This window comes from Ammospiza nelsoni, chromosome 5 (genome assembly GCF_027579445.1).
Source record: "Ammospiza nelsoni isolate bAmmNel1 chromosome 5, bAmmNel1.pri, whole genome shotgun sequence".
Classification (NCBI taxonomy): domain Eukaryota; kingdom Metazoa; phylum Chordata; class Aves; order Passeriformes; family Passerellidae; genus Ammospiza; species Ammospiza nelsoni.
In genome coordinates, this window is record NC_080637.1 from 28,103,606 (window position 1) to 29,180,087 (window position 1,076,482).

The window sequence follows — 1,076,482 nt, forward strand, 5'->3', positions numbered from 1 at the left end:
ATTCACCTGAGTTACAGATTTCCTCTAACAGGAAACTTTTTGTGGGGTAAAATTATTAACCACTAATTGAAGGGAGAGTGGAAAAAAAAAACAGCAAGAAAAATCTACCAGCTGTAATTATAGTAAGACCTTCATACAAACCCTTCCCATTCCTGCTCTGGTACTACCTTCACCCACCTTCTTCCTCTTCCTAACAGATACAGACAGGTACTTGTCAGCTGAGCTGGGGCACCATCTTTTCCCATTATAAGGAACAGCAATATTTGGTTCTTGTCCTTATCTCGTCTAATTATACAGAGAATAGAAATCATTGAATATGCAGTCATTTCAGCATAAATTAACCCGAAGCATTACTATTCACCGTACAGCAGAATTTCTCACTATGTGATCAGTATTTAGTTAAAATCAATATTTCTTTGACTACAATTTAAAGAGCATTAAAACCCCACAATTTTATAGCTTTTCTACTGAAATTTGAGAGTGCTAGCACTCAGAGAACTGAAATGTGATGAAACACAGTATCATGTAGACAGCTTACATGTCACCAGATGTAAGTGCCACAGAGTCCCTGCAGATCCATTCTCACCTGAAAGGGCCTTGCTGATATTTGTTCCATATTCCTCTGATCAGATTGCAGACATTGAAAGGAAATAAATAGCTACCTGCATATAACACCCACAAACCAACAAACAAATGGCATTTGAAATAAAGATATGCAGATTTATTTTTACAGCAAAGGGAAATATTTGAATTTGAACCTAAAGGGATAATAAAGAATAAAATAATAATTGGTTCTCTGTCAATAAATCTCATGCTAGAACAAATGGGTCTGAATGCCAAATGAATGTGTCTCTCTTAGCACCCACTTTTATTTAGAGTATGTATATGTGTGTGTATGGGGTGTGTGTAGGTGTCCAGTTAACTGCTTACACATCAGGAAATGCATGGAAAATCAAATCCCATGGTGTGAAGCCAAAAAACCTGAACTGCTGTTATGCTGCTGATACCTGCAATTCACAATGGAATTTGAAACTGAAGTAGGGGTTCAATGTCACGAGCACACCAATTTTTATTTTTTTTTAATTATATTAAGCTGCTTGGCATTTTATAAATGTACATAAAGAGTTAATTTAAACCAGGTGCTAGTAAGAGCTGGCAAAAGCTTTTTCTGACTTTGTGCTGCCTTCTCAAGATTTGTGATTGTCCCTCAATCACACCAGAATGATGAACAATTCATGGTTCACTCTGAAAACATATTTAAGTTTAATTAGATCAGGTTTCTTTTTAATTACGTTTCAATTTGTTGAACCAGTTAGTAACAAAATTTTACTTTTTAGAAATCCAGAATCACAGATGGGGAAGTACTTCAGAACACAAAATATCTAAGATACTTTTATGTATCTTTGTCAGTCTTTACAGGAATTATAAGACAGTGGTGATTGAAGCACTGAGTCAGGCTTTCTGAATATGCTACAGAACTGCAGAGAAATATTTTTTTACAACAAAAAACAATTTTTCGGCTTCCTTATCCACAAAATAAGGGATGATGGTAAAATATCAATATGTCTTGTGAACAGAGGGAATGTAACAAAACAACAAGAAGCCCTCAGCAGTTATGCAGAGGTACTGTTCTCCTCAGGGTCTCTGTCTGCGAGATGAATGCTCCCCGTGAACACGGATTCCTCTTGAGCCGAGGTATTCTCCAGCTGCTTGCTTGTGCAATGTGGAATCTGGCCACAGAAATACATGTAAATCCATGGGTTGGCACAACTATTTAGATTGCCAAGGAGCATTATAATGGTGAATGCTGAACCTAGAAGAAAGCAGTTAAAGGAATGAGAGACTAAATAAAGCACTCTTATAAATATAAGTCACATTTTCTCAGTCTGCTGCTTTCTGCTCTATCTATTATTATGCTAAAACCAATCTAATATTAGGAAATTCCCATATCAATGCAATTTGAAATTGCTGAAGGTATAAAGCACACTTTATTGTATGCATTCAGAGTTAAATAGTTTCATATAGCTCTTTTTTGATGCAGTTGCATTAATTTTAAAAGTAATTACTAAGCTGTTAAACAGATACAAATAAATACAGGTATATATTTTGACATAAATGTATGTAGAATAAGACTCAAATTCACACTGACAGGAGGAATTCTTAAAACAAAGTTCAGAAACTACTGTTTTTATCAGGCAGGACTATTATATTTTTTCCTCTTTCTTTTTCCTCTTTATTTAGACTAGATGATTTTAAAGTCACATATAGAGTCTGCCTTTCACAAAGAGGCAATAGCATAAATTTGACAAGCCCACTCTTGTTTACAACATGGTGTTTGATAACTCTCTCAGGCTTGTTTTTTTGCTTTATAAACAGATGGTTGACAACTTTTGGTTGTTTCATAGTTTACTACAGAGATTTCATCAATACAATTTCAATAGTAAAAAAAATCAGATGTCTCATAACTCCACTGTTCTACCCAGTAAATAAGAAACAATTTTATTACTTTGAATAGTCAATTGCTTCTTTTCACCTCAAGAACCCAAAATACTGCTATTATACCTAAAACCTCTAAAAGTCTGAGGCTTTGCTGAAGCACATGATACTTTTCCCCATGCTGTTCATGAATCTTAAAATTGTTAATCACTCCAGACACACACACAAAGCAGACGCATGATGTTTTGATCACATAACACAAGAAGCTCCCTGTATGTAATTAAATATAGGAGATAATCAATCCAGGTATTTCTTTTTAATCCTCCTCAAATGACCACACGTAACCTTTACACAAAAGCAAAATGCAAACATAAAGCACTCGACAGCAGTGTGCCAGCCTGCTCTGCAGCTGTGGCAGAGGGAGAGCATCTTACCTTCGGTCAGGATGCTGGGGAACCACACAGACCACAGCTGGGCAATGAAGAAAGGTGACCAACACAGAACATAGGCAACAACTGTCACCACTGTCATTTTTACTGTCTTGATCATAGCCTTTGAAATACAGTTCACACTGCTTGCTCGGGATGGCAGGACTTGATTCTGATTTGTTGCTTCACGTTCATTCTGTTTTTTCACGTTTATATTTCTTCTGATTATTTTGCAAATCTTGACCTGGCATGTGATAAGGATTGCTGAGGGAATGAAGAATATAACTACAAAAATCCAAGTCACGTATGCCCTCGGCCCCCAGGGCTGAATAAATTCACCCCAACATTCAAAGACACCTGGAGATATTTCAGTCTTAGAAAAGATAAATACCTGTGGTAGGCTAAGAATCAGTGCTATAGACCAGCTGCTGCAAATGGGGATGTTCCAGAGAGCTCTCTTCTTTTGGAAAGTGACCATAGGGTAGCAAACAGCTTGATATCTGTCCACTGTCATGACCACTATCATATAAGTAGAGGCAAACATGCCCAGCAATTGTAGATACTTGATAATTCTGCACAAGAAATCTGGCCCTATGAAAACATCTGTAATATCCCAAATGAGCTGAGGCAGCACTTGGAAAAAGGCTACCACTAAATCAGCAATGCTGAGGTGAAGCATGAACACATACATCCTAGACAGCTTCTTTCTTCTTCGCCACAGCACGAGAATGAGAATGAAATTGCCCACAGACGCTGTCAGAAATATGACCCCCAGCACAGCAATCTCTACTTGAGCTAATTGCTCGTCTCTTTCTGGTCTTCCAATAGGATCTGACTGATTTGTCAAACTCAGGAATCTGTGAGGAGGAGGACTCTCGGTCTGATGTGTGTTATCCTGCACAGGAAATGAAAAATTCTTCATGATGCACAGAAGCTACTCACGGTAGCTGCCACTTGCGACTGAGGTTGACAGCAGTGAAGCACTGGCTGGCAAACAGACCAGCCTGGGTTCCAGTTTCAGGGTATCTTCGAGCAAATCTTCCTGCTCATGCGAACTAAAGCAGTGGGGCTTGGATCGTGGTAAGATTCTGCCTCTTGCTGGCATGCCAAAAGGCTTTATATAGGCTCCAGCAGACAGAGCCTTATGTAACTGCAGAGCCCTCGGGTAGGCTGCAGGGACAGCAGCCAATGGCAGAGCGAGCCACACAATTGGGGGAAGATATAAATAAAAGGCAAACTTCAGAGGCTCAATGTGATTCAATTACTCACTTCAGTCAAAACCCGAACTGGTAAATAGCTGTGGCCAGACTCGCACTCAAATGCCCTTACTCGGGAGAGTTCTTGCAAAAATCTGTCTACGCAAACCAGAGGAGCACACTTTAGGAGAAGTGGGAGGAAGGTTTATACGTAGATAAAATTGGATCCCTGAGCACATCATAACAGCAATCTCCAGGCTCCTGGGGCATGACCACATCCTAAATGCAGCACAGAGAAAGAAATACATTTTTCCATAGCCTTTTTTCCCTTCTTCTCTCTTTTGAAGTCACCTGGTCCTAAAGTAAAATGAAAAATATTTGTACTGCCCTAAAAATAATATTTTTATTTCAAAACATGGTCAAGACTTAGAGTTTTTTCTCAGCAAAATGAAAAATAACACATGTGAAATAAATTACTTGTAATGGGACTGTGAGTCTACTGAGAATTTAATAAAAAAAAAGTGAAAATTCAGTGGCAAATCCAACTAAGGAAAAGGTCTCTATGATGAAACAATACACAAAGGTCTCTATTCTATTATAGTGCTGAAGTCTGTGAGATCATTTTTCAGTATCTAAACCTTTTCATTTTTGTAAATGTAAATTGTGTCATGAACACAGGAAATTCATTGTTCTTCAACATTCCCATATGATTTTGCATTAAGTTTGTGGCAGATAAGAATAGAAAATTTAAACTTATTTCTTTTTTTTTTATCTCTCAGCCTGCCCTCTTAATCACAAAAGAGAGAGATTAAATAAAATTGATCAGTTTAATAGAAAAATAACAGATATTTGTACGCAATCTTACTTGAAGCTAGGGCACCCATATCCTTCTGGTTACAGTCAGGACACTGGTAGTTTGAAGTCTTTCTCAGCAGGAAACCAGTAAGGTGAAAAGCAATATCCATGCTGCATATATAGTACATAATACTAAACCTAAGCTGATGAATCACTGTGATCACAATTATATTAGAAGACCAGCTCAGGAAGCTCACAGACAGACTACCACTTCTATGCCACTAAAGGTTTTCATGTACCAACAAACATGAAGGGCAAAATTCATAAAGAGGATGCTGAGGTAGACTACAAAAGTTTGGAAAGCCTACATGACCTGTTCTCTCTCCCTCTTTCCCCCTTATCTGCCACCAGGCAATGGATGTTAATAGCTCATGAAAGGGTAAGACTGTGAGAACAGACAACAGAGAAGCTGAACAATCTCAGGAAGCTTTTCCACTGACAGCAGCTGTAAGTATCCATTATCTAGACTTGGCTGAACACTGCTGCAGCTGCCTGAGTCTACAAAAGCTTTTCTCTAAGACTGTGTTGCAAAGAGTATGAATCACAACAACTTAATCTAATATACCTGATTTTTTTTCCTAAATTAAGGCCTATTTGTAGGAAACTTGGATTCCTGAAGTTGTTTCCTTTTAGTTTTCCCCCTCAGTTTGGAATCTAGCTCAATTAGTGGGAAATAGGCATAGCAAGACCATAAGGGAACAAATGGGATTGCTTTAACCCTCACTCTCCCTTCAACCAGCAACTTGCAGAAGAGTAACTAATTTGACCACAAACAATAAACCTCTGGAAATGCTGCTAATAGCAAAAACTGTGCTGGAGAGCAGCTGGGCTGATCTCTGTCTTTTGAGGTAGACTAATTTTAAGGTGTGTGCTTCAAAATCATTTACCTTGACCATCTTCACTCCATAACTTGACAAAAAGGCAAGAGGGTTCTTTATTCTTCCAGCAAGATATGATGTAAACACATCCATCTCAGCAGAGCTAGGATTAAGTGGGTTGAGACAGGAACATGTTGAACAGAATTTTAAGTTTGGGGTCAGGCATGGAAGATAAACATAAATTTATATTTCATTATTATATTTCAATATCAAGAAATTATATGCAAGAAGCCCAGTATATGCAACCAAAGTCAATTCTGGGATAGTGTTGGAAGACTAACCAGAATAACATAGTTATTTGTATGATTTTTCACAACACATAAGGTATGGATAGACATATTTGAGGCAAATGTGTTTTATCAGCTATGCCTAGTATGGTCCAACATGATCCCTGGGAACACACAACTCTTCCTCAGTCTACACACACAGCACACAGTGTCTGGGCAACAGCCCAGGTGTTGGATCCAGATGTGGACACAGGCTAAAGGGCAAGCACACTGTGAAACAAGTAACCTTCTCTATGTTTATTAAAAGGGTGGTGGCCTTCCTTGTTAAAATTGTCCTAGTGATGTAAGACTCTATTCCATCTTGCATATAATTAGTACAATATGTGTTAATGGTTTCATAGCTTTATGATTGTTCCCTTTTAATCTTTTTCATCCATGCAAGTAGATAGTCAGGATAATGTTAAATTGAAATTTAATCCACTCTGGGAATATAACTTGCTGAAAAAAGAAAATTAGGATAATCGGTGAAAATGGTTAAGCAGTCTTAGCTGCTCTTTTATGCCAATATTTTCCTCCCATTGCCCAGCCTTGCTTCATTGCAAACTGTATCTGTCCAAGTTGAATTCTTTTCCTAAATTACTTTAATTAACTTCTGCTGAACTTCTCAGGGTGGACTGTCATCTAATGTTTGTTAGTTAGCTAAAGGGAGAGATTCAGCTCACAGATTAAGACTCCAATTTAGCTATCTGATCTGAATTTCAGAATCACATAGCTGCTCAAGGCAGGGAAAACACTGAATTCAGAGCACTTTACCCAGGGTTTGTCCAGTCAGGTCTTGAAGACCATCAAGAGCTTAGAACCCCAAACCTCCCTGAGTAACTGGTTACAAATGCTTATTTCCTTTGTGAAAAACCTTTCCTTATGTGTCACCAGACCCTCCCCTTATTCAGGCCACCTTCTCTCATTCTTCTGGCATAACTTAAGTAAAAACCTGGCTTGGACCTCTTGCCAGCACCCTCCTAGGCACTGCATGGGCACTGTTAGTGCCTCTGAAGCTGTCTCTCCTCCAGGCAGACCAAGATACACTGAGAGCATTGTGGAAAATGTTTTATTCAGGGAGTTAGTGATCTTGAACAGTTCATGTCTGTTCTACTGAGCCTTGTACTTAAAGCCTGTGCTGACAGTGGTGAATATTTTGAATTAGATGACATCCCAGTCTGATTGTTTGCCACACAAAAGAAAAGGCTCCACATTGTGGGAAGAAGGTGGAACCCCTCCACATATGCCATCTGTGCAGGGGAAGATCCGTGTAATGTCTCTCAGATACTGCACAAAAACAGAGTTCCCAGCATTGGAAGGGACCTAAGATTTCCTCACTATCCATATTTCAGGGGTTTACCCTACCTTAAGGAAACAGCTATTTTACTATCCCCTTTATTGTTGCACTGCCTGGTGCAGAGTACAAGCCCAGCTCACTCAGTCTCCCTCACTAGGCTACATCTTCCAGCCCTCTGATCATCTTCACAGTGCAATGCTGAGCTCACTCATGCTCATCAACACCTCTCCTGGGCAGGGGCTCCAGAGGAAATATTCCACATGTGGTGAGTGGGGTGTGCTGAGCTGGTGGGGACAAACACTTCCCCTGACCTATGAATTCCACGTGACCTGAGTGTGTGTCAAGTCCCATCACAATCTTTGCCTTCCAAAAACTGCATGAATTGCAGTGCATTGCAGATTATTTTTGCCAAGCCAGGTGAGGAATATATGTGGAAGCAGGAATATATGCATTTTAGGGTTAAATGCCTTCAACCAGTTTCTAAAACTCAGAAACTGTTTAATTTTTGACAGACAATACTTATTAAATACAACTTGTGAAGGAACAGGTCTGCAGTCTTTTACTTTGGAATGGATAAGTGAGTTCTAAAATGTTCCTATTTAAGAAAAGATCAAGTGGGAAATATTGCTGTCTGCTTTTGATGTAAGAAACCCAGGTCTGCCTCTTTTCTCAGTAAGATTCTGCAGATGTGAAGAGCTAGTAGACTATCATTAGTGCACTTGACAAGTCATGAAAACCAACTAAGAAAAACAAACTTTTGCATGATTTGCTACATATTTAGAGAATCTTAGAGAAATCAAAAAATATTTCCTTACTGCTGATGTGATTCTGTTTACTTTCAAACATTAAAATGTACAAAGAGCTTCCATAGGCCTTATAGGGAGAAAAGGACTAGACTGTTCAGTAAAAGACTCAGTTACCAAGAAGATGATAGAAATATTTACTTCTTAATACTTTTTTTACATAAAATACTTACTTAGTAGTATATTCTGGGGTAGATAAAATGAGTCGCTATAGCATTGCATTGAAATTGCCCGATTGATAGAGACTACATTTGAGGAGATGTATTAAGTAAATATGTAAGTAAAAGATGTAAATACATATCAGTAGCATATAATTTTATGAGAACTGCTTCTGGAAGTAGTGCAATGGATAGCAAATGGATTCTTTACTACAGGATATTAGTAACAGTTACACATGAATACTGTTCAATACTTAGCCTGTAGCACAGATGCATTTACAGCAAGGTAGGTCCATATTTTTCACTAATGTAATTCTGCTTATTTCCAGAACATGATGGACAAACTACTTTGCTGTAAGTCTTTTTTACTGAACTAAAATTATGTACACCTTAATGATGCTGTACAATCTCCTACAGTTCTGGATTCTTAAAAAAGAATCCCACCATTCGTATAGTAGTTATATTAATATACAAGGTTCTTTGGACCCAACTTAACAGTACACTTCAACCTTATATAGTTAAAAAGTTACATCTAAAGGCAATGTGCCTAGAGAAGACAGAGACAAATACATCACAGACATTATTACAGACAGCATATAATGAGTCATGCAGTGTAGGCAGCTACCAATGCCATTGTCACCACAAGGAGACACAAAATGATAAATAGCATCAATAACTTTATTCCTCAGAAAGAGTTAAGCTTTGATTCAGACAAAACCATTTCTGGTCAGGAAGGAGAGCTCTTAGTGAAGCCAAAAGATTATTAGAAAATGTCAGGACAACCCGAAATCTCATCCATTTCCAGTCAAGATGAACTAGACACCACCCTTAACTTTTCCAATCAATATCATAATGAACACAGGACAATATTTTGTCCTGCTAGCGCTGTTTATACACCAGAAGGGAACTGTGCACATCTGTGTTTGGTGTACATGTGTTACGTGCATGTAAACACTGCTCTCCTGCACACACATGACCTGGATGTCTGCCACTTTATAAGAAACTCTGTTCATTTCCCAAATGAGTAAATTAACTGTGTATTTAAAGGAAGAGGGTATTGCTTTAGTAAGACTAAAGGCTACAGCAAATAAGGCCTATACAGCCTTAGAATGTAGGACTGCAACACATCAAACAACTATACTTACTGTTAGGCAATATTTTGGAACAAGACCTTTCTAAATTGAGTGCATCCTCCAGTAGGAATTAGCTACAGGAATGAAAGCCAGAGAGAAAAAAAATGTGTATGGGCCCCCTGTGACTTGTAACTAGGCATATCCCAGATACTCACCACAAAACAGCACCACTAACTACGCAGAGTACTACGTGCCTCTTTTAAATCCCTAGGGAGATTACATCTGAAACAATAACTTTTAAACCTGTTTTAGTAAGAACTTTATTATTTGCTATTGCTGACCTCATTCACTAGGTAAGTTTCTGATTTTACAGCTGTTAGTGACAGCAGTGAGTGAGGGTGCTACTGGGTCCAAAGCCTGGAACCAGTTTGCTTAATTCATGTTCTTATTATGGTGCTAGAATTATCTTCCACAATTTGTAAGTCATTCTCTAAGTAATGTTTCTTTCCTATTGGTGCTGTAAAATGTCATGCAACTTTAATAAAGTGTTTACTCATAGAGTACAGAGCTTTTACTCTTTCTCGTACAACTTCCATCAGGCTATTTTAAGACAGAAATAAATAATTATAAATCAGTTACACAGGCTTCTGCCAAAAACTCTCTTTTTCATTTTCAGCATTCCAGACAGTCTGGGTTCTCTATTAGGATGTTAAATGGCCTGAGAGCTCACCTGCCACCAGGGTTGTGGAAAGCAACTGACAGAAAAGGAGCTTCACCAAGGCTAGTCAGAGTGAAGAAAAATGGAGAAATATGTGTAACTTTAGGAGAAGGAACTATGATGAACTGGTTTTGATCAAGAATAACAATGCACTTTTTCCACAGATATGAAATTAAAAACATAGCTTTTTATTAAAGGAAAAAATGCTAAGATGGTACCTAGTACAATAGAGAGAGGTCCAGAGCAAAGATCAGCCATATCAATAATTTAATTAAAAGACAATGTAAATAAAAATGACAGTCAGTGTCTCCAGAAATACTCAGTAATCAGTTGCAAACACTATGGACAGTGAATTAACACCAGCAGACCTAAAGAGACCCTGCATTTTGATCTCCTTCCATTTATGCAAAAAAACCTTGGGTGACACTGTGGAGGGATAGAATGTAAGAGAATAGTGCAGAAGGCAGTCTCACCCCTGAGGAGCTGCAGCTGCACCAATCACCAAAGATTAGGAACAGGCCTGCCCTTAACAGGCCACAGCTGTGTCCAGTAAGAATGAGGGCTACAAAAGACTGGGATAGCTGGGTGGGGAGAGAGATCGGGTTTGTTGGTTGTGCTGTGAGGAAGAAGGGGTCAGTGCTGCAAGGAGGTGCCCATGAGAAATCACCAAGAAGGTATGGAACGTTTGCAATAAGATGGCAACATAGACACTTGCACAATCATACACTCAACCAGATGCTGCAGTAACAAAATTCACATCTATCACTTTCTGAGTGATGAAAGGTGACAGAATGACTCTTATGATAATCACAGGGGACTGAAGAGGAATTTATAATATGACCTCCAACACAAGTCTGAATTTTAAATTCTAAGTAATCAACTACATTATTCATACCTAGTTTATAATTATTTGATTGGCATACTCTTGTTTTGGCAGATAGATTTCTAGAATGCACAAGAGGGCAGAGACCATCAGCTATGAGCAGTGTAGACACAGGAAATCAAACACTGTGGAAGAACGACGAGGTGGGATTTGGTGGCATTTGTTGCAGTTCTAGTACTGTGTATGCACATCACAATTAGCTAGGAGAACTGACATTTTAGACTAAGATTCAGAATCTTGGGGATTCTGACCCTTATGTTCTAGAGGATGTATCTGGGAGAGGAAGCGGATAATGATACAAAATATTTACTGGCTTCTAGGTGAACTGTTTACATAATATTTGGCACACTATAATATTCTATGAAGAGGGTTGCTCCCTTAGCAAACATGTTACTTACACGTTATTGTCTAAGATTCAATGACAATAAGGAGCAAAGCAGCCTGATTACTTTGGGTAACTGAAGCAAGTCAAAGATACTAAGCAGCTGCAATCTAAGTCTTACATCATTTGCTCTTTGGATTTACAGAGGACAATTTCACAATGATGTGACTACCTGGCAAGGACAGTTTTTTTTTAAAGTTTCTCTTTTATTTGAGTTGCTTAACCCTTTCTAAGGCTTCTAGAATTTTCAGCTCTTTGAAGAGAGCAAAATATTGAAGTGAAGTAACAGATAAAAAAGCAATATGAAAATAATGCAGGAAAGTTCCACTTGGTTATTTTCAGTGTTTTTGCCAAAAAGCACATCCAAATGAAAGGTTGCAGAAAGATCCATGCTGTCACAAGCACATGTTCAATCATCTTAGTTCTGATTACTTAGAGAGTTTTCAGTGAATGTTCATTCAAGCTGGCAATTAACTATTCAATATTCTATCCCTGAAAACAATGAAATGTTTTCCCATTTTTGTCTGCCATCTAGTGTTAAGAGGCAGAATACTTGTGTTTGCAAAGCCTAAAATATTTGCTAGCACTACACATTTGCTAGCTTCTGTCCATGTCATATTATGCTGATGAAAATACAAAACCGTTTCCTCTACACCATTATTAGTAGAATACTGCTCTACTAATATATGTTAACTTGTCACACTGCTTTGAAATACTTGGGTTTTTTTAAAATTTGAGTCTCTTAGCTGATAGTTTTATATTTTCAGAATACCATCCATAAACAATATGACAAGTAAAAAGAAAATAATGCTATATATAAAAATGCTATTCATATAATAGCTTTTTATCAAACATATAGTGAGAGCATGTGCAAGGCTATTTTCTCAAAATAAAAACTCCCTCATTTCATAGATCAAGAGTGAGATTCCTAGACTGACAAATTTTGGAACCATTATTTCTGGTAAATATCCAATTTTTATCAAACTGCCTCATAACCCATTATGACTCTCCCTCCAAGCAGCAGTCCAAGACAAACATACAGCTATGAATGTTAGAAATAATTAATGGCATTGAAAAGTATAGCATGCATAAAAATGAACACAGGTAACTCACCTGTATTTTTGACACCACAATACTTTGGCCATAACATGACAAAAATCACGTACACCAAGCAACTCTCTTTCTTTAAAACAGGAAGATTCACCACAACTGATGTGTAACTTGATTTACGAGTTTTCATCCTACCTATAAAATCATGTAGTAACAGGTATAATGAGAAAATGTTTTGAAAGCCTTTGATTTTTTGGAATTTAGTAGCAGAGAAAGAATGCATTAAAATCAAACCACTCTCAGTGTTGTCCTAAACTGAATACAATCATGTTTCATGGGACCACTCTGAAACAGCTTGAGTGCTGGGTATGCAACCTAGTAGAGATCAACAAAAACCCATCAATAATAACAACAACAGATTTCTCTCTTGATACTTCCAGGGAAAATACTGAAATGGAAGTGTTTTTCAAATAGCCTATATACATCCTATTAAAATTTAAATAATATTTCCAAATCATTTAAATGAGATTATATCTATATTAAGTGAAAACAACTACAGAGGTAGCTTCTGTCTGAATACCATATGTGAACTCTTCTCTCTTATCTAAAAACTAGGTATTTAGTCAAACACAATGAACTCATCTTTGACTACTAAGACAGCTTATAAAATCAATCTATTTTTTAAATATATTTGAGGTAATTTCTTCTTAATGTCATGACTACAGTAAAGTGAATACTCAATTGGCAAAACATTTGAGATGATGCAAAATTTGTGCCTGGGAATAGATATATTTATCTTTTCCTGTCCAGTGTTTTTCAGTTATTTTGTATTGTTTCATGGTTGTTTTGAGAAGCTGATGGATCACACACCTCTGAACATGCCAGATCAGACAGGTCTGCCCATCCTTGGGGAGAGCAATATGGCAAGAACACATGAGTTTGTGATTGGGCCAGAAATGTGAAATCCTTGAATCTTTTCCTTAGTAATGGTGTGAATCAACCACCATTCATTGTACATATCCCAGTGGTGAGACAAATGTCTGAGCAGGCACAGGAGAGAATTTTACAATGAGATTATGGGATAAAGTGTGACTGTTAAGGAAGGATGTACAGCTAAAAGGGATCAGTTGCTCCTAGCTCAAATACCTTATTTGCCAGTCAAAGGGAGGCAGGATGTGCCCTGGCAGGATGAAGCTTATCATGTCCAAACTTCCTTCTTACTGAAGTTGTAGGTCTTGTTTTGCCTTAGCTTTTGTTGCTGTAAGAAAGCAAACCACCCTGCTTAAAGCCAGCTCAGACTGTGGCTTCAGATGGGTGACTGCTTCTGAAGTCATCTGATGAGAGGCAGCTCGGTTCAGCACACTGGCAAACACACTAGAGCCCTGGGGCTTACAGGAGAGCAAACGCACCCAGGGAAGCTGCTAAAGCTGACACTGCTACACATTCGAAGACTATCTGTACTGTGTTGCTCTCATAACAGCATTCAGGCTTTTACATGAAGTAACTCGTACATCAAGAGGCAGTGAAACCTCCCTGCTTAGCTGCATCTGGCACCTAAGGCAGACCCCACTTGAAGTATTTGGTTTAAAAATAAGCTTAAGCATATATAATGAAACCCTGTGAAAAATTAAAGAAGACTAGATAAATCTTGAAAATGTAAGGATACCACCCCTGGATAATACAAGCGGATGTGCAGTAATCTACAAACAAGGCAGGCAGACCATACCAGCAGAACAGGACAGAAGGCAGCAACTCTGGAAACATTAATAGGGAACGGATGAGCACCTGGGTATGAACTGCCAGTGTAATATGCAAAAGGATCCTAATCATACGTGGCTTGTGAGTAATTTGTGGCCACTGAGTTCTTCACCAAGGAAGTTACATGCCTTGAGTGTAAAATTGTCATTGCATTGGGTTAATGTGATAAGGTTTTGGTGGGGAAGAATGGGGGGTTTTTGTAAAAAAGCTTCAGAAGGTGCCCCTGTGTTGGAAGGTGTCCATTCCAGCAAGCTCCAAGATGAACCTGTCACTGGCCAAAGCTGGGCCCATCAGCAATGGTGGTAGTGCTCTTGTGATAACATATTAAGAAAGGGTAAAACTTCTGTGCAACAGCAGGTGGAAGAGAGGGGTGAGAATATGTGAAGGGAACAACTTTGAAGGCATTTGGGTCAGTGAAGAAGGAGGGAAAGGATGTGCTCCAGGTGTTGGAGGTCCACACCAGAGCAGGCAGGGGCCTATGACCCCATGGGAAACCTGCACTGGAGCAGGCTCTTGGCAGGACCTGTGGCCCCATGGAGACAGGAGCCCACACAGGAGCAGGTTTGCTGTCAGAACCTGCAGGAGACCCACTCTGAGCAGTCTGTTCCTGAAGGACTGACCCTGTGGAAGGGACCCTTGCTGGAGCAATTTGTGACAATTGCAGCCCGTGGGAAAGACTAACACTGGAGAAACTTGTGGAAGACTGTCTCCTGTGGGAGGGACACCACGCTGGAGCAGGGGAAGAGTTGAGAAGTCCTCCCACTGAGGAAGAAGGGGTGGCATAGACAGTATGTGTTGAACTGGCTGCAGAAACCATTCCTCATCCCCCTGCTCTGCTGTATGGGGAGCAGGGAGAGAACCTGAGAGGGAAGTTGAGCCTGGAAAAAGGGAAGGATGGGAGAAAAGTTTTAAGACATGATTTTTTTTCTCATAACCCTATTCTGATTTCATTAGTAATAAATCCAACTAATTTCCCCACACTAAGTCTGTTCTGCCCATGATGGTAAATGGTGAGTGATCTCTCTCTCTCTGTCCTTATCTCAATTCACAAACCTGTTCTATTTTCTCTCCCCTGACCAATTGAGGAAGTGAGTGACAGAGTGACTTTGGTGGGCACCTGGTATCCAGATAGGGATGTCCTGCTCTGGGAGATGTGGTGAATTTAACCTGTGCAATTTATAAAAAATACATGATAAAAATTACAATATGTAAGGAGTATAAATTTTCCTTTGAGGAATAAAATTCAAGGCAAGAAAATTAATTTACTTCTTTATTTGTGAGGAAGAACAGAAGCAGACAACTGGGATCTGAAACTGTGTGACATGACCTTCTTAACCCTGATGGTAAGGCCTCCATTGTCCCACCTGAGCACACAGTGCATCCATCCTCTCTTACAGTTGACACCTGAAGTTTTAGCAACTTCATTAAAGCTGTGTTTCAAGCAGGCCATGCAGGCAGGAATCTCAGGGCCTGCTGCTGCTCTGAAGTCCAGCTGGGGAAGACCAAGGTGCCCCCTAACGCTGTCCAACCCATGAAAAACATGCTGTCGTTGTTGCCTAACCATTAAACAGGAGATCGGGGAGAGCATATTCCCAAGGCACCTGCACTGAGGAGCTACAAAGGCTGGGTAGGGACCCTCCTCTTCCCAGCCCCTTGCTCCCAGGGACTCCACAGGGTGCGGCATCAAGAGCCCAGCGCTGGCAGCAGCGTGGGGCACAACCTGCTCCGCTGTGCCCGGTCTGAAAGGCAGACACGTCCTGGGCTGCACCGAAAGCAGCGCGGGCAGCAGCACGAAGGGACGGGATTCCGCCCCTCTACTCCCACCTGCACCTAGCTCTGGAGTCCTCACCATAAGAAGGACATGGACATCTTGGAGCAAGCCCAGAGGAGGCCCGTGAAGCTGGTAAGGGAACCGGAGCACCTCCCCTAAAAGGACAGGCAGAGAAAGTGCGGGCTGCTTTCTGGTCCTGTGGGGATCTCAAGTACCTGAAAGGGACTGACACAGAAGGCAGAGAGGACAGAAATTATAGCGACAAGACAGTGAGAAATGGGCACAAATTGAAAGACAGGAAACTGAGGTTAGATAGTAGGAAGAAATTCTTCCCTGTGAGGGTGGAAAGGCACCAGAACAGGTTGCCCAGGATGTGGATGCCCTGACCGTGGCAGCGCTAAAAGGGAGGCTGGATGGGGCTTTGAGCGGTCCGGGGCCCGGTATCGCTCCCCGTCAGTTCCACTCCCGCCCTCAGCGGCCCCGCCCCGCCCCGCCCTCCGCGTGCCGCGCCGCACGTCGCCACCCTCACCCGCGCGCGCGCAGGCGCAGCAGCCCCGCCCCGGCCCCGACCTCGCGCTGCCCGGCCCCGCCCCGCCCCGCGAGCCGTCTCGCGTCACGCGCGTCACCCCCTGAGCCGCCCCCCCCCCCCCCCGGCGGCGGCGGTCCGTGGGACGCTGCCGCGCGCTCCAGCTGTTTCCGGCGCGCGGGGCGGCGCAGGCGCAGTGCCGCGCGCCGCGGGTGTTGTGGTGCCGGGCCCCGGCGCCTCCCGCCCCTCCGCCGGGGCGGCACCGCTCGCGAGGGCGCGGCCCCTGCCTGCCGTTCGGCCCGGGCAGAGGGGGGAGGCGGGAGCCGCTGTCCAGCAGGTACCGCCTCCGGCACGGGCCGCGCCGCGCCGCCACCGGGTCGGGCCGCGTCTCCAGCGAGTCGTGGGGCAAATGAGGACGGGGGGAGCGGGATGAGCGCGTGCCGGGCACGCGGGGCTCGCTCGCGTAACGGGAGGTGGGCCGGGGACAGCGGGGCCTGGACTCGGTGCTTGTTTACAACGCCGCTCGCGGCAGCGTTTCGGGGAAATGGCGCAAGGCAGGAACAGCGGCCGCGCCTGCCCCCGGGACAGGCGGCGCCCCCGTGCTTATATAGCCCGGGCCGGCCTGGGGCCCGCAGCCCGGCTGCGCGGCGGTCACCCGGCGGGACGGGCACGGCGTAGGCAGAGCAGACTGTAAGTAAGGATGGTGCTGCCGGCGGGGCTTCGCCTCTGCTCGCACTGTGAAGTCGGCCTGCTCAGGCGTTGGCCTGCGTGCCTGCCTGGCAGCCCTTCTCGGCATTTGTCACGGGCGCTGGAGAAGCCTGGGCTTGCTTTTCCGGCCAATAATGGTTTTGCTCCTGCCATATCAGCACAACTCTGGTGTGCTGTGTAAAACGCTGCTCCGCCAGTTGTGCCTTTCTGTGCAGAGTAAGGAGTATAGCCTGCCCTTGGCTCTTAAGATGGGCACGTTTTGTTGAACTTTGATCAACACTTGGTGTCACTTCTCCCCTGTGAGGAATTCTGCTAAGGGGTGGTAATATAATGACATTTGAAACGTTGTGTCTGCACAAGATAATTTGCTGATGAAACTGCAATCAATTTTCTATATGTCATTAAGTACTTTTGAGAAGTGTCACATATTGCTCAAGAAGAGCTTAAACTGTCCTTTAGGGAGTACTGTGTTGAAATGTTGGGGTGAGCCACCAAATGTCCTGAGCAGTGGATTTTCCCATGAGATTATTTTATTTGATTTGAATGTTTATCTGTCTTTACCAAAAGAATACAGAACCTTCATCTGTTTTAAACACCTCTGTGATTTTAGTTTAACTTGTTTCTGGTTTGGGGTCTCCATTGTTGGTTTTAATTTTTGTTTTGTTTTGGTTTTTTTTTTTCAGACAACACTACATTACGGGACTTACTTATTGACATATATTTTTTTGGAATGAAGTAGAAAGCAACATAGAAAAGGTGCAATTATTTATAAGTTATGACAGTTCATTTATCCTTGGATGCATATTTATTCTTTTTGATTAACCCAAAAAGTCTTTGGTGGAAGCAGAGAAACAAATACCTGTGTTTCTGTAGACCTAAAGCCTGCTGGAGGACAAATCATGCTGCACACCTGAGAGTTTTTCATACAAGTCAGCCTTGGGCCAAAAGCAGAACGTTTTGGTATAACAAGTACATTAGTAGCCATGAGTTTTTATACTACAGAGTTTCCAAACTTTTAACTTCTTCTTCTAAAGGACTTGCCAGGGTGAGCATTCGCATGTCACGAATTAAGAGTACCATAGAATCTGTTTCGAAGGCAGTGTCTGGCACTCACAGTGAGCTGGTGTCACGGATAGCTCGATTAAAGTCCCACTCGGGTACTTTGGGTAAAGCAAATAAAAGTAGTGCAGATGCAAATAACATCAGCACAAATCTAGAAAATGATAAGCAAGTTACAGATGTCAAAACTCAGGACGATTGCAACAGAGGCCCTGCAAAGAAATCCACTTGTGCAAGTGAAAACTTGGAATCTGTGTTAGTAGGTACAAATGGCGCTTGTCAAGATACCCCAGAAGTTTCAGCATCTGCTAAAAGCCACCTTTTTCATGTAAGCTACTTTTCTACAAATTTTGGAGAGACTTACAACTTTGTAGCTGATCATATCAACTCTTACTTTAACAATTCTGTTATGGAGCATGGAAGAAAAAAGAATTCTTTATTACAGGACTCTGAAAGTGAGGAGAGGAATAAGCTTGATTCGTCAGCAAATACTGTAACAAGCGAAGAAAAGAGAGTGAATTCAGCAGGCACTTTAGCTCCTGAAGCAGAGATCTTGGGTACTGAAAAGACAAATACTGCTCTCCCAGTTTCCACTAAAAAAAGTTTTACAGACTTTCTTTCATATCCCAGTAACAGCGTACAAGCTTTTGTCGACAGCTATATTGGAGGGTTGGTTCCAAAGTTAAGATCTGATACAAAAGTTGTTCCACCAGAAAAGAGTAAACAGCAGGAACAAGAAGTGTCTGAGAAGAGTGATGAGGACAAAGCAAAAGAGACCAAGACTGCAGAAGAGAGGGAAAAGCATCTGTCTCTTCAGAGAGAAAAGGCAAGTCTTTGTTTTGTGTTAATTTATGTATTATTTCTGTGTGTATGTTATACAAGTGTGTATATGTGCTACACTAGTGTTTATACCTATATATTTTATACAAGTGTGTATATGTGCTGCACTAGTGTATATACCTATATTTAAGCATAGACACGCACACATTTACTTATGTAAGTCAGTATATACCCATGTATATACTTACATACATACATACACATACTTCTACTTATATATAAGTATATATGTGGTGTTCCTGCCCACAGCAGGGAGGTTGGAACTAGGAGATCTTTAAGGCCTCTTCCAACCCAAACTGTTCTCTGATTCATTCTGTGCACTTTTATAAATGAATACATATATAAAATGAAATAGATTTAATCTATATGTATGCATACTATAGGTAAACTTACAAACATATATATGTGCTTAAAGTAGATATAGATACATCTGTGTTTTAAGTATTCAGTGTTTTATGCAGGTATAGATCTGTTTATGCAAGTTTATATATGAGGAGTGTCTAAGTATGTGTGTGTGTGTGCTGTAGGTACATATATTTAGTTCATATATGCATAGAGTCCATAATTATAGACAGATCTAATTGTGGTATTTTTTGTAGTTATAGTAATTTTACAGTTTATGGTTTGTTAATGGTTTAAATACAGAGAGTTCCCTTGAAAGTCCATCTGAAAACATATTGACCTATTTGTTTGGGGTATTCTTGCTGTAAACTTGATTTTGTTTTCTACTAAATAAAGAATCAAAAGATTTTTGTTGACAATTTAAGCAGTGCCTACTTGGAACCTATAGGAGCTCTCTAGTACAACATGCTGTTCATTGCTTCTGAGAAATCTTAAAATAACACTTGGAAATTAGTCTTGACAAATTTTACACATTTCTCAGAGTAGTTTTATGTTGTCTGTTTGTCTTCTTTAGATCATTGCAAGAGTGAGTATTGATAACAGGACTCGAGCTTTAGTTCAAGCCCTGCGGAGATCTGCTAATATAAAAGTCTGCATCAACAGGGTTGAAGAACTGACCTATCATCTTCTAGAGTTTCCAGAGAGCAGAGGAGTTGCAATTAAGGTGCCAACAGTTTTTATACATACATAAAAATCAATCTGACAAATAATTGATACAGAACAACATAAAACCTCCTTCTGTGCTTTTGTGGACTAGTCGTATTTCCTGTTTGCAAGGATTGTAGTTTGAGTGTCTCTTTTTATAACATTTTAGCTGTTTGAAGCAGATTCATATACAAGCTACTGTGAGTTTAGCTAAAGGCTGTTAAGATTGCAGTGTTTAATTTAGAAGCATACGGCATGGTCATGTGGATAGGTAGTATAGCTTTTTCCAGTGGTAGATAAAGGTCGTACACTGTGTCCCCTGTGGCAGTTGACCAAATGGGAATGTGCTGTACAGTTGATCTGTAAATGCACAGTACTTTCTATGCTTGTTTACATGCTTTCTTCCAAGAGAGGTGGCAGGAGAACTGTCACATAAGTTAATGCAATCTAGTCCTACTTGTTTTCTTCCCTGCATTGAGAGGGCTGGAGATGGGTGGTAGACTATTCTAGAAGTACTAGCTAAATCACAGCATTTGTCAACCTTGTGTCTTTTTCCACAAGATGTGACAAACCTGTGAAACAGATTGTAGAATTTCTGGAAGAAGTAGTCTTTGGGAATGGAGTGCAGGGCAGATGAATCATCTGGGCAGGGTGTAGGTCAGGCATTCACATAAATATATGTGAGTTACTTTATTATGGAAGAGTGTATTCACTACTCCCATTTTGATTGCAATGCTGTGTATCTTTGTGGCAATGTCCATTTAAAAAGTACTCTGTGTGGGAAAGCATTTTAGATTTTGTTTTGGTATTAGTGTACTTAGAAGGCATTTCTTGTTTTGAAGCAGTGCAGTACTTACTAAGCAAATCTGGGGTTTTCCCTGTACTTGGTATGCCTCATACTCGAGTCTGCACTTGGCTGATGTGATAACAAGTCAATAAAACGAAACTGGTACATGTAGCTTTCCTAGCTATTAAAAATATTTACATAACATCTTGCTTGTTTAATTCTGATAGGTAGTTACTATAGCAATGAGGTGTGTACAGCATAATATTGACATCTTTTCTTTCCCTTGTTAGAGAAAAACATGGGTAGATACAGATTTGAAGACATTTTCTTCCAACTTTAACTGGTATATTACTTCTGTGCTTTAATGCTGTGCTAGTAAATTTAAGAATGGATTCTTTTGGTTTAAACATATGATTAGAATGAAATATCCTTGTATTTATCAATAGGAAAAATTAATCTCATGCCTGTTGCGACTGAGACAGATTAATGATGAAAGTCTTCAGGCTGCTGTTAGAGAAACTTTAGCTCTGATTGGCTATACAGACCCTGTGAAAGGCTGGGGAATTCGAATCCTCACCATTGATGGAGGAGGAACAAGGTAAAACTTCTGGGGTACTACATACTTGTAAGCTTTTTCAGACTGTAACTAGAAGTAAAATTCCAGTCTCTCTTTGATAGATAAATGCCCAAAGAGGCAATTTATGAGTTACCTTTCTGTCACATTTGACTATCTAAGGGATAGGTATTGTTTTTCTATGCATTTCTGCTTGAATGGAGTTTGTTTTGCTCATTTTGCCATACATGTTATCTCATTTTGCCATTATTACATGTTTGCTCATTTTGCCATACACAGTTATCTCACTCTATCCCAACAGAGTTCACACTGCTGCACTCCAGATACTGTTTTGTGATAAAGAAACACAAATCTGATGGTCTCTAACTAATCTCTCCCATTATTTCAGATACATTGAATCGAGGCCAAGCAAACCTCATACTGGAAAATACTATGCCCCAAGGGGCATTATATAGCCTTGATAAGACCAAATTTAAGTGCTGTGTAGTCGGAATGCAACTAAAATCTGTCCTTAGTCTACATCCACAGAAGTTGATCACCTCCCAAGCCTTTGCTGTAAAACAATATGGCTGTAACTGTTGAATACTATTTTGGTATACCTGAGCATGTCATTCATATTTATTATTCATCATTCTATTTCAACTGTGTTCTGCAACTCTTTCATTTCCTGAAATACTCAGGATTCTTACTGTTGCAGTTATTCAATTATAATTAGTTATAATGAAGCTAAAGGTGATTGAAAAATGATTAAAGCTATGTAAGATAAGACTGCCATTGTATGTGAAGGGGAATTTTGTGTTTCAGGGGTTTAGTTGCACTTCAGACTCTACGGAAACTAGAAGAATTAACTGGAAAGCCGGTTCATCAACTTTTTGACTACATCTGTGGCGTAAGCACAGGTAATTATGAAGTCACAAGTTGGAGTTTTGCTATCAACATCTGAGAATAAATAGAGATTTTTCAGTTTCTGACTTAGAATGTAAGCTGAGAAAGTACATTTGCGATTTCTAGAGTCTTCCTTTTTGCTTCTGAAGAAGAACTTTGGGCAGTTCATGACAAACTTTTGGCTTTAAACTGATTTGTTATTTTTTCAATTTATGTGAAATCTTCAATTTGCACATAGAAACAGTTATTTTAGGTATTTATGGAGCTTTACAGACTGCTATGGTAATAGTCCTCAAGAACTGGTGCTGAGTCAGTCATGTTTCCTTTATTAAGTTAGCAGCAATGTTTCATCTTTATTAATTATCTGCCAGAAGGACAGAATGTGCCTGTAGCAAGATCTTGAATGATCTAAATTAGAGGAAGTGGTCGATGCTGTGGTGTCCTCCCTTCGTATGGGTCTGTACAGGCTGGAGAAATGGCTTGGCAGGTTCAGAAAAGCCAAGTACAAAGCCCTGTGACTGAGGTGGGCCGACAGCCTAGAAACCAGCTTTGCAGGAAAGGACCTGGTCTTGTTTGGAACAGGTTGGTTGTGAATCATCACTGTACTCTAGAGCAAAGAAAGCTGACTACATTGGCTTGCATGATGAGATGAGAATGTACCCAACAATTGAAGTATCTCTGTTTGGCCACAAAGGTCTTGTTATGGGCTCCTCTAGAAACCATTAATCTTTTGGGTGTGTTTTTCTACTGGGTGCATCTGGCAGAGAGCCAGGGGGCTGGACCTCATGACATGTAAAGGAGAGAGTGCAATAACCAGGTTTATTTGGCCTTGACAGGGCTAAGGGTGGGCCTTTATCCTGGTTCAGCTAATGGGAAAATAAAGAGAAGATGGATCTAGAATAATTTTTAAGGTGTACAGGGGTAGGAGAAAAGCCAACAGACAAGTTGCAGTATGGGAAGTTATAATTAGATACGGGATTATGTTTTTCTTGCAGGGATGGTCAGACGCTGGAAAGAGTTGCCTGTTCAGACTTTGTAATCTCTGTCCATGGAGATGGCTGAGCAAGTCCTGAGTAACCTATTCTAATTATACCTGTTGGAACAGGAGGTTGGACTAGATGATGTCTACGGGCCCCACCCAGACTTATTTACACTCGTGACTCACTGATAAGTTACTCCTCCCTAGAAAGCAGGAGACTCCAAAGCATTAGTTTCTCCTTTAAAGACAGTAATCTCCTTAAGAAATTGTTAGACAAGTAGCAGCACAAGTATGTTTTCTAACATAGGAGGTATGCTGTGGTTTATTAGCTCAGTTTCCTTTAGAAACCCACATTCTTCAATTTTTTTGTTATACTTATATTCGATCAGAAGCTATATTAAACACAGATCACCCTGAGTAGATGAAGTATGTTTCAAGAGATTTGCTTAGTAGACTAAAAATAGCAGAGGAGAGTGTTTAGGTCTCCTAGACTGAATTTGTTTGTAGCCACAATATAGTTCCCTGCTTTATATTTTTAATACTCTTCCAAATAAATCCTTCATTAGTTAGTGTAGCAGTAAGTGATTTCTTTGGAAGACGGTTTCCCTACAAAACACTTCTCCAGTGTTGTCTTCAATGAATAAAGGTGTTTTACCTTGGATAGAAAGGCCTTGTGTTCTTACTTTACTCCCACTACTGTCACTAGAACTAACTTGGTTTTTAATTCTTCCTCAAATTTTGAAATTTCTGAATGCCTGCTAGTAAGTACTTAGCATATTCTTTTAAATTTTGTTTACACAATTAAGCTTTTATCTGCAGTTGTCCAGTTTGCAATAATAAATGGAAAGATGTGTCTGGGTGAGGTGTGCATGTCTGCCAGCACTGCTGGCAGTTCTGTTTGTATTGACAGTACATATGCCAATAGTCTTGCGGTTGAATGAATTGTGCTTTACAAGAGTGATGGATTAAATGGTAGGAAGGATGCTTCTTGCACACTGCACTTCTCTTTTCTGCTGCAGTTTTTGTATTTCTTGCTATTGTTCAGCTGTTTTGCCTTTGAAGTTTGGAAATGCCCTTGCTGTGAATTCAGCATCACTGTCTTTGTGGTTACCTTCCCCATGCTTCTCTTCATTGGGGGATCAGAGGGTATAAATGCAGGCAGTCACAGAGAAAGATCATTGCAATGATCTGCATACTTTGAATCTGCTCACCAAAACAGCAAATGTATGTTATTGCAGAACTGTGCTGGAGAGTTTAGAAGAGAATGTGGCAGAGGATTTGCATGGCTCAGGAAAATGGTGTTTCTCTGCTGCTAGATGTTAAGTCTGCGTTGAATGCAGGCATCTGGTGATTTGGCAATTGAGATTGTTTCTCTTGATGAAACTTTGTGTCAAGTAGGCCCAGGTTGCCTTAAGGATGTGAGCTGCCTTTTAAGAAACTGAGACCATCAATCCACTAATGCTCAGCTCTCGCAGTTGGTGGGCACTGTGAGAGTGAAAGAGGGCTTGGAAGTCATATTTCTTTTAAAACCTTCTGTAACTTCCTGCATGTAGTTTTTTTTCTGCACATGCATTGTATTTTTACTCTCTTTTAAAAATTGGCACCTTTTAAAATTAATTTATTCAAGCCTATGGCATTTATTTCCAGATGGAAATAATTAGGACACATAATTTTTTCAGATTCTTAATTACATGTTCTAACAGTATGGCACAACTAGATTTAAAGTTTTGTGTGTCCCTTTTAATTTAATATATTTGAGAATTGTAATAATGCATTAATTGTATTTTTCCACAGTTCTTTTAAGGGTGTTTAGCAGCAATGCTTTTTGAGTGCTGTTATTTTGTTCTTGCAAGGGTAGGTCATAATTTTTGTTAGGGACACACTAGATGGCAGCATGTATGAAACTAGATTATAAATGGTTGGAACCAAATGTAATCCAAACTACTGAAATCTCCTTTGTTTTTGCAGAATTTTCTTAGAATATTTTTCTGTTGACTTAAGAGTTTGCATGGTAGCAAATAATGCTCCAAATAAATTTTTAGTACCACAGCAAAGATTTCTCTTACTCATTTCTCTTTCCAAGTAAAGTAGTAGATTTCATTAGCTTTCTGCCATATGCTTGTTGTAATCTGCAAAATGAAATAATACAATGTTTTAACTTCTCATATTTCTGTTTTTGAAGATTGACTTTTTTGGTATTGTGTATGTTCTTTTAAAACATGGTTTGTGATCTCTGAGCAGGAATTTAGTGAAATAAATGTCAGTTGGTCTTGCTGTTTCAAGACAGATATTCTGTTAACCTATGAACTGCATTAACTGGTAATCCATCTTTGTAATCTTACTCCAGGATACGTTTTTGTAATATTGCAAAATATTTGTTTTTTTCAGGAGCTATATTAGCTTTTATGTTGGGGTTGTTCCATATTCCCCTGGATGATTGTGAAGAGCTGTACCATAAGTTAGGATCAGATGTTTTTAAGCAGAATGTCATTGTTGGAACAGTCAAAATGGGCTGGAACCACGCCTTTTATGACAGTGATATATGGGAAAAAATGCTCAAGTAAGTAAAAGATAATCAGATAAAAAATAATTAGTGCAATGACTGAGTGCATTTGGTTTTGTTATTACTTCACTGGTGTGCAGATTCTTAGAACAACTAGAAGGGATTAACATATACACTCATTCTTTTGAAATAGCTGTTTTCATATTTACCAAGATGCTGGAAGCTTTTAATGTAATGATTTATGTTTCTGGGGAATAAAGTAAGCTTTACTGCACTGATTTCTGATTATATTCCTGTATGCTTGCCAGCTCTGCTAGATCTGACTCATTACAGATTTACTACAAATTTTACTAACCACCTGCTGTGCCCTTTTTAGTAAAGGAGATTAGTGAGAAATGAAATAATATGCTGTAGTAGAGATTTTTAGTGTTTGCTGCTATATTGGAGGCCTTTGTCCATTGCCACTTTCTTTGAAAGGGAAATGAGCTGTAAGGGTTGCAATGAAAAATTATCTGCAGTGTCAGAGTTGCCCGTGAAGTGTATTCACTTGCATTGATGGCTATTCAGGAAAAACCACTAGAAAAATTATTATATTACAGGTTTTATTTCTTAGTTTTATTAATCTGTATTTGTATTGGTAGTTCAATTGTTTATCATTTTTAGCAAGCTAATGTCATAGCTTCCCAACCAGCATAAGTTGACTCTGCCACTGTAAGAACTGAACAATCTTTTCTGAGAGACAATGTAAAATGGTAAAAGGTTCCTTCTGATAAGTAATAACAAGTTCCTTTGGGAATGCAATTACTGTGTTTTATGGGATTAAAAGAGTTTTTATGACTTAATAGTGGGACTACCAGTAGTGTCTGAATTTTAAGCTTCTTACTTCTTTGATGAAGTGGAGAAACAAGCTTCTAAGCACTTCTTCTCTGTGCTCTTGTGTATTTTTAGAAATAAATACATTTATCAAACTAATATCATTAGATTTTCTTCTCAGGTATTTAAGGGGCTTTTTTTAGAAATTGGATTTTTCTCTGTCTTCCCTCATTTCATTGCCCACCCAATTAAATTAAGTCTTGTGAAAGTCACAATAACCTAATGTGAAAGTATTTTACATGGCTTTAATTAAAATACTATTTTTTTTTTTTCTGCAGCTACATGTAGCACATGAGGGAGGTAAAGAACTCCTGTGCAATAGACAAAAGCAGTCAATTAATATATTATCCATGGAGTAAATTAAAAAAGAAATGTGCTGATCAAAAATGACTTCTTGGTCACCTGGAATGTTGAAGGGAGATGCTATGCCTGCCCAACATTTTGTTGAAGGGATTCCTGGAGGCTTCCCTGTGGTGTGGGGGCCTGGAGCTGAGAAGGGATTTGTAGGGTTATATAGTATCTCTTTACAGCAATATTGAAGGTCTGGTCTAACATTGTTACAGCACGGGGAAACTGCTGTATGCTTTATTTTGAATTTGAAAGCTTTACTTGTGCTCTGTGTGTTTTTGTAGTTTAAATGGTAACTTGTCAGCCTTGCTTGAAATAGAGACAATCCATTGACAGTGTACAGACTTGTAATGTGTGTTTAGTCCTACCACAGTATCAGTGGTGGTATTGTCTGTCAGAAGGTATTCTTGCTGAAAATAATTCAGTTGATATTTCATCGGTTTAATGTTCTGTGCATTCATGGGGTATATTATAACTTGCATTTCAGAAAATGACAGCTAATTTTGGCTAACTGACATTTCATTCAGAGTACTTTAGGAAATTGGTTTCATATGTTCTATGTATGTCTGTTTTAACTCTTATGTATTTCTTGAGTAGCAATTTGAGGACTGGTTTTAATGATTTACATTATGCAGAAGATTTTACTTACAACATATCAGTATATATAATGCTATATTGAATGCATTTGTAAGAACCTGGCTTTTAGTTCCAAATTTTCTCTTTTCTTTTGACTGTTGTTGACATATAAAATTTTCTTCTTGCATGCTGTCTTAAGAAACTACTGGAGAAATTTGGTGAGCAGCTAGGAGTTTTCACAAGCTAGCTAAAATCTCATGTTGGGAATTTATAGTCTTGAGAAGCAGTCACTGTATGAAGTGTAGAATAAAAATTACATGTTCTCCTTTGGTAGGAAAATGGATAATGCATGTGTTTGGGAATACAAGTAATAATACTTCAGTATTTGTTTTGCAGAGTGAAATATAAATTGGCACTGCTCTCTAGTCACTAGATGGGTAACACATTCCATACCAGCACATGGTATGAAAGTCTCTTCTGTAGATTTGGTAAAGATGTCATAGTTTTCTCATACTACTGTTGCTGTTAGAAGAGGGTGAAAGTTACAATTTTGCCTTTTGCATTGAGTGCTCTTTGTCCAAAATGTTTGCATCACTGCTGTAGCCCATTAGAATGTTTCTTCCGGCATATGGTTGACAATATGTTCTTCATAACAATATTGAAATAAGTGTTGCAATATTAGTGACTTGAAGCAATGAAAGAGCAATGTTTGTGAAAGAGACTCGTTGTTTTAAGTAGGTCATGTCTAGAGGACATAGGTCACAGACACAAAGTAGATAAATGGAAAAACAGGATGGCATAATAACTGATGAGTGGAAAAATGTAAAATGCTTACAGGATTTAAAGTAACTTTAATATCAAAAGTGATTTGGGTTGTCACGGGCAGTTTAATGAAACATCTGTATGCTTGTGGTCAGAGAAGATGATTCAGTGTGTGACAGTTGAGATTGAAAATACATAAAATACTACAGTGCCATTATATTAATTTACAATACAGTTTCATTTGAAATATTATTTACAGTCCTCCTTTCCCCATTTTAGAGAATATTTCTGTTGCAAGATTGGGGAAAAAGTAACCAGTGTCCTAAAGATAGCACACATTAAGTGTCTATCATTAACAAAAGCAAATGAGTTAAAGTGGTAATTTGAGATAGTAAGGCATCTTGAGAATTACCAGTTTCTTGTTTTCTTTGAGTGAAATAGGGGGGGAACTATTCAGTAGTCCCCCTGAATAACAGGGGACTATTCACTTTATTTTTTAACACAGTATGTGTATAAACTGTGGAATTACTTCTGCTGTGACTTCATAAAAGAATATTAAACAGTGAGACAAATACATTTATTTAATATGCAATTACAGTATTAATGGTAGCAACAGAACTAAACTATATGTGGAGGTGATACTAAACTTTTCTCCTTAGACTGTAATGTCTGAAGTTGCACAGTAGTTGAAAGGATTTCTTGTACCTACTCTGGAGTATCACTTTCTGGCCTTCATAGAAAACAGGATGTGATAGTTACTCAGTTTGATGGTTCCCATAATTAAGCAGAGGATATTGCTTATACATTTTTTTAATCTCTGCATTCAGGGTTTGGGAAAAATACCTAATACAGACATTGCAGAAACGGATGAAAGTGATGCAAATCAGTAGATGGCTTTGATATCTTAGCTCTGTCAGTCCCATTTCTTTTATTCCTACTTCATGGTTCCATGTGCCTTCATCTCCTTCTGTAATCAGTTAATGAGTGCAGATGTCACTCCTCCCCTTCTGGCTGGTGATTCTGAGACTAGAATCAAAGCAAAAACAAAACTGTGCTACACGTACAAGAATTGTGTCAGCAGGAGTTTTCCATCGTAGGACTGGAACCTGTCCGCCTTCTTTCCTCCCTGTCAAGGACATGTATGCAGCCATCCTTCAAGCACAAATAGCCACTAGAAGAGCAAATTGTCCTAATTGCATATACAGTCTACTGTCTGCATGGAGGACTGCTGCTGTGGTAGCCTTTAAAGCTTCTTTTGTCTTCTGACCTGAGTAGATAGATAGAGATGTTGTTTTTAACAGTGGAAGTGCTACTCCCTCCTGTCATGGGTGCAAGCTGTAGATGAATGATCTTATAATAACAGCACATGGAATATCTTTACTTTAAAAGTGTGGCAGTATAGAAAACCATAATTGCAAAGTAAGACAGATGCACCACCAGTGTTTGGGAGGAAGAAAGCTTGCTGATTTAAAGGAAAGCCTGTTTGGAATAATTACTGGTGACCACCCACTCTCTATTATACCTTTATACCTTTATTGCAAGCAAATCAAAGTTGAAGTAGATGGTGAGGTGAGATCACTGACTAGTATGCAAATTTGCTCCAGTCTCCTCTACTGTGCAGAAGGACTATCTTCTAGTTAACAATGGGAATGCTGACCCTGATATGATGAGAAATTACAGTGCTGACCATTAGCATGATTTATGAAAATGTATTCGTGTGAACAAATATTACCTCAGAAGAAATGGTAAATGCATATTGGATTACTGTTATGGAAGACTATATGTAGATGTTTTAACTTTCTTCTAAATTTTATGGAATCACATCTTTCTCTCTGTAGCTTTTGTTTCTGTAACTACAGAAGAGTAATTTTTCATTACTGTAGAACCACTTAATAAGGATGTTGCCTTTTTGATTCGTAAATGTGGTAAAGTGTTTTGTCTAACTATGTAGTTGAGTAATCGTAATGATTTATGGTTAGGTATGTGAACTGAGTAATTTGAATCAAGACCTCATCAGTCACTCTTCAGACTTACTTCCAGCAGGCTAGAAGGTTTGAAGTGTCGGTGCATTGAAGTCACTTGTATAAATGGGATTGTTAAATTGAAATACAAACATTGGTTCTTTTAAATGCAAAGGTCTCAGAAATAAGGGTGATAAATTGTTTGTCTTGTTCATGCTAAATTGATGGAGCATTTTCAATTTTTTACACTTTTTTTAGAGAAAAAATGGGCTCAAATCTTATGATTGAAACTGCAAGAAAGTCCAAATGTCCAAAAGTAAGTACAATTTTCTAAGGTAAATACTAATTGTATATTTCACAAGTACTCTTAAGAGTTCTGAGTAAATTCTATACCTAGAAGAACATTGGATAGACAGCATGAGTGTTGAAGTGCTCTTCAGGCTTCTATATGGGATAACCCATCCTTTTAAAGGATAAAAATTAAGTAGGTTCTTAAATTTTGGCAGCAATTTCTGGTATTTTTGTTACTTGTAGTTGGAATATATTGCAGAGATTTTAAAAAACTTGTAAGCATAGAAATACTGGGTCAACATTTTGGTGTTGTGCCAAGTTCATTTTTATCATGTAAAAATTCTAGCGTCAGGAGATTCTGTCCTGTCAGCTGTGATCTGTGTTACTGTATTGGAAGAGGGCAGGGTTTCTTCTCACTTTGTTTGGAGTACCTGGTTTTCTCCATTCACATTCTTGGGCCCCAAGATCTCTTCCTGTCTGATGGAAAAGGCACTAAGTCATAGGAGGGGTGTTACATACAGCAGTATGAGAGTGAAAGATGAGAAAGCAAGGGTATTTTATTTTTGGTGAAGGATAGGGTGTGAAGAAAGAAGCGAAATATAATAGGATATATTTCAGAACAATCTGTAATTAACAGGTGTTTTGGTGTCATAGCACTATATTCAATGCTTTACTGTTAAATGGAAGATATTCCCATTTTTCTAAACATAGAAACGTGTGCCTTACTGACTGCGTTCCTAGTCCGTGTCTAAAACAAGGACATGAAAAGGCTGGTGTGGTATGTTGCTTTCTGAGAGAGCAGCTATCCTGTGTTGACTTGAAAGTTATCTTTGAACTGGGATCTTTGGCTTCCTTCCATGTTCTTCAGTAATAAAATGTGAATATAAATAGAGCTAGAAACTAGCTGTTCCCACTAATCTCTTTAGAGTGCTGTCAGTGGTGGCACTCTTTACAAGGCACAGGAAAATCAAAATAAAACACAAAGTTCTGTGCTCTGCTGCTGCTAAATTCATTACAAGATGGGTTTTTCCAGAAGGTGCTGAGCACTTTGCAACATAGACTGCATCATGGAGTGTATATGAGTATTGTCAAAAATGAAAGCATCCTTTTAATAAGTTTTCTGTTACATTTTCTGAAGTTTTTTTCTTACTGCTTCTGGTAGCGCTTAGAACTAAACCCTCCTTTTGAGAAAAACAGGAAACTTCCTCCATCAAATGATGGAGGGTGAATCAGGCAGTTTTGCTTTTGCATTGTAATGTAGAAGTTACACTTTTGTTTTCTATGAGGATGAATTTACAGTGAATAAAATTATTTAAATTAAGTAGATGAAGAGTGAAAATGCATACAGTGATATCACAGCATCAGCTGTGCTGTTGAGTAACGTTTCATGAAAACACCCTACTCTGTAAAACAGTAAACAAGATGGAATTGGGCACCCACTTGGCTGCTGCAGAGTGCTGTTCTGGCAGTGCCAGCCAGGCTGGCTGCATCACCTCTAAAGGTCTTGCACATTCTAACACTCATCCATCACTACATGTACTTTCTCCTTGTGATTAGATCTGTAAGATACATTCTTTTTGTTGTCATAGTTGGGTTTTCTTCAATGGAAATACCATTTTGGCTTTTCACTTAGATGAACATATGTGATTTTTGTTACTGACATTTTAGTATCCTTACAAAAAAGCCTTGAAAGACTTTGATTCTTGTGCAGGAGAGATTCTTACTACAATTTTTTAACTCCGGTTGCAATATAAAGTAACCATTTTCTTGGAGAAAGAAATGGATTGACAGTTCTGACATTCATATTTAATGACAGTGTTGTATTGCTGGTTACAGACTTCTGAGAATGAAATACTATTTCAAAAGGAAAAGTATTTAAAAATCACGTAGTTGACACCTGCATTTTGTTTAAATATTGTAGATATTTGTAGAAACAGACTAACCAGTGGAAACAATTGATTGAAGGTTTTAAATAGCATTTTACTTAGGGATTTGAGTCTCTTGTTTGTGTTTTACTTTCCCTTTTAAAATTTGGCTAGACATTAAAAAATGTAAATAAATAATGAACCGAGTAAGATTCCAAAAGTGCTTTAATGTATACATTGAATTTCATATGGCGGGAAGCTTTCATTCTCATATTATGGTTATTATCATCATATATAACTGATTTTTTTCCTCCTCATTTGCTAGGTAGCTGCAGTAAGCACCATTGTAAACAGAGGAACACCACTGAAAGCATTTGTGTTTAGAAACTACAACCATTTTCCTGGCATTAAGTCCCATTATATGGGAGGCTGTCAGTATAAGCTGTGGCAAGCAATTAGAGCATCATCTGCTGCACCAGGTTACTTCCAGGAATATGTTTTGGGCAGTGATCTTCATCAGGTAAGTTGAAATCTTCTCCTTGAGTAAATATTTTCCAATTTTACACCTGAAAAAAAACATGGTCTGAATCTCTGAATCAAAACTAAGCATATGAGTTGGTAGTACAAAGGAAATCTACGACAGATGGAGTAAGAAAAGATATTTTTAGCTTCTATAGCCCTTACAGAGCTAGAAAGGCTTAAAAATCTTAGTCTTCTCAATACAAACCTAAGCTATTCTGCTATTGCTTTCTTCTCTGTCTGGGATGAAACCTTATATGAGTTGTAAATTGCCTCTGACTTCCTGCTTGCAAATGGTATTTTGCTGAGCATTATTTCACTAAATAGGTAGTGTAACTTAAAAATCTAACAGTATTGTAAAATGTGAAAAAAACTGATTATACACTTCAGCATTCTTTTTATTAGTGCACAAATTCATTTTATGGTCTACTTTTTAATTCTTTCCATTGATAGCTTATTCAGCTTTACCCTAGTTCTGAGCTAGTAAGAAGAGTAAGAGATGCCACAGAAGTAAGATTAAACCGAGAGGACAACTGCAAAAGAAATTCCCTTGAGGATAAAGCAGTGTCTCCTATCATCACTGCATGCTGTTTTATTATATTACAGCCTCTCTTGGTGACCCTGATAAGTAAAGAACAAAGCAAATGAATTTCTTTAGTAGTTTTTTAACCATGGGGTTTTAGTCTTTCAGTGCCCCTGTATTATACTGCTATTCTTCAGGTTTTCAAAGAATACTTCTTGATATGCATACTAATTAAAAACTATTAGTATTTATTTTAATAAATACCTGATTCAGATCTGTGGCAGAAAAGACTACAAAGGGTGACTGAACCAGGGACCTTCAACAAACAGAGCACGGGATTGACACTGAAGTTTAATGGAAGCATCTGTTGCATTTCTGTTGTATTAATTCATATGATGGCAGTAGTCTCAAATGCTGGAAAACAAGTAGCATGTTTTGAGTAATAAGATGTACCTGGATCACATACAGAATTTCTGATGGTGTCCATTAGAACTGTGTGTAATATCCTTAGCATTGTAATGTTCTTGAGTAGTAGTGAAATTTAAAGGCTAACAGATAAATGAGTGTAAGATGAAATAGAGAAAAATTCATTAGATTAAGAGGTGGTAAAAAAAACACCATGTGTACAAGCAAACAAACAGCTAGAATTTTATCTGAATAAAGACAGCATATTTCCATATTTTGATTCAACATTTATAAGGTGATGAAATAATTCAGCTATCTAAAAGCTGCATAGAAATTAAGGGGTGAAGGGGAAGGGCTCAGGTTCAGGCTCAGGAAGGGAGACTCTGAAGTTTCTTTCATTTTATTGTTTCCCTTTTTCGTTTAGGACACTCTTCCTCCCTCCCTCCCTTGACCGCCCCACCACAACCTTCCTGGTACAGTGCATCTTGTTAGCCTCAAAACATTTTAATCAACTACTCTCTGAAATAAGCAAATAAGTTTTGACAGGTTTTTAGAACTAAAAGTGGAATAACACATCAGATTCCAAGCCAAAGCACTGCTTGAAATCCTGAAGTGTGTTCGTCTTCCATCTGGACAAGCAAAACTGGGAAGGGAGCTGCTTTAGCCTTGGGAGCTGTTCCAAGCTGCTCCATAACTGATTGGATGGGTCAGTGTTAACCTATGTAAAGAAGTTTTCTTTCTCTTTCACCTTTCCCCCCTTTCTTTCCTTGAATTGAAAGTACTTGGAAATTGATCTGTGCTTTTACATGAAGGATAGTTGAATAAACAACATGATTTTGCAACTTCTACACAGTGCTTTACACAGTTCTTCATCTTAACATAGTTTCTGAATTGCCAGACTTGTGTGAAATGCAGTAAGGCTGGTACTTATTTCATCTATTTCACTTTTAAGTCCAGTTTGCTGGACTAGGGAGTGTATAATTGGTGTCAATAGAGATCAGATTCAGTATTTTCAGATACGCAGAACTGGAATAAAGTCTACTTATTTTTTTCCTTACTCAAGAGTCTTTGGACAAAGCCCTTCCATCTGACCTTACAAACCCTGTTTCCCAAGTTCATCATTCTTCTCTGTTTTATGTATTGTAATTATTGAAAGCTACTGCTTAGGATGTAATTCACCTTTCTCAGCCGTAAAGAACTAAATATGCTCTCAGTACTGAAACCGTTTATTGTAGTAGAACAAGTGCTAAATTTTTGGATTCAAACTTTTTCATATAATCTGAAAAATCTCTTCTCCCCAGCCAGGAATGTTTAAATATATTTGAGTTCTTATAGAAACCACCTTTCATGTCTGACATGCTTTTCTTTCCCCAGATTACATTTTTCTTACCACTTTTCTTGCCACATCTCTTTTTCCATAATTATCTGATTTGTATGGGGGGTATTTGGATGTCCAGGTACCAAGTTACTACTTGGCAAATAACTGTCTTCATGCAGCTTTCTAGCAGAGATTATAAATCCACTGCACACTCTGAAACAGCCTTGAATTGCCTTGTTTTAACCCTGGGGTAGGAGCCTCTGTGCATGTAGCAGACTGCTACTTTTATTTTCCTGGGAATTAATGGTAGCTCATAGGAAAAAGCAAGATATTCAAGAGTTTTACCTCTGCTGAAATAGTCAACATGAATTGAAAGAAATACATAAATAAATATAAATATATTTTAAACAAATATATTTTGAAATAAATAGAATCCCAAATGCAGCCATATTCCTTCTTAAAATAGCTTTCTTACCAATATGTTAATATTGGTAACTTTGTTCTTATAGTTCATATCATAAATATGGGAATAGTAGATTCTTGTTAAGCTTCTTTATTCTGAAAATGCACTGCAAGTGTAATTTTAAGTTCCTTGACCAGAAGTATATATGTAGTGTATATGGAAATTCTTGCTCTTTTCTGTATGTACACTGCCTAACAGATTGAACTGCTTTTGAACTACATGAATAAATGAAACATAACATTTAGATGTTTTTGATAGTACTGTGATTTTTGAAAAGGGCATCAGCACAGTGTGCATTAAGGGTAAATAATAATTTATGCCAAAGGCTTCAAAATTGCAGTATAGTGTCAGAAAGATGGTGTTTTAAGAATTTTTTCATTGACTGGGAACTTCCATTAATCATCATAATCTGTTTTCTGAACATTAACTGTGCTAGTTTCTTACTAGTTTATATATAGCCTCCCTCTGAAGTGTTGATGTTTCTAAACAATTCCAAGAACAGAGTTATCCAAAATGTATGTGAAAATTCAGAATACTAAGTACAATATTTGTTTCCTGGCTTTCAAGTTTGTGACTCTTTAAGCATTATATAGAGACCGTGTTCCATATTAGCTTTCAGTTGTGCATTTAAATGAGAAACACTCTAGCAGTTCATCTGGCTGAAGACTCTTCAAATGTGTGAAAATACTTATTTTGATAATGGAAATTTAGTGGATTTTTTTATAGTCATCCTGCATATTCATGTCTTATGTTATCTAGCTTTTATTAGAATCAGAGTCCTTTCACAAACTGGGTGAAGTAGCTGAATGAGAGTTATGTATAGGGTTGAGATGAATTCTTAAAGTTCTTAGATATGACTCCAGATGTCTGTGATGGAGTCATGGCTGAACTGAACTGTTGGCTTTGACTTGCTTTTCCATAATTGTAGAGTTACATGTGTGTGTATTTGTGTGCACATACATGCCCTTTCACTGAAACATTTCACTTTGATTTCCTGTACTGGGCACTCTCAGTGTAAAGCATGTTATTTTGTTAATAAGGTAATAAATCAGTTTTACAGTTTTTCTGATGTCATTCTTTAGAAAGAGGTTTCTAGGTGCCTGAACACTTATTTGTGCTGCAGGTGAGCTGTTGACTTGGTTTGTTAAATTTCTGCAAAAAGTCATCAGTTATTGCAAACAGCAATATTTACATTTGGGTCAATCATGCCATGCTGTCTGGTTCTGCTCTGTCAAGTAAGAGAAAACATTGCAGCTGTTGGTAGATGAGGGGAGTAGGATTAATATGAGGGGAGTAGGATTAATAGTCGTTGTGGTTCAAAAGAGGAACACATTAACATTCAAAGGGATTTAATCCCTGTAACATCTCCAGGAACCCTGCAAGTTAAGAGGGACCAAATCATGATGTTACATTGTAGAAGCTGTATTGCCACATGTTAATTCCTTTATTTTAAAATGTATTTTTGAAGTACTGAAGGCTCTTAACCTCAGTCCTGCTACATCCAGTGACATTTTTCCCCCTCTGCTTCCCTCAGAGGGGTGTTATTTCTTGTATCTATCTTGTATCCTTTTTGCCTTTTTTTTTTCTTGTACTGTGAAAAATATTTGAGGTACTCAATAATGTCACTTCAGTAGACAATAAAGTATGCTGAGGAAATTATTAATTAAATTCCTTAAAAGAGCAATTTAGAATTTAAGAAAATCATTATGCACACTTCATTTAATAGCATTTACAGTACAAACTAAATTCGTCCCACAGGATTAATTCAAAGGGCAGCAGGGATTGTGTATGTGATGGTGGTAGATTCAACAAAGCCACAGATTTTTCTCAAATAAAATACACCAAATTTAATGCAAAGGACTTGATCACCTTTTTCTTGATGGCTTCCCATGAATCCATTGTTGTATTACAATTCCATTTATTATAGTGCTGATGTTGATATATAATATTGCTCCAATAACTGTGTTTTCTTTGAGCAAGATCAGATAGTAAAGCAGTTAAATTGGCACCTGGTCTGTTAGTGGAGTTTTAATAAAGCAGGTGTAACAGGATGTGTGATGAGAATACAACCTAAAAATAAAAAAAATATATGTAGTACAATAATTATAACTAAAATTTGAAGTCACATCTTCATTGGAAAAAGATAATTCATGGTTTCTACATATTTTTCAAACTTTTATTTTTTTAGGTAACAAATCTGTAAAGCCAATTCATCCTTACAGCTTGTTACAGGAGAGGCCTTCAAAAGTGATTCACTTAGTGCACCCTACCCTAATTAGTTTTACATGGTAGCTTTTAAAATTAGATGCAAGGGTGCTTCCCAGGCTCTGAGAAGACATAGAATATAGGTCACATTGAAGTTCTTTTCATTCTTAGGATATGCCACGGTGATCAGTATGCAGCAGAGCTTATGCAGGCTGCAGTTTAATAGGTGTATCTTGTTCTCACAATGATAGAATCAGCTCTTTCTTTGTTTCTCTCTCTACTTTTTGCCATGTACGTTTGCCTACAGCAATCAAGGCAGTGTTGCTTACTGTTTAAGGAAGAGGGAATTCACTGGCACATGTAAGTTACATGGGTATCTGTGTTTCTTTTTCCCTTATGGATTCCATAGGTTTGGATAACAGCTCTGAAGGTGGACGTGCACTGTGCAGTTTACCAGCCTTTGTGAAATTGCTGTGGTTACTGTACCAGTGGTATTTTGCAGAGCTGACTGCTTGTAAGATTCCCTGCAGGGGCTTGCTAAGTGACATATTATTGGCAGATTTGTTTAGTATAATGAAATTGAGAGTGTCTGTTGTTTAGGCATTTGACTTGGAAGCATTCTAATTTTTATCTCAGTTGTTTCAGAGTGATCTTTTCCTAATGTAGTCTTCAGAGGGCTTATTGAAAAGAAGAAACAAAACCTCGCTCTCAATAAGCTGTATTAATTGAGCTATTTTTTTGCTTAGACTCTTGAGTCCATCTTCAGCAACGCTGTTGACCAGCTAATATTTGCTGTAAAACAAATTTTGTAAGGTCAGAGGAGGCTGCATAGAGTGGAGGATTGTGAACAGAGTCCATTCAGTAAGCTCTGTACAGACAATCTAGGTTCTACACTCATGTTCTGATGTTGCAGCCATTATTTCTTAAATCAAAAAGAAAACTTTTTCCGTTCTTTATAGTTTTTATTTTCTTAGGTTGTGTATTTGTCAACACTGACTTAAATGGGGCCATGTTTCTAAAGGAAATAGCCTTGTGATGTTCATTGCAAATAAAAGCCCAAGGATGTGGTGTGGTTATTGATAAACTTTTGCCTCTTCCCTCAAGGAAAGCTTGATTTTGATATATATAGTGGTCTGGTTTCCTAATGTGTCTGATGCTTAAAGAAAGACACTCATCTTTTTTTAAATTTTCTTAGTCTAAATACCTGAGTCTGTCTCAGTTTTTCAGAACCGACTCTGTTCTCTTGTTTATCCTAATGGTTTTCTGCTGCACCTGCTGCATTTGGAGTAATCTTTCTTGCAACTGGACTATTCAGTGTGTTTTTTGCATGAACCAAGACACATTTCACAACATTGAATGATATATTGGAGTCAAAATTAGCACTTCTAAATCAGAAACAAAATTCAGAGGCATTAACTTGGTCAGGCTGGAACCTGTGTTACAGTATGATGTGTTTCCTTTTTGAGAGGAAGATACAGATTAGAATACACTTGCCTTTATATGTTGCCTTGCAATTTATATGTTGGTGGTTTAAATCATTGTGTCATAGCTCCCTACTCAGAGCTTTTTCATGATGATTCTGATACCAACTGTATTTTGTCATTTAGCCATGCACTTCTTATTTAGGGGACTTGAGAAAGTGCAGAACTTTTCCTTCAGTCCTTATTCCCCATCCACCTGCCTCCACTGTGGATACAGGAACTAGGTAGTTCATGTCCAAATCCTGAATCCTTCATAGCAATTATCTTCAGTGAATTCACTTTATCTCATACATTTTGTCCTTTTAAGATCAAATCCTTTAGCTGCAAGCATACATTTCAGTTGCAGTGAAATGAAATGTAATGCTTGAGTCAACATGTAAAGAAGAAAATCGTCTTAAGAAATTTAGGTAGCTTGCATAATTCTATAAATAAAGGGCTATAATTGGAAATCCAATTTCAATTTGAAATTGCAATGAGAAAGGTAGAAATCAGTGGAGTCTGTAATATATTTAGATTTGACAGTTGACTGTAGAGTTAGCTTTCAGCATTGATTGTTATATGGTTTTGAACAGATGAATGACCAACATATTTTAAGTAACATTTTTAATTGATATATCCGATAATGAGCCACCTACATTCCCTATGGATCACTGCTAGTCTTTCTGTATTTTTCTCAATGCATTTTGAAGTTCCTGACATTTTACTGTTGTTTAAAAAGCTAGCAGCTAAAAATGTAGACCAATTAATTAGGAAAACTAATATCAATATGTAATAACAATAACATTGATCAAGTTACTGATGTAAAAACATATTGAGTCTAAATATTTCCATTGTTATCTTGGGAAATAAAATTTAAAGAATTTAGAAATTTTGAAAATTTAACATGGTCACATTTCACAAAAATTTGGCTATCTCCATATCTGGGATTCCTTGGTCAGTTGTAGAGGTTTCATGTTAATGTAATTGTTTGGTGCAGCTTTCTCCTTAGTCCAGTATATTCTGCCATAGCATATACAGTATTTACATGCTTCCTAATTTGAATGTTGTCAGCAAGGACAAAACTTCTAGACTTGAGTATCCTGGAGTTATCTGAATATAGCATTTTATTCAGACCCATGGGTTGGGAGATCTAGTTGGTTGTTTTGGTTTTGGGGTTTTTAACTGTACTGTTAACTTACCTGTGCTTCAAAGGTATCACAAGAGACCCTGAGTTTGGGCCTGTGTCTGGGGTCAGTGTAGGTTCAGCCATGGGCCCAGTTTTTATTAGGTTACACACTCTGATCTTTGCTTGTAATATCACAGCCAATTCATCATTTGGGAAGCATGGTTAAAATACATACTATTTTTGTGATTTTTGCTGTTGTGAGCCACAGAATTAATGTCATTAGATCTGTCATGCACAACTTATGCTTTTAATGAAATCTCTGACAATATATTTTATTGCCAAACAATTCTTCCTTTCATAATGTCTACTAATATTTAGCAAACTTCCTCAGTACCCTGTACGGATACATTTTCTGTATCTGACATAAACCCATAAATTCAGTGATGTCTTCAGAGCAGCAGGTCATTTTCTGTGAATTAATGACTCACTAGGATGAGTTAATAATTCAAAATAATCACCTAGAAGTCAACCTCAGCCAGGCATTCATTCTAGTGTATGTAAAATATATTATCAAATATTTTGCTTTTAAGAGCAATAGTATTGGCAGTTCTTGGAAGCATTGATCATGACATTTGGGTGTATGCCAATTGTATTATGGTGTTGCTATTTTTTAGGGGGAAAAGTTATAAATACTGTATGGGAAAACAGTTGAACTGAAAAAGAAGCTTTTCAGTAAATTTTCAAATGTTATTAAATTTATTCTTTACGTTTTGTCATGTAATCTTAGTATCATGTCTCTCTGTAACTGCTGTGGCAGGAGATACAGCTAATGCACCTTCATATTTTCTTTAAAAAATAAAGAATGTAAAATAATGCAGTAATGGAAATTTAATATTGGTGTCATTCAATAATATAAATGCCACTGCATCTAATTTTCATATTCTGTACAAATGTTTTCTCTAGAATGTTTCCCAATGCCAGTTCAAGGGAAATCCCTTTTTCACTGCTCTCTTTATGACAAGTAACTTAAGTGTTTATTTTTCTAGTAACTTAAGTGTTTTTTTTATTTAAACATAAATCATTATTTTGAGACAGCATTTGAAAATAATGAGCACAAGATGCTTATTTCAGGAATCTAAAGGAGCACTCTGGCTCTCCCTAAATAAGGGAATTGGTTCTTTCTGTAATTGTTAGAAATTTGGTGTGTAGGAGGATGGCATTTATAGCTGTCACCAATTAGGGCCTCTGCTGGGAATCAGCATAGTGCAGAATATATTATAATTGTATGTAGTTGACCCCAGGAGTCTGCTTCTTAGCATGATTATAAAGCAAGGGTGAATCTTCCTGAATAAATTGGATTAAATATTTGTATAAGAAGACAACTGTAGGTCATTGTGTGCTTTATAAAAAATGACTGAAGTTATTTAAATAAGATTCTCACTCAAACAGCGAAGTGGAACCTACTGTTAGAATGAAGCAAAATCTAATTGTTCTTGGTCACATTTTAGACAGAGATTTGTTAGAAATATTGACACCACCATCCATTGTTTGTCAGCAAGATGAAAACAGTTCTGCTTCTGTCCTGTTTCATGTTTATAGAACTTTCTATATTTTGCCAAATAGTTTGTTAAGGAAAATAAAGATTGCCTGTCTTACTGGGAGCTTCTCTTCACCAGTTTCATCCTCAGTAATACTGCAATCAGTCTGACTGATTACTCCCAAGAAGAAAGCCATAATTCATGTATATTTCAAACATATTCGTATATATGCAACAGAACAGCATAGGGAGCTAGTTTATTGTACAGTTTAATCTGAATGTATAGATTTCTTTTTCACAAAGCACTTGTCAAAACCTGTAACTTTTTAGCCCAGTGATGCTTTACTGAGCAAGCCTTGAAGCTTAGGGTACAATTACTGACATTTTCATAATGACACTGGGTGCCCAGAGCAGTGAGAGGACTAGGCTGGGATGTGAATCTTGAAGTTACCTGGATTGATGGACCTTACCAACTTAGGTAGTGAAAGAATTCTCTCCTTTCTCATTCCTGTCTTCTACTCTGAGGATGTTTGCTGCTACATACCTAAATGTATTGAGATGATTTTACAGAATGATTTTGCCCATTACTTCTGGGAAACAGAGTAAATGTTTTTAAAGCAGCTATTTTAGTTTTTCTAAGAAGTAACCCCTTATTACTGTGCAGCAACTACTCGAACTCAGTTGCAGCAACTAGACTTATCCTTAGGCTGCATATTTATGATATTTATGTTGACTTTAAGCATAGAATTTAAAAAATACTTTTCAGAAGTCCACTCAGAGTCTTAGCCTGTCTTGTCCTGTGATAGCTTTGTACTAATTCTGTCTCTGCTTTTTCACAAAGACAGTGAAAGTAAACAACAGAGCAAGTCTGTAAGAGTGAACTAAAATGCAAAGCATGTCTGCATAGGCAGTGAGGTGAAGTGGTTACTATGGAGCCAACAAACTCAGCTTCCAAATCTCAGACTTGGCTTTCATACACTATATATCCTTCATTCAGTGCTAGATTATTTTATTCACAAAGTTTAGGATAATTTAAATGAAACTGTGCAGCACACAAGGTGTTATACAGAACAGTTACAAGGCTCAACTTGAGTCTGACAGAATTAGGAAGTGCAATGAGAGCCGATGAATGTGGAGAATGTTCTTGTGAGAAACAACTGCTCTGCTGTGGTATAGTACAATTTTTGAATTTTAATACTTTAATTTCAAATAATTATTTTCAAAGTATTGACTTAAGTATGTCACTGGTGACTTCATGCCTATTTGCCATAATTATTTAAATAGGACAAGATTTTCAGAAAGTCCTTTGCTACCAGGCTCCCATGTGCTCTGGAATACTTTCTTGCAGACTTCCCAGTCTCTTTTCCTTCTGATTGTAGAATTTGCACTCATCTGTTTCACAGTGTTTACCTCTCGAACTGTGCAAGCAGGGTATCTCCATCAGAGTTTTTATTGGAGCATTTGTTTACAAAAGGTCCATTTTTCCTGCTTTAAATAATTGAAGATCTCTAAGTCAAGTAACAGGGGGGAGCCTTGCCTGATCATTTTGCAACTATCAAAACACTGATAAAAAATACTAGCTACAGCTTTAGACTCCTTGTTACCTACCAGAAGCTCTAAAAATATGGTTACTGTTGTATTAAGGAATTTTTGTGAAAAAATCTGTGTGAAAAAATTTCATTGGCTTCATCTGGGAATAAGATATTAAATAAAACAGAACAACTGCATATTTACCACCTGAAAAGCATTTGACAAAAGACTGAAAACAATGTCACAGTCCCTGAGTTCACTGCTTTTCTATCACTAGCAATTTTGCAGTTCTATTATTATTGTGTTCCATTTTAATATTAACTTACTTGATTGTTTCCATTATTTTTAATTTAGAAATATCTATTTTTTTATTTAGAAATTTTTAAGAAGCCTTTTTCTTTGCTGCTTGCCTGCCTGATGACATCAGGAGAGTTATGCCCCCTTTTCTAGTATCTCCTTGCATTAGCATTCCTACTCCAGCCCTTTGTGTTTGGTATACTGCCAGCAAATTAAGTGTAGAATGGTTTCGCAAAGTTCAGCAGATGAAGCAGTGTCTGGCACTTGCTGCTGCACTGAGCATAGCAGCAGAGAAAGGAAGGGATGACAAATATGTGCTTGGGAAGTGAAAAAGAGAGTTTGCAATTGGATTGAGATCTAGCTAAATGAGAAGAGAGGGTGAAATGTAGGGAAGGGGCCAGTTAATCCAAGAATGAGAGAACAGAAAGAAAAAAGGGATCTGCCCTGTTTGCCCAACACTGAGTTCTGAGTCAAAGCTTGGGCCAATTCCACCTGTTGTGGATATAGGTCAACAGTTTAGTCATTTGTAGAGTTCCTGTAAGTTACCCTTTCTGTTAAAGATTGCAAGGTGTGAATCATAGACTCATTTATGTTAGAAAAAACCTACAAAGTCCAGCCATTTACCTAATACTGCCTGGTCCACCACTAAACCACATCCCTATGTACCACATCTGAATGTCTTCTAAATACCTTCAGGGATGGTGACTCCACCACTTGCGTCTTCAGTGTGTTCTGATATTTTCTGGTGAATACATTTTTTCTTAAATGGCCAACGGGAACCTCTCCTTGCACTACAAATTTTGCATTTTCCACAAGACTGAGACTGGACTGACAAAATTCAAATTCTAATAAGAATAGATTTTGAGATGTAATTTTGTTTAACAGCTAAAATTACATCTATCTGTGATTCATGCAGTATTTCTTTAAATAGAGTGTAGCCTTAGGAAAACTAGAGGAGGAGGAGAGACCCTCGGGTGGTTATCTGGTCCAGCCTCCTGTTCAAAACAGGCTAAACCTCAAAGCTGGGTTGGGTTGCTCAGGACTTTGCCCAGCTTAGTTTTGAAAATATCAAAGGATGGAGATTCCACAGATGCTCCAGCTCTTACTCTGTACTTTTTGAAAGAATCTGGGTATTTCTACTTTAGATAGTGGAACACTGTTATTAGCTTCCTCCTTGGCTTTCTCTTTTCAACGGGGTAAGCGAACCTACTTCCCTGCATCTCGTCTTGTATGTTATGTGCTTCAGGCCCCAAACCATCTTAGTGTTTTCTTTACTATACGTGTTCCAGTTCTTCAGTGTTTTTTAACTGGGTGTCCAAAGCTGTACAAAGTATCTATCCCTAGTCTGGCCCTGTGCATACTGAATAAAAGGGGATAAGCACTTCTCTTGATCTATTGGTTTTTCTTTTAGACCCAGTGTATGTCGATAATGTGTAATTTATTGAATATTCTGTTTGTATGGGCTCTGTGTGCACAGAGGCAGTACCATTCCATAGGGACATAGCTAACAATACAGAGGAAAGGAGTGACACATTGAAGACATTCCATCTGTCCAAGAGGAACTGCTAAACTTAATAGGAACCAAAAAGGTTTAGGGCTGTGCATAAAGTTGGCAATGCTTTGTAGAATTTGAATTGTAGCTTGAAGCTTATACTATAAGTGAAAATATCACTTTATATCAACAAGATTTTTTGCATGATCATATGTGGTATAAAGATCCTTATTTTGTTTTCATTATTTTGTTTTGAGACAAACAGGGATTGATGTTGCGTCTCTGTAGCCATAGATCAGATAAATTTGCCTTGTTTCTTCCAGTTGTTTAATTGCACACAAGTTCAGAGTGGCAAGAAAGCTCATGGAATCTAGCATGGATGAGGAAGCTTTTGTTAGTTATCAAGGGGCCAATAGCATCCTGGGCTGCATCAGCAACAGTGCTGCCAGTAGTCATGGGGGATGGCCCTTCCTCTCTGCACTGCTGAGGCCACATCTGGAGTGCTGTCTCTGGTTTCCCAGTACAATAGAGACATGAGTCATTGGAGTTAGTCCAGTTCAGGGCCACAGAGATGATTAAGGGACTCTTCCTGTGAGGAGAGTCTGATTCAACTGAGACTATTCAGCCAAGAGAAGAGAAGACTCTGGAAGGAAATGTGTACCAGTCAAGAGTGGGAGGTCTTCTCAGTAGTGCCCACTGGTAGGACAAGAGACCATGGTGTAAATGCAAACAGGAAATTTCATCTGAACACAGGAAAAATATTTTACTGTGAGGGTGCTCAAACACTAGAACAGGTTACCCACAGGGATTTTGGAGTCTCCATTTTTGGAGATACTCAAAACCCAACTGGACATGGCCTTGGGCAGCATGCTGTACCTGACCCTGTGTGAGCAGGGCAGTTGGACCAGATGAGCTCAATAAGTTCTTTCCAACCTTAATGACTTTCCAGCTCTTAAATCAAAGCTGTAGCATCTTGTGTAATGACTGTGTTTACGAAGTAAGGTTTGGCCAAGCTTAGCTCTTGTGATTTTTCTTTTTTAATTTGTTTTGGAATCTTCAGGTAGCGGTTGGGGTTTTGTTACAGAAAATTTCCATGTAATATCACTAATAAGCATTTCAAGAGGCAGATTTTTGATTAAGAAATTGTTAATATGTGTATCTGTCTTACTGAAAAGGTCTTCAAAAATGAAGGCATAGCTTCTCTAGAGATTCCAGTGAACAGTGCTGTTTCAGTATACCACTTGTATATAATGCAGCAGAACTGAGCACAGCCCGCCAGCTGCTCTGCCAGTGCCTGGGAGGCCAAGCTAGGAAGCTGCTTTATCATAAAAACAGATTCAGTTCAATTTCACAAAACTTGGAAATTAATGCTTGCGAGTTTTCATTGGTTTTGTATATTAGGGCTATGCTAGTTTAATTTACAGTTGCAGTTTCTTTTGTGGTCATATGTTATGTATAGTACCAATATTTGTATTTCTTGTTAATTTACAGGATGGAGGTCTGCTCCTAAACAATCCTTCTGCGCTGGCAGTACATGAGTGCAAGTGTCTCTGGCCCAATGTTCCATTGCAGTGTCTGATTTCGTTGGGCACTGGTCGGTATGAAAGTGAGGTAAAGACCAACGTCACACACACCAGTCTGAAAGCCAAACTGGCGAATGTTATCAACAGTGCAACTGATACAGAAGGTTGGTGTCTTAAGATATACTTGTACTGTGACTGTCTTCAATGTTATTAATGGTTCTTAGAATTATAGCTCCAATTCAGAGAACTTTTCAAACTTTTGTCTTTCTTCTTCTCTTCTCTACCAGCCCCATGAAACTGAATTGAAGCAGGTCTCTTTGTAACTTACTGTGTATAGTTTTAGTACCAGTATTACTATTTAGTACCAGTATTACTATTAGGATAAATATTTTTACTTGAGCTTTAGGATAAAAGGCATATTCAGGAATTAATTTTAAAATAATATTTTCTTATATTTTATTTGTTTTTCCCATAATGTAGAAATGCTTAGTAGTTAATATAGAACATTTATTTTCAACACCTTCAGAAAATATGCTTGTATACCTGTACTTTTCCAAGGACTGTACTGTATCTTCCAGTGCTGATGACTTCCATTGCTGTCAGGAAGAGCCAAGCATCTGTTTTCTAAAATAAATTCTGTTCCTAGATAGAAGTACACTGGAACTGTGTCACTAGCAGTTTACATCTGTTTTATTTTTGTAAACAGGAAATACTGATACACAGATAATTCCCCCCTCCCATTACAAAGGAAAGTGATACTGCAAAAAGCCAGGGAACAAGAAGTGGTCTTGTGGTCTAGATCTTGCTGTATACTCTCTGTCAGCTGACTGTCACTAGTAGGAGAAAACTAGATTTTGGATTGTCTTTTTGCTTTTGCACAGCTGTGGAAAGGCAGTGGGAATTGTGGGAAGCAATATGTGCTGTCCACTTTCTATCAGAAAGTTTCATTGCAGCTGAAAAATGAAGCAAGAAATTTGAAAGGAAAAGGAAGAAAGGAAAGTTCATTGAGGAGACCAAAGGAAAAGAAATTGAAAGAGAAGAGAGTAGATTTGAGCAAATGGGAACTTGTATTACAAAGGAAAAAAGGGAGAGTGTTAAATAGGGCAAGAAAGACTGGATGTGGTAAGACAAGAACAGACATAGCTGAGTAATTTGCCGGAGGAGAGGCCAAGACAAGATTATTTCAGATTTACAAGAATCTTTTGCTTTTATCTTATACCTGATATTTTTTACACTTCAAACTTTTTATGTGACAATAAATGTTTGAAAGAATGGAGGAACGCATTAAGAATACAAAGAAGATAGAATGAATGCTGAAGGAAGTGATAGAAATGGAATTTTAAGTGAGCCAACAAAAAGATCTAAAGGGAGAAAGAAGCAGGTTATAAAAAAGAATATATAATTGCATTACATAGTTTTTTATTTTACTAGTTAACTGAAGTCATATAATTGAACTTGAATATTTTAAATGCATGTTAAATTCAAGTCTCAAATATGTAGTAATATATTAAAAAATATTAATAGTTGTAAACAAAATAAAGCTTTAGTCATACATATTTTTATTTTGAGATTGCAGAAGAACATACCTGTTGTTTTCATAATACCTACTTCTGTTAGTACCAAGTGTAACAAATGACAGGTATCCTGAAATGGGAATATGTAAGTTACATTCCTGCTCTTCAGGATAGGCTCTTGTTAAGGAATGGAATGTAATTAAAAATCTAGATAGCTACAAAGCTCACTTAATTGTCATACCAGTGAAGTTGTCTTGGAATAAAAGATGAATCTTTTCCAGAGTAAACAGAGCTACAAGGTCATTTACAAGTCTTCGAATGAGAAAGGGGTTTTGATGAGACAGTGGTAGAAAAATGTTTACTCAGCAAAGCAGCACATATTTACTCTTACTGTGTCATTCCAGAGCAGTTTTTGTTCAGATCACTTGCAGGACTGTTTGATTCTCTCGTGTGAATTGAACTGTTTTCTTCATTTGTTTTCCATACAGAAGTCCACACCATGCTGGATGCACTGTTACCTCCAGACAGTTATTTCAGATTTAACCCTCTTATGAATGAAGACATACCTCTGGATGAAAGCCGTAAAGAGAAACTCAATCAGCTGCAGACAGATGGAATTCGTTATTTAGAACGAAATGAAGAAAAACTGAGAAAAGCTGCAAGAATATTAACACAAGAAAAATCAGTTTTGCAGAGGTTTCAGGACTGGTTAAAATTAAAGGCTGACATGTATGAAGGCTTGCCGTTTCTTTCCAAATTATGAATAAGTAATGCATGAGAGATAAATGTAAATCTTGTTCCAGAAAATCCATTTGGTACTGTAAAGGCAGAACGTTGATTCAGGGTAAATAACATCTTTGGAAAGCTATCAGGATTCCGGGAAAAGCCATTCAGGATGGCTGTTTCGTGCACACTCATTACAAGGTTTTAAGGTGTCAATTACTCTTGGAACTAATGAATCTTTCTGTTGCTCTACTTTAATTTCTAAAGTCAGTAAAACTGAAAATTATGGAAACAATTGTGCAATGCATTTTTGGGTGTATGTGCTATGATTGTGGCAGAAAACCTTTATTTATCAACTACCAGGCTTATTCAGAGTTAATTAAAAAAAATCCTCATTCACTTTAGTGTAGGCAATATACCTGTTAGGCTCTTATGTAGGCAGTGAATTTAATAGAAATGTAATATTCTTGCAAAAGCTCTGCCTGTGTTAATTGCACTTTTACATATGAAAGGTAACATTTAAATTTGTTTTTTTATTTTAGTGGATTTTGTACATAACGGTATTGAGTCAAATGTTTGGATGACTATAAATGGCCTATTAAATTATAGCATTAACTCATATTTTTAGAACTTTCTGCTTGTTGTTTTTATGGGAATAACTTCAGATTGATTAACTCTTTATTTGAAAGTAATCCCAAGCCCCAAAACTTCACTTAAGCAGCTATTCCAGTTACAGGATGAAGGAAATAAAATATTGAAATAGTTCATATGAATGAGAAAGTTTCTTAGGGAAACTTAAGTTTTGGGTCCAGACTTGAGGTATAGCTCTAGTCAAGAGGAAAATTAAAACTTGCAGCATCAAATTATATAAATGCCGTTTTGTCTTCTAACTTTCATATGTGCATTCTCCTGAAATTATGTCATGGCTGTGAAGTTAACATTTGGAACTTAGTCCAGGCCTATCGCCCATTCCTTTGGGCATACTTCCTGCATATGCCATGAGGGATGCTGTGAGCTCTGACAAGCCAGTGTCTCAAACAGCATCTTCAACAGGAAGGTACATGGGAGTTCTTCAAAACAGTGCTGTGAAATTTGAGGTAGAGACAGCTGCTGTTGCATGTTGGCACGTACCTGTTAATAAGATTGTTTTCCAGGTGCCTGGGGGAATGTTTGTCTTGTAGTAGACAGCTACAGTGCATGAGAATATTGACTGGATAAAATGTAAGTTCTATGCAGTAGCTAAAGCATCCAGTTTCACCAAAATCAGTGCATTTGTCACTTTGCTGTTTGGAACTAATCACCTGCCATTATCTACTAAAAATAACACTTATTATGATAGTCACCTTCTGTACTTGTTTTAAAACATTGAAAATATTATTAGGCTGCAGTTTGGAAAGGAACTATGAGGCAGACAGCTGAGATCCTTGGAGGTGCTACATCATATTCTTGACTGTGCAAGAAAACATTTGATTGAGATGTCCTTTTTTTTTTCTTTAATTTGATATATTTTAAATTTTGACCTGTGTCATTTTACTTAGATATTCATCCTTTTCATCCTGAGTTCTCTCCTTAAGTTTGCCACACAAGGCAGAGATTTATGATCATAATCCAGCTTTCATTTATACAGCCTCCCTTTTGTGTGACAGTGGTCACAGGCGTTTTTAGGTGAGGGAAGAGATGAAAATGTTGACTCCATATTCAGAAGGCTTGATTTATTATTTTATGATATATATATTACATTATAACTATACTAAAGAATAGAAGGAAAAGCTTAATCTCAGAAGGCTAGCTAAGCTAAGAGTAGAATGGAATGAATAACAAAGGTCTGTGTCTCGGACAGAGAGTCCAAGCTAACTGGGCTGTGGTTGGCCATTAATTGTAAACATCCAAGATGGGCCAGTCACAGACACACCTGATGCATCCACAGCAGCAGATAACCATTGTTTACATTTTGTTGCTGAAACCTCTCAGCTCCTCAGCAGGAAAAAAAATCATAAGAAAAGGATTTTCTTAAAAAGATGTCTGCGACACTTTTGCATTCCAATTACTAAGAACTAAATAGAGGAATAATGAGATCAAACCTTTCCCAAAGGTGTGAGATGATTTAAGCATATAAAAAAGAAATGTCAGCATTATTCTGATAGAGGTACGTTGTACAGAGTTAAACCGTGTTGCACCATAAGTCGAAACAAACAGTATCAGGTGGTCTCATGTAATAACCCACATTGCACACGCCCCTGGCAAAGAGAAAAGTTACAGCATCATCCATGAGATATCAAAGGCATTATTCTGAATTCATAAGTTTTCAGTCATGGTTTTTTGGGGCAAGTATTATCTAAGGAAAACATGTACCTTTAGTGAACAAAATTATAACATTTCCATTTAATTTCTTTATATAAATAAAACCTCATGTTCTGAGGGTTTTATTTCAAATAGGGTAAGATCTGGATTTGTGATGATACTGTTTTTGCTGGAAGCTGCTGTCATATCTTCGTTCACCCCTTTTTCCCTTCTATTGCCATAACTGTATTTTTCTTAAGCGTGGCTTTTAAAAGTACATGTGGAAATGAGTTGAGCTATAGAGTAATTAATTCAGACTGTTTTAGGCCTCTATGGTACATTAATTCACAAGGTGCTCGTATTGAATGCCTTCAAATTAACTTGATCCTCAGTGTTGCCTGTCATCAGGGACTAATGAGATTTTTCTCCTCTGTAAGCCATTTTAAAATGTGGAGATGCAATAAGTATTTCACTTGAGCTGCAATTAGTTTTCAGTTACTTCAAAAAAAAAAAATCAGCAATTTGTCAGAAATCCTAACTACTATGGATGTGTTCCTGCGGCACTCTATATAAAGTAAAATTGTTTTCAGGAAGTTTGAGGCATTGGCTGTGGAACACTGCATGATACTTCAACAGCAGAAAATGGAATAAGAACTGTAGTGGAATGAGGTCTCACTAATTAAGAAACAGGATTTTAAATTAAAGGGGTTTATTGATAGGGAGTAGAGGAGTTAGCACTGGGTCAAATACAAGCAGGTTTTAAGTGATCTTTGTGATGGCCTGAAGAACATGATAATTCTCTTCACAGATGAATCTAGGAGGGATCATGAGTACTTTGAACTATATGATTTCAGTGCAACATGGATTTGAGAAGAGAATAGACTAGAATGAAAAAATGCCTCTGAAGAATAAAAATGTTAACAATGGGAAAAGGAATACTCTACTGCAGAAGGAATACTCTACTGCAGAACATCATGTTAAAGGAATCCTGCTTTGAAAAAGTACCCCTGGGAATGCTGTGGTGCTATCTGGTTAAAAAACTGAAATTGGCTCAGTAGTCACAGCTACTAAAATAACTGTATCACTGCACCAGAGAATTCCCCAGACAGGAAAATTTGAGCAAACCTCAAAAAAAATTAGGTAAGTGTGAGTTTTGAATCTAGAATAAGCAATCACAAGAAGACAGTAAGTAGATAAGCATTCTGGGTAACTTGTGCAATCAGAGGCAACTACAAGCTTTGTCTGACCAGACGAGTGTTACCATTTAAAAATGTACTGTATCCTGAAAATAAAATTAGGAACTTTATTGGTGTCTCTGCCCACAGCAATGGGGATGATCTTAAAGATTATCTTTAAGGTCTCTTCTTAGAGAAGAACCAAGACTTTCTATGGTTCTGTGATGAGTTTAGGCTTTAAAAAGTGAAAATATCATATTTGCAAAATTGACAAAATGTCTTTGCTCTGATTTTGAAAGGCAGAAAGAAAGAGTCCAGACTAGGAAATGAAAAGGAATAGGCATAAAATAATCTCCCTTTATGCAAAGTCAGAAAGAGAAAAGCCTCTTAGCTTTTCTTAGATGCCTTCTTAGGTCACCTCTTAGTTTCTAATTATCTATGCAGAAGGAGATGTTAATTGAAGGAAGTTTCATTACCAAAGGAAAGAAAATAAACTTTTAAATGTCACTTTTAAGCTACTTCCTGTCAGTGTCCATTCCAGCAGTAAAATGAAGATACTGATTCTATTGCAGAAGCTGCAGGCAGCCACAGTTGACTATAATTATAGTTTTGGTCAGTGCTATTAGAGAAAGAGATATTCAGACTAAAACAGATGCAAAGAAGGGCTGCCAAAAGGAAGATTAGGAGAGTGTGGTTTGTTTCATCCAGCAAAACAAGGGCTCGATTCAGGGAACCTGCTGCTGTTTAAAAATACTTCAAGAAGAAAAAGATCACAGGCTAAGGAACAACACTTGCATAATACCAAAAGTGCTCAAACTTAGCAAGTAAATTTAACCTGAAAGTAAAAGGTGCTAAACGTGTTTGGAGCAAGGTTACAGAATGGCTACACAGAATCAAAAGAGCAAAAGAAACTGATTTAATGTAAATTTTAGAAATCGGCCTCCTGGAGGGGGTTCTATAATGCATTGTGCCTACAATCCATGGCCAACTGAATCCCTCTAACCTATGTGGCAGGTGAGAACTCATTAATCCCTCATATATAACAGAATCCATAGGCTTGTGGAAATGTCTAACAGCTTCTTCCCTTTAGTTCTAATAGATAAGGATTATGTCTTGCCTTTGATCCGTTACTTGTATTTCATTTATTTTGCTTTTCTTGCTGAGCTGGTAAAGGGAGCTGATACAGGCTGAAGTAATACAAGAGAAATGAAAGGTGAAAGAAAAATCTGGTATGTGCTTACTATTTATTGGCCACATTAATTTTTCATCAGAGATTAAAGTACTTATATTCTGCTGGGTGAACAAACAGTGCTGGTTTTCTTACATTACAAGATTGTTCTCAGAATGACAAGTATTAAATACAAATATAATCTGTTGCAGGGGAGGATGTGTTAAGGCCTCATCTTTCAGCTTAAGGACTGCACCCAGGCTGGCTGTGATACAAACACATAGACTTTTACATTCAACTGCATAAGGCAAGATAGAAAACCCAGTTGTCTGAGATTTTTCACACTGTTGCTTAAACAGGGAGTCAGATTTTCAGGCCTTGCAGAATTGGTCTGTTTGAAGGACAGTTTGCTGCTTGAAGTAAGATATATTCTTGGTGCAGTCATACTAATTTACAAAGAAAAATAAGCATGCCAAATGCCTCTTCCTCAAACTGCAGGAACAAGAGGAGTAGGCTCTTTCCTTGCTCCAGCTGCTGAGCAGTGAACTCAAGGAGGTGCTGCCCCCCAAATCCCGTGCTCGCTGCTCAGCCTCCTCATTCCCATACCTGCAGTTGTGTCTGCTCCTGCTACGTAAGGGGGAGCCATTAGCAATTTTCAATATACTGTAAAAATTAAACAAGAAATGAAATCCTATATTACTTACATCCCTGGTAATGCATGTTTAATTTATGGAAACAGTTCAATTTTGCTTTTTATTTATGATTTAATTTTATTTATTAGTTTCTTACATCAATATCATTAACAGCTATTTCCCCATATGGTTGCAATAGCATAAAAAGTACACAGGAGCATTTTGATATCTTTACCTTTCAGGAAGAAGCTGTAATATAACATTTTCATGTAAAACCACAGAAACAAACTGGAAAGATAACTAATACCTTTGAAGTGCAATCTGAGTTCAGCAAAGTTATGCTGTTAGCATTTAAAAGCTCTTTTTTCTTTTTAAAGACCTTGGAAACTGGAAAAGGAAAAGATTTTTGTTCTTACACCATTATTTTGTAATTGAATGCTATTATAATCATCACACTAATACCACAGGGAAATGGTCTTCTAGAATGTCTCAAAATTTGGATAGCAAATGTCCAAATGTAACTCCTTAAAAATATGACATATGTCCAGGGTATCATTTCAACTAAAGGTGCTGTTCCATGCTTCCTCACTGGCTGGTCTGTGGAAACCAGAAATATGGTCCTGTCATTTTGTAAACCTCATTTGAATGTATTTTCAGGTAAGTGAGTCAGGCAGTCAGAAAACTTGTAACAATGGGATAACAGGACCTATATTGCTAAGAAAAAAGAACCAGGAATGTTGGAGAGTTAACAAGCTGGGTAGGGGATGTCTTTATTGTCCTACAAGGAAAAGTAGGTATTTCAGGTACTGCTTAATATGAGGAGTCAAAGGCCAAAGTCATTGACACTGCTAAATCTGACTTCAAAGCATTTCCTTATAGAATCTACTAAGACATAAACATGCCATAACTTCCAAACTTGAGCACTGTGTCCATTCCAAGCTGGTCTAAACAATCTGGTTATGAATACATTAGGAAAGCCAATAATATTTCTATAGCAGAGTAAGTTTTAAATAATTTGTACTAGATATGTCAGAAATCATTGGGAGGAGCTGCAGATTAGTAAGGAAAACTTAGATGAGATTGCCAGGAAGCAAGTATGCTCTGGACAGCTGTTTATTGTGTGGGTTTATACATATATATATATATATATATATATATATATATATATATATGGTTTTGTATATTGGAGATAGTAAAGAAAAAAACAAGACAAAATACTTCCAACATGATGTTGTTCCCTTATATTTGATGCCCAGTCTGTAGAGTGCATCTACTTCAGATAGAGAGAAATGGAAAGCTTTTCCTCATCCATTGATGAGGAAAATGCAGGGCTTAGCATTCTGCAGCCTCTCAGGAAAACATTACCTCATTTCAAACCAATACATTTACAGTAGGTGCATCATATTCCACTTAAAAGAAACACTGTTAAAAAAGAGATTGGTTTCCTGAACTGCATTTATCCAGCATGCATTAGATCATGACTGTGCGATTGCTGCTGTCTTTTGTCAGTATGAGTTGGTCACTGGTGTGAGGTGCTGTCTCTGTGGCATGCCCAGAAAGAGCATCATTCCCACACTGTTTGTGCTGCATGGGAGCTTGGTCATCCTGCAAATGGCCCTGCTGGCACGGGACACTGCAGCTGCTGGACACGGGCAGCAATTGGGCATTCAACAGATACTCCTCCTTCCCACTGGAGCTGGAGCCACTTCACATTAGTGGTCTTTCTGACCAGTCAGGCCTTTAGAAAGCACGCAGAACAAGATAGTTCTCTTTCCATCTGGAGATAATGAGGAAGAAGACTTAGTTCATTATTACCATCGAGGACACAATGCCTTTGCTTTCCTCCCTCACAATGGCTCCTTGTAAAGAAGAAGCTCTTGCAGCTAGGCCTCAGAAAACAATACTCCATGGTCAAAATAGCTCACAGTCAGCTCTAAGTCACTAAAAGCACTGGAAAGGACAAGTTCTCAGGTCCCAAAATACTTGAAATGTCTGGTTTCCAGTAGGGCTTAGAATGTCAAACCCTGAAGGCATTGTGAGAGATTAATAGGGTCAAGAGGTCCCTCTGCAGAAGGTTCCAATGGTAAGTTCCCCATTGCAAAAGCACCTCAAAGGTGTGGAGTCTCTAGAAGAAATAAAATCTGACAGCAATCCATCTGACCTTGTTCTAGTACCCTTTCTATGGAGAACATCCCTAACAGAGCTGGTATCAAGTGCCCAGCTGGCATACAAGGATGTTTGTAAGCTAAGCAGCTATTCTTAGCAGGAAGATGGTGACAAGCCTTTCCTTTCTGCCTGGATCAGTTCCTGAAAAGAAGACTCCCATGCCAGCTCCTGTCCCAGAGAAATCCACTGTACAACGAGACAACACATTTTCCAAGCCAGATTCAGCGCTGGGCTGAGGGCTGTTAGACCAGGTTATCAGATGCGTGTGGAAAGGAATGTGTTTCCTGAACAACCCAAAGGATCAGCATAGATGCTGCTCTGCTAACCCCACAAACCACTTGGATTACTTTGGTTGTCACCATGGGGTGACATGGGGATAGGCAAGCTGCTACTCCAGATTTATGTCTCTGTTGTGTGAAAGGGCACTCTGCTGGTGGTGGTGAAACCTACTTAGTCCCAATACATGCCTGTGCTGCCATGCTTTTTCAGAGAAGTGCTATCTGTGACTCTATGAAAGCACACCTCAAGGAGGGGGCATGGAATATGTGCTGGCAGCCTCAAATCACTGCAGGGCACAAGGAGGTGTTCTGACCACAATGGTGAAGTCATGTTCCTTGAGGAACACGGATCCTCTGGACAACAGCTGAGTCTTTCTCCACAGCCTGGAAGCATTAGGGATGCAGCCAGAGGCATTCTAAGAGAAGATAATGAAGGAATATGAAACTGCACAAAGCAGAGCCAAAGCCTGTTCAAAGTAGAAAAGTTCCAATTAGGTGCTCAGAAATATGTACTTTTTTATGACAGTTTCTGGACAGCTTTTCTTCCCTAGTTGCCTTACAAGAAATGAGAATAAAGAGCTTCTTCAGAAGGTAAGTCACCTTGTCAGACTGTATTTGTAAAAACAAACACACTGAATCTCATAAACCCTTTCTCCACAACAGTAAACAACAGATTAGAAAATGATTGAATGCAGTTAATTTTCTAATCTGATGCAGACATGCTCAAATAGCTTTATAGAGATATAGTACTGCAGCCTTCCTTTTGCTTAAACAATAACTGCTACAGCTAGGCTGTATTTTAGCATTAACCTCTGCTCTGTAGTCACTGCTGTGAAGGTCAACAAATCAGATCATAGAAGGCTCAATGTCAGTGTTTTACATCTTCATCCAGGTATATGTGCTAGAGCTGTGTCTTCTCTCATCTCTAAGCATATGTCTCATTACTAAAACAAGATGTCATGGAAGATGGTGGCAAGTAGTCAGCTGTGCACTCAACTGCATCTGCCCTTCCTCATCACGGTGAAGATGTCTAGGATTTGAAGTTTTGCTCAGACAAGCCATCCTGCCTTACTCTTATCTTACTTTCAAGGTCTAGAACAATAGCTGTGGTGGATCCAAGTCTGGATTTACTCCCCTAGGGAGTAAATGGTATGATAGCATTTCTGTAGGAATTTCTACCTGAGTGCTGTTTCAAGATGTTCCCTTTTTCTTTCTCAAAATAGATCAATTTTTTTCTATGTCATTGTTCACCATTCTGAAGAACTCATATTTTTTAGCTATGCCCTGTGGAACTTGTCTGACTTCTGACACCCTTCTAATGCCGTGATGTAAAGTAATGTCTTTAAAGATCACATGCCTAATTTTGAAACCCAATGCTGATGTTATAAACAATTGTAAATGGTTTATAAAACAACCTCTGTGCTCATCTTTTCCTCTGTTTATTTCTGGAAAAGAGTGGGCTTGCCTAAGATAGCTCTCTTCATGTTAATTCTTGAATTTCTGCCATAGAACATAAACTGATGAAAGTGTTACAGAAAAAAAAAAGCAATAGTTCAAAATGTCAGTGTTACAGCATTTCTAAACCTTTAAGCAGAGCACAAATGTTTCTTAGAACAACAGATGATACAAGAAATGAGAAAATCATTATCACATAGCTACAGTGACAGAAGGTCATACATAGATTTAAAAATCACAGAATCAGTTCCCTAGATCCTAAGGTTGGTTGACCCACATTGCCTCTTGGTGAGTCATCAGAGTCTGTCAGCTACATGTGTGAGAGCCAGTGCCAGCCTACAGACCACCTTGCTCATTACCAGTTGGGACTTTGAGCACCAAGGAGCAACAAAACTGCAACATTTTACATTTTTTGGCTTGCTTCCACTCTGCCTTTATTATTAAAGTAATCAGAGAATCATAGACTATGCTGAGTCAGAAAGGCCCCAGGAGAATCATGAAGTTCAGCTCTGGGCCCTGCACAGGACAGCTCCAAGAGTCACACCCTGTGCCTGAGAGCGTTGTCCAAACTCTTCTTGAGCTCTGTCAGGCTGGTGCTGTGACCATTTCCCTGGGGAGCCTGTTCCAGTGCCCAAACACCCTCTGGGTGAGAAACCTTTTCCTGATATCCAGTCTAATCATTCATGCCATTCCCTTGGGTTCTATGGCTGATCACCAGAGAGATCAGCACACATCCCTCCCCTTCCCCTCATGATGAAGCAAGTAAGTTGCTATGAGGCCTCCCCTATTCCCCTCTAGACTGTTCCCCATCTCTGCTGCCCTTCTTTGGATGCTCTCAAACAATTTAATGTATTTCTTATATTGTGGTGCCCAAAAGTGCACACAGTGCCTGAGCTGAGGCTGCAGGCACAGAGCAGAGTGGGACAATCCCCTCCCCCAAATGTTTGGCAATGAAAAAAAAAGAAAAAAAAAACAGTTGGTATTAGTTTGAGTAAACCAGGAAAACCTTTTTTTACAACTCTTGGTGAATGATGGATTATTACACAGTCTGTGCTCTGTGGTCACTTCAGCCATCTGATTTGAGACCACATAGCTGGTAGCTACACTAATTTGCTTCTGAAAGTTTTCAAAGTACTCAAAGGCACTCCTGAGCTGAGGAAACTGCTGGACTCCTGTAGCAGTCAGCATCACAGCAAGCAGAGAAGCAGGTTCTGGCACTGGAAGAGGCGAGTGATAATTCTCTAAATGTGAGCCCTGCCTGAGCACTTTGGAAGGAGCAAGGGTATTTACAGAATGAAAGACTGTCTATCTTAGAACACAAATGGGAAAAGGGGCTCACTTCCAGTGAGTGAACACCAGGGATCATACATCATAATTACAGGGTGTTGTGTATTTGAGTGACACATAGCACAGAAATGGTAGATACCCAAACTTTGTGATAATTGCTGTATGTGATAATAGCTCTTCCAGTAAAGTGTAAATAGTGAGCAGAGAAATTTCTCTTTTTCCAGCTTCTTAGAAACTGTGTAGCTTTCCTCTACTTTGTGAGAGGAAAATGATACACTCTTACCAGTAAAGAATGGAAAAATAACAAAGCTCAGGGACTATGTGGCAAAGGGTTAGGGGGATCGAGCAGAAGAGGACATAATGAAGCATTTGGTGCTGTACTGAGGAATGCTATGCCAGTAAACCATGAATTGGAAATGATTAAACAAAATACAAAAACACAAGCAGAAGCCCATCTGCTAGAGACAGAATACTAAAAGTAAATAGTTACACTTGCTTTTTACGTATCAGTGCAACTTTCTGTTAGGAATGAGGAGATAAAAGAAAGGTATTCCTTCTGTTTATGTTGATGCTCTCACTGCACATGAAACAGGACTTTTGCAAATTTGTTGCACCTCAAGTTAACCTCAAAAGCATGTGGAAATTATGTCTAGCACTAAGTACCTGACAGCATTTGGAAAATCTCAGCATTTCAAAATCTTAACATTCCTTTATTTTGTTAAATGTGTGTCATTACATTTCTTGTGATGCACAAATGCATTGGGTTTAATTAATTTCTTATGTTCCCTAATTACCATTTTCAGCAATATTTTTTCTGAGTAATTTGAAGTATTTTATTCATCTGAGGCAGATTTCTTGAACTCTTCTAAATTCCCAGTTCATACCTAGAGGTCCATGCAACTAGAACATTCCCATGGGATCTCAGCTCCTCTTCCTTGTTTCAAAAGGGCTACTGGTTGGCTGTTCCAGTGATCATCAATCACATCTTCTAAACACCATTTTGTGCCTGAACTATGATAGCCCCTAGGAATTATTAACTAATCTCAGTGTCATTTAAAGCTGAGAATACTCGCACACCACACAACAGTACTCACTGTAACTGAGGGGATGGGCTGCACAAGGATTGCTTTTCCTCCTTCCTTGGGTGTTTTGTTAATGTGAATTGCACATTTTCAGAGTCAGAAATCAGGGTTTTTCTGTGGCATTTTGAACAACCATGAATAAAACCATGAAGAAGGAAACATTTCGTTTGAGATTATGCTAGTTTTCTGTACCTTTAAAAATATATTTTTAACCTAATATGGTGACCAAGAAAATCTTGGAATATGTTTCATTATGCAAAAAAATAAAGCTGACTGTTCACAGTTGTCTGCTTCAGAAAGCTACAAGGACTATGACCTGACATCCCTCTGCTGTAGAGCCAGTCAATGTATCCAGAGGTTTTCTCACTGCTAAAGAAATCCAAACATAAGCCATTAGGGCAATGATGTGTTTGTAATTTAAAACTAATTTCATTCAGAAGCTACAACAGATTTAAAGAAAAGGTGTATCCTGAGCTACTAAAACCCTTTGGGTATTTTTGTAGTTCAAGACTAAAGGATAACTTCAAAAGGACTTAATTGACAGAATTTTTCACAAAGTTTTCCCTCTCTGTGTTCTCAGTTTCCCAGGCAAAACCTTACTTTTTTTCTAAGGCTTATACATGTGATCAAAATTTATATTCATGTATTGGAAAAAGGAGCAGCCCTTGCTTTTTCACCAGCTTTTCTCTTTTTCTCTGTTATCATAGAAGACTTCAATACATGCTCAGTTTTTGTGAGTGTGTGTGAAAATCATTGTTCATTCACATTACAGATATGCACAACAAAGAAATGCATTAATACTTGGTGGATAGGAATAAAGTTTCACTAAAGCACAAGTTATAGCTCTAATAGCTATTGTTAGGCATTTCCAGAATCTTGGCATTTCTTCCTGGAACATTTCCATAATGGAAAAAAACTCCACTGAAGACAAAGTCTCTTAACATGAGAGATACTTTGCTGAAGGATGAAACAGGTAAAATCATAACATCAAGCTTGACTTTGGGCTCCTGCTTTTGAAAATGGAGCTGCTTAGTATTCAACACTTTAGAAGTCCTTTGGACAAATTGCCTGTGTCTGTAGACTTTTGATCTTTGTGGAGTAGTTTTTCAAGAACCTTGAATCTTGAGTTATGCTTCTGAGAGATTTTTAACTGTCTCAGCCAACCTCTTCTAATGGAAAAATGTGAAGTCTAATTATACATACAGAAAGTGTTTGGTGTTTGCAGACAGTTTAATCCCACTGTGTGTGAAGGACTTCCTTCCTTTATTTACATATCAGATAAAACACAGGTCCTGTTGAAATTAATCTCAAGTTTCCATTGACTTTAGCCATTTCACCATGTTGAACACAGCTGCCAAAAAAAGATGTAGTTTCTGTGATATGACAGAAAATTTGTATTAAATACAAATTTTATAATCCTTTCTCTCTCAAGTTTCTGACATGTTCCAATGGTCCTATATATCCCTTGAAATCACCTCTTCAGCAAGGACAAAGCTACTGTTGTCTGCATATGATGGTATCTGCAAATGTTGTAAAAAGTTCATCTCTCCATTTTACCTGAAAATTTTGATCTCTTAAGCATTCTCAGAGCACATCCACCTGATCGATTAAACTTGACACAAAACCAAGCTGCTGGAACTGTCTTCCTGCAATTAGAATTGTTCAGGATGTTTGACATATGCTTAACTCTTTTTTTTTCCCAGCCTTTGCTAACTAGCAGTTAAGAAATTGAGTATTCCAAATAAAGTTATGTTCTCATCTCTCCTTCTGAAGGTACTTCACTTTTCATGGAATTATTAAATACTCATAGGCACAAGAGAGAATGCTCTAATCATTAGTCAAGGAACAACCTAGACACTCAAGCTATTGGGAATAACCGAGGCCACTTAAAAATCTAACACAGCAACAACAACAAAAAAGACACCAAAAAAAAAAAAAAATCAGTAAAATATGTCTAGATATAGGGTTAAAACTCAAGTTTCCCCCTAAACAGCCAAATATATCAATTACGCTTTTCTTGCTTGTGTGATAGGTATTTTATGTGTGTAATCTTACTTTCTCTCAGTGTTTAGCTATCCTGTAAGGATTGAAAACTCTACCTTCATCCTCAGATGTTTTGTAAAGTTTGTGGCCTGAGAAGTTGAAACTCATTAAGTGAAAGAACCAACTTAGCCCAGAGTCCCTGCTTTCTTTATCAGCACTCTAATGATCAAGCTAATGAAAGATGTGCTAGGTGACAGCATCGTCAGTTCCTCCTCTCCACCTCCTTCTCAAAGAACAGGATCATGTCCTTTCATTTAAGCACCTAATTCCTGAAGGAAGTTTTTGCCCTGTGAATCCCTGGCAGTATTTGCCACCAGCTTTGGTCTATAGCATAAGTCCTACATAGGCATGATTCAAACCACGGCATTTCCATGTGGCTGTCTCCAACTGGCTCTTGGCTCAGCCTGCTAGCCTTCTTGGCTTCCAGGAGAGCTCTGATTTCTTGTAAGGGAAATTTTTATTTTAAATTATTTTTCAGTTGTTGACAGCACATCACAACACTTCCGTGCAATGCCTTTGCTGTACAATCCTCTTGCTACCCTAGTTCTCAACATATTTTACATCAAAACACATCCTCTGCCTGGTGCTCTGTGAAAGCTGATTTGTTACTGTTACCAAAAAGTGCTGCTTTTAACATTAGACATTATCACTTAAGCTTTTGAGCTTGTCTTTGGTCTCTTTTCCACTTAGAAATATTCTAATTTTATGCTGTTGTAGTAAATAAATACCAGCTTCTGAAGAGTATTAGTCCAGCAGTTAAGTGCATTTACTTTATTACTATAGTATCAAAAAAAAACCTCCAAAAGAAATATGAAGTGCCCATAAATAAACTAGATTTAAATTAATCTCAAAAGTTGTTCAGTGTTTGATTGGGCCCCCCAAAATCTACTGAATATGATTAGTCTAAATTTTATTGGCTTTAAATACATTCAGTGGAGTATATCTCACTCTTTTACTTTGTAAAGTACTTTGCAGGCTACACCATGCTCCATTCACCATTGTACGGCCTCAGAACAAGTGGGACAGTGGGACAGTGGGATAACTCATGTTAAAATCACATGGATGGCATTCAGCTGAGTGCATGCAGACTCTTACAATGTAGACATTTACAGCTAAATGAGACACCCGCTGGTCCTGTTACAGCCAACGGAGAGAAACAGGCATTTCTAGGATGCAACTTGGCTTATTCTAATGTAGACATCTAAAATAGGTTAGATGAATCATACACTAGAAGTGCCTATTTCTGGTTCCCTTTATGCTCATGGAGAGACTGACTAGCTCAGATGCAGACATTCACATAGTAGACATCTAAAGTTAGGTGAGATGAACAACCAAACATGTCTTGCCACATCCCTTTTAAATGTCTGCTTTAGGAAGAAAATGTCAGAGAATTATTTTCAGCTAACACTAGCCTGTGACAGCAGCTTTCTGCCCGCAGAGAGAAACACAACTTTCCCAAGCATTATTCTGGGGAAAGGCTGTGAAAAGATCAGGGAAAAGAATGAGAAACAATTCTTATCTTAACTTGCTACACCTGGTATTGTGAACATGTGGAATGTGATATGGAGATTTGTTTACCAGAGGGTGGTTTCTTAATTAGTCAATGGTGATAGTGTTTAGATTGGAGGACCAATTAGGTCCACCTGTAGCAAGTATAAAAGTATAGGTTTCTTAATAAACATTATTGATCTTTCTGTAAATACATGGAGTCTATGTAACTTATCACCCAGCCAGGGGTCCCTTACAATGACAGTATCCCTTTACCAAAGTATCATTTCTCTGAGTATTTTATTTGTAACCTCTTCCTAAAAACACTCTTCAAGATCCAGATCACAACTGATACCCATCACAGACAAGTTTTTGATTTCTTTCCTTTGTCACAATATTGCAATTGTGAATCGATCTTGTATTTCAAATAAATGTGTTGTGTACCTGATCAGTGCTTCCATAAACAAAGACTACAATAACTCCAACAGGTCAGTACAGAAGAAAGCAGAAGATGATAGCTAATTAAACTAAGGCTGGTAAAAAAGGAAAATGAAGACAAAGAGTATGCTTGGAACTGCCCATCCATGGACATAACTGCAGCAGAAAAAGTGAGAAGAAAGGCTACAAAAAGCAATATGATTACTATAAAAGGCATAAATATTATGACTATGACTGAAAAGATGCAAGGCAGCAGAGAACCCTGAAAGCTAATATTCCTTCAGTCACAAAACTTCTGCTTATCATAATGGCCATTGTTCTCTATATCACCAAGCTCACTGCTTCTTTTTACTTGGTGCCACCATCCTACTGTCAGTATGGGTAGCAGTCATCCAGACTAGCAGAAGCCCCCACCAGTAGCTCCTAGCTGTATAAACCTTTGAATTTACTTGTTTACTAATAATTATGCCACAATTTCAAAAGATGTACTTTGTGCTATTGAATGTGTATATCTATCTATGCAATATAAAAAAATATAGATTTAAAATTCTGAGGGGAATGACAATGGTGTAATCATACCAACTGCAACCCTACAGTTTGACCATACATCAGCAGAGCTGTTTATTATCTCAGTGTAGAGTTGTTTTTTACGCCCTCCCTGCAACAGTAAAATCTCTTCATTTACATAGGTCTTGCGGTCAAATTTCCACCAAGTTTTTTGCCACAGCCCACTGGTTTGTGCCTATAAAGGATTGTAGGCTGGCCACCCAAATACTGACCAGATCTTTGATCCTACATTTCAAGAAAGGTAAACTTTCAACCCAGATCTTTCTCAAGTTCTGCAGTTCTGCAGTCAACCTCCTGAAGGTTTGGCTCAACATGTTGCCTTTGGAATCAACCAGGGATGCAAAAAGACAGATAATTTCTCAGCTTTCTCTCTGCATTTTATACCTATATTTTCACAAAGCCTGGAGTGGCTACACAATCTCCTGATGGAAGACAATATTGTGGAAGAAAAGTCAGGCATTATTCTAGCATTTTAAGGCCATCTGTATATACATTTATGCACCTTTACTTAGACTGTAGTGTTTTTGTAGTTAAATAAATCAGCTGGAAACATGGGAGTTGTATAGCAAAAAAGAAAATGTTAGCAAACAAATTAAAAAACATTGGAACACATCTCTCTATATAAAATGGTTTTTCTTCACATTCATCCTATCTTCTTTGCATATTCTGGTCTCAGACATTAATATCCTGGCCTCAGATTGATAAGAGTTTGAATATCTCCAAAGTCTGAAGCAGTAATGTCTGACTTATTGTTTAAACCTTGGATATTTATATTTATGTGCTATATCATTTACAGAATCTGTTATTCATCTCAAGTGCTGTTTTCAGAAGGTCAGATGTTTAGATTTAACTTGCCAGAGTCGTAATGTGGTTTGTGCAGAGATGCAGAGTAAGGGCTATTTGCTCATCTTAGGCATTGCATTTTGCACTATTAAGTTATCACTGTAGAGTTCACCTTGAGAGCTGTTCCTTGAAATATATAATGGTTAACCACTGCAAAAGTTGCCACCTTGCAATGCACAATGGATATTCCTACAGTGGCTGATCCAAAGGCAAATTCAGCAGCAGCAGTTAATCACATTTGCTATGTTAAAAGTATAGTTGGATTAATTTTGAGCAATACGGAGCACAGCCCATGGCAGACTCAAAATTACATTAAAATAATTTCTGATGTCGTTCGTTAAATGAACTGACGTGAAAGGGAAGGAGAGCTCTGTGAGAGGTGCGCCCAGCAGAAAGGTTTACTCGGAATAATCCCCGTTCCCGACTCTTCGCCAAATGGTGTCACGCAAAGCTTCCCTTTCAGTGATCGCATCCAAGCGCCCGCCCTCCTGAACTTGTGAACTGCAAATTTAACGAGTTCAACAGGACAATTCTCGAGTGTAAACTAATATCCTTGTCTCCAGTTTGGGAACTCGCTGAAACCATCTATTTAGAGGGGCACTGCCGGGCTAAAATAATGCGGCTATTTAAAACACCGCCCGTGCCGGGGGGGCAGCTCCGGGGGTGCCGCAGGGAGCGCTCGGCTGTCCCCGGCCGGGGGAGGCACAGGCGGGGCCCGGGGGCCTGCCGGGCACGGGCGCTGCTGGGGAGGCTCAGGGCCGGCTCGGTCCGGGAGCCCCTGAGCGGTGCTGGTATGGCGATCCCACCCCGCTTTTAACCGAGGCGGCGGCGTCAGGGAGCGACAGAGGCAGGAGGCAGGGATGCCCAAGATGGACGCGCCCCGCGCCCCCTCAGGTGCGAGGGACCCGCGCCCCGCCCCGGCCCCGCCCCGGCCCCCGCGCCGCGCGCGCGCCCCGGCGCGACTCGCGCAGACGCGCGCGCCCTCCCGCCTTCCCCCCCCCCGCTCCACGCGGGAGCGCGCGCTCCCCGCGGCGCGGCGGGGGCGGAGAGGGGAGGGGAGGGGACAGCGCGGGAGCGCGCCCGCCGCGGCTCTTCTCGCCGGGCTGCCGAGCGGGCAGCAGCCGGAGCAGCAGCAGCAGGAGCGCGAGTACTCCCTCGACCCTCTTCTCCCCGGGCAGAGGGGCCGCACCTTCCCGTGAGTACAGACCGGGCCGTCTCTGGCACCGCGCCGCGCATCACGCACAGTGAGCTGCCGCGCCCGCTGTCGCGCCGGTGTCACATCCATCCCCCCCGCACCGCCGGTGTCACATCCATCCCCGCGCACCGCCGGTGCCATATCCATCCCTCCCGCACCGCCGGTGTCACATCCATCCCCCCGCACCGCCGGTGTCACATCCATCCCCCCGCACCGCCGGTGTCACATTCATCTCCGCGCACCGCCGGTGTCACATTCATCTCCCCGCACCGCCGGTGTCACATCCTTCCCCCCGCACCGCCGGCTCGGCAGCGAGGAGCCGCCCGGTCCTCCGTGGGTGCCGCGGCTGCTCCGAGGGGGCGGGCGCGGAGGCAGCGCTGAGCCCGCCCGGTGCCGCGGCGGCCGCTGCGGGGCTTTGTTGCGGTGGCGGCCGGTGGCACCTCCCGGGGCGGGCGGGCAGGGCCGGGCCGGGCTCCGCGGCTGCGGCGCGCCCACAGCCATCCCCGGGCGGGCTCGGTCGCCATTTCGTGCGCGGCCCGGCGGGGGCGAGGGCCGGGCGTGTGCGGGGGAAGGAGCTGTCGGTGCTGAACTGCCGCCGTCCGCCTTTCGGCTCTTGCGCCTTTATTTATCGCCCGTACTTTTCTTTTTTCTTTCCCGGCTCCTCACAGTTGCGATTTTATTTAGGTGTAAAATAGCTACAGTGTGTCTGAATTGCGGGCTTTTCGTGTTTTTCCCTATTTTGGCTTCTTGAAGGCAATTAATGCAGAATATCGTGGTGAAGTCTGTGCACCGAGTGCGCTTGTCTCTTTGGTTATAAACTAATAATTAACCAAACCTTCAGCTGACGCTGAAGTCTTCAGCATAGATGTGTTAGTTTTGAAGTCTGAAATGTGTTTAAACCAAGGCTTTGGAGTCTAAGTGTAAACAGTACCTGATTAATAATGCCAAGCTGTTTAAATATTTAAGATCATAGTGTGCTTCAGCCCAGTCAATAAGCCTGTTCCATACTGACAAGTACTCTGTGAAAAGAGTGCTGTTGCTTAGCTCTCTGTGTAGTTGGATAAAACAATGGAAAATGTGATATATAGCTCTGCAGTGAAACCTATAGATCATGACATGATGTTCTTTTATTCCTAAAGGTCCAGCTTGTGTGTGTTTATTCAAAACAACCTCCTACTGAGTGAAAAAGCCAGTGTCAAACACCTGGGTTTCTTTTTTCTAATGTTCTTTATGCATTTCTTTCTCTGTCTGATTTTGATTCTTAAGTATATTGTGGAAAAGGTAGATGAAACCTGAAAAATTTATTGTATCCAGTAAGTGCACTATTAATAATTTTGACATCTCCCATAATTTATTGTAATAGATATGATAATTTATGGATAGTAGTTATATGGGTCTGTGCATAAAACAGGTCACTGTACGACATCAGAAATCATCTGGACTGTCTTTTGGGTTTGAGAGCAGCTTATATGCCAAGAGGCCGTCTTGCTGCTGTTCTTTGGCAAAAGATATCAGCTGGAAAGAGAAAGGTAGTTCAGTGTTACACAGCTCAAAGGACCTAGAAATCAGAAAACTGACTTGCAGGTGCAGCACCTTTTAAATATTTGCCTAATGTGTTTGATGTTATCATTTGTGTGACTATACCTCAGGCATTTGTTTAGTTTTGAATAGAAATTGCAATGCAAGTGACCAGAGCTCCTAATGAGTGTGATGCTGAAGTCTGTGAAAGTTACTTATTTGAATTTCAAAGTACTTTGAAATTCTCTTGTGTGTCTAAAATTAGCTGTCAGACTGTATCAGTATAGAACTGGGAAAGTGTTACATTCTGAGAATATTGAATGTAAAGAAGCAAACCCAGAAGGCTGCTTGCTGGGGACAGAGCTTGGGATCCATTGGATGGGTTCACATTCTGGGTTGTGCAAAGGCAGGGTAGCTAAAGGCAGACTGTGCAGTTGTGTCACCGCATCGGAGGGTGGAGCGGTGTGCACCAGCTGGTGCTAAGGATGGAGCTAAAACCTTCCTCACAACTCACAGATAAATCCACAACTAATCATACTCATAATAACATCTTAATCATACTCATAATAGTATCTTAGCTCTGTCATTAGCATTACTGGCCTCAGCAGAATTATTCAAAAGTAATAATGTTCAAGGTGAATGAGATCACCAGAATCTGAGCCTTAGATACTGTTCCATATTTTCTTGGAGAAAGTGTATTATTTATCATATATACCACAGCTTGTTTGACAAAAAAGGGTGTAATAAGAAAATTTGGCTATTTTTAATGGTCTTTATTTTAAGAAAATGAAATAAATCCAATGATGCATATTGATACCTCCTGCTAGCTTGTTGCACTGTGGTGTTTCTCTTTGGTGCCCAAAAAGGTGACAGCAGAAGTTTTAGTAACCAAGTTAAGAGTTTCTTGGGGTTAATGAGATGTCTCTCTAATTGTCAGATTTTATTTTGAGGATTCCAGTTTCAAGTCAGGTAATGCATGTTGCCTTTCTTCCTGCTTTAGCGAAATGACTCGCCATGGTATCTGGACATAAATTATGTTGAATACAATAAGGGTTTGGCATTTTTTGAGCATTTTGATTGAGCTCAAATAGCTGAATCAGTCTAAAAATTAAATCTGTTTTGACTGCACCAGTGAAATTGCTGTTATTCTGTAGTTTTATTAATCTGTCTCAAATCACCTTGAATTGTGATTACTTAACTTCCATTATATTGACACAGTTCAGTGAAATTGTGCTGTTCAGTTTTCACTGGACTTGTTAATTTCTTCACGTTTTATGAACAGAGTTGGTAAAATGGGAAGGCATAAAGAGGAAAGTATATCTTGGTAATGAAAGCTGAGGGAATAATGTAGGAGGTATTGTGTTGGGCAATATGCAATGAATTTGATTTTGCCTTCCTGAGTGGGCTGATAGTATTAACAGAATTTTTTAAATACTTTCTTTGCAGTGATAATTTGTTGCATTTCAAATTGGTGTGTGTATTGCCTATTCAATTCAGTATTCAGGACATTGCAACTTCTGCATTTATGAATACTGTCTCATAAATGTGATATTAAGGGAATTTGTAAGGAGTTAATCTCCAATAATAAGATTACATGATGCACCGTAAGTTTTGTCCTGCAGTTTGTTAACCAGGAAGGGATAGTTGCAAGCTAGCTGTCTTGCTTTCTTCTGAGCTACTGGAGGCTGGCTGAGCTTTCAGTTATTTACCTCAATAGAAAACTGAAAGGGAAAAAGTGAACAAAGGAGGTCTGTTTTGCCTGTCCCACTTGCTGGGCTGTTGTCTTTGCCCTTTTCAGTGAAGGAGGGGGTAGAGCTGGGTCAGAGTTGAAGAAGACTGAAAAGGAATTCAAGACTTATATTGAAATGTGAATGATAGCTTAGTTTGAGCACCGAACACATTTGTTAGGATTGACTTTTTTCTGTCTGTGGGAGCTTTAACTGACAGATGGTGATGGACTGGCATATAGACTGCTAGAAGGTACAGCTAGATATGTGTTCAGACCCTGGTTAGACACTCAGTAAACAAGTGCATATCTGATGAGACTTTTAATACTGGAGATACTGATGCTAGACACTGTGTGACACACTAGACATTTGATTGTGTGAATTAAGGGCAGACCCCTGCAGCTGGCATACATTCAGGCTTACTTGTCTAGCCTAATTGCATTGCAAATACTCCTCTGGACTGATCTTTAGCTTCTCCCTTCTAGTAGATGTTGAATAAGTGCAGAAATGTTCATCTGGATCCTCTATTAACTGTTGTTAAGAAGCTTTCAATTTTTTTTTTTTTTGTTTTCTGTATGAATTGGGATGTATCTTAGCATTCATTTCGTGAATACACTGTTTTCCTACACTGTTTTGGTTTTGAAATGGCTCAATTCATAATGTGGTTACAGCTTTCCCCTTGTTAACTTTTTAGTATGGAAGCATAACAGCTTGAATTATAAAATGTTTCTGTAAGAGCTCACAGTACCCCCATTCTCCTTTAAGCAACTAAACTTTATATTAAAAAAGCAGCATTTGATGCAGAGCATTTCAGATGCATAAAAATAGCCAAGAGAGAAAAAAAAAAGGCTAGTTCAAGTTATGAGGACGTGATAACTTTAAAAAACAGCCTCATTAGAAAGGAACTAGCTGTCTAAATTGTCAGTTACATCAGACAGAATTGGTACAGATGTTGTCTCTCTAAATTCTGTAAATACTCATGTAAGACTGCTGAATTTGGATGCATCCCAATGGGAATTGAGTTGCCCTTATACTTTTTCTGCATCACTAAGTATACATGGCTTTTAATTTCCTTGGGTTTAAAGTATGTAATTGTTACTGCTTGAGGGGGGGAAAAAAAGCTGATGCATAACTTCCCGGTAGCATGAGTTAGTCTTTGGCCACTAACTAGGTTTTTCTGGACAGCCAACCAAAAAATACCATTTTCCTTTAGACTGTTACCTAAGTCAGGACATGACAGTGTTTATACATGAGTATGGATTGTCTTTTTCTGATCTGTGCCCCTGACTTCAATTTTGTTTTCTCTGTGCTTTCAGTGCTGCTGTGTTTGTCCAGCGTGATTCTGAGGGTTCACAGAGAGGAATCCTTTACAATGCCCTTTACTGCCTTTACAATGTGACAGCCCTGCAGGGCTGTGTGTCTGTCTATTTGCAGAGGTGGTGTGTAAGCAGTGAGTGCAGGAGCCAGCCTTTCAGCACCAGACCCGGAGTCAGGAAACAGTTCTGGTGGTGGAGGACAATTCCATGGATTTAACTGACCAGAGCACAGGGGCTGGCCAAGGGGAGCCTTCCCCACTGAGTGCTGCAGCATGGGCAGGGTAGTAGGAACCAACAAAATTCAAAAGACAAGGATAAACAAAGACCACTTTTCAAGAATGTTTAAAAGTCCAGTGGTGTTCATCAGTAGGCTTGTACACGAGTTTCTCTTTGTAACAAGATCAATGGTTCTCTTTGCTGTTTCTCCAGTTTAGAAGGACTAAGAAGTAGAGTTTCCCACCCTCCTGCTGTTCATATCTCTAAGACAATCAGAATGCAGGAGGTGCTTGATGTGCATTCCTTCTTAGAATTTTCAAGTGATAGCAGGAAGAGGAAAGCTTGGCCACAGCTCTTCTTTGGGTGTGATAAACAGGTTTAGTGACTAGGTTACTGCCACTTTGAGTAAGCTGTGAGTCCCTGTACCCAGCCCCACCACCACCTGTAGATCAGTCCAGTGGTCTCTGGAAAAACTAAATAAATAATAGAAAGTTAAATCCTCTTTTATAGGTGCTCTTTTGAAATGGGAGTAATTTTTAAATTGTGAGATCAGCTGAATTTAGTATATTTTGTGGAATTTGTTACATGGCAACAAAAAAATCAAAACCCAGTTTTCCCGTTGGGTGAGATGAGATGTAGATAGGCTGTGCTAGCCATTTTACTGATTTTTCATCTCTTCTGACTAGTTAAGTCCTACTGAAGCTGAGAAAAGCAAAATATATTCCTTTTCCTTTCCCATCCTTTCAAAACTGTACAAGATTTGAGTAAGTTTGCAAGAGAGAGCTCTTCATGAAAAGAGAAGAGAACAAAAATGTAGGTTTTGTGTGCAGGGCCGAATGCCCTGAAGCCTTCAGGCATTCTTGAGTCTTGGAGCTGTGAATTTTGTGTTCTGGTCCAGCTGCTGTGAAGAGCTGTGTTCTCTCCACGGAGGAAGTTTTTTACAATGAGAACAATCAGCCATTGGAATAATCTCCCCAGGCAAGCAGTTGATTCCCCAACACTGGACACTTTTAAGATGCATCTGGACGGACTTTTGAGACGTCTTGTCTAGACTGTGCTTTCGCCAAGAAAAGCTGAACCAGAGGTCCTTGAGCTCCTTTTCCAGTGTGGTGTTTCTGTGGTTCTGTGTTATGTTCTTGAGGCTCTTACAGACAATCCAGAGTCCTCCAGGCTTCTTTCTGCTGCAGGTGTCATTATTATTTCCTTGGGCTAGGATTGGTTAGGGCATGAAGGCAGATAAGAATTATCACTATTGCTGCAACTCAGTCTCAGTAGTACTGCAAGGGTGTTTGGGACACCTTTGGGCTTGTGAAGAAACTCACCATTCATACTGGAGCTGTATGTAACTTATGTGTAGTTTGGTTTGCTTTTTGCCTGCTGTAGTGATTGTGTCTTTATAGAAATTTCTGTACAGTGCAGCTCTGACACCTGTAATGTGAAAATAGTCTTTCAAATATTCCTACTTTCCCTCAGAAGCATTTAATGTGTTTATGGACCTTGGAGTCTAGTAGCCAATATTTCAATGTATTATGAAGTGTAACATCTTTCCCAGACAACACCAAATTTATCATCTCAAAGTAAATTGAAACTTCAGTTCTGTTTTTCTTCTTTTATGTTGCTGGAGTAATTAAAAAATGATATCTAAACTTGGTTCTAGACAGGGACAAAACAAGGAATGTCTTAACTTACATGTGAGCTATTTCTGCATGATAAAGTTGAAATGTAGGCAGCTGGCTAACTGGAAACCAAGCCAGTCCAAGGAGACTAAAAGCTAAATATCTATTAGACCTTGTTGGTGGTAGTTGTATGAAGTGCATTTTTAACTTAAAAAGGGATAAAAGTGTTGGAACATAGAAGAAGAGTGTGACCACCAGAGGGCAGACACTGTGTAATGACTCCAACCCAAAATCCTTAGAAAGGAGTGTATGCCTATAAAAATGCAATGAGATACTGACTGAATAAATAAAACAGTGAAAAGGCACAAAATTTCATACACTGACAGAAATATAATACTGTTTAGTGTTTAAGATGAAAGTAAATACATCTGCTTAGAACTCACCTGAGGATTTGTATTTCAACAGTGGAAGTCAGAATAGTTCATCAGATCATGCAGTTGACCTGTAAATAATGAGTTCTTTAACTCAACTCATTTGCCTTTATATTGAGTCCAGTAATTTTAATTTGAACATGTTTTTCATTTGGCAATGAAAAGTAGACTCCTTTCTCAATAGTTTCTCCCTTGTAGTTAAAAGAATAAAGAATCTCTCTGAATTAAATTTCATGTTTTCCCGGATATATCCCAGGATTTGCATATAATTTTATTTTATTAATAATATCTGTGTCCTTTCAAGTGTGTAATTTAGCTCTTCAGAGTATTATGGAAAATATTTAATATTACAGACCTTAAATGCTTCAATAAAGTAGCCTTTTTCAGGAAAGCTGTAGTGTAGATTTTAGTGAAAAATGATGTGTAGTAATTTTTACTTAGCTTACTTGATAGGAATGTAGGTGTTTAATTAAAGTAAGTGAATATTTTGGGTTTTACTGCTCATGCACTGTCTCAAGTTACAGTGATAGTGTCTTTTCTTTGAATTATTTTCCTCTAAAACCTAGACTGGTTTTGTGAGGAAAGAAAAGCCTTTAACCCCTTGTTTTGAAGCCACAATATTTTTTGCAATCATGTCTTAAAAGACCTTTGGTTGCTCCCTGGGGATCTCAACTCTACCAGTTATGCTGGTACTTTTTTTTACTACTAAAGTTTTATGTAATTCACAAGCTTCTCACCTTGGCATTGAAATACAGGAGTAGGTTTCTTGTCACATCCAGAATTGACAGGATCAGACATCTGAAAGGGTATAATGGGATTAAATATGAATATACAAATCTTAATAACTCATTCACTTGAATAATGTGTCGTCGCTTCCCCTGTCCCCCATGTCTAGAAACCTAGAAACACCTGAAAATAAAATCAGAGTTGCAGTCAATAATTGGTTGATTTTTGCACCTTAAAAAAAAGTAAAGTGGCTAAAGTAATGAGGCCTGATAGCTCTCTACAAGGGCTCGATTCTATCCCTTAGATACAGCGGCAGAAACACTATTGCTGAGAACATCTGCAGCATCACAATCTGTTGGAAGTTAAGTGGCTGCCAGGGCCAATGCCAAAGTTCACATTAGTAGGAAGATTAGTCTCTGTGTTCATTATGTTATCCAGACATTTGTGTGTTTTTTTCCTGAGGTAAAGCTGTCCTAAGAGTCAAACATTCCTGTGAATTCCCCTACCCACTTAGTTTAACTGAGATTGTATTGAAAGACAGCACAACAGTTACTAATCATACTCAAGACAGCAAACTAAAGTAAATAAATACGATTTTTTAAATTATTATAAATGGGAAAGTTCAAATTGCAAACTAATAGGTAGCTTCCTTGTTTGACTGTCAATAGAAAGACATATTTATTGAAATGGAAGGGAGAAGACGAAGAAAGTGCTGAAACCAGAAGAAAATGTGAAGATAAAGTGAGGGGAAACAGAGCAAAGAGAAGCCTGGTTAATTACATGCAAATAGGTACTATGATTTCTTGTTTACTAAAACAAAACTTCAAGCTGTAGTTTTAGTGAGTGCTTCTCAAAACTCTGAAGTATTGTCTGAATTAGTAAAGAACTAAGTTTAAAAAAAAGATTTGTAAGATTCTTCTCCTAAACATTGTTCATCTGTTCCTTTACTTGCTGCTTACTAGTGTAAAAATGACCTTTCTGTGACAGTCTCTTGATCTATGCTCCAGTGATTATTCTGCACACATCTGAGTTGTGACAGAACACTGGAATGAAAATTGCAAAATAGTACAAGAACATATCTCTCTGAAGATGCAGAATAATAATGATCCCTCAAGTTGAGTGCCTGGATTATCCTGGATAGTAGAGAGGATGGAGTGAGGCTTCTGTTTCTGTGATTATATTTAAAAATAGTTGAATATTTGCTTTTATTAGTCAAAGATAAATATCTGTGGTAATGGGAAATAATTTATAATTCAGTAGTTGTGGTGAGCTAGTGCACTACTTTAATTTTTGATCCTTTTCAAAAATAGAATTCAGATTAGTGGAATTAGGAAGTGTTTGATTATAATTTCAGTAATTCTCCTCAGTTTTAATGTTAATTTATTTTTATAATTAACTATGAAAGGTATTGAACTGACGGCCTTGAAATATGACTTGGAATTTAAACATTTCAGTACTTGCAGCATATTGCCATTTGAATATTACTATGGGAAATAGAGATACTGGTAATTTTTAACACTGAATATCATTGGAAAGAACAACCCATCCCTTTTCAGACAGAACTGAAAATGTAACTCAACCTTGGTAATGTAATTCAATTTCTGAACACTAATCCTCTAACAAAGACTTGAGCAGAGCACAAAATGAAACACTTACAAGTCTATAAGTAGGACCCAGAAGAGCAACATTTTTTACTCCCTTTTCTTCTTTATCCCTTCATTGCTTTTTCTACCATCCAGTGATAGATTTTTAAATACCTGCTATTCAGGCATAGGCAAGTAATTAGTATGTAAATCTTACTCTGAGTGCAATTGGGTGTTAGTAGGCACAGAAATGTAAAGTAAAACTTACAGTTGCCTTTTAAGAAGGCTTACATTCTTAATATAATCAAACGGTCAGACTTTGAAGTATCTTAAAATCTTTGTTGTCTAATAACATCTGAGTTTTCGTATAAAATTATTTTGCAAATTTGAGTTTTGTTTGAGACTGTGGCTCTCTGTCCATACATTACCAGTCCTAATGAGATTGTAATGTATGATTACAGCTTCTAGACACAATTGATGGGTACTATGCAGTACAGTTTTTTAACACTTAATGCTTTTCAAGAATATTAAATACTGCTCCACTAAATAGATTCATATTGGTGACTTTTGTTACTGTTTTATGATGTCACTGTTCAATACCACAGTTTAAAAACTCTGTGTGAAAGAACACAAGATTAGCATAAGTATTCCACTTTCAGAAGCCCTTCATGTAGCACACCTTGCTCATCAAAAATTTCCTTTGCTGTTAGAGAAGCTGCATTTGAGGTGAATAATCTTATTGGTGATGTGGAAAGGAAAGCTTAGATTAAACTAGTTTAATTCTGAGTAACTTCAGTAGCTTCAGTACTGGAAAGCTAACAACTATACTGTAAAGAAAATATAATATCCTGCAGATGGCTGAGGACAATGCCACTAATACTGAGTTTGGAGAGCCAGCATGGCCAGATTATCCTCACTGACTTCAGCATGAATGGATGATATTCTGTTGTAGTGAAGTTACTGATTAGGTACAGAGCTTGATGACAAAAGGTGATGAGTTTTGAGATTTCATTCATTTTTGTTATACTTTGAGCAGGGGGTGTGTTTGGGTGGAGCTTCCCTTGCACATCCAGCCAACTGTCCCAGGAGCTGGTTGTGGCTTTAATGTTACACTGCCAAGTTGCAATCATTAGAAGTATCATCATACAATAATTTTAAGTAAAGAGATTTCCATTATGTGTATTTCTGTTGATTCTTCAAGCTGTGATTTCTGCCAAGGTTATTTCTATTAATTTTTCAGGCTATGTATTAACTGTGCTATAAATGTAGAAGTGCCCCAAATTGACTTCTTGTGAGCAAATGTAGGTAAGAGAGCAGGAGAGTAACTTTTTGTGCTGTGGTGTCTGATCTGAGGTCAGTGTTAGTGAAGGGATTTGTGTCAATTCATAGTCAGCAGTCCAGGTGACTTCTTTGTTACACTGCTGAGAGTTCTGTAACTACTCTGTGCATGCATGTGTTATCTCCATGGCTTTTTTAAACTTCTGATAATTATCTGATCCCTTTACTGCCTTGGATAATTGAAATAAAACTATGCCTATAGGGAAGGAAATGAGGGTGGGAGTGGCACCTTCTGGGGTGATGACCGTGCTTGCACATCAGCACTGGTTCCCCACTGGTCCTAAGGTGTAACCTGTGTTCGGGATTATGGCTGCTCATCACTGTCATTCCAAGCAGTCATGGTTGGTCTTTAAGGAATAGGAAAACTGTTGGAATTGCCTAACAGTGTATATGAAGGAATCAGACTAAGAACAAACTTATCTGTGATGGCTGGGTTTTTTGAGAAGCCTGAGTTGTGAAGCTGATCATGCTTGGACTGACTGAGAACCTGTGATGTGAGTGGTAGGTGCAACCTTCACTTGGGAAATACAGTTCTGATCCTGTATGGGTAGTAATTATAAGTACTTGCAGGAATTTGCAGTGAATTCACTTCAGCTATTTCAGAAAAAATGTGTGAGAAATGACTGAAGTTCTATTTTTCCATCTGGTGTCATTATTTTAAAATTGCATTAAAATCTCAGTGTTACTGGCTTTTTCTGGTCCACCATCTATGTAAAATGGGAATGATGCCTCTAGGATCGATCTGAAGCCTGAATTGGGCTTTTGATAATTTGCTGTCATTTAGTTCACTGCAACTTTGATAAAACAAGTATTTCTAGGGACTACACCAGAAACCTAAATTTGGAAACCATTAAGGAAGCAACACAGATGCAGATGAGGTAGGCTTAACGTGTTGACAAATTCTGTGAGATGACCATAGTGTTTCCTTGAAAAGGACAATGCAATCCCTTGTCTCCAAATAACTTTCTCAATATTGTTGCACAGTCAGACAGCTGTTTGTTTAAAGAGTGAATGGGAAAGGTAATCAACTAGTTTCTGTTGTGTTGAGTAATGCTCATTTGAGGAATCTAATCTCTTGGATAGGGTCTGATGGTCCTTTATCACCTGGTGGTGGAAGTCTCTTTGTCTGGATTAAATGAGACTCCGCAAAACGTTTTCTACTGATTACACATGATCTGTTTCTTTCAGTTTACCATAAACTCTATTCCATTTTGAATTTCCTGGCTGTCTTGCTTATACACAGGAGACTGCTACGTAAATAGGAACAGTTTCAGCTGCCTGAGGGAATCTCTGGGAATGCTGTATTCTCAACATCAGATGCTACTCATGCTTGCAAGCAGCTCCAGTTGGCCTGTGCACAGCTGGAGCTGCCGAGGGAAACTTGAGGGACTGTCCATTATTCCCAGCTGAAGGGGTCCTGTTTACCAGCTGCCTTGTTATAAAGGCAGGTGAGAGTTTATTCAGTCATCATGCTGTGCAAATGCCACAAGGAACTGATTTGAGATATTTCATTTGAACAGTTCCTGGTCCATGCTGGGGCTGATGAGTAAGTGTGCTGGGTGTGCACACAGACACAGCCATGGTAACTGTATGGTGTTTTGAATTTAATTTGGTTTTTCTCCATAATTATAAATTCTGTATATCTTGCTACAATATAAAATATATTGGTTTAGACAAAAATTTGGTAGTAAAATCAGGATAAAGGAATGGATACACATTTTACAAGCTTTCAGGAAAAATTTTGTGGCTGTTTTCCTGGAAGCAGACTATGTCTTAAGTGGTTTCTGTGCTAATGTTAATTGCTAACTTTACAGCCATTGCCACTAACAGCATGTAATATTTCAAACAGCCTGCTATAGCTTCTGAAATGGGATGCCTTTATCCTGATGACAGCATGGTGTACAAATGTTAGTACTTCATCAAGACTGTATAGCAGTAGAGTTGGGCACTGGGAAGCTGATGAAGGCTGGGAGGGTATTGCCACACATGTAGCCTTTTCCCTGAGGCACCTGCTTTGAGCTGCAATCAGAGATGAGACCTTGGGGTACTTGTTACTCTGCTGAGTGTGTGCCAGACTTGGTAGGACATGCAGCACTTGTATTTTCAAATTTAATTCAAATTCAAATTTCAAGAGACCATCAGACTAAACTGAACCAGATCAGGGCTTGGAACCCTGTTGGACTCCAGAGTATTTTTCTGACAAATGTTACTGCAATAATTGAACATATCTGTAAATATAGTGTTCATTGTGTGTTTATGCATAATAAAGTGGAATCCTGTCTTCATAACTTAAATTCAGCTGTACCAGAATCTGAACTATCTGGTATGGGGTAGACCTGCCCAACAGAACTTTGTTTTTAGCATTTTGCATCTTGTTGAAAAATAAGAACTCACTGAAGACCAGTCCAATGAAATCCTTGTCTGTCTTTCCTTAAAAGCATTAAGGAATCATTAGGATATTGTATCTAACTTTGAATTTGTTCCTTTGCTGAGCAGAGTGGGAGGCAAATGTTTAAACCAGGTGACTTCCAGAAATCCTTTCCAACCTTTACTATTCAAGTTATTCTGATGTCTTCTGTCCATTTCAGAGCAAGTTTGTCTGTTGTTCTTCTGTGGACAAATGTTTCAGAGTATTGGAAAAAGAACTTTTTTTTCCAGTGACTGGGTCACAGAAGAAGTGGGAGATCCTGGTTCTGTTGTGTTTTGGTTGTTGGGGGTTTTTTGTTTGGTTGCTTTTTTGTTTGTTTATGTTTTGTTTGCTTTTTGTTTTGGTTTGGGGTTTTGTTTTTGTGGGTTTTTTGTTTTTTGCTGGGCTTCATGGGATCTCAGTCAGTTCTGTGTTCTGGGTTCTGACTGCCAGGACCCAGAGCATGGTATGTGAAAGTTTTCATCTGTCCTGAGCCCCTGTGCAACAGGGAATGAAAGGCTGCCAGATTGTACTCTCCAGTGAGCCTGTATTCTGTAATAAACCTTCAGCAGCCCCGTTCAATCAGCCCTTCTTATGGGGAGCTTGATGATGGATCCCCCATCAATCATTAAATGTGTGCCACAGCCACCTGGCTGAGGAGGCGGTCAGCAGAATTATCACTGTTTGTGCTTCTCAGGAATTGTGATCCCCACCACATCTGACTTCTGCAGCTCTTCAAGAGAACTCTTGTAGACTTCAGGTGCCTAATGACATCTACTTAGGGAGCTGTAGAGTGCTAGACCAAAGCCAGGTGTTTATCTGCTCAGAATATGTGTTGTGTGCACAGCTGGGGGAGTGAAGTTGACTCTCTAGGAACTTCTAAGGCTCACCTGGGGCCTGTGCAGTGTACTTGGATATCTGCCTGCATTCTGTGACTTTTTTTATGCTACAAACTAAATTGCTGTTCAAAATTTAAGTGGGATAAGGTGAATTAGCAAAAGGTTTAGTATTAACTCCCTATCATAAAGCTATCTGTTTTATTAGTGGCAAAACTTTGTTTTGTCATCATATCCCATGGATGTGAGTAATTAACCAAACTGGAATATTAGACTCCAGTTTAATTTCCAAGGATAAGTGATGATAACTCTCTAATTTAATTTATATTTGTACTAAAATACTAAACTTCAGTTCATACAACTGTGCTGTTTATGTATACCACAAATGAAATAAAGAAAAAGCCCCAAACCAGGTCTACTATGTGAGTCCTGGTTTGGATGCTGCATTTGCAATTAGAAGACATTGATTTGATGTCACAAGTATTTTTAACAAGATTTACAAAATGCAAATAGCATTATGTAAGACAGATTACCTATGGCTTTAATACAGGATTGTTTTTAAGCCAGAGGCTACATTTTGCTGGGTTATGTATGTTTAAAACCAAGCACATTAGGATTAGGCTTGGCAGAATACCATTTTCCAAATCCTTTATATTTTAAGGTTAGATTACTTCAATTTTTAAATTTAAAATATGAATTGAAAATGTGAGTTTTGATTGTTTTTAAAATAACTTTCAAGGTGGATATCTTCTTGAGTCAGGATTGTTACAAACAATCTAATTTGTGTTGGTAAAATCAGAAATTGCTGTAATCCATCATACATCCATAAAGTTTTTTTCTAAGTCAGGGGCTACTTGGTTCCAAAACCAGCAGAAAAGACCAAATGCATTTCCTGCATAGCAGAACATATGTGGATAATGTGTCACATTGCCAAGCAAGTCAATCAAGTGTTGGCTTTGCAATGAATCATGAGGAAAATCTTACAGGCACTTGAACTCCAAATAATTTCTCAAAGGCCTCATACGTACAGTATCAAAAGTTCTTGACCTTTAGGTGAATGAGATTTCAGGAAACTTACACAGCTGGCGTGGAACAACTTCATGTGACTCTGCATTGTTGTCATTGCTTTATGCTCTGAATGCCTGAAATATGGCACTCCCTAACAGAGAGGCTAAGAAAGTCTCTGACAGTGGTAATGTTTCCTGCTGGAAAGCTGAATTGTTGGATGTACTCAGCAGCCAGGGTTCCCTATTAACAGACTTAACTGGAAGGATGCCTTTTTGTCCCCCCAGAGTAATTTCAGTTTTTCTGTTTCACATATCTTATGCCTGGTTTCATGCAAATATGTTGACGTCTGGTTTGTTCACCAGATTTCTTCCAAACTTTTATTACCCTAGTGTTTTTCCCAGGGAAACATTTGGCAGCATTTCCTGCATTGCAAGGAATTGTACATACAATTTAATATATAGACGCCAAGGAAGAAAAAGTAGAACTTAAGAGGAAAAAAAAAAAATTAGCACTTGTCAAGTGCTAGTATTGCGCTTAAATATGCAAGAAAAAAAGCCCCAACTTGTACTTTGCATGAAGATAGTTTATTCTTCCTATTTAAATAATAAAAGTTCTTGTATTCTGTGACATGTATTCTCCCTCTGCCATTTCTAGGGAGCATTCAGATAGATGTTCATGTGCTTTTCAGTGGGGGATTGATGATTATTTCTGACACCTGAAAAGTGGATTCTGACTTTCAGAATTTTAGTAATTTCTGGTAAAAATTGGCTGGAAGGCACCTTAAGAAAAGCTCCTTTTAAGTGATTACCAACAATTTACATTCAAAGAGATAAAAAAACCCCAATGGAGTATGAAGCTTGATGTTTCTTAAACACCAAGGAAGCAGCTGGAAAAGCCCATGGCTTCCTGCAAAGCTCAGCTTTCCTTGTACCCCTCAGTTTTAAGCAGGCAGGAATTAATCCTGGAGATATTGTGCTCTCAGCTCTTAGATGACAGCCTGGTCAAGGACACAGTGGTGTTTTGCATGGCTTTCAAACCTCTGCTCTTGAATAGGTGGGATTAGTGGGGGTTCTTGGATTTAACAGTAGGAGGGGAATGGGTGTGGAACAGCACTGTGATGGAGCAGCAGTGATTGCTTCCTGGAGTGACAGTGCTGCTGGAAGAGATGCCCCTTTCTCTTGTGCCTGTTCAGCTACAGGTGTTGGCTTGTTTTTTTTTTCTCCAGCAGGTTCCTTGTTACCCTCTGTGCTGCCTTTTGGTCAAGCTGAGCAGTGTGCAGAGCACATGTGCCACAGCCTAGGACAAAGCATGATGCAAAGGGGAGGTTTCATGTCCTCCTGTCAGAAACTATTTCCTTTTTTTTGGACTGATACAGGAAAGGGGTAAACATATACCTGTGTAATAGATACACCTTCAGAGTGACACCTGCTAGCCTCCACCATGTGTAAACCTTACCCCATAAACTCATTTAAATGAAAAAGAGCTCTTTTCATGGGTACGAATGAGCCAGAAATTGCCAGGGAGTTGTTAAGCAGTGAGTTAGCAGAGCTGAGGTAAATACAGCAGATGACTAGCAAGTTCTCTGCTGTCACCATCTCACACAGGACATAAACTGAGCTGTTTCCTCTGAAAGCAGGAGTGCCAGTCCACCTGGAGAGGCAGAACCGCTGCTCTGGCAGCTCTGGAAAGCTTAAGCTCTACTGCTGAGTCTGATCCTCCTGGATGCTGTCCTTCCTTGGAGAGGCTGACACAGCACTCTGAGGAAAAGGACACAGGTTTGTTTTGTGCCGGGGATGTGAGCAGGGTGATGATCTAGCCTTCTGTTTTGCAAAGCTGTATTAAACCAGTGTGGCCCAGCCTGTGTTACTGCTTGCTCAGCCTGTTCTAGGGATCCAAACAATTAGCTATAGATAATATCACCTAATTCCACTGTGAAATAAAAGAGAATGGGTGGTCAAAAACCTCCTGACAAGAGCTGTTTTGCTTCGAATAATGCAAATTAAGCTTCCTAGCCCAGTGAGCAGGGAGCTTTTTGCCTGTAGCCACAGGTCTTTGTTCCCTTTTCTGACAGACTGCGTATCCATTCATCTCTCTGATTAGGAGAGCTGCTGCTACAGTCAGTCAGGAATGGTAAGTGTGTGTCTGGTCTCGCTTGCATTTAGGAAGTCTCTGCACAAGCACATTTAGCTGTCTTTATGTTTGGGCTTGTTAATGGTGACAACTTAAATAAATTAATTTCCAGAGTAATGCTTACTCCAGTCCCTTTTTCAGACATGTGAGTGAAAATTGGTATCTCTGCATAATAGAAGTGCTAAATGTATTGCAAGAGAGGGAATACTTAAAAGAAAATACTTCTTTTTTTTTTTCCTGGAATGTGGTATCTTTAATATGATCATTTTGAGAAAACAGAAGTTGTACTCTATTAATTCATCATGGCTTTTGGTGAGTCTTAGTAAGAAAATATTTATATCCTAAAGCCAGTTTTTTATACCTTTGTCTATTTAGAAAGCCATCTATTAAAATGATATGCGTTGTTTATGATCAGAGAAGTAACAATTTCTATACATGAGAAAAAAGAGGCAACTGGAAGATTGTTTTCAAAACTGTTTCCAAGTGTGGCTGTAGACTTTTTTCCTGAGATTTGGGGGAGAAAAGTGGTTTTTGAAGGAGAAAAAAATATTACACTCCAGATGCAGGTGCAGCTGAATTATACTGTAAATATCAGATATGTATATGAAAAAAAATTTAAAAATCCTCTTCTGTTTGTGTGTTGTTTTCCCAGTTCTTGGTTTGTTGTTTTTTTTTTTTTTTTTTTTTTTTTTTTTTTTTCACCCAGTGATGTGCATTGCACTGACTTTGGTCTAATCATAAACTTAAATGCTGAACATAAATTCAGTATTTAATTCTAGATATTTTTTGACAATTCACAATTCATTATGTAGCTATTTTTTGTTTGACTTTTGGTTTTGCTATTTTATTGTCTTCTGTTTTTCTGCAAGGCCCTTCGTCAGTTGTAGCCAGTCCTTATAGTTACGAGGATTTTGGAGCTCTTAAAGGCTCAGGGTTTACTCCTTTTCCAGGTCATTTCTGAGTACACTGAGCAGCATGAGCCCGAGCATGGATCCCTGCTGGACTCAGGATAGCCTCCCTTCCCTCCAACATGATTTCCTAGTTTGAATTTTAAAGCTGCTCCTCTCAAAATAAGCAGTATCTGTAACGAGGGCTCCAAGCTTGTACTTTTTCCTCTCCCATGCTTAATGCCTGGTCTGCATTTAGCAACCAGTGTTCAGTAGCAGTGCTGTTAGATAATTTCTGTGTCTACTTGTTGCTGTGGTTTTAACCTGCTTTGGTGTCCTAAAATACAGACTTATACTGTGGGACACCATTAACTCTAAGCTGCTGAAACTTGGAATAGAGAACAGGGGGAACAGTGTGTAAGGAAGGGCACAGTTTAGATCTGTTTTATGCAGTAGCTCGTTGGAAATAGTTGGGAAGAAGTTCATAGCTGATTACAAATCAATGTCCTTTTTTTCAAGGTGTAGTACTCTACTATGTGTTAGGATTTTAAATTATTTTTAAATAAAATAAATGAAAGCCTGATAATGGATGTTCCCATCTTCAACAGCAAAACATCAATTCTGCTTTTGAATTTCTGCTTTTTATAAAATGGATATGGATACTCAGACTGAATTACAATTATTGTTTTAATTGCTTATGGTATAAATGCAGAAATCAAAAACACGTGACTTCTCGCTCCCAGAGATATAATCATTTAATGATAGTCACAATTTTGCATGATTTTTCATACAAACACTTGTCCCTCTTCAGTTGCTGAGTCAATGTATGGTGACAATTGAAGATGAGGTCATTCTGAGTTCAATCCATTATCTAATGTTACTTACCTTTGCATCATAAAAGCAGAACTAAAATGTACCAAATTTGCAAAATGGCAAGCTGTCTGTGGCACGATGGGGTATTGTTCTGGGTGTGGGAGCCAGGTCCCAAAACCAGCCTGTAGAGGTGGGGAAAGTGGCAGCAGAGCTTCTTGCCAGTGAGAGGGTGGTATGACTCAGTGCTCTCAATGAGCACGCTTGACTTCTGAGTGCATTTCCAGCTTTTTCTTGGATCAGAATAGCTGTAACTTTGGGGCAGCCTGACAACATTGCCTTTCTGTGTAGTCATGTTAAGAAAGCTGACTGATTCAGACTTCTTTTTAAATAGTTGCATGTGTAGTGGCTTTTCTGGTTTTGCAGTGCGTTGGTTGTTGTGTGCTGAGTTGGACTAGCAGCAATTCTTGGCTATAATATACTCTTTTGCTTGTGTATTTTTTCCTTATGATTCAAGTTTCCAATAAATTGCAAATGCCTTCTTTGTTGTCTATTTCTCCCCTCCTTTCACTAGTCAGTGTCAGTGTAAGGGTTTCATTGGGCAGGACACTAAGAAAGGACAGCCAGTTGGAGGCAACAAGAAAATGAAACCTCAGAGTTCTCAGGGGATGATAAGTGACTGGCAGTGGCAAGATAGCAAGAGATTTCTTTAAAAGAGCTGTATGGAAGAAGCAGAGAACTAAAAATGTTTTTAGCTATATTGAGAGAAGAAACAGATGGCAGACTAGAAAACTAGGGGAAAAATGGCAGGAAAACCACATGGAGAGGACAGTGTTGTCTTTATGGCAAAATTCAAACGGAGAACAAGAAAATAACTTTACATTGTAACATAATAGAAGGCCATCAAATTTCTCCGGCAAAATTTGCTCCTAGTGAAGCCATGCTTGCCATCACCAATCACCCTCTTATTTTCCATGTGCCTAAGCATAGTTTCCAAGAGTATTTGCCCCATGATCCTGCCAGACACAGCTGTGAGATTGGCCTGTATTTCTGTGGGTCTTCCTTTTTTCCCTTTTTAAAAATGGGTGTTATGTTTCCCCTTTTCCAGTCAGTGGGAACCTCATGGGACTGCCATGACTTCTCAAATGTGATGGACAGCTTAGCAATTCCATCTGCTGGTTCCCTAAGGGCGTGTACATTGATCTCATCAGGTCCCGTGGCCTTGTGCACCTTCAGGTGCCTTGGATGGACTCAAACCTGATCTTCTCCCGATCTCTTTCACTCTCCCAGTTCCTGCCTTTGATGTGGGTGATGTGCTTGGAGCAGTTGCCTGAGCTCACTGAGTACCTCAGCCTTCTCCATATCCCAGGTAACCAGGTTTCCTTCTAGAGAGAGCCCACATTTCCCTAATTTTCTTTTTATTGTGGATGTACCTGTTGAAGCTTTTTTGTTGCCCTGGAGAGATGTAGTTCTATCTGGGCTTCAGTTTTCCTAACATGGTCCCCAGTTGCTTGCACAATCGCTCTGCATTCCTCAGAGGCTCCCTGTCCCTGGTTCCACCATCTGTAGATTTCCTGTTTGAGTGTGTCCAGGAGCTCCTTTTTCATCCATGCAGACCTCCTGGTGGTTTTACCCTCTTTTTTGGGATATATTATTGCTGAGCTGGGAGGAAGAGATCTTTGAATATTAACCAGCCTTCTTAGGCCCCCTTCCCTCCAGGGCTTTATCCCATGGTACCCTACTGAGCAGATCCCAAAGAAGTGACCAAAATCTGCTCTCCTGAAGTCCAGGGCAGTGAGCTTGCTGTGTGCATCCCTTGTTGCCCCAAGGATCCTGAAGTCAGGGTAATCTGAAGTGGCTGGTGTTGCCCCTGTGGCATCTCTCACTCCCTGTTGCACTGTTGCTCCCAGGCTCATGTTTATATACTTTGAAAGGGAATATAAAGAGCCCACATTGTCTCTAGGGCAGGAGCCTCATGTGGAAGAGGTTTTCCCTCAGCCTTTTTCTTATCAAAGAAATATGCAATTAAAACACAACAGTAAGTCCTCCCATACTCTTTTCCTGGGCTGGATTCATTAAATAAATCACAGGCTGCTGTAGTCCTGTCTCTGTGATCACAGACATGCTGGTGCAAAATCAAGCTGACAGATGAAGGCAGCACGAGGCACTGCTGAAGAGGAGTCTGTCCCAGCTCTTTTTTCCCCAGAGTCCCTGAGGCAGTTCATCCCAGCACAGTAACCTATTTCATTCTTACTGGGCTGGGCTGCAAATTTCATTAAAATACAAGTTAAATTATATACAAAAAATATTATAAGACAAGCTTGATTAGGAGATGAACTATAAAATTCATATTACCCCTAGGTGTTGTTTGATTATTATAATTTTTATTTGAATTTGAGAGCAATTATCTGTTCTAACTGAATCTTGATTTCTAAAAAAACAGGGATTAAAAAATCAAATATTTTAGTAGACATAAAAATCTTAATTTTTGTAGCTGATTTGTGTCTGTTAGAGCCAGAATTTTTTACTTTTTTTAAAGTCACACTGTGTGTAATGTTCATCTTTTGAATTGAGATGTCTTGGATACAGTTAGAAATAATGTTGAATCTTCAGTTTATCTGTGAGGTCAGTCTTACACCCTGTAATGATAGTAAATTTTTTGGGTTGATTGACTGAAATGGGCTGGTGTGTTCATTGAAAGGAGTTCAATTATTCTACCCCTTGGCTTCTGAAAAAGCATAAATGCATAAGATGAGTGTGAAACTCCCATGTTCATATGGGTTATGTTCTAGGAAGCGTCTGTGAATAAAGGGGAACTCAGACTGTCCTGCCTGGAGATGCAGAAGTTCACGCATGAGGAAATGGCACTTTGTTTTGGTTCTACCCCAGAAAAACAGGCCTGTGGCCTTTCCCCTTTATTTCTTTCTCACACGTTGTGGGTTCTCACCTACGTCATGTGTTACATCACAAATTCAGGTCAGACAAGACCTGCTTTGTCAGACAGAGCTCTAATTCACCATCTGGGAGGAGAGACTTGGCCTGTGCCAGGGCAGCAGAGCTCGTGTGAGTCTGAAGTGGGCAAAGACCAACCCAGACTCCAGTGGGTGAACATTAAACACGACCCTTGTGTAGATCTAGTGGTTAACACTGTGAGGCTCCATTTCTTTCCTGGTGAGATACCTACCTGTTTTCATGGATTTCCATCGACTGGAATATTCATTTTCAGGAAAGCTTGGAGTTCACAGAAGGGGAAGATGATACTTATTTTAAACTGATTTTAGTCATTCTCACAAATTCCCTCATATTTGTCAGTTGCTCTTTCCATATGCACTTACCAGCACCAAGATTTTTATGTACATTTTTAGGTGTTTGCATGTAAAGACACTTCTATTAATATTTAGTCTTTTACCTGTCTTAATGCTTGTTCAGTTTGGCTGGAATAAAGAGACCTGACAATCATACTGTGATCTATACCTGCCTGTGATCCACTACATTGTGGAACTCTGAGAAAACTTGCTCATAGATTTATGGAGGTGCATGTGTTAAAGGCCATAGTGTTATCTACACACTGTGACAATTTACTTACAATTAACTTCACCAAAACATTTATTTGTTTTCTGATTAAAACATTTGGTTATTGGTGTATACTCTTACCAGTTTTGTTCTGGCTTGACCTTTAATACAGAAATCTACTCTTCCTCAGTGCTGGTGATTTCAGAGAAGGAAAGCAGTTCAGTGACTCATGAAGATGCTCCCATAAGCATTTGTGGCTTATTAAATAAGGCTTCATTTTAGTGATACTCAATTTTGATATTTAATACTGTGTTTCAGAATAAACCTAAATAGTTATTTTTCAGCTTTTTTTTGGTTGGTTGCTTTTGGGTGGGTTTTTTTTTTTTTTTCCTTCTTTTTGTTGTTTGTTTAATTAATCATTAATCTTGGAAAAACATGAAGGTGTTTCTCTAGGAAAGTGCTAATCACTGGGAAGTAGTTTTACTGCTCCTAGTATTATACCAGGAAAACCGGCTCTCTGTCAATCACAGTGGAAAACAAACCATGTTTGTTATTGTATGGTTAAATCTTAACATCACATAACGACCAAAGGTTACTACTCTCTGAAAATTCTGCATACCTTGGCGTTTTTTGTTTGTAAGATCATAATAGCTGCTCCAGGGGTGGAAGGGTGTTAGTCTGGACAGTGGAGAGGCTGAAGTACCCACCTGAGGTGGAAGGCTGGGTAAGCTCGGTCAGGGAGGCACAACAAGTTCCCACTCAGTGCTTGGCACTGGCCCTGCCTGGACTGGGGCTGTCTCCTGCTGTCTCCAAATAAGGCTTTTTTTCTCTGCCATCCTCAGCAGGTGCCTGGAGTTTGGGTTAGGTTCAGTATTAGATCTAAGCCAGCCATATGCATTCATGCATTAAATGGGAAGGTGACAAACTCTCTTGGAGTTCAGGGTGCTGGGTGCGTCTAAACTCTCTCCAGTAAGCAGCCTGAGATCCCAGCATGAGGTTGGGAGACCTAGTCTGACTGCTCACAGCCTTCCCTCCCAGGCTTGGCAGGGTTTACCAGCCCAAGGCAGCGTGGAGAGCCTGAGTGTGCTGTTCCTCACAGGGTATCTGAAGCTGATTATATGCAGATTTTCATACAGAGCTGCTTTACATGGCTGTGGTGTTGCTGAGCCACCTGTACCACGCTGCCTCTGGTACTGTGACCCGCAGCACAGAGGCCAGCTCATCCCTGTCACCCCTGTGGGAGTCAGTGCTGGGTCCCACACTGCCCTGGAGATGCAGGTTTGGAGCACCTGAGCTGTGTCAGGTGTAGCTGTGCTGTGCCACGGTGCCAGTGGAGACCCAGGGGCAGAGATAAAGCTTTGTTTGAGACAGTCTGAGCCTGTCTCAGTTTTCATGTCAAGCAGGAAAGTAAGTATGGATAGCTTGTAATGAGTGGGGGTGGAGGATAAAAATGAGAGATAAGAAAAGAGAAAAAGTGTGTTAAAAGTGCATCTTCACTTGTGAGAGAGGGAAGTTTCTCTAGTGCAGGAGGAGAGGATGTGAATAGTGAGATTTTCCAGTTGTGAAACCTGCACTGTTTCTTGTGTTTCCTGTTGATAGTGGTTTGCTAGAAATGATTCAGGGGCTAAACTGTGTGGTCTCTCCTTCAAGAGAAATATCTTAGCCCTGCCCAATGTCCTAGGCAGCAATAAATGACACTTTCTGGTCCTGCTGAGTGCCCCAAGGAGGAATATCTGCCTCCTTCTGCCCTAGTGACTGTGTGCTGGAGCATGCAGTGACCCACCTACAGCAGAGGAGGTGACACTTCTCTCATACTGGCTCATGTGGCTGAGATCAGTGCCCTGGGAACAGGAACAGGGTGGGTTATGTTCTGTCAGGGAGGAGTGGGTGTAGAACCAGGAATGCAATGGTCTTAACATGCATAAGATAATTGTGGTTTCCAACAGGTTTGGATCCCAGATGATCCCTGCTATCCCATTGTCCAGCACCAACTCAAATAAAGTAATAATAAGTGCTACTTCACTGGGCGTATGAAGTAGGAAGATCCTTCCCCTCCTGTGAAGTATTTACCTGAAATCTAGGGCAGAGGTTTTTTCTCTGGTCTTCTTAGAATTGGAGTTTTAAATTTCACATAGAAGTGGTTAAACACTTGGTTGCCTAAACAAAACAGGGAGAGAGAAAAATCCCAGTTGGTTTTTGCAGTTCACACCAAAGACTAAGTTTGTCTAGACCTTTCCATTCTACTTAGCTTTAAGAGGAGGAGTTGCAGTGTAATATTTTGTTTGTTTCAGGCTTTTTTCATTTCTGTTGTTTCATTATTGTTCATGCAATTAGGTCTAAGAAACTATAAACTCTAAGAAGGAAAGGGTTTTTGGATGGAGAAAAGTGACAAAATATGTATTTTAAAATATTTTTTAAAGCTTTAAAGTATTCATTTTCAGTTGAAGGTTGAACAGTGGAATAATTTTTATGCTATGAGAGGAAGGTGTGGTGTTTCAGGGTGGGCTATTTTGCCATACAGAAATGTAGAATTTTCATTTCATGTTTATTTAAGTATGGAAAGATGTGGAAAGCAGAACTTGGGTGTCAGGCTCAACAGGAATTCTTATGACTTCTTTTCATGTTTCCGTCCTGCTTAATCTCTTGTAAATCAAGAGAAGTACCTTGTTATACTTTCATATAATGTCATAGTTTTCAGTCATGATTAGTGTGCTTGATAGGCATTCTTATTTCTTCAGTAATTAATAATGAGTGTCTAAAAAGTGTTGGATTTTTTCCTCTGCTGCATTTCATATGCTGCTTGTTAGGGAAAGCTAAATGACTTCACTGCTTTTGGCCTCTTTCAGTTGTCATCATTGTTCTGTAATCAATTCTAGGATGCAATATTGTCATTCATTTCAGTCCTTTCCCTTCTCTGTGAAGACAGCCAAAGATGCCTGTGTATCAGAACCACCTTTGTTGAAATAATCAGTGAGGTTCAAGATGATTTATAGGAACCAGTGGGCGATCCCCCCTTTGTTGGGGTGTCCTTTGTAATCCTAAGGACGACAGTCAGCGTGGTGTGGCAGTGAGTGGGCTCTAAAGAGCAAGGGTGCATGTGGGGTGATTCATGGAGTACTGAAACAGGATGACTTCAAGTCAGGCTTTTCTAAGTTCAAATGCAAAATGCAGAGAAATGTTTTCTAAAAGTACAAACTTTTTGTACTTTTGTTTGGGAATGTGTGTAATCGTCATTATTTTGCATTTCATTTAATGTGTTAAACCAGCCCGAGACAGTTGTTGAGTTTGTCTGTGCTTCCCCTGCTGTTGGTAAGTGTACTGCCTCATTAACTTCCTGGCCTAACAATAAAGACCTTGCAAAGACTTTTGTGTATCGCCAGACAGATGATGCAAGGCATAAATACAGCCTTGGGAACATCTTTAGTGTCTTTCTTAGTGAAACCTGAACATAAAGGTTGGTGTTTCTAACTGGCAGGATTTCAATAGACTTGCATCACTGTTGGAGCCTAAGTAAATTTTTTTTTTCTTTCTGTGCTCCTCAGATGTGTAATGGAGGAAAAAAATTACAGCATTTCACAAGGCAAGAAAGAAAATCCTATCTGAGTGATGGTTTTGGCACTTTTTAGTAGGAAGGAGAGTGATGACAATAACCTCCAGTTCAGATAATAATTCCCAGTTATAATTATTTGTGATAATGTGCTATATTAAGAATTCTATGCTTTTCTGACATCATTTTCAATTAACTTAATAGCTGTTAAATTTGACTCAATCTCTCTATGCCCTGCTTAACATGTCTTGCTTTGGAAGGCCTTGTTTTCCTCATTAGCTGTCTGTATCCTTAATTATATTATTTCTGCCTTCAGCAGGATTGTAATTTAGTTTATTAGATTTCTAGCATAGAGTGATAGCTAGTCAACTGTCAGATGTTATTTGACAAACTTAGCACTATTTCCCCAGATGACCTCTCAAGGAAGTATGAAGATATGTTGCCTTCTAGCACTGGACCCATAAACTATTTTTCAAGCAGAGTGAAAAGAAGAATTTAGTCATGGTGTAAGAAGAAGCATAGTCAGTTTCCTTTTTACACGAAGTACTTTCAGGGTTTTTACTGGAGAAAATAATTTGCTTTTTCTTCTTTTATATAGGATGAATTTACACTGGCAAGTACCAGTGTTATTCAGATGTCACCAGAAAATGATAACCCAAAAAAATGAAAAATGCAAGAAATTATGTACCAGGCAATATCTATTAATTTTTTTAACTTGAAGGCTATCTTGGTGTTAGACCAATAATTCTTGATGAAGAAGTTTTTGCTCAAATGATGTTAAAGACAAGATTTAGTTACACAGCGGAAGGTGCTCATCCTGAAGGAAAGCAAGCTACTGTTCTCTGTTCTCCTCATTTGTATGGAATGTGGAATATTCTATGGAAATTCTGTGGAACTGTTTCTCAGTTGGGTTTTTTAACTGTAATTTAAAAAATGTTTTGCAGTTTTTATTTATTTAACATTTTTAAAGTCATTATCTTTATGTCAGCAGATAAACTGGGAAACTTACTCACTTAGTGTTTTCTATTAGGGGGTTAAATGTTTTAAAATAGAAAAGTAGATGGAAATGCTTGATTTCTAGAGTGTGTTGTTAGCCCTCACATTGGAAATTTCCTTTTGAGGCGGTGGTGGTGGTTGGGAAATTAGCAACAATTATTTAAAATAAAAATTTCTGCCCACCATGCCCAAACCATCAAATATTCAAGTGCCTTTTTGAAGGTTTATTGCATAATTGAAGCAGTCATATACTTTTGTTTCTAATAATTGATGGATTTTGTTTATTGTTAAATGAGCTCAGACAGAATGTGCACAGCTGTCTGACTTGTGTGGTTGTGCTGATCAGTGTGTACTGCAGTGTTCCTTATGCTTAAAAATATTGTATTGTAGGTATGCGGTGGAGGTTTGCTTTTGTTAAGGTCAGCCTCTTGGGAGTTCTTCATTTGGTGAATTGTGTAGGATGGTGCAGTGATTAGATGCCAAGTCACGATCCAGTGCTTTGAGCTAATTTTACTTCCAGTGTGCTGCTTTTGAATTGAAATCTCTTCCTACTGGCACTGATGTTTCAGGCAGGGAAGGAGCTGTCCTTTAGCAGCTCCTTGGAGCGGGGTTCCTGTCAAGGGTGTGTGCCTCGCAGTGCAGGCTGCTGGCTCTGTGCTCAGGCTCTAAGGATCCCAGCTGCTCCCCCACTTCTTTTAGGGATGGCATGTGTGTCTGTGTGTGTATAGGAGGATGCTTCTGCTTTTGCAGTCATGAATACAGAGTAGGCTTCTAAAAATGTGAGAACACAGAGCCAAAAGTCAAGTGTTGCTCTGAGCAGACCAGATGCTCCTGAGACATCTAAGCCGTGTGCTGCACGTGATCGGGATGCAGCTTTTCTTCCAGTTGCTTTAAAAAGTGGTTGAGAACAACTTCCTAATTTAAACACATGGAAGGAAATTATACCTGAGAAAACTGTTACACAATACTGAGCTAAAATTAGAGCTCTGTTCAAATCTGGAAATTAGTTTTTGTTATGTATTCATTCCTGGTTTGAGTCATTTTAGTTCATACATATGGGTACAGTGCTACCAAATTGCATGAAATATATATAACTTGTAACAGTTGATCATGTCTCACCCTTTATCTTAAGGGAGGAATTGTTAGTGTTATCTGGTTTTTAAGCTGTCTCACATTAGTGTTTGCTGCAAGCTAGTTTTGTTTGAAACATTTCAGCCAAAGTAATTCAGTCACTTCTGAAGATGAGGACAGAGTAGAAACTATTGAAATAAAAAAAAGCCACAGTTTTTACTTAGAAACCTTTCCCTTCCTTACAGGATTGGTACTTTGTAATTGCTATGACTAATTACTGGCTGAATTAAAGAACCTTTGATAAATTTCAGCTTGTCTGTTTTCAGTACTAAAGCATAAACTGTAACAAATACTATAACTAAACTGAGTGCATCCCAAATAATATCTGGAGGTGTCTGACAAGGCTTGGTACTTACAGTAATAAGCTATTGAAGCTGGCCAAGTTTGGGGCTCGGCAAAAGAACCAGTGGCTTAGGGGGAAAAGGAAGTTTGCCCTTTGGTTAATAATATTGCTTGTCAGTTTTGAGGAATGAGTAGCTGGTAATGTGGAAGAGCAAGGAGAGTCAGCAAGAGGGTGAAGGGTAAGGCTCAGACTCTGTGAGAAGTTGTGAAACTGGTGAAGCTGGGGCTTGGAACTGCTCGGCAGGAAACAGATGCTTCCCTGTTAAGCAGCTGGGGTAAGGTGTCTGTCTTGACACTGGTAAGTGCTGCATCCTCTAATGGCCTGGGCACTCCCACACTGTGCGCTGTCTCCTCAAGTCATGTGTGGTAATCCCGTGCCTTTAATCAAATGGTTTTGGAAGGTTCAGTTCAGTGTCTGATATAATACCAAGACTGCCAGGATCTTCTTTTTCATAGCAAGGCCTTGGTTGTGTATATTGTGTGTCCTGGGGAACACAAGACCTTCCAAGGGCCAGGAGCTGCCTAGGAAGGTCTTGGAGCACTGCTGGCTGAAATAGAAATTCTGTCCACTGCCAACAGCCCCCAAGTGAGGTGATAATTTGAAAAGCCAGCTGAGGGAACCAAACACTGTGGATGGTCATGCAGATCAGTGCTTAAGCTCCTCCAGAGACCTTTTTTGTACTCATGTGTTGTCATGATGAATATGGCAGAGATTAGGCCTCTGAAGGTGGGGGATTGGGAGAAACAGATTGACCTAAAAAACTGGAAGCTTATTTATATGCATGCATTTGGAGGACAGAAAGGATGAGTGCAGTAGGTAAGAGTAACAGCTGGGAAGTGAGGAGATATCAGGAAAAACCTGAAGAAAAAGCTGAAGCTTAGATAGCAGAGATGAGGTCAAGGTGCAGCAGTATTAGAAGAGGTGGGATACAGATGCACAAAAGGTTCATCCAGGCTGAAATGTGCTTGTGAACAGTATCCATTGCACAGCTTCAAAGGCTGACTCCAAAATTTTGGGATCATCTTTCTGTTGCTGTGTATTCCACTGCAAAAGCCTAAGTTATCTCTTCTGCTCATGGCGTTTTGTGAAGAAGTTTCCTTTTTTTTATTTTTCTTCTTTTTAGATCACTTGTGCAGAGGTCAGAGTTTAGATCACTTGAAACAGATCTGAAGTTCCAGTTCTGCTTTTAAGCTATGTCATTATTTATAATGAGGAATAGATATAATTTTTATTCCCAAAAATTTCTCTGAAGATCTGCTATGAAAGGTTTGCTGAGAGAAATCAAAAAACTGTACAATAAAGGATCCAATAGAAACATTAGAATAATTTTGCAAATGTGGTGGGAACTTTAGTCTCATACTACATGTGCATTATAATCATTACCTGATAAGGCATGCTGAAATTGATGTAAATAATCATCTGCTTCTATAAGGGGTAGGGCTGAAATTGTTGCTGGAAAATTTAATTGTTGTTATGGTTATAGAGATCAGTGTAAAGATAACAGTTCATCATACCATGTAGGGTTTATGAAATATACATGGAGTTGGATGGGGGGAAAGCACACGTAGAAAGAATCAACAGGCCACTCCCAGAGTATTAAATATCAAACTTTTCTGGAGAAACATTTTGCAGAAGCTCCCCCATTCCCTAGGACTGAATTCCCAATTACTTCTAGCATGGACAGCTTGAGTTGTCTATTTTCAGATACCTACTGATAGTCTTATGGATCTTTTTCTCGCTTTCTTCTCCTGGAGTTGGTGCTTGTGGCGTGGCTGAAGCCCCAGTTTCCAGGCTAAGTGACAGTGCTGTCTTTGTGATGCTGCCAGGTGACCTGTCAGCTCTTCTGCTGCCAGGCAGGGGCGTTTGCAGCACACAGACCCCAGCTCCTGCTGCCCCTTGGGAGAGCACAGAACTCTGAGGCTTAATCATTTGCCAGCTCACAAAAGTACTTTGGGTTTTCCAGCCTTGTAGCTAAGATCAAAATCATCTCTAGTGAAGTTCAGTGTTTTTAGTGTTCCTAGCCTCTCTTCCTGGGGCAAAAGCAATTCCTAGGTATTGTAGGGAAAGAGATATGGGGTTTATTTTCTTCATTATCATAGTTTTGCTGCTTATTAGAGGAGTCAGGTGGTTTCTGTGGATTGCTCACCTTCTCAGCAGGTGGTGAAAATCAGTTTGATACCCTGTAGTTTTGACAGGCGTTACCATTATATGTAGTGGATGCAAAATGAAAACATCTTGCTATCATTCTAGACTGTGTTGTCATCAGTTGTCACTGTAGTTCTGTTTCCTGTGTTTCAATACCCAGGTGCCTGAACTAGCTTCCTAAATATAAATGCACTTTCCGCTTGCCTCTGATATATAAAAAGGGTAAGGACATATTCCACAGGGAATGAAGCAGAGCTTACTTGAATGGGAGGCTGATTTAGACTGTCAGATACATTTAGCTGAAAGTGAAACCTACCATTAATGCAGGTACATTACAGTGTTTGCTGAAAAAGGGGGCGTGATTTGTGAAGATTCTGGCCACTGCTGACACTTGTAACATTGCAATTTGAATTGGATTGGTAACTGGGGTCAGGAGGATTGGGCTGGGGAGAGCGTGCAGAGTCCTGGTAGCTGCAGGGTGAGAAGGAGACAAAAAGCAGAACCAGGTAAGTCTGGGAGGCCCATACAGAACACAGTGCAGAACTAGTGTCTCTTACTGTGATCTTGTCATCACCAAAGTTCTTTGTTTTCTGAAGCTTGTGTGATTGTCACACTGGTGCATATCATCTGCTCTGTAGCCCTGAGTCGTTTCAGCTCTCGATAGACAGCAGCCAACTTGACTGTGCCATATTAAGTAGTGATAAGCAGCTTGTAGAATTCTCTGTAGAACAGTCTTACATTTAAATCTATATTGAAAAGATTTTTTTTAAGCTTTCATTTTCAGAATAAGTGAAGGTTCATGTACTTCACTTTATTTGTGCCCATCTGTATTTTATTAGCTTCTGTATTAACACAGAAGGGATGAGGGACTATCTCATTTCTTCTACTGACAGGTCCTGTTACTCTGCTGTTGGCCACCTAAGTTAATCCCAGTTCAACATCATTTATCAGGTTACATGGAGAATGTCATGCCTTTGCAAGGCTGGCAGAAAAGTGAGCTCTTTTAACAGAACTGCCCTTAGCATGAGGCTTAGGTGGGTTTCATTCTTGTTCAGTTTAAACATAAAACCAGAATGACATTCTGAAATTATCAAAAGCCATTGTTATTTTATCAAGATTTTTTTTCAAAATAGTTTTTGATTTTGACTTACAGTTTTATTTTTTAATGCAGATACCATCATTGACTTGATAGTGTTGTAATTGGCATGAAGACACAGTTCTTCAAATGTCCTCAGGAGCTGAGGAAGCTGAAAGTTTTGCACTCTGTGCTTTAAACCTGAATCTCTATCTGACAAGAGTTCTTTAATGAATTTTTTATTTTGGTAAAATAGACATCTTGTCAGTGTTTAAAGTCAAAACAACATTAAATGTTAATAATGCCACAGCTTTAACTTGCTGTGTATTTTAAAACTACCTTGGTGCTTCGAAGTCAGTTGGTAGTGCTCAGTGTGAACCTCAATCAATATATGCCTGTAAATCCTTTTAAAGAACTTGCAGTGCCTATTTTTTTTCTTATACTCTTTGTTTGCTTGGTTTTTTTTCTTCCTTTAACCTGTTTGAATTCCCATCTTGGATTTAGCTTTGTCAATAGTATACACTTACTCTCTTGCTGTTTGTAGTGTTTGTAGAGTAAAAGTATGTTTTTAAAATTGTTCTTTGTGGTCCTTGCCAAAGAATTTTTCCTTTTCTAATAAGGGAGAGCTGTACATATATACCACTACTGGCTGATGTGATGGATTATCCTAGACAATGACACTGTGGCAGCTGCAGAAAGTAAAAACAATCTGATTTGCAATTGGAAAACAGTTCTACAGCAACAGCAGAATAAAATACGCTTTTTATTTTATTTCCTGGTTTACTTAATATGTCTTCACGTCTCCAATCTTTGTTTTTCCATAATCATCCTTTAGGTATTTATTTGTTTTATGTACATCTAATAAACTTTGCTGTTCTTTAAAGGAAAATGAAATAGTAGCTAAAGTAATTAATATGTTAACTGGTTAATTTTAGGTTTAAGTATATTTTCAACTAAACCTCCCCAAAGCTTAGCAAAGTGAAAACAGATTTTTATTTCTATGTTTGTAGAAAAGAATTGCTAAAAGCTTATTTACCAAGTCAAGAGACCGGCTTGAATAGTCTCTTAAGATGAAAAAGAAATGCTTTCAGTGTTTTGGGGTTAAATAATAATTTTTCATAGGCTGTGTTTGCTAAGGTAATTTCCAAATATGTTTTGCAGAATTTCAGTAGGACTTGGGTTTATCATAAGTTGGCATTTCACCCATCACAGATCCTGAGCCTAGTTTAAAAATGAAGTAACGTCTCTGTCATCATGGTTTCAGGGAAGACTAATAATAGAAATTGTTATCTACAGACCATAATAGCATAACTAAAACAATAAGATAAGATTAAAGTTTTTATTTTATCTATTTACTTGTTTTTCCAGTAAATAGTGAAGTTAGAGAAATACTTGAAGATTGCAGGGAAGAAGTGTAACTCATTGGAACCAGGGGTTTTCTTAATACTGAGAGGTGGTACTGAGAGAGAAGGGAATTAGGAGACCATGTGACCAGGGTATTCACAGATCCCTTCTATACCATAATTTTTCTTTGTGTGTCAAAATACTGACAAATGTTAGTACACTGAATAAAACAGCATCAGTTTTAGTCATGGCCTGTGGAGGGATAGAATGTAAGAAAATAAAGATAGTGCAGAAGGCAGTCTCACCCCTGAGGAGCTGCAGCTGCACCAATCCCCAAAGATTAGGAACAGGCCTGCCCTTAACAGGCCACAGCTGTGTCCAATAAGAATGAGGGCTACAAAAGAGTGGGATAGCTGGGTGGGGAGAGAGGTGGAGTTTGTTGGCTGTGCTGTGAAGAAGGAGTCAGTGCTGTGGGGAGATGCCCATGAGAATTTGCCAAGAAGGTATGGGAACTTTGCAATAAGATGGCAACAATGGCCATAGAAGCCCCTCAAAGACAAGGTCCTTACTTTCCGAGTTCACATTTGATTACTGTGTATGTTGTAAACTCATCACCCTTTGACGCATGAGGCTGTGTTTGTTTGTGCATGTGCTATCTATGTTTCTGGAGGAGAACACAGCACATTTATCTCAAGCACCTGCTGGAAGTGCATTGGTTTCCTGGGTAGAGCAATTTGGAAAACAGAGCTGAGGCTCTTGTGTAAGTAAAACCTGTCCTACAGATGGAGATTTCCACTGAGTTTGTAAAACAGGCAGCTATTTTGCAATTCTATATATGGCATACAATTTGGTAAGCAAAAAAGGGCTTTAAATGGATTATATTTAAATACAGAAATTATATGTAAATTGTATTCCTCCTTCTACAATTGAAAAGTAAAATAATTTGATACCTTTAGACTTGTGTCATACACTCCTAATGAAAGGAGGAGATGGTGTTATTGCAGAGGCACCACACGGCCTCAGGAGGTAATCTAACATAACTGTACCTGCTGGTGCCACAGCTGCTGCAGTTACAGCTGTGCCATTTCCCAACTGCTCCAGTTCTGTCTGAGCAGCAGTTCTGGCTGCTGCAAACCAGGTTTGCTTACAAAGGCAGTTGGTAAATAACTGAACTGGATGGTTGGCAACCCCAGCAGCCTCCTATGTGCAAAAATGATTCCAAACACCTTTGCTATCTAAGCTGCTAATAAAGGAGAGGTACATCTGCTGCTCATCAGGTTGTTTGATTACTGCAAAGCAGGCTTCTGCAAAGTTCAGGTTCTTGTAGAGATTTCTAGCTTTCTTTTTTTTTAATCCTGTAGGAAGTCATTTGACAAATGTGTGAAGTAAGGAAAAACCTATAAAGGGCACAGCTTCTTTGGGATTTTTAAGCAGTGATAAAGCCAGTTTCTATATGTGTGTGAATATTTAATCCCTTACTGCAGAGAAGACAAAATCATGCAATGCATGCAAATCAAAACCTAGACCTGCTGTGAGTTTGGCTGTGGTAATTTGGCTGCAATGAATATGATGTTAATTATTTTAATAAAATTTCCATATTATAATATTTAATATTTACTTTATTTCTACATGAATCCTACCCTTCTTTTTTGGTCTTTTTGGATACTGTATACAACCTGCTACTTTCTTCCTCCACTGCTAGTATTTGTATAGTGTATTTTCTTGCTGAAATCATCTTTTGAATGTGTGATTTTATTGCTTAGTTTACCTGTTTCTATATAGTTGTACTGTCTTTAAAGGAAATACAAATAGTTCATTTTTTTTTTGTTGCAGAGGTGAAAAAGCTATTGTGCTTATGTGGCTCCTGCTTAATGTTCTCACAGTGGCTACTATAAAAATGAAATATTTATTCTATTCATGCAACCCAAATTCAGCAGTTAGTTGCTACACTAAAGCATTTGACAACTCACAGAATATTAATGACACAGTGTCTTTGTGAAGATGTGAAAGGCACATCTAGACACAATACTTTGAAATCACAAGTATAATTACAAAGAAAAATATCAAATGTTCTATTTCCATAAGTAATGCTGAATTATTCAAATGTATTTAAAATCAAATGTGCTTCTAACTGGACTGCAGCGAGCAATGGTTTCAAGCTTTTTGAGTTTTTTTTAATATCCAGGTCAATAGTTGAATTTGTTCTAGATCAGTAGTCATGAAAATTAATGTGCCTATCAGCAGATTGACAAAAAAATCTTTTTAAAATTGAGACCTTGAAGTCTTAATTGTATAGTATGAAAGGGCTCTGCTGTAGTGAAAAACATGCCATGTTTAAGAAGTTAAACCTGAAAGCAGTTTAGTGTGTTTTTTGGGGGCAGATGTTCATGTTTTAGTCTCAGAAATAGAAACCAGGTTTAAAGTGAAAGTTTGTGGAAGATAAAGCCCAGAAATGCAGTTATGTTCAACTTTTCCCTTTTGAAAATGGTCAAATTTATCAAAATGGGGGCTTCCAGTCCACAGCAGCAGTTCCCAGTGTGGGTGTGCATGTCCACACGTGGTATCCTGTGGAGCTGCTCAGTTTTTAATGCCCCCTTCCCTTCCCCACTTTGTGCCATTCCAGTTCCAGCTGTGCACAGCAGTGGTGCCTCCAGGGCTCTCCTCTGAGGCCAGCAGTGGGCACTGGGAAGAGCTGGGACACAGCAAAACTGGCACAGAATCAGAAGGTCAGTTTTTTTTTTGTTTTATTAAGACTGCTTTACTGCTGAGTGCTGGTTTTTTGAATGAAGATCTTGTATTTGGAATTTACTGGAAGAATTATTACAGATTTGTGCCTATTTTCAACAAACAGCATTGACTGCAATGCTTTCTGGAAGAGAGATTGGAGATCAAATATACTTTTTTGCTAAGTAGATGCAAGCCCCCATGGTTTGTCTCTGAAGATAATCCCTATTCATTGTGTTTTAGGATCTTTGGATAGCAAGGACAAAGGGGTAGAAAAGAATCCTTTTTTTTTTTTTACTTCAATATGTTCCTCAGATATGATCTTCAAGGGGAGAGATTGTCTTCCCTGTCTCTAAACAAGCTGTGCCACTGAAGCCTGGTGCTGAAGACTGGGTGAGCCACAGCCAGTGCTGCTCAGTGTAAAGGAGAAAGCACTGCCACACATCACGCTCCTCTTGCTCCTGTTTAAAAGCAAATTACAGCTGTCTGTGCCAGTGCTTTGGGGAGCCCAGTTCCTTTGTATGCTTGGCATGCTGTGTGTGTGTACAGTCCCGAAGGAGTTTCAGGTGGCTAAACTTAGTTTCAAGATGTCAGTCAAGTTATTGACACCATTAAAGCAGACAGCTTCTAAATTTTATCAAAATGATGCAGAGAAAGAAAGGTAGATAGCTAGAGAGCATTCAAGTAAAGTTTAAGGCACTGCTAATTTGGGTGTTTCTATGTGTGATTATAGATGAGCGTGGACAGAGGAACGTCAGCAGCTGAACGTGGCCTCCATTCCAGCCAGATTCTCTTTGGGTAATGCAGGCTCAGGTATAGCACATGTAGCACATGCAGAAGTTCAAACAACCTGTGCCTTACCAAGAAAGAGAAAAATCTTGGACCCCTGCAGCCTCCCCAAAAGATTTCTACATCCAAAGAAGACTCAATTTCATTGATTTTTTTTTTTTTTTTTCCTTTCCTTGAGAACAGACAGACTCTTGATTCTGTCTAGTTGGGATTTTTTGTTTGCCTGTTTGAATGGTTCTATTTGAATGGTGCTTTTTGTTTTGTGTTCCTTTTTGGTTGGTTTGTTTTTTTTTAACAGAATCAAGATTATAACTTCATAGCTGTCATCTTCTTCCTTTTATCCTCTGCTCTTTCTTTCACAGCCTTGATTCTGTGTTTTTTTTTTTTTTTAATGTGTAGTTGATGCAAATTCATTTTGGCTATGCACTTGATGTCTTTAGTTTCAGTAACTTTCAGTTAGCTACAGGCACTGCAGCACCAGCAGATCTGTTTTGTTCCTGAAGCTGCAATTGCTTTTCTAGCTGCTGATAAATCTCCTCATCCTGAGGTTGAGAAGTGCACATTTGTCTACACTTACACTGTGTTTCTTTATATTTACATGGCTTTAGGCATCCAGTAGTAAATGGCACTCATTGAGCCCAAAGAGGAAGGGCAAAGCATTTGTTCCACTATGAAAAGGGATGGAGAACAGTACTAGAGAAAATCTTAGTGTAATTAAAGTTAATGCTGTGAATCTCATTATGGTGCTTCCTCATTAAAAAGTAACGTGAAAACATAAAGAAAGCTCATGTACAATACTTAACAGGATGTACTGATAAAACAATAAGGTGAATGAACCTTGAGTTATTTGAAGAGGACTCTTCTCAGTCAGCTGTGCTGGAATCACTTCAGGGAAATCTCACACTCCTTGGCAACTTCTCTGTGTGATAAACAGCTTATGTGCCTTACGTGTGTGAACAAAGGCTCTGCCTGTAAAGGATTAAGAGAAATGGAACCTGCATGAGTCTGCATCCCCAGAGTGTGTGAGAAGGGATTTTCTGTAGCAGGCAGATAGTCTGCTTTGGCTGATACCATGAACTTCAGGAAAATGTAGAAAGGATACAAAAGTCTAAAAATTGTGATCAGGACATATAGGCTACAATTATTTTGGAACAAAGAATAATTACTCAGGTCTAGTTAAAAATTACTTAACCTGATTTCCCTACCATAATATGTTGGTGACTGGTAAGAAGTAACTGGCTGTGTTCTTGTGTAGAGCCTCCTGTTGTTTGTAGGAGAGAAAAAAAAGCAAAAGGAATAAATGATTGCTGAAACAGCAACAGCAAGGGATTTAATTCAAGTTTGTCCATGAAATTCCAGCGGTAACAACTTAAAACCAGTGGAAGTGGTTATGATGAAGTTTTCAAGTAAATAAATAAATTCTATAATCCTTAGAGGATCCTGCTCTTCACAATTTTTGCTTTGTAATATCTTAGACTTATTAGATACTCCTTAAAATTCACCTCCCAGCCCAAGTACTTAGGTTGAGTTTTTGGGATAAGGATACGCAGGTGACAGTGAATAATCACCTTGCATATCTTGGTATCCCTGTGAAACTGTCTTTTTGAATGTCATCTCCATTTTAAAGTAATTTCAGACTCCACAGTCATAAAGGTGTCTTTCATAAAGAAACTCAAAATTTTTGTGCACAAAGTTATGATTGCTGAAAGCTTTGCTGGTAAAGTAAAGGAAAATTAAAAATAAAAATAATCAAGTTTGTGTATGCAAAGCATGGCAAAGAGAAAATGAATCTATCAAAACATGTACAAGGAACAAAGCAAGACTATGCATTTCTTTAAGTCTTAATGTTTTGCCTCTTGATTTACAAACAAACAATATTAGTAGTAATAGTAGTATGATCCAGGATGCCTAATCCTGGTCCTGGTGTAATCATCAAATTGAAATACCATCTTACCATTTGTCATGCGAATATAAATGGTGTACATTTCAATACTGAAGTCTGAACTCTAAAAATTATACTATTGACATGACTTCAGTTGTAATTGTTAGGCATGCAGAAGCTTTAAAAACATTCAGTGTGCAAAGTAACAGGTAGAAGAAGCAGCCCATTTTATTATCATGGTATGATTGTGAGCCTTTGATCTTCTTCATTGACCTAACCTAATTGCAGGAGCAGCTTTTATTTTGGGTCTTCCTTTGCCCCATTCCTGGGTAATTGTGAGCTATGCTGCATTTTAGAGTTAGAGATCCCATATGAGTTTGCCCAGTCCAACCTCCCAGAGTCCAAATCCTGTCCCTGGGGTTGAGGGGTTGAGCTGCACCATGAGGTTAGCTCTTCAGAAGGTCTCAGATGAGTATTGCCCAACTAAATTTTGATGGGAATGTGAATTTGACCTCAGCATAAGTGATTTGTGTCTTTTCCTGAGTATTATCATATATCTGGAAAGAATTGAGGACATTTGGAAAGGAAAGCTAAAAATCTGTTCAAAATTTCTTAGGTGTATCGACAGTTCCTAGATATTTTGCAGATTTTTTTTTTTTTAATTTTTTCTAACAAGCAGATCTCAAAGTAAGGAATTGTGTGCTGTATGTGCATATCAGTTTTTTTCTGCTTAAACAGTTTAAGAGGCCAAAAAATGGTTTTGTTAATGAAGTAAATTGTGCACTAAGTCATTGCTAGTGGTTATGTTAGTTTAAAGCTTCCTGAGGCTAAAATGGTACTAAGATTTTAAAGGGTAATATTATGATTACAAAAAAAAAAGTGCCCATCTCAGTGAACATTTCCAGAGGCAGACATGATTATTTCTGTTGAAGAAAAAAGGTATTGGACTGAAAACCTTCTCCTAATAGAAATGTATTGGAAAGTAAGGTATCCATATCAAAGGCTTCTTTTTAAGTCTCCACACAGAGCCTGTTTTATTATGATAGCTGCTGTCCTGGCGTTCAAGTGACAGATTTTGCTATGGGTTTTGAGCTGTTCATTAAATATAACACCTCCATTTCTTGAATGTTGTGAGTAGCCCACAGAGTAGCTACTGTCTGAAAGATGGGAGTCGCAGTGGGAAGCTGAAGGGGACTGGGCCTCTGGAGCATTTAGTGTTTAATGCATCTGCAGCTGTAGTGAAGCAGTGTGCAGAAATAATTCTGATTAGGCTTGGTCAATCAGATGACAAAATAAGCCCTGCCCTTCCATCATTCAGTTCTAAAATTCAGAGGACAATTCCTGCTTAAACAGAGTTAAACACAAAAACTCTGTCAACCGGTTATATATGAGCTGATTTCTTGATCTAATATGCTGTCAAAGGCAGAGGAGAGCAAATAGTTAAAGCTACTGCCTTACCCAAATAGTTTTCTTCTGGGACTTTATTTTGGAAGGAATGGTTGAAACCATGAAAATAACTATTTTGAGAATTGAGCTTTTCCAAGAATTAAATGTTACTAAGCAAAAATAGATGAATACTGTGCCATGCTTGTGGCATGGTAAGTAGCTTCTTATGTACAGTTTCTTGTCTGCTGTTGTTGTTTGAATGTACAGCTGTAAATGTGCAGTTAAAGATTAGTAGCTGAATGGCAGAGGCTTTGCCTAATCAACACTGAACTATTTGATGATAAAGCTCCATGTAAAAAAAATTAATGACCTGTAATGGTAATTAACCTCTGATTTTTTTTATCCTTCTCAGCTGAGTGTTAGCAGCTCTAGAATCAAGACATATGTGTGAAGTCAGAGCTCAAATTAGCGTACTCTGGTTCTATTTTGTCAAGTTTAAGAGTTCAGGTGGATGCAGTCATTATTGAACCTCACTGGCAATCTGCTTTAAAGTAGATTCTTAATTCCAGCTCATGCTTTTGTGAGGAAAAATATTGTTCTAAGAGGTCTTAAAATTGGAATAGATTTCAAAAGGACCAGATGGAGTTATTGTTCTGAACTGGTTTTGGTGCTAGTAGAGACTGACAGAATTCATCCTGCTAGCTATAAAAAGATGCAAAACCTTTAAAGTCAGAAATGTTTTAACTGGACTTAAAACCCAAACAAACAACCCTCTCAAACAAACAAAAAAGAAAAAAGACAAACCAAACCTAACCAAAACAAGAAAGTCAATCAATCAAACAAGCGAAAAAACACCAAACCAACCAACAAAAAAACCAAAAAAAAACAACAACAAAAAAAAAAAGAACAAAAAACCAAAAAAAAAAGCAAAGGGAAAAAACTGGATTTGTAACAGAACAAACTAGAAAGAAACTGTTTAAAAACTTTCTTTAGGAGTTGAAAAAATGTTAGTTTTCTATACCAGTGTTACTTCAAGGTAGTTCCTTGAAAAGGAAGGGTGGTCCAGAGGCTCATGTGGCGTATGAGATCAGTGTCTGTAGGAATGTGGACAAGCACATTTGACTCTTTAAAATGTTTTGCTTTATTTCTCAGTACATTTTTACATTCTTACACTGGAATTTCACCACTGAGTACAGATTGTAGTTTTTGCAGTGATCTGTCTCTTAGACACCCTGTTGGAGATGGGGAATTGTCCCAGTGGCAAGGTGTCAAGGAGAATAAATGTAAGGGAGAAATTAAACTATATCTCTGGGTAAATAGGTAGGTCACAGATAGCTGCTTGGAAGGAGATTGTGGATGTAAGATCTGGGGAAAAATCTTAATGTTGATTGCATTTTCTGTGCACTACATACAAAAAACATAAAAAACCCCTATATAATATGTTCCTTTGGTTTTTTAAGAGAATCTAAAAATTATAAAAACCAAAACAAATGGAAAAATGCCCTAATAGTGTGAGCGTAATTTTATTAAAAGGTTCATGCGGCTAAGCAGATTTAGCTCTGCTTTTCTGTAAATACAGGGAAATGTTTAACCCCTATTGTATGGCCACAAAGGCTGTGCTGATGACGCAGAAGCTCGGGGGGCCGAGGACAAAGCGCCGGGCGGCTGGAAAGGGCCCCTCTTGTGCGTGCCCTGCCCACAGGCCAGCAGCAGCAGGGCTCAGCACCAGAGTTTTGTCAAGCTTGCAACATGGAGGATAGCATGGTAAAAATTCTTACCTCTTACTAAAAGGAAGAAAAGGAAAAGTAACCCACCAAAAAAGGAAGAGGACCATAACAGCTGTGTAGCTACATGCACAAGGTAATGGCCGAGTTCCTTTCTCTACCCTGATACTTCCCACTCACCTAAATAGTTGAGGTTGATGTACCTTAGTGTTAGATAGTTTGATTTATTGGAATGAAGTATCATGAAAAAATTCAGGTTATGACTTTGAACTGGAAAACAAACCTATGCTATGTAACTTACTGAAACATTCAACTTTGATTAATAGTCTAGGAATTGACAGAATGAGGTTATCATTTGTACCCATGGAGGAAGGGCGTGGCTTTGCAACATATTAAAAATCAGATGAAATCTGTTCTGTTTTGACTAGTATAATATGAGTAAAATTTGGGCATTGTCCTTACAGATGCTAATATAATCTAGGCTGGACTACCCACTCTGGGAAGTGTCTTCATGAGGGTGTGTGTATCAGAAATGAAAAAAACCAAAAATCTACCTTTGTTGTATTTCGAGTGTATTTTTTTCCATTTTTACTTTGGCAGAAACATCTGGGGTTGGGCACACCCAGAAATAAGATAGACGACAGCAAGATGGATCACTGCCCTCATCAACCAGCCAGGGTGGTTTCTCCTTTCTGAGGACTCCTCATTAATCCTTAGCTCTGAAAGAAGAAATTACACAAGGCTGAACAATGGAGCTCTGCAGTACTGTTTTGCATAGAACTGTGCTTAAATACATTAAATATCACAAAGCAAATATTTTATATTAAAGAACTTTGCACAGTTTTGTAGAGCAAACAGAAATTGAATTAAATATATGTGTATATAGATATGTTATTAATTTTATGAGAAAAAAGCAATAGTGAGACACTATGCAGCTAAGGTTGCATTAAAAATATTAAAGTGTCTTGACATGTTAAAGGATAGTTTTGAGTACATTTTATGTAAAACCATTTAGTCAATCAGATTATGGAATAAAAAATTGGGTTTTTTTATTTTGAATTTTTCACATGTGAACTTTTTTGCATAGTTGCCTATTGGTATCTGTGTATTATTTCTTTTTCTAAATTTAGCTTCCATGCAGTCTATCAACACTTTTACAAGAAAAGCAACAATACTATGTAAGTTATAGTTATTTCATTAATATCTGAACAAATAAGTATGCAGTAAGCATAATGTCAGGTGCAGAAAACTTAAAAGTGTGCTTTACATTTCCACAATATGCTCGTGATGAAGCAACTTATGAGACCCCAAATATATCTCATAAATTTTAATACATGTTTCATCTAATCTATGGACTTGTTTTAGAACCATCATTTTTACCCTCCTCCTTGATTTTTGTTTCCTACTCATTTTTTCCCCTTCTATTAGTGAATCTTAGAAGTCTTGAAAAGATTACCCATGGTGTCAACAGAGCTATGGTTTTCTGCTGTATATGAGATCTTATGCAAGTCATCCTTGGGTTTCAGAACATGCCTAACTTTTAAACAATGCCCTTGAGGCTACAGATGTTCTTAAATGGCAAAAACAAGAGGACAGGGACAAAAACCTGTTGTTGAGGTAGGCTGGTTGGCAAGGGCTGGGCTACATCTGCATTTTAATGCTTTAGAAAATGAGTCTCTTAAAAAGGAAGGCTGGCCATAATCTGAGTGTGGTCTGGGTGCTGTGGTGTTCCTGCAGCCCTGATAAGCAGCTGGTGTCTTTTAGTTTGGAGTACCTGGGATGGTGGGAGCTGTGTTGCAGCCCACCAAAGCCGTGGTGTTACAGGCTAACACTAAATCCTGGTGTTTGCTCCAGTGGATCGCATGGAGGCAGGCAGAGGTTCCAGATGAGGATGCAGTGCCTGGCAGGAGAGAATTGCAGGGCTGTCAGGAGTGGAGAATCAGAACTTAAGGCAGCCTTACCCATGCTGTTGTTTGGAAGGATTCTCCAGGCTGGAACGTTCCCTAAAGCACGCTCAGTTTTTGTCTTGGAGACAGTTTATTGGGGACTGGAGCCAGCCAGGAGGCAGCATGAATGGCAGGGTGGGTGTAGCTGGTACCTTGGTGTCATGGGAGCTCTGTGATCACTGTCAGGCTCTGCTGTGGTCAGTTTGGAGCTGCACACAAGTTCTCTGCTGGCTTTGGCTCATCCAAGTCCTGCTGGTTTGCAGGCAGCTTTTCCAGCTGAGTATAGAGGCAGGGGGTTGGAAGTGATTTGAGTGCCTGAATAAAGATTAGGGCAATGAAGGGAATCTCCTAAGAGAATTCCAGCCCAGTGAAATAAATTATGTATGTATGCCAAAACTCCTGATGTTACAAAGATAATGTATTGTTTCCAAGGTTTTATTATGTGCGAGCAACAGTTGTTTTGGAAGAGCATGATAAAAAGCAATTTATGAGAAGTGTTTTGTTGTTACTGAAAGAAATAGCTACAAGGGAGTTCTAGTCAACAGTTAAGGTTTGACCAACTGGCAGGCCAATCTAACAATAAACAGGCTTTTAAAAGTATATGGAAAGAAATTGTATGACCGAATTATGAATTTGATGAGAAACTAAACTGATATTCCTGCGTCAGCATTGTAAGCTGAGATATTGCAATCTTCTGGTTTACTTTACTAAACAGCACCAATCTGCAGTTAAGACTAAACAAGAAACTTTAATTACTTTCTGAAAATAAAATGTATATGCTTTTATGTGCAGAACACAAAATAACAGGTGCTGCAGTGATGCTAATTTGTTGCTGTTTGCTGCAGTTCATCACCAGTTCACTGAAATAAGGACAGCGTATTGTGGCAAGCTAAAAGATAAGGGGACTCCTCAGAAAGTTTTTGAAGCTCACTTTTAAAATTTCTGGTCCTTCTGGAACCTTGCTTACTTGAAAGTTTGACTCCTCATGTGCACTACTATGGAAGGATAGGCAACTTGTTTTCAACAAAACATTAAATGTGTTTAAGATAGGTTAAAGTAACAAAAAGTGACAGATAAGAGGAACTGACTGCAGAGTTCTTGTCAATAAATGAAGAAGGTAGCAGCTGAATTCAAAACAAGCCTCTCCTGCTGTCTTCTCTTTCTTTGTTTTGTGCTTTTAAACTGGGGGAGGAGGGGAGCAGGGGATGCGAGTCCCATCCATCCACTGGAATTTAGGATGTTCTTCTAGAAAGTAGGAGTTAAGATAAATTAAAAATTTCCCTTCCCAGCCCTCTCTTTCTGGGCAAGTGCTGTTTGTGACTAAACATTTCCATTTTGCATCCCCCTCTTCCAGTGCATGTCTTCAGAATTCTGGGCACCCAAAGCACACAGAGAACTGAAGTGTTTGCTCCTGAGGCACCCAGTGTGCCTTACTGGGTGTGTGGGTTACTGAACACTGGAAAGAAGCAGTTAAGCTTCCTAATCATCTTGCCCAAGCTTTGTGAAGCACTGACTGGTTTTTACCAATGGTGCAGAGAACCTGGATAAACCATGGTTGCTCTAGTTTGATCTAAGTGGCTGTTTTGGAGAGTTAAATACAAAACAAAACTTTGAAACCTAGGGAGCTGCTTTTCTTTCTACTGCTTCTTGTTTTTTCTTTGGCCCAACATATATTAATTAGCTATTACTAAAATACAATTCCGTTTGACTTAACTGAATTTAGTATTGCAGCTTTATAAAGACATATATGAAGTATTTGTTGTGATTTAAGAGTGAATGTAATTATTTACCTCTATAAATATTTCATGTTGTGTGTTATTTTTTTCAGGCAAGGCAGTAAAATAAAGAGATAAGAAGGAAAAGTAAAGAGAGAGACCAGCTTTCTCAGAAGTTATTTATACAAAGGTAAGATAATTTTTCCCTCTAAATTTTATTTTCCCATGCTAAGTGGGGGAAAAGCCCTAAACTACTGGCATTGATTTTCTATCTCTTAGGTTTCCAGGATAGTCATATAACATGTTATGCATTTACCTGCATTTTCATGTTTGTCTGAGTTAACAGTCTGTGATTTATGTTAGGTTTGTTTTTTTTAATTTCATATCAGATTTCAGCTGAAGGGCATATCAAAATATGTTAACTAGAAAAGCAGCTAAAAATATTTCATAGTTTCACATAATTGCAGGTAGCCTTAATCATCTCTGATGTTCTTTACTGGTGTCAGGGCAAGTCAAGTAGTGAAACAGTGAGTCAGGAAAAATAGACTTAGAATGACCATGAAATATTGTACCAAAAGAATTGGGAGTTTTTTCTTCTAGCATAGATCACAGATTCAGTGATGGGAACATTCTGAAATCTTTTCTCAAATGCTTTAGGTTGTGACACCTTTTTCCCAGTCCCCCTTGAACTCTTCCCTGCTCTCTCAGCCTAAGATGATAGATAGCTTTACTTGAAGTGAGTAGTAGCTGCTGAATAGTCATCTGTGGTTGAGTGTCTGATTTTCTTTAAACTAAAAATCTGATTTGGGGATCTCGAATGTGGTACAGTATGTAGTTCACTAGAACAGGACTTTTATATCTTTTACAGTATGTAGTTGTGGATGATGGTAAAGCATTTTATCCCTCTTTATGTGGTCAAGCAGACAGAGCACGTAAAAGCATCAGTAATATGTTTAAAAAACAGAGAAGGGAGGAGATGGGCACTGAAGAATTTTGACTTCTGAATTACTTCCTGGCAGTGTTACTGAAAGTAACATTTGAAGCATGTCTCTCTGCAATGAAGGTACTTTGCTTGTTTGTTTTTTACCTCTTCTGAAATGGTTCTTGTCTTAGTCACTCAGGAGTTAAATGCTTTATTGGATAAAGAGAACTGTTAATGTAAGGTTTTTAAACTAGAGTGCTCTGGAAAAAAAAAAAAGCCCAAAAGACCATTGAGGACTCTGAAAGGCTTTTTGGATGGTAAACAAGTTTAGGAAGCTCTGAAGTTCTTTGGCTTTGCTACTGGCTGCTCTCTCTCACCAGGATCCTGGCACCCTGTCACTGTGCCTTCATTGCCTCCATTGCTCCAGTTCTCCTGTCAGGGAATGCCACCATACAATGCATCCCCTGGGGCTAATTGGATGAGTGACAACGAGCCAGCTCCAAAGTGACAAGTGTTTGAATGCCTAATTGGGTCAGTGCACAGGTGCCTGCTCTTCATGAATGAGATGTTCTAGCTTTCCTCTGTGACGTTCTCTTGGTTCCTCTCATTTTTCCTGCAGTTGTGAAACAAAAGTGTCAATACTTTGATGTGAGAGAAAAGGCTTTATCAAAGGAGAAGGATGATTTCCCATTGCCCTGCTTTGGTTAAACTAGCTTTACTGCTTGAGTACTGGCTGGTGGCGACGCACAGAAATTCATTACAGTGATGGAAGTTTGCTGATACAAATGGACATTTCAGTAGACAATAAGGTGAATAATTTGACTGGTAATGACAAATACATTGCCTTAATCTCTATGTTAGATGGTTCTCATACTGTTTTGACCTGTGGACTTGGGCATCAGAAAAAGAATGGGAGAGAAAAAGAACTTATTTTGTTGTATTTGCGCAATGAGGCTTTTCCTTAGTCAAATAAACAACTTGCCTTCATATAATGAAGTCAGACACAGACAACTGTTTTTTCTTATTGAAGGCTTGGTGTATGCATAGAAAACAACTGACATTAAGCCCATGGTCTATAATACTTAGATGTGTTTGCCTTCCTTTTGTCTCTTCCACAAAGAACCATAGGATACCTGGTTAGAGAGGGTGTCTGGAGGTTGTCTTGTCCAACACCTACCCTGATCAAGTAAAGGAGCTTGCTACTTGGACAGCTGTTGAACAGCCATAGAGTAGAAAAGGGCTTTATTTTGTTTAGGTGGAATTTCATCTGTTTTAGTTTATGGCTATTGCCTTTTACCCTGTTGCTGGGCACCACTGAGAAGTGCTGTTTACCCCTGTCCCCCTGAGGTATTTATACATGTTGATAAGGTCCCTTGCAGCCTTCTCCAGGCTGGAGTCTCAGTGCTTTCAGGCTCACCATGTCAGATGCTCCAATCCCTTAATCATCTTGGCAGTCCTACCCTGGACTGCATTCTGGGATGTTTATGTTTGCTTTTACTGGGCAGCCCATGAGTGGACACAGCCCTTCAGGCACATCTCAGCAGTGCTGAGTGGAGCAGAATGATCTTGATCCTGACCTGCTGACAACATCTTTTCCTAATGCAGCACAAGATGCTTTTGGCCTTCCCTGCTGCAAAGGTACCCTGCTGGCTTATGGTCTTGCTTGGAGCCCATGAGGACCCCCAGGTGTTTTTCTGCAAAGTCCTTTTCCAGCTGATCATCCCTCTTCCTGTTCTGTTTCTTGGGGTTATTTCCCCCTAGGTGCAGGACTTTGTATTTCCCTTTGTTGGACATCATAAAATTCCTGCTGGTTTATGGCTGAGCTTTTCAAGGTCCCTCTGAGAGCAGCCAGCTGGTCTGTGAGCTGTTCCTCCCAGTCGGTGTCATCAGGAAACTTGCTGAGAGCACGCTGTATCCCATCATCCAGGTCATTAATGAGCTAGATAAATGGAACTGGCCCTAGTACCGATCCCTGGAGTACACCAGCAGACTTTTCTACAGCTAGACTTCATGCTGATCACAACCCTTTGTGCCCAGCAGTTCAGCCAGGTTTCAGTCTATCCCACTGTCCACTTCTGTAGTGTGTACTTTATCAGGTTGTCTATGGGGAATTTATGGGACACCATGTCAAAAGCCTTGCAAAAGTCAATATAAACAACATCTGCTGCTCTCCTGTCACTCAGAGCCTGCCATTAGCTGGTTTGTTCTGCCCAGAAATGTCTCAGTCCCAGCAGGTGCTGCTGGCAGGGTGGCTCCAGGAAATCACTGTTTCCCCAGTTCAAGGTTTGTTTAAAACAATATTCTCACTTTTGCTTTGGCTGACTTGAATGTGTATTTCTAAAGTAATGCTTTTTCATTGGTTTATACTTAAAAGTGTGAAGAGAGTTATTTAAATATTGTCAAGTTTGAAAATACTCTTTAAGTGGTGTGAAGTCAGCTAGGTAGCTACTGTCAACACTGTTTATACAGCAACTGTTTATGTTCCTCACTGTCCTTACTAATAAAAATACCTGCTGACAGAAGTGGAAAATAAAGAGAAGAAAAGGCTTGACGTGGCATCTCACAGCTGTTTAAAATAGACTAAGAAAGGGCGCTTTTTATTGGTAGGAGTCAGAGGAGTTGTTTATAATAACAGAAGTACAATTTTTCAAGTTTATATTATTTCTCATAAAATTTTATTGTGGAAAACACCCTCATGCTGACAAGACTGGCATATCATCTAGTTAAATTTAAGAAACTTGATAGTAGAAATTGTCTGGAAAAGAGAAGCATATTTCAGTAATCTGTAGTTTCGTAACATCAGCAAAGAAAGGATGAAGGGAGGTTTGTATTCAAGAATCAAAATGTAAGCATTTTAAATTTCAGAAATTATCCCTAGAAGTCAGAGACATTTTTAACAGATTAGAAAAAGGTAGGGTCTACCAAAAGAATTCTTCTATTTTGATTTTTGGAATTTATACTTGTTAAAAAATACCTCACAAGGCTTTCATTTATTGTTACTAAACTGATATGTGTCATAAATGTGTTTACAGCTAAAAAGAGTTTAAACAGAAGTAGCTGTAACTCATGTAGGGATCACAGCCACTCTAGTTCTACTGAAGCCTGCCCAAATGTAGCAAGTGTATGGTGTCTAGGATAACTTTGGTGTTCATATAAAACATTAGGTTTTGCCCAGCTTTTTTTCTCACTTCATATAGATTAAATGGACCTCTTTAAGCACTTGTTCTTTATTTAGATGTCTTGCTATGTGTTTTTTTCAATATATTAAAAAAGGACAGTGTTTAAGCTGTGAGTTTCCTGAGTTTCTCAGCTACTGGTGCATGCTCAAGAACCTTGGGTGATGACTTCTGTGGGATAAAAGTGATACTCCTACATCACTGCAAATTTGAGTCTGTTCCTGTGGTAACTGTGCATGCAACCACTGATGCCATAAAGAAATATTTTATAACTTTTTTTTTAGCATAATGTTAAAAGGGGAGGGATGGTAAAGAAAATAAAAGAAACATTAAACCAAGTTTTATTTGTTTGAAACTTTCTGGGTCACTAACAGCATTTTAAATGTTATGAAGTCTGTTACATGCTTCTAAATATACAATCAAACATTTTCTGAGTGTGTCACTGGTTAGAAAGAGAACCAAAAGCAAGTTGCAAGTTTCCCAAGTTGACAGTACTCTCTGTAGCTGATTCTGCTTTAATTATAGGACAACTTCTAGATTGCATCTAGTTCTTGCTTAGTTAATACTTCAATAGCTTGGTTGTATCTTTGTTTTATAAAGAAGCATGGAGAGGAAAATAGAGGAGAGGTATTGAAACAGTAAGGTTTATAAATCTGACACAATTTAGACACAGATACTGTATGACGCAAAAGATGAGCTTACAAAATCATTTAGGAAAAGACCACTGGAAGGGATTACAGCAAAACATAAAGGACAAAGGGTAACAGTTCAACATAGAGAGGGATAAATTGTTTTTTAAATAATTGTTGAGTTTAAATCACTATTTTTTATTACTGTCTATAATAAAGGAAAAAAGACAGTTTTTTGTTTCTATCGTAAATTTATAGAAGAGTTAGCAAACATAATCAGCATACATAATATTATGGGATAATCTGGACAGATTTATGCATCAGAAAAATGTAATGGATGTAATGAAGGCAGAAAATGTTGTGCATTTTAATATGTGGAAGGCTTCAGCATTTGCCGAAGGCTGATGTTGTTTTGCAGTCTAAATGACCCTTTAATTACCTGAATATTCTTCCAGTGTTTTGCAGCAGGACTGTATTTTGTCTAAAGGTATGTGAATACTGATAATGTATTCAATGAATGTAGATCTTAATTTTAATTTTGTACTATTTCTATCAAGGAATTAATATTCTAAAAGTGTTAAGACAGCAAATTAATTTGTGTTATTGATTTAACTACATGTTCATCTCTGCAGCAAGATGTTCATGTTATCAGTGTTACAGATTGGTAGTACATGGAGAGGTATCTGGAATGTGTGGATTTATTTCTAAAAATGTAATATGCTAGGAAATCTAGATCTGTGCTTTAGACAGAATGAATCAGGCAAGTATTGTGTTGCAACTAATTTCTCCCTTCTCCTAATTTCCCAATACATTTCTATGTCAGTAAGTTCTCCTGTATCAGAACCATAAAGTAGCACCAGGGGAAGGCACAGAATGGATAGAAAGTAATTTTCTGCTGAAAATAATAGTAACTGCTCCACTGAATGGGCTTTAATCATGATTTTGCTGCAGTCTTCAAATTATGTACTATGTTTTGTTGATCAATCTCTGGGAAAAAATACCAGTCCCTTCTCTGGGATCGGAATTGCTTATGATTTCAGAGCCTCAGTTTCTTTTGAGTAAACTGAAACAACCTTCTGAAACTTGCAGAATTGTTCAGAGTAGCCAGGTAGAAACTGCATTTATTCTTTATGGCCCTCACTGCTCTCAGCAGAACACTGTGTGTTCGTCACCCACAATTAATTCCTCAGTGACCCCTATTGTCTTCAGAGGAGGATGAGGCTGGGGCCTGACCTCAGGACAGTTTTCCATGAGGCTCTTTGCCTCTTCAGTGGAGGAATTTGGCCTATTTGCAATTCAGAAGCTCAGCAGGGACAGAGGAGAAGCACCTCTAGTATCCCTGGCTTGTTTTGTGAACAGAGGGAGCACTGTTGGTGCACTCCAAATATGCATCACATGTGCTTCTGCAAGCAGGTCAGACCAAGCTTATAATAACAATTTAGCTTCACTACAATCTTAAGGGTTATTTTTAATGAAAACTGAAATAATGCCATTAAAGTTAACCCTTCATGATGATGTATTCCAGCACCATTTACTGGTCTGAGTATCTTGTATGTAAAAGTCTTGATTTTTCTAAATTGAAAATTTTAAAAATATTCAGTAAAATATTAATAACTAAATGTGTCATGAGTGATTAACAGCCTGTAGTTTAGCGTAAACTTTTTTTTTGTAGAGGACTTGTTTCCAAACAACAAACCCTAATATGATATAATTCATATATAATTCATTCTATGCTAGGCATGGTTGCATCTCAGTGGTACCTCAGTTTACATTTTCCTGACAGATAACATAGTTTCCAGAACTGCATGAGCTATATAATTTATTGTGAAATTAAGTTTAAGTCAGCACTTTTAGTTAGGATTTTTGCTGAAGTTATTTGGCATTTTCTTTTAAAATAAACAATTCTGGTTTAACCTCCATATTTTCTGTCTTGTGAGAGAGTATTTTTGTTTCACTATTGACAATTACTTATTTTGAGAGGGGTTGAATGTGAGACTCTGCAATTGTTTCAGTTGCTAAAAAATTTTTTTTGCTAACTCCATGTTCTTCTTCACCGTATTTCTTACGTTGTGTCATCATTTGAACCTTGCTGACCTGAAATGTGTGGTACGCAGTCAATTTGGAGGACCTGCCAAGAATGGAAAAACTGTATAAGGGGGCTGAATAACTGCAGAAGTTTAAATTTCTAAGACAAATATTCAAACAGGAAAGACTGTAGTTGTATTGCCAATGTAGTTAGACACTAATTATCTGAATATCCCAGTTCTCAAAAGTATTGTTCCAGTGGAATGTCAGATTCCACTGAGAATGGTGAGAACTTCTGCCTGCTGTGTATGGCTGTATTTAGCTCAGTACATTTCATCCAGTCAAATATTGATTTTTATGACTGAAGGGCAGCTCTGCCCTCCCTGCTCACTGTGGAAAGATGAATTTCAGGCTGCTTCCCAGGAGTCTCTCAGGGCTGATCTGCGCCTTGGAAGTTTTGTTGGCAATTTACTGGGCAATTAAATTCCCAGGAAGTACTTCAAAGGAAAATGGATCTTTGGCTGGCAGGAGTGGATGTTTTCCAGCCAAAGAAAAGAGAAAAATGTTGCAAGAAGATTTAAACCCTCTAGGTATATATTAGATAACCTACTGCTAACTGTCAGGTCTTTCTGATAGCTCAGGTGTGTTCAGACAGATTTCTCCAGCAGCTCTCAGGCCACACAGGTTTGGAAGGCATTGAATCCTTCACATCTAGAACAGCAACTGCAGAAGGATGATCTGCTTCCACCCATTAATGTTGTTCAAGTAGTTGTAAAAGTTATGAAGTAGAACCATGCATTGAATGGTGGTGTGGAATAAAGCAACCATTCATCCAAACAGTATTAGATGCCTTGGACTGCTTGCAGAGCCCTAAAGAATCTGACAGCTTCAGTTCATGCAAATTAAATGGATTAAGTTTCCTAGCATTTATTTTAACTATTTTTTTTTTAACAATACTTCTCCATGTCTCATTGATTCAGGTAGTAGAATGTTTGCTGTTGAAAGAGTAGACAGTAGTTTGTGGGTTTTGGGCCTCTGGGATCCTTTCCAGAACAATGGCATGGTTCAGGAATGTGCAAAATTGATTTATTCATTAATTATATTAGTTGATATAAAACACTGGAAAAACACAAAATATTAATGCAGCCTGCCGGTATTAAAGTGGTTGTGGGATTTAATGGGAACCCTAAAAGAGTTATTTCTCTACATTAACATTTGAATCTTGTTTCTTTCCTTACACAGTTCCCAAAAAAAACCCTACCTAGTGTAAAATACTATTGGGATTCTTAACATTTTCACGTGAATGCTGCTATCAGCTTTTAACTTAGTTTATAAGTAAGCTTTTAATCTGAAGGTTTTCTAAAACCAATTTGCTCACTATAGAAGTATCCTTTGTTTAGGCAGTTGAAAATTAACACAAGTCAAGAAAAGCTGATGGAGCATTTTTTGACTCCTTTTTGGAATCAATGCAGGGAAGTGATTAATAGCTTATGCCTAAACTATAAGGAAATTGGATCCATGTCTGTTCTTTTTAAAACCAAAGTAGTTCTTCCAAGGTGTTTGATGCTTATTTGCTGGTAACATAGAAGTAAGTTATGATGAGGATTTTGAGAGTTGATTCTTCATACTGCTGTTCGAAAAATTGTGCAGAAAACCTGTATGAAGCTGCAGGAGGATTTGTCATTGATGCAAGGTAATTTTCATTAGTGTAACCTTTTCTCTTAGAGGTCCAAGAAGAATTCTTAGTTTTCTTCTTTTCACAAGCACCTTGTAACACAGTGCTCTGTCCCACTTGCTAAAGGACCAGGGACAGCTTCCACAAAACAGAAACTGGTGTATCAGAGGTTCCTGTTGGAGGGCAGCCCTACATGAGACCATACCTGGAGTTTGACACACAGTGTACTCCTTATTACTAACACTTCTTTGCTGTACTTCATACCAGCAGTTAGGTTTTTCTTGAGTGCAGAGTCCCAGCTTATGGAGTAATAGAAGCTCCCAAGAGTCTCATGTTTAGGGCCTTTTGCTAGCTTAACCATGAAATGCTAAAGGCCTGCTATACAGGTTTCCTCCTGCTCTGCAGCTATATGAGCACTGGGGCAGGCTCCCTATGGAGGTGGTCAGAGCACCCACCTGTCAGAGCTCAAGAAGCATTTAAAAAACACTTCTAGACACACTGTGGGATTCTTGGGACTGTTCTGTGTCAGGCCAGGAGTTGGACTTGATAATCCTAATGGGTGCCTTCCAAGTCAGCATATTCTATGGTTATTGGTGTGATTCTACCACACTAATGTGCAAAGTGTTGCTGCATCCTTTTTCCATATTCAAAGTCATTATATGTTCTCATCACTGCACAAAAGGTTTGCAGTTCTCTTTTCTGGTTCTATGCTGATATAATAGTATTTTAAACTCAGGAGAAAGAATTTAAAAACTTCCATTAATTTCTGCTGTCTAGGTAGGTATTTCCTCACTGAGATAAGTAGCTGTTTGAATACTGTGCAAAAATGTCTTTTGTGTTCAGTATAATAGAGGACATAGATGCCCAAACCAGCAATGTGAATTACTCTTCTTATGGTGTTCAGGGCTTGAAAACATATGTCTGTTTTTTCTGGGTTTGGTCCAAGGTGTTCAAGTAGGATCTTGTCTTGTGTATACAGTATTTAATCTTCTCAACTTGTTCATTGTCAAGTTATTACATATCCCTGAGTTCCATAGGTGCAGCATTGAATGATCTAACCAGTCAAGAACAAGGTTTTCTTCCTTGGAAAAGTACAAATATACGAACAGTGAGTTGCAGATTGCAGCAGCAAATGTTCCTGCACCCATGGTTGTTCTTGCAGCTGCAGTAGCACATCTTCTCTTGGAAAGGTTCAGCTCTTCTTCTGCACCTGTGGTTCAGTGGAGGGCTCCTCTGTTGGTCCTGCCTTCAGGAGAATTTTATGAAGAGGTATTGTACGAGAAATGAGCCTGTGAGAGAAAGGTTACAAAAGAACATGGGTTTAGGGCCCAAACAGGCTGCAGGGCAATATGTTGTGTGTGCACTGCACCCTGACAGGTGTCAGCAGTTATCTCTGTTGTGTGTGCAGTTACCATCCTTGTCTGCTGGGCACAATGACAGTGGCTTCTGTGAGACATGGTTGGCACAGCACCTTTGATCTCAGGTGCTCCGTTGCACCCTGCTTTCTTCTCACAGACCTCAGGAAAGCTGATTACTTGACCTGTACTCCACTCCTAAATTTAAATCACATTGGTTCAGTACACCTTCCATTTTATCTCCAGGAGGAACCCATTTTGTACCAGGTTATGTAGCTCCTTTGTTACTTGTACTCATCTGGGTGATAACCTTATTTGTCTAATTGAGCTTAGCAGCAGAATTCCTATTGACATTACCAAGTTAGGATACTATTCGTTACCTTTGGGTGTCTGTGGTGAGGTTGCATTCCTGGTGATATAGGAAAACTGATAGAATTAAGTTCAGAATATTTGATTTACTTCTCTAGTTGATTTCTTGGAGCTCTTTTCATCTGTACTAGTCTACACAAGTCGGTAGATCCATACAAAGATGACAATGCTTTTTTCAGCATAAATAATTTGAAAGGAGATATAGAAAGCTTTCTGTGACACATTGAGTTCTGATTTTGGCTAGGAGAGAGTTCATTTTTTTCACAGAGATGGTATGGGGCTGTCTTTTGGATTTGTGCTGAATGCAGTGATGGTAATATAGAGATATTTTTGTTACTGTTGAGCAGGGCTTACACAGACCCAAGGCCTTTTCTGCTTCTTGTTCTGCCAGGAAATTAGAACTGCATGGGAGGCTGGGAGGAGACACAGCCAGGACAAGTGACCCCAGCTGACCAAAGGGAGATTCCATATGATATCATGCTCAGTATGTGCAGAGGGGGGAAGGAGGAGGAACAGGGGGAATATTTGGAATGATGGAGCTTGTTTTCCCCAGTAACCATTACACATAACAGGGCCCTGCCCTCCTGGGGGTGGCTGAACATTGCAGAGCAGTGAATTAATTCCTTTTTGTGCTTTGCATGGGTTTTGCTTTTCCTATTAAGCTCTATTATCATGTATGCCTCTCAGGATAGAAAACTGAAAGTTCTGGCCCTAAACTGGTTAGAGAGAGGCAGGAAGAAGGACCTCAGCATTATAGGGTATCACTGACCCTATAATGTAGCTGTGTGGGCACCATCATCAGAGGGGAGAAGTGCTTACAGTATCACTTGGGATCAGTATTAGAATAGTACAAAGTAGTAGGTGATTTCAGATTTCTAATTAAACACCAGGGATTGCATTCTCTTTGTTGCAAAAGGTGAAGTCTAATATTTGTGATATGAAAATTCTGCAGTTATTCCTTTTTCTGCAACCCTTGTAAGTCTTTTGTGAAATAGAAGAACTGTTAAATTGCAAAAGCATCTGTGGACCATCTACATTTTCAGGCTTTTATTAAATGGTTAATCTATATGGGATTTGTGGAATCCAAAGCAGAAACATTGTTAAATAATGCATGCTGAGGAAACCATAATCTCGTGTATCCCACAGAGGCTTTTGGTTTTGTTTTGGGATTCATGAACTCTCATGGGCCTTCTAAAAATTAGCAGATCTGAGTACTGTAACAGCTCAATAATGTAATCTGTCTGGCATCAGGAACCCTCTTTTGCAGAAACTAAGTGTCTTTTGATATGTGATGTGCTCTGATAAACTCTCTGGCTCTCTTTTAAAGCTCTCTGGCTTCACCAGAGAGTAAATGACTGAGTATCAGCAGTTTGTAAAGCCTTTTAATACTGCTGAAAGAATAGGTAATGACAGTGTACAGTTCTAGAACAAAACAATAAAGACTGGGATATACAAAAGTTGATGGCCACTTAGATTCTAAAATAATTACAGTTCATGGGGTTTTGGCTTTTACAGCTTTTGAGTATAAATTGTTTTTCTTTTTGTTGAATTTCTATGAAGTGTTATTCAGGAAACACGTTTCTGCAAGCAAACTGTCAAATGTTTAGCCACAGAGAGCAAAAACAGTTCTTTGAAATCTGTCATCTAGTCATTTGTCTGTATATTCATTAGTTTTTGAAATGCCACCAAAGCAGACATGAATTAAAAAGGAAAAAATTGTTTTGAAATGATATATCCTTCTCATGTTAAATTTTATACTCAAGCTTTGTAAGGAAAATACTGACCTAATCTAATGGCAAGATAACAGAACAAATTGAATACTCTACCTGGCAAAATAAAAATAAATTAATCCATTAATTACTCACTAAAAACTTTTGTTTTGTAATTCCTTTAAAGCAAATCATGATAGTGTAGAAAAAAGGATGGGTAGACTCCTGGGAACAGTAGCCAGTGTCTTTTGTGTCTGCCAACTGCACTGCACTCTGTCAAGTGGCAAAAGGAAAGGCTCTACCTGCTGTCACTGCCAGTACCTCTGTACAAAAATGTGCTTTCTGTCATCAAGAAAGGTTAATGTGCTTTTCATTGCATTCTGTTGTCAGTAAGATCATGTGGAAATTAATTTGGAATTGCTGAGTACAGCACCTTTAAACCTACAACTAGCTTAGTAGAAAACTTCCTGTGAAAGTTCTTGTGCCCATTGACATCCTTTTATTATTGTTAATAAAGCATGTGGTCCCTTTTTTCATGTCTAAAGTACCTGTCTACCTTTAGAGAACAAAATAAATGGTTATTTATTGTTATGAGAGGGCTTCCTGATGCTGATAGACTGACTTAGCCACTGCTGTTTGCATTGGCAGAGCTAAACTGAGATAAATGCTTTTCCACTCAGAACCATTTGTCCATTTCTCTACAGAGAAACTTCCTAACAAATAAAGGATTCCTACAGATTTGAAAAGATGGTAGCTGGCATGTGTGTTTGCACTGACAATGCTGAAAGAGAGGGAGAAGCTTAAACAGAACCTGAACAGTGTCAGTGGCCTGGGCAAAGTGGAGGCAGTGAGCTGCTCCACCAGGGTGCTGCCTGAAAAGACCATGAAGCTTTGAGCACAAAAATAGCACTGGATTAATTTTTGAAAGAATATTGCATTGGACTCTCATAGATGAATTAAATGTGTTTTTAAAATCTCCTTTTTGGAATAACCTACACAGTGGGATGCCTCTTGGCCAGCATTCAGGTCAAAAGCAGTATTTGTCTTCTTTTACTCTATTGACAGTGTTTTGAAAGTTCCTTTTTTCTTTTCTTTTCTTCCTAAAAGGATACCAACAGTTGAAATGAATTTAGTAGCAAGAACCTTCTGCAAGTCTTTATTCTCCTATGAGCTTTTCTTTAGCATGGCACAAAGTTTAGTTTTTTGACAAAAATAGATTTTAAATTCTGATATTAGCTCAATGAGTTCTGATGGAGAATGTTGGGTTAATTCTCCCTCTTTGTCACATTCCAGAATATTATATTAACCTAACAAATTTTCTGTCATTGATCTGTCTTTGTTTACACCCCTTTTCCATAAATACCGTAAATATAATTTTTCATATTTCTTTTCAATAGCTGATTTGACTATTGGGTAGTAATGATATAATTTGCAAACTAGTGTGCAAATGGAAAAGCTGTGTTGTGCCAGAAGTATTTAAGATTCAGTGAGCACAGAAATTGCAATCAGGGTGGATTTTTAAAGATGTGTACTCATCAGAGCAACAAATTCTCATTATGTTGAGAAATATAGCTCTAATTTGTGGCAGGACAGACTAAATATTATTTTGATATGTGTATGTGTGCATATATATATACACACACACATATATGATTATTTTTATAAGTATGTAACGTTAGTAACTTTATCACTTAAACAATAATTTTTATAGAAAAATAGAATGGTTTGGATTGGAAAGGTCCATGTGCAGGGACACTTTACACTAGACCAGGTCGCTCAAAGCCCCATCCAGCCTCTCCCTGAACACCTAAGGGATGGGACATCCACACTTCTCTGGGCAACCTGTTCCAGTGCTTCACTGTCTTCACAGTAAAGCATAGCTTCCTAATATCCAATATAAACCTACCTTCTTCCAGTTTAAAGTTGCTCCCCCTTGTCCTGTGAATACTTGCCCTTATAGAGTTCCTCTCCAGCTTTCTTTTGGGCCCCTTTAGGGGAACTTGTAAGTCTCCCCAAAGCCTTCTCTTCTTCAGGTTGAACAATCCCAGTTCTCTCAGCCTGTCTTCCTAGGAGAGGTGCTCCGGCCCTCTGATCATCTCAGTTACCATCCTCTGGACTTGTTCCAACAGAGACACATCTTTCTTGTGCTGGGGACACCAGACCTGCATGTAGTACTCCAGGTGGGATCTCATGAGGGCAGAGTAATAGAGGGGAATCTCCTCCCTCAGCCTGCTGCCCACGCTGCTTTTATGCAGCCTGGGACATGTTTGGCTTTCTGTGCTGCAAGTGCCCATTGCCAGGTCATGTGGAGCTTCTCAACACACCCAAGACCTTCTCTTCAGGCCTGCTCTCAGTCTGTTCTCTGCCCAGCCTGTACTTGTGCTTGGGGCTGCCCTGACCCAGGGCCTTGCACTTGGCGTTGTAGAACTTCATGAGGTTTGCACAGACCCCCCTCTCAATCCTGTGCAGGTCCCTCTGGGCATTAGCCCTTCCCTCCAGCATGTTGACTGTGGCATTCACATTTTCCAGAAAAATCCCTTTGCCCAGGATTTTTCCAGAAAATGCGAATGCCACAGTTGACCACACCACACAGCTTGGTGTCACCAGCAAACCTGCTGAGGTGCACTGGATGCCACTGTCCGTGTCACTGACAAAGGTGTGACACAGTCCTGGTCCCAGCACTGAACCCTGAGGTACACCGCTTCTCACTGGCTTCCACTTGGATCAAGTCATTGCCCACATCTCTCTGAATGTGACCATCCAGCCAATTCCTTATCCCCTGAGTGGTCCATCCATCAAATCCATTTATCTCCAGTTTAGGGATGAGGATGCAGGACAGTGCAAGGAGAGTGTCAAACACTTCACAAAATCCAGGGAGATGATGTCAGTTGCTCTTCCCTTTTCCATTGATGCTGTCATCCTATTGTTTGTGAGGCAGTTTTCTCTTAGTGAAACCATGTTGACTGTCACCAATCACCTCCTGACCATCAATGTCTCTCAGTATTCTTTTCTGGAAATTCTGCTCTCCACAATCTTGCCAAGCACTGAGGTGAGACTGACTGGCCTGTGGTTCCCTGGGTTTTCCTTTGTTTCCTTTTATAAAAATGAGGGTTATCTCTCCTCTTTCCCAGTCAGTGGGAACTTAACTGGGCTGCCACAGCTTCTCAGATATGATCGAGTGTCTTAGTCATAATTTTCCTATTGTTAGAAATAAAAACGTTCAGATACAAAATTTATGCTATTTATAAAATACATTCTGTTAAATGTATGTGAAGGATGATACTATTTTAGAATTATTTTGCAGAAAACCGCATACATTGGTGTACAGTAGTTGCCTACACTTCCTTGAATTATTTTATTCCCGATAAACCAAATACACTAATTTATTCAAGTATGATTTAAAAGGTTGGTGGATATAAAACTCAGGGAAATGCAATAAAGGCTTGACATTTCTTTTTACATGACTTATGGAGTCTGCAGAATATATTGCTTCTCTTCAGAATTAAAAATTCACATATCTAACAGCCTACACTAGGAGCAATGCTGCAACTCATTAGAAAGAAATACAAAGACATGCTTTGAATCATAAAGATGGGAAAAATAAAATGTCAGTGTTTTTTAATAAGAATGTACAGTGAAATTTATGACATCTTATGAAAAGTGTCTGAGACATGATGAGAGAAAAATCAGTATGGACTTTATGGATTGCTCTGCTGTTGTGATACAGACATGTCACAGGAATTATGTGAAGGCAGGAGATCCAATTCTGTTCTCTTCTTCCCTGTGTGCTTTAGAAGAAATTCTGCTGAAGATAGTACAATTCTGTGCATGTGAAGTGATATAAATAAAGTAGAACTCAGTCCAAGTTAGTGCTCTTTTTAGCTAAATTGTTACAACTGAAGTCAGTTTTCTGAGGTAGAAGTTTTAGTGGAGGATTTTTCATGTTAGGAGTACTGTAGGATTGTTTGTGGCATCCAGCAGTTGAATGTATTTAAACCTGAAAGTTTTACAATCTGGAAGGAAATGGGATGCTATAGCGAAAAGTAGTTTAAAAAGAAAGTATGTCTGTGAATCCCAGACACTGGAGAAACTGTGTCCTTGCTGAAGGTCATGGAAAAGAATGTCTGAATGAAAGTCATTCAGAATAATCAGCAGTTCAAAATACTGGATGGCTGATTAGCTTGAATGAAAAAGCCAAGTATAAACAAAATATGAAGACTGTGACAGAATTCCTTGGGAAAGCAATAAGTCTGCAATTCTGAGAAGTTCTTGCCATAGCAAAGTAGGTGAAAAGAAAGCCTGTTTGCGAGGCTGTGTTTGAGGAACATATTTTAACTTTTATGTACTTGGTAGTGATTTGAAAAATCAGTGGATGTTACTGACTTACTGTTCACTGAGTCAAATGGATTAAGTCAGAGATAGTAGGACCTTTATTTGATTTTTTTTAATCAATATTACATATCTGTTTTCAGATGTTTGACTCTACTTCAGAAGGAATTGTCCTTGGCTTTGCAGAGTATTCCTTGCCAATGCTTATGTAGGAAGGAACAGAGTCAGTGTAGAGCGATGGGAATACTTCAGCATTACATTCACCTCACATCCATGACATCTTAGGCTGGGGATACAGTTTCATGTGCTGCTTTACCTTCTTTAATTTCAGGCTGTTATCCCAAAGAGGTAGTTTCTTTGAGGAAATCCCTGTCATGTCAAAACCTAATCTTTTCTTGCAGAGGTTTGCTGTCTCTTGGATCAATGAACTGACGTACCTCTCTCAGGATGCTACAATTCTTAAATGTGAGGTGAGGGGGCAGGAGCTTGCAGTGAGGAGCAGAAGAGCTCAGGACCTTTTCATGTCTTCTTGACAGCTACTTCTCTTTAGATCAGAGCAAGTCCAGTGGGAAAATTCACCCTTACATGAAGTACCGATTTTTTCATTTAAGTAAAAGGAAATGCTGGAGAGACTGCTAAGGTCTGTTGTTGCAAAAAGAAGGGAGTATAGCCAGTGAATGCGTGGTCCTAATCCCACCCCTTCACACACACACACACAAAGGTTCTATTTTAATTTGTGGAAATAACTTCCCTACATAATTCTGTGACTCCACCCAGCTACCCAAAGAAGAAAAGCCATTGTTCAAGTCTCTGTGAAGCTTCCTTTTTTCATACCAGGACTTGTTTAGGGTATATGAACGATTTAAGTACTGAAAAGTACCTTATGATAAAGTACTTCAATGATCAAGAGATTACAGTGATTGCTGGCATATAAAGGGGAAACTACTTTTCTAACCTGGCCCTTAATGCTTTTATAGCAGCAAAACCAGTTGTATAGATGAACCAGTTGTATATATTCATTTATAGACCCAGCAGTCAAGTTTGTTCGGGCTTAATTTTATTTGTTTTCTGAACTCGGATTTTTGAAATGGGAGATTTGTTTTGGTGCAGGTGTCTTGACTCGTATACACTGAAGTGATTCATTTTGTTGAAACAATACTTTAACTACACTTCTGTCCATTTTAAATATTTGAGACTTTTCTTCCTCTTTCTGTTTTCCCCATGACATTCAATATCTCTGCCAAACCAGCATAATGACTTAGGGTAAACTTTCTCTGATTAAATATGTGAGAAAGCTTATGTGTGAAGTTCAGAGAGTCTTGGTCATGCCAATCTTGATTTTATGTCTGGAAATACTGGTTTTTGACATTAAACAAAAGGTGTATCATACTTTTCCCAGCATATACTGATGTGAATACATCTTGCAGCATTGAAAATAGCTAAGATTATCAGCTGCTGTGGAAAAAAAAAGGAATGTGGTTTAATTAAGGAGAAATTTATTATCTTACCAGGCAACAACCCACCAGCAAGCATTATATGTGAAAATTAATTTAAACTGTTGGACCCAGCCTTATGCTGGGAACTCACTATCAAGATTAAAGAAGAATGAGAAAAGATGTTATTTCATCTTTACCCTCTCCATGATTTCATGGGCAATGCTTCCAAGTGACTCCTTTTTAAAGAAACCAGCTCCTGTTACAGAATGAGTTGTGAAGTTAACAATGAGTATGAATGCAGAGATCCCTGGGATGCACTGTGAAAACTTGTACACATTTTTAAAACAATGATATGCGGTACAAAAAGCCTGGTTGCCTTTGGGTTCCATTCACATTTCAAATGTGAGAAAACCAAAACTCTTTAAGATATGACTCTTAAAGAAGGCACAGATTTTTTTCCTTTTTCTGCTATTCAGGTTTATAGGAAAAGTATTCATATGCTGAAAATCCCTAAATATGTTGATGCCTGTTTTCTGCTTTTTTCCTCCAGGAAGAGGAATCTTGCAATGGTTTATTTGCTCATTGCTGTCTAGTGAGTGCTGCACAGGCAGCCAACATGATATAACCCCTTTCAAAATTTGATTCATTTCTGCATAAAACTTAGTGCAAAACCCCAACAAAAGAAAGAAAACCCCAACCAAACCCACAAATGTAGAAAACCTCAACGCATTACCCACACCCCCATCCAACTTTTTAATATGTCTTGAATGAGAAACACTGTTTTCATGCATTTAGAGATGAAAGTTGATTTGCTGCCTTAAATTTGACAGGAAGTGAAGCTTTTAATTTCAAGTTTAATGTTGCCCGGAAAATTTGAACCTAACTGAATTGTATAGTTTTGAATTTAATGTGTTGTTTAGGCTAGAAACTGATGAACTACTTCTCAAATGATTACAGTGAAACAGCTTGAGTCAAGTTCCTGTAAGGAAAGGAGGACTAGGAGAGGGGCTGCCCTAATTTTGCAGCCTGGATTTGCCAGCCAGTCTTAGCTATTGTAACTGATTTCTGTGTGAGTGTATTATTGATTTATTATTTTATTATTCTGACTGTAAGAAAAGCCATGTCTGAAACCCACTTTTTCAGTATGAGGTAGACTGTTCTTAGTCAAGGTCTGGTTGAGGTTTTTTCCCGTGATGGGCTTTATTTCCCATCACCCTTTCTGGTCACAGATGGCTGCACTCAGCAGTGTGGAGAATAGCTTTTCTATCAGTCTGGTGGTGCTGCCTAGCTTACAGGTTTTGTGAATGAAAGAAAGGCAACCCCTTTCTGTTTTCGAGAAGGAAGGGTGCTTAGGAGAAATCAGGGTTAGGGAAGGAGGGATGCAGTCCATTCGTAGCTGCTTGTCTAAGGAAGGTCTTGTCTTGATTTCTTGCTCCTTTTTGGAAGGAGGGCCTCCAGTTCTATAATGTGCTCATATGGTGGCACCTTCATAAACATCAGGAACCTACCTGGTGGCTAGAGCTGCCTTTTTGTTTGTGCTATGTCCACATGGTCTGTGAAGCATTTCCCAGGAGCCCTACCTTAGGTTTCAGCTTCTTCCCATAGATCATATGGAAAATTTGGTAAGACATCCCCATTTCCATATGTTTTGATTTCCAGAAGTACTGCTTTGAGACACATTATTCTTTTGAGCAAATCTGAATTGGGAATTGAAGCTGTGGAACCCTAGGGAATAATGCCTGAAGGGAAGTCAAAGGTGAGACTGCAAACCAGGCTGGTTTCAGAGATGTAAGAATAGAAGATCAAAAATTACTTTCTTCCCTATGGTGCAGTAGTTTCTACATGTCCTTACAGACCCAATTAAAATAACATTTGATTAAAATGAATACAACAAAGCACAGTTTTTAGAGGTACTATATCTCTGGATAAATTGAAAAACCACCAAGATTTAATTATATATTAAAGATTAAAGAGTACTTTCTGGTTTTAGTTAAATACAGTTTCCTGGTGTATAAGCAGTAAGGCAATTTAATGTACAATTAAAAATCCTGGGACAACAGCTTCTCTCTCAATTCAAATTAGCATGTCTGAGAAAATAATTTTGGTCTTTAATGTTGATTTATAGCAATTTTTCATTCTTTATGTGCTGAAATCCAAAATAGTGTTATGTTAATAAGTCTGTATTACCTGCAGGTGTTGCTTGAGAGTTGAGTGAACAGTCCTTTGTATTTTCTTTGAAGGATCAATATTTCAAGATGTGTGAAGGAGAAGGGTCTAACTGAAAAGCTGCCTTGATGCACTGTTATTCTAACTATGACTGGATTGACTGAAAATTGCCTCAAAGAGTAAGGTAATTTATAAAAACTATAAAGCATAGCAAAGTGTTTGAAGTAATCAAAGTTAATGAGGAGTGATTTATTTTCACTTTTACGATGCCTTCACTGTTATAATTTCTTGAGTTTTTCTTTCTGAAATGTTCATATTTGATACTGCATTTGCATGAAAAAGGTGCATTAGATGTTACAACTACAAAAAAGGTTACAGCTGGCAAAATTGAATGAAATAATTTTTAATACTTGTGCTGTTAGAAATTGCTCTTAGTGTACCTGGATAATTGGAGAGAAATTAGATTTTCATTTTTTGTGTATGTCTACAAATTGAGCAAATAACCTGGCTTAGGGAAAAATGGTAGTTTGGAACGAAGATGTATACATAATTATAAACCAGTGCCTTTTCATGAAATAGGAATTCAATTCATTTCAGAGCTACCTTGTTACTCTGCCTAGACATACTGTCATAACAAGCAGGTATTACTTTGGAAGCCTCATTGTGTAATACAAATATTATATATGTATATATGTAAATAAGCTTTTTTATTTTTGAACCATTAAATGTACTCATTCTCTATTGTGGATAAAATAATATGCTTATCAGTCTACTAGTACTAATTTACAGTCTGGTTTACAAGGTGTGTAGTGAAGTGCTTTTGCAGTACTAAATACAGAATTTAAAGGTTTTTTTTTTTCGTTATTTTCTGATTTTGTATTGTGTTTTCCTCTTACAATGTTCTTTTTCCTTCACCTTGAAGAATCTTTCTGTAATTCAATATTTAGTATTTTGTGGGAGGATATCATATATGCTTAGAATAGTATTCATATGAGAGAGAGAGAGTACTTCTAATGGAAAAAGGCATTTTTTATCCATTGGTGTGACTACGCAGAACTGTGATGGGCTCAATTTGCACAGAAAAAAATACTATTCTTGCAATGTGTGCTGTTTCCGTTTGAGATTTTGATGTAAAGAATAAATTAGTTTGAAAATGGTCAAAGAAAATAATAGTGAGCACGGCAATATGAAAGAAATTCCCTTTATCTCCTCAGTGGTAATATGAATGTGAAATTCAAATGATTCTCTGAACAATGTAAATTTTTACATCAAAATGTAATATTTACTTACGTAATAGATCTGAAGTCCTGGGTGAATTTTTTTGTTTCATTAATGAATAGCATAGACATACAAAAAAAAAGAAAAAAAATGTTCCTAGTTAGGGAACAAACTGGATTAACTTCTTGATGAATAAATGAGCTTTTTTTACCCTTAAGGTTTAAATTAATGATTTTATAAAAAGGCATACTCAGGCTCTAGTTACTTGCTTTGTTCTATTCTGCTTGCTTAAATTGCACCTGAAATTACGTTATTTCAGTGGTGTTAAATGCCTTCTCCAATTCTTTTAAATGAGAAATTGAAAATATTCTTAATGTATAAAATGTATTTCAAATGAAAGAGCAACAGCATGGAAATGTAGGTTAGAACATCCCATTTAGGCTTCAGGTTTTTAATGATGTCTTGAAACTCTATTAGAGAGGTAAGATTTATTGTGGGAATTAAGCCGCCGGGTTTTATTTTTGATGCATTAAACTAAAAAATGCATTCATTTAAAAGCCATACTAATCCTTTAACATCATATTAGCAGAGAAATTGTTCACATTTACATAAATGTGAAATGCATAAAAATAGGCATTCATTTATGTTTTTGAATAAATTCTCTTTTCTTGGCCTTTGATAATGAAGATACAAGAAAATGGCTGGAGAACAGAAAGTTAGCAGAATCAGCTGCAGCAAAGATAGAACACATCTTAATCAAACCAAGATTTAGTTATGCCAGATGAAGCCAGTCACAGATTTAATTGAATAACACTGGCAAAAGGAAGGATAAATACTAAAAATATGAATTCTAGTAAAATATATCTGTTATTTGAAATCTTCCCACTAAAATGATATAACAACATGGGTCTATCCATTTGAACAGATGTGGTTTAATAGTGTCAGTAATGCCTACTAAAATCACATAATTTCTTCTAAACAAGAAGAAAAATATAGTAATAAATGGAAAGCTTTCTGGATAGCAGTAGACTGTAGGAGGAAGTAATAACAGGTGCAATGCTGGTTCATCCAAAATGTCATCTGTGCTTCCAAAGTTTTGATCCAAGGTACTTACCCTGCTGTGAACTGAAAATGTTCATTTTTACAGAATAATAGTATCATAGAATGGGTTAGGTTGGAAAAGACCTCTAAGACCTAAGATCATCACATCCAGCCATTAATGCAGCACTGTCAAGTCCACCACTAAACTATGTCCCAAAGTGCCACGTGTACACATCTTTTAAATACCTCCAGGCATGGTGACTAAGCCACTTCTCTGGGCAATCTGTTCCAGTGCTTGACTGCCCTTGCAGTGAAGAAATTGTTTCTAATATCCAATCTAAACCTCCCCTGGCACAACTTGAGGCAATTTCCTCTGGTCCTATCTCATGTTCCTTAGGCGAGGAGGCCAACCTCCACCTTGTTACAACCTCCTTTCATAAGGTTCCACTTCAGCCTGCTTTTCTCCAGGCTAAACAGTCCCAGCTCCCTCAGCTCCTCATCAGATCTGTGCTCAGACCCTTCACCAGCCTCATTGCCCTTCTCTGGATATGCTCCAGCCCCTCAATGTCTTGCCTGTAGTTAGGAGCCCAAAACTGAGCACAGGATTCAAGGTACAGCTTCACCAGTGCTGAGTACAGTGGAACAATTGCTGCCCTGGTGCTGCTGGCCGCACAATTGCTGATACAGGCCAGGTGCCATTGGCCTTCTTGGCCACCTGAGCACACACTGGATCATGTTCAAATGGCTGCTGGCCAAAACTCCCAGATCCTTTTCCATTGGTCCCCTTTGCAGCCACTCTTCCCCCAGCCTGTAGTGCTGCCTGGGGTTGTTGTGACCCAGGGGCAGGACCTGGCACTTGGCCTTGTTGAACCTCATGCAGTTGGCCTCAGCCCATCAATCCAGCCTGTCTGGATCCCTCTGCAGGGCCTTCCTTCCTTGCAGCAGATCAACCCTCCCACCCAGCTTGGTGTCACCTGCAAACTCACTGAGGGTGCACTTGATCCCCTTGTCCAGATCATTGATAAAGGCACTGAACAAGATGAGCCCCAGGACTGAGCCCTGGGGAGCACCACTGCCAACTCACTGCCATTCCCCACCACTCTGAGCCCAGCCATCCAGCCAGGCTTTTACTCAGCAAAGAGTATGCCCATCCAAGCCCTGGGAAGCCAGTTTCTCCAGGATGATGCTGTGGGAAACAGTAATTGAAGGCTTTACTGAAGTCCAGTAGATAACATTCACAGCCTTTCCATCACCCACTAAGTGGGTCACCTTGTTGTACAAGGAGCTCAGGTTGCTCGAGCAGGACCTGATTTTCCTAAATCCCAGTTGGCTGGTCCTGAACCTCTGGTTGTCCTGTATGTTACACATGATGGCACTCAAGATGATCTGCTCCGTGAACTTCCAATGCTCCATGAACATTAATGCTCTCAGTTGTCCCTTCTCGAGGCTGAACAGGCCCAGCTCCCTCAGCCTTGACACATAAGAGAGATACTCTAGCCCTTTAACTGTCTTTGTCTCCCTCTGTGGCACCTGCTCCAGAGATCCCATGTCTCTATTGTCCTGAGGAACCCAGGACTGGACACAGCACTCCAGATGTGGCCTCACTAGGAGTGGGTGGAGGTTCAAGAAAAAAAAAAATCAAAAACAAAAACAACAGAGGCAGCTGAGAAAAAAAAAATAACCTGAATTCCAATCTTCCCTGCTTTGTTTTATCTATAGAATTGAGGTGTCCAGCTGCAGCAGGCAGGTTTCCTAATAGTGATGAAGTTAATCAGAACTTTCTGAGTTGTTATGAATTATTTGAGAGTGAGGAGAAATTAGAGTTGCTCATTTAAACACGTGGTAAAAATCACTTCAGAAATCACTTTCAGAAAGTCTTGAAATAGGCAAATTCTTTCTAACCATTGTTAGGACACTATTCACCCCTTCACATATGGTGCTCAGCAGCATTCCTGAGTGTAGCGACCTGGTTATGAAGTGTACCACAACACTGGTGATATCTGCAAACAAATTATAAGTTGGTTCATTTACTTAAGTCTCACATAATTCTGTTGGGAGCAGTGGCAGCTTGAATTAGTGCTGTATAAAGCAGGAACAGACTTGATTTGCACAGCTATAATAATTGTGAAGATTATCAAGTCTCACTTTTAGAGAGAAAGCTAAGAAAATTTCTATTGTGTTGAAGTGCTTGTATCACAGTTCTCTGTTCATTTCAGTTATTAATGGTGGGCAGATAACAAGTGTAATTGTAACACTTTAACAGAATTATTTAAAATTAAATGAGCAAACAGGCTAACTTTTACCTGTTAAATAGGTGTTGCACGTAGGTGGCTAGTTCCCAACACCCATCATCAAAATATACCCAGGGCAGCTAGCTGGAGTTGGTACAGTTTATTCCCTCTGCACTTTTTACCCTCCTTTGTTCATGTACTTGTTAAGGTTTTATATCTGACAGAATGCCTTAATCCTCCTTTTCTGGCAATGTCCCTATTCTGAGTGACCTCCTCTTTAGCATAACTATTCCAGCATTTCATGCCAGTATAAGTGGTTTCTGCTCTACGTCCCCAAGGGAGGAGTTGCCCTGTCTGTGAATCAGGTTCTGCTCTTTTGCACAGTACAGTTTTCTCAAGGGTATCTTCAGGATTGCAGGAATACTTTTGGACAGTCAGTGCTTTTCGAGTTAGCTGTAGGGATGCAAAGAAGATAATTAACCCGTGTAATACAGAATCTATTACCTTCTCCTTAGGTAGCTCTCTGAAACCCCTGCACTGAATTCTGATGGGTAGAAAAAAATTAGGAAAATAGAAAAAAAAAGTCCATTTTATCACATCTCCCAGGTAACAAAATTAATATTTCAGATGAGCATCCTCTTTGCATATTAACAAGGAAACTGAACTGGGAGTCCTCACTCAGGGTATGGCTCCACTCACCACTTCACTATGGCATGGCTGTGAAAGTAGGCTGATGATATTTTTTCTTATAAGCACTGGTTTTTTCTATTGCGAAACCTTTCAGAGGGAAAGAGATGGGCTTCTTGAAAATGTTTTCCTTGTTGAAGTTTCTGCTGAATTATTTGTACTTAAAGAGCGACGAGATCATTTGCATGCTCTAAAAGTGTCAAAGCACGAAGAACTATCCTAATGATAGCATCATCTAGGTACCTGTGTTTACCATCCACAAGCTGTAAAAATGTGTTTTCTTAGTTTATTTTCTCTCACTTTGAATTCTTTCTAACTTACTGAGAATTTTAATGATTAAGCAGAATTCTTTCGTGTCCTTGATCTCCATATTTAGTGATTTGCTTCAAGCCAAACTAGCTCCCTAAATTTATGCAAGTTACTTTTTCACTCCCTCCTTTGTAAACTCACAGTCTTCAGCATGAGTAGATCATCATCAGCAGCAGCAGATTTGCAAAGTACACTCAACTCCAACATCTCAACCAAGTCTTTGAAAGACAGTAAAGTATGTATACATGTATAAGAAATGATGTGTATTTGTTCAGGCTGTAATGACTCTAAAGGACTGTTGAAATAGGTGTCACTATACCATTAGTTTTTACATGAGTGGATTAAAAAGGTAAGAGATTCTGAATCCAGTCAAGTATTTAGGACACCAGAAAGGACCCAAGCAAGACCCAGACATCTGTTTAAATTTGCAATACAAAAGTGCTGTTCAGATGCTGATTTGATTCTGGGGGCATCTAAACTTGCCAGGCTTACTAGGCTTACCTACCTACTTGAGGGCTATCCACAGCTTTGCTTGGCCATGTCTATAGTCACCCCAGCCAAAGCAGTTTATAATTTAAGCTGAGCAGGATCTAAAAAGTAAGTGCTGCTCTGTTTAAATCCTCAAAAGGGCCAAATCCAATATAGCCCTTAAGGGAATATGTAAGACAACTGTAAAAGCACAGATTAGCCTTGCTCCAGCGTTTTAAAAGTCAACCCTAAGTGGCTGCTTTAAGGATTCAAATCTGTGACACATGACTGAATTTACAGGCTTACCTGCTGCCCTTATTAGATATTTGACCTCTGTGCTTAATTGTTTGGGGTTTTTTCCCCTGCATTTTCTGTGCTCATAGATTGTGTTTCTTGAGCAGACAGTTGAAATAAGAGTGGAATTTTTAAGGACCCCTATCTCTGCTTTTTTATCTGCATCCCAGTGTTCATAGTGATCTACCAAAGAGATCCAGTTAGCAGCTATGAAATTTTAGGCATGTTCTCATGGCAGATGTGTTGATCATTTCCATGGTAGAGACAAGCAGGCAAATATTTGGGGGTTTTTAATAGTACCAAGTCTTAGAAACACTGTTTTCTGATGTTGTTATATTATTATAAGTAACATTAATTGGAAGAAAAATTATGATGCATCATATTTGGATGGAAAGCCTCTTTAGTCATAGTAACCATTAGTAGGTATTGAATAATATGCATTGAAGCTACATAATATTATGTCATTTAGCAAGCTTAGGTGACCTGTGAGCTCCAGAGGAGCCAGTGGGGAAGATATCTGGTTCACAGGTTTTGGTTTTTAATATGTTCCTTAAGACTGGGAGATAGCTGGTGTTCTGCCCAGATTCAGAATAGACAAGCAGATTGAGCAGGGTAAGTATAGCCTGATATAAATCACAGTGAACATATGGAAAAAGCTGATTGGGGACTCAGCTGATAGGGAATTAAAAGCCTTGAGTAAAATTGATTCTGCTCAGAGTTTTATGGAAAGTAGAGCTTGTAAAACAAATGATTTACAAAAACTTGATTTTAATCTTTTAATATCTGGTAAAATTACAAGTTTGGTAAGATGTTGGTCAGACGACTTTGAAAAGCATTTGGCTTGCTGCCATATGAAATCAATTAATAAAAACATGAATTGAACTATGTAACAAAACAGACCCGACTTTGATGAATAACAAACCAGTTGGCAGGTCTTTATATAGGATTGTCAGTAAAGAAGTTTCATGGACTAAGTGGCTTTCCCACAGTTGAAAATAGAGTGACAGTAGAGAGACTGTAAATTATGTCTGGATTGTGGAAAGGAAGGAGACCACTATGAATGCTTAAGTACATTCTCAGAGCCAAAACGGTAATGCTGAGTGTAGTGGCAGTTCAGGAGTGTAACTGGGCTGATGATTTTTTTTGCTGTATATAGAACTGCTGAGAGCATTTAGAGTATGGCACACAAGACCATCTGCCTTTGTCAAAATAGCTTGAAAATGGCTAAGTGCCATTTTCAAACATTTAACCCTAATAAGTACCTGAAGCATCTGAATTAGTCCTGAGGAGATCTTGTTGAATTCAGGAGTTCTGTCTCCATAGTTTATTTTTCATCCAGTCCTCTTTGAATGGATATCCCTATAAAATTTACAGTGTAGCCAAATCCAAAGCAATGAGTTTAAGCTTCATAAACAGGAGATCACAGAAAATGATTTAGTATTTCCTGATGACTTTAAAGGATAGATTTGTAGTAGATTGTGACAAATTAAAAACTTGGAGGAAAGCAGTATGGTGTTTTCCAGGGTCCTAAAGGATGAGAAATAATTCTAATGTGGTGTGCTTTTAGAAAGTTTTAAAAATTATTTCTTTTTATTGGCACCTCTGTTCAGACACTCTAAAGCTATGTGTCCTGTGCTAAGTAGATTAAGACCAGCTATGTAGAAATAGACCATAACTTGGATAATTTACATCTAATAGGTAAGAGATGGATGGGGAAAGCAAACCAGTTGGGACTGAATTGACTACAAGGTTATTCAAGAGCAGAATTTTGACTACTACTTGGGTCTGTCAGCAGGTACCTGGGTGTTTAGTCTATTGTGTCATACTACCCCCATAAAAACAGTTAGAATTATTCTTGTTATATAGCATTATTGTTACTTACACACTTACGAAGTGTAACACTAAGTGCATTGTTATCTATTTCTATTTGAAACATTTTAATTAAATATTTGTTTCTAATTAGTGTTTTTTATGTGGCCTATTATTGCAAATGCTAGATAACCTAAAAAAGAAGGGTGAAATTTGAAACCATTTGTTCTAAAATATTGTAAATAATCTTATTAATACTTGCAGTTAGCATAGTTGTGTAAACCACATAAGTCCTGTAAAGACCTTCCATTAAGTGATAAGGGTATTGCTGTTTTCCTCAAAAGCAAGCATTTGTGCTTTTTGATTATAATCTTCAACACTTCTTTTCAATGTATAAATCATTAAATACATTTATGCCATTTAAAATTACTTTTAATGTTTCTGTGGATGTAAGACTGCTATGAAACAAATTTCCTTGGAAACTATTTATTTTTCCTATATTCTAATTATGTCTGTCTTTCACTGTGAGAAAAAAATAGAAGCATTAGACGAATGAAGCAGAGGAAGATTTTTGCTAAGTAATAATTTTTCTCTGATCTCCAGTGTCTAACTTGTACTGCATTAATTTAATCGTGTTTATACAGAAGATAATGCTTTTTTCCCTAATGTCTATGAAATATTCCAATTGTTCTGTCTTACAATTAAATAAGCCTTTCACATTTCTTACACTGACCTTGGCTTCCATTCACGTTTCTGAAGACCTTTTTTGTCTTAAAAATAATATAATTGAGTAGAAATGCATAATCAGTTTTGCATCAAGTCTCTGTGAAACAATATTACGGTTAGAAAATGCCGTCTAACTTTGGACTAGGTTAAATTTCAGTAAACACACTTCCTTACACTCTTACATCCTAAAAAAGAAATATTACAGCAGCATTTACAAGGAAATTAAACATGTTGTATGCTTCTGTTGAAGACAGCCGGAGGAAAAATGGGTCCTCTCTGGCATTTGGAGCCTCAATTGACTCACCTTTGAGGTGTCAATTGATTAATTGTATTATTATTATTGTCTGTATTAATATTCCAATGAGAAATCAGCATTACTCAGTACTGGTATTGCATGGTAAAATACCCCCTGTGTTTGGGTGTGTGGGTGTTTGCTCCACAGTTGTGGATACTGTTCAGCTGTTAACACTCTCTTTGGCAAATACTGGCCGGACCCAATTGTCATTCTGTGGTGCCTGGACACAATTCAGGGAGTGTCAGAGTGAGTGGGTAGGATGGATACTCCTTCAGTGGGGGGAAGGATGTAACCCATGATGTACCAGCGTCTTCTCCCAAGCAGCAAGCAAAAGGACAAGAGGGAACAGTCTCAAATTGCTCCAGAGAAGGTTTAGATTAAATATTAAGAAAAGTTCCTTTACTGAAACAATTATGAAGCACTGGAACAGACTTCTCAGAGAAGTGGTTGAGCTCTCATCCCTGGAGGTAATTAAACTCATGTAGCTGTGGCACTTAGAAACATAGTGAAGTGTTGGACTTGGCAGTGCTGGCCTGATAGTTAGGCTTGGTGATCTTAAAGGTCTTTTCCAACCTTAACAATTCTGTGATTCATTTGCTCTTGAGCTCTTAAAATTGAGGAGATCCTTGTCCCTTTTGATTTACAAAAGAAATCTTGAATTCTGTCTTCCAAATTATCCCTTCTCTGTACATGTTGTTTTTCAGAGTTTTGCTGTTTATAGCCAAATGGTCCCAGTGAAGAGACCACTGGGAACCAACTGTGTCTTGATCTTCTGCCATGTAGTCTACCTCAGGTGCCTTCATTCTTCTAATTGTGTCTTTCTGTGGGTCATTTTTAAAAAGTAATTCTTTGTTTGTTTTTTTTTCCACAAGTGAAAAAAAGATCAACGTCTCTCACTTGTTCCTGGTTCTTTTGCAATACCTACATAAAACTCTTTCCTTCTCAAATTATACTTTATGATGAATTGCTATTGCACTTTGCTTATGCATTTTTATTTAACTGGACTCCTGTTTGCTGTCCCATAGCTTCAACCCTTAGTCCATGTTGTTAATCACAATCAACATCTCATCAAGAAGCACATTAGATGTAACAAGTGACATTTTGTTAGGTACATAGGAGGTATGCAAGTGTAGAAAATAATATTTTGTACAAATTGGTGAGCAAACTCCTGACCAAACTGTCACAATATATGTGTTTTCCTATGAAAAGGATAGGAAAAAATGTCTCAGTTACAAGAGATTGCAAATAAATTATCTGGAGGAAAAGGCAATCTGCTGGATAAATATTTCAAGTTTTGCAATTGAAGCCTTTACATTGATCTGTGCTTAGAGGCCTGTCCTTATTTTGTAGCAGATAATGTTATGTCAAAGCAATGTTTAGTTCTACATAGCAGCTGTTGTATTCATACTAAATTATGCCAGATTTAATCTTGACTGACTACATTCAGCAGGAGCACCCAATTGTGCTGACAAACCTAAAATCATTTTCAGTAATATTCTGTTGCAAACCCCTTGGGCTCTCTGAGGTTGAATTCCCATATTATACCCAAACATCCCAGCAGTAGATTCAATTGGTGTCCAACTGGAACTCTGCAGTAGCAGAGGTAGACAATATGAGACAATTTCTCAAGAGTATTACTTTCCCAATCATTTTAATTGCCCCTGCCTGATTCACCAGTGCTTGTGTATTCAGTTGTACTTGTTCAAAGCAAATGCAATTTGATTTTACAATACTCTCAAAACACAGCAATGCTCATTTTACATGTCGAAAGAACAAGACAATAAAGTGGATAATCAGGTTTTCAGGATTTCAGAAGGAGAACTGAAACCTTGCATGGAGGAGAAACAAGAGAAGTCAAGGTTCACTTGTGCAGTACTTCAAAGAGTACCCTGTAAATCCCAGGTCAGGGCACAGAGAGGGCACCTTGATAATTGCAGTATACTGTAATGAGGAGATGGCATATTAATCAGGAGAACAGAGGTTGAGAACCTAGTTTAACTGAGAAGAGCAGACAGCTGTGGTTGCTGGAATAAAATCAGCTTTTCTGGAGAGCACTTCATTGCAGGAAACATGCTGGAGTGTTCTCAGGCACTCTTGACAGAAGCTCTACTCCTTCCCTTGCTCTCTGCAGCAGGAGTGTAGTAAACTGTATGTGCCAAAATGGGATGAGGAAAGCACTTCTCACCTTTCCCAGCTCAACCTCCAGCAATTTAGGGTGCTTATTTAAAACATAGCAAAGTTCAGTTTGTTTTTCTAGAAAAGTCTGGTTGTCTTTCATGCCTTCCTGCTACATGCCTGAGCTCCTTTCTGAGTCTTTTTAGGTTGGCATGCCACCTTCTTGACTGTTTGTGCAGTTCCAGTTTATATAAATAATTATGCAAAGGCCAGAACTATGGTGTCCTCTCTTCTGATGTGTTTTGTAATTTTTCTAATCTGCCATGATAAATAATTAATCTTTACATTACAGTATGAAGTCCTAGAGATAGTTTGGAATGTCAATTAGCAACTTGCCCAACAACTCCAAGTAGTACATGTCTAGAACTTTAACCTACTAGAATATTCTTATTTTGAAAGAAAAATCTGTTTTGCAGATAGTGACAGTAAGAATCAGGTAGTTTGATGTCTGTCCTAGGTTAGGATGAGAAGTAGAGCTCCACACCTCAGTTCTAGTTTCTAATTCCACTCTTGCTCAGAGGACTGTACAAAGAGAAAAATAATTTACAGCAGCAATTAAGAGGCATAATTTCTTCTGTAATGTGAAAATTGAGGTAAATTCTTACCATTAAGTAACTTCAGGAAGCACAAACAAATCTTAATTTAACATTTGTAAAGCAGGTGCTTCTTTGCAGCTGTAACTCCTTGTGGACTGGATAGCTTTGTGTTTCATATCTGTAGCCAGAGCTGAGCAAGTGTGCTCTTCAAGGTGAATTAATGCTGATCACTGTGAACTTCCTGATCCATCTGGGCAGTGCTTTCTCAGTGGATGTTCATTTACTGGGAATGCATTGTGCAAGCACCGTTTGGATTTCTAGGGCTGTGCAGCTCTTTGTAGGTCACTGGTGATGCTGATGGGGCTTGCAGGTAGTTTTCACTCCTCCAACATTTTTCTCAGCTAGAGCTTGGTCCTGGATGCAGAAAATAAGAAGGGAACCAGAATCATTCTGCATGGCTAATGTGATCTCTCATGCTTGGCTGAGGAGGAAAATCTAACACATTTCCAAGAACTTAAGTTTCATTTCCGGCAGTTTGTCACATATGAAAGGAGGAGAAGAGTGTTTGAGAATATGCTGACAGTTAATTACATTTTGGTTTCAGGCTAGAAATGACAAAGCATTTTGATGTTACCTATTTTAAAAGGAATCAGATATCCAGAAATAGGAGCCTAGGTACAGTACTCAGGATAGCACCTTCGCACCTTCATGAAGTCTTGTGTATTCAGTCTACAGATGTCTTATGAGAAAGAGTTCCAAAGTGGGGAGAAGCTGGAGTACCTAACTCAAAGCTGCAGAAAGATTCCACAGTTTACTTGTCAAATTCATGGTTTGACATATTTTCATTGGAGTAGATGCCTAAAATTCCTCTTTCCAAGAATGGTGCAGGGTGCTTGAAAGAGAGACTAGGTGGGCATTCAGAGCTGTAATCCTGTAAATCTACTTCAGAGGACTGTTATCTTTAGTATATACTCTTTTTTTTTAAATAGATGGACTGACTGATGCTTTATCCTTCTTAGGAGAGGTATTTGTATTTCCGTTCAATAAGGTTGTGGGATTTCTTCATTAGCTTCTTTAGGAAAGTGTTATGATCTAGATGACCTAAGAACTTGTGAATTTCTTGGATTTCAGTAGAATACATGGTGTAACTCTTTAGATACAGTATTTAGACTGCTTGTATTTCATAATATGAAGATGCATGTGACCATTTAACTCTCCATTATATCTGCATATCATTCTTTTGTTTTTTTATTTATCAGGTTTCTTGTCTATATTTTCATAACTACTGCAAGCTATCTAATCTTAACAAAGTTGAACTTCATTCTTCAAGTGTGATTTACTCAGTACAGCTTAAAATCATGACGAAAAAGATGAGCATATCTACAAGCAAAACTTCCCTGGTCCTCTTTCTGTGCCAAATTATTTCTGCACTGGATGTACCTCTTGACTGTAAGTATTAACCTGATAATTAAGTGCAGAATAATGGAAGAATAATTAAATAATTTCTGTAGGAAACTGAAGATAACTCCAACACAGAGCTAAAAATAGAGTGTTTGTTCACTTTAATCGGGACATTATAATTATGAATATTTACACTGACTTACTGAAGATTTTCAAAACCTGTGCACATAAAATGAGTTACATTGTTCAGTTGAGGAGGTGTAACACAGAATTCTCACAGAAACCTACTTACACTTCAGTGTGCCTTTGTTTGATCAAACTGAGGAAAGCCAGAAAAGCCCTGCTAAATGTTAATTAGTTGTGAAATTAAGATTACATTGATATCTTTCTAAAAATCCCAGGACAGTTCCTAGTGGCTGTAAACAATCACCCTTACCTTCAGAGAAGAGGTTCCCAGGAGCTGGTATGACAGCTAGTAAAAAATTCAAATACCTCAAATTCAGACACTCAAAGCATCTTATTTTTTTTATGCAAAAGGGTAAGTAAAGCTCTTAGATTTCTTGAGTAGTGCCTGAAAACAGTTAAGAAATTTTACTTAAAAACATGTTAGAAATGTCCTGGGCAGGGAACTCCAGCATGAACTCATGAGGAAACGCCTGGAGGAGGGGAAACCCCATTATCTGAAGTTCTTGTCTAATATAAGACTCTGTTAGTGGGGGACCTTGAAGATAGCACTCCATGCTGAGAAGGCAGCAGTGGTAGCTTCTGTGTTTTACATTCTCAATAGCTAATTTTCTTAAATTACTCATGTTTCAGGTTGCTCTTTTCTTTCTAAGATAAACATAATCACATTTTCAGAATTCAGTGAGCCATGTTGCACCTCTGAGTGATGATTCATTTGTTTAACTAATTTCCAGGGAAGGGAACATTAGGGCTGGTGTTTAATTGATGGATTTATACATCAGTAAATTTGGCTGTGATTCTAATCTGCATGGTTTTCTTTACCCCTGTGGTTTTGATAACTTCCTCCCTTCCAGAAATGCATGTTTTTCTTTAATAATCATTGACATACATTGCAAGTGCTTTGGTGGTTTTTTTTCCCCCCATGCATTTTACAAGCCTATCAAACCAATGACCTGTATTTCTGTAACAAAATCAATATATCTGAATGACATCCAACTTGTTGTGCTGCAAATGCTTTTAGAGGAATAAGCTGTGGGTTAAGGAAGGCTTTGAAAGTTTGATGAATAAATGAATGTGTTACTTTCAAAACCTAATTTTTCTCCTTAAGCATCTTTGCAGGCTATAAATAGTCTTTTAAACCTATCTTGTAGTTTAGCAACTAATATAGATTCTGCACCTCTTTAATACTGTGATCTTAGGAGTAAGATTTTGGGTTAAATTTACCAGAAATGCATCAATAGACAAAAACTAATAGCCCTTTTGGATGTATCATTTTAATTCTGTACTGAGAATTTAATTCCCTTCTGCTTCATGCTTATTAATTTTGTGAGGTCTGATACAGTCACATACTTGAATTTTTAACCAGAAATTACATCTGGAATGATGGTATCACTTTCATAACTAATGATGAGAATTGTCTCTGGGAGAGCACCACAAGGGAAGGACACAGATTTTTTTGTGGCTCCTCCCTGAATATCGGCCATAGAGACCTGGTGGTGAGAACCTACTTGATTACTTGAATATTTAGGTTTCATCCAGGTTAGAAATTTCTATTCACGGCAAGTTCACTAGTTCCTAGCCAGTGTTTCCTCAAAGCAGGCCAGGAATGACTGAAAATGTAGGGACTCGGGGACATTTGGCCTATTGATAAAGAGAGGTGTTTATGCAAAACATTGGAATTAAGCAATAATTCCAATTAGCTAAGATGATTTTTTTTTATTTAGTTATTTTTCAAACCAGAAAGGGTTGCAAGCCTGTTGAGTAGGATTAGGTGCTTTTGTCTTTACAAGAGTAATTTTAGCCTGAAGCATTCTCTTTGTTCTTCCACATGATCATATGGGTGGATTGATTTTGACTGCAGCATGAGTGCAATACACTCCATTAATTCTCATTTGCTGCTGTCACCTCAGTATTTGTGTGTTATGTCCTTGCAAGGCCAAAATCACATAGCATGGTTGCCATTAAAAAGTCAACACTTCAAGAAAGTTTCTCATGCCAAGAGCTTTAAGATCAATGTAGTAATATCTGACACAATGGAAATTGTGGTTGCAATTTCAGGCATCACTGCATGGGTTGCAGCGCTGCATGTTTTCAATGTTTTCTTTTTAATGGTAACCAATGCACTTGTCAGAGATACTTATCTTCCCTCTCAAAATTGCTAATTTTCTCTTCACTAACAAATATTTCTCTTTAATCTCCATTTGTCCATTCAACTGCTGATTCTGATGTGGGAATAAAAGCAAAACTTCTAGAAGAATGTAAGTTACACTTCACTAAAAATAGGCTGTGTGCTGCTGAAAATTAATACAGATTGTGCTGCAAATTGAATTTGCAGTCCAAAAATGTGTGATTCTGACATCTTGTTGATAATTTTGTTTGCTGTATCTAGATGTTTTGTGCATGCAGTGTTCAGAAAATACTAATGTACATAAAACAACATTCTGATATTCTGAATAAATTAATTGTGTGATTTTTGATAGTGTGCTGTTTGAACATTAAAATCTTCACTCAATATCAGCATGTGCAGTGTTTTATTACTACTTTCAGGAGTAAATATATATGATAAAAATTATTGGAATGTATGTACTTTTTACTATGTTACATATCTGATGTGGACATATTTTTATATCCACAGTGGATATAGCTATTTAAGTAGACCTCATATTTTATGGGTTCTAACTTAGCTTTAGTTTTATGGTGAATTTAATCAGTTTTAAGTGCAGTCCATAACACAGGAGTGGAGATTTCAGGTCTTTGATGTGTATCAGATGGAATATCCTGTAGGCTGGGCAGTGTTTGTTGTCATATCCTTTTTCAGGGTGAATTTGCTTTTCCCAAGTAAGCATCTGGTACATACTGACCCTGAGAAATGCCTCTGAGAGGGAAAAGGACTGCCTTCAAGAACCTCTAAAGAAATACACATGAAGGCATCATGTAAGAATGTTCCCTTCCTCTTTCAAGGATTCTCCCCTGTGCAGTGAGGAGCAGAACCCAGTTCTTTGTGGCCTGTTCTGTTCTGCTTGGCTGCTGTGTTTTGTTATGATTCCATGATCTGATTTCTTTTCATCACTTTTTCTTGCAGCTAGAGTTTTACAGACAGCTACCTCTGTCTGTGCAAAGTACTTTACATGTAATGGTATCCTTAAGGAAGACTTAAATAAAAATCCCAGTTGTAGAATTTTAACCGTCTAGAGTGAGGCATGAGAACCAAACTAACTCTAATGATGAAAATATTTTGTTCCAGTGGCTAGAAATTATCCCAGAGCACAAGCAAAGGGTATTGCTGCACAGGTGATTTACAGCACTTAGACAGAGATGTTCATGGGCATGTTATTAAAGTTTATTTTGGTGACACTGAACTATAAACATATGAATAATGTTGATGACAACACCTTTCTCACTATCTTGATATCATAAACAGTGTTTTTTAATGCAAAAAATTGGCATAGATAATGGTAATAGTTTATAAATTACCATAGGTAGACACCAGCTACTTTGTCAGGTGAATCAATTTTTGTTCTGTGCTACTTGTTTAATAGTAATTGAAAAACGACAAATGTTAAACGATTGCTTCTCCTGGAAGAGTTCCAGAGACTATGTTCTTAATGGATTTCTTAAGGGGAATTGGTGCTTTACTTTTCCTACGTTTACTTTATTTGGAAACTAGATACTATTTTTGTCATTTGTAACAGTGTCTTTTGCTTATAACACATTTTTTACTCCTGAAAAGTAGTTCTTAAAAGAATGCTTTATAGATTAATGCAATATCTTAAACAAAATAAATGTGTGGACATGCAGAGAATTTGAAAATATACAAAATGTTTAGAAGCACAAAACAGTGTATATTTTTTCCTTCTGTGTGGTACAAAACCATTTTGTGGAGATGTATGTCTTGCAGCTATTGATTTCAGATTTCTTGGACTTAGAATTTGAGTGTCCTTTGGTTTTGTAAAAATCCGTTGAAATCTGAGGTATAGAAATGATATTTTCATGAAACGTTTTGGCCAAGATCTTCATCCGCTGTAAATCAGGATAGCTCAGTTGGAAGTTAGCATAGCTGCACTGATTTACAAGGGTAGAGAGCTTCAGCCTCCTGATACAAAGGATGCTTTAATCCCACTCTTCTGTCAATGATGTGGTTGCTAAATGCAATTCTTTCTCTGCTTACAAAAGTGTCTTGATGGTACTTTGAAAATATTGTTGAAATCCTCTCTCTTTGTTGTATTTCATAATGAAGTGTCACAACCTCCTACGATAACTCAGCAATCTCCAAAAGATTACATTGTTGACCCTCGAGAGAATATTGTAATACAGTGTGAAGCCAAAGGAAAGCCACCTCCTAGGTTAGTAGTTTTTCGTTTTTTTTGCTTTTATTGGCCTAAGAGCATGGAAGAAGTAGGAGAACATACTGTAATTTTTGTAAACTAACAAGATCAAGATTATATGTATGAATGTGCTTGCACATGCAGGAACATGCACACATCTGTACCTCTGTAAATTACACAGCTACCAGATAGCAGCACAGTTTTCACTCTTATCACACTTGACATTTAAATGTTTCTAGAGTCATCAAGCAATTGTAGCATTTTTTTCTGCTCAAAACTCTAATAGTAAAATAATTCTTGATTATTACAGATAGGTAAATGCCCATGTAGCACACTAGCAGGCATGCTGTACTATGAGCTGGATCATGTGCCAGGTTCAGGCATAGTCTTTAAGAACAATGGGCATTAAATAAAGTCAGGCTAACACTAATGCATTCAAATGTAATGCTTTGTAAATAATTCCATTTAATGAGGCTGATCTTGAAATACAGTTTGTCAGAAGTTATGTAGTCTGTATCAGTCTTATTGATCAGCAGCCTTGTGTATTCAATAGCCTTAAGTTTTGGTTTTGGCACAAATGGCTCAGATTCCTCTTCGTTGTCCATTTTAAGATTATCTTTCAGCATCTTGAAATATTTTACAGCAACTCCTTGCAAGTTTCTGAGTACCTGCACTGGAAACCTCAGTAGCCGTGATACACTGTGGCATTGTTAGTAACTGCTGCTGATTGCAGAGACTGTGAACATAAAAATGCCCTTTTCTCTGCTCCAGCAGTGTAATGCTACACCTTATTAGCAAGGTCTGTCTAAAACTGCTCATTCAGACACAGACAGAGCTTGTTAGATGTATTTCTTCTGAATAACCAGTTTTATTTCTGTGGTACTCCTGCTGGTTGTCTTGGCATCATGGTCATTATCATACTGGGCAGCAGAATGGAGAAGATGTAGATTATGAGGGATGCTCTCACCCCTTCTAGTCTTCCATTAAGGATAGGAGTTCCACAGAGCTGCTTTGTTTGACAGCATTTTAATTTTGCTGGCCCAATACCATTTTTAAGAGTCTAGGTCTTTACCTAAAGGATCAGATTATTATTTTCCACTTTGGGACAACAATATTGCTTCTGCAGATGTTTCTCTTAAACACTTTTGGTTGTAATTACCTGAGAGAAAAAGAGTGCTGCCTGTGAGACTGACATACCTGAGCCATGTGCCAAGGCTCTCTGCTGCACATCCTCATCTTCCCCATCAAACACGGCTTTTTTTCTGTGCTACAGAGGAAGTGACAGGTTTTAAGTAAAGAAATTTCTAATGAGTTTTCTAAGCTAGTGCTTAGTCTTGCTTATTTTTTAAGATATGAAATTTATTTAATTTGTATCAATAGTTAGTCTGCTTAGTCCATCACTCTTGGTAACCTGCAAATGCATATTGGAACTTGAACTGCTCCAGAGTTCTGAAGTCAAAGGTGGACTTTCTCAGCCCACGGTGGGAATTGTGTGATATCAGTGTGATAACTTCTTATTGGTGAGAGCACCTGGCATAAAGGTTTGTGGATGTGCTGCTACCTATAGCTAGAGCAGCAAAGACTCTGACTGTCACTCGTCTCAAATTCAGGGGTTTGTACCACTTCTTCCACCTCTCATTTGAATCTACATTACACTTTCTTTCATTATTAATATTATTGGTAACAGAAATCTCACATTCTGAAATTTCACCTGCAAAGTTGTAGGAAAGAGGTTCACTGTTAATTCACTTTGCATGCTAGTCCTCCCAAAAACACGGCATTGCTGCAGGTCCAGTTCTTCTCTCCCCCAACACAAGGTGCAAATATCATGTCCAGTCTTGCTGCAGAGGGTCAGTGCACAATTTAAGTCAGTCAGAATTTGAGCTTTTCCAGTGCCATTTTACATTTATACTTCAGGAAGCTTTCTAACCAGCACAAAGAGTGTTTGTACTTAGGATTCTGAAGCTGAAATGTAACAACTACAAAACTGCCATTCACAGTGTATGGAGCTGTGAGTGCTCAGCACTTCATAGATGTTGGTCAAGCTCCCTGTGACTATACTTCTGACCATAAACAGGGCATAAAGTAAGAAAGTGGTGTTTATGGTCTAAGTTGTAGACTGTCAATCTCTGTTTCTTTACAATTTTTTTTGAGTTCTGTCAGTCTTCATTTTTAAGGACTACTTTTCAAAATATCTCTTGACTAGTATCAGTATAAATTTACTAGGTCAAATAAAGGCTCTCAGACTATATAATTTCTATTAGAGAATTATGTTTGCATTAGAATAGTGAAAAGGACTCGGACTCGGCCTCACCACAGTCTTTAATTCACTTGCATAATTTCAAAATTGCCAAACCAATTAAGAGAAATGGTCTCCTGCTGAGGCCTGAGATGACACATTTCAGCCCTGAGCAAGTTTTTAAAGATAGGTTTATAAAGCCTTTCAACAATAGGTTTTATAATGGAAATGCTAATGCAGCTTTAGCAATATCAGTTCTTGCAGATGTTACTGCATAATTTTGAGTAGAAAGCAAATCAGTTCTTTTCCATGTATGATTAACCTCAGAAATTTTTAATGTATTTTTTAAAAAAATAATTCACTTTGAAATAGCTCCTGTTAATATGTTTAGCCAAAACTTTTATCGTAAAATATTGCCAGATTTCTTAGAGTAAAATTGCTTTATTAGTTAATTTAGTTTGGGAATGAGTCTTACTTATCTGCTAATGAAAACATAATATGTATTTTTGTTAATTGTTTTTTCTTCTTTTTCTTCATACATCTACAAAAAGCAGCTAAGAATAAACTTTACTTTTTTTTTTTTTATTGTTTTAGCTTCTCCTGGACGCGCAATGGAACTCATTTTGATATAGATAAAGATGCCCAGGTAACAATGAAACCAAATTCAGGGACTCTTGTCATAAATATTATGAATGGTGGGAAAGCAGAAGCATATGAGGGAGTTTACCAGTGTACAGCAAGGAATGAGCGAGGAGCAGCCATTTCCAACAATATCGTTGTGAGGCCTTCTAGTAAGTAAAGCTCTAAATGTTCATAAAGTGTGAAACCCTTTGCTTTTCTTATTTGCTTATGAACTTTTTGCCTTTTTGTTTTCCTGTCTCAAAACTTCAGTCATACAAATGACCATGCTAGAAGTTATTGCCCATTTTCTAATATTGAGGTATAATACTGTATTACAGGTTCTGTAGAATACGGTTTTTACAAAAAATTTATTTTAATTTTTTTAACTTTTTAAAATTTAATTTTTTTCATCTGGATAACCTTATAATACTTAAAACTGAGTTGTATCTATGACACCACTAGAATAAAATATTTACATCTATAAGGCTTTAATGATAATTTGTTGACATTGATGGCATAATTGATGACCACAATTTTTATTGTTTGTGAAGTCTATGCTCCATAGTTTTTGTAATAGCTTTAAAACATAACAGATTTGAACTAAAAAGAAGATATTTTTTTTTTATGATAGGTAGATTGTTTCTACAGCTTTTTATGAGCTTTGTCTCAGTTTAGTTTTCAAGCTTCTCAGCTTCATATGTACTGTTCTCACATCTTAATTAAAGACTGCATGTATAATACTGCTTCAGGAATGTCTACCCCCTTTTCTATTTTAGCACATCACCTTTTGTTTCAGTATAGTTAAAAATTTGCAAGATACTGCAATAAAACCTTTAGTGAGTAGACAAAATAATTTGAATCAGTTGATTATTCTTTCAATAAATCATTGATGTACTTTTCTTCCAAGCAAACAAAAAAGAACAAAAATAAAAGCTTTAGCAAACATGAAAGGACTTAACATTCTGATGGATGTAGTTCTTTCATTTCTCTGGAGTACTCTGTGCATTTTCCCTTTAAATTTTTGACTTTTTGCCAATCCAAAGTTTGCGTATATGTCCAAATCCCTTTCTGCAGGATCGCCTTTGTGGACGAAAGAAAAGCTGGAACCAAATCATGTTCGCGAAGGTGATTCCCTAGTGCTGCACTGCAGACCTCCTGTTGGCTTGCCACCACCTATCATATTTTGGATGGATAATGGTGAGTTTGTTTTTTATGCAGTTGACTTTTTGCAGTTTTTCTATGTGGTAAATCATTGCTTACCAAAACCACAGATGGTGAAGTTTCCCTCTAAGCTCAAATTCAGTGAATTTCCATTTCTGTAGAACAGAGGAAACAAGCAGACATACAGCCCAAAAGCAGCTGGAGATCTTGATGTAAGTTGTAGATTAACCCACCGGGGAAGAATGGGTAGACAAGGGATTTCATCAGGAAGCTTAGAAATGTCTGTACATGTACCAAGGCACAAACAAGTGTAATTGAATGAATGTGGAGTCTGCAGATCATAATAATAGAGTGTGTCAATTATATTTAACGTAAATGTGTGCTTTCTTTCCCTCAGCTTTCCAAAGGCTGCCCCAAAGTGAAAGAGTTTCCCAAGGTCTAAATGGAGATCTTTATTTTTCTAATGTACAACCAGAGGACACCCGGGAGGACTATATCTGCTACGCAAGATTTAATCACACACAAACTATACAGCAGAAACAACCCATATCTGTAAAAGTCTTTTCAAGTAGGTATTGCATCACTGAATTACATACTTACACAGTATTTATCCAGAGTTCTCAAGTTACATGTTAAAGTTAAGTAGTGTTATGCTAGGGAATTTTTTGCATTTCAATTTTAAATAAGAAATTACATTGATGTATGAACTTGAAAAGTAATCTCCAGTTTTCTTGATAGATAATTTATTTTAAAAGCTATAATTTTTCACTTTATAAGGCTTTGTGTTTTGAAAAAATGTTTAAGATTTGATATTTACAGTGTAAAAAATAACAGTTTTCAAATGTTTTTCCAGTGCAAGAATGTGAAGTTATTATGATTATTGTAACTATTGAAGCAAATTAATCAATCACTTGATTAACTCACCGTGGCCATGTCATCACCTTTTGATTCCCAGAACTTTTATTTATCCCTTTTTTATGCTTTCTTCATGATATTCTGTTTATTTCAGTGGATTCATTGAATGACACTATAGCTGCTAATTTGAGTGACACTGATATTTTTGGTGGTGAGTTACACTGGTCCCCACTGATACTCCTTGTTTTACAGTAGCATTTAGTTAACTAACTTCACCTCCATGGCTACTTAATCTTTTGCTCCTTTTTCAGTTTCTAATAAAGGTATCAAGTAGTGCTGGTGATAATATATACTTTACAAAGGGACTGCACAGTGTGATCCTTTCAAATATTTAATTTTTCAATAATATTGTAACATATAACTCATAGAAAATATAAACACTTATAATAAAAGACTGCTTTCACACTGGTGCAGATTTTAAAAACTACTTCTATACTGTGTTGATTTTTTTTAATATATTTTTCTCCCAATTTACCTAGTAGTTTGATTATGTTCATTATCACTAGGACTATTCAATGTCATGTGCTGCATAATAAATAACAACAATTAAGCACCTAACAGATCCACTTCACATTTAATAACTGACTGAATGTACCAATAAATTCATAGTGGTAGGATAAGTTTTGTTTGTTTGGTGTTTAAGCTGGTCTTTCCATTAATCTATGTTGAATGGCCTTTTGTATGTTCTGAATTAAATCCTCCTGAACAGATGTATGTGTGTTTAGAAAGGCTGACTGGGGAGCACCACTGATTCTAGACTCTCCACTTGATTTTGAGTGACATAGAAAGTACTTGATATTTATTCTATTTTTTGTCTTTCTCTTTGTGAAATGGGGCTTTGTGCATATTAAACCATAACTTACATTATCCAATAAAACATGGGCACAGAATATATTACTTCTCTACATAAAAATTGCATGATATTCAGGAGGGACAAACAAGAAGTAAGTATCTGAACACAAACCGATGCATTAGCTACAGTTAGTGAGGAGAACACTGTTGGGTTGGCTCCCAGCTCAGAACCACCCTGGGTAATTGTTCTGAGCACTCACAGTCTGGCCAAGTGAGCCTGCAGCCCCTGGGTAGGTGAGCTGCTGCTGGGACTGTCGGCTGCGTTCTTGACTCTGGGCTGCTCTGTTCTCCCACAACTTTGAGTTGATTGTGTGCACGTTATTAAGAAATTCGCAGCACACACTGGATTAAAATGAAGTGTTGTATTTATGCTAATGTATCAGTAAATCATGTACTCTAACAAGCTTCGAGTTTATTATGTTTCTAATCCCAATTTTAAAAAACAAAATTATTTATTGTAATGGTTCAGACTCTTACAGCATTTCAGAGCCATTTAATTCTATATATTAATATTGTTACAAGAGAACATTAGACTACTCACAGAAAACACTATAATTACAGAAAACTCTTATTCTAAATTCCATGAAGACATAGGAAATACCATATTCTTCAAAAGCCAACATAGTGTAATATCAGAAATGAATCTTATGTTTATAGCTGCCTGTTTACTGTGCTTATTACTTACAGGTTAGTCAAGGTTCTGTATTGCAAGACTGGGGAACAGCTTAAGTTGCAGTTAAATATATAGTAAGAGGAAAATACCGGGATTAATTTCTGAAACAATGCCTCACATGGTCTAGAAAATATTAAAACATATTCCGAAGCAGACTGTACCTTCCCCTCCCTTGGTTTATATTTCTGATTAAAAATAACTTTGCTTTATTTTTATTTTGATGGAAGCCCAGGAATTTTCAGTAATACTCAGTCTTGCACTGTGCCTCACACCAGTGGCCTTACTCTCCATTATAATTCTGTTGAACGAAACAGCAGCTATTTAGGATTAAGACTGCACAGTTGCCTATGTAAAGGCTTTGTATCAATTGTTCCTGTCTTTTAATAATAACATTTCTCTTCTATGTGTTCAACATTGTGGCATTTAACAGATATGTTATGTCTGTCAAAAAACTAATGTGTTCAGCTTTGTAGTTGTGCTGCACAATGATTTTTAATCAAATGGCCAATGTGGAGCAAAATCTCTGTTCAAAGTGTGAAAATGGATGTATGCACTTATTGGTATCAGAAAAAAATTTAGAAATTAATTGTTTTACTACTTCTTGTTCCAGCAAAGCCAGTTACAGAAAGGCAGCCAGTTCTTCTAACACCAACAGGTAGCACAAGTACCAAAGTGGAGCTCAGAGGAAATGTGCTTTTGTTGGAGTGCATCGCAGCAGGATTGTGAGTAACTTTTGAGACATTTTTTTTTCCTAAATAGAAATACAGAAACAGAGGGAAACATTTCAGACATGCTTAAAAACGTGACTGCTGTATAAGCTTATGTGTTTCAAAGAAGCAGAAGTGTAAAATGGAAAGAGGTTTTTTAAGGAACTCCACCATTTACTTGGGCATCAGCAGACTTTGAAGCTGGCTATGAATGTGTATGGCCTCTGCCTTCTCTCATCCCCAAACCCTATGCACAGGATATAGATTGGGCCATTGTTTGTAAAGGACACAGACAAGAAATGCTATAGACTAATCTCAGACATACATCCACAGATTTGCAGCCAGGAATAAAGCTTCTGTTGTTTTCCTAAGTTTACAGTCATTAGGTTCTCAAATTATATAAAAATAGATAAGAATTTGCTGTTCTAATCCAGGAAAACTGCTTATATGTGGTAATAATTGCTTAGTAGTACTAGGTGGGAATTGTTAGAACAAATCTTCAGGTCCTTACATCTAATTTCTCATTGTAATTGAGCTTAATTGGTACTTGTTTCTTCAGTGCAGTGCAAGTTTGCTTTTGCTGGTTATTGTGCAAAAAGGAAATTACTAAGAGCAATTTAACTTCATGAGTTAGGTTGACCTTTAAATCAGTTTCGTTCTCAGGAAGAAATCTGAGAATAGATTGGTTGTAGAATAGAAGCAGAAAACCTTTAGTGCCTATTTCAAGGCCTGTAAACATGTTTGCAGTGCACAAAGGCAGGGTGCTCTCAAGTAGCCGTGAGGAATGCCAAGCATTGCAAATCATGCACCACACACATGTATTTATTTGCATGAGCTCCACAGGGCGTGCTCAGCACGGCTTGATCTGAGCCTCAGTGCAGTATTTCTCTCTCAGCTGTGCTCAGGTGCCTGCCCCAGCAGCACCAGCAAAACCACCCCTGTGAGTGGAATTAGCACCAGCCCAGGTAGTCTGCATCTGAAATACAGTTATATGCCTTTTGACAACCCTGCAATAAAAGTATTAGATGATCCAAATTCCAGTAAAATGGCTGGATAAAACCTGTAGAAAAAAAATAGACTGTAATATATGGCTTTGTGTCTTTAGCTGTCATGTAATTAAAAAAACAAGTAATCAGTGAGGGAATACTTGTCTACGAAGGGCCAGATGCAGATTTTATTTGAAACAACTATTCCTAATTGCTGACATCATAATTAAAAGTCATCTTTTCTAGGTGTCTGTGATATAAAATATGTGATATTAGACTGCTAAGGGAATATTTGCTTAGAGCCATTACTATTTGAGAGAGCACATTCTATTCAGTAAGCAACAAATTGCAATTTCTTGTAATTTTCAAAGTATATCTCCACGTGTTTTAACAACTTTCAACTTCTGTGGACAACATGGGGCATAGCCAAGATTTAAACTCAGTGCAGTGACAAGAAGTTATACTTGGCTAAATACTGACAATTTTTCTTGACTTCGCACAAGAAATGTTTCTGTCTCCTTACAGGTCTGTTGTGAAGTCTGTGATGTTCATGAAGTATTAGGATATTGCTCACACAAAGGACAATTGTAAACTTGTCATTTTATGGAAGCTACCTTTACAAGCACCATAAGCATCAATTTGATAGTAGAAGCTTGTCTTCATTTATTAACCATCAGGTTTTTAGGTTAATCAGCAGACAAATGTATTCTGTAATTATTAATCCTATGAACAGATGGCCATTGACAATGTTAGTGAGACTTGTCATTTCCCAGAAACAAATGCTGGCAAATTTTCATATTTGTTGGATGTAGCCCAGAATCTGGGTAGAGGCTTTTAAAATAATTATTTATAAAACATATATTAAAAGTATTAACATTCTGAACTCTTACCTCCCTTTTCTTCAGTCCTTAAATTTGATGTGTGCTTTTACTTCTCCAGACCCACACCAGTAATCCGCTGGATCAAGGAGGGTGGGGAACTGCCAGCCAACAGAACATTTTTTGAAAACTTTAAGAAAACTCTCAAGATTATAGATGTTTCAGAAGCTGACTCGGGGAACTACAAATGTATAGCAAGAAATGCATTAGGTTCAGTTCATCATGTGATTTCAGTAACTGTGAAAGGTAATACTAAAATTATCCTTAATGGAATGTTATCAAGGGCCCAGAATGCAGGAGGGAAGCAGGCTTTCTAGGATGAACTATAGCTAAAAGGATGAAGGATAATGGTTAAAAATCACCCTGAGGAAACATTCAACTGTCTGAATTCTAACACTGGAAGAGCTATACTATCTATAATAGCTTTTTCATCTTTTAATGTTACTTTGTAAAGAATCAGGCTAAACTGATATTTTACTGTAATAGTTGTAAGATAATGCCTTAGTTTGCACAAGTACTACATTTATTTTAGATCCTTTGATTATCTGTCATTAGATTGCTTCTTTCTCTTGCTTCTGTATCTTCTTCCTTATCCCTCTTCATCATTTCATGCTCATTTTCTCCATTTTTCTTCATTCTTATAGCCCAGATTATTTCTTTCCTCTATTTTACTGTTGTCTTACAGTCTTATGATTTTCTTGCTTTTTCTCTTTTACTGTTATTTCTGTTCCTATCTTCATGTTTTTTACCCAAGATGATGCCTTATAGTTCTAAAAACATTTACAACATGTTTGTCTAAATAGGAATTTTAAGTATGCTGTGAATACCATGAAACAAAAAACTGTAATGACAGTTAATTAGTCATTGAAATAATCAGCTGTATTGCTTAGTTTGCATGCTAAATAGTCACTTATTTTGTTGTAGATCAGCATCTTTTTATGATCACATTTAGCTTCCATTCTAAGAACAGAAGTTTAATTTTCTGTTTGCATCTGTCCATCAATCCAAAATCTGAAAATTAATTGCAAGATGTGATAATATATGCTGTTTGTGGTTATTTATTGTACAAAAGAATGGAGAAATATGTGAATATCTTTTAGTAAGGACAGTGTTTCACCCATTTTGATTTCTGGGTTTTTATCTGTCTCAGGTACACATCTGGCCCCACTGCAATCAGCCATTGAATTGAGTAAGACCAAGGATTTTGCCACTTTAAAATTTCACCCTTGATATGAAATATTTTTTTGTAATCAAACCTAAATTAATTCCTTACAGCCTAACTACTAAGACCATGGATATCTCTGAAATTAATCAGAAGACCACTGTAGTTTCTGCAAATGCCATACACAGATAAATATTGTTTTCTTTAGGAAAGGCAAATTAGATTCAAAGCAGGCAACCCTAAATAAAAGAAAGATCCTCTTGTTGTTTTTCTCAGAATTTGAATGCAGTGGGTGACCAGGGGGTCAGTTTGGCCAATGTATGATCCATCACTGAATTGAGTATCAAACACACACACACATGTATATATATATTTATACACACGCACATATATATGTACACATACAGTAACAGTATAGCTGTGAGTCTATATCTACACATAGCTTGTTTGAATTATCTTCTGATTACCATGCCTGAGCCTTATGGTTTTCTGTACATAATTTTGGAAAATAATTGCTGTCTTTCTTTTCTTAAACCCAGCTGCTCCATACTGGATAACAGCACCCAGAAACTTGGTTTTGTCTCCTGGAGAAGATGGAACATTGATCTGCAGAGCTAATGGCAACCCAAAGCCTAGTATAAGCTGGTTGGCAAATGGTGTTCCCATAGCAAGTAAGATTCTTAACTACCTTACATGAGTAACAAAATACGAGGAGTCTCAGGGTGGTTTTTTTGTCAAATAGATGTGAAGAGCCTCTATTTGTGTTGTTTTTTTCCTGACAGGTAATGCTAAATCATAAAAGATGTGATGAAATACTGTGGTTCATAAAAGCTGAACAACAAAATGTGCCTCTAACGCATTTGAGAGAACTGAAATGTGTAATCATGCTCCTGGTTGTTCTGTCTGGCATTCTGCTGGTAGTACCTTTGTGGCTATTGGATGGTGCCTCTCACAGGGCCATTGCTGGGATGTCGCTGTTACCCTGTGTTTCTGTGGCAGTCACATCTGCTAGGTCTCTCCTTTGCTGCCTCGCTGCAACTCTAATGCTACCTAGGAACCCTAAATGTGACATAAAAAGTGAACTTCCCACACATGTGGACATACAGAGCGCTTGTAGGATTTTCAGGATTTGCAGTACACTGCAGGATTTGCAGCTTAGTGTATGCTTGAGCCTTCCAGGCTTCATCTCTAAGAAGCTGCAGCAGCAAAACTGTCTGAATGTGTCAGCAGCTACCTGGCAAACAGTTTGTGCCAAGTCTGTGTCAAAGAAAAGGAACCCCTGAGGCAGTGGAACAGCTGTTTCTGTGTGCAGGGTAAGAAAAGCAGCCCTGAGCTGGTGATTGAGCCACTTAATTGCTGCAGTGTTAGGACTGGCAATGCTGTATGACAGACACAGGGTAGCTGCTATATAAGGGACAACTTGCCTTGGAAAGAACTTTCTGGAGGACACTGCGGTGTGTTGTCAGCTGGGTTTGCACTGAGCATACCCTGTACTCTAAAGTCACACTTGGTTTTTCTACCTCTATCCTTCCCTTTTCTCAAAACAATAATAAAAAACCAGTCTCACCTGTTGGCTCCTGAGAGATAATGTACTCTGAAATACTGGTCTGTTTAAAGTATGACAGTGTCCCTTCTGTCACTTTCAGAAGATTAGGAGTTGTTCAAGTCTCTTGATGAAGTAAAATTCACCCGGTTTGGGACATGGAAAAGGATTGTCTAGGGTCAGAATCTAGGTAATAGCAAGAAGTAAACAAGAACCCTCATTAGATATATTTGAACTATTTGGTATACAAAAGAGATTAAACTTATTTGTAGGGGAAAATGCAACTTTGGGAGGCAAAATATGGCTATATATAGAAACAAATAGAAATATTTAGCAAATAACCTGTTTAAGGAATCCTAATTAAATGTAAGGTGAGATCTACAGCCTGAGACTTAAATTGAGAAGTTTCCATTGGTAAATAAGTTATATAAACTGACATTAATCACCTCATCAAACCATGGTAAGACAGGAAAACGGGAAAACATCAGAGTGATTTTTTTATATTATATATTTAAAAATAAATATATCATAATGCATTTGTTATTCTCAAAGTTTGGTGCCTGTCTTTCGCTTTCCATTTTGGGTTTTTGGTGGTCTCATCTTCCTTTGTTGTTTTCTGTATACTCACCATTCGCTTTTTGTTTATTTGTTTAGAGGGGATTTTTATCCTGCAGTTCTTGTAGTTTAACTATTATTTCAGGCCTCCTGACTAGTAAGATCTTTTTCATCTGGCTATAAGAGCCAGCTTTGCCTTGCTCTTCTTCCTTATCAAATCTGTAGGACGAGCTGTTCAAACAACCGACAAGTACATTTTCCAGAAAAGCAGTGATGTGTTCTGCTTTATTTCACAGTAACAGTAAAACATTAAGAAACAGAGTTTCCAGAAGCAGCTGCAGGATGCCATGAAATTTCCTAAGTACAAGGAAGCATATATTGGACTGTCCTTGAGGAATTGGTACACAAAGTCTTGTGGAGGGTATTCAGTAAAAATTAAAAGACTTTAATTAAATTACCCTCTCAAATACAGTAGGGTAAAAAAAGAACACAGGAAATAAGTAAAGCTCAGCCTTATATTAAAGGTCACTTTCACTGCTGAGAAAAGCTGAAGTCTTATCCACATTAAATATTTAAGTGCAAGCTCATTGGATGCTCTAGTACACTGCATCTGTCAGGGCATCTATGACAGGCATCATGATCACAGAAAGTGCAGTTCTTAAGATTCTTGTGATTTTTTATTATTCTGTGTTATCAAAAGCTGTTCTGGAAATTACCAAGCACAGTGTGCCTTTTTGTTCACTTGTTACTAAATTATAAAATTGAGCCCCTCATCTTCCAACTGAATGATTAGGAAATCACTGTAAAAGGAAACTAAAGCAGCTGTTTCTGCTTCAGGGCAGTGCTGAGAGAGCTACACCCATGGCAGGATTTCAAAGAAAAAGAGCTACATTTGAATTTCAAAGCCCTGCTGTCATCATATATCCCACAATGTGCCTCTTGTGGCCTAGTAATCTGTTTGCAATACTTTAATTTTCTGTTGGAAAGCACAACTGGGAGATACTTAATTCTTCCGGTTTTGTTTTTCCATAATAGAGTCAGACAAGGAAGGAGGAATGTTGAAGAAAGAACCATTCGTCCGTATCTCAGTCAAAGGCTGAGGTTTAAATATCTATAGGGAAAAGGCAAAAAAAAAAAGGGATAAAAATGTAGTGTGTGTTAGCAACTATAAAATAAAATTGCAATGGTGTGAATTTTGTTCAATATTCCAATAATCAGAGTAAAAAAATATTTTTTACGTCAGATTCTAGGTTTCCCTGAAATATTTTAATTAGTTTTCTTCAACAGTCATGCTGAAAACCAGCATTTTAAAAAAAACAAAACCCTGCTTTAGACGTGTTGGAATGATAAGGACCTAACCTAACCTCCTAATGTTTACTCACAGGAGTATGTTGAACTTATGTGCCCAGTCCTGCTAAGGTCAATTAGAATTACTTTGGCAAGTAGCAATTGTATGTTCAGGCCATGACTCTGTGTTGCCTTGTGCTTCAATTAACACTCAAGATCTGCATTATTTATATCACTGCATAAGCCATTGTGTCTTACTGCTTAGACATTCAGCATGGTTTTACAAAAGGGAAGCCGTGCATAAAGCGTCTCAACTTTTAAGAAAGTAACAACCCAGACTAATTGGGAAGGGGAAACGCTTTCATAATTGGACTTCAGAAAGGCATTGCAAATACTGTACAAGAGACTGGTTTTTTTGGTCCAGTGGTTTATAGTTCATGGTGAGCTATTAAATATTAAATACAGACACTTAGATTTATACAAAGTAGTGCAAAGGTGCTGTTTATCTTCTTTCAACACATTGTTCTCTTCTTATATTACATTCCACGTTGAATCTTTAGCTTTGAGTTAGTCTCCATTAGTACTCACACTGAATTTAAGGGAGGAACATTAGCCCTTAGATTTCTTTCATGAAAGGCCTTGATAATCCCTGGCTGAGAGATTCATCATCCATCATTTTTTCTGAGAGTAAAAACCAGAAGCTGTTCACTGCAGCCTTGGGAGCATGGGGAGAAATTTGCTGACCCTAATGCCCCCATTATTTCAGTCTTGGAGAGAAGACTGCATGGGAAGATGTTTATCCACTGCTTCTGCTGTTGTTGTGTTGGAACTTTGCATCTGGCCTAGGAACTTCAGCAGATGAAAAACCTTTGATTATCAGGTTTTTATCAATTCTGCACAAAATAGTCAAGGATGGTTATAGTTAGTGCCGGTGATGCTGTGCCTTTGGAGACAACAGAACTGTCAGAATCAGAAACTCAGCAAGAAAAGGATTTCACTGATCACAGGAAAATAACATGCTGAGCAGCAAGCCAGATTGGTAAGAAAAGGAAAATTATATTCTTTACTGTTTCAGTTATCCATGGTTTTTTTATCCAGATTTTTCCCCTTCCAGTTTTAAGCATAACAGTATGTTTGAACGACTTCTGTTCAGAGAGAACATGTTATTCTGTCTTTTTTTTCAAGAAAAAAAAAAGTAATAATGCTGCCATTGTGGTTATTTGAGCATATTTGATGGAGGCCCTGCCTTCTCTGTTTAGGAATATGCTGAATGTGGCTAGAGTCAAGAAGCTGTATCATTGTACAACGTGATGAAAAAATCACGTGAAACCAGGTCTTTGTTGAGAAACGACCAAAACACATTGATAAGCTGAGATTCCATGTTATTGGGAGCAGATGTTTGCTGTTAGATGGCACATGTTCACCTGTCTTGTTACAGCAGCAAAACTCCTATAGCAAATCCTTATAATTCATTATCCTATTTGTACAAGCTCATTTTAACTATTATATAGGTTTTTCCTATTTTGCCTATCAGTGCCAAATTCAGATTTGTCTAATGTGTCAGAAGCATTTTCTCCTTCTCATGCCACTATCGTGTAACGTGACCAGAATATTCATACATACAAACAAGCAGTGCTTGACTGGCCCTGCCATCACTCCCTTTCCCCGGAAAAGGATTTTAAAAGATTTTTTTTTAAGTGGTAGACTGGTGTATGGAATGGGTTGAAGTACTGCATGCTATTTTTCCTCAGGTTCTACTAGCAAGACTGACCTTCAGGAATCCCAGATCCCAAAGACCAGGAGAAAAGACTAGAATGAGATGTACCCTTGGTGGAAAAGGATTAGGTCAGGAGCAAACTGAACATACCTAAGTGTGTGGCCCCTGATGGGATGCAGCCACAAGTGCTGACTGAGGTGGCATATGTCATTGCAAGAACAGTCTCAATCTTTGCTTGATCATGGTAACTGGGAGAAGTGCCTAAAGATGGAGAGAAAGCAAATGCTACTCCTGTCTTCAACGAGCCAGAAGGAGAAACCAGGGAACTACAATCACCTTTATCCCTGTGAGGGTGATGGAGCAGCTAATTCTGCAAACCATTTCGAGGCACATTAAGGACAAGAAAACTTTCAGGAGCAGTTTCCATGGCTTCACCAAGGGGTGACCAATTTCATACATTTCTATGATCAAATGACTGGCCAGATAGAGGAGGGCAAGAGGAGTGGATAATGTCTGCCTGGACTGCAGTGAGGCCTTCGACACTGTCTCCCATTAGATCCTCATGGACAAGCTGTTGGTGTAGAGGCTGGATAAACAGCAGACAGGTGGATAAAAAAATGGCTGAATGGCCAAACCCAGAGAGGGTGATCAGTGGAACAAATTCCTGCACCTGGGGAGGAGTACCCTTAGTGCCAGTACCTGCTGGGGGCCATGCAGATGGATAGTGCCTTAGCAGAACAGGACTTGAGCATCCTGGTGGATGCCAAGTTGACCATGAGCCAGCAATGTCAGAGGCTAGCATTATCCTGGGCTACATGAGACAAAAGTGTAGCCAGCAGGTAGAGGAAAGTGATCCTTCCCCCATCTGGACACACTTCTGGATAACTGGATCCGAGTAGCCCTGCTTGAGCAGGGGGTTGGACCAGATGACCTCCAAAAGTCCCTTCCGAGCTCAATGTTTCTGTGTCTGTGAGTGCAGCAGCGAGTGCTTCAGCCCATTAAGGAAGCTGTATTCACCAGACAGTTAAATAGATGTCTGTCTTAACAGGAGCTTTTGAATCAGTGCCCTTCAGCATCCAATTGGCTAGACCAATTAACAGAAAGCACCAGCTAACCTGACACTTCTGCCTTCTTTTCTCTTGGGACCCCAGCTTGAAGCCCTTTTTAGAGAACAGGCACCTCCTTTCCTTCAGATAGCTGTAAGGGGTTATCTCCTTTTTTCCTTCAGTACAGCAGAGGGAAGGGAAGACGCTGCCGCTCTTTTTCTATAGTAATTTAGTGGTTAGATCATTCTTTTCAATGCAGTTCCTTCAGCCATAGAAGATTGAATTAATGGCCTCCATCTCCTAGGAGGGGCCTGCCGTCATCCTGTGAGGGATTATGTGTTGGAGTGTGTGTGAGGGGGGCAGTCTGTGCACCCATTAGTGACCCACCTGGGTGCAGAAAGGGCTGCAGCTTCAGAGGGAGCGGGCAGAGGGGAGCCCAGAGCCCAGGGCTGGAGCAGCCGTGCTTGGAGCGGCTGTGGGCAGTTCCCCTTGCTCGTGGGAGAGCAGTTGTGCCTGTCTTCTGCTGAGCTGTGATTTGTATGCAGAAACAGACTGCTTCCCGCAGCTGACTGCCCTGCCTGCTGCGCTGCTCACCTGCTCCGGCTATTTTCAGCCCGTGAATCTTTTAATGAAAATGGCATTTACGTGGAAAAGGAGGCAATGTGAAACATGGAACGCAATAGGAAGTAAAGCAAAAGAGAGAAAAATATGTGCCAGCAATCCAGAAGTCCAGAGAATAAGCATTTAAAATCTCAGTAGTACCTTTTTCTTCCTTCCCAAAATTTTTGAATTTGTGATGTTGATTTGAACTCAGAGTGATGGAAGATGAGAAAAAACAGAAATGGAAATCTATTCTTGAGGCAGCTGTTTGGAAATTGAGGTATTTACATGAAAAATGGCCTTAGATTTCATCCAAGCTGGAAATACCCTTAAGCAGAAGCACAGAACTGTGATCCCCTTCATCTGGTTTCTTTTGTAGAGAATTCAGTAATACATACTTTAATAAAATGCAGGAGAAATGTCTCCATTTTCTTTACAGATGAGAACTAAGGCATTGTCTGAATCAAAAGGTTCCTGTCACAGAAAATGGATGTTAATTTACTTGATTGATCTTTTTTTATGAATTCAGAAAAGAATTTCCTTGTATTTGAATGTGTTCCACAAATATTCTTTTTCAAGATTCAATAAGGGTGTCAATTTTGATGATGTAGCCAAACTACGATGCATTTATGTCTGTATAAATACATCTATTTTTCATATTAATAGATCAGTAATTTTACCATTAATTTTCATTATTATTAATACTTGTGTTTTTAATACAATAATAATACATCTGGTCTTATTTAGTATGTTCATAAAATATTAAATTATGTATTGTGCATTTTTATGCAGTGTGGTGTTACAAGCTGTTTTTTCTTCATTATACTTCTTTAATGCCATCCAGCTGTATCAGAACTGACGGCTATTACTCTTCTTCAGTATTTTCTTCCAGTTTTATTTTCAGTTATGTCTTTGGGGCTTCTGAGGTGCAGAAACTGTTTGACAGCTCAGGCCACTCCAGAGCAGTTGAGGAAATGGCATTGTATAATTCTTACATAAGGGAAAGAGTGCCACCTACTGAAGTACTAACTCTGCTCTTGATTGTTTCTTGACTTGGTTAGAAGGAATGCTTATTGTTTACTCAGAGATAATTTTCAATTGAGTATGGCTAATTTTATATTTGGAAAATTATTTATGGTATAACAATCAATTTGAAACTTTAAAGACACAGAGGACTATGTCATTGTATCAGCATTTTCTTTTGACATTCAGAAATTTCTGTAATTTTCTAGATATTGACTGTATTTGCCCGAATCTCATAATATTGGTGTTTTTCCTCTGTATGTGCAAAATACAATCTCAGCTTCACTCCCTTAGAAAACAAACAAAAAAGCCTCTCGAAAAATGGGAACTCTACCATCCTGAGTTAATACCTGTAGAATGAGAAGAACTTTTTAAACTGTATTAAAATTCACATTTTTACTAGTGATCAGTCGCCCAGGGAAAAAAAAACAAACTTAAAGGGTATATTGGTTTTTCAGATTCTTCCTTCTTTTCAGAAGTATGAAACTCACAATCCAATAGCAGTTTAGGAAAGGCAATAACTCTTTTTCTTTACACCAACAGTTGCCCCAGAAGATCCTAGCAGGAAGGTGGATGGTGACACCATCATTTTCTCACACGTGCAAGAAAGGTCAAGTGCTGTGTATCAGTGCAATGCTTCTAATGAATATGGATACTTGCTAGCAAATGCATTTGTGAATGTTCTGGGTAAGAAAAAGACTTCATATTTTTGTTTTCTTGGGTATTCTGTTGTCTCCTGCTAACACGCAGACTCTCTGCTTAAACCTTGCTTGAGGTCTTCATTGGGAATTGATTTATTTCCTGGCCCCTGTAAAGAGCAAGGGTATACATAGCTATTTTTTTACACTATTTCTGAATTTCACTTTCGCTGTTCCAAAGTGAGAAGGATAGATGAGAAAGCTGGGAAAAATCGGAAGAAATTTTATCTCTCTTTTGTTTGCTTTTTTTTTTTTTGTTTCTGTAAGTCAGTCAAACAGAAGCCCGACAAAGAAGGCAGGAATTAGTGTTGCTTAAGTTAGTACATTTCAATACAGTTTCATGGAGTCTGGATGTTTTGGATTAGTGGAATGGATGATCTCCAAGTTACTGCTGCAAGGGGACATGATTATGCACTTGTCTCTAAGGCTTCCCTGGCATGTGTTTCTGATTACAATATGTTGTGGCCCCTCTAATTCTTTTCACTGAATTTAAAAAAGCTAGTAGCAAAATCCTAGGCAGAATGGCCTCTAGTGACTCTCTTGCAGGAGCTGGCAGATGTGTTGATTGACACTGTTTAAAAGAAAAAAATGTAGGTGTTACACCAAAAATGCATCCTGGCTTCTTTCTGCCTGCAGGTGTATTTGGAATTAGATAGTTCAGTCTGTACCCAGGAGATTATCTTCTTGAAGTATATACTGATTTACATTTTCCAATTGAAATCATTGCCTTTGGTGCCCATCATTATTACTTGTAAATAGGCACGAAACAGTTGTTTTTCACAAGATAATTTCCCTGCATTAACTTTTCCTCAGGCTAGTACCAGTAGAATGTATTTGAGCCCAGACTGAGACCCAAAATCATCCCAGGGAAAAATGTTTCTATGTAATTCTTTAGGCTATTCTTGATGTCTTTTTTGTATTTGTATTTATACTTTTTATGTATTTGCTATTTGTAGCTTTGTTACTACATGCAGCTCTCTTTGTCTTTTCAGCTGAGCCACCAAGAATTCTAACTCCTGCTAATAAACTGTATCAAGTCATTGCAGACAGCCCTGCATTGCTAGACTGTGCTTATTTTGGGTCACCTAAGCCTGAAATTGAATGGTAAGCTCCAGCTGTCTTATGGTACAGAAGATGAGCCAGTAGTATCTGTAGAAACAAACACTTGAAGCTTTAAAACTCTTCTAAATCTGTTTACAATTTCAAAATAATGTTTTTAAAATATATGCTGTTTACAACTTGCTAATATGATATTGCATGTACTTGATGAACCTGCAGTAAAGTTACACCACAGGGTCAAGTTGAAATTTCTTTGAGTGCTTCTGTCTCTATTTTCTAATGTGGTCTTCCTAAGTTTGTATTTTATTGACAATAAAACGATTCAGAATTTAACTGTGATGCTGGCTAATGATATTACTCCTTGTACAAAGGTTTAAGGGAGTGAAAGGCAGCATTTTGCGTGGAAATGAGTATGTTTTCCATGATAATGGAACCTTGGAGATTCCAGTGGCTCAGAAGAATAATGCTGGTACATACACATGTGTAGCAAGGAATGAATTAGGAAAGATACAAAATGAGGTGCAGTTGGAAATTAAAGGTGAGAATTTAGTCATTCTTTCATCACTGATTTTCAGAATTTTACAGAATTTCAGACTTTCTGGATATCTAATTTTAATTTTAAATTTCAGATCCAACGATGATCATTAAACAGCCAGAATACAAAGTGATTCAGAGATATGGCCAGGTTTCTTTTGAGTGTATAATAAAACATGATTCTACCTTACTACCAACAGTTACATGGTTGAAGGACAATGATGAACTGCCAGATGATGAAAGGTAAGGACCACATAGTTTTTCTTTACTTTTAATTTTCTAGGTCCTTTTGTTTGCTCTTTTTCCTGATCTTTGAAAAGAGCATATTGACCCTATGGACATATTTTCCAAAGACTGATAAACATCATGGCTATCCAATATTTGGTGACTAAAGGACCTACCTAGTGTGATGAAAATACCAAGATAGAATTAAAAATAAAATGAGATGTAAGCATTTATACAAACTCTGCACACTGGCCTTATAGATTAAGTGTAAGGTAAAGATAATTGACTTGAGAAGCTAAACAGATAACATAAAACTATTGTGGTCTGGATCACAAATATTTAAAATTTGTTTGAATATATTTGAATAGAAAAGCACATTAGAATAAAAATCACTGTGGGAAGATGGTCAAGAGCAATGAAGAAAAAAAAAAACATGATATTGTCCCATAGCTTAACTTGGATAAACATAGCTGTTTAGGTATGTACAAGTATATGGGATTTGATAATGTTTTATGCAAGTTTCTTATAACAGTGCCAGTTATTGAAAAATCAGTGGCTGAATTTATTGTATTTACAGGTTTCTAGTTGGTAAAGACAACTTGACCATTATGAATGTAACTGATAAAGATGATGGAACATACACTTGCATAGTTAATACTACTCTGGACAGTGTTTCAGCAAGCGCTGTGCTTACTGTTGTTGGTAAGAATGCTCTCAAACTTCTACTGTTAAGTATGAAAGCAGCATTAGATTTAAAGTGAAAAGCACAAAGTTTTGGTTTTTAGGACAGGATAACAGAAATGCCACCTAAGTGTCAGTGTGTTTCAGTTTTTAAAAAATGTAGTCTCACCTTACAGTTTGCATTTGAATCAGCTCCTTACAAGATGACTGAGTAGCTACAGGGCAGATTTGTGCTGTAGAGCTTTTTATTTTGACCATATCTGAGCTACTACAGGAAATGAAATTTTGCAGAGTATTTGAACATAACCATGGTAGAGTCACAGAATGGCTGGGGTTGGAAGGTACCTTTAAGGTCATTTAGTTCTAACCCCCCTGCCTTGGGCAGAGACACTTTCCATACAGCCTGTCTGGGCAACCTGTTCTGTGCCTCACCATAAAAAATATCTTCCTAATTATGTAACATAAACCCATTCTGCTTTAGCTGAAGCCAATCCCCCTTGTCTTACCACTACATGCCCCTGTGAAAAGTCCCTCTCCAGCTCTCTGGGAGCCCGTGTAGGTGCTGGGGCTGCTCTAAGGTGTCCCAGAGCCTTCTCTTCTTCGGGCTGAACAGCCCCAGTTCTCTCAGCCTGTCTTCAGAGGAGAGGTGCTCCAGCTCTGTGGTCACCTTGGTGGCTCTCCTCTGGACTCCTTCCAACAGGAACATGTCTTTGTTGTGTTGGGAGAGTGTTTCTCAGGAATCTCTTCAACAACTAAATTATGCTTCATAAAGGCTGAGCAGACTTGGCTGTATGACTTCTGATGGATTGTATTTTTGGCTTAGTTCTCTGTTAAGTTTTATGATTGCAGATTCTTGTTAAATATATTACTTTTCTCCAATTTGTAAGAAAGTTTTAAGATTATTTCCTGAATGATTCTTACATGAGTTCAGTCTGAGACTCAGAGCAAGTATGTTTGTGTTTTAAAATTCTGCTGTGATCTTAAGCCTATCCAAGAATGACCTAAGCCAAAAAGCTAGCACTCATTTAGGAATTTTTATAAGATTGCTTACTATATTTATTTTCTTGATCTGTCCTTATTTTAAAAATGAATAAAGTATTCAAGAATGCTTTTTTAGCTCTTCAGTGAAAAATTATAATGTGTTTTTTTAAATTAACCGTTTAATCTAAATAAGTTAACATTTCTTTGTCTCTAATAACTATATTCTTTAACTACCTACAGTATTCTGTTTCTTTGGCTACTAACTGATTAAATCCTTTATATTAATGTTCTTTTCAGCTGCTCCCCCAACACCAGCTATCATTTACGGTAAACTAAAACAAAGTTCTCTTTCTACATCATCAGGCAGATATATTGCTCATTTGCCTGTTGCAATTTCTTTTTGCCTTTTTTTTTCCCCTTTTCCTCTGTGTGTGTCTGTGTCTGTGTGGTTTCATCCCATTTTACCAACTGCTGCATTACTGTAGCACAGAACTTTGGAATGTTACAGTGCAGGCTGCTTTATATTTAGGGAATAAGTGATTTTCAGAGACAATTTTAATTAAGATGGGGTATACGATGGCCATGTTTTTCTCATAGACCACACTGTAATACAAGTTAGCTATATAGTAAATGAAATATCTAAAATGTAAATCCAATTCTTTGGTGGAAGGTAATTCACTATTAAAGACTTTACACCAACCAAATTATGTTGTATGTTAATGTTGGTTTTGCAGCCTTATAGTCCTGCTCTATTTTCTTTCATAGTTTATCTTAATTTTACTCCACTCATAAGATGAATATGCTCATATTGACCAGTTTGACTTATAATTGATGAAATCACCAAAATTTTAAAATTTAAGTTAAAACTTAAAAATCTGTTAGTCAGGCATAGTCTTATATTTGATTGTATAGAGCCTTAAATAGTAGTATGTTTTCTGAATTTGGGGGTTCAAGTGCGATATAATAAGCTAAAACACTTATAAGTGAAAGGGGTTTAAGAACTTTTATGTAAATCCTATGAGTGAAAATGCTTATGTATTCTTACATGAACCTACTTATTAGTTGTGATTTTTGTGTAACAAATCATATAATAAATTACCTTCATGAAATTGGAACAGAGAATTACATCTCTATATATTATAAGGATTTATAATAACAGTTTGCATGGTATTTCTGAGTCTTTTTAAAAGAACAACAAAAAATTATTTAGTAACTTGCAATTAGTTTCTGTTTGAAGTATACTTGTTTTGAATTCACATAAAAATATTTGTAATGGTTCTAGAAAAGCTTCTTTGATATGAATGTTTCTTTATTTTCCATGCTGAATGAGGTATGTCTGTTGCAATAGATAACCACTCATAATCATTCAAAGATAAACTAAAGAGGCATTTCATAATTCCTTGCATCTCGTCATATTTTCATATCACAGTGCACTCAGACATAGATAAAAATAAATACCAATTCTTGTCAAGGAATAGAAGTTTCCAGGTTACATCAGTTCTCCATTTTTGTCTGTTTTGTAATAATTGCATGCTATTAGTCTTTAAGTCATGATTACATAAGTAAGTAGAGCTGCCCTGCTGTATCTGTGGTATTCTTTGATTGGAATGTAAGGATTTTTTGCAAATATTAAAGTACATATTCTGATTTGGTTACTTACTTTGTGTTCATTTGATTTACAGCTCGGCCAAATCCACCCTTTGACTTGGAGTTGACAGGTCAGCTAGAAAGAAGCATTGATCTCTCATGGTTACCAGGGGATGAAAACAACAGTCCCATTACAAGTATGTTTGTTTGCATCTACTACACTACCTTGACAGTTTTGTTCTAATTGTTCCCAAATTCCAAAAATTTCTGGAATAAATGTTGTGTACAGCATGGGGAAACGGAAATTAGTTCTCTACAGTCATCATTTATTTACACAACATTCCCTTAATAACTACTGTACAGCCAAGCAGGAAGACCAGAAGAGCTAGGCTTTTTTATTCAAAATCTTGTGCTAGATAATATAGAAGTTATATATATATAGATATGAGGTCTGTCTGACAAGGTCCAATTTTATGAATATGTAGAGAGCAGTCTTGTTCATTGCTTGTATGCTTCTGAAGGAGAGAGCTACTAACATCTTGCATTAACTCTTTTGTGGTTCTATGAATTTGAAATAGCATCAGTCCCACTGTTGTCAGTGATTATCCATCTCTACTGGTGCAGAAGCTTATTCTTCATGAAAACATAAGACAGTTTTTCTGGTGTTTTTTCTAGTCCAGACAGTTAAAAGAATAAACCACATCCATAAAACTAAACAAATAAATATCTATACAATTTTGAGGCAGTAAATTTATCTTAAATGCTGTTATTCTTCCCAGTAAAACATAATGAAAACCCTTGTTTATATTGAGCAGAGAGGATGGGAGAAGGGTGTGGAATTTAGGAGCAAGGAACAAAGATATTAATGGTTTTTTTCCAAAAGATCATGGGATAAAAAAGCCTTTTGGCATTACTTTTTCCCTATGAGCAACTTAATTAAATTATTTCATTATTTATGCAGTGTGTTTTTAGATAATAACTGCCGCAAGTTATTGCTAAGACCAGTGTAAATCTTATGTTTGGAATTAATTAGTTAGACTGACTGGGTTTTGCTCTCCAGGGTTTGATGCTGGGTCGGTATCAACACTGAAAACAAACCATAAGGATCAGGCATCTGGAAAGGAAAATTTGTAAAAGACAGAGTTTCACAAGTTTCTGAACACATCAAAGATTTTGATCTCATTTCAATGAAACACTAAGGGATTTTTCTGAAATTTTACAGTCTCAGGCATCTCTAATGTATATCAACTATAACATACCTTAAAATATAGTATATAGAAGATCAATGTAAATAGTTGAATATTGGTTTATTCATGCCAGAAGTGTTGTCTTTCTGCAGGAATGAGATCACACTATTGCAAAAGAGTTAATACTAGGCAGTGTTGTCTCTTGTAAGTTTTTCTTGAGTGATATACTGCACGCACTCTCATTTTGGAAACTGAACTCTTCTAACTAAATAATGCTGGGTTTAATTATAATACAATTTATATTGTTGCATGGTCTTCTTAGATGCTGCAAAATAAGACATTTGCTTTCTAAGTAAGCCTATTTCTTCTGCTGCTGCTATCACTTCAAAGTGCAGTTGAAGACTCAGGGATTGCACTTCATTAGGAGTGATCTGTTTGCCCAGTATGACAGACATGCTAGAATCTCTCTGAAAGCTTAGATAGTTTTTTTTCCTTTGAAGTTTCCTATAAATTATTCTACTAGAGTTGCAGGCAGACGGCTAGTGGCCATGGAAGCAAAAAGCAGTAGTGAAAACCTTTTTGACATGTAATATTCTCACCTTTTCAGCAAGGCTTTATCCAGGAGGCATCCCATCCCAAGACCTGTATCACTGAGCACACAAATGCAGCAGTAGCTCAGACAGTAATTTGGGGTCAATTCTCCCTCTTTCTCTTACTGCTTAGGTCAGAATGAAGTCTGCCAGCCAGAAGGCTATAATTAGTACTACTTACCTCTTTTACATCTTGCTCCTCAAATTGTTGTGCGTTTTTCTATGTGGTGTTGTAAGTTTTCTTCTAAAAGAAATTTCCTGATACCACTCTGAATTTTTATAGTAGTCCGAACAGGATCAATCTTAAGTCATATTCTGTCTCTACCCACACATGAGATAGAGGAAATTCTTTTTACACAGCGCACAAATATTTGATGCTCCAGGTAAATATTTGATGCTCCAGGTTCTGTGGAATGTACTCAGACTGTACATTCTTTTCCCATTTTTTTATTGTGTCCTAAAAATTCCTCCTAAGTCTTTCCTCCTAAGAATTCATATCTCATATCTTACAGCAAGGTTTTTTGGCTGTTTCACATCTGCAAAAATATGTCCTTTTGTCTTTCATAATGAATATGATTTTCTTTTTGGAATTCTACAAAATTATTTATCCCTGAAGTTATATGTTTTGTAAGGTCTCAACCGTAATCATCATAATGTTCACACAGAGTATTCTCAAGAAATTTAGTTTCTGAACATACATTCTCTGATTTAATTTGAAGATAATGAAAAGTGCTCTCAAAAACCTTCCTCAAGTATAGGTTCTTGACTTTAAATAGATTTTCATTATTCCAGTTTCATTGGGGAAAATGTAATATTCAGGGAGTTTTAAATTTATACAGGTATTGCCTGCTGTCTGTTTGATACAACTTAGAACAACGCATTTGGCAGTCAAATTCCACTTCCTTGCTGTGATAGTTCAAGGGCTCCCATTAAATTAAAATCCGGTACCTGACAGAGAGGTCTTGTAATAATGTGTTGCCTGAGGGATGGCTGCATTAATGACAGTAGCAAAGGATAAAATGAAAGGTTTATTTTTTATATTTCACCTTTATTTCTACTTTTGATGTCCACATTATAAATTTGTGTTAGATTTATGTATTTACATATCAAGTTCCATGATTTTTGAAAGCCCTGGTTGGAGCAATCCCTCCTGGCTAGCTCATTCAGAAACGCCTGTGCTTGTCTGGGGGGCTGTTTGGGGTTGTGACGCGAGGTTGGATGCGATTGCTGCTTGCAGGCTTTGTGATCGAGTTCGAGGACGCGCTGCACGAGCCGGGCGTGTGGCGCTACCAGACGGAGGTGCCTGGCTCCCAGACGACGGCGCAGCTCAAGCTGTCTCCCTACGTCAACTACGCCTTCCGCGTGATCGCCGTCAACAGGATTGGCAGGAGCCAGCCCAGTGAGCCATCTGAGCAGTACCTGACAAAATCTGCAAGTAAATAATTATTCCCACTTCCCGGTGATTGATTCCCGCTGTGAATAGCGTTGAGTTTGCTTGGAATCACGCAGCAGCCATTCTTGTTCACGTGTAAATATTTTATTTTCAGGCCCTGATGAAAATCCTGCTAATGTACAGGGGATAGGCTCAGAACCTGATAATTTGGTAATAACATGGGAGGTAAGATGGGTCTTTCTTCAAGATTTCATTTGTTTTCAGGTTTGTGAGTAGCTTTTTTTTTTTTTTTTTTTAGAACCAATGATGAGAAAAGAGAATAGCCAATTGCCTGCTTAATATATTCTTGAGAAAGGATTAAATTCATACATTCCCCATCATAATTTTCATGAAAAAGCTAATTTTTTTAAATATAAAAATCAGTTACTGATTGGAACTGATTCTGAAAAATCAGAAATTCTTTTTTTTTTTTTTTTTTTTGATATGAAAATAAGTTAAAGGTGGAGGGCATATTTCCTTGCATAATTTCTCAAGATAAGCCAATAATTAGGTAATACAGGATGTTTTGCTGCCAGTTTAGGAAAACTTCAAAATATAAATGGAGGTTTATGTCAAGGAGAGTCTAACTTTTAGAGTGCATACTAATGTGAATGTTACTTCTACTGTCACCTATTATGATAAACTAATCATTGTGCACTTTCCCACTAGAAAACTTTGGTTGAAGTTTTTTCCATCATGCCCTTACCATTATGACAGGAGCTCAGGGAGAGCCATGTGTAATCAATTTGCCCTCTCAGGCAAGAAATATTGCCTAGGGTACACTCTTTACAAGGAGGTGGTGCAAGTCTGGTTTTCTCTCTTCCACTTCTTAGGAAATATTTGAAAGCAAAATATATATACAGAAATCACAATGTTCTATTTGTGTAAGAATTAGCCACCAATATCACTCAATGTGCTTTTTACCAAAAAGTGAAAACTGAAAAAAAAGGTCAATTGAAGTGACCTCCTGTAAAAACTAAATTGCATAACTTTCAGCAGTTCTTCTCTGTTGCAGAATACATATGTAAATTTTCAGTGACATTCTATAAAAGAATCAATGTACTTCTTTCTAAGTTGTGATATTTCAGATGCTTCAGAATATTTTAAAAAAATATTTCTTTTCATTTCAGCCTTTAAAAGGTTTTCAGTCTAATGGACCAGGGCTTCAGTACAAAGTCAGCTGGCGCCAGAAAGATGTTGATGATGAATGGACATCTGTTATAGTTGCAAATGTATCTAAATATATTGTGTCTGGTACACCAACTTTTGTTCCATATGAAGTAAAAGTGCAAGCTTTAAATGACTTGGGGTATGCACCAGAGCCATCAGAGGTGATTGGACATTCAGGGGAAGACTGTAAGTTTTGTAGTTTGACTCAGTTATCCTAATTAAAAGGAGATAAATGTGTAGCCTGAATGGCTGTTTAAAATACTGAAATCTTGATATGGGGAATAGTAGTTATTTTTTTAATTGAAAGGAAGCAATTCTGAGATAGCAAAGGCTTCATGCTACTCTGTAGTATCAATACTGAAAACATAGGAACATTTTAACCTGTTCCATGAGTACAATGCAAAGACTCATTCTAAAAAACTGTTTGTGTGGTTTCTAATTCTAACTAGGTGCTTGTTGCATCCTTTCCACACAGTGCCAATGGTTGCTCCAGGCAATGTGCAGGTTCATGTTATTAACAGCACATTAGCAAAGGTGCATTGGGACCCAGTTCCACTAAAAAGTGTCCGAGGACACCTTCAAGGGTACAAAGTAAGTACAGTCATTCTCTTCCTTATTTGTTAAAATAGATCAGTCTCCCTGTATGAGATTGTATCCAGATTGAAGTAACTGACATGTAAGAGGGCTCGAGCTTTTCCCAAGTTCTGCTCACAAGAGCAAGCTTTGATACAATTCATACGGAGTTCAGCAATGTTCCAGCCTTGTAGCACTAGGTTCATGTGACGTTGTCCTTGAAGAAAAATGGCATGTGTTTGCAATCAAGCTTGCACATGTTAAACAGGCTGAGAAATGGTAACAGTTTTACAGATCTTTTTCCAAAGTAATTTAGAGGATGTGAAGAGCTAGTTTTGGTAGGACTCTCTTCTAGGTGTAATGCTAGGTTACTCATTTTCTGCTTCAATATCATCAATCACATCTTTAATTCAGAGTAACTGGGCACTTAGTAGCATATGCTGGGTTCTGTGTCTTTTTGGAGGCCAGGAAAAAGCTCAGTGTAAAAACTCAAGGACATATGAAATGGCAGAAGATTTGGAGTTCCCATATAATGGAAGGAAGCTTATTCTAAAGTAGTGTGCTGCCTTTGGTCATAACTGAAAAGGCTGTGCTGGAGAAAAAAGACTGGAATTTAATAGAGCAGGGGAGACAGAATGACTTCAAGATTTGAAACTGATGTCCCTGGAGGACAGGGACAAGTTTCTTCAGTGAGGATATACTGACATCCTATATAACAATAGAAGAAAATGAAAGTAATTGCTTCTTTGCTCCTCTGTAAGTATTCTCATAAGGGAGTTCTAGCAAGACAGATTACTTAGCCCAAACTAGATTAAGACTAATTTGAACTACTTCTTTTTAAGTGAAAGGAGATAAAAGAAATATTTGAAAAATTAAACCAGTAAAGAGTATTTGGAGGAGAATAAATGTACACCATACTTATAAAATAGAGCAGTTAAAAACGTTGAAACTGAACTTCAGTTGGTTACCACATGAATGTGAGCTCCTGGTATGTGGGTATCTCTTTCCTGGCAGAAAATACCACCATCCAGGGAGACTTAGACTGTCTGACATGTAAGTTCTGCACGTCATAGTGTGAATGTTTGTAGCTTGTGTGCTACTTGGCCACACTAACACAATGAACTCAGCTGAGAAACAGGACTTCACTAGTCTCTTAAATGTTTATCTGTTAGATGACAGCTTTACATTGACCTGGTATTTCATGCAGAAATGGGCAAGCAAAAGAAAATGTCTGTTATGTGAGGATTAAAGAGTTGGAATCTAGTGAAATTAGTGGTAGTTATTAATCAAGTTACAGCAACACTAAAGCTCTTAATCCAAATCACAAAATTTCTGTTAAAGATTGATCATGATACCAAAACCAAAATCCATAGACACACTTTTGCCTATACATCAGGTGTTAAGTTCAACAGCATGGTTACAGTGAATTGGCATCATCCAAAGTTTAAATGGATATTTCTTTTTTCCTCTGACTTTCAGTGTCTGAGGGTTATCTTCTGTCCTGTGATCACTAATGGGATCACTTTCCTTTCCACGTCATCTAGGGGTTTAGTCATGTCATGACCACTTCTATTTAATTTGTTATGCTTTCTCTATATAGGATATATTTTTTTTTCTGTAGGGAGGGGAGCCATACAATTACACAATGCTAAGCAAAACTGAAGGTCAAATAAGTTACTTGATAATAATAAATAAAACAAGCTCACAGCCACAAGATTGACAGCAGACTACACCACTGAGTTTTGCTGTTCTGGCTAGGACAGATGTGACAATGATATTTCCTTGAGTAAGTTGCAGATGCAGCAAGAATACCTTAAATAATTTTTGCAAATACAGCTAAATCAAGCCAAAATAGGTTAAAGACTAGACAAGGCATGAGAAATCATAAGACCTGGTGGGTAGCTATTATTAAAAAGCTTTCTCTCAATACAAACTGAAAATTTTTCATGGATGAAGCATTTTTGACATAGCTTACAAAGCACATGACGAGGTCTTTGTAAACTCAGAAGCAAAATCCTACCAGCACACTCAGGCTTTCCTAATTAATAAAATTATTTCTGTCAGTAGACAATATACGCAATATACAGTCTTGCACTGAGGACAGATATCTTAACAAAGAGAGAGCTAAGAGAGTGACTAAAGAGTCACATCTTGAAGGCAAATGTCTGAACAAAGCAGGAAGATGTGTAACTAAGCAGCAGTCTACAGCACATAATTCATATTTTGCTCTTGTATTAATCTAGCTATTACTCAATATAATGCAGTACTATAAAACTTTTCATACTAAAGAAGAAATAATTGAAAATGTGATGCACTCTATTTTATTATAGCTTTCAGTACCAATACTTCAATTTTTGTTAGCTTGTAAATGATTTTCTACACTAGCTGATAGAGAGAGAGCTATAGGATGACAGCTGGAGATATTGAAAAACATTAACTCAAACCATGTAAAACATAGTGGCATTTAAAAGTGATTGGAGTGAAATGGTATTTTAAAAGCTGATGTAAGTGCAACATTGCTTTATGGCTATCTAGCTGGGCTTTGCAAGTCTTAACAGCTCCTTTTTTTTAAATCCTATGTGAAATCCCAGCTTCCTAAGTTAAAGAAGTGTGTTGCAGTTGGCCTGAATAGGAACAGATCTTTTATTCATTTAGATTTCTTAATGATCTTTAGCTTGTGATCATATGTGCATGATAATGATGCTGTGAAAAATAAACAATTATGTATTTGAGGCTGACAATCTCAGGAGTAACACAAGTCTTTTGGAGAGGCAGCTGTTAATATCTTTCATTTTGCCATGGTAGAGAGACTGTGTAGTAAAGAGAGTGCAGGGAAAGCACCTCTAAGGCTCATATGTGGTTTCTTAGAAATTCAGTCAGCTCAATGGACACCAGAATCAGCTTTCTCATCTGATCAAATTGTCACATAATTAAAGGAACAGTGTTCCCATCCTTGGGTGGAGATCATTCCAATACTGTAACCTTAGAGTAATTTCAGAACTTGTGTCTTTTTCCAGCCAAGTCAAATCTTTTTATTTCTTCCCCATTTGTAGGTAATCTGACATCAAGGAATAGCATGGTCAGGGATGTGATCTGACAAAAGTCTAAATCTGCTTGGAAAGGCCTGTAGACATCTTACTGAATGAATGGAGAACTTCTGCCTCTCAGATAGACTGGATAGCAGGAGAATGATCACAGACCAAAGTAGTTCCCAACCAAAACTTGTATTAAACTGGTTTTGAGCAGAACTGGCAGGTGGTAGTGTGCACCCAGTTGTGTAGAGACCGTTTCTGGACAAGGTCTGTTTCTGGAGCAGGAAAGCTCTGTGCTGTGTCTAACCTGAGCTTGTTAAAATTGCAGTTATTTCTACCTATAATTCATGGACACTCATGGAAAAGCTCAGAGTTTAGAAAATCAGAACAGCTAAGCAGTCACTGCAACTTTTTTTCTTTTTTTTTTGTCTTTAGGTTTACTACTGGAAAGTGCAGAGTTTATCCAGAAGGAGTAGACGACATGTAGAAAAAAAGATCTTGACTTTCAGGGGAAACAAGACTTTTGGAATGTTACCGGGGCTAGAGCCCTATAGTTCCTACAAGCTGAATGTCAGAGTTGTTAATGGTAAAGGAGAAGGACCAGCAAGCCCAGACAAAGTATTTAAGACCCCTGAAGGAGGTATGAAATGAAAACCCTAGATATTAAACTTAAATGGGGTTTACTTGGACTTCATAAAATAATAATCTCTCTCAATGCAGTAATATTCTTAAGAATTCATAATGAATGACCTGTTTAAAGTTAATCTACTTTGTATTTACTCTATGTTCTTTTTAAAAGTTCCTAGTTCACCTTCCTTTCTGAAGATTACTAACCCAACATTGGACTCTTTGACTCTGGAGTGGGGTTCACCCACCCATCCAAATGGTGTTTTGACATCATATACACTGAAGTTTCAGCCAAGTAAGTTAAATATTAATATATTTTGGGGGTTGGACTTCTGATCTTTCAAGTCCTTTCCAACCCAAGTCATTATTTGATTCTGTGATACAACTCTAACTTAGGCAATGTGTCTACCAAATAATAATCCATTTATGAAGAAAAACTTATGCTAAATTTATAATGTACAAAAGATATGATTGCATTGAAAATGTCAAGTTTGAAAAAGACTAATACATTTTGATAATATAGACGACTGTACTTGGAAATCTTTTCTTGAGGTAGTAGAAGGTTAACATTTTTATTACTTTCATTACTTCAAACCATAATTCACAGACAAATGAAGGTAAGATCCTACATATAAGTGGCATCCAAGTTAGATGCAAGATACTACTACTTACAAATTCTGTATTCTAACTGCCGAGAAAATGTCATTAGCAGTAGACCAAAGTATGCCAAATTATATTGTTGTCTGCTTTTCCAATTTTCATGATATAATAATCTTAAAAAGAAAAATTTATAAATGTGCCCATTTACTCATCTCAGAGCTATTAAATCACTTCTTTTATATCCCAGCTGCTTACTTAGCCCAGAAATTTCTCAGCAGTGACAGTGGTAAGGAAAGAATTTCATGTGCGTGGAACAGATAACGGAAATTTACTTTCTTCCACTTACCAAGTCCCACTGTTCTTTGGCATTAGACACAAGGAGCTTCAATGTTTTCTTTTCCTAAGCATACTGAGCTTAGGGTTTCAGAATTTTTCAGTGGTCAGGGAGAGCTTCAATCCTGCATAAATTCAGGTGATTTGAACTGAACTCATTTGCCTTGGATTCAGAGATTTATGAGAATGAAACCTGATCTTAAAAAACTTGCTGGTGTTTCCTATGTCCCAGTTGGATTTTGGCACCTTTATAAAAAGGTGACTTTCTTTTGAAAGTGTAGATGCAGAGACAAGCAAAAAAAAAAAAATACATACAAACCAAAAGCCTTTTAAAATATAATGACAGTGTGTGTGAGTTTCCTAATTTTTTTGTATTTTCTTTTTTTTTTGTAACAACAGTCAACAACACACATGAATTGGGTCCCTTGGTAGAGATAAGAATTCCTGCCAACGAGAGCAGCTTGATATTAAAAAATTTAAATTACAGCACCCGGTACAAGTTTTACTTTAATGCACAGACTTCAGTTGGATCAGGAAGTCAGATAACTGAGGAAGCAGTAACAATTATGGATGAAGGTAAGATATGTATGTATAAGGAAAGTCTTTTGAGTTTAAAAACCACTACAGATTGTATTAAATATCTAAAAATTGCTATTGCTTCCTTCCACTAAGGAAATAGGGCCAAGTAATTTGTTTTTTCCTAGAGCTTTCCTAAATGTGTCATATACCAATAAAGTATTTTAAATTTTTTTAAATAAAATACATGTAAAGGCTTTTTGCTGTAGTGGGAATCCCCAAGAAGGTACAAAGCCTTTTCTTTTAATATCAACTCACAACCTCTAAGACAGGCATTGGCTTTTCTGTGCTTCAAGTTTCATTTAACTTTACATTTTTAGTGGTTATTGTCTATTCACCTGTTCTGCATCATTGACCAGCTTTGGTTACAGAGAAAAATACTGGAATAATGCAGGTTTGTGATTAGAGGAAGTTATTTACTTTTTTTTAGTATGCAAAAAAAAATCTAAATTGCTTTCACAGAACTGGCAAAAAACTGGGAAACTTGAAATAAATTTGTCATCTATGGCCCCAAGTAACTGTATAGTATTTAAAACCTACCAAGTATATTGTCAAATCCTGTCACAATTGATTTTTATATTTGTAGCCATTCTAGAGCTTTGTTGAAGTTTTTTTTTTAATTAAATATGGATGCTTAACAAAATAAGAATAATTGAAAGCCAACAGGAAATTTGGAACTTTTTTTATCATTTTGATCATCTTAACATTAATAAGTCTATTTTGGTAACATGTTTTCACATATTTTTATGCTCATTAAAATGATGGTTTATTGGAAGTGCCATAGATGATTTGCTAGTCAATGCAATTTCTCTGTCAGGGTATTAAGTTTGCATATGAACTGTATTTATTTTAAATCTTGCACCATAACAAGCATGACCAATAAAATTTTGTAAATGCATGTACAGTCATTTTGTCTTGTAGTCTGTCAGGGTTCAGCATAAATGTATTGTTTCTAATTTATTTGAATTAATACATTTTATCTAGTCTGCATGCTTTTTATAGTGAAATTATATGTGTATGTTTCCTTTGGTGTTGTATCTAATTATGTAGTGTTCCTATTCTTGTTTTCCTCCACTAAAGCTGGTATTCTCCGTCCTGCTGTAGGTGCAGGCAAAGGTAAAATGAAACTGCATGGTTTATTAATGTGTGGATTTTGCAGTGTTTCAAATGGGGAAATTGCAGTGGTAAGGACAGAAAATCTTGGATTACACATTTTTGTACAAAGTATAATCAGGGCTAGAAGAAAACAGTTGTGGAGGTTTTTTGTTTGGGTTTGTTGGGGTTTTTTTAAGGAGTCCAGAATGCTTATAAACACCTTTCATCTGTTTGTTTTGCCACAGAGTTCCAGAGGAATTCATTAGCTTTGCTTTAGCAAAGTCTAATTATTTCTGAACATTTAACAGATGTATGTCGCTGTGATAAATATTCAGGATCCAGGTGCACTAGCACTGATTAGCTGGAGTAGAAAAAACAGCACTTTTGCAAAGGAGATACATTTACTGCTTGGGCCACGTGCATTTTTTGTTTCAAAAAACTATCTGCAGTGTTGTTCTCACTGTGGATTACTGCTACCCACTTGAACACATTTAGTTCATTTGCAAGCCAACTGTGCAGAGGAGACAGATGACTGACAATACCCTCTGTCTACTCAGTTTGAGCATCAGATTGAAGAGACAGGCAAATGTCTTCCCACTGTTTTAGGTTCACAGACCTTGTGAGTGAGTACTGGAGGATATTTCAGTTAGTACGAGCTAGTATCATTCTTATTCATTAATTCTGGTAATATTCAGTTCTTTATGATGCAGTTTTGCACACAGTTTTAATGAATTTTGATATCTTCATTGTCAGAAGCAAAGGTTGTCCTGAGGTAGCTCAAACTCAGGAATATCTCTCTATACAGAGGTGTTGTTGAATAGCAGGTGTCATTAACACTAATGAGCACGTGTGCCTCAGATTCTCAGACCATAAACATCATAAGTCAAAATCTGTACATGAAGTACCCAACATTTTTAATAAACTTGGAAGAGACAGCATAAATTATTTTACATATAGTTTCTTTTCACTTGATTATCAGGTGTTGTGAATGATGGCCATAAGAAAGAAATTCATTCACCCAGTCTGCTATAAATCAGACAATATATAAATATATAAATGCCTGCATTTGGGCATATATAATACATGCCTTTATATGAATATATATAAGTGTATTCTGATATCAGATGTGTTTCTGGCAAGTGTGTGAAGTTGTGGAATTATTTTGATGGCAAGTCTTTTTTTTTTACTATTTTACTCTAGTCATTGCTGAAAAGTCAGCACAGATTGGAACAATCAAACTGACTTTAGTCCTGGACATGCACAGCAGAAATGTAAATTAAATCATTATTCATAGCTGACTCTTAAAACTCATGCAAGGAAAAATGGATTCTCTGTGTGAAACTGGAGTCTAATTATAACTGTATGTGGCTATCAGAAAGCATCTTATTTGTAAGATTAGCTGGAGCGGCTCACATTTCAGAGCTGTCATCTCAAATTCTCTGAAAACTAAGCAGATGTCTTTTTTGGGTCCACGTTGTTTATGGTTTCAAAGTTTTCACATATTCCTGTAGCATATAGCTCTTGCAATTACAAAGAAGACTTTGGGCCTGCAAACAGCACAGAACTAAAGCCATGACATCTGTTAGGACATCTGGGTTGCTGCAGGTCTGAGATGAATGTTCTCAGTGGTTACTACAATACCATGTTAACTGCTTTGCCACTGCTCAGGGACCACGAGTAAGGAAAAGGAGGATCGTATTATCAACATCAAGCACCAAATTAGTTGGTCTCAGGAGTGGGTGGATTTGGAAGATAGAAGTGCTCAGCCCAGTCAAAAAGTAGCTGTACCCAGCAGTGAACTTTCCTTTTTCTATTAAGTGCAGGAGGGCCTATATGTCTATACAGTTCTTATTAATTTGGACCCAAAGCCAGAACAAATTTAGACCACAACCATTTTGTGGTCTATCAAAAACGTATCAGGTTTTTAATTTTGAAGGGCAGAACTTACCAGGAAAATGTAATTATCCTTTTTTCTTTTGATTGAGCACACTGATCCTGGAATTTAAGTAGACAGGAGGTCCCAGATTCAGCTGGCCTAAACTGCTGAACTGAAATTTCTGCATTTGGTGTTTTCTACTGGATAGCTGCCTGTGAAGCCCTGCAGCTTGGCCAGCCATATACATTAGACACATGGGCCTGGAGGAATTCAAATAGTTTAAACCTTAGTGAGCTGTGCCACTTGGGACATACTTAATTTCTCACACTAAAACTATAAATTGAAGTGCAGAGGGATATATTGCTGTGGTAAATCTAAGGATCTTAATAGATTCAATATTTTTAGTGTCGCAAGCCTACATGAGTAAATCATTAGATGTTATTTACCAGATCTAAGCTATTATATTATGGTTGATAATCCTATTTGACTTGCACTGTCATTTCTCCTTTCTAATACTGTGGTGTTATGAATTACTTAAAATTGGTCAAATTAATGGTACTACAAAGAAAAAAAGAAAGAATTTTTCTTAGCAAGCTATATTCTAAATGTGTCTGAAAACTTCATATGTAAAACAGAATTTAGTATCTAACATTAGGTATTATGTTAGGTACTAAGCGCACCCTGGTATTACCATTAATATATTGGCATCTAGCCACAGGCATGAGGCAACAGAGATGTGAGAAAAATGGAGGAATAACCCAATTACATATAAAATAATTATAATAGCACCTGCAAAGTGACTCAGGTGATCACAGGAGTCAAGTCTTTTCTGTCCTTTTCCATAAGAAGTTTGAAATACCTGCCCTGTACAGGAAGGAAGAAAATTCCAATTTGACCAGTGGCAGAAATGAAAGTTGCTGGTTAAAATAGAGTCATAGGGATGCATGGTTTTTGTAAGCTGAAGTATAGGGAGTCGTGGCATGGCATGGCATGTCAGCCTCATTCCCCAAGCCTTCTCATTTCGCTTTTTAGTTTCTCTTTGATTTAGTCAACATTTACACTTGAAAGCAAGGACTTCTAATCTGCATGCATGCCAACACTGGTATCTGGTAGTCTTGAAATGGAATCAAAATAAGTTTGTGAGATCACAGTAACCTTTAATTGTAGCTAGTGCGTCCTGTCACTGATACTCAATCTGGTCTGTCATCTTCTACTGAACTTCATATCTCAAGTACCAGTGACAAAAAGTACTCCCTTTTGTTACACGGGAGATAAATAAGTAGTCTGTCCTCTGGGTTTGAAGCTATTCTTTTGGGGTTTTTGAATGAATCACCAGTATGTAACTCCTCACTGTGGGCTGGAAATCAGTCTCAACTGAGTTTGTGTCTCTGATCTCTTTGAAGAAGATCATCTCAGTTTTCTTTTTTCTGTACAAAATGCAGTTCTTTAAATCATTTTCTCTGCCCACCATCTGTTTTCCCTCTCTCTTGAATAATTTCACATAATGTCTCCATGTCTTTTGCTCACAATTTCAAGCTGCTTTTACAGTCAAGTGAAGTATAGTATTTTTGTATTGCTCCTTCAGCCACTCTCCCCCTGTGGACTCCTTCATTATGTATTTGTGTGATTCTTTCAGTACAGCCTGCTATGCAGAACCACTCTTTTGTCCTCTTTCAAGTTCACTGGGAACAATGCTGATTCTTTGCATGACTAGACTAGAGAAAATGATTATTATCACTGTGCAAAAATTCCTGAAAATGCCTTTTGCTTTGTAGATGTCATGCTACATGCTCATCAGTGACATAATTTTTTGCATTTCTTCTTTGGCTTTTGTATTTCTTACACTACAGAAATGCTCTTGCAATTGATCTAAATAATCCCAGAAGTGACTGATGCACATTTCTCACTGCCAGAAATTGAATTCTCTCCTACTGTTATACTAAAGCTTGAATTTCATACTACAAATGTTTAAAAGGCAAAGGAAAATAAACCACTTTTCTGTATCTGACAGGCCCTGGCAGAATCTATTACCTTTGTCCTTCATTTTTTTTTCTTTTGTGGGTGTGGGTTTTATCCTTTAAATTAACTTTTCTCTTTATATATGCATTTTAACTTAAATTTCTATGATATATTATTTTGTGGGGATTTTTTTTTTTCATTTGACACTAGTCTTCAAATTTATGCTTGGCACTGATGCAACATTTTTTCCTGAGTATCGGGTGAATTCCATGAAAATTCCTAAACTTTAGTCACTTTGGGGATTGTTTGATTTATTGTTCTTCTGGACAAAATCTTGAGAAAGAGTACAATTTCATTGTTAAAATACCTTCCAATCTCAAGTCCTGTCTTATTAAATTCTATTGATTCTGCAGCCTGGCTATAACTGTTATTTGTAGGAACTGTGTTCCTGAAAGGCTGAAAAATTAAATAAAACTCTACCAAAAGTCTACAGTAAAAAAGCATTGGAATTAATTTGAGAATAGAAGAAAATTTAGCTTCAAGCCTAAGCCTCTTTCTCAACAATTGGCAAATGCTTTTATATTATGCTTTTATGCTTTTATATTTTATACAACATGAATGAAACCATACTTGGAATTGCCAGCTGAATTTTCCCTGATGTCGAGGCAGGAACGAAATAGCTTAATTAAAGGAGATGAATAAGAGTAGGTCTGTGTAAAACCTGTAGCTTACTAGCAATGCATTGCCATGTATTTTAGAGTGATGCTTTTGCCAGCAGTGCTGCACAGTGTGGGGCATGGTTACAGATGAGAGAGCACAGTGCTCTGCTCTCCAGTGCAGTTTCCTGCCCGCCCCTCTCCGCTCCTCTTTCCCAACTGCCGCTCGCACATGCTGGGAGCTTCTGCCAGCTGACAATTACACATTTGCCATTTGTGAACAGTGCTGGGAAACATATTGAAGAACTGAGAGGTTAATTATAATTAGAGGTGTGGTGATTGAGGAGACAAAAGAGTCTGGGTGGATTGACTACAAGCTTTAAATGTCGTAACCAATTCACCTCCAGGCTTTCATCACCTCAGGATCCGTCAGCCTTCTTTTATGTTCTTCTGTGTGTAGTCATGTTGCAAATATGGCGCATTTAACAGACTTAAGTAAAGCTTGGCAGGCCTGATGGCAAATGAGATCAAGCAATAATGCAAAAGAATTGCAAAAATAAAAACTTTTCAAACAAGCACGCTACTGAACAAATTTCCTGGTGCACCTTATTTAATAGTTAAAACTCGCAGAATTTAAATCTGACCAAATACTACATATAGGTAAATCTGTACATACATCTATTGGTAAGAATCAGATATGAGTACATTTGATAAATATAAGCATAAATTAGTCACTTGAGAGAATTTAGAAGTAAGATGGCAAGGAAATTATGGTAACTTTCAGAGCAAACTTGATTGTTTAATCATAGGAACACATGATCAATCATATGAACAGAAAGACTTTTACCAGATACTTTAAACTAGCAGGCAACTCTTTAATGAGAGCAGAAACTGGAAATTGGACATGGAAAAATACCCCAAAAGATAAGATCAAGCGATTATTGAATTTGCTTCATAATTCAGAAACTCTCCATAATCTGGAGTCTTTTGCAGAAGATGAGACAGTTTCTTTCATCCCCAAGTGCTTGGGCATGAGAAGGAAGAAGTTAGGGGCAATGCTGTGGCATCTGTTTGCAGGATATTATTAAGATTATTGCTAACAGTTTTTTCTGTCCTTAATATTGTGACAAATATCACTTGTACGGTTGGGCTGCTAATTCCCATTCCAGCTTCCATTCCATGGAAGACCAAAATCCAGGACAATATGACTTTGAGAAAATGCAATTTAATGAAACAAAACAAAGTCATATTTCAAATACAAACCACTTGTTTTCTTGGCACAGCACAAATGCTGAGATTGTTATTGCAATAAACACCTGTTCCTATGTCTAAATCAGGAAGGAAGTTTATACATCCTGTCTGCAATCTCAGACTCTGCACCCTCCTAAATTTAGAGATTGCTTTTCTTTCCGAATCTAATACCCTTGGATTACCATGTTGTGTATTTTGATACATGCTAGATTTCCCATAGACAGCTCCGGCTTTGGTATTTCTTAAGATGGTTGTTGTGACTTAGAGACCTAGATGGCTTTTTTTTTTTTTTTTTTTTTTTTTTTTTTTTTTTTTTTGTAATGTAGTGCTTTCTCAATTATTTTGTTCAGGTGGTTTTAACAAAAAATTAATCCATTCTTTATTATTTAAATAATATATTCCTTATTTTTTTGGTTGGTGATAAAAAATTATTCTGTACAACATTGTAATAATCAGAATACATTATAATAAGAACCGATGGAATTTGCCTTAGGTATTAAAAAAGTACTCAGAAACTATAGGTTTCTAGACATGGTACTCATATTATTTCATCTGTTCTAGGGGCCCAAGTAAGCCATTTTCTCTGTGCTTATAACTTTGAACTTTTTCCAGCTGGCCATATGGACAAAGCCAGCCTGGTAGAAGAAGAAGAAAGTAATTTAAGTGGATAGATAGATAAATTCTGTGTAGCCTCTTTTGCCTTGATAACAGGCTTTTGTTCATTTTATTTTCTCGTGTAGATGAAGGCATTGGAATTTTGTCATTTGTCTTTACTGAGACTAGATTTTTACCTCTGATGTTTCATGGTCCTTTGGGAAGCATTTTTAATGTTCCTAATAGAAAAGCTGTTTTTAGCAGGATAGAAAAGTCAGTGGCAAAGTGAAGCATTTTCAGTTAAAGCTAATTTCATACATCTAAGGAGCATCCTCTTTGTATCTGCCCTATACAGCATTAGAACTATTAAAATCTATTTTTTCATTAATCTTAGGCAAGCAGAGACACTGAGCTATATGTTGATTTGTAGCAAGTGTTACTAGCTTGTTACAAAGAATGAAGGTATGAGCAGAGAAGTGGCAAAGAACCAAGGTATGAGCAGAGAAGGGGCTAATTTCAGAATGCTGGAGAGAGAAGCTCTGCTTTTCACAGATGTGGGCATTCTGCATGTCTGTGAGAAGTGCTGTTGTCTGACTGGAATGGCAGCAGGGAGACATGGTGCCCTACAATGGGCAGCTCCTTGCATTCCAGTCCTTCGTGTCCTTCACTCTGGAGTACTCTGATATTTGCTTTCCAATATCTGATATCTAGTTTTCCAGCGTCTAAAGGTGCCATGAATGCATGATATTAACAAAAGCTGATTTCAGGAATGTCCTGTGAAAGCAAAGCTTCCAGTACATACATACTTCAGTTTGTTTTCAAATACATGTGTATCACTTAGTTGTTTCATATTTTAACAAGTAAAACTATTTGAAACCTGCATGATCTTAGAATGTGCATGTGTTATTTATTTAACAGGTAAGGTTTTCCTGTATTAGTTAATTGCTACTTTTTGATGCAAAATGTTTTTACTCTTTATTTTTTCTCTCCTACTATCTCTGGTGATGAAGGATATTCAGAAATCCTTTTTGCAACTTCCCCAGTCATGCATACTGTCCGTCCAACATTCTATAAGGGTATTGTCTTCCTTTTTTATCGCTATCCATGCAATAGAGCCAAAATCCTGTAAGGGCTTGCACTTGGGGCATTTGCAGTCCATTCACTGCCACATGCCATAAAGGGAGGAGCTTACCACCTTCATGCCTCCCTTCTGTCCTACCATTTCCCATTACCCTGACACTGTTCTCATCTCTTTCCAGCTGTCTGCATTTTACTTCCAGATGAATAGAAATAATGTTTTTCAGAATTTTGGCAGTTAGGTACTTTTTAAGTATTTGGCAGTTTTTATGGTACAGAGCATGCTCATTAAAGTACATAGATTTTACTTTCTAATTTCTTAGTGTAGTAACTGGGGTTAAATTTCAAAATACAGTACTTTAATCACTAATTTCCAGTAATGGAACCAATGAAAAATGTGCTATACTTTCCCTCTATATGGTCTAAATTAACATAGTAACTTCTTTTAATACTTTTTTTTAAATGTATGAAGTCACAACTGCATATTCTGCTTTGTTTTTCTATTGTGTATTTAGTTCAACCACTTTATCCAAGGATCAGAAATATTACAACAGCTGCTGCTGAGACCTATGCCAATATCAGTTGGGAGTATGAGGGACCAGATCATGCGAACTTTTATGTTGAATATGGTGTAGCAGGCAGTAAGAAGTCATTTCATTAAATTCTGATAAAGTTTTGAGATGTATTTTGGATTTTTTATAGTAAATGGGGTCTTAAATTGACCCAGTGTTAATGATAGCTCTTAAATGTCTTAAATTATTTTATAATTTGATCAGGAAGATCAAATAATTTTCATTTGAATAAACATCAATGCTTAGCATGTTTTTGATGAATAGATAAACATGAACCTTTGTTCCTTTGTATTATTTTATAAATTCTTTTGAACATGAACTTCTAAAAACATAGTTTGCATGAAGTTGTTTATCATGAAGCGATTACATGTGTAAAAATATGATTACTTGCATTAAAATAGGATACAAGGATTTTCCTAAATTATGCCTAATTCAGGGAAAAAAAAGATTAAATAAGATATCCTTTGTTAAATTAAACCTTAAAATAAGATATGAAACAATTTATGTGCCCTTATTGCCTAAAACCAGGTTTAAAACTTTGATAATACTGGTAATAATTAGAACAGAGTTAGCTACTAAAAGCAAGATACTTCTTCTCAAATACCCCATCCTTCTAAAGTTATGTCAAAAGGTGACTAATCTGAAAATTGGAATAGAAATGCATTTTTCTGGATATTGGCCAAGAAATAGCTGAGACTGTCCTAGAAGAAAGATACAAGGGAGATTCAGATTTTGAAGTAGAACTTCTTGACCAAAATAAATATGGACTGAAACTGCAAGTGTCATTTAATAAAATGTCTAAAATCTATTTTAATGTATCTCATAATAACAGGTTCAATAAGCATTTTAAAAATAAATTAAATTTGTATTTCTTTAGTACAATGGAACAAATGTTTAAAATAGTTTCATAATTACTGTACAATGAATTCTTTAATATGTTGCATGCAATTTATTACTCATAATTTTATATAATTTTTTTTGAGACAACAGCTATTTGTCTCAGATGATCCATAGATTAGTCAAGTAACTGTCAGTAGTATTTTGTCTAGAAACTTTCAGTAATACGGATAAAATTAAAATACCAATTTGTTGTTTTCCTAAAATTTTTATAGGCAAAGAAGATTGGAAAAAAGAAATTGTAAATGGTTCTCGAAGCTTCTTTGTCTTAAAGGGTTTAACACCAGGAACAGCATATAAAGTCCGGGTTGGTGCTGAGGGCCTGTCTGGTTTTAGGAGTTCAGAGGATGTGTTTGAGACAGGTCCAGGTGAGGCACACTGTACCGCAGTACATTTCTGTATCCTAGCCAGAATCGTGTTAGACCAATGCCGAAATGCTGAACTGCTTCTAGCCAAGAGATGATGCAGCTAGAATCTTTGCATGTTCCTTTCATAGAGCAATGTTAAATCATTTTATAAACGCCTAAATAATGCCAGTTTATTTATGTTTGAATTATGAATGTTACAATCCTTTCAAATCACTCTACTTGACTGATGTTTGTACTAGGGGCAATATATGCCCTGCCCACACTCCATCTGTGTGCTGTGCACTGAAGATGACCTATTTCTAATATTTCCAATTAGTATAATTACAGGGCTGTATTTAAATAATGCTGCTTTTTATAGGGATAAAATATTTGCATAATCAGAAAATGCAGATTCGATTTGATGTCTCATGTAATCTATTTATACCAGTGTTAAAACATTCCTACTTGTAAATCTCTTTTCCTGCCATATACTAGTTTAATATAGATTTTGATGTCACACGTATATCCTGGGAATCAGTAAGGCTGTTTATGTTCATACTGCAGTCCTATTTCTTTGTAAGCAAATCAGCAATGCCTGCTAGTTGCACTCAGGAAAAAGATTCTATTGGAAAGTTCTTTGATGTTGTGCTGAATATTGTGTTGCCATCACATGCCATGCCATCATCATGTTCTTGGTCAGCTGTTATTATTTTTGTCTTTGCCAGCCACTTCTGCTCATTCTAAGCATTTTAGCCAGTGCATAGTTATACAGCAGTAGCCCCACCAACCCCAGAATGTTATGTTATAAGAAAGTATTTTAAATATGAAAGTACACTTGAACATTATGTTATATTTATCAGGCAACAATATAGATAATGGGTATGCCAGTTTGTGAGTGAGCACTTTCTAAAGTCATCATTTTTTTCCTTTGATTTGTTCAATTTCTGTTCACAGTTTATCATGTTGCAGGAAGGTTTGAAAACATAGTGCTGAATAACAGTGCCAGGCAAATATGTACAGGCTGAATACAGAGCCAGGAACAGCTAGTGGTGCAAAAGCCTACCTGTGAAATGCTATGCATATACACATCTGAAGCCTAAAGGAGCAGAAAAAAAGGATCAAGACAAGGATCAAGACTGTAAAATAATTCAAAACAAGTTGCATGGAAACCTTCCCAAAAGCATCTCCCTGCATAAAAAGTACTGAGCCAGTAGATAAGGATTCCTGTATTTACCCAGTCATGTTAACTCATGCCCTTTTGTAGTTAAGGAAGAAGGGACTTTAGACACTCCATTCTCCTTTCTAGTGGCAAGTTGCAATGTTCAGCATGAAATTTTAAACAGCCTATTTCTTACAGAAAAACCTTGTTTCACACTGTCTTCAGTCTTGGTCAAAGCTTTTAAACACTGCAAAAAGATGGAGTGGATAAAGAGGCAAACACTGGAGTATGTCCTTGTTAGGAATGAAACTTTGATATTTCAAATATGAGGCTTTTCCCACATTTTTTTCTTTGACAAGCATTCCTATAGAACATCTTCATAGTGTGCAGGTTTATCCTTTTTGAGCATTCCTGGTACAGTGTTCTGCATTGATTCCTGCATTAGTGGTTCACCAAGATGCAAGGTTGTTCTGCCTGAAGCGAATTATTTGCTTAGCATAGGCAGGAAATGTGCCATTTTTAAAGAAGCACAGAGATCTAGAAACCCTTTCCTACTGGAAATGCAGTAAATTAATACAGGAAGCTGCATAAGTAAGTTTTCATCTTCCTATCTATCTTGCATATTTTTATGCATGAGGTTTTTGCTTGATTCTATTTCTTACTGCATTTGAATGTGAATTGTGCTTTTGCATTTTGTTACAGTATGTATTATACAACATCTAATGTCCTATTATGAATGCAGATGCACAAAACTCAAAATAATTTTAACGTTAATATGAAAACAAAATTTTCTTTTATTTTCACATGTAGCTCATAGGAAGATTCGTTTTGTGATATTTTTAATTGCCACTTTTTAATATTTTATGTATATATATTTATGTATGTTTATATGTGGCATAAAGAGTAGAAATATTTAGGTATATAAACTATATATGAGATGTAGAGACTTTGATGCAAAAATAGTTTAAATTCTTGTGCATATAAGAGTCACTTTCTAAAATATAAGAAAATATAAAAAAGGGCTGAGATCTGAGTGTATCTCCAAAATAACCGAGCACATTAACTCACTGAATTAATTAGATCAAAATCAAGTCATAGTCCAGTGAGACCAAAAATAAGCATTTAAAGAAAAAGGTAATTTTAGCATAGTACTTCTAAAGTGGAATACACACTGATCTTCTGTATGGAGTGGACTGGAGATACTGTACATCAGAAGAACTTTGTGTTTCCATAGAATCCATCAGGAATGTGGGACCATTGACAGCTGCTTTTCTAAGATACCTGTCTCACACTCCTTAGCTAGAAAATTACACTGAGACATTGACTTGCATTCTGTCAGTTGAGCAGCTTTTCACAGAGTTTCAAACTCTTGGGTTTTGGGTCTGGAGAAGAAGTTGAAGAATGAGTAAGACAGGTTTGGATAGATACTCATCTTCCTCCACTTCATATTTTTTTGTTTGGAGCATGTATCCCTAACTCCTCTCACTCTTCCACTTTCTCCCAGCAGCTAATCCTAAATCAAGTTGCCTGTAGTGTATTTCCAGCAATAGAGGACAAAATTAGCTTCACCAGAATAATCCTACTGTGTTGGAGACCAGTAGATCCAGACCTTAGACCACATAGTTAATTCTGTTCTTCTTACTGCCTGTAGTGTTTTCTTTGTAGTTTGCTTATTATTTACATTATATTCCAACTAGAGTCAGCATTTGGAGAGAAATAGTGCCAAGGGAAGGCTTCCCACCTCACTAATGCTAAATCATGGCAGTCATGATAAATTAATTGTAGGATGAGGTATGGGTTTGAGGAAAGAAAGAAAACCTGATGCTTAATAAAGTTTTAAAGGATGCTTCATTGTTGATATTTAGTTGAAATTTAATGTTAGGGCTCTTGAATGATCCATCTGTTTCCCCATTTTAGAATGATGGAAATACATTAGCTTATCAGTATTGGCTTTTTATTCATCTTGAGAATGCAATTGACATATTTGTGTGAACTACACCTTGCAACTTTATTTCAGGAGTTTCATTAATTCGAAATAGTTGAGAATAGTTTTGAGGTTTGTGGAAAGTAATGTAGTATGTGCAGAGAATTTGCAAAGCAGGTGCTGAGCTTAAATGTTAGCAGACACTTTATATACTGAAATATGCATAGGTACTTGAAAATATTCTGAAAAATGGAAATACAAAATACAGAATAGCTGTTTTTCTTAATGCTATCTATTTTTCACAGTGAGTGTTATTCTTTAATGAACATTGTATTTTCTATTATTTATCTGAATTAGCATAGCATTTAAATGCAGCAAAACATATTTTTTCTTCTTTTATCTCTAGCAATGGCAAGCCGGCAGGTAGACATCGCTACTCAAGGATGGTTCATTGGTCTCATGTGTGCTGTTGCTCTTCTGATCTTGATTTTACTGATTGTTTGCTTCATAAGGAGGAATAAGGGTGGCAAGTATCCAGGTATGCTTTGTAACCAGGGTAGTAAAATTCATCTGTTGGTAACCCACTAAGACAGATCTCAGGCTTACTGGAAAATTACATTTGCTGCTGATTTACATTTACACTGTGTATATGGCAAATTGTTGGGCTTAGCAGGAGCCATCTGCCTTTTGGGAGGAAACCTACATCTATTTCAGCATAGGAGAAGGACCTTCTTCATTCCCAGAGGGTCCTGTCAGTGCATGACCTCTCTAAAGAGGTTGAGCTTTGTTTGGAACATCACCACCAGTGCACATTGCACTTTCTGAAGTTCAATGCAGATGAGTTTAATCCATTAACATGAGTTGAGTTACAATTTGTTTGGTCAGAAAGTCCAAATCATAGCTACTGGTTACTTTAAATTATGAAGAATGCATGCTGTAGGACAAATCTCTTCATATGTTATATTGTTTCCAATACCTTGAGTTACTTCCCAGAATCTGTGTCATCTTCAGCCTCTGCAGTTTTTCAGCTAGGTTTAAAGTTACCATTATTTAGTTCGACTGGGATTTTTTTTCTATATTTTTTTTGTTCTAAGAGGAGGTGTAAAATAAATGGTTTTTTATAGTATGTTTAGGAATGGCCAAGTATGTTTAAAATTTTTCATTAAAAATTGGAACTAGACAATGTATGTCTTCTATCAAAACACTCATCCCTCCTGGTGTACATTACAAAAGGCATATATTATGTGTGTGTATATATGTATGTGGACATACAGGTATCATATATATCTTTCCCTAGTGTTATATTTCTTTCTATGGAGTAGCTCCATAGACCAAAGCTCTCTTGAAAAGGATAGTGAGAACCACTGTACCTTGCACAGTACTGCTGGATAGGATCTCAGAGCAGCTGTTGAGGTATGAGTGACTATGAATGAACTTCAAGTGAGCATCCAAGGATAATCTGATTTTTCATTCTCCTGTTCTAGCTGCAATAGAAAGCACAGTTGCTAAGTTTCATGTAAAATCTTGATTTAATGAAAAATTTATTTTCTCCTAAGGTTTGGGAATAAATATCTAGACTCTAGAATGCTTATTTAAATTCAACTCAAACTTCTTGAAGTCCATACTGTTAATTTGGGCATGAAAAAGATGGATGAATTTAAAAAAGTATAAAAGAAAAATCCACACTTTGTTTTATTTTCTTCTGCTTATTTTGATCAGTGCATTTCTAAAAACTTGGTGTCAGGGAACACTAAGAACTTCAGCTCCGCACAGGGAAATCTGCTGGAATAGAATAGTAGATTATTTTTATAAGAAAATGACATAATTAAGTACAAGAATTCTATTCTGTTAGATTTTTTTACAGAGAGAACAAAGATCTGTAGTGACAGCAAAAATTAGGTAAGAGAAGTTTCTGTTCCAGCTGCCTATGCCTATGAAGAAAACAGATGTTTAAGAAACATATGGTGTTGCATAGGGTTATATGACAGGCTGAAGACATTCTCTTAGGGGTTTTTTTTTCCTAATATTTTGATTTTTTTAAAGAGAAATGACATAACAGAGGATATAGAAAAAGTGATTCAGGTGACTGAAACAAGTGAAATGATGGAGCTGAAAAGAGTAGGGAGGACATGGAGTGAACCACCATCTAGAGCAGGGTAAAACAGAAATTTTGACTAAAAGTGTGGAGGGCAGTTAGATGGTAAGGTTGTCATTACTTTGTGGATTCTTGATATTCTGTCTTTTTTGCTGCTTCTGCAGAATTATTACTTGCAAGGTATACGTTTTTTCATGCACAGATACCTATGCATATACACAGACATATATATAAAGGTGGACCTGGACTGTTTTTAAGATTTCCAGAATCAGTTTGTACTAGTGTTTATAGCAGTGACTCTGTATTTCTTGGGTCATTGCAAATGTACTGTTCCACAGGTAGTGACAAACGGAAAGCACTAAGTTATGAAATCTATGAAAATTTAGGTTATGAACTGTTTTTCATCATAATTTTTTGCATGTCATCCTGAGGTTGCCTGTGGTTTGTAGAAAGTAATTCATTACTTCAGTATGAAATTATAGCAGCCTGATACATCTCAAGGCCTTATGTGTTACTGCAGTTACGGACTTAGTAAATACTGTCAGGAATGATTAGTATCCTCTTAAATAATGGCACATAAATCAGTGATGTAAAAATAAAGTGTGGAAATTACCAGAGTAAAAGACAAGAGATTGTGTATTGGATTATATAACTGTATCTGCTGGACAAGGGAAAGATTGGAATAGATGCAAAGGTAAAATGAAAATGAAAGGTAAAGGGAAGAACCATAAATAGATTTCTTAAAGTCAGTATATTGCTTTAACCTGTGAACAATCTTAACTTATAGGAATACATGTCACCTGTAAATACCTGACTCCTCAGGTGCTTGTGGGTTTCTGTGTCAATGTGCTACATTTATTATGTTATAGGGACAAGTTATATGCCTAGATTTATTCCCACCAGTGAACAAGGATTAAACCTAAAACCAGAATGTGCGAGAAATACAATTGTGTAAAATTTAGGTTCCAGTGTATGTGACTTTGTGTTGGGTTTGATCATATTGTAGAAAAAAAGAAACAAACCATGCCTACTATTTTGAGAATTATTAATAATGAAAAAAAATCTAAAATTGGAGGTTTACTACATGAAATTAAAGCAGAAAATGTACAAACTGACAGTGAACAAAAGTGAATCTGATTCAGTTTTATCAATCAGTATGAGAAAAATATCAAGAAGAAATAGAGAGTATTGTTAAGTAGAACTAAATAATTCAAATTTGATTAAGCAATAACTCTATTAATAATCTAAGTTAATATGTTATTTTAGTGGGATTTTAAACAATTTTCTCTCTTTAGTGCTAGAAATAAAAGAGAGAAAGTTCTGCTAATGCAAAATGACATACAGTCATACTTGAATGGAAATAAAATCCTATAACTAATTAACAGATCTTTTTCTTAAAAAAAAAGTAATAGCCTAAGGCCCCATTTAAAAATGGTTTTTATTCAAAAGACATTCCTGCCAAATGTGATCAGTTTTAGAAATTAAGATCTTACACTTTCTCATCTTGCAGTTTCATGATAAAAATTATTATTTCAAATATTTTAGTGAAGGAAAAGGAGGATGCACATGCTGATCCAGAAATACAACCTATGAAGGAAGATGATGGAACATTTGGTGAATACAGGTGAGCAGCTGATGTGGTTTGTCATGTTCACTGTTGATGTCACACATGTACTGTATGTAGTATCACACTTATTAATTTAAGACTAACCTTTTTTTCCATGTCAAAGATTTTGTATCCTGTGTTATTTAGAACTAAAAATAACATTTCAACCACACCATTAGAAAAAAAAAATTATCCAAGCTTAACATAAGCCATGTGCTAATGCAAGGTGAAAACCACATTCAAACACAATTTTATGTGTTTGAAAGTCAAAGTGTGGAATCTTTATTTACAAAGCCATCTTTCAGAGAGTTCAAATGCCAGATACAGTGTCCTTTCAGTTAGGGCACTATGTTGAGCATTACAGTTTTTGAAAATAAATTTCTAACTGAACCCTAACAAAGACAATCTGGTGTTGACTGGAAAACAAATGTGTTTCAAATCGCTATCAGTACTAACATCTAATCCAATAACAAAGAAGTGATGTTATACACAGAGGTGAAGGAGTGTCCTACAAAGAAAGCCAATGTCCCTTTCATGTATTTCAGTACAAGATATATAGCAAGCAGCTTCAAAGCATGCAGCACAGCTCTTATTCTTGACACCCTTCTTTATACTAGCCAAATCTGGCATTACCAAAAGCATGCCTTGGCAAGACTATTCATACAACAATTATGAATATAGCTTATTAAATAAGCAGTTTATTTGTTTTTTGATTAGTACAAAAAATAATGTTGTTATTTTCTAAATAGGTCAATACGATTATATTTTACGTGGATATGAAATAGGTTTTGTGGTGCATTCCTGTGTCAAAAGCAGTGTAGAAGTTCTTTATTACTGCAAAGATTTGGCATTTACAAATGTACATAGAAAAAGCAGATTTTTTTCAAGAAGGATCTACTTTGTTGCCATAGCTTCTTCACAGAAGGAAAAGGTACATCCTGATCTGACAGGACTAGATGTACAGTTCTGAATGCTAAGGAGCAGTTTCTGTTTATTCGTTTATTCTTCTCTGATTAAAAACAGTATACTCCATTCTTAGGTTCATGAGTTCAGAATAGTGTTTTATTACAGCTATAAGTTCATATGAATTACCTAAATATAACAGATTAAAAGGGAAGTATGGAGCAATCTTTGGAAGGAGAGTTTAAGAAGTATACTGTGTAAGTTTTTTTGGGAGGCCTAGTTTGCATGGTCCTTTATTGCTCCACTGGTTCTTGATACTTGGAACTTCCAGCAGCAGAAACTGACCTTTGTACAGAATTGTACAAATGGTGTGACCTCAATGCATGTTTTCTCAGGCCTGGAATAAGTATTCAAGCCTGCTTTCATGTGTGACCTGTAGCAAGATTTGAATTTATGTCTCCATGTTTAAGTGGCTTGAGTTAATCTAAAGAATGATCTAGAGCTTTATTAAATTATTTTATAATGCATTCATTCACTCATGTCTAGTGAATATGGGCAGATGCATGCCAAGCTTTCACACTTATTCAATGGGAGAGTTCCATGTACCCTGCAAAACCTCCTTTTAAAAATGTATTTCTGTGTAATTAGTCTATATTGGGCTTTCCTCTTTTTTCCTTAGAGACAGGGCAGGAGCAGCAACCAGTCAGATTACAGAAGATACCTTGTCATCCTCTCTGCAGCCCAGCATCACTGCAGTCACTCAGTTCCCAGTTTGTCTGCCTCACATGATGCGGTGCTTCTTTGAGGAAAAAGGGTATAGGGTTTCCCTTGGAAAAAAATGTAATTTTTGAAGGATCTAGGAATTCGAGTATTTTGAACTTTTTTCATCACTTCAGGTCCATGTCTGCTTGGACAGGAAAGAAACTGGACAAGGAAAAGAAAACAAAAGGTAGCTGTGCCAATTCTGCTGAAGCAAACCCTGTCTTTACCAAAGCAAAGTCTGTGAGATCTGACAGATCCAACTTCTTCAGAAGGTCAGGGGATCAATACTCCAGCACCAGATCAGAGACCTCCTACACCAGGAGGAGGGCTAGGCAGTCTTCAGAGCTTACAAGGGTTAGTTCTGTCTCTGCTTCCCTCTGCCAAGAGGAAAAGAGGTCAGACAAATGGAAGTACAGGCATGGCTCTAGACATCATGCTTCTGAGCAACACATAATGGGGTCGGAGGAGGGCTCAGATTCTCAGGCAGGACAGCCATCCCCTTTCCAGACACCCCTCAGCTGCAACTCAGTTGGTGGCTTACTGGCAAGGCAGCATTCTTCTCTCCAGCACTGGTGCAGCCAGACCCCAGACTGCAGCTCAGACTCAGACGACACGCAGAGCTCCTGCCACAGGAAGGTAAGACCTTCTACTGCTACTCACTTCTCCGAATCTGAAAAGAATTCACTAATGAAATCTGTAATCTTGCCTGAGCTGGCCACTGTCTTAAAGGATGCTTTGACAGCAGCCAGGCAAAGCATAACATCTGTGGCACAGGCTAGGTCCCATTCAGTGAAGCATCCCAGGATACCAGTTGCAGAAGTTCCACTGGTTCCTTTAGAAGCATCTGGGAGCAGTTCCCAGACTTCTGAGTTTGATCATATGGACAGCTTAAAATATCAAACAGCTTCTGGGAAGGAGAAACCTGAGGCTGACAAGGCCTTGGAGGTTGAATCAGCCCCTGAAGATGGGGAGGTGGCATCTGAGTCCCCTACAGAAGATCCAGAAGGACCAGATCCTCTGCGTAAATTTGACATGGAGAATCAAAATTACCTTTTTGAACACATAAAGAGGGTGCTAATGCTAAAATCTTCCAAATCTGAATGTGCCTCTGAAGAACTATTTATTCCCTCTGAAGAAGGGAAGGTAGATAATGCACTTCCTATCCATTCAGCTGTGGAAGATCTTGTCTGCAGGATTTGGGGGAATCCCGAAGGCAAGCATGAAGCCCCACCAGTCCTACATAAGCTCTATCCTTTTCCAGTGCATAAAGCTGCTTTGTGGGGGACCTTGCCTGAGGTGGACAGAGTATTGGTTACTGGTAATTCTGTACTGTCAGTGCCTGATAATAGAGATGCTCTCCCTAAAGATCCTACTGACAGAAAGATTGAGGAAGCAATTAAAAGATCTTTTAAGCTAGTTGCAGCCCAGCTTGGAGTATCTATCTACTGCACTTATGCTTCTAAAGCTTTACTAATATGGTTAGAGGAAGAACGAGCTAGATCCAAAAAGAAATGGGTCCCATCTGGTGCCATGCAGAGAAAACGCAGGCTGTGTAAAATTGCAGCTAATTTTATCCACGATGCAGCTGAGGATTCTCTCAGACTCACTGTTAAAAATGTGGCATGCCTCACTGTAGCCTGGAGAGCTCTCTGGCTGCGTCCTTGGAGCTCATCACTAGATCTGAAATGTAAACTGCTGTCCTTGCCATACACAGGGGGCAAGCTGTTTGGCGAATCCTTAGTCCAGATCATGAAGGATGTCTCAGAACACAAGCACTACTTATGTCAGAGGAAAAAAAAGAGCTCTGCTGGAAGCTCTTCCTGCTCTCCTCACAAGGGTGTGAGTTCCTTGCGTTCTCCTCCAAAGTTCAAAGGAGGGAAGGGAAAGTATAAGGTCTCGCAGTCATTTCATGCCAAGTACGAAAAGACATCTCACTTTCAGAGAGATATCAGACCATCAAGAGGAACTTTCTAAGAACATAGACTTGCTTCCTAGTTTCACAGGAGCTGAGAAGCGTGGAAAGACATGGAAATGTTTCAGTATTTCTGGACAAATAAACCCAGTGCTTAGAAAATTAGTTGTTCCCAAGTAAGATTTAAATTATGAAGTTACTTAAATCTTAATGACTAATTAAGCTAGAGAAATCATAGCTCTCAAATCCCCTCTTTTTAGGGGAGGGTTTTTTCCCATTCCATTTCTAGGCTTCCTAGTGGTCTTGGGATTGTTTGGATTTGTTTGAAGTTTTGCACTCCTCAATGTCAACTAAGAGAATACTTTCTGTGTGAGAGTTGGCTGGTCTGCAGGACCAGACAACAATCAGATTTTTTTTGCCATTGTGATCTAGTGAAGGAAATGCAGGTGTTTCGGGAACTATGGAATGACTATGGATGCTACATTCCTGTGACTGGATGGATTCCTTCATTTTTACATAATAAGGGAAAACCGTGCCTCTGTAGCAATTTTCTCTGCACTCTCAGTGGTTTTCTGAGTTGTAGAAGACTGAGACAGTAAATTGTGGACAGTCATTTTCTACACCAAGAACCTGCAAGAAACAGAATAACTACCACAGATGTGTGTTGAGGTCAGTGTAGGTGTAAAAATCAGCCTAAATTTTCCTCTTGGTCCATAAATGGAGAGAAATTAAGAAGTTATGACAGCTACAGACCTGTGAGTTCATGGGTAGGAAGACTGGAAGCAAACAACTACAAGTGAAGGACGAAAGTCCTGTGGTCTGCAGAATGTTCTTAAGAAGATGAAACAGGACAAGGCAACTACAGTGGTTGGATTGATAGTGTGGTAACACAGGATATTTGCACATTTTTTGAATTATTTTGCCTCTTTTCTTCAATATTTTGACACTGTATTTTTCCTAGAAATTCTAGGATATGCTGTGAGACACTGTGGCAGAGTGTTCTGGGATTGCTAGATAATATATTACTCTTCCCTCTTCTGAGCTATCTAACAATAAAAATAAAGTTTTAACCACAATTGTGGGGTTTTTCTCTTGTAGTTACTTAACTTGCAGCTTAGGTGTGTTTCCCTAGGGACCTAGCCATGATTTGTGCCTCAGGACTGTTATTCTAAGCTTGGTCCCTTCCAGAACAAGAGGTTGTCTCAGTGGACTGCCTGAAGAACTGAACAGTCCAATTGGATTTGGCAGTAGTCTTACTGTATTCTAATTTACACACATGTACTTTCTTTGACAATTCTTTTTTTAATTCTTGAATACTTGTGTGGTTAACAACTTTTTCAGCACATTGCTTTTTAAAGCCAGGGCTTTATCACCCTGTTTTTCCAGCTTCTGTCAGGATTAAAGATTGAGTATTGAGAGATGTTAATGAAAAACTACTCAGAAGACTAATATAGGTGTGCTTAAATAAGAAATAGTAAAATGGTTTGAAGTCTGGATTGACTGTAATAATATTAGGACTCACAGTCCTAATAATTTAAGAGTGTCAGCAGAAACCTCTTAAGTATAGGGACAGATTCTCCTGGAGTATGCAGGGAAGCCATAGAGGAAGGAATTTCTGTGGCTTTACCTAATTGCTTTTGCATAAGACATTTCTGGGCTATTGACCTGAGGTCACAGAAAAAGGAATTTACTGCCAACAGTTTTCATCTTCTGCATCCACTTTCTGTGTCTCACAGCCCAGATTGTTTTACCCACTTTGTTTCATGTTGCCTTTCACCTGACAGCTGTGAGGAAAAGTAGTGTATTGCTAACCATATATTGAGTCTTTTTGCATGTCTAAGAATGTGGCAAAGTGTAGTTGGGAACTAGTTGCCTGCTGGACTGCAGAGGCATCGTAAAAGTGTCTTCCCCATTCTGACTGGTTGCTGCATGTACCCATATCTAAGGAAGAAAAATTGAAAAGTTGAAAGAAGAGAGGAGATTTCAAGGTACATATTTCTTTCAATAACTGATAAGCTTGTGAAATGGAATTACTTTTTTTAAACAAATAAATGTGTACTTTGCACTTAGGTTATTGTTACCTTCATACTTCTTATATCTCTTAATAATTAACTTCAAGTTTGAGATGTGTTTCATTAAACTAAGAAGAAAAAGAAACATATTCATATAATAGCAATCATTAATGATTAATATTTAAATCATGCTTTTAGAATATGTTTTAATATTAAACACTTTCTTACTGAAAAGAAGTGTATATGGTACATATAAGTGTTTATCAAAATGATTGGTACATATGAGTCTTCTTTGAGAAATTTGCATCCCTAAAAAGATACTAGTATGGAATTTTTTTTACAGCAAAAAATAGTAAAAGTATGACTACACTTAACTTCCATGGCTCTAAATAAAGCATACCCATTCTCACCTCATGTTTGGTTCCCATCAACTATTGTTTTCTGACTATTAATTACATGCCACTGCATAAATGACGCTTTAAAAAACTTTTTTATCACTGTAATTTTAGTCAATCCAATTTGCACTTTATTTTTTAATATCACAATATTACATTAGGTATGTAATAGAAGTCAGCAAGCAAAACCTCAAACAGAAACAGAAAGAAACTATGATTTATCCTGATTGCACTTTGGAATAGTTTTATGAACAGTTGTAAGCAAGGTTGGCAAACTTTGTGGGTACAGTATCAAAATTTATGGCTTTACCATGTTATGGCAATATAATATTATATATTCTACTGTCTAAAGTGTTCTATAGCTCTTCCTAATGTAATTCAGCAGTTTCTGTAGTTTGCTTCTTGGCAGGAAACAGATAATACATTCATTTTGCCAGACCACCAGAGTCCCTCCTCTGTTTTGAATCCCCAGGGTAGCAAAAGTGTTGTCCAAAACATTGATGTGTTCACTTTTTTCTCATTTTCCTATTTGTTTGGTTTTTTTCTCAATTTCTTTCTCTTCCACCCAAAACATTGTGTTCATCTTAAGAGTCATAATCCAGTTTGATACAGAAAAAATGGTACCATGGCATATGTTATCTTTTCTGAACCAGGAGTGTAAAGCATCTTGGATAATCCCACTTGTTTTTCCCACTGCCAGAGTCCTGACAGAACCTCTCTCTAGATTTATATAGTGCAACAAGTGAAGGAATCCCCGGGTTGAGATTTGATTTTTGCAGTTTCTGTGACTATGCTCTCACACCAGTACCCACCTCCATGTAGTTACACTCCTGGGTAAATCTGCAGTTTTGTTTGCTTTCAATTATAGAGATTGTGGAATTCACATCCTGACTAAAATATAGAAAAATCTTATACTCAATGCAACTGTGTAAGTATTTCTTCATTGTTTGTCTTCTACATAAACTTCATTTGCAAAAATATAAATAAGAAAACCAGAAGAGCAACAGAAAGCAGAAGTTCTCATACTCAGATTTTTCTAAATTGTAATGGCAAATCAAGCTTTTCATTTGAATAAACACAAAAATGTTGGTGTATTTATACAGTAGTGGCATATTGTTTATATTTGTATATTCCAACCTAGTGAATTACACTGGCTAGAGTCATATTTTAGAATATTTGCACAGAGAATCATGACCAATGAGAATATGATACAACTGCAATTTTAATTTATTTTAATTTCTGCATATTATGGTGTAAAGAATTATGAAGTTGTTCACCTGAAATTAAACAGCAAACCATATACCAGTGCTCTTTCCTTAACAGTCTAACCCAGAAAGCAGATCTTCCCTGGAAGAAGGACTGGTTACAATTTCAGCAGGAAGGCCTGGCCTTCCTTTGACTCGTGCAGTCTGTTTTAATAACATACCTTCTGATGGGGGCATTGGAGAAACTACATTGTGTATGAGTATTAAATACTCAATTCCATCTTCAGCATTTAAATATGGGGTCCTTCCAAAATGAACTCTCTTCAGTAATGTCTCTGTAATCTGCTTGTGTTCACAGTGTTACAAACATTTTCACTTTGCTGCTGGATTCTTGAAATTTTGGAGTGCAGTGTTTTAAATGTTATTTGCCTGTATGTTTGTAGCCCCAGTGAGCACAGATGAATGACATTTATCCTCGTGCCTTGTACACCACAATAAGGAAAACATCAAGCCTGATACAGTCACGTTTGGAGGTTTTGCTTTTGTGTGCTTTGAGCATGAGGATTTTCTTACATGTAAATAAGAGAGATACTCATACCACTTTTTTTCCAGTGTATATGCAGAATCATAAAATCTCTGGTATGCTTTTCTGTAAGTATATGCATATTAGAGGTGGCCTTCTTTTAGAACTTAATAATTTAGTGTTTTCCAAAACAAACAAAAAAAAAGGTGATGAGGAGAAACAGCTTGTTGGAAAATGGCAGTAATGGTTTTCTAGCAACAGTTTCCCACCAGGGCCTTTGTTGGCTAACTATATGATCTGATGTGGCCTTGTACATCCTGTGTTTTTTATATATATATATATACACACACACCCATATATATATATGGTTTCTCTGGGTGCTTAAAGGAAGGTATTAGTTAGAAAAAAAATGCATTATTTTATAACATACTAGGTTTTAGGAATTAGAGGGTTAAAATAATTTGCTGAGTATATATTCAGCCTAGTGTTCTAGAAATTGCAAAATGAAATTTTGTTTCTTTAATATTTTATATGTGTTTCTTTATATTTCCCATAAGCTGTGAATCTAAATAAAACCCCCAAACCACTTCATTTTTTTGTACCCTATATGCAAATCAAGTCACATGTTCTGTTTAAGACAAGGTATATAATTGCTCCCAAAAGTGCAGCTGGAAATGGTGGGTTTCAATTCAAAATGCTTTGGAGCTGCTGCTGAAATCCTCATCTTGACACTGAAGTGCAATGTAAAGGATTCTGAAAAGAGCCCAACTATATCTATTTCATGAAATACAAGCCTACCACAGCTGCAAATTTATTTGAGGATATTGATGGTGCTGCCTTTTCCACTGACAAAGGAAAGACCACAGTACTTTGCTACAGGGATCTTCTCCACTGGCCTTTCTTTCCTTTCCTTTTTCTCTTGTCCTCCAAATCACCATCATCATTGTCAGAACATTATCAGTCACGGAATAGGGTAGGGAGATGGATCTGATAAGAAATGAAAAAAACTAAGCATGCTCTCAACTCTTCAATTCTAGCTACTGTAAGCTAAATTGTTGCTTTACCTGTAATACAGTCAATATTGTAGAAATTTTAAGAGCAACTTATTATTGATACAATACTGATCACTATCAGGATATGGACTTTGCTTTTCTTCTTAGGCTATTTTCATTTGTTTCTTCTGCACCCATTTAATGGAATATGTAGGTCTCTTGAAAGGTAAGGTTGAAAATTGCAAGTCTGGCCTGCATTATGTAACAAGTTATTTGAAATGCAGCTCTTTTATTTTCTTTATACTAGTAAAGAAAATCAGTATATTTCATTTAACCAAATTCATTCTTCATTCATTTTCAAGGAGTCAAAGAAATTAAGAAGTTTAACAGACTAACTTCACGGCACATCATGAGCTTGTTACTTTGGAGAACAAACAAATTATTTTTTTATAGCTTTACAACCCACTTCTTAATGCTTGCAGTTGCATTTACATGACCTCCAAGCCAAGGGCCCAGGTCTTACCGCTGAAAAGTCATGCACGATGGGGGAAAAAAAACTAAAAGAAACTACAACTCCCCCTCCCACCACTGAAGACATTCTCTGTTTAAACCATTCCTACCCCATGTTTCCATGTGAACTGCATCATATTGATTTGTCTCTACAATGTGATGTGGGTTTACTAAAGGATTATAGGGCTGCACACACGCTTTTCATAAACTCTGCATGCATGGCTGATTTTGTCCTAATAAACAGTGCATCCGTTAATCCCATGTTTGTTTGTTTGTGTCTGCAGCGATGCAGAGGACCATAAACCTCTAAAAAAAGGAAGCCGGACACCTTCAGACAGAACTGTGAAAAAAGAAGACAGTGATGATAGTTTAGTTGACTATGGGGAAGGTGTAAATGGTCAGTTCAATGAGGATGGCTCCTTTATTGGACAATATAGTGGTAAAAAAGAGAAAGAACCTGCAGAAGGAAATGAAAGCTCTGAGGCTCCTTCTCCTGTAAATGCCATGAATTCGTTTGTGTAACCACAGAACTTGATCCCCTTGTATCTCCAGTTTGCTTAAAGCACTTGTACATCCTCCTTCTCATACTATGAACACACAGGTATCGGAGCTCCTCACCACCAGAAGTTAATGCTATGAGAACATGCAGGTTAACACCAGTACACAGCATAATGACACAGTAAGTGGTATGTTACTATGAATCAAAATAGAAAATACAAATTTTGCTCAAAACTTGGGTATTTTTACTTTTTTTTTAAAGGAACTGACACAAACAGTAACATCAGCTTGTAATTTTGTTTCCTGTTGAAAATACAGTAAAATGCATGAAAAAAAAACCCCTACACAACTCACAGATAATCTCGTGTACACTATAAAGACATGGTTTGACAATTTGTTATGCAGTCCTCAGCTGAATCCCTGGATATGAATTCTGTTCTCAATGTCAGAGTGTTATAGTAGTATTATATAGAACTTCAATGTCTTTGTGGACATTGTTGTGAAATTGGTGACTTAATGTCTAGCTATCATATGTCTTTTTGCAAGACAGTTAGGAACAGTATGTACAGTATATAAATGCTAAATGATTTAAGTATGACACTTGCATTTGCTGATGCTTAATGAGACCCTATTATCTGCTCTTTGCTCCTATTACTTTATAGCCTTTTTAATCTGTCAGGTATTAAGGCAGTACAGTGTTCTATTTTTACATCAAAACATATTGAATTGATTTTAGGGCATAAAAGATATGCATTGCAATGCATTTTGGAATTTTTACAGTCACTGAAAGAAAAACTTTAAAAATTAAGGAAAATATTCCAAAAAACACAGGGCAAAGTACATTCAGTGCCTTTATACGATATGCATTCCGTAATGTGCTGTACTACTAAATCAGTTGGTGCAGTAAACTGTGATTAGCAGACTACTGTCATTGCCAAATAAAGGAAAAATGTGAAGAAAAAGAAGTGTTATGAAACTGTTGTGCTAAAAATGGAAAGTTTAAAATATTTTAAATTGCAGAAAGAAGAGTATGATTCTTTTCCCTTTAGAAAAAGCTTTCTACGCAGTTACAGCACAACATGATTTCATGGCCTTAGAATACTTAAAACAAAAATGAAAACAAACAAACAAACAAAAATCCCAAAACACAACCAGAGTTAAATTATTTACTAACACAGCAAGGAATAAGCTCTTGTAAAATAAATCATTAAAAACCCAAAGCAGCTGACTCCATCATTTGGTGAGAATGCATTTCTCTCTGTGTCCCAGCCTGATCAGTGTGGCAGCTTTGTAATTATCTCCAGCCTGAAGCAGTGTGGGGGTTACGCTCGGACCACAGCATTCCATCTGACAAGTGCTAATACGGTTTATTGGTAAAGGATTTCCCTTATTGGTTAAAAAATTATTTTCTCGCATACTATATCAATCAAATGTTTACCTCCAAATAGAAATTTTTATAACAACCTATGGTTGAAGGAATGCTCAGTTTCATTTGCCAATAAATTGGTTTTTCATAACTTGCATCAAGTTTAATTTTAAGTAAGCTTTTTATATGTAGATATTTTGTTGAATTTGTAAATACACTTAAAGCGTAGGTGCTATATGCTTCTAGGTGTTACAGACAAATAAACCAAGAAAGCTTATGTTGTACTGTGTAAGAAGTACTATAGCCAATGGTGTGCATGGTATTTTAAAGCATCTACTTATATTTTTTTCTTTTCTTTTTTCTTTTTTTTTTTTTTTTTTTTTTTGTGGAAATAAAATAGTTATCTGCTCATTTACTGCAGATTCCAACTAAACCATTCAGAGCTTTTGCCAGTGCACTACATTAGCCCATAGGACACCTTGCAGCTTTCATGTATATATTGTAGGTAAAGCACAACTGAAGTAATCCCAAATGTAACCCAGCTGTAATAAGCTTCTTTTGCACCTTTGAGCTTTCCATTGGTCAGTTTTTTTAATGGGAACTGAAATACAAAATGAATTCTATGAACACTGATTACAAAGCACAAAGAGAACATTTCTTCACAGGATTTGCCAATGGTTTTGGTAAAAAAGATATCATTTTACTCTTATTTAATTGTAGATGCTGAATTATCTGTGCATGTGGGGGTAAACATACAGGCTCACTTCTGTAATAGTGCAACGGATTTTGTATTAAAAATAAATGTGGTTTTAAAATTTCACTGTTTGGTCTGTTTACACTAGCAGTAAAAATCACATCAGATTAGTCTTGTAATTAAGAATTCAAAGTAGTAAAACAGCATGAAAGAGCTCTGACAGAAGTTGTTCCCATGATGTTACAGAACTTCCATTACTGCCACCAAATTATTTACAGAAACTTGCATACCTTGACATGCTACCATTTGAAAAAATGGTAAATTTGTCTGTTTCCCATTGAAATCTGTGATTTGCATTTTACTTCCCTGGATGTTTTTATTATTTATTTAGTCATATTACTGCAAATAAAAGAACTGAAACAGTCATGTTCCATACCTGTAAGAGTGAATAAGAGAAAGTAATGTTGATTTGAAATTAAGAGCCCTCAGATAGGATCCCAAATAAGGATTTTGTGTCCTAAAGGAATTGTCTGACATAGAAACTTATGGTTATCTGTTTTTAAATATGAAGTGAGGAATTTTTAGTCATCATCTTTTACAGTACACAAAATCCATTGCAATGGTCTTTTCGTATCTTGTCTATCCTATATATGAATGGAAACAGACTGGGCAGGAGGGCAGCTGTTCTGCATAGAAGACTGCAGGAGAGCCATGGATTCCAAGATTCTGTGCTTCAGGAGATGTATCCAAAAGCTGATGAGTGGGCATGATACTTGAAAGAGGGATCTTATCACTGAATCAGAAGCCATTCTGCCAGCCTTCCCATATTAAGTGGAAACTCCTGGATATTTCTGCTCCTGTCACCTGCACAGACTCAGTTCTGGCACTTTTATCTTCAAATATCTTCACAATATCTTCAGATATTGGCTGCCTTGGTTTTTGTACAGGTATCTGTTGATTTTTGCAGCAATGTAAACTGTCTGGGAGATATGAAATACAGCTGTTTCTGTTTCAATTAAAGAATACTTCCTGAAAAGAGAGGTCTGAGTTCCCTAGGCATAGTTGGGGAGAAGGATTTCATACAGTAACAATTTTTGGAGACACACATACATTATCTGTGCATGTTCCCCAAAGTGTACTAATACATATAGTTGCTACACTTTTCTTTTACTGATATACCTTTGCTTTTGATTTTATTCTCACTGAAGTGATTGTATAAATCCTGAGGGAATTAAAGAGGATACCCCAATCGTAATTTTTCTTGCAATCTATTCTCACATTGTTCCTAGGAAAATACAATTTCCTCTTAGCAGAGGCAAAGTGGAAAAAATATTTGGGAACCAAATTCTCTTTTCATGATGTCTGGTCTATGTTAAAACAGAAATTCTAGGAATTATGTATGAAAAAATATTATCTACCATCTGGAACTGTCTTCTTTTCTGAAAAAAAAAAAAAAAACGGGGTGGGGGGAGAAAATCAGAAAGAGAATGAGACTCCAATCATTTCTGAAAAGCAATTGCCCTTTGTTGTGTTTCTGTCCCACTCCCTCTCTTTTTATCCCCTTCATCTACCTTAGGAAAGAACATTTCAGAGACTTGGCAGAAGCAGGAACTGGTTTTGTGGGAAGGTGGAAATAACTGAATGTACTACTTGTGGGAATCTACCCCCAAATGCCCCTAGAGTGAAAGTAAATCCACCTGGCCATCATGTTTTAATCTCTGGCTGCTCTTTGTACATGAGAAGTGGAAACTTTAGATCAAACCGTCAAGATAAATACATGTCAGCAGGACTATGATCAACAGTAGATGTGATCTGTTGTGACTGTAAGCAAGGAGAAAAATTGTCATCCCAGCGTTCTCATGAGTTTTGGCAGCAAAAATACCCACAACATTCCTTACTGTGCTCACATGTAAATGAGCTGATAAAAAATTGTGATCATGTTCAATACCTGAAGGATGATTCTTCATTTGGGTTTGGAGAAGTTTGTGCTATTTTGTATTTGGCAGCACTGGCTTTGTCCCTCCGGATAAATCTGAAGCCAGCTGGCAAGTAATAGGTTTGCACATGTTTAAATTGGAGAGAGGCAGGGCAGGAGACAGCTCCTGTCACCTGGACCCAGCCAGCCTTTTGACCTGTTTTGTCTTGCCCTGAGGTGCTCAACTAAAATAAAGAAGTTTAGAAGGTAGTGTGGTTTCCCTGCCAGCTGAAAAAAAAACCATGGCATCATGTCAGAAATCTAAGCCACTGCTTAGATTTAATTCTGCCTGGCTTTCTGTCACATTTTGGATATAAGCGATGACGAGGAAACATACCTTGTCCATGCTGTACAAATATGGGTTTCAGACCAGACCTAAGCTTTCTAACAGGGAAAGTTTAGTCAGTCCAGTTCTGGTGCCAAACTTTTTAAAAATTACCAGGTCTTGCACTACATTGAGGAATGAACTACATTGACCTTTGACAGTAAACTGTATTTGATATGTATCTTCCAGAGGGTGCTGCTACATTTCCCATGTTCCCAAGACTTCAGAAGAGAGATGCTTTGGTTTTGAAACCCAACATCTTACCTGAGAAAGGATAGCAGCCAACTCCTCTGCCCTGTGTTTGCAAAGATCTAAAGGGTTTCAAGACTTCACAGGACTAAGGGAAAAATGAAGTTTTCCAAATGGCAGTGTTCAGAATATATTTCAAATAGACATTCTGCAATATGTGTACTGTAATGAAAGAGAGTTATGGCATGAAAAGTTTGCCTTCTGGTGCGGCAAGAAGAGGTAGTGAAAATGAAATTGCTGGGACAGAGAAAAAGCAAAAGTATAACATCTGAGGTTTCTTGGAAAGAGTTGACAAACAGCCAGTAGGATAGCTGGCCTGAATGGCGAAAAGAGAAAAACAGACAAATGGCAGAGGCAGCAGGAGCCCTTGCTAGTGTGGAGCAGCACAGCCTGCTGGGTGCAGACCAGACTATCTGTTGGTGACAAACAGCATAAAATAGATCAATAGGACATCACTCTCCTTCCTGATTTTTTACATTATTATTTATTTATAATAAGTAGTAGGGGGAAGTAGTAACCAGCTGGACAATCAAACACACAAGGCCATTGCTTTAATTTCCTTACTTTTTGAAGTAAGCTAAAACTATCTCCTGGAAAGCACCCGCGTTCTGCAGGTATAGGACAAGGCAATCTGAAGAGATACTTTTCCCTGTTCTTAGGAATTTGACTAGTAGTGTTCCAGTAATATGAGGAAAGTGAGCATTCTCCTAGCTGTTGAGATAAGGAAGATACAAGGCAGCCATACAAACTGTTTGATAGATGAAGAACCTACACAATGCGGTCTCCAAACATGGAATACCAGAATTAACGTTTTTAAAGAGATTATCAAGAACAAAACTGAAGAGAGGGAAAAAAAAAAGACAGCTAGTTACAAGTTTCTGGACAAGTCAGAGGACAGATGAATGTAAAAGAATTCTGGCATGGACAGGAAGAGTTTGATTTCCAGTAAGGAGAGGGAAAATGGCCTTTGCTAGGCTACATGATGGCCTGTAGGCACAAATACCACATGAAGAGCACAAGAAAACTGGTTACCCTGCCTATAAGCAAATACTATAGCTTTTATTTTCTAGCAGTACAAACCATAATTTTTTTGTATACTTACATCGCTTGAACAATTATCCAGCAAGAATTTCTATTTAACTGAGATTGTTTTTCCTTCCTGTCCTTTTCACTACAGGTGCTTGGTTCCAAAGTTTTGCTTGAATAAGGAAACAGCCTGTGCTGTTCTATTACAATTAGGCAATGACCATAAACTTTACCAAAAGGGGAGCTCAGATATATTTTTTTAAAATAAGTTGATTTATCTTTTTTATAATGAGAGGCAGATGAGTCTTCAGTCACTAGCATTTAAGCAACAATTGGCCACTAGAGGGAAGCTACAATTGTTGGTTAGCAAAAGCCCAAAGCATCTGAAGTTCACATCCTGTGTTAATGGATAAAAATGTGTGTTTGTGTGTGTGTGTGTGTATCTATACATATAAAGGCACTATAAAATAGTGGTTAAAAAGAATAAGACACAAGTTCATAATAATTTGCTTGTTTTGCATAACACATTAATTCTGGTTTTCTATGCAACAATAACCTTATTCTAATTCAACCATTTGTTATCATGATTTTAAATTGCAGGGACATTTGGGGCAGAAGTGCTGTTTGAGAAATAAACTGGCAAGAACTATGGGACAGGGATGCTTGTTCTGAGATTTGGCAGATAGCTGTGTCCCAAAGGCTTTTTCGAGGCAGAATCAGAAGCCAGACAAATGTCTTGTTAGGCTGTCAGTTCCCAGATATGTGTCTGTAGGTATGTGTGCCTGGAAGCTGAACAACAATAAAGATTTTTTAAATGCTGTTGACCTGGTTGGTGCGTAGCCAACTAGCTCAGCTGTTGCAATTCATATGAAGCCTACACTACCACAAAGGGTTTGGAAAAGGAGCTGCCTGGGGCTACTGAACCTGTGCAACTGGAGGGGACAGGTTCCCATGAGAAGTCCAGGAGTGCAGCCTGGCTGGGCAATTTGGTGCCAGTTGAACAGTGGTTCAACTCACTGAGGTACGATACTTGATCCGGTTTTGAATTTGCCAGGATTGCCCTTAATGTCTGTGTCAAAGAAGAAAAGCTTAAGGTTTTGATGCAGGGGATGGGAGCATCTCTCTCGTCAGGCAGCAGATTGCTCTCTGGCGGGAGCAGGCCTCGGCGCGGCGCCCCCGGCTCTGACAGTCCTTGGGCCGCCCCTGTTTGAGCGTGTCCAGGGCAGTGACCACCGTCAAGTGTTTTGATCAGGATGGGTAACACACAGCACATTTTCAGTGTCGCAGCCCCAGGAGTCCTGCTGCTCTGAAATGAGATAAAGAAATGCTGGATTGATTCACGTTGTCAGACAGCATCATCTTCAGAGGGACTCTGCCTGTGGGAACCGGCTCAGCCCGTCAGGGCCCATTCGTGTGAGGAGGACAGAAGCTCTGCCCGCTGGGACTGGCTTCACATCAGCCTTGTGGTGGCAGTGAGGGTGGAAGGGGGAGGCATCTGCAGGGTGTGCAGGCTGTGCATGGTTTTGTAGCAGGAGACTTGTTGCATGGATTGAGGCAGCAGAATAAAATAAGAAAGCCTGAGGTATTAAGAAAATAACAGAAGCTTTCAAAACACTACTGTAGAAAAATCATCATATGTCAGCATCATACCAAACAAATAGGTGCATGCTGCTTTAGAGACGGGAATGCAGCCAGAGGTTAATGATTAACAATGAAGAAAATTTAGCAAGTTTTTTCTTTTTGCTGGTGGTGAGAGCAGAGATGCTGAAAACGGGAACCCAGGACAGGTGTTTTAGATGGAGCAGGCAGTCAACACCCTGACAAAGCCACTGAAGCTGCTTTCATTTACACCAGCTGAGACTACTGCTTGTTGCATTTTAGGCAGGTCTTCAGGCAGAGTTTTGAATGTAATGAATATTTTTTAGTGAGTAACTGTCTAATAGAGTGTCAAGGCCTCTCCACTAATGACAGCAGCCTCAGCCTCCAGGGGGGACATCACAGCCACAGCCTGCTTATGTGTTGGAGATAGTCATCTATCAGAACTGTGCTCTGTTTTTTCTAAATCACATTTTCTAAATTCAGCCTGCAACTGAAAAACATTCTACTAAAAAAGCAAAACATTAATTATGTACCTAATTTTGGTGTAATTATTGCTCATCGCTTGTTCACTAACAATTTGTAATAATGAAAATAATGCAACAGGCCCATTGCAGAAGCTTAGTCCATTTTTATGGACTTAGTCTATTTTTATGAGGCTTGCTCTCAGGGTGTACATTTTAATTCTACACATAAAAGCTTGGAGAGAATCACTGTGATATCCTTTTTACTTGTAGATAAAAGTTTCTATTTTAATGGCTGGCATTTGATGTTCCATGCAAAAAATAGAAGAAACAGGATAAATTTCACTATCACTCATAAGATTTTCTGCAGGTTTAGTTCTGGCTTTTGTTGTGTTTCAGCCTTTTTTTTTTAATATGTCTCCTAAAATAGATTTCAAGAGTTATTTGCATCTATTCATCACTGGTTGATGAGGTTTTCAGTAAGGTGTTTGGAGAAAGATTATTGTATACCATAATGTCTATCAAAAATCTGATGTGACAATCAGTGCAACCTAGTCCTGCATTTAGCAAGTCTTTCCCTGTAACTCAGATTTTAATGTCAAAGCAGCTTTACATGTCAGACTTGAATTGGTATAAAAATACAGATACTGAATTTGAAATGTTCAGCTACCTCAAGTGACAAAATAAAAGCTAATGTATGAAACACATGGATTGCTCTAGTTCAAGACAAATTATAAATCAGTAAATTATGGGGGGGTTAGGGGGTTGATTTCTATTGAAGATAACATAAAATGAAGCATATAGGAGCAGAAATTATAGCCTCGCTAAAAGTCTTGCCATTAGTTTATGTTCTGGTCTCACATCAAGAGCTGCAATTCCTCCACACGCAGCTTTAAGGCGCCAGTTCTGCTCTGAGGCAGGGCTCTCACCCAGGGCCAAATCCTACCACCATCACAGAGGGGAAGAGTTATGGGGCAGAAAGATCACTTAAGGAAGGCTAATCCTTGGAGAACATTTGATTTTTCCCTCCTTCAAAGTGCTAGGTGAATGTCTCACACAGTAACCAGGCACGCACTGGAAACAGTTCCTGCAAACAGGGTGGCTGTGGCCACTTGGTTTAACTTTGTCTTAACAAGTGTTTCATTATGTATTTTGAATTTAACTTTTGAAAGAACTGACACATCCAGAGTTATTTATACAAAAAAAAAAAAAGGAAAGGAATATAGAGTAAACCAAGGCTTTGTGCACCTTTAATTCAGTCCAGCAAATACAAATAGACCAGTGTGTTACCATGTAGAAGATCAAAGACACATGAAGATGCCCAGCTGAGTTGACAAGATCAGTTACCTTTTCCTTACACAGGGCAGAGACTTGCACTGGCACAGAGATGAACATTTACCAAGGTTAGGAGAGACCAGACTACCAGTGTCATGAGGTTCCTTGTCATGGGAATGGCCCCAAGCCACTTTTGCACACTCAAAGAAAGTGTGCGGAAAGCATTATTTCCAAAGAATAAGTTAATGTGTTTCCTTTGCCAGCATGGGAAGAGTCTGCCTGTGTGGTGGTGTTTGCAGGGGTCCCAGGATAAGGGAAGAGATGAGAATCTTGACTCCATGTTTCAGAAGACTGATTTATTATTTTATTATATATATTACAATAAAAGAAGATGATATATTAAAACTATACTAAACTAATAGAAGAAAGGATTTCATCAGAAGGATAGCAAGGAGAGGAATGGAATGATAATAAAATCTTGTGACTGACCAGAGTCCCAACACAGCTGGACCCGTGATTGGTTATCAAGTAGAAAGAACTCACATGGACCAATCAAAGATGCAGCTGTTGCATTCCACAGCAGCAGATAATTATTGTTTACATTTTGTTTCTGAGGCCTCTCTGGAGAAAAAATCCTGGCAAAAGGATTTTTCATAAAATATATCTGTGACATGCCTGGTCAGAGACAAAGGGCAAACCAGTGTCCAGGTCTTTCTGCGCCAGCGTGATGTTGGTGCTGTCAGTCAAGCTATCTCCACAGCAAGCATCTACTAACCCTGCTGCAGGGGAAAAACAGAGACAGAGCAGGACTTGGAGCTATGTGCCTGAACCCTTCCTGAATCACTCTGCCTGGAATTACTGATCACAAGTAAACTGTGCTAATGCCCAAACAAGGTATCATGGTTGCTGAGGAAGGACATGCTTTGGTATGGAGAGCCATGTGTCATTCTCAGGTTCTCGTCTTGCTGTAGTGGTTGACTCCCAAGATAAGCTGTGACTTATGTAAAATCAAGTGGCTAGATACTGTGCTTTTCTGTTAATTCACATTGTTATGTGTAATAACTGTTGATGCAGCAGCTGTGCATGGGACAGACAAACTAACTACTGAACATGAACTCCTGAATATATGGTGAATAGACCGCCCATTAGTGCTCTTTATTGACCTCATGATAAACAGGATATTTGCTCCATGTTACACTGTTGTGCTCTTACCTTGCATGCTGGTCAACAGAACACTTGGAACTATTCTGTTGACTTTTGGCTTCCTAGTTTTGATAGAGATACTTGAGACCCATGTAAAGGAGCAGGAATTTAGAATCAGCATGGATTTCCTAAGCACATTAACTTTACAGTAGATCTTCACCTCCAAAAAACTCTTCAGAAATGAGAACACACACACATACACACACTCACACCATTTTACTGTATGAAACAAAAAAACCATTTGTCTTCTGTAGGGGGATACAATATAAGAAAATAAAGGTAGAATAGAAAGTAATCTTACCCCATTAAGGAGTTGCAGCTGAGCCAATTATTAGAGATTGGGAACAGGCCTGATGTTAACAAGCCATAGCTGTAGCCAATAAGAAGAGTGTTATAAAAGAGTGGATAGGTTGGGTGAGGGGAACTGGAGTTGGTTGGCTGCTGTGAGGATGAGTCAGTGCCTAGCGGAGCTGCCTACAAGAAGCATCAAGGCGGTACGAAACTCTAGCAATATAGAACCCTTGCAATGTAATGGCAATGGTCTTCACTGCACGAAACACTCAGAGAGTAAATCTGGAGAGACCTTGTGTCATGCAAAATGAGTATAGTCCTGAGGTGCTGCAGGTTGGTGGCTGTGAATCACAGTGCTGTTCATGAGATCTGCAAGTCTCTCCAGGTTTCACTGCTCCTGAAGCAACAGGTAACAAGTTAAAAATGATTTCAACTCTTCTAAAACTGAATGTCTTTGGATTTAACCCCAGCTGGCAACTAAGTACCACACACCTGCTTGCTCCAAATGGTTTAGATAAATATGTTTGTTGAAAGGTTACTGGCCAGATTAAATAGCCCCAGGCATCCTGCTTCAGTTTTGGCATGGGTCCCTGCACCACCCTTGCAAGAAAGGTTGTCAGCTTTGTTAATCTATCCACAAATTTTTTTTCCACCTTTTAACATAATAATAAGCTGAAAACATGCCTCACCTTGAAGTGATAAAATTAAAATATATACTGATTAAAAGAAATTTCAGTTTTCTTTTAATTGAAATTGAATTAAAAGAGCTGCATGAGGCCAAGTGTTAGTAATGTGATATTATAATTACCAATTGCACCCCTACATTTTCAACAGGTATGCTCAAACCACATTCAGCATATATACATATTTCTACTGAAATATACATATATCCAGGTATTGTCAGTCAGAATTTCTTACAACATTCAAACCAGTGCTGAAGCCTCCCCTTGTTCCTAAGGTTCAGTGTAGCTTTGGAACATGTTAGTTTGCATCATTCTGCATCAAAGCAAACAACTGAAGTTAATCCCTAATGAAAATGTGTTTTTGGAGTGTTGTTGACTCTGCACTGACCTCAGTGGATTTGTCTCCACTGTTAATTAGAAGCATCTCTGGCCCAGGCTCTGTTCTGGGGCCCCAACCAGCCCCACAGCACTGCTGTCAGCTCATTACCAGGCTGTCTTGAAGGGCTCTGCAAGTGCTCTGTGGGGTCTCAGAGGTACCTGCTCCCAGCTGGCAATGGAGAAAGGGCTGTGTGAGCTCTGGCTCCCTTCAGTGCTGTCTCAGCATGTCCCATATGCCAAACAGTTAGGATGTGCTACAGCCATGCTGCAGGAAGAACGTGATCCTGCACCCCTACCACAGCTTTAGGCTTGGGGAGGGGGAAGTAGGATCAGGCTGAGCCTCAGTGGGGGCAGCTCATCCCCTGCAAAGTGGAGTGTACACATGGTTGTCAAGACCAGGTCTGTGCTCCTTGGTCTTGTGGCTACCACTTCATTCTCCACCTTCTTTTTGAGAACATACACATAGCTGCACTTCTCTGGAGAGCCCTGAGGCAAATGTGCCACCCTGAAAAGGGAGATGAGGGAGAGAGGGAAGGGATCCTTCAACTTTAAATAACACTCCCTAAAATTACCCAATCATATTTTCTGAGGAAATAAACAGTTGGTTTAGAAAACTCAGTTCTGCATATGTACTTTTGCAAGCAGAGAAGTGACCATGCCTACCAGAAAGCAAAATCCCACTGAGTTCACTGTGCTGTGAAATAAAATCCAAAGTGGTTAGTAGGGAGAATATTCCACTCTTCTGTGAGGTTGAAGACTCTCCCCATCTAATGACAGTATAGAGTAATTGATCTTGTGTGGCTGCTGTATTTTATTGCAGTGCTCAGCTTTTCTCTGTGATCACAGATGAGTTTTACAACATGTTGGTTTTCCAAGGCTGCTTTCTTTTCTCATATGGCATGATCTATTTCTTAAGATAATAGAATTAAATAAATAAAATTCTATATTTTGCTTGAGACACAAGAAATCATCGCTATTCAAGATGTCTATTTAAAATGTGTTTTAAAAAATATTTGAGTTTTAAGGATATGAACTAACAACAAAAATGAACAAAGTGCAGAGGCCAAAAGACATGCACATATGGTATACATAGGGTGGCCAGCATGTATTATGTAGGTGTACCCAGTTGAAGATACATTTCACATGTACACTGATTCAAGCATTAACACCCCAACAGAATTCAGGGGTAAGTGCCAAAGAAGAGAGCATAGGAGAGGTGAGGATGGTGAGGAAATAGGTAAGCAACAGACCAGAGAAAAAAGGCTGAGATAAAAGCAGGGCAAGTGACCAAAACAAGACTTTTCTGCCACAGATGTATTTACTTCTGCAGCTTTGAAAGAAATTAATCTCTGGGATCTTCACATTGTTTTTCCATAAATAGGCAAGAATAAATTCACTTAGAAACACTTTATTGCCACTATGACATGAAGGAAGCATTAACCTTGAAACAAAAAGCAAGAGATGAATGGCTGACTGCCCAAGCCTAAAAGGAAACTGCCTGCCCATTGCTGCATGCATATTTGTGTGATGCCTTAAAGTGTTTTTTTTTTTAAGGGAAGAGTGGCTATTACCCAAGTAATAGCCACTCTTCTACCAAATAGTAGTTAATAAGACATCCATGGAGAATTGAGTTGATTTAAATACTTTATTCTAAAGGGTATTTAGCAATCATGTTCCCACTAAATGGATAATTAAATAATTCACACTCTCCATTTAGAAATGCAGTTCATTGTTAATGACCTAATATCTGGGTGCAGAGTTTTTTTCTCAGAATCCAGACCCCTTTGGGGCCTCGCACTGCACTAAAACCTCTGAGCTGAGAAAACATTGCTTTATGTTTTGGATAGTCAAACCACAAGTGATAGACTACAAACATGTATGTCATCAGCTTCAAAATTAGTAACTTCCTGTGGGTAATAGCCTTAAGGGCAAATTGAAATTTATGTGTTGAAGTTAATGGAAATAGGATCAGTTTTCACTGTTCATACCATATACTTTTCCAGTGGGTTCAGCTTGCTGTTGCGCTGCCCTGACGACCATGTGCCCTTCTAGTAGTGAAAGAGAAGAGTTGCTCCTCAGTCCATGTCAAACTGCTCCCACTGAGTAGGACTGAACAGGTTGGAAAAAGGCAGGGTTTTTTTTATGAAAATTAAAAACTGGGACTGTTAGAATTCAGTCAATGTGGAAAAGAGATCTGAATTAAAGAAATCTCTTTTTTCTACTCATATGTCTGTGATTTTCCTCCATGAGACCAGATCCATTACCAGAAGGAATCTGTTATGGTTATTATTCATGTTACAAAAGCACAGTGAGACTTTTAGAAATCCCAATATGTTAAGTGATACTAAAAATGTGATTGGGCCCTTTGCATCCGATTTAAGTTGCTTAAAAAAACAACTTAGCTTTTGCCTTTAAATTCATCTTCATCCTCTCACAAGACACACTGATAATATATTTCTCTATTTTGCAAATTCTCTTAAATAGCAGCCAACTCTAAGTCTCAGGTCCATGTCTTAAATCCTTCTGCTAAGGGTAAAAATGCACATTATGGACTGGGAGAGGAAATGGAGACACAGCAGGACCCATGAGACTTGCCCCTATCCACTTACTTCTCTAAGATATTTATTTGGATCAGTCCCTCATAGCAGAAGGAACCAGCTTAACTTTCTTCTTCCCCAAGAACTGAAAGGGTGTTGCCTTTCAGTTGCCTTTCACCTCCAGCTAAAAGCAGAAGTTGAGGCACACGAATTTATTCAGTAGCACTGCTTAGAGATTCCTGAGCAAGCTGACATGGAATGTATTTGTCCCTGCAGGAACTATGTGAGGGCTGGTGGAGAAGGGGAATGATGGGGGTGGGGAGGGGCTTTTGGTGGTCAAGGGAAAGGCTCCTGTTTGCTTCTTCCACCATCCTCAGATCTCTTCTCTTTCCCCAGACCCAGGGGAACCCTGTTGTAGGCATTCTATTCAATGTGAGAGCTGAAAGCTTTTTGAATAGAAGTTAATTGCTGCAGATTTACTGCCTAATCTCAGGGGAATTTAATTTGTTAGTTTCAAAATGGGAGCGTCCCTTCAGTGTATTTTGAGGATACAACCACAGCATTACCTTGGTGAAGGCTGGGTATGATATGGATTTGTCCTGTGACTACTCGTAAGCTCTTGGCCCTAGACCTGTACAATCAATAAAGTTTGGGAGTCTGAATATTAAACATAAGCAGATGATTTAGCAGTTCAGGTTAGCAAACTAAAATGTTAGTCTGGAAAATTAATGCAGAAAAACAGGAACAACAAATTCTGGGTAATTTACATTTTCAATACGGACAGGAATCATAGAACTTAGCAGTTGTAAATCTTTATAGAGTCTTGCTGTGGGTGCAATTAATTATCAATTTGGAATCAGAAAAACTCAAAATATGGGCAAGTTCATTAAAACAGGAGAATAAATGGGGAACTGTGCAAAAACCCCACTTGTCCTTAAGTTACATATTCTTTAGGAAATCAAATCTCTGCCCTTGAAGAAAGATATCTCAGTCTGTTAAATGCTGGCATGGATGATTTGAATCCATCATGTCAGAAGTATAGTCCTCCTGCTGGAAGAACTCCAGAAATGAGATTAGCAGTTGTTCAAGCAGGAAATAATAAAAGCAATTCAGCCTCCTCTGGGGAAAGGTAACACCACAACAATGTGATTTTCCTGGGATAATGCAGCATTAGGCTGGTGAATGAGTTGATGTCATTGATAAAAGGTAGACTGGAAACTGTGATTACTCCAGTGAAATAAGTTTCACTCTAAGAGAAAGGGCATAAATCATGATATGTACCTGACATTATGCCCAAGAAGATAAAATGGCTACAAACACACATGGGTATCATACAAAAATTTCCAAGATTATATTGATGGCAATAATCCATCACCCAGCATTTTAGTTATCATTTGTGAATGTCTAGATACCATCCAAAACCCAAAAAAGGACAAAATAATACTTCCTGAAACTTCTAGTTTTGCCCACACAGCTGCAGAAAGAAAAGCTGAACCCTGACAATTTGGAGCCCTTGGAGCCTGATTCTGTTTTGAATTGACATGGCAAAGAGGTGAGGTCCCCCAGCCCTCTCCTGTGGTGGGTCCACAGCTATCAGTGATGCGATCTCACAGGCTTGAACTGCAGTGAATGGCTGTAGGAGATGATGAGCAAGTCAGCGCCCTAGCCTGCAGCTGGAGAAAATACCTTTTCTCAGCCACTGAGAAAAGGTATTACTTTAAACAAATGCACGGTATCTTTTTTAATTATCATTCCTGAAAGAACACAGAACACAAGAAGAAGCTGAGCCAGTGGGACAGGAAGATACACACAAACTGAGAGTAAAAGCACTGATGGCAATTTGGCAGCCTAAGGAGTACTAGAGGGATGATAATGAATAGGAACTGTTTTTCAGGCACTGAATACAGCTACTGTGATTCAGATTTGGAAGCCGTATAAAGGTCTGTAAAGAGTAGGAAAAAACCATTACTGAGACTCCAGTTCTGAGCAGATCCTATGTAACCCCAGGGATCAGAGCTTGGTGCTATGATAACACATCTGACTGCTTAACTGGAATGTTTTCATAGCTATGTATAAAATGATTTCTGGGAAGGCAGACCTGCAGCTGAACCATTTATCATTGTTTATGGGCTGGCTGGGTACAGACCATGTCTCAGGAGCAAAGATTCTTCCTGTGCCTCTACCTTAAGTGAACATATCAGAGTAGACATCCTTTCCTCCATGACTGGCACTCTTTCTCTGCATTGGAAAATAAACAAATCTGGACTCTCAGTGTCAAAGAGCCCTTAAACACTCTTACTGGTCCAAAATAGTCCCTTTCCAATTTCATGAGCTGTACATTAGCAAGTGCAGAAAATGTATGGGTCTCAAAAAGACTCCCTTTCTACTGTAACAAAGACCACTTTCCTTTTCCAAGAAACAGAGAGACAGACAGACAGAGATTTGACAGAACTACTAATATTTGGAGAGAGAAAAAAATAGGAAGTAGAGGAGTGCAGAAACTATGTGGAGCTGTTACTCTGATTCAGACAAGGGTGAGACAAGATGAGACCCAAGTCTGAACAGAAAGAGGCACAAAAACTCACATAGGATGGGATACCAAGAAAATATATAATGGTTGACTTGCTGAAAGAAAAGAGAAAATGAGTTGGCTGACACAATATTTCTTCTTCCATAAATGTTGTGAAATCTCTGTGCAGAGAAGTTTCACAAAGCAAGGAAAAATGTGGGCAGAGGGGCTTTTGGAGGCAGTCACAGGCAGCTCACTTGAGAGAAATGCAGAGGTAAGGATGAAAAGGGGAGCTACATGGAACAGGCTGAGAACTCTCTTTTGGAAAGGAGACATTAGATACCAAAATGGTAAGTAGACCTTGGGATTTCTGTTCCATACATACACAATGAAAATTCTTTGTGAGTTTACGTGATACGAGTGGCAAAACCCCATTTATTTCTGAATTATTCACTTAATAGGAGTTTCTGCATTTTGCCAGTATGAAAATGGCAATGTAAATGGGTGTCTAAACTGAGTAGATATCATGGTCAAGCAGACATAACCTATTGCAGTGAAATGCCATTGAACTTGCCCCATGTAATTAACAAACAATCATCAGCTTGATCAGGCCCTGCAGAGATGTGCTTTCATTAGTCTGAGCTGGCTATTGATAGCTTCCTGCATTTCCACCACCCCCTGGAGCATGAGGCAGCACTTCACATGTGTCTGTATTCAGGACTGGTTGGTCAGACATGGGGAAAGACTGCTCGGGGCCAGCTGGGATAACGATTTTTAACAGCTGAACTACAGGGCCCTAGGCAATTATATAAAAGTTAATTCAGCTTGTAAATCCAATTAAAAATAAGTTTTAGCATCATGAAAAGCAAAGCTTTTTACTGTAATTATAGAAATATGCTTAGGCTAATTATTTTTCTTATCAGAATGCAAAACAATGTTTGATGAATATAGTTCTGTATTATCAGCAGTTTACAAATATCACAGAAATTGGGCAGGTTTGAAAGCTTGGCTCTGGTTAAGTGAGAAATGAACCAAGTCTAAGCAAGTTCCCACACAGAATCAGTAATTGTGTCAGGCTTTTGATTTAGTGGCATAAGAAGTTACCGAAGGTCTGCAGCCTGCAAGATTCTCACAACTGAAGAAGCAGCTCCTTGTTTGATAAGTTTAGGCTGCCCATGTCCACTGGCTCACAGCCACAAGTTTGAAAGTAAATGAGTGCAGCTTTTGTGGGAGTGCAGGAGAAGCTCCTAGTGACTGTGTGATTTCTGGGTTTTGGCATTCATCTGATATACATGATCATGTATTCTAATGAGCATGTTAATGTTATAAAAATGTGATAAAATAAGCCTTCAGTAGGCCACCTGTGTAATAATGGCTTCTGTTGTTATTGTATGTAATAATGCATATCTTGCAGGTTATGAACTTGGCAGCAAAAAAAACCCCTAAAACATTTAAAATAATATAATTCGAAATTGCAATGAAACATCCCATTCCCCAAATTTTACAGGTATAAATACAAATTTATCGTCCAAATCCACAGACAATCTTGGCAATCTCAATTTACATATCTTTTTCTTCAAGTGTAAGGATAAGGATTTCAAAAAGAGGGATGCTCCTGAAATAGGATAGATTTTATTTTCAGGTAGCATGAGCAATATACACTGACACTGACTTGCTGTTCTTGAGGACCTCTCTACCTAGATAGAAAAGATATAATAGAGGAAGTACAGTTTTGAACTTTTCAGTGTTGTGACTAGAAGATAAATACATTTAAAATAAGATCCAGGTACTCTCTCTGGCATTTAATTCCCCATCTTTATTCATCTGGGGAGATTTATGGCTCTTTCTGCCTTTCTCAACATGGCCACAGTTGCTATACTCAAGATACCAATCCGGTGGAAGACCCAGGTAGCCTTGGCTCCTCATCTTCACTGACTTTTTTCTTCTTCTAGATGTCTTTTTATTTTTGGCCTTTTCCACAATCACCAAACATTTTTTATAACAACCCATTATACTCCAAGAGTTTTCAATGTATCTTCACAGTCCTTACTAACCTTCACAGCCTCGTCCCAGTACTTAACCTACAGGATTCAAACAGCTTCTATCCAAGCAAATACAGAAAATATTTGACAATACAGAAAAAGTGTTGCCAAGCACTTGGTAGCTGAAAACCTGTAAGGACTCGTAGGAGGATTTGAGGAATGTGACATCTCTTGGGATGATCATTACATAGGTTGTGTGCTAATTCTGAAAACTGAAGTAGTCAAGCCTGTGAGGTGTTTTTTATGCCGCTGTCTAAAGTGGAATTTGAGGTCAGCAGAGAGGCTTGCTTTTCTCTTGAGTGTTTTCAGAGCTCATTGTTCCCTCCTGTGCCCAGGAACCATTTGGGAGTTTTGCCTCTGGGACTCCTGGAAGGACAGAGATGGGAAGACTCTAACATCTGCACGTGGGCTGCCTTCAGCTTTGTAAGATTTGCTGAAAATGGTGGTGGCATCTCAACCCTTCCAGATCTGGCCAATTTCAGCCCTACTCTTCTTTCAGTGTGCTGCAGTAATTATCAGATGATGAGAAACTCTCCACAGCCTGTCTCCCCTGGCAGCAAGGCTGCCAGCTTCAGACAAATCTTGGCTGTCTCCCAGAGCAGGGCAGTGAGCCCAGACACTCTGAATGACCCTCTTCTGCCATATAGACACAGGACACGCACTCCTTTTGAAGGAAATTGCTGTGAGGTGAGTTGTTCAGCTGTCCTTGCATTTAGTATGCTAAAATAATGTCCTTGTGTTTTAAGGAGGATGTGTTATGAAGATAGTAGATTTGTTCAAGATAGGTTCAAAGAAGCCAGGAATTTTGGGAACTCAAGGAAAGCAGGGCTGCATATCTCTCTCAACTAAGAAGAAAGTTGATGAGGAAGAAATGAGTTGATAAAAACCCCAAAACTCACAGTTATTTCACTTTTCTACCTATTCACTCATAAAAGCACTTTGCAGCTCCTTGACAAGCATTGTGTTAATGAGAACAAGGTGACAATGAGGCATAAGGGGTGCTCAAATAGTTCTGAAATATCTCCTTCCAAATTGTGGACAATGTCCCTCTTACTCCATTAATTTAAATCACACTGAATTCACAATAGAGGTAACTGAGAGAGGGATAAATGTATGCAAAAAAATAATCTGCTTGGTTTGCATTTTCTAACCTTCTTTCCTCTAAATGGAATGTATATCAATATATGTTTGAGATATCAAACATACAGCCATCTATGGCTTTTACTTTGGCTGACAGAGGGGGAAGTGCCAATTTTTTAAAATCCTGGTGTAGAGCCTCACTCATGTTTGGATGGTACTTTGTGGGCACCCAATACTGTCAGTTCTGACTCTGGATCCTGGCATCTAAGCACTGTAGCTCTGCTTGCCACTGTGTCCTTCTCTGACTTTACTAAGTGTAAGGCTTGGGCTAGGTCAGCCTGCTGAGATGAGGGAATACCTAGTTTTATGTGTCACTGACATTTATGGGTTACTGGGATGGCAAAGAAGCTCATTTATGCCATACAGCCTGCACATTGCTATGTGCCCCAAGGGGAGATATTTGCTGCAAAGCACTGCCAAAAATACATGCTTAAAAAATTAGTAGCTTTGGGGGATAAAAATTGAACTTGAGCAGCTATAAGGATGATTAGCTCCTTAAATCTCTTCTGTGAATCCTATTAAATTCAACTTCTACTGCCTGAAGAGCTTCTGTCCTCTTCCCCTGCCAGTTCCCTAGATAAAGGGAATATGTAATGCTGGACAAAATATTGTTCTAACAGAAGGCTTCTCTCAGAATTAAAAATGAAGAAACACTCATCAATTCCCAAATTACATGGGATTTACCTCTATGTAGAGACACCATTTCTGACCAGTTTTGCATTCCCTTTACTGACTTGCAGACTTGGCCGTGAATACTTGAAATCTATTAATCTCCTAAACAACCTCAGAAGCAACCAAGGAGAATATTTAGAACCACTGCATTTCCAGAGAGTGCTTTGTTGTTGTATCTTTGTGTAGAAACAACAAAAAGTAGCATCTAAAATGATTCCCTGTTTTGGGCTTTAAGACATTGCAGTACTATACAATGTTGCAGATGATGAGGAAAAGGGTCTGTTGCTGAGAATATCTGCTCCCTTTCACAAAAGTTTAAATTCACTGTGACCCCATCATATCTTCTATGTCTAACTGAGCTATCTAGAACCTGGAATCTGGACTGCCTCCAAGATGCTCCCATGCACACTCACATTGTCCTTGTATGCAACCTGAAATCTAAGATGCAGTTTCTCCTCATGTTGTACAACCCTGAACACACAGTGCATATCAACCCTCTGACTTCCCACTGGCACCTCTGGAGGCTTTACACATTCATTTTGAAAAAAAACAATAGTCATCCAAGTGTTTAAGGCACAGATTTTAAGAGGCACAGAAATCCTTAGTGGTGCACATAAATAGCTGTGTGGAGTTCAGGCTGCATAAAAGATGACAAAAAGCTGGGACACAAAGTTGGTGAAAAGCACCTGGATAAGGGTCTTGTGGAGCTGAAAAATGAATCCTGGAAAAAAAATGGCAAGCACATGAGAGAAAAGAAATTTCTGGTTTTAATGTGGGACAGACATTTTGAAAAAGTTTGTTTGAATAGTTATGAGTTGTATTGTTAATCTCTGGTATTTATTGGGAGCATTTCTCACAAATACAGCCCTGCAAAAACATGCAGTTTGTCTAGTTGGTCCCTTCATGAGCATGTGGCCCAAATTCATTAGAATTTTAATCTTAAGTGTGACCATTTTTTTCCCTGTCTTGAATCCAGTATACTTCCTCAAGCCCTGTACTGGCACTGTGTGAACCCCAGGAACACAGGCTGCTTGAGTGCCAGCCAAATCCTCATTAACCCGCTGACTATTCCAATCACATACTGACCAACATGTCCGAAAGGGTCAAGGAAAATAAAGGTCAGGAGAGGGTGGTGATGTCTGCTGGTGATGTAAATCTGAGTCCTCACAGTGGTGCTGCAATTTCATCGCTGCACCTGATTCAAAAATACACCAACAGGTATGTGGAATCTTGGAGAATCTACAGTGTATTCTTGGGAGATAAAGGAACATTTTTTTAATATAAGGAGAGAGTCTGGGTTTGCCTCATGATATGTGTATGGATAATCCATTTCTTATGGAATTGGTCTCTTGCATTGTAAGACTGAAATAATCACCAAATGCCAGATGTGACAAAAAATGTAATCACCCTGGTTTTGACCCCATTTTTAATCTTGTGTTAGCTTTTTGTTTCATACACGCACTTACAACTGAGCCCAAACAATAAGGATGTTTTATGCCATCATGACAGAATGAGTACATATTGTGCCTCCAAATCTCATAATTCCAATAAGGGATCTGATGAATAAATAAAAGTTAATGTAAGCTCTGTATTAAAAGGTTGCCTCCTTTTAAGTCTCTTTCTCTGACTTATTATCTCAATTATATCCTATATTGCTACTGCAAAGCAAAGGCTCAATTATATTCATTAGTTTATAGTCCATCTGATGTAATATTTAAAAGAGATCCAAATCTCATTTGTATTTTGTCAGGTCATCACTTTTATTCCCATGTCTAAAGCTTGATGAAGTTTTGAAATAGCTTGACACAGCTTCCCTATCAGAAAAGGCTGCTGGAGGATGGTGTATGTGGATAAAACCAACACTGAATTCCTCAGGTTTGATTTTGCACAGATGCTGGTACAAAACACAAGAGTTCAAGTAATCTATCTGAAGGCAATTCTTTCCAACTCTAAGCACCCCAGAGAGTCAATGAGTTCTTAATTTTACTATCAGACAGACAGTTTGTCAATTTCCTTTACTATATCTTAAACCAAATACAGAATATCTGCTCTCATTATGACTGAAGAGCTCTCAGATGTGAGCATTGAGTGTGTTTGTAATTAACTACAGCCTGTCTTTATTCTAAATTCATTTTTCCAGTAGTAAAGCAACATGTTCTTCAGCAGCTTATTACTACAGCTGTAAGTTGGTAACGTTTGCAGGGGCAAACAGAGCACTTCAACTGTACATGTGCCATCCTTCCTGAGTTCAGCCTGAAGGATGGCCTATGGCCCTTGTGTCTGAAACAAACCAGTAAAAATGCTTAAAATATTTAAACTAAAATATTGTTGCCTATATTTTTTCACATTGCATTTCCAAGAGTGTTTTGACTTATCCATAGTACCAGAATGTTCACAACATCTCTGTAGAGAAAGGATAAATACATATTCATGCATTTTATCTTAAATGTCAAAACAGGAAATTGTTTCAAAATCTCATTATTGAAGTGGGAAAGACAAACACTAAAAAGTTACAAAGTGCTAAAATGAAACTTTTCTGCTCAAGCCTAATTTGTTTTTTTGATGTATGGATTGTAGCAAATTTTTTACAAAATAGGCATAGACTATTTTCTCCACCAAGATGTCTCAGTGAGTATATGCTAAGTGTTATGCAAAGTAGCACTGTGGATTTACCCTGGAAATGGCGCGGCATTATTTAACAGGAAATGTTAGTCACAGAGCTTCAACCAATTTTGTCCACCTGATACTGTTTCCCCTGCCCAGGCCTTCCTTGTCTCTCCAGCAGCTCTAACTGATAACTCTCCATTGCTCCTCTTTGACCTGTCTGGTCCAGTACCACCTTGGTCAGCACATCAAACCTAGCAGGGACTGGGTCAGGCTGCTTCTAGCTCAATACCAGGACCCCAAAGTGAGAAAAAAGGTGTCCCAAAGTTGGGCAAAAAAAGCAGTTTCAAGAAAAGTTTGGCTTGCTACAGGTAATTCTGGGCTAACACAGATTCCCTCTCTGTTCCTCATGCAACTCAAGCTTGTTGCAGAACAGGGAGTATGAAGCATGTTTGCATGTGAGGATGACACATAAGAGCTCTGAGATCAAAGTTGTACCAGTAAATTAAACAGTCTTGGGGTACTGACACCCACCTGTCTGCACTCTTAAGTGATGGTGCCAGTGACAGTTTTGATCTGGACCAATGAGCACTCTGAGAAACAGTTCACTGGCACCATTTGGAAACTAGCACAGACAGAGACCTTTCCCAGCAGGCAGCAGCAATGAAGCCCCCCTGCTGTACAGAGAGAGATTATAATGATGCCATGGGCAATGTCAGGCCAGCTGGTTTCTGTACCAGACACGGCACATTTAGTTTTTTTGCCTGAATGCATTTTGACTCAGTCGTGCTTATTGTGCCCTGACACATTACACCTTTAACCTGTAAAACAGTGGCAGTCTTTACTCCCTTGAGCAGTCATTTGCCTGAATTTGACCAAAATTACAGAAGTAACAGCACAAAAACTACATCCCCATCTAATGACAAGACCATTTCCAAAGGATAAAGTTCTAGGGTTTCCTGAAGAGAAACATCAGCATTTTAGAAATCTGTTAAAGACTGTATTTGGGCATGGAAAATGACAAGTAAAACATCCTAGTTTGTCAATAATAAAGGCAAGTTGAACAAAATTTTCTAATGCAAATATAAGGTGACATTGAAAGTAGTTACTCCAATAATGACGCCTGTAGGAAACTCTTTAGCAATAGGAACAGTAAGGCTGTAGAGATTACACTTACTTTTCTTAGTTCCACCAGCACAGCAGCAGAGAGCTCATCAGCCTCAGGTGTGTTGAACCTGTGATGTGTGTGAGCAGCCCCTCTGTTCTCTCCAGTGCACTGCTGGCTAGTAATGTATATCTGGGATACATTAAAGCTTTAATTTTCAGCAAATTTGCCTTCATTTTGGTCAGGCAGAAAACACTGTATTCCTTCTCCAGAATCTCTCTAAAAGGTCAGCTCACCAAGGGGGGCTTTGGAAAGCTGCAGGAATAGCATGTGGGCTGCCACATAAGGTGTACACAGCTGGTGTTCAGCAGCTGTGAGCTGAAAACCAGTATAGAGCTCCAAAGAGACTGCTGCCAGGCTGCTAGCTTGTTTTGTATTTGGATTTTGTGTTTGGATTTTTTTTTATCTTATTTTGCTACCTCACAGTGACTTTCTGGTCTTGATTTTTTACTTTCTGTATATATGGCTTTGAAATTCTTGTTTCCTATGGGATCATTACTGGTAATTTCCTCTTTTATGCTTTACTGATATCAGGTTTGTACACAGAAGGAGCCTTTCTGGCATGTGGCTGCAGCATTTTGTGGAGATGCCTGGATCTGTTGGAAAGTATCACCTAACAGCATGACAGTGTCACTGCTGATGCCTGAAACGTGTCCTCATGTCCTTAATGCAGCTGAACTTAACTGGACACGGCTGATTTTCAGATTCTGTTTGAAAAACAGAAACTGAATGGACAAAACCCACATGATCTCCCACTACACAATGACCCTGGATCTGTGGGTGCTTTTGGGCTCATTACATGGTGTCTCTGTGCTCTCCACCGCTGCAGACTAAGGCCAGATCAGAAGCAGCCTGGCCACAGCCCAAGTGTTCATCTGCATCTGCTTCCATGGCAATCCTTGCTTACCCACACAGGAACAGTCTGCATCTTGTGTCAACCTTAGCCAAACACTGGGGGAATAAGCAGACACTTTTGCACTCTATTCTGATTTGCACTCAGTCCGTTCTCTGATCTTTTGTTTGTTTTGTATTCCTACTGTGTTACAGAATATCCCACAGCTATTTGAGTCTCTTGCTTGGAGCACCTGCTTCTTTTGAGGAGACAAGTTAAATCATGGTAAGGTGATATATTGTTGTTCTCAGTGTTTTAACTCCAGAGAGCAATAACCCTGTGGCATTCGGGGATCTGCTCATTTACCCACCTGTGCATTTGGCTTTTTGTGTCTATATTGTTTATTTATAATGCAATTTCAGTGACTGCAGTCTGGAACATGTCAGTTATCTGGAGGTCACTGGAAAATAAGTAAATATGCACATTAAACATTGATGAATCGTTTTCCTACTGTATTTAAAATGCTAAGCTGGAAATTAGGATCTTGATCCAGCAAATTTCACCATTTTATTAACCTCATCAGAAATGGGAAGCCTTTCTGTGTAAGGGTCTTCTCAATCCTTGTGGGAGACAGTGACAAGAAAGTCAATAAATTTCTCTAACAATGTCTGAATTTCAGCACTTAGCAGTTTAGGAGAACACAACAGCTTTATCTGTGATACATTTTAGCAAAGCCAAATTCAGTGTATTACTTTTTAAAAATATGCTGATATTTAGGAAATACAGGCATGTGCTGGCTGAGTAGTTAAAATGCAATTTGGTGTGCAATTTTAAAATGCACACCAAATTTACAAATACTCCACACTTCAAAAAACATGTAATACTTTTTTACAAGGTATAGTATCTTTATTTCCCCCCCGCCCCCCCCTTTAGCAAAATTATGGGGTTTTGCCTTGGAAAATCCATGGAAACTTGCTGGGGAGTCAAAATTTCATGGTAAAGAACAGGAAAGTGTTGTAGCTCTTATAAAAGTGAAATTAACTAGTATCTCTTTCTACACATAGTCTTCTTTCATCTTAACATGAGTTTGAAGTAGCTATCTAAAAATGTGTTATAATGAAGCTCCAGGGACTGCTGCATAACACCCTCTTGTACAGAGAAAGGTTCTTCAACCTGCTATTTCAGGACTCTAATGCATCTGGGTAATATACATTGAACTCTCAGAAATCTTCTAGAGATCCCTAATTATCCCATTAACTGAACTTATTCTGTGTTATATACAAACTATTTATTTCCTGTCAGACTTGATGGGGTTTTTCAAAATGGCAAAAAGAAATACAGTCTGATGCTGTGTATATACATTCAGGGTCTGTGTGCAGGGCAAATTTCTAGAGGGTGATCTTTGCTCATCTTCATTGGTTTCCGTATTCTGGATCCTCAAGCTATAAAAAAACAATTAAAAATGTATGCACTTGAGGAAACATTGTCTCTAGTAGCCCCAGAGCTGAGAGTTTTCTTCTATTTTTCTCCTTCCTGCAAGTGACTGACTGAGAATGATGCCAGCACTGTGCAAGGTAATATTCAGAATGGAACCTGGTAACAACTGGCTCCTGCTAAGTGGGTACATATACTGCAACCATTAGCATGGCATCTGACTGTCTTGCAACCCAAGAACAGAACATGGTAATAAAGAGAGATAATTATACTGGGAGAAAATGCTGAAGAGGGAGAAGTTGAGAAGAAGAAGAAGGGCGACTTAGAATAGCCAGGAATCACAGAACCAGTCAGGATGCCTGATATTCAAGGGAAGTTCTGGTAGAAACCTGTATATCTGGTGAAGTTTCAGTGCTATATTGTTTAATTTAACATAGTTGTTGAGTCCAGAGCAAAAGAAAACTAGGGGATCTAGGAAGAAATTTGATATTGTAGAGGAAGCTGGGGTTAAGTACTCAACACTGAGGCTAAAGAGTGCATTCTGTTCTTTTCTCAACTAAAAATAGTGTTTTACAGAAAATCCTAACATAGAAAAGGGCGACATTTTCAAGAAAAAAATCTTAGGCTAGAAGTGACATGCTCCTTCCTTTTAGATTATTTTTAATGATTGAAAATACAATAATCTGATAATGAATATGTAACTCTATACATAGCATGAACCTAACCTCCACACTTCATCTGGAGTGCCCAAGGGAAGGGATATGCTTTTCAATCTACACAGTCATTCTAACTCAAAATAAACACCAGTACACAGCAGTTTCAATCAACAGACTCTTAAGCTGAAAGATATCTGCCCTGATTTTACAACATTAATTCTCTGGTTTTAACATCACTTATATGATACTTTCTTCTTACAGGTCAGTCATTTCAGCTTCATAATTGCTACCTCCTAGTTTTAACTGCAGCTTATTGTAGGAGTTAACTGAGAGATGGAGTGAGGTTTCCCTTTTCATTCAAGCAGCTGCTGGTCATCACAGTTGTTTATCTAATTCTGCTAGGTCAATACTGTTGGACTCTGAATAGAGACACACCAGATACATTTCTTCTTAGAGAATAAGGATATTAACCACGGAGAATTCTCCATCTGAGCTATACATCAAGTCTCCCTCTAGTCAATGGGGAATAATAAGCATTTCTGTTCATCTCACCCTGAGACCGATATCTACACTAAGTTCAATGAATTACATCCTAAAATTGCCTGGTTTCTCTGTTCACCATGAACGGAGATCAGCATGAGTTGTGTGGTTGTAGGCATTCGTACAGTAGACACAGGAAGGTAGGTGTGATTAATTCAGGCACTGCCTTGGTATTTCCAGCAGATTTCTCTGTTTTGAAATTGACATGTTATGGTACAGCTGAGCAGGTTCCAGGCAGAGTAATAAATGAAGTAGCCACTGTTTGTGTTGCACTATCTTCTTATAGAAACTAGCAGGTGTTTCCCTCATCATTCAGTTAATGCAAAATAATACAGGCAAAATACACTTTTACAGCTTCAGAACACAATATTGCTATGGCATGGATAACCTAAAATTGGCACTGAAAATACCCAGGAATTGGTTTTGCTATTGCCTGTGGCTTTTGAGACACGAAAACAGTCTAGTTGAGATTTAGAGATCAATAAGGCAATCACAAGGCTGAAGTAGCTTTAAAGAGATCACCTGCTACAGACAATCTCCTGAGGCTGGGTCATCTTTAGTGAGATTATTTTTGTCTTTACAAAGCTCCTAAGTTGGAGACTTCAAACCACTGGTATTTAAGCTGATGCTTCCTAGTTGCAATTTATAGCCATCTCTTCTTGTTTTCTCTGCTAGGGCTTGAACAACAGGTGAACCTCTTCCACCTTTTCTGTAACAGACTGCTGTTTCCTGTTCTCTAAGCTAAACAATCCCATTTTGTCTGATTTTCTCATACAACACAGTGACTCTTCTCAGCATGTCTCAGCTCTCTCCAACTGCTCCACATCATTTGTTGTCATGTCCAAAAATAAACATGGCACTGGTATAGAACCTTGCCAGACCTGTGGTGGGTGGAAGGACTGGCTCACAAATTTTGTATGTTGCTGTTTCGAAGTCCCAGTACAATGTGTGATTTTTCTTGCAGCACTATGACAGTGTTTGCCTGTCCTTGGGAATCATCTCAAATAACCCATGGATCCTCTCCTACAGTACGCTGGCTTTCCTCAGATGGATTCTCCACATGTGCACTCTACTTTGAAGTAACCTGTTCTCTATTCGGCTGACTCAATGCCACATTTGAATTTAGTAAGTGTGATGGGTCTTTGCATGCATTGCTCCCCTGCCCCCCTTCTCCATCTCTGATGGCCAGTTTGGTTTGCCCAAGGATGCAAACACCAGGTGTGTACTGCAGGAGGAGCCATCTAGGTGCTTGCATAGTTAACGTGCTCCAGCGATGGGGGAGATGAAGAGTTTGCCATTTATTTACTTTGGAGCTCATCAGCCTGCCTACGGGTATAAAACGCTGCTGGAAACTGGGCCACTTGGGTAAACTGGTCTCCTAAGGTTACAAGCAGCTTCTGTGTGGACTGCTACCTCTACACACAGCCCAGCAGGGACTCCTGTGGGGTGTGTTCAGCCCAAAGACAGGAAACACTCCCTGTTGTATGCACGAATGAAAAGCACCAAGATCCAGTCAAACAGGGACACAAAATCCTGAAGTAGCTACATAGATGTTATGCGGCTTTTAAATTGTGAATTCTAAAAGGCCAAAGACTTTGAACCTGTATGTTTCTAGCTTAACAGGCTTATATTATAACCATTTAGAAATAAAATGTTGAGCAAATCTGAGACTAAGTGGACTGAGCCACACATGGAAGTTTAGAAAACAAGTGGGTCTCACTGAAATGCTTCACTCAATAGGAGGGACCACAACCTCAGTGCACTATAATCCATGTAATAGATGATAGAATTGTTATTTAAGTACTGCACTGGCAATATTTAGGTATTGTATTAGCAATAAATCTAATCACAATCATCCACATAATCACTGTGTCCTATTTCCTGTGTCTGGCCAAGAGCCTTCTCTCCACTGTTCTGCCACTGTAAGCCATGTAGTATTCTCAACTGCTCCTCTCAACAATGCAAGTACACCATGCCAAGGCAGGCCCTTGTCACATCTCTCAGACACCTTCCCATTTTGACTCTGAGTTACTGCTAATTACCCTGAGTATTCTTTTCCAACTACTTTTGCTGGCAGGCAACAGCATTTTTATCTAAATCATCCTCCCCAGTTTTCTCAGTATCTATTATGAGGAAACTTAAAAAACTCTCAGTATTTAACATCAGCTGCCTTTTATCTTTCCTCAGTAGAGGTTAGGCTTCTGTATGAGTAGGTTAGACCAGTGTGTTACAACTTGGTCTTGACATATCTGCAGAGCAGTAGACAGGCAGATTAACAAAAGGACCTAAGTGACATCTAACAGTAATTTCAGATCTCTAAGACTTGTGTCATACAAACTTATAGCTTCTAATAACTTAAATTCCCTGGATGTTATATTTTCTTGTAGGAAGTGTGTATTTTCCTAAATACAGTCTGCACCTCAGCAACACTTAGCTCCTAAATCCCAGCAGAATTAAGAGTGTCCAACTGAAGCTTTGTAGAAAATAAGTGAAGATTTAATGGGAGAGAACTTAAGAAGAAGAAATTATGTCATTGATCCAGGATAGAGACCTTCAAGTTCCAGTTGCTGCTCCGAACAGTTTCTACATGTTCCATTAGAATGTCACTGGATGAAAAAAAACCCCAAACCAGACGGATAATAGGCTGAATTTAAATTTTTCTTTCTAAAGTACCCTTTGAACAGAGGAATTGTGTGCATTGCAGTGTAACGATGCAGTTTGTTGTGATTAGTCACAAAAATGTTAGAGAGGCTTTAATTGTCAACTGTAATTGTTGGGGGTTTTTGTCCCCTGAAATATTGTATCTGCTAAGCACAAATTGCACCAAAGCACCAATGAATTCATTGGAGCCTTTTATTACCTCTCCCTTTATTTCTCTACTTTTGTGTCCTTTTAGCAGAAAAATACCTTGCTTGAAAAAACATGAGTGAAAAAAGTATAATCTTTTGAAGTGGAAGTTTCTGGTCAAGTTTAAAGATTAGACTTTTATTAGAAAATCTCAACTACTGAGCAGCCAATTTGCATCAGTCCCATGAGAATTCTTTACATTAAGTTTTGTCATTTTTAGTTGAAAAGATTAAAGACTTTTTTGGAGCTCAAAAAGAGAAGATTTTTATTGGATGAAAATTAGGACATAGTCCTTTTTATTATTTTCTTCCAGATGAAAATTGTTCTAAATCTATTTGTGCACAGGAACATGCATACATGCCTGTATCTATCTCAATATCATCTCTCTCTATCTCTATCATCTATCTGTATCTTTACCTACATGAACATGCAGTCAAGACAAGGTGACCAAACAGATTTCAGATATGAATGGAGATTTCAGGGTTGGAGTCTTTTCATTAGCACTATCAGGTATGGGACAGATTTCTATGTCCCTCATGTTGTAGCTGTAGGGCTACAGCATGCTTTTCAGCCTCTACATTGTCATGTAAAAGCTCAGGACACTAGGAAAGAAAAGCTGAAGTACAACTTTTGAACCTGATAAAGAAGAGGTTACGCTACCTAAGACAGGATATCAGGAAAACAAAAATACAAAATGTAATATTTAAGCAGGGCTGTTCTCCTAAATAAGAATTAAAACTAAGTGAAGATGATGGTAGTCTTTGGTGATGTATTTTGATGCTGTTCCAGTACATCATTTTGATTCACCTTATCTCCTAGTGATCATCAAGCAAATATGTCAGCAGGCAGTAAACTTGGCTGTGTCGTTACCACTGATATTTTGGTTGTTTTGTTGTAGACATTTGAATGGCAAGATCTTCTCAGAGTAGTTTTGCAAGCACTGCAGCATTCTAGCCTTGACAGACATGCCCATCTTCCCCAGCTGAAGACAATGGCAGTAACAAAGAAGCCACCCACTACTAACCTTGGTGGCAACCAACAGCAGAGATAATAGTGGACATACAATTTTTAGCACTAATCTTTCTCCCATTTCCTCCACAGGCAGGGCTGTATCAGCTTCTGTATCTTGTCCTGTCAGGTGGATTTCAGATAAGATTTAGGAAAAGGAGGTTAAATCCCACATTGCTAATAAGCAATGACTAGCAGGCTAGTGCAAATACACATGTCCTAGAAGTCCAAGGCATCTGCCACACCTTAGGAGAAAGCATCTGGTATTAATGCTAAGTATATAATACACAAGTACCTTCTGTGATTGAGAGTCTTCCATTAGAAATACTCCTTCTGCTCTTTCTAGAACTTCTTAAAATATCATCAAATAATTGTTTAATGCTGTTCAGAAAACTGGAGCATGCTGTAGCCTCTACAGATATGCTGAATCCTACTGCACAGAAATTCTTTTTCTTTGAAGTAAATGAATTCTTTCTTTTTGTATGGCTGATGAATATTTTATTTTAAAAAGCAAATAAAAAGTGACATAGAAATATGCATTATATATTACCCACACAAAATGATGTTGAAAGAACACAAAAATCCAGAGTCCAAAGTACAGATTATGTTTGCATTGTTACTGAGGTTTGAATGAAGTGACTTTCTTTGAAATAGGTGTATTTTCTTTTGAAAGCCTTACACTGCAGCATGATTTCAATAGCAGAAAGTGCTTAAAAGAACTTAACAAGACAGGAGAACTAAGCTCCATATCTTTCACAGTGTATGTGTTACTGCACAAGCCACTTCAGACATTTTTATTTTCACAACAGTAGATGTGCTCTTTATTCTCCATTCAACCAGCTTGAAGTGCCAGTCTCAGCCCTGACTTTAGGTAATCTTATCTACCTTCTCCCTCGCCTATAAAGAATATGGAGAATGTTTAGCATTTCTGATAAAAAAGGGCATCTAATTGCTGAGATATTTAAAAATTTATTTAGTAATTTCCACATGTCATTTTGTATCTTAGATGCATATACTGAAATGAAGATACTAAAATCTTGTCATACCTGTATTTTTGGAAGAAAGGTTTTGAAGACAGGAACCTTGGAGAACATCAGGAAATGCACTCATGTCTACAATGAAAAAAGAAGAGGAATTTTTACTTAGCACCACTTAGCTGTAAATTATGCCTGAACCAGTTGATTGTTTCAGACATAAAGAAATACTGTGGAGATGCAGTATCACATATATTCACATTTTATAGTGAACGAGACAGGGATACTTAAAGGAAAACCCACGAAGCCCTTGTAAAACTCTAATGCATAAGATTAGAGTAAGAAAAATATTAGGATGAGAAAACAAAGGTAACACAGTATCTCTTAATGACTTGAAACAGCAATAAGTACTAGTACTCTTTTCCCAAAATGTTTATGCAGATTTTCACATATACTTAAAGAAAACTGAAATATTTTCCCTATATATGACACTGTCAGTAAACTGCAGAATTTTGTGTTCATGAGATGATGGTCTGTCACCTGGGCTAAATGAGTTACTGTGGGCATCAACAGTAATCAACAGAATCAACATCACATGAGAGACATAGCTGATACAGGGCCACACAAGCCACTTTCTAAAAATGTTTGGTTTGGTTTTGTCCTTTGTTTTGCAGTGAGAGCCCTGTCTGCGCCTCTGGCCATATGCATCCATGGAATATGGACTGGACTGGTGAGAGATTGTACTTTTGACTCAGGAGAGAATCTGGGCAATTTCTGCTTCTCTGAAGTTGCACTTGAGTAGTCTGTGCTGTGGTATCCTAGTAATAGCTCATAGAGAAAAGAATTTAAAGCAAAAGTTAAATATTTTCATTTGTGGGTAGGTTCACAGGAAAATTGAGATCTGCCTGCTGAGAGGAAAACCTAATTTTATATTCACCCAACCCATGACATGATGTGACTGCCTCTTAAACAACCTCCAGTACAACTTATAGCAACCTAATGACCAAAGTTGGACTAGTATCCAGAGCATATGGCACCAGTCAGTGATCAACAGATTGTAAATATATTATCATGTCATCCTCTTAATTTCTCTCCTGCTCCAGTTCCTTGTCAGATATTAATATTTTTGTTTTTACAAAAAAACATGTCTGAGCTCTAAGCTACTTTTTTTTTTTTTTGCCAGACCTCAAGTTCCTAATCCCTTCTGAGGAGGGATATAGGGACAGTATTCCCATTGCAAGAATGGTTGAAAAAGTTGTTTCTCATTACAAGTATCTAATTTTATCCTTTAGCATCCTCAAAAATGTCTGAATCATTTTCCAGAAACATTTGATTCATAAAAGAGATCAAGCATAAGAAATAACAGCCTCAATGATTAAACTTCAAGCTATTGAGAATAAACTCATATGATACAGAATTTAATTTTAACCTTGAGTCTTGCCGTATGTTCTATTTTAAGCTCTATAATTAAAATTACCTTCCTGTTGTGTTTCATTCAATGTGGAAAAGCTTGGAATTCAACAAGAATAGTGTTCAGCTCAGTTAAGTCTGACTCTAAAACTTCCTTTCATCTGAAAATATTTAATATCAAGGGAAATATTTTGCAACATTTGGGAGCAATGAAGAGGAACTTGCATGTGTCAATTTCATGGATGATAGGCTTGGATATAGCCAGAGTTCAAATTATCTCTGCAAATATACATGTGGAATTCAAATAACCATGGATTTTAAAATGGATTGTTAGCATTGTTAGCTGCATAAGCTGCAGCACAATTCTTCAAAGGGATAGTCTTAATCTATTTTTATGCATTACCCTCAACCAGGTAAGACTCTATAGACAAAGAGTTGAAGGACAAATTTATTTTTTTTTTGTAAAATTTGCAGTTGAAACATGATATTAATTCTTTGCTTTTAGCAGTATCCTAAGGCAGCACTGAGTACAGAGTAACATATGGTCATTTCTGTATGTTTACAAGAAAAGGCATTTTTCAAATAAACAGCCATTAGCAAAAGAATAGGGGCTTCTAATCTCATTAATCCTCTAAAAGATTGCTGGTACTGGGTAGGGGTATATAAAGCTTATGCTGGCCTCTGTCTCCATTTTATTACAATAACAGAAAGCTGTTGTCCCTGTTTCATACCCCCTCCCCCCCCTTCCTCCCATGGTGGATCCTAAGAGTATTGTAAAACATATGAAGTGAGGTCAGTGGTTGCTGTCCCTCCGTAAGTGCTGCAGGCTGAAGCTATGTCTATTTCATCCTTATGTTTGGATCCCAAAAGTCCTTTGGGATCCAAACATAAGGATGAAATAGACATAGCTAGGGAGCAAATCCCTGACAGGAATCAATTACCCAGGGATGTAGGTATGCATATGAACTAAAATACGCATAGATTGTAAGGAGAGTGTTATGGAATAATGAGCAGCAGATGGTTACAAATGCACAGGATGCTGAAAGCACTCTGTTTCTGCCTTTAGCATGAATTCTGTTGTGCTTTACTGACTCCCTGACTCTAGTGAAGGACGTTTGAATCAAGCAAAGGGGGAGACAGAGACGTTCTGTGCAGTGCAGAGACACCCACTGGTATACTTAAGTAAAAAAATACCTTGCTTCAAAATGTGTGAGACAGCCATCTTAACTTCTGGCAATGAAATCATAAACTGAGATTACTGAATATTAGGGAGGAACATCCTTCAGAGAGCACTGTAAGTGTTAAATGCACAGTGGCAGAGTATACAGCAGCCGTGCTGTACGTCAGAGGGGACACGCCACAGCCCTTCTGCACAACTCATCCTAGAGCTGACTTTGTGTTTTACAGCTCCTAGCAGCAAATGCAGCCTGGGGCAATGAACAATGCCATTCAGAGCAGTTGTAAGGCTGCTCTAAATCCTAGCAAGGGCTGAAATTGTTATAGTCCTCACCATAAGAAAGCAGTTAAGGTGTCTAAAAACTGACGTTCATGTGAGGTCTGTGCCAGAGATGCAAAGCTCACTAATACTTCAAATGCCTTCTGTTTAGTGACTAGATACTGTGTCAATATGCATAACCTAACCTGTTTACCTTAATATGCTATTCAATCTTTATTTCTCATTTTTTTCTGTGCTTTTGCAACCACCCAATTTTCTCCCAATTTTCTGGCATGTAATTTCTGTCCCTGCTGCTTTGAGAGCACACCAACAGTGACAGCTCTTCTGAATGTTTGTGTACACATACAATGGTCAGTATTGCATTAAGACACAGGAATTAAAGACCCAAGTCTAAACCTTCAACTCTGGAATGACTAAATGAAAATATATTGGTTGAGTTTTTTTATGAACCATCTTTTTTATTCTTGAACAAGCTACTGATTCATATGGTCGTGAGAGTACGAGTTCACTGAACTTGACATAACCGTATTTGGTGCAATCAGCAAACAGTGAAGCCACAAAGTCAGTGCTGTCTTGTGCTTTAGAGTTCAAATCCTTTCAGACATGTGAGAACTACCCAAGATGACAACTGTAAGTGAAGTAGTCCTCCCCTCCTTACTTCAAGTGTCAGGGGAAAAAAGGAACTGCAGGAACCTGATTTTTCATAAGGGGAAATGTTGCTTTGTTGTTACTCCCACCATAAGAATTGATCATAAACAAGGAGTCTCAGGGCATTGGACTAGCTGAAGTTTTTCACTCTCTGCTCGTTACTGTCATGCAGGTGGTGCAACCTAGTCAAGTGTTATTTCTGCTGTGCCTGCTAGTAACTGTGTCTTATCTGTCACTCTCTGTAAATATAAAGTGTCATGGTTGCAGCCCCTGCTGCCATCAAAAATTGCATTTCATATACAGGGTGAACTCGTGTCCCAAAATTTCTTAGGTTCCATGTTCCGTCCCTCATGATGCCTTCCTGCAGCAGTTGTCACAAATTTGGCAGCTCATGAATTTTCAGTGGATCACGTCTCCACTTTTCTGGACCTGTTTGCTTTCTACAAAGGGGTATGCAGCAAGCCCCATATTTGTCTTTTCTTTTTCCTCTGGGAGTTTTGATTTCTGCAACTTATAATGTGGAAAATACCATAGTACCATAGGACTTGGGCTCAAGGTACAATGCTTTGATGCTTTAAAAATAGCTAGTCTTTGTGGTAATGAAAAATAATTAAGTAATATGGTCCTACATAAAAGACGCAAAGTTCAGAAAAAAAATTGAGGCTGAAGACAAATCGTGTCATTTCAAAATCATTCTCCTAGTTTGTGAGGAGGGTATGGATTGAAAGTTTGAACCTGGCCGTGCCGAGCACATCCCTCGGGGGTCCCGAGCATCACGACTCTTCCCCAGCTGCATCCTTGCGGTCTGTCCCGCCTCCCGCCTCTTGTTTTATGCGGTCCGTGGATGCCGGCGCGGCTGAGAGCCACGCTCGGGGTAGGGGCAGCAGCTTACCCTGGGCTTCGCCCGCCCTTTGGGCACGTGCAGCGCGCACGCCTGTGCCCGTGTGGCCGTGCCCGTATCCATCTGCGCCCGTGGCTGTGTGTCTGTCACTACGTGTGAGCGTGTCTCTGCGAGAGCAGCAGCCGGGGCCGCACACGCTCCCTGCAGAGCGCGGGGAGCTGTTCCACTGCAGGCATGTGTCAGGGCCGCCGGGACGGGCGCGGACGGAGGGATGCCGAGCCCCCTTCGCCCCCGGCCCTGCTCACCTCCGCCCCTCCCGCTCTGCAGAGGCCCCTTTCCTCCCGCCCACCGCAGCCAGGGCTGCCGCCCCGCGCGCGCCTCCGCCCCGCGGCACTCCTCACGCCGCTTTCCGCGCACCGCTTCCAGCGCGGCTCTCCTCCCGCGCCATGGGCACCGGGCACACGGGGCACCGGGCACACGGGGCACCGGGCACACGGGGCACCGGGCCCCCCTCCCGCTCGCTCCCCGCTCCGCCTCACGGCCCCGCTCCCGCGCGCTCCCGCTCGCGCGCGCGCGCACGAGTGACATCACCCCCGTCCAATCAGCCGCCGCCGCTCCCCGCGCCCGCTCGGCCCCGCTCGGCCCCGGCGGCCCCGCGCGCGGCCGGGGCGGGGGCGCGCGGGCGGCTGTCAGCCCTGCCGAGCGGGCAGGGACGCGCCGAGCCGAGCCGAGGCAGGCGCGCCGGCCGGGCAGCGCCGTCCGAGACGTGCCCGGTGCGCAGCGGAGGTGCGGGCGGCGCGGGGTGACAGCCCGGCCGTGCGGCGGCACTGCGCAGGTAGGGCAGGGCTCACACCGCAGCGGGCGCCCCCCGCCCGCGCAGCGGGGTCCCGCGTTCGAGCGGCGCTGGCAGAGCGGCCGTGGGGAGCGGGCACAGCCCCCGCTGGGTCCCCTCAGCGGCGGCGAGTCACAACGTTGCCGGTGCGGCCGGGGGAAGGCGGGGAGCTGGGGCGGGTGCGGGGCGGCGGGGCAGCCCGGACCCCACCACGGCCCAGGGTGGAACCCCTCCTTGGCGGCGGCCGGGGACGGCGGCCCTTTCCCGGCCCTTTCCCGGCCCTTTCCCTGAGCGGGGAGCGGAGCGGCAGGGGGAAGCCGCTCCCTCCCAGGGAGCCTGCCCGCTGGGCACGGGATTACTCGGCACCCCGGGCTGCCGAAAGCGGGCCGCCTGCCCCGGGTAATCCCCCGGCGAGGGCTGTCCCCGCCGGTCGGGGCTCGGGGGGGATGCCGGCTGCCGAGGGACCGGGATGCTGCCGCAGTGGACGCCTCGTGCGCGGTTCCTCCCCGTTTCCCACGGCGCACGGATGGATTTTGGCAGCGTGTGTAAAAACGCGTCCGTTCCGTGGTCCTGCAGCGCATCATTTCGGCACCACGGTGTGTGTGCCGGAGCAGCCGCAGCCTCGCGCCGTACGCTGCGTTTTGGGTGTGCTTAGTGGTGACGGGCTAAAAAGGGTGTTGGTTTTTGGTTTGTTTTTTTTTTTTTTTTTTTTTCTAGTGCACCTTCTTGCAGTAAAAATGATAGCGTTTCACTCTGTTTTCCCCCTGTAAAATGGTAATAATGCCTTTTTTCAGTGCCGCGTTTCCGTAAATGTCAGTAATTGGGGGCGGCTATAGTAACCTGCCGGTGAGGGCAGAAATGCCATTGCTGAGCTCCGCTAAAGGCACCTGGCAGGGCTGAGCCTGCACCTCGGTGAGCGGCTCTTCAGGAATTGCAGCTGCTCTGTGAAGCGCTGTTTAATTCTGTTTATGAAATCCACGGGAGATTATCTATGCAGTTAATCAACTATGCTCCATTTAGTAATGAAAGTAAAGTGTGACCTCGGAGCCGCGAATGTTTTCGAGTGTTACATTCTAGCATGGTCATAGTTATGTAACAATATTATAATAGAGTTATATTAAAGCACATTAAAAAGGGTTTGTTAACGTTTTGAAAAATAAGCCATTATGTAATTACTAGGCTGCACGACTTAGGGAAAAATACGCCTTTAAAATGCAGCCACCTGTGCAGAGGTGGCTGTATCTAAGAAGGAATTAACAATATGTTACTTAGTTTCACGCTTTTGTATAGAATTGTAAACCACTAAAAAGCATCGGCACAGGCCTTGAAATTACACAAGACAGGGGAAAGCTTTCTGAAATAACTTGAAGTTATAAAAATTCTCAGGTTTTTTTCATCTACCATTACTAACTTCTAAATGTCCTTGTAGTGCAAATACTGTACAGATCTCTGTGAAAATATGATCTTTGGTCCATATTCTTCTATAAATGATAATGCACCAAATTTTCTTTAATAAGAACTCGCCCTAACATTTATGAAAACTTTTGGTAGTATGAATCTTTTGTTTGGTCGTTTGCATTCAAATATATGTTATATGTTATCAGATGCTCAGGTTTTGTCTTTAGCAATAGCTGACATTATAAAAAAAATAGATCTTTTCTATCTCTAAATTTTGGAAAAATTAAAATAACCTAAGCAAAACACTTCTGTCCTGGTCCATATTTGTATTATACACAATGCTGTTCTAAACTAGTAAGAGATTTCCAGTTTCACTTTTAAGTGGTGCTAAAATATAATGCAACCTCAATGCAACTTCATGGTAATGCAAGAACCTACTTGATTTTATGGAATTTTAAATTGAGTGTCTGTCTTAAACACCTTTTGTAGAGAAATCTCACATTATTAAGGTATGGAATAAAGAGGTTTTAAGTGCTTTTTTGAGCATGTACTTCTGGTACAGTCTTAATTTCATGATCACATACTATTTTTTTTTCCACAGGAATCCTGTCTTTCACTGCATGGGATAGATTGAAATCACTTGAGAGAATTCAGTATTTTTCATTGATCATTGTGTGAGCCCATGATTTATTTATTCAGTGTTACTCAGCTCTGCTTTGAAGACAGAACTGATAACATCTGTGTGAGCTTTGCTAAAGTGCTTATCAGTATGTGATCAGAATGCCCTACAAAGCACTAGTAGTTTATCAAACACTACCTAAGGTGAGACAACACTTCTACAGATGGTGAAGAAAGGCACAAAGAGAGTTAGGTGAAAAGTATTCGCTCGTTTTTGGTGTCCAGTCTGGAATTTCTACAGTTCTTGTAAATATGTTTGCTCAAGTTATACTTGCTACTTGCTTTTTGTAACAGTCCTGGCTGCTCCACATCTGTGAGTGTGTCTGCAGAGTGAATGGGGAAAAAGAGGAATTTACTGTCAATTACAAACTATGGAAGTTTTAGGTTAAATGGTTTGCTGCATGACAGGAAGGGGAATGAAGGAAACTACAATAGAGAGAGTGTTAGCCATTGAAGTATTTGTGGCATATGACAGAACCCTGTCCCTTTTTCTTTCTGCAAGCTCAGTTCTTCAGCAGACAAAACAAGTCCTACCTGCCTTCGGTTCTGTATCATCTTCAGTAACTGGTAACTGAATAAGAAGTACATGTCTACTTAAATGAACCAAAACACTCAAGGAAAGTTAATTGTGGTTGCACAGACAACAGTTTGTCATTTTACACCTTCTGAGTGCTTGATTTAGTAACCTTAAAAATGTTCTTTTGTGTTGTTTATGAAGTAAAATATGCATACGTGTCCCATAAATGTCCTTAAAACCTAGAAAATTAAATTTTAGGGAATTAAAAACAAACAATCAAAGAAGCCAACAAACAACAAACCAAGAAAATGCAGAAAAAATTCAATTCTCCGAGTAAATTTCTTATTGTTTTACTGTATTGGACCTACAGTGGTTACAAAGACAACAGGAAAATTTATTCCTTTGCAAAAAGCTCCTGAACTTTTACCACCATGAGTGATACTATAGGAGTGCAGTCCCTTTCATGTAGAGCAGTGGTAAAACAGAATGGTGTCCCTTGTAGGGCATTTGCTTGGGTAGTGGAAAAGTGGTGCAAGACTGAAGTCCTTTGTACTGAAGGCTTTAGAATGTGTTGTGGTGCATGAGGGCTCTTTTGCACGACTTCTGCAAGCACGGTCCTTTTCACTTCATCATTTATATGTATCCTAATGACAGCGCCTTTATTTTCCTGTAGCTGGTCTCAGTGTTTTAGGTATTCCTTCCTGGTCATGACCATTCCAAATGTTGCTTTTGTATCTCACCCAGTCCTGACTCCTTGCTTTTTTCCTGTCAGCTTTTTGTCAATTTACTTTCCTTTATTCCTTGGAGCCTCCTCATCCTGACTTGCTATGTCAGCCCAGTCTAGTCTCCTTTCTGCAGTCTGCAGTCACTTTTTCTGTGCTTTTAGCAGACATTGGTCTCAATTTTTATTCTTCTTCAAAGACTGTAAGGTGGCTTTTGTTCTTCTCCACCGAAACAATGCAGTACTTTCTTCTTGGAAGTTGGTTGGTCTTTGTTACATTTTCGGAGATAAATGAAAGAGCATAGAATAACTTGAAGCCTGTCTATGCTGATGGCTTCAAGCCATAGTCACAAACATTTTTTGAAGAAAAATTATTGGGGTTTTCCTTTTTAAAAATTGGAATCTTAAATTTTTTTATGTGATGTGTAAGTATATGTTTTATATGCATTGGCAGAAAGCAAGGACCCACAGGACACTTGGACAAATTTGTAAGTAGTAGTGAACTATAGAAATGCCAAGCAACCTCAATAGTCCTATTTATGCAGAGAAACCAGCCATTCTGACTGTAGCATATCCTGTATTCTTACTTAGCTAAGTTTTGCAGGGTTCTGTGCTGGCACTTAAAATAATAGATGATTTGGGTTTTGTTTGCATTCATACTAATTTCTTTCATTTTATCTCAAGGATTTGCTACAACCTCTTGAGACAAATACTTACAAAAAGATGATGTAAGCATCTCACTGAATTGAGATCTGGATAAAACTATTGGAGTTACCACTGCTCCATGGTAGTTTTATTTATATAAGGTAGTCTTTTGGATGTGGTAAAATAGTATTTGCAATAACTTAGTGGCTTTTGTGCCTGAAATAAGGGACATGGTTTAGCTATGGTTAGCACTACAAACAGAATAATTAAAGTGATAGAGTATTTTAAAATGAAGAAATATAAATAAACATATTTGACAAGTTTGTTGCCTTTATTTGCCTAATGTTTTTTATAATTGATATATAGTGGACAGATGATATGTTGGTGCCATGCAAATGAGTTAGCTTGGAGCACAGAGATCAGGATTTAGTCATGAGGTGTGATCTTTTTTATCGCTTCATTGGAAACATCATGTTTTACTATAGACAATTCAATTCTCTCCAGTTCAGCAGGAGTTGAGTAGAAGCATTACCATTAGTTATTCCTAGTCAAGCCAATACACAGAGTTGTTAGACATGGACTTGAATTTACTGCTGCATTAGATTCGCATGAAATTGGTTTTCTTTTCCATAAAATATGAGTAATACACTTCAGCTTACTAGCTGCTAAATTTAATTTGTTTGTAAAAATCAAAGAGAGATGTTTATATGTTCAGTCGAGCATTGGTTACTCAGAGAAGTTGTGCACTTTCTCTTCTTGAAAGATTTCAAGACTAAAAAATAAAGCCCCCAGTAACCTGACCAAATGTCTTAGCTTTCAGCAGGAGATTGGGCTGCAAACCTCCTGACATCCCTAACAATATGAATTATCCTTTGACATCCCTTTTTCTGACTTGTCTTACAGCATGAAATATCCTATGAGGTTATTCTGTAATTCTCAGGGAGTGAGGGGAGAAAGTCAATATACAGTCTGAACAGTACTTTCTGAACGGGAAAGGATAGCTGTGCCAATAGACAGAATACTCAATGTGTGAATGAAATAATGTTACAGACTGAATTCCCTTTATAGTTTTTATTGGTAATTGTATTTAAATGCACTGCTAGATTTGCTGTGGATTAGTTAGGCTAGATGTTTTATTATAGGTCTGTTTTCAGGGAGATTATAGCAGGATTCAGTAGCACTGTCAGTTAACACGTTGTAACAAGTTGTAGTTCTTCATCTTTAAGTTCATGGGAAAAAAGAATTGGGTCTATTAATTCAACTGTTCATTATAAAAATTGTATTTTTCATACAAAATCTCATATTTAAAATCTGAATGCAAATATTTAAAACAAACACTGATGCTGCTAAGTGGAACAGGCTGTTCATGTTGTCTCAATGTTGTTCCTAGTTGTGGTGTTAATCGTGTAATTGTTCTGGGAAGGATCGGTGCTTACTCAATGAGGAGGTAACTAGGTGCCTTGTCTTAACCAGAGGGATGGGACAACAGAACAGTGACTGGCTTTAACACATCAGCTTCAGTGAGATGGGAAGTTTTGTGTTTTCCACCATCAGGACAGAAATCCATGTAATTTGAAGATTTTGTGTACTGTAAAACACTGATTTTTTTTTTTTTTTTTTTTTTTTTTAGGCCCTGCTTTTAATTCAGTTAATGTGTGGTGCAGTGGTGAATATGTAACTTTTTGAGAACTGTCTTGATTTTATGAATACCATAAATTAACCTTTCACGTATAGTTTTGTTTTTCACTCTGTCTTTTCTTGAGGTTTTCATTTTTAGGATTCATCAGAGCTTAGCAGAAATAAGCCAGTTTTTTATTTCTTCTGTGAGAAAAGAGAAGCAGTCATATACCTCAGATATTTCTTCATGAAGACTTCCTTCTATATATCTGTTTTTCCAGTTAGAATGCTTTCTTTGAAACTTGGAATAATGCTGACTTTGTTTTGATAAAGACAATCAGTTGTCCTGCCAACCACTCACTGATAAGATCTTAAATAAAGTTAAAAAGACATTATGTGTGTCTGAGTTGTAGAGTAAGACTGTATTTTTCTTTACCAAGTATTATAAGCAAACTTGTAAAAGTGCCTAGAAGGATAACATACCTGTTGATAAGGCTTGCTTTTTCCAGAAGTATGAGCTCCCTGCTGTTACTAGTAGTACTTTAGAGAAAGCATTGGATTTTTCCACTATGATAATTTTTGAGCAAAGCAAAGAGAAAATAATTAAGATAAATGAGAAAGAGCTGCTAGAAATACCACCTTTTTTGTTTTCTGAATGTCTTTTTCTGAAGATTAAGGTCATCTCTCCTTGTTTATTGCCAGAAGCCCAGCTCCCCTTTCATCAGCAGTCTACAGTTTACTTCTTTTATAGAAATGAACTTTGGAATATTGAACAGCTTCCACTTCAGATTTTCATTATAAAAGAGCTCCCAGGGAGGCCAGCTGCTGTTGAAATAGATCTTGGGAAGCCAGGCATTCTGTAATGCTCTTTTTTTTGCCTTCTTGTCACTTCCTGAACTCTCTTTACTCTGTGCTTTTATTATATCTTGTCCTTCTGACTTTTCTTGACCCTCAAATTTTTTCAAAAATTTTTAACGTGTTTTGAAGAAGTATCCAGTTCTGCCACTTAGACTGGGTGTAGCCATGATATCCCTGAAAAATGCATAAACAGGCCATCCCCCAATGGCAGAATTAGTCTGCAACTTTACTGTAATAGGTTGTTTTTGAACTAAAGGTAAAAGTTCAAGACTTACTGCAGTTAAAAATGATGTATGATTTTTGTTTTGATTGCTTTAATTTCTTTATTGACATGAGTACTCTGCAAGTTTTTAAAAACAAGCAAATAAAACCCAAACAAAACCATTGAAAGATAATTATTGGAATGGTGCCAATGCTGACTTCCATTCTAAACATCTGGGGGTGATACTTACACTTTGTTGTTCAAACATTTCCTGTTTCAGTTTTGCATTAGGCCTTGTTAGATGGATTCTTTAGCTCTCTTGGTTGTGGGTTCTTTATTTAGTTGGGGTCTCTTTTTGGTCAGTGTAGGAATAAAGGTTTATTGTCAGAGTTTTAAGGGAATGCTGTATGAAATCTTAATTCCTTTACCTCATCATAGTAGTTCATTGCCTATTTCATTTCTTGGTGTTGATCTGCCCCATTCAAAAGAAGAGTTTTGCAAACTTTATTAATGCATTAACTGAAAAATGCATGTATGAGGTAAGTCCTATAACAACCAATTTACCTGATAATTCTTGTCTTTTTATAAAGAGGTTATATGTGTAAGTATATAGGCATTTAGACATTTCCTTTTAAGTAGCTGGTATTTATAAAATAAGAGTCTGGAAAGCACTGGCAAAACGTAATTAAAATTACTAAAAAAATCTTAATGGAAAAAATACTTGACTGTCTTATTTGACACATTGACCTCATCCAGTCACTATTACATTAACTTATATTCATATACTCAAATATATCTGTATCTGTATACAAGATCTTCTCCCCCCTGCACTCCTATTTATTTGAAGATAGTGAACTGAAGAAGAAAGTTAAGTACTTTAACATTAATATTTTATTAAATACTCCCAAAAACAAAAGAGAAGTAGATAATCTCAAGTAGGATGATTCTGAAGAACTGAGTTTAGAAGTTACTAATTCCATTATTAAAATGTCAGGGTAAAAACTACTTCAACTTAATTTCATTGTATTACTGAAATGAACAAGTACATTTACTTGGTAGAGGATGCTTTTTATTCTTCTGGGGATCTTCTATCAATATGTGCAAAACATGAATCATTACTTAAGGAATTTCTTGGACTGAAGTATTTCTCTCTGTTTCTTCTCGGAAATTTCATGTTGACTATGGAACAGGACCAAGAACAATATAAATTCTCCCTCTGGGATAGTAGAGCCGATAATTGTTTTAAAATTTTAAACAGCTTTTTGTTTTTAAAGTGATGGTGATCTGTGTTTTATTAGCTAAGAATGCTTGAGATAACTAAAGGGGTTTGAATGAAAAAGACATGATTGCAATTTTATTACCAGCAATTTTTTGGTTCATTTATTATTAGGCTAGGTGATTCCAAAATATGATTTTGGGGCATAAAGGAAAGTGGTATATGTGAGAAATGGGGTTAATTTGTGCTTAACTGTTTAGGTGAAACACAGAAAAAGACAAATTTGATTAAACCAAGTATTTTGTTGTTGTGAAAATGGGAGTTTACTTATCTGCTGCACAGAATGGCAGAGATTGCTACAGAAACCTAAAGGCATAAAGAAAGTTTTGTATTTAAACAGCCTCAGGTTTGTAATAAAGCACAGCTGTTGCCACTTCCGCTCACATTCTTTTATAGAAATACATTCTGTGGGTTCTCTACAGACCAGCTGACCCAGTCTTAAATGTGGCTGAACCATAAAACCTGTTTTGTCTCATTTCTATGAGATCTTATTTGAAGCATTCAAAAGATAAAAAGGCTTTTTTTTTTTTTTTCAGAAGGTTTAAATCCAGTCAAATGTGATGTTTGTATCTGCAGTTACAGCATCTTCATATAATCCAGACTTTGCCTATGCATATACTGGAAGGAAGCACAGAGTAGCTGCATAGGATTTAATTTTTTTATAAAGTAGGACAACTCTGAAAGAAATATACTTCAGTGCATTACCATATACTTATGTATTACCTCAGTTTTATTTACATTCATGTAGCAGGCTTTTGTGACCTACTAAATATTTTTAGCTGATCTTATCCTTGGCAGTGTTGTTAACATAGTATTTAAACTGACAGTGATTAGATAAAGCCTGCAAATAGTCACTAAGGTTTTCCATGTGTGTGTTGTGTGTTTTTTGTTTTTAAAAAGCATCAACAAACCAGTCCCCCAAAACCCAACAAATGTCAAGCACTCTGGTATGGTTCAAGTGCCAAGAGAAGAAAGGAGAGTGTGGGAGGGATGTATGTGGTTTTTTGGCCACTGTCAAAAAATTTCTAGAATATCACATAAACCAATGAATACAGGTCAGAATTTACTGTTCTGTCATTATTTAATACTACCAAAGCACCTACATATTTTATATAACAGAATTAATCAGCTTTCAGATATTCTTCCCAGATCAGCTTGAAAGAAAACTGGACTAATATAAGGACAGTGAAGCATATAGAGCACCTTGCAATGCAATTTCTATTCCAGCAGTTTAGTACCTGTCTCTAGACAGCTGTTGTTAAGGTTAGCAGGCTTCTATGTAGAACAGTTTTCATACTTGTGGCTGTCTAAACTAAAGCACTCCAAACATTTAGGACAATCTTGGCCTATTTTTCAAGGACTGTCATGTTTACTGAGATATTAAACTTTTTTTTTATAAGTACTAAGTGCCTTTCTAAAAGGGTAAAGCATTTATTGTGTGGGTAGTGGCTAGATACTGTGTTATTTTAATGTGGTGTGCAAGCAGCCAAGGGGCAGTTATTTGGCATTTGTCTTGGATCCATTGTAATCTAAGATAATACAATAATTTAAAAGGAAATATGGTTATATGTGTAGCTACTAAATTAAATTTTTGAAATTTTGGTGTGCCAGCAAGGAAATTTCAGTTCAGCTTCATAAAACATAGGCAATCATTCCAAAGAGGCCAGGACCTATTTCTTGCCTGTTCTGGGAGAATCTATTGTTAAATATACATTTTCAGTATTTTTTTGCTTGTCAGTTATCTTCCTCATCTGAAAGCTTTGTCAGAACACAAAATTCAGAGTTAAAAATAGGTGAATTTAAATGAGAGGACTTTTTGTTAACTGTTAACATTATTCTGTTAACCTTTATCATCCAGATCATCCAAGTTTGGGATTGGACTGAGCTCTCTGTTGAAGATGTTTACCATAGTATAGAATATCAATATTTAGGTGCTGAGAGTAACTTCACAGAACATAGACGTTTGTGCTGCCTCTAAACAATCCTTCAGGATGTAGCTAAGAACTTATGTAAAAAATGTATTTATTTTTATTTTTTAATCTACAGGGTAATTTTATTGATTCTAATTTCATTATTCCTGTTCTATGGGATCTTTACCTGGGAGTCTTTTATTACATGTAAAATAATGCCAGTGTGGGCATTAGGATGACATTTGAAAACTTACTCTTCCTGAAAAATAGCAAAATTTTCTGTTGCTGGATATATCAATTTGATACATTGTTTGTACCCATGCTTGTCTCCAAATTCGTAGCTCATTAAAACTTGAAAACCAGGCTTTCATCCTGGATTGTTCTTTAATCTTCCCTGGAAGTTCTCTTGATGGGCTGAGAACTTCGGTAGATGTAATTCGCATCTCAGGATCGGGAGTGATGAGAAGCTGGGTCAGAGGAGGCAGTAGCTAACAAGGGCAAACACACATTTCTTAATTTGCCTAGCTGTTCTGTTTTCAGTCTGAAGTTGTTTGCATGAGTTTAAATTCACAACAACAATTTAAAACAAATAGTCTGATTTTGCCCTGCTCTAGATTAGGACTGCTTAAAAATTTGCTGACCATGTTTTCTCAGTGCAGTGAGATATAAAAGCAGAAATATTTGTTGCAGGCTTTTAGAAATACTCTCTTACCTTTTACAGACATTTGCAAGTAGTGTTTTGGTTAGGTTTTTTACATGATTTAATTTGATTTTGTTAATTCTGACTGCAGAAGTGTATGAAAATATTACTGAGTCTCTTTTCTCTCTGTTGGTCTAGTGACAGTTGGCAGGTGCTGGCTCCCAGTGAGAGCTGTGAGTTGCACAGCTTTGTAATTGGCATTGAATTTGAGTAAGAAAATTGCCTCCTTCTCTTATGCTACAATACAGGCTTTCTAAGACAAGTTCTTTCTCTTTTCCTTTTCCTGAGAAAATCAGCCATTATTAAATTTTCTCAAAGAAAAAGGGCTTATATGTGGGCAGCATGAGGAAGAAATACTTGCTCTCTGAATGACTTGTGTCACTAAGAGCCACCAGCTCAGTCTCACCTATATCTCTGAAAACCAGTCTAAGAATGTTTGGAAATTGAAGAGGGTGCTGTTTGGGAAAAACTTCAGGGGTACTTGTGTGAAATTGGTGGCAAAAGATATTGCTATACAAGGAAGAAAACTGTTTGTCAGTCTGCAGTAATAGAAAAAACGTCTCCTTTCCCTTTCATTAAAAAACAGATTTCTATCCTGTGCATCTGAGAATATAATTCTTTACTCCTTCATTTTTCTTTTCTTTAATTTTTTTGTTAGTTTGGATTTTTTTCTTTTTGTGTTGTTTTATTTTTTTAATGGAGCAACAGTGAGTTGTTTTGTGGGATATTACTATTGAGAGATACTTAAAAGTGTATTTTGCTTTGAACAGCTATTGGAGATTGTGTCAGTGTGTATAGGTACAAATCACAGTGTACTTAAAGCCAGAATTACAGAATTCAGAGAAATCTGTCCTTCTGTGGGGCTAGTGGAGTCTCTTCATGCATCAAACAGGACATCTGAGCTGATCATGTCTTGGAGTTTGTAGTACCTTTTCGTCATAGTGAAAGTGTGAAAAACCCATTTATTTGAGTTCATTTTCAGAGACAAGTTGTATAAAGAACAGAATTACATGTTAACAAAATACTTTGTTCTGCAAGTGTTGTAATGCATGTCAAGGTATACAGGAGATTAAGTCCTGATGTCATTTAGAGCATCCAGGCATGCTTGTAAATTCTGTTTAAACATGCTTGTAAATTCTTCTTTCCCTGATAAGGGAGTGAGTAAGAGAGAGAGATTCCAGTGAAAATGTATTAGAACAACTTTTATCATTTAAGGTTTTACTGTGACTAGAGTAAGGCTATTATTAAAAGCAGATACTTGCATGGTACATTGCTTGTCTTGTGCCACTGTTCCCACACCTGCAGGTGCACACTGTCACAGATGCTGTCACACACACACACACCCTGTCACACACACACCCTGTCACACACACACACACACCCTGTCACACACACCGTCACACACCCTGTCTCACACACACACACACACACACACACACACCCTGTCACACACACACACACACTGTCACACACACACCCTGTCACACACACCGTCACACACCCTGTCTCACACACACACACACACACACACCCTGTCACACACACACACACACACCCTGTCACACACACACACACACACGTTGTCACACACACACACCCTGTCACACACACCGTCACACACACGGCCTGTCACACACACTGTCCCTCCCAGTGCCCTGTTGGCTCCCAGGGAGCCTCTCTGGTGTGGCAGTGGCCCTGGGCAGGTGTCACAGGGTCCCTGAGCTCCCCCAGCAGCAGGGGCAGTCCCGGTGTCCCTGCGGGTGCGCAGCTGCCACGGGCACCTGGGACGGGGACGGAGCTGCACAGCCCTGGCTGGCACTGACCCGGCCTGGGGGCCTCACACACCTGCCACACGCTCTGGGCCTCATTTCATGTCATGAGAAGGCAACAGGACAATAAATCTCTATAGCCTCTTAGTGTTTGCTAGACACCTTCTCAGCACACATGGTTCTCTTGCTGGTTTGCTCTTTTCTACTGACTTCATGTAGAGAAATTCCCAGCAGCGGGATTTTTATGACAGCACAACCCTTGTACAGCTGCTACTGAATTGAAAAACTGCAATGGGATGTCACTCACCTGTGAAATACTTTTCTCAATTTTCTTTCAATCTTCTTGCTATATTTGGAATTGAACTGTAATCAGTTTGAATTTTGAATTTTCATTTTGTATACCAATTTACTTCTGTGGAGGTTTTCTTATTTGTTCCACTGCAATCAAGTTCAATTCCATTTTCCAGTTGTTATGAAAATACTAACAAAAAAGTGTCACATCAAATGCATTTCATGACGATTTTATCTAGCCTTTTAATGCAATTCCAACACAAATATATTTATTATAACTGAGTGAACTATTTCTGCAGAAGCAGATATCTTTATTTAAAGATTGTTCTAACTATACTGATCATGTAAGTTTCAGTATTTAGATTCAGTGTTTTTTGTTAGCCCAGCATACACTCTGCCTTTGTAATGAGAGCAATATGCCACATTCAAGCCATAAGGAAAAAGGAATGGCCCCCTTCTGATCTGCATGGACCACATCTCTATTTTAAGCAGAGTCTGAGAGACTGCATCAAGCATCCTTAATATTCTCCAGCTTGAATTTCAAATTGAATTTCTTGTGAGTGTTGGGAGGAGATATTGAGCTAGTTTGATTTGTCATTATATAAGATATATAATATTTGTCATTATATATATTATATAATTTGTCATTATGTCCCTGCTTTTTGGTGTTCCTGGGTACTTAGTATTTAATATATCCTTAGATATAGGCTGAAACATAGTGTGATGTTTTAATTTAATTTCTAGATTTTTAAATACCTGAATATTTCATTTGGATCTGAAATGTCCCTTTGAGCATTTTGGCTGCAGAGTGTTCACTTGATGGTTTCACTATATGGGGTTGTCAGTTTAAAGTGATGAATAGCTCAGTAAATCTGGAGTCATTCCATACTTTGTAACTTTACAGTGAAGTGGGAATCCCATTAATTCATACAAAAATCTAGTTTAGTGATTCTTTTGGAATCACTAGAATGTATTTTTAAATGGCATATTAATATCACTGAATCTAGCATTAATTTTTTTAAGAACCTGCAAGTAAATTAGACAACTAGATTTAATGAAAATTAAATAAAAGCTGTATTCTCTCAGGGATATAATATTTGTGTCTTATTTTGTGATTTTTTTGTTGTTTTTTTTTTTTTTTTTTTTCTGAGTGATTATGTTAATGTAACTAAATAATTTGAATTTGTCACCACTCTTAATATGCACATGTTATAAACATGTATTTGAAAACTTTGGGAAGAACACCCTGATCCCACACCTACTGTCTGAACAGTGCAAATCTCAATAGTCCTTTAATAGCAAGTTCCCTAAACTATATGCCAGTGTCATTTATCTCCTTTCAGCTGCCTCTGTAGCTGAGTTTAGCTCACAGACATGCAGAGTCTCAGCACATAATCCCCTAAAGACAGTGCTTGTATTTGTTATCTTTCTAGGCACAGTGTTTTATCTCCTGTGAACCCATTTGATATGGATTTCTGGTCCTTGTATGAGTGATGAACCAAGTAATGCTCTTGTAGATGTTTGCATGGAGAATTGTGAGCATGCTGTTTTTGTTGATGTCCTGTATTTTAGACCAATTTTTTCCCTTTTTCCCCCAGTACTTAAAGCTATGAAAAGGTGTAAGCACAGCAAAAAGTAGAGCAAAGTTTGAATAATTATCATAGATGCAAAGGAGGAGGAAATATACTGAATTTCATTGCCTGATGACAGGAAGATCTATTTCAGTTTAAATCAATAGGTAATGCTGCAGGGGATTTTTGTTTTGTTTTGGGGTGGGGTTTTTTGCATAGTGGTAGTTTAAGAATGCTTATTATGTTTAATTTGGAGTAAGTTTTATGTTCCTTTTGGGGATTTTGATAGCTGTTCAGACAGCTATCAAAAATATTCTCTGTTGATGTATTCAGACAGATGGTTGTCCCGTACAGTATGTGCAAGGATGTTCTTTTCTCAGGGACTGAATGAACTTCAGCTTTGACTGTTAAGAGTTTGAGATTATGTTCATTTTCCCTCTCGGATTCAGATGCTCATGTAGTCCCTGGAGAGAAGTCTTCTGGTTATCGCTAGAGGCAGTAAATGAAATCTGTAAAATGGAAGAAGTAGGTCATGGTTTATCTTCTGGTTTTGGGTTTATCACCAAGTGGAGCCATAGAAAATTCAATGCATATTGAAACCTCAGGGCATCATTTTTTGATACTGATACTGTCATGAGGAGGAGTTTGACAGGTCACTGATTAAGTATTTGCATGATTGGATTTCATGGGAAAAGAGAAGATGGTGTTTCAACTTGAATTTCTAGTCAAATAGAAGTGAGGGTTGCCTTTGACTTTTCTCCTACTATGTAGATGTGAAACTGATTTTAGTTTATTTGTCTGTGAAGAATTTGCTTTTTATTAAAGATCACCTTTTTAATGAGTTGGTAAATTCTAGGAAAAATACATTAGAAATCACTTAAGAAAGCTGTCACTTTTTACAAATTATTACAGCTTAAGAGACCTCATTTAGAGATCTCTTACAGGAGAGAAAAACCATCCTCAGACTGCTGAAATGATTCCCTGGTAGAGATTTTTTGTTTATTTGTTGATACAAATAAATGTGAGTGAGCCATCTGAACAACCAGCAGTCTAGAAGTCCTGAGGCACAAAGCATGAGTCAAAGCAGATGCATTGTAGAATTAATAAAATATTTTATTTAAATTTTACATTCCTTTTAAGTATTTGTGTGGAAGATGTGGAAATGTTTTCAACCTTTTTTTTTTCATAAATGCGAAGGTAATAGGTTTATTATTTCATCTCCCTAGAAATATATTTCTGTTCTACTGAGAAACTAAATTCTGTTTACAGACTGTGTTTGTGACTTCCTGTAGAATTTAGTAAGAAGTATTATAAAATTGTCTAGAACAACATTAATAAAAACTAGTTGACCAAAAAAAAATTATAATGAGTTATTCCCATCTTTGTCATAGTGATAGTTTAATGTTTCTTTTTAATTTAGGAAGACAAAAGTGTAAGGAAAAGATGATCAGAGTAGTATTTTACAAATATGTTTCACATACTAAATTTTTTAGGTATACAAAAGGTAGTAGTTATACATTTACTCATTTTAGATAAATTTGAATATATATTATTAATGACTCCAAAATGTAAGTTATTCCAGGTATTATAATTTAGAACTTTTAAGTATTTTGATTTGGTGTTCACCTGCTAATGCAGATAACAGTCATACATAAATTGATGTATTTTCAACAGATTATATTTTCATTGAGCAATGAGAGAATTTACTAATATGCACTGGATTTACATGGCCAGGTTTTAGCAGTGAGGGGCCACAGGGCTGGTTCCTGTGAGAAGCTCCCAGAAGCTTTCTCTGTGTCTAACAGAGCCAGTGCCAAGTGGCTCCAGGACAGACCCGCCAGTGGCCATGACCAAACCCATCAGCGACTCTTCATTACCCATCTCTGATTTGACTGGTAATAGATTAAGCTGATTCCCCTAAGCTGAGCCTGTTTTTCCTGTGATAGTAATTAGTGAATGATTTCTCCCTTACATTTTTCCATGAGACTTACATTCTGTTTTCTCACCTCTGTCCAGCTGAGGAGAGGACAGGGTCAACCCACCACATAAACTATCTTCAACCAGCTAATTTTCTGTCTAAACATCCAAAGTGATCTTAGAATGAAAAGACAATAATGTAAGGTAAGCTTGTTTGAGTTGGAAAAAAAAAGTGTTTGGTTCTTGTGGCAGATTTTTTGGTTTTTGTTTTGGAGATTTGTTTGTTTTTGTTTCATTGGGGTTTATGGTGATTTATTTTTGTTGTAGTGTTTTTTTGTTTTTAAAAAGACTTCTGCATACTTCTTCTCCTGTATTCCAGCAGACATAGCAAGCAAACACAGATAACTCCTGTGTTCTGAACCATAAGACAGTGGGTTTGTATTCTTGTTGTTGGTTTTCTTAATTTACATTTTTTGGATATGTGTATCTGAGTTACCACTTCATGCTTGTTATGAAAGTATTATTTTGTCATGCTTTTAAGCCAGAAGTTATTTTAGTTACTAGAATTCATTTATTGCAGTATTAGTGTACTGGTTACAGAAGACAAATGGACATAAATACATAAATTTGGTATTTTTATCAGACATAAATGGCAAGAGTTAAAAATACTATGCTTCCTAATAAAACTCTGAGCATGTCAGTATGATAGCATGCTTTGCTTTGAACTGACCTGCTGTTTTGAATAGTTGGGGAAAACGATACCTTAATATAATTTGCTTTTTTAAAAATAAAAAATTGGATTATGGGGTAAAATCTCATGTTACTGACATTTTCATTTCCTCTTCGGCCTAAGAGTATTTATGATTTGTAGTTACATGATTTCTGTTTCATAATGTAGGCTGTTGATCTGCCTCAAAAAATGGAAGAGTGCAGACTCTGCAGTAGTTTGTTAAATGCTGTTCTGCCACAGACAACTGTCAACAACTTGCTTTAAAATATAGCCCCATTTTCTGGCCTTTCTTGTAGAGTATTTGATGAATCAGTTTTTCCATGTTTTCTTCAGAAAGCTTTTAACCTGAGATTCAGCCTGTCTTTTTTGATCTGCTCTAAGGTATCAGTAAATAGCTTGGACCTGCCTCTTGCCCCGTTGGTAATTCAGGCTATGGGAGGCTAAGAGAAAGCTTTCAAGAGATGAGATGAAATCTGAGAGGTGTTTCAGGAGAGGGCACTCCAGGGGCTTTGTTCTTAAGGAAGATGCCTGTGGGATCTACATTTTGCTGTAGGAGAGCATAGGGCATATTCCTGGGAAGCTGCTTTAATCTAACATTAAATGAAAGTTTTTCTTCTTCAAAGTAGAGTACTTTAATACTTGTGGAAGTCTCAGCTCCTTCAAATGCACCATAAAGCATGTCCTTATAAAAATGTTTGTGTTTTTGTTTTATTAAATATCCTACGTTAGCACAGCATGCTGTTTGTTTCATTCCTGAGTTGTGGTATGTAAACTTTATGCCTTGGCTTCTTCCAGCCATTCCCTCTGTATGCAGGCTGGCTGGCTGGAGTGCAGGGAAGAGGCACCCAAGCAGGGTGGCCAGGCTGCCAGAGAAACACCAACTACATCTGGAGGAGGGGCTGGACTCTGCTCCTAAATGATGCCAAGTGTTTCTGACATGGAATTGCTTCTATTCTTTCAAATTTGTTTCCCTTTAATTATGATGATCTCATTCAGGTGAAATGAATCTTAACTTGCCTGCACCTATTTCCAATTATGGGGTTTTGGGAGGAAATTGAGTGAAAGGGGGTGCAAAGTTAGATACTCAGGCCATGTGGATTTGCCTGATTTTTCCCCTCTGGTCTCAGTGGGTTCAGCCTCTCTCAAGGTTAGAGTGTACACATCCTTGAATTTCCTGTGCTGTGAGCAACAGATAACCAACACTGTTCCAATGGCAGCTTTCCAGTAGTACCATGAAAGAAAAAGTCCTTCAGGGTGAAAACTCTTCTCTAATGGTTGCCATGGAAACAGAGAACTGCATGATTATATGGATTAATATCTCAGCTACATGTAAATGTTCTGCAACCTTCTCTGCCTTATCATTTAGGAGAAACATTACTTCTCTAAGCATTAGTGCTTTAAGCTCCATCATGGCTTAGATTTGGGCCAACCTTTAATGCAGAAAAATAGCTATCTACTTAAATAAATGGTTTGATGTTAGTCCTGCTGGCTGTTCATTAATTTAGTAGACAGCATTGTGTTTCTGTTGTTGTTGCATAAGGTGCATTTTGTAGTTTAATTTAATACAATCAATGCTTCAAATACTGTACTAATATTCAGGGGATATCACTACCTTTTTTTCCTGTCATCGCCCCTGTGACATTCCTGGTAAAAACATTCCTCAAGAATATTCCAGAGGGTCTGTAAAACAGGAGTTACAGACAAATTGATCATAATTGCCTCAGTGTGCTGCTTGTTATTATTGGAGGCAAATTATTCCAGTGCATTCTGGTCAGGTAGATGAGTCACCGTGCCATGTTGGAACGTCCAATTCTTCTATGCAAGAGAGAATTAATTTTTGTTTTTAAATGTCATGTTAAACTTGACTTAATGTCTACTGGTTTATCTTTAATAAAAGTAGCAACAATTTCAATTTTTAATTACACCAAATTTAATTTTTTTAAAATGCTGTATAACTTCATGACCACTAGCAGCATAGTTACTGATCTTTTAAATGTCTTCATTTCTGTGAAAGCACTAACATGAATGTAACCTTCTAAAGGTAATTTTAGTCTGATCAATTTCTGTGTGGAACAAGATTCTAACATTATATTTCTATTTCATTCTGATGGAGGAATTTTCGCTTTGTTTAATAGCAGTGTAAAGGTACTCTTATCCTGAAAGAAAAAAATGCATAAAAAAATAATCTCTATTCTTATTTTTCCTATACAAATTTTGCTTTATAATTAGATTTATTTATTCATGTGCTGTCTGGATTTACACTGAAGATTGCAGCGTTTCCATTGGCCATGCCAGCTCTTGGCCTGTGCACCCCTCTCCAACAAGATCCTAGTGAGTGAGTCTTTGTGGTTTGGTGCATAATTTGGGTTAAAGTTGAAAGAAATTACTTCAAGAATCAGATAAATTTATTAGTTCATTTTTCTTTGCTAGTAACTGAAAACATATCTGAAGTCCCTGTTATACTTATTAGTTCTAATATTCTTCCCGGTTTTGGGTTTTACTGTGGAAAGACCAAAAGGACTGTTTGTTGTGTTTGAAGTGACATATTTTAATTAGAAATTTATTCTCTTGTAACGATGTGACTGTGGATGGAAGTTAATGTTTACAGAGAAGGTAGTCTGGGCCAGACAACAAGCTCCTTTTTATTTTGAGAACAATACATATAGCAGTGGAGTGTACACAGAGCACAATGACTTCAGTGTGAGGGTCCAGATGTGTTGATATGTCTCTAGATATCTCTATACATCTGGAGATGAACTAGAGATATATATTTCTTAGTTGACAACATTCATTATTTGTAATGACACTGTAGTCAGTAATTAAGTGTTAGCTGCTTTTTCATATGAGTTAAGAATTCATGTTGCCACTCATACGTGTGTATTCATGTATGCATGTTGTATAAAAATCGCATGCTTATTGTTTCCAGATGCTGTCTAGCTTTAAGGCAATCTCAGCACTGTCAGCCAGAGCATCTCCATTTTCAAGTGTGGTGACTCTACTGAGGCAAGGTGGATGCCAAACAAAGTCAGTGTCAATATGCTGAGACCACACTGAGATACTTTTCAAAATTTTAATGGGCTTTATAGGTAAAGAACATCTTAAATTCTGTGTGGTTAGACTTGCTGCAAATCTGAAAATGTGTGTGCAGCTCCTCTAATGAACACAAAAAGGTGAGCCTTTGAATATTACCAATGAGAGTAGACAAAAGTTTGAGACCAAAGAAAAATATGAGTTTTTAAGTGGAAGAAAAAATTAAGTTTCACAAATTGCATCTAGACATTTAGACTCAAGGTGCTATCAATGCTCAGTTAGAATCACAAACTGTTAACTGCAGGATTTTTCAAATACTCGTTCTGCCTAATGTGTAAATTTGTAGAAGTAATATTCAGTCTTCATACCTCTTGCTGGAAATAGTCTTAGGAACACTTGATTTGTAACTGTACAATGTTAGTCAAGAGGGCTATGTTTAGCTGCTTTTCCTGCTAACTTGTTGGAAGGGTTTCTTGCTGAGACATGCAGAAACAATCCTGAGCATAGTTCAGGAGTTAATATGGTCCCAAACCATTTCCCAGGAGAGTTTGTGTCTGCTTGGCTCTATTGTATAAGGTGGCAATAGTGTGGAAATGGCAGTGGAACTCTATGACAGGTAATATGGTTTAGAGCATCTTTGATTTCTAGACTAGACACAGCTGTATAATACAGATTAACTTGAAGACCATACAAAATTTTTAAAAATTCCAAGTATTGCATGCATTGGCCAGATATTTAGCAGAAGTGACATGTTTATGAAGGTCTTTAAAATCTGATTTTGTCGCTATTTTTTTTCCCATCCCTCAGAACAGTATGTTTAATTTTCTCTTCTTTCAGTCTGAAAAACTTCTATTGGTAACTAGGCTCTATATTATTCTACAGAAGGCTTTTCTCTGGGTTTGTTGCCTTATAAATGTGTATGTAATATAATGGGCCGTCTGTGATTGCTTCAAGTTAGTGCCTGAGACAGAGAAATATTTTCTCCATTTCCAGACAAAATGCCTGAGCCTGGTACTGTGGATTCATCTGTGCCAACAACCTGTTAATCACATTTTTCTTTGGGATTTTGTTCTGAAGCTGTAGAAAGTTTTAGTGATTCACTGTGGATTGACAGATGACACTAGCAGTTAATCTTTCCCAAGGCAGATCTTCCTGTGAATAGGATAATTTGTTTTCTGATTCAAGAGGAAGAAGTGGTTTTGAGAAAGAAAGTTTCTGAGTTGTACTTGTGCTTCTGACCTAATCACCTCTTTAATTACTCAGTGACACTGCTGAAGTGATTTAGAGGCTCATGGCAAATAACAGAAAGCATGTGACAAACTCAAATCCATATCACACAAACAGTCATGTCAACAACTTGAGCTGAGTAGTAGAGTTCCAGCACCAGGAGAACTGCAGTGCATACAAGGAATCACTTCAAGAGTAGTCCTTCATGAAAAGAAGATGTGATAGTTGATGTAAGAGACCCTATGCAAGGATGAACAGTGTAGCATAGCAGATCTAACTATACTGATCATGTCCCTTTCAGTATGTAGATTCAGTGTGTTTCTTGGCCAAGCATACACTCTGCATTTGTAATGAGGGCAAAATGGCACATCCCCAGTTATGATGAAAGAGGAATGGCCACCTTCTGATCTGCACGGACCACATCTCTATTTTCAGCACAGTCTGAGAGACTGCATCAAGCATCCTTAATATTCTCCAGCTTGAGTGGAGTGTAATTCACTGAACACAGGCTGGTCGTAAGATTTGGTTGTGGATAAAATAGGGTTGCTTTTAGTAGTTTAATTCCACTTCAGTTTCTTGTTCTTCCCTCCATGGCCCCACTGCCCCCTTCCCTCAATTCTCTAATTCAGTAATTCAGTTCATTCAGTTAGTTATTTCAAGGTCTGTTATTCATTCTGCTTATGGCTCCTAGAGAACTACAGGTGGTGATCCTTTTGATTTAGGAAGTTGTCATCCTTGTTTTGGGAAAAAAATTCAATACAAACTCAGTCCCATGGAAACTCAGGACAATATAGTGCATAACAACAGGTGCCTTTTCTACTGTCAGAAACATTACTGTTAGCACTCATAAACCTGCATGACCTAAGTTTAAATTCACTTAATTGGGTTAATTGCTAAGGAGACAGTCTAGGAGAATGGGGCTCAACAATAGCTGCAAAATATGCCTGTGCTTCTGAAAAAATTCTTGAGCAATTAACCAACAATTTCTTCCATGTTACCACACTGATGTAACTGTCAACAAGTAAGTATGCTGCAATTATCATTTTGCCCAGATAATGTAAATAGTTTTAGAAATGGTACCATAAAATTAAAACATTAGTTTGTTATGAAGGAATGTCTTTTAGCCAAAGCAGATTGGCACTGGTTTTGCCATGAGCTAACACTTCTGTTTTGTCTTAATCTCCAGCATAGTAACTGCAGTAACTGGGACAGAGCCACACAGAGGTCTTGGTGGCATACTCTCATATTAAAGAGGAGACAAGTACTGTTAAGTCGACAGAATTTTGCCTAAGAAAAAATTATGGGGAAGCTACAAATTAACATTTTTGGATAACAAGGTTCCAGGCTTTGTTGTTAGTTCATGCAAGCCTCACCCACTAACTGACACCTCTCCATTGTGTATCTGTGGAGTGATGTTATTCTCTTTTCCTGCTCAGTTCAGGGTGAATAATTCCCATATCCCATTAAACTGTTCACCTGTGTTGTGAATTGTACAAATTAGATGTTCATTTGAAAGCAGTGTCAGCATACAAGTATCATAAAGTAGGTCACACTAACTTTTACCCTTTTTTAAGGTAAAATGATATTCTAAGGCAATGACCTTGAAGCAAATGTTTGAGCAAAAACTACTCAGAAAGGCCTAATTTAACTGGTACTAAAGAAAAAAAATGTATTTTAGTCTTGGGGAAATTGTTTCAGAATGTAACATTTATTTTAAGTGAAAGCACTATCATTTAAAACAGGTGAAAGACTATGTGTACTCATGGAGAATCCCTCAAGGTCCTTAAAATAAGCCGTTTACTCACAACAGATAATGGATAAAGGATGAAAAAGGGTAGGAAATGCAAAGAAGGTAAAAAGCAACACAGGCAGCAATGATGGATGTTCTTAGTGTATTAGTTCCTGTTAATTTCATCACCAATTGTACTAGATACCCTTCTTTATTGGTGAAGTGTCAATATTTGATTATTTTGTGAACTGGTTGATGTTTATTGTGCCTTCTGAATTAGGAAGAAGTGTCAAAAAAACCTTAGCCTTGCTATGCATTTAATTTGTGTACCATTTATTGGTGTTCCTGCAGAGCTAAATGTCGTAGTAAAGTGGAACATTACATTACCTAATTAAGTATTTCAGAGGGATATGTGCTAAAAATGAAACTTATAAGTGGCAGCAGTTTGCTCTTCTTAGTAGTTCTAAATGTGTAAAATATAGAAGACAACTTCAAGCCTATACTTGAATAGGATTTATTTTAGTAGTGTTACTTACAGTCTGCATCATCAGGGGGACTCTTTCAGTTATTTCTTTCAGAACTGGATCAAACCCAATACTTTACAATCTCCCAACACTTTAATTGTCAATTATCTCATTCTTTATGTGGCCTTCAGTCTTCACTGGCAGGGGAGTAGTGGTTAATCCTTCCAGAGATAGGATTTTCCAGTGTGTTGCATGCAGCAGTCATGGCACAGCATGGCTCTCAGAGGACTCTGTGACATTTGTTTGCCAGCAGTAATAAAACTGTCCATTGTAGTTTTGCTGACAATCAGCAGCATGATTATGGATTTATCTGGTACTGTAGAAATGTGTGGCACATTGACAGCTGCAAAAATGATTTAATTTTGGTTCCATACAAGTATGCAGCTAAGTGCTTAGTAATAAAGCAACATTTATAAAGTAAATATTATGATGACTTAATGCACACACAAAAGTGTAATTCATGTTTCTTGGAAATGAATGATGAAGCAGGAATTCTATCACATGAGAAAAAACAATAGAAAATTATAAGATACAGGTACATGAGTATGACTAATGCTTTTCTTGATTGAATACAATTTGAAGTTTGCTAATCTGTGAAAATGTGGTTGTTTCCTTCAACTTAATAAAGCTTCATTAATTGCATTTAATACTCCATAAATCCATTAAATGAAAGAGTCTTAGGATTTCCTTAACAGAGAGGAAATACAATGTGTTGTGTTGAAATGTTACTATTACTTTAAAAAAACAGTAATCCTAAAGTTATTGTGAAAGTAAGTAATTGAATCAGCACAGTTAACACAAAAACTGTGTGTACATGTACAGGAGTATGTTCATGTGAACATGTAAAATCATGAATTAGAAAAAGGAGACCTTTTAGCTCCACAGAATCATAGAATATTCTGAGTTGGAAGGGAACCACAAGGATCATCTAGTCCAGCTCTCTCTACAAGTGTCTGTGAAAGCCTATGTAGGCATATGAGAAGTCTCCAAATTAATTTATAAATCATATGAAATAATAAATGCTAATTTTATTAAGAAATTATGTTAGTGCTTTGTTTATTTCTTGCAAATACATTCCAAAGCAAAAGAAATATTTTTTATTACTGTGAAAGGTCTGAAGGCATATAGCTCCTACAAAAATACTTTGTGGTCTAGCAAAAACACCTTGCAGTGACTGACTTAAGATCAATTTATTTGGTTTATAAAGAGGATTTGATCAAAGATTGTAAGTACCTGCACTGGGAAGAGAAAGCTACTGTTAGAGAGCCCTTTAATTTGACAAAATGCAGCAGGACTGTAAAGCTCAAATTTGAAAATGCAAGAAACGCTAATAAAGTACAGTAATTTTTTTTTTTTTTTAAGAGAAGGATTATTTAGTCTTATATTGACCTTAACCAAGATGGACTATTTAATAAAATCTGTGTGTTAGTGTTTTCAGAAGTTAGGAGACCTTGATGCAAGAATTACTGTTGGTGGTTGGCGGTATGCATTATACATGTGTATACTAAACTCTTACTATGGCCATTTTGGTCATAGAGACTTTTTCTAGTGCATGTCCTAGTGGTCCTCTCATTGCTTAATTTTGCTGTTATAGAAAGCTAAAAGTATAATTTGTGGCTTAGTATCTTTAAGTGTTAACTACATTGTGTATCAGCAAGAATCCTTCTCTTTGGCATATACGGCTTTTCATAATATATTATGGGAGCTTATTGGCAAAGAAAATTACAGTAGTAGTATGTTGCTTTGTAGCTGAGATATACACGCAAAAGAACTAAACTTGGATTTGTGGTAATGTTAGTCCAAACAGAAAACCAGTTTTAGAAAAACTAATTTCTCAAAAGCATAAAGTGTATGTGAAACATTTCATGTAATCAATGTAATTAATTATTTAATCTATACTATATGAAAACAAATCTAATACCTAACAGCCTAGATTTTTTTTTAAGCGAAGTAGTTTCAAATCCATGATAATGTTGTCTTACTTTACAACATTTTCATTGTTTATTTGTCATAAAGTGATGTGATCAGTTTCTTTCCATTTAAGATTGCTGTGAAGTGTAATAAGTATTGGCAAAATCTCTAAGATCCTTAGATGATAGACACTACAGAAGTATAGAGATGAAGAGTGAGATAGAGGTACAGCTCAAAAGTTGTATGGAGAGAGATTTTATATCCAAGATTGTTCAGGAAACCACTTCATTAAAACAATTTCTCAATTTTCTTTCTATTGGAAATTTTCCAGTAGTTAAACAGTGACAGAGTATGCAACATTCTCAGCATAGTACCATTTGTGTGACACAGCAAATATCAGAATAAAAGTAGATTCTTTCATAGTAGCCAGACAAAGCCTCTAACCCATATTATTTAGTGTTATTCTTGGTGTGATGTTACAATTAACAATGAATTGTAGCAGTTCATGAGAAGTTTTCAAAACAGAATCAGGTGAATTAATGAATTTCACCCAAGTTCTTGGAAGAACATTAGAGTGCTTTAGACTTCAACCACCTAATTCAGTAATCTAATAAATAGGAAAAGCCTTTATACTGAAAAATTACTAAGCTACATGAATTCCAATCAAGTTACTCTTATGTTGCTGTTATGAATTTACTTGACTGATTAAAAATGCCTTCTCCAGTGTTCATTTGTCTCCTGTTTTCCATGCCTATTAAATATTTTCATATGCTTGATTGCTTGAGAGTTTCAGTCAAGTACCTTCAGATCTGTATTCCTTTTCCTTTTAAACATACCCTTGTTCATTAAATTCGATCTCTTCAGAATGATATTCCAGAAACAGGTTGGAAACAAATTATGTTAACTCCCTGGAAATGTTGTGAAGTATTTTTACCCCATCTAACTGGTGAAGTGAGAAAAGATTACTTGCATAGTTATACACAGATTCCTTTCCATAATTAGTTCCCTCAGATAATTTTATTTTCCTCTTAAAGGCAAAAGAGTTGTGTCAGCTGAGTCTGTAATGCAAAGAATTTTCTTTTAGGTAGAAGCTGAGAAAATCTGGACAGTGTCCACAGCATGGAGCCATCGCTGCTGTCTTTCTGTTGCTTGTGGCAGCCCTGCTCCTCTGCAGCTCTGTCTTCAGGCCTTGGGAAGTGTGGGGAAGTCTGGGATGTTTTCGTGATCCCTCAGAATGCTTCCTTAAATAATTTCCTAATACTTATCTAACCCAATTGAGGCATCTAAAAGGTAGATATTTATGTCTGAGTTAATCACTCAGGAGGAGTAGACATATTCTTCACTTCTCTGAACATGATGTGAATGTAAGTGCCTGTGACCCATGTATTTAAAAAAAAAAAAAAAAAAAAAAAGAAAGACTAGGTCAGAGAAATTAAAGTCTTTTTTTCACCATTTTATTTCGAAATAATCTCTCTGAAACTACCCAGTCTGGAGATGCCTAATAACAACATGTGCATTACCTGAGTTTAGCCAGGTTTGCCATCAAAGTGAGCTGGGTGATCCTCTTCCCTTCTCACTCACCATGGAAGGGAGAGGGACTATGCTGGAGTGTGATTTAGCATAAGAAACTGAGTAGGAAACACCCTTACTCTGGAAGAGGGGTTCTGAAGGAAATAAGTTGGTGATAGAAGGTGATAAATGTGCTTAAATAGTCCAGTGCATTACTTAAATAATTCAACTTATTCAAACAGTTTATCAGACTGAAAGTATGGAGAAAGCCCTGTGGAGTGACAGTTCTGCAATGCTAAGTGAGGCTTGAAGCAGGAATGCCTGGAAAGCTGAAAACGTTCTTTTGCTGATGTTTTAGGGCATCTGTACATTTCTGAAAGACCATAACTGTGCCTGTCTTGAAGGAACTTGTAGATGGATTTGGTTGTGCTCTTAATTCTGGAATTGGAATGTAGTAGATTTTCACTCAAAAAATAATTGCTCCATTTTTTTCCCATCTCACTAAAAAAACCCCCAACCAACCAACCAACCAACCAACCAACCAACCAACCAACCAAGTTATTTTTTTAAAATGCCTGCTGCAGTACAATGAAATTTACAATTTCTTTGTAAAGTAAGTACACAAAAATGAGCTAGAAAAAGAAATATGTTTAATACACTCTGAACATTCAGGAACAATTCAATATGAATGTTCATTGAATGAAGAATATTGTGGCTATTTGAAAAAATGTTTCTGAAATGGTGTGCTGAAAGTAAACACAAATAGACGAGACATTTGTGCATACAAATCTTGTATACCAGATATGTTTCAGCATTAAAAATTTTATATAGGCCATCTTTTTTTGTTTTTCCCAGTCAAAATTATGTTAATTCTTTTGAAAATAGTAAAATTCAATTCCTAGGGCACCAACAGGATGTGAAATGTTCTGCAGGTCCAAGTATTAGATGCACTCTTTATGTTTAATATTTAAAACTGTTTCTATTCTGAAAAATGAATCTGAGGCTAATTTTATAACAATGAGGCATAAAAACCAAAGATCATATCCTCAAATGTCTTCAGTTTTTATTTGACACAAAACAATATGTTGGCAGAAATATTTTTAGAAATCGCTGAGAGCATAAGGGACAGAAAAAGATCTCAGAAGAGATTATATTTCCCACTCCTTTTTGTTTTATTATTAATGTTGGTCCTCTTTTAGAGTAGCTTACTTATTTGATAAGCCCTCTAGAATATATGTCAATCTGTGTAGCCTGATACTACTTTTTGATCAACTCTTGAGACTTTTAGTCCAGATCAGCAGGTAGATGTGGCAACCTGGGTTCACCTTTCATCACACACAAGAATGATCTTAGCAGGTCAAGAGAGCCCTTTCTGTAGAGGGTGGTGTAACTATCTCATGGTCCACACTCCGAAGGCTGGAGGAGGACAGCTTCATTTGGATTCTCTCTTCTGCCTCTGGATGTGTGAAGGACTGCTTTCACCAGACCACTGAAGTACTCTGACTTCTGAAATAAAGAGCTGAGCTACAGATGATTATGCTTGCTTTGTAGGTGAGCATTGGAAATTAGTGAAGCAGCAGAGTGACTTAATATTTTGATACTGTGATGTCATAAATCAGCTTCTGCTGCTATTTTAATTTCAAATTTTAAACTGATTTTCCAAACAAAAGCTAGTTTTTAAATTTTCCTCCTGAAATACTTAACCTCATAATGGTCTAAGTGTGCAGCCACAGTTTTCCTATATAGATATTATTATAAAAGTCAAATAAATATATAATTCTAGTTTGAACCTTTCAAAGCAAGTTCATTATCATTCTGTGAATTCAGAAAAATGAAGCAGTTTGAACTTTATTTTTTTTCAATATGAAGTCCTTAAATGAGAAACTCTAGCCTTTGAAGCCTGTCTTCAGATAAATCGCGTGAAGTTTCCTACTTGCACATGCCTTTATGTCAGTTCTCCACATTGAATCTTGATAATTGCTTCAGAATGAGAACAAAGATCCCACTATGTTCATGTTAGTCACATGTTTGTAACTGATGAGCTGCTGGTGCCAGTGCTGGCTCTGTTCCACGTGAAGAGGCCGTGTCGCCGTGCAGCGCAGCCTGCCCTGGGTGCGCGCCGGTGGTTCGGGGCAGCGCGGAGCCAAGGGCGGCTCCTGCCCGCACAGCACAGCCAACCTCGCTGCCTGTGGCCTGCTGTGCAGGGGGCTCTGCAGGAAAATGCAGCTTTTGGTCTTTAGGCTCGAGTGTGTTAAATGTTTGATTTTTAGCCTGCTTTGCATGGTGTTTCCAATCACCTTGCTGTGCTATTTCAGGACTATTCACCAAGTCAGTTTGGGAGATCCGGGCGTTGGGAGTCTGGAGTGTTCTTCCACTACAGTCGTCAGCTTCACTGCTGTCCATCTCTTCTCACTGCCTTTCCTTTTCTGCTTTTTTGATTGAAGATTTCACTTAATGCAAAAGGACATATGACTAGTGGTGTTAGCAGTAAGAACTACTTCTACTCTACCAATCTTTGCTGGCTGGCTTTCTTTTACATTGTGTGGTTATTGAGGTTTAAAACGTGATTTGACTAAGAAAGATGATTGGAATTTTTTCTGTGTGACCTGGTAAAACATTTCCTTACTGCTTTTCTGTGTGTATAAAAGGCTGCTGTACTTGTACTGAAGTTACCATTTTGGATGTACTCTTTTTTTTTTTTTTTTAAATTTCAAGTATAATGTGATCAGAGATCTCCTGTGCGATAAAATCTTTTAGTAATATTTACATAGGACAAAACTTTTCATGTGAGAGGTTGAAACTATTTATTTATGGAATGCTTTGAAATTGTACTGAGAATGCAGTAATGTAAGTATGTAAACATGCTTACATAGTACGAAAAGTACTGTGTGCATGAAAATACTGCTTTATTAGAAATACTTTGTCAGCAAATTAACTAGCATTTTAGAGGAAAAAATTAGGAAGAAATAGCTATGAAGCACTGAGTCTTTTCAGAGCTCTTGCAGTCTGCTTTTTATCTGGATGTTTTTATGTGACTTTATTAGCATGTAAATTCTAGTCTTACAACACTGATGATCCAGAGTTTCAGGACAATGAAGACACAGTTTTAAAATAAACTTAGTTAATTCACAGACTTTAAAGTTCTTTGAAATTTCAATTGAATTTTGATTAATATAGAGTAGTGTTTTACTATGAAAAGACAAAAGTTATTTTTGTGGAAGCATTTTCTATTTTTTTTCCTTACTGTGCTTTTTTGAGTTTTCCTCTTGAAATCTGAAATAAAATAAGTCAGATAGCAGTGGCTAAGGATTTATTTGGCTAAGAAAGTAAATATTTTGTGCTATCTGTTAAAACTGTTCAAGAGTAGCAGTTAAAAATAATGTGCAATGCTGTAAAAAGTTTCTTATAACAGAGTAATACATTTTTCCTCATCAGCAGTTTCTTGTGTAGAATAAATAAAAGGCTCCCATTTTACCAAGATAGGTGTCAGTTACTTCAGAGTAAATATTATGTACAAATGTACAGAATAAAGACTTAAAAGCCTGTTAGCATTTCTGTTTACTAACAGAAGCTAAAACACTGTGCTAACAATTAGAGCATCTGGTTTTGCTCTTTTTGTTCATCAGCTGCTGTGATCTACTTTTGGTCATATAATAAAAATTAATGGTAGAATAATGTTCTCTCTGATATGTGTTGTCTTTGCTCAAAGAATTTATTAGGTAACATCAATTCAGTTTGTACTCTGAAGGGATAATGTCATTACTTTATGTTCAATAAGGCTGTTGGGTTTTATATAGAACTAATTACTGTCTAAAACCAGCCTAGTATAATTTAAAAATATGGCGTCACCAAGTATGAAGTCATAATAAATTGAAAAATAAATAGTTTAAAAAAACCTAACCCTGATTATATTTAGTATGTGCCTCAGGGATTGGTAAGGGATATGAAAAGGATGCAGACTTTCCCAGACTCTGTTCACTGTCTTTTTGAGTGGCATGCACAGTATGCACATTATTGGAAAAAAATAATTCATATTTATCTTATCTCTTCTGAAAGTAAGTGCTAAACCTTACCATTTAACTAATCAAACTTCCAGCTGGTGGTTAGGGAAACATACTCCATTGCTATTTTTAAAGTATGACAGTTGCTACAGAGATTGTGTACTCAATCACATTGAAACATCCTTGTAATTAATCAATTGCTATGAAAATTAGTCAATATTTTTTAATATATAATCAATTGAATTAATTTTAATTATTACTAAATGAAGCAAACAAATTACTAATTTTTTTAGTGGTACAAGGGCTTGGTACAATGATGTTTCTCCCCAGCAAATAGGTTATCTACAACCAAATTTGTTACTACACATTTGCCCACTCACATGGTGGCATGAAAATTAGCCTAGTCTGTTAATTTAAGGAAAACATTAAGGGGAACTTCAGAATGAAATTGAGAAAATTAAATTCACTAATGGGAATAAAAGGTAGCATCTTCTCTGTGGGATGATCAACGCTGCATGTACGATTGCTTGCTAAGACAGGAGATGCGGGCATGCTGAGCCTGCTGCCTGGGCATTCCTGGTTACCCCTTGGCACTCTGGAGTAGGGTGAATATACTTTAATTGTTGATGCAGAAAGCATCAGGAAATCCTTTTATGGATTTGAAGAGATAAACTCAGGCGCTAACAATGGAATGTGGCATGGGGTTTATGGGGCAGGGTTGCCACGTGACATTTTTGGTCACTGAAGTTAAGGTCCTTGGTTGTGTTTCTGTGTGAATGAAACTGAGAGTTGAAGAGGAAACTACACTCATGGGAAGAGGGGGAGTTGTTGTCTTTGGTCTCTCACCTGTGAAGCTTTTGAATCAAATAGAGATTAAAAAGGCAGATTTACAGTAAGTGAGAAGCTGGAGGTTTGTGCCAGTGGCAAAATACATGCTTGTTTCATTGAGATTTCTCATCAGGCTGAGGAAACCACCCTGTGTTTTACTGCTTCCTGTCGCTTGCTTAAGGGTCAGAATACTGAGACTAGAGTATCTTTTTTGGGATCTTCCTTGAAGAGAGAGCAGTTCCTTGAAGAAATTGTCTTGCTGCCCAGTGTATTACGTAGAATACCATTCCCCCACTGGTACTTGTTCTATAGGCACTCAGTATTTTAAAATGTGAATTAGGTGTAACTGATGCCATTACGCTTGCTAAGCAGCTGAAGCTAGATCTGCAAAGCTGCCTCGACAGCTGTTCTGCAATATTGACTCCATTGCTGGGTTTGTAATTCTTTCTATTCTTTAAATGTTTATTTTGCAGATCCAGCAAAGTGTTCATCATCTGTTCCCTCATTTTACTCCTTGGAGTGTGTGGATTTTGGATGGAGATATGTTTCCCAAATTTTAGCTACTAACAATGGAGTCTGCCTGAACTGTTTAGAGGGAGTCAGCTACATCTACCACCTACAGCTGGCATCTCATTTTGGCAGTGGCCATTGCTGGAGATGAGCTTGTTTGCAGAGTTTAGAGTACTCTTGTTCTGTGTCTTCCTGTGCCTGTATTTCCAGGTGGTCCTGCTGGACCTTGTGTGCTGTGTCAGGGCCACTTTCTACTGCTGGTGCTCTAGTCTGCTATGAGTTTACTGAATGCAGTCAGAAGGTCCTTGCTTTGTGTGTAGTCCTCTGTCTTACTGGGACTAGGTGTATTCAGTTTTGGCTGGAAATGGTCCAGGGATTTGTCACAAAAACGTCTTTATCTGAGACAGGTTGATAGCTCAATACTATCTCCCCCAGCTGAAGAGCTTCAGCTGGTGGGGTCTGGCTGCCTGGACCTGAGCTACATTTCTCTTCTATGTATCTTTGGATCGGTTTGTATTTTCCAGGTCATGCACCATCTACCAGCTGGTGTCCTGAGTACTGTGCTTTTACAACTGGCTAACTGCTTATCCCAAAATAAAGAGATGTAGGTTTTCACTGCCTTGAAGAAATTGCAGTTGCACAGCTCCTTCCCAGCATTGCTTGACCCGCTGTCAGCTTCCCCTGCCACCTCTCCTTTCTCCACTCCCTATGAAGTGTCACCACTGGGGATGCTGGTGGAAGCCCTCTCTCAGAGCAGGAATAGGAATTGCACTCCCAGCTGTTTAACACATATGTGGGATTTTGCCAGTTCCTGTTCATTGTGAGTAATCTTACTGCTGCCACCTTTCCTATCTGCTGGGCTACTGTTAGTCCTGTGCCAGCTATTGTTTTGACCACTAGTTATGTTGCTAACACTAGTTGTGTTGCTATTCACAAGGACTTCAGATTTTGTAATTTCATTGGCTTATAATTAAATATTTAAAATTGTACATTTATTTCTGAAACTAGAGAGACAATCATGCAGAATTTTGTTATACCTGTTGTAGCTGATAGACTGTAACTGTATAAAGCTATACATCCACCAGAACAATTTCTTCAGTGACCTAAACTCCTTTCCATTCTGCAGTGTCATTTTAGTCCATTCATCTGCTTAAAGTTCCAAGATCTAGCTTCCCATATCTGATAGTGCTGATTCCTGTATCTGATATTGATGCTTTTTAAAACTGTCAAGGTTGTTTTCTAGAACTGTAAAGCTGAGATAAGTGAAATAGTGATAAAGAGTGTAATTAATTATAGATCACTGATCACAATCAAATAAAATAATGGGATTTAGTTGACTTTAATTATGGCAACAAATATTATTTCATAATATTAGTTAATTAGCTAAAATAAACATCAGAAAAGTTAATAATTAGAAATCACTAAGAAGCAGAATTTTCTACTTATAAGTGGAAACTACTACTCAGTGAATTCTCTGCTTGTGCAGGCAGAAAGAATTTCTGCTCCAAAACCACTGAGAAAATAATGGCATTCTTTGTACTGTGAAAAGCAATTTTCTTTATTCTTCTATAAATCTGCTTTGCCATCAATAGAGAAGGTCTGGCATCCTCCTTGGTTTAAGCTGGATCTTCTTGTCCTCTGGCTTATATTGGTGTTAGTACTTGGAAGCCCTCACAATGATCTGGATCATTGAACTGTTGCAGTTAAAAATAAAAATGGTTTAGAAAAAGTCCATGGTGCTGGTGGCAGCCAGTGACTCATCTAGAAATTTAAGCAAATCTTAGTCATCTGAAGGTGTGTGTCCAGTTAAACACTGTTCTGTGCTTTCTCTGCAGTCAGCAGTGAGGAGGAGGTTCTCCCAAAGGAGAGCCCTTACTCCAAATGTTCAAATTTATTTGATACATAATAACTTGTCTAAAGAAATTTGACTAGTTCAGGGAAGATACAGGTAGCCAGAAAACAATTATTTTATTATTTGAATTCCTACCTTATTAGTTGTTAAAGTTTTACTGTTTCTTGCATTTATTCTCAGAAATACAGTCATTTTATCTTAATGGCTTTTGACCATAAGTTATTAGTCCATTTTGTACCTGTCATTATTCTTAACTCCTAATGACAATTTAAATGAGTGCTTGTATTTTGCAGCTATTTTGTGCAATAATAAAAATTAATTTAGCAGTAAAGAGATGAGATAGGCAGAATAAGATGTTTCAGTGATGACAGTTGCCCCCAGAACTTTAAAAGCTTAACACACTGTTATGAATTGAGTCAAGCACAGGGTACTTACTGCATCCTTATCTGCTAATCCAGGTGATAAACGGGTTAATTCTAATGTTATTTTATTTCTTAAACTTTTGATTTGCTTTAAGAAATAGGCAAAAGAACAGATTTAAATGAGAGCTCTGCCTAATAATGGCTTGGTTCCCAAAGCCTAATCCCCACTTTAATAGGAGGTTTCTAATACAGAGAAGGGTATCTTCTCTGACTGATAATTCCCCAGGTTCCTACACTGATTTTGTTCCATCTTCAAACATTGCTATTTTTTGCAGGCAATACATATCTAACACATGAATCACAGCCTGTCTCTCTCCACTCATTACATAATGAGCCTACACGGCATGGTGGCTTTTGTAACTTGGACCTCTCTGTGCTGTAATGAGATGGGATGAATCTTGATTTAAGTACTGCTTTACCTAAATCCTCTGAAGAGGTCAGTGTCCTGCATGTGTTCAAAGAAAGAAGACCTGACTTTCAGCCCAATGCAGCTGAGGTTTTTCTGCCTCAAATGAGTTCCTTACATGCTAAGCTAAACTATGGGAATGTGCTTGTGGGGTGACTCTCAGTTTTGAAGACATGTAACTGTGTCAAAAATAGTCCTGTGAAAAGAATGTGTATGAGTGTCTGCATTTCTTGTCTGGGAATATGCAGTGGTGAAACATGGCAGCACAAGTGAATTTCCATTCTCTCATGCATAGTTATCCAAATGTCCATTAGAGAGGAAAGCTATTGCTTTTGCCTCACCTCTGCTTACCTCTGCTTCTTAAAACTAGATCCAAGTAATTTTGGTCTCTTTCTGTACCCCTTTGTAAGTTTTTTTGCTGCCTTAGGCAGAGAAAATATTTTCTCAGGAGCACAGGGACAGCATTACCCTCCTGTTAAGTATTTGAAGGTGCTAGTTCACAGCAAAGTCTTTTTGAATAAGAAGAGAAACAGGTGAGTTTTACAGTCATTGAAAGTGTCAGAGAGGAAGGAACCTCCTCATGACAGTGTTGCTGTAGTGTTTCCTTGTATAAAATAAATGGGTAAGAAAGATTACTGCCCATTTTACCATCTCTTAAGACAAAAGCAATTATCAACTTCTGATCTTAAAGAGATGAGAAAGTAAATGAGGGGGAAACAGTGTGGGATGGGTCTTTGTAGACTGATGTCTTTTGTTAGTAATTTCTGAAAGATGTAGACTGCTGGAAGGAAAGGGATTGTTTACATGACCCATGTTCCAGTCTGTTGTGTGAATGAATTTGGATGACATTTTAAGATCTTATTCAGGGGATGAAATCTCATTCTGATCACATGAAAACTTCAAATGGCATTTTCCTCAAGGTGCCTTTTTCTTACTTTACTTTTAGGTGAAAATAGGTCTCTCCACTCCACTGCATCTGCCCTTTCTGTTACTGCAAAATTGGCCAAGCCAGAGAGTTTCAGCCAAATGCAGCTCATGGGATGGTTCAAATGCGTCTCCATGGCTAAGCCCAAAACTGTTGAGAGTGGGGTGGGGGGAGAAAGCCAGCAGGGCTCCAGCAGCAGTGTTCCACATTGTCCTAGAAATCCTAGAAACATGTTAAACACCCATCTTGATGCTTGCAAAATGTAAATCTTCTACCTAGAAAATAGTTTTCACCTACCTATTGTGCAGTGTGTCTTTATCTTTCTGTTTTTCATGTGCAGAAAGGTTTACTGACTCTCTGTTGATGCTTTGACAGTTGCCCATGAATAATGTAAAAAGAGCATTTAGTAAATATCAAAGCCCTTGGTTCAATACCTCTTCAGACCATTCAGGCAAGACAGAGAGCTAATATAAAGCTGATTTAAAGTTATGAAGATAACAAATGGCAGCAGAAAGGTAGTGCTTTTACCTCTTCCTGCTTATAACTGTAATGGAAGAAAACATAATAGGAAACTACAAATCATACAACTAAACATGATGATTAAAAATTACCACTTTTGAAGTTAATGCACAGTAAACTGGTGGAATCAAGTGACACAAATATCACTGAGGGAAAAAATAATGAGGGATAAATAATGACAAGTAATGCTGCCTTGACATTTATGATCATCAGGCTGAAAACAGGGATGATGGATTTGTTGAAGAACTCTGCCATCAGTTAGCTAGTAATAATCTTGCATTGGAAAGTAGTTCCTGGGAATCAGGAAGCAGCTGTCCACTTGAGGGGTTTTAAAGGCTTTATCAAATGGTTATTGTGATACAGAATGTGAACTTGGACCACAGTCCACTTATAGTTGTTGTTTGTAGAATGAAAGACCATCAGAATAGTTTGGAGAAATACCTTCTAGAAATGTGCAGAAGCAGACCGGTACCATGTGACATGGCAGGATGCCTCAAGGTAGGGAATCTGTCCTGGAAAACCACAAGTTAAGCATTATGTTCTCTCCCTGTCAGAGAAGCATTTTGGGGGACAATTAGCAGCTGCTGCTGGATGACTTGTTTCAATATTTTTCTCCTCCCTATAGCAGCTCCAAGAGCTGTGTGCCCTGAGAAAAGGGTGCAAAGTACAACTGAGCTATGGCATTCACCACCCATATCTGGCTGTTAGAGGGGTTGACAGACTCCTAAACAGTATTAGACGCCTTATTTTTGAGACTTTAAGAAGAACTGTGTATTTTGTGGGGTTTTATTTATTGCATTTAAAAAGAATGTGAACTCTGCAAGTTTTCCAAGTTCTTTGCTATAGGTAGTAAGACTTCATTAATTTTTTTTGAACTGCTGTATCTACGCAATATATATTATTTTCAGTTCTGCCCTTGCAGTATGTCTTATGCGAGGCTGGTAACCTGTGGTTTTTTCTTGTCAGATATTTAAATTACTTTAGCAATTTTAGATATTAAAAACTTGTGCCTTCTAATAGAATTGTCACAATAGTGTCCTGTTTTAAGATTCAGGTCTCAGTAGGGCTAGGCTAGGCACTTACTGTAAGTTTAAAATTCATTAAGACTACTGCTCAGGAAAAAAAAAGTACTAATGAGTTAGGTGCATTCATGGTAGTATAAGGTACTTACTGTACATCACTCTGGTTTTCTGCAGGTAGAAATTTAGAAATCTCAGGTAATTTCTCCACTTTTACATTTTGTCACCTTTAGAAGGTTTTCATTACTCTTAGTATTTTGATTAATTTTCTGACTTTGATTCATTCATGCATCTTGGATAGATTGGGGCTGAACCTCATTTTTTCATTTGAGTTGTCTTCATGCTGTTGTGTGTTTGATACTTAAATTCCATAAAACTCCACCTGGTTGACAAGGACAGTAAGTTCACAGCTTCAGTATATGTAGTTTTTGCAAAACTGTAGCTTAATTCTCTTTTCCAGGTTTTTTAAGCATTTGCTAGATCTCAGTAAGTTTTTTAAAAAAAGCATCAGATTCCTATTGCTTATTTTTTGTATCTTTTGCCTTATATAGATAAATTACGCTGATTTAATAATTAAAAAATCTACAGTAAAAACCCTGCCAGTGAAAGTCACTGAATAAGCACTGAATAAAGTCACTTCGTTCACTACTAATAGTAAACATTAAGGGTAAGACTGATTGCTTTTTTTAGTTCACCTTTTTGTTAAAACATATAAAGGTTATTTTAATTTCTAGCATTTGCTGGCTGGTCACTGTGTTCCATGTCAGAGGGAGCCTTGAATAATCTCTTTGAAGGCAGTATTGAGGCAGAGAATTAGCATTCTCTCCAGCCAGACTCCACTGCACACAGGTTGGTTTCTCATTTGTCATGGCAGTGTTTTCATTAGGTCAGCTGAAAAACTGCCCTTCTCTCCTTCAGAATGCAAAATGAGCAGGGAATACAGCAAAATGAAATTACAGAAATAAATGTTAGATAATGTATGTCAATTAACCATGAAAGCATTGACATTTAATCTTACATAAATTCTAATAATTTGCTTGAGCATACAAAAAGCACAAACCTGCAGATGTCTTGCGCTGTAGTTAGAATTCCCCTTCTTCTTTTGAACTGTAGAAAACAAGATTGAGTTCTCTATCTGAGAGAGACTCTCTCTCAGTAAATGAGGAAGTGATTTTTCACCTCTCTTGACTCTCTCCATCCCTCCAAAGTGGCTACTAACACTCAAATTTGGAAACAGGCTCACATTTGGAAACAGGGAGGATTGACAGAAACTTGATAGGATCATGCAGAAAGTGAAATAATAAAGCTGCAGTAATTCCTGGCACAACAGTAGTTGAAACTTTCATTGCAAAAAACTGACTTCACCCTTATATTTTCTATAAAACAGCAACAGTACAGCTCTGTGGGGTTTTTTTGTAATAAAAAACCCCCAGTAACAGATGGAAAATGTTTCAAAAATGTGTCCCTCTTCTAATATGCTTATTTAGTTAATCTACACTTAAAGAGTTCATTTAAAATTGCTGTTTCATTAATTTTGTTAAGAGTATTTTGGTTTAAAAAGAAATACTGTACATGCAGGAAAAAAGTACACAGAAACATAATAAGAACAACAGATAACTAAGGTAGATCAGATAAAATAAGAAAATAGCAGTACATTCTAATTCGCATAGGAAGAATTCTCCGAAATTTAATTTGTCTTATTAGAAAACTGGTCCTTCCAATACTACCTGGGTTATTATTTTAAATAAAGCAATTACTTGCTAGAAATTTAGTAAAGTAATATTTTTCAATTTTTGTCAGAAAAAAATTCATCTTTATATAGCCTATGCCTTGGACCTGTTGAAACAAAACAAGATCTCTACCACATGCTGGATTTTAATAGTATAAGTACTTCAGACTTCTAAATTACATAAATAGTGCAGGCATTTGTCAGCCGTGAAAATAACTCTTGCATTCAGCTGGTGGATAGGAAGATGTTTATTTTGGGTTGTACAAGTCCCATAATGGAGAAGAAATTACTGTTTTGCTGTCCTATTTTTATATTGCTGATCAATTCTCTTTACACAGTAAAGATACAGTTCTGATAGGATTTGATCAGTCTCTTCAAGACCAAAGAGAAAATTCTCCTGCTTTACTATTTCATTCCTGGGAGTCAGCTGCATGGTTTACTATGCTTGCCCTTTATTTAGCCACAGTTTTTGGTTTGGTGTCAAAACCAAACAGATGTCCCAGAAATGTGAGAGTCATTGTCTGAGACTGGAGATACACCTGGCTGCAAAACTCTTGGCCATCACTGCCAGCTACATCTGCCCCAGCTGTGATAGCAGCACTGGGAATGAGGGCCTGGAGCTGCCCGGGGAAACTTCAAACCCTGCCTTCTTCCCTGCCTCATAAGAGAAACAGCACTGGCAGAAATAGTCCACTTTTACTGAGAAAAAGCTGCCTCAGGGAGCTGTAGAATCTGCTGGTGTGGTGCTGCTCTGGAGTAAGACTCAAGCATGCTCTGCTCTCATTGGCAAGGCTCTGTGTGCGCCTAAGTATTTGCTTGCCTTATTTCTGCTCTCTGGGGAAGTAATCTGCCCCCTGTGTACAAAAGTGTGAGGAATTCCTAATTTTATAGTAATAAAATATGTCTGATGCTATATTTTAAATACAGTGCTCCTAAGATACCAGAGGCCTTGCATTTAAGAACAGTATATTTTATAGTCTGCTGGCTTCCCCAGGTCATTTCTCTCTCAGGCAAGAAGTGCCAGCCCTGGCTGTGGGGGAAGCAGCCTCCATCAGCTGTTGGTTTTGGCACTCTGTTATCTACAGCCTGGTAATTCCTGCACTGGTTGCAAGTGAGTTGTCACCAAAGAAATGATTGCACCCTCAGTTACAAGGGAAAACCTTCTGAATGAAAGGCTCTGGAAAAACAGAAATTTCTGGTCACTGTACCTTTTCATCAGAAATTACTAATTACACCTCCCTGAAGTCTCCAGTGGACAGGTTATTGTGAAGAACTGTTGCACTGTATTAATACTGAAGAGGATCCCTTTTTTCCCCCAAGCCAAGTCATTGAGCTTTAACCTCAAAGTAGGTTTTCTTTTTTATTTAACTTAACAGGTGTTGTGAAAGAGTATGTTTGGCTGCAAGTCATGTTCCAGACTCTGGCATTTGTGACTGCTAAGACCAGTAAACAATCAAATACTCCAGCCAAGTAGGGAAGATTGAAATAGGACTGAAAAAAAGGTGTGAGATATGAATTCCCAAGGAGCTTAAGGAATGCTTCATTTGTTTTTCTTCTGGCAGTCAATAACCAAATACTTCTTTTAAGGCCTTGTATATAAAAAAAAAAAAATCTTCTTCTGTTTGTTATGTAGACTATGGAAATATCATGTGAATGCTGTGTGAAATTCAAACACTACAGCACTACATTCACAAGATTCATACAGCTGTTTGGGCTGCTATGTATAATTTGACTAATTTTTCTTCTAATTTCTTATATTTCTCTTTTAATTTTTGTTTCATATGTTAAAGACTTGTGAGATAGCATAGTGTCATTTATATTTGCAGTCTGCATAGTACAATTTTTTCTTGCCTATTTTGAATCTTTGTGTGTGTTTGTGTTAGTTATATTTAAGGACCCAACATCTAGTTGCTTTCAAAGGAAGAGGACAATTTACAGAAATGCACAACAACATGTCTGTGTGCCCTTTTTTTGGTTGCTCATACTTACAACACATTCTCCAGTGCACTCAGGAAGAGTGAAGCACCCAATATAGGCCAAAGTTTCTGTATGGAAAATGTTGCCTGTCTTACAGTGAAATTCCAGTGGATTTAATTTTTATGTATGCATTCATTTGTGGTGACAACAAGGAGCTGAGCTTTATTTTCATAATATAATTTCGAAGTATTTTACATCAATGGAGGAAAAATAAATCTTGTTCACATTTTCATTCCTGTAGGCTCCTGTGGTCATGCAGTAATAGAGCTGTCATACAACTGCCAGAACCCAGAAATTCTGCCTATTGGTGTGTATAATGTATATTTTGTCAGGGCTAATTTGAACAATGTTGTCAACAGCATGCTATAAAAAAGCTTGTGGTAGCTGAAGCACAGGATAACTGTAGGAGGGCTGGAGTAGCACTTGCTGCTCTAAAGAGCAATCAGAAATAGCTCAGAAACCAAAGGAATTGACCCCACTTTGATGTGAAAAGGGAGTGGAGAAAGAAGGACTGTAATCCCTCAAGTGTGATTCAGCATCCCTGCGTCTATGTTTAGCATAATTTGGGATTTGGCACCCTGTATGTTTCTCTCTCTGTTGCAGAACTGGCTGGCTGCCAATGTCACAAAAGTCAGTGTAATCCTCCCACTGAGGAGGCACCTGCAGAGAGTCTGGGGCAGAGGGTCCTGTACAGCCTCTGCTGCACCTCCTGGTGCCAGCAACCCTTCTTCTGCTCCACGTGCTAGAAAGGATTTAGAAATGTGATAACTGCCCAGGGGCTTTATAAGCCATTCCTGCCATGTCCTAAGTTCATTTGTATTAGTTCATTTACTGCATACTCAAGTTTTTATTGAATTATTGAGCTTCTATGCAAATAAAAGTCTGTGTGCGAAGGGAGATGCTGTGCTGTCAACATCTGCTGAAAGCTGGGATTCGTGATGTATGCCAGAGTCCTGGGAGTTCTTCAACTGGGGATGCTTTGGAAAAGCAGCTGTTGAACAAAAAAAAAAATGAAACTTCAGCATTTGTCAACTCTTGTCTGTTAGAATTCAGAGATAGATAGTGCATTATTATTTAGAACATCAAGAGTTCCTTTTAGCAATTAATATTGTTCTGTGCTGACTATATTCTTGTTACTATTTATTCTCTGCATTCATAGGGCTTTTTTGCAAGGTAGTGTGTGGCCTAAAATAGGAAGCTTTTCTTCAGCAATCTGCAAACTGATGAAGCAGTCAAAGAAGATGTAGAGCAATCATTTTTGTAGAAAATACATGTTCAGTCTCTAGTGGCAAGTAAGCATCTGTTTTTTCCTTTACATTAAAAGATATTACAAGGTGATAGGAGACATTACTGCTCCCTTAATAAAAATGCTGTTGAAAAGTACTGGTGAGCAGCCTCCTAGGATCTGCTTTCTCCACTTGGCCAGGGATGCTACACCAACCAGTGTATTTCAAAGGCCTGCACAACACAAAACATACAGCCAAACATACCACTAATTGAGATGAAAGTGAGGATCTGTAGAGTAGAAGTTACTGTTACAGGCAGTTTTTACTGATTTTATATTGGCATTTTTTCTGCTTAACTTCAGAAAGAAATAGCTTCTCATAATTTCTGGAGAATATTTAGGGAAAGGTGCAGGGCTAGTAACTGAGAAAAATATAATAGTTTCCTGTCCTTCTGTTGGAAAATACAGTAATATATTTTTGTTGCCCATAGTGGAAATTGTTTCTTGCAAAGCAAATACCATAAGTAAAACAAAAAAAAACATGGAAAGGGATGTTTTTCCAATAGGTTTTCAGGGTAAACAATGGAAATAAATACTGAAATATTTATGACCAAGACTTATCTGCCTTACCTTCTGATTCTCTTTTCACTGAGGAAGAGTAGGTTTTCTTTTTTATTTAACTCAAATTCTGAGGATTTCAATTAAAATTCTTTGATCAGAAAGAGTTCTACATGTATATATTTAAACCGTGGGAGGAGCTAAAATGCAGACTGTTGGGCATCTCTTGGATAGCCAAGAAATCCAATTAAAAGGTATAAGAAATAATTTAGCATGTATTGGGGAAGTCTGTAAGAGCAGTTTTTATAAATTCCTATAGGAGACTTTATATAAAATTTTATGAAGGTTCAAATTGGCAGCTAAACTAGTTAAATACTCTGCATTTAGAGCATCCAAAAAGACACTGCTGTAAAGCTTTTTATTATTCCTTAGTGTTCATGGATTTTCAGATGTTTGGTTGGATCTGTCAAAAGTGCAGTACAGTTCAGCTCCCATCTACAGTTACAATCCCAAGAGAGATTTTCAAGACAGTCCTTGGTATAAGCAGTGACATGAAGGAGTTTAAAAATTTTTTTGAGAGTAAAGCAACTTTATAAGAATCTTCAGATATTTTTCTTTATCAATTCCAAATCACTCATGACAAGCATAAGAAATTCTCTTTTGGGATAGAACGAGTTCTGGATCAAGAAGCCAAAGGTGATGGCTTTAGTCAATAGTTGAATTGAACTATTCAAAAGCAGCTCTGTTTTACAGTTTTAGGCAGTTGACTACCTGGAATATCTTCTACTAGAGCTCACCTAGTACCAAACCAAAGCTCAAATATCTAACTTTCGAGTATCGGTTTCCTACCCAGGAAACAGGCTACTTAGCAGACTTTTTATCTGAAAGTAAAACCATACTTTTGAAATATCTTTGGTTTTGAAAGATGAAATTTAAGGATGCTGAAGTTGCAGGGCCAGTGACAACAGGATTCTAACTGTAAGAGAGTGAGAGTTCATAAAATGTTGATACTTTTCTTGGATGACATTGCATATACAGAACTGAGCTCCAGATTTTGTGATATGTCAGTTAAACTGAATTTTAGTCCCTTGCCATATTTTTTGCTGGTTCCCAGCTGTCCTAAAACCTTATTTATTCAAATAGATTTAACTGTGGAAAAAAAAGCTAATAAAATGCATCCCAGTTTGATTATGCCATACTTTTAGCAATTAATCTGTCACTGTGTCTATCTAAATTGTGGCAAGATTTTTCTCCTATTTGTTTTCTGCTAGACATAGCTTTCTCAGCAGTTATTTATGTGAATTTTAGAAATGTAGTTTGCTGGCTACAGGACACCATGGCCTACCAAACAATTTTCTGGTCAGGACTCTCTTGAAACCATACTAGATAAACACAGGACTTGGGCAGTTATTTCCCTCCCTCATTCTGCAAGCTATGAAAAAGAAAAAGCACAGCAGAAATCAGATTTGAGAAAAATATGGTCCACTTAGTTTGATTCCTTATGGCTTCCTTAATAAAGGTTTAAAAAGCAATAAAAGAATAAGAGATTGGACCACTCAGGCAAACAAGCTTTTTTCAGGGGTTTTAAATCAAAAATATATAATTATGCGAGGTAGACTAGGGAAGAAAACCAAAAGCATTTCTTAAATAACTAGTCATAAAAATAAGTAAAGACTATTAATCGTCTGTACAGATCTTGCAGTGTTTTTCCTGTAGCAGGAACTTCCTTAATATTTTGTAAACCATTTCGATCTTCCAGAAATTCCCATCCACATAAAGTCCTCCTTATCTTCATTTGTGGCTTATCCTCCACTATCCTTCCTCCACTCTCCTCCTAGTGCATGTATAACATACAGGAAAAATCCCCTTGAAAAAGCTTTCATTTACTGACTCAAAAAGCTTTCATTTAATGACTCATTTACTGATCCCAAATGAGATCATTTACTGATCTCATTCTCCACCTGGAAACCATTTCAAAATCTCTGCCTTCTTTTTTCCCATCATGTGAGTTATTTTTGAGAATTACTATGTAAACATGTGAAACCAATTTCTAACCTAGTAATGAGAGAACTGAAATAGAATGGAGGAAACAGTTCCCATAGCAATAAAAAAATACTATCTTGGAAAAAGATTTCTTCCAGCATATCAGTTGCGTAAAGCAGTCCCAGTGTGAATAATATTTCATAACACATTGAAGAAATCCACTTAGTTTTTTTGGGGAAAAAAGCATGTTTCAAAGTCCATTATTCACCAGAACACAGGACATTTATAATGTTCTTTTCTAATGCTGTTTTTGGCTTTTAGCCTTCTAACTGGTGCAGTATAGCCATATTTCCTAAGCCATCCAGTCAGACCAGGCCAGGGCTTATGGGAGGTATGGAAGCTCACCAGGTATGGTTCATCCAGTTGTGAGGCACAGCTCAGCATTGACACAAACAGAATGTAAGTTTGATAGGGGTGCAAACAGAGATAAGTTTGTCTTTTGGTAGTCTTTAAAGGCATATTATAACTTCCTTTGAGGTTGTTTTGTTTTATATATAACTTTGATTTTGAATCTTAGCCTTGATATTTACAATATCCATCTAATATACAATATCCATCTATATACATCTAATGTATGTGTGCTCCTGGAAGAAAAAAAGCAAACAATAAATCAAATCTTGATTTTGCACATCATATAAGCCATCATCTTCAGTTTTTACAAACATATGCTCCCTGCTTTTAAGGGACCATGTTGGGGAGGGCAAGGTTCAAAGCACCATGCTTGAGAGAGGACGATGTGTCTTCCTAAGCAGTGCACATCTGTTCTTGAAGTACTTTGGTAATATGCAACCATGAATGACCTTCTCTAAGTTTGTATTTTAAAGGGAAACCTAGGACAATGTAGAAACTGTTAAGATTGTACATTTATTATAGGGTGTTGTATCCAGTTTGATCAGTGGAAATTTTAACAATGATTTCAGTCAGAGCAGAATTTGGCTATTATTTTATGAAGTGGTATCAAAGCCCAGACGGAAGAAGTGATTTATTTATTAGCAAAGGCTTTCTAGAAATAACTATAAAAGAGAGAACCTTGTAACATAAACGTAGCATCACATAATGAAACCAACATTTTTTTTCCTAATTCTTAATCTTTGTGAGATACAAGCTCTAGAAGACTTTTCAAGACTTGTTAGAGCCATGAAATATCTGTAGTAGAGGCTGGAGTATGGGCAAAGGATTTAGTTTTCTCTTTGTCAAGAAGAATCAGTAAGATTTGATCTCCTAAGAGGTAGGAGGGAGTTGGTGCAATGAGAGGAATTGCCTTAAAGTCTCTTCTGCAGAAGAGGAGATGCATTTACTCAGTCTGATATTCTCCTGAGGTGGAGGTGAAGGATAGTCTGGGAGAGCTCCTTTCTTGGCAGATGCTGCAGAAGCCATTCAGTCCATGGTGACAGTGAGTAGCCTGACTCCAAGGATGGGCCAAAACAGCAAACGTGTCCTCTATTAAATGGGGGCCACAGTCCACTGTTGACTTATCTGTTTCCCCTCCATTCTTCTGACATAAGGGTAAGGTTTGTTTGGGAAGTGTGTCCTTTTTTTATTAGCAGTTAATACTCACTAGTGATTTATTGCTTGTTCCTTGTATTTTTTAATTCCCTTATCCTTGCAAAGAGAAGAAGGGATGGAAAGCAAAGCAAAGGTAAATATTATTTTCTTAACCTGGTAAAGATCAGGGAGTTCTCTGTGGTTCAGAGAGGTTTTCTTCCCTCGAGTGGGCACTCATGGTACTGTGAGCAAAGTAACGGCTGTCAATGGCTGGTAACAAAACAGATGAGACAGAGGACAAAACCAGACTGGTAATTAACTGTGGTTAATTGGTATCATTCGTGAACTTGTTTCTGAAAGCAGTCACAGAATATGTCCTTTGTGAGGAATGAGAGCAAACTAGAAGCTAAATATTCTTTCATTGTAATTATTTTTAAGAATTTTCTTAATGTTTCATAATACATTGACTAGAAAATATCCACTTATTATCAGAAGTAGTAGACATATTTTGTGTACACACAAAAAAAGGTTACTGCATTACTCTGTCTTCATTCCTGCCCACGTGTCATTTGCCTGGTTTGGTTTCCTCTCACTATTAAATCTGAGGGGACTGAACACTGCATGTTGAAATGGCTCAGGTTATGTTGGATCCAAGTTTCATGACTCATTGGCAGCTGCAGCAAGGGAGTTTTAGCAGTCCATGTGTGGATAGAAGGAAATATCTCACCTCCTGTCATGCACTGGCAGAGCACACAGCAGCCACACAGTGTGGCCCCATTTGCAAGCACAGGAGAAGCATGACTGTTGGAGATGTGTTTACTCTTCAAAGAGCTGATCTGCATCTTCTGGATCAGGTGAAAAAACCCCACAGGCTGGGTGGAAGCATCCCAGAGGCTGAGCTGTGTTGTTGTACTGTGTGATATGATAGAGATAACAGCCCCAGTCTCTCTGAACTCTGTGATCTGACCTAATATACATAATGTTAATCAAGAAAGTTTTCATAGTACTTTCCTAACAGTCTTAATCTCATTTTTCGTTACGTGGGCCCATTTATATCCCTAAGAATTTATCTTAGTTCTCTTCCCTGTTAGTGATGTCATCCAAAATCCTAAAATTCAGTGCATTATTTCTCTTTACCAGTGAAGAAATGTTTTCTATGAATTGTAGAAATGGAAAACTGATCAGAACTTCGGCACAGTTATTCTCCCAGGTTAACTGTCCTATATTTAAGGTAATAGCTTATGTTGTCATCCTTCTCACTCTCCTCCAGTTTGGGGAAATTGTAACTGTGGCTGAAAGCTCTGCAGAAAAAAGATAATGGGTGTTCCATCCACTTTTCCTTTCCACCTATACTCACTCAAAAATTGTCTTCCTTTGAAGTAGTCAGGTGTAAAAGTGTATAGTTCTGTTTAGTTTGTACTGGGGCAAAGGTGAGTCTTTTCAGCAGAAACTTATGCAAGATCTTACATTTTTATGATGAAGCTAATTGTAAGTCCAAATCTATATACCATTACAGTAAGATACATGCTTGGATGCTTTTACTGTATTGGTTCAGGAGGGAGATGACTCCCTGGTAGTGCAATACATTCTCTAATGGGTTCAAGAAGTCCTGTGAGGCTTTGATCTGTCTGCATGCCTAATAGGTAGGTTTCTAACTTTCAGCTTTTAAGCCCAGCAGGCTGGCTTAATAGAAAAATTAGTAGATGGACTTTTAGGCATGCACATGGTAAACAGCATTAGCATTTTCTGTGTCTAGAATGCCAATTCTGCCAAACCATGAAATTATACATACTGATTTTACTGAGGGGAAACTGGGCACCATGATAAAATCATTAAATTATTCAACATGGAATATGAGCTGGCCTTTCAGAAATTGGGCGGTAAGGAAAAAAAAGATGTATTTACTACTGATGACATTTTTAGACTTAAAGGAAACATTTTTTAAGTTTATTTTTACATCAAAAAATGCCTCTATGGAAAGCTAGTTTGATCAGAGAGCACATGATAGAAGAGAAATTATTTAAATTTTAATTCAGATTGAATCCAATCCAAGTGATCAGTATCTCACTAGAAGGAATATCTGACATTTAGAGATGATAACTCATGTGACAGGGATTGATAATACAGTTCATTTTTCAGTGAAGTAATTTTACATGAAGTAATACTTTCATTAATTCATTAATTTCAGAGAAGTTACAAACAGGGAAAAATTTTTGCTTGTTAGCCCTAGAAAAGCTGGTTTTCTCTGGCTTATATATATATAGACGTGAGGTTTACATCAGTGGAATGGCAGAAAAGCCCATTACATGCTAAAGGTTTCATCAGTATTTAGTTTTCCAGAGAAACGTTTAATGAAAAACAAGGGTCTGCATATTGTTTAGCCAGTTTTTAAGGAAATGAGACATAGATACTGTGTACTGAGTCCTGTGCACTCACAGGTGTTTGTCTGGTAACTTTTGTACCTGTTGTGCTGTTTCTAATTCAAGCTTGAGAACGAATGCAATTTCCCAAAATAACTGCAACTGACCCCAGTAAGGAGGAGTGTTAGCTCACAGTTACCTGTTGTGCTCAAGCACACACACCTGCAGAACTGGCTGCACCTCGCTGAGTTTTTCAGTGAGATATATGGCAGCTTGTGGGGACACCTGGAGGGCGATTTACAGAGTGTGGACATCAGTCCTAGATGCCATGGGGCAGTGGGTAATTCTGAAGGGCAAGGGAAGGAGCTGGAATTCTTACTGAAGCAGGGCAGACAGGAGAAGCTGCAGGATTCACGTATCTGAGGCTTCTTCAGTCATCTGCTCATGCTGCAACTTACATTGCTCTATGAGTATTGAAATAAATACAAAGAAAATTTGCTAAGTATTTTGTGGTTTAGTATGCATAGGTGAATTGTTAAGCAAGATGGAAGCACAAGCCAGATATAAAAGGAGTTTTGCTTGCTAGTACAGCTAGACGCATATATTCTTGTGTCTTGTAGACAGGTACTTTAATGGAAATATCTTAACAGTATTTCACAAATAAAAATGTAGTGCTTTTAATGTATCATGCTTGTTGCAGCTCTGTTCAGTGCCATGTGCAAAAAATAAAAAACTAATACCCAAATACTTTATTTCTTTTTTTCAGGTTATTTTATTGCATACCATTCAAGCACTGGTATGTTTATTCCTGAGGCTTGATACTTGTGGTAGTAGTATTTTGAAAATCACATCTGATTTTCAGAGAATCATATTAGTCAGAGAAACATATTAGTACCTTAAGGATTGCAGAATTATTAGTGCTTTTGTTTTCTAATTGGAGTTCTTAGACTAAGGTATTTAGTATCCTGCTACCTGACAGAAATTTTAAGGCAATCATTCTCCAAATCCTACAAAAATGTTTTGCTTGTTCCCAAGGAGCTGATACAATGTCCTTTCTCTTTTCATAAGTAGAGCTAAATCCAGATCTGTTTTTAGTTCTTGGGCATGCATTCACCAGCTGGAAAGCCTGTAATGAGAATTGGATCATTTGTTTAATGGGTGTTCTGCATGATAGAAACAAGGGCAGATGCAGCTTCTTGCTCTTCCCAGTAAATCCAGGCCTGTGGAACATACTTTGAAGTGGTGACAGTTTTATGTTCTTTGGAGTAGAAATTAATTACTCTTTCTAAACCAGATGAATTAGGGTTTAGAAGGTAATGCAGACTACCTCTGTAAGCCCAGAAGTCAGGAATCAGAAAACTTAAATGATGTAGAACATGTAATTTGCTGCAATATTTCATTCTATTGATTCCAGTGATGATTAAATATGAACCTTTTGGCAGTTCCCGGAACATTTTTATCAAATTTTACAGTGATGGATTGAAGGTCTCCATGTCCAGAGGTGAACAGAGGTTGTTAGCATAATTCAGCCTGAGCTGGTTGAATGCACTTTGCTAACATTATTCTCAAGGGTAAAAGATTATTTTCCTTTTGTGTACTAGGAGAAATATGCTACAGGTCTTTGACAACCCTAAATCTGGAGGCCCTTGATAAATTGTTTGAGCTTGGTTCACTCTGGCAAACCTTCTTAATTCGATGTTTTTGGTTTCAGTAAATGCTTTTATTGCAGCTATTTTTTCAAAGTGTCCCATTATCTTTCAGAGCAAATACAGTCGTGAAATAATATATGAAAATGAGGGAGTCAGAAAATATGTGATTTTTTCCACTTCCTAATACATTTTGTGTGAAATAGGAAGGCACTTTTCAAATCTAGCCTTAACTGGACTGGTAATTACTCTGGTCAATGGTGAAAAACATCTTTAGTATTAAATACTGGATATACCGCCCTAAGCTGAAATTCTCTTTGAAATACCTAATTCTTTATAGATGTACACTTATAATAACCTAGTGCACAGAGTGATCTCACTTGTGTGGCTCTATGTGAATGAAACTTGTTCACAGGAGGGATTCTGACTCATTTGTTCTTGTGACCAAACCCAGAGAAGAGCTATATTGTGGGTTAACCCCTGCAGGCCACTAAGCACCAGCAGCCTGGTAGGGTGGGGGATAGAATCAGAAGAGTAAAAGTGAGAAAACTAGTGGGCTGAGATCAAAGCAATTAATAGGTAAAGCAGAAGCTGTGCATGCAAGCAAAGCAACACAAGGGATTCATTCACCACTTCCCAAGGGCAGGCAGGTGTTCAGCCATCCCCAGGAAAGCAGAGCTCCATCACAGATAATGGTGACTGGAGCAGACAAACAGCATCCCTCCAAACATTCTCCTCTCCCTTCCCCTTCCCCAGCTCGATGTGCTGAGCACAGCCCCACGTGGTCTGGGGCATCCCTGTGTCAGCTGGGGTCAGCTCTCCTGGCTGTGTCCCCTCAGAGCTCCTTGGGCACCCCCAGCCTCCTCACTGGTGGGGTGAGAGCTGGAAAAGGCCTTGACTGTGGGTGAGCTCTGCTCAGCTACAGCTGAAATACCCCTGTGTTATCAGCACTGTTTTTGTCACAAATCCTAAACACAGCTCCACACCAGCTACTGTGAAAATTAATTATCCCAGCCATAATCAGCACATTCTAGAAACAGGGACACCTCACAAAATCTTATGCGTCTAATGCTCAAAGTATAATGTACAAGCAAAATCTATGGCTGTCCAAACATGCTCACTGGATCGCTGAAATCCAATAACTAATAATCTAGTTTTGTCCTTCAATGAACTGGCAATTTAAAGGTACATGAATGTCACCAAAGTCAGAGCTTAAAAATACCACTTAACAATAAATAGCACAAAGTGAACTTCTTTATGCTGAGTGTAGAATAAAATTTACTAATTCATGCAACATATTTGTTACCATTTAAATATTCTCATATTTTTACAAAAAATTATTTAATTGCCCAACTGTCAATAAATGGTATGTAGGTAGTGAGGGTAGCAATGAAATAGAGGATTTTCTTGGTTTTCTGGTGTTTCTTCAGCCTCAAAATAGTATAGAAATGAGGAGGCTTGCAGTTTTGAGTGATTCTAACTTGTTCCCAGCTAAGGCATTTGGAACACTACATCTCACACCCAGAGGGTGTTACAAAGAGACTTTTAAAGTTTTCTAGTGCTTTAGTATGTGGTAGGATGGTAACTTACATAACTCAGGTTTATGTTATCACATGGTTTCTGGAACAATACGAACAAAACAAGCTTGAAGATTCTCTAGAACAAAGGGTAGTTTAATCAAAAAGAAGAAACTTTGTGTCTTTGTCAAAAAAAGCAAGTAAGTTTGGTTTTTGGTTTGTTTGTTTATACCTCATTTTTTATTTATAGCAACAATAATTCATACTTACACTTAGCTTGTCACTGGCAGATCTTTTTTGCTTTGCCAGAAGCCATTCCAGTCTTGCATGAAGAATGGCTTATGAAGGAGGTTTTGAATAGAATTTCATATTCTCCAGCGGGTAACATCATTGCCTTAAAGTGATTGGTTAGAGATTTCTTAATATATGGAGGGGATCTCTTGCTGTATTGTTTGGAATAAACAATATACTCTTCAAATGCAAATAGTTATATTATTTCAATAATACTTTAATATGTTGGAAATCCTCTTAGCAACACTACAGCTAAATTACTGGTAGAATGATAATATTAAATGAATTATTTGCTTTTCAAAGTAGAGGCAGCATTGGTGTGCTGTTTGTATAGGCTCAGTTTCTGAAGAAAGATTAAATAAGGTCCTGGTCCTGCATGATTACTTACATGAATAAAGTTTCTGATATGTAAATTTTTTCAGGATAAGAGCCTTTGTAATTTCCCAGGCAGGAGCTGCGTCTGTCTCTTTGCTTTGTGATACACCTCCAGTATGAATCAACTTATAATACTCAATTTTAATTCCTTGCAAAAGCAGTGACTTAAGCTTCAGCCCTAAGTTAAAATGAGAATAAACAGGGAGCAAACATTGCAGAGGCTCTTAGCACACTGGCAGTTGTTCTGTTTTGCACTGTTGAGTTGACTTGTTTATAGCCTGGGTTTGCAATGAGCTCATCTGTAGAAGGGTGAGATCTTAGATGTCCACTGCTCACCAACCTAGTTGCCCCTGTTTGCAGACCTAAATAGCTAATGGAACAGCCTGCAGCCAGTAGAAGATGATGAGATGTTGCTGTGATTAATTTTAAAAATTGTTTAATCTCATTCTAACTTGATGGTGGCAGCTGGAAGTGTGGGTTTTGATGCCTTTGGCAGCAGCTTTGCTGAAGGCAGGCAGGGCTCTGGCGCTCAGCCTGGGACTGCACCTCTGTTACAGAGATAGATAAATGATGAGTGATGTGAGGAGCTGTGGTTTATCTTTAGCTATAATCTTACCTTTCTAATCAAAATACAGCTGTTATTTCAGTCCAGCTCCTTACAGTTAGTGATACAGTTAATACACAGACTTTAGTGTGTGTTCCATTCTCTGGTGCACACTCACCCTTTCAGCATCCTTTGAGCCTTCAGCCTGGTGGTGTCAATACTTCTCAAGAATAATTGGAGGACAGATGAGTGAGGTTACAATGAACCTCAGCAGCACATTGGTGCAAAGACGAGTGGCATGCTAATCCTGGGGGTCCCTTACTGCCTTCTCATAAATCCACTAAGAGACATTTTTACTTGTTTTCTAGCAAGGTTGATTACTTGTACTTTGTAGGCACACAGTTTGTGGTAGTTGGTAGTGAGGCTGTGGCTGACCCTCAATCCCTAATGGGCTACAGCTGTGAAAAGCAGGTGGGCAGCATTGAAGGTAATGAGACATGGAGTGCTGACCAATCAGGAACTGACCAATCAGGAACTGACCAATCAGCACTGACCAATCAATCAGTGCTGACCAATCAGGAAGGGGACCAGAGGGCACACAGGTGCAATGCATTGGCAGTCAGGGGTATAAAAGGTTGGGCTGAAGCACAAGGAGGGCAATGCTTGTAGCCTTGGATGGGGTAAGGTGTTACTCTGCTGGGCAGACGCCTGAAGCCTTCTGATGAGGTATGGTGTGAATCTGCAGGGGAGAATGCTTAAAGCCTTCTGAAATGTGTGGTGATACTCTGTATTGTGGCCCTCTGAGCTCTGGCATTTGCTGTGATAGCACTTTGTAATTGATTCACAGCTCTACAACATAATCTTTCTTCCTTCTCTTTACTGATGTTAAAACTGATTTTACCTGACTCACTCCTGTGTACTGTGACATGTATTTTCTGGCTCATACTTTTTGTATTTTCCTGTGTCAGTGCTGTACTACACTCTGGGGTTTTTTCTAGGGTTGTAGATAATTCTGTGATTCCCCCCCATTTCCATTTAATAGTTTATGAAGGAGCTTTCTCAATATTTGGCTTCTGATGATTGGAATTTTTTTTTTATGCTAGTGCATACCTTCCTGTTTTTCTGCTCTAAGCCTGGCCTTCAGCATGTGAGATGACTAATGTCTGAGCTTAGAAAACTGGTATGACTTCCACGCAATAGTGTCAGAAAGAGCTAAGCTGTGTAAGTTTTCTTCACAGTTTTCAAGGTTTTTTTTTTTTTTTTGGTATAGGAAAGGCCATATGTGTGGGATGAAGAAAAAAGACACTTAAAGGGATTAGGTGGAACTGCAGAGGAGGGCTTTATGGAAGGATGGGAAATTACTGCCAACAGTTTGACTAAAGCTACTAGAGAAATGTCTGAAGTCCTTACTGTCCTGAGTCAGAACTGAAATCTTAATGTAATTTATACCTTTAGCACTGCTTTGTCTAATGGCCTGTACTGAGATCCTTTTTTAGTGTAACAAACTAGCATATTGAGTTTTGTCTTGCAAACTTGGAATATCTAAGCTCCTGACATGCAAAAAAACAATACATGTTTTTATTAATGCAGGATTGTGTATACTGTATTCCCAGCCAGAAGCCATTCCTAAGTAGATCATGGAGATACAAGTATCTTTCTGATGTAAACCCAGTAATCATCTTTGAGCTTGGTCAAGTTCTTACTTTCCCTGTGTTTTTTGTCCATGGGTGATCTTCTGCATGACGTACTCCTACAGTGTCATCCACAATGTATTTGTATATGTGACAAGTACTACAAAAGGGCTTTTCTTTGAGTGGAGGTTAATTTATAATGGTCTTTTTTTACCACTGCTGTGCACAGCCAGTGCCTGGTGCTGAACTGATGGGCTCCTCTGATTAGCAAAGTCTGAAAGTGGTGTTTTCAAGGTCTCCTTATGATTGCTTTGGCATTACTGAGTTCAGCAGTAAACTTTATCCATCACAGCTCTCTCTTGCTTCACAATGTGATTAAGGCTGAAGAAGTGAAGATATTCTAAAATGCTGTGTGTTTTTCTATAAATTTTCATGCATGGAGATTCATACAAATCACTTCATTATCTTTTACAGCCCACTGCAAATGGGAAAAGTGGGGTAAAACTGAAAAAAAAAAGTATTCTGCCTGTCTTCATTATGTTATGAGCTAAAATTATCAAATCCTATTTTCATGACACCTGATGCAGTGTTGTGAATTCTTGTAAAATGAACACCATTGCTTTCCCAGGTAATCAGTGACTTGATTCAGGTACCTGTAGATAGAAATACTTTGAGTTCAGTGCTGTTCCTCATATATGAAAGAAATATAGTTTGATGGCTTCTGGAGTTGCCTGTGAAAGATGCTTATTTAGTCACTAGGAGTGAGTTTTGCTGGAGCATCTCCTTCCCTTGCTGTGCCTTGGTGTGTGGGCAGGGGAGCTGCTGACCTGGACTAAATTTGCTGGTGATTTCTTTAACCTTTTCGTTTTTCTTCTTACATTGTACAGCAGTCATAAGCTTTAGCTGAAATAAACAAATATAAATCTTGTAACAAGTGCAAAGTCTGGTGTACAATAAAGGGATGATAGAAAATAACATGGAGAGAGTTACAGAAAGACTATTGTTTAGTAGTGCTAGGGAGTTTCACTGAACATGATAGTAAATAGTTCTCATCCCTTTGCTTTAGAAAAATGTGATTAGTTTAGAGAACTCTAAGAAGAAATTGGCATTCTTAAAATGCTTGCCATTTCAGAAAACCATTCAGAACCTTGATGCTGGATTTTTTATTTATTTTCCAACCCAGCTAATCAATTTTGTAGCAAGCATGTAAACAGTTCTATTTAGAGCTGAAAGAATGACAGAATATGTTACATTATTCTGAGAGTGTACTCAATGACTTGTTACTCCAAGAACTTCATGCTCAAGATAAATGTCTTTCTTGAAAGCCAGTTTTATGGGTTACTAAGATTTCTGACCATGCAAACACGTACTCAGCAAGGACGTGAATAGGGAATGAAACTTAGGTATGGCAAAGTGAATCTTTTTCTGTCTGGGTCTGTAAGAGTAGTTAAAATTACATATTCTCAGTAGTAGTTTACAAGGAGGTAGAAAGTTTTATAGATGGGAAATACCATGATGTCCATGTCAGCAGCAGAAGGATTAAGCACAGGTGTTTTAACATGTACAGTAACTGACCTATAAGCAGGGAGAAAGGATGAGCCTGGAAGTACAGTCATCATCTTCTCTCAGCACAGTGAAAAGTAGTACAGTAAGTCAGAGTACAAGAGAAACACAGTAACAGGCACACCTTGACTAAGCTACCTATGGAGTAATACAACTTTGGAGCCTGAGTGCCTGGATTTTTACAGCACTCGTAGAAGTAGCAATTGGACTTTATATATCTAAAATAATTCCATACCTCATATACTTGAATCATTGACCTTTTGGCTATGAACACAAATTAAAAATTCTGTTTATATAATATGAATGAACTACAGTTACAAAGGAAATAGATGGGAGTGAGCTGAAAATCTTTGCCTTTTACGTAGCAAACTTCTGAAGTGAGTTCTCTGTATTATGCAGTGGTTGGAACTGCTGTAGATCTTTGAAGCATTTTAAAGTTGCAACTAGTGCCACTGTAATGTAGTTCCTGTCTTGATCCACTGATCAAGATGTACTGTGGATGTAACTCCCAAACTCTTAAGGGAGGCAATTGAGATTTGGAGGTACTTTGACAGCTGTGAATCAGAAAAGAGTTGGGACAAAAGTCATACCCAAAGTTGTGTACTTTTTTTTTCCTGGAAGGGCATGCCAAAATTTGATGGATGGAGACAAATATAAGGAGGGGTCAGAAGAGATACCACAGAGGGAAGAATTGTGTTAGAGAAAGCAGGAGTTTTGTGATAGTATGTGTCTGAGCAGGCATCTCAGTGTAATTTACTTCAGGAGAGAGCTCAAGGATCAAGTGGTTCTGATGTTAATAATGTTTCTGTGCTCAGATGTTAATAACTTGAAAAAGTAGCTAAATCTTCACCAAGCCGGTTTCTAAAGGAAGCCTATAATAGCTTATTGTCAAGTTGTCAGGAAAAATAAAACCACACAGGTTTACTCTGCTTTTAATTTTAGTAGAATGTTATGGGTATGTCTTTTTTTTATACAAAAAAGTGACTTACTGGAAATCCACATATTTATGAATGCTGGAAACATCTCCTTTTAATTTTAGTAGAATGTTATGGGTATGTCCTATTTTTATACAAAAAAGTGACTTACTGGAAATCCACATATTTATGAATGCTGGAAATATCTGTTAAAAGCTGATTGTATGACAGTGTTAGGAAATTATGCATAAAAAATTCTGATAATTGGTAACTGAAAAACTGAGGATTGAGCAAACAAGTGAACCCTCTTTTTATTCATTTCTAGATACTGGCTCTGGATCTGCAGTGAAACAGTCTACCTTATTAGAGGTTGGTGACTTTTTTTTCAGCTCTTACATACAATTTTAAAGTAATCTTTCTGAGAGGCAGAACCTCAGTGCCTTTGACATACTGACAAGCTGTTGTGTTGAATGTTTCTGTAGCACTAGACCCAAGTGATCTGTGTAATAGAAACAAATGACAGTAATTCTTCATATTGTGATTTGGTTTTTTTTTTTTTGTGAAATTCCTCCTTGCATTTCTGTTTCATATGCTGCTTCAGTTACTGTAACTTAAACAAATCAGTGTAGATCAGACTTAAGTTTTTAGTCATCCTTAGCTAACCTGTCTGACAAATAGCCCAAAAATCCCCAGTTTTACTGTTTATTTCATTCTTCTAGAGTCAAATATTTATCTGGATCTTTCATCCATTTCCAAAGTACTAAGACATGACTTTGTGTATATGTGACAGTATGTGGATTATATCGTGGTTCATTAATATATTAATATATTATATAGTATGACATGAGTGTTCAATGCTAATGAGATTATACATTTTAGGAATTATTTTTTTCTTTGGACCTTGATTTATGGTATAATTTCTGGAGAGAGCTAACTCATCTGTTAAGCTATTTTTATTTACGTTCTATAAAACTGGTTTCTTCACTAACAAAGATGAAAGTGCAGCTTATTAATAGTTATTTGTGATTCCAGTTGTCTGATCTGAGTTCTGGAAGTTTGGCAATGCATTTCTATTTGGATTGAGTACGATATCATGGCTCACTGTGTTAGTTCCTGTCCTTACACAGCTGTGCTTAGGCTCTTAGTACGATTCACCTTTAAGTGAAGCTTCTTATCAGCCAGATCTGCTGGAGCCATTAGCATTTCTCAAACTTGCAGCACATGCACACTGCTGCTAGCAGATGTTTGTAGGGTTTCTACCCTCTGTGCTTACAAGGGCATAATTTTTTGCTGTATGACAGGCATTTGAGATAGATCTTTCATTCCTGAAACCTGTTCCCTATTTGAGATCAGATCCATTAAATTGTTTACACACTGCTTTTCTGTTTGAGAATGAGTTTATCCACCCTAATTGTATTGCTCCTCACACTCTATTTTCCAAGTATATGTTATACTTTCCTTACCAATAAGGTCATAACTTAATGTATGCCATAACATAAGGTATGGCATGTGCTGTTGCTCTCTTTAATTAAAGAACTGTTTTCTTTTATTGTGTAAATGAGTTCATGATCCCAGGAGCAGCTGGATATACCTGATGCTTTTTGTCTTCATTCAAAATGGCCACAATATCCTGCTGTTTCTAATTTATTCATGTCATCAGTAAAGATGAATATTTCTTTTATTGTTTGCCTGGGAAAATGAAGAACAAAGATCGTTACAGAGGTGTGGAAGGTGTAAGTGCAAGAGTGTGCACTTCCCTGTAGTGGCAGAGAGCATTGCTTATCTCTGCTGGGAGAGGGCACCTGCCTGTAAGCTCATCAGGTGGTGCTGGGGATCTGTGCAGCTGCACTGAGATGCAGGTCAGGTCTAATGTAATTCAGTGCTTTTCCCCAGGGAAGGAAGCAGCTGGGAGTAAGTCACTGGTGTCCTGCACAGCTCTCTCCTGAGCCCCTGGAGTGCAGAGAGGGAGCAGGTCACATGGTGAGCATGCAGCTCTGATCACCATCTTTAGACAGTGCCTGCCATGTGAAATGACAGAGGCTGGGGGTAGGGCAGTGCAGCTGGAATGCAACAGGGCAGCCTCCCTGTTACTCTCTGACCTCATGGGATTAGCCAGTGTTTGTAGGATCTGCCAGTCATTCATGTTTTGTTCAGGTCTGGGAGAGATGCTGAGCTGCCATAGAGGAGCACTCTCTGGCAGAGCTCAGCACTGGGGCCAAGGCTGCAGGGAAGTGGCAAAAAGTGCCTGTTGTGTCCCTCTCTTGGTGTCTGGCTCAAAGACATGGTTCTGTGACAAGACCAAGCACCATGGCTCTCATGTATTTGAAGAGAAGGTTGAGAGGCAAGTGTATCATGCTTCAGGTATTCAGCAGAAGTAATGCTGGCGTGTTAATTATTGCATAAACTGCAGCATCTTGTCTAGACGTCTCTTTGAGGTGCGCTGTCAACTAATTAAATATCCAAGCATTCAAAACTAGTGCTTTTCATATACAGATGTATTTCTGTGCAGCAATGGAGTTTCTTCCTCATTGCAATGCCCCTAGACATGAAAGATACTGTCTGGTTATAACTGTTACTTGACTAAATACTTGTCAACAGTCTTGCAGAATTCCTTTTGGGTATTTTTTAATGACCAGAAACAGGTCCAATAAGCCTTTCCCTGGAAAGGCCTTCATAGGGTAGAAAGTAATGCATAATAAACAGAATCTAGAACTATATATCTGCCTTTTATATTGGAGGCATTATTTTCAAATTACTCAAGTGTTTTAAGATGCTTTTGGTAAAGGCCTAAGCAAAGTATAAAGGGCAATCTGTTTTCCACATAGTAGATTGTTGTTCACCAGTTTGTGCCAGCCAGTACAGAGTGCAATCATTCCTCTCAAGAGATGAATTGCTCAACTGCCTCAGCTTCTGCTGCTCCACATTCTTATCCTTGGACTGTTCGAGTGGTCTGCTCCTCTTGTGGAGCAGACTGGCAGAAATGTAAATATCTCCCATTGTCTCCTTGATAAAGGATCTTCACCTGTGAGCTGTTTTGGATATGCACCAGTTTTCACAACAATGCAGTTAATTGTGCTTTTGAGATTTTTTTTTTGTGTTTGAAAGAAAACAAACATTTTTTTTCAATAGCACTGTGTACAGCAGTATCTTACAAAACTGCTGCAGATTTGCAGAAATTGAGTTATTGAGTGGTACACTGATACATTGCAACAGGCCAGGTAATTTATCTTGCCATTTTCTGTTGAGAAAATTTTGTTTAAGATGATAATTTACTCAGGTGTTTGACAGAGTAGGGACTGTGAAAAGATTAATTATGTCCAGCTAAGATTGCCTGAATCAACTATATTTGTCTTTGACTAATTTTCTTGTGAAATAGGTAGGACCATGTGCCTTCAACATTTAATTTTTTAAAAGTTTGTATTTATTACATGCATACTTCAGTATAGTTACTGCTGCAGTTTCTCAACATGCCTGAGTATTTTCCCACCTTGCTTGGGGTTAAAATGTGACTGGTATGTTACTGAAAGCCACCTCCAGAGTGCGGTTCCCCCCGGCAGCAAAATCCTTTGACTTTGGCAGGACAGTATGGAAGCACATATGTAGCCATGAGTTCAATAATTATCAAACCAGCTGCAAATTCTGAGTGTCAGGCATGGATACTTATACCTGGGGGTGTCCAGAGAAGTCTTTGCTAGAGTGGACCACAAAAGCCAGTGGCCTTGGAGGAAACACAGTAACTGATGTAACAGAGATGATGTATACCAGTTCCCTAAATAACCCACAAGCCCTTCATTTGCAAAAGAAAATTAAACTATATTTTGCTCAGAGGAAGCACTGTTTGCATAAACAACATAATTTATTGTAGATTAGGAGCAGAGCACTTGCAGATTTTCAAAACACTTCTTTTGTTAATGTGTCAACACCGCTATCCTTAGGCAGAGCCTGTGGAAGGAAGATTATCCAGATATTTGTCTAACCAACCTCTGGAATTGATGCTGGTGTCAAACACAAACTCCTATTCTTGAGGAAGGAAGCATCTGTGTTAGGCACTTAGATCACGGGTGTGGTGAAATATATTTGAACCAAGGCAAGACATTAATGCAGTTTTATGTGTTGCCAGTTTTCCCAAATAAATAAAAAGTAGTTCATGTGAATAGGAATTGAGTGTGTCAAATGGCCTTGCAGACTTTGACATCTTTGCTATATTTCACTTTCCATCAAGAACAGTGTGTGTTTTCATTGTAAAGAGACTAAGTCTGCAAAGCAGTGCTTACTTGACCTTCCAATAATTATGCAAAATAGTTGTTACTTGTGGATTTTAAGACCCAAAAAACAATTACTAGATAGCTGCAGACCACAGAACCTTTTTTTGATATGGACATTAATTTGAAATGCATAGGTTTTATTTTTTTAAAGATGTCTCAGTAAGGTATTAAATTTGTTGATAGTTGCATTATTAAAAATGCTTATTCACTAAAAAGCAAATCAAGGGATCACAGATTAATGTTTACACTAAGGATTTTTTAAACAATAGGCTGTATAAATCCCACTCAAAACCACTGCAGATAGTATGAAATCTGTTGCTGTCTGCTGGTATTTGTGGAGTATACAATTTCATCTTAGCTTTGTTTTGAATAACCCAATAGGTTAAAGTTCTTTAGGTCCTGCCAAAGGCAAGTTTGACAACTGTGACTACATAGAAACTTTAGATTTGATCTTAAATATTCTTTTAAGGTGTTGATTTAAGGACTAAATGCAGAATACCAGTAATGACTTCACTAACATCATGTACTGTCCTAATTATACCAAATACAAAAGCCGAAATTACATGTTCATTCTAAGAATATTTATATATTAGTGTATAATTCTCCCATTTATTACTTCAAGGATGACTGAAACTGCACACTAGAAGTGCACCTTCAGCTGATTTCCTGGTCCTTGCTGAGTTTGCTTGCGAGCCTTTTGGGATATAGCTCTCCATTTTAAAGATAAGATTTCATGCTTATTCTTCAAAATTAATACCATTCTAAAATTGAGAAATAGCAGAAGCATAGTACTTTGTAACTGAGAACTGGACAACAATCTGATCCAAACATGAATTATAAATGACTGAGTAGTGCATACCTGATTTTGCACATGAGGTATAGCAAACTGCTGAGTTACATGTGCTCTGCTAATCCTGCATCATGGCAATTTAAACAGCATTGCTGCTAACAGCTCATTATATCTTTTTAATGTCATTTGCATGCACCTACATGTCTATACATGTGCAAATGCATACACACAAACAAGAGAGGTTTAAATGGAATTGCTCTCTCCTGGATGACACCTGTTTTAGTCACTCCCATGGATGCAGTAGGATGGGATATTTGATTGCTTGCACTGAAAAAGCTTCAGAGAATCTCAATAATCATCTTTGAAGGATTTGTTTAATAGTGAGTGTATCCTGGCTACTGGTGTTAATACTAGTGTATCCTTGCTTTGAAAGTGTCTCCAAAACTTATGCGCATTGAAAGTGCCAGAACAACATCAAGATTTAAGCAATTGCTTCTGCAAATTAGATTATTACTCACTGTGAAACTGCTGAAGTAACATAGAAAAAAATCTCATATTACTGGAAATAATGGTGTGAAGAGTTCAGCTTTTGGGTGTGCGTCACATGTGGAGAGGAGAGAGACCATCTGCTGTCTACTGAGTGCTGCTCTGGTGAGGAGAGCAGTGTGGGGAGCTGATGGGAAAGCAGTGAGTCTGTTTTGGCAGCAGCCAGGTGGGCTGTTCTCCCAGGAGATAAGCTGTGGGACAGATAATGGATCAGAAAAGTGGCTTCCACAGCTGGAGGTGATACTGGTGTTAGATGGATTGGCTGATGTTCTTGATAGACTTGAGTCTGCATCACTGCAGAGTGCTTCTGGAGAGGTGGTCACATTTTTCATCTGAGTAGTGGTAAAGGAATCTGCTTTGCCAAAAAAAATATTGCTAGAGGTGATCTTCTATGCAACAGCAAGAGGGGTGGTGGCCTACAGAGACTTGATTTTTACTAGGGGTAACTTCATTTAGAAAATTGAGTTTGTTTCTAGAGCTCTGTCAAAAATAGGCATTTGAAGTATGAAATTGTATGAGGAGGGGTATGTATACTGCTGAGGTATACAAACTGATCTCAATGGCCCAAGTGCTTCCCATCTCCATTTTACTGATGAGGTTTCTTGTTTCCTTCTCCTCCTATTTTACCCCATTTTTCTTAGCTCACTTTTCTTTCTGTCACTGTTTCAATCCTTCTGGAATATATGCTTCCAGTGAAATCCAGTTCTCAACTATTTGACATTAGGAAAAAGAATTTTAGGCCACTAAACTCCCATCAGCTATTATTCCCTTCCCTTAGGCTTGCCTAAAGAAGGCAAAGACTGTCAGTATGGGCTCTTTACCCCCATGTATTCCTTACAGATCTTACAGATTGCTACCAGCCTGTTCATAACCATAACAAAATTTACCTAATACAGTAATCTTAGAAGCAGTGAGTAATTTTCTTCCATAAAAAATCACAGGTGTGGATCACTGAGGGTGACAAACTCACCAGCTACCATCTCTCTACCAGGTCTGCACAGCAAAAAGCAAAAATGGCCTGCACATTGCTTTATGGCCACAGACTTGATTGCATCTTGAAAATGTTCCTTCTTCTGCTTCACAACAGAGTTTGAAGATGAAAATATTCTTCTAAATTAAAATGTTCTTCTATAGCCACAACATGCCTTGGAGTTAATAAAGGATTTAAATTAAACAGTAATAGAAACCAAGAACAATGGTCCATGTTTCATTTCATGGTGGATAAAGAAAGTCAGCCTTATTTCTATTTCATTTATATTTTGAAGTTCAAACACAGGTGAGAGCTGCGGCTTATGATTGAAGTCTCCCTCTTGCTTCTGAGCCCTCTTCACTGTTGTGGCTGCATGCATATCTTAGGTATGTTCCAGTTTTGTCTGTGTGTGTGCGTTTTTATGCCTGCAACATGAGTCTACAAAATTCCCATTATTGGTTTTTGCAGTGAAATTCAGTTGAGCAATTCTGAACCAACTGGTCACATTCCTGTGTGGAGAAGTCCAGGAAGAGTGAAATTTATTGATATTTCAGGCCTATTGTTTAGGAAGCTTAAGTATTAAATTAGGTGCTTCAGCAGACCATGTGTGAGTTATTGGAGTACATTCCTGAGCTGCATTAACTTGCTGTCAGTTTCTTGGCTCCTGATAACCAATTCTTAGAGAAGTTGTCTTGAAGATAATATTTAAGGTGGGAGATGCAACCTGTGTGTTTCTGATCTCTCTTCCCCTTGTTTGATAGAAAATGAATAACAATACTTTTCAAAGTGAGTGATGTTTGTGCAGGCTGGGAATATGTCTGTGTGAATTTGGTGTTGGCTCTGTGAGCAACATCTTTATCACAGTCTCTGTTTTGACAGGAGGTTTTCATTTAACTTTTTATAGTCATTTCATAAGAGGCATTTGCATGTAATAGCCAAACTGCATCTGGGAAATTGTGACAGGAGCAATCAGACTGTGGATGTTTTTATAGGTCAAACAAGCAGCTGATTGCTGGCAACATGGCTCAGCCTTGCAGAGTAGGGCTGGGAAGAGGAACCTGGAAATTCCTCATGAGAAGTGCAGAAACCAGGTGGTGTCAGAGGGTTTTTCAGAGGCTTTCCCTGAATGAAAACCACCTGAAGCCAACAAGGAGCATTATTATTTATCCAAAGCACTCAAACCAACCTGGATTAGTTGTTTCTCAGGGGTGTAACTAAGAAAGGAATGAACAGTCATGTAGGTTGTAGGAAGGAAATTCTTAAGCTCTGGGTCTTAAGGAGCAGAATTTCAGAGAGTTGAGATTCTGGTGAAAGCCACTCCACCCTTGGGGAAGGCATGGAAAAGACAGCAGTAGGGTGGGCAAGATATGAATCCTGTTTGACCTTTACTTTCAATACAGAGTAAAACTAAAGCATCTTTATATTAGTCATGAAATTTAAGCAAGAAGTAGAAGCTGTGACGACCCATGAGTGAGTAGCTAACAGAACAGCTCTTGGAGCTGGCTTGTGAATCACTCCAGCTCCTCGCTCTGCCTGGTTCAGGCATAGCCCTGGGGCTGTGCTTCCAACCACTGTCACTTGGTGTTCCAGCTGCTCAGCCTTGGAGGTGTGCAAGGATCAGACTATCTCATCACTTAGATCGGTTTCTATTTTGATGAGAAACCTCCAGCTGAAAATATCATGAATACAATTAAATACTTTTGGGGACTTGCTTCACACAAGGACATATAATATATATAAATTATGGTGTGCAGGGTACATATAAAATTCAAAATAAATATTTTAGGATATATTTTCCATGTATATTTAACTCCATTATGACAGGCTTATGTTACATAACTCAAATTTAATAAGCTGATGAAATTTTCATAGAGCTTGTGCTGCCAGCACTGCTAATGTAATGGAACTTTAATTTGGCATAACATTTTACTGTTTCTTAAGGAAATGAGGTTTGTGCAACTGCTTTTTGCCTGTCAGTTCTCTACATCAAATTCTGACCTTCTGTACTAGCTCCCACTAAAATGAGTGAGGTTCTCTGCAAGCCTTGAAGAGAATTAGGTTCTTACAAGTTTCATGGTGTCCATAGTTGAGTACAGAGGAAAAAACCCAAATCAGTTCCCTCCTGAGTAGAAAGCTGTTATATATTTCCCTTGGCAGCATCAACATGTACACACTCTGGGCTAAGCATAGCAGGCAGTGTCTCCTGCCCAGAGGAGATGTCAGGAAGTACATGTGCTGGAAAAGAAACTGAAATTATTTTAAGAAGCATGAGAGAAGTAGGACTTCAGTTTGTAGGAAGGCTTGTTTCATTACATCTGTTGACCACAGAACAAATGATTACATTTTTTTTAACTTTCACCGTTCATGTTTTAGATTTCAAGTACATAATTACTGAATTCACCAACCATGCAGTTTTAGACATAAGATGCCTCAGAGATGAGAACAAGTGGAAAATTTAGTCTATGTACATTTATGCTTAATGCAGCTAAAGCTATTTTGCTTTATATTTTATCTTTAACCAAACCATTTTTTGGTTTTGTTCTCTGGCAGCAGTCTGAGATACAGCTCAGCTGTCTGATGTACAGCTTCAGAAATACTTTTGTCGGGTCTTTCAACAGATTAACATTAGTTTTCATTTAATGTCTCTCCAGAAGAAAGATCATTAAAAAAAAGACTTCTGTATGGAGTCACAATTAATTTAAGTACTTTGCCACTGGTGATATTTTGAGAGCTAGTAATGTATGTTCTTATTTTTGTTAATATCAATATTTTTTCTTTTACTGTACTGTGACTTAAAAGGATTTGAGTCTTAATGAATAATTTCTAAAAACAAAGCATAACATTAGTTCAGAAGTTTTGCTTTTATAAAAGCTAGAGTGGCCTTTGTCATCAAGCCAGAATGAAGAGAAGAAAATCAAATAATGATAATGCACCTTATCCAGTCTGAGTGAAGAAAAAACCTTTATGAGTGCTGTGAAGTTCGTTAAATTTGACATCTGACTGACAGTCAGAGATGTAGATTCCCAGAGTGGAGAGATGCGACTGCCACTGACCTGCCCTTGTTCTCCCTGAGTCACCAGTGTGCCAGACAGCTCACCAGAGAGCCTGTGGAAAGACAAGGAACACAGAAAAACTGGTATTGCACCTAGAGGAGATCTGCTTTAATAAAAATAGAAATACTTTGAATGAAATGTGCAGAAATAGTGCAAAGAGGACCTAGGATCAAAACCGAAGGTAAATGATCTGTCAGCATAAAGGCATAAAAGCATCTGGAAGAGGTTAGAAAATACCTTCAAAAATATGAATAGGTAGAAATTTTAGAAAAATGCTTTGATGCACTGGTGAACGATTTTGCAAAGTAATTGCTTAGGACGGTTCATTTTGCGGATGAAAAACTTCCATTGAAGGGATAATTGGAGAACTACAATTAGATCAACAGAAGTTGATCATCTGTATATGATTATACAGGTAATATAGTAGTGCCACCTATTTTTTGACATAATATTAATAAGGAAGTGACATAGTAATCCAATTATTTTAATTTTTTTTAAAATTAATAAAAGGAAACATATTGCAAAATTATGCGTTGATGTTATCATGACAGTATGTTATATCAAAAGAAGTTAACAAATTTCAAAAGGACAGCCAAAGTTTATTGATAGTTCTGATAGAGGGTAAGAGAAATAAATTTCTTTGTGTTCAAAGGCATAAGGTTAGAAAAGGTTAAGGACAAAGGTGTTCATTGAAGAAATACAAGCACTTCTTTCTTTAGGCTCCTAGTTGCTGTTTTAAGATGTTGGAGTAGATTAAGCTAAGCTTTGTATAGCTGCAGCATTTATGTATGCTGCAGGTATCCAAAACTTAGCTTAATCAGTATGGCCTGAAATCCTGATCTTGGGGACATATGGACACTTCAGCAGTCCTCACCTGTCAGACTTTGAATTTAGAGGATCTCCTTAAATACAGCATGGATTCTTTCCAGCCTTGATATGTTAGGAAACTGATGCACCTTGAGAGAAGGGGGGAGAAGAAAAGGCAGTAAAGTGGAGTTACCTTCTCAAATTAGGACATAGCTGGAGTATGGCATACAATGGCAACAGAGTCATAAAACAGGGAATATAGTTTGTTTTGTATGAGCCAGCCTAAGCAATGCCATGGCATATTCAAGATGTTTAATATGTTCGTGCCATCAGTGCAGATGTGGGAAGTACTGTTAGGTAAACTCGTAGGGCAACAACCACATCAGGCACTGGGCTCTACCTGTCCTGGGTCACCTGCTGCTGCTTCCAGGTAGCTAAGTACATGGCATACAGATAAACTTCATAGCCTAGGCTGTCACCCTGTTTTTCTTTGTGAAGTTTTCTTTATGTCAAGTCTGGGAGCTATATAGAAGTGCATATAATTAGTGAAATGTCCTTCACTGGTGGTATGAGGTTTTTTTGCCTTTCCTCCATTTGGTTTCTGAAGCCTCTAGGATTAACCTTCAGCCTGAATGAGTCAGGCAATCCACTTATGTTCCACTAGCAGTGCACTGTATTTTCAGCAACTCAAATGTAATTTGTTTTAGTACAGTTAATGATATATGTAATCATATTTTCTGGTACTGAGTTATATTTAATAGAGTTGAAACATCACGCAACATATAAACCTTAAAATGGCCTTTTTACGTCTTCTCCTAGTTTCCTGCCTCCCCAGGATGATGTCCTTTTGTTCTGGCTGTTTTTTATGCTCTGAGTAGGCAGAGGGAGGTGGTATGACTTGAAATTAAAAGTTCCAAGTATGTAATGTTTGAAACTCATCAACATTACTTTAGGAGCATCAATAATCTAAGCATAGAGGTAGGTATGAGGGCAAATTGAAGATGTATGTTATATACATGGGAAATAGACAGATGGGAGATGGGTGTCTCCCAATGCCGGACACTGGGATAGAACCTAGATCTCTAGCTACTCAGGGAGAAGAGAGGCAGGAACCAGCACTTAAAATTTGGTAGGTTACATTATAAAGTTATCTGGAGTGTGGACAGAGCATTTGAAATATGATTTTATGTGAAACTTGTCATTGTGTTTCATTCCTAATTACACTGAATTCATTCAGAAGCAGAAATCTCTGTCTAGCATAGGGCAAGAGCCAAGAGGCATAGGTAGGGGTTTTACTATCTGATACTGCTGATGAATTCACTGGACTCTATACATAAAGTTAAATGTTTAAGCATATAACCAGAGAATACAACTGGTCTGAAATAAGAGTAAAAGGGAAAAGTTAACGGAGAGCATGATCAAATGTTGTAGAATAAAAAGGCAGCAAGTTGTTCATGTTGTTTTCAAAAACTCCTGACAATTTATTTGGATTCTTCAAAATTCATTCTGCTGCAGCTAAATGCAGATAAAATTTTATTACAGAAATTCAGAGATACTTTTCCTTGACCACTACTCTTCCTGATTGGTGGGAAAAAAAAAGTCTGTGTTTCCAAAAAGCCTTGTCTAAATATAAGACTGAACACTATGACTGGTGATGTTTTGTAAATGTTTAGTGTACTGAAGAAAGACTGTGGTCGAAAAGAATGCATTTCCATAGGGGAGTAGGAAGAGGTGCACTGCCTCCTCTGGACTCCTTCCGACAGGTCCTTGTCGTGTTGGGGACCCAGAGGTGGACACAGGGCTCCAGGTGGGGTCTTAGCAGAGCAGAGGGGTGGAATCACCTCACATGGCCTGCTCTCATGCCTGTTTTGGATGCAGTCCAGGATATGTTTCACTTTCTGGGCTGCAGGTACACATTGCTGGGTTATATTGAGCTTTTTGTTCAAAAACATTCCTAGGTCATTCTCCCCATGGCTACTCTTGATCTATTCTCCAGAAAGATTGAAGAGGTTTGGCCATTTGTTCGTAACTACTGTGATCAGCTCTTACCCAGTCCAAATGTCACCAAGATGTTAAATAAAACAACACATAAATAAAATGTGTTCTAGTGTTTCTTCCTTTTCTTCCATAAATTGCAAGTGAACACCCAGTTACCTACGCCAACTCTTTGTTTCTGAAGGAGTTTTTGCAGCTACTTATTGGAGAATGTGAATAAAGGAAAAGACAACACATTTCAAAATCAGATGTGGAAGATCTTGTTCAGGGTTTGGCTTCAGGTCAGACACATAAATCTTAAGTACCAGATAGAGATCTTGTGATCATCTGGCTCTCTGCTGTATGTTTGTTTTAAGAGTCCTTGGCTTCATAATAGATACTTTTCGTCTAAATTAGCTTCTATAAAAGTTCTTCATTTTACTTGGTAGTCTCCCAGAAGAAAGCAGCTCCTTGGAGAATGTATGATAATGGTGTAATATTGAGGCAAAGTTCTGGCAGGATTTCATGGACTACTTTTATAATGTTTCTACTTGATTTTCCCATTATAGGCTTACAAAACCAAGATTATCTTAAGCATGTCAGTCCTGTTTAAATCCAGTTGGTTATTTTTATTATGAAAATTAACATTTTTTTAAGTGCTTTGCTGGATTTGGGCCCAGATGATTGTTACATCTTCCAAATTAAAGCTTTCTTGATGATCATAATAAGGGAATTATAGCAATAATTATTAATGAATAGTATTACTGTGTAAATTCCCCTGTGAATCTAACTGCATATAGGAATTAGAGCATTGGCTCCAATAGTTTATTAATGTGCCTTAGCAGTCTTAATGCAATTTATTTACTTTCTTGCTTACTGATAACTATTTCTAATTCTGATAAAAATAAATCCTTTGTGATTTGGAGGTGGACTGTTTGGATCACATGGGAGTAGATAATAAATCTTCAAAATTCTCCCTGCTGAGGAAAGCAAAAAAAGTCCAAACAGTCTGAGCTGACCTTTAAAAGGTAAAAATCTTCCTTTTCATATGTAGGAAGAAAAGCAGCAGAGAAGTTAGGAACCTCCAAATGTATCTTGTATCTAAGTCATTGTGTCAGTGAAAAGGAGAATTCGAGAATGAAAATGACTTTACATAGGCTGGGTCATTTTGAAAAGCTGTTCCTACTTTTGAGTGAGCATTTCTACAGCTCATAGAGGTGAACATAGAAATGGTAGCACTAACACACTTGATCTTTCCTGCTGGTTTATTCATTATTGATTCTTGACTCTCCATTGTGATAAACATGCAGGGAAGAGTCTTTACTGCATTGCTGTCAGTGGCAGTTTAGAATGCTGAAGCAGTTCAGGGTGCGTCTCATTTTGCTGGCATGGAGCAGTATTTAGGAGTCTTTAACTTTTATTTTAATAAGCCTAGGATAATTGCAAGGAAACTTCTGAATGTCAGCAGCCAGGAGAACTCGCATATTTCCTTCATCCAGTAGGATGATGGGGAGCTGCTTCTCCTAGCAGCAGCAACTTCTGATAAAGTTCAAGGCTTGGGTGCCAAAGTTATGATCACAAGTCCTACACCTCAGCTTGCTGTGCCATCAGTGCTCCCATTCTGGGGATGATTCGTGTCCAAAACAAGCTTAATGCTGGGGTGGAAGGAAAGCTGGAAAGGGTGGAGAGAATGTGGCTGTCTGGAGTCGCATGTGAAGTAAATGTCATGTGTTGTAGTACCACATAAGAGACAGAAGTGGGAGAAACTGAGAACCACAAAAGCTGAGATGCAACTAGGTTTTGGTTGGGCTTTTGTTTGTTGGGTGTGTGCTGTGTTGTTTTAGAGTTTTTTTCCCTAAAAATGGTCAGAGTCTGAATCTTTAAAGGAAAACCCAGAAAAGTGAGCTGGTTTGGTAAGAAGGGCAAAGGCTGTCGCAGGGCAGTGGTAAAACTACTTGTACTGCCCTATGTCTAGATGTGTTTTTGAGGAATTATTTTGTAATGAACACTATAGGTATTTTCCAGATGCATTGCAGAACTACAGAGAGAGTTGTACAAGACACATTTTCTTTAGTTTATCTCAGATGGCTTTGTTGTCTGGTCTTAGTGTCATGACAACTGAAGTCTTGTACGTTTCCTTTTAAAGCAACAGGGGTTTTCATTGGTATCTCAGCTTGTTTTTATGGAGATAGCAGATAAACATAACTACTTTTGTGAGAAGCATAACTAAATACTATGAAGCAAACATTTCCCAGATAACTAAATACTATGAAGCAAACATTTCCCAGACTACAACAACCCTGCAGTCCTGCTAAAGTTAATAGAAACTGCCAGTAGCTCTATAGCAAAATTGGAGCCTGTAGGCTAGAAAACAATTCTTCAAACCCTGGCCACAGATTTAAGCTTGTATAGTCGTTTAAATTTGTCACTAATTTGTGCTCTGTGTTTTGTACAGTGCAGTAGCAGTTTTGTTTTATATTAGGAAATAAGAGGAAGATACTGGTAAGAGGCATCTATCGGATTCAGTGCTTCTGCTACAAAAGATTACTAGCTTTTTAAGACGTGATAACATATCGGTAGTCTGGAAATACACTGGTAAGATCAAAATTGAATTCGTTAGAGGATTCCTGTCCTTCATTGTCAGGTTATCTTAGAATATTACTCAATCTGATAGGAACAAAACCTTTTACGTGCTTTATGGCAGAAAATGCACTGAAAACAAGGGGAAGAGATGGAATATGGCCAATATCACTTATAAGTTCAAGACTAACTTAATTTGCTCTTTAGAAGTCAATGAATAGATTTATATTTAATTTTCTAATGGGTAAATTCTGTTATTTACTTTTAAAGTTGTATGCCTGCAGTTGTTTTATTTTAGACCATCATCATGCTTGAAAGAAATGAATAATTTCTGTGAGAAATTGGGTGCAACTTCAGTATAATGAAACTTCTCAGAACAGGTGGGCTGTATCAGTGACATTTAACTAAATCTTAAGTGCCAGATGGTATATTTGCAATTTATTTCAGGATTTGGCCATAGATTCATTGTTTGTCAGTACCCATATACTGCTGTTATAAATAAAAGCTTTATATACAGAATGGAGCCCACCACTTTCTGTAAATCCTAAAAAATGCAGCCCTCAAACACACAATTAAGCTAACACAAAAGGATAGTACCTCTTGATATTCTTCAGAAGTCAGTTTTCATGTGGGGTAGCTAGAAGACTTGCATATTTGTACTTTTTCTTGATGTTGCTACTTTCCTTCGTGGACAGTTACAGTGGGATACACAGTACATGTCCATTAAGCTGCAGCTTCTTTCCTTTGAAACATGCTGTGCATTTTTCTTTTGAAAATACAGTCTCTGTATGCCTGTTAATATCTCAAGCAAAAAATAACTAAAAAATTAACAGGCAGCTTATGTCAACTCAGAGGCCCAAATAGTTACATTGACATTATTCATCTCACTGGTCAGATGGAGAACTGTAAGATGGACAACTACAAAAAGGCAGTAATTTAACTGTTTTGGTGGATTTTTTGTTTGGGGGGGTGGGGGGATAGGAAAGGAGGTTGACTGTTTCTTAACTTCTGCATCCTATAAGGCACAGTATTTAGTTTTATATGGTGATTTGACTCCTATGGAACATTTCCTGTATTTGTCAAGGAGCTGCTGTTAGTTTTTGCAGACCTTAGTAATTGAAAGAACGTTTGGAAAATTTTCTTTAATTTATCTTCATAGGACCGTCCATGCTTCAATGCAGACGTGTCTGCAAACAGTGGGAGAATGCTGCAGTCCTTCAGCCATCCCATCATTGGCCATGTAAATGAAAATGTTTGGTCTTGGAACTATATCAGTAAAAACCCTGGCCAATGACTAGAAATACTTATTTTACATTAAATTGTTTACTTTTTTTAATCTATGAAATGTTTAGCTTAATTTGTCTGTATTAAAAGAATTGGTGAGCATTTAAATGTGTACAAGAGATGTGTTTCTGATACTGTGTCATCATTTTTCATTTTGATTTTTGTTGTTAAAATCAGAAACTGCAATGCTACAGTCATTGGACCAAAAAGTATTTTTCTTTCAGAAATAGACCACACCCATTCAAAAGTATCCTTTATTTGTTGTTTACATACTTATTGTTTACTCATTCAAAACCAATATTCCACAGTATATCTCATGGTAGCATTTCACTTTGGGACTAGAAATCGAGCTCGTACTTCCTCAAAACAATTCCCAACTTTGTTTTAGTACCATTGCTTTAGCTTCTTCTAAAACAAGCAAAAGAGCTTGCATACCCATGTTGTGGTTGCAACCCCTTATGTTTTGTAGTTCATATCATATGTTGTGCTTCTCACAACGTGCTGTCTGTTATTCCTTTGTCTCTTCAGACAAAGTTGTAGACATTAGTCTCTTCATTCAGATATTAGCATCACCCCATGGAAATAGCCTATTCTGTATGAGCTGGTAAAATCTCGTTTTTGTTGGGGGGGAAAAAAAATAAAAATCACCTAAGACCCCAAACAGTTTATGCAGCATGGGGAGAAGGAAGTAAAAAGTCACACAAACCAGTTGCACTGATACAGGTTAGAAAATAAGGCTTAAAGGAAAGAAAGCTTCTCATTCCCATTTTTTATAGAATTTGTAATCCTGATCTGGCTTAATTTTGTGTTTTCCCCCAAAGGTGAAAATTTACATATTTAATTGATTTTCCACTAAATTCTCTCTGATAACAGTGTTTTCTGCTTCTACTAATTGCTAGGCTCCTCCCCCTGCAGTCTGTGATGCATATTTAGAACTCCTCATTTCATTTCATATTGTCTCTTCATTTGTAGTTAGCAATTTCTCACAGTGCATTTCTAAGGTGGAAGATTAAAAACATGATTGTTCCTGGATTTGAGAATGGATATTATTGCAGGGGAAATTCCTTCCTAGGAGAATCCAAATGTCTGATTCAGTTTTTATTTGGAGGAACACAGTTGTCCCCAAGCAGAAAATAACCTTTTTTTCTCTATTTGTATTTTTATGTTTATTTTCTCTGGTCAGACAGAGCTAACGCTGTGTGTTCTGTGATGGAAGTGTTGATTCCAAGAACTGTGAACAAATATAGATGAGAAATTCAAAAGCCATGCTCTGGCAGAGAGGAGAAGGGGCTAGTGGTGAATGGCAGAGAATGATTGTCACTGAAAATACAGGCTGTTGGTAGCAGAGAAGTGGGAAGCTTTCTGCCTATTTTGTGTCACTGCTTCTTTACTGGCAAGCTACTGATCTAGATTGACCTGCATTTGAAAACACTTGGTGGTACTGACTGAGAAGTATGTTTGACATGGGGATAAAAATTAAATACAGGCCTCCCACTTCAGTTTTCCTTTGATATTCATGCATCCAAATGCTATCTCGTGTTGCTTATTAGGAAGCACAGGGACATTTTTGTCATTCAAAAGTGTAGTATGACATGCAAAATTAGTAAAGAATGAAATAAAATTAGGGTGAGCAAATAATGTATTTCTTCTGGTGGCTCATTGTTGGAAAAGACGTGCTCATTCCCTCCATCATTGCAAAGGCAAGGACAGCAGTCCACTCTGAAAAGCTATAATATGCTTTCTCTGAGTTTGCAGACTGAGTAGAAAACAGATGAAAATCTAAATGTGCAGATTACAAAGTGAGCAGGAGAATATGCCTTCTGACTATCATGTACTTTGTCACTAGTATTAATCTGCAGAGAGACTATAAGTTGGTATTTCTGTGGTTTGGCATCTGGAATGCTTTTTCAGGGCATCAGATTCCTGTGGCCACAAGATCTCTGAATTGGGAACATGCTGTTCCCCAGATTTCTGGAGTTGGCAGGGTGTGTTCAGCAGAGCACTCTGCTGCAGCACGCGGATGCAGAGTGGGACACTGGGCACTGTCATGATTTCAGTCTGGCTCTTCTGACACGTGCTGTGCTCTGGGGAGGACCTCAGGCCTGCCCTGTTGCAGTGGTCTTGTCCAGTGATCCGGATCTGCCATCAGCCCAGCCCCAAACTGCTCGTTCAGGGGCTGTGGACTTGTGCCTCTAAAGCAAGGGCTGCCTGTGGCGCCTGGCTACCCAAGCCCCTGCCCTCACCCTGTGGCCCCCTCCCACCCAACTCCAGCAAGATGTTTGGATGCAGCAGTTTGTCTCTTGTTTGTATGGTAAAAGGCTTGTCATTAAAGCATTTCAGTCAGCTGGAAACATTTATTGGCTTGAGCTTCATGCTTAAAAAGAGCTGGCAGCCCTGAACTCGTTGCTATGCTCTCCACAGGCAGTGGCCCTGAATTTCTGCTCACATGGATACTTGGATTTTTCTACTCTTTGGCAAAACATGTAATTCAGTTGATTCCTGTGGCGTACTCTGAATTTTTGTAGGTCTTTGGATGATGATATGGGAAGGAGTCTGGCTTCAATAGCAGGCAGCCCAACACTGAATTGCTGTTGGGTGAAGCATAGGCTTGCTTTGTCTATCCTGTGATGTAAATTGGTACTGTGATGACCAATAAAGAAAACGGAGGGAGTTCTTAACTAATGATGGTTAGAACAATCAATCCAGAGGTGAGGAAAGTCACAGAGGAAGCATGCATAGTAGAGTGCAAAACCAGCAATATCAAAGATGCAGGAGAAAAACATATCAAGCAGACTGTTTGCTAAGCTCAAAACATATGAAGAGGTTCAATTGCTCTAAGGGCTGTCCAGCTGGCCTGAGGACAAGGATGTGACTAAAAAACCATGTGAAGAGAAGACCTGAAGAAGAGAATTTTCCCATCAGTATTACAGATAGTCTGTGGAAGCATATGCTGCAGCAAGTCATGCTGCACTTGGTGCTAGCTTTGGATCAGCAGTGATTTGAAGTAGATTGCTCTGTAAACATTGTAAACCACTTGGAGGGAAGTTTTCTGTGTTGTCTTGGATACAGCCTTTGTTGCTGTTTGAGTGCAAAGGCCTAGGAGAACATGAAAGTAGTACTCTCTACAGCTCTATATCTGTAACTCGCTCTTGGGACATTTGGAGTGGCATTTTTCTCAGTATATATGGAATCTCTTTTACACTTGAAATATGGCTGATACATATAGTAGTCTGTTGTACCAATAACTATGGTTACTATATTTTCTTTTATTCTTCTTTTGTTTTATAATATAACTGTAAATAAACAGTATGATTTTTTTAAAGCCTGTGCTATATTACAGAATACAGTATAGTATAAGTAGTAGGGAGAATCATATTGGCATGCAATTTATATAATTGTATTAAATGTCATGATTGTTTTTGAATAATGTTTAAAGAAGGAATTTTCATATAATTAGTATCTTTGACATCTTGGAACACTGGCTTAAACAGTAAAGCAGAACAAGCAGCGGTTTTGTTGTGGTACATGTTTAGGTATTGGTAGCAGTGTGATCCACAGAAGATCAAAGTCACATTTTCAGCTTAAATGACTGAACTGGCAGTCTTGATTTTGTTCAGCCTCATATGACTTCTCTGTAGGAATTGAGAGCCAGCTCAAATTCTATGTCTGACTCCATAGGTTCTGTGAGATAGTTCTGGTTAAATTCCTATTGTTCTGTGCCCTCTGATACCTTCCATTACTGTAGTGCTGAAAAGTCAGAGTCATCAAACAGAGATCACTTTAAACAAACAAGAAGTCTGTCCCTCTCCCAGTGAGAATTACTCATAGTAGTTATGAGTGTAAGTATAACATAAAAGGCAAAGACAGATGGGGAATTGCAAAGAAACAGTGAAAGAAAATCATCCATTGAGGATAGCGATCTCAGCTTTCCAGAGCAGCCAACGCGCTGTCAATTTAATTTGCAATTATCATAGCAAACAAGATTTAAGAAAGGGTTTGAAGGAGGGCAATGCAGTAACTTTGCAGGTGTTGCAGAGTTCTTCCAAAGTGTGAAGTGTAATGGGAGGAAGCACAGAAGTGATTCACTGAGAATTTAACAAGGACATAATGAAAAATAACTTGCAGACTAACTGTAAGTTGGCAGTTCAGTACCAAGTGAGAATAATAATGAGAATAGTCCATGGAACCAGTGTGAACTTGCTTTTATTTGACATACCAAAGAAGTGGAGGCAAGGAGAGAAGTCACATGCTCAGAGTAGCAGTGCTCTGATAAGGTACTGTCTTTGTCCAGGCTAGAGGAAAATATTTTGTATTAATTTGTTTCTAAAATTATGAAAAACTGGACAAGGGTATTAAGTGCATATTAAAAGATTTTATATGAGCAATATTATGCAGAAAGATTTTGCAAGTGAATTTAATGATCTAAGGATGATTTGGGTTAGAGATAACATTCAGACTGACACACTGATTCAGAAAGAATCTGGCAGAATAAGTTTGTGGGGGTGGGTAATGAAAACCTTAATTTATCTATGAGGAGCCTAAGCTGGTACCTGAATTTACAATATCAGAAATACTGTCTGAGATACCAATTTGAAAAGAATGAGGTAGTATTGAAGTAGAGGTACAGCATCTAAAGAGAATATAGTAGTTGATACTGTGTCTATCAATGAGATTGTACTAGAGTAAAGTTTTAGGAAGAAAAAACACCAAAAAATTCTCCAGAAAGCGTAGAAGAAACCATGAAGTTGTTCCTTTGAATGACATCCAGAGCAGCAGTTAGAGACATCAGGATAAGACTGTGCTAAGGTAGCCAAAACATCAGAAATAAAAACTGCTAAACATGAAAAACTATTGGCATGTCAGGAAGATTGAAAATGACCCCACTTCCTGAGGCCTGGATAACTGCAAGTTATAGAGATTTAAAGAGTTTAATTTGCGCATTTTTAGTGCAAAAAGTAAAAACCATCAAGAAAGGAAGAACATCAGGACTTGGAAGTGCTAGGTAAATGGTTGGACTAAAGGATCTCAAGGATCTTCTCAACCTAAACGTGTATGATTCTATAAATCAAGGCTGAGGTTAGACTATAGTGAGAGAATAACAAATAAAAAATAGAGGTGCATAAACCAGCAAAATTTGCAAAAACTAATTACAGAAATAAAATGAAGAGTTGTAAGATGTTGATAAGAAATGGCAGCATTTAATGGTTTTGTGGTCTCAGAATATACTCTGCTAAAAATGGGATCCTGTGATTGAGAGTACCTGACAGTCTACTGCGTAGTATGTCTTAAAACCTTACATGCCATGAGTACTTTCCCATACCAGATTGAAGAGAAAGGTTCCAGTTCTGGAGTTTCTACTTTGAAAGGATAATTTTCCAGGAGGGCTGGGAGGCTGTGTATTGTACTGGAACTGGTTTTCATGATGAAGGATAAATCTTTGTGTTTTTTCTTGTGGGTTTCTGACATCTCTCTAGGCATAGTAAAAATGAGAATGTCTTATTTACATGAGAAATGTGGAATAGGAAGAGTAAAGCAAGGAGAGCAGGGCATTTTCATTATCTCCTTTTCATCAGCAGCAAATCAGGGAATGCTAAAGTTACAATTAAATACACAGAGAAGGCAATCAGCATGGATTGTCATGTCACAGCTTTTGTCAGCATGGATTGTCAGATATTTTTGGGATGCCTAACACAGTGAAATACCCAGGCAGTCCTTCAGTGTAATGATACCTATAACACTCCTATTTGTGTTTGCTGATGCCAGTAACTTCAAGAAAACACTAGTTTGTCCAGTTTCTGGCTCTTACCCTTCTAAATTGTAAAACTCTTCTTATATTTGTTATTTTCCAAAGGAAGTGTACCAATTTCTATTTTTATTGTTGATGCTTCTTATGAAATTCCCTGCTAGATGTAAAACTATTCTTCAGAGCTTCTCTTGAGGAACCCACCATATTACATACAAATTCTAAAATATCAGGCAAGTGTTGCTGACATCTTAACAATTTTTGCACATAAATAGTTATTTAACTGATGTATTATAGTACCAATGACAATCACATGGAGATGTTTTCCATTTCAAACTTCTGAATTCAATGACTAATTTAACTTTCTCTCATAAAAAAGGCAAACAGTTAGTTTCTTTTTGAATCAATGATCAAAATTCATATTCTGGACAGAACTGTCCAATATGGCACTTGTGTTGTGGTATTTACATATGAAATCAGGTTTAAGCAACTTTTCATTTTCTTTAAGGAATCCCAAACATAGCTTGAATAGGGAGGGTGATAATGTTCCCAAAATTACCATGTCTCTTTCCCTACGTCCAGGAAATATTCTTGTTAAATCAAATGAAGGGGAGATACAGTGATGGAATGAAATGTGTAAATTGAGTTGTCTACATGTCAGTACCTCCATGTGATTGACACGCTCTCAGTCTGATCCTACTGGGCAGAAATCTAACCAACAGAGTCCACAAACATAAGAATGATTCAACTTGCTCTTAAACAGACCATAAGAGCTGAACTGGTTCTGACAGATTTCTGACAGAGAATGGGCATCTTACTCTTGCATAGGCATGTGTTGCTATCTGTCCAAATTTAGATGTCTATCTGGAGAACATTCCCAACATAGTAAGAAGTGGAAGATGTCCACTGGAATGTAAGAGCAGGATGAACTAGTCTGCACTGCCTACATGAGCATTCTTTTCCCAGTAAACTTCCCACTTAGGACTGATTAGAATAAGACCAGAGTGAACTCATGGGGATTGCATGACCTGGGGCATGAATCTCATCTTTGTGAGGTTTTATTCCCATTCTACAGAAACCTTCTAATCTGATTAATTAAGGAGTCAGGTGCACAACATCACCTGGTGATACGACTTTTAATTTCTAGCTTAATGCTTGTCAGAGATTGTTACCCAGCACTCAGTAATGGGTGAAGAATTTGACAAACTAAACGTCTGATTTTGATGTATCCCAAAGTAGTGATTAACTGCTGTTATATTATAGCTTTGGTAGCTGTTGAGAAAGGATGTACCAGATGGACATATGGGAATTTCTTGGAGATACATTTGCCAACCCACTGAAATGTATGGGCATGCCTCAGCATAAGGGAAAGCAGTAGATGCTGGATGTGCTGAAAGGTGATTGCTTTGGTGAGAGACAAACAAAGGAAAACTTCTTCCTGAATTTCTGCTGAAAAAGCTTCTATTCATTCAAGTTTCCAGACTGTATGCCAAATCCTGCTTGCTCCAGACAGTTTTCCATTAACTTCCTTGGTAGGACTCTGAATGTGTACAATTGCAGGAGAGTTGATACTTTAGCCTAGATTCAGGTTTTCATCAATATATGTCTCTCTGCTGCAGTTCCATCCAGATTTTTTGTTTTGCCAGGAATAATTAATTATTATTGTTATCTTAGTAACTTCTTGAATATATTTTAAACCAATCTTAGTAAGAGTTCTTTGTCTTAGTGATGATGATGGATTTTAGTGATTAAGGAGCAGAGCCAAACTGTCAAGGGTAAGGAATAATTCCATGGCTTTCAGGAGACCACAGGTCTGTGTGGTTCATGCACCAGTGTTGACAGACAGTGCAGTTTGGCAACACAAGGGTAATCAAAGATCCGTGTTATGTTATTTTTAAATACTACTTTGGAGTTTCATCTCAGTCATGACTTCAATTTTGTCTATCTTTTTCTTATGAAACAGTGGCAGTTGTGGTTTTTGTGTGTATAGGAGGAGAAGCATGTGGCAGTCAGAGATGGGGCCTGCCCAGAGGCTGCTGAAGACAGAGGCTGAAATAGGGTTGATATACTGTCAATGAAGCTTGTTTAAATGACAGGGGTGCAGGAAAAAGGAGTATGCTGAAAAGGCTGGAAGATGGTCAGATCTGTGGAAAGAAGTAGAAATTCTGGAGCATATTTTAATTGATCTGGCAGATACAAATTATGGGCTTTGTGCTAGACAAAAATGATGTATCTATGCAGGTCTATGCAGATAGAATATAATATATGCACTCTCATAGGAGGATTCAAGTGAGAATGGACTTGTTTCCTGGTACAAACATGGTTCAGATGTGTATGGGGCAAAGAATATATCATGGGGTAGAAAGCTTTTACATCTAGTCTGTGCTTTCAGAGGTTCAATGTGCTTTGAACATGGGGTTAGGAAAACATACTTGCTTCTCATGCTGCACAGTCACAGGAGTCTGCAGAGAATACAGACTTCAAATAAAAGGCTCAGGTAACACAGCATTTTTTGGAGGTCAAAGAAATGCAGAGTCTAGATTAAACACTCTGCAATATGTAAATGCCATGTATGTTGGAGTTACATTTGAGTGCTGCAGGGGGAAGCCTGTGTCTGCATCCTGTTTTGGATGGAATATTGTTTGTTGCAGCACAGCAATTGCCCAGCCCCAATTGTTTTAGCGATGAGCTGATCGATACCCCATTACTGGATGTAACAGTTGCTGCAGGAAGTGCACAGAAAATTTTAATGCATGAATTATGCATGCTGTCCTCATTCTTTAGTCTCAGAGCATAGTGACAGAGATTGTAAAGATGACTGGGGTAGTTTCTTGCATAAAGTGACTGCAGTGAAATGCTTCATATTTTCATGCACACAAGCAGCATTGAGTGGGACGGCCTATTTAAGAAGATATAAATCCCTGAGCTTACAGCACAGAATGCTTGATTTGAAAGCATTGCAGCCATGCACAGAGCCAGTTTTCATGCTGTCTAAACCTGCTTTCTGCTGAAGGTTGGCTGAGGGATGCTAACGGCTGTGCTCTGCTCTGAGGTCACAGTTTGAAGTGTATTTTGGTTGGTTTTTGTTTTTTTTCCCTGTAATTTGCTTTCTGCCGCAGGAGAGGATCTGTGAAGTTTATTGGTTTAACCATCCTTGTATTTTTTCAAAGATGCAAACTTGGAATAGTTACTATGAACGAAAGGACAAGAAGGAATTCACCATCTAAGGTAAAAAGGGATATTTTTTATTTGTGGATTTGAGTGCGGTAGAGGGAATATGCTGAGAAAGGATTATGATGATGCAGTGTGGTTACATTGACTCAGATACCTGGGCTGGAATGCAGAGTCAGGGTTTTCAGGTGGATATAACTGCAGAGATCCTGCTAGTCTGATTATTTTTAAATGGTTGTTTAAATGTTGCTGAGACTAAATACTGTGTTTGAATCCTGCAGTTTGTTCAAGAGTGTACATTTCTGATCAGTTTTTGTCTGCTATAGATGACTGCGTTGTGGGGAGGGGCAGGACAGTCACTGAGGTGATCAATATAATAACATGATCTATTTCATTAGAGGTTCTAACTGAATAATGACAGTGAAATTTCATTGACCTTTTTTCTTCTTTCTGTACATTTTCTGTAATATTTACAAAAATGTGTGCCAGGAAAATGCATTCCAGAATCTACTGCTTGTCTGTCCTGTAAACAGTGAGGATGATAATAATGTTACATTTTGGATAAAAATCTGTGCTTTCATCAGTGAACAGACAACCCTGTCCTTACTGTCCTTCAGAAAACTATGTACTTTTAGAAATTTTACATATAAGTACAGCTATTTCTAATTATGGAACTCGCTGGAAATTTTAAAAAAAAATTAAAAGCGTCTATCTTTAATTTGACAGTTTTGGATATATTCAAGAAAATTATCTAATGCGTATAGATGTACAATAAAGAATACCACCTTTTAAAAGAAAAGTTAAATTACATGTTTTAATTGAAATTGTTTACCACAGTAAATGCTGAAAAATTCTAGATCATATTTTTTGCACTTGTAGATTTTCATATTTTGGAAAAAGGAGTATAAATGCTTGTGTTCAGACCTACCCATACTTTCAAAGAGATGTATTGTCAGAGAGTACTGAGAAACAGCTAGTTTAATAAACCTGAAAGCTGTTTCCTATGTGATCTCAAAGCCCAAGGTATTGCCAGTAAGCATTACACGCATTCACAACAGTATGCCACCCTTCCTTGGTAAATGCCTTTTTATTTTGAGTTTACATTGTAATTTTATATTTACATCTAATAACGCATGACGGGCCAGTTTTGGATCCCTGACTCCTTATGCCCCATTTCCACAGAAACACAAATGGAGCTGTGTCTCAGTGAACAGTGTGTGTTTGCTTTTTAATTACCAAATAATCAGCTGGAAGCACGCTGTACCAGAGATCAGGCATTGTTAGTATCGCCCGACTGAAACCGAGCGGTCGTGGGGCCGAAGCGGCGGTTTTGAACCCTGGGAACGCATTCCTTGTGCGGGGGCTGCTCACGCCCGGGGCTGCCCTTGGCCACCGTCCGTGCCGTACCGGGGGAGCGGGCAAGGCGGGCAGGGCCCGGCCGTGCCGGGGGAGCTCCCGGGCACGGCGGTGCGGGCAGGGCAGGGCCCGGCCGTGCCGGGGGAGCTCCTGGGCACGCCGGTGCGGGCAGGGCAGGGCCCGGCCGTGCCGGGGGAGCTCCTGGGCACGGCGGTGCGGGCAGGGCAGGGCCCGGCCGTGCCGGGGGAGCTCCTGGGCACGCCGGTGCGGGCAGGGCAGGGCCCGGCCGTGCCGGGGGAGCTCCTGGGCACGCCGGTGCGGGCAGGGCCGGCCGTGCCGGGGGAGCTCGCGGGCAGAGCAGGGCCCGGCCGTGCGGGGCCCCGGAGCTCAGGGCGGCCTGCGGGATGCTGAGTCACGGCGGCGTTGGGAGGGGCTCGCCGGCCTCCGGAGCAGCCGCGGCTGCGAGATCCAGGCTGGGGAAGGGGAACACACCTAGAGGGGGATTAAAAATCCTGCCAGGCCAGGGCTGGGTCTGGCGTGTGCTGAATGCCGGCACATTGCTGGGCGTGCGAGCGCTGCGCCGGCAACGCGGCGGGGATGGCAGCGACAGCAGGGAGGAGCTCTCGCTGTGGCGCTAACAAGGGAGATGTGTATGATAGCTGCTGCTCGCAAAGATGCTCGTCAGTCTTCATTTGCCATGGAGCATTTACTCTATTTTCCGTGCTTCTGCTATGAAATATTACCTGAAATGCGTAATTTGAAGATTAAGCAGGCTTTCAACTGTGAAAACAGATGTAAAAATGACAATAACTAACAGCAGAAAAAAACTTCGTAAATTCATTCAGTTAATTAGGGAATACCTACCTTCAGTTTTCATGGAAACTTAAGTAAATTAATGGAAATGTATTTCTGTGAGACAGAATTTCACATGTGTGCATTTAAGGGTTGCACATTGAAATACTGAATTCAGAACATGTGTGTTTTACTGAATATGGCTCAGCTGTTGCAGTGCTTTGCTACTATATGGAGATGTATCAGTGAATGAACATTGCTTGCATTCTTTGACTGTCATAAATAAAAAGCATCACAGCCATAATCACACTGACATAGATAACAACAATATTGTTTTTTAAATTTTTTCCACATTGAAGTTAAGGTACCTAAATTACCATTTTTTCACATTGAAGATGAGGTACCTAAATTACCTGTTTAATGAGGAAACAGATATGTTAATTAAAGGTAAAAAATTGGAAATACAAATATTCTCTAAAGAATAATGGCAGGGTTTCCAATGCATTTGAGAAAGGGCCCATTGAAATTGCCTAGGGACCATGATTGTTGGTCACTTTGAGATTTTCAGAGGAACATACATAAATATTTTAGTCACTACAGAGCAAACCGCCTGAACAAAAAGGGAGGAAAGCAAAGGCAGCCCAGCGACTGTTTGCTGTTTATATAGGTAATTTGAGGAAGAACAGATTGGTGTTTCTTGTCCACAATCTCCTCAGATAACTGGCTAATTATATAATTTTAAATAGCAATAAGTAATCCATGATGCTATACAGAGAAAAGGGTCAAGAAGGGACAATCTTGCAAGCATCTTACTAGTAAGGAATATGGTTAGGAAAAAAAAAAGGCAGCCTAATGTGGATAGAAGTGTCCATTAATAATGTGTTAGAATATTGTCTTTCCTGTTCTCATTATAAAGCCAATGATTCAATTATAGTACTTAATTTTCTCAAATTACAACTTTGCAAATTTTAACTGACTTAGACTTAATTCTGGAAAATTGTCTTTTGTAAATACATTTACAAGCAGAGAATTGATGCATGCTACCAAATCTTATTGATTTTGTTCTTGCTCTGGGCTGTAAAGCAGATCCATTCAGTTCAGTTAGTAACTGAAGGGGTGACTAGTAGAAAAATCAGGAGCTTTAAGAGCTGATGCCTAAGCATCATGTGAACTTGAATGAACACAGATCAGTTCTCACTCCCTGTTGCAGTAAAGTAGCATTGTCAAACTTCTGAGTTATGGCCTTGTGATAGGTAAAAGGAAAGCTTTTTTCTTCTGCTCAATATTGGTTTTCATTTGTTACTTTAAAGAGAAAGGAGATGAGAAATTAATGCATATTAATAAGATGAATTAAAAACAGGAATTAATGCATATTAAGTTATCATGCAGTTGGTATTATTCCAAAAGTGGCAAAATACTAGATTAGCTGTAAAGAAATATTTCAGCATGTATCTTTGCAAGCAGGAGCATGCTTCTAAATTATTCATAACACATTGAAAAATGTTTTTCTCCTGTAATTCACTGTATTATATACTGCTATTGGTCATGTATTTATTTTTACATTTCATCTCATTGGTTGAGAAGTAATCACTGAGATGAGATTTCTTTGAATCATTAAATAGGTCTTCAGACACTTAACAATTAGTAATTGCATAAAATAAAATAATTTAGAGCACATAACATATGGATACATTACCAGTGCAGCAGAAAAATATCTGTATGTAATACTTGCTTGTTCAAGAGGTCTGTTCCCTAAGAACTAATTTTTCAACAGTAACTGAGAATAGGCAAATTTTCCTCCTGTTAATATTTTCCTCTAGATAAAATTAGAGGGGTGACAGAGTTGAGTTAAACTTCACTCAGTGGTAGCACCAAAAACTCATTTGACTTAGCTGAGCAGAAAGAGAACTAAGGCTTCTTCATTTGCTGCAGACATTGCTCACAGTACAGTAATATTTCAGAATATTGGAAAATGGGGTCTTTAGTCTCTTAGGAGGAAGTGGTAAGTGAATCCTGTGTCATAGGATTTGTACTGGTAGCATTTTTACTAAAAAAAAAAAAGCTGGCACACTAAAGATTACTTTATAAAAATAATTACTCAGCTGCCTGTTGGGCTGGAGGCTATAAATTCATTGTTTAATGTAGGTCAGTGAAATTACTTAGAATTTTTCAGCTGAAATTCTTGAGGTACATTGTATTTTTTATTTAAAAAATAGGTTTAGTGTCTGAAAACTTGGTCTGGTAAGGCTTCAGTAAAGCACAAAGGACTGGAGGAACAATATAGCAGAAAATAAAACAGTTGTAGGCAGCAAAATCTGTTCCTCAAGGTTTGAGGTTGGAAGCAGGTATACAACATAACATAATGGCACCAAAATTTGCAGACCTTTGAGCACAGGGAGTTCAAACACAGGCCATTCTTCTGAGTGCTGGAGTATGACTTACCCACAGTGTTTGTTCTGTTCAGTCTAGTAGCCAGTCTCCCATCCTGAGTCCTCCTTCAAAGGCATGGGAGCAATGATCTTATTCATTAGAGATGAGGCTGTTCCCACTGCACCCTGTTACAGGATGAAATAGATTACCCTTGGGCTGTTTGTTTGCTTCTGTGTGGAGAAACGTAGCAGACTGTAAAAGTGTTATTGCTGCTCTTGACATCAGATAAATGCCACCAGTTTGACATTTTTGTGTCACAAGACTTTATACTTATTGTTACTGATCAGAAAATAGTGTTAGAAATTGAATACAAAATTTCATTGGATTAATTGATAGAAATGAAAAACTGTTATTAACTATATTAATTATATAGTTCTGGTAATGATGTTCACTTTGATATCCCAGCAAACACTTCAGGAAATTTTAGGCTGTATAGAAAACACTGACATCTGAAAAAAATTGAGTCTTAACTCCTTAGACAGGCAAAATAATGACCTTACGTGTTAGACACCATCATCAGAAAATGCTTAGAAATTTCAGGACCTTGTATCCAGCCTCTGACAGATTCTAGTTTACATTTTTCCCTGCAGGGAAGGTGAAACTGTTTAATGGACCAAAATATGTAGCCAGTCATGGTAGGGCTGGAACCAGACTCTTCATAAATTTGCTCTTGATTTAAGTTTCTAGGTCTGGAAGACTTGGGCCCCTTTGAAAATGCTGTTAGTGGGGGATGAGTGGGATAGCTGCAGAGAATGATTGCAGAGTGGTCACAAATTTGGCTAGTCTTTGTCTTCCTCCTGGGGCAGAGCATGCTGTTCCCTTGTGCTCTTTGATGAAAATATTTCAGGGACATCCTTAGGGAGAAGTCTCAGCCGGGAAACAGCCAAGGGCTGTGAGCTGGAAACTGGCAGACACCTTTCCCTTGCCAAATAGGACAGAAGTATCAGAAGGGTTTCTGCTTTGTTTTACTTTTTTTTTTTTTTTAAGTTCTTTTAGAAAACCTGTTTCTTAGAGTAACTGAAATTGAGTCCTTTCCGCTATAGTCGCATATAGTTTAATGGGAATGAAACCAGTAGAAGGTTCCATTGCTGCTGCTTCTGCAGTCTTGCAGTGTGATGCAGAAGGAAGAGGTTTTAGAATGGAAAAGGGGAAGCCATGCAAGGAAAAGCAAGACCTCCAGATTCCCTCACATCTTACCAGGGTGGTCTGTTTGGAGTGGTTGGAAGATCACTCTAAGGTTGACCTAGGGTTTGAGGCTCTCATAATGAGCAGTTTTGTTATGTGAATATAGTGATACCTGTTTAGCCACAGCTTTGCCAACTTCTTGTAATGATTTAGTACAGAATGTTCTCCAACCTAGATGATTCTATGAATTTAATATCACAAATGAAGAGTACATGAATTACTGATAGCATTTATTGGTATTAATCAGGTATTTCATTATGCAGAATTGCATTTGTGCAAATCTTGATTTGTCCAAGCAACACAATCATCTCCTCTATGATTATTCCATCTTGTGTGAATCAGATGCTTCAAAACAAAGCTCAATATTAATAGAAGTAATAGCATAAAAATGTTAGCTTCTCTACTTCCCTGCACTGGGATTCATGGGGCTTAATATCAGCTGACAGTGGCAGCCTCAACACAACATGGTGCTGGTTTCCTACCACAGCTCAGGTTTCAGACAACCACATTGTCCATGGGGGCTGTAAGCCAAGCCTAGGAGCTGCACCTGAACTTCTTATCCTTTACATGTAGATCAGGATCTTCACATTGGCTACTACTGCCAACACTGATTTTCTGATGAGTACCTTCTGATCTCTTGCCTGCAGCAACATCATCCAGGACTTACCCAGGTCTTTTTTTCATGGAAAGGAAGAAAATTTGGGATGTTAACCTGCACAAATAAGTGCTTTTTTTATCTTAAGACAGAAAGAAATCCCAAACTGGCTTTTTAAGGCATTACTATATTTGTGAGGGTAATGTAGCATTGTATTGATCATGGCTGCATTTATAGAATTAATTCTGCACTTTGTTTCATTACTGGTTTTATACTCCACTTGAAACAGTGGAAACTACTGAAAAATAGTTATATAGTTCTACCACTATTCCAGAAAAAAAATAAGAGTTTTGCTATTTACTGGGTTCATGTGCTTTGTCTTTACCAGAACTGAACATTGCAGTGAAAATAGGAGTGTTCTGCCATTTATCTTTTGGAACTCCTGACCTGATTTTTCCTTTTTTTCTCCTACTGATTTGGAGCATCCTGGGGTTTGAAATGTATATCTGGGAATGGAAAAGTGGCATTTGTGCTGCTGGAGTTAGAGAAATGATTGTTAGTTACTAGTCTCCTTAGAAGCCAAAGAATAAGAAGCACTTGATGCTTCCCACCACCCTGTGAGTGCACGGAGTCCCTTTAATCTGCTGAGACAGCCTGCTGTAGGCATTGAAACATGCTCAGCAGAGCCAAGGTGCCAGGACAAAAACCAGTACATCAGTTCCTGCTGAGTTTCTCTCCTTCTTCCTTCCTCCTTCTCTCTCAGCTCCTCATCCGAGAGCTAACCTCTCTTTCTGCTCTGCCTCCTCTGCTCCCCTGTTCCAGGGGTCTTGTAGTGAGAGCACCTCAGACCCCAAAGCACCCCAAGCAGCAGTGCTGGGGCCAGGGCACGTCATCCTACCTTTTGATCCTTAAGCATAAGCTCTTCATCCTCTTACTAGGCAGCTTCAACACACAAGGAAAGTGTGTTACCCCTCTTCTCTTCCTGTCCTCCTAGCCTGCATAGCTGCTCTGAAATCTACAGGCAGCTTTCCCATCGGAAAAGTTAGACTTTGCTAATTAATAATGTGACACCAGTGATGTATGATACTCTCCTGTGTATTTGCTCTTCATGGTTTTAGTAGTAAGAAGCATGAAAAAATCCAGAAAGAGAAATTTATCATTTTGTCTATTTTTAGCATCCCAAGGGCTCTGCATGTGCTGTATGAAATTGTAGTTTATTGATTAATTCACTAAATAGGCAAGAAGAATTCTCATCCTGATGGCAGTGCCCAAGCAGCTGCAACCCACAACACAGCTTTAGAATTGAGACAAGCTGCCATGTGTGGTGCTGTGGAGGTTCTGGGCAGTAGAGCTGTCCGTATGCAGGTGATCACAGGCACTGGGGTGCAGCCAAATCCTCAGGACCTTCTGGGTTATGCCATGAGCCAAAACTACAGGCCAAAATCAGGAGGTTACTATTCCTGATACTGGTGACAGTTTCTTTAGAGGATGTGTACCTTCTGTCACTTACTGGTACATATACAGAGCCAGGTCATCTTTGTGATTTTGAGGTTAGCATTTGGGGTTTTTTTTGTTTGTTTTTTAGAATGCCTTGTTTGCTATAATCTTATGGAGTAAGTAATGAAAAATCTTTTTAGACATTGTATGTTGTATAAAATAAAGGCATGTTCACACATGGATCCAGTCCAAATTGAAATAGACACTTTTGGGTGTGAAAGTACTGCTTACATATGCTTGCAGAAGCTTTAGTGCAGCTAAATATCTAGGATCACATAGTAAGAAGAAATACTGTTCTCTTCCCCCCAAAATCTCCTATGAATCTTAATTTGGGGTACATTTAAAAATAAAACAGACTATCTTAATTTTCACCTAGAATCTAGTCATTAATGAGGTAACACTTTAAAGGAAACGCCAAACAGTTGAGTACATCTGGCATAAAATATAGATCCTCTTACCTTCTATTTCTGTTAGAAAAATCTGCCTGGGCTACAGCAACCAGAAGTCCGTTGGTAGCCTGGTAACAATCCAGACCGTGAAGCTTTTATAAAATGGGCTTTTGTTGAGGAAAAAAAAGAGAACCAGAACCGTTGTTTTCCAGTCTGGTAAAGAACCTTTGCCAATCACTTCATCCAAGTAAGCATTTAGGAGTATTCAGAAAACTGGTAGTGTTGGTTATTTTGCTGCCATTGTTGCTACAGAGCATCTTTACCTGTCTGAGACACCCAGCACTGGCTTGTCCCACAGGATGTTTTGGGTGAAAATGGCTACAGTTCAGATTTTTTGGGGAGCATAATGCAAGACCGTGAGGAGGGCTGTACTGGACCAGACCTAATCCAACATCCTAGTTTGAACAGTCACTAATAACAAACACTTCCCTTGCTTTACCTTCCAGCCTTCAGCTACTCAGTGAATCCCTGATCCAGAGCCATCTGGAGGGTGTTCAGTAGTCTCTGATTAACCTGTCCACCAGGAATTTGTTTAATCTCTTTTTGAACTGGTTTTTCTTTTCAAATGCTCGGAAGAGCATTCTCATGACACTTCTCTCTGCGCTTGTAATTTGTTCTTATTTTCAGTCCAATGGGAGTTTAGAAAATTCTGTCAAAACTACCTCAAACAGGGAAAGTATGAATATGAAAGATTTTAAAACCAGAAATATGTGCTTTCTCAGAGAAACTTCATTCTCTTAAGTACTGCAGTGTGTCTTGGATGCTATAATGTGCTTCCTCTTTGTTCCCCACAGTGGAGATGAGTGCTGTGCCTTAGTACTTTTCAAGGTGACTCTTTAGGAGTTTTTCTCTTTCATTGTATTTCTGCTGTGCCTGCAGGAATTTCACAGATGACTTTGTTTTCCTAGTTCTGGCATGCATCTTACCATGAATTATAAAATTCCTTATACTGTCAACTGTTTTTAATGGAGACTGGAGAAAAAGAAAAAGATAAGCAAATGTGTCCTGCTCATATTTTCCATGTTTTTCTCTCTTAGCCTGAAAGAAGTATGAATAACTGAGCCTTACATAAATGTTATTATTTTGCACTAATAATTTATGAAATTCTGTTGAAAAGTGAAATTTATGATTTGACTTAGAAAAAAAATCTCCAGACATCTTTCTTCAGTGGTGAAAGGAAACATTTAATGCTAGTTTCCATTTGTAGTGGCCTTCTATGCTTAGCCTGATTTTTGTGCACATCCAAAACCTTTCACTTATACTAAGTGAAATTTCAGCCACAACTTCTGATGAAAGAGGCACTTCAAGTGATTGACAGCAGTGGTTCTCAGATTAAATGAGCAAATGGCAAAATGAGACTGGTCAGTAGAGGTTGTCAGTTGTGGAATGAGACCCATGGCCTGTGCCGTGGTCTGATGCTGTGAATTGAGTCATTAGATGTAGGTGCCATGGATCTGTGCAGTGCAATCCTTCCTCCTCCCTGAGGGAGGATTTGTCATGGAGAGTAAATACAAGGACTGGACTCTGCTCTTCGTTTTAATGAAGGACAAATCAAAAATGCTAAGCTCTTGTTTTACTCAAGTTTATCCAGTTTAATGTGAGAACAGCAATGCTTCAATCTTCCCATGTTTGTTAAACTACTTTATTTGGAATAAAATGCTTGGGAAACTCTATAGTTTTTTTGGAATGCAGAACAGTACCTTTTGGAGCCTTCTTTGGGAGTCTTATGCCTTTACTGTAGCACAGATGATAGCTGTGTCTTTGATTTTAATTGCTTTGTCCAGCACTGGAAGAGCTCTTTCTGTGAATATTCTGTACATCTTTGTCAGTATTTTTCTGTGTGGAGCTCAGCTGGCGCTGGTTACATATAACCCACTCGCTGTACCTAATTATTCAGAGACATTTATGCAGTAATTTCTGTGCTGGAACATACCAGATGGAGTATTTAAACCAAAGGCTTAGGTGTGTCTGTCATGAAAGCCAAAATAATAAATAAATAAGTAAAATTTTCATTTATTCATAATAATTTATAAATAATGACTAGGTAAAATATAAGGGGAAGAAGTGATGTCTTTGGGTCAGCAAACTGAGGTTAGGGATTTCTAAGATGAATTGCAAGTTTGAAAGTGATAGTTAAATTTCGGGGTGTGGTCAGTTCACAGATATGATTCAATTCCTGTCCTCTCATTAACGAATGCTGAGTAGTTGGATTTAAAAAAACTTTAGTCCCTAATTTTTTTTCAGCCGCTGGACAAACACCCAGTTTTGCAGGTTGCAAGGTCAGTTAGATGTGCTATGGGGCCACACCCCCAGGTGCCTACTGGCAGGCAGCTGTGCCCATGGTGTGCTCTGTCACTGACATGAGGGACTCTGGGAGTGCCACCAGGGTCTGGAATAGCCAGAGGACCTGAAAGATGACAAGGTCAATGCCCTCTTATCAAACTATGTGACATGCTTGTGTATGACTTTTGAGTGAATAAACCCAAAATTCATCTTCAAGTTGATCTAACATCAAAAATGTAAATAGAAATTCTCAATAGCTGAGGTTGAGAGTGGTGTGGTGTAGAGTCACAGCTATTTTTAAAAGTGAATATCTTAAAAGCAAACTCTGTAAGAAAGTGTTAAGCAACTTGCTTCATCTAAAGCCTTCCCTGTATTCCAGTAAGATTTTCTTACTGGTTCAAATGTATTATGAAAGGTAAAAGCACCTAAAAATAAAAACAGATTATTGTTTTTTCTTTGACAGTTCAGAAACAGCTCAAATTAGATAACAATTGGTAATTTTACAATTACTCATATTCTGATAGCCTGGAATAAATTAAAATCTTAAGAGTGGCTTTAAGGTTTTTCCTGCTAATTTCTCTAGATAATATTTATATCTACAGCATTCTTGCAATGTAGGTCAGTCTGCTTAAAATGCACTCAGTTGATTTTTATAAGTTATTTATGATGAGGATGAGAACTTAATAGTGAACATATTTAAGGCTTTATACCACGAGAATCACAATTTTTGCTCTTTTAATTTCTTTTAATGTATAGTTAATAGAACTTGGGCTGATTTCATATTCAGCAAGCAATGCTCGTCTTTCTCTCCCAGAAAGAGTGCAGGATGTGATTTGTGCACTATGCTTAGACATTGTCTTCTCCAGCACTTCATTTTAAAATGATGTTTAGATTGTAAATTATCTGGATATAGTTTTAAAAAAGTGAAGATACTGAAATGAAAATTAAGTATTTTTTTTGTCTAAGGGGACAGCAGTAAAACCACTGAAAAACTTTTGTTTTGTCCAAGAAATGGTTAACTGCAAATATTGTTATTTTTTTAGGCCAAAATTTGCTACTAATTGAAGAGTAGCTGTAAATCAATTAATTAACAATTCCTACTCATGAGCCATCACTTAACTACTTTGCTGTGGCTTACTATATCATCTAGATAAATTTTCTAATGTTATGTTAGATTGTCCTGCATGCTTGATGTAATTAAGATAAATTACTTCTTTAGATGTTTCACCAGATTGACTGTGTCCAGACACTTACCTTGCACAACTATATTGAGAAAGGAACTCAAAATATTCAGCTGAAAGTAAAGATGTTTATACTGGTCTATTTTTTTAATTAACTGTTAATCTTAATTATTCTAAATTCTGTAGGCATTTTTTTCTGAGATGTTATTTCTCTCTGTTTGCCCCTTATTAACACATGCCAGAAGTGTGTCCTATGGCTGCCTGCTGACTGTGCAGCCAGGATGTAGAAGAAAGAGGAAAGACTTAAAGCATAAGTCCGTGTCAATCCGTAGCTCTGAAATGTAGGAGAGCATTTCTGCATCCATTTGGTTGCTTCCTGGAGTGATCCTCACACACCACAGTTCTCTACAGAAGGATGCAGAGGTGAAGCTTGCAGGTTTGCCTGAGTCCTCTCATGCCCCATCTGTCAGTTTTACTGCAGGAAGGCACAAGGTTCTTATGGTTCATCTTTGATTGTGATCATTTGAAGGATGGTGGTATTACTTTTCACTATGACATGAATAATTTCCTTAGGCTTCTCAAACCTTTGATGCTTGGCCAGCTCATCTTAAAGGGAACACCTCCATGTACTCAGTGGAATAGGAGGTGAGGATGGAGCTTGACACAGTAATCTGGAAAACTACAGGTGCCTAAGTAAGAGTTTATGGTAATCAAAATCCAGAAACATAAAATGCTACTGTACTCAAATTGTTCCCCGTTTACTTCTGATTTAAAGTTTTGAACATGGTGTTTTCTAGTGCTGTATTAATAATAATTTTTTTAAAAATCCAGGACTGTAGAATAAGGAAAGCATTCTGTTCTTTAACTTCTTTCAGAAACTTCTCAGTTTTTAAGAACAGTTGTTGGCTCCTTCTTTGGAAGGTTATTCCAGAATCCCCCTCCTTTGATGGGTATAGATTTCATTCTATGAAAAGCCAAATAATTTTTCTAAAACTAATCCCAGGATTAAATACTTTTCTAGAGAGTTACCTGTGAAGTCTGATTTCTAGACCCCATCCCTGTTTTGATGTGTTTGTGCACGTTAAGTTACCTTGTATCATATGCCCAGGAGTGGAAATTTTGCTGCTTCTCTTCTGATTTTTTACCACCACTATGCATTAAATCAGAAACATGGAAAGAAAGTGTGCTTAGGCACAAAACCAAGCGTTTCCTTCTGCCTTGCCTCTCAGATGCAGCATCACTGCCCTCAGGCTTTGCTGTACTGAGATGCAGTACCACACAGTTCCGATGTGCTCCGACAGATGATTGGTTTCAGTGCACTTTAGTGCAGCACAGCAAGTTTTGTGATTAAGACTTTAAAGTTCTCTTATTGTCCTTCTGTTTCAACTGTTCTATAGGTGTAGGAGAGTCTACAACAGACTTTTTTAGGGACAGCATATTTCTAAGTATTTCAGTTAAGAGTTGTCTATTTCTCCAGTCCAGAAGTACTTCTGCTGAAATGTTTAACATTATATCATTATGAGACTTGCCCCCTTGCATTTCATTCTTACAGCTCTCAGGCCTTGTGAAGTCATTCATTCTAAAGCACAAGCAGGGACAAGTCTGGCTTTTGTTCATTGCTCTTTTAGTATGAGGTTGATCAGAGAGCATCTGGTGTTAGGCATGTATTATCCATAATAGTCAGAGATCAACAAAATGTCTTCAAGACAGTGGTGTGAACTGGAATATTTTTCAGGTTTAATCTGAGTAGCAATCATTAAGCCACCTCATGGAACACAGATTGTCCAGGTTTTTTGATCCAGGTTCACTGGTGATGTCAGGCATATACCAATGAAGAGGTTGGTATGTGTGAGCCTACCTGATGTTATCAGGGCTCTGAAAGCTCTTCAAGCACATTTAGTGATGAGCAGGCAAAAATCCTCGCTGGTGGAGCCCACTCTGTAGTATTTTGTTTTGTCATAGTTCTGGAGTCCAGAGCAGATGGCACCAGAAAGTGTCCTCTGTCCTCTGAGCCAGAAAAGAATTAAAGCCTTGTGGGTTAAAAATTCCTCTAGAGGCTGAACTCTAAGACAGTCTTAAAGTAGCTTCTGTCTCATTCACTCAGTGTTGTAGTGTGTTTTTAAGTTTCTCAGTTTGCTCCCTCATTTTATGTATGTTCTCCCTTTGTTCTCCATAAATGGTTCCTCTCTTGTCAGTTTTCCCGCCACTATTGGTTACCCCGCCCGCGTTAGTTGTCAATCTCCCAAGTTACATAACTGCTCCTACCTTATCCCACCATATAAGTAAAGTTTTCCTCCCCCCTGGGCCCAGTCAATCACCCCCCACTCCTCCCTGCTTTCGAGAACATTCTTCTCTCTGGGGGTTGTGGTTGGCTGGCGTCCCAGGGCCCCTCCTTTGTTCTATGCTTATTGGATAAGTTCTTGTGTCAGTTTTCTTATGTACAGCCCCACATGTTCCCCTATTGGTTAGCTGGGCTTCCCCTCCCTTCTCCACCCCCTTCCCTGTAAAAACTCTGTCTCCCCCCCCCCCCGTGTTCGGGGCCATTTGCTGTGGGTTTTTCCACCTGTTGGTTGCCCTTTTTGCTGCCTGTGGGCTCCTCAATAAACCCACGTTTTACCCCAGCAAGTGGTCGCCTCCTCACTCGTCTCGTCCTGCGTGAACCCAAGTCCGCAATCCAGCCCAGCCCGAGGCCAGGACGCCAAGGGGGGCTGGCTTCTGATGCGCAGGGGCGTCGGCCGCTTCTCCCCTTTTGCTAGCCAGACTTAGGGCTGCGTCACGCCTTCGCGCAACTCAGAACTGAGCAAGTTAGGCCATCTTGTTTGTACTGAAATGGCACAGTCCTGGCTTTTTTTTTTTTTTTTTTTTTACCCCATTTCAATTTGCTGGCACTTTTTCAAACTTTGGAAGATTTCTGTTCAACGTGAATACAATGGTGTTCTTTCCTGGTGTCCTGCTTATTCACACACTACTGTAGTTCAGTCATTAAACTCAAGAAAGTCATCCTTTGATTGGCCTGTTTGTTCAGTGAGGCTAACCAGTTTCTTATAAAATTTCATATATTACTGCTTATCCTTTTTCAGTATATAAATCAGTTTCAGATTTATGTAGAGTTGAATCAGGTGTAGTGGCCTCCTTAGCTGGAGAGGTAAAATGAGAGTGGGTCAGGAAACCAGGCAGCAGGAAACCTCTTGACTGTTTTTCTGTCAAATTTCTGAATCTGCTCTTCATTTAAGTCCCTTGGCACTGAGATGAGTAATCAAGAAGGTTTCTTAGGCTATCAGGACTGCTGGTGTAGCCAAACACAGCAGTAATGCACTGTGCCATGGCTGCAGTGGAGAATATCATATTGAAGCCTGTAGAAGGCTAACAAAAAATAAATTTAATTCCTTTTTGGCTTTGAGCTACTTGTTATGAACATTTACTTAGAATAAAAAGCTAAGGAGGAGAAGGTGATCCAACTTGATTTTTTGAAACAGAGAAAGAAATTGCTGGACTAGAGGACTTGAAGGAGTTGTAAGGGACATTAGGAAGTAAGTCATAGTATACAGATGAATCTTAGTCTGGATTTCAGTTTGAAATAATACCTCTGGAAAAAAAAAAAGAAAATTAATTTCAGTACTTCAGTGGCATGCAATTATCTCTAAATAATTTCTTTTTTTAATTAGTTCTAGCAACCATAAATTGCAGTGGTCAGAAGGGCTTTTTCATGTTAACTTTTATGCCTTATTAAACATTAATAAAAATACTCATTTATGGCATTGAATCAAACTAAGATACTTATCAGATTTAAATAATAAATGGGTGATGAATCAGATCAGAGAATAGGTGTCAGTCTTTTTTATTTTACATCATCTAGATCTGTTGTTCTTCAGCGTTTGTGTATATGCAAGTTCTCACAAATATGTGTAACACATGCTTGAGTCTTTTAAAGACTTTGCCTTCGTTTTCTGTCTTACTTTTAAATTACGTGTTTTCTGATTTTAATGAAATGTGCTCAGAGTGATTAGACTTTTTTAAAAGTATCTCCAAGAGCTACACAATTATCATAAGATGTAAGAACACAATTATTAGGAGTTGAATTATTTTGTTATGCAAACTGGAGTAGTTTGCAGAAGTGTTTTTAACCTCATCAGCTACATTCAGAGGTCATATTAAAAGAAAAACCTCTTTATTTTAAACTATGGTTAAATTTTTTTTTAAAGACCTCTAAGAGGATTTCTGTAGGAAGCCATAGTGTAGAACGAGGTAACAGATTAATCTAGCATTGAAGGTGCTGCTTTAAAAAAATCTCCCTGGACTTACAGGTAAATACTGTGATAAGTCAAGCCCAGGTTGCCTTCCCTACTCAGGTAGATTCATAATTAAAACAGGCACATGTGCAGAGAGGGTCACAAGCAGAGTATGAAAAAAGAAATGGGTAGGACAAGAGCAGAGAGAAATTTAATTCAAAACAAATGAAAACATTAGAGTACAGCTGCGAGATACTCCATGCAGGAGAAGGATTAGGACAAAAAAGAGCTTCAGGCATTTGGAATCTCCTCCGACCCATCTGTTTTCTATGAATACTAGTCAGTGCTTAGAAATTCAGTATTTAGGCCATTCCTACACCATACACCACAACCAGGCACAGCAGAATACCACTGGAAGCTGGCAGTGCAGTGATGCCAGACCCTGGGAGTGTTCTGAGCACTTCAGGCTTTTGCAGGTCTGCCATACTTTAGACTAAATCAGCTCCCTAGGCTAGAGTCCAGCTGGGGCTGCTTCCCCAGACTGCAGTCTTAAATGACTGTCTGCAAGTAGGTGTTTGGATGAGGGCCTCATCCAAACACCTCTCTGATCTCAAGTTGTGAAATGTATCAGTATATTTTTCCCAAAATTGCATCCTGGATGGGTTAGAAATTGCTGTAAGAGTTATCTATACAGATGCTTGATATTAAAACTTTGTAGAATAAAAAAAAGTTACAGAACTTAAGTTGTCAAATTGCCCCTTCACAATTGACCAAGGGAACCCAGTTGATGTGATCTTTTTGGATTTCAGTAAAGCTTTTGATACTGTCTCTCACAGGATCCTTCTGGAGAAAATGTCCAGCACCCAGCTGGATAAACACATCATGGGGTAGGTGAGAAACTCACTCATGGTTTGAGTGCAAAGGGTTACAGTGAATGGGGTGACATCAGGCTGGTGACTGGTCATCAGTGTAATTCTTCAGGGCTCCATTTTAGGGCCAGTGCTCTTCCAAACCTTCATAAATAACGGATGTGCAAAGGTACATTAAATAGGTTTCCTGGTTACACTAAATTGTAGGGACCTGTTGATTCCCTCAGAGGCAGGCAGAGAGACCTTGACAAATTAGAGGGCTAGACATTCAGCATTTGTATGAAGTTTAACAAAGACAGGTGCCAGATTCTGCCCCTGGGATGAGGCAAGCCTGGTTGCACAGACTGGGGAAGGAGATGTTGAGGAGCAACGCCACAGAAAGGGACCTGGGGAGTTGGTCAGGGGAAAGTTGAATTTGAGTCAGCAGTGCCCTCGCAGCCAGGAGGGCCAGCCCTGTCCTGGGGCACATGAGGCACAGCATTGGCAGCCAGGCGAGGGAGGGGATTGTCCTGCTGTGCTCTGCACTGGGGTGGCCTCACCTTGAATATTTTGTGTAGTTTTGGGAGCCACAATATAAGAAAAATATTAAGCGATTAAAAAGCATCCAGGGGAAAGCTACAAAGATGTTGAAGGGCTCGAGGGAAGCCCTGTGAGGAGTGACTGTGGTCATTTGGTCTGTTAAGCCTGGAGAAGAGAAGACTGAGGGGAGACGTCATTGCAGTTACAAATTCCTCCTGAGGGGAAGACACTGATCTCTGCTCTGTGGTGATGAGTGACAGGACTTGAGGGAATGAAGCTGTGTCAGGGGAGGCTTAGGTTAAATATTAGAAAAAGATTCTTTACCCAGAGGGTAGTTGAGCACTGGAATAGGCTCCCCAGGGAAGTGGTCCCAGCACCGATCCCTGACAGAGTGCAAGAAGCGCTCTGGACAGTGGACAGTGCTCTCAGGCACATGTTGTGACTCTTAGGGATGGTCCTGTGCTGGACCACAAGCTGGATTTTTAGGGGATCCTTTCAAATCAAGTTATTCTGTTATTCTATTTTAAAATAATAAGTTAAAGATTCCTTTTTTGTTACACATTAATAATATTGCTAAAAGCACATAGTAAAGTATGAGATCAGTAAAATTAGAAAATGGATATATTGGAAGTGTTAAATATCAAATGGAAGCCTTCCAATAATGGGTGAATTGAAGATAAATGTCAGTGGATTTGCTTTGTCACCTTTGGACCTTTAGAGGTTGGAGAACTGCCCCTGAGATGGTATGCATATCATTTGCAGCTTCAAGAAGCAAGAAACTTTTCTGAGCCTTAAAAGTCAGCTTCTGAAATCCTTAAGTCAACATGATTAAACTTTCAAAAATGCTGACAAGCTGATTCCTTTCAACTGCAAATGGATATGTAGATTTATGACATTCAAATGCAAGTAATTTTTTGTTTAAAATACTGTATTTGAATTTTTAACCTACCTTTAAGTATCCAGGTTTACTAAAGCAGGAACTACAAGTTATACCTGATACTGGATCACAAATGAGCTCTCCTGTTAGAACAGTGCAGGCACTCCCATTTGCTAGTGCCCAGTCACAGAATCAGGTGGGCTGAAAAAGACCTGAGATCATCCAGTGTAACCTGTGACCAAATAACACCATGTCAACTTGACCATGGCACCGAGTGCCGCATCCAGTCTTTCCTTAAATGACCTGCAGGAATGGTGATTCCACCTCCTTCTTGCACAGTCCATTCCAATATCTAATCACCCTTTCTATGAAAGAAATTCTTTCTAATGTTCAACCTAAACCTCACCTGGCACAGTTTAAGACTAAGCCCTCTTCTAGAGCTGGTTGTTTGGGGCAAGGGCCCAACCCCCACCTGTCCTCAGCCTCCTTTCAAGTAATTGCAGAGGGCAATAAAGTCACCCCCAGCCTCCTGTTTTCCAGGAGCTCATCCCCAGCTCCGTCAGCTGCTCCTTGTAGGACACAAACTCCAGACGCAAGCTCCAGACCCTTAACCAACTCCATTTCTCTTCTCTGGACACACACTCCAGCCCCTCAATGCCTTTCCTGTAGTGAAAAGGGCCTGGGACTGGATGCAGGATTCGAGGTGTGGCCTCACCAGTGCTGCATACAGGGGACAATCACTCCCCTGGTCCTACTGGTCACACTCTTGCAAGCCAGGATGCCATTGGCCTTCTTGGCCACCTGAGCACACACTGGATCATCTTTAGGTGCTGTCAACCAGCACCTCTGGGCCCTTTTTTCTCAGCAGCTTTCCAGCCATTCTGTCCCCAGCCTGTAGCGCTGCCTGAGGTTGTTGTGACCCAAGTGCAGGACCTGACACTTGGTCTTTTTCAACCTCATGCCACTGGTCTCAGCCCATCTATCCCTCCTGTCCAGCTCCCTTTGCAGGGCCTTCCTATCCTCCAGCAAATCAATGCACTCACCCAACTTCTGTCCACAAATTTGCCAATGGTACATTCAATCCCCTCACCCAGATCATCAAAAAAGATTATCCATGTTTCCATAGACTAATTATCTAATTATCTTCTTAAACAACCCTTCTCAACACAAATATTTTTGCCTCTGGTCTTTTTTCAAAGTGCAAATAAATTTGTGATTATGTGATAATTAGTGGACTGAAAACTCTTTTTTTTTTTTTCTTTTTTTTTTTTTTTACAAAAATCTGAGTGGTAAAATGACTGACTTCAGTTGGTATGATAGATGTTGGGGTCATGTGGGCTTTTAGCTGAAGAAATTACTTTCAGTGTCCTGAAAATCCATTTGATTTAGTTACTGGCTTTGAAATTACCTGATTGAACAGTGTTCTTTTTTCCCCCCTCCTCCCAAAACCATGATACGTGTCTTAGAAAATGGTTTTCCATAGATGACTAATTTTTTTTGAAAATTGTTTTTCATGGAGGACTAATTTTTTTGTCAGTGAGTACCAAAGGTCTGTTCTACATCCTTGTGTGGATTGTCATATAAACTTCATGCATCCAAAGAGTAATTGCAGTTGCTTTACAGTACATGGCCCTATTTGAGACCCCATATGCAACCATCCTTATTCATTGGTAATGTCTGGAGTTCTGTAGTGAAACTGTGACCCTGTTGTTCCCAGCTTGAGTCTCCCTTTACCAGGGAGGTCGTATGATCACAGGACAGAGTTCTTGAGAGGGGACAATGTCCCACACAGCCAGCCTTTGGTCACAATGCTAGAAGTTCAGGCTCATGGTAAATACACAAGTGTGGATTGAGTTCAGTTTATTTTGTCATTTTGGTACGGAGTGAACAGGGAAGACTACAAAAATACTCTGTCTTGAAAGGAAATTGTCTGTGTTAGGTACTCCTTTGAGTTTGCAGGGAAGAGACAAGTATTCCAGTGCAATTGTGGCTAAACTAAGAGGCCTGGTTATCCTGGCTTTTCTTGACACTGACATTTGAGTGTTCTACTGTGTTTAAAGAGGTTTTATAGCATATTTATATATATATATAATAGCACCTAACTTCTGTGCAGTACTTGAGCAAAGTCATTCATCTGGCTTATGCAGCAGTTTGACACGACCAGAAAAGTAAAGTCAAAGAAGCCACATCTGAAAAAGCTAGTATTTTGTAGTAGAAAAATGAAAGGAAATAAAAAAACCCTACTGCCTATTTCTTTTGGATGCAAAGGAACATGTATATAAGGTTTACTGCTTTGTCTATAGAGTACATACTATCAAAACCTTGTGGAAACAGGAATTATGTAAGATTCTAAAATAGTCTTTCTATCTAGCCTAGTATTTTCTCTCTAGGACGTTGAAATAACATTTAAAGAAGGAAGAGTATAAAAAAAAAGGAAAATTTTTCATAATGTACTCCTACGATATTCTGTCTATTCCCAGAAGTTTGTTACTTTGGGAATTCCCAAATCACAGCTGCCATCTTTGTGCTAAATTTTGTTTTAGAGATTTCTGTATTGCTTGATTGTGTAAATGCTTTTGAAGTAATTAAAAGAAACTTGACATCCTTACATAATCAGTAGTGAGATCCAGAGTGCACATGCCTGCTGTGGAGTGGGCTTTGATGACAATTGCCAGATTATCCTTTTTTCCTGTAAAGGCATGGGCAATACACAAACTGAATTTCTTCTGAGGAAACTGATGTGCAACTTGTGCTTCATATGCATCTTTATTTTAAATGAATACTCTCTGTGGAACACATTGCATGAGTAATCTGTTCAAGAGACTCTGCAAGCAGGATAGATGCAGTTTGGGAATTCGAATTTATTACTTAATGTATGCAACAAAAAAGCTATGAAATACCACTCTCAAAAAGAAGCTTCATGTGTCCTGATGCTCCACAGTGGGCATGAGCCATGTGGGGCAATAATAATTTTTTTATCTTCAGTGTTCCTGAATTGCTATCTTCCAAGTCCTGTTTTTTACTCTTGGGGTTTTAAACCTTAGGGGTTTAAACCTTAAAAACCTAAAAGTTCTAAACTGTTGTTTTTCTTATGAACTGCTGTATTTTACCTTCTCAACAATAACACTTTTTCTGTAGGTTTCTTACCTCATTAACTGTAGGTCACATAGTGACTTTCCTGTCACTCTTAATGAATAAACTGCAGCAGTGGCTGCACAGCCGAGCTGTGCTGGGCTCAGTCTGGTGCCACAGAGAGCTGAGGGTACATGGCCATTGTTCAGTTGTGCCACCACACTCGAGCTGGGCAGGAGGGGAACACCTGAAGTGCAGGTGGGGTGAGGTGTGGGGTGAGGTGAGGTCCCTGGTGCTGGCTCCTCACTGCTCCTGGGGTCAGTGCAGTCAGTGCCCTTCCACCTGCAGTGTTTTGGAGTGGAGGACAATCAAAATCCCAGAACCTAAGCTGGGGATGTCAGCATCTCTAGGATGGCATCATGACATTTTCTGGTGAGGTTTCTGTTTCCTTCCTAGTGACACTTAACCAGCTTTGAGGTATTTTCACTGCTAATGAGTTGATTACCTTGCTCCCTCAAAGAACTTTAGCAGAAATGGGAGGGATTATTTTTAATCTTCCCTGGTATATCACACTTAACAAATACTAGAATTTGTATGCAGTTTTTAGTTACCATTCCATTGAAGATTTAATTTTTGAAAGAATAATTTCTGCTTTCTCTCATACATAAATACCTTAATTTCTTTGCTGTTTTTTCTCCACAAAAACCAATGCCATTACACACTGTGTTCAATTCCTAATAATTAACTTACTCTTACTAAACTTGCAGCATTAATCATTGCAAAAGAGTATAACATATATAAGGAATATAAAAATGCTGTGTTTTTTTAGTCTGTGCACAAAGAATTATTACAGAGGAATATCTTGTAGTAGGGAAATTTCAGTGGTCTTCACTACTAAACATATGGTGTAAAATAATATACTTTACTGCATTTTTATTAATTACAGTGGTAAATTTCTTAGACATAATACATATATATGAAATATGGTCTATCAAGTCAATTAGGATGCTTAACCATGAGTCTCAAGTTATTTATTCTGAGCCCACAAGCAATGCAGTAGATTTTGAGATGCTTTTACAAAGCGACAGTATTTTGTGGCCTAAGTTTATGGAACACTGTAAAAAAAAAAAAAGGAAATATGTTTTAAATTATTAATTGTAACATTTTGTAATTAAAAGCATAAAACTTAAGTGGAAGGCAATAAAAACTAATTATTATCATTTATTTTACTTCCCCTACTTCCTGCTGGGGACATCAGAGCAGCTGTAATTACTGTATGCAGGCATTTATGCTTGCCACGGAAAAGCTAAATACATGTAATTGATAGCAACAGCTCAGTTTCTCAAGTGAGGAGAATGAGTGTTTGTGCTTACATCCAGTAATTGCAGCCAGTTTTCTCTTTGCAGTTTGCAGCAAGTGATCTTGCCATGGTTGCAAGGGAAGATAGCTGTTTTCTCATGGGCTGGAGGGGGTAGAGAGCAGATAAATCCACAGAAATTGAAATGACTGTTTTCTAAATGAGAAGGCAGAAGCTAATGCCTCACTGCAGTCTGAATAATATCTCTCTATCTGTGCATGCTGAATTTCACTTAAATTGTAGCCTGTTGTCTATCTGAAAGATGGACACATAAAAGAATGTGAACTAGATGTAGGCAGAGGATGCTGGCATGTAATATGGCGTGTTCTCTCCAGTTCCTTGGAATAGCAAGGCACTAATATGCATTCTCCTTAAAATGTTTTTTCGAGGTTGCAGATCAGCAAGAAAGTTCATACTGGTTTAGCTTCACTGATTTGAGAAAGAAAATTCAAATTCTATTCCTCAAGAGGAACAGAAATTTTGTTCTTGTCAAAATAGTTGATCAGAGTTAGGCACATAGGTGCCTGTGATAAGAGCATTTGGTAGATTGTATCAAATGCTTGGGTGACTGTGCAGGTGCAGGAATTTGAGTGGCTCTTGTCAGAGCAGCACTTTTGTTTGCAGGTTGTGCAGATAGTCACTAATTCTTGCATTTGCTGCCCCAGCGTGAGCTGGTTCCAGTGGCAGCATTTGTGTGTGAGGAGACACTGCTCCTATTCAGGAGCTTAGCAAAGCTGAGGGGTTGCATGAGTTGTAGAAGCAGATGAAAAATACATGAGGTAGGATGATTTTTTCATGTGGATTACTATTCTTAAATGATTATTCTCTATGGTTTCTCCTGGAAGGCTGTATGTGACATCTGTGGACACATGACAGTGTGAGGATTCTTTCTCCATCAAAGCAAGTTCACTCAGGGTGTTTGCAGAGCTCATTTAAAGCTGCCCATTACAGTTAGCATACTTAACACCCCCTTTCTGCTCAACATGGTGTAACTGCATGACATAGTTAAGTTGAACTCAAAATTATTGTTTGCAGCTTGTAGTAAGCTTGGAAGGCTGCTGCTTCTGCTAAGAGCCAGAGAAGAGTTGGAAAGTCTGAAGGCTTTTTAGTTTTTTCTTCTCATATGAGATACCATTGGTTGTGAAACTACAGTTACCTTTATTTAGAGCTCATCATAGCTAGTAGTGCTGCTGAGAACTGGATTGATATATTTGGGGACTTGTGCTAAAATGTGGGGGAAGTTGAGTGGAAATGGCTAGTTTAGACCTTGGTTTTTTGTATGTGCTGTTACTTTTTCTAATGTTCATCACTTGCTAATGTCAGAATGTAATTTCATCTGCTATTTTACCATTTTACCTTCAGTAACTTGGTATCGTGGTCTCCTGGAATTCTTCACAGGTAGCTTAGATCTTACTGCCTTGAAGGGTGTTGTATCTTCAGCACTCTTTATCATCTCAGTGTTGTACTGCACAGCAAAATATCTCCTTCTTTTGTCACACTTATGGATGTGCTGCACAGCAAAATATCTCCTTCTGGCACCCTTTGTTCCATTGTCAAAACCACTCCATTATGTCTACACTTTTTTCCCATCTTTTCTGCTTACTAATCTATGAAAATATATTCTTAAAGGAAACTATTTTCCAGGGAAGTGCCCTGTTAGCTGTGAGCAGAGGCTGCATGTAGGTCTTCAGTATTCTTTGGTTTGTGAGTTTCTGGGTTTGCTTCCTTCACAGAGCCAGTCAGCAGAGGAGGATGCTTTAATACAACACCTATATAATTAGGCTGCTTTTTCCCTTCTTTCTAGATTTGCTAGTGGACTATAGTAAATAATCAGAAGAGTAAAAATACCGCTTTCATTATAGCTATATCATTTTAGGTGAAAGGAAGCTTATATTGTGGCTGAATTCCAAAGAAAGATAATAGTAGATGCATAAAGTTTGGTGGTTTCCAGCTTTAGCTGTTGGGATCCCTCTGTTGCAAAAATCTGCTGTTTCAATTTGTGATAAGCCTGTAACACATTTTACCTGGCTAGTAAAATTTATGGTGTGGTAGAACATGAAGTGCTGGCAGACAATAAGGAAATCTTCAGTTCTATGTAGAGTAGAAAGAAGAGTAAGTACAATAGATTGTATTCCAGAAGGCCTGCTGTACCTGCATTAAAGGAAAACAAAACATGATGTTAGGGTTAGGATAATTGCAGCGCTATAAAATTATATTTTAGCTATAAAATTATATTTTCTTTGTTCACTTCTTCAAGTATTATTGAGGCTTACCAAGTAATTTCAGCTTCTGGAGTAAATTGGAGAAATTGTAAAAGTGAAAAGCAACTAAAAGAAAAGTGTTAACATGACAGTGTTTTGAACTCCCACTACTGCCACTTCCAAGCTCTGCAGCCTGATAAATGCATGTTCAGCAGCTTGTTGTGGAAGCACCAGTGACATCTGATGGTGGCATCCACTTAAACAGCTCCCAATCTGCTGACTTGTACCCAAAGTTACCCAAAGATCTTTAATACTCAGCTGTTTGAAGGTGGCAGCTTGGGATTGCTTTACATCCTGACCCTATTCATCTGATCTTTGTTTTATGCTTTTCATTTTGATAGAACAGGATTTCTTTTACTGCTGCATTGACAGTGAGATTCAATGACTGTCTCCAGCTGGCGTTGCTTTTTTTGTTGCTCTGCATGATATCCTAATTGTCATAGAACTGTGGAATCTGCTTGAGATTATGAACTGTATACTTTAGCAAAAGAGTCTAGAATCACTAACATTGCATAGCTGACTTCCTGCAGTGTCTATTAGGGATGAATTCATGTTTATTTGTGCTGTCGGCAATAGAATCTGAAACCATATATCCTTCTACTTTATATAAGAGAAATTGTAAATCTCAGCTGGCTACAAAATATTTTTCCTATATTAAATTTCTCTTCAGGTTTTTAACAGGTTGTGCTCAATTTGGTCTCTTGATAGTCAGCATTAGCATGAGACAAATGCAATTAGGATGTTAATTGTCACACTTACTAGATGAAAATTTCACGGCAGTAACAACTGTGGCATTCAGCTGCCCTCTAGATGTATTATATCAATTGGAAGGAGTGACTAGTTTTTAAATGTATACGTTTTCAAAAATAATTTCAGCAGTTTGTGAGGTTGCTCTTTCCTGCTGGAGATGTGAATGAGAGCAGTTGAAGGTTGTATTCTTTTCTCAGTAACTTAGTGTTGTTGAGTCTTTGTATATCAGCAACTGGGATTATTGGATTGTAGTAGGGCTTTGCATATAAAAAAACCTGAAAGCCTCTCCAACAGAAATTATGGTGCTTTATTTGTATTTTCCCCCAAGTCACAGTCTGAAGAGGCCAGTTCTGCCAAGTGATAAATGATGTATTTATTTCCATTTTTTAGCTTCATTGTTTTGTAGAATGCTGTATTCTTTTCTGAGAGGGACCATAACTGAGACTGTGTGGAGACACATGCTGTGTATCACAGAAGATAAAACTGGAAACCAGACCCTGTCACTAAATCAGAAATGGTTTCAAAGCCATGCTCTTTATAAGCACTTTGTCTGACTCTTTGCAAATTTGCTCCTAAAAGGAATAGAAGATACAGATCTTGTCATTTTTTACTATGTCAAAATGTTAGGAGCCTGGCACCAGGCTCGTCTCACCTAACTTTGTCCATCCAAGTGAGTGGCACGAGCTAAGTGTGTAGTCTGCTTTGCCACTCTTAGGAGGGGGCAAGTGAAAGAAGACAATCAAGCAAGTGCCCACTATGACACTCAGATCTTTGGTAGGCTGAGCTGGTTTTGCAGTCAGAGGATCTCTTTCTCCAGCTATAGACAGTGTCTTGAATGACTCTGCTCTTAAGTTTGTAATAACAGGGCTTCAGGATGTGCTTCAGCGTATTAGCCTTTGCTTCTAGATTACACAACTGTAAACGATATGCATTTGAAAAATCACCCATTAAAATGTGATTTCCCAAACATTAACTCAATTAGTTTGTTTTTTTTTTTTTTTTTAAGAAGCATGTTTAAAATAATCGGCTGTTTTTAATTAAATTTCCAAACCATGAATGCTTTTCTTAAATAGATATTTTAACATAGTGCTGCTTTTCTTTACTGAGTCCATATGGCATGCAAATAGCTGCTATAAACTATAGGATATTACAGCTTCTGTAGCAAATCTTGTGGCATGTGCTGATTGTTCATAACACAATTATAGTGATAACCAGTGTCCTGTACATTTTCCAAGGAAGCAAAACAGGCATTCCCTTTTTATTCCTGTTAATTCCCTGGCTAAGAGAACTTCATGTCTAAACTCCACAAACTAGGACCATGTAGCAATGTAGGTAAGTTTCTAAATTATTTATCAAGCTGTTAGTGCTACTATCTCTGTCAGTGCTGTTAGAATAAATCTTCTTAGCACTAACAATTTATTGGAAAGATCTGTTAACAAAAAGAATCAAAGCAAAATATTACCTAAATGTCATTAAAAGTGTCACTTTTAACAACGCTCAAGTCCACTCATATTCCCAATTCCAACGTGGCAGAAAAGGACACTCCAGCACTAATCCTAGGGAAAAATGGCAGGGAGCAAGTTTTTAAAATGTGTTTGTCTTAAAATATACTAATTTATGTTTATTACCTAATTATATTAGATATATGACTGCATTACCAACCAGAGTACCCAAACACTTTTGTTTAAATGTCATTTAGTTTGTATTTCTATCTCAATTTCATGAAATAGTATATTTCATTATATTTGAAAGATATGCAGCATAAAATGTATTAAATTGGGGGAAAAATCCATAACAAAGCAAGTTTTGTTAGGAAATCCTAGCAAGTTTTCATCTGCTTAAAGCATTCCAGATCTGAACAGGTTGGTGTATCGCAAGCATTAGTACTGCGATATCTAACTGAGAAAGTACAACCATTCTCCACTCCAAGGACAAAAAATCTTCTACATATTCACCGAAGAATTTTCTGTCAGTCTTCAGTCTCATATTTTTCTGATCATTTCAACAAAGTTTCTGAACTTGAGTACATTTCCTGGAGGCAGCTTCTCTGCAGTGCAAAGGCAAGCTGGCTTAGCTTTATTAGCAGTAAATGGATTTGTCTTGCTGGTATCAGGATAATGCTGTTGTCTACAAACAGAAGAGTAGCAGAAGAAAGATGATGGGTTTCTAGGCACATGATGGAGATTGAGCATTTATTCATTCTTTATGAAAATTGGTAGATTTTTTCTTCCTCAAAAAAGATGTATTTTTTTTTAATCTGCATATAAATTTTAATTCTAATGAAGAATTAAAACACCAGGCTTACCAGCCAAGATAACCCCTTTAAAATTGTCTTGCCCTTTAATCTCTTAGGTCAGTTGAATGTATTCCTTACCAGTATAATTTATTATAGCATTTACTGTGTATTTTCATTAATTGATGAAAATCTCACATTATGGCCAGGTACATGTTAGAATTAAACCAGTCAATTACTTTAGAGTGACAAAGGACTTAACTCTGATAGATGCTGAATATCTCTAACTACTACTGAGACTCACTGGAATGAAATGTCAACTTATGAGCATGCCTGGAATTTGCCATTTGGTGAAAATAAGGAGTTTAGCACCTCTCTGGTGGCTTAATCAGTATCAAGAAAAATTGTGTTCTGTATTGCATTATAAAAAAATCAGTCTGTCTTCAGTGGTAGTGCACATCCATCCAGAGCCTTAGGTTTGCAGTTTTTCCCTTTACCTTTTAAGCTTCTTCAGCAAGTAAAAGGGGTTTAATAGAGAGCCTATGGCACTTAAATTATGTTCTGTGCTCTACAGTTTGTTCTTGTAGTGTATGTTGCTTTTCTTTCACACAGACCCTTAAGGAAATTTCTGGTTTTTAATGGTGAATTATTGCAATACCTATTGCTAGTCTTCAATCCCATTTCTCTCAAACATTTTCAAATATCTCTCCATAAAAGAGGTATTTGTCCAACAGTTACACTCTACTGAAATTACCGTTTGTACCAAAATTATTACAGGAACATGAAGATACTATTGAATACTGCTGAGAAATTACAGCAATGCAGTTACTGAAAATCAAAGTAATCAAAGAAGTGGACTCCATGCTCCACTTCTGGAACTGTTCATCCTTCAGCTTAAATGAACAAAGCTCTATTCAAATCAATTTTTAGCCATGACTCAGTCTCCAAATTCAGTCTAAAGGATTATGCGTAAGGATCACTGTAAGGTGCCAATTTTGAGTAACTGTGCCAATGATAATAAAATGCAATAAACATCCAAATGTGAATAGCTATAAGATAATAAAGCTGAGCCAGTGAAGGATTGGAGGTACTTTCAGCTAGTGACATAGTGAAATTTGGTAACATCTACGGTAAAACCTTAGTCTATACGATGTAAATGGAAAAGAATCCCATCCCAGGAATCTCCATTGCAATTATGTGATGTTGCTGGCTACAGCAGATAAGATGCTTTGCCGATTGTCTCCTCTTCTTCAGAAGACAGTAGAAGGGGATTATGGTGGAATTGCCATCAGTGTTTACTGTTTTTAACCCACTCAGGGCTTCTGTTTCTAGTACTGTCTAGAACATTTCATAATTTTCCCCTTCCCTTTCCACAAGCATATTTAAAAGCAAAATCTGCTTGTGGAAAGCATTGCTGAGGTGATCTGCAGGCTCACCAAACCGCAGTAGATGGGCATGGGCAGACTTTTGCTGTCACTAAACAACTCAGTGTGCTGAAAGATGCATGATTATATTGTCCTTAAGATCCAGCAAAAACACTGTGACCATAATGTCTGATGTACTTCCAGGGCAAAGAAGTGAACTACAGAGGTACTGCGAGAATTTCCACCATGGCAGAAAGCAAGTTATACCCCAGCAGATGTTACAATGCATTTTCTGTCCCCTTTTGGAGATGGGCAGCCTCCTGGATTTTCTTCCTATAGAAAATGTCCTTTCATGACATTATCCTTCATTGGCTCTGAATTGCTGCAGTCAGTTCCTGGCAGAACAATGAGAACTGTCTCCTGGAAGTCAAGTATTTGAGGAGGGAACAGACAGTCAGGGCTTAGCAGCTGTGGCAGGGTAAGTCTGGTTACTTCACCCTGAGCTTGTAGATTATGAAATATTTCTTCTCTCTGATTGCCAGAGATCAGAACAAAACACATTGTAGGATCTAGCTTTCATCACTAGTATCTCCTTATTTAGTTGGGGTTTGTTTTGGCATTTGTAGTGCAGATGATCCTTCTGAACTGAATATTCATTTATAGCTGCAAAAACTATAGTTTAGTTTTGAGAAACAATTTGTGGGTTTGTGTGAGTCTTGCCTTGCACTGACAAGAGATATATTTGTTCTCAGGCAGTTTTTCCTTGGGGACTTACATGACCATGTACACATCGTGAAGTAGATAAGAGTTGAAATTTAATCCCATGATGGAATTTTATTTTAAATTGTGGAGATGGACCTTTTTATTGTGCTTTTTTAAAAGAAGTTCCTTTTTTGTGACATTTAAAAAAGGAAGCATGCATGGGGAATTCTTCATTACAGGCTGAACAGCAAGGAGAATTTAGAGGCTCAGAGGGAACTAAAAGGCCTGGTACCAGTTATCTATACAAAAATAGGTTTCTTTTTTATTGTCTTACCACTAAATAAAAGTTTGTGTTAAAGTGGTTACTTTCCTTGAATAGCATGTCCTCAGGCCTGATTTGGCGTCAAAGGAGGAACATAAGGAGACATTTGGTGTCAAAGGAGAATGGTGGTGGTGATACATAGGATGATAATACAAAGATATCACTGAGATACAGAACTGTGACTGCTGAGTTTTTAGGTATTCCTGGAAAGATAGCAACTGTAGCAGGATTTTTAATGTGATTCAACACTTGAAAGAAAAATACAGTATGTGTGAAGATTCTTGTTCTGCCTAAGCCATATAGAAAACTTCAGCTTTTGAAACAAGAAGCAGAATCATTGAATGAATCTGCACCTGAATGAATGTCTCTGTGGTCTGTGGATACATTTTTTTTCTTGAACTAAGAACTGCAACTGTCTATAAGCAATTTAAAATTATTTATTAAGTACAAGTATTTTTCTAATTCCTCAGTGTACGGAAACCATAAGATTAGTTGGTAGATCAGTGTGTGCAGAATAATGACAGTTAAGTTTTGACAGAACATCAACTAAAGGAGGATAGACTTTTCTCACAACTATTGTTTTTACTTTTTTTAAACTTATAAAAAAGAGTAATTCTGTGTGTTACAATGAGTAAAGGTAGAATGCTTTTAACACTTTCATGGTCAAATAAAATGATGGAATTTTTACAAGCAAGATCAGCTTTAAGCAAGCAAAACACAAATAATTTTTATTTATCTTTTACTCTCCATATGTGTTTTCCTTTTTTATTTTATATGTACTTTTACAGTCAGGTCAACAGCAGCTATGTCATCAAATGTCTTGCCTGCTAGCAGTAGACAGCATCAGTTAATGGATATCTGAAAAATTAAATTTTGAATAAGTACCTTTGTGATAAAAATCATCTTCACTTATTAAAGATTGGTAGTTCAAAACAGGCTAGTAAAGATGAAAGTGTTGCAGAAAACTAGAAAATAAAGTGTCCAAATTGGCTTTGTTTTGCTGTAACATTCTGAAACTGGGACAAACAAACTTGGCGTTGGAGCATTTGGAAGTAAGCAGTCTCCAGCTGCTTTCATGACATAGGAAACTTGCCACATGATTACAAAAGCATGCATAATGCTTCAGTGATCATCCTGGAGTTCTTCTCTGGCTCTACAAATGGAACTTGAAGTTTGGCTGGTAATGAACATTAATAATCCTTTGGCTGCTTACAGAGAGCATGGGAAAGTTTTAAACTCTTAATTTCATTTTATTTCCTGCAGGCATGCAGAGTATGGAAGTGTCTCATTGATATGAAAGCTAGCCAGTCATCTTCATCTTAACCTAAATTTAGTGAGCTGTTTAAGCTGTTGGATACAATAAATTCAAAATGTTTTTTCTGTGACCTCATAATGTCTGATGCAAATTGTTTCATTCTATAAAAATTACCTATTCTGTGTCTCTTTCCCATTGTGTACAAGCTCAGCTCTTTGTGTGCTTTCAGAAGCAGATGATGCAATTTCTCAGGGCCCGGAAGAGCAGGCTGCTCGGCAGGGGATGGCACTGCATGAGCCAAGGCAGGGCAGTGTCCTCACTGACACCAGTGCCATTTGTGCTGGCCACACACACCTTGTTACAGTCCCCATTTACAGGCTCAGCCTGCTGCAGCAGCCTTCCCCACTCACCTTTCACACATAGAGAGACGTGCAAATTGCAGATCCTTCATTTTCTTATGACTGGAGCCATGCTTAGGTACATGTATTTGTATGTAGACATGCACCTCACTATTTGTAACTGAAAAAGGAGAGCAGAGCAGGTCCAGTCATGGAAATCAGGAATCAGGCAAGAGTCTGGGTTGCCAGTCTAAATTGTCAGTCCAGACTCTTGGGTGAGGGCACAGGTGTCTGCAGCATTTCTCTGGCAAGAGCCCAAGTGCAGCAAAGCCCCCAGCCCAGGGGTCAGCACGTGCATGAGGGGAGGCCTCAGGGGGGCTTCTCACAGCCCATTCTGGGTTAGGGACCTATGCAGTGTGTTCAAAGAGGTGTGCAGAATACAGAGATACAGTTCAAGAGCAGCAGAAGTTACTTCTATCAAGGGCATTCCCAGAATCTGTGGGAAGCATTTTTTTTAGCATGGCGTGGAACTAGACCAGCTCTGTCTGTTGGAGCAATTCACCCTACTCTTCTTAATGGCAACTTAGCAAAGTGAGTTTGCACAGTGTTGGCGCAGTGTTGAGTCTTCAAGCCCCCAGTCAACATTTTATAAATGTAAGCATTATCAGTCAAATGAGTTTTAAGATGAAGAGATCATATAATTATAGTTTATTTTATATTAATACAAGCTTTTTTATTGTTGATATGCATTGATAAAACAGAATCTTGTATCATATCTGAAAGCGTGAATTTTAACAACTTTGCAGTTTGTATGAAATATTCTGTGTAGATTCCAGTTATAAAAACAATAGATATTTGTCTTCTTTCCATGTAACTTGCAGCCATATGCTAAGAACATAATGCTTTTAAGACCATTTCCAATTTGTTTATTATTTCCTTTTATTTAGAAACTTTGTTACTGCTTAGTATACTTGTTTACTACCTAGATACTTAGTACTGTTCAGTACTAGCTCTTTTTCAATTCTCATAATAATTCCTGCACAGCAGTTCTCGAGGCAGACAGGAGCACACCTAGGGACATGGTTATTTCCCCCATTTTGTGATAATGAGTGAGTGGCAGCCCTGTGTTTCTGTGCTGAAGAATAAGAATACTGATAAAACCTTGTCTTTTTACCTGAAATTGTTTTAGGTGGAGATTCTGAAAAGTGTTTTCAGATCTGGTAGAGAGTAATTTTTTTTTCTACTAAAACATTTTGAAAAAAGCTGGTAGGTTTCTTTGTGGTGGAAAGCTGGATATCAGACATGCCAGGAGCTGAAAACATTTCAAGTTCGCTGAAAACCTGCTTCTGTGTGATCTGGGTAATAAAAGCCACTCCCTCCTGCTAGAAGCTGCCTGTGTATGAAGGCACCGATCTGCTGTTATTTACTGTTATAAATAACTGCAAAGGCAGGGAGCTGGGTGGGATGCCAGGGGGCGAAGGCCAGGACCCTGAGCAGCTGATGAGTGCGTTGTCTGAGCTTCCTATCATCTGACCCTTGTGCAGCCAGGCCTCCAGTGGCACCACTCATTTCCTTTCCCAAAGGACTCATATTTTATACCCATTCAAACATGAAGATAAGAGCTGGAAGCAAAATGGTGATTATCAATTATTCATTATATGATTATTCATTTTTGCATATAAATTAAATCGAATCAAACACTTTACACTATGAATTACGAAACCAGTGGCACCATGTGTACTGCATGGCAGTACAAACGAAACCAGTGGCACCATGCTTTCTGCAAACTCTGAAGGAAAGAAACATGTAGGTGTCATGTTAGGACCGCCACTCTTTAAACAGTCTCTAAATTGGTTTGCTCTAACATGTGGTAAAATTGCATCTGTGAGAAAGATCTTTGTCATCTATGCTGCGTGTCATTGTTTACCCATCTGAGGTACTGGGGGATAATTTAGGAGCAAGCTGTAGAGTAGGAGGTGTCACATGCTGAACCTGACCATCAGGGCCATGCACCACCGAGCTTCATACTACAGTTGTATCCTTCTACTAAACCCACTTTTATGGGATAACAGGAAACAACTCTCTAGTTTGGCACAAGGCAATGTAAAGCAAATCTTGGGAAACCTTTGCAGGAAATGAACTGTATCTAATCCAGTTTGATATAGTAGGCAGCATATTATTAAGCCAAATCACCATGTTTATCCCTTTTTTCTTTGCAGCCTTGTCCCTGAGGCCAGTACCCTTTCCTCCCCTGGGCAAGCTGTGGAGTGTCCTGCAATTGGAGGGATGAGAAAGCCTTCCCTCTGTCTCCTCCCGTTCTTCGACCCATGTCTCTCAAGTTCATACCAGTACTTACTGCTAAATAAGATGCAGCACTCTATTAAAACCCAAAACACTGAAATAATGAACTGTATAAACTTGCCAGGGGCAAAGTATGTTTTGTTAAGATACCAGAAAAGATCCACAGGGGTCTGGTCTTTGCATTTACTCCTGTCAGATGAAAAAAGAAAGCAAGGAAAACAGCACAACTGCAGGAGGCTATCCTAATTTTATTTTGAGACTGCTCGTATTTTCAGTATTGAATCCACTTTTCCTTTTTGACCAGTTCTGTTGTTTTTTCTGTCATCTTCTGTCATGTTTCTTCTTCTTTGCTTTTCTTTTTGAGTGATTCTGGTCAGTTGAAATGATAATTGGCTTCCTGACAGCCAAGTCAAGGATTTGCAATTTATTTTTGCCTGTTACCTGTTGAAAAAGGACAGGAGATTCCTTCTCTGCCAAGAGAGGAGTCCATTAGTTACATGGAAGCAGCAGCTGCATCACGGCAGGGATGCACAATAGTTATATACATCACTTACTCTTTATCTGCTACGAGACATTTGGACAGATTGTTGCCTGTAATTATCTTCCTAGGAAAAAAGGAGTCCATACAGTGCTTAAAATCATCTGCTTTCGATTTTAACTCTTGAAATGACATTTCTTTTCCTGCAAAACCTTCTAGAGAAATGATAAATAAAACCAGAAAATTTTACAGTTTAAACATACTTCTAGTGCTTCACTGTTTCTATTTTTATGTTGTAGGACCTAATCTAGAGGGTGTAGTAGCACAGTGGTGAATCAGGTGGCTTCTCAGCACACTTTCAAAATCTGTGATTCACTTGGACTCACTTGTCTGAGAATTCAGATTATAGTCCAAAGCCGTAATGGTCTTATTCATGCAGAAAAAGCAGCAGCCAATGTATTCATTATTTCTTCCCTAATTCTCCACATATTGTATTGAAGCTAGAAACATTGCAAATATAAATGGTTGTGTTGTATTTCAGTTTTCATTAAAAGAAGGGAACACTAATAAAAACTGTAAGATTCATAAGTGGATTACAGCCAAGAAATCTGAAGAATGCTGTGGTCACTTTTTAAGCCTTCTTTATTCTGTTCCTTTATGCACCATCACACTGAGCTTTGGCAGGATGCTCCCTGTGGAGACAGGTTATATTCACTCTGCAGCCTTCTTTATCTTTGCCAAGGGCTGGTGGTGATGGGGTTTCAAACATCCTTTCCAGTGATGGAATTTCATACACCCCTTTTTCTTTGCTTTTACTCCTTTCTGAAAAAATAACTTTGTCTGGGTAACATGGTAACATTAGCACTGCATGCAGTGCAGTGTGTTGAACTAATTGCCAATTAAATAATAGGGAAGGTCAGGATCTAGCGGAGAATCGTCGTGCACAGTTCATTAACTGCATTTCACAGAACTGAAAGCATGCCACGTGATTTTTAAAAACAGGTTTAAGGAATGAACAGTTTCTTCCTTAATGCTGTATAGCTGCAATGCAGAACAGAATGGAAAGATAGGCAGACAAGCAGTTCCCAGCATTTTCAGTTCCTCCCCCTCCCTGAGGTACATATCTGTACAATTCAGACATTTCTGTGGATTAGTTTATCATCTCCATGAAGTGAATGGCTTTAAAAAGACATGGGGAGTCTTAGAGATAATCAGTATCTTAGTGCTATGTGTAAATATTCTTCTCTGACATTCAACTACAGTAAAATAGGAAATATTTAGTAAGATTGAGGAAAGCACTGCAGAGACCATTCAGGCAGATTTTAAAATATTAAATAAATATTAGTGGCTTCATAGAAGAATCACGAGAATAATGGCAGTATTTGAAAGCATACCTTATTGTAAGGGGTGAATACCATAGAGAACTCACAAGGACTCAACTAATACCTACAAGCAATGGTAAAGTACTATAGGAGGAAACTTTTGGTTAGTAAATAAAGGTACAAAAAGGCTGGTTCTTGATGCCACTGCTTCCTGGCACTAGACAGAGGCAGACAAGAAATGGAATGGATGTACATGTGTTTATATGAATGGGCTTGAAATTAGGCAAAAATGGCCAAAATGAGTTTATATTGAATATGATCACACTGCACTTACAGGATGGCCAGGGTATCAGACCCAGCCAGCGTGGGTGTAGGAATGGTAGGTTGTGTTTGACCAACCTGATCTCCTTTTATGACCAGCTGACCTGCCTGGATGCAGGAAAGGCTGTGGATGTTGTGTGCCTGGACTTCAGCAAGGCCTTTGACACTGTCTCCCATAGCACACTCCTGAAAAAGCTGGCAGCCCATGGCTTGGACAGGAGCTCTCTGTGCTGGGTTCAGAACTGGCTGGATGGCTGGACCCAGACAGGAGTGGTGAATGGTGCTGCATCCAGCTGGTGGCCTGTCACCAGGGTGTCCCTCAGGGGTCTGTGCTGGGGCCAGTTCTGTTCAATATCTTTACTGATGACATGGATGAGGGGATTGAATCTTTCATTAGTAAATTCTAAGACAACTCTAAGCTAGGATCATGTGTTGATCTGTTGGAAAGTAGGAGGGCTCTGCAGAGAGACCTGGAATGGTTGGATGGATGGGCACAGTCCAGTAAGATGCAGTTTAATCAGGCCAAGTGCCCAGTCCTGCATTTTGGCCACAGTAACCCTCTGCAATGCTCTGGGCTGGGGACGGTGTGGCTGGACAGTGCCCAGGCAGAAAGGGACCTGGGGGTGCTGGTGACAGCCGGCTGGACATGAGCCAGCAGTGTGCCCTGGTGGCCATACAGGCCAGTGGCATCCTGGCCTGTGTCAGGAACAGTGTGGCCAGCAGGAGCAGGGAGGTCATCCTCCCCCTGTAGTGGCACTGGTGAGGCCTCACCGTGAGTGCCGTGTCCAGTTCTGGCCCCTCAGTTTGGGAAGGACCTTGAGAGCTTGAGCGCGTCCAGAGGAGGCAGCGAGGCTGGAGAGGGGCTGGGAACACAAACCCTGTGAGGAGCGACTGAGGGAGCTGGGGGTGTTTAGCCTGGAGAAAAGGAGACTCAGGGTGACTTTATCACTCTACAATTCCCTGAAAGGTGGCTGTGGTCAGATGGGGGTTGATCTCCTTCTCCAAGCAGCAGCTGACAGAACCAGAAGACACAGACTTAAGCTGCACCAAGGGAAATACAGGTTGGATATTAGGAAAAAGTTTTTTATACGTAATGTGATAAAGTTTAGAGTGATAAAGTTCTGTAATGGTCTGCCCTGGGAGGTGATGGAGACACCATCCCTGAATGTGTTTAAAAACAGACTGGATGTGGCACTAAGTGCCATGGTTTAGTTCAGGTGTTAGGGCATGGGTTGGATTTGGTGATCTTGAAGGTCTCTTCCAGCCTCGTGATTCTGTGAAAAACAAAAAATGAGACATAAGAAGTGAATTATGTTTGGGGAAAGAGTGGGAGTGTAGATGTTAGAGTGAGTAGCATCTCATCTTGAGGAATGTGAAGTGTCAGTGTTAAATTAATTGGTGAGAATGAGTAACATTCTTAGGGAAAAAGAAAAGGGGGGGGGGAAGGAGAGAGCACCTAAGAATATTTGAAAAATTTTATTTTTTATAATAGACCTAGAAGTCACTCTTGAAAATATTTGCCTGTAGCATTTGAAGTATCAAGTTTAAATTTTTTCAATACTCATTGACATTAATTTAAAATGTACTGCAAAGCTCGTTTTAAGAGAAGAGCAGTGAGATCTGTGCATGGAGGTCTGTTTCTTTATCTTGCTGCTGATGAAATGATGAGTGTGCTCGTATTAAGGATTTTTTTCTTGCAGGTATTTTATTTCTATGGAAATGGAACATCTTTCACCATAATTCATAACCCAATATCATCTCCAGACCTTTTGTAATTGATGTAGCTATTATCAAGAAGTTTTTCTTTTACAATAATTCCTTTCTATATTTTTGATCTCTTGATCACAGCTTTGTTTGTAGCTTCCACAGCTGTTTGTATCATTCAGGAAAGTAGTAGGTTGGAGTATTTTTAATAGTTTGGAGCAATAAAAGTTGCTGTTCACAAAAAAATAATTACTTTGAACTTCACTGGAGCATGGCACTTTGTTTCTGGAATCGCAGTGTCCTTTGCAGAAAACACTAAAAGGAGGTGCTATAAAATGGTGTTAAGAACAGGGAACAAGGCTTGTCAGTCTGAAAGGATCCCACTCTAGGGAAACACCATGCCAGAACATCATCACCTGCCTTCTGTCTGCAGCTGGAGGTCTTGAAAGGCAGTGAGAGCTGCGGGGCAGGTCGGCTGCCTCAGTGCTGGTACTTTCTGCCTTGCAAAAGAATGTTCAGTAGGCACTGAAGACTCCAAGAGCTGGGAATGTCACTGTATGCCCTGCTAAAATTTTACCATACATCCCATCTAAATAATTTCAGAATCAAATTCCAGATTTATGGTTTTATTATGTCTTTCTCCAGAAGACAGCAGTACCTTTTTGTGTCCTGTGTTTTCAAGCCATACTTATGTCCTGTAACCAGGATATTCGTCAGTCATCTCCTTGATATGCCAAACAGGTTGAACAAGCAAAGTTCTTGCCATAAGGCATTTTCTCCACTCCTTTTGTATATATGTGTATATTTTACCTCTCTCCGTGCTCTTTTTTGTCTCTTTAAATAAATATCACTCAGCATCACAATTATTCATAGTGTTCACATATGAGTCATGCTCTTTCCAAGCAAATTTGCTTATTTCTAACAAGCAAATTCACATGATAATTGTACTTGTTAGTCATTTAATCCCTAAGGGTCACACAGTTCTTTCAGCCTCAGCATTGTCCTGGAAACCCCAGCAAAATTGCTTGTCCTCTGAATCCCTTAGAGGTTTTTCAGAGTTGCTGCTGTCCAGAGAGCACCCATTCTCGTTTATAACTTCCATAATTTATTCCTTTTTGCGGTGAATGCCTTGGTTTTCTAAGCATGGAAGAACACTGTGGCTGCTTTGTACTTACTGTTAATTGTGATTTTTTTAAAAAAACAGACTTTTTTTCATTTGCAGTTATACCAGGAGTGAATTTACAGTTAATTGAAAGTGACAGGTATTACCAAGCTGAACAGGTCAAAAACCTTCTCTTGTAATTTCTTTTTCCATGTCCTTCCTTTGGCACTGTTACATGGGAAAGGTCCAAGCCTTCAAGGTTTTGCTTGTATCTTGCGGTTGTGTGCCTTCCTGGCAGCACGAACAACAATACAGTTGTGAAAGGGAAGACATCAGAAAGGAAATTTTCTGTGTCAAAGTGACCCTGAAACATGGCCTCAAAGAGATAGACTTTAAAGTGGCTTGAATTCAAGGAAACTTTTACAATGCCTGCTGTAAAAGCTGTTCCCAAAGGCTGTCAGACTTCTTCCACCTGAGTGTTATTGTAATATCTAACCTGTGTCTGTTGGGAATGAAGAAAAGAAGGGGATTTTACACCACATAAGAAATGAAAACTTAAATATGCAAAATCAATAACAAAAAGTTGGCGATTGAAACACAAAAAATAACTGTTTAGAACCATCTTCAAGGTACATATTCAATTTTGAATACAAATTTATTCAAAATTTCTTCAAAATATTTACAGATTTAGTCAAATTCATTACCTTGTTTCACAGCAGCAGATGATCACTTTCAGATAACCGTCCTCAGAATTTATTTTAATTTATGATTTTGCATTTTATTTTAGCTAAATGTTTTCAATAAAATTTATGAGACACTGGATGAGTCACTTTTGTTGGTTTTCTCAGCTTTTACAGAGACAGAGAACTGAGAGGCATTTTAAAAGATGTTATTCCATTATCAGTCTCGATGAATGCTGAGGCACAAGAGATGTAAAACTCAGTGCCATTCCATCAGAAGGCAATCTATTTCCTGGTTACAATACCTTATAAATGTTTTTCAGCCTGTTAGCTTTTGCCACACAGTGCTGCTATTCCTTCTAACACCAATCACCTGTATTTTTTCCCCATGTGGTCCTGCTGCAATGCATCTTTCACAGTTCTGATTCTCTAAAATATCTGGTCTTTTTTTAAGGCTCAATTTTGAAACTTGTTGAAACTTGCTTCTAGCTCAATCTCTCTCTCAACAATGTCATCTCTATTCCATGGCCTTCCTAAGTCAGCACACCTTATCTCAGGTTTGCATATAGATGTACAAGACTGTGTGAGATTTCTGTCAGGTTTTGAGGATTCTTTACAAATCCATTTCTTGCATAATTTATTTTAAAACATAATGGAGTCCAAGAGCTCTTGATACCAGTCACTTAGGACTATCATCTGACCATTTCTCTCTGTATTTGATTTAAATGTATTTGGTGTTCATTGTAGGTTCACACTCTTTGCAAGATAAGTCCAAATTGCCAACCAAAACCATTAAAAAAATACTAATGATGTGTTAGAAGAAATGATCTTTAGATATGCCATGAAGCATAAAATAGTGGTATTAACAAAAGCACTTAATGAAAATATCTGACACATTATATGTTATAGGCACAGCACTATAATATTTTGTGAATATATATAAATACTGGTGACTATTTTCTTAAAACTGTATACTGGAAAACAAACATGAAGACAGGAAGGTTGATGATAAGCAAAGGAATTAAATTCTCTTTACTTTTTTCCTCTTCACATACAATTTACTGAATATAGCAAGGTGTCTTAAATAATCTCCTCAACTGTAATCTCAGGTATCAAATATAAGAGCAGAGATGAAGAAAATTTCTCTTTTTGTCTGTATCAAAAAAAATCTGGTTTTGACCATGTTATCCTAGTCATAGACAAAGAGGAGTTTGCCCACGTATACCAGGTAAAATCTAGCTTTCATTCAATTCTCATGTACAAGAAAGGGGTATATTAATTTACATTATTTCTCAATTCTTTGGTACATGCTCTCTTAGGGGATATCGTGCCTCCTGGAGTGAAGTTTGCTGCATGTCTTCCAAAGCTCATCTTTTCATGATAATCTGGTAACACTCCATTCCCATAGAACCCTAACCTTGGTCCTGGGGCTGGCTAAACCATCACATTATTTCCTAATTTTGTTCAAATTAGGAAATACTTCCTATTTGTTCTACTGTGCTTCTGCCTAAATCCTTCAGTGCCAGTATGCCATTCTGACAAAGGACTGGGTGCTCCTGTCATTGTCATGTTTCTGCTGAAGAGTCCAAAGAATGATCTGCGAGAGTTTGGACTTGAAATCATGTGTTGGATCACAAATACTGAAATCTTAGCTCTTTAAAATTGCCCTTGAACTTCTGTGTTTGCTTTGAAGGGAAAGACAGATTACAGCATTAAAATAAATTGCCAAAGCAAATAGTAATGTAAGAAGGCATATCTAAGATAATACTGACTTATTGTCAACTTTCAATGCCTTATAAAAGGGTTTTTCTGTTATACCATCAGCACAGAAGCTATCTGTGCTGTGACCTAGAGCTACTCTGTAGCTACTCTCTTATAAGAAGAGAAAGGTAATATATAAAACTGTGATGCAAAATGCCTGGTTAGTTTAATTGTGTGTATTGAATATTTCATAGTCATTTTCTCTACTAGAAGATTTTTTCATATTCTGGAAATTATATTGTGGAAATCGGTAATTTTTTTTTACAAAAAATATAATTTTTTACAAAAAAAATTATACCAAAAGAAGGCAAATACCCCCAAAGAATGTTACAGACTAAACTGTGTACATTTAAAAGGCAATTTATTGTAATATTTTGAGAAATGGAAATACTAAATGGCTACATTTGTGTTACTATAATGATTCATTTGACAGATGCATTAGCAGACCACAGAATGTGATATACAGAAGTTCTGGATCTCTAAAAATAGCATCATCCTTCACATAGCCTTTTAAAATATTCTTACACATGCTAAACTGTATTCTCATATGTCCATCAGTATGAAAGCACAGAGATTCCAAAGAAGGTAATGATGCTATTTAATTTCTGGTATTGGTTACTGTGAGTAATACTTCGTCTGTTCTGTTGTCATTTCAGCTGTACATCTGGAGGTAATTTTATCAAATTTTTTTTAGAAATAAATTGAACATGAAAAGTACTTTACATGCCTCTCCATTTAAATTAGATCAATTAAGAAAAGTTGAGCACTTTGGGGAAAAGGTCAAGGAAGACAAAGGCAGGCATGATAGAAAGTATGTGTGAAAGTTAATGGATTAAAGCATAATTTGTAGATCCACTAGCATATCACCAGAGATATTAGAATATATGCTGATTACTTTGCTTTTGCTGGGTAGAACGGTGTCTGCAGGTGATTGTATGCTCTTCTTTTTCTTAGGTAATGGGTTTCTTGCCCTTCAGTTGTGGTACCAGACAATGAAAAATCAGAACATTAGTATTGTATGAGTACTTAGCAGTTTGAATGGTCAGCCTTGCTTGTTGAACAGTTTTGGTCATATATAACCCCCAGATAAACCTAAATTATTGGAAAAATTTAATGATGATGATGATAGTAATAATAATAATATTAATAATAATAATTCTTTTATCCAGAAGTTGGAAATCAGGAATTAGGAAGTATTGTTCTTTGGCCAAAGATGAAAACATTAGGTCATAACAGGGAAAATGAATAAAATTACTGTGCCTATTCACTGTGTAAGTTTTAAGCAAAGACATGGTATGTTTGAGCTCTCTTCAGTGCTGAAAAACAGGAGTAGTGAGCACAGAACCCTAGCACTACTACATACTTTCTCATACTTTCAAGTCAGAGTTATTATTCAAAAATGGTACGATTCCTAATTTGAAAGGATTATCTTTTTCAGGTATCATTTACTTCAGTTTTCATCATACCTGTTTTGTGAGAAGCTCCTAAACAGGGAAAGCCCCGTGTTGGAGGCCATGTCAGAAATGCAGTAAATGCAGGTTAGCTGTGCAGCACCTGTAGGCAGTCGTTTAACTCTGTCTGTGGGGACTCAATTCCTTTGCCTGGAAAAACATGGAGTTGTTGCAAGATGTGACAGCACCTCTCAAACCTCTGACACATTCTGTTGTCTCCTGCTGCTGCCACCACAGGGACCTGGACTCTGGTCCCATCCCAGTGGTGTGCGCCTGTGTGTCTGTCCACACACGTGCATACAGAATGGGGACCCGTCACCCAGAAGAGTCGCAACCAGACCCTTTGCCTGCCCATTTTCCTGTCTGTTCTCTTCCTTGATCCACCTTGATTTAATCTAAGTGCAGTCATGAGATCAAGATTCTTAGTAGCTTTGGGAAAATATGATTTCTTATGTCAGATGTAGTGACTTTGGCACAGGGGTTTCCAAAGGCTGTTCTGATGCTGTATGTCCACATGTCCCTCCTTGCTGACTAAGTGTTAGGAGAGATTTCTGTATGTGCTGTGTGCCTCAAAGGTTCTGCTGGCATTGATAGGTAACTCATGTATTAAAAGTATCAACTGATAATTAAGAGCCAAGAAACTCAGCTTTCAAAATAATTATTCTTTTTTTTCTCCCCAAAAATCTGGAGACTACAGAAACAATGCTTTAGTTGTAGGTCATGAGACCAATAGAATGAAATAATTCCTTGTCTGCTAAGATATCCAGAGCAGAGCTAAGCCTACTTCATGATTATGTATCCCTGAAAAGTAGTCTCTAAAACACAGAGAAACTTTGAAATGGTGATGATGGCTCAAACCTATAAAAAACACCAATGAATCTCACCAACATCTGTTCTGAAATGTGTAAGCTTAAAACCAAAAGGCACAAATAATGTATTGTTCCAAAATCCACCAGCAAGTTCTAGTAAACATTGAGTTGATTTTTCTTTTTTCTCCTTTTTGCAGCTGCTAGTCTGATTCAAACTGTTTATTCATAGGATGAAAGAGATGTTTTTAAGTATTCTCAACAGTTCCAAGTGATTGATGTAAATTTTAAAAATGCTACTCTGATTTCAAGAGAGTTGCTAGGAAACATGCATTTTGAAGATGAAATCTCCCGCTGAGCTTGTCCTTGGCTGTATAATAAGTAGTATGTTATAGAGTATCCTGAGTTGCAGATTATATGGATAAACTGTTAAATTTTTATGTATATAAATACATCTGCTGTGAACTTATTGAATATACACGATTCATTACAGTATCTCTATTTACTGATGAATAACAAGGTATTACTAAGTTCAAGAAAATGTGAAAATCAAATGAAAATGCCAAGAACATGATAAAGATTTTTATAGTTTTCATTTCATTTTTCTGAAACATAAAATTATTTTTTTTCTTAGAAATGGATCTCTTTAAGATTTAATTTCCCTATAATGTTCTGATTAGTATTTTTTTCTTTTATAAACTAACAAAATTTAAAGCTCAAAATAAAGAACATAAATTGTACACTTAATTTTTCTTAAGAAGTTAATGTGTTTTGTCCCTTAAAAGGTATTGACCAAAGTAACCTAAAAATCTCTATTCTCATGAAGGAATACCCAGTTTTAGTAATGGATATTTATTTGTATTAGTAGCTAATGTTTTTTCATGCTGATTTTAGATACTTGAGTATGTTTGGTAACCTTGGAGTCAAATTTAAACTGCTTGGTCTTTAAGACACAAGTGGAAGCTTGTGTAAGTGTACATATGGGAACAGAGTAGTGTGCTGTTCTGCAGGATGCTCAGGACTTGGAAGGAGGTTTATTGATTTTTGTTGCTGAAATATTTTACCAGGCAGTCTTTAGGCAGCAAGCTTTGAAAAAAAGTGAGTAATGCCTGTGAGTTATGATAGTAGTAAGTGATCCTTTTCTTTTTTATTACCTTAGAAGAAAGAGCAACAAGTTGCTGATAGAGCAAATAGTGTGGACAGGAACTGTCTGTCTGATGCTGTGTTGCTGATGTGATAATTAAAGACTGTGTGTAAGTACCACTAAGGAAGACTTCATAATCTGAAAGTATTTCAAACTATGTTTTTGCACCTGCTAAAGAAAAGTAACTAAACTATATTAATGATTAATAGTAAAGATGAGTTGTTTAGCTTACCACAAATTAGAAGATGCTTAATGTTCCTGAAAATGTATGTTTGTAATAGTATTACCAGATGACCACTTGTTACAGAGGTGTTGGTTAGCTGAGCTGTGACCACTCTAAGGCCCTTGTAGGGAAGAAAATTAATGTTGATTCATAATGAATCAGTGGATGCAAGTAAGAAAAAAGAGACATATTATTAGTTGTGTAAAATATGCGGACAAAATAACAAAAAGACAAAACAGAGAGAAACAATGAAAATGGGAAGGATGATGCAGCCTGTGTTGGTGCTTTCTTCCTCAAGTGCAGGCACCTGCATTTACCTTCCTTGAATTTCAGACAACTCTTCTCTGTCTATCTCTGCAACCTGCTGAGGCCCTTCTGAAGGGCTCACAGCACGCTGGGCTATCAGCCCTCCTGTCAGGTTTGTATTGTTGTGATTTTACTGAGGTTGCATTTTCATCCAAGTCAGTGATGAATACATTAAACCATACTGCGCACAGTATTAGTGACAGGACTCCAGCTAAACCCTCTGCTGCTTATGATACTATGGGATCTGATGTTCAGCCAGTTCTCAGTTCTGCTCACTGTCCACTGATCCAGCCTGCATTTCTGGAGTTTTCCTATGAGGATGGTGCAAGACAGTGTTCAAAACCTTGCTGAAGTTGAGCTAGAAAACACCTGCTGCTCTGTCCTCATTTTTCCATGTAGTTGTTTTGTTGTAGAAGGTAATGAGGTTGTAGATGGTAACGAGGTGATGTTATAGAAGGTAATGAGGTTGGTCAAGCATGATTTTCCTTTGAGGAATGTTCCTTGCCTACTCCTGATTGCTTTCTTGTCATCTCTGTGGGTAGAGATGGCCTCCAGAATGGGGCACTACATCAGCTTTCTGAGGATTGAGGTGAGGCTGACTTTTTTGAAGACCAGAGTGGCCTTTGCTTTCTTCCAGTACTCAGGGACCTTTTCTGATCACCACAGCCTTTCAAAGATAATTCCAAGCAGCCTTGTCAAGATGTCCATCAGCATTTTTTGAGCATCCTCATGTAACCAGTTCCCACTCCATTTAGCAATGGACCCACATTATATCCTTTGTTTTCCTTTTGTTTTTGGTTCATTTGAAGAATCCCTTCTTGTCTTCCTTGTGATCTTTGTCCAGATTAAATTCCAGATGGTGTTAAATTCCAGATCACCTCCAAGATACTGTTTTTTTCTATTTCCAAGTCAATATTTATTAATCAAAATCCCAGAGCTGGTTATCCAGTAGTGATAGAATCACTTGCTAATTTAGCCTGTTAAAATATATTAATAAACTTATTCTGTGTTTGTTTTAATTTTTTTTTTAATTATTGGGTACTTGGCACCAGTAAGCAGTTAAAAAGCATGGAGTTATTGGAGGGGAAGAATTAGCCTGCATGTTGCGCCAACTTTGTGCTTTTTTGTTATGTCATTGCATATTGTCCTTGAAATTGTAAATTCTGTTCAAGAAGAGTATCTTACTTATGGGCTATCAAATTGATGTGCTTTTAGCTGGATTTCATTCATGTGAAAGGGAGAGTGTAGCTATATTCTTTATATAGGATGAAGTGGAAAATATTAGAAGCACAACTGTTGATAATGGACTGTTTGGGCCAGTGGGCAGTATTGTGAGTGGTGGATTTGAGATTCTGTTTTCACTTGAACAATTCTGTCAAAACCAAAGATTATAGTTATCAAAGTCATAAGGAAGTGAAGTATTTCTACAAGTCTTTATTGAAGGGAACTAAAGTCACTTTTGGACTCCTAAGTGACAGCCAGCTAACACACAAAATCTCTTGCAGATGCAGCAGTGCTGTAAGAGGGCTGGTTTGGAACTTTGCTTACAGCAATCCCAGACCACTGGAACGAGACAAATCTGTGCAGTGGCAAGGAACTTGACTGTCATCACTTTTACAGTAATAGAGAAAGCTATAAATGCTAGTGGCTAAAGCATTGGCTTCAGAAGTAAATTGGATTATGCGTGGGTGATGGTTGAGAAGCCAGACTTGTGAAGAAGATTCAGTCCCCTTTTTAATGGCACATTTTTAACCTGATTGTCAGAACTGGTTCATTGATCACAAAATTAATTTGCAAGGGTCAAAATAGCAGAAAAGGACAAAAAGTGATACAATAAATAATATGCAATGTACATAATTTTTTTTAAATTAAACCATTATGTGGTATTTCTACATACTGAGCAACTAACAAGATTTGTGAGGAGTTACTTATCATAGAAGAAAATGGTAACTCTTTTAAGAAAATAAAGACGAGGAGCAATTACATGCTTACAAAAATCACTGAAAGAGTCTGGAGTAAAAACAAATACAAAACACTGATTAGGCTGAAGTATTGTGTGACTCCTAAAAGACTTTGATTATAACTTGCCACTGTGTTAATTTGCGAGTGAATTATTGCAATTATATATATTCATTTTTTGAAAAAGGGTAGGGAGCCACATATTTCTTCTAGATTGTTGTATCTATTTACAGTCTAATCTGGACAGAATCTCTACCAATTCTGAAACTTGAATGTCTGTAATTATCATAATATACCAGGAAATGAGGATCATAACAAGCATCTTGATTTACCTCTTCTAGCTATGTGTACCATGCCAGAGTTCCTAAACACTTTGTTCTGCCCCCTCTCTTCCCCTTCAGCACTTGGGGTTCCTGTCTGGAGCCTGGAGTGGGTGTCTGGGGCTGACAATCATGCTGCCCCCACACTGAAAGCCTTGGCAGGCAGGGTTCAGGAAAGCTCTTCCATGGTAAAGGTTGACATTTACTGACAGAGGCAACTGACAATTCTCATACATCTTTATCTACCTATATCTCCTTCACTTTCCCTCTCTGCCTTCTTTTCTACCAGCCCTTTTGGGTTGGTTTATTGCTTCCATCTTCTCACAGATCCTAAATGTCCCACATGGCATTCCTTCCCTCTGTAGTGATGAGATCTTGGTCTCTTCTTCACCTCTTCAACATCCCCTACTGTTGCTCTGCTGTCCCTTGTCTATCCCTGTCCCTTCTTGATTTCAAATCTGGTAGATTAGGTACTTTGTTTGAGCTGCCTTGGATCTTGAAAATCTTTATTCAACTGACTTCAATTACCTACTGTTTGTAATTTCTTTTTGAGTCTACCCTGTAAATGCTTTATTTCCTTGCAAAACAATGATGTCATCTGCATGTTTGGATTTATCAGGGAAGTGATGGAAAACACTGTCTGCTTCTATAGCTGTAAAATAGGTGTCTTTTTTCCTTAAACAAATGCCAAAGTGCACTGAAGATCTCAAAGTCACACATGGCAGAAAATGTAGATATTTTCCTAAAGTGCATTTTGAGAGATTAAAGAATCCTTACAATTGGATACTGTAGACAGACATGTTTTCCCTTGTGTCCTGGGAATGCCTCTCATCCTAATGAAGCATCATGAGACACTCCAGGCCTCCAGAAGCGCTCTGACAGGTCCCTGCATTCAAAATTCAACGTGCTTCTCATTCAGCAGCCAATGCCCCAGTTTTTTCTACCTCCTTTGGGGATTGCACTCCAGACAGCTCACCAGAACTTGTATTTTTGAATCTAGCAAAGGTGCTGTAGTGGTGACTGGGACTGGTTCTTCTGGCAAACTGAACAGTGAAAAGAGACTTGAGTGTGTTAATGAGCATTATTTAGTAATTAAACGTGGCATGGTTGCATTTAAATGCCTGCTTATTTTAATACATATTTTTAAAGTGTCTGACTTGTTTTCTGAAATTGTGATGGTTTGTTTGGAAGAAGGATAGTGTACTGTGCAGACTGAAGGATGTATGTCTAGATGTGTAGACACACTGTGCTTTTTCAGAGGAGAAAAGTGACTCAGCTGTTCATTTGTTCAGGAATGATTTTTAATTAGGCAGCAATACCCCTCTCACTCTGCAGAGAATAAAGGTTGGGAGCTGTAGAGCAAGAGTAGATTGTGCTGCCTGAGCAGTGCAGCTCACAGTGCTGCCTCTGGCACCAGTGCTGCTCCCTCAGCTGCACAGGGAGGGCTCCTTGGGCAGCTGGGTGGTGGCACTGCACAGCTCTGCCACCTGCCACACACACAGCAGTAACCTGCCTGCTGTCTCATCGCATAGCAGCCAGGTCTGCCAAAATTCAGCAGAGCGATGTGAAACAGCTTCTCACCCACAAGCTGAGATGAATCAGGAGGGATGGCTGTGCTATATATACAGAACCCACTCAGCCGAAACAAGTGCGAGTAGGGAAAGGATTTAAATCCTGGCAGGGTGGATATTTTTGTCTCTGAATAAAATGAAGTATTTATAGCGTTTACTGACACAGTTCTTATTTACTGCATTTGAAGCCATTGTTGAAACCATTTTTTTTTTCTGAGCCAGCAAAAATGGATTTTTGGGGAACTAGAGGATATTGTATCTTTCCAAAATCAAACCTAAATTCTGCTGAAGAGAGGGAGGAGGGATCTTCCCTCTCTGACTATAATGTCAGAGAACACAGTGCTCTTAACAGTCTCCTCTATCAGTACACTTGAACACAGTTATTATCATCATGAGCTGCTGTGTAATTACCGTTGTTCCCTAAAGAGTTCCCGTTTCTTTGCTATTTAATTATGTGCATTATTTCAGCATAACTATGCACTTTACTCTTGTCATTTGGAAACAAATGTTTCAGGCAAGGCAGTGTCATATCACAAGGATGTCATAGTCTGGGCGTGGCTGCTGGAAAAGCATACAAAGTAATTTCTTGATCAAAACTACCACTGCCTTCTGGATGAATCACACACAGTAATTCATTCATTGGTCAAGGTAGATGCTTGAAATGGTTGTGGATGTCCTTTGTGTGACAGAATCTAAAGAAACTTTAGTGCCAACAGAAGTGGGAAGGTAAAGATGTTTAGTAAATCTTTCTCCTTGGATCCAGCTATAGTAAGCATATGTGTTTGTTGCCAATCTAAGAGCCTTTTTCTAGGGAATATTTCTAAATAAATCTCAGTTCTGGGGAATCACTGTTTAACTCTTGTCTGTCTTTTGCTGAGCACAGTTGTCATGTAACAGCCGTAACTGTAGGGTCATACAGCTTTTAACTTTTTATTAAGGATTTACTCTGCTTCAAAAAGGGGCAAATGTGACATGCAACAGCTCCTGTACTTTCTGAGCCAGAATATTTTCTTGTGATATTTATTGTCGTTTTCCTGCATGATGAGTTTATCAAAACACTCTTGAAACTCTGTTCTAAGGCAGGGTCACTGTTTGAGGCATGTTCAAATGAACATCTTAGCATTATTCTGGGAAATAGGGGAGAAGTAAAAGGCCCCAGAGGCCAAGACACATTCCTAGCCACCTCAGGGGGAGATGTGAGACACATACACTGCAGCAGGCATGTCTGGCAACAGCTCGGATGAGAGGTTCTCTGCAATAAGGGCAGGATTTATCCTGACCGTACTTAGGGAGTCAAGTGTATTTGTATTTGTGCTTTGTAGTTTAAAAATGCTCCTTTCTTGATGCTGGAGGTGGGAAATGGCACAGTTTCAAAACAAGATCTAAAATATCTGAATTTTGGAAATGAACAATTAGGTAAAAATTTTGATGTGGAAAGGGCAAGTATCATGGTAAAAGATGGATGTCACTGTCAGAGTCATCAGTTCCTGGCATGGGAGGCTGGAAAGCAGAAGCATTGAGATTTCACCTTGCTAAAAATGGCAATGCAACATCAGAATCATGGAATCTTTCACGTTGGAAAAGACCTCTTGACTCCAGCTGCTTACCCCGACCTGCTCAAGTCTACCACTAAACAATGCCCCTCATCTACAAGTCTTCTTATTTTAGCATGCACCATGTTCTGGGATGCATATTGCGGAAGGCTTTTTAAGTATGTATAAGCATATTTTATAATGAAATAGTAACAAAATGAATATACTGAGGGGACTGGATGATATCAGCGTGTGCCTGAGATACAGTATTCTGTCAGTGATAAGCTGAAAGCCTTGCTTCGTGTGAAGTTCTTAATGAGTGCTAGAGCAGAACCAATCAACAAGCAAGAACAAGGTGTGATGGATATAAAGGATGTGTTTATATATTCGTGACAAGAAATCCATCAAAAAAACCTAGAGAATTGCACACTGCAAACATGATGACACATTTCTCTAAAGAATTAGATAATAGTCCCCAGCAAGAAAAAAAAAAGGCAAAATATTCTGATTTGAAGTAGTAACAAATCTTACAAAAGTGTCTGAAAAATTATTTATAAAATCTTAGACTATTCTTAAGAAGCTGCATGCTTTTTTAGCTTGGTTTTAGTATATATACAGGCAGAGTTTCTCCTGTACATATACTAACCTTTGAAAGCAACATAGCAATAATTATTATATTCAGTATTTAAAAGGAAAGTCATGAAAAATATAGCCACTTTTGTGAAGGACAATTAATTGTATATTAAAATTTTAAAATGGTGATATACTAGACAAAATGAATCTGAAAGAGATGCATGGACTTGAGTTTCACTGTAGTCTTTTTTTACAGATTTTGAAGGCAAGAATTGCAATGTAGTGTTTACTGAGATGGAGAATAGAATACAGAAGAGAAGTGTAAAAAAGGATGCTCAGTTTTAACATTTACCGTATTATAGCATCACCAGAACATCTGAGTACTCTGAAACAGAGTGCTCTCTGAATAATAGATATAATTAATTTGATCCAGAAATTCTGATGATGCATTTATTATTGAAAAGATAACTCTTAAGTATTCAGTTTAGTTGCATCATCTGCCATGCCAAATGTGATATGAGATAAAGCCTTATGTCCGAGTTATTGACTCTCTCCTCTTTCTCTGTAACAGACTTTTTTAGTTCTCTGAATGATGGTATTGAAGTGCACAGTTCCTTTTGAGATGATGGCTGAACAGAAGATAACCATTTGGTTTTTCATCTATCATCTTATTACACCCTGTTTTGTCTACTCCCTGGCAGTAGGTAAGACGATCTCCTGTGTTAATTCCTTAAAGTAACTGTTGTTAGTTTTATGTGTTTCAAGGACAATTAGAATGTTTTTATGGATTTAATTTATTAGTGCTGATACAACAAATTACTAAATGTGAACAGTGAAACTGGCAGGAAGCATATTTATTAGAATGGCTGCCATAATAAAAATTATGAAAAAAGACAGACCTGGACTTTAAATTTGGCATTGTCTAATTTGATTTACAGAATGAAATCTTTCTCTAGATTATAAAAAGTATATCAATTGTCTATTGTGTGCAGAAGATCCACCTGTTTAGAATAATGAAAAACAAAATTCTGTATTATTCACACCATCTAAAATTCATAATTTTTCAGAAGCCCAGTGTAGCAGTGGTTTTTCATAATACAGTGGGGTAATTCTGCATATTCTGACTCCAATTTTTTATTAAAAATTATTTTTTTCATAAATAGAGATGGGGCCATAAATAAAACATTCTGGAGTCATATTTCTAGCATCTGCATTTAGAGAAATATTTGCAATTGACATTTTAGTTCCATTTTAAGAGATAAAGGGAGGTCTGTGAAAAGGCAAAATTCCAACTGTTCCAAACAACTTTGAGATTTCTAAAGCTTGTTTCAGATTTCCTTGCCAATTTAAATGAATGATGGGTTTTAGTTGCTGGGATGAATTTTTCTTTTAGCATAAACACAGCATGTACAAAATATTCACCAATATTTGAAAAATGCAAACATTGTGTTCTAATGTTTTGGTTAATTTCAAGGTAGGCTTTAGATCCTTCCTTACTTTGAGGTTCACTGACTTGCTTAATCTGGGATATCATTTCAGGCATTGCCTTAATTTCACTTCCATGAGACCATATTCCTTATTACCGAGTCAAAAAATATGATTTATAGTGTGAGGTAAGCTTATTGCCTTTAAGAAATCAGTCCAGAGCTTGCAGGAATGATTTCTGGTATAGTAGGAACATTACTTTACTCTGTGGTTTTGAATAGTGTTCTTTAGTCCACATCTGAGTTTGATGGAGGATTTACTGATGCCTGATAAAAATCAGTACCTTCACAATATATTTGCTGTATGTTTCAAGAGATTTTTTCTTTGTAAAGATATGAGGCTTGCTATAGCACCAAAATTAAAACTTTAAACTCACTTTAATTCAATGCTGGGCTTTTTCTCAAAGAATAAAATAATAATAAAGAAAAACTGTGAAGTGCTATCAGTAACGTTACACATGTGATTTTGTTCTGGACCTGTTGAGATCAAACAAAACAATCAGCTACAGTAGCCAAACAAGTGCTGGACACTGGTTGATAAAATGGATGAGTCAATCAAGGAGAGCAAATGTTCAGGTAATTTCTTGACAGACAGGATCGAATTATTGATGTTATTATGTATTCTGCACATCACATTTGTGCCCATTAGCCAAAAAAACCTTGGCCCCAGAATGTAGCTGCTGGCGAGTTCCTGAGAATGGCATTGGAAGGCCATGAGCTGTGAGGGTAACACCCAAGTGACATTGGAAGAACAGAGGGGGCTGTCATGACACCATGTGCATCGTGAGTACACACTGGCACTGTCGTTGCAAGGCTCGTTTGATCTCTCACTGGGCTGTTGTTCTTGGCACTCTTAGATTGCCACAAACAAGATGGGAGCCATTGGTGTGAAGGATTTTGAATCCAAGGCAGGTTCTAATAATGCTGTTACAGTTCAAACACATTTCCTAACTTATCTCCTGGTATGGAATAAAGACTTACTTGCATTTTTAATCAAAAGCCAAAGTTAAGACCTGTGACCATCTCTAAAGGTATTGCACTGCCCTTCAGTGTGGAAGATTCCTAGTTTTATATAATCAGAGGGTGTTTGTTGCTGCCAGTGTATTGCAGTGTAAGGCTCTCTGCTCCAGGACCTGCTCTACTTCGCATAAATCATTAAATCAATAAATTCACATAAATCATTTAATAACCTTTTGAGTGAAGAGAAAGTCTGCTTCTATCATCTAGAGTTTATGGTACCCATCTAGGTTATGTAAATCTGATGTTGCAGTCTTTGCTCAGCCCCAGCACTTGAATCTTGCTGGAGGGTTTCCTATTTCAAATGGGTTTGAGAGCTGCTGGAAGTCAGGCTTAATTGTCTTCAATGCATGTCTTGGCAATGAAAATGCCATTGTATCCAGAAAATGTGTATCTGCAGTATGCAATATGTATCTGCAACCAAGATGAAATATAACAGGTTGCTTGGAAATGTTCTCAGTGTGGTTAAAAATTGAAAGATACTGAAGAGAAAGAAGTGAGTAGAGTGATCAAGTTCTGGGAGGTTTTCTTTCACACAGGATGTTATCAAGGGGAATGCTGGCAATGTCAACAGTAATGGAGGATGTGTAAACTGGGGACATTTCTGAGTAAAGATCATGAGTGCTCATTAAAATAGGAAGGCAGACCAAGTTCCAGAGTGAAGAGGCAAGGTAACTGGAAACAGATATTGAAAGAGTATTTAAGAAGTTGTTTTAGCACCTTTTAGCAAAACACACTTTCTTTGGAAGTATATTTGTCTCTTCCTGCCTTCTGTGGTGCTGGATCTGCAGTTCTAGGTGGTTCTACTCTGTAAATTGCCTTTGGCAAGCTCGTCTGTGACTCTGTAGTCTAGGTTTTTGCGATCCATGCTTCCTAAACAGACCTACTATTATATTAACTGCTCTGGACCCAGGAAAGCGATAGCTTGTAGATGCAATGTTTTGAGAAGTCTCACCCTATGAGTGTCCCCAGGTTCAAAAATAGTGGCCAAAAAACCTGAAAGTATTCAGGATTCATGTATTTGACTGAGCATTGAGAGCCTTCAGACTTTAACAGCTAGAAGTATTCGGGAAACAGAGAGCTAGCAACCTGAAGCTGCAGTGACTTGAGATGTTTCTAATTGGGCCTGAAGAGAGGACAGGGATTCTGAGACTCTAAAAGCTGAGTAGTTCTATTTGTTTTAAAATTGTTCTTTTTCTCACTGCAGGAAATTCTAAAAAAATTCTCAAAGTGAAATACATACATTTTTAGAATTTTAGAGTTTGCTTTGGAGTAAACGCCTTGACTTTTTTAGCCAGTTCTGTTTTGTGGTAATTAGAGGCAGAAACTGAGAACTGTTGCATTGACTAGCCATTTCTCATTGCTGGCAAATGTGTACTTACTTAACTGAAAGGAAGCAAAGATTTTATGAATCAGAGGTATAGGCATCAAAGGTAAAGGCAGAGATCATCTTCTGCAATGAGACAGGAGCAGTATTTCTTTTCCAGGTAAATTAGTGCTTGAAATGTAGTGTTGCAGATATAAACTGGTGAAAAAGCCATAAATAATTCGGTCTCCACTTACTGATAGAACAGACAGTTGTTACAAGAGTTGCTTTTCAGAGTGCACTTTGAGTAGTGCAAGGCAAATGAGAGCAGCAAACCACTCCTCAGGGAACATGTCAGTGATTGTCAGTCCACTGCAAAAAAGTTATTTCATGCCTATTACTGATAATATTTGACTCTTCTCCACTTCCCCCTGACATTTCTCCAACGCACTTCCAAGTTGCCTTTGACTGTTCTTTAGATTAATATCCTGTTGCTAAGTCTGAATTTCAAACTTTTCTGTTATCCACTACTTCCCAGGTAAATCAGTGAACTCCAGTGTGTCTTCAGTTGGGATACTAATCTATCACCAAAAGATTCAGCTGTTCTTAAGCTGTTCTTCAGCTGCAGCTTGTTTTATTCTTCCAAAAGACTAACCAAAAACTGCAGAAACCCTGTGTTTTATTGTGCTTAATGAATAGTAGATTACATTTGGCTATGAAAGGAATCAATATTGAAAAATGTCCCTCTGATAATATGTTTCTCATAAAATGTTCTACTTTTTACCTTGGGATTTGGTAGTGCAGAGCCAGACAGTATCTGAGTTTGGGTCAGCTTAAAAGGCAGCTTGTCACTCTACTAAACTATCCTGAAATGTGCAAAATGGGGCAATAGTCCAGGGGTAAAAATGTCTAAACTGTTCTGCTTTTTAGGCAACCAAAGTTCCAAAAATCATTAGGAACCAAAACTTCAGAGAAGGCTGGTAAAGTAAGAAAGCCAGTAAGCAGCAGAGCCCCACAGTGCAACACAGTTGTTTTGATGAGTACCTGGGCATGCTTTTAGACAGCATGCTGAATTTCGGAGAGTGTTGCTGATATATGCACCAGGAAGGCTTGTGTGGGGAGATTGTGGAGAATAACAACTGCACTTTAGCTTCATCCCTAATTTGCTGGTCACTGGCCTTCCCATGGGATCAACATGTTAGGCTCTTCAGTCACTTCTTAACTAACACTTCAATTTTTGAGGAAGAACCACCTAAAATTTTAAATATTGAATACACAAATGGGAATATGTTTAAAATACTATAATTAGTATTGGCTGACATTCCTCTTGGCAGTATGAGAAGACTAGAAAACTGTACTCTGTTAGGCACAAGTGGAGAAGCTTGCTCTGCCAGGGGCTGGAGGTTTTCATACTTGAAACTTGTTGTAAGGGAGAATCTGTATCATTAACTATGGGGCTCTTCAATGTCCTCACTGGAACATAGGAAATAGAAGTTATTCTCCTGCTCCTTTGAGTCCAGATAAATAGAGGCAGCTTTCCCAAAGACAGTCTTCATCTTTCATATAATATGAAGTGGGAGTGCTGGAGTGGTTACCTTTTCTGTTTGAGTGCTGACTGGCTCTTGGAGAGTGATTTGCCTTTAGCATCTTGGTGGCTTATATTTACCCTCTCTTCTTCATCATGGGCACACAGTACGTTATGAATTTTTTCAATATGAACACATTACTGCTTCAGCACATAAACTTCCCATAAATGCCAAGTACAACTTTTCCCACATGATTTAGAGAAGTAAAGAAACAATCAAGCCCCCAAACCTTAAATTATTCATGCTTAGACATTTTCCAGAACAGTAGGTTCAAAAAGGCATTTCTGAACTGGAGGCTAGAATCTACATTATTTAAAGCTTTTTATCACAACATAGAAAATTATTCACGTTTTCTAAAGAGAGGTAATTTTCTTCCAAAAAAAGAAGTAGATGAATGTACTTAATGCCTATTTACCTTGTCTCTCTTGTCCCTGCTTGGATCTTAGAAGACCATTACGTGCTATTGCTGAGTGTCTGACATTCATAAATAAATAAATAATCATAATGTGTTTGGTGATCACAATACTCAGAAATGTGGAAGTGCCATTTTCTGTTCCTGCATGCCTGGTAGAGATATTTGGCTCATTTGCAGACCATCTTGTTTTTGAGCATGAGCTTCTCAGACACGGGTGGGTCCTCATTTCTCTGACATACTCAAAACAGAATATCTACTTCTAAATATCAAATGGTTTCTGGTCTTGCAAGGCTAATGCAGAGCCTGACAACTTAGTTAAACTGATAATGCATGACTCCAGGGCTCTTACGTGCAGCACCCTTTTGCACGCAAGGTTAATCCAGCCATGCACCACATCAACAGATCTTTGTCCCTCTCTCCTGTTAATATATGTAATTGGATACAACACTTGCAGGTAGATCAATACACCCAACAACTGTCTCAGGCAGTCAATTCTGGTAATGTTGAGTACCAGGGAAATAGATAGGTGTACAGGAAACAGAAAGAGAAGGAGAAGACTCAGTAGAAAATGTCACTTGGAGAATGAATTATATGACCACCTTCCAGAGGGAAAGATTCTTATACAGGATCCGTAGTCTCATCAGTTGAGGAAAGATTTTCTTGACCTTTTTACAGACTTCCTAATACATTTTAGCAATATTGAAAGGTCTGGGTCTTGTTTTCAGAATTCACTGAAGAATGCCTCTAATAGTCAGGTGATTGTTTCTGCTGCAATTTAAAATACAAATCACAAGAAATTTACCCAAAACATAGGGCACTGTTTGAGAGGTCAGGTAGTCCATCCTCTTGTCTAAAGCAGGATCCAAACATAGGAAATGTGCTCTTCATCACATCCTCAGTTTGCCTAATACATCCATTTTCTTCTTCTTTCTCTACTTTTCCTTTTCATGTAGGCATAACTTCAGTGAGCTGATGCTTTTCCTTGTACTCTTAGTCTTCCCTTTGTCACTCTCCAAACTTTGTCCCACAATCGTGGTACTTCTCTTAAAGTGTGAACGTTTCTTGCAGATCCTTTCACAGCCCCTTTCTCTTCTCTTTTCTCCCATGTGCTGTTTCTTATCACTGGTCCACGTGTGGTCTTGTGGCTGAGAATAAAAGGTTTATTGTTTGCCATACCTGAAATTCAGTGTGCACATCTTATTCTGCGCAGACAGGCACCTGAAACCAGATTCGTAATAGATTGCAGCAGAAGTGCCTTTATAAAGCACATTTGATAGGTGTGAGAAGCAGCTTTCACTCAGTATAATTAATAGTGCTGGCAGCATTAAAAATGCATGCCATGAAATGCCTAAGTGCTCTGTAACGTTGTTTGAGTCCTAAGGTGAAGAGTCAGCTGGATATGATATGGAGATTTGCTGCTGTAGACTGTTGTTATTCTGTACTCATATTTAAGAACTGCACAGAACATGCCATCAGGTTTCTGGCTTAGTCATTCCAGTCTCTGAGCAAGTATGTGAATCTTGCCTTTTCAGTCTGAAATTAGTTCTTCTTTTGGTCTAGCAATATGTAGATTTTTATACTGTGCTGTGCTTTAAAATATGAAAGAAAGCAGACCATTGCTCAAAAGCTCTGCCTTTCTAGCTGCTCTTCTTTGCTTCTTTGAAAGAATTCTCATTACATGAAATAGTTTTTAAAAATAAGTTGTCTGACTATGTATCTCACAGTGTAACAGTATCTTCCTTACCTGCTCCTGTCCTCAAGGGAAATGGTAACTTTTTTACCATTTACCGTCAATTAGAAGCCAAAAGGGAAGTTTCTTTTTATCTGCAGTCTTCTTCTAGTACTGTAATACAGTGTCCATCCGTGAATAGGGAATTTTAAAACAACAAAAAAGATATCTGCAGAAAGAGTATTTTATGTATATGTGGTATTTTTACACTGGTATAATTCACATTCCTTAGATATATAGAGAGCCACTTTCCTCTTTTACAGGATTCTAAAAACTGGCTAATTTAGTCTAAAATGTTTTAGGACAAAACATAGGATTTTAAGGGTAGGAGTACAAAGTAATCATTTGATTTAAGAAGATTCATCTTTTACACCAGCAGTTTATTTATTGATCTGAGAAGATTTTTAAATTACAAGACATGTAGCAAATTTTTATAGACAGCAGACACTACTGCAAAATGATAGGATTTTTCCATCCTTAACCATTGCTTTTGAAAATCATTTCCATCCTTAACCATTGCTTTAGATTTAAATTATTCAGTCATCTCTGAGGATCTTATTGATTAAAATTGAGTTTGTTTTGTTTGTTTCCCTTGTATTACAAGATTCTTGCAGTCATTTTACAAGTCTCTGACATCTCTAGGATTTGAAGCAAGGCTCTGAACTTGAATGGAAAGTGAACCTGTTAGCAATCATGTATTCATTTGTTCTCCCATGAATTTGCTTACAAGTGTCCAGATTATTTCAGTCTCAGTAAGAGACAAGACTGTGAGAATTAGACAACTGTGTTGTCTCAAAATTTTATCTATATGAAGCATCCACTGCCTCCTCACAGAGTCATTCTCTGCCTAGAATCCATATTTGACATTTTCACAGAAAAAAACCCATTTACATCCTGGATTTACTGAGAATAATTTTCCCAGAGCATTCCACCTTTGCTCTTAGTCTTGCTTCTTAGACCCCAAAGAACAACCTTGTATGCTTGAAGGAGATAAAGGAGAAGGGATTGCAGAAGGGATGGGCAGACCCTACCAACTTTACAACAGCATCCACAAATGAAGGATAAAGATTAAAAAATACGAGTTGTGTTGAAACCTGTTTTACGTTTATTTACCTTTAAGTGCTTGGCTGTCCAAACTGAAATTATTTTCAGTGTAGGACCTTTTTAAATTTGTATATTGGAGTGCAGAAGCTAATACATAGCTCAGCTTCAAAGGAAGGACAATGTGATCTGGAAACAATATAGTTTTTGGTTTTGACACCCAACATAAGGGTTTTTTAGTCTGATGTAGTAAAGATTGTTCCTAAGTACATAAAATCATTGGAGATGTTTAGGCTGTAAGATCAGAAATAACTATAGGTAGTTGTTTTGGATGCGAGCCTTTTTGATCAGAATTTGCTGGTTTCTGTGAGGTAAGTTGCTCTCACTGTACTCCTAAGGGACTTGCCTTCAGTTCCTAATTATCTCCACTTCTGGCCTAAACATGACAAATAATTAATTTCATCAGAGAAGGTACACAAGGTAGTATTACAGGAACAAAGTGTGAGTTACTTTGGTTCTCAGAAGGCATGAATCAGTGAAGCATAGACAGCACTTTTGTTACCTGTACTGCTCCAGTTTTGCTGAAGCACATAGAATTTAACTTTGAGTGACTCACTATTTTGCCTTCACATTTTGATTCTTGAATGTGTGATGCAAATTTATCTTCAGTTTGACTGCTAGTTAAAAAGTGATTAATTTGAAACTCTATTCTGTTTTCAGAGGAAGGAAACAAAGGTTATGGACCCGTTTTTGAGGAGCAACCCATTGATACCATCTATCCAGAAGAATCTTCAGATGGACAAGTTTCAATGAACTGCAGAGCTCGAGCAGTTCCTTTTCCTACTTACAGGTAATACCTACTGTTTTGATTTACAAATCTTGCATATTTTATTCAGCAGCTATTTCAGATTGTTTTATTAAATTATTGTGTTAAAAAGTTGGAGAAAAGTGTTCAAGGCAGGAAAAAAAGTGCAGATACACAATTTTTGACTGAGACTCAACCTTGATTCAATTTGCCAAGATGTCTAATCAGTATTAAAAACAGTATATTGCATTAAATATTTTCAGATTCTGAAAGAAATACTGCTCCATATGTGAATTTAAAAAAAAAGTGACCTTTAAAAAAATTGAGAGATTATCTTTCCAGCTTAGGCTGAGGTTAGTATAGATTTGAGTCTTTGTTCTTTTTGATTCTGAATGGCTTTTTTATTATATTTTGCTTTGAAAGAAGAAGTACTGATGGTTGGACATGGATATTCTACATCCCATGTTGGTTTTGCATCCTCTGTGTTGCAGGGCAGTGGTCAAAAATGTGTCATCTATGCTACTGAAGACATAAAAAGCTTCATTCTGAAAAAAACATTTCAGCTAGTTTTAATACAGATTCTCACAGGACTTCTTTCACAGTAATTATATTATTGCAGAAAGCAATGATTTGTTGTACATTAATATGAGTTTGTCAGCCATTATCTGCTCATAGTGTGAAGAGAAATGTACTTAAGGTTATGAGTATTAAGACTGTGACTAAATTATAACCTGATCATAGGCAGAAAAGTGCTATAATTGTACTAAAGACAGACACAATATCTTGCCAGCAAAAGAGATCCATTTCAGTAAATTACCCTGTGATCTGCCCCAATACTCACTTATGTGTGTTCCCAGACTGGTTTCTAGAACAGAAAAACCAATCAAGTCTACTGGCTATTATTCTAAATCTGTTACAGTGTTGTGGTCAACTATGGTTTTCCTCCATTAAAACAGCTTATTTCATCTTCATTGCCACTTTTAAAAATCTGCTGACAGGTTGTCTGCCTGTACAGAAGCACCGTACAGAATATGACATTTTGTTGCACTCACTTCCTCTTGCCATGCTTGGAAAGCTTAGAGAGATTACATATGCTAAGATTTTATACCTTTTGCTATACTTCCCCATCCCTTCCAGTTGGTCCAGAGACTCCCCCAGCTCTGTCTGCAAGACTGTAAACACACCATCTATAGATGATTACAGGTTCTAAATAAATTTTTACATTCTTCTTTATCTATTGTGGGCTCAGCAAAATCTGAACTAGCAGAAACACTCAAAGAATTGCATTGCACCTCCAGAACTTCTGTGTCTAGGAGCAGATCTGACAATTAGCACTGATAGGTGATGATAATTGCAGTACAGAATAAAGCCACTTTTCTGATTTCCTGACACATTAGTTTTAGTATGCCTCAATATGTTATCTTCATCTCATCCCTCTAGCAGTTAATGAGTCAAAATTCTTCTATCTCAGAGGTAAATAAGTCCTTCCCGCCATTTTCATTGGAGGATGTGCTGTCCTTAGCACATTTATACCTAGATATTTCTGAATAGAGGATGTATTCATTTTTTCTAACACTGACATATAGTATGTCTAACAGGACTGAAGTGATACCTCTAGAACTTTATAAGGTCAAAATTTGTTTCATCTTTAAAATTCTTCTATTTCATTTGATTTTTTTTTTGGTTTTGGGTTTTTTTTTTTTGTTTTTTGTGGTTTGGGGGTTTTTTTGTTGTTGTTGTTTTTTGTCTTTTGTTTATTTCTGTGACAATAGCAGGTTCCACTTCCAAATGAGAACTCTGCATATTTTGGTATATGTTCAATAGTGAATGAACAGGTGGTGTGTGTATTATCATTGTTAAATACTAATACCTAACCTTACCTTATGAAAAAAGAAAATATTTATGCAGAAATAAGGCTATGATCTTTAAATGTAATTAAGTTGCATCTGTGCTATTTGCGCAGAGGAGCCAGGCAGCTTCTTTCTAAGGTAACAGGCTCCCTCTTGTGGACACAGTAACAGGCACAAATATGAGTCATGAGCACTGGTATCCACTCCGTCTTTTTTAACTTCTCTTAAAATAAGAAACTGGGCCGCCAGTTTCTCCCTTAATCCCTGAAGTGAAAGTTGCAGTAATTCAGTGAATTGGCTGTGGGGTTTTACCATTACTCAGGGAAGAGTGTCCAGCAATTTAAGTAGGTCTTTTATGAAGGATGCCACAGCTTTTGCACTGACTTTACTGGCACATTATGTTTTATGAAGCATTTTCATTATCTGCAGCAGGTTTAAAAAAACTCTCATTGCCCCATACTTTAAAAGTGCAGAAGGAGTATATTTTTATCTAGTCTGAACTTAGATATTTATTTGAGATATGTTTAAAATCTGTGTGTTTGGTGACTGGCTAGCTCCTTCACAGCCAGCTCAAGCATCTCTTACTGCTTGGCCAGCAACTATGTGTTTACAAAGTATGTCCCATCTCTAAGAAGGAAGAACTGACATTGTTATGTTTAAGAGACCTCTGGAGTTCAAATCTGTGCATCTTGCTGAAGGAAAACCTAAAACTTGTATAGAAGTATATTAATAATTTCCTGCATAGTTTGTCAGAATTTATGAGTTACTGTTCACATCATTTTTCTTACCAGGTTGCTTTTTGGGGCCAATCTTACATCTTGTTTTTCTTTTTTAATAGGTGGAAACTCAACAACTGGGATATTGACTTAACAAAGGAGCGGTACAGCATGGTGGGAGGCAGACTTGTTATCAATAATCCAGAGAAATCAAGGGATGCTGGAAAATATGTCTGTGTAGTGTCAAATGTCTTTGGAACTGTCAGAAGCAGTGAAGCCACTCTGCGTTTTGGACGTAAGTGTTGTTTATGTCAGAATATAGAAAAATTATGGTTAGCCCAATGTTTTACACTGCGGTGTATTCTGCTGACGTGTGCTGTATCTGTACTACTCTGTAAAAACAGCATCTTAAGTGCCTTAGTCTGCAGAGGTCGACACAAAATAAATTTGTAAGCATTTTATATTCTTTACATTCAGCTGACATGACATAGCAGCCTTCCCAGTGAGTAGTTGTTAAATTATGAAGTGAAGAAGCTCATGGAGCCAGATCTGGAGATAATAATGTCCAGACTCTCTTAAAATCATGGTAGGACCTGAGGGATCACAGAAGAAAGACTTGAGTGAGGGCATATGGTGATGAGGTGCAGGGCAAGCACAGCCGCAGGGGCAAGGCACAGCACTTGCTAGTAAAGTATGCCCTGACTCCTAGGCTACAGCGAAAAAACCCTGCTGGGGGAAATTTCTATCAACTTATGACAGTGATGAGCTAGTCTTGAGAGGATATGTACATGTACAGACCTGCATATGACCAAATACTTGAATTACAAAAAATTGATGTACTAAATGAAGAATAATGCAAAATTGTATGGACTTAAGACAGTGTTTGGGATTTCTGTTTAATTTTGACTTAAGTTGCCTTTTCCCCAGATATATTTTATCATCAGAAGGTACAAAAAGGAATCCCAAAAGAAAGGAATCCACTCTAACTGTGATCCATTCACAAAGCCGTAGGTGCCCTGACACTAAGGGTTTGATGCTCCTCTTGTTTTTAACTGGCCTCCATAAGTAGAATTCATTCCTTGCTGTAGAAGATCAGACATTTAGTGAAAAGTTCTGCTATCTGATAATACTTGTGAGACTGTGGGACTACAGATATTAGAGAAAGTCAGAAGCTATAATGAGCTGATTAGGATCATATCATCATTGATATAGTTTTAGTCTGTATTTAGCCAGGGTAGCTTCTAGAAAAAAAAATTGAAGGCCAGGTTGTTACTTTTTTTTAATGGAGAAAACATCAACATTTCATTTATGGGATATTTATTTGTACCTAAAGCAGGCTTCGGTCGTGTCAGTCCTGAATAATCAATAGGATTAAAAAAAAATAAACCAAGAAACCTAATAGATTTTAAAAAAAATAGAACCAAAACAGTCTGAGGTATGCCTTCTGCCTGCCAGCTCACTGGCTTCATGTTGATAGTATACTGAGAAATTATGTAGAACAGAACCCTAATATACAGTGTTTCAATATGTAAACTAAAATAGGGTAAAGAGGCAAGGAATAGTGAAAAGATCACTGGAAACTAGTAAATATCTGTAGAAAAAGTGTCTGCTTTCATTCTTCTTTATACTGTTGTATTTCTTCCTTTCTCCTATTTAATGATCACCTATAAAAACATTTCTTTCTACAAACAATGTTTCTAAAGAACTGAATAGAGTTGCTAAAATTAGGAGAGAAAATGTCTGATCTTTAGTGTAAGTTTTTTTCTTTTGCTTATGCATAAACTGATTGAAAAATGTCAACAACCATTTAGAAAAGTTCAAAAGTCTTGACCAGCTTTAATTTTGTTGTTTTGTCAAATTTACTGAAACCGTGGAGCAGAACCCACATTCTCTCATATGCTTCATCAATTAGTCCATCTGAGAATACTGTACATAATTTTTAGATCCAGTGCCTTAACACTCATTATAATTTTTTAAGCCTAACTACTCTTAGAGATAAAGTCTGCATCACTTTTTTCTTTTCCCTGGTATTTAAAATTATGATGACAAAAATAGCAAAAAATGCATCGGTAATGAAAAATAGGCAAAACTGGCGTTAGGGGTCAACTAGTTTCTATCTGCCATGCATTGGTGTATTTCTATACTAATCGCTACAGGACAGAAAGAGATGATAATAATAAAAAGTTACTGTAGTTAAAAACCGTCTTCTCCTCCCCTTGTGTTTTTAAAAACTAGAGCTGGATCCCTTTCCACCTGAGGAACGTTACGAGGTTAAAGTGCGAGAAGGTGTTGGGGCAGTGCTTCTTTGTGATCCCCCTTATCACTACCCAGGTAATTCAGCTCAAAGTGCTTCATTTTCAATGTCTGAAGAGTAAAAGTTTATTTTTTTTTTTTTTGCAAGTTTCCTTTATATTCACTTAAACAGTAACTTTTGTGCAGCTTGAGAATCACCATTTAGGTTAGGTTGCTGTTTTGAATGTGTATTGTTGACCATATGTTGACTGTTCATTGCACCTAGTAAAGTCCCTCAAGTGCTACGGTTATGGGCTTCTCTCAAAATCATGGAACAGCTGAAGCACCCCAGAGGGTCAGAGATGAGGTTAGTTATTCTCTGGAAGGGACTTTTTCTCATCATTAACTACTGAAGAGCTCTGCATGGATTATAACCATAATCTTAAGCATCTGGAGTTCCATCATGAGGGATCAAATTGGCTGTTAGCATCTCTTTTACCTTGTAAAATGGAGTAATGATTTACTTTTCATGCTCCATTTAAGCACTCTAAGGAACTGAAGAATGAAGACATATTACTAGATAAAATATTCTAAGGTCTTGTCTAAATCACAAAACTGCTGAGCAGTTCCCAGCTTCTCAGTTGCATGCGGTCAAGACCCAGCTGCCTCTCTCATCCCATCCCAGTCAGTTCCTGTGGGATGGTTGTGCCCAGGGCAAGGTGTGCACACTGCAGCCAGGTCCCCAGTAACCTGCAGTGACAGCAGCAGTGCCCCAGTGTTCAGTGTAGTCAGGAGTGAGCTGGCTGCTGAGACATGCATAAATCTGTCTGCATAGCTGCCTCTCTGAAGAAAATATCTATAACCTAGAAATTAGACTCAAGTGTTTTATATACAGACGGTATTCTGTGGTTTAAATAGCTGATAGTGTTGGGTTTTAATACTGACTGAAGTATCTTCCTCCAGATGACCTCAGTTATCGCTGGCTTCTAAATGAGTTCCCAGTGTTCATTGCTTTGGACAAACGACGATTTGTGTCACAGACAAATGGCAATCTCTACATTGCAAATGTGGAAGCATCAGATAAGGGCAATTATTCATGTTTTGTGTCCAGCCCTTCCATAACAAAGAGTGTATTCAGTAAATTTATTCCACTTATTCCGCAATCTGATCGTAAGTATTTATTGGAAATACTATGCACAGCATTTTAACTGTTTGTATTGTGATTTTGCTAATTTATAGCTACTTTCGTTTCTGTAAGGAGAATTATATGGCAAGTTATAATGGCTACTGCACAATGTTACTCAGTGTTTCCGATGCAGAGGTACAAATCATTCCTATTCACAGTGAAAACTTTGTGAAAAAAATCTCCATTGATTAATTCACACATTTCCTTTCAGATCATTGAGAACAGAATTCTTATCCCCACAATCTCCATTTCTTTTATGTGATAAGGCCCTGATCCCAAAATCTTCAGTATCTTTTCTAGTCTTGGCATTGGTTCAAAGGAGTATGACTGAAAAGTAGAAACTTCATGTAAATGTTGATGAACAGCATCAAGATTTACTTCTTTTCCCCCAGAAAATCCCCCGTGAAAGAGGAAAATCCTTTTACCCTGATGAAATTTCCCATCCAACAGTGTCCTGGGAGCTTTGTGTCTCTCAGTCAATCTCCTAAGGCACCTCTGTGGCTTTGTGTTACTGGATTATTTTCTGGCATTTTTTTAAGGGGAACTGCACGTTTTCTAAATAGGAACCAAATTCGTTTTTGCCACTTCAGACTGTCAGTCACTAGGTTCTCATAAACTGATCATCAATTTTATTTGTACAATTTTCCATATTACTGATTGAATTAATGTAATTTCAAATTAGTGATCTTTGACCAAATATTCCAGTATTCACATTGTCGTCTTCATCTAGAACTGATGGGAGTTCCCTGTAGGAACAAAGTTCCTACAGGGATTGCTAGTAGGGAGATTTGACATCCCTTTGCACTCATTAAATTGTAGATGTGCTTGCTCTAGCTCCTTCATACCCTTACTGAGAGAAAATTGAGCCTAAATTCAAAATAATTAAAAATATTCCATCCAGTATAAAACATGTGAAAAAACAGACTCAGGTTTTTGTCTACCCACACATAGAGTACATCATCATGCTTTAAAAGCAATTAGAAATTTTGTTTAAAATGTTGGGATTAGTCATCCAGAGAAAGATAACTAGTTGCTGAGTAAAACACTTATGCTTTACTAGTAAAAGTTCAGTGCTTAGTCAGACTTTATGAATTGACAGGCTGTTGCAGTTTAAGGAAGGATTTTGTCTGGCATTTTAAGAAAAGTTTTATTGAACTGTGTAAATTTTAGTAGCTCTATAACTTTCTGACATGCCTTTTCTTAGAATCTTGTTTTTCATATTAGGAGCAAAAGTGTATCCCGCTGATATCAAGGTGAAGTTCAAGGACACGTACGCTCTCCTGGGACAAAACGTGACACTGGAGTGTTTTGCTCTTGGAAAGTAAGTGTGTTTTAGTTATTGTACAGCATGAATTGCTTTCATATTTCGGGGAATGAAAATACATATTTCATGATCAAATGCTCTTTTTGTAGTCTGCAGTTTAACTGCCAGTTCTTGAACACACTCATTTGTACTTTACTGTACCTTTTCAAGTCCGGTTCCTGAGCTCAGATGGAGTAAATACCTTGAACCCTTGCCAGCCTCTGCTGAGATAAGCATGTCTGGTGCAGTACTTAAGATCTTCAATATTCAGTATGAAGATGAAGGGCTTTATGAGTGTGAAGCTGAAAACTATAAAGGAAAAGATAAACACCAAGCAAGAGTTTATGTACAAGGTAGGAAGAACAATTTTATTCTTGATGATCTGTGTTGCCTTTACTTAGGTTAGAAATGTCTGTGTTTTCACAGTTGATGTCTGTGTTGGTTCCTCATACACTGCTTTTCAAGTTAATAGAGTAGAATCAAAATTGTTGCATTAAATGTCAGGCATGATATTTATGTATTAATTGTCTGGTTGGAGAGCTGGTATATACACTTTGGTATATCCTATGTGACAGTTCTGTGTTACCTGTTATGCATAATGTAAATTAAATCAATTTATAGTACTTGAAGTGAAAGGATTTCTGGAAGAAAAAGAGACCATGAGGTTTGTTAGGATTTCTTGTTTTCTTATTTTGTGTTTTCTGTCTTAGCACTCTGTCTTATTAGCTATGCACAGTTTATTCCTTCATCCTCTCTCACTTCCCTTTTTGCATTTGGTTAAATTAGATAACTGAAAATTGTATCTTACTGCTCATAGTGAAATCATCCCAAGTAACTTGGCTTTTTGTCTGAGGTTTATGCCATAAAACCATGATATTAAAAGGTCACACATAGAATCTGAAGCACCCTCAGAAGATTTGTCTCTTTCACTGGCTATGCAGAAGATCTGAGTTAAGATCCTTGGTTGAGTGCTAGAAATACAGAAGATCAAACTCAGAATTAGTGTGACAAGGTTATTACTGCTTATAATAAGTAAAGCTAGTAAACTGGTTTGTTTGCTTAGCAAAAGCAAATATGCTGGACTGTTTCAATATTAATTTCTTACTTAGGGTGTTTGCACCAAGAGAATAATTTCTTGGAGAACCTTTCAGTACATTTTGCACAATTTCATGTCATTTAACTATCATTTTCATGGTGCTACTGAGTAATTTTCACACAGAATTATCCACAGATCAATATAAGTAGTGATATCTTCTCTTCTGTTTTTCAGGAACCGTTATTTCAATTCCATCTTTTCTTCTCATAAAAAATAGTTTGAGGCTTTTCTGAATCTATGTAGTAAGACAAAAACTTCTTTTTTCTGCTGGTGGATTGCTGAGTTATCATCATTACTTTGAGTTTCCTGTTGAAGTATCATGGAAAAAGCAGTGGAATTAATACAACATAATGCTAATTAAATATGTATGTGCTATGTTTACAATGCATCATGTATTTTATTCTGCAGCTGCTCCTGAGTGGGTAGAACATATCAATGACACAGAAAGGGATATAGGCAGTGACCTGTACTGGCCTTGTGTAGCTACGGGCAAGCCTATTCCAACAATTAGGTGGCTGAAGAATGGTGCCTCGGTGAGTGTATTGCTGTAGGTAACACTGGCTTGAGTGGTTAGCTCATGGAAACAGTGTTTTGAAGCATGCATTAGTAAAAGGTTAAAGGAAAATTAATTATAATGATCTAAATATTTCCTGATGCCACTTGCATGAGGCATTAAAATCTATTTTTAAAAGTTTCATCTCAATCTTCTCTTATTTCTTCAGGCTGTTTAGTATTCAGCTTTGACTTATCAACTTAACTTTTGACCACATGTTTAGGAGGTAGATACCCCTTTTTCTCTAGGCCTTTTTAAGTAAATGCTCTTCACTCTGGATAAAAAATGTCATCTTTTCTTCAAACTTAATCCTTTTTACTGTATTAAACATGAATGTGTCTTTAAAAATAGAAGAACGTGTCTTTAAAAAAAGTCAGTGGAGATATGAAAATAGATTATTTTTTTAAGTATCAGTGGTCTTTATCCTCTACTTTTCCACATTTTTTCTAGACAAAGAATGTTGCAAATATTTAGGTGATGTTTAAAAGAAGTTTAAAGAAGTACTGTTTGATAATTTAATTCTATTGGATATTTGGTTTTAACAAAGTAAATTTTTTCTCCTAGTATCCTGGAATCATAGAATGATTTGTGTTGGAAGGTGCTTTAAAGATTGTTAGTTCCAGCCCCCTAGCAGCAGACAGGGGCACCTTTCACTAGCCCTGGTTGCTTAGAACTCCATCAGCCTGCCCTTCAACAATTCCAGGGATGGAAGATCCACAACTTCTCTGGGAAAAACCTTATCAGGCATTCCAACAGTGTATTCAAAGTGTAGTACATACACTACATGAAAAGCCATTAAAAACCCAAGAGAATACGAGGGCACAGTGGAGCTCTGCATCTGCTGAGCTGTGACTCTTGGCAAACAAACATAACAGACAATGAGGCAGCTTGGTTTTTGACTGTGTATCTTAAGAAGAATGTATGATGTTGGAGGCAGAGAAGGGATATCACCATCTGCTATATGAAGGTGGCTTAAACCAGGAAAAACAATGCTTCTTTTCTAGTTTTGGTAGTTATTGCAAACAAATATTTTAACAAGTGAGTTACTTGCTGGTCCACACTGAACTTGGCTTTCACTAACAAAATCTGCATACTGGATTGCAGAACGCAGTGTGCAAGTCTCCAGTAGTACACCAGAAGATTATGCTGCGTGTTACTATGATGATAAGATGATTTCCAAATGAAAGACAGCAGAAATGTTAATTGCCTTGAAAATATAATTTGTTTCTAAATCAGATAACTTGTAATTAGACCTTTCATTTAGAGTACAACAAAGATTCCTTGTATGAAATCTGATTAAAACATTTTCACATAAAATAGTCAGAAAATATGCTTCCCTTAATCTGTTCTCTTTTCAACTAAGTACTATTCTCTTAATCTTCCACTGCCCCATGCACTCCAAAGCACTTAGATACAAGAGTTAAAGCTTTCAGTTTAATTTTCTCAAGAAAACAGAACACATTAACATGATCTTTGAAAAAGTGATTGACATCTACATTTACAAAATACCTCACCTTAACTACCTTACTTTGATTTACTGATTTTTGCTTTTTTACATTAAAACCAAAATAGTTTGTACTATCTCTCAGAGGAATCTTCTGAAAAATTCCTACCTCACTGGGACTTGCTTTGACTTTTTTCCTGTTATAAAATTATGTAACAACAGAAAGCACTGATGAGTGAGCATGACATAACAAACTTTATGTGCATAAAATTAATTTAATGCCTTGCTTATTTCTGAATCAGTAGTGTGCATTGATATGATAACAGGGGATTGGAGAGTAAATTTCTCTACTGACACTCAACTAGAACTTTCCCAGAAACTTAGATATTGAATTGCAATGACTCTTTCTTTAGAAAAAGGTGAACCCAATGTTACTGAGAAAGGAAAAAAAAATAATTTGGATGGGTATGGATTCTTCAGCTTACGTAGTTTATGTTAATGTCTTAATATCTTGTTATTTTATTGATTCTGTGTTTTAGTTCCGGAAAGGTGAACTAAGAATGCAAAGTCTGACCTTTGACGATGCCGGCATGTACCAGTGTATAGCAGAAAACACGCATGGAATTATTTATGCAAATGCTGAACTGAAGATTGTGGGTCAGTGGGATTATTTCTCTATTTACTATTTCAGGCTTGAGTAAGATAGCAGTTATATTTGCAAGTACTGTTTGGTAACAGATTCCTGTGAGGATGAAGCTGAGAACTCTCACTCAATCTAGGTGAGATGGGGTTTATTTGAGCTCTCTAGCTGGTTTTTGACAACAACTTGAGGAATGAATTTGCCAACTTGTGGGGCATGTTTTCTGTTTGTATTTATGATGCTTGTTTCCTAATGTTCCCCCTCAGAGGAACTGATAGTGCTGATGTTGTATGAAGCACATGGAGTTGCAGCCTAAGTTTTTAAGCTTGCAAAACTGGTTAAGAAGCATTTTCATTTTTGCTCACATACGATCACTCCTCTGTGATGCAAAATCTGCTTTTTAAGAAACCATATTTCCACTTACTTGGCTTTTGAAGCTCTTCATTTTTGTTCTCCCCTTTGATTTTGCATTCTGCAACCCCTTACGCTGAAGTCACAACGTCTGGTTTTGCCCACAGCACATTTGATGGCTGAATGTAGTTACGAGTCCACTGTGTTTTCCTGAGGAGCATCCTGTTGAAAATTCAACTCTCAGATCCAAATTTCTCAGCCTTTAAACAATTTCTGATGTTTTTACTGATTTCATTAGAGCAGACACGCTGACTGTATGACATATTTTTCTAAATTTCCCTGTGGTAGTTGCTGTTCTTTCCATCTCACACTTGCCTTCAGACTTTCCCAAGAACTAAACTATTCTTGGTTTTCCCAACCCATTGCGCAACAATGCTTCAATCTACATTGGTCTTCCATTACTATGTACTCACTACCAGCTTGGTTTACCCAAAATGAGCACTTTTTAAATGTGCGTTTTCAAAATTCAGTGTTGGTGATATGCAGATATTGGTCAGAGTTTTGCTCTGTACTTCTGTAATTAAACAATAGCCTTATTTCCTCAGGCTGTGCGCACACTTGCTGGCATAATTAACTTGCTGATATGCCAAGGTGCAAAATAATGAAAAGCTTTATTTTCTTTCATTTGGTTTCAAATAAAGGAAAAATTAGTAAGCAAAGATCTGACCTCAGAGACATAAGTGTGGTGCTTATGACAGTCCCATCTCAATACTCTTGTACATCTGAGACTGCACCTACAGCCAGCTGGCCAAACAGAAAACCACAAAGAATAAGAAGGGCGCAATTTTAGTTTGTAGAGAGGGTTAAAACCACTGAAAAGTAAACCCAGCTATTCTTTGGAATTATGATTGAGTGAGCAACTTATTAAAGAAATTTATCTCCAGGAATCTGAATTTTATTAGGGCTGATCAAAAGGCCTTTTGAAACGGAGGAACTTTCAGTGGACTTTGATCTTGTTAGATTAAACTCAGATGAAAGTTCAGAAATCAGTAGAAAGAAACCTCTAGAGTAACACAGCACTAAACTACGTTATGATTTTTCATGTCTCTTGTAGATCAGCACATACTTCAAGTACATCTCTGTATCGTTAGTACTTTTCTCACTAGTCTGCATAATGAACATTTGTAAACAATTCAATAGTTCTGTCTTTTATTGTATGTTGGAAACAAATTCTGTTTTGCAGTAAAATCACTAACAGCAGTATTTGTGTTAATTTTTGCTTTCAGCTTCACCTCCTACTTTTGAATTCAACCCTATGAAGAAGAAAATCCTAGCAGCTAAAGGGGGGCGTGTAATCATTGAATGCAAGCCTAAAGCTGCTCCTAAGCCAAAATTCTCCTGGAGCAAAGGAACAGAATTGCTTGTAAATGGGAGCCGGTTAGTACTGACTGTCAGTGAACACTTTGAGCCTTAAAAGTGTAACCTTATGTATCTGTCTGTCTATCCCATAGGATGATTCTCCATTTTGCAGACTTCAGGGACAGGAGAATGTATAACTTCAGGAAAATAATATGCCAAAATGTTGCTGGCAGTATAGATTCAAGGAGTTAGCAGGGTATCCAACTTTACCCAGTCTGATTTAAGAATTGAATTGTACCATAAAACTCTAAGAAAAATACTTGAATGAGTACAAGTGAATAGAAGTACATTCTCTTGCTCCAGCAATCTGAGATTGATGTCTAGATCTAATGTCTCAGTCTAATCCACAGTCTCTTTAAATATTTTTTAGTGCAGGTGAGTTTATAAATCCAGTAGATAGATGTGAGCTTGCAAATGATTTTCGTGGTTTGTTCTTTCATTTACCACAGTTCTACAGGAAGCATTGCTTTCTAATAGGAAGCATTGCTTTCTAATATAGAATTTAATTTCTCTTGCACTTTCCATAGCATACGTATCTGGGATGATGGGAGCCTGGAAATTATCAATGTCACAAAGCTGGATGAAGGTCGCTACACCTGTTTTGCAGAAAATAACCGAGGAAAAGCCAATAGCACTGGTGTTCTAGAAATGACAGGTAAGCCTCAGAATTGCAATAGTTTGTTTTGGGCAGAATCCCTTAGTTCAAAATGACTAATTTTTGTTCCAGCATTGCACTACTTTTTCTAATTTAATTGCTCATTAACACTGAATTGATGCTTTTAAAGCATATTGCTCAGTTGAAACTAGGTATGTTTGCATCAGTTCTAACACTGCATCTCAGTTTTTAGGGTTGATATTTCCATAAGAGATTAGTGAACAAGATCCATTAAATTGACATATTTTAATGCATTTCCCTTTATTTAGTAGCTTAGCACTTATGCTAAGGTGTGTTTCTGGGGCCATGACTCGGATAAATGGGTCTCCTGAAGTCCTTAGTGTTGTGGGGGTTCTTTTGTTTTTTTTTTTTTGTGTTTTTTTTTTCTTTTGTAGGGGGTTTTGTTTGGTTTGGATCGGTTTGGTTGTTTGTTTATTAGTTTGTTTTGATGGTGGTTTTGTTGTTGTCCTGATGTCCTTAGTGTTGTGGGGTTTTTTTTTTTTTTGTTGTTTTTTTGGGTTTTTTTGGTTTTTTTGTTTTTTTGTAGGGGGTTTGGTTTGGTTGTTCATTTATTAGTTTGTTTTGGTGGTGGTTTTGTTGTTGTCGTGGTGGTGGTATAAGCATGTTTGAGAGAGCATTGCTGTTAAAGAAATATGCATGAAATTTGTGAGATGAGGGCATATATATATATATATGATTGCACTTCTAAATTACCTTCTTTTATCAGTATTTTTATTTACTGATTGAGTAATGATAGCCGTGTGTATTTAAAATCTGATGTCAAATAACTAAATAACTATAGACTACAGACAGGAAGGACAGGAACAGCATTCTGTAAGACCCATGTCTGTGAAGTACAACTGCTAGTAGAAGAGTCTTTTGTTAAATTGGTTTTTAATCTCTGTTCCAGAAATCATGCTGGATTGACATGACAGCTCCATGCTGATGTGCTTTCTTCCTTTTCTTGTATTGTTTTCTCTTCTTTTTCACATGTAGCTATTTACACAATTTGTTATGCATCTATTATATTGTTTCTCAATAGATAAATTAAGATCATAATCCCTGCAAGGCTGTAATGAAAATCTGACTTGGCCCAACCAAGTAGAACTTTTCATTTATTACAGAGACAAGTTTTAAAACATAGGAAATATTATAATTGAAACAAGTCACGTAGGATTCATTATGTGTCTTCTTTCTACTTGAGACAGAGTCAATGAATAAAAATAGTTGTAATGTGATTCAGAGATTTAAAGAGTTAACAGAAGCCAGCTATTTTAGTTATAAAATGCTTTCTTTATCGTCTTCAGTTTGGTCCTTTGAAATGTAGTTGTGTGAATAACGTGAACTAGACTTTGAGGGAGTGGTTTAATGTACGATCAAACAGTTATGAAGCTGAGCTTATATTTTAATAAATATTTATTTATTGGAATTCTCCATGTTTGCCATTAACTTCACAGAAGCTACAAGAATTACTTTAGCTCCGTTGAATGTCGATGTCACCGTTGGAGAGAATGCTACAATGCAATGCATTGCATCCCATGATCCCACATTAGACCTGACATTTATCTGGTCTCTAAATGGCTTTGTAATAGATTTTGAGAAAGAACACGAACATTATGAGCGGAATGTTATGGTAAGATACTATAGAACCTTATTTAATACATGAAAGCCTAGTTTTCTTTGTTGTGAATAGTTGTCTTTCCTGTGTCGGTTCAGGGCCAGTAGGCCAAGAACATCAAATATAATTACAATTCAGATACCTTACAGACACAGAGACACTTGCAGGCAGATACCTGAAATCAGATATCTAAATTGATGTAAGTATTTTGGTACCTCAGATTATTACTGAAAATAGCTGGTAAGGTAGATAGCCTGATTGTAAACAGGGTGCAAATTACCTGAAAAAAGTTTGCATATGCATTAATTTTTACTTACCCATGTTTTTATCATCAGTATTTCTGGAATTTGGCATGAAGCTGGGCCAGATGGTGGGTAGGAGTCAAACAGTTTGTAAACACTGAAGAGGAGCAGTTAATGAGGAGGCTAAACAAGTTAATACAAAGACACTCATTTTGGCATGTAGAACAATCATAGTTCCTTCGTATTTGCATGTATAGTTATGTTTTTAGAGTCTTCTGTCAGGTTTATTTAAAATTAATATCTCTATTAGAAATCCTTTCTTGTTAAGTCTAATCACCTGCTGATTTGCCTAATATTCAGCAATCTCCAAGCTGCCTGCTTGTGTAAATATTCTGCTAGTCTGGATTTAAAATATTCAAAAATTCTCATATTTAGATACCTTTTTTTTTTTTGTGCTCCCAAGAGAAACAGTGGGTATGGAGAGAAATAGTTGCTGATGGTAGTTGTGGTGTCTGGGAACACCAGGGACCACATTTAGTTTCAGCTCTGTGTTCAAAATGATGTACCAGTGCCCCCTGAAGAGTCCTTCTCCTGGGCTGGCAATATTATCTGATTTTCCATGGACCAAGAAATTCATTTTTTTGCTTTCAGTATCTGTTTATCTCTATGTGAAAATATGTTGAAAGTGTAACTATTTTAGTCTGATTTGGAACAAAACAGCCCTTTGAGGAGTCAAGAGTTGCCTCAACCTTCTCATTTGCTGTAAGATGTAGTTAAGAAGATGTACATTGTACATCTTAAGATGTACATTGTAAGATGTAGTTAAGAAGCCACATTGCTCCCTTTCAGTGAGAAAACATGTCCTTGTCCAGGAAGCCAGTAGAAGTATGGTAAGATCAGCTGATAAACATTCAAACCCAAAGACATACCCTCCTTTCTGCAGTAAATCTCCTGACAGGCTATGTCCACACTCAGTAGCAGGGTGGTAAGTAGTCTGCAGTGTATTTTGCGTTGCCTCAGGAATGAGTAAGTATGTAGTTATTCTCCAGTACACTGGCATCTTTCAAAACATTTCCTGCAAATGGCTATTAAGTCACACTTGTGATAGGTCTGTATTTACACTCCTATAGAGTACTTGATGCGTAGGAATACCTTGGAAAAGCTTGAATTGCCTCCTGATTGTATTAGTTTGTCCTTAGATAAAGACTAGAATGAGTCTGAGTGTCAGACAAGAGCTTAAAGAGTAAAGCCCCAGTAAACCTACTCCTTGTAAAAGATCAAATAAAATTAGTCTGTGTCAGATTTTTAGTTGATTGCTTTAAGCTACCTGACAGTTGTCACACTAAGAAATTTGTCCCATAGAAGAGAAAAGCAGGTTGAAATGTTAATGAATTGGTTATTTTGGTGTGGAAGGAAGGTAAAAATGGCTTTATCTGTAGTGCAAGAGAAAGCACTCCATCTATGGGTCATGTGTTGAACATGTTGAGCAAAAAATTTTATATCCCTGATACACACTTTTGGGGTTTCCTCTAAATAATGAAAATAGAAGTAAACTGGATTTTTTTTTTCTTTTAGGGGAAATTAACTCTGAATTTTAATCCTGCTTTTAAGGCACTTTCTAGCAAAGCACTTCAAGTTGACAAATGTGGGACCAAATAAGGCCTTCAGAAAATGTGTAATCTCTTAGAAGATTGACAATTTAGTTTCCAGCTACCTCTTTCGTCTTCCAGATGGCCAGTGGTCCTGGACTCCTGATCTCGAATTCTGATTATCTCCTCAGTATTTTATGTCCTTTATTGAAGTGCTTCATTTTGGAACCAAATAACCTTAACTTTTCTAGACTACCTTGGTCTCTACAAACTATCTGTGGTCTGCAGAGGGAGAGAATGAGGTGCTTCTCTTCATATGGGTGTTGAATCTTGTGCTGGAATGTTTCCTTTTTCAGTAGAGGTAGGGATGGATACTCTGCAGAATTCAAAAGAAGATGAATTCTTAATTCACTTAGGCCTTTAAGTAATTTAGATCTAAATATCAGTTAATTCACTTCAGGATACCTTGAAGGATATCCTTCCTCCTGAAGGATATTTCTTGGTTTGCTTTGCATTTGATCTGTCAAAACTGGTAGAAATTCTTTTAGCAGAGGCGTCTTCTAGTTTTGCATTCCTAAGCCTTAATTCTGGGCTTTCAAATGCAAAGCAAGTGCAAATAGTCCTTGTTACTCTTCCACAGGTGTCTTGGTCTTTATCTGGGACAGAGGAGACAGTAGGATTGCATTTGAAGTCTGCTTTTGTAGGTATTAGGTGCTTCAGTGCTTAAGTAATAACAAATGCAGAATTTTTAACAAATTCAGCAAATCCAATGCAATGGTTTATGTAGGATATAATTAAGACAAATATGTAGTTTCTGTATTTCTCTTCTCTTCATTTGTTACTGTATTGTAGCATTAAGGGTTTTTCTCCTTCCTGGGCAAGCAAAGGGATTTTCTCTTTTCTCCTGCCAGTTTCCCTCCCCCTGGCAATTCTGGGCTGAAGTCACTGGGTGGCAGGTTTGCTCAGGCTCCCCTGGATGTAAAGAGTGAGCTGGTTTACACTTGACAGCAGCATCCCGAGCTGCTGAGCTTGAAACGTGCTCACCAGCACTTCACAAACACAAAAGAAAAAGATACTGCACTGTGAATATTAAGGTTACTGGGTATATGAAGCATGTGCATAATTTCCTGTTGGTGAAGGATCCTCATCTATCCCTCTGATAATATCTCTATTAATTTATGCGACTATGCAGATCAAGTTGCTGAAACTTGATAGAGCCACAGTAATTTCAGTTCTCAAAATAATACTATTGTTATTGTCATATAGACATAATGAAATGCTAATTAAATTCAGGTAAACACCTGCATAATTCTTCTTTCTTTAAATGCAAGCTTTGGTATCTCCATCATTGCTGAAGGCAAAGCTAATTTGCATTACATGAATACTAAAACTAATTTCTCAAAAGGACATTTGTCAGTTCTGTTTTCATTTCCTGTGACAGCAGTATGTAAAGGGGGAAAAAAAGAGAGAAAAAAGAATTGGTTAGCTTCCAAAGAGTCAAATGGAATCTTCAGAATCTTACTATTTAATAGATTAGTTTTAACTTTTATATCTGGTTGTTCGTCTGATTATTTGATTGAGGAACTAAACATTAACTGATCTTTTCAAGTCCCAAAAAGATACAGCTCTTCAAGTAATCTGGAAAACTCTAATGTTTGTTTGTTATTTATAGATCTGGTTTTTGTCATATATTTTTAAAGATTGAAAAGATTACTTTTAAGATGTTTATATTTAAAAATACATAAAGGATCCAAAAAGGAATATTCCTTTAAGTTCATTACAAAAAAAAGAGTAATTTTTTAAACTTTTGAGTCCCACTAGTCTATTCATATGGATAGTCGGGAAAAGGAACTCCATAATTTAACTGGTTCAAGTCAGAAACTTGCACGTAGGCTTAAGAAGAGTTCAAGTTTAGGCTGTAGTTGTCTTAGTGACATAATGACACAAATACATTTTAAACAACTTCCCATATCGTTAGTATTTCTGTTTGCTACATTATTTATTAGTTGTCTTAATTTATATCAGTGAACCTGAAACCCTGATAGTTTTATCACCATTTTATCTTTAAATTGAATAGCTGTACAAGTGTTCAGGAAGTTGACCTTCTTGCAAAAAGCTTTCTTCTTTAAGTATACAAAAATGAGTAAGTGGTGATAGAAAGATACAGTAAAGCCAGGGGATGAATTTTGTCATAGAGACAACTGACTTGCTACCTCCTTATGTTTTCTCATATAAAGGGGCATTTCTCAAGCTGAGGCTGACACACCTCAGTGTCATGAGTGCTACAGAGCAGGAAGCAAAACCTGCTGAGTCCACACTGACTCTGAAGTGTGAATTCTGAGTTTGCAGTGTTCTCTCCAGTGTTCACAAGTGCAGGGACATGGCACAAAGGCAGACAAATACATTCAGCATAGAACTTGCAGGACCCACAGCTCAGGCTCTATTCAGCTTTGAAGTAGCTTCTGAATCCAAGGTGTCTGTGCATAACCACCTCTGTCCCTGCAGCTATCTTGTGCTTAACCTGCTGTAGTGTAGACTTCTCTGAATACTGAAAAGCTTGCTTTTTCCTTATGCAAATATTATTCCTCTTACTTTATCTCTCTTTGAAGTACAAAAAGCTTTACAGTGTTCTAGAATGACACATAATATTCTTATGACACATAATACTTTTCACGCTTAAATGAGTGCAACACAAATGGAAGAGCCTGATTCTTTATTTAATTTTTAAAGGTGATTGGTCCAGATACCAAAATTCCCACTGCAGATTTCTGAAAGTAGTGAGATGAATTCTAGATTGCAGACAGTGTTTGCCAAAACACTTTGCTTGTTTCTCCTCCAAAACTGATGAGTTTATGAACAACAAAGAACAAGTTGAACTATAAAAGTCATATTAGAAAAGATTTACAGCTGCCTGTTTTTTGTACATTATTTTAAATTGCAGTTTGCTGGCTGACATGGATAGACAAAGTTATTCTACTGCATGCCCCTGCTTCAATAGATTGCTACGGAGACAGTTAGTTTTATTGTAAAAATCTGTATTCCAACCCAAACTATTCTATGTTTCTATGATTCCACTGTTACCTGCAGCAGAAAATATACAAGGATTTTAATTTTGAGTTTTCTTCATTGCTTTCCCTGGTAATCCTCCTTGTGCTTAGCCTTGCCCCAGGTGTAGACCAGGAAATTAATAGAAAGTTCAAAAGAACTGAAGAATTGGAGTAAAATATATACAATTAGAGAATCATAGAACAGTTTAGGATGAAAAGATCTTTAAGAAAACCAAGTCTAACTGTTAAGCCAGCACTGTGAAGTCCACCTCTAAACCGTGTCTCTAAGTGCCACACCTACACGTCTAAATGCCTCCAGGGTTGATAATTCAGACACTTCCCAGGCTGACCTGTTCCAACACCTGACAGCCTATTCCATGAAGAAATTCTTCCCTTGTTATTTGGGAGAAGAGACCAACCCCACCTCACTACTTTAGGGGAAGAGTGATAAGGTCCCACCTCAGCCTCTGCTCCAGGCTGAACACCTCCAGTTCCTTCAGCTGCTCCTCATCACACCTGTGCTCCAGCGCCTTCACCAGCCTCACTGCCCCTCTCTGGACCTGCTCCAGCACCCTGATGTCATTCTTGCTGTGAGGGACCCAAAACTGAACACAGTACTTGAAGTGGCTCCTCACCAGTGCCAAGTGCAGAGTGACAATCACTGTCCTTGTCCTGCTGGCCACACTTTTTCAGATACAGGCCAGGATGCAATTGACCTTCTTGGCCACCTGAGCACACACTGGCTTATGATCAGCTGCTGTCAACCAGCGCCTCCAGGTCCTTTTCCACCAGGCCACTTTGCTGCCACTCTTCCCACATCCTGTAGCACTGCCTGGGGTTGTTGTGACCCAAGTGTAGGACCTGCACCTGGCCTTGACTTCATACAATTGGTCTTGACTCATTGATCCAGCCTGTCCAGATCCCTCTTCAGAGCCTTGCTTGCCCTCCACCAGATCAATACCACTGCCTAACTTGGTGTCATCTGCAAACTCACTGAGCATGCTCTTGATCCCCTCATTCAGATTGTCAGTAAAGATATTAAACAGGACTGGCCTCAGCACTGAGCCCTGGAGTACCCCACTGATGCCCAGGCGCCAGCTGCATGTAACTCCACTCACCACCACTCTCTGGGTCCAACCATCCCAGACCGTTTTCTTTCCCCGCAACAATCCACCCATCCAAGCCATAGGAAACCAATTTCTCCAGCATAATGCTGTGGCAAATGGTGTCAAAGGCTTTCCTAGAGTTCATCAGAAAACATCCACAGCCTTTCCCTCACCTAATGAAGAGGTCACCTGATTGTGGAAATCAAAATAGGAAAGCTCAGTTATGCAGTGATTAGGAAGAAGAGGTTATTTATGGGCTAGAACAAAGCCAGAGTTTTAGTGAGCTCATTTAGTACAGTTTTTGAATGTGTTAAGGTGGCAGGTGATTGTTGATGAAGCATGACCAACCAAATCAACTGCTTACTGGTTTTATATGGAAGAGAATTCCAGGACTCTCAAGATACTGTCTCAATGCACTGTTTTCAGTGCCTTGATGCATTAGGGCAGTGCTTTAGACATGAGTGAGCTGAAAATGACTCTGAGTATTACTCCAAAGCTACCCAATTTTGGGTAGGTTTGGAGGAGTATTTAGAGGCAATGGCCTAATAATAACAACTTAGTGAGCATGGAATGTGATGGATGGAGTCAGTGGTTAGGAGCAAGGAGGGGAAGGAAAGCAGAAGATATAATGCTGAGGGTGAAGCCAACAAGCAGTTTGCTCTGGCAGAAGCCTTTGAGGAAACTTGTTCTACTTACAGCACAAAGAATTGTAATTAGTTTCGAAGATCTGCCAACCTCTCTGCTAGAATTAAAAAATACTCTGCAAAAGCAGTTGACTGTGCTTGTGAGACTTATGAGGCTACCAAAATTCACGTACCATCTGTAGTTAGATAGCAGAAGCTAAGAAAGCCAACTGTGAACACTACTAAGAGAAATGTAGTTTGCAATATATTGTGAATTTTTGTCATCAGCCATAAAGCTGTGAGCCATGAGCATAAGTGAGCAAGTACCTAGGCTTTTTCTGCTGTTGTAAGTGATATAACAAGCCCCATTACCAAAGGGATGCTGGTACAAAGCACAATGTCCTCAGGAATTTTCAGTGGTATGCTGAATGGAGAAGAATAATAATGCATTTTTTGGAAATATTTCCCGGTCCACATCTCAAGTGTAGAATTAACATTGTATATCCTTTACATATAAATATAGCTCACTGAAGGAAAAGATTGTTTAGTGGGAATGACTGTCATCATTATCCTGCTGAGTTTTTTTATTTATCTGTAACTATGGCTTATACAGCAAAACAAGGTCTCGGGTGAATAGGAATAAGACAGTGGTGTTGCACTGGGAGTGTTGTCCCTATGTCTCTGATGTCTATAGCAAGAAAACATCTATAGTCACATTTACATTAACATACCTCAACAGCTGTTGGATTATCTGTTCTGGTTTTAGCAACCACTCAACTAATTCTTTACTGGCAGGATCAAACCAATTCATGTGAGCTCATTTAGAGTTAATAATTCTAGGTACAGATAGTAGAAAAAGGTATTTAACGTTATTTCTAGCTTTGGACAAACTGATCTCATCACCCAGAATCCCATCTCTTCTGGATTACTTCTTATTGATTCTCTTACCATTTTACATCTACTGTGTATTAAACAATGCTGAAGCTCAGATGTCTAATTTTAGTACCTGAGTTTAAAAAAACACTCTGCTTACCAGGTTCTTTTATTTCTGCCAAGTTAACTTATTTATTTCTTGGGCTTGGAAGTCTTATATTAGCAGAAGTTCCTTCATTGTCTCTGAAGGCCCAACAAAAGTGGATAAGACACTGTTTTCAGTCAAAACACTAGATTCCTGTAAATGGTATTTAATTGTACAGGGTCACATTCTGATGGCTTTTGGCAATTTAGTGCCCTGGAAAAGGTAATGGTCAAAAAAAAAACAGTGACTCTCAGAAATAGGTCATAAAATGCTATTTTTGACATCACTATTAAATCATAAATACAGGGCTTATATGATGCAAGTATTTGCTTGAAACTTGGTAAATACTGAGTGGTGAACCACAGATACCCTTGGAATATCCCTGAATATTGCTATCACTATTTCCAGTCTGTGATTCAGTCTTCTCTGAGTTAAGGAAGGCATTTTTAAGCGTAGCCAAGCTGAGGTTTTGGGATGAAAACATACAGTACATTCATATCTAATTTGTGGACAGAATTCGCTGATGCCTGTGCTCTTAATTTGCTTGGTAAGCTTTTCTTTTACCACCAAGAACTTCAGCTTCTTCTGAGGTATGGAAAGCTTCATTACCAACTGCATGAAGGCTTGTTCCAGGAGAGCTTCTGAAGCAACAAGATACAACACCGTATCTATGATTTTTTGATGATTTTTAAAATTATGTTACATTTTTCCATCTGTTTTTCATCATTTAGGTTATAAGACCAAGTTGCTATAAGGGAATTATTGTTAGGGCAAGTATATGGGCACATCATTATTAAATACAATAAATTATTTTAATTAAAGTGCTAAAATAGAAATAGGTACTAGCCCCAGTAAGAATTTGCAACCATTTGCTATTGAAGTAATAATATGATTATGAGAATTCTCATAATCTGTTTCTAAACCTTATTGCTTTGCCCAGCATTTGCTTATGTTTATTTGCAGATAAAAATGCAAGTAATTATTAGAGAATCACTGTGAATTCTTTCTAGGATGACATTTAGTGTTAATGAACCAATACACAGCAGCCATATAGGGAACTGTTTGTGTTTTTTATTAAAACCAAAACCAATAAGAGCAGAATTAAAAAAAAAAAAAACTAAAGAAAACAAAAAAACACCACCCAACACACCCCAAAAAACCAACAACCAAATGAAAAGCAGGAACTGAAAAATCAAAGAGTTTGATTTTTTACAGCTTCTTTGTTGTAATTTTTGGAGGACAGAGGATCAGGTAGCTGCATTCGTTTTTCCCATAGAGCTACTGACACTCTGACTGATTTTTCTCCCTGGAAGTTGTTGCCAGAATTGCTCAGCCCACTGTAGGGCTCACGTGTGATTAGTCAGGTGTTCAGCCAGACAGTGTTCACTTATGCAGTAACTCCAGCAGATTTTCAAAGGATGCTCTCTGCCACAGCAGTCTTACTGGAGTTCTCATGAATAAACTGAGGAGGCATGAGCACAGAAATGACACTGTCCCAGACTCTCGTCGTCTCTGTAGGATGCATGCACTTCGAAAAATCAAGTTAAAAGCCATATTAGCCTTGAGTGAAAAGTGTGAATCTATATATATATATCCACATGGAAATAGTTTAATAATAGCTAAGAGAGAAATTATCTGGAATGTATCAGGAATACTGGATTGTTCACTGATCCAGCAGATCTGTTTGATCCTTGCTAGCAGCACTTGTGTAACTCAAAGAGAGAAGGCACAGTGTAACCTGCCTTTCTTGCTGACCCTGTAAGGCAGTCAGCTGAAGTATTGCTAGCTAGAGTCAAGCACTCTCTTTCATGTGTGCTTGATTCTTCTTTCATCCAATTATTTATTTACCACAGTAATTTCTTAAATATGTGAATTCTTATGTTGGACCTAAAAAAATTGATGCTAACATTTCAGTTTGTGCTGAAATTTTATGCCAGCAGAAATTGAAGCTGGCAACCAAAATCCTCACTGGAGTCTGGAAAGGAAAAGGATAGTGTTATCTGTGTGTTTTAATCTCCCCTAAATATAGACTATAAGCTCTCTTTCTAGTTGCAGAGCATTTGGAAAAGATTTAACCTTGCTTTCTCCCCCCATCCTTTTCAATCAGGAAACATTAACTGGATGGTATTAGCTTTATTCCATTTCTTCTGAATGTCTACATGCAGACACACAGGCCATACTATTCGAGATTGTCTCAAAGGTCTTTTTTGTTACCCAGCATCTCTGATGATGAAAGCACTAGTTCTTACACCTAAATATTTTTGCAATTTCTTTTTCGTATATACCATTTTGCATCTGAATTGTTTTTAGTCCGGCATGTAAAGATCTGTGGATTACAGTGAGTTATCTCAATGTTTGGGTTTTTTGGTTTCTTTTTTTTTTTTTTTTTTTTTTATTTTTGCGGGGAGGGTGTTTCAGTTATATTTTTGAACAATTTTCAGTGAATTAGGAAATCTAAATGTTGCCCCTGTTGATGTAGTGTGGTATAAATTCATGTATTAATATTTTGGTTGAACTTCTACTCCCATGAAAGTTCAGATATATTTTGGTAAAAACATTTGGATTTTTAGAGAAATCTCTTTAAGACTAGCACATGTATAACCCATTGATTTAGCCTAGTAATCTTTTTGTGGAATAAAAGGCAGGATGGATAAGTAAAATATTTCAAGTGAGTTATTTTTAATGCTTAAAGTCTTCACATAAAACGTTGTTTTCATTAAGAAATAGCTGTGGTCCACATAGTCTCTGTTCCACTCGTTGTTTACAGGTGCACATCTGGTCACTCAGAAGTGCCATCGGATAAAAATACTATATTCTGTTTGCCTCTCTGCACAGCCAAAGGTAGCCAGTGGCCCACATAGCCATCTGAAAATATGGCTGAGTATTTCCCAGTAGTCTGGCATTGGTGAAGAGTGTTAAGGCAGGATTAGGGCCTGGGATGATCAGTGTATGAGCCTTGTTAAAAGGTAAATTGCTTCCCTGGGGTCCTGCTGTTTGCCAAGGAGCAGTGAGAGCTGAGCCAGGGAAGAGCATCTCCAGCCTGACAGGGGCCTCAGCAGCAAGGGAGGGCAGAGGAGTACAGAGCAACTCTTCGTGCATCTTTGTTTAGGCTATGCTTGTAGCCTCTCTGAGCTAAAAGCTCAGGTACTGCTATAGGATTAAAAAGGAAGACCCAAACAGCATCCTGCCCTGTTAACAGGACTGCATGACATTCTATCCTGCCAATGTGTTTAAAAAAAAAAGCAAGTAATGGTGCAGAAAAATCATATAACTGTGGTTTTTAAACAAATTCTTGACTAAGTTTAGTTTTCAGATATGGGGTTCAAAAAGTAAGAGGGAAATGTTGATTTGTTAATAATCATTTACTAAAGTGTCTAGTAAAGAGCTGCAGCTCCTCAGGAAACACAGGACACTTTCAACAGCTGTCCTATAAATCAGATCTATGTGTGAGGATGATCCATGCTCTGAGTAAGCAGTTACTCTTCAGAAATAGCAAACCCTGTAAGTCGGTTGGGAGGAATATGTAGACAGGTATCACATAGCTGCCCAGGGATGTTTACCAGTTTCACTAAGTGTTGTTTTTGTGACAGATTAAATCCAATGGTGAGCTGCTGATTAAAAACGTCCAGCTGCGGCATGCAGGGAGGTACATGTGCACTGCTCAGACGATTGTGGACAACTCCTCCGCTTCAGCTGACCTTGTGGTAAGAGGTAAGCTTCTCCAGGTAATACAGAAATGTGGCTGGTTTTCACCTAGACAAAACACAAAGATAAGGGTGTTTCTGATTGTTTAGGATATGTGATTTCTCATCAACGGATGGCAGAAATTAAAAGGAGAAGTCCATAAACAGGCAAAGTCTTAAAAGTCTACTCAGGGTGCTGATTTGGTTGCAGACATTTAGAGGTCTAACTAAGCATGTGTTCTCCTGAAAAGAAGTAAAGATTTTTTTATTATGGGTGTTTTCCTTATGTGAAAGCAATATTTAGATAGTTTAATTTGGTGTTAATTATTAAATCATTATTAAAAATAGATTTCAAGGATCATTTCAATGTATCTCCTGGATACATTTCTAAGTCACTTCTCAAAGCTGTATGGATTAAATTATTGTGTATAATACTGGGCCTACATTAAAAGGATTCTGAGTTTTCAAATTACAGAAACCAAGACATCTGAGGTTAAGTTTATCTCTCAGTTTCTCTCTGAGTCATGTCTGTTAAGCGTTACTGCATTCCCAAAATGCTGTTCTTGCTCATACGGTATGCACCCTACAATATCTGTTACAATGTGAAGTTTTAATAGCATGAGTTAAGGTCCTTTGGGCATTTTGCTGTCTTTTATGCCTGTGGGCATAACACATTCTGAAGTGCTAATGCTCTGTTTTACTGACAATTCAGTTGCCTTGCTGCTGTGTTTTGCCCCACATTCAAGTCACATCACAGAGCTGTGTAGCAGCTGAAGTATAGCTAGTGTCATGGTTCTGAGCTTCTGTTATTTCAGGCTGTTGTGCACTTGAATATTTCTGCATTTAATTTTTTGCTGGGTATTAAGAGCCCATGAAATGTCATCAGTTTTGGATAAAATGTCAAAGCAAATATGGTAAGTGATAAACTACAGAATAGATCTGCAAAGTAAAAAAGTAGGATGTGTTCATAAGCCAAAGTATTATGTAAGCAATTCCTTTTAAAAATTAAAAGGCAAAGTGCTTTATCAAGTTTCTGATTCCCCTTCCAGCCCGTAATTAGAGTTTCTCAGAGACTATTTTGTAGAAGAAATTAGCGTTCAGTTTGTTCTCAAAATTCAGATTCTAATGCAATGAACACAGTTCTGCTTACAGCTGCCATTTTTGTGAGTGTAAGACTCAGCATCTTACCAGGCCAAGAGTAAATATCTTACAAAATATGACAAATGTGGGATTGTAGTTTCACTGCATTGGTAAGGAAGAGGCAACAGCAGAGAATGAAAAGAGCTATGTTCCAGAGCATCTCATCAGTGGGGCAGTAAAGGATAGGCCACTGTCACTGCAGGCACATGATGTTTTGCCTGTTCACAAAACAATTTAACAGTTCATATGGATTGTTCTATGTGATCTTGTTTAAATTGCTGGTGATGTTAGCCCACTGAAGACTGTGCAGCCCCTCTGTGCACCTACAGACATCAGTGGCCATGTGTTGGGCAGTGTTACAGGTGTGCCTGCTTCCAGCTCTGGAATGTGGAAATGGATGTGCTTCAGGCCTGTGCTGTGGGTAGCACCCTCTTGATTGGACTGCTTGGAGTTTGTCACCTGGATGCACGCAGTTCACTGTCCCTGGTACCACCTTATCAGCACCTGGCTCTTCCCACTGTATTTGGACCCAGTGGAACTGTGCCCCATTGCTAAAGCAGCTACCAATCTTGGGGTTAGTTGTGGGTCCAGTATCAGCTTTCCTATGGAGCCTTTTCCTTTTCCTATGGCCCCTGGTGTTTCCTGAGACATGCCATTTCCAGGAGCTGATGGGGAGGGGAGAAGCTGTGAGAGATATCTTTTGAAGAAGGTAGGAAGGTTGTTGCGACTGATGAACCTTTCCATAGCTCCAGCCTGAGGGCTTCTGAAGTGAACAGTCTTGCAGGAGAATGCATCTATCATCAAACCTTACCTGTGTGTGTCCTTAGAGCTGGGGTAGGAAATATGCATGTTGTCAGGATGGAGAGTTGACCAACAACACTCATCTTAAAAATCAGCTCTTAAAAACAATTTCTATTTCCTGCATCCCTTGTGAAGAGTAAGAAGCCGTTTCCACGTTCAGTGAGGTATTTAGCCCTTACCTTGAAAGGAGATCCAAGGAATGAAATTGTTTGCTTGAAGGATATATTCATTGAAACCAAGGAACAGCAACATATGCTAGTACATGCTCTTGTTTCAGTTAGTTTCATTTGAGTCCTTTGACTCAGCTGTATGGAGAAAATAAAGAGCTCAAGAGGAGCTGAAAATACATTTGGCACACTGTGTGTTTAGATCTGATGTAGAAATCTCCTTCCATTCTTTTTTGTTTTGTTTTGATTCTCTGTGGTTTCTCTGTTAATAGTGCAGAGAAATATATTATGGTACTCTTGGGGTTTTTAATATTCTCTGGGACATGTTCAATCAGGTTGTTGGATAATTATCTGAATCATGTTGGCATTTTATTATCTCTGAATGTTGAAGCAGAAAATACATTTCAGTAGTTCTAATGCATTGTATCTGTTTTTACACAACAGTTAATATGCATCAGATAACTGTGTATCATACAAAACAGAAGCACAAAAACAAAACCAGAATTTTGTAGGAGCTTGGAACCTGATGAGGGGTTTACCACACTGGGGTAATACGAAGACCAAGAAAAATGGGAAGAGATCTATAGAAATCTCTTTTACAGTATGATTTTTGTCCAAAATAAGTGACAGGGTTTTCCACTTAACTTGCAGCCAGGGCCTAAATGGCACAAGCAGAAGTGTAGGTTTAAGGTAGGCCCCCAATAATGTCAACATTAGGTGGAATTTGAGAAGGAAATTTTTTTGAGTTTCTTCCTGAGTTCAGTTTTATTTGGTAAAAAGGGCAGCAACATTTTCAAAGCATATCTTTTCACTTAAAATTATCTCAATATTGATGAGGCAAGAATCATGGAAGTTTTATTTGGTAGTAATAAAATGCAAGAGGAGCTTTCCTCTGAATCATTCCCTAGAGTATTAAAAGTTGATGAAATTTAATATTTTCAGCACATTTAATTTGTTAATTGTACTGGTTTTTTTTCTTTTTCCAGGTCCTCCAGGCCCCCCTGGAGGTATAAGAATAGAAGAAATCAGAGACACTTCTGTAGCACTTACCTGGAGTCGTGGAACAGACAATCATAGTCCTATTTCTAAATACACTATCCAGTCAAAAACCTTTCTATCTGAAGAGTGGAAAGATGCCAAAACAGGTAAGAGTAATGCCAGAAGAAATCAAGATAGTAAGTTTTAAAGTATGATTGTTAGAGAGTTTGACTAATCGGAAAGTAATCACAGTAGAAGGAAACCAGGGATGCTCTTGATGTCTGCTGCAGGTTTACTTTCCTGTCAGTCTTGTCAACAGCATTTGCTGGGAAATTCTGTTCCCAGCATTTTGGAGGCCTGAACTGAATATGAAGAAATACAGAAAAGAGCCAGCCAGAGTTGCTGCTTGTTTTTTTGGCTCTTTCCTTGTTGCCTGAAACATTCAACATCAACTGCTGGAATCATAAAAATTTATTTGTAAGTTAATTGGGATGAAAAGTGGATGTCATCGTTTTTGTAATTTTTATGGAGAAAGCTGGGTAAAATTGTCTGCTTTTTCCTGGGAGCAGACTAAGTTCCAATTGCATTAAAACTGGCACCCCTGGAGAAAACATGGCTAAGATTATCCTTCTAACCACTGGATGTCATCATTGTGCCACAAAATTGCAGTTAAAGAGGAACCTACCTGAGCACAGGACATGCTAATGTAATTTTTTTGCAGGATTTAACATAAAAGCATAAATTTTAATATTTTTTAAGCTGCTAGTATCTATGAATGCTTTATGAAGGATAGCATTGTCACAAGCTATACAGAATTTTCCTATCAATATTTTTCATTATCCCATCCTTATAAATTACAACTGAAATGCTTTCCTGTGGAAGATATCACATACTCAGCATTTCTAAATACTAAGAATAATAATAGTTCCAGTGATTGTCTTCCATTTAAGTTTTCACTTGAAACTACAGACATATAAGAAACAGACTGACATATTGAACTGAAAATCCCTTACATTTTTTAGAGTAAAAAGTTAGATATAGTCTTCTGCCTCAGATCATATTTTTCTTTCAGACTATGTAGTATATGAAGTTCACTTGGTTATGATTGCCTCCATCAGCCTGGACTGATATTTTTTATGTCAAAGAGCTTGGAAAATGAACCCAGAAGGTTCCCCAACCCGTTCTTATCTCTTATATCTTGTTTAATGGCTTCTTTAGAATAGATTTCTTTGAACGTTAAAAAACAAATGTAGAAATTGGAGCTGTTCAAATAACTGATTATTTGGTTCAGTAAAAATACATGCAGGAGGGAGGATCCTTTTAGACTTAGCTCTGCTTTTCTCAGGATAAGTTAGTTTTATTTCTTATTCATTCTGTACTTTTCAATTAATGAAAATAAGGAAATGTGAAGAATTTCAGGTGGCAACTGATACTGTTGTGTTTGTGTTGTGCATTATTGGAACTGGAAATGGAGGTATAGGAGTTAACATAAGTGTTGGTTTCAGATCTTCATTCCGTCTGACTCAGAGCAGACTTGAAACCACTCTTGTCACTTCTCAGGAAGAATCCCTACTTGCAATTTTATAGGCACAATGGGATGAAATCCTCTGCACCTCTGAAGTTTTCTGCTTCTCAGAATTACCGGGATAGTCTTTGAGACATGCAGTCAGACTTTGAATCTTACCCTGAAGAATGCTGAGTGGGTGGGACAGAGGGATCCAGATTGTTGAATTCCTTTTTAAAGACACTAACACAAAAGATATACATTATTAATTTCTGAAAAGTTGACAGTAACTATTCTGGTGTTTCAAAGTCATTACTTTTTCATTTGAACCACAGGAATTTTGTTAAATAGATGATTCCCTCAAAATAGGTAAAATCATCATAGTAACCATCACTGGCGTCACTGCAAGTTTTTACCTAATTGCTGAGCTGCTCCTACTTTGATTCAGTGTTAACTTTCAGATTAATGAAGCATGATGAACAGTCCAAATTGATCTGTCACCAAATGTTTAGGCTGTCAGTTAATGCTGCTAATTTTCAATGTGTGAAACAAGAAAATATACTTTGGCATTGCCTTTTGGAAATACTGTTATTATTACTACTAACATTATTCTCCCAGCCAAATCATTCATCTTGGGTTTCATAATACTGAGTGTATTTTGTGAAAGAAGTGTATTCTACGTCACAGCATGGAAATATGTATGAATGGATTATGTAATAAGTTGTTTACATTTATGTTGCTCTTTCCAGTTAAGGGGATTCAGATTCTCATTGTGCCAAGTGTTAATAATGGTTCTGGGAATCTGAGGGACAGTAAAATTAAATAAAGAGATCAGATATCTTAGGAAGGACATTGAAATTATGTTAAATTTGTATCACTACTTGGATGACGTGAGAGGTTTGCAATAACTTTAATGACTAGACAGAAAAATAATTTGAGTAAGGATGAGAGAGGATGGTGGTCAGGTAGAAAGAAAAATGGAAAGTCTGTTCCTTTCTCCTTCAAGACCTCACTTTGGAATGAAATGTAATGATCATTAGGAAGAGGGAAGTGGTGTCACCATCTAGTGCTTACACTGTTGTTGCCTGTGTTTTTTGCAGGCATTGCATTTATATTTTAATTCCAAATCAACTGCCTTTCTAGTGCAGATTATCTCAGTTCTCATCCTTCTCTGAACACAACACTCTAATTTGACAAACAACTCTTGTTTGTATATAAATGAAAATCCTCTGTCTTTCCATAGCCGCAGACAGCTATAGAAACAACCCCTATTGTCTGTGAATTGCAGACAGTCATGAGTTACTCATTTATTTATGATAAAGAAGCTTATCCTGAAGACAATTACAAGCCTTTTCACAGGAATTGCAGGAACATTTACATTTCTTGATCAGAACCAGATGGCAAGTTGTAACATGCTCGCTAATTAGGTGCACCAAAATAGGCCTACATTTTATAAACCTCTCTTCATCAATTGATTGAACCCTACATGTCAAGCCCTTGTCTGTCCATGTAATGAATTTTTATTTTACTGTTTCTGCAATTACAAATTTCTCAATGCATTTGTCTGTAGATAATATGAAATTCTACAGCTGCAATATGTAATTAGTAAGGAAATCTCATAACTACATGTACTAGTTCACACCCAGTTAAAACTTACATGTCCATAAGGGTTTATCCAACATAGTGTCATAGTTTCCAGATTCCCAGTCACTGCTGTAGGTACTCTTTGTAAAACGTGGTATTCCTTATCTACAATGTCAAGTTTGCTTTAGCTTTCTCTGTGTGGTTGCAGAATAGTGCAAGTTTTGTCACAATCAATCACACTGTTGCTGACCTAAGTGGGAAAATGCTGTTTTCTAAAGCATTTAATCTCTTTTTTAGACCCATCAGATATTGAAGGAAATATGGAATCTGCTACAGTGATTGATTTAATTCCATGGATGGAATATGAATTCCGAATAATAGCCACCAACACTCTGGGGACAGGAGAGCCCAGCATGCCTTCGCCAAGGATTAGAACTGAAGGCGCTCGTACGTAAACCGAAAATGTCAGGGTTTTTTTAAATGTGTTTCTTAATTTTTACACTTTTGTTCACCAATTTTGTAATCCTAGGTTTTACTCTAAAAAAAGCAGTTTATAAGATCCAATGTGCAGAGAATATATTTTCAGCCACCCACTACTACAGATTGTAGTAAGCAAGTACCAAACTATGAACATGTGAATGCATCAAAGCAGACAGAAAAGGAACATCAAGATATGGCAAATTTTTCTTCATTACTGGAACAGAATCATACTGCATCTTTCAGAGATCCCCCACTGTATCTGTCAGCCAGGCTGTGTGTGTATGAGTGCATGCACATGTTTGGGAGCGTGGTTCAGGACTTAGGAAAAAACATGCATGTATTTAACAAGGAAAATGTCCATTTGCCATTTGGTTTGTATTCTAACTAAAGAATACATCACAGGATATATGTTCTACTGAATAATGCCAGTTATATGTGATTGCAGGTTTGGTCTGGTGTCTTCTTACGTCACGTCATGTATGTGACATTATCCAACACAGCGTACTCTCTTACCAATCTGGTTGCTCAGTGATAATAGCTCAGAGCATATTTAAGGATATTCTTCAGGCTCAGGCACATCCTTTTTATAATGAATTCTCCAAAATGAGGACTTAGATGTTAATATTCCAGATAATACATTCTGGTTTGACTGTTCAGAGGAGATAACAGTAGTTTCCTAGGGGTGATGTATCACTGCACAAAGACTGTGTCCAACAAACCTGTATTCCACAGAGTAGCACCCACTCACAGTCTAGATTTCTTTACAATTGTTTCCCATACCTTGAGTTTCGAAACTAAAAATGAAAAAACAAAGTGTGGAAGGCAACTTTTCCAATTGCACTGGCTGGGTCATAACTTTGATTAGATTGTATTTTCAAAATAAAATGTATTTGCATTGTAAATTTCTAAACATTCATTAAAGGCAAACTTGGTCCATTAAAATTTTGTTGCTTGGGGAGAAAGAAAATAAATTGGTTAAATTATTTTGGATAAAGAAGGAAAAGCCATGGAACTTTAGTATTAAAGTCAAAGATAATCACTGCCTAGAAAATTGACTGCTAGCACATGTTTTTTGACTCAAGAGCTGCATTTGAAGGCCCAAGAATCTACAGGAGAAGTCTGGTGCACAATAGGCATTTTAAAAATGTTAGAAAAGACACAGATAAGGAGAGAAATAATGGACTAGGGGTAGTGGGGAATGGGGAATAGGGGTGGTGTCCTGCAGTTTGCAGTGCACTACATTCATGGCATTTTTTGTAGCCTCCCCAGAAATGGCATACTTTCCAATTTTGTAGCAGGATGTACCTCTTTTGCAAGAAGTGGTCTATTTAGGCTGTTGTCTGATTCCCTGGGCGCAGCACCCTGCCCTGGCAGACTGTGTGACAGTTTTTGGCAAACCATGCAAAATGGTAGTATAGTCTTCTTAGGCATCAGTCAGCACTCATTGTCATGACAAAATAGGGTATAAATAATTTACAGTTTACAGATTAACTTCTGCACCCAAGTGTGTTTTCTACCAGGAGCTGATGTTTGTTTTAAGCAACAGTAGGATTTCGGTTGCACATCAATGTCAAAGGTACTACAGAAGCAGTATGCACAACTCTATGTGCATTTTAATATAATTCTAAAAAAGGTAAATAACAAACAAAAATCCATGTCTACATATTGTAGTAATTGTTAACATTTTCTGTGTTAAACAGCAACAGTGCTGTGTCTTTGTTGTACTATGTGGGTGACAAATAATGTCTGTTACACTTAAAAGTTGTCAGTATCTTTTTCAGTTTGGAAGTCTCTCTTCTGGTGGATAACTAATTTCAGTAACTTATAAGCATGCTAAGACTGTGGGCAATGTTTTTTATTTTTAATGAAGCATCTTGTTTCATCAATAACCTTTCACAGTGATTTCTTGAAATTCAATGAATCAAGGGCTGGTTTTATGTATTTTAGCTTCGGAGTGCACTAGAGTAATTGTCTAAGTTAGTTACCTGGTCTTAACAGAGAGAGAAACCTGGGTTTAATGGTTGGGAGAATGAGGAAGATGCTTTTGAAAATAATGACTTGTTAGACTTTAAACAGTCAGGGTTTTTTCTGTTCTTTGGCAGCCTATCTATCTTCTTGGACTACTTAAACATTCTAGCAACCCTCTGCTTCTAACATTGCTCTAAAGCTATATATTTATAATAGATAGTGTGACTACAAGGTCAAGTGACAAACTCCAGCTTTCTCTCAAATTGTCATATATATGTTTAGTCTTGATCTCCACTAATTTGTTTTCAGAAAGGGCAGGAATAAATAATGCAAACTATGTACTGAATGCTGATTTCAATTTCAAATTTATTTTTACATACTTTTATCCTGGCGGAAAGCATTAGTTCTGCTCTGCTTTTTGTTCCTCTTCAGCTGACCCTCAGAGAAGGCCTCAGCAAACATCTTTCTTACGTAGTGTTGAGCACCATGGCTTATGGCTTTCATGGAGTAGTAGAGAAAATGCCCAATCCCATCTGAATCTTTTTACATAAAGAACACATTAATTTAGGTAGGGCATATAGCTCATACATACATATCTGAGGCATAATTAGCACCCTGTAGATAAGCTATCACATCCTAAGTTTTCAGTGGTACATTATGTGTCCATATTGAGTTACAGCAGATGAATACACAAACACCACAGAGGATAGCAACAGAATCATTGCACTCAGTGCAAAGAATCTGAGAGAAATGACAATATAGGAATGATTTATAATGGAGTCCTTGAAAGTATCCCACTTTACCACCCAGCTGTGCACCAATGATAGATCAACAGATCGTATTTCATTACACAGAATATCAGTGTAAGATGCAATTAGTAAATTATAAATTGCTATGCCAGTTTTGCTTAGGTACATCTACCCATCCTGAACAGGACTATCAAGAAGACATGTGCTACTAATCTAGAATACAGTTAGGCTGCCAGTGCTTCAAAGATAGACCTATGGATTTAACCTTACACACAGGAAGTAAATCCATTGAAGTAGGTGTAACTGATCACAGTGTGTTGAGGTAATGACACATGCAAGTCCACGGTGCTTGAGCCCCTGGCATACCAACATCTGAGAAAGCACGAGAAAAATACACAGTGTGCTTCTCTAAAGACTTATAAGAAATTTTCCATTCCTGAATATTCAATTAAATATTTTCAGATAATACAGAGAGAATGATTGCTAGCTATGGTTACAGCTGGCACATTTCCTGAAGCAGTAGCTATACGTTAGTCTTGGCAGATTGCACACCATCATTACTTTAATTGTGTGTGCCACGTGTGCTCATTGGCCTTGCAGCTGTTTGCTGCATACTTTGTAGTAATTGTTCTTGTCTCTTCTGTTTCACTAGCTCCTAATGTGGCTCCTTCTGATGTTGGAGGAGGGGGTGGAAGCAATCGAGAGCTGACAATAACATGGATGGTAAGTATTGCACATGCAAGATGGCATGAAACCTGTACTGTCTTATATCTGATCTTGCTCCTCCTCAAACCTGTGAATGGTTGGTCTCTGGGTCTTGTGAGAGCAGGATTTGTATATAATATATGGTTTTTCAGACTTCTCTCATGAAAAAATACATGAAAAGGAATTAGGAAGACAGTACCTTAGGGGTTTATGTGTTGGACATTTCTAAAATATCATCTAAAACATTCTAAAACAAAGAGTTTGTAACACATACTGACTGTGATAATGCATCATTAAAAGCATACTTCATTCAGCTATTGAAGCAATGGTTTTGAAAACTTACCTATACTGTGGATATACCTAAAGCAATAAGGGAAAAGAGACGCTAAGGTAAGGGAAAATCAAGTCGCAGCACAAGTGAGGATAAGGATTTATAAACAAGGTTGCATAGGTAAAAGCAGCATGAAAGAGAGAACTGAAATCTACTGCAGGATATTTGGGGAAGCTAGGGAGAAAAAATAAAAAAAATATTGTTGGATTCCTGTCAGAGCCTATCAGTATCCAGGAAAAACAGAAATACAGCAGCATTACCTCTGGCAAAGAAGGATGGTTGTGTTATGCTTGAGAAAATTACCAAGTTTGTTTTCTTTTGACCTCTCTGTTCACTATTGTAAGGCTATGAGATACATGTGGCAAATTATGCCATTTGTGTCTTCTGGGGAATAGTTGTTTCATAGGTAGCAGCTGAAGTGCCTCCAGGAAGGGTGCTTTTTCTTGGGGGAAGTAATGTAAAGATGTCATAAGTCCAATTGAATGTATGTTGTATAGGGACTCTCCTTATGAATATGTAGTTTTTCATCCATAAGCATATTTCCTTCTTTTTGTACTTAGGATTGATCACATATCTGTGAAAGTACTCAAGTATGACAGAAATAGCCAGCCATATCTTTGAGCTATCAAATTTGTGCTTTCCTGGCTGAGTTTTTTGGGGGTTTTGGTTTTTTTTTGTTTCTTAACTGAGTGCAAAATATTTATTCAGTATTCCTAAGTGTTTTAACAGTGAAGAAAAAAATTTTAAGTGTCTGAAAAAAGAGGTCCACGGTTCTGTTACAATATATTGGAAAGGTTGGAAGTTCCCCTAATAATAGGTTAGGAAGTAAATTGGCTTAATTCTGGTCTCCTTATTTTTGAAGAGCAAAAGAACACATGCAATGGGCAGGTGCAGAAGACCTAGATTATTTTACTTAATACGATTTTCTTCTAAAGACTTTAACAAACTACAGAGCTGCTCCTGGCATTGTATATGAAGACTGGTACTCATGGCATTTCCAATACAGTGATAACTTGACTGTGACCAAACTAAACAAAGAAAATATAATCAGGAGAAAGAATAGTGACTAATGCAAGACCAGAAGTACAAGACCAGTTTAGTATTTCCTGTAGACCCAGGCAGATTTTTATTCTCATTATTTCTCTTACCTAATGTTATGCTTTTCACATCTGTTCTGGGTAGCTCCTTTAGAGAGATAAATTAAGCATGGCTTCAAGTATTTATTTCCCAAGAATCTTCTATCCTATGTCTAGCAAGAGTTTTTAAATAGAGACTTTAGGTTCACAGAGTCTGACAGACAACAATATATCTATCTGTAAGGGTAAGATAAAAATACATATTGATTCCCCCAAATGTGCTGGCATTTGCATATGCTACTCTAAATAGTCCTTAATTAAGAAGAGAACAAAATGTATGGCAGGTTCACATGTTGCTGCCAACCCCTTTTCAGCTTCTTCTATGATTCATAAGCCCAGGTTGAATGAGACAGCCAGAGATGCAATCAAAGCTCTTCTAAGACTTGTTTTGAAAGAGGAACTGAGAAGGAGAGCTAGGAGTGGCATGCCCATTCTTCCTCATTTTTCCCCATTTGTGTTTCCTTCTCCCCTTTTCTTTTATAAACTTTTCAGTGAATTCTACAAACTGTTCAGCTACTTATTATGTGCAGCCATTGGAGAGAAAGCTGCTTTCAAATTTCAAATTCTTCTGAAAGAGTAAAATTTTATGTGCCATTCCTGGCTTTCTAAAGTTTGCTCTGGCTGAAAATCATTCTGAGGCTAGGGCCTCATCCAGTCTGCTTACTTTGGCATATGAGATCGAATTCTGCTTTATTTTAAGCAGCAAGTTACGGTGAAGATCAGCTACATGGAAGTTTCAGAAAATCTTGCTCAGAGTATCTCCTATTTTCAAAGGATGCTTCTGATCAACTCCTGATGCACAGATGAATGATGTGATTTTGGCTGGTTGGATGCAGTGTATAATAGTTGTGGTAAAAGCTCTATGGACTGAGAAGGGATCACTGAATGTAGAATGTTGGTAAAAGAAGAAAAATCCATATGGCAGATTGTCTTCCTTAATTTTGTATTTTCCAGTATTCCTAGGTATAGGAAATCAGCTGTAGTTTTAGGAAATACTTTGGATAGGTACCTTTAATGCCTGTACTGAAAGTGGAAGTCATTTCATTAAAGGATTTGCCAGTTAGAAGCTAGGTAGTCCAAATCAGCGTCTGGATCCCCTCCACTGTCAGTGAAAAGTGGTAGGATGAGTCATTCTTTGAATGTGTCCATCTTTCTTTGTCAGCTGTGCCAGTTGCCTAGGTGACAAATTTTCAGTAAATAATATAATTTGGGCCAGCCACATAGATTTTCTCTTCACTGTGATTCTTTTGCAGGAATATGCAAAAGAATCCACACGTACATGGACTCCTATACTGGTATATTATGTCTGTGTTACATATTTACTGTGCCGCATTCCTTAGGTCCTTTTTTTGCTAGCTGAAGCTGTTTTATTACACAATTATTCTTGGTTTCTTTCTGTGGGAGATAACATGATGTGTGTTGCACTGAGTTCAGATGAGGAAAAAGTTACTAAAATGTTTTCCTAGCAAATGCACTAATACTGGAGATCTAACAGGGCCTATTTTAAAGGGGGTAGAAGCAAGCCATTGAAGGAAACAGGATGAAATGGAGGTTTGGTTCAGTGTTTTTACAATATACATATCAATGCTTTCTGCATTATTTATATTTAATTCTAGACCTAGCTGTTTAGCAAAAATTAACATTTTATTTTTTTGTCTCTACAGCCTTTGTCAAGAGAATACCACTATGGCAATAACTTTGGTTATATAGTGGCCTTCAAGCCATTTGGTGAGAAAGAATGGAGAAGAGTTACAGTTACTAATCCTGAAATTGGCCGATATGTCCACAAGGATGAATCAATGCCACCTTCAACTCAGTATCAAGTAAAAGTGAAAGCTTTTAACAACAAAGGGGACGGGCCATTCAGCCTCACTGCTGTCATTTATTCAGCACAAGATGGTGAGTAAATGTTCCAAACGAGTTTTACACTGTGGGTCCAGATCAGCACTACCAACGTCAGTAGAACCTGGTCCTTGACACTGATTAGTGTAGCAGGATACATCTTCAGCAGGGAGGTTGTGCATTGCCTCCACAAAACTCTTGTTCTGAACAGCCAGCTTCCCCTTTTTGCTTTCTGTGTGTTGCAGAGCACTTGGCTGTACTTGCTGGCAATGAGCAATACACAGCAGAATGCAATATTCTTCACACAGCTTGTTAAAATATTTAAGAATGTAGAAAAAAAATTCTTCTCTTCACTTAGTGGTTGCCTAAAACATTTAGATCTTTATTCAGCAATGTCTCTGTGATCTTAATACATGTATTTGACATATCTTCTTCTTAACAGACCACACTAAAGCCTAGTATATTAGTAGATCAGCATCAGAATTTAGCCCAAAATTGTGAAGGAATGATAGTTCAATTGTATCTAGTTACATTTCCAGCATGTTTAGAGTCTCATATAAATTATCCCTGTTGCATACTTTATTCTGGTTTGCATGTTGGAGCTATCAAGTCAGTAATTTAATAGAAACCTCTTTCACATTCCATTAAAATATTTTTTCTTAATTCTTACTGCAATTGTTTCACATGCTGTGATCTTTAGGATTGAAGTTTGAATGACATTTCCAAACTTAGAAGAAGAGAGAAAGTACTGGAAGAAAGTTTACTTAAAATCAGAAGAAATATATACAACATCTTTAATTGCATTATCATCACTCAAGCCTGTTCTAAAAACATGCAGTTTATTAATTTCTGCCAGAAACCCAAAGAACTGCTAGTATTTTTCTTTCTGTAGAGCAAAATCTCCACATAGTCAACAGATGTGGACCAAAGAGCCAAGAGGAGGGAAATGATAACAGGGCCACATTCTCACACTTCCCGTTCTGTTCTGTACTCTGTGTACTTTATGGAAGATTTATGTCCATGGTTCCCATTAGCACTAATGGGAACTTCACTCATAAATCGGCCACACACAGAGAAAGGACAGAAGAGTCCTCAATACAAACTGGCTGATGGGGATAATGCTAATCTTTTTTCTCAGGAAAGCACACCTTAGCAAATCATCTTCAGCAGCTGCTGCCAGAACACAGAGGGGTTTTTTTGCAATTGTATAAGTGTTAGTAAATAGCTGTGGTGTAATGAAAGCAATATCAGTCAAATTACACATAAGTATCCATCCCTGCTCAGAGACTTTATCGACAACTGACTGATAAGCTCCCACATGTTTATGCTAGCATTATCCATACCATGTCAGAGGTGGGAAGTTTGTATGGTCTCCAAGTTCAGGGAAATGGTAGAGCCTAGTAGCTCAAAAAGAGGAAAAGCAAATGTGCATTAGTGCCAGCTTCCAGATAAAGGGGTCACTTGAGTGGCTGCTGCTGTTCTAACACAGACTTTAGCAAAGTCCAGATACCTGATAAAAAATGTTAGTGGTTAAATGATGCCATATGCAGACTACAAAAGAAGTAGAAGCTCAGTGAACCTACTCCTTTGCTTTCAAGCACAACAGCACAAAACTTATCAGTAGCGCTCACAGCTCCTGTGTGGAGCTGTGACCCTGACTACTGCCTATATCCAATCCAGGCACTTCAGAGCAGGTTAGAGGGAATTTTTCCAAGGGATGTAATGGAAGTTACTCTAAAGTGCATTGAGGAGACAGTTGTCTCCTGGCATCAAGACATGAACAAAATCACTTCCATACATTGTAGCATGCTTACTGGCTGCCAGCCTGAAATTTGTATAGTTTTGCTTAGAAGATACCTGTGTGATGACCAATATATTTTCAGTGGAGAGAATATATTGTGATGACCATGTGATTTCTCTTTTTATCGGTAGAAATAGTGAATTAGAAGGCTGGAGGAAAGCAACTGATGCCATCTTTCTGGCTCAGGAGAAGCTGCAAAATATTTATAGAACATAAATGACAAATAGGGATGTAAATTATCTGCAACTCATAGACAAGCATGAGCAGATCAAATGTTGTTACAGTATTGTATCAGCAAAAGCCCTGGCAGCTGAAACTTTTCAGTATGAAATTTTTTGGAAAGTTCTGTAATGGATACAGTAGAGAAGAGTCTGACAGTGATTTGGGAGTAAATTAGATGATCACAACTATTCCACCTATACTTCTGTACCTTTGAATCAGCAAGTGATATTATTACTGTTAAACAACAACATTTCTCAAAGGTATTAGGGAAATCTTAAAGCAATATGGTCATGCAAGATTCCATACAGATGTGTATAAATATCCATATATACATAACTATAGTGACAGCTTTTCCGCTAAGTTGTGTATTCTATAACAGATCTATGTTTCTCTAGTTGTAACTCTGGGCATTGTTATTCCCTTCAAGTGACTAGGAAATTTCTTGGTTCCCACAGAATAAGCCAAGTTCCATGTCTGACAACTGCTAGTCATATCTGCCATTGCTAGTAGTGAGTAATGATTGCTAGTAATGAGTGCACAGGTCTCTTGCTTATCTAAATTCCTGTCATTGTGAAAACAATTTTGCAATAATGTATAATTTTTTAATTAGACATTTGCATTATTAACAGCCATTGAAAGACAATTACAAAAGGTAACTTTGCATATAAGATTATTTTGTTACCTAGGATACTTTTCATGAGAGATGTTAGTGATTTTTTTCTTAACAGTGGCTGTTTTGATGCATAGTTGACTGGATGCCCAGTTGGAAGATTAGGTATATGAAAGCTTTCCTCAGCTGGGGCTGCCATGCCTGTCTGTTGCAACTTGTTTCAAGAGGTTCACGACAGAGAACTGTTGTTAAGTTGGAAACCTTTATCTTTTACAGACATTGCTAAGTTTATGCCTTTCTTTATTCTTTACCTTATTTAAAATTCAAGCAGCAGTGAAATTAAATTAGACTGTAATATTCTAAGCCCTGGATAAAGGTCTATCACATTATGATAGTCTGTACTCTATGTTGTCTGCTGTTCAGAACTAAGAATGCAAACAAAATCAACTTTATGATGGATGCCTTACTGAAAGGTGCTTTGGATTATTTCACAGCTCTGTTCAAGTTCGTATGTGCCACTGGACAGCTGTGTATCTAATATCTGCTCTCACAAAAAAATATGTGTTACTAGGACTAAGCGACATACATGAGTATTTGTGTGTAACCGACTATAAAAATCTCATGTATATAATATGTGAGCTGCTGCCCCATTTAGTAAAAGATCACTAGATGCTTCAAAGGCTTTATCAAAGGCTGTTATCAGTTTACACAAATTTCAGCATGAAATCTATTGAAGCGTAAAAATACTTAGTCTGAGCCAAGTAACAGGATCATCACTTTGTTTTTACAATCATTTTCCTCACAGATCATCACTGGACTTGAATTTTACTCAAGAAAAAACAGGTTAAACACTAACACTTAGCTCAGTGATGTCAGGAAAATTATATAAAATACTGAAAATAGTATAAAATACTGAAGTGAGAAGAATCCTGTAAACAAGTATAACAATACCACAGGATCAGATTGAATGTTTAACATATGTTTCATCTTCCAGCTCCAACTGAAATACCTACAGATGTGAGTGTAAAGGTTTTGTCATCTTCTGAGATGTCTGTTTCTTGGCACCATGTTACTGATAAATCTGTGGAGGGATATCAGGTGAGTTTAGTAGTGACGCTGTCAGTCCATTTATTAATTTACTGTCAGTAGTTATAGCCAACAATAGTTCCTACTCTGGCATGCCATCTCTTACAGTTTACTTCTCTTTAGTTAGCATGTTCTGTGCAGATTTTGCATCTCGAGAAACAGATTATTTTTGATGTTATGTACTTCATAACTAAAATAGATTAAGAAATGTATGTTTGCAACTTTTCAACTAACAAAAGGCACCATTATTTCCTGAAAGAACATTGTCTCTTTCATGTAATTGAATGCCTACCTATAACTTCTTAAAACATATTGAAGTTAAATTTTGGGTGTAATTTCCAACACATATGCAAAATTGTAACTAACTCTGGCCCGCTTAAATTACCAGCAGTTATTAATATATTTCACCCACAAACCCTACAGTAAGATTTTGACAAATGTCAAAATCCAGTATAACAGAGACACTGCTATTGTGCAAGACAGTGATGTTTTCTATGGTTTTATATGGTTTATATGGTTTCTATGCTCTGCATGAAAAAGAGCTTCAGGGCAGGTTCCATCTGGTCCATCTCAATGGTATTACCGGTGAAAACTGTTCTTGTCCTTCTGCAGAGATGACAACAACCACAGGCTGGGTGCAATGAGAAATGGCCATGTGGTACTCTAGCAGGGAAGTCTTAACATCATCCATGCCCGGTAGATGCTGGCAAACTCTGCAGTGCACAGTCTGCTTACTTTGGCTGCAACCCAAAATAGGGGTTTGGGTCTTTAGTTTGCTAGTAACTTACATTGGGATTTAAGTTTTCAGGTACTTGAAGATATCCTCTATGTTCCAAAATAAGGACATGCAAATGAATAGCAATCTCATGGAATGTATTTTTTAATTAAAATCTATTCATAAATAAGTAATACTTGGTTGTTTTTATTTCCTGATTTCTGTTTTTGTCTCCATGAGATTTATGTAAAACTTTTTGTGGTACCGTAACAAGAATAGTGTCCCATGTAAAGGTTGATTTTATACAGTACAGGCATAAAGTCTTAAAATCACAAACAGAGGGCACTGGGGTTTGAAATTGAGAAACTAATATCAGTGGTAACTCCTAATTTACTAAGACAGCCCAATGGTTTGGTGTCCCATAGGGATTTTGCAGTTAGAATAGGATGGTCATAGCTGGGATCTGTGGGCTGAGCCTGGACAGCCCTGCAGCAGCACTGCACTCCCAGGCTGGACAGTCTGCACAGACACTTCCATGCAGAACACACGCTGGGCAGGCATGCACCAGGGGACTTCAGGAGTGTAGGGAGTGGCAACTGGTGGAGAGTGGCAGCTGCTCTCTCTGGTGGATGGGACAGTAATAAATGGTGCTGATTGAGGCTGGAATTACAGTTGTGATACGTCATGAAGATGGATGTTCAGAGCTGTAGTAGGGAATAGAGTAGTAGAGCAGGAGGAGGAAAGATAAATTTGCAAAGTACATGGTAGGAGAAAATACCCATAGGCAACCCATGTTTGGCCTTTTTCTTTAATTTTACCTTATTTGACATAAGACATCTGAGTTGTGTCAGGGGACATCAGCAGAAGAACAGAGGAGGGAGGATTTAGCAGGAAAGACCAGCATGAATGGAACAGTCAATAGAAAAAAAAAAAAGAAATGGGGATCTTTGAGCTGAAAAGAGAATAACTGTTAGAAAGGTAGGATATCCTGGGAATGGACTGTTTGCTACATGGACTATGGATGTCTGAGTTGTGGCCTTGTTTTGATAGCTGTAATGTAATTTCATCCACCTATTCCTGGATAAATACACTTTCACAAATCCAGCATGAACTAACTGACTTGTATGTGTACAGTGAGGAACTACATTAGAATATAAATTTCTTCCTTTTTCCCCCCCCACTTTTTCTAAGACAATCTTCTGATTATCAGGACTATGTAAAAGATCCCATCTGGCTAGACAATAAATAGACTGATAGTTCCAAATTATTGCCCCACAATTCTCAATAAGGTATTAATTCTCAGATATTTTTCCCCAGAACAATCACCAGTCTTACTCTAGCAGAAGGGAAGGCAGCAAAAGGAAAGTCCGTGCTTCTTCACTGAGAATAAAAAGAAAGACTTGTGTTCCTGAAGATCAAAACCCCCGTGAGTCCTGAAGGAGCCATTGGCCAGGGCAAAAATAGAGAGGGTTGTTCTAGAAGGCTAAGGCTGCAGATAGCATTTTTGAAGTTGCAATAAAAGTTGTGGTGAAAGGAGTATTCAAAGTGCATTATAAAATTCTAATGACTACCTCTGGAAGGCTCTGTGTCTATTTGCATTGATAAATAGTTACCTTTAAATTACTGCTCCAGTGTAACAGAAGTTAATAGAAACCATCATTCACCAGAGCACCTTCTCAGTTTCCTTTTGGTCTTTATTATTTCTAGAAAATTGCATAATTGACTTTTTTTGAATGCTAGAGTTTAAGAGGTGGGAGTGCCCTGAGCAAAGAACCTGAGGTATTTCACCTGTGACACAATGCTTCTCACGCCAGGAGGAGTCAGATTTTCCTGACACTAATGCATTCTGTCAGGATGACTGCCCCCATGGTGATGAGTGCGAACTGATACATTTTTCCATTACAGAGGAGTATCCTCAGTTCACACTTAAAGACGAGATGAAGTATGAAAACTATCTCCATCCATATAGAGAACTTAAAATTGATGAGTTCTGACAATAGACTGCTGATAGCCACATCTCTGCAGGGCATGCAGCCCAATGACACTATTCTTATTTTGCATTGTTTCTATGCACTAGATGTAGGTTTATTTTACTAAACAAATTTATCACTACTCACCACCCTTGTCTCTTCTAGACTGAATATACTATTAACATTCTTTCTCAATGTGAGTAAAGTGTATTTTTGTGTCAGTCATGCATAGAACCTTCAAGAATACGAAAGCTCTTGTTTCATGATACTTACAGAAACAGTTTCAGTATATTAAAGTTGAATAGAGAAGAAGACCATGAAAGACAGGTTTTTCCCTGATTTTAGCATAGAGGGATGCACTAATTCATGATGGCTAAGGCATTCCTTCGCACAAATCACAATTGGCTTATTTCCCACAAAAATTCTAGAGCTTGGTTGAAATCTCTTTCTGTGTTCTCTGGGAATTCATTGCCTGTGGATTACCTTAACAAAGTAAATGCAGAGCACCAGAAATAAGAAGGCTGTCTGGGGCTGCTATATAAGCTCTTTTAAAAAAAGAGAGACGAGCTATTCGGTAGACTGGGGAAATGTGATCCCTTGAAGCAACGTGGCATTTAATTCCAGAGGCAAGAATGAAATTTCCAAATTATTTCACGAAAGTTTGGAATTATTTAAAAATAAAGTGAGAAATGTAGGAATGGTATAAAGAAGACAGTAGTTTTCTTAGCTTCAGGGAAGTAGTATTTTTTTTTTCTTTTCCAGGAGTTTTTAAATGGTCCAAATATATAAATATGTCTGTATATTAGAGAAGAACTTTCTGTGTTCATGACATATAGCTCACACAGTATATGAGTAAAGTCCACAACATTACAGCCAAGAACTATTGTATTTGGGATTTAAATTTTATTTAATTTTTAAATTATATTACTTCTGTCTGAAATGTAGTATTTTCTCAGTTATGAAATTTGCATTTTCATTCATTTTTCTCACTTGTCTTGTTTCATGCTCTGTGTTACTCTTGTATTACACCATTAGCCTCCCTGTACTGTAAATGAACATTAAGACTGTTAGAAGCTTTGCGAGGCAGAGGAATAAAAAGGCTTCCAGAATATGCCACATGATTAATAAAAGCTTCATATAAAGTGTGTTTTCTATCTTTAGGTAAAGCTGTTACTTAATTGGCATGATAGATCATACTAAATAAAGTTAATTATTTTTCAGTGGCCAGCTAAAATCAACAACAAAGCTACTATTGGTCCTGTCATGGTTAGTAAACTTTTGGCCACCTAGAACTTTACATTCTTTTGCTGCAGGCTAGAAACTTGTTTGAACTTAGAGATAGACATGACGTTCTCTAGCTCCTGATGTACACACCCTCTCTCGCCTGAGTCAGCCACTTACTGTTAGCACCTTATGGTGTACAGCTGGTACAAGACCTGCTTATCTGCAATAATATGTTAATTATATTCATATAAAGGAAACTCTGACTTGAAGATCACTATCAGACCTTCAGCTGAAATGGCTGTCACAGTTTCAGACCCATGCCAGTTTGAAACCATTCATTCACTCTACTGCTGAGGCCTGCAGAATGGACTGAGTGCAGAGTCCTCATTTTAGGGTAAAGGCTGTTTACATGGGAAAATAGCCACCTTTACAAGTGTGAATTTTATGAGTGTGATTGTCTAAATTAAGGAAAACTGATGTTTAGGATGCTAATGGATGATACTTGCTAAACAAAATGCAGGACATACATTTATAGAACTGAAGATTATCTTTTTGTGCCGGCTGGAAATCAGGTGTGCAAGCTGAACTTAAAAAGCTAATCCAGTTTGGTCTGCAGATACAGTGTGATTCTTCCTTGCAGCAGGAAAGAGTGACAAAAGCCACTAAGTTGTCACATTTGTAATAATCAGAGTGAGTAACCTGTAACACTGATGGGAAGGACTGTGGCAAAACACACTGACAAGAGACAAGCTCCAAGAAGTATTTAGTTGACAGTAATCTCTGGGTAGTGATACTGTTCTCATGTACAAAGACATTTGAAGTAGGTGTAGAGAAATCCACTGCTAAATCCCCTGGATCTCTCATTATTCAAGCACAGCAAGTGTTCTAAGATAAAATAAACAATATTTTTATTAAATATTGTAATTTAAATATAAATAGGAGAAAATAAAGCCTCACTAAACAAGGACTGTACCCTCAACTTGTAAAGAACTTGTGATATTAACACTTTGAAAAACCATCAGTTCTTCTAACCTATTCCTTAAATAAAGTTTTCGTGGACAACTAATGTCAGAAAAACAGAAGGTTAAAGCAGTGGCTATTTAAAAGAAAAGATGACAGGATACCAATAATGTCTTACAAAGTAAGATTTTTCCTAGAGCCTGAATTTACCAACAGTATTAACTTCTTCCTCAAATATTTTAAATGCCCTCATACACAACATACACAAAATTCATTATGAAGTCAGACAGAAGCTAAGCAGAAATGCTGAGGGTGAAAACACTCGGAACAAAATGCAATGGGCACGGCTTTTTGCTCTTTTAGGTTTATGCAGTAATTTAGTCTTATGCAAATAGTTATAAACCAGACAAAAGCCAGAGACTGACAGTGTTTCACTCTCATTTGCATCTCACAAGGCCATGCAGAATAGGATCCTGTGTATGTGAGGGACTGTATGGAATGGCATCACTTCATAGGAATTACACTGTTTTCCCCTGGTGCTTTGTAATGCATAATGAATTAAAGTAGGATGGAACAAGGTCTTGGGGGGAAAAAAAAAAAAAAGAACCCTAATGGAATTTCTGTGTACTCTTAATTGGCTTTGGTGTTTAAGGTGTTACAAGCTTACAGTCGTGTTTTTTGCATATTGTAAGCATTCTGATGTACTACTTCATCTACTTTGACAAATGTTATATTGTGCTATGAAACCTAATCAAGTTTAGCTGAAAACCTCTAGAAAATGGTTACATACACCTATCCAGACCTACAATGCAGCTAACATGACTGAATACTTTGCTTTCCATAGATAAAGTACAAAAGGCCTAAATTTGTAAGACATTCAAAACAAAACACACCAAAAATAATCTCAGAGATTAGTCTCTACTAGTGTAAGAAAATAATACTAAAGTTCAGAGTAGAATGCAAAAGCAAAAGAACAAGAAGAAAAAATTCTTGTTCTTTGAAGGCATTGTCCATCTCCCAGGCTTCTAGTGACTTTGCTGGGAACAAGTTAAACCACTGTGAGAAAAGTTTACATAATAAATTCTACATTTATTTCTGTTTCTTTATGCCTACACACAACTTGGTTAAAATCACAGCCTGCAGAAGGAATTCTGTGCTATTGTTGTTAGATTTCTTTTAGCTGGCTTATATCTGAATATACAATATAGAAATACATCAGTTTTTATAGAATTTCTTTATGATTAAATATGTTAAATTTAATCCTCCAATTGGCATGCTTCCAGATTCGTTACTGGGCTGCTCATGATAAGGAAGCAGCTGCACAGCGGGTGCAGGTGAGCAATCAAGAGTATTCAACCAAACTGGAAAACCTGAAGCCTAACACTCGCTACCACGTGGATGTGTCTGCCTTCAACAGTGCAGGCTATGGACCTCCCAGCAGCACCATTGATGTTGTCACAAGGAAAGCACGTAAGTCAATGGAGCATTAGGTCAAGTACAATCATGTCCTTCATGTTTTCAAACACGGCTTCTCATTCATATACCAAATGTTCTCTCCTCATGTGGCATTGCTGCTCAGTCCGAAAACTTCTGCTAAAATTCTCCTTCCTTTCTTTTGTTGTCATATATAATGGGGATATCTTACAAAAGGCAGTAGAGAGGCTAATATTATAGGCTCAAAGGTCACCTGAAAGCTCAGATCAGGTTGCTCAGGGTTTTTGCCAGCTGGATCTTGAAAATCTAAAAGGATAGAGACTGCACAAGCTCTCTGAGAAGCCTATTCCAGTCCCTGACTTATTCTGAGCATCTAGTCTGAGACTCTTAATCAATATTGTGCGTTTTTGTTACTCATCCTCCTGCCATGCCGTCCAAGAGCCTGGATCCTTCTTGATAAACCCCCTGCCAGGACAGGGCACTCTTAGGTCTCCTCCAAAACTGTTTCACCTCCAGGGTGAATAAGTGCAGCTCTTTCACCCTTCTTTCACAAATCAAGTGTCCCAGATCCCCACCAGGTTGGTATTGCTCTGTTGTACTCACTCCAGATCACTAGTGTCTTTCAAGTATTGGGGATCCCAAAGCTGGACACAATATTCTAAATGATCAGCAGTTGAGACCAGCTATTACTTAAGCATCTGTACACTGCCTTTCTGTTTTGTCAATGATGATTAAAATGTGACCAGCTGCCATTTTCATCAGCAGCAGAGCAGCAGATTCAGGCAGCCTTGAGAAGTGGGTGATCTAAATCTCACCCTAGAACTGACCTACCATAACAGGTTTTTGAATATTGTTCCTGACTCAATGAGGATACCTAACACTAGCATTGACTGAACAATGTAAAAAAAAATCTTGTGTATTTAAAACACAATTATCTGGGCTAAAAATGCATACAACTAATTTGAGGATCTTTGTCAGTAAATAGTGCATTGTGCAACTTGCACCTGCAGGGTTCATTAATAAAAGTCCATTTTATAACCTTACAGTGTAGGTTATAATTAATGATTTCTGCAGTGGCATACTGTTATTTCTTCTGATCTGAGTTAAATGATGTAGAAATGGCTGTAAATAGTTGATTGAATATTTGATCTTGATGAATAAATATGACTTATGCCACATTTCTGGGAGGTTCTGAAGGTAATTGCATGCCAGCAAACACTGGTGATGAGCAGCAGAGAAGGCCACTTCCATTCTGGCAAGAGAGAAAAGCAGACCCATGATGCAGCCACTGCACAAAGCCATCCAAAATTGCCTGGCTGGAGCTATAGCAGTTCATTCCAGGAAGGACACTATCCCTTGCTTGTATATATGGCAGCCTAATTTCCATTTTCACACTTTTACATTTTTACATGTCTTAATAAAAACATCATTGAACATTTATGGAATCTCATTTATGTGTACATTATTCATATCTTCCTTTTCAGCTCCGAGCCAACGCCCGAGGATTATCAGTTCTGTAAGATCTGGTTCAAGGTACATCATCACCTGGGATCATGTGAAGGCAATGTCAAACGAGTCTGCCGTCGAAGGATACAAAGTATGATATCTGAAAATATTTATAATCTTTATGTGTGCTTTGTGTAGTGGATTTATAGACAGTGTTGAATCTTTGTATGTAATCAGACTTACACACACTTGAATGCTGAAGAGGAAGGCATCATGCTCAGCAATCGCAGCCATCCAGTAGGCCTAGGGCAAAGCCTATGTCAATACAATGAGAAAATATTAGGGGACTGAAATTCTTTTGGGTGGTAAATCATATTATGGGAAAGTTCATAGCAGTGACTGCAGCAACCTCATTTCCCATGATCACATTTATTGCCTGCTGGTTTAAAATAATGCATAGAAAAGTTATACACTTTATAGTTTTTCCTTTTATCAGTATCCATTGTTCCAGTTTTCCTTTCCCATCTCCATACAGGGGTTACAGTTCCTGAAACATGAGTTTTTAAAGTCTGAGAAGGAAGATAAAGGGCAGGGACCTCTACCATCAGTAGACGCAGTTACTCTGTAACCACAGCAAGTGTATATACTGACTGTAGGGCATATAGAAAACTTCCACTGTTAATTCTCGTTAACTGTTGCTATGTGGTTGGCAGTAAGAAAATTAGTATCATATTTACAAATCATTTAAAAATTTGATTGAGGAGTTGCATTCCTTCCTGGGAATTGCTAATCGTGTTTCACAGAGATTATTTCAGAAAGAAATGAGATCTTTTCTAAAGGTCCCACAAGACAAGTATCATCCCATTTACAATAGTTTAGAATCATTGAGAGTTAATAATAAAATTGCTAATTGTCTCATTTATAAATTTTATGTCAGAAAACCCAGCTGAGTTCTTATATTTTTATTTGATGGTCTCTGCCACCATGCCTTGATATTCTTCATCACTTAATTACTTTAAGTGTAAGTGCTTAACGTATTTTTCAAAAGGTGTCATAATTTTGTAACAAAAAATGTGAAGACATCCTGTCTAAATTCTCCTTGTGTAAATATGGAAAACAGTTGTATTAGCCCCTAAGTTTTTATATATGTGTGTGTGTGTATGTCTGTATATATAGTGTTTCATATAAATAAAATCCCAATACTTTTTCATTGACACACTTTACATACAGAAGTGTATCTTCCTGGAAATGCAACATTTCAATAACTGTATTTACCATGATTTTCCTAGGTACTTTATAGGCCAGATGGACAGCATGAAGGCAAGTTGTTTTCCACTGGAAAGCACACGATAGAGGTCCCAGTCCCCAGCGATGGTGAATATGTTGTTGAGGTGCGAGCACACAGTGAAGGAGGAGATGGAGAAGTAGCCCAAATAAAAATTTCAGGTGAGCGGATAACTTCCCTTTTTCTTTGCCACACTCGCTGGAAATTTTGGACTGAATGTTTTCCTCTTGCATGCTATTGAGAGATGGGCACACCCAAAATTGGAAAGGTAGCCCTTCGGGACTGACTGCACTGAGATAAGAGTGTATCTTAAAACATTTTTGAGGACTCATAGCACACACACAGGACACTTCTGTAGCAGTCCAGCTCAATCCTGGAAGCACTGCCAATCTTCATAATACCAGAGTGCTTTTTCTGGTGCCCCTGGTTAGGCTGCCACTTCTAGTAATGTCTCACAAGAATAACTACATGGTGCAGACCTCAGGATCTAATTGTCAGCTTGCAATAACCCCATAGGCCTAGCACCTTTTACCTGTATCTCATTCCTCTGACAACTTCTGCTAAAAGGAAAATAATAGAGAAAAGGAGTGGTCCACAGTGATCCACAGACCACTTGCTGGGCAAGTTCCACTTCTTAGTGAAAAGGGATCTGTGGGACAAACATGATAAATAGGGAGTGAGAAACTCCACATGCTCTAATTCAAAGTGGTCTGGATGATTGGCAAAGAAGAGAAGGGACCGTGGCTTAGGATAATTCTAACTGGGCTCAGTGTTGACTATGAGTACAAGTTCAGACATGGTCTGCACGTCTCCTTCCTGTTAGTGTTTTATCTTAAGTACTTCCTTGGCACTGTTTGGTATGAAAGAGAACATATGAATAGATATCAAGGAATTGGATAGTGTCTTTGCAAGGTTATAATTCCATCACTTACATTGTATTCTTGTCTTTTTAATTTAAAAAATTAACCCAGGGAATAGAAAGGATTAAATGTCAACAATATTCTTGTCACAGAAGCAATGCAATCATTATTGTGGCTTTTTAAAAAGAGCAATGCTTATGCTGTGTTATCTGTGCTGTGAGGGAAGCTGCCTGTGCCTAAAGGAGTGGACCTCTCATCTGCAGGTTTTCAATAATATATGCAGCTTATATAATCTGGTGTGAGGTCATGAGTATCACCATTTTTATTTGTATTAAGTTTTTATTTTGTGTGTAGTTTGTTCTTATGAGCACCTGCACAGTTGCCTTTTTTTGCCTAATTTTTTCATGTTTGTTTTTCTGGCTTTGGTGTCTGAACATTGTTTCCTTTTATAGCTGTTAGATTAAAGAGTCTTTTTGTGTCTAATACATTGTTCCTATTAAGAAATGTATCTATACTAGCCAAGTGATTAATCAAATGTTTAAAACACTACGTGCCTTGAATTTCTCCTCAATGATAGTCATCAGGTCTTAAATAATTTCATCAACTCTTTTCTTCACCTTCTGATACTTCCTTTAAGACTGTAGATACTATATATGCACTGTGTTCAACTCAGCTGTCTGCAGAGATATTCTTGCTTCCCCACACTTTACTTCCAACATTATTCATGAAAGGCTTTCATTAGCCATTTATTACCTTTCATGGGGCTATGAAATTATGTTCATCTTGTTTGTCCAATACAATCTCTAAATCCTTCCTGGAATATGTACTTTCCAGGATACAGTATCTTATCATTTGCAGAGTACCACCAGAGTGTCCTGTCTCTTTTTAACTTTGTGTTTAATTTTTCCTGTGGCTATGAAAAAGCACAGTTGGTTTGAGTGGTTCAAGTCCCTGTGCTGTCTGAATTTTTATATTAATCTGTTGCTGTCTCTATTTTCCATTTTGGTTCCATAGGTGCTTGCTTCTGCTGCTTTTGATGTAAATATATGGATTGCATTCAGTCTACAGCTGTTCAGTGTGGAATTGCACTAGGAATTCAGTGCCCATTCTTCAATAATTGTGGTTTGAAATCTGCTGGTGACTGAATTCTTAATCCATTTAGCATACATGTTAATGTGTGTACCATGTTCTATGAGACTATTTTGGGATGATAAGTCAACCACTTAAAAAAATCTGAAATGTATTGTTGCATTATCATACACTGGGACAATCACTTTTAACATATTTTATAAGCTGCAAAAATGTTTAGGCAACTGTTATCTTCAGGACATGTCCCAAGTGTCTGTGTGTCAAACATGTGTTGCAGCCTGCCATTGGTGTGGTGCCAAGGCCTTTAGGTCACAGCTGGCAGATTACTTCCCAAAGCATCGTGTCAGTGCAATGTCAAGCCCAAGCTGATCAGTCTTGCCAAGAGTATGACCTGTCCCAAGTATGCCTGTACAGAATTAGCACCGCTGGGAGAGTTAGCACCCTGCTGATGCTGATTTGCAGAGTTTTGCATTGAACTGTCTTTCCCACTGCAGACAAGTTTTCATCTGTAAATTCTAGCATACACCAGCTAGGCAGACAGGGACTGTGCCTCTGGTGACCTAGACAGAGACAGCATTCCCTGAAATCAATTTAGGAAAGTTTGAAAAAAAGACAAAAGGCAAGGTAGTCTCTTTGGAACACATAGTATACAGCCAATCAGGAAAGAATTTCAGGTTATTTCTAGGCTGCTTTTCCAAAAAGCAGAACAAAGTATAGTTTTAACACCTACACATGGCAAATTATGTCTGCTAATTTTTATTCTTAAGGAAATCTTCCAGTAATGCATTAGGGTTTAGAATAATTATCCCAAAAGAATGATATAGTTAATTTTTTTTTAATTACAGTTTTTCTCAGAGAATTGCAAAGAAGAGAAGATGTAGTTTGATAGGAATGCATGTTGTGGTGCTTGACTGACCAAAATGGAAGTTACATATTTACATGGAGATATAAACAATAGCTGAAGCAAAACATAAGGGGTCTTACCAAACTCAGAGAGGAGTATTGCCTTATGTGACCTTTAGGCATCTGATTCCAGTGTTTGCAAACCTACCTAATTTCGTGCAGAAGTGAATGGGGAGAATTAAGCAGCTAGGGCAGAGGTTCCAAATAGCCTATCTGCTGACCAAGAACGGCAGGATCTTAAACAAGGAGTGTCTACAACACCAGTGTGTCATCCAAGAGGGTGTTTCCCTGCTGTTCACTGGGTATCAAATCCAAAGTAATCTACATAATATGGCTGAGTTAGTGTCTAAGCTCCCATTATAGTCAGTTGTCATCTAGGTTGTAATTCAGAATGTTAAACAAAGCCTGTAGCATTTGAGATGCCCCAGTTTACCAGGGACATCCTGGGGCATCTCAAATGCTACATCATGGGACACGATTCTGACAAGCATGACATGAAGGACAGGGAACCTGAGGCCTTCTGGATAGGCAGGTTGTCTTAGTTTGGGACAAATTTGGAAGGGAACTTCCAAAGGGATGATTCCTTAAAGGGCAGAATTCAGCAGTCCCTTCCTCCACCTGTTCAGGTGATAAACTTCCTTCAAGAAAAGTGGAAAAAACTGTTTATTTAACAAGCCAGGTATTTATAAGCATAAAAAATGAATAATATTAAACAATAAAACCTTTTGCTGTTTTGAAGAGAGGGCAAATTGCATACAAAATACAGAAAGCCCTTCTGTAGTTCAGAGAGAGTGCTCTGTGGGTGTTTCTGGCTCACTGAGTGTCTCTCAGTCCCTCTGGTGATGGAATGCAGCATCCTGGGCCTCCAGTGTGCCACAAGTGTGAGCTCACAGTGGTTTTTTCTGGGTTTTCAGGCCAGAGCAGGTTTGAACAGTTCCAGGAAAAGAAAAAGCCACAGTCTGGGGAAATTCTCTGCCTCCGCTAGCTAAAAAGTAACTAAAAGCAAAGGAGAGCTCTCTCCCACTCCCTGTCCATGCTGCAGACAATGTTGCTGAGAGAGACCTGCAGCTCTTGTCTCTGGTTTTGAATACAGCTCTGAAAAAATTCCACTGCTTTTCCTTCTCTCAGATCTATTTTTAAAGGCACAAAACTTTTTTCTGAGCTAAACTGATGAATGGGAATGTAATTCAGCATCATAAAGTCATCCCAGGACACAGGTGGAGGCAGACAGGACACAAGCACACATATTTTATCCTATATTTCAGGTTCAGGAGCACTAACGGGCCCTGAGGTCCTAACATAGGGACTAAAATTGTACCATGTTTTAACTAACATAATTACATTTGGAATTCAAATGGAAAAGAAACTAGAAGTAGATTTTATTTCTATATCAATTCCTTGTTCAAGGAAAAAACCTCCTTTTTGTTTTCCTCATCCTCTTCCATCTCACAGAAAACCCAGTCACCTGCAAAACGGGGAGGCAAATATCCTTCTGCAGCCACTTTGCTCTCATGTAACCAGTCAGCTTCCAACAGTTGAGAGTGATACAAAAGAAGTTTACCAAACAGTATCTAAAGCTATCTCACATGCCTTTCTTTTTAGTGAACACCTTGAAATAAAAGTTCTTACATAATAATTCTCTGTATATGTGCATTTGAACATACGCATATGTATGTTCAAATGCACATGTATGTATATATATAACATACAGCTATAATCAGTGTAAAATAAAACCATGATCTTCTATATTTTATTGGCCAATGCCTATTGTAGAGCAAGGAGCTTTATTTTTTAATCCAATTATAGTAAATTAATGAGGTACACAACTTAAAGTTCATTCTTGAGTTACCACAACCAGATGAAGATTGGAATGACTTGTTTAACCAATGGAGTCTTTTTCAAGAGTTAATAATAGGCTTATCTGTTTCCTTTGAAATAATGCCTGAGAAATTCCTTTGTCTCTTGCATGATTTTTGGACTGCAGTGTTTTGTCATATTACTAATATTAGTGTAATCAAAGCAATCTTGCAATCAGTAGGAACTAAAACCATATGGTGCTTAGTTCTTTTTTCACTTCACTTGTGCAACTGCACTGTCCCCAGTGCAGTTGCTTTATGCCAAAGTAAGGAAAAATAGAATGAAGGTCTCAAGTTTTAAATATTCATCCAGGGTGGGAAAGAGGGGAGGGTTACTTTTCTTATTTGGATAAATATTGGGGAAGAAAGGGAAGTACCATACACCTTCAGCTTCACATGTGAAATCAGGTTAATGTCTCAGTTTTAATAGTGGCATGGAGAAAGAATAATTTTGGTATTGTATATGCTCATAGCAAGAGAACAAAATTACAGTTTCTCTGTGTCCAGTGCACACACACATATATATAAATACACATATGAATTCCATTTGCCAAAGGCATAGTTTAGGATCCTGAAATAGCATTTACTTTGAAGTACAGCTCTTTCAAAGGAAAATCCATAGATTTTGCCCGTACCAATTTATACAATCCTTTTAATTATTTATCTTTTAATTTTTTCAATTACTATTTGAAAGGAGACAAATGTGTGTTGCACACATTAGTATCAAGTAAGTCAGGTGATCATTCACTTCTCATGTGGTATAATCACAATCTTTTGATTGTGATTTGAAAATGCCCATCTGTTGCAAATGTTGTTGTAGCAATAAGAGGAGGAGAACTCAGGTAAAAATCATTGTACTGAAGAGAACAGACTCTGCCTAGTTGGGGCAGGACAGTCCTTTGTTCCTCGCCTTGAAACATCTTATGTACAAGAATACAGCAAAAAGCTTCCACTGAACTAAAGGTACATTTCTGAAAGAGCTCTCCTCTAAAAGAAGAGTAACTTTCAAAATGCCTTTGCTGTTGTCTCATGACTGAAAAATTGAGTAGAAAATACTGAGAATGCCCTCTACCCTGGTACATATATATGCTTAAATCAACAAACTTTGTTCTCTGATGTTTTCTTGATTTTTCTTCATCATCACATTTCATTTCATCACAATTCTAATTTATTGGTATTGCCTCCTTCCAAGCCTTCGTTTGATTGAATAGGGTGAACAGTTTCATGCATTGTGACATACTCAGTGATAGTAAAGTATGGATCCTTACATGTATGTCAGTAATCTAACAAGAAAGAAGAAGATGATCTGCTTAATGTGCATTTATCCTGCTAATGTTCTGTTAATGTCCTGTCCAAGGATAGGACTTGCTTTATTTAAGAAAACTGTTAAATATATCTTTGCAACAGTGCCTAAACCTTGTAAGGAACCACTGTAATGAGGTGAATTGCTAACTATTCTGGAGCCAGTAAGCACATCTCAGAGGAAGATTTATTATTGCTTTTTCTCTGTAGAACAGCAACATGCAAACAGATGTTTCCTCATACTTGCACATCATTCAACTTTACTCAGCAAACTTTTTGTCTTGTTTTTCTTCATTAGAATCGTTCAAAATATTTATTTGTGTCTTTAAAACTGCATTATCCTGGTCTGACAAAAGCAGAATACATTTTCTGTGGGTATTCTTAAACACAGAACCTGGGGTTTTTCCCCTATGGCTTCATTCATTAAGAACCTCTACTCTGATATTTAAGATCAAAAACAAAACAATAATGTGCCTCATAAATCACTAAAAAATAAGATAAATATACCCTTGTACTTTCACAGTTTGTCATGCTGCGCTTGTTTTTAGGCCTGCTGGAATCTCTGCTGCTCAGTTTGTGCATTACCTTCTCAATATGGTTTTTCTTCATTTAACATTTTCTGGAGAGCTGTCCAGTGACCCTGTTCCAGCAGCACCTCAGGACCTTCAGCACCAGCTGCAAGCACTTCTGTGCTGAGTGTTCAGCAGCAGTAAGCTGGGTCCTGCACTGCCCATCTACCATCCTGCTATAGACAAGCCCTCTTGGGGGTGAAAGAATGTCCAGTTCTCAGGCTCCTTTGGCCCATCTCCAAGACTGACAGCCAGGCACAGTTTGGCTGGGTTGTTTTCTCATATAGATGCTTCTTAACAAGGAGCTGGACCATCGCAGCACAAACCTCTGAACAATAGCAGTTCTTATTTCTGTTTGCCAGAGTGAGTCATGTTAAGTTTTTAAGCCATAGATTAATATTTTATGTCTTAAAATATTTGTTTAAGAAATACCCTTGTGACTTTAACAGACATAAATGCCACACTGCTAGAAGTCGGCCATCTGGACTTTGTAGTCTGGCAGGTAAACAAACGGACCAGGCTCTTTGACATCTCTCAGAATATTGCTGTTCATATGAGCATTAACATTTCCAAAGGTGTCTCTTTGTTTTGTCACATTTCAAAGACACCATTAATTTTGTCTTCACATGCTTAAATATTTATTTTGACCTTTTGCCTCCTGGTATAATAACCTCCTAGCTTGTCGGACTGGCCAAATCAAAATACACTGATGTGTCCTGAATGGCCTTGTTTCTTGTATAAACATGCTGCCTAAACATGCAGCTCTGGCAGAACAAAGGAGCGAGTCCTCCGCCCTACTGCAACAAGTCTCTTTGTCCATTGCAAGTTATTCATCCAGGTAGGGCTGTGCTGAGATATGCCAGCTGGTTTCCAGCCTCCATACCCTGTGGAATTCAGGATTGTTCCCCCACTGCAAGTGGTGCTGGAGTCAGAGCGAGTCAGACCAATACTGTGTTGTTTTCTGTTCGATGCACAGGTGCCGCTGTTGGAGTGCCAACTCTGCTCCTGGTCATAGTGGTGCCTGCCCTGGGTGTCCTTGCCTGCTCGGGATTCTGAATGTAGCTGGATTCACCTTGTCCTCCACATTTCACAAAGGATTCCCTTTGATGATGAGGACCACGATTCTTTTTGATTCCTGTGTCACCATCCTAAGCCAAATAAATTACACTTTAAAAAGAATTACCCTACCGATTTCCTATGAACTTTTAAGAGGACTGAGGCATCCAGGAACTCCTTCATGAAGTTAAATCAACTTTTGAACGGCTAAGAATTTTTAACTTGTTCCAATATGCCTTATAAAACACTTATGCTGATCTGTGACAGTTGCATGATTCGGTCCAATGGGGCAAGTTACAGTGTTAAAACCCAATAACATAGGCTGTACAGTGAAAGTAAAATCACCATACGTAGGTGCTTTAACTTGAATAACAAATTGTGAAATATAATCGAGATTGAAATGTTGATTGTATGTGATAAATGTAAGAGTACTACGTCTGTCTGTACTATCCTATATGTTTTGTGTACTGCATATTTTTGAATAGCCCCGCCATCATTTATTGGGATTACTGGTTTTAGAGAGACAGTCAAAGCAAAAACATTTAATTATTTAGAGCTATATTTCTTGAGGTTATTGGATAGAATTTGAAGGAATTGAAATAAAAATCAGTGATAAGGATTTTTTGTTTTAAATATGTTCACCCAAGCATGGATAGCATGCTCAGCTTAAAGGAATTTACCTGTGCTTCACTGACCCGAGATTTATTATATTCTTTTCTTAAAAGAATTCTGTTGAAAAATTCTGTTATGGTAATTGTTGCTGGTTTTGGGAGTCAAATGTCAGCTTTCAGGGAAGCAGCGTAATGTATTGGTTTTGATTTAGTCTTATTCCTATTGTTATTATTAAGGTAGCAATATAACACTTAGGAGTTTGGAGATGAAGTCCATGATAAGAACTGCCAAGTGGACCATGAAATGGTAGGAAACGTATGTTATTTTTTAAAGTGAAAAGATTTAAAATATAAAAAAAAAGATATACAATAAATGGCAAAAGCAGAGTAGCACAGTAAAAAAATTATTATATTTACATTTTTATGCTGCAGACACCAGGTGTTACCTTCCTGTATTGAAGGCATACATTTGGGGGAACTATATGCTTTTTCAAGAACTTGATATTATTCTAATGTTCATAGTGTTGTAAATAAGAGTTTTAAAGTTCTGAGACCATTTCTCTATTTGACAGAGTACTGGATGATCCAACTGTGTGTTAGTACGTGAAAGTCAGATCCCAACTGTTAGTCAAAGCTACGTGTTTACTATGGCCTTTTCAAAATGGGAATCTATTAGAGATAGAGAATGTTTTTGTTCTGACTGTGTCTAGAGTGTTTCAGTGCTGGGTTTCTTTGTTGGTTTGTTTGGGGTTTTTTAAGTTGTTAAAGAAATGCACATTCCTTTCATTTTCCATGGTATGCTGGGAATTAGTTTGGGTGTGAATGATGAAGAAACACAGTGGTGTTGAATCAGCTGGCTCAAGTAATAGTGCAATGTCTGATGCTTCAAGAATTATAAGCTTTGAATCATATTTTATTAGCACAACCTTGCTAGCTACTTAGAAATAGATTTTATCTTTTTAGAACTGATACTGTAGAGGTCCGTAATAATATTTACATGAAGCAAGAATAGGTCTATTAATAATTTACACCCTTTCCTTTTATTTGTATAATTTTGTACTATATATTTACATGTAAAAGTGTAGAGTCTTCATTAATAAATATCAATAATATGGTTTTAGTTTAATTTTAACTATTTGTTACAAGAAGAAAATTTTTTAAATAGGCAAAAGTGATACTCCCCTATAGAGGAATGTCAAAGTGTCAAACACTACTGAGTTTCATAAATTGTATAATTATTTGAAAGAGAAATGAGCTGTCTTCATACGTAAGAGACTTATATGCTATAAGCCTTCTGTACAAAAAAATGTGTTTTATTGTGCTTCATTTGGTTTTGTTCTTTTGCAGTATGACTCATTTTTATATAATATACAACCACAAGTACATCTTTTGCCAAATGCATGATTGCCTTTTACTTTTCTAATACATGATGTAAGAAGCAAAACTGTTTCATTTTGCATGGAAATGACCTGGGACGGAAAGCCACTTCTCTTTTTTTAAATCAGCAACGTGGATGAGGTAGGTGTCACATACTGATCAGATAGTTGGAGAATTTTCTGTTTCACATAATTGTGTAAATTTGACTGGGACCTTCAGCTTCAAATTGTTGTCAAGAAAAACTAACTAATGTATCATCTGCTTTAAAATGCAAGGTTCTTAATTAAAGTTTATATAGATAGACATATTTGTTGTTTCCTTATATTTCAGGAAAATTGATATTGCTATTATTTGATACTGATGAATATTGAACTGGTTTTTTAGTTACTTTTTATCTTTTCTTTTCAAATGAGTAGAACAGGACTGTGCTTTGTCCTTTTTATGAATGAAAAGTAAATGACAATTAAATAAATGTATTAATGTTACTCAAAGTATTATAACTGTCTTTTGAATTGGAGCTTTCTAATTTCATAACAGCAATGTGGTCATTTGTGATAGTAAAGGTGTGGATAGAATGAAGTCCTGTGTATCCCTGCCCTGCCTTCCTGTGACTGTTGCTGGAGTTTAAGGGCTTTTCTGCATTATTTGCTTTGATTATAGGTGATACAGATAGAAAGACTTTCCTAAAATTGGTAATAGAGAGCATCCTGAGAGCTTTTCAGCATTTTTGGAAACAAGAGATAACTGAGGAGAGTATTTTTTCAGGTAACATTTTCTATTCCAGTAGATATATGCCATGATTTTACCCCAGGAGGAACTATGCCCCACACAGCTATTCACTCACTGTCTGATCATGAGTGGAGACAAAATCAGAAGAGTAAAAGTGAGAAAGCTCATGGATTGAGATGAAGACAGTTTAATAGGAAAAGCAAAAGCCATGCACAGATGCAAAGCAAAATAAAGGATTCATTTGCCACTTTCTATGGGCAGGGAGGTTTTCAGCCACCCCCAGGAAAACAGGGATACAGCATGGGTAATGGTGACTGGGAAGACAAATGCCATCACTTTGAATGTTCCCCACTCCCTTCATCTTCCCCCAGCTCTATAAGCTGAGGGTGGTGGCCTATGGTCTGGGTCATTTTGGGATCAGCTCTCCTGGCTGTTCCTTCCCAACTCTTTCTGCACCCTTCTCCATTTCTTCAAGAGATGATCCACTTGTCTTTTTAACTTTTCTACAACTAATTCCTTTTGCTTTGCCATTTAAAAATTCTTCTTGTTTCCAAAAACAGAGAAAGGAGAGAATGCACACAAGTCCTCATCAATGGAAAATAAAAAATGGTGTTCACATCTCAAAGAGAAGTGGCACTGTCTTTTCTTTTCTTGCCAGGCTAACACATTTGTTTTTTACCTCCATGCCAATTAACCAAGTCTAAAGAACATGATGAAAAGACACTTGGGAAGTGCCTCCTCCACTTTAGTTGACCTTAACTCTCATTTATTCTCTTGATTAATGAATCACACGGGAAGTTATTCCAGTTTTTATTCTCTAAAACCCTTTAAAAGCTCATGATTTAGGTGGTATCTTCAACAGGCAACCCCTGGTGAGCACTGATGATTGGATTATTCTGGTCTATATTTAAATAATCTAATCATGTCTTTAACACCTGATGCTTTTGGTCTTTTACTGTGTTGTCACAGCCACCAACTGTCTGCTTCACAAAAAGGTATGACATAATTTCTTTCTCTCAAAGCAGGCAGCATACATGAGAGTTTGTAGTATCATCTGCTGGCAAAAAGAGAAATCCAGAGAATACAAAGATACTGACTGGGCATCATCGCCTCCTCATGGCTGTCATGGTGCAGCTGTTTACCTATGTCACCTCTGTCCTTCAGTTGATGCTTGCAGAAAGAGAAGTGTTTCCATTGCACCGAGATAGTCCAGCTCCAGCCAAATTTAGATCCTTTTTTGTGGCATGCAGATCCAAGTGGGCACATGCCATAGGGGTGAATGGCAGTAGTGGTCATTGCCTGACTTTGGGCTGGTCTTAAATCCTTCAGGAAATACCCAGGGGGTGTGGCCCAGGGCCCTGGAGAGCACACAGGCAAGAGCTGTTGTCCTCAGAGCACAGAGCCTCAGTCCAGACATGGAAGCAGCGCCCTGGCCTCAGAAATGATACGTCCAGCACAAGCCACTGAATTCTCCTCAATGGGAGGAGAGAAGCAAATATCTTCCAGCATAAAGGTCCATATGATGTGAACAGGGAGGATTTCAACATCCAGTGAGCCCTGAAGTGAAAGCCTTTGGGAGTTCACAACAACTTGGACCCATGTGCCAATAACTGCACTAGCTGCGCATTGACGTTTATTTCTGATTCTCACAGGGAGAAACACATAAAAAAATACCAAAGTCCCAGAGGCACTAAACTCAGGGAATTCTTCCCATCCAGACAGCTGTCTATGAATGGCTGCCCTGCAGTGTGGTAGCCCTCATGGGACATAGTAGGTGAATTGGACTGGTGGAATCAAATGGTGTTTCCAAGCTGCTCAAATCTTGTACTACCCACACATTCATGAGGCACTGTTCATGGCCAGCACTCCTCCCAGGACTGGTTTTCAGATGGCATAGCCCTGAGCCATGCCAGAGCCCCTGGCAACCACTTAGTGCAGGAGTCTGTGCACCAGGGCTGGCACTACCCGCTGCAGGTTGGGTATGTTAGTTTTCAGTTTCAAATCTTCAGGGTTACTGTAGGTTCCGCAAAAGCTTAGTCCTTACTATTAATTTATCTCTATCTGCAATTTAGAAGGGAGTGGAGACATGCACAGGGCTTTAGGGAAAGACTCTCTGGTGAGGCTTTTGCAGACCCACCTTTTGTGCTTCAACATTAAACTGCTATTCTTTGTCTTGTCAGTCTATGATAAGCCAATAATATTCATGAAGTCACATGTTGTTCTTCTCTGCCCAGAAGGTTTTTAGCTATAGATCCTGGGAAATAAGCATCTGTCAGATCTCTGTGACAGGACTGAAGCAGTTCATTATGAATCCTTATTTAACTGTACGCTGACAGAATAATGCATGTCAGACTCCCTGTGGACCTACCTGCAGCTCAAAGAGCTGCTGAAAATCAGCCAGTTCTCCACTGTGCTCCCCTCACAGAGCAAAAGAGCACCCAAATACTACTGCGGACCTCTGACGTGTGTGCTGAAGCCAAGGTGATGTCTCCTCTGGCATCAAATCACAAGATTCTTCAGCCATCTTCAGTACCTGATCTATCCCTAGTAAAAAGCTCGTGATGGAATGATACAAAAGGGTCTTCTGCAAGTAGCACACTGGGATGTAAAGCATGAGCTGGGATTGTAACATAATCTGACAAAAGTTAATACCTCAAGCAAAAAAAAGCCCAAAAAATAGAGGAGCTCTGCATTTTTTTGTGGCAGCTTTTATACAGACAGGTTCAACTTTGTGCTCCAAGAGCCAAGGAAGTGCACACAGAATGACTTCATTGGGTTCTGCTCAGCAAAGGTTTCTGTCATCAACCTACAGCGCTACTTTGTATGATGCTGCAGAGGTGATGACTTGGACAGCAGTACAGGAGAAGAGGGTAAAACAGTTCTGTGTAAGCAAGGAACGAATCAATAATTCAACCACTCAAGACTGAGCCAAATGTGCTAATGCAAATGATCTAGAAAATAGCAGTAATTTTCAATATTAGTAACTGTGTGTTGGCATACAACAAAAGAACCTGTTCCTTTGAGGGTTATGGATTCCAGGAGGCAGGAAAACGGGATTTTTTAAATATAGAAACAGCATAATCACTGGCTTGGTCTTTTTCTAATCAGTACTGAAGAAACTAAAACCTTCACTCTGTCAGGAGCACAGGGCACAGGGGGCATTAACTTAGATAATACAGTTTATTTCCCTACTTGGCATCTTCCAGGATGTCCTTGCTGCAATTTGATAACCTGGTGGCTTCTGGCCAGTGCTCTCCCAGCACTCAGCCTTTCAGCAAAGATAAACAAAAATGGATATTTCTGTGATCAAAGTACTTAGCCTTTCTTTCTTACTTTCTTTCTTGCTTTCTTTCTTTCCTCTCCCCCTGCTTTTCTTCATTCGCTTTCCCCTGTTCCTTTCTTCTCTTCCTTCTCTCAAAAGAAAAACTGAATAGGAACTTGAACACTGGTAATAAAAAGCCATCACTAGGGAATATCATGGTTAGTTAAGCTTTAAAACAAGGAAAAATCCCTTAATGACTATCCAGGTGTCCAAAAGATTTTGCAAGCACTCCGTTTCATAGACATTTCTGGTACAACAAAGAGGTGGGTGAAACCACCATGACTTTTAACTCCATCAAGCCCTGTGCAGGCTTCTTCCCAAAGCTCTAAATCAGATTTGGAGGATCAAGGATATATTCCAGTGATTTAAAAAGACTTGGCATCAGTGTCAGACATCTTAAAAGAACTTGAAGCCACGTGCTCTGAAAACTAAACTAAAACACATGTGTTATGCATTACCCAATGAGCAACCTGCAATTTCTAATCTAGTTTCATAATGAGCATGATAGATATTTGGATGCCAGCATTTATTCTAACATACAACATGGCAGAATGGGGGGAATATGCCTAAGTTTGGCTTTGTGTTGAATGACAAGGTGTTTTCATCAATAAAGGATTTACGTGCTATGGACAACTTATTCCACCCCACCTCAGGTACCTCCATGACTTCCCCTATGTGCTACAATACCTGCCCTAGGTCTGGGGAGCCAGCCAGGCAGGCTTCAGGGAGCCATTTAGCCTGGGACAGGCTGATCACCCTCACCTCTGCTTGTGGCAAGCAGAGCTCACATCAGCTGAGCTCATTGCTGAAGCTGGGAGGGAACACCTGGGTGGCTGGCTACCTCCTAAGGCTATAAAGGAGACTGTGTGCCCCAGGAGAGGCTGCCAACATATGTGTTTTGAGTTATTTTTTGCTTCAGGATCTTGAAATGCTGGAAAATTTAGACTATCAGTGAAATACTTGAACCTTATCATACCAAAAGTAAAATCCTGTGGGATGTCTGCTCAAGAGAAAATTACTTTGTACCATCCTAGCACAGAGGAACCTCAGGACAGCTGAAAGGAAGGACTTACTACTACTGTGGAGTACACCAATGGAGAAAGAACAGACTGAGAAGTAAAAAGATTCTTTCTAATGATAGCATTAGAAAAGCAAAATCTTGTTGACAGTATTAGCGTCTCAGAAATTAATGAACTAGAACTACTGTGAGAATAATTGCATATAAACTATGATTATGTTGATGTTATGCCAAAAGCTGTGATGTCTGTTGAGAATTATTACAAAATCAAACTCCAGGGAAGTCAGCTCCGTTTCTGACCTTTAAAAATGCAAGTAAACACGGGATGAAAAAATCTCATGAGAGAATATTTGTAAAAATACAATGGGAGATCTCGCATCTAAGTAGATACTTTTCTAAATGACAAATATATATGTTTATGATAATTATTTTAAGTTTTTTCCCTTTTCATGTTTATTTGTAGAAAGTGGTGGTGTCTTTTCTGATTTCCATATTCCTGATTTAACTAAATAATAGTTTTTCACTGGCCTATTGTTCTCTGATGACTTTTTAGAATAAATATGAAAAAATAAATTATATCTTGCAGCTCTTCATGCCATGAGTAGATACTGACAGGACCTGTAAGTTAATTGAGAATCCAAACCACTGAAAGAACTGTGTAAAGGGGTTAAATAGTAGCTATACCAAATATATAATCACCTTGCTTCTCTCTGGTAGAACTGCAAGCAAAATCTAGATAAAACAAATGTACACTTCATTAAGGACAAGTGAAAAAGCATTATGTGGTTTTTTGACAATACCCATTTAAAATATCTTTGATTATTTTTTACTTCCTTTGGCTCATACCAGAAAGCCTCCATTTTTTTTCCTTTGCAAAGTGTGTGCTCAACCAGAAGTAAAAAATAACTCATAAAAAAAGGAAAATAAGTAAAATATGTAGAAAATACATGTTAAAAAATCCTTCGATTATGGATGCTAATTTTTCTGTCCATTAAGCATCAAAAAGTAATTTTCTGTAATGGATATATTAAAATTAACTCTCATTATAAGCTGATAACTGCCAGATGTTAATAAACTATTTCTAAGTGCTTATCATTAGGTATAATAATGACTAAGCTCACAAAGTGTTCCGTGCTTATGTGCCTGTAAAACACAGCACAGAGAGCAATGGCTATATTCTCTTTAAACAATATAACATGATCATAGAATGGCTTGGGTCGGAAGTGACCTTAAAGATCATCTAGTTCCAACTCCCCTTCATGAGCAGAGACACTTTCCACTAGACCAGGCGGCTTAGGGCCATAAGAAAACAGTTGATTTCTACCAGATAATAAGAGGGCAAACCTTCACTTTGGCCCAGGGCAGTGTAAGAACTGTCATGGGAGCCTTTCCACCGCATTTTGTAACCAGTGTTTCACCTACAGGTAAGCTAATTTCTTGGCTAAACCTCCATCCACTATTTATTTAGTCAATGCCTGTATGCTGGATCAACTGTCAAAAAAATCAACCTTTATAATGATAGAGCTGAAGGGGAAAACTGTTAAGTAGCACATTGTTTTACTCTATTCATTGCATTATCAATTAAAAAAAACCTTCCCAGAAGGACAACACAGACCTAATCCTGCCTGAAGACATTTGTGGCAGTTGCTGATTATAATGCCAGCAGACTGGGACTGAGATTGCATGTGGAGGATGCATACAGCAGAGGTATGAAATAATTGCTTTCCTCTCTAAAATATTTATTTTCTAAATGTTGTGCTATTTTTATGAATCTCTTCCTTTTTTTTTTTTTTTTTTTTTTGTCATTGTAATGTCCCAATCTTTGCACCACAAGCCCTTTCTGGGTAACTTTAGAAGTCACAAAGGACTTCCTAAATTTTCATTTTTGCCATGCTGCACTCCTGGACAACACAGAGGCACAGGAGAAACCTTGAACCTAACTTCTCTCCTGTAATGTGTATCAGGGGAGTTCATTTGTCAAACCCTGGTCTATTTAACTTTGCAATGAACTCAGTAAAGCTGGCTTTCATTCCAGCTTGATTGAATCTACCCAAGAGCCAGGGAAGTTGTGATCCCAGCAGACATCTGTCAGAGCCTCACCTGCAAGGCTGGGAAAGCCTTTCCCCTCCTGGCCACAGCTGAGATTTGTTGTGGGATTCCTCTGTACATCCCTGCAGACACTTCTGTAGGAAGGGAGAAGCTACAACAGGGAATAAAACATGACTGAAGCATCAAGTTGCCAGAGAATGGGGATTGTTTGGCATTTGTCCAGGGAACGTTAGGGAAAGGTTTCCTGGGAAAGATCATCATCCCCCCTTCTGGGAACTCTTCCTTGTGGGCAGCAGAAGCAAGCAGGCTCACTCCATTGGGCTGTGCCAGTAAATGAGACAAAAAGAGAGGTCTGTGTTTTCAGCAGAAGGAGAAATAACCACTAGGGCCTGCTTTTTCCTCCACTGAAACTGCTACCCCACAACACATGCACTAGAGACAGCTCTGCACATCCACAAATACACAAGTACACAACATGTCAGTGTCACAAGTACACTGACATCAGGGAGTAGTTTTCATCAGCTTGAAATCTCCTTACCTTGGTAGCTCAGTGCCTTTCAGTTGTGCTCAGAGATCTTTGATTTTCTAATGTATGGTTAATGAAATTTAGCAGCCACACATTCTTATGGAAACCATTAAAGCGCACGTGGAAATCCTAATTCTCTATATAATTTTGATTGGCTTGCTATATCTCAAAAGAGCTAAAAGAGTGAGTATTTAGCTGGAATAATTTCTTTAACCTACTAAATTAATTTCAGTGCTGCATTTTCTGTTTACTCCTTTCTCTGTGTAAAATTTCTCTCCTTGTTCTTCTTTTTTGGATCAAGCACAACTGGCTGAGCTTAGAAGGTATGCTAAAGACCTGAACAACATGACTGACTTGTTTAAATCCAGTCCTCAAAGTCTAAAAACATCATTCTTCTACTTGGGGCTGCTCAGGCTTCCAGGTCCTTCTGGAAAGATGGGCAGGGGCCTCTGAGCAACAGCTCTGGCCAGTGTATACCAAGATGCCTTACACACCACCCTCAGACAGTAGCTGGAAATGGGAGGAATGCAGGATTTTTCCTGTCACTGCATCGTTCAGTGTCCCCCCAGTCTGTCACAAGGGCAAATAAATTTGTTGGATTCTTTTTTTTTTAAGTGCTCTGAGTTTCAGATCACAACTCCAACTCCCCAGGGGACTCAGCAGGGTGCTGACCATTGCTATTGTTGTGAGGACTTGCAGTGGTGATGAGCAACAGCTTTCCCCCTTGGAAAGTCAGCAGCACTAGGAGAAAGAGAAAGGGAGGGCAATGGATGCTCACAGCAGAGAGGAGACAGTGAGCCAGGAGACACAGCTTTCAGGCACTGCTGGGCTGCTGTGGGCAGGCTGGCACTGCCCAGACATGGCTGCTCCCCTTCTGGGAGGCACAGAGGGTGCATTGCCCTGGCCTAAGCTAAAACCTCTGTCTTTCTGCTCTCTCCTTCCTAAAATGTCCCCTAAACTGAGATTACCTGCTACCTAACTGAATGTGCAGGGTTCCGGACATGGGATGGATGGGAAATAGCCTTCCCAGCTGAGAAAGGACTTCTAGCAGCCAAAGTCCTTGCAAAAAGACAGTGCTTTCCCCAGCCAAAATTGCTTGCTTCTCTCCAGCTAGGCAGGCACATCCTCTGCAGCTCCACGCGGGGTCCCGTGAGCTCAAAGCCAGCTTTTCCAGCAATGACACAGTGGGGACCCAGGAGTTTGAAATTGACTAAGGCCTCAAAGTGGCTCATTAATTTGTAGGATGTTGTCAGCAAACCGTGTTTATGCCTACTGAGAGAAATCAGACACCTACCAACTAAAGGAACAGCTAAGCAATGCTTTTTTGAAGATAGCAGTGGCGCCTAACTGGTGGGATCAGGCACCTACATACCTTTGAGGTACTTGGCCAGGGAGATTAAGTGACTTGCCCACGGTCACACAGGAAATCTATGGCAGAGCCAAGAACTGATCCAACTTTCAAATTACTTAACCACAAGATTATCATTCTTCCATGTATTAAATTATTAATTCTGATGCTTGTCAGGAAGCCTGAGGCATAGGACGGGTGCTTATTAATTGGAGCCAGACACATAAACATGCACATTGATTTATGTATTCATATATTTAAAACTGGATGAAAGAACTATCTGGTATCTTATTTAGGATCTCTCTTTAGTTGCTCACCTCCTGGTTTACATAGAGTTGAGAATGCACTGGAGAACAACCAGTTTCCTCCCATATACGGAGCACTTGCTTATGGGCCTATACATGCTGTAGGATTCATTGGAAGTCGGGGAGTTTGTCTTTACTGTGTATCATCCATGTATCATCCCAGTCTGTCTTTCAGATTTAGACATTGCTGTCACACATTCCTGGCCAGGGCTTGTTTCTCCATTAAGCCAATGTGGCAACAGTCTATTTTCTCTAGTCTGGGTTTAGTTCAAGTGCTTGTAGTACCTGCAGTTCTTTCACTATTTTTTATTCCCTTAAGAAATTTAATAGAAAATATCCAGCGAAGATGGAAAACAGTAACACTGACAAGGTTTATGCACTCAACTGGGATACCTGCATGGAGAAATAAGTCTCCCTCTCCTCCTTCAGAGCCAGGGGATGAGGGTAACACCTCTGGGGGTGACTCAGAGAGGAGCCTTGGATATATGCTCTGACTTGCCCGCTGGGGGAGACGCTCTGTCTGCACCAACTATCAAGGGAGGCCAGGGAGGCAAGACTGGCAAATGCAGGCATTTAGGCATTCAAATATATATGCTTTTAATACATTCCTCACACCCTGCATACCTCCTACTTATGCTTGAGGTACAGTGCTGAGCACTGTGGAAATACTGGATTTCCATGAGATGTTGTACTCTGAGCTGATATGCAGATAGAGGGAGATAAGCCAGCAAGATTAAACTTACCTGTAATTATGTTCTTGTGAACAGCTAGAGGTACATTCCTGTTCTGGTCTCAAGAAAAAGAGGACAGTCAAGGCCTTGGTAGCATCTAACCAGAGCCTCTCCCATCAACTCCCAGCAAGAGAGCAGAACACCAGCCACGTGCTGGGCAGGGAAGAGTGGTGGCAAGTGGGAGCATTCCTGATGTGGAAGGTATTAAGGAAAGCAAAGCTCAGGTGTGTGAGACCAGAGCTGAACTTATATCTTACACTACAGGGACTGTAAACTTCTGCCCGCAGCAGTTCACTGTGTCACAGTCCACTCCACAGCACATCCTAACAAGCAACCAGGAGTTGTATGTGGTCTTGAGGTAACATCAGACACTGATCTTAAAATATCCAGAGGCAACACATTTTGGGGTTAAGTTATATTTTCATCAGATTATAGTAATCAGATAAGTAGGTTTGGTAAACCAGGTTGGTGACTTTTAACTTGTGTAACTTGGTAACGAGCTACATATCTGGGTATTTGTCATTAGTGTTTTACAATGGTATGGGAGCACTTCACCATGTGTAATGGATTTCAACCTGAAACAGTTCAGTAATGCAAGGAATTAGAATTATTATTCCTCATAGATAAGGGCCTGAAAGACTTCAAAGCATGGAAATTACTTCTAAAAGATGGAGATTGTATTTTGTTTTCCCTTACACAGAAGGATAAGAAAAAGTACCTCTAATATACACATTGCATAGAATATCTCTTCCTTGTGCAGCTGGCCAACAAAACACAACAGGCTCATGCTTCAGCATCTGGACTATTTGAATAACACTGTGTGGCAAACACAAACATGATATGCAGAAGGAATGAGTAATCTATAGATACAGTGACAAGTAGCAACAAATAGTGACTGAGGAAAATTAATTTAATCAGCTTTCACATTCAAAGCTGTGTAATCTTGCCTTTTCTGTGTCTGTCTCTCTTACTGGAGTTTGTATTAAATACAGCCACAATCAGACAATAATTCTCTTGGTCTCAGTGATATTTGCTGGGTACTTGATCCTTCTGAAATTTAAGCTACTTACACAGCATCCTAGCTTGTGGTTTCTCTTCTAGACACTCTTTCACCTACGTGTAATGTTACTGGTGGGTATTTTCAGATATCAGGTCTGCATATACATACTAAGTCTTGATTTTGGGTATCTGTTCAGACACTTTTGGGTGCTAGCTAACTACTCTACAACCATCACTTCTGCAGAAGTTTCTAAGGGAGATCTTTGGAAAAGTGTGAAGGGAAAGGTCTCAAATTTGGGAACTTTTTCAAAGGCAAGCAGCACAGCTGTTAAACAAGAACCTGGAGATTAGTTTTGGGAAAAAAATGTTCCTAAGAGCCAGGATGGAGAGAAGCACTAGGTTGTGGCACTGGTCTAGGATTTAGCAGTAAAACTGAGACAGGAAGTTAAAGTAGTGGAAAAGCAGAAAATGGCTGTCAGAAAAGGGCATGGTCAAAGCTTTCCTTTTTGGAGAAATTTTAACATTTTTCAGAACCTTGAAAGTCCAAATACACCTCCCTTCTGATTGATAATGACATAATTTTATTCTGGAAAATCCTAGTCTTTAATCAATTAATCCAATTTATCGACCAGTGTGGTGTGTAAGGAGTCCGTGGCTCAGCCAAGCAATTTTGCCCAGGCCCATAGACACTGATGCAGACAAACCTGGCATTCCCAATCCCCTCAGGCTGGTCAGATGTAACCCAGGTTTGGACAGAGAGCTCTCATCACAGCTGCCTCTAAGTATGAGCACAGTGCCAGGCTAACACAGCCCTGTAGCACTTGCCTGTGCCTTCCTGTCAGGTCACTGTGGACAGCAGAGGTCACACTTGCCTGCCCACTGGGTGACCAAACCTTTCATGTCCTGGTGCTGTGATGGCTCCTCTCAGAAGAGTCATTCCCAATGCTCAATGACTTCAGACTTGTTTCTAAATAGTCTTCTCATTTTCTGATCTACTTGCAAAATCTTTTGGGTTTTCTATGTGCATGTGTGTTTTTTTCTTTCCTTCCTCCATTTCTTGTACTTTTCCCTATGAGTACCAGCTCTCTGTGTTTATCCTTACTTGGCAGCTGCCCAAAATGCTGCTGTCAAAACAAATCTGTAGAGTAAGTGGTGAGTTTTTTAAAGGAATGTAAACAGACAATAAATTGTTATGGGTTTTGCCCACAGAATCCATGCATCTTTGATTGTTAGTACTTGTTTTATTTTATTTAATTTGTTGTTGGAAATGTCTTGGTTTAGTTTTTGCCATGTAACTGTTGGGAGCCCCACAGAACGAGTATGACAATGTAAGAGGCAGTTTTGCGTTACTTCAGGCAAAACTTCAGGGCTGCTGAGAAAGTCCTAAAGGCAGCAAACAGGTCAAGACAGGTTGATCTCTGCTTTTGGCTTCATTATGTGTGCCCACAAAAGTGTCACAGCAGATTCAGGCATGTGGATCCACTAAGAAATCTTGTGGTTTCTTCCACATGGATTTCTGTAAAGGTGGGACAATCCATTCTTGCTAGTACCTTAGTGTTATTGGCAGAGAGAGCAGGCTGCCTACCCAAAGAGTGACAGAGAGAGGAAGGAAATGCTGAACCCCTGCTGGTGGTGGCCACTACAAAAGGAAGATTGCACAAGGCAGGGAGGGAAGCAGAGGACACTGGAAGGACTCCAGCCACAATCTTCTCCATAATGCAGAGGAGTCATTTGTTCAGCTGCAGCTGTCACAGGTTCATTCAGATGAAGACAAGTGTATAATCTCCTTCTGGGATCATTCAGCTGTAAAAGGTGCTGTAAAGGCTGTGTGCTGTGGCACAGTAGCCTGACTAAACCTTTGCAATGGACTTGTGCCACAGGCTGTCCACACTCAGTCATGCACTCATTGGATCTGCAGCTGTAAATTATGTGGTCACTGAGGCTGGAGAAGTGGCTGAAGGCCATTCACAATGTGCCCCTGGTTTCAAAAAACGATTCATTAATCACAGTGGTCCAGCCCAGGCTAGACTTTGATGCCATGACAGCCCCTACCAGGCCCTTGCTGAGTCCCTTCCACACCAGCAGAGTAATCCACCCACCAGCTGTGGCCAGCAGCCTTCCTCCATGCAGCATATATTTGCTTGGCTAATTGAAAATTATTTTTTCATGAGAATCAAATGAGAATCATATCTGTGGGAAACTGCTCTCTTCCATCTTAATAATGCTGCTGGTAGTGCTCAGATAATTGATCACTATGGAGTATGGGACAGCATGTGTCTTTCCTCAGAGACACTTAAGGTGGGACAGGGAATATTTGCCCACAGAAAACACTTGATTAGAAAACTATGGTAAGAATCTTGCTCTCCTTTAGCTACAGCCATACCCTTCTAGGAAAAGAGCCAAATTCTTAAATTTCTGTTGACAGGCTGAGGAAATTCAGATGTGTAACTGAGTGCTTTGGGTAATATAATGAAATACAAGAGAAGTGGGGAAAAGACCACTTCAGAACATGCATGAAGGTCAAATTTTTGCCACCCCTTATTCTGCTATGTGTTTCCTGTTTCTGACTGGGTGCATACCTTTGGAACATGAAAAAAAGCAGACATTTGAGAGGCTTGCTCTCACTGCTGTGCTATAGGTCTTTCTTCTCCACCTGACATGAAATAATGCTGTGTTAGAAATATGTTTGTTTCCAACCAGTTGTTGACATAAAACTGGATTATTTTTCTTTTGCTGGTGCCTAAGGGCAAGACAGAGATTGCAACACATGAAGCAGACAGCTACAACAGGCAGAAAGAGATATCTGGCAGGAAAATCTAGACCACCTAAGTAAGACACAGATTTCCTACTCATGGAAAGATTTCTGCCTTAAAATCTTGATCCAGAAAGCTTTATATGTCAAGCAGGGATCAGAGTGAGAAACCATCAGGATATGATAGACATAGATGCACACCTGAATTTCTGCCACTGTTTTGCTCTGAAATTGTGCAGTACCTACTTCAGGGCTGTGTTCTGTTCCTCTGTCCATGGAATGTGGAGGCCTTCAGGTTCATGACAGGGTTAATGATCTCCTATGGGGGCAGAAGTGCTGAGGTTGCTGGTGGTATCAGCTTCTTCCTCAGACAGGATCTGATCTGCAACCTCTCTTAGCAAGAGTATCTGGATAATTTCTGTCTCCTAAGGGATTCTATGCTTCTTTTTAACCACCAGGCAGCAAAATATCCTCAAGAGGAGGCACAGGGAAGGATTGAGATCCCATGCTCCTGCTGACAGGAACATAAGGCTCATGGACCAGGAAAATAGCCAGTGATAGGGAGCCTGATCCCAAAGGCAGGGTCTCAGGGTGAGGTGCGGTGACACTGCTGTCCCTTAGTCACCCCCCAGCCAAGGGGCAGGCAGTGGGACTCCTCTCAGGGGAATGTCCTTCCGTCCCCAGGGAGTGGGCAGGCACCCAGATGGCTCCTCTGTGCAGGAGCTGCACACGGAGGAACTGGCAGCAAGAGCTCACCTCTCCTGGGCTCAGCTCAAAATGGTAATTACACAGAGGAAAGAGCCACTCTTCATCTATGGCCAGTGCCAAGCCTATATCCTACTACAACAAGGAGCTCCCAAGGAGAGACCTGGTGCTTTCCTCCACACCCAGCCAAGCCCAGATTATTGAGAAATTTTCCATGTAGCTGCAGAGCACCTGCAGAGCTGCACAATCCCTCCTGAGAAGTGGATTCACCCAGACTGGGTCCGATAGGCCAGACCAGCACAGAGGTGAGTCTGATAAACTGGGGGGGGCATAAGGTATGTTTGTCCCTCAGGAAAACCAAAGCTGTCCCGAGATGACCTCTGAAACATTTCTGGTCTCTGCTTGCAGGTGGGCTGGCAGAAACCTTTTTGGGAAGGGTGATGTTGCTTATGTGGAATTTGTGTGGTCGTGCACCATCCTACCATCGTGTTTTTCTGCTTGCTGAGGCAGAAGGGATAGTGAGAAGCAAGTGCACAGTGGGTAGCAGAAGAAACATTTTTCAGAATATCATCTGCTGCAGGGCCAGCATGGGTGCTTTTGGATGTGGATGAGGAGGTGGAGGCAGGAGGTTGGTGGTGCTTCCTGAACCTCCTTGGTATGCCTGAGCAGAGTGCTGGCCATCAGGGTGCCCTGTGCATCCCCAATGCTGTCACAGGCCACTGCACCACTTCACTGGTGCTGTTTTCTGAATACAGGTTTCAGCATTTATTCTGCAAAATATATCAGAACTACTCTTTCACCTTCCAGCCCTTTTCTGTCTCAGTTCAGATCTCTCTCTCAGCTGGTTGGTGTGCACACCTAATGCCCTAAACAGGAAGGGAGACCAATTAAGTGACGACCTGCACAGGAAGATGTCAAACAGGACGCAGGACTTGTAAAGAATTCTGCCTCCTCTTGCAGTGCATCAAAAGGTTAAAATAAAAAATTTAACAATAGTGGATGTGAGGATGAGTTTGAACATTAACAACAGTCTAACAACTCCCCTTCTTGGGGTCCAACATCTGTAAATAGAAATACTCAGAAATAATCACTAGTTTAAATAATCTGCACCTGCGTGTCACAGTCAGGCTCAGATTTGGCTCTTGATATCCTTTGAGCTTAAGGGTCACTAATTTTCCCTTTAGAAAATTCTGTAAGACTTCTACCACAAATTATATCAAGTTCCACACAGACTAAAGCACATAAGTTCATATATTCCCTTCAGGAGTACCATTGCCTTACTCTTGTTTCCTGGGTTGGTAGGGTTGGACCCACAGGCATTACAGCAATGCAGTTTATTCAGGTAAATGGAGACCTTCAGACTTATTTATGAGGACCATCCATCTTACAAGGCTTTAAAATATTTTCAGCACTAGGTTTATTTTCCAATTGGTCATATGAAAAAAATGTGGTATTCTCTAGTTTTTCTGAGCCATTTCGCATTTTCTTTGTTGTGGTTTCAGGATCTGTGTATAATATGACATTTTTACTGTGATTTATGGCTTTAGGTGAACAATATGCTGTATGTGGTGTTAATTGCAGTGGATGGAATCCAGAGGCATTAAAATGCTCATCTTCCTTCTGTGCTAATGAGCTTTGATTTCTAACCTGTCAGCAGGGATTATGTATTAGAGCATCATAGTCATGATTCTTCACAGCAGCTCCAGTGTCAACACTGTCATCCAAGCACCCTCCATTCCCTCCTCCCCAGACTAGTTTTGACAAAAGGGAAAAATTGATTTGTGCTGAAACTTGGCTTAGACAGTGTCTGAATGTAGTAAGGGTAAAATGGAAATAAATACAGGAGCTCAGGAAAGGGTTCCAAGAGAACAACTGGTCAGTTTGGGTGAAAATGCACCTTTTAATGATACTCCATTCCAGAGAATAAGATATTAAGTATTTTCTTTGAAGTGGATGGGATAATTCTGTCTATAGATTTGAGCAGGTGGTAAGAAATGCAGATCTCCTAACAGCTAATAATAGAACTGAAGGAGTTTCCTTCTCTGGATTTATGGTAGTCAAACAATCTCCCTACTTAGCTTCCCATTTCTCAAACAGGGCTCAATGCTTCCTACTTCTCTCAGGTAAGAATAAGTTAATATATTACTATCAATGGAAGAGACATACTAGATAAACCCATGTAGTGTCTTTCAGAAGACTGGATTTCCTTCTCAGTTAGTTAAAAAAAAAAAAGAAAAAAATAGCTTTGACTTTTTCTGATCAATTTTGGCATTACCTCACACAAGTCTATCTGATATTTCACAGTATATCTATCAAACATTTCCATCAAACTTGAAAACAATATATATATATATATATATAGATATATATTCTCTGAAAAGAAACTGAAAGCCTAAATTAGTATGTCAATGTGCTAAGACTTCAAAAATTAGCTAGTAAGACAGGACGTGTCTTACTATTTAAAGAAAGAAAATGTAATAAATGTAAATTCATCTGTCAAATGTTTCTGATGACATGCACTTGATATCATCAGATGCTATATGTTCTGCTGCACATGTAACTGGAAAAACAGGAATAAAAAAATATTAATGATCAAGGCAGCTGCATCAGTGTTTCATCTGGTTCCTTATAGCATAGCTGATATAAAACTTTAGAACGGTTTTCTTTTTTTTTTGGTTTTTTTTTTTTTTAATTATCTGGTTAATCCAGTAAGTCTTTTCCATTTTTTGAAAGCCTGAATATTTGTGTTTCCTACATTTTCATTTTTTTAATTCTCTAGCTACAATGTTGTACTGACATAGGTTTTTTTATTTAATTGCCATGTTTGTTTTGAATTAAAACCAACCTGTCTGCACTTAATAATGCAAACAAATTAAATATTCTCAGCAAGATTCTCACTGTGCCAGCTGAGCGTCCTCAGAAGATTTTTTTAACTGCTTTATATGTTGCTTTTAATTACATTCCTTTCCCAAGCGATTATATCCCCATATAAGCCCCATTCCTGCAAGCTATCCTGGCACAGAAACAGAGAGTTAAAGACAGAAGAATACTGGTAAGGCCTGCTGGGGAAAAAAGGCCTTTTGGTCAAAGCTGAGGGCTGCCAGGAGCACTGTAAGCCTTGCAAATGCCTCTCTCTGGTAAAGAAGCCAAAGGAAAAGTCAAGTAGTTTTGGAGGCACAAGGAAGCAGCAGGCTCCAGTTACCCACCTAGACAACCTCCAGGAGGACCAGGAGGAGATACAAAGTACAGGAAGAGTCTTCCTTTTGGGAAAGTGTGCGCCTGATGCTGGGACCCCTGAATTTCTTTTTTTTTTTTTTGAATCACAGGGTTATAGCTCAAGTCTTGCTTGAGAAGAGAGCTGTGAAGGTGGCATGGTGACCCCAGGGGACACTTTGCAGAGAGGAACTGTGGTGTCCAGGAAGAGCCAGCACACATCACTGACTGCAAGGCTGTGACTTGAAAGAAAGCAAGGCTGGCAGAGTCACCCAGATTTTTCCTTAGAGGGAATAAAACTGCTGCAACCAGGTCCCACTCCATGCCAGGACTAAGTGTTGTGAGTATTTGAGTACCTATTTCAGCAGAAAGAAATAGCTCAGGAGTTCTGGCCCCAAGTGTGCCTTTTTTAATGGCACCACAATGTGGGCCTTGATCTCTGTGATTTAGAAACACCAGCTGGCTCTAGTGGTTTGATGCACAAAAAACCTTCCAGGTTACAAGATTCAGGACAGACACAGCTGACATACAGCTGACAAAACTGTATTTGACAGCTGGCAAAACTGATTAATTACCAGCTAACACAGAGGATGAACTTCTGTTATCCTACTGGCTGGAGCCAAGAAACCAAAGATGGACAGCTCCAAAACTTTAGAGCTAGGTGGGACTATCCCAAGTTACTCACCATCTACAGACATACATAAACCAAGTCAATCCAGCCTGTTTGCTGCAGTAGTCTTCATTTCTCAAGTGCAAACTGAAGACAGAAACTCCATTGGTAACAAAATTGTATCTTCGTATTAGAAACTGTCTTAATTTTAGCTACTCCATGGCAGGTCCAAGCATGATGATACTTACTTAAGGTTTATGCTTTCAGATCTTTTCCCTAGCAATCAGAACTGAGCAGCAATATGTGGTGGAGGGTTGTTCACCTTTTAATGCAAGTTGCAATTTTGACATGACTACATGATTCTGGGAGGCCAGGCAAAGGCAGCTGACCATTGAGTTATTAATTTTTAAGACAATATGCTATTTAAGAACATTCTCATTCATTCCTGTCTTCCAGTTGGAGTTTCTACTTATTCAGCTAGACCTTAGTAACAGAAAGAGTTAATTTCAATTCTGCACAAATGCAGGGTGAAATCAGGATGAGCCTTGCATTTAGGAAAGTATGATTAGCTCCCTCCTACTGATGACCCTTAAGTCCTTAACGTAGTTATTGATTTCCAAAATACAATCACCCTTCTGTAACCACGACCTACATTCTTATGTCAAGGTTAATGGCATTATGTTAAACATAGGCAAGTGTGTGTGCTTCAAAGGAACACAGCTTATCAAGCAATCCAGATTGTTCCCAAGTGTCACCTCTTTATTTAAAGCTAGCAGTCATAATTGATTTTTTGTAATATTTTTAAAGCAAAGCTTCCTCATAAGCACTAATGGTCTTGTCTGAAAGTAGATATGAGAGAACACAAGGAAGAAAATTATGCAAATTTTAATTCTGTCTTTCTTAAATTCCTCCTTTGACTTTTAGCAGATAAAAAATAGCTTTTACCAGGTTAGATGGTGTTGCCTTTATGGAAATAATTCTTGGAGGATCTCCTTAGCATAATTTGTCCATCTCTTAATCAAGTTTTTCAATGAGTAGAGCCAGTGTTGTGATGATGGCTGTCTCAGGTTTAGTGTCTAGAAGGTAAAAAAAGAAACCAAAATGAGCTGGGTTTTCTCGTACTGCAGTGGTTTTCTCCCCACTCAGTGGTTCAGTGAAGAGAGACATGCTTTTGATTTCTTCAAGAAATCAGTTGCTCTGCTAGAGGAAATATTAGCAAAACTGCAGAGCTGCTGCACAGTATTAGAAATGGGGAAACAAATTTATTTTCTGCTAGTTGCTTACCATGAGAAAGAAAAGCTGTAGCACATGAATCTAAATGTGTGCAATCCAGCTCTGAAAGCTGAGGCAACTGCATCTCTTTCTTTATCAAATGTACAGGAGAGTTCAGGTCCCCATTCTGGGATGGCATGTGAGGGCCAAGGCAATGTTCCTAATAAAAGCTTTTTCTGGAGGAGTGAACACCAATAAACAGAAGTAGAAGAGACTTGTCCTTTTCACAACTGTTTTGACTGAAATGTGTTTTTCCACAGTGTCACTGTAATATGAACACAAGAATACATTGTTATTTCTTTATTACAGTACACTAATGCATCTTTAAAACAAGAATTTTATGAGTTGACATGGATGAAGGGCATAGCTATTTATGTATCTATACCATGCAATAGATGAATATATGTACCTACAAAAAAAAGCATGCTTTTTATCTGGCTTCCACATTCCTTTTACCCTTTTACCCCGTTGCTATGAGTTGTATGTGCTGTCTGCAGCAATAAGAGGAGAAAAACAGCTGAGTTGTTGCACCCAGCAGGTTTTTGATGCTGTGAAGTCAAAAATGGAGATAACAGAAGTGTACTGGAGCAGAATCCTGAAAAATAAGCTCATGACAAACAATTCAAAGGCTATGTTTAGTTTCTGTGCTGAATCATGTATTTACCACACATTAATGCATAAAGAGTCAAAACAGGGAAAAGCAAGTCCCCCTGCATCCACTTGTATATGAATTATTTTTTGTGCTGAATATAGATGTCCTTTAGCCACATAAAAAATTGGGATGGCAGATCTTATGTTCATAGCCTTTGGACTGTGCAGCAGTCAAGATTTTTAATTTTCTTCATTTGACTACGATTCCCAGACTGAAAAAGTTTCCCCTTGTAAATAATTCAGCTCCTCTTCCTGTGACTGCAACAGAGGCCTGCTTTTATACCTGCCAACACTTATGTGTGCAGCACAGTATGCAAAAGAATTTCCAAATTAAAATATTTATTAAAATTTTTTGCTATGAGAAACTTATAATGCTGTGGGCACATCTTCTTTGTTGCAAATGTCCTTCCATAACTTTATTTTGAAGACACTTTTTGTCCAACACAAGTCATCCATAAAGCTACAAAACAGACACTCACTGGCACTCAACTTCTGCTTGTCTGGCGTTATCCAGAGTGAAAACACAACCCGGGGGGACTCCAGGACAGCCACTTGGCAGTGCAGTGCAGGGAGTCACATATTGCTTTGTGGAAGGGCTGGCTTGCCCCAGGGAGCCCCAGGAGTGCCCCCTGGGGTGGGTGGGTGCTCACAGCCCCCCTGGCAGTGCCCTGTCCTCTGTCCTCTCTTGGGGACTGAGGGTGTAAATGTGCAGCCCAGAGCAGTTCCAGTTTCTGAATACAAGTGGCCAAAGACAGACAGGAGCACTCTGCAGGAGTCTGTTGGAGAGCCACGGGAGCTGATGGGACAGTTCAAGTATTGAGTATGTCGTTTTGCTGCAAATAAACTTCTCACTTTTTTTAGAGTAAAAGAAGGCAACTCCTACCCCAACTTCTCCTGCCTTCTCCTTTTGCAAGGAGCCAGTCCTGTAAGACATAAAACTCTTCCACAGGCAGAAGTGCTGCAGGGATGATGTGAGTGAGAAAGCTCTGTGGGATGGGGATCAATGGGAGACTGTGATAGGGATGTAGCAGCAGCAAGTTTCAGGGTAGTGCCAGTGGCACTGGTGTTGCAGGGCTGGTTAGCAGGCGAGGAAGAGCAGCAAAGCATTGCTTTGGTGGTGGCAAATGGCTGAGTTTAACTAAGGCCATGAAGAACAGGAAGAAGAAGCCATGGAGAGCATATTTAGAGACAGAGCTGATTGTGTGGGTCTTGTATCTAGAAACAGAGATGTGAATGCTTTAGCCAAATGTAGTAACAGACCTCATGTATTTCATACCCTTTGAGAAAGAGATGCTAAATCTCTAAGAATAGGCACTGAGCTGTGAGTGATACATAAACATATCTAGCTGCTGCCTCACTGAGCTGAAAGAAGCATTTCAGGGCTACTGCCAACACAGGTTGGAACAACAGTGTTTCACCTAGTGACACTTTTCCAGATTTTTCAAGTTGATTGTTAAATTATTATTCTTTCCCAAATAAAAACTAAAAAAAAAAGAGACCTATTTACTTAAATCTTGCTTCCTAAATCTAGTTTTTTTCTACCCAAGAAATATCACTTATTCTTCATCCCTAATTTGGCTTGGTTTTCTACATTTAAGCAACATGAGGAAGAATGTCAGTGTTTCTGAAATAAGGTTCTCTAGAAAAATGAGCCTGGCACATTTGCTGTCTGACACTGCCTGGCATACATTCAGCTGCAAGGATACAAAAGATTTTATCCTAGTGCTAGTAAAGTAGATCTCAATCCTTTGTCTCACTGAGCAGACACTGGGATTTGTCTTCATGAAGTTATTGGGAAATATGGGGAACACATTTTAACACATCTCTGACAAGACCTCTAATCCTGATGTTAATTGAATGTTTTTTCCAGGATATATTTTCAATGTTGCTTTTCTCTGCTTGTCCAATTTGTATACTCCCGAGAACGGGGAGGTGACAGGAATTAATGCCTGTTTGCATTAACCCAAATTTTATTCTCAATTAACTATGATTAATGTCAGGAGGCAAAGGAGCAGCATCGAGCAATTTTCAACAGCTCGGTCTGTACTGATGAGTTCAGGAAACAAAAAAAACCCCAACCATCAAGTAGTGCCATTGCAATGTTGGTTACAAAAAAAAACAGACAAAAGATGAATTGTTTTAAAGGCAAGGTTTGTTCTTCAGCCTCAAACAATATCCTGGTAAGCTGAGAGTGACTATAAAACTTTGAAACCTCAGTTAAGAAGCATGAATCAAAAATACAAGCATTACCCCCGAAACTAAAAACAAAGGAAAAAATATTACCCAGAATTTCTTAGTAATCATGAATCTGTGTAAAGTGTATTTGAGTAATACATTCTCAGTGATTTCAGAGAAACAAGAGCTCAGTTTTTTATTAGCACTATTCCTTAATAATCTCACAAACTTAATATACAATTCTTATCCAGTGCCAAAAATAAATCACAGGTAGATTAGGACACCAGGTAGGTCTCACAAAGGAGAGCAAAGAGCTGTAGGCTAGTGGGAAAGGCAGCAGATATGGCAGGCCTGGCATTTGAACGATTTATTAGAAACATCCAAACTCTCTAAGAGCTCTTTTTCACATCATTGCAACGGTTTAAAAAGAAAGATGCTAAAATCAAGATGGATATTGTAACTTTCCTGAGCTCTTCATTGGAAACCTGGGACTTGCAAGAGCAGGGTGAGCTCCTGGAGGCTGCCTGTGCCAGGTGATGATCTAATCTGAGGAACTAAAGTAAATGGAGTGATTTGAATATAGACAGAAAACTGATGAATTGTTTTCTCCAGTGGATGTGACTGTGCAATATTTCTAAAGGTTCAGGGCAAACTACATCTGTTCTTCTTGTGCTAGAAGGGAGTGTTTCCTTTTCTTGCTGTCCTTATGGTCTGGGACCTCCATGAGGGATCTCTTATTCCCTTATTCCTCACCTACAGGGACGAGGGAGGAATTAAGATTTTGTAAACTGCAAGCCTTTGAATGGAAGCAGCACAAGGCAACAGCTGGGTGGGAGTTCTACTTTTTCTTGTTTCCCACAGGAGTTTGTTTTTGTATGTGTTCCTGTCTCCCTTCTGTGGCAGGGAGAAGACATTAGCTCATGGCTCCTCACCAGCAAAGGAGGAATAGAAAATATGACACAAAATGTAGCAGCTACAGATGAAAAAGGGGAGGGATAAAGAACGGGAAAGAAGAACTGGGCATGTTGAAGACTGGAACAAGGATGGTCAGGAACTGGTACAGGGAAAGGCAAAACAATTAGAAGAAAAGAAGCAAATACGAAAATCCTTGAGAAAATGGAAGAGGAATGGGAAAAATTTGAATGAGTAAAGGAAAGCAGAAATTTGTAGGCATGATTTCCTGGATCTGTGTTTCTAGACTGTATTTAAGCTAGTAGGTTGTGGGGTTTTTTTGACATTGAAAATGTTTGCTCTTGGTTTTTTGTTACTTGTTTTCTTCTTTTTTTACCTTGCCTTTTTAAAACTGTCTAGGTGGACTTGCAATGCACTGAGAACTGGCTATTCAAAAACAATTTTTTGTTTATGGAGAAGACATTTTTACAAACACATTATAGGGTGATATTTTCATTCTAACATGGAATGGGGAGCAAAAGAAGAGACAAACTAATCAGGAAGGCTGATCTTTTCCAGCCAGTAAAACTAGCAGTTTGTGCTCTCCTTTTGCCCTCATTTGCCCTAATTCTTTCACATACAATAAGAAATTATTTTGCTGAAGAATCCATGCCATAACATTAATCTTGCTATGAATAAATCCTTCGAGGAATTTTCTTGTTTACTCAAGGAGTGTGAGTTCTAGTTTTAGAAAAGCTTCCCGTGGCCTATTCATTTTAAATGGAGTTTTATGCAAGGAAAGAAAACGTTTTTCGTTGCAGTTGAAGTGATAGGAAATGGCTGAAGGAATAAAATTGTCATGGGTGACCACTCACTGATGTCACTGAATGCCTCCATCAGGCATTCAGCAGAGCAATCATTTTAGGGAGAAACAATTGGCAAGTATCACTGTGTTTCAACTCGACTAGGGCCCTGCCACTTGTAATCTCTAGGTATGGTCTTTGGTTAGGAGGTCTCTGCCCTTGGTGGGTTTCAGTGGAGTCCAACAGGCTCCTTACATAGGCTTTCAGAGCATTCCAGTCTTACCCTCATAATTATAGTGTGCTTTGTCTTCTGGCCAGCCTGGGGAGAGTAGCTGGTATGAGTCATGTGGATTAGAACTTGATATTTCATAATAACATTGGTGGGTTCCAAACGAATTTCTCTCTTTCCCTCTTCCTCTCCCTCTCCCTTTGAATACTCTGTCAACCAGTTTTTCTTTTCCTGAAGATAAAGCAGTCTGTCATCCCTCTCAGTCCCCAGTATGGGTGTGGAAACCATTGCACAACATTGTAGTGGGGAGAAAAGGTCTCATCTAAGCGTGTGACATGACTTTGGGCAACTCTTAAATGCAACAGAAGGAAATGGAATTGCTTACTCAGCATTTATTTAACTATTTGGAAAATTATATCCTTGGTCAAATGATTTCTAATTTAATGATCTTATAAAATTTTAAACCTTCATTCTAAATAATTTTGCTGCTGTAAATATGTCCTTTCTTCCTCTATTAAAAAAAATTAAATAAAATACTGTGCATGCAAGAGTCTGAAATAACAAAATAGGACATTCAAATTTTATCTTTGGCAAACAAATACAAATATTAACATCAGTAATTTTAATCTACTGAGCAAATCTTTGTCCCAAGGCTTTCAAAGCCTCATTTTTCTTTCAAAGTAAAGCAAACTGTGTTCTCAAGAAATGAGACAGTCAGACCTATGTCACAGAAGCCAGGCTAGGTTTAATTCAGGACTAACAGAAATTGTCAAAACCAACATGTAGTGCTAGCATTACACGTTTTAATGTGTCTGCATCTAAGCCCACTCAAAACATGATATATCAAATGGGACAAAACCACTAAGATTTCCATCTTCTATAAATATTTCAATATGTGGACTAGACTGACAAAGGTGCAACACTTCCTCTGGCATCCTGAGTATTTATTTTCATCTATTTCATGGCAGAACCTGATATAAGAACCTGATGGCTTCCCAAGACAGTTATTGGGAAGAACAGGAACAACATTTGTGGACAGGTGTTGAGTGGACCACTGGCTGAAAGCACAGATACCTGAACAAGAAAGATGAAACTACGTATCAGTAACTGGGCAAAGCAATCTTTTGATCCAGAATACTTTTTTTGCTTTTTTTTTTTTTTTTTTTTTTATTCTATGGCACTGAAATTCAGATATTTTTTGGTTTTTTGGGCCTGCTTATCTCAAAGTGCCTGCAACTTCATACAAAACCTAACCCAGACTATTCCTGGGCTACAATAGATGTGGATAAGGCCCAACATGTTTTCTTCCCAGTTACAGGTTTTATAATATAAACAATGCTTTGAGTAACATTTGTTAATTATGAATGCAATTAGTCTCTGGATGTTTGTGTAGATGTGTTGTATTTATAAATATAATTTCTATCACAGGTACTTCATGTGTAAAGTTTGTTTCACACATGCTGTGTTTCAGTTTGCAGTTATGTCTGGGTGCCTATTCAAGCCTGGATTAGGCTAGTTTAATGTCACACAAAAAACAAAAACCACAAAATGTGGTTTGCCCCTCAGTTAAAACATCTTAAGGTGTAATGCAAAGAAAATTATGGCAGTTTGGCCATTCTAACTTGATAATATTTTACTGTGTTCCCATTGTCATTGTTCTGCTCCAAGCTTATGAAAGCATCTTCCTTGTGAATCACAAATGATGTACTGTTTTTAGGGACATCATTGCAGATGCCTGAGGAATAAAGATTGTAGAAAAAATTTCATTTTTGCATAATAATAATGATCTATGCTAGCCATTCATGTTTGTTTCTAAAGACACAGTAATTTTTCACATTCTTTTTCAGAAAAAGTTCCTCACAGACAGTAAATTGATGAGCACAACTTTGTTCCAAGAAATTTTGACTCCATAACACGAAATGTTCTTGAGAAGCCATGAATTATTATTACAAAACTCTTTCTTTGTCAATCATGTGCAAATAGAGCATATTTGCTTTTCACCATTTATAAATGGCCAGATCCTCAAAGAGGTTAAATCCTTAAAATTAGGGCCTCTGCTGCAGAATCCAAAATCCTGCAGTGCCTGTGTTACTCCTATGGTGCATGGGGAAGATCAGACTCCCCACAAAGGACTTTGAGATAGCCAGTAGAGCGCACAAGAAGGTGATGCAATTACACACACACCTTTGATTACCAGGGGGAAAAGTGTGCTGGCCAAAGCACCATGATAGCAGAGCTGTTTGGGATCCTGAAGGACAAACCCCATTGGGCATCTGCTAAGAGTAAAGTAATTTGTCTGCAGATATTTTCTGGAAAAAATATAACAATCAGCTGTGGAACAAAAAGCGAACAAAACTTCCATGGGCCAGTACAACACAGCATTAGAAGAGCTGTCACATTTTCCTACCTAGGCCTCTGCTGTCCTTGCAGGACAGTCAGTCTCTCCATTAGAAGGAAGAGGGAAGGCTTCTGGAGTGAGAAAAACTGTATCTAGCACATAAGCTTTTTCTGCTCAGGAATCAATCAATCAGCAAGAAAATACCTAATACATAGATAAAAGAATTTCTGTGCATTGAAATGTATCTTAAATCTGGCATTTATGCTGCCACTAGCACAACCTGGCTGGCCTTTGCAGCCATTAACACTCTGTTCCAGGGAGGCATCATGCATTATTATTCTTCCTCCCTTTCTTGGTACTACTTTAGAGTGATGAGAAAATAAAAGGCTCATCCAAATTTCTCCTACAAGCTTGCAGTCGTATGGCTGGGCTTCTTAAAGAGTGCCCTCACTCCCATTTGTTGGCTGCCCTAAGACCCAGACAGAGTCTCTTTTTCTACTGAAGCTGAAGACAAGGTCAGACTAATCTCATCCTTACTGGAACAAAAAAGAAGGATTCAGTATATCTTGTGTTGCTGAAATCGTTCATTTGAATAATTGCATTTTTTCAAACAATCTTGGGAAAAGCTAAAAACCCAAGGCACCTGAAGAGCTCTAGTACTGACAGGGTATGAAGGGGTTTGGCATGGCAGCTTTGCAGTTGTGTTTAAACTCACACTAAATGTCTGTGTGCTTCTTTCTGGTGCATTGTCATCTCAGCTGGGGCCTTTCACAATTCCATCTGGAACGAGGGAAACCTTTCACTGGAGATCCAGTCCCACATCAGTGGAAGCAGCAGCTCTTACTCATGTTCATGAGGAGATAAAGTGTTTGTATGTTTGTGTTTCATGGGGCTTTAGTTGTGCTGGTGGTATAATGGGGAGCTGGCCAGGTGGTCCCATGAAAGGAGGAAGAAGTTATAAATTCCTGGGGATTTCTGATTAGTGAAATCCAACTGAAATACAAAGCAGGGGCCAAATGCCAGGCATAGTACATGCACTTTTCCTGGCAGGGCTTATCCTAGATGTATAACCCAGATATTGAAGATTTTTTAAAATTCCAATTTCTGGGGTTTTTTCCAACTCAAATTCCACTTGAATGGAAATCAGTCAAGTGGCTTCAATGTGAGTGAATGCAAATTCTAGTCCTTTGGACTGTATGATTCTGTTTATTTCTGCTTCATTGTCTACTCTGCAAAGCTCCTCAATACTTCTTTGTTTCTGCTTCTGACTGTGCTTTTATCAAATTTGCCTGCCATATAAAAATGTGGCTTTAGTCTGGACCTCATCCAAAGGCCACTGAAATCAGCAGGTTCACAAAAGTTTCGGAGCCAGCTGTCACTGACGCTGCTTCCATCCATGTTCTTTTCATGTAGCATGTTTTGCTTTTATAGTGCTTTTCTCTTTCACCAGTACTAAAACAAAACCTCCATCACAGTGCAGTCTATTTAATATTCATATTTTGATTTTCCTTTTAATAAGTAACAGTTTTTCACAGCATTCCTTACCCTCCTGGGATGATATGTCAATCCAGTGTGTCTAATGATAAATTACCAAGCACAAAAGGAACTTAACTTCTCAATGTCACTGACAAATGTTTTTCTGCTTAAATAAATATTACTGTGAAATGATTTACTAAATCTGTACTAAAATAGATGAGAAATGTTTTTCTGATAGCAATAAAAATGTAGTCAATCCATTCTCTTGGATGTAGGCAAACAGCATTCAGAGTGAATATATGTTTGGTGCATCGTCGTCATTAGACTTCATTATTTTGAAACAGAATTGTAAAAATTTTGATTTAACTTCATTAAATAAGTAAAGGGAATTCTCCCATGCAAGATTTTTCCCCTTTTCTTTAATCTTTGCATCTAAACCTAAGAACTAAATCTGCTCAATGTCTCAGTTGAGGTTGCTGTTGAAGTTCCCTATTCCTCATTGCACTCTTCAGCTCCCACCTGTTACAAGCCATCATTCAAAACATCCTGTTTAATATATTAAACAAGTGGACTCTACTTCCTTCTGCTCCATTCAAAGGGAAGATGCCAAGCAAACCCATCTCCTGAACAGCCCTTCAGGGCTCTCCACATTTCCAGTATTTCACAAGAGCTTCAAATTTTATGGGATACAATGGGACAAAGAAAATAGCCCATATGTCACAAGAGCAGGCAGATACCCGGGGGCATGGCAGTACCACAGTGCACTGGCATTGGCTGCTGGGAGCAACATCAGTGCCAGCAACAGCTGTGTCCATCACAGGACATCCAAAACAGCCTCATTGTGCCCAGAGATCTGAGACCTCCCCATGCTGAACCTGGGTTTGCCTGTAGATCCTTGGCCTCCCACTGAAGTCTTCCCATTTGAAGCAACAACCAGTTAAAGCTGTGGAATTTTAAAAACACTTCTATCTTTTTTTTATGTGCACAAGTCTACAAACCCCCAAACATTTTCATCTGCTTACTAGCCTTTAATTATACTAACTGCCAATAGGTTCTATTACTTGTCCAAAAAAAATGCTGCCTGTTGTGTAATTTTTTTAACTGTGATTTATGAAGCATATTTGTGTAACATTAGGTCATGTTTGTCAGAGTTTAACTTCTTATTTGGCAACTACACCATTAATTAGCAATATTGCTGATAACCTCCATTTTATATAACCAGCAAGCTCTTTTTCTGTATGAGCTGGCAGTGGAAAACAAGAAAAGGATTTTTTCATGGTGCCACAAGTCTGGATAAGAATGACCAGAGAAATACACACAATATTCTATGGGATTACTGTCAAACATTCTTTATTTTTTGACAGGCATTATTTTCTTATATGTTCTTATTGTGATTTCCTTTCTTTTCAGCATTGCAGTACACTCTTTTTCATCTCTTTTTTGAATGCTCTCTGAGTTTGCATTGAGGCCAGTAGCATATTCCTGAGGTTGCACATTTCCTGTTGCAATACCCCACTTTTAGCTTCTCACAACTCTTCCAACTCTTTTGGATGCAATTTTCCATCTAACTTCCATCTAACTTATTTTTCCAGAGCATATTTCTGAATATTTGGGAAAGTTAGAACTGTAGTGCCAGTGTTTTGGGGATAAAGAATATACTTCTACCTGTCTCAGAATTTAACACCTTTTACTTTAAACGTAGTTTCTTTTAAGATTTAGTGCTATGATACAAAGTTTCACAAAAGGATAAACCTTATACTATAAGCTTATCTTTTCCTGTCACTGCAAAAATTCAATTTTGGTCAAGAGACAGCCCTTTGAAATACCACATGTCTCTGGAGAAGTTTAAAACATCTCTGTAGAAAGTGGTTGTGATTCACCAGTGAAAGCTTCCAGAGATGTGACTTCTCCCTGCCAGAGCTCCCAGAGCACATCCAAGGACCTTGCAGCCCTAAGCAGGCAGATGCTGTTCAGCTTGACATTAGTCACTCTGCACTGCACCTACTAACCTGGAACATGGGAAAAACACTAAGTCCATGTCTCAGAGGGCCTTGTGAAACCAGGTTACAAATTACAATGAAGCACACACATGCTGCAATGAAAGGCACTGTAAAGAGCTCCTGAGGATGTGAATAACCCTACTTTCACAACACAGCTTCACGGAGAAGAAAGACAGCTTGGCCTGTTGCTGTGTTTTAACTCCAGAGAGTTTGCTCACCCTCACACACCCTCAGTGGAATCAGGAGGATTGGAGAAATAAAGCCTGTGGGATTAGATAAAAAGAGTTTAATAATTGAATAAAATATAATAATGACGATAATAATATTGAAAAGGAAGAGAACATAAAGAGAGAGAGAAATAAACCCAAGAGAAACACATGATGTGCAATCCAGTTACTCACCACTCAATGAACAACCACTGCTCCCAAAGCAGTGAGCAGTGCTTCCTAGATAAATCCCCCCAGTTTATGTACTTGGCATGATGTTCTATGGCATGGCCATACCCCCTTTTCCAGATCAGATCAGCTGTCCTGGCCATGCCCTCTCCCAGTTTCTTGTGCAGTTCCTCCCTGTCAGGGCATGGGAAACTGGAAACTCCTTAATGCAGGGTAAGCAGTGCTTCATAATAACTAAAACATCACTGTGTTATCAACATATTCTCATAATGAATCCAAAAAACACAGCACTGTATCAGCTGCTAGAAAGAAAATTAACTCTATCCCAGATGAAACCTGGACAGCCTTGCACTGAACAAGGGAAGGAAAATAACATTGTGTTGTTACTCATTCATTGAGAACAGTCAGGGTTCTGCACTAAGAAAGAACCCATGGAAAGGAAAAAACAACATGAGCACGGGATGAAAGATGGCATCCTAGGACATGTACACTGCCTTGCTGTTTCAGAGTTCCTGGTTATCATTCATTTTCTAACTCCTGAATTCTCATTAATGGTCTTTAACCTAGTCTCTGTTACCTACCTCACAGCTAATAGGTGAAGACAATGTCTTTGTAGATAAAGTGCTGACCTGGGACCTGGGAAGAGTAATCTCCTTTTTTGGATTCCACCATATGTTTTTAGGTGTTTAGAGTAGAAACCAAATCTGTAAAATAAATATAATTTATAAAAATTTATAAATTTATACTTATAAATGGGAAGTTGATTTGCCTGTTTTCTATCACATCTATTTGATGTTCATTTCAGAACCTTTTAGAGAGTTCTTGACTCTTATTCAGTATTTCTCAGTCTCAGCAGAGGCCTCTAGCTGTTGTTTTAATAGTAACTTCATAAGCTCTGTTCAAAGCTCATTGAAACTTAAGAAAACTTTTCCAGAGAATACAGGGGTGTTCATGATGGCTGTGGGAGCAAACCTCAAGCTCTGCAAAAGCTCTTGTCAAAAAACATAGGACAAGAAATTGATCTCTTTATCCCAAGATGTAGTTAAGAGGTTCAAAGTAAATTAGATGTGCAGTCATCAGTGGATTGGTTACATGTACTAAGAGGCAAAATACACTAAGGACATTTGCAAAGGACTGCCAGGTTTGGCTGCAGGCACCTGGGAACCTGCACTCTCTGGTGTGAGAGACAGACAAGGAACCAAGTGGGACATGGCAGGGTGTGCAAGTGGCATTAGATGCCTGTATTCAGTTTGGTTTGTTCTGTGCTTCTAAGACAGCATTTATTATGGATCCTTCTGTGCATTCCTGATGCACTAATGTTGATTCTGCTGTGGCTTTTTGATGTAATAGGAAGCAAACTCTTAAAACTTTGTCCCAGAATGTAACTTTGTACTGGTGCACAAGGTTTTGCTAGTGAAAAACCACTGCAGTCCCAGAGAAAACAATTGCATTCATATTGTAGACCTAAACCAAAAAAAGTTTCTCCTCATTTTCAGCCCCCAGTTTATCAATTCCAGCTGTGAGAATTAGAGCAAAAAGCAGAAAGAGAGGAGTGTGAACAAGGCAATAATAGTTATGCAGAGATTCATTTAGAGTCTGACTTTAAGCAAAATTCCCCAGTAGCTTCAGCTTGAGCTCAGAAATCAGCCTTCTGACAGATATACCAGAAAGACTTTCTTGCAGCCCAGTGGTACTTAGGAGAATGCTTTGCTCCCAAAAGCAAGGGTATCAAATCACTGAGGCAGGAGAAGATGTGTTTTGATTAGGCACACAGCCTTCCTCTGGCAGCTTTGAAGACCTCCAGTCTAGGAGACGGCAACCTAACAGGCAGATTTGTGTTTCTCTTAAGTTGTCTGATAAATTTGGTGCCCTTGGTTTTGACTGTGTGAGATTTTCACGAACTATTATTTATTTTCTTTATACTGTTTTATGCCTACTTCTTTTTACAAACTGTTCTTTATTTCTCCTCAGGTTCACTGCCTGTTTGTGCAAGGAGCAGGGCCAGGAAGCCACCTTAAGGCCCAGGTGGAGCAGGCAGCGTCCGAGGTCACAGGCACAAAGTTGTGCCGCAGCACTGCTGAAGTGTGGGACACTGTCACCTCAGCAGAGCTGAGGCCTTGGCTCAGCCTCAGCACCCACCCTGGGCCCTGCTCTGCTTGCATGACTTCAGCAGGCATTTCAGTGTGCTCTGGTGGCAGTGCCTGTGCCCTCAGAACGGTGGGAATTGCCTGGTGGCAGTGGATTCTGTGTGTGGATAGTGTTCTCTGTCTTTTGTTCTGGGCATGGACAGGTTTGTAGGGGGATACAATATAAGAAAATAAAAGTAGTATGGAAAGTAATCTTACCCCCTAAAGAGTTGCAGCTGAGCCAATTATTAGAGATTTGGAACAGGCCTGACTTTACCAGGCCGCAGCTGTCGCCAATAAGAAGAGCGTTACAAAAGAGTGGGTTGGTTGGTGAGGGGAGCTGGAGTCAGCTGGCTGCTGTGAGGACAAGGATGAGTCAGTGCCTAGAGGAGATGCCTACAAGAAACATCAAGGAGGTACAGAACTCTAGCAATCTAGAACCCGTGCAATGTAATCACAATAGAACTCTTGCCGTGGAGCTACAACACAGGTTTTGTTAGATTTTCTTTGAACATTTGTGTTAACACAGGAGAATGCCCTCCCTGTCTCTCACTCTTTTTTTGAGTGACTGATACACATGTTTAGGATTCAGTTGGTGGCCTATGGTTGATTCCTACAAGTGGTACTGAGGATGCAAGTAGTGTCATCCTCTTTAAAAAAAAAAAAAAAGTAGAAAAACTTTTTCAAAACGTTGAGAGGGTGACATTTCTGAAATATACCCACAACAAAGAAAGACAGATGCAAATCTTCTCCATGATCTAGAAAATAAGGAAAAAAAGAAGTTCAGCTTGAGGTTCCAGAAAAGAGGAATCAAACTCCAGGTAAATAATGTAATGATTTTTACTGCAAAAGTATTGTTTTATTATGATTTTATTGTAAGCATGAATTGTAAAAAATTTGAAACAGGAGGCCCTTTTCAGTAGGTATACAGTACAGAAAGGAGAATGATTCATAGGAAGGGAGAACCAGATAAACAGCAAGTGTTAGGGTATCTGTCACATGCACTAGACATACATTCCCTTACACAGCAGTCCCAGCAGCACTGTGAGTTACAGGAGAAAGAAGTAGATAGTATCTTACCTTCAAATTTTGGTTTACAGCTCAGCACTGATGACAGGAGTTCTCTTTGCTTAAGCAGATGAGCCAGTAAAAATATGTCGTCTGTTATTTACAGATTATCTATTGCAGCAGTGAGACAGTGTCATTTATTGATAAGAAGAAAAAGTCTCTGATGGGAAAAATTCCTTTGTTTCTCCTTTTGGGAAAGAGCAGCAGGAGGCTGTCACTGGTTAAGCAGAGGTACAGTTCTGTTGACTTCAGCACAAGCTCGCTCATGCCTCTGTGTCAGACCATTTTTGTTGTGACTTGATGGTGCTGAGACACCTCTCATCAGCTATTCTGAGGATTTCTCGTTGTAATCCTTCACATACACCTCCTCCTTCTGCACACCCTTTTTGCTTTATGTAGCAGTTTTTGTCAGAGCAAAGGGGACAGAAAGGAGGAGGTATGGCAGCATAGAGCAGCACGTCTTTCTTCTTTTGGGATACAGCCTTGTCAGGAAAGAGTGGGGAGGTGAGCCATGCCAGGAGATCCACTGCAGCAATTCCTTTTTTGGGAGAAATTATGCCTCTGTACTTCCTCAGTATGAAGTGGGGGCATAAAGGTTTCCCTTCCTCTGATCCTTTGGGCTGCCTATCTGCTGCCTACCATGCACAGCTGATTTTCCACTTGCACACCTGTGCCAAGAGCATGCTGAGGAAGCCTCCCTGAGACTGTGAAGGCTTCTGATAGGGACAGCACAAAGGGCTCTTTTTCCATCCATGTCCATCCAAAAGACAGGAGCACATCATGCTGGTATTTCTGAATATTTTATTGAAATATTTTCCTAATTCTCCTAGAAATCAAGAAGCCTGGACTTGTTCCCAACCAAACCAACGGCAAATCCTTATGAAAATAAAGTGAAAAGGGCAGTCCCTAAATAGGTGTCCATCTTCATTTCCGAAAGGAAAGGTGCAGATTGCCTTTGACAGTTTTTCAACTAAAGCGAATGCTCACTTCAACTTATGTCAGAATGATTTAAAATGCAGCAACATCCCTTCGCTCTATTGTAGTCAGACATTCAAGATCCCAGCAAAATATTTATTTTGGATTGTCTCTATATCCAATTCCTCTTTTTATCAATAGAACAATATTTACAGAGGTCAGGCTGCCAACTTTGCCAGACAGACGCCCTTTGCATTCAAGAGAAAACATGATTCATTGTAGGATCAGGATTTCAGCTGCAAATTAAAACTTTTCTTTGATAGACTGAAAGAGACAAGTCAATAAAGGAAAATTCTTGATAGCTGGAAAGGAATGTCTTCTTTGAGACTGCCAATATTCGGTTCTGATCGCTAATATCTTCATTGATGGATGAGATTTTTTTCTCTATCTAATTATATCCCAGAGGCAATGTTTAAAAAAAAATCGGAAGATAGCTATAAACAACTGTTATGTATGACAGTGTCAGCTTCTTTTTGTTACCTCTTTGAGACTGTGAATATCTTGTAATTTATTTGTACAGCACACGACAAAAGTGAGCAAGAGCAAGCTCTGACCCAAATCTGCGATTCTCCAGAAATTGCATATAATAAGTATTAAGCACAGTAAAAAAATAGTAACAATGAAAAAGTCAGAGATAAGCTTACAGACTTATGGCTTGTTAGTTTTCAGTGCCCAATTGTATCACATGTATGAAAATAGACTTACTCTAGTAGCCACAGTGTGTGACACAGTAGGAGAAATAACTTCTATGCTGGATGAAAGACCAGAAGGTATAGTGAACCTTGTTTTTCAGAGCTGTTACTCATGGTCTTTACTGCAGATATCCCACAAAGTTATTTCTTGACACTCATTGAAAATATGTAATATATTTTTCATCATGTTCCCTTTTAATGATGATTAAATATCACAACCCTACCTTTCAACTAATTGTAATGGTCTTGTTATTCTTGGTTTTGCCTGACTATGATTTCAAACTAATGATCATTAGTAGCAATAACAGTCCTGTACCCTTTTATCATGCCTCACATCTGTGGGGCTCTGTGTTAAGCATTACTACGTGCATTGCACTAGTGCTTACTCTGAGTCACAGAGGTTAATTAACTTAATAAAGATCCTAAGGCACGTCAGAGGCAGAATCAGGGATAAGGAAAGTCAGCCCTGAGCTCTGATCCCTCTGGCCTTGACAATGTGACAGTTGTTTCTAAAGGGTTAGACAGACTACAAAATGCTATTAATCTCTAAAAGCTGGATTTCTTTAGGAACAGATTATTTGTGTGGGAAGGAAAGGAGGGAATCACTTTGTTGCTAAAATAAAGCTGAAAGTGAGACTAATGGAAAAAGAAGCTCCTGCTTGTCTGAATCACACTGCTTGAAGGGTATTGCAGACAGCTGGTACTATTTGTCAGGCTGTCTTGTTCACAAAACCAGCCTGAAGAGTGGGGTACTAAAATTCAGTTCCCAAACAGTAGAAAATCAGATTTCAATGTCATTTTGCTAACCTCACTGAAGGTCCTCAATTGAGAACCTGGGAATAGGGGAGCTCTTAATACGCAGGCTGCCAAAGGATCATGTTCATCTCACTTTTGCCTGAGAGGAAAAGATTGCCGCTTTTGGACTCTGTCCTAGTCAGCAGTGAATCACTACTTGCTCAAATACAAAGCTGGATAAATTTTGATGTTGTAGAGAGCAAGAAACTTGGAAAGTTTTAAGTCTGATTACTACAGAAAAAAGGTATTTTCTGTGCCTCTCCTCTTTCCAACCACCATGGTGCTTTATTTTCATGTGAGAATGTTTCACAGAAGCTGTTAATGCTGCCTCAGATTCTCATGGGATGGAGACTGGAATCAGTGAATTTAAAGTGGCATTTTATGATGATGGCATATTAGTATGTATGATCTAGGAAGGACTTCAGCTTTTACTACAGTTTGAATCACCACTAATTTTGGAAAATTTTCTGGCCTTAAAATGAGATGTAATAAATTTCAAACCCTGCCTCTGCATATAACAGATAACACGCTTGCCATCTAAGTTTTCCCATTTAAGGTGAACTGCTAAATTGTAACAAACCTCAGCTTATGTTTCTCTTTAAAAGAGAAAATCATGATAGCAAAATATAAAATTAATATAGAACATCTTGCTGTGCCTTGATTAATTTTGAGAACATAACCAAGGGCCAAATCCAGCTCACTTAGGTGGGGAGCCTCTCAAAAGTTCATATTAGACCCTTACACTACATTGTATGTTATTGATCTGAATCTTTGGTGATACAAGCAGAAAATTATGCATCCATAATACAGCTCCAGCATGAAGGGTGGAAACATCCTAAAATACATCTGAGTGGGCTGAACAGGACAATATTAATAGGTATGAGAAAAAGCATGTTCATCCTATATAAAAGCACACCTGATTTGGACCTGTTTATTTCCTGTTGATGTCACTGAAGCATCCTGCTGCTCAGCATTTCTAAAACTCAGGCTTCTTTTCTGAAAACCTTTATAGGTTAAAAAAATAGCAATGAGGAAATACAGCAGGGAGGAACTGCATTAGCACATTGACAAAACACTCCATAACAAGACTATCAGGCTTTACATGTCAATCCTCAGTGCAGCAGTGGGTAGTCATTAGAAAGTTGCATTAGTGCACCAGAATTAACATTCATGAATCCATGATGATAGGCAGTTTAGGAAAAATGTAGATTTAATTTGTCCAAATATGCTTCAATGATCTCATCTCTGATCTTTCAGGTCTGAGTGTCTCAAAAAGAGGAGTAGATGTTGCTGTTCAAACTCAAAATTTTTTAAATGTTTTCAAGCATCAGAAAGTTATTTCTCTCTTTCTTTTCCATTTTTGAGCTCATTACAATAGAAACTATTAAACCATATAGTTGAAGATTTCTAATTCAGCACTCTTGATATTTCCAGAAATGGAAGACATCCACTTCATTTGAGAGCATTCTTCCAGGAGATGTTCAGCTAAACTGCACTCCCTTAAGCACTAAGATAAACAGCCACAAGATCTTTACTGTGGCTTTACCTGTACAGACTGTTTCTTAGTTTGGTCTCTGGCATTGGCCTTATCTGTGTGTATGCATATCTGTTTGGGTACCCTCTTTAATTATGCTTAAACTCCTCATTTCTTTCAACCACATCTTGCAAATGCGTAGGAGGTGGGAAGATCCTAGAAGTTAAATAAAACCTGGCAAGCTGCTAGGGGAGAAAGCCCTTCTCTTGGGTCTTCCCACCAAAGGACGCAACAACATGAACCCCACTGTCACTGAACATCAGAAAAACCAGACATGATCCATAACTCTTGGGAAAACCATGTTCATCTGTTCTGCCAAATCTTCTGGCAATCTTCTGTCAGCCTGGGGATGCCCTCCCTGCACAAGAACACCAGGAGGCCACATCTGTCTTTACTCTGACAGCTCCCAGGCACCACAGTTAAAGGCCCACTGTGCCCCTTTGCCTGGCTTGGGAATGAGAGAGGGAAGGGAACAGAAAGCATGGAGGCATCAATAATGGAGGCTGATCTGAGCTCCCTGCAGCTCCTTTAGTGCTGTGCCTTGCAGGTGTTACCCAAAATGCTGTAAAAGTCACCATCTGTCAGAGGTCATGGTTTCCAGCCTTGCTGAGAGCAGAGAGGGAGGACTGTATGAAATAACAGCAGTTCTCACACACCTACAAGGAAAAAAAAATCACAAACTGTAGCAAATTCTCTCTACTTTTAGTGAGGGTGGCAAACAAGACATTCTGATAGAAAGAATAATGCTTGAGATGTGTTTGTAGAATAACTAGTCAAGGTGGTCTTCCACATAAGACAAATACAATAAATCCTGTTTATAAATTAAATAAAATACAAACCATTGAAATTATCTAAGTCTACTTGTGGAATAAGCAATTGTATGCATTTTAATTCAGACTCATTAATAAGTAATTTCTGAAAGCATAACTTCAGAAAAACAGGACTCAGAAGAAAAATAAGGCTAAAAAGATGAAGAGCTGGAAAAACTACAAAATCCAAACTCATTCTTTGTCCTTGCTCATAATATTTTCTTCTGTATTATGCTGACATTTCTAAAGATTAACTACTCTAAGTCATTACTGCATATTATTTCTACTGTCAAATGCAATCATGAAACTTCAATGTTGTAAGTGTCTCATGGACAAAGTAAAATATATCTAGGAATCATGTTTGCCAGTGCACTAGAATACTTAATTACATGAGCAAATCTTTCTTTTTTACCAGTGCATTTTTTGGGTTAATGTAAGCTGAATCTCAAAAGAACTGACCTTAGGGTCAATTAAATATTTGGAGTATCGCAGCTTTCATATTTGAGGAACACCAACAAAGTAAAGTGCTCCTTGCCTATTTCTGTTTAACCTATTTTGTGGATGGAAGCAACAGGCATGGGATTTAAGAGGGTGTTCTGCACTGCATAAATTACAGTTTGTGTAACAAATAGAATGTATAGAAGAATCAGAAGCATATTCTTATGTGCTTATCTTATGGCCCATATCAATAACAAGATATTAATTTTTCATTTCATTTCAATTTTTCCTATTGCTTCCATATTTCTAACCTATTATTTTTCTTTTCTTTTCTTTTTTTTTTTTTTTGTACTGTATTAAGTAAGACTTTAACACTGAAACAGTGCATGGATTCCCATATTCCCATGCACTGATTACCATTGGCTTCTTTCATTTTTGACTGGTTTTCTTTGACTTACTAATAGCTTTTTTCAATCTGTGTCATTTTAAAATGCAAAAAGTAATCAAAATTCTCTGCACACACCTCCTAGCCTGTTCACCGGGTTTAGACTAAGTCCAGCCACATTCTGGTGGCAATGATATTTAATTTCAAAGGCTTAAATTCAGGTATTATTTAAATAAAAGTTCTGAAAATCCTACCACAAAATTCCCACATTTATTTATTTTTAGTTTGTTATATTTCACTCTGAACTTTCCACATGTATTTTTTAATTTTTTACTTGTCTCCCTTACCAGTTGACGGGTAAGTTAATACTACAAAAAATGCACAGGTAAAGGCAGTTTTCTAAAGGCTGTGCAATGTGACACTGGAAAGAAACATGCAAAAGGGTAGAAATACCCTGAACAATTTATTTTACTCTGAACAGCTGTCAAAGCCTTCACTGAGACATGCCGAGTTGGAAACTGAGTTTCTGCTTCTATTCCAGTTTGTGGTACCTTATTTTACTAATACTGGGGTGACTGTTTTTCCATCTTGGGTGTTTATGTCATTTTGCTTTGTGAAAAGGAAGCCCTAGGAAGAGCCACTGGGTGTTTGCTGGTTGATCAAGTACTGCAAGGGCAAGAGGACTTAGCCCTTCTCAGGAGGGACTGTCATCAGCAATGAGGTGATCCCTTTCCAGTCCAGTTTGGGCTCTGCCATCTCATAAGATGAGTGAGTGGCTCTTCTCAGTGACAGCAGCTGATGAGACGCCATAATGTGAAAAATTATCCCCTAAGACTTTTTTCCCTTGAGTTAATGGGTGCTAAAATAGAAAGCTTTTTGTATCTGCATACCCTTAGGGAGCAGCTCTGTGCAGAAAGGAGGTGTCTGCAGCAAGTGCACCATGGACTGGCTCTGCAGGGACAAATTTATAACCCGTGACATCCGCGGGTTGCAACAGTTGGATTGGGAAAGGGAAATGAGAGAGAAATGCCCAAGGCAAGGCTCTGATGTTCCCTTACCTTGATACCCACCGCTGGCACCTTCTGCTGGGGCTGCAGCAGCCCCACGGCGAGCAGGGCAGTGCTGGGCAGGGCTGGGCAGCCAGCACAGCCTGCCCATGGGAGGGGGCACAGAGCCGGCAAGTAGCTGATGTTGAACACTGAACAAGAGAGGGGGGGAAAGGTAAAGGAGAATAAAGAAAATGCAGTCTCAGCGCTCAAACTGTATTGATATAGGTCAAGTGCATAGCCTTCTCTACCTGGGCTTCCAGTTTAGGAGATGGATTTGCCTTGCTCATAGTCTGCTAAAGAGAAAGAGAAGACCCAGTTTCCTGTTCTGGCACATATTTCCAGTTTATGTGAATAATTCTGACCCAGAATCTAAACAATTTAATTATCTACCTCCTCATCCACAAAATAGGTGTAGGAGCTATTTCCTCCTTCAAATTTGTTTACTATTAAAATGTTCTGCTAAAAAGCACTATGAAAAAATCACATTGAAGTGCTCATATCTACCTTTGACTTGTACCAAGGACTCCAGTAGAAATGTAGTTCTGAAAAAAACCCTGTTCAGCTGCTGGAAGTGTCCAAAGCTGATAGCATAGTTAATTTCTATCAGGTAAGTTCCTAAAGGGCTGAACAGGCATGCTTAGGAGCATTTGGCTTTTACAGTACTGGGCAGATTGACTCTAGTAGATCACACACAATCTCACTGCTCCTTGAATTCCTCCCTCTGCAAGGTTCACACCTCAAGGGTGTGACTGCAGAGCACACCTCCCAGGCCAGGCATGTCTTGGAAGGTGCTTTTATCCACCTGTTGTGTTGGAAGGTGCATATTTCAGTCCTGACTGCCCTAAGGTGCCCTAGTGAGGCGCCTTTATTAGCTATGGGAATTGTATAGGGACTTGACTGCTGTGAACTCTGCTGGGTGGCATTAGCAGCAAGTGAAGAGAAAAGTGAAAAGCTGTTTCAGGACTTGCTTATGGCCACTTAGAGGCTGAAAGAGGTGGGTCAAAAATCTAGACCTCCCACTTACTGGTTTTTAAGACTTGTTCTCATTTTCCCAGTGGCCAGAGCAGATTGTTGGTTTATTTGATGTCATACATAGTTACACAAACATAGAGATCATACAGTGTCTTTGTGCTGGTGAATAACATAGATTACAAATGTTTTCTGGATGTAATCTTTTTCACTGAATGTGTGCAGCTTAATTGAATTTTCTTTCCTTAACTGATGAATGCAAATACTTGCTCAGCTTTCAGCAAATATCTGTTCGCTCTCAGGCTTGGACACTTCCTCAAACACTTTTACTGTGCTCAGTGATAAACTGATTGCTTGCTGACTTAAAATTTGTAAACTTTCTGAGGTGATTATTTCCAATAAAACATTAGTAATATTGTCTAATTTTATGCTTATAATATTTTTTCCTAAGTGCAGTGACAAAAATTATTTGCAGACTTCTGCTATTAAAATCTGATAACAGATTTTAATAGCAGAGGCTCAAATCTAAGTTCTTATCTCAGAGTGAAATTGCCAAGTCTTCCTAACTTTAGATTAGTTACTGCATTTTACTAGTGTGAGTGGAAAAAGAACTTTTGTGTGAAATCCTATGGGTGAATAAAAGGCCAAATTTTTTATGAAAATAAGGGGGGAAATGCAAAAATACATATTTTATTCCCACATAAGGGAGTTGAAAGTTCACAGCATTTTCCCCTTTGACTTCAGTGGAGCCTGGAGCCTTACAGTTACCTTCAGTATTTCAGAGCAGTAATTCTTACTTTCTTGTCATATTTTCATCAGAAGACTTGGAAACAACTGTATAGTTCATCCTTTAAGCTGTAGATCCTTTTAGGATGAGAAAAGAGCTATGGGCAGATATGACCCTCTATTTATAATAGAAATAGCTCTTCCTCCTGGCTCTGATCAGGAGCAGCTGGGTTTGTGTGCTGGTAAAGAATTCCTTCAGGGCAGTTACCCCCACCAAAATCCTCCCTCAAAGAGTGTGTGTGTGTCTAGGTACCTGTGACTAAGGAAGCAAATGCTTTCTTATCTCAAGTTACTTTTTCTGCCTTACCAAGCACAGCCAAAATGAATGTATTAGAAGCTGTTGAAGACATGGACTGACTGACAAGGCACTGCACATTTATTTGATCTGTGACTGGGTTTCAGTCCCAGTGTGGTGCTATCCCAGCTCTCCCCAGTGTTCAGGAGAGCACTGCTGCTCCTATGCTCCTCAGCCTCTCTCCATCTCCCTAAATCTGCATTTCCCTCTGACCACCTCAGTGAACCAATGATTGGAGTGGCTGTATGAAACTTGGAGCTGCAGGTGCTGAGACCTTGGAGAAGCAAAAAAAAATTCTAATTATGTTGTCTCTTTAAGAATATTTCAGGACAATATGAGGATTGTGTTTTTTGTTTCCTGATTACATCAGAACTAAGAGGACTAATTGTAGGAATCATCCTTTGTAAGCACATTGGTAACATTTGCGTGTATTTATCCATGTGTATCCATTTCCATGGAGGTCTGGTATGCTGACAGCTGTTATCTTTAGATGAGTTTAGTATATTTGTCTGTATTACAGGCTCCTGCACTGGCAAATTGCTTCTGCTATAAACCCAGTTGCCTGTGCTTCCATCTGTGCTGACATCATGGCAAAGGCAGATAATTTCTTAGTCCCGAACAGGCAAAGAAAATGTCAACTTCCTGGAACTGTTTTGCCAGTGCATTGACACTATATCAATGCCCAAAGTGGGCCAGAAAGGACAGAGTTGTTTTTTTCAAGTGTGCTTACCACAGGAATCCCAAACCATTGTTTAATTAATCACCTATCTAAAGAGAGGCAAAAGGCTCCAAGGCTCAAACCTGGCTACCTCATTCCCATGACTGCATTTATACTGGTGAATAAAATGTGCCAGGGACTCCAGAAGGACTTACAGCCTTGCCCCTAAGCCTCCACCTCCCAAAGAGGGCAGCCACCTCAAACTGTCTCTTGGCACTTGCCCCTGCAGGGCTAATGCTGTGTCCAGCTGTGGCTTGGGAGACTGCTCACGTGTCTCAGCCAAAACCATTTCAAGCATCACACTAACAGAAGCAATACCAGCTTAACTGGTAATGAACCAATGTCAGGGCCTTTTCTCTGCCCAGTTTAGTTTATGAATGAAGACATTACTGCTTGTGCTCAGGCCTGAAGTTCTGGGCCATGTTTAATGAGATCAAAGAGATACATTGGGAGCCTGGGAGACAGAAGAGGATATAAACAAATAATGAGGCAAATTAATAGTTAAATTCAAAAATGGAGAGGAGGACACTATTTAAAAATAATTTTCTCTAACATTTTGGATGACACTGATTTGAGTCCATGAGCAAAGCAATTAAAATCAATGGATAGATGATTAAAACCAGTATGAATAGTACAATTAGTTACTCAAGGTGTCTGATTTCCTTTTTCATGTGGTAGAATGATTTTGATCTGCATTGAGATATTGGATTGTAGTGCATTCTCTTTGAGATGAGACACTATTTGATGGTGCAGTTCATTTTCTAATGTACTTCATGGCCGTGGTAATCCAACAAAAACTATGGGTTTCTCTTTGGCAAGTCAGAAAGAGTAGATTGATGCTTCTCAGCAATATTTGTGTTTGTAGATGTTCTGTGAGGCATTGCAAATCTTTTTTAAAGTCAATCATGAGTATACATAACAGATCTGCTATCCCAGATTCAGTTCTAGGGACAGATATATGCAGAGTTTTCCTTCTGGCTTTGGGGGAGAAAAAAAGTATCTACTGTATTGTCCTCATGATGTCTTTTTAGCCATGGAAAAGAACCATTCATTAATGGGTCTCAAAAGCCCCATGGCTTTCCCAGAGGGATGCTCCTGAGATTCAGAGTTTGAAGTAGAAATTGCAGACTGGTGAGCACACACCCTGACTCTACCTCAGAAGTTCTCAGCCCAGGAAATAACCTGGGATCGAGCCTGGACAGACCAAACCTGTCATCCTTTCCAAAAAGGATGGTGTCTGATCCACACATGAAGGAGTCCACTGAAGAAACTCCTCAGAGAGCTCCATCCCTCTCTGCTCTGGGAGGTTTTCCACAGGGCTGGGGGCAGCAATCTGGCCTGTGTTTTCAATAGTGAAGTTATGTGGGGAATGTGTTAGGGGTTTCATGTTTCAGTGTATGTTGTGGGTTGTGCAGCAATGAAGGGGTAGAATCCAGGCAGCTATTGATCCTAACTACGCTTTTCCAGATTTTGCTGTGTTTTAGCTTTTCTTTAAACAGAAGTGCTGTTTATACATATGCTGTAGTTTGAAGGAGCTCAACAACTAATTTTCTTACCTTTATTTCCTTTATGGTGTGGCAACAAAGAGAATGCTAGCACTAGGGATTTCAGGATTCTGTGCCCTGACGGATATCCCAAAACGGGAGGGAAGAGAGTGGAAGACTTCTGGAGAGACATGAACCAGGCGTGCTCACACGTGCGCGTTATTTACCAGCACAAGTGTGCATCAGTCAGAGCCTGAGCGATTCGCTGTCCCGCAGCCTTTCAACTCCCTCCCTGCCTCCGTCCGCGGCCATCGCCAGCCCCGAGTGTCCCGCCGGGGACACAGCTCTCCGCCGGGACAGTGCCCGTGCAGGGAGGGCGGTGGGCTCGGCCGGGTGGCGCCGCGTCCCCGCGCTTCGGTCCTCGCCCCGCCGCGCAACGAGGGTGCCCCCGGAGGGCGGAGGTGGTGCCGGGGCTGGGCGTGGGGCGGCAGCGCCGCGGAGAGGGAGCTGATGCGAGAGGGTGGGGGGAGCCGCCGGCATCTCCGTCTGGGCGCTGCCGCCCGCCTCTCCCGGCGCAGCCCCGCTCTCCGCCCGCCCCTCGCCGCCGCCCGCCGGGAGCGGCTCCAGCGGCGCCGGGGCCGGGCCGGGGTCGCGGCGCCCCAAGTTTGGCGGTGCCCGGCCGCAACATGGGCTTCGACCCGTCGCGGTTCGCGGGGCCGGTGGCGGCGGAGCTGCAGTGCGGGCTGTGCGGGCGGGTGCTGGAGGAGCCGCTGTCCACTCCGTGCGGGCACGTCTTCTGCGCCGGCTGCCTGCTGCCCTGGGCGGCGCGGCGCCGCCGCTGCCCGCTGCGCTGCCGGCCGCTGGCGGCCGCCGAGCTGCGCCCCGTCCTGCCCCTCCGCAGCCTCGTCCAGGAGCTGGAGGTCAAGTGCGACTACAGCCCGCGGGGCTGCGGCCGCACCGTGCGGCTGCGGGAGCTGCCCGCGCACCTGGCGGCGTGCCGCTACGGCCCGCCCGGCCCCGCCGAGCCGCAGCCCCCGGCCGGGCACCCCTCGGGCCGCTCGCCGGGCAGCGCGGCGGGGCAGCCGCGGGCGGGCGGGCACCGCTGCCTGCGGGCGCTGCGGGGCGGCGGCGCCCCGGAGCTGGGGCAGGAGCTGAAGAGGGAGGCCCAGCGCTGGAGCAGGAGGGAGAAGTCGCTGCTGGCGCAGCTGTCGGCGCTGCAGAGCGAGGTGCAGCTGACGGCGCGGCGGTACCAGGCGAAGTTCGGCCAGTACATGAGCCACATCAGCAGCATCGCCCGGGACCTGACGGGCGGCCAGCCCGGCAAGGTGAGTGCGGCGGCAGGGATCGGCGGGGCAGCGCGCCCCGGTCCGCGCCCCTCCGGCTGTGCCCTCCTCCAGCCTGCTTTTGCTTTTCCCTTTCCCGTGCCCGGCTGGTGAACCACCGGCCGAGTGAACTACGGGGCGGGCTGTGCCCCCGGGGCCGGCAGTCACCACCACAGCAGTTCGGGACCCAGCCCGATCCTGCGGGCAGTGCGCCTCCTCTTTCAGGGACATATAGCCGCCGGACCCTGTTGCCAGATGAAGAGTTTTATTTTTACTGATTTTTGTAACACCTCCACTGGGGACACGCTTCTTGCCTGTCATTCTTCGGTAGCCGGAACCCCGTGCTGCGATGAGCCCAGCAGGGCTTGGCAGAGGCTGCGACCGAGCGCCTGCTCGGCCGGAGGGGATGGGGAAGGGGCGGGAGGGGAGATGGCTTCGCTGCTGGGCTGGCAGCTGGCAAACGGGTCCTGGCTCTCCGGTCAGGGTGTCCACATCAGACCGCTCCGCCTCCAGGGACCCAGCTGTTCTTGCTGCTGGTTTTGCTCCAGCTGGTACTGGCGGCAGCTCAGGGGCGTGGAGCTGGCTTTCAACTTTTATTTGAGCAGCTGAGAAGTTGTCTTAAAAAACTTGAGTGTAAAATTATTGTCGACTGTGGAAAGGATGGCGAAAGGACAGCAAAGCTTTGGTAGAACGGTGTGACAGCTACCGCCGATGATAAGCAGAGGCCGGAGCAGTGCTGCGCCCTCCCCTCGGATCTGGGGGCATTGCCCAGAGACTGACACGCTCCTTAGGCAAAGGAGCGGTGAGCTGGCTTCACTTGCTGTGATGGAACTGGTTGGTTTTTGATTCCTGCCTGGGAGCTCACTAGCAGGCTCAGACATTGCTGATTGCAGCCGTGGTGAGAAGTTTTTTAATGCAAAGAGTTCTTCTTTCTACCTAAATCTACGCGGGCTCTTGGGAAGCAAAATCCCAGGTGGAAAGGGTCTGAGCAGTGAAACTCACACCCGAAGCAGCAATGTAGTGTGCTGGGCATATGCCTGCTGCATGGAAAATGGGAAACGGGATGTTGTTCACAGGACACCAGAATGCCTCAGAATACAGGTCACAGGTCTTCGTGGCATTGAGGAACTCTGAAAACTTGAGCAATTTTTTTTTTTCAAGGTTCCTCTGGTTAGCTAATCCGTGAGGTTTAGAGAGGTGTGCTTATACACTTGCTTCATCTCTTGGAGATAAGGTCATGTGGAGTGGGCCAGCAGTGACTGCTGGGGTGGGGTGTGGGGAAAAGCGGTGGCTGAAGAAGGGAGGGGAGGTGCCGGCGCTGTCGGTGAGGAGCTGACGCTAGAGCAGGAGCTGACGCTAGAGCAGGAGCTGGAGCAGGAGCTGGCGCTGGAGCAGGAGCTGGCGCTAGAGCAGGAGCTGGCGCTAGAGCTGGCCCTGGCGCTGTCGCTGTCGCTGACCGAGGTGCGGCACGGGCGGGAGCGCCGCTCCCCCGCGCCGCTGGGAGGGGGCGCTGTGGGCGCTGCCGCCCGGGCATCGCCGCTCAGAGCCGGGGAGGAAAACGATCCGTGCAGGAAAAACACACGGAATTAAATTCAAACCTACCGTCCGGGCATAAAACACCTCACACAATTAATAAAATGTGTGTTTCGGCGTAAAATAAGGTAACTTGCTGTGCTAAAGCCTCCAATTTTTAATTTTTAAAAAAATTTTAATTATTCACCTGGTGCGCTGAAAGAAAAGATTTTTCTTTTCTCATTTTTAACTTTTACTCCGTTTATGCTTCTCAGTGTCTGCTTTATATTTTAAGCCTTTTTTCAGAATACAACCTATATTTTTACAGATGTTTTGGATTCTTTTTGGAGAGAAAAAGTTTGGGATAAAGAGCTGTTTTTCAGCTTCTCTGTGTTCTTTGAAAGTTGCTTTAAAATGTGTGCTGGTAGGACTTTGGGGTCTGAAAATTAGAATTTTGTGTATTTTAATCTGTATGTTTAATGTGTTAACACTTATAGCCATTTTATATTTATAGAGACTTCCAGACATCTGGAGCTCTGACTTTTTCAGTGGTGGCAAGCATTCCTCACACCCAAAACCTGTCCTTTTTTTCTGCTCAGCTGAAGATAACTGGAGATAATCAGGTGTTACCTGCTAACTTTTCAGTGAATCATGACTTTTCCTTTGGTTTTTTTTTTTCCAGTGCCAAGTCTTTCCAGCATAGTTTTCCTTCAAGCCTTATCTTAATATATTCTCCAGCTAAAAATCTTCCATGCAATAATGTTTTCATTTAATAACTTCTTCTTGAGACTGTGTTCTTTATCAGTGTTTAATTTCTTGCTTCTTAGGGAGGAGTGCGCAAACCACTGATGATCATGCTACACCGAGAAAATGACACTTTGGGCTTCAATATTATAGGAGGACGACCCAATCAGGTAATGCAGAAAGTAACTCTAGGTGACACTGTTAATTAAGAGTAACTTTTGATGACAGTAGGTATGGAATCTGTTCTTCAGATAGAAGTACTGTTTATCATCAGGTATACCTGGAGTCATTGTTTGGAGGATGTTATTTCATGAGAATTGTGTTATTCTCGTTTTTTGGAAGAGCATTCATATTGTTTTTTCTTTAAAAACTTAGGCTGGTTTACACTCAGTTCCCATGTGAATAATATGTATTCATGCAAACTGTTCAATGGAAATATTTGTAAAAGTCATTGTTGCAGGATTAAGCCTTTGGAATTTTGTGAAACAGCTTGCCTTTTTTAATGTTTTCATTTACAGGAGAGAAGAAAGTTTGCTTCTGTGGCTCAGATAGTTTAGGCACATGTCCTGTTCTCACATGCCTGCTTTCAATTTTTCTTTATGAGCTGAAATGATTTTCACCAATACTGAATCTTAATCTCATCAGTCTAGGTTTAGAAAGTTCATTGCAAACCATAGAATATGCATAAGGATCACTAGCCTCCACTTAGAAGGCTAGTACACATGAATATGCTTGCTTTTTTTTTTTTTTTTACTTCACCTTTCCAAAAGCATTAATCAGGACTGTCATTGCATATGAAGGGTAAAGAAACCTGTTAAACTGGAAAATTAATAGTTGATTAAAAAGAGTTGGTAATAATTATGTACTGATCAGGTTCTTGTTAGGGGGAGAATTGAAGCCTTCTGGTGTTGTTGAGGAGGGGAGTCGGACCCTGTGTATTAGCTTGGCAATCTTCTGCTCTAAAGCTGTATTTAGTGGTGCCAAAGAGTCTGTTCCCATCAGTCCACTCTCTGTGCTGCAGTTACTGTTCCCTCTGGGTAAATATCAAGACCAGCAGTTATCAGATGATGGGGCTGTAAATCCAAAGCAAGAGTTTCTTAGATTTTTCTAGTGGAGGGATGAGACAACAGGTGGCTGCAAGTTAAAACACACATGCCACGATTATGTTCATATTTGAGTACAGCAGTAACAAAATTCCCACAATATTTATTTTGGATTGCCTTGGGATGTCTCTAATTTGCCTCTCTAGAACTGCAGGGAGAGGGGAACATGTGCTCAGTTTTCCTGGGATGGCAACTGAGCTTCTTCAAAGGACTTAGATGCTGACAGTGCATACTGCAACAGTGATATGTATCACAAACTGACTTAATATTTTGTAGTTTTAAGGAGTAAATGATAAATATATGAAGGTCTGTACCACTGTGTGTTGAGAACACTGCCAAATGGAGAAAAGGAAATTAATTTCTATTAACACTCATATTTGGAGACAAATTTGTGAGATTGTGAGGTAGGGATGGGTGTCAGGGGATTTTGAGTCTTTGAAGTTCAGTTTGGAAATTCCTTTGTGTTTTGTTCTTGTTTTGACAAATGTGACCACCATAGGTTTTGGTTGGCATTTCCCAGGTATCAGAATGAGACTCAATGCATCTGGAGCTGAGAACAGGAAAAAATGCTTGAGTTGACTCAAATAGTGAAAACACAAAGTTGTGCTGGAAAGCTTAAATAGTGGAGTTGTTCACAAGACAAAAAGAGTTCATGAAGGTTCTCTGTACATTCAGGCTGTCCAGAGAAAAAGTGCTCCTCTTTGAAACATTAGCTCTTGCAGCAGAAGAGCCGCACAGTGATGTCTCTGTATTAGTCATCTGCTTGGGGGTGTGTTCTCCACCACATTGTGTTTTACAAGTACAATGCACCTTTTTTCCATTGGAAAGCAGGTGACTCTTGATGAGTTGAGTAATGCACATACATACTTTCTGTTGCCTGTGTTTATTTTCAGCCCATAATAGGCATCCCCACTGTTCGCCTTCTACCTGAAGGAAGGAGGAGAGGAAAGGAACAGCTCATCATAGGATCATCTTTTATTTTGTCAGAAAGGAGCTTGCCTCTCATGAGTGTGCTCCTGAGAGGTGATTCATTATTCTGAGGGAGCAAGGCTGCTTTGATGAGTCCAGCTCTGTCTGGCTGGGGGGACTGCTTCCCCAAGGAGGGCACATCAAAGCCAGGCTGCAGGGAGGTGTGCTGCAGGCACAGGTGCTGCACAGCCCCTGGGCTGGCTGACAGGGCTGGAGCTCAGTGTGCCTTGTGCTGTTTTCCTGGCAGGAGTGGTGGGTACCAGCACATGCAGCTGATGGGGACCAAGAACCAGACTGAAGTACCCTTTTATTTAAACAGGTCATAGATTGCTTTTGAAAAAGTCAATGAAATTTCTGATGGAAAGAAATACATTTTTATGTGGCTGAAGGTGCTATAATCTAGCTTTTTGTTTTCTCATGTTAAAACCAAACCACGTCCCTCTTGTATTTTCACTAATGGCCATTATGCTTCTTTTATCAGAGTTTCTTTTCTCACTGCTTAGATGGGAAATCAGTGGAAATCTATTTGATCATAATTTCAAAATATTGCTAGAACTGTTACTGTGTTTCCCTTTTGCTTCTTCCCCGACATGTATGAGTTTCTGTGAAAAAGGGGGAAAAAAGGAATTTATGAAAACATAGTCTGACTAATATTTTGCTGAACTAATATTTATTGACCTTAAATCTACCTGGGTCAAGTCTCCATAGGAATATTGCCACATTGTGTAAAGTATGTTTTACGTGTCTTCACAGTTTCCTTAATAGAAAAAGTTATAAAGCATTTTCCCCATGAGTGTATAGGATCTAGACCTGTGCACACATGAACTGTGCCATTGGTCAGGGATTCACCAGTCACTGAAGGAAAATAAGCACCATATAAACTGCAACCCAAAGCATAAATCAGCTGGAAAAAGATTGCTTCAGTTATTGCTAGCTAGGTTATTATTTGTATAAACATTTAAAACCCTGTAAGTAGGCAGTGTCTGCTTGACATTAGTTATTTATTAATAATTATTTTATAATACTTTTAATTATTGTGTGATGAAATAAAGTAATTCCAGCATGCACTACAACATCAGTTATATTGTTGCAGCTGTGGTAGATAATTTGTCTGGTTTAAATTTGATCTCATGTGAGTTGTACTTAGTGTTGCATAGAGATCAGCTGGAGATGGATTCTCTTTTTGTCCACAGCTCGTCTGTGTGGATTTCATAGTTGAGCAAGTTCTCAATCTCCCATGTGAATAGGATTTATGAGGTTAACCAATTCCAGCCAAATCCTCTCACTGTTACGTGCCAGCTATCTCATGTCACTTTGTTCCTTGCAGCTTTATTTTCAAATGCAGTAAGGCAGTTTGCAAGCAGCAGTACTGCAGGGGCCCTTTTCCTTCTGAGAGAAACACTTGTACATCCATTTTTATGAGTGTTGTCCACTGTGCATTTATGTGCTAGTCACTGGCTGCTGTGAAGTCTGAGGTTTGCTCCAAGTATTTCAGCTGGGATCAGATTACTGTTGCACATGGTGTCTCATTTAGACTAAAATAACCGGAAGTAAATGGATAATCTTATAAAAATTGCTGGAATAGTTCATTAATTCTGTCCTTTTGATTAATAGCTACTTTGTGTTAAGCAAGTTTAAAAAATCTCAAGGAGCTTAATTCTTAATTCAAGGAGCTAAAAAAATGAGCTGCATATTTCAGATGGATTTACATTTTTCATTGCTGCTGATTTTATTACTATCTCAATTTTTGTACTAATGTGGCCCTTTTTGCAATTTCCCTGTTGCCTGATACAGAACAACCAGGAGGAATCTGCTGAGGGAATTTATGTGTCAAAGATTTTGGAAAATGGACCTGCAGACAAAGCAGAAGGCCTGCAAATTCATGACAGGATTATTGAGGTAAGAAAGAACCCACACCAATGGATTAGTCTGTCATATTATCAGATTAATAAAGGATTTTATGGTTTTCACCCTAAGTAGGTTGTAATTTTCCTCTTTTGTTGTGTCTGAACATGATTCTTGTACACTGAACTGCTTGAACATTTCTTAGAATTAAAGAACAAGATGGATTTTTCCAACAAGTAATAAATTTACTAGTATGGGGATTAAGCTGATCTATGTGAATCAAAGGTGTCAACACTTAAATAGCAAGCAATAGAAGCATTTTGTGTTTCTTTTCATTAAATTGAGAAAGAAGATGAATGGCTGAAAATTCACAGGTTTAGTGAAACTGATTTTGTCCTATGTAGGTACTATTATTTTCATGACTCTGGGACAAGGCAGAGAAGTTGGCTTGCTAAGCACTGCTGTGAAACCACTTTAGCAATTAGAGGAAGCACTTCCTGCTGTATGATCAGAAGGAGATCATCTGTTGTTCTCACCTGAATCACTACAGCACTTTCATGGTCATGTAATATGCTAGCATAGAATTTTCAGTTTGCTCCTGCATTGTATGCAGTTTTTCTCATAAAATAACTACAAATAATAAATAAGTCAGTTGAAAGAATAGGGTGATGTCTAGCCTGCACGTGTACGTGTAGCTAGCCCTGTAAGAAATCTCAGAGGAGCAGTTTCCAAGGGTGACTGAAATGGGCTCCTTAGGGATTTCCCATCCCAGCTCTGACCCAACTCGCAGTGACAGCACGTTCTGCTGGCTGCTGGGTTTGTTTAGGCCATGTCACTCCAGCTCTGCAAGTTCAGAGAAGACTTAGAAGCGTGGTGTGAACTTGCAGTGGGATGGGTGTTTGAGCAAATACACATTAAATAAGTGGATTGGAAGAGAAATGCAGAATTCTTCTGCTGGTTTCTTGTGTTCTATACCTGCTAAGGACTAAAAGCATAAGCTAAGAGTGTTTGAATGCTGGCATTGCTTTTAATGTTGGAGCCTAGAGCAGTGTGTGAAATCAAATGAATATATTTTCTTGGAAGAATAAAGCTTATGCTCTTGGCTGGCAGATATAGATGTATCTCTAGGAGACACCAAGTGGGCTGAGCAGAACTGAACTTGCAAGATATCTATTTCCCTAAGGTATACAAAAGCTTTGAGATCCAATTTTCTTTTTGGAACAGTAGCCTTATGCTGTAAAGATCTATTTTCTTCTGACATTACTGTTTCACTTACCACATTGTGTTTTGGGGTTTTTTTAGAGACTGACCAGCTATGTAGTTTCACACATTTGCTCAACACTTCCTACTTTAATTTAATGTGCTTTCATAGTTTTGTTTTTTAAGACAAAATGAAGTGTTTTTGGAAGAAGGAAGAATCAAGTCACAAAGCAGCATTTATTATATGTGAGGTCAAATCTCAAAATTTCACCATAATTGATACTTGATTTTTACTTGTTGAAAAATTCTTGCTACATAAAATCATACTGAAACAGATTTTGGTTCTGTGTGATGTTATAGGTCCAATCTAGCATAACTATTCATACAGCTCTGAATGGAGCACCATATTAATGTGCAACAGCTTTGTATATAACTCATGTATTCGGTCAAGCCTTTAAAAATATTTTGGGTTAGGCCAAAATTTCTAGTATATGTTTCAGTGTTTCAAAATTTATTAGACCAAAGTAAATAGAGGAGGAGAAAAGAAGTAATTATTCCTCCATGCTAGATGCAGGAAACATCTGGAGTCAGAACATTGAATTTTTCAGAACATTGCCCATGCATAGCTATCAATGTCTTCTTTCACTAGAATGCCCTGCCAGCTCTGTGGTTTGTTGTGAAAGATCATTCTGAAAACTTTTGCTGTGAGGAAACAATCAGGGTGGTGTAACTGTTTCAGAAATGTTGGCATGTATATGGAATATGAGTTTTGGTGAGAAGCTGATAGGAAGTGGGACTTCTTATTGTTTGCTTTTCATTTTGTTTTGGTACTCTGATCTAATGGATGATATTTTATGAGGCCATTCTTTAATAATCAAGAGCAGAAGGACCTGATGTTATTTGAAGAGCCTTTGATAGCTTAAGTAATTTCTTTGGCAATGGTATGCCCGGGGTACTTCTAGCAATCTGTATCTAATGGGATAATGGACAGAACTATCCCCTGAAATCAGAAAATCTGTTCTCAAGGCATATTGCTAAATAAAGAAGGTAATTTGTTTCAGTGGTTTATCACATGTTTAACAAAAATTAACTGCACATGGTTGACTGTGGTGAGTTTTGCACATTTCAGATGACCATCTCATGGGCAACCTAGTGCAGCAAATGGATTTCACAGTCCTATGGCACTGGCAGATAGAATTGAGAGCAGAGGCTGGTAAAAATAAGTAGTGTTGCCTTTTATTTTGTATATATCATTATATATGCAGCACCATTGCCAAATAATTAAGGTATTTGAAAGAATGCCAAGAGAAGGAATCAGATTTCTTCCTTGAGCTATTTATTCTAAGTGTAAAAGTGCCACACGAATGACTGGAGTTGCTGGAAGTTTTTGAGATCCATATGCCCAGGATATAGACCCTCTGACACTTTCATTTGAAGAGGGTTGGTGTTTATTTGGGCTTTACCCTCAGGGGAGCATATTTTGTGCATGAGGACCTGAAAGCTGAAACAGATGCCTGTGTGCTGGCAGTGTGGTGGTGCTTGAGAGTGACAGGGTGAGAGCCCCAGATCCCCTGTGTCAAGGGACTGCATGCGGGACTGTCACAGGACCCTTGCTGATTGTTTTCACTGTTCTGCTGAAGAACAGGTTTCAGGCACAGCGTTACCCTCTTTATTAAAGGTTCAACCCTCTGTGAAAAAATTACTTGTTTATGCAGTGTAAAGCTGACCGGGGACAGTGATGTGCACTTTGAGATATATATGTGTATATTTCCAGGAATCCTATTATAAGCCCCAAATGATCATTATTTCTTCATCAAGAATAAACCCTTATGAATTACTTCTTTGTAGCAGGTTCCTGCAGATGTCATGGTCTTCTGATGCTTTCAGAAGTTTATATCCAAAAATCTAGTTCCCTTAAATTGACGCTGCATCATGTTTTCAAGGACTACAACTGTTCACCTTCTGTAAAATGCATCTCATAAAACTAGATGCAGTACTGATATCTGTGACTCCCAACATGAAACCCTTGGATATGAGCAAATAACCAAACTCTACCTTTTGTATCTCTGCCTTCTTCCTTTCCACCCTGCCTCTGAATCCTGTCAGGAGGAGACAAGCAGCAAGCAGTGCACAGGGCTGTTTATTAGTCTGTGCTAGTTCAAAGAATTCTGTTTGCATCTAGGAGAAAATTATATTATTAAAGTATGTTTAGAATGGTTCTCATTTATATAGCTCAGCATCACTTTACCTCCCCTTTACTGCATGGTAATCAATCCTGCTGAGTAAGTCCATTGCTCATCCCTGTTCATGCTTGATTACCTCCTCAAGGCAGCATAAAACAGCTATGACCCTTAGCAGTTTGTGTGTACCAGCAGTTACTGGTACACACAAATGTTTCACCTGCTGTTTTCTTATCTGTACTTATAGTTCTGAGCAGTTTATGCTGAAAGCAACTCTTTCCATATGGAGGAAAACTTGTACCTCAATTTTCAGACAGTTCAGCTTCACATAAATCTGGCACCACACTGGCCAGATCTCCAAGCACAATACTCAAAGCCTAGTTACCAAGCTAGTCAGAACTAGTTCTTTGAGTTGGTTTTTTTTGTTTGTATGATACTGATTTTACAGATATTGGTGTGTGGTGTCCTCTCTTTTTAAGCCCAGCTTTAGAATAAAAAACAACCCCATGATTGTTTTTTCTCACAGTCTTCCATTCTGTAAGTCACAGTGTCTTGCAGAATATTCTTTAATCACTTCAATGTTGTACATAAAATATATGACCAGGACAGAATTTACAATCCAGATAGAATTTCTGATAGTTTGGGTTTTTTTTTTTTTTTTTTTTTCTTTAAAGGAACTTTTTTTCATCAATTTGAGGGAAAGGAGCAATTAACATTGCTCCTTTTTATTTAACTTTGCTCCTTGTTAATTAACATTGCCAAAGCAGGTTTGCCATATGACAAAACGGCAATGAAAAACTTTGTATGCAAATAAAAAGGGCTAAAATCCAAAATATTAATATGTGGAACTGTAAGCACATCATCAGCTGAAAGGCTTAAGTGTTTTTCTGTTCCTTGCACTGCAAGGAAAAGACTTCTGTTCTTTAACTCTCAAGTGAAACTCAAGTCCTTCTGCATTTTAGTCAGTTGATTCTCATGAATTAAGCAGGCATGATGGAGAAGAAGGGAAAGGAAAGCATTTTTAGTCTGGGATCTTTAAGTCTGAAAATAAGACAGATGCATTTATATATCATGACTGTGTATTTTGTTCATGCAGCCTGAGCTCCATAAGTGGATGATAAATAAGGCTTCATCCTGTATGCCATGTTTCCCTTTGTTCTTTCCAGTTTTTTTGGAGAGTATTCACACAATGGCTTTGAAGCACATGTCAGCAAAGCCAGTTTCAATAAAGATGAAGTCTTAAGGCTTATCCTGGCAGAAGTAACTTACATCTGCTAAGTGCCTACACAGAGATTTTTTAACTATTGCCAGACTGCTGATTGTGCTGTGTGTCAGTCTTGTGATGTTTTATCTTCTGCATGTTTCTGTCATTACACTCACTATGTTGCTCAAGCAAAATCTTTGATACTAGTCATGTTTATTTGGCTAAGAATCTCCAGTGTCAGATTATGTCTGTAGAAGTAGTGAGTCTTAAAATGTCTTGCTGTGATCAGAGCCAGAAGATTGGGATGACTTTGAAACAAAGCTGCACAAGATGTGGCCAGTAAAATCTGTATGGTAGCTAAGAAAGCTTAATATAATAACTAATTTTAGTGATGTAGCTTTCAGTGCATCAAAATATGCCTTAGCTATATTAATTTCTCTTAAATCTGTAACAAACTCATAACATTAAGTTGCAGGTAGCCAGGTTTGGCACCTGCAATCATTAGATAACTCCTAATTAGTGTGGAAGATCCCTGGCATAATAAATTAGTGAAACCACAGGCTTAGAAATGTCTGTAGAATCTTTTCACCTCTACCTCACCTGTTGAGATACAGGATTTTGGACACCTGTAATCCTTCATCTGTCTGAGTAAATATTTTAAGTCGGGTGTGACCTGGTCTGCATAACTTCAGATTAATTGGAGCTACTGCCCCCACTGGCTTTTTACTTAACAGAAAGCCTCCAAAAAGCAAGAGATCCTGGTTGTGGTCTCTACCTGAAAAGGATTGAATTTACCTCTCCAGATAATTGCTCTTTTTGCTAAGGCAGAGGCTCTCCTGTGTTAGACCAGCATCCACCCATCCTCCTCAAACAGAGGAGGCCAGCAGGTGTTTAGAGAGTCAGGATTATCGCGTGGTGATCTGGTGTGAAATAGACACTAGTTCAGGGAGCTGTATCTGTATATCGTCCTGCCCTTTTCCAGGTAAGTGCTTGTGACAATACACACGAATTTCCCTCTTTCTTCCACAGTCTTGTGTCTTACATGACACTTTGTTTAATGATACTTGCATTTCTAACTTTACAGTGCCTTCACTTTGGGAGGGCAGGTAGCAAATACTGATAACCAGGAAATCCTCTACCTAGGATACTTATTTTAAAATGTGATAGATGGGGTTCCCTGATTGAATTAATACCAGTACTTAGGGTTTTCCTTCTCTGTGTTTTAACTCAAGCTGCAAGTGTTAGCTGGAAGGTGGTTACTGCTGCTGGTGCCCTTTATCTGAAGGCCATGAGGGCTGGATCTCTTGTAGGTGGAGGAACTTAGTGTTCGAGGTACTGTCTGTTCTGAAGTTGACTGTGGTTGTCCTAGAATGCCTGAATTCTGTGATTTATTGCCTCAGTTCACAGATCAGTAGTCTGCATTTGACTGGACTTGCTACAGGTCTTTAGAGGTAGCTGCATTCCTCCCTATTCACTGAACTAAAATGCATTTAGAGAAAAAGGTTATGTTCCTTCCAAAAAAGCACTTAAAATTCTAGAAATTCACTGTGTTTAAAAAAAAAAAAAGAGACTTCTATTTTTCTGTGACCTAAAATGTCTTGGGATTTTTTTGGTGAAGTATATTAGTCTTACTAAGACTTCACAAAATGCTTTCTGTCCTAAAGAACAGGAAGAAATAAAACAAATTATATTTAAGAAATGGTGAAATTTGCCTAATATAAATAGTGAATGACAAGATTGCATGAACAGAAATTCACTATTGGATCTCTTAGTTGACTGAATGCAGTCTTGCATCCATAAAGAGGCAAAATATTATTTGATACTTTTTGATACTTGTGTAGCACAGCATCATGAAAAAATTCTAAAATGCCTTGTTTTCTAAGAGGTGGGGTCTTTTAAGCTGACTTTTTAAACTGAGAACTTGCTGTGGATGCAGCTTTAGAGGGGGCCAAGCCTGTAGGAGGGTTTTCCATCTGTATTTGCTTGGTCTTGTACTCACAGAGAAACCAGGCACATGTGCAAGTATAATACTGCGTTGATTTTGTGAAAATATGTATGCTCACAGTGCTTTTATCTAAATAATGAGGGAAATGCCAAACGTGGTTGGAATATGACCATCTCCCCAACTAGTTTATTTGCAGAGTTGGTGTATTTGACAGATAAGGCAGTGTTGTCCTTTTCTGTAAGTCTGTTCAGATTGTGAGTCATGGATCTTGGTCAGCAAGGTGCTCCTGGTGAGCAAAGAAAATCGATGCTGTGGTGGCTGGAATGGCATGAGGCAGAAGTAACAGTGGGAGAGTATTTCTGAAATGTGACCCAGCATGAGGGAAGTCAAGAGAGGATGTGAAGTGGAAGTGGTGAAAATCATCTTCTACCCTGTTTTTTAATGCTACTTCTACCATGCTGGGTGTTTGTTTAGGCAACTTAGGTTAGGCATGATGAAAGAGGCTTCAGGATCTTGCATGCACATGAATGTGCATAACCCCTGCTCTCCCATGAGATTTTTCTATTTTGCTCTGACTGTGGGGGATCTCTACAACAGATGGATCACTGTAGGAGCAGAAGAGAAAGAGTGAAGTAGAATGTGTAAGAAAAAGGAAAAATGGGAATCTTTACAATTAAAGAGTACAAAGCACCAACCTCAATTTTCCACAGATGTACTTTCTAGTGCTTGCTCATAAATAGGAAGTGTGGAAGAAATGGAGGGCATGTAGGAATAGGGGCCACTGAATTGTCAAGTTAGATCATCTATACACACTGTCATGAACTCCGGTAGGTAAATGAGGGGGAACAGTACTGGAGCAGAACTATGATAACTGTACTGGGTCTGCAGAGTTAGGCAGTTGCTAAATTGGCAACTCAGAAATGCTGTTTGGTAGGAAGGATTTTGGTTAATCTGTGGAAGAGCTGAGTAATGTAAGAACCTTCAGGATCCCATAAATGGTGTTGCTACCATGGGCCACAGATCCCTCAGCATCATGTGAAGGCCTGGTCACACCCATCTCCTTCAGAAAGTGTCTGATCTCACCCCTGAGGTATAATGTGTCAGAAATTTGGCAAGTTGAAGCTTAGCATCTTCCTAGATGCCCTGTTTGATCTTGACTTTGCTGTATGTCATCTTTCTCTTCCTTTCCATGAGCATTTTTGGGGTTTCTTAATGGTTTAAGGTAAACCTTGCAAAACAACAAGACCTGGGCATCCTTCCCTCTTGCCCAGCAGCCAGAGCAATGCAGTTTTATATGTAGCTGAGGCAGTAGGTTTAGAGGAAATTTTGTTTGTGTGAGGTGTTCATTAAACACTTTCAGGAATGCATTAAACAACTTGTCTAACAGCTGTCAAATACTGTTGCTTTCATCCCCTTCCCAGGAAGGGAAGGGCACATGCAGGGGAGTGTTTTGTTTAGGAATTTTCCAAATATTTGCATACACATATTTACATGTCAGTGTCTATTTATGTTAGAGAAGACAAGATCATAGAAATGTATCTTTATTGCTGAAGGTGCAGGGTTTTGTGTGAAAACCCTTCTCTCTTCTCCCTTTGCTCTGGGAATGATCTTGGGCAGCCCTGAAGGAAGTGCTTTCTCATCCATTGATAAACCGAATCTCCATGACGACTGGGCTGTAGGTTGTGTACCATTGCCTTGGTCTTGTTCTAAGTCTGTCTTAGAGATGCGGTGAGCTTGATGGTTGCTGTGGAGCTAGGTACTCTAACCTGGTGAACTGTGGAAATCTGAGAGCAGGAAAGGCATTTTCCAGTGACTTTCCTTAGCCTTGTCAATCACATAGAGAGCAGAAAAGGTCAGAAGTTTCAGAGAGGACTTTAGGAGGTATCAGGGAGATCTAACCCTTTGAGGCTCATGTGATCAAGACGAATGGGAATAATTGATGGCAAGCCCAGCCATGGAAAGCTCTGATAAAGTCTGAGACCATGCTGAGTTTGGTGCTTAGAGCTGAAGGATGTGTGAGGAAGCCACCTCTCTCACAGCACATGCTGCTGGCACCCAGAAGCTCTTGGCATTTTCAGAAAGTGAAAAGAGCCTTCTTCTGCCTTTCATGAAGGTTTCTCTTTATTGTGGTTGAGACAGCTTCACAGTCAGAGGAGTTGACAGCTTACATGTGTTGTGCGAATGCAGAATCTTCTTAAGTCACTGAACTGATTGTTGCAATCCCAAGAATATGAGCTCCAAGGGCTTTGATCTCTTCTTTTTCTTAATCAGCTAGTTATATTTTTAAGGAGTAGGTAATCACTGTTGTCTGTAATTGGAGGTTAAATGAAAAAAGCCTTTAGTGTCTTCCAGTGCTGAAATGCTCTAAATGAAGTAATTATTCAAGGCTTTGCATAAAAAAATTAATGATCCAGTTTTTAAGCTGTGAAATACAGCAGTGTGTTGAATGGGAGAATGTTCCTCCTTAGAACTTTTGAATAGGAGTAGTAAGAAGCATGTACAGCACTGTGCTTTCCAAATGCTTTGAAAATAAAAGTCATAATGTTAAAAAAAAATATTTCTTTGGTAACTCCTCTACAAAATTAAACGTCCAAAACTTCTCTCTAAAAATTCTGCAGCATTTAAAGCCATACTGTTATAGAAAAACCAATTTTCTAATTGGCAAGAGCAGATGTGGCTACTTCAAACCACCACCAAAGACTATACTTAGTAAAATCAAATATGCTAAGCAAAGTACATTTGTTACTAATACACAGACATTTTGGTAAATATATGTCTTGTTTGGAATTGCAAATGTAATGTAATTTTACAACTTTGTGTGTAGACCCAACTTGATTGAATCACAGCTGCCACAGGAAAGGAGTGCAGAATGACTCAACACTGTTTCTTAATTTAAATTATTTTGGAAGGCATTTTCTTTATGAAATATTGTTGACAAAATAAGTCATGGCTCCTATGCTTATTTACATAGAAAGTTAATGCATGTTGTTTACAGGATATGTTTTTACATATTTTTTTCTTTGAGGAAAATATTTGTCTTTCAAGTAGCAAGACTGGGAAATAGAGAAGGAATGGGAGAAATGACAGGAAAAAAAATTTAGAACTGTTGACATCCTGCTGATTTCTACTTAGTTTTTAGTTATGGAAACATGGAAACCTTGTTTGAAGATCACTGTATTCCAAACACCTGTTAAATGGTTTAACAACTTTAAAATTGGATGACTTCTTATTCTCTGTGTCTAGAAGAGGTCACCCAATATGGGAGAAGTTCTGAAATGGGTTGTAGAGAATATGAGGGTTTTTCCCTTTTTCTGTCTTTCCCTCCCTATTTGGAGCATCCAACATTTGAGAGACCCAGAGGCTCAGAGCTTGCTCATCTGTTTCCAAGTACAGTCTCTCAATCTTGCATTTGTTTCTTTAACCACACTGATTGAGGGTAAATATCTGAAGTCCTTCCAGCAGCTTGTGGGAAGAAGGCATGCTATTTTAAATGGAAGGGATTTGCTGTCTTGAGTGAATTAAAACATCTGGATCCCTACACTTCTCTGTTGCAGTCTGATTGATTTAGGCTAGTCTTTGGCACATGGCAAACATGGAGCCATATGGTCTTCATGCTGTCAGCAAGATTTTTGAGCGCATACCTCTCTCTGCCTGGCCCCCAGCTTTCTCTGGTAGCTGCTACTGTGACCTAAAAGATAAATGTTCCAGGAGCTTTCAGGCTATTGTGCCCTTCTTGAGCAGATTAGCTGCATTTTTTTGAGGTGCACAATGTCCAGCATTTGGACTAGAAAGCTGAATCCTTCGCTTCCCCTGCGGTGCTCAGAGCCCTGATCCAAATCAGATGCCTTATGCTGGTGCCAGATGTGTAGCAGCACCTTCTGCCTTACACTGTAAGTCTATAACTTACACTTCTAACTTGCACTTGCATGTCGTTTTCTAAAATTTCTCCGTAAAATCTCTGAGTGCTCAGCACATCTGCTTTTCGGTATGCTCTAAGTGTGTGATTATATGGAAAACTGGCTGTTTTGAGAAATTTTTAAACAGAAATTTACTTTCTACTAACCAAGAGAATGGTGTTAAAGCCATTATGCTCTTTCCAGCACACCTTTTAAATTTTTTTTTCTTTGAGTGGTAGGCAGAATAAATATGATATTTTTAAAAAATATATGGGTTCTTCTGTGTTCCCAAATACTCCAAATACCTTATTCTTTTTTAACAATTCTTTTTAATGATTTGTCTATTTTTCATTTTTATTTAAAAATAGTGCTGGGAGAGTCTGAGTACTAGAAAGAATATTTCTATTTTTTCAATATAAGAAGAAACTGGAAGAAGGAAAAGTGGTTCATATAATAATTTTTTAAAATAACTCTTATTACTGCCAGAATTTCTCATTAAATAAATGTAGACCGCTGTTTTCAGCCTTCTTTTCTAAGTCACTTAAGTACTCTGCCCTAGTACTAAGAGTGTGGGGGTTTTGTGCATTTTTTGTTTCCTCCCTGCTATGGAGTAATGGAAATCTAAAGGATCACTATTCATCACTGAGCCCAGAGATTGAATCTTCTAATTAGCACTAACCACAGACAATATTTTAAAGATTAAAGAATACAATGACGTTTCAGAATACTTTTCAGAGTGTGAACTGTTCAGACAGTGCTGTTAATACCTTAGCAGAGCTACTTAAGAACAAAGTTTTCATCCAATTCCTTAAACTCATTTTATGTTGGTCAGAGCCCTGCAGTCCATTACAGCCATTCTGCTGAGGGCATTACCAAGTGTTTCAGGGAGTTTTAGTAGAAAATGAAAAACTCTATGGGTATATTATTGACTTCTTACATTGCATTTGTCTCTTTTTATGTACTTTGAAACAAAAAATAACTCCTGCTTTCTTAATCAGAGCTGCTACTTAGTGGATAAATACCCTGTCCCCTCAAAGAACTTGTCTATTCAGCTTTAAACCATTAAAGATCTGTTCTGACAGGAGAAGCCTGAACTCCATAATCCAGTTGCTAAGTTTTTCCTTTGATTCATCCACTAAAAAATGAAATGAGACTTAAAAGACTAATGGATTGGATGGAGAAATGTGTGGTACAAAACAGTGGAGTCCAATTATAAATTGCAAGCACCATCATTGGTGCTGCTTTTTCCAATTTTAAATGAGTTGAGTTTTCCCTGACTTCATGTATTGTGCATTTTACCAATGAATGATTGGCCAAACCATGATGAATCCATGTTACTAAGTAGGAGAAAAATTAAAAGTGATGTTCACCAGCTTGTGTAAAGCTATCTGCCTGATGTTTACTTGTTTGAGTGCTGATCATGTGTTCAAAGCACTGCAAAAAGCCCAACAAACCGATCTAAAAATAGAACCTAGAGTACACAGGACATTTAAGTTGTGATTCATACTGCCTATGGATTAATATCTCAACATTTTCTCATTCTCCAAGTATTGGAGATGAGTTAGACATATTTTTTAGCAAATGTGATTAGTTCAACCTGAAATATTTCACTTCGTGATGTTTGAGTTAGGATGAGATTCAGCTGAAGCAAGTGTTTATGATACATCTTAAACTTTTTAGAATTTTCACATGAACCAACATATTTTTAGTGCTTTTTAGTGCTTTTGAGGTTAGATTGTTGGGATAATGCTCTTTGTACAGAGGTCTTCTCTATTTAAAGTCAGAGCAAACTTTACTGAATCTTGTTTCGTTCCAAAATGAATAAAATTAAAGAATAAATAATATAATTTAGTTTATTCTTCTTTGTATGTTATGTCTCACATGGGTCTGATATTCCATTCTTCTGGAATTATATCATTCACTAATTACATGGAAACTCATAATATGTAAAATGCCAACATAAGTACAAAGAGAGAAATTCAGGTACAAAACTGGGCTTAGAATCTCCTTCCTATGCTGTGGTACTCCTGTGAGGTGGCCTGCTCCAACTCAATAGTCCTAATGTTACATTTCTCAATGTTACATGTTTCATTAAACTAACCAAGCCAAATAGGCATACAACAACAAGATCAAGATTTATTCCATGTTTCAGATATTTCAATTACTAAATTTTGAACATTGTTACTCAAAATCTGGCAGGAATTAGCATGAAAAAGGATGCAACTTGAAATGCTCCAGTTAAACCCTCCCTATTTAGGGACTAGCTTTGAAATCACTTAACATATGGTTTCATGTCATATCCAGTCCTGTTAATCTCTACATCTTTACAACTGGAGTGAAGTAAAGCCGAGTGTAGGACGGCAGTCTGTGTCCCCTGAGGGGATGGTTGGTGTACCTCTGGTTGAGCTGGCTCTGCTGGAGCCAAGAAGGAGCCCCTGCGTCGGCTGAGGGCATGTGCCGGATCCCAGCTTTGACTGTTCCCTGTGCCTTTGTGGGAGTCAGCAAACTCTGACACTGGCAGCTTGTGGAGGAGTCTGAATGGGTGTTTGTGGAGCCTTGTTGATGGGATTTAGCAGGTGAAGGTGCAGATGTGTGTTTGAAATGGTTCAGGGCAGCAGCCGTTGAAAGGAGCAGAGCAATGCTCCATTTTTCGGCAGTCTTCAGAGAGATGGAGTTTGTTCAGAGAAACAGACTGTGCAAAGATTTAGAGGATGGTACTGAGATTGAGAGTCCTTTTGGCAAGAGAACAATAAAAACTATTGCTCGAAATAAGAAATTTTTATCTGCACTTTCCTTGCTTTTGGGTTTAATATTTTGTATAGAGGTCTAACTTACAAAAGGGAAGAAAGGCAGCATCTTTTATCAAACTAAGAGAGTTGTAAAATTTTGGAAGGCTTTTGGGCAAATGTTTTTTTTTTTTAATTAAAACTGTTATAGAGAGGTTTATTATGTATTTTTGCTTAAGATAATTTTATCTGAGTTTTTTGGTGTGGTTTTTTGGTTTGTCTGTTGGTTTTTGGGTTTTGTTTTGTTTTGGATTTTTTGGGGGTTTTCTTTAGACCAGGACTGACAAATTAGGAGATGTGGGGATTGCTTCCTGCAAAATAACATTTCCTTTTCTTAGTCATCTTCATTGATTTGCGTGTCCAGAGTTTATTCTGGAGTTTCATGGTTGGGTGTTTTCACTCAGTTTCAACAAGCATATTTGAGCACTGAATGAGCATATCAGGTTTTAGGATACACACATGGGAGATGCATTGGTTCTGAGAATGCCTCTGTGGGGAAGCATTAAAAACTACATTTGGGAGATGTTGGCTGTAGAAGTACCTTGGAGCTTTTGAAGGCTACAGAGAAAACAGGGAATGCTTGGCAGCAAAAGCACAAACACCAGTGTAAACTATGATCATGAAATAGCAATCTAAAAATGAGTCAGACTAAAAGAAAGGTACAAATGTTCAATGTTCAGTGTCAATGTTTAATGTTCAGTATCAATTTCATATAATACTTTTTAATTGTAGGTCCTGTAGCATTTTATTTGTTCAGATATTAATGGACTAGCATGTCAGACACAAGGGGATAATATAAAAGGAAGAGCTGAAGTTTTATCTATTAAACAGACTTTTCCAGTCTGATTTTCTTTTCTTTACATGGTTTTTCAGATGTCCACTCTGGATATTATTTAACTTCCCTTGCAACTGTTTTCCATCTTCAGTCATTGTATGACTGTAAAACTGTGCTTTGGGGATGGGACGTAAAATTCCTTTTTAGAATTTGTGAGCTGTACCTTTCTGTGTTCAGAAGGCAGCTGCTATTTTTTTTCAAACTACTGTTTCATGTGTGAGGGTTTGGAAGTGTTTAAGATCCAAAGGCACTGTAAGTAACAAACTAGAATAGAATAGACTATCTTCAGTTGGAAGGGACCTACTGCAATCATCTAGTCCAACAGCCTGACCAATTCAGAGCTGAACAAAACCCAAAGCATGTAATTATTAGATTCTCTTTCTCAAAGTATAAAACTGTAACCACTTTAAAGGATTTCTTTTTTTTTTCAAGTGCCAGTGTTTGCATGAATACTGCAACACAACTTTCAGTCTGCATAAGGAGTGGTGGGGAGCAAAAGGGAGTGAATTAAATGCATGAACTCATTATTTCCTCCAGCAACTCTTCACAAAGTTGTGAGGTTTTTAAACTGTTTTGTAGAGTTCTAGTAATGTCTTGTCTTATTGCTCCAAACTGAGATAGTAATGCAGTGGTTAGAACTCTTCTCTTTGTGGATAACCAAGAAAATGTACGTGTTCTCCTGAGGTTACAGGTCTGTGTTGGTCTTTGAAAAGTTTTCTGGAGAGTCTGTGTGCATTTTGGTGTTGGGGACTTGCATAGAGAAGCAAACTGCAGTGAAATCATCTGCAAGTGTGTACCTTGAGGTGAATCAGCCACACTTTAACATTTATTTAAAATATTTCAATTGCTTTATCCATAATGACATGTAAATATGCAACAAATGGATGTTTATATGTGTATATGTAGTTATCTAAAATCACCTGTGAGCTGAGGAAGTTCAGTCTGGCATGAATATTTACATTTACTTTTAAAGTTTATTAAAAAATGTTTCCAGGCAATTTGTGTATTAGGTGAAAGGGTTTTTTTTGTCATCTTGTTAATTTTTTTTTTTCAAAAAATAACAATTAGTGCTTTTTATATCTTAAATAACATTGGTCTGTTAAACACAAATGCTCTATACTAATTGAAAGCCGTGGGCAAATGCAAAGAATAGTAGACCTATGTGTTTTCTTCTTACTTCATGCTTTTATCTGAAATCTTACTGGAGCAAATATTTCTTACTTGATTTTGAGAATAGAGAAAATGTGTTCAGTATTTCTTCATAAAATCCTGCCGAAAATATGTCAACAACTTTGATTTCTTCTTGCACATCTGTAATCACTTCTGTTTTTCACATAATGACTGCCCTGCAGGAACTGCCTGAAGGTGGAAATGGAGCTGCATGTTAATGGCAGTTAGTTGAACTGAAAAAATAGTGACACTTTCATTGTATTTCTCTTTATTTCCTGGAGATTAACTCTGTTTTTCTTCCCTTCTGCTCATGCAACTGGCATATTTTCTCATGTTCTTGGTGCAGAAGCCTTCAGCTCTGAGTGAGGGACCACAATCATCTGAAAGGAACCATTCTTATCTCTTCTTATTTTTATGCACTTGTTTGCTGCTGTTTGGAAAGGTTGTTAGAGAAGGTATTAAAAGTCAAGGGCCACATGAGTGAAGCCATGAGCTGCTCTCCGTAAGGTCAGTAAGGAGAGGAAGGTGGTCATGCTCCTGTGTGCAGAGTGGGGCAGGAGATGCCAGGAGGGACTGTGCAACAGCAATTGGAGAAGAGTCCAACACTCTCCAGTCTTGCTATCAGCAGCCTTATGTAGTTAATTAATGAGTTTAATTCTTGTCATCTCCTTATCTTCTGTAATCTTGATTATTTGGCAAAGACTTGGTTTTACTGTGTCAGGGTTTTGCATTGAGAACCTGACGTTAATTTGATTTTTACCATATTGTTTTCTCCCTTTTTACATAAAAAAGTCAAAGTACAATTGAAAAAGGCTTCACAGCATTGCCAGGTGGAGAGGTCTTGGGTAGTTACTGATATTTGAGTTGCTCTGTTAGTATAGAGGCAGGTTGAAGAGCATCTGGTGGGGTCTGTGTCATGTAAACTTGTTCTGAGATGATTCCTCTGAAGGAAACCCAATTGATTGGGACCTGGGCCCAAACAGTTGGAGCTGAAAGGCTGGATCAATGGATAAATAACAGTACTGTGGAGTAGAGCCATGGCTACTCCCCACTGACTAGCTGGGTATTCTATTTGTGGCTCTGTCCACAGAATTCTCATTTGTTCAAAGTAGTCACACAGACTCCTTGCTGTACCTGAACAGATGCATTAAGAAACAGAGGCTATCAGCAAGATGAGGACTGTTGCAGGATCTGCCTCCTTTTTCCTCAGTGCTGTGGTACACACTGCTGCTTAAAAATATATAATATACTGGGTGCTTAGAGGTTACTGCTTATGGAAATATTTGCAATAGTTGGGAAGGTGATTCTATAAAACTGTTCTTGGCTCATTGTAGAGTTCAAAATTTGGTTGATCATTGCACAAGTTGACTTATGATCAAGTGTTAGGTGGCTATAATAGTATATTTCATTCATTCTGTTTCCTCACTTTGAATTATTAAAATAAATAAATAATAAATAAACAGACAGATAAATACTTTCGTATTGATGAACGAATTTGCCCTTTCAGTAGGAGGCATTTATACTATTAGTAATTTTATTACCATCAAAGAACTCCAAAGGAAATATAAATATTTCTGCAGACATTGCTGTTTAATTTTCTATAAATAAGACTTGTAAGTTTATTTTTTTTGTAGAAGTTTTGTTGAATTCAGAGACTTGTTTTAAAAATTATGACAGAAGTAACAACCTCCTCCTTCAAACAAACCAGTGTGCATAATTAATTGAATGCATGTATTTGTATACACAGGCAAGCTGTATTATGTACCTTAATTTTCATACCTGATTTTGATGTAGACCACCCCATTTCATGGGAAGTTGGCTGAGGTCTGTGTCATTTCACATTAGGTGCTGAGTGTTACAAATGACTGCCCTGCAGGAACTGCCTGAAGGTGGAAATGGAGCTGCTGTGGTGGAAAAGCTTCCAGGAAGAGCTGGAAGCTGCTGTGGTTCTCTGTGGCAGCACCCACTGCCATCAGCAGCATTGCCATTAGAGTCAGTCTGTGCTTGCTCCCAACGGACTTGTATGGAGAGACAAATCAAAATGTACAGATCCTTTGGTTTAGATATATAAACAGATTTGAGACTGATAAAAGACCGTAAAAATAGAGAAGCTTTGTTAATACACAAAACAATACTATTCAGATTGTAGTGAATAGTATCCTCTGATTTCATGTGCTGGGCTGCAGCTCTGGTAACCAAAGGATGATGGCTCTTTGCTCTGGCCTCCCATGCTTAGGTGTGAAGTGTAGCTCGCCTGATAAATCTACTCTTGCAAGTGCTGAAACTGCTTGGAAGGCAGTGCTGTAACTTATGCCTTCCTTTGAGTCTGCTACTGATTAATTATTGCTGATCTTTGTGTCTAATCAGAGCTCTCACTCCATGGATTTTGTCATTAACGAGTTCAGGGAGTTTTCAGAAGCAAGATCTTCAAGCCATGGTGCATAATGCTAATTCATCAAGATTGTGACTTCCTCACAATGCAAACATGCCTCCCTACCTCCTCTTTTTTGATTTACTTCATTCAATAATGTTAGCTGCCGGTGATGTTTAATTAGTTTAATTACTGTTGTTGATCCTGTCAGGAAGTTTCCTTGGGTTGATGCAGACAATTTCTAATCCAACTGCTTAATATTGGCTTATGGTTGATTATAAATTTGAAAATATTGTAAGAGTCTGGGAAATCCAGATAATAACACTTGATAATAGTTTTAATGCTTAATCAAGCTGATTATTTTAATTTACATATATTTCCTGAAAAGCCAGCACTGATTGAGAATGACAAGGGTAACTATCAGATCCTAGAGGTCCTTTGAAAATTAGGAAACAATTGACTTCTCTGGGAGTGAGCATCCAAAAAACTGGGAGACAAAGCTATGCTGCTGAGTCATTCAGTGAATCAGATTCACCCACTGATAAGAAATGGGTTAATGAATGTGTTTTAACAAAAAGGACATGGGGAGCAAGGTGAGAGAATTTATCAAGTCAAGACCTCGGCTGCCTTCCCTTCTGCTGCATCAGCCTGCCATCAGTCAGAGGCCTTAGCTGGGTTTTCAGGGCCAGTACCTGCAGTATCTAACCTACATGGTTTGCCTGCAGCTAGTCTGCATCTGCAGGTTGGTGTGCAGCACACCAGAGTCCCACTGCTGGGCTGATCCACTGCTGCTGCCAAGGGCTGGGAATGTGCCATTTATCCAACCTTTAAATAGCTCTCATTTTGTGGAGGAAGCCCTGGAGTGCTCCTCCCCAGGGCTGTGCAGTCAGCTCTGCCTGCGGCCCTTGGCCTTGCCTGCTTCTCATGAGGCAGGAACCCTGAGACCTTCTTCTCAGGGCCCATTCTCAGCCCAGCCTGTACCTGTGCTTGTGCTTGCCCTGACCAGGACCTTGCACTTGGCCTTGTGGAGCTTCATGAGGTGTGCACAGACCCCCCCTCAATCCCGTGCGGGTCCCTCTGGGGGTCAGCCCTTCCCTGCAGCGTGTTGACCACAGCACACAGCTTGGTGTCACCAGCAAACCCGCTCAGGGGCACTGGGTGCCACTGTCCATGTCACCAAAGGCCCTAAACAGTGCTGGTCCCAGGACAAACTCTTGAGGGTGTGTATTCACAATATACTGCATACACAGAGAACTTGTTATAAAATGTGTGTGTATGTAAATATATATATTAACATTTCTGGATCTGCCATGTAAAATCACTGTGAAAACTATGCAGTGTAAAACCTGTTATTGCTGATTGGCTAAATTCTGGCCTGTAAATGAGATTAAGAGTTTTAACAATAATTGTAGCTACTTTGAGACTTCAGTCTGTGCTTGTTTGTTAATATACTTCTAATCTACTTACTCATGTACAGCTGTTGAAACTAGGTAAGTGAAATTATAGTATTAGGACATGAACAATCTCAGTGTTAAATATTTCCACAGGATTTCTTTTTGCAAAGTCAGGCTGCCAAGCATCATTACAAATGATCTGGTAATGATATGCCACCTTAAAAAAAATATTAGTTTTAGGAAGGACAAATAGGAATTGATCACTTTGTTCCCTTCTGAAGATTAATAATGAAGTCCAAACTTCTAATCACAGGCAAGCATATATGTCTCTTCTTTCTATTTGGAAATAGCAATATCTATTTCTCCTTTTTATTGAAAGACTGAAAGTGTTGTGGACTTTCCTCAGTTTTCATTTGAAGTAAATATTTTTTTAACCTGTACATTTTCCTTTTGGTCTGGTTATCCAAAATTTTAAGATTTCTGGAAGTTCAAAAAAACCCCACAAAGGAACCAAGCTACCTCTTCAAAAACTGAATCTGAATACATTATATTTTCACAGTTGTTTCCAAGAAAGTCATTGAGCAAAACAGATCAGAAAAGAGCTGCTATATCTAAGATAAAGAAACCTAGAGAATAATAATGAATAGAAAAAGCTCCTCAGATCTTTTAAAAATCAGAATGAAAAAAAGATGAAATTGATTATTTTAATGTGATTTTTAAATTTCACTAATTAGTTTTTACAAGCTTTCACCTATTGTGATTAGGCTTTACATTTCCTGTTATAGTGAGAGAAAAGATTTTTACTAATGTACTTGAAAAACAAGATGATATCACTATCTTATGTACAGGTACCATTCAGAATGTATTTTTTGACTTTTATAATTGCAATTTAGTGAAATGTATTCTTGTGAACCATTCAGTAGGCTATTAATGGCACTTTTGTCTTGTAAAATGAGCCAAAATCATATGTCTGAAATTTTTTTCATTTTTTTCATTAATGTTGTGAGAATAGACAATAGCCTGGACTGAAACAGAAATAACAGCATGGAACCAGAGAGAGTGAATCCTGTGTTTGAGAGTGATATGAAAGGTTATTATCCACCCTTTCCTTAATCTGCCTCTCCAGAGAGCACGGAGCGTGTTCAAGGTCTCTTCTCTCTCTGCAACAGTGGCAGGTCATTGTGCTCCTGCCGTTTACTTTTCATAAGAAGGATCTTGCAATACATTAAGGAAATTCATAGTATGATCAATTTGCTTTTGGGTTAACTTTAATTACACCATATTGATGGATCAAAAATTTGACTGCATACTTATAAAATTAACATTTTGAAAATCTAAGGTAACAAAAAAGTCATTCATTATCTGAAGATCTTTATAATTTGTCTGATAATGCAACAAAAGATACATGCTGGATTTTTACATGCAGTGACACCTTCTAGCTGTCTGCACTTGGGGATGTGATTTAAGTTCCTAATTAACATGAAAAAAAGTTTTTTGTTTTTTGTTTTTTTCCTGAAATGTGTTTGGCTTCATCCAAACACACATTTAGACTGTCACATGTTCCATTTCATGACTTAAAAGTAAAAACTTTGCTTCTTTTAAAGTTTCTCAGTCTCAAGTGAAAATAAATACTAGAGAAAATAAATACTTCAGAATAATTGATTACAATTGGATAAATTGAATATTTGATTACGATTGGATAATTGATTATCAGAATAATTGATTATCAGAATAATTGACTACAATTGGATAAATATCTCAGTATTTATCTCATTTTGAAATGCATAGAGGATCTAAAGACATACTAAAAATATTACTTGAAAATTAATTTTCTTGAGGAAGAAAAAACAATACCCCACAAAACTAACCCTTAGCAATTTCCAGACCATTTTATGTAAATTGATAGATGGGACCATAACCAGTGTGGAAAGAGGAGTGTGGACTCCTGTTTATGCCAGTAGTGGTTGAATCTGTGTTTTGACATGCAAAATTTAGTTTGTAGTGAATGTCTGTATTTTGAGGAAAAGCATTCTAGCCGTTTAGTGAGAAATATGTGAGAAAAATGTTTCCCAGTAATCCTTCAGCTGAAAGAAGCAGGGGAACTGAGTTTTGGTTAGGAAAACCTGAGGAGAGTTTGAATTTTGTTCTGCTGTGTCTGCAGTATCAAACATTACCTGGGAAGTTACAGATGGAATTTTCTGTGCTAGGAGTTGCAAATCAGATCTCTGATTTCTCCATGTCACTATTTCCTATTTTTCACCTACAGCATTTCTTGAGAAGGGAAGCTGCTGTGAGCACCTTGCCTGGCCTGAGACCATGACACTTGGTCATGAATAGACAGAAAGTGCTTTACAATTCTCTGTTTATAGAGTCTGCTTGTGTTGGAGATAGTTGCAGTACTTTTACCTGTTCATTTAGTTTGCCTTTGAGCAGTGTGTTCAGAGGACTATTTTTCTGATAGCCTAAAAAGATAAATTTTCTTCAAACTCAGTGTAAACTAGTGCTCCTAGGGAGGAAGAAGCACTGTCTTGGAAATTGTCTTTTATAAATAAAACCTAAACAACTCATAAATATAAGGACTAGTCACAATCAAATCCAAGTTCTTGTTTTGTCAGCACAGTATTGTAATCCATGTTTTGTCTGCATTTTAACCTGTTGTGCCAAATGGTTCTTTTGCCCCCCGCTACATTGCTGTATGGAGCCATTTAATCTGTTTTGTGATAAAAGACTTTGAAGTTCTATACCAAATTGTAAAATTTAATTTTACAAACACCAAAGACATTGTCAAAATTTCAAAATTTCAAAATACAACCAAAATTTCATTCCAGCCTTTTTCAAAACCACCATGATAAATTCCTTACTATATTTAATTTCACTTGATATAAATGGAAAAGAAACGAACAGAGTTATAGAGTAAAACACCCTCACAGGCTGTGAACTCCACTGTGAGCCTCTTCTCAGCAGAAGCTGGGAGAGCTGACTGGGGAAGGAATGTGTTTGCTCTACTCTGACTTTTTGCCCTGCTCTGGATAGTGATCAGCTGCAGAAAGGACCTTGAACTTGATGGTCCTTTGGCTTCAGTCAGTGCAGTGCAATCCTTATGGGAGGATTTTGTGTTTGCTGGGCTTTTGGTCAAGTCACACTCATTAGCAGTCCAAGCTGCTGCCCAGGGTGTGTCTGCATCAGAGCCCAACATCCTCCTCTGACAGCTGGGCTTCCAACATCCTCTTCTGACAGTCAAACCCAAATGTCTGTCTTCCTTTTGTAAACCTATGATAACCTTGAAAAAATCTGTGTTTTCTGTAGGCCACTCTTTTCAGTGCCGATGACTTTAATTTTTCTAGGGAACCCCACATGATATCTACGTGGATGTTTGTTTGCTTTTTTGTTTTAAGTTGGCTAAAAAAAATCTCTCTTGGGGTGTTACTGAAAATATTAAAATGAGTTTGTGCTTTTTTCCAATCTATCATGTTTGATAAAACTTCTTTTTAAGGCTTGCTGATTAACATATCCTCTTCTGAGGGTTTTGTATTTTGGTTTGTTTTTGGTTTTGTTTTTTTTTTTTTTTCTGGGTGAGTCTCCTGATTTTTTTTGTGTGTTTTTTGTTATGTTTTAGTAGTGTCCATAGCATATTTCAGATAAACCAGGCACAGTGACTTTCTTCTGTTGAGAAGGCTACACTCAAATTATACTTTACATTCTGCTGAGCCAAATGTGCCAAAATTATTTAATACATTATTGCTCTGTAACTTACTCCTAAAATCTTTACTGCAGATACTGGTATTAAAGTAGATGTAAGGGAATTTTGTCTGGTGATAACTGAGAATGATGAGCAGTGGCAAAGATCTCTTATATATAAAACACCTGTTGAGTTTGGAAGCTCTCTTTGAAAGAGCCCAAGGGGCTCTGATTCTATGCCTGCTGACTTCAGCACACTTATTAAGGCTGATGTTTCACTGATACCATTGGCAAAACTTATAGAAGAAGGAGGAAAGCCAAAGGGGCTGCCATCCTGCAGCACTAGCCACTTTGCAGTGTGCACTGGAAAAGTTTGAGAAGGCACAAGAAATGCATAACCAATGTACTGTTTACTCGTGGGGAGTGATAGAAAAAGAGCAATGACACTGATTAACAGTGAGGCTGATGTTACTTTGTGTCTTAGGCAGGCGTATAATTTGTCATTAAATAAAAAAATCCTAGGAAACAGTTTATAAATTATGCCCTCAGATTCACTGGAAATGTTTTCCTCTGCTCCAAAACCCCTAAGTGTTTATGATGTGTTATTCTCACAGCTTCTGGTTAAAAATGATATGTATACACTTGAGTGAAATGTGAGTATCAGGATCTGAATGGATGGCAAGATGTCTGTATTACAGAGCTAAGAGCATTTGTGTCTGTACGGGATATACAAGCTATTATGTCACTTAAGGTATGGAAACTTAGACTGATGAGAAAGTGCACAGTGAGTAGAAAGACTAAAATATCATTAAGAAGAGACAGGCAAGTGGATGGTTTTAGGGACACATATCCTAACTCACCAGACTTGTGTGGTAAACATTTGTTAGAGAGAATTGCTGTCTGAAGGCCTTCAGAGTGGCTCAGTAGCCAAACACATTATCAGATTTATGATGTTTCCTAAAGTTAGAAAAACATGTATTTTCATCTTGTAAGCAATAATTAATAATAGTCTACAGCAGTTAAAGCATTCTTCGACTTTTTTTTCTAAAATAACATTTTGTGATTATAGGTTTTTAAGAAGTAGAAAAAAATGCTTACTATTTGCAGCTCTCACAATGATAAATATTATTCTCCTTCTATGTCTATTGAAACTCAGGTTAAGTTCTGCTTGCCTTTAGCTTGGAAATGGCCAGTTAAAAAAAAAAAAAAAAAAAAAAAAAAACCTTTTGAAAATCTTGATTGGTTCAGGGCTCTAGTTTGCAGTTCATGGAATCTGCTGAAATTAGAGATGATTATTTAACCCTGTGACAGATGGAGCCAGGATGTCTGTATCATCAAAGAGAGGAAAAGTGAAATGTGAGGGAGCAGAGAAGTCAGTAAATATGAGAATAATTGGAGTGGGCATGCAGAGGGGGTTAGGAAGGATACATTGCTGACACTTTTTTTCAGAAATCAGCTTTGAAGCCAGCTACTGGTCTGTGTAAGTGACCTCTACAGCCTAAGCCAAAAGAGGTTAGATAAATGCCCAGTTCTGTGTAAACTTTTCAGGAACACCTATCTAGAGCATTTTTTACAATGACAAGACAGTTGTTCTTCTTGCAGAAGATGAACTAAATTGTCTGAATTTGTCTTTTACAATTTGACGTTGGTAATATGCTGGAGTTTTTAATATTCTTTGAGGGTTTCCTCTGGCTTTTGTTACACTCATCTGGTTAGGAAAAAAAGCTTGATTAAATATATAATTAAATTATGATTAAATATATAATTAAATTATGTATCTTTGAAATGCTGAATGTTGTTCATTATTGGAAACATGAGGGAGCTAAGACAGCTATGGACTCTACTCAGGCAGTCAGGTTATAACATCCTTTTAACTACTGAGGATGGTGCCTAAAACTAATTACCTAGTCTATAATACTCCCGCTACAAAGCTGTTCCAGAACCTTCCTACCAACCTTGTTTTGTTGGTATGGTAGTCATGGATGGTATACCAGTTTCCCAAGTGATTTTATAGCCATTATTGTCAGTATCAGCCTTTTAGAGTAAATGATTGCTGTCTTTCTAGTTTGTTGCTACAAAGTCATTTTTAACACTCAGAGCTTTTCTTGATGTTGGTACATCAAACAAAGCAGGTTCTTCTGTTCTTCCTGCAAAATTTGGAGTTGGGTCTTTGTCTAGGCAAGAAATTTGGGCTACAGTGAAGCATAATGTTGAATTAGAGCAGGAAATACAGGATAAGCTGAGTGAGATGTACTGGGAGCTGCCTTCTGCATAGTATAGCCTCTTCATCATCTATCCAGCCTCCCTCCTTTCTGGTGTTTGGAGAAGACAGAGGATTCTGTGTCTTTCCATGACATGGATGTCAGTACCTGTCTGTGAAACCTCACAGTGGAGTGTTTCTGTTGCCCTCCTGATAATGCTGTGGAGCTCAACAGCCTCCACGTGTCCTCAGTTAATCTTAATGAAAAAGATTAGTGTAATCAATCTAAAAGTCACTGCTGCTAGTTACTGTGAAATACATGACACTAGATGATAGACTTTGAAGTAGGGTGGTCTTCAATTTCTTTTTAAACTTTTATTGTACCAGTTTTATACATTATTTATACTGAGAAAAGATGAGGGAAGGAAGTTGAAAACTCAAGTAGCCAGGAGTTAATTAATTGTCAGACTTCTAAATTCTATGTGTGAACATACAGCATAATTTGGCCTTTAGTTATAGGATTACAGCTGTGAGATTTTGGAGAAAAGGGCTTTTTGTCTGTAGAGTTGAACCGATTATGCTAGATTGCAAATTCCTTTGAAAACAGAGAACTATTAAATTGAAGCTTTTTTGGACTGGTTTGGTTTTTTGAGCAGATGTTGTGTGTTTGTCCCTTGGAATATTTGCTTCAAAGTTTGCACCATATCTTGAGATTGCATAAAATACATCTTGAGAAACATCTGAGGGGACAGTATTTTACCTAATTAGCAAAGCTGTTTTTGTTGGTTCATATAATGACTTTCCAGTTTTTCCGTTTAAATTGTCTGCTTCCAGACATCATCTTCAGTTTGTTGTGGAATTGGTATAATGTTGCTTTGGAGAGCACAAGGGATCTGGGGGAGACTGGTCATGGGTGTAGTGGGGAAGGTGTGGTGTAGACCATCAGCAGGTGCCTGAGATCCTCTTGGGGCCATGATTTAGAGTTTGCTGCACCTTTTCCATAGCAGCAAGTTGGGTGAGTCACCTGCCTGTGTATACAAGAGTTATATGAATACAGATGGTAATGTTTGTAAAGATGAAGTAGGAAAATTGCCTAAAGAGGTCTGGTAAAGGAAGAAGAAGAATCTGGCAGCAGGTGGGAGGCTAGGCTACCTGGAACTACTTGTGAAGGAAAATGTTTTTTCCCCTCCCTATCCCAGCACATTAAAAATATGCAGTGACCATGTGCTGTCCCTGTTCACATCCTCTGTACCTCCCCCTATATACATGGGTTTAGGAAGATGGTTCCCTGCACAGGCCTCTGCCCTCCTGATTTGAGGACTAGAGATGCTAACAGGGGCTTAGTCAGTGGGCAGGTTCTCTGTCCTGCAGATGTCTTTCAGCTGCCTATCTGCACTTTTTTGGCTACTGCTGTTTTGATTAGCAGAAGAACGTTGCCTAAAATCAGAGCTTCCATTAGAAGTCAAAATTGATTAATGTTTCAAGAGCTAGTCAATAAAAAAGGAGCAAAAAATCAACTAGAAGGCTTGGCTGAATCACACAACTTTCACATAGATAGCTTTGCTCATGATGAACTGAAAAAATAGTTCCCTTAAGGTATCACAGAAGGTAAAGCTTGAGGGTTTTATTTTTCTTTTCAACTGTCAATCTTGAGTCTTTAAAGTCTTAGCTTGAAAGAATGCATTTATTTTTCTTGTAGAACTTTAAATCTTCTCTACTAAACAAACATATTGAACAAGGCCACTTACATCGTAAACTTCTTGAATTATCAGCAGAGCAGCATGAAAGAGCTTCGTTCCTGTCCTGATAACACTGATAGATGTGAGAGACCCTGAAGAAAAGCCCATTATCTATCTTCCTCTTTTTATCAAAGAAGCAGAGTGCCCCAGGTTAACTCTGGAAGCTAAAAAAAGAGCAAAAAGCAATTAAGTATTCATTACTCGTGTTTGAAAAAATAATGTGCAATATTTTTATCAAAAGAAAAATGTTTTTGAAAGCCATGCTCAGAAACAGGACCAGTTGCTGTGTATTATATTTACTAGTTTTAGGGAGGGAACTAAAGGGAAATATAGACTTTTTTCTTGGTTTTTTTTTTCTGTATGTCTGTATGAGTATAAATGGTTATATTATTTCACAGAAAAATATATTGCCATGTAATCTTTGATGAATCAATGTAGATTTATAAAGATAGAATTAAGTAAGTGAGAATGTTTGACTGCCATAAAAGCAGTGAAGGGAGGACCTGGCTATTGCATTAATTGCCATTTGAATTGGAAGATTTATCAAGAAATATGTAATATATTTTTTAAATTCAGTGCATTTTTGGGGATTTTGTAACCACAGTAACATTTTGCAAAAGGCTGAAAGTCCAGCAAAGTAATGCTTAAGCTAACATGTAGCAGTAGCACTAGTGAACTCATTTAATGAGTTTTCCATAAGTTGCTTCTTGATTTTTTGTGGTCATTGTAACTGCAGAATTTCTTCCCAGCATCCATTTTATTTTGAATAAGCGTCTTTGAATACTGATGAGTCAGTAGAATTGTTTTAACCTCAGCAGTGATACACTTTCACTCAGGGAATCAAAAGGTCAGGAAAGAAAAACTGTATTAAAACCAATCAAATAACACATGACTGTGCTGAATCTCTGAAAAAGCTAAAAGTGCTTGTAAGGGAAATGTACCCTGGAAATGATTTGCCAAGATCATTTCTTTGTCTCTGTTAAATGGATTTTATCATAGCTAGCCACCTCAAAAAAATTAGTTTTTATGAAAATGGGATATGGTATCTGACTTTCATGGATTAGGTGAGACCACAGCTTTTGAATTTAAAGAACTGGTAACTGACCTAGGGCTACACTGGTAGAAGGCAAGCGTGCAAAGACGCGTTTAAGTTTTAAGGTTTTGAATGGTATTTGAACTCTATAAACATTTCCCACCATCTGAGCTGAATACAACTTCTGACTAGCAGCAATGTTGTAAAGTAAGACTAAAGATGGTCCAAATTAACTAATTCTGCCAGTTCTAATTTTTCAACTTGGCACACAATTTTTGCCTTTTGACTGAGGAGACGAGCTGCTCTGAATTGATACCTTGCAGTTGCATGACACCAAGGAAGGGCAGGAATACATCCAGTAGAAGTGACAAGGGATTTTGGAACCTTTTAGCTTGCTGTTACAGACAGTTCAGGCTTATTTTCAACTGTTGCTTGACAAACTTAATTCCCTGTTCTAATGACAATCTTCTTCCCTCCTCTTTTATGATAATCTTGAAGGTTGGGCTTCTGTTTTTAAATAGAGGAGCTTGAGTGGAGGTACCCTGAGTTATGAGTAAAAATATGAGTGTTAATTTCATCCTACAAGATGGTGTTTGAATTACTCTTTTCAGTGTTGGAAGAGATCCCTTTGAGACCCTGATGTAGACTAGAGCTGTGGATCTGCCCTCAAAGAAGGAGAGGAGACAGTCTCCATGTCCTGCAGTGTCTGAAGGTGCTTTGCCAGACATACAGACAGTGATGTTTTGCAGTCCCTACTGATATGTATTTATTTCACATTTGGTAGCTGTGAAAGGTTGCAAATAGCATCCTGGACTCATAAAGCTTCAAAAGTTTTAGCAGCCAAAAAAGGTCAGGAGAATTTAGATTTATGAAACACTGTTACTTCTCCTGAATCTCTGCCCTTTAATAAAGATTACTCTTTCATGGACCCTGGATATTACATTCACGTACCTTTAAGTCAGTGCTGCAGCTGCATCTAAAGAACTCTTTCTGAAAGTGAAATGATTTTTTTTACCTTAGGTATTTTATAGATCTCTGGCATTCTCATTTTCCAGAGACTTGAAAGAAAAACTTTTCCTTCTGACACAAAATTTTTCCTGCCTAGAGCCTTCACTTTTTTAGGGTAGCTGAATCAGAACCCTTGTGCATATAATGGGCTGTAGTTATATTGAGTAGCAGGTGCTCAGGGAGGGAGAGCAGCATCCCTAGCACTAGATGGTGCAGAGGGCACCTTCACAGAGCTGCCAGTAATCTGGGCAGCCCATATGAACTGCAATTACAACCAATAGACAAATCCCTTGGACACTGTTGAGGCGTGTGCAGTGTTACCTGAATGCACCATGAATAAATTGGGTGCGGGAGAGCAGCTGGGGAGCGCACATTTCTCATTTCAAGGGAAGGGAAGGGGCGTGAATATGGGTTATTTGACGCAGAAGAAACCTGCTAATGAGGCACTAAAATCTCTATGGACTCTAGCCCGGCTTTCTGCTAGGAAATTCATGCCTGTGGCAATAATTTGAAGGATCCTGGGATCAGATAGTAGTTGGAAAGTGAGCTGCCTTTTCCTGTACTGTCATTGTTAACTGTATTTGTGTGCCCTGTGGCATAAGGGGGGGAGGGGAGGGGCCTGAGATGTCCTGCTATGTCTTGGCTCTTTTCATAAATTTGCTTCATATTTGGATGTTTTCAATGTGGTTTGCTGCTTTTGCAACTTTTTCATAACTCAGCGGCTAATTTTTCTTCATCTGTGCTTGTGTGGTAATCAGTTTCTTGATGCACCCATAGAAAAGGCTGAGCTCATATCTTTTGCAGTTGATTGACGACCCTTATTTTTTTCCTTAGGACTAATCCAGTTCTTTAATGAGTTGCCAGAGGATGTTTTAAGCACTCCTTGTGCCAATTTCTAATAACACCATGTGTTCGTTACTTGCAACAGCAAGTAAGCTTATCTTAATTAGTCATGAAAAAGTTAGAAATGTCCTAGAAATTAATTCCTACTAATACTCATCCTGCCTCTCCTCCTTATTGTAGCGCTCTGAGTGTGCCTGTTCAGCTATTGCACAAGCTGCAAAAAGACACAGACTCTCACAGTATAGCACCATAATTATTATCAAAACCTGTCTAGGAATATGAGGGGGGTCTGTAGGATTGTAAACATAATGTTCATAAATCAGTGCTTGATTTAGCATTGTTGATATTAGCAATAATGTTCTCTACAGCTCCTTATGCTGTTCCCATGTTGCCTACATATTCCTCCATGAAGAAGATGAGAGGCAAACAAGAGATTTCAGTATTGTCTGCACACATCTGCATCTCTGCTCCAACATGACCAATAATGCAACATGAGTTGAAACACAGAAGTTATCCATGCTCCTATTTGTCAGTATCATGTAGTCACAGATCTATCTGTTTATTTTTAACTCCTGTAGTTGTGAGTTGAAAATGTTTTTGCAATTACTGAAAATAACATACAATCATATCTTTTCATTCTTAATTTGTGTTGATTTTTTGGGGTTCAAAAAAATTTCTTGCTGTATTGCTGTTCAGAAAAGGAGGTCAATGTTCCAAAGTTTTGGAATGGTCTGCCTGGAGAAGTGGTGGAGTCACCATACCTGGATGTGTTTAAAAAAAGACTGGATATGGCACTCAGTGCCATGGTTTAGTGGAGATGTTAGGACATGGGTTGGACACGATGATCTTTAAGGTCTCTTCTAACCTAGTGATTCTGTGAAATCTTGGGTGTGAAGTGTAGCAGTCAATAGTGAAGAGTTTCTGCTATGGTTGGCTATGGTCAAAAGAACTTACAGATCAGCTTTTAGGTACCACAATGCAGAGGATTAATGGTTTGGTTACAAAGAACATGTAATTAAACTACTAGAATGTTTATAGGAATCTACAAAGAAAGCAGTGACATAGCACTTGTGTGTTTCTGGTGCTAACCCTGTTTGAAGGTCAGGGAGTACATTTCTTTCCTCTTTTCTCAGTTCCTGTTACAGAAATTCCTGATTTAGTTTTTGTTACTTACTCCTCTTAGGGATAGCTGCAGTTGTGTAATGCGGCCTGCTTATTTTTCATCCCCGCTGTGAAGTTTTCCATGCTGTAAAAGTTTCCAGGTGAAGACAGCAGCATATTGTCTCTCTACAGAACCACAAAAAGTGCTTTCCGACTGGGGCCAGAAGTTGGTATCTGTGACTTGCTGTTACTTTTGAAAATCAAGGGATTGAACAGCCTGCTGAAGTAGGAGCTTTAGCAGAGTGTCCACCAGGACCATCACCCTGCCCTGCACCCACTCCCCACTTTTGTGGTTTCATTTAATACCTGTTGCGTTACTGTCTCTTCTAAAATGTCAGCACTGTTATGTTATTTTACGTAGTTTTCTGACCTCACACTGGAAAAATCTATTAATCTCCTGGTTATTATTATGCCCTGCCAGCTGCTAACTCACAGCAATTTAGGATATTGCTAAATCCTGATGCTTTACACACCCTCTGGACTCTTTTGTCTTGCTGTTGACCACTTCTTCTGAAGGTGCTGGCTTCTTTCCCACTCCTCCCTGTTTGAGGGAGTGTTGACTTAGCTTCTCATCCACAAACATTGAACAGCTTCTCATCCACAGACAATCTTCCTTACTATTCTACTTGCTAGTAGCATAGTTATATATATATAACTGTTGCTACTTTTACATTATGAGTTAGCATTTGAAAATCTGCAGGACATCTGTCATTCATGTCTTTGTGTTGATTTTGTAATTAATTTTTTATTGTGATATCCAGAAGCACCTCCAGCATGATGGGGATTCCATGGCAAGGTGCATAGAGAGTTTATCTGCCCACTCGTCAGGAAGGAGACTTTTTCTTTCTGTATTCGTACAAGATCTTCCTGGCACTTTTTTCAACACCCACTAGTTGAACAGTAAACTTTTACTGACTATTATATGAGAGGGATGAAAGAGGCACCCCGAGATGTGGACTAGGAAAGAGAAGTTCCTGGAGCTGTGAGAATGGTTTTACTGTCTTGCCCTCTTTATGGTGTACAGTTTGACTATGTGTGCTGGTGGAATCAAGCAGGTGACTCCAGCTGGGATGTGTCTGCTTATGGTACCCTCCTCCTGGCACAAAAATATATGATCATACTTTTCCTTCTCTCTTCTGTTTTTAACTTAAAGGTGCCAAACTAATGCAAATTGCTTTGGGCAAGGTACAGTATTTTGTGTCAGAGGGGGATGCAAGAAAGGAAAGACTATATTGGCATTCGGTTTGTCATCTGTGATAAAGACCTCTGGCACATGCTGCTTGATCTGCAGCTGTGTTTTGAATGCCAGGGCTGTGGGATGGGAGATATGGCAGGAGCACTTTGTCAGCATGTGACCCTACCTCTTTCTAGGTGGTGTCTCTATGTGCTTGTTTCTTCTTTATCCTAATTATGTAAATGCAGTTGTGCAGGACAGGGAGCATTGGAGCTTCTTCTGCTCTTGCTTTCTGCCTCTTCTTCGTAGGGTTTTTCAGACTAGTCCTTTGATCTAATACTACTTGGATACTTTAGAAAGAAATCCACAAGAAAATCTCTGATTTTTCTCAAGGGCTCTGTGACATTTCAGGCTATTTTATCTTGAACTAGTCCCCTGTCTTCTGAGGATTCCTCAACCACATCCATTATTGTCCATCATGTAGCACTAACCCTACTTCCTACCCACCTTGGTTCTCATGCTGTCACAAACAACTTTTAAGGAAAAAAAACCCAAAGAATTTCTTAAACACTCTGATAATTTTATCCAGTTTTCATTTAATGAATGATTTTCTCTCTTTTTCTCCATTTTAAAGTCTTTTGCAATGATAAAAATGATCATGCAAAGTTCTCTACTCAACAGTGACGAGATTTTTTTCCAAATCTTACTGAGCTACTCAAATATTTTTCCTCAGAACAATACAGCAATAAATCTCTTGCTTCACCACCTACCAGATGAAAATCTCATTGTACTTGAATGAAATAACAAAAGGTCCCTGCGTGATAGGTTGGTGTTTTTCTTCTGTCAGAGTTTGGAGACAGGCAAGCAGGATACATGGGGTTTCTGTTGTCTGCAATGACCAATTAAGCTGTTGGCCTGCTCATGAGAGTAAAGGCTGTCTGACAAGTTTATCTCTTCCCCAGCAGCCTTCTGAGGAGCATTGCTGGTTCAAGCTGGGGACATGGAGGGGCCGCAGCTGTGGCTGGAAATCATCTGGTTGAGCTGCACATCTCCAAGCCAAAGCAACCTTTTCTCTGCACCTGCAAAGGGCCTCTGGTTGGTCTTCATGAGCCTTTTTGGCCAGGACAATGGGAGGGAGACAAACTGATGTGTTCTACAGCAGATATTCCCCTACTTTTATGGGTCAGGCAGGCCCTCTCAACCTTCATGTACTCGGAACACTTAAGGGTGTGTGCTGTGCTTTGTGTAACCTGGGTCGCGTCATCTGGCAAGTAAACAGCTGAGCTGAGCATTCTGGCCTTTTGCAACTATCCTGTGCTGTAATTGCTGCTCATCACCGTGCCTTTCATTACTGGCCAAATCTGTAGCTTAAATCCCTGCTGCAGTATTTCTGGCTCAATTTTAATAACTTCGTCTTTCTCTGTGAGTGTGAATCCATGGTCTTGTAGAGACTTTGAGGCTCTTGCAACAGTCATCTTAAAGCCTAAAATGATTATCCTCAATGCTACAAGTAGATGTTTTTCATCATGTGTTGAGCAATGTGCCTGAGTCCTCCACGTTCGTACCGAGTCCTTTATGTGCTATAATGCTGTTCCCCATAGTAACTGTAGGACAATGCTTGTCTGTGCCTTGGACAAGCCCTTGGAAAACAGCAGGTTCACAAGCTTGTGTTTTCCATCTTGTCCTCTCTCACATGTACTAATAGCACTGCAGCTTCTGCCTGGGTTTCTCCTGAAGTATCAAGAAAAAGATGTTTTGTGATGTTACATTTTCTTCCTCATTGCTGAGCTAGTTCATAAAAGCAGATATGCAAATAAGAACTGGTCAGGAATTAAGTAAGCCTTTCTATTGCTTTATTTTATATAAATTGTTAAGGACTAGGGGCTATTTCCAGTACAGTGAGACTCTTGTGAGTTTATTTTTTTTCTCAAGAAAATGGCATGTAATTAGAGTTTTGTTCACTGAAAATGTAGCTTCAACATGATTAACTCAGCAAGTTAATCTTACTGTAATTAAAATGTACTGTTGTTTTTCTTTTTTTAATCCAAAGTAATTTTGTAATTAATAGCATTGACCTCTGGGTATGTACAGGTTAAATGAAGGAGAAAAGTACCATAATCCTTGTAAAGAAACCAAGAACTAAGGATGCATTAGAGGAAGAAACAGTAACCCTTGTGCTGGCAGAAACTCTCAGGGAAAGGGATTGTTTTGTAACCCCTGGCAGAAAGAAGACTGCAGCTCAGGAGGTTTTACAGAGCTTGAACCATCTCTGGATATTTCAGCTGCATGAGGGGTTGGCATTTATCCATTTGCTAAAAGATTTTACAGATGTGAGCTACACAGACTGTTGTTTTAGGCAGCCAGGAAATGACCTGTATGGAGCAGGCAGTTAAAGAAGAAAGATGTGAGCAAGCTATGCTTCTCTGGGACAGCTGAGGGGCTGTAATTCTAAAAGTTAGCCTTATCCTGGTAAAGGTAAGCAGATCATCCATCTAGAGTTTGTATATGATACTGTGGAATTGTTGCAAAATCCTTTGAAAATTGTCATAGGTGTAACTTCAAGCTGGATGAAATCTAAGAAAAGCTGGGTGATGTCACAGTGTTTTGATGAAATCTCTCTACAAAGACAGAGGTGCAGTAGGTGTGCATGCACTGTAGTGTACTCAGGGTGTAGGGAAAGTTGTACTGTGTTACTGCTAGTCTATGACTAGACTTGACACATTTTAGCAAGCCCTGAAAATATTGTTCTGTATGTGTGTATAAATGCATACAGATGTTCAGGATGGAACAGGGAAAATGTAGCATTTTTTATAAATGGGCTAAAATAGCCTTAAGCAAGAGTAGATCCAACATTAAATTTATCACTGCCAATTTAGACTTTTTTTTGTTATTTTATACCATTAAATACCTAGAGATGATGAAAGCAGGTTGTGTTAAGGAGTGCAATGTTCACTTTTTTGATGACTGAAATGAGCTATAACACTTGATAAGCAATAGTTAGCTGAAGATGGAAGAAAGTCTGAATTTTAACTGAAATGCAGATCATAAACAGAGCAGAGACCACCAAAGTACTGTAAGGAAGGTATGTGTCTATTCAGAGTTAAAAAATTTGGGGAAATGTAGCATAAGTGACTAATATAGTGTAAAACTGTCCTCTGCAAGTTGATTTTCATCTTGTCAGTGGTAAACCTAACAAGAATTACATTCATTGGATAATGGTCAGGAAGTGTTTATAAGCCACAGTTTAAATACAGGGGATGTGTTTACTCATGTGTTTTCTGGGAATGTTTTGAAACATTTGTTTGAAGTAATGTTAAAGTAGAAAAGGTGTTTTGCTGTGGGCTTTTGTGCTCTTTTGCATTCTCTCTCACATGACAAATTCTTTGATCACTTGATACCAGTAGAAATTATCTGCTCCAGAAGGTGGGATGAGAGGGTAGAATCTCATTGTCATATTTAGAATGCACCTCAGGGATATCTCAGCTTCCTTCATCAGTAGTTTGCTCATAAGCTGCTGTTAGTGAGAGCATCAAGGCCATGAACAGTTCTGTCACATGGAGTCCATAAAGCAGTGTTTGTCACTTGCTGTAACTGACAGGTTTGCTAAGTTTGGTGGTCTGACAGTTGTCAGTGTGATGCCTTCATACTCTGTCATGTTGCAGCATTTAAGCTGAACTAACTGCACAGGTTTTGTATCTTTTTTTTTGTCTTTTTTTTTTTTTGTTGTTACAGGAGAGAAATAAATGATCCAAGTTAAAATTTAAAATTCCTGTTTAAAGTATTTCCAGAAGTACAGAATACTAGTTTGCCAACAGGAAAGGCTAACAAAAGGATTTCCTGCCAAGTAGGTAGCAAATTTTCTGCCTTGATTCAGTAATCCAAGGTAAACAAGGGATGTGCTACTCCACCTGCATGAATTCAATGGATTTAGCAAATGTACCATTAAGAGTTGGTTGTGCTCTCTGTACCAGCTGTGTGGGTGCTCCTAGACTTCAGTAGCTGCTTTTCTAGACAACCTCACGTGCTGCCTGCTACTGCTGCAAGGCTTAACTTGGCTGAATTGCATCTGTTTGATCACTAACTATGTGCCCTAGTTATTTTTTCGTTGCTGGGCCTGTGTTCCAGAATTTAATTTGTTTCTCTAAATAGAGGGTCCCCCCCAAAGTCAGGGTCAGCACACCATAGCAGCAGTTGCCAGAGCTTGGCTCATTATCAGTGCTCTTACCTACAATGTGTATTTTCATAATAATGGCAGCCAATTAAGTTATAGATACATCCTGTTAAATAGCTTGAGGAAATCCATGCTGTGGGCTTTAACACAGAAACCATAATACATTTTCACTTTAATGAGCATTTTTGGAATATGTTATAAAGACAGTAATAAATTAAGGTTTGTTAGTTTATAATTTACTTTTATTAGCCATTAGTTTTTATTAACTTATTTTGTGCACTTTACTACAGGAAAAATATTGTGTTCTAAATGCATTATGAGCAATTTAGACAGTATTGTTAGTCCAGAATTAAGTAGTTTGGATTCATCAAGATATAAAATGTGTGATGGTATTTTGGTTGGTTTTTGTTTGTGGTTTGGTTTGGTTTTATTTTTTTTCTTTACACATTTTAAGATGAAACTTGCTCTTAATTCCTAATTGGAATTCCTAATTTGAGGCTCTGGTAGCATTTTCTTCCGACTGTATGAAAGAAGTAACAACCAATTTGTGTCTTCTGTGTATCTAGTGGGATTCTAGCCTCATCAGGGGGTCTGGTTTGTCACCACAGTTTCATATCACTGAAGTTCAAAGAAAAATGCAGTTAATCAAATCCCAGACCCCTGACTTAGAACTACTGTGTTCGATTTCCATCAGTATTTATGGTTATGCCATTTCAGTGGCCTAGTGTTTCTTAAGGCTATTGCACATTTCTCCAATATTCAGTTACTGCAATGACACTGGAGGTCAGCAGATAAGCTTTCACTTATGTTCTCTAAATTGAGAAAACAAATAAGAGAGAGGTTTCTCTCATTGGAATTGGAACATGCAAGAACACGTTGAATTAATTATGATATTATTATTTTATAACCTTAATAATGGGATTTGCCTTCATTAATTTTTCCTGAGACTCTCATCCCAATGGTTTTGTAGATGCAGGGAAAGTAGTTTAAGAAACAAGAAGTAGGTGCCCCCTTGGGCAGTAAGTCTTATGGTCCCTTGGTTGGGGTGCAGGAACTGGACTTAAGCTGTCAGGCTAGATTTAAATGACAAATTCACTTCATATTTTCAATTCTATCGTAAATATTGTGCAAGGTTCTTACTTATAAAATGAGGCAAAATCCAACATGAGCATTTTTAAAAAGTCTTGCTGTGTTTCAAAAATATACTCAGGTAAGTGTACACAGGGTTTTTTTTTGATTTTCAGTTCATTCTATTTGTAATGTTAAAGAACACACATAGACATTTATTGGCTTTTATTTTTTTTTGTTGTTGGGGCTTTTGAGGGAGAGAGGAGGCTGCGGTGCTTTTTGGGTTTTTTTCCCTCCAGAATTTACTTACAACATGACATTTCATCTATGCATAATAACAAGTCTGAAATTCCAGAGAGATTGGAGGGTTAAGCCATGGCCCACATAAACAAACATGCCGCCTCTTCAGTTTCATGGCTATAAGTCATGTTGTCAGGTGTCTTATTTGCTATCTGAAATCACTTGCTCTTTATAGCATATGATGCCAGAAAAAGGGCTGATATTCATGGCCAGAAATTGAAGCTGACAGAGTTTGTGAAGAAGGAGTGACACAAGCCAGGATAAGCCGTTATAATGTGTTATATTTGTCAATACTGCATTTGAAAGAAATATTTTTGCAGCCTGGTGACATGGATGATAAATGAGTGTTTGCTGCATTGTACCGCATGATCTTGATGAACTGACGCATCATTGGGAATTTGTATCCTTGGGGCAAGCTGCTAAGGAAAACAAAGTTGTTGAATGAAAGTGCTCCAGACAGTCAAGACAGTCACAGCTTTTCGTATGTAATTTGAAGGTTTCTTAAAAGTGCTGACAAAACCAAAATGATAAAGTGACTGCAGTGTCTCAGTATTTGCGTTTCAGGGGTGTGTCTGAAAAGAAATATTTCCAAGAGTGTCTGAAGGTGGGACTAATTAGTGCTAACTGATTTCATCGTGGAAAAGCTATTCACAGCCAAGTAATTTCAAGACTTATCTCCTGCATACAGGAGATAACCTATATTAAGAAGCTGCAATGAGTAATGGTACAGTGCTGTCGGAATCCAGCAACAGTCCACCCGGTCTTCTGTCTCCTCTTTAGCAATGAGATGTGGTTGGTGTAAGGTCCCTTTGGTTGACATGTAGTAGGAGGCATTTTTCTTCACTACACCAATTTTGTGAATTAATTTTTATTAATATTTTCAGAATTATTGCCAGGAACACCATCACCTGTAGAAGTATCTTAATTAATTTAATCAGCATATGCTCACTGATCTGTACCATTTTGGAAAAAATCCCAACTTGATTTATCAAGTGATTTCCTCAGAGTGAAACAGGCTTTCCTGAGTTACTGCCAGTGGCCTTTTTATTGGAAAAGTCTTTTTGGAGGAGATTTAGGGTGTGTTTCTCAGAGTAGCAAGGGAGTGTATCTTCTGCACTTCTGAAGGTTAATGTGAGACAGCGTGAAGTTGCTCAAGATTCAACTTTGTATTGAATTCAGGTTTCAATTCAAGTTGGTTTTGTGTTATAATGCTTTGTTGGGAAGAGCAGTGTTTTCTCTGTTGAGAAGAATATTTTCTGCAAAATTTTGTAACTAAATGAAAACAAATGAGAAAATATTATCAGACAAAATTTGAAAGCTTTTTTCCTGTGTTCTGATTTAGTTAAGTAGAAGAGTTTTGACTAGAGATTTTACAGCTTCTCTCCAAATCTCTCATTATTATCTCTTTGAACCTCAGGGTCAAAACCTGCCTGCAGCTATTTTGTTTTGGGGTTTTTTTTCCTTCTTTGCGGTGCCTTCAGCAGCACTTCAGGTATAGAGCTCACATCAGAAAAAATCCTTGCGTTGCTTGTGGCTGGTTAGACAGTCATTGTACCTGTCCTTGTCTCATGAGAGTATTGAGCACCTTGTCTCAAAAAAGACAAACCCCAAATCTGTCATGTCAACTTTAACTTTTACCAGAGGAAAACATTAATAGAAAGCTGATGGTTTTTTTACTACAGTAAATACTGCAGGTCCATAGTAAATATGGACCCTGACTGATGTTAGCACTTTCAGGGATAATAAATGCATTAACACTTCTTCATTGTCACTAACAAAACAGACCTGCTGAGGCACATCTCAGCTTGTGAGCTGTAGAGTGCCTTTACTGGGAGGATTAAGTACCTTCAGTGTGGGGAGACTTACATTAGGAACCACAACTTCTTCCATCAGATGTATGTATCTGCTTGCTCCTTCTTACTTTGTATTTCATTGGGATAAATAATAAAAAATACTTAAAAATGCAGGAAGCTTAAGATTAAGAAAACCCCAACAATTTTTCCCTATTGAAAAATGGACTTGGACATTTTCTTCATGGTTGTGTCATGTTTGCCCACTTAAACATGATTTCACCCAAAGGAAATCTCTGCATGCTTGCGTTACTTATTCAAATGTCTGAGAACTGTCTAAATGCAATTTCATTGGGGTATTTCATGATAGACTGTTACTTGATGGCGGTGAATTTACATCTTCTTTGTATGTTTTATGCAATTGTTGCTGAAATTCAAAGTTGTCTTTACTTTTCTGTAAAAAGTAGCTGTAATAGTTTGGGAAAATAGAAGTATTTTTCTTAATTGTTAGGGTTACTGCCTCTGATTTTCATTTGCTAAGCCTGAATTAGTGGGGGAAAAATCCTTACATACTATAAAATGAAATAAAGCCTCTTAGTATTTATGACTGTCGTTTATTGGAGCTAAAATGATGATTAACACTGTTGGGCTTGGCAATGCAAATGCAGAGCAAAAATATTATTTCAACTTGCAATTCAGGCATAAGCCAAATTACAGAGGATAAAAATGTTGAAGCACAGTGAAATAGATAATTTTAGGCTAGACATCTTACTCTAACTTCTGTGCTTTTTTTGTTTGTTTCTGTTTTAAGTGAGAGTTTTGAAGAGCAATTTAGAGAAAAACCCAAATGCAGTGGGGTTGGAGAAAATATGAAGCAAAAAGAAAGGAGAGAACATTTCTCCTCACTGGAAATAAATTCAGCAAGCAAAAATTTAGTTAGACTGATGCCATGGTTAGTTATATGTGACTTGTTCAATGCAAAACAAGTCATTCAAAAAGATTGTTCACAAAGCCAGCTTCTCTATAGGTCTGAGGGCCCACACTTGCTGCTGTGCATATACTTGTTGACACTTCCAGAATTGTAAGAGTTTATGCCCTTGGAACTGGCTAAAAAGAAAAAAAAATAGAAAAAAAAGTATATATATATACTTTAATATATTAGAGTCCAGAAGGTGTAATAAGCTTTTAACCGAAGCATTCCAATTTAAAAATAGAGATGTGCCCAAAAAAGACTTCCTTTCAAGCTTCATTATTGCCAACAGCTTCTACCACTTCTCTCCACCTCACAAATATGCACAGATTTTTATTTCCTTTTAAATTACCTGGCAGCCCTTTACAGGTATATACTTCTGTTGGCTCTCTCTTCTTTTCCTATAATTTATCTTTCATCACCTGATGATGTAGCTTTGTATCTTTGCCTGACACTTGCAAGAATTGGTGCCAGAACCATAAGATGCTCCTTCCTGTTCAGATACATTTCTTAGTTCCTAGGAATTGCATGACTGCAATATAATTTGTGGTCACTAATATTCACCTGTCTTGTAAAGATGCTCCAAGCTCATCAGCTGATTGAAAAGATAGTCCTTTCCCTTGCCCAGTCAGAACAGAGTGGCTGAGGTGAAACCAGATCAGATGTTCGCTCCCGCCCAGAGCAAGCCTTTGTTCTGTAGCACCCTCTTATGTCATCCCCAGTTTAACCCACAGGGATGCTGAAGCAATGGTTTGCTGGATCCATTAGATACGGATCTAGAAATGAGGTGGAAGAAATGTAGGAATGCATTTTTAACAGGAGAAAACTAATGCAGCCTGAACAAAATCTCAGAGATGGTATCTTCAACCCACGTGTGGTGCAATTAGTAGTCTAGTTGAACACCTAGTTATTCTGCAGAGTAATTGCTTTTTCTGATAGAGCTTGGTGAGGAGAAGTGTGACTTGCTAGTCATGCAATCAGCTTAACTTCCAGGTTGGGGTTTTTTCCCCTGAGTTACAATTTCCATCCTTAAGGCATTCACCCCTGTTTTCCTCAAAATGAGCATGTTGGGTTAAGAAATTAATTAGAATTTGTTCCCAGATTCTAATTTGTTCCCAGATTCTAATGTGTCTATTATGTTTTACTTAACCTTAGAAGTTTATTTTGGAGAAGAAAAATTATCTTTAGACTTTACTGCATATTCTCATTAATAAAATAGAAATACAATTTCTGTCATCCCAAAGCTGAACCAGATTCCATAGTAATCAATAATGGTTTCAAAAATGCTGTCTTTAGTTTGGAAGAAGTATCATTAGGAGATGTGAAGTCTACTGCTTAGAAAAAAAGACAAAAGGTGCTATGACCAAAAGACAATAAAGATCTGTTTACTTTATTTGCCAGTACTTCTTATGTCATGGTGTTTTGCTATTTCCCATGGAGTCAGACAGCTTCCTCTACTGTTTTCAGAATAAACATTTCTGCTTCCTATTGATCTGGGAAAGGCCTAGGCAATCCCTTTTTTTTTCCCTTTTGGTATTTTCTTTTAAATAATAACAAGAAGGCTGAGAGACAGACACCTTTCTACAGCGTTTTTAGAGCAGGTCATGTAATCTTTCCTGCTTTGTTTTGCAAAACACAGAGTCACAACCGTGAGGTTACACATCAGTTAGCATTGTGATACCTTTTTCTCGTTTTCTTTACACTTCTCTACCCTCTCTGAAGTTTGTACTAAACAATACCTTTCACAGAATGGTTTGAGTTGAAAGGAACCTTAAAGATCACCTGGTTTCATGTCCTCTGCCAGGGGCAGGGATACCTTCCACTACACCTGGTTGCTCAAAACCCTCTTGTTTGGTCTCTTAGCATCTCTCCCTTTATAGTGAGTAGTCTGGTTTAGGGTTTGAGACAGGGTTTCAAACATTTTGCTGGAAAAGCTGACTGAGTTCTGTCTGTTTAAGATTCTCTCTTCACTGTGGGGTTTTCTACTCCTGATCGTAAACATACTTTGAAGATAGCTTTTTGGAACTGGCAAGTCAGCATTTATAATCTCTTCACACAGATTGGTTTTCTAGGCTTGACAATATATTCTTTGAGCCTTTGAATATCCCTGAATAGAGATACCTGTTGCCCAGTAAATTTTTTTCTTCATTAATTTTAAATCCTTGTTTTTCTTCATGAGAGTAGAATTTTTTTGCTTCTGTTTGCTTTATAGGAATGGGGTTTATAGGTTTTTTTTTCCCAACTGCTTTTCACCTTAACCTGTTTTGTGTTAGTCAGCTGGCTCATTTAGTTAAACTTCATTCATCAGAAACTGATCTATTAGTTTACATGTAAGTTTCAATTTTTGGAGGACAAAGATAGAAATAACCTCCCTGAATGACACTTTCCTCAGAGTAAATGTATTTTTGAGTGCTTGGATGTGGAAATATATATTGTACTCAGTACTTCAGTCTCTATTTCTGCCCTAGTCAGACAGTCAGATGCTGGGTGGTCTGGGTGGTAAAAATTGTTTCTGTGTGCAGATGCCAGGAGTCATTATATTCAGGAGTATTGGTTAAACCCAGTTTCATGGTTGCAAATATCATAGCCAGTTTAGTGGACTTCTCTTCCATTTTTGTTTGTTTTGAATATGATTGCTCAAATCTCAGTTCAACCAGAAGAGGATGAGAATCATTACTTGAAATTACACAGCTTTGCTAAAGATGCTTAGCCTTTATAAGCTTTAGAGAACAAATTCCAAAGTGAGTGAGTAGAGCTTTCGCTAGAAAGCTCTGTCCCACGTCACGCTGGTTGGATATTATCAGAAAGCCTTATTTGTTTGTTTGTCTGTACATATATGTGTTTTCAGACTGAACTAACTTGCACCTCATTTTAAGAACAAAGGAAAATGTAATTTTCTCTGATATCATCAAAATCAAATAACTCTTGCAGCAAAAGAAACATAATTACTCAAACGCCTTTAATCCACAGTTTTTGCTACGACTTGTTTTAGTCTCATGATGTAGGTCTAAGCTGATACTTTGTTCTTTCACTGTTGGGTGCTGACACTTCTGTGTATGTTGCTTTTACTTCATGAATATGGCAATCCAGAAATGTCTCTTCTTTCCTTGAACCGCCTTTGTCCTGTTACTCCTGGAAAGGAGATCTTTGATTGAATCCTAACTTTCAGAGATTAGAGTTTCCATTTCTTTTGTGTTTATCAAATTTGATTCCCCATAGTTTAAAGATAAATGGTTTTAATTTACAGTTGATGGTTCTGGTGGTTTTAAGGATAAAGCTAGGCAGTGACAGGATGATGATTACAGTTGCTATGCTTAAATTTGTGTAGTCTTGCTCTTTGAATGAATTAAATATAGCATTAGTTTGAAATTTACTTGACATTTATTTGGGTTTTTTAAATTGGTGACATACACTATGAGTATTTAGCATTTTGAGAATTATGATAATTAAAAATTATTATTGGACAGCATTAAGATGCATTAAGCTACCAACACCAGCAGCACCACCACCACCACAAAAAATTACCTTGCCTTTTACTTTAAACTGCAAATGCTATCTAGTGTAAATCCACATGCCTATTTTCTTTGGACATGACTTTTAGATACAGTTAGACGTCTTCACAAAGTTTTAGTTTTTTTGTAAAATATAGTTGTTTTCCATCTGGAAGAGATAAGCACTTTCTGGGGAGAAGAAAGAAAAGGGCAGAAAGGCAGATAGTTGTGCTGATGTCACCTTGCTGAGGCAGGAGGACATTGGTGGAGTTGAGAAATTTAATGTCTGACAGGGGGTAGGTAAATTAGTTCAAAAGTTGAGTTGGAGTAGATGAAGTTTTCTTCAAAAATCCTATGCTGGATCAGCCTCTATTTTTTTTTAATAAAGAGTTTTTTGACTAGATTTCAAATTCAACTTCAAGACCTCCAGCACATATTTTGAGGCTGAATACATTAAAAGGTTGAAAATTAAAATTTTGCAAATTTTAATTCAAATATAAAAAAGATAATTAAACAGGAGCCGGAACAAAACAACTTTACTTTTCCCATTTCTCATGCAACCTTTTTTGCTTATTCAGGACTTTCAAAAGGAAAATAAGCCTGTGCAGTTGTGCAGGTAATCCGTTAGAGGGCAATGTAATATTGCACTGGAAAGAAAATGAGGCACCAGAGACCAGGGGAGATACAACAGCTCTGAGTTTGATAAGGTTGAACTTAGTCTTCTGTTTAAAATTAAGCTGTTGTAATTGTTGGGTGTACATTAGCTCAGTGGTAGAGTGAGGAAAATAATTTCCTTGATATTGTTATGGCATTTTAGTGGATGCTATGCATTTGTTTTTATAAGAGAACTTCCTTAAAATCTTTCTAGTTAGAGAAGTTGCAAAAGGATTTATTAAAGGAAATTCCATCAAGCTTACTTGCCAAATTTCTCAGGCAAGAATTTTTTAACCTTTTTGAGGAAAAGCTAAGAATATAAATGCTCTTTAAATAAGTAACTTCAGGTAAAAATTCTACTGAAATTGGAGCACTCACACTGTTTTCAACAGCTCAGACATATACTACCTTTGTTCTTTCAGATTTTAGAAAGATAGTAAATCAGAAATCCTCAGAATTATCTTTCCAATTTTAACACTTAAACAAAATATTGTCCCATAAACACAGTGCTATAAAGGCAGTGTCACTGTCTGCACTGTAAATGAAAATGGTTTCTAAACTTCACACCTCTTGATCTCTCTGTAATCTCCTGATAACCACTTGAAAGTGTGAGGTGTGCCAGCAAAAACACTGCTTTATATTTTCTCTATTTCTTAGCACGTGTTAGCAACACTGATGAAAAAAGAACCCTGATTTGGATCAGCTTTTGGGCTGACACAACATGGTTTCTCTTGTGCTGAGATAATCACATGAACTTTTTTCCTATTTTCATTTTCATATTAGGGACCTATATTTTTGTTCCCAGATAGAACAGTGATTAATGTAATTGAAGTCAGTGGATTGGGATGATTCCTATGTAGGTTCAAAAGTGCAAATGTGATTATCAGACTTCAAAGGCAGTTCTGGAGAAGTTTTAGGTTGATAAATTCCCTAGGTGTGAATGAGAATATTTAGAAAGATTTGCAAGGCATCTATTACAAGGGAGCAGGCACAGACACAGCCAATGGTGTACTGCTCAGTGGTAATTCTATCATTTCATATTTCAGGGAAACATTTTATTGTCTGTTAATAAATTCAGTTTATGTGTTAGGCTTAAATGCAATATTTTCCATTTGGTAATTCAGTAAAAATAATCTACCTATGCCCACAAATTTAAATATTTTTTATTATTAAATTTTCCTTTGCAAATATGAAACAAATCGGTAGTAGTGGTTATTATTACCCTAAATATGTATGTATGTATGTTTGTTTCTACAGCAAGTGGTGCTTGTTCCCTGTGGAGTGACACTTCAGAGCTGCTTTATTTTGCTCTGAAGTACTGAAGGGCATCCATCCAAAATCCATGCTTGAATGATCCAGTGTTTTATTAATTGTACTCAGACGAAGATCTTACAATCTCTCACATTCATTTTTTTTCAAACAGCCTTTTTTTCCAGAGCTGCACAGAGACAACCCATATAAATAGTCCCAAAGCTTTTAACTTTCTCATCCGTGCTATTTTTGTCAGTGGCCGCTGATTAGTGCTGGTTCCATTATGAAAATATTTGCCTGTATTTCCCAGAGGGTTTACATACTTAGAAAGAAGCATGCAGCTCTGGTGTTACCTTGTGAATATGGCTAAATATTCAACTAAAGGTAAAGTGTGTTTGGCTTTTTCTCCCTCAATTTTACACACACAGCCCCACACCCTCTGCAGTTCTGCTGCACAGGAGTGCTTTCTCTGATGAGAAATGTGAAAAGAATGCTAAAATGTGAAAAGAATGCTTTCTCTGTTGGTGAACTGGCTGTCTGACAGTGTCACACCCTTTGCTTCCTGTGGGTTTGGGAGAGGAACTGCTCCCAGAAACACAGGTAGGAGAGCAGAGCTCTCATTCCAGGTTGGAAGGCCTGCTGCAGAGGGAGCTTTTTGTGCAGTTTTGCTTTTAAATAGATGAAACAGGAAAATTAAAAAAAATGTTTTGAACATTCAATTGGCTGTTCAGAAAAGATCTGTTAACAGGGCATTTTGCTTTAGATTTTTATTTGCCTTGAGATTTTTTACAAGATATGACTAGCTAGTTTGTATGTGAAACAGAGAATTTCATCTTAACAAAATAAACCACATTCATAAGCTACTCAGCTTTTACAGTGGAAAATACTGGTTTTGGTGAGCTGTCAGAGGTTTCTAGCATGATTGATGAGCTGAGTTTAAGTATCTGAAAGTTAAAAAGCTGCTTTGTAAAATATGTTAGTTGTTTAGTTTTATGGCCCCTTTTCATTTTCATGAGTCCAGGCAATGCTGAGCAGTGTTTAGTGGCTGCTGGTGGCATTGAACTTCGCAGAGCACAAGACAGGTCCCACTGCTGCCTGCCCTGAGCGAGGCTCCAGCACGTCCCTGTGATGCAATTTGGAGAGAGCAGAGGCAGTAACTCAGAGCCTGGCGTTGGTGCTGTTTCCCTGCCATTCCGCAGTCAGTGATTACCCCAAGAGACTGATGATATCATGAATGGGCTCCATCTTCTGCTTCAAAGTGGGTGGCCTACTTGGCTTGCCACTGGGGCCACCCCTGGGAATGGTTTTCTGAATAAGTGACTTTTCCAGCTGAGGAGAAGCTAGGGGTGGAGAGGGGAAATCTGTGGTGAATGACTGGCTCAGGCTCAGACTGGGGCTTTGTTTTAGACAGCTATAGTGGTAATTGCTGCTTTGGAAAAAAAAAGTATGAAGTATGATATAAAAGCTGCAGCATACAGGAAAAAACTGAGTTCTTCCAGGAGAACACATCCAGATTATTATTTAAAGTAAGATAAATGTGTAATACACATAGCAGACTTTTTTCCCCCCTGTTCATTCAGTCGTTCTCTTCTTCCCCACCCTTTTTCCTCAAAACAACTAAGGGAGGAGGGAAGGCAATTCTTGTGAAATGCACTCATGCTTGCTAAGTACCAAGCTTGATTTTCCAACCATTCCCTCTTCCTGGGGATTATGGAGTGGGAAAACAGGAATTTGACAGTAGGGCAGCTTTCTGTAAGGAGTTACCTGTCCACACCATCGCTTTGCTTGGAGGAATCCACAATGCCACAATTAGAAAATGCATTTGGAAGGGTACAGTTGTTCATGTTTCTGGTTCCCTGGTCTACAGTAAACAAAATTGAGTGTGCAAAAAATGGCGACATTCAATCTAAAAGTCACTACCTACCAACTCTATACACACTGTCAATATAGCAGGACATAAAAGAAACTATGCTTCTCTAACTACAGAGACACACATTTCACAGGTGTGCTTTTTTCCTTCTTTTTGATGGTTGAAAGTCATTAAAATTACTCAGGATAATGTTCTCAAGTTAGTGATTGCTTAATGGTTATAGTCTTCAGGTAATCTGTTGACGTAAAAACTTACCTCTCTGGTCACATTGATAAGGTGTCTATTTATCTAAATTTTAAAATTATTACAACCAATTCAGGTTTGAGAAAGAGCTACTGCATACTCATCACCTACAACAGTGAAGGAGGCTGGAGCAACCAAATTTTGGTCTTGTACAGGCTGCCTTCTGCAAGACAGATTGCAGTTGCAAGGTCTTGTATCAAACTCTTGAAGGTCGTCTGAAAATTGTACAATTTATGTACCACGTTAGTTGTTAATGCTGTCTATGTTTTCTGTGTAATGTCAAATAAGTTTCATAAGCATTTCCATTGTAATTCCAAGACTGAAAAAAAAAAAAAAGTGCATTTGAACTTTTAAGCATGGCTTCATGGAGGGAAGTGCTGCTTAAAGTGTTTATTCTTGAAGGACTTGCAGCAGAGATTGTGGGTTTGTGGCAGGTGTGGCTTGGTGACAGCCCAGTGTGTGCTCCTGAACATGTTCTCTCTTCTGCTGCATGTCCTGCTATACAGGTATAAGTGATATTCTGTGTGTCCACTGGGCAGCCTGAGGTATGTAGTGCAGGTCTCCTCCTCCTGTGAAACCTCAGAGATAGGTAGTGCACATCATAAACCATTTAGTTTTAAAATGTCTTTCCCAGCTGAATGGAGAAAAATAATTACTTCAATATCTGTTAATTCTTGCTTTGAAACCTACCCATTTCAGGCTTTTTGTTCTTTTTTCTGTTTGCCTTACTTTCCTATAAATGGGCATTGTGGGCATGGAATGAATGCAACTCATGATCATCTGGCTTATGCAAATCTTTTTTTAAAAGGCAGTTGTTTGGTAATTGTGTTATATACTGCAGATGAAAAGTAAGCAGGGCAGAGAGGTAAATATGTCAATGTCTAAATATCTGTCTAGGTAATGGAATACCAAGATTCTGTAAGGTATTTTGGCTCTTTTTTTTTTCTTCTTTTCCCCTTGTGTAGTTTAATAGGTTTCCAGTTTTTTCACTGCTCAGAGCTTCTACTTATTTATTTGGAGAAATCTGCTTGTGTTTAAAGTCTAATTGCTTGGTAAGATGTAATGACATAAAAACTTATCTAAAACTGACTTTTTACTGTTTCCCAAGTCAGTATCATTTAGTCATTAGCTTGTCTTACAAATTCATTCATGTTAACATTCAGCTGTATACAGCAATATGGTAATTCCTATATAATTTGCATCAGCATATCTAAAGGAAGGCAAGTTGCAGATTAAAATGAAAGATTCCAAACAAGTTTTACAATCTGTTTTGACACAAGGTATTAGCTGCATTATCAAGAGGGGTGTGGCAGTACTGATTGAACTTACCCAACATTACTTTGCCATTTGCCAATGAAATTCGAGGTCACTCCATCCTCTGCATGCTGCAGAGAAAAGTGTGCAATGTTTAGACAGATCAAACCAGTGAAGTGCTGAGCCTATGAAAAAGATGGTACTACAGAGCTGGTCCTTTCTTCATGGTGGTAAGAAAATTGCCAAGCTTCTAGGAAGTTTACACCATGGCTTATATTTTGGTTGTCTAGGTTGAATAAATTAATGAATGATCAGCATTTTTCTCTAATGTACTTTTGTTGTCCTCTTTGATCAGGCAGTTGGTATCTTACAGAGGCACAGGTTTGTGATGTATGAGTCTATAGAAGTTAATATTTGCCATTAATGAATACCATTAAATGTCCTTTTTTTCCCTAAAGTATATTGAATGGCATTCTCCCCTGCTTCCATGGTAACTCTACTGAGAATTTTAAACCTTTGCTTCAGCCAGTGGTTACACTTGCAATTAGCAAAATGAGAACTGTGGCAATCCTGCAGTAACATTAATTTAATTGGTTCTTGTGTGCAGCCGCCTCTGAAGAGCTGGAACCTTGGAAATGCCTTCGCTGTGCTTTTAAGTGTTTGGTTTCTCCTCTCTCAAAAACGTAAAGATTTTTCAGCCCGTAGTTTGTTTGCTTGTTTGTTTGTAGGGTTTTGTATTTATGGTATGCCCTACTTCTTTAACTCTTTGTTTCTTTTTTCTCATTCCAAACCAGCATCTCTTTTTCCATATTCTCCTAGTTTGATTGCAAATGCCAATTGTGATTCATCCTGTTCACAAACTGCAGCCTGGAGCTCAGGTCTGGGCTTACCTGCATTTGCTGCTGTGATTAATGAACGTTCCTCAGGGGTGACACCATCAGCTGGGATGCAGGTCAGGTGAAGATGAAGAAGAGGGAGATCTGCTCTCTGTTTTTTAATTGCATTGGAAACAAATTGAGATAAAATACTCCGAACCAATTTTTGCAGCCTGATGTATGAGATGAGTGTATTTGATGCACTAAAGTTGGTCAGTTTTTGTTGCTGAGAAGAAATAAAAGTATGTTTGAAAGGTGATTTTAGGAACTTGATCAGCTGTGTGTCTGTTTTTGCTGGCAACTGAAAGATTGAAGATAAAATGAGTTCTATTCAAATGTTAGTTTATATTATGCTGGGACAAAACCATGGGATATAAGCTGATTTCTTTTTAAGAAGGGCTCCACTGGGTTTACCTTTACTCTCATGACTGATATTAAGCATGGATTGATGAAATACTTACAGCAACATTGTTCTGGGATTTTGCAGGCTGAAGGTCATCTTAGACTAAAGACTACATGCATTATGATTTTTATAGCTGAGCTTTGTCTGTACAGCTCTTCCAGCTAAGAATTTAAGCTCATTATTTTGCAGTAAGATTGTTCGCTTTCTGACACTCTAACCTGATTTACAATGCAAGCTATTAGCAGTCTGTTCCTTCTTAATGAATATAATCAAGCTGAAGGCACATGAAACACAATTGACAAATACTGTGTATTGATTTTAAGCCTGGCCTGAATGACATGCTAGAAGAATAGCCAATTTGCCAATAATAGGCTATTTGTCTACCAAAATAAATGTTAAATCTTGACAACTATTTGAAATTACATTAAGGGGTCACTGCTCTAAGTGCCTCTTAAAGAAGATCACTTACAAAAATCTATGCATCCCCTTATCACTCATATGCACATCTCCAAACATGTAAAGGAACTGTTACAAGACATGGAATGAGGGCAAGTATAGAAGAAGGCAAATGTCCATCTTGGGAACAGGAGTTATCACTGAGTTCTGGCACCCTCCTCTTGGACATAGTTACTTCACTTTCACTGCCCAAAATTCACTTTCACTATCCAAAATTTGTTCAATGCAAAAATTTTCTAATTAACTGCTGAATTTGGCTGTACACTTGGAGGTTCACATATATATATAATGTATTAGAAAGTCACTGTGGGAAGTACTTAGTGCGTGGTGGTTCTTGTTTGGATTATTTCTTACTTATTGTTAAAGGTCCTGGTTGCAGTTCAAAGGACAGAGCATTCAATCATTTTAAACAAGTCACTCAGTGAAAGTGTGATACTCTTTTTGTGTGTGTGTGTGTGTGGTATTTTTAGTTTCAAGAATTGATGAGATCAGTTTGTCTCAAGTAGCACTGGCCACCCGAGTGAGCGAAGTTGCAATTGTTTTCTGGTCTGCTTTTATACTGAATTTATTTGCAGACTGCATTTCTTCATCACTTTAAGCTTCATCTGTAAAGTTGCGCTTTTCCCCTATGATGTGTTTATCTATAGATGCTTTATTTATCTTCTTTTTGTTCTTGATAACCTCTTATTGCCTACTGCTGGCAGGTCTTTTAAGTGTGATTTGAAGTAACCGAAAAATGCACAATTGCTTAGCACAACTTCAGCATATTCCCTTTGAAATACATTTAAACTGTTTACTTGCACTTAGAGTTTTGTGTATGTTTAAGCTTGGCACTTAAGCAGCCTTTCCTTTAAGCCATCAGGGGAGAGGGAAGCACACTGCTATTAGATATGCAACTTCACAAGTTCTGTATAAAACTGAACAGGGGACTGCAATGGTGATTAGTTCAGCAGCTTTCTCTCGACCATAGGCATCATTCCCAGTATCTTGGCTGGCTTCCAGCTCAAGCAGTTGTGCTCTGCTCAGCTACTTATTTCCACTGAATCCAATATTTGAGTCCACTTTGCTTTTTACGCTGTTATTGTGTTACTCCCCAGTGCAACCTAAACTATTTTTTCCCTTAGTTGGCAGTCTTTCTGGGTGGATATGAGGTAATCACTATGAATAAATCTGTTTGTAGTAGACTTGTTAAGTGGTTGAGGTACTCTGGTAGTAAGGTTATTTGTAACATATTATGTGTATATGCATTATTTCCTCTTGAAGGTTAATAGAGGAGTGTGCATATTTACAGGCATAGCCCATAATATTTAATGGTGCATTCTTCTGAATAGAGTAGTATTTTAAGAAGTATTCAAAATAACAGGACTATTTTAATATCCTGCCTTCCCTGATGTAGGCAGAAAGATTTGTGTGCCTTTTAGAGGTTTTTTTTTTATTAAGTTAGAAGGAACCTATGTATATGCTCAGTCAGTCAACTGAGAACTCTGGTGTCACCTTGCTCTTTACATGACTGTTGCATTCTTCATTGATTATAAATTGTACTTTTGCTGCTGCAGTGGGAAAGGTCTGTGTGTGTGTTTTCTTCAGCCTCAAATTTTTTTTGTAATTAGGAAAGCGCTAAGCAAACAATTTTTAATAGATCGGCATGTAGAGATAGTGCGCTTTTTTCATATTGCAGTTTTTGGGAAGAGTTTGTTAAATAAAACTGTTTAGGTTAGGAACTGTGTTACTCTCTGCCTCACCCAACCAACTTTCTGACTGCAAAATACTCCTGGACAAGTAGGTAGCATATTGGTGTGCTCTTTTCTCCCTGGGTTTTCCCCTTGCTCCTCATGCTCCGTGCCTCTCCGGGCACTGAGGCAGGGTAAATAACCTCCCTGCAGTGCTGTAACGTCCATGAATATCCCAGAGCTTGCTCCACGCAGTTTTTTCAGGGTGGCAAGTGCATTACCTGGCCAGCTGCGTTACAGCTGTCTTCAGTACAGCCTGGAAGCATCTATTCTCTGCAGACTAGCAGCACTGAGTGAGTACCTCAGCCACCCAGGGCTCCACGCCTGTAGCTGGCATTTGGTTGGAGTAAGCTAGAGTGGCCCATTGCTGTTTGTGTCAGCTCTGAGGGTCACAAGCTGCAAATGAAGCTCTTTGAGATAATTCAGTGGTGCTAAGGATATTGCAGCCTGGCTGGTGTGGAGCTAGGAAGCTGTAATGGAGTTGCCTCACTCCTGACAATACAAGTAATCTGTATGTACTGTCTTCAAAGATATTTTCTGCTTTTGTTTCCAAGACTTTTTTTGGGGCCACTGGGGGGTTGTCCCCTCCTTCCTTTTCTGTAGTTCTCTCAAACGTTTTTACTTGAAATTTGCTTGAAAAGGGTTATAATTCTCAGATTCTTGTGAAACCTCTTGAATCCAGCATCTGGGGTTTTAACTGAAACATAGTCCACCCCCTAGCCCCCCAATATACCAAAACATTTGGAATAAGTTTCTAAAAATAAAGAAACTGTTGATAGTTGCAAACTGGGAGTTTATCACCAAATCTTTCTGGAATACTGGAATTTTGAAATATTTCTTTTATTATTTAAGTAATCAAAAATTCAAGCTTGCAAGAATTATTGTGTATAATTCTTGTGTATAACACTGTTAAAATTAACAGTGTTGATATTACTAGAAGAAAATAATATGTTATTTTATAAAATGATGCATACCCAGAGTAGATCCTGGCAAACAAATATGCCATCAAAGTCCATACAATAGTACACATTTCACAAATAAACTCTGTGATATGCAGAAGGATTTGCACATTTTTCACAACTTCATTTGGCGGATTTTAAAAGTCTATAATTACGTATGTAGTGATAAAGGGGTTGCAGAGCTGCAGCAAACCATCTGCTCCCAGCAGATGGCAGGATATCCCAGTTTATCCCATCCAGCCACATACTGGGTGCAGCCCAGGCTGCCTTCTGTGCATTTATGCTTCTGATACAGCCTTTGATTGAATGTAGTATACTTCCAATTTCAGCAGGTGCCTGTAAGGCCATGGAGTATTTCTGTTTGTTGCTTCTATGAAACTTTGAAGAGTGACCTTACTTGGGAATATTCTGAGTCTCAGACCTTTGTGCCAGGTTGAGGTGAGGCTTTTGGGAGCAGATGGTGCCCAGGTTCCTTCAGTGGAGAGAGGGTACTCTGTGCAGGTGGGTGGTCACAGACCTGCCAGCGCCACCTTGGCTGTGCCGGGTGTCAGAGGATGGCTGTGAGGTGAAAGAGATCCTGGTTCTCCAGATGCTGCTGAGACTTTCAAAGAGCTGAAGGTCACACCATGTGGCAGGGCTGTGTCCATGCCCAGTGCTGGTTAAAGGAAATCCATTTCCCCTTTAATGATTTAAACAACTGGCTGAGCTCAAGGTGAAATTTCCTCTTCATTCAGGGAGAGAGCCCATTTTTTTAGAAAGACTGTTGTGTAAAAAGTGAGTAGTAGTTGGATATTTTAGCCTGCTGCTGGGATTTAAGGCAAGCAACCCTTCATCTGCTCCAGAGCCAATTATGTTAATGGTCTCGTAGATCTAAAAGCCGTGGCTGTATGTCAGGCATGGGCCCCTCACACAGAATGTGTGTGTGCAGATAAAAGGCTGCCTGACATCCGAGATGTGCCTGCCACAGATTAAAGTCGTACGCTTTCCCTTGCATTTGTGCTGTGATCACTCAGCAAATATTAACAACGTTTTAATGAATATTAGTAGCTCTTTAATGAAGTAGCAGAGAACTGAATTGCAATAGTATTGGTAGTTTTTGTTTCAAGTTGAAATCAAAAGAGAATAGTATAAAGGGTAGGGAATAGTATGATTTAAGCCTTCCAAAAGAGAGTATAGGTCATGAACTACAGGGTTTTGGTGTTTACAAAATCTGGGATTTTTTAAGTTAATAGTTTAGAAGGATTATACTCATGTCTGCTTTATGTCTTATGTTATTAATCAATAGTTTTACAAAAATCTCACAGGTCTCATGGTACCTTAGTATCTTTCGGGCTATCCCTGTTACCTACATTCTGCAGAAGGCGCTAACGTCAATGAATGGTGCTAACATAAGGTCAAGACTGATGCAAAAAAATTAATAACAGGCAGATAATTCAACTTACATCTATCTATCAGTATAGACTATGCATTTGAAAATAACTGAATGAGTTTGAGTGCAGGGTGTATTTTCAGATTTTATAATATTTTTAGTGAGATGGTTTTATTATCAGGGCTGATGAGCAGTGGTGGAGGGTGCTCTCTGTGCTATGTGCTCATGTTACCTGCAGGTGAGGAGAAAGAATTGGAAATCAGCCAGACAGGGAAGCTGAAATAACCTTTGTTTTAACCCCACCTGCATCTCTAGTTGTATAACTCAGTAACACCTGAATTAGCCACATTAGAAATTAAACTCATCTTGATCTAGAAAGTGATATTTATTTTTTGGAGCCACTCAGCTGGCAGAAATCTACCTTTGAAGTGAAAATTGAATACTCCTTTCTACTTTTAATGGCTTTTTTAATCCATTGTATTGTTCCATTCCTTGGCACACCTCGGTTCTGGTGGCACTGATTTTTACTTAGCCTTCTCTAAATATTAAACCACAAAAAATTAATGAAGTGGAGAGGTAGCTGTGAGTGGGAGCAACCTTTGCAGCCCTTTTGTTTCATCTCTGTTGAGGTGAACGTGTCAACAGCTGTCAGCAATAATGCTTATTTCTTCTACAGCAATGTGATGGATTGATATGTGTACCAAAATATGTTAGAAATTGAAATAAAATATGCATTTTTTTATAATTTATCAGCATTATGATGGCACAAAAAAGCCAGTCTTATGAATAATACAGAGATCTGCAGCGGGCATTATGTACTGTAGGTAATAAATGCAACATCTCTCCTAGTCTACCAGGAGAGTTGTAAAGCAGAACGCATTAGTTCTGCTATGTGATAATAAATCACTTTAGTTTGTCAGAAGGCTCTGGCTAACTTTTACTCCTGAGGTATGAAAGAGTGCAGTGCCATACGGCTCTGGATGGTTTCTGAAGTGTTTAGGCTGGCTCTGAATCTCCTGGGGAATGTTTGGAGTGAGCGATACGGTTAGATAACAAGTGGCAGTATTTCTCAGGTATCGATGTTGTGATGGCTCCCGTTGTTTTATTGCCTAGAGTGGCTGATTTTGTCCTAATTGGAACTGTAGCTCTTCTCTGATGTTTTGTGTCTCTATTTGCGACGTGGCCTCTGTGTCTCTCTGAAGAGTGTGTGAGAACACTGAGTGACAGCGTGTGCTCTGCTCCTCGGGCATCTTTTGGAGGGGGCAAATGTCAATTACCCTTTTATTTTCATTTTATATGCCTAAGCATTGTTGGGCTCTCATAGTAAAAAGCTACATTTTGCTATGCTAGCATGCATATCAGCTGATCATTTCTGCAAACAGCCCAGATGATGGCAACACAGAGTAGTAGAAGCAGACCTGGGCTGATTATGCAAGATTAGAGGAAAAACTACTTGTGTAAACTTAGTAGTTTACACAAGTGTGAGTTATCTTGAGTTCATTCATTTCTGTTTAATTTTCAGAGCATTATGTGTTGTGGTCTTCTTAGGAAAGATAGTATTTCTAATCCACACTTTCATAATTTGCACAATTCATTACTTAGATTTAAAATGATGGAGTCTTCCATTTTCTAGCCAAGAAGTAACAATAGAAAGTATAGCAAAATTTCATTAAAAAGTTTTATCAGCTGAACAAAATATGCTACAGTGTGTGTGTAGCATGTTACAAAGCATTATAATTAAATGTTACAAGATTATTATTAAAATCTAAACTGCCTAATATTATGTGGAATGTGACTGTACTCTCTGCTATTTTGTATGCTTCCTACTTGAAGAAACATTTATAAATTACTGGCTATAAAATACAATTTTTTGTTGTATTTACAAAGCTCTGATGGACTTTGTAATCTTAAGTGATTACAAGACCAGTCCCATATTTCTGGCTATACCTTAAAAAATTTGTGGGGGGAGATTGGTAAGATGTGAATTTTGAGACACCTCAAATGAAGTTCCTGTTGCACAGGAGCAGCCTAGTAGCTGCTGCAGATATTCACATCTGCCACTGGCATTCTGACCACAACCTCCTTTCCCTTTTCCTGTTGTCAGCAAGAGGGAGTGAGATCTTCCATCTGCAAAGTGCTGGGTTTCCAGAGTGATCTTTTCCATTCTTCCTCATCCTTGCATGGGTCCTTTCATGGCATGTGATTCTCCATTGCACAGTTTGCTTTGGAGACCTTGGTATCAAGCCCAGAGCTGTGTTTTACCCACTGTTGCTGCTGCAGTATGCCTAGGATGCTGCAGTGGCACCTGGTACCTGCGTGGTGGTCAGTGACACCTCAGGGGGACTCGGGTGTTTGCTTGGCCCTGTGTGTGGTGCCTCACACAAACCATCACTGCTCTGCTGTCAGTGGAGACAACAGAGTTTCTGCAGGGGCTGCACAGAGCATCAGCTCTTTCTGCTGTCTGTAGAAAGGTGGGAGGAGCAGGAAGCTCCCACTGTTTACAAGAAGACTTTGTGGCTCCTTTTGCCTTGCCCATGGTACTCCAGATGTTTCCCTGATCCAGGATACAACACTGTTCTTGGAGTACTCCTCAGTGCCAGTGGCCTCTGAGTCCATAGGAGTAGCTTGGCTCTGTACTCCATGGAGAGCAGCATCTTTTCTGTGGGTTGGTACAATCAAACATATCATTCTGTATTCTGGCTTCTCTACTGATATTACATTGCCTCAGCTGAAGTTTTCCCTGGCAGATTTTGTGGGTTTGAATTACATCCATTCGGAATAATTGTTCTGTGCTTTCAGGGCTCTGAATGGTGTAATTAGTCTCCTATTTATGGTAACTGATCTCTAAACCTTCCATCTTCAAATAATGTAGTGACTTTTTTACTCTGGAATTCTTCACAGAAAGTATTGTGCACTTTAAAAGAGTGACAATATCTTTAAAAATATTGTTCTGCAAATTATTCAATGTTGTGACTAATATTCTTTTTGTTGCTAAGAAGTTAAATAATAATGAGCAGCACCATTACTGTATTTAACAAACAGTTGTGTGCCTTGTCTCAAAGAAAAGCAATCAAAATAAGGTACCTTTGTTATAACTCTTACTTTGCCTTTCGCTCTTTTAACTTCTGGTAGTGTGCTCTGATTCCTGTATTTTTCTCACCTTTGCCCCACTCACTGGCTGTTTCCACAGTCCTATATTGGAATTTTATTTGAGGAGTCAAATGCTTAACCTGAAGTTCTTATTTCTATGTGGTTGGTGTAATTTTCAGAAGAGACTCTTATAGAATCAGTGAAATGTTGTAGCCTGTCTTGTCTGATACTGGAAATGAAGAATTTGCAGAGCAAGCTTTGTTACTTCTTGCTGTGTGGAGGAGCTTCCTGTGAAAATAAAGAGAAGCTGATGTGCAGAAAAATTGAATGGTATTGCAAATTTTAATGATTATGTCAATAACTGTCAATCATAATTTCCCTCTTCTTGGGGAGATGTCCCTGAAGCCTCTAGACTCTCTGAACAATCCTTTGTTTCATTTTGATTTATCCTCATTTGAAACAAACATTAATTTCCTTGTTAACTGGGTCTGGGAAATGATGCAAGCAAGCTGTATTTGGGTTGGTTGACAGAGCTGTGGGGACCATGTCCCTGTATCCTCCGTGTAGCAGCCTGGTGTGCACAGTCCAGTGTGCAAAGGTGCTTGTTGGCAGAGCCCCTGTGTCTGATGGCAATATTGAGGTCCTGCCTACACCAGCTGGTTCACTGCAGATCACAGCATCACTGAGCCTGCTTTGAAGCCTTCATTAACTTCCTTAGAAACTTTGGCCACAGAATTTTGCATGACAGTTTCTAATTTTACTTTTTGGGACAGCTTTTTATACTTTCTATGTCACTAACACATTGTGAAGTCTTTGGTTATGGCTGTGGGCTTTTGGTGGAACAATAATTGATCTTTTAAATCAAGCTGACTTTATCATACATCACAAAGTGCGAGAGCTGCTTCATCCCTGCCTGAAAGAAGTTGCTTTAGAAATTACAGTGGAATCTGACACAGACCATTTGATCTCATGGCTGAATGTGCTTTCAACAAAATGTGATGTAGAGTCTGTCCTTTGATCTCATTTGTCCTCTTCAAGCACGTTTCTGGAGTGTTTAATGTACAGAATTCATTTTGTACAGAATAATGTGGTGCTGCAGAAATGAAGTCAGTAACATAAGTTTTAATACTGAAAACTGAAGCTGCAGAGCATTATCGCACATGAACAGCTTTATCACAGACAGACCTGTTCTTACAGGTGCTTTGCAAAGCTGTCATTGAGAATAAAACACACAGAATCTTCAAATCAGATCTTGAGGAGTTTGGCACTTGAATGCATTTGGTTTTTTTCCTGGTGTCTGTATGGCATTTCAGCTTTTCTTTGTCAGGCCATACATTCTCTACTTGCTGTACATAGTCTTTACAAGTGTGAGAAGGAAGCAATAAACACAAATAAAACCAGGGTCTTTCTGTATGTCTTACTAAGACATCAAGTGTATTTGCAGTCACTGATGAGATTTTTCATTACAGGAACTGCATTAATGCATTAGCTTACAGAAGCTCCTCTGAAAACAGAAAAAATAACTCCTCCTCAAATTTAAGAGTATAACAGTGAATCATTAAGTGAATGAAGTGTCTGTTTGAAAGTTAAGGGGGGAGAGTTCAAAGCGAGGAATCCAAATACATACAAAGCTTCCATGTCCTGTTGTAAGTGGGAGAAATAACTAGTTTTACTCAGTAAAGTTTTCTGTTCATGCTACATACATGGAGAGGGAAAAAAGAAGCATCAATCAGGAAGGAGGTTGATAAGGTGAAAGAGACCAGGTTTATGTCAAAGTGAGGAAGAAAGAAGACCATGAGCAGGTACATGAAGTCAGTAAGGATTAATGAGAAACAACAGGGAACCGAGGCAGGTGCAGAGCCAGAACGTGGGCTGAGCTCCATTACACCAGGGGTTGCTGCATTCTCCAGCTCAGTGCTGAAGGCAGATTCACACACACAGAGCTTTCTTCATAGGATCCATAGCTGACAAAACCCACTGACTCTTAGCAGGCAAAAATGAAATTAACAAATAGAAAGAAAACTCCCCCCATGGCCAGCGATGCAGAACAGAGATAGTCCCTGGATCAGCAACTTTCTGTCTTGAGAAGGACATGGAACAGGAGTTAGAGGCCTTTGCAGTAAAAAGGGATAATTTTGATTTTTTCAGATGCTGACAGCCATTTTTTCAGAGGCACAGCCTAAACTTCTTGATGCTAATGAGGAAGGTAGCTGCTAGCAGCTGGGTGTGCCAGCTTACCAGACCCAAATTTGGATTCTCTGCTCTTTTTCCTCTGTGTGATGCTGTAGCTGAGTTGCATTCCTCCATGATGCAACAGGCTGATATAATTCCTTGATGATGATGTCATGTCTGGATTTTTGGAGGTGGTCGTGCTTCCCATCATGTGCACCATGGTGTGGCAGCACTTCTCACAGCTTTCTTCCTATTTGGGGTTCTAGGAGAATTGTCCTTCCCACATGGCTATAACTTGGTAAATATTTCATATTTAAACTCAATTTCAGAATAATTTCATGGAAAATATTTTATCTATAGAGACTATTGTAAATTATTTCAGAATATTTCAGAGCACAACAAGAATGATGAATAGAGGATCTTAATGCTACAAAATCTGCCTTGCAACTTACCTTTCACAGCTTAAATGTAAATCTGGGCTTTGACAATGACAAATGCCCACTTCTGGCTTCCTGCTATTTATTTTCAGTTGGTCAAAGTTGTTTTTTTTATGATCTACTAGTCCCCTTCCTGCCTTGGAATTTTGTCCTTAAGCTTTCCATACAAATTACCTGATATAATTATGTCCATGATAAAATGTACCTGAAAATGTAAAACACACATGTCAAAATAAAGATATGTAACACATGCCCAACAGTGCTCTTTTGTAAACATTTGCTTTGTGCTGGACTAGACTGAGAGGAATTATATTGTGTGAGTACAATAAATATTTCCTTATCCCTAAACATTTCTAAATCTTCAGCAGGATCTTGGGAACGTTTCTATATAGCAATATATGATTCAAACTTTTAGTATAGAAAGTTGGTGCACTGTTGCCCAAACTACATGCACAGATGCAAGACTTCCTTGGGGGCTGTTCCTTCAATGGCATTTGCAAATAGGTATTTCAAAGTTTATCCTCTTTCATGTGCAAGTTTACTAATACTTTAAGACATCATCTTTCATCTGAAAGCCAACTGATAGTTTATAGCCCACAAAGGGTCTGTTCTAGGCACCATTGATAGTAGAGAAAAATTAGATCCAAGATGGTTCTTGAAATTCTTGTTTTTTGCAATATTTTGGGTTCAAATTCTGAATATTAAAAAATAACTTAGTTTTTTACTAGGTTACATTTGCTCTGCTGTTAGTTTACTGTCTCCTTTTCTTGCTAATGTATCCAGCTTATTTATGAAAGCAAGTGAATTAAATCACTACACAACTGGAGTACATATATTAGGATTTCTCTCTGAACTGATGATTTCTGGCTGATAGGTAAAAGGAGGTTGACCTACAGGTGAAAACCTTAAAGTCAGTTTTGGCTTTAGGTTTTCTCGATTCCTGTGCAGATGAAGTTTTCTGGAAAAACATAATAATTACAGTACTTTTATATGTTCGTTGCTATAATTTATTCTTCACAAATTGCTTCCTGTTTCCTGTAAAGAATAATTAATTGCCCCAGTCCTCTTTTAAATACGTGGGTTTAAAACTTCTTCCATTTCTTTTGGTAAAGCCATTTTTAAAGTTTTTGGAATTATTTCAAGATTCATAAATGCATCATATCACGAAAAAACTTGCCCTGTAGTTCTATGATTAATTTCTGCAGGCAGATATATTCTTCCTTTTTCCTCCTAGTTCCTGATTCTCTGTATTTTCTTGCTCTGAGTTCTCCAAACTGTTTCACAAAGGCAGCACTGCCTTTGTGAAAACAGAGTGACCCAACAATCACAGCTAGAATTGTGTGTAAGTAGGGGGTAACAGGAATTTATTAAAGCTTTTCTTAATGGGAGACCTTTAAAAATGGAGTAGCATTGTTTATGTATATTTTGTATTTTGATAATAGAATTTTTTTAGGGTGAAAATGCCAGAGTATTATGACCTAAATTTCTGTGTAACTGTCTTTAAAAACTCTGTGCCTAAGGGATTAATTCTTTGTAGTTTACACAGTGTGGGGATTTTAAAATGAATGGCAGAAAACACTGTTACAAAAAGAAGAATTTTCAATTTAAGATGTGCAAAAAATAGAGATTAGACTAATTTTAATTTCCCATATCCATCAAAACATATAATTTGACTATTTTTTATATTAGAGAAATGGATAGTTCTATATAGAGCCTTTTCACTTAAGATGCTTTTATATTTTCATGTAAAAAAAAGTCAATACCATGTTGCTGACTATAGGTGTAAGAAAATGGATTCTAAATCATTTGGTCCTGTCTGGTCTTGGTTCCAGTGTGGACAATAGGCTCCTGAAATGGTTTAACTTGCTCTTATGTTTAAACTTCCCTGTTTTCCTATCAGCCAAACCATCCTTTTATTAGGAGCTTATTTGAGCTCTTTCAACATTTCAGTATTGCCAGGCATGCAGGTATTGAAGTTGTGCCCATAATGGCAGGAGTTCAAAGTCAAAGACTTAATTCTGTAACAAAAAAAATCTGTTCTAACCGTGCTCAGCATGGACAGTGAGCTGTCAATTGGTGAATCTATTATCAATGCCTACATGAAAAATATGGACATTTCTGCTTAGCCTGGTCCATCACAACCTGTTCATTTCAAATGGTTCAATTCTGCAAGGAAGCCAGAGCCTTGAGTGTCCACCTTCTCTGTGCAGAGATGGGGACACATTCTTTGTCTTCAAAGATCTTGAGAGGAGAAGCTTCAGACATCTAAGTTTCAGCTCCAAAGGGCTAAACCAAATAACCAGTGAGATGACTTCTGGGAATGTAAAGAATAAAAAACATGCATTGTTTAGAAGGTCATGGTCTCTGTCATTTTTATTTTTTTTATTTTTAAACTGTGGCTATTAGCAGTATTTATCTGGTTGTTGTTCTGTTGGATTTGCAACTCAGCCATGCATAAGGTCAGCAGTTTTTATTGTTAGAGACCATTTAGGAGCTCTTATTTATTGATACCTTGCATAATTTATGTTTTCTGTCTCCAGATAGGAATAGACAATGTAGGAGATTGTATAGGTTTCTATTGATGTGGTGAGGGGGAAGCTGTGCAGAACAATGGGTTGATATTATATTAGCAAATGTAATGACTGGATGTGTATCTTGGTTTAATCGTTGAGCTGTTTGTTGTGACCCACCACTGACCTCTTTAAGAACAATTTCCTTTGCATATATATACATTTGGATGGAATAATACCTTTCCTAGGTAATTATGCCTCATGTAGATAGTATCTTTGCCAGGCAGATGGATGAATTGTGACTTGACTTGCCAGTTTCCAAAACCAGCAATCAGTTTTTAGTGAAGGTTTAGAATTAAAATGATTCTCTAACTGGAATATGAGATCTAGAAAACATTTAATCAAAATAAAAATCTATTATACACCCTTTCTGGTATGCAATATTTCTTTGCCTCGGGGAAACACCAAGAGACTTTTAGTTTTCACAGTGATCATTAGGACTTCTTTGAAAATGACCCCCTAGAAAGATTCATTCAGCCAGGACCCATATTAAGAATATGAGGGGGTGGGAGGGGAAGTCATTAAAAAAAAAAAAGTTCAGAACCTATTAGGAGTCCCCATGAGCTCATACCTAATATCAGAAGGTATTTCCAGTAGTCAAAAACTACTGATCAAATAACGCCCCTTTTCCCCTAAGATCCAAAAAGTAATCATATTCACAGTGAGAGATAAAACACAGGATGCTGAACATGGGTTTACAGTGGTTTAACTGAACCTGTTTATTTAAACAGGTAAAAACTTGTGTGGGGGGAAAATCTTCCTAAACTGGAACATTTTACTTCATATTTGGAGTAGTTTGCCTTTTCATTTGCTCATGTTTAATTTGAAAACTGGTCCCTGGGTGCATTGAGAAATGATTACAAGATAATGTGCCTTCAGCTTATACTTGCAGTTTCACTGATGCTGATGTTAAGCAGATAAAATTAACACTTCTATTTTTCCCTGTATGTGCTGCTGCTTGGCTAGAATGGATATTATCAGGGTTGTGCACTATGCAAATTTCTTTGCACCAAATATTTCACAACTAAAGGAGAGTTTCTCCTGTTTTCATGAAAAGTGGGATCTCTTTGCAACTTACTGACTGCTTGTGATGGTTTGACTTTGGCTGGATGCCATGTACCCACCAAAAGCAACTCTATCCCTTCTGCAGCTGGGCAGGGGAAAGAAAATACAATGAAAGGCTGATGAGTTGAGATAAAGACAAGGAGTCATCACTCACTGATTACTGTCACAGAAACACTCTTGACTTGGGGAAATTAACTGAATTTATTACCAATCTAAATCAGAGCAGGATAATGAGAAGTAAAATAAACCTTCCCATCACATCTTCTGCCTTCCCAGGCTCTACCTCCTCCTGCCCAGTGGAGCAGAGAGACGGGGAATGGGGGTTACAGTCAGTTATGACATGTTTTTTCTGCTGCTGCTTCCAGCTCAGGGAAAAGAAACTTGCCCTGCTCCAGCATGGGATCCCTCCCACAGGAGATAGTACTCCATGGACTTGTCCATTCTGAGTCCCTCCCACGAGCTACAGTTCATCATGAACTGTTCCAATGTGGGTCCCTTTCCACAGGGTTGGTCCTTCAGGAACAGCCCGCTCCAGCGTAGGTCACAAGTCCTAAAGCTGCTCCAGGGTGGGCTTCTCTCTCCATGCAGCCACAGGTCCTGCCAGGAGCCTGCTCCAGTGCAGCCTTCCCACAGGTCAGCCTGCAGGCATCCACCTGCTCTGGTGTGCTCTCCTCCACTGGCTGCAGGGGGATCTCCATGGCTGCAGGGACACTGCTGCCTCACCACGGCCTGTAGGGGGATAGAATATAAGCAAATAAAGGTAGTATAGAAAGTAATCTTACCCTTAAGGAGTTGCAGCTGAGCCAATTATCAAAAACTAGGAACAGGCCTGACTTTAACGGGCCACAGCTGTAGCTAATGAGAAGCGTGTTATAAAAGAGTGGATTGGGTAGTCGAGAGGGGAACTGGAGTCAGTTGGCTACTGTGAGAAGAAGGGAGAGTCAGTGCTTGGAGGTGTTGCCTGTGAGAAACATCAAGGAGGTATGAAACTCTTGCAATAAGGGACAGTAGTATGGAACCTTTGCAATACAATGGCAACAATGGCCAGCACCATGGGCTGCAGGGGAATCTCAGCTCTGGTGCCTCCTTCCCCTCCTCCGCTGACCTTGGTCTCTGAAGAGTTGTTCCTCTTATTCTCACTCCTCTCTTCTCTGGTCAAAATTACTTCTATGCAGTAACTTTTTCCCTTTTTGAATTGTTATCCCAGAGGCACTACTGCCATTGCTGATTGGCTCAGCCTTGGCCAGTGGCAGGCCTGTCTTGGAGCCTCCTGGCATTGGCTCTGTGGACAGAGCAGGTTACCGAAGCTTCTCATAGGAGCCATCTCTCAGAAGGCCTTGCTCCAAAATCTGACCATGCAAACCCAATACATGCTGTAAGGTGTATAGTGAAAGACAGTGCAGTTTCAATTTTTCTCTTTAGTTCTTTTCTCGCTTCTTTCAAATGGTATTTGTGCTTACACCAGTTCCTTATAAATATTAAAACTGTCACAGTAGTAAAACTGTTGCAGTGTATAAATTAGTGTATTAGCACAGTTTAAATCAAAATGTGAGCAACCTCCAAATTTTGTCCTTGTTTAGCTGAATTGTTTTAAAACTTCACAGTCAGTTAAGTTATACCTCTTGGTTAAATTGGCATTACATTACATATATAAGAATATTAATACCTTCTTAAAATTTCTTCATAAAACATTAAAGAAATTGGGATGGTAAAATGTGAAGAGAATGCAGAAGAAAAGTGCAATTATCTTCTCCTGTGAATTTTTTCACAAAGTAAATCTGACCTTGTAGATTGACCCATGTCTTTATTCTGCAAATTCTATCTGGTAACCCAGAGCAAAGGTGGCCAGTGATACTGGGTATGTGAAGCAAATTGTCTCAGGATCACATCAGCCTTTTGAAGATTAACAGCTTGTTTGACATTGTTTTGTGTGTCCCTTCACTTGCAGATGCAGTGTGCTCACTGAATTTCATCTGAAATTCAGGATTCCTCCTGCCCATGATTCCATGTCAGTCACCTTTACTCTGGAATGTGACTGTGGATTACTCTAAATTCAGATTTGTGGCTTAATGGAAAATTTGCACTTTTTTAAAGGTTTGCTTTTTAAGGGTTTGACTGTTAATCTGTCTGTAGTACTTATCATGTGGCATTTTCAAGTATTATAAGCTATGGTGTATTGCAGAGAATGATCAAAATTACCCGTATAATTATTACTTCATATCTTGCAGTTAATGAATTAACAGCATCACACCTGTCAGTAAACTTGCAGGAAACCCTTCATTTCTTAATCACAGTTTGTTGTCTGTATAATTAATGTTGTTTGCTGCTGTTTTACTGTATTCTCTACTAAGACAGCAGACAGATGAGTGTTGCCAGGTCTCAATGTCTGCTCTCTCCCTACTATCACATTAAATGAAAGCTTTCAAACTCTATATTAATTAAAGCAACTGAAGCTTGAATTTAGTTTAACTCTTGCTAATACCCTGCTAAGTACTTAAGTCAATCTAGAGATTGCTTAGTAAGTCTAATTACACTCTGAGGAATATATGGGACTGAAAGGTCATCTCTTGTTGACTATAGCTATAGACAAAGTGACATCATGGATCTTTAACAGATCTAGTTTATCTTTGGAGGTACTATCAAGTATGGTGTGATGTTGGATCAGGCTGATTAATATGCAAAATTTAACAAAAAAATTAAAGGGAAGATGTTATTGCATGGTAAATGCAAATACTTAAGGGTATATGTGAGTGTGGCAGAGGATGCAGCTGGATTTTAAGTACATGAACGTACATTCTTATTTTTAAGTTGCATTTTACTCTTTATGAAGATAATCTTATTTGATAGGGACTATGGAATGTAATTTTGAAGTACTGTGGAATGTATTTAAAATGCAAATCTAAAATTTGCCTATCTGCTTATGTCACTGAAGGAGGTGATGGGATTCACATATGCAGCAGAACTGCATAGGGTCACTTGAGTAATTGTGTTTAAACTGTCAACCTGATTGGTTTTCCAGCAGCTAGCCCATGAATTTTTATGACAAAACCACTTAACACATTGAAATAGAAGGAACTGCAGTTTTAAAACACAAATTATTTTTACTTTGGTAAGAAAGGAAGTCATAAATTTTTTGCTATAAGCTCAATTTCAGAATACAGTGTGTGCTCTGATGGCTGAAGCATGTGGGTGTGGAAGTGTGCTCAGAAAAAGCAGGACCCAGTTGAGCTGCATGTATGAACTGCATTACTCTCTGTGCTTTAATCTCTCCAGCTAAAGTCAGTATGACTTCAAGTCTGAAAACAGTGCCCTGTAATAATGCTGATATGACTGAAAACAGAAGCAGGGTAAGAAAGAGACAAAAGCAGGTTAGTTGGATGAAAACCTTTTCAATTTTACACATGGATTTAAGGCATTTTTCATGGGGAAAAAGAAAAAAAACCTCAAATGCGTGTCATAAAATCTCCAGAGAATTACTCCTTAAAATCACCTTCTAAATTATGTTGCATCATATTTCACTGAAGTAACAATCAGCTAGAGGTTTATTGATTTATTGTCCAATTTCAACTAAGTCAGAAAATAGTGCCAAATTGTGGCAGCTGTCATAAATGTATTAAGTCCTTTCCCTCAGTTCCTTGTTTTTCAGTATGTATCAATATTCCATTGTAAAACTACCCTGACAGGAAAAGCTGTCTCCCCCACTCCCTGTAAAAAAGAATATTATTCTGGCAGGTGAGTGGCTCTTCACATGTGGCTAGTGCAAGGTCAGTCTCACAAGCTGTTTGTTCAGAGTATAGTTTTATCCATCACAGAACTGATAAACACCCTAATGTTCCACTGTCAACATATTTATTATCTGGATGCAAGAAGTTAACATAGATATTGTCATCTGAAAAAAACCCCACAGTGCAATGCATGAATGTTGTGCTATAAGCTTTCACATAAATTTTACGGAAGAGTTCCTTCTAGAAGCTTCAATCTGATACCCATAAAATCAAAGCCTTTTTCTAAGGATATGGTGAGTAAAGAAATGCTGCAAGCTTCATTTAATTTCCTTGCTGACTTTGTACTTATTCTCTGTTGAAGGATTTTTGTGTATTTTCTTTGATTCTGTAGTCAAGTCTATTCATCCCCTCTTAATGCAAACCCACAACTCCTGATCTTCCAGACAGTTTTAACAAGTTACCACTGTGGTTTCTGGTGTTCTCTTGTGCTTAAACAGTGAACCTCTACTAACAGCTAAAATGGAATACTGAATTAGCAGTAATTTGAAGATGCACATATAAATGGAGCTTCTATTGTCTTGATTGGTTTTTACTAGTTTGTGGAGGGAAAGAGAAATAAATAAGGATGATGATGATGCATACCCAATGTAAATGAAAGCCTAGTCAAAGAACAGCCATAGATAAATGACAGTTCTTGCTTTTGCAGGACATTAGGATATGAAATCTGAGAAGAAACCTCAAGATCTATTCTCATTCAAATCTCTGTTGTTCAGGATGAAACTCATGACCATCCTTAACAAATACTAAGGAATATGGAAAACCTGTGTTGGTATTTTCCCAATCTCAAATGACTAAAAAGCATTGGAAAGAGTTGTATTATAGCTGTGGGTTTGTGGGTTGTTTTTTTTTTTGTTTTTTTGTTGTTTTTTTTTTAACCAGTCCATTCTCACAGAGCAGATTAGGATGATTGCAACTCTCTCTATTCTCAGTGAACACAGAAAGCAATTAATGGTCACCTGGCTGTAACAATTTCCCATACTGGAAGGCTATTATTGTCTCTCTTGTTCTTCTGGTAAAATGCTATCACTACAAACTTTTTGTCCTGTTGGTGTCTAGTCAGTTGTTCCCAATATATTTATGTGCTTGTGCATTGTCCAGTCCAGATTATTCAAAGTTGGTCTTAAAATTGCAAAAAATTCATCAACACAGTGACATCTGCAGGGTTTATACACATACAAACTATTTTCATCTAAGCCATTCATAAAAATGGCAGGTTTTCCAGGACCTGAGACAAGTAATTGCAGATTTTCTTTATACCTTTTCTCAGCTTGATGGAGAAGAGCTGATAAATCCTTTAAATTGAGTGCAATTCTATCTTGACCATATTTCTCTCTTCTGCTTCTGGGAATGTCACGTGTGACAGCATCAACAGCTTCAGTGGTCAGGCGATACCACTGCCCGTTCCTTATCCAATACAGCAGTTGGTTGTCAGAGAAGGAAATGAGATTGGCCTGAGTTCTTCTTGGAAAACCCAAATTGTGCGTTCCTTATCACATTATCCTTAAGGTCTTTAAAAATTGATTGTTTAATAATTTGTTTTATTGTCTTTCAAGTTATTGAAAGTAGAGGACTGTTTTTCATTTCTTTCTGACTGCTTTTTCCATTTTTAGGGACAGATGGTGTGCTTGATCTCTTGTCTCCAAATCCTTCATTCTCTCTAAATTCTCAATGTACTTCAGTTGTTTCGTTATATACTGTTCTGTGGCCAACCTGAGAGCATATGACCTACTAACATTATTTGACATTTTTTGCCCTGATAATATGAAGTCTATACAGCTGTGTTGATTTTCTTTTCCTCTTTTGTGCCAATAATCTGCTACTTTGAAGGTGGTGTGGAGGGGCTTATCAAAAAAAAAAAGTATTACAACCCATTGAAGATGTTTTACTTAGCTGCACTGTGAATTGCTACTAGTGATAAAATTGACTATAAATCAAGCTTACAAACAAGTTTAGGTTCTATTGAGGAATGATTCCTTTTGCATGGCTTCACAAGCCAAATTGAGGCATTATAGTTTTGAAATGTGTTTAAACCAGGCTCTGTGTAAAGTCTCTAAGGCAATGGCCATCTCTGCCAGAGCACTGTAGCTGAGGTAAAAAACAAAAGGATCTCCAGAGATGCCTATGTGTCCCCAGAGAGACTACCTGTGAAGTCTAGATGAGTATGTTTAGATACCTAAATGATAAAGGTTAAACTGGAGGAATGGAGGTGTTTAGGGCAGGTGTCTAATGATGTGCTGGTACTGAGGGGCAGCTAGGTCATCTGTGATGCGTGTTCATTTCTTTATATGACAAAGAACTTTAAAACTAGGTAAGATTTTTGTGAGCCCCACTGTGATTGTATTAATGTAGCCAGTATGGCCTGAGCCCTGTGGCATTTATTTTTTGAATGCTACATATAACTTCACTACATATATTATTACAGGGCACAACTTTGGCCTATATGAATTACCATTTTCTCAGACCATCTGATTCATGAAGTAGGGCTTGGCCCCAGGAGTGGTGAATGAAGCCACTCTTTGGGGGATGGAGTGCATCTTTTGGATCTGAGCTGAGCCATCCATGCTCTTTACAATGAGGTAGAAATGTGGGTCTGGGGTTTTTTTTACTTGGTTTTAGTTGTATTTGCCGTTTTGGGGGCATGTGCATGTGGGGTGTTTTTTTGTTGTGTTGGTTGGTTTGGTTTTATTTGTTTGGGGTGTTTTTTTATAATATGTTTGTGGCCACAGCTCGCTTCACAGAGAGCAGCAGGCACAACCTTCTCGGGATTTCTCCTGGGGAAGGCAGTGAGAAAGCTCAGAGAAGGAGATGAAAACAATTCTTATCTCTATTTGCTGCTCCTGCCGTTTGCCACATGAGCAATGTGTCATGGAGATTATTTACAAAAAAGTGATTTGTTAATTGGACTCTGGTGATGGTTGTTTTGATTGATTGACCAATTGGGTCAAAGCTGTGTGCTGACTGTCTGAAAAGGGTCATAGGTTTTTCTTTAGTATAGTTTAGTATAGAGTATAGTATTAGTATGTAGTGTAATACAGTATAGCTTAATAAAGCAATTGTTCAGCCTTCTGAATCATGGAGTCAATGCAAGTTATTCCCCAGCTGAGGGTTGCCTTGAGACAGTCTGTGTTTCAGATATAGACAGTGAAGCTGGGTCTTAGATTTGGCTGCTGTTCATGCACTTATGTAAATGCTGCCCTTTTGTCACATTTTACAACTAAATAAGTACCTTTTTGATGTAAATGATATCCTCATGATGTGGACTGGTCTGCTTTGTGAAGTATCTCATTAAAAAACTTGGGCCGTATTACATGCTAATAGCATGGAAGATGGTTACTTGGTAATCATTGGTTATGTTGATATTTTTACTGAGAAGTAATATAAAGTAGGAAAAATACATTAGAGATGTTTATTACTTTGCTCTTCTCCACAGAAAATCAGTTAACTTGATGTTAAATAAGAAAATAGAATGGAAAAAAAAATTGGCCTCAGCAACATTTAATGCAGCACAGAGGACCAGTGGTCAGTGAAACCTTGTATTAACTTGTTCTTTTAAAGGGTATCTATTCAATCTTTACCAGGCCTTCCAGCCTTGCAGGGAAGCATTGGGCTGGAAGGGAATGTTGCTCCATTTGAAACAGCTATCTGCAGAGTGTAAGTACATTATAACTGCATTGATAGTTCCATTATCACAGCGTGAGGCTATCAGACTCGGTGAGGTTGCTAAGTAATCAGTCAATTGCAGGTCTTTCTTAAGCAGGGCTCTGGAAAATAAAAGGAATGCTGTATGGAAAAGTATTTCTCTTGGTGTTTATTTCCAGTGGTGGAACTTATTTTAGTAAAATACTGGCATATTTTATTCCAAGATGGAACTGTATGGCAAATCCACACTTACAACACTGATGCTTTAATGTGAGGCTCTGCCATACTGAATAGCACTAATGCACAAGGTTGCCTCGAGATGCAAAAGAAAAATGGATAAGAAGAAAATAGAGATGCAAATCTGATGGGCATGAGAGAATGAGATCTATCACATTTGAAGCAGATCATGTGTAGCAATAAACTGCTAGTTTCAAAACTGATACCTTTACAGATATAATGATGGCTCAGAAAATAGCCACCATATCAAACAGGAGTCAGATTGTCCATTACTGCAACAGCAGGATCACCTTTACAATTGCCTGTTGCAAGGTGTCATTAAAAAGATTAGTTGAATCGTTGGGCAATCTGAACACTGATGCCAACATGTGAAAAATGCAATCTAGAGCAATTTTATTTCCCCTGGAGTATTTCTGTTCTTAATATCACCAGACATTTGCAGTTTGGAAAGTTAGATTTCAAACCTGTCTGGTAAATCTTAATTTCATAAGTTTTTATTAGAATTTTTGAAGTATTCTTTTGTGATCGTTGAATCTTAAAACAACAGAAAAACCTGGTAAATCTCTTAGTCCTATCTTTGCTAACCTTAATTTAATCTAAAAAAGTTCAATGTAGACTGAAAGAGCTACCCAAGTGTGAGGAAAAAATAATCAGGAGTCAAAAGAATTGAGAAAGCAAATATTCTAAATAATATCCCTCTAAGATTTTTCTATTTAAGCTAATTAAACCTCTTAAAATAATGTCAGCTTTTTTTTGGTTATATGCCCTCATCTGCAAGAACCTAAGACTTGCTAGCAGAGACTCCTTAGGGAGCAAGGGGATCCAAGAAGTGAGGGTTTCTGTGGCCTTGGTCTGCTAAGATACTTGGAGTTTACTCACTTAATGGTCTGTTCAAGTTACAGTAATATCTGTTTAATTGCATATTTACAATGGGTATTCACCAAGTAAGATTGATCTTTGTAGCTTCTCTCCACAATGAGGAGATGGAGATCATCTCCTCCAGAAGATGTGTTAGAGGAGCTAAGTTTATCCTTCTCATTGACCTTTTTAGGGGGACTCAGGAGACACATGCTCTAACAGCAGAATTGCTGGGACAGGTTCCTTCTCCATTTCAGCAGTAAGTGCTTGGTGTTGTTTGAGTCTGAGTGAACAGGGAGCTGTATTTGCCCTTTTAGAAATTTTGATTATTCCTAGAGTGGGTTATGGGAAGAGCTCATTTGGGGATTGATGTGTTTTATCCCCATGTTTCTATAGCATTTGAGCATGGACATCAGGAGCAGAACTGTGACTCAGATTTTTGTTTTGGAACTGCAGTTTTGCCACAACTGGTAGTGCAGACTCAGTCTTGAACAGACTCTGTGCATCTTGATCAAGACAAAGACGTGTATGAACATCTCTGCCTTTTGTTCTCTGACTACCCATAACCTTCCTGTAGCCCTGCTGCTGTATGCTTAAGAGATAAAAGTTCCAGGAGTAAAGCTGCAGCACACTGGGAAGTTGAGGGTGTGGTGTTTTCTTTCAAGCGCCTCAAGAATCCAAGATACTTCTGAATCCCGAGCTGCTTCCCCTTGTCCAAGCACAGACTTGTGAAGAACATGAGTATGGGCAGTTAAAGTGCTTTTTTGAGTGGACAGCATCTGTGTTTCTGCCTTTATAAACTGTCTGTGGATCTTATGGCATATGCTGGAACTTGCAATGAGAGCAGTGACTTAATAAAAACTGGTAGCGTGATTCTTCCAGCTATCCCTGAAAGGATATTTAGGGGCCTCATATTCTTAGACAAACACAAAATTAATCACAGTACTAAACTAGAAGTAAATCCCATGTGAACTTTGCTATATTTTTTTCATAATTAAAAAAAAAATCAGTGTGCAGAATTGTTAGTGGTAGCCTCTGTTTACACTTGTGATCTAAGTTAATAGTGTATGTCTATTTTTAATACAGCTCTACAGCAATGTTTACTGCTTTAAAAAGAAAGGGAAAATGTGAAATTAAAAACCACTGAAGGAATTCATAAAGATAAATGCTGCAATATGGTAGAGTTTTCAAGGGAGGTGAGTATAAGGATCAGCCTTTAAATCCACTTAAGGGTTGAGAAGAAATATACATATCAGACAATATTGTTATTACTACTTCATAAAATTTGGCAGAAGTCCTGATGCATCTTTCTTGTATAAAAACACTGCCCTGCAGTTCAGATCATTTGGCTGCTATAAAATAAGTTCAAATCATTTGCCTCCTTTTTATTTTATTTGCATCTTTGCTTAGAATCAAGCTGTGCATGTGTGAAAAGGGGAGTTGAAGGGGATTGTGTCACTTTAAAATTCATTAATAAATAATGATGCATTGATATTTTATGAATAATCTCTCCCAGCAAATTTTTGGTGTAGTATTGGGGAATTGCATACTCAAGCGTTTTAGTCTTAGACAACAGGTTTAGTTACTTCCACTTTAAAAGACTTAAGGATATGTTGGTCGAAGTTTTTTTTTTTTTTTTTTGTGGCAGATACTGTAAGTTCTAATAGTTTACAGCCATATGTTAAAAAAGTGAACAAAATGTACTGCAACTTTCTGTTCATGTTCAGCAGCTGTCTTATACTGTTTTGATATCAAAAGAGCATCAAACCTAGAAGAGGTATTTTTCCTTGATATTGTTTATAGTAAAAATGTCCTCTGAATGTCAGTCCCTGACCTTGTGGACTCAAATACTTTGAATGTAAATATGTGTATTATTTCCTTGTACAGTGCAATTTTGAACTCTATCTGTCCTTGTTCTCACACATTTATTTTATTACAATGAGAGATTCCTGTGCTAGACAAATTATTTTTTCTACTTTCGTGGCCATAACAGTGAAATAAGCAAACTGACATTTGCATTTCTCATTTCTCGCATTACGAAGTTTTGCTCCACCCTGCAGGCATCTGCCTTTTGGGTTGGGTGAAAGACATTTCAAGACTCAGTTGCTAAAAGTAGACTTGTAAAACTCTTGCAATCAAACATGGAAGCTTCAATGCCCTGTCCAGAAGACATGAAATTTCCTAATTTATTGTTGATTTTTCTAATTGTATTGAAAATGCAACCAAGCACAATAACATAGAAGAAATTAAAATATGCTGTTTATTGTAAAGTGGAACCCTAAAAAATATAAATTCACCCTCATCCATCAAAAAAATCTCAAAAAGTCTTGTGGTTCCATTGCTAGTACTAGATGAGTATTTTGAGGAATTTTGCATGAATTAAAATCCAGGTAAATAAAAATAATAGTAAATGGGTTCGAGAAGGTTGGTCTGGAGGCTTTATTTTATCTCTTGAACCTGTTTTGTAGGAAATTGTGAAAACTGAGAGTTTAATGAAAGTTCATAATTCATTTTTTATTTAAGTCACTACCCAAAATATTCAAGTTGCTACTAATTATGACAATATACACTTGTGGAGGGTATATTCAAACTATGTGCTATGTTCTTTGTTCCACTTTTTAACACTGGGATAAGACCAGATGTAGTAATGACTTACCAGTGATACTCTGTTCTCCTGGAAGACCTCTTTAACCCATCTAGTGCTGTCTCCTAGTAGAGGTGGGGAGTAAATTTAGGAAGTCCTTGTGACAATCCTTATTTCATTTGTGGGTGAGTGGATAACTGTAAGCCTGCATAAAACAACATTGTTTCTCCAAATCCATTCAGAAATTAGTTTTTGCTAATAATATTCAAAAAATCCTACCATGAGTGATTGTCTTGTACAATCTACGTAGACTTAGAAATGCTTTTGCTGAGGATTATAAACTAGACATGATTTAGAGTAGATCACCTACTCTTTGAGCCATTGTTTCCTATAAATAGTTATAAAATATAAGAAACTGTGTTTGTAATGTGATCTTACATATATTTAGGAAACAAAATACATGAACATAAAAGATACTGTATTTAAACTGCATATATGTAAATCATCATGGGTAGAGATTTTTTATTTTAAAGGCTTAGTAATTTAACCTACAGAAAGCAGAAGTGGAGTCTTAAATTCAGTGGGAGTTCCAGTTCTTAAAAAGGTTTCTTTACTGCCTCTGGAGCCAAAGAGCAACCTAGTTCTATTTTTAGATTTATCCATAGTAAGGATAGAAACACTGCTCTGTATGTAACCTTCTAGTTGACTGCTACCGTGTGTGTTTAGTAAAAGACATGTAAAATCGTGTAAAAAGAGATGAAAGGTATGGTCAGAAATCTTGGCTGAAAGGCATTTTTAACACTGCATGGGTTCATTTCCTTTACTGTTGCTATCTTGCAGGTACTTAGCATTTATAGACATCATACCCTTGTAATTGAACTTGCATGAATCATTTATTTACTACACTGCACTTATGGGTAATATATGTCAAGGGAATTCATTTTTTATTATAGCTGATGGAGCCATTATGATGTCATAATATATACAAGGGTAGAGGTATAGCTTGGGCAGAACTTCTGTCTCCTACATCTGGGAAGCTCAACACTGTCTACATTTTCTATTTTCAAAGCCGAAGTGCAAGTTTTGGTGTTGTAGTATTCTTCTAACCCTTCACATCAGCTTTTTGGGGCAGGTTAAAGAATAAAGTTATCCTAGATATGGCAGTGATAGTATCTGCACTTAATTTGGTATGAAAAAGGGAAAAAAAAATGAATGGGCACATTCATCAGGAATAAAGGGTTTGGTGCCTAGGAGTAATATCTTTATGTTAGCCAAATCTCTGAAGAAGCATTTCCATAAGTACAGCACATGCATCTCTAAGAATGCTTTTGAGAAGTTTATTTTTGAGTTGTGGCTATTCTGTCCAGAGTAGCCCAGTGCTATTTGAGTTGCTTAGTCAGATGCATCCTTTCAGCACTCAAACTAAACAGCCAGAAAAAAACCTGTTTTCTTTTGTCTTCAAGAGAACTGTATTTCACAGGTTAGGATTTAATGACTCAAATTTAAAAGCATTTTTTCTAGACTAGCATAGAAGAAAATCTAAATAGGAACTCTTATCAATAGTATTATTTGAATAATCCTAGCTTTGAGCTCCATCTCGTTTTGGAGGAAAGTTTGCTGCTCTGTTTAGTTATTTAGTAGTCTGTATTTCAGTAAAATTTAAAGCTTACTAGGAACAAGATGCCAGTTTGAAACAAAAACTCTATATCTGCATTCCCAAGAATCTATGATGCTCATACCAGTGTAGAGGTGTCTGTGCTGTGAAATGTCACAGAAATATTTCTATTTCTCTGTGCATTTAGTGGTAACATCTTGGTGTCTGTTTCAAGTCTGTAGTTGTCTAATATCTTTTTTTATACAACCTATAATGTTTTCTACTAAACAGTAGCAAAAGAATTTAAAGCTATACAAATATATGTGTTTAACAGAGTGTTTTGGAGCAAGTCTAATAGGGAATCTGAACAGTGTTTATGGTGACTGTATTACATTCCAAAAATGCATCTTCTCAGTAACAATAGTAGATTTTGAAGCAGAAACAGACAATCCTTTTGGGAAGTTTTGATGAAAATAACAGTTTGATAAAATTCTGTGTATCTGGATAGGGAGTCTAATAGGAAAGCAATGTCTGGCTTCTTAGATTTAGAAGACACTCTTAGGCCTTTCACTTCTTTATTACACATATTACGAGCTTAACCCCAATAAATATGTAGAATTAAAAGAAATATTTTAGTGCTATTTTAAAAGGGAAAAATCTAAAAATCCTTCAGCTCTGTTTTTCTTTAATATGTTAGTTAACCTACTAGATATGCTAATAGTTTATAAGAAGGGGATTAACACATCATCTGAGAAGATGAGGTCAAGTAATTACTTGATTTCACTAATAATCAAATCAGGCCCACAGGATATTTATAACCATTATTTATTTCCAATATCAGGTTTGATGATTTTTCTCTTTTATTTATGGCAGCTAACTGTGCTAAAATTTCACTGACGATGTGTCTGAAGGAAAAATAAAAGCTGTTTTTTCTGCAGAGGAAGGCTAAATCTCTTCTAAAATTTAAACCAGATCAATCAGATGGTTCATCCATAAATATATGCCATCTTCTGCAGTGCTGCCTGTGACCCACAACTTCAGAAAGCATGAGCTCACTCTGAGGTAGACAAAACACATTTGAGTTATGTTCTCTTTTTGAAAGCAAAGATTACTTCTAATTTATTGAGTCAAGAGATAATTAATTCTCAGATTCAATACAAGGACCCAAAAAATTCCAGTCCATTTTTAGATCTCCAAATAAGGCTTAGAACTAGAAACTAAGAAAGTAAGAGGGTTTTTGTCAATAAAATCAGACATATTCAAAAGTGCTCTGCAGATGGTCTCTAGCCATCACGCTAACAAAAATATAACCATAGAAGAATTTCTCATTTCATTTTTTTTCCACCCTCTAGGAGGAAAGCAGGAGGATAATTTTTCTTTCTCTTCCTTCCTTTCAGTCTTATGGGGAACTAGAGTCTTCTAGGTGATGACACTGCCAAACTGTGTTTCCACATAGCTGAACATCTTGATTGCAAAACAGTGCAGCTCTTATGACTGCAAACTTCACACTTCTCTTTCCATCTGTCTTGTCTTTTTGCCTGCATCAGTGCTATTGCATACCAGGTTCCTGTGTTGGTTTGTTTTATCAGCTTAATGGGACAGGTTGTAGTGCAGGCACTCTTAAGTCTCCAGACTAAAGGTAATTCCTCCTGCTGGCATTTTTTTCTGTAAGGTAGAAATATACAGAGGTTGCTTCTTATTTATGAGAACTAAGAAGCAAAGTCAACTAGCAGATCTTTTCCAGGCTTGCAGTTTTAATTTCACTTTTATAAGCCTGGAAAAGCACACTTTAGACCTTTTTGGAGACTTTTCTTGTACAGGAACACCTTCCTAACTCCACATTTTCTTTGGACGACACTAGATGCATGTTTTCTGTGTCACTCATATTTCATTTTGATGGAAGAACTGGATGAGGGAAAATACAGGGCTCAGGCTTGGCTGGAAAATCAAGGTCAGTAATTCAGGGAAGGAATTTGCAGTATTCCTAGAAAACCTTATAACAGAAAATTGTCTTCTGTGTGTGGACCCAGATTGTTTGGCTAAGATCAAGGCTCCTTTTTGCCTCTTCTTTTGGCATCCTTCTTGTTGATATAAAGTGTGGGAATAACAGTGTGCTTACAAATTCTTATCTCAAATGGAGTGGTGGGCAAGTATGAAAAATTGTATGCAAACATCATCATTTCACTGTAATTTAAAAGGTAGTTCAAATAATATACATAGCCTGCATAGTTTAACATGATTCTGAATTGAGCTTTTTGTGTAGGAACTGAAGTTTCATCAGGCTTCTGCATGTTAAATGTGTATAGATCTCCTTCCTCTCCCCCATTTTTAATTACCCATCCAATTGTTTTTAGCAGTCAATTCTCTGTAGTTTATGGCAGTAAATTATATCGGCAGTCATTGTTTTGTTGTGCAATAAGCTATTGCTAATTGGCATTTCCTCTTTAATAGACTGTGTTAAGAATTATGTTAAAATAATTGCTGCCAGAAAGCACAGTACGGAACTCTTAATTACTGGCTAACAGTTCTGTCCTTCAGATCCTTCCTCCAAGCTATGCTTTCACAGAGCATGTGCTTTTAATTTGAATTCAGCTCCATAAGACTCAGGAGAATCTATTGTCTATCAAAGCCAAACTTGTAATAACGAAGGCTTCGTCACAGCAGATCAGACACCAGGTCTCTGTAGTCTGGTGCCATGCCTCTGGCAGTGGCTATTTCTTGATATTTTAAAAGAAAGTAAATCTCTTCCCAAAAGGCTAATGCATGTTACCCCTTTGCATGACATTGCACATTTCTTTCTAAACCTTGCAATTCATTGTCTCATACCCTGAAGCATAAGATTTGATTACCCTTATTGTCTTACCTGGCATAACTACAAATGTTATTATCAGTCATAAAATTATGCAGCTCTTTTTAAAACGTAGCTATGGTTTTTATCTTGATGATCTGAATTGACAGCCAGTTCCATTGCTGTGTAAGAGAGATGTTTTTCTATATTGCTTCTGCATTCGCTGTTCTTTCATTTAAAACTCCTTTCATTTTATGTAATAGAGAAAAAAGTGGAACCTGATCAGATTTTAATATATCCTATCTAATTATGAATATCTGCATGAAATCCCCTCTACATATCATATAATTTTGGCAGCTATAAAATTCTGAAATTCGTTAGTTGTTTTATTCCCTTCTTTATTGGTTCAGCCTTAGAACCAGTCAGTTGTTTTCCTGTGATATTTTTCTTTTTTTTTTGTAGTCCTGAACACACTAATAGACATTCAAATGTACCCAGTGTATTATATGAGACCTATATTTTTTAATTTCCTATCACTCATTTTCCCTCATGGTGTGAAGAAATTTGGTAAAAGAAAAAGAATGGCCTTCTGAAGAATTTTGCTTTTAAGTTAATGACCATGGACTAATTGTAGATTTTAGACAGCTAAATTTGAAGATCTTTCAGTCTTTTCAACAGATCTTCAGAGTTTGAGTAATCAGGATGTGATCTGTTATGGGAATGATATAGTGTGTTTATGGACTTTAATTTGCATCACCTTGTATCTGTTTAAACACAATTTAGTCAATCCTTGTGACAGATGATTTTTCTTAGATGTTTCCTAGAAAAAATGTAGTGTCGTATATCCGGAGGCAAATGGAATAATTGCATGCTATATAGTACATGCACAAACAAAAACAACCTTGCCCAGTTATCATAGAATATCCTGAGGTGGAAGGGACCCACAGAGTTGAGGCCAACTCCTGGCCTTGCACAGGACAATCCCAAGGGTTACACCATGTTTTCAAGAATATTATCCAAACTCTTCCCTAACTCTGGGCAAGTACTGTGACCGCTTCCCTGGGGAGCCTGTTCCAGTGCCCAATCACCCTTTGAGTGAAAAACCTTTTCCTAATGTTCAATCCAAACCTCTCCTGACACAACTTCAGGCTGTTCCCTAAGGTCCTGTCACCAGAGAGCAGATCAGTGCCTGCCCCTTTACTTGCTCTTGTGAGGAAGTTGTACTTGCTCTTGTGAGGAAGTTGTACTTGCTCTTGTGAGGAAGTTGTACTTGCTCTTGTGAGGAAGTTGTACTTGCTCTTGTGAGGAAGTTGTACTTGCTCTTGTGAGGAAGTTGTAAGCAGCCATGAGCTCCTCTTCTCCAGAGTGAATCAGCCAGGTGACCTCAGTTACTCCTCATATGGCTTCCCTTCTAGACCCTTCACCAGCTTCATTGGCCCTCCTTTGGACACGCTCTAATTTCTTTATATATGTCTTATAGTGTGGTTCCCAAACCTGCCTCCAGCACTCGAGGTGAGGAGCAGAGCAGGGCAATTCCCTCCATTGCCTGGCTGGTGATGCTGTGCCTGATGCACCCCAGGACAGGGTTGGCCCTCCTGGCTGCCAGGGCACTGCTGACTCAAATTAAACTTTCCCTCAACCAGAACCCCCAGGTCCCTCTTGGTAGCTCTGCATTCTCATTGTCCACTCTGTACATTCAGGGTTGTCTTGTCCCAGATGCAGAATCTGGTACTTGTTCTTGTTGAACTTCATCTGGTTGGTGATTGCCCAGCCCTCTAATTTGTTGATGTCTCTCTGCTGGTTCTCACTCTGTTTCAAAAACTCTTTCACGGTGCTGTAGTGTACACTGAAACAGAAATCTGTTTCCTCATGTTTATTTTTTCATAATGAATTTTCATTTTACTACTTCTAGTTTCATTTTCTAGTATCATCTAGGTTTTTTAGCTACTTGAAGATTGTAAAATTTTCCAGAATTTAAAAACCCAGTAAACTTCTGCTACTATGGTTCCTAAATTGTTCAGTCCCATTTCCAAGTTGTTAATAAATAGTGCTCATCTAAATAGCAACCCCAGGAGCATTCACTCCTACATTCTCTTCATTTTGAGGGGCAGCCACTTGCCATTAATCATTGTTTCCTATCATTTAACATTTTTTTCAGTCAATTCTGTGACTCTGTCCCTTGCCCTACAGTTATTTATTTTCCTTAAAAGACTCTAATGGACGCAGTTTATGAAAAGCTCATTGGAAACTCAGGAAAATTAAGTGCCTTAGCTCATGTGTTCTGCTATTTCAGCAACTGTTTCAAGAAGAGCTCAGAGAGCCGGTCTTTTTTTGCTGTTGCTAGTGAGGTTGGTCTGAAGACAGCTCGGGTTATGCCGTGTGCCCCGAATCCCGGCCGGGGCGCGGGTGGCCGGCGCTGTCCGCGGTGCTGAACGGCCCTGCCGGGAGGGACTGCGGGGTCGTGGTCCCGGGTGGCGTCCTGCGCTCCTGCTCGGTGCTTCTGCGTCCGTCCTGCACAGAAGGGCCAGCCCGGGCTGGCAGAAAGCTGGGCTAGCAGCAGAGTGCTACTTCAAGTTCAGCAGATGTGCCCATCAGCAGCAATTCAGTTACAAATAAGGGGAGGTTGAGATGAAAGGTGTTAGCAGAGTTATGGAAATAGTCAGTTGTGGGGATCCAAATACTGAATAGGGAATAATTCTGCCTTGGATCAAATCCTAGCTCTAAGAAATTCTTTACATTTAACTTATTAAATTTAAAAACGTGGCAATGGATTCTTTTTTCTTAAAAATCATCTTGATAGATGTTTTTCTACATGCAGGTGAATTGATTATTTGGCAATATTTTTCTATGTAAAAGGCCAGCATCATTGCTGTCTTATCTTTGAATTGGTCTTTCTGCCCAAACTGATGGCTGGAACAATAGAGATCATTCTGGAGCAGGAACTTCTCTCAGAATCCAGGCCTTATCACAGTTTTAACTGGCAAAGGCTGCTATTCATACTGTCATTCACTGATGCTGCATAATAGATGGTGTCTGCCTTGCACACCATAGATAACTCACCAGATTAGGAGCTGGATTTAATTCCACACACTCAACTGACCACAAAACCACTCAGTCTCTCCAAACAGAACAAAAAAATCCAACAACAGCAGAAGATAACTGATAAGTTAGGTTGTCTGAAAGCGTGACTTTCTTTTTTGCATGAATTGTCATTGAGAAAGTGGCATACCCGCATTTGATTAGGCTTTTTATAAAGCTTTTAAATACTGTTTCTCCAGAAAAAATTATGACAGTGTAATCTTATCTATCAGTTTACCACAAGGAAGTACTGAACATAACCACAATCTGTGTGCACTCACACACAGTGATTATTTTATATTGAGAAATAATTATTCCTAATTTTTATTCTCTTCATATGTGTGAAACATGATATAAATTAATAAAATACATGAATATACTTGTTACAAACATTGCATGGTGTATAATGGTTTATGATTTTTCATGAGTAGCCTGTAGAAATAGTCTGAAAGTGGTGTCAGTGCTTTATGATATAATGACAGGGAAAGTTATACTGGCAATAATAACTGCCATTCAATTGTCATCTTAAATGAGTAAGAGACTCCCCTTGTTTATACCTTTAAATAAATAATAAATCACATTTCCTTTGATTTTATTTTTTTAATGTAAAAGGATTGAAACAAAGTAGGACATGTAAGGAGAGAAAGTCCTTCAGTATGTGATTCAGAGCTTCTCCTCTGAGTCATTGCTATTTATTTAATTTTTTGTTTTTATCAGGAACCAAATTGCAAAAGAGATCCAGGGACACCATTTTGTAAGGCCAAGGAGACAGAATCTTCCTAATACTTTTCCTTGTCCTGGGAATTGAAGTCTTGGGTAAAGGGTTGCATGTAGTTCTCCATCCAGCTGGGCAGAAGAAGAGGGGCTGTTGTCATATGTAGCTTTTATTCCCTGCACCTGGTGGCTCAATCCACCAGCTAGTAGAAGAAAAGAGAAATACACTGCAGTCTCTATTTAGTTGCAATTAATTACTTCCTTCCGCTGTCATGGTAATGGAAAGAGTTCTGTATTTGAATCACAGTTCCTTCCTAGGACTCATCTAGGACTGATGCTATAGGCTGTTTATTGTACACTTTGAGTAAAAGAAGCTTAAATTCTCCATTAATTCAGTTTGGACCTAAAGGATCTACTTTTTCCAGCAATAAAAATAGTGTATATGTGCATCATCTAAATAAAGCCTTAATATTTTGTGTGCATAAAAATTATCAGAAATGGTTTTTATGTGACATGCAAGTGGTAAAGGGCCATTTTGGGTACACATTAGATAATTCTCAATTGATCTTGTCAAGTTATTGCTCCACAGCTAAATAATACAAGTACATTTTTTCTTCTCTATGTTCAATTTAACTGTTGTTTAATTTAATCATTACAGTGGTGTCTTGCTTGGTTGCAATGCTCTCTGACCATTCCTATACACATAAATATAAAATTTTTGTTCTGAAAAATACACGAGTTTAAATGAAAGTGCAGTGGCAATTAGTTCCAGTGTCTCTTTCCCACAGGAATACAAAGCTCGGCCTTTCCCAGGGGTTACTCTGAAGCCTGTTGGGGGAGAAAGGATGAACTGCAGCCATTGTTTGCTGGAAAACAAAGAGAAATTTTCTTTGTGTGCCATTTTGGGCACTCATAGCTCCCTCTCAGCCCATCTGTTGCCTTGTCAAAGGCAAATGGTATTCTGTTCTCTATTTCAGGCTAGTCGTAAGTACTATTTCCTAGAGTCATATTCTAGGATGTTTTTTCCAAAATATCCCATCATAGTATTTCACAAAACTGCCCTGATCAGAAACACAAGGCCACGGTTTGCTTCCTCCTGATCTTTTCCTGGTGTCGTAGGGGCTTAGGGACAGGGTTGTGGCAGCGCAGGCCTTGTCTGACAAAGAGGATAGTATGGCCCTAAACTTGCCTTGAACTCACAGGTTTTAACTTTGGGGTGTTTATTTGGTAAGGTTTTTTAGTGGGTTTTTTGCTTGTTGTTTTTGGGTTGTGGTGTTTCGGGGGAATTTTGTTTGTTAGTTGTTTGTTTCAGGGTTTTTGCTTGTTTTGGTTTTGTTGGCGTTTTGTTTTGGTTTGGGGTTTCTTTTTTTGTGTGTGTGTGTTATTTGAGACCTGTGGCTAACAGTGCATGCAGTACAAGATGTTTGAATTCCATAGAATAGGCATTTAGACTATATTGCAGCATATTTTTGAAGGCCTACAGTTTGATCTGGAAGGCATTCTAGATGTCTGTAATGCCGTCTTACACTGCTGAAGGTGGCAAGATATTTAGCAGAGTAATAACAAACGGGCAGCAATGGGAAGGGGACAGGAGTGCTTTGGTAATGACCTGCAACACTTTGCGTATCTGACTTGAGAAGAGATAAAATATCTTCATTACTTCAGTGCAGCCATCTCAGGTTGGGAAGGCTGAAGATCAAGTAGTCTGGGTGTGTTGTGCTGGAGGATGCAATCTGTATGCAAAGTTCAGTGAGCCTTTTAGTTGTAAGTGGCACATTCATTTTTACTGTTTGTGATAAGGGTCTTTCTTCAACTTCTCCTTAATTTTAATTTTTTCGTTTCTTCCTTAGGCTTCTCTGTCACTCTTAAGCTCTCCCTGATTAATTTGTTTATACAGAGAGTTCATTCTTTCCAGAGGTTACAGTTCAGTGAGTTGCCCACTAACTGTTCCAATTTTCCAGTTGATTGTCAACGTGATGCATTTTTTGATCTACAGTGATTTTTATTTATTATTTATTTTAATATCAAAAATTGCATTTACTCTTCTATTTTTTGAAAACAATGGGAAGTCATGATGCAAAGAGTAAATATCCTTGTTAAAGAAATGGAACTGGATGTGTTTCTCAACTGTAACTGCATTTAGTCTAAAAGTATTAAAATACATGTTTCTTAATGTGATCAGCAAATGAAAGGGACAAAAAAATCCCTATTCTGGATGTTAAACTGCTTCCAATTATGTTCTGTTTTTATACAAACTGAAGTTATAATAGGATTATTTACTATATGGTTAAAAAATCTACTGGAGAGAAGATCTAACAACTTGAAGAAAATTAAAAGGCCCATTTAGCCAGGAATCTTACAATCAACTGAACTATGAGGCATTATTTTTCAAAATAAATACTATTTTCATCTATTCTAAGATGAAAAAATATATATAGAAAGAAAGAATATATGTATGTGTATATATATATATATATATGCACATACACATACATGCCAAGAGTAGTCTCCCTAGGCTCTTCCTTGCTTTAAAGATGGAAGTTGCATTAAAATAAAAATCCAATTCAGAGTGTGATCTCTCCAGCTGCCTGTGCAGACCATTGGGTTGGCCTGGGAATTTTCTCATTACATGTACTGAAACAGTTAGTCAGTGATTGATGCTGTGTTAATTCACAGCACTGACGCTTTCCCTTTGTTACTGAACATTAGACAAATTAGTTCTAACAAATTCATGTCCCACCCCTACTGCATCCAAGCTCCCCATTCTGGCTGGTTAGTATTGCTAATAACCTTCATTCAGAGCAAACCAAAGCTTCAGGAAGGAGTTTGCTATGGGAAGGGGCAGAGAACGGGCAGCAGCCACTGGGATCTAACAATACTGTCATTTGCTGCCAGAGCTCAGCTCAGTAATGACAAATGATCTTTTCATTGTCAGACCCCCCAAATTAATTTTCCCTCCCACTTCTCACGAGGCCACATTCATCACACAGATTGTGTTAAATGTACTTTTGACAGGACAGAGAAAGATGAGTAGTAAAATAATTTGATTCTAGTAGCTTATCTGGGGAAGTTAACCAATGAGATGATACCTGCAAAGGTAAATATTTCTGTAAATGTTCCTGAGATAAATCTGTGTTAAGATTTTTCACAGCATTTGGGCAGAGGGTTAAGCACAAATAAATGAATGAGAAAGCAGTGGAAGGAAGGTGGAGTAATATCTTTAGCTGTTCCCACCGACCTCAGAGTTAAGCCCTGCTTTGTACAGAGGGCACAGCAACTGAAATAGATGTGTACAATTTATGTTTGAATTTATGTTTGTAATATTCAGTTTAGTATAAAATTGGGTTTTTTTATTCTCTTCTTTGAAATTAATTAGTCAGAGATGGTTTTCAAGTACGCTTTTATAACTCCCCATTAAGTTTTTGCTGTACGCTGTCTCTTTTTGGCCATTTAAAAAGATGTAGGAAATTACATTGTATGAAGGAGAACCGAGAGATTTGTCAAGGTCAGCAGAAGCACTAGAGCACAAGGAGGCAGGGGAATCCCAGCACAATCTGGTTTTCTGAAATATTCTGCTTATGGCTGGATTAAGTCACATTAATTGAGCATAAAAGCAGAATGTTTAGTGCTTAAAATGTAACTGGAATTGATGTAAAGATTCTTGTGCAGCAAAGAGCAGAAAGTGCTCTCTGCAAACTTACCTCTAGTATTTTCAGTATATGATTGGCTCTTTGTATTTTGTTGGTGCTTCTTTGAAATAACCATGATCAACTGAACTGAGAACAGTAGCTGTCTGGTCACAGATTGTATTCAGTGCGTGATACCTTACTGTTAGATGAGGTTCTATTCAAATCTGAGACTCTTCATTTCCAACAGCACTGGCCTTTGTTAAAGACATCCAAAATGCCTTCCATATTGCATTTGTTCTTCCTTGAATCACATGGTCCAACGCCTATGAACATTCCTTGGAAGTGTGCAAGACCAGGTTGGATGGATCTTCAAGGAATTTGATCTAGTGGGAGATGTCCCTGCCTGTGTCAGGGGGCTTGGAAAAATGTGATCTTTGAGGTCCCTTCCAGGCCTAAATCCCCATCATGTGATGAGTTTAATATTTTTCAGTTGGCTTCCTGATCTACTGCTGATATCCAGCATAGTGGTGTGTTGCTTGTTATTCTCCTTTTTGCTAGGGTCTGCTGCTGATTGCACTTGAGCTATGCAGAATTTCAGGTGTGGAGCAAATGTGAATTAAATATACAGATGCACTTTTCTTCAGGGAAGTACTGCTCCCAGGTTGCACTTCTTCACTCATCTCTCACTACTTTTGCTCCTATACCTAGATAGGAGCAAAATTCCACTTGGAGTTCTTTGGTGTTTTATATAACATGTTGGTGGTAGCATGCTTTCATAATTCATACACACACACACAATATTGACATAATTCATACTTCAGTTAACTTTACATTGGTTATTACTGACACCTGTAGCCAGGTTCTATGTCTCTGGTAAATCTTATGTTTCTCCTCAATAACGGCATCTGTGCTGCAAGAGATGTGGAAGAAGGTGGAGTAGAAAAGTTCTCATGTGCAGGTTCTGTTAATCACTGGATTGCTTAAAAACCAAAAACTTTGAACTCTCATAGCTTCCACTTTTTGTTCAGGTACATTTGGACAGACTGTATTTGTTATGAAGACTGTTGTATTTAATGGGTAATTTAGAAAGTATGCATGTTATATGTATTTCAGATAGAGATCAAAAAGATATTTTTTGTTCACTCTATTTTCCTCCAGAGTTAGAGGAGGAAAAATCTGTTTTATTGTCCTAGAAAAGCATGTATTTCAACATTACTTCTGTATTCCATTTTTCTTTCAGTGGTGGCAACTAGATAATACCACATTAGTGAATGCAAAACATATGTTTACCTTTATGCAGAGCTACAATATTAGACAATAAAGCTGGAAGTCAAGGGAATGGAAATGAAAATAGCTTCCAGGGAAAATTAATAAAGGGATGGCAAAGCAGAATTAGAGTGAGTTGCTTGCTTGCTTTAAAGGTCATTGCCCATCTTCTTGCCAGAAAAGAAGTGTGTTTAGGGTTTATTTTGAGGTAGGAGGGAGCCTTCTCATGTCTGTCTTGGAGTTCTCCTGTTTACCTTTTTATGTAATTAGGCAGAGCAGATTGGTATTTAGTCTTTTTCTGACAACAGTAAATTAGGCTTAACTCTTTAATTACAATGAAAAGGAAATCACCTTTCTGATATTCTTCAATTAGCTGAAACAGCTGTTAAGTTATAATTAAAATTTCATATGGATCATTTGAGATTTTGGGATGTTTCCATTTAATATAGAAAAAACATTTACATATATGCATTTGCTTTTCAACAACCTTTTCTAATCTGTCAGGGCTATAGTAGGAATACTGATGCTATATTGAGCAATATATTTCTGGCTTTATGAATAGACAGCTGGTTCTAGGAAAATGAAAAAAGGGATATAGAAGAAGGTGAACAGAAAATATCAAAGCACGGAGGTGCACTGGAGCTATCTCAAAAGTAAACTTCTTTTTTTTCTCATCTGCTTTCTCATTTCTCCTTTCTCATGCTCTTTGAGATTCTAATATTATCTTTAAAATGGGAAGCATGTTTTGGAGATGAGCAATAACCTCAACACATACCCATAATTCTAAATATAACCTCTTGTACCTTTTGAGGACCCAGACTTGTAGATATTCTGATTGAAATAATCTGTCAATAAATATTTCATATATTAAGGAGAAATATATTCTGATCTTCAGCAATAAAAAGTCTTGAAATATTATGGTTTACTCAATGAAGAAAAGTTTTCTTTTGTAGCACCCCTTGCTTCTGTCTGTATCTGGGTGCCCAGCTGGTGGTGAGGAACTCAGCAGCATGCAGAAATGAATCACATCAACAATGGCAAGCACTGGTAAAACCTTGCAGCAAAATATGTTGGGTGTTTGGAAGTGAGTGCTCAGAAACTGAATTGATCTGCTCGGCACACTAAGATAAGAAAAGATTTCCATACAATTTGTTTTTTCTTAATTAGTTGGAGCAACAGTAAGTTCAGAGAACATGACAGGAAGAGATATTTGCCAAGTATGAGATAAACAGCTTTTGTGATCCTCCTTTTTCCTTCTCTGCAGTCTCAGTGCTTCACTAATAGTCTGGTTATCGTGGCCCTAAATGCAGGAGCACAGCTTCCTCACCATGGTCTTCACCAAGGGCTGCAGGGAAACTGCTCCATTGCCTGGAGCACCTCCTCCACCTCCTTCTGCACTGACCTTGGTGTCTGCAGGACTGTTTCTCTCACATATTCTCTCTCCCTGCTCTGGCTGCAAAATGCACAGGGCTTTTTCCCCCTGCTTAACTGTTCCCCTGTGCTACCACAGCTGCTGATGGGCTTGGCCTGGGCCACTGGTGGGTCTGTCTTGGAGGTGGCTGGCACTGGCTCTGTCAGACATGATGGAAACTTCTGGCAGCTTCTCACAGAAGCCACCCCTGTAGCCCCCTGCTATCAAAACTTTGCCTCACAAACCCAATATATGGCTCTGCAAGGCCTTCACTGAGTCAGCAATCACCATCTGTTTTCTAAAGATTAGGTTTTTTAATTATTTCATATCTAATATTGGTTTGTCCACATGTCTTTATAGATGGTTCATCTAATTCTTCCTATTTTCACCAAGTCATTTGAGAATTCAAGGTTTTGTTCTCTTGTAGGTATGCGCATTGTGGGTGGGAGGGTTTAACTAAGTGGTTTTGCCTTTTTGCTCCTGGATGGAAGCAAACTTCTTTGATAACCAGGCTTTTTCTGAGCCTGGTTATTAAGAACAGGGAAAGTTTAGTCGCCTGTCAGTATGTGCAATAGCTTGCAGAATTCAGTTTTGTTGTGCACATTTTCAAGGTAAAAGTACAGGCAAGTGTTAAAGGATGAGATTACCAGAACATTTATTCCTTTAGTCAGTTTCATCTCCTTTTTTTCTTCATTTTTTTCTTCCTCTTCCTGCAGCAAATGCTGAGATTAGTTCTGTCTTAATTTTCTTTGAAGAAATTATTCTACCATGGGTTTCTTTTTATTATAACATACTAAAAATATATTGGTGGCTTGGGCCAAGTAACATATCATCAAGAACTACTTTACCATAGACGATAAAATTTCTTATGCCTTGCTTCTAGAAATTGTGCGCTGTGATTTCAAGTTAATATTTTAGCAGTTTTTAGTTGCCATTGGCTTTTTCACCTTCAAATCAATGGCTTTTTAACCTTCAAATTTTTAATATGTAGTGATGGTGATCTTTCTGTGTCTCTATTTTATTTCTATTTGCTTTATGATTTTCTTGTCTTCTTGAGAGTGCCACATTTAGCTAACAGGATTATTTGTTGCTGTTAGGTTAAACTGTTATTTAGTTGTTTTAAGAGCATTTTTCTCTTCAAATACGTCACCTGGATACATATTTTTCAAGATTATATGCGTTAGATTTTCTTAAATTTCTGGATTTCTGGGAGATCTGCAGAGGTGTATATAGAAGTTGGTGCAAAAGATGAATTGGGGTAGCTCTAGTACAATTTTCAGGACTATAGAGGAAGCATGTTAATAGTTTTCAATGGAATTTTGACATTATAGGAGAAGAGTTTTTTCCCAGTTTTTTCCCCGCTATATCTGCCACCTTAATTGATATGAATTCTTGCTCTATGTTTTTTACCTTTTTGTGATTTGGCTTAATGGTTTCAGAACTATTAAAAGATGCACAGGAAAGGACAATTTGGCATTTGGCATGGCTGCTTTTATGAAGTCTTGCAATTTATTTTCAAACTTGGGTATAGGCTACTGTGTGTTTATCTACTCAAGTAAAGGAGGAAAGCATAACTTGGATATAAGTGCAGGTGTCTTATCTTCAAAAGCAAAGTTTCTTTGGTACAGTTATGAAGAACTCATACCTGAATTTTAAGTGGGTGAATTGTTGTGCAGTTTCCAGCTGTCATTATTTGGGAAGGGAAAAAAAAACAAGAGTAAGGTCTGAGACAGCAAATGTTATTCAGTGAAGCATGAAGCCTTCACACACAGCTTTTTCTTTCATTTATCTGTAGTTCAGTAAGTTTAGATATAGGCAGACCCTGCAGGTGCAGTAAAACTTTTCCTTGGATTTTCTTTTTTTTCCTTTGAGAGCAATGACATTTTACATCACCTACAAGGATTGCATTGTTCACTTTAGAGACATCTGCTTTTTTAAGTATTTCTTAGAAGCTCTGAGTTGATTTATGTTTTTTCATTTTCAAGTTTTGTAATTTTTGCTATATTAAACAGTAGATTTTTATGTCACCTGGATGCTTCCCCAAAGCTGGTACCATGTAGGCTCTTATGTCATTCTGTCTAAATTAACTTAAGAGAGCAGTGTCATTACAGACATGAAGGCTGATGTGTAGGCAAAACCCCCTATTACCGCTGACTGCTTAACAGAAAGCAGCAAGGTTTTCCTATGGAGATTGAGCATTGCATTCCCAGATTTAGGTTTTTGATGTTGGTGCATAAAAAAATACTTTAATACTGGCACGTATCAGTTTTAGGGTGGTGTAACATCATTATGACAAATGACATTAAGATGGACTAGCACAATGGAAGACCAAATGTGATGTATTTTGTCTTATTTAGTGAAAACATGGGCATTTAAAAACACATTTATCATTGTAATTCAGGAGCATGCACTGAGACTTTGTCATATGTCCTAAGCAGGAGATAGTTGAAAATGGTCTGCATGTATATTGTGTGATTAAAGATTTTTAAAGAGACTTTGATTACATCTCAGTAAAGATCACAAGTGAGTGTAAAACTGCATATCTTCATTTTCCAGTGCCTACATTGCATTGATTAGCAATACCATTTGCAATGTGCCACACAAACTGATGCAGCTAAATTGACAGAAAGGACAAAACAACGTTAGCTAGTGTCTTGCAGTATTCCACCAGACAAGCTTTTACATTTCTGATATCCAAAGGTTTAAAATATTTTAATAGAACCCTGGATTGTAATAAAATTTGAGAGCCAGACATAAGTAATTATGTCTTATATTTACGTTAAGTTGTCAAAAATGCTAATAAAACATATTTGTGGGTTTTCTCTTTAATGAGTCTAACAATAAAACAAAATAATTGCCCAAGTTTCCACTAGCTTTAAAGCCCTAAAAGAGGAGGTTCATCAGTGTCTTGATATCAAGCTTGTTTGCTGTGATTTATGGCCATTTTCTGCAATAAAATTTGTTTTGGTGGAAGAAATGGATTTGCAGGCCTAGTTTTATTGGTGTGACTAAATATTGTGGAACCAAAACAAGGAAATTCTTGTATACTGTCACAATTTGCATCCATATGGATCATAAACTCCTCTATGCATATTTCACTCAGACTTCAAGTGGCATTATCTCATCACAGAGGGGGGAGCAAGGAATGCACTTAAATTTAGAAATTGTCCTCGTTACTGAATGTCAGATAAAGGCGAAGCCTTTAAATAGGAGTCTCCCTGATTTACTACCTTTAATGTGCAGAGGAAGGGATGTGCAAAGCACATCATTAGTGTGACAGGGTGAAAGGGGCAACATGTTTCTTCTGTTACAATGGAAAGAGGATGAATCTGGCACAGCTCTGATGTCAGAACCTCCATCACCTTTCTCACAGATGATGTAGATTTTAATTGTACTCTAGGCTGATTCACATCGCTCCGGCTCCTACGTGACATTGAGATAGATGAAGCCATTTGTTGGCATTATCAGAGCCAGCTGTGTGCTTGGCTGCAGCTACAGTAGGCATTATATCTCATGCATAATCCTCTCATTGAGAGAGGATCACAAGCATCTGAACCATATGGCAAATAATTTTATTATGATCAAAAAAAGGACTCTTGAAGCTAGTTAAACAGAAGAGTCCTTGAAATTCAATCAGAGGAGGTTTTTATTTTCATGTAGCATTATCATCTTAAATTAATTTTTAGCTCTGCCATCGTCTGTGAAATACAGGAATGTTATTTTTCCCCAAAAGTAAGAAAATAATGTTGTGATTACAAGAAACAGCAAGCAGACTTGCATAGCTTGATTTTTTGATGTTTGAAGAGTGCCTTGCAGATGTTAATGCCTTTTTTCACTAATTACACACTTGTATCACTCAGAAGCCCAAACAAGAAGTAGGAAGTGCCTGAAATTAAAAAAGCTGGGGAGGGGAGAGAACTGTGCACATTAAGCTATGGGGGTGCTGTGTTGATGTCTTAATGCCTCAGTTCCTGAGTGCTGTTACCGTTTCCTAGGGATGAAAACATACAGCCGTAGTAAAAGCCCATAAGCCATTGCTGTTTAAATGAAAAAAAAAAAAAAAAAAAAAAAAAAAGAGGTGATAAGGAAGAAGAGAGAAGCTTCAGCTCTGCAAACTTACTTCTGGGAAGCTGGGGCAGGGGGCAGAATAAATATGGGCATCAGAGACAGTAGCAGCAAGCCAAACTTTTTAGCCTAGGAATTGGTGATAACAACTCTCAGCAGGATAAGAGTATTGCTCAGGGGCCTGATCCTTTTTTCCTTTTGAGTATACAAGGAAAACTCTTGCTGGTATCTTTGGACACCCTTGGGCATACCAACACCATACCAAGAGGCAGGCAGAGCAGGTATTGCTTAGTACAGGGATCAGTGGCTGCTGGAGGATGCTGTGTTAAAGGGGAGGCAGTGTCTGCTGTTTCAGAGGCAGAAAGCAATAACAGGAATCGCACCACATGTGAATAGGCTGTGTGTACTGGAAAAGATGTGTGCTGTTGAGGACTTGGCCCTGGGGACATGAGCATTTCCGTGGGCCACCTGGTAATAACATGCATGGCCTATCAGCAACTTACATGCTGCAAACTTACAGAACATAAATAAAGGCTCACTAGAGCCAAATAGCAACAGCTGCCTTATCTGGAGGATACCGTTTTTATTTGGTACTTTATTGACAAATAATAAAGCCTTTAATTGGGCTGTGGGAGGAATATAGCCATGTAATTTACAGAACCTTTAATTTTCTAGTGCTGCATGCCTGAAACAGATTGTGGTTGTTATTGCAGCCTCCTGAGTTAAGCAGAGGTCCTGGCTGAACTGCTGAAATACTGTGAATTGTGCATCTTTATTCTTACATTTAGAAAGTGTCTATGTGTGCCTTGGGGGAAGAAGAGGAACAGGGGGAGGAATCCCTGTTTCTTCCTCAATAAAGTGGTGATTAAGAATTTGCGACTTCAGTTACTAACATAAGAGTCAGCGAAAAAACCCCAGCCAGTCTATTGCTCTGGTGGCTTTCCCTGCAAACCACCATCATTCTCAGCAGGATGTGAAGCAGAGCTGTGCTCATGGAGCAGGCTAACAGGAAAGAATTGCCTTTGCTGCAGCAGCTGCTGAACTGAGACTTTCTGGATCATGAATGTATGTAAATATGTCCAACTGTTTGCCCTTCACACTCCTTTGGCAAGTTTGGAGTAAAAAATACTGCACTGCTCCATTAGTTTGCTTGCCTATTACCACAGCAGATGCTGTTAAGAGCACTGAGATGTGTTTCTGAGTGAGCCTCCCTGTCTGAAATAGGATAAAGAAATAAAGGCTAGAGACACCCCAGATAGCATCTTGAAATGAATATAAAGCAAGCTTTGGCAGCAGGGCATGCCCCAAAGTCCACTGCAAAGACATGGGGCTGTTAGCTCTTCAGTCCATTAAGCAAAGCAGAAAGCAGTTGTGGCTTCTGCATGTTTGTTCCTTTGTGAACTCTCTCTCTCCAGAGTAACAGCTATTTTGGAGAGTTAGTGCAGGTTTGATTCCTGACTGTATCTGCTGAGTGACTAAAATGGCTGCATTTGGATACCAAGCTATACTTCATAGAGATTTCACTGGCAATGAAGGTTATGTATAAATAATGGATGAATAAGGGTGACAGGACCTGAACACTTGTGGCTTGACAGATTATCTTGTGATGTATTACAATTAGATATGCGTCAGTGTCACTTCATTTATTCAACTAGTAAGGGTGTGTAACTCTTAGATTTATTTGAAGGTGGATTTATTAAGAGCCTTAGACATGTCCTCTCAAAGTTCAGAATTGATTTTTAAACATCCTTATTGGCTTTCTAAATCACTTTGCTCTTAACAAGTACGTGATTTTTTTCTCATCTTTTTTAAGTACTTGGTATTTTATTAGCACATATAATAGAAAAGTTTATTTTTTGAAATCATTTACTTTGCTCGAGGTAAGTACTTGCAAGGCAAGAGACCACTTTTATATTAGCAGGTCAACAGATCAATTTGGCCTTTGGGATGGACTTGTCTGGGTTGTTTGTACAGGAAGCTGGTAGATAATAAGACCTAGCCACTATTAAATTACATTACCTAGAACTGGAACATCTAGTGACTAGGAAATAAGATGGGCAAAGATTTTGTATGCCTTTTTGCTTTTTAAATAGGAGTAATGAAAAAGCCTGTCACAGAAAGATGCAGAATAAAATGCTGCAGGAAATGTGAGAAATCAAATCTGACTCCATTGCAAATGGAGCCTCTCAGACTGTCAGGTTAAAGCAGAAAAGGGATTAGTATTACAGTCACTGTAACTTTCTAAACTACCATAATGCTTTTAACCTTTTTTTCTTCCAGATGTGTTTCTTTCTGTCATAAACACAGATAAAGAACAATTTACAACAAATACCAGCAGTGTGCCCAGATTTTCTGGGCTCCCATAGGCAGGACCTTGGTTTTTTCCTGTGAAGTCATAATTTATAAAACAAACTATTTTTCTGGTTTTGAGTATTTCTTAGCAAAGGGAGTGGGTGTAGGACAGCAGGTGGCCACAGAACCCAGCAGAAGCTACAATCCTGCAGATAATCAACAGTGTCTCCCCCGCTGCCTCCCTCCCCAGCGCATGCCAACCAACAAACATGTTACTCATTTCATAGCAGCCTCCTTGCTCTTCAGATAGGAACTTAACATGGTTTGGGGATGAATTGCACTCATAGCAAAGCTGATCCAAGCCAACAAGGTTTCAGAGCATTTGCTCTGTCTTGTAATAGCAGATGATAATTGATGGATGGCCGGCGCGCAGGACCCTGACAGGCTGCTTGGCTGCCCTTTGCACTCTGCCAGTTCAAGCCTTACAAGTGTGAAATAGCCAATTACTGGGATACCTATTGAAAGTAATAGGCCAATGAGCAAATGGCTACTGTGGGATGTGGTGGCGGTGTAGGTGGAAGAACGCCAAGATAAAGTTCTGCTCTGAGCAGCTGCTCCCACCACAGCTTGGTAATGCTATTGGGTGACCAAATGATGAGAGAAAGGTATTTCCCCATTTGAACTGCAAGTGTCCTGCCTTGTATTGACTTAAAGTTTATGATGCATGATACCGTCTTGTTACCCAGATCCTAATTTGCAGAAATAAATCCTCCTTTTAAAAGGTAGTTAAGTAGGTAATAGGGATAGTCACGGCCATGGATTTTGTGAAAAAGCATTAAATACAATTTTTGCTTGGAATGAAAAGTCATATAGTGTGCAGAGTGTTAATACTTGCCAGCCATTTGCTATTGACAGAACAATTTATCTTGATAAAGGACAGTGAAAAATTCCAATCTATTCACTGGCATCACATTATCAGCCGTAATATATGACTGCATCTAAATATAAGGTTCAGATCTGATACAGCTGAGGAGTTTCTGGTAATTTTCCTGTAAATATATTGTGTACTGGACAATGAAAAAATGTCATTTTTGCTATGTAATTGGATGACCTATTTTTATGTGAGATTTAAAGTTTTACTGTGTTTAATGGAATAGACCATAATATTTCCTTTTTGAGTAACCTGTTTCTTTTTATAAGACTTTAGCAATATAATGGATATTACTAGATTTGACAGAGCAGAACTAGCAGACAAAGAAAGATAGAAGCTTAAGTATTAGTCTGGTGAAAGGAAGATTCTGTGACCACACAAACTTGTCACAGGGGGAAAAAACATCTATCTGAAAATACTATCATGAAATTGTCTGCTGTCAGTCATTAACTTAATGTGGATAGTATGTCTTCTTTTTGCCAGGATAGAAACACTTATGGGTAATTTTTAGGCGTGTGCTTCTTGACTTTCTTAACAAAAAATATGTGATTCTTAATTTTAAATTGTATTAAGAACCTGTCTTATTTGTTTGAAACTATATTAGAAAGAAAAGTGGCAAGTAGCTTTGGAGGAAGAATTTTAAAAGCAGTTGGCAAATTCTTTTATCTTTGTTTCTATAATTGGAAAGCAACCATGGTGTAAAGACCAGAAGTGTAAATGAAACCAGTGTCAGTGCTCTGTACAATCCATGGATTTTTTTTCACTTCCCAGTCACTTGTTTGATGGTAAAATGATAAATGACAAATGGCGTTTTGCTCTTCTTCTTTGAATCTTCTATTAACAATTACCAAGTCCATTTTAGATAGAAAGAAGATTGATTCATTTGATACTCAACAGAGATCAGCCACAAAAATAAGATTATTGTTTAAATCAGGGCAAAATTTACAAAAAAAAAATGAGGTAAAGACACAGGTATTTTGATCATGATTTGCTTTATTACCTTTAAAAATGTGGCAGTTTTTACTTAATACTTAAAACTCTAAGGGGAAAACTATTTTCCATTTGTATTTTTCACATTTTGTTTTCTTCTTAGTGTGTCTGATTGTAAAACCCGTGTGTGGTGCTCTGCTTGAGAAAAGAGAGCCTCTCTGCTTATGTCCTGGAAGGACAGTAGATATCTCACCTTGTGAAGATTTCCACCAGAGGCATTGATACTGTCCTAAGATGTAAAAAAATATTAGGCATGTGCTGGGCAAAGAAATGAAGTTTCTGATGACTGAAGCAGTGGAAAAGCTTGCTAAGGAAGGCCAAATCTGAAGAAGTCATTTCCATTTTAAGGAATAAGATGGGTTCAGAAGTTTCTATTAGGTTTTAATTTATGGACTCCTGCAAGGCTAAAGAAGTTGTATGTTGTTAGCAGACTAGGGACTGTTAGCCCTACAATAGTTCCTGGGAGAGTGGGAAAATGTAATTATTTTCTCTTTTCTCTTTTTCTTTAATCCGACAACTTATTTTTAATATTTTACTTTCCAACTACTTGACTGCCCTGAGAGGAGAAACAGTCTGGTGTTATACCTCAAACCATTTGTCCTTCCCCAGTTACTGTGTCTGCTGAGCACTGTTTTATTGAGCAAGGCTAATATCCCCAAATTGGGGCAATCCTTCTGCCATTCCCTTGCTTGTTAACGCCTCTCTGTTGTTCCTCTGAGAAGTTGTGAGGAAGAGCAGAGGGATCTCACTCGCCTGACTGCAGATCCAGAGGTGAATAGAGGCTCACATTGGGAAGGTTGTCTGCCTGGCCATGAGAGAAGGGCTTGCTGTTCCTGGGGGCATCTTTTCCTCAGCAATTGATGGCCTGGCTCTCAGCAGCAAGAGCTTCATGTTCTCTCTCTGGCAAACGGGTAGTTGGAGAATACTGGGGGTTTAAGGGCCTTTGCTGTATGCCCTGCTGCTTCTCCATTTGTTAAATCTGTGTGGGAGTTCAGTGTCATTATCAGGACATGCAAGGAAAGGGATAAAGGCTGCTCCATGTTTGCGGTCACATTTGGTGTTAAGAGCAGAAAGGGAAAATCTCAAGAATTCTTCCTTCTTGGGATCTTTTTCATTGGGGATCATATAATTGTGTTTTTTCTTTTTTTTAGCTTTCTGACACAGGCAAGATAAATGGTCTCTATATCCTTCAAATGAATGTCCAGGTATGACAAAACAGAGGTAGTTTCTTTTTTCCTGGTAAAACTCTTAGCTGCCATCAAAGAAAAGACTTTTATGCCTGTCAGAGTGAGTTCTGTAAGAAACTTTATCTGAGGAAATGATGAAGAATAGACAAATGCTGCAGCTAGTGCTAAAGAAAAAAGAATTCCTTTAGAATTTTTGACTGGAGGATGAGGGACACTGAAGCTATTAGACATGGATAAATGGAATATCCCAAGCTATGCAGTTATGTTCCTTTGAAGACTTAGTCCTAAATTAGTACTGGTAGTTGTGTGCTGGTTTCTCCTCTAACATTTGTAATGTTTTCTTTCTTGGGTTTTTTATTTATTTCTTCCAACTTTGACTTGACAGTGTCCAACAATTTTATTGGAAAGAGGAAAATAGCACAAAAGATGGAAGCAGATATGTCATCATTGTGTCCTTTTTCCCTCATCTTTCACCAAAAACTGTCCATTTATTTTTGTAACCTGTGAAACTGCAGTATTGCAGTGGATTTTAGGCAGTGATACGAGTGATACAGGAGAACTTCCAATTAGTTTTTAATGGCACAACACTGGAGTTGCAAAGTGAAGGATAAGACTTCTCCTTTTCAACACGTGAACTGATGACACACATATTCCACTTATCTTGTTGGTTATCCAATGTGCCTGTTCCATCTCATGCCTGTTCCACCTGGTCTCTGAGCTTCCCCCTGCCTTCTGTTTGTGTAGCACCACACTGTCCTGTTAATGAGATGCAGCCAGTTATGTGTGGAGTATTATGCTGATGGTTTTAATTCAAGCTGTGGTAAAACAGTCACCTGCTGCTGCCAATGCCTAGTGCACCATGTTTTACAGGAACAGAGCATTGGATGACTTTCTTCTGCCCCAAATGGTGCTTCTTTGAAAGGAAGCCTGGTCAGGGCAGTAGGGTGTCTCCCAGGGCCAAGCTCACTGAGAGGCTGGGCCATGGTGGTGGCTGTGAGGCAAGCTCTTTGCTGTAAGGCTGGCACTGACTCAGTCTTGCTGGAGAGGGCTCCATCAGGACTGCATGTTTCCAAGGCGTGTGTGTCACATGTGGTTTGCCCCTTGTAGGGCTTATAAGGCCAGCATCCCTTGATTTCAAGCATCTGGTTTTAAGGCGGTAATATAGCTTGATCAACGGCAGTTCAGCAAGGATATGATTCAATCACATAATTATTTAGATTGGAAATGACCTCTGGGATCACTAAGTCCAGCCATTAACCCAGCACTGCCAAGGCCACCACTAAACCATGTCCCAAAGTGAGAAATCTGTGCACCTTCGAAATAGCTCCAGGGTGGTGAACTCAGCAGCCTGTTCCAGTGCTTGACCACCATTTTAATGAAGATTTTTTTTTTCCTAATATCCAGTCTAAACCTCTCCTGATGCAACTTGTGACCATTTCCTCTTGTCCTGTCAGTTGCTGCCTGGGAAAACAGACTGAAGTCCACCTTGCTACAACCTCATTCCAGGTAGCTGAGAGAGTGGTAAAGTTTCCCCTGCTTTTCTTAAGGCTTAACAACCCCAGCTCTCTCAGCTGCTCCTGACAGGATTTGTGAGAGCAAGAGGCTTTACTTGGCTTGACCAGGGATCAGGCACTCGCTGGGGCACATGGCTGCTTTGCTGCTGAGGAGGAAGCCAGCCATACCACCAGACCCTTCTGTGTCTGTTCTGCCTGCAGCCTGAAGAGCCTTTGTGGCTTTGGGAGGAAGCAAGTTGCTGTCTGATACAGAACCAAATCTAAATTGGGATGCTTACAACACTGATTTGGATTGCTCTTCTCTTCCAGCGATCCATCTAATAAGCTCACTAATAAAAAATCTGCATGATTTTTGGCTTTGGGGCAATATTCTGTTCAAACCTACTGTAGCTGTCTGGTAGGCTGGTTGAAACAAAACGACAAAATACATGACACTAAACAAAAATAATCCCCAATATTTTTAATTTCTTTATGGTATTTAGTGATACCATGCTGAAATAAATCATTGTTTCTCATTTCCATTTTTAGCAGTGGATTTGTTGTGCTGAGATAATTTTCAGATACTGTGTGTTGGTTGGTGAAATCACTTTAATAGAAAAAAGGAGAAATCATTTAGGATGATCAGCTACTGCTAAGCTTCTGCCTGCCTTCATTTTTTTTTTAAGCCACCAAACACTTACGAAAGAATCTAATGGGAAGGGGGAAAAGTACCTGAAAAAACTGTTAATGCTTGTGAATTTTACAGTCTCATTTCTGATATTATGTAATGAAGTACCTGAGCACATGAATAACAGAGTAGGGGAGATATTTGAATGGAGAACATAAGGATTTAGTTCTACCTAAATAAGAAGCTGCAAAAATGTCTTGGTTGATTTAAACATGTGTAGATTGAGGGAAAAATGCAAAGTACATCCATATTCTGCCTTTCACCCTAGTGGCTTAGAATCTTCCTTTCAGCCTATGTGGGTGAACTGATCATTCTCAAGCTACTGCACTGTAGCTGTTCCAGGGGGTTTTGGTTTTAGTAATTTAAGAGGACAAAGGAAGCTCATCTCCTCCATTAAAAAATCAGAAACAAGTTTTCAGTGTTTGAGATCGAAAGATAGTGGTTTATTGGAAAAGAAGTGGAGGTTTTTATGATGTGAATGTGCACCAGTCAATCTCTAGCGGTGACAAACATGGATTTTTGCACTCCTGTACACCCAACATGCCAAATTTTCTGCTCTCACTCTGACTTCATTTGCAACACTAATTTTTAACATCTGTGTCAAAAAGATCTCACACACTTTTTTGCATTTGCCTCCTTCTCTCAGCCACAACTAATTTTACCATAGCTGCTTTTACTCTCATTTACTTTGTATTTTGCCTGTATTTTTCATTTCAGTCAGTTTCTTTGCATATTTTTGTTTGGTTTTTTCCCACTTCATGGTATTTCAAACTTTCCACAATGTAGTTCTGTCTGCTTTGACATTTAAAGGGATTTTCATTCTTTTTCCCAATACAAATAAAGATGCCACTTAAAAAAGTGGATAAAATCCTGCAATACTTACTATATTTATTTTATTTCTTATTTTGTTTTCTTTTCATGTCTTTTTGCCCTCATCCAGATTTTCATTACACGATGTTCAGACCAATTTCAACATATTCCAAGCCTTTATGCTGGCACATCCTCAAATCCTGTGATTAGGCTCCCTTAGATAAGCAAGAATGACAAAACAATTAGGCTTTATGCTGTATATAGAATTAGAGCAGGTGTTCATCAGCTGTGCCTTGACAGGCTGCTGTATCTTTGAATAGAAAGTCTCCACTTACAAATATTTGTTAATTTTTAATTAAATTAATTGCAAACATTCATTTGATACAGGATGATACAATTTCTTTCTCTGTGTGTGTGTGTGCATTCAGATATCTATCACCCCTTCATTCGATACTTGGCAACTGACATCTTTTAAGAAAAAAAGATGCTCATCTATGGGCTTTTGCAAAGAACAATGAAACCTGAAAGAAATGTTTCATTCTGCATGTGCTGAATTACTTTTCCAGTTAGGTAAAGCAGTATTTTCATTAAAAATCCATCGAAATGTGGCAATTAACTTCAGAAATCTTTGCACACGCAAAAAAAATTCTGAATTTTTAAGCATCTCTAGATGAAATAAAGCTGGAGTCTGCATTCAGTAGCCTGAACCTCAAAGTGGCCTTTTGAAAAAGCTAATGCCAGCAAGCAGCTGACTGTGCTGTTAATGGGGTTGGTTTGACTGTCTTTGGGACTGAAGTGACCTATTTGGAAACTTTCAAGCAAGTCCATGGGTGTCTCCTCTCACTCCAGCACTATGGGCATGTGTGTTACAGTTACCTTCACCCTTAAAACTTGCTGGAAACAAGCAACCTTGGCAGTCTTGCCTGAACAAGAGAGATGGTTCAAGAACTAATGTAGATATTGGAGGTTTGGTTGCTTCCGCAATCAAAGGAAGAAGAGAGGCTTGAAGTAGGTGTTGGAAAAGGAGAAAATTTAATCTGTTAAGTGGTTCTTTGGGGCCTTTAACAAAGCCCTTTATTTGGAAGAGCTGGGCATGGCAGTTCATTAAAGTACAACAGAAGGTATCAAGTAATAAAGAATTAAAAAAGATGGAAGAAATCAAATAATTTAGCAGTTTGCACATCAATTACAGAACAGGGGCAGTAAGGGTGGAATAAATGAGTGACATTAAAAGCCCTCTCCATGGTCCAAAGTTAACTTGAATAACACTAATTTACAGTTGACAAATTGTGTCTTTTCAGCATTGGTAATCCAACCATTCATTAAACTATAAGAGCAATGGCAATTAAGTATTACTGTCCAGCAGTGTTACTATGGTTAGTTACAGCAGGAATAGGTGTGAAATAACTTGCCTTACAATGTTAGAGAGAATGCAAATGTTTGCCCTCCTGGGGAGGAAGGCAGGAGCGGTGTGGTGTTGTCTTGTGGTCCAGGCCATCTGCAGAATATTTCTTTTATTTTACCTATGGAGTCATTTCTCAGGGAAGTGAGGAAGGAGCTTGGTGGGGACAGGTGAACAGGGTGGGTGCTGTGTCTTCTGCTTGCTGCTGACTGGAGCATAACAAAACTGCCAGTGCTGCTGACACCCCTTCATCTCTCCAGTGCCACAGGGTGAGGGAAGCCAGGAGCCCTCTCTGGACATCCTGTCTGGGTCTTCATTCAGCCAGCACTAAAAAGAGGTCAGAAACAAACACTGAGTGATGTTTGCTTCCCTTCCTCATGCTCCTGACCCAAGTCATGTTGGCCTGGTGTTCCACACTGCTTTTCTTACATGAGCAATGGTGTCACCTCTTGCCCACTGCCTGTTGCTATCATGTCACCCTGCATTCTTTGCAAATTCTGTCTCCCATGTGAAAACGAAGTATTGGGAGCAGTCATGGAGTGAAACCTCCTGCATCCTGAGGAGCAGGGAGGTGAAGGGAAGGATTAGCAGACAGATGTCCCTTGTCCTTGCAGGCATATGTGAGCTTTTTGAAGCAGCTGCTGCACCAGGATGCTGCTGGCCACATGGCAAGCATGCATTGTCTGAGCTGGAAATACTGCTGTGGGTCTTCTCATCAAAATACTTGGGCTGAGGACTGTGGTACTTGACATAGCACTGAATCTGAGCCACAAAGTTCACATTTTTTCTGATAGGCTCTCAAAAGTGTAGTATTTCTGTGGTGAATAGTAAGTGTCTTCATTGGTGTGAGCTTTCTGAGGATCAGGTCATGGCTTGGCTGAATGCCCAAGGAGCCCCATGCCTGAGCATGTCTCACATCCCTCACATGCTTCAGCCTCTCTTCTAGCCACTTTGGCTGTGGGGAGCAGGCATTTATTTTGCTCTCAAGAAGTGTACCAGCAGGGATGACCATCCTTCTGCTTATTTAAGAAGAATCTTGTTCTCTGAGCTGCTTTTCTGACCCCAAGCATGATTCCATAAATAGAAATAAAAATTCTTATGTCAGCCTGGGTAGTAAAGAAAGTTCTGTAGTGGGCATTTATATCTTCCCCTAAGAATTATCCACGGGCTTTATGAGCAGTTTAAAGTGACGGGAAGCAGTACTTTAATTTCCATCCCTTTTATGCCAGTGCAGAAGCCCCTGTCTCTCATTAAAATTCTGTGCTTGCCTGCTGCATATTTCTTAGACCCCCACCTGTTATGTCACCCAGACTTCTGATAGAAACTTATTTGGATAATGTCTGCAAGCAAAGAATTTTCCCTGAAAAGGTTGAAGATGGAGACACTCTGTCAGGACCTGACAGGTGTAAATTTCTTAATATATGAGAAGTATATGAAAATACAAATCATCACTGAGAGCCAGCCTGAAGCAGACTGAGAAGCTGTCACAAGCAATTTTCAAAAAGTATGAGTTATTTGGTTCTCTTCCAGAAGGAACAACTCCACAGGCATAAATTTGTGAATGGTACTTGACAATTTTAACAATTCTTCCTCTCCCAGCACTGAGCATGTGACAGAGATGTGATAGGGACTGTGTGCTCCCCTCTCTTCCTCAGCTGTGGAGGAGCTGCCATAATATTCATGGGATGAATCCTGCTTTCCTGAATGTGAACTATTCCTTCTTTTGCTTCCTCCTGAGGCAAATTTCAGGGAGCTGATTAATCTGACAGGCCCTGCTGGAACTTATTATTTGCCAAAGGAGGTTTCATAGCTTCTCTTATTTTCCATTTACTGAGAGCAATGGTAGGAAAGAAAATAGAAGATGCTTTGTGACAGACACCTTGGCTATTTTATAAGCTCCTTGGTTTTGTAGATTTTTACTTTGGGCACGTGGAAAGATCATTGCTAACTGGATGGGCCTATGCACTGGTGTATGAAAATGGACTTTAGGAAGCGTTGTGCATGATTCGCAAATCAGTTCTAATTGAATAAATGTCAAGGTCAAAACAAACAAGTGATGAAGATGAGAAAGCCCTGGAGTGGTATCTGTTTCAAATCATATTAAAGGCTGTTCAGTAGTAAAGTGCTTCAGGGGGACTATGTGAAATTAAAGAGCAATGAACATGCTGCACACTTTTAAAACTGAAGGATCTCTTTCCTTAACTGAAATTGGAAGCTGGTGCTTAGGAACTATCCTGGTTGAGGGGCAAAGTTTATTTCTCTCTTGCATGTGGACTAGAGCAGGTGAAGTTACAGATTTCTGACAGGTAGGAGGGTGGCACAGCCCTGCCCAACACTTTGCTCTGGGATGCAGTGAAGTGCCACAGTGGCCTTGTGTGCCTCGCTCCAACTGCAGTGACCTGCATGCAATTAGCATGATGAACATCAGATCATGGTGATTATGGACACGTATCTAATACTAAAAACTTGGTACAGCATTATATGTAAGCACAGTCCTATGTAAGGATCTAGATTATTTTATTCTAAGTCTTTGTGAAACTTACATGTAAATAGGCTACAGGAAACATCCAAAGTTTTTTTCTGATTCTTTTACATCCCCATTAATTTTGACTTATTATGGAGGCTGCCTTTAAACTAGAAGTGCAGGTGAATATAAAGATGTACAATTAAGTGCCCAACAAACTCCCTTTGTCCATGTGACATAACCTTGAATAAAGTTTTATAAGCCACATTATGTCACTAAGTGCAGACTGTGTGTTTTTCAATGTCAAATCTAAATACTGAATCATTGCTGAGAGGGGACATGAGAAAACAGTATTTGTTTCAAGTAGAATATCAATTGTCATTTTAAAGTATTGGAATGTTGTTTACTAGGTTACTATTGTATTTTTTAAGCAGCTAATTGTTGTGGCCTGATTTCAGGGTTATTGGGATGCTGGGAGATGTTTAAAGTTCAGGAGGAACTGGTCAGGTACTTGAGGAACTTAAAGTTTGTTTCTGAACTTTTAAGAGCCTAAACATCTTGAAAAGATTGTCTTCCACATACCCAGAGAGATTCTGGGTTTTTTCTTACCTCCATTCTCCAGGTTTTGTTTTCGATTCTGGAGAAGATCAGCTACTAAAAGTCACAATACCAAAATAAAATTAGGTATGAATAATATCAGCCAAGTAATGTCTCAGTGGTGATTGATGCTAAGAGTAAACCAAGCTATGGCCTTTGGGACTTGTACAGACCAAGTAGAAGAGTTACTTTGTTGCAATGGTGGCAATTACCTGAAAAGACCTGCCTGCTTCAATTGAAATAAATCAGTCATTAATCTGGTTTCTTGAGGTAGTGAAATGACCAGTTCAATCTTGACTTAATTGTTTTTAATTTATTTTTCTGAAGCCAGATTGGTACCTGTGTCCGTATGAGAAAATGAGATGAGTTTTCAGGCATCCAATAATCTGGCTTTAGGATTTTGTTTGACATTATTTTGTGTCTTTACACAAAACGTTGAAAGTGAAATGTCATCACTCCATTTCTGTATGGTTCTCAAGGACAGGTGAGGTGCCACAGGAGTAGAATACATCAGTTGTCATGAAAGAATTGAATGTTTTCAAGTGATCCTGATAAATGCAAATTTTACACATCCACAGAGTTATCCAGGATATAAGAAATAGAACAGGTGATCTGTTTTAAGGTATTTTTGCTTTGTTCAGTCCTGTGTCCTGGCACACTGAAGGCCAGCTGCCCTGGGATGCCTTCTGAATCAGCTAAGCAACTCCTTATCCATTTGTGAAGGACTAGCAGGGCTTGTTATTCTCATGCAGCATTTGCTATTGCACGTTGTATTGAGCTTAGTTTCAAAGAATGTACATTACACATATAAACTTGATTTTAGAGACCTTCACGTGAGCATCCCTATGTGACATTGTAGAATAGTGATGCAAATCTGCTCAGGAGAGTAAAGATTTGTGAGGTTGGTCATTCCTCTTTCATAGTGATATTAGGCCTTTGTTAGTAAAGGCTACTCGTTCAAAGTATGATATAGAGAAAAGATTGCCAGGTCTTAATAATTTAGATGTTATTATTATCATTCAAAGTAGTTTATATTTTCAAAACAAGCTATAAGCTGTTGCACCTATCTTGTTCCTGTTTTCAGGTGTTTTTATGCCAGATCTGGTCACGAAGGAAAGTTCAGTTTGTTTTTCAAATGAGTGAAAATCACTGCTGATCCTACTGTATCCTTTGAAAGTAATTTCTACCACTGTAACAAGCCAGAATCAAAATGACTAATCAGTTATGAGCCAGTCCTCATTAACTCACACTAAATTATTTTCATTTGGCACATACAATAGTCACTTTTCCACCCTTAATTAGATTTTGGTCTAATAGGATTGACAAGTCAATCTGGGGGGGAAAAGCCCTTCTTAATTGCTTTTAAAACAGAGTAGTTTTTTTAACAGCAGATTGAATTTGCTATTTATGTTATAGGAAAATTCTGCTCATGAGCAAATGTATTCTTTTTATTTTTAAAGCTTGCTGGTATTGCCCATAGCAAAATAAGGTTAACTAGTGTTATCTTTAAACAACTGTGTTTATACAGGATTACACTGTGCTAAGACTGTAGTCAAGATTTTAAAACTGAAGTGTTTGGAGGAAGCATCCTTTCACTTTCTTAATTTACTTTTCAGAGTCTTAATCACATGAGATCACTTCAAGCAACTTTCAGGGAAGCCAAAAAGAGATATTCCTTAGCACCCACTTTCCCAACTTAGCAGTAAATTTTTTTTTTCAACTCAACAGCTTCAGGAACACACTAAATTTCTCTTTTGAAAGCCATTCTCTGTACATTTTTTGCTCCACTAACTTGGCCAAACACTATCAAATTACAATTTTCTTTCACATCCTTGAAAATCTTACTTCTAAAAACTTAGCCAAGAGAGGGTAATTGGTGTGTATCCAGACAGCTTCAGTAATATTCTTCCTGCTTCCTTTGGCCCATGAATGGCCCCAAAATTTCTCATCTTGACAGAAGCAACATGCTCCCTTCTACATGAAGCCAAGGGGCAGATAGTACAGAGAATATAAGTTTTTGGAACAATTTTTCATCAGGATACCCTGATGACAAGCTGGCCACTGTTGTCTTTAGGAAAAAATGCTGGAGCTGATCCCCTACTTTCTGGGACACTGACTATGAGCTACCTGCACTGACTTCAGTTAAAGATACTAGTTAGGTTGATTTTTTTATGTGAAGTTTCATTTCAATGCTGTACACTCTTATACTATTTTTGTAGCATAAATCAATAAAGCAGCAATTGTTTTCCTGGAGATCACACAAATAAGAAATATACTTTTTTTTTAAGGATTCACAGATTTTCTCTTTTGTAGTTTCTTTTTTTTTTTTTTTTGTTTAACTACAGTTTGCCTCTTCTATTTTGGCAAACAGTATATAAAGACAGTACAAAACCCAGAATGTATGTCCTTGTCACCTCCCTACCACTCCAAAATACTGGTCTTTTATTTAAAGGGACTTGTTTCCACCTTGAAGTCTTTCAGATTTTTTTTTTTTTTTGTGATATGAAAATTTAGATAAAGAATTCTTGATAAGAATTGAAAGATTTAAGAAAGATTTGGCTGCTTATGACAAGGTAGAGAGCTCCCTATCTTCTTCCTAGAACAAGTTCAGTGAAATAAAGGATAGCTTATGTTTCTGTTACTCATCAATCCCAAAGTAGCCAAAGCTTTCTGATTCATCATTCAGGAAAATATATGCGGTCCCCAAGTCCACTCCATCCTTGGCCTCTTTGCTGACACTCCCAACAGTGTTATTGAAAGGAGTGGTGTGTTTTAGTGATGCAAACACCTGCCCAGTAGCACCTTGGCTGAAACTGCTGGCTTGTTTCAGATAGAACATTAAACAGCTGTGTGGTCATAGTAAAGTTTAGCCACTACCAGCTGAGGTTGAAGGCAAATTTATGACCTGCTGTTGAGGGAGTTTGTACCGTTAGATCACAGTGTACTCAGAGAGAATGCATGTTGTGCCATTGGATGCATCCTTTGTAGCTCAGTCTTCACATATTTGAATGAATGTCTCTCTCTGTTTAAAAATAAGAGTATATTGACATATTGTCTTTGTTTTGTATAGATCCTGAATCTGCAATTTCGTAGCAGCTTTCCAGTCCCTATAGAGCATTTAACTTAGATTTGACAGAAACCACAGAATGGTTTTGTAATGGATATTATCTGTGCTCCTGGTCCCTGGAATGCCTTTTAGATGGGCTAATATCAGCAAAATTTTAGTGGGTAGTCAGGGAATTATATAGAAAACATGTAATTGGACTTCATGAGAAATTGTTGACTAATACCCTTCTGATGGTACCTTGGAATCATCTATGGCTGAGTAATCTCTGTAAAGTGATTTGCATCACAGCCGAGTTAGTGTCAAGGGTACACTTTGGACAGAAGGCGCACTTTAGAAATTAGGATCTCCATTTTTTTTTTCCATGTGAAAATGCATTACATATGCTCCCTGTTTTTCTCAGGGACTATCACAGAGCCCTAAAACATTTACAGCTTTGCTTATGCTAGAAGGAGAGTATGAAAGGAGAGAAAATATGACAGTGGGGGCTGATGGCAGCATGAAGCTGCAGCTTTCCATGTGCTTTCAGTGCCTTGTTTATTGCTTTGTGCAGCACAACCTCGATGAGGCTCATCAAGAGCCAGCTCTAATTGAAGCTGTCCTATAAAAGTGCTGCTAGGAGCAGATGTGGCTGTACCAGGAATATTTTTTTAATGCACTTACAAGTATTTTAAGACCTAAAGTATTTCTAGACAGAAACAAGAGAGTTGGCACAGAACATTTAAGCTTCATTGCAGACACATACCTCACTTTTCTCATTCCATAACTAGTTTTCAATTTCTCCTGGGAATCTCATCAGTACTTGCCTCAATTAATGGTGTGTGCTTTAAAGGTTTTTAGTTGTACTTTTCCATCTTGACAGAAACCACACCTTTTGGGATAGATTTTTATTGGAGATTGGAAGAGAATAACCCTCTCACTTATTAAAGATATCAGGGAATATCTGGGCACATTTTTAGCTTATATTTTCACAATGGGGCCTCCTTCCATCTTTCCCAGGGGTACTTTTCCAAGTAGTGCACCTGGGGAGAAGTAACTTGATACCTACTGAAAATGTAAGTAGATTCAATAAATCTTTTCCTACCCACTTACCACTACTCAAGCAATGGCAGCTGAGGTGCTGCTCATCTCACCCAGGCTGGGAAGAAAGTACAGCAAAATTCATTGTGGACTGAGGCAGAGTGGAAAAGGGTGGTAACTGTGTGTGGTGAGGAGTAGTTGCCATCCTGGGCAGCAAAGCCCAGGCACATGAGGCTTTCTGGCTGCAGCTTTATGGTAGTTTTCTGCAACCAGCCTGAGCTGTTCATGCTGTTCTGCAGTAATTCCCTCTCCTGTCATTGTCTTTCTGAAAAACCGTCCAGTGAATTAAAAGGGGGTAAGCCCATTTAAATAACCCGTTATTGCATGTAATTTTGGATTTTTGAAACAGCTTTTTGGGAATCAGAAGCTCAAAGGAGAGGCATTTTCTGAAATTATCAGAAAGTTTGAGCAAATATAACAGCACTTGGAGAAGGTGGGTAGCTGGGTTTTATTTTAAAGTGTTCAAGTATTGTCCTGCTAGTAGAAAAAAGGCTTAAAGAAACCTCCAAGCAAAGAAGGAGTCGTGGCTGGAAGGTGAAGAAATTATTTAACTTTTAACTGTGCAAGACAATGGCTGATTTGTGAGCATGATTCCTCCTAGGCCTTCAGTTGTGTGTTCAGATGCAGAACCTGTGTTGCCAGTGGATTCAGGACTGACAGACTTAATATTTCACCTTAGGAGAATAGGCATTATCATAGGCAAAAGTGTCATGTCTCATCAGGGCAGGGTGCTCTCCTGGAGGACTAAAGGCTGTCAGCAGTGCCATACCCTGGCTGGCGTTGGAGCAGCCAACTGGAGGCACAAGCTGGGAAGGCCCTAAGGAGATGCTGGATAAAACCAGGGAGGATATGATAGGAAGCAAGGAGCTCTTTTGTAGCCGAATTCTGAGCAAAGACTTCTTTGTCATAAGCGCTGTCAAACAGCCTCGTTGCCACGGCAACACTGGCTGGATAGCCCATTTGGGAAAATACTTGTAGGACCTAACACTCTATCATCTGTCATCCAATAATTCCATGTTCATAATAACTGGGAAATCAATGGCCATCCTCCGAGACAGTTTGCTGAAAGGGTGAATGCTCCGCGGCCGGCGCGGCCCAGGCCGCTCTCAGCTCACCGCTCGCGCAGGCCGCGGAGTGCGGGGCTCCCGTGGACCTGCTCACACACCAGGCTTTGTCAGCTAATTAAACTGTGCTCTTGGCACCCATAAGAGGGAGAAGAAAATGGCAGATAAGGCAGTTCAAGTAGTGTGAGGAAACAAAGGTTTTGGTAGAATTAGCTTTTCATATTTTAAAATACCTAGAGAAACCATGTACTCCAGTTATCACATGGCCAGCATGAACAAATTCTGTAACTTAAAGGCATTTTTTTCTTATCTTGGCTTTCTAATTAAACTGCTTATCATCATAAAGGCTTTGTTACCTTTATGTTACGTATTGAATATAAAGCAATCACAGAACAGTAATTAAAATTCTTAAACATGCACCCATTGACTTTACATACAATTAGTTTGCAGCAGTGTGCCATTCATTAATAACACAAGTTTTCAGAACTGAGACCTTGGTTGGCTTTGCAGGAAAAGATGTGTTTAGTAATTATTTTGGCAGTATTTATCTGTTTTGAAAAAAATGTGCTAATATGTATCTCTGGAAAGTAATTCTGTAGGAAAAAAAAACCTTAAATTGAAGCTCAGGGAGAGAGGGTAAGTCCTTGCTGATAGGGGTATTACAAACATGAATAAAAGGTAATTCTTATCACTCTATTAACAGTATTTGAAGGATTCTCATTCTCATAATTCACAACAGGAGTTTCCTTTTCTTTTAAAAATTCTTTTGGAGCACAAAGATAAGTTGGCTCTTTTCCAGCCGGCTGTTTCAGCACATCCGTGGTTCAGTTAGCACACAGCATAGGGCAGATGCATGCAGGGCCGGAGGCTGAAGCTTTCTGTAGTTTGTGCTGGGGAATGTGGTGAATAATCAGGTCAATTTTTATGGGTTTCTGTGAAAAACACATGCATTTTGAGGGGAGATTTGTGGTTCATTTTGCAAATATAGTAGTAATTACGTGAAGTGATACCTTAGGTATTAGCATGGGAATGAGAAGGCACACTGTCCTTGTTTTGCACCCAGAGGTTGAACTGTAAGTACTCAGGGTGATGACTTCAAACTCTGTTATTTGATGCCCTACTATGATTTCTTGAGGTAAGCACTTGCTCTCAGCTTTTGAGAGCTTGTTTGATTACAGCACATTCAGTTACAGGCTCAGTGTGTGCTCTCCATGAAAACATTTTCAGTTGTTCAAGTCATCAGAAATACTTGCAGATTCTTATTTCTGGCTCTGAGTTGCTAGTAAAGTCTCTAAAATCATCCACTTGCTGTTCAAGTTTAGATTGTATTCCAGTAATATGTCAGGTTTGGGAACATATTTCCTGGAATAGATCTATTTGAGGCCTGTTTCTTTGATGTTCTCTAACACGCTGAGTTCAGAGAAGAAGACAGACCTTCAGGAGGTTGCTGTTCACTATCTATCTGTCTAGAAATTCAGAACTCAGTTTTAGCAGAAGAGGAGTCAAGATTTCATAGTAAGGGACCTGATGGAGAAGGAATTCTTGACAGAAAGAAATATTTGGAGATATAGGAATGAGATCCCACAAGAGGTTTGGCATAGAAAAAAAGGAGAATGTTTATGCCCAAGTTAAAGATCTTCATAAAGAGCAGAAGAGAGATGAAAGGGGAAGAATGTTACATTATTTTTTTAAAAATTAAGTAAAGATGAGTTACAAAAAAAAAGGAAAGATAAGGTAAGGGCTATGTAAGCAGGGACGGTGATAGGAAAGAATGACAGATAAGCTTTTAATATCTGGGTCTCTGGTGGTGAAGGTGAGCACCTTGAATAGGAAATGATTAAAAATATGTTATCTCAGTAAAACTACTCAAAATTGAAATATTCAATCAACAGCTGGCAGGATTGACAATAGCCAAGCCGTGCTGTGGTTCAACCTTCCTTTGACTTCATATGGCAAAACAATAATTTCTGTATGGAGAAGGCACTAAAGGAGTCAGCAATAGACCCACCATTGAATAGAACTGACAAACTGTTGTTGAGAAAACTGCATCCAGATAACAAGCTAAGAGAGAGTAAGAGCAGGTGGCTGGAGAGGAAACCAGTAGGTGCTTGAAGTGGTAGAAGTAACTTTTTACACCAGGTTCACATAGGGATCCTTTAGATGTTGTCTTTGTATAAGAAGTAATCTTCTCCCCTATGTGACATGACAAAGCCTTATTTCTTTGTGAGCATGTCTGCTGGGTACCTCCAGTGTGGCACTGCCAGGGCAATGCTCCCACAGCCTTAGTGATTGCCTCCCTTCCCACCTGGGCACTTGACAAGGGAAAGGCTGGCTTGTGTCAGCAAAGGAATGTGTTCTGCTGTGTCCTAGTTGGCAACTTTTATTCAGATTATTAAAGAAATGTAGAGAAGCATCATGAAAATTCATTTATTTGCCTTTCTGAAAGGAATTGGCAGCTTCCATGACTTCCTCTGGGGATTCTCATATTTACTTTGTTTAGACTTGAGGGAGAGTTTTAGAGATATAGATGCATATAATATTTATTGGTTAGGTCTTGTGCTTTCCCCCAGCATTTGTCAGTAACTGCTATTTTCTGTCACCCTCTGGAAGATGGAAAGGAAAAGAATTTCAAGAGTGCCAAGGGAACACGAACTGTGACTGCCTCTTCCATACTTAATGTGAGTGGATAAATACATGACATTAGTTTCCAGTGCCGGCACTCACTTCAGCTGTGCAAGTCCTCCTTCCATTCCTCCTTCCCCTCCTCTCCTAATAGAAGAGGAAAGCCAGGAGGAAGTTGTAACATGACATTCTCTGTGTGTTGCAAAGGATAAATATTGCGTCCCCTGGTGCTGCTTTGATGAATCTGTGTTTAGTCAGAGGTTAGATCAGTAAAGCTTGCAGTGGAGAGTGTGAAATAGCATTGATCAGACTGACTTCTGAAGCAGGGTGAAAGACAAAGAGAATCAATTAAACCTGTGGCCCTGGCATCATGGTTTATTTTGCTGTGCACTGGGAAAACAGGTGTGTAGCTGTTACTTCTTGTAATATCCAAGCTGGCAGTCATGGGGAGCAGCCCCAGGGGCACGTGTAGCTGAGCTCAGGCTACTCCAAAGGTTTTGGCTTCCTCTCCTCTCCTCTCCTCTCCTCTCCTCTCCTCTCCTCTCCTCTCCTCTCCTCTCCTCTCCTCTCCTCGGTTATTTTAGAGTTCAGCTCTTGGGAAGTGCACAGGAGGAATAATGCTGGGGAAGTTCTGAAGCCAAGGGTAAAGGGAAGTAAAGTAGAGAAGAGCTGGGAAGGAGCAGGATGTGATGAACAAAAGCAGTGCACAGCAACAGGGACCTGTTTGGAGTCATGGATGAGTGAATTGGGAGATAAATGCAGAGTTGTGTCAAGGCATGGAATTTATGCAGGGTGTAGGAAAAAGGAAATACAAAGCAGAATATGCAAAATTAAAATCTCACCATACAATAAAGGAGGTAAGAAAAGAAAAAAATGTGGTAAAACTGCATAGGTTTGTGTTGCTGGCTGGAAGCTGATATGAATTTTATATGTGTTCATTGCAGCCTATTCTAAGAGCTGCCTTCAAGGAGTTTTTCATTCAAGATCAGATTTAATATCATACTGGTTTTGTTTCTTTGCAATGTATATAAAAATCTCAAAATGGTTTTGTTATCCCAAATGGCTCATTGGATGCCATCCTCTGGTGTGTGTGCCATAACCTGCCTGGTGCTGGGCAGCTCCCTCACTATGGGGTTTCTTGGTACTTTTTACACTGGTGCTAAGTTTTGAAAATCATTTGTCACATTTCAATGTTATGCATTGCTAGATTTCTTCATTATTCACACACTATAAAATGGTGATAGCTTTACCTGATTTTATGAGATACTTTGATACCTCTGTATGAAAAATTCTGTGTTAAACTTGACTTCTGTTGTTATGTAAGTAGTTAACTCCCAGGATTTTTTTTTGTATGAGTTAAATTTAATTATTTTTACATAATCTCTTTTACTTGCATAGAATTGTTTGCTCTTCTTCTTGCACCTGAAGGAATAAAAAGTATTTTCAAACAGAAAAATAGATCTTTATATAAATCTTCACCTACAGTACAGAGAGGGTTTAAACAAACCAACTGAGGATAGCAGTTTTTCAAGATCCTTACTTCTCATTCTTATTTTATCAGTTTATCAGGATAGCACATGTTCAGAAAAGCTCCTAAATGATTCATTTTTTCAGTTGAATTGTAACCTTTTGTAAAATGCTTATACAATGAACTACAGTAGGCAGTAAAAAGATGACACAATTGTCTTCTGCAGTCCCTCCTAGACATACAGAAACTTGAGCATTTCTCATGGTGATTTTGATCTGGCCATAGCTGGGTCTGCTGGTGATCAATATATGGATGTCATAACTTAAAAGAAAAAAGACTCTGTAATCACAGAAATTAACAGCTAAATAATACGTTTTGATTATTTGACCCATCCTCTGAGGTCAGTGAGAACACACTTGTTTATGAGTTTTGTTAAGAAAGCTGGGAGAAGCGAATCTAGTTTGAATTTCTGGTGGATTTCTGGGAGGAGTAAGCAGTGAAGCTGTCAGCTGGCTTATTGCAAAAGATTTGTAATTTTTGCAGCAAGGGTGAGCCTGTCCTGATGTAGGTTCTGAACACCTTGTGTCAGGAATGTCTCTCCAGTGTTTTGGTCTTCGTGCAGAAGAGCTCTTGGTGCAGTCATGTCTTGTTAACAGGAATAGCTTTTACTAAATTCTCACTGTGGTTTGCTCCATTTCTTTAAATGTATCCCTAATTTTCTGCTTTAGGAGTTCCAAACACAGTTTTGGACGAGAAGTATGCTGAAATCACAGTGGTTTGGAATCACAGAGTTTTTTCCTACAATTTTAATTTCAACCAAAAGTGGGAATGTTTCTGAAAAAATCCTCAGTTCTTACATGACAGCCCATTTCTGAGGAACGTATAACATCCAAAATTTTTGGTAGCTAAAATACTTGCATTTCCATTCAGATCTGTAGCTTGAGACAGGACTCGTTTTCCCTGAGCTGACGGTGTTGTTGCTCACTGCATGAGTTTCCTAATTTGTTTAACCATCACTATCTGGTCCCTAAAGCATTATAATAAATCCCCAACACATCTGCTGAAGGGGAAAATAACAACCTTAGGGCTTCTGGCTACTCACTCCAGTGACAGGGTGAGGTCACTCTTGAAGGCAGTAACTTTTGAAGGAGACCACAGTGGGACAGAGAAATATGTTCTGTTATATGCAGATAATGCTTAACTAGAGAAATTTTTTTATCTTTTGCTAGAAGCCATTGGCTCAGAAAACTTGTGATTCAGGTGCTGGGGAAGGAAAGACATTGCTTGCCATAGCAACCTTAACATCCCCTTACAGTATGTGTGTCAGTTGTGCTAGGGCTAATTTGTCATGTAAAGTGTATGCTATGTATGTCACATTTTACTGTCTGTTCATTTGTTTTGATAATCAAGATCTTGACAGATTTGTCCCACATGGTAGGATTTATAGTAAGGATTTTCTTATCACTGAATTAAGTTGATACATATAATCCTAGTGTCCTGCACAAGAACTGAATAAAAATGAAACATATTCAGACTAGATGCAAAGGTCTTGCAGAAAAAACACTCACCCTTTCCCAATCAGTTATTCTTCTTGATTTTTTTCCTTTTTTTTTTCTTTATTTTGCTGTGATTTGTTTCACATATTTGCTGGAGGAGTCATAGAGAAGAGAGTAGACATTGACTTTGAGAAGGTTAAATATTTCCTCTTCTATTAAAACACCCTTCTGTTTTATAAGATGCAAAGTTTATTTCTGTAAAAAACACATGTGAGTTTTGGAAATGCACTGCTTTTACCTCCAGTGAGGAAGGGTGCTAAGCAGCTCTTCTTCAGAGCGCAGTGATGGTTTTTATCTGCTTCAGGCTTAGCAAAATGAATGAGACCATTGCCTCTACAATTCTGGCTTCCCATCCAGAGGTTTCTTTTAAGTGATCTTGGTGTTTATATTGTTTCATATGTTTCATGCTAAATACAAATTAGGTGCTGTAATTTGCACCATTCTTTGTAACGCGATTGAATTATCTTCCTCCACTTTATATTGTCCTTTGGCTGTTTTAGAAAGCTATGTTCAAAAAGAGTTTTAATGCCCCTGTCCAGAGGGCTCAGATGATCCAGGAGTCCTGGCAAGCTGCTGGAAGTAAGGCTGAAGCCCAGCACAGGGGTGGCAGCAGCTGAGCAGGGGCTGGGTGGCAGTGGTGTCCCTGTGGCCAGGCAGAAAGGGCTGAGTGGGCACCCACCCCTGCAAACCACTGATGTGTGACAAATCTCCCCTCTGAAGCTGACAAGATCTTCATTTTGGCTTTTTATTCCAGGAAAAAGGAGAGGGGTTCAGACTAAGGATCTGAAATTTCTTTCAGAGATAAAGCAGGATTTGCTATGCTAATTTCTTTTCCACAGGACATTAAAATAGAAGAACAAGAGGCGTCGTTAATCGGATTTCATTTGTCTCCATCCATGTAGGTCTGCAGGAGTTTGGTTTTTTTTTTCTACATTTTTCTCCTAACTCTTTATACTTGAGTTCAGACCTGACATTTCTATTTTTTGATGGGTGAGAGTTGCAGGGATCTGGGGTTTGGCAGGGCACACTGGCAAGGCTGAGCTCTGGTGTGCTCTGAGGGCTCAGGGCACCCTGACACGGGTGGGGCGGCTGGCATGGGGCTGGGACCAGGCTTGTGCCTAGGCAGCCTGCCAAACCAGCATCCAGCAGAAAGACCCCTGCACCTCCCTGACAGCTGCCACAGTAACCAAACACCAGCAATTTCCAGGGAAAGACACATCTAATAACATTAATTTTCTTCTGGAGCAGACGGTAAGGTAACTGAAGCCAGGTTGATTGGGCTTTGCTGGGATATTTACCTAATGATCTTGTAGAATGCAGGTGCACTGGCTGTGATTTTAAACTTTAGAAAGCCCAAACAGTGTACAAAGTAAACATTTGATGCTGTGGGGATTTTCAAGAAGAGGAAGCTGCATTCATTTCAAATCATTACAAAGCATTTGCTGACAACAACAGAATGAATGGTGCTGTTATGGTGGTCAGTTAGTGACTGTCAACAAACAGAGTTGACTGTAGTTTACATTGTTATTTTAAATCAATCTCGCCAGTCTAAACCAAACTCAGCTAGTCTGACTAGCTGACAGACCATGGGAGTAGTGTGGGCAGTTGCTCCTGCAGCACTGTGTGGTGTACTCCTGCATCCATCATTCTATCAAGTGTGTGTTGGAAGCCAGGTTTGAGATTCAATCACATTCACCACTAATACTGTCTTTAGGGTGATAAAGACATGATTAGTTACACCAAACATCCAACTCCCCTCTGTCTAACTATTTCTTGAGAGACATAGGTCATATCTATGTTAGAAACTAATTTTTTTCTATAGTAATTTTAACTTCTGACAGTTACATTACAACATCTTTATACTTTGGTGGAGGAGAAAAGCAGCTGCTTTTACGGCCTGATTCAATACAGTTTGCCTTTTCAGCTTTGATACCATGAAAATCCATTCAGGGCCATGAAAACTTCCCTAATCCTGGAGTATTTTTCTAGGGCACAGTAGGCCCTAGAAAATTTATATGGGGTAAGACAGAATTATCTGTTTTATTGCTGTATCCCTCGACAGTTTTTCCAGATGGCCACTTGTATGAGCTTTGAATGTGAGCAGTGGAATATCCATATTGGTAAATGTGTCTCTGCAGTGGTTGTGCCATATTCATGACAAACTGTTCTTCTCAGCATCTTCACTTTTGAAATATTCGGGTCTACTACTCTTGTAGATTTATTGAACTAATGGCACTTACACTCCAAGGGTCTTTTTTGTCATGAGTAATTTTTCATTTTATACTTCTATGTGGATTAGCTGTATAAAACTTAAAACTTTTAATTGAGAAACAACACAAGACATGTTAATTAACTTGAGTGCTGGTGACTGCAAGGGTGGCCTCAGCAGAGCTTGGGTGGGTGTAACAGCCCTCCATAACACATTCTTTGAAAAGCTCTGTAAAGTCTTAAAAAGCTTATTGAATTGATGCCCTTGCAAGACTGGTGTTACTTATTTTATAAGGATGTAAAAAGGAAGAGCTTTTCTAATGATGCAGGTATCAGAGGAAAGAACAGAGCCAAGGAGTTCCTCACCACTGCTCTTGTCCTCTGAACCAGTCCCTGCAGCTTCAGCCCTTGAATTAATTTTGTACTGTGAGTTCAGTTTCTCATTGAGGCTTTTCATTGATATTTGCCGTTGTTTGATCTGGGCCTGAACTTGGCATATCAGTTCCAAATGGTCTTTATTTCCCACACAGGTATAAAAAAGCTCAGATAGAATCTTAAGCTGTTGAGGAAAATCCTTTTTTTTTTTTTTTTTTAATTTTGAAACAGATGTAACTTGAAAAGCTTTGAAACTGATCAGGACAACAATAAAATGTACTTTTATAGATGTGTTTGAAGTTCAAAGTGATGTGATCATTAATGCTGTTGGACTCTTATGTTGTATTAGCAGCTAACATTAGCCAAGGAACTTTCAGTTAAAGAGATATTCTAGTTTTTTGTGCAAGAACTGGTAAATTTGGAGCTTTAGAATTAAAATAGTAAAAGATCCTGTTGCCAATATTATATTTTCAAAGAGAAAAATAATAAACACAGGCAAGCTATCAGCAAGGGGATCCATGGAGAGAAATCTCAGAGCTGTTCTATCTCTTATAGCTCCCAGGAGTTGGTGAATTCTGAGCTTGCTAGGCAGGTAGATGACTAGTGAACAGTTACCTGTTGTAAAGTTGTCTAATACCTTTTTGAACCCTTTTCTGCTTTTTGCTTCCTTGAAGGTAATGCATTCCACTGTCAAATTTCTTGGAAAAAAAAATCCAGACTTTCTTTTACTGTTTTAAATGTATCATCTTATTATTTCATCATGAAATGTTAGAAGGAATGCATTCTCTGTCAGGAGAATACTTACAAAGATGGAAGATGCAAAGAAAGTGAACTGTTATCTGTATTTCTCATTTATGCTTCATAGCTCTTCTGTTTTCTTTAAATGATTTAGAGGTGGAAAGACCAGGACTGCTGGCTATATGGATAAAATACGGATATTTCTGGTGTTTGTGCAGTTTCAATAGTTCCTGTTCCATTGTTAGTCTTTTTCTCAGGCAATTGGAGGAAACTATCCACAACTCCAAACCTATTTTCTGAGTAGATATAATTACTTTAGAGACCATGACTGAATATTTTAGCAGTGTTCCCTAAGTGCATTATTTAATGCTTATTGACATGGGACTTCACATCTAAATTTATCTATAATCAGAGCATTTTCCCCAGAACTTTGTTCATACACTTCAGGTTTGGCTATCCTGATTAATCCTTGTTTCCTTTAAATCACTTCAATCGCTTATTTATGAGTAATTCTACTTTGTGTACTCCATAGCATTAAAACTCTCCAGTGCATCTGAGATCCATCAGCCTGGTTTCACATGATCATATGGTTTAAAAAACATGAAGTTGCGTGAGATGGTTTCCTTGAAACTAACTGATGAGATAGAGAAAGTCAGGAGAAAGTCAAGGTCCTTCTAGAAGATGTCAACCAAGTCCTGACACCAACCTTTATGTATTGCTAAGGCCTTAACGTTCAGTATTAGGCATCATTTGGTTTTCTGCAACAGTTCCCTAATTATTATGACACCAGTTTAAGGGTGATAAGGAAGCCACTCAGGGTAAAAACCATGGGAAAAAAATATCCTGGACGACTCTCTGAGAAAGAAAAGAGACAAAAAGTTTCTGAGCAGTTTGAAGTAGATGTGGTAAAGGAGTTGTGCTTTTCCCAAAGAATGCTAGCCAGCTCATTCACATTGTATTGATAGATAAATGGGTTACAACAGAGGGGTTGTTTCCTTTTTTTCCTGTATAGAATAAAAAGAACAAGTAGAACTTGTATTGTAAGCAGTCATGGCAGAGAGTTTTCCTCATGTGCTTGCTTTCAATTTCCCTTTAGACAGGTATTTTTGACAAGGAATCCCATAAATCCCATAGGATCCCATAGTTCCCGTGTCAATTTAATCATGGATGGGAAAAACAATCAATAGATATCAATAGACTGGGCTTGTGTAATATGATGTTATGGGTGCTCCCTGCCTTCCAGGGAGGAAGACAGGGATTTAGGTGATGGAAAATTCCACTTATGGAGCCACTTGATTTACAGTCAGGCAGACCTAAATAGTCTTCAGAGAAATTACAGTCCTCCTGGGAAATACAGAACATAGGAATTCCATGTCCTCCCTCTTCTCTTGCCACCTTTAATTTTGCTGTGACTTTGACCAGTGCATGAAATCTTGGTAGCTGTGGTAAAGGATATGAGATTAAACAAATGTCTTTCCTAACTTAATATTCCAGAGAATATTGCATTTTGTCATAGATAAAAATTCTTAGTTTTTATGTTCTTCCTTTTTAAGTATGGTCTGATGACTGTAGAAAACATAAAGCATTTTTACTTTGAGTAAGGTTTCATGTATCTTGTAGGGATTGTGGTAAGATTTTCTAGTTTATTATATTTGCAAAAATCCATTTTATTGAAGCCTAAGCCCATTTCAGTGACTTTTACTTCCATAGTTTGCACCTTCATTTATCCTATTGGTTCATATATACATTATGTTATTTTAGAGTTCAAGCTGGCTAGCTTTTGTGCAAATTTGGAGTCTTTGGGTTATATTTATGCAAGGTTTTTAAGTTTTTCTATGCAATTATAGGTCTGGAAGTTTCCTTGTTTTTCTAATATGCAAACTGACTGATGCATAAGATCACCTGATTCCAGCAGCTGAGGCTTCATTACAAACATTAAATATCCCAACAGACTAAAAGATCTACCCAGACTGAGGTTAAACTTTATGAGTTCAGGCCTTTGTTCAGAACAGTGGGGATATGCAAAAGCTTTCTCCAGTTCTATTTTTCTTGTGATACTTCTGTTTTACAGCTATGCAGCCCTTAGACTATAAATTGCATTGCCATCTGTTCTGTGAGCCAGTTTTCTGGGAATTCCTCAAAATTTATATAGTAAATGCTGTGGGATTGGTACATCAGGAGGACAGTGTGAATTCAAGGGCTTGCAAAGAAAACTTGGAATTCCACACATACTTCCCTGGGTTTCATCACTTCCTGAGTTTGGACCAACAGTTTCATTATCCTTACTTAAAATGAACGTTATATTTTATTATCTGTCTTTGAGTGTGTGATAAAGAAAATACAGAGGAGTGAGTGGCCTTTAATTTGCAGTGTCATTGTCTTGAATTTTTTGCAATGATAAATATTCAAGCATGGGTGCTCATAGTTAGGCATTGCTGTACCTCAATGAGGTAACTTTATACCAAATATAAGTAATCTCCTAGATACTTGAAATTAATTAGGGGATCTAAACAAGGGCATGTTGTTTGAAAATGTTAACAATTTTTGTTGTAACTCTTAAAATTAAACTCCATCCATCTGCATTATTGATTGCTGGTTTGACTGTAAATTATGATTTTAGTTTTTATGGCAAGACTTAATTGTAGGAAATGATCATAGAGAACTCCAAAATTAAGAAAAGCATTGAATTATTGAAATATCTATGAATTACATATAAAATAAGAGTGACCTGATTATGTTTTTGATCCCTTTAGCTACAAAATGTTGGAGGGCAATATAAATGAAGTAGAGGGAAAGAAAGAAACTGTTTTCTTAACAATATCAAATTCTTGACATAACTTGACCAAAGTACATCACATAATTCTTTTTAGTTTATAGTTCTAGCAAGTTTTGCCTTGAATATTGTTATACGCTGCACAAAATTTTGTATTTTGACCACATGTATGCTCAAAGTTGCATATTTTGATGGAGCTCAGGAACCTGGGAGTACACCTTTCCTTCTCTAACAAATCTATTCAGCCCTTCCAACTGTGCCCATTAGTGGTTGCAGAAGCAGAAGACAGAACCTTTTTACTCTGTATGAGCAGAGGGCAGGCACTTGATAAATTAATGGACAAGCTTATGTTGTCTCTGGAGAAGTAGACAAAAGAATCAGAGAAAGAACAAAATAGACACTGTAAGGGGAAACTGCTGAAAGCTTAGCTGTGGCTTTCTATTGCTTATTTTGTCAATTGGTGGTTGTTGTTTTTTCTTGTATATAACTGGAATCTTGTAATAATATGTCCTTTTTTCCCTGATATTTTAAGAACTAATTTTAAGAAACTATCAAAAATATACCAAGGTAAATAATGCTTCCTTTCAAGAATGCAGTTTAGCTTTCAAACTGTGTATGTGTCAGAGAAGGAAGCTGTGTCAGTGGAAGAAGAGAACACTTTCGTCGAAAGATGGCATGGGTGTCCTTGCATGGCTGTTGTCTTGTTCATTGATCTGACTTTCTTAAGTTCAAAATTTACACATCTGAGAATCTTTCTGCACCTTACAATACAGAAACCTTCAAAGATTGAGTTGATGTTTGCTACATGGGTTTAAACCTCTCAGCGTGAACAGCATTTCATGTGAGTGTGGAGGAGTGGAACAGAGGCTGATTCTTTCCAACAGTGATGAGCCAGCCTCCATGGTTCGTCTTTGAAATCCTTGGGCTTTGGAGGAATTTCATAACCAAACCTGCCTGCTCAGGTTCTTCCACCAAATGAAAATTAATCTTACTGTTCTGTTTCAGAACACTGCTGGAAGCTGGTCTGTGAAGAGCCTGCTCTGTTAATGGTCATTATTAGATTCTTCCTGACTCCGCACTTTTATTAAAGGAGATGAAATTTAATTAAGATTTAGTCTCAACCTATTTATAATTTACCTAGAGGTTCTAGCAAACTTTACTACTATGCAGAGTTTGCAGCAATGGCCCAGTTTTTCCTGTATGTTTCTCTGCTTGGCTCTCATCCTGTCTATTAGGTAAAATTAGGGCCCAGAAAATCAGATTATTATATCCCAAGGGGCTGAACTGATAAGCAGCACATGATTGTTGATCTGCTTGCTACCCGGTGTTGCTGGTGTTTGAGGTGCTGCTAGATGCAAAGCCAATTTCTTATCAATTAGTGCTCATTAGAATAATTTACTGTTATTGATTTTAAATATTTGACAAAGCACTTTTAGGGAACTGCACCCAAAAAAATAGTAGCTGTACATAATTTCTTAGTGAATAAAATTCTTTAGGGCCCAGTGTTAATCTTAACTAACTGAATTCATTGGTTTTAAAGTAATTATTTCTGCTTTGGATTCCACCTGCTATCCTCTCCAGATTAAAGATGTTTTTAAATAAGCACTTGATATAGTTCGTAATGAGCAAAGTTGCTGAGAAAGTAAAGATAAAAAAAGAGCAACTTTTGCTTTTTCTATCCTGTTTTGTTATAGCTTGGGCTTTTTATCTTGCATAACTACCACTGGATTATATGATGTACAATACAGGAATTAATGTCAGCCTTGAATTAAGTGTTATTTCCATTGGCCTTAATATTTAAGCTGTGGGTTTAGTTTAATTTTAAATTTTTCCTTTATACACATATTAAGAATTGTGGCACTATTAAAAGCTAATTTACAAATGGTAAAATTGTATATAATGATATGTTAAAATAATAGCTTTGATACCTGGGAGTCTGAGAGGGTATATCTGTTGAGTTTCTGAGAAATTTGGCCTATAGTTACAATTAATCTGTTATACATGCAAGAAAGAGACTGGAATATGAGAGTTTTTAATAAACAGTAAAATGTGTGTCTATATGTAAAAAGCACTAGGTCATGCACCCCTGCATTTCCACATATCCTACATATGCATGATGAATTGTTATGGAATTATGCCTTTTATGAGTACAGTGGAATTTTGGCTAAATTTGGTAGTGTCAGAGTTGGAGCTATCAGTATAACCATCTGGGTTAATTTTCTCTCCTGCCTTCTTTAAATTTTTAACAACATCAGTTCAGGTTTCACAAGCACTCTCCTAAAATGCTTACAAATATTTTAAATGTATTCTGTGATCCCTGTTGCACAAGGTGGAGACCTAACATAAGACTTGACTTGTGATTTTCCCACCTCCATTAATGAATTAGTCTCACAATTACTGTAAAAATTGAGACGAGTGTGGGTGAAATGCATGCAGCTTAGTCTCTCTAACCTTAATAAACAGAGTTGGTATTGACACAAGTGAATTTTGTTTAACCACAGTACATTTGCTTCTTAATTAGTGAATATTCATCTGTCATCAGCAGCAGCTATGACACCCCTCCCTGCTAACACGTTCTGTCATAAATAATCAATGAGACGCTATTAATATTCATGAGTGGGAATCTGTGTAGTCATGTGCACTGATGCAGAGACAGGGGGAGTGTTGCCATGAACTGAGTCGAAACTCTGTGTGTGTATACGTGAGTGTAAGATAGTTAGGGAAGGGGAAGAAGAGCATGCTGCTACGCGCTGCCCTGCCTTGTGCTCCCAGCTAACAGTGCCTGTGTGCCGGGGCTCGAGTCACTGATGAAAAACAGTAGACAAGTCTGGAGGGTGATTTCCCGTCAGTGCATTTGCCTTTCAGTGCTGGGGAAATTAGAGGCTTTGCTCTTGTGCTGCTTATTAGGATGGGCTGCAATCTGTGCACTTTTCAGAAGAGAGAGGAACACTACAAACTGCTCTATGAAGTTTCACAGGTGAGTGCAGAGGATATTGCCAGCATCTCCAGAGTAAAAATGTGTGTGCTGTACAGATAGTAAGTAGAGATGCTTTTGTTTTGCTTTGCCTTTTTTCTGTCCTTTGCAAAATTGCTAGTGAAATTGTTTGGGGGGAGATTGGTAATTATTAGTATTTTGGGTGCCTGTTGTTTTCTGCTCGTATGCCACTCCCCCTTTCAGATGACTTCCTGTGGGATTCTTTTAACATTTTTGTGCATCTTCTGCCAAGATGTCAGTCATATAGCAGCACTCTCATTGAACCATGTCGGTGATGTTTTAAGGGAGCCCTTGGCTTGGGTAATAAGACTGATTTCAGATAAATCGCTCTGCTGCCTCTGAAAGCCTTAGGTCTGTGATCTCAGTTATTTTTAAGTTAAGGAACAAAGTTTTTATGGTATGTCTGTGCTGAGTGAGAAGTGTGTTAAATTTTCAGATTAATTAAAATTGGAATAATTCTGAAATGTGTTGTCACCTTTAAACAGGTACTGAGTACAACAGGGTTCCATGGGTAAGGTGTGCTGCTCGTTCGTTCATTGTGTGTGTGTTATTTCTGTATTCTGCTAGACAAAGATCATAATCCCTTTTAGGTATTTTGGTGTCTCTTTCAGCATCCTAACAGTGTAGTGCACAGCAGAGTAGCAGTCTGCTGCTGCTCTGCTCCCAGCTCCCTCAGAATAAGATGAGAAAAGATGAAACAAGTACTTCCCCATAATAGCCCATAATTTTTGCTCAGATCCTATTGAATCAGTATTTGATTTGCAGCTTTTTGTTTGTTTTTTTTTTTCCTCTTGGCATAGCAGACTCACGCATGCTAAAGTTTAGTGCCTTTCAGCATCTGTTCTCTCCCTCTCTATAATTTGTTCTGGCTTTGACACATTGCCATTGATAGAGGCTGAGCACTGGCAGTTTTGGACTGCACTGCTGCTGACAGGCAGTGCAGGGGAGAAAAAACAGCTTAGAATGTTGGTGGTCTATTGGCACAGCAGCAGCTAAGTGCCCAGTGCCGACTGGTTCCCTCCGAGTTGCTCCTGACGTGATTCATTTCACAGTGGGCTAATTACAAAGTGGATTCTCTACACATGAAGCAGCCTCCTCAGTTGTGGTGTTAATGCACATTTTCATGGTAATGTGATCAGAGCCTCATTAGCCAGTTTCCAGAATGATCCTCTGCATTAATTAAATATAAAAATGACTCTTTTTATCACCATAGAGAGGAAGAAGAAGATTAACATTGTTAATTACTACTGGGGGCCATACCTCTGCATCATTTTTTACCACAGAACCAGCAAGTGTATTCAATCCTAAAAGAGTGTCTGTTTGCAGGTAGCATGCCCATTGCCTTGCCTGATGAAGATGGTCTCTAGGTGGAACACTTCCCTTTAGTTCAATATTTAGTCGTAATTCCATCATCATTTTGTCTTACAGCAACAGCACAGGGAAAAGCATAGCAGCAGCACATTTCCCTCTCTTCCCTTTCCCTCTCCCCAGCTCTGGATTGCCAAACTGATATGAAAGTGTAAAATGGAGTAGAGTAGGTCAGTGTCTGCATTTCTGTGCCAGGGAATAAGAAATGCAGGTTCTGCTGTGAAAGGAATCAGACATTTCTTAAAGGGCTGCGTGTGTGTATGGGATAAAGACTGTGTCTGGTTTAGAGTAAATGCATTTTCAAAATATTCCTTGCAGTAATGTTGTGAGGTGGGGTTTTTAAGAGATTCAAGAGAAATTCTTCCCTCTATCTGTTATCTTCTCTGCTATTGAGTTGGAGTGTCAGTGGATGTGAGCACCCAAGGTGCAAAATTAACTAATGCTTTCACTTTTTACTCTGGTGCTTGCCAGATAAAGTGTTATCCCTGGGAGGATCTCACGGATGTTCCTTGGGGAGTTGAAATGCAGTGAGCCTGGTGCTGCATCTTGTGCTCTTAGGGAAATGTCACTGATAAGGTGCAGAAGGAGAGCAGAGAAATGACTTAGTGTGCTCACTGCCACATCCTGTGTTCATCTGTAAACTCATCCCTATCTTTGTTTCAGTGTGTGCAGGTCAAAGCCCAAAGGATACTGAGCATATTTTTAACCAGGTGCTGCAGTAAAGATCAGGTAGTGTCTCACACCATAACTGCTTCTGTGTACAATTCTGATTTGCTGCTGGGAGCGGGGAGCAGCAGTAGAATATGATAAATTAAATTAAGCCAAGGCAGGCATTACTACTTGATTTGCAAATCCCTTTTTAACTCTCCAGTCCTGTAATTCCTATACCACAGGCTGGGCTCTTTCATCTACATGATTTCTGGAGAGCTTGGGACAAGTTAGCCTGTCAGGGACATGAATTGACTGAGGATGAGCTGTGGCTCACTAACATATGTGGATCAGATAGATTAATTTATATTCATATAAAGAAGCAATCCTAGCCTCATCTTCCACCTTTCCCATGCTGGGCTACCTGATACTGTGGGTGGTCTGTGCAATCATACACTTAAAAATATAGTAAACAAAGGAAAGCATGTTTGCAGAGGAAAACCATGCAAATGCTTGCAGTGGAGCAGGTTTGCTGTGACTGTTTTTAGTGAGGTCAGATTCAGCATCACAGGGATTTTTATTGAAGAGCTGCTGGGAAAGGAAGGCATCATTAGAATATGTATAATTTCTCACTCTTCCCCCATTCCTTCACTCCAGACTTGTCTTTTGCTTGGTAGCAGTTCAGAGACCATGGGAGCCATCTCCAAAACCATCATTTGCTGGTATGATGGATATGTTTATTTAGATAACTGTGTTTTGCATGTGCAGATTGGGATCAAAATAAAAAGTCAAATAGTCATATTTTAAGAAGGAAAGCTTTTGAGATACCACTATGCATTGGTGAAGGACCCTCATGCTTCTGAGTGCCTCTTCACCAGTCCTCAGCATAGCTCAGGTTTATTTCTTGGCTTCACTGGGGGAAGGTATCAGGCATACCCCCTTCAAGTCCTCTTCTCCATATGCCTACCAGTGCAGAAATGAAAGATGTCTGAATTTGAAATTTATGACCCTACATACTACTTTGTGGAGCACTTTAATATTATTTCCTGTGTGCTGTATAAGCAGGATTGAGCTAATGAGTGTGTATCCAGGAAGTCTATGTCAAGTCACTTAGAGAGGGTGGGATCTGGTGTATGCTCATGTCCATTAAGAGCAGACCTCTGTCATACTCAGCTGATTTTTTCTTCCACTGCAGGGGTTAAAGAAGTGAGTTAAAGTCATTTGTTTACAGCATGGTGAGGATTCTTCCCATTTAGCAGAAAGGATAAGAGAAATATGGCTAGGATTGAAGGGAATCAGCAGTAATCTTAAATAGCCTTGTCTGAGACTCAAGAAAATGCAGGTTTTCTTCAGAATATTGTGGCTGTCATAAAACCATTTCTGTTTGCTTGAATTTTTGTGCTTTGTTTTCAAAATGTGGAGTTAACCCAGGAAAAGTGGGGAAAGCTGGAGAGAGAACACTGCTTTTAGAAGTAAACCAAAGAATGGTGCAAACCAATTTTTTAGAGTTGCATGTTAAGAAGCAGATCTAGCTCAGGTGAGCATAGAATTGAAAGGGAGAAAGGAGAGAAGCCAGAAGGGAAAAGAGGAGCTATCTCTGATGGCTCACAAAGCCAGTGGTGGAGCTGGGATTAAAACTGGAACATTGTACATTTATGTTTCACATTTGACCTGGGATAATAGTAGAGCTTGCTCACAGCATTTTTAAATCCTCTGAAGACTGATTATGCTGTTTGCTTCTCATGTTGGTTTCCATAATTACTATAAAGTTCAAATTTTTATCATTTTAGAGTTCTGATTTTATGTTCATTTTGATATCCCTTGAGCTACTTGTACTGAGTTCTAGTGGTACAGCTCTTCAAACTCAAAGCTGCTTACAAGAGAGACATCAAGCCTGCCCACTGAAACAGCAGAGGCATTTCTGCAAGTTTCAGGAGATGCTGCTTGCAGCTGGCATTGGAATATGGAGGACTGGGGGCCAAGCAGTGTTCCCCAGCACTGGGACCTGCCTTCTCTGGTCTTGAGGAAGTTTGGGTTTGTTCCAAAGATGAATTGACAGCTGGATGATGCAATACTCATTTCCCCCCTTCAGCCACTAATATTCTCTTTTGGTCCTTATGCCATCTGAGGTATTTACATGACAGCTCCTCAGTGTGGGGATTGCCATTAGCTCTCATTCCTTTCTGTAGATACCTGCCACAACTTTTGTGTACCTTTTTTTGCTGTATATCAATGCCACCTCCAAATGCCCCTCATGAATTTCACCAGCTATGGGAAAGTACTAGCTTGTGTTGCATCAGCAGAAACACATTTTTGGTTTGTATCTAAGCTCTCATTTTATGAGAAATTCTGTAGCAGAACAGTTTTACCTCTGGAGAATATGAAAGAAAAAAAATCTGAATTGTCTGGAAATTAGCTGAATTATCTGAGTTTAATTAAATCAGTAGCAAAAGTAGATCTGGTTTGATCTTACTGCATTACCTTTCTTTTTCTTCTTGCTCCTCTAAATTTTTTAAACAAACAAGTGATAATCCCCCGAGTTGTTTTTTTCTTTCTCTAAGTAGCTCTTCTGAATATTCATTTATCTATTTGAAAAGTTCAAAAATAAAAGTCAACAAACTTGCAGGAGTACTGTTTAACTGAACATTTTCAGAGATCTGCCTTATGTAATTCCCCTCTAAAATGCACTGTCTCATAGTAGTAATGTAATATTAAAGAAGTAATCAAGTAGAGCTTGTCATACATTTCTAGCCATGTCCTAAAAACTTTCTTGGCATTTCTTTAAAGAACCTCTGCTGAACTGAAAAGACTGAAAAATGAGTTTAAAAATTTGACTTCTCTTTTAGATAAGAGGTTATCTTTGTGGTTAGCAGGCACAGATTTCCTGGTTCTCACATTTCATTGATTATTTCCTTCACACGAATAATTAAGCAGCATGAAACAATAGAAATTAAATCATAAAAATAATCCCTTTGCCATAATGTTTCTGCAGGCTCAGGAAGAAACAGCAGTGTCATGACATTGTTAACAAGCTGCTCCTGGTAGAGGAGCTCACTCTCCCTCACTGGATACCGTGCCACAGATGCAGGGAGCATTGGCTGCAGCAGTAATTGTCCCCAGAGCCCTGGGCAGCCACTCCTCAGCCCTGGGTTTGAGTCACCACAAGCCAGCTGCTTAAAAGAGAAGAGACACTTTCAGGTCACCTCTTGTGTGACTTTAGGATCTTACCACAGAGCTCTGTTTGGGTGTAAAGGCTCCCTGAGGAGTCCTGCAGGGTTGGGATTTGGGAACACACAGGCGGCCTGAAATGACCAGCTCTGGCTGTCTGGTTGGGTAGTGGCTGTAGAGAAGACATCCATGCATACAACTGCGCATGTAAGGAGGTTGCCATCTGGTTCTCTAAAAACCTAAACCTGTTAGCAGGAGGTTTTTTGATCATTCTTTTGACCATGACACCTGAATTACATGCCAAGTAGCTAAGTATTATTTTTTATCTTGAACCAAGAAATGATAAAAAACTTTTTTTCTGGTAAAATCCAGCAAACTCTGAAGAGTTACCACTGACTTCATTGAGGCCAAGCTTTCATTTTCTGTCCTTGTTTACTGTCTTGTAAAAGGCTTATAGTTCCTGTGCATACTTCAAGAGGAACGATAAAGAAAGAGTCATCCTGAGATAAGAAAGCAGACAATAGTATGTGAGATAAGAATTCAGGGGATGGGTACAACACAGGCTCCTATAAAAAGCCATACTGAGATTATATCTGTAATCTGCAGAGATATTCTTTGATTCTACAATTCCACATCCAATGCCATGAAAATTTTTTAAAAGAAGTAGTTCAGGTACTGAATAGCATGATTTTCTCTCTTATTTTACTGTTTGTTCCTTGCATCTTGAATTTAGCAATGGGGATTAAGGATTCTTCTAATGACCAGATTTTTGTACATTGTTACAGAGCCATCCTTTCTTGAGGCTTTCTTCCTGATGTGATTTGGTGTGGATATAATCCTTAGGCCTATGGCAAAATGTATCTTTATGTGAGTTCTATACATCAGTGATGTGATGAAGCCAGTCTTGCTACCTTGAGCATTCTGTCAAAAAAGAAGTATATTTTAGAGGTTCAGTTTTGGTTTTTATTTTTGTGGCTCATTGAAGAGGAAGGGCATTAAAATGTCAGCCAAACGCTCCACCATGTATGTGGGGTTAACTGACAGTAGATTGTTTCACCTGGTTTCTCTCAGGATCTGAGAGTTTAATGGGGATGAATGCAGCAGGGCTTGGTGAAAACTAGCTGTTTTCCACCCCTAGGGATTTGCTGAGGTCTTATCAAAATAATTTTTAAAAAATACTGAAAAATTCTTGGATCTTTGGCTTTAAGAATATTTAGCTTCAGATTATGTTTGACCTGTTATTTGAAATGGCATGAGCTTTTGTAATAGTATTTGCTTTTCTGTCAACCGTGTAACTTTGAACCCACTGGTAATTTCAATCACAAAGGCTTTTCTCATCTTTTAGTTTAATGCAAAGTAGTTTGATGATACTCCTAAGTAGATTTTATTTTTCAAGTGCAGGAAGATTTCCAGGTTTGCTAACATCACCTCAAAATATCAAGACATGAAAGAATTTAATAATTTCTGTGCTGATAACTCTTGATACACTTACTTTGTGGTTGCATTGAAGATAGTTACTTTTCTATTTTTTGTGTAATAAGCTTGGCTTTTGTTTTACTTTGCTCAATAACTGTAACAAAACCGAGTCTGTTAATAGAGGATATTAAATCAGCTACTGTTCAAAGGTTATCTATAATATAACAAATAGTGGGTCAGAAAGAGAATTTCAAAAATACTTGTATGCTATTTCTAGGACTGGAGCTAGAAATGGAATTATACTGTCTTTATATATGTAATGCACTGCAAAGTCTCCTCTTTAAGTGTTTGTATTTTAGTTTAAAATACTGATGTGGAGAGGCAGAGAACAGGGTGACTATTTGGCCATTCCTGCATAATAGGATCATGTAGACTTCCATGACTCCCACTGTTGTGAGTTTTTATTGTTTAAATTTTAGGAAGTTAGGACATTTTACATATTCTTCTCTCTGGTGGAAAAAATAATACATAATTTTCTTCTCCAGTATGACAGTTGGAGGTTTTGTTTGTTTGTTTATATGTTTAACTGAAGAAAACAAACCCTGATAATAAGCAAAGTGCAGCAAAACAAACAATAATTTTTTTAATTGTCTTCTGAATTTTTATGGTAGTAGTTATTCCCTAGAGGTTTTAACCATGACATTTGACCTCTGAAACAGCATAGGCACAGTAGAACAAGTAATCTTCCAAACCACATCACACAAGAATTCTTGTGCTTCAGGTATATTAATGTCATTCTTGAACCTGAGAGGATTCAGTCTGCAAAAAGTCTACAAGTGTCTTTAATTTGTCTAGATAAAACTTAGTTTTTGAGTTCTTCACCTAGCTGGAGAATTCTTTCTTTTTTATTTCATACTTTTCAGTATTTGGGGGGAGGGGTGTGTGGAGCATTTGTTTGGGTTTTTTCCTAGTTCCTGGAATCATAATGTTTTGTAAAAACTACTTTTCATTAGTAGCACTATCATTTATGATCAGTGAGAAAAGCTTGTAAGATCCAATCAGGTTTAATAATTCAGTTTATGAAATCTGAAAGGAAATGGGATGAACTTAATGGATAATGTTTAGAACCAGTGTTACTCTGGTTTGATTCTTCTGCATATCTATGGTTGGCAGCATTGCTCTGTAATGTAATAGGTACTGCAGTGCCAGAACCTGTGTCCTGAGGACCACAGGGAGCACGGGATTGGGTGGACTTGGCTAAATCCTTATGAGGACTGAACAATTGATATAAGCAGAGAAAAGGATTCTTTTTGTTACCTGTAATAAAGCAGAGCAATTGACTGACCCATGTTACATGTTTGATTGTATTTGTAATGTGCTTTTTGCATGTTATAGTGATGAATTTGCAGGGAAAACTGCTCAGGGAACAATCATTATTCAGGTCTTGGACTATTTCCCCATGGCTAGAATGTGAAATATTCAGATTCCTCATGATATCCCGGGTCATAGGAGCTGCCAGCTCAAAATAAATTTTAATGGAAGAAAAGGTTGATTATTAGTTAAAGTTCAGCATTTAGAATACATTCTCAGAAGTCAAGGTTGCTGAAAGTGGGGATGACATCTTCCATTACAATATAGTTTTCCACTAGAATTTGTCATGTAGTCTGCTATTACAGCTGGGAAAGACGGAGACAGATAAGTTTATAAATGTTTATTATAAGTTTACAGTAAGTGTGGGTGATATCTACATTGTTTCTCACTAAGGAATATAATTGCATCAAAATGCTTAATAAAAAATTTAGATATTTCTTCAAAAATGGACTTACAGAAAAAACATGGGGAAAAAATTTCCAGAAATGCCTGGATGTTATTTATATATCATCATAATTTAATATTTAGGTTGATTAACTTTTGAAACATACACAATAATTTGTGAAACAGTGTGTTATTTCATGTAGTATGAAATTTGGAAGCCAAAAGTGAGTCAAGTTTTTCCATTAAAATTGTTTTACTCTTTCCAGAGTTAGGTGTACTGTTTGAGAAATCTCAGAACTTCTCTTAATGTGGAATTTCCATTCTCTCTGGATTTCCCATTCTGAAATACGTGACTTACTGGGGAAACTCCTGTCTATGTGGAATTGTATTTGCCAGCACACACTTGTAGAGATTTGTTTGAAAGCAGTCTCTGTCTTGTGAGAGAGGAGGGAAGTGGCAAGAACAGCTTTAGTAGCTGTTAGCAACTTCCAATAAGGTATTTGACAAAAAACGAATGCACCACCCACCATCAATGCATATTGTGCTGCTAGAGAGGAATTTTGCCCTGTTTAAGAGAATTTGCTAAAATCTGTCTTTCTCCTTTCTGGATATTGCATACCACTGGAAGGGTGACTGGAGTATATTGAGGTATAGTATATATATATATATATATATATATATATATACTTGGTGCAGCAGTGGGACTTGGAGGTCTGGCTCTAATTCCTTCTCTTGTGGGTATATGTTAAGAGGTTCTGGTTTCTCTTTTCCTGTTCTTGTATAAAGTTTGATATTATTTAAACCTTAAAGATTACCTGTAGAGATCATGGCAAGTGGCTAATGAAGAAACTGACTTAGCATTGCCTAATAACGATGATAGTGATCACAACAACCATCGTAAAGTGCTGGAGGGAGCCACTTGGCATTTTTTGGTAAAGTTATAACACAAGTGGATCATTGCAGGAGGGTGTAGGCCTGCCTGCATTTCCAATGCTTCCTCAACATACAGAAAGGGTTTGATTAGGTTTGTTGGATGGCTGTTTTTTTCCTTCACTGTACATTCAACTTCAATTTTTATATGAATTTTCATTACAATTTTCCCAGAACTACTTCACAGGCAGCTAATGGGATGGGCTGGTTTTTTAGTGTATTGCATTGTAGTATGCACATCAGAGGCTTTTTAGTGTGAAAGAATTTCTAATTGTTAATTTGTTGGTATTGCTTTCTTCAGATCCTAGTAGAAACAGGGGGATTTTGGTATTTTTTCATCAGTAGTAGAGTCCTGTTGCTGTCAGTTCCACAATATATTTCATATTTCAGGTGTGAATCTTACTAAACCATTTAAAACCTTCTTGATGAAGTAGTTTGAAGTTCTTAACATAGGAGGTCATTCCAATTTATCTCCAAATGACCTCTTTGTCCCCAGATTTATGTATTTCCCTGATTTAAAAATGTCATTTGGCCATGTTCAGAAGGGGAATGTCTTTGAAAGCCTGACTTGTAGGAATATGATGAATAGTGACAGGGAAAGGATTTTGCCCAGTGAGAAAATACCAAATCATGTAGCACTGGAGTTTCACTTACTAAATATTGTCCAGGCTCTATTGTTGAACCCTATGCTGCCAGTGTCACTTTGTCAGGATGCTTTCTGTCCTGTGACTAGTGGCTTCAAATGTACTCATCCATCTTCTTGTCCCATTACATTTCATGTGACTGATGTTCTGCACCTATTAAAATTGATGGGAAAGAACAAAGAAGAAAAATGTGCCCTTCAACTGATTATGCCTTTGAAAGAGCAAATGAGACTCCACTGCTGTTTAGAGTAAATGGAACAGTTATTTCTAGGCTTATCTATATTACTTTATTTTAATATTAGCAGTAGATCCCTTATTTTGTTTTTTTTTCCAATATTATATTGAGAGTAGTAAGTTTGCATCAATATTTTCTCATTTAATTTTGTGACAATAAGTGAACATACAAACTCTCTTAGATTTATCAACTGCCTCTGGTAATCCTGCCTGTGGAATATTGCTGCCATGCCTGAATTGCCCTCTTAGGAAAGGATGGAGGCATGTTTGACTAGGCTGAGCCTTTCCTTTGAGGGTCAACCCATTGCTTGTCCACAGTTCATGTAGGCTGGGAGCGCACTTTTGTGCGATGTCACAAGGTTCTGCTTGGTGGTAAGTGCTTGCTTACCTTAAGTCCATCAGGGCAATTAATGGTGGACTAGAAATTCAAAAGACTTTGTAGTGTTGGCTTTATCTTTATTTCCTGGATAGAGACGGCTTCACAAAGTGCTAGTCCAATGTTTCAGGTTTAGACGAGGGCCATTAGCCAGCTCAATGGAGAGGACACATGTCATAGTTACTGACAACTGAAGGCAAAACACCGAGGGAATTCAGAAGGAAAAGCTCCCAAGTGATCAGTATGTCTGATTATTTATAGAATTATGACAGCCTTCTCAGCATAGCAGCCAACAGTTCTTTCCCATTTGTGCATAGTAATGAGATTGTAATTTCTTTTTTTTTTCAAATTTGAATTTTGACTATGGGCATTTGCATGCCCCCAAAATGCAACCTAATGGACCCCTTTAGGCTCCCTTATGTTCTTGTAGAGATTTCAGCAAGTGCTGTATGCAGCTGTGTTCCCTTTCCTCGTGGTACTCAGATGCATTAAATTTTATTTCCATGCAAAGCTCAAACATGTTCTGGATTCATATATTTCTGTGCAAGGAATCTGGGTTTCTTAGACTTTGTCTTGATATTAATCCTTTGTTAATTCAGGCTTAGTAGGGTATTCTGTCTGAAGCTCAAAAGTGTGCTTGGCTTGTGGGCTGGGAAATGCTTCAGAGAGTTGTGAGTATTGAAAGACTGTTTCTTACACCATAATCTGTAATTATTTAAGCTTGCTGATAGTATTCAAGGCCTGTTGCTTTGTCCAACATTTTTCTCAGTCTGGAGATGGTGTACTGTGAAGTGGATAATACTTTTAGGTTGGGAGTGGATTCCCTTGGCTTACTATAAAGACAATTGTTCCTATCTAGAATTCCTGAAGAGGAATTTGATTAAGATTAAAATAGGCAAATAAGACTTTAAGAATCTTAATTTAATAATTTCTCTGTGAGGTCTCTTCTCTCTTTAGTTACTTACTTGACCTCCAGCTGAGAGTGGATTCATGATTTTACAATAACCTTTTTACAGATAATTAACTCCTGAAATGAGTAGAAGTTAAGCAAAAATACAATGGACCTGCAGTCAGATCCTACTTAGTACTCTAATCTTGGCAGGACAGCTCTAGACTATTCAAAGCACATTCTCACCCTTAGCATTAGAGGCACTTGAGCAAGTAACCCCAGGGGAATAAATTTTGTATTGCCTCTGTTTTACTCTGTGCTAAAATGACTTATGGAAAAGGGATTGTGGAAGAATGCACCCTGCAGAAGTGTGCAGCAGGTAGCTGATGCTTTGAAATTTGCACCCCAAAAATGGTTTCCCATGCATGTGTCTTCAGTGGGATATGAAATACTTTGGAAGTGGGAGAGAAATTTCCGTTTACCCTTCTGGATTGCAGTGAATGCAGCAGCTGCTGGGACTAGGTCCCAATTAATTAATTCTGTTGCCAAGGAAAACCAGTTCTTAGCACTATACAGAAAGGTCATCATGCCAATAGTAGTGGTGTTGATTTCTAGTATGACTTGAGAAAGAATAGATCTCAGCATTCCACTTCCCCATGCCTCAGGAGATTTTAGTTGGAATCCACTCTAGGTAACAGATTTTTAGAAAAGCTGCTATTCCTACACTTTTGATTTTGAAGACACTGAGAATTACTTTTTTTTTTTTTTTTTTGGTAGTAAATCTGAATGCAAGAGTGGGGATGAGACAATTAGATTTCCTTTTATTGCACAGGAACACTGAACAACACTGACAGAATATTTACTCCTGTCTCTTCCTTCTAATTTGATTCTCTGACTACCATATCAATCTTTGTTCATTGGTGAATCAAAATTAGAGTACCACAGGTGGTGTTGCTTGGGCCTCTGCAACAACTACAAGATGTTAAAGAATTAAAGATATGAGCCATTCTGTAAGATTTATTTACCAGTTCAACCACAATTAAATGTGCTAACTGTACAAAATGTCATGAAAATGTTCCTCAAGCCATGTCAAGCCAAAGGTCTTTTATGGTTCCTGTTTTTCTTCCTCCAGAGAGAGATTTGCTATGTTTGGTATGGATGTGTTCAATACTGGTAACTATTGAATTCTGATTGACCAGCTTCCTTTCTACTCCCCAGCACACTCATAGTCATTTGAATAATACCAATTACACTGGCATTAGTAGCATGTACACCATTCTGGAGAAAACTTTGCTATCCTCAGTTGTTAAAGTACTGTGAATATTGTTCCAGGTTGTTCTTCCTAGTGGGCAGTTCAGTCTTTTACCTTGCTGTTAAAGAAGAAAGCACAGCATTGCCTTGCCTCACCCTGCGTAGTTTTTGTTCAGCCCATGCAGAAGGAAGCCAGGATCACCCTGGCCTCTGCTGAGCAGGATGTGATGCTGGTTGCAGTATTTACAGGGTGCTCTCTTTTTTCTTGGGGGATCAGAGGGTGATCCATAAGCAAGCTCCTCTCATGGTTACCTTTGTTCAATAGGTCTGTGTTGGTCATCCCTTTCCAGATATGCAACTGTAGGCAGAGTGAAGTCAAAGATACATGACCAGTTGCTGTAAGATATTTTTCTCTTTGTCCTTTCAGCTGTCTGCATGCTTACAGAAAACAATATGCAGAATTAAAACTTCCAGTAAGGATACTTCTATAAGTGTAGTAGAGGTTTATGTTTAGATCAGGAAAAAAGTTATCCTTCTTATAGATTGGCAGTATGTTGAACCATTTGAAGAACAGAGGCAGAACTCCAGAGAATATTTTCCTAATATGCTGCTGGAAGCACATGGTACAATTTTTTTCCTCTTCTTAGAAACAGGCCTGTAGTTCTAAATCTGTTTATAGATTTATAAACATTATTCTTATTCACAGAATACCTCACACACTCAAATCTTTATTAAGTGAATTATAGGCTGTGTAAATAAGTTAGGAAGGAAATAATGTACAAGGCATAATCACCTGGCTAAAACTGCAGGGCAGCATTTTTGCTAGGACATCTGAGAAAGTAAATTCATGGGAAGTACTTCAAATCTCCCCAGTTTATATTTAATTCACAGCTAGCTTCTAGAAAATACTACTTGACACAGATCAGAGTGAGATGATGCTGAAAATTCAGAAATATGTTTACGGTTGCAAGTGTTACAACTTTCAAAGCTGAGAGTATATTCAGGAATATTGTCCATATGCCTCTATTGGCTGCAAAGTAATGCAGCTTGTGTTACTCCAAATGAACATTCAGGGATTGGAAACTTGCCGTTGCTTGAGAATTTAGACCTTACTTGCACCTTTCTACACAGTATAAACTTCTGATTGGCCTTTACAAATACTATAGCTCAAGAAGCATTTTTTAAAATTGTTGATACACACTGTGTTCACATTTGCAACTAAATAGTTGCAGTAGCTTAGATTGTATGGACATAGCAGGATTGACTTTCCTTATTTTTGTAAACTGCTATAAAAAAAATCCAAAATTTTAGAGCTGTGGTTGTTTATTGAAGAATATAAGTCATTTTACAGAACAGGAAAATTCAATTAAATATTACATTTTATGCCTTACTATATGTAACTGATTGATACTGGGAAACTACGAAAGCAAAGTCCTCCATCACCTATATCCAGGAATGTGGAGAAAATACTCATTAAATTAACATTAGTTTAAGAAAAATGAAACTTCTGAGCCAATTACAGTTTACTGTTTAGACTGAAACAAAAATATGACCTTTGTTACAGAATGTGTGACTTAAGCAGGCAGTTCCATATAAAATTGAGAAGCTGCAAATACTCTCTACTTGAGTGATAGTGAACGTGTGATCTTAGTTCTGCTTCATTAGCCCCTAGTGAATGAGTGGTAAATTTTTCCTATTTATACATTTCTGTCAGGGGATCATAAACATAGCCTGACTAGTGCATATTTTCAGTGTGGCAATTTATTTTTTTCCTTTTTTTCCCCCAGCTTTGATGAATAGTTTATATTCCACTTGAATAAATTTTTCTTCTTTTCAGATATTCAGATAGGTATTAGCACTGGTTAATTATGCACTCAGTACCTTTTCTAATAGAACTATCTGTCATTATGGCAAGCTTTTATGTTGTATTTGAGGTATTCAGTCTTTTCAGTAAAATACTGCTTTTGCAGTATGCATGGGAACGATCAATTTTATTTTCTGCTGATTTGATAATTTTCTACTGAAATTTAATCTTCTGTGCTATGGAGTCTGTGGCCAATTGAAAGATTTTTTTCCTCCGCTAAGAGGAAAGCATTGCAGAAAGCACACCTTTAGATTTTTCTGCACTATAATATGTTTACATCTCATTTTAAGGGTTAAAATTTTGCAACTAGATTGTTTTATGTGTCAATTAATAATTCAGTATACCAGGGTTATAAGCAGCATTTTCTTTTTCCTAGATGTTTCTCCAGTGGTGATGTTTTCTGTAGAACGTGTAGTTTAAAAAGTCACTAAAGTTGGTACAGACATGATGAGTATTGTACAAGTTGATAAGTAGCTTGTTCTAGTCAGTGTTTTTCATACAAATGCAAAGTATGTTGTTGGCTTTGGACAGAGTAGGTTTTGTGTGCTTCTATACCTCTATATTGTTGCTTTTTCTGTTTTTAGGTCTTTTTGTCTGGGATTTTCAAAGACCCTTATCCAGAGTTAGGTGTTTGTCACAATTGAATTTAAAGCAGTTTCAGCAATTTTCTTAGTGCTCTGTGGACAATTCAGTCTTAAACCCTGTTAGATGGAGCCAACCAAATTTAATTGGAAAGTGGTATCATTGAGATACACCTGAGTGATCTTTCAGAAATGCTGTGCTAGTCCTGTCCACCACAAACAGCTGTAGGGATGAAGCCTGTTACATCTCCAGCCCCTGGCAGCTGACTGAAGGTGACAGTGGGCATTTGACACTTTTTTCCTGATAATGGTTGATAGACATCCTAGAGAAAGAGCCTGAAAAAGTGTCTGAGCTTTGGAAGGTGTTCTACATGGTGGTGAATTTTCCATGACTGGAAAAGATGAGAGGACAAGGAAAGAAACTGTGAAAATGCATAGCAAGGCTAACACAGGCATGCCTTAAAGGCTGTATTTTTTATCATTATTGTAAATTGATTCTCTGCTACATTAAAACTGCTTTCCTAATCATAATAAGATAAGATCATAAATGGGAACAAACTTAGTAATAACAGCAGATATTATCAAAGTCAAGGAGGTGCTTTTAGAAACTGATTGCTGATTCCTTAATATTGACTATTCATAAATTCATAGAAGAATTTAGGTTGGAAAAGATCTTTAAGATCATTGAATCCAACTGTAAGCTTAAGACTGTCAAATTCATCACTAAACCATGTTCTCTGAATGACATAGCTACACTTCTTTTAAATACCTCCAGGGGTGGTGACTCCACCACTTTCCTCAGCAGCTTATTCCAATGCTCAGTAACCTTTCCTGTGGAGATATTTTTCTAATATCCAATCTGAACTCCCAGGGCAGATTTGTTACTTGGATGAAGAGACTGACCCTCACATCACTACAGCCTCCTTTTAGGAAGTTGTAGAGAGCAAGAGGTCCCCCCTCAGCCTCCTTTCCTCCAAGCTAAACACCTCCAGCTCCCCCAATCACTCCATGCAGCATTTGTGCTGCAGGCCCTTCACCAGCCTCCTTGCCTTTCTCTGGAAAAACTCCAGCGCCTCAATGTCTCTCTTGTAGTGAAGGGCCCAAAACTGATCACAGAATCTGACATGCATCACTGAGTACCAGGGGATGGTTGCTGCCCTAAGTCCTGCTGGCCACACTATTGCTGAAAATGCCAGGGTGCCACTAGCCTTCTTGACAACCTGGGCACAGAAAATGCATAGAAAGTTTAAAAGAAGTTAGAGTAAACCTAATTTTAGTTACCATTAATGAAGACTCTTGCTCCATTCAAGAAGCTAAGAGGGCTCCTGAAAATTTGAGAGAACAGATGACCAGAAGCATAAAGGATTCCAGTGAAAACAGTCTGTATCAGGGTATTAAATAGCTCCCATTTTCTTTATTGCACTGATAAATTCCTAGTATTCTGTTCCTGTTTTAGTCTTTAACTTCTTCAAATCTTTGTGCACTCTTCTTTTTCAACAAGAAGATTTAGGAACCTTGCACTTGGTTCATAAAGCATCTGTAAGTACATTACACAGGGCAGATAATAGTACTATTCTAGTCACCCTGTTTATCCTAACTATAGTATCAAAGCATCCATCAGCCTAACAGAGTAATCTTGATCTGTGACAAGGAAGTACCAGGGGAAAAAAATGTATAGGAAAGTTTTGCTCAAGGTTATATATAGTGCCAAGAATATTAAACCAGTGCTTCTACCTCTTCCCCTCCACACTCCAAAATAAAAAAAGAACAACTCTGCTGAAGATAAACAGAAAAATAGAATTGGATTTGTTTGGGAACAATTTATTATGCCTTGTGTTGTTAGACCTGATTTTTGGCTAGAGAAATTGTCTCTAACCTAGGTTTTCATGGAAGGGTAGGTATATGTAAAAATAATTATGCTGGTATCAGCATCTTCTCAGGTTAACAATCAACTGCTGATTCTTGCAAAACAGAAAATCTGTTCTTATACAAACACTAATTATGGAATATCTGCAGAATAATTCCAAACTAGCTTAATTATACACAGGTTTTTATACCCTGCTTAATTGCATTTTACACTGAAGAAATGTCCAGACCAATCCTCTTACTGATCTGGATCTTTCTGCAGTGTAAAATGCAATTTTATACATAAGCTCTTTTTACATCTTTACTTTGCTTTACAGGTTAAACTGACTGTCCCAGATGCTTTGCTGTTGTGGCAGACAATTTTTTGAGTGGCTCCCCAACCTCTATTAATTACCATTTTGGGATGAGCCTCCTGTACCCATCAAACAGATTGCATCTGTTACATCCAATAAAATTGGTGCGTGGTGGTTATTGATGGGGCCTCAACCATCCCAGTTTTATTAAAACCACTTTTACACCTAGGTTACGAGTTAACAGTGCCATTATCTTTCCCCAAAATCCCTTGGCAGTTAGTACTGCCAGCAGCAGTAGAAATTACAGAGGGATTAATCTCTGGCTCCATCCCCCAAAAGCTTTTCTCTGGAGGTACAGAATGGTATGCTGAACTGTGTTAAGCAGTGAAAGATTTAATGAAAAATAAGCCCCCAGTGTCTGCCTGCATGAGAGTCCGTGTCTGTCCCTTTCCAAACCTGTCAATACCATTTTCCATCTGTGCAAGCCTGTTGGGCTGCCACAATGCACACAGTGGCTGGGGCGGTTTTGTTGCTGTAGTTGTTTCTAAAAGCCCAACCCTGCAGAAAGTTGGTTGGTGCAGTCAATTTCAGAGGAAAATGAGGAGCTGGGCTAAAAGAAGGAGGGAATTACCCATCTCTCCAGAGTCTCTTTCATTGCAAATCATTCTCTGTGCTGTGGGAGAGGGTCTGGCACAATGATCTGAGCAGGGGGAGACAGATCCTGGATGAGGACAAAGAGAGCACTGGGCACAAAAGGGTGCGGGAAGGAGAGGGGACACAGTGACTTGGCAGGTCACTCGGGTGGCACCCTGCTCTGCCTGATAAGGGTGGGTTTTACAGCGGGAGGCTGCTGAGGACACACCTCCGTGCACAAGGCAGAGGCACTGGGCTTTGGGAAAGGAATGATAAGGAGCACAATGAATAAATAACAAAGCTCATTTGATGAATGCAGTCATTTGCATTACAGTGCCAAATAGCTTTGCTCCTGGTGGCTGAGTGTCATATACCCAGCTACAGATATTAACGTTGTTTCAATGACATCTAAGGGTGGCAGTAGACTGTATGGGAGAAAGGTTGTTAGGAAATTTGAAGTTTTGCAGAAGAAAACCTAAAGAATAGTGAGCTGCCCATCTCTTGCTTTTATTTTCTTTGGGGAAGTTAATGTCAAGATTGCTAAAATAGGCTTCTTTGAGCTTTAAAGTGTGTCTACAAGTAAAGGAAAAATATGAGACAGAACCGACCTCATGGTATATATCGTGCCTTCCTATTTACATTCTGTGACTTCTTTCAAGTGCCAAATGAATGGCTTCTTTGCATAGGTAATGCCTGTAGGTGCAGCATCTACACATCATCAGACTAATCTTTGTAACATTCTTGGAGATGCAGTATAAAAAGTTAGCCCAAATCAGAGATTTTCTTGTGTCTGTTTTTTGTCTTTTTTCCCCTTTTCCTCACGCTCAGTGTTTTCCAGTGAAATAAAAATGAATACACATTATGCTATGTTTTGTTCTTCAGGCTTCATTCCCCAGAAAAAAAAAAAAAAAAAAAAACCAAAAAACATTACTTCTAATGTCTGAGAGAGATCATGCAGGTAAAGCATATTTCATTCTTTTATGTACTACAAGCAAAGAATATAAAAATCCATGACCCACAGACAAATGCAGGCTTCACCTTCCACTGAAGTTATGATCTACCACCAGATCCCCAATCTATACATCATCTACAGATCATACTTTTGCAATGGAAAAAAACACAGAATATACAAGACTTGTAGCATATTCCTGAATGTTAGATCCATTTACAATGCATGGTCTTGATCTTCAGACACAGAAGACAAGAACACCCTGAGTTAATAAATAACCTTTGCCTTCTTTAGTGTCCTTTTCTCTTCCTGGTGTTTATTTCCCTGGTTGTTTTCCTTGGACATTAAGTTTCCTGAACTCATGTGTATGGCATTTTTTATGTGTCTGTGGTTCATATATGTTTATATGCTCTGTATTTCCACTAGCTGATAATAGCTGATGGCATTACAAAAAATTACATGGTAAAGTGTCAGAAGGTGGAAGGGTGGTAAATATTAGTAGAGCACCTGGGTAACTGTTATAAGGGGTCCTTAATTTCTTACTCTGTTGGGGGTACTTTTTTGCTGGAATATTTCTGAAAATTACAAATGGAAGTTGTTAGAGACAAGAGAACAACATTTGAAGAGAGCTATGAAGAGTTAAGAGCCTTAGACCTAAGAATTTTGGGGACTTCATCTTTCCTAGGAAAGCTGGTGATTGCAGACGATTCCCAGCAGCATGCAAGACATGTTTGCACAGTGTGATGAAATGGCCAAAATTTGCATTATCAGATTGTGGGTAACCTACAGCAATGACCAATCCTTCACACATTTCAGGATCAATACAATAATTTTCTGATTCCGGTTTTACTATTGTGTGATCGGGTTTTGTTATTGCTGCTATAAAAGTTATTTAATTATTTTCTCCTCATCACTTGCTGTTGCTAAATAAAGGTGCAGAAGAGCAAGGAAGTTGTGGTTTGGTTTTTTGGTTGTTTTGAGTTGGATTTCTCCTGATCATTGAGCACATATAGTTTATTGTTTGGATATTCAGTTAATATGTGTAAAATAATATCTGAATCCATATAAAGTCAGTTTCTCAATTCGGTGGGTATTTTCTTAGCCTCCAGAAATACCTAGTGGACATAGTTGCTGTAGAATTTCAGTCCCTGGTAAAGGAAATTGGAAGCCTCTGTAAGGAAGCAGGATATGCTTCAATCCAGTGTTTTGTAGTAATGTTATGTCTTCAGATTTTTGAAATTGTGTCTTGCATATATTTTCAGTTCAGTGAGTCTCCCAGTCACAGATGGGAGCACAGTAAGGAAATAATAGCAAAGCAGCCAGAAAAATCTGAATTATCCCAATCCTTTAGGAAACACTTTTCCCTTGACGTAGTCCAGTAAGAAGTTTGTTCATTAGTAGCACCTCTTTCCTTCCATTGCTGTAACTCGTTCACAGGCTTTTGTGGGACTCTCCTAGAGCTTAAAAAGCTAAGTACATAGAGGCAATTTTTCATTGTGGAAATTTGTTCAGCAACAACTGGTTTACAGTATTTTTGCAAACAGAACCTCATTCTTACAGTTTTCCAAGGTCCTCTAGTACTGGAGAGTGACCTGTTGTCACTTCCTTCAGTTTTCTTTGTCACCTCTGTGTCCTTTTGTAGTTTAGTCTACTGCCAGTGTAAAACCAAAATTGAGGCATTCTTGGTTATTAATATATTATGAATACAGTGCACCTCCAACAGAGCTTAATCTCTCTCACTGACTCCTAGTCATCTTTCAGAAGTATACAGAAAGTGAAAATGGGCCACTTGAAACATTTTAACCTGATTGGAAAAAATCTGCTCTCCTTATCCTTGCAGCTCCCTGGTTACAATTGTGCAGACTGCTGAGCAGAGTATGGAAGCACAGTGTGTTGTTCAGATGACCACCCGTCACTTTGTGCTCATTGACAGACCTCAAAGGAGACTGCTGTGTGACTGACAGATGCAGAGCAACACATGCTTCGCTCTAATTTTGGCATTGTCAAAATAGTGAAGTACCCGTTATTGCTAAGGTTATTCAGCATGGCTCAGTATACAGCTTCATAATTTATGGGAAGGGGAAAACAGAGGAAGGAGGAAGAATAAATGTGCACATAACTAAGAATTATAGGGTTTAACATATATTTTTGAAAATACAGCTTTACAGAGTTTGATTGCTAGGCTCACTCTATAACTTACTACACAGGTTAAAGCATATAAAGGAAGATCAAATTAGAAACAATTTGCAATGACTTGCATGGAAGCTCGAAATGCAAAAGAGGGTAAGGGTGCAAAGGATATGGATACACAGATAAGGGTGCAAAAGGGTTTAGTAGCACTTAATCACTGAGTGCTTTACCCTTTACAAAGCAGGTCAGCTGCCAATTATAACAGTGCCTTAACTATGGATTTGAGATAGTAACATTGATGCCACAATCAATTCGTACACACACGGGTAAAATGTGTGAGGTGCAGTGGAATACACACATCAAATTCCTTTGCATTTCCCAGCAGGAAAGGAAGGGTTGCACCTCAAGGAGCATGGAATTATGTGTTGGGAGCAGAATTAGCCTAGGCCTCATCATCAGTGACAGTTTGAGTATCAAAAGCTGGAGGGTTCATGAGCTCTGAGAGGTATCCCACTCAGAGGGAGCTGCTGCAGTCCAGGAGAGCTCAAAGGGCCTCACTTACGAGTGCTGTTTATGGGGTTGCAAGGTGATTTCATCTGGTCATCAGTAAGTTTCCATTCTGGCCGTGACCCAAGTCAGGAACTACTGGGCTTTTATCCCAAAGTGCAGTAAGATGGTACCATTCCACTTGAGCTACAATTCACAATGATGCTACACCACTTGGACTAGGGTTCAAGTAAAGGGACAAAGACCAAGGGACCAAAAAGGGTCTTGGTTAATCATTTTGCAGTCATCATAGTCCATCATGGTCTGCATTACCTTGAGGATAGAATCCATTAAAAAGGTTATGTATTTAAGTAGAAATTTTCTCCCTCTTGGTGGACCTTAGCTATGAGGTTCTGTGATCACTCTGCAGCTGTAAAATTCTATTATTTTTATGTAGCAGCTGACTTAGACGTCTCTTTAAACAAATGGGTCTTCTATTTGCAAAATATTTTATGGTAGTTTTGTCCCCACCTGATGGGTATCATTTATTCCTTTGCACAAGTGAGTGTGTTAATGCTGTGGTTTGAAATGAACACAATGATCTAATTGCTTGTCTTATTAGCCCACTGGAAATAATTGAAGAGTATAGGATTGAATTGCGATTTAGCTACCACAGCCTTGTGTGTACATGGAGCATGGCATAGCAGAGTTAATTCATTTATTAACTCCTTAACAACATATATTTAATCAGTTTTCTGGTGCTTCAGAGCTTGCAATCAATAAGTGTCTTTTACTTTCTTGCCCTTAATTAGTGTATATTTGTCGAGATTGGCTAATTTGTAAACTGCAAATGGTACATGGTAGTGAATTCTTTACATCATTAAATGAGACAGTTGTGATTTTTTTGTCAGGATACCCTTGTAAGATAAAACAAAATGAATCTCATTGCTTGACATTAATCCAGTGGATTTTTTTTATTTTTTTTTTACCAGTGAGGGAATTATTAGGTCTAAAATGGGGAAGGGACAAATGTCCTGTAATAAGACAGCATTCTTGGGTATCACTGTAGTTTTGTTTCCCCATGTTCTTAAATTAAATTAAAAACCTGCTGTATTGGTGCAGTCATCTGTTCATACAGAATACTCTGCACAGGTGTAGAGTTTCTTAGGGTTGTGCCCGAGTTTGCATCAGAAATGCTGTCCACTGAGGCCTGAAAACTGGTTCCTTGTATGGATTAGGCAAGAGCATTTGATAAAACCCCACATGAGCAGACGGATCTCTTACCAAGATCTAATTATACAATTTTAGTCAAATCTGAAACAGATGCCCTTCTGCTTACCTATTGTTGAAGCCATTTGGTACCATTCTAATATTACACTGACACCGGGCAGGAAGGCCCCTTGTATTCCCTGCAGGCTCACATGCCTTGGGTGCTGATGTAATAACTTCACAGTCTCAGAAACCAAAGGCTTTTTTGCAGGGCACGCGTGTGCAAATCCCCCTGCAAGGTGAGCTTGCTGCCATGGGGAAGAGGATGCATTTATTTACGTCAGTAGTATATGAGAGGGGAATTGATAAGCAGGAGCACCTTAATGGCTTCAAACTACCTGTTAATGATCATGGCTCTGGTGCCTGCCTGGCAGCCTCAGTCTCCAATTAAGCATCTGCCCAAGCTGGAAGCAGGTCTCTTAATTGGAAAGAAACAGATTCAAAGCAGGTTGCATCTTCTGCCAAAACAGATTTATCAGCGAGGCCATGCCTTAATCCATTGTGTCTCTTTCCCACCCCCACCTGGCTTTTCTCTCGATGTTCTCTACTGCTGCAGGCACAGCCCTAGAGCAGGACAGGTAGCATGGTTGGACGCTCAGGACCTGGGGGAGGTTTGGTTCCCCCCTAACCTTTTGCTGACCTGGGGCCCAGTGATGGATGCTGTCCTAATTGCAGACCCTCGACAGCACACATACATTCATTAAGATATATTGCCTAGTACACATTCAGGAGATCTGTTTGCAGCTATCTTTTACATAGAACTGATTGTTTAATTGCAGATTAAAGATTAATGCAAGTATAATGATTCCATGAGGACACTTCAGACAAAAGCATCCTGCATCAGGCAGCCTGCATCCATTTTTCAATTTGACCATAAATTTGGCTGGGAATTAAATAGTAAGTAGCCGTGATTGCAACACTGGTCTCTGAAGGCACTCACGGGAATGAAAATAAATGAACAGGCTCTCACACAAAGCATGTTTCATTATGGTCATTAGTGGACAGATCCTCAGCAGGGACTGAAGGTAAAATTGTCTACAAGAAATGTTGGCACATGTCTGATGAATTGAAATAGTGAAGAAGTGAGTATGAAAACGTTCAGGTCACAGAGCCTACAGATGACAAACTTATTTTCCCTGAGCTGTGGGCATAGTTGCAGGAGGCGCAGTTGTGGGGAGACCCTGGTATGCATTTCAGCATAGCTATGTCTTCTTTTAAAGAGTTTGAACATACTGGGGCCAATGTTTGCAATGTTGTGAAAGCATAATTGTGTAAGTTGTTTATGTACAGAGAGTTACTACAATTCATTACCCTGCTGATTTTGATGAATTGTTAACATTTTGCTTTCTCTTATGTTTTTCAGGTAAGGACCCTTTTTTTCCCTTAAAATGCCCAGCTGGCTGGTAAGTTGTTTATTTCTCTTCCCTTGTGTACTCATGCAGTGTACAGATTCATTTAGAACTGTTTAGTTTGGAGGGGGTGGCCAGAGGCCACCAGCTACAGCTCCTTCCCACAGCAGAGCCAGTTTTGTGCAGGTCACTCAGGGCTTTCTCCATGGATTGAAACTGCACAGCCTCCCTGTAGAACCTGTGTTCCATCATCCTTGTGGCAAGGCTTTTTACCTGATGTCTGGCTGGGATTTCACTGGGTTTGGCCTGTGCCCACTGAGGACAGCCTGGCTCTGTCCTCTCTGTACTGTTGGTGGCATCACTGAGGTAACCCCTGTCTTGAGAGACTGGACTGACTTTTTGGCTCTGGATGTAGAGCAAAGCACTGAAGTTACAAGTTATGTCAGCTCACTTTGCTTCAAACAGCCTTTGGAGGACTCCCTGATGGCTTGCATAGCTTTTATAAATCTCAGCAGAAACCACTAATTTTAAGGGACAGAACTTCATATTCTTTTTGTGTAAATAGTCTTTACAGGATAATTTATGCTATTTTGAGACTAACTAGCAATCCTAAAGTTAAAATAATTTTTCTTCTGAAAAAACAATATATTGCAAGAAAGAATTTCCTTCTTTTCCCAAGTAAATGAAGGAATCCACATGGGGTTTACTGAAATGTAACAAAAGGAATCCATTTGGGGATTACTGATGTGTGTTTGACTCAGTTTTGCAGAGTTTCATGTAATTAAAATCAAAATGAAAGTGCTGACATCTTCAAAGATGTTCAGTATTTGATATTTTGTTTGTTTTCCATTAGCTGAAGAGTCAGAAGCATTTGTTTGAAAATAAGGTCCAGTTTCCTCCAGTGTTTAGAAGGTTTTTCACCTTTTGTTGCATCCTTGAAGTTGCACATAATTCCCTAAATCATTAAAGGGGCACTAATTATAGTCTTATAAAAAACATGTGATTTAACATCAGTAGTAAGTTACAGAAAGATGATGATGACATAAATAGTATGCTGATATAGCAAATTTCACAAACTCATTGCCAATCTGTGTTCCTCTTTTTAGTTTATTTTTTGCTTTTTTATTTATTTTGCTTATATACTGATGTACAAACTCTTCTAGACACAGACTGTTGGTTATGCATTCATATTAAGAGAGCACTTCATTTTCCTGATAAATCCTCCACATTGTGTAGCTGTTAACATGTTGACATACATTAATAATACTAATCTGTGTTTCCTTATGAACATCTCCCTCCCTGTATGTACAAGAAAGCAAATACTTCTGGGCAGTAGTGTCTGAGTGGGAGTGCAAGCACTTTTGGGTTTTCTGCAGTCCTTGAGAATAAGATAAAACAAAATGTTTGCAGCAACCTGCTATTGTCTCACTATCTATAGCATCAAGAGGAAAGCATACTTCATGCTCCTTTAACCTATTTCAGTTTTTGAAAGGGACCTCCTCAGCAAGCCCCTGCTGGCCTGCTCAGCCCCATGCCTTGTTGTCAGACCATCCTGCTCTCAGCAGACTGGTCTGCTCCTGCCTGCAGGATGCTCTGCTGTACAAATCCTCCCCTTTAAGTGCCAAAAGGGTCACTTAGCTTAAGCTGCATCCATTTAACCATCCCATACATGACGAACTTGGATAGAGAAGTGATGATCATGGCTAGGGTAAGACAAATTATTACTGCCCAGTGTTTTGTCAAAACTCTTCAACTCTTCAAAAATCAGGCAAGAAGGGCTTCTATCAGCAAGAGAGGATGTCTGCCACATTGCTGGGGAAGGCTTCTGTTGTGGCTTTACTTGTCCTGGAGAAAGCTTGAAGTCTTCTTTTATTTTGATATTCCCAGCAGCATTGGTGTGGGTTTTTTTCTTGGCACTGACAGTCACAATATTGACAGCTCCAGCTCTGAGTCTGCCTCTTTTGCATGAGCAATTGCAGAATAAGTAGTGGAAGCCACACTTGCATAATATTTGCTTGGATTACAGTTTACATATTTATTCTGAGTTTAAAAATGCTTTAAAGTTTGGGATGAATTATGTTACTTCTGTAAGGGCACAGCCCTGAAGTGTCTAGGAAGACAATTGAAATTAGGGCAGTTTCTGTGCCAGGGGTGTGTAAATACTGTTGTCCTACTACTGTTCTTCTGTAACTGTAAAAGCACCTGTAGCAATGTGGGTGTGATAAGGATTCCACCTCTGTAGTGGGATCCAGACTGGCATTTATTTGTAGACTCAGGGGTATGTAGAATAAAGAGAAAGGTATCTTCCATTGAAGAGACTGCTATGTGAGTTGAAAGAATGTAAAGCTTGCTGAGCCTGGGTTATGCTCTGGAGAAATTAAAATAAACAGTAAAATACAATTGGTAATACTTTGTTGAGTTTCTAAGCAACCAACATCATGACTTAGTGAAATAAGAGATTTGTGACAACTGCTAGATTTGATTAATGCTGGCTTCACAGAGCACAATCTGATGTGGCTTTGGAGAAAATAAGAATGACCTTGTGAATTCATGTCAAATTTTTTATTTTGAGTATTCACCAATTCACTTCTGGTCAGAAAGTTTAGAGACTTTTTTTAATAATTGGAAATTAGAAAACCAGCTACTTCATTGGAGTAGCCTTTTTCTTTTATGTTCTACACATTTCTTAAAGACAATGGTTCTGGTAAAATTTTAGGGACCACCCAGGTCTACACCCCAAATTTGGTGGCTTATTCAGTGAGTAAAATTCAGCTTACCCTTTAGTAGAGCAAAGTAAAGCAGCAAGCAGAGAAGAATGATACATCAAGTACTAGTGCCCTATGGCATGAGCAATAGGGCCTAGATCCAGCAAACTATTTAGGATCTTCAGTATTTTTTAAATTTCACATTTTCTATTTTTTTTTTAGGCATTGGAAGGCTTTGAACCAGAATCTAAGTGTTTTCCTTCTGAGGAAGGAAAAAGGGGTCTGTTTGCTAATTAATGCTACAATGAAGTATGGAAATTCCTTGTGAAATTAGAAATCAGCATACTAATGCTGAAATATAGGTTAGCAAAGATAATTTCTCAGGTACTGTGACTTACCTTACCTGACCTAATTTATTTCTTTTTAATATTCAGATGCCTTTGCTGAATTAGGGCACTGTAATTTGTATTACTAGATAATTTAACTGCATTTTTTCAAGGATTCTTTGTTTGTTAAAATTACTGGAAGAAAATATTTTAAAAGGAACAAAAAAGCAATTTGTTACCCTATTTGCCAATTATTTATGATTAGTTTTTTCAGAGGCATAGGTATTGTAGGGTAAACTTATTAGGAGTGTCTATTTTGTCAGCTGAGATAATAAGGCCTAAGGAAGTGCTCTTTTTACTTCAGAAGACCACCAGCTTCTTAAATATTGACTTTGGGCTTTTAGAGGGTAGCCTTACTATAAATAGGTTAGTACCATGCTTCTGGTAGTGAATTCAGAAAGAGGAAGAGAGAAAGAAGATTATTCACCCCAGGCATGTTTTATTTATCTACATGATTTATTATAAGGTTTTAACGATTCAGAGTTGTTAGTAATCTGTTTGTAATTGATCAATAATTCAAGTAGCATAGGCACAGGCTCTTCCAGTAAATGTCCATGCCTTTAAAGCAGTCACCTTGTATAGATGTGCAAATACAGTTCTGATAAGGGATGTTTGCATGGAAGTGCTGGTACTTCATGTACAGTGGTGCTGCACTTGGTGATAACTCTGGTGATGCATATACAGGGCGAGTTGTTAGTGCTGTGAGCAAGCAAAGGAAGGCATCTATCTCGTTTCACAGAGAATGCAAGACTCACTGAACTACTCTCAGAAATATCAGTCTCTCTTCCATCCAGTTATTTCTTCAAGAAGCTGGTTTGAATATCCAGAGCTTTCTGTAATTGGTAGGATATTTCTTTTGTGCTGAGCCACGAGCAAGATTTTATAGAGAGACCCATCAATCATAGTCCAGCATTGCTTCAAGATAATTTACTTAGAATGGATTATTAAAGAAAGATTAAGGATGTGTTAAAATAGTTTATTTGATATTAATAGCACACCTGAAATATGTGTGGTCATTCCAAGGTGCTCCCATAGTCCATTTGTATGAAACAAATGAACTCTCTGTAGTACATCCATTACAATTGAACACGTGGAGATACAGAGGTCACAGAGGGAGTTCCTTGGATAAGAGATGGTGTGTTAGCTTGGGAGAAGAGATGGAGTTTGGACAAAAAAGTGCATAAAACGAAATATGAAAAAGGTGTGCAACAGAAACATCTGCAGTTATTCTGGTTCTTACAATCAGTGGGTGGAAGAGAAAATCTTCATTATGAGAATAATGAGGAGAGAAATTGTAATTTTTCAGCATGAGACAAAACATCAGCAGTCCTGCTCTGGGTGGATATTGCTGAGTGGGAGTGATTAAGAGCAGTGTTGCCCAACGAGGTACTTGCTGTGCTGTTGATCCCAAACAGGATCTCAGCAGCAGCCTTCACAGTCTCCAGGAACCAAAGGAAATACTCCCTTTTCCATTGGTGGCATCAAGAACTAATTGATGAGTGAGTAGCTATTGAATAGTAAGTGTACCTAGATTAGCTGTCCTAGTGTACCCTACCAGAGCATCTATGTGTAAACATTTAAATGGGATGGCTTTCACTACCTAGAAACTGCTTTCTGTGATTTTTCTCCCAGATACATTTCTCCTTTACTGCTCTAAATCAACTCCTCAGGGCACAGGAAAGAGGACATGACTCCACTCTGGAATCAGTGTTGCTCAGGGGCTGCAGAGACTGAACCCCCTCCTCATACACAAGTTTCCTGTGACCTCTAAGTCCACTTAATTCCCCTTGTGGTGCACGTGATCTGAGAGAGATACACAGGAAGTGGTTACTAGCTCCAGTAATGCTTTTGTGAAACTTCTGGCAGTTTTTAATTTATCATGTGCTGTGTGTAATCAAAACAGAAATTGCTCAGACGCTGAAAGATTGGTAGATACCAATTTAATTTGTGACAGGAAATACTTCTAGCTCTGATCTGGTGTTTGCAATGTGTGAGGAAGAGAAATCTGTTCTTGTGGGGTCTTTTATTCATTTTGTTTTCAAAATGAAAACAATCTGTCTCTGTGCTTAATTAATGTGATGTCAACAGCAATAATGTGTTAAATAATATAGAATTAGTTGTAAACAAAGCAGGATTTGAATCTTCCAAATCAACCAAAAGTAATTGGCCAACTTCAGGGGATATTGTAGTGCTGAACCTTCTTCTAGAGCTTTGTTTCCTTTTGTAGGATGAGTGAATTGGTTTCTGTTTTGAAGCATCATGAAATAATACCGGTTTTGTTGTCGCACTTTGAAAAATAGCTCACACTCATTCTCAAAAAAGAAAAGGGGAAAGAAAAGAAAAATAAAAACCCTTGTGACTGATGCATAGAGCCAGATCCTGAGTTCAATATCTGTCTGAAGCGAGACTGGAAGTGGTCCTGTGTGAACAGTGACAGTATTTATATTAAGCCATTAAAACACTGATCTTAATTAGCAAGCATCTGCATTTAGTTAGAAAAAAGGACATGGAAGTAAGACTACATGAACGAAAACTTCTGGTGGATTGTTAGTTAAGCTATTTTTATTTAATTATGCACTTGCTGGATTTTTTAATTGTATATTTTCCTGTCCATGGAGGCTGATGCCCATTTGCTCCCCAGATGAAATAGTAACTCATAGTAACTGAGATCAACAGCCAAGCTGTCAATAAATGAGTGATGCTTGAATAAGATTAATTTTCCTTATTTCAACCATGTGTCTGGACTTGTGAAAAAACGGGTAAGAAACAAGCACCATCAGAGAGCAGCTAAGCTCTGCCTTAGCAGAGTTTAAATAGATCAGATGCATTGGCTTGAAGTCTTCCCCACAGACTTCAAAGGAAGCCTGCAACCACATAGACATACAGCTTCAGATATCTAAAAGCAGGTGAGGGGGATGCTATCCTGTGGTTTTGTAGTAGTATAAGTGTAGTGGAATAAACCTGCCAGTCCTTCAGGCAGGAGGGACCTGGTGGCCTGAAGGAACCCTCTTTGCCCCCATGCCTTTCTTATGCTTATTTATTTGACCTAAACCCTACTATTGCCTTAATAATGAACACTGAGACCTGTACTCATGTTGAATTTTTCCTCTGCTTTGTGCCTGCGTGGGCACATTTAGCCTCTGTTTATGCTGCCATGTTTCTGTTTTACTGCTCTGAAGCAACTGCAGACAAGAAATAAAGGAGAGTGGGAAAAATTCTGTTTAATTTTACATTAATCTGGGGGTTCATCCATTCTGACTGTCATTAGGGAAGAAAATTCTAGAACTCCTGAAACCTTCAGAGAAAGAAAGAAGGCACCCTTTGTTTTTATTTTTTTCCTTTTACTGTGAAAGAGTAGTCAATCTGTAAGATTAGTCCAAAAGGTACAAAGGAAATATGAAAGCCATCTGTGAGCTGGGCCTTTTTGTGTTGCTTTTTTTTCAAATTTCTACTGTATGACAGGCTTGCAAAAGAGTGCAGAAACCCTAACATCTCCCTGTCTTAGATAACAGTGGAGACAACAAAAAGACTTTTTTTCGTTTAGGTGCAATACATAGAACAGATGTATGACATGCTGTTCCCTTGTGAAAGTACTAAGAATATTAAAATAGTCCCATTATCAGTGCTTAGCCCCAAGCTTCCTTTAATGATCCTACCACATCTTGTAAGAACTAGAACTAAATTGAGTATGTGACTTCAGAAGGAAGCTACACAGTGACAATTAATGGTTCTTGTCAAAGTCCTGCACAATCAGTATCCATGAATTATGACATCTAACTACTAGCCCTTTTAATCTTGACTAAAGGTTTTCATGTTCCTTATTAAAGTATCAATCTGTGGCTCTGATGTGTTCCCTCAAAAGGAAAAATAAACAACTAATCAAGTAGACAGTGTTCTTTGTGGTTTAATTCAAAGGCTGCTGTTGTACATATATTGCATTTATATGCTAATATCAGTTCATCAGACATTTAGGCATGTATTCTTTTCATCTATATTTTGTGTCCTCATTATTATGTCAGTCTGCTGTTGAACTTTCCCCCATTCTCCATTCAGGGAAAGTGGCTAATACAGTCAGCTAAGCAGATGAAAGAGTTACAGAGATAGGAGTTGGATCCTGCTGTTCTTGTTTTACTCACCAATAAAAGTCGTGCAACTTTAAAAAAAAAAATTAAATAACTCTCAACAAAGATGTGAACACCAAAAAAAGACCTTGTAAGTGGTGTCTAACAAGAATGAACAAGCTTTGCCTTTCTCTACAGGGTTTCTTTTTTAATGTACTATATCTGATCCTGGTGCCTTATCTTATTTAGAGAATAACTACAGATGTGCTTGAAACTTGTGAGACTTTAAAGCTGAAACACGTTTATTCCTGGATTTCATTTGAAGAAGAAAACCTGAAAGTTTTCTTCCCATTGCTCTCCATTGCCCGGCCTATGTACCAGCCAGGACATAGACACCAGGGAAGGTGGTAGCAGGAGCTGGAATTCAATCAATTCATGTGCTATGTCCTGCTTTTTAAGTATTACTCGGTCTTGATGAAATCCCAGTTATGGCAGGTTTGAAATTTGGGGTACTTAGCCTGTTTTTTCAAGTGTTACTTGTTGTAAAACTGATGCAGTGAATCCCTTGTATTTTCTCTTTGACTAAAAAATGGGCTCACTGTGGTCCTGAAGGACAGATAAAATTGACTTGAAACCTTTTCCCTGGTGCAAGACTGTCATGAAGTTGTAGCAGATGCTTTGTTGTTTTCATCTCTTTCCTTTCTCTTCACACAAATCCCCCTTCAGCAGCATGATGGTACTTCTAGCCTTGACTCACTCTACTGGATCTAATGGTGATTAATTCTGGATCATTTCAAGGCCTGGGTCTGCAGTTCATTATTTTTAAAACTTTTTTTTATGAATGACGAAAGACTGATTATGCCCAGTAATTTCAATAGTGATCTACTTACTGTCTTTGGCAGAGGACATCTCCTAAGTATGGGACACAAGCTTCTATGAGCAAGACTTCTGTACAATAACTGGTGATAAAAAGCTAAAACTTCCTAAGCAGGAAATATGTAAAGGGTGAAATTTTCAGACATATCCTAAAAAGCTTTAAATTCCTTTTAAGTTCTGAAAATTCAGTTCAACTCTAAATCCAAAGAATGCTTGTCATGTGTTTGCTTCTCCAGTTTATCTATGTGGGTACATTCCTAAACCAAGACAGGAAATTTCTCAAACTCAGGGATGCACATGTGATTTACAGTCTTTGTCATCTACCTTTGGAAAAAATGCATTGATACACCAGAATTGAAAAGATGAATAATTTCTTAAAAAGTAAAATATGGAAACTCTTCTGCATAGATAAGCGAAGATTAAAGCAGTTCACCCTTCAATTCCTGATCTAATTTTAGCATCCTAATTAGAGGATTAATTAATTAATTAATTACAGGATTAATTATCTCTGTATACTTTGTTCAAGTTTTGCAGTTTTCTCTATTCTTAATTGGTGACGTGATTTGACATCACCTTGTGCCAATGTAGCCAATATTATTTTAGAACTTGTTAACTCCAGCTTTAATTGATATTGTCCTGTAATAGCAACAGATTCTTTTTTTTTTCCATTTCGTTTACACAGAAAGTTCATTTTTAGAATCTTAGAGAAACAGTATCTAATTTTTGTTCCATTTTAATAATGACTCCAATCTCCATCAATTAATAAAAACAACTACTATGATGGCTTGTTCTGCAAATACAATAAAATCTGTTGTATAACTAGACCTGGAAAACAGGAAGCTCTGCATAGGAGACGGACAAATGTCAGTCATACCCCAAATAATGAACTAGATAGAGAAATTTGAGCATATCATATTATTATCTCATCCTCTACATCTGACTGAGGTAGCCCTTCACTGTTCCAACCTGCTGATCCCTTGTTCTTCTCTCTGGGCTCCTCCTCCTTGCTTTCATCACCCCTTGCTCTACATGGGCTAACCACACTTTTGTCAGCCTTTGTATAATTAATACAGCTGTGTTTAAATCAGAGCAACTGCTCCAGTCCTCATTTCATTTAAAGTTGCTGTGCCTGTTTTGGATGAGGAGAAAGGCTTTCCGGGCCAAATTCCATGTATATTCCCTTTCTCTCTTGGGCTGAAATTCAGTGATGCAGTAAATGCTTCTCCAAGGCTCATAAATACAAGAGGGAAAATTCTGTGACTGCATCTCACATACCATTGACTGTGATAAAATTCATCTTTCAGTTTTGTGGAAAAAAATGTTGATTGGCTAATTTCCTAACAGCAGGCTTATGCTTAATACCAAATCAGATATCATCTGTCTGCACCATGATAAATTTATGCTGGTTCAACTTTTGTCTGTTCTCCCACAATGCCATGTAATTGGCACTGTGCCATAAACTTGCTATCGTGCATGCTGATAATACGTCAGAAATATGATTATAATGCAGTGTGATACAACTGTACATATATTTAGGATCAGCAAATTGTGGAATTGCTGCATGACCTTTTCTTGTACAAGATACATTATCACATTCTATGTATTTTGCTCTGATGTCTTTAGATAATAGTAGCGATAACACCATGACTAGCACTGTGTTGGGTGTCACTGAAACAGAAAAATGCTCTATTATTAGATCATTTATTGAAAACAATGGAGATGAGATCAAGTACAACTTCCTTTGTTACAGTGGAAATTAGACACTCCATATTCTGACCTATTGTGCATACGCATTTTGTTTTCATTTTTTTTTCTAATGATCAGTTGTTCTTGTATCTTCTTAAAGCAGATCCTGAAGGTTTATATCAGCAAAAGGACCTATAAAGCAGCATTTTGATTAGTTTTGGTCATCAATCAGATTACCATTTTTACTGTCTTGATGCACTTGTATTTTTACTAAGACTTAGGTACAAAATTTACTCAGAGCAGAATAGATGAATGGTTTCTGCTGCAATAATGCCTATGAAAGCAAGAGCAATCCAATCTTTTTAATGGTTCCATTTATTAAGCACTCCTCTTTCCAGTCTCCTTCCCATGAAATATGCAGAGGGAAACAATTGTGTAAAGGAACAGAAGGCAATGCTCAAGGACATCCATAGTAAGTGTTACAGATATGAAGCTTTCTATCATTTCAGGATGTGAAATGTTATTGGTACCATGTGCAGGTGAACATACTGTCTCATCTGTCTTTATTGCTATTCTTAAATGCACAGTTGTTGAGCAATACAGCTAATTTTGACTACTTCAAAATATCATCCTTATCTTCTGATCAGTTCTAAGGTATTACAATTTGGCATAAGTGTCTTGTTCTGGAGGATTCACTGGTAGAAATGAAGGGTTTTATACTTCAAATTCGGTGGTTATGATTGATTCTTGTTCAACATCTGTCTTTTCTACAAAGACATTTCTGGCCTTTATTGTTTATAGAACAAACTGCCAGAGTAAGGCTAACGTATCCTTGGGGTGACATCTAAAAATAGGGCTGGATGGAAAATACTAGGAAAGCCTGTCATCAAGATGGAGCCCAAATACGACTTGTGCTTTTTTCTGCACATTCTTAGTGCAGAGAACAGACATATGTATTTATGTCTTTATTCCAAAGATATACACTATCATATAATTGGACAATGTCTGGAAAAATAGTGATGATATGTTGGGCAGTGGAAAGTCCCAAACAAAGTGCAGCTAGCAACAGAGATCCAACAGAGTGAAGAAACGTGGCTGCATACTGAGAATAGCTTCCTATTAGGAAACGCTGGTTACAAGGTAAATATGAGAGTAAGCTCCTTGGTAATTAGTTTGAAGAATCCTGTTCCAGAGATTGTTTTGCATGGACAAGAACAAAAGTAATGAACTAGCTGATAATGACTAGGACTATTTGCTATGGAACAAAGGCCTAGCTGTAGGTCTTGGAAGGCAATAAGAGCGTTTCTACTTCTGTGTTTCTACTTGTGCATTTCTAAATGTGTTTCACACTTTTACTGAAAAGTCATTTAAATGCTATACCTTTGCAACAGGTACTTTAGACAAAGTAAATCTGAGATGTAAACACTTTAGACAAAGTACTGCTGAGATGTAAAGATGCCTTAAGAGATGTGTTTCAACTGCTTGACTGCAGCACCAAAGTTTTTTTGATGTATTGCTAGAAGAGCAGGCCATGAAAGTGAGGTCCTTGGGAAAGGCTTTCAAGAAGATTTCTGCTGCCAACTCAACAACTTAAATCTGTGCTACATGCTGATAAAGACTACACTTGCATCAGTGCTATCAGGAAGAGCAGGTTTTGATTCTTAGATAAGAAAGGGAGAGAATATACTTGTAATATACACATAAAGTAGAAAAGAAGATAACAAAAGAAAACTGCAGCAATAGGTTTTACTACAGGCAAAGCACTTAGAGCTAGTCTCCCTATAACATCTCTCCCAAAATCTATGCAGATCAGCTGTACTGACATGTGTTTATAGCAAAGCAAGGATCTATAACTTTACTGCAATTCAGTCCTAATGGCCAGAGGTTGCAGTGTGTGCATATACACATAATATGTATTATAAATGAAACATTCATTTTCATTTCAACACTAATTCCCAATAAGCAGGAATTCATCAATACATATTTGCTAGCAGATCAATACCTAATCTGTTTGCCAATTTAATTGTATCAGGAGGGTGCAGAGACCAATAATTTTCTAGTCAGTCTCTTGTGTTAACTGAAAAAAATGGTAAGAAAGTATTTTGACAACTACAAATGAATGAAATATTTGAATGCAGGAAAAATGTTTTGCATTCTGACCCATCTAAGAAAGCAGAGAGTCAAAGCTGTAATTTATTTTAAAACATTAGGCATTTTAGGAGCAGAAGATGCATCATGTTATATTAATGTAGCTATTTTATTTAAATTTGCAACTACCCACTATAAAGGAGTGGATATAATTCAGTGCAGGACCACATGAAAAACATGTTACAGCAGCACAACTGGGAATTTGTGTCATATAAATGAAAGGAAGTCTCTAGTAGAAAAGATGCTGTAGCAGCTCTTGGCTGTCATTGTGTAAGTAGATGGATGAGTGTTTTTGTGACTTGCAAAGCTGGAAGGTTTATATTGTATTAATGGGGCTGTTTTCATCTGATTGCATGGATCAAATCCAGCATTTGGCCAGGCTTGCTAGAGCTGGAAATCTGCCAGCTATTATACTGTGCTATGTAGAAACAAAGTCAAAAAGGCTGTTTTTCAGGTTCTCTGTGCTAGTGACATTTTAAAGGATGGTCTGTAAGATTCTGTGAGTGCCTGGGAGGGTACATGGGGATGGGTTGCCAAAGTAGCTGCCTCATGTGGGGCCTCCCTCTGAACAGCACTTGCCACTGCCATCGCTGGAAGCGAGCTACACTGGTGGCTGGTCTGAGCCTTTGGGACGTTTCTTGCATTCTCTCCATGGTTCACTGGAAAAGTCAGCCTCATTCAAAATTACTGTCACTTTAGATTATTTTCCCTCTTCTGGAGGAACCCAAGGCACTTTGGGTCATCTTTTTCAGAAATTGCTGTTATGGCATAATATTTAAAGCTGATTTCAAAATAGTCTTACATATTTAAAAGGAAAGCAACCTGCTCTCTGAAGGTTGGGATTGCAATGATCTCTTTTCTGCATGGATCTTCTGTACATATGAAATTTTGCAAATTATATATTCTGTTTCACAGAATTACTCCATTTATTACCAGAGGAAAAAAGATTTTTATTACAGCCAGAGGCTGCTTTGATTAAATATAAAATTATTAGCTATGCTAAGCCCATCTCAAGCTCCCAATGTTTTCAGCTGGATGGTTTTTCTAGAACTTTTAATTAAAATTGTTCTAAAAAGCCACAAGTTAGCTGCATGTGTACTTAAACTGAAGTTAGCTCTTCAGTTTTGCTGGTTGCTGTGTGCCATCTAATTAATCTGTAGTGATTAAATGTACATAAAATCATCTGAAATACAAGGTAATTTGTGCAGATATGGAACAGTGAAGAGCTTTTACTAGTGTTTTATCTTTGGAAAATAATTTCGAAAGGCTGCAGATGATAATTGTTTTGATGAAGCAAATATGGAAAACAGTGTAGCAACGACGCATGGTAAAAAAAGCAGCAGCAGAGACTTAGAGAGATGGAAGTGTTTGCTTTTCAGTGTGCAGCTTGTCTTTGTTTCTAGAGGTACAGGCTCTTGTTGGCTGTCCTCAAAAGCTTGGGAATCTCTCTGTGCTGTCTGGCAGTTTGCATCCCACTCCTGTTTTGTTGAACTGACTGTTGTGTGGCTGGGAGGTGGCTTGGGGCTATGTTTTCTTTCATGATTTATGAGAAAAAGTTAGGGCTGAGTTTTCCAATGGTACTGAGAAAGCAAAGAGCTCCTACAAAAATCCACAGGGTTTGTTTTTTTGTCTGCCATCGGTATTCTTGAAATTGCTCTTTCTCATTCCTGCTGAATTTTCAGCAAAAATCTTTGAGGGATTAATTTGTAGATGGTAAAACATTCCTTAGACGGGACAGCTTGTCCTTTAAAGCAGAAAAGCCTGTGATTTTTGGCAATTCCATGCTTTTTCTTGGTCATGCAGGGGGGTCACAGACCCTTTATGTCACAGTAGGGATAAGTTAAATAAAGGAAGCCTGGTGTTTGGTCAGGGCTGCATTGTCTCTGGCTGGAGCACCTGTCATTCCAGAGACAGGAAAGGCAGCCCCACAGGTCCTGGTGGTGAGCCAGGAGGGAATTAGGGCACACACACCCAAGGGCACTTTGCTCAGAGTGGTGTCTCTCACTTTGCTCATCTCATGTCACTCACCAGCCATTTGTCCTTTTCCTCTGGTGGCAGCAAAGCTGCCCAGAGCACACTACCTCATGGCCCTGTGGTTAGAGCAGGTCCCACAGAGGCCTCAGCCCTCCAGGGCCTGGAGGGTCTCATCAGGTTGGCTGTTCCTGGTTGCCCTTCCAGCCATTGTACCAGACCATGCACCTCAGGTGAGTGTGCTCACTTTTCACAAGGTGTGTGAGCCACAGTTAACAGTCTTTGGCTTTGATGTTCATAGTTTATTTTAATTCTCAGTTGTTTTTTTCCTGTGGCTTCCCACTAATGAGATGGGGCAAAGTTGCAAGTGATTTTTTAATACTGAAAATATCTATTATCAAAAAGGTCAGAGAGGCATTACAAGGGAAGTAGGCAAAGTCAGCATGGAAGAAAATTTTACTTTGTAGCTGCAAGTGGAAAAAACAATGTAAAGACAATCTCCATGTCTGACTAAAGTTGAGTTTATGATTCTGGGTTATAATCTTCATTTCCATCTTAATCCTTCTTTTTCCTTCTCTATGGCTTCAAGATTCCTCTAATTCCTCTCTGTGGCTTCAAGAAGCTGCTGCAAGGTTAGGAATACAAGATCTGTCGTAGGGAAGAGCTGTTCATCATAACAAAATGATATATACTGGCTCCAGAAGTAGTGCCTCACCTCTCATTAGGCTCCATATCTTTTTGTTCTTTTTACCAACTGTTAGTTCTTTCCACAAAAATGGAAGAGTATCTTGGCTTGGAGTAATATTAGTATTCAGAAGGCTCATCCTAAATGTGCCACAGGAGAAGCAGCAAGTTGCTTTCCAAGATCCTAGCTGGATGCTGGATCATCCCTATCATATCTGCACAGTTAGTTTGTCATAGCACAGTCTGTGTCCTAACCTCATGATTTTAATGTATATGAGCCTCTAGCTCTTAATGGTACATTAGCTTAATTTGTCCTTGACAAAAACAATGTTCCAGTTTTGCACATTTTGGTCTGTAAATATCATTCTACTTCAGGCAACAATACTCCGGCTTCCTATCAAATACCCCTCTAGCTTTTTTTCAGAAAACTTTTTTTTTTTTTTTAACTTAAGATTAATTTTGCATTCACCATCCTTGTTAAATGTGCATTCCAGGGGGCTAATCAGTGTGTACAACTACATATATTCCAGTTTTTTCTATTTATCCTGAGGACTTCTCCACTTTACTATTTTGACACAGAAGGGAATCTCTGAATGTGTCAAACATCCTCTGAATGGTGGTTTAAAAGCCTCTCTCATACCATCTGACAAAGAACAGACTCCAGGCACAAACAGGCATATGCTACATGTCACAAGTTAAAAGCAATACGGTGTAGCAGTGTCCTGACCCAGCTGTACACAGAGACCCCAGTTTTGTGGTTAACTGTGCCTGTATCCACTGTGTTCCTGAAGCTGAGAGGCAGATCTGGTGTTGGTGCCAGCCTGCTGCCAAGCAATGTGCCAGAGGCAGAGCTGGATGGAGGGCTCCATCCAGCACAGGGCTCTCAGTGGGAGCTGTTCTTTGCAGTCATCACATTTTCCAGGAGCTCTACCTGCAAGCCATTTACATCTGCATCTGCCAGCTAAAGTGCAGACCTTAAATGGAGTCCTTTGGCTGTCAAATAGATTGGAAATCCAGATATGCTGGCACAAGGACTGTCCTATTTCTCCTAAACCTCCTGTGATTCCCCGCTTGGTACCAGTCTTAAACACTGGTGGCATTTGGAGATACATGAATGAGGGTCAGATATCAGTCATGACTTTTGCCTGGTTTTGCTTTGTGCTGTTGCTGCAGCTGTTATCAAATTTTGACATCTGTCCTTATTACAATTTGCTTTGTGAATGTGCTCTTTTTTGAGGTTCAGAAGTGCTTTGCAAACATGAGCTCAGTCACACTGCATTTCTGAGGTGTGATGCAAGAAGCATACCTCATGTTTGGGGATGGTTGTCTGCAAATATGGAAAAATAATTATATTCTAGATTTAAAAAAAAATAAACCATTTATTACTGAAGTCAGAGTAGAAGTCAACTATCTTCAGCATAGCAGCAGGCAGGGAGAAATTTAAAATACAGCAAAGTATTAAAATGCAGTTAAGCAAGGTTAAGTTACTGTACAACAGGGCTATGCCAGTGATAAAGGGAGAACTCAGACATTCCCAGTTCTGCCCCATCCAATTCACAGCTCTGCTTCCACCTTTTTTAACATAACTTTTAAATGAAAAAGCATTTGTTGTCTGAATGCAAGACCTGGCACAAGACATATCTACACCATAGCTGTTCCAAACTTCAGTATTCAGTACCTTTCACCTTTACAGTCTCTTTCAAACCCAGTTCATTATGATCTTTGTGTAAGTCTTTCTAAATTCACAGATAATTGACAAGACAGGCTCTAAGGGGGTTAGAGTGAACTATGTTAGTGAGGCTGCTTCAGGAAGTTCTAGTGCAGAGAAGACTAATATATTATGGGAGAAAAAAAATGATTGCCCATGCACAGCAACAGATGTAATAAATGAAATACCTCAATTGATTTCTATTTTATTTTTTCACAAAATACCCAAAGGCAATAATCCACTTTCTGGATTAACAGCCTGTAAAATATCACTCTAAAAAATAAAGCCATCTTTGAGCTAACTTACACCAACACAGAAGGCATCAAGAGGCAGCAGAGTCTCCGCTATGTTGTACTTGTGTAGCTTGAAACCATGCTGAGTGAAAGATTTTTTCTGTTTTTGTAAGACATGAGAAGAATAATTTCTGTCCAAGACTATAAATCAGACCTCATCCTGGGAAATAGGTTTACAACACCCTGAATATTGCTATCTATTAATAGAGGTGTTCTCCCTGGATTAACAAATGCCATAATAGTAAATCTTTATAATTTTTCAGTATTTTGAGTTGTTCTCTCCCTGTCTTTCACTGATTTTATTTTCATATCTGTTTTTTTTTTTCCTTTGAGAGACCTTCAAAACCAAGGTAATGTCATTTAGTAAATTGAAAGCATATTCACACAAATGTGAGTTATTTAGTACTAAAGAGCCATTCCTGTCCTCCTTTTCAACCTGAAGACCTGGCTGGCTCTACTGCATATTCCCTGTGCCTTGTGTCCAGGAAAGCAGTCATTTTATCATAGTCTGAACATTTTGAAGATTTTCTACCTTTTGGGGAGTTACAATATGTGTCAAGCAGAAAGGTTTAAAACCTCTCAGAAAGATTTGCACAGGTACATGTTTTGAGTGTGTGGGAAAAGCACCTGAAGAGTGAAGGGGTAGGAGAGAGGATTTGAGGGAAACATGGATAATATGGAAGGAGAAGGCAATTGTCTGTAGGGTAAATAACACTAACATTTTAATAGGGATGATTTTCAAAGCAGGATCTTTCAGTGATTCAATTTTTAGGGTAACCTCCAGAGGTAGTTATACTGGCAAAACTATGAGGCAAGAGATTCTCAAGTGTTGAGAGAGCAGTAGCAAGGACAAATAGGAAGATTTGTTAATCTAGTCTAGCATGGAGGAGCTCATGGAATAAAATTAAATTGTATACCTGTGCTTAGTATCATTATGGGATTTGCCAGTCTTTAGGTTCAGAATACATAGTGTGAAGGTGTTAAAGTACAATTTGAAGAAAAGGATGATTGCACTTAGGGAAGGCAAAGGGTCAGTGCAGCATAATGAATCACAGACTAAGCAGGTTGCAAAGCCAGGCTAACATGATAGTCTTTTTGATTAGCAAATGCCTTATCTTGATGAAGAGTCTGTGGTAGGTCCCCTTTATCTGGACTAAGATAAACAAAAATATCTGCTCTGATACTATAAAGAAAAATACTAGCTAAATTGGAAGAGAAGCACTTAGATCTAAGTGGGTGGAAGGAGGACCTGGAGCTGACTCTGCAGGTGTATCTAACTACATGTAGTGCTAAAAGGGAAATTGAAAGGCTGAGGAGAGGTTACTGCTGGGACTCCAGAAGAGTTTGTCTTTGCAGTGATCTTATTTAATACTTTTATTGGTGACATTTGTGGAAATATCAGCAAACTTCACCTGCCAATTCCTAATGACATGCTTAATGTCTTTTAAAATACAGACGGCTTCAGCAGGACTGGGAGGTTTACGTGGGAACCCTGGGGGGAAAAAGGAGAGGAGGAGGGGAGAAGGCTAAATGGTGAAGCAAGAAGGTGGAGAAAAAAAGAGACATGCCATAATGAGGATGAGACATGCCATGTTTTATGGAAGTACAGTAATCAGAGTGCAGTAATGAGAATAAAGAGGCTCAGACTAGACCCATTATTTCTCCCGTTTGTTCCACTGCTGGGAGATTTCAAAACATAGCTGTTGTACCTATTGGACTGGGATGGTGTAAGCATTTCAGAAAAGTAACCTCCATCTAACCACATACTTAACTCCTTAAACCCAGCCCTATTTGATAAGTGGTTAGATTATATTTTAAATTAAAGCTTCAGAAAGCAATGTGTAATTTCTTACATTTCAGAATGTTCAGTAACCTGATGAAAAGACTGCCTTGCAGAGAGAAAGGTGTGATTTCATACAGTTATGCTGAGTTCCTTTTGTCCAGTTTTTTTTCCAGGCAAATAACTTATTTGTTAGGCTAATGTGTCAATGTGCAGCTGCTACTGCTCCCTATCCATACTGTCCTCATTTTTTAAGGGAGAGGGTAAGTATTGTGTTCTATTAGTTGACTTAGCTTTTTAAGAAGTCTGACCATCCTGGGCCTGGAATAGAAGCATAGACCTAATGGGGAGATATGTCTGCTTACCTGCAAAGCTTTGATGGCAGCTCCAAAAGTACCTTTTGAGTTTGTTTCCAACCTGTTTTGCACAGTGGCTCTTGGCTTGCCCCATGAACCACATGCATCTCCTGCTGGCAGGCCTTGAGGGAGCCTGTGCCTCCTCCTACCCAAGTAATTCAGGCTGAAATGAGGACACCAATAACTTTTGGTACCTGTGCAGTTTGGCTGCTGATCATACATGAGGATGTCAGATGGGATGGCACTGCCCTCTGAGATCACAGTATCACAATCTGCTCCAGGTAATCCCTCTCGCTCAGGAGAGCCGTGCGATGTACAGGATGTGATGGCTGCCCTGCAGCTTATTCCCACTGACTGAGACGTCAGCAGGGGGAAGCTGGAGATCAAGATTGCAGGGCTGGGTGCCTGACCTCACAGTTTCTGGGTTGTTCTAAGGCTAGGGTTTGGAGGGGTAGGAGCAGGGAAAAAAATGTATGTTCTGAATATCTGTGAGCACTGGCTACCTTAACTGTGATTTGGTGAGACTTAGGCACTAGCAACTCAAGAGTATGATATTTCTGTTTGGTATTAATGAAGGCACTCAGGGCCAGTATGCAAATTCTTTCCCACAAAAATCTCTGAGAATCTCCATTAAGAACAGATTTGTCTCCAATGTATGTAAATATTGAATTTTCGCAAATTTTCACAAATTAGAAACCTGCAGTTCCTTTTCTCAGATGTTTTCTTTGTTGTCTAACAATATCAATAATTAACTGCAAAGTAGCCAGAGTGAGAAACAGAATCATTAATATTAACTTGACAGGTTTATTTTTAAACTGTCTGCCTGAAAAGCAACCTTACCATTCCAGTATTTCCCATCTCTTATATGAACAGTGAACGAAGAATTTTCTTTATTGTAGCAGACCTGAAACACAGTGGACAAAGCAGTTTATGCTTGGAACACAAAGAAAAGCAATAGAAGGGTTGGAGACCTGCAGTCGGGTGGTTCACTCTCAGATGTGGAGGCTGGCCAAATTTCCCCGGTGGCCTGGCCTTTCTGCCATGGTTCCACATCAGCAACCGAGCCCAACAAGTGTCAGGATGAATTCAAATAGCAGAATTGATTGCTGGGAATGGTTTATGCCTGTCTGCCTCTCCTTAGGTGGGGAAGGTTTGTTTAAATTTTGCCCTGCCATTTTGGCTTCAGACATTTCTCAATTTATTGGAAGTCTCTGCTTTGCAGATGCGGTTCTTTTCACCAATAACTTTATGCTGTGACATTTTGCTTTACTAGCTTGTAAAGCCAGCTTACCATGAAAGTTTAAAGAAACATGGTTTTCTTAAAGAATATATCTATCAGCAGTAACAAGAAAGCTGCTCTCCAGTCCTACATGATGTGGGTTTTGAAACAGGAGTCCACTTGACTTTAAATTTAAGGGGGAAAATACACTTTTTGTCAACTGAGCCATTCTAAAACATAACCTTTTCAACAAATAAGCCAAGAAGAAGCCTTTGAATCCAAGTACATCTGAGCTGTTAGAACACACAGGACTTAGTTGAAATTTGCACTTCACTACAATTTATTGATCCAGTTGCAAGCTTATGCTGCTCCCTGCCTGCCTCCTATTTAAAGAACAAAAATTTTACAAGCTGTGATGTTGCAACATCATTTTTTGTTTCTGTGAGAATAGACTGGAATAGAATAAATATTTACAGTTGGAAGGGACCTACTATGATCATCTAGCCCAACTGCCTGACTGCTTCAGGGCTGACCAAAAATTTAAGCATGTTGTTAAGGGCATTCCTCAAGTGTTTCCTAAATGTGGACAGGCATGGGGCATGCCACACCTCTTTAGGAAGCCTGTTCCTGTGTCTGACCACCATCTCAGGAAAAAAACCTCCCATGGTGCAGCTTTGCACTGTTGCCATGTGTCCTGCCACTGCATGTGAGGGAGATGAACTCTGCCCTGTCCACTTCCCCTTCTCAGGGAGCTGTAGAGAGCAATGAGGTTGGCACTCATCCTTCTTTTCTCCAAAACTGCTTCTCATAGCACATTTCTTCCAGCACTTTCACCACCTTTTTGCTGTCCTGCAACACGTGCAAGTACCTTCACATCCTTTTCAAATGCTGGGTCCCAGAACTGCACACAGGTACCCAGGTGAGGCTGCACCAGCTCTGAATACAGCAGGATAATCACGACCCTTGACAGGCTGGTGATGCTGTGTTTGAGGCTCCCCGGGATGGGGTTTGCCCTCTTGGCACAATACTGACTCTCCCTGAGCCTGCTGTCAGCCAGCATGCCCATGTCCCTCCAGCTGGGCTGCTCATCAGCCACTCCTCTCCTAGTCCATGCTTGTGCACAGCACAGATATTTCTTATTTTACCACAGTTCCTTGCCTCGTGCTGAAGAAAGTTGCCAAAGTTAGTGTAAACAAACACTTTAATGCAGGAGTCATGGTAAGATGACAAATATGACATCTGAAAATCCGTGAGGTTTAGTTAAGAAGTTCAGCTGAGAAGCATTTCAATGTTGTTGATTTTGGTGAAATGTCTTCATTTGCTCAGGAATTTTGCATTTACAAACACTTTTATTACTTACTAAAAGCATTCCTAGATAGTCTACTCTTAATAATTCTATTACAAGCACATACAGAATTTATATCTCCCTTCATAAATTATCCTCTGTATATAATCTGTATATTGCCATCAGGAATTTGTGTCCACCTAACACATCTTTTCTGATATATAATGTAAAAAATAAGGGGTCTTATTTCTTCTTTCAGTGATATCTATCCTTTTATGATATGAAATGTCATATAAACTGCAAAAAGAAATGCTCATTTTTAAAAGGACTTTCTTCCTGAGACAAAACAAAGATGACACTGCCCTTGTCTTGATATCCCCCAGTGTGCCATGATTGAAGTATTTTCATTGTCTAGGCCATAAACTTTATTTTAAAGCATGCCTATTTTAATTCATGTCCCCTTATAATTCATTGTCTAAATTCTCAGCACAGATGTATAATCATTATTTTTACTACAGCAATATCTAGACGGCCCTACTTACTCTGGAGCTCTGTGGTGCTTGACACTATACAGCCAAAGACAGTCCTCCCCTAGGCAGTTTTTTTCCAAATACATAAGTATAGTAGGTTGCCATATTCTTTTTGGTGTTTTAATTAAGTTGCTCATGCTGCTTTTAAGATAATCAAAAGTGTGTCAGATAATTTCATTTCATATTATAGTACAATTCTGTTTCTCTGAGCAGAAAGAATTAGTCTGTTCCTGATAATTAAAGGTCTTTTCTGCTCTGTGTGCTAAACTTCACCCCATCTGATGTAGGCGCATGGCAATTGAAACCAACAAGAACTGCCCACATGTGTCCAAAGGCCTGTTTTTTTCCTGAAGAGTTAACACAAGAGATTCTTCAAAATCTGTTTGTATTCCAGTGATATTTGTGATATTGCAAGGCAATGGTGCAACATATTCAGTGACCAGTCAGCAGCACAGCCTTGGCTACCAGCAGTGCATAAGCTCACTGATGTATTTTTCAGCCATTTGAGCCTTAACAGCCTTGATGTGCCTTGGAGAGCTGGAACTGCAGCTCTGATATCCTTGCAATACACCTGGAATTGCCTGGGAAAAGAAAATTGATGAGCATTACATAAAGTTCCTCAGAAAATGCCCTTGCTGATTTTTTGAGAGTCCATTGGAGCAATGAGTCAGCTACTTCATTCTCTCCTAAAGCCTGTAGGAAGGGACATCCTGTAGACTTCATTCAGGGAGAGATTCCCTTTGCAGGTGTTAAATAGTAAAGCCATACAGGAGCAGTTGCTGCTGCTTCTACCACTGCAGAGACCAAATCCCAGAAAATAAAGGGAGTCAAAGGAGTGAGTGAAAAATATGGGAGGGAAGCCAAAGAGGCAACTGGAATAAAACACAGGAAGGAAGTGGTGAAGGAAGGCAGAGACAGGGAGAGAGGAAGGAACAAGGCTTCAGAAGGAGGAATAGAGTTGGAAACACAGGGACGGAAATAGCAGCTGTAATTGATTTTTAGCAGGAAAGGAGCTGCAGCTCTTAGTACAGAAAATGTGTACACAGTCATGGTGCTGTCTAAATAAGATAGAATTAAGCTGGTACTAATATTCACATCCTTTACAATTTTTTTCTGCTAAGAAGGAATGCAACAAATAAACTTTAGGAAGAAGCAATTTAAAATATTTCTGTGTCAGCACAGCAAGCCCTCATCACTCAGTAGAAAACTGAAGTAATCCTACATTAATAAATAGTCTTTAAAAGAGGATCAAAGTAGGAGAGAGAGAAACAAAAGGGAAGAAACAGTCACAATTATGTTTCATCAGATTTCTTTTCTATGCCTCTGCACGTACTTTCTTTTGTTTTTATTGTGTGTAGCTACAAGTTTACAGCTGCTTTCTCGATGTTCAATAAAAATTATTGCTAAGCCTTCCTAAAAGCTATGGGGAACTTTCTGGTACAAAAGCATCTGACGAACTTTTGAATAGCAGGTAAGGCCTCATTACTTGCATTGTTTTATCAAGTGAGTTGTTCCTCTGAATTCATTTTCATCTTTGAAAAAGAGGTCTAGGAAGTTGCCATGTTCCAGAGGCAGGATGAAGTTAATGTATCTGTTGTTTTGTCAGCCCATATGACTGAGAAAATCTAAATACATGTGAGCTTGTCAAAATTATTTTTTAAATATTTAGTCCTGTAAAACGTTGGAATGAATTTTTGAAAGTACTATTATGCCAAAAAAAATTTGCCAATATGCTTGTTCTGGAGTAAAGCCATGAAAATCAATGGAGAACAACAGTGTCAGATTAGTTTCAAGACGGCACAAGAGAAGAATGAGAAAATAATGAAAGAGACTCTGCAAGTTTTGCTTCCAAAGAGGAGGAACCTTTTCTGTTTCTTCAAGATAAAATTAAAACAAATGCTCAGTAAGAAATTAATATTAAAACAGAGATAGTCTGTTGTACCTTAATTTAAAAAGCGAGTGCAGGTGCATTTAGGGGTCACTCTAACCTTAGCACCTCGTGTGTGTGGCGCCCCAGTGGGGCATTGTGTTGTGCTAGATGTGTGGCAGAGCCCAGGAACTGACCAGGGTATCAGCCAGCGTGGAGACCAGGCTCAGGGCTGTGATGTTGGGTTTAATGTCTCTGCAGTTTTGCAGTGTGCAGTGCTGGCCCTCGGAGCACCCTCCTGGCCGGGCCAAGCTCAGCTGTCCAGGTCAGCTGGAGGTGATGGGCTGCTCCGCCCTGCAGGGACACAGGAGCTGGCCCCGTGTTCTGGTGCTTGCTGGTGAACGTGCTGGCTGGAAGGAGCTCCCTGGCAGGGGTGAGGAGCGCTGTGGCACATGGGATGCAGGCTCCTGGTGCCAGCAGTGCTGTCAGAAGCAGGGTGGTGAGACCCAGCCAGCTGCCTGCACTTCCACAGCCATCTGTCCTGCTCCTGCACAGCTGGAGTGGCCAGGAGTTAGTCCTCCACGCTGGGAGAGATACGGGTCTTGCTGTGCTACCTTAAATTGAATTTAAAAATAAAAAAAATAAAGTCTGCCTTGGGCTTAACTGCATGCCTTAAATGGGAAGTTTTAATAATGGGCCAACAGCAGCAGTTTGAAGTATCTTACTGAGGAAAAGGTCACTGTGCCCATAAGTTATCCCAGCATTTGATCAGCGGAGTCTTTTCCAAAGACTTTAAGACTCATTATTCACTGCTTATAAAGTCACTTGAGATATAATGAGTCTTTTTATAGTAATGAAAGAACTCCCACAATTAGCCAGAAGGCAGCCATCTATCTTTTTAAACTACTCGGTTCAGAGGAGACCAGGAGTTTCAGTCGTCTGTGTGTGGATGAATTGTTATGACAGTGATAAGTGTAACATTCATGTGGCGATGCCAGCCGTGACTGGGGTTTTTTTCTGTTAGTGAAATGTGGAGTATGACTCCCTAAAAGGAAAAAAGTGACTACATGTTATTTAGAGTCCTAAAATCTGCCGTTCAGCCTCTTCCATTATTCTTTGGGAACTGCAGATGATTAAAGAATGTCATTAATTTGGTCTCCTAAAACTTTAATGGCAGTTACCTTTTGAAGAGCCTCTTCTCTGAGAAAAGTACATATCTTGTAAGTGAAATTGGAGAGTGAGCTTGTGGTGGAGCAGAGACACCATGAAGTCCACAGAAGACTATAGCATTCAGTGCAAAGGCTTAGAGATAAAAAATGTTCATTCTGAGCACACAGGCTGGCCTTTGATTGTATTTTTCCCATCATCAAAGGATTACTGCATGTGGTAGATCTCTTGAGAGATTTATTCAAATGCCCTATCCCCAAACAGAAAAAGTTTGCAATGATTAATGTAATGAATGATGTCCTAATTATATCAAGAAGTAACACACGTATTTTATGCATGCCACAGCTAGTTTAGTCTTTATTGCCCTCAGGCAGAATCTTAATGTCATCAAAAAAACTGTTTGTCAATATTAAAAGCAATTTGCATAGTAAATATACCCCAGCCTTGCAACACTACCATCTGGGTTAGCTGAGCATTCGTGTTGGTACCAGGAGGTGCTGGTGACAGCAGACCTCATGAGTGCTCAGCTTTCCAGCTGTCACCCTGGGAGGATGACAAGTTCCCAGCCTGTGGGGAGGGGACAGGTTCAGTGAGAGGGCAGTGGGAGGTCTTTGTAGAGAAGAGTTCAGGAAAGGAAAGATGGCAGGTTTGGGAATCAGCAGGCGTGAGAGTCCTAGGGAGTAAAGAAGGGCCTGCACTGAAAGAAAAAGGCAGAGTGAGAAGAGCCAACCGACTAAGAGAGAGAACAGAGGCAGCAAAGGGAAGGAGGAATGAGGCTGGGAATACAAACTGGAAGAGCATGCAAGAAAGATGGTGATTGCAGCTAATCACAGGTCTGCTGGGTAGATTAAGGGAGTTGGAAAAAGACAACAGCAGTTGATCACAAATACTTGTCTACCAGCAGTTGTCTCCAGGCAGCTCACTCTGAAACTAATGCAGTAATTCTTGAATTTAATTTGGTGATTTCATTTCACTCACACGGTAAATGCAGATTACACAAACCAAGAGAATTGCAGATAATTGTTATGTTCACTCTTTCAAAACTTAAATGAATTTTTCTGAGCTCTTGTACTTTTTGAGCTGAACTTTCTGAGCTGTTCTGATGTTGTTGGACATCAGCATTAAAGGACTTGAAAGGATCTTTGTGAGATGTGCATTGTTCTAAAAAACAGTGATGATTTGGAGGAAATATTCTCCAGTTGCACCGACTGCCAAGCCTCATGTTATGAAGTGCAGAAATTAAGTTTGCATTTTGGCTACAAATTAAAGCTGCTGAGTAATGATTTAAAACTTGTTGGAGCAATGATAGTTATCCTAGAGATGAGAATTGTAGCATCCAAGTAGTTTTTAAGAGATGTCCCAAGGTGAGGGCCCAGAACCACAAACAGTCTTTAGGAATGGAAATGTCCCTTGCAGTGTTAGGGAGATAGAAACGCTCAAAGGCATTTGTACTGAATGATCACTGTACCTCACCCAGCCAGCTAGAAGCAGGCTGCAGGCACGCACCTAAAACACAATCAATATCTTGTACTCAATACCATAAATGCTTTTAGGCAGTCGATATGTTTGGGATTTAAAACCCCAAAACCTCCTCCCAAAGTTGGGGGGATCTTCAATGATTGCTTTGCTTACAACAGACTTGAATGTTTTTTCAAAACATGGAGCATAATTCTGCACACAATTTTGGGAGATGCTTCTAGCAGTGCTTTTGTTTTATTTAGAGGTGACTGAGTAGAGAAGGCAAAATCACAAAGAAAAAAGATACTGAGTTTCTATTTGTTGGAGAACCAAAGTTTCACAAGCACAAGGTATTAGTTACCTTGCTCACTAGTTTGCTGTATTAACTGCAGATGTGATGAGGACTATTTGTCCATTCTCTGTACATCTGCCTGGGACAATTTTTTCCATTCCAGTTTGAAAATCTTCTGAATTCCCTAGGACATCTTGTTGGGCAATACTTCCAGGCAGTGTCCAGCTTTTTGCTGGAGTCTTTCCAAAATATGTCATGTCTGTCCATCATAGAGAGAAATTCTAGCTGTCAGACCTGCCCTCAGATGCACCGATCTCAGTGAACAACTCTGACAAAATGAAGCATCATCTTGAGGTCAGTTGAAAGGAGGGTGCTTTTCTTCTGGCAATTGCTGTTTAAAATTATCAAAATTGCCTAGAAGTCACTGGGTTGTCTCGCTCTGAGAGGAAATTTTACAGAGTGGAAATAAGTACATTTTTATGCTTTCCCAGTTTTTGTAACCTTTATTTTGTCTTGCTCAGATGAAGACTTACCCACTGGCTTTTCAGCCATAGTAGATTTCTGCTAATTACTGGGAAATAGAGGCGGTGTGCTGGTTACACACAGAGATGCACGGAAGGCTGCAGTACTGGCTGTTGCCTGAGCCTATCCAGTATTGTTGAACCACCTATACAAACCAGCTATCAAACAGCACAAACCTGAGCTCTACAGGTAATAGAGATGTAATTCTTGTTATAAGCCTGTGGTTCAGCTTGAGGGAAGCAGCCAGAACCTGCATGTTCAGCAGCTTGTGTAGCTTTTAGGAAAGATGACAAGATTTCACAGTCAGGGCAGCAAAGGATCAAATTGGAACAAGAGTCGCTTAACTCACCTGGCCAAGAAAGAGAAAATGTCATTAACCAGCATAATAGAAGTTGTGCCTTTACTGAGCTTGCATGAACTCTGACTGAGATAGTGGTATTGGATAATGGCTGAATTTGCTGTCTTTCAGATTAACTTGCTGAAGAAATGCGGCTTAGTACTAAACTGTAACCTAAAATGTCAGTGTGTCAAATGCCCTTCCTGTAGATGAGCTATCACACGAGTGTTAGCAGAAGACTCAGTGTCCTCAGCAGCACGGGTGTCACTGGGAGCAGCTGACACTGTGACATGTGCAGTGCCAACCTGTCCTGCCCAGGGAGCCTCGCAGCTGTTGGCCCTCAGCAGCAGAAGTTTTCTAGAGTTTCTGTATGCCAAAAGCTGTAAATAAGGAAGGAAGCTGAGATGGTTTTGTTCTTTTTTCTCTGTTGCCTGCAGTTAGGAAGGGCTCAAATTCCTGTCCTAAAGAAGGACTGGTCAAACTTAAGGACGGTGTTTGATCTTTGTGCCAGTCTGCTGTCCAAGGATTCACCCAGGGAATGGTAGCCTGGGTGTATTTTGGGTGAGCGACTGAAGGTGAGGAGACTGCTGTGATGAGAGCAGATTTAGCACCTGTCAGGTCAGGGGCATCTTCTGCATGGGTGTTGAAATCTCCTAGGACAGTGAGCCTTGTGTGAACTCCATCATCATGTCAGACAGCATCTCTGTCATTTAGCTAGGAAAGCTGTGTGTCTAGACATCTCTGCTCTTGCAGAACACTTCAGTTATTCTTCCCATTGCCTCTACTGAATAAATGTAGTGTCTCAAAGGATTTTACTTCAGCAGAGGTGATCTTAAATTTAAACTTGCATATGCCAGATATTTGCTGAGGGTAGGAGGTTATCTCATGAGCTGCTTATGATTTTGTGATGATTGTATTCACATGACTATACATACTTTTTCCTTTTTTTCCCTTTTTTCTGCTATTTTCCTTTTTCTCTTAATATGGAAAAAGTAAAGACTACTGAAAACATTTACGTTTCTGGCTCTTTTCTTTCAAAAATTCTGCCCAGCATTAAATCAAGATCAAGAGCAGAAAAGTGTTAGAAGACAGACAAGGCAGTTTAAATTTTCAGTCACAGGCACTTAAGTCCTGGAAGCAGTCTTCATTGAAGGACTGATTTTTCTTCGCCTTTTCTTTAGCACTCATAACATTAAGATACTCTAACAACCATTTTTCTACATATCTCATAGTCACTGTTTTGTTGTTTAGTCCTGTCCTTCTCTGCTGCCCACCTCCCTGTGTGGGAACAGCCTGTATGCACTGGTGCTGGCATTAGAAGTGGCAGTTGGCCAATGTCAGTTGATGTTTGCATGGAAGACAAAACCATTTCCGTGTTTATTTTCTGATGCTGATGAAGTTTTGCATGTGTCTGGGTTTAGAGCAAGAATCCAAAGGGGATGGCAAGGATCCAGGCAGTGGCCACTAGTCACTCTGGGGGAGATGTTGACAAGTGGCCCAGACTTTGCAGTGTGTCCAATAGCCGGGGATGGGGGAGAGAGCTTTCATTAAACAAAAGCTTAATCAAAGAGGGCAGGAGGATGGTTTACATGAGAAAAGATATATTCTTTACTTAACATTCACAACTAGCTTGTGGATTAATTAGCCCATCTGCTACAACAAATGTATTCCCTTGTCTTTGTGTTGACTGATTTGTTAAAAGTGACTGATTTCTCTATCCACTTAAAATAGTACCCTGGATTCCACTGAAAGTAACCTTTCAGAGGCGAGGAATTTATTTAATCGTCCACTAAGAACCTGTAAATGGCTTGTTGTAAATAAGTGCTCAGCTGTCTTTAACTCCCAGGGTAACTGTATGTGAGAGTTAAGTTGGGGGATAATGCAGGAAGAAGATCCTTAAAGAACATGCAGGGAAAGTGCTTCCAGCCCCATATGTAGTACTGGCTTCAGGGTTTTAAAAAATTCTCTCTGCCCCAAGTGGGCAGGACAGCTGCCAGCATAGAGTAATTCAGCTATAGATTTTCTTCTGAAAAAGGAGGCATTTGTAAATTATGTGACCTCTGTGCAGATCGACAGAGTGTGTTGATGAACTTCAAGTGACAATTTAAACAAGTATTGGGTCCACTGTGCTTGTGTTTCATAAGAAACCAAATAAAGGAGAGAATGTGTTTAAAGTCATCAAATTAAATAGGCATTTAAATGAAAATAGAGGTCAGACATAGGTTCCCAGGATAAATGAAAATGTGTATCTTTTGTGATTTTTTCACCTTCATGTGATTTTAAAATATTATGATTATTTAGAAATAAAATTTGCATGTAAATGGCAATTTTGTGAATTTATGTCTATTTCCTCAGAATAAGTGATAAGTGTAGACTGATGTGAATAGACAGAGCTTCTGGTTTTCAAAAAAAAAAGTGTTTTGTACGCTATCCAAATGTCTTTTAGATTGTTGATGTGGATCTGTGATCAAATGGTTATCTTGTGCCAATATCCACATGGTTCAGCTGGGATACAGAAGGATTGTGTGTTTTATACTTGAATAGAGGAAAAGAATTGATACATTGCTATGTGGTATTTATTCCCAAACATGTACTTTTAGGAGAAACACCATATAGTTGTCTGAAGCTGAAAAAGTATTGAAAGGGACTAGGGAACCAGGAAAGTAATTTTTCTATTAGTAGGGCCTTAGGTATGAGCGTCCGTCAGACAGCCTATAGGCCACTCTTTTTACAAAAATCACAGACACTGGAAAACTGTGACCTTGATAGGATCTGAGTTAGAAACAAGAATGAAGCAGAGACTGAAGAGTGTCAGGAGGACCCAGGCTTGAAGCTTTGTCTCGAATTGCCTCCATTAGATGGCGCTGAGTCTGAACACCCTGGCAGTGTCACTTGTGCAGGGAGGGTTTGCAGAAGTTCTCTGCTGGGGGGAATTTCTTTGGTTTTCTTATAACTTATTTTTTTATTTGACAGCTCTGGCTTTTCCTCTTAGATACAACTGATATTTTCCGACGTAAATTATATTATAATTAGTTATGATTTTATGGATGATAGTCTAAATGATAAAACTATAACATTAAATCTTACTTTTTTTGCTTCAGTTATCAGACAGACCAGAGATATGCATTGAGCTTAGGTGACCAGCCTAGCTGCCTCTTGAATTTACCTGGTCACAGTCTAGGCTGCAGTGGTGTGGTACTTTTGGGTGCCCCGGGCACTCAGCATAAAGAGTTTTGAGCTTTTGTATGTACAGAAACGTGTTCAAAATTTGTAGGCTTCTCATCACTGCATCAGGTCCAGCTAGAAAGATCAGCTGACATTTACATTGGTGGTTACATCACATTACATTTATTTGGCACGTCCTTGTGAGTCACATGGGCGTGAAAGTGCTGATTCTTCAGAAACTAAGCCAGAGGAAAGACGATGCTACCTTGTACTTGGGCACATACTCTGGAAATGTACTGACTTGATATGTACTTGAAATTAATGGTAAGCAGTGTCCTAGCCATGCACATAAATGTGGTAGGACTATGGTTGCACAAGTTTCTTCAAAATGTTGTTGAAGGCTGCTGAGTTACTGAGGCTCTTTTGAGTTTGCTGACATTGTTCCTGTTTGCCTTTGTCCTTTTTGACAAGAAATTTCCAAGAATTTCTTGAATGGAGGAGTGATGTGGCAAAGAAATTTTCATTTCCACCGCTATTTGCAAACATTGTGGAAAAGTAATTTATGGGTCTGTCCCATTTCTGGGGAGGGTTCATTAAGTTTTATGAAGTTTTATGACACATTGTCCATACAAAGAAGATAATTTGAGCATGACCTTGGGGCAGACTCCTATTTCTGATTTGCTGGCAGTGTAGAAGTTTTCCTGGGAATATAAATTTTAAACAGGTTTTGGTGCCTTCAGGTAGTCACATTTCTTACTAGAAAACCCTACCTTTCTACCCCAGCACAGGATCATCTCATTTCCACAATATCTCACAACAGTTAGGTGCTGTGTAGCAGTCAACAGGGGTCCCACTGCTCTGGAACCAGTGGAATAGTATTTTCTCTGTAAGGATGTTGCACAGCCCTGTGTTGAAGGGCTTAGCTACTGACTGCCATTGAGCAATTACCCTTCGCATTTTGTAGTGGGCTGATGCTTGCAAATCTTGCCCCAAGCTCCTGAATTTGTATAAATTTAGCATAATCAAACCTTGCAGTTACATTATTTTAGGCCTCATCTAGACCAGGAGGAATTTGCTGCTTTGCCTGCAGCAGAGAGAAACCTTGGTACAGTCTTTTAGTTTTGCCAAGCTATGCTACATTTGCAATGTAATTTTCTCTGGTTGATTATTTGTCTGTTCATAGCAAATTATTTATTGAGTTAGTTCTCCTTCCTTGAAAGACCAGCAGCTGACTGTGCTAGTTCAATCTTCCTATCTGTGGTCTTAATGGTTGTATAATGGCCATAGCAGGTAAGTGACAAAACATTGAAAATTGGCCTTGTTTCTTTTTAGACATCAGAGACATGTTTATTGACATCTGCATTAATAACAGTGCTATGCCAGAAATCCTTTAAAACAATTGCATACCACAGAAAATGCTGAAATTCAAAATTAAAGGCACCCTTTCTATTTTAGCTGTATTTTACAAAGTTAATAAAATAGGATAAGAGGAAATAATTTAAATTACTTTCTAAATATTGGGGGTGTTTTGCTGTGTTTGGATTCCATTGGGTGGGACAGTTATAGAAGAGTTCAAACCATTTCTAATTTCTGGGAAAGATTAAAGAACTTATTTCTCCTTCCAGCTGTATATTCCCTCTTGCATGGATACCAAAACATGCTCATCGATGTCATCAGGGGCTTGATGTGCCGCACAAATAATTCATCCCCCTATGTTTTACACCCATGTTTTTATGCTGCCTTTTCTCTCACCCTGGCTGTGTTCCCTGTTTTCCCTAGGTCAATGGGAAGGACCTGTCCAAGGCCACTCACGAGGAGGCCGTGGAAGCTTTCCGCAATGCCAAGGAGCCCATCGTAGTTCAGGTGTTACGACGAGCCCCAGCTGCCAAGGCTCACAGCGGCTCTCAGGATGTTCGGCTCATGGATGCCAGCACTCAGACTGACATCACTTTTGAGCACATCATGGCTCTGGCCAAGCTAAGGCCTTCCACACCACCAGTTCCAGATATCTGCCCTTTCCTACTTTCAGATAGGTATGGTTTATCTTTTTCTGCTGTTTACCTGTGGGATTGAGGCATTGCTGGGATGATCTTTTAGCCTTCTCCTGAAAAATCTCAGGAACACTTTAAATAAATAATAAATGTTGTTGATAACCACTATCCCATTCAGACTTCAGTGACAGCTTTCCTAAACTCTGCTTGTAGATTAGGGCTACAGGGAGGAATCTTAGACATGTTTACTTTGCATTTATGTATCTGTTCATCCAAAGCTAAGCCCTAGTCAAGAAGAAAAACACTTCTGTGTTCCAAAGTACCAAAAAGGCTTCTTCAGACCTAGAAAGAGCTTGTCTTGTTTTCTTTTCTTCCAATTTCTTTTACAAAAACAAATCAAGGAAACAAGTGATTTAATATAAAGTTCCCCTTATCAAAAGCAAAACAATTCCAAAAATATAGATATGAAAAAGTACCATTTCATCTGTCATATGGCAAAATATATTAATTAAATTATCTCTCTTTGAAACTGAATTGGATGCAAACTCCAGCAGGTGGTGCTTATACATAAATAGGGTGTAGGGTTCTTCCTCTTTTAACCCCACCTCATAAATAACATCATGTCGTGGGTGACCTCAGATGACCCTACAGACCCTCTGTAGCCTGCCAAAAAATATTATAGCCCTAGAGCCTTTTCACTGATTTGCTGGCATGTTGTGTGGAGTTTCAGAATTGATGCTAATGCAGAACATGACACTTTTAACTTTGATGTAGGTCCATTTTTAGAAATTCTGGGCTAGATGGATTTGACTTACTGCTGACTGCTGCACAGCAAGGAACAGGATACATGTATTTCTGAGTTTTTACTGGGTATTTCTAAACTCTGGGCTACTGTGATTGAAGTTCCTGTGCCCTCAGAATGGGGAAGAGTTTTCAACCTCTGCTGAAATAGGTCCACCATGGATACTACATGGTTGGGATCCAGCCTTGTGTCTAAGGATGTTGTAAAGACCTCATTCTTTGTGTTCCAAACCCATTTAACAGTACAGTTTACTGACATTTGTAATTGTGCAGTTGCTCAAGTGCACTTCACCATGTTGTTACCACTTTAACACAAGAGGATAATGCAAGTTATTTTACATAAATTCTTGAGCAGTTTGTGAGCCAGATATGGCCTGTAGATTAAGACTATGACCAGATAATTAGTGAGTTGCCCCCAGCCATGACACAGCACCTGAATCTGGAGTTATGTACCTTTATGGGTGTAAGAAATCCAAAATGTCACAGTGAAGCAGTTTGGTTCAAACCAGATCCTTATAAGAAACCACCCTGTGTAAATATGCCTAAAGATGAATCCAGCAAAATTAACTCAACCAGAGCATGAGCTTTTCAGGGAAAACAGCCTGTGCTGCTTCTTGGTACTGCCTCTTTCAGGTACTTGGTTCTTTCAGGTTGCCCAGCCATTCAGACAAGCATTTCTGAGATGAGAAAACTATGAAGTGAGACTGGGTTGGCAGCAGGGGGAGGAGGTGACAGTGGAGGGGGGTGAGGTGGGACCTTTTAATTTAAAAAAACCCATATTTTCTCATCTATTGTTATTGTACTGCTTTGTTCCACATAGCTGCCATTCTCTTCACCCAGTGGAGCATGAATTTTATGAAGGCAATGAGTATCTTTCCAGCCTGCCTGCTGATGCAGATAGAGCAGAGGACTTTGAGTATGAGGTAAGATCATGGGCACACTTCACCTTCTCTTTCTGTTATTACAGATATGACATTTACACAGCTGATAGCAGGCTCCTCTGAGAAAAAGAAGAGTGGGAATACTTCTTAAAAATCATCACAAAAGGCAGTTTTGTGTTATACCTGTGTGATGTCACAGGATTTACTGGAGATAGGCTAGGGTTAGGCTAAAGATGTGAAATCTGAAAGCAGAATTCTGCAGTGGGTGACTACATACAAGTCTAGGAGGCTTGTTTAACATGTTCTGTCTTTCTGCAATGGAGACTGTAACTCAAGTGCTTCTCTTTAGTAGATTTAACACTTTAAAGCAGGCCTTTCCACAAATGGTTACTGGAAGCTTAATTGCTTTCCTCTTCCTGTCCCTAATTTTAAGAATCAATTGTCCTTGTATTTCATGCGTTAGAAATCAGCCTTCTAGACATTTGGGTGTGTGCTTGAGTGTTTTTAAGACCATGCTTCAAATTGGACAATGAATATAGTTTTTATTACTTGCTCTTTGATATTTGACATTGTAAGTATTGCAATTATAAGAGATTGTGCTCTGTACCACAAATCTCCCTTTGCTGCTAATGTATTGCACTGTCTGGTGACAAGGGTGGATGTTTTTCTGAGTCACTGGAAAATCATTATGTGAAGCTTCCCAAAATGATAACATATGATTAGTGATGTTGCTCTTCATTAGCTTTTCATTTCAATATCTAAATAATCTACTTGTCAGTCAGTCATTAGCTTTTCATGTTTTCCACTGTCATCTAGTAACAAAATATTTATAGGAACAGGCACAAGAAGCAGATGGTTCTTTTTATTATTAAAGTGCTGAGTCTTTTCATAAGTTCAAGTTACTCTGTTTTAAAAAAGAATGATTATAAATAATTTAAAATCTTTAATACAAGATTAAAAACTTCCCACCCTCCTGCTTGCTCTACTTTAAGAAACCCTTTTAAAGGTTTCATATAACTGGATGGTATTTGGAAATTAAATGAAAGGCAAAAGCCTTGGCAAATACTCAGTGAGTTCACTTTTATTGTGTCTTTAGCATCTAAGACGCTCAACTGCACGTTCAGCCCCATTGCTCTTCTAACAGACAGGGGAATCTGGAAAATCAAATAACGTCTACTCAGTGGATCTCATCAGAACAAGCAAACTTTTATTTGAACTCCTCAAAAAATCATTGCTATGGATAAGTGAAATGATTATTTCTTCCCAGTTGGATTTTGGTGTAGGGTCTCACAGCATCAGAGTCTCAGACTTCAAGTTTTATTTTGGCTCCCCCTGTGTAATACAATATTAAATTTCTCTGTCAAGTGTGTTTGTTCATGATGCTTGTTCTTGAAATGTAATAGAAACTATTTTTTTCTGGTAGTATGTAATTTAATTAGTAATGTAAGCATCTAGAATTTTTTTAATGGTAAAATAGAAATAATTTTCAACATTTATACATTACTATCAGTGACAATTTTTAAAAGGTCTACCTGGTGGAATCAAGTCCTCTTTGTGGCCATTATTTATCTGTAATAATGGCTGGCATAAATACTGTGACTACAGTAAATGTTTGGACAGGTTCTCAGTTGCCTGTGTTCTCTGCTAATCACAACATCATAGTCATTAATTTGCTGTTAGCTGTGGTTCAGTTGCCTAGGGCATATTCACTGAGTGACTGAAATAAAGTGTTTGATGTGAAATTTAAATGGGAAAGAAACTGTCTAGACTCCTTTGAGAAGAATGTTTTCTACTAAATATGTGCGTTTTTAGGAGGAACAAGAATATCTCACAGCCTTTAATTAGCAGAGCTCTAAACATTAAAGATATTCCCAAAGTTTTAGCCCATATGGTAATATTATGGTTTAGGTTACTCACTGGTTGTATTATCTGCTATTTCAGGTCCCTGTAAGAGCTTATTAAGCTCCCTTGCCATAACCAGGGATCTGGAAAAACTGAGAGCATTGTCCTCAGAGTTATACATGTCCATCCCAAAAAAGAGTCTCAGAGTCAAAAAGAAATTCCCAGCTCCTGTTGCCAGTCCTGGGGAGAAGCAGCAGGGCAGGGGTGGAGTAGAGGCTATGCTCCAATGCTAAACTTACAAACCTGTATTCACCCTATGTGATGTGGGCATTTTTCCTCACTTTCCTTTGGAGATCTCCAATTAAAGACCAGCTTTTATATTACTTCCTGTATTAAATTGTCTCAAAAGTGTGTTGCTTTGTTTCTAGATTTTTAACACATCATATCCACCATCTTAGGGTGAAAGCAGCATGGAGAAGGGTGCAGAAGCCCTGCTCGTGCCACCCCTCAGTCTGCAGGCTGGATGGAAGAGCCACAGAGTGTTCTCTATCTCACATTGATTCATTTGTCCTGTGTTTAGGGGAAAGAGGTTTATTGTTTTTACTGTGCTTTATTTAGAAGGATGATTTTATCAGTGTTCCTTGATTTTATAGTCGTTTTTTCATTTGTGACAACTTTCTGGTTGAACTTTAGCTAATCACACACAGCCAAAAACTTGTCTGCTGTCAAGAGCATGGTTCTGTTTCCAAAATGCACATTAATTTTCCCATTGTACAAAAGGATGGAGACAAGTAGCTCACAGGTCTCCATGGCAAAAATTTTAAATGGATTAAAATCCAAATGTGGAGATTTCAAAAAGAAATTGAAACAAGATAGTGAGCAGAAAAAGAACTACAACAACACCTCATTATTTCCTAGTAATGGTTTGTAAATGAAGAATGCATCAGTTCTGAGACAAAAATGCAAAATATATGGCCACATTAGGAAGTAAGGAAATAAGATGATTAGCAAAGGGGGCACTGGAAACAAAAATGTTTTCCAAGAAAGGGAAAGACCTGAAAAACTGTGATCACTTTGGTTCTTGCTTACAAATATGTGCTAGTGTTTAAGTACCTGAGCTACCACCATTAGAGCCCAAGAGGAGGATCATATATGGTAGCCAGCACTGTGGCTATGGACTTACACTTGCAGTGGTAGGATTAGACACTTATAAGACTCTTCTACTCCAGCTGTAAGCTAGAAAAACCCCGTGGGCTGTGGTCAGATTGTCACACTGCAATGAACTCAAGCATGAGCCAATTGTCTTGGAAGGATGCACTCCCAGAGAGGCTCATTAGGCTCCATACAGTACCACACTTTAAATAAATGGCTGGGAAGATGATGAAGCTGGGGGATTTTCATCTGCCAACTTGACCATTCTTGTGTTGTTACTGCAAAAATTGTCCTAAAAGAAATCTGAATTGCTGGTAGATGGTAAGGCAGAGCCCACATCAGTCAGTGTTGGCAGAAAGGCATCAAAAGATTTGCAATTCTTGCATAGCCAGATACTCATGAGGACTTTTACGAAGCAGGAATGGACTGATGTGTAAGTGCTCCATTGGACTTGGAATCAATATCACTGAAAGAGAGCCAGAGATATTCAGAACAAACCCACCCAGCCTGACTATGAGTGGCTTTCTGCTGCTGGACAAGTGAGTTTAGATTATAGATCCCATTTGCTGGTTCCAATGAGGTGAAATGACTAAAAACATCACAGTCCCCAGTAAATCTGTGTTAAACTTTGCTCTAAAATTTGTCCTTGTAAGAATAGAGGCTACAGGTACTAGGGAGGAATAAGTAAGCTAATGGTGCACACTTAATAATATTTCTAAACCTACTATCCTGGAGAGGGAAACTTTGTATACTTGTTTCAGAGCATTAACTGTAATACAGAAATCAAGGGGACAGAGTCATTGAAATGGTGGTACAGTTACAAAAATAGGTAGAAAAAAAGATAACCAACAAAGAATGTTGTAAAGACAGAGCTGGTCAAAAGAAAGTATCACTGATGTCTGGTCCTGTGCAATCAAGTCTAATGAGATGAGAAAATAAGATGTTACAAGGAGGCACAAGCTGGTAGTGCTGTTTAGTCACCAGGTCCTTATCCATGGGCAGAGACCTTCATCCCATGTATGTACTGAAGAGCCTTTTGAGCAAAAGCAGAATGGGAGGTCATTGCTTTCTGCTGGGGGATTACAGCTTTTAAAACCTCATATATCTCAGATAGGAAAAGCTGAGGGTTTCCAGCTGAATGCTTCTTCCAAACAGCAAAAGTAGACATCCCTGAGAAGGAATAGAAATGGTTTGCATTTTCTGTTGTTGCATATCTGAGGAAGACTATACTTAAATTTGCTGTCAACATTGAGGTGTTGTTTTTTGGAGGAAGGTTGTGTGTAAGTCAATGTGGATGCACAAAGGAAGCCAGAATAATTGCCTGAAATACTTTCTAGCTCTGATTATTTTCATTTCTAGGCACAAGTGATTGTTTCAGCTTTCAGGAGCCTGGAAAATTATATCAACAGTCCATCATATCAGGAGGGAAACATTTCAGAGTGAAAAAGAGAGAATGGCAGCCATTGTGTTAGCCCACCTGTGTCTGATTACTTTAGTTCTAATGCACACCAATGCTAGGCCTGATAGATTGGGACAGTTTTAAGACCAGTACCTCTGAAAAGTTGCTTAGGATAGAGTTAACCTTATATGAAATTATGAGGTATTCTGATGCTCTTCGCTTAGAAACCATTGAGCAGCTTTATGTTACTTTTTTGCTCAGTTACTTTTTTGTGTACATCAGTAAGCATGCAGAGAGCCACGTGAATCATGTGCAGGTAAAATCTTTCTGTGGTCATGTTATATGGAGCCTTTTGTGTCCAGGCAATGAAAAGAGTTCTTGGAGGAAAGAGCATGGTATTTTGAGAAAAAACCATGTGAGAAAAAAAAAAAACATTTTGAGAATAAACCATGTGATACTTTTCCCACTTGGAGCATAAGCTGGAAACTACACACATGCTGTGTGGATTCTTCCCATCCTATAGAAAATAGGACTTCTGGAAATTGGAATATTCATATGCAAGTTGCTGTACTGCATCATCCTCCTCCTGAGCACAGCAGTGTATAGTGCTCTGAGGGTTGGCTAATACTTCAGGGCAAAAATTATTACTCTTAAGATCATGTTCTGATTTGTAGACCCAAGGGACAGATTTTTCCATCAGAATAAGGAAATAAATGTGTGTGTATGCATGTTGAATGCAAATGCTAATTTATGGTTATGTACAGCCATTCATTTAAATGTTTTGATAAGTATTTGCACTCATAAATCTGTTAACTGTAAATTTAGATTAGTCCATCAAATTTACTATTGGTCTGATCCAAACCTGCTGAAATTCCTAAGGTTTCGTATTGACCTGAGCATTTCTGGATCAGATGCTGCCAACTGTTTTCACAAACAACTAAAAATGGGTCTAGAATAGAGATGAACTAGAAACCTTTTGGAATTGGCCATAAGTCTTTGTTTAGACATCTTTCCACTGAACAAAGTTGCATAGGGGAAACTTTTACCCTGCTCTTCTTGTTTCTTCTACTGTACCTGAGCATTGCAGTAGATACAGTGCAGCAGTAACACGCGGGTTCCCTCTTCCAGTAATACTCATCCCATTGTGATGAGAGAAGGTATTTCAGGAGCAAATTCAAATTTATCAGTTCTGTGACATTACACTTTTGAAGTGATTGATTTTTATTGGCATTTTTTCCTTAGAAATAAAGGAGTAATTTCAGATTAGCAGTCTGAGTGAGGCTGTTTTTCTGAATAAAGTTACTTAAACCCCTATAAGTATTTATGGGTTGAGGCTCTCCTGGGCCACTGAAGAGTGGTCTCAGTGATATTCATTCTCAGTGAACAGCCCACCATTGCTGTAATAGTCCAGGAGAGACCTGCCTGCCTGGTGAATTCCTGTTTAAGACCTTTTCAACACATGGATTACTTAAACAATAAAACAAACAGATCTGTCTATCTTGTGAATACATATTTAGGGCCTTTTTAACATGAGGATTAGTGAGCTGATGGCCTGTAACAGCTCCCTCCAGAGCTCTGATAGTCTGCAAACACCCCTGTGTGAGCATTACAGGAGCTTGCAGCAACACAACTGGAACTCCTCCTCAATTGCTAGCACCTGAACAAACAGGTTTTTATGGAAACAGCTTCTGTGCACACACTGCCAGCGCTGCTGATTGCTGCTGTCAGGCTCTTTTGTTTTGTTACTTGATGAGTGTTTCTGCACAATGAAGCTAGATATCAGGTTGTGCTTGCTTTTTCACTTTATTTCCTACTGTGACTGGAATCTTTATATTTTACCCTGAACTTCTTAAAATTTGAGATAAATCACAAAATGCACCTCTAGGAAGTAAAAGACAGTTTTTGAATTCAGCAACCACCAGACATAATTTAAAAGAGAAGGCTTCAAGAAATATGGATCCTTATAGAGATATGAGTGTTGTAGTTTAGAAGAGCTGAACTGGTGGACAAGGTTGTGTCTCTTCATTGTCATCAGACCTGACTGGTATGGTAGGAGAAATAGGAACAAACTTGCTGTGCTGTAGATTTTCAATGGAAAAAGCAGGTGCTTCTCACCACATGCCTTACCTCATGGAGCTGCTGTTGTGGTGGAGGGACTGAACTGACAGCTCAAAGTGGGCTTAGATAATTTGGGACTTCATCATAGAATTGTGGAAAGGATTGGATTGGAAGGGACCTTAAAGATAGTGTAGTTCCAACCCCTGCCATTGGCAGGGACACCTCTCACTTGACCAGGTTGTTCAAAGCCTCATCCAGCGCAGCCTTGAACACTGCCAGGGATGGAGCATCCTCAGCTCCTCTGGGTGTCTCACCACCCTCATATGAAGAACTAATTCCTAATATCTAATCTAAATGTGCCCTCTTTGATTTTAAAGCCCTTGCCCCTTGTCCTGTCATGACATGCCCATGTGTAAAGTCATCTCCAGCTCCCTTGTAGCCCCCCTTAGGTGTGAAAGGCTGCTCTGAGTTCTTCCTGAGGCTTTATCTTTTCCAGGCTGAACAACCCCAATTCTCTCAGTCTGTTATCACAGGAGGGACACTTGGCACATTGTTTCTTTTCTGACCATTGGTTCAAACCTAGCAGTTACAGCTGAATTGTGGTTGCCCCATGGTATAGAGACATTTACTGACACCATTATTCTGATTTTTTTGTGTCACTTTTTAATATTATATGGTACTTGCTGATAGGAAGTATCATGGAGGAAGTGAACAAGTATGTGTGTGCCTGTAGTTTGTGGTTTTGGCTGCTTAGGAAGGTCTGGTTTGTGGGAACTTGGGGTGATTTGCCCATTTTTTCCCCCATTCCACCTGTTCTATCATACAAATATAAAGAGAAAAAATGGACTCTGTTTTAAAGCTATCTTGTAAAGAATTCTCCTGGATTAGTAAATAGATTATTAGAGTTGTTTCAGTTGGACCTGAGGAAGCACTTATAATGGTCAGGGCTTCTAAAACCTTTCCTTGTGATTTCTTCCTGCTAACTCAAAAGAGTTCTGGGTGGCAAATGCCCAGCCTGTGACCCAGCTATTGACTAAAAATAGAAAAGGTCACAGTTGAAATAAAAAAGGGGAAAGTGGCACTGGAATATTTTTTGCTTTATTTCTCTTAATAACACTGGATAATAATTAAAAGAAGACTGAGCATGCATTTGGCATAAAACAGCATAAGATTATGTATTTTTAAAATACCCTTGAATTTACGTCAGTATAATTTACCCCTAGACAATAATAAACATGGAATTTCTCCCTAGCTGTGGTCAATTGTACACTGTAAATGAGCAAAGGATTGATAAAAGGAGCAGCCCTTTTCTTTCAGTTTTTCATTTGTCTTTTAAGTATTGAGGTCACTTTTCAGGTATAAATAAATTCAACAAAACCATTCTATTGAGGTTCTGCAGTGTTATGATGTCCTGTATTGCTACATGAATTCACAAGCGGGTGAACTAAGGACAGTTGTATTGAGAGACTTGCCAAGTCAATCAGTGGCAGAACTGGCAATAAAAGCCAGAAGCCTTTAATTGTAATGCATCTCTTTTTTTGGCCATTAAATCACTCTTCTTCCTTGCTAGTCATTGGGTCATTTAGATACAAGGCAATGTCAGGGTAATTTCTGCCACAGTTGTTCGCTGATTTTGAGTGTATTGCTGTATATTATCACAAAATCCTGACATTCAAAGTGAATGAATTTGCTGTCATCTCACTTCCTCTAAGTAACAAATATGCCAATTTAGGGATTTGAATTGTGTCCATGACTGCAGAGGATCATGAGAGAATGGGGAGAAAAAGACACAAAACTGGCATGGACAAATTTATCAAGGTTATTACCATTTATTGTGTTTTAAAAGAGGAGAAAATATATATCAAGTCAGTGATATTCATTCTGTTTCATGATTTCATAAAACAAGCTCAGGGTTACTCCTTATTTCACCAGGAAGCTAATAAAAATTCTTGTTGTCAGAGCTTATGTTGTTCCATGAAAATGAAGAAAAGTTACTTTAGTTCAGCAACACTTTATTGCTGGGCAACATTACAATATATGGAATGTGCATTTCAGTCAGTGAAGGAAGAGAAAGGTGCTGGTAATATTTTCCTATTTATGGAAATCTGTGGATTATAAATCTTCTGTTTTGGAGAAATTCTTTGTTTAGACAGGTCTTACATTATTATCCCACATACTTCCATATATGCTTTAGAGTCAAAATGTTTCTAAGGGTTTTATTAATGCTATTTTTCATATGCCTTCTACTTGAATGTTCATGTAGTCTGTCTTGGAAACATGAAATCTAGCTATACAGACAAAATATGAGAGGCAATAATTTATTTTACATATTCTTTTAAAAGTAGCCTCAGTCATGTTAGCCAGTTTATTATAATATGTTGCTATTTTAAAGCTTAGATCCTAGGAAATCCTTGAGCACAGGAAATATGGGCTGAGTCACCCTAGCAAGAGGGAACCTTTTACAATAAACTGGGCTTAAAACAAGGTTTCAGTATTATTCATGCTGGGCTTTCAGAGGAGAAATAAAAAAAAAAAGCAGGAGAGGCCTTTTCTCCGAGAGTTTGCTTTTTTATTTAATGAGGGATCTCTTCAAAGAGAATGTGATAGTCATTCCTAGAGGGCATGGTTTGGTGAGCAGGAATACAGGTGAAACTGTATTGTGCATCAAAAAGCAGAAGATGAGCTTGCTTTGTATTTCATCTCATGATTTTATCAATCTGCACAAGTGTGTGTTAGGGGGTAGAGGGCATTCCGTGTGCAACAGAAGTTTGAACAGCTGAAACTCAGCATGGATGTGGTGCCCATAGACCTCACTTTGGTGCCAGGAAAATCAAAATGTGTTTTGGAAGTAATTTCTTATTTCTTCATGTGCTTGATTTATAGGCACATGTATGTGATTAAAGTGTGCATATTTTAACTATACATATTTTAATGTGTGTGTACCTCAAAGTAAACAAGACCATAGATGGGATGGAATTGTAATAGTGCTTTCTAAGAATTTCTAAGTTCAACTTTAAAATCAGCTTTTTCATAGTATTTTGCCTTTACTGTGTTTGAAAGGCATAAACTGAATTACAGGAAGGTATATTTCTCACAAATGTAATTGAAAAACTACATTTTCACTTGATTTCAATTAATATCCCAAAATAGCCTTCACACAGTTGTAGATCTGGGCTGTCCATACACATGGAGTTGTAACTGGGTAAGAGTTTGAATCTGCAGCTATGTGTTCCACTGTCCAGATAAATGCTTGCTGCAGCAGATGTTGGCACATCTGTTATGCCTCCCCATTTCGATTGGCTGCCTGGGTGTTTAGAAAGTGCTGATGAGGCAGATAAATCTTCTGACACATTTCAGGCCCAAAGCAGGCAGGCAGCAGTAACAATGATGTTTACAGAGCCAAGTACTCAGCAGTAGCATTTTAAAATACAGCAAATATGAAGTATGATTTTACCTGCACTAGGTGAAATTTATTGTATTGTATTGGTTTAATTAATTATTTAATTTACTATATCATGAAAGCTAATTATTCTAAGTGATTTTCAGCTGATCTGAACTGCAGCTATGACGCCCCTTAAATCTCTGGACCTTTTGTATCTAAGGTATATTGTCTAGAAGAAGGTGCTTGCTACAGTTTAGAAAGAACAATAAGCTATGAAGAGGTTCTTTATTAGACTTAAGAGAATGGGAAACCAGAAACAACTGCTGGGGACCTGAAGTTCCTGGTCTTATCAGAATTCTTACTTTCAACAGCTTTTCTTCTACCCAATGAAGTGTGTCAGATTTGAATGTTTTTATACCATTAGGGCCTGAAAAACTCCAGAGTATCAAAGAGGACATTCATGGACACAGAGCATATATCTGACAGTCTCAGGTGTGGAGACTGGTTTCCAAGTACAGAGAGCTTTTGCACGTCTTGGATCCCTTCCAGAGCTTAATCACACAATGAATGATAAACAGAAATGTAGAAGTCACTGTAAAGATTTTAGCACTGATGTCATGAACTAAGATTGTCTCATTCCCTTCTGTAGACATTACCACTAAATTTTCCAAGTGGCCTTCAATTACCCCTATTTGAGGCAAGTCCAGAAATTGCAGTGAACCTGTTGTAGAGGAGCAAAGAAATGGATGCTGATTATACAGCTGATATAGTTATAGTCTATAACTTGTAGTTGTAGTTACAGTCTACAGCTTCTCAGGACAACTCTTCCAGTCTTTGACTATCCTCATAGTAAGAAGCACTTCCCTAAATATCTAACTGGAATTTCCCAAGTAACAGCTGATGTCTGTTGTCTCGTGTGGCTGTCACAATGCATCTCAAAGAGTCTGGTTCTGACTTCTCTGGACTCTTGAATTTGATGTCTGAAGGAAGCAACAATATCTCCTTATTGAGTAGGTGAGTTCTCTTCAAAAAGCTAATCAAATGCAGTTCTCCCAGCTTTCCCTTTTTGGAGATGTACTCCAGCCCTCTAATTAGGTAATGGACTTCTAGTCAGATATGGAGTACTGTATTCCTACCTGAAAACCAAGAGGAGGTCCATTATAAAATTTTACATCAGAGCCATTTCCATTGGAAAACAGATGTGGGAGCAAATTCTGGAAATCCCCAAAAAGAAGAGAAAATTGAACTGGTTTAGTTTGTTGGGTTTGTTTCCCCCATCCTCAAGGAGCAAAAACCAATGTGACAGTTTAGCATGTTCACACACACTGCTCAATAGAATAGTTACTACTCCAATCTCCTTATCTTATTTTAACATAAGGTTCAGTTTCTGCCTTGTCTGTGCTATTCCCACCTCCTTTGTTTAATGAGAAGAAAGTGACAATGTAGGATCTGAGATCAGTGAAAAAGAAACACTTCACTCCATATTATCAGTTAGCTCATTATACTTTAACCTCCTCTTGCATCCTTGCAAATTCACATTTCTATTGAGGAAAACACCAATAGCAAGGACCAAAGTTGACTCCAGGAAAATTTTTCATATAAGCATTTCATCATGGATCTCTGCTCAGAAAGCAAGTATGCATGGTTTTCCCAGATACACAATACACCAGAAGGGGTGCTGAGTCTCAAGCAGGAGAAAATATGTATGCATACATATCACAGGAAAATATAGGTATGTAGTCAAGTATCTCTAATAAATTAGCATTCATACTGCACCAGGGGAGAAGAACAAAAGTAAAAAGGACAAAGTAAAAAGTAAAAAGTAAAAAGTAAAAGTAAATAGGAAGGTGGAAGAAGAAGGGAGAAAAGTAAGATCATGGCTTGTTTGAAAGAAGACAGTGGATATTTTACTTTCCAGTAAGTAATCATCCAGACAATAGGGGAAAATTGTTTTTCAATAGCATTTAGAGTATTTTAGGCTTAATATTTATCATAAGTGTTGATTTTTTAGATTTATAATTTTGGAATGTGAAGATTTGGTATCATGCACACCAGCTAAGTTTCAAGAGAAGGTTTGTGATTTCCTGGAGGATACACTGTCAGCTGTTGACCCTTTAGCAGCCAGGAAGCCTGTAACTGGTAAAGGATTTTTTTGCTTCTTTGACATATGACATACACTCACTCTAAAGTCCACCATGTGTCTTTAGGCTAGAATATCCTTTAAATGCAAGTCAGACAGGCCACACAAGGTCTGCCAGGCCCACAGACTTAGAGGTGTTCATCTCATCCTCATATGCTCCAGACCCTTCCTCCCACTGCAACACTGAATTTGTTCATAGCACAGTGATCACAGGCTTCTCATATTTGTAGTCCAGCTCCATCATTCATCCAGCCCAAGCAGTTGCCCCATCTGCTCCATGACTGCTATCCCCCTCATCCTCACTCCAAGGGGGTCTCAGCTAACCAGGGTGTCCTCCTCCTCCCACTCATGGCCAGCAGGCTGTTACTGGTCATCACACATCAGACTGCTGAATACTCACTGGCAGGCCTACCATGCCTTAAGTTTCTCCATTGTTTGATTTTTCACACAGAAGTGTAATGCACACCAAAAAATTTCACTCCAGAGCTGCAGGGTGAGAGTGAATTCCCACATCCACTGGAGCTTCTTTATTATCAAAGGATTCAGCAGCAGCAGGGCCAAATTCTGCTCCCCCAGAACAATGATATTTAAATAATAGGTGGCTATATTTAAGCATATTAATTCTGGGGTTTTCTGCTAGTTTTTTCTTTTTCTCCTTTTGTTTTCTTTTGTTTTGTTTTCTAACACTGGTATCATTGTCTACAGCATCCTGCCATCCCAGAGCATTCTTTGTCTGGACACAAAAGAGCATGTGGCTCTAAGAGTAGCTATAAAGCAGGGATCAGTAGGAAAGTGGGATTATTTTTAAGTATTTCTCATACTACATTGTGTTTGGGTTTGGATTATGCATTTGAAAAATGCTTGCTGATATTTCTACTTTCTGCTTTGATGTAAACAAATCTTGTGTCAGAGATTCTTAAATCTAAACCAGACTTTAAAAAATGAGGATTATATGAGACATCAGCCTATAAGGTAAAGCCCCCACCCCTTGGACTGAGCATTGTTTTTCCCCACCATGTGGAATGGAGATAACCCTCTGTTTCTTTGTGGTAAGCTGCCAACCAAATCCATTCTGGCAAATCTGACACCCAATGTGATTTGTCCTTTTCGATGCTGTTTATGAGAAGTCAGGACGGTCTTCTGTCAAAATTGATAAGTGGGAAGACACCAGGGAATGCAATTTTATTTGTAACAGCACAGCTGCCAGCAGTTCCAACTTGTTTACATCTAGGCTGGCTCTGTCTTGCTCCATAGCTTTTCTATTTCCATCCAAATAGCCCCCAAGTACATGGTGGATGTGCCGGTCTGTGTGAAATCTGAATAACAGAACAGACTGGGACTGTTAGAGAGAGGAAAAATAATTCATTTCTTTAGGTTATTTTTACAACTTGAGAATGTCAGTAATTTTAAAAGTGAAACACTGAACTCGACCAAATCTCCATAGACATTTACAGAATGGGTTCTAAAACTGATGTATAATGTGCTAAAATCCTGCAGTGTTTGTAACCTTCCATGGTGAAGATAGCAGAGCAGTTAAGAGCTTTGCTTTTCTGACAGAGGAATTGTTTCTCTTGTAAAAGTGGCTAGTGTTTGTAAATTAAATCCTCTGCAAGATTTTAAATACAAGTTTATTCATTGTGAAAAGAATGTGCTAGGACCCTGCAGTGACCTGTGAAGGGGAGGGCTGTTTCATTGCACTCTGTTTCACACTGAATACTTCTGGAACACAGCCTTCAATTAGCCTGTGTTACAAAGACATTAATGTATTTCCTGGAAAATCCCTTTGACAGGAGACCATAACTCTTGATGATGTTAGGATAGTTCTGAGGTCTAGGATGCCTTTGTTTGTCTGCAGTATTGCTTGCCTGCTGTCTGGAAGCCCCAGAATCCCAGGCGGTTTTGATCTTTTTTTATTGGCACACTTAAGAAAGCTGCAGTGATAGGCAGTTCCTCTATACAGGCTCTCCTGTGAGCTGTTTCTTTAGAGCAGCTCACCCTAAACACTCAGTTGTCATGGAGGTAAAGTGAGAGAAGGGCTTTATGTTAGACTGATCTATCTTATGACAGAAGAGCTTTTCTAGAAACTGAAAATTCTTGTTTCCTTTTGCCATTTCTTTTTGCATTTATGAATAGATAGGTAGTCTATGTGGTTTGTCATTAAAAGTTAGTGAAATCCAGAGATGGCTGCAAATGTCATTACTCTGATTATGAGGATTGTGGGGTGATCTGACATTTTCACCTTCTCATTATAAGCATATACCCTGTCACTGTGTTTTCAAGATTTGTAATCATGCTCTTAAATTAACTGTTAGATGATTGCCAGAAAAGATTTTCTGCAGTGTAACTGGCCTGCCTGGCATGCATTTGAATACAGATATATAAGCACTGCACAGGTATAGAAGTACTGCAGTGCCTATATAGTCATATACCAAAGTTTGTACACATAGACACATGCACATGCAGGTAAAGAATTAAATATTCAACATCCACCACAACACTGAATGTGAAATAGCTTCCTTATTATGGAATTACTTTGTTAAATATACAGCAGAGGCATCACAGACTCTCTTCATCTAAACAAAGATAGGTAGTCCATAGAAAAAAGATCACAGTTGAAATAGATTGTTTTGATGAATTCTACCAATGCTAGGATTTACATCTCTTTCTTCTGAGTTTCTTCAGATTACTTCTGGTCACCATTAAAGATATAACCTCTAAAAAAAGCCATGCTCAGTGTTGGAAGTATGATTTGGGTTATGAGACACATGATACCTGTTTGAAACACTGTCTGTTTAAAGTGTGTATCTTACCCATTGTACACACCCTGATCATTTGTACATGACACTCACAACTCCTGCACAGTACAAATTCGAGATGAAATAAACTGTGCTTTGAAGTGAAGTCTAAAGAATCACATTTATTCTGCTGATGTTTGTTTTGCTACAAACCCTCTGTTTTACACCCTCTCATTTGCAATGCATGATTTTATGTGACATGTAATACTATTATCATCTCTTCTGAATTTGAGATGAATTTTTTTCTATTTAGTAGTTAGACTGTTATCCCTCCTAGGGCTTCATTAGATTGCACTGTTCCTGTATGAAGAGTTAAGGTTCTGTTTGTATTATTTTTATTTCATGAGCAGAATTACTTGCCAGTGATGATGAGTGTGTGGCATTATGAAAATTAAATATAATACAAAGTAGCAATGTAAACGACCGGTGATTTAGCAGCCTGGAAAAGGTAAATCCTTCAGGTCAGGTGGAGGAAAAGACCAAGAAAGTGAATGCTATTAGCAAGATCTGCCAGGTTCCTGGCTCTTTGAAGCCCTGTCTGAAAATTATCCCAATGCTTGCATCATTGAGATGCAAGATAAGTGATGAGACAAGAACTGCAGAGTTGGAATTACTAAACACTTTTATGAGACTGAGACTGATCTTTTCTTAGTTTCCATAATTTACAGAAACTAACAAGAAGCTGAAAAAAATTACTTGCAGAAACTTCTTATAGTAACTGTGACAGAAAGCGTGAAAAGCAGTCAAAATTCAGCTGGAGGTTGGTCTCACCCATAAAGGTGCAGAATCAAGATGATAGTGCAGAATGAATCTTAATTTTAAGGTGTGTAATCCACATAGTCCCTTAGCTCTTCTGTTTGAGGCCTCAGAAGACTGGCACTAGCTCAGACAGATGAGGATTTTTTTTTCAGTGTAACTAATTTATTAAAATAAGTCTGACTTTAATGCACTTTCTCAGTTAATTCCTTATTGAGCTATTCTGTAAGTACTCTGATCTCGGCCTTTTGTGCTTCCTTCATTCAATTACTCATTCTGTCAATTATACCATTAGCAAGATGAACAGTAAAAGCAGCTTGTCAGCAATTGCTACAGGTAACAAGGAAAAGCAAAGACACAAGTAACTATTCTTTTTCTTATTTTGCTTTATTATTTTGGTGTTGTTTTTTCTTAAAATGTGCACTAGACACTATGCTTCTCCGCTTTGGATCATCAGATATTGGGCCCCTTATTCCATTCAGTAAGCCTTGATTTCTTCTGAAAGGGCTGTGGCACAGAATAACTTGCCTGACACAAGACACTGCTTTACAGGTAAACAAGGACATAATCAAAAAACCTGTAAGCTGAACCTTGATATTGCAATAATATCAGCTAGTAAGAATTATAATCTGGGTTTGGTCCAAAAGGTACCAGTAATCCTTCACTCACTGATACAGAAAAATTGCTGAACCCGCAGACATGTCCATAGAGTGCGTCTGTTGGAATTCTTTTGCCTTAAAACACCATTACATTACTGTGGGCTTTGTAAATTGAACTTGACAGCCATATTTCAAACATTTTAGAATTAAGATAAAGCATCACTGAACTGCATTGTTTGTTTCACCACACAAGGAGTTTTTCAGATTGGCAGCACTTTTTCTTTCTGCTGATGGAGTAGGAATCCTTCTGCAGTATGCTGTGGTGATTTCCTTTTCTAAAGCCTCTGTGTGTCCTGCTGCGCTGGCTCTTAATTTAAAACCTGGTTTTTTCATACTTGTAAACAGCAAAGTTTCCCTTCTCACTCCTGTCTTTTTTTCTTCCCCTCTATTTAGGAGTGTTGTTTGAACTGGAGAGGGAAGAAAGAGGAAAGAGTCTTTTGGTTTTATAGGCTAGACTATACTGATCTTTTCCTCTAAAGACAATGGAGCTAAATAGAATGAATAGATTCTAGTTAATGCTCAGAATTAAAATAGTTGACTGTATCACAAACTGAAAATGTTTAGGATCTTCTGTCTTGCCATGTCACAAAAATATAAACTTTGAGTAACAGGTTCTGTTACACTGAGGAGTAACACTAATTAAAATTAATTTGTTTTTTGACTATTAATTTGTTTTTTGTCTCAAGGACAAGGTAATATTCTCATTGTAATGAAGAGTTTAAGGTCAACTGATCACACAATGTCCATTTAGGAAAAATACTGTTATGTTTGGATTTGATGCTGCCCCTTCTAGTGGCAGAGTTCATTGGACCCACTACTCTGGATACTGCATGGATGAGGAAAGCTCAGTAGCTGTGACAGTTTTGATAGTCTGTCTTAGTCATTTGAATGGGTTCAGCAATTGCTGGAAAGGCAGATGGGGAGTTTTTAGAAGGATGTAGAATATTTATAGTATTCCTACAGTGTTTTTCAAATGCTCTGCAATCATTTATTCTTTAATGTGCTGCTACTCTGGTAGTGTTTTTCTGCTTATAGATAAGGAAAACAAGTCACAAAAAGTTGTATGAGGTGACTATAAGAAAGCAGTTACAATCAAACAGGGAATAGGGACTTAAAAGCAGAAAACTTCTGGAACTCTGCAAAAAAATCTGTCTTACGAGGCAAGATATTCCTTTTTGGTTTTTTTTTTTTGTAAAGTGCAATAAATTTGAGATGGTAGGGAAATTTCAATCCTACATGATCTGCATCTCTTTTCTGACTTTTCTATGTCTGCAGAAATTGGCTACTTTGTAAATTTGCATCCCAGTCTTTCAAGAAGGGATAGTCCTTACTCTGATTTCCATGTCTGTCTTTTAACCAAATAATTTATGGCAAAACACTTTAAAGTATTGTCTTTACTGTGAAAATGCACTGAATTTTTGTTCTGGTCACTCAGAGAAAAAAAAGCAACAAGGTGAAGATTTAGCCATTTGGCATTGATTTCTGTCACTTGGCAGCAAAGTACTCTTCAAAGTGTTGAGAGGTGCTGCCCGCAGTGTGCCCAAAGAGGGGAAGGCTGTCATCTCCTGAGCTCTTCCTGAGCTTCAGTCCCTCTCCTCCCACCATCTGTCTGTCAGCACTATTCATGAATGTCCAAATACCATTTCTCATAGATTTTGAAAATGCTGAGTCTTGAAGACTGGCAGTTCAGTCCCTACATGCACACAGAGAAAACCCAAAGAGAAAGCAGCTGTGTGTGTGTGTGCGTGCACATGCATGCATATATCAAAAAAGATTTCAGAGAAGGAAATTATTTGCAAATTCATTACTGCTGCCAAACCTACTGTTTCTTCTGTTGAAAACCAGTTGTGAGGAGAAAAACTCCACAGCGCTATAAAGCATCTATTGCAAAATACTATGTCAAATGTATTTGACTGTGATAGTTCTCTAGTCTCTAGTGTTTCACTTGCTGCTGTTCCATTGAAATTGTTTCATACATGCTTATTACTCAGACTTAGCAGATTAGTGGGCTTTTGCTCTGAGAGATGATTTGCTATTTCATGCAAAGTGGTTTTAAATTTTCCTAAAATATGTTTCAACTCTGGTTTGTTTGCTTGTGACCAGGAAGAATAGTATTTCCTGTAAAAAAAAGAGATGCCATGTGGTTAGTAGTGCAGATGAGCTATGGGCCAAAGGAAGTTATCTGGAATGACCTCCAGTGCAAAGCAACAGACCTTACTCACCTTCTCCCTCATGCCGAATGAGATATCACTTGAGTATGTACTTGAGTATACATATATATACTCAATATACTATATATAGGCATCTATACTGAAAAACAAAAAATGGTTGTTGGGGACTTTATTACTAAGTGCCAGGATCTCAGTTGTAGGTATCTACAGCTTCTCTGCAGCCACAGCCATGTGCAGTCATCAGAATACACCCCATATAATCATTTAGGAAAGAGATAGTCCAGGACTACCAAGTACTAACCTCAGCTCTCAGATCTGTTACTGGGCAGAGAAATGAGAGCTGTGGTAGCTCAGGTACTGTGTGCAGCCAGGGCTATTGCAGCACAGCCAGAGGACATTAGTCACTGTTACTTGTCATCAGCTGCTTCCCTGAGCTGGTTTTGGCAAATCTCTTGTACACACAGGATGAAGCCTCTAGGCTCATCCTCATATTCCTTTGCTCTTTCATTCCCTAAATGGTTGATTTTTTCTGCTCATTGAGCCAGCACTCTAAGAGAATTCAGCCTGAAATATTGGTAGTTTTGTAGCAGTATTTTGAGTCGAAACATCTATGAGAATTTTAAGGTCATTCACATCTGAAGAAATTGTGTTCAGAGCAGTCCTTGGGGCCCCTGTGCACCCTCAGCTTGGAGATACAAGAGGTTGTGCCAGCAGGACAATGAAAGTTAATGGATTTAAGCTTGTGCACAGCTCCCTGTTTGCCTTGATTTAAAGGTCCCAGTTTCAGTCCTTTATGGTGTATTTAGGTTTCCTTATAGGCCTCCAAGGAACCACAAACTTCTTTATTCCTTAAAAGTATACCTTGTTGCTGTAATTGAAGCCATTTTGTTACTGTAATTTCTCCCTAATATTACAGTTCTAGTCAAGTGGTCTTTCCCTCTGGAAGCATCAATTACTCTGGGTTTTGAATAGGCCTCCTTCCAGTATACATCCTTTTGCTCCCAATGCCAAAATCAGGTCACTGCTATTCTCTTCCCTAATAAAACATGCTTCTGTGTTTCTTCTTTCAAACCCAATGTGTAATGTGTACAGATGAATAATTCCACTCCTTACCACCCTATGTAGAACTCCCGCCATATGTAAGAAAATCTAAATACTACAGATTTCATGAGTTTTTTCTACATTTTATTTGTTTTAATGAAGACACTGAGTATCCAAAGTCCAGAGAGAAGCTTCTAGGGTTTGTGTAGGTAGTGAACCTGTGTAGATTTGAATTCTCATGAGGGAGTAGGGGAGCAAGCCATAGCAGTGCACTTTGTAAAAGATCTTCAGCTGAAATGAAAACATCACGAGGCTCGTTGGCTAACCCATGTGTGTGAAGTACACGTTTTTCTGTAAGTTGTGCTTTTTTGACAACTGGGCCCTACACCTTACTGGATTCAGTAGTGGATCCTCACTGCTGTGCACCCAGTGCCTTTTTGTGGATTAGTCTGTATGACATGTCTGGGAATGGGGGGGAACAGGCTTTGTATCACAGAGAATTCTGTATCTGAGAACTGAAGCAAAGGTTGGTCTCCCTCCTTTTATTGCATAGCCACAGAAGCAGAAGTTGTCAGGGTCCAAATGTGACCTGAAGACTGTCTTTATGTACAAACACCAACCAAAGTTTCCTACTTGAAACCAAGCTAATACTCTGTGTTATTGGGTTCATCCTGCTTTATTACAACAATCTGTTTCACAGTGTTCAAACCAAGTGCAGCTTTGCCTTTTTGTGAATGGTTCCCCTATGAAACTCTAAAGATGCTTAACTCAGATTGGTGTATGTAATAGTTATCACTCTACCATCTGCCCAAAAACTTGCACTTTTCATGAGATGGCACTGCTGGGACATCTGGCACTAAAAATATGTTTTCTGCATCATCTCACAATTGAGGAAGATGCCACTGCTGTTTAGCTCCACAGGAGATTCCTTGAAGCATCTTTCTGTTATCTAACAGCTTCTGCAATGAAGCACCAGTACACTGGCCAGGGAAGGAATTATGCCATTAATGGAAGCCTGTACTTCTGCTTTATGGCTTGGATTGCTGTCAGAAGGGAGTGGCACTTCTGTGATGGATTGATTGATGGTATCCAGTCTGTCTTACATGCTATAAATCAGCTATTGTGATGTGACTAGAAGGACTATGTAATCTATTATAACTCAGCTTCTATTACCCAAAAGTCAAAGACCTGCAAAATCAATGCACAGCTATATTTCTCAAAGTTTGGCATGTCTCACCAAACAGTTTCTGTATAGCTTGAACTTGCATTGTACTGGGATTTCCTTCTTAATTCATGGAATAATTTCTCCCTTAAAGATCTACCCGTAACATTGTGTCCCAAGATTGAGCAGAGGAGTAGGTCATACCCCATGAATATCTCAGCAGCTTGGTGCTCCCTTGTGCTGTGCAGTTCTTTCCACCCTTGGCAAGAGCCGCCACAAAAGCCTGTGAATTTTCTTGTAGGAGGTGGAGCTGTGCCGCATTGGCAGCCAGGAGAAGCTGGGGCTGACTGTCTGCTACAGAACTGATGATGAGGAGGACATGGGAATCTATGTCAGTGAGGTAAGGACATGGCCCTGGGAGCAGCATGGGAGAGGTTCATGGAGGACTACACATGCCAGGGAATCAACGGCAAAGTGCTCTTAGACAGGAGCACAGAAGTGTTGGTCATCAACCAGCTCGTGTCACTCTCAATTAATTTAGATTATCAGCTCAAATCATGTTGCCCAAGCAGAGTAATAATTACTAGTGGGCTTCTTTAGTGTAAGTGCCTTGAACTACAACATTGTAGTTAGTAAAGCAGTCTGAGAATGGTCTGAATCTTAAAATAAATGTGCCCTTATGATAGAGATCAGGCAGAGCTTTTGAGGAGAAAAGTGCCTTCTCAACAACCCTGCTTGCATTCTCCCTCTGCCACAGCCTCAGTAATACTAAAAGTGGTCAATCATTAATGTATTATTTTTGTGTTTTTTACAATTGTGGTACACACAGACATACCAGAGATGGGTAGAGGGAGTAGCTTGAGATATTAATAATATGCTAGAAAACCAAAATATAGAATTCTAAGTATTGAGGTGGGATGAGTGCTCAGGTTTTCACTGGCTCCACTCAGAAAACTTGGCACCAGCACAGATTGTTAGCATTTCACACGGTCAGTCCACAAGACTTCCAAGTGCACCATCTCAGTTTGAGTCTCCAGTCATTCAAAGATGTTTTTTTTCTCTGTGTAAAACAAAACTCTTCTGAGTCCAAGGTCACTGCTGATTATTCTGCATGAGCTGTGATCCCACGTGGTCACTTTTTTGACATGTTGAACCAAATTTTGACATTAAGGAAAGGTTCTTCACTAAAAGGGGAGTTTGTTCCTGGAATAAGGCTGTGCAAGGGTGTGGTTACAGCACCAAGCCTGTCACAGTTAAAAGAGCAACTAGACAAAACTTTTAGTCATATGGTGGGGTTTTTTAGGTAGTCCTTTGAGGAGGAAGTTGTTGGATTTAATGGGGGCCATATGGGTCAATTCCACCTTGAGACATTCTGTGATTCTAAATTCTTAGTGGAGCTCATGGATGGAGAGGATCACAAAATACAGAATTCTCATATCTATTGGCGAATGGGATGAAGGCAAGATTACACATAAAGAGGCCAGTAGCAATGTTAAATAAGCTGAAAAGCAAAGCCTTGGAACAAGAATGAGGAATTAATATAAATTACCTACAAATATATCTTCCACCAGTTGTATAAGCTGTCGTTTGACCTTGTAAGGGCAAAGAAAGTTCAGGAATCTCTTAAGACATTCCAGGATTATATCTGAAATGTTCTGTTTATCCTGCATGATAAAATTTTCTCAGACCTTTGAAAGTGAATGTATTGATATTATCTTTTGTACTTGATTAAGGACTTCGGATTCATTGGTTTTTTTATGACAATGCAAAAGAAGAAAACAGTATCTAGCACATAGAAGATGTATCCTGCAAACTCAATGCCCAACACAAAATTTTGGTTTGAAAAAAGAACTTATATCATGATGAGGCAAAATAAATGTTTTAAGATAACCATCAAGTGAAAGGTGATAGATTGAATTGTCCTGCAACAAACAGTAGGTCATTACTCAGGGATGAGCTGTAGTGTCTTTGATAAACTATCACTGGAGCCCTAAATATCTGTTTAGGTTAAATTAACTTATATTTAACTGGTTTAGACTAGGCATGATCTACAGGACCTGTGAGTGATCCATACAATATGGATCCTTCGGGTTTTTTTGATGTTTCCTTGTGAACAGATTGATTACTAAGATAATAATTTAATAGTAAATGTTTCCATGGAAGAAAAAGGATCATGCCCAAAGACAGGCCCATTTGTATAGAGGTATCAACTGCTGCAGAAGCTTCTCAGTCCATAGTGAACTTCCAGAGAAAAGGGTGTTTCATTGATTTTTAATGCTCTGACAGCTGAAGGTTAATGCCCGACAGTGACAAAGCATTAATTTGAAAATCATATGTTCCCAACCCTTTCTGTCTTGAGGCTTTTTTCTGACACAGGCTCATATATGATCCTTTAAAGAACTCCTTCATTTTTGTTACTCTAAAGGAAACTTCAGATTGCCTCTGTACTGTTTCAAAATTATACTTTTTCAATTCTTGCAATTGTGCAGCTCTTAAAATTTCCCATAAAAGTCTTTTCATGTTCAGTTCCTGGTTGTTGTCCTGTGCAGGTTGATCCAAACAGCATTGCTGCCAGAGATGGACGGATCCGTGAAGGAGACCGCATTTTGCAAGTATGTGATGAGAGACTCTTCCTTAAACTCTTTCTTCAGACAAACATGCAGTGCCATCTTCTCAGTGGACTGTTAATGAGGGAAGATGGTTCTCTTTGTTACTGTGATCGATGAGAAAATCCATGTCCGTCTGTTTTTTAACACAATAGCTGGGAGCTAGAGTGTGTGTACTGAAAAATGAGACTGACAAACTCGTTCTGGCTCATGCACTTACATCCCATGTCTTTTTTTTTCCATATTTATTAGAAAATCTCATTTCCACTATGTTCATCTCAGTGTCAAATTCTAAACAGAATCCTGCAGACATAAATATAAGTGTCAAAGACATGCTGATCATTAACCAATTGCATAAATTTGAGTAAAACTCTTTTATGGTATGCATAGATAATAAGTTTTCACACAAAAAATGTGTTGTTTAAAGAAGGATGATCTTGAACAAACTTAAGGAGGGGGTTCATTAGGTTTTTGTTAATATTTGATTTCCTTCCCCATTAATACATTGCTTTTCTGAATTATTTTCTAATCCACCACCTTGGCTTTTTTTTTCTCCCTTTGTTTCTGTTGATCCACTTACTTAAAGAGCTACCCCAAAGATAGGTTTGTGCATTACAGCATAGGTTTGTGTGTTACAGTTATCAGTGGGTGGCTGGCTGCTGCACAGGGCAGGGCACCTGTACAGTGAGGGAAACAGCGAGAATGGCAGTGGGTTTCCATTTTCAACCAGCAATGGTTAGTGCATTTTTCACCACTGTGCAAAATTGTGAAACAGCTACCAAAAATCACTTGACTAGAAACTTTTTGCTGTATTGTAGCATTTTAATTCCAGTTCCAAGTTGATTTGCCTTGTATTTTTGCCTTTTTTCACTGAAGCCCCACAAGAAACTCCTGGTGATGACAGGTTGGTTTTTGGTAACATGTTCCATAATTGCCCTTCATTAATTTAAGCAGATGAGCTTCCAGATTTTCACTAGATCAATCTGTTCCTTCCTTCCAATCTTTTCATTTCTGCATGAAATATCTTTGCTGAAACTTTCCACTCCTTTCCTTTTCGTAAAATTCCTGGGTGGACAGCCTACAGCAGTTCAGGCAAATGTTCTCCAGTTCCTAATGAAATTCAATTCATTTCAATTTTGAGTAAAGACTCCAGGGGTGAGAGAAAACATAGATAATTCTGGCATCCTCTTGTGGACTGGAGCATTACTTTAATGTCAGTGCTGATATATTGCTATGAATTTTATCATTAAAGTTAACACCCGGAGAGTTATGTGGGGTTTACTTTCATATCTGAAAACACATTGACCCTCTATCTCCTCTTATTGATGAGATAGCTCAGAGAAATAGAAGGTGACGGTGCCATTAGGGGTGGATTACATTGAAGCTGGGAGAGATACAGATCCTTGAGCACAGGGGTGTTTTCTGTGGGTGGCAGGCAGCATTGGTTAAGGCTATGGGGGGAATGTTGTTATGTGTATTCCTCACAAAATGACAGCAGGTTTTGTCTCATTTTTGAGGCTGCAACTGCCCCCTTTTCATTCTCAGAAACCACCAGTCTTTACAGTCTAAGCATCTGAAAACTGCCTGAGTATTTTAAATAAAATGTTACAATGTCAAGGGAAAGTTTTAAGAGGGCAGTCCTCGTGGTAGTTGCTTGAACTTCTGATATTTTTAGCTGAGAACCTGCAGGCTGAGCACAGCCCATGGGGCAGGCTGAATGACAGTGCATCCGGGATGGGGTGGCCACCTTCAGGTAGTGTGGGGACAGCCCGGCTGCCTCCTCTGGGGACATGGCGAGCAGCTACTCAGCTGATAGGAGTTATTGGAGGAGCCACCATGTCTGGGGATGTTTTGTTACAGGCTGCAAATCTGCTCCCAAGCCTCTCTGTGGCTGCATCTCTGCTTTTCTTCTTAGGGCAGCTCCGTGTTACCTGGTCTCCCACAGACCACAACTATCCCATCATGTAAGCTTTGAAGAGTCTCAGACATTTTGCTCACTGTCAGTTAGGTGATCAGGGATTTCGTTTAATCTGGATTAAAGCCATGCTTTTGAATCAGGGCTTTCAGACCAAACATATGTACAAAAATGCAACTTTCTCTTTGATTTTCAACTACAAGTTCAAATGGACTAGAAATGGAAATGAAATTACAAATTCTACTTTGAAATCAAACCATTAGATTTTTTTCCCACTAAAAATATTCAGGTATTTCTACCATCCAGTTTTGTTTTCACTCTCTTTCAAATAGACCGAATTTTGGAGGTTTTGTTGCCACAATGAGAATAATCCACTTCTTGTGCTGTGAATTGGACAAAACTGAATTCTTGTGGGAAATAAGATTTCTATTTGATTCCTTCAGAAATGGTTTTTGGACAATGAAAATTGTGTTTGTTACCATGTAGTCATTGATGTTGTTGTTTTAATGGGGTTACAGAATAGAAGAAAGGTAGCAAGAAAAGACGAGTTTTATTGAAGAACCACTTTTATTTTGATTATCCCCTTGTAAGGGGGATACATATGTTTTGTGTGGTAGCAGCTACTAAGCTGTCCTCACAAATATGAAATGATTAAATGGAGCAGCAACAAGCAGTGGCCTGAAAGTATTGCCTGGTGAGAGATAATACTGTAGCTCTCTAATTGGCTCTCTACCAGCATTCAGTGTGACTGATTTCAGCTGTAGCATTACCAGTCTTCTTCCACCAGCACTATTATCTCAGAGTGACACTTCCATTACTCTGAACGGAGAAAGATGAACGTCACCTGTCAGGGGCTGGTTAATTGTGTTGCTAGATGTATGTTGCCAGGGCGCAGGTTGGACATTTATGAACATAACTGCTTCCTCTGATGTCCACCATCCTTCAACAATCAATACAGTTCTTACAGTAAGCGCATAATTGAGTGAAGGCACTTACCACCGAGGGGCTGAAGATGAGCCCATTGCGCAATTTTCATTGTCCATACATTCAGCACAAATGAGCTGATATCTGCCCTTTATTGTGTGTTGCTTTGTGGAAATAGAAACTAATGTGCCACTTTCATTTGTTTCCTAGATAAATGGCCAAGATGTCCAGAATAGGGAAGAGGCAGTGGCGTTGCTCTCCAGTGAAGAATGCAGGAAAATTGTGTTGCTGGTGGCGAGGCCAGAGATGCAGGTTAGACTAAACAGATGCACTGAGCCAGAACCTGGGTTATACCATGCATTCACTGTCACTGCAAGTAATGAGCTGCCAAGAAATGGGAATGCCAAAGTCACTGACAAAAGGAGCAAACAGTTAATTGCGGAGCTTTGCTCTTTTTTTATCCAACAAAGAAAATAATATGATATTACTAGGGCATGTTTTCCCCAAACTAAACAAGTTTTTTTCCAGCAGAGTGAGCAGGTATATAAATAAAGCTGGCAGCACCAATATGATACTAGTAAAATATGAAGTAGAACTTGAGAACTATGCATTACTCATTAGAGGATTCTGCTTTGTTCAGGGGATAAATTTCCCATACTTAACGTTTATCAGTTTTATCTTTTATATGAAGTTTATAATTTATATGAACTTACACAAAGCAGTAGCTTGTCATTTCTGAGGGGTTGTTTTATGCTGTGTGGTTATAACCAGGCATGTAAACTATTAATGTATGTATAAATTATGGGACTTTCTCCACAGTCTCTTTCAGCAAATGGAAATCTAATTGTTATAACAGCACCCTGGTCACAAATATGTGCCTTCATTTTGGGAGATGCATTTTCAAAAGCATTTTAGAAATATTTTTATGATTTTAAAAATAAAATTATGCCAATACCAAGAATCTTGCTATTCCAAGAATTTTTAATATCATTGAAGGGAACAGATGTTAGATTGATTATCAGATAAAGAAGGGGTATAGTGGTAGAAGACTGCTGGTTTTATATCCCTTTATATTCTATTTGTAGGCCTTTGCAAAGCCAAAGGACATTATATTGTCACTGTTCTATTTGCACACAATTCAGAGTTGGTTAAGGTGCCATTTGTCTCTCATGCTATTGTTCTGATATTTTCAGTCTCACTAGCTGCATATTCTGTATAAATTAAATTAAAATGTGATTCAGTGCCACTTGGAATCTCTACTTAAATACTGTAGTTATAAAAGAGTCACAATGTCAACATTCATATCCTTTATGTTTTTCAGGAAACTAAACAATTCTTATAAAACCACTGACAAAGTACAGCAAAAATAGGTGTGCCTCACTTTATACTGCAAAATTATAGTTCTCAGTTGCTGAAATTTTGAAAGAGATTTTTCAATATTATTCTCACTGTTTTTCATTCAGATTCTGTTTTTCTCTAGGGTACAGAAACTCACCCACTATAAAAAATACACGCCCAGAGAAAGTTCAGTCTCTGTATTTGTTTAGACTGGTCAACATGAAATTAGGAGTCAATATGACAAGATTAATATAAGGAGTTACTTATGTGTACCAATGTAGCTTTCCACACGAATACACCTTAAAATAATAAGTGGGGTTTGGTTTAGGTTTGGGCCTTTGGTGCTGGATTTTTGTGTTCAGTTTATGTGTTTTAAGCACATACTCATACAAAACTGATGAAAAAGCTGGAGTAGGTCAGAGATCAGGCTGTCAGCTGATTTCTGCTAGTTGTGTTGCTTTGACTTGCCAAAAGCCAGCAGCATTAGGCAGGCTTTCATTTCTACATAGAAAATTGTAATGGCAGTGCTGCAGCCTTGAAGGGTAACTGCTGAGCACATTCCCTCAGTAACAGGGAAGAAAACCCCTCTGACCGCATGTATGTGCAGTGAACCATGAAGTTTTGAAACAGAGCGCCAGAGGATCACACCACACACAGGCATTCTCATGTGTGAATGTGTACACAGTGTAAGTAATGCACGTGTATGCTAAGGCATGTATTAGTTTTCTTTCAAAAGCAGTAACATAACATAAGTGTTCTTATTACTTATATAATGGGACTGCCACAATCAAATGAGCAGATTTGCCCAAGTGAGATTCATCCTTCATCCCCCAAAGTTGTTCATCTGTGCAATTTTCTCACCTGAGGTGAATTAAACTGTGTCCTTTACATCAGAGGAAGGCTGTGCTCATGCTTTCCTTGGGGTGAAAAAAGTAAACAAGACAAGTAAACAAAACTACCAGATGTTTCACAGAACAGTTTGAAAGTCCCATTGAGGACAAACATAAAAATTATATGTCCTTAAAGAAGAAAGTCTCCTCCTAATCCCAAACTGTAAGTGGCTGGCTTTACCAGAGGAAATGATGAAAGGCTTCTTTATAAGATAACTGAATTTGTTGACATGGGCAAAACCACATCAGAGTTTATTAAGGAAACAGTGATGTTCTACCAGTATTCCATTAGAAATACTGCACAGCATCAGTCACTCCTTGTGTAGCTTTGAACTACAACTACTGCTGCTGCTGCTGGTGCTACTAGTTTAGTGTAACTTTTCTGACTGATATCTGTGACCACACATATCCTGGCTTGGAGGCAGTGGTAATTCTGCTCTAGGAGTTGGCCTGTGCTACATTTCTCTTGCTATCTTGGGACATGAGTACTTGGTATTCTTGTAATTGTCTTATGCTGAGGCTTTTCCTTTTAGCATGTTTTTGTCACCATTGTCCTGTGGTTCCTTCATCAATGACAAAACAATCAGTGTTGCCTTCTGCTACAATCCTGTCATTATAGCCAAGAGTGCCACTGACCAGTGTTTTTCTTTTTGACGCAGTGTGCCATCTGGCAAGGGATTGCAGGTACAAAGGATCATTATGCTCATGTGCACACATGAGCATAATGAACAAAATTGAAAGAACAGCATTTTAGACCAAGGTGCCTGTTTTATCAGTTTTGAAAGATGTGAAGGGTGTGAAATGGGTTCAAGAGAGATATGTACTTGACAGAAAACATGGCATCCCCTCCTGTCCTTTTGCAACACTGTGTTCACCAAATGTCAATGTACTATTTTATACTTGGCAAGAAAAAAACCAAGCAAACAGATAAACCTTGTTTCCAGACACACCGGGAGAACTAAAATTGCCTCCCTTCAAGTCACCTCATCTTTCTATCACCCTGTTCTGTTTATTTGTTTACCTGGAAGATCAATGGGAAGATAGTGACAGAAATGCAGCATAAGGTTTCCATTGAGGTGGTGGCAGCAGGGCTGGAATGGAGGCTGTTAGAGAGAAGAGCCCAGTTGCCTCCTGGCCCTATTAGTGACACTGCCATTCTTGCCATGCAGGGTCTCTCAGTAGTAATGAACATGACAGCTTCAGGACTGTGCGCTGTGCCTTTCATACCTTTTGAAAGGAAATAATGTCTGTGCTGTGCAGTCTCCTTCATTATGAGAGAAAATCAGTCATACTGTTTTACGAAAGGATAAAAGACATGAATCCCATCTTTTTATCCTTTTTCTTTTCTATTTTTTTTGAGACGTGAACTTGAACTCCTACTGCCTGGCTTTCTGAAGAGAATCATTAGAATAAAAAGAACTAGTCAAGCATTGCCATTTGGGTTTACTCTATTTTAGCATGTGTCCTTGCTAACACAAAATAACATACTGATGTATTCTTTGCAGCTGGAGGAGGGGTGGCTGGATGATGAAAGGAATGAGTTCTTAGAAGAGTTAAACTTGGAAATGTTGGAAGAGCAGCATAATGAAGCGATGCAGTACACAGCCAATGAGGTGGAGCAGGTACGACCACTACTAAACATATAATTTGAAATTTTTCTAGGTATACTTTTTTATTAATAGAGAATGAAACAGTGTGCTGTAAAATGGAGTCAAAGGCTTTGATAGAGTTCTTTCTCCAAATGCTGTGATCTCTGGCACACTATGTAAGGAAAAAGAGAACAATACATGCTTGGACCCAGTATATCAAGTTAATAAACAATTTAATAGGGTGTGATAAGTGCACATTTCTCCTTTTCTCCGAACTCTCAGAGTAATATTGCTTTCCTTCAATTAATTTCCTTAATTCTGAACTGTTTGGAATTTATGATGTTAAACTTCATGTCAGTTTTTTTTTTACTGATGCTAATAACATCAAGGTCATGGGTTAAATCCCCATATGGGGGATTTAACTTTAGAGCTGGACTTGTTGATCCTTTTGGGATGCAATGTATGAGCCAGCCTTGCAGCAGAGCTTGCAAAACAAGATGGAAGACATGTTTAAATAAACAACAGGTGTTTTGTTAATGTGAGTGTATTTCTCTTGCACCGACAGCGCACAGCTCAGCATTTGTTTTGTTAATGGAGACAAATAAGCTATTGTTAGCATAGTCTCAGCTTGCTCCTATCCTGACTTTTACCTGCCCATATGTTCTGTAGGCTGTGTGACTGTGGCAAACATACCCTACAGTTTCATCAAGTGGTCTTCTCAGATGTACGTTGTTGTGAAAGGTGTAAGTACCCACTCCTGGATCAGATGATCTGCCAGTATGCACACCTATGTGGAGCCAAAGAAATAAAATTCAGCTTCTCCTGGCTTCTGGATTTATGCAGCTGGGAAGAAACTGTTTTTCCACCCACAGAACTTTGTCACTTACAATTTTTTCCCCATTCTGAATTGGTCAGAAAGAGAGCCTGTGGCATTTTTCTTTGGAGAGGGAGAAAGACTATGAGAGCCTTCTCTTTTCTGGGAACCAGGGAGCTTCTTTGACTTCAAATGCCTCAATGCTTGGTCCACACTGGGGGCCTGAATGTGAATTTAGTCTGTTTTCTCCTGACCTCCCCTTCAGCCTTGACACTGGGTCAATGAGTAGGTGATAGCTCATAGTAAAGCTCTTCCCTGTATATCAATGAAATATTCATTGGGACACAGACACTGACAGAATAATTAAGTCAATTCTCTGGAAAATGACAGATCAGATTACAAATATTTGATCTTATAAGCATTTAATTATTTACACCAAGTGAAATAACTCCAGGGTTGGGGGGAAGGGAGCTTTGCAACAGGATTTTTACCAGCCTTTTAGATGTGACACTTCTTTCCAGGCAGTGAGCCAAGCCTCAGTTTCCCAGGTTAAATGTGCTAACTGCTGCACTGCTAGCTACTTTCAGCTGATATATGGCATCTTGTTTACTGTTTTAGCCAAAATTTTATCTTGGATACCAAATATTTCCTGTCAGAAAAACCACTTGCTCTTTGCAAAACAATTTCATTTGCATGGTGACATTTTCATACAAACCTCCAGTTCTGGTAGAAATTCTTGAACAAGTCTGTCTATCAACTCCTACTAGGCACTGACATTACATGTTGGGACCTCTGCAATCACTTTACCATTGTGACCTTCCACTGCAAAGTTCTTGTCAAACTTTTGCTTTGGATGAATTTGGGTTGTGTATAGTGTTATGAGTAAACGGTGATATTCTGTGATGTGCTTTCACAGAACCCATTGAATTTGTTTATTCCCTGTTAGAATCTTTTACCAAACATATTTTTTGCCATATTGAGATTTTATATTACTAACAGTAATATAAATTTATATTACTAACAGTAATATAAATGTTAGTTACACTAACAGTGTAACTAACAGTACACTGGGAAAAAAATTGTGGTCAGTTGTGATCTGTCAGTATCTGACATTGCATTGCTTGAAGTAATTCTAGGACAGCCAGACATTTCTTTGCCCTTCTGATGAGTAATCGAATCAACCAAATGCAGCTTGGTGTGTAATGGGGCATCAGTAATTTGTGACAGCTACTGTCTCTCTAGACTCTATGCAGTGACTCGTCAAGTCACAAAACTGGTTCTTTACTCCTTGTTAGGCTGGGAAATCTACCAGTTTCCTGAGGGGAATCACACCATCCATTGGAGCTATGAAACCACTCTGATTGCAGCTGCCAGTGGCCAATCTGAGTATCTCCAAGCTCCCTGGCTGGCCATGGAGACCAGCCTTGATTTTTGTGAACAAAAACATAGTCCTCTGGCTTCATAATCGTCTGTCATCATGAATCTCGAGAGCTGCAGGAATGAATACACTCTCTATCAGAATATCCTTCCAAATACAAGTCTGTTTTACAGAATGCCATTTTAACATTTAACGTGAACTGTCACAAAAAAATTTGCTACAGTGTGTAATAGAAGAGTCAAGTAGATAGTCATGTCTTTTCTCTATGTTTTTTATCTAATCTGTAGAATTCAATCAAGAATTGTATCTTCTCTGTATGGAATAATCCAAAAAGCCTCAAGGAAAGATGTAATTCTCCATTTTTTATAACTCATTGTGTTCCTTTCCCTTTATGACATCATGGTTCATTGTGCAGCAGAGATAATTTTCAGAAGACTGCCATACATTTGCCATGCAGAAATTCTTGTTGGTATCGTGTAATATATCAGAACCTATTAAGAAGAAGAAGAAGAAAGAATTAGATAAAAATAATTATTCTGGTTCATTCAAAGCTGAAATACAGAGAAAATATCTGGGGAAGAATGCTTTTTTTTTTTTTTTGAAAGAAGCCTGTTTTAAAAAACCAGCATTCTTGGCAGAAGAGCATTTTCTCTTTTAGTGAACCACTGAAATAAATTCCAAATTTCCCTCATGGTTAGCCTGCCACTGGAGGTTCCTCTCCCTGTGACATGTCTCCCTCTCACTGTCAGAGACTGACCAGAGAGCCCAGCCGGGTTTCTCAGAGGCTTCAGCTGAATCATACTGCACTCAGACTTTAGTAGCAGCCTGGCTTTTGAGTCCCAATATACATTATAAATTGTAAAAGAATAGAACAGTGCCTGAATTCCCACAAGATTAGCCATTTTATAGGCAGGAATTCTTGCTGGAGCTGAAATGCAGAATCTTTTGAGGTTCATTTATTGCTTGATTGTACGCACTGCTGGGTTTACCTTCTCATTATCTGAGTTCTCACTGCAAAGATGAGGCCTAAGGAGCCCTTTGGTATTTCAAACAGAAATAATTGTGGAAGAGATTGACAATGTATGTTTGAAAACAAACACTTTGTTTTAGATAGATAGCAGGTAACACCAGAAAAAGCAACACACGGAAAATTGTGGATTCTCTCTTGTTTTTCAGAAGAGATGTAATGTGGAATTAGGCTTGTTATCTTTCAAAATAAAATTAAAATTATCTCATGCTGTAAAAGACTGCTCAGTCTGCACATGTTTAGGAGCTCTGGCGAGCATGAAATGTCCAGGTCAAAAATGTCAGGGGCTACCTCACTTTAGTCACAATGGATTTTTTTTTAATAAAATGTATCTCAAAAACAAGCAGTACAATAAATATCTGTATTACTTTCCATTTTCTTAATTGACTTAGCCGTAAGTATCCACATACTGCGGAAAAATTTAATGTGATATGGATGTGTGCTTTAGTTTGAGAAGAATCTGAATGTATAGGCACTTGTTTTTCCCTGAGGGAACCCAAAGGCCCTATCTGACATTCAGATGTGTGTACTATAGACACATTTCATCAGATCAATCCCACTCATCTGGTTTCTACTTGACTCAAAAGATGGACTTTGCTTTGTTTACATCTTTTGTGTGTGCATGTTAATTCCCGATAGTGTAACTTCAGTAGATGGCAGAGTATTATATTCAGTCAGTATAAATCAAATTGAAGAAGCAAAGCTTAAATTATTGATAAAAGGGGCGTGGAAAGCAAGAGCTACCAGTTCTGAAAGTGTTGATTGCATGGGCCTCGACTGTAAAGTCTCTTCCCAACACCTATACAAATAGCCTCATTAAGTGGTGTCTTTCAGGAGTGCTCAAATATATGCTTTGGGTGGTGTAATACCATGCAGAAGACATCAGAGGAAGTATCATAAAGCTCTGCTCCTATAAGCTGTCTAGCTGGGCTAACACATAAACCACCCTCTTTGGAGTTTTAGTCATATGGATGCAAATTGTGTAATTCCACTCATGCCCAGAGTCAAAGAGCAGATCCTGACCATCCTCATTTGGTCATGTGAACGGAGCCCTGCATTTGGAACGGGCACCTAGATTCCTGACTGCTCTGCAGCACTGCCCTCCTGTTGTCTGGTGGAGCTGTTCTCCCTCCTGTCGGTAGTTAGATATTTTCCAGAGCAGTGAGAAATATGGATTGCACATTGCAGTGCAATGACTGGGGTGAAGTGCAAGCTGCCCAGGTTGGAGTCACTTCTCTGCTGAAAGGTTTGGGGGCAGAGGAGGTCAAGACAAGCTGCAGCACTCCAAAGCAGGTGAGAGAAGGGAAGAGAATAGCATATGAAGCAGCACTCACCAGGAGGAGGTGAACTAGAAGGATACTAAATGAAACCTAGATCTCCTAAGGCATCTTTTCAAAAATTTTTAACTGGTTTGTCACAGACACAAAATTCTCCTGTGTGGTGTGTTTCTTTCAATATCTGCTTTATTTCACTCTAACACTGAGTTGGGGGTGGAGGTTATTTTTGTTTTTCTGACCCTAGGCCATTATTTTTTCATAACAGTTGAAGAAATGAAACCAGATGAAGGGCATGTGATCATGAGGTGCACATGAAGAGAGGAGAAGGGATGACATAGGAGACACCTTTTCATCATGTTTTACTGTTTGTCAAAGTAGATAAAAGGGAATTATGACAGTGGCCTCTTTAAGTTTGTTTCCTTTCACTGGGTGCACGGTACCTTTTTTCTCTCCTGATTATTACAGTCATTATACATAATTATGCAATTATACCTCCTAAAAGAGACATGATGTTGGTACTGTGTGTAGTTAGGTACTTGGTCATACAAATTGCACTCTGCCTGATTCTTTGCTTATCTGGTTTGAAAAATAAAGTGTCTGTCTCTTAAGACAGGTATTATCTCTGGATAATATTCTATGGAATATAAATAGGTTGAGAATATAAATAGGTGAGGTACAATGAGTGGAGTGCTAATCAGCAGTCAAAAAGCTTGACATTATATCCATGGCAAAGCATTCAGTGTTGTTCTGCACTTAATATTGAAAGACTGATTTTATTTTTAAGGAACATAAAGTCTAACAATGGAACAAAATGAGTTTTCAAAAAGAGTTTCCAGGGATGAAACAGACTGAGGTCCTTCTGAGCAGAATCCTAGAATCTGAAATGAACACTTTTTCAGAAAAAGGCTACTGAGCGCAATAAGTGTACGAGAAGGCCATGGAGGGTTGTAATGAAGCAAACAAAAGTTCACTGTTTAAAAAAAGCAACAGTAGTCTTTTTGCACCCTATTAGGTTGCACTAGTCATTGCTTCATTGGCTGCTTGCTCTGTTTGTTTGAAGTGATACCAGTACTGAAGCTTTCCCTCAAGTTTGAGAAGATTTCAGTTCCACCAGTGGAGCCATAATCCAGAATCAAAACTAGCTCACCATCTGGTGATCATTATCTTTAAGCATTGCCAAGAGATGGCTTAGCTTGAGAGGGAAGTATTTCTTTACAGACCTAAGAAGCTATGTCACTAGTACTGTAATTCACTTACTTTGCTTAGTATGGAAACCACAGCATGGCTCTCAGAAATCTTTAAAAGCTATGAGCAGTAGGACTGCTATTTAGTGATCTGTTTTAATTGAGCTTAAGTCAGATCCCAGCTGCTTAAGCAAAACAGAACTGGAAAATAATTGTTCTATATTATCTGCATTTTGTAATCCTTTTGGTTTACTCATTTTTTTTAGCCAAAGAAACATGAAGAGGAAGATGGCACTACAGACACTGCAACCTCATCATCCAATAATCATGAGAAGGACAGTGGGGTGGGACCTACAGATGAAAGTCTTCGCAACGATGAGAGCTCAGAGCAGGAAAATGCAGCCGAGGAGCAGAACGGTGCTACCCTGCAGAGCAAACGGGATCTGGGCCACAGCCAGGACACTTTAGGCAGTGTTGAGCTCCAGTGCAATGAAAGCTTTGTGTCTGGGGAATACATTGAATCTGATTTCATAGGAAACCCAGAAGAAGAATGTGAAAGGTTTCGACAGCTGTTGGAACTGAAGTGCAAGATTCGAAACCATGGGGAGTATGATCTTTATTACTCAAGCAGCATGATAGAATGCAACAGAAGAGACCAAGATGGAGTGGAGCATGAGCTGCAGCTACTCAATGAGGAACTGAGGAACATTGAACTTGAATGCCAGAACATTATGCAAGCTCACCGGCTCCAAAAGGTGAGAGACCAGTATGGAGACATTTGGTCTTTACATGATGAAAGTTTCAGGAATTATAACACCAGCACAGATGTACAAAGAGGCAAACTGGATGACATCATGGAGCACCCTGAGAAGTCTGACAAGGACAGCTCCAGTGCCTACAACACTGCTGAAAGCTGCAGGAGCACTCCACTGACTGTGGAGCGATCCCCGGATAACTCTCTCCAGAGGGTAATCAGCATAACCAATAGGAAAAACCTGAGGACCACAATTGTTGCTAATCAGTCATCCTCAGGACAAAGCAACAGGGAGACAACCTCAGCCAAAACCAAACCCACTGAGCAAAACAGTGCTGCTGAGAATGCAGTGCTGGCATCAGAAAGCAGCAAATTCACAGACCAGGACAGGCAAGGCAGCGAGCACGTTCCCTATTTGTCTCCATATCACAGTTCTTCTTACAGGTACGGGAACATCCCTGCTCATGCAAAGCATTATCAGAGCTATATGCAGCTGATCCAGCAGAAGTCTGCTGTGGAGTACGCCCAGAGCCAGCTCAGCCTGGTGAGCATGTGCAAAGACTCGCAGAAGTGTGCGGAGCCCAAGATGGAATGGAAAGTGAAAATAAGGAGTGATGGGACGAGGTACATCACAAAGAGACCAGTTCGAGACAGAATCCTGAAGGAACGTGCCTTAAAAATTAAAGAGGAGCGCAGTGGGATGACGACAGATGATGACACGATGAGCGAGATGAAGATGGGTCGCTACTGGAGCAAGGAGGAGCGGAAGCAGCATTTGGTGCGCGCCAAGGAGCAGAGGAGGCGGCGGGAGTTCATGATGAGGAGCAGGCTGGAGTGTCTCAAGGAAAGTCCACAGAGTGGCAGCGAGGGCAAAAAAGAAATCAATATTATTGAACTGAGTCACAAAAAGATGATGAAAAAGAGAAACAAGAAAATCTTGGACAACTGGATGACAATACAAGAACTGATGACACATGGTGCTAAATCCCCAGATGGCACAAGAGTGCACAATGCCTTTTTATCAGTTACTACTGTATGAACACAACTTCTAACAGAGAGTATACTACCAGTTTAGGTAGAGTACAATTGCCTCGTTCAATGTGGCATTTTTATATATTTTGTGATTGTTTATAGTTTGATCTTTTTGTAAGCAAAATGACCTGGTATTTTTCATTTGTTTTTCATATAACAGTACCTTCCTTATCTGGCAGTCTTTCTTTATCCTGCAATATATTCATATTATTCATTTGTAAAAAAAAAAATAGAAAAGTAAAGCAAAAAATTTCTTAACCAAACACATATCCTATAACTTAAGATCTGGATTTATTTCTCTAATTTTGCTTTTTCTACTTTAGTAACAATACAATACCAAATCAAAATGCTTTATACTGTATCCTTGGCTTAACAGTTTTAAAGTTTTACATCTTAGATTGAATCTGTTCATAAAACATATGCCACATCCCATCATATAGACAAGAATGACATTTTTCCAACTGCATATTTTACAGTACATTTAATCTGTAAATTGTAATTGTACTTGTCTAAGTAAAGTGTAGGTGAGAAATTCTCCTGTGTTATGTAGTGGCATTGGTCTTGTAGCTGCACAGTATGTGATAATTGTGAAGATGAAAGAGAAATAAATTATTGCTTATCTTTAAGAAATAAACAAAACCCAAGCATTGTTTTATTTAGATTGAGAATTTTCCTTTGGGTATAAGCCATTTCATTCATGCATGGTATTTACAGCATATAGAGATTTCAAGAACAAAGGACCCGATTCCATAGGATATTTCTTATGAATTAGCTTTTCATTTTGCAGATCACATAGAATGAGTGGGTCTTTCTGGCTTTTCCTTACCTGCTATTATTAGTTAATTAAATGATTCATTGTTGTATTTCTTTGTTGTAAGATGTTAGGTAACTGCCATGAGTCCTCTCCCTGGCTGAGCTTGCTGTTTGTTCTACACATACAAAACATAAGCACAGCATATGCCTAACTTTGAGCCAAATCTCATGCAAGAAAAACTACCTGTGACATTTTCATAGAACATGAGTTAAGGAAAAACAGAGAATGAAAAGCAACTAATTGAGTTAAGGGTGTAAAATTATTGTTGAGGAGCATCTAAGTCATTTAGAGCTCAGTGGGAGCTGGTTGGAGCTCAGGGGCAATGGCAATTTGCTGTCTGGGTGCCTGATGGGACTCCCTGACTCTCCATGCAGCAGAGGCCCCTCTGCTGTCACTGGGGAATCTTGTGAGCTGCTGCTGGCAGCCCAGTGAGACAGAGCAAGCTGAAATGACTAGTCTGGGGCAGTCTGTGGGGTTGAAGAAATGGCCTAATGGCTCCATTTTCATTGTCCCTCTGTTTGACTCACACAAGTTCCTAACTGATTGTAGTGCTTTTCATAGCAGAAAAGCACTGAAGTCACCTGGTATCAGGCTTTAAAATATATGCTTAACATTGCAGAAAGGCACATAATGTTATTTCTAAACTACCAAATTCTGGGAATCATTCATTTGTTTTTAAACATTTTTGGCATTAGTTCACATTGGCAGTACTCTTTGCATCTCTAGGCATATAAATACTGTAAAAGCACTGCTCTCCAAGTACTTAGGAAAATTATGCCACTGAGAGTTCACAGTCTGATAATCAGAAAATTCTCACTTCAAGACTCAGGGAGACATCACACTAAATCCTCAGCAAACATACAGCTGTTCAGGCTCATTGAAAAACACCTCCACTGTTTTCTTTTAAATTAAAAAAAGTATGGAATCTCTGGCCAGAAAGGATCATAGGGTCACATAGTTTGCTTTCAAGGGGCTGTACCAGATTCTCTCTCCAGGTGGGCCTAGGAATCGTCTTTGACCAACCTAAGACATTTAGAAAGGTGCATATTCTTCTGGAGACATCACAGCCCAGAGGTTTGACTGTTTCCCTTATTGCATTCCAGAAATCACACTTAAACACAGGTCTTTCCTAATCTGAGTACAGCTGCTATCAGCTCAAGACAATGGCTGTTCTTATGTCTTTCCCTTAGACACAGTACTTACTGATTTTCTCCCATTACTAAATCATGACTTAGAGTTTTCCCATCAACCTAGTGTGACACTCGTATTCAGAGAACAACATGAATCTTCAGAAAATGTAATATTTCATCACTTAGAAATAAAAGTAGGAAAATCCGCATCTAATTAGAGAAAAGTCCTGACTGGAGGGTGGTGGGGTGGACAGTCCAAGTGGAGGGGAGGAGAGGAGCTAAGCAATAGATAATAATTAGAGAAACAAATAAAGAATGAACAATACTTATAGTGCACTAATAGGCTGTAAGTGGAAATATTTCCAAATCTAGGGAGATCTGTCAAAATCTAGTAAGACAAAAGAGAAAACCAAGGGGTGATATACAGAGATACTGTTGGTAGCACGCCTGACGCGATTTCTAGCTCAGCACCTGCCAGAGCCCAGCTCCCTTCTCCTTTCTTCTTCACCTGCTGAAATACTATGTCCCTACCTAATCCTTAATCTGGGCAGTTTCCAGCAGCCCACAGTTTTCTCTCCTTTCTTCTAAACTACAGTTATTAAGTGTCATTTTCCTTTTTCTCTGGGCAGCTTTGGGGAGAAGCATTCATTTCTGCCTGATGAAATGCCTTGATCCTTGCTGCTAGCATGAAAATAACCACACAGCCCCCGAGCAGGGCCACCCAGGGTGGTGGTGTGCAGGGGCTGGATGGCAGGTGAGTGCTTTACTGTTCACTGCTCTCAGCTGGTTTCTCTGCAGGGCAGGACTCAGCACTGCACTCCCTCATTCCAGCAATTTTGTGTCGGTGAAATCCAATGCTGACATCCCACATGTGGTTTATTCCTGCATACATTTTTTTCAAAATGTCATTATTTTTACTGAGGACAATAACATTTTAGCGCTAAGGGAAATTAAAAGAGAAGGAACAAAATGCTTTTTATGTTGTCATAAATCTTTAAAAACTTTGTCTGCTGAGAACTCTTTTCATATGAAGGAACATAAAACTGCTTTCCAACTGGAACAAGACCAGATCTTGTTTAGCAGGATTGCTCTGAGATAAAGTGCAAAAGTCAGGGAAGAGTAGCTGCATGGATATGTTACCATGGCCACATCACTGCTGTGAAAGGAGTTCATGTCCCACTCATCTTTCCCCCAACACTGGTACCCAGCTGAGACCAGTGGGAGGTAATTTTTCCTCTGAAGACAACAAAATGGCCTTGTAAAAAGCCTTGTTCCTCTTGACAACTGTATTGCCAACTGATTTAGGAGCACCGCTCACCAAAAGTAAGGTTAAAATCTGTGGGATCCCTGAATCATCCTCTCAATGTAAGTGTCCTAAAAGGGAAAAGGGTATGATCATGGCAATAAACTAAACCTGCACGGGAATGGTAACATTATTTGAATTGAACACAAGCAATCTGAGATGAAATCTAGTCTGTGCTTGATACATTGCCCTGTGAGACTGAGCAAGGACCTTACAAGAGATGATACAACAACTTTAGTGTTACACTTTCTGGACTCACAGGGGTTTAATTATTCATTATTACCATGATGCTTGACTTTTTCATTTGTTTTTGTTTAACTAATATTCATTTGTACCTCTTGGTACAAATTATAGAATAGCACCCTTTTTTCATGACGTGGCATTGATGCTAAAATATTTCCTGGTTCAAAGCTGGAATTGCCACAGGTTCTTAACCTTTAAGCTGTTGATCACAAACATATATGTGCTGAGTGCTCTATTAATATCTATTTCATGCACCCACTGCTAATTTAAGAGTATTAAATTCTCTTCAGGAATGAGGATAAAATGAAGGTTATGGGAGCTTGCATTCGGCTGCAGTAGCGCAGAGCAGCTGTCAGAAACCTGGTGGTGTTACTCTCAGAGAGACCAGTTGGCTGATACCTGTAGGAGGAGAAAGAATATTGCAGAGGGATCATGAGCAGGTTTTATTATCTTTAAATGCCTTGGCTCTGAAATGTTTCTCTGTTTAAAGAGCATTCCACATGCTTGGATGGCAATTGCTGCATTTATAAGGCTTGTATAGATTTTCCCCAGGTTTTCAGATGTTGCTAATCTTTCTGTAATGTCAGCTACTGCATGAATGATGGAGCGGTTTTGGATGATACCTCTGAGAGAAGGTGCAGCCTGGGATTTGGCATGCACCTGGCAAGGCAGCAAGCTCAAGTATAAAGTCCCTGGGCCCTTCCAGGAGAGAGCAGGTTCCTGTCCTTCCAGGAGAAGTCTCCACCTCTCACTGTCAGAGCCTTCAGCCATGTCCAGCTTTTCCTGTTCCTGACAACTAGGGATCTTGGCTTGCCTTGCCCAATTCATCTGGTTCTGAGCCAGGAAAAAATGGCATTTGTGTAGAGGTTCAGAACCTTAACATCTGTGTGGTTATGAAGTGAAATTACTCTACTGTAAGGATTGCTTAGATGGAGCTCAAAGGAAGGAAGGATTATCTTGTATACTCAGATACCACCCTAGCTGTGGGTAGTGGGGCTGAGCTACAGGCATATTGCTTACAGCTGATAGGAACCGTAAAGTGAAATGTATGTGCTGCTTTTCACAGGCACTAGACCATGGGGAGGGACTGAGTCCTTACTCTCTAATTAGTCTGTCTCGTGCCAATATTCCCTAGTGGTAGCTTCTTTCTTCAGTTAATGTACAAGATGTCCCAAAACAAAGATGTCCTTCTGGCATACAAAAATCTATAATTTGAGTGTCATCCAGGAGATTGCAATGTGTTCTGGGATACACTCAGGTACCAGGGAAGGGCATCAGCAATGTTTCACAAAAATGCTGGCCTCCTCATCCAGACTAGTTCATGGTGTAGGTATGAACTTCTGACTTTTCTTTTTCTTCATTTTTCTTTTATTTTTCCTTCTTTTTTTCTTTTGCATTTGGATTTTCAATTTTGGTTTGAAATTTTGATTTCCTGGGTCTCTAAGATCAAATTGAACTCTTAACCAAGCCCTTCCCTTCCCTTCCCTTCCCTTCCCTTCCCTTCCCTTCCCTTCCCTTCCCTTCCCTTCCCTTCCCTTCCCTTCCCTTCCCTTCCCTTCCCTTCCCTTCCCTTCCCTTCCCTTCCCTTCCCTTCCCTTCCCTTCCCTTCCCTTCCCTTCCCTTCCCTTCCCTTCCCTTCCCTTCTTCTCTCATTTCCTCTTTCTTCTGGAAGCAAGACCTCTGAACTTGAAAGGCAGTAAATGTTGAAGGGCAGGCTTCACTAAAAGAAGCAATTTTTTTTTTCCATAGGTCAGCTTATCAGCACAAATTGAGACCCTTGTCTGACTGTAAGTTTTCAGCTGTAGTCAATTTAGGTGGTTTGGTTCATTTGACACATTTCCTATGCCACTTGAAGTTCATTCTGCTGAAGTGCTACAAATGTCTTTGGAGATGGCTCAGTACAGAGTGCATTTTTAAATGCTAGAGAAAAGGAAGACCTTTTAAAACATATGCTCACTTATTTGTGATACACATACAAAAATGCATATTAACCCAAATGCTTTCACAATGAAGAGATTAGCTACAAATAGTAAATTGTGGTAATCTGTGGATATATATAAAAAGAGGTATTTCACTTGCTGTTGAATTTTAAGGACCTCCAATGCCCAAAACTCAATTTGAGAAGTAAGACGTTGGTTGTATTCTTTAATGGATTTTAAACAATTCAGTCCCTATTTTTTCTGCACTTAGACTGATACTAAACCAGAATGATGCTTAAGTCTTTTTGGCCTAGGAACAAAGCAGTAAATTTCAATTAGTGCAGTGTCTATGTTAGGTATTTATTGAGATTGGGTGTTGGTCATCAAATCCCATAGCTTTAATACTTGTCAACCCTTGGGAGCATCTGCACTGCAATAAGCATTAGACATACTGTGGTATTTGTTCTTCCAATACATTCCCCAAAGTGTCTAACTTATTCCAGAGCACTAGGAGCAAATCAAAGCCGATGTCTGGCTCCAGTGACAAAAAAAAAAAAAAAAAAAAAAAAAAAAAAAAAAAAAAAAACCACAGAATTTTAAGTATGAAGTGAATATAAGAAACTCTCATCTTGACAGTGAAGAAGAAGCCAAAAGATTTAAATTAAAATTTTATGATGAAAGATGAAAAGGTTGAAGCCACTGTTTTGACTACTGGACTTTGCAAGAAAGATATTTGGAGAAGGACTGAAAGAAAAAGTTAAGTGGGTGAATAGCACATGAAATTTACCAGTGATGAAAATATTACTTTCTTTACACATCAAAGGCAATCCTCTTATTTTCATAAGTTATTTAACCCCATTGGCAATCTCTGCAATGTATAAATCTTTCTGATGGAATGAAAAGTATCTTCTTAATGGTGTATAGACACTATATGGAGAGCAGGTTGAACAGTATAAATATTCATATGAGCAAAGATGCTGTCAAACTCCCGACTTGACATGATATCTAAAATGAAAATATAACAAAGATATTATGATTTTCATCTTCTTTTTCTCTCCAAATCTGGGACCTGGCTGCATAGTCAGGGTAAAGAAATGCACCTGGAAGATGTGTTTTGGTTAGGTACAGGGAATTCAAATGAAAGCTCCTCAAACTCGACAGTTTAATTTACTTCTCTTAAGCTCTTTAATACCAAACTTATCAGTTCTCTCTGTTAGGCATTAACTTGTTAAATGAGTCTTAATTATACATAAGCAGATGGAGATTTGAATTAAAATTACCTTACACTCGAGTGGCTTTAGTTCATTATAACATATCTTCCTCTTAATCATTTAGGCAGTCTCATCATCTTTCATATATGAAGTTATTAAAGTATTCCAATTTCCATATTTCTTCAGATACATCCACTATTAAATGGCACATAATACACATTAGTTGGTGACTTATACCGTTCAATAGTTAGTGAATTATTCATGTCAGTGACAATTTTTACACTTTTATGTCATCTGTATTATTTTATTTTAAAGGGTTTATATTTACAAAATGTCTCATTTTTTACGTCATCTCAATTTTCAGTGCAAATTTGAATGCTTTTCCATTTCTACTGGTATGAAAAAAATTACCATCCACTGCGGGTTTTGCATTCCCATTGTCTGAGGAATGGAAGTGGATCCAAAGGGGCTCCCACTACCAAACAAGTGTGTGCTTCCTGGGAGGCTTGGAAGTGAGATAAAAGGAGTCAGCATTATTCTTTTCTTTTTTCTTGTTTTTGCACTATTATAATCCCTGGATTCTGTAAAACCAAGATGTTCCTTAAAATGTGCCTGTCCTGCAAAATTAAAAGGGAGAAAATGCCTAAGGAAAAAAAAATTTGAAAGCTTTTGCAGGCTTTGGTATGTATCACCTCACCTGAGTGTAATGACCTCAAATCTGGAATACTAGCTAAATTTGCCATCTAGGTTAAGAGTTTAAGTTAGTTTCAGGAATACAGAAGAGACTCCTCCAAAAGACAGCTGATTTCTCTCTTTAGGAAGGATGTCCTGTGGAGGATATCTGTTCAAATAATTCAAGCTGGACCTCTAACTTTTATATAGCTTTAGCAAAGTAAAACAAAGGTCTGTCTTAAATTATATTAATGCTTTCAAAAAAAAGGATACAAAACAGGTTGATTTGAAATGTATAAAATGAAGTGTATGAAATGCTCCTCTTTTACCTGTTTTAAAAGAATCCTAAATTCATATGCTGAGAAATTCATGTGTCTGTCTTAGACATAGAAAAGCACCAAGTGGTTTAATCAACTGGTTCTATGTACCTCGTGGGTAAAATCAAGAAAGAAATGGACAAAAAGTGTCATTTTATTTCCAGTAAGCAATTTACAGCCATTCACAAAGGAAAGACCAGTGGGACTTTTCAAAGACAAAAGCATCCAATATTACCTGCTAAAGGCAGCACACTATTCTCAGTATCCCTTTAGCTAATGTATTAATCAGGTATCCTCAGTGTCAAATAATGAGTCTGTAATACAGCAATCACTGTGTTAGCTGCATGATGGAGAATGACAGCTCAGTCAAAAGGCTGAGTTTGCAAACACTGCAGCCATCATCGAGCACAGGGATGGGCTAGGAGAGGCTTTTGCAAAAAGAGGATACTGACATTTACCTGAATGTTTTTAGAAGGAAAGGAGACTCACTGCATCCTGGAAACCTCAGCAAGACACTTTAACCATGTGGCCATTTCACTCCACAGTTCCTCTGAAAACACTGGTGCCCTATAAGCTGTGGATTTTTTATGGTTAATCTCAATGAATTCCAGGTTCTACTTCCTAGAGAGAGAGAGAATGCTGCTTGCCTAGCAGGAAATTTATGGGGAAAAATACCAAAACAAACAAACCCAAACAAACAAACAAAACCAACAAAGCATGTGAGACCCTGAGGTGTTGGGGAAAAGAGATATTAGTCAGAAGGGACCTACAGCCATCATCTAGGCCAGCTGACCAACCAATCCAGGGCTGACCAAAAGTTAAAGCATGCTATTTAGAGCGTTGTTCAAATGATTGAGGCATGGACCACATCTCTAGGATACCTAGTGCCTGACCATCCTCTCAGTAAATAATTGATCCCTGATGTCCAGTCTCAACCTCCCCTGGTGCAGCGTTGCACCATTCCCACATGTCCCATAACTGGATCCCGGGGAGATGAGATCACCACCTCCATCTCCACCTTCTCCCATGAAGTTGTAGAGAGCAAGGAGGTCACAGCTCTGCCTTCTTTTCTCCAAACTAGACAAACCCAAAGCCTTTAGCCGTGCCTCACAGTACATTCCTTCCAGGCCTTTCACCAGCTTTGTTGCTTTCCTTTGGACACATGTGAGTACCTTCACCTTATTCTTGAATTGTGGAGTCCAGCATACAACACTCCAGGTGAGGTCACACTAATGCTGAATACAGTGGGATAATCACCTCTTTTGACCAGCCGGTGATGCTGTGCTTGATGCACCACCAGGAAGGAGTTTGTCCTCCTGACTGCCAGAGCACTCTGCTAATTTATGTCAAGCCTGTTGCCAAACAGCACAGCCCAGATCCCTTTCTGCAGGGCTGCTCACCAGCCACCTCCTCTCCTTCAGCAGGATACCCCAGCACAGAGATGTTCAGTTGTGAACATGGCAGCAAAACAGAGCTGAAATACAAAGCTCCTTATGAACATGGCCTAAGAACTTTTAAATTAAAAAATCAGCTTAGCTTTCATGAACTGCTAAAGTCAGGGCATAAGGAGTAAGAAGGATGAGAAGGATTAGCAGATGCTGTGGTGGTCTCTTTTCCTCATGGTGACAATAAAGAATAAACCTTGTGCAACATTCTCCAGCTGGAAGATGGAAGCGGTGATTTCAACACTTAAGGATAAAGAAGGAAATTTCTTGTATCCTCTACCACATAGTTGGTGTGCACAGCTTAGTACCAAAGCACCAGTTTGCAGGAGGCTGTATTTGTACAGAAGCAACAGTGCTTAGAGCCCCCTGCACAGACTCACATCCACAGCAGCTCCTCACCATGCCCACAGTGAGGCCTACTGTAACTGCAGCAGTTTTTTGCTGCAACATGTTAAGATATAAAATGTCAAAGATAAACAAAACATATCACATATCCTATAAATACACTGCTTTATGTCCACTGGCAAAAGTACTGTTCAAGGCAAAATGAGATTCTTTAACTAAACTCTTCTGAATGTTACATGTCAGTGTGTTATTGTGTTTATTTCTACTCATCTTGATGGGTGAGTCACCAAGGACACAATAATCCATGAAAGAGAAGAGGAAAAGCCTCCCTCAGAGCAAGAGGATATTTTCATTATCCCATTCAGAGTGCAGGAAAGATGGACAAAAGGTCCCTTCTTGCTTGCAGAAAAAGACCAATGAAGTTGACTGCTCACTTTTCATCTCCAGTCATACACCTACATGGGTTCATGGACCTGAAAAGTCCAGTGGATTGGCATTCAACAGAGCAGCAATCCAGGCAGGGTGAGGTCAACTAGATTTGTGGCTTTGAAGAGTATAGTGACAAAAGCCATAAAGTCATTTAGCCATTTCCCCCACCTCCTCTGCTTAACTCTTCATTCGTGACCTGACCAGTGTTGCAGAGTGCACCCTCAGCAAGTTTAATAACATACAAAACTGGAAAGAGTTGCTGGCAGGTGCTTGTGCTACCATCCAGAGGTACCTGGGCAGGCTAGAGAGATGGACCAACAGGCATATCCTGAAGGTCAATAAAGGGGAATGAAAAGCTGAACGTGGGCCAGAAACATGCCCTGTCCTTGTCAGTGGAGAGTGCCATATCCAGTCCAGGGATCCCCCACAAGACATACATGGACATGCTAAACTGGGTCAAGTTAAGACCCACACACATGATTAAGGGACTGGAACACCTGTCAGAAAAGCACAGGCTGAGACAGCTTTGTCAATTCAGGCTGGGAAGAGAAGTCTCAGGAGGATCTAATCAATGTGTATAAATACTTGATAAGGGAAGACAATGGCGTCAGAATGCTCTCAGTGGAGATCACCAAAAGAAAAACAGGCAGTGAAAAAAATCCTGAAATACTGAAAAATCTGATTAAACAGAAAAAACTCTTCTTTGATGTGCATAGTCAAACACTGTCACAGGATATCCAGAGAGGCTGGAGAGTCTCCAGCCTTGGAGATATTCAAAACCTAATTAAATATACACATTCCTGATCAAACGACTCTAACTGACCCTGCTTTGAGGCGGGTGTTGGATGTGGAGATCTCCAGATGTGCAATCCAGCCTCAGTGGTTCTATGGTCAACTAAGTTGCAAGCACAAAGCTTTTGAAAGCAGGGGAGGACAATGAGAGCTGATCAGTCACATGGGCTGTGTTAAGTCATCAAGTGCTTTGCTTTCTGACTAAAGCCCACAGAGAGCTCTAGGCACATTTTATACATAAAATCCAGCCCATTCCCTGCAAATGATGAAATTTGGCAATATCTTAAAGGACACCAGCCGAACCATTCCGGAGGATGTGATCTCACAAACCAGCAAAGCCCACCAGTCCACATCTGCATGAGGGTTCCCAAACCCACATCCCTGGGTTTCTGGAAAAAACAATGTGTTTTTACTAGCTGGGGTTTTCCCCCCAGCTATTGAAAATAGCTATCTGCAGGCAGTCTGCAACCAGTATGTGAATGCAATGTTAAATTCTAATTGCATCATATTAGCAGTTTGACATTGCATCTTACTAATGCTTGTTTTTCCAGGATATAGTGGAGAAATATAATCATATTAACACTGTGAAAGCAAACACAGAGGTAGTATAAATTGTTAATGCAATCTCCTTTCAAGCAGCTTGTTTGAACAGTGCACTGGTGTATGAGAAAATGCCAGCCTTTCAGTCTTCCCAAATAGTGCAGTGCTTGCAGTCCGCTGCAGAATAAACATATACATTCTGTTTAAGGTAACAGATGTTCATTTGCTCTATGTTCCCATGAGCACCCAATCTTTTGCCTGCATTCTGCTGCCATTTGTCTGAGACCCACCTGTGAGCCAGCACAGCAGTTTCTTAGACATGAGGTTGCCTCACTGATATGTCATGTACAAAAATGGTGGGGTTTGTAGAAGGATATTCTTGTAAGTCTTTCTCTGTTTTTCCTTCCTATAAGTGGCATTGTTAATTCTTCTGACTTGCATCATCAGTCTGAAAATGGCAGTCTCCATGCATAAACGCTGTAAACTGTTTGGATTCTTCAGACTCTGAAGATCAGCCTTTAAACCAACTAATTAAGTTTTCTGCTTGGTGCCATTGAAAGACTCAGTCAGATATAATTAAAACTGAGCAGCAGATGACAGCAGTGGCATTTGTCGGAATCATCCAGTGGTTCAAATACCACTTCTGACAGAAATGTCAGAATGATAACACTCCCATCTTCCCCATGTATGCCAGGAAAAGCAGGAAGAACTTTTATTATAAATGCCTTACTGATAACCTTTATTAATCCCAGAGCACCAAACACAGCACACAAAATTTCATTATCCCAAGAGAGGGTGCTCATTTCCAGAGAAGTACACCCTGCAGCTCTTTAGGGTTCCTTGCAGTGTCTGTGTCTGTTGGGACACCCATTCAGAAATGTGAAGAGAAAAAAAGCCCTGATCCTGAAGTATGGGAGATTCCAGCCTTGCAGACAGCTAAGCTGAAGAGATTCCTTAGAGAGTTAATGAGCTGAAACCAAATCAACATATTCCTCATCTGGAAAGGGCACAGCCATAACATGGCTGTGTAAGCTATCCTTGAGCTGTACAGAAAGGTGAGAAGGCAGAGTCCTTTCTGCACAGAGTTTAAATGAAACTGCTATTGCTAAAGAGCACAGAACAGCAGAGTAAACAGCAGAGGCAGCCAAGAACAAATGAATAGGGGAAAATTACTTTTAGAAACACTTTGAGATTACATTTGCTGCAGCTTCATACACAGGTTTTTCCTATTTTGTCCCATCAGTTTTGCCAACAGATTTATAACACGCTCTTTCTTCTTCCCACTCTGTCGTCCTTGCTTGAGAGTTTGGGTATTTTCTTCTTGTTTCTTTTTCTGTTTAGCTTTGTTTTTAAATAAATGGAGAGCAGAAAGGAGAACAAGTAAGAAAGGGAATCAGTGGCACTTAGAGACGACAATGGCATCACCAATGCTGCTTCAAAGCCCCTCGGTTCTGCTCTTGCCTGTAGCAATGACGTGTCGCCTGCATGCTGCCAAAAAGCTGCCATCACCACAGCAAGCCCAAGGGGAGGGGACAGTCCTGCTGGCTGTGACTTTTTGGCAGTCCCCAGGGGAAGCCCCTGGCCGTGGGTGGCTCAGCTTGGCTCGAGGTGCTGAGCTGGGGCAGAGGGATGAGCAGGGAGCAGCATTGCTGCTTATGATTCATCTTGGCTGCAGAGGAGGAATAGCATCAGAGCAGAGGTGCCTACTGCAAATGCCTGACTTGGGGCTTTTATTTACTGTAACTGAGATGCAAAGACATGACAAACCATTAAAAATAATAATAATTGGATGCTTCTATTGAGCAATAATTAGACCATGGCCAAAAAAGGAACCACCAGCTCTAATATAATTTTTGAAATGTTGTGTTTGTAGAGGTGAACTTAATCACTTACTTTTCCACTTTACTACTCTGTCTTATCATCAAGAAAAACACTTCTCCTGGGCATAGCCTGACCTCAGGCTGTGTTTTGCCCTAATTATCACTAGAGATTTTCCTGATGGGGTTGAGCAAATATCTCTATTATATTGCTTTTTTGTATGGTTGAGGAGAAGGACACAAGTATTTCTTCTACTGCAGGGATACTTGTATTTCATTATTGCCCTAGCTCTGCAGTAGTTTAGATTGCAGATGATTGTGTGTGACCTGACCAGGAGCAGCATTACTCTTTTTCTCTCTAACTCAGCAGACCACATCACACTATTTGTGCACTGAATGTAAGAACACCATCTTCTGTCTGAACTCTTTTCTTTTTAGTAAGAAATCAAAGAACATTTACACTTTTCTTTCTTTTGACCTTTATTAGATAAGTAAGCACCTTAATCAGGATGTTTTTAGGTGAGAATGAAGTCTGGAATGATTGTATTCTGGGATGTAAAGGTCTCAGGGATCACTCTTAGTGTTTTTGGCAGAACTGCATTGAAATTAACATATTACAACAGATTGTGTCAGACTGAATTGCAAACCTTTCTGAAGCAGGGTGAACAGAAAGGTCACATTCCTCATCAGCTCGTCTATCAGGCTGCATGAGGGTATCCGAAGAGGTTAAATTCTTCTTCCAGGAAATAAAATCAGAATTTCCCATTTTCAGGTCCCAACTGTGCTTCTGAATTTCCATTTACTTTGAACAAGAGCTAGCTTCATTACATAGATGTATTGTTTTGGTTTCAGAAAGGATCCTTGTTTAAATTATAACATGCAATTAGCAAAGATCCTTTTGTAGTGACTGCAGTTAATACAGAGTTCTTTTCTGTCCTGCTCACCTCTGCACAAGTGCATATATTGTACCCTTTGTATTCTGTCAACCGAAGAACCTTCAGAATGATCTTCTGCTCCCAAAATTGATTTAACACCTTTTGCTACTATGCAAATAAAAGGGGAAAAATAGGTTCCTGATTTCTTTTGACAGGCTGAAGCTGGCAGCTTTGGACTGCTCACTCAGGTGGGAGCGTATAATGGGAAATGCCTGCACGCTGGTGTCTGTCAGGCTGCACAAGGGGAGAGCAGGCGAGCCCTGCAGCACCCATCCCTGATCAGAGCTGGGATAATGGCATTGCAGCTTGAGTGCAAGGATCAGCCTGCCCCCGCTTCATGCCTCAGCGTGCTATTGAAGTGACAGGCAATTTTCCATTGGTGGTCTGAAAGACTTTTATTAATCCTTTTGTCAAGTAACAAAACCAGAGTCTTTTCTTCTGTTAAACACTGCTGCAAAATCTCATAGCTCCCAGTGACTTCGGGCAAGCCCGGCAAATAGATGGGCTCCGCTCCCCTCATGCCCAGCTTGGCTCCACGTGCCTGGGCCAGTGAGCAGCATCAGCCAGATGAAAATGTCAGGGCACTGCTTTGGAGAGGCAGCCTGTTCTTGTGGAAAGAGAGGTGACCAGCTTAACTCATGCAAGACATGTGCACGAGCATCTGCCATGCTTCATGGCACTGTGAACAATGCATGGTTATCACCAAAAGCCAATGAATTCTTTTCAGAAGTTATCTTCTCCCTAGAACGTGTCCCATAGAACTGCAGCCCAATCCTAGATAAAATACCGCATTTTAATATTTTTTCCTTTTCATTTTGTCTCTGTCCCTTTTTTCTTTTTTTTCTTCTTTTTCCTTTTTTATAAAGCATGCTGTCTTTCAATTAACATAGTAATGACCTATTGTCACCTGTTACCATGCTAATCCTGAGCTGGTGTGAAATTACTTTATAATAAACACTATGCAGTTCTGACTTTCAATTAATTTTTCCCATGCTGTGCTAAATCAGATTAAGTGTACCCCACCCTTTTGACCACAGACATAATTCCTTCCTTATAATGAAATAGAGGATTAATTTATATGAAGCATATCTATACACATTTGCAAATAAATGTAAAGATAGACTTTGTACCACATTTGCACTGTTCACAGTGTCAGGTTGAATACAGACTCTGAGATTATTAATTTTTATGTTCACCAGGGTGGCAAAGGATATTGCTGCTTTATTATTATTATTATTTTCATTTAATGTCTACAACTAAGAATGGATAAACAAATTGAGTACTAAGGGACTGGTACCTTCCACAGGGAATTACCCCTAATACTGTACAGCATTATGAGGATCTCAAAAAAAGTAAATACTGCAAAATGAACCCAATCACCATTAATTTACTAAATTGCCTGTCATCCTTCTTGGGTGAACATATTTACAATGTGGCCAAATATAATAAATGCAACTGTGTTGTCTTTTTAATAGTCGTTAACATTATGAAGATGGTTGATATCTTCAGTGAAGCCTTTCAAAACATTTATATTTGTATAGGGAAACTGTATAAGGCAAATTTTTAAAACAGCTTCATCTTCAGTGCAGAAGAAGCTTTCTAAAACTTTTTCTGGTCTCAATGACTTCCAGGGTGCAGTACACTGCTGTGCCATTTCATAATCAAAAGTAATAGAAACACAGAGTTGACTCTTTATTTTTGTTGCATAATCATTTTCTCTCTCTTGCCTAATTTTGAAGTCCAAAGACAGAGAATTATTGCAGATGTAAATCTTCTCCTTGGAAAAGTAAGAACAAAGATGAAAATGAGGTATTTCTACAAGCTCATGGAGGCTATACTTCCTTCTGCTTGTTGCTCAGTTGATTCAGTTCAGCATGCCTAGCTGGTCCAAAATCTGAAGGTTTTCATCTAAATTTACCTCTTGAGAACCATATTGACAAATTCTGAGGCCAAACCGCAACTCAACCAGTTGCTTTTAATTTCCTACTTCAGTATCTGCATTGTGCTAGATAGTTCAGAGCTGGACTTCTAGGCTGGAGCCCCCTGCACCCAGCTGAACCAGCCTGTGCAGGTCTGCTGCCTCCTTACATCCAACATCAGGAGCAGCATCAGGACTATACCACAGGTTCAGATTTACCTCTCATTCACAATCCCTCATTTCTGCAGCAGCCTGGCAACCACCTTTTGCTGATTCAGCAGCTAATCCAGAGGAAAAGTCAGGGGCACCCTTTGCATTATTAAGGGTGACTGTGCCGTCCAGCGGTCTGCCTTTGAGACAGTGAATGACTGACTTCAGGCAGACAAGACCAGGACTAGCTGAGATTAAATACAGTTTTATTTTGTGTACCCTATTGATTCTTTGAAACAGTACCACTGCTGTAGACAAGGAAAAATTCATTACATATTCAGTGTTTATTGGCTTAGTACTGAAATTTCAAGGCACTCATCTGATTGCTTTTCTCATACTATTTGTGAAGTCCAAGTGTAAAATAATAAAGCAGAAAACCATATGCATACCTGGAGGAGTAAGGACCTACTCAATGCAAGGATGCAAGAGCTGGGTATTCTTGCCAGTGTGGTGTGGATTATATAAATAAAGTGAACATAGTGGCATTAGCATTTGGAGTAATGCATTCCAGGAACAACAAAGTGAGCTAAACCTAGTTAGATCAGGTCAAACAAGCACAATCTCCACAAGGGGATTAAGGAGGTTGGAAGGCATCAAATTATTTTTTCATTTTTCTTAGAACTTTCTATTTCACATCAGTAATGAAAGGTCTTATCTCTGTTTTTTACTATGTAGATATTTAACTGTACATATGATCTGACTTGGACTGATTCCAGCCTTGTTATTATTGAAAATCTGCTTTCAAATGCAAACACAAAAACACCAATGCAATGGCCATTACTCTGTTTACAATGACAGTACTAAATGAATGACCCATTAATAGCTTTTTAATGTTATTACTTCAAATATTTTACCAAATATCCATAAAACTTCACCATTACCACTTACACCCAGCTGCAGCTACCATATCAGCACATGTATGAACTGGTTACAAGCCTTAGCCACATTAATATAATCTCTCACGCACACACATTTCTTTTAACTATCTTCTTTGCTTTGAAGAAAGCAAAGAAAGCAGAGACCACATAAAATTATCCTGCCATTATAGCTGAGAGAGGATAAATGCTTTTACTTATGGTATTCCAGTCAGCAAAGTTCACTCCAGTTTCCCAGATGTTAAAGTATTGACAGCTTCTGCCTATTCAAGCGCTGCAAATCAACATGTCCAAAAAACAAACTGGTGTAAAACAGTATCCTCTCACCTAGTAAAGCAGGCCACCAGCTCTCTTCTCCCATGGTATTGCCTGCTTTAGTAGACATAGTATATTAATTAAAGTGTCAGGGGGAAGTAAAAGCTATAGAGCTTCAGTTTGAAGGGGCTGGTAAGCACTGATGATCTTTCTTCTTATGCCTGCTTGCTTTCTACATCTTTGATCGTATGCAGTGATGCAGAGGGGTGATGCTGAGCTGCCATGCTCAGCACCAGGCAGAAGCACGGAGATGGGCAGTGAGTTCTACCACTCCATGCTCATCCACCCTGAGAGGTGGGGTGGGGGAATGCTGCTGAACACATGCATGGGACCTCTTCACCAAATAAAAGTGTAATTATGTTACCTTCTCCAACGGAGCCTACTGCAGATTTATGTTTGCTGTGAGATTTATGTTTGTTGTGATTCCCATGCCTGCCTGACTCTAGACTCTGCTCTGCTCTTTTGGAAAGCAGCTCCAAGCAAAGAGGTGAGGGCACATAACAGAGGACCTGTCTTCCAGCCATGCAGCACTGAGAGGAGTAGATCATAAAGCCCAGCTGCTGTGGACAAAGAGGAAGAAAAAACAGTAGGGGGAACAAATCCGGGGCTGCAATAAAAGACATTAAAATTAAAGAGACATGAGTAATTTATCTTGGAGAAAAGAGAAAAAATGTATTTTCGGCGAGAATAGGGTCATGAGTTTTACTGATGATGGGTAAAGACAAGTCTCTGTGTTTCAAATGTCATGCAGTACTGCTCTGGACAATAAGTTCCTGTGAAGCATCACTGAAGATCATGAAAAATATCCTAAGGTAACATGAAAATATTCTTCAGAAAGTAGGACAGAAGGAAGCATCTTCTTGAATAATATACAACTGCACTTTGCAAAATATATTAAAAAGGAGAAAAATACCATTGAACGGTCTTCTGGTGGGTGTTGTATTGTTGGAAAAAATCAATTTTTCACAGTGAATATGCAAGCGAAGAAAAAACTGGCTGAATACCAGCTCCTTTCTCAGGTATCCACGCATAGGTACATTGCTCATTAATGACATGTAGTGAATATAAAACCATCCTCCCAAACCAGGAGCTGCTGTCAGATGCTGTGCCTCAACAACAGAAGAAACAGTTCATTAAAAGCTGTAGAAAATGAATGTGTTCTCTTCTATCCAGATTAACACCCAGGACAGACGTAATTCAACTGGCAATTTTTGTGCTCAGGACATTTGAATATAAAAGCAGCAATTCCACTGACACTGTCAATGAAGAAGAGAGCAAGGGAACAGGTATCTTGAATGAGTTCAAGAAGTCATTAACAGAAAGAATGATAATAGAACTGGTTTCTGCAACAACAGATGGAAGCACAGGTATAACTGGATCCAAAGCTTTGCTGCTTATACTCATCAGCAAGCACTCTGTGGAAATGTGAATGACTTTTAACATTATGAGAGCAGCAGTAAAAACAAAAAAACCCTCCACCTCCATTAACTCCATTTGAGTCAGAAGCCTTTGTGTTTTAAAGGCTGCTTGATTAAGCTGTTGCAGCTTGTAATGATCTGATTTTACACACTGAGATGAATGAGCAAAGGTATGGTTTTGCTGTGGCTTTTCCACTGCTTAAGATCAGAAGTCTTTCAATCAGGAAATGAAAACTCTCTTATGATCCTTCTGAAGAGTTTACTCTTCATTTCTCATTTCTGAGTGACTTGGCTACAAGGCAAATGAACATAAAAGTTGCCAGAAAATGGGATAATGTTATTGATGCTTTGTGCAGTGAGTAGATTCAAACCTGACTGAATGAAGAGCTTAGAAAGCAAATACTGCAGTGTTTCATGGCTGTGTGAGGAATCTTAGAGGACTGTGAAGGCAAAAGTAAGTGGAAATGCTGAGAGGAATCGTGACTCTTTCACACATACTGCTAGGGCAGCTCTGTCTTTGGCTTGCCCTTGAGTGTGGCAGTGCAAGAGCAGAAGGACTAGAAAAGAAAGGAGAAAGCTCATCCAGTCCTACACACCAGGCTTGTGCTTTGTAATGCCAGACCTGCACTGTTTCATGCAGAGCTCAGATGGCAGGAGGTGGCCCTGTCTGCAAGTCTATGTCACAGAAATCTAACTCAGGTCTACAAGACAGAATCAGCATTTAAGAGGAACAAGCTTTGGAAAAAAGCTGCATCAGTTTTTCCCTGTGAGGTCAGGTAAGCCTGGCCTGAGAGTGAGGAGCTTCCCTGCTGTAGGAGATGCACTAGGAAAACCTTCAGTGGAGCCTGCACAAGGTGGGAGTGCTCCAGAGATTCTGCTACACAGCGTTTTGCCAAGGTTTGTGATCTCAGCTGGGATCTCTGAGTGGCTGCAATAATTAATTGCACCTCCAAAAACTAGGGAAGATGTTTCAGGACCAGTTCAGAAAGAGGATGTCCTCCTTGCCCTCCAGGGACAAAAGAAGTGCAGGTAATCAACTGAGGTGGCTCCTGGCTCAGTGCTATCATGTTCCATATTGGCAGGTTTTGAGCTTCTATCCCATGAAAAGTCCAAATGCTTGGATTTAGGTTCAGTGGGGAATCAGGGTGGGGTGTTAGGAGTTATGTGTTCCAGGTAGGATGTGGGTTAAAGAACCGACCTCTATAACTCACTGGTATCTTGTGGGTTTTGTTGCTGTACTCTCCCAGTGACACTGGTGCAGGATAAAAAGGTTCTGGGAGGTCAGTTTGCCTGAGGTGCAGCTTTGCTATAAACAAATCTTTTTGACAAGATAATCTGCTGTAGATGGAGACACAGCAACAAGCCCTTCTGCTCCAGCAGCATCTTCTACATAGATTTCCTGACTCCTGCTTTGTTCTCCCACACCGGAGAGCTGCATTTCCACACAGATATCTTTCCCTGAGAAAACCTCTGGGGAATAATCCAGTAGTTTTCAACCAAGTTGAGGTTACCCTTTTTCCATTGCTGTCTTTCTCCTGTAAATACTTTTCAGCTGCTCTTTTTGTTTTCTTACTTCCAGGAATGGTGAATTTTTATATCATGGATGCTCTGTATAGAAGTAATATTTGGAGCAGTTTGCAAAAGACATCTAAAATACATTAGAATTTTAGAAGTTTAAACTTTTTTTTTTTCCCTAGGAATTAAGCATGCAATTTAAAAGAACATTTTCTATCTCAGATGCTTTCATGTACCATAGCACACACAGTGGTCCAGGCAGAGAAGCTTTCTTGGTCCACTTCTAGAACCCACAAGTAGAGACGAAAAGTTGGATCAGTTCTTTTATGTGTGCTGTTCAAAACCAGAAAACTACTCATTTAATGTTACAAAAATTAATCTAACAAGCAAACTAACCAATCTTAATTCAATGGAAGCACTTACATCTGCTAATGTGCCATTTAATGTGCTGTGTAATACAATTCTGCATTCCTAATTGAAGAAAATTTTACGTGTGCTATATCAAATGTCTCATTGGCTGCATTTCGAATGTCTCTCCAAGTCTAATTATGCACCTACATCGGGGGGGGGGGGGGGGGGGGGGGAGAAAAATAAGAATTATAACTAATTATAACTAATTCCTGTTGTCTAAAGTGAAATAACAGCTACCATGGACATGATCTGAAATCTTTCAGATTCTTCAGAACCTGAAAGAAAAACTCCTGCTGAGTTCAGTGGGCCTTGGCTCTAGTCTTGTGTTAACACTCTTGTGACCATACCTGTGCTCCACCAGCATTGTAAAAACAGGTGGAGGGAGCCCAAAGTATTTTGGAATGCACAGGCCTAAGGGCAGTATTAAAAATGCCATAAACAGCTGATAATCCCTCCATAGATGTCTCTAGCCTCACCACAAATGAGCACAGCTTTTGAGCCAGCAGGGAGAAGATACATAGACAACATGCTTACAAAATGCATTAGGACTGTTTTGATGAGAAATTCAAGTAACTGAGCTGTTTGTGGCTGTGAGAAAGATTATTAGATACTGTCAGTTTTAGTGAGATTTTTTTCCTTATGGTCCTTACAGCATTCTCAGTAAAACAGCTCTCAAGCAATAGGATTTTCAAAAGGCTTATGCTAACTACAGTGTGATGCAGTTTGACTATGAAAAAGGTTGTGTCACTTTATAGATATTTACCTCTGGTGCACTGAGATACTCCAGTTGCCAGTAAAAAGTGGGTAGGAATCCTTTGTCTGTTCCCTTCAGCTGTATTGCCTCACTGCTAACACCTTACAAGTCTCTATCTTACTGGACATCAAAATAAGTGCGAGGATGGTGTGAGTATCAACAAAACAAAGTTCAGTTTACCTATATTATCAAGCATATAAACAAGTAGGCAAAGCTTGTGGAGACACTTACTTCTCAAATAAAGGCTTACTTCTCAAAAAGAGAGGCCCAGGTGCAAGCTAACCTTGATTTCTTACAGTACATTCCCTTGCATGAGTTGTAACATGCAATCAGGAAATCCTGCCCTTGTGGACAGTTTTACTAAAATAGAGAACCTACACAGTGAGAGTTCTGCAGTCTTCAAGCCCTCTTCCTCTTTCAGCCTTCAGTGGCAGAATGTTTGTCAGCTGTAGATGTACATCATACTTAACTCCAAAAATAGTGGTTTTAAAGCACCTATTTTTCTAAGTGATGTTCTTCTTTCTGAATCCCAGCTTCTATATACTGCAAAACCAATGCATTGTGGCAGCAAAAATGTGAAACTGTTCACAAGCTGGTTTGATACATTCCTGGATAAAAGAAGAACCCACTGTCTTCTGCTGAAGAATGATTCGTGCTTTCTGTAAAAAAGAAGCTGTACCAAAGAAGGAATGAAAATTAATGTGGTTACCTCTGAGAGGGAAGCTGTAACCTTCACAGAGACTTTCTTTCCAGCTGTGTTCAAAGGCACTGTAATGACTTCAGAGAACTGCAGTGACTCATTTTAGTTGATGACTCCATAACTATTCATTTACCCTTAATGAGTTTATTCCATCAGGTATAGGACAAATTCTAAACAAATAATGCCACTGAATCATACACATCAATAAATTTGAGCACTAAACTGATTCTGGGCAGCAAAGGTAATGATAGAGGGAGCGGAAGAAAAGCTGCTTCCAATTAATGAAAATGCCCTCTGTATTTTCTAATAGCTCAGACATTAATTTGAAAATGGCTTTCTTGGCAATAATTTACAGACAACCACTTCATAATGGGGAAACAATTCAAATTTATGTGCACTCAAATGGTGATGATCTGATTAACTTATTAAATTCTTGTTGATTCTACAGTCCAGATGAAGTGTACCATTCTTCATGGGTTTCATACCTTGCAGTTTTAAGTTCTCACATTATCAGACTTCAGGCTTCAGTTGCTAGTGAAGGTCTTTTCTCTGGGACATCCTCTGGTGCAAAGTGGACAGAACCAAGATCCCAGGAATTGATTTCATTTGTCTCTTTCCATTAATTCCAAAAATATATTCTCTTCCACATTGGAGGAGCATTTGATTAAATTTAGCACTAGAATTCACATAGTCCTCAGCTGCTGTGGAGTATAATTGAAACGGTGTGAAATATTAGATACACACAATTCAAGTCAAAGCTGATTCAATCAGGGGATATCCATGCTGGATTTAAGTTCAAGAAGCTTAGCTTGAACCATGTCAAGCTTAATGTCCTTCAAAGGAAGCGAGTTAGCTTTTGAAGCAAGAGAAGATAAAAAATTATCCATGGGAAAAGACAAAAGAACACAGTCAAATCAGTCTGCCAAATCTAGTGTCCAGTGGCTTTAAACAATGATCAGTAATACCAATTTATCTGTAATGTATTTGTCAGCTGGAGCTACCCCAGCTTTAATCACCATCCCCTTGGATTTTTTGTACACCCTAGATAATTCCAAGGACAGTACAAAGTTGTTCAGACCCTCAGATATTGTGTAGAAAAGACTACTGAGGCACCATGAATTAGCATAAATTATTGTAAATAAATATGTAACTATCTCCAGCATCTGTTTCACCATAAAAGAGAGGCTTTCTGTGCCTATGCAGTGTAGCACACAAAAAAGTTGTGCATATTGGTATTGAGCAAACACGCGCCCTAAAACAACCAGCCCTTCATTTACCACTGTCCTTCATGGCTAACCTTGCCACTCATTCCTGTCCTGGTTCCACCTTGGGCCATTCCAGCCTTGCACAGTGTTATCAGTGTAGTCCAACATTGTTCTGACAGAAGATGCTCTTGAAGCATAACCATATTTTCAGGTGTGACTTTTGTGTCATGATTCTCTCATGCACATCCCCCTGAGGCTGTAATTGCCTATATTCAAGAAAGAGAGAATTGTTTAAAAACATCCAAATATTTTAGCCTGTTTTAGTCAAAACTTAAACTCCTTTCTCCAAAACTGCCCTGAGTCTTGTCCAGTGCATGCAAATTCTGAATAAGCCTAGTTTGTTTATGGGATAAGAACATACATTTTTCCTATCCATTGAACATTTATCTTGCTTTTTATGAGTACAAAATTCCAGCTTTGTCCATTTACTATATTTACCTGGTAACATTATCAACCCCAGTATTTAAGTGTATCATCTCACTTGTTACTTCCAATCATTCTTACGCTGACTCTGGGAGTCCTTCCCATTCACCCAAAAGAATATCCTCTCTTTTTGGAGACCAGGATCTGAAGTCTGGATCAGTCCTTCCTTAAAGTTCCTTGGAAACTTAGAAAGTTTGATTCTTTATCTGAGTACAGTTTAAATAAAAAGAAGTGCCAGCTTGACAGAAGTTATCTGCAGAAATCCAGCTTAGCTGACAAGAGTCACTAGCTGTGTTCACTAGGGTTCCTCTGCACAAGGCCACCTTGAAGAGGTGAGGCACATGACCTAAATATGTAAGGTCAGCATTATTACATTGAGTGTCTTCTAGAAGTTATCCACGGCCAGTAAAGGACATTTCATTTCCAAGTGAAAGCAGCCACTAGTGGTTTAATGCTCTGTAGCTTACTCCCGTTGTCTTCCCATTTTTCCTTGTTCCACTTCTACTTCCATGACCATTTTCCCCTTTCTGTTTGTCCACAGGTTCTTTAAAATGCTGTCTTGTTGTGGCTGAAGCAAATGACAATTTTGTCTATCTTTGTTAGAACTCTTGCCATAGCAAAAGTGAAATTCCTGACTGATACAGATGTCTATTCTATGTTTCAGGCAGGACAATTCTTTTAAGTGCACCACATAAAAGACAGCTAGAAGCAGCACCAAATAAATGAAGCAAAGTCAAGTCAAATTCCATGAGCACAGACTAATTCTATCTTCATACAGGAGAGACCATAAAAACCTATATATAGGAAAGACCATTATTCTAGTAGCTAAATATGTCACCACCATTAACATTATTCCTGTCAGCCTGGGATGGAGTTAATCATGGCTCAGATTTTTATTCTAGTGCTCAGTGACACTGTATTGTCAGTATGTCTGTATTGTGCTTTTTGTCTCTGGTTTCCTGGCATGAAAGAAGGGCAGACACTTTTTTTCACAGCTGCATGCATGCTCCTCTGTATTCCCTGCACTGCTGGGAACTCTTGCTGAAACGTAGTCCAACAAAATTTTATCCAAGTCACTAAGGTATGTTCATTCTTTGCACATGTAGAATTTTAAAAATCCAGCTATTTGAGATGGGAAGGCTTTCTTTGGTTAAATGAGTCTGCTTATTGGCTCAAATCTCATAATACAGGTTGCAGCCCAAAGCACATTTTTATGACCACATTACAGTGTTAAAAAAGATCCCATGGCCTCTTGAAAATACAGTATCTCTGACAGCATTGCTGCCACAGTCTTAACTAAAGCAGTATAAATGCATAAATAGAAGGGACAGGGTGAAGACCTTCAGGGCATTCCCCTAAAATAGTAACAGGTCTCTAACTAGGTATTTAAAGTGAATTTTCCCCTAATAGGAAAATATATAGCCAAAACTAGCTGTCATTTCAACCAGGTGACAAGAGAGCAGCATCCTCTTATCAGCTGACTGAAATTATCACACAGAAAAAAGCCCATTTTTCTTCCTTAGTTCAGGTTGCAAGCATATATCTATGTTTTTCCAGAAAACTCTCTACAGAGAGACCTCCATTCAGTCTTTATTTGGTAGAGCCCGGTGAGTTTTCATTCTGGTGGTTAGCACTGGGCTCTCACTGAACACAACACAGCATCCACAGAGCCAGAGGTGAGCCTGGGACAGAGGTCAGTGGCAAATAAAGTCATGTAGCACTTGTGCATTGCTAAATGCAGGTCATTAATTTTACCTATCCCATTAATTTTAATGGTCTGATCACATCAGGATGAGGTAGACTGCTAAACTTCCATTATCCAGCAATGCTGAGGTGTGAGGAGCGGCCCCTTGCAGGGTGGAGAGGGTCACTTTTACCTAGCTTAGGCATCACTGGGAGCTAAGGCTGTGTGTGCAGGCTATAAATTAACTGTTGCTGCAGCCTGAATCACTTATGTAGCATTTCAGGAGCCATATGTCAGTGTATATCAAAATAGCAATATATCAACAACTGTCTGAGGTGCGGGACATGAGATAAAAAGAAAATGGGGTAATTAAAAAAAAGAAAAAGGATTGGGCAAATATGAGTTGCTGATGAACAGCTTCAGAAGTCATTGCTCATATGCCAGCATTTGCTAAAATCAGCTCTGGTAAGGCTGTAGGCAAAGAGAGAGAGAAGAACTGATGGACCTGGGTACAGCGTGGAGACCCTTCAGCTCTAGGGGCTTGAGCTGGCCCTTGGTTTGGTCTTGTGCCACATCATTGAGAGGTAATTAGCTCAGGGTCATTTAAAATGTGGTCATTTGAGCAAATGCAGCGCATACCTTGACGAAATGAGAGGGATTTACATCAGTCTCACCATTTGTATTGAGGCTGACACTAGCGGTAATGTGAGCTATATATTTATAGATGCCCCCAGAAAGATTTGCTCTGTCATGTACTGCCTGATAAACAAGAGAATGAGATTTTGATACCACATGAAACAAAAAAAGGGGGAAAGGAGATGAGGAATGTCATTTGATGGACACTGATAGGCATTTATTCACCATGACCTAATTCACCGCTCGTTTCTGGAGCCCAGGGCAATGAATAACATATTAAGTAATATTAACGTGAAATATGGTTTCTGCTACAACAGCAATATTAGGAAAGAACCTGCCATTATATGTAAAAAACATACACAACCCTTCATTTTTTCCCAGAATCCTTTCCTCAGCTGCAGACTGTGGCAATATGGCTAGGTACATTAATTCTAATATTATTACCAACTCCAAAGCCTGGGACTTTTTCTAGTTGCTTCACAAAACAGCCTCATTCTTCTAATCCCATTTCTTTCTGTTCCTAAGTACCTTCTAACCCCTTTTTAATGTCTGAATGAAGCAGGAAGGCCACTTACATTTTTATGTCTCTCAGCACTTTTAAAGATATTAACCAAAGCTGCTTATCCCCTCACTCTGTAGAAAAGCAGAAGCTTGGAAGCAACTCTTTATTTTCTAAAATCCTGGAAACAGGAGTGCATGTTCACAGGTGTATTTGATGTAATATTTTATATCAGCATCCTCATTTCTTTCATGAGGAAAGCAGCAAGCAGATGAAACTGGGAAGCATTAATAAGAAAAAGGAAAAAAACCCCACATGAAATATGATATAAAATTGCAGCAATAGTATTTATGTTCTTTTACATACATTCCCATGAAGTATAAATCAGGATAATGCTGAGATTATACTCCTTCCCCTCTTTAGTGGAAGAAGAAATGCAAATACTCTAGATATTACAATTCATTTCTTGCCTCTCTTAGAAACATATGTATCACAGAGAGGAGTTTTTTTTATTATGTGATTGACTTGTAGCTGAAAATAAAATATCTGCACTAAAATAAGGAAAAATTTGTGCATTAACAAAGGGAAACCTCAAAATTAAGCAAACAAATAAATAAGCCCTTTAATGCCTGTTAAACATGGAGGCAATGTTCACTACATTTTTTCTAGGTGTGAGATATAAGTACCTGAAATATAAAAAGGTTTCAAAACATCAGCATTTTAAAGAAAATCTTACTATGTTTCTTAATGAATTTTTTATTTCTTTTAAACAGGCTTTGCTAATCTGACAAGCTGAGATAAACCTGATTGTGTTTAGTTAGCGTGTTAATTAGTTAGTTTATTTAGTTTATTAGTTAGTTAGTGGTTTTTAGTTAGTTTATTAGAGTGTGAACCCACTAATAGGTGACAGTGTCAGCTTTCCTCAGATAAAGGTTGTCTAAACGGGTCTCCCCTTGCTGTAAGGTTTTGGCACAGGAGCCTGCTTGCCCCAAGGTATTCCCAGTGGAGAGAGAGGAGCCTCTCCAGGAGGGAATCGTGTCCTCTGCATTGACAATGCAGCCCATGCTGGTATCATCGCCCTTCATGGCACAGCTGGGCTTCTTCTCCACAGGCAGCTGAGGAAAAAAAATGGGTGAATGAGTATGTCCTGGCTTTCTGTGGAGGAAAACTCGGATGCGTGGTAAGGAAGAAAGCTACACCACGCTCACAGAGAGCTGGTGTGAATTGTGGGCTGTACCACACACCTCATCTGTACTGCCAGGTAGGTCCAGACTCAGGACAAGGCTGTGGGGTGCGGTTTCTCTAAGTCAGAGCAAGGGTACCTAAGATCAGTTTTAGCTCCAGATGTAGGTCTAGGCTTCACCCATCTTCACCCATCTAGTTTTGGCTTATATATATTTGGCTATACCCTCACCAGCAGCTCTGATTGCAAAGCATGTCCTTGATCATCACCGTAAAATCCTCAGGACACAGAACTGGAAGCTCCTTGCAATGACACCCGTGCAGGAGACAGATCCATGGCTGTTTGGACAAAAAGCAGTGGTGTGGCATTTGTCCTTTGCAAAGTGGCTTGCTGAGTAGAAAGACAAACTCAAACATCACCCCAAGCATAAAAACACTGCATCTGGCTGTGATGGGGACCCAACCCAGGCTACAAAATTGTGCTCAGTATTATAAGGGGAAAAAAACCCAAAGTGCTCAATACCCCATAAGAACAGGGAAATGAAATTATTTACTTTTGAGAGTTGAAAAACAACCATGCTAAAAACAAACCAATTTAGAAAAGCAATTTTTACAGCACAGAAAATATTGAGAATCTTTGCAAATAATTAAGCAGTGTAATTGTAGATTATCTTTGCTTAATAAAAAGAAAGGTTAGGCATCTCCAGAGCTTTAGAAGACTGTTCTGTTATTATGTCACAATTGATAGGAACTTAATTGTTCCACTTGAGGATTATTTGCCTCTCATCCTCATGATTATATCCTTTTGGCTCACAAATCAAAACTAGTTATCTGCAAAAGTTATTAATTTGTCTTAAACAGAGTTTCCTTTTGAGATCTTGTGCTGGCACTCTAGTCCTGAATACTTTTCTTCTGTAATTTATAGAGAATGGCTGGTTTTCATCTCAAATTTACTCAGTTTATGCATTCTTTACCACAGGCTAATAGTTTAATCCATCTCAGAGGAGCACAAAAGCTCTTAAATTTAAAAAAGTAAAAGTCATTTCCTTTCTCTGAAAAGGTAACTTGGTTGAAAGAATACAAGAGGTCTCTGTTTAGCAAAAAGTTGCAAATGAGATAGATGTCCCTAGATAGCTCTAAAAACCTTGAGCTTCATGTTCTGATTGAGAATCACCTGCAATCCACATGCCACTGTAGCCTCAGGCACTGATGTTCATCATTCCTATTTCAATGGTCACAAAGGGATCAAGACATCAGCTGTATCGAATTGAAGCATATATGTGTCTACATGTAGCATGTGCACTGCGGTTTTTTATTTGCATTAACTTTAATTGTCTTTTAACAAGAGAATCATTACATTCCAGACTTTAATGGCAAATACAAGGCTCCTATAATCACACAGAAAGCAGCCAACTCTGTGCTTGCTCGAGAATAGGATTACCTTTGTTTTCATGCTCTTCATTTCCCCCCAACCTCTATTGTGCTTTTTAGCATAATACAAGCCTAAAATGATCCTGTGCTTGCCAATTGGTGGCCCGCCATGAGAGCCAATTTAAGCAGTTAGCAAAATCCCCCATCTGGTATCTGGACTTCCAGTGTATGTCCTGCACATTAGCACAGCTGAGCTTCCAGCTGAGACCCTCTGTGCGTTTCCACCAGGTGAGCCAAAATACTAAGCCAGGAGGTGCTTTACCAAACCTGTCTCAGCTGGAAGTTGGTCCCTGCAATATTTTTCAGTGTTATTAAATTAGTTCATTCCATTCACAGATTCAGATGCTATTTTAGAACAGTTTTACTCTTTTCCCCAGGCAACCTGTTTTTTTATTACAAGCTATTTTTATATGAATCTTGTTCTGCAGGTTTCTTGGAAGAAAGAAAAATGGTCTCTGAGCCTAAGGTGTGCTCAGTGCCTGCTGTTCTCTGATTTATCATGTGAATTTGGCGTGATACCTTTTTTTCTTTTGCTCAACTCTTATGTTGATCCCTGAAAGCTTTGTTAAAAAGACCAATACCCAGGAAACATAGTAGCTGTGATTTTTATGGAATACATGGTATAGTTAAAGATTTTTGAAGTATGCTGGTTTTTTTCAGATATGATCTTATTATTGGTTCTCAAGTATTTTCCCTGACTGAAGAGAGGTGGCAATAATATCCATCATGAAAATATCTGAAATGTCTCTGGGTCATATCACCATACCCAGTCTCATCTCCTTTATTTACAATGTGTTTGTTATTTGTTGGCCTAATTCCTCCCACCTTTGGACACATAAAAGTATCTTCAGAGTCTAACTTAAGAGCATTGCCAATAGGAAAGAATAAGCACCTTCATTTAAGTTTGGGCACTCTTTGTTAGCACCTGTCAAAAGTTTTCGAAGCCACTGCCCGTTTTGAGAAAAGTGAAGTGACAATTGCATTGTCAGAGAGATCTTAGGTGATGATTGTGTAGGAAAGGAGCTTATTAAGACAATTACCAAGGGTAAACAGAGGGAGTTCAGCCCTGATGGTTTTATTTGGTTTGCCTAGCAGCCAAAAGGCTGCCAGCTGTTCATGCACATGGCCCATCACATCCTGGCCAAGGTCACAGCCTCTGCCTATCAGCAAGCAAAGCACATTTGGTAGAAGACACAGCAGATGACAACCTCTGTGTGGAGGTGCAAGATATGTATATTCAATGTTAAAAGTACTTTGAGCAGGTGAATGCGGTATGGCTCAGAGCTGGTCATACTGGGGAACACATTGGGGTCAGTGAAGAAAGCTATTACATGGTTAATTCCTCCTAAAAATAAGGAAAGCTGTTTTACTGTGAGGGTGGACACAGGCTGGCCAGAGGGATCGTGGAGTTCCCCTGCTGGAGGTATTCAAACCCTAACCAGCCATGACCCTGAGCAACCTCTTCTACCTGACTCTGCTTGGGCAAGGTGGGTCAGACTGGAGACACCCAGAAGTTCTTCCAATTTCTGCAATTCTGTGATTTGGTGAAGCATAAGGCACATGGAAGTGATGAGGACAACCTACTAACTGGGGATGCCAGAAACATGGAACATGCTGAAGGATGATGTTGAAGGCCACAAGGGACATGGAATGGGGATGGAGAAATGAGGCTGTTGTCAGGGGGTTGTTAGGGTACTCTGGGGCTGTAAGAAGGGTGATAAGAGTCCCCACAAGTCCATGGGGTTAGCAGCGTGGATGGAACTTGAAGTACTGAAGAGGGAATGTAACAGATGATGGAGGTGGAATTCACAAGAACCAGATGGATATATTACCAGAGAAGATGAGGAGCATAGAGAATCTCTAGGAAATCTCTAGAGAATCTCTTAGTCTTGATTAGTTCCATGGTCCTGAGAGGCTTCCTATATTTCAGCATGTTTTCAGTTCCTCAAATGTTTTCTACGCCTTTATGCAGAATCTTCACTACTAGTTTGGTTTTTCCCAGTTGTTATTGTTTGGGTTTGGGGCTTCTTCCTCAATTTTTGTTTTAATATCATACATCTCAGTGAGACTATTGCTCACTTTCTTGAGTTAATTGTAGGTAAGAGGTGGAACCTGCTTGCCATATGTTACTTTTTAATGAATTCTTTCTTTTTGCATGCTACTCTTTGATTTGAATTACTTAGTTTGGCTCTTTTATTTTGGTTACAGGTTGCTAATGCACTTCTAGCATAGGAGTCATTTCTATCAGAAGGGTTTAGCTTTGATCATGCTTTTCCTGTTATCCGTGTTGATTACCACTATTTGCATATTACTTGATTCCCCAGGTTTGTGATCTGTCATTTGGTCTGGTTCCATCCTCTCCTGTCTCTCCAGGTTCCTTGTTTGCTTTGCTTTCCTGCTTTGCTCTGCTTTGGTGTAAGAGATATTTCAAAACTCATTAATTTCAAAGGCAAAGGTTTGTTTTACACATTTGCTTTTTTAACTTTTGGCAGTTTCAGTTTATTTCATTACAAATGAGTCTTTGATATTCATCAGAGATCCTGTGGTGAATTGTTTGCTATTAAATACCTGGTTGAAATAGGAAGGTAAAATGACACTGCTTCAAAGAATTGGTGCTGAGAAAATGAGGAAAGCAGTAACTTCAGTAGCAAGGTTTTGTCATGGCCAGGTGTGCTTCCACATTCATTTTCTGTACAGGTGTCATACTTCTGTCTGCATGAAAGTTTGCAGTCATGTTTGCACCTAGTTTTATGGTGCTTGGGACGGTGAAGGTCATTTCACCTATTTTCCTATGTCTCCCCTGTCGAGCCATACATTCACCACTCTGTTTTGTAATTTCCAGGATGCTCCTCATTATGTTAACTGCCTGTGAACCTGCTCATTGGGTAAATGAAGTATTGATAAATGGGAGCTAAAGTTATAACCAATTATGAATGATAGTGCAAGTTTCTTGTCTGTGCCTGTCATCTTCCTCTAGTGTTCTCCTTAGTGCTGAGTGGATTGATTCATTTGGCTTTATTCATAATTCTCAAATTTACTTCTTCTGCTGCTGCATATGCATGCTCTGAGGCTCATGCCTCCTTCTCTTGGATGTTTCTCTTTGGATTGGCTGCCATCCCATATTAAACCCCCTACCTCCAGAGGTGATTTTTCAGGATTGCCCTTGAAGTTATCTCTGCTTCCCTCACCTCCAGCACTGTCAGTGGCATGACTTTCTCTCACCTCTCTGGGACATCACTTATTAACCTCTGCCACCTATTCTTCCAGATGAGCCAAGTTGTTGCTGTCACATTTCCTGTTGCCTCACCTCTGTGTCTCCTCCTTGGGTCCCATGAGTATACAAAATGCAGAATCCTTGCTTTCAAGTCTTTATATGAATTGAGACTATTTTTATTTTTATAGTTGTCCCAAAAATATTGTTCATACCCCTTTTCCTACTTCCAGGGATGTTTCTCAATGTGATTATTCATTTAAAATATAGTTGAATCTTCTTAATGGCCGGGGATGGATTAGGTATTCTACAATTTATTTGCTTTCTTTAAGCTCACCTACGGCAGTGATTATTCAGTAGGATGAAGAATAAGGTGGAACATAAGCACAGCACCAGCCATGACCTGCACCCTTTACCTTGTGAGAGGGTATTTTAGCTGCTGCTCCAGATCAAATCATCCATAGGGTGAGAAGGTTGAGTTTAGTGAGACAGATCCAGTCTAACTGAGAAGTTCACAGTGCTCAAGCTCTGCCTTTCCAGAAAGTTGTAGGCTGCAATCCATATGATCCATATATGATTTTTATATATCCTGTGTAAGTGACAAGCAAATGAGGATCATTTCAGCTTCCTCTTATTTTCCCCCAGTACCCTTTTCTTTCCAATACCTTTTTTTTTTCCCATGATCTTTATAAACCTGGTCAGGCTGGTGCTGTTCCAGTACCTGACCCCCCTATGGGTGAAGAATCTTTTCCTACATTCAACCTAAACTTCCCCTGACTCAGCTTCCAGCCATTCCCTGGGGTTCTGTCACTGGTCATGACTGTGAATAGACCAGTGTCTGCCCCTCCTCTTCCTCTCATGAGGAAGCTGTACCTGCAGTGAGGTGTCCCCTCAGTCTCCTCTTCTCCAGGCTGAACAGACCAAGTGACCTCAGCTGCTCCTCAATGGCTTTCCCTCAAGGCCCTTCACATGCACAGATACGCAAACACACAGGCCAAGAATACATTCAGGAATCTTTAAATAATCCTGTATTATGGGTGCAAAGGAACACTTTGAAGTATAAAATATGTTTTCTTGTTTATAAGTATAAAATACACACAGGGAATGAAAGATAGAGCCATAAATCTTATTATTAGAGAGTTTCACTCTACTTTTGTTATTTTTGTAATTTTGGAGGCTTTCTCCTGAGACAACAGGATATAATTTTTTAATGATACAATAATGTCTTTATTCAAGCATGAAGTATTCTGTGTTCATTTTTGCAGCCTTAGCTCTGCTGGAATCAGTTATAATAAGGAACCCAGTGCCTTTCTCTTTAGAAGATGCTCACAGTGCACACAGGAAGATTATAATTTTTGTAAGCATTGAGAAATCTTTCAAGTAATCTATGTAGATGTTATCTTTCCTGATATGGTAGTTTTCACATTTTTGTGGGAAACAAAGTTAGTTTTTTTTATGGAGCCAAAGACGAGGCTTGAGAGTATAATCTCAGTACAAAGCCAAACTAAAAAAATGATTTACACTTTTGGCTCACAAACGCCTGAATAAAACATTCTTAATTATTTCTGAAAGTCTGCCTGCAAATTTGTCACTGTTTGGATGACTCCTACATATTATCAAGTATTTGAAAATTATTTTTTTAACATGCTAAAGGTTTTATATCTGTTGGTTGTTATAACTGAGATGTGGTTATAAAATTTTAAAAAAATCAAAATAATTTACTGGTTTGCAAGGAATGTTTACTATTAATATGAACTGAGAATACTCGGTGCATAATGAATATAATTCCTTTTCAGAGGAGTTTAGAGAGATACATTTTGAATTTGCAAATATCAAACATGCTAACATGAGCCCACATCTTTTTGATGAAAATTAAATGCACAGATTTCTTTGAGAAACAGGGTCTTTATTTTCTTTTCTGGAGAACAGAGTTTTAACAAGTAGATCCCTGGAGAAAGTGAAATATCTTGGAGGAATCTTGAGAAAATGGGGGAAAAAAGAAAAATGGGAGAAGACAAGAAATAGGGGGGGAAAAAAGATAAAAAGAAATTGGTGTTGGGCATAAGGAAGATTAAGGACAGCATTCTGACTAGGGGCTTCAATTTGCAATGCAAAGTCTGTATTGCAGAGAAAACATATTAGGCTTATCCCCAGACTGAACCAGACTGAAAAACTGTGTTTTCTGGTCCTGAGTGTTTCCCATAAAGTAGCATTGTGCAATGGAAACTGCCACAGTCTTCCTGTTTATCATCCCAGGATTTTTGTGAAAACTGCAGCATCAGCCCTCTGTAAGATAGGGTCATGAGATAGGGAAATTGTTATTTCATTTCAACAATTTTACTACTTTTCTTTATATAATCTAATAGTGTATTATAGCCATAGCCTTCTCTGCCAAGTAAGCACAAAAGATTGCCCTTTGCCTACTTTCTGTATTTTTCTGTACCTGGCAAGCAAGAAAAATCCATGAATTTTACCAGTTCTTAATAAATACTCAACAGTGATATGAAGCAGCAGGGGAGATTCAAAAGGAATAATAATTCTATTAAATGAAAAGGAGTCCTATTAAGTCAGTTCATTTATGTTCAGGAAGGAGAAGGAATATGCTTACATATGATAAAAATAAACTGATGAAATTTCTAATATTCATAGAATATTGCTCAAAAATAATTTCAATGTGAGTAATGCATTGCATTTAATCTTCCCATCTGAGCCAGGCTTACCTTCAAGTCTGCACTCTTACCCCATTTCTTTTGTGGGAACTCCTCCCAGTTTCTGCAGGAGGGAGAAGACAGGGCATTAGGGGATGTCCCATTCTTGGGGCTGGAAAGGCATCAATTCAAATTACTTACTCCCCAGTCTAGTTCATTGTATTTCTGGAGCTGTAGTAGGGAAGCATCTCTAATCAGAATGCCATCTTAAGGGAGCAGCCCATGCTGCCAGCAGCACCCTGAAAAGTCCCAGGGGCCAAGCAGCAAAAAACTGCTCTCAGGAGATTGATGCAGCTGTCCATGCTCCTTGGGTAAGCAAAGATCCACTGGACACAGAGAAAATATTTACATTTCATCCACAGTTTAGCAATAAAGAATAACGTCCCACTCCCTGCCAAGCAGAACCAGACATCAGTTGTTTTAGTACCAGCATCACTGTTGGGTCATTTTTGGGGAGCTAGAACAAGATAGTTTGCTACACAGTAGTACAATTCACAGCTCTTGCTAGTGGTGCAGTGCTGCAGCAAACCTCTGAGAGCTGGGATTTTCTGGATGCACAGCTCGCATCATAGCTCTCCACTTCTCTGTGCCACTATTTCAGATTCTGACGGTTGGATCATACTTAACTGTGTCTGAAGCCAGCATAGAAACTTGTCATTTTGTACTAAGTTTCCCTCCAAAATGTCCATCTGCTGTTCCACTCATCAACACACAGTTGTTATTCCAGCAGGAAAAAGGCTACTTTTAGACACTTGGCCACACTTCAGCTCCAGTTTCGTCATTTGGCTTTGGCTGAAACACATTTCAGTGCTGCCTGAAAGGTGAATGCTCAGAATGGGATAGCTGCTTTCTGAGCTGGCACCAGCTGGCCTGGCCACACCATCTCCTCTTCACCACACCCACTTCATGCCTGCTCAGCACTGATGCTTGCGCACACCCATGTCACCAACTTTCCTTTGTATTTTACATGGTAACAGCCTGAAGCACACAAAACCTGATGTGCCTGAGTCTTATTTGATACAGAGTGTTTAATCCTTGTTATAACACTTTTCATAGTGTTTACATGTTGGATTTTAGATGAGGCCAAGGGCATGAAACAACTGTCATCATCACAGATCCCAGTTAAACCCAGGTACTGTTAACTTGGTGATCAGAGCTGTTATTTCGTCACCAATGCACACATAAAGCTGGGATGGGTTGAAGGCAAATATACATGGGGGAGCAGCCATTACCACAGGAATACAAAAAAAAGGAAAGGAATGAGTTGGACATAGGAATGGAGGAGGAGGAACAGAAGACTGTAGGGATACAGTTTGGATTGGTGCAGCTTATAAGGCATTTGGTACCCACAGGGTGTCACAGCTAAACCCTCCCATTGCACAATGCACCTGTGGGTGGTGAAAGAGCACTCCTACTCTCAGATTAACCTTGTCCATGGATTTTCAGGGAAGCCACCTTCCAGCCTCCATCTACCTAAAAATTCTTCAACGACTCAGAAGAAATCCGGGCAATGTTTATTATGATTATGTCACAGATCATAAAATAAAAATTCTTCTTGACTTCCAGAAAATCATACATGATCCTCTGGTGTAACACCTGCTCTAAACAGGGACTGTCCTCTGCAGCTGGCTACTCAAGCAAAACAGCACTGTCCTCACAGGGGAGATATTGATATGCCCAGCTAAGGTACACGGAAATGGAGTCCCCTACAAATTGAGGCAGTCTGTTAAACTGGTCTTTTGGCATTGTGCTAATAGGCTCCTGAGCAGTGATGTCAGTGATGTCATTTCCCTGCACTATAGCAGCTACTGTGGAATCTGCTTTCCATATCCTTCTGCCTCACTTCACCCTCCTTAGTGTCACAACACTAGTGGTCTCTTGGAGGAGCAAAAAGATAAGAATTTTTCACTTTTCTGTTAAATTACCCTAAGACTGAACGAGTAATATCTGTGAAAAAACCTGAAAATTGTCTATTCATACACAGTTATGTTCAGGACCTATCGCTGGTTATGTTTTGATGTTTCCATCTCTCCCCTAATTTCACTTTTTGAATTGCTTCACCTTCTGTCATTAGTCTCTCATGGATCACCATCATTTGCACATTTCCAGGCTGCATTCCCATGATCTGCTAACAGCTTGCTAAATGGAGGGCTGTGGGTCCAGCACCCTGCTGGGCTCTCTCGGTGCCAGCGCCTGGAGTTGCCAGGGCTGAGCTCCTGGGAGGCTGAGCAGTCACCTGCCTGCTCTGCCTTCAGGTGGGCAGGGGCTGCATCAAACAGGCAGGAGATCCCCCTGGGCTGTCCCTGCCAGCTGTCCAGAGCTCCTTCCAGTTGGGGCGTGCTGCTAACTTACAGGGCAGAGTCAGGTGTGGGAATAGATGGGGTGACCCATGGCAAGGGCAATTCACTCTTTCATTCAGAGGTGAGGGAGACAAAATGCAGAATACGGCATGCTGTCTGTATTCACTCCTAGAATGTATAATTTGTCAAAATAATGCTCTTTTAATACCCAATTAGACTTTCTCATCAGCCTGAGGCACTGGCACTTCTTATGGTTAATCAAGACCCCTGTTGGCAGGGTAAGTTCTCCTGTGCAGCAGCCACGTTCTCCCACTTCAATGAGGTAGGGAAAAAAGAGCTTGATTTTGAGTCAGTTATTTTTACAGGATATCCCTGGTACCTTCTGGAAGAAATTTGTGAAATACTGAGTAAGTTATGTTATGATTTTAGAGATTATTCCAACACCCTATGGAAAAGGAAAAACCTGTGTCAGTAGATAAATAAATAATGTGTAGGGAGCAGATATAAATTTGGGCTGTAGTGAGGAAGGAAAAGTTGGAAAAGAGGGTGAGGCAATGCAGCACCACTTTAGTTCAATCTTCTGCAGTCAAACAAAAGCGGTTTTTAGATTCACATTCAGTAATTTAAATCTGCTGACCTTTAATTCTCACTTAGAATCTATAAAACAGTGTGAAATCCATATTTCAGGTAAATATGTGACCTTGTTCCAGAAGAAGCTTGGTAAGCTAGAGACTGAGGGGATGTGGCAAGGAATAGCGCATTAAATAAAGCTGTGCTATGAAGGACATTCCCTTTAATACAAATATTTCACCTCTTGATATTTACTGTGCAGGTAGTGGCTGTGAAATCGTTCCCTTTGTTTTTGCAGTCCCCATTTTCATTTTTTCTGTATCCTCTTATTAAAATTCACATCACACCACAGTTCAGTTCTATAGAAAAAAAAAAAAAAACACTGTATTCTTTCTCTGATACATTCCTGTGTGCAGTTTGGGTAGCACTTACCTCCATTGATATTGTTAAAGTTTCATAGCAAGCCTTCACACAACTCTGCTTTTGTGTAATCTTTATAGTAATAGGGCTAATTCAATAATATTCACACTGCCAAGTGAAGAAGCCCGTAACGTAAAACTCAATTACCTTTTCCATTCCTTTTCTCAGTTGCTCTTCTGCTGTGCTTAGTCTTTTATCTTCTTCACTGTAAACAGGTAGCTTATTTAAATTTAATAGACACCACTGCCTTCCTCGTTTCGGTTTTTTCCTTTGAACCTTCTAGACACTCTCATGAGATGCTCATTCACCTTTGTGTAATACCACAGTAATAGCAATACAGGGGAAAAAAATGTAATGATTGCATAAAAGCTACAGTAAATGCCTAATGAACACTTTGTTTATGGAGAATTTTGCTTGGTTTCCTAACTGCACTTTGGTAAATTATGCAAATTAAATATTCATTACTTTGTACTTCATTAGTTCACATTTGGAACATTTTTTCTTCTTTATAGTAGCCTGGGGTAAAGGTTTTTTTAATATGGTTTATTCTGATATTTTTTCAGAAAATCTTTAGTTAAAATGTTAGAGGAAAGTTGTATTTATTCCACAAAAGCCCAGAATATCCATATATTCCAGAGACTATTTTCTCCTACAAGAATATTATGCATGTTCAAAAATTGTTCAGAGTTCTTATTTCAATAACCAAAGTAACTAAATATTTAAACTGATTTTTGCAGTAAGTGTGCTTGCTGATCATATCCCCACTCAGAGAGAATTACAGTTCCATTAGCACGAGCAGTGTCTGACAAATGGGGAAGCACAAAGTGTGTGTTCTGCACTGCTGCCTTGCATTGCTCACATCAGCCCTGGCTGTGACCCCTCAAGCAGGTTTATTGCGGCAGGAGGCAGGTGCTGCTCACCAGCCTGGAGGAAGTGGAAGGAGTTACAAGGAAGGTGGAACTGGGGGCCCACCAGCCCTGGTTGCCCCCTGAGGGAAGGGGGCCATGGGATTGTGCCTGCCCACAAGACCCTGCCCAACACACCGAATTTGTTCTTGCTGCTATTTGAAATGTTGGAAAGATGTTAACTGAAGGAAATCTCTTGAAAGGCTTAGTGCCTCTGATTTGTTTTCCTCACATATTCCTCCATCCTCAGACGTGGTACCTGGGGATACAGTCCATCTCCAGAAAGTCTCCTCACAAGCTGTGCAATGCTTTCAAGAAGAAAAGCATTCTCTAAATGTTTATGGGCAGCAAGCCATGTCAGACTTTGTGGTTCAGACTTGAAACTAGAGATGCTGGCAATTCCAGCTGAATTTCAGATGCACTGCAGGGAAGGGATTCATTAAAATAAAATCTTAAAAGAGTTTGGGTTCGGGTTTAGTGTGTTGACCACACAGTGAATAGATGTACAGGAGAGATTCCTGATCTGGTGATTAGTAACAACACAGAGAGAAACAATTTGTTCTGTAAATCAGCTGTCATATTGCTCCTTGCCAGTAGAAATATTATTTTAATTCTCTTTCCAAGTAGTCCTGGGCAATAGGATGTGTTTGCATGGGTGATGGGATGAAGTGAGTGTGTTGGTCTATCCATACTCAGTCACTAAGAGCTGCATATTGGATGCTCAAGACACAATGTAGGGTCAAGGGTAAAGCCAAGCCACTGGTGGTTTGGGGAGAATATGAATCCAGGTTTGCAAACCATGCTTCGTGTGATTTCACTGAGGTTACACAGAGAACCCATGGAAGAACCATGAAGAGTTAGTGTCTTATGATTACTTGTCTTATCTTTCAATAACAATTTTTGTCTGTTTTGCTGAGACTCTGTGTTGAAATAAAATGTGATGCTTTTAGTTGCTGCTAAAGGATGCAGTAATAACAGAGTAAACCTGTGTTTAAATGAGATTGTGACTACTTGAGGGCCTTATCCTTCCCCAGCCAGCAGGCACTGTGCACATTTTGGCAAGCCAGCTATTCTTGCTGTGCCTCTGGCCGTGCAAGTGGAAAACTGGGGAGAGAATAGGACATTGCTGAAAAGAAATAGTTGCATCTGTACTGGGTTAATAAATCAGAAACAGGCAAACATTAAATCTGAACAGTGTCCAGCTCTCTGTGTGCCTGCATTTTACTGTATACTAATTTTCTCATTTTTTGTGAGAACTGCATCAAACACAGATTGAGTTTTGCCTCAGAGGCTGCATGAAAATCAAATCACATGTGGATCTTGTTTTATTTGCTGGGAGCAGGCATCTCCAGACTATGTTTAGAGCTTCTAGGGGATGCAGCAGAAGAGATACAAATCAAGGTAAGATGCCTTATTGCTAGTCACTTTCTTAACAGGTAGTTGTTTTAACAGCAATAAATAAACATCACTTGAAAAGTATAAGGCATTAACCAAGAATGGATCAGATCTGCATCCTTGGTCTTTGTTTTATTGAGCATGATCCACCAAATAGTTATTTCCAGTTTAGCTGGACAGATTGCTATTTTAGGAGCCAGCCCATTAGAGCCCTGCAGCCTAGAGTTTCTTTACTTCTTGCAAAAGGCTTCTTTTAAAATATGTCCTGCTGTGTTGTTGGCATCCTGTCACACTGTACACACACATGCAAATCTGAAGCCTAGGCAGAGAGCTCCCTCACCAGTCAGAGGATCCAGTTCTCCTTCCTTGTGTCCTCTGCTTTAATAGACTGTAGCACTGGTTTGTTACAGGTTGCCTTTCACTACACTTTTCATCCTCAGAACCAATGTCTATTTTCTTATTCACCGACTAACTTGAGTGCAACTCTCTCCAAAATATGCCTATATTAGTCTCCATTTAAGTCTTGTCCATTAGTTTTCATTTGCACACATCTGTGTGTGCTTATTGGGGTGAGGACTCTGGCACACATTATCCTCTGATCTGTGTCCAGGTTTGCATCTCAACAGACCTACCTTGTTTGTTCTGATTCAGCAGTGCTGGGTTAATTTCCAGGCATGCAGTGAAATATCTGAGGGATTCTGGGCTCTGCAGTGGAGTCAACAAGGCTGACGATATGGTAGTTCTCTGGAACTACAGTTTTCTACTTCAGGAAGGAAGACAAAAGCAGCTTAGGCACAGGAGCACATATACACACCAGGGTTTTAAAACATGCTTCTTCACTGAGCTCTTCTTCTAACTGGTCCTGAGGAGTCCTGGCTGAGCTCTCTTGTGGGTGTTTGAGGAAGACATTTGCCTGAAATGAGAAGATGTCTCACTTTACATCCATCGGTGCCACAGGAATCATCAACATGAACACAGATTTCTCCAACAAAGCAGTGACTAGTTATGAACTTTGTAGAAATAAAAGTGACCAAACACGACTTACGGAGATGGCTTCTCTAGTAGAAGTAAGATGATTGTATATTTAATGCAAGAAACACAGAGAAATATACTTCTAAACATAGTGAGCAAATTAACATGTTCCCAATCTATAAATAAAAACATCTTATGACACAAACATAAACATACAAGATTAATACCTTCTGCAAGGCACTTAGACAGCTTGAAGCAGAACTCAGGATGGTTAACGAACCCCCTTGTGAATATTATCCACCAAGAAGACCTATATCATCAAATATTTTTATTGTTAGTTGAGACTGTCTACACTCTATAATGCAGCCGTAACTGAACTGAGAGCTCAATTTGTGATTTCTATTGCATTGTCTCCAAGTAAAACAAAATCCTAATCTAATACTGCACTTATATCTAATCCAAATCATGCAGTGCCATATGAATTCTGCACTTGGTTCACTATGCTTTTAGCATGCTTGAAATGATGTGGTTAGGATAGATCTTGTACTTCATGACTGTTCAGGGAATGACATGGCACCATGAGCTAGAAGGGTTTCACTGTGCTTGTTCTTAAGTGTCCTTGTATTGCTAATCATCAAACAAACAAACAAATAAATAAATAAATATCATCAGTAATGCAGACCCATTTCAGAAACATGAAAAGAATGAGATAGATTATATCTATCTCATTGGTGACAGAGACATCAAATGCAGAAAATATGCAGCATTAATTCAGTGTCCATTTTGATTCATTTCAGCTGGACAGGAAATGAGGTTTGAGTGACAACTTTATTTACTAAATGAAGCTGCTGAAAATTTGAAACGTCCATGCAAAACAGTGGAGCTTTCCATTAAGAAGGCTTGATAAGATAAAGTGAAAATGTGAGTAATTTTCATTAGCTATTTGTCAATAAAAGGCATGGAAAATAAATTATATTAAAACCCTGCTCTGCATAATTTTGTGTTTGCAAAAGAAACCTTATCATGACGCCTTTTAATAATATGGAACAACTGTTACAGAATTTGTTGTTTTATCCATTTTCTTCCAGAGATACTAATGGTTCTCTTCATTTTGCCTTCAGCCAAAGCTCCCATTTGTGATTTAGAGCCATAGTTTCCCCAGTTTTCTTACATCAGTGGTGCCTATGAAATATTTGGCAGTTTAATTGCTGTGGACACTGGTTTAACCAAAGGTGCATTTTCACATGCAGAGTCTCAACTGCTTTCAGAAAAGCTGGTGTGTGTGCAGTGGCTTGTGTGCCCTGCAAGGACATTCACATTGTACCTAATGCTGAATTAAAACCAGCAGAAAGAGTCAGAGATAAAAAAGGTGAAGAGAGTGCACAGCCCCAGGGCACTGAAATGAATACTATTCTCGTGAAAGATGTCATTATTGCTGGCATTTGAGATTGAAAATAGGAGAAGTTACAATAAACCTCTCATAATGATAGTAATAAAAATGCTTTAGAATAATTTTTAAATTAACCTTATTAGTAAACTCATTTAGGTTTAGTCTTTCCCTGGTTCCCAGCAGAGGAATTCTTCAGAGGCCTAACACAAGCTATGTGTTTCCTCCTCTTCTGTCAGCTTTCCTTGAACTCTACACAGAAATCAATTTACCTCCTCAATATTCATACAGGTGGCAGCTTCTACATAGAAATATTCCTTTAAACAAAAGCCAATTAAAGGTCTGGCAAACTGTTTTCAGAAAATAAAGCTGAGTGTCCAAAGCGCTGAAAACCAGAGCCAACTACAGGGAAAAAAAAACAACCTATTTTCTTTTTCCAATTTAAAAGCAGACCTATCCTGGTGCAGGATTTTTCTAAGTGACATGGGACTAAAGGAACACATTGTAGTTAAATATAGAAGAATCATCATTTTCCTTTGCTTTCTGAAGTAGCACAGAAATATCTGTGACTAATGCCACAGTGAGCAGGACACTTTATAAAACCCAAACAACTGTCACATATAGGTTATAAGGTCTTTTCTCATACATAAGATAAGTTAGAAATCCATCCCATGGATGCAATCTGAGAAAATGTTATGAAGTTTCCCACAAAATAAAAAATGAGTTTCACGTTATTTTATTTCTCAAGGGCATTTTGCTAAACATATGCACACACTCTCACAGCTTACGCTCAGAAAAAAAGAAAGAAATCGGTATCACAGGGATTTAAAAGATGAAGTGTTCTTTAATTGCATGGTATTTTATTTTTTATTATATATACAATGAAAGTGTATGATTATACACTAATGCAGCTCATTGTGTATTTCACTGTTTTTTCCTGATTGTATTCAAGACACTGTAGGTAAATTTTATTATTTCCTCGTGAAGGATAAAACTGAAACATGGAGTTCATGGTCAAAGGCCATAAGATTTATCTCTTGTTTCCTAAATGAAGCATCCAAATCCAAGCTGCAATGAGTGTGTAGCTGGGCTTCAAGTAAAATATTCTTCTGCAGCTCAGCATGCGGCTGCTGCCATCTTAGCCTTTTGAGCTCAGCAGAGGCTGTAGGTGTTCAGCATCTCTGAAAACCAAAATTTCCTTATTCACCTTGTAGTTAATCAAATTCAAGCCTCTTGTTTTAAATTAAGTTCTTAAAATTTTCTGGGGGAGTGACTGAACAAGGCCACTTCTTCAGCCACTGACCAAGGGCATACAGAGCAGCCTGTGAGGCAGAGGGTCCCTTGGCACCAGTTTCTCCAGGGGCTGCCCTCACTTCCAGAGTCCTACATCATAGTGGCACTGCCCTGCAGGTAGCTGCCACCATGCAGCTGAACATACATAGCCAAGTTTTTACCAAAATTATTGGCTTCCTATTTACACTTACTCCCATGCCAATTGTGGCCTCTACTCATGATAAAAGAAAATATAGCCTGGGGCCTGAATGTCTTGGATTCCACCTTCCACCTCATGCTTATCCCTGGCAACTGGGGCCATGCAAAATGCTAGCACTAATAATCCTCATATTTCAGTGGCTCCTCTGCAAAAGAACCCCCTGCATTTAGAGGCAACCTCAATTCAGATGCTTTTCCAGGACATGGGATGTGGGATAATTCTGCTGTCTGAGATGGGGAGGGGGAGTTGGCAGGGATCTCCATTCCAATCATCTTTCTGTCTTTTGCAATTGAAAGGAGACAGACAGATCTTCGTGTATTTTATTAAATTGCACTGAAGGAAGTCAATTGAGCATCTTTAGTTGATCTAAAAATAAATAAAGTAAAACTTGCTTTGAAGAGGCTGTCAGAACTCCAGCCAAGCATAGATCTGATCCCAATTTGGCTTGAAGCACTTTGCAGCACAGATTTGAATCTTCCCAGAGGTGAGAGAGGGAAACCTCCTTAACACATGGCACTTGTTTGGCCGCCAGAGCAGCCAGGCTGCCCCTGGTGCAGATCTCTCCTCCCCGTGTTCCCCACGGAGGGTCACTGAGACCCCTGCTGCCATATCACCCCTCGCTGTAGCATTGTCCTGACTTTGCAGTGCAGGATTCAATAAAGGAAAATGTCCAGCTCGAGAAAGAACAATGGACAGAGCAGACACCCTAAAAAGGGTAACTGACTGCAGGAGGGACGAGCCCTCAGCTCCTCTGCCCAAAAGCTCTGGGTCATGCAGCTGCAAATGGAAGACAGAGGTCCATGGGAAACCCAATTTCCTTGTAGGATGAGAAAGTATAATGTGACACAACTTATCAAGCATTCTGTCAGTGCGCCATGTCTATCTTTAGGAGTGCAAGCAATAGAAGGAGAGGGGGCAAAAGGGCTTTAAAGCATGAAGGGACAGAGCCCCAAGTCTGCAATTCCCTTGGCCACACACCTTGCCACAGCTGCTCTGGGCTCCAGACCATGCATACCTGTAGAACTCCAGAGTGGAAACCAAAGCACGAGTAATAAGACTTTTCCAGCACTGTACTGTTTCAGACACCCACATAAAACACACATCATGAATGACTGCCAGGATCAGTGAACAGATCTTGCCATGGTCTCCATGACCAACAGGGCAGAGCAGGAACTTCCTGTGCCCTTGGGCACTCCCATTTTGATTAAACATCTGAGAAATTTCCCAGAAGACTATTACATTCAATCAATATGACATTGCTTCAACTAATGAAATTCTTTTAACATCCAACATCCTTTGAATTGTGGATTAGAGAGGGCAGGTTGGTTCAGATACTGAACTACATTTTAAATTACATAATTATCTAGTAATATCACTGTACATATTAGAACACCTATTTTCAATGAAAAACCCCAATGTTCTTGAAATTCTGTTTTAAAAACTGTAAGAACTGATTATTTTAGTATTTTGAAATATTTTGAAAGCTTAAGCAAGCTTTCAGGCTTGTTAATGTCATTCAAAGTGAATTGCATATTCTTTAACATAGGAAAATAAATGAATACACCATGTAATTATTACTAAGACCTAAAACTCTTGAAGACAAGGCAGTCAAAAAGCATAACTACTTATATGACTGTATTTATTGCTGGATAGTGGACATTTTATTGTTAGAAAAATATTTGTCTATCCTGTGAAACGTGTATTTCATTATATAGCACACTTTTCTAATGGAAATTTTATGAAGGCAAATAATTAATAAATTATCCAGTCTTGATTTTCCTTGTTTAGATTGCCATAAAGCTTACCTTGGGTTTTGTTAGCAGTTCTGGAATATCTTCAGTGTGGGAGACTGCAACTTCTCTGAGCAATCTGTTCCAGTGCAGAGTAAAGAAGTTCTTCTTCACATTTAGGGGGAAATTCCTATGCATCAGCTTCTGCCTGTTGCCTAATGAGTATAATAAGACTGCCACAGGCAAAAAAAAAAAAAGAGTTTCATAATAAAATTATATGTGCATTTAAATTTCAATAATTTTTAGGATGAAATTGAGATGAGATGAGATGAGATGAGATGAGATGGGATGAGATGAGATGAGATGAGATGAGATGAGATGAGATGAGATGAGATGAGATGAGATGAGATGAGATGAGATGAGATAGAAGAATATTTGGGGCTATGCCTTCTTTTTCAGCTGTGTCAATTCAGAGGAACTGTACAGAAAAGGCTAGGAATTGAATGGCAGATCTGACAACTCTTTTGGGGAAGCTCCCTGAAGAGGTGAAGGAAAAGGAAGAGGAAAACTCTTAGATGTTCAAATCAAAGGAATTTTTCTGCCTGAAAAAAAAAGTCAATGTGAGCATACAGATTATCTTCATGAATTAAAATGCAAGCTGACCTGATTTGATCATGAGATCATTGAATTCAAACCTTTTTGACCCTTACATTAAATGAACCACAAGGAAAAAGCAGTACCTTTTCTCTAATTACAGTTTCAGCATAAGTTGATTGCTATTTTTCGTAGGACAGTGTCAGTTATAACTTGCCAAGTACAAAAAATATGCTCTAAAAAAAAAAAAAGAATGCAAGCCTGTATCAGGGAACTGTACAGATCACAACTTGGCTGTCAGCCTAGACCTAATCTATAGATATATCCAATTCTTCTCATGGGAAAGTATTTTATGTCATGTCAAATTTTGTCTGGCCTTGTACAAGGATAAATGTATAATCCAGGAAGCACTGTACCTCAAATTTAATTTCTTTCATGGAGCTAGGTAAAAGACTACTTCACCAATAAACAGCACTTCTCAGCTGTCTTGGACCATGTAAGACAACCTCATGCACTAGATTCTTGCTGGACTTTCAGTCAGAGCAGTGTCTCTCTGAGTCCTTGAAGACTGCAGTGAGCATGAAGGAAACTGCACAAGAATATGAGGGAAAAACATCTGGTTTTTTCTGGGCAGCTGAGTAATCAGTCTCCTGTTTAAACAAGTTTTTCCTCATGAAACAAGTTTTTCCTCATGAATGTTTATTTTAACAATGAATACTCTAAAAATCTTGGCTTGAGGAAATAGAGGAGTGAAGAACAAAAGGGTCATCAGAACAATAAGGTGATGAAGACATGATAAAATAGATAAAAACATGTAAATAGGAACCAGGCAAAATGTCATATTAAACTTCAGCAAAGTCAATAGCAGGATGATCTGTACATCACAAGAATGCAGCTATGAAGCCTTTGTAGAGCACTCACCAGCTGAAATTCAAGGGGCATCTCATCATTGGTTTAGCTCCACCACATGGAATTTGCTAGCATTGTGTAGGGCATCGGTTCAATGAATACATTTTCTCCTTTCCTCCATCCAAATGGCCTGTCCCCAAAGCTAAAGTCACTTCATTGTGGCTGAGGGGTGTTTGAGAAACATCTTCTGCAGGTTGGACTTTGCACAGCAGGAACACAAAACCTCACAGGTCTCAGAACTTTTGCAGCTCTCTCTTCTAAAAAGCTGTATCACCTTAGTTCTGATATTTTCCCTTTCTTACATATTCAAATGCCTCAGATCAGTGACTTTTCCTCCATTGGCAGAGACAGAAACTGTGAGGACTAGGAAAGTTGGGACCTTTAGGATTAGTATACTAAGCAAGACCAAGGACATCTATTTCTCACTATTGGCTGATGCAGAAGACTGTAGGCATGAACCAACATCCTTTAATGCAGGTGGTAAAAGGCATGAAGGAAACTGCACAAGAATATTAGGGGAAAACATCTGGTTTCTCTGGGCAGCTGAGTAATCAGTCTCCTGTTTAAACAAGTTTTTCCTCATAACACTACAGTTTTCCATTGTAAAACATATTCTTCAGTGACTCAGTTTCCCCAGATGTCACATCAAGAATTTCAGTTTGCATGGGAAGCATGGCTGGTAAATACACCTGTAAAAAAAAAGCATCCCTGGAGCACTAAATAGGTTATCAGGTCACTGTTATGTTTAATTCTCATTTGTTCTTTCCCTTCTCAAAATTTCACTTAGAAGTTTCTATCAACTGTCCAGATTTTTTTTTTTCAGTATAATGACTTAATTTATTTAACATTTATAGTTCTAAGGCTTTTATTGGAATAACTTTAAAATGTGCTTTCAGGGTCACTTTTTCTCTATTAAGCTTTTAAAATAGATTATGTCCAGGGTCTTTGCTTTCTGAGCACAAAAGCAGATTTTGCCTCTGACGCCAAAAACAATTTAAAACATATGAAATGCAGTAGAATTAATCTTTCCAGAACCAAAAGAAAGACTGCATTTATAGCAGCTGATTTATTTGTTTGATATACAGTGTGTGCTCTGGTTTATAATTTTTAAGGTGTGTGAAAAGGTCACATTATATATTACAAAAATAGCAAGGCAATGATTTACAAGACTTCACATTGTGCCTATTGACCCTCTCAATAAGAGAGGTTGGTGATTGTAACAGCACTGAAAAATTAAACCCATGGGAGTCAATTTAATGTAGTATAAACTCTTTAACAACCAGCAAAATAGCCGTATCAGCTGGTTTCATCCTTAGATTATGTTTCAGTTGTAAAGTGCAGTTTTTAATAAAAAGTGCACAAGCTTTCTTTATTCTACAAAGCTCCTGTTTCCTCCTCCATGGAAACAGCTGCTCCCTACTTTTTTTGTGGCAAAAAAGGAAGTATTGTGTTATCACTAGTCCCCTCAGTGGGAGAAGAAAGAACACAGAGAAAGAAACTGCTTAACAGCAGTGCAAATCATTTTGTCTAGTTTCCTTCTTAAAATTAATCTCTGAGCTCTGAAGAAAAGATGTACATCTGTTTGTCCTTTGTTGTGGACAAATACATTAGTCTGTCCACAAGGAAAACAATATGAGTCCGTGTACAGCTTGAAATAATCAATATCTAGACTTAAAAATTGGGTAATGCTTCATGTTAACACACTCGCTGTGAAAATGAGCAGTTAAGGGCAAGAAATCTCTTTTAATTATCAGAGCTGTGTTTGTGGACATTCCAGAAATAATGGTATCTAAACACATCTAAGGCATTGTCAGGAAAAGGAAAGACAAAAAACCATTATAATTGTGATGTTCTTCATGACTGACCTCATTTTTTGCAGAATTATCTGGCTGCCTTATAATTTGCACAAATGAAAGCTGGAAAGAGAGTGTCTTTTTCTATCTCTGGTTTATCATCCCTAGGATATTCACCTCATCCACTTTTTGCAAAGAATAAAACAAAAATCATCTTAGAGGTACACAGCGATGGTCAAAGCTATGTGTTAGTAGCCACTGTCTTCTATAACAAAATGAAAGCTATCAGCAAAATAATGTAGCTAACATATCAGGTATTCTGATTCTGGCTTATTCCTTAGGAGGGGGCTCCCAGAGTGAAAGTTAATGGCAGACACACAATATTGGAGATAGAGCTAGCACCTTTGGGCTGTATCAAGAGTGTAGTTTTAGTCCTTTAAGAAAAGAAAGCCTTTGTCATGGCTGCTATTCTGATTTTGGGAAATGCGGAAGCTCACTGAAGGTTCGTGCATTATACTAGAATTTATTTTACTGACTAGGGTGGCAAATGGCAAGACAGTTGAGGGCAAGAAGACTGGTGTTTGTGCAGAAGCATATGACAGACATGAATAAGGCAATCTGCATAATGCATGCTGGTGGGAGGTTTTTTCAATTTAACTCATCTGTGTGGGAAGTTCATTATGGTATTTCCTTTAAAACTTATTTTTCTTACAGAGTAGCAGAATAAAACAGTTGATGGTGTAGCAGTAGACATCTTTTTTCCATCTTCTTGGGAAAGATCGATAAACATTCTGCCTCTAATTCTCATTCCAGTTCCATATTACATATGAAAAGGAGAGATCTCTTCAGAGTATGTTTTAAGTCACAGTGCAATGTGCTGTGTACTGTGGCAATCTGCACACATACATTTTAAGTCTCACTCGATCTGTTGATTATAATGCCCTGGAGAGACAAAATGGATTAATATTTCAGCACTGTGCCTATTAATGGTTAACAATTTCATTGGAACATGATATTCCCATCCTGATAGTAGATTAGCTAAAGTAGCAGGGTTGATTCTATTAGCTTGTCAAAAAAGATATAGACATAGTTAGTGAAGCTTTGATAATAGATAAAATTAAGGAAGTACCATAAAGTAATAGATGTCTCTTTGTGCTTTTCCTGATTCTAAGATATTTGTCAGATCTGAGAAAAACCCATAAAAGACAGGTGAAAATATTTGTTACAACCAGACAGTGTTAGCAACAGTAGGGCAGATTGCTGGGACATGAGGAAAGCTGGGACATGAGGAAAGCAAATAAAGATTAAAAAAATTCATATTACTAAGGGTGTTTTCCTAATATACACAAAATATGTTTTTCCTCCAAGGCTCCTGTTTTGTTTTGTTATGGAAACCCAAATGAAACAAAGCTAAGTTAAATGCTAGCAGGGTGGACAGTGGTTTCAGCACCAGCTTTGAAGAAATGCACGTGACCATCTCAAAGAAAAGATGAGGGGAAGTAGATTCTCAAGTTCTTTACCACAATGTTAAATATGGAAAGAAACATTTAAGACATGGAAAAAAACATTTTCCCTTCCCTTTCTTTGTTGTTTGCTCAGAATTTTCAAAGTGTTCAGTGGGTATCTGAACCTTTAGAAAGTGGAATCAACCACTATATCAGTAACATTGTTTGGAGTCAAGGGGCCAATGAAAGAGATCATATTTCTCCTTTGGTTTGAAAGGGCTTTCTGAAGAGGTAGGTTTCTAACCTTCTATATCTGAGTTTCCTAGGTTGCACACACCTAAATATAACTCCCCACAACCTATGAGAAAGGCATCCCAAGCATTCAATCTGAACTGCTTGGGTCAAAAATTAAAGAGAAAAAAACAGGGTAAAAGCAACAACAAAAGACTTGTATTTAAAGTTCTTGTATAGCTGACCATATGGCTGGTGGAGATAGAGGATTTCTAATCATTTACTGTCCTGTCACCACAGGACACTCATGCTGGGCCCTCTGAAGTTTCACAAATCACTGCAAACTAATAATCATGTGGAAGGTCACATAAGAAATGTTCAATAATGAAGCAACTGGGACAGTATCTTGACATTTCTGATAATAAATATTATCAATAACATCAGCTTGAGTTCAGAGAAACACCTGAATTTCACATGTCAAAACTGCTAGTGAGAAGTATTGGAAAACCTTTTAGACTGACATTTTCCTGGGAGAGGTGATCAGTTCCAGGAATCCTTGTGCCTCAGGCATAATTCAATTCCTTCTCTATCCTTCGTCTGCTTGATCATAGAAATTAGAGCTGGAGGAGACTCCCAGGTCACCAGACTGCTATATTTTTTCAAGCCTTTCCCAGTGCTCATTTAATGAGAGAAATTCCATTCGATAACACTTGTACCATTTCTTTCAGGAGACCATTTCACATCTTTACAGGAGGGAAATAATGCCTCTGGTAGATTCTTCAGTGGCCCCTAACAGCAGTATCTGGTAAAGTGTTGCTGTACTGTGAGCTGGAAGCAAATTACATCTGCTTTGCAATTTCCAGTGGTGTAACTGAAGTGCACACAATGTGGAGTGACATAGAATCTGGCCCTTAGGATTTCACTTAAGAAAAGTGCAGTAGTAGTTGAATGTCTCCACTTTTTTGCTTTTTTTTTTTCACTTCTTCTATAGATCCTGTCCATTTGTGAAGCCTTAAAGTCCTTGCAGTAGCTGTAGTCATGTACCACATGAGCCATTGTGCAGAGGAAGAAGTCTCAAGCCTGTTTTGACTAATATTTCCAAGCACTGGTTTCTTAAAGGACTTAGCAAACAAATACATTAAAGTGATAAATATACAGGAATGGAAAATCAAATAACAAAATTGCTTTAGATCTACTAATAGCCATCTACAAGCCTATAGTAGCAAACCTCCTGGGGTCAGATAAGGCTAAGATAAAGAACTGAAAACAGAGGGGAGGGAAAGCTGATGCTCAACATTGTAGCTCGAGAATGAGCTTAATAAATGACCTCATGTTTGTGTTCTCCAGTCTCTGCTGCATTGCCTGTGTCCCTGAATCCATAAACAATTCAGTTTATGTACATGGAAATCCTGTTCAAATTTTCAAATTACTTCAGTTCTCCTAATTTCAAAGCTTACCTCTTTCTTGTGACTTTTGACACAAAAAGCTGAACCAAATATCAAATATTAGAAGATAGCCAAGCTCTAGAGACTCAAGCAGCTTAGTCTCTATAGTTAATTTCCATAGGTTTCCACTTGTCATTGAGATGGAATGGCTTGATGTATGTGTATATGTCGCCTAATCCATATGTGGAACAAAAAAGCATTAGCTTAAAACATTGCAAAGGTCACAGTTGCTATTTTGTGTAAGTAGCACTGAGATAAGGGTTGATGAAATAGGGCATTTCTTTCTAGTACAAACCACCTCCATTATTTTAGCTAACACATTTTACTTCTCACTTGTAGCAGACAAGGAACATTTACGCAAATAGATAGCACAGCTCATCTGCCAGCTGGTAACTCCTTACGTCTCACTGATTTGGTTGCTAGCAATAGGCCTTGTATATCCATGGTTTGGAAGAAGCAGGAGGCAGGCTTCCCAGAAAATAAATCCTATGAAATCTTTCCAAAAAGAGAGAATGGGCATGGAGCATTTCTTGTTCTCCTTTAATGTGACACATCTTTCCAGGCCAGTGCTCTCACATAAGGGAATGAATCACATGCCAAGCAAGAGGGGTCAGCCAGCACCAACGCGGCTTGATCACATGTAGTTTAATGCCATGAACACAAAAGTATGTCTTGTTTCTTTATTTATACATCAGTGAAGGTATGCTAGGTGCCAAATAAAGCCAAATAAAGCTTCAGAGCCAAATAAAACCTGCTGGGTTTATAGACTGTCATTACTGGCTGAAGCTTTCTCATTTTACTTTGAAACACTGAAGCAAGATAGCTTTAGTGATGACTTTCATGCTACAGTGAGAACTAAGATCTGTTATAGGCAGCAGTTGAAAAAATACACATTCTGCATTAAATAATTGTCATAAAAGCCTTGAGGCTTAAAAATATTTTTTGAGATGTTGCAAATAATTTGGCAGGATTTAAGTGCAATTTGATATGTCTGTTCTACTGGGGGTTTTTGCACGTAGCCTGGCCCCAGGTCTCTTTGAAGGTCTGCTCTTCAGTCAATGTTAGCCACAAAAGCAACAGTACCTGCATGCACAATATACAAACATCTGGGTCAACCTCAGGTCAAAGCTCAACTAAAGGAGGCAGCATGCAATAAATATAAATGGAGTATATTACTATGATAAATAAAAGTGGGATACACTAATGCAAACAAGCTTGACTGATAGCGAGTACATTTCCAAGACACAGGGTCAAGCTTGGTGCATCAGTGAGGCTGAGGAGCTGAATGAGATGTATTGCTGCAAGCAACTTAGAGATAAAAATCCCCACATAGTCTATAATAGAGTCATCCTGTCAGTAGATGTTCTGTTCCTATTTTCAAATCTTTGCTGTCACTGTCAAAGAAAGTGCTATTTTTTTTTACTACAACTTTTTTTCCACAAGGACGTGAAATTGGTAGGTTTTGTTAGGTTTCATCATTGGGGCTTGCTCTTCTATTTCATTTTTTTCTTCTCTGGAATACTTCCTGCCAGGCAAATGATCTTTAAAAAAAAAAACATTTCTTTAGCCATGGTATATGAGTATTTGATGTTTTTATTTAGAAGACACATACTTTGGAAAAATATAGCAAGAGTCATTTCTGATGGAACCTGGACATTTTGAAATTTTGTGTGTAGTTTGTATCCAGTGGTGGGCTGAGTTCTAATAAGAGCTAAGTCCATATAGTGTAACTCTGTGCAGACAGGGAGCAGTTCATTCATGAACCTACCTGCTGGGTAGGTTTTCAGCGAGGGTCCCTCGAGTACTGTGAAAACAGAGCCACTGTGCAAAATGTGGACAAACTTTGTGTTTGAGCACTTGGGACATTGCTGAAGGACTCAACACTAAGCTGAGTATCCAGAATTGCACTCTGGGGCATTGTGGTGCAGAGAAGCTCAGTGGGCAAAACTTGGACCAGACTAGACAAAAGAAAACAAACAAATAAACAAACTCAACAACAACTGCAAAAGGGGGGGAAAAACCCCAAGAGGGACAAGTCAAAAGATTATGGACAAAGTCCTAGAGAAAGGAGTGGGAGGCACAGTTTGTACCATATCTGATTTCTTTTCCCATCATTTAATGGAGGTCTGGAGAATGAGGTAAGTGGGATGAAATGGTAAGCAGCAACACACAAGTCTTCTGCATTTGGAGTGCAAATGACTTGTGACATAGGATGTTCTGCTAAATGATGTCCATGAAAAGCAAGCACATGGTGAATAATTTATCCACTCAGGTTTGCAGAACTCATCTCTGGGCTGATATCACTGCTATTTAATGTAGTTTCTAGCAAGACATCTATCATATTTATGGCTACATCTAATCCTTTTTACTGTGTTCTTTTTTCAAAAGTTCTCCTGGAGAAAGGCTGTTCCACAGCTCTATGAAGCTATGAACTGGAGAACAACACATGACCTAAAGCAAATGGAGGTGAATGATGCCCACATTATACTGGTATCCAGACCTGTCAAAGAATGCCAATGCATCAAGCACTATTGACCAACTTTGCCATGCCTACACATTTTAGAATAAGTAATAAAATGTCATTGAAGGTGTGTGGACAAAGTTCCCTTCATGTTATCCTTCATAAATATTCTCAGCAAATATATATACTTGTGTCACTTTTTGAAAAGAGTCTCATCCTCATCTGTTCATGAGTTCTTGGTTTTTCAACAACAGAAGAAGACCACTGCCTAACCCTTCTGAATAACCGTTTCCTCAGAGACTACTCTTTAAAAAAATATTCAGAGTTTGTGAAGAGTGTAGCTGGCTTTCAGAATACTAAGCGTATTTCAATAATTTGGATTGTTGAATAAAATCCAAACACTGAGTAGCAGCTGCTGGACCACACACCACATGAAAGAAAGAAAGAAAAAATGTTTTTGTTGAGAGATTTCTCATACCATGCAAATCCTTCTGCTTCAGCTAAATCCCTGGAGTATGTAATCCTGATATAGTTAAACTGTCTTGGATGGCTTACTTCCCAAGAAGCTTACTTTGCTGCATGCTTGGTGTGCAATTAGTTGTGAAGAAAGCCCTGTCCCTTTGCAAAGCAGAAAACAGCTTGTGGTATCTCAGCTGGCACCTGATCTGCATTTCTTTTTTTAGAAGTACAATTCATTGAAATATTACATAGATACTCTGAGGAGATAGGAAACATAACAAGAACTTCTGATTGTTTCTATTAGATTACACTGAGTGTTCATTTCCCCCTGTATCTTGTAAAAGCAGGAATATAACAGTAAGGGAAGAGTCCAGTGATGCTTCCTCAGTTTCTTGAATTTCCTGAGCCTCAACAGCAGAGACAGGGCTGTGGTTAATTAATGGTCTCTTTCATTAATGTTTCCAGTTGCTTTGAAAACCCATTGATATTTTGGCATCTGCTACATTTTGTGGCAATTAACTTTAGCCAAGAAATGAACCTCTTCAGTTCTCTTTAATGCCTGGAAACTTAGAGAAAATTCAAACTTTTCTGGATTGGATCCTTAGGCTTCATGTGGTTTTGCTTTCCTCTTCCTCAAAATTTATATATTGACACTCACTCTTCTGTCTCACTGGTATGAGTCATTCTACAGTTAATTTTATTAACATTTGTTAGTGAGACCGGTTGATTCAATAGCATGTGTTACTCTGAACTGATGATATTTAGGTAAGATGTTACTCATTTCTTGATTTTCTTTTTAATTAGAACTTATTCATGACAGCTAAAGTTGTATGAGCTTTTAGTACATGTTATTACAGGCAAAACATTTCCTCTTGCTGGCCAGTTTCTAAAAGCCATTGACGAATTCCACATATTAGTGGAGAGGGAGAGTTAGTGAAAGATTATTGCTTTAAATTTTTACATAAACTGTATTTTTTAATTAGATGTTAAGCTTGTGGAAACACTATGCTACCACCTATACTTTTCTGAGTTTCTGGTATCTTTGTTCAATATACTTTTAGTATTAGAGATGTGCCAGAACATTTTATGCATTATACCTCTCATTTGAATTTTATAGCTGCATATGACTAGTATGGCTTAGTCAAAGATCTTACTGGAATAAAGAATTTGCGGAATTCACAGAATTCACAGAATCACTCGGTTGGAAGAGATCTTCTAGACCATAGAATCCAACCCAGCCCTAGCACCTCAACTAAACCATGGCACCAAGTGATATCTGATCATAACCCTCACTCCCTGTCTCCCTGCAAGGCTGGGGAAAGAGGTGGAGTTGGGAAGAGGGGCAGGGCAGAAGAAAAGTGATTTTGAGATCTTATTTTATTTTTCATTGTCCTGATTATCCTGATTCTGTTAATAATATATTCAATTAATGGCTCTATTTTGAGTCTATTTTGCTGCTGATGGTATTTGGTGAGTGATCTCTGCCTGTCCTCCTCTCAACCCATGAACTCTCTGGTATATTTTCTCTCCCCTGTTCAACTGTGGAGAGGAGAAATAGAGAGGCTTTGGTGGGTGCCTGGCATGCAGCCAGGGTCATCCCAGCTGGTTTTTCTTTTCCAGTACAGCTGGAATGAGATCACAGCAGCTGATGGCATCTTCCCTTTCCCATGGGGACCTGCAGCTCAGCCTAAACTAGGCTGTGGGAGATGGGGCTAAAATTCTTGCTGTGTCTCATTTAGACCTACAACTCCCTGCCCCCAATTCTACAGAAATCCTCCATTCCAGTGTCCTTATGAAGCTCCTCCATCTGCAAAAAAAAAAAAACCAAAACCAAAACAACCAGACAAAATCAAACCAAAATACCCCAAACCAAACAAAACTAAACCAACAAAACCAAAACAAACAAAACCCCAAATAAACAAACAAAACCCAAAAACAAACCAACCAACCCAAACAAAAAACCCAAACCAAACCAACAAAAATAAAATAACAAAAACAAAAACACAAAAACCACAAACACCTTCAAAATATGAGAGCAAGGAAGAAGGATAAAACCCCCAAGTTTCCTCAAGATGTACTATGTGCCAGTCCTGGGCTCTAGTTCTCGATCTGTACTGCCCATCCATTTTTCCTAGTGGCTCATCATAGCTTGCAATCAAGTTAGCACAATGCAGCTATCCTGCCTTCTGACCCTGGAATTTTTGCAGTCTTCACCAAATTACATGATAGTTTAATCAACAGAGTTTGAATATACCTTTTAGATATCCCATGTTGGCTTGTTGGGGTTTAAGTAGCGCCTAAGAAATTACTGAGAAATTACAGAATTGAGTCTTCCTATCTGGGAGACAGGGTACCTGCATCTCTTATCTTGATTGATGGAATGAATCCTGATAATGGTTTAAAGTGCAGCCCTCTACCCTGCCACACAGAAGACCTTCAAAAAGAACAGGCTGCTGCCTTTTCATTTTTTGTTTTGCCTATCCTGGGAAGGGGAGCAGAGGGCACACAGCAAGCACTTTTACAATTTGTTCATTGCTTAGGATGGAGGATGATATATTCTGAGCAGTGCTTTGGAATAGGCACATGAAAAAACAAGGAGACTGTAGATTTAAAAACTTAGTCACAGTTATTGTGGTACCTCTAACAGTCTTTAAATCTGCCTTTTGTATTTTGTTTGTAATTTCATATTTTCTGTTACACCTGTTTTGGGGGTGGTCAAGCCAATCATTATGTTAGTCAACATTTTGTCAGTGGTGGCATTTTTGTTTATTTCTGTGCCAATGAATGACACAAGATTCTGTAAAACATCTGCATTCATAGATGATTATTGGTGTCAAGTTGCACAGGTCTGTCTATTAGCGTGACTTTAATCCATTTAATGCACACTTCATTGATGTTGTGTGGGGGCATTAATTGTGGCAGGCAGTAATAAGACAAATGCCTTACAAAAGCCTGCTTAACCAAACCAAAAAAATTAATTATTCCTACATATGTAGTTGAGATTATTAGAAAATCATATTTTTTGTCATAATTAACTGAATCCTGTCTTGGTTTACTGCTATTTTGTCTAGGTCTGATTGCCTAAAGATTACCTGTGCTAGAGACACCTGTATAGTCTCACAACTCTTTTAAAATCTGTTTGATGGAATCTTTAGTTATAAGTTACTCAGGCCTGCTGATTACAAGCAATTATCCCCCATACAAGCGTTGGATTTTTTTAAAATATCTTTTTCAGCTCTTAACTGAGAACTTCATAATCTTCATGTGAAAGAAATTCCTCTAGTTTAATTTCAAAAACAGAACAGGGATTTATTTATTGTACACTCCTTCATTTCCTTTTCCTGTCTCATTATTCACGGCATTATCATTTCTAGTTATGAGTTTGAATTATTGCTGGGATTTCATTTGTTCCTACTATACTTTTAAAAAGCTTCCCATTATATGTTTCCCAGAGACATGTTATTAGCCTCTCTTATCAATTATGTTAACTTCACAAAATATATTGCTTATTATCTGTTTATTTCTGTTCTCTTTTGTTCCATTCTGTTGGATTTCTCCCATTTGTGGTAGCTTCTTTCAATTCACCCCTGCAAAAAAAAGCACCTAGGGACAAAGTTTCGTCTCTCTTGACTGTGAATTCATTGATATCTTGCTATATAACAAACCTTCTTGAAATCTAAATTATTTTTCCTAGTTGACTCCTTCAAAAATACCAGACCTGTATTGTCCAGATTGTTGTCTTTTGACTCCTTCAAAAATACCAGACCTGTATTGTCCAGATTGCCGTACTCTTTGGCCACAATAAAAGTAATCATCACAATTTTGGTCTCTATACAGGCACTTTCTTCCAGCCCAGTGATTTATTTACCTTCACATCTGGCAATAAAACTGAAAATAAATTCACTTTGCAATGTCTTCTGAATTAGAATATTTTAAATTTGGGATTTTGTTAACTTTAGTGATCTTTTACGACTGATAGAAGGAAAGCCTTAGAGTCCATGTCCCCATGCTACCACCTACCAGCCTTCCTAATGCTGCTTCAATTTAATGCTCCCTTGGCCGTGCCATGTAGTCCTTATATTAAAAAGAAAAAATCCCCTCACAGGTGTAGGATTACACTTATTACAATTATTATTAAAATTATTACATTATTAGTGGACAGTGATGGCAAAGCTGAAGAGCAGATGGAGGAACGAGCAATGCCACTGTAGCAGTAGGGCAGTGCCCTCTCCTCTGCCCTCCTTCCCACCCAACCCTGCTCCTGTGGGAGCAGTGGGATGCAGAGCTGCCTCTGAGGGGTGATGGGTAAGCAGACCCCATTGTTCCTCATGTGTGCACACAGAATGGTGATCTCTGTAAATACAAACCACTCCTAATGAGTAAATAATGCAGTTAGCCTAAAAACATTTAAAAATTGGCAGGTCTTATCTGTTGCAAGATCTGTGAACTCAATTATCTATGGTTGGTCTACCTTTGCCTGAGGTCACTGTGTGTAGCTTCACAACAAAGCTTTAGAAGATTTTTTAATGAAGTTTCCTTTTAAACAAGTGAGGCTTTATTTGTTGTATACAAGCAGGAAATAAATGCCATTCTGGCATATTTATTTGTTTTATGCCAGACCTTTGAGCAAAAGCTATTAGTGATTTGGAACCAAATATTCTTTGTCTTTGGCCTGAAGCAGGGGAACATGATGATCTTGAAGTCCAAAATTACATTACTGTAATCTAAATCAGAATTTTGATGATGTTGAGTAAACAAATTATAACATGTAAACTCAGATTAGTATGTGACAGTATGGGCAGTGGTATGAGAACATAGCCCACTCCTTTTTCCCCTATAGCCTTGGGGGAATAGCTTTTTCTTGAAAAAATACACAACACCAATATTTAGCTGGCTATAATTTTGGATTGAATATGGTCCTTCACTTTTAGATGTTGCCTGTTGCTAGAAACAGTTTCATTTGGAAGCATTCCTGTAGGAGCAAGAAAATTAGGGCAATTCAGCCTTTGTTGTTCTAGCAGCTCCTCATGGATCCTGGACCTTGATTACAGCAAGTGGAGAGCAGGCATGGCCTTTCACAGGATCATAGAATACCAGCTTGGAAGGGACCTCAAGGGTCGTCTGCTCCAACCTTTCTTGGCAAAAAACACAGTCTAGACAAGATGGCCCAACAGTCTGTCCAGATGAATCTACCACTTCCTTGGGGAGGTTATTCCAATGCCCGTCTATCCTCATTGTGAAAAATGTTCCTCTTGCGCTGTTACAGTCCAGTTCTTAAAATTATTAGAAATGCCTCTGCCCAAATTAAGGTGCAAATGAGGCCATAGCCAAAGTCAATAGTACAGATCTTATTTAATAGTAAATAATGAGAGAGAGAGAGAGCAACAGAGAGAAAAAAGAAAGAAACAGAAAAGAGGAAGGGGGAACAGAAAGATAGTGACAGTGACAGATTAAAGAAAATATCACCACTCTGTGGATCCCACCTGGGCATCCTAATCCTCTCCAGCTGGTGTGCTTGGTGGTGAGAGTCCCCCAAAAAACAAAGAATGCAATTGATTAATATATGTTCAGGCCAGATAGGAATGCCCAGGTACCTCTCCTGTAGGGGGGATGGAGGAGGGCAAGTTTAATACCATCCCTGGCAGCAGCCCCTGGATCTGTTGCATCATTGCATCACTTGCAGTCCTGTGGAGCAAGGCCTCAGGAGTAAGTCTGGGGAGCATTTCAGGGCGTGTTTGATGGATGATGACACCCCCTCATCTGTCATCTGCTTCTCACTTGAATGTCACTTCTCACATGGATGTAGCCTTCCTGGGGTTGGGGGTTTCATAGACGAGCCAGTTTGTGTAAGGGAAGATGGGTGTTAACCTGGCCTCTGTGGGCTATGGCCTACCCCACCACAACCCCAGCCAGGGATGATTTTCTGCTGGGTCTGGCTTTCTTGTGGATGCATTCCTTTCCCTCAGCCTTGTTTACTTCTCTCTAGACAGATGATTGAACAATAGTGTTCCCTTTATCTTCTCTAGGCAGTTTAACTCACAATCCAAAGTTCCAGTCTCCAGAGGGTTGGGCCATGGTGATTGTAACCTCTTTATACAGTTTTGTTACAATGAGCCAAAATCCTTTATAACAATATTTAAGGCATGAACCATTTCAGTCTCTGACATGTGCCTTACTGGAATGTCCCCAGAAGTAACCCATTACCCCTCATCTTTTCCATGTGATTCCTTGGAAAACAGGGTCTCTCTCTTTTCTATAGCCATCCTTTAAATACTGGAACATAGTGCTAAGATCTCCTTTAAGCCTTCTCTTCTTGAGGCTCAGCTTCTCCTGACACCAAGCTTTGCAGTCCTTTTCCATCCTCTTCTCTGGATGGCCTTCAGCCTGTCCACATCTTCTTGTGTAGCACAGACCGAAATTGAACATGGTATTCCTGATATGGCCTGACAAGCATTAAGTAGAGTGGGATAATGACTTTTTTATAATGTCATAAGGGCTGGCAATGCCCTTGATGCAGCCCCACTGGGCTGCTCCTCAGCTGGATAGATCCCAGCTTGTGCTGCAGTCATGGATTTTGTTTTCCCAGGTGCAAGACCTTACACTTGTTCTTGTTGGACTTCACAATGTTTTTGTTAGCCCAGTCTTCCAATCCATCCAGATCTTTCTGCAGGCTGATTCCCCCTTCTGAAGTGTCCACTTCCCACTCAGTTTGGTGTCACATATGAAAATCTGAAACAGTGTCAGGCACAATATCAGTCCCTGAGAGAACCAACTTGTGGCAGGTTGCCAGTTTGAAACATTTACCACTATCCTCTGGGTACAGCCTGGCAGCCAGTTCCCCATCCACTGCACAGACCACTTATCTAGAGCCTCATGTATCGGTGTCTTCAGGAGGAGACTGTGGGAAACAGCATCAAAAGCATCAGAAAAATCCAGGTAGACATTCATACTTAATTACTCTTTACTGGCAATGTTCACCACTTGCTCCACATCAACCAAGCAGGTTACTTTGCCCTAGAAGGCAATCAGGTTTGTTAGGTGTGATTTGCCCATAGGGAATCCAAGCTGGCTTTTCCCAGTTGCATGCTTCAGCTAACTTGTAATAGCACTCTATGCCTTGGACTATCTGCTGATACAAATATTACCATACTAATGAAAGTATCCCTGTAAATCTCTTCAGGCCAACTGTATGGTCAAACTGAGTCTAACCCTTTCATCCCTTCTCTACTTGTAGCAAAATGTCAGATAATTATTGTCTTAAATTGTGTACTAGTCTGTAACTGTTAACCCAGATTATCTGGCTCACATAATGTTATTGTATCAATGCAAACAAAAGAGGGCACCTTGGGGTAGCCATGAGAAAAGATGGAGTCATCCAGGTCTCTAATGCTTATTCTTGTAGGATTTTCTTCTGCTCTGTCTTCACATTGTAACATCAGAAATCCTTCTTTTGTTATCTTTAACATTAATTGTCATGTTACATTAACCATCACTTTAACCATGATACCATTTCTCCTGTATCCATGTATGGATAAAATTTATTTTCTGCTGTTTTCTGGCTTTGATATGAATAAAACTGATCCATTAACTCATCGCAATTTCAGTCCCCAAAACAGGCTTGTGGGATGCAGATAAGTTAAAGAGAGACTCTCTCTCTGAAAGATGCATGTACAATTAAGTGTCTTATTTATTCAATGGCTGTCTTCTTTTGTGTAGAATATAGCCTATTATCTTTTTTATGGGTATTTTATGTAGCTTTACAGTTAGATGGAAGAGTAAGATCCCCTTCTTGCCCAGACTGTCTGTGACATCCCTTGGTTAAAGTATTTTGAATACTAATTAGGTTTTCGCTGCCCCTCTCTGTAGCATCTGCTAGAAGTTAGCTCCCATCCAGTAACCACCTTGAAGTTACCATAGATCTTGCTAATTATCTGTTTCCCCATAATTCCAATGGGTAAGAACCTGTCCAATTTGTGACAAAGAGGCTTAAATTATGCAGTAAGTGCCCTGGATTCTCTGACTTTCTAACACAGCAAACTGCAAATACTGCAGCTTCAGGTGAATTTTAAAGAGTGAGATTATTATTGCATTCAACTGCAATAATAAATGTATAAAATGAATAATCCATGAAAGATATCTCTTGCATTATTTGCCACAGTAAATTAAGCTTGTTTTACCCTGCACCTGCATTTCTGCACTGCTTCTGAAATGTAAGGGAAATGAAGAGCTGAGAGTGAAAAAATTATCAGGCTCAATGACAGCAGTTATGCTGGCTAGAAGGTAATTTGAGATTTGGGGCATGAAGGAAGCCCTGAGAAATTATTTGAGATTTGGGATTCAGAACTTGTTGTGAATGCTTTGGCTTTAAAGATAAGCCAGTAAAAAGCTTATTTGGTTAACACCTTAAATGGCATGAAAGAAGTGCAGTTTCAGCCTGTCTGCAAATGGGAAAACAATGCTGAGCTGCTTGTACTTGTGCTAAAGATTTGGTAGAAATTCACTATCCAGAAAGCAACAGTTTTACAGCCAGATCTACATGGGGACCGTAAATATTGCACAAGCTCAATTTTAGGATGGAAAGATGTGTCTCAAATAGTTAAGAGGAAAGACTGACTAGAGAGTGTGTCTTAAAGGTGACACTTTCCGTTCCAGTTGCACAGGGACAGAGATGGATCAAGATGTCTCCCCACTCCCAGGGCCAGCTGGTGCTTTTGCCTAAGGGACTGTGGTTCCCGCCTCAACTGCTCTCCCAAAGCCACTGCTCCTGTCATCAAGCTGGCAGCAGCCTCAGGATGGAAGGGAGGAAGGAATACTGTCCTCTCTGGTGTAGCAGCACTCAGTGGCTGACTCCCATCACAAAAGTGTGAGGTTCTCTGTTTTCAGTCCACATCAAATAACTTTGTAGTTGAAACCAGGCCCACCACCCTTGCTGCCAGACACAGTGAAATGCCTCTTGTGATTCAGCTCTCCTCGTCCCCTCATGCAGATGGGAACAGTAAATATTCTGTTCATTAGGACAAGGAAAAGACATGTGTGAAGCACAGAGGGCTGTGTACCCTCCCCACTCAAATGTTTCTGCAGCCACACGTGACAATAGGAGCAGTGGTGTCCAGGGAGAACTCTTGATCCAAGACAAGGCTGCTTGTTTCTCTGCTTGTTTTTGTGAGTCCTGATAATTGGTGAGCTCATGGGTCAGACCGCAGGCATGAGACATGCTGTCTTTAGAAGTGCTGCATGGACAGCTTGGCTTTGTGCCCATCTGCCTCTCATTTTGGAGGTACAGCAGTGTACCTGCTTGGAAAACATTGCTCTCTTTACAAAGTCTTAAGTATTTGTCTTTTTTGTTGTTTTGTTCTGGTCTTGATTTTATCGATTACACACAAAATAGTCCAAATATTTCCATACTGTTTTTTGGCCTACCCTCCAGGACTCACTGAGGAGATGTTTGGAGCCCAGCTACATCCATACTTAATTACTCTTTACTGGCATTGATGACATAAATGGAAAAAAGGATTGTCATGTTTAGGAGTGCCTTCTAGCACTTTTGATCTGTTGAAGTATTAGCTGATACAGGAACAGATGTATAAATTGCCTGGGCTGACTGGCACCAGGGTCCTTTCCACAGGGACATGTTATCATCCAGCTGCACTTACAGGTGAAGGATTAATGCTCCAAATACTTTTGATCTTCTTCTCAGTTCTGCTCTACATTAAATACTTGATTTGAAGATGGCATACTCCTCTGCTTGAATGATAGCTAAAATGGAGGACTACAAGTCCTCTGCAAGTGAATAAGGAGAGACAGTAGAAATGTCTGAAATAATACCCATGGTGAGAAGATTCATTTATTTCTTTCTAGCAGTTCACAGTATTATTGGCATGTTCCTTTGTATTAAATCTTTTCCACTTTTTTTCTGGTATAGGAATGTAATTTGCATTGTATCTTTTTCCCAGGAGGCAGATGCTAGAAATTCCTTAGGAGTTGATTAAGATTTTTCTCACTGAGTTCACATTTGTCATATAATGATTTGTGAGTAGCCTTACGTGTTTGAAATACTAATGCTAGAAGTTTGGTTTAATTGACTACGCCTTGAATTTTCTATAACTTCATGAATTCTTTCCTAATTTCTTTCATTACAGTAGCCTGCAAAGAAGTGGGTCAGCAATCATCATTAAAATGTAATTTATATTTTGTGTAACTTCATTCTCCAAACCTTCTATATATTGTACCTGCAAGATGGAATTTTTATGCTAACTTCTGCAAAAGTGACAAGACTTTCACAGAAAAGAAATATATGCTGAAAGCACAAAGAATTGTGGTTAACTTTGACTCCAGTCAAAGGAGCTTTATAATGGAACCATATGTATTGATCTAATATTTGTGATGCTTCCCATTATCCATGCAATTCAAGACTCCTCTCTAAATCACTTAATTCAGGTCCTTTTAGGACTTCCTTTGCATCACTGTGCAATGGCATACTTTTTATACAATTGCAGTTCTTTGTATATTACCTACTGATTAGTGCCCTTGGACACAGCTTCTCTGCTTTGCACTAACTAATCAGGCAGAGTCCAGCCTATTAGCCATTAGTGACTTGGTGAATATCTCAGTGTCAATATAGAACAAGTAGACAGGGCTTTGAGAGGCAAAATCAAATTTGTCGTTAGGTTTCAAGTCAGTTAAAGATAGGCTTCTATTGATTTTGAAATTTGCTGGGATGCCAGGAAACTTAACAGAGCTGCAAGTCAACCCCTTACCCTGTTTAATGCTTCTGTAAGGCTCTTTGTCCTGCTCTTTTTAGTCATCTATGATTTCCTCACATATTCCTTCACATTTATTTCTGTTAAACTCTCTTAGCTGTTTTTTACCCAGGGTCTGAACTACTTCAATATCAGCTGTTTATCTTAGTGTACAGTGTGAGCTTTTGAAACTACTTTATCCATCAGTTTTTGTTAGATAGGAATAACTAATTGCAAATTAAATACACTTTGTGCTTACACCTCTGTGGTATGCCCTGTTTAACACCCATCAAAACACCCCTTTAAGTGCCGGAAATGGTGATTCATTCAGTTTTACTGAAGGCGGAGGGTGGTAATGGAACAGTTAGGATCAGGAAGGATTTTAAGCTGCTAAAATCCAAAACTCTTCCTAAACCTAGAAAGAACTTACTGAAAACAACACAATACTGCAATTCAAGTAGTCTCTGTGTAAGTATCCCTTGGGTCAACTAAAGTATTTTTAAAATTATTTACATTGGTGTAAATTATTATTGGCATGTAAGCCAGATGTCTCACTGCCCAGATCCTTAGAAGCAGATATTCTCATAGCAACAGAATTACATGTTTCATAAAAGAGAAATGTTCCAAACCTTCTTTTCTGTCAGAAATGCAATAGATCTTAGTGTGTCTTGACCTAATGGCTGTCATATTCTCAGAGGAAAAGGGAAACCTGCGCAACTTTTCCTTCTGTCCAAGGGGATTCAGCTCTCCTTCAAATCTCAGGATTTATGGAGCCAGAGAAAAGGATGAAGAAGGAACACACCTGTATCCTAAAATTACCTGCACTTGTTCAGGAGTGAAGGGGCTAACACTTTAATCACTGCTCCTGGGACCATGACTTTTTAATAGAAAATTGGAAAGCAGTGCTGGGAATGGTGCTTCTGGGTTGGGAAAAGTGAGATAGAAATACCTCAGGTCTCCTCATTTGTGGGCAGATATGGTTGGACATGATGTCTTCCTCTTTCTCTACTCTCAGCTGTCACACTTTTGCATGAAGAAGTGAGCCATGCTTGGTGCTATCAAAAAGAACAAGTGTGTGTCTGTCCTGAAGAGCTGGCTGTGAGCTCCCAGGTAAAACAGAGGTAGGGAGCTCATGGCCCAGGACTGCAGCATGACACTCAGCTCCCCTACCTTCCATGGGAAGCTTCAAGTTCAGTGTCCTGGCTCTTTGGACTTGCCCCTTTGTGTCACTCAAGTCCTGGGCATCCTATTTCTCTAATCAACGTTTGCCCTCTTACTCTGATGAACTCTGTGCTCATTTGTCATAGAATCTAAGTGGGATTATAATTTTTCACAGTTTAATCATTCCTGCCCGTAGCTCTCTGCCGTGTGCATGAGGTATCCCACTCACACATATCCAGAATCTCTCTCGCTCCAAAATTCCTTTTGCAGGAATTTAACATTTTTTGAAGAGTTCCTCCTTCTTTATGTCAGTCAGGTCTGGGATTTCTTTCAACCCAGTGTTATTTCTTCTCCCTCAGTTCCCCAAATTATCTATTTTTCAGGTCTTTGCTTTCAAGATCCCGAAGTCTCTTATCTCTATCGGTAACTGTATCTGAATGCCTGTTTAAGCCTGCCTCAACTTCAGTCACTCTACCTTTTATTGTAATTCCCTGAAAGAGGCTTGCATCAAAGCTTCCATTGATGTTAGCTCAGACAGTAATTCTCTAATGTCTGCCAATCTTCCTCTGCTGTACTTTGTTTGCAGCACAACACTGGGCCTCCGGGACCTCCCAGTGCTCCTCTTTGGCTGCCTGCTAAGGCATCCTTAATACCAGCATTGCACCTCTGTACAAGTGTGCGTAAGGGATCACCAAATATTTTAGGAGGGGCTTTGGGGTAGTTTGCATTTTCTCAAAATAATTGAAAATGACATATTGATGGCTGCTTTGAATAACTGCTACAGCCTTCAAGACATGTCTATTGCTCTGAATAGCCTCTGCTATCCACTTTTTCTCTTATATTCCTACACTTTTCAGACTGTAGCAAAGGGTAAGATTAGCCTCTCCAATCCAATTTGGGACACATCACTCATGACTGCACCTTCATGACACTTTCACACGCAGATAATAAAAAATTACTTAGGAAAATGTGTCACAAGTCCCAACCCCACTTACCACGTAAAAATGGTTGCCCAGCCTCAGATCCACAGGTTCAAGCTCCTCCTTTTGCCAAAAAGCAAATTCCTGTGATTAAGCCTATTACTCAATGATGCCTTTCCTGCCATATGAATATGGCACGGGGCCTAACCCTGAATTCTGCATTTATTTGAAGATGGTCTGTGCCTTCTTCCTAGCTGTCATGATGCTAATGCAGAGAAGAAGAAATACCTTCTTTTTCCTTCTTTCCCTTTTCTACACCATGTTCTAATTACTACTGCAAAAGTCCTGTGTTATATCCCTGAACTAGTTGTGCTCAGCCTGAAATTGTTCTCTCCTCATCTCCTTTTACAGACAGCACCTGTCCAGACTGAAATCAAATACTCCATCCAGTGATGAGGCTGCCTGATGTGCTCTCCCTGGCCAAGTGCAAAAGTGTACATCTAGTTATCCAGTGCTGCAGTGCTCAGGAAAACATGCTGTAAAATGAGTGAATAGGAAATTCTGAGGAGATGAATCCTAAACATGTTTTCCTCTGGACCTCTCATGTTTTTGTGTGAGCTACCACAGAGCTCAGAGGGGATTAATTTCCCAAAACACTTATCTGGAAATAGATACCCACAGAGTGCACAGGACCTACTGTTAAAACCATGCTGAAAAATATCACAGTTGTTATCTGCTATAAATTTGCCCTTTGGTAACCAGCCCCCCAGTTAAAAAATCCATTGAACCATATGGGTGTTCTGGGTGCCAAATGGAAGAAACTCTGACACCAAGAATACAAAGCCCAGGAAGGCACCCAGGTAAGGCAGAGAAATTTGTGACAAGAAGAGCTCCCCACACTGTGCTTTGTGTGAGAGCCCAAACTCACACACAGATGTCAGCTCACACAGCTTTTTGGGTGGCTTAACAGCTTAGCTGTGCTCACTAAAACACAGCAAAGCAGGCATCAGTCTAAGCAGCGTCTGCTGTAGCAGCCCCCTTTGACCTGGTGGAAACACCACGTGCTTCATCCCAGCCCTGACTGTGGCTGTGAAGGCCCTTGCTTTCCCCTGGGAGTGTGTCTGTAAGAGTAGTGCAATGAACCCTGCAGCTGCTGTGTTCCCTGTCACAGGAACTGCAGACACAGCCTAAAGGAGAGAATCCTGCACAGGTGATATTATTCCCCTCTAAAGTAAAACAGGGAAACCCCTTATCCCTTTCTCTGGAGATGAAGAAATCAATCAGCAATCCTCAACCTCCAAGAGCAGAAATGTATGAAACTGTTTCCTTTGCTTTAATCTACAGGGCATTCTGCTCTTGCTTTTTTTTGTTCAGTTTTCTCCTGGTCCAAAATCTCATAACCCTGATTTAGGTGCTAATATGCTGCAGTGAGTTGCAATCCCCAGGCAGCTTCATCATCTCCAAGTTGTGCAGGCTTAAACCCTTAACCTGTCATAATACCATGATTAAGATCCATCATACATTTGAACAGTTTGAAAGCCCATGTCTGTTTCCTCACCAGACACTCTCACTCTCCAGTGAAAGGCAAAATCAATTGCACCCCACAGGAAATAGAGGGAAGCCAAGTGGGTATTTTAGACAGCCATTTGCAGCATTAGAGCCCAGCTCCCTGGCCAGGAAAATTCTAAACTTCTACTGTTCACAGCCTTGCTGGTCCTTATGGATGGAACAGAATAATAATCTCCTTCACACTGCTGATATTCCCAAGTGACTTTAAATCACCAAATTTACATTGGAGTATTAAATAGGTCTTATCACTTTTAGATCAAAATGTAGCACTTTGCACTACTTGTGTAAGTCATAGGTCTTCCCAATGCATTATTTGTGATTTGGGTACTCCTAAAACCGCCCCATTTCTGACAGCAATCATAAGGATTGAATAGCTATGTAGTGTCTAGTTTAAGGTAAGTGATGATGAGCCATGAGCCCATGAGATCTCACTAGGAATGTTATGGGTAGCACTGCCCTGCTCCCAGAAAGGACTTCTTGCTTTGTGCCCTGCAGTCTCAGAGGGTGTATTCATATGTGTTAGTTACCTCCTACTTCCCTTTAGAGTAGAATAAAAAGTTGAACTGGATGCTCAATGCCAGAAAACTTCTTGAATCAAATCAATATAGGAAAGCCATGCTTCTGCACATCTCCACAGATGGTAGATATGGGACGTTGAGATGCTTGAGTGTATCCAAAGGAGAGCAACGAGGCTGGTGAGGGGCTTGGAGCACAAGCCATATGAAGAGCGACTGAGGGAGCTGGGGTTGTTCAGCCTGGAGAAAAGGAGACTCAGGGGTGACTTCATCACTCTCTTCAACTTCCTGAAGGGTGGCTGTGGTGAGCTGGAGGTCGGTCTCTTTCTCCGGGCGACAACAGATAGAACAAGAGGACACAGTCTCAAGCTGTGCCAAGGGAGATGCAGGCTAGAATTAAGGAGGAAGTATTTTACAGAAAGAGTGGTCAAATACTGGAATCATCTACCCAGGGAGGTGGTAGAGTCACCATCCCCCAAAAAGACTGGATGTGGCACTTGGTGCCATGATCTAGTTGGGGTGTTAGAACATGGGTTGGACTCAATGATCTTAAAGGTCTCTTCCAACCTAGAATTTCTGGGATTCTGTGATTTACAGCAGCCAAACTAAAATAATTTTATATGTAAAAAGCCTCTTTTTTTCCCCCCAGTTCACATATTAGTCCAATTTCTACATTGCCTTCAGTGATCAGGAAGAAAATAACTCTTATTGTTTAGTGACATTTCTGAATATTTATAGCTCTCTGGTAGTAACCTTTTGTTTGGTAGATAGCCGAGTTTGCACTATGTGTTGAGTATGTCATTAAACATTTGCCTGAAGACTTGAGTGTTAGCATCAGTGACAGAGTTTCCTAAACATGTCACATTTTCTTTGGCTGTCATGAAAAATTATAGCTACTGTGACTCACACTTTAATAGCAGCTATTTGTGATACTTTAACCTAATGTACAGCCCCAGAGGAGAAACAAGAGACAGAATAAAGCATCTGCCACCGACTTGCTTGAATGGAGGGGTTCCAAGCATTATTAGGATGCCAAATTAAAGAGAAAAGGCTCTTGTGTCAAATGTCAAAGGGTCTTGGTCTTTGTTAACTTTGCTGTAATTTATGTCTTATCTCTGAAAGCATATAAAGAAAAAATAAAACAAATATTCCTTTGCTCTCTGGTGTCTTTTCTCTGTACTTAGCTGCATAAGTTCTTGTGATAGAAAGGGTTAAATATTTTTATAGAAACTCACACAATTAGTCATGAAACTTTTTAACAATTAAATACATAATGGAAATGTGTACTACCTTCTAGTGTATCTTGTTTTTCAATATAAATTTTAAAAAGATAAAAAATCAATTGAACCATATGGGTGTTCTGAGTGCCAAATGGAAAAAAATACATTTGTGATGTATTCCTCCATATTTTCTCTAAAACATATTGCTCTTTTCTGCAAGAGAAAGCCAAAGAAATGAATATTTCAGGTGTCTGTAACTTGGAAACTGTTCTCTTCCTGTTTATCTGCAATCTTTCCCTATTTCTGTCAAAACTTCTTCTGCCATCCTAACATACATCAAGAAACCTATTCATGTCCTAATTAGTCCATGTGTAAATAAGAATAGAATCACTTGCTTCCCTCTAAGTTAAATTCAGCCTTGGAAATGTTTTAAGAACTTGAAGAGAAGATAAAATAGGGCACAAGTGCACAAATTGGTTTTTATAAATTCAGAGATTTAACCCACATGATTAGGATGACAATGCCAAAAGCCAAGCCCTGGAGGAAACACAAACAATTGTCACTGATAACAGCCAGTTAACAGATTTTCCCAAGATGGAGCTCTTGAAATCTATTTTAAGAGCAAAGATTAATACATCATTCTGCACCAATATCATCAGCCACCTAGAAATCTTCACCCTGGAGTAAAAGAACTCTTTATGCTTTATAACAAAGGACGAAACTCTGCAATCCTGTGTCTGGCTTCACTGTATATCATTTTATTACCTCACAGGAAAAAAAATCCATTAAAAAAAATCTATGAAATGTGATGTTGTTTTTGCTTGCCCTCATGGACGTTCAGTAAATCAGGCCACCGTACAGCAGCTATGTTCACATTTCAACATAAAACCCTGATATCACCTAAGCAGCTTTGTGAAATATGTTCTCAATAAACAGGACTGAAAAGTGAAGCTGTTGTATGAATTAAAGAACAAAACAAAAGGAAGTTTGGATTCCCTTTTCAGACTTTATCATCTGACATATTGTATTGGTTTGGGTGGTACCTGCAAGTTTATAAAATTTTATCAGGTATTTGTAGATTCCACCGTTTGAGCAAGGCAAACCTAATCATGATTTTCAGGAAACCAGAAGTCTGACTGACATCCCCTTTCTAAATTTCCACAGACTGCATTTTTTATTTTCATTGACTGCACTCACCCTCTGAAACAAATCTCATGTTTCCATCAGATGTACTGGCACAAGTTCATCCATCACTATGGGCCTTAACTTTGCACTCTAATGCAGCCCAAATCCCTCCTCACAACATCACCAACATGCATTTCTGGCCAATAACATATAGCTGGGTGGAACTATCATGCACTACTTTTTGTAAGAGGATTATGAAGACAGAGCAAAAGTTTTTTTATTATAGTTTGACACCAAGGAACATGAATGTTGCATTTCTCTCTTCAAAATTTAAATGAAATTGTTTACTAGACAGAAGACAGAAAGATTGGAGCTGTCACGCATTGTTAAGAAAACAGAGACAGAACTAAGACTTGGAACCCTGCTAAGATTATCTTTTCAAATGAAGATTGCAAAAAAGGAAAGAATACAATCTCTGTGACAATTCCCTTCAAAACAGGTTTTTCAACTCTTTGTAAAAGGATGAGGATTCTACACTAATCCCAATAGACACAAATTGAAAATACAGCCCAGGAAAACTGAAGCTGTCCTTGTGCAGGACCCCACTTTTTGTCCCAGTCCCATGAGAAGTCGTATTAGCAGTTTTAATCTGCAATGCAATCTTTCACTGGTTATTGCTTAGACTAGGATCCCATCCATGACAAAGTCTACAAAGTTCTTCAGAAGACACCATCAGTGTGGTCTTGCACTCACACACAGTACATCCACCTCGCTGGGATTCAGACACTTTAGAAACAAAGATCATCTAGCTCTCTTTGCTACTGGTATGTAGACTAGTAGCAAAGCATCATTTCAGTGTGAGTTATTATTGATCAAAACTTTCCCCTGAAATGGACATTTCCCTGTCCAGAATGAAGAGACTTAGCACAACACTCAGAACATTCTATAAACTATGCTTTTGCTTTTATAACACATTCAAATGTTGTGAGAAGGCATTTGTGGAGGTAAGCTAAATTCTTACTGAAGGACAGAGGAAGGGGGAGAAGGAGGGAGGGAGGTTACAGAAGGAAAAGCAATCTACAAGGTGGAAGGAAACATAAACCATCTTGATTTATACTTTTTCTCCACCCCTTCTGTTGATTACTTTTCCTTCTAGAGTCACATCTTTTCTCTTCTTCTGCAAGGTGTGAAGTGAACTGATTTACGCTGCCTTTCCAGCAGATAGTTAAGCCACCCTCCTATTCAAAAAAAAAATTTGAAAATTAATAAAATGTACCTTGTTCAGCTAGCTTGATTTGTCTTCACTGGCTGTTTGGCTTTTTTTAATTTAATAAAAATCAGACATGTTAGGAATATATAAAATACCACCTAAACTGTTACTTTAACTAGTTATGATAATAATAAGTATTGGCTTAAATGAACCATTCAGTAAGTCCTTGGAAAGCATCAGATGCCAATGAGCCTTGGATTATTCTGTGTATCCACTGTGCAATGGGTAAATATGTATAGCACCTAGAAGTCATTTCATACCCTCTTTAGCAACTCTGATGATCTAAACTCTATTCTTTCTTGTAGAAGCTGCCCAATGGGTGGAGTTGACATTAAGAAGCGAACTGATCTCACAAAGTTGCCCCATCCTTGCCCCCACATGGTGTTAAGGTCAGTCTGAAGGCAGCTGTATGGGAAACCCCACAACCTTACAGGGAACAGTTGAGTTCTCCTCTGGAAAGAACTTCAGCCAGCCCTGGGACCCACATGAGTGCAGGGAAAGCACCCAGGTGGTCATGGCCAGGATGTAGAATGAATCAAAAGGAGGTCATTTTTTCAAGTGTAAGGTTCATTCTCATGTTTGAATGAGAGTGTAAGGTTGACTCTCATGTTTCCTTTGCAACAGACAGTTTAAATAACACTTAATGTAAACATTTCAACAATACTAGTGATGACGGCTTGTGACTTACTCGAGAAGGAAGCTTCCAAATGTAGAGACAAAACACTGTCTTTCCACAAGGATCACATCTGGAAAATTATGCAAAGTAGAACAAAAAAAGCATTATTATCTTTCAACCAAAATTTTCTGAAAAATTCTCCAGTTGCATATTAACTTTTCAATACAGCACCACCATTTGAGAAGCCCAGGTGTTATGAAAGGCAAATTACAGTAGGTCAGTGTTTCCAGTAGTGAATTTCCATCAGGTTCAGTTTCTCCACCAGCTCCTCTGAGGTTTCAGATCTGACAGCAGATGTGAAGCATAGGATATGAACCTGCAGGTCCTGTTTTTATGGTACTGGAAACAGCAGTTTCCCCTTAGCACTGATGAGGCTGCCAGGTTGATGTATCTTTTAGCAGGAAAATGTGATCTGGAGCTGGAGCCTGGCTGCTGTAGGTAGTGATGCAGTGGCATTCCTGACTTAGCTGCCTGTCTGCAGATCACCCACATTGGTGATCTTGCCAATTTTTTGATCTGCCAAGGCCTCATGTGTTTATACTAGAGCCTCTGCCTGCTGCTGTTGGTAGAAGAAAGCATCTAGACAGGTCTTATTTCAGTCACAGTACATACAGCAGCATTTTTTCACATCACCTCCTATGTCCTGTTGGCCTTTTAGTGTGAGGTCCTTTTGGGCAGTAGTCTTTGTTACAGAGATTGAATAAGGCACCTGTTTGACAGAGCTGCACTGCCTGCTGGGGGCCTCCAGGAATACTAAAGCTTAAGAGCACATGGAAACAAAGACAGCTTTTCAAAGGTCTCTCTATAGCCTCTGCCAAAGTGACCTGTCAGGGCTTCATCTCAACCTGACGTTTTGACAGAGCTCTTCAAGTAAGAACTGAGAAAACTGGATTTTGTCAGAACTTGACTTGAAAGGATTTTCAACAGTTCCATTTCTTATTTATTTCCTTCTGGCAAGAGAAGTTTTACATGTGAGAATCTCATGAAGCAGAAAATCCAGCTTTTAAATGGCATTCCCTCTTGGTTACAGAGGATACTAGAGTGACTAAGTCCATATCATAGCCTCAACATGGTTTGGCTGCTCATGCTCCCTGCAGGAAAGTTGTGTAATTTCTCAGGCTTTTATCTAGATGACATATTTTTTAAAAAGTTGCATTCTGTGCCTGCATAAATCTTCCATCATCACCTTCTAGCACAAGTAGCATATTTCTAATACAAACAGACCCTTCAGTTGGGGTCTTAGGTAAGTGACACAGTATGAAGTAAATAATGTAATATTTCTTTTGTGTTCTACATTTTAGCACGATACTAGAAACAATGCTCTGGCACAGTAGTGCTGACACCTCTGAAAATGGTTTTGTGCTGGCTCACTCACCATATTTTCTTCCCATGGAAGAAAAATATTATGAAGCCACTTAGGAGGAAATGAGTTCTGGAGGTAGTTAATCACTACCTGTGCAAGTGCAAGGTGTGGGATGTGAGATAGAATTCACAGGCAGCAAACAGCAGGCCAGACACTGAGAGAATGGATATTCCAAGTGCCATTAATTTGCATTGAGTACATGGGGCTAGAAGAAGTGGTCTGGTTAATTAAACCATATCACTGAAATGGATTCAAAACAGTTTTAGTTTAGCATTAAAATCAGCTTTAGCCTACATTCCACATAGTTTACATTGAGATAATTTATTCTGTATCTGAAGAAGTTCAGATATAGACTGTGCAATAACACTGGCTTTGTAGAGCAGAGTTGCTTGTGAAAACATTCCTCAATACCTGTAAGCCATTCCTCTCACTTCACTCATTTGAAAATATCTGTTCAGACAAAAAAATAAAGGCTGAGATCCATGGAAGGCTGATTGTTACAAGAGACAAAAGTAAAGTGCCCTGCTTTTCACCTCTAAGCATCTGTAATGAAAACCACTGATTTTTTTTATTCTGTCTATTTAGTCCTTTGTGTTCACACAGTAATTCACAATGCAAGCCAATAGGACTAGCTCAGACTTAAAATATTAACAGTGATGCATGTCTGTGTTGATGAACACTGATGAGACAGACAGAAGAAATCAGACTAAAATAACATCTGTTTGATCAGCACCTGTCTCTATTAACTTTTATTATCTTCATCACATTCCCCAAACAATAAAATGGGTGTTATTTGCGTAGATAATACATAAGGGAAAGGAGTCCACTACATTCACAGATGGTATTCCTTCATCTTAAATTAAAATTATCATCTTTTGGTAGCCCAAAATTTGCTTAAATGAAAGCAATAAAGCCCACAAGAGCTCAAGGAACAACCTTATTGTAGTAAGTGTACCCTATTTTTTTAGAAAATGAAAGATTATCTTTGATTTAAATATTTTTTAAATTTTAATTTAATCTGAAGTTTTACCATCTGTGTGTCTACTGAACTCCTCCCTGTGCTCTTAGTAAGGTTCTCAGTGTCTCAACTTAAGATCTAGAAATAAGGCAGGCTGGAGAGTTGTTCCACAGAGCTTATCAAAATTGACTTAAAAAGAAAATTTTAATACCTGGAAAGTTACAGAGCTATTCAATGTGAAGTGTATACTCTCAAATTTTCTATTTTCTGAAATATTCCATCAAAAAAGAATGAATAACAGAAGTACACTGGAAAAGTTGTCAATAATTCCATTAATTTTTAGAGAAGAATATGGCTCACTGGAAGCACTACTGAATATCTAAAAGCTTGAGCTTACAGTCAGATTTATGATCAAGGGAATGATCAACTTATCACTCCCCAGAACAGTTCTGCTGCTGTGACCTGGAAGCATTCAGGACAAGAAGATTGATCTTGTAAGGGTTTATAGGACCAGCTCCTGAGAAGCCGTAGTCATAGAAGAACTGAAGGTATCCAAGCCACACAGTTTTAATTTTGTACTTAGGTAAAAACCCTGTATGAAGCTGTTTTCTCACTCCTGTACTCAGTGTGTGAGGCAGTACAGGGACAAGAAGGAATTAGGTGTTGGTATTTAAAATGCCTGTTACTGAGAAGTTGCTTTGTGTCCTATTCCTCAGCAAAAGAGCTGCAAGCACAGAGAGCAATGGACACCCAGAAACTCTGACAAAATTGAAGTCTGAGGATATTTAGTAATCACATCAAATGTTTATCACACCCTCCACACTTCCTGCCACCTAGCCTTTCAGCTTCCTTTATTTCCACCAGTTATAATTCTAGGTCCTTTGTGAGCAATATGGTGTACAAATTATAAGCTAAAAAAAACATGGTTTCAACAAGGTAAACCATGGTAAAACAAGGCTCCTAAACAGGATATGACCAAACAATTGGTGAAAATGGAATATTGTGAAAGAAATGGTCAAAAAGAGGCGATTTATAAAACATTGATTTAAAATAAATATTTTAAATTTCCATCTACTAACCTCTCCCAAAAACATGCATTGCTTTTCAGTATGCAGTTCCAACATGAAATTTCAAAGCACATAAAATGCCTAATAAGAAGCCATATACTAATAAGAGACAAGTAAATTGAGATACAAGCTAGCTGACAAGCCACAAAATGCAAAACACCAAGAAAATAAGCACCTATTTCACACTCTTTGTAATTTCTCCTTCATTTGTAATAACTGGTTTTAGTATCCTGCAACAGACAGTAAAATAGATACCTACAAAACTGACTGCAGATAGGTGAAATATCATTAATTAAGAGATAATACCCCTTGAAATCAGACATTGCCAGCAGTTTTCAGTTATGATCCATTAATATTTTAACTAGCAAGTCATTAATAGTGGTAATAACCAATTCTAAAGAGATTATTGCTTGAATAAAGTATTTTAATGATTTTAAATATTCTGAAAAGCTTGGTCTGTCTTAACTTTAAATTTTGATCCTTTTTAATGCCTGTGTAGGAAGAGCTGTTTCTATTCACACTGAAATAGAAGCATTTCTATGAGTGCATAACACAGTCTTGCATGGAATTCATTCACAAGGTGCACAGCAAAAGGTCTCTCCTGCCTGTATTATTACATCTGTGATGTTGATAGACAGTCATGCCTTCTGTCATCTGCCTTCTTTCTTTTCTGATGGCTGCTGTATAGCTTGCCTTGATCAGGGAAGCCTGAAATACTTCAGTCACAGGCTCTAATCCAATCTCTTGCATCAAACTGTGGCTCTCTTTTGATTTAGCTGGGTATGTACAATTACTCTCAGATGAGCTTCTGAGAGGCAAAGAGATATAGTTTACTCCAGGCAACATTATTTTTGTGCCTGTGCACAGAGTAAGCCTAATATTTAGGCTCTGTCCCTCTGTATCTATTAAAATACTGGAATTTATTTTACAGGTATCTCCTCAACAAGGTTAAATCATATAACTCTGGAGAAATAAGTTGACACAAAAATGTATATTTCATGAGAATGGTCCCAGGCCTATATCATGTTCATACAAATATAGCTAGAGATAGGAAAGACAGATAAGAAAGATAAGACATAAAGAGCCTCTTACCCCTCTGGAAAGCAGAGATCACTTTCCCACAGAAGACAGTGTTTCCCAACTTTGATCCTATCGGGCTGGCCAGGAAGGAAATGGTATCTGTTTTATGACACTCCCAAGTTCCCATCTCTAAACCTCTACTGGAAATACAGCTTTTTAAGCAGTCAACCCTTTCCCTTTACTTGAATCAACAAAGGTATCAAAAAATGTACAGACAAAATCTTGGCCTCTTGTATTATAGACAAGATAAACAGGATCTAACACTGCCCAGAAAGCTGATCCAGGAGCAGGCAGATAAGCATCAATCCAAAGAATATCAGATTTTCTCATATTTTCCTATTTTCATTTTCTCATTCTCATTAAATTATAGTCTGGCTTTATAAATGGCCATTTTTAGCCAAGATATATACAGAAGTTAAGTCTTTGTAACAATTTTCTGTTTCTATAGAGATAACAATGCCTCCTTTCTGATTTGACAATTATTTGGCATTGTCAAGAACAATAAATCTTCGGGTGGGCAGGTGCTCTATTGTGGCTCCATCCCACAATGTTTCAGCAATGAATGTCTCCTGTGTTGGGCCTGGCAGCTCCTGAGGGTAGAAATGCTGTCAAACATAACCCAGCAGCACTGTGAGAGGGATTCTGCTGAGGAGTCAGTCAAATAATCTCAGTCACATTAGCATCTCATAGGGGATGATTTCACACAAAAATGTGAAAATGCATAAGATCTCTTCCACAAATAATGAATATACAATCAACTGGCACCATCTGCCCCTCAAAGCAATGCCTGTGTGCATTATGAGTATACTACCCAAGAAAATAAAAGCATGAATGAACTAGTATATTTGATCTTTGGAGACAGAATTGACATTGAACACAAACAATACAAATATCTCCACAGGCCCTTTATGTGATTCCTCAGAAGTCCAGGTAATTGCAATGTCTGCCAGGAAACCCACAACTTTACTGTGTCCAGGTTTTGATGCTTTGCTTCTTCCTAAAGATGCATTAGTAACACAGATCTTACAGGTTCAAACTGTTCCAAACCACTCCATTTGTTCCCAATTACCTTCTCCTTTCTCCAATTCCTTCTCTATCTGTCCTTTTTAAGAAAGCTTTTTGCAAAGATTGATGCCTTAAGTTTTAGCTTTCATATTTTCCAGATTCTGTATTGCATTAGTACACAACTCTGAACTTCATACAAAGTCCTAGCAAGTTCTCTTCACAGTTTAGTCAGACAAAACAACCCTTTTCCAGCCCAAGAACCAAAGACATCATTGCAGCTTCAGGCCCAAAAAGTGTGAACAGTGAATTGGGGAGAGCAATCTGGGAGGATGGGACTGCATAACCTGAAGCTGTAATTGGACAACTAACTCCAATTTGTAAATGGACCAAAACTTATAAAAGTGTGAAAAGGTGTGACCCAGCACCCATCTTTGGTGTAGCCACAGCCAGGCTCTGGTACTGCCCAAGGTGTGTCCTTTGAAAGCCTTTTAATAAACACCTACTTTATTCCTTTAACACTGCCTAGCCTCTGTTCTGGGCAGCCTCTCAAAGCATCAAGATGGTTGTTCCATCCATGTATGAAATGCTCCATTTTCATGCAGAAAAAAAATCATTCCTAGAAAGACATTCACAGATAACAGACAATGTATGAGAGGTTTATAAATGAACTGAGTCTGGTAATTATTACACTGGGGGAGGGTACTGGTAATATGACAAGGAATCTCACTTCAAGTCTGTTAGATATGATCCTTCCAAGTCAATAGAGACTGAAGGATGTTACCTTGTCCTGTTTGGACAAGTTGTTTGGTAGCTTGTGAGGAAGTGTTGACAGGCAGTCAGTGGCAGACTTAGGCATACAGAAGTGGAAAAAAATACAGAAGAATTTCTTCATTCTTCCCTCTTCTGCTAGGAAATACCAAAGCACATTCCATTCACATGCATCTAGTTTTCTGCTTTCTAAAAGGAAGTACTTTATGGCAAAAAGCCTTTGTTTTCAAACCTAGAAACTTTATCACTGAGAAGAAGCCATGGTTTCTGGATGAGTAAGTAGAAGTCTGGGCTTGGCACTTGTCATAGGACAGGCTGTGGTTTCACATCATGGTGCTGTGTACGTCTCATTGAAATGCTAATCCAAGACTGAGATGGCAACACAGCAAACACAACAAAGTATAGAACTGGGAAACCTCACTGCTAGAGTTCATTCCTCCAGGTTATGGTGAAGGAGGAGATATAAGGGTAAATGTGTTAGGCTCAAAATGGAAAACTTAAACCTGTTGCACTGGGGAGGACAGAAACCAGGAAAGTGAGGCCAGGGTAAGAGTGAAGTTGTCTTCTCTCCTTTCCCTGTTTTTGCTGGGTAGAAGAGGATTTTAGTTGCCATGGCTGCCAAGAGCCAGTGATGCAAATCACTAAAAATAACTCTCACTGCTCAGAAAGATACAGACCTTATAGATCAGGCAAATGAAGTCATTCCTTCTGTTATTTACTCACTTTCTGCCTCCTCCTCCAGAAATACTCCCAAAATGGAAGCAGGACATTAAAGCAGCAGATATATTTGTGATGATTTATACCTGACCTCCACCAGGCACACCCTTAGATTTGCAGTCTCCCATGCACAGACCTGTGGAAACAGGACACAGTTCTATGACAAATACCTGCAACCCACTCTGAGCTCCATCCTCCAGAAGTCATTCTCAACTCACCTAGTCAGAAAAAGCATTACATGTTTGATGGGAAAGGATCAGGACTTACCTCAGGATGATAAGTAGGGATGAATAAGAAATAAGATTTAAAATGTATATGCGATAGAGTGAATCTTGTCCTGTATCAATCTGCTCAAGGCCACTTTATGCAGCAACACAACAGCATTGCTAAACACCAGCTGCTCCTGCAAGATATGTTGAGATCTGCTGAGAAAAATCCTGTCTGTCGTGCAGCATGATCTCATTGTGAGGTTCTCTGCAAGACTGCATAGCTGAGGCACTTAGTGCATAGTTGTGAAGTAAGCAGCATTTCCAATTTTCTTTTTAGCTCATCTTTACAATGATGCTGTCAACTGGAAATGAAGAAGGAAGGAGGCAATGAAGCAAGAATATTCAGCCACAGCTGAGAACAAAAAAAGTTGAGGTAAATGCCAGCTACAGGTATAGAGGAAAAGAAAAGAACATTTATAAATATGTCAATGAAAAAAAAAAGGAGGGAAAGAAAGCAAAATAGAAAAAGATGTTTTAAAAATAACCAGGCACAAAAATGTCTAGAGACTGAAATATGCTGCTGAGGTTTAATCTATTTTTCACAACAGAATAATAGGTAGGAAAATGGAAGAGCTACGCAAGCATAAAATTCCATAGGCTTTTTATACTTTCTACTAGACATGAGTACTTTGTTGATGCAAAAGTCTGCACCACAGTTAGAGGGTGACTGGGGACTGATTATTTTGGGGGTAGTGCCTAGAAATCTACCAGTGCATAATTGAATGTAATCTCTGAGTAAATTGCCTTTCTTAAAATTTCACTTACTAGGAAAGGGAAGACATTAGTTACTAAATACTTGAACTATGTTTGCCTTTGGAAGACCTAGCAGATAGCTTCAAGCTAAAACTACTGCCTGATCATGCTGCTATCTGGAGGCCTCAAATTAGTCTGTGATTATGAGCAACCTGATCTAGTGGGTGGTATCCCCTATTGTGGGGGAGATTGGGACTAGATGGTATCCTCAAGGGCCTTTCCAATCCATGATTCCATGATTTTATGACATCGATCTATTTTGTAGAGGAGGTTGTGTGATGTGCAAAGGGCATGGGCATAGGCTGGGGCTTTGCAGAAAACTGGAAGATGTAAACTAGTGACCCATCTTCTAGATCACCTTTTTTTCTGGCTTTCATCCCAATTTCTTCTTTCTTTTGTGCTTTCCACAGCTTTAAAATTGTATGATCCTACTACTGGTAACTGGACCAGAAGCAGCTCTTATTGCTGATAATACTTATATCACCATATATTTATTACTCGTTCTCTCTTTTCCTTCTGTTATTGGCCTAAATATCTGGTATATGTTTGTTGAGATAAAAAGTTGCTAAGTACCTGTTAATCTTGAATAAAGCCTTCTTTGAAAGACATGTCTTATGTAAAAGGAAAAAAACCCAAAAAATATTTTCCCCTTCAATCTTCTGCTATAACCTCTATGAACCCTCTGAGGACAATTTCTGTAAAACGAGTTTACTCTGCCAGTGAATTTCCATGTATGATTGGATCTGTGCTGCTTAGTGAGATGGCTTTTCAGTCATGATAGCAAACCATGTCAGCAAAGTCACGCTCAAACAAGGAATTTCTACTGGCTGTTCACCCCTTGCTGTGGAGCAATATCAAGATGCCTGTTCTGGAAGAATGAGTGTCCAGATGATGTGGGGTACCCTTAAGGTAACAGCCTTACAGATGATGTGGTCTTCTTGAATCCACACTAAAAACTGCCTTCTATATGTAAAGAGGAAAATATCCCACATGTTTACCAAAACCAATGAGAAGTCAAAACTTGGTTAATTGCCACTGGTTCCAAGAAAAGAGGGGCACTACTGTGATCTAATGCAAGTATTGCATGAGAGTTGGGTAGCAGACCTATGAGATTTAACTCATCACTGCATTCTGTGATGTTTCCTAAATCTCTGGATGTCTGAAGTACAGTCTGTATTATAGATATGGATTTTGGTGAATCTGTTATATAACAAATTAACATGCAGACTAGATTTATGTGAAAGTCCACAAAGGAGAGAGTACTGCCAGGCACTGCAGCCCAGAGAGTCTGAGGGGCAGGGGAATCAGGCATGGATGTGAAGGGGGAAGAGCAGAGCCACAGACCTAAAGTAGGACCAATATTTACCACCTTTATTGACAGTCATGAAGATTGCAAAATAAAACCACATTCATTAAATTTGCAGATGATGCTAAATTGGGAGACATTATACAAGTCAGGATCAAGAAATGTAATGTAGAGCAGCTCAGAGAAATACAGGCTGAGAATACCAAAGTGAGATTCAGCTTGTTAAAAAGCAAGCTAATGCATGCCACGAGGGAAGAATAACTTGGGCTGGGGGAAGCCACAAATTCAATAGAAGGCAAAAGCCTCAAGGTAACAATGGGCAACAAATGGCATAGGAGCATTCCCAACAAGATGGGTGCAAAGGGTAGCACAGCTGTGGGCTGAAAATGCAGAGGCACTGGCTCATAAGCAGAGAGATTCAAGCCACCAGGTTTTATGAGGGATACCAATTTAGCTCCAAGACAAATGTACGTGACAACTCCCTAACTCAGATGTATTTTTGAGGTGAAATTTCTACAGATAGCTTCTGGTGTGTAAATTGTCTCTGGCATTTGGGATACAGAATCTGAAAGCAGGTAAAGTGGAATGAGCTCAGAGAAAACAACACATTCAATGTATGCCACAGAAAAAAGTCCTACAAATGCCTGAAAAAAGAGCAGTTCAATCCTGCAAAAGAAACACATGTAGTCCTGTTGTCATCTTTATTAAGATACAAGAGCAAAAAAATTAATATTTGCTAGCATAAACTAGTCATAATATCTGGAGGATCTTACTTCTGGAATGTTTTTTTGAGTAGGGGCCATGAGCAAGATAACTTTGGAGAAGCAGCCCTGCATTGATAGGATGGTGATGACAGAAAAAACCTTTTCCTTCTTTGATACCTATATTAAGTTTAGAAGATCTGTGTCACAGCTGTGTGTTCTGATATTTACTTCCATGAAGCAAACAGAGATTCAGGAAAATAAAAACAAAAGCAATAAAAGAAGAAACTTCTATGGAATCAGTTTCAAAGTACAGGAGCAATGTTTAAAAGAATAAAAAAAAAACACTGAACTAAAGAAAACCTATTGGACCTCATGTTGTCAACTACAACCAAAGTGAACCAATCATAATAATAAAAATAAAGATGTTGAATTGTTTCAGAGTTCATTCTGGATAAAAATCAGGAAGCTATGGGGAGGATACACAGGGGAATGTGATCAAAGATGGATTAATATCCTGCATGCCCAAAGGTTCCATATGCCATCTCACAATAGACACAGCAAGAGTGAAAATGGCCACTGGGGATAAAAGGAAATTACTAAGACAGAAGGACATTCAGAATTATAAATTATGCTGTATGAAAAACTATATGACAAAATCTGGAAGGCACTTAATATATGTTCAGGTCAACAACATGGGTTACTATAGAATGCTAAATACAAAAATAAACAAGAATGTTTATGAAATCCTTTGGTTTCTAACCAAACTAATCAGGTACATGACAAAACCGTAACATATTTTTTCCAGGGCTTTCAATTTTATTCAGGTTAAGAGTTCCAATGGAGTTGAACAAATAGTGTTAAAAAAATTGTATCCATGAGTGACTGTGTTCTTGATTTGTCTGACATTATTTATGCCTTTCTTAACAATTTCTGCACTCAGAAGTGAATGGAAGCACATGCCATGTTATGAAAAAAATGTCCCCAAGCAAATCTCAGCTGGTAAAACTTATAAGCATTTTGTCTCAAATAATCTCGGATGCTAAATTTGAAATTTTAATTTGAAAATCCAAGCCACTAGCACATCTGTGCTCAGTGGAATAGGTATGTGATCCTTGGGGTTGATTCTTAACTTCATGGCTGACAAGTGGTGCCTTTGCCTTCAGCTCCAAAGGGAACTCACAGGAGCTCCTGGCAGTGGGTGGAACAGAGCTGAGGAGCATTCTCTGTCAGGTCAGAGCAGGACCCAGCCCACAGTGAGACCATGCTGGCCCTCCTGGTCCTCGGGCATATTTCACAGTCGGGTAAGGCCTTTCCAAGTGCAGTTCATGATCAAAAGCTGCCCCTGGGGGAAAACAAATCAAGCTTTTATGTATTTTTCAGACAGGTAGAAGCAGTTCAGGCTTGTTAAACAATGGAAAGAATTTCTGCAGAATTCATCAAATATGAAATGCATTACATGAAAATGAAAATTTAACTGATTTCTAGAGCTTACTTCGTTTTCCCTACTGTTTCCTCACAGAATAAGGCAGCAAAGAGCTGCAAGCTACCACACCTTTCATATATCCTCAGTGAAATATTTGCTAAGATCAGGCAGAAAACCACTGACATTAAGGGAGCTGCAGGGGTGTCAATGAGAGCACAATTATAAGTCAGCGTGTTACACAGCCATCTCAGGGGGACTCATTTGGCCTGCAGGTCTTTATTGCTGCTGATGGCAGGCAAAATGGGGGGAAGCTAACAGCTGACAGTAAAAGCCCATGGTGACTTTGCAGGAATGGTAGATACAAAGGCCATCTTTTTGTTTGTGAGCTATGCCTGTTTGATGAAATGACAATAAACATGGAGCTATTTTCACAAGGTCACTTTTTTCAGAACAGAGGTGAATTTAACTATTCCTCACACAAAACTCCTTGCAAAATCTCCCAGGTTTCTGTTCCTGCAGGGAATCTTTCTGAAGCCAGGCTGTAACTTTGATCTTTCTCGTTATAGACATGAATTAGGGTCAGTTATAACTAAGACTTTTAGACTCCTGCCCTAGGATGTGACTTTAAATGGTTTCTACAGAAAAGATAACTGAGATTTATGATTCAGTAGTTTGATTACAGCATCATCCAAAACCTTAACATAGAGGTACACAAGGAGACACTGGGCAGGGCAGAAAGCACATAGAAGGAGGTACTGCTAGGGAAGATTGCAGCAGGACAGGGAAGAAGACATAGAAACGGGCTGATGTTCCTCTCCACACAAGTGGTGCATGTCATATATATATATATCAAATGTATAAATCCTGATTGTTCATCTAGGGGCTTATGGTATAGAGGCTTTTAGAGCTCAGATCCTGCAGTACTCAAGCCCAGTGTGCTCCCACACTCAGCTGTGTGCAAACCTGAACTCAGACTCCATATAAATCTCCTACCTATCTCTCTTGCTCTGCTCAGGACTCCCCTGGGAAGAACATTGAAATATTTACTTTGTCCCACATCAGCTGATATGTTATTTGGAAATGGGCAGGAGAAAGACAGAAGGTCACAGGAGGAGTCTACTCAGCACACAAGTGTGCCCTTGGGTATGTTATGAAGAACAACCTGTGGATGTTCCAGGCATTTCAGAAGAGTGGCTAGAGAGTCAGAATCAAAGTTACTTCAGCTGGAAAGTCACAAAGTTTGAAAGATGACCTTGGGCTGGCTATACCCTGGTTGAGAAAGATATCCCTTTAAAAAGTGCAGGAGCTAGAAACTATAACTTGGCAGACTTCCTACCTAACCTCATCTTCTTTTCCATAATAAGGAAGGGCGCAAAGAATCCCACAGGCAAGCACAATTCAGAGCCTTTAACAACAGAAAGAGTAGCTCTCATTAACTTCAAGAGAATCAAGTGCTTTAATACAGTCTGAGATTACTAAGAGTTCTCTTTATCATTCTAATCTTATGGATAAATCTATGCACAAATCTCCAATTCAAGAGCAATTAATGATGCCATGTAAATATGACCTCTGTGCATTAGCATAATTCAGCGAGAGAGGGACAAGTCCTAAGCAAGAAGGATGTGATTCTGTTTTTCTATAGTTAAAATTGCTGTTTCTTTTGCTTTCCCTGTTAAAATTATAAAGGTTACTTTTTTTTTTTTTATTGATACTCCTTATTTTATGATTTGGAAACAGGAAAAAACTAATGTCATGCTCTCCACTTAAAAATGCAGAGTTGTTGGAAATAATGACAAAATAGTGTTTCTGTTTCTTGTGTCTTTTGCTATGGCAATACTGGGACACATTGGATTGCACTTGGACCTATAAAAGGAGCTTATGGAGTAAGATAATCCATTAAAACAGGGATAGCGGGAGGGAGAGGATGAGAGAGACAAAATCCTGTTAATTCAAATTTGAAAGTTACTTCTTTTTCTTTGCAGGATGACACACCAGAACGAAGATCAATCACAGCCCCCTTTACGGGCAGTTTTCCACCTTAATGAAGTGGGTTCATCATGACTTGTTATGACAATGCCTCATTTTTGCCCACTGTTACACTCCTTTTTTGACTCTTTTGATCAAAAGGATTGTTCTGCAGTGTCCCACGTGGTAACCGTATTAGGGTAAGTAGCTGATCTATTACCACAGGATAATACAGTTTGAAGGCAGTAATAGGGGCTGGCAGATTTCAATATTATTAGAGGGTCATAGCGTGTCTGACATTTCAATTTGTTACCAGACCACTCATATCACTAGGGCAATCATTAAACATAGACTCTAATAAGGTTTCTGCTTTGTAGGGTCATTCATTATTGACAAGGAGAAAAGAAATAAATACCTTCCCAGGGGCAGCCTCAGTATGTAATACAGTAAAAATCATCTGAGTCTGGAACCATATTTCTAGATTTCCTGGCAAATCAAGCATTACATTTTCCAACTAAACCAAATGAAGGACTACAGATAAAAATATGAATACTTAAATTCTGTCATTACATGCTGTCAGAACACTCATTATAATCACATCCATATCTTTTAAAAATTGATAATTAGGTCAAGTTGGCTTATTTTACCACTGTGATGGGAGCTAATAATGCACTTGTGTTGTCTTCAGCTTTATGAGGTGTGTACGCCTGGGAAAAACTTTGCATATTATAATTAATCATCATATATCAGATAGCTCCAATAGCTATTTAACAGATGAGCCATCTTCACCTTTCAACTAGGTAGGCCTGTGATTTAGCCTGAAAATGAAAGTAATACATTCTTCACAAAGGCTTATTAATATTTTCCTCTTCAGATTAATGTTTGGTTTATTTGGGTTATGCTTTAAAGTTACTTTTTAATTTCAGATTTTCCTTGAATGACCTTAAGTTCATGTTCATTTCCCACATCTTTTAAAAATTAACTGTGTTGTACTTTAAGCACAAATTGAGAAGAAGAGAAAAAATAGTTTGGAAGAAGGTGAAATATATCATTAAAACTACAACTAAAAGGATTTGGACAGACCTATTTAATTCTGAAAATTTTGTTTGAAGAAAAATTAATTTGTGTGATTTTTTTTCTCAGTTTCTTGGGAAGAAGTATAAATTATTCAGAAAATAGGGTTGTTAGGATGCACTACAGCAATTGGTTAAGAAAGAGCAGTGTTGCACCAATGAATAAAAGCCAAAAAGGGGCTAATCCTGTCTTAAGAGGTCCCACTGGCCTGATCAGGATCCATTCAGAACAACAGAACTTTTAATTTGATTTTTGAATCAGGTAGACTGGGCCCAAAAGATCAATTCAGGAGAGAATCAAGCTCAAGAAATGAGCTCTTTTCATTAACTGATAAAACAGATGAACTGCAACATCTGTGGTGATAGTGAATCAGTTTATAAAATTTCTTCTAAATTTAATAATATAAGGCATTATTAATAACCCAGGTAAAAAAATGTCTCCCACAATTCAATAAGGTGATCCTTTCTTTTAAATTCATGAAAAGAGCCTTAATTGGATCAGAAGAGCAACTAACAGACAAATAAACTGACAATATAATTTAATTGAGCCAGTGTAGTGAGAAAGAATTTTTAACGCCATTTGTTTACTCATTCCTGGGTACCAGCTTAGTCAACTCCAACAAGACAGCTTCTCTCTGGCTGGTCTTTGGAAGTCCCCCAGAAACAACCACTTAAATCTTAACAGTGCAGTCCCTTGGCTCAGTGGAGCAAGTTGCTCTCATCACATTTCCCAACTCCCTGATCAGGGAAAGCAATGTCCATTAAGTCAAAGCAATGTCCATTTAGTCAAGCAAGACACGCTGAACTAAGAAGCTGTTCTGCCTACAAGCTGTCACTAAATACTGCAGGAGAGGCAGAAAGGAGTGACTGTAGCCAAGATGGCTTGAACATGTGTAGAAGGACTCTATGTTAAAGTGTAAATGAGTAGGAGAGACTTCCTGGAATGAACAAAGTGATTCAGTTATACAGAGAGAGGCTTAAAGACTTATCTGAGATTGTCCAACTTAGAAGCTGATAGCCCTAACAGCATTCACATATGTTGAGGTACTTAACTTAAAATGTGACAATGATATTAAATATACCACTGTCTTCTATCGCCAGTCTGTCACAAGCATACCTTATATTAAACTCATATTTCTGCAGAACATTGTGCATTCTATCAGAGACTCCTGCAATATCAGGAAATGAAGTTTTATGCTATTGATCATAATGTAGACAAGGTATTTCTTTGGAACCATGATTCACATGTTCATTTAGTCCCTGTTTTCTTCAAAATAATTTACCATACATCTAACAAATATAACAACTGTAGTTATATTTTTGTCTGGTGCAAAAAAATTGCAGCCCAGAATTCCCTTACCCTTCCTTACTTCAAGACTATATTGCTGGCTTGCATTCAAACTGGTGTGCACCAGACCCCCAGGTGTTTTTTGGCCAACTTACTTCCCAGCCAGTCTGCTCCCACCCAGTCTGTATTGGTGGCTGGGTTTATTCCTCACCACGTGCAGGACTTTGCATTTCTATTTTCTGTCCTTCAGGAGGTTCCTGCTGTCACATTTCTCTAACCTGTCCCTGGCCCTCTGAATGTCAGCAAAGACATCTGTCTGGTCTATCTATCACTCCTCTGAGCTTTGCTAATATGTTGAAGGGGAACTCTGCTCCATCATCCAGATCATTAATGGAGCTGTTAAAGAGTACTGATCCCAATAGCCACCCCTAGGGTCTCAGGGCTAGGGACTGGACATGTACAGCTGAATACAGTTCTTTGAGCATGGCAGTTCAGCCAGTTTTCAGCCCAGCTTGCTGTCAATTTATCCTGTTTTTCTAGGAAGATCTTATGGCAGACAGTGCAGAAAGCTTTGATGAAGTCAAGATAAGCAACCGAGTCACCTCATAACAGAAATCTATCAAGTTAATCAGGCATGATTTCTCCTTCATAAATTTGTGCTGATTATTCACAATCAGCTTCTAGTCCTCCACACATTTGAAAACAGTTTCTGGAATTATATTTTCCATTACTTTAGTGCAAGAAACTCTTAAAGATAAAAGATACATACCCACTTGAAAATTACTTGGAAAATAGAAAAATGTACTTATAAAAACAGAGAAATGCAAAGACAGTATTGTTAGTCACTTTGTTGTCCCTTTGGTGGCTGAGAGACTTATTAACAAGTTTGAGAGCAAAGCCTAAAAAGTGATTTGGGATGCTTCCTGACTGGACTCAGTCTGAAGGGAGCTGTTGCAGGCCCAGGAGACACAAAAGTTCTTTTTAGACAGAAGAGGTAGCATAAGTATAGTCAAATGAGTTCCCACTTCTAATTGCCGCACAGAAAGAAAGGATAGATGAGACAAAAGCAGGGAGTAGGAGTCAATTTAAATTCAAAATCACCAGGATACCATTGATTTTTCTAGAGGCAGGATTGGGCCCATGAGGTTTTATTGTCTTGAGTTCCTTTACAGAAATGTAGGAAATCTGCAATTGTTTTTGCAGTTAGATTATCTTGGTTTTCCCATTTGGTTAGCCAAGAAATGATAATACAGAGCATTATCTGTTCAAGTGTGAAATCCAGTTTCTATGAACAGAGATAAACTAACAGTAGCAGCCTCCCTCACTGTTGAGAAAACAGCAATCCAAAGGCATCATGAAAGGGGTAGCTGTCAGGTCTCGGCAGCAAAAATTAGCACAGCTTGTACATTTCAAAAAGAGGAAAGAATTCAGCAGAAAAATTAACATAAATTGATGTGCCTAATTTAATTTACACAAATCAGAAGGAGAGAGGACAAGCAGTTAACATCTTGGCATTACCTGTCATCTGCAGCACGATTACTGTTACAAAACATAAGGAGTATTGGAGACCATAAAAGTTTTTACGTTAGCAGCTACTAATTTACCAGCATAAGCAAACTGCTTCAGAGCTGCTAGCTTCAGTTGAAAATAGCATCTCCTCGTGCTTGTTTGACTTGAATTTATTTGTTTTGATGTTTCAGAAAGAGAATAGGTATTTTTATTAATATGGTTATAAAATATTTCCATAGTAGCAGCAGTTCGAAATTCCTAGAATCCAAACAGTAGCCAAACTAATTATCATCAATATCACTGGAATATCATTACTGTTAGTTTTATGGTTCATCCTGCATAATCTTCTGTAACCTAACCCATCACACTCACTTCTCTTGGCCTTTCTCTCCCTGCACCTTTGCCTCCATTACACCCCAGAACCTCTATCAGTAGCAGGGATGCTGCTGCCTATTTGCTTCTGCTCCATCTCTGGGGAAAGGAAGGGACTGGAAGTGGATTATGTCTAGTTTCCTGCGGTTATTTCCTCCAGCCAAGATAACTCTATTTCCTTTGCAATAACGTGAGGGAGCAGCACCACCTCCCAGGTATGATCCATATGATGTAAGGGTCTAAGAAAAATGGATGAGAAAAGTCAATGCTGGGACAAATGGTGATCTGAGTGCTCTAGCACAACATCCTCCACTGTAAGATGAGTTCTCTCACAGTAGTGTATTTATAAAGGGATAGAACTGCCCCATAGTAGACCAAAATGTCTTGACAGAGTCAAGATGTTTGAAGGCTTCATGGTCCTTCTTGATGTCTGTCTCTTAAATTCTGACAGAATAATCTGCTTGGGTTTTATCCATTTAAGTATAAACATCTCTAGGAGTACTCTAATCTTCTTACAATAATCATAGAAAAACATATTCTATGGTGCATACTTCACAAGAAAATGAGACTAAAACAGTCTGTAAGATGAATACCATAGCCATAGCAGTACAACTGGTTAATCTTTTCTGATGTAACAAGAAAATGAGGCTAAAACAGTCTGTAAGATGAATACCATAGCCATAGCAGTTCAACTGGTTAATCTTTTCTGATGTAAACAGACAACCATCAGAGACATTCTCATGTGAAACCCCAGCAGACACTTCAGAGAAATGGCCCAAGCTGATCTAAGGGATATCCAGCCTGGGAGAGGAATCTGGATGTGTGCAGGTAACGTCTAGGATGTCTGCACAGGCTCAGTGCCTGAATTTGGCACTGCCTGGGCACTTAACGAATGCAAGTCAGTTTTCTCTACTTCACTGCCAAAATGGATCAAACTAAATTGAATTAGAGCTGTTTTAATGTTGAATGAGAATGTCTATAATGAGGATCAATGCAGTTTAACAAACCCATTTTAACCAATACTATTATTTCATTCAAATGTACTTTTCTAGCTCTTCTTACACATAGGAGCTCTTAGGGAATGGTACATCATGAAAACACATTTTGGACACCATCAGTGCCTAAAAGGTGATTATGTACAAAACTCTTCCAGATGAGTGGTGCACATCAAGGTCTGCAGCCCCACTGTTACATGTCTATAACACATATTTCATTGGGTCTGAAGAGCAGTCCTTTGGTATTTGAGAGGAACAAATTTGTGTAGGAGATTACTACGCAATGTAAACCTTCCATCATATCGACTGCAGTGCCACAACTAGCTGTGGCTGCTGGAGTTGGGATGAAAAACAGTAACAACTACTCTTCAGGGTTTCCTCAGTCTCCTTCCCTCATCCCTTCCCACACATAGGCAGCTTCTTGTTGTACAAAGTCTGTCACATCTGAGAGAATGTGCAATTTGTAGCTGTAGCAGTGCAGTAGCTGTTGATGAGAACATGAAACTGCCTTGTGAACCATGCCTCTCATCCCCTTTCAAAGATCTACTTATGTGTGACTTTCTGGTTCTTGGCCAAAAATGTGAACATTTTTGAACACGAAGAATTCAGAAGTGTGGAGAACTTGGAAGGATCATGTATTGAGCATTAACATTAAAAAAAATATCCCAACCAAAAAAAGCCTCCAAACAACCAGAATCTAAATATACACACATGTGCACACACATTATAGATCAAAATCAGTAACATTTTTTATTCACAAGTGGGAGAGTCATTTTGGAGATAACAATACCAAAATAATATAGGAGTCAGTTTAATTTTTTGTTCCCAAACAGCATTGACACTTCTTGATTCTCTACATTAGTTCAGAATTTAAGTATCTCAAAGAAATGTGATTAAATGAAGACACTTACAAAAAATCTCTGTGGAGGCCAAGTGGGAGATCTGAATTCTGTTGGAGATGTATGGGAAGAAATATGTTGAGTGGTATGCAGAAACCACTCTGACAATGGAAAGACCTTTGGATGAACTACAGCTATTCAGCAGCCCATGTGACATTCACCTGTGCAACCCATCCACTGGGAGCTCTAATGCACACACATCTATTTAGCAGTCTTCTGATGGTAAAAATGGATGTGTTTTTTTCACTCATTTAATCACCAACCACCTTCCCATAACTAACTCTTTGCTTATGAGCATGTTAACTAGGGCTGATCAGAGCCGTGAGCAGGAAATGTAATTTTGTTCTCCAATTGCCCTATTCATTATCCTCCTCAGCATTTACATTCTGCACATTAGGATGCTGCATATAATGTGATCATTTACTATGTGGCTGTGACTGCCAAACACAATGAACAAAATAGAGTCTTCTGAGAGAGTTATTCTACATACAGGAAAAACACAGCTTGTTTTAATGGGATCTAAAAGTGATCAAGTGTAGAGCAATGTTTCTGTAATACATAGTCTTTGTTATCAGTTTTCTTTTATATATAGCATAAAGCTGGTTAATGCGTACATAAGTCAAATGATTTACGAAGCAATATATCACCTCTCAGACCAGTGCAAGTCAGGATGTAGCATGTACCAAATTGCTCTGTTTTTAATAGATCCAGGGACAGGCAAAAAAAAAAGGGCATTTTTGCTCTCCTATTCAGATGATTTCAGATATAAAAATGTTATTAGGCTCTCAGGACTAGGGAAACACAAAATTATTGTGCTCGCCTCCCACCCCACCTCAAGAGGCTGCTTTGATCCAGCCCAGGCAGAAGAGTGAAGAAAATATTTATCGAGTCTTGAAGCAAGAAGAGCTCTGGCTTACCAAGATTCTTTGTCTTACCATTCCTTCTCTGGCTTACCAAGCTTCTTTCTCTTGCTATTCCTTCTCTTACTTCACTTTTCCACCCTCCCTGCCTCCCTCTTTGCAAGGGTTGGTGTCAAGATCTAGAAACTTTAAAACTCAAGACTGATTGATGCAATATATTTTTCGAACTATATTTTTTTTCTGAAGATATTCTTTCATGTAGAAGAGACTTGGGACCATGGAGATAAAATTCAGGTTAGAAAAGGTATTTTCAAAAGAGTCTGTGTATTTCCTTGAACAGCTACATTTTTTTCAGCAGTGTTCACCTGCATAGCTGAAATTATACAGAGAAATGAATTATGTTCATGGGGGGAAAAAATGCACAATTAAGCTGCTTTTTGTGTATGGGATTTTCCTACTAAAAAATAGATATTAAATGACCAGTGTCATATAAATGGTATAAGACATATGAGAAATTTAGTTTTCACAGCCTAGTCAGAAGCACTCAATTCTGTACATCATGTACACCTGAATTATTCATCCATTACCTGGCCTTTCATCTGAGGTTTTTATGCGTAGAAACAGTCCTTGTATAGATCTCCTGCACAGTTCTTTTACATGTAGGAGAGGTTAAATCTAGTGCCTGCAGCTCATAAGCAAACAGAGCTTGCTTTGACACTGGCACTGCTCTACTCCAGTAAAACCCATGCTTCTAACTTGAGTACAAATTCATGCAGGAAATTTTGAAATGTGTATATTTTAATTAAAAATTACTGGGCATTTTTGGGGAAAGAGTACTCTCAGGGACTAATGTGCTAACTTCTGACTGAAATTTTTTAATTTGTGTGGCTGTCTATGGACCTGTAGTCTACTGTAAAGCATATAATGTTGTATTGCCTATTTAATGATGATGATATTACAGTTTACTGATGATATTACAATTTTGAAACACTTTGGATTATCATGGATATGAAATGTGCCTTTCAGTAAACACAACTTGCAAATGTTATGTTGTTGCAGCACACCAAATGCAAATCAGGACACAGGTAAGTCACTACTCAATAGAAAATCGCTGGTAATGCACCAATACAGAGTTTCTGTGCACTGCTTTCAGGGGAAATAATAATAAAGAATAACATTTCCGTGTGTCTCTTCTTTCAATAAGGAGAAATGACCAACCATGGGAAAGGGAAACTTGTTTCTGTGGAGATGTATAGTGGAATATCCTATAAAAATGTGCTGTGATGGGTCAGTAAATGAGGCCTTGCCTAGGCAGAGTATGTTTTTTTTCATACAGAGTGAGATAAGGCCCCAGTGTGATATTGTGCTACTAGAATAAATTATCCTATCACTTGTTTGGACACACAGAGAGTCTTACTCTGCCACACTCAGAGGAGAGCTGAGTCTTGGATTAGGGAAACTGGAGTGAGTGCAGTACTGCTACCAAGTGCTGAGAGAGGTGAATGAAAAATGTCCCACCTCTCAGGCCGTCCAAAGCAGGTACTGCTTTCGTCATTTTTTCTCTGCATTGGCTGGCAAATCTATTTTTGTTATTTTGATAACAAGCAGGGTTAATCTCATCTAGCTCTCCATAAAGACTTAGGTATGTTGATTTAGATGATAGAGATATAAGCATAGACATAGATAATGGATATCTGAATACTTGTAGAAGTAAGAATAGACAACTACACATATAGATATAGAGGCAGATGCAGGCATAAGCACAGCTCTGCTTTGTTTACCCTCTGCCCCCTTCCCCAGCACCCTGACACAACACCATCATTAGCAACTAGACAAGCACCTCAAGCACACAACAGCTGGGTCTAATTCTAGGAGCAATGTAGACAAAAGTAAAGCAGAAGGTGGTTAACCACCACAACTGATTTGGGCATACGTCTGTTTGGGGGCTTGAAGGACCACAAAACTGTGGATCAGAGAATCAGGAAAATACGGAAGCTCATTTTTTTCAGTTCACCTCTCCCATGTTTTCTTTCCAAGTTTTCAGCTTCCCTTTACTCTTTTGCTCTGTGCTGGTGTGATTTCATGTTCTGCAGTGAAAGAGCAGGCTGCAGATGTGCCTTGAGAGAAGCGACACAGACTTCTTTTTTGAAATGACAAAGACACAGTGAGGATCTCTGAAGCATAGAGAACAAATGCCACTTCTGTTTTTTCAGTCTGTAAACACATAAGTTTGACTGCTGCTTTCTCTGTTATCAACCTTGTGATCTTTTTCCAATGACTTTATCTCTCCTTTTTTCTCCTTACCTTCTGCCTCTTTGAAAAGATCTATTGGCAGATTAAACTTGCATTGTAAATATATTTGAAAAATTAAATTATTGTTGTATCAAAGGTTAGGAGTTCTCCTTTAAATATTGCATGAATTTGTGTCTGGTTAGAAATAGATAAAGAGATAGCAGGACTCTTTAACATTGCATGCAAGTAGCACCTCAGCCCAATCTAATTGCTTTCCTTTATCTTTCTCACTCCATTTGCTCTCCAAACACACACAGAACATGGAACAGATTGCAAAGTCTGCTTCTGGGGAGAAAACAGTCTAGCTAGAGGCTCCCAGGCCTTGCCAGGGATTTAGGGACTTGGGCTCAGGGCCGTGCTTAACCACAAAAGCAGCTCAGTCCATGGCATCGAGTGACAGGAGCATCACAGAGGCTCTCCAGAGTGCAACATGTGGGATCCCTCCAGGCCTGTTTGTTCACAGCTGTCCCCACAGTCTCAGTCTGCCACCAGCTCACTGCTTGGGACAGCTTGCCAGCATCATTCTCCTGCCTCCCTCGGCACAGGCAGGCAGCTTGGGGCTGGCACAACTGATTCAGTATCAGCTTTAACCACTGCCCTTCAAACACTGGGGTTTAGGAGTTTTTCTCTTCTGTGGAAGTAATTAAAGTCCCAAATTGTGTCTTGGCGATTTCACAAGATAAAACCAAGGAACACATGCCAGTAAAGCTTTTCTCAAATAGGGGAAGAGATTGGCTGCAGCACCAAGCAGCAGTATGACATTAAACAAGGCAAATGGCCAAGCCCCTTCCCCAGGTTCACAGGACTTGCCCATCTCCTCTCCTAGAGAGAGAGCACTTCAGGTCCTGAACACTCATGGACAATCAGTGCTGGGAGCTCTGAAAATACCAGTTCAAGCCCTTGTCCTCCAAAACCACAGACAAAGCCTCTGAGATCACCGCACACAATCAGGTTCCTTTTGCCTAACCAGGTGCTGTGTGTCTGATGAGAAATGATACATGTCTGGATGCACACTCTTAGGCCACTTCATCTGCAATGTAAAATGCACAAGCTTAAAATCCCCACAAAATGAAATGGTGAAGTCAAACCTCATAATTTCAAAATTTTCCCACAAAAAGAAACACTAGAAATGGATGAGTTGTCATGGAGTGTTTCAGTGGGAATGGAATTGATCTCTGAGAAAAGACTGTTCATCAACCTGTTTTTGTCCAGTTCTGTCAAAGCAGGCTTTGACAGAAAATGTTCTGTGGGGTTTTTTTTACCCAAAGGCAAATGAAAGAGACAAATCTATGGTGGTCTGATAGTGGTGTCTGCCAGGTAACTCCTATTGATTTGTTTGCTCCATGTGGCAAGAACTTAAAAGGCTTATTGTGTGATGGCAACTAAAATATAGGGATATTCTTAAGCTATCATTTAAATTTAGTCCATTACAGCAGAATCTTCTGCTGTATGACCAAATTCCAAGAAAAATATGAGATATGGAATAAGTAATCTGAAAAAATTATGGGGCAAGAAATTACAGCTTTGAAACATGAAAGGAAGAAAGTTTTTAACACTTGATCATTTATTTAATTAGCACTTAAAGTTTTCGGGAACTAGAAAAAATGGTATCTGGGCTTATTTTTTACTTTCACCTTTCAAAGAGTAAGAATATGTCATCCTAGAAGAAGGAAACATTTCCCAATACAATATAACTTTCATTCTCCAATATTGGAAATAATAACAAAAAGGCATTTATTTATTTTTTTAAGGAGCACAAACCAATGACAATTCTGTGCTGAACAAAAAAGCACTATAAAATCTCAAAAGGAAAACGTGGCTCCATAATCAAATACCAAAATGATTTGAAAGATCTAATAATCTGCCATATCCCAGCAATAAATAATATATCCTGCAAACACAAACTTACAAGGAAAAATGCCTTTAATCAGAGTAATAGTTCTCCTGCTGCCCAGTATATCAAATTACCTTTTCCTTTTCAAAACAATATATCTTCCCAATCCCATTTATTCCTATAGCCTCTGGGCCAGGTTCTGATCTCAGATACACTGTTCAAATCCAGAGTAACTAAACTGAAATAATTCCTTTCAATTGGGACATTTTCTCTGGGTTAAATAGAAATTATTGACCAATGGAGCTGCACAAACAGATTACACAGAGGTCAGGTTCATGTTTCAATCCATGCTCTCTTTACTGAACACAACACACAGCATTGGCTTACCTGAGCATTTGCCTAGCCAGACCAATTGCTATACTGTTTTAAATGTTGTCCTTCTTTGTGTGGAATACAGTTTTTTTCCTGTTTTGGTTTCAATGCTGTTTAAATACAAGGAAGTGAGACTGCAAGGAAGAGTCCTGTGAAAAAATAAACCCTCCCATCCTTCCCAGACAAATACATGTCTGGATCATCCAATAGCTTTCAAACCCCTGCCTGGTCTGAATGATCCCCATAAGCCCATGACTACCCTTTCTACCACTAACCACACTGTCCTGGCATGGCTGTGTGTCTCCAGCTGCCCTGGGAGACATTGGTGGTCTCCTCCTGCCTGCAGAGCTGGGTGTTGTGCTAAGGCACTGGCTCATATTGCTGCTCCTTTATGGTACAAAGAGACAAGGTGTAGTAATTCCATAGCCTCTCTGGCTGGTGTATTCAGTGCTGTGATGTTCTCCTGATGTTTCTCACAATGTCCAGACCAGACCTTGTGAGCTGTGGTTTGTGGCCACTGCCCCATATTGCATCATTAACCATTTCATGAGGAAATCGTCATCATTCTTGAAACTGCCTTCAAGTATCAGCAGGGCAGCTGTTGGGCTGTCTCAGTACCTCATCAGACTTGACCAGCCTGGAAGAGTCTCCCAGGGCAGAGCTAAGAAGGCACTATGGGGTATCAGTAGATGAAAAGATGGAGTAGGCATCACACAGTGTTTAGAGATAGGAAGCTCTGAGGAGTAAAAACTATGCAATGTTCACTACAGTACAAGTACATTAAATATATTAAATCAGCATGCTTATGGTGCAAAATAAAATAGCTGATGTTTAGTCTAAGAATGCACCTCTTACTGTTGCCAGGCTTCTTCCTCCAGGCACCTTCAAAGGAGTTCTCTGCTCCTTGAAACCTTCAGGTTTAAAAATGAAACAAAGAGGGAGGCTGGAATATGGAGAAGAGGGGGAAGGGTGTTTGCTGAATGAATTGAAGGCAGCATCCAAACCTAGTTCTGATTACAAGCGTCAAGCCTTTAGTGAAATATCTCAGAAGAGTGGAAGGTTGGACAGATTTATGGGTATGCATACTCCACTGATTTTTATTTTGCAGGTGTATATATATGAGCAAAGATTAAAAGCCAAAACAAATGTTTAAATCATTGTATATTGGTGGTACAGTGGAATAAATATAGCATAGACCTCAAGATTCTAAGTAATGCTGATTGTAAAAGATAATTTCATCTTTGCATTCACCTCACTGAGACGCAGAAAAAAATGTCATAAGAATTATGACAACAATTTTCTAAGTACTACTACCTCCTCTCTGTTCTTAAAGTGTTCATTTTCTATTTTGATGGGGATCCCATTAAAAAAAGAATGCATTATAGACTTGAAAGTGGTTTTATTTAATATAATATACCAACAGAAGGTGATCATATTGCATGTAAAAAGTCAGAACTTTCTGAAATGGTAATACCACTCCCCTAAAAAAACATAAACAGTTATAAAAATACTGCCTTTTGTTATTGAAGTACCTCCCATCTGACAGGTCCCAAACTGCTACATGTACAGAAATCTTCTGATTATTATCAAAATACTTGGGACAGCTGTAACAAAAATACCACCATAGAATTTTTAAGGAGAATGTTGGGAAATAATTTAGAAAATTGTGATCATGAAAGGTACAGTTAAGGCAGGCCACTTGTAAAGCCAAGGAGAAACTTACATCAGCAGATTTATAAAAAATGGTCCTTTAGTGACCACAAATAGTGGGGATCATATTTTACATCTACTCCAATTGACATAGTTTGGATTCCTGCATATAAAAAATATCCGATGTCTAAGGCATCGCTTGTATGAATTATAGACATAAATAAAATCAGCCAATATCATCCTTCTATAAAGAGAATTAACCCTATAAAATCTGACTTTTTAATTTACTCCTTGCTGAGAAACAAAGATTTAGTGTGCCCATGTGCATTTTGAGTAACTTGGTCAACAAACACATATACCAACATGTGCAGGAAGCACCAGTATGAATTTAGCTGGATTTAGTACAGCTTCATCACATAACAGAAGCATTAAAAAAAAGAGATGGTTCTGCAGCTAATCAATATCTAGAGGCAATATCTGTGATTATATTTGTAACTGCACTAAGATCTCAACAAATATTCCTGAACTTTACAACAATCCAGAGAAAATGCCAAGTATCAATAACATCCAATTTATGAGTTTAGAATTTACCATCAGAGCTTGTTTCCTGTAATCTGGCAGGCACTGTATAGCCTTTACAAATAACAGTTTTATCTGACTAATCTCCACGTGATCAGCAGAAAAGGACCTGGGGTTTCTGGTTGACAGCAGCTGAACACGAGCCGGCAGAGTGCCCATGTGGCCAAGAAGGCCAACAGCATCCTGGCCTGTACCGAAATGATGTTGCCAGCAGGGCCAGAGCAGTGATTGTCCCTCTGTGCTCAGCACTGGTGAGCCCACACCTTGAGTGCTGTGTCCACTTCTGAGCTGCCTCACTAAAAGAAGGACGTTGAGGTGCTGGGGCATGTCCAGAGAAGGGCAGTGGAGCTGGTGAAGGGTCTAGATAACCAGTCATATTAGGAGTGGCTGGAGGTGCTGAGGTTATTTAGCCTGGAGAAGAGGAAGCTCAGGGGAGACCACATCACCCTCTACAACTCCCTGAAAGGAGCTTGCAACAAGGTGGGGATCCCAAGTAGCAACAGGACAAGAGGAAGTAGTCTCAAACTGTGACAGAGAAGACTCAAGTTGGACATCAGAAAGAAAATCTTCACTGAAAGTGTTGTCAAGCATTGGAACCGGCTGCCCAAGGAAACAGTGGAGTCATTGTCCCTGCAAGTATTTAAGAATTGACTGGATGTGGCACTTAGTGCTATGGTCTAGTTGACATGCTGGTGTTTGCTCACAGGCTGGACTTGATGCTCTTGGAGGTCTTTTCCAACCTTAATAATTCTATGATGATTCTGTGACTGACCTGATCACACACCTGGCCATGCATAACTGAAATATTCTAACCAAAGTCCTTTCTTGTAGACTATGATGCCTATATCACAAGGTCTGTGAGAATCTTTAGACCTTAGCATTCTCTCTCCATATAACTGAAGTTTAAATAAAAGATTTTTAAAGTTCCTGGAGTTTATTTAGTCCCTCAGGAGTGCCCAGTAGAGCTATCCATTAAGAACACTTCCTTATTTCCTATAATATCACTAACATATGTCTGTAAAACCAGTGGAGTTATATTAACAAATGCCTGATGCGAGAGGATTGAAAAGCATGTACAAAGGAGATTTGGATTTGGTTCTTCTAATCCTTCTTCAGACTGGGGAGCTTGAAAATGTGATGTGACCAAATTTTAAGCATTAGCAGTATTTTCTAGATCTGATGCATTTCTGACTTCTCAGAAAAGTCAGGTCCTTGCATCAACACAAGAGGACATCAGTCGAGTCCATGTTTATATATATTTTTTTTAGATTCTTTATTATTTAAAAGTGATCTCAGCCGAAGAGAAATATTTTGCTTGTTTGATCAAGAATTTTGTGCAAGTAAATATGATAAACAGAAAGTTTTCTCCTTAGGAGTATAATGTTGTCTAGTGCTGATTATAAAACATTAAAGACATATTCTACCGACATTTCTTAGGATCATAAACCACTAAATTGTAAGCTTCACTTGCCTTACAAATTTTGATAACAACATGAATAGAATTAGGATCTTATCCGCCTCACCAGGAGATTGTTAAAAACAGAAGCTGCAACAACATGAAAAAAAAATTTAAAAAGATGGAAAGACATCTGTTTTTATAGCCAAACCTGGTTGTATTTCTTATGTTTGACGTAAGGCAGTAATTGTTGTTTTCTCTTGTTCTGCAAGATTATACAAACCTTTTTAAAACAATGGAAGAAATTCTACCCATTATGGCATGCTTGTTTGGGTTTCATGCATAATTAAAACTGGACAAAGGCAGTCTCTGATCAGACACTAACAAGCAAAATCGAAAAAGTCCAGCAGCAACCTGGTGCTGATAAACAGGAATTCTGAAGGGCTGATAAGCAAAGAGCCATTGTTATAGAGGAGAGGATTTACTAGCCTCTGTTTGGTTTGTTTGCTGGCTTCAGGGCAGGATCCTCTTCTGTAAAAAATATTGAGCTTTAATTGCTCTTCAGTACGTCCAGGTTCAATGAGCTTTGAAGACAGTCAGATTTCCATCAGTTTCAGTGGGGCTGAGATCACACTTGAGATGTAAGAAATACCTTACATCTTTTCTCTTTCCATCCCTGCCTTTGTGCAACCTTCAAGTGAAATGTGTTCCAAATTCATCCTTGCATTGCTTTTCCACCCCTGCCCTTAAAAAAGAAATAAATTTGAATTTTACCACTTCTGTGCAAAACCAGAAACTGTGAAGAAGTGAGGATAAAATGGCTACTCTCAGTCTGGCTACACAAAAGCAAAGTAGGATTTAGAAGCTTCAACGAAAATAGCTCATGCTGGCTCTGTATGTTGAAGTGTGAGGAAGTTAGTGAGAAAGGTGACATTTTCCCCAGGCTGCACAGAAGCAGCAGCTATTCTGGAAGCATTACAGTATCTCACACAGCTGATGTGCATCTCCTGACAGCATACAGACCAGTTAGATCAGCAATGCCAAGGATGCCATCCCACTCCTAGAAGATGTCCTTTTCCTTAGTGAACAACAGTATTGTTGAATGAAGAACCTGCACATCCCACGTGCATATTTCTAGTACCCAGCATGCTCCTGCAGCCTTCCCAGCTGGCCTCAGCCTGACAGACATCACCTTCTGACACCTGGAACAGGGAGGAGAGGAGAACTAGGCACATTAAGTAATAGTAAGGTTATTGCTGGTATTGGTGCTCATAAGACTCTCACAGTGCTGGTTGGATGTGGAACTGGATGTGGAAGAATTGAAGCCATGAAAGACAAATTGTCTTAAAAGACATTTGCACCTAATAGGTATCGATGGGCTAATTTGTACATCTAAACTGAGTACAGGAATATATTATGCTTTTGAGGTAAAGCTGTGCCTTTTCTAAGTACCTCCTGCTTGACTTAACTTGATCTCCTTTCATGGCCAGGTAATCCACCTAGTGAACGAGGGAAAAGCTGTGGGTGTTGTCTACCTGAACTTCAGTAAAGCTGAACATGAGCCAGCAGGGTGACCAGGGACCAATTGCACCCAGGATATGAGGAGTGTCTGAGGGAACTCAGATTGTTTAGTTTGGAGAAAAGGAAGCTCAGGGGTGACTTTATTTCTCTCTACAGCCACCTGTCATGAATGAGGTTTTAGGTTGTTCAAAGAATCACCAGCAAAAGTATCGGCAAAGCAGGCTTGATATAAAAGTGAAAGTGTGATAAGATTTCTTGGCAAAGTTAATTCTTCTAATTACTAGATGGTCAAAGCTACAGAGAAAAATTGGACTAAAACCTAAAATCAATCAATCCATCTAAAACTAAAATCAATCAAAAATTATATACATGGAGGCTGGGAATAGAAAAAGATAACGATGTGAAAAGAGTGAGGATAAAAAGGAATAAGGGAGACCCTCCTGTTGAGTCACAAGATTCAAGGTGAACCTTCTTGACAAACATATCCTTGGACTTGACAGGGTTTAGCAGCACTTAAACTAAACATTTAATCAACAGCCTAATTGAAATGTAACTAAAGTTTCTATAGATTTTACTGTAAGCACAACAGTAACACAGTAACAGGCCTAACTCACAAATCTTATGTATGTGTGTCCATGAGGACATGGACAGTTGTACTACCATGTTACCTGAAAGGATGTTGTGGTAAGGTGGGGCTCAGTCTCTTCTCCCAGATAATAAGCAGCAGGACAAGAGGCAATGGCCTCAAGTTGCACCAAGGGAGACTCAGTTTGGATATTAGGAAAAAATTTCTGCAGTGAAATAGTGGTTAAGAATTAAATGGAACAGGCTGCCTAGTGAGGTGGTGGACTCGCCATTCCTGAAAGTGTTCAAAAACTGAGTAGATGTGGCACTTTACAGTATAGTTTAGTGGGCATGGGTGGTCAAAGGTTGGACTTCACGATCTTGGAGGTTTTCTCCAGCCTTAATGATTCTATGATCTCAAAGTACACTTTAAGTGGTCAAACGAGCAAAGAGCAGGTTCTGGGGAAAGGAATGGGGAGCATTTGTTTGTGCCTTGGGCATGTAAATTACTTTTGACGTCCCTGGAGATTTAGCCAGGAGACCCTGGGAGTCTGGAGACTGATACAGTTTGCTCTAGACACCCCATGAGTTCAGGGACTATTTGACAGAAACCCAACCCAAGAGAGAGAGCCTCTCTGGTTCCCTTCCTAGTGCGGATGAGGACTGCCTGAGCTCCCTGTCCGTAGTGTCTGGTGGTGCCTGGCATGGCCTGGGTGGTCCCTGCTCCCCAGAAGTGTGTGTGTCCCCACCAGGCTCTGTCACAGGTGCCACCTTGAGCAAATGCCTGCAGCACCCCCAAGGGCACCTCAAGAAGATGTCTGTGATCACACAGTTGAATTGATTCATGTTTCAGAGGATCCCTAGGAACTAAAAACAAACACAGAAGCAGCATTTCATGAGGGCTTTTACTCAGTGCTACTCTCAGGTACATGCCAGAAAAGGACATTGTCTCTGTAGGGGCAGCAGTGGTCAGATCACAAACCCAGCTCATTTACAAAAACTGACTTAATGAAATCCCTTGGGATATCACCTCACAATTGGATGGAGTGGGGAAAGTCTAAAAACCAGACATCTACCAGACCCAGGAGGCCTCAAGATCTTGACCTTACCAAAGGTACTATCTGTCATCCAGTCCAACATCTGAAAGAAAGGAAGCAAAGATCTCTGAATGTTAGCTCCTCTGAATGGAGTTAGGACAAGGCTTGCATACCACAGGTTCCTTTGGAAGAGCGGGAGATTGCCAAGGCAAAGGTTGAAGTTAGTTATCTTTTAAGTAATTTTTATTTAAGCGTCTTTGTCTGGGGGATCTGGCTCTCTGGAAAATTAATAGAAGCCTGATTGATCACTCTTGCCATGTGTGATTAAAAAATTTCTCCACAGTTTTAAATCAACCTGGAGTAACAAGAGCCTGGAATTTTAACAGCAAAATGAAAAATAATATTAATTTTTTTAACTTGCTGCAAAGACGAGCATAGTTCTAAAAGAACGATCACAATTCATAAGCTGCAGGAGGTAACTAATTCAGTAAATATTGCTAAGTATCAACATTTGAAACAATAAGATGTAACATTTAGGGTTACCTAATCTCTGGTTGTCATCATAGAGTGTGTGAGTAGTTACAATGCAAGCACAATTTATGCACTTGACTCCCCTGTGTTAGGTTCATCCAGAAAAAAAATATTTTTAGATAGTTTTCTGCTCCTCTTTGTAGTTATTGAATGTTAATGGCTGGATGAAAATCAAAACTTAGAATTAAAATATTACACCAAAATAAATTTCAAAGGTTTTAGTCTGGGTTCTGAAATATTTTCTCTTTTTCTTGATCATTAAAATTACTTCCTGGAGTAAATTTCACACAGCTCACAGTTCTGAAAACTTCATTCTGATTTGTTAAAATACAAATTCTCAGTCTATGGAGTGAAATCTTATAGTCTGCCTTAGAAGCTTTTCTTCAGCTTGAGGACTCATGTGAGTAAAACAAGAAAGATTTGGCAATATTTTGATTTTGAAGTAAGCCTACTTGGAGGAAATTTGTTTCTAATCTAGCTTTATTTCTGAATTGTCAACTATCAACAAAGATTTCTTAAATAGCATTCGTTATCTTTGTTATTGTATATTTTTATCATATTAATGCCTAAAGACTTTTACAAGGTTTGCAATTCTATTGTAGTAGATGGTGAATAAATAGGAAAAGATAATGTGTGCCCTGGAGGCCATACAGTTGATAAATATTTGCTTAGTTGTTTAAATAAATAATATTCTGCACTTGTGTATGGTGTGTTTGAAGCTATTTATTTCAGCTGTCCACTGAAAGTGTTACTCTGTGTCCTGCCTCACAGGCCACTTATTTTGTTCCCTAACTGGATGACAAACCTTTTAAGCAATAGAAAGATGAATGGTGAACAGTAAATAGTACATTTCCTAGAGGAATTATTGGGCAAATGACCACCTGTGCTAAAAGCAGTGAAACACTGAGGACTCATAAATATTCACAAAAACATTTGACAGTTCTCCAAATGTTTGCAAATTAGCAACATAACTGTACAAATAAAGATGACACCATACATTTCTGGGAAAAAAATTAGAATATATAGATGCACTGTTCAATTTTACATGTGTCCAGGTGCTTTCTGCTAACAAACCTTCTCCCTTTTGAATGAGTTTTTCATCTCACTTCTTAAAATAAATACTACCACATATGCCACTGTCAAACACATTCCTGAAAACAGCAGCAGCATTTGGCTCAAGACAGAGTTTTCCAGTGCCACCATACATTTCAAAGAGAGTACCAAGCACAAGAAATATGGCCAGGGCAGCATCTTTATAGAGATCTCCAACAGAGATGGTCTGGAATAGAAATTCTTCTCAGGAGGGCAATAATTCCAAAGAATGTTGTTGTAAACCTGCTGACATCCATTCCTATTGAGGGGAAACATGCATTAAAATTCTTTCCCCTTCTGGAAACATCTGTACAGAGACACCCATTTTTTCTCAACATGTCCAGAAAACAGCAGTAGCCAACACAGACCCTTGTGTATCCAAGCAATTAAACCACTGCAATTAGAAATAGGCCATTTAAGATAATAGCATTTTCAAGAGATGAAGAAAAGCCACAGGTGGTAAATCATACACTGAAAAGAGTTGCTAAACACACCAGAAGACCAAAAATGTGTAATTGCGTACTTTGTTGATTGAACAGTGGGGATATAAGCACATCTTCTTCAAAAGCACTCAACCAAACAGGCAAAGAATAGTCTGAGATGGTAGGATAACACAAACCCATCTCTGAATAGATTGATTCAGCCAAAGTAATAAACCATACAAGTGAAAGAGGAAATAACTTGTGTGATTACGATATATTACTAATAAAAACAAAGCAGAAATAAGTCAGTGAAAAGAAACTTTTAAAATGTTTCTAAAAACCGAAGAAAAAAAGTTGAAACACAGAATGTCAGCCCTTCCTAAATTTAGTTCCTTCTCAGAAGCAGAAAGAGTGCACACTATTTATATGACATCACAGAAGTGCATGGCTTCTTTTCTGTGACATATAAGCAATTTTTGACTTTAAAGAACTCACAGTGTAAGCATCAGATTTCTCAAATGATACCACCAATCACAAAGCTTAGTATCCTGAGTACTCTTTTTCTGAAACTAATCTTTAACTCACCTACTGCTCCTGTTGTGTTAGTGCCCATAGAAAAGTATGACATACAGAGCATTTTCAGATTGATGCTATGATTTCACAATGGACACCACTCTATGCTAGAAATTAAATAATCAGAACTGTTCCCCTATTAGAAGTGAGGTTGGCAGAGCAGGCTGGTAAAACATACATCAAACTATAGACTAAATTATTAATTGCCTATCTAATGACCCTTTCAGTAATGTTTCTTTTTTAAATGTACTAGAAGAGGTTTTTTCTCCCCTTACATATTGCTGGGAGTTTCTTAGGACTTTGTAACCCTGATTTTACCAGAGTGGAAAAAACCTACAGGTGTATTTTTGGTACAAAACCCCAAAGAAAGTTGTGACACCGAGAGCCATCTCTCCTGTGTTTTACACAAAAAGGAAATGGGATTTTCCAATGTAGTAGCATTCCAGTTCACACTGTTAGCTGCATCAGAGAATGCTGGAAACTTGAAAAATGAGGAGGATAAACAAACAGAGAAATCAATAGAAATTCTTCCTTGTGAAAAAAAATCAAATTACTGGATGTTGCAGTCAATCAGATATTACTTGGATTTTATAGATGAATTGGACACTGAAAGTTAATTTAGTATACAGAAGAGTTGCATCTGCAGCCTTTGACTGACTGCTGTCACACCCCATCTTCCCAGAGCTATTTAGGGTTTTTTCTACTGCTATTCATTCCTTCCTTATCTGCATTTCATTTTCTTCTTTTTTCTTTTTTTTTCCCAAATGAAGTTTCATATAATTTTGTCTTTGAGAAAGGCCAGCAACTGGCTTTTTAAGGAAGAACCATCCATGGATGTGAGAACATGTACCCCAGGGAGCTGAAAAACAAGTCACCTGAACAAGGATTTGAATTCAGTCCACTTATGAAGGAATGCTGATATTATCTACTTCTTGAAAAGACTGTTCAGTGCAGACCAGAAAGTGAAGGAAGTAGAAAGCTTTCTGACTACTAAATGTTTCCTATTTTTCGTGGTTTCTGTGATATCCTGGCAGAGATTGATTTTTATAAAGCCAGTGGTCCTTAGTAGTTGCTAGGAAACAGTGCTCTGCTCTCCATCTGCAGGTGAAGGGATGTGCAGCTAGAAACTGTGGTTTCTAATGGAGGAATTCTTCTGACTTCAGCCTTGCACAGAGAAATATCATTGCATGGTTTCTTTAGAACAACACAAGTAAGTTTTAGTCCTGTGTGCATATATTGTGGCTAAAACCAAGCTCAGCTAAATGAAGACCTTAATAACTTTGTCCCCCAGGTCAAAAGACCTGGTGCAGATTCCAAGTACAGAATTTATTCATTACAGAAATTTAGGAAATCCAGGGATAAGCTGGGGGGGGGGGCGGGGGGGGGGCAGATCCTGGGTCATGTATCCAGTCCTTTGATATTTCTGGCTACCTACATAGTCACCCCCTCACATTTGTCAAGCTCCATTTAAAAAAAATACAGGATTTTGTACACCACAAATACCCCTGGTAAATAGTAGCCCTCTTTCAATGTGTAGCATAAATTTATTTATGGATTTTTTGGGGAGCTGGGTGTTGTGAACATTTTCATTTCAGCTGAACAGCTTTCTGGTAATTTTTTTTTACCACATCAATGCATTATAGGCAGTGGTCTTATCTCCTTAAGTCTGCTTTTGTTTGATTAACCAAACCAAACAAAAGCCCCTTACTCCTGTGTGGTGAGCTCTTTTCCTGTTATATTGTGATGCAGCACCTTTCTGTACTTCTTTCTTTGAATTTTTCTTTCTTGAATGTTGGTGAACATGAATGTGCACAGTGATTCCCAGTAACACATGACAGTGCATGGGTGCTTTCCCCTCTCTACTGGAAATACTTCTCCTGATACTGCCTAGTGTATGGTGGGTTTTTAGAAGTTTTTTTGGGGTTTTGTATTTTTGGGGGGTTTTTGTTGTTGTTGTTGTTGTTGTTTGTTTTTGTCACGCCAGTGGCTCAGAGACATCCTGTGGCTGAAATATACAAACCCATCTTTTTTTGTCTTTTTTCCTACCCATTCTCAGTGGGTAGAAACCATTCTTGTTATTCCTTCTTTAAAGAATCGCCTTGGTTTTTAATTCCAGTCTATAATTGCTGGCATCAAGTTAACCAGATTTCTACTGAATTTGCCCTGTTGATATGCTTTGTACCTTCAACAAATTCAATTATTGAACATTGACTTCTTGATCACTTATAAAAGTAATTAAGGAACATCTTTTGGAATCTGGTTTTAGAGTGCTAGTTTCTCTTTCAGCATAATCCATCACTGTCTGCCCTTTGAGGAGGAGTTTGTACTAATTCTTATGTCAAGGAATACTGAACCACTATATGAAATGTTTTACTGAAGAACAGGTAGTCTACAGCTACTCTGTTGCTATTTTTTCCTTGAGGGGATAAAAATAGTCTTTAAAGAAGCCTAAAACTTGGTCCCCATTAGTAAGCTGTTATTGTATTTTAGGAAATTGTCTGTTACTACCCATGGCTTTCATTTTCCCTAAAATATTGCACATGAGAAGAGTTGGTCTGTGGCTGCTGAGTTTGCCCTTTAGCATGTTTTTGTAACTGACTCATGCTGACTTCCATTCAGATGGGCATAACAACTTCATCAGCGTGGGGAGTTCTGAGCCAGCTTTTGTGGAGCCATTTCCATTTTCTATTATCCTGTTTCCCATAAACAGCCCTGCTGTCACAATTCTGTTCCACCTGCTTGTCTTCAGAGGTAGAGAAAAAGTACTATTTGTTGGGGACCATCCCTACACTAGCCATAGATAGTGTCCTTACTTTTTTTTTGTAGATCTTTATCTATTACAACTGAATCTTTAACTCTTATTTCTGATTTCTTCAGGTCTAAATTATCCCTGCAGTCCACAGTTCACATTCTGGTCTTTCACTTTCAATCCTCCAAGCTCTGGTCTCTTTTTCTGAACTAATCTCTTCTGACTCTGGTCTCAGAAGAAAGAAAATTTCTCTCTTGACAAATTTTGGCAAATATTTTAGGATTATTTTTCTAGAGAGGCCTGGAGTTCCATTGCCTAAGAATACAAATTTCAGACCAGCACTCTACCCCAATTCAGAGTCTTTGCTGTTCAGAGTGAATTATTATAATATAGTTTTAAAGCCTTTACAGCCTAACACCACAACTACCAACTTGTCTGTGAATACTGCTATTTCATTTAAATTGGAATTGGGTCAGTACTGTCAGCACCTGATAGTGCATTAATATCTATATTACTTTCTGCATAATAACTTTGCAACTTGCCCATCACCACCTTAAAATACTATAAACTCTTAGCAGTTCCATTAGTTTCTTCAAATAGGAGTTTCTAATCTCCACTCAGAAAAATTACTAGATTGTTCTGTGGATGTAACATCCATTCTCCAGTCTATAAATGTGGAATTTAAACTCTCCTGTAATGATACAATCACCAGGTAGCTTTACTTCTCTCATGATGCTAAAGTAACCCAAGTTTGACATTCATTGTAGAACCCATTCCCTTTCCCACTACAGATCCCTTTCCCAAAACATTTTGATATAAGATGATCCTGTCTTATCCATACCATTAATTAACATTTCTTTACTGCCAGCCATATTCTTCATGTATAATGCTACCACATTATCTTTCAATTTCTCCTGCATTCCTTTCACAGTGTGCACCCTGTAGTACTTGCACACCAGTTGCAATTAGTATTCTATCATGTTTCTGTTATCCCTCTGATATCCTTTTTCATGTCATGCATCAATAAACCTTACTTCTTCCATCTTTGTGTTCAGGCAGCTTTGCTGCCTCTGTTACTGCCCTCTCCCTTCACCTGGTTTTGTAGCTTCCCTACCCAGAGCACTGGAAAGAGCTCCCCAGCCTGTTGTGTACCGTTTTGGAGGTGTCAGCCAGGAGCAAGTGCAGATCATAATCAGGGGAACAGAAAGCCAAATTGTGTCTTTTAATGCTGGGGAAATACAAGCTGACAGAGGATATAATGCCTCTCTGCAGGCACATCCAATGTAAAAGCACCAGGGAAAGGAAAAGCTCTTTAGTCTAAAAGCGAACGCTGGCACAAGTACAAATAGACCCAAACTGGCTATGAATACATTTTTACTGGGCATTTTCAGAAAATGTCCAATCCCCAAAGCAGTGAGTATCTGAAACAGTCACTGAGAAGGCTGTTTGAATGAAAACCTCTGAGTCTCTTCAAGCTGAATTCAGTCCATTTATTAACAGTGATGTAACATCACTGTTCAAGAGAATAAAAACTTGACTCATGTCCCACAAGGTTGGTCACAATTCCTAAATGATAATATTAATAAATCAACATTTTCTCTTCAAAAACTAACTGTTTAAACAACTTGTCAAGCAGTGCTATGATTTCTTCTTAGAAGAGAGTATGCTGTGGTGAGGAGCTTGATCAGCTCAGTCCTGCATCTCATCTCAGAAAAACCTTTAAACATAAGGTGTTATGACAAAAAAAAATTTGCAAGCATCATTGACTTATATTTAGAAGTATCTGTATATGAACAAGAACATGCCTGTAACACCTTGAAAGTATTCTGAACAAAGATAAGCATATGTTTACACAGACTTTGGCATGTAAACTGTTCAAGGCAAGGAGTCTGCCTGTACATTTATCTTTCTTTAAAGCAAAGTACACATCTATGCAAGTAACTACAATTTTAGATTCTTACTTTTGATGGCCAGCTGACAGTTACTTTATTAACCTCAGATATGCAAGAGATTACGAGCAAGTACTCAGACCTTTCTAAGCAGTGAGAAATCTGAAATACTGTGCATTGGGCCTATTTCTTACACCCACAGCAGGGGTGTAAATATTCACAGTCATTTGAGCATCACTTTAGCAACAGCAATAAAGACCCTGGGCATTTTGTGAGAATTAACGACTGCTGACAGTGTTAATAGCCTGAGGTGGAACTTTGGGCCATTAAACCCAACTGGCCATTAAACTTCAGGAGAGGTCCAAGGCTGAGGTCATTATGACAGTTACAAATTCTAGGGGAGAAGGTATTTTTATGTATTCTGATTGAACAGTATTTAATCTGTATTTTTGTAGATCAAAGCTAAAGATTGGGTATGGTAAAGAAACTACAGATGTCTAGATGCTGGTGAAAACCAGCAGCCCTTCTTCATCTCAAAGGAAAGGATTGAAAATCTCAACATATCCGAAAACTCACAGCCAGGTTGAAAATGTGTTTAGCATTTGTAAAACAGTCACAAAATCAAGGAGGTACTTCTAAAATTTTCATTAAGTAAACCCTTGAGAGTCAATCCAGACCTCTCCCTTACAATCAAAGACCTTTTTATGTATAATTCCAGATACAAGGTAGGAGAAGGAATGTGAGGTGCATATAGACACTAAAAGGGGTGAAATTCACCCAGATCCAGCACCTAGCTCTTCTTGAAGTCCCAGATGTATCTTGAGGGTACTGAATGCACAGGCCACCTGCCAGCTTCTAGACCCATATGTAGTTTACACACCATGCATTTCTGGCAGTGCACAGCTCTGCCACACAAATGAAAGACAGGATGAGAACTCTTGAGTGCTGAAAAGGGGCAGCACTCACAGCAGCTCAGGAACTGCCCCCCACATGCAGGGTTGTGGGTCAGAAGAGACCTGAGAGGAGCATAACACCCAGAGCACAGACCTCAGGTCTCAAGCAGCCAGCTAAAAAAGGACACATAGCTAAGGATATTCAGATACTCCCTATACAAACACATGAGTTAAGAGCAGTGAAAACGCCTTTATTTGTACTGGATGATGCTGCTTCATGGGTCATTGGAGCTGCCATTATGGCTAGGGGCCTCTCAGAGAGCATCCCTAATGCCCCACTTACTTACTCTCCAACTCCTGATTTTGTGTCTTGCACTTTTTAGATGCCTCTATAGGACCATTCAGCTCACTAAACTGGCAGAATCTGGATGGCAGGGAGTATTGTCCCTTTTCTGGTCTATTTATTTGGGAATCCATAAGAGAGGCACACCCTGAAACCAGGAAATGGGGACGGAGAGACACCAACCATTTAGATCAGCTCACCCTAAGTGACACACCATTACACACAGCCAGAAAGAAGTATTAAGCTACAGTGATTTGAAAAGCTTATCAAACAGGGCAGAAAAGTCCCATGGAGAAATCTGTCTCCATGAAAGACAATGGCAGAATTCCCACCAGCTTCACTGGAGACAGGAGCTCCCAGGCGTTCTTTGCCATGTCTTGAGAAAGATTTCCTGCTAATTTCTAGGGGAGAACAGACTAGTACTAAAAAGCTTTAGAAAGACAAATAAAAATAAAAAAGAGCTAAGTAAATGTATTACTTTCACTTATTTGGAACAATTAAAATGTAGAAATATGGAGCATTTCAGATACACACATGCCCACTAAAGAGAAAAACTGCTCACAATATATCTAATTCCCCAACTGTTTTAGCCATAGCAGTATTAGAAACCAGGCATGAAGTAGACTGTTGGCCAGGAGCCAGAGCATTCCTGGATTGCACATATGTTAGGTGTGCCTGGCTTTTACTGCAGCAAGAGCACCTCTGCAGTCAAGGGCCAGTGAGTATTTCTATATAAACAAAGAAGTCAGGGCTCTAATAGCTTTCTTATTTCAGAAATCTAAGTAAAAAATGCAAAAAAAAAAACCCAGATGTGTAGAGAAAAGCTTCACAAAGAATGATATCAGACAATTTTAGTTCAGATATCTTCCAACCTCAATTTTTTCAGAGCCTGTGGAAAAAAATAGCCTGCAAATTGTTTGTAAAGCTTTTTGTTTGCTGGCAGCTCTGGAGGTAGTACACATTTTTTCTTCTGTGTGTTCAGCCCATGAAGAGTTGTGGCATCCTTACGCTCTCTGCCCTTGCTTCTCATCTTATACAGAAATCACAGAGCACAGCTGCACATTCAGAGCAGGAGGTTATAGCTCACACTTTCTGGAAAGGACTGGGAAAGGTTAATGCACCCGTCAGACACATCCTGATAGACAAACTTCATTTTGGCTTCAGAGGTCAACAAGCTACCTTCTTACCAACAGCATGTTAAACTGAGATTCTGCAATGCCCATACAGCCATGGGCAGATAGATATTTAGGTCCTGGTTTGTTTCTAATAAAATCAGCAATCTCTGAATGAGCCACCGTGGTCTCAGGCCCATGCCAGCAGTGCCAGGGTCTCCCCCCAGCTGGAGCTCAGGGAGTTAGGTGGTCTCCAGTGTGTGTTGTGCCAAAGCCTGTTAGGAGCGGGGCTTGCAAAGCACAACTAATTGTTCATGATAAAAGAATGATTATTGGTGTCACTTGCACCAAAGGTAACAGGTAACTCATATTATGCCTGTGCCTTGATTTTAGTGAGAGCAGTCTTTCTCTACATCTAAAAACTGAACAGGGAAGAACCCAACAGTGTTCTTGGGCCTGATATGACTGTAGCGGTGACTTTGAAACTGCTATGACAGCTGCCTATTTGAAGTAACAAAACATGATTTTATCATTTATAAGCCTTCTTTCTCACAAAAGCATTTACCCAAATTGTTACTAGGAATAGAAAAAACACCATCACTCTGCTAATAGGCTCTTGTGTTGTTATCATATTGTTGTTATCATATTTCTAGAGTCCCATGCCTTCTGAGTGATTTTCTCACACACAGCTCTTCACAGCAGTGTTGCTCCTGCTTCTTCATCAGAACTCCTCAAAGGCTCTCCCTGACCAGCCAACCCACCCCCTTTTATCCCAGTTATTTTCATTAGCCACAGCTGCTGCCCAATTAAGGACATCACAGCTGCAGCCCATTTAGAACAACTAGGATCGGGGCAAGGCCACTTATACAATACAGATATTTTACCGAGAGCCATAGGCCACTTATACAATACATATATTTCACTATGGCTCAAAGGCCACCTATACAACACATACTAAGATTCAATGGCCATCTATACTCTTGTAGACCCAGCATCATGCTGCTCAAAAAGCCATGCTTTCTGGGATATTTATGAACAGATCTAAAGTACTGGCACACCCACAGTAGATGGGAATTCGTATTTTAAAGAATGAGCCAAACACCAAAGCATTCCCTTTTTCAAGGAAAGGACAGGAGCAGAACAGTTGCTGTGCAGCCTCTTCTGTTAACAAGAGTATCCACCAGTTCCACCTGCACTAAGGGGCACTGCCTTCAGAAGGGCAGGTTTCTAGAACATGTCATGTGGGTATACTAAGCAAGAACCATTAGCACACCCTTAAATTCTAGCTGAGACAGTGCAAACACCTGCTCTCCGAGGACATGTCATGGCCAGAAGAGAAGGAATGGATTCAAAAGTTCCCATCTGCCCTCAACTTGAAGAAAAGCTGTAGATAATGGCCTGTGGTTTGCAGTTATCTACTCCTAGTTTTGTACAATCAGGGGGATGCCACATATGCCACAAGCTGAGTGCAAGATGAAGCAATTAAAGCAGATACTTAAAAGCAGGCTAAGTACACTTTGCTTGGAGCCATCCATTACAACAAGCAATATATCAGACACCCTTCATTATCAGGAATCTGTCCTGCAGGTACTGGAATTTCTCCCGCTTGCTTTATATTGGGCAAGAAGGTAAATTTTTCCCTATAGTCCCATACAAAGGATCTTACACCAGTTCCCACTGAGACTCATAAGCATCCACTGTGAGACCAGGATCTGAACTTTGAGTAAGATTTATGGATATGTTCAGGCACTCTAGCTAAGTGTAATGGTGAGTGACCTCATGTTGATAACTAACTACTGCTTACAGCAACTCTCCCATTAGCTGGTATCAACTTCTGGCTACCTTTTACTTGGACAATATTTTTAACACCATGTCACTGCATAACATATGCATAACAATGTAAGAAGCCACCAGTGTGGTAAGAGATATTTATATTATATTTGCTTTACTTTGATCTGCCCACATTGCCTCTGATGCAGCACACGCCTTCCTTTTTTGTTGGAGTCTCTGGACCAAAATCAGGTGTCAGAGCTTGAGGCTGTGACAGTCTCTTTGGAGAGTCAGTTTGGTTTTCTTCTCTGTGTCCTCTCTGTGGTGCAATAAATTTGAAGATTTAGAATCTAGATCAGAAGAAATACTATTGTTCCAGGACTAAATTTAGGAAAGTTCAAGGCTTTGAGTGATCTGTAGTTTGGGGGCTTTTTCAGTAGATTCTTCAAGGAGAACAAGTATTTGCTGTGAAAATGCTACTCCTTACCCCTTTTTGTGTGTTTTGTGTCTAAGAGTAAGTTGTCTCTTAGGAGGCTTATATTCACACACTAAAAAAAATCTATTCTCCTTAACAAGTGTAAATCTCATCATTACCTTCCATAACTTCAAGATTCTGCTCAGTTTATTTCTTATTGAACACTCCTTGGTTTCCCCTTCCTGCTTTAGCTCTGTGCTGCTGGGAGTACAGGAAGGTCTCACGCTAAATCCAAGCTGGCACCTTTAGGAGGGCTTTAGACTGAAATAAATTGAAGTGCCTTTACTTTTCTCTCTTCCTTGGTTTTAATAAATATTCTTTCCATGACAGTTCCCATCCTCAAATTTGGGTTATCTTGGCTCTTTGGATGTGACTCTAGTCCTTAATATCCCTTCCAAATGGAAGCATGGGTGGGAGTGTGCATGCTCCTGTCTAAATAAGGAAGATTTCCCTGAGAGCACCATTGTGGAGCTGGAGTGCACACACATCAACTCCTTAGGGTTGGCTCCCCACACACCCCACCTCAGGAGCACATCCTTCAAGGATGAGCTTCAGCAATACAGAGTGAAAGTTTTTCTGCTTTGGAGATGAAAGTAAAAGTTCACATGTGGTGCCCAGGTGGTGCACTGCTGATTGTTGCTTAGCAATGAAATGTGCAGCACATGGTGATGGTACAAAGATACCAGAGCATTTTTTTGAAAAGGAAAAAGGAACAGGATAAAAAGGTCACACTAATAATCATGAGAGAAATGGGAACATTATCAGATGCAGCAGCTAGAGAGGAGGTCATACTCCCGAGCCTGTCTATGAAATATTCTTTTCTCATTTACCTCCAGCTCTGAGGAACAAAAGCAGAGGCAAATTCAAAGTGTTTTGTTCCCAGTCCTGCCTTACTGTTAGCAATCCCATTCCATTTCAACACACTGGAATAGGATCTTCTTTGTGTTTTTTTTCAATGTAGGCTTGCTCCTGGGTTAAAGTGAAAAAGGCAGAGAGTCTGCCACATTACACTGAAATAATGGCTTTAGAAAGAAAAACATTTACTAGTGTAGATGAAAACACAAATACTATTTTCAGGCTAGAGCAAGACATCCCATTAATAATGTTCTAGCAAGGATCCCAGAGGCAGCTAAATAAAACAGGAAGGCCAGGCTGAGCTCGGCAAGCAGCTTATGATCACAGCTATACTACAGCCCCAGTAGAAAAGAATTAAAGAAAGAGAACTGACATCTTTCACAAAGCAGAGTGCAGAAGAAATGTGACTTGTGGCCTTTTGTTAATACAGTATCAACTTTAATTGAACCTTCAGGCTTTGATTCAAGTCAATATATCTGAAGCTTCCTCGAACAATAAATCATGATGTTAACCACAGTAGAGGTCAATCTCTGTCTAATATATGCTTTGCAATGCATTTAAAGTGGAGCTATAGTATGTAGATGGTGAATTATTCATAGACACAAACTGTTAATGAATAAGTCAATATACAGATAAGATTCAGGGCCCTTAATATTACTGAGAGGAATTAGCTCTGCAAGAACACAGATTCCCAAAGACAGTCTGATGCCATCACTCACCTGTGCACTCATTCTATTTGTTTTTAGCTCATTTATTTTTACCTCATCTGAGTCCATTTTTAGACTGAAAATTTGCATTCTGAGACTTAGAACCTGGGAACGTGCCTCTCCCATGTCTCACACCAGCTGTGGGGAGAGACTGAGACCTACCCATGGCTTGGAGGAAGCTGTGGCTTCCAGAGTTGCCCTCCCTGGGGGGACAATGCATTCCTGACAAGGCTCTATCTCACCTAACATCCCACACCTCTCTTTGTCTCTGTGGCAATGGCAGCAAACTCTGGTGGTTCTTGCATTCCCCCGTCACCCCAAGCAGCTGGATGCAGGACTGGAGCTGAAGCTGCCAATCCTTTCCTCCTCCTGCCAGCTGTGGGAGGGAAGAAGGCAGACCCCAAGGACTACAGGCACTGCAGCCACCAGAGAGGAGGCTCATTTCATATCCTGAAGCTTATCTGGGCCTACTGGGCTCACAATTCAAAGATGTTCCATAAATCATGGTACTGACAGGCATGACTGCTTGGCTCATTGGGTGTGAGAGTGGGAGAGAGATTACAACCTGCCTCAAACAGGAGACAGGGCTATGGGATGGTGGGCAACTCCCAGGATTGAGGTGACACTTTATAATGTAGTCTGGTGGCTCAGCATAGCAAACCATTAGCCTCAAAATTAAGGGTCGTGTAAAAAAGCATGGCTACAATTCAACCTTTTGAAAGCAAACAAAGCCACCTCCAATTCCTCTGTGATCACGGTCAGTCCAGTCAATCTCTGCTCATGCATACTGCTAGAGAATATTACACAGCTATCTTTGAGACACCCTCATGAAAAGAAGAGCACTGAAGCAATTTTATGAAAACTGAAATAGTAATGTTTAACCTATGGTGCAGGAAAAGAAAAAGCAGGGAAACCTCGTGAGATACAACTTTAGGCAACATGTTACCTGAGCAACCCAGTCACAGTTTGTCAGTGCAGAAGAGATGGGCAAGCCTGTGGCTCTTGGCTGCAAGACAAGATGTGTTAGAATACATGCAACAAGAATGGGGCTTCTGCCTTAAATGAGGTATGTCTTTTTTCATTCCTCAGTGAGCACATATCTTTTCCAATAACATTCAAGGAAGTTAGTAAGCACATCAATAAGAAAATGTGTCAGTGTTTGCCAAGTGTCATTCAGATGTGAGAGAGATTTAACTGTTTAGCACAGCTCCCCTGTCCCACTCAATCATTGGACTGGATTGTTACAGCTGACAGATTCTGAGCAAATGTCTTGGCAGAAGGATTCCCACTAGTACTGCTGCCCAGTGCTTTATCAAAGGTGAAAAAAAATTAGGGATGCAAACTTTATTTCTCAGACAGCAAGAACTTGCTGTGGTGAGTAACAGCTATAAACCTCTACTTGGGTCTTTGCTAAATTTAAGCAATCTATAGTAATTTCACTCAAATACAAATATGTTATTTTTGTAATGTAATCTGATTTTCCTGTAGTGCAATCTAACCTACTCTCTGTGAAAAGCAATCAAAGAGATCAAACAGAGGAATCACCACTTTGATTTCTTGGAAAAAGTACTTTTTCAAATCCTAGCACTGCTCTTTGGTGTGTTGGGCCACTGAAGTGGCACCAATGGGGGGCCAACAGCTTCCTGCAAATTTCTGTCTGTAGTCCTTGTGTCATGGAAAGCAACTTTCAAAGAGAGGAGTTTTGCTCTTCTTCTCTTCTCTCTCCAATGTGTCTCTGTCCAAAGCTCCCACCACATTCACCTTGAAGGATTTGTCCGGATAGTTGCAAGGATCATTTCTGTAGTTTTTTGCTCATGACAGCATCTTATATCTTTCTGTGTAAAAAATACATTATCACAGTCATCCAGAAGATTTAACTATGTAGAAAGAGTTGGAAAACATCAATAAAATAAAAATCTGGGTTTGCTGCCAATTCTGCTCCCTTCAGCTGAATTCTAGAGACAGATTTTATGTTCTGATTTAACCATTGTTCCTGAAAACCCCAAGGGACAAAAACACTGTTGTGTATCAGCAACAGACTTCTCTGGGCATCAGCACAGGTATTCTGTGGGAAGAGGAGGGGCAGGCACTGATCTCTTTGCTGTGGTGATCAGTGACAGGACATGAGGGAATGGCCTGAAGTTGTATTAGGGAGGTTTATGTTGGATATCAGGAAAAGATTCTTCACCGAGAAGGTGTTTGGGCACTGGAACAGGCTCCCCAGGGAAGTGGTCACAGCACCAGATTGACAGAGTGCAAGAAGTGTTTGAAGAACACTCTCAGGCACCATGGTGTGACTCTTGGTCATGGTCCTGTGCTGGACCAGGAGTTGGACTCAATGATCCTTGTGGGTCCCTTCCATCTCAGCCTTAATTTGTGATTCTGCAAATGTGACTTCTTGATATATGCAGCTACAGTGAAGAGCATAACTTTTCAAGCAATTCAACACATTTAATATTTGAACTTCTCATTTCAAAAAATTACCATTCTTAATTTTGTGTTAGAGAAAAGAAGGAAGAGGATGAGCTTTGTGCAGCTGTGACACAACACAGACTGTGGCATTCATGTTCCCTGAACAGAGAGATAGTTAATTCTCTCTCCCAGGTTTTTTCCTGGAGAAGCACAGAGAAAGGAAAAGAAAACAATTCTTATCTCTACTTGCTACTCCTGTTATTTTTGCACATGTGGAATGTGTTAGGAAGATTGTTTACCTGAAGTGATTTATCAATGGGGTTCTGCTGAAAATTGTTTTGTTTCCATAGCCAATTAGAAAAAGCTGTGTCCTGACTGTCGGGAGACAGTCACAAGTTTTCTTTAGTATGTAATGTATGGTATGGCATGGCATGGCATAACATAGTATAATCTTTTTAATATAATATAGTATTAATGTAATATAGCGTAGTTTAATAAAGCAATTGTTCAGCCTTCTGAATCAGTAGAGTCAGATGCCAATTATTTCCTTCATCAGGGGTGCCCTGATTTTACAATAACAGACCACCTTCCATAGCACTTACATACCTACTGCTCTACTCAGTAACCTTAAAACTGAATGTCAGTGCCAGCTTCCCACTTCTTAATTTTTCACTATCAACTTTAACACTACTGATATGGAAGAAAAATGGGAGAAAAAAAACCATTTTCATTCACATCCCTTTTCTTATTCCTTAAAAATATTTTTATCAATAATTCTTGACAAAGCAGTCATTATCAGCAATCTTTTGTCAGGATATTTAGAGCTAAGAAAATTTGCCACAGCTTTGTAATGATTTCACTAGCCAGCCATTATCCAGACTAAGCACCAGCTTAATAGTTAATATTACTACTGAAATATGGAACTTGAGCTTTGAGCCATTTGACTTATAAGACAGTGTATTTGATAAAGTCATAATTCATAGAGTGAAATGAGAGGGACAGGAAGTGTTTGCCATTTCAGGCAAGAAGCAGATGTTTAAAAGCTTCATGCATTTATGGGAATACTGGAGCACAGGACTGAAAAAGATCACACAGATCATTGAGTCAAACTCCCAGCAATCAAGAGCAATACAGAATAATTACTGAGTGCATAGGACAAATGTATAGGACTACAGAAAGCTTCTAGTCTTTCTAGGTCTGTTGTTCCTGGAATATCTGTCTCACAAAGCCTTGCTCACCAGAGACAACAAATTATTTCTCAGCACTCTGTGTCAAACTAAAACTCTGTAATCAAACTAAAGACTAAAAGACCAGAGGTATATGAATGCACCAAAGTTAAATACAAGGGAAGATCACTGATAAAAATATCCAAAGTCCCAAATGGAAGCCCCTAATAATGCTATGGAGTAGACTGAAAACAATGAGTAGACTCCTGTGCAAAATATAAGCAACAAAAATTGCTTGATATTACAATGATGTTGGTAAATTTTTCTGAATTCTCTTAACCTAATGACAACTCACGTCAAAATTCCGTCTCAACAGCTTTCAGGAGTAAACTATAAATGGATTTTCCTTTGAAGTTTAGGAACATTGTAATCTTGAGGGATTTGGAAAGTCACTCCTCATTAGAATTATATAGAATTAGGCACCCTACCCTCTGGAAGGCTTTGAAAGATTTACATTGAAAATTCTCAGCTCCCTCTTTAATCAGTATGCCCAAGTAAATAGTGTACCATCACAGCCTGACCTCTGCATCTCTCCTTGGGTTGAGTTAGGGTCTGGCAGAGGAGGATAACTGTCCCAGATGGAGGATTGCTTCATCTACTGGATGAAGTGTGGTGCTGATCCTGCACTATTAGCTCTTGATTCACTTGTGCATGCCTATCCATGTGAGAGTACGGTTATGCATACAATGTCCACCAGAGCAATAAGAACAAGGGTCACCTTGAGGAGTGCAAAAGCACTTAAACTTAAGTTCAGTAGTTGACATATAATCAAATATATTAGGTATTGAAAATTGTTGGTGTGCAATGACTTTACTGTGGCCTCCTGGTATGCGAAATGACCTGATGGTTCCCCAGCCTAGATCCTGTTGGTGAGGGTTGTGGATCCCTGGAAGTAGCTTGGCCTTTGTCAGTCTGACCTGCTCGGAGTCAGTAGAGGTCTGAAAATTACTGTCTCCTTCTTTGACTCACTCTGTAAAAATAGATATGCTAGCTGGGTCTTTCAGGGAAAAATAATTTTCTCCTAAAGCTGGCTGTGATATCATGTCAATGGGTTTGCAGAGCAATGCTTCCAGGTGCAAGTGATTCTGCAAACCTGTGTTTGTGTGCTAGGGACAACTTGGGGTTTTGAAGGGACACTGTAAGCTCCCAAGCTCAGTTTGTTTCTCTGAGAAATGAGTAGGAGGCCAGTGTTGTGGCACACCAGACGCACATGGCACATTAGAGCTGGTGGTGCCCTCCTCCACGTCCCATGCACTTTATGCTGCAATTTCTGCTGAACACTTCCCCCAGCTGAGCTGACAGAGCTTGGGCTGTTTGCTCTCAGCTGGATACAATGACTGAAGAAAATGGTGACGATTTTTCTAGGCATTGCAGACAGGTTCTTACTCTACTTGTGCATTTTATCTGACTGTGTCACGCAGTCCCTCACAGCATTCCCACTTCTCCCATTGCAGTGAAGATTTAGTTTTCCTAGCTGCCTGTGCCAAGCAGCCTGCTGACAGACACAGGTCAGTGGGTGAGATAACTAGCTGCTCCTTGCTGAGACAGAGGCAAAGAGAAAGACCTGATGAGCTATACATATGTATCTACATACCAGGCGTATTATGCCACTCTGTAGGTTTCCTACTTTAGCCTCTGAACCTCTCTTTTCCCTTTTGCTGGCACCTGCCTCTGTTGTTTCCATAGATCCTACCTGGAGGTTTGCTGTATAAATCTTTTCACAAATGAATTGTTAAAAATTATATAACTGTTAATCAAATAGTACAAAGCTTTGTTATAGGTATGTTTTCTACCTCTTGACAAGAAGACCCTTGGATTCTCACGTATCTGAAAAAGGACACACTATCTCCTTATGCTCCTCTCCACATTCCTCTTTTAGTCTGATTCCTCCCAATAACTATAATCTTACTTTTCATACTTTGCTCTTGTCCTGAGCTTTCCTTTCTTGGATGCATGGTACCTGGAACAGCATTTCTGCCATCCTCCCACAGCAGGTCCCAGTCCAGTTTCACTGGCTTCAGAGGTCCAATTTTTTCCATGTTCAATTTTTTCCTGCTTCCAGAACAGTAACACAACCAGTCTCCCTTTCCTACTGCAATCCTCATTATTATATATGCCACATAAGTATCCAGCCTTTTAATGGGATTAATTACCTTCCAAGCTGAAAACAGGATCCCTTAACATAAAATACCTTCATTACCAAACACAGCTCAGCCAGTGATTGAGAGACCCATAGGAGTTTGTGCCCAGCTTCTGAAGAGTTTGCAAAAGGTGATTAAGAAAAGCTAAACTTTACTTATTATAGAAGGGGCTGTATATGAGAAATGTCTACAGAGGTTCACACATCTAGTCAGTCTGCACTTTTAAGGAGTTGAGAACCACTAGAAGAGACAAAAGGAAAATCATGATGTCCAAACGATGTCTGTTCACAGACTTTTTCCATATCTCCAGTGTCAAGGATTACTTTCCAATCATAGTTCATCTAGGCTTTAACAATGAAAATTAACTATTCAGTGCCATCTCACAGATTTCCACCTAGAATTAAACTCCTTTTTAAATATGCAAAGACAAAAGCAGAGACCTGCAAAGCAATCTTGAAGCTGCCATGCTCAGATATCAGCCAAGCCACCAGCTCAGTCAATACAGTTAAGTCACCTTTGGGCAAAGCCTGAGCTCTACTGTTGGTTCTTCACTAATGAAACCTTTTCAATGGTGGCAAACTATTCCTAAAGAAAATTACCTGCAAATAACCAACTGCTGAGTGCATTAACAGTGATCAACAAGCAGCTGCTGAACTGTTGTGTCCTTCAGGCTGTAGAGAACTCTTGAAATTCTGCAGTTATTTGCCAGATGTTTACTCTGGATCTTGAAAGAACGGTTCCACCTTTAATATATGAACAGTGAGCTTAGAACAACAGTAAAGTTATTAATTCTTTGGGGAGGTTTCTTGTTGGGGCTATTGTTACTTTCATTGTAGTAAGTCATGTGGAAATACCTTTGATATTATAAACCAAAAATTGGAAATCAGATATCTACTTTAGAAGAAAAGCAGAACCTGAAATGATCCTGACAACAAGGTGAATAATGCAAAAACTTCTTCATCATCTCCTTCAACCTCAGACCAGATTGCCCACAAATTGCTTCTGGTTTTGGGGGCCTCCAGATTCTTCAGACTTTCTGAGTGCCCAAAACACTTCAGTGGTAAAATGTCCATGTTGTCTTGATTAAGAGGAAGACTATGTGTTTCCTAGCAGATACATGACTAGAACTGGGGATTTATGCACAGGTCTCATGTTTTTCTGGAGCATTTTGCTTGACTGAAAGTAGCTCAACTTGTTAATATAATCTGCTTAGAAGTTTACAAGTTAAACTCTTAGATATTGTCAGTTATTTTTGAGACAGATTAAACTGAGCTATTCATAGAGTATTTAGAAATTATAAGCTTCAATGTCAAATGAGGAATTATTTATTAAAGAGTAAAAGATGGACGTTAATATGAGATTTCCACATTGCATAGCTTACTAGCAGAAGGAGAGATGATCCTGTTTGTAATGGAAAAATTAAACCCTGGGCTAGAAGGATTCTTATGCGTGAAAAAGATACAGGGGAAAAAAAAAGGTACACGGCTAAAATTTGCCAAGGCATTCTTTGCAGAGAAGATCCAGGGTGGAGTGTCATATAGGGGCTGTGTAACCTTGAAGACTTAAGTAATGCAGAGAATTTAATAAAAGACAAGAAAGGTCATGCCTGCAAAGATATTATATTACAGGAAAAGTTTCTGTTAAAAGCTGGGATCACCCCTATTAGAAATAAGAGAAAATAGATAAATTTGGATATACTAGGTGAGTGCATGAGTGACTGTGAAGTGACAGTATATTGTGGCAATAAAAAGACCCCAGAAGGATCTGAGGATATACCAGTCTTTCCAGCAAGGACAAGCTCCAGTAAGGAAAATTCGTCCTGGTGGATTTAGACCAGTGTCTTTTTCCACAGACACAAGGCTGACCCAGGACTAAATGGGTATACACTTACCTAAACAAACATGCAGAAATTAAAAGGCCTCTAACTGTGAGAGGAGTGGATTTCTGGTATCACCTCTGAGTGAAAGAAGGGGAAATAATAAACACCTCAGTTATTTTTAAGATGCAATGACCACTTCTACAGCAGGATTATTCAGAGCTCTGTAAGGTCAACAATCAGAGGGGATTAGGATCAATATCAGATGTTTGTCTGTATCCTCTACCCCTTGGTCTATACATCATTACACACACAATTGCTGCCTTCTGCTGCCTTCTGCCTGTTGCACTTGGAACACCCTGCAGAAGTGATCCTGTCCTCAAATTCAAGGCTGAGAGAGTTTCATCAGCTCTCATTTTCCACACTCCCTGTATTTCACCAGAGATAGGAGGACACTGAGAAAAAGAATCATCAGAGCTACACAAGAAATTGACATTGGTAGGACTGGATCAGGAGCACAGGATTCCCTTGATGCACATCCTCTGGCATTAGCTCAGTTTGTCAGAGCATGTCAATGACAACAAGGCTGTGGTTTGATCCTGTATGGGCCATTCACTGGAGAGGTGGACTTGATCATTCTTGTGGGGCCCTTCCAGCTCAGAATATTCTGTGATTCTGAGATCCCTGTTAGTGTTTAGCACAGATCAGTAACAGATCCATGAAGTGAACCTCCTGACTGCACCAATTTAGAAGTGTTTGTGTGCAGAGCTGTACAGGCATGAACTGGATTCATTTCAGATAAAACTAACCCAGAGGATGCAATCAAGAGGTACATGAACCCTCTCCCATCATAACCACTGCTGAGTCCTTGAGACCAGAAGAGCCAGACACAAACTAATCTGCAGCAAATCCCCAAAATGTGAAGAATGGGGCTGGGGTGTTGGATCCACAGCACCAACTGATTTGCTTTATAGATTTATTCCTGTTGCACCACAGTATTACTTATGTAGATAAAACTGCTTATTCTTATCAGATAGAAATTACCATGTCCTTCATAACACAAAATCTATGTAAAACTGATTTTTTTGTCCTTTCTTAGCAGTTCTTTACTATGCCTACTACAAATATCCTGCAAAGTGTTAATAAAGTACTTACTATCAAGTCTATAGAAAATTGTACTTTTAAATTTTATTTTGTGAGAAGAGTTTAGATAAGAAAACTTGATGGAGCATGCAAATAGGCATTCCATGGGAACAGACTTTTGTCAAATGCATTTCAAAACCCTCCTCTGGAAACCCCAACCTGTGAATTTCAGATCAGTTTGCAGTCTTACAGAGTTTGTGTTCATAGATCTGATGTTTAGATCTATAAATGTTCTTATCAGACAGTGCTATCTGATATCTGCTGTTTCTTATTTCTTCTAACTTGCCTCCTTTTGGAACTGAAAAGTCAGGAACAAAACAACAACAACAAATCTATTTTATACACTGTTGGCTTTGGCAATTCAGAGGTATTCTTCCACATATCAGACAGTTTCTGACTGCAGGCTCTGATCTTCCAGTTGATAGGGTCTAAAATTAGGGTGAATTCCATAATGCTCAAAATGGGCAAACATATTTACCCTGGGTCATTTGTTATTTCTGCCTGATGCTGTGGAATCACCAGGAGATGACTGCACAGTATGTATTGCTGAATTATGCAGATAACACATGAATTTAGGGTAGGGGCTGCCTTAAGCAAACACTATCTTGCTATTGTGAATTTAATATTACAACTATTTTAACACTTTTCTGTCTTTCATGTGCTTACTTTAAAAGCAGCAGTATTTGTTTGCACTGGCATTGTAATACCCTCATAATCTTAAACCATAATGCCAATAAACCACCACTGACAGCGTAATGATTCACATTACCATATCATTAGAGATGTAAAAGTCAGTCCCACATACTTCCTACAGCATCAGTATTGGTGAGGCAGCCATTAAGATGTCAGTGGTAGAGCAGAGAATCACCATTACAAGCTTAGTCAAGATAATAAAACATTGCTAAAGGTAGCTACAGGGCCATGCTTAGCAGCTGTTTGCAAATATAACTTCACAGCAGTTTAAAAATAAATTTTAAATTAGTCAAATGCTTGAATCCACATTAAGAACTGATGTTTATATCAGCAAAAAGAAAAAAAGTCCTATTTAAGACTGTCAGAGTTTGGGGATTTCTTTAATACCTATTGTGAAAAGGTGTATTTAAAAATAATTTCAGCATATTTTAAATGAGTGAAAAATTGAGGGACAAAAAATTTACTCACTTCAACTGTAAACATCTTGTCCTTTGTTGACAGTAATGGAAAAGCTGTGCTTAAAATGAGAATGCACCCAGGCTGTATATAAGTTACTCAAGCTGAATCCAGTGGTGAAATATTTGCACATAGGGATTTATATTCTAGAGCATACACAATATAGTCAGGCCTTTTGTCACCATTAGTATAATTCAAAGTCATATCAGATTAATCTTTTGCATGAGTGTTTTTAAAGCAATATAATACCAGGCAGCCTAATGATAAGTAATTAATAAAGATCCTGGCAAAAAGAAGAAGTTACTTTAATTTGGAAAGCATAGGGGATGAAGATTGGCAGGCTCAAATGGGAGTAAGGAAATAGAAAACACACAGTAACAGAAATATACTAAAATAAGAGCATTCACTTCAACAGCAGCTCACATTTACGGATATTGCCTTCATGAACGTGTTTATATTATGTTATACAAACATAATCATATTGCCACACTTCTTTATATCTTGTACATAAAAATCAGAGGTGACTCTTCTTAAGTGATTTTTAACCATCAGAGATGGTGTGCAAAACAAGCACATTATCATAAAATTCAGATAACACAGAAGAAAGCTTTGCTTCCTCTCTGTTTTTTAACGAGTCTTCAGGACTAGATCATGGAGCTCTCGTCTTTACTGCTCAGCCTGTATTGAGGCAGGAAGCACCCTGGTTTCACTCACATTTCTTAGAGGGGTAAGTCCTTGACAGGGCAAAGAAGTTCTTGAAATTGACCCTTTATTGACAGCATGCAATAAGGTCAGCATGAAGCACCATTAATACAGAACACTCAGGGCTCCACTTCTACAAAAGATTTTGTTGTCCAATGGAGAGTTTAACAAAGCCAAATTTTTAACTCTCTTTGAAAAATCTTCATAAACAATAGAAACTCTGTTGGAAATATTTTTTCAAATAACTTTTCCAACACCCACAGTAAAACTGGAGTGATTAATTTTGAAATGTTTCATGGATTGGTCAGTTTTCCAGTGAGGGTAGAGGAGACAACAGAAGTAATTTTGATCCTGTATCTCAGGTGATACAATTTTTGTGCTTTATAAAACGTGTCATAACTATTTTTTTGAACATGATCTCAGTTCTGTGCAGGAGCATATAGTCCTCTCTTCAGATGCATGACAGTCCTGACCTTGACTCGGGATATAAGAATGGAAGATGGTTGTCTTTGATCATACCTGAGAACACACTTGTGTATATGACCATCTGTAAGGTCATGTATGCTGCTGAATGCAATATTTAGGAAGAAAACCAAAAAAGACATCAGGGTTAATTATTTATCTATAAGAAGCAGAAAAGTTGTATTGGTCAGACATTTATATGCACTACTTTATTTTTGTTCTCTTGGAAATAATACCTAAACTGCCATTAACATACAGTGCTCAAAGTAGGTTATAGGTTATTCTTTCTCAACTCCAAGCATCTAAACTTTCACCAGTGTTGAACTGATAAATTTCTCAGTTCAATCACTGCCACCATTGGAGGCACTGCAACATTTGCCTTCCTCCTTGCAATGGGCTGACACTGGCTGGGTGCAAAGTGCCTGCCAAAAGTGCTTTATCACTGCCTTCCTCAACTGGACCAGGGGGAGAAAACAGAATGAAAGGTTTGTGGGTCAGGATAAGGAAATGGAGGGATCACTCAGCAACTGGCATCACATTAACTTTGGGAAATCAATTCAATTTATTGCCCATCAAATCAGAGTAGAATAATGAGAAATAAAACCAAATCTTAAAATATCTCCCCCATACCAATCCCTTCTTGGGGTCATCTTCAGTCCCAAATGCTCTCCCTTCTCTCCTCAATGGCCTAAGGAGACAGGGAATGAGGGCTGGGATCAGTTCATCACACATTGTCTCTGCTGCTCCTTAACTCCTCACACTCCCTGCTTCAGAATGGGGTCCCTCCCACAGGAGACAGCCTTCCACAAACTTTTCCAACATGAATCCTTCCTACAGTCTGCAGCTCTTCATTAATTACTCCATTGTGGATCCCTTCTATGGAGTGCAGTCCTCCAGGAACAGGCTGCTCCAGCATGGGCCCCCCACTGGATCACAAATCCTGCCAGAAAACCTGCTTCAGCATGAGCTCCTCTCTCACATAGCCAGAGGTCCTGCCAGGAGCCTGCTCCTGTGTGGGCTTCCCATGGGGTCACAGCCTCTGCTGGGCACCCACCTGCTCTGTGTGGGGCCCCCCAGGGCTGCAGGTGGATCACAGCTCTGCTATGGCCCTCCATGGGCTGCAGAAGGACAGCCTGACTCACCGTGGTCTTCTCCTTGCCCTGCAGGGGAATCTCTGCTCTGACCCCTGGAGCATCTCCTCCCCCTCCTTCTCCACTGACCCTGGTGCCTGCACAGTTGTTTCTGCGAAATATTCTCGGTACTCTCTTTGGGGGCAGCTACTCTTGTGCAGGAACTTTCTCCCCGTCCTAACTCTGTTATCCCAGTGGCACTACCACCATGGCTGGTGGGCCCAGTCCTGGTCAGCAGCAGATCCATTTGGAGCTGACTGCCATTGGCTCTCTCTGGCATGGGGAAGATTCTGGCAGCTTCTCACAGAAGCCACCCCACAGCCCACACACACATCAAAACCTGGCTAAGCAAACCCAACACCCTCCTTCAGTCAGGGATCCCATTTAGACACAAGGGCCTTCAGACCCTGCATTGTGAAGGGCACTTGAGCACTGCAGGTCGAACAGATTCAAATACAGGGTCCAGCTCTTCCATACTATCTTTCCAAAAGATAAAATATTTAAACACTTTTCTCAAGTGTTTTGCAAATTATTTAAGACTTAACAGCATGAAGTCCAGGTTTCTGCAGATACCAGGCATATAAACTGTATTTATAAATCATATTATCTCTTGGATGACCTTAGGAAAGTCAGCCTTTCATTTAAGAATTCATAAAATTTGAGACAATTCAAAACTATGAAGAATGGTTTTTGCATCTTTGACAGGTGGAATATGAGTACCTTGGAGAGAGACTCCTTTTTAATGTATTACTAAATTTTATGTATGAATCAAATAAACTACCTGGTGTCTCTCAGAAAGTTCTGGCAGGACTTTTTTATCTATATTTTATTAGATGTCTGAATGCTCAGGAAATATACCCACAAAGTTTTAACACTTGGATAACTGTGATCATGTCCTAAAGTAGTAGTTAAAAGGATTTAGTACTTTTCAGGAGACATTGTGATGAAGCGGTGCTAGATTCTGGAGGAGGTGGTTATGAGCCATCCCAACCCTGCCAGCTCTGGGGCAGCACAGTATCTTCCTGTTTGTGAAGACTGAGGATGCTGAAGGTTTCTATAGGTCAGCAGTGGGCTTAGTTGACATGGGATAATTGAAACGGATGTTAGAATAAAAATCAGTGTAGCTGAGAAAGGCTACAGCAACAGTAGAGAGCACCAAGTTCATCTGTACTTCTGTTGCTGGCACTCATCCTGTAATGGCAAAGGGTCCCCTTCCCTCCTCAGATGTCTTCATAGCTATTTTTTTAACCAGGCAGGATTTTATCAGCTTTTCCACTCTTTGAACAGTGTCAGTTAGTGCTAGCCAGACTTCACAGTTAATTGTATTCTAATCTACCCAATTAGTCCCCTATTCCCACAAAGACTTACACATGTGGTTAATTTAAAGTTTCACGCAAGTGTGAAACTCTTCTGTGCCTGAGCCTGCCTGCTTCTAATGAGTGCAAAACCAAATGCTTTTCTTTCTGAAATCCCTCCTCAAGAGCCACAGCTTTCTCTTGGCCTTTCATCATTAATCTCAGCTCTAGTGTTATATGCTATCTCACCCATGCCTGATCATTAAACCTAATAAAACAAAGTGAAAAACAAATCCAAAATAAAAGCTAAATGGAATCAAATTACCTGATGGTCATGCTTTGTAAATAATGAGTATTGCATGAAACAAATTCCCTTTTTTTGCTTTCTGTTGTTTCCTTTCCTCTTTCACCCCCACTGTGACTCTTCTTAGCCAATGTAATTCATTGTTTTGTCTGTTTTGTGAGCATCCCAGGGCAGGGATCTTGTAATCTCTACACTCTGCACAGCACCATGCACCTCAGAGGAGTGTGTAAATATTAATCAACACACATTCACATTCAATCAAATCAAAAGCCTCATTTTATGAATCAATAACACCGTCTCACTGGGTATGAAGCAGTAGTAATCCATGGGCACAAAATTTAATCCTTCTGAAAAGTGGTTTCAAATGGAACTTTCATGAGCAGTATGAAAAATACATGCAAACAAACAAAGATGCAGACATCTAGTAAAGCACTGGTTTGCTATATGAGCAGTGTTTATGGACTTCCACCCACAAAAAAAAAATCATGCTGTCCACTGTTGGCCCTCAATCTGCTCCCAATGATGTTAAACTCTGTTTGTAAAATTTTCTTAAATGACCTTTCCAAACTTTTGGATACTCTTAGTCTATCATTTCTCCCCTTCTCTTCCATTCCCTTAGTGGCGTTAAAACATTAGAAAAATGTTAACAAAAAAAATTGTAGACATTAGAAAACAAGAGATTTATGATACTTCTGTGCAACCCCAGTTTATCCTTGCTCCTGCCTGTGTTTCATGCTGCAAGATACAATTGCAAGACCTTGTTCTATGATTTTTTCCAACTCCTGGAAGCCAAGAGGAGTTTTACAGATCAATCAACCAGCGAGTGCAGACAAGGTGTTGAAGCTGACAGTAAGGATCATACTTGCATTACAGGATGTCTAGCGTGACCAGACTAACAAATGAACCACAGCCCTTTCAGGCAAAATGTATATTCTTTCTTGCCTTGATTCACTATTATCCTCTGCACTGCATGGACTCAGGGCCTTCTGGAAAAAGCCCTGCCTCTGACAGTGTCATTGTTAGCCTACGCTGTTAGCAAGTTTTCAAGGGTTTGGTGGATTGTTTCTCTTAGGAGCAGAAGAAATTAAAGAGGGGAAAAGATATTTGTCTAAGTGTCTCTAACAAGAAAGAAAAAATACTTTTGTCCTATTTTGTCTTATGCATGATCAAACATATATTCCAGCCTGCTTTCCACTCTGCAATGTGTTCCCTAAATATCACTGCTAATTTTATACCACAGTCATGTAGTGTTTTACTGGCTGACACCTAACTTGTCTTTTTTTTCCTTTGTGGGGGCATTCCTTAAGCTGGGCATAGTGGGGTCCATCCATTCCTATTCCTGGTGCAGCTTTGTCCCTGGCACTGAGCAGGAACAACTCTGAGTGCAGCCCACAGGAGCTGGAAGTACATGGCATCTCCACACCAGTTCTCTGCAGGGCTTCCCAGCTGTTCCCAAAGCTGCTCAGATAGTCACAAGGGAGCCCAGGCAGTAAAAGCAGTACATAAGAGAAAAGGAAAATTCCCAGTGCCCATGTGCTCGGGCTGGTGAAGTGTGTGATGGGAATTTTTTGTACAATTGGGTGCTTTCACTCTTCTTTATGCTAAAACTGAATGAAACAGGTCTTTCATATTGACCCCCAAGTTAGATAAATGTGCAAAAGAGCCACTGTGCTCTGGTGTGTCCAGGCAGTAGCTGATAAGAGAGATTTCACTAGTTACTCAAGCTCACAAAGACAACCATAGAACACCTGCAAAGCAGCACGCAAGAGAAAATTGGAAGGCTATACACAACATTATTGCCATTTTTTCTGGTTTTTAACACGTAGCACATAATTAGTTTCCTTTTCTTAGTTTTATCTTTGCAGTGAGCAATCTGTCCTGTTCTTATTTTGTACTGTATTGTTCACTCAAGCCTTCATTATGCACTCTCAACATTCACCAAAGTCTGCTACAAAAATTTCTGTTGAGAATACTGGGCACATCAACTAAAAAACACTGGAGTAAACACTGTTTGTATGTATAAAGCACAACTCTTTTTTTCACCTGTCTGTCATAAATCCCTTCCCCTGAAATAGTAAACTGTAAAACAGAAGATGTTCTTGCAAGTGTGGTACCATATATGAGATTATATTGTACAGATCAGCTGTATTTGGTTATTTTCTGAAAATTTAAGTAGGAAGAATTTGAGGAAGGAAAGAGATTGTTACATTTGCTGGACTTCCAGGTATATGGCAACTTATGGGATACCCACACAGTAGCTTCATCTGACTAGCCAGAAATCTGGCAGCCCCAGGGTCTCCCAAATTAATGACATATGTGGTACACAGATGGTTCATGTACATACAGTAAGTATGATGTGAACTGAAAGTGTCAGAGTAACCATGCACAGATTTAGTCCATGAAATCCCTCAGACACAGAGCAGCCACATTTGAGATGCTCTGGCTCAATGTTTGCCAGATTTGAAGGTAGCATTGAGCTCTGGGGTACAACAGTATTGTCTCCTCTATTTATTCCACAAAGGAAGGGATCATTTTTCTTCTTTTTTTTTCCCTGAATTAATAAGGCTTCAGTAAGGCTTTTCACACTCCCAGCATAATACAATTAAACATCATGTCATACTGTAACAGGTCTGCCCCAAGGGAAGTTAACTTCTTCTTAGCCTGTATGGTGCAAAACTTTGGATTTGTAGCTAAAAAATGTCCAGAACTCACCAATGTTTAGACTATTACTGAGGAGTGCTTACACAGCATCAAGGCCATCTCTTTCCTGCTCTGCCTTCTCATTACCCTGCAGAGGTAGGCTGAAGAATTTGGGAAGGGATGTGGCTGTGATAGCTCACCCCAAGTGGCCAAAGGGATGCTCCATGCCATACGAGGTCATGCTGTAATGGGTTGGAGTAAAAAAGAGGTGCAGGGGCTTTGGCTTCCAAGGCTGAGGTTGCTCAGAGACTGGCTGGGCATCGGTCTGCTGGTGGGAGGTGATGAGTGATTATTGCCTTTGCATCACGTGGTTTTGCCTGGGTTTTTTCACTTATTAAATATCTTTGCCTTCATCTCTGAGCTCTCTTGCTTTAACTGATGAGTTTGGCTTCTGTGTGTTCATTATCTTGTAATATTCAGAGCAGGGCCTTAGGTCCCATCTATTTCCAGGCCCTGCTTCCCCACACCCTCACAAGCCCATTGTCCTGCTAATACCCACAGGTCCTGGCTTACACTTACTCACAGCCATCCTTGTCCTTCAGGATCTCTTGTGCACATCCTGCTTGTCCAGGTACCTTGTTCCAGGACCTGCTCCTCGTGAGGGACCTGGTTCCCACCATCCCAGTCCACAGTCCTCCTCCTCTTCCCCAGAGCCAGGCCTCAGCTCTGGGAGCAGAGAAGCAATGCTCCTACTCCCTTCCTGCACCCAGGAACACAACTGAAAGCACATGCTAAATGAGTTACCTGTGGGTTTGTGACCTGCCAGCTATCACAATTTTATCACTAGTTTAAAAGTGTTAGTTCTTCATGCTGTTGCTGGGAAGTAAATTCCTTATTTCTGTAGGATAAGCAAGTTTATAGTTCTCTTGAGTGAGGGGGGCATTCTCAGCAGGTAACTATGTGAGTCTGAAGAACTCCAGTGCAGAAGATGACTGTCTCTAAGGCATGTATTTATTTACTTTTAAAATTCCCAGGATCTTTAAGCTCACCTGATTTTCTTTGCAATCTGAATCATGAAATAAGTTTTTATTCAAGATTGTGTCCAGGATAAATCAACATGTCGTTTACTAGAGGATTCCTACTGAAACTTTTTGGTTAGTAGCACTAAACATACCATCACTTTTTAGAGTGAAAATGATCCTCTATGAAGGCAGCAGGAGTTTTGTCATTTATTTCAACAGTATAGCTTTCTGTCTTTTCATACAAAAGAAGCACTTACTGCAGAAAGGGACTGAGATGCTGAGGCTTGGTTTGGATCCTGACTGATCTCCAAATCCCTCGTGCAATCACCCATGCAGCAGAGCTTTACTGCCAGTCCAGGAATGAGGATGAATTCCACTCACCTCCAAAAGAGAACAAGGATAAAGCAAATGCTTGGAAGATTTAAAGTCTTTAGGCACCAGAAGAGTTCATTCTTCTTATTTCCCTTAGCTGCTATTGTAAGGTTTCCTTCACTGTGAGGCTGATCCAATTGCCACTGAATTTCACTAGTAAAACTGCAAGTGACTTGTTAGCCAGAACACTCCGAAAGGTTATTGTTGTTATCATTACATGATACAGAAATGAATTTTGAAGAACTTTTTGAAAAAGATGTGTTCCCTCTGGACTGTCACCTAGGCTGAAGAAGTTCCAGCTTTCAGCAAATAACACAGAATGACAGCTTCAGAAGTGTCTTACTAGTTCCCATTTCAAGGGATGTCAATTTTGCCTTCACCATGCCTGTTAATATGCCCTGACTTCAATGGGCTTTGCACATATCCTTGTGGTGATAAAAGCAGTCCTACCACCAATAAAACACCACAGAGAGATCTTAGTGACAGCATGTAGGAGAAGTTCACTGTTACTAATTAAACCCACATTTTCAGTGTTGGGGCCTTGCTGCCTCACCAAGTACATCATAGGACTGTCTGGAGCAAGAAATCACAAAGAGAAATATTTAATTGGAATTTGCCAAAAGCTCCTCCAGCATACAATTTTTCATAGAATTACTCAAAACCAAGAAATAACTGAAGGTTTGAAGGGCATTTGTTCTTGGACAATAGTGCTAGTGCATTGCATGCTGGCAGTAACTATGTAAGGGCAACAGGTTTTCACTTTCCCTGCCCCATGTCAGTTCAGTGTACAAGAAGAAAGAGATTTTTGAAGAACATTTTTTAAGTTACTGCTGCTCAGAGTCTCCAGAGTAGGAAATTAGCATTGCAAATAGAGATCACACTGCTGGAGATCCTTTCCATCATGTCTTCCAGCATGATGTTCCCCCACCCTACGCTCTCATTGTTCATCTCCCTATTTTGCTAATTTGCCTGCCTGAGAGTCACAAATACTCAATGACACTCTTTGAAGCATGCATATTCACAGATTTCTTCATTTCTTCTTGCTGGACAAGGAAGTTCTTTTCCTAAGCTAGGTACTCACACACCTTTCACCTTTGGATCAACGTCTGTATCTGTGAGAGAGAGATCAGGAGTCTATCACTCAGCCTTCTAACTCTTGCCTTGCCCCGAAAGGACAGTCAGCAATCCTTGTGACAGCAGATTAAGAAGTAAGGAGCTTAAGAGAGCCTCAGAACATAGCTTCCAGCGTCCTGCTAGTATGCTTTGAAACAGGTCTCAGTGTATATTTTCAATAATATATTTTTAAAAATTCAATACACACAGTGGTCTGTTTGCCCTTTCCTTACACAAACACATTTACCTTCTGCTGATGGGAGTAGCAGAGGCATGAACAACATCTGGGTCGTCGGCACTAGGAATCTTTGGGATCCTCAGCATTCCCAGCTGTGTTGCTCACTGTTCTAGCACATTGCCAACAAAAATTTAGGGATTATTTCCACTCCATTCTGTGCTTTTTCTTTAGAAAAGAAATGAACCTTCTTTTAGTCAGAGCTAAATATTTTACTGAGGATGCAAATTTTTCACTAATAAATGAATAGCAGGCATACATTTTTCATTCTATAAAGAAGTGCTTAACATTGTCATTTTAAAAATGTATATTCATATAGCCGTTTAAAAATAACCAGCACCATTGTCATAATTATCTTTTCATATGTTCAGCAGTGCCAGCAATTAACCATGAATGTAAATGTAATCAAGCACACCACCATAGTTTTAACAAGTAAGGCAGTTTCTGTAGCTCTGTTGTGCAGGTGATGGTCTGCAGCTTGCTCTTAAGGAAGATTGAGGGGAGCCTTTTCCCAGCCAACAAGGGTGCTGGCTCACTAGCACACCACATTGTCCTGAGTCTGCTCAGACTCCTGAAGACTTGCTCAAAAAAATGGCATTCAACTCCAACCATGGGAAGAAAAATGAGTATTTGTGTATGTCCTCTCCCACAGACATGGGGAGTGAAGGAATGAAAGTAGTGTGCAGGAATTGCCTTCTTTGGGGAGGTACTAAGGAAATTCTCGCACACCTCTGTTAGCACACATGCTCTGTATGTTACTACATCACACCATGTCATTGCAACCTTTTTTCCATATATCCTCTCCCCCAGTCTCCTTGGTTCAGCCTCCATCTGTCAGATGAGAGAAGCTTTGCTAATGGTCTGTATGTTGAAGAAAAAACCCCAAACCTTGTGCACAGTAAGAAACAGGACATGTGATCAAAACAGATTACCACGAGTGGATTATTTCCCTTTGGTCTTTGGTCTTGCCCCAGCTCCCAGATCTCCTCAGCTCTCTCACAGTGCCTCTTGTTTCTCTCAGATTCTCAACTGCTTGGAGGAGACCACAGGTCTTCTCAAAACCCCTGAGACAGCATATTGACAAAAGGATATTGGAAATATAAATGGTGAATTGCATAGGTATCATAGATATGATATCATTTCCTTGGTATGTGTTGGAAAAAATGGAAGGAGTCCTACTGTCATTCAAAAAAGACATAAGACAACCAAGACTAGGGCACACAGGCCTGTGCTGCCAACAAAACATGCTGTGGAAGGACTAGCTTCGGGGTTGAAATGGCAATTTACTCTCTGGAGTCCCTCAGGTAATCCTTATTTCTGCTGTGAGAAGGGCATGTCAGCAGCCATGCAAGCACATTTTCCCTAGAAAAGGCCAATACAACTTTCTCAGTGAAACCAGGCTACCAGACACCTGTCACTTGGTAACAGTCTTTGGAGCAGAATAGGATTGGACACTGTGCTGGATTTTAAGCAGTGGCCTGAGGGTAGAAGCACCCCTGTGTCCTAGTGTTAGGTATTATTCTTCATTGCTTTGACAGGGGGGCTGTGCTCTGGTCTGGCACACTGAAAAGCAAAGACTGTATGAGAAGTTTCACCATTGGACACATCCCACAGGGGGGCAAAGACCCAAGGCACTTGATTAGGCACAGCCAGCCCTCAAGTTCAAGTAATGCAAATCACTGCAAGGAGAAAGTTGTGCCAACTAGTTGTCACTTATTATGAACACACTGATCTCTGTCTGTGAGGTTAAGATCATCACTGACTAAATTGTTCTTTTTCTATTGGCCAGCCAATTTTGCTTTTCAGGATAGTCACTATATCTTCCACAGCTCACAGGGGTCGTTGACAAGGTCACTGGCAGGTGATAAGAAGACTTCTCAGTCGCACACAGGTGACAGAATTCCTCATAAGTGTCTTCCTGCAGATTCACATAATCTTTTTCATTATGGATTTTTGTCTCTGCCAGATGAAAACTTTGCTGTGTCAGCAGCAGCTGGACCTAAGACTTCAATTCAGATTTCACTTCTTTGTGCACAGCACAGAGAATGTTTTTATGCGCCCCCACACCTCCTGTTTTCAATCGGGTCTGGAAGCAGAGCTGGGCACAACAAACACAACTTCTCCACTGCCAAGTCTCCATATTGGAAAGAGGAGAATGCATCACTTAACAAAAGGTTATTCAGGAAGATTTCCAGACTGGTCCTGTGCTTTTGAGATTAAGGTACTGGCAGTAAAGAACATCTTCTCAATACTGTCATACATAAAATAGTACAGGAATGATATCTGTCTCTTAAGAAAAGAAAAATAAAAAAAACCAAGTAGGCTACAAATACTGACTCCACAACGGAGTTTCTTGCTTGATAAAAAAATAACTGGAGAAAAAATAAGAACAGTATCTTCTTTTCTTTAAACTTACTCCTGGTGCAGTGGCAAGGCACAATATCATTAATATTATTTTTCTTTAATGATTTTGAATCATTAGTTATCATCATAGTAGATGGCACTAATTAGTTATGCATTTAAATATATATAGCAGAAAGTATGATCAGTAAATTTAATTTACTGGTTTCCTAATGGGCTCATGTCTATCTTCAGCTTGGAGAAATCAGTAGCAGCAGGCAGGACTCAGTAAAGGCCATCCAAGTTAGCTCAGGATTGTTTCCTTGGACTCCAAGACATTTGAGATCGTTTCATGCAGCATGTCCATTGACAGATGTAAAAACACTTTACTAAAATGTGAAATCTCATTTTTCAGGGATGTCTTGGTGCATACATACATGTACTCATGCCATGTTGTATACATTGATTCTATTTTGTGTACATCAGCCTTTCATTTTACTTTCTTAAAGAGGTATGAAGATAAACAACAATTTCAATGTCTGAATTAATGTATGTGCATAAAATTAATTGCTTGCAGTGTAATAGAAATTATGATAAGGTGTGTTTTCACATGTAATGAGGGACAGTATAAATTTTATTAGTAGGATGTCTGGCAAAAAAATAATACAAATTGTTCAAAGGGTCCTTGCAGATATCAGACAATACTTCTCTGGTTTTGTAGCTTCCAGACTGCTATTGGTCTTGTGCTAGTGATGTAAAACCAGAAAACACTATAGGAGATGCTTGACCTTTTTTCACTATTCTGCCTTTTGTACCAAACAGACATTAGTACCAGAGTTTGTGCAGAAACATTAAACTCTAGAGGATGAACCAAATGAATCATATTTTGTCACTTTTTTCAGTGATGTAGCTCTTAGAACAGTTCTCTGACCAGAAATACAGCATTAGAGATGCAGCAGTTCTTTAAGTAGTTTTCCACAGATGATCACTACTGAAGAAATGTAATCCTGCTTGATATTCAGTATATATTTTCTTATGACAGTTTTATGGTACAATTAAATTTCATACTTTCTTTTCTACCACTCTGAATATGCATTAGAAAGCCAAGCATCATAATTCTAAACCAATTGAGTTGATTTGCTTGTTAAAATTCAGTTATTGCTCCTTTCTGTGCATTTCAAAAAAGGCCATTGCCTGTACCAGTATATTTAGAGCCAACACATGGTCACTAAAGGTCTTGGGCGCATCAAAATTGTATTTCTAAGCTCAAATTAGGCACTTTGTGTAAAAAATTAAACAATGTAATTCTAAAATGGTTTCTTAGAGTAACAAACTGTAGAGAAACAATACAGCTAATGGAGGGCTAGGGAGAGAGGCAGATTATGAAACACATTGTGTATTACTTGAAAGTTGTACTGATATTTAGATGGACATAATAACTTAATAAGACTCATTTGAATGCAAAAGAATGAACGTTGAGTTAATATTAACTTTTAATGCTTGTCATTTTATGTTAATTTATATTTTTAAATTATAGTAAATTTTTTTTTTTTTTTGTAATCAGACTGGCTAATTATACCTCAAACATGTAAATTTTACATGATGGCAAAACCAAATTAAAAAAAAAATTCAACTAAGTACTTGGTTATAAAGACCTATAATTCACTCAAACTGGATTCTGGCTGAGTTCCTCCAACCACGCAAATCATTATGTTTTGCAGTAGCAGAATCATTCCATTTCTCTGAAATTGTTTCTTTAGCAGACTTTACAAGGCAACAATGCTAATGCACTCTATTTGTGAAATCTTTTCCTGATCACTGATTTGATAATTTTTGAAGAAATCCTTCATCTAACAATGATATTTGCAAATGCAGCTTTCAAAGGTTCCCTCATGCTAAAACCATCATTAGCAAAAATGTAATTTTCTAGCATCAAAATGGTCTCAAATTGGGACCAGGAGGTCTGTTCTTGAATAGTACACAGTAAGTTATTTTTGTCAATACTAAACATCTACTAACCTTCTAAAATCAAAATGTAAAACTAGTGCCTTACATTTTATATAGCTGATTCCCTTTAAGGCAATTATTTTCCAACACGTATTAAACAAAGTTACTGTGTCTAAGCATGCAAAATTGATGGGAGCTTATATGGAAAATGAGCATTTTCTTTTCTTACCTTATACTCTGGAGCTAGAGTTTATTTCATTTCTTTTCTTGTGTTTCCAGAATTGAAATAATAAATTCCTTCTGTCAGCTCTGTTCAGATAGCTTTTTAAATGCTCATGACTCACATGTCTTTAAAACAACTATTTTATCTTGAATGACCTTGAACTCCATCAAATTAGGAGGTATGGTGTGTAAAGCTTTATGTACAGTGTTGGTCTGATAACCTTGTTGCGCCTCTACTCATTTGAAGTTATTTGTTTTTTTAGCAAGTATTTCTGTAATAGAACTCAATCATTTAACGAAATATTATTTTCCTTGCATATGACTGAGCAGATGAGAGATTAACATATATAGCAACTTGAAAATCCTTACTCCTTCAGCAAGGCATTCTTTCTCCTGCTTCTGCCTTCCTTTAGGGTCAGGGCTTTATTCATGTTATCTTTCACAACACAGATTGCAATGAAATCAGTAAATTTTAACTAAATTTTAACTAGAATATATTCACTCCAGCAAAATACCAGTTGATTTAATAGTGAAATTTCTGCTAAATAGTAATTGAAATTTGAACTGTTGCTCTGGGGGTAAAAAAGTGTACAGTTAGTGCAAGTAGAGAGGTTAGGTGAAGTGAACGTCTGCTTCACTTGCCTCCATGGAAATGTCAAAGGAAAAGTCTGTCCCTGAGTTTATGAAGTATTTTCCAAAGCCATCATAACTGGACCTCACCCATCCATGCCTGCAAGCCACGCCTGTCCCGAGGGCGCAGAGCTGCAGGCAGTGCCTCCCACAGTGCTGAGAAAGCACCAGCTCTCTGCGCTGCCGGCCTGCCTGCCTGCCTGCCTGGAGGGCTTCGGGGAGCAGCAGCAGGGTGTGACAGTGCCACCCTTGCCAGGCCCTGCAGGGCTGGGACACGTGTGCCCAGGGTGCCCAGCAGCTGCAGCCACGGGCCCCAGGCGAGCAGCTCAGGGCCGGGCTCCACCACTGCCCTGCAGGACAGCAGCAAAGCCAGGGGAGCCCAGGAGCGACCCTCCTTCCCAGCAGGAGCAAAACTGTCAGAGCGTGGCAGGAGCTTGCTCTGCCTTGTTTTCTCTAACCTTTCTGTGTGTGTAGTGGCCAGACTCACAATCACACACCCACAGCTAATTAATAATTACTATCTCATTCAACAGAGGTTGTTCAAGCACCTGTATAAATGGCTCTGCTCTAGCATCTGTTATCTGCTCTCCAACTGGACCCATAAAGTGCATGTAATAGCAGTTACCCAGCACCAAGGTTTACATAGCCTCAATGCAAAGCAGTGGAAATAGAAGAATTTTTAAATTTGCAGATCATCCTTATGATAAGAACATATCTTTTCAGTGGCTCAGAGCTGATTTTCTTTTATTAAAGCATCTTCCATAATAGCTAGTGCATACTTACAGTGCTAGTTACATTTTTGCAATTATGTTATTCAGAAATAATTGGATTTCTGGGTTTAATTGGGCTCTAAATTAGCCATAGCTTTCATAAAAGCTATTAGAGAGATTTCTAATAGCAGCTTTTCCTGCTATTTAAGGACTGAGTATTTCAATAAGAGTGATTCAGCAGTGTAAAAAGTCTTGGCTGCTGTGAACTCTAGCACAGGTTCAGATTAATTATGGCAATTTAGGTACCATCCTTTTGTAATTAAACATTTGCTCAAAACATTACCCAGAGTATATAACTGTGTCAAACAACTGGTTGTCCTTTAGAAAGGTATGATTTTGTTTCCCAACTCTTTGGAAGATTAAGGAGCTTTGTGGCAGGTTGGTTCCTGATGGTGGACTTCAGAGGCAGAAGTTTGCTCTCACCAGCCTGTTCACCAGCTCACCTGGGAGGAGGCTGTGTGAGGTGTCCCTCTGATGCTCCTTCCCACCCAAGGGGTCCTGTGCTCCCCTTGCTGACCACTCCTGCACGCGTGCTTGCGTGCAAACATCCCACTACTGAGAAAACAGAGAAGTAAAAATGCAATCAGCTGTTTTGGAGAATATCCTGGGGCAAGGCCCTTTGACTTAGTTGCAGATGATTGAGGGATGATGATGAAGTGATGACCTGACCCTTCTGTCAGTGGCACCTCTACTCCAGAGGGGCCGTGCTTGCTGCACTGGTTGAGACAGGCTGAAGTTTTGCTCAGTCTTTCCTCATTTTAACTCAGGTGAAAAATGAAGTTTCTCCCAGAAGCACAACTCAAAACTATGTTGGCTGTGTAGTACTGGACCTGAGGATAGAGTGTGACCTGCCGGGTCAAAATTCTGAAAGGATTTGAGAAGGCAGACTGATTGGGCTTTGTTTATTAGAGAACAACTTAGCAAGCCTCTACCTGCTATTTTTTGCTTTGGAAAATGGATAATCAAAGAAAATTTAAAATGTATTGTGGTAAATTTGGCTTATTCTCTAATGCACTCACTCTTCTGATTAAACCCACTTCTTTCCCAAGGATACTGCCAGAGAAAACAAACCCAATATTTTTAAAATTATCCCAGAAAAACCAGAACACTCTTCCAGTGATTCATATAAGTCTGAAAAATGTTTGCTCACATAACAAAGATTAGAATTCAGCCCCAGATTAAAACATGAGAATCTGCATGCCTATAAATACATATTTACATGTGAACTTACAAATACATATTTACGTGTGAAGCTTCCATTCCAAGCCAAGCTTCCATTCTATCTCTGCAGTTTCAGTCAATAACCCACATGAGAAAAGCAGGATTAAGCCCACTTTTCTATAGCCACGTTAGGGCTCAGCTCTGTACCTGAATGCAGGTGCCCAGAGCTACCTGAGAGCCCTGGGGGATCCCAGCTGCCTCTTGGGTGCTGATCCTGGAGGGTACAAATCTCCCAGGGACCAAGTGTCACAACTGTCACAAGTGTCACAAGTGTCACATCCATGGCGGGGGCACTTGAAGTCACACAGGAATCCTGAATTTACACAACTGAACTGATATAAAGAAGTCAAAACATTGAAAGAACTTTGGGCACTCAGGGACTTCAAAGCACATCATAAGATATCAACATCAACTGAATTTATCATCTTACTCTGAGTCCAAACAATACCTGACCTGAAAGACATGACTCAAATCCAAATTTTCCAAAATTAAATATGAAGGTTGAAGCAATTCAGTTAAACTTCTGACTCTTCTTTTTTTTTTTTTTTTCTTTTTCTTCAAAATGCTGTAGACTTTGCATTTTCTGGCAAAAAGTCCCCTAGTGACACAGAGTTCCCTTTACAGGTGTACTTAAGGCAAATGGTGAGTGACAATATTTCAGATGCTTTTTGGCTTTGTTTTATCCATAATAGCTTGGAGGACTCTGAGATCTGCTGCAAGGTTGAGAAAGCTTTTAGGAAATTCATTTGCAAAAGCACATGTTTTCAAATACCTGAGAAAATTCAGGGCTCTTTTCCAAACAGCGGAAAAGGGTATCAAGGCATGTGTCAACCCTCAATCCTTTTCTAGACAGCAGGAGCTTCACAATGGATTTCAACAGAAGGAACTTAAACCTTCAAGTTCAATACTCCAGTTTGCCACAGACAAAAAAGCCTTACTAAACTGTAACAGTAATTTGGTAAATTGAGTCAATTCACCTAGTTAAATGATTGAAAAACTGTAATCAGAAAAGATGTCTTATTAAAAAGCAATATTAAAGTACATTAACTTCTTTTGATGCCTGTTTCACATAAGCAAAGATTTATCAATATTCATCAATAATATATTCACCCATGGTGACTGTGAATAATGTGATGTTTAATATTCCCTAAATTTTTTAGATAACCTTAGTGAAAAGTCATTAATTATAGTATTTATCTGCTACTCGAAAAAGAACATGATATAAAATGACAACTCAATTTTCCTCTTTGACATTTCAAATACAACCAGGTCACGTTAATCAATCAATAATGTGCTTATCATATACTGTGGTCAATTATATCCCAACTATCAGGGACAGTTTTCTGGCTTGCAATCTGCACACATATACTGTCATGACAACTACATTCTTTTTAGCCATTTTGTATTTTACAAGCAGTGCTCTTGCTTGAGGCACACCATAAATGTACAAAAAGGGCATCAGATACTTCATAATCCCAATTCCATTTCTGGCTTATTAATATATTGCCAAAGAATCAACTTTCAGTGTACTGAAATCCAAGAAAAATATGATAAGCTTCCCTTCTCTGAAGAGAAAGTTACACATTAAATAAAGCTGACTGCTCTACAAATAGACCATTTGCATTTGCTGATTGCAAGGTAGCAATTATAGCTTACCACTTTAATGAAGCCATAAACCAGTTGAGTGTACTTCTTTGGTTTATTGCACCATGATAACCTTTTATTTTGGAGCTGTAGGCATATAAACTATGATTATTAATGGTATCTCTGTCAAAGACATTATTAATGCTGTTTGTCAGAACATTATTTATGTTCTGGTCTGTCTGTAAAGATCAGACAGTATCTTCCAAATGAACTTTGACACAGTTTTAAATAGAACTTCTCACCTTCAGACAAATCATATAAATCTTACCCTTCCTGTTTTTATTGAAATTATTCTGAATGAATGATACACTCATAGATCTTATGATACAGTATTTCTCCATGGAAAATGCTGACTGGTGAATGGTCTAATTGATTATTTCAACAGTACCTGACTCTAATTTCCCTTGGAAATACTTTCTGATAAGGAGCAACAGAACAAATTCAATCTTTTGGGAAAGAACTTTTTTTAAAATGAACTTCTTTTCAAATATTTAAATATTTGAAAACTTATTTGACTTAATAACCCAGCATGAAGTAAAATTACATAAGAAACAAGTCAAAAATAAATTATCCAGAATTTTTATTTTGACATATTTGCTCTGATCAGGAATTTATTTCAAATTGCAGAGCTTCCCATGAAATAGAATAGGCAGGTTTTATGAGGCCGCTGACTGATCAACCTTCTTCCCACAGAGGTTATGGCTTATGAATAACTATCCTCCATGATTTCCTGAAAATGAGAAAATACGACTTTTCATATATACTTTTTTTCATCTTTCTTGCCTAAAGTTTGTTCCAACTGGCTCCTAGATGGAGAGCTGAGAAGGGAGAAGATGTGTGAGTTCTCAGCCCTTCCAAGTGCATGATGAGACACATCATACATCTTCCTTTGTAAGTGCCAGCAGCAGAATATGGAAACGAGAGGAAATTTGAATATCAAAAGTCATTCTCCAGTTTACCCACTCTTAAAGCCTGTCACAACACATTCCCAGTAGTAATTACCCACCCTGTTCCATTCAGAAACAAGGGTACCACAGAGGTGGTTGAATGACCCTATCTGTGGCAAACTGTTAATTTATTCAGGCTAAAAACAAAGAGAAAGGAACTAAAAAACTATTGTACAGACCTAACACTTCAATAATAGCTTTTTGCTTGGTTTTATTGTTTTTACATCATATTTTGATGCTGCTATGCTCACTGGGACATTTAAAGGGTAATATAGCAATAATTTATGAAATAAGATAGTCTGATATGCAACAGTATTCCTAGCGGTGCATTTCGTCTCATATTAGCAATACAAAAACCGTGAAAAGCTGATGGTGGCAGTGGGTTCCCACTGAGACATACCCTATTACAGTGGTATCCATGTCAGCATGTCAGCTTTTTGCTTTTTAATCACTGCTTTGACATTCAGTGACTGCGGTGTTTTTCTTTCAGGAATCATACAGGTTTTCAGCCAGGAGCCGAAATCATTTAGATGACATTCCTTCTCCTCCATTAGAGCCAATTAATGAAAGGAGGGCAGGTGAGTCCCACTGAGGAAGGCAGAGGTACCAATGCTGTTTGTGTGTGCAGGCTGCAAAGGAAAGCCCTTCCCTAACCCATAGCTTGAGCCCCAGTTGGTGCTGCTGGGACATCAGAGAGGGGAGCATTCCTGTGGCAATCCAAAGGTGCATTTCTTTTGTCCTCACAAACATTGTGTTATGCTACCAGTGCACAAATACACACAAAAACTGTCAGTGAAACCTGACCTCTTGATATTTAGTTAATGTTGTATACCCAAAACAAAGAAAGGCAAGACCCAGAAATTCTGACCTATAATTACAAAGCCAAAATTAAAATGTTGATGAGAGAGCTATGCTGATATATTGGTCAGCTCAAATAATTAGACTTGGTGGAAAATGATCCTTCAATCCCTGGAAAAAAAATTGTAATACTAATAAAGTTTAATAACTGTAATAAAGTTTTCTCATCAATTGTAAGAGACCTTTCTGTGGACCTTTGCCATTGCCTGAAGTGTGGTCAGACTGCCAGCCCGAGCTCTTGCTCCAGAGGGGACAGAAAGCTTCCTGTACAGAGCCTTCTTTGGATTTGAGTGCTGCTTTGAAAGGGAGGCACTGCACGCCCACAGGAGAAAAGAGTAGGAGGTGGGCTTTGACAGATCTGCATTGTGCAGTGGCACAGGCTCTGCCTTAGAATTACCTTATTTTCCCCAACAATGTCTTTAAAATTGAATCATCCTGGTTCCACAAAATCATTGAATCTATTATTCAATCTTTATTTTCTTTTCTTTACACAATTTCCAGATTTTTATTATACTACCAATCTCCCATCAGAGAGAGATATCTTAGAGTAAACTGAAAATCATTGGTTATGACAAAAAGGAATTCCCATTAGCAAGTCATCATCTAATAATTTTAGGATCTTTGTATCCTATTATCAGCTTTCTTATGAAATACCATTTCTTAATGATAGGGATTTGACTAATACTGTGTGAACTCTGTTAACATAATTTGAAAGTTACAACCAAGGGTGTATTTATGGAATAAATCTTTTTCATGTTTGCACATAATTTTAGCCTGTGATTTGATCAGATGTGGATGTTGAAAGTTAATTTTCATCAAATCAACTGAGGAAGGAAGAATATAGTTATCACCATTTTCTGCTGGATTAAAACATATTGGCATTGAATTCAAAGGGCCTCAGAGGGAATCAGATTTCCTTTCTCATTGTCCACAAGATTTCCTTTGTGGGTGACAGAGGCAATCTATCCATTTAGCACTTCTTTTGAAGGCCATGGTACAGGTTGTATATGAGATATGCCACTTTTACTGCATTTCAGCTGGTTTCAATGAAGGCCAAGCTTCAGGGAAAATCCAGGCCCCTTTGGTCCCAGTCATAAGCCCTATGCAATGAACTCAATGCCTGATTAATTTCTGCCACCTCCTGCACTCTGAAATGCCACGTTTCTTTCCCCATGTTCCATCTGTTGCCAGTCCAGATTGATTTTACCTTAATCTGAGTTGTCTAAGTCAGCTGTCCTGGCTCCCCATGTGGAAATTATACACTGCTGTAACACATCACCTGATAATTATAAGTCTACATGGAACCATGTTAAAATGGAGAAGAAATTTATGTCCTCTTTTTATTTTTCCTCTGTATGTCTTTTTCCTCATATCTCTAAGTCAGGGACAAACCACACTTATATTTAATAGTTCACTTTGCATCCATCTGAAGACACATTTCTTAGGTAACAGCTTGGAAAAAATGCTCTCCAAGTCAGAAAAAAAATATCAATTTTTTTTTTATTTTCTTGAAAAGACAGATATGGATTTTGATTCATTTCCCATTGATGATGTTCGTACCACCCTTCCTCACATCTTAAAAGACAAAAACTCATAAATTTATTTTTAGAAAATAAATGGTCCTAATAAAATAAAATAAATCTTCTATGAGAAACAGACACTTTGGATCTATTTAAGAGATATATACTTTGCTAACAAGTAGATATCAACCAACAGAAATGGAATTTTGTTTATCTTTTCATAGGTGGACTGACTCCAAGATTCTGAATGAAGAAGACAAATAATAAATTTGTAAGGCTGTTCTTTCTGATTGAAATATAAATGTAGAGATCCCTGTGTGAAATACTATATATAGAATCACAGAAGTTCAGAGAAAGATGTCTTATTGATAGGCTGTTCACAAGGCAGCCTCCAATGGCAAAATGCGGGGCAGTGAGGTCAGGCACTGTCCCTCCAGTCCATGTTTGCACAGAGCTGCTGTTGGCTCAGGTGAGTGGCTGCTGTTCCCAGCTCTGACACCACACAAAGAGCAACACATTATTTATCAAGTACATAGTCACACAGTGAAATAGGTAGTATCATAAAATGATAGCAAAGCAAAATTGTCCCTATGAGCAAGTTACCTATTGTGCTTCAGTATTCTTGGTGTCTTTGTTGCAGAAATCCAGGTAAGGGGATAATGTCAGCACAGAAATGCTAATGGAAGTATTTCCTTTGATTTCCATGAGCCTTGCATCATGCTTTTACTTTCTAATTTGCAAAATCTGATCATTCACAGTACAGCCCATAGAGTTATTAATTTGAATTAGTGAAGTTCTCTACCTGATTGATTTTAAACCAATTTATATAGGCTTGTCTGTTTAAGCTGTTAATGCTGTTGAAGATTACTATGGTATTACTGCAGTCTGCAATATTTCAAAGCTTATGGAGCTGTATCTCTCCAAATCCTCAAAAAGGATTTGACTTTCCACACCACTTCTAGTCATCTAAGAGCCATCACTTGTGAAACAAGCCCCTGAAAGCCTGGGCCGACTGTGCCAAGTGCCAGAAAACAGAATTTACTGTGCTGAAAGAGCAGGAAATCAACTATTCAGCATAAAAACAAAGAACACATTTTTATTTCGTCCAACTTCAGGTGCCTGGATAAACATTTTGGTTAATTAAGTTGTGAAATTCCTTGCTGGATTTAGAGATTCTGATAGTTTTAGTGATTCAATGTTTAAATTCAACCTGTACTTTCCTTTGTGATTCATCCATTTTAGTGAATAATTACCCATTTAAAACAAGTACTGGTTTTGCAAACATGAAAAGAATACCTTAATAAATGTAAGTCACTTCTCTGCTCTAACTGCAGTGGGAAGATAGATTAGTGTTGTAAATTAACCCACAAACAGACTTTATGCTCTCTTGCTCCTTTAAACAAAACCAGTGCATGGCTAAGTAAACCATCCCTGAAAATATGTGGCTCCAATTTCTCAGCCAGTACAGAAAACATTATTAATTTCAGTTTGAAAAGTTTAGTGAACGACAACAGCCTCTAGCAGAAAGGGAAACAGAGCACCACCTGCTGCACAGCCCTGCAAATGTTTCAGAACAAAAGCTGCAAGAAAACCATCTTTACCTTAAGTTTTGCAAATAGTTAGGATATATGGAAGGTCATTGTCATCCAACAATGCATGACCATGAGCTTTGGATGGAGAGAGTCCAAAATTAGAGAGACATATGAAGATCCAGGTTCACAGTAAGTTGTGAAAAGCTACAAGGAGAAAGCAAAGCAAGGAGTTTTGTTTCTTTGGAGGGACTAGCATGGCTGTGGTTTTTAAAAGTACAGAATTTGACAGTCTATATCTATGTGCTACTATATTGACATGGCATCTGGCAGACCCGCTAGCTCAGGCTAAAATACTGCTATGATAAACCACTCAGAAGTTGTGTTAGTATGCCTACACCTCAGCAACAGGAAAATTAATATGCTCAGGGCCCACATCTCTGTGCAAATCGTGCTCATGGTCAGTAGCCATTTGAAGATGAGGCTTTTAAGGGGCCCTTATTTGCCAAAGTTCTTTGGGGGAATCTCAAAAAGAAGATCAAGCTTAGGCATGCACATCACAGGCTGCAGAGGATGTGAGAGTTAGGAAAAGTGGTGCCAGTGACTCCTGAAATGCCCAGCAAGCCTGAGGGTAACCTGTCTTCAGCACAACCAATATGAACCATTGATCAGCACAGGAGTGATGAAAAGTGGTTGATTTCTGTCCTGTGAACAGAAAAGAAATATTGTAGCAGATGCTAACCCCCTTGGGCACACACAGGTCTGTGGCACCAGATGGGACCCACCCAAGGGTGCTGAGGGAGCCGGTGGAATTGCCCACCAAGTCACTTTCCATCATGTATCAGGAGTCATGGCTGATGTGGGAGTCCCAGGTGACAGAAAGTTTGCAAATGTGATGCCCATCTACAAGAGGGGCCGCAAGGAGGATCCAGGGAACTGGGGGAGTCCTTCAGTTCAGTATCTCTATTGATGATCTGGACAAGGGGATCAAGCGCACCCTCAGTGAGTTTGCATGTGACACCAAGCAGGGTGGAAGCGTTGATGTGCTGCAAGGAAGGAAGGCCCTGCAGAGGGATCTGGTCAGGCTGGATCAATAGACCAAGGCCAATTGTATGTGGTTCAACAAGGCCAAGTGCCAGGTCCTGCCCCTGGGTCACAACAACCCCAGGCAGCACTACAGGCTGGGGGAAGAGTGCCTGAAACCTGCTCACCAGAAAAGGACCTGGGGTGTGGCTCAACAGCAGCTGAACATGATCCAGTGTGTGCTCAGGTGGCCAAGAAGGCAAATGGCACCCGGCCTGTATCAGGAATAATATGGCCAGCAGGAGCAGGGCAGTGATTGCTCCTCTGTACTCAGCACTGGTGAGGCCACACCTCCAATCCTGTATTTAATTTTGGGCTGCTCATTACAAGAAGAATATCGAGGTACTGGCACATGTCCAAAGAAAGGCAACAAAGTGAGAGTTGCACAAAACCTTCACAAGAAATCCCCAAACCAACACCAGCCTAACAGTGTGATATAAATAGAGAGGGGTTACATATTTATTATAGCTTCACAAGAGGAGCTAGAATGAATAGGACTTTCTAAGCACCTTTTAAGGTGATAGATGCCAATGAATGCAAACCTGGAAGCAGAGGGACCAAACATCTGTGTGACCTGCTGGAAAAGTCTGGAAATGTCCTGCTCACTTCAGCCCTGTCATTCATTTAGCATGGTTTCAGTGGAACCTATTAGAAAAAAGGTTGATTCAACCCTTCCCTACTTTTAAGAGCAGTAGAAATGTTTTGATTGTTTCCCCTGAGCCCTGAATCATGTCCATGATGTGTAAGGATATTTTATTGTATCAACAAGCCAGAAGAAACACAAGCCATTTCTGACTCTTTCTCTTAAAGGAAAAGCTGTACTTTGCCACTGTCACTGCCCTTCTACAGGTCTGTGTAAATAAGAAATTAGAGTTCCTTGCATAACTTACTTCTTATCAATCATTACCAAGTCAGACAGCTCTATTAATAGCCTGCAGAGATCCACAGTCCATGGTTTGGTCCAGCTTACAAAAGCACCTGGATAAGACCCCAGAATGAAAGGGTAGTCACGGTCTGGTCTGTAGGGAATCCTTAACTGGATGGAGCTGCCATCATCATCCTAATTTGGACAGAGCTGCTTTTGTCATTGCATTTCATTTGGACTTTGTGGGCTGCTGCTGTGTCAAGATACCATTTACATGATGGTTGGTTTATCTCAGAATTGATGCCCAGCAGCTGAGATTGTAAAAAGCAGTAAAGAGCTGTCTCTTGCCATGAACTGGTGAATTAGGCTGATGGCGGATGAGTCATCATCATGCAGAGAGGTTGAAACAAATGAGAAGCAGAGGGGAGCAGACAGGTGGGTTTGCAGCCTCCATCACAGCCTCTCACACTGTGGGCTGAGCAAACAGTGGAAACATTCCCACCAGGGTGTCCCTAAGGATGGGATGGTGACTCTGGAGATGGACAGACCTCACGGGGACACACAGGTGTAGGGTGAGGTGTGAGGCAGGGGGAGCGAGCTGTGGATGCTGGCAGGGCAGCACCACAAGTCCCAGTAGAGCAGCCTGCTGTGGAAGTGGCCCAGCCAGCAGCCCCCATCAGTCAGGGGAACAAGGGAATAAATCCAGAGAGGAAATTAAAAAGAGTAACAGTCAAGGGGAGACTACCAAATGGATTTTACTTTCACAGTTAAGCTGTCAGTGACTAGTGAAAACAACTAGACTAAAAGAACACCACCAAAAGTAGGCAGATTTCACCCCAAAAGTGAGATCCCAATATATAAATTTCAGCACTCCTCTGTCTCTCCCCCTTCACTGGGCACTTACACAGGGTTCAGGAAGTCCAAGAGAGAATACAGGAAAAGTCATTCTCCTTCCTCGGAGAAATACAGTACTGTGATCCTTCACACTAGTCTGGGATGAAAACATCTGGTGAACTATTTTTTCTCATCTGCTGAAGTAACAAAATCAAAACTGTATCATCCAGTTTATTCTGCAGTTATAGAGGCTAAAGAGATTTAGAAACATCCTATTTCTCATAGCTAATGAATTACATGTGTTTTTTCATTTTTCTGACATCACTTTACTGGAGTGAGTGACCAGCTGAAGGTCTACAGCATCTCTTTCCAAAAAAAAAACCAACCCATCATGAAAACCTTCTTTAACAAAACAAGGCTTTGGGCATCAAAAACACAGCCATGTTCTTTCTGTTTTACTCCAGACCACAGGAAACTTTTGAATTCACACACAAGAAAACTGAAACTAATTTTATGTTTAATTTAATGGTTTTTTCTTAGAAAACTCAGTTTTGCACCTAGTAACTTCTCTCAAAAATATACATATGAAGAAGTTCAAAGAACACAACTTGCAGTAATACTCCTAATATAACAGATTTAGAAAGCAAACTAAAAAGCTTGAGATAAATATACATCTGATGCTATTAAAGTTGCTCCCTGTCCCCTGAGATTCTGCTGAATCTAGGGCTCCTAAGATGGCTGTAAGCAGTAATGGTCTCTTAAAACTAAGACCGAATGTGAAGGAAATGCAAAGCAGTTTGTGAGCTCTTCCTGTCCACAGAACCAATTACATTACAGACTGCCAAACCATTCTTTGTTTTAATTGCTGTTTGAGATTTCACTGCCTCCTGAAAAATAAAATTCTGTTTCCTTTTCAATTAGTGCCCAAGAGATATTTAGGAACAAAACGGCATGAAAACAATGATAACACTAGAGGTTTTATTGAGAAGAGTGCTACTTAATTTTCTTAATTTCATGCATTTCCCAAAAGAACACAACGCCTAATTCTTTGCCTATCCCATGTTCTCTACAATTCCCAAATGTACCCCACCAATTTTCAGTCCATAGATTGCAGGGTGAAGAAAACCAGTAACTTTAAAGCTAAAATATTGATTTAAAACCCTTGATTCAAAGCCCTAGGGTATCAAAAGATTAGTTACTTTTAAGTACAATACTAAAGGTGACATTCAGCTACTTCATTATTGAAATGCAAAGCAAATTAATCCTGCTATTCAGAGCAACAAGATACCAATGTAAAAACTGTTAAAAAGCAAGCTGGTTTGACACTCAACAGACCAGCAGTGAGAGACCAAATAGGCATTGATAACGACTGTTGCAGTAAATGCTACATCTTCCAGAGGCAAAAAAAAAAAAAAATACAAACAAACCCTTGGTGTTTTATTGCAATCTCCAGATGAAAAAGAAACAGCATATGATGGACCAGATAAACAGGACCATGAGAAGGAATCTGATGGGCATTCCTGCCTCTTCCTGAGGTTGCCAGGAGCCAGAGCCTCAGTACCCACTGCCATGATTTATTTGCAGGGGTTTCACACCAACCCCCAGTCCAGGGCTGGAGCTGACAGCCTGCCTCACTGCAGCTTGAGTGCAGCCACACTGGGCAGTCATCAGAGCCAGGTGAGCTGGGGGATGCTGCAGCTTCACCCCACATTCATGGGGAGAGGAGAGGGGCACAAGGTGTGCTGGGTGTGTGGGGCTGCCACAGAGAGCCGTGGGCATGGGGCAGGGGAAGCTCTGAATTCAGTGGAGCCAGCCCCAGGGAAAATGCCTGACAGTATCAAAGTATTTAATCCACTCATAAACCACTCCCAAAATCTCCTTATAAAACTCACGGCTGGAAATAGTGAGGAAGAGCTATTGTCACTAAACCTTGTGTGGTATAATGACCCTGGCTGGACAGCAGGTACTCACCAAAAGCCACATCACTCCCCTCCTCAGCTGGACACAGGAGAGAAAATAGCACATAAGGCTTGTAGGTCAGGATAAGGACAGGGAGAGATCACTGACTCAGTTACTATCACAGGCAAAACAGCCTCAATCTAGGGAAAATTAATTCCTTACCAATCAAATCAGAGTAGGGCAGTGAGAAATAAAACCAAATCTTAAAAAGCACCTTCCCCCAAACCCTCCCTTCTTCCCAGGCTAAAGGTCAATTCTCCCTTTCATCTGCCCCTGCACAGGGGCATGAGGAATGGGGGCTGCAGTCAGTTCCTCATATGTCTCTGCTGCTCCTTCCTTCTCAGGGGGAGCTGGACACGGCACTGAAGGTGCAGCCTCACCAGTGCTGAGTACAGGAGGACAAACCCTGCCCTGCTCCTGCTGGCCACACTGCTCCTGATACAGGCCAGGTGCCATTGGCCTTCTTGGACACCTGGGCACAGCTGGCTTATGTTCAGTCAGCTGTTGACCAGTACCCCCAGTCCTTTTCCAGCCACTCTTCCCTCAATCTTTAGCATTGTGTGACCCATGTGCCCCATGTGCCCATGGAGCCCTGGCCTTACTGAACTTCAATACTGTCAAATTCAGCCCATTGATCCAGCCTGTCCAGATCCCTCTGCAGAACAGCATTCCCTCCCAAATTGGTGTAATCTGAAAACTTACTGAGGGTGCAACTAATCCTCTTGTCCAAATCACTGAAGATATTAAACAGAACTGGCCCCAGTAATGAGCCCTGGAGAACCCCACTGGTGCCAGTTGCCAACTGGATGTAACTCCATTCACCACCACTCTCTGGGCCTGGCCATCCAGCCAGTTTTAACCCAGTGAAGACTGCAGCTGTCCAAGCCATGGTAAGCCAGTTTCTTCAGGAGAACACCACAGGAGGCAGTTTCAAAGGTTTTACTGAAGTCCAGGGAAATTACATCCACAGTCTTCCCCCACCAAGTGGATTGCCTTGTCACAAAATGTGCTCAGGTTGCTCAAGCAGGACCTTCTTTCCTTAACCACTGATGGCTGGCCCTGATTCCCTGGTTGTCCTGTACATGTTGCATGGCAGCTCTCAAGATGCTCTTTTCCATGCCCTTCCCTGGCATCGAGGTCAGGCTGAAGGCTCGTAGCTCCCTGGAACTACCTCAGCAGTTACCTTTGCCCAGAAATTTAGTTATTGGGCCTTCTATGTCTACTCAACCCTGTATCACAGTAGGTGGGAATATGGTGAATATGGTTTGCATGCTGAAAATGCTGAAAATTAATCCAGATCTCCAATATGAGTATTTGCCTGAGACTTGTTCAAGCTGCTGTCTAGCCAGTACTTATGAGCGCACACAGAGCACAAATGAAAAGACAGTAACTTCTGGAAGCTTCCTAATTGGCTTTGTTGGCAGAGATGGATTACTTCCCAGAAATGAAAGGCATAAGGGTCTTCTATCAGTCTCTGAAGTTCAGTATTTTTGATTTTAATTATGCATTACCTACACAAAGGCCTTCTTTTGTGATCAAAAGGACTTTGGGAAATGAACCAGCAGCCGGAATTAGAAACGCTGACTGAGGAGCAGAGACAGAGATTACCATAATTCCCATATCAGCCAAAACTCTCAGATCAGCAATAGTCTACAGATGTAATGTGTAGATGCTGCAACAGTCAGTTGACCTGAAGCTAATCTTCTCTAGAATCACTGAATATCTCAAGCCATAAAAGACCCATAAGGATCATTGTGCTCAAGTCTCTCCTCCTCACAGGACTAACTAAACCAAAAGGACAAGAGCATTGTCCAAATGTTCCCTGAGCTCTGGCAGTCTTGGGCTGTGACCACCTCTCTGGGAGCCTGTTGCAGTGACTGACCACCCTCTCCATGAAGAAACTTTTTCTAACACCCAATCTGAACTTCACTGATCATTGTTAGATCACCTTAGAGATTACTAACAAGAGTAATTAACAAGAGTAACACAGAGTGAATTTTTCAGATGTAGTAGCTAGGGGGAAAAAAAATTACATTTGTATTTGCATGAGGAACCCTAATGCAGGATATTATTCTGCCAGGAAGCGGAACACGTATCACTGATTTCTCTTTAACCACAGAGCAATAATTAGCATTTAAATAACTTCAAAAATGTTTTAGGAAGAAAAATTCTTTCCTGGACATATTCACAAATACTTGGAATAGCAAGAAATAAACCGTAAATGGATCCCAGCTTTGGCTGGGATGCACCTTAGCTCACATTAGGAACCTGCATTTTGGCACTTGATTCTAAGCTCATTTCCTAATCTCTATCAGCAGGAAAAAAAAACCTGCTTTTAGAGTAAAATTTCTTTGATTTACATTATATGTCTACCTTAGGATTAGATGAATCAAGCTACAGAATTCTCTTCAGACAACGGGCATTGTGTACATTCCCTGAGGAGTTTGACTTTCAGTAATTTTAACAACAAGCACAAACTGACATGCAGAAGGTTCCCTCTGAACATCAGGAAACTTTTTTTTTTTTTACTGTGAGGGTGACCAAGCTCTGGCAAAGGTTGCTCTTGCAGGTTGTGGATTTCTTGGAGATATTCAGAAGCCAACTGGACACTGTCCTAGGCAAACAGCTCTATGTAGCCCTGCCTAGGCAGTGGGGTTGAAGGTCCCTTCCAACCTCAATCCTTCTGTGATTCTAAGATGTTTCTAGGAGATCTAGAAACCACTCTGTATTTGGGTTCTGCTGCTAATGCTCTAAAGTGTACTCTTATTCAGTTTACCAGCTGTTTCACATCCGTGAAAAGTGAATGCAACAACCATCGTTCATTACTTTTCCATTCCTATGTTCAGTCTGATATTAAAAAATCTGGAAGGTGAGGTAAGGAATGTTCTTCCCTGTGTCTCTGTACTATACATGTACAGGCAACTTTGTGCACAAAACAAAGAAAGGGAGAGAGAAAGAAAGATAGGAATAAGGGTATTGATTTTTTGTTTGAGTCAATACTGTGTCACAGCCTCTCTGAACCTTGTAGCATGATCACAAAGCAAATAAATGACTAGGATATCTCCTTTTTCTTAGCAAGACATCACTCCAACACATCTCCAAGACACCAGCTCTAAAATGATTGGTATTTGTGCTTACCAATGAATTAATTTGAAAAACAACACTTCTTCCCGCCACCTTCCCAATTAAGCGGGATATTATGCTGTACTTTTGGGAATAAATTAAGAACAAAAGAAATTAAAACAGTGTTCATTACTAATTAATGTTGTTGATAATGTGAAGGCATTAAGTAAGTCTTCTGAATTCAGAAATAAAATATGTTTGCATCACATGTCTGTGTTGAAATACTTTAGTGCCCATTAGCAAACCAGAAGAAAGTTAAGCCTGTATTGACCAAGTATAAACATTTCAAATTCAGCAGATGTAGACAATTGACAGTAGGAAATCATGAAGGAATTTCTGGAAGAATACTGCTGTTAATTGGTTCAACAAATCTTAGAATTCCCAGAAAACTCCACAAAACAATCCAAATAATTTTAAAATTATTTAAAAATACTGAGTAATTTTAGTTAAGACTGCTATGAGACTATTGTCTCACACACACAAAAAAAAAATAGTATAGAAGTTGCAACACAGTTATCTGGAAAGAAATTAAAACAAAATACTACAATCAGAAGTAATCAATGTGCTTTCCAGGAAAATAAAGCTTGTCAAACAAGTATGATATTTATTCCTGAATAAATTCTGTTGTTGCACAAAGCTGAAATTATGCAGACAAAAACCAAAAACACAAAAAACCTGCAAGATTAACTGGCCACTCTCAACAAATCTTTGATAGAAAATCTTTATCAAAGAGCTGCTTCCAGTGAAGTTATGAAGGACAACATTATTAAAAGCTTTCACTGGTAATTTGGAAGGAAATATAAAATCACAGCTGATGAAGTTTGCAGATGACAACACCTGGTAAGATGATAAACAGTGATAACAGCAGCAATTCCACAGCTGAATCTGCATTACTGATGAAACAGCATTAGGCTGAGCTCACTCCAACAAAGACAAATGCCCCCACAGCAAGGAATGAAGATCCAAGCTCAGGAATGGAAAGTGTGCTGACATGAGCACCCAATGTACAAATTTAGAAAGTACTAGGAAAATTTTACCTATGTATTAAAATTACCAAATCCTTAACTATACTGAAATCCTGTATACTATATTTTATGCTGTGCCCATATTTTAAGGAGGCTTCTGGAAAATTAATGAAGATATTAAAAAGAGCCACAAAACCTGAGATGTGCTTGAGTAAAAGTTCATGAACTCAATTTGTTTGACTTCTCCAAAATGAAACTGAGAAGTGATTTGATTGCTATGTTTAAGAATCACCACAAGGAGAAACTGCAGCATATTAAGAACCTCTTTACCCCAGTGGGGAGATGCATAAAAAGAATCCATGGCTGAAACCTAAAACCAGAAAAAATTCAAATGAGACTTGAGGAACACAGATCACTGTGAGAGCAATGAACCATTGCAACAATCAGCCAAAGGGAAGCATCTTCTTTCTTCATGCACACAAACCAGGACTGGACATTTCTCAGAAAGGCATGGGCTAGCTGGACACAAGTTATCCCTTGGTCAAATAAATTACTGGGTTCATTACAGCTGTAGCAGGGAGAAATTTGATGGCCTGTGATTTATGACTGATGAGACTAGATGAACCATCATCCTCCCCCCATGGCCAAACTTTATTAATTGATTTATCAGTGCTTTATGCTGCCATCCATTGCTAGGGTATCTGAACACTTTCATACTAAATCAATAGCAAAATGCTTAATGGACTTCAAGGAGCTTCTGACACATCTACTTTCAGGACTAAAACTAATTAGGGGAGGATTTCTGAAGAGGTCAGAAGGTCTGTATTTATCCTTCTTGTTGAACGGTGTGTATTATTGTATTTCCTTTGTGCTTATGGGATATTCTGAGCCAGTGAATTCAGTCAGGCACAGTATTGCTAATTGGTTCTGTTTAGGAAACTCAGTTCAGTTTGTTTCCTCTACTGCCTGCCAGGGTGCAAGTGGGTGTCATGACAAAACTCTCTGCATTTTCCAGTGCTGTTTAGAGTAATGGATACTTGCTTTACTGATACAAAAAAATAAATTTGCATCATCAGAGAGTCATAATTTAGATGAAAATGAAGAGTGCTGGTATGCACAAGGCACCACATAAACGTGCTCCTCTAAAAATTACACCTTTTCAGAGACACAATACTATTCTATGTGGAGAACAAGCACTTTCACATCTAAGAGTTATAAAGTTATGGTGTAGGATGTGGTGTTCTCAAAACATATGTATTTGCAAAAAGGTATTAATTGCACTTGGACTCTAAAATTTATAAAAATACTTAAGTTTATTTTGTGCAAATAAATAAAAATTCTTGATGTATTATTTGACAAATGTGCACTAATAAAGTGAGTCTAATTGAAATAATAAGCAATTAGAGACTTCTTGAGGTCTAGCACATAAAAAAACCTGCAGATTTGCTAGCTGCTTCATTTTTCTTACAATAGAAAATTGTTAAAGCTTTATTCTTCAAGTTAAATCAATTTTCATTAATTACACCCTATCCTTCTGGGCAAAGATTAATCAAAATAGGCAAAATAGGATTACTGCAAAAATAAGATATTGATTTAGTTTTTAAGCAGTATCCTACCATCACTAACTTTTGCTCAGTTTATTCATTGTTTTTATGGACTAGTGAAGAAGGTACTTCTCAAAATCCTGTGTGCTTCAATGGGCTATTTGCAGCTGTTAATTTTTCAGCCAGAAACATTTTATACCCTGCACACTCTATCGCATTCAGCAATCCCTCTAAAATTTTGTTTGGGCCTTTTGAAGTCATAAATCAATTTCTTTTCCTTGTACCTTCACAGAAAGAAGAGTTGATTGAAGATTGCTTCTTCCTTGGAGGTCACGCAGCACGTACAGGAGCAGGGCACAGACCAAGCCCTGCTCTGACACCAGGTGCCCTGGCAGCCAGGAGCTCAGCTGCTCTCAGAAGCCCAGCTGAGCCTGCCTGCCCCAGGCAAGCAGAATGGCTCAGATCACCTCCTCTCAATCCTAATGGCCCCAACAGCCAAGCTTTCTTCCTGAAAGCACACCTCTGGTAAAAAGCCTTTATCTCTACAGCAAAATAAATATGGTTACAATTTTATAATAGTCAATACAAAGCTGAAAGGGAAACTCAGTTTATTCCCCAAGTTCCAATGAAGAAACACACAGCACTGCTTCTGCACTACACTGGATCAAGAACAGGCTTAGGTGCCCAGACACAGTGCTCATGCAGTAGCTGTGTGCACCAGACACGGTGCTCATGCAGTAGCACTGTGGACAAAGCAGCACCCCTGCTCCAGGCGTGAACTGGTACAGTCACCTCGGCACAGCAAACAGTTCTGAAAGCACAGTTCTGCATCCTGGTGGCAGAACACATCCAACTGCCAGGGAGATCCAGAAAGATCAGAGAGGTACAGTGACACCAACTCCTGGAGAAGACAAGCAGCAAGTAGACTGCAGGGGTAGTGAAGAAAGGAGACAAACCAGGAAGAACAAGCAGAAAAGACGAGAGGGAGTAAACCCCCAATACACCAATTGTGCCCACAAGACTGACGAATAATATCAAATCAAAAGAAAAACATACATAACACACTTTGGGTAGCAAAACTGGGGGTTTTTATTTCTTGGGCTTAGATCTGCAATCCAAATTCACCTTGAATATTCATGGCATAAAAATGTAAAACAAAAGAATGAAGTAAAACATAGAATTCTGAAGTTTTGTGAAATCCAATAGGGAAGCAGAATTTCTTAGACACCAGCTGCCCAGTGAGACACAATAGGTCAGGTCAGCATAATAAGGCTAAAACATTAGCTTTAACTAAATTTGATTTCCTAGTCTTAAATCATTAGTTGAAATGGATTATATAGCTTTAATTTTCTTGGAAGCCTAAAAATCATGCTCTAAATACTCATTAATTCAACCACAAAGATTCACATTTTAGGATAACTTCTACATCTACTTTTGTATTCCAAAGCTATTCTTATAAATATTACAGACTGATTGAATGTGAATTACTCTAGTAAAATGTGTACAGAAATGACTGGCAGAACATTAACATTCATAAGACATAGAGGAAGATATGGATCTGTTGTACCCAGATTATAATTCTGAAAATGAGGGCATGATATTAAATGACCCAAAGGAAAAACAGGAGGGAAAGTGACCTCCCAGAATATGAAGGTAGTAGAAAATGATAATAAATTGCTCATCTCAGTTTAATAATTTAATACAAGCTGCAGAAAGTAGAAAGGCCACTTAGGAAGGCACAAAAAGCATTTTTAGCTATCAGTGTTCTATGCCAGTAATAAGAAAATTAAAGACAGCACAATCTAGCAGCACTTCTCCGAGTGGTGAGAAAGCCACAGGTAAGCCCCAAGTTTGCACTCTGTGGCCTTAGAGAGGTCTGAAGTGCAGAAACAACCTCTAGGAAACAAACTTCACACTCTCTTTTCTCCCCTTGCAAAATTCAGCTTGGTTTCAGGTGAACATTTATTAAAGCAAAATCTCAAATGTTTGCTTTGCTCTAAGAAGACAAATCAATAAATTATCTGTGGAAAAGAGGGAAGGGGAATTTGAGTGAGAATATTAGTTCAACAGGTACCTTGAAAAGTAGTCATAACACTTACAGACTCTAGGGTTATATGCTTAAAGGCTTCTAATATGCTTTCAGAATATAACATGCCTGTATTTTTGAAGTTTGGCATTCTTAGAACAGCAACAAACTGTATCAGATTTGAGAAATCCTGCTTTTGTAGATTTGCTTTGGTAAAACAGAATAAGGAAACTGTCCTGACATCTAATCTACGAGTATGGCCCGTGACCCAAGTTCCTAAATGAGGGTGTTAAAGTGCAAATCTCTGGCTTTGACCCAGACTCTGAAATTAGGTTTGGTTGTTGGTTTTCAGGAGTCATGTGGAATTCAAAAACAACAGGCCAGGAACTAACAAGGAGATACAAATAACTGCATTATTTCTCCTCCCCTTTTAGCATGACCATTAAGAAACAAATAAAACCAGTACAACAATACAGCAGCAAGGAGGAAGTTATTCCTAGTTTCAGAGAGTTTAGATAGGGTGATACTAAGGATCTACGGTGACAAGTTACAGTTCTTTTCCTTGAAATTCACCATAAACAAGGAATCAGTCTGTTAAGAATTATCTGCCCATCCCTCTACATAAGGGGCTGACACAGCGAAAAGTCAAATCATTTGATGAACAAAGGACACTAACCCTTACATCCACCAAATCAGAAATTAGATTCAAGGCTAGAGAACTATTTCAAAATTGTTAACTGTATCTCAGAAATCTGTAATTATCTAGTTCCTGTTGTGAAAAATTATGCATTCCTTGTTATCTCTCTATTTTATTCCTATGGATTACCTGGAAACTTGTTGCCATCTTAATGTAAAGTTCCCATACATTCTTGGTAATTTCTCATGGACATCTCCTCACAGCACTGACTCCTTCTTCCTCAGAGCACAGCCAACAAACCGCATCTCTCTCCCTACCCAGCTATCCCACTCTTTTGTAGCCCTCATTCTTACTGGACACAGCTGTGGCCTGTTAAGGGCAGGCCTGTTCCTAATCTTTGGTGATTGGTGCAGCTGCAGCTCCTCAGGGGTGAGACTGCCTTCTGCACTATCTTTATTTTCTTACATTCTATCCCTCCACAGAAACTAAAACAAGGAAATTAAATAAAAGATGGACACCTCAGAGCAGCCTTCTGGTACCTGAAGGGGGCCTACAGGAGAGCTGGACAGGGACTTTTTACAAAGGCTTTAGTGACAGGATTAGGGAATGGCTTTAAACTGGAAGAGGGAAGGTTTAGATTAGGTATCAGGGAAAGAATTCTTTACTGTGAAGGTGGTGAGATGCTGGAACAGGTTGCCCAGAGCAGTTGTAAATGCCCCATCACTGGAAATGTTCATGGCAGGTTGGATGGGGCTTTGAAGAAGTTGGTCTAGTGGGAGGTGTCCCTGGCCAGGAGAAGGGGTTGGAACTAGATGAGCTTTAAGGTCCCTTCCAACCCAAACCATTCTGTGATTGTACAATCTGTAAGTGGAAATAGACGGGGTCCTTGGGTTGTGCAACTAAGGTGGCACCCAGATATAGGAGAAGCATTTAAAATCCAGATCTAACAGAACTGATGGTCATTGCTTTGATTAAAGAAACTTGCAATCATATGGATGGAGTAGGCAGGCACCAGCCACTCATCTACCCTAAGAGAACAGATATTCAGGGAAGAAACTACCAGATGATCACTCAAGGACCATAATGACTTTACTGATCGCTGCAAACTTCCTCCTACCTGAACATCATCAAATAGCAGTCTGAAGAAAAAGAAAAAATAAAACCCAACCACAGCAGGGATACAGGTCCTCCTTTAATTACAGGTTTCTGCAAAGAGACCTGTAATACTACCTCCTGCAATTTTATGAGCATTCAAATGAAAGAAGAGCTTAGTGATTATCTTTTAAAAGCAGTGCAGGGCAAAGGCAGAAGGGAGCATAAAGAAGCCCTGCAGAAATATGCAAGCAAATATACAGGAAGATGCACATTCATAAGTTTAAATGAGGACTCTCTCAAGAATTGACTGCAGCTGTGCATAAAGCAACCACAAAACTGAAGAGACACAACTGAATTTTAACACAAGAATTTCCAATTACTCAATATCCCTTCAAGAAACTTAAAATTTTAATAGGCCCATGAAGGCTTGAAAAGGCACAGGAGACAAACATATCTTAAATTTCATGACAACTTTGCAGGACAAGCTGTTCTTGTATAGATCCACTAAATGGTTACAAGAGAGAGATTTTGAGAACTACTTTAAAATGAGATTTCCTCCTCACTTCCTGAACTGGAAAATTCACTATTACCTCTGTAAACATCTTCTGTTTTGAAACCTGAGTAATAGTTTTGAATACTCTACTAGGACTACAGTGCAACTGTGAGGCAACCTGCATTTCTATAGGAAATTATCCTGCATTATTTAAGATTTGGCAGTTGAATACAGAAAGCAAGCTGTCAAATGTTTCTCTGTAGTGTTAGAAAGATCAAACATGTTTTGTTTTCCCAAGGGAACCTAGGGTGCATATCTAAACTCATGTTTAGTTATTTTTTACTCACTGGGTTCATGCTTTGCCCATTTGGACAACTTGAGCAAATAACTTGGCTGTTATTTGTGCAAAACTCTGTAGGAATTTCAGTGATTCTTCTCAAATGTACAGAAAAATGCAGCTGGACAAAACTGAACTTCCAAAAAAGAAACAGAAGATATTCAAAGAGATCAGAAAGAAAACAGTAAAATCACTTCTAAGTTCCTGTGCACAGAATAATGCTCAGACTGACAGCAAAAAGGCCATAAGACAGATACAAGATCTTTCACAAGATCCATGGTGATGAGAAGTACCTTCCCACTACTTCCTACTTCTATTGTCCCTGCTACAGAAGAATCCACTTTCTGCTAATAGAAGTCACACATTCACATTATAGTTCTCTGCAACTTATTTTAACACAAAAAATCACTGGAGCTGTTTCAACTGTTATCCATTCACAAAACAGGAAAGTGGGCAGGAAAGCCACAGTAACTATCATAATCACATTAGCTACCATGAAAGAGAGTTAAAATAGTAACTACTCAAAAAATTGATACTTTACTTTAAAAATCTTGACAAAAAGCCTATACATTCATTTTAATTACACATGAATATTCCACTTAGTCAAGAAAAAAAATAAATCACACTGCCAGTAAATGAATATTGTTAAACCTGTTTGCTAGTTGAAAATCATTCATTTTGAACCAGAAAACAGACAATGAAAAATAAGTTAAGCTTTCTAAGGAGTGGAAGTTCTACATATGTCTACACATTTGGAGACACCTTTATAAACCACGCAGAAGAAACCAGAAGTCTAGTGTTTTCCTACAGATAAGCTGAAGTTAGTGCTCAGTTTCACCCCATTTAATCTGCCACAAACACCATGACAGCCATAAATGTGCGTTAATAAGAAGCAGTAATTCATTGTATCTCCACTCCAAAAAAGAGCCCAAGAATGCACATACAGCTAACACATTACACCTCCAGCTATACCTCTTGCATGTTGTGCTTCTAAACCTTCCAAGCAGACCCAGACCATATCCTACTCCCACCACTAGATTGTAGCTACTTTCTTTTCCATGCTGTGTAGACAGAAGTATAATTTGGGAGGAGGAAAAGGAAGAGAGCTGGCTCCTTAGTCATCCTATTATGTAAAATGTACAGATGGAAGTGTGGAAAGCCTGAATGGTTGGAGTATGTCTGGTATGGAGAGAAATCTGGTACAAATCAAGAAATACAATGACAGCTCAGTTTTCCAATCAGCATTTTGCCAGAAGTTTACAGCTTGACCAAATTTAGGTCAAAACCAGCACAAGGCAACTCCATTCTCTTTTGAAATATGTTTAAAATAAGAATAATAAAAAATATTTGCCCCCCCCCAATCTGCTTTCTTTATCATTCTAAGCTTAAACCAAAAGCTTTCCAAAACCAATTCAACTGCCATTAAAGGTCACCACAGTCTAAATTTCAGCAAAACTACAAATAACTGGACAGACATTTTCATAAAGCTTATGCACCTTAGTAACTGGCAGTGGCACAAGCACCACACGCAAGGGTGTTTCAGTCCCATGAAGGGACAGCTTGCTTTTCATATTGTCTACAATGAGTGACAGAAGTTCATCCAAATAAGATATTAACATCTTCACACAGATCTCTTTGCCAGGAGACTGTGATCCCTTTGGAAGAGACAATAATGGTACCATGACATAGAGACTAATCAAGCATGAGGAAGACAGATTTATCTTCAGTTAAACTGAATGTATATTTCCTGATGATCATATTTTTCTATTAAACTTTACACTTTATAATAACTTTATAACAAATAAATCATAAAAAATTGGATTCCTAAAGGTCTGTAATTTGTTAGTACTCACTATGTTTGTAGAAAAAACAATGTTTGTAAAACTAGAGAGACAAGAATTCCCAAGCTGGATGTAAGCTCTACACTTCTAAGCATCTAAACTTAAAATCAGGTATCCAAATGTCTGGGAGCATAACTGGTTTCTATCACATTATCTGGATTCCCAGTCTTTTTAGTGTCTCTAAATGTTTCCCTTAGAAGCCAGATTTGGGGTTTTGTTTGTAAAAGTAGGTTGTTTTCCTAAATTGAAAATAACAAGGATTAGACAACTAAAAATGTGCTTGAAACAGACAAATACTCTGCAGAATTACTTAATGGAAGCTTTTTGCATTTTTTAAAACTTTTCTAAAGTGTTCATGGAGCTGAACTGAGATGAGCTGTTTTTCATTTCTATTAAAAAAATTAGTCAAAACCTATGGCACAAGACCATTCTGCCATTTGTAATATGGTAAGTAAACATTTCTAGTTATAAGCACAAAGTAAGAATTTTGGTGCTACAATAAGCATCAATATTAATTCTTTTTGTTCTACTCTGCCATAAAATTTGAAATTTAAGTGGAAATATTGCTGCTAAGCTCCACATTCCCCTTTTTTTCTTAAATGGTCTATTAGGTTTTAAGAGAATCTTGACATGTCTTCAACACACTTAAAATAAATTCAAAATTGAAAGTTTCTGCAAAGACAAACACAAAAAGTCAAAATATTTTTTTAAATACAAACATAGAGTACAAGTAAAAAGAAAAGCTGAAGACAAATTGATACAAAAATCAGTATTTATGTAAAAAAATAATGCACTGCATATTGTAAAATCAGTCAGTTACAGTATTCACCTTCACAGAGATTTCTACATTTTCAGGCTTCAAAAGGTTACACAGCAAGAAGAGATGTACACAAGAGGCAGACTGCTTCCTAGATTCCATCCCACAAATTTATGCCCTGAGCCTGCAGGGAAATTAGAAGCAGGATACAAACTCTGCTGACAGTGGAGTGTGTTCTTGTACTGCTAAAGCATTTGTCCAGCTCACATGGATCTGGAAGTCAGAGCCAGCCTATCTTTGACAAGGAAACAGCTACAAAAATTAAGCTTCTAAAATGGGGTTGGGATGAAGGTGCAAGTCAGTGAGTGGATCCTCCATGTTCAACACACAGGAACTGTCCTGGAATCCAAAAGCTCACTTTATGAAGACTTCATCTCACTTAGACAGGTTATCTAAGTTCATATATACTTTACAAATACATTTCATACCATGCAAGTTTAAATATTTAACTGTAACACTAGAATTCAGCCCTTTTCTTCATGGTTTTCTCAGGAGAAAAAGTTTTTATTACTTAAACAGAAGGTTTTATTTTTTCACTAAGATAATTGGAGGAAATCTAATCCTTTCCTGTTGCAAATCACTATCACCCTATCCACAGTAATGCATTCATGTAGTTGAGGGTCTGCCCCAAAACTATTTTAAAGCCATTTATTAAAAAAATATTATAACAGGATATATTCTCTAAAAAACCCCATCTACTACAGAGTCTGATGAAACATCAGAACTCTTACTACAGCTCTTCACTTTTAGGTACTACATACTCTATAACAATCATCAGGTAATAATTCCTAGTATGGAAATACAACAGCAACAGCTTTCCACTACTGGGCTTTTTTTCTACTTCGAAAATGCCCAATAAAGCTGCAAAACCATGAAATTTTTTAAAGTATTGTAAGACAAGCAACTTCAAACTGGATTTTTACTTAAAACCCCCTCAGTTCTGCTCTACCTTTTGGTGCTAATGGCTCTATAATGTTGAAACAAATTCTTTTTAATATAAAGTCTCCGTATTTACTACAGAGAAAACTAGTATCACATACTAGTCCTTAATTTCTCAGAAAATCATATTTATAGTGTGCAGTTTACATCTGAGAGAAACGAAACAAGATTGTCAAAACAGTACTTCAACATGTAAGAGATGAACATATAAAGGCACATACAGATTGTCAATGATTACAACACATTTCTTTGACAAGAGAATATTTTCTGCACTTGTAAACAACTTTGTTTACATAAAGGCTCACACCTTTAAAGTGAGGTTAGTGCTGCTGACTCAGTTATTGCTACATTCACAGTTTAATAGAATTTTAGACAATATATGAGGTACACTCCCAAACAGAGTCATCTTCATTTCTTCCTTGTTCATTCATCATTAGATAACTGAATTATGCAGACTAAAATTACTGACCATCGAAGCCAGTAATACCCAAATCATCAGATATGAGACAAACATTAGCACTGATTAAACTTCAAAAAACCAGAAAGTCACTGTTGCAGAAAAAAGTTCTTGTTCTTCATTACATGAATATTTTCTTCATTTTTATCTATGCTAGTAAACTTTTTTCTGGGCACATTAAGATCCCATTCAAGCTGTAATAGAATTCTTGCACCTTTTGACCAGCTAAGTTAATTCAGTCTCTTGATGTAAAAGCTAGGAGTCAAAAATCACCTTCCCTTTGATCTTCTGGCATACAAGTCCCTTACACTTTTTGTTAGCTGCTTTATGAATACTTTGTATACTCTTCCACAGTATGTGTGCGTGGTTTTCTGCAGCTCCCGCTCTAGGGGCTGCAGCAGCGAATGAACCAGGTCATCTCCAAATGAATACTGTAAAGAGGTTAAGAAAATTTAAGGTTAATATGGAAGATTGTCATTACTCAGAGGTATTAGAGTTTTATAAAAATTATTTTCAGCATCACATTTGCTGTCTATAGGTTTATCAAATGCTTTCAAGAACTCACGAGTGTTTCTGAATGCAATAATTTAAAAACAACTCTAAATTACAAAAGTATACTCTCATGCTTTCAATAAACCTAAGAAAAAAGATTTTTTTAATGCTAGGCAAATGAATGTATTCAGACAAGCAAGGAGGAAATTTTTAAAATTACCTTACCCAATTAAAAATTTACAACTCTAAAATGATTTCTGGATTTTTTTTTTTGTTGTATGGTAACTTTCTCAAATGACATATAACCTTTAAGTAATACAAGTCTTATCAAATTATAATGAAACAGCAGTATAAAAAGTGGTACTGACGTTTCATTAAATTGAATGATGGTCAAACACATATTATGTTTAACATAAGCATGAAATAAAGTTGTCATTAGGTCAACACTGCAATGTTTTTTATAAACAAATGCTAAGTTAAAACAGCACTTTGAAGTAACATAATTTTGTCCATCTTATTACCATTGAATCAGTAGTGGTTTACATACTTTCTCTGATGCATCCACATATGAAATGGGATCATAAATATAAGGAAATAATTATTTCTTCTATTTTAGACAATGCTCAAAGGAAACAAAGAAATAATATTTTTATGGAAATACAATCATTTTCACTGCAATGTATTCTCAGACCCCCAAAAGTACTTTTCTTCATTTTTATACCTATATGACAATGTGTAATAAAGCAACATTAAAATATACTCTTGATTTTTGTAGGTTATACACACACAGTAGCCTGCTGCATTAAAATGTGCATCAGTGCTAAGTTTTACAGCTCTTCAGTGAGTATACTGATGTAGTGATAAATGGTTCATTAGATTATTTATTTGCAGCATGAAAAGAAGTCATTGTGCTTAGTATTTAAAGGAACAGCAACATATTAATACACTGAATTCCTGGAAAAGGTCAAAACATAGCATATAAAAAAATTTTTTTACAATCCAAATCAAGATACAATTAGGTATTAAAGTGTTGCAGTAAATATATACAAACTTTGGGAAGAAGGGATTTTTTTCTGCACTTTAAAATCTCCAAAAAAAAATGAAGTTTTTGGTGATGGCTCGTTCAGCCTGGAGATAAAGATTGTCCTTCTCTACGCTGCACTGGTGTGGCCTCACCTTGAGTAAGCAGTGTGTGCAGTTTTGGTCACAATGTACGCATACAAAGCTATAAGTGTCCAAAGGAGGACCAGAGATGGTGAAGGGCCTCAGGGGAAAGCATGTGAGGAGTGGCCGAGGGTCTGCTCAGCCTGGAGGAGACTGATGGGAGACTCCACTGCAGTTACAATCTCCTTCTTAGGGGAAGAGGAGGGGCAGACACCGATCTCTGCTCTCTGGTGACCAGTGTGAGACAGGACCCGAGGGAATGGCCCCAAGTTTTGTCAGGGGATGTTCAGGTTGGATTTTCAGAAAAGGTTCCAGAAGAGGGTGGCTGGGCACTGGAAGAGGCTCCCCAGAGAAATGGTGACAGCATGAAGCCTGGCACAGCACAAGAAGTCTTCAGACAGTGCTCTCAGGTGTACGGTGTGACTCTCAGGGATGGTCCTGTGCAGGGCCAGGTACCTGGATTTCAGTGATCACTGCCAGCCCCTTCCTATTATTCAGATATTCCAAGATGTCCAAAAGCTCACAGAAACAATGCACCAGATGATTTATTAAATAAATGAGAATAAAGCCTTTTAAATAAACACTGACAACTACAGGCATGGTTCTCAAATCCTAACCTAGATACAGTCTACACTCTGTATCAAAAGATGTTAATCAAAACAGAAATTTACTGGAACTCCATCCAAACAATAAAAGAGAAAAAAATGGTAAAACACTTGATGTTCCTTAAAAGTGAAAAAATTACTTTGTTGCAATCAAGGTGAATATCAACATGCCTACAAAATGCATTTACTACTATAGATAAACATACATGAAAGAATACCAAGTACAAGGCAAAAATCACTTACATTTTTTATTGCTTCATAGACAGCCCTAAAAGTTGGTTGTTTATCATCATGGTAAACACCTCTATTTCCATGAAGAATAAATATACCTTCTTCTTCAGCTGCCTTACAATTGCTTCCATAGATACAGTGGTCAGGCCGGTAATTCCATTGGCAAGGAAAAACATAAAGACTTTCTGTGTGGAAAAATGAGAGCTCTGGGTTAAGCATCAAAATTGTTTCAGGAAATAAACCAATATTTTCTTTATTTATTTAGGACAGCTTTATAAATTTCTGTACAGTTGTTTTGAAATCTAACAGTTTAATTACATGTAGCAAGCTCCAGCACTGTCTCAAATGCTTTCAGAGAACTAAGTAAGTGAATAATCCCTTGAAGGCTTTTACCCAAAAGCCTGCTTATTGAATATTTTCCTGGATTTTTTTCCTGGAGATTTTTTTTCCGTAGAAAAGATAACTTCACAGTGTTAGGCTGAAAATCAACGTGGATTTACCTGGATTGTGAAAAAACATAATGTTCAATAGATCCTGATCACCCCATGTTATGTTCAGCTTGTATTTCTTCAGTAGTGGCATCAGAATTTCTCCCCATTGTAACCGGACTGGTGTCATGTCATTCTATTAAACAGAACAAAGCAAAACCACACACATTCAGGACAGTTAAACCCATAGGGAAGGAAATACCTTACAGAATCACAGTAGCTTGCACTGCAAAGGTACAAATCTCAAATGTATAGATAATTTCTTCCTTTTAAACCAACAAGCCTCTCTAAGGAAATTCCTTACAGACTTTTGCAATATGCTTTATTTCTCAATGATCAACTTACTGAAAAATTTTCCTCTAACATCTCAAATCAAGAATTCGAAGAATAGCAAGGGATTTTTTACACAGCAGTAGGATCTAACACCAAAACTGTGTTTAAGTCATGCAGCGAGTAGACGGGGAGTATTTACATATCCACACATCATGCAATTTCTCTCTTTTTCACAGAATTATAATATACACACGTTCTAATGTTAACTGCAAAAATTTGAATCGGTTCAATATAAAATAGGTCCAAACACAGAGAAAAAAATACTGGCTACAAACTAGTGTACAAAAATACAGAAATCTTTCAAAGGTTTTCAGAAGTATTTTCATCAAGTTGAACTTATTTTTTTAGTTACTGAACTTGAATTTCCTGATCAACAGGACAACTTTTCACTAGCGAAAGTCAGTGAGAACCAAAACAACAGCTGATACCAAATTCCTGAATTCCTGATTTGGCAGAATCACTTCAAATGAAAAGGAGTTCTTCTAAGGTTCTGGTTGAGGAGCAGCTACTTGGACTACATTGGCCTACACTGAATTCCATGTTAACAAAGGGATTCAAATCTGCAGTTTAAATGGTTACATATTCTAAAGCTAATCTCTTATCTTTACAGCTTATTTAAGCTTTACTAGAAAAGGAACAAGGCTGCTCACTTTGTACTCTGTACTTCACAGTTTCGAGAGTGTGGATGGAATAGCAGTAAGTCCCATAGAGAGAAAATTCCTGAACAAGCATTGTACCCTTGCTGCTTTTTAAGCAAGTTGCCAAAAGAAAAATTATATTAGAACTCCAGTACAGTTTCAGATTTGCATACAGGAATATAATTTTAAGAGACAGGAGCAAAATATCAGTTTGAGATTTACAGTATCAAAGACTTCTTTCTCTGTGCTTGACACTGACAAAGTAGAAAGTGCATAAAATTGCAGTTCAGCTTTTACTCTCCCCTCAGATCATTTCTGCCATCAAATATGAAGGGCTTTCAGAACTGAAGACTAAACCAAGAAATACTACAAAATTTCAGACAAGAATTAATACAAAAAAAGATCTATACCTTATATTATGCAAGAAGCCAAACAGAATATTACAGTCTCTCCTCTCCTAAAAAATTTATGATTATGATTGCCTGCAAGTATTCAATGAGCGCAGGCATAAGAAATGCACAAGAAAATTCTTTGCTAGTAAGAACTATCATTAGATTCAATGCAAATTGATTAAATTAAATAAAACACAGGCTTTATTACTAAGCTAAACCCTTCCAAAAAAGCAAATAAATAGGATTGAATCACAGTCAGTAAAGATTACTCCCTCACCTGAAATTTGCAATTCCCAGAATACTGACCTAAATTTAAGTTTAGACAAAATGCTAAGAAATAAAAACAGAATTAAATTACCTCATTCATACCAGGCAAATCATGGTACAAGAATATACAATGACAAATTCAGTTTTAGAGCAACACATAGAAATAGAAATTTAAATTGTTTAAGTAATTATTTAATAGAATTTTCTTTCCACTTGCAGAGTTTTAACAGCAGAGAAATCCAGAGGATATCCCAAGAAGATGCAAAGCAGGTAAGAACATGCATCACATAGCCAGATATCTAGAAGCAATACTACTTGACAAATAGTGCTGTCAGATTTAAGAACTGGAAACTGTAATATTTCCATAACCTTTGCATAAATAGAAAAGAGCTATATATTAATAAAATAGCAGTGATATATAATGACACCAGTGTAGGAGCAAGGGAAACTACTTGAATAATTACTTGTTTCCCTTCTTTAAAATATTCCATTGTAAGGTGAAACAGCCTGAGAAGTAGGATTCTGATAGAACTACTTTTTGGAAGTTACTCAAGTAAAAAAACTCAAAGAAAAAATATTACATTAATTTTAAAATGTCCAGAATATAAGCCTTCTCTTCAGTATTCCACAACATGTGAATGCTAGCAATTTGAGAAAAAAATTCCCAAATGATAGTAGGCATTTCTGTGATGACACCACACTGATACAGCCAGGTTCTTAAGAACTCTCAAATTCTAGTTTATTTGAGCAGAAGAAAATGTGCAAGAAGAAAAAATATGGAGGAACATCAAAGTATTTTCTGACATTTTGGGTCAGTTTTTTGTTTGTTTGTTTAGCTTGGTCATTACTCATTTCTGTACCAAAAAACTTCTGCGTGGCAAAGGCTGAAGTCAGACTTAAAAAAGCTGTCACATTTAGCCTTTACTTTTTTTAAATTCTAAGAAAATATAAAGCTGAGGAAAGGTATTCAAATCACACAGCAGTATCTAAACAAACTGCAGCTGTGTCCCACAAACAGCTGACCAATTTAAACTTCCTTAATGCCAAGGGAGAGCCAGCCCTTTGCCTTCTGTTTACATGATTCTACCCTGTTCTTACACTAAAAATGTAGTGCTGACACTTACTGCATGTTTATGTAAGCTGATATACTTCAATAACCCAGCAGAAGGATTTCTTTTTTTCTACTGTTAGCAAATGGAATTGAATCACAGAAAGGACTGAAAACCAATACCTACAACCAAGCAAATAAGAAAAGTAGGGAAAAGAAGCTGCTAAGAGACAGGAACCTTCCTTTTAGAAGCAATTTGGTATTTTGCAGGCTCACCAATTTCTTGAAACTACAGCCCTAAGCAATAAGGAATGATAAAAAAAAAAAAAAAAATTTGTACTGGTTTAGGTCACAGAAGCTCTCTGAACTTTGTTTTTTTCCTAAAGCATACCCGTGAACCTTTGCACACTCTATCTGAAGTTAATTTATTTGGGGTTTGATTTTCTAAGAGCTTGTTCCCTTCCTTGAGTGCCTGCATCTCAAGCATCAATAACCTTCTCAATAAATGTGATTGAAGTAATTCCTCTCTATTCACATTGCCTCACTGGTCTTTTTGCTTAAAAGCACCGTACCTGTAGCATTTGCTATATCTCTTTTAAAAAAAAAGAGATTTGTATACATCTATACGTATACAAATACAAAAAGAATCACGTACTATTACCTCTTCAATATCCTAAACAGTCTTGACTGCTTTACATTCCCATTTTCTAACTGCTGCTTAGCAGAGACAACATGTAGACACTAACCATCAGACGCTTCATCATGAATTCTAATGTCATGTGCAGTTATGCAGTATAATGAGCACTACAATGCAGTACAATATTCAGTAACACATCTGTGCATGCACTTCTAGTTGTACACAAGCATACACACGTGTGCATTTAGTGTATGCATTTGTGCCCTACAGAAACTCCACACACAAGACAAATAAGATAGGACCAGAAGGAACAACATCAATTAGGCAGCCCAGGAGCTGGGATGCTTGTCTGAAATGGCCTGACACTCCTGAGAAGACTGAGGAGACTTAAATAGGTAAGTGGATAAAAGATTACTTAATCCTGGAGCAGTACATGGAACTACAGGTTATTGCTACCCAGATGAACATTATAACCAGTGGCTAAAGTCTCTGGTTCTATTTTTTATTTATCCATCTTCTGGATCCTCCTGACTCTTAAAAATCAATGTGACAACAGAAGAAAGATGCTTAAAGGCCTCAAGGAGCTCAGCTTGTAATTTGGGCTACAATAGACAAAAAACCCACAGTTTTAAATCCATAGCACTGGAGGAATATCCTGGTCCAAAACTTTCACTTTAGATAAATGCTCTAGCTCTACAGTAGCATGCAAAAAGGTCTATGGGTATTTTTAAAAAGATAAATAAACTCCCAGAACTCCTTGAAGGATTTGTTGAGCCTCCTGAAAGAATATAAACAAATTCACACCTTCCCATAACACAGGGAAGCATTTTCTAGTTCTACAGTCTTTCACTGTAACAGTTAATGGGACACAACATGGAACTGGTTACCTGTGAGGTCCAAAAGCATCTGCAGTGTATTAGGACAGGTAGTAGGGGTATTAGGACAGTCCCTACCCCTCAATTTGGTCTACTTCTTTTCCAAAGGTTTGAGAATAGTCATTCCTTTGCTATCAGTCACAAGCAAAAGTCGTACACTCTCAGGCCCACTGTGTGTAGACTCAGATACACTAAGTTGTACTGAGAAGCCAAACCAGAATTCTGGCACAGAGTGAATAAAATACCAACTTTATCTTACTGTTTACCACACTGAAAATAAATCACTATACAGAAATGCACTGCCAGAGCTTAAGATATAAACTTCTTCTCCAATAAGTTTTCTTGGAGAAACTGCAGCCATGTACTACAGCTACTATAACTCTACTTTTAACTACAACTGAGATAATCCATTCTCCTTTTCTCTTAAATTCTCTGATTTTTTTTTCAAGAAAAATACATAGCAAAAATGCTAGGATGAAAGCTGCTTATCACACTGGAAATTGGGGAGAATTAATGTCTTCTGCAAATTTATATTGCTCCTCTTATGGATGCTTCTTCCAGAAGTTTTTGACTGCATGATTATTTTTCCCTAATCAAACTTCTCTTAAACAGAGATGTACTTTCCCCCAAGCATAATCACACAACACTGCTTTTGTACTTGTGCTTCAAGTATGTAAGAAAAAACTTCAAGTCTGAGAAGCAATGGCCATTTCTACTGCTGTGTGCATTGCTTCCATGCATGTAGTAGCAGCTGCTTTCATTAAAAACTTCTTTGTCTACAAAAACTAGGACTTCAAAGCAAACAAAAAGATACTTAAGGTGATAATCACCTGGCTACAATGTAAATGATCAAAATTTGGAAATCTTCTTTTCAACAACTTACTAAATGTTTTAGCACCACCTCCTGGTCATACAACCACACACATTTTACAAATTTACAATAACTGCTTTTCTGGGATGCCTGTAGTGAAGAAATAATGTGGGCATATGTATTGGCAAAAGTAATTTACAGCAAACTGTATCAAGTCAAAGGATCTCTCAGAACTATGAAAAAATAAATCAATCAAGCACACTTGAAATTCAAGTCTTACAGTGAATGATATTTAAAAAATAGATACTATTTTAAACACAGTGTACTTTCAGAGCATTATTAAAATTACAGAAAAAACATTTTGAAAAATACATATGAATATGAAACAGAAATAGAATTAAAAGATGGAAATTCACCAAAAATGCAATTGTAGCAACACACATACCTTGAAATATTTTCTTCTGATACGTGTCATATTCATTAGCATGACTCCAGAATTAATTCCAGTTACTCCATAATAGGGATGTCTAGCAAATCGATTATACCACCCAATACGAGGCTCTTCATGTTCTGGTGCCATTGCAGCAATTTGTGTGGAGTTGAATTTTCCCAGAAAAGACCAAATATCATCAACAGGCCTCAAAAACAAGATGTCAGTATCAACATACAGTAGTGAATCCACATTTTTGAGGATTAACTGTGAGGGAAAGAAATTTAAAACCAAAATTTTAAGTTTTAGTGAACTTCTCTTAATAAAACACAAAAAAGTTAAACAAATTTTTGTCATATGCAAATAAATTCACTTTACACTGACAGCTTGCAGTCAATAAATTTGTATCATTCCTTTTTCTCACATTTTAAAGAATTTCTGTAGAGGGAAATAATTTTCACATAGAACAGCATTGCAAAGGTACTCATTGTACATTTTATATGTCAAGGCTCCTTAGGAGTAGGTGGAGGCCAGGTGTACCCTAACAGGAGCTCCCCTCTGGCTCCTGCTCCCCCCTGCCCACAAGTGTTACGAGCCCTCCTTTGGGAGACAGCTGCCACGGCTCCATCCCCCCAGCCTGAAGCACGTCCTCTGAAGTGTCTTAGATGAGCACATGCACAAAACACTGGCAGCAAGAGCCCATTTCTTGTCTCCCTTCCCCTAGGACTTCTCAGACCCGTGCATACAGGAGACTTTCAAATGGAATGAGGAGATGAGGTGTGATAAATCCATCTCACCTCTGAGATGATGACATGACCTACACCTCTGTCTGAGGATACTGTGCCATAATGCATCAAGTGAGAAAAGGACTTTTATGCCATGGGGGACTAGTGCCACAGAACAATGTTAAATTCAGAGGACTTTTTTGGATGTCAAAACAGTAACTTTTAGGAGTAGTGGTAGTTCTTCATTTAAAACCAAACAGAAATCAGATTAACAAGGACATTGATGCTTCATAAACAGACTTCTGGACTGTCCTACTACAAAGTAACTTACTGGCAAAAATAGTCTTTGTGAAGCACATGGTTTAAACAATTTCTTCCATTCTGCTGCACTCTCAGATGGAAATGTTATTGGATATATTGTGTAATTAACTTTTCCTTCATAGGGGAATTCTTCAAGCTATGTGAAAATAAGAAATCACAAAAATTACTTCAATTCTATAACAAAAAAAATCAAATCACTAGTCAAATTGATACTTGAACACAAGTACAATGCCTCTTTTCTACAACAGAAATCCAAGAATTTGTCAGCTAATCAAAAGACTTGAACAAAAAGTGGCACCTACAAGCCACTGTGAAGAAAACACATCACATCAGATCCCATGCAAAAGGAAGAGGAAGCAAAATAAATTACTATTTATAAAAGTAAGTATATTAATTAACACTCTTCCTCTCTTAACTACTTACCATGGAACAAATATCAATGAAGTATTTCCAAATTTAATCTTACTCTATTTTTGCAACAGCTACTGTTTACATAACAGTGTATATAAATTAGCATGTGAAACATACTAAAGTCACAGTTGATATGACATTTTAAGCACAAAAATAGTAAAACCCTCCACAGTTATAGCTTCATCAGCTTCTACAAGTGCTACTCCAGTCATAATGTAATTTTAATTAACTGAAATTTACTAAAATTAGGCATAATCATATCTACCACACTCAAAAACAGGTGTTTCCATTTCTCTAAACAATAAAAGACTGACGCATCCTGTAAGCACAGAGACAAAAAAAAGACATCTATAATTTTTTCTTGTAAAGCCAACTCTAAATAAGCTCATACAAGGTAACTGGTTTGTGATCAGAACATTGGGCTTGTATTCTAACAGATTCAAGATGACAGATGAGAAAGTTTTGGTCTGTCTCTAGGAGAAACTCTGGTATCAGCAGTTGGCATTCTTACACATGAAAAAATTTCAAAGATCCCCATTCAACACTACAAATGCCTTAGACTCCCGCATTTCTGCCACTCTATCAAACGTAAAATTGCTGTATATTGTGCTACAAATTGTGCTACAATTTGATTGAATACATTTTTGAATACTTACTATGTCTTTGAAACTCTCATGCAACTGGTCCTCAGCAAAAATATGAAAATGGAGAGGTTTGATGCTGAAAATAATGGCTGATCTCAACATAGTAACAGTCTCCTCCAGTCTTTCACCACAGGCCACCACTGCTAGATGCATTTTCTCAGAAGGATGTGTTTTCGTATAATCATATCTGATACAAAAATATTTTTTCATTTGACATTATTTCTAGCACAGGCTTAAAGAAAAACTCTACTATTTACTGCAGTAAGTAATTAACAAAATACCCTTTACCACCATTAAACCAGCAAAGTATAACCCCACAGAACATGCTCATATGTATGCTTACATTTAACCTGAACCATTCTCATAATCACTCCCACCACCTGAGCCTACAAGGGAAAAAAAAAGGTCCAGAAGATCTATATACAAACATTTATTGTTTACAATCTTACTATTCATTACTAGCAAGGAAATTCATTAAAAGAGCTATGCTAAAAGAAAGACTACATGAAGTTACATTAAAATGTCAAAGGCTGACAGTAGATTAAGTCTATACTTGGGTTTTTCCCCCCTTCCTGCACTAAATACAGACATAGGAAAATAATGACAATTACAGCAGAGTTGAACTCAACAACAAAAGTGAGATAACATCTATTTCCAAGAAGTTCTGTTAAGAACATTTTTGACTGATCTAGGTTTTGTCCATTTTCTGTTCCAGTAAGTCCTTTTTTGTCAAACACACCCTTCAGCGCTTCACACACAGAAAGCTTTCTCCTGTCCTTCTGTCTTGCAGGAGTACAACGTGGGCTGGATGAGGGGGAAACAAACAGCTCACATGGCCTTGGGGGATGCCCTGGGGCTCCCAGTGCTCCTGGAAACCCCTCAGGTACACTGAGCACACACACTGCCCATGGCCTTGAGGCTAAATCACTGCAAGGAGTGGGGACTGGGAAATCTTTTATTCCTGAAGACACCTGTGCAACAGTTATCGTGAGATGTGCCTGGAATGTATCACACAGGGCACATTCTAAAGTTATTTCAATACTTCAGTACAATAGGCTAAAATTGTCATCAGGCAAATACCAGTAGCTTGGTGGCAAACAAAGTGGGTATACCAAAAATCTCCTGGATTTCACAGATTTAGAAAGAAAAGCTTTCAGAAAAGCTTTCAAAGCTTTTAAACACACATTAACTCAAAGCCCAAGTGGAAAACAATATTATGCACTTGAGCTGTTTGCAGAGACCATGGGAGGAAGGGGCTAATAGAACCAAAAGTATCTGAAGGTTTAAATTACAAGTTTAATGCCAAATTATGAACACAAAACCAATTCTGAAGTTAGAAAAGACTTTACTAAACTACTAACAATAGAGAAATGCCTGATAAATCACCCATTCTTAGAAACTTGTTGGAGACACTTCAAAAGAGAAATTACCAGATGTGATTCTTAGCATATAATCTCCGCTCAATTTATGCAACCATGTAAACACATACAAGTTTTCCTTTAAATTTACAATTGATAATATTCAAATATGCCTCTTTTCTTTAAGGCACAGAAAAGCTACACACATTATTTTTACTTCCACAAGGTAAAATATAAGCAAAGTTATCACTGTAACACTACTGAATTTGAATGCCATAAATAATTACTGCACTTAAAAAATATTGTAAGTTTTGAAAGAATTTATTGCCCTGGAAATAAAAAAAACTTGTTGTTTTTTTTTTTTCCCAAAAAAATTTAATTAGATTATGCAGCCAGTCTTAAGTCAAGGTCTGGAGCATTATTAAAAATCTCATGGATGAAAGACCTCATAGGTCAGATTTAGATCCAAAATAGGACACCTAAATGAAGATGCTAACCTCAACTGTGTCTGAAGCCTCATTAAAGCCAACAGAGATGAGCAGGTTATGGAGTATAGAGAATAATCCACCTTATTTCAAAGTGAACACCTAATGCTTGAATCAGCTTTCAACATAGGTATAGTGCCATTTAGTAAGTTCTAAAATATCCCACTTGATCTCCAGATGCCAAAAAGACTGAGTATTTCAAAGATCATTTTGTGTCTACTACTCCTAAAAAGATGTCTAGGATATCCAAGTGCTTCCTGATTAACAGCAACCACTCACATCTCAGCAGCTAAATGGCTGGTCACCTGGATCATCCTCTATGACCTTTCAATTTTAGTCACTGTTTAAGACCTAAGTGACGTAGACACCAATATGCAGACATCTATATTCAGATTATTTAATCTGCAGATTGAAACCTTTTATAAATCTTGAAGAAAAATCTGAAAATTAGTTTAGGTTAAGACACACAAAAAAAGAATCTTGAAATATAATCAAGACATGCCTATTCAGACCTTTATACATAAAGCTAATTTAAACATTACACCATGTAGTAAGTAGTAATGTAAAACATACAATGCAAGCTGAATATGATGAGGGTAGTTGAAACCCAAAAATAAGTACACTGCCACAGTGTGAAGAAGCTGCAAGCAGCAGATTAGCCTCATCACTAATCCACTGAAAAGGGAATTACAATAATTAAGCCCTGAAGTCATGAGAGCCTACAGTGATATTACAAGGTCATGTGATAAATAAGGGCAAAACCTACACAAACTGCATAGCTGAAAGCCAAGCTCCTGAACCACATGTAACACACAGCTTTCCATGAATAAAGTATGACAAAAATTGTGCTGAAGAAACTCTAAAATGCACAAAGATTCAAAGACTATAGTTTATTATTTCTACATCTAGCGACCTCTGTGAATAAAAGAACATTTTTAAGCCACACAACAAAAAACTGATTATGTTATAATGCTGTTACAGTCACTCTGCTCACACAACCTCTTCTGTAACTTTCAGACTTATTGAGTTCAATATTTTTAAATCTGTGCTTAAAAATTATTTCTTTAAATGCAAAAAGAAAAATGAGAAAGAGCTAACAAAAACTGAATTTCAGCTTATACCAAATGGGAAACAGCAAGACTCAGATCCATAAATTCACAACATAAAGCTTTATTCTGAAGCAGATGGAGCAAGAAGCCATTGGAAATAACAGGCCATCATTCCCTCTGTGGACTACACACTACAAAGGGAATGAGATATATTAGATCTCAGAAATGTATTAAAGCAGAAGGTAAGAGACTTCAGAAGTGTGGTCCTTACTCCAGACTCCATGAAAAGACATCCTTTAGTGATTATAAGCTGCATTTGACTTCCCTGCAAACAGACCACTGGGAACCACAGCCTCCCTTTTAGCAAGCAGGCCTCGGTGCTGCTCCTCTCCCTTTCATACACACCTCTGTTCACTCCCAGGGAGAAGTCCTATCCCCACCTTCACCCAGGAACACTATTTACTGAAACCCTCAGCTGCCAGCACCTTTCATTTCTTTCCTCTTCCTCATGTGAGAGGCAGTGTGAAGTGTAAATTGTTCAGCAGAGCTTATCAGCTTGAGCTCTGCAGCCTCACCTTCAATGTGAATGTGTTCCACCCACAAAGCCAATTATGTTTTTCATTATTTTTTTCACTTCCTTCTTCAATATTATATCTACATGGCTTCAGTTTTTCCACTGATTTTTTCCCAGATTTTCTGCCTTCAACTGTTCCCTTCTTTTCCCACCTCTGTAACCCTTCTCCCCGTCTTTCTTCCACTGCAGCTGCCTCCCCAGAAGCCAGGGAAAGGAAAACTGTGCTCATTTAGATAACTGGTCTGGTATCTGTCATGACCAAGTGATGCAAGATCTTTTCGCAATACATTTTTTTTTAGCAGTTCAGTTGCTGAGTTGACAATGAGCGAAATAAAATTTATTCTACAAGAATAGTAACTTGTCTGAAGCTAAACAGGTTTGGTATCAGGAATCACAGCTCTGGTATGAACCTTTAGTGAAAGTCAAATACAGGTTCTGAAAGGGTTAAGATGCTTTCAAAAGTGAGGAGATACTTTCAAAAAACTTCTTGAGAAGCAGAAAAACAAAAAATTTTTTTTTTTTTAATATGTACATTTCTAATTAATAATAGCTCCATCTTTTGATGTGGGAGAACCTAGTGGAAAAGCTGGAAAAAAGCAACAATAGAGTGAAATACAAACTGTATTATAGTAAGGATGTTGGATAGACTAACAAAGAAAACTTGAAAGATCTAATTTCTAAAAAAAAAATCCAATACTGTGGCAGTCCTCACTCCTGCAGTCCTGCAGGGAAAAAAAAAAAAACCTCTGGTAATTAAAATAGAAGAGAAAGAAGGTAGCTGTAATGTAGTAAAAGATACTGCGTAGGATGCCATGACAGCATTTGAGTCTTTAGGAAGAAATAAGAGAATTTAATTTTTGTGAGTATACTAATTACACATGAGGGGTAGGGACAGTAAAAATAAACAAAAGACTAGAGACAAACCTCTGCACATACTTCCATGAGTTTAGGAAACACATTTAAAACAATCCACTTTTGCCAATGTGAGTAAAAAACATGTATGTTAAAACATGCTACTCAGCAGCAGCAAAAGGCCAGGTACAAGCTTTGCCCTGAAGTATTTCTGTGCCATGTCCTTCATTCTATACTGATTAATTCTGCTGTTAACAACCTCTGAGAGAAGAACATAGGATATCCTCAGTGAATCTGCTGTAACAAGGTTTTCCAGAGCCTGTCTGTCAAGACACTGCCTTATATTTAAAGATGTTTACTATGACACATTGTATATTAAAGTAGCATTTCTGGGTCAATTACAGCTACGAAGCTGTAATTTGATAGTAGGCTACAGAGGTATGTTTTGACAAGTTATACTTTTCTAGAACCTTCACAGCATCCCAGCTGCATTTCCTGGGGAAAAAAAACCAACACAAATTTTGTTTGCACTAAAATACCCACCAGCTCCACAAAAAGCTTAGCTCTGTCCTTTAGAATTGACACAAGGAATTGCAGTAGAGGTCACCTTTATTTATATAAGGTAAAGTCCTCCTACTCTCACATAATACATGGAAAGCACAGGTGAGAGGGTACCAAAACCACAGGAATAGCCTGTATACAGTTCCATCTAATTTGGTGTAATAGAAGTGGTTTTCAGCATTAGCATAAAAAACACTAATTATATTCATTAAACTGTGCAGGGAAAGTATTTTCACATAATCAAACTGTATTATTTCAAAGCTGACACTACAATATACCTCAGAGAATCAAATGGTAGATATGTAAGTACAATACAGATGGCTTATTGCATCCTTTTTCCTTTTAATGCCCTGTTTGATCTAAATCAATCAACCACTAAGAAGCCTAACCTGGCAGCCTTTAGTCACCAGAAAAACAAAGCAAATAGACAGAGTAAGAAGGCAGCAAAGCTACACTGATTCAAATCCTGCTGTTAAACACTCCCACACTTATTACAAGTAGGATCAAGGTAACTACAGACATTATCTGGATTTGAAAGTGATGAAAATTCTTGTTTTTACTTAGCTTAACGTTCTACTACAGTACTGCAGGTAAAACATGTCATAATCAAGAGCTTATTTTGTAAAAGTACACTAATGATACCACAGCATATGATGTCCAAATGTAATCTACTCAATGCCAACTCAATTAGTAGATTAGGTCTGAAGCTACAATATATGAGTAATTTTTAATTCACTATAAAAATAGAATCCCCATTCTCCTATGAGCCTGCTAATTTAGGGAAATTCCTTTTTTCAGCACTATCTGAATTAATTTCAATATAGTCACACCACATGAAGCTCAATATACCCAAAAACTTAGTGAAACTTTCCACTTTAGCAAGCAACACAAGTTAAAACCCGCTTAGTTGCAACATCCAACAACTGAAATCAGCCTGGTCAGACAGCCATAGTAACGACCCCTAAGAACTTCTTCCTAGTCAGTCCCATTAGGAAACAAGCAGCCATACCAGCTAGACAATACTGAGCACCTTGAAAGGTGTACTAGATAAGAAAAGCATCATCTAGACCATGCAAAATCTGAGCCTCATGTTATCTCTATCAGCATTTTTAAAATTTTGATAAAATCTATACCACTGTACGCAAAAGCAATCTCATGCTTCCTCTGTCAAGGTGAAAGCTAACAAATACTCTGTGCCAGAATAAAGTTAATAATCAGATTGATGGTGAAAAAATGTGGGTGCAAAATAGCTACAAAATCCTTCCCACATACAGCAAAAGCAATTGATCTTACACTGACTAACCTGAAGATCCTTATTATTCCTTATTAGAACCAGCCCCTGTTCAGAAGTCATCAATTTCAAATGTTCTTCAACTATTGCATGACTCATACTGAAGTCTATATACACACATCTCTCAAAAATTTTCCAGATTCTTCTATATGTCTCCAACATTTCTATCACATATACTTGAATCTTAAAAAATCTATACATTGGTTTTCACTTAATACACTTAGAGCTACTTAAAGGAAATAATGTAGAAAGCTGCATTTCAAAAGTGTGTGTGCTAAGTTCTCTCAAGAGTAAACATATAATATATATAAAATATACAGGATATATTTTCCTGATATCCAGGAAAAAAAGCTAAATGGAATTACAAGTTAGAAACAGAGAGATAACAAGCTTTTTTTCAACAAAAATACTTAAAAATCCAAAAGTTCCCAGTGTTCTAAAAACTTAGTGGAAAATGGAAAGGAGACATTTTAATTTTGGGATAAATTAGAGCATCTCACTGAGGAATTCAACAAGCACTGAAGTCAGCACAGCATATGGGGATTAAGATATAACAATGCAGCTTAATGTAAAATGTTTAATCTGAACACCACACACCCTTTACTCATTTAAGATGCTTTTTTTCTTTCAATTTCAAAATGTATAAACCTGAAATTCTGCAAACCTTAGAGCTCACCATGAACCATGTTTCATCATGAAAGTGGGCTCACCCACTGAAGTCATAATCAATGCACACTTCAACAGAATTGTCCTCACAGCCACATATGGAATTCTTAATAGATTCATACAAGTTATAGCTAAAGGTATGTGTAAATAAACTGCATGGGATTTGTCCATTTCTGGTTCCAAGGTTCCACCTGCCTGAAGCCTGAATATCCAGAAAGGACATTTTCTGCTATTTTTGTGCATTACTTTGTATCCAGGGAGTTCTACAGGCTTAGTGGGGTCAGAAGACAGCAAGAACCTCCCTGGTCTCAACACTACAAGTGTAAGACTGGCCCAGATGTCCAAGGATTAAATGAAGCTTACAATCATATCCTGTCCCTCCACCTAGCATAAGCTAAGCCCCCTCACCCTCAATCACAACAGCATTTCATTTATCCCACTGGACTAAACTTCATAGAGCTAAACACCCACAACATAACCTATAAGGAAAAAAAACTTATTTCTGTCTATTCAGATAGCTGCATCTGCCTAACAAAAACATGTGCATCCCTATGGATTGACACAGTACGGATTGCTACCAATGGCAATGAGAAAAACTTAGCAGCCCCAAATTGCTGATGAAGTTCACTAACAGAATAAAAATCAATCTAAGTAACTTCTTTAAGGAATTTCTTGACTACCAATGAGTTTAAAAAGCACTGACAACACACAAGCAGAGACGAATAAGGGATCTAAAGGCTTTCCCACAATAATTTTCAAAAAAACAGTAAGTCTTGTGAAGCTAAGCTTTTCTTCCCCTTTGCTTTCCCAGAAATATTCAAGCTTCATGCTAACAACAAAAGATATCAAGATAAAAGATATCAAAGGATGATCAGCAAAATTTTAAATGTAAGAAAAACTGACTTACAACTTCAGTTATGTACTGAACTATGAAGGTTAGAGAACTGTCACAGACATCTTTTATGAAAAATCCTTTCCTTAGGATTTTTCCTCCTAAGAAGCTGGGAGGCCTCAGGAACAAAATGTAAACAATGGTTATCTGCTGCTGTGGAATGCAACAGGTGCATCTTTGATTGGCCCACGCTGGTTGTTTCTAATTAATGGCCAATCACAGTGAGATGGCCCGGACAGAGAGTCTGAGCCACAAGCCTTTGTTATAATTCTTTCCTATTCTATTCTTAGCTAGCCTTCTGATGAAATCCTTTCTTCTGTTCTTTTAGTATAGTTTTCATATAATATATATCATAAAATAATAAATCAAGCCTTCTGAAACATGGAGTCAGATCCTCGTCTCTTCCCTCATCCTAAGACCCCTGTGAACACTGTCACAGAGAACCACCTGACAAGTAGCTCACTACTTTTCAAGAAACCTGTGTAATGTGACAGCCTAAAACATCTGAGCCACCACGTCAAAACATTTAAACTTATTGTTAAAGATGCAGCATTAAGGCAGACAGTCTATTCTTTAACATACTTTGTTAAAGAACATTCAAAACTGTCTCTTCAATGCTTTTCAATGAAGTACCCTCCTTAAATTCTATATCATTTAACTTGAATTTTAAAAAATCCACATGTACTTACTAAGCATACAATTTTATTGCAAGTTATATCGTGGGTATTCATGTGCAGCAAATTTTATTTTTGGAAAATAATTTATCATTAACTTTTCAGAATATACTCAGACAGGCTTTTAACAGATGTTAGCAAGTTTCTATTTAACGAAGCAATATAACTGAAAAAAATCTACTCTTGGTAGTTACACTTGAGTCTACAATTCCAGAACATAATGTAACATGAAAAACCCCAGATAAAGGTAACCACAATATAAGCAGGTGAAACGCATGTGAAGCAATCAAGATATTTAGCTTTGCCACCTTGCTAAAGAGCCAAAAAACATCAGCTACATCTGTCTACAATCAAACAATAAAGTACTATTTAACAACATCCTACCTAAAAGCAGCTTCCCAAAAGCAGTTCATTCCACAAACATCAGAGGGCAGCATCCAATAGGAATTCCAGAAAGATACAGACAAATTCTTACACCTAACAGAATAAGACAAAAATAACCTATATGAATGTTACTGATTTTATGGCAAACTTAAATGGATAGTGTCCTAGCTCAAGCATAACTTGAACAGTTAATTAGATGGCAGAAAACAGGCCATGTAATGCAACTTGAATACAAAGGAAAAGGTATTAGAAGCCAGTCAGAATTTTTGAAAGGCAGAATGGTCCCATCCTATAGCCTTTCCTCTTCATGTATTTTCAGAATGAGAAAAACAGAGGGGCTGAGATTTTTGAGGCTCCTGCTATGTTCTAGGCTTAAATTAAGCCCACAGGTAATGAGTAAGGAGTGAATGGCAACTTACTGCTAGAAAGAACTTCACCTTTTCAATACCTTTGTTACTCAAAGCAGAGGAGCGACTGTAACTTTTCATTTTTGAGGTTAAACTGTCCATTTAACACAATCCCTATTCACCCATTACTCTAGTCAGTGCAAACATGCAAATCGGATTTTTAATAAAAAACAGGACTTAGCAGCACCAAGCAATTCCATTGTTTTGTAACAGCTGGTTAATGCAATACAGAAATAATCACAACATTTCACAAATTTTCTTTCTACATACTAAAATCAAGACCAATAATTTATTTACTAGTGCTACATTAACAGCTAAAAAAAAGCAGAGTTTACTACTTCATCATTACATTTTATGCAACAGCAATATAGGAAATATTTTTAAATAGAAACGAAAGTGTGTACATCAAAGGCTCTGGTGAGAAAATCAACATCAAGAATTATGATCTGAAATGAGTAAGCAGAATATTGTAAAGCAAGAGATACTCTCTTGCATGACCTTCTCTGCTTTGTGACCTGGTGACACAAAGGCAGTAGTGTTTATTCTCCTTTGAAAGTTAGTATCTGTGAATGAAAGACATGTGCAAGAAAACCGACACAAAAGCTGCTGATTTTCATCAGCAGTATTTAAGGACTATAGCTCAGAACTCTACTGAAAGTTGGCTTTGCAAGTTTGAAATTAATCAGTACCATCTTGGGTAGCATAATCTGAAACCTGTGAAGGCCAATGTTTTGCAAATACCAGACAATAATAGCCGAATGTAGCATCAAAGAATGTCAATATTAGTAATTTCTGCTTTTTGTAACACTTGAGAAAAACGATCTGATAAACAAAACACAGCATTTCACAAAGCCTCGTTTAAATGCTGTGGGGGATGGTGCAGTTCTTTGCTAGATCACAGGAAATCCTTGTATTCTGTAGATAAATGTGTTCACAAGAATTTTCGATTTAATTTTATTTCATGACTTAAGAATGCTCTCCACAAATAAATACCCAGGTACAAAAATGGAAATATAGACTGCAACTCTATTTCAGGGATATCTGCACTGCTCTTTACCAGAGTATAAAACCACAAGTTCCCTCTGACAGATTCTTCTTTGCATTATTCTTTGTGGCTTCTGTAGTTTTATAAAAACTCTAAGGCACATAAGGTCTTCAACTTATGTGAAGAACAATCTTTATGATCTCTACTACTAGCTTTTTGAAGTAACTGTTTCTCATTACTTTTAAGATAAATTAATAGACAATCTCTCCAAAAGAGTTTTGTGGTTTGGAAGACTATACGCTATTATTACAGGCGATTCCTCTTTCACTTGTCAACAAGAGTTTTCTTAGCTGCCTTGAATATTACCCTACCCAAACTACTAAGGCAAGAGGCAAACCTGAAGTAATGGCTGTCACTTCTCTGACACATTAGGCCTTTCAAACATTCCATTTAGCACAAGATTATCAGCCTTGGGTTTGATTCATAAACTGCATATTTAAAACAAAAGTGTTACTAGGATACGTATGCATGCAATTTACCTAATGTTAGCTCAAGACATTGTCCTGTCAACAGCAATCTCCCTCAGTTGGCCACATGCTACCATATTCCCCAAAGGTTTTTCATTTAAAGGATTAAGATACTGGAATAATTGGACAACATTTTCTTCTTGTCATTCACATTAAGATCATTTAAAATGCCACTGATTAAGTTATTTTTTTACTTGAAATGAAATTTGATGAAAGCTTGGGCTACAAACAATTGCTTTATACAGCCAGGGAGTTGCATTATACCTGTCTACAAACAGGTACAGTCATTGTTACCTCAGAGAGGTTACTAGTCAGACAGGAATAGTCACCTTCAGTACTACGGAGGAATATTTTGCTCACATCTATTATTGTTACATGATTAAAGGCCAGTCCCCACAAATAGAAAGCAGAAAATTATGTAAGGTGAAACAAACTAAACAAGGCACATGGAGTATCCCAACACAGCCCCAATTCAAAGGGCAGAGAGAGCCCATGAACCAGGCAGATGATCCAGGCACCAGCCTAGGTAACAGGAGAGACTCTCCAGGCCAGTTTACCAACTGCCTAATGGGGTTACTGCCTGAAAGGGTGTAGGATGCATTGTGGGATCAAAGGTGGGCTGGGGAGGAAGGAAAATGCAAAAAACAGAGAGATGATAAGAGGTTCCAGTCACATGTGAAGAGTTCGGTTTTCCTGGGTGTGGGAATGGCTCCATCCCACGTGCACATGCAGAGGTCAGAGCGGCTGCAGGTGAGAAGATGGCCACAGGTCCAAGGGCCCACGAGCCTGCAGAGCCAGGGACTGGAGACACGTGCGCACCGCGCGTGGGTGGGCGCATGGCACCAGCCACCAGAGCAGCCTGCAAGCAGGGCAAGGGCTGGGAGCCAGGTGTCAGACAGGCCCTAAGACTGAGCCAGACTGCAGGGAACAGCAAGTCTGAGCTACTGAAAGAACCTCTCTCATAGCCATAAGATGAGGCTGGGTCTGAGGCATGGCAACTGGAAGCACCAGAAAGTCTGAGCTGGCTACCTGGCGTTTGAGAAGTGACTAATGTGGTCAGGACCAGCTATCCATAAGACTCCCTTTCATGAGGCAATCCTGTGGGCAGCTGCCACAAAACTAAGGCCTGGAAAGGTCCAGCACATTCACCTGTACAGGTGTCTGCACATCCAAGAGGGTGTGAGTACCAGAAACTGAATTGGGTCTGCAAGCCTCAAGGATTCACACGCTCAGGTCAGCAGCAGTGGAGGCCAGAGGATCAGGAATCTGTTCCTGGGTGGACCAGGTGTCTAAGGCCAGTTACTGGAGGAATCCACCTTACATACATTGATGTATTTTTCATTAAAACCTTTCACCCTGATCAGTCAGAGAAGGGAACAGGATCAGGATGCTTGTTTGTGGTTGTGCAAGCACTGTTTCCTGTGTGCTGATCTCTGTGGCCAGCCATGTGTGTTTGCACTAAGAGCCTATAATCCCACTGGAATAAATGCTCCACTTTGCTACTGCCTGAATATCCAGGAACATGGAAATGCAGCAGCCTTGCTTCCATCACACTACTGGTCTGGACAATTCCTAACACATACCACTGTCAAAAATATAAAAAAGAAGAAATATGAAGTTGCAAAATTCACTGGTGTCATAGAGAAGCATTCTCAGTGATCTGCTTGCCAATTCAAAGCATCTCTTCCTTAAGCAACCAGCCACTTCTTAACTACCTTTATCAGTTAATCTAGCTTCAACATCCCTGGGTAGCAGAAATTTTATTATTGCAGACATAGAAAAGGTGTCTATTGTGACCTGAAAACTTTTTAGAATGAAAGGACAATTTCAAATTAGTTTGTGAAATACATAGCAGTGCATAAATTGCAGTCATGAAGACTGAGGCCCTGTGCTCAGGCAAGTCAAGTTTTAACCATAAGAAATCCCTCAACAATCAGTGGTAACCTCCTTTTTTTAATGGAGATCATTGTTGTTAGAAACACTTTTCAATCCATGTGGCATATTTGTACTACTGTAACTCCACAGCAACTTAGCAGAATGTCCAAATGGTGAGGGGTGCAGCCCTGATGACTACGTTCCTGTCAAAATTCCTTTCATTAACAACCTAAGTTCTATCAACTTCATGAACCAACCAACAGACAGACTCATGTCTCTCCTACAGCACAGCCCACAAGTGCAGCAAAACAGGAAGGATGCATTTCCTTCCTGCTCATAATCACACAGGAGTAAAAACTGGGATGATAAATGCTTAATTCAACTCTAAAACGCACTAAGAATTTCTAATTCTCCTCAAGAGCTTTTCTGAACATTTGCAGCAATGCCACAAATTTGTTATGACATATTTAGTCATAGAAGCAATGGCTTTATTAGATAGGAGATAGTCAATGCAATGCTAGATGTCTGATACCTCAACTTTTAAACTGGAAAAATCTTGATAATGTTTCATTGCTTCACAACATTCCTATGCAAATAATATTTGCTGGTCAAATGCTTGCCAAATTCAGCAGTTTTTAAACGAAGTTTCAACTTCAAATCATTGAACATTTAATCCTTTTAAGTTTACTTCATATTTTGAAGTGCTTTGACAGGTTCTGGACCAATTCTTAAAATATTCTTAAAATAAGAATGGCTGAGAAGCAAAGTGGTGAAACTGCTGGTTAAGCTCTGACACTGATGAACAGCTGTGTACAGGCCAAGGAAAGATCCAGCTACCTGTTATAACCACCCTCCACTGCTAAGCCTGTGGATATACCTTCTGCCCTTTTCCATGCACTGGAATCCACTTAACTCTCCCTCTGCCAGAACAGTTAGAGAGCAAGAGACTCGTACAATCAAACAAAATATTGCCTTTGAGGGAGTCAACAGCTCCTCCCAGTTTTGTATCATCTGCAAACTTGCTTAGTATCCCTTCCAGTCCTGCATCCAAGGCATTTATGAAGATGTTCAGCTATTAAATTCTTAAAGTGTTCTTCAGTTGTTTATATCAAGTCTCAAGATACAAGCCTTCAGTCTCCAGGCCTCTTGTTCCTCAGGATAGAGTAGTGTTTGAAACAAGCAGCTCCTTACTAAACTGATTACCCAATAAATTCCTGTGAATTATTATGCTTATTGGAGGACCCTGCCTCAACCTTTAATTCTAGTTTCAATATGGTACTTCCTTTTAAGTTATTTTCTTCTTAAACATGTCTCCACCATTGCTAAATTCTTCCAGATGTAGTATTCCAAAGCCTTATTTGATACTTGAAGTTTTCTTGTTTGCATGTTTCCAAAAACCAACAGAAAATTCAATGTCTTCCTTTCCTATCCCAGAGCATGATCGAGCTCTTTCTGCCCTTGTGGAATATACCAAACTGGACTATTCAGGCAAAGAAAACACTTCTTGGCTAAAGAAAACAGACAAACACTGCTGAGTGTATAAATGCCTTCAGATGATAGATTTGCTTTGCTGAACTGTATTTTAAAGCCATCAGTGAACACAGCTGAAGCAACTCACTTATGAAAGTTACTATTAATGCATGCAAAATGTTAAACTTCAAGGACTAGAAGGTGATCTAAATGCAATTTACTCTGTAAGGTTATGCACCCTTCAGGATATCACATGATCACCAGACAGTCAGAAGTGGCCATTTGATATGTGGGCCATAGTGCTCGGTCAGTCTCTACTGGAGAAGTAGCTGATGTATAAAAACTGAAAAACACCAATACATTCAGCAAGATGTGTGTATCACTTATGATAGTGAATAAATGCAGTTTAACACTCAAGAATAATTTACAAATGCATCTAAAGGAACATTCAGTGGGACACTTATTAACTGCCACAGGACAGAGCTTTTCCTTAAACAAAAGCCTTTTCTCTTTTCTAAGAGTCTCACTCACAAATAGGTTTTTCACATGCACTTTTTGCACAAACAGCATGTTTCAATAACTTACAACAGCAGATGTTTATCCTGAGACTTCAGCTTGACAGCAGTTTATAAGTAAATAACTCCCACACAGGTGAAAAAGCACACTGGTTTTGCAAGGAGATGCACCCCCAAAAAACTGTATACAGCAGTTGTATACAGCAAATGCTTTGTGGCATTTGAGATCTTTAGAATAAAGAGCTTTGTCAGTTAGTAAAACTTTTCTACTTGACGACACATTTGGGGAGATTTATATCTCATCTGATATAACTGCAGCAAGAAGCTTCTTGCACCTTGCTGAGGCTCTTCTCCAGTCATATATTTAATTTAAAAACTACACTTTTAATATGAATACTAGAACAGTACAGCTTTTAAAATAAACTTGGTTCATTTTTTGCTTACTAGCAGTATGATGCAGCTTAAAGTCATTTCAGCTTTCAATAGTATAAATCATTCATTTACATTATTATCTTCTACCCAACAAAAGTTTGCTTCATTTAAACTGCATGTTTTCTTTAGTAACACAAATATCATACATATGTTTTTTTATTGTATTTTTATTTAGAACTAGTAGATTTCAACCACTCACAAGAAGTGAGTGGTTCTTCACAAACTAGAAGTGAGGCACAATTATCCTTACATCTTTTTCACGTTAAAATCTGCATTAACTTGAACTAATGTAAAAACAAGGGGGAAAAATTCTTTTAAGTAGTTACACCAGTCGATAGCTGGGTTTCACATTTCAGCTGACTCCACCCCTAGTAACTCAGAATGCTGTTTCATGGTATTCCAAGATTATTAAATCAGAGTTTGTCATCCTGCCATCCTCTGTAAGTCCTTTACAACAGCACCGACACTTTTATAATTACATGATGAGGCAACACATGATTAGCGCTGAGTTAGCCAAAAACTCGGTAGTTTTCAAGCAGGTCACCACACCAGATCAGCTCACTCGTGTGCTCAGAGGAGCACAAGCAGGACAAGGACTGGGGGGCGCCAGAGCTTGTGCAGCACCGGGAAGCAGCGACCATTGCCAAATCAACAACTCACTTTGCTTTAAACTGCTGTGGAATCTGAGCAGATGTAAAGCTAGACTGGCCCAGAATGGTCTGGCCCTAATTTTTCCTCCATTTTCAGTAACAGATTTCTCATCACTTCGCTTTTCCTGGCTTTAGGGTTCCGGTAGCCACAGGTGAACAGGATTATGAAACTATAATCTAAAGGAAAACTAGTAAATCCCATTCCATAGTCTCAATCACCATTTGGCCACACTAAAATTTCTGCTGGCAGAGGGCAACAGAACTTTGCAGAGTGTGAGATGCTCGGATATGCACTCCTTTAATTACAGAACTGAACTCACTGCTTTCTGTGAGACTGGCTGTATTAAGATATCCCATAACAAACAGTTTGGCTTCACTGAAGTTATGTTCGATAGTCATACAGTTACTAAGTTTCAGACCTGAACGAGCACCGTGAAATTTTATCCTTTTGGAAGAAGGAAACGCAACCCTTCACTCGCCCTGTCCCACTAAGCAGCAGCCAGGGACGGGCTCAGCGCCGCGGGGACGCGGACGGGGGCGGCCTCGGCCGCCGGCAGCGCCACTCCTGAAACTTTTCCGTGCTTGTTTAAGACTTCCCCAGCCGCCAGTACGCGGCCCGCGGGAGGCCGGGAGGGAGCGCACAGTCACCCCCGCCCGCTGCCCCGAAAGCGCGGCCAGGCCTCGGCGCCGCCCGCCCGGCCCCGCTCCGCCCGCGGCCGGCACGGAGAGCGGCGCGCTCCTCCCGCCCTCCCCGCAGGAATGCGCCGGGAACCGCCGCCCGCGCCCGGCTCCGGCCCCGCGTACCTGCCGCTCCCCGCCGCGCCTCGGCCCGCGCTCCCCGCCTGCCGCCAGGCACCGGGCGTGGCGGGCTCTCGGGCCTGCCTCTCGCGGCCGCCGCCGCCGCCGGGCTCCTGCTCCAGGGACAGGGCCAGCTGGCTGAGGCCGTAGAGCAGCGAGCAGACGGCGCAGCCCAGGCACAGCAGCGCCACCCGCGCCAAGCGCCGCATCCTCCCGCCCGGCGCGGCGCGGCACTGCCGGGCGGGCCCGCGGCTCCGGCGGCAGCGGGAGCACGACGGGAGCGGCCGCGGCGTGCGAGGGGCGGAGCGGGGCGGGGCGGGACCGGGCCCGGAGCGGGGCGGCCAGGGGCGGGACCGGACCCAGAGCGGGGCCGGGCGGGCCGCAGGGCGGGGCTGGAGCGACGCCCACTGTTTATTTGCCCCAAAAGTGAAAAAAGGCGCGCCTCCTTTTTCCCGCTGCATCCCCGTGTTCATCGCGGCCCTGTGCTCAGCCTGGTCTCGGCCCCATTCAGGCCTTGGTCCCTGGGAGAAGTCGAGCGACGAAGTATCCAAAGCAGAGACAGTGGCAGTCCCGGTCTGCTCCGCTGTGGTGCGGCCTCACCTTGGCCACACTAAAATTTCTGCTGACAGAAATCCCGTGTGCAGTTTTGAGAGCCTCAATATAAGAACAATGTCAAGCTGTTAGAGGGTGTGCGTCTTCATTAAGGGCTAAAGCTCCCTCAAAATGACACTCTTTCCTTGCTATCAATGTTTCTGTTGCACTAACTTCCTGTGTGAAAACTTCACAGCTGCTTCTGCACAAGAATATCTATACATATAAATATCTAAAGGGAGGGTGGAGCCAAACTCTTTTTGGTGGTGCCAAGCAGTAGAACAAGAGGCAATGAGAGAAACTGGTACGAAGGAAGTTCCACTTGAAAATGAAGAAGAACTTCTTTACTGTGCAGGTGACTGAGCACTGGAACAGATTTCCAGAGAGGTTGTGGAGTCTCCCTCGCTGGAGATATTCCAGAACCATATGAGCACAGTCCTGTGCACTGTGTTCTAGGAGGACCCTCTGGTCCAGGCAGGCTGGACCAGATGACCCACTGTGGTCCCTTTCAACCTCTACCCATTTTGTGATATGCCCACTCATTCCAGCTGAAGTTACACAGATGTCCTTTCTCCTTGTACGGACACAGTCTGAGAATGCAAATCACTTTGGATGCAGGCCCCTTCCCTCCTCTGGCCTTGGCACACAGGTGGCTGCGTGGCACCCTGGCCAGAGGAGCAGATGGGTGCTGCTGGGCAAGGGAGATGCTGGGCCAGAGAAGCTTGGAGAACTGAGCCTCAAGGATTTGTTTGCAGTCACTAGCAAAGATAGAGATATTTTAACTCACCGAGTCATGCTTCTGGACAACAAAATGTAGGTCTGGGAAGTGGCAGAAGAAATAATAGCTGTACATCTTGCTAGATGGGGGGAGTATTGGTTGGGTTTCAGCTGAATCCAACACAGTAGTGCATCCTCTGTGTAGCCCAGACCACTGAGCAAAGGCCTAACAGTTTGACTAACCTATACTATTGCCAAGGTAAGTATTTTAAAATCATTATTCAGTGCTGCTCCCTCAGCTTCTGGAACTGGTTTTTAAAAAATAGAAATTTGGAATAATTCTGCTTACTTGTCTTTACAGTGCATTTGGCTCACATTTTTTCTATGGACTGGAAACATCCTTTTTAAAGCAAGTGATAATATCCCCATTGAGGACCCTGCATTTTAATAAAAATGCCAACATGATTTCCAATAAACCATTAAAAATAATTCTGTTATAGCTTTTGTGGTCTAAGGATGAATGTTGTATGTGAATGCCCATAAAACCTGAGCCATAGCTTACTGCTGTTCTTGCCTGTGCTTGAAAGAAGGGGAAAGCAGGATGCCAGCTGGCAACTCTGATAGTTGGAAGAGAAGTAATGCCAAAATTGTTCATCACCTCTTCCTCAAAATAAAAAGGAAATTAGGAGAAAAGGTGGCCCTCAGAAAATATGGGCTACTCAACTCTGTTTGCAGTGAAGATATTGGGATGATTATCAAAAGATATAAGCAGGGAAATTGAGGCTGAGAAAAAAACAAAACATAGAATTCAAGAGGAAATAAGGAACTAGAGAGGATGAAATCAGGGCCAAAGATGGCGGGGTGGTGAAGGGGGAGTCGTAGGTGAAATGGCAGAGGATTAGGCAAAAGAACTCTGGAAGGAGGTTACTGGCTTGCATTGCAGGAAAAACTAGCTCTGAAAGCACCACCAAAGGTCTTAGCTGAACTTTCTGTCCCTCAGTTCTGTGTTTCTTAGTGCTTTCTGCCACAGGCTGCCATTCAGCTTCCCTGATTTTGTGTTTGTGCTCAAAATGGGGTCCGTGGCTCTCATTGCACCTGCTGACCTGTGTCACGAATTCTTGCACTGTCCCACTTCACAGCCCTTTGCACACACTGTCAAGTCCATATGGCAGGGAGTGAGTGTGTGAGTAACATAGACATGAGAATCAGAGTGGAGAGATATAATGGAGTATTTACTGACAGCAAGCTTAAAAGCAGAGACCATTTATTCCCTGCTGAGGTGTTACACTTGTCTTTTATATGGAAGAGTGTTCCAGCCAGGGAAAATGAGGTCTGAAGGGTGTTATAGTGGCACCAAGAATAAATGTGGCAGATGGGTAGTAATCATGGTCTCATGCTTCTGAAGAAGAAATTATATTTTTAAGAGGAGAAAATAAATAAGGAGCACTAAAGAGAGGTGACAGAGGGATAATTTTTTATTATTATTATCAACCATGTCATTACCTAAGTATGAATTAAAGGACTTCATTCAGTGCTGTTCAATAATATGTGAATAATTAATGAATGAGAATATATCTGCAGTGTTCTAAGAATATAACTAAGGCAAGGTCAGAAAGAAAGCATCTTTGTTAAGCCCTCTGTTGGTATTGGGGAGAAAAAAACCATACACACACAAGGCTTTTTGTCAAACTGCAAAATCTGTCCATTTAATCTAAGTATCAGTTGGTCTGATAAAAGATAAAATGCTTCTTACTACAAACTTGGCCTTGTGAATAAGGAAAATAAGCAAAAGTTACTGAAATGCTACACCTAAATTGTATCACTGAGAAAAAAACCAATATCAGATGGTATTTAATTACCAATTAAGTTTATAAATTCTTTAAAGATTAATAATTATATGTCTTTATTACTTACCATGAAAAGTTTATGAACAATATGTAACATTTTATGCTACAAGGTCTGCTAGTCTTTAATTATCTTAAAACATGAAGAGTTACAATCAGATGCAAGATTATCTGCTTTTATTGATTCTAAATCTTTAATCCTTTTCTTGACTAGAATTTAGTTATTTAACTATGTATCTTTTGTATCTTTAGTACTCAATTCTATTTACTACCTCCAGAAAACAGCTCAAATCCAGAAAAAAACTATCTTAATAAACTACAGGTGACAATTTTTTTAAAGAATCAGCACCTGATATTTCTGCAAGTGGGTTCATAAGGGTCAGAGCAGTCACTGTGAGCCAGAAAAGGAAACCAACATTCTAACAACTCATTAGATAAAGAGATAAACCAGATCAACTTAAATTAAAAAAGAAAAAATCAGTCCTAATCAGATGCATTTGTATCATTCCCCCTGATTTTGTTCTTTCACAAAATTAAACCATTAATTGAGTTGGTAAAGCAATAAGATTTTGTGTTGATAGATTTGTGTCAACACTGCCCTGTATGCAGAGCAGTTAAGGGTTTTTCAAAGGCAAAGACACTTCCTTTGATGTTCACGTGCCCTTTCATACAAGCTGCAGTGTCAGCACTTGGCTATGATAGATTGCAAGGTTGGGTAAGTAGGAATAAACTGCTTTGCTGCCATGTGTTGTACATATGGTATCATCAGACTTCTTCTCTTGCTGCCAGAAATCGCTTTTTTCCCTGCCTATTAACTTTTAAGAAAAAGACTTAGTTTGGTGCAACTGCTTCCACTCTTATTGCATCTACACCTTCCTAACGTATAAAAATATTAACAAAACTTCTCAAAATCAATTTTCATTGACAACCAAAATATTATTACCTTCCCCCATTACTTTCCTATTTAGCTCTCATTGTTTAGCATTGTAGTGTGTTCAACCTACTTAAAGCAGAAGCTTAAAATATTTTGCAATTATTATTGATAATCACAATAGCACCAAAGACAATAGAAATAGGAAAAACATCGAGGACAATAGTGCACAAAATTAAGTAAGCTGCCTTGTAAACTGTTTAGGAAGTGGTGTGATTGCAAATTTCCTAATTTCTTCTAATTTGAATCAATAATTTATCAATAGTACACTTCAAAATTTATTTAATAGATCCTTTGTGAACATTTGTAAGTTATTAAACATTAGTCAAAATATTTGTAGCATTCCTCTTAAAAAAGTTGAAATTTCGTGCTCTAAATCAATAAGCATCTATATATGTAGACTTGCACAGTATTTAATAGTTTACTACATTAAAAAAGCAGAATGAATACTTTCTAGGAGCACAAAGATAATTTTCTTTTTAGCTTTTTTTCAATGTTTTTGTGTCAAGTCCTTTTTTTCCTGAAAATATTTCTACATTTGGTGCTCCCGAACATCAGTCCAGAAGGGATTCTCAATGTTGGACTTTAGTTTCTTTGCGTCATCTAAAACTTTCCAAAGACCATACCTGGCATGGGTATAATAAAGGAGAGACAGGTGACAGCCAATATGGCTTTACTAAGGGCAAATTGTGCCCGACAAATTTGGTGGCCTTGTGCAGTGGGCTTGGAATGCTGATGGATGAGGGGAGTGCAGAAATGCCATATACCTGCATTTGTGCAAAACATTTGAAACATCCCACGCAATATCCTTGTCTCTAAACCAGAGAAGCTCAACATGAGCCAGCAATGTGTGCCCGCAGCCCCGAAAGCCAAAGGGGTCCTGAGCTGCATGAAAGCAGCGTGGCCAGCAGAGTGAGGGAGGGACTCTGCCCCTCTACTCCACTCTCATTAGAGCCCACCCATAGTACTGTGCCCAGCTCTGGGGTCCCCAACATAAGAAGGCCATGAACCAGCTGAGGCAGTCCAGAGGAGAGCCGTGAAGATGACTGAGGGCTGGAGGATCTCTCCTGTGAAGAGAGCTGGGCTTGTTCAGCTGGGAGAAGAGAAGGCTCTGGGGAGACCTAACTGCAGCCCCCCAGTACCTAAAGGGGCCAAAAAGAGAGCTGGAAAGGGACTTCTTACAAGGATATGTAATTGGTAAGAAAAGAGGAAATGGCCTTAATCTGAAAGAAGGTAGGTTTAGGTTAATTATAAGAAAAAATTTGCTATGAAGATGTGGAACACCAGAACAAGTTCCCCAGAGCAGCTGTGGATGCCCCATCCCTAGAAGTTTTCAAAGCCAGGTTGGATAGGGCTTTGAGCAACCTGGTCTAGAGGGTGTCCCTGCCCATGGCAGGGGGGTTGGAACTAGGTGACCTTTAATGTTCCTTCCAACCCAAACCATTCTGTGATTCTATGATTTGTGTTTAAAATACTTTTGCAAAGAGTCAAAGCAAACATACTTACTTATGCAAATATGTACCATATACAATAAATATAGAAATAAGGCATGAAGGGCTGGTGTTTACTTGTTTGTTTATTTACACATAACTATATTTAAGTTTAAAAGTTCTTATTGTGTCCTGCTGTTGTTTGCTACAGCATCAGGTGTTTTGAGTCCCAATACTCAGATCAGGGTTTTTAAATTTTTAGAATATATTTTTTATCTCTAATTGAACAAATATTTACTAGCCGTAACCCTGCACAACAGTAACTTCACATTATGCCTTGAAAGTTCAATTTTTAAGATTAAATATATGAAATAATCTGAAAGTAGTTATCTAAAGTATTTTTTACCTTTTCCATTTCACAGTAAGAGTGCTGATTCCACACAGTGAATTTATACTACTTGCACTAAGTATGTTATCCTATTCAGTTTTTTTAAGATCTTTAAAATGAATGCATTAGGCCAGGAAATATTCAGACCATAAACAAAAAACCATCCTTTTATTTTAGGGGTGGGGTTTATTTCATATTTGATGTAAAAATTTTATGCATTTTATTATTTTATTTCTAATAAAAAAGGCTACATGTCTTGGAAAGTGAAACTACACCTAGCAAACAGCTAAAATGAAAAAAAAAAAATTAGATGACAACTGCCAGCTGTCCTTATAAGTGGAAACAGAGGTATAGGAGAGTTGTCAGGTCTCTGAGAGCCATTTAGCACTGCAAGCCAGATGATACACTGGAGCCAGTAGCTCCTCTTTCGAATGGAAAAGACAACAGATGGTCATTCAGGAAGGAGGTGTTTTGGAAAGTGGTCAGTCAGTCAAACCAGGTAAAGTGTTGACTGACTTTGCCAATTTATTTCCCTTTATATTTTGTTCATCTGTACCCTGGTTTTACTCCCCCTTCAAGTAGAATTTTAAATGTACACCAATGTAGAGACAATGCCAGAGATAGAGAAATAAAATCCTACTTTAAAATATTTACATCTTTTACTCTAAGTGTTGCTCAATTTTCATAAATATGAATTCAAAACCATGACTGCTTCAAAAGCAGTCACAAGTGGTAGTTGTTTAAAGCACTTAGCACTTCAATTATCAGGAAGAGATAAGACACTAATATTCGCCCATTTTACTGGCTGCTACTTTTAACACTGAATAGAACAGCCAAATCGCAGACAAGTGCCTGAGGTGCCCAGCACTCTCACACTTGGTGGCAGTCTTGGCGATGCCCGAAGCTCACACAAGTCCCTGCTGTGAGCAGCCAGCCTGCCCCGTGCTGCCATCACACTGCCTTATCTGTGGTGTCCATTGGATTGCTCTCAGACCCTTCTGCTGCAGAGCCAGCAAGGAGCTGGGATATTGTGTAGTGCTGAACTTTGAGCCTGAAACACCCAAAATTGTATGTACACATAACTCAGCCTTCCTTTGCCCATCTTTAATCTGTAGCTTTACAAATTCAGTTTTTACTCCTTTTTTTTTCAGGACAAGAAAGGGTAAAATGAAATTGGACAATGTCCTAAACTATCTCCAGGCACCAGGCCCATATCTGCAGGGGAATGCTGTGATCTCCCATGGCTGCCAAAACATTTGTGTGGAATTTAAGAAATTTGTTTTGATCTTCAGACCCATAATTGTGTAGCAGTCTTGCCGACCAGTCAATAGCTGAAAGAAATTAATAAAAGGGTGATAGAAGGCCTTAACAACTTGCTCTCCCCTCTTTTGAATCCCTCCTGTTCTTGCAAAATAGATGAGTAAGACTAAATTGGACCCCTTTAATTAGTGACAATAGCCCTATTCTGGTATGTGATGCCAATTTAGTCAGTATTCTGCTAGTCCCAAATTTGGTAGTTACTGTCAACAGTTCCCCAACACTTGCTGCCTGCACTTGGGGATCTATGCCCAATAATGACAGGATGGCATTTAAAGCATTCTGCACCCAAGGAGGGACCAGCCTCACATGCTGCCTCCTTGGAGCAGGGATGAGCTCCTATACCCCTGGCCAACACTTCAGTTACCTGCTACACAAATGGGAAACTCCAACAGTCTTTACAAGAGAATCAGCTTCTTTCAAGAATGCCTTGTAGGACCTTTGCCTCATGCTGCAAAGAAACAATTCAGAGAACTGAACATGGGAGCTGTAGAACTGAAGACAAACTGAGAGAACCCACAGAGACCACTGTTTTACAAGCTGCTTCAGTAGCAAGCACAGTTTTTATATACAATGAGATGAAGCCTTAAACAAAGCCTCCTCAAGTTTCTTACCTCATTGGTTACTTTATTTTGCAAGCATTGATGCTTTCATAGTTTCTTGCTTCAGAAGCAGTACTCCCAGGAATATCTCAACTTCCATCATAACCAAAAGTGGTCATGAATCATCTCTGCTAATAAATTAGCAGAGGCTTCTTGGCATTTTGAGATCAAATTCCCAAAGTCTACTGTTTATCCCCAAATTCCCCACTTGTACTTCTTGCACTTTCTCCTAGACAGTATAAATAATACATTCAGAGAGGGGTTCTGAACATCTCATTTTATTTACCATTTTATCATAACACACCCTAAGCATCACCAATGCCAGTCAAGATTGTAGTCCACTTGCATTAGTTTTCATCAAAAATATTTCCTTGTCAAATTGTTCACAGGCAAGAAGTATTAATTTATTCCTGGGAAAGGCATTTTAATGTGTGTCATTATTCTACGCATCAAAAACATCTATTTATGCTCCTCTGTAACCAACAATATGTCGTAAGTGTGAAATAACTATAGGGATGTAAATTTTTAAACAATTCCATTATCATTAATTGTGTACCATTTATCATAGTAAAAAAAAAAAAAAAGTTGTTGCACTGTGATTCCTTCTGTTTCTTTCTTTCCAGACACTTCTCAGCCTTCCTGCCGAGCTTTCAGAATTTTAAATTGTTTAAAATAGTCTTTGAACTGGGGTCAGGAAGAGGTCAGTTGGAGGCACTATCCCAATGGGTTAATGTATGGTCATCTTTAAAGGAGTGCTATGATAGAATTGAACATAGTTTATCAGACAGAAAATTTGTAGCATCTCATGATGCAAACTGTACTTTCTGAGTGTTACAGAGACCTTTTAATTAGATCAATATGCTATGTTTTTCTTAGAGTACCTTTAGATTTTTTAAATTAAATTTGTGTATATTAAAAAATTACAACCACACAAGATCTTTCATTCACAGAGACGTTTATTTTTGTCTTCAATGTTTGTAGGGAATACGATTTCACTACAAAAGTGTCTCAGAGAAACTCCATTCAAAGTCTAGGCTTAAGAATGAAGGGAAAATATACTTTCAGCTGTACCAGTCCTGAGCAAAGTTTAAAAAAAAATTTTAAAAAAATCCACTAGAGATAGGAAGCAGCACCAATTAAACCAGAGGGCCTCTTACTGATATCTGCTCATGCTTTCTTTTCTGCTTGAGAATTGGTAAAAACTTAGGTAGGAAAAATTACTTTATTAGAATGTGGACACAAGATTCACAGTTCCAATCTCTCACCAAATACTACCCTTTTTTTTTATAGTTCGAGTCCAGGGCCTCAGTTTTACTTTCCATTAAGTAGTCAGGACTGCTAACAGCAAGACTGTTGCCCCCATGGTGTAACATTTTCTCTTACTCAAATTGGTAAATAAATATTTATTTAATATACTCCTTCTAATAAATATTTATTTCCTATTAATATCAAGTTCCTGAAAAGTTACATTGTTCTTAGAAGTATACTACTCATAGCATTATAAAACTTCTGATAACATCAGTTCTCAAAACAATTTAAGTGGCATACAATCTGTCTCTTGTTGTTTCAGTGAAAGGATTTCAAGCCATTGGTAACACTTGGTACTTAATAGTTGGTTCATCCAGGACATTCAGATTCAATCTTGTCAAAGTAAATACTTCTAAGAGTCAGAACAGAAAAGGCACTTATTTATTTTGGGGAAGACACCTGGCAGGTAAGATTTTTGTTTTCAAAATAACAAGCCCTTTTTCTAATAATAAAATCCTTAAAAAACTAGTTGGATAAACATAATGCCTATGAACAAAACCAACTTAGGTACCCCCTTCCCAAGAAAGATAATACTGTCCTTGACTGAGAAACTGAGAAATGTGAAAGCATCCAGAAATACTCACAAGTTTTATTCACTTCTGGGATATTCCAGTAGACCATCACAACTGGCTAGAAGAAAAAAAATCTCCTCCAAACAATGGGTGTTTTACAAATTGAAAGCCTAAAAATTTCTGGACTGTTTTTCATTAGGTACTCATGTCAGCAATAAAATGTAAGATTCTAACGTGTATAACCAGGAACATAACCTTGGTCACAACCAACAACCTGTGACTTCAACCAGAGGAGTAAATCTTTTATCAAACTTCTTGCAATTGAATCATTGCCTCAGTGATGCTCTGTGTAAGGCACTTAGTAAATTTTAAGAGCATCTGACAGTACTGTTGGTAGTTTTGATTTGTTGGTGAGGATGCTCTAACAATGCTTCAAGATTAACAGGTTAAGGTGTGGAATAATCACTGAAAACAGCCATATGAATTACTGGCCACAAAACTCTTCAGAAGCCACATCCATTCTAGTCTAGGTTCTTATCACCCTTGCAACATAAAGCTATCCTTTTTTTTAGCAGTCCAGGAATTAGACCCTTTAAACTTGTGTAGTAGCTAATTGTATGAGAGGAATTAATTTTGTTCCTAACTCTTTCATCTAAGCTTCCACCCTTTCAACAAATAACTTGTATGCAAGAGTGAAATATTCATGGTATTTACTACTTAATTCACAAAACCCTACATCTTCAGGCCAAATGTCATTCAACCACCAGCCATCAAGAATTATAAAGCAAGACACACCTCTAAGAAGTGTGTGCTGCCTACTTCCAATACACTACACAGAGAAAGGAACACTAAACACACAAAAAAGACAAAGAAGCCATTATATAGCTCTTCTAGGGATTATTCTGAAAATACATTTTCTTTGTTCTTCTTTCCCCCCTCCTTATTACTCTGTTTTTGTGGGGTTTTTTTTGTTGGACTGAGGGTTTTTGAAGGTGTTGACATTTTAGAAACAGAAGCTTCCTACTTGGAATTTCTGTAGGAAAGCAGAGAAAGCACTCAGTATCTGTGCGTGCTCCTCAGATCTCCTTCTCCAGTGGGGACTAAAAGCATTTTACTTGACAACATTTGCCTCCATCAGCTGGAAAGAATTTTGCTTATTTTGCCACATTTGGAAGCCTCCCAGCACAGAATAATACCATTTGCAGAAATGCAGATAATTGGCATCATAGAATGCCAGGTACCTCAGACAGAGTGCTTGAATGGTACAGAATCAGTGTAACTAAGTTTGCTCAGCAAGACTCTCTTCAGGTGGTCAATTATATAGAAACAAAGGCAACAGTGACAAAATTGATACTGACCTCTAAGCTCCCACACACCATTATTCTGTATGACTATGCTGATCTTAAAGAAACCAAAATATAGTTCAAGAATTGGGAACAGCAGTCAAATTCCCCACTTAAAAAAGTAGGCATAATAAATTATTTCAAACTCACTCATCCACTTACACTATAAATGTGCTTATAAGAAACAAAAGAAAGAAGGTATCAGGAATCAGAATGTGCTTCCTTCAGAGGTGGGAGTAATGATACATAATACATGTAACCTGAAGAGATTTCCCTTGCCTAGATTAATTCATAGCTGAAGGCTGCTACAGAAAGATGATCAGTCAGATGCCAGACTTGCCTGCTCAGAGATCTGTGCCATCAGGAACTGGGCCTGACATTGAAGTATTTTTATTTATCCTGTGCAAAGAAGAATCAGCTTGAAATAGATTATTCATGGATGACAGCTATATATTAGATGCATATAAATGGCAAATTAGATCTCTGTGTTCACAAGTGGGTATTCAGAAAGTAGAACTGGCCTTACCCCTCACTTGTCTTAACAGATGCAAAGTGATTAAACAACTCCATCCTTGTTTAGTGACAAATACCTGGGACTGTCTTTGAACCAAACAAAATTTGCAGTTTGTAGAATCTAATGATCTTGGGAAAAGGTAATGAGCCACATTTCATTAGCCTTGGTCACATTTCCTTCATTTTTCTGCATCCTTTTGCTTCTTCATACAGAAGATGAAAATTACATGCATGTGGTTAGCAAGTTATCAAAAAAAATACATTAATAGTCTCCTTTCCTCAGCTATCTTCTCAGTAACTCCACTGTAAATTAGAGCTCCATTGGTCTACAGCTACATGTATTAAAAGCCTGAGGAAGCATGTTCACTTTGCTTTGACAAGATGAGGATTTATACACAGATGTCCTGGTTTTGGCTAGGATAGTTAATTTTCTTCACAGTAGCTGGCATGGGGCTGTGTTTTAGATTTGTGCTGGAAACACTGCTGATAACACAGAGGTAGTTCAGCTGTTGCTGAGCAGAGGTTACACAGAGTCAAGGCCTTTTCTGCTTCTACTGTCACACCAGTGAGGAGACAGGGGGTGCACAAGGGATTGTAAGGGGACACCTCAACCCAGCTGACACAGGGATGCCCCAGACCACGTGGGGCTGTGCTCAGCACACAGAGCCAAGGGAAGGAGAAGGGAGAGGAGAATGTTTGGAGGGATGCTGTTTGTCTGCTCCAGTCACCATTACCTGTGATGGAGCTCTGCTTTCCTGGGGATGGCTGAACACCTGCCTGCCCTTGGGAAGTGGTGAATGTTTTGCTTTGCTTACATGTGCAGCTTTTGCTTTACCTGTTAAATTGGGTCCTTATCCCAACCCATGAGTTTCCTGATTCAGTCTTTGAATTCCCTCCCTCAGTGCACAGAGGCAGAATGCACAGGGCTGTGAGGTACCTAGTTGCCAGCTGGGGTCAAACCATGACAGGAAACAGTGTAATCAAAGACTACACTTTTCCAGGTGGCCTAGATCCTGAAAACATAGTCCTGCTTAAATAGTCCTCCATCTGCCAAGATCTGCCATACTTTCTAGAAAATAATTAAAATTTTAGAACTACTTTTTAGACTATTGTTACTGAACAATATTTTTGGTGGTAATTTTCTTTTTAAGCATATGGGGCAAAGAGCGATTAGATAAGGTTGCAATTTTGTCTTTTACAAAACCCCAAATGGGACAGCAATCTCTTGTAATCATTCTTAATAGTAATCACTAAGTTTAAGCCTTTTTCACAGACGTACCACAATCTTTTGGCATAATGTCTTAGGAAAGTCATGTAAACATGACTTGCTGGTGGATAATAGTATTTTCCAGCAAGCATGCAGTTTTCCATTGCTGTTGTACCATTCACTCCATTCTAGACATTCTACAGAGCACTGATTTGTAATTAACTTGTGAAGTAATTTTCCAAGTTTAATTAGTGGTTAAATCCAATTAATTCTTGTTAAAACACAGGTTCTTTAGATGTCAAGCTAAGCTCAATATGATTGTGGTCTTAGACAAGTCTCTTAAGTCTCTTTTAACAGTTTCTCCTTGTTTTAAAACTTTAACAGCACAAAAGAAAACCATCTGAGCTTCTACAGTTTTACTGATTTTACAGTTTTTGTATAGTTTTTGCTAGTTTGAAGTTATAACCTTCCAAACTGAGACTACTCTGACATAAGCTGGGGCATAATTTCAGGTTAAGAAAACCTCTGAAAGCTCAAGCTGTGTTTCCAGCACACCTAAATCTTAACATTCAGATAGAAGTATGCATTTTCAAAATGCCATATTTAACTGACTGGTCCACTAGCCAAAACCAGCATTAACTTTTATCTTTTTTATCTTATTCCTGAGTAAGCACAGGCTAAATTTACTATAAGTATAGCACCTGCTGTTGCCTTTGGAAAAATTAAATGTAAATGCCTTTCTATTTCCCTACAGTTTCTGATTTTGAATGAATTAAACCCAGACTCCCTAGGAGGGAGAAGAGCCAAATAAAGGCATGTTACAGAAAAAAAAACCCCAAACAGATACAGTTAAAGAACCCTGGATAAAAAGTACACAATAGACAGCTTAGTGGCAAATCAATCCTGTTAACAAAGTAAAATCAATCAGCAAAACACAGGAAACTGTCAGGCTTCTGAGACAGGAGAGGAAAAAAGTAAAGAATTTAAGATGCAACATCTGAAGTTTAGAAGACCTGCCTAAACACTACAGTGAACCAATTGAACAAATTATAGAAAGTACTGTCTCACATGGCTACTTAAAATGTGTTATTCATAATATTAAAAAAAAAGTAAAGTGCACAAATTATAAAATCAAACTATTTTTGAGATTTTACAATCTATGCCCCAAAACATAAATATCTAGATAAACACATAATAGGTTAAAACTTCAGTCATATTCTTAATTATTGACTCTTAATAGTAAGAATATTAAATTTTGAAATGTAATTTATTTATTACTACCTCCTTTGTTGGAATCAATATTTCATATGGTATAATTCAACCTGCTACTGAGTAGAAGAATTTTTATCTCCAATACGTAGATTTAAATTCATGAAAAAAAGAGTTCAGTCAACTATATATTTGTTCTTTTTCTTATACCACCGATAATTAATAGCAAAGTTAGGAAGATAAGAGACTGAATTACTGTACACTTTATCAATGAACTATTTATACTTATTTTCCCCCATTTCTCTTCCCTTTTCCTTTCTGAAACCAGACAATCAATCAGCACATAAAAGAACTCATTTACATGGAACACTATCACACTTGTCCTTGTGGGGCCACCATTTCATGAACATCCCAGGATGTATGGCTGTTGAAGACTGATGCATATATAGATTTAACAAATAACAGTTCTTATGCAGAGAGCAATCACAGAGAAAAATACCTAATCAGAACACATTACAACATTAAATTTTCACTTTTTATAAATGGAGTAAAGATGCTTTTAAATATATTTACAGTTAGAAAAAAGGATTTAGAATTACTACAAGTCAAAATTATTTAGAAATTATGAAAGTGAAGTTCATTTAAATTATATTATGAACAGACTCAAATGCAGTATTTTGCTTAGAATTTGTCTACTCTGCTGTCAGTATTGTCACATTCTTTTAATCACCAACAGGCAAAAACTCAACTTTGCTTAATGCTAAAACAAGCATCATTGCGATAAAACTCTGGCAACCTAATTGTTCAGTTAAAACCACCACAGCTTTTAAGAACCTAGCTGACTTCTGCAGCACCTGTTGTAGAAATTGCTCTTCAGTATCTTGTTCCATAATGAACACTGAGACTTTTTGCATTATTTTTGATAACCATACTTGTAACACATTGTTGAGATTATTCTCTAGAGGCAGTTGAATCATAGTAAAATCCACTCCATCCCTCCCTTCAAACCAAATAGCTACTTAATTCTGAAGATAAGAGTCCTTTTGTTGGCAGTGCTGGGTGGTTTATTCACATAAACTTAAATAAAAATACATTTCCCATTTAGTGAAATACTGGTAATAGATTACTATTTCTTTGCAAGGAATTCTGAAATGTGTTAGAATTCATTACATTTCAAATTAGAAACACATTTCATAAAACTTCTTGCAATGCAATTTACTATCCTTAAACTGCTTAAATAGTTTCAGCTCTTTTGTAATCCATTACATCAGTATATTCTGCAAATAGTCCCATCTAAAAATAAAATATAAAAAAATAAAGTTGCAAAGCATGTATTTTTTCTTTTAAAAACTAGTGTATGCTATTCTGAACACTAGCCCGGCCCCAAAAACATTTAAGAACCTTAAAAAGCATGTTTTACAGATACTAAATTTGGCCAGGTAACAGCAATGAACAGACATCCTAGTTTTAGTAAGATAAAGCAGAATACATAATAAACAGGTCAGTAGTTAACCATCTGAAACAGCCTATAATTAACATTTGATGTCTAAAAAGTTTAAACAGCAACACCAAGGAATGAGGTATGTATGTTCTCAGATATCACATCAGACTCTCATTTTATGCAACTAACTGTATTTCACAACTAGCATCTTACAAAATAGAACAGTACCATTGTGCCTGTAGAAGTACTGCATTAAAAACAGAAAAATACATTACTACAATAAACCACCAAACATCACAATTGTCAGGGGCTACAAAAATCCATTATTTTAAGCCGTTAAGAAGACATATCATATGTAGGTAATAATTTGGGGCTGGATTCACTACCAAGAAGGTCCATCCAACTTTCACATAGGCTTAAAAATTTTTACTTTGAATGAAAAAGAAAAGGCTCACGGGAGTGTAAGTGCCCTACCTCACTAAAAGGAGCTAAATGAACTTTTGTACTGAACCAGATTATATAATTTAAAATCTATACATGAATTGTATGTATGTATGTATCAAAACACTTATTGGTTGTAAACAAAAATGCAAAATCTGTATTCACAAAAATATTTTATTGGTAATTTTACATAATACCAGGTGGTATTGTAAATAGTTTTGCTCTTTATCAGTATATTGCTAAGTGCGTGAATGTTGACAGCTTATGCCATAAAGTAGGATACTGAGTCTTTTTCCAATGATTTATGACATAATATATTCTAACAGGCCAATTCAATACTAAAGAAATTGATTCAGGAACAAAAAAATAATAGAATTATTATTTCCTTATTCTTGTGCAACATCTGATATTCCTGTACTGAAATGATAAGTGACTATGTGACACTAGAAAAATCTGGGGCAAGGAAACAGCACTAAGCAGAAATGAGAACTGCAGATCTGTTCTTTTTAAAGCTTTTCCAAACTTTCATATTTCCAAATAGTTTTTGCCAAATGCATCACCATCTGAGGTTCAGTATTTGTTACACAACACAAAATACCAGTGTACAGCGACAATGCAGTACTTTACCTGAATTGCAAGGTTAACTAATCAATGCTTAGAATGTGTTTTCTATTTTGCTTGTAAACATTACAATAAGTGTTTTAAGTGTCAAAAAATATTGGTAAAACCATCAACATAATTCAGTAACAGTAATCTAGTAAAATGTGTCAAACATTGGCAAAAATCCATACAAATGTTTTCTTTAATAACATTTTTCCTATTTAACCACACCAAGTACCAGCAGGTGTTTTTAACAAGATAATTATTATGAAAATTCTGTTGCAGCAATAATTGATTAAGTTGATCTTTGACTTGCATACATATGACTATGTTTCACAATTCTCAAATAATACATATTTAGGCAGCTTGAACTATGTTATAAAAATTTAAATTCAGTACATGCCAATAGTAGAGATTCCAAGAGTTGTGTTAGAATTCACTAAACTAAAAGTGAAAATGGACATACCGACAACACTGCATAATGAACATTCAAACCACATTTTCATGGCACCCTTACACATGTAGATTAAAAAGTTGGTCTGAAGATGCTTCATAAGCATTTGTTGATAGCATTTAATTTACTATAGAATCACAAAATAAGCTGAGTTGGAAGGGACCAAAAAGGATCATCAAGTCCAAATTCTGGCCCTGCACAAGACAGCCCCAAGAGTCACACCCTGTGCCTGAGAGCGTTGTCCAAACTCTTCTTGAGCTCTGTCAGGCTGGTGCTGTGACCATTTCCCTGGGGAGCCTGTTCCAGTGCCCAAACACCCTCTGGGTGAGAAACCTTTCGTGGTATCTAACCTAAACCTCCCCTGACTCAGCTTCATGCTGTTACTATCACTGCACTTTTTTTCTTTCTTTTTTTTAAACTGCATTATGTTCTAGTCAACATATCAATTATGCATGACTAATCTGTCATGAAAATGTGGTGACAGAACTTACGTATTTGCATGTTTTGAAGAGACTAATGAAACTGGAGGAAATAAACCTTAATGAGATTCCCCGTTCAGTGACGACGCTTCTCCTCTGGGTGAAGATGACCTGGACATTCCCCTCTCTGTGTTGTCAGAGCTAGAACCACTCTGACTGTGTTGATCTGCAGAAGCAGCACTGGAAGCAGGTGGTGACTTAGTTTTCTCCTTAAAGTCTGTAATAATGACTGTCAGATCTCCAACGGTAACTTCCAAATGCTGAGCGCTACTTCGATCCACATTTTTCAACCTTGGCCTAAATAAAGGAAACAATCATATTAAAAGCACACACACCATCTTATTATCTTGTCTCCCTCTTACTTTTTAGGAGCTCAGGAGAACAAATGTGTATATATCTTTTTGCAACACATAATATGTAGGAAAACAAAGTACCATAAGTATTAACAGTGGAGTGTTTCTTAGTATGTTTTACATTGAAATAGCTGAATATAACACATTACCATCTCGTAAAACTATTTAGAAGTTGACATTTTTAATAAAGTCACTATGCAGCAATATGTGAAGGTTTTTACTTATAAAACCCAATTCTTTCTTTATTGTGACTATGCAAAGATATAAATTTGATCCAGGGAAACATCCATCCCTGCAGCAGCCTGAAGCAACAATTTTCTAAGTAGAAAATTATGTTCAGTAATGAAGATGTTGGTGTCTGTCTTTTGAATTCAACAGCACAGGCAGTGTTAACTTGCAGCAGGTGTTACCTCATTTCAAAACCTCACTAGGACCACCAGTGTACTATTTGAACTGGACTTTGTGTTCACAGTGTAACTGTTATTCCTGGTATAGTCTCTGTTTTAAATTATGCAGAGATGAATGATACATAGTGTTGACAGACTAAGTATCTTCATTCAATCTTTCAATTGTTTAATTTTTCACAACAAAAAGAACTAAAGAATAATTTGACTTCTGTTTTAACATCATATTTTTGCTGGTGACATGCACAAAATACTTTCAATTTAGTCCTTTCCCATGATCTCCATGAGAAACTGATACCAGACAGCTGAATTCACACAAGCAGCTATGAACAGCACAATCTGTGCATTTAACTGACTCCACAGCTACCATTGGCTCAAGCTGCAATAAAATAATGATACCACATGTTTGCAGGTGTGATAACAGCACAGCTCTAACCTCTACCCTATCATCAACTTTGTTTGAAGTAGAATTTGTTCCCATTCACATCAGCTGAAACAATTCATGTCTTTTCTCCACTACAACTAAGATAGGCTTTGACATCATGCTCCCCTGAGGCTGAAGCAGTATGACTGAAGTTACTCAGAAAAAATTGAAAATCTGCTGATGTGCATCATGGGAATAGAGAGAAAAGTTCAGAATTACCAACTTGTGCAAGTGCTGTGTACCTGGAGATTATTAATTATACTGAGTATGCATGAAGATTTTTGTAGTTGTTTCCAGCAATAATATATACATTTTAAGGCAAAAAGAAAAGGATATCCTTTTTTTAAAAAATACTGAAGAAATCTGCCTAAACTAATCAGGCATTCTTAACTTACTATTGTACCTAGTAAAACAATTCTTGGAAAAAATTAACTGTTTGAAGAATTAAAAAAAAAAAAAAATCAATTCTTAATGCAAGATCATTCTGGTATTTCGGCCCCAGATTTTATTTTAGGTCTTTTTCAAATTTCGTTCATCTTTCCCTGTCCCACTTTTTGCATTTTTACTGCATTATTGCAATTTACTCAATATTTCAATTTACAATTGGCTTAACTAAAGCTCACTATGCTAACATCAAATGCTTCATAATTGAAGTACTTCAGCTGCATGAGGTAAGCTTGTAGATTTGAGTATTTAAAAAAGAAAAATGAAAGGAAATAACACCTCAGTGTCCTTAATCCTAACCATGACTTTCCTAATGACTGCTCTCTACTGACTCTCAGTCTCTCCCTTGTTCTGATCCTAATGATCCTATTTCAGGCACAACAGAAGCATCTGCTACTTCCCTGCATAACTAATCCCAAAGGATATTTCTTGGCTGGGCTATTTTGGAGTGCTTCCAAAAAAAATCAATAGTTCCTCCCACATTTGCTTAGACTACATGTCTTATAGACTTTTCAGCTTTTTTGACACAGCATTCTTGCCACAATAACTTTATGCTTAGATTATGATGAATTAGGGGTTAAACCTGCTGCTTTTGTTTAGCAGTTTGCACCCTCCTTCCTTACAGCAAGATCAAGGCTTTTACAATTGCTTGTCTGTACTGCAATATTTCATATTTTTCACTTGTAAGAGTCCTTCAGCATCCCAGATGTGGCATAGAGAGTTCTATCACTAGGTAATTGACATACCTTATCCTGTCACATTAATTTATACCCTAGTTCAGCCCTTCAAAGCTGAAGGGTTCTACAAGGCTATCAATAACTAAGTTATTTTCCCTACTCATCTGTAGTCTGGTACTGGTTCTCTCTTCTCCCACTACTATTTTGCATGAAAACTAATCACTCCCATCCTCTCTTTTTTACAGATATTAATATCATCAATTTGCCTATCAACAGTTTTGTATGGTATGCAAAACACTTCTATAAACTCTTAAAACAATACACTAAATAACCCTTAAAAAGTCAGTCTTTCTTTCTCTGTTCAGCTGATCTCCATCTTCTGGCCACAAGTACACACTGCAGGTCTTCTTCGTATTTTATAGACAGGCTAAACCAAAAAACTTCACACCAATATATAACCTAGCTGTTTGCCACAGCACTTAGAAACCAGTAAAATCAAAGAACACTTTCTTATTTTTGTTTGTAAATGACATTTTATGAATACTGCAAAAGTTTCTAAATTTTTTACCTGGTTTTCTTATGACTGTTCTTTTTGCTTGTTGTTTCCTTTTCACTTTTTTCCTTTTCTACTTTGTCTTTTTTCTCTTTCTTTGATTGTGTAGGGGGCACAAATTGCTGAGGAACCTGTTGTGCAACCAGCTGAGAGACAGGCCGAGGTTTCCTGTGTGCACATATATACAGACATGCATAATGCTTAGACTTTTCAAGTCTCAAACTGTCTACACTTCAGTTATTAACATTAACCATCACTGTAAGAAGAAATAGTGTTTAAACATATCTTGCTGCTAATACTTCATTAAGACAGCATATAAAATTTAAAGCCAGTATAGCCTTTTGTTTCACTTACTTGCATTATCAACAAGTGAGATTCTTTTATTTTACAGTATTTAGAGACAATATTTGCAATGAGCCCTCTTCTTGCAGCTGTCATATCCAGACAGAGAGTTCTGAGTGAGCTCCAAAAGACAATTCTTCCAGAAATTACATTACCACCCACTCCCAGCACCTTCAAATGTTGGAATGGGCTGGTTTGAGTCTACTCCAATACAGAAGCAGACAATCCTTACCACAAAAGGGAAAAAGCTGACCTTTGAGGTATCAGAGCTAAAGCCATTGTTGGCTTATAGAATAAAATTCAAGTGTTTTCAGCTCAAACAAATTTATTGGAGGCAATAATAAATCCTGTTGTGTATATTTTTTATCATGTTGTTCACTGGAAAAAAATACACTGCTAATTAGTATGTAGGCTATAGCTGTCAGAACACATATACTTTGGAAGCTGGCAACAGAAACATAAGACCACATTCCGTCAGTATACACAGTGCAGGTTTCATTTCTGAGTTTCGATCCAAACTAAAAACCAGTGAGAAAAGAGCAACAGCAGGCAGAAGAATTTCAACCATTTACTAGTTTTACATTTTCCAAAATATTATTTTGAAGTGGATTAATTTTTTATTCTGTTTTGTATTGGAATTCAATGACCCTAGTTTGAAATGAAACATTTTACTCATTACATTGCAAGCGTATTTACTTGTTCTGCAGTTTCAGAATTAAGAAATTTCAAGTCACAATATATAAAAAGCTTCTGTTATTAACACTTCAAAGATGTAAATTTCTTCTCCAAAAGAATGCTTACCCTGCCAAGCTCTTGGGTTTTGTTAGTTGGATTGTGATGTTAGGTCTTTTAAAAATAGAAAAAGCACAAATTATATGCACTGTGATACTCTGAAAATACAAAACCGTTATCAAAGCAACAGAAGCCATCAGCTCACACACATACTTAGTTATCCCAGCTCACAGGATCACACTACTGGCACTTCTTGCTTGGGTGAAGAGATGAGAAAAATAATAAGTGCAGGAAATCAAGGCAGTTCCCATTAACAAGTTACATTTTCAGTAATGATGCAATAGTTCAAGTTACAGACTGAAAACCAAATTACAGGAACTCAAAGTGTAGGAAAGAGAGTTAATATTAATCAGCTGAGATTTCATGAATCTTCACAGTAATTTCTTAATGAATTAAATAAATTCATAAATTGTCAACACAACAGAACTTTGGGATAAAAACTAGACTACCCCTTACTCACTCATGAACTGAGCCTCCATTGACTCATGGAAGGAGGAAGAACAGGAACAAATCCCTCTAGTGAAAACTCCCCAGCTTATAGCACTAGAACCTTGCAAAGAACACTGTAGTGAGCCCACAGTGAAAAACTCAAATGGGCTCAATAGACTACAAATGTGCAGCCTAACATAGTACATAAGATATTTTTAAGAAAACTTGCCTCAGAATTTTTTCAACCTTTTTTCACAGTATTTCATAACAGAGCAAAACCACCAAGGTGTAATTGATGCACAAGCTTATAATTTCAGGTGGAAGACAGTTGTGATATATACAGAAAACTGATGATCTGTCTTGAATTGAAGATTGCTCCAGGAGGTAGGGATACAGTTTGTCATGACAGTCAAGTGACAATCCCATCATTACTACACAGTGACCTGAGAGAATGATCAGACATGTTACTTAGGAACTAAGACACTAGTGAACTCGACACACAAGGAATTGTTTCCCAGGAGTGTGGGCAACACCATGAATACAGAAACTTGTTAGGGGTAGAGGGGAAAAAACAATCTTAGCAAATAAGATCTGAATTTATAACCATTTCAGTTCCTGAGGGCAAACTAGATAATTTCTGTTAGAGTACAGATAGGAAATTAAGCTTAGTTCTAAGTCCTAGTCTTAGAACTTTTTTCCTAATACCATAAAATGAGTGGGACTGAAAAAAAAATCTTTGCAACAAGGAGCAGAAGTCAGTAAAGACAAAAAAAAAAAAATACAGAGAAATCATATTTTGGAAGATGCACTAAAAATTAATCAAGAAGTTATATGTGGCTTTGCTGTGACAGGAGACACTTTCCATTAAAGAGTCATATCTTTGTTGTCAATTTTTTCTACAGCTATCAGTTACATCTCTGTTCTAAATTTTATTATCTGCTTTCTCAAGTTCTGATTTATTAAATGAGGCATTCAAGGTTGCTATATTAAAAACATTGAGAAAAAAAAGTAATTCATCTCTCGACACTAGGAATGCCTTTCAAGTGCTCAATTTTTCCCCAGGTACTCAAAAGCAGCTAATGAACTGTAACCAAGCACTTCACAAGCCATGCAGGTGTCAGGAGATAACGCTACTACATTCATGAAGCTTGAACCTGTTAGAATTGTTCCTGCTTAGTGGTAGCTGAATCATGTCACTCAAGCATGAATAAATTCATAGAGAAAAGGCGATTTTAGAGAAGATAAAAGTAAGAGAAACTATCCCTGTAACGGGAAATTGATTTTGATGATTTGCCAAAATACAACATTTTAAATTAGTCATTTTTGAAGCCAGTTAAATACTCCTTGCAATATGCTGCTACAGATTAAGTAGATCTGATGTTAACATGGCCTTTTGTTTGTATTAATGGTCATTTGCTCTTAAGGAATATTCAAGAGCACCTGAGCTAACTGGTGTTTAGAAAGAAGCTCTATAATCTTCTGCATTAAGATTACAAGTATTTTTGCTTCTATCACTGGACAACTATTGGACCACCACAACTGAACAATCCAGAACTACAAGGAGAAATATTCATAAAAACAATACCTATTATTTAGCCAGCCCCTAAAAGCTTTGTATTTTTGCCTAGTAATTCCACTTTAGTCATTCAAAGGAGGACATTAAGAAAGGCATACACTATTACAGAAGATAAGCGCTAGCAATTCTTTCCAGAGGTGAACTTCATGGTTTAAGCACTGTAGCCAACTGATTTACTGAGCTCCAAGAGATCTCTAAACATCACATCTCTGAATATTGCAGTCCCCTTCTCTACCTAGTTTTCCTTTTTAGACAGTGTTATCTTGCTTCTAAGTTGACATCAGCCATACTTCTACCTACACTTCTATCCCAATCTCATCCATTACACTTTTTTAATTATCTAATTCCAATGCTGTTTTTTATCAAGATCCTACTTGACAGGCTCTTCATAGTCTCCTTTAAAAAATTAGGAAAACTAACATTTTTCGTCCTTTAACAGCCAACAGTCATTAAGACAAACATACGAGGATAAAGTTTTTGTCTTCCCTTAAATTCCCATAAATGCTCAAAAACAAGGATATCATAATTTTAACTCTAGTCTTCTTGTTGCAGGATGTAACTACATTTTATCTTACCAGGTTTGATCTAGCTGCTGGTTGAGAAAGCATATTTATAGAGGCTGCAGAAACTTGTCTTTGCTCTAGCATTGGCATGCAGAAACTCATTCAGTACTGACACTGTAAAATATTTAATACTGCAAAGGATGAACTGGTTTTCATTGCTGACATTCTTTAAAAAAAAAACTTTGTAGCACAGAAATTTACATGCCTAGAGATTAAAAATTCTCAAGAAGACCACATGATATCTGGAACTGTTGCCCTGAGTAATTTCCATTACTCAGAGCTCAACACAATACCTTCATGCATATAAAAAAATTTGGACATCTCACAGCAGTAAATGCTTCCTTGACTTCCCTCACCGACTATTCACCGATAGCCTGTGTTAACAGTATTTTGACTAATTTGATACGGTGAATAACTTGGTCTCATCACAGCAAAGCAGATCCATTTTGAGAACCAAAGTAAACAAAAAATATCTATACAATACTGATGACCAACACAGACACCAGAAGTACAATAAACTCTCAGTTGCCAGAGTTGTGCATCAAACATGCAGACAACCAAACTGGCTTAATGCTGAAGTATCTTGGTGTTCAGCTGAATTTAATTTATATAGAGCACAACTACATTTGCACAATTCTGCTTCTGCAGCAATTACAAGTCCACAAAGCACCTAATGTCTTCTGCACTACTCAGAGTATAAGCTCCAATTCTGACAGACCTGAACTACTTATCTGTCAATCAGCATTAGGGCTCATCTGCCAGTCTGGAAACAAGGAGCATGATGGTGCCAACTGTGATAATTTTCCCATGAACCATCCCCAAGTCTACCTACATCTCAAGAGAATTCTGTGTTAGCATGAGGTAGCCCTGCATGTAAAGTCAGGAGTTGATTTGTCCATTTGGTGCCATAAATCCTGAATGGCCAGAGCCAGCCAAATAAGACTGCCAAGTAGCAGAGTCCTGCCAAGCAAGTGAAGCTGCAGAGAGCACAGAGACACCAACAGTCCAACACAGCAGCCAACACATTCGCTTTGATTTAGGGGGAGCCACCCTGGACTTGAAGTGGTGCACATAACCCATACTTTTCTATACAGAAATCTAGACGCTATAATTAAATCCCAGTGCTTTTTCCAACCTGTTGAGGGAAGTGTATTGTCATCTATAATATGCAGTATAGAGGCTTCAGACATCCTGAAGAGTGGGCAGCTTACTCAAAGGCACACTCTTTCCTGAAGTTCTATCTTCTGTTTTGTATATTTTACTACTGCAGAAATATTAAAATTACAATTTCCCAATTGAAACACAATGGGTCTAGATTAAGGAAATGCCGTCACCTCAGAATTCAATCAAGATGAAAGATGTTCTCCAACAGAAAACCTGGATCCTTCAATTCTGCTTAAAATGGAAGAGCTTCCATTTTAATGTGATGCTTTCCTTCCTTTTCCTCAAGTCCAGCCACCCCCTGGCTTCAATTCAGGCCAATAGCTCTTGCCAGAGGCTTATCCTGTCTCAAATGGCAAATTATCTGTTTTCTAAAGCTAGAGACACACACAATTTATCTAAAAACTTAATATCAGGCCTCATGTGCTGTTTTAAGTCTGCTACTGAGCTCTGGTCAAATTACTTGCCAAACTTTTCCTCCAATAACTAGAGAATAACCTAGTCCAGTTTTACTTAGCTATCAAAAATCTGATACAATTTCAATTCCTCTTACTTCCTGGTTTCCTATTAAACTTGTCCCATCTTAAAAATTAGGAAGAAATTGTCTGTGAAACACTGTTCCTACAGAAGGATGTTATGTCCTAGCTGCCCAAGATGGTATGGATTTATTCTGGATTCATGGACTCAAATTTCTCTTCCAAATACTAATCAGTTACCTTCTGGATGACAGCAGGGCTCAATGAGAGAGGTAACATCATGGAATCAAAGAATTGTTTAGGTTGGAAAAGACGTCTATGATCATGATGATACTATCAAACAGAAGGGATAACTACTATATACCTGGAATTGTCTATTCATCAGAACAGTTTAAGACTGATCAGCGGTATCTTATCTCCTACCATGTTTTCCCTCCCAGAAAAAGAAAAGCTCCCAAGAAAAACAAAGCCTGTGATATTTCTTCATAAGTTTCCACATTTATAAATGTAGAATCTCTATGTGGTATCACACACATTTCAAAATTCCAACTTTGCAAATGACTGTCATCCTTTTCTCCACTTAGAAAAAAACCCTACCACCAAACAAAATCTGGCTTCAGAGACTTAAAGAGGTTTTATTCAAAGACACTCCTAATCCTTAAGCAGTACCATTTATCTACACTTATCTTCCCTGCTAGGAGACATGGACTTTTTGTTCAAGACAGCAGATTTATTCCTCAAGAAAGAGAAGTTGGAAATATCTGGAACAGAAACCTGACTGATTTCATCTTACCCTTGGTCATAGACTCATTTCCTCAAAAATGAAAAATCTTTAAATATAAAGTTTTCTTCCCTTTCAGGAGATTCAGAAGGACAAAATAAATGTTTCCAAGCAAATGCAAGTTCCCACATCTTTTCCTCAACTTCTTGCTGCTTTTAGGCCCTCACTGCACAGGGCTTAGGCAGTGAATTCAGCATGTTTCTGAACATCAGTGTCCTTCTCTCCCACCAGCATGGCATGACAGGACTCATTCTTTGGAAACCTGGAGTCTAGTCAATTAGCACCCTGAATTTTACAGGAATTAGCAAAATTGCTACAGTCAAGAGGTCTCACAAGTAGTAAATAATCTATTTATATATGCCATCTTTGGTCAAACTCATGAAGCTGACTGCTAACTAATAGAATCAGTACAAAAAAGAAATGCTTTTGGCTTTAGATTTCCACATATGACTTTTTCTATGGTGCCTCCTTGGGAAAGTCTTGGAGATCATTCCAAAAACTGCATTGTAGACAGGGTATGTTGATGCATTTTGGACTAAACCTAGAACACTTGTCATAGTTCTAATGTAGTAGAAACTCTAAAATCAATCAGGCATTCCCAATTCAGTACCTTTGTGCAAAGCATAAAAGAACAAGGTCAACCAGATTGTAGGAAAATACCTAGAACTACTCACTGGGCTCCAGAGAAAGTCAGTCAGCTCCTAACCACTAAAGTGCTCCTGAATCCCACCTTCCTCTTCATTTACTACTTATGAAGGACAATTGCTTAAAAGCAGCCTTCTGTAAATACAAGAGATGCCCTGCAGATTTGTCTTTCTCCTTTCTATCTGCTCCTTTGTTTCTAACTGAGCTGACTCAGCTAATATTTTTTTTTAAATGGAATTTCAGCATGATTCTTATACTTGTATTCTTCCTCCACCAGCTTTTGCTACTCCTCATCTAGCAATGATTTCAGAAATGCCTTGTAAACATTCCAAACCCTGATAAAAATCCTGATTTTCTGATGTTTGTTTCATACACGTCTTGTTAAAGTCTAAACAGAATACAGTTAAGGGCATTAAAATCTTGTTGAGAACAAAGTTGATCATTCAAATTCTACTCTGTTCTTTCATTACTACACTGGGTCATCTTGCAATACAAATGTACAGACTTTAAATATCTTATCATTTATTTGAAGATCATTTTCCACTCACATCTATCCTAAATATTAATGTCTCAAGAGGCTAATAGAAATCTGATATCCACAGTAATACTCTAATCTCCATTTTTCCAGTCATTACTGGAATGTCAAGAAAAGCTTATCTTCACATACTTTCTACTTCCTCATCATATTCTAGCCGGTCTGTGCTAAAAACTCCTCCAGCACGTCCTCATTTCTCTAAGGGCCACATTCTCAAATATCTCTTAACACAGTAACTAGAGCAATTAATTTAAAAGTAAAAGGTTGTTCCTAATCTTGAAAGCAAGCAGACATATAAAGGGAGACAAACAGAAAAAGGCATGATTGTACAGTAAGCAGCTTTTTAAACAAATTGAAGGATGTGAAGAAGTGGTTTTAAGTAGAAGATTTTCTAAGGTATGAATACTGCAGTAACATATTAGAATACCTTCACATAGCTATGAATGTTTTGAGCAATTCTTACAGTATTTATTTCAGTAACTTTTACAGGGCACATCTATGGTTGAATATTGCAGCAATTTTAGAGTATGAAGCTTCCTGTGCATTTTCAAAAAGACATTAATTATACAAAGATTTAACTCTAACTTTGTAATAGAGCTCAGACAGTGTTTCACTCAGCATATCACAGAACAGTTTGCAACCAGCACCTTTGGAATGTGACTTGCCATGATGGATCAATGCTGTAGATTCAGATGGCAGAATGTCTAGATGGCTCCAGAATAAAAGAAAGATACTTCAAATTCAGTTTCTGCACCAAGTCACATGCTACCCTGAAGTAAACCTTACTAAGAAGTCAATAAACTTTCCTCCCACCCATTAGCCATGGTTTTTTCAGGGTTACCTCCCTTCTCCCACCCTCATAAGAAGTTACTGTGTCAAGCAAGCAATTAACATTTCCAATTCCTCAGGCATGTCTTCACTCTTTATCAGAGTGAAAAAGTCTTTCTGCAAAACAGGTACACTAACACTAGTGATTTTTGTATCTATGTCTCTTCTATGTCTTTTCCCTCCCAATGTAACTGGTTTCAAGGACAAAAACATAAGCAACTTCACCTAAACATTCACCTAAAAATTAAGCATATACACAGCTATCTGACTCTTCCCTGCTTTGAGCTAACCTTTGCCTCTGAAGAGCTTCACTTCAAACAGACTGCTCTTCTTTTCAATACTAGGAATTCACAAAAAATGTTGGAAGGCTGAGGCCTACATTTGTATAGACATTGAAACGGTATTGTCAGTATTAAGTAAAACAAACAGGACCAAATTAAATTTTGCATCATAATCTTAGCAAGGCTTAAAATGCAAAAGAATTTCCTAGGAGTCAAGAAATTGTTACCTGAATTCTTTATAATACAGAAAAAAAATAACTACAATCAAGACATGCATACATGTATTCAGGCACTTCAGTGGTTGTCCTAAAGTAAAAATGCTGGCAATCAACAACCAATTTGACATTTAGAGAGTGGCAGAGTCTTATTAAACTTCCAAGTAAGAAGGTAAAAGTTTAACTGTTACATTTTAGGCCATTCATTCCAGTTTATGCTCATATCTGTACCATTAAGGTGTAAGTATATGCAGCCTGGCACAGAAACCAAGCAAACAACTCCCTACCTTTTTTACTGATCCTTCTTTGTGCTTCAGGACAATGAAATTTTCCAGTGTTAGTTTGACAGTAAACACTTAAAAGCATGCAATATTTTTTAAACTTCAATAGTAGAGGGACTATTTTTGTCAAATGTAAAACACTAATTCCCAAATAATTAGAAAATTTTTAAGCATATGTACACACAAAATGTACAACAGCTTTTAATATATCCTTCCATATATCTGCAGACTAGCAGCTACAGCACTTCAGACTCTATTTTCTTCTATCAGGCAATTTTTCAACTAACTTAAATTTTTCTTCTAGATTTGACACAAGCAAAAAAAATTGACACAAAAGCAAAAATTTGCTTTTTAAAATTACATGTAACTTGTTATTGACTATCATATCTAGTCTACAATCTCTTTCTGCAGCACCTTGTACAAGAGCTTTCAGGTTCTGCAAAACTATTCCATAACAAAGGAAGTTGCTTTTTCAACTTCACTATAAATCCAGCACAAACCTTTGTTCCATTACTATTGCTGGCTTTTGAGATCAAGTTCCAGTAAGCCACAACTTGCCTCCTAATAAAAAAGGCTCACATCAGTGACTATTAAGCAGCTCATTGATATTATTTAAAGCAAACAGGAAATCATCAGGGACAATGTGTAGTATTGCAAATGCTGTGGCCAGTTGGATCTTGCAACCTGTGTTCTACACAGAAGCAAGCAGCTCATGTTGTGATGCCACTCCTGATTTCTAACAGTTTAAGTCCTGTGAAAAGTAAAAAATATTTCCTACTGCCAAGTTCTTGTAATGCAAGTACAAGTTGCTAGCAATTAAATTAAATCACTACCAGGAACAGCAGTGTTTGGGTTCTGACACAGATCAGCTCACTGTCCTTTAGTCATCAGTACTCTATTAAGCTATTCATAGAATAAAAACTATCAGATTAAACTACATTTAGCCTGCTGTGTCACATGAATATGACCTCACTAATCACCACACAAAGCCATCTTGTGAGAAACTAGTCTTTATTGCTGCATTGAAGCAGTTCATGATTAAATGCACTTTGCTATCCAAAATTATTTTTCCTCATTACCATTACTTCTGTCATATGCTAGAGTGTTAACAGGCCATTTCACTGCCTCTGCAAATAATGCAAGTGAATAATTATGACAGTGCAAACAATGGAGCCAGTGGTCTGTAGGAAAAAACATGATACAGATCCATCTGCATATAGCAGAGTAGCAATGCAATTTCTACACATCCTATGTATATTTGAATTCTAACTTTCAGACAGCTCTGATTTGTGCTTTCATATTCCTAGCTGTTTTACAGTATGAATCATTTACTTGGAATTCATCCATTCAGTGCATTTCTAGCAATTCCATCTTTCAAGAGAAGCTGATTCAATTAGAATAGACTCACATGACCCATATGGTTTTATCAGTCACTGTAAAAATGTGCAGAAAACTACCCCTTGAGGCAGTGTCCCTGTTTAATCATTCCCTTAAAGGGAATGCCCTATTTTCCAGATGACATTTAACAGATGAGGCCATCAAGTCTCCTGAAGCAACTGGTACAGTGCACAACAGCCTGCTCTAAGAAGTATCTGTGTCAGGACCTTTAGAAAGACAAAGTTCATCTTCATGGATAGTTTTCAAAGCCGCCATCAAATGTTACTTCTCCAACAGCCAGTTAAAAGGCTCCAACCTCTTGCACATTGTTGTTAGCACTCTTCCCCATATGCCACAAGCTGTAGTGCACCAATGCTCAGTGTGGCAGCAACACTGAAAATACCCTGTTAGAGAAACATTGGTATCAACTAATTTACATTTCCTAGATGACAATGAGTTACATATGAGCAGGGGTCAGGAAGCTCAGTGTCCTCTAACAGTATCCTCTGAGGAGGCAGTATTTGGGAGCCTACAGAAAAAGAAGTGGTTACAGTCTCCTAAACCCCTAGATCCTTGGGATACATGGGGAAGTGACCTCTTCCAAATGCTGATCCCACAAAGGATTGGTTCCTTCATGCTGCTCCTCTGTCCCTTTTCTGCAGAAACTGTGAAACCTCTCACCTATGCAAAAAGACATGCAAAATATGAGGTTCACACTGATGCAGCAGCATAGTCATTGCTGCACTGGAGAGGGCCAATCCTTGGTACAGTTAGTTTTGTCATCAAACTGGAAGGAGTTTGCTTCTGACCTATTGTATTTGTTCTGCACTGCAAGGGTCATCTTCCCAGAAGCTGGCAGCAATCTAGAAACTTCTTCCACTCAGAGCCAGCTCCACAAAGATTTTTTGAAGTAGATTTAGAAGAGGTAAATTTCCTCCACCCCTCCTTAAGTAGAGGAAAAGGCTACACGCTTTCCCTAAAAAAATTAAGTCTCCATAATGTTCTTCATGAATAGGATTAATATTAATCTAAAAAGATGCCACAGAATGAGTTGTCACATTCTCTTTTATTCTTCTTATTCAATTACAGAATTTCTAGTGCATAACCCTAACCACAGATTTCAATGATAGCTATAACAAATAACTTTTCTTTCACAGCATGTGCCAAACCAACTTTTTTCAGCTTTTAGAGTTGGAAACTCTATTTCCATAGTGAATTTTCAAACCCCTACTCATTCACACAATTTTTTTTCTACTAGGCACTGTCATATGAGCTATATGGTACAGTGAAAGTATAGTCAAGCATTTTGGAAAAGTTTAAAGATAGGTTCCAAATCTTCAGTAAGTCAGAATAGGAAAATTTTCAATTGCTTGTTTCCTCCCCACTCCTCAATTCCTAAGAAAACAAGAAAAAACTTGTTGTAGACATCAAGGTCATATCTTCTAGCCATCAATCTGACTTTTGATGGAAAGTTTGCCAGCCAAAAGCCTCCCAACAACATTCTGCAGCTGAACTCTCCAAGTTCAAGCCTGCTCTACATCAGCATACTGCATACCAGTGGAATGCACTTCAGAGAACAGACAATCCTCAGGATCTCTGTCCTACTTAAACCAGGATAAGCCACTGTGTCAAAGTATAAAAATTGAACACTCAGTATTTTGTTCTAACTCGCCTACTTCAAAAGTATCTTGTAGCTGACGGTATAAGCCAAGAAAAGACATCATTTGATACTCTGAGGATGTTCTGCAAAGCATACTGTTCATTCTAACCTGACTTTCAAGATGAAAAGTACAGATATTTCTATCAAGTTTTAAACAGGAACAGGCAGAGTGGGCTGTCACAGCAATCAAGGAAAAATTGGATAAAATGTTAGGGGCAGAAAATGCAAATTCTCATCACTTTACAAGTGATACAAGAGCTTTCGTTTTGCCAGCTAATCTTCTCTTTTAACTTACCTAATCTTATTTTAGGTGTTTATTCAAATTCTAGTAGCTTTTAGTCCAGGACAGACCATTTTCCCTATAAAACACGCATAAAATAAACCTGGTGGCACTAAAAACAAAGATGACATTTCCAACAAAAAAACCCCAAAAAACCAAAACAAAAACCAGCAAGCAAAGCGACATATATCTAAACACACACTACTTTTGCCCCAAAGGAAAGTACTTAATCATGGAAAGAAAGCAAATACCAGATGGCATAAAGACTTCTTTGCTTCAGTACCCATACAAAAGTTTAATTCCATATAACCAAATTAAACAAGGGAGTATGAGTTCAAGCTAGAATAAAAGAAACAGACCACTGAATGTTAGTTATGGCAGTCATGGCAGTCAACAGCCTCTAATGAAATTCACCCTCAGAAAAAAGATGTTGAGAGAATATAGGAAAGGTGAAAGAAGTCATCAAGTACCGCAGAAGAAAAAAAAGGGGGAAAAAAATCCTACAATGGGCAAATAAAAATTTCAATCTAATTCAATTTCAGAAAGATACTAGAAAGAAATTATTTAAGAATTGGGAGCATAAAGAATGAAGCCAAATGGCTTGGCAGTGTAGTTTCTTTCTTTAATGGACTAGTAGCCCTGGTGAGTAGGAGAAAAGAAACACTCATTGCCAGTCTTGACTTGAAACATAGTAAAAATATATTCCCCCACTTAAGCTAAATTATGATGAGGACAAAGTTGTGCAGAATGTAGTTCAAAATCTGAGTCTGCTTGCTTAATAGTTCCCAACAACCAGCTGTAGATATATTTACATGTATCTATGGGGTAGCATTTATAGTGAGGTTCTACAGTGATACTATTTAATATTTTTAATTATAATTTGGAAAAAGAATAAGGAAAAGAACAAGAATCAAGCTGAGAGGTGGTGAGAACTATCTGACAAGATAATCCTGCATGAAGGTGACTCAAACTAAAAATTATGAATTCCAAAAAAGACTGCACAAAGCACAGCAGGCCCCACAACGACATGAAAAAAAGCCCTACTTAAGTAACAAGATACAAAAGGATACCAGACTGTAGTGAATCAAGTAGATTACAATTTTTATGAGCTTCTTAGAGCAACAAATCAAAATATCTGTCAGGTTCAAAACTACAAAGATTTAATCTCAAAAAAAAGTCAACAACACTCTCCCTACTCCTTTCTAAAATACAGACTTGATTTTCTTTTGGTTGGCTGCCCAACCAAAATGGGCTGCATTTTCCATTGCCCATACAAGCTCCACCTACAAGGAGCATCTAACAGAGCCACCCAATCAATAAAAATTAATTCATTGTTTTATAACAACATTGAAAATGATATGTGCAGAATTCTTAAGTTTCACTATATTTTTCAGGGAAAATAAATTCCTAAACAATTTCAAAGGTTAGTTTAAAAAACTCTCTTTAAAAAGAAAACTGGAAGTCCAGAATGACTGGATTACTCAACGGCTATCGACAGAGCAAAAGAGAACTATTTATTCTTGCTTCTCTTCATAATTTAATATTAACACTAAACCATAAAACTTGCAATACACAACCCATATTTTACCAAGCTCTGTATGAATTTTCCACTCATTTCATTCCTACAAATACTTCCTTCTCTAAACTACCACAAGCAATGAACAGCCCTTGAGTCTGTTGAGCTTGATTCAGTCATGTATTTGTGAAATCAGCATGACAGGCAGCTCTTCCTCTTTTCCTCCTTCCCAACCTTCCCCCCGACACGCAGGCGCATGTGCACACACAGAGGCTGCTTCTGGAAGGCAGGAGCGTCCTTAACAAGCTGTTGTGAAACAGACACGTTAAACCAGATATACCAGAGAAGTACCAACTCTCTGTCCTCAGCCGTACTGCACTTCAACAGAAATACAAATACCAGATTTGATTAAATGTAACTGATTTGTGCTTATAAACATCCAGATGGTACATGACTAAACACATTGCACATGTTTTCTGAAGAAAAATGACCTTGATATCCAAGTTAAAAAATTAAACATTTTATTTATGAGTCTCAAAGCACAAAACAAACTCACGGCAGTGCCAAGCAGAGACCTGTATCTCATATTTAGGAGATCATCAGACATGATAAAATACATTAGAGGGCCAAACTCTCAGGCACAGTCAAGGAACATTGACCAAATACCAAGGAAATATAGAAAGATTCTATCCCAGTTCCTTATATCTCACACTCTTAGGTTTCTGGTGGGATTTAAATTTGGCTTTTCATACCTTAGGCTGTGAGAAAAGGAATGATTCAGTGATGATGATCAATAGATCATAGGACACAGAAGCCATGCCCCCATTTGGCTGGTTATATATTATCTCTACTTTAACAGTAAAGGACATTAAGAGGTATAGATCCCAAATCCACAAAAATTCATCCTTACTAAACAAGACCTTCTCACTCTGGCTACAAATTTCAGGGACTATTTTATGAATGATATTACATATAAGAGCTCACTCAACATGTGTAACAAATAGGAACCTCTTACAAAACCACCCTAAACCCAAATTTAAAAAAAAAAAAGGAAAACCCCACAACACTTCACAGAAGTCATTTGTACCTGTCTCATCTCCTTACACTCCCTTTTCCCCAGTCAAACAAAAGAAAAAGAGCTTGAACAGCAGGCGCTAAGATTCAGATTCATTGACAAGATTAAGTTGGTTTGTTTTAATTCAAAGCAAGTAATGAAAGTGGTTCTAGAAAATAAAAACACAACAATCATAAAATATGTTTGTATGTTTGTATAAACAAATCTTCCCCTACTACTAGCCAAGAGAGTTTTCACTATTAGTAAAAACATCCTTTATCCTTAAAGCCACACTTGTGACCCCTTTCTGTAATTTAAGAATCAGAGAATGTTATCTAGTCAGAAAAGGAGAAATTGATCGCATGTCCCCGCATCCTTTTTTTGCTTTGTTTACACAGTAGAATATCATTACAAACACTTCAAAGTTTAAAAAGCCAGTATTTGCAGTTCCTCCTGTAGCTCTCGCTACACTGCCCTGGACACTCATCATTCACACTGAAAGGAGAAGTGGTTTGTAACAGCATGGAAAAAACAATAGGATCCTGCAACTAGAGATCACACCACATGCATAAAAAACACATGAAGGAAAGCAAAGTGACAGGTAATTTTAAATCTGGATGCTATTGCTAACTGAATAACAAGAGCTTTAATAACACTTCTGAGGAAGTTGAAGCAGAGAGGTGACAACAGGACAGTAATGCAGCCTCCTAGAAGGCAGCAGCGAGCAGGAAACATGCACTCCTTTAGAGGGAATGGCAATCCTCTTGTATACTTCTTCCCAGCAACACAAACTCTTAATCTTCAGCTTTACAACACATCTAAATTACAGTGACTAATGGTGTTAGCTGGCAAGGAAAGCAAAATCCAAACATCTCTGAAAGACAGACAAACTGGGAGCAAATACTTGCTGCCATAAGGTCTGTCCAAGGATCCAGCCCAGTTCTTGAAGGTCAACCAGTATTGGTACACTCCTGATTCAGACAGTGCCATGAGAACAGAACAAGAAATGGTAGCTTGCCAGTGGAGGCAACTGTCTTTTGACAAAGCAGTAACTGTGAGAGCCAACCCAAATCCAGCAACCCCATTATAACCTCCCCAGGAGCCATATAATTCTGTGTTCTCAGCATACCATCATTGCCTCTGTTGCTTTTACACAGTTCCAGTCTGGGCTTTTTTAGTGCTCTAGCACAGACTTTTCCGTACAGCATGAGTGACAGAGAGGGAATGAAGATTTTCAAGTGATTTAGTCTCAGCAAAACTTAATTTCATGGGGCAAGGAAATCAAACCACTTATTTAGCCTAAAGACTTTTCCTCTTGCCAAACTACAATGGCTTTTGCAAACAACAAATCTTCTCAAAAAGGTCATGCAGTTTCTTTACAATGGAAACTATTAGGCAATCTAAATATAGCAGTCACTACTAGCTCCCTCTATAATACAGTACATTAGGGTTCTATTCAATACTCCTTACTTGTGCTTCTAATGAACTTCAGCAGGAGATTTGTTCAAGAAAGGAGTACTTATTACAGTCCTATGTTCCTTACACTTATATAACATCTTTCATCTAGAAAGATTTCAAAATGTCTTAAAGGTCACATGTAGAAAATTACTATCCTCAGTTCCTCTCCCATCAAGAGGAACGCAGTAATTTCTCAGTACCCAAGCAACAAACCAGAACAATTTAGGTTAGAAAGTAAATGCTAAAGCCATGTGTATGTGGAGAGTTTAGATCCTCAGTGGCATGACCAAACTAATGCCTGGCAAGAGCTGTAGAGTAGAAGGTAGAGGGATATCCATCTAGCAGATAGGATCTTAGGTTTCCATCTGACTTGGGGCACATCTAACCAGCACCATTCCTTTAGTACCAGGTGGGAACAGTCACACCGCTTCCTGCGGCATCCAGGAATTCCCTTGGGACATCCCTCTCCAAGGACAGCCCAGTCTAACCATTCAATGCAATACTGCCATAGACAAAAAGTAAATTTAACTCCATGATCTAATCTGCTTTGAAAATTCAGTCTAGAAATAAAATATAATAAGGAAATTGTAAACATTTGCACTAGTCCTAACAATTCTATCAATTACTAAAGAACATAATCCACTTCTAGCCTCTGGCACTAAAGATAACTCTTTCAGAGAGAAGAAATTATTTAACAGTGAAAACACCTACAAACCCTACCTATACCTGAAAATACTTCTGTAAAGGTAAATGTGCATAATAAGTATTAAAAAAAAGTTTTAATCAACTTTGCACCTAATTTCCAGTGGCCTTCAAAGCCACTTAGCTTCAATCTAACTGCCTGTTTTTCCACCTGCAATTCTGGTCACACTAAATGAAGTTTAACATGCAGAATCAAGTATTACACATTTCAACACAAGAAAAGAGATTGCTCTAAATTAAAAAAAAAAAAGTAGCATTTTACAATGTCTTATAGACAAAGCTCTAATCCTTAAAAAAGTTAAAACTTTTAAGTAAGAACCATTGCACAGCAACAACCATGCTGATGCACCACTTTAATCTAACATCAAGCTTCAAAATGGAAGACTAAAATAAATAAATAATGTATTCTCAGTGCCATTAAAACACGGTAGCATTGTTATCCTGCCCCATGTTGATGAAAACCATTTTGTCCTATAGGCAACAAATACTTTACCAAGGTAATAATTTGGTCACTTGGACTCCAGATCCTTAGGAAAAAAAAAAAAAAAACACAACAAACACCCAGCTGGCCTTTTGTGTTTCTTTGGCACCCTAATGATTCCCTTCATGGACACAAAGGTCTACTTACTGGCTCAAATCATATATCAGAACTGCAGACAAAAGCTGCCTGGCCTAAAACTTCAACTTTTATCTACCTCATGTCATGTGTAAAACCTGGATTTTGCAGTCATATGAAGATGCAACTCATCTAAACCTTAGGGGGAAAAAAAGAGTCCCATGAACCTTCTCAGGGACACATTGTTACAGAGTTTAAGTAGAGAAAAAAAAAAATCAACCTATCAACTACAGCTTGCATACCAGGTCACTGTCAGGGAGAAAGTGGAAACCAAAGAAAGAAAAAAGACACTTTGTTGCAAAATTATTTAAAAGAGGAAATATTCAAGTAGGGAAACTAGAAGACAATGAAAATATTTGTTTCTCAGGAGCTACATTTTTTGTTTGTTTGTTAAGTTTCGATGCTTTTATCCAGCCGAGTTTCCAAAGCAATAAAACATAATTTTAAACGGACTTTTCTTATCAAACTGACTGGATGTTAAAGAGGCTTCTTTCATTATGTTTTTAAAGTCATTGCATTAATTCATCAGTTTTATTTTGCTGAACAATACTGATCTGTAGACATCTCTCTGTGATATAAATATAATGCCATTGTTATAACTGGAAACCATAATATATGTGACAGATGCAATTCCCTCTTGTCACATTTACCTTACTGATTTCCTTTGTTAAAAAACAAACCACAGCATTCAACTAATGTTCACAACTGAAGTTATGAGAAGTCCTTCCAATATTTATTCTGTTTTTCAGAAGTCAGGGAAACTAGCTCCTGAAATAAAGAATAATCATTTTTGTCAAGTAATTGGACCCAACCCTGCACTTACAGTTTCAAACATGTAACATTTATTGCAAGTCATACTCAGCACTGCTTTGACCAATATCTACAATGTAATTGTGGCTTTTGATAGGATTGCAACTTGATTGCCATTTAAACTTCTCTTGCTGACGGGATTAACCCATAGGCATGGTAATGGTAAGAAAGGATTCCTGAGCAACCTTCTCTTCCATTAGCATGTATGGCTACAAGTGCACTCAGGTTTGTAAAAAGCCTCCATTCCCCAAGCACACATGTTCAGGCCACCGGCAGGCACAGGAACCAGTTAATCCACCGCCAGCTTTGTGACTGGTGTATAGAGAAAAGGTCCTCCTGGAAAGTCATGGTTACACAGGGAGACAATTCCATAGAGCACAATTCAGCTAACAATTTCTCCCTAAACACTGAAGGGTTATAATCCACCCCCTATTGCCCTCAGAAACCTCCATGGTGATGCTCTGTGATGAAAATCGAATTAAAATAATACTAATACTGCCAATAATAATCAAACAAAGGGGTTATGTATGAGGCAAAGTTTAACTCATAGAAAAAGAATTTTAAATAAATTTTAAAATAATTTAAAGGGTGAGTGTCTTAGCAGGCACACCCTAGGGCACAGTTCTTTTTCGTGAGAGGGTACAAGCTCTCCAGGGTTACGTTGTGCAGGCAATTATGCCCTGCCTGGTATTTATTATTTCTGTTTCTACACACACGCCGGCGCAGCGCTGGGTCAGGTTCACCGAGGAGCCCCGGCCGGGGGAGGCTGCGTGTTCCCGCCCCCACCCCTGATAAACGAGACCCGATTCCTGTCACGCCGCGCTCCCTCCCGCCCCGGGGATGCACCGCGGCTCCCCGGCCCCAATTCCTGTCACGGCCGCGCAGCCGCTCCCCCGCCGCCCCCGCTCCCCCTCCGCCGGCGACCCACCGTGTGGAGGTGCCCTTCCTCACGTCGCACATCAAGCACTTGAAGGCCTCGGCGCTGTTGCGGAAGGTGCAGACGCTGCAGTCCCAGTACCCCTCGTCCGAGGAGGGTTTCGGCTGCCGCTTCGGCCTGCGGAGACACACGCGCGCCAGGGGCAGCACCGGCCGCGACGCGCCCGCCGCCCCCGGGGCGCCCCCGCCGCCACCGCCGGCCCCGCGCCCCCGGAGGGCCCGGGGGAACGAGAAAGCGCCGCCGCTGCCCCTACCTGGTCGGGCTCTTCTTGTCTCCCATGCCGGCTCCAGACGCGTCCCGGCCCGGCCCCGGCGCGGCCCTTTGTGCGTTTGTCAATAAGGAGGAGCGCGGGGGGTCTCTGGCCTCTAGCAGAGACCCGGGGAGGAGGAGCCGCCGCCGCAACCTCCAGCTGTCGGGGAAACTCCCGCTGCTGCTGCTGCCGCCGCCGCCGCCGCCGCCTCCCCGCTCACGTGTCCCGCCGCCGCCAACCAGCGGCGCCCGCAGGCCGCGGCGCCCGGCGGGCCGCGCACGGCGGCACCTTCGCTTCGCCGGCGGCTCGGGCGCTGCGAGCGGCGGCGGGGCCGGGGCAACGCGGGGGCTGCTGGGGGCGGCGGGCGGAGCGGGGGCGGTACCGGCGCCGGGGGGCGGCCCCGGCGGGGAGGCGGCGCTGGGCGGCCCGGGGAGAGCGGCGGCGTGAGCGGCTGCGGCCGGCCTGCAGGCGCTTCCCTTAAAGCCGCCCTTGTTATCGCCCAAGGTTGCTCGCGTTAGCCTCTAGATTGTCTTGTGCTTCTTCCCACAGAGATTGCTCCGGGTCGTGATTTACAGTAAGAAACAAACGGGAATAAACTGAATACGAACTTCTGCTTAGAAGTGTTGCTCTAAAGCATCACGTTGGCCTGAGGCCAAGGGAGATCGCCATGGGTACCAATACAAAACCAGGTGTTACCTTGTCCCTGTGTGCGCGGTGCTACTTTTGCACTTAAAAGCTTGCAAGTACAGCGTGGTTCTCGTGCATCACAGCAACCTCAGACAGGACACGGGTGTTTATCACCTCTATTATCAGGGTGCACCAGAGCCCACTCACAGACGAGGATGCCATTTTGCAGGATGCTGTGCAAACAGAACAAAGAGCACATGTCCTAAGAACATAACAAAGACAGCAGTTAGACACAGGTAGAGAGCAGAATGCAAGCAGACAATGAAATTATACCGGTCAGCATCTCAGTGGCCAAAGCTATTACTGATGTATTGCCAAGAAATCATGAGATTTCGAGAACAAAATATGCCCAAGGGGAGTTTTACTGAAGTGTGTGAAAACACAGACGCGTTTGAAAATTAAGCAAGTGGACAACAGAGAAACTTTCCGAAGGCAAAGCTGTCAAGACAAATTTCAGCTAGAAATACTGGGATAGAGAGGGAAAATGTAGGTAAAGGACTTGACACATTAGGGAAGCAATTAAAGACCCCTTAATTGGGATGTAGCATTTATACAAAAGAACTAACACTTTTACAAGACTCACAGTTTTTTCTGTCTCTCTAGGAATGCTGTGTGTCAGCAATTGGAAACCTGTGTAGGATTTACTTGTGTCTAGCCTTTTATCCTGAATTCCTTCTGCATTCACATTCAGCTTCCACTATTGCCATTTTCATCACTTTATGGTTCTCTTTCTGTATTTTCCTGTCTTTCTCTATTGCAATTTCTTTCTTCCTTATCTCTTTATGCTTCCCATGCAGTCTTCTGTAAATTATAAATAAAATGTATGGATTGCACATCTGAGGGTGAGGCATGCCACACACAGACAGCCGGCCTGGGCTCATTTGCACTGAGTTAGACATCTACATGGACTAGGAGACCAGACCCAGCTCTCAGTAGGAGAAACAAGCTCATGCTGAAGGTGATTGATCTGATGCTAAGACAGGAAGACAATTCTCTCAGTTACGGAGACTATTTCTTTCCATTGGCTATAAAGAGTGCTTTGCACCAGTAGTTCAGAAGTGGCTGTTTAAAATTACAGAATTATATGAGGTGTCCCACCTGTGCTTGAACCTGACATTATGTAGAAATCTCTTGATGGGAAGCAGTGGAGAAATCTGTCTCCTTGTGCCCTTTTTCTGGATTTTGCAGTCATATGAAGATGAGAAAGAGTGTGCATGCTCTTTCTACTGTAGAAACAAACATTATTTCTCCACTTTTGGAAAGTAATTCTTTTGAAACTACTGCTTTCTCTTGACCTTTCCTCTATTACAGCCTACTTTCTCCTTACTGATTGTGGGAAACAGAACTTCCACTGATGGTTACAAAGCACTGAGATATGTTGTAATCCCTCAGGAACCATTCTTGGAGAGGACCATTTCTAATCAGGAGGATGAAATGCAACCACCAGCCATAAATGTTATCCCTAACAGAAGAGTAATCTTTCTGGCTGTTGCATTCCAGACCTTCTGCTTCAAGGTCATCACCCAAATGACCATGCCTAAAAATTATCATGTTTTCTCAACAGCATTGGGCCTCTTTCCCCTGAGCTCTAACTAGCCCTTATTTTGGGAACTGAAATGGGGTTTGGATGGTACATTCAAAAGTTCAGGTGTATGGGTCATGGTGCAACTCAGAGAGGCCATGGGTCTGTGCAAGTGCAAATCTTATGCTTCAGTAATCCTGAAAAGGAAAGAAAGACTATTTTCCTTGCATCCTTGTTCTGTCCTCAAATAAGAACACCAGAGGAGACCACTGAAAGCCTCAAGCCATCCCATGTCATCTCTGCAACTGAAACAGTGATGGAAGGCATTATTTAGCAGCAATGCTGGAAAGCACATGTAAGAGGTGTATGTAATAGTCAGACACTGAAGAGATCCAGAGGCACTTTGATAAACTGAAAAAGTCAAGAATTCCATACTCAGATATTTTGTGGTATTCATGTGAAGCCAGAAAACTCATCGGTCTTTGCTAAATATTTGTATGGCACATGATCTAGAAAGCTTGAATGACAAATGATGGCATCAGTATTAGCACTCTTTTAAAAAATGTTTCTGGGAAAGAAAAGGGATTAATGAACCATCATTCTGCATACTCTTAAATTTTGACTTTGTCTAGTACAGTTGTTCCAGAGCAATTATTTGCCTCCATTTTAATTCAGCTGAGCTAAAGTAGACTCATATTTGAGACAGAAAGTATGGGCAATATAATTGTATCGTTTTACATCAGGCATCACTTTCTAGCTAGTGTTTGGTCTCTTATTATCTTAAGATTGGCATTTTTTTGTAGCATTGTACAAAGGAAATGCTCATACTATGATTATGATATTGAAAATTATATATGCTGATAGCTTTGTGAAAGTTACACATTTCAATGTATGGTATAAATGTTCTGGCATTCATGACTTCTCTGGTAAAAGTTTATTCATAATAAAGAGGATGTGAAAGAGCATGGTAGCAATTTTTAAGCATCTATTGTGTGAAAATTCTTACTGCAGAGAAAATTACAGTTATTCCCAAAAAAAGGTGTTCACATAAAAGGTTATTAAGAACAAGCTGGTGCTGTGTAAATCCATACAAAGACTTGCCATTTAGTCAATACTTGAACCATCACTGTGCACACCAAACCTATGCCAGTTGCTGCATTATCAGCATCTTGAGCAATTAAGTAATCACTTTGTCACTGCTTGAGCTTAAAAAACTCTCCATAAAGATGATTATCATTATGTTGTAGATAAACCACATTTTTATCCCTATTATGAAAAGGAATATTACATAAGTATAAAATTGTACTAGAATAAATGCATGTTATTCCAGCATGATGTATCTGGTTTTTTTGGGTTGCACTGGTATAATAAAATTAATACAATTGAATCAATTAATGGCAATTTGACTGGCAAGGGTTTTTTTTTTGACATATTACATATAATAAGACCTGAATCATGGCTGGGTTTCTATGTAATACTGGGGTGGGGAAAAATTCAAAATCAGAGATAGTGAAAAGTGAAAGCTGCTTGCAGACTCTATAATAAAGACCATAAGATTGGTGACAGCAAGCACTGCCCCTCCAGCCTATATTTGCTCAGCCTCGGGAGCAGCTCACTGAGTACTCATGCTCCTCTAACTATTGTGTGAAGGCAGGAGAGTGAAATTCTGCTTTAGAAAAGGCCAGAACAGAGAGGGACCACGCCTAGAATACTTCATAACATCAGAGAGCCTAAAAGCTGTTTTAAAAGAGTTTTCACTTCCTTGCATGTACAAGTCTGAGGTAAATATATTGTATATTCTTTAGGGAACTGTAGCACTTATGAGAGTTGATTCATCAGCATATACTTCAGGTTTCACACAGAGTGGCCCTGACATCAGCAGGGACATGCTGTTATGAACCTTGAGTGACATGGTGGTAATTAAGTCCAGGAGTCTTTCTAGGGTCATAATTTGACTGTATGCTCATGCAAATTTGGCTCCAAATTCATAAAACAGAGGATTGTACCCAGAATTCTTGCAGGTTACAGCACAGCAGCAGTAGCTGCATGTGTAAGATCAATAAAAATCTGATCACAATGGTTTCTTTTTTATGTTTGTCCTCTGTGAACTGGAATAAAATTATCAAACCACTAACTTTCAGGTACTTGGTAATATCAAGTAATTATTTCAGTAACTGCCTACTTGTCATTCACCATCCTAGTTTGGGCCCAGCCTTTATCCTTTCAGATTTTGTTGTTAGTTTTAAAGTTGTTCAGCTTTATAGTTTCTTTAAATCCTCTGCTTTATCACAGAAAACTCTTATAGTAGAAGTTTCCCTACTTTTTCCATTTAGCCCCTCCCTCCCTGAGGTAATCCAAGATGTGAAGGATCACTGGTGAGAATGAAAGAACATTCTCAACATTCACTAAATATTTCTGGTCCTTTTGCTGGAATTTGGTGGCACATATGGCAGTATTTTAGACTGAAGAAACTTTATTTTGGATAGGTCAGATCATTAATAAATAACGCTGTTGCTTAATTCTATCATACTTTATACAGAAGGGATTTGCTAAAACTGCCTGTGAATGCTAAATTGAAGACATGCCAGGTGATTGCTTCAGACACTGGAAAGGTGTTCACACCCTTTGTCTGGACTTGAGGAACCAGCGGAAATTTTCAACCCAGCAAATGGTAAAAGAATGGGTCCTCCAGGGCAAATCATTCACAGTGGCAAAGCCAGATTTTGCTCTGAACCATCTATAAAGGAAGCAGAGGGAGACAAGGCTCACTAGCATCTGTGAATTTGGATCTCCAGGGTTAAAGAATAGCAAGTGAAGCTGCCCTTATCAACTATTTAAATTAGGGGCTGAATCTTTCCCTATCTGCTCCCATCAAAGTGAACTGAGATAGTGTCGGGTACACCCTTGCCAAGGGGGGTTTATTTGGGCAAAGCCAGTTTCCTGAGGAGGTATGTATTGCTGAGGCTCCTTTAAACAGAAAAAATCTCTGCTGCCACTTCTTGCTGACATCAGCATAAGATCTAGCTGGTTACAGGGGTGAACACACAGATAGCTCAATTAGCAAGCCAAGCTCCCTTGGGGCTACAGGAGAGAAAAAATCCCACTCTCAATGCTATCTGCTCATGTCTGCTCCTTGATTTCATCACGTGCCTTGATCCCTCTTAATCTGCTCCCTCATTCCTTTTCTGCTATTTGTCATCTTCCTGGTTGTGTTTTTTCTCCTCCTCTTTATGTATTCCTTCATTCTCTTTCCTGTTTTCTTTTCCTCTTTGTCTTTATGTCTGAGATTTGTCTTTCTACCTGGTCTTCTGTATTACTAATTCTGCCTGCTCCATCCTTCAGGTTCCTTTTCTGTCGTGCCTCACTCTTCTCTTGCTTTATTTTCAGTTTCACTGATGCTCTCCCTTTTAGAAGTCCTTCTAAAGTGTAAAAATTTGACAGGAGGTTGACTTTCCTATTTTTGTGTCACACAGGTGGCAGGCTTCCCACAGAATTAGTGCTAAAGGAAGAACAGCAGCCCAAAGGAGATTTCACAGTTTACAGCAATATTTAAAGCATTCTGAATCTGATTAGGGAATATGGCTGAAAGTCACATAGCTTCTTGGTCCTACATAGCATTTTTTAAAGGCTGTCAGAGAAAAAAATGAAATACTGGAACTAAAGCCTCTAAGCAAGCTCCATGCTTAGTTCAGTGCTCCAACATTGTTTCAAGATAATAGACAAACACTTACTGCAATGGCTGGATTCACAAGTGCCATAAACTTCCTTTGGATCAAATGTGCTGTTCAATCTTTCTCACTGTAAATCTCTTTTATGAATTCCGTCAGATTTACCCTGAGATCAGAATTTGACTTATAGGCCTTATCTTTGACTAATAAGAGGGAAAGGGTGAATGTGTCTGCATTGTGGGATCAGTAGGAAGAAAAGATATTGCAGATGTACTGATTTTTTCAGAAGCAATTGAAGTAATGAATGAATAAACCAACCTTCTGTCAGAAAAAAAACACACAAAGATGATTAGTCCTTGAGAAGAATACCTTTTCTGTGTGTAATAAAAAGCATATTTCACTGCTAATAATTATGTATACACACATACAAACAAAGAGACATGGGTACTTAAACATTCAAAAGAATTGCAAATTGTTCTTGAAAGGTATTCCATATCAGCTCACTACATTTTCATTATGAAATATTCTGAGGTAAGAGATCTCCATGAGAAACCTCATGAGTCCCTTTTTTCCCAATTACCATATTATTCTAGGTAAGGAGATAATGATGAATGTCATCAGGAGCAGTATGCAGGAGTGCTGGTAAGAGATCTCACTTTTCTTTTTTGGCTTGGAATTATTTGCTTGGTCTCAGTTTGCCAAAGTTTATCCCCTTTGTGACATAATCTATACCCCTCCAGCTCCAGTGTTACATTTCCATTTTTTGTTGGTTTTTTCTCCAACTTTTAATTACATTGAATACAAAATACAGAATAAAAAAAAAAAAAAAAAAAAGGAAAACAATAAAAAAGAACAGGGATCAGATCCAGCCAATAGAAGATATCTGTGTGGCCTTAAAAATCAAGGCCAGGTGGAGAAGCCTTTTCCCTGAGGAGAAGACAATTTCCTTGCCACTGTGCTAAGGTTATTACAATGCCAATATCCCTAATTAACCATGCACTGTATCTTACTACTCCTTTGTCCCTCTTCCTATCCTTTGGCCTCTCTTTCCATCCTTTTACTTGGACTTGTACTGTTGCCATGTGCAGGGCTGGACTGTGTAGACTCAATATTGCATAAAAGTGTTTTACAGAGCTTCCTTTTCAAAATAACTTTGAAATATTAATTTCAAAATGAGTATATTAGTGAGAGAAAGAAAGAAAAATTAAGTTCTTTAATTAATGTGGAGTGTGTCCTCAGGCTTTTCCTGTAGGTTTAGAGCACTGTTTACAGCGAGCCTACTGCACTGACAGGTGATCCAGGGCTGAAAGATGCAGAAATCTCCCAGAGGAACCTGTCAGTTGACACGGATCAGTGTTGATTCCTCCTGTTAGCTAACTGCTCAAATAGAAGATTCTCCTATTGTTCAGAATTCAAGAAAAACTTATCAAAATAAAAGACTATTGAACCTTGCAGTGCTGCTATTTTTAAGATGACTCAAACATTTAAAAATGCCATGGAAAAAAATACTGCAATTATCAAGATGATCATCACAGATCACCATCACTGGAAGTGGAATATTGAGATGAGATGACTTCTTCACAAACCCCTGCTCCACGGGGTTTGATGAGGGCTGTCAGGCCAGCAAATAACTCTGAGGTTGCATGACTAATGATGCAAAGGCACATCATTTATGCAAAAGCTGTGCACCCAAACTACACTGCTGCCCTCTGGCTATGATAAAAAAAAAAAAAAAAAAAAAACCAAAGTCACATAATTACACAAAATGGAGTTTGAAAAATGACAAATTTTGTTACAAGTTGAGTATGAGTCAACAGTGGACCCTGGCAGCCAGGAGGGCCAACAATGTTCTGAGATGCAGCACCACCAGTCAGGACAAAGGAGGGGATTATCCCACTCTGCTCTGTACTGGGGAGGCCTCACCTTGAGTTCTGGGGGCAGTTTTGCATGTCACAATGTGAGAAAAATATAAAGCTATCTGAGAGTGTCCAAAGGAGGGCAACAAAGATGGCAAAGGGGCTTGAGGGGAAGCCTTTTGTGGAGTGGCTGAGTGATTCAGCCTGGAGAAGAGGAGACTGAGGGGAGACCTCACTGCAATTACAGCTTCCTCATGAGAGGAAGAGGAGGGGCAGGCACCGATCTCTTCATTCTCATGACCAGTGACAGAACCCCAGGGAATGGCTGAATCAGGGGAGGTTTAGGTTGGACATCAGGAAAAGGTTTCTCACCCAGAGGGTGGTCGTGCACTGGAACAGGTTCCCCAGGGACGTGGTCACAGCACCAGCCTGACAGAGTGCAAGAAGTGTTTGGGAACATTCTCAGACACCTAGTGTGATTCTTGGGGTGTCCTGTGCTGGGCCAGGAGTTGGACTCAATCATCCTGATGGGTCCCTTACAAACCCTCATATTTGATGATTAATTCTGCATCAGAGTTATCATCTTCTGTAGCTGTTGCACACACTTGACTAACCCTCAGAATGCTCTTTTACAGCCCTACAAAGAAATCTTCAAAGAAACCCTGAGATCAAGGCAGTGTTAGCACAAGTTTAAGTCAGCTTTGAGTGACAGTTTCTGATTTATATTTTCAAACATACCAACCAGATCTCTGTCTCAGTTTGTTCATTACCACTTGCAAAATAAATAAGGGCATTCATAGCCTTCTCTTCCAGAATAAATTCTTCATGCATAATCTATTAAATTATATATTTCAGAGAAGAACTGCTCTTTCCTGAAGATTGGATTTATGAAAAGACTATGTAGAATCTTCTATTTTTAATTAATTGCAAATTCTGTAGTATTCCAGACAACTCCAATGTCCAAATTTGTTCTCACCAAATCTATATAGCAACTACCATTTTCTTATAAGCCTTGATAAATACTGTTAAGAATGAGGAGTTGAATGTCCTTTTTATCATATCAGTAGAATATACAGTAAAGGCACTTCCCTTATCCTTGAGAAAGTACTTAAGTAGAAAAAGTAATTAATAATGTGAGATACCAGCTCATCTATTAACAACAGAATATTTGTTAGCTGCACATGTAAGAAGATTTTAAACAAGTTCAGGCATTTTAGATGTAGTGGAATTGTTTGAAAGAAAAAAAAATCCTATAATTGGATTTATTTGTTGTAAAAAAGCTATTGCATGGTTAAGAAGAGAGACATGTATCTGAAACTCTTCAGCCACGTGTGTGCAGTAGAATGCAGTAGATACTGTGCTTGGGTTAACCATCACACCTTTATGTGAGCAATTCATACTGTAGGTAACTCCAGGTAAGACTGTCTCTGTGTAACTAGAAGATAACTAACTGTATAGCAGACACAGGAAAGAAGCAGTTCCATGAGAAAGTGTCAGGAAAAAATGGATTGATTTTGTCTTCATTTGGTAACTTCAGGAGGTCAAGTACAAGAGAAGTTGTGAAGCTTCAAAGTCTAAAAATTGTGTGTATTCTAAGAGCTGTTTGTTCTGTCTTCTTAGGAGTCCGCCTGGGACACAAGCCAGAATAGCACCGCAACAGCACCTGACAGATAAAATTAAAGCATGAATCATAATCTCTCTGAGCTTTATTCAAGTTGTAGCTTTAAGACGGATTACAGTTTGATGGCATGTCCTGAAGCTAACTATCCCTTAATTTCAAGCAGTGTTGTGAGAAGGTTGTGTATTGGCACTGGGGTACAAACGTGGGTTTGTGTGGTGAGAACTGAGTGAAGGGTGTTCAAATCATAATGGTTTCTGCTGTGTAAATTTAAATGAAATATCAGCTGCATATTTGCCAGGATGAGATATCATTCTGACAGAGCAGAGAACTTAAGTATATTGAGTGAGCTCTTTGGACTAGTCTTAAAGAATAAAGAGCACTGTAACACTCAAGGCAGAGAAAATGTGGAATGCTTCAAAAACAAGCATTCAAAATAGCATTGATAAGAAGTTATTTAAATAGAATTTGGAATGTCGAATTCTTGATGTTTGGAGACTTTTTCTTTGGTATGAGGAAGAAGAACAGCAGACTCAACATGGAAGAAAGCCCATTATAAGGCAGAAGGGTATTATTTTCATTAATGCTAACATTACTGATAAGCCAATCTTCCAAACCAAATCTACATAATCTATAATCTTTGAAGCTATGGAATTGGTTGGGTTCCACAGTAAGTATCATCCTTACAATTTTTATTTTAGACACTGTAGTAATCAAAGGGTGATATAGCTTCAAAGAGTAGTATGACATAGGCTGAAGTTCAATTTAGTATGCTGGTAATGGACAAAGCACTGGGATTTTTCAGTTGGCATGACTGGGACAAGGGATGGACATACAGAAGTCTTCAATCATCAGATTACCTTGATATGCATGACTGAATATAAGCTTAGTTAAAATAAACAGTTTCTAATTGCCAACAAACTGCCTGCTTTATTAAGACCAATAAAAAAGACAAATTCAATCTAAGAGGTTTGTAGATTTGTATATCTTAACAATTTTGTAATCCATCAATTAAAGGATAGTATAGAAACAAAACAGACTATTCAGTTTACAATTCAAAGCATTTTTACATTTGAGATATCAACTCACAAAAAAATAAAATATCTAACAGACTGCAGTGCAAGAATATGCATTTACTTGTAAATTGGTAGTGTTCATTGAGGACCTGATATTCAGTTCATTGGTTGCAGATATGACCAAATCTGGGAAAATTTGGAGCCTGATTTTGATAAGAGTAGCTATCAAAATCATAGATTTCGATAAGAGTAGCTGCAGCTAGTATGTTTTCCAGGATTACTTTCAGTTAAATTAGTGATACACGTTCTTAATATTGCCTCAAATTTAACACTGATTTTTGTCTGAGAATTCTACATGCAAATATTTAACCAGAAAGCCTGTGAGGAAACCCAGTAAGACATGATAAAGGTATATCTCACAAAACCCAAAGATATAAATGCAGAATCTAGGCTCAGCTGTAAAACACTTGAAGTTTTGATTCATCACTGGGCACTGGCTGCTTTGTGCTCCTACATATCAAGGCAAAGGGCCTTGAGAAGTTAGGCTAGGTCTACTGATCAGCTGCTTTGCATTACTAGGTGAACACCAGTCAAAGAGACAGATGATCAGTTGACCAGCAGGCAGGCACAGACGTGCTTACAAGAGTGGCAATGGGGACCAGATGGTAATCACATGTATTGTCAGGAAGAGCTATTAACAGATGAGGCCAGTGTCCCCAGTTGCCTTTGCCCAGCTGAGCTGATCATGCAAATCAGTGAGTGAGGAAGCATGACACTTGACTGTTATCTCCAGGTGTAGGTGTATAGATACATCTATATAGAGATGCATATATACACTAAGGTATAGATCTGCACCTGCTTATTGCTTACAGCAGCTTCCATAGCAGTTGTTAATACCATACCATCAATGTATGTCCTTCATATGAAGCCTACATGTGATATTTCAGGAGATTTAACACTAAGGAAAGTTTGAATGCTCCTATGTTTTCAGATTATTGAACAAAATGCACCAGAAAGGACGTGGCAACCCAAACACAGCTCTACAAAAACATGCAGCCAGGTCTTGGGCTGCAGATGTTGTCTACCTTAACTTTTAGTAAAGCATTTGACACCATTTTCCACTGCATTCTCCTGAAGAAACTGGCTTCCCATGTGTGGATAGGGGTTGGGTAAAAAAACTGGCTGGATGGCTGGGCCCAGAGTGGTGGTGAGTGGAGTTACACCCAGCTGTTGGCCAGTCACCAGTGGGGTTCCCCAGGGCTCAGTACTGGCCAGTCCTGTTTAATATCTTCGTTGATGATCTGGACACAGGAATCAAATGCATTCTCTGTTGGTTTGCAGATGACACAAAACTTGGTGGGAGTGTTGATCTACTGGAGGGTAAGAAGGCCCTGCCAAGGGATCAGGACAGGCTGGATCAACAGACCAAGGCAAGCTGGATAAGACTCAACAAGGCAAAGTGCTTGGTCCTGCACTTGGGTCACAACAACCTCATGCAGTGTTGCAAGCTGAGGGAAGAGTGGGGGAAAAGCTGCTCAATGGAAAAGGACCTGGGAGTGCTGGTCAACAGCAGCTGAACATGAGCCAGTGTGTGCCCAGGTGGCCAAGAAGGCCAATGGCACCTGGTCTGTATCAGGAATAGTGTGGCCAGCAGGAGCAGGGCAGTGATTGTCCCCTTGTACCTGGCACTGGTGAAGTCCCCCCCTTGAGCACTGTGTCCAGTTCTGGGTCCCTCACTAGACCAAGGACATTGAGGGGCTGGAGCATGTCCATGGAGCTGGTGAAGAATCTGGAACTCAGCTCTAATGAGGAGCAGCTGTGAGAGCTGGGGGTGTTTATCCAGAAGAAAAGGAAGCTCAGGGAAAACCTTATGGCTCTCTACAGCTAGCTGAAAGGAGGCTGTGGTGATATGGAGGGGCTCAGCCTCTTCTCCCATGTAATGGGGAAGGTTTAGAATAGATATTTGGAGAAATTTCTTCATAGAAGTTGTTGCCAAGCATTGGAGCAGCCTGCTCAGGAAACTGGTAGGATCCTTATCCTAAAAATTTTCAAAAAACCCATATGGATACAGCTCTTGAGGACATGGGTTGGTGGTCTATTTGTTTTGGTGCTAGGTGGTGGTTGGACTTGATGATCTTGGACGTCTTTTCCAACCCTAATGGTTGTATGATTCTAGCAGAGATGTGGGATAAAAGACTGGCAAATGACAAATTTCTGAAGTAACTGGTTTAGGTTTTTTGCTTTCTATATTAAGTTAAAAATTAGTTAAAACATTTTGTCAGTAAATTGTCAGAAACAGTGCTGTACTTGAAGCATAGGTGATGCAGCCTATGACACATCCTTGGTGATGCATCCCACAATCCTTACAAAAGGATCTTGAACTTTGATATGTACAAAGCAAAGAAGTTTTGAATCATTCTCTCAGATCTCTATATGAAGACACATACTAGAATCACACCAGTACTTTATGTTCCTTATAGTACATTGAAAGTCTGGAACTGGGAGAAAAAAAAATCACCTGTGGTGATGATTTTACAGATTATATAAGCTTTCTCTGATGTTCAAAAGTTGTAAGAAAGGGTTGTCATAGTAGGCATAGTTAGGATGATCTCTAACAGCATGCTGCCATTTCAGTATGAAGTCCTCAGTAAAGAGCTTGGAAGAATTATTTCTGGCCAGTTGAATCACAGAGTCTTAGATGTGCTGATGAATGGTGTTGCTATACAAAATCTCTGAGTTCAGAAGCAACCTTAAAATGTCTGTTTCCAGTGTTATCAAAGATGGGAAGTATTGTAAAGCTAATGTTATCCATATAAAGATGAACAGCAGGAACATCAGTGATCATATGAGCATGTCACAGCTGTACCTGGACAGTGGGAAAGCCACAGAATTAAAAGCAAGAGACACAATACGTTCTACAAGATGGTCTGGGTGAAACTTTACTTTTAATGTGTGGTATGTTTCATTTTTAATTAGCAATGAAGAAGGTTCAGAAAGACCCAGAGCCTATAGTTCCAGGGACATTGAGTCTGGAAAAGGCATGCCAAGGAGAACACAGCATTACAGCAATATTCCTTCTTCCGGAAGGAATCATTCTTACTTGGGCCAGCCATGGAACTTGGAACCTTCATCCTAAACTCCAAGATTTAACCTAAACAATTAGGTTTTTTAGGGTTGTGGTTTAGGCAACCAGCAGGCATACATCTCCACAGACACTGGAGCTTGAAAAGGGATACCAAGACACTGCACCAAGACTGCTCCTTCCACATTTTCTAATCTGGGCCACTCATAGCACCTGGTACACTGGCCTCAACCCCAAGCTGCCTTTAGGGTAAAAGGGTAGGGTAGGGTTCAGAGAACTGCAAAGAAAACAGTCCCAGGGATTCCAGGTCTGAAATAGGCGAGGCAAGGAGAACACAAACTGCACCAACATTGCTCTCTCTGTATCTTTCTGGTCTGGGCCAGCCATGGCACCTGAGACCTCAGTCTCAACCAAAAGCCACGATTAGAGGTAGGATAAGGGTTCAGAGAACCACAAAGCCTACCACAACAGGGGCACCGAGGCTTGAAAAGGCATGCCAAGGAGAGCACAGGACAGCACCAACATTGACACTTCCTACACATTTCTTAACTCAGTCATCCATGGAACATGGGGTCTCAGCCTATACCAAAACCCATCATTAGGGTCAAGGGGTAGGGTCTGGGTTCAGAGACACTCAGTGTTTACAGCTCTGTGGACACTGGGGCTCTAAAAGGCATACAAGGGGAACACAGCAATGCACTAACATTGGTCTCTGGACATCTTTCTTATGTCAGCCACCCATGGTGCTGGGACCTCAGTTTCAACCCCAAGTCTCCCTTAGGTTTAGAGTTATAGGTTCATGTTCCTTCCAGGGACAGTGGGAATAGAAAAGGCATATCAAGGAGAGCCCAGCACTGTGCCAACACTGCTTACTTCACATGTTTGTAATCTCAGCCTCCTATAGTACTGGAAACTTCAGTTTCAGACCTCCTACACATTTAGGGATTACATGAGTCTTCCATAATCCAAGATATTTTATGTACAAAGTATATCAGTTTAGTTTTTTATTTTCTTGGAAAAAAAGTACCAGCTTCTAAGTTCCTTTAGTAGATAGATACTTTTAAAAAAAAAACAAACAAAGAATATTATACAGAAGGTAGCAAGTGAATCTTTTTTCCTGTTGCACATGAAATATTTTATACAGGCAGATGTGATTAGAGTCATTCTTTGTGTTTAAAATTAAATGGAGGTGTAAGAATCAGCACAGCTGTAAAAGTAGTAACACACTAGGTTGTTTGAATTTTTTGTAGCTGTCCTTGCAACACATAAATTCTCAGAATCACCCAGCCTGGTTTGACACTCACCTAGGAGCTGATCACTGGACCTTAAGTCTGCTATATTCCCTCAGTGAGCCAGCTGAGAACCCTTCTTTTGGTAGCTGACAGGGCCAAATTTACTGCCTGAATTGATTCCCAGACTGTATTTCAAGATAGCATTTTGTGTTTACACTGAAATAAACAGTGGGCACAAGTTCAGTCTTTAAACTTGTTTTGAGGCTGTTTACATGTGTTCCTAACTCAGCCCTGGAGTTCTCGGAGTTCTTGTCTGCCTGCCACTGTAAATCTTCAGTGACTGCTTAAATCCAAGCATTCACTCTGGATTTTGAAGAGATTTAAATGGGTGCAGACTTGTCAGTTTTATCTTCTTTGGGTTTCCCTTTCCACCTGAAATAAAGCAAGCAGATGGAATCTCAAGTCTTCTGGGAATAACCGCAGGGAATTTGTTTTCTGTGGGTGTGCAAAAAACAAGCTAGAGGATAATTTGGAATTAACTGCTGCTGAGTCTGGAATAACTGTTCCACTTCTGAGAAGCCTAAGGAGTCATGGGGAAAGCACATATTAACATGAAAATTTTGCTAGAAAAAAGAGTCACATCAAACTGGTCAGTTTCCACAAAAATTGCTGATGTGGAAATAATAGGCAAATTGGGTTTTTTTTTTTGATTATATTAAATGATGTATAGACTAAGTTGTATCAAAACCCCCCCAAATTTACAGCTTCTCTGTTTGGAAACCTGTGTTAATGGATATGAATACATACATTAAGAGTGACTTGTTTATTGATAGCCAAAGTATTCTGACATAATTATAGCACTCCACAGTCTTCCTTAATGGATAGTGTTACATTTGGAGTCTATCTATGTTAGAAATCACTCACTGTATTAATAGATGCCAGCTGTGAGATAAGCCTCTGACAGCTTCTTAAAAATACTGTTATTCATTCACACTGGCTTCATGTGTAGCTAATCATTGCACTGGTTGCCGAAAGCTAAAAAGAAAATCACCACTTCACTCTACTATTGTAAATATTTAACTGATGAAGTATAAAATATTCTCTGGCTTGCATTTGTTCTCTGCCAAAGGAAATAACATTTTTAAATAATTATTCTTTCCTGTTACATTTGTTGGATGAAGAAGATATGATAGAGTGTCTTACCGGCTCTGCAGCTTCACAGGAAATTTCTCATAGAATTTTTTATGTGCAAAATCACCCAAAGAAAAATTTTAATGCAAGTGCTTCTGAAGAGCAGAGGGTAACTAATCCTGCCCTTTCACAAGCCCTTTTTGCAAGCTAATTGTAGGCTGCTGCCCAAGGGAGCATTCCCTTTCCCTGCCCAGTGGTCTGTTCCTGTCCCCCTCATGCACTGGCTGCCTTAGGGACAGGGCAGGGCATGGGGAGCAGGATCACCTTGCCAGGCTGACTGTAAACCCTCTGCAGGGTTTGCTGCAGAGTTCATTTTCTCTGCTCTGATCTGTGAGAGCTGTGGGCTCTGAGCTCAGCCCACAGCTGCTTGATTGGAAACAGCAGGAGCTTGCAACCAGAGGCAGGGAGGAGAGAGATGCCCTGTTCTTTCTAGGCTTCATTGCACACAAGTCAGCAACATAAATACAGGTAACCTCAGCAAAAGGACAGCATTGGAGGTTGCACTGAAAATCAGGCAAAAAGCTCAAATTGTTCCAACAACAAAAAGGATGAATCAGACCTATGATCAAAAGACAGAAAAGTCTCCAAACAAGCAACTTACTGGGAAGTGAAAAGCTCTTTGTAGTTTATCACTTATTTAATAGCAGAGACATAAGTGGTACTTCACAGAGACATGACTTGATTCCTGGCACTCACAACCTAAGCTCTCAGCCTGTACACTGCAAGACAAAGGCACAGAGACCAGCTGACATCACGGGGTCCTAAAGGATCAGATGCTGTATTAAATAATTAAACATGATAATGGGAGAACTGACCCAGACAGTGGATCCACATTAACTTACAAGAATAAAACTGTACTCACAGCTTGCTAATGCTAGAAGCTAAGGCCCTGCTTTTGGAGGTTTTTCTTTTTGGCTGGGTGGCCCCACCTTTTCCCATTTTTTTCAATGTCTGATCCATGGATGAGCCAGGTCAGCTCACGAGGTAGTTTTCTACCAGCTCAGCCAGCAGATCCCAAAAATTTTGGGATCATGTGAGCAGTCAGAAGAACCAGAGAGACTGAGAGAGTGGAAACCATCCTTCTGTGAACAACTAGGCATCCTATTGTCTCAGCTCTAATGAGAACACTCCCCAAAGTCTCCCCAAAGCACTAATTATTTGCACTCAATTGATAGCATTAGTGACCAGCAATAGCTAATTATTTTTTACTTAAAAAAATTAAAAATCACAGGATAATTCAGGTTAGAAGGATCTCAAGAGGTCTCTGGTCCAATCTCTTGATCAAATCAGAGAATTCAGATTGGTTTAAGTTTTTGTTCTTTCTTGCCCTCAAAAATCATTCTCTTTATTTGAGAATATGCACAATTTATATAAAGTTTGTTGCATTTTCTAGGAAAAGGCCTTTTCTCTGTCACAAGAGCATCTAATATAGCTTTCGGGAGAGAATAAAATGTCCACTGTTCCTTCTGTTTGGGCTGCTACGGTGTTGGCAGAAGAGCACTCTGGAAATGCCTCTCTGCAAACAGCACACTGGCACAATTTTATCCTCCTCTGTCAGGAGGAATCCGTTCATGGGAAGCATTTCTCAGGGTCTGATGAGAGAGTTATGAACCTCCTGGAAAGCCTTACTTTCCTCTAACCATTTCAACCTGAAAGAAGCAGATGAATGAGGCCTCCTGCTCACCCTATCTAACATGGAACGATTTCATTCCAACTTTGGAGGTGGACAGCAGGCTCAGCCAAACATTTCCTGGGGAAGGAGTGGGTGACTATGAACTGCAGGGAGAATAACTCTTCACCCCAGCACAGCTGGATCTGGAAAAGTACACACCTGTCCATAATGTGGGACACACATATATAGTTGTACCTTCTTTAAAATGTTTGTTGTTGTTTTTTGGGGTTTTTTTGATTTGTTTTTTTTTTTTTTTTTTTTTTTTAAAAAGCAAGAAACCTACTCAGAAAGTCTGTTATGTGGACAGCAAAGTCAGCCACCCAAAAATCATGAGATGCCAGGTGACTACACGACCTTGACTCAGTCCCCTGTGCAAAGTGCATTATGCAGGATCAGCACGTATTGTTCCTCCATGGGATCTCCATCTGCTTCAGTGCAGCGTACAGATGAAAAAAGATTAACAAGGGGATCCTAAACTTGCTACTTTCTAACATTCAAAAGCTTCACCTTGGCCCTTATATCCTTATTAATATTCCTGTAATGCAGAGGGTAACCTGCAGTACATGCATGATGTGTGGACATACGTGTATATTTGGAGAAAGTCCTTACCTGAAAGAAAAGTAAAAATGTCTTGAAAAAGACAGAAAAAAAAATTAATGACGAAATTTGACTTTATTAATTATGAAATTGACCTTTCTCTAATTCATGTTAACTCTAGACTTTCAAGGTCATGTTAAACAATTTATATAGAAAACAGTACATCAACTTATCATAGCAAATATTAAACAAACCTAACCAAGCTTGGACATGACTATGTGAACAGTCACATGGAGAGAAAATCTAGGCAGCTGCCTTCAAATATCCATTATTGTCCCAAAGGTGAACAGGTAAGAGAATGGCCTAAGGCCACTAAGTGCCACTTCTGCACTCCAGAAGATGCAACACTGAGAAAGCTGAGATGATGCAAAAAGCTGAGAGGAGAGCTCACATTCAATGGCATCTTTTGGTATTAATTCTGCCCTTTATCCAACTCTCTTAACTCCTTCAGGGTTTGTTGTTGTTGTTGCTTTCTTTGTTTGGTTTTAAAATTTTCCTTTGATTTTTTTTCTCTTCTTCCAGAGTCTGAAGTAAATTTCAGAAGGCACCATGTGCATAATATCAGTTGCATTAAAATTTTTAATTGTTTAAGACTCACAGCTATTTTCAGATAAAATATCTTATCCTACTGTGATTCTTGTGAAAGGCCAAGAAATTTCTAGAACGGACTTAATAGTGGGAAATCTCTGCTACATATGGAGTTCAGCAACACTCTTGTCTAGCCTCTCTACTGTTTTATTTTGCCTTTGTGAATGAGATGCAGGGACTTGATATATTGAATTTTCTGTCCCCTAATTCCTGGTAAGAAGATGAGGGAATTATCACTACTTGGTAGCAACAGATACTGGACAAAGTACAGTAGGAAGGTGAACAGGAGGTTTTCCACTGATTTGGTGTGATCAAGATTTACACTACTCTTTTAAAAAAATACATAATTAATTTCTAAATGTCTCTACAATTAAAGGGCCAAAAGGTGCCTGTATTTAATCAGAAAGACACACACAAAAGAGAAACACTGTAAAATAAGAAAGACCTTCTGACATAAATAAGATATCTTTAAAAATACTATTTTAATTCAGATCAGGTGTTTGTCAATTAAAAGCATTAACTAGGGACATCCTAACCAGCACATGCATTCATCCATAGGCATAGCCTGGAGGGGTGGTGATCAATTATTCAGCATGGTATTTTATGCTGCCTCCACCTTTCATAGCACATCATGCACCAGATAGTGATCAGTAGCAAATATCCAAACAGAAGCAACTGAGAAAACAGTATTTTTGGTTGAACCTGAATGAGATTTTAATTTTTCACTAAAAACTCTCATCAGTCACTAGATAATGGAAGATGCATGCGCCTGGTTCCTTCTGTTCTTCTAAAAGAGCTGAGCTGGAGGTTTCCCATTCTCCAAATATCCCATATGCTTTCGCATTCAAACTTTTCAGAATTCTGCCTCTTCCATCAAATTTATTGTCACCTCCTCCTCCCCCAAATCTTTACTGCTGGTCCAGCAGCATATTGATAGAGAGCAGCATATTGATAAAGAACAACTCTCCTTGTGTGCTTTTCCAGTTTTGAAGCTGCCTAAGCGTGGAGTCAAAAATGCTGCTCCAGCTAAAGCTGATGGAAGCAATGAGGCCACCCCCACACACCCACCAGTTTCTTCCCCACTCTCCCCACTGATCTCCAGCTCAGATCTCTTAGGCAACCCCAAAGCTAACCACCCCACTAAAATCCTATTTATTTTCTGTTGGATCAGGGAAGCTGATTCACCCTGAAGTTGCATAATCCCTTGATGTGAGGCAGGGAAAAGAACAGGGACAAACATGGGAGAGGGACATGAAGACAGAAATGCTGCTGTCTTTGGTAGCAACCCACCTTTGTACAAGACTAAGAGCAGCATGAACCATTCCTGGAGAAGAATGTGTTGACCACAATTTTTCTACTGAAAGAAAATATATTTTTATAATGTAGCATAAGCTACTTCCTACTCTTTTTGAGTACTTTAGTTTACTTTTCATTTCTCAGCTGGAGACACAGTCTATGCACTTGTGAAATGAAATTCATGTGAGGATTCCTTCAAATTCAATGCAAATTTGTTTTGGTGAGATTTTTTTTTTTCATTTTTTCTTAAACTGTCACAAACACATTCCTGAGTGAAACTATGGAGGACTCTTTCTGTACTTATTCTCTCCATGAGTTATTTATACTTCATGCCCTTGCCTTTTAGCATGAGGTAGGCTGTACAGTATTTTTTTTGTAGCAAATAACTTTTTTTACCCCTTATGACAGGAAAAGCATACCAGAGATCATTATAAAACAATCAAGATCATTAATCCTACTCCTCTCCTGGGGGACCTGCCTTGTGTTTCTGTTGCTCCAGGGCATTCATCACTCAGAAGTGCATATTCAGCATTTTCCCCTTTTATTCTTGTTGTCTTGGGTAATATCAGTATGGAGTAGGACACCTGGGTGAAATTGCAGTATGTTTTAATCTTTCTCACTCTCTCTCTGAGGAGGTTAGGGATAGAAGCAATACTGCATGGGAGGCAGCATTTTAGCTGGTCTTTTTGTGAGTAATTGCTGTTATCTGCATTGTTAGGTGCAGGAGGCCTGGCAGATTCCAAACTGAGTTCAACATTTGGGAAAGAAAATGTGTTCTACCGTGAAATTAAAATGAACTGGTACCTCTCTAAGGAGCTCAGTAGCTCTGTAAGGAGTAAACTGTGCATTGAGTCAACAATCATGCCTACACCCAACTAAGTAAAATCTATTGGGTAACTAAACTATGTTCTGGGTCAAATTAAACATGTAACAAAACGATTTAATTCTCAAGAAAACATCTTGGCCACGAAGGTGCCTCACTATGCGTAGTTTCTACTCCAAAACAGTTACTTAATTTCTAGTATCACTGAACTCAACTATAAGTGATCATTGAACGCTGGAAAAATGGGCAGCTAGGCTTATCCCACAAGTCCCATCAGCAAGCACTTCACCCCTTTTGGGAACACCTCACCAAAATGGAGGGACTGTATAGCCCATCCGTGTGGTGTGGTGTGTAGGTGTAGAGCTACAATATTCTGTGGGGAGCAAGGCGTTGCAGAGCCGGGCCCTGTGCTTTGCCCGCGGCCCTGCAGGCCCCAGCGCCATGGCCAGGAGCCCGCGGCCGACCCACGGCTCTGCCCCTCACGCTTTGAGTTTCCTCCCTGCCTCTTCAACTATAAGCTATAGAGCACTGTTGTCAAAGAGGGCTATTAAATAAATAAAAGCTGGCGGTGAGCAGCCTGCTTCTAAGCAGGAAACTGTGTGTCACCGCCCGTGTTAGGGAAGGAGAGGTGACAATGACAGGCGCTGCCTCCAGGCACGGAGGTGGAGACAGCGCTGAAGGGGCGCGGAGCTCGCAAGGAGGCAGAGGGAGAAAAGGGACACAGCGCAGTAAAAGGATCCCTGTGGAAATAAATAAATGACAATCAAAGGAAGGATTTACTAGAAGCAAAACAAAGCATAACCACCGGTACTTTCAGAGCTACAAAAATGAGGAAATGAGAAAAAGCATAAACACATTCTCATCCAAATTTCTAAAATAGTCGCAAGTTAGCACACTTAGGGAGAAACTGTAACAGGGATGCTTCGCTCTTGTCTGCCTCTTTCTCTAATCTAGCCAGCAGTGTGCCCACGTTCCCGTGCAACGTGACTATAATTATAAGCTGTGGTCTATCAAAGCAGGACCTGGAAATTTTCATCTTATTTTCCTGCAGACACATGTGGAGGGCTGCAAAACAGTTAAAGCATTGACTCTTCTCATCTTAGCACATTGTTATTTAGCACCATGGTTCTGTACATAATGAGAGTGTCTGGGTTGCCAGCGAGCAGCGCTCGATAGCATCACACAATTAGATAAGAAATGTAATGAACATGTCCAACACTTCACCCAGGTTTACTGTCTCTTGGTATCTAATGGAAATTGCTTGTAGTTGCCTCCTCTTTAAATGATGATCCCACACAACACTCTTTCCAACTAAAGAGAAGTTTTTAAATGTCAGAACATACTTAAAGAGTCTTTTTCCCCCCAGTTTTGGCATTATTTGTGCTCAAGCGGGTTTTTTTTTTCATCTTTTCTTTCCCCCACATGCTGATAAGCCTCATGTTGACAGACTGAAGGGGCTGAACACAAACAAGCCCTGAAAGTATGGGTTTCAGCTTTGGCATTTACTACATGGGCACCAGATACCTTCCCCAAACATATCACCAGAGCACCAGTGGCCTGCTGTAAGGGAGTATAAACCCAGGCAAAGAGAGGGCTGTCCTCAATGGAAGAACACTGAAGTGTTTTATAAATGTGGTGTTTATAGTGATGGCAGGTTATTGATACTTAGAGGAGCATCACAGCTACAGGCATAATGGAACTTTGTGGGGGTTGTGGGAAATAGAGTCTATGGCCCCAGGCTTTAACATAGCCTTGAAAGACAGAGGACAATTATGACCTCTGAAGAACTTATAACTTGCCTCCAAGGAAAAGAGAGTATTGTTTTCCTAGCCAGGAGCTTTGAAGATAAAAAAACCTGACAAACAAAACATTCCCCCCCAACCAACTAGCCCCCCTTCACAAACCAAAACAACTTAGCTCACCCAGGTTTAAAGGCTCACTTTCTGAAATGTTCCAGTGTTCATTAACCAAACATCAGTTCTATCATTCTCTGGGACAGAGATACAGAATCTCCTGAACACTTAGATCACACAGGCAAAAATGGTCAGGTGTGTAAAACCAGATTTAGGAGTTTCAGTCTCATTTTTATCTGGAAAACCTTTATTAAAAGAAGGTACTTGCAGAGGTCATTGGAGGTAACAGATTAGCTCAGGAGCAATCAGGAAAGGAAGAGCTATTCTTATGCCCATTCAATATTCAGTAGTATCAGATGAAAAGCCAAGACAGCTGGTGTCCTATGATGCTCATTATTCTCAAGTTTTCACAAGCATATTTTCCATTCCACCATCCAAGGTTTTAAAGAGACTATAAAACAGTATCTCATTCATGACAGATCTCTGCAGAACCCCACTCAGTACATCACATCACATTGTCTGCAAAGTGCTAAAAGCAGTTTTCCCCCAAATCTTCACTTGGGTTGCAGTAGTAGCATTTATATTGTTACTGTGTCACAATAGCACAAATCTTGAAGTCAAGATAAATGACATCTACCACCTCTCTTTCTCATGTAAGAGTGACAAGCTCGTACAGAAAGACATTAGATTGATTTGAGCCTATATTAACTTTGTTTTACAGCTCACATCTTTGCTTGCTAATTTTGTTCCTAGATCTTTTTTAAACCACAGGTCTGAAATTCCTCAGCTCCCACTTTCTGAAACCAGAATCTGAGTGTAAATGTAAATTCTCGCAGACAGCTCCTAAAATTGCCTAGGTTCTCTATGGAGGCCCAACCTCTTTAACAACATCTAACCAACTGAAGCATTCCCTACCCCTTTCTTCCCCAGCTGTAGCTTTCACTCTCATGGGTTTTTACTAGCATTGCAGTTGGCTTTGACAGCGAGGGCCCCTTCTGCCAAGGATGAAACACCTCAGTTTTCCAACTGCGGCACTCAAGACCTGTTACGGGATGGATCAATTTGCTCCCTAGTTTTACCTTATTAACATAGTCCTTATTCTTCAATCTTTATACAACACACATCATTGTTTCTTGATTGATTGGCTGATCTTTAGATTTTGCATCTGTAGTCTTGTGCTAATTAGCAAGCTCGTCAAGGTTCCACCCCTCTTTTTTTAACCATCTTTGAAGTTTTCTTAAATTGGGCTCTTAGCTCACTCCTAATTTTATTCCACTTCGAAGTAGTTGGCAATAATGCCTTTATCACTGCTTTTTTGAGGAAGTGTTTTGCTCTTGACCACTTCCCATGAGCTCCAACTTCTCATTTCTCACTGCTTCAGTTTTCCTGTGACTCTATTTGAAAATCAATGATATCAATGACAATTTTACTAAGTGACACGAGTTACTGTCGCTGGATGAGACAAGTAGGCCGGGAAACCAGTATTAGTGAATGACCCAGTTATCTGGCATTTTCCTCAGCCAGGTGACTTCTTTGCTTTCCTGTTTCTTAACAAACTATGTAAATGCCATGTAAATGATAACAATCTACTATGTCTCCTCCCAGTCTCTCAGTTCCCTCCTGTAACTGAAATTTAAGTTGAAATGCAATTTCCCTAAACCATTATTCAGCAGTAGAAGTGCTAGTAAGAAATATGAACCTTTTGGGAAGCAGCCTTACTACAGATCTATAGAAATATAAATCCAAATATGGAATTACCATCTGCTGGTTAGCTTGTTTTTACTAAAAGGGCCATTGAGCTTGTTTTTGTTTCTATGTGAATTGCAGTACAATAAATGAAATGCATAAGCTTAAGACAGTATCTTTGAAGTCATGTACAAATATTACAGAGATTCCTCATCACAGTACTTTCTATTTTAGAACTGAATATATGATTCTAAATGTCTTCTGCTAAACATCAGCAGATTCCTGCAATGATCTCTGAAACCCTTGAAAAGGAGGAGGGAAAAAAGAAAGAAAAAAGCAGTGGAACATCTAAAAAGCCTTTTAAGATAGCAACATAAAGAATACTGCCTACCATTATACTGTGGCACAAAATACACATTTTAAAACTACTTATGAATGAATAATACATTTATCACTTAGACTGGAGACATGTGTGAAACTTATACTTGAGTATTCTCCAAAGGAATATGTCTAGACATTTGAAACATAGTTTCTTGGCCTCTCTCATCAGCTGAAGCCCAAGTATGGTATATCTGTCAACAAACATGGCAGCAAACATTAGCCTGTCCAATTCATTGCTGGCTTTGCTACAATTCATTAATAATGACCACGTATATTTTTATAATCTTAGTGAATTTAATTTAACTCATTCATATTATGTGAAGGAACTATACCAAATACATTGCAGGAACAGAGAGAAACAGATATGTCAGTAAAGTTCCCAGTCAACCGATTTTGGAATTAAATTCCTTATTCATTATTAATCCAAGTAATTTTAGAGCAAAACATAAGATGAACATTTTATTAGTTGTTCACTTGAGCTTGCTAGGGTTGTTTCCATTTTGAAACATTTTATATTTTTTGATTAATTAAAAATAGATGAGCTAAGTAAGACAGAAGATAACAGAACAACCCACAATACTAGCAGCTTACTGAAGGAAAAACATGACCAAGTAAAGTCTCCTTCAGCTGGAAACCTAGGCCATTATTTAAACACTAAATTTAGTCAATGACAATACAAGTGGAAAAGTAATTGCACAGAATAACTAAATGAAGAGCATAGCTGGAAAGCAAGGTTGTTTTTTAAAAAAAGCATCTTGCAGGTAAGGTATAGTTACAATGAGACATCCTGAAGCTGGTCTGCAGACTGGATATCACACAAAAAAATGCACAGAATGGAAACCTATACATCTGAGAGTCAGAAATCTAAGCAGGAAGTGTTCATTATTGGCAGAAGAACCAATAGCAAGTTATGAAAAAGGGAAAGAACCCTCAACATAAATCATATCACTGGTGAAGTGAAGACAGACAGGAGGACTTTGCCACCCCAACAGCTTGAAAAACTGGAGAAAGCTCTGAACAGTACAGTCCCATGGGGGAAGGAGGGACAGGACATCAGTGAAGGGAGTTTAAGAGACACCAGCTTTCAGATACATCATTAGATCTTTTAAGTTAGTTATTGGCTGAAGCCCTCTTGAGCAATAACTGGTAACAAAGGATAGACTGAGAAGTCATTTGTTACCTTATTTTTCAAAAAAATGCTGAGTTGCATCCATGTTAACCATCTTGCTGTGAAGTCTAGCACCTGAGAAAAACCAGATAAGTGAGTGCAGAATTGAATGTGAAAAACAAACCTTCACTGCAATATGCAGAATCACTCACTTCCTATAAAAGCCTTCTTTAAATGGAGGGGAATTAATGCTACAGGCATATGTGCTCCTGTGTGTGTTTTTTTCATCAACCTGTTTTGCTCCCTTTTGTCCCTTATTCTGATGCTGAACTCTATGATACCAAAATGCTCAGTCTCACCTGCCATTTCCCGTATTTGTTTTTGTCTCACATCTGAAGCTCTCCATCCTTTCCTACCCAGAACAGATTCTCTTAATATCCACAAATCCACTGTGCTGTTTACATTCAAGTTTCTCATGTCAGAATCTACCTATGTAGAAAGTGTACAAAAAATAGTTCTTCTAACAGACAGGTACAATTGTGCCCCAAGAAAAGCCAGTTAAAGCATGAAGACAACATGAAGATGCAGTGAACCTCATTTGCGTTAATATAATCCATGTCATACTTCTATGTGACTGAAATGAAGTCTGTGCAGTTAGACGTATTACATGTACATAGTCCAGGCAACCCTGTAAATTAAATCCACATAAACTCTGAACTAATGTACAGTGAAGAGGAGAATATGTAGAAGGAAACCTGAAAATGTTTAGCATAACATTGATACACACTTATTCTGGACAGATATTTTGCTTACTCATTCTTTGCCCTGCCTGCCTTCTTCCCTTCTCCACTGGCTCCCAGCCCCTGGAAGCAGTGAAATTACATCCAGACAATGCTGTTATAATAATTATGCCTTGCCCCTTTATTAAAGGTGCAAAGTAATCTGTGTGCAGTGCTCCTACCACAGTCAGATCAAGAGAGCTGAGTACCATCCTGTCAACCAGTTTGCCATTTCAAAGGTGTGCAATACAGTACAAAATCCACCATCCTGGCACAAATAACACCAGAGTAAAAAAAGGTGAAAGTTTTTCAAGGGCTACTTTACCCTGAACTCAAGTACTTAATCATGGGCTTGACCTAAATTTTGCAGTGAATGAGGAGAACTCTGGACATTCTCCAGCAGCTTCAGCTAAATTAGATATGAACAAGGCCCTGGGGCCCTGCATTCTCTGGGATGCCCCAGGCTTGGAACTCGCAGAGAATCCACCCTTGAACAGAACTGTGTTCCAGATTTTAATTAACCAAGTTTCCTCAGTTAAGCTTTTCCTGTGAAAGCCTCCTACAGTAAAAAAACTCTTTAGAATGTTATGCTGCAGCAGATGAAAATAAACCTAGCTGACAAATTTTCAAAAACTTTCTTGGAAAGAACATAATTTCAAGGACTACAATCATTCATTCCAGATACATGGTTCATGAACTCAAAAGCAGCACATCCAAGTACTGCATGTTCTCATCTCTCCTAACTGCCATATGCTGCTCAGTCGTTTCATTTTATATGCACCCTCATGGCTCTAGGCTTCGTGGGCAGATGGCTCTTTGCCACCTAATCAAATTCACACATCAAATACATCTCAAGTGAGGTCTTTTGTAGAACTGTATCCTCCTTTATTTTCTCTTCCTTACTTGAGCATTTGAACATCAGTATAAACTTGTACTACCAAAAGGTTGATAATTTTCAAATATAAACCACCAATTCTTCAATTAAGCAAACATGGTACAAGCAGTTCTAGCCCACTCTACAAATACAATTTAGTGCTTTGGAACTTCACAGTATACCCACAGAGTCTTTAATATGCCTTTTGGTTCTATTTTGGGACCCTCCTTCTTCCAAAGCCACATCTGTTCTTTGAACAGACTACATCTACATCCTCTGCCTCCACACAAGTAGTTAAAATAATGCATTTTTACTCCTGCAACCAAGTGACAGTTTTTGCTGCACTGCACTGAGCTTGATGCAGTATCCAAATTTGGATGCCTTCTAATTCTCTTTAACTGGATATTGATAAAACTGAATTTTAATGGATCCGCTCATCTTGATGTAGGTTCATAGCCACTGCCTTTCATGAATTTAAAACCTCAGAGCTGCTTTTGATTCTCTGAAGCATCCTATTCATCAGACAGGAAACTTCTCATATTAGTAACTGTGGTATTTCTTCAAGCCACTGTGACCCACATTCCCTAACTGGGTTGGTTAAATGTTTCACACACTTTTATCACATTCTACTGCCACAATTTCTGCAACTCTTTACTTGCTGCATTACCTGTCACATCCATTAAATGCATGCATAAGCACACATTTCCTCTGTTTGAATGCACAGCAGGGTCAGGGTTAGCCTGACAGTGATGGAATGCTGTTTCTCAAACCTGTACAATTCTTCAACCTAAAAAATGTTGCTTTCTTTACAAGGACTATTTCCTCAGCTTATTCCTTCTAGGATATGTTTTACAGATACCAGCACAGATACCAGAAATAAGGTCATCTACGTTAAAAGTGATTAAATCCTCCACTTTACACCTTTTTCTGTAAAGAAGGAGCAGTGTAGTAATTTTTTTTAATTGCCTTCAACAGCTACAGGAAACAACCCTCACCCTGTTAAGATCTGTAAGATAAATAAAGCTGCTGAGGATGAGCATTTTAAGGACACCTAAAAAATGGTTTTGTAATCTATACTAAAAAGCAATCAGCTATCAAATGCCAGTTATTTTAAGATAGTACATTTGGAAGAATATTATTGAAATATTTTTATAGAAGAGCAATAGCAGAAGAGTGATGGAATATATAATCACATTGACACTGCAGATACAAAATAAAATAGAAACATTCATAGTAGCACTTATTAAATAGCTTAGAAAAGCTATATTTTAAAATTTTAAACAGCCTGCACAGCTCACCTTCCTATGCTACAGTCAGTCATCTCTGCATATTAAAGAAGGGCTATCCCAGAAAACACAATGACCCAGAAGCCAAAGATAAATTGGCTTCTGTTTAATAATTGTTTACAATTTCTTCCAGAGATCACCTATTTAGGTACATTTAGTACTTGATATTTACAGTCCTTTCTATTGCTCTACTGAGAGTAGTAACCTGAATGTGCCAGAAACATAGTGGGAGCCTACTAAACATGGACTAAAATTACTCCTGTGTCTCACAGCTGCAGTGGTTTTAACAAGTGCTGCACAGGCACAGTATGAGTAATACCATTTATAATCAATTAAGCTAATCATCCTTATCCCACTTCCATATCCCTTCCTCCCCAAGGACAGATAAAAGGCATCTCCTAGTGATTTTGTAGACACTACTGTGTTAGCCATTTCAATAGATGAGAGATCCTATGACCCAGAACATATTTGGACAATTTTCAAGCTGTTTTGAAAATACAAAAGACAAAATCTAGTAAGTAGATATTTGCAGAGAGACATGAGATTTTGACATTATTTAAAAAAAGCCCAAAACTCTCCCACTTAGCATAAATTTCTCTACAATCAGGGACATATTATTTATACTCTAAAACCAGAATTCAGATTGCAAGCCTAAGGTAGGGCCTCCAAGTATAAAAAATAGCCCCAAACCAACATACAGCTTGAACATAAACCTCTCAGAAGAAAACTCTGCGGTTTGTCTAACAATAACAGGAAACTGTTCTACGAGGCATTTTCTATTCTTCTCTCTTTTGATAACAAGGCTACCCAATCTCACCTGTCTGGCCCAGAGCCACCAACAGCTGTTCCTGCTTTATGATACCAAACTGACAAAAGCACTACTGCTTGCTTGAGCTTTGCACACTAATTGCACCCTCTTGGCTCGATCTAAATTAGGAGCCTGGTTAACACTTTCCCTTGCTCCTCAGCCCTGATGGGATTCAGGTGGAAATCTGAAGCCATGCTGATTAGAGTAAGGGAGGGTAGGCATCAGCAGGAGCAGATCCCTCCACACTGAGAGTCATAAAGAGACTTTATTGACAAATTTTGGCCTTTTTTTTTTTTTCTCACAATGAAGCAGCTGCATTGGGGGTGCTCTAGAAAACAACTTTGTATTCAAGAACAGGTACTTATGTTATCTAATTTAATGGTTATCTAATGCTAGTGTTCTGAATTTCTCACCTATAAATGCTTTGTTAGCTTGCCAACAAAGAACTGAAACTTAAAATTATTCAGGAAGCCAAGTGCAAAAATCCTATTCCTGAAATTCCCTTTGGACTGTATTTTAGGCATTAGATGCCTTCTAATACAAAAACTACACACATTACTGATCAACAGAAGTTAAGAAAACAGTTAAAGGAAGATGATTTAACATAAAAAAATTCTAAATGCCAATTCTGCACAGAAGCAGGTTCATTTTTATGTTTCTTTTCCAATGTCACCTACCTCAAGTGACTTTATGCTTGGAACAAAAGAGCATGGAGGAACAACATTGGTACATTTGGAACAGCCTGGACAGAACTACTGCTTCATGCTGACAAAACCAAACCCTATGGGGAAAGCAGTGAGGCAGAAGCAGCAGACTAGAAAGATACATCAATGTGCCTCAGCTACTGGAACTCTGGAAAAGTACTGTATTAGGTCAGAACAATGTCAATTTTATTTTTTATTTGAGGATATTTCTGAGCAGACTTTAACATTTTAAAATACCATGTTCCACATGTAAGTTAAATCCTTTTGACCCCACGATCCTGAAAAAGTCTCATGGCAGTGAGTTCCACTACTACATTACAAGGTGTAATGAAATAAAGTTGGAAGATTGCTGTCTAATCACTTCACTGAAATCTTAATTCTTACAAGCTATCAAATATTTCCAAACCAAAGTCATGGACCAAGTCAAACTGGTTCTGTCAAATTCTAGTTTTCTATCTTTCTTTAAAACCAGCATTGAATATGGTATTTGAGAAGAAGACCAACTCTGATTTTATGTAGTGGCATAATCTTTTTTTTGTTTTTTTTTTTTTTTGGACTGCCATTGAGCCCTAACCTAACATTTGAAGAAAAGCATGCTGGCAGCATTACTTGCTTGTTTAGTAGAGTTTAGAACTCCTCAAGCTTCATTATTGATGTAGAGTGATTTTTATTTATCAACAATATGCCTGGCAGTTTAGCTCTCAGCTGTTCAGTATTAAGAGATCAAGAGATCTTCCTGAAATTCAGTGAAGGAAGCTTCAGATTTAATATACAGTACTTTCAGCAAAAAGTCAGTCAGTCTTAAAAACATTCCTTGGATTACTCAGTCCAAGATCTTTCTGTATCTAGAGGCCAATACTCCTTCCTATTCTGACTTGAGCTTGCACAGAAAGAACTTGAATTACTTCATTCTTGTTTCTGAATTCTTGTGTTTAAGGAGCAACAGAAGGCACCAGAAGGATGTTTTGAATGTCACTACTTTATATTAGCTTAGAGGGTGAGTGTGCATGTTTCTTTGCTTTGCAGCCAGTTACATTTTTGAATATTAATTGGTATTAATTAAGAATACATAATGTTATATTTGGATTTACATTTTCTATATTTGGAAGAAAATCAAGTCCTGATGAGCAAACAGGAAGAACTGAAAACAGAAAGAGGCCAGCTCATCTCTTATTCAAAGTGTGAAATTGTGAATGTATTTTATATTGTGCTTCCTAAAAGTGAAGAGTTTAGACTACACACCAATATAAAATGGGTACCATTACCACCATGTGTCTGTGGTTTTGGGAACCATCACAGCTACAGGATAGCATGCCTAGAACCCTAGAGAGATCCAAGGACACAGAAAGTCTGAAAAGCTTTATGTGCAAAATATGGGGCAACACACTTTGCTAAGAGACCACGACGGTTCCAAGTACACATGGAAGCTGTTTTTAGGCATGTAGGAAACAATGCCTTTTGGATTTTGCCAACAGGTTCAGATGTGATCCAGGTTAGATCCAAATGTATTTAAAACTCTGTGGATAACCCTAATTACTGTTACCACTCAAACTGCAGTCAGGAGAAACAGTGTTGATGTAACAATAATTTATTATAGTACTGCACCAATGGTAAAAAGACAATACCTAAAGCTGAAATTCAACCCTGTGCAGAGGAACTAATGCAAGTTTCATAATCTACTGAAGTACTACTAAAGCACTGCTTCCAAACAGACCAACACATAAAGCATCAGTGGTGTTAACAGTCATCCTAAGAGGAACTCCTCTTAAGAAAAAAGCCTTGAGAAATTCTCTCATGAAACATTTCACTGCTAGGACTTGGGTCTAGACACTAACTGCAAGATGCACACACTCTCACAGATACTTTTCTGGATTTAAGTGTATAATTACATAATTTTCTTAAAAAGTTGCCTTGAAACAAAAGGTTTTGAGATACAGATATAAAAAGATGGGAGAATCAGGGGACAGAATAAAACAACCCCATGATTTTCACTGTCTTCAACACCAAAACAAACCTGTATTACAGATCACTTTGTAGCACTTTACAAAATGTACACTATATATATCTGATATATGCATTTAGAACAGTATTATTTCAGTCACTAAGCTCTTCCTCATCACTGAAATAAGCACTTTTCTTAATCCGTGGACGTTTTGAATCATCTGAAATGGAAGATTCCCCTGCAGTCTGTGTCCATCTTTGTTGTTCTTCCTCAATTTTAGCTTGCTGTAATGAAGAAAAGTATTAGCTGGGATTAAGAAAAATTAACATGCACTACAAATAACAATGCTAATTCTTAATATACACTGAATTCTTAAATAAGTTAAAGAAGTACATGGGTTTATTTCCAGATAGACTGTGTGATCAAAGCACTAGGAAACATTTCTGAAAGTAGTTCTCACATATAAGCTGTCTTCTACACCACAGCAGCCGCCTGGACCATCATGTATTCTCAAAAAGAGGAATTTTGCCCATGGCAAACTTCCAAAAATATAGAGAGATCTAAAGCAAAAAATCTAAGCATATCTCTTTAGCTGAGATCTAAAGCAAAAAATGCCTCATGTTTTAAACTGATGTTATTGAATCAGCTTTGTTCTGCTAATAAGTCTTCTATCTATTGTCCTTTGCAGTCATTCATTCACATAATGAGTGCCTTTGGGGATTATTACTGAAGGTTATTCAACTAATAGTTTAAATAGAAGCTTCCTGTTTTTACCAGTTAAAAATCTTTGGATGGTGATAGTGAGGCATCAATAGAAATGAGAATGTTTCCTGCCTTTATAGGTTTTATTTCCAATTGTGGAGTTTTTGGGGAAAGAGAGGAACACTGTGAGTATGTGAATCACTTTTTTGGACATCATAATGTAAAAGTCCTGCGCTCATTACAGTCACGTTCAGAACAAAGTTATTAATTCTTGAGGGTTTTTTTTGGGGGGGACAGGCACATAGGCAACAATGTTGCCCAGGGACCCAAGAAATTTGAATATCAGGTCAGGCTTGTTCTGTTTCATGAAGCAAAAGGGTGTAGAGATAAAGAAGTAATAAAGACAGTAATACAGATGTTAGATAAGCTAGCTACATAAAAAAATATGCATTCAGTATGTTTTGGGAGATGAGGTCAATTAGAGAATGTGATGGTCTGTATTGGGTAAAGGAAGTGTCCCAGTAATAAATGTTCAAGGACATTCCAGTGAGGACAGAGGATGTGTCTGGTCACTTATACATGACTGGTTTTTTGTCTCCTCAGACAACAAAGTAAGGAGGGATTTGTGGGCAAAAACCTAACAGAGCATCACAGCAGAGATGACACAAGAAAATACCAAAGCAGCTTGAAGGGAAAAAAGGCTGCAACACACAAATGCAGCAATAGTGAAAGAGCAAGAAACCCAAACAAAATTCCACTGAACATGCCTGCAATGTAAAGAAGCCAACTACAGTTATCAACTACTGCTACCACTAAGGGCTATAGAGCAGACAGACCTATGCATGTATATCAGAGCTTCTGAAAAGCAGCTAAAGAAGGGAGTTGAAGTTAAAAAAATATAATAAATATGCCATGCTTCAATTTTGTACCTGAAAAGCTATGGCTTGGCTGAGGCTATCTAGAGCAGGGTCTTCACCTTCCTCTTCACTCTCTTCTTCCTCCTCACTTCATTGTGCAGGGAGAGTGAAAAAAATATAGATCTTTAATTTAAGTGTTTAGTATGAAAAAGCTTCCTAAAAGAAATAGTAACATGTAACTCAATTTACATACACTTCTTCTGGCTCCACTATTTTCTTTCTCTTCTTCTTTTCTTTTTTTTTTGGTGGTTCCCGCTCTCCTAGCATATTTTTAGGACAAGCATAACTTAAGTGTCCTGCTTCCTTGGAGAAAAAGAAATATTGCTTAACAGAAGCCATTACAAACAACTATACATTAAAACCTCTAATGAGGGAAGTTCATGGGGGAAAATATGGGGGCAATTAGTAAGATAAATGGAATGCTGAATTTGCACACAGAATACAAACTCTTCTCTAGGCATGCCATGGAAATGGAGAGATTAGTGGTGATATGCATGCTTAACTGCAAACTCAGAACAAGCTACAAGCACAGTAGATTTTTTTGTCTGTTACAATAACTGAATACACTACACATGGTTTAGATTGAAAACAAGATAGAAACATCAGAATTAACAATTTAGGACACAGGAGCGAGGTGATATTTTTGCTGTAAGAAGTGTTATGACTATAACACTTGTATTGGATATTAAATACTATCCAAATATCACTGTCCTACATTACTATGTTCAGGAAAAGTCAGGAATTAATTAAAATTTAAAACTCACTTCTATATAGAATAGTTGTTTCCTGTATTTATTTTACTGCCAGCTAAATCATGAACTTCCAAAGGTATAACAAAAGCAGATACTTTGAAGCAAAGAGTAGGAGGTTGTCATTGCAATAGTTTTCATGTGCATCACTTATTTTTCTGGGGTTTTATTTCTCTTTGTTTCTTTCATTACCATCTACTATTACTATTTAGTATTATTTCAATTATTAAGTTATTCTTATGTCAATCCACAATCTTTGTCCATTTCTCTACATTTTTGGTTTTACTCACCCCACATTCGTAACACTTAGATTTATCAAAGTAGTTACGCCTGCGAATGAATTCTGCTGCTCTTCCATTATCAATGGCAATACTTGCTTTTATTACTCTTCCAAACAACTACAGAAAATTGGAAAGAAAAGGTGAATGTTTTGGGACTGAAAGCCCAACCCTCCTGCCATAAAAACTTTCCACAACTTACCTGCTTGTTATTAAGTGCCCGAGAACAGTTTTGTGCAGATTCTTTATCCAAAAACAAAATGAAGGCAACTCCTTTGCTCTTTCTGGTGTCTTTGTCTTTCATAATGGTAACTCTGGAAACATATAACCACATTATTGATTTTACTGAAACACACTAAAATTATTTCAGATTCTTTTTCCTTATAAATCTCAGGGGCATCTTACCTTTGTTACACAGCAAAAGAGTTAAAGTATATTTAACAATAAAAATACTTATTAAACAGAAATTCAAAGGAGCAGCTAACCTGGCCATGTATTTAGAGGTAGAGTGGAGATGATTTTTAAAAAGCCTGTGGGTCTTTCTGAGACAAGTATCACTCTTAATTCCCTTGGGTGACTTGAAGAACAGAACATAATCTTTAAATTTACAAGCAACCTAACTGGAGGGAACTACATATACTGGAGGTGAAAGGAAAATTCATGAGTAATCTTACCATTGCTATTATTGAGAAAAGCACAGTGTGAACTACCTCCAAACTGAGAAATCTATGTTTGTGTAGGACTAATCAGCTAAACAGGAATATTCACAACAGGAAACAATACCTATATGGAGTACTGTTCTACAAATATCTCCAACTGAAAGCCAAAGATCACGGATGCATGTGTTATTTCACATGACATGCTAAGTTAAATCTTCAGTCTAACATTGAAATCAACAGCTTCAATAGGACACTGAGAAGTTTGTGAAAATCTAGAAACAGTAAAACAAAACCTAAAGATAAAAATCTAGAAAACAGGGCCTGGTTGTGTGTATGGCCGTAATCCACACAGCCTCAGTTCTTTCCATCTTAGTGTCAGTTGTATTTAGTCCAGAAAAAACCTAACAAAACAACAACAGTGAGAACCAGAATGTCAGGGAGCATGTACATAAAAATCAAAGTACACATAAAAAAGTAGGGAATACACTCGTCCCTATGTCCATCACAGGTAAAACAAGGTTCAGCCACAGGGCAAGCCAAAATTCTAAGAAGTAACCAAAAAACCAAACCCCACTTCAATACAGAAGGCTTAACATACAAGCTGTTTAAGTAACAGATGACCCACATGGTAAAAACACAGTAAAGAAATCTCAAATTTCCCCAAATACATGCACAAAAAGGTTGAACTTAACTGTTTTACTAACAAAGCCTCTTGGACATGTTCAACTGCATGCATTAAGTTCAAGTGTCAATCAAACTCACTTTAGGACAATTCTATTAATTTTTATGCCAATCTACTCTTTGAAGAATTCCAACAGAAGCCCGGTGTGATTGTCAGACTTCTAATCAGGATATTGAACATATCAGTTAATAACACAAGAATAGAAAGAATCAAGTGTGACAAATGTTTAAAAAGTCAGGAACTTCTCGGAGCCATAGAAAGTCTGATTCTTACTGAACAAACTCAGTTGAAGTCATAATAGTCAGGATATATTCACTTTTCCTGCTATTTGTAACCTGAAACACACTTCTGAGGCTTCATAAACTTTGAAACTCTGTATCTCACAGGTTACTGCAACAGCTACTAGAAATTAGAGAAGATACTTGCTGGTTTAAGATTAAAAACCGAAGACTTGAGTCTCCTTATTCTGACCAATTAAAAAAAAAGAAACAAACCAGTCAGTTCCTTCCTGTGGCATTTCTTTCTAGCATTTGAACACAGAGGCAGATATTCACATATATTGTTCACAAATACCCCACATACTGAAAGCCATTAATGCAGCCTTACATGTAGCGTTAGGTAAAACACTAAGCAGTCACAATCACCAGCCCCTCTAGAATCACAGAGACCTGCACGCTGCAATTGTGGGAACTGTGACATCTAGTTCGCATAAGTTCTCACTTTCACACTTACCCACTGTGCCCCACAGTGGTGAAGGAAAGGGGAATTACACTAGAAGAACACTGTTTCAACTATTTCAGAGAAAAGACTGATGCTATGTAACAACATTCTACTTGCTCTTCATAAATGGTTAGCAAAACCTGTCCCAAACACAAATATTCTTGTATTATATATGTAACTGCAAGAACTTTCAGTTGTTAAATAAAATTTATACTTTATTAAAAATGAATAGAACTTCAATACAGTTCCACATTCATACTTTAATTACAAAAAGCTTAAGACTTTCAAGTGAAGGAAAGACATAAAATATTTAAAACAAGAGGTACAAAAATAGAAGGCCATATCAGGTCACTTACTTGACAACTTTCCCATACTTTGAAAATATCTGAAATATAAAACAAAATAAAAAGATTTAACAACAGACAATTGTATTTCACTAATAATAAATTTATCATGACAAACTTATATATCAGTATTGATTTTACAGTCAAAATTGTTGTCAACAAGTTTAATGTAAAAAATGCATCTCTTAAAACTTACCCTGTACAGATCATTGTTAGTCAAAGCAAAGGGTAAATTGGACACATACACTGTGCTTTTGCTTGGTGCCAACCCACCACTCATTTTTCTGATGAAAGGAAAAAGAGAAGAGTTAAACTGTATTGAACAAAGAAATCAATTAAAAAATAGTTTCGAGACTTTCAATTTTATTTCAAACCTAGCCCAGACAGCCATGATAAAGCTGCAGGAGAGCACAGCTTTCATTTCCTTTGCCTTCATGGACTACAGAAGACATACATTCCTTCCTCATCTCCTGGATCCAAACATATTTTTGTTCTGTGTGAGTCAATCTGTTGTCAAGAAAAAACTGGCAAGTCAGTGTACTTAAATAATCCTCTGCTGATCTGTGCAATTAGAAAGGTTGGGGGCCAAAAGAAACAAGCAATGTCCATTTATTAAACATTAGGGACAACATATCAAATTACTGACCTTTGTACTAGTACCAGCATGATCTGATTCTTATGCAAGTATCAGCTCAGCTGCATTCAACATACAATAAAATACAGCTGGTTAAGGGGGCAAAAAAAAAAGTTTCCCTAAAGCAGAGTCTTAATTATTGTGGGGAGGGAGATAAATACATTTTTAAGTCAATGTAGCATGATGCTAAAGTTGCAAGCTTTCATCTCCTCTCTTAACTATTGCTCAAGTTTCTGCACTCCTCTAGAACTGCAAGTGTCCAGAGCTTGACCATAAAGAAGCATCTCTGTAGAAGCACCCCCCTACACCCTTCCGACTAGGGAGGAAAATCTCCAATCTTTCCATATGAATTTCCAATCTTTTCTATGCTCTTGAAACTGAATATGTCTGGAAACAATTAATCAATTAAAATAAAATGGTATGTGGTTACCATTATAACCACATACACATCATCTAATACTAGGTGAAGAGTAATCAAACTAGAAAATGACAAGCCAACGGTTTTCTTCACATTTGGACATTTCCCAAAATTTTTAGAGGTGTAAAGTCTGTGCAAAACATTCTCTTTGACCCATTCTGTAGCCATGGTTCAGACCAAGAGCTAAGTCAGTAAAATTTAAGATCAAAACATACCCCTTATGAAAGGGCACACCAAATAGTACAGCAAACCCACTCCCTACACAGTCCAATTTCTACCTCCTTGTCCATTTTCCTACAGCCTTATTGCTGCTTCCTGGCACCTCCAGCCAATTCCCAACTGAGGATCAAGCCACTTCTTCAGCAAGACTGCCTCATTTTAAAAATGTAGACAGAAGCTGACGGGGATAAAAACTTTAAAGTATTAAAATCAGCATCTGCCATATTACAGTTTCTTAGGGGACTTCTTGGGTAGCCAGTCTGAACAGATTGCTTGGCCAAGTGCCAACAAAAGTAACTAATATCACACTCTAATCTGGCTAATACTTTCTGGCATTTCATGATTTAGTTATCTGAAGGCCTGATATTCCCAGTAGACATTGACTGTCCAAGTGCTTTGCTTCTCTTTCCTTACATGCTTACTGTATCACAATTCATTGCAGTGGCAGTTTCCAAGTGATTCAATTTTGAGGTTTTTCATGTTCAGAGACTGTTTTCTGGCATGAGCGAAAATGGCAACATAAAGGTTAAGCAAATGAAAACAGAATAAATTTGCAATAAAGGCCACACATTGCATCTGCTGTTAGGCAGACTGGGTTCATTATCCCAAATTCCTTTCTGCTTGGCATTAGTATCCTTGACAAGCCTAACCAGACTGACTTGGCAACATGCCATGTGAATGGATGGCCTAAAGTGCAGTTATCCAGACGTACAGTGGATAGAAGGATTCAGGAAGACCAATCTCAACACTGCACTATGCTACACTGCCAGTGCTAATATATTGCAGTAGTGGACCAGAAAACACTGGAGGTGAACCTCAAGTATCTGAATACAACAATTTCACTCTGCCTAAAAGGCAAGAGAAGCTGGAGCACCTTGCAACATTACGCAAAGCAGTCCCCATTTTAATGGGCAGGCACCAGGGAGAACAGCATGGCTGGAGAGCAGTCAGCCTGCATATTGCACAATGCCACGGTGCAAACCTCCACAGAGAAGGTGATACATCATGCAGAGATTACTACTGGCCTAACAGCTCAGTTGTTAGGAAATTATTAATGAAAGCAGCCTATAGAATCACCATTTTCAGCTGCACACTGCTTTTTCCAGAAGCTGAAAGAGTTGTACCCTGGCAGCACGGGCTGCCAGACAGCTCAGGTTGAATGTTGTTTCTACTCCCCTGGACAAATTTGGGCGTAACAATTTTGCTGCTCCAACTGCCCAAATATTCTTAGCAATTTGTATTGTTTAGGATTGTTGTGCAAGTACTGCTTATTTTTAATGTCTGACTCACTATACAGACACAACTTTAATACAAGAGGGAGTACAGCAACTGTATGGTTATCACCATTTATTATAATGATGTTTTCTAGTCAGAGGAGTGAAAAAATGCCAGTTCCAGCTTTAGCTAAGTCACCAGATAAGACATGTAATCTGGAGGCTCATCATTACAAGGCTGAAAGTCCTGCTACTTCAGGAATTTTCTAACTTCATAGAAATGTCCAATATAAGTTTAAGATTTTCATCATATTCTTTCTCCAGGATTACCAGCCTCTCTGCTCAGCTGACCAGAAAAAAAAAAATCCTCTCCCCTCACAAAAATCTCCAAATGAACCAAAAAACAACATCTCAGCTTTCTCCTTGCTGCAGGAGACTCAATGAAAGTCAGGTACAGCCTGGTTTCAAGGCTATATCCTGCTAGAGCTTTTCAACAAATCAAAACATTTCTATTTTATCCTGGATGCCTTTCTGGGGCTTTCTTGATCTTCAAGGTATTACCTTCATTACTCAACTTTAAACATTGGCTAAAAGCCTTTACAATACCTCCACAGAACTGCACACAATTCCCATTAATGTAATGGCCTCTCTGTAATATTAATGCCTTCTTCATTTATCACTTTCACATACTAACTTTGACAATAGAGTTATGTCTCATTACAATGACTTCTTGAATTCAATCTTTTTTGTCTTTTCTAACAACTCAAGCTAAAAGAAGCCATTTTTTGACAAGAGCCATCTGTCAGCAATGATTAAGTCTCCTGAAAAATAGATCAGGTACACGAATACGTTTTGCTTCGATCCAATATGCTTAATGCAGCATCTGTCATTAGTATTGGGGATATCACAGAAAGACAATGATTAATTTCAGTAATTGGCTTTTCTACTCTATCCCAGAACACATGAGGACACCACTAAAACAGCTCAGATGCCTCTGAATCATCAAGTGGAGCCTAAATTTACTTATACTTCCATGACTTAACATTGATATTTCAACTTAAAAGCACAAACTTGTATGTTTGTTTTTAAGTGCAGTGCAGCAATGTCAGATCTACGATTTAATCAACTGAAGTATGTACAAATGATTTGTGAGCAAGTTTCCCAAGACACTCCTGCTCAGGCCAATTAGAGTGTTTCTATCTTGATCCTCAAAGTACAGTATTTTCTTCCTGATTTAATAGTCTCAATGGAGTTTAGACCCAAATCAACAAACCATTAGTTGTGGCAGGAGCTTGGCTCAGGCTAATAATCAAGTGTCTGGTAAAGGATGAAACCAAACTCACGTTCTCCTCGGTCCCTGACAAGGGTATCAACCACTCAACCACTTGCTGCAATTCTGCCCTGCACAAGGGGCATGGAACAGGCTGTAAGAGAATAATCTGTTTTATCTCATACTCACTTAAATAGTACCAAGCAAATATCAAATAGGATCAAGAGTTGGTAAATAAGATTAGCACTATCAGTAAAGAAAGAATACAATCAGCTCAAGCCAAAGAGGAACATAAAAAGGATCTGTGCTTTGAGTCAAAACACTTCTACACAGTGATCTAACTAAGAAAGCTTAGGGACAGTAAGACTGGGCAACCAGACCATCAGCCCAGACTACCTATCTATCAAACACTTGTAATTCATATATGTTCCTTTTCCAGATTACATATAGGTGTCACATCGACCTTGGCCAAAATCAGTAGAATTTTGTTCCAGACAGATATAATGATATGATTCCATTTCCATCCCCAGTACTAATCAGCATTTACTGAGACTTTGCTGGGAATGAAGATGATACAGCAGTAACTGCTTCACTTGACAACAAACGTGCAATACCTACAGAAGTAAAGAGGGCTCTGGAGGCCTGGGCTGTCCTCGTTTGCCTCCACCTGGAAAGATCACGGCCCTCAGAAGCTCATGATTTCTATGCTACCATTTCCCACAAAAGCTTTTCCAACAGTGTGTTTTTAAGGGGATTCTCAGCACAGCCAAGATGGGAGAAGAGCTGCTTGGTTCAATCGCATCTGGTGTCACCCAGAGGTTCACCGAGGCGGGGCAGATCTGGGTAACTCACTGCGCGGCACCCATTCCTCCTCAAACCAGGAGACACGTAATCTAGTTCAGAGTTCAGCGCGAGCAAACCGACATTAAAGCAACATAACCACAGACTGCAGGAACTTCCACACGCTGTATTAACACCTTGGGCCACAACGTCACAGCGCGTCCCCGACCAGCCGCTTGTTTCGCCCTTCCTATTCCGCAAAGGCCCGAAGCGAGCGAGCCGTGACCGAGCGTTCGCGACCCCCCGGTGCCCCGGCCCCGCGTACCCGTCACGGCGGGGCTCAGCCCGCGCGGGAGCCCATCGTGCGAGCGGCCCGGAGAGGCGCAGCTGCGGTCCCGGCGGGGCGGGACGGCCCGGAACACACGGCTCGCTCCCTGCCTGCCTGCCGTCACCCCGGCCCGTCGCGCTTCCGCCGACGCGCAGCTCCCGGCGCGGCCACGGCCAATGGGCGGCGGCTCCGCGGCGGCGGGCGGGGCTTTCCGCCGACGGCTCGGGAGCGCCGGAAGCGGCGGGGACGTGCGGAGCTGCCGCGGGGCTGCCGCGCAGCGGGAGCGGGAAACGGGGCAGCGGCAGGTGGGTGAGCGGCGGGGCCGGGCGCGGGCCGGCCGCCTTCCTGCGCGGCACCAGCGGGCCCGGAGCCGCTCCTCTGGCCCGCGGCTGCGGTGGGACGCGCTCGGCTTCTTGCGGGGCGCCCCGGGGCCGCCTTCCTGCCCCCTCTGCGAGCACGTGCTCGGGGTGCGGGGCGCCCGCCCCGGGAAGCGGAGCCTCGAGGGACGGCCCGGGGAGCGCGTCCGTCCCTCCCGCGCCGGAGCGGCCCCGGCGCGGCGGCAGCGCCGCGGAGCCCCCGCGCCCGCGGGTGCGCTCAAACGCAAAAGCCCTGGGCAGGACGGCCTCCTGTGGGCAGCGGCTGCTGGGTCAGCGCCCGAGGTGGCTCGTGTGCCTCATCATTTAATCCTTTGAAACCCATATGGGACAGAGGACTCTGATTCACGCTTTAATTTGTATATTTGTTTTGAAGGGAAGGCTCGTCCTCCTTGTACATACATCTGAGCGTAATTTTGAGCAACCATTCGTAGCGAGTGTATGGAGGCTACATAAATCTCATTGTAAACGCTTTCACTGATGTGTGTGGTGGGTATGTTGGTGCAGGATCTATGTCCTTATTGAGGGATAAGTAAGACATGAGTGTGTAACTCCGGTCATTTCCTAATAAGTACTAGAATAAGTATTTCAGAATAAATCTGTGTGATTAGTTTAACAATAGGGTATTCTGTTGTTAAACTAATATTTTAAGTCCTTACTAGTATTTAAGCATCTGAAGTCTACTCTTCATGGTTCTTTATTCTCACTCATACTCCTTAAGTAGGCTCTTTCCCCTCCATTAGGGTTTTCAAGGATAGTCTATAAATTCTTTATCTGTGACTTCAAGGGAGCAAAGGCAGAAGTAACACAAAGATGCGGGAACCCGCACAACCAGTGAGGACAGTTTGATGCAGTGGTTTGCCCTATGTGAAGTGCTATGGGTGGGTTGTTACTTTCAAGAGTAGTTTTTGAGAACATTGTGGTTTTGACTGGTTATGGCATCAATATGGAAAGTTGCCATGCAGTGGTGATCCATGCAGTTGTTTGCAGTGACATTGCTGGTGGAGCAGCTACATCAGAGCCTCGTAGAATATGCTTTTCATGGCACTGGCACTGATGATGGGCAGGTCAGTAACTGCAGGTGGTCAGGCAAAGATAAGTGCTGATAGATCAGTCATTCTATTACTATAACCCCCAATGCATTGCTTCCATTGCTCTTGTCCCAGTGACATAATGAGGTAGTAAGGAAGTGCAACTGGTGGGATTGTAAATCCTCATTGGAATGCTGCTGCTGTTATTATATTCAGTTTATGCATGCTGTTTTAAGTAAAAATCATTGTGAATGGGTTGAGAAAGGTTGGAAGAGAACCTCTTGGTATCTAGGTGAATATCCCTGGACTTGTTGCAGTCATACTTCTAAATGCTTTTGAAACTCTTGCAGCCTAATATTTGCTATTAGGCAGAGACAGATTGTCTTTGAATCTCTGGTTTTTCTCAGTGCCTCTCTCATGTTATTTTATTTCCTGGTGTTTCCCTCTGCTCTCACACTTGTGCTTTTTAACTTTTTCAGTAGGACTGTGCCTATTCAGCGTGTTTTACCTGTCCCAAGTACAAGGGGAAGATGAGAAAGTAACTTTTCTCCCCCAAACCCATTTTTATCTGCCTTGCCTTCTGTCTAGGTAAGAAATAGTGGCTTATCTTTGAGTCTAATTGTTGGGAGATACAACAATATTTTCTGTCTTTATATCCTCACAGCAGGAATCATTCCAAGTTTTATAGTGCTGTTGCTAATAAGTTATGTCTCTCCTACATCTTGTACAAAAGCATTTGAGCTTTTTTGAGAGCTTTCCAAAGTAGAGATGATAGACAAAATTGGCTCACATTTTTCAGTCTATGCTGTTTATCAAAGTAACATTATAAAACCAGATATATGCCAGTGGCATGGGAGGCACTCCAGCTGCCTGTCTCTGCTTTTTTTTTGTTCACGTATGGCAAGATGTAGCCATCTGGATTAGGAGGCTGTATGTGTTGAAAACAAAAATGTAGATTCTGCAGAAGGATGATAGCACACACTAGAAAATTAAAAATCCTGGAGAAGCAGATACTTGTAGCCTTCATGAAAATTGATGTCTCAAGTAAGTGTAAGCAGACAAGAATTGTGTACCGATGTTTCAAAGTACTGGAGTGCTTTTGCAAATGCATCAGGAGGGTGCAAAAAATCTGAAGAGAGTGACCTGTGTAGTCTGCCTGATGAAAAAACCTATATTAGCAAAACATAGTGCTAATTGGAGTAAAGCCATTTTTGGTGGCTGGCTACAGTAGAGCAGCTTGTGACGTGTTCATAGAATGACCTCTGCACTTACAGAATGTGTTTATTTGAGAGAAGATACTGCTTTAGGTAAAATAGTCACCCCTGATCAAAAGCAGAAAGAGATTGTTTTAATTAATATGGCAAGTGATTATATATCATAATATTCAGCATCAACTGTTTTGGTTTTTTTTTGTTGTATGTGCTAATAGAAGATAGTTAATCAGGATGAGTTATAGTGTTTGGCGTGAAACAAAACCAGGTTTCTCTCATTCTTTGTTTTACAGCAACTTTGTGCCTACTGAGAGAACAGATGAATCTCAATACAGCATAATAAATTTGAGATTTGAGCTCTTGAGTCCTTGTTAATGGAATTTTCTGATGTTGATGCTAATAGTTTAAACTGTCCATGGTTGTTATGAAAGCTGTGTTAGGTCACATCAGTTAAGAAATTGAGTGTTTTCTTTTTCTATTGAAACAGATAAAAGGTGCTTAAGATGCTAGGAATTGCATTTTCTTCCCTTCAAGCATTTTTTTCTTTTGGTATTTCCAAATAGATCCTTATTTTATCTCGTTGTTCTAAAATTTGTCAGTTTTGTCTTATGTATAAAATTGGTCTTCTCCTTGTTTACCTTAGCAGCATTTTAAGCAATGTACTTGATGGTTGATTCTGCCTGATTATCTTTCTTCGTTCCATACCTCTAAATGCAGATGAGTTTTTTGTTCCACCTGCATAGTTGCTTGTTATCTAGTGTATATTTTTTGTCAGTCTGTTGACTTTTGTGATAGTGTAGCTCTACCTTTTTCCAGCTTGTGTTTTTGTTGAAATACTGGTCTTAATTCTTGCTCATTTCAGTGAGGTCTGGCAGTGATAAAAAAAAGGTGAGTGTTTTTATCAGCTTGATTCCTGATAAAATAATGGGGTGTGTATGTGAGAGTTGGTGCCAGTGATGTGTGTTGGGATGTTGCAGGTGGTTTGACTGACAAAGCAGCATGAGGTTTAAGTCTGCCCTCAGCTTCAGTAGCATTTTTCTGAGATATGTTGCTTTTTGAACATTATGTTAACAGTTTCAATAACTTCTGCAGGCAAAAGGACAGGGTCACTACTGTATTTATCCAAATGGAAAAAAAAAAAGCAGCTTGAAAACCTCACCTGACTTCAGCTCCTGGTATTTTGCTGTTTGCCTAAAAAACTGAGGGTTGCCATCAAGTACCTAAATCTCTGTTAGTGTGAGAGGTGGGTGGGCTGGGGATGGGCAGGGCGGAGTGGTGTGGGCACTTGAGGTGCTTCCCAGCTGTGGTGAGTGCAGACAGAAGGAATGGCCCACCCTGGGCAGGGCCTGGGCATGAGGGACCAGCAGTGAAGTGTTTTAGGTGATGCCTTTTCAGCATCGTGATTTTGCCTTGCCATAGCTAATTCTGCCCCTCCTGTACATAAAACCACAGAAATGTTCAAGTACTGTTCTGGGCACAAAGAAAAGAGGATGGTGGGGACAGCTAAGAGCACATAGAGCATCCTCCTGGTAATGTGGGAAGGAGGGCATGGGGTTGGCCTAAGAGCTGTTCATGCACATACAGCCCTGGTGTGCATTTTTAAGGCTCTAGAAAAGGTCGGTGAAGTACAAGATAGAGAAAAGTTGAGGCAGGTACTGTGAAAGTGCCAGGAAGGTGCTTCAGATGATGCAGCTGACCATCCAATGCAGCAGTATGAGCAGTGGTTTCAGAATTAGTAACTCTTACGTGGAGCTTACTGGAGAGGGCAGGGACAGTGGATCCTCTCGCTTTTGTCCTTACCAAAACTTGGATCAGCTGGTTGGTTTAGTCAGCTTTTGATTTATAACCTGTAGCTACATGAGAATAGTACTGTGTCTTGGTTGTAGAACAAACTTAAGGTCAAGATTGTTATAAAATGGGACTATAATTTTAAGAAGATAATGTTTTGTTTGAACCAATGCTAGGGTTCAATCTCTGAGCATAGATGGATCTTGTAGTTGAGGAAAGAACTTCTTCATTCATTCTCTTTTACCAAAAGAAAAAAGATCAAGCTTTTAATTAACTTCTTATCACATGCAACCAAATCTTATTTTTCTTTACAAAGACAGATCACAGGGTACAGGCAGTTAAAACATTTAGATTGCACCTGTCTGGTTTACTTAACAGAAAAAAATAAACTTATGATGAATATATTTGTATTTTTTGCTAAACTCAGTTTCTTTTTTTTGTAGGTAGGTGAATGGATCTTCAGAAGCAGAGTTGCTAAAACTGACAGAGAAGTAAGTATGTGAGTGTTGTTATATTTTGCAAAAGTGTGTATCAGAATTAGTGCTACCTCTCTTTACAGTTTATTAATTCTTTTATGTTGATTCTTAGCATCTGTACTAACCAATAATTTTATATAGCCTCAAAGTCTATTTCCAGTAAAGTGTTTTTATGTTGTGCAAGTAGGTAACAGTATGTATTTCTCCTTCTGAATGTGACCTGCTGTTACTTTTCTGTATTGACTGTTTTTAACAGCTAGAGCTACTACTGTGAAGGGAAGGTTTGAAACATATAATTCTAGCAGTTGCATATCTGCTTTCAGTGTTGTATAGTAGATAATTTGTCACCTTTATAATCAGCAGAAAGGTTTGAACTCCTCAAGTCTGTGTTGTTTAGCACAGCATGAGTAGAATCTCTTAGGACGATGGTTTATTTCCACCTGTCTTTAATGGCTAACTCTGCTTCCAAAGTCCCTTTCCTCTGAAAAGAGGTATTTTTTTTGTTCTGCTGGCTCTCAATTTAAAACAGGAAGTATCTTCATGTGAAGAATGTATTGTATGCCTGTAATCAAAATATGGGGCTTTGTACTAAGAAGTTATGTGCTATATTTTGATCTGTTTCCAGACAGTTGAGTTGATGAAATAATTCTAAGTTATTATATTTTATTAAAAAGTAGAAATAATTTAATCTAATAAATAGATGTTGAATTACTTTTTTAAAAGTTCCATTCTATATTTTTAACAGATCACTATTAAAATTGCTGTAAGGTATATGTGTGTGCATTTGTCTGTACATCTAGTACTTGCAATATGCATATATTTCAATAGAGTGGTTTATAGTATCTCCAAGTCCTGTAATTTTACAGGATTTCCAGTTCCATATTCTTGCCCATACTGCAAATTATTTTTGCTCCAATACATTACATACTTTCCATATTTTAAAGGGCTAATAATAAGAACTTGTGCATAATACATTGTATTGGGAGAAATCCTGGAACCTTTATTTTTCTGCTCCCTGTCCTTTTGTCTATTCATAATGGGTCTGGTTTTCACTAATTGTATTTTCATTGTCTTAAGTGGCCTATAGAAGAGATGAAATGTGGTCCGAAGGGCGATACGACTATGAAAGAGTTCCAAGAGAACGTCTCCCTCCTAGGATTCATGGTGATGTAAGTGTGCAGTAAGCATTGTGTCTGCAGCATTATAACATTATACTGTACCTTTATACAATGACCTGTACCATAGGGGTTGGATTTATGTACCTGTGTAAGTTCCAAGTATATCCCAAGTTCATTTTTTCCCCTGTTCCTTGAAGTCAGCAGTTTGGCACATGCATCTGCACAAAAATAATAGGCTGCCTACTGAATTAAGTATTAATTTTTTTTAAATTTTCAAATCTGTTGGAACTGTTTTAGAATATTTGTATTTTGGTGTAATTCTTCGTGTTATTAAGCACAGGATTTTTAATAACTTCTGGGGAACAAGAGGCCATACTAATGTTATATTTTTCCATAGTCTTTTTGTGGAGGGATAGAATGTAAGAGAATGGTGCAGAAGGTAGTCTCACACCTGAGGAGTTGCAGCTGCACTAATCACCAGAGATTAGGAGCAGGCCTGCCCTTAATAGGCCACAGCTGTGTCCAGTAAGAAGATGAGTGCTACAGAAGGGTTAGCTGGTTGAAGAGAGTTGGAATTGGTTGGTTATGTTGTGAGGGGAGTTGGAGTTTGTTGGTTGTGCTGTGAAGAAGGAGTCAGTGCTATGAGGAATCACCGAGAAGGTATGGGAGCTTCACAATAAGATGACAACATTTTTTTTATGTCAGTGTTTCTTTTAAGTAACTTGACGTCGTAAAGGAACTTGTTTCATGATTGTTCTTGTCACCAACAAAGTTTCTTTATAATGTTTAAAGTATAGAAGATGTTTTTAACAAGTGTTGAAAGTACATCTTTGCTAAAGTTGTGCTTTGGAGTCCTGTTTACAAGAACAGTGGCAACAGAAATCTGCTTTGTAGATACAGTCTTTTGTGGTGTGTTATGTACGTATGTATGGTATGCTTGTAAAAGCAAATGCAGAAGCTGTGCTATAGAATAAGTTCAGAATGCTTTTAGGAATTCTCTGTTCCACAGAGTTGGGCCATTTTTTCCCCCTCCCTTGTCTGAAGTCTCCAATAAATAAATAAAACAGGTTGTAGCTTTGTCTTTGGAGGTATTACACCGTAAATAGAATTTTAAGAATACTTTCTGATATTTCTATTTGCATCCTTTGTAGTGTGCTTTTGACAAAATTAAATTTCAGGTGCCAGTTCCTCTTATCTGACTTCCCTTTTACTAATGGCAAATGTTGAAATAATACCATAGCTGATTTAGTGCATCTTCTGGGTTCCCTCTGTTTTGTTTTCAGCTTGTCTCTTTGGAGACTTTTGGTTACTCTGTGTAACTAATTATACAGGCTTCTCTATTTGGTGGTGTATTAGTGGTTGTCTGTTCTGTGACATTTTTGTTACTGTGACAGGCAACAGTAGCGTTTTTCATTTTCAGCAAGCTGGAAATCACGTTGATTTCCACAGGGTGTTTAGCTACCTCTTTCTCCAAAATGCTTATCAAGAATAGGACAAGAGGAAAGGCAGAATGTATTTTCACACATGTTTTTTCAGTTTGACAATGCATGGCAAATTTAACCATTGCGTCACTGTCATTTCTAAATTCCCGTAATCTTTCAGGCTGTCCAGGGAGCAATGTGTGGTCAGGCATTATGAAAATTTATAGTCTAAAAGATTTGCATTTTGATGCAAGTGTTTACTAGGTAGTTCAATGCTAGCTTTATATTACATATGTTTGGGACTGGGCTTGAAGGCAGTAGCAGAGTACACTCATCACAATGAATATTACCCATCTGTACCAAAACAACACCCCCAGTAGCTGGGCTAACCAAGATATGTGTCTCTCTGCCATACTGAAAGATGGATATGGAGTTCCTTCTCATACAGCTCTGCAGATTCAAGATAGTTGGAAGGTACTTTGTGTCCTTGTAAGCCCGTGCTATTGTATTTGTGTCCACATGTAGAAGTGTGACTTAATTTTGATTAGGCAAGTGAAATGGAATTAATTTGTTCAATCTGTTAATATGCTTAGTGTTTGCTGCTAGGTTAGTATGTTGGAAATAAGATGTGCCAATGATACAGAATGACGTATCTTTTTTTTTGAAGAAATTGAGAGATGTGTCCTCATCTAAACTGAGTTCTAATTGTGTATCAAATATAGATTGTAGTAGAAACACAGTTACTGTTAAAGAACGGGAAATTGCAAGCACTTGACATAATTGTGCGAGTAGGATATTCATGGGGTTTTCATGTAGCTGTTCTTCTATGTGCCAGGATAGTTGTGTAGTGAGGTCTTCTGGGTGAGCTTAAAGCATGGAGCAGTTTTATTTAAGCTGCACAGCAGATCTTTGTAAGACACCAAACTAAAAAAAATAATTACATGTGGAGGATGTTCGATGAGGTAAGAGCAGATCAAACATTATGTCTGTGTATATAGTCTCCACTTTGCACCCGTATGGCTGGCTTTAAACTGCCCTCTAGTCTGTTTGTTGTGTTTGTTGGGTGCTCTCTGAAATCAGAACTTTTTTTTTCTGCATGACAATATTTAGCAGTTTGTGAATACAATGTATTTTTCTGCAAAAACTATCCGAAATGATTAGATTCTGACTTCTTACTGTTAAAAAAAATAGCTTGAGTGTCTTCCCCCCCACCCCTGCCAAATCCAAATTGCACGTGCTAACTCAAGTGTCTGCATTAGTAGCTGTTGTTTAAGGCCCGTTAAAAAAACTTTTTGCTAAAGGAAGAAGATTTAAAATACAAAATCTTGCATTCATGTTTTCATTCGCTTTTTATTTGCAGTTGAATTATATAAAACTTAGTTCTAGTAAGATTAAATTTGTATCTTTTGCAGCTGTGCAATTTGTACTTAATAAACAAAGAATTTCTTTAGTTGACAAATGGTATATGACATGCTATTTGAAGGAAATAAATTTGTGTTCTAACAAAAATCTGCTTGAAATTTGCACTAAAACAAAAACCAAGAGTGTTAAAATTCTGTCACTTGAATCTTCAGATGACCTACTGCATTGTATTCAGTGTGTGTTTATCTATTCAGGTTATGAAGCAAGATCTTTCTTAAATACAGTCTCTGCAGTATGGAGGATGTTATGGACATAAGGAAAATTGTTAGTATTTTCAAATGACTGTTATTTTTTTGTAGACATTACAGATGCAACTTTCTTTGTTGCATTCTAAAAATAATGGAGAAATCTGAGGGATACATGTAGCTAACCAATGCTCAGAAAGTAGCTAATGCTACTGCTTATAAACTTTCAAAGACAATTAAACCATCTTTAAAAATTTCTCTCTATAATTAAACTTGTAATGCCTAAGGATTGAATAGGAGTAGTGTCCAGTTAGATTTAATCAGTTATTCCACTGTCAGACTGGCATGATTTTTAATGTTTGCTGTTTCCCTGTGCAATTTCCTCTTTTAAGTCCCATATTTAGAAATAACTTAGTTCTACATTTGTTTGTGCGTTACGGATTTTCAGCTGTTAAAAGCAATGTGATTTTGTTTGTTTTGTGGTTTAGGGTGATTACCACAGAATAGTAAACATTGTGCCCAAGAAGCCAGGCCTGCTGGAGAGACCTGGGGACGGGAGTTACAGTCGCTACGACGATTACGGTCACGCTGACTACAGAGACTACAACGCGGGCCGCAGTTTCGCCCACGACCGAAGGAGTGGCCCTCCACACCGAGGTGTACGTAAGGTGATTCTTCTCTCATGTTTATTTTCCCATTAAGGCTTGAGTAGTAGGTAATTAAAATGCTGGAAAGGTCATTATTGTTGCCCCCTGCAACCCAGCCGTTTGAAATTCTGTAATTTCAGGGTGTTGATGGTAATTTATAGTTCGAAGATGAAAGACTTCTTGAAGACAGAGCATGTATATATGCTTTGGAAACTTCTGTAGTTTGTGTTTTTTATAGCATTGCAAAGTTGCTCTCTTCAATATTGACACAGGAAAAAATAAAAAGTAAATGGATACAGTGAATAAATTGAGAAGATATTTATTGCAAGGAGTAATATTTTTTTAAATTCATTAAATGCTTTGGTTTTGCAATAATTAAGTACCATTTGGCAATTAATTGTACTTGACATATGAGATACATGTCATGCAGTTGTTTTGCCTGTATGTTTTGCAGGATGAATCAGGATACAGATGGTCAAGGGATGATCACTCTTCAAGACCTGAATACAGGTATTTTTTGATTCTAGTAGTGCCATCCACAGGCTGCAAATATTTAGGGCATTTTACTTGGTCACCAAAACAACTGATAGAGCAGACCAGTGAAATAACAGGGAAAGGACATCTGTTGAAGTAAAAGACAATAGTGGAAAAATGGGTTTTAGTTTTATTGTTTGAAATAGAAATTGAAGAAATTATATGACAGGAAAGTCTATAGTTTAATAAGAATAGGAGGCATCATGATAACATCATTAGGATGGTAACCTGTAAGTGTAAGTAATTTAATGCATCTCTGATGAGTCACACTTCTTACATGATTTCAGAGAATTCTTTGTTCTATTATTTGATTCTGCAGCTGCAGTACATTGAGGCTACAGTATAATGATGCCTGTGCCATTTTAAAGGTTGGTAGGATAGATAATAGGATTATGAAGTTCACCACAGCTTTCTTCTGAGCTCCCTGTTTTCTCAGCTGAACTGATGAATATATATTTCCATCATATGTAATGTTAATTTCTATGAACCGTCCTTAGTCTGTACCTCAGGTTCCCCTTTATGGAATCTAAGGACTAGTAGTAAATCATAGGGCTGTAATGTATATATGCCTGCAGTGATGTTTGATATGGTTTTTTTTTGAATTAGCAAAATAAAGTGCACAGGATAGTGTTACACTCAACATTTATCGACAAGGATGAAAGTCACCTTAAATACTAGGACAAGAATTGATTGTTAGTATAGGTGAAATATTAGCAGTCTGATCTAAGAATGTCATTGATGGCTGTGCTTTTATATGCCACATCCTGCATTTCCACTTCTTGAGACGTCTATTATACCAGCTTGTATTTGTGGATATTGCATCATGGTGTTAGTCATAATATCATAGAATAACTCCTTATTACAACATATATTTAAAACTATGGGTATACCATACAAAGATAAACAGAAATAAACCAAATTAGCCAGAGATACCTGACCAGTTGGAAAAATTGCTGTTAAACCAGCAGCAAGTTAAAAAAAAAAGACTGCAAGCAGGTCAGAAAAAGTTCAGACAGGGCAAGCCTTAGATTTGTGGTGTTGTAAACTCAGTAGAATACTGTTAATAGCAATATCCATACAGGGACACACAGTTGCAGTAGATATCTATTCCTTTGAATAGGATGATTTAGACATAGCATGGATGGATTATTCTATAATCTCACCATAAAGGAAATCCCTCATATATCACAAGGGTCTTGGTGCAATAGACTTCTTTCAGAATTGCGTTCTTGGGGCTAGAAGCAATAATAAAAGGTTTTGAACAGGAGTGCTTAATAAAAATTTGTGTAAAAGTTTTTCCATCTTTTCCTCTCAAGTTAGAAGAATCAGGATTGTTTAAAGCTGAGGAAAAACACCAGAAAGGCTGAGAAGACTGAGTTAGTGTCAGGCAATTTATTGTACACAGAACAAGAGTGGCACCCAGTGGTCAAAAAGTTTGTCTTAAATGCATCCTGATTTCTTCCTTTCAAAATACGGTTAAAAAAAGTGAGGTTAAAATGTCAGCTCATTTTGTTGAAGGCTTTATAAGTGTGTTTTGTGGCATATGGTAGTCCCATCTGAATATGTATTATATACTTCAGATTATAGAGCTGTTACGCAACTGCAATAATGCTATGTAAGAACTCCATAAAGATCCATGGTTTGAATATATTTGGAGTTGAATGAAATCCTACTGATTCATTATATAAATATAGCAAATAATCTTGAAAGTGAAGTCTTGTGATCAGACTGCAAAACATTTGTAGTGTTCCATGTTTGTAATAAACTTAATTACGATTCTTTGCATATTAACCACCATTGAGCAATGTAGTGGATCTCAAGGAGGAAATCAAAGTACATTTCATGGTGTATGTTGTCTCCTGTGGTGAAAGTGCTAATTACTTTCTATTTCAAAGACATTTGCTCCACAAAATATGGTATTAAAAAAGTTATTTTGTGCAAAAATGCCTTCTCTTTGGATATGCTTAAAGTTATTTTAGTTAAGTTCTTTGGAGTACACATAATTCTTTCTTTTTTTGAGGAGATAGGAGGAGGTTTAAGATGATTTTAACCAGAAGGATTTTAAAAAAAAATTGCATGGAGCATGGCTAAAGCATAGTTAGAAGCTACACAGTCAGAAGTCTTGTATTTAATGGGTTTTCATAGTTAATACAGTGACTTTAAATTCTTAAAAATAATAGCTCATTTATTGACTGAAGTAATAGCTTTCTTTTTTTCAAAATTGCAATCAGCTGGAAGAAGTAGTTGTTAATATGATAGCATTTCCCTTTGAGTATTCATCATTCACATGTTCCTGTTTTGGTTTTTGAAAACATACCTGTCAAAAGGTACCTTCTCATCTCTTACCCTTTGTATTTTTCTTCCCCCAGTCTTGATTTAGAGAACTGAAAAACATTAATTGGGATTCTCCTGAAGTAAAATGCTGCTTATCTGCAATATCAAATGTCCTTAAGTGAGTCCTGTGTGCAGTTTTGAGCACCACAATGTGAGAAAAATATTGATCTATTAGAAAGTGTCCAAAGGAGGGTAACAAAGATCATGAAGGGCTTTGAGGAGAAGCATTATGTGGGGCAGCTGAGGTCACTTGGTCTGTTCAGCCTGGGGAAGAGGAGACTCAGAGGGAGACCTCACTGCAGGTACAGCTTCCTCGTGAGAAGAGGGGCAGGCACTGATCTCTGCTCTGTGGTGATGAGGGACAGCACTTGAGGGAATGGCCTGAAGCTGAGTCAGGGTAGGTTTGTGTTGGATATCAGGAAAAGGTTTCTCACCCAGAAGGTGCTTGTGCCCTGGAACCCCAGGGAAGTGGTCACAGCACCAGCCTGACAGAGTGCAAGTGTTGGACAGCGCTCTCAGGCACCATAGTGTGGCTCTTGGGGATGTCTTGTACAGGACCAGGAATTGGTCTTTAGTGATCCTTGTGGGTCCCTTCCAACTCCTTATGTTCTATTATTCTGTAATTCTCTTTGCTTTTGAAGAAACCAGCAGTTAGGGATTTTTTTTCTATTTTTTTCCTATTGTTTCCTCAGTGGTATTTTGTTGGGGTTTTTGTAAGCTTCTTGTCTTTTTCTTAAAAGTAGGACATGCTTGCTTACTTAGCATTTGTAGAGCTGTGACTTCAGCTGTGATGTGTCTAATGACCAGCAGCAATTCTCCATGAGTGACAACAGGATTGCAGAGGTTCTAGCACTTGGTCTACTGTCTTTGTTTTTCTTGCCTTCCTCCTTACAGGGTTATGCTCCAGTTTCCAAGCAGCTGTCATTCACATGGTAGACATTATCATGTCTAGCACTGAGTGGAGCATTACTATTCCTTCCACATGCTTTCTGAGGGTTGTTAGCCCTGTTTTATGCTATGTTTAGTGAACAGCTGTCATCCTGACCATGACTTTTTTATGGTGAAGATACACATTTTATATGTGAAAAATAAAGGAATTCAGAGGGTGTGCGGGGCATAGATTTCAAACTGAGTTCTCAGCTCTTTCTCTCCTGTTATCACCTAAGGAATTCTGAACTCCTGAAACTGATGTGAATTTTGTTTTAGCTTGATTTCAAGTGCCTTTTGGTTCAAGTGTGGTTGGCACATACAAAGAATTGTACATCATAGTTTGGAGGAAACATTCTGCACACATTAATGTTTTGGTTGCTGATGCTGTGAGAATTGTGAGACTTAGCAATTCAAACGAGTAGAGATCAATTAAGATGTGACTTCTTTGTACATTTATCTTCTACTGATGTTGATAATTTCTGGAGCTGTGTTAGTGCTTGTCTTCAGTGATATATTGGGCTAATTTATGCAAAGCACTCATGCATGTCAGATTTTTTTAAAAGTTGTAGGGAACCGTGCTGTTATATGTTGAAGGATTCTATTTTGCAGTACTTCCCTATGGGCCTTATGGCAATGGATTTTGCATACAAGTTCATTTTTATAAGGTCAGATGAACTTTTCAGTGTGAAATGCTTTGGAAGATTGTTAGCTGCTGTTCACTTTAGTCATGCCAAATTTTAATCCTTTTGAGTGCACAGAGCATTACATCATTTTTTTTTTTACCAACCAAACTGAGTTTACAATATGTGAAATATATGAAACTTGGCAAGTTAAGATGGGTAAGACTCATCTTCAAAGAGAAATTACAAAATGACGCACTTGTAAATCCCAGCTACACATGCATTAAATTTGATCCTTAGAATTATCTAAGGCCCAGATTTTTGTAAAATAAGGGTTGCCTTATTTGTGAAGTAAGTAAAAAAATAGACTCCTGAGAAGCGGCTTACATAGGGCATTTTAATATCCCCTCTTCAGCTGTAAATGTGAATAATTTTTCCTTTGCTAATGGAGGAAACGTGTTGCTACTATGTGTGTTGTTTTGTTTATTTCAGGTTAGATTTTTCTCCCATGTTCTAAGTGAAATTAGGAAGCATTTTAGTAGTCTAGTCTTTAATTCTAGTGCGTTTGTCCATCAAAAACAGATCTGCTTATTTCCTGGAGTGCTTAGGAAATACTTTGTAATAGATGTAAATACTGAAGTAATTTTGGTGCTACAAATGAGAGAAAACTGTCTAGCAAAATATAGAAACTTAATTGTAAACAGTTTGTGGTCTGTGAACAGTTGAGATTCATCAGTCAGTTTTATGTTTTGTTTTGGAAGTGTTCTAAATCAATGGCTTATTGTATTTTATTTGAAAAAAAAAAAAGTGGTTTTCTGAACATTAAACTTGCAATTACCACTTTAGGGGGATAAGGTATAATATATCTTGGGTTTTCTAGATGCATGCACCTTCACAGTGAGAATGGGTTTACTGCAGGCTATGGAGTAAATTGGTTGCAAAGTGGGGGGTAGAAGCTCTGCAATCTTGGCTTTTTGATCTCTGCTTGAACTACCCTTGCGTCGAGTGATTAACCCCTTGTCAGTGCACAAAGTGGTGACGGGAGGTTGCAGAGTTGTGGTCTGAAGATCGTACATTGAGGAGAAAATTGTACTTTGGTAAGAATGGTTATTTTAAATGAAGACCTTTGATGAGAGAGTCTCCAGATGGAAGTTAAGGGTCACTGACTCTTCTCTGAGTAAAGCAGCATTTAATTTTGAGAGTCCAGATGTGTCATAGGCTTATAGCCAGTTATCATTATATTATCACTATGCAGTCACCTTTGAGTTAGAGGGGGCAGTTATTTCTTGGGGTTTTTTTCTCCTCCCTCTGTGTTTTCTTAAATTAATGAAATAGTGAACATGTTTAAATAATATACTGCTTTAAAATATTATACTGTATTGGGGGAGGCCTTTAGGCTTTGGATTTAAACTTTCTTGTAATGTAAACTGATCTGTATCTTGGTTATAGAAGATAAACTTAGCCAAAGGGATTTATGAGATGGTGCTATAAATGTACATAAGTCTGCTGTTTCGTTGTAATGTTTGACAGCTCTTAAGGGGCACCGTACAAGAACCTCATTCTTTATTAAAAAACATGTGTGGAGGGACATAAATATGGCAGTCACCCAAAGAAAATGGTCTTGCTTTTGACAGAGATTGATAAGCAGAGTTGTAATCATACTCATTAGCACATACCTTTTTCTTTTAATAAATAAATATCTCTGCCAGAACATTAAACCTTTCAGATATTCACATGGCTGAGTAGAGTAGCTTGTTTATTCATATACAAAATTAGAGTTTCCTTATAATAGCTCATTGTAGTAGATTCGTTATACCTGTCTGCAACTCCAGGCAAGAACTTGTCTGTTGAAATCTTTTGCTCAGAAAACCCATTGTGTTAAGCTGCTAGCTAAATTAGTTTATCTTGGCTTATGATATTTTGGAGGGTGGAGGGGGAAAATTAGAACCATTTGGAACAAGATAATAGGTAATATACAACTTGAAAGTTGATTCTGGTTTACACTAAATATTTAATGACTTCATATTCAGTTCATGTTTTATGCAGCAGTCTTACTGATTCAGTAGTTGCTACATTTTCTTTAAGAGCTGGTTTCTGCTCTGCTGGCTGTAGCTCTTTTGTGCTTGGGACAACCAATTTGTTTGCAAACTGAGATTTATGTTCTATAATTTGACTGTCATTATTCAGTCAGAGTTAAATATATCTGATTTTATGCTTGCAGTGTGGGTTCTGTAGGACTGTAAGTTTTTATTTTGAATGGATTTTAAGAGCTCAAATCTTCTTGTGCAGATACCAGATAGCATTTTAAAAAATGCCTTGTACTGAAGACTGAGTATAATCAAGAGCAGTTCAGAAATGTTCACTGGCGCAGGTCAACTGAAATTTAAAAAGTTTCAGTTTGGACAAGTTTGGTTTTATTGTTATGCTGAATCTTTCTTCTGTTTAACTTGGAACTCGGAGGCTGTGTGAACACTGCCTGTTTTCTTACTAGGAATTTTATGTCAAACTGAGTTTCTGCTCTGCTCATATGGGCCCTGTGTACATATGTCTAGAATTATTCTGGAAACCTCATTCAAAGCAAGACTACTGTCATTCCACTTCTGAAATGTTTGTCACTTGAGAATGGGGGGAAAGGAGAGATTAATAGGCAGGGTTTCAACTGTAGAAATTTTTTTGCCCCCATCCTATAATGTAAAAATATGGGGAGGAGATAGAAACTGCTCTTATTTTCAACTGGGATGTTTTTATATGTGTTGGCTAATTGTGTGACTAAATTGGAAGGTGAATGTTGCTTTTGCTGGCAAAATAATTTGTTATAAATTATTAAAATATAATATTCTTAAAAATTGTTGTTGAATAAGGAATGGCCAGGTAGTAAATTGACTTGTAAGTATTTATTTGACAAAATTGCAGCAAATGCACCAAATTTGGTAAAAAAACTCCAGAAGTTCTCATCATGTCAATTCTCCACTGCTATCATGTTTATTAGACTTGTGTTTGATCCAAAGCTGTGTTACACTTTAAGGGTTTGTGGCCTTTTCTGTGTACAACTGTTTGCCACTGTCGTTTTTCTAAGGTTTTAAATTGTCATGTGAAATTGATGTCATCATTATATTTTTTCAACAGGGGCTATTGTGTGAGACACCTGTTTACTAGAGGTGGTGATATGTTATGATACACCTCTAAGAAAAAATTCAGTAGTCTGCAAACTCAGTTAAATTTTGTGTTAGCGTTGATTAATTGTTTAAAACTTAGTCCCACCTTGGGAAAATTATGATTTCCTTCTAATAAACGTTGTTTACATAATGCTAATAAACTGTAAGGAGCTCATCTGTTTACAATGTATGATAGGATAACGTGCCTAAAGATAAGATTATGTACCTTTCCACTGTAAGGTCTTGATTAACACATTTCCTAAAGAAAATCTTTGAAAAGCCATCTCACCTGGTCCAGTCTTACAGCTAGCACTATAGATGGTATCAAAACTAACAGGTTAATGCTGCATTGGGAAATAATGAGGCAAACTCCCATGGGTAGCACTTGATTATTCTGGAAAAGTTTCCTAACTACTTCATTGAAAAACAGCTAGCTTCTGAGACAGTGGGGAAGGGAAAGAGAAGGGAGTCTCCCTTCGAGTGCAGACAGCTTCTGTTAAGATGGCATCAAACTAAATCATCTCAGAGCCAGTGAATTGGACTGATGAATGTAGTCATGGCTTTCTCATGTTGAGGTGTATTGTCACAGAGGACTTTGACATAATTTCCCTTAGGAAGGTAAATTCTTGATCATCTGTTAGATTCCAAGGACTTGTTTGTTATGTTTTGAATATACTAAACATTTTAGATTCAATTCCCATTGAGAGAGGGTGGGAATATTAGGATACAGGAGAGGAAAAAGTTTAATGTTCTTGATAGTTTAGGCATCTTTTGTTAAGCATTTTGTTTCAAAGAGAAAATTTTTGATGTGTCATTTCCTTCTGTGTAGGGTGTTACGATCTACATCTGAGGAAAAGTTCATTAATAAAGCAATCCATGATCTCATGCTGTTGGTATTATTTGTAAAAGATGATACTATTTTTGTGTGGTAACAAATTATTGTCACTGTTAGTCCTGACATGAGTTCATGATATACATTTGCATAAGCTTAGAAGTTCTTTCCTTTGTAAATGAAGTTGTGTAGAACTTGTCTATGAGCTGACAATAAATGCTTTTGACCAAGTGAAACTGAATATTGATGTCATTACACGCCGCAGGGTTGGGTCAGCCAGTTGAGGGAATGTCTTTTTCTTCTGAGGTCTGACTTTTAATAGTTGCATGTGTTGAATTAAGTCATAACTTATCTAGCCTAGTATGCCTAATTATTTTTGAAAACTATGCCTAATTATTTTTGAAAATTATGCTTGAAAGCATGATTATGAACTTTGGAAGTAAAATGGAAGAAATGTTTTAATGTATTGACTTGCAGAATAATAGAATGGTTTGAGTTGGAAGGTACCTTCAAGGTCATCTAGCCAACCCCCTGCAGGAAGCAGGACATCTTCAAGTAGGGCAGGTTGCTCAGAGCCCCAACCAGCCTGACCCTGACTGTTTTTCCAGTGATGGGTTATTTGCTCTCTGGGCAACCTGTTCCAGTGCTTCAACATTCTCATCATAAACATTTTGTGGTGGAGCCTTTTTTCTCCAGGCTGAACATCACCAACTCTCACACCTTTCGTCACAGATATGCTCCATCCCACTTGATAATTTTTGTTGCTGTCCTTTGTACCTGGTCCAGCTGTCCATCCATGTCTTTCCAGGACTTTGGAACTGGGTGCAGTGTACCAAGTGGGATCTCATCAGTGTAAAGTAGATGGGCAAACTAATTCATGTTACTCGACTCAGTATGCATTCTACAGTTGTTATCTTGTTAGAGGCAGTTTTTGAGCATTTTGTTCAAGGATTATCTAAGTAAGGTGAAAGATTACAGAGGAGACTGAAGTGTGAAGCAATTACCTTCTTTAAAATCTTTTTTCAGCTACTATTAATTTATTAATACTTACTAAAACTTGTGTCTGTTAGACAGCATTCTGTTTTAGAACTTATCAATGAATTTACATTCATTACTCACAGCCAGTGTTGCTAGATATGTATGTCTCTTATTTTTAGGAAAAAAAAAAAGGAGTATTACTTCTTTGAGGCTTATTGAGTCTAACTTCAGCTGCTCTAGAATTCTGTCAAGGAACCTGTTTTATTTATTGTAAGTAATGAAAAGTCACAAATGCAATAAAGAGACTGATTTTCCTACAGTAAAAGTATATTTCCACAGCAGTTTTAACTATCTATGTGGTTCTTCCTGTCTCCCTGGTTCTGTTTCAGGTGTTTGTACATTTCACATAGCTGGTTCTGTGTGCTAGCCCACCACAATGAATTAAATATTTGTCTGCCAGTTTTGTTGTCTGAGAGAAAATATCTATGTCAGCTTAGGCACAGAATGGAAATAGGGATCCAAGGAAGGTTGCAGAGTTTGGGATTGCAGCAGCCCCAGTTTCAATCAGTAGAGCTGTCATAGAGCTCCAAAGTTATCTGATATTAAATCGCTGAAATAACTGAAGGCATACAAGAGTTGCAAAAGGATTTCTATTAAAGAATTTACCTAAGCAGCATAGCTTGCCTATATGTTAAATATGTTCAAACAAGTGATATTTATAATATGTAGGAAATGGCCTATTATGGAGACTGTAAATTGTAATAAAAGTGAAGGGAAAAAGCAAACTGGAAAATAAAAAAGATAAAGCCATATGGTTGAATAATTTATAAGAGGAAATGTCTCTCTTAACTTTCTGATTTTGAACAAACTATACCTGACAGGAAGAAATGAGATCACATGAAGAAAAACTCCATTATGTGCAATGGGTTTTTTCTTCATGTATGTATAATGTCATTTATATTGAGAAATCTAGAAGCAGAGGCAGTAGTGTGCTAACTTTACTGAAATTTGCTGTGCAGAAATCCATACCACTATTACAAACAACACGTTGAGGCATATAAACAAGTGAAACCTATTTGACCTAATTGCTTCAAATCTCACTGTGTTTAAGAATAAAAACATAGAAATCTGTGAAGCATTTTTCCCAATTAGAGAAAAATTTAATATTTATTTAATTTATAGATCACATCAAGGGATTTGGAAGTAGGAAAAAGTAAATATAGTAAGGGTATTGTCTATCAGTATCACTGACATAAGGTGTTACTGCTTACAAACCTGTTCCACAACTTACTCTTCCTTTTTATTGATAGTGTTAGAAACTCAGCCCCAAGAGTTGATCAAATCAGCATATCCTTGAAGAACACAACTACTTGTTGTGTTCTTTTGCCAGTGAACTAATGGCATTCCTCAGCACACTGATGAAAAGCTTAAGTGCTCTTCCAGCAGCTATTTCATGGTTTCTGGGCTCTTCTATGGAAGGATTTTAAAGATCGCTTTTGGGGAAAAAGTAATAGCTTGCTGAACATAAAATTCACTTATGTCCCTAAAATAAAGTGCAAAAATATTTCTCTCTGGGGCTTAGTGTGTATGTAAGACAAATGCTTGTCTACATTAAATTGTTTGGCACATACTAAGTGTGAGGTAAATTCAAAGCCCTCAAAGATAAGACACTTTTGAGGTATACCAATGTGCTTTGGTACCTCAGGGAAGTGTTTTAAAACTCTTTTCTTTGTGCTGGTTTCTGCCTGAGGCAGGACAACAGTAAAAGTGCAAGTATCTACTTAGGAGTCTTTGTCCATTAGAACTTTGTCTAGAAGGTAAAACATTGTCCAGTTTCTCTGATCTGTTAGGGCATTAGGAAAAAAAAAGTATGGAAAGTACCATATTATACTTCCTAGCAATTTTCCAGTTTTTAAGCTTATATTGAGATAGAAGATTTCAGTTGTTTCCATTTTGGATTAAGTTTGCTTAGGAATTTGTTTAGTTGCTACTGCATAGAGTCATAAAATGGGAGAGGTTTATGAGCTAGGGCCCTGAGCTAGTTGTCTGAATTTCTTTACTCTTCTGGGGTGATAGGCTACTCACAGGGCAGTTGTAAATGTTGTAGCTGTTTCTAGACATTGTAATTTGGTCCATCACTTTAAGCAAATACTCCCTCTGGAATGCGAGACCTATGTTTTGTTTTCTATTTTAGAGAAATTGGGGGGGGTCTTATTAAGCCCTTGTTTTTAAAAAAAAGAAAAACCAAGGTCACATGCATTTGAATGCAGTTACTTTGTCTAATTTGATCGTAATTTGCCTAAATAGCACAATTTGTTTTTATTCTTGAGTTGCCTAAAGCCGTTTGCTCTTAATTCTTTGGTATTTAAATCTGTGTTCTGAGCTCTGTTTCTCTGTCCTTATCTGTGATTGACCATCATTTCTCCCTGTCAGATAATAGAAGGTTTTAGTTTAAATATACTTTTATTATGTAGGCTGATGTTGCAGCAAGTCTAATGTACATTATCAATGGCAGTAAAAAGGAGGAGGGCACTAGGAAAGAGCAATGTAGTGAGATTTCCAGTGCCATTGAAGTGCATAGCTTTACTATTCAACTAAAGGACAAAGAAGCACTTCTCTCTAATGTTGCTATAATATTCAGATTGTCTTATTTTTTATTCTGACCTGTCATGAGATCCTGAGGTGGTGACAGGGAGAGAGGAGTTGAGTAGCTTTCATACCAACTGAGGTAGACAAAGATTTGCTGTTTGCTTATGATGACTTCAGAAGTATTGCATGCAGCATAAAAATCATGAAACATTTATATATTTTCAAATTTTTTTTCGTACATTTCGTATTTCTGGGTATCCTTTTCTGCTTGAAACAGTGTTTCATAATGTCTGTTTCCTTTTGCCTTCATGCAGAAAGCTGTTCATAAGATTACACTGGCAGGTCCTAATTATGTTAATTTCATTTGGAGCAAAATGCAGGTATCACAAGTGCTCTGTTTACTTGCTTAGTCATAAAATGTTGAAAGCCAGTTGTCAGTAAGGAATCTTATTGCCATTTCAAATGTTCAAATGAAAGCCATTGAAACCAGGTGCAATTCCTTCTATCTATGATGATGTAATTCACTGTATTGTTTTAGCTTAGGATAAATCTGCATAAGGATCTTTGGGCAATAACAAGAGATTATAGCAAATCTCCAAAGCAGAGCCTGAGTAAGTTGTTGGTTTGTTGCACAACTGTGTACTTTAGAAAGGAATGGAATGAGTTCTGGGAGAGGGGTGGCTGGAATCTTGCACCACCTACATTTACTTTGAAGATGCTAAAAGTGGAGGTGTTCTTGCCTCTTCTTTTAGAGGCTGGGGGAGTTGTATATTTTATTAAATATTTTCTGCATCATCTGATTCATGTTGGTAGTTCTTGCAATGTCCTGAAAAGGCAGGCAAAAGGAATTTTAGTTTAACTTTTCCTCTCCCTCCCCCTTGCATCTGTGTTATGAGGCAGAAAAAGTATTTTCAGTTAAGGATTCAGTTCAGATCTTGACTGTTTTATCTCTTTGCACTGAAGTCTGGTGTTGCAGAAGCTATTTATAACTTCTTCAATTTATTTATAAGTTGAAGATATAAAAGTGTGAGAGTTATTTCTAGGCAAGGTTAGTAATTAAGCATGAGCCTGTAAATGGAGTGTTTAATCCCTTTGACAGTAGCAGTAATTTTCTCGGATGGAAGGGATCACAAAACCATCTCTGACTTTTTAATCTAGGTTATAGGCAGCACTCACCTGTGAATTACTGGAAGATCCTCCTGTTTCTGTTCCACACAGTATGCTGTTTTGTTGCCAGTGTTCAGCTCAGTGCTAAAAATGAGAGTTATGGTCACTATAGCTGGACCATAATGTAGATTAATGTTCTAGTTGAAAAGTTGAATGTAACGGGATATAGAAGTCCCAGAGAATAGTGAGCATGAAGTATTGTAGGCTGTTGCCCTGTAGCACAAATTCAGTGAGAATGTTCTAAGAGTCCTCTTACAGTAAAACCTTTTCCTTTATTGCATGTGATGTGCTTCATGTACCCAAGTACCTCTCTATTCCTGGGCATTTCACATCCAGGAAAGTGATTTAATTTTACTTCGGAGTACTCTTAAGAGATAAACCTGACACACTGGTTTGTTAATCTTTGTTTCATAGAGCTTAAGCTATAGCACTGTTCGTTTCTGGTCTGTGGGCAACTGAAAACCTCCTCAGTGTTGTATTCCTTGATTTTCTGCTGTGCAGAAAGTCATACCTTTGTCTGTTCTGTACTTGTGTTTTGTCCTTGAGAAAACTGGAACTGATGGTGAACTGAAATAGCTGTCAGGCTGGAGCTCTTCCCCCAGCTGCCCTTGGGGAATGGTATATCACAATATGGCTGTTCTTATAACACTTTGGAAGCTCCTCCAAGACTGCCAGCTTTAGTGAGAACTTCATGGTCAAGTTTCATCTGTGTTAACAAAGATACTGCTTCCTGTTGCAACACTGCTGAGAGAACAAAATTGTGCTTTTAGGATTAAGTGTGAATCATGAACACAAAATAAAAAGACTTGAGGGATGCTATATAAAAGGGATTAATTCTGTATTTGTTGTTAAGGGCAGTAGCTCTATTTTAAAGTCTGTTTTGCATCTCTATTAAATATTGTCCCTGCTCAATAAACCCTTTGAGTATGTATTGGAATCTGAAGCATGTGCTTAACTGTTTTGCTGAATTGGGGCCTTCGTTACCAAATTGCAGGTGTATGTTAGCTTAAGTATTTAAGGAAAAAAATAACTGTAAAACAATGCTTACTTTGTTCTGTTCAGTGTGTTATATTAATGGAAAACTTCAGAAGTGCTATGCTGTTGCTATGCTGTCCCAAACGGACTTAATATAGTTAATGGCATGAATGTTCTATATGAGATATGGTCTAGTTAGGAATTGACATGCAGTGATGAAATAAAAATTCAAAAATTGAAAGTGAGATTCTATTTTGGGGTGCATAATATTATTGTAGAATGTGGCTTTCAAATATTTTCCTGTTTAAAAGTGTGCTTCAATTACAATTTTGAAAATTCTTACGTGGCTATTAGAGCATTTAGTATACATGTGAAATAGCTGGGGCACTGTAAACATAACCATAATAAACTGCTCTGTATACAGGGGTTTAATAACATGGTCATAAAAGTGTGTTTTACACTTAAAAGTGGTGTACTGGTCTGCCAGAAAGCTTGTGCTTTAAAAATATCTTTATTTAAAGAGAGCGATTAAGAAGGAAATGCAAGAAGTGGCTGTGCCTACGTCATTCCTGATAAATATTTGATCAATATGTTCTTTAATAAGTAAATAACGCCCCACTTAGCTAGAAAAGGTAGCGCAGTGCAGGGTTAATCTAGTATTCCTCAAGCCTGAACTTACACTTCATGTCTGTGGCTGCATAAAATGTTCATACATATAATGAAGATGGCTTTCCATGCAAAAAGGAAACCTGCACTGTGTAAAACGCAGCAGTGTCACTGGGGTTTGTTTTGTGGTGCTGTCTCTGAGGCTTCCATAGCCCAAGACACCTTTGGCACATGGAAATCCTTTGTCATCTGTCACAAATATGGGCCTGTGCCTTGCTGTAGGAATTGTACATCTTTTCTTCTCCACCAACACAAAACTAGCTGTAGCTGTGTTGTGCTCAGTGAGACCACCAGATCTTTGAGAGGCGTTCCTCAGTTTAAAATCCTGGACTCTGATGTGAAATAGGAGAGAAGACAGATTCTGAATTACTAGAAATGCTCTGAAATGTTGGAGATTTTGATGGAGAAGCTGAGAAGTACTTGCTGCTCTTACCAGTGCATCTTCTGACCAAGGCAAAAGTGGCAATTCTAGATTCAGTTGGCTTGTATGTCTTTTAGCTCTGTGATTCTTTAGGACAAGTTTGAAATGATACTAGGGTTTTTTTTCACCTTTACACATACATGTACATTAATATGATTTACAAATAACCAACACATTTGTGCTGTGGTCTGGAGTAACAATATTTAAATTTAGTAGAAAGTTTTGATGTTTGGTTTTAAATCAGTTGGGTTTGAGACTTTTTACATTAAAGTTTAAAATTAATATTGTGTGTTGTGAGAAACATATTTAGGAGATATATGTCCTCATATTTTCATTTAAGAGTTGACCTTGGGTGGATTCATAGCTGAGAGAATAGATATTCTGCAGATTTCTTTTTGTCTCTGCTGGATATAAGCTGAATCTGTCAGCGATATTTTGTGTAGCACGGTGTGTGAAATCAAATGGGGAATATAGGCCCTTGAAAATAAGAGAAAAACATAGCTGAAAAATGCCAAATAATATAAACAATATTTACATAAGCATTTTTATCTGTGGTAAATTAAGGCTTAATTTCCAGGGTAAGTGTACCGAACCCGAACAAAATTGTGAGAGTCTCATTTCATCAATATATTTTTCCTATGTTTTAGCTATATTGTCAAGAAATAGAAAGGAATTAGCTTCTAGCAATGAAGCATCTCAATGAAAGAATTAGCTTTTTCTTTTTTTACTTGCTTTTCATCCCTTGCCTAGTACTCTTAAAAACACTGAGGATTTTGGATGTGTTTTACAGTTAACCTGTTTGTATTGAGCAGGCACGAACCGTTGCCATTGTGCTGTTCCATAAACATTGCAAGGGCAAGCTAGTTACTTGTAATTTTCTGTTGTCTTCCCAGGGACGTCAGAGATGGCTTCAGAAGAAGAAGCTTCTATTCTTCTCATTATGGGAGAGATCGATCCCCTCACAAGAGGGACTCTCCTTTCTTCAGGGAATCGCCGGGGAGCCGGAGGGATTCTCCGCACAGCAGATCTGGCTCCAGTGTCAGCAGCAGGAGCTACTCTCCTGAAAGAAGCAAAGCCTATCCTTTCCACCAGCACAGCAGAAATATGTCATCTTTACATAAAAGAAATGTCTCTTCTCAGCAAGGTAATTCTGGATTAATGATGGGAACTGGTTAGTGAGGTGAAACTGCAGCTCACTGAATAAGCCTTTTTTCCTTACATGCTCTTTTTAAAATGGGAAAAGCTGACATTTTGTACTATGTGCTGTCTGCTCTGGTTGTTTCATTGTACTCTCTGTTCCCTTATGTATTTCATGTGGGAGATTGTAGGTGTTATTTTGGTATCAGGTCTAGACTGGCTGTAGGAGTTTCAGCTGCACAGCTTTTTCTAGTATTTTGTATTATTTTTAGCATCAGCTCCTGTTATTTCTTTATGTGCTTCATTTGATTTCCTGACAAGAAACTTTGCTTCATCTACAGCAGATGAAGACATTTCTTCCCACAACCAGAATAAAACAGGGATTAAAAAAAAGGAGAAGTAAAAGTACATACTTCTACTTGCTTAATTTTCTCCAAATTTTGCTAGACTTTTGAAACTGACTGTTTTTTAGCAATTGCATTTCAATGTCAAAATCTTTCAGATCTTGCTCTCCTTGAAGAAATGTGAAGCATCTCAGTTGAGTCTATTCTGACTTTTTGAAAGCTTGGCTCTTAATGTTTCCCAGAAGTCTGATGAATCATCTGTTTTGAGAATATTTGAGGTTTCATATTTAAATTATTGGGGGGGGGGCTTTTTTTAGTATACTACAATCTTAGCCGCTCTGTTTGTACAGCTTATGTAAATTAATTAGATTTGATTTCCCATTCTGCAAAGGCCTTCTAGTGAACTGTGCAAACCTACTGTTCATTTTGGCAGCTTTTTAAAAATTAATTGGATATGTTTTTCACTCACTGAGAGGACACATTGTTTCCAGAGTGACACTGAATCATTATGTAGCACTCCTTGTAAAAAAAAAATTTTTGTAGTTTTGTTAGCATTGTTTAAATATTGAGGAATAATTTCACTCCTCACAGAGTAGAGATGGTCTTTCTATTTGGGCATTACAGTGCTTTCAACATTTTGTAGCAATACTTAGTGAACATAAATTCCTCTAACTGTAGGGGAGGAAGAAAAAAATAAGCTAGTTAACTACTTTTCTAGAAGTCTTGTAGGTGCGCAGCTTATAATTACTAGTGACAGGAAAGCAATGTTGTGAGGAAACCATTCAAAATTTTGGAATGTTTAATTTTTTTTAAATTTTGAGCTTTGATCATATATGTATATACTGTATGGTTAGAATTACTCAGACAATAGTGGAGGTAGTGATATAGAAGCAGATACATTCACAAACCAGAAAAGGTGCTGATCAAGAGAGGAGCTTACATCTAGGTCTGTGGTTTTCGACATTTTTCTCCTGTTTGCATGGTTAAATACCTTTGCCAATCACCTTTAGATAAGTTTTAAGAGACCAGCTGAGTTTTACACTGGACTATTTCTTTATTCCTTTCCCTGGAAAGGAGAACTACTAAAATGGCCCTCTAGATGACTGAATTAAAATATCTGTTTGCAAGGTATAAATTGTTTAAATAATACTTTTAGAATAATTTTTGAATTTGATTTGCCTTAGGTAAGCTCATGTATTGAATATTTAAAAGGAACATCAAGTGTGACATCTCATAGATGTCACCAGTACATTTAAATAAATTTACCACATGCAAAATATATACTATTTCATGTGGAATTTGCAATATGGCATCTTTCTAAAATATTATAATGCTATTTAAAGTCATGTCATCTGAAGAAGGAATATCCCATGTCTGTCACAGTGGTCACAAGGGTTTTCAGGGTGAGAGAGAGACGAAAATGTGATTTCATGTTCAGAAGGCATGATTTATTAGTTTATGATATATATATATTACAACTATACTGCAAGAAATAGAAAAATTCTCAGAAGGCTAAGCTAAGAATAGAAAAGAAAACGAATAACAAAGGTCTTTGTTCTAGCAGAGAGCGACACTCAGTTTTGCCGTGAGTGGTCAGTAAATCTAAACATCCACCCGAGACCAATCATGGATCTACCTGTTGCATTCCACAGCAGCAGATATCGTTGTTTACATTTTGTTGCTGAGGCCATAGCTTCTCAGAAGGGGGAAAAAATCTTAAAGAAAGGATTTTCCACAAAAGATGTCTGTGACACCATGTCCTACATACATTCAGATAAATACAGGATTTAAACAAAGAAAACTGTGGGGACATGAAGAAGCTTAGTAAAGGGAGGAAAGGGCGTATGGAAAAGGCAAACATTCATCTGTGATTGGAGAGGATGGGATGTTTAATTTTACAGATAGGGCTTTGGGGCTCAAAATAGCCACACACATTCTGAAAAAAATGGCCTATAAATAATGTCTTCTAATTAAATGTTGTTTTTTCACTTTGCTTAACTTTGAATAATTTTCTGCCTTTTGTATCAGTTCATTTCATCTGTTCAGGTGCAAACATAAAATCCATTCAACCGATACAATCTTTAAAGAATCAAGTCTGACAAAGGAGGCATGTGGGAGACAGAATTAGAGTAGTCCATTAATTTAGAAGGAGGTGGCTCACCTATAGGCCTGAGAAGCAGATATCACAGGAGCAAAACTTGTGTTACTTAGTGGTGACTAAAGAGATGTTCTGTACTTTGTTGCTTTGACTCATTAAATTAAAGCCATAATGAGCAATCACATTTATAGTTCTACAAAAATATCTTCTATCCCAATTTTCACAACTCTTCAATAGCTTTTTAAATTAATCTCTTTATTAATTGCATTTATAAAAAATTAATGGAAGCCAAAGTAAGCTTATATTACCTTGGCTTATTTGTGATCAGTCAGCTGTTTCCAAGTCAGTGTGAATAGTCTGGTTAATTTAGGCCTACTGACAGCATGTTTGCTTTTTTATACTTTTGCAGATCATTTAGATGTAATCTGTGGACCACAGCTTGAAAACTGGTAGTTTACGCTGCTGCCAGTTCTGTTGCTGTGGGCTGCCTGTAACTGGTCTATGGTGAAACTCTGCACAAATTGTGATTAGCACTGTGAATTTGATTTAATATTTTGCCAGTTTTAACTTCTATAGGAAAGACAGTGATCTCACAAGGAGCATCTGCTCTGTGGTTGTAGAATACAGATCTGTTTCCCATGGCAGGACTTTTCAACATACTGTGGCCTGTTAAACTAGTTCATGCACTACCCAGTTACCTTGAGTGATTGACTGGTGTCTAATATTTCAACTGTTTCTATTATTGCAGGCATATTAAAAAGTGAAATCACATCATCTTGTCGAATGATACTGATACACCCTTTCAGTTAATGATGGAAAAAAGGACTGGGTTTTCTTTAATGTGTGAAATGACACAGCTCTATCTTTGCTCTCCTTGGGAAGAGAAAAAGTGTTACTAGTATTTACCAGATGATGGAGTATGTAGATTTTATAGAATCATTAAGGTTGGAAAAGATGGAGTCCAACCTTAGACCTAACACCACCCTATCAACTAGACCATGGCGCTAAATGCCATGTCCTGTTGTTTCTTGAACCTCCAGGGATAGTGGCTCCACCCTCTCCCTGAACAGCTGTTCCAAGCTTAGTCACTCTTGCAGTGGAAAGATTCTCCCTGGTGTCCAGTCTGAGCCTTCCCTGGCACAGCTTGAGCCCATTTCCTCTTGTCAGTAGTTGCCTGGGAGAGGAGTTCAATTCCCATCTTGCTCCAGCCCCCTCTCAGGTAGTTGTTGAGGGTGATAAAGTTCATGTCTGATGTGAGAAAATTTCACTGCAATTTTTCTAAGCCAGTAACCATATTTGGAATGTATATATATATATATATTTAATTTCTCAGTCATTAATTTCTTTCTTGTAGGTAAAGAGAGGACAGTTCAGTCACTGAAAACATCAAGAGATGCATCACCGTCAGGGTCCACAGCAGTACCTCCATCAAAGGTGAATTTTCTTTTTGAGTACTTCACACTGGTTTTAGATTGTTCATTGTTGGATTTTTTTCCTCAGTTGGAAGGAGATATTGCATACACCTGTTTAAGTGCATATTCCTTATGATGTTATTTCCTATTCCTTACCATAGGAGTAGGACTTGTTCTTAGAATTCTGGGTTGTTGTATGTTAGTATTACCACTCATTTTGACACAGACACACCTGCCATGTATTCAGTGGGAAAAAACCCCAGGCTTTGGTTGTGCTATGTCATTCTAAGTGCTTATCTCTTACACATCTCTTTTAGAGCTGCTGTGCCAGCTGATTGCCATTGTCCTTGAGGGGAGAGGCAAGTGATGTATTTTCAGTGATGTAAATAGGGAAAATAAGATAAAAGCGATTATGCACAAGTTACACTGATTTGGATCATAAAATATACTTTATAATTAGTTCACTTATTTTGTTTTTAGACTCAGCATACTGCAGCTTATTATCAAATCCTTACTTAATACACACCTTTGAGAACAAGGAGGCATTGCAAAATCTCTTGCTCTTGAGTTAATATGCAGTGTGAGCTTGAGCTCTGTAAGTGCTCTGCTTTCTTCTTCAGTCAGGTCTGATCTGTGCTGTATTGGTTTTTTGCCATCAGTTTGCAAGTATATGCTAGCAGTGGATATCCACTTGATATAGGCTATGCAAAATGAAACTTTGTTTGATGGGAGTCATTTCCCAGACAGCATAAATACTTATTGGGTATGCATCAGCTGCAGAAGTGGAAATACTTCCATGGCTGTTCATTGACTTTTCTCTTCAGCCCCCAAATCTGCTAATAATGTAACTGCCCTGTGTCAGTGGAGCTTTTTGGAATCAGCCTTTTGGCTGGAATTGCACTAAACAGTTAAGTTACCCAAGTGTTTCACTGACTCAGAAGTAGTGACAGAAGTAGTCTTGGCAAAACATTAGCATCTCCAGAGGCAGAGTCTTACAATTTATCAAGGCTTGGGAAATTAGTTATATGCTATATATTAGTGATTAAAGGAGATAATTTTCAATGCTCTAAGTTATAATTTAGCTCTGAAATTCTTACAAAGGTATATGTTCCCATAGCAATACCTCTTTTCACTGTACTATCTATTTGCAAATCTAAAAAGGTTATCTTAATCTATAATTATTTTTTGCCTATTCATGCATGTGAATCAATACCTGTTGATGTTACCTGATCGTAGCCACCTGTTTGACTATGGTATGAAATATTTTGTATTTTTCTTTGTTAGCTGTATGGATTGTAAGCCTTGGAGGCTGTATACAACATAGAGCAGAAGGTGGATGTGTGAGACAGGAACAGCTGCTGAGCAAAGTGACAGCCTTTTGCTTTTCTATGTTCTTGATGAGATAAAAAATACAAAAAAAGAGAGACTTCTGGTTTTTTGGGGGTGGCTGGGGCAGCAGTTTAGGTTTTTTTTTTATGAGATGTATGAGATTGGTTTTTTCTTGAAAGTTTGCAGCCTAAATAGCTGCTGCTATTTTCAACTGAGAAATATGTTCCTGTTCTGTCTCTTCAGCTGAAGTGTAACTGTGCAAATACCATTACTTTATTCCATAAAATTCACTCAGGATTTAATACGTATTTATAACATTCAACCTATAGAATTAAATTTAGTGAAACTAAATTAAACAGATTTTTTTCTGTATTCCAATAGATATTAGTTAATTTCTTTTATGGCTTGTGGAAATATAGCAGGTTATGTGAGATTTTCTATGATTATGTTACTCCTTTCTTCTAAGCGCCCTCTCCATATCCCTGCATATTCAATTTTGTCACCCCTGACTTCACTGGTTGTAATTCAGTAATTTGCAGTTATAGAAACAGGGATTCCTATTGGAACATTGTGGTGCACTTCTCTTCTGGATTCAGATAAAGGTGGTGTCTTTATGACACAGAATCCTGCAAGGGTTCTGTGAGTTGTGTATTTATGCCACACTACAGTACAGAGGTATTTGGATAATATTTTCTTTGAGGTAAGAACAAAAGATGTGAAGACAAAGGAGTTTTGATACTGGCCATTTATATGACTTAGAATGAGCTAATGGTCAGAGGTGGAGTTTCTTTCATTTGGGTTTTTGTTTGTTTGCTTCTTTTTTTTGCCTACCTGTTTGCTGAGATGGAACAGGCATGGGGTAGAAATTGTTATGGCCTTTTTCAGGTAGTAGAATTTTTTGTATCTCTTTTTCAGATACCCATCTTAGTGTTGCAATTTTTAATGCTAGAGTGATATAGATTCTTTGGGTGCCACATAGTGATAAGATTTATAAAGCTCGCTGTTCCTAGACTCATGTTTGCCATTGTCTGTTTGCTGCTCTGATAGTAAAAGCCAAATAGTATTCTTGGAGAGAAATCAATTTTTAAACATTATTAATGTGAGAATTTTCATTTGAAAAGGTAGATTTAAAAGAACATAAAACCATGACTGACTCTATTATAAATTATTAGCATTCCCACAAATAGAAAATAGTGGATTTTAATGGAACCAGGTCTGATCACTTAAACTTTGTGTAAAATATTTTTCTCCTTAATTAGCTCAGGTTTTATACCCCACCTAGTATTTAACAGTTTATTTAAAAATTTTTGCAACCTTTTATGCCTGAAAATCACATTGAATTACTAGTTCACTCCACTCTTATATCTGACTTCTTTCAGTGCCCAACAGGTCTCAAAAAATTTTTCTGTTATCTCTAACCTGTGAATTTAATAAACCTTATCTGGAAGATATAGTGGTTTTGTAGTAGTCCACTGACTTTCACAGATTTATCTTTTTTTTCCTCCTCTCTTTTTTCTTTTCTTTTTAAAGAAACTTGACAGCAAATGAAATAATTTCAACTTTCTTGTTTCCTATTTTAAAATATTTTAGGGATTGAAATAGCTATTTATTTTAATTTTGAAGATGTTTGCCATGTGTAAGTGTATATTTCATGTTAAAACTTGACTATAATGTTTTTGTACAGGCCTTGGAGAAGAGCAACAGACTATCAGAAAAGGAACTTGCAGAAGCTGCAAGCAAGTGGGCAGCTGAAAAGGCAGCAGAGAAGGCCGAGGAAAGCAATTTACCTGAAATAACAGAGTATGATGTAAGATAGGATTATTAATCCACTTATTTCCAAGTGTTACAACAATAGGCTCTTTTTTTTCTGTACTTTTCATAAAGGCACATTTTGTAACTTAATCCTGAATTTTTCTGCCTATGCTATTAAATATTTGTTGCAAGGGAGTGAGAGGGAAACTAAAACCTTGCAATTTATTTCTTTTGAATGAATACACAAAGCCACAGTACATTTTGTTAGTATAATTTGCCATGATGTTGAACTACAACTGACACAATACAGTTTCAGCTCTCCCAAGTGCTCTCCAAGGAGCTCTTGTAGTAGTGTAGGTCTGAAAGTCTACTGAACTCCTTAAAATTAAGAGAGGACTTTGAGTCAAAACATGAGTGTACATGTAAAACACAAGACTTGAGGAGAGAAGCTCTGGTTTGTTGAGTTCCATTTCAAGCTGTCCCAGCCTATCATGTCATGTATTCTTTTTCAGAAAGCTGTCTCCCATTATATTTAAAATAAACCTTACCTTGTTACTGCAATGGGTATATTTTTTATTTTCCCCAGAATCCTTATTTCATTATTAATCAATGATAATTATTTACCAGTTTATTCTGTTTTGTTTTCACCCCTTCTTGTCTTCCACTCCTGGCTATATTGAAGTGGGATTATAGCCCTTCTCAGTCATTTGTTATACTGCTCTTGGATGGGATGTCTTTTTTGGGTTCTGAATGTTAGTGAAAAATTTATTTTTCATTTAAAACAACCCAAATATTATGTTAATAATATTGTAAATACTCTGTTTCACTTCTGTGATAATTTTTTTCTTTAACTTTCACTTTGTTTCAACTTTAGAGGCATTCTTAAGAAAAACAGTATCTACTTCGCAAAGTCATGTCTTAACCTTTCCAGTTAATGGGTTTGATTTTTTTTATCTGTTTGTAAATAATTGCAGAGAAAATGGATGTGTCTTGGGAAGTATCTCATTTCCACTTGTAGAATATAAGGGCTAGATTAGAGAAATAAACTCAATCCATATTTATCTGAACTTTCAAGTCCTGCCCATTGATGTAATGGGTGAATGCATGAGCAGCTCCTCAGTAATGGTCAGGAAGATCTATTTAGATACATGAACTGGAAAAAGCAATTAAAAAAAGAAAAAAGGGGAGGAGGTGTTAGAATCAAGAAAAAGCAACAGCTGATCCAAAGATGAATACCATATGAAGAAGAACAGATGCATGAACATTTCTGAGAGGTTCAGGAGAGAAATATCACTGTGGTTCTTGATGAGGGGAAGGTAATGGAAGGGAGGAAAGAACAGAGTGGGCCACATGGAGAAGAGTTGTTTAAAGCATCCTCTGCACCTCAGAGAAAACTGCAGTGGCAAAAAGATTAAACATATGGAATCAAAGTGAAGCAATTGCAGTTGCTTGTGGTACAGTCTGAGATGATTTATTGACTAAGAAAGAGGGCTGTAGAAATACTAATGAAGGAGGTCGGGCTTCTCATTCTGAGTGTTAGAGGAAAGGATTTCTTACCTTGATTAGTAGGCTGTCACATATGAATTGCAACAATTCTGAACTTTTTCCTGTTTATCTTACAAGAGCCTAATACTTGAACTTTGTGTTGCACTGAGCTTTTTAGTGGCCTTCATTCACTCTCAGGCATTTCGTTCTTTACTGGCATAGCAAGATTTGGGATTCAGTCATAATGGTTTGTGTTGCTGCTAAGGTTTGAGCATGTGTTTACAGGACTACTTAAGGTCTTTACTTCCTTTTTCTGTCTAATGCTTTTCTCTTTCATGTTAGTTAAGTCTTAAGATTCTTTGCCTCTGTTTTTGGGTAAAAGAAACTAGTTTTCATCTTCTTCAATTTTCAAATCTATTTTAAAAAAATATAAATTTGTTCCATAATACTGGATTTAAATAATTCTGTAAAACAGAATTGCTGTATTTTCTAGATAAACTCCTTGGAGGTGGCATGTGTTTTCTTTGGAGCAGGAATACTGTCTTAATTTCTGTTTTAGAGAGTGAAATCTTCAAATCACATATTTGCTTTTGCTATACGGTAGTTATTGCAATAATAATAACAACCTGTGGCCCTGAATGCTTCAAGAGTTCTCCAAAATTTTAATTTTTTTGATACCTATGCTTTTGCTACTTTTATCCTTTCCCAGAAGAGTAGTCACATTTTCCTTGTGGATTTTTCTTGCTTTCTGGTGTTATAAATACCACATACACAAATTTCTTCTCAGTGGATGGGGAGGTAGAGGTTATCTGACATCATTGCCTCTACACAGTTAAGGCTGTGTCACAGGGGGTTTTATCACGTCATGTTTTCTACATGTTTAAAATCTGTATTTCTGTGTCTACTAAGATTGTAGCAATAACACTTCACTAATAGTCTTGATGAGCCAAACTCATATATCTGATGACTGTGTTTGGGCTTTTGGGGTTTTTTCATCATAGTGTGATTTTTATTTTTCTCTAAAAACTGAATTTGTTGTTTTTTTCTAAAGGCTGGATCTTCAGCTCCATTATACATTGAGCAAACAGAGGAAACAGAGGCGAATCTAACAGACAGTACAGAATTATACGAGGACAGCCAGCTTCTAGGTCGTTCAAAAGCAATTGCAACTAAGACAAAGGAGATTGAACAGGTGAGTCTCCTTGGCATTTTGTCACTAATACACTAATGATTTGCTCTGCTAAAATTACCTTGATTTATTTTTTCCTCCTCCTTGGAGTCTAATATGAATATAATTTGATTTTTCAAGACTGTGTGGTATCATCACCAACAGTTTAATTCTGAAGAACCATGGCATTTATCTGCACATGGAAATTAATGGTAGTTTTCTGCAGCTTACATGCAACAACTGCCGTTTTGCAAGCTGAGCTAAGACAATGACTGCCCCTTAATTCTCCTGGCTTTTGTTCAGTTGCCTGTGAGGCCATTTCCTGGGCTGCAACACTGTTCCTTTTTATTCACACTTGAAAAGCAGCTATCTACTGTGTTGTTTTTGGAGTTTATTTTTTTTTTCTTCTCTTAGTATTGACTTTGCCTAATCATGTTCATGGTGGGCACAGCTTTCCATGTGTGTGGGGTCTGGCTGGGATGGAGTTTTACCAGAGTGTGCCGTAGCTATGGGAGCCATGATGCAGTTGGTTTGTCCCTGTGCGTCTGATCACAGGGTCACAAAGGCCCTAAAAGAGCAGGACCAGATGCATAAACTTAGGACTTTTAAAAAATGACAAACTTAAAAAAAAGCACAGGCTAGGAAAAGATTTTAAATAAATAGCTGTTGTGATTAATTAGCCTCATGCTGGTGAATGTGTGGTTAAATTTCCTTAGGCCCTAAGGACAAGGTTATAGTGAAAACGGATGAAAATTTGGTCATAAAACTGAAATACTGTTTTCCATATGATCTAATGCTACTGTGTTTGGTAGAGTTTGCACTTAATTCTAGGGAAATCTAGATTATGTTCTGTAAAATGAAACTTTTAGAAACTTAATTCAGAAAAGCCTGAGGAATAACTTAGATTTGGATTTTGCACAACCAGTTTCTCCTGTTGTTGATTTGAATATTGAAGGTGTCAGCTTCTTCAGAATTTAAATAAGATTCTAGAATGATGCTAGAAGTATTTTACTTAATTAAACAAGATTCTTATTTTCTTATAAACAAGGACTGTGAATTTGTTAAGAATTAGACAAGATATTTACTTAATCATTAAAAATTAGGACTGGAAAATGATCCACGTATTTTTCACATAAATACTTAAAATTAACTTCTGGATCTGCAGTTAAATTTTCTGGATTTTTATGAAATTGTTGTGATAGAGCTGATGATTTTCATAATCATCATGAATATCCTAATGAGTCATCATAATAAAATACTGTGAATCTTCCTACTATGTATGGAATCAGCCTGTATACTATTCTGTTTACTTTGAGTTCTCAGGATCTAAATGTAAATTTAGCTTAACATTTAAATCTGTAAAGTGAACTGTAAGAAAGCTTTTATAAGAAAGCTTTTTCATAATTTATTTCTGATTGTCTTGAAGATTCAAGTAATAACAGAATCATTATTTGGTTTGATGGACTTCTTTGCAGTTAAATTTCATTCAAGTGTTTAATGTAGTATTTCTGGAATGTAATTTAGTGGGAGGATTACTAAAATAAAATGCTGATTGCAAAGACTTATGCTGCAAGAATGGTGAAGCTGTAATCCTTCTGCAAAGCAAGATTTTCAAGATGTTGTTTTTCAGTATGCACTGGACAGCTAGCAAGATATTTAAAATAAGTAAGAAATGAAGTCAAGGCATGTGCCACTGGGTATGTGTTAAAGAATTGGTGAGGGCCCAGCTAATGTCTGAGGAAATGAGGTCTGACCCATTGAACTACTTCCACTTCTGTCTCCTAAATTTTTCTTTCCCTCAGAGCACCAGATCTAATGATGTTTGCTTTTTGGTTCATATTTATCCTCAACCTGATTGCCAAGTATTTCTTGGCTCTTCTAGACTCCTGAAAAAGCCCTCTTTGCTTTGCCCTCTCCATATCCATTTGTCTCCAAAGCTCCAACCTGGAAAAGGAACAAAATTTTCCAAATATATACTTCATAGGTAGTTCTATTTCCTCTGGGAAAACCCAGAGGCAAAAAAACTGTGCTGACAGAACATGCACGGTGTCGCAATGGGCAAATCCATTGCTGTGCAGCAGGGAAACAGGCAGTCTGATGCCCTGGGCAGGAGGGAGGTGGCAGCCTGTGATATAGTCTGTTTTTTCTCTTAAGAAAAGCAATCAGAAATACCCCTTGAGCAATTGAATGAAATATTCATACAGGTGTTCTGTTTTAAATGAGTCCATAGCAGTATCTTGTGTATCGCTCATATCACTCTTTTGTAAAGTTGCCGCTGCCTTTTCTCTCAGGTACAATAACACAATTGCCAGTTTCAGAATTTTAAATGAAGTGTGATTGTAAGTGATCACCCTGGCTCATCAAGAAAATAGTTGTATATTATTTATTTGATGGGGGACTTACTGCAAACAGTCATGTAAAATCATGTCATTTGATGAAAAATGAAGTTCTTTGTGCGCTGATGATGACAGGGCAAAATGTGTCAAACCAAGGGCTAGTTGCTCTTTGCTATATAGTGACTATCTTCTAGGAGTCTGCAATTGCTTTGCAAATATTAACTGAAGCTGACACAAAGAGAGGAAACTAGAATTTCTGCTCACGGATAAAGGCTTAGAAAAATCCAGACACTGCATAAACAGAGCCAAGAATGATCTGTGTCACTCCCAAACTAGAAAAACTTTGGAGTATATGTTTCATTTGAAGTGTGCCAATATTACTTGGAAAGGAGGGATATGGCTGCAGATGCACAGATGCTTGAAAATATTGCTGAAGTGAAACTGCAGATCCTGGGTATTTTTTGTCTCATCTTTGAAACATCAGGCATAGTGACATTCTGGTGGAAACACCTAGGTTGCATAGGACTAACCCCAGCCCATCTCCTCAGAACAGGGCCTTACATCAGGGCATTCAGGGCTCTGTCAAATTGAGCCCTGCAGATTTGCAATGAAGGAGGCTCTGGTGTTTCCCTGGGCAGCCTATTCCAGTGTCATGAGCTCTTGGTCTTGAGCTCAGCTGCCATCACATTCCAGAACATGGTTTCTTCCCACCAAGGACACAGTTCCTGCTCACTGCTTCTCTTGGCAGCTTTCTGTCTGCATTCTTGAACTGCAGAATCCCAGCTCCTTGGTGTGGTCCCCTGCTTTTGGGGCCTGCTCTGCTGGGAGTGGGCTCTGCTGCTCTCAGGGAAGGGTTCATTTCCCAGAACCTCCTGGCTCTGACACTTCATGACTGGGAGAATAGGGTTTTTTCTGGCACTTCTGCATGGCAGGTACTGTGGAAATGGTTCCCTTCAATCCAGGTGCAGACTGTTTTTAATCTTTGTTCTTCTGCATGCAGTGGAAATTGCGCAGCATTAACATATATCTCATATTTTAATATAGCCCATGATGTGTTTTTTAATGTTTTGTTCTTAATTAAAAGCTTTGGAGAGTTTTGGTTGTTTTTTTTTTTTAATTTATTTTTAAATAGAATACTGAGATAATGAGCCTTCTGGGTTGGGATGTTTTTTGATTGTTTGGTTGGGTTTTTTTTTTTTTGAAGTTAGGTGTTTCCTTAGGTCTTTGAACATGCATTTCCCTCTTTTCTTCGCTTTTTCAATTTTGAAATTAGGTGTTAAATGTTGTCTGAGCATTTGCCTGAGCATGGTGAGGTAGAACCCCATGAAACAGATGCTTAAAAGATTGGTCTGGTTACTTGTAAACAGCATTGTAGTGAATTTTGCATCTGCATGTCAGGATCAATGAATGTCTATAGTTTGCTAATGTAACCATTTCATGCACTTTTAAAATATCTTTGCATTTAATGGCATGCATTACACATTAAGGTAATATTTTGGAGTTGTTTAGTTTCTGGTTTTTATAGTTAAGGATCAGCTTGTGCTTTTAGCATGTAATGTGCTGAAGTGTGGTGGTTTTTTTCGGAAGTGATGACAAATGTGTCCCTGGTGTTAAATTCATAATTGGAGCTATTCAGCATCAGTGTTGCACAAAAGGCTATCTCTTTGTTCTTCCTTCACGAGCACGGGTAGCAGCGATTCTTGAAATGCCTTATCTTGTCTAGACATCAAGTCTGTAACACTGTGTTAATTAGTCCATTATTATGTGTCCACTTTTCTTACGTGTTGCATATTCAAGTTGGAGTGACATGCATTACCTCTGAAAATCTATTCTATTCTGAAGACAAATTTTACCAAATGACAGTTTTACCAAGTACCCTCCTTGATTCTGTCAAAAAAATCAAACCTCTGAGTTTCTCAGTTTGGTTAGTATTACAGATTTCTGGCATCTAAGGAATTAATTAAGTACAGGAATTAATACATTCATGAATGCTTTTTTATTCTTAATGGGATCACTGGCTGACTGTATGCTTTCAGTTCATCAAGGTTTTTAAATGTTTAGCAGAACAATATTTTTTAATGTTTAAACATTTAGTTTAATTGCTTCTTTAGTTGACATTCTAAATGAATATTGCTTGTATTAATGAGCTGTTGCCCTAATGGGACTGCCTTGTGTCTGGAAGATGCTGAAAATCAGAGATCTTTCTAAAGCTTGTGTTTGAAACTTCATAGCTATGGTGCATAGAAAGAAAGATAAATGGGGGTGTGACTAGGTCCAAGCTGTCCAAATTCTGTTTCCAGATCTGCTGTCTAAGTCCTTTTCTTTTTTAGGTAAATTAGTGACATCTCTGACCTAGAGTTACAATTAAGTAAGAAAAACAGGTTTTAGCAGTTACAGTGTGTGTGTGGAGTTTGAGAAGAGCTGTTCTGTTGTTCCCCTTCTTTGTCATAGCTCTTGTTCTGGTAATGTCTATATAGCAATAGCTGAGTTGTCTTTGTGTGTACTTGTTATGGGCCTCTATTCTCTGGAGATGCTGCTCTGAGAGAAGACTGACCTCTCGCAAAGTGATATTTTACATTGAAAGGACGTTGTTAAAATTTTTGGCTTTAATATCAGCAAAACGTGATATATATTTACATTATACAGGCATTTCTGTCATAATAACTACAGTTTGTGTAGTGTATGCGAGTTTGCTGTACGCCTTCCTCACTGCCCCCAACCCCTCCTGTGTCCTTTGCTAGTTTTGTTTTGCTTCAGGCAAAACTATTTTACAGTTCTTTAACAGTATAAAGATGAAAGAGGTTGTAAATATGAAGTAGCTTCTGCATCTTGGCTAGGGATAGGCTCCTGGTAAATGCACTGGAAAAGTTTTGTAAAGCTTGGCTGTGATAGATTAACTGTCTTAAGTTCTAGCAGTTTTAGTAAAATAAGTAAATTAATAAATTGGAGTGATGGGAATCCAGGAAGGGATGAAGGAGGATGTCAGAGCTGGCCTTGGAGGTATCTTTTCTTTTGTGAAGCTCACTTCAGCTGAGCCAGGGAAACTGGTTGCTGTTTCCTTTGATTAGCTTGTTGATCTGCTTGTGCTGTTGCTCATTTCAGGCAAAATTATCTAGATTATAAAAAATCCCCTAATTAAAATATAAGCTAAGAAGTATTTGAGTTAAGTGAAGCTGAAGGAACTGGAACAGTAGCTAAAAACACATTAAAGGATTATTTCTGGTTGTGGATGAGGTCAGACATGCTTTGTTTCTGCCTGGAGTAGACCAGAGGAGGAGCAGGCCAGATGAGGGTAAAGAGGGGGAAGCTGTAGATGATCACTTCTTCCTAGCTCTGCTGTTGTCCTTCAAACCTCTGTACTTAACACACAGTGACAAGGCCTTAACGAGGGACTCATCATCATCAGTCTAATTTGGTTCGTAGTGCAGTACTACATAGCATGCCTCCTCTGAGCTTATGTTTATTTTACTTAAATGTAACTTGTAATTAAGTGTGTTAATTTATTTTTTCCTAATCAGAAAAACATGTGTGTCAGGTTTTGTTATTTTGCCTTAAGCATCTTAGAAGAAATGATGATAACTCTTTTACTTAATTATATCTGCCTATGTGGTTTATTAGTTTCCTTGTATCAGTATCCCTCTCCTTATGTATAAAAGTGATTTTTTTCTTTCTACATATTCTTAGACACCTTTTCTTTCATATTAATTCTGACCTGCTAATTTTTCTATCTTTCAGTGTTTATTCTGGACATCCTTTTTACCATTACATAATGAAATCAGTCACATTGTAATGCTTACTATATTACTATAATGCTCTCTATATTTCATGCTTGCCTTAGGGGTTTTTTTGTTTGTTTTCTGTTTTTTGGTTGAATTTTTTGTGCTGGGGTCTTTCAGTTTTGCAAATATGACCTATTTATTATTAATTTGTGTTTTCATGTTTGCGAAACTACAAGAAAGAGAATATAAAAGGTTTTGGTCAGTTTCTTCATAGTATCTTTTATTCTCCTTATGAATACATTTATTTAAAGGAGGATACTTGTAGAAGGACATGAAAGCTTTAGCTACTTTTCATGTGTTTGGGCCACCATGCTTTAGAAGTTGTAATCTTGCACTTTCCATTTGTTCAGCTGTGTTCTGTTCCCTTTCTATGGACATCAATGGGTTATTTGGTGTGCACTGCCGTGTTCATAATTACAAACTGCTGCATATGCAAAAGCAGTGCAGCTCATTTTGCTCAGCACCTGAAGGTATGGTTTAATAAGAAATTATATTACCACATTGCAGATTTTTGCCAGCAGCTTTTTCATTGGAAAGCTGATAAAAAGTGAGTGTTATTTAATAGGCAGTGCTCATAGGGAAATACTTTTAAGAGAATTTAATACCAGAAATGTATGCATTTATCCAATAACAGTGGGGTATTTCTTAGAGGGGATTGAATTAAATGTAGCTCACCTTTAGCTTTCACCACCATTTATTGAAGATCTTGTTTGCCTTATGTTTTTTCATGTAAACAGTTTTAGGCCTGTGCTGATCACATTATTTTCAAGTTGCCAAATGCTGGCTATTCAACCCATTGACAAATGCAGAGTTTTTGATGTAGAGGCACTTCCTTACCCTGATCAAGCAGCTTGCAGACTGCAAGATCTCAGAGGATTGTTTGCTTACAGACATTCTTTAAGGGTATTGTTTACAGGTGTTACAATTTGGTGGCGGATCTCTGGAAGACTTAAATGGGAGAGGGCCAGTAATTAGGTACTTGATTAAATTGCTGGACTTTGTTGAAACCAAAAGAAATGTGGGAAAAAGTTGTTCAAATCTGAAAGACAAGATCATCTTCTTGGTCAGATAAAGTGAAAATCTGAAGAGTTATTCATTAAATAGCATTTTTTCAATCAAAAGCTGGTAGTGATTGAGTTGAAATTTCTGGTTCTGTTGTGAGAAACCCGAAGAGCAAAGACAGGATGAAAGACTTGGAAACCATAATAGTGAGTGGGCTGGAAAGAAGAAAGATTAGTTTCAAGAGATGATGAGTGTCAACAGGATTGGAAAAGGTGTTAGAAAGAGAAGAAACTCACTAAAAATGTGTGGGCCTTGATATACAATTAGGAATTAATTTTGAGAAATTGCCTACTGAAAGAACTGTCAAAAGTTGAGATGCTTGGAAGGATAAGCAGAATTGACACTGGCAAACCTCCTGGGAATGACGAAGGATAAAAACCAGAAATGAATCGTCTGAGCCTTGATAAAGGCAATAGTTCCTGTGGGAGTGAGGGTTATTGTTTTTGTGGGTTGGATCTTTTTGTTTGTTTGTTTGGGTTTGTTTCTTGGGGTTTTGGGGTTTTTTTTTGATGGTGGGCTTTTGTTGTTGGTTTTAATACCTTGGATTTAATTCAGAGGACAGATCCTTATCTCCAGATTGGTTCCCAGCTTATTCTTGCTTTAACAGAAGGGCATTTGTGCATTTAAGAAGTAGGTTAACAGTGATGTTTTTTTATTTTTGAACTGTTTTAAGGATTAAAGATAAAATTATCTCTTAGTAGGCTCAATGCACTGAGAATTAATTTTTTATTCTACAACCTACTGTCTTTTCAGCATTGTAACTAGGGAAACCTGCTGCTTCCTGGATTGAAGCAGAATAAGAACAGAATCAGTGCTGTATACCTAGTAATTAGATCCAGAAATTTAAACTCCCCCAGAAAGAGCCCAAGCTCAAAGAATTACTGTCTAGCATCTCTGCCACCAAACACTGATTATGTATTAGCTCTATCAGTATTCCTGATACAGTCTGAGCACTGATCTTCTGAAAGACTTAGGATACAGGAGTCCAAGTGGTGCTTAAAACAAGATAGATATAGGGCACACAGAGCACGGTGTCATGAGGGAAAGTTTCATAAAACCATATGTGATGATGGGATGGTGGTAACTGAACAAACATGTAAAAACCCATGGAAAGTGGCAAATGAATAGTAGTGGCAGGAGGGCTGGTGACAGGAAGGACTTGATGTTTGATATGGAAGCTGGTTTCCATTTCTCCTGCACTGACAAGTACTTTCAGGCCTCAGGAGGTTGAAGTAGGCAGCAACAGAAGAGTGTCACACACAAAACCTGTAGGTAGGGAAAATCTGCTGAAGTGTGAATCTACAGTTTTGTGGCGTTTTGTGTGTCTTTTACAGACTGTTCTTTATACAACAGAAGCTTGATTTTTAGATGACAGCTTTCCTGGTGCTTGTAGTTTAATCCTCTAGCCCATTTGTAATTTGATTTATATACAACACTGACTCATGTATAAATATAGGATCATCTGTGACCAAAGACACTTTACTGAAAAGTTGTGTTTGTCACCTGATTCTTAAATTTACGTGCTGTATCTCAGTGTCTCACCTAGCCTGATGTCCTCTCTCTTTTGACGGTTGTTTCATTGAGTAGGTTAAACTCAGTATGTTTTAAAGATGGGTAAATTATGCCTATTCATTTTCTCTGACCTTTAAAATACAGGATAATATTATAGTTTTAAAAGGCATCAGAATTGGAAACTGTTCTATAATTAAATTTCCTAAATTATGTGGAAAAAAAAATCTATAGTTGCTTAAGTTGCTTATGCATGTGCTGCTTCTTTAAGTTATGATTATGAAAACATTAGATTTTTATCTTGGGGTGTAAATGACTAATGTACATCACCATTTATTGCTGACCCACAAAAGATCACTTTCCTGTTTTGTTTGACTCTTATTTGCATTGGTCTGGTGACTTGAGTCTTCAGTGGTTGTCTGGACATACACTTGCATGGATATCACGATGGCATGCTTCACAAAATATGGCATAAAAACAAGGGCCAGGATTCCCCACAGGAGAGGTTTATGGTGTGCCTGTTTTACCTTTCTACTTTGACTTGGAAAGGCTAATAGAGTCAGGCTCACTTGAAAAAAACACAGAAAGTGAATACTGCCAAAATGGAGTGAGTCATGTGTTGTTCCTGATCCTTTACTGTCTCACACTTCTTGAGAAGTAGCATTCATACATTAATTTTCTGCACTATTGAACTTCAAGTACCACTCTGAATGACACTAATAACCTGTAATACATGGGTTTGGTACTGTTTCTTCAAGGTTTAATTTGTTTGTTAGCAATCTTTCCCCTTCTCTTTACTCCAGACAGCTTAAATACTTGATCCCATTACAGCATAAAATGTTCTACTTACCTGTGCACTGTGTCCTTACTTGACCACAACTACCAGCTATACACCTTACAAGCAGTCTACCACCCTTGTTTAGTAAATAAAAGTTATGTATTAACTTTTTTGGTCACACGCTACCTGACTTTAATTTAAAAAAATCTACTTAAGCGTTTTTAAACATAAAATCATAAATAGATTAGGATATGCTGACACAAGCTTTTCAGTGATCATCTACAGCTGGAAATTTGCCCATTTTATTATGTTTCTTCTTCACTTGGGTTTCTGGAGAAACTATCTTATGCAATCTCAGTATCTGTTCTGTGTATCTTTCGGCTCTATTGTCTAATTTCAACTAAATTCAATTTAGGCATAAACCAAGATGATTAGTTGTTACAAGCATTATGAAAATAGGCTGTAACAGAAACTGTATGAGTTCCAGTGGAGGATATATTATGATTGCATCCCATTATACATCAAGAAGCCCCTTAAGCAAGTGCTGCAGTCAAAACCAACCTGTAGCACTGCAGACTTCAGCTGCACGTTACAAAGAGTTTGGGGGCAACCATAATTTGAGGAATTTAATCTCTGTTTTGTACTGTTCTCTGTAGTACAAAACAGAGATTTTATACTGCTATCACAGTAGTCTTTGTGGGGCTTGACCATGAATCAGATCAAGAAAAAGAAAGAATTTGTGGACACTTAGTTAACTAGTTCTCTTAAGCACAGTGTGCTTCCTTAAGTGTGCCTGCTGCTACAAGAGAGTACCCACCCTGTGCTGTGTGCCGAGCCACTACTGTCTCTGAATATTCAGTATCCTGAAAGTACTGCTTTAGACACAGTAATTTAATCATCAGGCAGAAATCTATAGAAAGCTGTAGTCTTTGATGGTATTTGCACAGTAACTGTTTATTCTTATCATAGGGAAGATAAAACTTGAAGATGTTTTTGTTCTGTTTTTAAAGCTGCTATGACCAGAACTGTCATCTTCCTTTGAGACACATCACCATCTTCTAACATTAACAGGATTGGTTCTACATATTTTTGAGAATTAACTCACTTGGAAGCACTAGTGCATCATTAAACACCGTCTGAACAGCCCCTTTCACCTGGCTGTTGGAGCCAGACTTTGATTTATTGTGAAGCAAACTGGCCCCTAAGTTCTTGGGACTATTTCTAGCTGAGGAATGAGGTGACCTCAGAATTGGAGGGTGGAGGATATCTGGAAGAGATGAAAGGATTTATGGTGACAGGAGAGGTAGGGTTAGTAACTGAGTATGGGAAGCAGTGAACAAGGGTGGGACTGGACTCCCAGTTGAAAAAAAGAGAGATTTTTGCCAAGATCAGGAACTGCAGCCAAGAGGGTGGGGGAAGGAATGAGATGGGGAACATGGGTGGAGATGGGAATTAATTCCACAGGAGCTCTAAAGCCCATGGGCAAATGCAGTGGAGTTTCTCCCTGGCTGGAGGGTGGAGACGCTACATCATGCAAGAGAACCCGCTGCTATTTCTGGTGCCAGAGACAAGTGGGGAGCAGTCGGGTGCTCCCAGCTTGGTGTCTTCCTCTCTGCATGCCCTCCAGGCATCTGCAGGAAGCTGCAATGGTAAGGCAGGAAATGCAGCGTTCCTGCATCAAGTACCTGGAATTGCTTACTAAAAAATTTGGTAAACATGCCATTCACTGCTGTTGTTCAGTTTACTGTATTTGTCATCAACTAGGATGTACATGTAATGTAGCCTAATGTAAAAATTACTTGTTTATTAAATTATTAATCTGCTTACCCAACTGTAGGTCTAGCCATAACTCAAAAATACTCTCACAAATTTTTTAAAATATTTTTTATAGTTTTTGTCAAATTTACTCTTAGGCATCACTGCAGTTCACTGTACAGTTTTCCTTTTTCTTATGGATATGATATGGAAGGTGATTTCTTGCAATTATGTTTTTGCTAAAATCAGAAGCAGAGATAAGCAAGTAATTATCTGGTGTCTCATGACCCAGATAAGTTACTAAAAAACCCTGTACTTCAGGAGTGTTCCTTTTTACTTTAAGCAGCTACCCAGAAAAGCACATATCATTATATTGAGCTGGCTCTGAAGCTTTTTAATGTGTGTAGGTGTTACTCGTGTCACAGTAAGCAGCCAGAGCAGTGATCCCAAAGAGAAGTATCTCATCTACTGTAAAGGCTGTTCTAAGTATTCCTAACAAAACATATGTGCATATTGCTGAGGAGTTATATTGAGATATGCAGAGGTCTGTTGGGGATAGAGTGCTGAGCTTGGTTTTGTCTCTTGTGGATCAACTAAGATTTTAAAAGAGGCAAGGACATTTAGCATGTTAGCTGAGTATGAGTACTCAGTGTCTAGTGTCAGGTGAGGTTTTATGCATGTAAGGATAGGAACTTCCATTGGTATGTTTGCAATTAATTTCACTATGTATCACTCAGCAGGTAGGTGTAATTAGTAAGCAAGTGGTTTTTACTGTATTCCTTAAAGCTGCTCTATTCCATATTACATTAAAGCTCTGAAAGAACATGTGTGCATATGTACATAATAGATACAGTGGGCAGTGTTTCCTTTCTTTAGATAATGTTTCCATGCAGTTATAGAACATACCTTTTGTTTATGTTTTCCTCTTTGGTAGAAATGCAGGAAATGTAAATGCATTGCTGTCATGAGGTGATACAGAGATGTTCACATAATTCAATTGACTTAAAATAGTTTTCAATGACTTTTAATTTTTCAGGGTAGTAGGGTTATATGAGAGCTTGACTAAATACTTGCTAAAGGGATAGAGAGGACTCAGATAAAATTGTGGGATGAGTGAAGGTAGTCAGAGATAGCAGTGCTTCCTTTCTTAGGTATTTATTGGCCAACTGCAGGGTCTTCAGAGCAGCAAAAGTGATTTGGCTTTGTCCACAGTGCAGTTTGCTGAGCATTGATGAACTAAGGTGAACAAAGAAAAGAGGTAAACAGGTGAAAAAGATTAATACTAAGTTAAAACAATATAAATAGAGTAAATTGATTATGTTAAAACCAAGCAATAGTTCTAAAATCAGGTTTAGGTGCTTTTCAGCCAACAAATGCAAAGTGTTAGTTGTGTTTTTTTCGTCAGAAGTGTAAGCTGCTGACTTACCCTTCTGACAAAAAGACAACTTTTTTTCCCCCCTTGAACAGTTGCTGTTATTATTTTACAAAGTCCATGGTACTCTTAAATACATAAAGAAATTAAATAATTATTTGATTACACTTATCCTTGAAATAGCAAAATTCCGTACCAGCTGATTTAAAAATAGAAAGCTTGCAATGTTTATATCTTTATGTGATTTGAAGGAACAACAAGCCCACTGGACTTTCTAATTTAAATGAGAGTATAATTAATTTTCATTGTTGTTTTTTATTTAATTTGGTTTGCTCTGTTCTAAATAATTAAATATTTTTTCCTTATTTAATTCTGATGCCAGACAGTATAGTTCAGTCTTTATCAGCATGAGCTGTTCAGGGTTTTTTGATCTTGGCTTTTTAATTTGTTTGTTTGTGTTTAGTTGCGTTTTCTTTAGTTGTTTGTGGGAGGTTTTTGGTGTTATTGGGGGTGGTGTTTGTGTTTTGCAAGTTCTGGAAGGCTATGTGAAGGAAGCAATGCCTTATTTTTTAGGATACATTTATATGAATAACCTCTGTGTATTCTGTGTCTTTGAGAACACGTGGTAATTTTGTGTGATGTAAGGTTAAAAGGTAAATGGTATGGTACTGTTTTTTTTGGCTATTGCATTAAAGTGTTTGACCTTTAGTAACCTTTCTTTATCTTAGGCTGTAAACTGTTTAGTTCTGCTTATCAAAAGAGACTTCACTGGTCTCTTTCCATGCTGTTCTCATCCAAAACACACTGTATCAATCTGGCATCAGTAGACTTTATCAGCAGCAGCTATATTCTGTTTAGAGATTAGGCATAAAAAGTTTGTTGTAACAGTACATTTTATTCAGTGAATATTTTCATTTGTAGTTCAGTGGTTTCCAATTTCATTATCTAGATTAGATCTTCTTTTGTATTACCTTCTTATTATCTTACTCTTTCCCACAATTTTAGCTGTTTGACTTGAAATTACTTTGTTTGGTGTCACTATAAAGTGAGTTATTTTAGACTATTCACACTATACCCTATGTCTCTCTAAAAGTAAGGTTAAAATGGCAAAAGTATCTTTGCAGGCTTTTGACAGATTTGTGAAGGAGATCCCTTCAAATCATAACGTGGTGGCTCTATCTTGAAACTTGATTAAGTGTTTAATTAAACAAGTCCCCCCTACCTTCAGTTGTCTGTGTGATTTACAAAAGTGAAGCTCTACACATTAGAGTATTGGCCAGAGGCAGAATTTGCTGTATCTCTGAAGTGGCCATAATTGGTAATGCTGCTGGTGATTCTCTACAAATCTGTAACCTGCAGGAAGCTGACAGAGTTTGAGGGCAGCTGCTAGTTTGTTTGAGCTATTTTTTTATTGATGTGTTAATTTACATGATGTTTTACTTTTATTACTAGTAAACAAATACTGTTACCATAATCAGCCTCCCTGTTTATAGTTGGAGTAAATAGGATATTTCATGAAGTAAATCCAAGAAGACTGAGTCTCAACTGCTTGTATCCTTGTGTCAGCATTAGTGTGTCTGGCAGGAGCAGGGCAGTGTTGTCCTCCTGAAGTGGGCACTGGTGAGGCCAATCCTGTGTCCAGTTCTGGGCCCCTCACTATGAGAAGGGCATTGAGGAGATGGAGCATATCCAGAGAAGGGCAGCGCAGCTGGTGAAGGGGCTGAAAGTCAATTCTTATGAGGAGCAGCTGAGAGAGCTGGGAGTGTTTATCCTGGAGAAAAGGAGGCTCGGGGGGATTTATCACTCTACAACTGCCTGAAAGGAGATTGTAGCCAAGTGGGGATCAGTCTCTTCTCACAGATAGCAAGTGACAGGACAAGAGGAAATGGACCCAGGTTGCACCAGGGGAGGTTTGGGTTTGATATTAGGAAGAATTCACCAAAACAGTTGTCAGACATTGGAACAGCGTGCCCAGCAGAGTGGTGGAATCACTATCCATGGTGGTATATGAAAGATGTGTAGATGTGGCACTTAAAACAAGGGTTTAGTGGTGCACTTGGCAGTGTTATGTTTACAGCTAGACTCAGTCTTAAAGGTCATCCTTAATGATTCTATGATTCTGAGTTTTACCTCCTGAATATTGGAAATATCTCTGTTACTTTTTGACTTGGTGGATTTGTTGCATCATGCTGCTACCAAAATTTGTAGGTGTCAGGCATCACAGAAAGCTGCTCTAAGCTGTCTGAAGAAAAGCTAAAGCTCTCAAAAAGAAACCCCAGCACAGAGCAGTATTTGATGATCCCAGTTTCTTCTTTTTTTTTTTTTTTATAAGAACAGATTGAAGCCAGACTCGAAAAGAATCAAAGCTTTTCAGTGTATGCCAGAATCCGAAGACAAGCAAGCACTTCAAAAAGTCACGAGTGTGTTCGTGTATCTTGCCAAATTTGCTCCCAGTCTGTCCTCTGTCAATTCACCCACCCCATCAGACAACTTCTGGAAAATGTTCAGTGACACTGGATTGAATAGGGCACAAGACATTCCTTGAATGAGTTTGATAGGTAGCAGTTCTTGTGCTGAAATGCTGCAGCATTGCGTAACTGTCTCGTTAGGAAAAGCTTGAAAAGAGACTGTAGAGAGCCAGTGTTCTTAGAAGATGTTTTTAAGTACAAAATGGGCTTGTTTTTCCCAATGAAAAAGACAAGTGATTTCCATCCAAGCTCTTTTGAGCCAGCTAATTGCTGTGATTCTTCAGTATTACTTATGACTGTAACCCAAATTTGTTGAATAATTAATTCCAAGTGCCATGGGATACAGTCAGTGGTACATCCACTCAGTAAGTGCAGAACTTGTACCACATTCCCTTGGAACCACAGTTGGTAATATCTGCCCTAAGACATATGATTTACTAACCATAAAAAACAATCTCTACTCCTTGTGGCTTTCTCTTTAGTGAGAGACATGCTTTCTGTTTTTACCAATTTTTGGATCAGATTTCTGCTTCCACATTGATGTGAAAATAACTCGAATTGTGGGAACAGATTTAGAAGGAGAGAGTTTGTGTGTTGAATGCTAATAACAGAAGTAATGAACATATTTACAATAAGAAATGAGGCTTCATCATACAGGTTCTCTGACCTACTCCAGCTCCATCTATTGTGCCAGCTTCATGTTCTGTTTCTGTATATATTTTGTATTTGATTGAAGTTGCATACTAAGATATGCAAACATTTAAATGCAGATCCTGTATGCTTTGTCTGTCTGGGTTAGGGGGCAGTTCCTTGAGTGTTTCCAGATGAGCTCAAGGTGGACACACTAGTGTAAAGCTATAGATAAATGCCCTCTGTAGATGTCATCCATAGCTGCTCATCACTTTCTCACCCAGGACAGATGATTCCTCCCTGCAGCCCAACTGATGTCCTAGCATGTGACCTAATCAGACTGGTTTTGCCTAAGAATTCATTTTAGGAGTAGTCCTGGATATTACTGGCTCACACAAACAAGTGGGGTGGTGGTCTCTGGCATAGGAATGCTGACAGCTGGGAAGGGGCAATAGCATTTTCAGCTGACACAGCTGCATGTGGAAAAATGTATCTATCCACAAGCTAAGAAAAGGTTAGAGAAGTATTCAAAAATAATTTTCTTTTTTGTTTATTTTGTTTTAGATTTGAAATGAGTACTTAAATTAAATGATGAGTGACTATTTCAAGGGTAAAGGCAGGACAGTGACTTGGACTTGAAAAAAATTTGATTAATTATTGAGGCACTAATAAAACTGATTTGTGAGGCTAATATAATGTGTGAAGTAATTCAAAACCTTCAGAAGCAGTAAGGTTTAACATAAACTAAGCCATAAAATGTTGGTAATCGAAGTAATTGTTTTTCTTCTTGCAGCTGTTGCTTTTCTTTTCTGAGAAGCTGCCCATTACACACAGTAGTTTACTTGGTTTGTGTAGTATTTTCTTTATGCTGCATATGTGATGAAAAAACCCACCCTTTGGCATGCAATTTCACACTTGCTTTAGCATTTTTTTAAACATTAAAGAAAAAATTCAATGCTCTTTATATAGCGGTGGGGAGGAAATCTTCATTTGTAAGGACTGGTTCTTAAACTCATATATCCACCAGCTTTGAATTTGTATTAGCAATGCTGTGCCAGTTAATTGTGCTACTAATCTGCTCAGAGTTGCTCTTAATTGGTAAGAAGGAGTTGTTGTTGGGTTTTATTTTTGTTTGTTTATTTTTTATTACTGCTTATTTTCATTGTGCAATTGGAGAAAGTACAGGCAATCCACACCTCTGGGTAAAATGCTGTCTTGCCCATTAACAAAAATGAGCCCACTTAATGCAGAATGTTGTTGAATCTGAGAATATTTGTAGCTGAGGATATTTGTTGAAATTGAAAGTGGCATGACTGTTCTTGAGGACAAACTAAGTTATCACAAGTCAGTTTTGGGTAAAATCAAATGCATAATTTTTGATCTTGACTTCAACACAGTCAACCTGTGTGTATTTTGAACTACTGTACATTTCATACAAAATATTTGTCTGGTTTTATGACAAGAAAGATTGGTTTGTCATTTTATTATTGCTGTTAATATACAGCCCATTCTGCTGAAGCTTAAATGAATATCACTTTCCTTTATGGTCAGTGGACGTAACTGAAAATTTTTTGAAGCATTTTTAACAAGACAATTAACATAGAGTCTTTTGCAGATAAACTTCACCCTTCCTGTTTTGGATGGAGCAATAACTTTACTGTGGCTCAGATTTAGGAAGTGGCTTTCCATCAATTCAGTGTTTTATAAATAAAAAGTTGTAGGGTGAGGCCCTTCCTTTGGCATAAAGCTGATTATTTCCTGTTTAATCCTAAAGTGGTGTATTTCAACTAATGGAAGTTTCCTAGCATCTGTTGGAGAGGAGAGTTTTTAGGATTTTGTTTTCATTTATGCTCCTACAAAAATACAGTTTCTGTGTTTGCATATTATTATAGAACAAAGAGAAATTATTAGCTATATAAATAGTTACCCTTTTACAACTTTTGAACGTGGCTGCACAGTTGTTTGTACCATGACATTCTTAAAAAACAGCTGGGTATTCTTAAACATGAGCTGCATTGACACATCTTCAAGAGATCATCAGTCCTTCCAGTGAGATTTAGAAACTGATCAATTTTAAATGCAATGGGTTTTTTAAAATTTCATATTTATCATCTCCTTGCACAAGGCACACACTTTCTATAAGAAGAGGCAGAATTTAAACTTGTACTGCTGTTTTACCTAAGGAACACACAAGTTAATATGTGAAGTAACTCTACCCTCATCCAACACATCTGTTGTAAAGAAGCCTATGAAATCGAGGCCACACACAAACTGGTCTCCAAGGGCCTGTAGTTGGTGTTAAAATGCTGTTATTATGTGGTCTGATTGGTTTAGTGAAGAATAATCTCCAGTAAAACCATGTAACATAATAGTCCTTGCTCTCCCACATGGGAGTTACTTCTGCTTGACTAAGCAAGACATTTCTTGAGGAAGTAATAACACACTTGTTCTTGCCAAAATCCAACATTAAATGAAGTGTATAGTCATGTACATTTCTGTTGTGTACCAGTTCTTGTTCATTTAAACATTTGTGTCAAGTCCTCTTGGTACTATGGTATTTTATTATATACTATTATTGTATTATGGTATTTTATAATATACTATTAATACCATAGTATTAAAAAAATAGTAAATGCATGGATTTCCTAGCAATATATTTAAAATAAATTCTTACTCCTTGTTGAAAACTTGTGTGTAGTACTTTTAAAGCAATGAGTAGCTACTTGGAATTTGTAAGCTTTCATAAATGAAGACTCTTTTTTCTAAATAGCACCAACTTTTGCTATGATTATTCTGAATCATAACAGCTTTGCTCTACAGATCTATCCTTGGGTAACCACAGCTGTAAACAGGCTCTGCACTTGCTGAGGGACTTCACATTTTATTGCTTTTTAATTACATTAATCTTTAGGTCTCCTCAACAGTGTCATAAAAAAGCTGGATTCACACAGGTCAATAATTCTGCCCAGAGTGTGTAAAAGACCAGGGTTGTGTCTCAGGACCCACACCAACTCTTGAAGATTTTCAGCTCAGCTTTGAAAATGTATTTGTAAACTCAGCAGAGTTGGTCACTGGTGACACAGACACCCACCCCCAAGTTTTACAGAGCACTTTTCGTAGTAGAATTCTGCTTTTAAATGAGGAGAAAGCCTTGTGTGGTGGCACTGTTTGAGACTGCATGTCCTCTATCAGATTAGCTCAGTGAAAGGGGAGTGAGTGCTGCTGTGACCTAGAAGTGAAGTGCTGTAAACCAGCTGAACAGAAACACTCTGGCTCCCAGCACCCTCCCCTGCTCACCTGCTGCCCCCATGTATTGCCAATGCTGCTGCTTGAGGGCAAAGTGGAGCTCAAATCTGAATCCCCATCTCTCTTAAAGTGAAGGCTCTATCAGCGTCTCTTCCACACAAGGGACTTGCAGGAGACTTTTCAGTCAGGTATTTAGATGCCAAAAATGGTGGGTTATTTCTGAAAGTTGATTAAATCTATTAAAGTGCCTAAAAGGGAACTTGAAAGTTTCATTGGAAAGGGAGGCAAAATTGCATTTAAGTGCAAATAACTTTAATAATTTGCATATCTTCAGTAAGAAGCAAATTGACATGAAATTGTTCATTATTCCATAATAGATTAAATAACTTGTTTCCCCCAGTTTGCATTTCAATGAGTATCTAATTGGTCTATGAACACATTGATTAATGGGTGTAGAAAATATTTCATAGATACAGGGCAAAATTGTTAGTGTGTTTTTAAGAAAGGAATAGAGTACACTTCTTGATATGTTAAACATTGTATGCCACTGTAAACTATATATGTATACTATCATAACCGAGCATTGAATTTGTTCTATGTTAATTTAGTTTTTTGTAACCATAAAAATTAGTTCATTATGGTTGAAAATCAGTTTTAAATGTCTTGATCATGAAAATTGTCTGCAAGTGGTTTAATGACATTTCTGAGCATTCTTTGCACTGTGGAGCTATAAACTTATATTTTGTACTCATAAACATAACAGTACAATTACATTGCCACTGCAGTGATGAGAATGTCTGTGTACCCTTTTAGTAGTGGATTAACTTATTGTAGTTTGGAAGAGTAAATTTTGGGTAAGTAATGAAATCTAATTTACGTAGTTGAAAAAAAATTTGAAGATAACACATAAATAAATGAAAAAGAAGGGATTTGGGAAGAGATAATAATTACTTTTAAAAGATGCCACTGACAAAGAAAAAGCTGTGATAGGGGCAATTCAATGTTTAGTAGTTTCCCAATTTGCTTAAGCTTACATGCACAATTAAAATGCAAATTTGACTGCATATTCAATCAGGTTAGAGTTAGGTCTACATTACAAAAAAAATCAGTATTGTTTTTAGTTAGAAGTAGAAGAAAAATTATACCTAATAGTCTGTTCTCACCCATGCTAGGAAAAGCTGGCACAGGTGTGGCTTGGGTAATAGAAGACTTGTCAGACTTATTTTAGGTCTGCTTAGGAGGGGAAATAAGAAGCTGGTTTATACCACCAGAGGGCTATGCCAAACTAACTATCATAGTTTAGGTGAGGGAACAAAAGCTGTTATCTCTGTCTGGTGTAGGGGGGCCCTGGGGCATCATTGAAGTGAGGGAAATTTCCAGCAGTTTGCTCATGGAGTGTCTGGAATGGGCACGGTATGGCTTTCAAACTGGTGCTGTACTTGTGCTCTGCATGTTGATGCTCTGCCTTTCAGTGAGAAATCTAATAACTACCAGTGAGCAGGTTGCTTCTTTCCTCCTTGCATGGAGTATTTGATAGTTGTGGGAAATATGCCCTTAGTAACTGAAAAGCTTCTGTCTTCTGGAAGATAACATATGAAATGAGTACTTGCATGAATCACAGATGCAAAATTGTGATTGCTGGGCATGTTGGGTCTTCTCAAAGTGAGTTGGGATCTAAGGGTTGCAGGCTATTTAACGCGGTTTCTGAGCCACAGCCTCCTTCCCCTGTGGTAACAGAGCCTTGGGGTCTTTGGCCTTTGGATGAGGAGTTAGAGCAGGCATCTGGAAGATGAGTACTGACTCACAGGCACTGCTGGTGGGCTGTGTGCATATGGTGCAGAGCTGCTCACAGAGTCTAGACTTGCGTCGTGCTGCTCTGAAGGAGTTCTTGGTGGAGGCGACAGAGTGTTACATCAATCTTGAAATGGATGGAATGCTAAAAATACTCAAAAAAAAAATCCCAGGAAAGGTTGTGAGGAAAAAGAGCAAGATGTTGGAAATTACAGATTAAATCATGGACATCAATTTTGCTTGCTAAATCATCATATCCACCTAATGGATATGGTCGTTATCATGTTTGCTGGTCCTGCTTGTCTCTGTGAACAGAAATATCCCCTTCTGCACTGAAGTTTACCCATCTCCTGCATATGGCTGCTCAAGCCTGGCATGTGTAAGTCTCTGGATGAATTCTATGGAAGAGGTTTTCATGTGTGCATGAATCCAAGAGCACTCAAAACCAGTGCCACAGTGTGATATTCATTCAAAACCATATTTGGAGAGCAAAGTGTTTTAATACCTGCATATAAAATAAAGCACATCCATTAGAACAGTTCCCCCAGAAATGGGAAGTGGAGATTCATTTGAGTCCTTTCTAAATCAGGAGAAATTTGCATTTCCCATTTGCTACTCAGTTCTGCTTTCTAGAAGCTGTGGACATGTAAGATGCAGAGGCTAACTTTTGTATCCTGGTGGGACCAGTCTTCCAGAGAGTCATTCCAATTATCAGAGAATTTCTCTCTTGTTTCCCTTTTCCTAAAAGCCTGTTTAGAATAGATACTGTGGTTTTAGCTGTTCTGAATAACCTTGAGAAGTTAAAAACCTTCTTTGCACAGACTGTAGAGCTAAGCTAGGGAAACTAGGTACATGGGTTGAAATAAGGCTTGTCCTCATCCCCTTTGAATACTATTGTTTGGTCTTGCTGTTGAAATAAAGCTGGCCAGGTATGCAAGATTTTGAGATCAAGATTGCTCTTATGATTCTTGTAGCCTGTAGTTACGTGCAGAGGAGGACATCCTAAGTTCTAATTTGCATTGTTGTCATTACTGTTTATATTGTCCAACAGCTCTTTTGCACAAAGTGTATGTGTGGCTCTGGAACAGTTTTGAAGAAAAACATAGTGCTGTGCTAGTCAGAAAATTATATGGGCTCTGTCAGTGAGTAGTAGGCATGTTGTCCCTGGCCATGTGTAATTCCACCCATCAGCAAAGCCATTCATCCTTCAGTTTAAGCCAAGACCACTTTTAGATTATCATTGAAAGAGGGATATAGCAGTCAAAGACATGAGCAGTCCCCATGTGCCTGCTTCTGCCCCTCTTTCTTCCTGTTCAGAGGTTAACATTCCACAGCTGAGCTGGAAGAAGAGAGTGTTTGCTATCCATAATTTTTTCCATGTCAGTGTCATACATTGTAATTCAAGACACTGTTGATGGCACTTTGAAGCTCTCTGTGAAAACTTGGCATAGATGTAGATGCCAAGGGAGTTCTCAAAAGTTTCATTCTGCCTGGGGAATTGTAGGGCTTGATTGCCTCCAACCTGGGCAACTGACATCTCCATTGCTTTAACTAGGTCTGGAAGTAAATGTCTTTTAGCTATGTTTAAACAGCTCTAAGTGTAAATTTTGGTTTAGCTTTCTCAAATAAATGAGGTGTGTTCACTAACATGTTGCAGGTGCATCACAACTTTATATTTGCATCAGGTGCTTACACAGAGAATGTCACAGCAGAGGGCTGATCTCAGCCAGACCCTCTATGCCCTTATCATGTAACATTCTAAAATTCCATGAGAATAATATAAAAGTATGCATATTTGTGATCCTGTGACCTCACAGATGCCAGATGTGCTGATTTTGGAAAACACTTCAAAGAACTTGAATTCAGCTTAAATACTTGCTGTGCATAGGAGAAGCAAGACTGCATATATCTCTTTATATATAGATGTGTGTGTATTTAATATTGTATTTACATATTTGGAAGTAGAACAGCTGTTTCTACTTTTTCTTCATCTACTTACTAAAGTTTTGCACGCTCTTTCCATTATGCTGGTGCTGTAGCTTAGGTCAGAGAATGAATGTGTGCTAGGGCCACGGTAAATGAGAGCCCTGTGGCTCTAGCTGTTTTCAGGATTATCTGATTTATATGTCAGACAGAGTAATCATGTCATTGGTATCATTCCCTTTCTTGTTTTTCATTTTAAAAATGTTATTTCTTCTTTCTCCACACGAGGAATCATTTTCAGGTTTTAGTTCCAGATGTTTACAGATGAGCTTTCTGTGTCTGAGCTCAAAATCAATATCAGATGGAATTTTAGAGTTTTCATATGTTGTGGGTCACAAGTTCCTCCAGTATTTTTCTCCGACAGAGAGCTCTTTCTGCATGGTTGGAATCCTTTCTGCAATTTTTTTTTTCTTCTTCAAGCATCACATTCTCATCTTATTTGTCAGAAATAGCCTCCTTTTATTCTCTCTAAAGATAGATATTCATGTCATGCCACTGTTCCCTCTTCTTTCAAGAGCTTTCAGTGCTTTGACAAAGCACTGAAAGTAATTTTTTTCAAGTAATTGATTGTACTATTAAGCTGTAATTAATTAACATATTCTGTATTGATATTCTTGTAATTGATAATTGCCATTTCCTTCTGTAAAGCAAAGTATCAAATCTCTGGAAGTTGGTAGTTGTGCCTTGACTTCAGAAGGAAACTATTTTGTGAAGTTTTCACTTTAAGACCATGGCTCACAGTTCTTTCAGTTGTGCTGATGCATCTCGTTTTAGAATTGAATCACTGAATCACATTAATGGGGTGGGGGGGGAAGTAATTTTAAAGGGAACATCTCAGTGATGCAATTTACGTTGCAGCTATACAAATAGATTTATCAGCACAATTGTGATGGAGGCAGATTGTACCAGGATCAGAATTAGCAGCTGGGGCAGAAAGCTTGTTGAGAGAAAATTGCTCAATTATTGTTAGAGGAGCTGAGCTGTTTCCTTTGTTTTCTGTTGTTAAAAGTGCCTTCCTGCTCCACTTTTGCCCTCTTCGCCCAGTTTAGGTAAATTCTCTTTTTTTTAAAGTCTTTTGTCACAAAATATTGAAAATGTTCATTTCTTTGGTGAAGGTGTTTAGTTTCCAGATTGTTGTGACAGCAAAGTGACTTTTTGGATTCAGCAATGATAAGGGCTCTCTTGATTCTCTTCCAATTCTTCTTTTGTGAAAATTTGGAAGAAAAATGTGCTTAGCTCAAGCCAGTATTTATATGCTAAGAGTCACAGAATTTCATCTGGGCTAGTTCTTTGTGGTGTGTGGGTGAAGTAGCAGGTAGCACTATTTGCCTTTAGTTTGCAGACCCATGAAAAGTAGAGCATTTCCTTCAGTTGTAGCTTTGGGTGCCTCCCTGTGCAGCTCTTTCTGAGCTTTTCCTTTGGGAAGAGAGAAAAAAGTAATACAGATTTCCTCCATTTGAAGTTTTTACAAAGTACCATGTTTTACTTGCTGTGGAACATGAGCTCTGAGTGTCTGGATTTTGTGCTGTTGTTTTACTACCAAAGAACTACAAAGCGGGAAACAAACCCCTCTCTGGAAAAAATGCCATGTGCATTTCCACACTTAAAAATGTTTGGCTCAAGTTTTGTTTGGGCTACACTCTTCTTTTTGACTTGTTACTCTCCACTGAAGTTTAGTTCCTTCCAAAAGATTCTCTTCTGTTTGCCAACCAGTGTTTGAAAAGTGGGTCTGCTCCTAAATTGTTTTCCTAGACTATGCTATTAAGCATTTAAGAATTATCTTCGTTAAAGGCATTGTGATAATCATTGTGTTTCTAAGAATAGTTTAGTTTTGTACAGAATGTTGGGGCTTTTTGCTGTTTTTCTGACGTGAAGATGCTTGAGCTGACCTCAGACTGGTCCTTATGAATGGGTTCTTGGGGTGGGTTTTCACTGGGGGAGGGATGGGTGTGCTTTGTATCGTTTTTTATTTTGTTTTTAGTAAAGGGGAATTGCTGACATACAGTTGGATAATTTCTGTCCACAATACAGGTAAGTGTGAAAGGGTTGCACATCTCTGTGAAAAACAAGTTCTAAGACAAGCAGACAATACCAAAAGATAATCATACTTGGAAGGTTATCAACATTTTAGCTTTTTTTCCTCAAAAAAAGTTGTATGGAGATAGAAAACTTACTTATCTTCAGTCAAAAAGCTAATCTATTTTGTAAATGGAAATTGGCCTAGGAGGTTTGAAAATTAGTTGCATCTGGCAGTTGGAAGACTTTGAGAAGTTCCTTTTTTGCTGGGTGTTCAGATGAAAAAACTTAGCTGGAATTTGGAAAAAAAATTTAAGCGTCACTGACTTGCTTTGGAAATTGCATAAGAGTATGCAATTTATGTATATGTTTATTTTGCAGACATTTATTATATTTTAATTTATGCATATGCTTATGTTTGTTGCTGCAAAACAATTGCAGAGATAATGAAAAGTTAGTTCACCTCAAATGTGGTGCATGACTAGCTTGCAAACTCTCCATTCTTTGTGGGAGATGGATTCAGGTAAACCACAGCCAGGACTTCTTTAATCCTTAGTGATTAAAACCATCCAAACTAATTAAGTCTTCTTTGTCAAGGAGTTCTATAAGAAACAGATATCCAATAAACAAAATTTGGTGAAATTATTTAAACACAAGTTATATTTGAAGTATTAGGAAGGATTACAAACGAAATTATTGGTGCTTTGTATGAAGATTGAGATTGCTAGACATTTCACAGTTTAATTTTAAATATATTGAAATGAAAAGAAAATCTGGTTTAGCATTTGTACTTTGCTTTACTGTTATTTATTAAATATTGCTGCAAGGAGTACTTCATTTCTCTATTATGGTATTTCACCTTATAACAGTTATTTTTGGTATCCAGATAGTGCTGAGCTAGTTACATTTTTATTAGCACACGTCAGAAGAGAGGAAATGGTCAGTAAGTTTTACAGCTGAAATTCAAGTTCAATCCAAAATCCTTTGTTACAATTGGATCTAACTCAATAAGGGTTAATGTAAATAATGTGCTAACGTAAAGACTTTTGCATTTAATAATTTTCTAAAATGTGTTGTTCCTAGGTCTACAGACAAGACTGTGAAACCTTTGGCATGGTAGTGAAGATGCTAATTGATAAAGATCCATCTTTAGAGAAGTCCATTCAGTTTGCCCTGAGGCAGAATTTGCATGAGATAGGCGAGCGATGCATTGAAGAACTCAAACATTTCATTGCTCAGTACGATGCTGCCAACCAAGATGTGTCAGAGCCCTTCAAAGAGGGCTCATACTAAGGACAAAAATATGCTTTTACATCCTCTGCATTGTGTCTGCCATAGTACATAAATCTGCTTTTTGTGGGGAAAGAGGAACTTTTGTCGGAGGTTTGAACGCAAGGCCTGTGCTCCTTTCCAGTAGCTCAGGTGGCTGTTCCTTTGTCCACTGTGGTCTCCACGATTGTATTCATCCTACCTGTTCTTGTTGACATATATTCCTTTGAAAGGATGTTCTTTTCAAAAATGCTGTAAAGCAACGAACTGGTTTTGAAACCTTACACAGTTACCTTGGAAAAAATGATCAGTCTGATGTCTGTACACTTACGTTTTGATGCTTACAGATGTAATTGAAGCATTGTATTTTTTATTAAAATTACACGAAGCTGCTCTCATTCCTCAAGTTATGCACAAATATGTCTTGTTATCATACATGCTATAGGAAGGGAAAACTTGCAAAATTGGTCACAATTATGAATTAAATTATTTAGCCTGGTTTAATTTAAAAAATCAGCTGAATTCTGTAAAATTACACTATGATTTATCTCTCATCTCTGACTGCCAGAGTAATTAACTACTTGATGTAAATAGTGCTGTATTTTTGTTCTAATTGCAGGTTCTACAAAATGCCTTTTAAATTTTGGTGGTTTCCATATCATGACTCACTACTAGTAAGCAGTATTATGTAGGATGGATTCTATTTTTTGTTACTGTTTGCTCTGTTTTTAACTACACTGTACAGAATCTAGCTATGGGCAGGCACTGAGCAGGGAAAGGTCACTTTTCCCACTCTGTTGCTCTCCCCACTTACAACTTCTCAAGCCTTTTCATCCATCAGTTTTAACAATAAGGAGGCTGTGTGTAATCTTTATTTCCAGCTTTAAGAAGGAGCAGGATTTGGGGTGTCAAGGATGGACAAGGAAAGTGAGCAGGACCATCTCTTCAGTAAACCCAGGTGTCTTGGTTTGAAAAGACAGGTGTCTGCTAAAAAGGCAGGAGCCTCTCTTGAAATGGAAAATGTAAACCCCCTCCCTCTGAATTATTATAATTTTGAAATTAAGGGGCTTTCAGGCAAAGATATGGAAATAGGAATAATAGCTCTTTACTAGGAAAATTAAAATTAAAATGCAGAGATGCAAAACAACACCAACAGAGTCAGAATACAACCTTACACCCTGTTGGTCAGTGTGTTGGTAACAGTCTGATTAAATGGTGCCTGCAGTCCTCCTGGAGTGACAAGAGTGGTTCTGTTAAAGCCATGGTCTTGTAGAAGGGTGTAGTTTTCCAGTTGTGGTGTAGATGGGCCTGGTCTTCCTCTGGGAATCCAGTGGAAAAAGGCTCCTCTAGTATTCCAAATCTCAGATTTTTATCTAGGTAGGAATGCTTGGCTCCTCCCCCTGGGTGGAGCATCCCATCACAGGGGTGGTGTAATTTTCAGTCGGGCAGTGAGACTCAATGGCCCATTAACAGAAGGGATCTCCCTGGGCTGAGGATGGGTCCTGGAAGAGATAAAGAAAACTGCCCCACCTGGTTTTAACCGCTGGCTCATTACCAGGATATCCCCCCCAGAGTTATGAGGGATGGGTCATGGAAGAGATAAAGAACACTGCTCCACCTGGTTTCAACAGCTGGTGATAGAATACATACCTCTGGTTACATCTTACATTGCAGCCTTAGAGACCAGGTTGCTTTCAGTCAGGTGGAACACAAAGTTTATCCTTAAGTCCTCAATTTCACTATCACTTCAAACCTAGGTGATTCTGGTTAGTGTCCAGCAGCACTCTTGACCTGATAGAACAACTTGCAGTTTGGGAAGAGTGGTTGAGGAAAGCCAAGAGGTTCCCAGTGAAAAATATTTAGGATGCAGTGGAATCCTGACGAATGCATTTATTAAGGTACTGGTTTTTTATGAGCATTTTAGGAAAGTGATAATGTGAGTCATAATCACAAGGAGGTAAGTATAAGCATGATTGTTTTGTATACATTGCATTTAGAGCATGTGAAACTCTGTAAAAGGACTAATAACCAAACTCACTATTTCCAGATTTCATTAGAATGGTGTGCAGAAACACAAAGTACCAATGATTTGGCATGTACAAGGTACTGTATGTATCACAGCATCTTACACATGCAAATCTTGATATGGTGTATTAAATATGTATTGCATCAGATTCGTGAGATGCCTGGTTAGTTCCCATGTCAGTAAGGGGAGGTTTTGCAGTTGGCTTTTCTTGTTTTCTAAGAGTTCACATTGCTGCAAGGAGATGACCTGCAACTGGGATTGTGTGGGCTGCACAGTGAGTGGGAATCAGCTCATGGATCCTGCAGGATGCTGATTTGGGGAGGGAGAGAGGAGAAGAGAGGCAAGCTGTTGTGACATGGTAGTGACACCTGATCCACTCCTTCTGGCAACAAACTGGTTTACTGAGATCAAAGTCTTCTCTGATGCAGAAGCATAACTACAGCACTTCACTACTTCACTACAGGACTGAGAGCCTTCAGGATGTTACATCTGAGTTTCTACTTTGGGTTAGAAATGCTAATGGAAAAATAATAAAATTGTGTGTAATATATTTTTTATTAAAAATTGCCATTGCTACTGTACAGTTCGTTAGGTGTTTCCTTTGTTAGAAGCCTGATTAAGTTTATTGTTATAAATGTTTCCAAGTTTTCAAGTGCTTTTCTGTAAAGTAAGGCCTAAGTTTACACTCACAGAATCATAGAATATATCAAGTTGGAAGGGGCCTGTAGTGTTGGTTGAGTCCAACTCCCTGCTCCTCACTGAACCACTAGGAGCATTGTCCCGATGCTCCTTGAACTCTGGGAGGCATGGGGCTGTACCACTTTCCTGGGAAGCCTGTTCCAGTGACTAACCATCCTCTCATGTCCAATCTGAACTTCCCCTGATGCAGATTCATTCCATTTCCTTGAGTCCTGTCACTGGGCACCAGAGAGAATTCATTGCCTGCCCCTGTGCTGCCCACCTAGAACGCACTGAGGTCACCCCTCAGTCTCATCCAGGGTCCTCCTTTCACCACCTTGATCACCCTACTCTGGGCACACAGATAGATTCATATCCTTATATTGTGGCTCCCAAAACTGCCCCCAGCACTCGAGGTGAGGAGCAGAGCAGGACAATCCCCTCCCTTGCCTGGCTGCAGATGCTGTGCCTGATGTCCTCCAGGACATGGGTTGGCCCTCCTGTTTTCTCCTCCTGGGGCACTGCTGATTTGAGTATAATTTGCGATCAACTGGGACCTCCAGGTCTCTTTCTGCAGGGCTACTATCCAACTTCTCACTCCCTAAGTTTCACAGGTAATCAGGACTGTCCTGTCCCAGGTGGTGAATGTGGCTCTTGCCCTTCATGCAGCTGGTCATTGCCTCCCAGCTCAGAGTCTGTTCAGATCTCTCTGCAGGACTTCTCTGCTCTTGAGGGAATCCACAGCTCCTCTCAATTTAGTATCATCAGCGAACTCACTCAATGGACATTTGACTTGTCTTTCTCCACCCAAGAGCACTGGCCCTGAAATTGAGCCCTGTGGAGTCCCACTGGAGACCAGCTGCCAGCCTGAGGTAACACCATTCACTATGCCTAATCATTTGCTTAATCTGATTTTTTTTTTAAATTGAATAAACTTTACTTGTGAACTAGGGAGGCTTTTGAGTTTTTTGTAAGTGCTATTTCTGTGAAAGGTTTAATTCACATTTCTAAGTGATGAGTAACTAATTTTCCATATAATACTTGGCATTGTGTTGAATGTTTGCATTTGAACTTTTGTGATGCATGCTTTCAGTTGATGTGAGTAAAATATAATATCGAAGTCCCTTAACTTAAGGAAGAAACATGGCTTTTATTCTTGCTTGCTTTACAAGTATGTATTTTGGATTAGTTTTATGTCATGTAAAAAAAAATGTCCCTGATCTCGTAGTCAGCCTCAATGGGGCTCTGGAAAGCTGTAGGAAGAGCAGAGGGGGAAGGAAACATGTTGTGATGGAGGAATTTAATTTGTTGCCTTCAGAGCTCCTGAAAACAGAAATTACTCCTAGCACTTCTTAATTTGCAAATACCCTTAAAAATTAAAAAGAGAGTGGAAATTGAAAGAGTATGGAAATTTAGTGCTGTCTGCTGAGACTGAAGTGGTTACTGCTGTAACCTCACTTGGGAGAGCTGGCAGCTTTGAGTGGCAATGTGAGCAGTAAAGGTGAAAATTAGCAACAAAACCACTATTGATACGAAAGGAGGTAATGCCAGGTATCAGAGAAGGACCAAATCCTTGTCACCCTCTTGTCTGCAAGATTTTCAATTTTGATAAGGATAAAGTTTTACCTTAATATTTTTTACTGTCAGGAAGGTTGTACTGGGTGTGGCTGGGATAGAGTTAAATGTTCTTCATAGAGGCTGGTGCAGTGTTGCTTTGCTTCAGGTTTTTCCTGGAAACATGGTGATAACACTGGGATGTTTTAGCTATTGCTGAGCAGAGCTTACCCAGAGTCAAGGCCTTTTCTGCCTCTCAGCCCACAGCACCAGTGAGGAGGGTGGGAGTGCACAAGATGTTGGGAGGGAACACAGCCAGGACAGCTGATCCCAACTGACCACAGGTGACAAGACATCATGCTTGGCATATAAAAACTGTGGATGGGGGTGAGGAGTTTGCCAGGGCTGTTCAAGGACAGGCTGGGTATTGGCTAGTGCTGAGCTAGTGGGTTTTTTGGTATCACCTCAGGGCTTTCTGTTTGGAGTTTGTTTTTATCAATTAAATGGTCTTCAGCTCAGCCCATGAGTTTTCTTATTTTTCTCTTCCCCATCCCACTGGGGGGTAGTGAGTAGGGAGCTGTGTCATGCTTAGGTGCCTACTGGGATATATGCTCCACTAGGAATATGGGTACTACTTCCAGTAACACTAACCACACTTTAGAGCTTTTGTGACTGTATCTGAGTCTTGTGCTGGTCACTGACACTATAACCCATACCATTCTCAAGGTGGAGGAATCAATTAGAAATATTTCTCATAACAAGTTGTCAAAGATAGTAAGATATTGTGTATGTCAAGCTGAAAAAAATAGTCATATAGTCATCTTCAAACTTTTTTTAAAAAAGTAAGTATTAAGAAGCAGTTAATCTAGGAGAACTGTAATATTCCATAATGTACTACAGTTTGGGAGAGTACATCTGCTGCATCTCAGGAGATGGTGTGGCATCAGAAGAATTACTTGTGGAGACATGTCTCCAACATGTGGCACAGCACTAGTGGCATAGTATTTTGTTTCTGAGGATCCAAACAGAAAGCCAGCTGAGAGTGGAAGGTCCTAATCATCCTTGGAGCATCCTGGGCTGGGGGTTATGAGCAAGTCAGCATCTCCAGCCCAGTAAGCCCTGCCAGTGTGGGGCTGTAGCATACTTGAGCCCAGCAGGCACATGGCTGCTAGGAAAGCTGCCTGAGCCCCACAGCAGCCAGATGGAAGCACCCCACGAGGCACCCAGGCAAGGCTTTGATCAGCTTCCACCTCCACAAGACCTCTGTGTGCTGGGAAAATGACCTATGTGGTGAGTACCACCTCTGGTCATTTTACCCTGAAAAATACAAGCAATTAACTGCTAGTCTGATTACCCTTAGCAATAGCCTAATTTTCTTGGGTGCAAACCAGTGTCCATGTTCATCCCCTCCCTTACTTTCTAGCTGCTTTTGTTTCCATATTTCTCTATCTTCAAGAAGGGCAAGCTTAGTAAATGCTAAAGCCATTGGCTTTCTGACCACCTGAAGAAAGGAAATGAATGAAATAATAGATGCTTCTTACCAAAAAAAGCCTGTGAAATGGAACTATCTTCATTAGTGGATATCACTGTTAAGAAATTCCTGCCCTTTATTTAAAACAGTGGAAGAAGTTTATTGTAACTTTAAATAGTTCCTGCTCCCTATCTGGACTTCAAGGCAACTACTGTGATTACCTCCTACTTTATAGTTTTGTCCAGCTTGCCTTCTAGAACCACTCAGTATCTCTCTTCCTTTAAGTAAGCAAACTTCAGAAATTATTTTTGGGGAAGGAGGGGGAAAAATAATAAAAAAAAATCATGTCCACAGGAGTTTCATACTGGTTGTAATGATATATTCCAAGCTTGTATGGTTTTTACATTTATATAGTTTACATTTTGCTTGACCCATAAATAATACTTGCAAGATTAAGAGGGCCGTAGAGAGTATTTACATAGCCCCACCATGCATATAGAGCTTTTAATACCTAGTAGACAAAATTAAGCTGTTTTGCACTGAACATTTTTCAACTTAAACCCCCTGACTAAAATACAAGCAATATTTCATCCATAACACTGCTGGTAAACCCCTAACAAATCTAGTTTGATATTGTAACAAACTTCTTCAAATTCAGGGATATAAAAATATTCAGATTTTAAAATTTTAACTGTACAATATGTACATTAGTATTTGCACTGTTAAATTATGAATACATTTAAGCCTATGAAATACTACCTTATAAATATCAACTTTTTTTGACTTAGAATTGCAGCTAATACATTTTAAAACCTGGATAATGCATGTGAAAAGACACAATTCTGGAGCCTAATCCTTTAAGCCCATATGAAAATACTTTAGTTACATAAGTGGATCCATTGACTTAAATGGGGTTACACGCCTGAGCAAAGGACTCCAGCAGTGTCCTTTACCTCTCTCACTGCTGAGGGGTGGGGGGCATGGCAGAAAAAACATCACCACTCATTGGCAGCTAAATCCAATTTCCAGAAGCTGAATTAATATTTTCCTTTAAACAGGCATGAAAAAAAACCCCAAACCAAAACCAGTCATCTCACACTTTCTCAAAAAGTTGTAGAGGAAAAACCATGAAAGTTAAATGTACAAAACATTCACTGCTGCTTTAGAATACATCAAGGCTTCAAGCATTTCAGCTCCCACATTATGATTTTTGCTTTCTCAAGGAGCATTTTACACATAAAAAGAATCCAGTTTTTGTATGGAAACTTGAATAAGGAAGAGTGAGCTTTATCAATGAAGAAAGGGCACAGTATAGAGCCTTCTTTTTCTTGGCAGCAAGAGGAAGAAGTCAAAGAGCACCCCGT

The 1,076,482-nt window shown here is 38.6% G+C and overlaps 9 protein-coding genes and 3 long non-coding RNA genes across 40 annotated transcripts; 7 read left to right on the top strand and 5 right to left on the bottom strand.

Annotated features, from left to right (window-relative positions):
• Positions 1-798: 798 nt before the first annotated feature.
• LOC132073620 (arg8-vasotocin receptor-like) lies at positions 799-3,924 on the bottom strand. Its single transcript, XM_059472761.1, has 2 exons — positions 2,871-3,924; positions 799-1,813 (listed from the first exon to the last, which is right to left on the bottom strand). The coding sequence occupies exons 1-2, from the start codon at positions 3,784-3,786 to the stop codon at positions 1,614-1,616; spliced, it is 1,116 nt and encodes a 371-aa protein (XP_059328744.1). The 5' UTR covers positions 3,787-3,924; the 3' UTR covers positions 799-1,613.
• A 12,690-nt stretch (positions 3,925-16,614) lies between these two features.
• PNPLA8 (patatin like phospholipase domain containing 8) lies at positions 16,615-49,792 on the top strand. Of its 2 annotated transcripts, none has more exons than XM_059471499.1 (10): positions 16,615-16,815; positions 17,870-19,071; positions 20,002-20,151; positions 21,366-21,517; positions 22,298-22,392; positions 25,746-25,917; positions 30,639-30,696; positions 32,862-33,056; positions 46,903-47,098; positions 48,937-49,792. In XM_059471499.1, the coding sequence occupies exons 2-10, from the start codon at positions 17,962-17,964 to the stop codon at positions 49,209-49,211; spliced, it is 2,403 nt and encodes an 800-aa protein (XP_059327482.1). In that variant the 5' UTR covers positions 16,615-16,815; positions 17,870-17,961; the 3' UTR covers positions 49,212-49,792. The 2 variants fall into 2 exon arrangements, with proteins under 2 accessions (XP_059327482.1, XP_059327481.1); XM_059471498.1 differs by lacking the exon at positions 16,615-16,815 and adding an exon at positions 16,914-17,168.
• Positions 49,793-67,184: 17,392 nt separating this feature from the next.
• NRCAM (neuronal cell adhesion molecule) lies at positions 67,185-212,422 on the top strand. Of its 24 annotated transcripts, XM_059473275.1 has the most exons (36): positions 100,350-100,414; positions 102,535-102,637; positions 103,369-103,448; positions 112,191-112,267; positions 131,943-132,052; positions 144,917-145,106; positions 147,482-147,499; positions 149,479-149,584; positions 152,400-152,596; positions 153,501-153,623; positions 153,985-154,155; positions 154,597-154,653; positions 156,638-156,749; positions 158,660-158,844; positions 160,300-160,431; positions 168,075-168,218; positions 169,222-169,333; positions 169,660-169,826; positions 169,918-170,065; positions 170,625-170,749; positions 172,007-172,036; positions 173,392-173,493; positions 176,311-176,508; positions 176,621-176,691; positions 177,636-177,861; positions 178,151-178,266; positions 181,716-181,920; positions 182,080-182,202; positions 183,240-183,416; positions 184,497-184,532; positions 191,858-191,923; positions 192,440-192,565; positions 193,609-193,761; positions 197,230-197,361; positions 200,464-200,542; positions 210,023-212,422. In XM_059473275.1, exons 6-36 carry the CDS (start codon positions 145,016-145,018, stop codon positions 210,258-210,260), a joined length of 3,966 nt encoding a protein of 1,321 aa, XP_059329258.1. In that variant the 5' UTR covers positions 100,350-100,414; positions 102,535-102,637; positions 103,369-103,448; positions 112,191-112,267; positions 131,943-132,052; positions 144,917-145,015; the 3' UTR covers positions 210,261-212,422. The 24 variants fall into 24 exon arrangements, with proteins under 24 accessions (XP_059329268.1, XP_059329257.1, XP_059329263.1 ...); XM_059473285.1 differs by lacking the exons at positions 100,350-100,414; positions 102,535-102,637; positions 103,369-103,448 and adding exons at positions 67,185-67,268; positions 209,397-209,454 and having other exon boundaries at positions 210,023-210,194; XM_059473274.1 differs by lacking the exons at positions 100,350-100,414; positions 102,535-102,637; positions 103,369-103,448 and adding an exon at positions 67,185-67,268.
• A 35,313-nt stretch (positions 212,423-247,735) lies between these two features.
• Positions 247,736-453,213, top strand: CNTN1 (contactin 1). The gene is made up of 24 exons (XM_059471530.1): positions 247,736-247,911; positions 305,304-305,347; positions 382,203-382,335; positions 390,930-391,059; positions 393,703-393,875; positions 395,816-395,911; positions 396,776-396,982; positions 398,223-398,319; positions 398,473-398,654; positions 399,806-399,930; positions 401,934-402,051; positions 403,672-403,822; positions 404,332-404,459; positions 405,917-406,092; positions 417,293-417,413; positions 420,480-420,638; positions 423,857-424,006; positions 427,409-427,479; positions 430,593-430,827; positions 434,398-434,501; positions 440,642-440,828; positions 442,277-442,389; positions 443,528-443,684; positions 451,079-453,213. The coding sequence occupies exons 3-24, from the start codon at positions 382,221-382,223 to the stop codon at positions 451,156-451,158; spliced, it is 3,075 nt and encodes a 1,024-aa protein (XP_059327513.1). The 5' UTR covers positions 247,736-247,911; positions 305,304-305,347; positions 382,203-382,220; the 3' UTR covers positions 451,159-453,213.
• A 14,661-nt stretch (positions 453,214-467,874) lies between these two features.
• On the top strand, positions 467,875-727,890 carry PDZRN4 (PDZ domain containing ring finger 4). 3 transcript variants are annotated; one of them, XM_059472351.1, is made up of 11 exons: positions 467,875-467,935; positions 470,957-471,183; positions 501,468-501,554; positions 505,251-505,355; positions 688,126-688,379; positions 689,959-690,061; positions 710,878-710,976; positions 713,126-713,188; positions 716,232-716,333; positions 719,755-719,871; positions 725,785-727,890. In XM_059472351.1, exons 2-11 carry the CDS (start codon positions 471,166-471,168, stop codon positions 727,309-727,311), a joined length of 2,475 nt encoding a protein of 824 aa, XP_059328334.1. In that variant the 5' UTR covers positions 467,875-467,935; positions 470,957-471,165; the 3' UTR covers positions 727,312-727,890. The 3 variants fall into 3 exon arrangements, with proteins under 3 accessions (XP_059328334.1, XP_059328333.1, XP_059328335.1); XM_059472350.1 differs by lacking the exons at positions 467,875-467,935; positions 470,957-471,183 and adding an exon at positions 498,493-499,131; XM_059472352.1 differs by lacking the exons at positions 467,875-467,935; positions 470,957-471,183 and adding an exon at positions 500,715-500,789.
• Positions 570,221-580,116, top strand: LOC132073719 (uncharacterized). Its single transcript, XR_009418522.1, has 3 exons — positions 570,221-570,287; positions 578,019-578,084; positions 578,222-580,116. It is a non-coding gene; the product is annotated as an uncharacterized LOC132073719 (long non-coding RNA).
• Positions 727,891-891,332: 163,442 nt separating the features above from the next.
• LOC132073569 (uncharacterized) lies at positions 891,333-896,046 on the bottom strand. Its single transcript, XR_009418504.1, has 2 exons — positions 893,120-896,046; positions 891,333-892,288 (listed from the first exon to the last, which is right to left on the bottom strand). It is a non-coding gene; the product is annotated as an uncharacterized LOC132073569 (long non-coding RNA).
• A 1,404-nt stretch (positions 896,047-897,450) lies between these two features.
• On the bottom strand, positions 897,451-926,075 carry GXYLT1 (glucoside xylosyltransferase 1). 2 transcript variants are annotated; one of them, XM_059473306.1, is made up of 8 exons: positions 925,873-926,075; positions 918,208-918,300; positions 909,434-909,608; positions 908,377-908,502; positions 907,336-907,587; positions 901,902-902,025; positions 901,414-901,586; positions 897,451-899,340 (listed from the first exon to the last, which is right to left on the bottom strand). In XM_059473306.1, exons 1-8 carry the CDS (start codon positions 926,073-926,075, stop codon positions 899,179-899,181), a joined length of 1,308 nt encoding a protein of 435 aa, XP_059329289.1. In that variant the 3' UTR covers positions 897,451-899,178. The 2 variants fall into 2 exon arrangements, with proteins under 2 accessions (XP_059329289.1, XP_059329290.1); XM_059473307.1 differs by lacking the exon at positions 918,208-918,300.
• Positions 926,076-934,624: 8,549 nt separating this feature from the next.
• Positions 934,625-965,884, bottom strand: YAF2 (YY1 associated factor 2). Its single transcript, XM_059473416.1, has 4 exons — positions 965,617-965,884; positions 965,355-965,480; positions 946,064-946,216; positions 934,625-943,490 (listed from the first exon to the last, which is right to left on the bottom strand). Exons 1-4 carry the CDS (start codon positions 965,640-965,642, stop codon positions 943,253-943,255), a joined length of 543 nt encoding a protein of 180 aa, XP_059329399.1. The 5' UTR covers positions 965,643-965,884; the 3' UTR covers positions 934,625-943,252.
• Positions 965,885-995,494: 29,610 nt separating this feature from the next.
• Positions 995,495-998,762, top strand: LOC132073152 (uncharacterized). Its single transcript, XR_009418474.1, has 3 exons — positions 995,495-995,593; positions 996,878-996,937; positions 998,725-998,762. It is a non-coding gene; the product is annotated as an uncharacterized LOC132073152 (long non-coding RNA).
• On the bottom strand, positions 997,513-1,007,931 carry ZCRB1 (zinc finger CCHC-type and RNA binding motif containing 1). Of its 2 annotated transcripts, XM_059471952.1 has the most exons (9): positions 1,007,794-1,007,918; positions 1,006,762-1,006,842; positions 1,003,130-1,003,217; positions 1,002,946-1,002,974; positions 1,000,731-1,000,842; positions 1,000,541-1,000,648; positions 999,695-999,804; positions 999,514-999,589; positions 997,513-998,166 (listed from the first exon to the last, which is right to left on the bottom strand). In XM_059471952.1, exons 3-9 carry the CDS (start codon positions 1,003,211-1,003,213, stop codon positions 998,035-998,037), a joined length of 651 nt encoding a protein of 216 aa, XP_059327935.1. In that variant the 5' UTR covers positions 1,003,214-1,003,217; positions 1,006,762-1,006,842; positions 1,007,794-1,007,918; the 3' UTR covers positions 997,513-998,034. The 2 variants fall into 2 exon arrangements, with proteins under 2 accessions (XP_059327935.1, XP_059327934.1); XM_059471951.1 differs by lacking the exon at positions 1,006,762-1,006,842 and having other exon boundaries at positions 1,007,794-1,007,931.
• A 551-nt stretch (positions 1,007,932-1,008,482) lies between these two features.
• PPHLN1 (periphilin 1) lies at positions 1,008,483-1,071,996 on the top strand. Its single transcript, XM_059472741.1, has 11 exons — positions 1,008,483-1,008,564; positions 1,009,681-1,009,789; positions 1,012,644-1,012,691; positions 1,013,754-1,013,845; positions 1,017,311-1,017,490; positions 1,017,924-1,017,979; positions 1,033,564-1,033,814; positions 1,037,604-1,037,683; positions 1,040,675-1,040,797; positions 1,043,279-1,043,419; positions 1,069,204-1,071,996. Coding segments are annotated over exons 3-11 (1,134 nt in total). The 5' UTR covers positions 1,008,483-1,008,564; positions 1,009,681-1,009,789; positions 1,012,644-1,012,690; the 3' UTR covers positions 1,069,414-1,071,996.
• Positions 1,071,997-1,076,482: the final 4,486 nt, after the last annotated feature.

What these genes read in the sequence shown, in the direction of transcription:
- GXYLT1 (XM_059473306.1), bottom strand. Translation starts at nt 926,075, where the DNA reads ATGCGGCGCTTGGCGCGGGTGGCGCTGCTGTGCCTGGGCTGCGCCGTC. An exon ending in TTTTGGGAAGCTGCTTTTAG is followed by an intron (nt 909,609 to 918,207) that starts GTAGGATGTTGT and finishes TTTTTGTATCAG; the next exon opens with ATATGATTATACGAAAACAC. An exon ending in TATGTTTTTTCACAATCCAG is followed by an intron (nt 901,587 to 901,901) that starts GTAAATCCACGT and finishes TTTTCCACACAG; the next exon opens with AAAGTCTTTATGTTTTTCCT.
- NRCAM (XM_059473274.1), top strand. Translation starts at nt 145,016, where the DNA reads ATGACGAAAAAGATGAGCATATCTACAAGCAAAACTTCCCTGGTCCTC. An exon ending in GAACTGCCAGATGATGAAAG is followed by an intron (nt 170,066 to 170,624) that starts GTAAGGACCACA and finishes TTGTATTTACAG; the next exon opens with GTTTCTAGTTGGTAAAGACA. An exon ending in ATTTGGTAATAACATGGGAG is followed by an intron (nt 176,692 to 177,635) that starts GTAAGATGGGTC and finishes TTTTCATTTCAG; the next exon opens with CCTTTAAAAGGTTTTCAGTC.
- CNTN1 (XM_059471530.1), top strand. Translation starts at nt 382,221, where the DNA reads ATGATGGTATTGAAGTGCACAGTTCCTTTTGAGATGATGGCTGAACAG. An exon ending in ATTATGAGCGGAATGTTATG is followed by an intron (nt 406,093 to 417,292) that starts GTAAGATACTAT and finishes TTTTTGTGACAG; the next exon opens with ATTAAATCCAATGGTGAGCT. An exon ending in AGCTGACAATAACATGGATG is followed by an intron (nt 427,480 to 430,592) that starts GTAAGTATTGCA and finishes TTGTCTCTACAG; the next exon opens with CCTTTGTCAAGAGAATACCA.
- PPHLN1 (XM_059472741.1), top strand. An exon ending in CTCCTAGGATTCATGGTGAT is followed by an intron (nt 1,013,846 to 1,017,310) that starts GTAAGTGTGCAG and finishes TTTGTGGTTTAG; the next exon opens with GGTGATTACCACAGAATAGT. An exon ending in AAATGTCTCTTCTCAGCAAG is followed by an intron (nt 1,033,815 to 1,037,603) that starts GTAATTCTGGAT and finishes TCTTTCTTGTAG; the next exon opens with GTAAAGAGAGGACAGTTCAG.
- YAF2 (XM_059473416.1), bottom strand. Translation starts at nt 965,642, where the DNA reads ATGGGAGACAAGAAGAGCCCGACCAG. An exon ending in GACAAGAAGAGCCCGACCAG is followed by an intron (nt 965,481 to 965,616) that starts GTAGGGGCAGCG and finishes GTGTCTCCGCAG; the next exon opens with GCCGAAGCGGCAGCCGAAAC. An exon ending in AGGAAGGGCACCTCCACACG is followed by an intron (nt 946,217 to 965,354) that starts GTGGGTCGCCGG and finishes ATGTGCACACAG; the next exon opens with GAAACCTCGGCCTGTCTCTC.
- ZCRB1 (XM_059471951.1), bottom strand. Translation starts at nt 1,003,213, where the DNA reads ATGAGTGGTGGGTTGGCACCAAGCAAAAGCACAGTGTATGTGTCCAAT. An exon ending in GGGCACTTAATAACAAGCAG is followed by an intron (nt 1,000,649 to 1,000,730) that starts GTAAGTTGTGGA and finishes AATTTTCTGTAG; the next exon opens with TTGTTTGGAAGAGTAATAAA. An exon ending in ATAGTGGAGCCAGAAGAAGT is followed by an intron (nt 999,590 to 999,694) that starts GTATGTAAATTG and finishes TGCACAATGAAG; the next exon opens with TGAGGAGGAAGAAGAGAGTG.
- PNPLA8 (XM_059471499.1), top strand. Translation starts at nt 17,962, where the DNA reads ATGACAGTTCATTTATCCTTGGATGCATATTTATTCTTTTTGATTAAC. An exon ending in TGTCTCTTCAGAGAGAAAAG is followed by an intron (nt 19,072 to 20,001) that starts GCAAGTCTTTGT and finishes TGTCTTCTTTAG; the next exon opens with ATCATTGCAAGAGTGAGTAT. An exon ending in GCAGAGGAGTTGCAATTAAG is followed by an intron (nt 20,152 to 21,365) that starts GTGCCAACAGTT and finishes ATTTATCAATAG; the next exon opens with GAAAAATTAATCTCATGCCT.
- LOC132073620 (XM_059472761.1), bottom strand. Translation starts at nt 3,786, where the DNA reads ATGAAGAATTTTTCATTTCCTGTGCAGGATAACACACATCAGACCGAG. An exon ending in CCCCAGCATCCTGACCGAAG is followed by an intron (nt 1,814 to 2,870) that starts GTAAGATGCTCT and finishes GCTTTCTTCTAG; the next exon opens with GTTCAGCATTCACCATTATA.
- PDZRN4 (XM_059472350.1), top strand. Translation starts at nt 498,493, where the DNA reads ATGGGCTTCGACCCGTCGCGGTTCGCGGGGCCGGTGGCGGCGGAGCTG. An exon ending in TTCATGACAGGATTATTGAG is followed by an intron (nt 505,356 to 688,125) that starts GTAAGAAAGAAC and finishes TGTTTTCCCTAG; the next exon opens with GTCAATGGGAAGGACCTGTC. An exon ending in CAGAGGACTTTGAGTATGAG is followed by an intron (nt 690,062 to 710,877) that starts GTAAGATCATGG and finishes ATTTTCTTGTAG; the next exon opens with GAGGTGGAGCTGTGCCGCAT.